General features: G+C 45.2%; 1 protein-coding gene across 2 annotated transcripts; it reads left to right on the top strand.

Annotated features, from left to right (window-relative positions):
- The first annotated feature begins 351,074 nt into the window (after window positions 1–351,074).
- Window positions 351,075–1,035,254, top strand: GALNT1 (polypeptide N-acetylgalactosaminyltransferase 1). 2 transcript variants are annotated; one of them, XM_069219557.1, is made up of 13 exons: window positions 351,078–351,266; window positions 353,737–353,986; window positions 535,378–535,552; window positions 681,724–681,890; window positions 766,736–766,943; window positions 816,053–816,223; window positions 855,478–855,595; window positions 882,556–882,736; window positions 895,925–896,064; window positions 928,611–928,709; window positions 940,834–940,863; window positions 988,827–988,961; window positions 1,033,723–1,035,254. In XM_069219557.1, exons 2-13 carry the CDS (start codon window positions 353,848–353,850, stop codon window positions 1,033,867–1,033,869), a joined length of 1,710 nt encoding a protein of 569 aa, XP_069075658.1. In that variant the 5' UTR covers window positions 351,078–351,266; window positions 353,737–353,847; the 3' UTR covers window positions 1,033,870–1,035,254. The 2 variants fall into 2 exon arrangements, with proteins under 2 accessions (XP_069075659.1, XP_069075658.1); XM_069219558.1 differs by lacking the exon at window positions 940,834–940,863 and having other exon boundaries at window positions 351,075–351,266.
- The last annotated feature ends 118,179 nt before the right edge of the window (window positions 1,035,255–1,153,433 follow it).

Here is a 1,153,433-nt window from a genome sequence, read left to right as displayed (position 1 = left end):
TCACCAGCAAAGGCTCATTTACCCCCCAGAAACAAGTCCTGAGGAGGAGAAGCATTGCTTTGGCACTATAAAAATCCAAAGAACAACGTAGTTAGCTCAAGCTTCGCACCATTACTCCTAGTTATCCAGACAAAAATCGTCCCAAAAGTCATCTACCGAAGTGAGTCAATAAAGGGCAGAGACACGGCCACTCTAGAGGGTATATAAAGTGACACGTAGAATGATTTTCAGCCTTCCTAAGTACACATCAGCAGCCCAAATAATACTCGAGTTGGGCCCGCAGAAACAGGAACTGGCCCGAAGAGGTGCATACATCAACTGCTAGCACAAGATTAACGGTGCACAGCCAGGGACTCTGAACCTTACCTTTGGGCTAAACTGACAACTAGGGAGATCTGTCCACCAAAAGCCTATCTGTATGAATCGATTAAGCAACTGGGATTACAGGGCTTGTGGGAGACCTCAGGAACACATGCAAGCTTCAAACGGTTGATCAACAAGACCACTAAATGTGTCTCCCTGTCAGAGAACAGGGCAACACTGTCAGTTAGAGCTCACAGCTGGTTTGTCCTCCACAGCTATTCCAAGGCATCTCCTGAGCCCTATCTGTGTACAGGATTTACCAAGATGTTAAAGAGATATACCTGCGCTATGGTCTGGGTGCCCTTCCTTGTTTCATCTCTCGCCCTGGAAATAAAATGCAGCTAAGTCTGACTGCTGGCTGTGAAGGGCAGGGATAGAAGATATGCTGCACTTAATGTGTACATGTAAAGAACTCCTGAGTGAATGCGGATCTATGCTACGCCCACTCTTTAACCACAGAGACATGCGTACCTGTCGGCAGGCGGGCCTGGCATGCTTTGCCACAGAGGACGTACAGTTAAACTGCCGCCTTGTGCGATATTTGAGTTCAGTCGAAAGGAGACTAACAAATAGAACATTCCCCGAAGACAAGCAGGGTGCCTAGCAAGAGTCAAGGTCAACAGCTCCATTTTCAGTCCAAACTGCATAGTACAGCTGCATCTATGGACTGACGGCGCTCTCATCCCAGGTGGTACGTAGATCTCCACACCATCTCACCCTGTTCTGAAGCCAGGCAATGGTTCTTAAGATTTAGCTGATGAACGCACGTTATCTCCTTTACATCCTCTATTTGTAGGTACAGCGCATATTGACTTTTTGTCAGCTTGCGTTTTCGCCAATTTGGGGTTGGGAATATGTTGGGGTTTTGCCGATGTTGTATTATTTCTCACTAATCTGCTAATTTTGCACATCGATTGTACTGATTTTTGCTTCGCACTCCTGAATCGAAAGCATACACTTTACGTACGATTTGGCAATGTATGCTCATAAAACACCTAGACCTATCCTGCATGGTTAAAGTTAAAATCTATGTAAGGCAGTTGGTTCAAAAACAAGCGCTAGCATTTATCGTTATTTTTAATTAGACAACAGATTAGTCCTGTACTGCAATGTCAACAAAACTGCCAGCCAGCTTTTGTGCATGGATTGTAAATCTCAATTGTTTAGCACGAAAGATACATTGTATGAAAGTCTTGCCCTTTCTGCACAAAATACGGTAAAAAACCACAGCAGGTAGCAGAGACTAAAATTAGGCATTTTGATGACTGCTTTTATTTGTATAAAAGTTAATAATAATGCTTACTTTACATTTTCGCATCCCGGAATTGCTTTAAGATTTATTGTTTTATAATATGGTGTACTGTAACAATGGTTTTAATTAACCAAGCAAATTCAATTAATTAACTTGAAACTTTAGACCTGTCCAGTCGCAAAAAAACAATTACTCAACAACTGTAGGGACTCATTTGCCCAGTGCTGCACCCCCAGATGTTCTCTCCTGTACTCAATTCTACTTCTCTGGGCTGAAGGCTTTCTGTGAACTTTCGGATAAATTCTGTCTGAGCATGTTATCAAAGCGCCTAGATGACGTAAATATTTGGCCTCTTTCATAGGCTAACCTTTCTCATCTAAATTTGATAGTTTTTCGATCCTTGAATGACTGCTCATCCTTTGCCAATCTGCCTTTCATCTCGGTTTAAAAATTGTTAATAAGCTCTTGTTCTAGACTCTCCTTCAAGTCTTTCTTAACAATTTTTACTTTCCCCAACAGTCGTTTTCGATCGATATCACCATATTTAACTAATATTTCCATCATTCTCTGAGGTCCACCAGTGTTGTTCTCAGCCCACTCGTTGAGCATGTCTGGGTTAGTGTTCTCATACATTAGTGCAATGAGTATGTGTATTTCCTTTAAGCAATCAGTGGTCATAATGTTGTTCTAACGCGGTGCAACAGGCCCTGACACTGCACATGACTATAGCTGTGCCCCTCTCCCTAAAAACCGCATTCACAAATTGGAAAGGTAAGGCTTACCTGGAAACACAGACGCCCATCGGAGACTTCGGCTACCAGTTGACTCCTCCATAAACACTTCCTCTGCTGTGGGGCTCCACAATGTATTCATACACAGAGATGCTACCACTGGAGTCCGCGGTGCTCCAGAACTAAGGGGCCATCGGTGACACCAGCAGCTTCATTGCATATACTCCAACACCACTTCCAAACTTCGAAAAAGGCTCAGACAGCATAGATCTGTGCAAACAGTTAATTTGTTTATTGCATCACTGCAGCACAACACGCTTTAGCCGATCAACCGGCCCTGTTCACGGAGCAAGGGCCATTTTGTTTCTTGTATTTATGGTGCAACATGCCAAAATAATTGACAGTAAAAAATACTATGTTTTACAAGTCGATTATGCCTCATAATTATAACCAAACCCTTTGGGTGTGCGTGGTACAGGTTTGGGTGGCCAGCCCCTGCCACGAATGGTCAAAGGCTGTGTGTAGGGCAGGGTTGGTATGGTTGAAGGATGTTGGCCACAGGGCCTGGTCAGAGGCCAGGCACTGCGGCCAACACACGCCGCAAACGGCCAAAGGTCTTGTATGGCACAGGGTTGGTGTGGTTAAAAGATGTTGACCCAGGGCCTGGCCACAGGCCAAGCACTGCAGCCAACCCCCGCCGCCTCATGCACTGCTAATTACCCCACATATTACAGCACTCATGACATCGTTTATAACACTATTGATAATGTCACTGTAACATTTGCAGTGAAATTATTGATGAGATAACTATGCATGGTGGGGGCACCAGTTATAGTTACCTTAAGGCATGAGTCATAATTATTTGAATTAACTCTAACAGCTGAATTTCTATGGTTTTGTACATTTAAAATGTGAGCCTAACTATAATGTCCCTGTAACCTTTGCTTTTTAAGTGAATTTCGAAGTTTTTTAAATTCTATTTCCTAACTATAGCGTCCTTGTAACTTTTGGGTTTTTTAGTGAATTTCTATGGTCTTTTTAAAGTAAAGTAATTTTAGTTACTATTTGAGGGCAGGGAAACAGACAAAAAATCTCCACTCCCAGCAAGCGAGAGCTGTTTGACAGCTCTCACTTTCTCGGAGTGGAGTTACATTTGCTCTGACTTGGCGGGCGCTGTCAAAGCTCCAGCCAAGTCAGAGCAAACAGCTATGTCCCAGGGGTGGGCACCCTGGAACATAGCAGCACCCAGCCCTGGCGGTCCCCACAGCCATAGATGGCTCCTGAGGGGAGTCACTGAGTCCCCTTCCTTTGTTGTTCGCAGGCCTGCCCCAGGGGACTGGTGGTTCCCGGGGCTTTATATGGCCTGGGAAGGGGTCATGCGGCCCCCCCAGCCCACTTTCAAAAGTTATTTGGGCCCTTAGGAGGTTGTGGTCCCCAGGGCCCGGGGGGTCCACAAGCTCCCCCACTACTGCTAATTTGGCCCCAGGGAGGAGGTGGTCCCAGGGGTCTGGGACGGGTCCCACTGCGCCCCCAGATCCCTGTGATTAGCCCCTGGGAGGTGGTGGTCCTCGGGGATGGGGGGGGCTGGACGCCCCCCCATTAATATTTTTGTATGTTTTTGGACGATAATACTGTCCACTACATTTTTTCTGATATTTTTTCTTTATCATCATAAGTAAAGGAACACAATATCGTGGTAAACAATGTTTTTGTCACTAATATTGTTTACTACAATATTGTGTCATTGATCAGGTAGGATCTCCCATCCTGCCCAATCACCTGGTCCCCTTTGTGTCATTGTCTGCAAAGAATACATAAACCCCAACAGCAGAGCCATTCACAGTAATTTGACCCCAGATAATGGCAGAAGCCATACATAGCTAAGACAACAAAATGCCTACTTTTTAAAAGTGGTATTTTCAGATCTGTGACTTAAAAAGTGACTTTACAATTAAAGAGGATTAAAAATTACAATTAATTTGAGTTTGAACAGCATATCTCTATCGGCTCCCAAACCAAAGTTAGTACTTTTGTAAATGTCATAAAGTAGCCTAGTGTTGATCAATGGGTAAGAAAGGCCTTACCACACTGAAAAACAACTTTACAGGGTTTTCACTGCGGGACATGTAAAACATAAGTACATATGTTCTACATTTTAAAAACAATGCACCCTGCCCCAGAAGCCGTTAGAGCCTTCCTTAAGGGTGACATATAAGTATTAAAAAGGAAGAATTGCCCTTGCCAAAAAGTTTATTTTGCTAAGTCAAAATGGCACTTTAAAATTGCTGCACCAGCTGCAGTGGCAAGCCTGAGACATGGTTTAAAGGGCTACTTTAGTGAGCGACCCAGTGAGTACTGCAGACCCAATAGTAGCTTTAATTTGCAGGCCCTGGATACTATTTACTAGGGACTTATACGTGAACTAAATGTGCAATTAGGTGCAGGCAAATTTTACCATATTTTAGAGAGAGGGCACAAGCACTTTAGCACTAGTTAGCAATGGTAAAGTGCAGAGTTCTGAGGCCAACAGAAACTAATTTACCAAAATAGGAGGGGTAAAGGCAAAAGGTATGGGGGTGACCTACAATGAGGGCCAGTTGCAACAGATGCATCTAGATTTGTAGTACTCCCCACACTCTGACGCAGGTCCTGGACCACTAGGAGTGCTCTTTAGAAGGGTGTGCATGTCCGGTTGGAGAAGTGTGCGGTTGTCTAGGTCACCCAGTATGAGTGACTTGGTGTTCTCTATACTGTTTCTTGTTCCCAATAAATCTGAGTACCAAACACTCATCATACCCTTCAAGATGGAGACTCTTCAGGGAATAATTATGGTTGGAAAAGGCCCTCTCTGCAGTGTTACCCCCAAATGTTTTGCTTTTTTCCCACCACTTTTTGCTGAATTTGTTTTATTCGCCTTAGGACTCTGTGCACTTTTCCACTGCTAACCGTGTTTAACATGCTTGTGCTCTATCCCCTAAACATGTTTTGAGTGGGATGTACCCAACTGGCATACTTAATTTACTTGTAAGTCCCTTGTAGAGTGGTATACCATATACCCAGGGCCTGTAGGTTAAATGCTGCCAGTGGCCCTGCAGCACTTATTGTGCCACTTACTTAGGTAGCACTGTAAAACATGTCCCAGACTTTCCATTGCAGCCTCAATGCAGTATTACACTGTCCTGTCAACTTTGCATTTAAAACCCCTTTGCCAAACCTCAAACTCACCTTTTATTATATATGTAAGTTACCTCTAAGGTAGGTCCTAAGTAGCCCCTAGGGTAGGGTGCTGTGTATCTAAAAGGTAGGGCATGTACTTTTAAGTCTTACATTTGTATTTGTATTTGTATTTAAGTATTTCTAAAGCGCATTCCGGCCTTAGCATCGAAGTGCTAAAAAGAGTACAGTATGAGTCAGAAGAGAGACCCAGATGCAATTAGAGAGGGAACAGCCAGGTTTTCACCAGCCTCCTGAAAGTCATGAAGTATCCTCCTTCCTAATGTCCCAAGGGACCGAATTCCAGTGCTTAGCCGCCACCACTGTGAAAGTTTTGTCTCCCCATCTTGCCCTACGAGTGCGACAGACATGAATTAAGTGAACATTTTTAGATCTAAGTTCCCGACAAGGGCTTTACCACCGTAGTCTAGCCGCTAAGTAATCTGGTCCTCCTCCATGTACCACCTTGAACGTTAAGCATAGAGTTTTATATATGATCCCCTTCGCGACCAGAAGCCAGTGAAGTCGTTTTAGGCTGTTGTTGGCAGAGGCCGAGCGAGGGAGATCTAAATTCAATCGGGCTGCATTATTTTGGATCAACTGGAGCTTATTCAATGACATTTTATCCAGGTCCAATAGCAGAGAGTTACAGTAATCCAGTCTGGACATTACCAAAGCCAGAATGACCGTCACTCTCTCCTCCTGCTGCAGAAACGGCAGGATTTTCCTCAATGTTCTAAGGTCCAATAGCTAGTTTTGACCATGGCGTTTACTTGAGGCCTAAAACATAGACAATTATCGAAGATGACTCCCAAATTTTTGGTGGCAGTGATAGGGGGCGGAAGCTCCCCACACTCCGAAGGTCACCAATGGGAGTTCCACAACTCATTGCTGGATCCGAAAAGCACAATTTCTGTTTTGTTGCTGTTGAGCTTTAGCCAATTCTGACCCATCCAGCGATTGATCTCGCGCATACAGTTACAAAACTGATCTCCCAGTTGTTCCTGGACACCGGAATGATCAGTTGTGTGTCATCCACATAAGATGTAGGGGATAAAGTCATATGAACTGATCAATTTGGCCACAGGGGCAACATAAACATTAAACAGAGTAGGGCTGAGAGCTGATCCCCGAGGGACCCCACATGGCAGACAAAAGGCAGGAGCCTTAAAGTCAGCCCAGGTCACTGTAATCAGTCTATCACCTAGAAAGGATTCCAAAATCTTCAGGGCAGAATCTCTAATCCCTGTTTGATAGAGTCAAGACATGTTCTGGTAGTGAAAAAGTCCAAAATTCATTTTTCATTACTTAGAGGCCTACCCCTCTCATAATATAACATTGGGGATTCTTTATTACATTTAGGCTGAAATTCCTAATTGAGAGGAGCTGGATCTGTCATGTTTGGAACCTAAGGAATTGTTATGATAAATCATCTTTAATGGCAAAGTCACATTTATTTTTGCACTTTTGAAAATGCCACTTTTAGAAAGTTGGCATTTTCCTGCTCTTAGACTTGTGTGCCTGAAGCCTGTCTTTGATTGCATGTCTGGTTTGGCTGACAGCTGGTCTTTGTGTATTCTCTCTAGACTACCACATAAAATTGGAGCGTAGGTATGTCTTGATAGGCCTCAATTGGCCATTAACTGGCTTGATGGGGTGGCAGAGCTGAGCACTGCCTCATTTACACCAGAATAGGCTGTGTCCTGACCCCATTCAAGGGGCAGCATACAGCCCTGGAGTGCGTCTGGAGCCAAGGCAGAAAGAGATGACCTCTATGCACTACAAATACCATTCTTAGAAGGCTCCCCCACTTCAAAAGCACCACTGGATATAAGAACTGGACCTCAGACCCTACCACTTCAGTCCACTTCTGGACCTGTGCATACTCTGCCAGGAAGAAGGACTGCAGTACTACTGATGGAATGCCACTCTGCTGGACCCTTGCTTTGCTGTGCTCACCTGCTGTTTGCTGCACTCCTTGCCTGGGTAAGAAGGACTAAACCTACATCACTTGAACCCAACACCAAGAGTGACCTAAGGGCCAGCTGACTGGTTTCCTGTTCTCTGAAGTCTCAGGGACACAAAAGACTTCCAACTCACCTGCTATAGCACCTGGACTCTGCCATCAGTGAGTCTTTCCCTGCCAAGTGGTGCCAATCCAGGCCAAGGCTCTTGGAAGTGGGTAAAAAGTGCTGCTTCCACAAGAATCTACTCAGAAATGCAGTTGCGCCGCTCGGAACCGGTGCATCTCCATCGACACTGATGCATTGCCACTCCTGCCATGAACAAGTACATCACACTGCCAATGGCGTGGCAGATCGCCTCCATCTCCGATGCATCCCTGACTTTGCGCAGCTCAGAACTGGTGCATCGCCTCCATCCTAATGATCGACAATGATGCATCGACTCCCCTGCTCCTCACATCTCCCTTGAAGTGAACAAGGTACTTTGCAGCAGGCCAGGGCTGGTCCCTGTATCCATCCCCCCACTCCCTGGCGGTCAGCCTGAACTTTCAGACTTGACCCTATCTAGCGTGACCAGATTGCCCTGGTTGATGCTTTATGCTTTTAAGCACTACATTTCAGTTTATTTTTCGAACAAATCATAACTCCAGTTCTACTTATTGAATTTATGTTGTTGTTTGGTATTATCTTGTTTGTTAAATTAAGCTCTATTTGTCTAACCAGGTGTGGTATCATTTGTGTGGTGTTTCACTGTTTTACTTTGAAGTGTTTCACAAATACTTCACACATTGCTTCTTAAGTTAAGCCTGACTGCTCTGTAACAAGCTACGAGAGGGTGAGCACAGGTTAGAGTGTGCTTGTGAAATACCATGACTAGCATTGTGGTTCCTCTTGATCAGGGTGCTTACCTCTGTCAACCAGAAACCCAATTTCTAACAATTATGATTGTTTACCCTGGAGAAATTCTGTTTGTGGACCCATACAATACACATGTTCATGTGCCGATCTTGTGTCTCACTAGTCATTTCTTTTAAATTTGCCCTACCAAGCAGCCAGGACCTCTCTTTCAGATAAAGGGTGAAATCACTCTGAAAAACAACTTCATGACATCTAGAATCAATAGTGTTCCCAGCACCAGGAGAACTAATCACATATAATTTACCTACTCACCAAATACAGCCTCTCAGTGCCTCCAGATGCAGAACAAGCTAGGTCTTTCCTGTCCCACAGGCTTCAGGTATGCATCCAGTGACCATGACTGCCTCAGAGGACATCATCATTTACACCAGCTCCACAAGCAGTGGCCAACACGGCGCATACACTTGTAAAGGCAATAAGAACCAGAGGTGGATGCTGGCATAATTTACGGTTTCACATCTTTGTACAACCACATTTGAAACAGTTATACCATTCAGGTCAAAAGAAGAGAGCCCCGAGCATTGCAGTGGTGTTGCACAAATCCTCTTAGTAGAACAAAACACAGTGGATTTATAGTCATTTAATACCAGTTAATATTAGAAGTCCCAAACTGCATTAAATTGCAATTCAAAAGGTGTGCCAGGTCAGTCAAGCTGTTACTGTTATCTGATAATCAATATTGCCCAGGCACAACACACTTGACTGGTGGGACTGCTCAGGATCAAATACTGACAAATCAGTGTCTCCATCTAGGAAGGCCTAGTACAGAGAAACGTTCGGATGCTGGACATAGGAAGAGCACATTTGACTGTGTGGCAGAGTGATCAGGTAATCAGAATCTGTGATGATAACAACTTTACACTATCTGATCCTCAGAGGCTTAAAATAGGAATGATTGACCCCAACAAAAAGCAGATCAGGTTCAAAATTGGGTGCCTTGTGTATAAATGTATCTGACATTTGGTCCTTTATATCTGTCCCAAAAAATGCCCTGATACCAACCAGAGTACACACTAAGAAACAATAATAAACTCTTGTTGATTGTACCTAGGAAGATAAAACAGACTAGGGCACTTTACCATCTCGGTGCAGCTTTCTAGAGTTCCCCACTTGTCCACAAGGCAGTGCTTAGCACATCCCTTAATTCATTAAAAGAAAAAATAAATACGAATCTCTTTTAGGTAATCCATTAGATCAGTGCCAACATATCTACTGGAGTTAGTGCATGATATATGTAATTTAAGCAATAAACCAATCATACTGTTACCAAATCTAATAGTTTGATTTTCAAAGCCTTCCATAAAGAGTTATTTTGGACTTGACTGAAAGGTATCTTTAAATCCATTGGTTGCTTCTTTAACTCTACATACCTGACATGATGTACATTCTAAAAACTACTCTTCCATTCGGGTCCTTCCCATCAAATTTGCTAGGGCAATAGAAAGACATTAGTAGGTCACCTGTCAATCTTGAATACTATTCAAGATCAATTCCCCAAAACTTTTAAAGGGTGCTGTGTATTAGAAACTGTCTCAGAATTATCTTTGGGCCCAGCCTATATATTGACATGATTTCGGCTATGCTACATTATTTCATAAATCTCTAGTATCTAAAGCAGTACTCCGTACTTTAGCAGAATTGGATCATTCAGAAATAGGTCTAACAGGAGTCAAGTCGGACCAGTTGCTTTGAAAAGCTTTTGCTCCACTTTTACCAAGGTCACTAAAAACACACTAAAGGTCCAACCTCGGGGATCTCTCCTTGACTAAATTCTGAACAAGTACATAATTCTTTATATGGTTTCCTGATGTGATCAATTACACATTATTTCTGTTTCCAGCTTCCATGATATTGAAAAGTTAATTTGCTAAAGAGGTTTATGAACTTTACATTCAGGGCGAAACCTGTAATCAAAACTTGAAACCAGTCTTCTTACCTATGGATTAGTAGAAAAGAAGGGGCTATTTTTTCTCGCAGGTTTGCAAATGGATCTAGCACACTTCTATGTTCAATACTGTCTGCCTCCAGTGAATGTTTTAGGACCAGAAGAAATGCAGTAATGTCTTTGATGTTCTAACACTATGTCGATGATGTTATTGATATGTAATACAAATGTTTTCACAATATTGACTACCACTATATACCACTATATAATCAAGGCAAGTACATTTATGTGAGTGTACATTTATTATTTTAAGCCCACAACCATGCACCTTCATAATATAGGGGTTGTCACTACTCTGGATTTCCTGCTTATGATGTTATTGGAGATCAATTAAAAAAATATGTTTTAACATACAACCATCTCTTTTCAGCACATACAGGAATCCATTTTTATGTTCTAGAGTCAGCAGGGAAGGGATTCCTCTCCATAGTTCTCTTTAAAAGAAAGCTTGCACAGCATTCAGAGTTTGCAGTCATCACATTTGCATAGTCTTTGGTTTTTTTTTTAAAGTCACTTAGGGCCTTATTTGAGGTTGGCGGATAAGAAACTCTGACATAATTGTGGTGGATATCCTGTCCGTCATATTACAAGTGCACTTGTGATATGGTGAACAGAATATTGTCTAATTTTGACTGAGTATCCTGTCCTCCTAACTCTAAATAAGGCCTAAACCTTTTTATTGTTTTTATGCAGTTAAGAATATGAGCGCTTGCTAATATCTGTGATATCAATGAACTGTTAAGAGAACAGTGGCAGTGTTGTAATCTCGTGGTTCATCAAGAAGATTTCAGTTAATTTAGGGCATCTCACTGCCCCCCTTGACTCAATGAGAAGACATTGCTTAATTGATCCATCTCCAGGGAATTTTAGCGCGGGGTCCCACTATGGAAACACCCAGTAAACATTGTTCCGACCTCCCTCAAGACCCGAATTTGCTGCGTCGCTGAAGACAGCTGTATAGACCAACTGTTCTGTGACCTTGATTGTTCTCCTTCGCTCTGCAGGGCTGCTCACTTTGAAAAACGGAAGCAAGATTTGCAAATTATGGTATTTATTTTCATTTTCAATGAAGCCCTGCTCGAAAATTCAGAGCCTCGGGGTTAATTTCAACTATCCGTCAACAGCGACAAATAGAGGTCACTTTTTGAAAGGGGTCGTGCTCTTAGAGGAAAACATTAGAGTAATTGTAATGGTACCGGGTCCTGCGGTAACTCAATTTTACCAGTGTGGTCTTGCAAATGCTTTTATCTTTTGAGTGATTTGTAGCTTCACTCCTTCAAAGTGCTAAATGTGTGGAGCCTTTCCGGCTGCTAACATGTAACATGGAAGCGGCGTGCGCTTTTTTTCCACATGTGTATTTAGCCAATAACTATAACACAAAGCGCAGTTGCTGATTATTAAAATAGGGGCAATTCTCCCCTCCCAATGAAGGTAGAAGGATGCTTATATATATTGTTGTGCTTGTAGTTTACGTGGGGATATGACAGTTTGTGTAATTAAAACATAATGGAACATTCCCACGTAACTGTAATTGTATTTAAGTAGCCCCTGATGAGGCGTTGAAGCGCTTTGCAGCCAATACCACGCTACACTGCAACCGTGATTACAGTTAAATAGTAGATTAGTAAAATGTGCTTTCTTTTTTTCTTATGGATTAGGTGTGGTAAATGTGTGTTCTCGAGTTCTTTTGTGTTTAGTAGTGTTTAATGTAGGTATAAATTGATGGGAATGGGTTACAAAAGGGAAGTCGTGAGTTATTATCAGTGGTAGTGGATATGTGCCTCTGTTAGCTGGGTCCATTAGCTAAAAAGAAGGGGGAAGTTTAAAACAGGTGTTTCAGAGTTCATAGGAGTCAGAAAAGTAAAGTTGGCAATGAGTCCGAGGGAGGAGAGATGGCACAAAGGTTGAAAGGAATACTTTTTTCAACAAATAACTAAAATAAACATATATATATATATATATATATATAAAACTTGGTAAAGTTTTAGTGGCAAGCGTAATGACAAATCACCTCCATACCCTGAGAAACATAGTTTGTTATCTCTAAGTACACATGCACTGTCCATCTCTCCCTATCTCTCGCTCACTCTCTCGCTCTCTCTCTCTTTATATATATATATATATATATATATATATATCCTCCATCAAACAGTCCACCTTGTGGCGCGCAAGTTCTCGGGTGCATATGTGAGGCAAGGACCATTCCTCCACAATTTACAACCCAAACAATTGTCAAACAATTGATTTGTTGCACTCCAGGAGAGTTTATTACTTTATCCAAAGAATATGAAACAACACCACCTACGCGTTTCAACCTCTCGGTCTTGTTCACAGTTAGTGCAACAAATCAATTGTTTGACAATTGTTTGGAGAGATATTTATATATATATATATATATATATATATATATATATATATGTGTGTGTCCTTTAATCTTTGCAGACCAATAGTTCTTTCTACATTGGCAGACAGTCCAAAGTTTTGCAGTGATTGGTCAAGGGGGTGTAAAGAAAAAAGGGGGACCTAAATGCGTTTTCCCCCTAATGCATTTTTTCATAGACCTTGTACTCACACTTAGCAGCCAAACAGCTGTACGGATTTCAATGACAGTTGGGAAAAATTATGTATACATCATATATTTGAAAAAAATTACGCAGAATACAGCAATACTACCTAGGAAGTAGAAACAGTGGAGTTGCGTAGAGTGGATTATTGTATAGTAGCTTAGAGGTGGGAAAGTCTTGTACAGTGGAGTACAGTGAAATGGCATAACTTAGTGTGGAGTAAAGTACAGTAGAGTATAGTAGTGTGTTATAGAGTAGAGCGGCATGGAGTGGAGTGGAGTGGTGAAGCATAGGTAGGACACTGTTATAAACTGGAGAAGGGTCTTGTACAGTGGTGTGGAGTGCTGTGTCATACAGAAAGGTTTCATAGAGTGGAATCTAGTGTTGTACATTGGAATATACAGGCATAAAGTGGAGTATAGAGTTTGACAGTGGAATGTACAGGGATGGAGTGGGGTGGAGTTGAAGAATGTTATGAAATGTGGTAGACCTTTACTGAGTGTAGTTATATAAAGTGGAGGAGAGTGTCATATGATGGAGCGGCGTAAAGTGTTGTGGCGTACACTGTAGTGGCATAGAGTAGTTCCTGTAAAGTGGAGTAGTATACCCTAGAATACAGTACAGTAGAATACTGTATAGTGGATTGTAGAAGAGTGGAATGGCTTTGAGTTGAATAGCATAGATTGGAGGAGCTTTGTGCTGTGGACTGGTAGAGAGTGGAGTAGGGTACAGTGGATTAGCATAGAGAGGGAGGGCATACATTGGGTGGCGTAGCATAGAGTCAAACAGTAAAAAATTGGAGTGGCGTTTAATACAGTAGAGTTGAGTGGTGTGTCGAACAGTGTTGGAAACTAGCGTAGAGCGGAGTAGAATTTTGTACAATACAGTGTACAGGCATCAAATTGAGTGAAAATCTGAACAGTGGCGTATGTGGGGATAAAGTGGAATAGAGTCTAGTAGAGTGGCAGAGTGTATTCAGGTTTTGTAGAGTGGAGTTTATTAGTGTGCATGCACATCCCTTCCAACCCTGCATGTACACCCACCACCAATGCATGCACAGCATGGAGAACTAACAATCCCACAATACATCACATTACACAAACAAAGCTGTCAGGGCAACAGCAATAATATAGGGGAAGCTAGGGATGCAGCATATGTCACAGACATGTAGCATCACACACCACTTACATGCCCACAGGTGCACCAGACAATCTCAGCGGCGAGGAGGGTCCCCCACCAGAAGATGCCCCCAGTGATGACAGCAACTCTGGAATTCTGGATCTGGATGAACTCCCTGGCCCATCAGGGACCACTAGTCAGTCGGCTACCCCAGCCCACACCCCGTTCACCACAGAGCCACCCCCTCCAGTATCCAGCACCACAGCAGCCACCCAACGTCCCAAGACTTGCAGTGTGCCCACCTGTACAGGGACCCCAGTCCACACCTCACAGGCAAGACAATGCGTGTCCAGGGGTCAGTGGCAGAGGGCACAGGGGGCCAGAGACGGTCGGAGGACAGCTGTGCGCCAGTGGGAAGACAGGCCCCGGGAACTGACTGCAGAGGAGGCACTCACTAATGTCCTGGGGGCATATCAACAATTCCAGGATAAGATAGGTCAGGTGATAAACATCATACAAGAGAACCAGTGACTGCAGGAGGAACACCACCAGGAGATCAAGCCAGAATTGCAGGCTCTGAACACCACCATGGTCTTCATTGCAGGGGTGTTGGGTGACCCCGCAACATCATGAGGAACTACACAGCACACCAGCGTGCTTGTTCCACTAGCCAGTGTACTAACCAGCCCTGCACATCTCCTACAGCTAGTGGAGAGGGGGTTCAGCCACATGACCCATAGGCCACCAGCACTCCTCCCCCTGCAGAAGGTGAACTACCCGCAAACAGTCCCTTCTACACCAGAGACACTTGCTAAGACAAAGACCACTGCCAGGAAATGAGTCCCTTCTGAATGTCCCCCTTGTGTTCCACTGTGTCACCTTGTCTACTTTGAACTGCCATTGCTCCCTTCCTATGGCCCCTTGGACACTGGCCCTATGCGACAAACTGAATGGCCAACAACACTGGACTATTCCCAACCATCACCCCACTCTATTGCACTTCCCATTGTATACCAATTTTCAATAAACACCCTTGAACACAACTTGAGTAATAGTGCTTTATCTACAGGTAATGTACAATGTATTGAACTGCAATGAACTGCATGATCCTGTGTAAATGTCCACTAACATGTTGAGCCATCCTACAAATGTGTCTGAGCAGTCTACACATCACAGCAGTACACTGTTGGAACAACACCAACATACGCAATAAGGGAAGGCATAGGCGACAGTCAGGTGGGATGCAAAGTTAATGACTTGCATGATGCTACAGTCACACAGCACAACACTAAAATATAGAAATGTTTAGTTCAACAGTCTTACCTGAGTGTCATTGGAAGTACTGAAGGATCATATGTGACCTGTTTTCCTCTTCCTCCTCCTCACCGTCCTCAGTGTCCACTGCTGCCACTGCTGAATTGTCACCCCCCTCCTCCTGCAGATAGGGCACATGCCCTCTGAGGGCCAAATTGTGCAACATGTCGCACACAATAACAATTCTGCAGCCCTTCTCAGGGGAGTAGCACAGGGAGTACCACCTGTCAGATGGAGGCACCTGAACCTAGCCTTCAGGAGACAGAAGGTTCTTTTGACAATCCTTCTGGTACGCCCATGTTCACCTACTCTCAGTCCCTTTTCTCAGTTTCTTAACAGGAGTCAGGAGCCAGGACAGGTTTGGGTAGCCGAAATCACCTGCAAGAAGTAAGAGGCACACATTAGCCCTGCACAATGGCATGGGCTATGTCTCCTGAAGGCATACACTGACATACATTGGGTGGGGACTCAGTCTCACCTATTAGCCACACACTGTGCCTCTGTAGTTGTGCTATCAGCTGTGGGGCACTGCTATTCCTCAGGACAAAAGCGTCATGTACGACCCTGGATACTTGGCAGTGATGTGGGAGTTGTACTGGTCAGCAAGGCACACCATCTGTGCATTGAGTGGGTGGAAACTCTCCCGATTCCTCTACACTTGTCCATTGGCCCTGGGAGGGACTAAGGCAATATGGGTCCCGTCAATGGCCCCAGTTACACGTGGTATATGTCCCATTGCATAGAATCTAGCCTTCACAGCAGGTAAATCATCTACCTGGGGGATTGCAATGTAGCTGCACATGTGTTTGAGCAAGGTAGACAAAACCCTTGCAAGCACAATAGAGAACATTGGCTGTGACATTCCTGCAGCCAAGCCCACTGTCACCTGGAAAGAGGCAGTTGCAAGGAAATGGAGCACTGAGAGTACCTGCACAAGAGGGGGTATAACTATTGTGCAACGGATAGCAGGTAGCAGATCAGGCTCCAAATGTGCGCACAGCTCTGTGATTGTGGACCTGTCCAGGCAATAGGTGAGTATGATGTGCCTGTCCTCCAGTGTAGCCAAGTCCACAAGGGGTCTGTACACGGGTGCTTGCCTCCTCATCCTATTCCTCTGCAGTGGTTGGTACCTAAGGGACCCAAAAGTAAGAAGGACGTGACTACAGGAACCAGGAACACACCACAGCACTGTACACAGAGCATACTTGTATGTTGGACACTGGAATTACATAGGTGAGAACATTCGACTATAATGACACACTTATCAATCTGTACATGTGTACCAGTATTAGAAAATGGCACCCACCTGTCCTGTATTCAGGGACAGGTGGAAGGGACCGAACTCCGCTGGCGTTCATGTAATGGTGAGAGGCGGTCTGCACCACTGTGCACTTCCGGAATTGGCAAACATAGCCCTCCATAGAGTATGGGAACCAATGATGATCAATGCCGGTGGTGACGGTGTTTACCGCCGCAGACGTGACCGCCATTTTATTTCTAACACTTCACTTGATTCCTGACTTTCCACAGGACGACATCTCCACTGTGTGTGCTGCTGTGACCTGTGTCTGGAACCTGCCATGGCTTGTGCAACAGGGGAAAGGGCCCCAGCCTTCACATTGGAGGAGTTGGAGAGGCTAGTGGATGGGGACCTGCCTCGTATGGGCAGTTGTATGGGCCCCCTGACCAACAGGTGAGTACACCATGGGTATGTTGCATGCAACATGGCTGCATGGAGATGTGTGTGTGTGCTGGCAGTGTGTCATATGGGGGCATGGCTGGTGGCAGCGCTAATGCAGGGATACAGGTCATGTGTATGCCCGATGTGGCGATAATGCATTCTGTAGGCCATACATGTGACAGGCTGGATTTTCCGGTTAATGTTGTCCCACTATTTGTGTTTTCTCTGCAGGTTAGCGTCCATCAGAAGAAAGGGTTGTGGCTTGCCATCGCCAAAGACGTGTGGATCCTGGGGGCCTATAGCAGGCAGAGTATCCACTGCAGGAAACAGTGGGAGGACCTGTGACGCTGGGCAAGGAAGACTGCAGAGGCCCAGCTGGGGACGGCCTCCCAACGAGGGAGGGGTACCTGTCGGAACCTGACCCCCCTGATGGCCCGCATACTGATGATGGCCTACCCAGAGCTGGATGCGCCCAGCAGCCACAAGGGGGTAAGTACAGTGTGTTTGACAACCGTCTCTGTTGCCTGGCATGGGATTTGGGTGCAGGCTACTAGTCAGTGGATGCCCCAGTATGCCAGTTTAGACATTGCTGCGTGGTACAGCGGAGGTTAATAGGGTGAAATGCATGTTTTTGATAGCTAGGTAGCTGGCTTCCCATGTCAGACAAGGCTTAACTGGTCCCAGTTGGTGTGTAGCTGGCAGTGTTTGGCTCCTACCTGCTATGGTACTTAGCCAATGGTATGCCACTATGGTGCATACTGCACATTCTCAATCTCAGTGTGTGACAGTGTTGTGTATGCCATTTGTGCTCTTGGTGTTCACTTTCTTTCTGTCCCAACGCTCTCTCCTTTTGTCATCCTGCCTATGTATGCACTAGCATCATCCTGCGAAGGAGCAAGGGCACCGGTGAGTGAGTGAGCTGCAGCCCATGGGACCCAGGAGGCAGAGTCCACCGACGCCGAGGGGACCAGTGGGATGGAGGGTGAGGGGAGCACCACGGCGGGGACAGGAGGTGATACCACTGACTCTGATTTGTTCTCCTACGGGAGCTCCCTGGGACCCCTCTGTGGAACCACCCCAGCTACAGGTTCTACTGCCATCCCCATACCAGCACCACCCTCCCAGTAGCCCTCCACTGAGTTGCCCGTGCCTGCTCATCCAGGAGGGTGGGCATCTCCTTCACCCCAGGCACCTCAGGCGCTGTCCCAGTCAGCCCTGCTGCCCTCAGTGAGGAGGCTATTGACTTCCTGAGATCCTTCTCTGTAGGGCAGTCAACAATAGTGAATGCCATCCAGGGGCTGGCATCCCAGATGCAGCAGTGCAATGCCTTCCTGGAGGGCATTCACATGGCTTGGTGTCCCTACAGAGATCTTTTTAGGCTCTGGCCTTTTCACTGATGGCAGCCAGTGTCCCTGTTTCATCCGTTCCCCCCTCCAACTACCACTTCCCAGTCCCAGTCTCCTCACCCCCAACCCATCCCAAATACACATTCTGACAAACATGCACCCAGAACAATACACAAGACTTGCACAGACAAACGCAGGCAGCACACTTCAGTCCACAAGCACTCATACAGCCAACTCCCAGATGCACATACAGCATCATCAACTGCCTCCAATGTCTCCCCCTCCTTCTTTTCCCTCAAGTCACATCCTCACTTGCACCTGCATGCACTGCATCAACAGTCCCTGAACGTGCCACCTGCACAGCCACCACAACAGCAGACCCACAGACATGCACCCCACACCACATGCGCAGTTACCATCACCACCTCATGCAGCACACCCACCTCACTTGCAGACACCACCACAACATCCATCCACACGTCATGTTTTTCCTCCCCCACCCTGTCTGACCACCCCCAACCACAGACACACAAACGCTCGCACTCAGACCCCCAACAGCCATCCACCTCACACACGCACACTGTACATTCACCTGCACCCAAGTCCAGCACACCTCCTCCTCCTACAACAACTCCCTCTACCTCCACTTCCATCCCTCCTCCCACATCCTGCCCCACTGGCCCTAAGAAGCTTTTCCTTGTCCGCCTTGACCTCTTTCCTCCTCCTCCCCCTCCCTCCTGGTCATAAGAGGAATGTCCCACCCCCCAGCCCAGTACTTCGAGCACCCAGTCTGACACTGCTCCACCCCCAAAGACCCCAGCTGCCACTAAGGGGCACATGAGTGCGATGCCAGCCCCCCACACCAAGGACACTCCTCCACCCACAAACCAGAGGGCTAAAGTGCCACCCCCTCCCAAACAGATTACCAGGACCATGGAGCAACCTCCAAAACCCCACCCAGATCCAAAGCCAAGGAGCCACACCCAGATTAAAGACCAAGGAGACTCCACCCAGATCAAAGGCCAAGGAGGCCCCACCCAGATCCAAAGCCAAGGAGGCTCCACCTAAAAATCAAGGGCAAGGAGGCGCCACCCAGATCCAAGGCCAATGAGGCCCCACCCAGATCCTGTTAGGACTCGCACTCACATATGCACGCTTCTTGCTACACCTTCACAAAATAAATCAGCATGTATGAAGAACGATGACACATGTCATTAATGTGTTTACAGCACAGCACTTCCCTGTAGCTTGTGAGTAACACTACATTGTGTGTTTGTTTATATCAATAAAAGCAAGTGTTGTTCCATTTGTGAACTGTCTGCCAAGTGGTTTATGGCAACATCGAATTCCTTCATATGAATCATCAGAACTGTTAGATGACTCATCATCAACATGTGTCTGATGACTCATCACCAGAATTCCTTCATATGAATCATCATAAGTGATAGATGACTCATCACCAGCATGTGTCTGATGACTCATCACTAGTATATAAATAGAACTGCCAAGGTCTTTCCTGTGCTTGGCTTCGAGTCTTCCTTGGCTCGCAGGTGTTCCCAGTTCAGATGGAGTTTCCGTGATTCTTTCTGGAGTCATCATTTCAATGCGAGGCTTCATCGGAGCTTCCCTCCCTGGAGCTAATTACTTTCGCAGAGGCTGGAGAATTTACGAACAGTATTCTATCTCCCTCAAATAATCAAAAACATTCCAGGAGAAGTTGGTTCGTGAGTAATCCCCCTCTGGTTCCCCTGTTTTCAACCTTCTCGAGGTTAGTGATCTTTTGGTGCATTATGAAAAACATTTGTCGATGCTGTGAAAACCGTGATACAAGACTATTTTCCAAAGACAGCTTGAGAAGTATTTTTAAGGGCAGCATTGAAGTTAAGTGTTGTGAACTCCTGAAAGCATCGCTCGATATCTGTGCAAAATTAGACGTTTATTCTGATTATTTTTGGAGCAAGTCTATTGTTTGTCTGGGCACTGATCAGAGGTGTGGAGAAGACGGTGGCCCGCACGGTCGCCCCCGGGGCCCTGAGGTACCGCTGGGGGCCCAGCGTGCATGGCTGGTGGATGGGAGACCTGGCACGCGTGGCGGCAGGTCTCGCAGCAGCCCCGGTGGATGAGGGCCTGGGGTGCTGGAATAGCTAACAAGAAGGCTACTGAGAGGCCTGCTTTCTGCCAGAATCTGCTGCCTTCGTTCTACTGGGTGGCGGCGGTTGAGGCAGCCCTGAGAGGAGATCATAACGTCGAAGTGTGGGGCGCCGGCCCGGCTCAGTGAGGCACTATGGGGAAGGACAGAGCCAGCAGGCAGCCCCCGGCGACACAGCAGCGGATTGACCAGTTCAGCACACAAGCACCCCCCCCAGGGTGTGGGGAACCCGGCGCCTGGGGGATCTGCGCCGGGCGGTATGAGTGCGATGCTTCAGGCTATCCAGTCCTTGCACCTCGCAGTGGAAAATAGGATTGGCGAGGTGCGTGAGTCCGTGGGTTTGTTGCGGCAAGACCTCCGGACTGCAGTAGGTCAAAAGATGGAGGTAGAGGGCCGTGTCTCCAGGGCAGAAGCTGAGCTTGCGGAACTCAAGACTAAAGTGGCCCAGCTGTTGACCCACACAGGCGAGTTGCACCGCCGTGCTGAAGACGCAGAGAACCGCTCTAGACGCAACAATGTACGCTTCATTGGTTTCCCGGAGGTGGCGGAGGCGAACCAGGCACTTGAGTTCTTGGAGAACTGGATTAGATCCTGGATGCCTGAGCAGTGCCTTTCCCCCTGGTTTGTAATAGAGCGGGCGCATAGGGCTCTCACACCCCGCCTGGTGGACCAAGGAGACCAATGATCGCCCACTTCCTAAATTTTAAGGACCGTAATATCATCCTTAGAGAGGCCAGACTCTGCCCAGACCTTTGATGGGAAAACCACAAGATTCTGGTGTTCCCGGACAACACCCATGAGGTCCAGGCCCGGCGCCGCTCATATGAAAGTGTTAAGCAAAAACTCAGGGCGATGCAGCTCACATATATGCTCCTCTTCCCTGCTTGTCTGAAGGTCTTCATGGATGGGAAGTCCTTCTTCTTTGAGATCCCGGAGGCGGCTTAGGACTGGTTGACCGAGGAGGTCGTTTTGGCTCGGAAGGGTCCCCCCCAGACAGCGGGGGACTCTTCGGGTCACAGCTCTGCTGCCCTGGCAGGCACACGAGGGGGACACAGATGCACCAGACCCCACCGCAGGAGGCGAAGTGGTCCGGACAGCCCCGTGGGGAGGGATTCAGGGCCGGGACCCGGTCGCCCGACTGGAGAAAAACCCCTGGCCCCCCTGGAGTCCAAGATTCTGCACAAGGGGAGGAGGAAGATCGTCTCAACCTGACTCCTGCACTCGACTGCCGAGCGGCAGCGTAGGCTCCGACCGGCGAACTCACTCAAGGGTGCATCTTCCTTGGTAGAAGCTGGTCCGGATGGGTGAAGCCTAGATTGCAGATAATCCAGCTGAATGGAGGGGTCCACCACTCCACACCAATGACAGACCTTTTGGTCCTCAGTTTCTGGTTGGGTCTTTGGGCGACAGATGCTTCAGGGGTAGAAGTATGGGTGGGGGGGCAGTTGAGGGGTGGGGAGTTAATTTGGATGTTATGTTGTGATGTTTCAGTATGGTTTAATTGTCGTTACTTTACCTATTCCCTTCTCTTCGGGTGGTCACCCCTGGGCCCACTGGCGGGCACACAACACATAACCTTTCAGGTGCACCCCATTTGCAGCCCTCGTTTACACAGGTCCTTTCATGGAATGTGAATGGACTCCTGGACAACATCAAGAGATCCGCGGTCTTTCATGCTCTTCGTAGGTACGCCCCATCTGTGGTTCTGCTCCAGGAGACCGATCTGCTAGGCACTAAATGCCCCATGCTTGCGCGGGGGGATACGACAAAGTCTACCATGCAGGGTTCTCCAGGGGTTGCAGGGGGTAGCAGTTCTTCTGCACGTTCCCTCCCCATAGTGGTAACTGCTACCCAGTCAGATCTGCGTGGGCGCTATGTTGTGGTGTTCGGCACGCTCAGAGGGCAACCGGTTAATATTATAAGCACCTACGCCCTTCCTAGTGCATTTGATTGCTTTTTGCAAGCTCTTTACAACGTGGTTTCACGGCTCCCGCCGGGACTGACTCTACTGGTAGACACTTCAACTCTGTTCTGGACCCTACGTTGGATGTATCTGACCCGGTGTCCGCAAGTCGTGCTTATCGGGTGTCGGGGATGAGCAGCAGGGCCCAGAGCCTTGGCCTGTGCGAGGTGTGGCGGGTGTGGCACCCCAGAGACCGGCGGTACACTCATACTGTCACTGGGCCAGAGATATTGCCGCACAGGGTTTCAGACCATGCACCGCTACAAATCCGATTTGGAGGTACAAACCCCACCAAGCGCCCGCTGTGGCGTCTGAACGCCTGGCTTCTCCAGGACAGAGAGTATACCCAGGCGGTGAAAGACCACCTTACCCAGTACTTCGGGCACAATTTAGGGTTGGTGCAATCACCAGGTATGATATGGGCAGCTTTCAAGGCCACCATCAGGGGGCAGGCTAGACACCTTCTATGCATACGAGAGCGAGCACGTGACCATAAGGTCTCAGGCCTTGAGGCCATGGCACTACGACTCGAGCATCAGCTCGTTGTCTCAGCGTCAGCTTCTGCATCGAGACAGCTTACCTTGCTCAGGGAAGAGATCAGGCACTCCGTTGTTGAGACAACAAAGCACTTCTGGCGGGCCTCAGCAGCTCAGGTGTACGGTTGGGGGGATAAAAATGGGAAGCTCCTACACTGGCTAGCGACCCGGCCGCTGGCGGGCAGAGTTATTCCTGAGATAATTGACGAATTGGGAGCTCTTTCTAAAACGCCTGGGGAAACTGTGCAGAGCTTCGCCACCTACCATGCACAACTTTATGCAGAACGGCCTGGCCGCAATTAGAAAAGGAGGCCCTCCTTATTGGGGGATGTTGTTCTCCCTCTGCTTTCACCGACGGACAGGGGTAGGCTGGATGAGGCCATTAGCCTCGAGGAGGTTGGGGAGGCGATTGCGAAGCTATCACCGGGTAAAACGCCGGGACCGGACGGCTTCCTGGCTGAACTCTATAGTAAATGTGGTGATATCCTAGGCCCCCACTTGCTCGCTATGTATGAGGAGGCCGAGGTGACAGGCAGCTTTCCCTCAGGCATCGATCAAGCCACTATAGTAGTGATTCCCAAGACTTGCCCCCCATCACGGTACTGCTCCGCCTACCGCCCCATCTCCCTTTTCAATACAGAAATCAAGGTATTGTCCACGATTCCTGCAACCAGATTAAAAGGGGTGCTGCCCTCGCTGATTCACCCAGACCAATGCGGATTCAAGCCAATGAGAAGCAAGAGGCACTGCATTAGGCGCTTACAAGTAGCATTGGCTCATCGTGACGCCCTGGCCTCCCCGTTAGCGCTCCTCCTATTAGACATCGAGAAAGCCTTCGATACCGTAGACTGGACCTACCTGGACCAGGTACTATTGAGTAATGGGCTCGGGCCCAGGTTTCGCGGCCTTGTGAAACTTCTTTATTCCAACCCGACCGCACGAGTGCAGGTGAACGGAGTGACCTCAGACCCATTCCCCATATGTCGAGGCACTCGCCTGGGGTGTCCCTTGTCCCTGCTTCTCTTCACTCTGGTGATAGAGCCCTTGGCGAAGATACTTAGAGAAGATCCCATGATAGAGGGATGGACTTGGCCTATGGGGCGAGAAGACCTGGTGGCTCTCTAAACGGACGACGTGCTTCTTTTTCTGGCTAACCCCGTGCGCCGCGGTTCCCTGACACTGCAGATCCTAGGCCTGTTCTCTGAGGCCTTTGGTTTGACTCTCAATCCCAGCAAGTCCCTGCTGGTGCCTGTGCACCCATCCAGAGATTGTGTGGACTGGCAGTGGGACATCGCTATCAGACGCAACAGTTTAAAATGCCTGGGTGTCCAGGTGGCCTTGCTGCCAGAATTGGCCTGGGCGCTTAATGTCTCCCCGATTGCCCGGCGAGTCAAGGAGGATCTCCAGCACTGGCAGATCCTGCCCCTTGACCTGCTACGTAGAATAGCACTCTATAAAATGATGATCCTCCCCAGGTTCCTTTATCTGCTGCAGAACTTCCCCTACCTAATACCTCGGAAATGGTTCAGAGACATGGAAGCAGTTGCGCGTCAGTTTTTGTGGTGTGGTACTCGACCCAGGCTAACTCTTGGCACCTGCCAGAGGGATGTTTATGATGGCGGACTGAGGATGTCTAACATCTATTATTATTATCTTGCAGTGCACCTATTGGTGCTAAATGACTGGATGGGAGGGGGCTGGTCAGACCCGGCATATCAACTGGAACTCCAGACGATGGGTTACCCTGCGGTGCTTGAGGCGCTCTATGGCCGCCCGTCCCTCGTGAAATTCCGGATGTGACAAGGGTGGTCTTAATGGGCTGGCGTGAGGCCCAGAAGAGGTCAGAGAGAGGAGGTGGTTGTGGCCCCACTGCCGCTCTTATTGGGGGTCATGGAGGGGGTGGGGTCTAAAGGAGCTGATCATATCTTCCTGGGTGTGGCATGCCTAGTGGCCAAAAGAGACATTGTGGCAGATTGGAAAGCGAAGGCGGCGCCAACGTTGGCCAAATGGCACCGTGGAGTGGACTGGTGTGCGCAGCGAGAGAACCTTGTATATGAAGCTAAAGGCTGCCCGAACAAGTACAGGAGAGTGTGGGGAGGGTGGGAGGCCACCTGGGGTGCGAGGTCGGCACAGGGGCCGTGAATGACCTGTTGTGGGGTGACAAGTTATGGCAGATGATGCCGGTAATTCAAAATGTGTCCGTGTTAACTACCTTTGATGTACGGCGCTATACCGAAACTTGCTTGGGGGTATGGGAGGTGACCTGTTTTGCATTATGTGTTCACTGTTTTTGGAAAAAGATCTTTATAACAAAAAAAAGAAAAGACAAATTCATAAGTTTGATTTTATAATGATGTTGTTGGGATTTACAAAAGCGTGTTTAATAGTTGAGCATTCAAGTGCTAATAATTATTGTGATTTTGCTGAAAGGCTCAGTGATTACTCAATTGAATGATAATAGTAATTATTGTTATGTTGCTGAAAGACTCTGTGATATTTGCAGTTCTGTTGTTTTTTATTTGTTTTTGTTCTTAGACATTCCTGCACAAACCCTGAGGCAACTTACTTAGATCAACAGTGACGCTCCTTTGTGAACCAGTGTTTTTGTTTCTCTTCTCTTTCCAAATCTCTGTTCCCTATCCCTTTCCCCCAGAGACTATTTCCTTGTTCCCTGTTTAGTTCAGATACGAGAGAATAGTCTTTAGGGGTGAGGGTTTTATTCTCTTCGCTCCCACGGAACCTGGAATTCAGGTGAGTGGACATGGTCTTGTTAGAACCAAAGCCAAGGAGGCCCCACCCAAAACCATGGACAAGGAGGCCCCACCCAAAAGTGTGCCCAAGGTGGCCTTACCCAAAACCAAGGACAAGGAGGCTCCACCCACAAGTGTGCACAAGTAGGCCCCACTCAAAACCAAGGACATGGAGGTCCCGTCCAAAACTGAGCCCAAGGAGCCCCATCCCGAAGCAGAGGTTGTGGAGCCCTCTCAGTAACCAGTGGGCAGGGTGCTCCCTCCAGAACCAGTGGGCAAGGAGCCCCCTCCAGAACCAGTGGGCAAGGGTCTCCCTGCAGAACCAGTGGACAAGGAGCCTCCTCCAGAACCTGTGAGCAAGGAGCCCCCTCCAGAACCAGTGGGCAAGGAACACCCTCCAGAGGAGCTTCCTCCAGACCAAGTGGGCACGGAGCCCCCCAGAACCAGTGGGCAAGGAACCCCCTCCAGAATCAGTGGGCAAGGAGCCCCTTCCAGCGCCCTCCCAATGATATGCCCCACCCCGAGGTGCCTGCCCATTTTCAACATGATGCCCCTGAACAGTGGAGTTCCGGTGTTGTCAGGAGTCAAGTTGGGGTTTGGACTTTGCCATGTGGGCGTTTGTGATGTTGACTGGCCTTTGGGCCTGCATGTATGTATATATACAGTTGTGTATGTTTTTGCATTTTGAATATTCGTCCAACAGGAATACAGTGATTAGAACAGTGTATGTGTCTTGGCTTTATTTGCTCCGGGGTTCTGTTACTGTTGTTTTACTCTAAAGCTGGCTCTGGGTGCGTGGTGTGTGTATGGTGCGGGTTGTGCGTGTGTGTGTCACTCTCCACACCCTCTCTCCCTCCCTTTTCTGCTTGGCGGCTGCACTCACCGTCATCGTTGTCGTCGGCGTTGTTGCTTCAGGACGGCCATGGCTTGGTACAGCATCGTCAAGACTTGCAGTTCAGGTTCTATGGCGGTCGCCAAATCCTGTGTGTCCCTAAAGGTGAGTGTCTCCTGTTATATGATGTGTTCCTGCCAGGCTTTTGGTGTTGTTGCTACCGACCCAGAAATCCTGGCAGTGTGCTGTGTCATATTATGGTGGGCGGATTCTTGTCTTCCGCCTGCCTGTAGGTGGCTACCGCCATGTTTAGTATTTGTACCGCGCTGGCGGTTGATGTGGTACTTTGGATGTCTATGGGAGAGTTCACCGCCATGGTCATTATTTGGGGGTCATTACCGCCAGCTTGTTGGAGGTGATACCACCACAGTCATAATGACCACCTTAGTCTTATTGGTGGAAGAGAGTGTTGTCATTGGTTTTGTTTGACAAGAAGAGGAGGTTTATGTGGGGAAGTGGTATGATAGAGGGTTAAAGAAGGGGTTGTGAGGGGAAATAAGGGCAATTTTAGGAATAGTCAGAGGATAGTGGAAGGATTTTGTTTAAAAAGGGCAGGTGTTTCTAAGGTTGAGGATATGTACATTAAGGATTATTGGTATGTATGCAAAAATGGTTTTTGAAATGTGTTGTAGTACTGGGTTTGTGTAGGAGTATGTAAATGTAGGAGGTGAAAGGGTCTGTAGGAGTGTCTTGTATGAATATTGTTTGCTGTGTGAGTGATTGGTGTAATTGCCTAGTCTGCTGGGAGTGAGAGATGGGTATTTGTTGGGGGTTTGTGTGCCTGTTTGTGTTTGTGCGTGCTTCCTGGAGAGTATGTGTAGACTGTGGAACAGGCAGCATTGTTGACCCTCAGCCCTTCCAACTAGAACAACCCCAAACAGGCATTTGCCCTTATCCTCTCCGCCCTTTTCTTCCAAGATTGGGCTGAATACCCTAATGTGAGGGCTTGTAAAGGCTGGTGGTGAGGTCATCTCTTAGGCTCTCCTGCAGACCCAGCTAAGTGATTGCCCAGCAACTATCAAATGAGTGCACCTGGGTGGTATGTTCAGCTTTGTAGTTCACAAGCTGTGTCTAAGAGAGCAGGTAGGAAGAGGGAAACGGAGTGGGAGACGCGAAGGTGGGAAAACCTAGGTATAGCAGCAGACCAAGTTTTGTTAATGTCAGGCAGAATTGCATAAAAATTGCATAAAAATCACAAATTTGTATAATTTAGACGAGTACACTTTGTAACAAGAAATGCTGTTGTATGGCTCTAGAAATTCACTTTGATTATAGTCTAAAGAGTACACAGCTATTAACATCATAAGAAGAATCAAAGTAGTCAGTAGGGGCCTGTGAATGGAGAGCCAAGGAGGTAGAGAAAACAGAGCATGGAAAGAGAAGCAGAGATAGAGAGAAAAAATGGAGACGACTGATAGGCATACTACGGGATGAGAGAGGAAAGGGAGGAAAGGGGGGAAAGGCGGATAGATATAGGGAAAACTGAGGCTGCAAAGCAAGAAAAGAAGGGATTTTTACAGACTTCAGCTAGCTCAAACATTTTTTCTTTGTGCCACAAACCACAATAGAACACAAAGCTAACAGGGTCAGAAAATAGACCGGTGAGTGTTACCAGAAATCACAGAGTAACTGGTATTACAGTATTTTATATTGTTTCTGGTTAAGGCCAGATTAAAAGAAAAATGAAAGATGCTCTTGTTACCTGAAGGTTTGTCTCCAGGGGTTGCAAGTTGAAACAGAGGGACATGGTCTTGGACCCCAAAGGAAAGATCCAGCAGAGGTGGGTGGGTCACATGGTACAAGCGCAAACATGCAATTGCTCTTGTCCTCTCTTGTCCCTTAGCCTTGACGCCTGGGCTGAGACACCCCAGTGGGAGGGCTTGTAAAGGGTGGTGGACATGTGACCCTCTCTCAGTCTCTTAGGCTCATCTGCAGGCCCAGCCAAGTGGTTTCCCAGCAACCACCAAATGAGTGGATCTGGAAGAGGGGTGTGTTAAAATTTCGAAGCCACTAGCTGTGATATGTATTAAAGTACTTATAGACTGCAGCCTCATTCTATGTTAGGAGATTAATGGAGGTGAGGGTGTTGTCTCTGGCCTGATTAATTGAATCAAAAAAGTATTGACATGGTAGGCTTGAAATGGAGTCCCTGCTCCTGTGTACCTGTCATACTGTCCTATCACTTGTGTCTTCCCAAAATCTATATGCATGCCATTGCCATCTTGGTGCCGTGCATTTACCAGTGCGCCCGCTACCTATTCCAGTACATTGGTCAGCATGTCTCTGCCCCTATGTGTGCATGGTTGTGTGTCCTGGCCAAACAGGCCTTTAATTCCACCGGGAATTTACCCAGTGGCCTGAAGCCCTTGGGCAACTCCTGGTGCCTCTGTCACTTTCCCAATTTCCTGGAGGCCAATTGCAGCAGACATGGGAGGCCTCAGGAGAGGTAGGAAGAGAGTGAAGGTGGGGAAGGTGAAGAGTAAGGGATCAGAAAAGAAGAAGAAAAGAAAGAGAAAAGAGAGAATGAGAGGGAGGATGGATGGAAACAGAGAGAATCTACAAGGAGACGCAGGGAGGAGGGCTGGTCTGAGCATTTTTGCCAAGGCTGTATTGGTTTCTCCAGTCCAGCCCTGCGTGTACCAGTGTAATTCGTTTGCAGTGTTTGGATCACTGTCTCCTTGTCCCAGGGTAAATATTAGTGTCTCACTGCATTCAGTGTGCCTGTTTGGATCTCAGTATCAATCAATCAATTAATCAATCATTTGTAAAGCGCGCTACTCACCCGCTAGGGTCTCAAGGCGCTGATGGGGGGGAAGAATTGCTACTGCTCGAATAACCAGGTCTTGAGGCGTTTCCTGAAGGTCAGGAGGTCCTGGGTCTGTCGTAGGTGGGTGGGGAGGGTGTTCTAGGTATTGGTGGCGAGGTGGGAAAAGGATCTGCCGCCGGCTGTAGCTCGATGGATGCGAGGGACGGTGGCGAGGGTGAGGTTGATGGAGCGGAGATGACAGGTGGGAGTGTGGAAGGTGAGTCACTCGTTGAGATAGGCAGGGCCTGCATTGTGGAGAGCTTTGTGTGCGTGGATGAGGAGTTTGAAAGTGATCCTCTTGTTGACAGGAAGCCAGTGTAGGTCTCTGAGGTGGGCTGAGATGTGGTCGTGGCGTGGGATGTTGAGGATGAGGCGTGCTGAGGCGTTCTGTAGACATTGTAGTTTCTTCTAGACCTTGGCTGTGGTTCCCGCGTAGAGCGCTTTGCCGTAGTCCAGTCTGCTACTGACGAGGGCGTGGGTGAAAATCCTTCTGGTTTCGGTGGGAATCCATCTGAAGATCTTGCGAAGCATGTGGAGGGTGTTTAAGCAGGAAGATGAGACGGCGTTGACTTGCTGGGTCATGGTGAGCGATGAGTCTAGGATGAAACCTAGATTGCGCGCGTGGGTGGTGGGTGTTGGTGCGGTTCCTAGAGTGGCTGGCCACCAGGAGTCGTCCCATGCAGAGCGGTTGGAGCTGAGGATGAGGATCTCTGTCTTGTCTGAGACAGTATCCTAGTGTTCTTGCTTACAGCTCATTCTGCCTGTGTTCCTATTTGTAGCTCTCTGTCCAAGTGATTGTCTCTCCTTATCTCCATATCTGGGTTCATCCTTCCCTATCTGATTGTCCATATTTCTGTGCACAAGTACGTGCAGACTTGCCTTCTGTTCTCAGTGTCTCCGTTTCCATTCTTCACTGTCCTTGTCACATTGTTGCAATACTAGTCATGCCCTGTCCCAGTTTTCAGGTCCGCAAGCACACTTATATACATAATGGTCTGTCATCACTGCATGTGTTATGTTTATGCTTTGAAAATTTATGAAATCACCAGAACAATCTAGCATAATTACATGCATGGACACACAGCAAACAGGCGTACGGTGGAGGAGCTCCGATGGATTGGTTTAGACCTGTCAAAGAGTTCAACATCTGCAAAACTGGCTCTATTTAATCAATTCCTACAAAATTGGGTTATTGGTCCCACAGGGGCTCCATGTGTCCCCATGTCTTTTCACCTTGCATATGGATTCCTTACTAATGTTCAGGTCTGGGGCTCAGGTTTCAGTCACCGTGCATAACATACGGATCTGAATGACATTGTCATAGTCAATACTAGAGCCTCTTAAGCTGCCTCAAAACATGTTGAGGTTGGGATGCGCAGAAATCAGAGAGATAGGTTGCTTAAAATCAATATGGCAGCTAGAGGTAATATAACTACGACATACCTTGAAGGTGGCAGCCCTGCGATGGAATAGCTGTTAACCAGGAGTTTCCAACAATGAATTAAGCTGGCGCTCCACCATCAGAAAGTCAGCAGTCCCTCACCTCTAAATAAGGAAGGGAAAAGGCAAGGTTTGTAGAGCAGGGCATCTTCTGGTTTATGCCTAATTGTTCAGAAATACATCTGATGGTTTACGACAGAAGTTCCACATCCACCAACCTCTAAATGACCCCCTGATTTTCAAAAGACCACTTAATCTACTTTTCACACTTATGAAAAGTGGTTCATATCATCTGGGTTATCCTTTGGAGACCTGACAAATGAAAGATTGGATAACAGCAATTCCATCTACACAAAATCCCCCAAAAATATCATTTCACACTCTAGTGAAGATTGCTTAAAATGAAGGAGTGTTGCATGGGAAGTCAGGATTATGGCCACGGTGGCGGTTTAACCGCAGTGGGACCACCAGTGAAGGCCGCCATATTACGACTGTGGTGGTTTGGCCACTGCCAAACCGCCACTTCCCCGCCCCTCCTGCCTCTTTACCACGGCCCGCCAGGCTGGAGGTTTCCACCTCAAAGCCCGGCAGAGTTAAATAACCACCAAGGATATTTCGACTCAGGACACCGCCAGCATTTTCGTGGTGGTCTCACTGCCTCGAAAATGCTGGTGAAAAAGTATCCTGATGACAGGAACTTGCGTTCCTGTCACCAGGATACCCCTTTAACACCTTTGCACACACGCACACATGCTCACACATAATAACACACAGACACATCCCCACTCAGACACGCACTCACAACATTCACCCCATAGACAAGCATGCATGCCCATATACATCACATACGCATGCATACACTCTCCATACCCCCACCCCTTCTCTTCAGCTACATACGTACATACACACACCCCAACGCCCTCACTCATTTTCACACAACCACACACCCCCACTCCCAATCGTACCTCACCGCACGCACATGCACACCATATACACATACAATCATACACGCACCAGCACGGAGGCATTCACACACACCCTTTCCTCCTTACTCATCCATTCAATCCCCTTTCCCCCTTATTCATCCTTACCCTTACTCATTCACACATGCACACACCCCCACCCTGGTCCACATGCATACACACACGAACCCCGACCCACCATACACATTCGCCCACACATGCATCACCATCACCACATTTACACACCGACACACATGCACGCACAAACACTCCCCTCCCCCCACATTCATGACACGCATACACACACTCACACACACCCATTCGCACACCCCGACCCCACTCCCATTGTGGATGACACTTACCTCATCCGACGAGGTGCTCCTCCGTGAGGGGATGGGACCCGGTGCTCCCACCGCTGGCAGCACCCTGCTACCAGAAGACCGCCAAACAGAATTTCGGGTCATAATTCTGTGGGTGGTCTTTTTTTGGTGTGGTCGTGCTGGTGGTGGAACCACCTAAGCGCCGGCGGCAGCCGTTGCAAATGCTACTGGATATCCAACCACCAGTGGTGTGGATATCCAACAGCAGTTGTAGCATGGCAGTCGGAAGACCAACAGCACTGGCAATCTTCCGCCAGTCACAGCTGCAGCGGTCTTCGTAAAAAAGACCGCAGCAGTCGTAATGAGGGCCTAAGTCTCTGATACTAAAAGTGGTTATTTTATTTGAAAGCAGATAATGGGATAGATCAGAAATCTTGCTGTTTGGTTCACAAACAAGCATAACAAGCATAAAGATCAAATGATTTTTCAATCATACCTCCATCTGTGGAACGCTTTATGTGAAGGTATGTGGTATGCATCTTCAAGGATCCATATCCATGCATATGGAGACTTCTAATGTAGGATTGTGCTATGTAAAGGTCGTAATGATCACCATTAACCCTATACCAGTGTGTGTGTGTGTGTGTGTGTGTGCATGTGTGTGTGTGTGTCACTGGCTCCATTCTCCAATATGCATGCCCAAGCCTCCCTCTCAAAGTGTTTCTGTCTTTCTGTGCCCCATTGTCCATGTTGGTGCCATCCAGTCTCAGAGTTCCCATCCTATCCAAATGTAATTTCTTAATCCTACTCTTCCAGGTGTCTTTATCTTCCTGTCCCAATGTACAATCTTATTCCAAGGTTTGTGTTTCCTCTCATAGTGAGTTTGTATTCCTGTAAACTGTTCTGTGGGTGTCTTTCTCAGTGGTCACATCTCCCTGACCCAGTGTGCATGTCCTGGTTGCACTGTTTCATTGCCTTTCCATATCTTCTTATCTAATCTATCTGTCCCAGTGTTCATTTATTGCAGACCATGTATGTATCTCCCTGTTGCTATGTGTCTCCTGGTGTCAGTGTGAGTGTCTGGATGCTCTTATGTCTATAAGTCCCATGGAATAATATTCATGTCTCCCTGTGACTGTGACTGTCCCAGCGTCTTTGAATTCATGCACTAGTACACATTCCTCTCTTTCACAGCATTTATGTCTCTTTGCATAAAAGTGCATGTGCCTTCCTCTCCCAGTGTCTGTGTCCATACTCCACAAGCAACATCATCTCATTGTCAAGTCTAATACATTGAAATCAAATCACAAAATTCTTACCAACTCTTCAGATCTCTTAAACATTCATGATATTGACGTAACTGCCCTTAGCTTTACCTACAAGTCTATTTCAATCAGATGTATGTTTACAAGATTTTCCACAGGACAAACAGTTGCTTATGAAAAAATACTCATGATGAAGGATTAATAATTGGGATTCAAAGCTGAAACTGTGTTAAGTTAACATACTAGATAAAGGAATGCTTGAACATACACAGTGCACTCATAATATTAATATACATGTGCAGTAGAAACTTGTGCTGCAAAAACGTGCATATGTAAACTATTTTAAGTGTGAATGATCACTGCGGATGCCTGTATGGTGGCAGCACCACCGGTCTCAGGGCTGTGACGGGCTCTTTGCATACTGGTGCAGATTGGAGCTCCAGTAAAGGAAATGTGGCAGCTCTGAGACTAGGAGGGGGAGTCCATCTAAGATGTTGGCCACAGTGCTTATGATGGGCATATTGTTAGTTTTTTTAATCACAACTCTGAAAGCCTAAAAATGCCTTTACGTCCTTGCCTGAAATGGTGTGAAAGAGAAACAAATAGAACAGAATGTTTTTGTTCTTAATCTATGCACTGTAGGGTGAGCAGTGTCACATGTATGAGTGCAGGGTGAGTAATGTGTCTGGCTACAGAGTGAGGGGGTGTCTGTGTGAGTGGAAGGTGAAAGGAGTGTTTGTGTCAGTGCAAGGTGAGTGATGTTACTATGTCAGTGCTGGGGAAGTGATGTGTCTGTATAGGCGAAGGGTGAGAGTTGTGCATGTGAGCAGTGTGCCTTTTTGAATGCAGAGTGACGGGTGCTCCTTTGTGGGTCCAGGGTGTGGTATGTGCCTGTATAAGTGTAGTGAGTGGATGTGCTGTTGTGCGTTTCCAGTGCACAATGTGTCTATGAGCACAGATTGAGCAATATGCCTGAATGTAGCCAGAGGGGAGTCTTTGCATAATTGCAGCTTGATTGGTCTGCCTGTGTGCGTTTAGGCTACAGGGAATGGCTTTTGAATGTAGGATGAGTAGTGTGTCTGTGTAAGTAAGTGTTAGAAATGGGGTATTTAGTTGGTAGTCAGTTTGCACTCTGTCCAAGCAAGGACCCTCACTGTGGTCAATGTAAAAAGGATACACACCTAGATAACCCCTGCTCACCTCCTTGGTAGCTTGGCACAAGCAGTCAAGCTTATCTCAAAGTCAATGTGTAAAGTATTTGTTCACATACACATACAGTAATACAGTGAAAACACTACAAAATGGACACCGCACCAGTTCAGAAAAATAGACAATATTTATCTAAATCAAACAAGACCAAAACAACAAAAATCCAACATACAGAAGTAAAATTATGATTTTTTTAAATAATAGAATCTTACTCCATAGAAAACAAGGACATGTTGCTACACAATATACCTGGTTTGCGTAAAAAATAAAGCCACACTGACGAGCGCGCATTGGAAAAGTCAGCGATGCGTCGATTCCTTACTCGCAAGTGAGGCAGTGGGTTGTTTCTTCTCCGGTCGGGAAGGTGCTGCGTTGTTTTTCCTCCCGCAAGAGACCGATGGATCAATTTCCAGACGGGGCACCTTGGATCCACGCAGGTTCACGTTGATTTTGATGCCCGACAACGATGCGTGCGAAATTCGGCCACACAGTGATGGAAAACCGTGCTGAGTGGGGTTTGCTTTGTTTTCAGCAGCCGCAACCAGGTGTTGCGTTGTTTCTCCAGCCACGATGCAGGTGATGCGTCGATTTCTCAGCCACAATGCAGGTGGTGCATCGATTTTTCAGCTGCGATGCATGTGGTGTGTCGTTTTTACAGCCATGTTACAGGTGGTCATCGAATTTCCTTTGCACGGCTCCTGTGCTTGGATTTCAGTGTTTGTTCCACCAGCTTCAGTTTTCAAGGGCCCAGGGATTGGAGTGGGCACCACTTGGCAGGGTAGGAGTCTGAGCAGAGAGTCCAGGGGCTGGCAGAGGAAGTCTTTTATGGCCAGAGACTTCAAAACATGAGACAAGCTCAGTCCAAGCCCTTGGAGACACTTCAAAAGCAGTAATGTACCACAAAGTCCAGTCTCTGTCCTCTTTCAGGCAGAAGCAGCAACTGCAGGCCAACCCAGCAAGGTACAGTCACAGGCAAAGGGACAGTACTCTTCCTCCAGCTCTTCTCCTTGACAGAGGTTCCTCTTGAATCCAGAAGTAATCTAGAAAACCGGGGTTTGGAGTCCACTACTTATACCCCTATCTGACTTTGAAGTTGGCAAACTTTAAAGAAAAGACTCTGTTGTACACGAAATCCTGCCTTCCCCAGGCCTGGCTCCAGACTCACACCAGGGAGTTGGAGACTGCAGTGTGTGAGGGCAGGCACAGCCCTTTTAGGTGTAAGTGACCACTCCTCCCTCCACTCTAGCCCAGATGGTCCATCAGGATATGCAAGCTACACCCCAGCTCTCTTTGTGTCACTGTCTAGTGGACATTCACAAACAGCCCAACTGTCTGTCTGACCCAGACAGGGAATACACAAGCAGGCAGGGTCACAGAATAGTTTAAGAAAGAAAATGCCCACTTTCTAAAAGTGACATTTTCAAACTGACAATTGAAAAAACAACTTTATCAAAAGTTGTATTTTTAAATTGTGAGTGCAGAGACACCAAACTCCACATTTCTGACTGCTCCCAAAGGGAAACTACACTTAAAAGTTATTTAAAGGAAGCCCCTGTGTTAACCTTTGAGAGAGATAGGCCTTGCAACAGTGAAGACCAGTTTGTCAGTCTTTCACTGTTAGGACATGTAAACCTTACCAGCACATGCCCTACCTTTAACATACACTGTACCCTGCCCATAGAGCTACCTGGGGCCTTACATGTATAAAAAGGAAAGGTTTGGGTCTAGCAAGTGGATATCCTTGCCAGGTCGAACTGCCAGTTTAAAACTGCACACACAGACACTGCAGTGGCAGGTCTGAGCCATGTTAACAGTGCTACTCATGTGGGTGGCACGACCAGTGCTGCAGGCCCACTAGTAGCATTTGATTTACAGGCTCTGGGCACCTCTAGTGCAATTTACTAGGGACTTACCAAGTAAATCACAAATGCAATTTATATAGAGAACATATGCATTTTAGCACTGGTTAACAGTGGTAAAGGTCCCAGAGTCCTAAACCCAACAAACACTGGTCAGAAAAAATGGGAGGAAAGAGACAAAAGGTTTAGGGGTGACCCTGCAAAAAGTGCCAGGTCCAACAGTAAGCATGACCGGCATGCCTGTGAGTGTGCAGTGAGAGACATGTGTATTGTGAGTACAGAATGAGTGGAATGTCTGAGTACAGAGTGATTGGAGTGTCTGTGAAAACAGTGCATTGTGCCTTGCATGGTGCAGTTCGTTACAGTCAGATCTATTGTTATTGCAAATGCTTGTTTTGTGTGCTGTGACCAATTCCTGATGCAGGATGTAGGAAAGAGCACGTAGCTTAGGCCTTTCTTGAGAATGAGGTTGTTTTCATGGACACCCAAGGATGGATCTATCTCCTTCCTTAGGTAGGATCCAAGGATCTTGAAGGTTCTTGTTCATGCCTTTTCTACCTTAAAGAATAATAAAGCTGCATGTTTGGATATCAGGCTTTTGCAGGTACATAGCAGGAGGCCAGCCTTTGTATGTAAAGCAGTATCTTTCACAGAAAAAGGTATAAAGAACTTGCATGTATTTGTATTTAAATGTATAAAGCACATTATACTCAAAGGCACCAGTGAATAGAACTGCCAAAAGGGAGAAAAAAGACCAGAGACCACCATCACAGAAGGGAGAAGAGGCAGGTTTTTAATTGCTTGTGGAAAGCTACACAAGAATTCAAGCATGCAATGTGGGTGGGCAATGCATCCCACAGTTTGGCCACTGCCACAGAAAAAGAGCGGTAACCCCACCTGACCTTCCAAAATCTAGGAATGTTCACATTCCTAAGAGATGATCTGAGTTGTCTCTTAGGGGTATACCAATGAAATTCAGTTCTCTGGGACATTGGCCCCTGATGGTGGAGAGCCATTTAGGACATTCAAAGCACTTTATAGGTCATAGGCTTCTTGACAGGTAGCCAGTGAAAGGAATCCATGCCTTCCTTAACTGAAAGATGTTTAGGTGCATCTAATACGAGACGGATGCTGCATTTTAAATGAACTGCAATTTGATGAGCGAAGAGTTGTTAAGATTTAAATGTAGAGCATTGCAATAGATAAGGCGTGATGTAATAAGTGCAATAACCACTGCTACTCTAAGTTCAACTGGTATGAAAGGGAAAATCTTCTTCAGAATTTTGCTAATGAAAAAACAAGAGCTCACTGTCCTGTTGACCTGAGGGTCAGAGGTAAGGGAGTTATCAAAAATACCCCTAGATGTTTTGTGGAGACAACTGGTCTGGGTAAGAGACTGCACATCTCTGGCCACTAAAGTTCAGACCACACTGAATAATGAGCCCCAAATACTAAGATCTTAGTCTTTTAGGCACTTAATTTCAGACAGTTCTCCTTCATCCATATGCTAATTTCAGTCATACATGACTTAAACTTGTCTGCACCCAGCTACATGTTGTCAGATATAGAGATGATGGTTTGGGTGTTGTCCACATAGCACATCATCTGGGAGTCGAAAGATCACAGCAGTTTAGCCAAGGGGGCATCGTAAAGGTTAAACATGGTAGTACTGAGGGAGGACCCCTGTGGAATTCCACAGGGGAGCTGAAAAGGTTTTCCCCTGTAGTTCCCACAACTACTTGGGTCCTATTCATCAGAAAGGAACCCAGAAGGTCCAAAGCAATATTCGTAAACCCCGCTTGATGCAGTCTTTGCACCAAGTGGGATAGGGATATTGTGTAAAAAGTTGCTGACAGATCCAACATTACCAGGATGGCCACACCTCCCTGATCTATCTGGCAGTGCATGGAATCTGCCGCAGCAACCAATGCCGGTTCAGTACTATGGCCACTCTGGAACCCATTCGGTGAGGCGTCCAGAAGGTCCTGGGCAATACTAAACTCAGCCACTTATTGATGGATGGATTTTTCAAGAAGTTTAGCCGGTGCAGGCAGGAGAGAGATTGGGCGAAGGTTTGTGGGGTCCTCTGGGTCCCTGTTTGGTTTCTTTTTAAGGGGAATATGTATTGCCTCCCCCCAGAGCTGGGGAAACACTCCTGTTCTAAGTACCTGATTATAGACCTTTTCCAGAAAGGCTACAATTTCATCTGGAACAAGTTGTAAAACTCTTGGAGAATCTGGTGAACCTGATGTCATGTGCAACAGAAGATTTTTTACTTCAAAAAAGATATAGGGAGGAACCGGACATAATAGCAGTAGGAACCCAATCAGCAGAGTCCTCTGCCACAGAAGTGAGGGAAGGCTTGTCGTCATTGATGTTAAAATCAGAGAAGATCTTCAAGATCTTATCTCTGAAATTAACTGTGATTCAGTTACAGGAAACTTTTAGAATTCTCCAGTGTTTTCTAGACTGGGGGTAGAGAGATCTTTGATCACCTTAAAATATTTGTTAGGGGTGTTGATGACAGATCTTATTTTATTAATAAATTAAAAGGACTTAGCAGCTATAATGGCACATTTTTACCTTCAAATCATATCTTTATGTTTATTTTTATCCTCTGAGGTATCTTTTGTCCTCCATCTCCGTTCTTGGCTCCAACACTTCTGTCTGCGGTCCTTTAGTTCCTCCGAGATAAAAACATAACAGTATCATTGCACCCCTTATCTTCCGAATTGAAGTTAAAATCACCCAATATGGTAAAATAGGGGTTAGTAATGTAGGGTTCTAGAGCTTGGCCCCAGGCCTTGATAAACTGAGTTTGAGAGCCTGGTGGGCAGTAAACAAGGAGCCCAATCAAAGCGGACTTATTATTACCTTTAATTCTAAACCACACCACCTCATAAGTGTCTTGCAAAAGCAAGCTTATGGGCTTTAGAGTGCAGTTAATTGAATTTCTAGAAATAATAGCCAATTCCCATCCTCTGTGAAGGGGTTGATCAACCCTGTCAATAGTATAACCCGGAGGAGTGGCCATCAATAAATCAGAACCCGAATCTTCCCTAGCCCAGGTTTCAGTAATATGTCCTGGTTTAGGATCAGCTCACCTATTTAAATACTATGTTTGATCATGGAGTGTGCATTAATCAAAGCACATAAAATCTCCTTCTGCAGGTGGATTCCCCTAACCTCAGCTCTTTCCTTACCATTAAAAGTAGGTCCTTCATGATCTAAGGTTAGCATGAGGTGACAATTATAATAAGCACAGCTGCACATTAAGGTATTTACTGGGTTAAAGGTGTCACACACATACCTTACATCTTTAGATCACCTGTTTATAAGATCACACCGAGAATATTGATAGCGCTTAACCTTCATGTTCAAACCAGCAGCATCTCTGGCCTCTGGCATCATTCAGGAGTGACGGGGGCAGACGGGCTTGCCTTTGGCCTGTCATCAGCATGTCTGCACATCGGCCCGCTTTTTATGTGCAGTTGGGCACATAGAGTCAGTGCTAGAGTGCTGACCTGCTCCTCTCAGTGGCAAAATCAAAATGGCTGACGGGGAAGGAAATCAATCCGTCAGCCTCCAACACAGTGGGAAGGATGAGGTGCAGCACCGACTCTAACAGCCTCTGCAAAATATGTGCAAGGCTATGTTAAAATTATTAGCAGCAAGCTTTTAAGGTAAAAAGTCCCAAACCAATTTCAACAGCATTAAAATCCATAAAATCACCCCTCAAACACCAACACAATTCAAAAACAGTAATTCAAGTAGAAACACGATGAAAGTGAATATAAGGCCAAACAAGCATAACAAGCACTTTAATTTCAGCGGGTGTTTCTTACCAAGGCAAGTATCCATGCATATGCCTGCTTTTCATGTGCAGTTGGGCACACAGTGTCAGCGCTAAGGCGCTGACCTGGTCCTCTCCGCTCCAAAATCAAAACGTCCAACAGGGGAGGAAAGCAATCCCCCAAACTCTAACACAGTGGAAAAGGATGGGGTTTAGCACAGGCTCTAAAATGCTCCATGAAATATGTACAAGGCTACATTAAAGATTTATAGCAGCAATTTTAGAGGTAAAAAGTCCCAAACATATTCCAACAGCATTAAAATCCATAAAATCACCCCTCATACACTAATACCATCCAAAAAACAGCAATTCAAGTAAAACACACTTAAAAGTGAACATAGTGCAAAATAATAAGCTTCAATCTCAGAGGAGATTCTTACTTAGACCTAGGAGTAATCTAGGTATGCACACATTTGCAAAAATCATATTTTGCTCATTTTCAGTTGTTTTTGTTACTCAGGCCCACAGACCTATTGCATACATTTCTCTTGGGCATTCAATGTTGTTAAATCTCTGTTTAAAAAGGAACATCCTTGAATAACATGATAAAACTCATTCAAAAACTGACAGTAAACAACATTCAGAGACTCCTGTGGGAGGCTGGCTATCTATAGAGTGTACATAAATGATGAGCACTGTGTAGAGAATCCAAACAACCCCACCTTGGTTTCCAGAGGTAGAAACCAGAACACCTAATGCTCTGTTTTTGTGGTAATGTGGGCGAGCAGTTAGGCTTACCATGGAGTTGTGCTAAGCATTTCTTGTATTCACAGTAACAATAAATGTGGACACACACTCAGAAGAATAACTCAAGACCAATTTACGAAAATACATCTGATTTATAAAGCCAAGATCATCAAAATCGGGTAAGTACTTTTTAAGATATGATTTTTCAAAATGTATAAAATGTTTTGTTCTTGTGAATAATTACGCACCATAAGAATCAATGGGAAAAAATGTAAAATTGCACATAAAATCAGGCAATGCTCTCACAAGTGTCACCTTTTGTTTCTAGGTCGAGGTCGTCGAGATGTCCTGTGTTGCCACCAGGAGAAGTTCAGGTGGTTCCCGGTTTCAGTAGGAGCAGCGAATGAAAGTCTTGGAGCTGGTGCACCACGGAGAAGGAGACCACTTCGAAACACACTGCACAGATGGACGTAAAGATAAGTCCGGTGGGTAAGGTAGCAAGGAGTTGGGGACCCCTACAGATATGCTGATTTGTTGATGCAGGGTCTAGGTAGGCCAGGTGCAGTGTAGATTGGTCAGCCAAGGGTTGTGCGTCCTTGGGTCCTTGGAGCCAGAGGCAGGTCACGTGAAGGGTGGTTTGCAGGTCAGCAGGGAACTCTGAGGGGTGGTTATCAGGTGTGCTAAAGTCCCTGGACCTGTGCTTTCTTCTGGTCCTTTTGGATTCCAAAGTGGACTCTGCTGCTGGGTGTCCCCTGTTGGGGGTCAGTACCTCAGGTACTGATGCATCTCGGCCCTGAAAGTTATAGTGCCACCAAACTTGGCACACTGGTAGACTTTGTCCTTCGGGCCCGTCAATTGGAGTTTGGTCAGGCTGCTATGTCCAGTTAGTTGGTCAGCAGCCAGTCAGTAAACTGGCCTTCACTGGTTTCTTGCCTGCTGGTTGCAGGGAGTGATGCCTTCACTCAAAGGGATGTTTTTAGCCATTTTCTGGGGTTTCTTAGAGTCCCCCAGTTCTCAAGTTGACCCCTCATCTGTGATTGACGATTCCTCGCTGCAACAGGCAAGGTTTGGTGCTTTTTTGTTCTTGCAGCAGGGCTTCTGTTCTCATGCCTTGGGTCTTCTTTGTTGCTGGCCTTCATGTGTCCGTCAAGTCTAAATTGTAGGTCTAGGGAAGCCCACTAAATACTGCATTTAGTGGGCATTAGGAGGAGTACCTGGTAGTGGCCAATGGACCACTTACCTTAGGGTGGCTACACCCACTAAGTGACCACTTCCTGTGGGAAGGGGTCATATGCCTAACCCTCATTGGCTATTTTCCTACCTAGATGGAGACAAATAAAATGGAGGGGTCACCTTGCCAGCCACACCTTGTGGTGGCCAGTCCTCTTACTGTGGCTAATTTTTTCCTTCTGTTTTCCTGCTCAAAGTAAGACAAAACCATCTGCTGCAGAGGCAGAGATCAGATTTCAAAGGTGGGAAAGCCTTTGAAAAGGACCGCTGGCACAGGGTGTCTGCCTGGGGGAGGAGGTGTAACACATCCTCTCAGGAAAGGCTTTGTGTCGGGCTCCTGAGAGCAAAGGCCCTTACCTCAGGAGTCCAGACTTGTTTTTGGTGGAGGCAGGTTGTTTAAGACCAATCAGCAACCATACCAGGGCTGTTAGGTTTTGCAGGGGGCACCTCTAAGCTGCCCTCTGAATATAGTTTATAATAAATCCAACTCTGGCTTCAGTGTGGGTTTATCATCCTGAGCTGTTTGATACCAAACAACCCAGGGTTCAGGGAGGCCATCATGTAGCTGGGGAACTCGTAATGGCCAGTGTCCAGCATATACATTTGGTATGGCTTCCCTGTACACTTACTATGTCTTGAGGTTTTGCAAAGACACAGTAGGGGCATATTTGTGCATGCACCCATACACCCTCACATGCATTATAGTGCACATTGTCTTAGGGCTGTAAGGCTTGACAGACAGGTGACTTACCTATAATGCATGCAGTATTAGTAGACATGGCAGTCTTGGTGAGTGCCAGGTCGAGTTGACAACTTTTAAATATACCTTGTCATTCACTTACAATGGCAGTCTGCATTAGGTTGGTGTGGGGCCTCTCAGAGTGGCACAATTGGTGCTGCAGCTCTGGGGTACCCTCTTCAGTACCCATGCCCTAGGGACCAGGGGCCCCATTTTACTAGGGACTTACAAGGGTGGCTAAAGTGCCTAAACATACCGTAGTACAGTTTTGCAGAAAGAGATCTGGCTCTGGGAACCTGCTTAGCAGGGGCCCAGGGCATTTACAGTTTGAAACCACATCATTTTCCAGGCAAAAAGTGGGGGCTACCATATCAAAAGAGGCCCTTCTCACAACTCCACCCCCTCTAGCCGAAGCCTCTCAAGACTGTGAATCTGCAGGCTAGGATAACAATTGAACTTCTTCAGTATTATCTGGATGACACCTATATCCAATATCAATGTCTCGTTTCCATAGATTCCAAGACTTAAAACTTGTCCCCACGGGAAATTAGTGGTCTATCAGCTCCACAGCTAGAATTACTGTTGTATTTCCCTATGTCAACACCTTTGGGCAAAGGGAATGTCTTCATTTAAATATGACAACCTGCTTCATACATATCCAGATTAGTGGTGTTTGTACACTTTGACTAGTCTCATACCAGAAGCACATAATGACATCTTGGGGTTTTGTACTAACTGCTTGTCTACACCAAAACGAAGCCCATCATAATGACCAAAACACTGTACACGGTGAGGAGCCTCTGTATATTCAGTCTCAATTGATGACAAGCACTGTGATATCTACTTACTGAAATCACAGGTGAATGACCACTCCAAGAGTGCAACTGTGGGATGTCACACTTCGGAATGATTGCCACTCTAGGATGAATCTTAACTTGCTTTTTCAGACTACTAAAGACTCATGATCTCAACTTAGAGTTACCATCCTGTGAGAAGCCAGGTTATTAGTTGAGAGGGGTAGTTGAGAGACGCGAAAACCGCAGTTAAGTAATAAACAAGGTCCTTGTCAGGTTAAGCCACAAAATTAATTTGCTAAATAAACCTGTGCTTAACTCTCTGGTAGCCTGGAACAAAAGCAGCCAAGGTTAACTTAGAGGCAATGTGTAAAGTACTTATACAGCACTCAAACAGTAATAAAGTGAAAACATAACACAAGAAAAATCCCAAACAAATTTTGAAAAAGTTAATTTTAATAAATAAAATGGCATCAAAACAATAAAAGTCAAATCCACAGAACTGGAGTTATCAGTTTTAAAGCTTAAGGAAAAATAGCACCAAAAAGGCTGCAGGTATCTGATCACACCGGAGCGGAACAAAGTCACAAGTTCAAGCCAAATGCCATGATGTGTAAGTCAGGTACAGGACTAAGTGAGGTCCACTGGGAGTTGTCCATTTTGCCCTCGATGTGGGGGCTGTGCAGTGCTGTGATCAGAGGCTTTGCTTCATGATGCATCAGTTCTGATGAAGCTGCTGATCAGGAGCTGCAAGGTGCTGCGATGCAAGGTCATGTACCATTGTGCACTGCGTCATTTCAATTTGCGCCGCTAATCAGGAGCTGGGAAGTACTTCAGTGCAAAGCCCTGCATTGGTCTGCGCCACATTACGTTATGTCCAGTGAAATTTTAAGTTGAGCAGAGAGGAGGACTACACTCTGACTCCAGCCAATGGTGCAGAACCATTGCTGGACTGGGATCCCAAAGCAGCTCTGCCAAATTTTGTCAGACCAGCCCCTATAGTGTGCTTAGCGAATGAGACTGATACAATGGAGCTTGGGGGAGTTGCACACCACCAAGAAAATGTGGGAAATAATAGCACAAAGAGTGAATTCTATAACACATTTTTCATCATCTATTCAACTGCATTAGCTTTTAAAGCATAGTAAATTATGACCTTGCAGTGCTCCACGATACAACAATCCTATTAGGGCTCTTGAATGATTCCCTCACCATCACCCTCCAACAATGCCTCTTATCCCATAGCCCCTCTCTCACCTGCATTTCATTTGTTTTATGGTGCCTCTCTCACCACTGTAGGGTGTTGGAGCAATTTACATCATACAGAGACAATGAACATACATGTGTAAATCAGTGTATATAAAATTTTAAATAAGCTAAAGGGGACTATAATGTGTAGGATTCACTAGTCTTCCATACTAGCTGGCATTTTTAAGAGTGCTTTGTCTGGGGAAGCATAAATTCAGGATTCAGAATGTAACACAGTGGTTAGGGTTGATTTTACAAATAATTAATTTCTACCCAAACAACACCTTTTTACCTTTTTATCAAAATTAGTATAATCAAAGACTAGGAAAAACATAACTTTCTAACCTGTACCACGCAGTTTGCATGCAGCTCTATGATGGCAGTTTATAGCTAAATGTGCTAGATTATGATTGTAGCTTTTAAACTGCACAGTAACAAAAGGTTCTCTGTGACATAGCAGTATCCCACTGAGCATTGCACATAAAATACTGTTCTGTAATCTGCATAGTACACATTATTTGCAGTAGGCATATTAACACTGCACTACCTTAGATGAGTCAAAACTGCCACTAAACAAAACTCTGATGCCTCTCCAGCAGGTACATTAATCACTAGATTTATCTTGGCTTTTATTGTTGCCTGAAAACTGTTGGATATGCAAGAAACTGCAGTGCTTTCAAAACTGCTGCACTGCTACAAAGCCACCCCCCAGTAACAAAAGAGGCCCACCTCCCTTGCAGACTCCCAGGGAAATGCCTGATGTCTGGTACTGCCAGTTCAGCCCTGTGCAGAACCTGAATGACAGCAAATGAGGGTCAGGACTCATTCCCGCAGAGGCAAGTTGAAGGGACCAGGTAAGGTCCAGTTAGGTCTGGTCAGCTGAGAAGCCTCTGGAAGCATTTTCTGACCCTTTATCTCAAACAGATCAGCCAACTGACCCTTGGAGTCACTTCTGGGGATCCTGGGTTCAAGGCAAATGTAATCATTTTTTCAAACCAAAACAATAAAAACTCAATCAGTAGAACTGGAGACATGAAACTTTAAGGATTTCAGGTATGTAAAGCACCTAAAAGAACAAAGCGCCACTTGCTGTTATCTGGTCGTATGAGACCTGGTGAAAGTCACAAGTTCAGGCCAACCATGATGGAGCACGGGCTGGATACAGAGACCTTCAAAGTTCAGTGCTAAAGGTTCCGTTCACATTGGACAGAGCTGCAAGAAGCAGTAAGAGAATGCCACCGATGATCGTCAATGTAGCGCAAAGAGCAGGCCAGGTGTTGTGGACAGTCAACGCTGTAGCACGAAGATCTGGTTGGGTGGTGCACCAGTTTTTGCTGAAGTTTCACATTGGCAGTCACCAGAAGCTATCAATGATGTAGTGCAAAGTGCGAATCTCACGCTGACGGGCAGCACTTGCGGTCATTGTGGTAGGAAGAGTCGGGTTCACTGGAGTTATATGTTGACGGGCAGTGCTCTCGTTTGCAAAGAGCCCAAAACCTCAGGAGTCTCCTTTATTTTGGAGATTACCATGACCTGAAGGCAATCTCTTATGGGCCAGGAACTCTCCCCAGAAGGGCTTAAGTAGGTCCAGTTGCAAGTCGAGTCAGCAGTTTAGCTGGGAAGTTGCAGGGAACCTCTGGAGCTTGTTGTGTCCCTGTAACTCAAATCAGGAGGACAATTGACTTCTGAAGGCACTCCAGCCTGGGATGAATGGTGGAGGTCTAGGCTATCATCTCAGCACGTAGGGCAGCAGGCAAAAGAGCAACACAGTGGCAGTCCTTCTGGCAGCAAAGTGGCACAGCAGTCTGACTACTGTAGTATCCACAGGTCCATGAGTATACTGAAATGTTAGGTCTGAGGGTCCAATATTAACATCTGGTGCCCAATTTGAAGTACAGGAAGGTTCTGGAGGTTTCCCTTTGAAGTACTTCAAGTTTCCTGCCTCTCCTACCCTGACTCCTGTCAAGATGCCAAACATCCATTCACCTGTACTCCTGTGGTCTGCGGATTTGAAGGACAGGCCACTAATACCCCTGGAAACTAGACTTGTGACGTTAAACAAAACGTGGGTGAAGAAAAGTCCCTGGGGGAAAAGAGGAGGGTATATAAAGTGAGATCGAGTGAGAGCAGAAGAGAGATGAATGGGACATCTTCTATTTACCGGAGCCAGCTATCTAGGGTGTGGTTCAGACTTCTGTCCTTGATTTTGCCTTATGGAACTTCTGTTAGTGCATTCAATGTTTTCTGTAGCTTCCTTTGATGGAAATCTCAGAGTAAGTACTTTAATCTTTAGAACTTATCACACCTTCTCAATGATTCCCTTGTTTCCCCTGTTTTCAGTTTTTCCTTATACTATTTACCTGCAGATATGTGTGAAATGGAAAATGTGACTTGATCTAAACATCAGTATCTTTTTCTCCAGAATATCCCTTCAAGATGTCTATTGTTACTTGTCGATATCAACAGTTATTAGGAACAATTCTCCTAGAAGTGATACAATAAGTTACACTCAGTACATATGTCTTCAGGCAAAACATAGCCCTCAGTTATCTTTTGTTATCTTCTGCATTCCCTACTTGATATACTTGTATCTCAAGGCACAAACGTAGTTCTTTGCACTGCTTTCTTATATTGTTTTATTTAAAGACTGTTGTTTTAGTCTCTCAGTACAGATCCCAAGGATTCCTTTTCTTTTAAAGCTGCATGTTAAATTCACATCACTTTGACAAGCGTTAGTGTACTAACCTTTTGTGTTGTATCCTTTTTGGGTGTTAATACGTGTTACCGCAATGTCCTTGTCTTTTTCTTTCTTTCTGTAGGGTCAAGAAATCTGGAGCCGAATGCTCAGGCGTCAGAATCACTGGAGGGGAAATGCAGCCTTGTGAGAGGCTGCATGAACCAGGTGTGAGGCTTCGAGCAGGTTCAGGTAAGAGGAGAGCCGAGGAACACACTCTTTCTAAGAAGTCTTAAAGCCAAGTAAGGCTTAGTAGGCAATTACACAGTATAAATAGTACGGTGCCCTAAATGGACAATAGTTCCAAGATCTCTGGAGATCTCGGGATGGGTGGAGCCAGTCTGAAATAGGCTATCCTCCCTAAAGGAGGCCTTAACTACAGGGGAAATGTTGGTACGGGGAATGTTGGGATGCAGGGCCATATATCAAAGGCCAAATAGCAAGAGGAAAAAGGAAAGGAGGAGTGCACATGGTGCAAAGGGACCAGGGCATAACAGCTCTAAGATGACTTCATGAACAATGCAGTGGTGACAAGTCCTTTGTGTGAAGGCAGGGCACAGCCTATTCAGTTGCAAGTGGGGCTGTGCCCAGCTCCCCATCTCAATCCTGCCAGTCGATGGCACACCCAGGTAAACCAAATTCCTCAGCTGTGTGGCTGTCTGAAAGAAAAAAACAAATTCCATCTGCGAACTACACCCATTCATGTGGCCTAGGAACAGGCACCAAATAATTAGGGCAGGAAAATGGCAACTTTCTAAAAGTGGATTTTTCAAAATGGTAACTTAAAAATCTGCCTTCGGGGGGGGGGTTGGTCAGATCCCCCGTATCAGTTGGAACTCTTGACGATGGGCTTTCACGGTCTGTTTGGGATGCTGTACGGTGCCCGCCTGCAATGTAAAATCCTGGCATTGACAAGGGTGGTGCTGACAAGGTGGGGGGCTGTGCTGCGGGTGACGGGGTGGTGGCACTGCCTCACTCAACAGACTCCGCTGTGGCAGGGATTGTGGCTGGGAGAGGTCTTTGCGCTTCAGGGGTTCCACAAATGGGACCTCATAGGTATTTCGCTACTGGGTGATGTCTGGATGGGTTCCCACATGCTGTCCTTTCAGGAGCTTCAGCAGCAGTTCTCGCTCACCCGGTCCCAGTTTCATAAATATCTGCAACTCAGACATGCATTACAAGCGCACATTGAGGCAGGGACGGTTCTCACTGTGTTTAGCCCTGTTGAGGCCAAGACACTGATGGGCGCCCTGGATAGAGGGGGTATGTTGCGTATTTATTGCACATTAGTCGTTAACACAGCACAGATGCTTGACAAGCTCCGAGAGCAGTGGGAACGCTGGGTGGGTCTGATAGAGGATGAGGACTGAAGGGACGCTTTGATGACTCCGTGGACACTGACCATGACCTTCCGTCTCTGGGTGGTGCAGACCTACTTTCCCTACATGGCATACCTCACTCCCGACAGGTTGCATAGAGCGGGCCTCCTGCCCCAGGCTAACTGTCCCGTTGTGCAAGCCCCAGTGCTGACTTTTTCAAGATGGTGTGGACTTGCCCCCATATAGCCACCTAGTGGCTGGTGGTGGTAAAAGAGATCTTCCACAGTCTTACAGGTGGAGGTCGAGTTCACCCAGTTACCTATTTTATTGGGAGTTCTTGAGGGGGTAGGTTCCAACAGGGCGGACCGGTCATTTGTGGGATGGCCTGCTTAGTGACCAAAAGAGACATTGCAGCGAGTTGGAAAGCAGAAACTGCCCCTGCGATCGCGAAGTGGCGCCAGGGGGTAGACTGGTGCGCCCAGCAAGAGAAATTGATGTATGAAGAGAGAGGCTGTCCAGCCAAGCATGAAAGAGTGTGGGGGAAGTGGATGGGGACCTGGGGAGATTGTGTAGCAGGCATTGCTTCATTGTAAGAATGTTGTGTGCCTTGTCTTTGACTACCATGATGGTTCTTGAATATATACCTGTGTTATATGCTTTGGACCTGTGCAATTTCGGTCCGCAAAGTGTAATCGTGACCCGTTGAGTTGTATGTTGCTATATAAAACTAATAAAATTGTTTATTAAAAATTCAAATAAAAATCTGACTTCACCATTAAAGATGATTTTTAATTACAATTTCTCAGACCCCAAACATGACATTTCTATCTGCTCTCAAATGAAAGTTACCACTTATTAAATGTAATAAAGGAACCCAATGTTATCCTCTGGGAAAGGTAGGCCTTACAGTAGTGAAAAACTAATTTAGGATTTTCTCACTACCAAGACAGGTAAAATGTAAATGTACATGTCCAGCTTTTTAAATACACTGCGCCCTGCCCTCTGGGCTGTGTAGGGCTTATCCTAGGGATGACATATGTATTAAAAAGGAAGCTTTGGGCCTGGAAAAAGGTTTGTTTAGCCAGATAGACCTGGCAGTCTAACCTGCCTACACAGGCTACGCAGGCGGTAATCATGTTTACAGGGCTACTTAAAGTGGGTGGTGCAATAAGTGACACATGCCTATAAGCAGCATTTAAGTTACACGTCCTGGGTGCATGACATATCACCTTAGTAGTGACTTACAAGTAAATAAATGTGCCATTTGGGTGTAGTCCAATTTTACCATACTTAAATGATAAAGTGTAAGTTCTTTAGCACTGCTTAGCAGTGGTAAAGTGTACAGAGTCCTAAAAGCCAACAAAAACAGGTTCAGAAAACAGAAGGGTGAAGGCAAAAAAGTTTGGGATGAGGAGGATGAAGACATAAACGTTTGGTGATGACCCTGCAGACAGAGCCAAGTCCAACTATATCCTTTGCTCAGCTTGTGCAGGAGAGGTAACCAGATGCCTACTTAACAAGTCCCTGGGACAGGTTTAATTCAAACCTGAGCTCAAAACTGCCTAGATCAGACCTCTTATCGAAAAGAAAAAACCTTGACCCACCTGAGTCAGCAAATTACAAACTCTTATCAAAGGGGTCATTCTTAAGATTTTTTTTGAGAGAGCACAATTTACTCAACTCTCTAATTTTACTGAACATTATGGTTTACTGTCAGCATGCAAGTGAATGCTGTGCTACATAAAATTGCCTTTTGTACCCTTTGCTGCTAGAAGGCAGGGGTCATTTCGTAGTTAGGAACAACAAAATTAATATTAATTTAGAAATGAGGTTAAAGAGGGGAATTAGTTCTCGCTGACAGCAAATAACTTTGAGACCTTTATCCAGCTCGGGTTAATAACTCTACTAAGGCCACATCATAACGTGCAAACCCTCGTTCTGCATTCACAGGAATATAGTTTGAAACAACTATTTGGACGAAGAAGAGGAAAAAAAACACACACATCTTAGAGTTTAGTTACATTGTTACATCATGTGCGTTTGATGTAGTCCTGGTTTTCCAGCGATACACTGACACATGTGTTTAGGATGCAGAAATCGTTTATTTTGCCTTATTTCAGATTTTCTCAGTAAACCTACTTATGCAGACCAATATCTTGTATCTGATTCTAGATGTCTGAGGCAAACCTGGCGCACTGTGCAGTGTTCCTTCCCTTCTTATGAGAGCTGGCCCATGATTGGGCGCGGACACATCATGTTATTGTGACATCTTATGGATGGGCCTTTTATATGTTGACCCCGAGAGGTCTCTGTTGCTTTGGGCCAAGGAACATTTTTCAGAAAAATACAACAGAAAATGTCCTGAAAATTGCTTCTTTCCAGTTGCACAGGGTGCCTCGTCTATTAAAAGGTTATAAATAGCCCACCCGTGAGAGCACAGCAGCAGACAGAGACACGCCACCGGATAAATCATTCTCATTGTACAGCGCAATTGTAAAGAAATATGAACGGCATTACACATAAACCACACCGCCTAAATAGCATTACTTCATTACTTGCTTAGTTTAGAGCAAGTCATCTACGCACCGCGTCTGCAATGCCCTATTAATGCTGAGGTAAATGTAAACCAATAAATGATTTCTGAAATCGAATGCAGCGGAATCGGTAGTTCATCTGCTGGCTCTATCACGGCTTCTAGCGACTGCACAGCTGCAGGCACTGACGCTAATTGTGCAAAAGAAACGGCTGAACGGAGGAGGGACACCGTTTCAGAAACCGTTCGCTGCCAGGTTGTGGCTGCTGATGAATGTAAATTGTTTACCATCAGACAGCTTATCAGCAACAATGGCGCTTAGTTCAGCAGGGAAGACCATTCATCTTTAATATCTGTGCACAGGAGAAATCTCCTCTAGAAGCTCACAGACTGTTTGACGCCTGTCGGTCGGTTTCTATGTTTCCCTTGTGTGAAGGAGCCTTTTGTTTTTCGCATAGTAGAAGCGAAGGCATTTTCGAATCCCCGTTGCTACTGCAGCAGCTATTTTATAGGTATTTCTTTCAGCATCTCCGGAAAGGTCGAATTTTTTGCCCGCCCCCCACAAAAGTGCCTATATATGCTCCAAATTTGCCATTCTTCAAGGTTAAAGTCACCCTCTTTCTTTTCGAACTCGTAGCTCCACCAGTGAGTGACAGGACCACTCGGGGCTGGCGCTTTCGGGGCGAAGCTGATTAAGGTGCTCTGTAAGCTGCAGCTATAAATTACTCTCTTTTTGCCATACTACAGCATTACTTTTAAGCAGTGCCTGGTTTGTAAAGGTTTAAGTCCCGAGCCCAGGTTTTGTTCAGCAGCTCTCAGCCGGCACTATTGAAGTTCAGATGTCTAAATACCAAGGCTGTATAGCCTTGGTTCAACCTCTTTCGGCCTCATCCACCACCAGACACTCCCAGCCTCTCTGACTCACTCTTGTCGGTTCTCTGTCAGACCTGCTTTATCCCTTCGTCATTGATTTTCCGCTTTTTCTCTTCCTGTTTCTTTGCCACTTGGTTTTTTTCTCCCTCTTGCTCAATAAAGTTTGTTTAGGAAAAGTAAGCGTAAGTCCACAAAAATAGGTGCTGGTGGACCCCCTCTTGCAAACACCCATTCAAATTAGGCACTGTTTTTAAGTGATGTACTGCTGGGTTCCCCTAACAGAGTGAATGGATTCATGCGCGCAGCACCAGTGTACAGGTGCTGGACTGAGTAAGGTGGGGGAGTGTTGTATGCTCCTGATTCTTGTTGACCCCATGGGCAGCAATGGGGTGACCACCTGGCATCAAAGCAAATTCTGGACAGGACTGTAAAAACTTCAGGACAAAGGGTCAAAATTCAGGACAAAAAATCAAGGACAAACATTAGTTTTACAGCCACATCCAAGGAGAGGCCATACCCCACTACGTTATCAGTGTATTTATTTACTTTTTTCTGCATAGCACTATTTAATCAGTATGGTCTTTTTGTGATTACCTCCTGGTATGCTACATTCAGGTGTCACATTAAGTCATTTTTCAGTAGTAAATGAATGCCCTACAGCACTGTGTCAAGGCCTTCACCCGTACCCAAATCTACCCTATCTTTCTTGGAGAGAAAGCAACAGCAAAATTCTGATTATGTTTCTAAACATTTTAAAACCCCTGGCAAACAGTTGGGAAACATTAAGGTAAGTAACCTTATGCTTGTTCCAACATTTTGAACAAAAACATCTGTCTCCCCTCAGCCTCCAGTGGACTTTAAACTTAAAAAAGGTAATGAGGCAGAGCAAACGTGGGCGACAGTTTCACACCTGATGTCAGGATGTGAGGTACCTGCAACTTTTCTTTAGTCTCACAGCACTAGAGTATATGTCTGCAACTCTACATTTATCTCAGAACTGGGAGCCCAGACGCCAACACACTCTACGGCAATGCTGAGGCTCTATACAACTGCATTGTGCACCATTGCACTCTACTCTGCTGCACCACCGTAGTCTACGCCACTGCCATCTATGCCACTCTACTCAGCAAAACAGCACTCTCTGCCACTGTACTCTACACTACTCTGCTCTGTACTACTACATTCTATACCAATACACTCTATGCCACTGTACTCTTGGACACTCTACGCTGCATCACTCCACTCTATGCCACTGCATTCTACAGCACTATACTCTGCACTGTACCACTCTATGCTACTCTACGCAACTGCACTGTATGCCACTCGAGTCGACTCTGCACTCTATGCCACTGCACTATATACCACTTTACATGACTTAACACTATGCCAGTCTACTGCATGCCACTCTACTCTGTGCCACTGCACTCTATGCCACTCTACTCTGCACGATTCCACTCTGCACCACTGCACTCTACTATGCACCACTCTATGCCCCTGTATTCCATGTCACTGCATTGTATGCCACTGAATTCTATGCAGCTGCCCTCAGTGCCTCTACACTACTGCATTCTACACCAATTCATTCTACACCAGTCCACTCTACTGAAAGCCACTCCTAAACACAACACTCTCTGTCACTCCACAACACTCTACTCCACTCTTCACCATCCCACTCTACGACACTCCCTCCCACTCTCCTCTTTGCCACTACCTTTTAGCCATGCTGAACAGCAGCCACTCTGGTGTATAACATGGCTAAAACACATTGGCAAAGCCAATAACTCTTGCATAGACAACACCTAATGGTTTTGCTAATGTTTGTTAGTACTATGAGGTCTTGAGGTCCTGAATGCACTGTGAATGTGCAACTCATTATTTGAAACATGTATTACACACAGCATAACATAGGCTGCCACAAAATGCGCAAATGAATTTAGGTTAAACATAAAAAGTGCTTCTAAACTATAGAACTCAATAATATACAAACTATACCTAATGCAAACATGTTTTTTATAACTGTCCATTAAAATCACACACTCCACAGCTCAGCTTGGAACAAACTTACAGTACCTCTCTAAAAGAAAATATCTTTGCCCTCAGAAAAATACAAGTGGCTCTTTCCATTAAAACCAATACAAGCTTCCAAGAACCCTTTACATTTGCAGATTTACCAGTTGCCCACATTTACATTTATTTCAGGAAGGAAGCAACCTGGCAAGAAGGCCTGCTTCTTATCTGTCTGCCCCTCCCTTGGGATCAGAGCACAGAGACTCCCTCCCTTACACTCCAACTCGGGGAACTAAATTGTGAAATTAACTTTTGTTGTTTGCTGAAAGGCTAAAATCACAGACAAATGCTGTCCATTAAGCCATCCATCACAGACAACGGACAGCAGGGCTAAATTATGGGCAGTCCTTCAAAATTATGGAAGGATGGTCACCCTAGGCAGCAATGCTAAGCCACAGTTTAGAGGGTGCGTAACACTTCAGGATCCCTCGAGCAAGAAGAGTATGCAAGAAGGGGTGCCTGGGAGGACCTGACAGACAGCTTGTATGATGGAACTGATTGGCTGGGTGACTGAGGAGAGGTGATTGACCACTGCGTAGTCTGAGACTGGTCTGGATGGGTAAGTGAGTCAGTTTAATTAGTTTGCAAAGTGGAGAGTTGCCACTGGCTCCAAGAGGAATGGTGTGAAACAAAAATGGTTGGTAACACCACGATCAAATATTCAGAAAGAGAGACAGTAAGTGAAGGATATGAATAGGATACCGGATGGACTACCATCTACCACGAGTACTCGGGATCATCTCTTATTTATGCCCTAAGTAAGTGTTAGGTTAGCAACTACAATCAAACAGTTGATGGAAACAGCTGTGGTGCTTGGGAACCAGGGCAAAATGGAAGTTGGGTGAGTGGTAACCTGCTGAGGCCCACTTTGGCCAGTTTAGTATGGTAGCTGTATGGCAAACATCCTAATATGTACGGTTCATTAGGGGTCAGTGTGAGTGAGTCTACAGATGCATGTATAGATTGGTGGGGCTTGAGTGCTTCTAGAAATTCCAAGTGTTACCTGTCCCTCCAAAAATAATTATTATGCACTTACGGTTATGTTAAGTTAGCTGGCATTTATATAGCACACAACTGCCACTGGTGTGGCATCCTAGCATTCTAACTATCTGGAACAATTACAGGCATGCCTGCGTGTTTCTTGGATAGGTATGGGGTTGTAGTATGCCATATATGGGAAGAGTTCGTGGAGATGCATGAGGCCTGGTCATGCCAAAGCGAATTGGTATGTTTGCTCACATTTAAAGGGTATGTGAAAAAGTGATAGATTTTGCTTCGTGCAGTTTAACTGTAGCTAAAATTGGTGCGCTCTCTCCTGGGAGAAATATTATCTTGTTTTGTGCATTGTGGTTAGCTAGTTTAGGGGATCATGGTTGTTACATAGTGGTCTGCTTGAAGATCACCTAAGGGCCTGTAAATGAAAAGAGTGACGTCTTCAAAGCTTTAAAGCCTTCCAGAAATTGAGATGATTTGTAGTTATATTTAATGCTTTTTACGCAATCCAGCGACACGATAAGAGGCAGTACAAGGTCAAAAGGGCAGTGTGGTGTGTTCATAGGATTTCAAGTGTAAAGTTAGCCTTCCCGCTGCAGTTTGATCCCATTGTAATTTGTTTAGAAGCAGTACCTGAGATCATGTGACTTTAAATTGAGGGTGGTTTGCAGTTATTTAGCTTTTCCTATGGAAAGCGCGCCGAACTATCACAGGGTTTGGGAGGAACCATTTGATTTTTCGATTTTTAAATAATTCTGAAAATTTCCTTTGCAGTGAAAGATGCAAAGGTGAGACAAGGGGAGTACTATATCATTTTTTATTTTCTCGTGGTTTCTCTTTGGGTACGGATTTGATAAAAATATATTGATTTCTACTGTATCGGTTGAGTATTTTTCGCCATCTGCGTTTAAATGCGCTGCTGGTGGCTATGAGTGTTGTTTGCAGCTTCAACCTGTATGAGTCAAATGTAGATGCGTTTTTTGGGTGAGATGATCATACGAATGGTTTTGAACAGCCATATACTGAAGTTTGAAATCACTGATGACATGCAGCTTAAAGTTTAAGGAGACGTTTTTCACTCGAATCTCTAGGTTATCTGGGCCCCCCTTTCAGCTTCTTGCAGACAAGCTGTGGAATTCTTGAGCGAAGTTACTATTTGTAGTTGGGATATTTTAAGACTGTTGAAAGGAACATCCAAGTGGTTGTCCCATGTCAGGGCAGAGTTTGAAAGTCTTTATGTTGAGGATGTTTTTGGAAATTCTAGCATAGGCTGTCATACTGAGTATTTTGGAGTATAGCTGTTCAAAATATCTAAAAGGTTAATGTAATCCTCAATCCAAGTTTTTTTACCCAAACATTGAAATCGTCCACAATAATGAGGTTTGCATGGCAGAGGCGGAGGCTGGTAACAGAATCACATAACTTTGTTGGAAATGACATGCTGTGAAGTGGAGGGTGGAAATTAGTAACAAGCATTGGCAAAGTCAATAGGTCTCGCCTACACAAGAGCTATTGGCTTGGCATAGTATTTTTGTCATGTTCTACACCAGAGTGGCTGCTGCTCAACATGGCTAAAAGTTAGTGGTGTGAAGTGCATGAAGTGGAGTTGGGGAGTAGTGTTGTAGAGTGGATTTGTTGAAGTAGAGCAGTGTTTCCCAAAGTGTTTGCCGCTGTACCCCAGTGCACTGTTAGAACTCACCAGGGGTGCCGGGCACTGTGTGAAAGCAAGACTCGCAGAGTAAACAAATCAAACTTGATGGGTTTTACAAGTTACAGCCTAACATTGCAAAAACCTAACAAGTTTGGTTTATTTGCACTTGGTTTCTTTCTCTTTCATACTACTGCACTGCGCCATTCTAAAGCCATGTTACGTTTAGAACAGAGCCCTGCAGTAGCATGAAAAAGAAAGCATCACTTTGCAAATAATTCGGACTTGTTAGGTTTCTGCAGTGTTACCTTGCAAATTGCAAAACCCATCAAGTTTGATATGTTTCCACTTCGAGTCTTTCTCTTTCTTACTAGGGTACAGCTAACAAAGCCACACCGTAGTATGAAAGAGAAAGACTCACAGTGTAAACAAGTCAAACTTAATGAGTTTTACAATTTACATCATAACATTGCAAAAACCTAACAAGTTTGGTTTATTTGCACTGGGATTCTTTCTCTTTCATACTAATGCACAGCTCCATTCTAAAGCCATGTTACGTTTAGAATGGAGCCATACAATAGTTAGTATGAAAAAGAAAGAATTACAGTGCAAATAAATCAAACTTTTTAGGTTTGTGGAATGCTATGTTGTAAATTGTAAAATCCATCAAGTCAGTGCTTAATTTGTAAATAAAAATATGCCAGTGCTGAAAGCTCTCCTCTGAAATATGTGGCTGCTGCAATTATATATGCAAGCACAGAATACTGAGACAGCGTAATCCTAAAGCCATCTTGGGCCTCTTTAATCCATTCACAGCCTCTCCCTGCCCCTTCAAATCACTGTTGCAGCTTTCTGATTTCTCCCAATGTGGAGCTCTTCCCTCCTTCTCTTCTTTTGTCTTTCCAATATGTGTCTTTTGATCGCAGTAAATGCCTGATGTAGAAAACTAAGTGCCGGCCCTCAAACATAAGTGCCGGTGCCCCCCACTGGAAACCACTTCCTCTGCAAGCATTTCTCTTTCATACTTCCGTACAGCTAATGAAGCCGCACGGTAGTATGAAAGAGAAAGACTTGCAGTGGAAACAAGCCAAACATTATGGGTTTTGCAATTTACATCATAACACTGCAAAAACCTAACAAGTTGCATTGCGATTCTTTCTCTTTCATTCCACCATACTGCTCCATTCTAAAGACGTTAGGTTTAGAACAAAGCTGTACGGTAGTATGAAAAATAAAGAATCACCGTGCAAATAAATCAAACTTGTTAGGTTTTTGTAATGTGCACTTGTGGCCCGAGTAGCCCATGTGGGAATGCCATGTGGGGACGTTATGGAAGATACACCTGTCGCAGAAGCCCTTTATTGGCTTCATCCCAATTATTTTCAGCGAAAAAATATAAAGTGCTCCACATGCCTGGCTTACATCCCCTCACCCATAAAAATAAATAAATAAATGTGACATAACTGGGAGCCACGGCCAATGGCCAATAAGTCAAGGGAGCGGCAGGCCGAAAAAGTTTGGGAACCACTGGAGTAGAGTGTCGTAGAGAAGAGTAGAAGGAGTAGAGTTTCGTAGAGATGAGTAGAGTTCAGTGGCAAAGAACACCGTAGAGTGCAGTTTTATAGAGCAGAGCAGTGTTGAGTAGACTGGGGTGGAAAAGAGTAGAGTGGATTGATTTAGTCTGGTGGATTGAATTGGAATAATGTGTGGTGGATTGGATTAGGGTTGAGCAGGATGGATTGGGTGGAGTGGGCTGGATTGGAGTGGGTGGGCCTGATGGGGTGGATTGGAATGAACTGGATTGAAAAAGGATGAGGTGGATTAGATTGAGTGGGGTGGAGTGCATTGGAGTGGGGTAGATTAGAGTGGATTTGAATGGGTGGATTAAATTGGAGTGATAGGACTGGGTTGGGGTGGGGTGGATGGGATTTGGCTGGGGTGGATTTGACTGGAATGGGGTGGTTTGGAGTGGGGTGGATTTGAGTGAGGTGGATTAGATTGGACTGGAGTGGAGTGGATTAGAGTGAACTGAAGTGGGGTGGATTGGATTGAACAGGAGTGGGGTGGATTTGATTGGAAGAGAGTGGGGTGGATTGAATTGGAGTGGGGAGAACTGGAATAGGGTAGATTGGATTCATTAGATAGCAAGGGGTTGGAATGGACTAGAGTGTGTGCATTGGACTAGGGTGGGTTGTATTAGAGTGGGGTATTTTGGACTGGATTGGATTGGAGTGGATTGCAATGGAGTGGGGTGGGTTGGATGGATTGGAGTAGGGTGGACTGAACTGGGGTTAGGTGGATTGGATTGGGTTAGAGTGGGGTGCACTGGAGTAGATTGGATTGGAATGGAGTGGGGGTAACTGGAGTGGGGAGGATGGGATGGGGTGGATTGGATTGGAGTGGGGTGGTTTGAAATGGGGCAGGGTGGAGTGGATTGGATTGGATTGGGGTGGGGTGGATTGTGGTAGATTTGATTGGGGTGGATGGATTGGAGTGGGGTGGGGTGGATTGAAGTGGAGTGTATTGCATTGAATGGGGTGGAATAGATGGGGTGGGGTACACTGGATTGGGGTGGATTGGATTTGAGTGTATTGGGGTAGGGTGGATTAAAGTGGAGTGAATTGGATTGCAGTGGGTAGATTGGATTGCAATGGGGTGGAATGGATTTGAGTGGGTGGATTGAGTTGGGCTATATTGGAGTGGGTTGGATTGGTGTGGGGTGGATTTGACTGAGTGGGGTGGAAAAGACTGGAGTTAGGTGGACTGGATTGGAGTGGGGTAGATTGGACTGGAGTGAGGTGGATTGGATTGGGCTGTATTGAATTGTGTTGTGTTGGAATGAAGGGGGGTTGAATGCAGTTGATTTGAGTGGGGTGGAATGGGATTAGGTGGGGTGGACTGGATTTGGGTGAGGTGGATTGGATTAGAGTGGGGAGGATTAGATTGGGGCACACTGAAGACAGGCATATGAGCGTGAGGTAGATTGGTTTGGATTGAAGTGGGTAGATTGGAGTAGGTGGATTGTTTTGGATTGGAGTGGGGCAGACTGGAGTTGGGCAGATTATTTTAGAATGGAGTGGGGCTGATTGCTTTAGAATGGAGTGGGGCAGAGTGTTTTAGATTGGTGTGGGGCAGATTGGAGTGAGGCAGACTGTTTGGGATTGGAATGGGCAGACTGTAGTGGGCAGATTGTTTTGGATTGCAGTGTGACAGATTGTATTGGGGCATATTGTTTTGGATTAGAGTGGGGCAGATTGCTTTGGACTGAAGTGGAGCAGAGTGCTTTGGACATCCTTGGGGCAGATTGGTTTGGATTGGAGTGGCGCACGTTGTTTTGTATTTGAGTGGGGCAAATTGGAGTGGGGCAGGCTGGAGCAGGGCAGATTGTTTTGCTTTGGCATGACGAAGATTGTTTTAGATTGGAGTGGGAGCAGATTGGAGCGGGCAGATTGATTTGGTTCAGAATGGGGCACATTGAAGTGGTGCAGATTGTTTTGGATTGGTGTGGGGTAAATTGTTTTGGATTGGAATGTGGTAGATTGTTATGAATTAGAGTGGGGGCAGATTGTATTGGAATCGAGTGGGGAAGATTGTTTTACACTGGTGTGGGGCAAATTATTTTGGATTTAAGTGGGGCACATTGGAGTGGAGCAGATTGTTTGAATTGGAGTAGGACAGATTGCCTTGGATTAGAGTGAGGTAGTTTGTTTTAGACTGGAGTGGGGCAGATTGCTTTAGACCGGAGTGGGGCAGATTGTTTTGTATTCTTGTGTGACAGATGGGAGGGGTCAGATTGTTTTGTATTGGAGTCTGGCAGATGTGAGTGGGCAGATTATTTGGGATTGAAATGGGGCAGATGTTTTAGAATGGAATGGGCCAAATTATACTGGGGCAGATTGTTTTTGACTGGAGTAGGGCAGATTGGAGTGCGGCAGATTGTTCTGGAGTGGAGTGGGGGAGATTGCTTTGGATTGGAGTGGGGCAGATTGCTTTGGATTGCAGTGGGGCAGATTGGAGTGGGGCAGATTGTTTTGGATAGGAGTGGAGAAGATTTTTTTGGATTGGAATGGAACATATTGGAGTGGGGCACATTGTTGTGGATTGGAATGGGGCAGATTGTTTTGGACTGGAGTGAGCCAGATTGTTTTAGATTGGAGTCTGGTAGATTGTTTTGGATTGGCATGGGGCAGATTGGTTGGGATTGGAGTGGTGCAGAACATTTTGGATTAGAGTGGGGCAGATTGTTTTGGATTGGAATGAAGCAGATTGGAGTGAGGTGGGTTGGGAGGATTGGAGTGTGCTGGATTGGAGTGAATGGTTTGGTTCTGAGTGGGGTGTTTCGTAATGTGGTGGATTGGAGTGTTCTTGGGTCTTCTGGATTGAGTGGGGTGGATTGGATTGAGTGGGGTGGATTGGTATAGGGTGAGCTGGGTTGATTGGCATGGATTGGAGTGGAGCGGATGGATTGGAGCGGGGTGGATTGGGTTGTAGTGCACAAGTATGTGTTAAATCTTACTTTTGTAAATTGCACACATGAAAGAAACATTTTGCTTTGCAATATTTAGAACAAAATAATCATCATCTTTAGAGCATAGTACACAGAAGCAAAAAAAAAAAACATGAGTGCTAAGTGAGAAAAGAACCAAATAAAAGAAAAGAGTTAACTATATAAAATAAACCTTTGCAATCTGTCCTGCTGGGCACATTTGTGCCAATAATACACCTTCCGTTTCAGAGTCCAAGAAGTTAAAAAGAAGTGCCTAAATCACATCGGGAGCAGCGAGCAGACTCTGATTAAGTTGAATCAATCAGTTCTTGATCCCTGCTCCACAGACAAGAACGGATCTGATGCTTGGCCTGCAGTGATAAATTATGAGGCTTTACAGAAGACTGCTACACACGCCAAGAAATGGTAAGAAAGGGCGAGCTCCAAGACCTTTTTATTTAACAACAGAGTCTTGCAAGCAAGACACATGCACTAGCACATGCTCTTGCAGGCTTGACCCTAAAAGGGAGATCATTGAGGGAAGGATAGTGTTTGATTAGACAAGATTCACAGACCTGTGCACATTTGCAACACTCCCTTCTCTTTTATGTGGACAGTTTTTCAAGCTGATCCTGGTGGCATTACTTCATGCATGACGTGGGCTACGACAACAGCCAGACAGTTTACAGTTATGAATTACCAGTCTAGTTGCACACTCATGATTAGGGTATGTAGATAATGTCTATATTTTGACAGTAATCATGCATTGATGTTCAGACAGGAGGCGACTGGTCCTGTGTATCACTCTACTATTGATCCAATGCACATCTGTCCAGCAATAAAGTATTGTTGCACTCAGTTGTGCAGTATGTCTTTATAAAGTGGTTGCATGGTATTGGCCTGAGAAAGTAGTGGCACTATAATGTTGCATGCTTTTACCCAACACAGACCTATTATTAGAAGGTCCAAACATGCAACACTTACTACACACTTGTAGTCCCCATTTCACAGGCATCAAGTGGGCATTAAATGTTTTATAGGAAGTTGAATCACAAATGGCTTCACTATCGGCATTGGTAATAAAGCTCAGTTGCAGGCGTTGTCATTTAAGGACATGTGAAGGGATAGCAAAAGCTACATTCTTTACAGAGAAAACGTGGATATTAAATGATGAAGCAAACTGAAAAGGTGTGTGTGTACGTGTGTGCATGGACATAAAGTTGGGTTTTATAGACAAAAGTGATGATTCCTGGTATAAGTTGGGATATGCCTGGTAGCTGGTGCCACTCCTTGCATATGGTGCCAACCCCTGAATAAGGGTGAACTCCCTGAGTTGTGGTGGTTAGACTCAGTACAAGAAGGCCTCAGAAAGATACACTCCTGGCATAAATGTAATTGTCCTGACATCTGGGGTGAGCCACTGCATTAAGTGGTTTACTTTAATATAAGATAGGAATCCTTGACAAAAGGTGGGTGCCCGTGACATCTAGTAGTCAGACCTTGCATCCAGAAGCTTCCACTGTAGTATGATAGACATTCCTGGCAGAGAGTGTGCGTTTGTGACATCTTATGGCAACCCCTGGCATGTATTCATTAGCCTTGACACATCTTGGCCATCCATGTCACTTGATGATGATTAATGCATATGTAAGGAATTGTCACATCATGTCAATGGGGAAGTTGTAAATGTGAGTACTTAAAATATGAGAGGAATTATTTGGAGAACTAATTACTCCAATTACAAAAATTGGAAAAGTGGCATTTCAGTAAAAAAAAATGTGTTTTTCAGAAAATGGAAAAATCAGTGTATTTTAAGAAAATTAACTTGTATTTGAGAAAAAAAGAATATTTACCAAAACCAGAAAACTAAATGCAAATGAGAGAGTAGCAAGAGGTTCAGTGACCTAACACGTGACATGAATATACCTTTGCTATCCTCTCTTGTTCGAGATACGGTCAGACAGAAAGTGTCCTTGGTTTGGGTGTTTGAAAGTAATAGGGACAGTATAGGTGCATATGGGGTTCCTAAATGGATGTGTGTACCTCTCCCAGTGGCTTCAGACTTTCCTGAGAGGTAGGGACAGGTTAGCTGGCAGTAAACCCAACACCTGCAAATAAAGTTGTGTAGTAAAACAGAAACAACCTACATTTATTATTTACTATTAGGAGAGCACTTAGGCAAGAGTATCCCGCTCTGCAGGGCTTTGTTTGGTGTACAGAAAGAGGCTTGCTCTAAAGATGACAGTCATTGTAAGATATTCTTCAAGTACTCTGACAAATGTCCAAAGAGATTTAGGTATGGTGGAGGACTTCGTAGTGGTGTGCAGGTACAATATCCATATCTTGCTTCCAAAGACAAGATTGCTAGAAGGAATGGACATGAAGAACTGCAATGTGAGGGTAGAAATTGCAGGATCACACAACTCTGATCAGTAGAATTGATGTGATACCAGTTGTAAAGACAACGTGTTTGTGCTAATAAATATCACCTGCTGTGGCAAAGAAACAGTTTGAAGATAGGTCCAAATGTTTCTGGGCTGAGGGGTTGCCTAAACCTGTGGTGTAATACAACAAAATAGCTTAATAGCACAAATCCCCATGAAGAAACACTGAAGATGCCCTTTAGCTTCAACTCAGTAAATTGATACCCAGCAGTCATGAATCCTCCTGGAAAGATCTTCATAAAAAGTCCAATGGTAAATATAAAACACTTCAAACTAGATCAACAAACTTCATCTGAAATCCCTATAACAAGAGCCCTCAATCCGCAGGTTTCCCTAACCCACGTAGTCTCCCAAAACAAGGTAAAGAAAAGGGTTGATCGAACTTTAGTGTAAATGGGCAGCAGCAATAGGCACTGAGATAATCACTGAATTGGTGAGCACTGTTAGTGGTGGCTGGATGGAGAGGCATATGAGTAAGTGGCCTGTAATGACAGTGAGAGGTCTGAGAGAATGCACTGTGCCAGGTGCTTCACTGATGAGGGTGGAAGAGCTGACCCTCCTCAGACATCATTCAGCAGTGTAACAAAAGCCTTATTAGAAGCCATGCAGGAACAAAAGAACCCCAGTAACAGCTCATTCCTCGCTGAAGGTCCCTTCAGAAAGCCCCACCCTATGTGGGTGGACATTTATGGATCCTCTTCCCTTCAGAGTGTCTATCAGTTCCTCACAACCATTATGTGGTAGGAAGAAATATTTCAACCACTGGACTTTGTGTTTAAGTCAGGGAGAACGTAACCTCTGCTAGAAATGTCAATGGTATATTACCCATATAATGTGCCCTATGAAACCTATGGCGGTCTAAAATCTGTTTTATTTCACGCTAGGTGTGAGTTTCACTGTTGTTTAACAAAGCCTTCTAAAAGCTAGGCTTGAAACTGGGTGTCACATGCTCAATGAGCGAAGCACTGATATCAGTCATTCCTAAACCAGGGAAGGACCCACACCTCTGTTCCTCATGTAGAACCATTAAACCTTATTAAAGTTAGATGCCAAATTATATTCTAAAATTCTGGCCACCCGACTAGAGGGAATCTTGCCAGACTTATACCACCCAGATCAGTCTGGATTTATAAAGGGGCGGAAAACCCATGACAAGCCGAGACAGGTGATACACTTGATAGAGAAAGTGACCAAGAAATGGATCCCGGCAATACTGCTCACTTTGGATGCAGAAAAAGCATTTGACCTAGTCGATTGGTCCTTTCTGTTCCAAACCATGAGGCACTTTGGCTTCAACAAGAGATGCATAACAATGGTACAAGCCAATTATATTGTCCAAGTTGCCAAGGTGTTGGTAAATGGAATTGGCACACAGATTTTTCATTTGGAAAGGGGCACCCACCAGAGTTGTCCGCTCTCTCCTCTCTTGTTTGTATAGAACCTCTGGCGATGCAGGTGCGACAGGAAGAAGAGATCCGGGGCATACCGTTTGGATCTACTGCCCAAAAGATCTCTCTTTTTGCGGACAAGGTCCTCTTATCCCTGACGTCACCAAAAAACTCACTCCAAGCTTTGCAAGGCGATACCAGGATACCAGATTAATCTGCCTAAACCTTACCTACTGAATCTAACTCTAGCCTCCGCCAAGATGGAATACGATAGACAGCTTCCCCTTCCAGTGGGCAAGGAAGGAACTAACATACTTAGGGATTGGACTCACCCACCGCAGACCTCTACAAAGCCAATTATCCCCCACTGATTCAACAACTCAAGACTGATCTCAAGAGCTGGGTACCTTAGTACGTGACCTGGTTAGGACATATTCACGCTCTAAAGATGACGGTGCTGCAGAGGTTTTTGTATCTCTTTCAGGTTCTTCCCATCCCAATGGAGAAAGGTTTTTTTCCACCCTGGCGACCCTCCTAGCTAAATTCTTCTGGCAATCGGGGAAGGCTAGGCTCCCATACCGAGTACACCGGCTACCAAGATCGGAGGGGGGATTAGCTCTTCCGGAAATTCAAATGTATTACAAGGAGGCACAATTACATGTGATTACACAGTGGTCTCTTAAAGAGTCAGATAAAAACTGGATCCACGCAGACCGTGCAATTATTTTTTACCCTTAATTTCTCAAAAACTACTGAATGGATTTACACCAAATTCAAGATCTAGCTTCCTGCCAAATTTGGTGCAATTCAGTTCAACAGTTTTTGCTGTAGCCTATCTGAAAGGAATCTATGGAAAATGCATAGGAATTTTGTGTATTGGGATCCCCCTTTTTTCTTGCTCCACTGGACAGATTACCCTGCAACTTTCCAGAAAGGAATAAGGTGAATTAATTTTTTTCTCTAAAGTTTTCTGAAGATTCATCAAATGGGGCCAAACTTATTAGCAAATGAAAAAACACTTTTTGTATGGAAAAGCAAACCTAACTATAACTACCTAGTGGTGACAGTCACCAGGGGTTATATTTATATATATATATATATATATATATATATATATATATAAATATATATATATATATATATATACACATGTATTTGTTTTTACATTTATTTATTACCTACTGGCAGGCGCAGGACGTAATTTACACAGGGAAAACATTTTATGTATTGCTAAAAACTTTGGTGCCGTTTGACGAATCTTCTCGAAATTTTCAAAATTAGTATGCAACTCACTTCAGCTGTTGTGCAGAAAGTTTCAGGGTGAATCGTCAAGCAGTGGCATGGGAAAAAGAAAAGAAGTCCTAAAATGTGTTTTCCCCTTGTGATTTCCCATAGGGATTTTAAACATGACTGGAGCCATAACATCTGGAAGGAATCACACCAAATTGGGCAGAAAGCTAGCTCTTGGTCCAGAAAGTGCAATTTCTGTAATTTGGTGTCCATCAGTGCAGTAGTTTTGGAATTATTAAAAGAAAAAGACATCTGTATATCTAGGGAGCTGAATCCTCCATGGATCTGACAGATCATGTGCTGAGATCTGATTGGCTGCCAGTACTTCAACCAGGAAGTGCTGGCAGACATCTTGGGACTCCCACTCAACAGAGTCCAAAGAGAAAAGTACAAAAAAAAGTAGGAGGACAGTGTAAGAATACACCGATTCCCTAGGCCTGGTAATGAGGTACCACTAGGGGCTAAAAATATTTTTTTAACTTTACGCACAAACTCACAATGGATCCATGAATCTGCTGCAATTTTTTAAAAAACAAGTGCAGTCTTCTTTGCTTATTTTTATGTTTGCCCCCAGGTGGACCATGTGGGATTTGAGGTCCCAGGCCCAGCCCTCCCCCTGCTGCTGCATTTCTCTTGCTTCTGTCTTCTCCTTGCTTTCCCCCCCATTTTTTTAGTGCCTTCTTCTTGCCTTTCCCTCATTCTCACTGCTTTCTCCCTGCTTTTTTTCCCAGTTTTTTTTGTTTGCCTTCTCCTTGCTTTTCCCTCATTTTCACTGCTTTCTCCTTGCTTTTTCCCTTGTTTTTTGTGTGCTTTTCCTTGTGTTTCCCTAATTCTCACTGCTTTCTCCTTCCTTTTTTCCCCCTTTTTTTTTGTGTGCCCTCTCTTTTTTGCTGTTATTTTCACTAATTTCTTCTTGCTTTTTCCTCTGTTTTTTAGTGTGTTCTGCTTGCTTTTCCCCCATTTTCACGACTTTCTCTTTGATTTTGCCCCCTGTTTTTGTGCCTTCTTCTTGCTTTTCCCTCATTTTCACTGCTTTCTCCTTGCTTTTCCCAACATTTTTGCATACCTTCTCCTTGCTTAGCCCTCGTTTTCACTACTTTCTCCTTGCATTTTCACAATTTTTGTGTGCTTTCTCCTTGTTTTCAATCAATCTCTGCTCTCTCCCTGTTTTTTCCCTGTTTTTTTTATGACTTCCCCTTCCTTTTCACTTCTTTTCACTGCTGTCACCTTGGTTTTTTTATCCTTCTTTTTGTGTGCCTTCTCCTTGCTGTTCCTTCATTTTCACTGCTCTCCCCTTGCGTACCCCCATTTTTTCTGTGCCTGCTCTTTGTTTATACCTTGTTTTCACTGCTTTCTCCTTGTATTATCCCCCATTTTTGTGTGCCTTGTCCTTGCTTTTCCATCGTTCTCACTGTTCTGTCCTTGCTTTTTCCCTTTTTTTTAATGCCTTTCTCTTGCTTTCTCCTCCTTTTCAGTGCTGTCTCCTTGCTTTTCCCCTGCTTTTTGTGTGCCTTCTTCTTGCTTTTCCCTCATTTCACTGCTTTCTGCTTGCTTCCCCCCATTTTTGTGTGTGCCTTCTTCCATTTCCCTCATTCTCACTACTTTATTCTTGCTTTTTCGATTGTCTTTGGCGTACCTTCTCCTTGCTTTTCTCCCATTCTAACTGCTTTCTCCTTGCTTTTAACCCATTTTCTGTGTGGCTTCTTGCTATTCTCTCTTTATCACTGCTTTCTCCTTGCTTTTGCCCCTCTTTTTTGTGTGCATTCTCCTTGCTTATCCATCATTCTCACTGATTTCTCCTTGCTTTTGTCTTCATTTTTTGCTTGTCTTATTGCTTTAACATTGTTTTCACTACTTTCTCCTTGCATTTTATTCTGTTTTTTGTGTACCTTCTCCTTGCTGTTCCCTCGTTCTTACTGCTTGCTCCTTGCTTACGCTCCTGTTTTTTTGTGTGCCTTCTTCCTTTTCCATCATTCTCACTGCTTTCTCCTTGCTTTTTCGATTATCTTTTGTGTACCTTCTCTTTGCTTTTCTCCTATTCTAACTGCTTTCTCCTTGCTTTTAACCCATTTTCTGTGTGGCTTCTTGCTTTTCTCTCTTTATCACTGCTTTCTCCTTGCTTTTGCTCCTCTTTTTTTGTGTGCCTTCTCCTTGCTTATCCATCATTCTCACTGATTTCTCCTTGCTTTTTCCATCATTTTTTGCTTGTCCTATTGCTTTAACATCATTTTCACTACTTTCTCCTTGCTTTTTATTCTGTTTTTTGTGTACCTTCTCCTTGCTGTTCCCTCATTCTTACTGCTTTCTCCTTGCTTTCGCTCCTGTTTTTTGTGTGCATTCTTCCTTTTCCATCATTCTCACTGCTTTCTCCTTGTTCTTCCCCTGTTTTTTGTGTGCCTTCACCCTTGCTTTTCCCTCATTTGCTCTACTTTTTTTCTTGCTTTTCTCCTGTCTTTTAAGTGCTCTCTCTTTGCGTTTCCCTTTGTTTTCACTGCTTTCTCCTTGCTTTTCCCATCTTTTCTGTGTGCCCTCTACTTGCTTTTCCCTCATTTTAACTGCTTTCTCCATGCTTTTTCCCCCTCATTTTTTGTGTGCCTTCTCCTTGCTTTCCCTCATTTTCACTTCTTTTTCTTGCTTTTCTCCTGTCTTTTGTGTGTTCTCTCTTTCCTTTTCCCTTGTTTTCACTCCTTTTTCCTTGCTTTTCCCACCTTTTTTGTGTGCCCTCTTTTTGTTTTTCCCTCATTTTCACTGCTTTCTCCTTGCTTTTTGTATTTTGTGATTGCTCTTCTTGCTTTTTCCTCATTTTTACAGTTTTCTCCTTGTTTTTTCCCTTTTTTTGTGTTCCATTTCCTTTTCTTTTCCCTCATTTTCATTACTTTCTCCTTGCTTTGATCCCCATTTGTGTACCTCTCCTTGCTTGCCCCTTTGTTTTCACTGCTCTCCCGCCAATCCAGTTCCTCCCTGGATTGGAAACAAGTATCCAGGGACCAGTTTTGGGGTTTCACCCCTTATCAGCCAGGCTAGCTCGAATCCAGTGGCGCAGCGAGCAAGGGATCAGCCCAGGGAGGACCTAGCCTGTCAGTTTGGGCTGGACTGTTTCCATGGGGAACAGGGTCAAGACTGATTTGCATATGGCTGGGTCAACCTGGGGTGGCATGGTGAGCAAAAGAAAATGGATTTAACCCAGATCTGTGACTGGGGGTGAGTGTTTTGAAACGTTGCAGCACTCCACGACCATAATCCTTTTGTTTTGCTACAGTTAGACGTATAACAAGTAACTGTAACTTGTGGCCTAGGGTAACTATAACTTGCACCCCTGCCATGTACTGCAAATTACTCCACATATTGCATCACTCATAACATCTTCTATGGCTTCAGTGATAATATGACTGCAACATTTGTAGTAACAATATTGATGAGAAAACTGTTTAAAACCTTTGTGTTTGTAGTGAATTTCTAAGGTTTTTAAAATTCTGTTTCCTAAATATAACATCCCTATAACCTTTGTTTTGTTTCAGTGGATAGATAGATAGATAGATAGATAGATAGATAGATAGATAGATAGATAGATAGATAGATAGATAGATAGATAGATAGATAGATAGATAGATAGATAGATATTAGGCTTTCAAAACTTGAAGACCAAACCAAGTTTTGGAATTCTAATAACAGTCTCGATTTGTTCTGACAACCTTAGTGTGCTGAAAGTGCCCCTTTAGAAAAATTATTTAAATTTACCACTTACTCAGCTCAACTGTTGTACTCTACTGTACTCCTTACTTCAAGCTATTATCTCAAGTGCACTTTGAACATGGCAGGTCAAAATCAAAGGTCATGGTCATCGGTAAACTTCGGGAAAAAACAGCAAAAGCAAGGCATTACGGTCATTTTACTTTTTAGATATGCTGTATCCCACAGGTATGGGCATCTGGCTTACAGAAAAAGGCACACCGAGATATAAATTAGCAAGTAAATGAAACAGAAAGGAGTCACAGAAGCATACTGCTTGTGCAGACTTAAGGCAAAGTTATATGCAAACTTACCTTCAGTATCGCAGCTGCGATACTGAAAGTAACAAGAGCCAAACCTTTACCATCAGTAGTTGTCATCACAGCTTCCCAGCCTCTTTGCATTAACAATAGAGTTAATACCGTGCAAAAGCTCTTCCACTTACCACGGAGATCCTTGATCACACAAATACACTTAGGATTTGGCTTAATTCGCGAAGATCTTGTATGTAAAGCAAATCCCTTGAGATATTGCTCATTTGTCAACAAAGTTAAGTAGGGAACACTGAAAGACGTTATTAAGTCAATTCTTGCCAACAACTGTTTCGTTGGGCAGCCTTGAATCACGTACCTAACGAGCTCTAACAGGGACATGGAAGAAAACGGATTCTGGGAAAGCACCGTCTTGTATGCAGCTTTTAAATCTGCTATAAAAGTACAAACATGTTGATACAGATGACATACTAGACATTGCAAAAAACAAACACTTGCACCACACTTTGGAGTCATACAATATGATGACCGCTCAACGTTATCTATCAGAAACAGTAGTAAGTCTACAAATCTATCTATCATTTGTATGAGGTTTATATTGCTCCCAATAAAAGAACTGTGATTGTCCTGGATCAACTACAATTTTTCCAATCTCAGGTGCAGATTGTGTAACTATGAAAGGGAATCTATCTTACACCTGTGCTGCTGTTGCCTTTGAAGAAAATTGTGAGAGCGAAGTAGTTGTCAAGTAGATTTTTCTGATAAACAATATTTAACAATGCAAGGAAGCCTTAAAACACTGTCTTAACTCTCAGAATACCTCGGACTTCTATCGACCAGACACGTCCTTCAAAGAGGTCTAAAGAAAGCTCACTTTAACCTCATAATAATATCATTTATGGACATCGCATTCTCTAAAGTTTTAGGGCCTGATTTAGAGTTTGGCAGAGGGTTACTCTGTCACAAATGTGAAGGATATCCCGTTTGCCATATTATGATCCCCATGTGATATAATGAGATCGTAATACAGTGAACAGGATATCCGTCACCTTCATTGGGGTGCATGGTCCCTCTGAGGCACCCTAACTTGCACCTTTCCTTAGGGGCAGCACGGGGAGTCTACCCCTAATAGTCTACCGGCTCCTCACTCACCCAGCTTCATTGACTGTTGGCATTCAGCCTGCAACTTGAGTGTCCCTGCTCCCTAAGAGCAGGGTGTTGATTGTGCAGTGGCCACCTTACTTTCCCTGACAAGAGCATGAGGAGTGGAGGTGATCCCACCTCTGTTTGTTCCTTCGTCAGGGGCCCCGGCATAGTGTCCCTCTTGTTGCGTTAGGGGTGCAACGATGGCCCCACTCCTTACTCTTGCATAAGGGTTCTTGACCCCTTTTTCTTTGTTGCAAGGCAGCACAACAGCGCTCTCCGTCCTGCTTTATCATAGTAGGCCTACGAATGGAGTCCCGGCCCAACCTTTTCATAAGCTGATGTAGGAAATGCGATCCCTGTGTCTCACAGAACTCTGGGGGGTGCCCTACACACTCCCCCTCCCAAAGCTATTAATAATTTATGAATATTGGCTGACCCCCAGGCACATGTCAACCCCTGGGGTATTTTTAGGAGCTGCAGCAGAGCTCTACAAATGCAGTTGTCTCAGTGGAGGCCAAAGATCAAATCCTTTCCCCTTTGATATCTCAGGCTGTGTTGGGCCATCAGGCCTCCTGGTGGTACACTTTCCAGGGAGCTGCTTCCACTTGCTTCCAGCACCAGCCTGTCTTTGTTTTTGGTCTCTGAAGCTCTTCTCCTCCTGCTGGGGCATAGAAGTCCAGATCTTCCCCCAACTGGTCCTTTGTCCTTGGGAGGGGTGAAAGGGAACCATCCTCACTGGTCCTGGAGGGACCCACTGGTCCTGGCACCAACTTGGGGCAGAGCCATTTGTCCATTTGACAATTAGGGCATTAGGTGGCTTGTCCTTTACAGTTGTCCATGGTGTTGCTGTCGTCGAATTCCAATGTTCAACTCATTGACCCTCCCTTGTGCAAGAGCTTTTAAGTGGGGGTGGAAAGCTTTAAGAAGCCAGACACTCCTGGCCAATCCTAGGGTGCGACACCACCCCTCCACCACTGTTACAACCTTTCTACACAGCATGCAGGGACAATTCAAGATGGTACTCTAAAGTCGTCTCTGCTCACATCTTTGCTTGGGTCATCAGCTTTGTCCCTAGCTGACATCACGGGCAGGGCCTTTCTCACCAAGACTTCAAAGGAAACCCCCTCCTGTGTTGGCTCCAGAGGTCTGGGCTTCCTCCTTTGTTCAGTGGGCCTAGACTGTCCCAAACCTGCTATAGTGTGACAGCTTATTAATGGATGCATATTTTCTTCCCCACATCTTCCTCTTCAGGAGCTGAGTAAGCACTATTAATTACTCCTTTTGATGGGGAGGCCTTTGTTCTTTCTGGGAGCAGAGTAATTAACTTGGCCCAGCAGGGTGACAAATGCCTGGAGTTGAATGCTGAGCTGAGCCAAAGAAATATGAAAATTCTGGATGACCTGTAAGGTGGTACATATAGGTGCTGCGGACTTGCATAATAAAACTTGGTATACATGTTTCAATCCAGTTTGATACCTTACTGAACTTTGTAAACTTAAGGGAAGCAAAACTGCACACTAAGGCATATTTCTCCCTGTGTGTATAACACAATGACACTGCAGCCAAAAAAGTAAATCCTACTGACCCTACCTATAAGTGAGCACTAATATTATAAGGCCTACCCCAGGGCAACATCTAACCTTGCAGGTTCCCCTCTGCACCAGGCTACCTGTGCACAGCTACCAGGATGCTACAGTAGTCTCACACACACACACCTGCACAAGTATGTGCACACATGACCAGGTGTAACTAGACAAAAGCCTCTTGCCCTTGCTCCGTCACAGCAGCTCTAGCTTAAAAGGTGGGCACTGGCATTAAATATGCGCAGTCCACTTACAATGTGATTACTTGGGTTAAACATCAGAAGTGACACTCACCCACAGCAGAAAGTCCAAAACCGGGTGATCAAAAAAGTGAAAAATGTGGGCAGATTCAATGGGGAGAACCTGTTTCGCTGCAGCTGTTAATTACCATAGTCAAGGGAGGTGAGGAAGGAGGTGGCATCATGACCCACTAACATGTTATAAATCATCACCATACCGTAGCTCAACAATAACAATAAATAAAATATTGCGCCTTGCACATCAGCATATGTACTATATACTAAATAGTTGAATGATTTTATAATTGTTCGTATCCTTAACCTTGTAAATAGGGATTCGGCATGCAGAAAGAGCAAAGGGCCTCCTGCAGCTGGAGAATTCAACTGCCCTCTTGTTATCACTTTTTAAACAAGCTATTCAAACGTAAGGCCGATTCTTTGATACATTCAAAAGAGAAATGAGGAAAAGAGAGCTGAAGTATATGGTGTTATTTCCTGTTGAACTTCAGACCTTGGCAGAATGTAAATTCTGGCACTCCACCTCCATGGATGAAGTTTGGAACAGAGTGGTATGTTGGTACTTAGCGCACGAGTCATGGAACCCTACAATCTCTCTATATGAACACACTACACAGATGGCAAAGTTTACTATAACACGGACCCCGGGGTCACATTGAGATATTTCTACTGATAAAACATTGCTGGTACTTTTGGGACTGAGGGAATCCTGACTTGATCCATCCCCTGCTCAATGTTCAATATGTTTTAGGGTTTTGAGATTCTGTTGCATAAATTGCTGTCTTCAATATACAGTAATTAATTGATGAGAGTGGTGTGCATGACTTCTGGTTTGTCCAAACCCTACTTTACTCTCAGCTCTTCCTTTTTTTGTTTCTGGGGGTGGGGGCTGCTGTATTATAGTTACTGACCATGGCATTCTCATTAAGTTTTGATAAAAAAGGGTGTTGCCCCTGTGCTGCAAACGGTTGGGAGTACAGTGGTCTGTTTGTCCTACCTTACAGGGCTACACCCGACACCAATGGGTGCAGCTCACAGTTTAGAGTCTTTTGTTGGACCAACCGTTATGCTGTGAATATGGGATAACGGCAGGTTTAAGCCTGAGGACCAGGTGTGCAGGTGGGAGGAGGGGGTGGTGGGTGTTTGCAGTTATGAAGCAGATGTTTCAAAGGTGGCAATGCGGTACTGGATGCTATAACATGTTATGCACCATCCTTAGTGTCGAGTTGTTGTGGTGGCAGTGCTGGGAAATCATTGGCATGGAGACAAATAAAAAGGCCATACTTAAATTGCTCTTCAGAATGTTAATGGTATGGAGGGTAAGGTCAAATGGGGGATAATAATGAATTTGTCCCAAAGACATGGCATGGGTGTTCTATTTCTGTAGTAAGCACACATGAATGGTAATAATGGACAAATGGTGGACATAGAGAGGTATGTTTCCATGGTTCATTCTGGTTTTCACATTAGGCACAACTGAAGTTGCTATAATACTCAAGAAATCTTCATTTATGGCTGACAAGATCCCAATGGTTGCTATTCATTGGCGATATCTGTGATGGTGAAAAGGTCAACATACTATTAATGTACTTACCACAGGCCTGCAGTCGCTTACACAAAATAAAGTTAGAATTATGCTGCTGCAATTTTCATTTAGAATTGTTTTTTTTTTCTAAACACATTTGATTGATTTATAAGTGTTACAGTCTCAGTGGCTGATTGACACACCGTAAAGCTTAGTAATTTCAATCCTGTTGAATCAAATAACCCTCCAACCTAACACTGTGCAGGTAAGATTGATTAGTGGCGGAGATATAAGTATAGTATTGGTTGAGGGACTGGCAAGATCTGACGATTTGTGAGGCTCCTTCTGGTACATCCCAATGAGGAAATTTGCCACAACAGGGAATCCATGGATACTCCTTTTACTCTAGGGTATGAAATTCCTTTGCTATAATAGATTATTTCATGACAGTCCAAGCCCATGCAGGTAGCTTAGTGTTGTTAGGTTTCTAGCAAGAGGCTTATGGTATAACTCCTTATGGGTTTCGATGTGCTTTGGGTTGGAGTTTGATTGCCTGGGAGCTGTGAGACAAGATCTTTGTGGACAAGCTGAGAGATATTATGGATAGTTACTGTAAGGACAACTTGAGCTCGATTTACTTGGATGTGACATTATGAGTCCTAAGAGCTAAGGCTATATCTAGTAGGGTGGAGTAGATAAGAAAGATACTGCGTGATGTCACTGAGACAGAAAAGGCATTATTAGAGATGGAGGGAGTATTTACTGAATGGTGACCCAGATGTGGAGGAAAATCAAATAAAAAAATTGGAATTTGACTCTGTCCACAGAGAAAGCCTCTACGAGGTAAGTGATAAGGCAGGTAAACTCATTGCTTGACTAAGCAAAAGCAAATACATGCATATGTAGGTTGGAGTGATGGAAGACCAAAAATGTATGACATAGCATAGGCTTTTGATGCGTACCTTCAGGATCTCTACTCCACATGTGGTAATGTAGAGGATTAAGATCTAATTGAATTTGTTGAGGAATTTCCAGTCCCACACTTAACTTTATCTGACTGAGATATACTTGAAGAAATATTACAATGTAAGATATTTCTGGAGCCATTTCCCAAATGAAGGTTTTGAAGGTTACTATCCCTAATGGGTTCCTTCTTGAGTTCTTTAAATATTTAACCAGTAAAATAGTAGACGATTTACCCGTTATGATTGAGGGGGCCTAACTCGAAGATGTTTGGAATTCAATCTAAGAATGGCTACAATATTAATGATATTTAAGCCTCGGAAGCCTAGATATCACTGTGAATCACATAGACCCATACTCTTATTCAATTTTGAAATAAAGGTACTTGCTAAAATGTTGGCAACTTAACCTTTGGGTCATAGAAACACTGATACATACAGATTAGTCTTAGTGTATTCAATATAGAGGAACAGGACATATGCTCATAACTAGGCTGCACATCACTAAAGTCCATCACCACCATCTATAAGGCAAAGCCTACTTCGATTGTCAGATATGGAGCTGGGGTATGGGGTTATACGGGTGCATCATCTCTGCAAATAAGATAAAACAAATTTCTGAGAAGTCTACTCTCACTCTCACAGAGCCTTCCCGCTACAATTCCACATGCAGAATAATGTCTCTGTTTTCTGAAGGACTTGATTAAGATAGCCCCTTTAGCCCCCTAGATGCCTGTTTGGACTAGGCCGGAAGCAGCTCTCACTCAGATACTGCTTACAGGCTGCATGAGGTTGGATGGAGTACAGAGATGCCCCTGGGTTATGTACATTACAGAGTCCCCGAGCAGCCTTAACAGAACAGACTTATTCTTTAACACTGGGGCCATAGTCAAGCAGGACATCCCAGTGGTAAAAAAAAATGAATTTCATGAGAAATTGGCTAATGATAGAGAGAGACACGATTTGGGGAAAGGCATGGTGATAGCTTATCTTCCCTTATGTACCACATTTAAAATCGAACCCTATCTTTTAACTGTCCTGCGGCACCAGAGATTTTTCTTGACATTGTTTCGCCTGGGCCTGGCCGATTCTTTAGTGGCTTATCCTCCTAAGGTGTACCACAATAGGGACCTAATACCATGTCCACGTGATATGCGTAAAGAACGATCACAAATTTATATGTTTCATTTGTAAGGTTATTTATCGTTTTACTGCTGCAGCGATAAAAGAAAGGAAATATCTTGATTCTAACTGTTTAGCATTTTGCTATAAATTTCACAGCTCAGCAAATAATATTTTAGATAACCAAATGACTATCTGCTCACATATGTAAATTTTAAGAGGTTCTAATTATTGTACTGATCATCTAACGTACATATATCCCATTTGCGATTTATTGATGCACAGTTCGGCAAATAATATTTTAGATGTCCATATGACTATTTGATCAGGTATGCAAATTTTTAGAGGTTCGATTATTGTAATGATCATCTTATGTACAAATATCCTATTGCTATTTATTGATGTTTCTTTTTATCTTTTTAACTTATTAACTTTGCACATATGCTCTTTTATGGATATCTATTAAAAAAAAGATCAGAATAAAGATTTTTTTACTGACTAACATAAGCTCAGAAGTCTATATAAGTGTAAAAAGAAATACTTTTGCTTATGGTGTGCAGCATCAGGGAAAACAAAAAAGGGTAAAACAGTGCAGTTGCATCTATGTACATGTACACATCATGATGCAATTGTTTTATTTTTATTAACCAGTTTCAAAATGGTGAACGCCACTTGGACAATACATTTAAAAAAGGATTTAAAAATGAGTAAAAGCACCTTTTAGAAATAAAGTGGCCTGGCAGGAAATGACATCTGCTGACCCCTTGAAAAACACAGAAATAAATCTAAAGGGCTGCAGAAGAAGTGGTGAGGAAACAAGGGAGGAGATTGAGGAGAAGAAAGAAAGAAAAATTAAAAAAAATAAAACCAACTAGGGGAAGTAGTGTACAATCCTGACTGGGTGGGAGACCAACAGGGAGAGCATGTTAGGGACAGGTAATTGAGGGGAGAAGCAGCATACGAAGTAGAGAACAACAAAACACACCCATTTGCAGTGCTGAAAGCAAAAGAAAGAAGCATGAGGAGAGTAGGTTTCAGTGGCAGAGTGTTTTAAAACAGCAGTGTCATAGAGTGGAGTGGGGTGGATTAGGGTGTACTAGCTTGCAGTGGATTGAGTTGTCGGTGGGTTGGTTTGCAGTAGAGTGGTGTGGACTGGATAGGGGTAGAGTGGGGTGGATTGAAAGAGGTGGATTGGAGTGTGGTGGGTGAGTGGAGTAAGGTGGATTGGACTGGAATGGGGTGGACTGGATTGGAGTAGGATGGATTTGTTTGACGTGAGATGGATTGGAGTGAGGTGGGGGCTGGGGAGGTGGATAGATTCATTGAGTGGGGTGGACTGAACTGCGGTTGGCTAGGTGTAGTGGAGTAGAGTGAAGTGGATTGGATAGGAGTGGGTAGATAGGAGTGGGGTTGATTGAAGTGCAGATGGACTGGATGGGGTGGACTGGATAGGGTAGACTGGATTAGAGTGGGATGGATTGAAATGGGGTGTGGGATTGGATTGGGTTGGGGTGGACTGGGGTGGGTTGTGATGGGTTGGATTGGGGTGTATTGGATAGTAGTGGGATGGATTGGATTGGGGTGGGGTGCATGAGAGTGGTGGGGACTGGATTGGAGTGGGGAATGGAGTGGATTGGATTGGCATGGCATGGAATGGACTGGAATGAACTGGATTGCAGTGGGGTGGATTGGAGTGAGGTGGATTGGATTGAGTGGGATGGATTGTAGTCAACCAGATTGTGGCGGATTGGATTGGAGATGGGTGGACTGGATTGAGGTGGTGGGGAATGGTTGAGATGATTTGGATTAGTGTGCGGGTTGGGGTGAGGTGTGGTCAATTGGAGTTGGATGGGTTGGACTGGAGTGAGGTGGAATGTTTTGGAGTGGGGTAAATTTTATTGGGGTGGATTTGATTTGGTGAATTTAATTGGGGTGAATTGAATACGGGTGGGTTGGGTTTTAATGAAGTACACTGGATTTGTTTTGACTGGATTTGAGTGGGGTGGATTATGGTGGATTGGACAGGAGTAGAGTAGGGTAGATTGGTTTGGAGTGGTGTGGATTAAGGTGGTTTAGTGTGGGGTGGATTAAGGTGGAATGGATTGGATGGATTGAAGTTGGGTGGGTGGGTTCACTGGATTTAAGTAGAGTGGGTTGGTTTGCAGTGGATTGAACTGGAGTGGGGTGGAATGGATTGGAGAGGGTGGATTTGGTTGGTTTGGTGGGATGGATTGGAGTGGGGTGAGTTGAATTGGATTTGAGTGGGGCTATTTGGAGTGGGATAAATTGTTTTGGATTGAACTGAGGCAGACCGGAGTGGGAAAGATAGTTTTTGATTGGAGTGGGTCAGATTGAAATGGGGAAGATTTGAGGGGGCCAGATTGATTTAATTTCTAGTGGAGGAGATTGTTCTGGCTTGGAGTGGGGCAGATTGTTTTGGATTGGAGCGAGGTAGATTGTTTTGGATTGGTGTGTGGCAGATTGTTTTGGACTGGAGTGGGGCAGATTGGAGTGAAGCAGACTGGAATGGAGCCACTTGTTTTGGACTGAGTGAGACAGATTGTTTTGAATTTGAGTGGGACAGATTAGAGTGGGGCAGACTGCTTTGGATTTGAGTGGGCAGTCTGGAGTGGGGCAGACTGTTTTGGAGTGGGCAGATTGTTGTGGATTGGAGTGGGCAGATTCTTTAGATTGGAGTGGGGCAGATTGGAGTGTGGCAGATTGTTTTGGATTGGAGTAGGTCAGATTGGAGTTGGACAGATTGTGTTGGATTGGAGTGGGGCAGATTTAAATGGGGTCAATTATTTTTGATTGGAGTGGGGCAGGTTGTAGTGGAACAGACTGGAGTAGGGCCGGTTGTTTTGGATTGGATTGGGACAGATTTTTTGGGGACTGGACTGGGCAGATTGTTTTGGACTGGAGTGGGACAGTTTGTTTTGGATTGGAGTGGGGCAGCTTTTTTTTCATTGGAGTGGGCAGATTGTTGTGGATTGGAGTGGGCAGATTCTTTGGATTGGAGTGGGGCAGATTGGAGTGTGGCAGATTGTTTTGGATTTGAGTGGGTCAGATTGGAGTTGGACAGATTGTGTTGGATTGGAGTGAGGCAGATTTAAATGGGGTCAATTATTTTTGATTGGAGTGGGGCAGGTTGTAGTGGGACAGACTGGAGTAGGGCAGGTTGTTTTGGATTGGAGTGGGACAGATTTTTTTTGGGACTGGACTGGGCTGATTGTTTTGGACTGGAGTGGAACAGTTTGTTTTGGATTTGAGTGGGGCAGCGTTTTTTTGAATTGGAGGGGGCAGATTGTTTTGGACTGGAATGGGGCAGACTGTTTGAAATGGAGTGGGCAGATTGGAGTGAGGCAGACTGTTTTGGATTGGAGTGGGGCGGATTGGAGTGGAGCAGAGTGTTTTGGATTAGAGAGGGGAAATTATTTTGGATTGAATTGGGACAAATTGTTTTAGACTAGATTGTGGCAGATTGTTTTGGATTGGAGTGGGGCAGATTAGAGTGATGAAGGTTGTTTTGGATCGGAGTGGGGCAGATTGTTTTGGAGGGGTGCAGATTGTTTTGGACTGGAGTGGGGCAGACTTTTTGGGATTGGAGTAGGTCAAATTGGAGTGGGACCGATTGTTTTGATTTGGAGTAAAATGGGTTGGGAGGATTGGATTGTAGCACAGTGAATTGGATTGGGGTGAGTTGTTTGGATTGGGGTGCGGTGGATTGTGGTGGGGTGGACTGGATTGGTCTGGGTGGATTGCATTGAGTGGGGTGGATTGGCATTGATTGGAGTGGGGTGGATTGGGCTGTGCTGCACGATTATGTGTAAAAAACATAGTTTCAGAAAAGACACATAATAAAGAAATAATGTTGCTTTGCAATATTTAGAAGATAATCGTCATTCATCATTTGAGAACAGTGCCCACAAGCAAAAAATAAAACATCACATGATTGCAAAGTGAGAAAAGAAGACTTGGCAAAAATAAAAGAAAGTTAACTATAGAAAATAAAACTTAGCAATTTTGTTTGTCCTGTTGAGCACGTTTTTTGCCAATAACACACCTGTCTGCAGGGCGATAGAATTTAAAAAGAACAAAATAGTACCTCAATCACATCGGGAGCAGCAGATGGGCACTGATTAAGTTGAATTAATCATTGTTTGGTCCCTGCTCCATAGAGAGGAACGGAAACGATGCCAGGCCCGTAGTGATGAATTGCGAGGCTGCAAAGAAGAGTGCCAGGCAAGCCACCTAATGGCAAGTAATGGGTGGGCTCCAAGCCCTTTTTTGTGAAAAGTGTTCCACAAGCAAGACACATGCCCGAGCGCATGCTCTCACAGGCTCAACCCTTAAAACGAGTTCCCCTAAAGTGAGCAGCAGATGGATGCAAGCCACCCAATTGAACGGATGGTAAAGAAGCTATACTCCAGGGGTGGAACAAAGACAAGAAGAAGGAGAAAAGCCGTAGAAGCAATCGAGAGAGACAACAAGGCAACCAATGGTAAGCAGTGGGATAGCCAAGTAGCCCGTAGCCCATAGCCCATTGTAAGTACTGACATGGTCCGCAATGGGTCCTTCGACAAGAGGCAGCTAAAAGCTTGAAGAGGCAGCCGCAGTTCCTGCTTTTGTTAAGGGAAACTCATCAGGGTGTCCAAAAGTGCCCTCATTTGAAAGCAGAGTACATATTGTTGAATTACTGCTGGAAAGGCTAAGGTTGGCAGCCAAGTTTATATCTGAGTGATAAGTGCGCAGCTCCAAGCAGATGGAGTTAGTCCTCTGATTCTCAAAGGGCCGGAGGCTGCTGAATGGCTTCAGGTCACGCTCGGCTGCGCAAGGTGATAGAGCGGTCCGTACTAATAATTTTACCTGTGTTCGGACGCTCTTTAGGCCGATGAATCTTTTGACTAAGTGGAACTCTCCGTACTCTCTATATCGATCAATTGCATCAAATCAATAATTAATAACGAGCATAAGCAATACCTTGATCAACATAACACTTAACAATTAATCCAGAATACATTTCGGCGAACCCTGACCTTTCAGTCAGGAATAACCACACCAGTTTATTGCAAAGTTAGTGAATTTATTTCCCTATATTAACAAAGCTAGCACAATATATATGTGTCTCAACACCAAATGATAAACATAAATGAACATTAATAGCTGTCCATAGCGGCGAAACAGGTGCAATCTATGTAGCATTTGAATCACAAGGCATTCGATAATAGCAATGCAAATCACTAATACGATAATCTGTAGTGAACTAATTGCATACATTTAGTCAGCATAACAAGATCTCAAATTGCATCGTGCGACATAAGGAATCCTCGTCTAACCTCAAATTAGCATCGGCATGTGGGACTTCATGCAAAAACAATTTAGCAACATAAATTTAGAAAACTCCTAACTAGGGCTCTTATCAAAATCAGCAGTTGGTTACCTAAAGGAAACACAATGCAATTTTACAATTTCCTTTCATATTTACCAATTTCAATCAGCATTCAAGGAAGTCTTCGTCTCACAGGTACCGTTTCTCGATCAGCATGGGACGGGGCAAAGGGGCAGGGGTGGACGGGGCAGTTGCCTCACGGCGGCAAGGTAAAACTACTACTTCATGCAAGGGATCAAAGTTAAAGTCTCTAGGGCAAGAATCATTAAAGTCTCTTTCTCTCGATTAGAGAAAGCATCAAAGTCTCTTTCAAAATGGCGTCGCAGCAAAGTGGGCCATAATAGCTGCAAAATGGCGGGTATGGGCGATGTCCAATAATGGCCTAATTTCTCCTCGTGCACCTGGTTTTTATAGACAACAGTTCAAATCCAGTAGGGTCTTCCATTGGAGGGTTCATAGGTTAGCTTCAAATTGTCCAATCAAAAACGACAGTTCTCAAGCTTTTACTTAAGCATACATTATCCTTGGAGATGGGTACGCAAGTTGCAACATTTTATACCAATTAACTCACTTTCAGAGCCTCCATTGTCCGCACCTGCAAATCGACCTTGGAGTAAAGGGAAAATATGCCAGGCTGGCACGAAACTTTAAGATAAGCATGTGAACGATCTCAGTGGAAAAGTACAGCTTCAAGCAAAAATACACGTTTAATAGCACATTGGAAAAATACGAGCATCTAAACCGTGAGACCGGGCAACTAGGCCAAAGCCTCCACTAAAGTTATGCTAAGCTAAAGCATTTCAAACAAGCAAATCGTAGCACATGTTTATGATTATGTCGGATTAGTGCAATTCTAATACACCACGTTATATAAAGCACGCTTATAAATGTTGGCAAACTACTCTGAGGGCACATTTTGTCCCCGTACAATCTTTATTAGTTCGGTTAAAGTCACACATGATTATTTCACACTACGTTTATGCGTTAATAAATGTAAAACCTTCATTTTCTGCTTCATCAATCCCTCCTCTGATGACTACTTGTCATCACACCAAATCATTCCCACAAATTTTATTACATTAAAATTCTGTCAGTTCTCTTTTCCTTTTAATTCCCCTAGTTTGCGCTTTGTATTCTTCTGCCATTCTTTTCATAATTTTCTCTTCTTTTCTTCTCTTAATTCTTTCCATAATCATTATTATTCCCCTTTTTATTCCCCAAATTCCAAATACGCAAATTATCACTATTAAAATTCCCTCTATTATTTTTAACAATATTCCATTCCAAATTCCCCCAATCCAATTTCCCACTGAAGCAAGTCCTTTTCCAACCTTCTCCCACACTCCTGGTTCTTTCAGTTCCTTCAAATCTGCACTCTCTTTTGTTAAATTAGCAAGCATAGTTTTAATCTTCACACTATTGTCTGGAATATAAGTACAACAGTGTCGTGCACCAAGCATTTTGCAAACGCCACCATCCTTTGCTAAAAGAATGTCTAAAGCAAGCCTATTTTGAAGAGTCATAGCTCTTTCCGCTGCGAGTTCAGCATCTATCAAGATTATAGCACCTGAAAACTTCGTCAACATGTTATCCACTATAGTAGACAACTTTCTTATTTTGATGGAATTCAACACGACTCCCAACGAAGGAATCATGGCTCCAAATATATCTCCTACCACAGCAGCTGCGGTCTCTCGTTTCTGGATACGATGGGATCCAGATGTCTTTTGAATCATCGATAGGTCATCCAGTTGATAAACCTTTGGGAACACTATACCCAAATAACATCTCCCCCACCATCCCTTTGGAAGACGATAATAGGCATTATACCCACAAATGTAATATACACCTGGAATGACAGGGTCAAGTCCGTTCATCATGAATGTCCATTTGGCCTTAAAGATAAACGTATGTTTACACTCACTCGCTCCTACGAAAATGTTGTCATAATAAGATTCACCTCGATATATACAAAATTTCCCTACATGCCAAGCATCTAAAGCTATTCTCCCTTGTGTCTTTATTGCAGCAAAATCATAATTATCTACTGAAGTCCTCTTATGTAGCTCCTTTTCTAATTTCGCATTCATTTGTGCCCTTCTATCATCCGTGCGATCTAAAAAGCTTATTTCTACTGCAGAGAGCGAGCAGGTAAGATTTTCCCTATGAGCGTGAGCCGTTTCAAAAGGTATCATTGGCTCGAAAAATTCCCTCATTATTTTAGCATCCCAATCCTTAGCAATCTGGCTTAGCTGCGCTATTATAGGAACATATGCAAAGGTAACATCATAATTCGAGTAAAAATACTGTATGTTAGTTTGACCATAAAACCTAGACATTACTATACTACATGTAATCCCGTATGTAAGAGGCATGTGGTGATATGTCACCCCTTCCTTCACTGATGTCGGTATCTGTGTACACACATAACAATCTTTTGCATCCATAGTCTCAACATATTCTGTTAGCAAGCGATAGAAAACGTTATACGAAAGCTCTTTCTTATCGTGCAAGAGTCTCTCATCCAATGCTAGTCTTTTCAATGCGGTTAGTTCGGTGACAGTAACAGGAGCAAGAGTAGAAGCATCAATTCTCTCATTCTCAGTCTTACCATGTATTCCAAGCACAATTGCCATTATTATTAGTACACATGCAATTATCAAGCCTATACACACATATTTACAATATTTCTTTCTATTGTTTTGCGTCATGATCTGTATAGAATCAGAGAGCTAGAAGCACCTATAAATGAAACTATTTAGCAATTCAGTTACAAAGCTGAACGAGCGCAATGTTCACACAGTTTTCTTCAAGAGGCCAGTCACTTATCGGTTAGCAGCATTTGTCTCAATTCGGCAATAACTCAGTCTTTATCGGTTTAGCAAATGTCTCATCCGGATTAGCAATGTCTCAGCTGGTTTTATCACTTTAGATTGTAGCAGGCAATGTCATTTATCACCCTTTCAATCAACACTGTCCATAAAACTTTTCTTTTCTATTGGTATCTCTTCTTCTTCGTTCTCGATGCTTAGAGATACAAACTCGTCAGTCCAATCGTCATTGACTGCATATGCCCATTCTGGACCGGAATATCTCCTGTTTGGTATCCTTTTCCTTTTCAATTTTGCTTCTCTTTTTGATTCTGCCTCGCTGGTACTTTCCTCTTTTGTCAAGTCTTTTTCTTCACTCGAGGTTGGTACCACGACAGACACTTCCTTTCTTTTCTCTTTCACTTTTGGCCTTTCTCCGTCGTTCAAACCTTCTCCAGTCTTTTGTTTAACTGGAGATATACTTAGTCTCCTCTTTGCACCATGTCCATTTGATGGACCTGCGACCTTTTCTGTAGAAGTTTGAACTTTTTCGTTCTGTTCTGCCTTGTCCCCTTCTTCTGGGGAATCAATCACGTTCTCTTTTTCCTTTTCTGTATCGTCTGCTTCTGGGAAAGCCCTCCTCTGATCAGGCTCTCCTGCTTTTTCACCTTTTTCGAGCCCTTCGTCACCGTTACTTTCGTCAGGCTCTGTATCACTTTCAGCTGCTTCAGGTTCTTTGTCACCCTCAGCTGCTTCAGGCTTTTTGCTACCCTCAGCTGCTTCAGGTTCTTTGTCACCTTCAGCTTCTTCGTCGCTGTCTGAACTTTCTCCTTGGTCTTCCCCAAGTGAGTCGGACTCTTCGCCCTCCAATAATATCCCCCTCTCTCCTGCTTCTGCCTGTTCGCTTTCAATTCGGTTTTGTTCTGTCTCAGCACTCAGCACTGTTTTATCAGGCACTGGCAGTTTCAGCGCTTCAACTTCCTCATCTGTGGGACACAACACCTTCTTTGTGTGACTGGCGTGAATCCAGTTGGGAACCCCCGCACACTTCACAGCGGTAGTTGTCGTCAGGATCACTTGGAAAGGGCCTTTCCAACGGGGTTCCAGACACGACTTTCTCACGTGCTTCTTTACCACGACCCAGTCACCTGCTTTCAGTGCGTGTCCTGGACCTTGGATCGGTGGCAAGGTGGTCGCTTCCACCTGGTGAGAGAAAGAGTGAACCACGTCAGCCAGACCCTTGCAGTAGTCTAACACCATATCATCTATAATATTCAAAAGCGCGTTTGCGGGAACTGCAGGAAGTCTCATAGCCCTGCCCATGAGAATTTCGTGTGGAGACAATCCAGTCTTTCTATCAGGGGTGTTTCTCATTGACATTAGCACTAAGGGCAATGCGTCAGGCCATTTCAAATTTGTCGATGCACATATTTTCGCCATTCTTGATTTCAGTGTACCATTAATTTGCTCCACCAGTCCTGAGGCTTCAGGGCGATAGCTACAATGTAGTTTTTGCTCAATGTTCAGCGCTTCGCAAAGTAACTTTATCACCTCGTTATTGAAGTGACTTCCCCTATCTGATTCTAAAGAGATCGGGAATCCGAAACGTGGTATCAACTCTCTCAACAGTAGCTTTGCAACTGTAAGGCTGTCATTTCTACGTGTGGGGTATGCCTCAATCCAGTGACTAAAAATGCACACAATCACCAACACATATTTCAGACTTCCATGCACAGGCATCTCAATGAAGTCCATCTGCATACGACTAAAAGGCCCGCTTGCCCTACCAATGTGGCTCGCGTTCACAACTGTTCCCTTTCCTGGGTTCATCTGCTGGCAAGTGACGCATCAATGGCAAACTGCTTCTGCAGCTTGACGAAATCTGGGGTTAAACCAATCAGTTTTGAACAATCTTATCATGGCATCTCTCCCTAGGTGAGCTTGCCCATGATAGAACCGCGCAAGCTGTGATAAGAGACTGTTTGGCAAAACAAATTTTCCCTCATTTGAAACCCATAACTCGTCTGGTCTCTTCATACATTGTGATTTAATCCAGGAATCTCTTTCATCCTCCCTGACGTTATTCTGTAATGCTTTTAATTCATCTATTGTATCTACGACCTTCAAGGCAAATGCTTCAGCTGGTTCTAGTTCTGGCTCACTTATTGAATTCCATTCGTCCCTGAGTAATATACAGTTCAAGGCACAAAATCTCGCGACTTGATCCGCATATGCATTTCCCAGAGAAACATAGTCCTGTCCTTTCGTGTGAGCACTACACTTTACCACTGCAACTTCGGCTGGCACTTGAATGGTGTGTAACAATTCCCTTATCCTCTCCCCGTTCTTCACTGGGGATCCTGAAGAAGTCAGGAAACCTCTCTGTGACCATAGTTGTCCAAAGTCATGCACAATCCCAAACCTGTATTGACTATCAGTGTAAATGGTGACTTTCATCAATGCAGACAGTTGACATGCTCTGGTAAGGGCTACAAGTTCTGCTACTTGTGCAGAATAGACTCCTTGAAGCCATCCCGCTTCCAAGACACCTGTTACAGTACATACAGCATATCCTGCTTTCAAAATCCCCATCCCGTCTCTTAGACATGAACCATCAACAAAAAGAATTTGGTCATTTTCATCAAGCTTAGTATCCTTAATGTCCGGTCGAGGTTTTGTGCAAAATTCAGTCACCTGAAGGCAGTCATGCTCGACGTCTTCAGCGTTCTCAATTTCAGCATTTTCTCCAGGGAGCAAGGTTGCTGGATTCAACGTAGTGCACCTTTTCAGCTGCACATTCGGTGAACCCAGAATTATCGTTTCATACCTTGTGAGTCTTGCTCCAGTCATGTGCTGCGTTCGGGAGCGGGTCAAAAGTATCTCAACTGAGTGAGGGACCATGACTGTTACTGGGTGTCCCATCACTATTCCTTCACTCTGAGTGAGGCTGATACCAACTGCTGCTACGGCGCGCAAACACCCTGGGAGTGCTGCTGCGACCGGATCCAAAGTAGCTGAAAAATACGCTACTGGTCTGTTTACGCCACCATGGGCTTGAGTCAAGACAGACAAAGAACATGCATCACGTTCATGACAAAACAATGTGAAAGGCTTTGTGTAATCAGGCATACCTAAAGCTGGAGCCCTGCACATGCACTCTTTCAATTCAACAAAAGCATCCATCTCATCTCCTTTCAGCTCAATTTGATCCAAAGCATCCTTCTGGGTCAGTTTCAGTAAAGGCTTTGCTAGAGTTGAGAAGTTGGGAATCCACTGGCGACAGTAGCCCACCATTCCCAAACACTTCATCAACTCCCTCCTTGTCTTTGGTGGACTCATTTGAAGTACGCTTGTTATTCTTTCCTTCATTATTCTCCGTGACCCTTTCTCTATTTGGTGACCCAAGTATTTCACTTTCTTCTGACAAAACTGCAATTTGGAAGGAGACACCTTATGTCCATTCCTTCCCAAATGGTTCAACAGAGCAATGGTATCGGCTGTGCAGCCACTTTCTGTCTTTGATGCAACCAGTAAGTCATCAATGTACTGTACTAGGGTTGACTCGAATGGCAATTCTAATGCTTCCAAATCTTTCTTTAGAATCTGATTGAAGATTGACGGTGACTCAGAAAACCCTTGAGGAATTCGACACCAACTGTACACTCTGTCCAGGAATTTGAAACAAAAGAGAAATTGGCTGTCCTCATGAAGAGGCATCGAGAAGAACGCTTGTGACAAATCGATGACTGAGAACCACTCAGCATCGCAAGGGACTTGAAACATTATCACAGCTGGATTCGGTACGACAGGGCAGCACTTGACTATGATGTCATTTATTTTTCTCAAGTCCTGCACAAGTCGGACCTTTCCACTTGGCTTTATTAGTCCCATTATTGGTGAATTACATGGACTGCTTAACACTTCTTTCAGTACCCCCTGTTTTACAAATTCGTCAATGAGCTGGGCAACCTTCATGAGGGTGTCCTGTGCCATGTGGTATTGTGGGGTCTGGGGAAAGATTGCATTGGGTTTTACAGTCACTTTCACTGGTTCCACTCCTTTCATCAATCCCACCTCTTTCCCTGTCATATCCCACACTTCCTTTCCGACTGTTTCCCGTAATTCAGCTGGAATATCTTCTTCAGTTATCATCAGGAAAAGACAAATCAGAGGATAGTCTTCATCGACAGTTTCCATCTCATCCCCCTCTACACTGTCCTCTTCTTCCCCATCACTGCTCGTCTGGATTGTTATTCCTTCGTTCGAACACATGATCGAACAACCCAATTTGCACAATAGGTCTCTTCCTAACAGTGCTATCGGGCTTGAGTCACATACCACAAACTGATGCACCCCTTGATAGTTACCGATGCTGACTGGTACCGGATCTGTTATTGGGTTCGTCAGGTGCCTGTTTGCTACTCCCACCACTTGAACTGTCCTCCCTGAGAGTGGCAAATTTGGTACTTCACTGCTCTTAACAGTTGAACGTGTGGCTCCCGTGTCAACCAAGAACGAGACACGATGACCCATTAATCTTCCCTCTACGTACGGACCCTTTTGATCAACTTCCAAGGATGCTGAAAGCACACAATCTCCTTCTTCTTCTGAGCTTTCACTCTCCCATACATTGTTTATTCCACTCTCACTGTGTAGTGGGAACTGTTGCACGGTGCCATTTGTACTCATTACCTGACCCGAGACCTGTGGAGGAACCATCACTTGCTGCTGACTCATTGGTGCCAAGGGTATTTGCATTTGCTGATTAGGTACCATGGGTAACTGCTGTTGCATTGGCTGCATTTGCGTCATCTGCACACGAGGCATCTGCATCTGCTGCGGTTGCATAGGTTGTAATCCCTGCAATTGATTTATGGTCTGAAAATTTGGGTTTGGACCTCTCATTTTCGGTCCCCTCATTGTCTGAAATGCATTGACATCATTGTTTTGCTGACCAATACCTGCACCTGCACCTTCCTGCACCACCATCGGGCACTCGCGTTTCCAATGACCGACAATTCCGCACACGTGACACGGCATCACCTTCTTCATTGCCTGCACACCAGTCACAACAGTGTTCAAATCCGGACCATTATTCGCAAAACCTCCTCTGCCTCTGCCTCTGGCCTGTTGCTGAAACGCCATGTTTCCCTGCAACTGCGGCTGCGGTTGCGGTACCTGCTGTTGGAACCCTTGCATCCCTTGCAGACCTTGCAAACCTGTCTGAGCTGCCTTAAGCTGCATCATCATCACCTTCTCTTTCAACCTTTTCTGTTTCACTTCAATTTCGTCGCTACAGTATTTCGCATAATTTAAGACTTCGTCAATCGGTTTAGACTGCCAGCAAATCAAATGCGACTTTATCATCTGACTTATCTCCGGCCTCAGCCCTTCCACAAATCAAAACACAAAATGAAGCATGTCCTTCGCCTCTATTGTTTCCGTGCCACTGTAGTTCTTAAACGCCTTCAACAACCTCTCATAGTAACTATGAATCGACTCTTTAGCCTCTTGGGCCGTTCGATCGATCTTCTGCCAATCCACATTTTTCGTGGCAACCTTCGTCTTCAAATGCTCAATCACCTTATAGTACAAGCTCATCACCATAGGTGATGGTGCACCCGTCTCCCTGTCTCTCTCTGGTTCACTTGTCGGCCAACCTACAGCTCTTTTGCAATCCTCCCACAAATCTGCTGGAACCACAATCTCAAAGAGAGTGTTCAGGTCTTCCCAGAGACATTTTGCAAGCTTCACAAACCTATCAGTCTGTTGATACCATTCAATCGGCTTCTCTCTCAGTTTGGGAAAATCATCCGTAAAAGACTGAATATCGCTTCTGTGCCATGGTACATGTATTAATTTCCCCCCTGCTGTCTCCCTCATTGGTAACATGGTTACTGTCTCGCTGCTTTGTGGCCTTTTCTCATTATGCTCTGTAGCACTGTCCCTCCTCTTTTCCTTTCTCTTTACCCACCTGCTTTCCCACTTGTCTAAGCACCTCCACACTTGTGCACTCTGCAGCAATTCTCTAAGGTGTGCCTTCATGCCTGCTGACCTCATGTGTTCAAAATCTGTGGCCCCAAAATCCAGCCTGTAGCTCCTGCTCAAATGTTTTGTCTTATCTATGTCAACCCCATTTTTGTCGGCTATTTCCTGCAAGCTTTTATGTACCTTGTTCACTTCCTTCGTAATCTTTGGACATAGATACCTCAACTCTTCTTCCGAGTAGGACTCTAACCTATTCACACCCATAGTCCCTTCCACCAATTCTTGTGCTTCCATGTTTAACCTCATCCTATTCAGATAATCTTCTCCTTTCCCACTGGCTGAACTTTGTGTGGAATTCAAACTGTTGAACCACTGTGTCAGCTGTTGTGCATTTACCCCCATCAGTGTAGCGTTCACATCAACTGCCATTGATGGTTGCGGCAACTTTTCAGTGTTCGATGTTAGAGGTATTATCAGGGGGGGGCTCGACCTCACCAGTGTTGACTGAGCACACATGGGGCTAAACTCCATCAAGGATCCGGGTCCAGTTGGTTGAGCCGCTATCGGAGTTATCCCTGGAGTGTTTTCTATGCACCTCCTTTCGGTCCCATTCTGCAGCATTGATCCCTGACCGCTCATACCTAAGTTAGGCTGACTATACAAAGGTACCGGTGGACCTACAGTAATGGGTAGTGATATCGCATCTGGGTTTTGTCCATTTCCCATGCTCTGAGGCATGTTCATTCCCACACCATGGGTCATCATTGCCGGCATGCCCATCTGACTCCCCGTCATTTGAGCATGTGCGTTTCCCCCCTGCATCTGCTTTTGGGGCATCAAAAACTGGGTTGATTCAGCTTGTGCCATTGTTGGGTTGTGACCATTCTGTACTCCCCTTACGGTTGGATCTAGAATCATTCCTGCACCGTTGTCACTGCTGTCGTACCCTGGCATCTGCGGCTGATAATTTTCTGCTGGTTTCAACATGGGCACATCTGGATATATTCTCCTAACCTGCGGTATCTGCGGGGTGAACAATAAACTCGGGTCCTTAGATCCCGATGACGCTCCTGAACTCTGGGTTTCACTGTTCCGTACCGGTGCCGGAGGGGCAGAACTGGTACTTGGACCTTGTCCACTCTCCGCATAAGGTGGTGGACGGTCGTTCAGCAATTGCATTATCAACTCCTCATCCTCTAACTCCTCTTCTCTTCTCAACTTTTCCTCGTCCTCTCTATCCTTGGAACACCTCCTGTTTGTCTTACAGGTAGCTTTCTTACCTGTCTCCTCTTCTTCCTTAGTAATTGCGGGGAACAATTTTATCCCCTGCAATACATCTGACCTCCACACCTTCTGTGCATTATCCCACCTAGCGTCCGCTAGTGTCTTTTCTACCTTTCTCATTCTGGTCTCGAACTTCTTTTGCTGCTGCTGTCTAGCCATCAGTTCCCAAATCGCTAGAGCCTCAAACTGTGCTGGCCTTGGAGGTACCTTCATGTCGTACATCGTGAATCTCAAATTCTCTAGGATCCTTATATTGAATGTCCCGTGTATCGGGAACGCTACGCTCCCATGTTTCTCTGTCAGTTTGTGCCATTGCTTTAGCCAAAGACACGGAGCTACCCCCTTCTCTTCCATTACAATGTAAGCTGGTGTGCCCTCGGGCGGCGTCTCCTCTCCTACGCTCGCTTTAATGTAAGACTCCCCCTTCATCGCACTCCTAAATGCTTTAAAGAATTTCATTCTCTCGTCTTTTATTTCACAAAGTTTGTAATCAATAGGTGACTTTAATTCCCGGAATACTCTTCGCTTGCCTTTCCCCTTCCAATCGAGTCCCACGGACTGCGTCCAATCCGTGCGCGACCCTTCTCTGCAACCAACCTATCCCAGCGCGACTCCTAGTGATGTCACACTCACACACACTGCGGCTGACAAAGCCTCGCGGCTAGTCTTCCTTCACTCAGCTCCTCTCGTAACAACTTCTTGCATGTATCGCGAGCTACAAAAACTAAAACAGATCTGTTGGTTTACTACAGGAAGGGTAACACAGTCGCTTCAGGACCTTAGGGACTTTTCACTAGCCTCGGCCGCTATTCCGTCTTTCTCGATCCCCACGTTCGCAAGCAAATCTGACCCGCAGACCTACTCTCAACTTGTCAATGATCTGTTCTAGTGCACTTAGAATCTTGTCAAAGCCCGAAGTCGAAGTTTCTTTCACTCCCTTACACACGTACCGACTCGTTGACCACGCCCGATCAACCTACTAAACCGCCCAGACCACAACATGGATCAACATACTCCGGAGTCTCTTGACCTCGCAGGGCCCGTCTCAACAACAACAACCATGTGGACCTTTTTATGCACAAAGCGCCACACGCACATGAAGTTCGACGACTTCCCTACTCTCACACTCGGAGTCGCACCTCCGCTATTTCTATGAAGTTCGACGACTTCTCTACTTCTACACTCGGAGTCGCACCTCCGCTATCTTCTAAAAAGAAAAAAAAAAAATCCTCGCAACCTTTTCACACACCCTGCGGCAATAAGCTGTGCAAGCGCAAAACCCTAGTTTCACTCATACCATCACTAGTACCGCCAACGCCGAATCCACACCTCCATTCTCTCCATTCGCAAGCTCCGAGATCCCGGGAAAGTCGCGGTGGACCTAGCCCATCATCATTCTGTCAATCTATTTTATCCAAGAAAAATCTAATTCAACTTCTCGAGTGGGGTCTCAAAATGCGTAACCGTTAATTCAACACCATGTACTTTAAGAGTACAGGGTCCCAAAAGACGAAACCGTCCTCTGCTACCATCTACTGATAGAGCGGTCCGTACTAATAATTTTACCTGTGTTCGGACGCTCTTTAGGCCGATTAATCTTTTGACTAAGTGGAACTCTCCGTACTCTCTATATCGATCAATTGCATCAAATCAATAATTAATAACGAGCATAAGCAATACCTTGATCAACATAACACTTAACAATTAATCCAGAATACATTTCGGCGAACCCTGACCTTTCAGTCAGGAATAACCACACCAGTTTATTGCAAAGTTAGTGAATTTATTTCCCTATATTAACAAAGCTAGCACAATATATATGTGTCTCAACACCAAATGATAAACATAAATGAACATTAATAGCTGTCCATAGCGGCGAAACAGGTGCAATCTATGTAGCATTTGAATCACAAGGCATTCGATAATAGCAATGCAAATCACTAATACGATAATCTGTAGTGAACTAATTGCATACATTTAGTCAGCATAAAAAGATCTCAAATTGCATCGTGCGACATAAGGAATCCTCGTCTAACCTCAAATTAGCATCGGCATGTGGGACTTAATGCAAAAACAATTTAGCAACATAAATTTAGAAAACTCCTAACTAGGGCTCTTATCAAAATCAGCAGTTGGTTACCTAAAGGAAACACAATGCAATTTTACAATTTCCTTTCATATTTACCAATTTCAATCAGCATTCAAGGAAGTCTTCGTCTCACAGGTACCGTTTCTCGATCAGCATGGGACGGGGCAAAGGGGCAGGGGTGGACGGGGCAGTTGCCTCACGGCGGCAAGGTAAAACTACTACTTCATGCAAGGGATCAAAGTTAAAGTCTCTAGGGCAAGAATCATTAAAGTCTCTTTCTCTCGATTAGAGAAAGCATCAAAGTCTCTTTCAAAATGGCGTCGCAGCAAAGTGGGCCATAATAGCTGCAAAATGGCGGGTATGGGCGATGTCCAATAATGGCCTAATTTCTCCTCGTGCACCTGGTTTTTATAGACAACAGTTCAAATCCAGTAGGGTCTTCCATTGGAGGGTTCATAGGTTAGCTTCAAATTGTCCAATCAAAAACGACAGTTCTCAAGCTTTTACTTAAGCATACATTATCCTTGGAGATGGGTACGCAAGTTGCAACATTTTATACCAATTAACTCACTTTCAGAGCCTCCATTGTCCGCACCTGCAAATCGACCTTGGAGTAAAGGGAAAATATGCCAGGCTGGCATGAAACTTTAAGATAAGCATGTGAACGATCTCAGTGAAAAGTACAGCTTCAAGCAAAAATACATGTTTAATAGCACATTGGAAAAATACGAGCATCTAAACCGTGAGACCGGGCAACTAGGCCAAAGCCTCCACTAAAGTTATGCTAAGCTAAAGCATTTCAAACAAGCAAATCGTAGCACATGTTTATGATTATGTCGGATTAGTGCAATTCTAATACACCACGTTATATAAAGCACGCTTATAAATGTTGGCAAACTACTCTGAGGGCACATTTTGTCCCCGTACAATCTTTATTAGTTCGGTTAAAGTCACACATGATTATTTCACACTACGTTTATGCGTTAATAAATGTAAAACCTTCATTTTCTGCTTCATCAAAGGTGATCTGATCGCGCTTGTTTTCCCCAATTCAATCCGTTGGGAAAGAGCCCACGTAATAGCCTTCTGCTGTGCAATTGCGCAAAACTAGGCACTGTGATCGTAAGGCACCAAAAACTAAACTTCAGAGGTTAATTGACATTCCTTTTTATGGATCAGCACAGTTCCACAAAAACACAAGACTACGTTTATTTCTACGTTTTATTTCCAATGCTTTCCTTCTCTCCTGCAGCTGTCTACTTCCAAATATGTTTTACAAGTGCGATTCAATAACATTTAGAGAATGCCGACGTCACGATTGCAGCAAATGTGGAATCACGTCCAGTAAACTCGTGTGTATTTTGGAAAGGGTCTATGGGAAGCAATACATCAAATGTGCCCAATGACACTTACGCACAGCTGAGCATGTGGATTTGATTACTAATTATAATTTGCTGTATCAATTAGTATGATGCTTCCAGGGAGGTTTTTAATGAGAGCCAGCACTTTTCAACTGATTTCTTTCAGTCACGGCCCAAATGGGGACATCTTTTCGGTAAACACCAATCCCTTGTGTTTATTCTTGGAAGGTATTTGAATGTGTGCAAAGCCGAGGCAGGGTCCTGGCTGCTTAATAATTCTGAACCTGGGCTGCGCTATCCTCTACCTCAACAACAAACTTCCAAATGCATGGTCGCGCGCTGGCATCAAAACAATGCAAGTGCGTCGCGAGGCAGCAATATCCTACTGCAATAGTACGGGACCTTAACAGGTTCCGTGCCTATACCATTAGTAAAGTAGGCATGGTGGAGATGTTATTGTCCCTACCAATGCTTAATTTGAGCCGGTAGTTTCCGGTGCGGGGCACGGGCACTTATTTTTGCCTTAAGCATTTACTGGGAGCAAAAGAGACATATGGGAAAAAAACGGAGGAAGAGAAAAACGGAAAAAACGACACAAAGGGAGAAAGCAGAAAGGCGCAAGAGTTACCTGAAGGGACAGGGAGTGTCTGTAGACGGGTTAAAGAGGCCCGAGAAGGCTTCAGATTTACATGGCCTCAGTGTTCTGTGCTCTCACATTCAATTGCGGCAGCCACGTGTTTCAGAGGAGAGCTGTGGGCATCAGCTCGTTTTTATTTACAAATTAAGCACTGGTCCCTGCCACTGGCTTTACATTCATTTAAAGCACTTGTTGGTAAAGAGGCAGCAACGTGCTGATCACATGTAAATTGACTAGAGAATTCTAGTCTGCAATTGGCAGGTGAAGCACATGAATGCTCGCAAGTCATTGGGTGAAAACACCTATCCCTAGAGCACTGCTAGTGCTTAAGCAGCAGGAGAGGCCCCGCTGGTAATAATGGGCGCTGTGGACTAAAAACAGGTGAAATGTTATGTGGTTCCCCTTTCCGACACCTAGCATGAACTGCACTTGATGATGGCTTCAAAAATATACCAAAACAAAACCTCTGCCATGCAAGACAGATTTGTGCTGCCCCGTCTCGCCTTGTCACAGCACAGTTGCTCAGATGCAGAGCGAAATCAGAAAAAGACACCATCGTCATTGTGTTTGTAACTCGGGGTCGCCTGGTCCCTCTGAACTAGGTTGATTAATGAGAAAACAGGTCAGACCTGAAGAAAGTGAGGTGGGCCATACCCATAGCCAAGCTTGAAACGTATTCCCCAGCACAGTGACCCAGAAGAAGGCAAGAACAATTAACCTACACTTTGAAAACATAGAAACCAGCCCATGTCCTTCTCATGGGCAACCCCTAAACAGCAACGATTCGATAGAACAGTCAAAACAAGAATACAAAAGTACAAATGTACAGTTAACCTTCTTGTCACATCAGCCAACAACGACCACTAGTAGACTAATAACCTACTCACATAGCAAACCACAATCCCAGTAGGAAGTACTCTGAACTTAAAGCAACACCGAAATGTAAGTACAGAAAACATTCCGTTTCTTAACAATGCCACAGATGAGTAAATAAAAACGACCACCAGAGTACTGCTAAACCAAGCAACATGGCATCACAAGTACAAGGTCATACATACACTAATCACCATAAAAATAAATATTTCTGCATATGCATGAAAGAAATATAGCCCAATGGGCAACTGCAGACATCAAGAGGAATACAAAAAATGCACCCAGAAACAAACCTGTGCTGCCAAGAAAAAGGAACGCTCTAGACCACTGCTGACAACACAAAGCAACCTGGCAACAGAGAGAAATATTTGCAAAACACAGAGGCCTCCCAAACTCCAAAACCTTGTTCATGAAGGCAGTGGAAGAATCTTGAAGTGAGACAACGAATAAAGGAGTGCACTTACTTCATCAAGATAAGAGGAAACTACGCTCAATCATACACAATGAAATATATCACCCACAACAGCAAGGACCTCCAGTAAGCAGCTAATAGAAACACTGTGAAATTAAAAAAATATATTGGCATAGAAAAGGACAATGGTATGAGTAATAGGTGAAAATGTCTTATTGTATTTGACTGAGGTAGTGTAGGTGCCATCTGTTCTGTAGAGTTAACGTCTCCCTAGTCCAGGGTTCTGCAAAGTCAGTCCTGGAGAGCCGGGTCCATGCCAGGTTTTTAGCATATCCACATTTAGAGAAATGTAGACTTCTGAAACATCGTTTCTCTAAATGTGGATATGCTAAAAACCTGGCATGGACCCGGCTCTCCAGAACCGACTTTGCAGAACCCTGACCTAGTCTGATCAACTTTATCAGTGGTTCTTAGCCTGTGGTCCAATAACCTCTGGGAGTCCACGAAACCTAACCACTGGGTCCACAACTGTGCTACCAAATTAAATAATAAAAGTGACACATTCAAAATAATAAAGTATATACAAATAAAGAAGAAAATTTGTAAATGTGAAAACGTTCTGTTTATTTGATTGTGAATTAAACAAAATATTTCAATATTTGAGTATTTGCTTGGTGTATACTTGTTTTTGCATTTTTGTGGATTATTTTGAAGTTCAAATCGTAGAAATTGCTTAGGCCAGATGTCCCCAGCTTCCAGTAATGACTTGTGGGGGTACTCAGATTCCAGTAATAATTAATTGGGGGTCCACAAAAGTCAAAAGAATCACTGAACCGTGGTAATCCAGCCTGCCCATGCAGACCATGTTGCAACTGTGATCAATACTCCGGAAAGAAAATAATTGCAGCACACAATAGCAATTTATCACGGTAAGGACATACAATGACCTAATAAAAATGGAGCAGTAACATTCATGTAACCATTGGCTCAAAGCAACATGAAGGAAAGATTCACCAGCTGAAACATGGAAGATGCCTGCTTTATAATGCTAAACTACATCTTCAAGACTAAATTACATGGTAAACTGCCAGAAAACGCTAGGCTAAATGTGCATAAAAATCAATAAAGGCCTAAAATCGACCAGAGGAATCACAGGTCACAAAACAAGAGCTTCCTTTATAATTCACATTGATGCCAAACATCATCATGTCCATTGCAGAGAAAGTACATTGTGCAATCAAAAATTTGATTCATTTTCATTTTAAATAAATAATCTCAATTCCCCCAAAGTTTCCCTGTTTCAGAAAAAAAACATATTTTGTGCTGAGATACCAGCTTGTAATTTTTATTGAGTGTGTGCCAGTATTACTTGCACGCATGGATAGATTATGTGTTGCATGCCAATTTGTAACCATCAAGTGGGATCACTGACATAATATCGGGACACACAACAAAAATATTGGAAATTAAATATTGATAACAAAAATATTGATTTCCTAAGCTTAAGTAGTATACCCACAAATATCGACAATACAAAAATTGTGGTTAAAAATATCGAGTTTTACTTATATCAGAAACAAAAATATCAGAAGCAAAAATATTGTTACCTTCAAATAAACATGTAACATGTAAAAATATCAATTCACAAATATGAAAAATCATTTCTAAATAAAAGAAGTGTTTCAAATAAACATTACACATTTTATACACATGTTTAAATTGAATATAAATATATTACATTAACAAATGCTTTGCCATTCACCCCAATATAACCCCCCAAAAACTTAACATTAACTACAAATATTTACCAGCATATATATATATATATATATATATATATATATATATATATATATATATATCATTGTCACCTCCTCCTCCGTAAGGGGCCACAGACCCTGCAGGGCGGCCTGGGTTACTGAGGCAAAGCATCCCACAGAAAATATCTCCCAGACATGAAAAGCCCAGGCACCAGTCCATGTTAAAATCTAAGCATTTAATAGCATTTCTGAGCAGCAAGGCAAAAAATCCTGACGCGTTTCGGCAACAGCATGCCTTGTTCACAGGTAAGTAAGAGCAGGTGTGAGTGAGCCAGTGCTTTTTAAATACACAGTCATGTGACTTCAATAACCAAACTCCAACTCCCATAATGCACAGTTCCATATAAATAACTTCCTCAACTGGAGCGCTTAATTTCCATATAGCTGCAATAGCGTCACAGGCACTTCAGTTCACCATACAAATGTTCTTATGTGCATTAGGTATCCATTACTTGATAGTCCACTTGCTTTTACAGTTGCTGCCCAGCATGATAACAGCAATACAAGGAATACATGAAAAGTAAGAGGAGAGGCACACTGTCTCCCTCCTATCCCTTGCTCCCCTCCATCACAATATATTTCTTGGATGAATGCCTTGTTTGCATGAAGGTGAGCAGGTCAGGCTCCTTCCATAAACTATCATTGTCACCTCCTGCTCCATAAGGGCAACAGACCCTGCAGGGCGGCCTGGGTTACAGGGGTGAAGCATCCCACAGAAAATATCTCAAAAACACGAAAAGCCCAGGCACCAGTCCATGTTAAAATCCAAACATTTAATAGCATTTCTGAGCAGCAAGACAAAAAATCCCGACGCGGTTATTGAAGTCACATGACTGTGTATTTAAAAAGCACTGGCTCACTCACACCTGCTCTTACTTACCTGTGAACAAGGCATGCTGTTGCTGAAACACGTCAGGATTTTTTGTCTTGCTGCTCAGAAATGCTATTAAATGCTTGGATTTTAACATGGACTGGGTCCTGGGCTTTTCGTGTTTGGGAGATATATATATATATAGATATAGATATAGATATATATATATATATAGATATGTATATCTATATATCTATATATATATATATATATCTATATCTATATCTATATCTATATATATATATATATATATATATATATATATATATATCAAACTATATATATCACACAGTAAAAATAAAACCTAAATTAGCATTTACCATAGAAGGACACAACTGACAAAAAAATGCAAATTGAAACTAAATCAGCCAATAAAATAAAAGAATAAACAACTTTAACCAATACAATCAGAAAAACAAATAAATCAACACTACAAAAGGCACACAAATTTAAACAAATACTTCAGAAACTACAAATACTGCAAGACAAGAAAACGCTGCCAGATTCTGTGACCAGACCATTAAACAAGAAATAAATACATCTCAACAACTACCTAACCAAGTAAGTACAACTTACATTTAAACTAAAAGGTACTTGTTAATAAACTTAAAAACATAAAACAACTTGTAATTATTAAGACACTCTCCAACTTCTATCTCTTTACATAGACTTCCTAAAAGAAAAAACTATGACTTGAAAAAGCGATAAACTGCCAGAAAATAACAACTCTCACAAACCAGCAAAAAGGTACAAGAAAATAAGTATACATAAATGAATAAAAAAACTATACACTTACCCAAACAGCAAGTAAGAATAAACTTAATGACCTCTACAAACCACCAACAAATTAACATTTGAAATTAAACTAACACTTTTTTCATCTAACAGAAAAGAAAGCACCTGCTCGACTTTAGAACAACCCCAACAGAAAAGCTGCTAATGGTGTTAAACATCTAAAAAGAACATGCATGTAAGTATACAAAATAAAAATAGTTGCATAATTTTATATGTAAATAAATGTACAATTACATTATTATATATATTTATACTATTACAACACTTTCAGATACAATGACAGAGGCAGCAAAGTATATTACTTCATGGAATGGAAAGCACTTACTAAATCGCATGGGCTACACCAACAGTCAAGAAAATGCATCAATAGAAAAAAAATTGGAAATTGACCACATATTATTCGAAGGCATGCTATGGGAGGCCAACTACAAACAAGAATGTTGTAATTCATGTAGGAGAGCACAACTACCCGCCAAATGTGACAGAAATAGATGTAAGGGCGATAATGCAGGTTATAAGAGAAGCAAGCACTAGCTTTCAGGAACCCACAACCAAAATCCTGAAAGCTATTTTGCCTAAAGTCCCTGAAAATGTAACAGGCCAACTACTGCCTAAACCCAATTTAAAGGTGTAATTACAGTAACTAAAACAGCCATCAGCAATACAACTCCTGCCCGTAGAAGGTACCAAGACATACGCATACCTGAACAATTAACAATAAGACATAATTGGGAACCTTTCCTTTTACATGGCAACCTAAATAATGAGAAACAAATCATAATATTTTTTGCAGCAATTAACTTACTAAAACCCAACCACTGTCAAGCCTGGATGATGAATAGGTCCTTTAAAATGTGTCCTGTTGGACCTGGCCTTTTTTGCAGGGTTATCCTCAAACTTTTGCCTTCTTCCTTCTATTGTTTTACAACCTGTTCTTGCTCGCTTTAGGACTCTGGGCACATTACCACTGCTGACCAGTGGGACAATGCAAGTGCTCTCAGTCTAAATTGCATTGGTGATTGGTTTATCCACGATTGGCATATCTGATTTACTAGTGAGTCTCTAGTATAGTGCACCATGTACGCCCAGGGGCTGTAAATCAAATGCTACTAGTGGGCCTACAGCACTGATTGTGCCACCCACATGAATAGCCCTGTAAAGATGTCTCAGACCTGTGACTGCAGTGTCTGTGTGAGCAGTTTTAAACTCCCCTTTCAACCTGCAAGTGCACCCACTTTCCAGGCCTAACCTTCCCTTTTTCTACATGTGCGTCACCCCTAAAGGAGGCCCAAAACAGCCTATTGGCAGGGTGCAGTGTATTCGAAAGGTAGGACATGTACTGGTGTGTTTACCTGTCCTGATAGAGAAATACTGCAAAATTAGTTTTTCACTGTGGCAAGGACTATCTCTCCCACGGGGTAACAAGGGGATTACCTTGAAATATCTTTTCATTGTAGTTTCCCATTGGGAGAGGATGGAGATATGGAGTTCTGGGTCTCTGAACTCACAATTTAAAAATACAACTTTTGGTGAAGTTGTTTTTTAAGTTGGAAGTTTCAAAATGCCACTTTTAGAAATTGGGCATTTTCTTGCTTAATCATTCTGTGCCTCTGCCTGTCTGTGGAATACACATCTGGGTCAGGATGACAGTTGGGCTGTTTGTGACTTGACTCTAGAAAGTCACACAAAGGGAGCTGAGGTGTGCCCTACATTTCCTAATGGGTCCTCCTGAGTTACTGTGGTAGGAGGAGCTGATACGTGCGCCTGAATAGGGCTGTGTCTGTCCTTACACAAAGCAGTCTCCAAGCCTATAGAGTGTGTCTGGGGCCTGGGCAGGAAAGGCAGGGTCTTTTGCACTACAAAGAATTCTCTTTGAAGTTTGCCTACTGCAAAGACAAAAATGGGTATAAGTACTGGACCTCTGACACTACATAGTTAGCATCCTTCTGGACTGAGGACATTTTGTTAGGAAGAAGAGCTGGATGCTGAAGAGGGGACTGCCTCTCTACCTGTTGCTTTGTTGTGCTTGACTGCTGCTTTTGTCCTGGGAGTGAAAGGACTGGACTTTGCTTTCTACATCCAGCTTCCAAAGGTTCTCCAAGGGCTTAGACTGAGCTTGCTTTCTGTTAAGAAGTCTCAGTGACATCAAAGACTTCATCTGCCAGCACCTGGGCTCTCTTTCTGAGAGTCCTGACTTGTCAAGTGGTGCAAATCCAGTTCCTCTGCCCTTGGGAGTGAGTTCTGGTGCCACCAAGAAGAAACAAAGCACATTGACTCCAGAGCGAGTTCGGAACCGTGCCGCTGTCTGACTCTGCGCCGTTGTCTGCACCAGAGCCATGGTCTCCGCTGAGTACAATGACTACGACCAACACCGCAGGCCCGATGCCGCCACAGCACCTCCGAAGTCTCGCCACAGCATGAGACCAGAGCACTGTGTCACTGACGTCTCTGTCACCCGGCTCAGAGCATCACATGTGGCCTTAGTGTGACTGCGACACCATAAAATCAGTGCCTCTCAACTTGACCTGCGGGATTCATCGGCCCTGCCTTGTCATAAGAAACTAATGCCTCACCACTGATGCCATATCACCTCCCTTGCAACCATAAGGAACCAACACCTCACCTCCCTTATCTAGCAGTAAGGAACCAATGCCTCATCTCCCTGGTAGCCGTAAGGAACCAATGCCGCACCGGTTCCAGAAATGCCTCACTTCCCTGACTCTGTGCAACATCTTTGTTCCCTCATCGTTTTCCAAGGTACCTGGGGTCCATGCGAGTACGTGACCCTCTGATACTCCCTTGCAAGTGGGGTTAGACTGTTGTGAACTACTCCGTCAAGACATTGTGGTAGCCCCAATTGGCCTTAGATATACACCTTACATGGTGAGTATAAAAACACAAATATCCCTTTTATATATGCCTACTACCAAATAGAAAAAACAGCACTTAAACCACATTAAACATAAAACAAATATCTACTACTCCAAAAAATAATCATAGACTTTGAGCAAGCCATGATTCAAATCATTTTAAACATTTACCTTCATACATTAATACAAGGCTGTTATTATTATTTCAATCAAAGTATATATAGAATCCACCAACAATCTGTACTGTTTAGAATATTCTACAACAGCTAATTTGCCTTTAAAATTAACAAAATAGCACTAGTCTATGCCCTTGTCACAAAGGTAGCCAAGTAGTACAATTTACTAATAGAAAACCCTTTTTACCAACAAAATGAAGACAAACTAAGCCTCCTAATGGACTATTTTGAAGACCCTTGGGTTGGCAGACTGCATTGCTCCAGACACAGAAGCCAACCCAAATACTATAGTGGAATATCTATGACAGCATATGGACACAGAGGGCCTGCTTAGGAATCTGGCAGTTGGACCACCAGACCTCCAATATGGTGGAGGGGAGGCCGCAGCCAAGCTGGCTGCTTCCCCACTACTGCATTATGATGTTTTCACCGGGCTGGCTGGTAGAAACAGTGCAACAGCATTGATCTTGGCTCTCAGAGAGAGCCGAGGCCAATGCCACTACACACAGCACACTTGGAATGTGCAGTGTCTGCCATGGCAGACAGTGCACATTCTGAGTGTGCTGACAGGGGGGACTATGCACTACCCACAACTTGGTCAGGGGCAGTGCAGGGGCCCCCTGTGGCCACAACTCTGCCTTTCCGCCAGTCTTTTCATGGCAGTGACCCCACTATGAAAAGGTTGGCGGAAAGGAAAGTCATGGTCAACATGGTGGTGCCGACAGAGGCACCGCCGTGCTTCACCACAGCTTTCTGCACTACCAGCACCGCAGGATCTGTGATCCTGGTGGTGTCAGTAGTCTTGTGGTGAACTGACCGCCAGTATCCTAATCTGGTGGTCGGAGCGCCAAGGATGTGGCGGTTGGACCACCACAGTGGGTACTCTTAATCAGGTTCAGAAAGCCAATACAAACAATGCAGTGGATGGATGGCACACTGCCTTCCAATCCACACTAGGAACAACCCAAACTACACTCCATAATTATTTTTTTATAACAATTGTTATTAATTTGAAGGGATTAAATACGGAAGTCTTGAAATTACACAACTGTCTCAGGACAGATTCTGAGCAAGTACAGTCAGTGACAAGACAATGGTTTTGGTACGGTATATACAAAAGGTATGCATTTATAAGAAAAAGGCAGTTATGAGAGCCCACCACAAGTAACATTTACAATATTTCACCCAGTCATTTTCTCCAGATCTTGGCATATTTAAGGGGGCAACCCAGTGCTTCATAAACTGGTTTCTCTAACCTACCACACCAGTTCACCCCTCTTCTCTATCTCAAGAGGGTCATCGGTTTAGGGGCCTTTCAAATCACTGCAATGTCTCTTTTGGCAACTATAAGTGCGGTGCCCAAGAAGATCCAATCCATTCTTGTTGCCCCTTTACCTTCCATGACTCCCAGTAACACAACCAACGGACACTCCATAAATGTATTGAAGCACTGAAAAAAAGAATAAAGTTACCAGGAACTACGAATGGAGCCTTCTGTTGGCCTAATTGCTCCTAAACTAGGAAAACAAGCAAAAATAATGTATGGCATACTTCAATTGAAAGTCAAACTCTTTATAAATAACAAAGGAGTGCATTACTTAGAAATGGTAGCGAAAAGCATATCATAAAATAAATAGTAAACTATCAAAATCCCCAAAAATATCACAAGATGTAAATCAACATAACAAATCTTTTATAAATTTATTTTATTACACTAGTTAATAAATAGACACAATTCCAATGATAATGAAGAGTGATATAACAAAACTGTATATAAATTATTTAAACAAAACATATAATAGTTACCATCCAAGAAACTAAAAACACAAAATCAGTCCATCACATAAATTAATTACAACATATAAACCACTAATTCCAATGGACAATCACATAATATTTACACTAGCAATATATGTTAGAATTTGGGTTTCTGGTTGAAAGTGGTATGCACCCCGTCAACGCAAAAAACACAATCCTAGTTTGGGTACGTCAGAGACACACCACAATTTTAACCTGTGCTCATCCTCTAGTAGATTGGTATAAAGCAGGCAGGATTAACATAAGAGGCAATGTATAAAGTATTTGTGCAACACTTAAAACAGTGAACACACCACAGAAAGTAATCCATACAAGGCTAGAAAATAAAGCTCAATTTAATGAACAAAACCTGCACTAACCTTTCTGCAAATGTTACCCAAAGAACGTGTATGTTTTAATGTGGTTTGCTTTTTAGCAGGGGCTGTTGGTCACAGATGGTGTCAATGATAGTAAAAGGTTTACTGAATGTGATTTGCTAGACACTCCTGAAGAAATGTTTATGGTTTAATCTTTTTATGTTATATTGTTATTTATTACTTGTATTGATGAAATGGAGGGCCTAATTACGATTTAGGTTGTCCAACCACTGGGCAATACAACGGTGAGGGGGCGACCGGCACACCAGCGGCCTCCCCACAGCCATATTAGGATGTTTCCGCTGGGCTGGCCAACGGAAACAGTGTGAAGACATTGGCTGCGGCTTGGAGAGAGATGCTGCCACACACTGCACACTCAGAATGCGCACAGTCTGCCATAGCATTCAGAGTGTGCTGGCAGATGGGCCCCTGGACTGCCCATGACATGGTTGTGGGCAGTGCAGGGGCCACCCTGTCACCCCACTTCTGCTTTTCTGCCATCTTTTTCATGGAGATGACACCACCATGAAAAGGCTGATGGAAAGAAAAGTTGTGATCAGCACGGTGGTGCTGAACTCGACATCATCGTGGCTGATCACTCCTTTCACCGCCACCAACCCATCTGGATCTTTGATCCTGGCGATAGCAGCGGGTATGCTTGTGGTCTGACCGCCAGCATCGTAATGTGGAAGTCAAATTGCCACCACCACTGCGGGTATGGCGGTCCATAGACCACCGTACTTATAATGAGGCCTGAGTCTTTTTAAATGAGACCCTTTTGATAGTTGAGGGTTTGTTTGCATTTTTGTACTGTATGTTCTCTTTTTATCCTTTGTATCTTTTATGGTTTTAAAATAACCGAATAAAGAATATTTTGATGTATGAAAAATGTAAAAAATTATTAAACATGTGAAACGTCAAAAATTTTGTAAAAGTTCTAAAAAGTAAAACATTGAAAAGTATAAATTAAATTATATTATGAAATACAAACAATATATGCAGTACATACTGAAAAAGATATGCTAAAATGATGTTAAAAATAAATATGTATATAAATACATTTACGAAATGTTGAAAAACACTGTTAAACAATGGTTTCAAAAGTTGTTATTGTACAACATACATTTATTTGTGTAAATGTGTAGTTTTAAGTTGGAATACATATGTAAAAAACAAAAAATATACAGTAAAGAAAATGAAAATAAATGAAATGACAAAATGTGTGACGTCTTTATTATACAAAAATGTGATGAATAATATTATAAATTATAAATCTACAACTAATCATTGTTTATAATACTTCTAAACACCAATAATACTAATAAAATAACAACAAATATTTCAACTAATTAGAAATAAAATGAAAATAAAGGATGTCAGGCTAAAGTCGTAAAATTAAATATTGACACTCTAACATAAATCATTTAAAAAAAGATAAACACTGAAGGGGTGACATTTATTATTCCCTCTCCAATCTAACCACATTAGGTAAAGGTGTTGGACAATAAATGGGTGACATTTACTATTGCCACTCCAATCTAAACATATTGGGGGAAGGTGTTGGACACAAAGGGGTGACATTTACTATTCCCACGCTAATCTAACCATACTGGGGGAGGGTGTTGGACACTAAAGGGGTGGCATTTACTAACCATATAGTGGGAAAGTGTTGGAGACTAAAGGGGTGCATTTACTATTCCCACTCCAATCTAACCAGATTTGGGGAGAGCTGTTGGACACTAAAGGGGCAGAATTTACTATCCCACTCCAATCTAACTGTATTGGGGGAAGGTGTTGGACACTAAAGAGGTTACATTTAATATTCCCACACCAATCTAACTATATTTTCGGGGAAGGTGTTGTGCAGTAAATGGGTGACATTTCATATTCCAACTCCAAGCTAACTTTATTGGGGAAAGGTGCTGGATAGTAAAGGGGTGACACTTACTCCAATCCAATTATATTGAAGGAAGGTGTTGGACACTGAGGGCCCAATTACGAGTTTCACGATCCTGTGACCACCATGTTAGTGGTGGTGGTCCGACCGCCAAAAAGCTGGTGGAGAAGACCACCAAATTAGGAGTTTGGCAGTGGTGCACACAGAAACCTCCAAAACACCGCCAGTACCACCAGGCAGGACAGACTGCCACGGTTGAATGGAAGCACAAACAGTCCGGCGGAGACCATGTTTCCACCGGACCTATTAGGAGGTTGCACACTGCCAATGTGACCACCGTGGTCCAACCACCATAGAGCACCAGGCGGACATTAATAGTATAAAAGGAGACACTCACCTCCAGGAAGCCATACACGTCTGGAGCCACCATGGAACCACAACTAGATGTCACCCTGCTGCTCCTGCTCACCGGAAGACAACGTAGACTACGCCAATGAGAACGATAACAACTGTAAGTACATACACTCACATGTTACATATGTGAATTGTTTAAATTTGTACAGTTACAGTACATACCAAAGGAAGGGTTGTGTGGAGGGCTGCACTCACACGTAACAGCATAATGACACTCACATACTGAATTAAGGACTCACACACATACACATCACTCACACTGCAGCGCACAAACACCACACGTCAATGCCACACATTTACGAATGGCAAAACAGGCCCAGCCTTCCAGATACCCATTCAACATATAAACTTGTAACAACAACACAACAGCTGCACAAATACAAACACATGTCAAACACTCACAACCAACACTGGCCATAGACTCGACACACATACAACACAATGTACAACCATGTGGGATGGAACACACACAACAACACCATCATACAACCTAGCAAATGACACACTTCACACACACACACAATACATTGAACCCATCGCCATGCACAACACACGCAGACTCAAACAGTCAAAACACACAAAGCGACACAGCACAACAACAAACCTATAACATGACAAACACAACACAGTACCATGAGACACCAACATTTCAGATACGTCCACATTCCTATCACACAACACACACCCTACCCCTGGGGGACAACAGCACTGCACACAAACTCACATACTGCACAAATGATACATGAAGCAGCAAGCAGCACACACAACAAAATATTGGCACACAGCCAATGTCAGCCAGGAACACCTCAAACGTACGAAAGGAAATGCAGGACAAAGATGTAACCAGAAAACCAACAACTGGTTGGTTATATATAGATCTATATATATTATTTTGTGTACAAAGATAAAAGTCCAAGGCCATTTGCTCGTCCATATTAACAAATTTGGTTTTGCACCAAAGGTTTGGGTGTGGAAGGTGAGGGAGTGGTGTGTGTTTGTGGAAAGTGTGTTTGTGTGTGGTTGGTGTCTGTTGGGTGGGTGAGTAAGGGTGTTTATGTGTTTTGGGCTGAAGGGCGTTGGAGGTGCTGGGGGATGCAGTGGTGGGTGGGTGACTGTTAGGGTAGTGACTGTAGGTATGGTGGATGTGCTGCATGAAGGCGTGTCAGTGGTTGTGGTGTCTGCAGGTGTGGTGACTGGGGTGGATGTCTGAGGATCTGCTAGGGTGCTGTCTGCGGGTAGGATAGGTGTGATGGCTGGATCAGTGAATGTTGGTGTGGTGTCTGCAGGTGTGCCAGGTGTTGTGTCTGTGATGCTGGGGGTGGTGAAAGTGTCAAGGCAAGTTGTGACTGTTGCTGTGTCTGCAGGTTAATGTTGTTTGTTTGTGTTCCCGTGGTGTGTCTAGTAGTGCCTATGTTTGTCTGTGCTACCCTTGGATGTTGAGGTGGATGCATGCCTGTCTGTTTGTGTGCTTTGGCTGGGTCAGAGAAGGAGGTTTTGGACTAGGAAGAGGAAGGTGGAGGGGGTGACGGTAGACAAGGGGTGACTGGCTGCCGTCAGTGTGGAGGCCAGAGCCTGAAATTATGTCGGTAGGCCAAAGATTGCACTGTGAATGCCCTCCAGGAACGCATTGCTCTGTTGGATCTGGCGTGCCAGTCCCCAGATAACATTCACAATGGCCGTATGACCCACAGAGATAGACCTCAGGAGGTCAATAGCCTCCTCACTGAGGGCAGCAGGGGGAACAGGGGTTTGGGCAGAGGTTCCTGCAGCAACGGAGACGCTTCCCCTCTAGGATGAGCAGGCACGGCCAACTGGGTAGAGAGCTACAGGGAGGACGGTGATAAAACAGGAGTGGTTCCCGATGGGTTGGCTGCCACTAGGAAGTGGTCACTGGAGGGGGGACTCAGTTGAAGATGTAGCAGAACCGGTCTCCACACTGACACTCCCCTCGCCCTCTGCGTCACTGGGTCCCTCGTTTTCTGTGGTGTTGTGACTGGAGGTCCGTGGCAAGAAGCTTCCCTACTCAGCTGTGCCCAAACTCCCCAATTCCCCTGCTGATGCTGAAAACAGATGGTGAAGTAGGGTCATCACATACACATGATAAAACTTCCATTACAAATCATACAGAAATCACATACCATCATGTCCACTGACACCCCATGCAGAGAGTCCCACTAAAGTGCCAACATCATGTAACAACACAATACTATGCATGTCCCTCAATTTATCAATTGTCACACACCAGCAAAACAAGGTAACTGAAACCTGCAATATCACGAATGAAGTAGACAAATCACACTCACCATACCATGACTAGGTGACTATTTCCCTTAATACAGGTGTCCTAATCACAACAACCTAGTCAAGCAGTAGACAAGCAATGGATTCCCATTGTAAGGTAGCTTAACGATTACACAGACCAAATCCTTACTACACAGATATATCACCCAGATGTCATGTACCAGGCAACAACATATGTTGCCAATTAAAGGCAGGCAAGCCTGGTTCAAACAAACCAATCCTACATCAACTGACACAGATTCAACCAAATCACAATGGACACATACCATAATATGACATATCAACATGTCACACCTGCCAAATGTTGGTAAAGGAGGTAGAACATGTCACACACATACACCAATTACGATATAGCAAGGAGTGACATTGGACTCAAGTCTAAGCAATTTATGAAAAATGTCTAAAGAAGACAAACAATAATTGTCAAGGAAGAACCAAGCAAGCTCACATCAATGTCACACACACAATTAGCAGTTCATTAAATTGTGCATATATTAAATAGACTACTATGCTGTACAGGAAGGAGGGAAACAACCCTTGCTAACACCAACATGAGTAAACCATTTTTTCACGGTTTGAGAAGCAACTTCACTACCCACATATCAGACATGGCAAGCCTAACATCTGTCTGTGGTGGATTCCCAGAGGAAAAACTTAAGTGATGACAACATAACTGGTACAACAACCACGATGCAAGCTCACAGTCAGGTCACACTTACCAACCTACACACAGGTGTTTAAGAACTACCCCAACTGCACCACATATGTGTCTTGTCAATCAGCAAGTTTTCAAACATCCTGGCTTCATTTGTCATATCTACATTGCTACAGCAAGTATACATGATAATATTCAACAGTGAGGCATAAAATGTGTCTTCGGAATTACACATGATGTTGACACAGCACTGTCTGGGCCATTGCTGTGAGTGAATCACCATTACCAATGTATCATATCTATACAAGTATACCATGGACAAGCTATGTGTCAAGTGTTTGCTATCAGGATATCAGCATGGCAATCACATTGTTACATCTGATACCAACATATGTGTCCCTGTTGAAATGTAGTATATGCACACTGGTAATCAACATACATATTGTCAACTCTGATGGGACATCCCACCCTTTCATAGTACATTCCTCACTTACCAAGGAGAAGTACCTTACAACTGGTGTGAAGATGTTAGCAATGTACGTCATGTGACATGTCTGAGGGACACCACTGCATCACATAATGCTGTGACACATCAGAAACCATTAGACACCGGAGATGACTTGACCCTACCTGACTTCAATTCACACATAGACATACCCCCTGATACATAGCAGAGGGCAGAGAGTGAGAACCAACCTACCTTTCTACCAAGGCATAAGGTAAGAGTGATCTGTTGATAGGAAGTAACACCTACCAGGGTAGTAAAAGCAGATCACTGAAAACCAAAAAACACTGTCATGTGTGCTCCTTTCTGTGCTATAGGACTGAGAGGCCCCCGTAGTTGAGTACCATGTCTCAAAACAAAATGATTGTGCACACCTGTTGCCAATGCATGACTTGTCTATATTAATGTGATCACAGAAGATCTGTAACACATTACACTTACCACATTGTCAGAGCTAGCATCCTGTCCCTCACTCAATCATCTGTTAAAGGGGCAAACATGCCTTTGGTATGTACTTACCCCCTTCTGGCTGCTGTGCTTCCTTCAAAAGCCTATCCAACTCAAGGTAGGCCACCACCAAAATGCGGGCTATTAGGAGGTCCGGCGGACACCCCACCTTTGTTGGGAGGACTCCCGCAGCTGGGCCTCTGTGGTCTTCCGGGCCCAGCGTCTCAGGTCCACCCACCTCTTCCAACAATGGGCCTTCCCTTGGCTGTGGGCCCCCAGGGTTCACACCTTCTTTGCGATGGCACGCCAAATCCCCTTCTTCTGATGGGCATTGACCTGCATAAATGACAAATACAAGGCAGAAAATAATGTTCACAAGTGCCAGAGAAAAACAGGCAGAGTTAATGACAAGTCAGTTCAACAAGTCAAACACAGACACTGGGCATAGGCTGAAGCTGAGGAACCTCAGTAGTGGGGCATGCTGATTAACCATCACAGGCTGTACATGGATACAGGGTGTGGCTACAGGCTCACACTAGTGGTGCTGAAGCTATAAAATAGCAGCCCAGATGGCAATAATTCAAGAAAGTGGCAAATGAAAGCCAACTTTCTCTGCAGGCTGAGGACACAAATCAACACAACTACCATGTTCCAAAAGGTTAGACGCTTCAGAATACTTCATGTATCCCATAGCCTATTTTCAAAGGCTATCATTGAGCAGAGCTTAGGACCATAGAGTGTCATCAATTGGCTTCAGTACAACACTACAACAATGCCAAATGTGGCCATGGATGTATGTGCAGATACAGTGAGGGCACAAGTTTGGTTAAAAACTGGCAAACAACATGCCCCAACACCTCCTACTGTCATTTTAGCGCATACATCCACACACCAAGCACATCAGATGATGGAATTTACCAGGTGATGACTGACATTACACCTCAACTACCCATGTGCAACAGTCACAAGGTGGTTCAGGGAATACTCATTGCACACTCTACACAATTTCTCAAAACTCATACCTGTCACTTCACATGGGGACATGCCCAGGAACTTAATCATTTAAGCACACTGATAGTACCTACAGGACTTTAACAACACATTCTCACATATTGCCCATAAGCCTAGGCTAAACAAATCAAAGCTTAGTTGAGCTACAGAAACATATGTTCACATGGTGCTCTTACCTGCTACTCTGGTGCACCATAGAACTGTTCATACAAGGGTAGGACCTACTCCACAAGCTTCCCTAGCTCTTCTGGTTAGAAAGCAGGGGCCCTATCACCTGTAGGACATGGTATGATTGCTCCCAGATGCAGTACACAGCAGCCCAAGTTGTGGAGGTCTTGCAGGCAGCAGTGTCAGGAGTCAAGTGAGGGGTTCATCAGGAGATGGCTGTCACGTCCGCCACGTTCACAATTATCACCCCCGGCGGACACTGCCATTGGGTGAAGACAGCCACAGGCAGCAAAGTGTTCCAAAGGCAATTTCCACCATGGTAGCATCCTCCTACCACCATGATGACTTCTGCCAACGATCGCTGTCATTTCCTATTTTCCAGTGTTGTAGTTCAGGCAGACACCATTTTAAAGACCTTTGATGGTCGGAAAAGTTAATTTCATCTGCATCACAAATTGGGAAGCATATCTACAGCATTATATACAGTGCTGGCATTGACCAAACACGTATGAATATCCAGAATGAAGGGACATGTCGTTATGTTGTCTAGCTAAAAATCAGGAATCTTCAGTGGCACAGTCAGCACCCTCTTGGCAATGTGCAAGATATTTTTTGTGGCTTCCTAATGAAATGCCTAGTTAGACGTCAGTATCACCAACACTCACTGAGGCACCGGTTCACATTTCCATGTCATAATTGAGGCAAGGGGATGACATATCACTGATATGCAATTATTACCATTGGTATGTGCTGTGTACTATGTTTCAACTGTATCAAATGGCCTGTCACATCACTATATGAGGCAATGGAAAAAAATATTGACAGACATACCTCCTATGTTCTCTCACATAGTTACCCTGGAATGAGAATGGCCAGACAACCTCCAGTGAACCATCTACTAGCAGACCTGATGACCACGGAGGATCAACATGTGATCCAGATCTACAGCATGGATAGGCAGTCAATCATGGATCTCTGTTGTCAGCTGGAGTCAGATCTGATGTCTCCCATTCGTCATCCTAATGGCATACCGCCAATTGTACAAGTCATGTCAGTGCTGCAGTTCCTGGCCACAGGCTCCTTCAAAAATACAGCGGCCTAACTGCAGGGATGACCCAGCCCATGTTCAGTCTGGTCTTGAAGACTATACTGTCTGCATTGCTAAAACACCTGGACAGCTACATCTGATTTCCACAATGTGAGGATTTGGCCCGTGTGAAGGCTGATTTTTATGGTTTGGCACACATCCCACATGTAGTGGGAGCCATTGATGGTATTCATATAGTCTTGGTTCCCCCGCATGGCAATGAACAGGTCTATCAGAACAGGAAGACCTTCAACTCCATAAATGTCCAAGTAGTCGGTACCCAGGTTCAGTCCATGATGCCTTCATCATGTGGAACAGCCCTGTCCCACAGCTGATGACACAACTGTACCCAGCGAGGACCTAGTTGCTTGCTATGTCACATATGTAATTTGTGTTACTATTTTGTGTCTGCTGCCAAATGTAATGATGCCCTAGGCTAATGGCTGCACACATGCAACAATTACTTACAAGAGTCTCTGGCTACCCAAACTGACCCTGGCTGTTGACACCAGTGAGGTACTCAACTACACCAGAAGAAGTCTGCTATATCGAGGCCCGTGGAAAGACAACGTGTGTTGTGGAGTTGACCTTTGGGCTCCTGAAGGCAAGATTCCGTAGCTTCAATAAGTCTGGTGAAGCCCTCCTCTACTCACCCACCAAAGTGTGTCAGAGCATTGTGGCCTGCTGCATGATCCACAACCTCACCCTAAAACTTCAGATCCCATACGTCCCAGATGAGGGGGAGCCAGCAGTTCCCCTGGGTGAGAATGCAGAACTGCCAAGTGAAGATGATAATAATGAGGCTGAAGGTGGAGACATGTGGGCAGATCTCATCAATCAGTACTTCACCTGAGTGTAAGTATGTGATGGTCTATAATGTGACTGACTCTGTGGGGTAGTGTGGGAGTCAAGGATGTTTGCGAAGGGTCATGGAGTTGTGACTCTCGTGATAATCTCCTTTCTTAGGGGCAGTTAAAATGCACATTCTGAGAAACCATTGTATGTAGAACATGTATTTCTAGGTCATGTTTGCCTTTACTTGCCTAAACTCCTTGTACACCACTATTTCCTTCCAGATCTCTTCGCAATGCCATCCTCATTTGGACATTTCTGAATTGTGTCACTGGCAGGTGGGTTTAGCTGGTCTGACATGTGAAGTGGACGAGGATTGATCGAGGTACTGTGTGACATAAGCTTGGGAGTGTATGAGTCCCATGTCCAGGCTGTCAAGACAGTGAGGTGGCAGTGTTGGGTTCTACACAATAGACCTGTTTGCCATGTTATCTGGGTCCAATGGTGTCACATGTGAGATCATGTTTCTTTGAAACATTTCTCCCTGTGCAATCCATTCACTCAACCTTCTCATTGTTTTGGTAATGATACTATTTGACCGCTAGGTAGCTGTCACTGTGTTTCCTCAAAGCAGGCCACTGTGCATGTGTATCAAGGCTGACATGGGTGAGTAGCATGCCTACACATACCTGACCATGGTAAGTAGAAGGTTCCTTGACTAGGGACAGTTGTACTGACCTCCGTCTGTGTTATGGGGTATTTTCATTTGGTAGGCATGGTATTGGTATTTGATGAGGGTTTAGCTGATGACAATTTCCACCAATCAGTTTGCCTATTCGAATGGACAAAGTCTGACATGTGCCTTACTTCAGTGGTCTATGAGATGTTAATTACTGATACCTATGCAGATGCAAAAAGGTATAAAGACTTATTTTACTATGAGATCCCTGATATTTGGTCAGCCTATGTGCAGCACAGTGCAATAAATGGGGATTGATGATTCTCCACTTGTGTCATTGTGCTTGTATTTAACCAGGAATGACAATACCTGTGACATGTCCCTTTTCATATTTTCTTCGTATGAGCCATTCATGTGCATGCAAAATGTTTGAGAGCTGACTGTTCAACATAGATAACAAATGACTCTCAAACATAGTTTGTGTTTTAGCTGTGTTTATTTACATGTGCACATGACATTAGGATGATTGTGAGCAAAACAATAGGGCTAAAACAGTGAAAGTTTCAGTCATGGTGGGTGGTCTCATTAGAGGAGCTGCCACAGCATTTGAAGTCCTAAGTCCAAGGTCCTACTACCCCTGTAAATGGGACAGTGGTTGTAGAAGAGACGATAGGGTGCATCTGTGGCACACAAAGAGAACCAGTCATTAGAGGATCACTTCCTGGCAGTGGTTGTAGTCTAATGATCTGCACCTCCTGGTTGTTTGGGCAGAAGTCCACGCTTGCTACAGAGACAGGGGTGTCTGCGGCATGTCCTTGTCCTGTCAGAGCCTCCATTCCACTGGCTGCCACAGATGTTGAAGGGGCAGGTGTTAGTTGGCCAATGGAAGAGGTCTGGTGTTGTGGACAAACCCTGCTCAGGGTTCTGTTGATGGCTCTCCTCACTGAGGGCTGCATCGGGGGGGTGTCTCAGGTGTGTTCTCCATGGTCCCAGTGGCAAGTAGACCTGTTGAAGATGTGGAACAGGCAGACACAGATTGTCATGTAACATGTGGTACCAAATTTAAGAGGGAGATATGTTTTGGGCCATGTACAGATTGGCTTTGCTTGAACCCTTCATATGACAGTGAAACCTGCTTTCAATACTGGAGACCTGATATATGGGGTACAGAAAATTCATATTTAAGTCACCTTGCTACAGGATATCATAGTATCTTGGCAGTTGGATGTCTGTTCATGGACTCAAAACTTGGCAGCTGTGTAGCTTTATTTGTTTAATAGTATCTCCCAGTTAGCAGTACTTCATTAATGAGTCAACAGACTCAATAACGAATAACAGCTGCACAATGTCATGTGGACACTGACCTGACTGCCAGATTAAGAGTAGCCATCCTACCTGGCCATATGTGTCAGGTTACACCAAGTACAATACACTGCATTTATGTTAGAAAGGTGACCCCCCCCAGCTGAGTACAGTTCAATAGTTAATGGGAGGTAGAAGGGACAGTTTAGCAGAGGACACTGTTGTAGCTGTGTGTTAGTGGTATTGTATTGGCAGATGTCCATAGCATTCCTGTCATTGCCACAGACTGTACAACTGTAGAGCATTCAGGTGGTTTTACTCCTTTGTTCATTTTACATGCAAGGCTAATTTCAATATGGTACACTGTTCTGGTTTTCTTAATGATGCAACAGTGCCTGCTGGGAGTTGTACTGTTGTTAGTCCCTGTACTACCAATGCCATACACAGATACTGTGCCCCCAGGTGCATTCAGTTCACATGTAAGATGCCAAACAGGGGTATTCGAACAGTTGGACACAGGGGTGGTGAGAGGGTTGGATGTTAAGGTGGCAAAAGGTGTTCAGTGTGCATGCATGCCAATATATTTTGGTGGCAATATTTTGTGTTGTATACCTGTCAGTCCCTCAGGATGCAGGCTGCCCAAGACCTTCTCCTCATATGATGTGAAAATTGGGGATGGATGTGGGGGACCACCGCCAGTCTAGCTGACCCCCAGCTGGTGCCTGGCGGCCATGGGACGCAGTTCCCTCTAATATCGTTCCACCTCTTCCTGAGATCCTCCCTTGTGCGTGGATAGCTGCCTGCAGAATTCACCCTGTTAACTATTATTCACCACGTTTCCATTTTCCAAGCAATAGTAGTTTGTTGGACTTGGGCTCCACATAAGTGTGGCTCTACAATGATCATTTTGTCCACCATGACCCTTAACTCATAGTCATTGAAACGGGGTTTCTGCGGTGACATGGAGATGGTAGAAGACACAGAAAATTAAAAAAACAGATGAGATGTGGGTGCTCTGTTGAGAGGGGGTGGGGGTTGGTGTGTGTTGTGTAGAGGTGCTATTTTGTGTGGTGGGTGTGTTGTGCGGTTGTGTGATGAGTGCTATGTGAAGTATGGAGGGGGCCCTAATCTATGTTACTGTGTGTCTCTGCTTTTCGGCTTTGGCTTCTATGTGTGGCATTCTTGTTACAAGGATTGTGGTGTGTGAACGGGGTGTTTTATAGTGCAGTTTGTAGGTGTGTCAGTGTGTGAATGTGTGTCAGTTGTGTGAAGTTTGAACTATCCAATGTGGTGTTGTGTTATACTTTGATGACCGCTGCAGTGCACACCGCCATTGGTTGTCCGCCATGAAAGAACCGTCATTGTCATTTGTGAGTCGTAATAGGTTGATAGTTGTTTGACGAGCTGGCGGTACTGGTGGTGAGACCACCTCTTTCCCACCTTTCAGAGTTCTGGCGCTGTCAATTTTCTGGCTGGCTTTTAACGTCCTGCCTGTGTAACTTGTAATACGGCCGTCTTTATTACCGTCAAAATGGTGGTCTTTTGGCAGCCGCCACCATAGAGGTCTGGCGGTCAGTCCGCCAGACTCGTAATGAGTGACATTTTCAATGTCACTGTGAAATGTCAAAGTGACAATGGGAGAGAAACGGGTGACATTTTCTATTCCCATTCCAATCTAAAACAATTTGAAGAAAGTGCTGGGCACTAAAAGGATGACATTTATTATTCCCACTTCAATATAACCATTTTGGAAAAGGGTTTGGATGCTAAAGGGAAAGTGTTGGACCCTAAAGGAGCAACATTTACTATTCCCACTCCAATATAAACCAAATTAGGGAAGGCGTTGGACACTAAAGGGGTCAGATTTACTATTACCACTCCATTCTAATATAAAAACATATTTTCTAATTTGCAAATTATTAATTTGCATATAACTAAAATTATTAGCAAAAAATTACAATTAAAATATACACTTTTTTTAAAACCTCCCCACCTTTATCCTCTATAACCCAATATTCTGCTACTAAAAAAAGTATAAAAAAATATTTATATACATTAAGACAACTAAAAATGCAAACTTCAACAATTTCATAAGAAATAAATCATCTTTCTGGAAAAAAAATTATAAACAGATACAGTAAAACACGCTACAATAAATTACATACTGACGAACACTTACAAATGATATTACATACAATATATTCTATGTATCAATATTTTTACAATGATATTCAAAACAACAGTAAAAACTAAGGGCCAGATGTAGCAAAGGGTTTTTCCCATTCTGTGTCAATGGGAAAATGTGTTCGTACATATGGCCCTAAATGTTACCTTCAATAATCCTGTTGACAATTATTTTTTTTGAAATCCCAATATTCTTGGTACAATATTTATGTATCAGGATATTTTTTTCAGATATTTTGTCCAAACACCCATCAAGTGCCAGAGAATTCTATCACAGGCCAAGTACTATCAACAGTTTCCAGTGTTGGCCATAGTATGTCAAAAATGTCCACAGTATGTCACTGATGCGTAGCATAATGCCAGGGCCAGAATAATGTAATGGATGAGCTCGGTTTTGTCAGGATGTACACAATATGCCACCAATGGGCAGTTTTTTTCCCAGGGATAAGCACCATCATGCCACTGATGCACACAATATGCCAGGAGTCACCCCCATTATCCGAAAGCCTACGTGTATTCCAGGGATGGACACCATCATGTCAGGAATACCCACAACATGCCTCGAACTGCCACCATTATGCCAGTGGTGGACCCCATAATTTGGAAGGGCAAACGAATGTGCTCACGTATGTGCATGCCCAAAATCCCAGCAGCAGTCAATTTTCTTGTTTTTACCTGTGATGCCTGCTGCCACATTGTCCCAACTCAGGCTGTCTGCTTGCTGCTCTGGTTCCTGTACCTGGCTAATGACACCTTGACCTGCCCTGCATCGTACTCATCCTACCGACAACACCTCCTATGACAGGCCATTCACTAATGTACACAGCTTGGGTGAAGAAGTTTGGTCTGCACCATGAGTAATCACCATACACCAGTAAGCACAGAGTAATTGACCATGGTGCAGCATAATAACTGTCAATCACACTGTAAGTGTAACGTGGTGCTCAGCCTTAGACTAGCTGTAACTTGAGGTACTAGACTATGCTAAGGTTCTGCATGATAGCATAAGTGTTGATGGTGGTCAAGCTCAAAGCTAATGTCCTCATGAATAGGGCATTCTAGCTGTCACCGCTTTACAGCAAAGCCCGATACAACTTCTGGTTGAATCTTACTGAAAATCAGTATAATGTGTTTAATTGATATATGTTTACAAGCAGCCTAAAAAAGTAGCCACATGGGTTTACCACATAACTGAAGGAGGAGAATTTGGACCACAACATGGATTGATGTCAACATTTTACAATTATTAATTTGCATTAGAAAATGTCTTCTAGAGGCATACCACAAGCCCCTTCAGCCTCTGTGATTCAAGAGGGACCCCACTCTTCAAGGGGCCCCACTTCCAGCCCAACACCTATGAATATCTGTAAGCTGTGGAAGTTTAAAGAGCCCACCCGCTGCCTCTGAGGATGGGGGAGGTCATCATTTTGTTTTACGTCCACTGATGTCTTCACCCTTGAGTCGACAATCAAAAAGTCTTTGGGATTAACTTGCCTATTTTGTCAAAGGTTTTGCAACGTGTCGCCTTTCTACAGGTCTCCTTTGTACATTTCAGTAATGCTGTGTTTTACATTTGACCAGGTAAATCCGGCATACCTGATTGTGTTTCTCCCCCTTGTTTCTATTTAATTGGCATTCTTCCTCTGTTTCTAACTGTATATGCAGATGTGAACCACCAGTAGTGTGGGGGGACTGTATGGAACATTCCACAGGTTCCTGAGCACAAGTTATTGTGCAGGACATGGATCACTGATGCAGAAACGTAGGGCTTTATTACAACATTAGCAGTCCTAGGACCGCCAGTGCTGTGGTGGCAGTTGGATTGCCGCACTCCGGGCGGTCCGACCACCACATTACGGTTGGACCACCAGGGAACTGCTGTCCCCACCAGGAACATGGTTCATGACGGGCTGACAGCAGTCGGACTTATGGTCTGCCACCGCGGTGCTTAGTTCTGTGCCGCAGTGCTGATCACAGTTCAGTTTCTGCCTGTGCAGGGGGCCATATGGGGGCCCCTGCAATGCCCACAACAATGTAGTGGGAAGTACAGGGCCCCCCCTACCTAGTACCCTTGGAATGTACACGGTCTGATTGCAGACAGTGTGCATTCTGAGGGTGTTGTATTGCTACTGAATTGGTTCTCTTAAGGGAGCCAAGACCAATACCGTAGCAATGTTCCCGCCGCGCTGACCGCCCGTAATACGACGGGCAGTGAGGAACCCAGGGTGACGGCCTCCTCAGCCCCGCAGGTTTGGCGGTCAGCTCGTACGACCATTGAACTTGTAATGATCCCCTTAATTCACAAAGGTGCGGATCACCTTTCATGCAATCGTATAAATCTATGGAATACTTTTTTAAGGCGCCAAGTGCAGATGACAGTGCTGCAGGGCATCCATTATTCACACACACTTGGTATAAATCTAGACTGTAGAGCGCATATCTGACAGGTGTTCAGGCAACCAAATACTCAACACATGGAATAGTTTACAGAGTGAAAAACTTTTTCGTAGTGGTGCAGTGCACCCATGGTTCACAACACTGGGTACAACTTGCAGGGTGTTGACCACAGAGTACTCAGATTATAGTATTTGCTTAACCACTAAATACACCATGCAATATGATCGAAGTGCAGTGGACCATTTTTTTGTGGATGCAGAAGAACTACACTCACAGTGAGTCATACTTCATGGGGATACCGAGGACATCAAAAATTCAGTAGTATGCAGGTTACAGGAGCAAAAGGAGTGGCAAGCGCTCCATGGTATACAGTTTACAGGGATGCTGGGGCACCACACATTCAGTGGCGTATGGATGGTCACTTAGGCAGAGGCACCAAATACCCAGTACTGTGTAAGTCACAGAGGTGCAGAGACATGAAAACACATCTGAAATCAGTAAGGAGTACTTGTGGGGCATCAGACATATAAGATGCATGTGGCATGAGGGAACTGGGGCAGCCGGCAGATTTAGGGGGTCATTATGAGTTTGGCACTCTGAAACATCTGACCGCCAGACTCCCGACGAGAAAACCGCCACTGTCCTGGTTGTCTCCCCACTGGCCATATTTTAACTTTCCCACTGGGCTGACGGGTGGGAACCAGTGGGAAAGGATCAGCAGAATTGTTCCTGACTCATAATTGAGCCGGTGGCAATGCTGCCGCTTGGAGAATGCCCCAGCAAATGTTGCACTGTTTGCACCGCAGACAGTGCGCATTTCAAGGCTGCTGGGCAGGGGAACCCCTGCACTTGTTCTCCACCAGCCTTTTCATGGCGGTCAGAATTCAGCGCGGATCTGGCTGATCACAACAAAGACCGTCTTCACGTCGTCAGGTCATCAGAGATCCTGGCAGAGACGGCAGTCCCTTGGCGATGGGACCGTCAGGTTCATAATGTGGCGGCCGGATTACCAAGGCCATGGCGGTCCGACCACCACCCCGAGTCAAGACCACCAGACTCGTAATCAGGCCCTTATAGGTTCATGCCATATGATGCAAAGTTAGGCAGAAGTAATGCTTTAACAGGAGTTGAGTGGTCACAGTTTGAAGTACTGCCAAGGACTGTGGCTCAGAGCCAAACCTGATAAATGACTCAGTAGTGACATACTCAGTACAGCTTTGTGTCCTGTGTGCAAGTGTTCTTCTGCACCCCTAGCTGATAAGAGAGGGGTTCCAGTGAGCAGACTACCATAACGGGCCTCAAGTTTATCATAAAATGACCAGACAACTGAATAAAGTTGGCTGGTATACTTTGACAGAGAACCCATTGTCTGTGTAAGGTGTTCTGCCAGATGACGGATTGTGCCAGCTTCTTATGTGCATGCTCAAGAAATGAATAGGTTTGTTTATGTAAACATCAGGAAATTCTATCTCTCAGACTGGCAGGCTATACTTCTTTCTCCTTAGACAGGGGTGCTCCGGTTTCAGAAGTACTCTGCATTTCACATTACCTTTTATTTTTTCACTTTTCTGTGCTATACATGTGATTTTTCTGTTATTTTTTTTTATTTATTTTCTAAGGATGTATAACAACTGTTGTATTTACATCAAAAATATAAACAATTATTCCTTTATACTCCAAATACTTGCTGTGGCAGTTTTCGTTACTTTAAAAATAGGCAAAAACAATAAGTAAGCAAATATGCAAAAACACAAACTAAGTAACATAAAACACATGTATCACTATGTGATGTGTAACATAATATTGTTATTTTTCATTTCATTTACGCTACTCTGAATATCTTTATTTATGGGGAAATACAGAAAAATATGTAAAAGCGAAAACAGGAGCCAAACCATTAATTGTGCAAACGTACAAACAATTGACACAAATGACCCAATTCACAAAGGCATTTTCGGCTGTTCAAGTACTTTTGCGATACAAAAATGGTTTGATCTATGTCTGCAAAGCATTTAGTAAAGACGGTCTTGCATGTGTTTGTTAATTGACTCCCACAGAAGATTACCCCCACTGATTGAAAACAATGCACATGAGTATATCCCACTAAAGGCATTACTGAATGGATGGATTGAGGTGTGGTTTTCCTTGAAAGTTTGCGAACGCCCTAAACACATCACCTTGGAAGCATTAACGCAATATACCCTACATTTCGGAGGGGTAGAGGAAGGATTTTTTATTTCGATAAGGAAGATTAAAAAACACTGCTACACCTCCACAAAAGTTTGGAGTTATTGTGTTCCCTTCCATACTTGGAAAGCTGTTTTCTCCATCACGTGACCGGTGTAAATCTTTGAATTTATATGGTGGAGAAAGGGAGGAGTGGAGGTCTCATTGCTCCACAATGAGGTGCTTGTAGGTGTTCTCAAACATTCAAGACAATCCATGCCACATTCTAACACCCTATATGAGATTTACTCACATGCAATATTACGTGACAGAAGGTATGTTAAGTGGGAGAAAATTATTTTGATACACATTTTCCACAGGGGAAAGAGTTTTCGTTCGCCAGGGGAAAATATTTCCATGGTAGTGCAAATAAGGAAGATAGTGCTACTGCATAGGGGTACAACTTTTCCCAAGTGCAAACGTGTACTGTATGTAACATTCCACATAGATGAAATGGTATATACAGAAAATTCATGTGACTTTCCCTAGCTCAACTTTCCAGAAATACTACTGGCATGTTTTGTGAATAGTTGTAAATCTGTACCAATTCTTAGCAGTACTCCCATAGGTGTAGATTTATTACTTTTCTTTGCAAATTGGCCCCAAAAGTGTACAACAAATTAAAATGCAGTGAAAGCTAGTGATGATGTCCGAAAGGACTCTGAGGGGTAGCACAGTGTGTTCAATAACTAGAAGTGTGAGTCACTGAGTCTATAAGTGTTGGCTGCGAGAACGTGAGGGCTTCCTAATGACCTCTAATTGTGGGTTTAGTGGATCACTGCCATAATATCAGAACCAATAATATAGTGGAACAAAAATATTATGTCAAAAATATTGATTACAAAATATTGTTTCCTATTCTTAAAATGGCAGGTACAAAAATATCAGAAAAAAATATCGTTTTATACCATCATTAAAAGACATACCAAAAAGGGAAAGGAAAGGAACTAAAGCCATAAGGGCCTCTCATATCTCCAAAGCCTCTCTGTCACATGTATTTAATTTCTTTTATAGCACCTTTCATACCAGAGTAGGGTGTCGGAGTACTTTACAGGGGACTACAAGGTGTAGGATTCACATGTCATCCGTACTGGTAGGTATTTTCTAAGAGTGCTTGGTCTGGAAAAGCACAAACTCAGGATCCCGAACATAACAAGGTGGCTAGCATTGGCTTTAATAATAATGTATTTTGATGCAAGCAAACTTTTTTTTAGCAGCATAAGGATAATGAAAGACTGTGAAAGAACATAACTTTCTAATTTGTTCAATGCAGCTTGCATGCAGTTCTTTTATGGCTCTTCATAACTCACTGTGCTAGATTATGATTGTAACTCATGAACTGCACAGTAACAAAAGAATCTCTGTGACAAAAGCAGTACCCACTGTTCTATGCACATAAAATACTTTTCTTTGCATGATAAATGTTCTTTGCAGCAGGTATGTTAACCATATGCGCTTCCTTAGATGAGTCAAAACTGTGACTAGACAATTCTCCAGCAGGTACTTAATCACCAGAGTTATCTTGATGCTTTTATTTTTGCTGGAAAGCTGCTGGTGGATGTACAAGGAACTTTGCAGAGCTTTTAAAGCTGCTGCAAAAATGAAGTAACAAATATAAAAACACATGTATGTTTCTGTAGAGGCCTCAGCTGGGGAAGTGCTTTCCTGTGGGCCCAGGAGTGCTGACCCCCCGGGAATGTGTCGCGGACCCTGCGCGGTCCACAGACCACAGGTTGAGAACAGCTGGATTAGGACATACAGACCCACAAAAATAAAGAAATATTGGTCCTGAGTGTCACATTTTCTTTATCAAGTTAATAGCCAGTCACCATCATCTGGGCAACAGTGCTTAGTGAAAATCAGGCATAACCAATATTACCAGTCCGAGAGAGTCCCCTTCTTCTATGCTATTCACTCTGTTTATAAATAGCCCCAGAGACCGAGATGAGGAAAACTTCTCCACCCCTCAACCAGCTTTAATAGGGAAACCCCCTGTTTTGCCTTGCAAGGGACGTAATGTGGTGGTAGGAATGCCACAGTGGCCTAAGGGCCAGATGTATCAAAGGGTTTTACCCATTCTGTGTCTATGGGAAAATGCGTTGGTAAATATGGCCCTAAGTGACTAAGAGAAATGAGCCCTGGCTTGTCTGGAAAACTGTCACTGCCCCTTATTTTTGTGATACTCATAATAAGCCCATTGATGTCACCATTTCTCCATTGAAATGGTTGGAGCATTTTTCTGAGGTCTATGGGAGTGGCTCTGTTGGCGATTATTTTTCCAACGCTACCCAGTTTGACCACTCTCATGTGAATGCTGAGTTACTGCACCCTATGTCAGATGAGGTTATTTGTGTTTTGGAGCAGAATGCAAAACAATAACGCACCGGGTCCTGATTCAGTCCCTGTTGACCTTTTTATTGATAATCTTGAATTGTGGGCTCCAATTTTGACGAATGTGTTAGGTTCTGCAGTTGTCACAGGCCCCCACCCCAAGTCATGATCCAGCTCTATAATAGTACTGATATCCAAAAAAAGGTGACAGGGCAGATCCCCATTGCTACCGCCCCATTTCATTAATTGAGTCAACGAGTGAAATCCTGGGAATGATTCTGCTCTGTCGGTTGGAATCTTGGTGGTTTTGCAGTAAGTAGACTTGGCCTCTGTGAGCAGCTGCCTGCTGTGGTACAGCGACTTGAATTTGTGTTCCCCTCTATCTTCTTGTCTTGAGATCTGAAGGAGCATTTGGAGTCAGTGAGCTACTTTCTTACTATAATTTGGTTCCATGATGGTTTTACTGACATGTTAAAAGATGTAATCCCAAAAGATGTTCGGGTCTAGTCAGTCTTGCTTTTGCCCTTAACTGGTAGGTCTACAATTTTCAAAAAGGTGTTGCTGCCCTGATTTTTGTACCAACAGCAGAATTTTCCACACCCCATTCCACGACAATAGTTCCGTAATTTAAATTCAATTTTTAACAGTTTTCTATGGGAGGGCAGGACCTCCACATTGCCCTTGGTAAATGCTTTTAATCTACTTACTGCGGGGGCATTGCTGCAGCTGATATTGAGTCATATTATCATGTGTCGCATTTACTGGTCAATAATGACTGGTGGTACACTAGTCGGGGTGACAACACCTTCGTGTCTGAAAAATGGGCGATGGGGAGCACTCCAATCATCACATATTTTTACAGTGGGGACAACTGCAGTGGTCTTCCTCTGGTGACTACAGTGGTCAATAACTCAGTAGTGACACTGTCGCCAATGGATGGTGTGGGGGGGAAAGGTGACGATGTGCACACCACTGTGGTGGGGACGCCTGCTGCCGCAGGTGGCTGCACTGGAGGGCTTTCGGAGATGGGATCTAATAGGGATCTCCACTCTGGTAGACGTCATGAGTGAAATGGTCCTCAAGTCCTTTCAGACTTTGCAAGCGGAATACAAACTCCATCATAGCCGCTACTCTTACCTTCAGCTGCACATTGTGCTAACATCATACATTGCAGCCCTGTCTGACCTTCCATAATGTAACTCTTTGGATGGCAAACTTATTATGGGAGATCTAGGCGACCACAAGATTGCAACGATTTATCAGACGTTAATCTCCAACAGCCCGGGCACATTTCCTGCTCTCCAGCAGGCATGGGAGGCTGATGTGGAAACTCTTGAGGGTGAGGATTGGACTAAGGCTCTGGGGGCACGTAGGATGACGGCCACTGCAGTTAGACTAAGGCTGATCCAGCTTGAATATCTCCATAAGGTATATTTCACCTGTCATCAGGTGTGGCAGATGGAGGTGATCACTTCCCCAACCTGTTTTCGATGTGGAGCAGAGGATGATGCATTCCTACACACACTATGGAGCTGCCCTGGTTTAGACAGGTTCTGGTGCAGAGTGCCATCGTGTTTGGGTGGGGTCTTGCACTGGACAATCCCGATGGACCCAAAGCTCATTTTTCTCCACATCACGGATGCACTGGACAGTAATAGGTACAACCTATCACAATTGTTCCTGGGTCTGACACTGGGAAAATAAGACATAGCGAGAGAGTGGAAGGCCACAACCTCCTCTCTCCCCCCCCCCCCGGCCCTGGTGGTGTGAAAAATGGGATGGACTACGGTATGGCCTTGGAGTTGGCAATGTATAAGGAAGTCAACAGAAATACCCAAAGATATGGCTAGCTTGGGCAGATGATAAAGGCATCTTGTAGGAATCTGTCTGCTCCCTGCGACAAATGGTGTATGATGAAATTTGTCTGTTTATGGAATGAGATGGGGTTGGGAGAAAACGGAACAAGGGATTTGGTTACTGGGCTTGCTCTGTATCCTATTGCTGGAATGTGGGAGGTAGGGAGGGCCAGGCTATGTAGGTATTTGCTATTGTTTTTGCTTCTCTTCCCTAGGCTTTATTTTTTCTCCTCATTTTGGCCTTCTAGCCCGTATTTATCCTGTAAAACCAATACATTTTGTTTAAAAAAACAAAAAAGATGTAATCCCTCCCAGCCCTTCCATATCCTTCATATATGAAAGTGCATGATTCTGGCGTTTATGGCTCCAACACTCCTTTATTTATATCTTTTTTTTTTACCCTGTGCTTTGTTGGACCACTCTCTTAGGCCTTTATCATGTGCGCTTGAAAAAAGGCAATAGGTCAGAATTACCAGTTTCTGGCGGCTAAAGCCTGAAAATGGAAACTGGTGTTAGACAAAACGATTATAACTAATTTTGATGAAGTAAATATGGCCTCCAGTGAAGATCCAGAGGCGCATCTGATTAAATACCAACAGTAGTTGGGTTCACTTTGGATTGAATTGGCCCGCTTTCAGAATAGACAAGAACCCTCTCATAGACCAGGTAACTGGTGCACAGAAGAATTAAGAAATCTTAATCAAAATACAAAAAACTTGAATGTCAGCGGTGTTTACATTGCGATCCTTCCATCAAAGTAACTTGGAAAAAAACAGAATTACATCTATAAAGGGGCAGCAAAAATAGCTATAATTTGTAAAGGTTTGCTCAACTAACCAGTGAAGATTTTCTTAAACGTATGCTCACCTCAAGTTTGTCTACCTGCTTACATTTTTTAGATCTCTCCTGCAAAATTTTACTGCACCAATGAGTAAAGTTAATGCATCTCTCATCTCAGGAATTGTTCCTAAAGCACTTTAATTAGCTTATATGAGTCTGCCTTTAAAAAAACATAATTGAATCCTGATGATCTTGCTACTTACTGCCCAATCTCGCAAACTACTCTAGCCAAAATATTCAAATGAGCCACGTTTTTAAAAGCATCGGATTTTGTGGAGTCCATCAACTTACTGCATCCTTTACAAGTAGACTTCTGAACTGGCGGCAGTACTAAAGTGGTGGTGATTTCCATTTTAGATGACCTTAGTAAATGTGCAGACTCCAATCATCTGACAACTCTTATTTTACTGGACCTCTCAGCAACCTTCGATACGGTGAACCACTTTATTCTCCTTGATCATTTAAGAAATCTAGGTATCAAGGGCTGCGTTTAGGAGTGGCTTCACAGTTTTCTGTTGGATAAATTTGTCCAGGTTAAAATGGGTGCTTTCATTTCATCCACTTCATGGTCCGTTGTGGGGTTGTGCAGGAGTCAATACTTTCCCCACTTTTTAATCCTTTAGCAGAACATATCAAAGCCCTGGATGCTGATGATACGCAGATTCTATTAAAGGTCTCTGAGCATCTGGAGGACACTTCGTCTAAGAATTATCCTGTTTCATGCAGGTATGATGTGAAAATGTGATGGACAGTGAAAGTGAGATTGGTGAGTGAAGAGGGTTTGGTTGTCAGCAATAATGGGGTTGCATTGTGTGATGTGAGAATGTGATGGTGTATACCGCAAGTGTGGTGGGTGGTGATGTCGAGACTTTATTGCGTGACGTGAGTGTTGATGGCGGATGGGTCCAGTGTGAATGAGATCTCACAAGAATGCAGTGATAAAAAGGAAGAAAATAGTCTCCACATACTGAAACGAAAGAGGAACAATACCTTATCAATCTGTTGAAAACATTATGCAAACAATATGTATTTTGACGGAAGGAAAACTTTCGAAATGGCTTGCATATTTACATAGTGCGCTGCTGTTTCCAAATAGGAAGTTGCAAGCTACCCGAAATAGAAACTCGAATTATTTATGTGCAGCCCTACTTCCAACTTCTTCCATTTTCAATGGTATTAAAAATCCTGGTGATTCGATTTGTTGTGGAAAATATAAACTTGAGGGAAACAGGTTCTCCAGCTGTAATGAATCAGTCTGTTATTGGGGAAACTTGAGCAGCTGAAGAGCAAGAGGGATGAGGAACGTCAAGGCCTTTTCAATGAGTGGCTCGTGAGCTACTGGTAACGTGCAAGCAACCTGTAAGTAGCTCTTCTGTGTGCATCCCCGTCTGTTACATAGAAGCCTTTATTTGGTTGAATTAACAAATGCATCCCAAAGTTGAAAAGCGTGTATATCTATATTTTCAGAACTCATAAGATGATGTTTCAAGAAAAATGATTGGATTCCCAAAATATAATTAAATCTGATATTTGAGTAACAAATCTGCGTTGGTAACACTTACTACTAATATTATTATCTTTGCTCTTGGGACATTTCAGCTTTGGCTCTCGTGTATTTACCATTTAGAGGCGGCATTTCAAATTGATAAATACTTTTTTTTCACGTTACTGCGGGCAACTTTGTCTAATGTACGGAGCTGGTCACTGCTGCTAATCCTGCAGGTGGTTGACAACTAATGTAACCACGTCTGGCGTGTCACTTTTGCCACACTCATAACATTAGTAGCTCGGTATGTTTTCCATTAAACTGAACTGTATGATTACACAAAAGGCTAAACAACACTGAGACAGACGGTGCAGAGCCATTTTAGTGCTGACAGTTCAGGGCACTACAGACCTACAGAACTGTAGATTGTGTCGACTAATAACTACACTGATAGAACTTGGTGTACCTCATGCAAGCCTGTGTGCTGAGGTGACCTTTATTTATAGACATACGTATCTCTCAGCGTCAGGTCCAATGAAGCGTATGTAGCAGACACCTACTACACTCCTCCCCAACATAGGTTTATAACAGACATAAGCCAGACTCCTCCACCTCCACAGCTCCAAGGTCCCGTTCACCAGACATAGTCGCAGATTCAGCTGGAGGGTGTATTATTCCATCAGCCCTTCCCAGGTGTGTGACGGCACTTGTCAGTGGGGGTCTCGGCTTTTCAGGGGGTAACTCAGACTTCCTTTGTACGGCAGGGTCTGGAGAGCAGCCCAAAGGTGTCGAGCTCACCATTCTTCCCAGTCAGTCGCATCAGAAACACATATGATTTCTCTTTCAGTTTTAACGATGTTGACATATCCTATTCACTTCTCGAAGAAACATGTGTTCTATGTCAGCCTTTGTCCCTCTTTAGAATCATGACCTTGGCACCCTTCCTGCCTAATGTGGTCCATGGTTTACTTTCGAACAGAATTTGGAACTTGCTGCCTGGGTGACGGTTTATGAGAAGCACAGAATCATTCACATCTGTAACTATGCCTGGACCCCCAGCTCTGTTCGGAGCTTCATTGTTCTCTATTCATCTTTGCAGGCCAAGGACAGGATCAGGTGGTGTTGGTCACCAGCTAAGCAACACTAGGATTGTATCATTCTGGAGATGGCCGGTACAGTGGCCGTGATGCATCGAGTTGTGAAATGGGTGCATTGTGATAGATATAAAAGTTTGTGAATTGCTAGTTCCCCAATTCCCTTCTGTTCCATTAGTATTTTGATGGCCTTGCTGAGTGTTCTCAACATGCATTCTTCTTCCCCATTTGTCTAGGGCCAGCTGAGGGTGATCGTCTGTGTATGCAAAGGGATTCAAGATATTTTTTTAAGTTTGTCCTTTAGAAGGACGGACAATTTTCAGTCTAAATGGTGGATGGCAGCCAAAATGTCCCTCATATTGTTTTAAGTTTCAGGTATACGTGCTCAAACAATGCAGGTGCCACCACCGTGATGATAGGCAATTTTGTGCAAGCACCTGTTATGGCGCTTAGGTGTCTTCCATCAGGAAGAAGCCAGAAGTCAGCACTAATCTCTTGCCAGTTGTCTGTGTACCCTTCTTCTGTGGTCATGGATGCTAGACTTTCCAGGTCTCCTGTGGCATGGCACCTCTGGCAGTCTCCTACTGCTTGGTCCACAAGGACGTCCATTTCTAGGAAAACACCTTTTCCTACAGCTGGGCCTTGGTCTCTGCTGCACCCATGTGCCCTTGATATTTGAGATCAACCAGATGGTGTGGTTGGGACTCAGAGCTTACAAAGCTGTCACCTTGCAGTAATACACAATTTTCAGTAAAAAAAAATTTTCTGTGGGCTTGCAGGCAAAATGTGCGATTGGCTCTGCTCATCTTTATTGTGAGCAGCAGCAACAAACATCCATGAGTGGCATGGTGACCTCTATGGCCCCCTCAGAAACTACTCACCAGACATTGCTCCCAAAGGGTGTCCTGACCGACACCTTCAAGGATCAATTCCTTTAGATATGCTGATTTGGCAATGTGATTTATGTGGTCATGGGCATCCATACTTTGTCCAAACTCTTGTGACATGCTGCGGCAGGCATGTCTTGACCAATGAATAGCTGGGTTGTTGCATCCAGGCTTGTGCACCAGGGTGAATTGCTATTTCTAGGGTTGAAGTGTCCAGTTTCAATGTAAGGGGTTAGGTGTTGTGAAGTGCCAACAAAAAGAGATGTATGACGTATATGGTGGGTGACCACTTTAAAACAACATCCATAGAGGTACCAGTGAAAGTGAGTATATTCCAACTTGATGTTCAATGCCTCTTTCTGGATCTTAGGCTATCTTTATTTTGTGTCCCTTAAGTGTGGCTTGAGAAAACAATTTTGCTCCTCTCTCCCTTTCTTTGCTCTTGAATCTGAACTTCACTCAGCCGCATGGGACAGGCGCCCACGATAAGCTGTACATTTTGTGGAATTGAAATAACCCATTAAAATGTTGTGTAAGAGGGATTCTTGTATGCATTGGAACGCATGCTGTTCAGTGACTCTCCACCTCCACATTATGTTTGCTTTCACCAGTTCCCTAAGGGGTTCAGAGCTAGTCACCAAAGTGGAAATGAATAATCCGCAATAATTTGCCATTCCCAAAAAGCTCCATACTTCTGCTCAGATTTATGTGTTCTACTCACAGACCAGTGCCAGGGAAGACGTATGGCAAACCAAAGTTTTTCATCGGCTGCAGGGTCGCTCTCAGATGCATACTGTCCTCAGGGATGCTGCATGCATCATCACAGACTGTGCACAACGTGCCTGCTAAGTGTAGGGAAAGAAGGCCCCCATAGGGAAAGATTTGCGTGAGGGCAAGTGACATTTTGGGTGTGCTTTCCATTTATTTTACTCAGGGGCGTAACTCCAGTGAGGGTGTTTGGGGTGCTACACCCCCTAATAAATGTATTTCCTGATAAATCGTTTGGTACAGGTGCTTTCAGTCGGGTACTGTGCGATGCCAGTCGGATTTCACCAAGTATGTTTACATACACACAGACAAAACGCACACACACACACTGACTCTCTGTTTTGAAAATCTTCAAAATATTGGTTATTTTACAAAAGATTCAGTTTTCTCTCTCAGTAGCACTAGCAATCCGCATTCCTCTCCCTTTCCACTGCCACTTAGGCCACTCTCATGAATTCTGTTTGTTGTATAATGTATTTAAAAATATATTCCAGCCTGAGTGTCGGAAAATCTGAAGCTTACCACTGACCAAGCTATGCCCCTGGTTTTACTAGGCGAGGAACTTAGTTGGTCAGGTTCCTCTTTTACTACTACCGCGGTAAATGCAAACTCCCTGTCCTCTGCGCATGCATTCAATAGTTTGTGTGACCTTGTCAGGTTCAGCATCTCATCCAGTAATATACCTGGTTTTCTGAAGATGAGGTGTCTCAAGTCAGCCAACCTTGGATTATATGCCCCTGCATTTCATTGTGCGGGGCATGTCAGTTCCCTGATCTTACAGAGAAGACATCAAAGAACTCTCTTTCTTTCTGCAAGGCCTGTCTCATTTTAAAATGCTCAAAAACAGGTTGATGGAAGCATAAAAATGGGCATTCAGGCCCCTTTATAATGTAGGGGCTTTGAAGTAATTGTTTAGGAATGCAACCCACACATGCTACTTTGGGGAAAGTACACCCCCCTTCATAATTCCCAGGAAGCCTGGTCAGTAGGTTATGGTTGGTGAAGGCCCAGATCGTGGATCATTCCCTGGGCGGTTGCCACTGGCATCCTGATCACTGTCATTTGTTTGTGCCACAAGCGCCTCACCTTCTACGAGGGACGGCTGTGGGGCATGTGCTGCACACCAACATGAGGAAGCAGCATGAGTCTCAGTGGCCTAAGTAGTAGTTTGCCCTGATTGGTGCAAACTGGCACCTTTGATTCATGTAAATGCTGGCTAGGTATGGTAGAAGACGATGCCACTCATTTGACTATATTTGACCTTCACTTCCCCTGCAGGCTAGATCACACCTGGCAAGAGTCCATGCAGCCCCTGGTGAGTCCACCCTCACATCATCGCACCTGTGGCCGGGCTACCAGAAAATCAGAGCCTGCAGTGGCATTTTCATGCTGTCAGTTCTTGCAGATGCACAGAACAGGCAGACAGCTAAGATTGGGTTCGGTGCACAGGTTCTCTGCAAGCCACTGCAGCCTGCACCCCTGTTGAAACGCACAAGAAGTGTGTCCTAGTTTGCTGCCTCTGAAACAGGAGCTGGATCCCAGTGTGAGTAGCTGCTAGGCCACAGCATGGGGCTTCGTACACCAGCCTCATCACCAGTGTAGATATGTACAGAGTAGTAATGCTCAATGAATTTCACATAGTTACGTGATTAGGTGCTGAAGTAACCCGTCATCTGACTCCATGCTCTCCGCTACCTTTACATATTACCTCATGCTGCGCCCAGTATCATTTATGCATGTGCAGTTAGCATATATGTGCCGGATGGCACACTATAGTAACCACTTTTCTTCACTGGGTCAAAGACACCCTCTGTCCTCTTCTAAGCATGTGCCGAAGCACAAGGAAGCATAATCTGCATGGAACTTCTATTTGGCAGATATTTTGTTGTGCAAGATGTCCAGTTCAGATTACTCTAAGGATAAAGAGAAGACAAGGTGACAGCAATCAAGTTTGGGAACTGCTCATACCCTGCAATTCCCCTGTGATTTGTCACTGCTCTGCATGGCATTTGCTTTATTGGAGGGACAGAGAGTACAAACTGGGAATCGAGCCAGGCAAAAAAACGCCTGGAATTCTGAGTGCAGGCTGACCAGCTTGATATAGCTGTATTGGCCAACATAGACAAACTTCATGCCCTACCTCTCGACAGGTAATTAAACCATAAGGCACAAAAGGCTGTATTAGACTAAGGCCCTCATTCTGACCCTGGCGGTCGGCGGAGAGACGGCGGTCGGACCGCGAACAGACCGGCGGTATTAAAAATGGCATTCTGACCGCGGCGGTCCCCGCCGCGACCGACCGCTACTTCTCCGCTCCGACCGCCGCGGCGGTCATGACCGCGGGGCTGGAGTTTGCGCACTCCGGCCCCGCGGTCGTCCCAAGACCGCCAAGGGTATTATGACCCTGCCTACCGCCGCGGTTTCTTGCGGGCGGGAACCGCCGTGCGAACCATGGCGGTAAGCACTATCGGGGCCAGGGAATTCCTTCCCTGGCACTGATAGGGGTCTCCCCCACCCCCCACTACCCACCCGAGTCCTCCCCCCACACCCTCCACCCCCCTGCCACCCCCCAGAGGTGGTACGAACCCCCTCCCCACCCCCACCCCGACATGCACATACATGTACCCCGACATGCACACACCCCCAACATGCACATATACACACCCCCTACACACACATACACAACGGGGACACATACCCGCACACATACATGCCGACATGCGCACCTGCCGAACAGCACACATTACCCATAGACACAACAGCACCCCTCTACACACTCACACGCACACCCCCATGCACGCACACATCACACAACACCCCCCCACCCCCTCCCCTCACGGACGATCAACTTACCTTGTGCGTTGGTCCTCCGGGAGGCGACGGGAGCCATAGGGACGTGACCGCCAACAGAAGACCGCCAACAGAAGACCGCCACACAGAATTGTGGGTCGTAATTCTGGGGGCGGTGTTCTGCTGGCGTGGCGGTGGAGGTTGACCAGTCTCCACTTTCCCGCCGACCGCCAGTGTGGCTGCTGGCGGTTTTCCGGCGGAACGCTCCCAGCGGTCAGAATGCGCACAGCGGCACACCGCCGCGGTCGGCGGTCTTCACCGCGGCGGTAACTCGGCGGTCTTGCGAAAAGACCGCCAAGGTCAGAATGAGGGCCTAAGTGCCCAAAGGGCCCAAAAGCCGTTTAGACCCATTTCTTGGGTCCCCTGGGCATTTTAGTATTATAGATTGAGCTGCAGATAATTGTGTGGCTTCTTCCATTAAACAGATCATGCCAGAGCACATCTTGCACAAGTGTGATAATGAGGAGATTCTCTCTCATTTGCAGTATGTGGCCCCATCCCATTGAGGAAACACTTTATTTCCACTCCAGAGTTGTATTATGAGCACAGGGATCAAGAGTCCAACATAGAAAGGGTGCACAGTCAGTGCTCTCCTGGAGGGTGCACCACAGAAGGGGGCACGGTAGACCTCTTCCACCTTCCACCTTTCAAGTGAATGCTGAGTTGTCATCAGTACAGTGAAAACTGGATTCGTAGCTTCAAACAGCTGGTCCACCTTTCACTAATTTACAGTTCCCAGTTCAGGTGCAAGCTCATAACTGCACCGTGGATAGTGCATTTACTGTAATACTGCACTCTGAATGCACTGGATGCATCCAACAAATGGTGCAACATGGACCAAACGGATGTAAGAGCAGAAGATGTAGTGTTCTTGGGAAGAATAAGGCATGAAGGGAAACGCTCTCAATCAGCAAGGCTACAGAGGGTAGTGTGCTAGATGTGTGCAAATGCAGAAAAGAGAGAAGACAGTTTTCTATTCTTTTTCATGAATTCCACTGACCATGGTCATGGGTATCCTGAGAAGCAGGCAGGAGTTTCAAATAGATACCTAAAGCTGAGTAGGTTGCACTGTAATGTTAACGCACAAAAGGTGGTTTTAGGAATGCTTGAAAAAGGAGTGGCCTGATGGGCGAAAAACAACAAAATGAAATGTGGCCCGAGTGATTTCCAGTGACTGAGATTACTTTCAAGCATGCCATCCATCACCTTGGTATTTTTCTCAGTGTGACACACTGTCGAACTGTAGGGTGTACACCACTGCTCTGTGATTCCCTCATCTCTTTACACCACTGCAGCCTGGGAATTCCCAATCAATAATAGTTTGCCTCTTGAATCTATGTATTAGGATTATCTCTCGTTCTTCCATGGTGTCAGAGTTTGAAACAGTACAAATACAACTGACACAGACTATTTCTGTTATGCATTGGTTGTGAATTTTGTTTCAGACGTATTTCTAACAATTATTTTTTTACAGATGTATGTAAGCAATACATTGGGATTTGTGATGGGCAGATAATCCTTTAAAAAAAATGGATACACATTGTATAATTGTAAAAAAAACTATTTTATTTATTGTTTGCTTTTTTACATAATGATGGAAGGAAGAAATAAAGGAAATACCACAATAAATACAACACTAGTCTTTGACTTCGTTTTAGTTAAATGTATTAATCAAACAGAACTAAACTTAAATATGTTAAAAACCACATGAAAATTTAAAAACCCAAACAAAACAGTCAATCATTGTGATTTTTGTAGAGATGAAATTGTTTGAAGTCCAATATACAAAATACAACTGTCCTAAAAAAAGGTAAATGTGTCCATAAAAAGTCCAAAGAGTGAATGGTAGTCACACACTGGAGGAACTATGTTCTGCGTCTCTTGCTGGTGGTGGTGGAGGTCTTGCCATCCTCTCCTGGTGGTCCGGATGAAAGAGGTGGGGGAGTCAGAAAGGGGGAATCCATAGTTGTAGGGACAAAGGTGGGTGAAGCTGTGTCCTGTTGTGGCAGGGCGTCCCTGTCTGTGGAAAACACGTATTTATTTTGTTCAGAGGTGGGAGGACCAAAAACAAGGAAGATGGTACAGGAAAAGCCCTGCACATATGGCGATAAATGTCAAACATCACCCCAGTCAGGGAGCACAAATTTGAGTTGACAGTCTACATATCTAAATTGTGGTTCCACTGCACCTGCTTAATGTCCTGGTCCTCTGTTAGGACCTGGCCCATCATGTCTTGGGACTGATATAGGGCTCCCAAAACTTGGTCAATGGTAGTCTGGGTGACAGTGTACCCAGCCGCCTCACTTTGATGATCCATAGATTCCCTCGCACAACCCCTTCCGCCACTACCCAGTGCCCATGAGGCAGTGTGCCTCATCCCACTGGGACCTGGCTGAACTGGAAGTTTGTGGAATTGGCTCAACAGCCGCAAGGACCGAGGGGCACAAGATGGGTGTTATCTTCCTTTGAGCACAAGAAAAGGAGGTATCCTGAGGCTGAGGTGTTGTAGTTGGAGGAGCAGGTGTGGGTGTGGGTTGAGTGAATCACGTGAGCTGTCTGGCCAGGGTAACCAGATAGACCAGGCTGCTCCACATCATCCAGACTTGCAGGAGTGGTGTCCTCACTGAAGGCATGATCCTGGTCTGGGATGGAGGTGTCCTCAGTGGCAGACATGGTCTGCTGGCTCTGAGTGTGGGACCTAATATTGATTTCAAACAACCAGAAATTAAAGGTCTAGATTGTATATCAAATATGTGTTCAGCTACAATGAAGCAATTTAACAGTCAAAATATGATTAATAGAATAATTAGATCTTTCTGTGATTTGTTTTGGGAATTACACATACAGGTTATTTTACACACATGCAAATGTCAACAATACTGGTGAAGAGATGTCCTGAAAAGAAAAAGGTAATTTAGTAAGTGTACATTACACGTACCAAATATCCAACTCAACACAGTAAAGAGGAGAATTGAGAACAAAACCATTCTATGTCCTAGCAAGCTAAAAATCAGGCTATTATACAACATAGGATAATTAGTGGCACAACATCGGACTAGGCTACCTGAACCATCGCATCTCTTTACATAGGCCCGCCAGACTCTCCGCTCCACCCAGCAGGTGCTAGCTACCATCCCACGCATCCGGAAAACCACGCCAGAGGAAGATCTTTTGCATACCTCGCAGCTAAGAGCTGGAACAACCTGCCCACGCATGTCAGACAAAGCCCATCACTCTCCATCTCCAGGAAGAACCTCAGAACATGGCTCTTCGAATGAGGTCCAGACCCACCCCCAGCCCCTTGAGACCCACACAGGTGAGTAGTTGTGTTTTATAAAAACTCATTGACTTATTTGATCATGTGAACATTGCAAAGTAAATTGTTTCTCAATACTACAGATAGTCAACATACAACAGGACATGATAAACAACTTTGAAGTCAATATACTGTGCTTTGTAAAACCAATTACATCATTTCAGTCAAATGACAAGAAGGTGAAAACATACTAGATATACTCCAAAAATTACGTTTTCATTTATAGCATAAAATGGTGATTGTCAAATGCCTGGCACTTTGACATGTGTACATATATGGAAGAAAAGAAAGAATGAACAACATCACATGGCAATATTATTTTTCAGAGACAAAAACAGGGCATCGTGGTAGTTGTAGTCATTTCTATTCTCCATTAACCATGCTTGTAAAAATGTGAGTTAAACATACATAGTAAAATATCTTCCATGAAAATGAACACACATTTATAATATGTAGACACGTGTGAGGGATGTAAATAGGTGAAAAGGACACTTAGGCCCTCATTCTGACCCTGGCGGTCGGTGATAAAGCGGCGGCCAACCCGCCAACAGGCCGGCGGTCCAAAATATGCAATTCTGACCCCTGGCGGGAACCGCCAACACAGCCCGCCGCATTAACACTCCGCCCGCCACGGCGGAACAAACAAACAGCGCGGCGGTCCCCGCCAACAGCCAGGCGGCAGACAATGTACCGCCCACCCTATCACGACCCACCAATCCGCCACCTTTTCCGGGGCGGGAGCACCGCCGATAAAAACACGGCGGAAACAGACTACGAACGGGAAAACGCTCACCTCCACATACAGCACGCGAGATTCCGGCAGTATGGAACCTGAGTTGCAGGTCATCCCCGCACTCCTATACCTGCTCCTGTACCAGGAGCACGCCCGGCGGCGCGGAAGACATCGGTGAGTACTGCACCTACGACACAGGGGAGGGCAAAGATTACCGGCACACACCCACCCACCCACACCCACTACAACACACACATCAATGCATTCCCACAGATCACTGTCACAACCCACAAACCCCCCCCCTTCCGAAATAATGCAAAGACCAAAAGAAGAGATCTCAAACGGGCAGATATATTGAAAAATGGACAGCAGTAATCCAAATAAATAAATAAACTATGTACAAAATATATACAGCCACTAAATGTAGTCCAACCACTGTCCGTGGACCACAGGGGTCCTGAGCAAAGGGGCAAGGCCCAGTCCCACGACAAGAACTCCACGGAGAGAACACTGCAGGGGCATCAGAAAGAAAAAAGGACAGGCACCTCAGGGGGAAGGGAAGGGGGGGCACCTCAGCCACTTGAGTACACGACGCCAGATCCACGAGGGGACTCCATGACCACTGGCCCTTCCTGGGGAGAGCAAAGCCACAGTCCAAACAGTCCATACAGTGGGTGGCCTGCCCACTGGGCCATCCTGGGGAGAGCAAAGCCACAGTCCAAACAGTCCATACAGTGGGTGGCCTGCCCACTGGGCCATCCTGGGGAGAGCAAAGCCACAGTCCAAGCAGTCCATAACAGACTCCACTGCCACTGGAGGAGGCATGTTGGCCAGAGGACATCCTGCAGCCCTGCCCGAGACAGATCCTGCCCTGCCACGTCTGCCAAAGGGCCAGCGGTTCCTGCCTTGAAGGGCCCAGTTCAGCGGTTCTTGCCTTGAAGGGCCCAGTTCAGCGGTTCTTGAGACGGCGGGCCCCAGCGGAGCGGTGCTGGAGACGGCGGGGTCCTGTTCAGCGGTTCTTACCTTGAAGGGCCCAGTTCAGCGGTTCTTGAGACGGCGGGCCCCAGCGGAGCGGTGCTGGAGACGGCGGGGCCCAGTTCAGCGGTTCTTGCCTTGAAGGGCCCAGTTCAGCGGTTCTTGAGACGGCGGGCCCCAGCGGAGCGGTGCTGGAGACGGCGGGGCCCAGTTCAGCGGTTCTTGCCTTGAAGGGCCCAGTTCAGCGGTTCTTGCCGTGAAGGGCCCAGTTCAGCGGTTCTTGAGACGGCAGGCCCCAGCGGAGCGGTGCTGGATACGGCGGGGCCCAGTTCAGCGGTTCTTGCCTTGAAGGGCCCAGTTCAGCGGTTCTTGCCGTGAAGGGCCCAGTTCAGCGGTTCTTGAGACGGCGGGCCCCAGCGCAGCGGTGCTGGAGACGGCGGGGCCCTGTTCAGCGGTTCTTGCCTTGAATGGCCCAGTTCAGCGGTTCTTGAGACGGCGGGCCCCAGCGGAGCGATGCTGGAGACGGCGGGGCCCAGTTCAGCGGTTCTTGCCTTGAAGGGCCCAGTTCAGCGGTTCTTGCCTTGAAGGGCCCAGTTCAGCGGTTCTTGAGACGGCGGGCCCCAGCGGAGCGGTGCTGGAGACGGCGGGGCCCTGTTCTGCGGTTCTTGCCTTGAAGGGCCCAGTTCAGCGGTTCTTGAGAAGGCGGGCCCCAGCGGAGCGGTGCTGGAGACGGCGGGGCCCAGTTCAGCGGTTCTTGCCTTGAAGGGCCCAGTTCAGCGGTTCTTGCCGTGAAGGGCCCAGTTCAGCGGTTCTTGAGACGGCGGGCCCCAGCGGAGCGGTGCTGGAGACGGCGGGGCCCAGTTCAGCGGTTCTTGCCTTGAAGGGCCCAGTTCAGCGGTTCTTGCCGTGAAGGGCCCAGTTCAGCGGTTCTTGAGACGGCGGGCCCCAGCGGAGCGGTGCTGGAGACGGCGGGGCCCAGTTCAGCGGTTCTTGCCTTGAAGGGCCCAGTTCAGCGGTTCTTGCCTTGAAGGGCCCAGTTCAGCGGTTCTTGAGACGGCGGGCCCCAGCGGAGCGGTGCTGGAGACGGCGGGCCCTGTTCAGCGGTTCTTGCCTTGAAGGGCCCAGTTCAGCGGTTCTTGAGACGGCGGGCCCCAGCGGAGCGGTGCTGGAGACGGCGGGGCCCAGTTCAGCGGTTCTTGCCTTGAAGGGCCCAGTTCAGCGGTTCTTGCCGTGAAGGGCCCAGTTCAGCGGTTCTTGAGACGGCGGGCCCCAGCGGAGCGGTGCTGGAGACGGCGGGGCCCAGTTCAGCGGTTCTTGCCTTGAAGGGCCCAGTTCAGCGGTTCTTGAGACGGCGGGCCCCAGCGGAGCGGTGCTGGAGACGGCGGGGCCCAGTTCAGCGGTTCTTGCCTTGAAGGGCCCAGTTCAGCGGTTCTTGCCGTGAAGGGCCCAGTTCAGCGGTTCTTGAGACGGCGGGCCCCAGCGGAGCGGTGCTGGAGACGGCGGCCATTCTATGGCCAACTGCTCATTGCCTGGTGGTGCCCTCCTGGGCAGCGGGGATGGTGCTCCTTCAATGCCCACCTGGGCTGTGGGTGGTGGGGCCCTCCTGGCCAGCTGGGCTGGGTCCTCCCTGGGCAGCGGCTATGGGGGTGGTGGGCTCTCCCGGGGCAGCTGTGCCGGTTCCTCCCGGGGCAGCGGCTATGGGGGTTGCGGGCTCCTCCTGGGCAGCTGTGACGGGTCCTCCATGGGCAGCAGGCCTGCTGCCTGACTTCTCCGCCTTGCTGCCCTTGCCCTCCTTAGTCGGGGGTCTGTGGCCCTTTCCCCCCTTTGGATTTGTGTCTGTTGACGGTGGCTGGCTAGTGTCCTGGGGGGATATTGAATCCGGGCTCCGGCGGCGGCCCTTCCGCCTTCTGCTCCTCTTCCCAGGGGGTGGGCTGGCTGTCCCCTTGCTGCTGGGCGAAGATCCAGACCTGCAGGCTGGTGGGCTCCAATACCCCTGCACCCTTGTCAAGGGGGCTGCAGGGCTGGTGGTGGCTGAGGTGCTCTTTTTACCCCGACGAGAAGGAGGGGGGGGCTCAGGGTCAGGAAAGAAGGTAGCAGTAGAGAGATAGATTTTCTTGGGACAATGGAGAGTGGTAGGTACAGTGGGTATGGGAGTGGAGGGAGAGGATGTGGTTGTAGGCGAGACAAGTTTGCTGTCTTTGGGTGCAGGTGCAGGAGCGGGAGGCTGTCGTGAGGTGGATGGCTGTTGGGTGGGTGGGTGGCTGCGTTCGTGTGGTGTGGAAGAGGGGGTGACAGACACAGTGGGAGAGGACACAGGGGACGTGTAAATGGCAGTGGGGGTGGTGACTGCACGTGTGCGGACTGGAGTGGAGGGTATGCTGGTGATGGAAACACTGGCTGATGGTGAGGTGAATGAAGGTGTGAGAGTAGACGTCACAGGGAGGGAGGAGGGAGACGAGGAGGTGGGGGTCACAGAGGTGGTAGTGACTGTTGGCATGTCTGCATCGGAATGTTGCTTGTGTGAATGTCTGCGTGATCTGTGGTGCTTATGTTTGGATGAGCTGCTCTTGGGTGTTGAGGTGTGTGCAGGCTGGTCTGATGGTGTGGGTGGGACAGGCAGAGGAACAGGAGACTGGGAGGAGGGAGTTAGTAGAGGGAGGCAGGAGACAGGGACAATGGCTGCCGTCAGTGCTGAGGCCAGAGCCTGGAACGATCGCTGATGGGCAGCCTGACCCGAATGAATGCCCTCCAGGTACGCATTGCTGCGATGAACCTCCCTCTCCACCCCCTGGATGGCATTCAAAAGGGTAGTCTGCCCAACAATGAGCGTTCGGAGGAGGTCAATGACCTCCTCACTGAGGGCAGCGGGGGTAACAGGGGCAGGGCCTGAGGTGCCTGGGGCGAAGGAGATGCCCGGCTTCTTGGCAGAGCGGGCACGGGGCGAACGCTGAGGGGCTGCTGGGAGGGCGGAGATGGTGCGCTGGGTGGCGGCTGTACCTGTAATGGCGGGGGGCACGGATGGTGCCACCCCCGCAAGGGAGCTCCCTTCCGAGGACGTGTCCGTGTCGCTGCAGGGTCCAGTCGTCCCCGTCGTGGAGCTCCCCTCGCCCTCCGTCTCACTGGTCCAGTCAGACTCTGTGGCATGGCCCTCCTGGGCCATGTGAGATGCAGCTCCCTCCTGCCCCGATGCCACTTCTCCTCCGCCTGATGATGCTGATGCACACAAGCACAGAAGGACAAACAAAAAGGGGGGGGGGAGAGAAATAAAGAGATTTTGAGTACATGGATCACCGGTACAGTTAGCGGACATGACAGACACAGATGCCCCCTGCACTAAGTTGCGCACTTGGGGTCCGCTACGCATTCCGTGGAACATGCCCTACACGCCTAGAGTTGACAACTGCACCCATGGATGACACGGCCCAGGGATGGCTGTAATGACACACTACTGAGGGTGGTGGCTGGGGACACAGGGGCTTACGGGGGTGCCCAGCCTACAGATATCGCCCTGGCCTAGGGGGACCCACAGCCCTCCTCCCCCACCCAGACACCTCCACTGCGCGACAACAGAGTAGATGATGCTTGTACTCACCCCCTTGTGTCTGCTGTGCTGCCCTCACGCGCCCATCCAAATCAGGGTAGGCCACCGCCAGGATCCGGAACATCAGGGGGGTCAGTTGACGGCAGGCACCCCGCCTACGTTGGGAGGCCATCCCCAGCAGAGACTCGGCGGTCTTCTTGGTCCCGCGGCGGATGTCCTCCCACCTCTTGCGGCAGTGGGTGCCCCGTCGATGGTGGACCCCCAGGGTCCGGACTTCCTTGGCGATGGCACGCCAAATCCCGATCTTCTCATGGGCGCGGACCTATGTGACACGTACAGGGAGGGAGAAATACCACGTTCAAGTTTGTCTGCATTATCGTTGCCAGTGGCCCAACGCCCCCCATCCCCGCCAGGCCCAACATGCCCCCCATCCCTGCCAGGCCCCCCGCCAGGACCCCCGCCAGGCCCAACATGCCCCCCATCCCCGCCAGGCCCCCCGCCAGGCCCAACATGCCCCCCATCCCCGCCAGGCCCCCTGCCAGGCCCAACATGCCCCCCATCCCCACCAGGCCCCCCGCCAGGCCCAACATGCCCCCCATCCCCGCCAGGCCCCCCGCCAGGCCCTCCGCCAGGCCCAAAATGCCCCCCATCCCCGCCAGGCCCCCCGCCAGGCCCAACATGCCCCCCATCCCCGCCAGGCCCCCGCCAGGCCCAACATGCCCCCAATCCCCGCCAGGCCCCCCGCCAGGCCCCCAAGCCAGCCAGTGGCCCCAAATCCATATTGAATTAAACTCACTTGTTGGTCTGGAGGACCGTAGAGTAGCGCATACTGGGGGAGGACCCCATCCACAAGTTTCTCCAACTCCTCTCCAGTGAAGGCAGGGGCCCTTTCCCCAGTCGCAGCAGCCATTGTCCCTTCCAGACCGAGGTCACAGCAACACTTGCAGTATAGGTCCTCTCCTGTGAAAGTTCAAGTCGCAAGTGGATAAGTAGATAGGAAATGGCGGTCACGTCCGCGGCGGTGGGTACCGCGGCGGTGCGTACCGCCACCGCCGGCGCCCTTCGCCATTGGCTCCTGAAACCCATAGGCTTCAATGTTAACCAATGCAGCTTCGCGCCGCGGTCTTCGCCCGCCGACCGCCGCGGTGTGCCACGCCAGCGCATTGACCTCACATCCCATTGTCACACTTCACAGGTCAGGCAGCCGCCATTTCGAGGGTCCACATGGCTCAATTTCAACTGCGTCACACAGGCCTAGGCCTTGCATAGCCACTCAGACACGCTATTCACTGCATAGAGAATCGTTTACTGTGCAAGCTGTGAGTACGTACCTGTGGGTTGCTTCACTCTGTGCTCCATGTTGTCCTTCCTAGGCACCGTCCGCTGGGTTTGGCGAGGAGACGGATAAATCCTCGCGTGTACCGACCGCTGGTGGACCTGTCGACAATGGAAGAACGCCACATTATCCTGACCTACCGGCTTGACCGTGCCACTATACATGAACTGTGTGCCCAGCTGGAGCCCGACCTGATGTCCCCCATCCGCCAACCCACAGGGATTCCCCCTCTGGTGCAGGTCCTGTCAGTACTCCATTTCCTGGCAAGTGGGTCATTTCAGACAACAGTGGGAATTGCTTCTGGGATGTCTCAGCCCATGTTTTCGAAGGTGTTATCCAGAGTGTTGTCTGCCCTGATGAAATACGTGAGGAGCTACATCATTTTCCCTGAGGTGGGCGAATTGGCTACAGTGAAGGGTGATTTCTACGCCCTTGGACATATTCCCAACGTCATTGGTGCCATTGATGGGACCCATGTGGCTTTGGTTCCCCCAAGAGACAGGGAGCAGGTGTACAGGAACAGAAAAAGTTACCATTCCATGAACATCCAGGTGGTGTGTTTGGCTGACCAGTACATCTCGCATGTAAATGCCAAGTTCCCTGGGTCAGTGCATGACGCCTTCATCCTGAGGAATAGCAGCATCCCTTACGTGATGGAACAGCTAGAGAGACACCGTGTATGGCTATTGGGGGACTCTGGGTACCCCAACCTGTCGTGGCTACTGACCCCAGTAAGGAATCCCCAGACCAGGGCAGAGGAACGGTACAATGAGGCCCATGGGCGTACTAGGAGGGTGATCGAACGCACCTTTGGCCTCCTAAAGGTCAGGTTTAGGTGCCTGCATATGACAGGTGGATCCCTAATGTACTCACCTAAGAAGGTGTGTCACATCATCGTGGCCTGCTGCATGCTTCACAACCTGGCTTTGCGCCGCCAGGTGCCTTTCCTGCAGGAGGATGGTCGAGACGGTGGTGTAGTGGCAGCTGTGGAACCTGTGGAGAGTGACGAGGAGGAAGACGACGGGGCTGAAACAGACAACAGGGACAGAATCATTGAACAGTACTTCCAATAGGACACAGGTAACAATTCAAACATAATTTAGTGAATGTGAACTACTCTCCTGCATCTCTGCTGCCTGTCTATTTGCCCCAGTGTATGATGACTGAGTTGTGGCTTTTCCCTCCCTATTTCAGATCTGGGGTCCCCACTACGAGTCCTGTGCTTCGTTTCCCCATGGACTACAGCTTTGTGGCAGCTGTTTGTTGACTTCACTATGTACAAGGACATATTTGCAATGTCATGTCAATTACAATATTTTGAAATCACAGCCAGACTCCAGATAGTTTTGTGCTAAATGGGTGTTTATTTAAGTGCTCAAAATGGGATGGGTGGTTTCAAGTGGGTGGGGGCTATGGTGAAGGAATGTCCATGGCAGAGTCCAGAGTAACAGTCACACAGGTGCATTGTCCAGAGGCCTGTGGAGAGATGGAGCATGGGCAGTTCAAGGATGGACAGGGTGACAATGTGGGACAGTGGGATGACATCAGGTGGTATCCTTTGCTGGCGGGGGTCTTGACATCCTACTCTGTCTTCTTGCGAGATCTCAGGGCCCTCTTGCGGGGTGGTTCTTCTCCTGCAGGAGGTGGGGGTCTGGTGGGCTGCTGTTGTGCGGGGGCCTCCTGACCACTAGCGCCGGCGGAGGTGGTTGGCTGTTCTTGGTCCAGGCTAGTGGCAGGGGCCCTTTGTTGGTGTTGAGTGTCCGTCCTGGTGTTGATGAGGTCCTGCAGCAGCCCGACCATGGTAACCAGGGTGGAGGTGAGGGCTCTGATGTCCTCCCTGTACCCCCGATAGTGTTCCTCCTGCAGTACCTGGATCTCCTGGAACCGGGCCAGTACCGTCGCCATCGTCTCCTGGGAGCGGTTGTATGCTCCCATGATGGTGGTGAGGGCCTCGTGGAGAGTGGGTTCCCTGGGCCCGTCCCCCCCCTGTCGCACAGCTGCCCTCCGAGTTGCCCTGTTTCCCTGGGCCTCTGCCCCCTGGCCGGTGTGCCCACTACCACTGCCCCCAGGTCCCTGTTGTTGTTGGGGTGGTGGGTTATCCTGGGTGCCCTGTAGTGGTAGACACACCGCAGATTGACGCGCCCTGGAGACAGAGGCATGGGCCCGCTGGGTGGGAGCTGTGCTGGTGTTCCCAGAGGGGTTTGGGTCTGTGGTGGCCTGTGGCTGTCTGAGGGGAACCGACTGTCCAGAGGTCCCCGATGGTCCGGGCTGGTCATCGGTGTCCAGGTCGACAGAGCTGCTGTCATCGCTGACGGCCTCTTGGGTGGGGGGTGTGGAGAATTCTGGGCCCTCCGTGGCGGTATGTTGTCGGTCGGGTCCTGCAGGGGTATAGAGGTATGGTTATAGTTTCAATGTGTGGCATATGGGTGTATCTGTGGGTTCCCGTGTCCCCAAGTGCTGGCATTCGTGTGTGGAGGCTTTGGTGAGGGTGGTTTGTGGGGGGGATGTGTATATGCATTGGGCATGCTTTGGTGATGGGTGTCCATGCTTAGTGGACGCATGCAGGCCTAGGTTTTGGGATGTGTGGGTTGTGATGGTGAGACATTGGCAGGGAATAGGTGTGCTGGGGGTGGGGGTGAGGATGGTGGTGGGGGTGAGGGTGGGGGTGAGGATGGGGGTGGGGGTGAGGGTGGGGTTCGAGGATGGGGGTGAGGGTTGGGGTATGATTTGGCATGCAGGTGGGGGGGAAGCAGTAGTGAAGCTTCAACTTACCAGTGTCCATTCCTCCGCCGACTCCTGCGAGGCCGTCAGGATGCAGGATGTTCAAGACTTCCTCCTCCCATGTTGTAAATTGTGGGGGTTGAGGTGGGGGTCCTCCGCCAGTCTTCTGCACGGCGATGTTGTGCCGGGATACCATGGAACGCACCTTCCCCCATAGGTCGTTCCATCGCTTCCTGATGTCTTCCCGATTTCTGGGGTGCTGTCCCACAGCGTTGACCCTGTCGACAATCCTCTGCCATAGCTCCGTCCTCCGGGCAATGCTGGTGTATTGGACCTGTGTGCCGAAGAGCTGGGGCTCTACCCGAACGATTTCCTCCACCATGACCCTGAGTTCTTCGTCTGAGAAGCGGGGCTGTCTTTGGGGTGCCATGGAGTGGTGTGTATGATGTGTGGGGTGGAGTATGTGTAGTTAAGTGTGTTGAGTGTGATGGTGTGTGTTGTTTTGTGTGTGGATATTGTGTGGGTGATGGTGTAGTGTGCCTCTGTGTGATGGTATTCTGTGTTCGATGATGTGTCTCTCGGTGCTTCTTTCGGAATTTTTTGTCGTAGGGGTTTGTGGGTGATGTGGGTGTGTGTTTTATATTGTATTGTGTGTGTGGGAGTGGTGTGTGTATGTGTATCAGGTGTGTGGAATTCAAATCGGCCAATGTGGCTGAGTTTTGTTCGTTTGTGTGTATTCTGACCGCGGCGGTGTGTACCGCCAATGGAAAACCGCGTTTGAATGACCGCCGCGTGAATTCGTGGGTCGTAATGGCATGGGCGTATTTCTGTTGGTGTGACGGTGGAGGTTTGGTCACCTCCACTTTTCCGCCGACCGCTGGTCTGGCGGTCTGTTGTGGCTGTCGGATTTTCGGAGGTTTGGCTGCTGCGGGTCAGAATGACTGTGGCGGGTTACCGCGACCGCAGCGGAATTATGGAGGATTTCTGACCGGCGGTAGGCGCCTTTTACCGCCGAGGTCAGAATGACCACCTTAGTGCACTATTCCTTCATCTGGAAATTGATGAAGTTTGGAACCTGTTTTCTTGAGTACATCACCAGACATTGAAACAAACCTACAAATTAGGTAAATGCAAGGGATGACCCATGGAGAACAACACACATTATGACAACACAGAAGGCCTCAGGACAACTTTGGCGGTCTCCTGGCAAGACCGCCGCGGTGCCGGCTTCCAAAAGACCGCCATGTTGCTAGTCATCCGACCGCCGTATTATGATCCACACCATGAACACCGCCAAAAAAACTGCAAAAATTCAGCGGCGGTTCCACCACCAACACCGCTAGCCCAACACAAATATGCACACCAGATTACAACCCAAAAATCACCACAGCGGTTCTTCCATGGTGGAAAAAGATTGGGGTGCGAGGCGCCGCAGTCAGAAACCGCCACTGACAGAATACAACACTACATTGGACAGTTTGAATACCCCACACCTAACACACATCAGCACACCCGACACACCTATAAACACCACTATATAACATACCCCCACACAATCCACAATCCCTTGCAAAATAAACTCAATACTGAGAAACAGAGAGCAGGCACATACATACAGAGAGTACCCTATAGGCACACACACATCCCACGTATCACACACCAGGTAAAGGAGCACAATAAACACATAACAAGCACACACATTTCACGACAACTGCCCATCCCTCACAATGCACCACCCACACCCAATCAATCACCCAACACTGCACCCTGCCATACACAACACCCCCACCACACCGTCAACACAATCACAACCATGTCCCCACAAAAGCACCCACAATTCACCGATGATGAGTTGAGAGTCATGGTGGATGAAATTGTCGAGGCAGAGCCACATCTGTTTGCGGCACAGCTCCAGCTAACATCAATTGCCAGGAAAATGGAGTTATGACAAAGAATAGTCAGCAGGGTCCACGCACAAGGCAGCCATCCACGCACAAGGTATGACATTAGGAAGAGGTGGAATGACTTACAGGGGAAGGTGCGTTCCATGGCATCGAGACACCAGAAAGCCGTGCACAAGGCGGGCGGTGGGCCCCCACCTCCACCCTCACAGTTCCTATAATGGGAAGAGATGGTCTTGAAGATACTGCATCTGGAGGGCCTGACTGGAATACCCTGGGGGACTGGAGTAATTACCCACATTATCAATGTCACACAATTGTTGAGTCCTGCATGCCTCCTCACCACCCAAATACCCCCAATTCACTGATTATTCCCCACACCTACCTGCTAATCACTCAATGCCCCTCTCCTGCATGCCACCACCCCACACAGCCCTACTGCCCAAACAGCCCTTGGCAAGGGCAAAGATACCACAGCCTAATCCTATCACTACAACTCCCACAATGCACCAAACCATTTATGCGAAAGCTGCAATGTGCACATCGCGTCATTTTTCATGCATGTATGACTACTGTACTACCTACACCACCTAGAATGTATGACTGAGGACCAGTACATGGCAATGAGCAATGGCACACCACAATGGCAAGAAAGGCAAAACACACCTACAGCTCAGTGACAATTACAAATGGACACTGATCCATATCCACAAGCCCATAATGGACTGACCCTGGGTTGGAAAGTAAAATGCCAGACTCCATGCACATGCACAAGATCCAGAGACAAGACTATGACCCTGAAAACCCACATACTGTGTTTCCAAAGAGACATCATGGTCCAATGTGCAGCCAAATTGTGTGACACCTAACAAGCCTGAATACTCACTAGGTACCAGAGAATAATAGTCATGTCAAGTATCAGATAGTAATAGAATCCATCAGCGGTGCCATAAGTACTAATCATTGATGACAGCACCCAACATGGAGTATGGCACTCCTGTCACAGACTTGTATGTACTACCAAGCTTTGCTGTGCAGCATCTGTCATTGTCATTGCAGGGAATTATGGTAAGCCACTGTCTGCATCTCACAAAGAGGAAGCCAAACACACGTTCTCAACTGTACTCTGTATCTCACTCCATCCACAGGTAACCCTACCATTGGCAACATGAAGAGGATATCAGGCACTGCCAGTCCTCCTCAGGAAGAAGGCCCCAGTAAGGACAACACATCTGGATGTCTGGACAGTGACGATCTACCTGGCCCATCTGGAACACCTGGTCAGTCGACGACCCCCAGCCTCACCCTGCTCACGTCAATCCCCCAACCCCTGTTGCTCCAACATCACACCCCAGCAAGCACCCTAAACCTGTGTCCCAAGGACTGTTCAATCTATTGTGTGCCACACAGTACAGACACCCCAGACAATGATGGTCTGGCTAACACTGGGAGTAGGCACATCTTGCCAGGGGCACAGGCATCTGGAGGCAGGGGGCGTGAGAAGGATGCTGTGGGCCAGAGGATGGGGCACCTAAGGGACTACACTGATCAGGATACTATCTCCCAAGTCCTGGGCGCATACCAACATTTCCAAGACAGGATGGGCCAGATCATCACCATGTTGGGGGATAATCAAAGGCTGCATAGGGACTACTACCAGGAGGTCATGCAGCAGTGACAGGCACACAATGCCACCATAGACTCCATAGCAGCGTTGCTGAGGGACATGACCAGCACCATGCATGGTTTAGCAACCCACAATCAGGCCCCTTCTTTTAGCAATGTGACATCTGTCCCCTCTACATTAGCGACAGACAGTGGAATGGAGGCCCTGCCAGGGGAATTCCAAGCCTCAGACCCACTTCCTCTGTAGAACCCCCCGCAAAAGTGGACATCCATCCAGACATCCACCTGGAGTTGATGCCAAGACCAAACCCACTGCCAGGAAGAGAACCTCTCCTGATTTGTTACCCTTGTGTGCCACTGATATACCCTGTTGACTGGACTGAGGTAGTACTCCATTTTCCCATGGTACAAGGACTCTGGACCTGTGTTCCCCAATGTTGTAGCAGCTACTCTGATCTATTCATCTACCATGAGTCCACTCATTACCTGTTTGTTACGTTCTTCACATTAATTACACATTTCACAAAACTGAAATGCACAACAAAATAATGTTTGAACCCAACTACTGTAAATGTGCGTCTAATGGGCCAACAATAATTGTCCTACACAACTGTGGTCTGCTAATGCCCCCCTGATTCGAACTAGTAGTGTAATGGCCTTCGGACAGAGGCTCCCTCAGCAAGACACACAAGACAACAGTAATGTACCTTGACATATGTCAGGGAGTGAGGTTGAAATACATATTAACACCAGGCAATTGTCTGTTGTGTCATCTCCAATTAGAGCCATGAGGATGGAAGGCAAGATGACATACTAAGCACATATACAGGTAATCGACTGCATCACTATTGTGTGTCATGTACCCCTCTCAGAACTGTACTCAATCACCATTGACTACTGACAATATATACCACAAGCCTTAAGTAGCAGAGCTACAGATGAAATCCAAACCCAGTGGGTAGGAGGAGGTGGGAATAGGAGAATGCTGGAAATCGATCTCTAAACTGGTCAGTACATTTGAGATGGCAATGTTGGAATCATTTGCTATAATACATGTTGGAGGTTAAGCACTTATACTGTACAACTTACATTCTTTCTGTCTGCTTCCACTACTCACATATAGACATGGACATCATTACAATATTACATATGCCAAAGATCAGGAGGTGTAATGTCAGCTATCCACTTATAATTGTGCACATAAAAGACTTGAAAAGGCCCACCCCACATACCTGTGTGTCATTGGAAGTACTGATTGATAAACTCTGCCCTACAGTCAGCTGCTCCTTCTTCCTGTGCTCTCCATCACTTTCCATATCACCATGTGCAGCCACATGTCCAGCTGCCTCATTGTCATCAGCTAGCCATGGTATCTGATGACTGAGGGCTAGATTGTGGAGCATGCAGCAGGCTATGATGATTTGGCAAACCTCGTGAGGCAAGTAGAGGAGGGAACCTCCTGATAGGTCCAGGTGCCCGAATCTTGCCTTCAGGAGGCCAAAGGTTAATTTGATGACACACCTTGTCCTCCTGTGGGCCTCATTGTAATGGGGTTCCCCTGGCATGGCTGGATATCTCACAAGTGTCAACAGCCAAGGAAAGTTTGGATAGCCAGAGTCACCTGTGAACACAATGGTAGAACTAATCAAATTGAAGGTTCAGTGAGTGGGCAGATAGTGATGACAGGTCACATTACATATTTACACATTACAATGCTTACTTACCAATCATCCAGGCCCTCTCTGTGTGTGGTCGTACCATCATGTGTGGGACATTGCTGTTTTCCACATAATGTAGGAGACTTGGCTGTCACTTGGGAGATGTACTGGTTTGTCAGACACACCAGCTGCATGCTGATAGAGTGGTAGGTCTTCCTGTTCCTAAACACCTGTTCATTGACAGTGGGAGGAACCAGGGAAACATGGGTGCCATGGACAGTACACTGGTTGTTGTCTCATTTCCCTCATGGTAGGATATCTATGTATAGAGGAGAGAATGTACAATGAGTCATGCCATAGGCACACATCAGCAGCACATGGAATAGTAGCTAACATGTGTAGGGGAAGAGTAGCAGTGCTGACATGAACAATACAGACCACAGAAATGCACATCATACACTGTCATTGCAGGAAATTAGCAGAAATGTGAGTCGGATTGGACATGTGAGACATATGAATCAGTAAAAGTGTGGATGACCGTGCAGTCCTGCACTGATCACACATATGTAATTAAATTAACTTATGGTTATCTGACGCCTATGTACCTCAAAGTTGCTACACAGAACTATCCACAAATATTTATGCTCAACAAGTCATATACTCATGATTGGCACCTTCTGTAGCACAACCGTGAAGTCACAACATTGGGTGACACAGATATCAGGACAATTAGGTGTCTGACACACATATTTAACCACATGCATCGAGTATATGTACCCACAATGGCAGGTGCCTGACCTACTGTTCTGGACAGTTGGAAGTGACCTAAGTCCGCTGGCGGAAGTCGTCATGGCGGTAGGCGGTCGCAACTGCCATGCAACTTCTCATAGGTTAACATTGCTGCCTATGGTGGACTGCAGCCAATGGCAATGACCGCCGGCGGTGACGGTCCTATACGTGGCGGCCATGACCACCAATTTCTGATGTCTTGTTCACTTGACTCCTGACACTGTTGCTAGCAAGACCTCCACTACATGAGCTGCTAAGTACTGCCTCTGGGAGCCATCATGCCATGTCCTGCAGGTGATAGGGTTCCTGCCTTTACACAGGAAGAGCTGGAGAAGCTGGTGGAGGAGGTCCTACCCCTGTATGAACAGCTATATGGGGCACCAGAGGAAGAGATGAGTCCAATGCCCCTGCCATGTGTGTTTGGTGATGCGTGTGATGGTGTGGCAGCTATGTGAACTGTTTTTGGAGTAGATGCATGCATGTGGCATTCCGTACAGCCGCAGGCGTGTGTGCTGATAAGATGGATATGTGCGCTCACTTTCTGTTACAGTTGTGTAGAGTCAACTCCTGTTGGTAGGGAGCATGTGTACATGACTATCTCCTTTTATCTGTTTCACCCATGCAGGTGAATGCCCATCAGAAGAAAGGGATCTAGCGTGCCATTGGCAAGCAAGCGCGGACCCTGGGGGTCCACAGCCTGCAGAGCATCCATTGTTGCAAGCGGTGGAAGTACCTGAGGTGCTGGGCCCGGAAGACCGTGGAGGCCCAGCTGGGAATGTCCTCCCAAAGAGGGAGGGGTGCCCATCTGACCCAAACCCCCCCCCCCCAATGGCCCGCATTTTGGCAGTGGCCTATACTTAGGTCGATGGACATTTGAGGGCAGCACAGCAACCACAAGGGGGTACGTACTGACTGTTTGCTCATGCTTGGCTCTGGTTGCATGGTGTTTGCTGTCTCTCTGTAGCTTCTGTTATATTGTAGTAGGTGACAAATGTTTGTAGACTAGTGAGAATCAGTTGGTTCCACCTTGCCAATATAGGAGATGTGGCTCTGGATTCATGGTTAGCTATGGGTAAGTTTTGGACTCCTGTATCAAGACATCATTCTGACTGTATATGGAGATGCTCAAATGTCAATGCCACATGTTTTGCACCATCCCGCCATTCCTATGGATGTGAGCTGGTGTTTCACCATACCCATTGACTCTAACCTGGTCCATGCATCTGCATAAGAGCGTTAGTGGCTACAAGGTGTCTGACTACTCCCAGCTGTGCCGATCACCTGCTGTGTCAACTAGGTGACTAACTTATTTGGTACAGAGTCACAATATCACTGGTTCAGGTATGGATTCCATGTGAGGCTGCCATCTCAATTACAACACAGATATAACCTGTGTAGGACAATATATATCTGTGTTTGTTGCTGTACACCCATTGTCAATTCATCTCCGTTCAATGGTGTATGTGAAAGTTGCAACAATAGGACATTCTACTTTGAGTGTCTGATTTGTGTATTTAGACTCATCATGCTCTTCCATTTCTTCTCTGTCCCAATGGGTTGGTTCTAGAGGAGGTGAGTTTCTTGGCAGGGCGTGCCTTTTACAATATGCTATGTCATTGATATGTATGGCAACGCCCTACCAATTCCTTAGCAACCTTAGTAATATGCTGCCTACATCATGTCTCAATGGTTACTTGGGGACACAACATATGAAGTGGGACAATCTTTGCTAACCTTGACTGAGCTGATGTGTCTAGTCTGGTGAGTATTTTGTATAGCATTACCTATGTGATCATGATATGATGGTATTCTTAATCTATTATTTCTTGAGCAGGTATTTGTTGTAATGGAAAATGTTGTATATGCACTGGCAGTTGTGTAGGTCCATGTGTACATCATGTGTACATGTAATTTTGGTGTGTAATTTGTGTACTCTGGAGTCAGGTACATGGACTCACTAGTCAGGTATGCTGTGAGTGATGTTGGTTTACTCATGTTGTGAAGTCCTGAAACTGTAACTGCATGTCAGGTGGAATGGTAGTTGGGGTATGATGTCATCTGTGGCTGTCTGAAGTGTAGTTGTTGATAGACAGCACTCAGTAATTGCCTATGGATGTATCATGTGTGTTTTGTAGGCCATTGTAGTTGCACACGCATGTGTGCAGTGATGTGATGTGGTATATCTGTGTTTTGTGTCAGCAGATGTCCCTCTGTAAATGTGTGAATGTCATGCCATGCCTGTACTGCAGAATTGTATTCCATTCATCTTTTGTCACCTGTATGAGAGTCCCAATTGTTCTGGCTTCCTCAATTCAGGTACCCATTGTGCCATAAATGTATAGGAGGTCAGCCAACCATGTGATATGTATGACAGGTGCTGTGTGAATAGGATAGTTACCACTATTAAGGGAGATAACTAATTGAGAGGGACTGGTCAGGTGTTATCTCAGGACATGCATGGTGTGTTGTGCTCTTCCAATAGGTGATAGGATTATGAAGAATATGATCCGGAATCTGTTTGATATTCCTACTTGTGGCATGGCATTAGTAACATGCTGACATGGTTTTACAGGTGTTCAATTGGATTACTCCAGTTGTACAAACTTACTTGGAATCAGATGTGAGTGTGAGGGTTGACATTACGGGGTGGATAGTTGTAACATGTTGTGACATAATGTAGGATATGTGTAAAGCCAACAGGGACTGCCTAGCCTGGAAATGTTTACCTACAGTTGTGCATGTTTGAATGTCTATAGGTAAGGGATACATACAATAACCCTTTCTCTCCCTCCCTCTCTCCCTCTTTGTGTGCTTAGCATCAACAGGTGACAGAGAGGGGGCATGGGCGAGGAGGGATGCTGCTGGCAAAGGGACCCGGAGTGCTGCGACCACCAACACTGAGGGACCCAGTGGCCTAGAGGGCGCAGGGAGTGCCACAGGGGAGATCAGATCTTTCGCATCATCATCTTTGGGATCTTCCTCCAGTGAACATTCCCTGGCGGTGGCAGACCTATCTGGAACCACCTTGGCACCATCTTTGTCTGCAACCTCCCCTTACTACCACCCCCCTGTAGCTCCCCACCCAGTTGTCTGTGCCTGCTCACCCAGGAGAGATGGCGTCTCCTTCGCCGCAGGCACCTCTGCCCCTGCCCCAGTCAGCCCTACTGCCCTCAGTGAGGAGGCTATTGACCTCCTGAGGTCGATCTCTGTGGGTCAGTCGACCATCGTGAATGCCATCCAGGGACTGGCAACTCAGATACAACAGAGCAATGTGTTCCTGGAGGGCATTCACAGTGTACTGGCTGGCCTACAGAGATCCTTTCAGGCTCTGGCCTCCGCACTGATGGCAGTCAGTCACCCCTTGTTTTCCATCCCCCCTCCATCTTCCTCTTCCTAATCCCACACCCCTCTTCCCCATCCCAGCCAGAGCACACAGACAGACAAGCATGGATCCACCTCAACATCCAACATCCAAGGGTTCAGCAGACAAACACGAGCACCACAAGATCCTTCACCGGATGCACACAAACAGCACACACCTGCAGACACATCAACAGTCACTACCTGCTCAGACTCCCCCGCCATCCCCACCTTCACATACACTGCACCTGACACACCTGCAGACACCACCACACCGACATTCACCGAAACAGCCATGACACCTATCCTACCCACAGTCAGCACAATAGTAGACCCACAGACAGCCACCCCAGTCACCACATCCGCAGACACCACAACCACAGACACACCCACTGCAGCACATCCACCATACCTGCAGTTACCACCCCAACCATCACCCATCCAGCACGGCATCGCCCCCTTCCTCTCAAGACACATAAACGCTCACAATCACCCACCCAACAGACACCCAGCACACACAAGCATTCCTCGCACACACATGACCCAACACATTAACAAAGACACCTCCTACAAGCACTCCCTCTCCCTCCACTGTCAAACCCTTTTGCCATGACTGTCCCTGTGTGTCTAAGAAGCTTTTCCTCTTGGAGTTGAACTTTTTCCCTACTACTTTCCCACCGCATGTCACCCCCAAAAGATCAGTTTCCCTCACCAAGCCCAACCCTACCATCACCAAGTCTTCCCCTGCCCCTCTGCTACTACCCATGCCCCTCCCCCCACCAAGATGTCGAGCCCTCCAAAGTGTTCCCAACCCTCCCCTAGGCCACACCGACAGCCCCCCTCCCAAGCCCAAACACCCCCTTCCTAAACCAAAACACAACCCCCTGCACCTCCAGCCAATCCTTGAGGTGCCTACCTGCCCCCTTGATGCCCATAATTATTAGCAGTTAGGAGTCAAGTAGGGGCACTATAATATGCCATGTGTGCTTTGTACATGATCTTGTTTGGACTGGCCTCAGGGCTATGTATATTTGAATATAGTTGTTTATTTATAAATTAAAATTTTCTAAGATACATACATCTGTGACGCCCAGTATTTGGTCCCAAAGTTACATCTTTGTCTTGCCTTTCATTCCTCATGGCTGTTATGATCGTGCCTGCTTTCTTTTGTGTGTGTGTTGTGTGTGCTGTGGTTGTGCTACCAGTTGTATCTGGGCTGCTTGTGTGGATGTGTGCTTTGCATTTGTCTCGCCATGATTGTTGGGTATGGTGTGTTGGGCATGTATGTGTTTGGGATATCCATTTATGTTGATTTTGTGTGTATTGTTGGTGTTGGCATTTGTTATTTGGTATGTGGTGTGCCCTTGCAAGGTTGTACTGTGTGCATGTGCATGGTGATTAGTATGTCCGAACCGCTGTGTGATGTGTTTGCGTGGTGTGATGTATGGCTTGTTGTATAGCTGTGTGATTGTGTTTATTGGTACAATGGTGTTGTTATGTTGTGTGTGTACGTATTGTCAGGTGGGGTGTGTTGTGGAGTGTTGAAGGAGCATAGGAAGTGTTGGGGTTGTTGTGTAGTTCTGTACTTAGCTGGTGTTGTATGTTGTTGTGTTTGACAGTGCCGGTGCTGTGTGTTTACGGCTCAGTGTGTGTTTTGGTAGTGTGTGTTGGCCGTGCTGTGTGTACTGCGTCTGTGCATGTGTGTATGTGGCTGTGTGTGAATGTGCATGTCAGTGTAGGAGTACTTGTATGTGTCGCCATCGCCACCTGTACCGGATGTGTATGTTGAGAGTGTGGTGCTAACATGCTATTATGCGACAGTGACAGGTAAGTGTGCGTACTCACGGCTGCTGCAGTCATCCTCGTCACTGGTTCTAAAGCTACTGGGCGAGCAGAAGCTTCTGGAAGATGTCTAGTTCGGGTTCCATGGTGGCTCCAGACGATTATGGCTTCCTGAAAGTGAGTGTCTCCATTTATACTGTTGGTTTCCATTCAGGAATTCCGAGGTGGTGCGACCGCAGCAGAAACCTTGGCGGCGTGAAAGTTCATAATCTGTCCGGCTGAAACATGGTCTCTGTCAGCCTGAAGGTGCCTCACGCTGTCCGTGGCAGCCTGACCGCACTTGCGGTGCGGTTGGTGAATTGGCTGTATTCTGTAATGTAGACGGCCATGGGCATAATTTAGTGGTCTTTTCCTCTAGCCTGTTGACGGTATGACCACCACAGCCAACATGGCAGTCTTGGAACTTGGAAGAGTGATACAACCATAATGCTACTAATTTGTTGATAACACTACATTTTGATACTTTAAGATTTTATTTTAATGTTTTAATGAGGGACTAAAACATTATCAACAGCTAACTTAACAGCAAAAACGAAATTTCTGATTAGTGGGACATTCAGAGTGCAACCTACCAATCTCCACTCCTCCAGAGATTCCTGTCTAGCCTTCAGGATGTAGGATCTGCAAGATCTTCTCCTCGCAGGGAAAAGGTTGTAATGGGGGTCTGGGAGAACCACCACCTGTCCTCTGGGCCTCCAGGTGACACTTGGAGGCCAGGGAACGCACTCCCACCACAGGTTGTTCCACCTCTTCCTAATTTCCTCCTGTGTGCACATGTTGTTTGCTACAGCATTCACTCTGTCAACTATTCTGGCCCATATTTACCTTTTCCGACATATAGTTGTATTTTGTACTTGGGCTCCAAACAATTGTTACTCTACTCTGATGATTTCATCCACCATGACTGACAACGTGTAAAACGTGGATTCCTCCTCACTGTCCCGATGAGAAATTCAAAATAAATGAAATAGTGGCCCATTAGACAAAATCACTTCAAAAATGAAACAATGAAAAATGAACAGAGGGAGAAAAAAAGAATAACTTGACTCCTGGCTGGCAAATTCAGCAGCAAAATGGTGTTCTGCAGTGGCATGGCAAAGGATCATGGTCTGATATGGAGTGTGTTTTACGGTGTGGCCTGCAAGTGTTCACAATTGGCCAAAATAGGTGTGGACTGCTGGCATCCAACCAATAGCCACAGCGATTGTAAAGTGTTGAGCGGAACAGTGATGGACTCTTGCTGCCAGAAATATGCTACCAGAACAACACCAGCAAAGCTGTGAAACCTAAACATGATCAGCACAATCCCACAACCCTGATGGCAGATTACTGTTTGCCAGCACTGGAGTTTGTTGCGTTGGCATCGGTAGACCGCTTATATGGCGGACTCCACTCTGCCAAAGCGGATGGAGGTTCAGCCGCCATAGATTTAAAGTTGGCTGTCGGAACTCTGTTAGCTTGATGGAGTACTTGGAACCGCCGTCATGGCGGGACGACGGAATTCGTCAAGATCTAAATCAGGCCCATAGGCCCTCATTCTGACCCTGGCGGTCGGTGATAAAGCGGCGGCCAAGCCGCCAACAGGCCGGCGGTCTAAAATATGCAATTCTGACCCTGGCGGGAACCGCCAACACAGCCCGCCAACTTAACACTCCGCCCGCCACAGCGGTACAAACAAACAGCGCGGCGGTTCCCGCCAACAGCCAGGCGGCAGACAATGTACCGCCCACCCTATTACGACCCACCAATCTGCCACCTTTTCCGGGGCGGGAGCACCGCCGATAAGAACACGGCGGAAACAGACTACGAACGGGAAAACGCTCACCTCTACGCACTCCACACGAGATTCCGGCAGTATGGAACCAGAGTTGCAGGTCATCCCCGCACTCCTATTCCTGCTCATATACCAGGAGCACGCCCGGCGGCGCGGAAGACATCGGTGAGTACTGCACCTACGACACAGGGGAGGGAAAAGATTACCGGCACACACCCACCCACCCACACCCACTACAACACACACATCAATGCATTCCCACAGATCACTGTCACAACCCACAAACCACCCCCCTCCGAAATAATGCAAAGACCAAAAGAAGAGATCATAAACGGGCAGATATATTGAAATATGTACACCAGTAATCCCAATAAATAAATAAACTATGTACAAAATATATACAGCTACTAAATGTAGTCCAACCACTGTCCGTGGATCACAGGGGTCCTGTGCAAAGGGGCAAGGCCCAGTCCCACGACAAGAACTCCACGGAGAGAACACTGCAGGGGCATCAGAAAGAAAATAGGACAGGCACCTCAGGGGGAAGGGAAGGGGGGGCACCTCAGCCACTTGAGTACACGACGCCAGATCCACGAGGGGACTCCATGACCACTGGCCCATCCTGGGGAGAGCAAAGCCACAGTCCAAACAGTCCATACAGTGGGTGGCCTGCCCACTGGGCCATCCTGGGGAGAGCAAAGCCACAGTCCATACAGTCCATACAGTGGGTGGCCTGCCCACTGGGCCATCCTGGGGAGAGCAAAGCCACAGTCCATACAGTCCATACAGTGGGTGGCCTGCCCACTGGGCCATCCTGGGGAGAGCAAAGCCACAGTCCATACAGTCCATACAGTGGGTGGCCTGCCCACTGGGCCATCCTGGGGAGAGCAAAGCCACAGTCCATACAGTCCATACAGTGGGTGGCCTGCCCACTGGGCCATCCTGGGGAGAGCAAAGCCACAGTCCAAACAGTCCATACAGTGGGTGGCCTGCCCACTGGGCCATCCTGGGGAGAGCAAAGCCACAGTCCATACAGTCCATACAGTGGGTGGCCTGCCCACTGGGCCATCCTGGGGAGAGCAAAGCCACAGTCCATACAGTCCATACAGTGGGTGGCCTGCCCACTGGGCCATCCTGGGGAGAGCAAAGCCACAGTCCATACAGTCCATACAGTGGGTGGCCTGCCCACTGGGCCATCCTGGGGAGAGCAAAGCCACAGTCCAAACAGTCCATACAGTGGGTGGCCTGCCCACTGGGCCATCCTGGGGAGAGCAAAGCCACAGTCCATACAGTCCATACAGTGGGTGGCCTGCCCACTGGGCCATCCTGGGGAGAGCAAAGCCACAGTCCATACAGTCCATAACAGACCCCACTGCCACTGGAGGAGGCAAGTTGGCCAGAGGACATCCTGCAGCCCTGCCCGAGATAGATCCTGCCCTGCCACGTCTGCCAAAGGGCCATCGGTTCTTGCCTTGAAGGGCCCAGTTCAGCAGTTCCTGAGACGGTGGGGCCCAGTTCAGCGGTCCTTGCCCTGAAGGGCCCAGTTAAGCGGTTCTTGAGACGGCGGGGCCCAGCGGAGCGGTGCGTGAGATGGCGGGGCCCAGCGGAGCGGTTCTTGAGACGGCGGGGCCCAGTTCAGCGGTCCTTGCCCTGAAGGGCCCAGTTCAGCGGTTCTTGAGACGGCGGGGCCCAGTTCAGCGCTCCTTGCCTTGAAGGGCCCAGTTCAGCGGTCCTTGCCCTGAAGGGCCCAGTTAAGCGGTTCTTGAGACGGCGGGGCCCAGCGGAGCGGTGCGTGAGACGGCGGGGCCCAGCGGAGCGGTGCTTGAGACGGCGGGGCCCAGTTCAGCGGTTCTTGAGACGGCGGGGCCCAGCGGAGCGGTTCTTGAGACGGCGGGGCCCAGCGGAGCGGTGCTTGAGACGGCGGGGCCCAGTTCAGCGGTCCTTGCCTTGAAGGGCCCAGTTCAGCGGTCCTTGCCCTGAAGGGCCCAGTTAAGCGGTTCTTGAGACGGCGGGGCCCAGCGGAGCGGTGCTTGAGACGGCGGGGCCCAGTTCAGCGGTTCTTGAGACGGCGGGGCCCAGTTCAGCGGTCCTTGCCCTGAAGGGCCCAGTTAAGCGGTTCTTGAGACGGCGGGGCCCAGCGGAGCGGTGCTTGAGACGGCGGGGCCCAGTTCAGCGGTTCTTGAGACGGCGGGGCCCAGTTCAGCGGTCCTTGCCCTGAAGGGCCCAGTTCAGCGGTTCTTGAGACGGCGGGGCCCAGTTCAGCGCTCCTTGCCTTGAAGGGCCCAGTTCAGCGGTTCTTGAGACGGCGGGGCCCAGTTCAGCGGTCCTTGCCTTGAAGGGCCCAGTTCAGCGCTCCTTGCCTTGAAGGGCCCAGTTCAGCGGTTCTTGAGACGGCGGGCCCAGTTCAGCGGTCCTTGCCATGAAGGGCCCAGTTCAGCGCTCCTTGCCTTGAAGGGCCCAGTTCAGCGGTTCTTGAGACGGCGGGGCCCAGTTCAGCGGTCCTTGCCTTGAAGGGCCCAGTTCAGCGGTTCTTGAGACGGCGGGGCCCAGTTCAGCGGTTCTTGAGACGGCGGGGCCCAGTTCAGCGGTTCTTGAGACGGCGGGGCCCAGTTCAGCGGTTCTTGAGACGGCGGGGCCCAGTTCAGCGGTCTTGAGACGGCGGGGCCCAGTTCAGCGGTTCTTGAGATGGCGGGGCCCAGTTCAGCGGTTCTTGAGACGGCGGGGCCCAGTTCAGCGGTTCTTGCCTTGAAGGGCCCAGTTCAGCGGTTCTTGAGATGGCGGGGCCCAGCGGAGCGGTTCTTGAGACGGCGGGGCCCAGTTCAGCGGTTCTTGAGACGGCGGGGCCCAGTTCAGCGGTTCTGGAGACGGCGGCCGGTCTATGGCCAACTGCTCATTGCCTGGTGGTGCCCTCCTGGGCAGCGGGGATGGTGCTCCTTCAATGCCCACCTGGGCTGTGGGTGGTGGGGCCCTCCTGGCCAGCTGGGCTGGGTCCTCCCTGGGCAGCGGCTATGGGGGTGGTGGGCTCTCCCGGGGCAGCTGTGCCGGTTCCTCCCGGGGCAGCGGCTATGGGGGTGGTGGGCTCCTCCTGGGCAGCAGGCCTGCTGCCTGACCTCTCCGACTTGCTGCCCTTGCCCTCCTTAGTCGTGGGCCTGTGGCCCTTTCCTCCCTTTGGAGCTGTGGCTGGTGACTGTCTCTGGGTGGTGTCCGGGGGGGATGTAGAAGGCGGGCTCCTGCGGCGCCCCTTCCGCCTTCTGCTCCTCTTCCCAGGGGGTGGGCTGGCTGTCCCCTTGCTGCTGGGCGAAGATCCAGACATGCGGGCTGGCGGGCTCCAATACCCCTGCACCCTTGTCAAGGGGGCTGCAGGGCTGGTGGTGGCTGAGGTGCTCTTCTTACCCCGACGAGAAGGAGGGGGGGGCTCAGGGTCAGGAAAGAAGTTAGTAGTGGCGAGGAAGAGCTTCTTGGGACAATGGAGAGTGGTAGGTACAGTGGGAATGGGAGTGGAGGGAGAGGATGTGGTTGTAGGTGAGTCACGTTTGCTGTCTTTGGGTGCAGGTGCAGGAGGGATAGGCTGTCGTGAGGTGGATGGCTGTTGGGTGGGTGGGTGGCTGCGTTTGTGTGGTGTGGAAGAGGGGGTGACAGACACAGTGGGAGAGGACACAGGGGACGTGTAAATGGCAGTGGGGGTGGTGACTGCACGTGTGCGGACTGGAGTGGAGGGTGTGCTGGTGATGGAAACACTGGCTGATGGTGAGGTGAATGGAGGTGTGAGTGTAGACGTCACAGGGAGGGAGGAGGGAGACAAGGAGGTGGGGGTCACAGAGGTGGTAGTGACTGTTGGCATGTCTGCATCAGAATGTTGCGTGTGTGAATGTCTGCGTGATCTGTGGTGCTTATGTTTGGATGAGCTTCTCTTGGGTGTTGAGGTGTGTGCAGGCTGGTCTGATGGTGTGGGTGGGACAGGCAGAGGAACAGGAGACTGGGAGGAGGGAGTTAGTAGAGGCAGGCAGGAGACAGGGACAATGGCTGCCGTCAGTGCTGAGGCCAGAGCCTGGAACGATCGCTGATGGGCAGCCTGACCCGAATGAATGCCCTCCAGGTACGCATTGCTGCGATGAACCTCCCTCTCCACCCCCTGGATGGCATTCAAAAGGGTAGTCTGCCCAACAATGAGCGTTCGGAGGAGGTCAATGACCTCCTCACTGAGGGCAGCGGGGGTAACAGGGGCAGGGCCTGAGGTGCCTGGGGCGAAGGAGATGCCCGGCTTCCTGGCAGAGCGGGCACGGGGCGAACGCTGAGGGGCTGCTGGGAGGGCGGAGATGGTGCGCTGGGTGGCGGCTGTACCTGTAATGGCGGGGGGCACGGATGGTGCCACCCCCGCAAGGGAGCCCCCTTCCGAGGACGTGTCCGTGTCGCTGCAGGGTCCAGTCGTCCCCGTCGTGGAGCTCCCCTCGCCCTCCGTCTCACTGGTCCAGTCTGACTCTGTGGCATGGCCCTCCTGGGCCATGTGAGATGCAGCTCCCTCCTGCCCCGATGCCACTTCTCCTCCGCCTGATGATGCTGATGCACACAAGCACAGAAAGACAAACAAAAAGGGGGGGGGAGAGAGAAATAAAGGGATATTGAGTACATGGATCTCCGGTACAGTTAGCGGACATGACAGACACAGATGCCCCCTGCACTAAGTTGCGCACTTGGGGTCCGCTACGCATTCCGTGGAACATGCCCTACACGCCTAGAGTTGACAACTGCACCCATGGATGACACGGCCCAGGGATGGCTGTACTGACAAACTACTGAGGGTGGTGGCTGGGGACACAGGGGCTTACGGGGGTGCCCAGCCTACAGATATCGCCCTGGCCTAGGGGGACCCCCAGCCCTCCTCCCCCAACCAGACACCTCCACTGCGCGATAACAGAGTAGATAATGCTTGTACTCACCCCCTTGTGTCTGCTGTGCTGCCCTCACGCGCCCATCCAATTCAGGGTAGGCCACCGCCAGGATCCGGAACATCAGGGGGCTCAGTTGACGGCAGGCACCCCGCCTACGTTGGGAGGCCATCCCCAGCAGAGACTCGGCGGTCTTCTTGGTCCCGCGGCGGATGTCCTCCCACCTCTTGCGGCAGTGGGTGCCCCGTCGATGGTGGACCCCCAGGGTCCGGACTTCCTTGGCGATGGCACGCCAAATCCCGATCTTCTCATGGGCGCGGACCTATGTGACACGTACAGGGAGGGAGAAATACCATGTTCAAGTTTGTCAGCATTTTCCTTTCCAGTGGCCCAACGCCCCCCATCCCCGCCAGGCCCCCCGCCATGCCCCCCGCGAGGCCCAACATGCCCCCCATCCCCGCCAGGCCCCCCGCCAGGACCCCCGCCAGGCCCAACATGCCCCCCATCCCCGCCAGGCCCCCCGCCAGGACCCCCGCCAGGCCCAACATGCCCCCCATCCCCGCCAGGCCCCCCGCCAGGACCCCCGCCAGGCCCAACATGCCCCCCATCCCCGCCAGGCCCCCCGCCAGGCCCAACATGCCCCCCATCCCCGCCAGGCCCCCCGCCAGGCACAACATGCCCCCCATCCCCACCAGGCCCCCCGCCAGGACCCCCGCCAGGCCCAACATGCCCCCCATCCCCGCCAGGCCCCCCGCCAGGCCCAACATGCCCCCCATCCCCGCCAGGCCCCCCGCCAGGCCCAACATGCCCCCCATCCCCGCCAGGCCCCCCGCCAGGCCCCCAAGCCAGCCAGTGGCCCCAAATCCATATTGAATTAAACTCACTTGTTGGTCTGGAGGACCGTAGAGTAGCGCATACTGGGGGAGGACCCCATCCACAAGTTTCTCCAACTCCTCTCCAGTGAAGGCAGGGGCCCTTTCCCCAGGCGCAGCAGCCATTGTCCCTTCCAGACCGAGGTCACAGCAACACTTGCAGTATAGGTCCTCTCCTGTGAAAGTTCAAGTCGCAAGTGGATAAGTAGATAGAAAATGGCGGTGACGTCCGCGGCGGTGCGTACCGCGGCGGTGCGTCCCGCCACCGCCGGCGCCCTTCGCCATTGGCTCCTGAAACCCATAGGCTTCAATGTTAACCAATGCGGCTTTGCGCCGCGGTCTTCGCCCGCCGCGGTGTGCCACGCCAGCGCATTGACCTCACATCCCATTGTGACACTTCACAGGTCAGGCAGCCGCCATTTCCAGGGCCCACATGGCTCAATTTCAACTGCGTCACACAGGCCTAGGCCTTGCATAGCCACTCAGACACGACATTCACTGCATAGTGAATCGTATACTGTGCTAGCTGTGAGTACGTACCTGTGGGTTGCTTGACTGTGTGCTCCATGTTGTCCTTCCTAGGCACCGTCCGCTGGGTTGGCCGAGGAGACGGATGAATCCTCCCGTGTACTGACCGCTGGTGGACCTGTCGACAATGGAAGAACGCCACATTATCCTGACCTACTGTCTTAACCGTGCCACTATCCATGAACTGTGTGCCCAGCTGGAGCCCGACCTGATGTCCCCCATCCGCCAACCCACAGGGATTCCCCCTCTGGTGCAGGTCATGTCAGTACTCCATTTCTTGGCAAGTGGGTCATTTCAGACAACCGTGGGAATTGCTTCTGGGATGTCTCAGCCCATGTTTTCGAAGGTGTTATCCAGAGTGTTGTCTGCCCTGATGAAATCCGTGAGGAGCTACATCATTTTCCCTGAGGTGGGCGAATTGGCTACAGTGAAGGGTGATTTCTACGCCCTTGGACATATTCCCAACGTAATTGGTGCCATTGATGGGACCCATGTGGCTTTGGTTCCCCCAAGAGACAGGGAGCAGGTGTACAGGAACAGAAAAAATTACCATTCAATGAACATCCAGGTGGTGTGTTTGGCTGACCAGTACATCTCGCATGTAAATGCCAAATTCCCAGGGTCAGTGCATGACGCCTACATCCTCAGGAATAGCAGCATCCCTTACGTGATGGAACAGCTACAGAGACACCGTGTATGGCTAGTGGGGGACTCTGGGTACCCCAACCTGTCGTGGCTACTGACCCCTGTAAGGAATCCCCGGACCAGGGCAGAGGAACGGTACAATGAGGCCCATGGGCGTACTAGGAGGGTGATCGAACGCACCTTTGGCCTCCTAAAGGCCAGGTTTAGGTGCCTACATATGACAGGTGGATCCCTAATGTACTCACCTAAGAAGGTGTGTCACATCATCGTGGCCTGCTGCATGCTTCACAACCTGGCTTTGCGCCGCCAGGTGCCTTTCCTGCAGGAGGATGGTCGAGACGGTGGTGTTGTGGCAGCGGTGGAACCTGAGGAGAGTGACGAGGAGGAAGACGACGGGGCTGAAACAGACAACAGGGACAGAATCATTGAACAGTACTTCCAATAGGACACAGGTAACATTTCAAAGATAATTTAGTAAATGTTAACTACTCTCCAGCATCTCTGCTGCCTGTCTATTTGCCCCAGTGTATGATGACTGAGTTTTGGCTTTTCCCTCCCTATTTCAGATCTGGGGTCCCCACTACGAGTCCTGTGCTTCGTTTCCCCATGGACTACAGCTTTGTGGCAGCTGTTTGTTGACTTCACCATGTACAAGGACATATTTGCACTGTCATGTCAATTACAATCTATTGAAATCACAGCCAGACTCCAGATATTTTGGTGCAAAATAGGTGTTTATTTAAGTGCTCAAAATGGGATGGGTGGTTTCAAGTGGGTGGGGGCTATGGTGAAGGAATGTCCATGGCAGAGTCCAGAGTAACAGTCACACAGGTGCATTGTCCAGAGGCCTGTGGAGAGATGGAGCATGGGCAGTTCAAGGATGGACAGGGTGACAATGTGGGACAGTGGGATGACATCAGGTGGTATCCATTGCTGGCGGGGGTCTTGACATCCTACTCTGTCTTCTTGCGAGATCTCAGGGCCCTCTTGCGGGGTGGTTCTTCTCCTGCAGGAGGTGGGGGTCTGGTGGGCTGCTGCTGTGCGGGGGCCTCCTGTCCACTAGCGCCGGCGGAGGTGGTTGGCTGTTCTTGGTCCAGGCTAGTGGCAGGGGCCCTTGGGTGTTGTTCAGTGTCCGCCCTGTTGTTGACGAGGTCCTGCAGCAGCCCTACCATGGTAACCAGGGTGGTGTTGATGGCTCTGATGTCCTCCCTGTACCCCCGATAGTGTTCCTCCTGCAGTACCTGGATCTCCTGGAACCGGGCCAGTACCGTCGCCATCGTCTCCTGGGAGCGGTTGTATGCTCCCATGATGGTGGTGAGGACCTCGTGGAGAGTGGGTTCCCTGGGCCTCTCCTCCCCCCCCTGTCGCACAGCTGCCCTCCGAGTTCCCCTGTTTCCCTGGGCCTCTGCCCCCTGGCCGGTGTGCCCACTACCACTGCCCCCAGGTCCCTGTTGTTGTTGGGGTGGTGGGTTATCCTGGGTGCCCTGTAGTCGTAGACACACCGCAGATTGACGCGCCCTGGAGACAGAGGCATGGGCCCGCTGGGTGGGAGCTGTGCTGGTGTTCCCAGAGGGGTTTGGGTCTGTAGTGGCCTGGGCCTGTGTGAGGGGAACCGACTGTCCAGAGGTCCCCGATGGTCCGGGCTGGTCATCGGTGTCCAGGTCGACAGAGCTGCTGTCATCGCTGACGGCCTCTTGGGTGGGGGGTGTGGAGAATTCTGGCCCCTCCGCCGCGGTGTGTTGACGGTCGGGTCCTGCAGGGGTATAGAGGTATGGTTATAGTTTCAATGTGTGGCATATGGGTGTATCTGTGGGTTCTCGTGTCCCCAAGTGCTGGCATTCGTGTGTGGGGGCTTTGGTGAGGGTGGCTTGTGGGGGGGATGTGTATATGCATTGGGCATGCTTTGGTGATGGGTGTCCATGCTTAGTGGACGCATGCAGGCCTAGGTTTTGGGATGTGTGGGTTGTGATGGTGAGACATTGGCGGGGAATAGGTGTGCTGGGGGTGGGGGTGAGGATGGTGGTGGGGGTGAGGATGGTGGTGGGGGTGAGGATGGTGGTGGGGGTGAGGGTGGGGGTGAGGATGGGGGTGGGGGTGAGGGTGGGGTTCGAGGATGGGGGTGAGGGTTGGGGTCTGATTTGGCATGCAGGTGGGGGGGAAGCAGTATTGAAGCTTCAACTTACCAGTATCCATTCCTCCGCCGACTCCTGCGAGGCCGTCAGGATGCAGGATGTTCAAGACTTCCTCCTCCCATGATGTGAATTGTGGGGGTTGAGGTGGGGGTCCTCCGCCAGTCTTCTGCACGGCGATGTTGTGCCTGGATACCATGGAACGCACCTTCCCCCGTAGGTCGTTCCATCGCTTCCTGATGTCTTCCCGATTTCTGGGGTGCTGTCCCACTGCGTTCACCCGGTCGACAATCCTCTGCCATAGCTCCGTCCTCCGGGCAATGCTGGTGTATTGTATCTGTGTGCCGAACAGCTGGGGCTCTACCCGAACGATTTCCTCCACCATGACCCTGAGTTCTTCGTCTGTGATGCGGGGTTGTCTTTGGGGTGCCATGGGGTGGTGTGTATGATGTGTGGGGTGGAGTATGTGTATTTAAGTGAGTTGAGTGTGGTGGTGTGTGTTGTTTTGTGTGTGGATAGTGTGTGGGTGATGGTGTTGAGTGGCTGTGGCTGTTATTTTTTGGATGCTGGTGTCTCGCTCTTGCCTTCTTTACGAATTTTTTAGCGTAGGGGTTTGTGGGTGATGTGGGTGGGTGTTTTATATTGTATTGTGTGTGTGGGAGTGGTGTGTGTATGTGTATCAGGTGTGTGGGATTCAAATCGTCCAATGTGGCTGAGTTTTGTTCGTTTGTGTGTATTCTGACCGCGGCGGTGTGTCCCGCCAATGGAATACCGCGTTTGAATGACCGCCGCGTGGATTCGTGGGTCGTAATGGCATGGGCGTATTTCTGTTGGCGTGACGGTGGAGGTTTTGTCACCTCCACCTTTCCGCCGACCGCTGGTCTGGCGGTCTGTTGTGGCGGTCGGATTTTCGGAGGTTTGCCTTCTGCGGGTCAGAATGACCGTGGCGGGTTTCCGCGACCGCGGCGGGATTATGGAGGATTTCTGACCGGCGGTAGGCGCCTTTTACCGCCGAGGTCAGAATGACCCCCATAGTCTGCTAAAATCAACCTGTAGACTGCACATCTTTCTATTGACACTAGTGGTAAGAAAAGCACACAGAGCCTAGATTCAAAGCAGCAACCAAGCTGGCAGCAAGTTAGCTAGCTCAGAGGTTTCAGCATTTGTCGTACTGATCTGCATTGAACCTGCAGGATACTCTTAAGATTAAATCACATCCACGCCAATCCATCCTTTCATTTTCCAACAGTAAATAAAATGTGGTTCATTGAACAGTAGCATTTATTATTATTTTACAATAAAAGATTTAAAGCCTCATTACTACTTTGGTGGTCCCACCACAGGACCACCAAAGCTGTGGGGAGGCTGCCACTGTCATACTAGTGGTGCCACCTCTCACCCTATTACATTGTTCCCGCCGTGCTGACCAGCAGGAACATTGTAATAGAGCTTTCTCGCCGGTCAGTCCAGTGGGAACAGTGCTAGGGTACAGGACTCGGCTCGAGTCCTGTACCGTAGCAAATAGGGAACTGACCAGCACCCTCGGAATGCGCACTGTCTGCAAAGCAGACAGTGCACATTTTGACGATGCTGGGCAGGGAGGCCGCTGCACTGCCCATGCCAGGGTCCCCGCTGTGAAGCCACTGTGGTCCACAGTACAGGGTCCCCCCCATGAAAAGGCTGGCAGAAGGTGGGGTTGTAATCATCCAGGTGGAGCTGAGTTCACCACTGCCATGGCTGGTTACAACTCTGACCACCGCCACCATGCTGGGATCCATGATCTGGCATTTGGACCACCAGAGTACGGCAGTCCAACTCCCACCGCAGGTTTGTCGGTCCTCAAACCGACACACTTGTATAGGGGCCTTAAGTCATGAGTGGGATTTCTATATAAATGATCACATTTATTATTTTCTATGGCAAGTCAGTTTAAATTCTCAGATCATGAAGCAAGACTGTGAATTTAGTTTATGAAAAGAGTAGCCAGTACGCTACCGTGCCCCCTCAGAACCTCAGTACTCAATGACGTTTGGTAACAATAAATAACCATACATATAACTCTCACCTGCAGGCTGTTCTAATTATCACGCTGTGTCCTAATAGAATTGGTAGCACTAAACAACATCATGACAATGCACACATGTAAATAGCAGCACCAAATGTATTTTAGTTGTCATAATAAGTGACCATTATAACCGAGACACAGCTTTTGAGATCATTTCTCTCTTCCAGCACATAATAAGTAAGTGGTGAATCTGACCCTCAGAGCCAAGATGCCACTGGCATTTGCGCGCTTTATAAAAATGATCAACTATCAAAACTGATATTGCGCTGTGTTGTGCTGTGTTATGTAGATTTGTACAGTGTGTGTTCCATTATTAATGTGGCTTTGCAGAGCTGTCAGAGTTTATGTTTGGTCTCAAGGGTACCATCACAGACCAGGGTCAGATTTCTGGCTGTTTGAGTATGACAATCGAAAGCATTGGCCTGAAAAATATATGTCTTTCAAATGGATGTTTACTTGTATGCATGTCACAGTGGCTAGTAGTGTTTGGTGCTCAAAGCCAAAGGTCTTTACCAATTAGTGTACATGACACCTGGGAAATGGTATGTGTAGCATCAGTCTTGAAGTGTGTGTCTGAAGGAAGTGAAAGCATGGAATCAAGTAATGGTACACAGTATCAATTTAACCAGACTACAGGTGAGGTGTTGGGTAGTTGTTGCTTTAGTGTGCAATGTGCTGCTGTGGAGTACTATATTTTTGTAGAGAGTGGGAGGTTCTTGTAAGCTCGATCATGTCAAACTATATGGTGCTTCTGAGCTGCGTTAGATGCATGTGCAGTGTTCTGTCTAATGTGTTCTGATGGATGTTGCATTTTTGTGCCTAATGAAGGGATGTGTGCACAGCAGTACTCAAAATGCCACTTTTGTCAGTCCTACGCCGCACTCATGTGGGCAACCCTCTCTGGTATACTTGGGTGTGCTGTTTATCATCAGTGCTTTCTGAGCTCATTGTTACCCAATTGTGGGGGTGATTCTCACCCTGGCGGGCGGCGGAGGCCGCCCGCCAGAGTTCCCCCCTCCAAAATACCGCTCCGCGGTCGAAAGACCGCTGAGGGTATTTTGGCTTTTGCACTGGGCTGGCGGGCGACCGCCAAAAGGCCGCCCGCCAGCCCAGTGCAAAAGACCCTTCCCACGAGGACGCCGGCTCAGAATTGAGCCGGCGGAGTGGGAAGGTGCGACGGGTGCAGTGGCACCCGTCGCGTATTTCAGTGTCTGCAAAGCAGACACTGAAATACAAAGTGGGGCCCTCTTACGGGGGCCCCTGCAGTGCCCATGCCACTGGCATGGGCACTGCAGGGGCCCCCAGGGGCCCCACGACAACCCATACCGCCATCCTGTTCCTGGCGGGAGAACCGCCAGGAACAGGATGGCGGTATGGGCTGTCAGAATCCCCATGGCGGCGCAGCGAGCTGCGCCGCCATGGAGGATTCTAACGGGCAGCGGAAAACCGGCGGGAGACCGCCGGTTTTCTGCATCTGACCGCGGCCAAACCGCTGCGGTCAGAATGCCCTGCGGGGCACCGCCAGCCTGTTGCCGGTGCTCCCGCCAACCCTGGCCCCGCCGGGGTCAGAATGACCCCCTGTATGTGTTATCTGAGCTCTATTGGATAAATGTGAAGAGTACCATCTAATGATTGTGTGGTGCTACTTGGAAATGAAAGCTCTTGTGAGTGTGGCGATAAACAAATACATAGGCCCTCATTCTGACCTTGGCGGTCGGCGGAGAGGCGGCGGTCGGACCGCGAACAGACCGGCGGTCAAAAAAATGGCATTCTGACCGCGGCGGTCACCGCCGCGATCGACCGCCACTTCCCCACTCCGACAGCCACAGCGGTCATGACCGACGGGCTGAAGTCTGCGCACTCCGGCCCGGCGGTCGACCCAAGACCGCCAACGGTATCATGACCCTGCTTACCGCCGCGGTTTCTGGCGGTCGGGAACCGCCATGCGAACCATGGCGGTAGGCACTATCGGGGCCAGGGAATTCCTTCCCTGGCACTGATAGGGGTCTCCCCCACCCCCCACTGCCCCCCCGAGTCCTCCCCCCACACCCTCCACCCCCCTGCCACCCCCCAGAGGTGGTACGAACCCCCTCCCCACCCCCACCCCGACATGCACATACACGCACCCCGACATGCACACACCCCCAACATGCACATATACACACCCCCTACACACACACATACACAACGGGGACACATACCCGCACACATACATGCCGACATGCGCACCCGCCGAACTACACACATTGCCCATAGGCACAGCAGCACCCCCCGCCCGCATGCACGCACTCACACACCCCCTCTACACACTCACACGCACACCCCCATGCACGCACACATCACACAACACCCCCCCACCCCCTCCCCTCACGGACGATCAACTTACCTTGTGCGTTGGTCCTCCGGGAGGCCACAGGAGCCATGGGGAGGTGACCGCCAACAGAAGACTGCCAACAGAAGACCGCCACACAGATATGTGGGTCGTAATTCTGTGGGCGGTGTTCTGCTGGCGTGGCGGTGGAGGTTGACCAGTCTCCACTTTCCCGCCGACCGCCAGTGTGGCTGCTGGCGGTTTTCCGGCGGAACGCTCCCAGCGGTCGGAATGCGCACAGCGGCATACCGCCGCGGTCGGCGGTCTTCACCGCGGCGGTGACTCGGCGGTCTTGCGAAAAGACCGCCAAGGTCAGAATGACCCCCATAGTGTACCTACAGGCAGATCCATAATTTCTGGTATTGGCTCCCCACTGAGTGAATATGTTGACATATTTATGCAACCATATGTCTTCAATCTTCCATCTTTTGTACGCAACACAAAAGATTTACTGAGTCAACTCATGGTCTTTACTTGGACTGAGGACTTTTGGTTTGTGACTCTAGAAATAGTTTCGCTTTACACCTCCATTCCTAAGATTACAGGATAACAGGCTATTCGCCTTTCCTCAAGGGATGCCACCTTACTTGAACACACTAACATGTTGATTGAAATGATTTCTTTGATACTAGACAACAATGTATTCGTCCACAGTGGTTCCTGGTTCCACCAAGGTGTGGCAATGGGTTCCAAGTTTTCTCCCTCCTTTGCTAACTTGTACATAGGTTGGTTAGAGAAGTTTTACATGTGGTCTGAATGCTTAACTAGGCTCATAAACATGTGGTTTATTGGAATAGATATATTGCCGATGACTGATGATCTGGACAGGCAGCGTACAATTGCTATCAGATTTTGCTGCCTTTCTCAATAGTAACTCTTACATCGTCTCTCTTGCACATCAATTCAGTCAGAAACAAATTGCATATTTGGACCTTACTCTCTACTGTAAGGACTCCAAGATTCTCTCCATGCTGTACAGAAAGCCCACTGCATGTGAATCTATTCTCCGTGCATCCAGCTCAGACACCAGATTCCACTTACACTCCATTCCCTACGGTGAACAGACTAGGCTTAAACGTAACTGAAGCGACAAATCTACTTTCCTTAGTGAACTTGCAAATCTGGAAAAAAAGATTGGTGCCTAGAGGGTACCCAGCCTCAGTCATTTCTGAAGCTAAACGCCCAATTTCCAAGGTCCCAAACCACAGTCTTTCTAAGAACAAGCCAAAATCTTCTAAAAGACAAAACAATAGATTAGCACTGATCATGCCATTTCACAGTTCTGGCCATCTCCTTTACAGGATCCTCCGCAGACACTGGCATATATTACACCTAGTCACATCCCTGACAAACATTGTCCCCAGTAAACCCATGATCACTTACAATAGGGACAACACTTTATGAAACATTCTCTGTCCAGTTTTTTAATTCAGAGCAAGAAACATACCACGTTGAATTGGCTGTCTTCACAACCAAAAAGCTTCTTCAAGTGCGGGTGCTGTAATATGTGCCCTTTTGCTCTTGACAAAATTAAACGCTTTCAATACAACACTCCTCTCAAATATATCATTACTTCTTTCATCAATTGTAGCACAAAATTTGCAGTCTACTGTATTGTATGTATTTGTCACCACAGTTATATAGGAAGTATTATAAGGCCACTCAAGGAAAGAATTCAAGATCACATTTGTGCTATCAGAATCAATAATGGGAACTATCCATTGTCTACGCATTTCAATACAGAACACCGAATTTGTGAGCTATCTTAAGTTTCATGTGATTGTAGGGGCTTCTGAACATCCAAGAGGAGGTGACTGAGCCCACTCACTATGCAAACTGGAGACAAACTGGATTACCAAACTCAGAGCTGTGGACCAAGGACTCAATTTAGATCATGAATAATTACACTGTAACCTTTGTTCACTGCTACAATGTTTTTGCATTGTTGTTTCATAAGGGAAGATATTTCGTGTAACCTTGGGGTGCATTTATGTTTTCTATTATATTTGGAAGTTTGTCAAGGGGGGTCTACCTTAATTCTCCACCTTTCTAATCTCATGTGCCTTACATGTAACCATAAACGTTTGGCCATCATGCCTACATTAAGTTATTTTCCACTGATGTTACCTTCCAAAAAATGTTTTCTTTCCTCTGCTCCTTCCATTATCTGTGGCTTAACCCTCTTTTCCTTTATGTATACTGATTATGGAACTAGACTACGTTTTGTTTACCACACTATCACTACTTTTCGCATCTAGTATGTTGTTTCCTTTGCTTGAATCTTCAATTATACTTATTTTCCTCCTTCTTTCTTGCACATAAATATTGGTCTATTCTTTTCAATATATGAAACCATGGGCCAGATGTAGGAAGGCATTAGCGCCTCGCAAAGGGCGAAAAAAGCCGTTTGCGAGGCGCTAATGCCCTCACGCGATGCAGAAACACATATTGCGAGTCGGTACCGACTCGCAAAATGTGTTTCAGACTCGCAAATAGGAAGGGGTGTTCCCTACCTATTTGCGAGTCGCACCGCAATGTAAGTTGATTTGTGACCGCGAAAGCGGTCGCAAATCAACTCGCAGTTACCATCCACTTGAAGTGGATGGTAACTCATTCGCAAATGGGAAGGGGTCCCCATGGGACCCCTTCCCCTTTGTGAATGCTCACAAGAATATTTTTTCAGAGCAGGCAGTGGTCCTATGGACCACTGCCTACTCTGAAAAAAACCGAAACTAAAAGGTTTCGGTATTTTTTCTATTTGCAGCTCGTTTTCCTTTAAGGAAAACGGGCTGCAAAGAGAAAAAAAAAAACTGCTTTATTGCAAAGCAGTCACGGACATGGAGGTCTGCTGTCTCCAGCAGGCCACCATCCCCGTGAGTGCCTAGACTCGCTATGGGGTCGCAAACTGCGACCCACCTCATAAATATTTATGAGGTGGGTCTTTGCGACCCCATAGCGAGTCGCAGAAGGTGTCTGAGACACCTTTCTGCATTCCCTTTTGCGAGGTGCAAATTGCAAGTCGCAGGGACTTGCAATTTGCACCTCGCAAAAGGGAACCTTCCTACATCTGGCCCCATATTCTTAATATATAATATTGTTTGCAATATGGCGTATGGTTTTACCCACCATGAATTAAGTACTTTTCATACAGAAGTCTTTTAAAAAAAATGTATCCCCCCTTTTTGTGGTTGCCTTTAAAGCCTTTTAAAAAGAACATGCTCATTCTGCTACATCACACACACTAATTTGGGCAACCAATAATAATTTCTATTTTCAGTTTTGTGGTTCTATACATCCCTTTTCAACATCCCTGAAATGTTATATGCTGACAATCCTTGTAACGCCATAGATATATAGGGCCTGATTCTAACTTTGGAGGACGGTGTTAAACCGTCCCAAAAGTGGCGGATATACCACCTACCGTATTACGAGTCCATTATATCCTATGGAACTCGTAATACGGTAGGTGGTATATCCGCCACTTTTGGGACGGTTTAACACCGTCCTCCAAAGTTAGAATCAGGCCCATAGTGTGTTTCGGACTCTTAAATTTGCTCCTTTATGTTTATGGAGGAAGCTGGCCTATGGCTCGTGTCTTTTACTTTTGAATTAACCCATAACATGCTACTCATGTCATTCAAACACTGGTTATACTCCAAGATGGTGTGTTCTTCTGTAGTCCTATTTTCAATTTTACACACCACGCTTTTATAGCATATGATATGACGGCGCAGGTCAGACTTTCTGTCGCCAGTAGCACTTATTCGATGTCTCTACCTGTAAGTCCATGGGTGTTTCTGCCTGATGCTACATTCACCATTTTATGCACTTGCCACTGTTACTAACTCGAATCTATTCCCAGATTGATTCGGGACTTATCATGGTTTCCCAGAAGACTTCATTGTGACTACTTTTTTAAGCGACCCACTTTGTTTGTAGTCCATGTATGCATACATTTTGACAGCACGGATCTTTTCTTCTTTTCATGTGTAAACTTAAGTGGCTCATATGTAATTTTTGCTCCTCCAACTTTTTCCTCATAGTACTATTACACTTGATCCACAGTATTATTGGGAGTCCTTCCCTGGTTTAAATACCATCAGGATTGCTCTTCACATCACGCAATTGAATGTTACTATTAGCCATCCTGGCAGTTTTACTTGACCCATTGCAGATAGCCTTCCCTCTATCCCCATTTTTCTTACTCTGTTTCACAAGCTCTTTTGCATCTATCCTCTTCATTACACCTTTTTAGCTTCACCAGATGGTTCGTGTTAGCAGTCTCATGTTCATTTTCCACGAGGCCTCATATCACAGCCTGTTCTCTGGTCACTTTCGCGTGTTCCTCACGGTGGGGGGTTTCCTTTCTCTGTGTTATGATTTTTTTGGAAGCATCAAAGAATTATGAAATGACTTTTCCATACTTTGTGTTCCTGAGTGCCACTTTTGATGGATATTACACCGGTTTTGTACTCATGGGTGTAGGTTTTGTTATTAAGTAGTTAGTGATTATAACTTAAACTTAATGTTTGTAATATGTTTTTGTAGCATTGAAAAAGCCGTCATAGCCATCTATTTGTGGAATAAATATGTGTTGCCATTACAATTGGACTCTCCACTCATAGTTATATAGTTCTACTCTTAACAATTCACTGTTCAAGGAATGTTATTTTTGTGCTCTGGGTATGTTTGTATTACATAGTTCATCTGACCTGTGTTTGATGCGTCAAACATATTGAATTAGATGCAGATAATGCAACTAGATGTCTAGAGGTTCGACCCACTAAGATCTACAGATTTTTGAAGGACAACGAGGTATATATAAAGGCCTGCCTTTTAAATTTGGATGTGTACTTACAGATAGAAACATGGCATTTATACATCAGTCACAATGCATCAAAAAACGTAAAACAGCTAATTTGCAATATGCAATCTGCTGTAAGCTTACAAATGTATGTTTACTATGTTGCAAAATATATACTTTTGCTTTAAATGGAAAATAGACCCAATTGCATGCTAAGATTGTATCGCCACTTTCTGTGTAATTGTCGCTTATTGTTTGTGCTAATTAGTTCTACTGGGATTTTAGTACTTGGTCCCCGGTGTAGTTTCCTGCGTTGTAGTAATGCAATCTGCAAACTTTGAGAGACTCTTCCAATGCGTATGCAGGCAGCCACAGGACAGTGCGTGTTAGAGAGAACACTCGACCAAGGTTCACAATACTTATTGTTTCCAGAACCGATTTGAAACACAGGCTTGGCCAAGTCAGAACCAATCGTTTTAAGACTAATAGGAACAAAATCATAGGACTTGCTGCTGGGCTGCCTCATTTCCGTCGCAGGAAGAGGTTAAGGGATGGTCAAACAGTATTTTAAATTTAAAGAGTTAAAGGTTGTGCTTCTCTCCTCAGTTGGGTACACCTCAAATGAGAAGTTCTGGGTCCAGGAAGGAAAGGAAGGGGTAATGCAAGCTTCAGAACCACCTAATATTTTTAAAAGAATAACGTCTTCTGAGTGCTGAAACGGATGCCTTACTGAAAGTAAGAGGAAAATACTAGCAGCAATCGAACGTAATAAACTCGAAGGCTGCAGGTGGCTTTTTCTGTCACCTAGGACCAAAGAAGGGAGTTAGTCTGTGGCATTTTGTACAGAAATAGCAAGTGTAAGGAAACTGGGAAATTGTAAAATATATTTTACAGTGGTGGTAAGGGTGGTCCTGTAGCTAACGGTCTTTCTGTGTAACACAGCATTCGGTTTTCGAATTGTGTCTCCCCATTTGATAGAGATGAGTGAGTCTCGCCCAAATTTCAAATACTTGATCTGGTAAAACCGTGATGCATAATTTCAGTCTGAGGGTGCAGGTGTAGCCGATCGGCATTCATTTTTGGGGACCATCACTTATTTTTCTTAACAGACTTTGACGAAAGCAAGAGACAGAAAAGCACCAAAGGGCGAAAGAATGAGGAAGTGAAAGACGAAAAAACACTGAGGTAGACTGAGAACCGGGTTGAAACAGATCCTGCAGGAGTGAAGTAAAGGAGCAGTGTTTGTCTGGTGGTGGGCTAAAGGGGCATGAAGCGAGATCAAGACTACCCAGACTCTGTATTTGGCATCACGACATTCAATTGTGCTTCTAAGCAAAACTTTGGGGCTTGGCAACTATACTTCTCTCGTAGGGGATTTCCATGTATAGTCATAAGCACTGAATAGTTCCGCGCGCCTGCGGGGACCCCGGAGCACTGTTGTGTAGTATATTCTTAAGTGCAATCATCAGCTCCTTGACAAAAAGGTCTGTGAAAAACACTTAAGAATAACAATGCGCAGCCTATGTGAACAGCTACACAAGCCAAAATTGTTAGAAGAAAAAACAGTTGTAGTGTAAATTTCACATTTAAACCTCTATTTATTCTATAAATACATAAATAAATACATTCTCATATTTTATTTACACCTCTCATGAGAATAAAACAATGTAGGGCAGTGTAGCCCATAGGCTGCCATTATACAGAATGAAAATAGAGCTGTGCCTTTAAGAAAGTAAAGTCTTCCTGTTTCCCATCATGCACAGCAAAAGGCAGTTGCCTCAGTTCTTTTTTCCGGCTCCTGCTGACAGGACCCTGAAGCATTGAGCTCTACCTCACAAAAGCTTTTATGACAGAAATTCATTGAAATATCTTCTCAATTTCATTTTCACTCGACGTTTTTACCTTTGAGTGATCATTTTCTACTGATTTCTGTCAAATTCTGACAGAATTTGGAGGTTTTTTCTAGTTAGAAATGCCTTCACTTTTTGATAAATGTCCTTCTTGTGGAAGAAAGAAGGCTAAAACAGATCCACATAGGGTCTGTATAATTTGTCTTCCATCCAGCCACAAACCGGAGTCGTGTGACATTTGTAAAACCTTCTCTAGAAGAACCCTTCGTGATAGAGAGAAGATCCGACTTCAGGCGAGAGAGGACAGGAGAAAAAGTGGCCATTCCACTACAGAGCGAGGAGAAGGTCAGACTTCTACCAGGGCTCAACCTGTTTCCTCCATGACTCCTTCCAGACCTGCTGAAAAACGACATAGATCTCCGACGACGTCGAGAGCGTCGACGTCGAAACAGGGAACGGCGCCAACATGTTCGCCGTCGAGGAGTGCTTCGCCGGCGAGAAAAAGGCATCGTTCGCCGTCGACAGCTATTTCGCCGTCGAGGCGGCGAAGACACCCGACGTCGAGAGGATCTGGGTCGCCGTCGATACGGCGAACACAGTCAACGTCAAGGAGATCCGAGTCGGGCTCGCCGTCGACACGGCGAGGGAGATCGCCGTCGAGAGAGAGTGTTCGCCGTCGGAGGCGTTCACCGTCACTGCACCGACGTCGAGGTTCGTCGTCGAGAGATTCTCAGCGGCGAGACGAGTCGACGTCTAGAGGCACTCGCCGTCACCGCAGTTCGACGTCGAGGAGTGCTTCGACGTCGAGAAGACCATCTAAGAGGCCTAGAAGGGTTTATACAACCTCGGAATCCTCGGCCTCGCTTATCCTACTTCCAGCATCGCCACAGCTCTCGCAAAGGCAGTCGCCGTTACCGCAGACGCCGGTAACACCTACGGCTCCTCTTCCGGCGCCTCCTCCAGAACCTGTTCCGAGGACTCCAACGCGATCTGCAGGGCGTTCTGGTTATTCCTCGAGGCGTACATCTACCTCTAGGCACCGTCGTCAGGAATCACATCATGGACATTCTTCATCGTCCACACAAGACTACTCTCCAACCTTATCGGACTCACCATCCCCAAGAGTGTCTCCCATAGATGATGTCAACACTTTTCAGGAGGTCTTAGTAAGAGGGGCAACCAAGCTGAATATCCCGCTAGCAGCTCCGGCCCCATCGACATCAGTGATCTTTGAGACCTTGCATCAAAGGACATCTTCACGACCTTTACTTCCACTGGTTCCGGGTCTTATTGAGCCAGCAATGGACATTTTTCTCACGCCGGCTACAACAAAGTCTGCTCCTTCCAGACTCATTAAAAAGTACCGTCCACCAGAGCAAGATCCTCTATTCTTGAGGTCGGACCCAGTACCAGACTCGGTAGTTATAGTGGCAGCGAAGAAATCGCATTCGACGTCACCGTCTTCCTCTGCTCCCCCAGACAAAGAGAGCAGAAAGATCGATGCTGCAGGAAGAAAAGTATGCTCGACGGCATCCATCACCATGAAAGCAGCCAGTGCCACTGCTTTATTAGGGAGATATGATCGATCCCTCTGGGACTCTATACTGCAGTTCGCGGAGCATCTCCCTAGGGACAAAAGGGAAGATTTCCTAGAGGTCGTGAGCGAGGGAGCTATGGTTTATAACCAGATTATAAGTGCTGCGGCAGATTCTTCAACACTATCCGCGCATAACTATGCTCATGGTATAGCGCTCAGGAGACATGCATGGCTGCGGCTTACATCGCTTAAACCCGAAGCACAGCAGAGGATACAGAACCTGCCTTTCTCAGGCTCCACTTTGTTCGGCTCTCATGCCGATGATGAGATGGCCAGAATGAAGTCGGAGCTGGATACCCTGAAAGCGGTAGGCATGGAGCGACCTAAGGAACAGCGAAAAGGATTCCGCCCATATCAAAGAAGACTGTTCACCCACAGGTATCAGGCTCCACATTGGACGTCTTCACGCCCTCAGCAACAGCAACAGCAGCAGCATCAGAGGGGCTTCTCCAGAAGGTCGACAAGGGGTCGTTCAACACCTCAGACCCAGACACCTCGACAAGCTCCCACGTCTAAGCCCTGAATCTTTGCTTCCCCCTCCTCCGTTACCCACTCCGGTAGGGGGAAGTATCGCAAATCATCTGGACGAGTGGCAACGCATCACAACAGACGCCTGGGTATTGAATATTGTGAGACATGGTTACGCTCTCAGATTCACCAGTTCTCCACCATCTGTTCCACCCAAAACAGCCAACCACCATCTCGAAGCTCTGCAGTTAGAGGTCAATATCCTATTGCAGAAAAGAGCCATAGAACCCGTTCCCATCAGCCAACAAGGGAAGGGGATTTATTCGAGATATTTCCTTGTACCGAAAAAAGACAAACAAGAGTTTCGTCCCATCTTAGATCTGAGGACAGCAAACAAATGGATTCGCAAAGAAAAATTCAGGATGTTAGCCTTACACCAAATTTACCCACATCTACGTCAGGGCGACTGGCTATGTGCGATAGATCTTTGCGACGCTTACTTTCATATCCCAGTAACCAAGAAACACCGAAAATTCCTAAGGTTCACCGTCGGAAAACGCCATTACCAATTTGCAGTTCTACCTTTCGGCCTAAAATCAGCGCCAAGAACTTTTTCCAAATGCATGGCGGTAGTAGCCGCCCACTTGAGGAAACAGCGAATATTCGTCTACCCCTATTTAGACGATTGGCTCATAAAGGCCTCCAGCTGTCTCGAGGCACAGCACCATTTCGAATGGACTCTACAACTACTACAAAAACTTGGTCTTCAAGTCAATCTTCTGGAATCTACAGCAACACCTGTTCAGAGGTTGCATTACTTAGGGGCCATTGTAGATACCAGGCTAGGAAAGGTGTTTCCTTCGGAGGAACGACGGTTATCGATTCTCCAAAAATGCAAACAACTGCAGGAAAGACCTCAAGCCACTGCAAGAATAATAGCTTCTCTACTGGGCTCGATGGCGTCTTGTATCCATCTGGTTCCCAATGCTCGCCTCCATATGAGACCATTGCAGGAAAATCTAGAGGATCAGTGGTGTCAACTGAGGGACGATTGGGAGAACAAAGTCCTTCTTTCTCCTCACACCCTACAATCCCTGAAGTGGTGGTGCTTACCCAGCAATCTCTTGGTGGGGATTCCGTTCCAACAACGGCCTCCATCTCAAACCATCGTAACAGATGCGTCACTGCTCGGATGGGGGGCGCACATGGAACATCTTCGAGTCCAAGGCGAGTGGTCACAGAGAGAGAGTCTCTATCACATCAACCTGCTGGAACTTCGCGCAGTCCACCTTGCGCTCAAAGCCTTCCTTCCCTCTCTGAGAACGGAAACTCTCCTTCTTCAGACAGACAACGTGGCCACTATGTACTACGTGAACAAACAAGGAGGCACCAGGTCCAGAGTTTTATCCAGAGAGGCTCAGACAATCTGGCATTGGCTTCTAGCCAGGAACCTGTCGCTAGTGGCAACTCACCGGCCCGGCATCCAGAATGTTCAAGCGGATGCCCTCAGTCGGGTAATGAACGAGAACCACGAATGGGTACTACACGACGACGTCGTTCATTCCATTTTCGCACTCTGGGGTACCCCCTCTACAGACCTATTCGCAACCCCAGAAAACAAAAAATGCCAAAACTTCGCCTCCAGATATTACCATCCAGGGACACTGGGGAATGCCCTGTGGATAAGCTGGTCAGGAGCATTTCTTTACGCCTTTCCACCGCTTCCCCTGATTCCGGCGGTCCTCCAGAAGCTGTCCAATGCTCAGACCAAAATGATCCTAATTGCTCCGGAGTGGCCACGCCAGTGGTGGTTCCCAGACCTTCTTCACCGGTCACTCAAACCACACATCAGGCTACCATATCGTCTGGACCTTCTCACGAAGTTCAGAGGGCAGATATCTCATCCCAACCCCTCATCATTGAGTTTGGCAGCATGGCTCCTGAGCTAGTGCAATATGGACACTTGAACCTACCTCAGGACTGTATGGAAATTCTGAAGGAAGCAAAACGCCCTTCCACACGATCAGCCTATGCAAGCAAGTGGAAGAGATTCTGCATTTGGTGTTTACACAACAACATTGACCCGGTTTCCTGTGGAGAACAATCTATCCTGCCATACCTGTTAAGTTTGGCAAAATCGGGCTTACAACTGTCGTCAATAAAAGTTCACTTGGCGGCGATAACGGCATACAGAAAGAGTCCTTCACAAACGTCCTTTTTTCGGATGCCGATTATTAAGGATTTCCTAGAAGGTTTAAAGAAGGTTTTTCCTCCCATTAGAAAGCCTTCTCCTCCATGGGAACTGAACGTTGTCTTATCACGTCTGATGCTGACGCCATTCGAGCCGATACACAAGGCATCGCTGCAGCATCTCACATGGAAAGCTGCTTTTCTAGTGGCAATCACTTCAGCGCGTAGGGTCAGCGAAATCCAGGCCCTTTGCGCGCAGGAACCCTACACGGTTTTTCATTCTACAAAAGTGGTAATGAGAACTCATCCAAAATTTCTACCTAAGGTAGTCTCCGACTTCCATGTGAACCAAACAATTTCATTACCGACTTTCTTTCAGAATCCAGCTACTCCTGCTGAGAGAACTCTGCACTCTCTGGATGTAAAGAGAGTATTGAAATTTTACTTGGACAGGACAAAAAGCTTACGAAAATCACAACAGCTTTTTATTAACTATGGCCCAATCAGAACAGGTTTGGGCACATCTAAACAATCTTTATCCAGGTGGATTGTTTCATGTATAATGTTATGTTATCAGTTAGCAAACAAATCCCTTGGTGGTAGGCCAAAAGCCCACTCTACCAGAGGGAAAGCAGCTACTGTAGCCTTGATGAGAAATGTCCCTTTGGCAGAAATATGCAAGGCTGCCACTTGGAGGTCGGTCCATACCTTTACTAAGCATTACTGCCTTGATACAGACGCTAGGGCAGATGCTCAGGTTGGACAGGCTTTGCTCAAGAATTTGTTTGCATGATTCATGTTTTTTCTCAGTATTCTTATATCTACTCCACCGCGGTTATGGGGATGGGCTTGCTACTCTATTCAGTGCTTATGACTATACATGGAAATCCCCTACGAGAGAAGGAATGGTTTCTTACCTGTAACTCCAGTTCTCTCGTAGGGGTATTTCCATGATAGTCACAAGCAACCCTCCCTCCTCCCCGGTGGAGTTGACACAGAATATGAATATTATGGAGGTTGGTACTCCAACAAATGTTTTGTTTTTCTTCATGTCAGGTTAATAGCCTCCAAAAAAGAACTGAGGCAACTGCCTTTTGCTGTGCATGATGGGAAACAGGAAGACTTTACTTTCTTAAAGGCACAGCTCTATTTTCATTCTGTATAATGGCAGCCTATGGGCTACACTGCCCTACATTGTTTTATTCTCATGAGAGGTGTAAATAAAATATGAGAATGTATTTATTTATGTATTTATAGAATAAATAGAGGTTTAAATGTGAAATTTACACTACAACTGTTTTTTCTTCTAACAATTTTGGCTTGTGTAGCTGTTCACATAGGCTGCGCATTGTTATTCTTAAGTGTTTTTCACAGACCTTTTTGTCAAGGAGCTGATGATTGCACTTAAGAATATACTACACAACAGTGCTCCGGGGTCCCCGCAGGTGCGCGGAACTATTCAGTGCTTATGACTATCATGGAAATACCCCTACGAGAGAACTGGAGTTACAGGTAAGAAACCATTCCTTTTTTTTCCTTTTTACAAAACAAGCAATGTAAACTTGGCAGCGCCCAGGACAAATTCTTCTTTTAAAAAGATGAACAATTATAAGTATATAATTATGCCCCGCCAGTGTTATGTCATAGTCATCCAAAATTGAGAGCATCTACATCTGTTGCATTCCATAAACGTGTTCTAAAGCGAAACACACACACGCTGAATGAAAGATTTTAAAACATTTCACCGGATTTCCCATGGACTAGGGCAGCTGTATTGGAGGGGTCCAGAGCAAAGGTTGAGGTAACACAGTCACTGAACATCGCCGAGAAAAACAGGTCGCATTTTAGTCCATAATTATTAATCCAGTATGCTCCGGGCAAACAGATGACAGCAATTTTTCAAAGAATACAATCTGTTAAATTTAGCGTTTGTACCATACCGGTAGAACCAGGTCTTCCTGCTAACCAAGTGCCCTTGGCTGAACAGTCACTAGAGATGTCGTCGTGGCTCAATGACCATGGTAACGACACGCCGCCTTCCCCAAGCAAAATGACTCAGCGTCATTAGGCTGACGCGAAACCTTTCTTCCTCTGCTTCCCGCTCCTGCGCTTCTTCTGGACAGGTAGACAGAAGAATGAGGGAAAGACGCACCTAGAGGTGACGCACTTACACAGATTAGAATGAATAAGCATCAAAAGTATTACATGACATGATCCCCGCCATCATAAAACCCATCATTTAAATCACCCACAAGAGAAAATGCAAAACAGGTATTGGCAAAGCCAACTGGTCTTACTTTTGAGACCTATTGGCTGTGCCAATGGTTTTAGCCATGCGGCACAATATCCCTGATGCTGTGACGGTTGGCTAAATAATTGAAAAAAAACAAAAGTTTTAACGCGGCCTATGTGCAGGCAACAAAATAATTGAGCCACTTTTTTCTTTCTTGATTTCGATTCGAGTTGGATTAGTAACTAAAAAGAAGCAAAAAATGCAAGTGTTCTTTTTTACCTCTTTTTTTAAATTCTTTTATGTTTTAAAGAGGGTAGGGGAGGCACATGTGATAGGGTGACCAGATTTTTAGGGGGCCAAAAACCGGGACAGGTCAGACATAAAAGAAGCTTTGTGAAAGTGTGATTATACATGTTTGCGTGTACACACACAAAAGTATAAAACTTAACCTCTGATGAAGCAGAAAATGAAGGTTTTGATTTATTAACGCATAAACGTAGTGCTGAAATAATCATGTGTGACATTAACCGAATTAATGAAGATTGTACGGGGACAAAATGTGCCCTCAGAGTAGTTTGCCATCATTTATACGTGTGCTTTATATAACGTGGTGTATTAGGAATGCACTAATTCGACATAATCATAAACGTGTGCTATGATTTGCTTATTTGAAATGCCTTAGCTTAGCATTACTTTAGCGGAGGCTTTGGCCTAGTTGCCTGGTCTCACGGTTTAAACGTTCGTATTTTTCCACTGTGTTATTAAACGTGTATTTCTGCTTGAAGCAGTACTTTTCCACAGAGACTGCTCGCATGCTTATCTTAAAGTTGGTGCCAGCATGGCATATTTTCTCTTAAATTCAAGGTCGGCTTGCAGGTGCGGACAATGGAGCCTCTGAGAGTAAGCTAATCGAGAAACAATGTTGCAAATTGCGTACCCATCTCCAAGGATAATGTATGCTTAAGTAAAAGCTTGAGAACTGTCGTTTTTGATTGGTCAATTTGAAGCTAACCTATGAACCCACCAATGGAGACCCTACAGGACTTGAACTGTTGCCTATAAAACCCAGGTGCACGAGAGGGAAGCTCTCTATCTTCGGACATCCCGCCATTTTGACTTTGTAGCTACTATGACCCATTTTGCTGCGACGCCATTTTGAGAGACTTTGATGCTTTCTCTAGTCGAGAGAAAGAGACTTTAATGATTCTTGCCCTAGAGACTTTAACTTTGATTTGTCCCTTTGCATGAAGTAGTAGCCTTAACTTGCCGCCGTGAGGCAATTACCCCGTTCACCCCTGTCCCTTTGTCCCGTCCCATGCTGATCGAGAAACGATACCTGTGAGACGAAGACTTCATTGATTGCTGATTGGAATTGGTAAATATGAAAGGAAATTGTAAAATTGCATTGTGTTTCTTTTAGGTAACCAACTGCTGATTTTGATAAGGGCCCTAGCTAGGAGTTTTCTAAATTGATGTTGCCAAATTGTTTTTGCATGAAGTCCCACATGCTGATGCTAATTTGAGGTTAGACGAGGATTCCATATGTCACACGATGCAATTGGAGATCTTGTTATGCTGACTAAATGTACGCAATTAGCCCATTACAGATTATCGTATTAGTGCTTTTGCATTGCCACTATCGAATGCCTTGTGATTCAAATGCTACATAGATTACACTTGTTTCGACGATATGGACAGCTATTAATGTTCATTTATGTTTATCATTTGGTGTTGAGACACATTTATATTGTGCTAGCTTTGTTAATATAGGGAAATAAATTCACTAACTTTGCAATAAACTGGTGTGGTTATTCCTGGCTGAAAGGTCAGGGTTCGCCAAAATGTATTCTGGATTAATTGTTAAGTGTTATGTTGTTCAAGGTGTTGCTTACGTTCATTATTGATTATCGATAAGAGGTGATTGATCAATTAAGAGTACAGAGAGTTCCCACTTAGCCAAAAGATTCATCGACCTAAAGAGCATCCGAACGCAGGTAAATTGTTACCGCGTTCCGCTCTATCAGTAGATGGTAGCAGAGGACGGTTTCGTCTTTTGGGACCCTGTACCATTATGGTACATGGTGTCGAATTAACGGTTACGCATTTTGAGACCCCATTCGAAAAGTTGAATTAGATTTTCCTGGATAAAACTGATTGACAAGATGATGATGGGCTAGGTCCACCGCGACTTTCCCGGGATCTCGGAACTTGCGAATGGAGAGAAAGGAGATGTGGAAACAGCGTTGGCGGTACTAGTGATGGTATGAGTGAAGTTAGGGTTTTGCGCTTGCACAGCTTATTGCCGCAGGGTGTGTGAAAGGGTTGCGAGGATTTTCTTTTTAAGGATAGCGGAGGTGCGACTCCAAGTGTAGAAGTAGAGAGGTCGTCGAACTTCATAGAGTAACGGAGGTGCGGCTCCGAGTGTGAGAGTAGGGAAGTCGTCGAACTTCATGTGCGTCTGGCGCTTGTGCATAAATAGGTCCACGTGGTTGTTGTTGAGGCGGGCCCTGCGAGGTCAAGAGACTCCGGAGTATGTTGATCCATGTTGTGGTCTGGGCGGTTTAGTAGGTTGATCGGGCGTGGTCAACGAGTGGGTACGTGTGTTAGGGAGTGATAGGAACTTCGACTTCGGGCTTTGACAAGATTCTAAGTGCACTAGAACAGATCATTGACAAGTTGAGAGTAGGTCTGCGGGTCAGATTTGCTTGCGAATGTGGGGATTGAGAAAGACGGAATAGCGGCCGAGGCTGGTGAAACAGATCGAATAGTGGTCGAGGTTAGTGAAAAGTCCCTAAGGTCCTGAAGCGATTGTGTTACCCTTCCTGTAGTAAACCGACAGATCTGTCTTAGTTTTTGTAGCTCGCGATACATGCAAAAGCTGTTACGGGAGGAACTGAGTGAAGGAGGATTAGCCGCGAGGCTTTGTCAGCCGCAGTGTGTGTGAGTGTGACGTCACTAAGAGCCGCGCTGGGATAGGTTGGTTGGAAAGAAGGGTCGCGCACGGATTGGACGCAGTCCGTGGCACTCGATTGGAAGGGGAAAGGCAGGTGAACAGTATTCCGGGAATTAAAGTCACCTATTGATTACAAATTTTGTGGAATAACAGTAAACTTTGTGAATTAAAAGACGAGAAAATGAAATTCCTTAAAGCATTTAGGAGTGCGATGAAGGGGGAGACTTACATTAAAGCGAGCGTAGGAGAGGAGACGCCGCCCGAGGGTACACCAGCTTACATTGTAATGGAGGAAAAAGGGGTAGCTCCGTGTCTTTGGCTAAAGCAATGGCACAAGTGGACAGAGAATCATGGGAGCGTAGCATTCCCGATACATGGGACATTCAATATAAGGGTCCTAGAGAATTTGAGATTTACGATGTATGACATGAAAGTACCTCCAAGGCCAGCACAGTTTGAGGCCCTAGCAATATGGGAACTCATGGCTAGGCAGCAACAGAAAAACAAGTTTGAAACAAGGATGAGGAAGGTAGAAAAGACACTAGCGGATGCTAGGTGGGATAATGCACAGAAGGTGTGGAGGTCAGACGTATTGCAGGGAATAAAATTGTTCCCCGCAATTACTAAAGATGAAGAGGAGACAGGTAAGAAAGCTACCTGTAAGACAGACAGGAAGTGTTCCAAGGACAGAGAGGACGAGGAAAAGTTGAGAAAAGAAGAGGAGTTAGAGGATGAGGAGTTGATAATGGAGTTGCTGAACGACCGTCCACCACCTTATGCAGAGAATGGACAAGGTCCAAGTACCAGTTCTGCCCCTCCGACATCGGTACAGAACGGGGAAACGCAGAATACAGGAGTACCATCGGGATCTAAGGATCCGAGCTTACTGCTCACTCCACAGATACCGCAGATCAGGAGAATGTATCCAGATGTGCCCGTGTTGAAACCAGCAGAACACTATCAGCCGCAGATGTCAGGGTACTACAGCAGTGATAACAGTGGAGGAATGATTCTAGATCCAACCGTAAGGGGCGTACAGAATGGTTACAACCCAACAATGGCACAAGCTGAATCAACTCAGTTTATGATGCCTCAAAAGCAGATGCAGGGAGGAAGCGTTCATGCTCAAATGACGGGGAGTCAGATGGGCATGCCGGCAATGATGGCCCATAATATGGGGATGAACATGCCTCAGAATATGGGAAATGGACAAAATCCAGATGCGATATCACTGCCCATTACTGTAGGTCCAGTGGTACCCTTGTATAATCAGCCTAACTTAGGTATGAGCAGTCAGGGACAAATGCTGCAGAATGGGACAGAAAGAAGGTGCATAGAAAACACTCCAGGGATAACCCCGATAGCGGCTCAGCCAACTGGGTCTGGGTCCTTGATGGAGTTTAGTCCTGTATGCGCTCAAGCGACACTGGTGAGGTCGAGCCCCCCACTGATAATACCTTTAACATCGAATACTGAAAAGTTGCCACAACCATCGATGGCAGTCGATGTGAATGCTACACTGATGGGGGTAAATGCGCAACAGCTGACACAGTGGTTCAACAGTTTAAATTCCACACAAAGTTCAGACAGTGGGAAAGAAGACGATTACTTGAGCAGGATGAGGCTGAACATGGAAGCACAAGAATTGGTGGAAGGGAATATGGGTGTGAACAGGTTAGAATCCTACACGGAAGAGGAGTTGAGATATCTATGTCCAAAGATCACGAAAGAGGTAAACAAGGTACATAAAAGTTTGCAGGAAGTAGCAGACAGGAACGGGATTGACATAGGCAAGACGAAACACTTGAGCAGGAGCTACAGGTTGGATTTTGGAACCACAGATTTTGAACACATGAGATCAGCAGGCATGAAGGCACACCTTAGAGAATTGTTGCAGAGTGCCCAAGTGTGGAGGTGCTTAGACAAGTGGGAAAGCAGATGGGTAAAGAGGAAGGACAAGAGGAGGGACAGTGATACAGAACACAATGAGAAAAGACCACAGAGCAGTGATACAGTAACTATGTTACCAATGAGGGAGACAGCAGGGGGAAAGTTAGTACATGTACCATGGCACAGGAGTGATATTCAGTCCTTTACGAATGATTTTCCCAAACTGAGAGAGAAGCCGATCGAATGGTATCAACAGACTGATAGGTTTGTGAAGCTTGCCAAATGTCTCTGGGAAGACCTGAACACTCTATTCGAGATTGTGGTTCCGGCAGATTTGTGGGAGGATTGCAAAAGAGCTGTAGGTTGGCCGACAAGCGAACCAGAGAGAGACAGAGAGACGGGTGCGCCATCACCTATGGTGATGTGTCTGTACTATAAGGTGATTGAGCATTTGAAGACGAAGGTTGCCGCGAAAAATGTGGATTGGCAGAAAATTGATCGAACTGCCCAAGAGGCTAAAGAATCGATTCATAGTTACTATGAGAGGTTGTTGAAGGCGTTCAAGAATTACAGTGGCACAGAAGCAATAGAGGCGAAAGATATGCTTCACTTTGTGTTCAGATTTGTGGAAGGGTTAAGACCAGATATAAGCCAGATGATAAAATCGCATTTGATCTGCTGGCAGTCGAAACCGATTGATGAAGTCTTGACTTATGCGAAATACTGTAGCGACGAAATTGAGGTGAAACAGAAAAAGCTGAAAGAGAAAATGATGATGATGCAGCTTAAGGCGGCTCAGACAGGCTTACAAGGTCTGCAAGGACTGCAAGGGTTGCCAGGGATGCAAGGGTTCCAACAGCAGGTACCGCAACAGCAGCCGCAGTTGCAGGGAGGCATGGTGTTTCAGCAACAGCAGCCGCAGTCGCAAGGAAACATGGCGTTTCAGCCACAGGGCAGAGGCAGAGGTAGAGGAGGTTTTGTGAATAATGGTCCGGATTTGAACACTGTTGTGACAGGTGTGCAGGCAATGAAGAAAGTGATGCCGTGTCACGCGTGCGGAAACGTAGGTCATTGGAAACGCGAGTGCCCAATGGTGGTGCAGGAAGGTGCAGATGCAGGTGTAGGTGTTGGTCAGCAAAACAATGATGTCAATGCATTTCAGACAATGAGAGGACCGAAAATGAGGGGTCCAAACCCAAATTTTCAGACCATGAATCAATTGCAAGGATTACAACCTATGCAGCCGCAGCAGATGCAGATGCCCCGTGTGCAGATGACGCAAATGCAGCCGATGCAACAGCAGTTACCTATGGTACCTAATCAGCAAATGCAAATACCTTTGGCACCAATGAGTCAGCAGCAAATGATGGTTCCTCCACAGGTAACGGGTCAGGTAATGGGCACAAACGGCACAATACAACAGTTCCCATTACACAGTGAGAGTGGAATAAACAATGTATGGGAGAGTGAAAGTTCAGAAGAGGAAGGAGATTGTGTGCTTGCGGCATCCCTAGAAGTTGATCAAAAGGGTCCGTACGTAGAAGGAAGAGTAATGGGTCATCGTGTTTCATTCTTGGTTGACACGGGAGCCACACGTTCAACTGTTAAGAGCAGTGAAGTACCAAATTTGCCACTCTCAGGGAGGACAGTTCAAGTGGTGGGAGTAGCAAACAGGCATCTGACGAACCCAATAACAGATCCGATACCAGTCAACATTGGTAACTATCAAGGGGTACATCAGTTTGTGGTGTGTGACTCAAGCCCGATAGCACTGTTAGGAAGAGACCTATTGTGTAAATTGGGTTGCTCGATCATGTGTTCAAACGAAGGAATAACAATAGAGACGAGCAATGATGGGGAAGACGAGGACAGTGTAGAGGGGGATGAGATAGAAACAGTTGACGAAGAGTATCCTCTGATTTGTCTTTTACCAATGATAACTGAAGAAGATATCCCAGCAGAACTACGGGAAACAGTCGGAGAGAAAGTGTGGGACATGACAGGGAAAGAGGTGGGATTGATGAAAGGAGTAGAACCAGTAAAAGTGATGGTAAAGCCCAATGCGATCTTTCCCCAGACCCCACAATACCACATGCCACAAGATACCCTCATGAAAGTTGCCCAACTTATTGACGAATTCGTGAAGCAGGGAGTACTGAAAGAAGTATTAAGCAGCCCATGTAATTCACCGATAATGGGACTAATAAAGCCAAGTGGGAAAGTCCGACTTGTACAGGATTTGAGAAAAATAAATGACATCATAATCAAGTGCTGCCCTGTCGTACCGAATCCAGCTGTGATAATGTTTCAGATCCCTTGCGAGGCTGAGTGGTTCTCAGTCATCGATTTGTCACAAGCGTTCTTTTCTGTGCCTCTTCATGAGGACAGCCAATTCCTCTTTTGTTTCAAATTCCTAGACAGAGTGTACAGTTGGTGCCGAATTCCTCAAGGGTTTTCTGAGTCACCGTCGATATTCAATCAGGTTCTAAAGAGAGACTTGGAAGAATTAGAGTTGCCATTCGAGTCAACCCTAGTACAGTACATTGATGACTTACTGGTTGCATCAAAGACAGAAAGTGGCTGCACAGCCGATACCATTGCTCTGTTGAACCATTTGGGAGAGAATGGACATAAAGTGTCTCCTTCCAAACTGCAGTTCTGTCAGAAGAAAGTGAAATACTTGGGTCACCAGATAGAGAAAGGGTCACGGAAAATAATGAAGGAAAGAATTACCAGTGTACTTCAAATGAGTCCACCAAAGACAAGGAAGGAGGTGAGGAAGTTTTTGGGAATGTGGGATACTGTCGCCAGTGGATTCCCAACTTCTCGTCTCTAGCAAAGCCTTTACTGAAATTGACCCAGAAGGATGCCTTGGATCAGATTGAACTGAAAGGGGATGAGATGGATGCTTTTGTTGAATTAAAGGAATGAATGTGCAGGGCTCCAGCTTTAGGTATGCCTGATTACACAAAGCCTTTCACACTGTTTTGCCATGAACGTGATGCATGTTCTTTGTCTGTCTTGACTCAAACCCATGGTGGCGTAAACAGACCAGTAGCGTATTTTTCAGCTACTCTGGATCCGGTTGCAGCAGCACTCCCAGGGTGTTTGCGCGCCGTAGCAGCAGTTGGTATCAGCCTCACTCAGAGTGAAGGAATAGTGATGGGACACCCAGTAACAGTCATGGTCCCTCACTCAGTTGAGATACTTTTGACCCGCTCCCGAACGCAACACATGACTGGAGCAAAACTCACAAGGTATGAAACGACTATTCTGGGCTCACCGAATGTGCAGCTGAAAAGGTGCACTACGTTGAATCCAGCTACCTTGCTTCCTGGAGAAAATGCTGAAATTGAGAACGCTGAAGACATCGAGCATGACTGCCTTCAGGTGACTGAATTTTGCACAAAACCCCGACCGGACATAAAGGATACAAAACTTGATGAAAATGACCAAATTCTTTTTGTTGATGGTTCATGTCTAAGAGATGGGGTGGGAATTTTGAAAGCAGGATATGCTGTATGTACTGTGACAGGGGTCTTGGAAGCGGGATGGCTCCAAGGAGTCTATTCTGCACAAGTAGCAGAACTTGTAGCCCTTACTAGAGCATGTCAATTGTCTGCATTGATGAAAGTCACCATTTACACTGATAGCCAATACAGGTTTGGGATTGTGCATGACTTTGGACAACTGTGGTCACAGAGAGGTTTCCTGACTTCTTCAGGATCCCCAGTGAAAAATGGGGAGAGAATAAGGGAATTGTTACATGCCATTCAAGTACCAGCTGAAGTTGCAGTGGTAAAATGCAGTGCTCACACGAAAGGACAGGACTATGGCCCTCATTCCGAGCCTGGCGGGCGGCGGAGGCCGCCCGCCAGGCTTCCCCCCTCCGAAATACCGCTCCGCGGTCGTAAGACCGCGGAGGGTATTCCGAGTTTTCCCCTGGGCTGGCGGGCGGTCTTCACAAGACCGCCCGCCAGCCCAGGGGAAAACTCCCTTCCCACGATGACGCCGGCTCGTAATAGAGCCGGCGGAGTGGGAAGGTGCGACGGGTGCAGTTGCACCCGTCGCGTATTTCAGTGTCTGCTTTGCAGACACTGAAATACTTTTAGGGGCCCTCTTACGGGGGCCCCTGCCGTGCCCATGCCATAGGCATGGGCACGGCAGGGGCCCCCAGGGGCCCCGCGACTCCCCCTCCCGCCATCCGGTTCCCGGCGGGAGAACCGCCAGGAACTGGATGGCGGGAGGGGGAGTCGGAATCCCCATGCCGGCGCAGCATGCTGCGCCGGCTTGGAGGATTCCTTTGGGGCAGCGGGAAACCGGCGGGAGACCGCCGGTTTCCCTTCTCTGACCGCGGCTGAGCCGCCGCGGTCAGAATGCCCCGCGGGGCACCGCCGGCCTGTCGGCGGTGCCACCGCGTCCCACGGCCCTGGCGGACTTGTTCCGCCAGGGTCGTAATGACCCCCTATGTGTCTTTGGGAAACGCCTATGCAGATCAAGTCGCAAGATTTTGTGCCTTGAACTGTATATTGTTAAGGGATGATTGGAATACAATAAGTGAACCAGAACTCGAACCAGCTGAAGCATTTGCCTTGAAGGTCGTAGATACAATAGAAGAACTAAAAGCACTACAAAGTAATGTCGGGGAGGATGAAAGATATTCCTGGATTAAATCACAATGCATAAAAAGACAAGACGAGCTATGGGTTTCACATGAGGGAAAATTTGTTTTGCCAAATAGTCTCTTATCACAGCTTGCGCGGTTCTATCATGGGCAAGCTCACCTAGGGAGAGATGCCATGATAAGATTGTTCAAAACTGATTGGTTTAACCCCAGATTTCGCCAAGCTGCGGAAGCAGTTTGCCATCGATGTGTCACTTGCCAACAGATGAACCCAGGAAAGGGAACAGTTGTGAACGCGAGCCACATTGGTAGGGCAAGCGGTCCTTTTAGCCGAATGCAGATGGACTTCATTGAGATGCCTGTGCATGGAGGTTTAAGATATGTATTGGTGATTGTGTGCATTTTTAGTCATTGGATTGAGGCATACCCCACACGTAGAAATGACAGTCTTACAGTTGCCAAGCTATTATTGAGGGAGTTAATACCACGTTTCGGATTCCCGATCTCTTTAGAATCAGATAGGGGAAGTCACTTCAATAACGAGGTGATGAAGTTACTTTGCGAAGCACTGAACATTGAGCAAAAGCTGCACTGTAGCTATCGTCCTGAGGCATCAGGACTGGTGGAGCAGATGAATGGTACGCTGAAATCGAGAATGGCAAAAATATGTGCATCAACAAATTTGAAATGGCCTGACGCATTGCCCTTAGTGCTGATGTCAATGAGGAACACTCCGGATAGGAAAACTGGATTGTCTCCCCACGAAATTCTCATGGGCAGGGCCATGAGACTTCCTACAGTTCCCGCAAACATGCTTTTGAATATTACAGATGATATGGTGTTAGACTACTGCAAAGGTCTGGCTGACGTGGTTCGCTCTTTCTCTCACCAGGTGGAGGCGACCACCTTGCCACCGATCCAAGGTCCAGGACACGCACTGAAAGCAGGTGACTGGGTCGTGATAAAGAAGCACGTGAGGAAGTCGTGCCTGGAACCCCGTTGGAAAGGCCCTTTTCAAGTGATCCTGACGACAACAACCGCTGTGAAGTGCGCGGGGGTTCCCAACTGGATTCACGCCAGTCATACAAAGAAGGTGTTGTGTCCCACAGATGAGGAAGTTGAAGCGCTGAAACTACCAGTGCCTGATAAAACGGTGCCGAGTGCTGAGACAGAACAAAAGCGAACTGAAAGCGAACAAGCAACAGCAGGAGAAAAAGAGATATTATTGGACAACGAAGAGTCCGACTCACTTGGGGAAGACCAAGGAGAAAGTTCGGACAGCGACGACGAAGCTGCAGGTGACAAAGAGCCTGAAGCAGCTGAGGGTAGCAAAAAGCCCGAAGCAGCTGAAGGTGACAAGGAACCTGAAGCAGCTGAAAGTGATACAGAGCCTGAAGAAGGTAACGGTGACGAAGGGCTCGAAGAGAGTGAGAAGGCAGGAGAGCCTGAGCAGAAGGGGGCTTTCCCAGAAACAGACGATACAGAAAAAGAAAAGGAAAACGTGACTGATTCCCCTGAAGGTGGGGACAAAGAAGAGCAGGACGAAAGAGTTCAGACCTCTACAGAAAAGGTCGCAGGTCCATCAAACGGACACGGTGCAAAAAGAAGACTAAGTATCTCACCGATAAAAGAAAAGGGTAAAGAAGGTTTGAACGAAGGAGGAAGGCCGAAAGTGAAAGAGAAAAGAAAGGAAGTGACTGTTGTGGAACAATCGTCAAGTGAAGAAAAGGACTTGGCGAAGGAGGAGAGTGCCAGCGAAGCAGAATCTAAGAGAGAAGCAAAATTGAAAAGGAAAAGGATACCAAACAAGAGGTATTCCGGTCCTGAATGGGCATATGCAGTCAATGATGATTGGACTGATGAGTTTGTATCTCTAAGCATCGAGAACGAAGAAGAAGAAGAGATACAAATAGAAAAGAAAAGTTTCATAGACTCTGTTGATTGAAACGGAAGTAAATGGCATTGCTTGCTGCAATCTAACGTGAGATAAACAACCAGCTGAGACATTGCTAAACCGAATTGAGACAAACGCTGCTAACCGAAAAGTGACTGGCCTTTTGAAGAAGACGGTATGAACATTGTGCTCGTTCAGCTTTGTAACTGAATTGCTAAGTAGTTTCATTTATAAGTGCTTCTAGCTCTCTGATTCTATACAGATCATGCCTGGGTACGCTATGCAAAACAATAGAAAGAAGTATTGTAAATACGTGTGTATAGGCTTCGTACTAACATGTGTAATAATAATAATGGCAATTGTGTTTGGAATGCATGGAAAGGGTGAGAATGAGACTATTACTGCTTCTACTATTGTTCCTGTTACTGTCACTGAACTAACACCATTGAAAAGACTAGCAATGGATGAGAGGCTCTTGCATGATAAGAAAGAGCTTTCGTATAACGTTTTCTATCGCTTACTAACAGAGTATGTTGAGACTATGGATGCGAAAGATTGTTATGTGTGTACCCAGATACCGACATCAGTAAAGGAAGGGGTGACTTATCACCACATGCCTCTTACATATGGGATTACATGTAGTTTAGTAATGTCTAGGTTTTATGGTCAATCTAACATACAGTATTTTTTCTCAAATTATGATGTTACCTTTGCTTATGTTCCTATAATAGCTCAGCTAAGCGAGACTGCAAAATATTGGGATTACAAAATTATGAGGGATTTTTTCGAGCCAATGCAACCTTTTGAAACGGCTCATGCTCATAGGGAGAACCTTACATGCTCCGTCTCTGCTGTAGAAATAAGCTTTTTAGATCGCACAGATGATAGAAGGGCTCAAATGAAGGCGAAATTAGAAAAAGAACTGCATAAGAGGACTTCAGTAGATAATTATGATTTTGCTGCTATAAAGACACAAGGGAAAATAGCTTTAGATGCTTGGCATGTAGGGAAGTTTTGTATATATCGAGGTGAATCTTACTATGACAATATTTTTGTAGAAGCGAGTGAATGCAAACATACGTTTATTTTTAAGGCCAAATGGACATTCATGATGGACGGACTTGACCCTGTCATTCCAGGGGTGTATTACATTTGTGGGCATAATGCCTATTATCGTCTTCCAAAGGGATGGTGGGGAAGATGTTATTTGGGTATAGTGTTTCCGAAGGTTTATCAACTGGATGACATATCGATGATTAAAAAGACACCTGGATCCCACCGTATCCAGAAAAGAGAGACCGCAGCTGCTGTGGTAGGTGATATATTTGGAGCCATGATTCCTTCATTGGGAGTTGTGCTGAATTCCATCAAAATAAGGAAGTTGTCTACTATAGTGCATAACATGTTGACAAAGTTTTCAGGTGCTATAATCCTGATGGATGCTGAACTTGCAGCGGAAAGAGCTATGACTCTTCAAAATAGGCTTGCTTTAGACATTCTTTTAGCAAAGGATGGAGGTGTTTGCAAAATGATTGGTGCACGTCACTGCTGCACCTACATACCGGATAATAGTGTGAAAATTAAAACTATGCTTGCTAATCTAACAAAAGAAAGTGCAGATTTGAAGGAACTGAAAGAACCAGGAGTGTGGGAGAAGGTTGGAAAGGGACTTGCTTCAGTGGGACATTGGATTGGGGGAATTTGGAATGGAATATTATTGAAAATAATAGAAGGAATATTAATAGTGATAATTTGTGTATTTGGAATTTGGGGAATAAAAAGGGGAATAATAATGATTATGGAGAGAATTAAAAGAAGAAAGGAGGAGAAAATAATTAAAAGAATGGCAGAAGAATACAAAGAGCAAACTAGGGGAACTAAAAGGAAAAGGGAGCTGACAGAATTTTAATGAGATAAAATTTGTGGGCTAAATTTGTGTGATGACAAGTAGTCATCAGAGGAGGGATTGATGAAGCAGAAAATGAAGGTTTTGATTTATTAACGCATAAACGTAGTGCTGAAATAATCATGTGTGACATTAACCGAATTAATGAAGATTGTACGGGGACAAAATGTGCCCTCAGAGTAGTTTGCCATCATTTATACGCGTGCTTTATATAACGTGGTGTATTAGGAATGCACTAATTCGACATAATCATAAACGTGTGCTATGATTTGCTTATTTGAAATGCCTTAGCTTAGCATTACTTTAGCGGAGGCTTTGGCCTAGTTGCCTGGTCTCACGGTTTAAACGTTCGTATTTTTCCACTGTGTTATTAAACGTGTATTTCTGCTTGAAGCAGTACTTTTCCACAGAGACTGCTCGCATGCTTATCTTAAAGTTGGTGCCAGCATGGCATATTTTCTCTTAAATTCAAGGTCGGCTTGCAGGTGCGGACAATGGAGCCTCTGAGAGTAAGCTAATCGAGAAACAATGTTGCAAATTGCGTACCCATCTCCAAGGATAATGTATGCTTAAGTAAAAGCTTGAGAACTGTCGTTTTTGATTGGTCAATTTGAAGCTAACCTATGAACCCACCAATGGAGACCCTACAGGACTTGAACTGTTGCCTATAAAACCCAGGTGCACGAGAGGGAAGCTCTCTTTCTTCGGACATCCCGCCATTTTGACTTCGTAGCTACTATGACCCATTTTGCTGCGATGCCATTTTGAGAGACTTTGATGCTTTCTCTAGTCGAGAGAAAGAGACTTTAATGATTCTTGCCCTAGAGACTTTAACTTTGATTTGTCCCTTTGCATGAAGTAGTAGCCTTAACTTGCCGCCGTGAGGCAATTGCCCCGTTCACCCCTGTCCCTTTGTCCCGTCCCATGCTGATCGAGAAACGATACCTGTGAGACGAAGACTTCATTGATTGCTGATTGGAATTGGTAAATATGAAAGGAAATTGTAAAATTGCATTGTGTTTCTTTTAGGTAACCAACTGCTGATTTTGATAAGGGCCCTAGCTAGGAGTTTTCTAAATTGATGTTGCCAAATTGTTTTTGCATGAAGTCCCACATGCTGATGCTAATTTGAGGTTAGACGAGGATTCCATATGTCACACGATGCAATTGGAGATCTTGTTATGCTGACTAAATGTACGCAATTAGCCCATTACAGATTATCGTATTAGTGCTTTGCATTGCCACTATCGAATGCCTTGTGATTCAAATGCTACATAGATTACACTTGTTTCGACGATATGGACAGCTATTAATGTTCATTTATGTTTATCATTTGGTGTTGAGACACATTTATATTGTGCTAGCTTTGTTAATATAGGGAAATAAATTCACTAACTTTGCAATAAACTGGTGTGGTTATTCCTGGCTGAAAGGTCAGGGTTCGCCGAAATGTATTCTGGATTAATTGTTAAATGTTATGTTGTTCAAGGTGTTGCTTACGTTCGTTATTGATTATCGATAAGAGGTGATTGATCAATTAAGAGTACAGAGAGTTCCCACTTAGCCAAAAGATTCATCGACCTAAAGAGCATCCGAACGCAGGTAAATTGTTACCGCGTTCCGCTCTATCACCTCCCACCCTGCACCCCCAACCCTCCCCCTCATCTCTCTGCTCCCCACTCCTTCTCTCTGTTCGGAGCAGACAGGGGACTGTGTTGCCTGGCAGTAACACATAACATACTTTAATTATTTCATACTTTGTAGTCCTTTTTAATTTATGCCTCACTAGATGATCTGACCTTCGTCCCAAAAACCAGGAAATTTATTTGATAATATAACCTTTGTCCCAAAAACCGGGACATTTATTTAAAATCAGGAGAAGTGTGGGTGCACCGGGACAGTCCTCTAAAAACTGGGACTGTCCGGGGCAATCCGGGACTTTTGGTCACCCAAACATAGGAGGACGCGCATGAGGAGGCAGAGGCAGCAACATGGGGATGCGAGTGGGGGCGAGGGTTTTAAACCAGGTATGGGAAGCAACACAGGGAGGGGGGTGGAAGCAACCTGGGGGGGGGCAACAAAGGTGCCAAAGGTGGCAGTAAGCAACACCGGGCGCAGGTAAGGGGATCAAACAGGCGAAAGACAGCAATGTGGAGCTGGAGGGGAGCAAACACATGGGTGAGAAGGCAATGCGGTGGAAGTGTGGCGAAGTACTCAGGATAGAAAGAGAAACATGGAGTGGACGGAGGGGGGAAGGAAGGCACACGAGGGAGACAGTTTGAAAAAAACACACATTATGGTAGATTGCTTAAACAAAAAGTAGCACCTGAAAAACAAGGCAGGGAAAGGACATAGTAAGGCGTCCATGTCTCAGGGGCAGGTCAACACATGAAGAAGAATCAAAGTCCACACAACCAACAAATACGATTCAAGCAAATAAAAATGACAATGAAGCCAAGCGATCGGTGACCTCTAAGCGCAATGTAAGATAGCAATGTCTTGCAAGCGAGACCTAAAGATGGCAAAATAATATGTAGTTTATTATTTTTACATCTTTGTATGACACTGCATCACCACATCAAGTGGCATTTATTAAAACGTTTAGTTTCTGGCAAATGTAGAAAGATTTATGAAAGAATGACTGGACTGATTTGTCTTGCATGAGACAGGAGAAAGTTTATATTTTTGGTGGACATGTTACAAATAGACAATGTCTATGCAGCATTATTACAGTCTAATAAACTATGTATGTATATTTTTTACAGGGCTATGTCTGAGTTAGTTTACTTGTTCTTCCCTCCAACTTTTGCTGTTACAGAGAATCAGGTATAGTGATGTAAAGTTACACGTCCAAGATCATACTGAGTTTGGCCATATATGGAAGGCAAAATTTTAGCCCAGGTTTTGTGGTCAAACAACCTATTATGCAGCCACATCATTTAATCTTCACTTTTCAGGTTTTAAAGTCCTGGGAAATTCTTGTTGCAGAGTGGAGAATTGTTTCAATAAAACTGATTTGCAAAATATACAAACTACATTATAAATCTGCCTAGCATTACATTCTGCAGTAAACCACCTGTGATTCATTCACAAATTATTAGCTGAAAAATATCATCAGACACTACCGAACTACATGGATTAAACATGCATCTATATCGCTTTACATTGTACAGCGTCCAAAGCAGGAAATAAGAGTAGCCTATTTACATTTTAATGTCACTGCCTTAACACACAGCTATTTCCGAAGACCCCCCAAAACCTCTTTAAAGTAAATTAAGAAGGCAGTCTAAGATTATAGATAGGATTTTGAGCTTGCTGTCAGGTTACAGGCTGCCAAAAACACTACCTGGCTGCAGCCTGCAAGCCATGTTTTCACTTTATTGTTCTGCACTTTAAGCTGCAAATTCAATGAAACGAGAAAATGCGAATTCCAGGCTTTATTCGTGACTGTACTGTGCAGCACCAGGTGTTCATTTCTCAGGAAGTTGCTTGCTTCTTTTAATTTACGAAGCTGCATAATGAGGGCAGTGCCATGCCTTATTTACTGCTAAACCTTCAGTTTGACCTACAAGCCAGACCAAAGCCAAACTTTTAGCTCCCCCATCTCTAAAAGAGACCTCAACTTTCACTCTTAGGTAGTTAACGCTTAAGTAGTTAGAGCTTTGGTTGAGCTCTAACAGTAGGTCAAACATTGCACCTTGTCAGAGACGCTAAATCCTGAAATTTAAAAGGGATCCTTTCCAAGATTCTGCTTTGCACAGATCTCCTCCTGTGAGTCCCACGTGAAGCCACACAGCTTATTTTATCATGACGCATGTTGGACTTGGCCTTCTCTGCAGGGTCATCCCCAAACATTTTGCCTTCACTCCTCCTGTTTTGGCTGAATTTGGTTTTGTTGGCCTTTGAACTATGCACACTTTACCACGGCTAACATGCTTGTGCTCCCAATTAGTACATTTAATGTACCTGTAAGTCCACAGTAAAGTGGTACCATAGGTACCCAAGGCCTCGAAATTAAACGCTACCAGTGAGATTGCAGCACTGATTGCCACCCACTGAAGTAGCCTTTTAAACCTGTCCTAGACCTGCCATTGTGGCCTATGTGTGCAGTTTGAAACTGCCATTTCGACCTGGCAAAAAAACTTTTGCCAGACCTCAAACTTCCTTTTTAATATACATAAGTCACCCCTAGTGTAGGCCCTTAACAGCACATAGGGCATGGTGCAGTGAATTTACAAAGCTGGATAAGTACGTTTAAGTTTTACGTGTCCTGATAGTCAAAAACTTTTACATTTGTTTTTCACTACTGCAAAGCCTACCTCTTCCGTAGGAAATATATTGGGTTACATTATTACATTTGATAAGTGATAACGTTTGATTGGCAACAGGTGGGGAAGTCATGTTTGGTGCCTGATGAATTGTATTTTAAAACCCTCTTTAATGGTAAAGACACATTTTAATTCACAATTCTAAGAACCAGTTGGTACCTGCAGCCTGTTCCTGGGTCACAACTAGGTGTAATTGGCCTCTGTGTATTTCACCCTTTTAGCTTTTCTGTATTACACCCAGACAGTGTCACAATAGATGGTCTGTGTGTTGGCAGGAGGGGCCATCTCTGGCACAGTGGGGGGGATCAAAGCTGTCACCTTTCACACTTGCATTCCAAAGGAACTAGCTCCGCTTACACACAAAAAACTTCACACTAGTTTGTTGTCCCCCAGACAGACTGTGACCAGGGAAGGGAGGCAAGAAATTCCAGAAGCGTCTGTAGAAGGAAACTCCAGAGGTTTCTCCCACTTCAAAGTAGGCACCAGTTATAAAATGAGGACCCTCAGACCCACTCTTTAGTCACTCCTGCACCTGTGAATACTACAGAATGAGGACACCCTGATGCTTGAATGTTTGATGCCTGTCCTGCTTGTTGAGAATGAAGACTGGATCTGCTCCCTTCATCCCATGCTGAGTGACTCCAAGGGTCAGCTGTGTGACCTCCTGTTCTGAGCTCCAGTGACACAACAAGCAGGACCTGAAGCCTCCCTGGAGCTGCCCAGCTAACCTGCTGAACTGGACCTTCCTGAGCCCTGCTGGCCTCTGCAGGTCTGAATTCCTGGGCCAGTACCTGGCTTCAGAGAGAACTCCTACTGGCCTAATTGAAGGTTCCATCAAATCTGGGGTGAAGTGACATGATGCTCAGCAAAGCCTTGCTGCACAGCTACCAGACTAATTTGAATTGATGCAGAGCGACACAAAGCCAGGTAAAGTGTTGCTGCTTGACCGGAACTGACACCAGATGTCACAGAGCCCCGCAAAGCCTCACTGCATAGCTGCCAATCTCATCAGAAGCAACACAGAGTGAAGCAAGCCCTTGTCGCTTCAGCAAAACCAATGCTAGATAATGTGAAGCCACACCAAGGACATAAGGTACAACCCTCAGCGAGCCAATCTTGGTCCTGTGCCTGGCCTGTGCTTCCTCATGATTTACCTGAACTTGCAACTTTGTCTCCCGTCCAACGCGACCAGATACCCTCATTTGGCACTTTGAACCTTTTGGCACTACCTTTACCTAAGTCTTTAAAATTGCATATCTCCAGTTCTACTGAATGGATTTTTTATCCTTTTGGTGTAATTTATTTATTCAGTTTTCTAAACTGACATGGGATCTTTCTGGTGTTGTATTTTCACTTTGTTACTGTTTAAGTGCTGCATAAACAGCAAACCAATTTTTCACAACAATTATCGAAGCCTGTGAGATATGATGTCCTATGCTCTCACTGAATATGAAAACATGAGAACGTTGCACTCACCAACAGTGCAAGGAATAGAAGAGGAACAGAGAGCACAGATGAGAGAGATTATAGAGGGATGTTCAGAGTGGAAAGAGAGGTAAGGAAAGGACCAGTAGGATTGAAGGCCCCAGTCTAGGAAAAGGATGTAGGAAAAAGAACAGAGAGGAGGCGGGGATTAACAAGCAGATGAGAAATGGGTGGACAAGGAACAGGGACACAGAAATAGGATTGTGAGCTTTATAATTTGAGAGGCCTTGGGAAGAAAGGCCCCTTTAATTTACACATGAAGTATCCTCACAATACATGCCATCAGCATGATTACATGAAGAAACTTCACTGGTATGGAAGACTCAGAAATACATTAAAAAAAACACATTAAAATGAGTAGCTTAGCCCTGCAGCTGTTTAATATTAAGTGGATACACATTACTTTAATCCCTCTGCATGGAAAAAAACACACCATCCTAATGCTGGCATCTTCAATTCAATGTTTATTGAAAGTGATTTAAGATGAGTGACCGATTAAAATGTGAATTTGCCTGAATAAGCATCACCCAGGCACAATACTTGAATTTGACTATGCCCCGACATAAAGGGAATAGTAAATGAGTGGATGAGGTATGGAACAGATGAATGAGCACACGTGTACAGCTTGCCTGAGTATATATGCTGAGTCCAGAGAGGCTAGATCACTGCATCTGTGTTAGTATATTCTGGTGCTGAATCATTAAACGTGTAACATTACTCTTGAAAGAGCTGCTGTACCTACAACCTAAAACATTTCAAGACACTATGAAACCTCATCCCAGCAGGCAAAGAAACCTTCGAAAATCAACAATCATGGAAGCATCCCTGTCATCTCTTTGTATCTTCGTCATTTTCTTGGTCTTAATGTATTGTTGATGTTTATCCAAAACATCCTTTAGTATCTTGTCATTTTTTTCCTTCGCATCAGGTAAATTGAGATTTTGAATCTCTAATTCCAAATCCTGTATTTCTTTGAGTAGTGTCTCCCTCTTACATTCTGCATGTTGTACCGGTATCTGCATCATGCCTTTAGATGCCTCAAATAGTAGTTGTTCCCACTCTAACATATGTCTGGGAGAAAGATCGTCAAACGAGGGGAATATTACTATTCTAAGTCCTCTTGGACTAACCATGAGAATTCAAGTATTAATTATAGTATTTATGCTTGCATACTTTAGAGCAATTCCAAATGCGGTCTATTGGATGAAGTCTTACCAGACGAGTGTTTTTTGTCAAAATGCTTTCTGCACTCCATTGGACAGGCTTAATAAATTATTATACAATCTAAAGATCACAGTAAGGTGCGTTGTTGGATTGGGCATATATATATTCTTTGATACAGTCTATCGTTTCTGGTGCACATAAATAGGATCTAATGTGTGGCTCTACACATATAGGCATCTGAGAATAGGACATGGAGACACACCCCTGCAAGAGGTATTTGGAATTTTAAGACACTTTGGGTTTTCTTGTGTACTCTGAATATATACATTCTTCACAGTAACTGACCGTAGACACTAATTGGGTCCTCTTCCTCGCTTTATTGTCTTATTATACTGCTCTAGCACTTCGACCTTGATGCACTGACTACCACACGTGTGGGTGATTTTAGTTTATGGTTGGACTTTCTCGCATAATATAAGATTTGGTAACTAACTCACAGATTTCTATTAGTATAAATTGGATGATTTTCTTTTAAGATGAGTTAATCTTTATAATACTTGACATCTTAGAATTACTTTAATTCTTATTAGAATTTTTGTTACTGTTTACTGTCTATTCAGCCTTGATAAAGTCCAGAAATGGAAGAAACACGTGTCGGCTGGAGTTTCTGACTGTTTTTTGCAAGCAGAGTTAACTACATGGTCACGAACGGAACTACATATGTTTGATTCTCAGGATTGGATGGAACTTCTTTGTTACCATCAGGATTCTTTCTGGATGGATTTGTTATGCATACCATATTAATGTCTATTTGTTGATTCATGCATGTCTAATATGTACTGATGTCCAATTTGGTCTGTTTATTTTATGTGTTAAGTGTTGTCCAAACTGTAAAAAATATTGAATTATCAAATTGACAGTAAATATATGGTTTCTATGTACCGCATCTCCGAATGTGTTCTTTTACATTCTTCTAAAATAGTTTTGTACATATTTGCTTGATCTTCATATACATGTAGTTATATTGGTTTCTTTTTTACGATTATTTAGAGATGACTTTACTTATTGGATAGGAGTGCTCCACATATTTTTCTATCTGATAGTCTTTTCACTGGTTAAGGTTTCTTTTCCAGTACACATATTTGGCAACAATATGTTTATGTGTTTAGAGCACCCCCTTCATACTTTCCTACTATAGGAATATGCAGCCAATTTAAGCTTTTTGTTGCCTTGTTTATATTATATTTCACTAAGGGCAATGCATCTGGCCATTTCATATTGGTAGCTGCGCACATCTTCGCCATTCTCGACTTCAAGGTACCATTCATTTGTTCTACTAGTCCTGATGCTTCAGAGCGGTAGCTACAATGCAGCTTCTGTTCAATGTCTAATGCGGCACACAAGAGCTTAATCACCTCATTGTCGAAGTGTCTGCCCCTATCTGATTCTATAGAGACCGGAAACCCGAACCTGGGTATTAGTTCCCTAAGCAGCAGCTTTGCAACTGTGAGACTGTAGTTTCTACGTGTGGGGTAAGCTTCAATCCAGTGGCTGAAAACACACACAATCACCAACACATATTTCAATCCTCCACAAACAGGCATTTCAATGAAATCCATTTGCATCTTGCTAAATGGACCGTCAGCTCTCCCTATGTGGCTCAGAGTTACTACAGCCCCTTTTCCGGCATTCATCTGTTGACAGATGATGCACCTGTGACAAGTAACCTCTGCGGCATGTCTGAATTTTGGGTTAAACCAGTCAATCTTGAATGACCTGTCCATTGCATCTCTCCCAAGATGTACCTGTCCATGAAAAAGCCTAGCAAATTGTGACAGAAGACTGTTTGGCAAAACCAGTTTCCCTTCCTCTGAGACCCACAAGTCATCAGCTCTTTGTACGCATTGCATTCTCTGCCAGGAACGTTTTTCCTCTTTGCTAGCACCACCCTGTAGTGTTTTGCGCTCATCTAGTGTATCAACCACCCTTAATGCAAGGTCCAAACATGTGTCATTTTCAGTTTGCGGTCACAATTCCCACTGATCCTTGAACGATATACAGTTCAATGCACAACATCTTGCGACTTGATCAGCATAGCCGTTTTCCATGGACACAAAGGCCCTCATTCCGACATTGGCCGGCGGCGGTCGCCGCCGGCCTGTCGGGGGCCGCCAGAATACCGTTCCGCGGTCGAAAGACCGCGGCGGTGATTCTGACTTTCCCGCTGGGCTGGCGGGCGGCCGCCTTCAGGCCGCCCGCCAGCCCAGCGGGAAAGAGGCTTCCACGATGAAGCCGGCTCGGAATCGAGCCGGCGGAGTGGAAGCTGTGCGACGGGTGCAGTTGCACCCGTCGCGTATTTCACTGTCTGCGAAGCAGACAGTGAAATACATTTAGGGGCCCTCTTACGGGGGCCCCTGCAGTGCCCATGCCAGTGGCATGGGCACTGCAGGGGCCCCCAGGGGCCCCGCGACCCCCCCCTACCGCCATCCGGTTCCCGGCGGGAGAACCGCCCGGAACTGGATGGCGGTAGGGGGGGTCGAAATCCCCTCGGCGGCGCAGCTAGCTGCGCCGCCTTGGAGGATTCCTATGGGCGGCGGTACACTGGCGGGAGACCACCAGTGTTGCCGGTCCGACCGCGGCTTTACCGCCGCGGTCGGAATGCCCATTGGAGCACCGCCGGCCTGTCGGCGGTGCTCCCGCGGTCCTCCACCCTGGCGGTTTGAAACCGCCAGGGTCGGAATGAGGGCCAAAGTCTTGTAACTTAACATGAGCATTGCATTTTACCACGGCAATTTCAAGAGGTAACTGAATCACATGTAACAAATCCTTAATTTGTTCACCATTTTTCACAGGAGAACCAGAAGAGGTCATGAAACCTCTCTGCGACCACAATTGGCCAAAGTCATGTACAATTCCAAATCCGTATCTGCTGTCAGTATAAATAGTGACTCTCAGATTTTCAGCTGCGTGGCATGCCTTAGTAAGGGCAATTAACTCTGCCACTTGTGCGGAATGCACTCTCTCGAGCCAGGAAGCTTCAATGATACCAGCTATGGTACACACAGCGTAACCGGCTCTCAACATTCCAAGTGAGTCTCTTAAACAGGATCCATCAACAAACATAATGCAGTCATTTTCTTTTAACTGCGTATCTTGAATATCAGGTCGGGCTTGGTACATAGTTCTGTTACCTCAAGACAATCATGCTCCACTTCCTCTTCATTATTAATCTCGGCACTTTCAACAGGATGTAGAGTTGCCGGGTTTAATACAGTACATCGCTTCAGTGAGACATTAAGCGACCCCAAAATAATTGTCTCATATCGTGTAAGTCGGGCATTTGTCATGTGTTGGGTTTTAGTTTGAGTCAACAAAATTTCAACTGAATGTGGAACCATTACTGTTAAGGGATGTTCCATCACTATGCCTTCACACTGCGTGAGGCTTTGACCAACTGCTGCAACTGCGTGCAAACAACCCGGTAAGGCTGCTGCGACGGGGTCCAAGGTAGCTGAAAATTATGCTACAGGGCAATTTGCACCTCCATGGACCTGTGTTAAGACAGACAAAGAACAAGCATCACGTTCATGACAAAACAATAGAAAAGGTTTTGTGTAATCAGGCATACCCAAAGCTGGTGCCCTGCACATGCACTCTCTCAATTCCATGAATGACTCAAGCTCTTCCTTGGATAAGGCTATGGTATACGGCTCATCTTTAATATCTTTACCTGTCAGCTTAATCAATGGTTTTGAGATAATTGAGAAGTTGGTTATCCACTGGCGACAGTAGCCCACCATTCCCAAAAACATCCTGACATCTCTCTTTGTTGTCGGAGGGTTCATCTGCAAAATAGCTGTCACCCTTTCCTTTGATATTCTCCTGGACCCTTTCTCAATCAAGTGTCCTAAGTACTTTACTTCTTTCTGACAGTACTGCAGTTTCTATGGCAACACTTTATGGCCATTCTTTCCCAAATGATTCAGTAAGGCAATTGTGTTGTATTTACAGTCATCTTTTGTTCTGGACGCAATCAGCAAATCGTCAATGTACTGTACTAAAATTGAATTGAAAGGCAGTTCTAAGGATTCTAAATCCTTTTTCAATATCTGATTGAAGATGGACGGTGACTCGGAAAACCCTTGAGGAATTCTGCACCAACTGTACACCTTGTCCAGGAATTTGAAACTGAATAAAAACTGGCTGTCCTCATGAAGAGGCACCGAAAAGAAAGCTTGTGACAAGTCTACAACGGCGAACCATTCAGCATCACACAGAACTTGAAACATGATCACTGCCGGGTTTGGCACTATGGGGCAACACTTCACCACAATCTCATTTATTTTTCTCAAATCCTGCACAATTCAAACCTTTCCACAAGGCTTTTTCAGACCCATTATCGGTGAATTACATGGGCTGCTCAATACCTCCTTCAGGACTCCCTGTTTTACAAAGTCTTTGCAACACCTGAATAAGGACTTCTTGTGCCATGTGGTACTGCGGCACCTGGGGAAACACTGCATTTGGCTTTACTTGTACTTTAACTGGTTCCACTCCTTTTATCAGTCCCACTTCCTTTCCTGTCAAATCCCACACTTTCTTTGTCACCGTTCCCTGTAACTCAGCTGGTAAGTGTAGGAGGCTGGCCTGGCTTGTAGTGGGTACCAGAGGTACTTACACCTTGTGCCAGGTCCAGTTATGCCTTATTAGTGTAGAAGTGGTGTTTCTAGCAGCTAAGGCTGATAGAAGGTAGCTATGGCAAAGCAGCTTAGGCTCAACTAGGAGACATGTAAAGCTCCTACTATACCCTGGTGTCATATGCACAATATCATAAGAAAACACAATACACAGATATACTAAAAATAAAGGTACTTAATTTTTATGACAATATGCCAAAAGTATCTCAGTGAGTACCCTCAGTATGAGGATGCCAAATACGCACAAGATATATGTACACAATACCAAAATTATGCATTAATAGCAAAATGAAGTAATGCAAGCAGTGTAAAGTTACAATAGATTGCAATAGGAGCACATAGGTATAGGGGCAACACAAACCATATACTCCAAAAGTGGAATGCGAACCACAAATGGACCCCAAACCTATGTGAGCTTGTAGAGGGTCGCTGGGACTGAAAGAAAACAGTGAGGGTTAGAAAAATAGCCCACCCCAAGACCCTGTAAGGTAGGTGTAAAGTGCACCTACAACCCCCAGAGAGCACAGAAGTCGTGATAGGGGGATTCTGCAAGGAAAACCAACACCAGCAATGCAACAACAGTGGATTTCTGGACCTGAGTACCTGTAAGACAAGGGAACCAAGCCAAAGAGTCGCAACAGTGTCGAGAGTGGGCAGGAGCCCAGGAAATGCCAGCTTAGGGTGTAAGGAAGCTGCCACCAGATGGAAGAAGCTTGGTGTTTTGCAAGAACGAAGAGGACTAGGAACTTCCCCTTTGGAGGATGGATGTCCCACATCGTGAAGAAGCTTGCAGAGGTGTCCCCACCCAGAAAGACGGCAAACAAGCCTTGCTAGCTGCAAGGGTCGCGGTTAGGGTTTTTGCTGCTGTGGCCCAGGAGGGACCAGGATGTCGCCACTTGGATGAGGAGACAGAGGGGGCGCCCAGCAAGTCAGGGAGCCGTCACAGAAGCAGGCAGCACCCGCAGAAGTACCAGAACAGGCACTTAGAGGAGGAGTGAACCGGAGTCCATGCGAAGTCACAAAAGGGAGTCCCACAATGCCGGAGGACAACTCAGAAGGTTGTGCACTGCAGGTTAGAGTGTCAGGAACCCAGGCTTGGCTGTGCACAAAGGAAATCCTGGAAGAGTGCACAGGAGCCGAAACAGCTGCAAATCACGCGGTACCCAGCAATGCAGTCTAGCGTGGGGAGGCAAGGACTTACCTCCACCAAACTTGGACTGAAGAGTCACTGGACTGTGGGAGTCACTTGGACAGAGTTGCTGAGTTCCAGGGACCACGCTCATTGTGCTGAGAGGGGACCCAGAGGACCGGTGATGCAGTCTTTTGTTGCCTGCGGTTGCAGGGGGAAGATTCCGTCGACCCACGGGAAATTTCTTCAGAGCTCTTGGTGCAGAAAGGAGGCAGGCTACCCCCAGAGCATGCACCACCTGGAAACAGTCGAGAAAGCCGGCAGGATGAAGTGATACAAGGTTGCTAGTAGTCGTCTGGCTACTTTGTTGCGGTTTTGCAGGCATCCTGAGCAGTCAGCGGTCGATCCTTTGGCAGAAGGTGAAGAGGGAGATGCAGAGGAACTCTTTTGAGCTCTTGCATTCGGTATCTGAAGAATTCCCCAAAGCAGAGACCCTAAATAGCCAGAAAAGGAGGTCTGGCTACCTAGGAAGGAGGATTGGCTACTAAGAGAGGTAAGAGCCTATCAGAAGGAGTCTCTGACGTCACCTGCTGGTACTGGCCACTCAGAGCAGTCCAGTGTGCCAGCAACACCTCTGTTTCCAAGATGGCAGAGGTCTGGGGCACACTGGAGGAGCTCTGGGCACCTCCCCTAGGAGGTGCAGGTCAGGGGAGTGGTCACTCCCCTTTCCTTTGTCCAGTTTCGCGCCAGAGCAGGGCTGGGGGATCCCTAAACCGGTGTAGACTGGCTTATGCAGAGATGGGCAGCATCTGTGCCCATCAAAGCATTTCCAGAGGCTGGGGGAGGCTACTCCTCCCCAGCCATCACACCTATTTCCAAAGGGAGAGGGTGTGACACCCTCTCTCAGAGGAAATCCTTTGTTCTGCCTACCTGGCCCAGGGCTGCCTGGATCCCAGGAGGGCAGAAACCTGTCTGAGGGGTTGGCGGCAGCAGCAGCAGCTGCAGTGGAGACCCCGGAAAGGCAGTTTGGCAGTACCCGGGTTCTGTGCTAGAGACCCGGGGGATCATGGAATTGTCTCCCCAATGCCAGAATGGTAGCATCTTTACTGATTCCGTATCTGGTGAAGTTTAAGCTTTACTCGACTGGGCTAAGGTCTAACAAAGACCTCGGTTTTTCGACCGTTTGCTCTCCTGGGGCCATTAGATGAGGAGTTCCTATGGACCCTCCTCTTATTACATCTTGGGTCATTACTCCCTGATCACACATACCAGGCTTACCTTGTGCATACAATGGTACCGGCGGACCAACAGTAATTGGCAATGATATGGCAGCTGGTGTCTGACGTGGTCCCAAACCTCGTGGAGCAGCGACTCCAAAGGTCTGATCCAGTGAAGCTGGGGCAGGTATTAATGGAGGTCCTGCTGCTGGGTTATATCCTGGTATCAGTTGTGGCTGCGGCTGGGGTAGTAATTGTGGAGTTGGCTCAATCTGCACTAACCTCGATTTTGTATATATCGGGTCTGGCGGCACTATCAGATTTGTAATAGTCTCTAGTGCTGGGACGTCTGCATAGATTCTCTGTATCTGCGGTGGAGGTTGCAACTGTATCTGCATGTCTGGCGCAGGGGGTACACTGACACCATTCTGTATCAGACTCGTATCACTAGTCTGTGCTGTATCATTAACTCCCTTCTCCTGCGTCTGGTTCCCAGGATTCGCACTAGTGCTCGGGACATTGTCACTTACTGCATAAGGTGGCGGGCGATCATGTAATAACTGATTTAAAATTCTTTGTTATCTGAATCATCTTCTTCTTCCCAAGATCTTTTAGTTTCTTTAGGCTTACTAGAGTCTTTGTCTGTTTTGCATGTGGCTTTCTTCCCCTGTGCCTCATCTCCCTGTGTTATTGCTGGGAACAATTTTAATCCATCAACTATTCCCCGTCTCCACATTTTGCTCTCATTATCCCACCTAGCTTCCGCTAGAATCTTTTCTGCCCTTTTCAGTCTTCTTTGGAACTTCTCTTGTCTATGTTTAAGAGCCATTAAATCCCAAATTGCTAAAGCCTCATACTGAGCTGGCCTTGGAGGTGGCTTTTGTACACTTAACATCCACCTTAAATTCTCTAGAACTCTCGTATTGAGCGTCCCGTGTTCTGGGAACGCCAAACATCCCCTTTTTCTGTCAATGTGCGCCACTGTTTCATCCATAAACAAGGCGCTACACCTTTTTCCTCCATAACTATGTAAGCTGGAGTTCCCTCAGGCGGTGTAGGCTCCCCTTCACTCGCCATAATGTATGTGTCTCCTTTCAGAGCACTCTTAAAAGCTTTAACAAAGTTCATCTTTACGTCTTTCTTTTGTTTGTATTTAATCAAGAAGTGACTTTAATTCCCAGGACACTCTTCACCCACCTGTCTCAACCTATTGCCTCTCACGGACGGCAGCCAATCCGTGCGCGACCCCTTTCGACAACTAACCTATCTCCGCGCGGCACCACTGACGTCACACTTACGCACTGTGGCTGACAAAGTCTTGCGGCTTGTCTGCCCCTCACTGGATTCACACTAAACTAATTAAAAAATTACTGCGAGCACCTTTAACAACAACAATAACACACAGGAAGGGTACGTATTCGCTTCAGAACTTTACAGAGATTTCACTTGAAGCCTCGGCCGCTACTCTCTCCTTCTCGGTTCCCGCATCCGCAAGCAGAATTTGACCCGCAAATCCTACTCTCGACTTGTCAATGGTTCGTTCTAGTGCACTTTTGAACTTGCCAAATCTCCATCAAAGGTTTCACACATCCAATTTGACTCAAACTCGACTTGTCAACCACGCCCGATTGACCTATTTAAACCGCACAAATTACAACATAAACCCAAGTGTCTCCTACACTTGTCAATATACTCTGGAGTCTTAGACCACGAAGGGCCCGTACATGAACAACCAACCACGTGGATAATTTTGAGCTCAAAGCGCCACACTCATATGAAGTACGCCAACTTCCCCACTCTCATACTGCGGAGTACGCCCACTCCTACTAAAACATTTACCTGGCCTAGATACACACAAACTTCACAAATCACCTGCAATCAAGATGCATAAGCTGAGCAAGCGCAAATTCTACACCACGCATTCCATGACGCCGAGAACATTCCCAACTCACTTAGGCAGGCTCCGAGATCCCGGGAAAGTCATGGTGAATTTAGAAACGCATTGTACCTCCAATTGCATTATTTCAGAAAAAAAGTCTAAACAATAATTCTCCGTCCTAGGGCCCCAGAGGGCCAAACCGTCGCCCTGCTACCAGAACTGTTAACGCGTCCCTTTATGATAATTTATTACACATCAGGACTCGTTTTAGGCCAATGAATCTTTTGACCCAGTTGAGAGACACCTTAGGACGAGATAGCTAATCAATATGTCAATCAATATGTCAATAATGTCATCAATATTTATCACGACAATACATTTCACTTTAGACAAAGTCATTAGTCAATTCAAGATGCTACCATGACGTTTCAGCCATGAATAACCACACCGGTTTAGTAGAATTTTTATGAGTTTTATTCCCTATTGCTTACAAATCTAATAGCAGGTGCGTCAGTCTCAAAACCAAGAAACATAATAGCGTAGTCACCATATGGCAACTTTGGTAAGATTTCATTAACGCTAGAATCACAAACATTTGAACATAGATCAATTTAGCAGAGTGTCGATAACGCGTCAGTTCAACAAAGCATAGGTTCGGTCGTTTGTCTATTTGCGTCAGTTTAGTAAACACCTGTCCTAACCACTGATTAGCATTAACATGTTGGGCTTCATGCAACACAATTTAAAACACTAATTTAGAAAACATCTAACTAAGGTCTCTGTCAAAAGTAAGCAGTTGGTACCTAGAAAGGAAAAACAAACAGACAAATCACAATTGCATTGTCATAATTACCCTCCAAAGTTTAGGTCAGTGCACAGATTCAGTCTTCATCTTCAGGACATCAGTCAATTCGCCATCAGTTAGAACTCAGCTCCGGGGCAAAAAGGGCACTTTCCTCAAAAGGAGGTAAAGTGTAACATGGACAAATCTAAGGGCGAGGATGGTTTTAAGTAAAGCAACAAGTCACCAAGCAGAGTGACAAAGTTTCTGGATAAAATCAATAGCATTCCCTACCTAATTCTTAAATGACTCCCCGTGACGTGGGTTTTTATCCCTTTTTAGTTGTACATTCCCCCAAAATGTTATTGGACATTTATTATACCCCACTATCTTTAACCTATCAGAAAACACATTAGGTCACCTAACTTTCACCCCATATTATTTTACAAGTCTTTGATTGGTTTCCATAATTGACGTCTTCAGAGGTGGCACGTCAGGTATGATTTCATCTTTCTGTAATTCTTTGCACATCTTTTGGTCAGTAGCTCCATTTTCTTCACCGGTTTGAATGACCTTGTACATTACATTAGTCTACACCGTTTCATTTTATTTTAACATTATTCTGCAAGCAAGGAAAAGCTATGGGAACGGATTTAACATGGTGACATTCGTCTTCTAGTTTGGGAAAAAAAACATATGGGGCAGCTAAGCTCCGGCTCATGCTAACTTAAGGCCTATAAGGATTTTAGCACAGATTCAATAACACAATCATTAGTACAAACTTATTTGAACATGATATAAACATTTTAGTCATCATTATTAGTCTACGTATACATTGGCGGCCACCCCCCGTGGTCACACTTCAGGTACATGTTTAAGCAAAATTACTAATACAGTTTTATGCGGCAGTATCACACATTAATTCATAAACATTTTATGTTAATATGGATTATATAAGCTACGCTCTCTCAAAAGCATGGGAACCAGACGGTTTAGATGGGCCAGGTACAGTAATCTGTCAGAAAGGATGGCAGGATCCCAGTGTAATCACCTTACAGGATCACACATCTGCTATTAGACAGAGTACTTGCCATAACATAGGATTTCTAGTACGACTTATGTCTCAAAATACCTAAGTCATTTATCCTTATAAGAGGATATCTCAAGTGTTGTGCTGCATGAAAAGGATGGCTGCAAGGATGCATTTGTCCCGGATGGTGGCCTTTTGTATGCCGCCACCCCACTGAAATGGGTTTAGTTCAGGCACCCAGCATTATCAAATGTATGTGTTCTTCTGTCCTCTCGACTCGTTCACTGATCAGCCTTGGTGTGCAGCCTTGGGTTTTGAGACAGTAAACTGGGTTATTGACAGAGGGTTAATCCTGAAGCTTAGTCACACGCAGAAATCAATTTCAATTCCTACACAAGAGTGAGGGGCCAGGCTTGATAAAGGAGGGTCAGCAGTTCGGTGATCCATTATTACTCTGACTTGGTCACTCTAGAGATAGAAATGGAAGTGTTGACAACATCACTTAATACCATTGCCTCATTCTCTATTTGAGAATATAGTGACCGTGTGCCTGCCAACACTTCATTAATATATAATTGCTGCTTATTCTTCTGTTGTCTTTTCTTTCAGGAAGATGCATCCTAGTCCATGGGGCTGCCTTTAACCACTGATTCCATTGCTGTAATTGGACTGAAGTTTTTAATCGTTGTGATAGGGTGTCCTTGATATCCTGGAAGCCTTTTTCATGATGTTCCAACCATAACCACTGTGACTCACTTCCCATCAGTTCTTTCAGCAGTTCCATCAGGGAGACCAATTAAGCACTTCCAGCAGTAAGTGGCGTATGCCAGGGAAACTGTGCACGGCCATTATGTTGTGAAGTGGGCAAGCCATCTTTTTTGCCACACTCTTTTGCTGGTTCACACTTGCATCTTCACGGGAGCACTCTTATTTGAATAACTCTAGTCTGTTTATTCTTGCTGTGTGTCAATACCCACTTGGACAGTCTCTGTAATACAATCATAAGGCTTTCTTGCCAGTCATTGCTTAGAATCTCATCACTTCTATTCATAACCCCGGCTAGACGTAGAAGGGCTTGTCATATGACATTCTGGAACACCTCTGTCCCTGCTGAAAATCTGAAGCATAGTCACTTATATCACTTGTATCACGTCAGCCCTATATGTGTGGAACAAGTGGTGACGTACTTGCTTTCTTGCTTGAATGGCACAAGACACCCAGCAATGAAGTCCAGTGTGGTAAGCTATGTGGCTACACAGAGAAACACGTGTAGGCTCTCTCTTGTAAATGCACTCTTGTTTCATAGCCGTGTTTGAGAGTTACATATAAATCCAAATCCACAACGGGCCAAGATGCGTTGATTTAGTGGTGATGGTGGTGACAACCCTCAGGTCCAAGTTACCTTTTCAATCACGTGATTGTTTTCTATGTTCTTTAAGTCCGTTTCCACTTGAGTGCACATTAGGAATGGAATGTCTGAGAGCCACCAAAGGTGTCCCAACTGACAGAGGAGGTTATAATGTTCAAACAGACCGTTGCCATAGTATCAGGAACTGCTTCACCCCTTCGGCTAGTCTCTATAATAGCTTGTTATCCTTGCTGATCCATCATTTCTATCATAGAGCTGCTGAAGCAGGGCCTACCATTTCAATGAATGACGGGAGTGTGTTTCACAGTAGGTGTCAATGACCCTCTGTGGAGGGTGGTCATTCGAGCTGGTGCATCATTCCCATCACAGAGAACAGAGCTCAGTCACTGTGCCACCAACAGAGATGAGAAAACTCCTATTCTCCAGGGTTATGTTTTGTATTGGAGACGACTTGCTTTGTGGTTGACTCTCCATAAAACACAAGTTGCGGGACTCACAGAAGAACTAAGAAAACCACCTGAATGTCATTATGAGTGGCCACCTAATTTCAAGGGAGCAGGTAACATGCACGCTCAGCGTCCCACATCAGACATGAGTACTGATGAATATGAATATATCATGCTTCCCCATTCCCCCACATATTTTGTTTTTTTAAATTGTCTAATTTTACGTATTGTTTTTCCTTAGTTTCCTTTGCTTGTAATATTGTGTCCGTAATTGAAGATGCAGAGCTACATATAACAGAATGGCAGGTACAAACAGGGCTAGATCAATGACATCCACTGAAACTGAATAGCTTCAGGTTTCATTTAGATTTACTCACTGTCTCCATTTCTCTGTGCCTCTTGTCCCTTCCTTTTCTGGTCCTAAGCTTTCTGCTTTCTTGCTCCCTGATGGCCTTTCATCAAGCTCGCTTGATCCTTGTCCTCACCCCTACTTTTCAATTTCTTCTGTAACCTACGTCTCTCCTTTGCCATCTCTATTGTCCTTCAATAGTGCCTTTGTCTGCCCCACTATGCCCTCTTCTCCCCGACCGCTTTTCTCCTTCATACTCAGCTCTGTTATCATTCTCTATCATCTTTAAGCAGCTCTCCATCTCCAGGGAATTAAAAGCTGGTCTACATATTGTAAACAACATCTCACACTGCACTGCTTTTGCACAGCTAAGTGCCTCTGTTTCCGGTAGTTTACCCATACCCAAAGCTGACCCGGGCAGTAGCCCTGTCTTTTCTCTCATGAGGGACGGAGACCCTCTCACCTCCCTGAACGGTGCACGACATAAATCATTTGGCACCATAGAGACAGCACACCTGGTTTGGATCAGCCAGCAACGACACTCCAAATTACATCATGCCTGCAATCTATAGGGCGCATTCACAAAAAGCAGTTATCGCTACAAAAAGTACTACTGCAGAAGTACGTACTTTAATATTCCGTTGTGCAAGGTAGGAAGCTGAAAAAAAACTTCCCACTTGGAACCATGTCTCTGAGCGAGAGAATGAGGCAACCAAACCTAGCAGTCGTTCGGGAGATTGCTTCTCCTAAGGGAATTCTTAAATTCACTTCCTTCATTCCTTCTTTGCATCCCTCTTCAAGTCTTTTGTAATTCTTTCTCGTCATCCTTCTTTGTCTTTTCCTATCTTGCGTTTCTTCTTTTTTCATCTCTTTTGTACTTCCCCATTCATTAATCAATCCATCCTTCTTTTCATCTTTTCTGTCCTTGCCTTCATCCTTCCTTCTCTCTTTCTTTTTATCCACCTCGCCTTTTCTCCATCCTTTCTTCTCCCATCAAATTCCTCATCCACCACCCACCCGTCAACATGCCATTCATCCATTCATCTTCCCATCTTTCCCTTCTCTCTTCTTTCTTACCATCCATCACTGGGTCTTTTCTCTCTATTACTCGTCCTTCTCTCCATCCAACCATCATCCATCCTTTCATCCTGTCATCCATACCTTTGCATCTATCCATATTTCCATTCTGTATCCATCCTTCTCGCCATCCATCCTTCATCTCTGCATTCACCCATCCAGCCATCCTTTCCTATCCTTCTGTTCATCCCTTGTGTCCACCTCCCCCTCCTTTCAACTGCAAGATGTGGTATTTATGAGCTTTCTGGAGATCAGAGTCTCGATCAAAATCAAAGGAGCCATAAACAAATTCTTAAATCTTTCATGTGATGCAAAATTGCTCACAGAAACCCACAACCCCGGCTCAAGCTGCTAATGTGGGTGATGCACCTGCCTATGTGAACTGGCCCTGAAAAGTTCAACTCTCTGTTACAAAAAGTGTACTAACTGAATATTATTATTTCCTGAAAATGCCCATTTATTTGCTTTCTAGATATTTTGGGGGGAATTCATAAAGCTGTTTAAATGTACCTAAAAGAGTACTACATGGGTACTACTTTATGTACTCCAGAAGGCCTTAGTGAATAGGCCGATTTAGAATCAATTCATAATTAAATGATAGAAAAACAAAAAGACAGAAATAATTAGTTTTAATTGTTGAGTTTCAAAAGTTTTGGTATGAGGTATTTTAATTCTTACACAGTTTCAAATTGTGGGGATATAGTCGTTCTTTCCTTTCGCCCTTCTATTCCGCTGCCCTCCTTTTAATTTTTTCTAGGCTCTGCGTCTAGTGCCTTCCCCACTTTGTGTTTTTTTCTTTTACAGGGGTGGCATTTTACCCCGTACCTCTCTGTTCCTTCATCCCGGAAAAAAATTTGAAAAGTTGTTTGTCTGCATTTTTAAGAGGTTCTGCAACTTTTCTGGGATTAAGTTCCAAACATATTCTTTCTTTTTTGTTTTTCTCTTTTTTTTACACCATTTACACTTCATGCCGTCAGACAGGCACAGCAATCATGCATTACATCGCAGAATCGCCAGACTACAAGTGGTGAGCAGTAATGACATCCTAAATAACACATTGTTTGGATGCAAGTGTTACTATGGCACCCAGATGCCTCGCCTTAGATTAAAAATTCCTGGGTGGGTCTGCGGTGGCACAGCATCAGGACTTTAAATTGCACATGTTTGGGTTTCTGAAATTGTTGTCTTTTTTTCCTGCAGGTGCGGTAGTGACCACACGTCAAACCAACCCCTCTGCAATGCTCCTTAATTGTAAAGGTGTAAACTAAATTGGCAGTGTCATTATAAAATGCTGCTTACACACAGTTGTTAACTGGAAAGCCAAATTACAATTTAATGTTCAAGTTGGCTGTGCCATACGAAATAAAAGGCCATGCTGGCATAATAATATCAGTTCATAATGTAATTGAGTGAAAGTTACATTTCCAGTATATGTAGGTCATCCCCAAGTAACTTCCATCGACATCTTCTAGATTAGTGGATCCCAAACATCTTTGAAACAAGTTCCACTTTTTAGAATCACAAGTTTTCTTGACCCACCCAACTTTATTGGACATAAGGAAAGGCAAATTTTTAAGATAACTAACGCAGCGTGTGGGAGCGAACTGTAATTTACAGACAGCACATTTTCTATTTAAGTGGCTAATAACTTTGCACAGACATAGGCCCTCATTCTGACCCTGGCGGTCGGCGGAGAGACGGCGGTCGGACCGCGAACAGACCGGCGGTATTAAAAATGGCATTCTGACCGCGGCGGTCCCCGCCGCGACCGACCGCTACTTCTCCACTCCGACCGCCGCGGCGGTCATGACCGCGGGGCTGGAGTTTGCGCACTCCGGCCCCGCGGTCGTCCCAAGACCGCCAAGGGTATTATGACCCTGCCTACCGCCGCGGTTTCTTGCGGGCGGGAACCGCCGTGCGAACCATGGCGGTAAGCACTATCGGGGCCAGGGAATTCCTTCCCTGGCACTGATAGGGGTCTCCCCCACCCCCCACTACCCACCCGAGTCCTCCCCCCACACCCTCCACCCCCCTGCCACCCCCCAGAGGTGGTACGAACCCCCTCCCCACCCCCACCCCGACATGTACATACATGTACCCCGACATGCACACACCCCCAACATGCACATATACACACCCCCTACACACACATACACAACGGGGACACATACCCGCACACATACATGCCGACATGCGCACCTGCCGAACAGCACACATTACCCATAGACACAGCAGCACACCTCTACACACTCACACGCACACCCCCATGCACGCCCACATCACACAACACCCCCCCACCCCCTCCCCTCACGGACGATCAACTTACCTTGTGCGTTGGTCCTCCGGGAGGCGACGGGAGCCATAGGGACGTGACCGCCAACAGAAGACCGCCAACAGAAGACCGCCACACAGAAATGTGGGTCGTAATTCTGTGGGCGGTGTTCTGCTGGCGTGGCGGTGGAGGTTGACCAGTCTCCACTTTCCCGCCGACCGCCAGTGTGGCTGCTGGCGGTTTTCCGGCGGAACGCTCCCAGCGGTCAGAATGCGCACAGCGGCACACCGCCGCGGTCGGCGGTCTTCACCGCGGCGGTAACTCAGCGGTCTTGCGAAAAGACCGCCAAGGTCAGAATGAGGGCCATACTGTTTTAATTGTAAAACCATATAGCGCAACATGACTGTGTGGAAATCTGGTTTCTGTGAATATGTATCAATTGTGCATCACCACGTAAAGTGTCTTGACTTGTTTTCTTCCCATAAAAATCTCTGCTTCCAGCACACTTCAGAATTACCAAAAACAGTGCTCCATGTTTGCTTTTCCTTTCTGCTGAATGAATACAGTTCATCTACAGGTATCAACATTTTTTGTGTGTTGCAAAAAAATGACATCACACTGGCATGTCCTCCAGCAAGAGTGTCACATAACTCCCTTTAAAAATCTCCTCTCACTTTGCAGTCTGAGAACCAAAAGTAAACCCACCTGTCTCAACCTATTGCCTCTCACGGACGGCAGCCAATCCGTGCGCGACCCCTTTCGACAACTAACCTATCTCCGCGCGGCACCACTGACGTCACACTTACGCACTGTGGCTGACAAAGTCTTGCGGCTTGTCTGCCCCTCACTGGATTCACACTAAACTAATTAAAAAATTACTGCGAGCACCTTTAACAACAACAATAACACACAGGAAGGGTACGTATTCGCTTCAGAACTTTACAGAGATTTCACTTGAAGCCTCGGCCGCTACTCTCTCCTTCTCGGTTCCCGCATCCGCAAGCAGAATTTGACCCGCAAATCCTACTCTCGACTTGTCAATGGTTCGTTCTAGTGCACTTTTGAACTTGCCAAATCTCCATCAAAGGTTTCACACATCCAATTTGACTCAAACTCGACTTGTCAACCACGCCCGATTGACCTATTTAAACCGCACAAATTACAACATAAACCCAAGTGTCTCCTACACTTGTCAATATACTCTGGAGTCTTAGACCACGAAGGGCCCGTACATGAACAACCAACCACGTGGATAATTTTGAGCTCAAAGCGCCACACTCATATGAAGTACGCCAACTTCCCCACTCTCATACTGCGGAGTACGCCCACTCCTACTAAAACATTTACCTGGCCTAGATACACACAAACTTCACAAATCACCTGCAATCAAGATGCATAAGCTGAGCAAGCGCAAATTCTACACCACGCATTCCATGACGCCGAGAACATTCCCAACTCACTTAGGCAGGCTCCGAGATCCCGGGAAAGTCATGGTGAATTTAGAAACGCATTGTACCTCCAATTGCATTATTTCAGAAAAAAAGTCTAAACAATAATTCTCCGTCCTAGGGCCCCAGAGGGCCAAACCGTCGCCCTGCTACCAGAACTGTTAACGCGTCCCTTTATGATAATTTATTACACATCAGGACTCGTTTTAGGCCAATGAATCTTTTGACCCAGTTGAGAGACACCTTAGGACGAGATAGCTAATCAATATGTCAATCAATATGTCAATAATGTCATCAATATTTATCACGACAATACATTTCACTTTAGACAAAGTCATTAGTCAATTCAAGATGCTACCATGACGTTTCAGCCATGAATAACCACACCGGTTTAGTAGAATTTTTATGAGTTTTATTCCCTATTGCTTACAAATCTAATAGCAGGTGCGTCAGTCTCAAAACCAAGAAACATAATAGCGTAGTCACCATATGGCAACTTTGGTAAGATTTCATTAACGCTAGAATCACAAACATTTGAACATAGATCAATTTAGCAGAGTGTCGATAACGCGTCAGTTCAACAAAGCATAGGTTCGGTCGTTTGTCTATTTGCGTCAGTTTAGTAAACACCTGTCCTAACCACTGATTAGCATTAACATGTTGGGCTTCATGCAACACAATTTAAAACACTAATTTAGAAAACATCTAACTAAGGTCTCTGTCAAAAGTAAGCAGTTGGTACCTAGAAAGGAAAAACAAACAGACAAATCACAATTGCATTGTCATAATTACCCTCCAAAGTTTAGGTCAGTGCACAGATTCAGTCTTCATCTTCAGGACATCAGTCAATTCGCCATCAGTTAGAACTCAGCTCCGGGGCAAAAAGGGCACTTTCCTCATAAGGAGGTAAAGTGTAACATGGACAAATCTAAGGGCGAGGATGGTTTTAAGTAAAGCAACAAGTCACCAAGCAGAGTGACAAAGTTTCTGGATAAAATCAATAGCATTCCCTACCTAATTCTTAAATGACTCCCCGTGACGTGGGTTTTTATCCCTTTTTAGTTGTACATTCCCCCAAAATGTTATTGGACATTTATTATACCCCACTATCTTTAACCTATCAGAAAACACATTAGGTCACCTAACTTTCACCCCATATTATTTTACAAGTCTTTGATTGGTTTCCATAATTGACGTCTTCAGAGGTGGCACGTCAGGTATGATTTCATCTTTCTGTAATTCTTTGCACATCTTTTGGTCAGTAGCTCCATTTTCTTCACCGGTTTGAATGACCTTGTACATTACATTAGTCTACACCGTTTCATTTTATTTTAACATTATTCTGCAAGCAAGGAAAAGCTATGGGAACGGATTTAACATGGTGACATTCGTCTTCTAGTTTGGGAAAAAAAACATATGGGGTCATGTCCTTTTGTGAGTCAGCACACTGCAAGATAGAAAAATACATTTATTATGAGAGCCAAGCAGCTAAGCTCCGGCTCATGCTAACTTAAGGCCTATAAGGATTTTAGCACAGATTCAATAACACAATCATTAGTACAAACTTATTTGAACATGATATAAACATTTTAGTCATCATTATTAGTCTACGTATACATTGGCGGCCACCCCCCGTGGTCACACTTCAGGTACATGTTTAAGCAAAATTACTAATACAGTTTTATGCGGCAGTATCACACATTAATTCATAAACATTTTATGTTAATATGGATTATATAAGCTACGCTCTCTCAAAAGCATGGGAACCAGACGGTTTAGATGGGCCAGGTACAGTAATCTGTCAGAAAGGATGGCAGGATCCCAGTGTAATCACCTTACAGGATCACACATCTGCTATTAGACAGAGTACTTGCCATAACATAGGATTTCTAGTACGACTTATGTCTCAAAATACCTAAGTCATTTATCCTTATAAGAGGATATCTCAAGTGTTGTGCTGCATGAAAAGGATGGCTGCAAGGATGCATTTGTCCAGGATGGTGGCCTTTTGTATGCCGCCACCCCACTCAAATGGGTTTAGTTCAGGCACCCAGCATTATCAAATGTATGTGTTCTTCTGTCCTCTCGACTCGTTCACTGATCAGCCTTGGTGTGCAGCCTTGGGTTTTGAGACAGTAAACTGGGTTATTGACAGAGGGTTAATCCTGAAGCTTAGTCACACGCAGAAATCAATTTCAATTCCTACACAAGAGTGAGGGGCCAGGCTTGATAAAGGAGGGTCAGCAGTTCGGTGATCCATTATTACTCTGACTTGGTCACTCTAGAGATAGAAATGGAAGTGTTGACAACATCACTTAATACCATTGCCTCATTCTCTATTTGAGAATATAGTGACCGTGTGCCTGCCAACACTTCATTAATATATAATTGCTGCTTATTCTTCTGTTGTCTTTTCTTTCAGGAAGATGCATCCTAGTCCATGGGGCTGCCTTTAACCACTGATTCCATTGCTGTAATTGGACTGAAGTTTTTAATCGTTGTGATAGGGTGTCCTTGATATCCTGGAAGCCTTTTTCATGATGTTCCAACCATAACCACTGTGACTCACTTCCCATCAGTTCTTTCAGCAGTTCCATCAGGGAGACCAATTAAGCACTTCCAGCAGTAAGTGGCGTATGCCAGGGAAACTGTGCACGGCCATTATGTTGTGAAGTGGGCAAGCCATCTTTTTTGCCACACTCTTTTGCTGGTTCACACTTGCATCTTCACGGGAGCACTCTTATTTGAATAACTCTAGTCTGTTTATTCTTGCTGTGTGTCAATACCCACTTGGACAGTCTCTGTAATACAATCATAAGGCTTTCTTGCCAGTCATTGCTTAGAATCTCATCACTTCTATTCATAACCCCGGCTAGACGTAGAAGGGCTTGTCATATGACATTCTGGAACACCTCTGTCCCTGCTGAAAATCTGAAGCATAGTCACTTATATCACTTGTATCACGTCAGCCCTATATGTGTGGAACAAGTGGTGACGTACTTGCTTTCTTGCTTGAATGGCACAAGACACCCAGCAATGAAGTCCAGTGTGGTAAGCTATGTGGCTACACAGAGAAACACGTGTAGGCTCTCTCTTGTAAATGCACTCTTGTTTCATAGCCGTGTTTGAGAGTTACATATAAATCCAAATCCACAACGGGCCAAGATGCGTTGATTTAGTGGTGATGGTGGTGACAACCCTCAGGTCCAAGTTACCTTTTCAATCACGTGATTGTTTTCTATGTTCTTTAAGTCCGTTTCCACTTGAGTGCACATTAGGAATGGAATGTCTGAGAGCCACCAAAGGTGTCCCAACTGACAGAGGAGGTTATAATGTTCAAACAGACCGTTGCCATAGTATCAGGAACTGCTTCACCCCTTCGGCTAGTCTCTATAATAGCTTGTTATCCTTGCTGATCCATCATTTCTATCATAGAGCTGCTGAAGCAGGGCCTACCATTTCAATGAATGACGGGAGTGTGTTTCACAGTAGGTGTCAATGACCCTCTGTGGAGGGTGGTCATTCGAGCTGGTGCATCATTCCCATCACAGAGAACAGAGCTCAGTCACTGTGCCACCAACAGAGATGAGAAAACTCCTATTCTCCAGGGTTATGTTTTGTATTGGAGACGACTTGCTTTGTGGTTGACTCTCCATAAAACACAAGTTGCGGGACTCACAGAAGAACTAAGAAAACCACCTGAATGTCATTATGAGTGGCCACCTAATTTCAAGGGAGCAGGTAACATGCACGCTCAGCGTCCCACATCAGACATGAGTACTGATGAATATGAATATATCATGCTTCCCCATTCCCCCACATATTTTGTTTTTTTAAATTGTCTAATTTTACGTATTGTTTTTCCTTAGTTTCCTTTGCTTGTAATATTGTGTCCGTAATTGAAGATGCAGAGCTACATATAACAGAATGGCAGGTACAAACAGGGCTAGATCAATGACATCCACTGAAACTGAATAGCTTCAGGTTTCATTTAGATTTACTCACTGTCTCCATTTCTCTGTGCCTCTTGTCCCTTCCTTTTCTGGTCCTAAGCTTTCTGCTTTCTTGCTCCCTGATGGCCTTTCATCAAGCTCGCTTGATCCTTGTCCTCACCCCTACTTTTCAATTTCTTCTGTAACCTACGTCTCTCCTTTGCCATCTCTATTGTCCTTCAATAGTGCCTTTGTCTGCCCCACTATGCCCTCTTCTCCCCGACCGCTTTTCTCCTTCATACTCAGCTCTGTTATCATTCTCTATCATCTTTAAGCAGCTCTCCATCTCCAGGGAATTAAAAGCTGGTCTACATATTGTAAACAACATCTCACACTGCACTGCTTTTGCACAGCTAAGTGCCTCTGTTTCCGGTAGTTTACCCATACCCAAAGCTGACCCGGGCAGTAGCCCTGTCTTTTCTCTCATGAGGGACGGAGACCCTCTCACCTCCCTGAACGGTGCACGACATAAATCATTTGGCACCATAGAGACAGCACACCTGGTTTGGATCAGCCAGCAACGACACTCCAAATTACATCATGCCTGCAATCTATAGGGCGCATTCACAAAAAGCAGTTATCGCTACAAAAAGTACTACTGCAGAAGTACGTACTTTAATATTCCGTTGTGCAAGGTAGGAAGCTGAAAAAAAACTTCCCACTTGGAACCATGTCTCTGAGCGAGAGAATGAGGCAACCAAACCTAGCAGTCGTTCGGGAGATTGCTTCTCCTAAGGGAATTCTTAAATTCACTTCCTTCATTCCTTCTTTGCATCCCTCTTCAAGTCTTTTGTAATTCTTTCTCGTCATCCTTCTTTGTCTTTTCCTATCTTGCGTTTCTTCTTTTTTCATCTCTTTTGTACTTCCCCATTCATTAATCAATCCATCCTTCTTTTCATCTTTTCTGTCCTTGCCTTCATCCTTCCTTCTCTCTTTCTTTTTATCCACCTCGCCTTTTCTCCATCCTTTCTTCTCCCATCAAATTCCTCATCCACCACCCACCCGTCAACATGCCATTCATCCATTCATCTTCCCATCTTTCCCTTCTCTCTTCTTTCTTACCATCCATCACTGGGTCTTTTCTCTCTATTACTCGTCCTTCTCTCCATCCAACCATCATCCATCCTTTCATCCTGTCATCCATACCTTTGCATCTATCCATATTTCCATTCTGTATCCATCCTTCTCGCCATCCATCCTTCATCTCTGCATTCACCCATCCAGCCATCCTTTCCTATCCTTCTGTTCATCCCTTGTGTCCACCTCCCCCTCCTTTCAACTGCAAGATGTCGTATTTATGAGCTTTCTGGAGATCAGAGTCTCGATCAAAATCAAAGGAGCCATAAACAAATTCTTAAATCTTTCATGTGATGCAAAATTGCTCACAGAAACCCACAACCCCGGCTCAAGCTGCTAATGTGGGTGATGCACCTGCCTATGTGAACTGGCCCTGAAAAGTTCAACTCTCTGTTACAAAAAGTGTACTAACTGAATATTATTATTTCCTGAAAATGCCCATTTATTTGCTTTCTAGATATTTTGGGGGGAATTCATAAAGCTGTTTAAATGTACCTAAAAGAGTACTACATGGGTACTACTTTATGTACTCCAGAAGGCCTTAGTGAATAGGCCGATTTAGAATCAATTCATAATTAAATGATAGAAAAACAAAAAGACAGAAATAATTAGTTTTAATTGTTGAGTTTCAAAAGTTTTGGTATGAGGTATTTTAATTCTTACACAGTTTCAAATTGTGGGGATATAGTCGTTCTTTCCTTTCGCCCTTCTATTCCGCTGCCCTCCTTTTAATTTTTTCTAGGCTCTGCGTCTAGTGCCTTCCCCACTTTGTGTTTTTTTCTTTTACAGGGGTGGCATTTTACCCCGTACCTCTCTGTTCCTTCATCCCGGAAAAAAATTTGAAAAGTTGTTTGTCTGCATTTTTAAGAGGTTCTGCAACTTTTCTGGGATTAAGTTCCAAACATATTCTTTCTTTTTTGTTTTTCTCTTTTTTTTACACCATTTACACTTCATGCCGTCAGACAGGCACAGCAATCATGCATTACATCGCAGAATCGCCAGACTACAAGTGGTGAGCAGTAATGACATCCTAAATAACACATTGTTTGGATGCAAGTGTTACTATGGCACCCAGATGCCTCGCCTTAGATTAAAAATTCCTGGGTGGGTCTGCGGTGGCACAGCATCAGGACTTTAAATTGCACATGTTTGGGTTTCTGAAATTGTTGTCTTTTTTTCCTGCAGGTGCGGTAGTGACCACACGTCAAACCAACCCCTCTGCAATGCTCCTTAATTGTAAAGGTGTAAACTAAATTGGCAGTGTCATTATAAAATGCTGCTTACACACAGTTGTTAACTGGAAAGCCAAATTACAATTTAATGTTCAAGTTGGCTGTGCCATACGAAATAAAAGGCCATGCTGGCATAATAATATCAGTTCATAATGTAATTGAGTGAAAGTTACATTTCCAGTATATGTAGGTCATCCCCAAGTAACTTCCATCGACATCTTCTAGATTAGTGGATCCCAAACATCTTTGAAACAAGTACCACTTTTTAGAATCACAAGTTTTCTTGACCCACCCAACTTTATTGGACATAAGGAAAGGCAAATTTTTAAGATAACTAACGCAGCGTGTGGGAGCGAACTGTAATTTACAGACAGCACATTTTCTATTTAAGTGGCTAATAACTTTGCACAGACATACTGTTTTAATTGTAAAACCATATAGCGCAACATGACTGTGTGGAAATCTGGTTTCTGTGAATATGTATCAATTGTGCATCACCACGTAAAGTGTCTTGACTTGTTTTCTTCCCATAAAAATCTCTGCTTCCAGCACACTTCAGAATTACCAAAAACAGTGCTCCATGTTTGCTTTTCCTTTCTGCTGAATGAATACAGTTCATCTACAGGTATCAACATTTTTTGTGTGTTGCAAAAAAATGACATCACACTGGCATGTCCTCCAGCAAGAGTGTCACATAACTCCCTTTAAAAATCTCCTCTCACTTTGCATTCTGAGAACCAAAAGTAAACATCAATCCCATAAACAGCAATTTGTCAGAAGTATTGTAGCCTGTCATTTGACCTCTGCCTTTGAAACACTAAGGCGGTCATTCTGACCGCGGCGGTCGGCGGTCGCCGCCCGCCAAGCGGTTCCCGCCGAAAGACCGCGGCGGCCATTCCGGCTTTCCCGCTGGGCCGGCGGGCGACCGCCAGAAGACCGCCGGCCAGCCCAGCGGGACAGCCCCTTCAACAATGAAGCCGGCTCAGAATGGAGCTGGCGGAGTTGAAGGGGTGCGACGGGTGCAGTGGCACCCGTCGTGATTTTCACTGTCTGCATAGCAGACAGTGAAAATCTTTGTGGGGCCCTGTTAGGGGGCCCCTGCACTGCCCATGCTAGTGGCATGGGCAGTGCAGGGGCCCCCAGGGGCCCCACGGCACCCGTTCCCACCATCCTGGTTCTGGCGGTGGACACCGCCAGAAACAGGCTGGCGGGAAGGCGGTCGGAATCCCCATGGCGGTGCTGCAAGCAGCGCCACCATGGCGGATTCCCTGGGCCAGCGGGAAACCGGCGGGAAACCGCCGGCTCCCCTTTTCTGACCGCGGCTTTACCGCCGCGGTCAGAATCGCCCAGGAAGCACCGCCAGCCTGTTGGCGGTGCTTCCGCCACCCTCCGCCATGGCGGTCATGGACCGCCAAGGTCAGAATGACCCCCTAAATGTGAAAGTTAAACACAGAATTTAAAGGCATTTTTATACTGCCGACATTCACGAACTGCCAAAACTCACCTGGCGACCCCCTGTGGGTTGCGACCCATAGTTTGGGAAACACTGTTCTAGACAAGTAACACCGGCTTCCTCAATCACGCCCTTTATAGAAATGCACTACACCACTGCTGAGCTATTGTGTTTATGTAATGGTAATAGCTTTCAGCTGATGTTCTACAATTACATTTCTTACCAGCTCAAATAGAAGAGTTGACTGGAGTGATTAGTGATGATCAAAGTAATGCACTGGGCAGCAGACAATTTGGCCTTTTTTAGGCCAGTCCCCTCATCAGACTCATGTATTCAAAACAATTCTTAAATATAGTCACTGAAAGAAACAAAAATGTTAAAGGGGAGTTATAGGTAGGTGAAACTGTCAGTTAAAACGTACTGTTTTAACCCCTTCGTTGCCAGGCTCTTTCCCCCCCGGGGTGCCAGGCCTTCATTTGGCTATTTGGGGCAGTTTGTGCTTAGGCCCTCACAACTGTTTGTCCACATAAGCTACCAAAATTTGCATCCTTTTTTCCCAACATCCTAGGGATTCTAGAGGTACCTAGAGTTTGTGGGTGTCCCTGAAGGAGACCAAGAAATTAACCAAAATACAGCTACAATTTTTTTTTTGTTTTAAAGAAATGGGAAAAAAGGGCTACAGAAGAAAGCTTGTGTTTTTTTCTCTGAAAATGGCATCAACAAAGGGTTTCCAGTGCTAAAATCACCATCATCCCAGCTTTCAGGAACGGGCAGACTTGAATCAGAAAACCAAATTTTCAACACAATTTTGGCATTTTACTAGGACATACCCCATTTTGACTATTTATGTGCTTTGAGCCTCCTTCCAGTTAGTGGCAGAAATGGGTAAGAAACCCATGCAGGATATCGGAAAGCTAAACATTTCTGAAAAGTAGACAACATTTTGAATTCAGCAAGGGGTCATTTGTGTACATCCTACAAGGTTTTCCTACAGAAAAATATTGAAATTGAGCTGAAAAAAACAGTCATTTTTTCCACGTTTTACTCTGTAACTTTTTCCTCTGATGTCAGATTTTTTAAAGCAATATACCGTTACGTCTGCTGGACTCTTCTGGTTACGGGGATATATAGGGCTTCTACGTTCGTCAAGAACCCTAGGTACTCAGAACCAGTAAAAGAGCTGCACCTTGCAATGGGTTTTCATTGTCTACCGGGTATACAGCAATTCATTTGGTGAAATATAAAGATTGGTAAATGAGTATCAAGGAAACCTTTGTATTTCCAAAAAGGGCACAAGATAAGGTGTTTCGAAGCCGTGGTTATCTGCAAATCTCCGAATTCTGGGGCATGTGAATTACAGGGCATTTATCAAAAAGAAGTCTTTTTTACACACTCTCTTACATTTTGAAGGAAAAAATGTAGAGAACGACAAGGGGCAATAACACTTGTTCTGCTATTCTGTGTTCCCCCAAGTCTTCAAATAAAAATGGTACCTCACTTGCGTGGGTATGCCTAATTCTCGCAACAGGAAACGCAACATGGACACATCACATTTTTACATTGAAATATGACCTGTTTTTTTAAAAGTGCCTAGCTGTGGATTTTGGCCTCCAGCTCCGCCGTCACATAGGGAAACCAATCAAACCTGTTCATTTTTTAAAACTAGACACCTAGGGAAATCCAGGATCGGGTGACTTTTGGGGCTCTCACCGGGTTCTGCTACCCAGAACCCTTTGCAAACCTCAAAGATTGGCCAAAAAACACTTTTTCCTCACATTTTGGTGACAGAAAGTTCTGGAATCTGAGAGGAGCCACTAATTTCCTTCCACCCAGCATTCCCCCAAGTCTCCCTATAAAAATGGTACCTCACTTGTATGGATAGCCCTAGTGCCCGCAACAGGAAATGCCCCAAAACACAACGTGGACACATTACATTTTCCCAAACAAAACAGAGCTTTTTTTTGTAAAGTGCCTAGCTGTGGATTTTGGCCTCTAGATCAGCGGGCACCTAAGGAAACCTACCAAACCTCTGCATTTTTTAAAACTAGACATCTAGGGGAATCCAAGATAGGGTGACCTGTGGGGCTCTCACCAGGTTCTGTTACCCAGAATCTTTTGCAAGCCTCAAAATTTGGCCAAAACACACTTTTTACTCACATTTCGGTGACAGAAAGTTCTGGAATCTGAGATCTACAAATGTACTTCCACCCAGCGTTTTCCCAAGTCTCCCGATAAAAATGGTGCCTCACTTGTGTGGGTAGGCCTAGTTCCCGCAAAAGGAAATCTCCCAAACACTATGTGGACACATAAAAATTATCAAATTCCAAACTACCTGTTTTTGCGGGAGGGGGGCACCTGCGTTTTTGGTCCTGTGCACAGCAGCCATATAGGGAAACCTACCAAACCCAAACATTTCTGAAAACTACACACCCAAGGGAGTCCAAGGAGGTGTGATTTGCGTGGATCCGCCAGTGTTTTCTTACCCAAAATCATTAGCAAATTTAGCTAAAAAATCAGATTTTTCCCACATTTCTGTGTGGGATCACCGCACCGGGACAAATTTCCTACCACCCAACGTTCCCCTCCTCCCGATATAAATGATACCTCACTTGTGTAGGTGGATCAAGGTCCTGTGACAGGGAAGAGCCAAAAACATGTTGAAATTGAGGAGGAACCAAAGCGGGTCCAAAGGGCAGTTTGAAAAAAAAATATTTTTAGGCTGACAAGTGGGGCAGATTTTTTTTTGGTATAGATGCGACAATGCTGGGTGGTAGGAATTTTGTGGATTCCTGCAGATTCCGTATGGTTCCATCACAAAAATGTGGGAAAAATGTGTGATTTCCAGCAAAGTTGGAGATTTGCAGGGCATGGGGTAAGAAAATGGTGCGGGGTGCATGGGAAGCACACCACCCTGGACTCACCCATATATTTCGTTTTCAGATGCGTCTAGGTCTTGTGAATTTTTCCACATGGCAGCGTTCCAAAGTCCAAAAAGCAGAGCCCTCACCATTCCAAGTGGGACGATTTTGAGAGTTAGACAAGCTCTCATGGCCCAAATGTGAAACCAAAACCCAAAATAATCAAATGTCCTCTTGCTTGCCGTGGGATAAGATGTTTTAGTGTGCGGGGGAGAGCTGAAAGACTATTACCCCCTTCAGTTGGGATAGGGGCATAACCATGCCCACACTGGTTGGTAGCCACCAGCCCACTATTTTTTTTTTTAATTCCCTGGCACCTAGTATCCACACCTGAGGAGTGCCCACTGGTGGGCAGAACAACTGTGGCCCCATTTATTTGGGGTGGGGGTTTGGCCATACCCCCATCCTCTTTTTTTTAAAACAAAATCTTCCCTGGTTTCTGGTGGGCTTTCTGCCCCCCTAGGGGGCAGATGGGCCTTCCAAAAATAGGCCGATCTGCCCCTAAGGGGAGCAGATATGGCCAACAGTAATGTGCCCCCATGGGGAGCGACTCTTGCCCAAGGGGCTGCCTCCCCAAACAAAACACGCACATACACACACGCCAATCCCTGATGCCGAAGTGGTTTCTGTCCCCCCATATATATATATATAAAATCCCTGGTGTCTAGTGGTTTCTGCCCCCCCCCGGGGGCAGATCGGCCTAATTATAATAGGCAGAAATGACCTTAAATTAATTTCCTGGTGTCTAGTGGTATTCGGCTGCCCGATTGCGATGCTCAGAGAGACATAAAAGGAGAGGAAAGGCCTTTCCTCTCCTTTCATGCCTCTCTTGCCCCCCCACGTGATCAGAGGAGAAGTGATTTTGTATTTCTGAGGGGTAGGCCTCTAATGTGATTGTGCACTGACCTCATCAGACGTCATGTGGGGCCTGGGGGTGGAAGGGGAAGCGATTCCCCTTCCATCCTTGTCCAGGGGAGCGGGGTGCTTGGCCATCAGGGCGAGCACTAGCGCTCCCCCGAGGGCCCATTGCAGGATGAGCTGGTCTCGTCCACGGGACCGGGCAACCATGGCCAAGGACAAGACCAGCTCGTCCTGGGCACCCAGGGGGTTAAAAGAACAAAGCCACTGAAATTCACCTGTTATAGTTATTGCAAGGAACTATAACTCATGACCTAATGTAACTATAACCCGCACACCCACCATGCACAGTGTTTTCATCAATGATGTCATTTCAGATGTTCAAAGGATGTTATCAATGATGTCACATAACACCGCATGAGGGATGTAATTTGTGAAATAATTAGCTATGCATGGCGAAAATGTGAGTTAAAGTTACTTCAGGGCACAAGTTATAGACTGACTATGTGATGTAACAACGGAAAAGGGTATCATTTTAAGTAAAGCCGACCTACTGAATCTGTCAAATAGCCAAAATACTAAAAGAAGTGGTCGGCTTTATCAGAAGGTCACAACATCAACATGTATAAAGCAGACCTTTTGGCTTTGTCAAAAAGTCACGAATAACTTTAAACAAATTTATATGTCATAAATTCACATAGTGCAATGTTCAATAATAGTGATTGTCTCATTATTTTTAATAAAAACATTAAATATGTCTTTGAGTTTTTTACATTTTTCAAACCACAAAATGCAATCATGTGACCAATCATAAGAGGACTATGCACTGCAGCTGAAGAGCATACAGCTCCAGCTCGGTGTGCTCTAAAAACAAGATAAGCTCTCCTGGGGTCATGGAATCAATGACCCAGAAGCCCTACTGTGTATTTTTATGTTGCTGTGGGGCAGCTGTACTTCCTGCAGCCCCCTACAGCATTGAAAAAAAGGATAGTGGTGCTCCTGCCCCTTCTAGGAGAACCACCAGGAATAAAAAATATTATAGAAAATGCTCTACGGCATTAAGTGGTGCTCTGTCAATACAGCAGTAAATAATACATGAGTGGTTCCTGATGCTCCTTTTTTATTTCCTTTTTTTGCCAAGCGGGTGCTCTGGTGCGCACCCATGGCACTCACATCACTTAAATGTTTGGGAGCCGTGGGGGGAGCCCCAAGACCCCACGGTCCCAGCTGGCTCCCCCCCAGCACTCACACCGGGGAGCTGGTGGGAGACGGCACTCACTTTGCTTCCGCCCAGGCAAGAGCAGCATTTTTCAGTGCTCCTTCCAGAGCAGAAGCAAAGTTGAGTTTCCTTGCCTGGGAAAGTAAGGGCAGGGTATCTCCGCACTCTCCTGGACAGGAAACAGGAGTGTCCCCGGGATGGGGTCCCAGGGATCCTACAGAGGGTCAGGAATGGGACCACGTGCCACACTCCCCTAATAATATTGACTGTCCTAAGAAGTGGGGTCCCTGAAGCTTCCCAGAGGCTCGGGGAGGAGGCCAAGCGCCCCTCTGCAAATTATAATAATGGTCCCAGGGGATAGGGTTCCCCTCTCCAATAAATAAAAGAACAGGCGGTTTATTTTTGAATGGTTGGATTTTAATATTGGAGCTGCAAATCCTCCTCAGATCCATGGCATCAATAAAAAAATCATTTGCCACCAGGAAGGTCTCACTGAAGCCAGCCCACATGGCCCAAGGGGCCAAGGTATCCCTACCAAGCCACCACCTCCCCCATATGTTCTTTTTTTTACAGGCCTGTGGACTTGAACCCCAAGCCCTAAAATGGCTGCAATCACATCTTTGTTGATGTGGTGGCACCCAATCAGATCTTATCTGGAGATCTGCCAGCTCCACGATCTTTCGTGGCGTGAAATATACAAAGTTTTTTAACCTTAATTTACTAAAAACTACTTTACACCAAAAAGTATACTTTCTGGACCAAGATTTAGCTTTTTGACACATTTGGTGTGATTTAGTAACAGTTTTTGCAGCATTGCTGTTAAATTATTCAAATGAAAAATCAAGTGGGAACACATATTATAGGATTCCCTCAACTCACTTTTTCTCTGCTCCCACTTGATGGATGAGCCCAAAACATTCTAGGAAGGAGATGAAATGGAGAGGAATCTTTTTGGAAAGTTTTGTGAAGATTCGTCAAACAGCACCAAAGCTATTTACAAATCAAAAAATGTTTTTCCTCGAAAATGTGATCCTAACTATAACTGTGTAAAAGCTGGGTCTAATCTGTGCATGGTAGAAGGGTGAGTTATAATTAATATAGTCTGCCTACCAAGTTCATGGCACTATGTACGGAGGTCTGTGAGCTACAGTAAGTTTTTCCTGGGAGTTAAATATAACTTTAAGTTATAACCAGAACTTTAGAATTTCTTATGTTTGTGCAGTTTGTTTGTTTTGAATAGAAATTATAAAGGTTTCCCAACTATAACTAATATTTAACCTTTGTTTTTTCATAAATTGTAAGTTTTTTAATATAAATGAGTTTCAAATCAAGTGGTGTTATTGAATGGAGTGTCATAAATTACAGTCAAGTACGGTGGAACGGAGTGTCGCAGAGTGTAGGGTTGTAGGGTGGAGTGTCATAGAGCGGAGAAGAGTGGAGTGGTATAGAGTAGAGTGCCACAGAGTGGATTGTCATAGGGTCTCATGTCGTTCAGTGCCATGGTGCAAAGTGTCATGATTTAGAGTCTCATGGCGTATAGTGCCATGGTGTACACAGGAAAGGCGTAGATTTGACTGGCATAGCTTTGAGTGGCTTAGAGTGGAGTGGCATAGATGGGGTGATGAGAAGGTAGTGGTGCGTCATAGAGTAGAATGGAACGGCTTGTTATAGAATTGCACTTGGTACAGTAGCTTAGAGTGAAGGGCCATACATTTGAATGGCATAGAGTGTAGTAGTGTGTCATAGAGTAGAGTAGCATGATGTAGAGGGGAGTGGCGTGTCATACAGTGGTGTGGCACGTTGTACAGTGGATACATGGAGTTTCATTGAGTGGAGTGCTGTAGAGAGGAGTGGTATGTCATAGAGTGGAGTAGCATTTCATACATTAGAGTGACATATCATAGAGTGGAGTGGCGTACAGTGGAGTGTTGTAAATTGTTGTGATGTAGAGTGTCATGGAGTAGAGTGTCATGACGTAGAGTGTAGTGATTTAGAGTGTCATGGGGTACAGTGTTTGGTATAGTGTTGCATGGCATACAGTGGAGTGGAATAGGGTGGTGTGACATAGAGTGGAGTGACATAGAGTGGCACAGACTGTAGTGTCATGGAGTGCAGGTGTAGAGTGGAGTGGTGTGTCATACAATAGAGTGGAGTGGCGTAGATTTGAGTGACAAAGTGGATTGACGTAAAATGGGGTGGCGTGTTGTGGAGTACAGTGGATTAGCATAGAGTGTAGTGGCATTCCACAGAGTACAGTGGAATAGCATGTCATAGAAATGGCGTGTTGTACAGTGCCTTACAGTAGAGGGACATAAAGTGAAGTGGCGTAGAATGGAGTAGCATGTCATAGAGTGGAGTGGTGTGACATAAAGAGAAGTGGCACATCTTACAATGGAATGGTGTGCCATAGAGTGGAGTGGCGTGCCATACAGTGAAGTGGAGTGCTGTGCAGTGGAGTGTGGTACAGTGTCATGGCATAGAGTTTCATGGCATAGACTGTTGTGCTATAGAGAGTTGTGTCATAGAGTGCAGTATTGTAGAGTGGAGTGGTATGTCGTGGAATGTGGTAGAGTGGAGTGGGTTGTCATGCAGGGGCATGCAGTGCCGAAGAATGGAGTGATGTGGCATTTTATGGAGTGGAGTGGCGCATTGTAGTGTCATAGAGTGGAGTAGAGTGCCATAGAGTGGATGAGCAAAGAGCAGAATAGAGTGTTGTAGAGTGGAGTGATGTACACTGGAATGGCATGTCATAGAGCAGATGGAGCGGTGACAGTGCTGAGTGGTACAGAGTGGAGTGATATATTGAACAGTGGAGTGGTGTGTCATGGAGTGGCGTGTCGTTCAGAAGAGTTGTGTGGAGTGTCATAAAGCAGAGTGATGTTTCATACAGTGGCAAGTTGTAGAGTGCCTTAAAGTGGAGGGTTGTAGAGTGAAGTGGCATCGAGTGGATTGGCATGACATAGAGTGGAGTGGCGTGCTACACAGGGGAGTTGGGTGGGGTGTCAGAGTGCAGTGGAGTGTTGTAGAGTGGACTGCCATATTTTACGGAGGAATGGTGTGTCAGAGTGCACTGGTGTGTTGTAGAGTGATGTGTCGTAGAGTGTCATATAGTGGAGTACAGTGGTATAGAGTGGAGGAGCATAGAGTGGATTAGTGTGCTGAAGAGTGGAGTGGAGTGGAGTGGAGTAGAGAGGACTGGCATGTCAAACAGTAGAGTGGAGGTGTGTGTCATAGTACAGTGCATTGTACAGCATTTTAGAGTGGAAGGCAGTATTGAGGAGCGACGTACAGTGGAGTGGCCATGCCATACAGTGGAGGGCGCGTTGTAAAGTGGAGTGGCGTGGAGTGCCGTAGAGTGGAGTGGAGAGTCATATAGTGGAGTGGTTTTGTCGTAGAGTGAAGCGGCATGTCATAAAGTGGGGTGGAGTGGCATGTCGTACAGAGCAGTGGAGTGGCGTGCCGTATAGTGTCTTAAAGCAGAGTACAGTGGTGTAAACTGGAGGGGCCTAGAGTGGAGGAGAGTGTTGTAAAGTGTGGTGGCTTGATGTAGAGTGGAGTGGTGTCATAGAGTGGCATGTCATAGAGGCCCTCATTATGACATTGGCGGTAAATGGCGCCTACCGCCACGATGACGACCACAACATACCGCTGCGGTGGTGAATATCCGTTCACCATGCTATGACACACAAACACGAATCCAACAGACCAAAGGTCAGGGATAAAGGGGCTGTCCCAAAACCCATACCGTTACGCTAACAAAACAATGCCTACCACATTATGACCCACGAATCACCACGGCAGACATTCTATGGGCGGTAAACCATTGGCAATACATACTGCCACACTCAGAATGAACACCCACATACAAAACAACACCACATTGGCCAATACCAAAAACAAACACCTGACACCCATACACACACCACACCCACACAACCACACCACTTTAAAACACACACCCACATTACCCACAACCCTTTACGATTACAAATCATAGCCATCAGACTGTCACCAAGACCACTTAGAAAACTAGACACACACCCATCATCCCTCACGCACCCCACATTACACACCCCACCACATTACTAAACACACTCTCACAAGCACACACCACACAAAACCCATTGAACCCCAAAGGCACCCCCGTTTCACTGAGGAAGAATTAAGGGTCAAGGGGAAGGAAATTGTCAGGGTAGAGACACAGCTGTTTGGAGCACAGGTACAGCAGATATCAATTGCAAGGAAGATGGAGCTATGACAGAGAATTGTGGACAGGATGAACGCGTGGGACAGCACCTAAGAACAAGGGACGACATCAGGAAAAGGTGGAACGACCTACTGAGGGAAGGTACGTTCCATTGCAGCAAAGCACCAGCTTGCCATACAGAGGACTGGCGGTGGACCCCCACCTCTTCCCCCAAAGCTCACAGCATGGGAGGAGCAAGTACTGGCAATACTGCACCCTGAGGGACTTGCTGGAGTAGCTGGAGGACTGGACACTGGTAAGTCAATATTTACTACTTATCACCCCCATACCTGAATGCCATCTCACACCCTCACGCTCACTCCCATCACTCCACTATATCCCACACACTGCGCCTACACATATGACTAACAACAACGCCGAGCCCTGCATGCTATAGCAATGCATGGACCCCCCTCCCAGCCCTGCATGAACACCCATCAATAAAGCATGCACAGCACAGGGAAACTAACATTCCCAGAATACATCACCATACACATGCAAAAGGTGGCAGGACAACACCAATGATAGAGGGGTAGCCAGGGATGTACAAATGTCATACATATGCAGAATACATCACTTACATCACCACAGGTACCCCAGCCAATGTCAGTAGAGAGGAGGTGCCACGACTTTTGAGTCCCCCAACAGAAGATGCCTCTAGTGATAACAGTAACTCTGGACTTCTGGATATGGATGACCTACCTGGCCCATGAGGGACCACTGGACAGCCGGTTAACCAAGCCCAATCACAGACCACCACAGGGACTCCCCCATCAGGATCCAACACCACAGCACCCACCCAGCATACCCACACCTCTGTCCCCAGGACACGTCAATCAGCAGTGTGCCCACCTGTACAGGGACCCCATGCCACACCTCGCCCCAAGACAATCAGAGACTTGGGGTCAGTGGTAGCAGGCACTCCGTTCAGGGGACAGAGGCACAGGCCAACAGGGACACTGGGAGGACTGCTGTGCACCACAGGGAGGACAGGGCCGTCGAACTGGACCTCCAGGAGGCACTCTCCGAGATCCTGGGAGCCTACCAACATTCCCAGGACACGATGGGCCAGATCCTTGACAACGTGCAGGAGAATAGGCAGCTGCAGGATGGACAGTATCAGGGGATCAGGGAGGACATGCAGGCCATTAACACCACCCTGTTCTTAATAGCAGGGGTGCTGGCAGACATGGCCAACATCATGAAGGAAGCAACAGCACAGCAGCAGGTCCCTACAACTAGCCAGTCCATTGACCAGCCCTCCATTTTTGCTGCAGCTAGCGGGCAGGAGGCCCCGCCACAGGCCACCAGCACCCCTCCCCTGCAGTAGGTGAACCACCCCACAAACGTTCCCTGCGACCCAGACAGAAGCCAGAGACACTTGCCAAGACCACTGCCAGGAAATGAGACTCAACTGATTGTCCCCCTTGTGTCCCACTCAGTCACCTTGTCCACCTTGAACTGCTGTTGCTCCCCTTCCTATGGCCCCTTGGACACTTCACCTGTGCTACAAACAGACTGGAACAATACCCTGGACTTTCCTCCATCATCACCCCATTCCATTACACTTTTCTCTCAATTTGTCAGCACTAAAATAAACACCCTTAAACACAACTCGAATACTTGTATGTCATGTGTTGAAAAAGTGCATTTATGGAAACATGTACATCCATTGCAAATGAACTGTACATTGTGAGAGCAGAGAAATAATGACCTGTACCTGGCTGTAGTCGCCACATGAGTACACAGTTTTCATAGCACCAACATCTGTGAAATGATAAACCATAGGTGACAGTAAGTAGAGGTAAAAGACACTGGGCGTCATTACAACATTGGCGGTAAAAGTCGCTTACCGCCGTGCAGAAGACCACCAACACACCGCTGCGGCCGCGGTAGACCGCCACAGCTATTATGACACACATCTCGGAATCCGCCGAAATTCAGACACCCACACAACACCGCCACACCAAAGATCAGCTTTAAACATGCGGAAACAAATCCTCCACCTCCATGCCAACAGAAACACGCCCATGCTATTACGATCCACGAATCCATGCGGCGGTCTTTCAACCGCGGTATTCCATTGGCGGTACACACCGCCGCGCTCAAAATACACACACAGCTCCATAACACAGCCACATTGGACAATTTAAAATATACACACCTGATACACATACAAACAACACTCCCACACACCCAATACAATATAAAACACACACCCACATCACCCACAAACCCCTACGACCAGAAATTCTGAAAGAAGGCGAGAGAGACAGCACAGCAATTGACAACCCCATCACACAGAGGCACACAACACCATCACCCACACAACATCCACGCACAAAACACCACACACCACTACACTCACCACACTCATCAACACATACACCACCCCACACCACACCCACACCACCCCATGGCACGCCAAAGACATCCCTGCTTCTCCGAGGAGGAGCTCAGGGTCATGGTGGAGGAAATCGTACGGGTAGAGCCACAGCTATTTGGCTCACAGGTACAGCACACATCAATAGCCAGGAAGATGGAGTTATGGCGCAGAATAGTAGACAGGGTCAACGCCGTGGGACAGCACCCAAGAAATAGGGAGGACATCAGGAAGACGTGGAACGACCTACGGGGGAAGATGCGTTCCACGGTCTCCAGGCACAACATCGCTGTACAGCGGACTGGCGGCGGGCCCCCACCTCCTCCCCCACAACTAACAACATGGGAGGAGCAAGTCTTGACCATCCTGCATCCTGAGGGCCTCGGAGGAGTCGGTGGAGGATGGGACACTGGTAAGTCAAATCTTAACTATCAGATCCCCCACCCTACCTGCATGCTATCACACACCCCCACCCTCCCCCCTCCCCTATCACTCCAACTCATCACTAATGTACCAATAACACAAACCACCCATCCCAACACAAAGCCCTGCATGACACAACTAAGCATGGTCACCCCTCACCAAAACATGCTCACTGCACATACCCGGAACACCCCCCCAACCATCATCACACAAACCCCCACACAGGAATGCTTGCACTGGGGTTCACGCACACCCACCCATTGCACACCATTACACACACACATGCAATAATCATGCTCTTATGCCCCTGCAGGAACCCGAAGGACCGTCACCACACCAGAGGGTCCAGACAACACCACTCCACCCCCAGAAGAGGCCCACAGTGAGGACAGCAGCTCTGCCCTACTGGATCTTGATGACCAGCCCGGACCATCGTGGGCCTCAGGACAGTCGGTTCCCCTTGCACAGGCACAGCCCAACACCGACCTTCCACCCTCTGGTAACACCAGCACAGCACAGCACCCACCCAGTGGGCCCAAACCTCCCTACCCAGGACAGGTCAATCAGCGGTGTGTCCACCACTACAGGGCACCCAGGGTAATCCACCACCCCAACAACAACAGGGACCTGGGGGCAATGGTAGTGGGCACACGGTCCAGGGGACGGAGGCACAGGAACATAGGGGAACTGGGAGGGCTGCTGTGCGACAGAGGGAGGACAGGCCAAGGGAACCAACTCTCCACAAGGCCCTATCCTCCATCATGGGAGCCTACCACCACTCCCAGGAGACGATGGCGACGGTCCTGGACAAGTTGCAGGAGACCCTGCGGCTGCAGGAGGAGCAGTATTTGGGGTTCAGAGAGGAGCTCAGAACCATCAGCTCCGCCCTGGGCACCATCGTAGGGGTGCTGAAGGACATACAGCAGACCTTGAGGGACACCATGGCACTCCAAGGGGCCCCTGACACTAGCCAGGACGATGAAATGCCCACCACCTCCGCCGGCGCTGGTGGACAGGACGCCACGCCACAGGACCACCACACCAGCGCCCCACCCCCTGCAGACGGACAACCACCACGCAAGCGGTCCCTGAGATCCAGGAACAGGACAGAGCAAGATGGCAAGACCCCCGCCAGGAAATAAGACCACCCTGATTGTCCTCCCACTCTCCCACTTTGTTACCCTGTCTATATTCGAACTGCCCCAGCTCTACTTCCTATGCCCAGATGGGCAGTGCACCTGTGAGACTAATAGACTGGACTCTGCCATGGACATTCCTCCACCATCACCCATCACTAATTTACAACCCCCCTTCATTTCTTGAGCACTTAAATAAACACCCTTGAAACACAAAACAATCTGGAGTCAGTCTATGATTTTGTACTTTGTATTATCAATGACAGTGTCATAATGGCTGTACCATTGTAAGGCTAACATACCTATGTCACACATCACAAGCCCTTGAAGGATGCAAGCAGTTGACACGTAGGTTACCACACCTGTGAAACCGTAATAGAAGGGTACAACTCAGTTAACAAATAGTGATTGAAATCGACAAACAGGATAGAGGTAGACGTGTAAAAGTTAATGTAATGTTAAACCAGAAAATGTTCTCACCTGTGTGTCACTGGAAATATTGCTGTATGACTGACTCCCTGTTGTCGTTTTCTTCTTCCTCAGCTTCATCCTCATCACTGTCCACAGGCTCCACAGACTCCACAGCTGCTACAACACCGTCATCTGGATCATCCTCCTGCAGAAAAGGCACCTGGCGTCGCAAAGCCAAATTATGGAGCATGGAGCAGGCGATGATGATGTCGCACACCTTCTTCGGTGAGTAGAATAGGGATCCACCTGTCATATGGAGGCACCTGAACCTGGCTTTCAGGAGGCCGAAGGTGCGTTCGATCACCCTCCTAGTCCGCCCATGGGCATCATTGTACCGTTCCTCTGCCCTGGTCCTGGGATTCCTCACTGGGGTCAATAGCCAGGAAAGGTTGGGGTAACCAGAGTCCCCCAATAGCCATACACGGTGCCTCTGGAGTTGACCCATCATATCAGGGATGCTGCTATTCCGCAGGATGTAGGCATCATGCACAGAGCCAGGGAACATAGCATTTACCTGCGAGATGTACTGGTCTGCCAAACAGACCATCTGGACATTCATGGAATGATAACTCTTCCTGTTCCTGTACACCTGTTCACTCCTGTGGGGGGGGACCAGAGCTACATGGGTCCCATCAATGGCACCTATGACGTTGGGGATATGTCCAAGGGCATAGAAGTCACCCTTCACTGTAGGCAAATCCTCCACCTGAGGGAAAATGATGTATCTCCTTACGTGTTTCAGCAGGGCAGACAGCACTCTGGACAGCACGTTGGAAAACATAGGCTGGGACATCCCTGATGCCATGGCCACTGTTGTCTGAAAAGACCCACTTGCAAGGAAATGGAGCACTGACAGCACCTGCACGTCAGGGGGGATTCCAGTCGGATGGCGGATCGGTGACATCAGGTCTGGCTCCAACTGGGTACATAGTTCCTGGATAGTGGCACGGTCAAACCGGTAGGTGACGATGACATGTCTTTCTTCCATTGTCAACAGATCCACCAGAGGTCGGTACACCGGAGGATTCCGCCATCTTCTCAACTGTCCCAGCTGACGGTGCCTATGAAGGACAACAGCGAAGAACCAGTCACTATTCCTCCAGGTATGTACCCACAGTTACACACAAGACTACACCACTCACAAAACCCTTCCTGTATGTGTGTTGAGTGTAGGCCTAGCTATGTGTGACGCAGTAGTAAATGAAGCCATGTGGGCCCCTGAAATGGCGGCTGCCTGACCTCTAAACTGGGACAATGGGATTGTGTGGTAACTGCGCTGGCGTTGCACACCATCGTGGTAGGCGGTCGTAGACCGCGGCGCAATGCTGCATTGGTTAACAGTGGACCCTATGGCTCCCAGGAGCCAATGAACAGGTGCGCCGGACGTGATTATGCGCACCGCCGCAGACGTCACCGCCGCGGACGTCACCGCCATTTTCTATCTGTTCACTCACTAGATACCTGACCTTCGACAGGAGAGGACCTACACTGCTAGTGCTGCTGTGACCTCGGTCTGGAAGCGACGATGGCTGCTGCGTCTGGGGAAAGGGCCCCTGCCTTCCCTGAACAGGAGTTGGAGAAACTTGTGGATGGTGTCCTCCCCCAGTACACGCTACTCTACGGTCCTCCAGACCAACAGGTGAGTACACAGGGAGCACGTTGTATGGGCTAGGCCTGGGTGGAGAGGGCTGGGTGGAAGAGGGAAGGGGGCAGAGTTCTAAGAACATTAATGCATGGGAATGAATGGGCCACATGGCCAGAGTAGGGAGGGGGCCACTCACAACGACGGTGCAGTTGGTAATGACTGTTCCTCTTCCCTTGTGCATGTCATGTAGGTCAGCGCCCACCAGAAGAGGGACATCTGGTGTGCCATCGCCAAGGAGGTCTGGACCCTGGATGCCCACCACAGACGGGGCACCCACTGCCGGAAGAGATGGGAGGACATTCGCTGCTGCAGCAAGAAGACGGCGGAGGCTCAGCTGGGGATGGCCTCCCAACGTGGGAGGGGTGCCCGTCGCACCATGACCCCCCTGATGTTCCGGATCCTGGCGGTGGCCTACCCGGAGTTGGATGGGCGCTTGAGGGCATCACAGCAGACACAAGGGGGTGAGTAGAACCTCATTCTGCGGACTTTGCGTGCAGTGGAGGTGTCTGGGTGGGGGAGGTGGGCTGTGGGTGTCCCTAGGCCAGGGCGAGTTAGGTAGGCAAGGCCCCTCCGTAATGTAGGCCATGTGGCACTCAACCCCACCTCAGCAGAGTGCCAAGTCGAGGTATATTTGCCCCTGTGGCATCCATGTGCGCAGATGTCCACCATTACCATGTAGGCCTTAACCCAGAAATTGCGTGTGCAGAGTGCAGGAGAACGGCGTAATGCAGGAGAACGGCGTAATGCAGGGGGCTGCTGCGTCTATCTTGTCCGCCAACGGTAGCGGAATACCATGCACTAAAACTCTTGTTCTTCTGTCTCCCCCCCTTTTCCTGCTCTCCCTGTCCTTTTGTACATCAGCATCAACAGGCGGAGGTACAGTGAGCTGCATCCCACATGGCCATGGAGGGCCACACCACGGAGTCTGAATGCACTAGTGGGACGGAGGGCGAGGGGAGCTTCACGTCGGCCACCGGATCACCAACCAGCGACACGGACTCGTCTGCCGATGGGAGCTCCCCTGTGGTGGCGGCACCATCTGTGCGCCCCACTTCTACAGGTACAGCCGCCACCTCCCCTACCAGCACGGCCCTCCCAGCGGCACCTCAGCGTTCGCCCCGTGCCCGCTAACCCAGGAGAGTGGGCATCACCTTCGCCCCAGGCACCTCAGGCCCTGCCCCAGTCACCCCTGCTGCCCTCAGTGAGGAGGCCATTGATCTCCTCAGGTCACTCACTGTTGGGCAGTCTACCATTGTGAATGCCATCCAGGGTGTAGAACGAGAGTTACAACACGGTAATGCATTCCTGGAGGGCATTCATTCTGGTCAGGCTGTCCTTCAGCGAACCCTGCAATCTCTGGCCTCAGCACTGATGGCAGCCATTGTCCCTGTGTCGAGCCTCCCCCCTCCAACTTCCTCCACCCAGACCCAATCCCCTGTACCCCAGCCCATCCCAAGCACACCTACAGACCAGCATGCACACAAGTCAACACCCAAAAGTAGCTCAAGCAAACATAGGCACCACACATCCCACAGGCACTCACACAAGCATCACACCCATACAGACACAGCAACATCCACTGTCTCCACTGTGTCCCCCTCCTCCTCTTCTCCCTCCTCCCTCCCAGTCTTGTCTACACACACACCTGCATGCACCACATCTACAGGCACCAGGAATCGCACCAGGACACCCAGCACCACAAGCCACTCACCTGCACTCACCACCTCCACTGCCATTTACACGTCCCCTGTGTCCTCTCCGAGTGTGTCTGTGACGCCCCCTCCCAAAGTACACAAACGCCGGCAATCACTCCACCAGCATCCATCCACCTCACGACAGCCTCCTGTACCTGCACCCAAAACAGCTAAAGTAACACCTCCGACAAACACCTCCTCTTCCTCCACTCCCAGACCCCCTCCAGCTACCCATCCCAGTGTTCGTCAGAAACTGTCCCTCTGTAAAATTGACCTTTTTGCCCCCACCCCCCCTCCAATTCATCAGTCCCGTCGTGGTGCCTCAGCCAAAAAGCCTCCAATACCAGTGGTGCGTGTTCAGGGATTGTGAAGTGCACCGGCCACTAGGGCAGGCAGTAGGACCCGGAGCCAAGGCACTGGCAGCCCACCCCCCGTAAAGGCTCTAAAATTGGAGAGTGGACGACGGGACCGTGTTAAGACTCCTGGTGGGACAACAACTGACCTGGGTTCGAAGGGGATTGGAGAGTCAGCTGTGACTCCACCAAAGGTGGGGAAGGTCCAGAGGAAGTCTTGCCAGCCTGTTGTGAGTGTCACGGCGGAGAAGTGCGCCATCATTTCCAGCGGTCCAGACACAACCGCCAGCACCGTTGTCACTGGTCCAGAGTCCACCGCCAGAGTCACAGCCCAGGAGGGCCCAAGTATCGTCACTGGTCCAGAGACCATCGCCGGAGTCACAGCCCAGGAGGGCCCAAGTATCGTCACTGGTCCAGAGTCCACGGCCAGAGTCACAGCCCAGGAGGGCCCAAGTATCGTCACTGGTCCAGAGACCACCGCCGGAGTCACAGCCCAGGAGGGCCCAAGTATCGTCACTGGTCAGGAGACCACCGCCGGAGTCACAGCCCAGGAGGGCCCAAGTATCGTCACTGGTCCAGAGACCACCGCCGGAGTCAGTGCCCTGGAGGGCCCGGCTGCCACAGCCCCACTGGCAATGATGGAACGTCATGTCACACACCAATGCCCAGTGTAGAGATCGTCATGCCACACACCAATGCCCAGTGTAGGGAACGTCATGCCACACACCAATGTCCGTACCAGAACCGACATGGCAAAGCACCGCTGAACAGTCCTGAACCGCCATGTCAGAGCACCGCTGAACAGGGCAAAGACCGCCATGGCAAAGCACCGCTGAACAGTCCAGAACCGCCATGGTGAAGACCGCTGAACAGGGCAAAGACTGCCCTGGCAAACCACCGCTGAACAGGGCAAAGACCGCCATGGCAAAGCACCGCTGAACAGGGCAAAGACCGCCATGGCAAAGCACCGCTGAACAGGGTAAAGACCGCCATGTCAAAGCACCGCTGAACAGGGCAAAGACCGCCATGGCAAAGCACCGCTGAACAGGGCAAAGACCGTCATGGTGAAGACCGCTGAACAGGGCAAAGACCGCCATGGTGAAGACCGCTGAACAGGGCAAAGACCGCCATGGCAAAGGACCGCTGAACAGTCCAGAACTGCCATGGTGAAGACCGCTGAACAGGGCAAAGACCACCATGGCAAAGCACCGCAGAACAGGGCAAAGACCGCCCTGGCAAAGCACCGCAGAACAGGGCAAAGACCGCCATGGCAAGGCACCGCTGAACAGGGCAAAGACCGCCTTGGCAAAGCACCGCTGAACAGGGCAAAGGCCGTCATGGTGAAGACTGCTGAACAGGGCAAGCACCTTGAAGGAATGAAAAGGCCGCCACATCAGGCATCCTTATCCCATGTGCAGCTGGGACAATGACAGGACATGAACTTTCACGGGGAGACTCATCCAGTATGGGCACCAGTCCCACCCAGTACCAGTAGAGAACTGCATCTACTTGAGAGACTGTAGCTTTGCACTCCCCAGGATGGCACAGTGGGCAAGCCACCCACTGTAGAGACTTGAGAGACTGTGGCTTTGCACTCCCCGGGATGGCACAGTGGGCAAGCCACCCACTTTAGAGACTTGAGAGACTGTGGCTTTGCACTCCCCAGGATGGCACAGTGGGCAAGCCACCCACTGTAGAGACTTGAGAGACTGTGGCTTTGCACTCCCCAGGATGGCACAGTGGGCAAGCCACCCACTGTAGAGACTTGAGAGACTGTGGCTTTGCACTCCCCAGGATGGCACAGTGGGCAAGCCACCCACTGTAGATACTTGAGAGACTGTGGCTTTGCACTCCCCAGGATGGTACAGTGGGCAACCCACCCACTTGTGAGACTTGAGAGACTGTGGCTTTGCACTCCCCAGGATACATCAATGGGCATGGTGCCCCGTCGTGGATCTGGCTTCGCATTCATCTGGCTGAGGTGCCCCACCTTCCCTTCCCCCTGAGGTGCCTGTAGTATTTCTATCTGATGCCCCGGCAGTGTTCTCTCCGATTGTGGTCAGGTGTCGTTTGTGGGCCTCGCCCATGCATTTTTGTACTGTTGGTGCACGGACATTGTTGTGTACATATCTGCACTACTTCTCATATTGTATATAATTATGAGTGATTTTCTAATATATATCTGTATATTTTTGTATGACATGTGTATTGGCACAATATAATGTTTGACCGAATTTCGCATTGTCTTTTCATTCTTCCGGGGGGATTGTGGGTTGTTACTGTTATTTTTGTGAATGCATAGGTGTGTATGTTGTGATATGCGAGGGTGGGGGTGTTTGGTGGGTGTCTCCCTAACTTTTGCCTTCCCCCTCCCCCGTGTCGTAGGTGCAGTACTCACCGGTGTCTTCTGCGCCTACGTAGCTGTTGTTCGTAGAGGAGCAGAAAGACAAGGGCAGGGAGTATTTGTAATTTTGGGTCCATAGAGTCCTCCTTCCTCGTGGGATGTGTTCAGGTGAGCGTTTTCCCATAGAAAAAGCTGTTTCCGCCGTGTTTTTATCCACGGTGAATCTGCCCCGGAAAAGGTGGCGGATTGGCGGGTTGTAATACTGTGGGCGGTACATTGTCTCCCGGGTCTCTGTTGGCGGTAACCGCCGCGCTGCCTGTCTGTCCCGCCGTGGCTGGCGATGTGTTAAAGTGGCTGTCTTTGTTGGCGGTTTCCGCCACGGTCATAATTCCCTTTTTTTGTCCGCCGGCCTGTTTGCGGTATTTCCGCAGCTTTAACACCGTCCGCCAGGGTTGTAATGACCCCCACTGTCTCATCTGTGTTATTGGAAGTACTGACGGATAACTGATGTTCTGTTGTCCTCATCCTCAATCTTTTCATCCTCACTGTCATCAGGGTCTACTGCATCACAGAGGCATCTCCTGTCTCCTTCTCCTGCAGAAAAGTTACATGGCACCTGAGGGCCAGGTTGTGCAACATACAGCCTGCCACTACTATCTGGCAGACCTTCTCGGATGAGTAGCACAGGGATCCACCTGTAAGATGGAGGCACCTGAATCTGGCCTTCAGGAGGCCGAGGGTCCTTTCGATGATCCGTCTGGTTCGCCCATGTGCCTCATTATAACGTTCTTCAGCCCTTGTTCTGGCATTCCTCACAGGGGGCAGCAGCCACAATAGGTTTGGGTAGCCAGAGTCACCTGCATGTATTGAGGGACAACATTTAGCCACACACTGTCCTATGAGGTTAACACCAGAGGCATACACGAACATACAGTGGATGGGGACCAAGGATCAACTTATAGCCACACCCTGTGCCTCTGTAGTTGGGCCATCACATTTGAGATGCTGCTATTCCTCAGGACAAAGGCATCATGCACCGACCCAGGATACTTAGCATTGACGTGGGAGATGTACTGGTCTGCCAGGCACACCATCTGCTCATTCATGGACTGGAAACTCTTACGATTCCTGTACACCTGTTCATTCTGGCGGGGTGACAAACACAATGGCCTTCTTTACAACCCCGGTGGTCGGTGATAAATTGGTGGTAATACTGCTAACACGGCGCGGTTAAAAAAAATGGAATCATGACCATGGGGGAAACCGCCAACACAGACAGACACTTTAACACTCCGACCGCCACGGCGGTAGCAACAAACACTGAGGCTGTCACTGCCAACACACAGGCAGAATACAATGTACCGCCCACACTATTACAAGGCACCAATCCACCAGCTTTTCTGGGGCAGTACCAATGCCATCAAAAGCACGGCAGAAACAGTTCACAGAAGGGAAACCACTCACCCGTCGACACTCAACAAAGAACCAGGACGCCATGGAGCCTGAGTTACACGTCCTGCCCATGTTGCTGTATCTATTAATACACCACGAATTGGAAAGAAGGTGGCGATGACGTCTGTGAGTATTGCACCTAGCACACAGGTTAGGGAAGGAGGGAAAAGAGAGTGACACACACACGCAAAACGCAACACCCCAACCTCCCACCCACAACAACACACACACATATCCAAAAACATCACAGATAGACCCTGTCACCCCTTGGAAGAACACAAGGACAAAACAAAATGAGTTTAACTAGTGTAATATTCGAACAATCACATAGCCCAAGAGAAGAGAAAATAATCAATATACAAAAATATTAACAGCAAGTACACAAGTCCGTACACTGTCCCATGAAATGTCCATGGACCAGTAGTCCCAAAAAGCATGGGCAAAGCCCACACATGACACCTGCCTCAAAACGGAGAGAACACTGCAGGGGCATCAGGAAAAAAAAAAACAGGCACCTCAGAGGAAGGGAATGGGGGGCACCTCAGCTGGATGATGGTACGACACCACTGCTCCTCGAGTGGGCTCCATGCCCACTGCTTGCTCCTGGGGAGTGCAAAGCCACAGTCTCTCAAGTCTCTCAAGTGGGTGGTTTGCCCACTGCTTAGTCCTGGGGAGTGCAAAGCCACAGTCTCGCAAGTCTCTCAAGTGGGTGGTTTGCCCACTGCTTGCTCCTGGGGAGTGCAAAGCCACAGTCTCTCAAGTCTCTCAAGTGGGTGGTTTGCCCATGATTGGTCCTGGGGAGTGCAAAGCCACAGTCTCTCAAGTCTCTCAAGTGGGTGGTTTGCCCACTGCTTGGTCCTGGGGAGTGCAAAGCCACAGTCTCTCAAGTCTCTCAAGTGGGTGGTTAGCCCACTGCTTGCTCCTAGGGAGTGCAAAGCCACAGTCTCTCAAGTCGGTGACATGTTCCACTGGTTCTGGAGGGGGCTTTGTGCCCAGAGTGCTTCATCCTGCCAAGGACTGTGTTAGTGGATGCTTTTCTCCACTGGTTCTGGAGGGGGCTTTGTGCCCAGAGTGCTTCATCCTGCCAAGGACTGTGTTAGTGGGTGCTTTTCTCCACTGGTTCTGGAGGGGGGCTTTGTGCCCAGTGATGCTGCACCTGGGGTGTGGCAGTTGACTTCGTCTCACCTGGGTGTCCCAGCCATGTGATGTACCTGGAACAGGTAGCATGATACTCCATGGAGGCAGACCCACACTCCATCCTGAAGCGCCTTAGGCTGCCAATTGCTGGTTTGTGTCAGTACTGGAGGTGGTGTCTCAAGTGGCGTGTCCAGGGTCCAGGACGTCACCTGTAGACTCTGACGGCTGCACACAGGGGATGGGGCTGACATCTGACAGAGTGGCATCGGCTGTGCACATGGCGGTGCCGATGGTGGTGCAGGCGGCGGTGGCTGCGACGGAGATGCTGCCAGTGCTGGCCGTGGTGCAAGTGACTGTTGCAGTGGATGGAGACACCATACCGTCTCCGGCAGCCTCGTGGCTGATCCTTGGGGAGGATGCTGCAGACTGACGTTGTGGCAGCAGCAGTGCAGGTGGCGGTGCAGGTGGCGGTCGGAACAGCGGTGGTGACTGTGGTGCATGTGGCTGCCATCCCTGATGATTTGGTGGTCACCAGCCCCCCACCAGGTGACATCGTGCCCAGAGGTGATGTGCCCTTTGGCCTGTGGCACTTCCCCATCTTGACAGTCTCTGCAGGGACCTTTGCACTGTCCACTCGGTGTTTGTGTGAGGCCTTGCTGGGTAGGTGGTGTGACTGTCCCCTGCTGGAAGCCGGTCCCTTTTTGAGCTTTGCAGGTGGTGGAATAGGGTGGTCCTTCTTTTCTGTCGGTGGCACACTGGCAGCTCTGACGGGTGCCCCCTTTGACAATACTGGAGTAGCAGGGACTACAGCGGATGCAGATTTGGTGGCTGAGGTGCTGGGCTGGGATCTAGACATCCTGGCCCTAGGGGAAGGACGGGGGGAGGTGTAGGGAAGAGGTTCAAGTTAGCTAGGAAAAGGTTTTTTGACACACTGGGACGGGAAGATGGAGGGGGTTTGGGAGTGGAGGAAGAGGTAGTGGTTGTAGGAGGTGTACGTCTGCTGAGTTTGGGTGAAGGTGCATGGGTTAGAGGCTGTTGTGAGGTGGATGGCTGTTGAGTCGGTGTGTGCCTGCGTTTGTGCACTTTGGGAGGAGGGCTCACAGACACACTGGGAGAGGACACAGGGGACGTGTGAATGGTAGTGGGGGTGGTGATTGCAAGTGAGCGGTGTGTAGTGATGGGCGTGCTGGTGATGGAGGTAGTGGCTGAGGATGTAGTGAATGCAGATGTGAGTGGAGACGAGACTGGGAGGGAGGTGGAGGACGTGGAGGAGGGGGACACAGTGGAGGCAGTGGATGTTGGTGTGTCTGCAGGGGTATGGTGCTTGTGTGAGTGCCTGTGGGATGTGTGGTGCTTATGTTTTCCTGAGCCACTTTTGTGTGTTGATGTGTGTGCATGCTGGTCTGATGGTGTGCTTGGGATAGGCTGAGGTAGATTGGATTGGGTCTGGGTAGTGGAAGTTGGAGGGGGGAGGCTGGACACAGGGACAATGGCTGCTACCAGTGCTGAGGCCAGAGCCTGAAATGCTCTCTGTTGGGCCGCCGCGCCAGAATGAATGCCCTCCAGGTATGCATTTGTTTGTTGCAAATGCCTCTCGACACCCTGGATGGCATTCAGTATGGTTGACTGTCCAACAGTGAGGGATCTCAGGAGGTCAATAGCCTCACTCAGGGCAGCAGGGCTGACTGAGGCAGGGCCTGAGGTGCCTGGGGCAAAGGAGATGCCCACCCTACTGGGTGAGCGGCCACGGGAAACACGCTGAGGGGCTGCTGGCAGGGCGGTGCTGGTAGAGGGGGTGGCGACTGTACCTGTTGTTGCGGTGGGCACAGAGGTGCCCGCCACCGCAAGGGAGCTCCCATCAGAGGAGAAGTCATTGTTGCTGGTGTCACCTCCTGTCCCCGTCGTGGAGCTCTCCTCGCCCTCCGTTCCACTGGTGCCTTCAGACTCTGCAGATTCACCCTCATGGGCTATGTGGGATGCAGCTCCCTCCGTCTCCGTTGTCTCTGCTCTTCCGCCAGATGATGCTAATGCACACAAGGACAGGGTGACAAAACAAGAAGGAGGGGAAAGACAGAGGAGACACATGGTCAATGCCAGCAACACCACTACCGTTGGCAGACGCAACACATAGGGAGCAGCCCTATGCAGTAGCCCATGCACTAGCAGTTAATAGGAAAATCACCTGCCCATGGGGGGACTATGCCTAACACCATTTGCTGCACACCTGGAACCCACAGAAGCCTGACTAGTTATAGATGCCCACTAACACTTTTGGGGTTGGAGTGCCTCAGAGCCTGCCTGACAAGGGACCTAACCTACCAAGTTCGCCCTGGCCTAGGGAAACCAACAGCCCACATCCCCCAGCCAGACACTTCATAAAGCGCACAGAGTCAGGTGAATGACACTGTACTCACCCCCTTGTGGCTGCTGTGATGCCCTCAAGTGCCCATCCAACTCTGGATATGCCACCGCCAGGATTCAGAACATCAGGGGGGTCATGGTGCAAAGGGCACCCCTTCCACGTTAGGAGGCCATCCCCAGTTGGGCCTCCGCCGTCTTTTTGCTCCAGCGGCGCAGGTCCTTCCATCTCTTGCGGCAGTGGGTGCTCCGTCTATGATAGACCCCCAGGGTCCGCACTTCCTTGGCGATGGCACGCTAAATACCCTTCCTCTGGTGGGCGCTGACCTAGAGGAAAGGTACAGGATGAAAGGAAATTACTCTCCCGTCTGGGCAGTCATACTCATTGCCTACCAGTTGCCACCCATGCCCTAATGCACATACACTCACCATCCTCACATGCAGGCCTCAGCCCCCCCCACATGTATCTTCCATCCACACCACTCCAAACAGACATTGCCCACGCATCATGCTCACAGTGTACTCACCTGTTTGTCTGGAGGACCGTAGAGTAGCATGTACTGGGGGAGGGCCCCATCCACCAGTTTGTCCAACTCCTCCGCGGTGAAGGCAGGGGCCCTTTCCCCAGACACATGAGCCATTGTCGCTTCCAGACTGAGGTCACAGCAGCACTTGCAGTGTAGGTCCTCTCCTGTTGAAGGTCAGGCATCAAGTGAGTGAACAGATAGTAAATGGGGGTCACGTCCGCGGCGGTGCATACCGTCACCACCGGCGTACATCGTCATTTGCTCCTGGAACCCATAGGGCCCAAGGATAACCAATGCTAAATTGTGCGGCGGTTTTCGACCGCCTACCGCGACGCTGCACAACACCAGCGCAGTTACCTCATTTGCCCTTGTCCCTCCTTACAGGTCAGGCAGCCGCCATTTCAGGTGGGCACATGGCATGGCACCTAACTGCATCACAGCACATTTTGGCAGAAATACGGACAAACAACGCCACACATGAATTTACTCACATTACTGCAAAAACACTTGTGCAACCTATGTGGTACATGACCCCCCCTGCTCACCATTCTCCTCCATAGGGTACATCCGCTGGGGCAGAGGATGAGATGGTGTCATCCTCTGGTGTACAGACCCCTGGTGGACCTGTTGACAATGGAAGACAGACACATCATTATTACCTACAGACTTGATCGTTCCACAATCCAAGAACTGTGTGCCCGATTGGAGCCAGACCTGATGTCAGCTATCCGCCATCCCACAGGAATACCTCCTCTAGTGCAGTTCCTGTCAGTGCTCCATTTCCTGGCAAGTGGCTCCTTTTAAACTACAGTGGCCATGGCATCAGGGATGTCTCAGCCAATGTTTTCTAACGTGTTCAGCAGAGTGTTGTCAGCCCTGCTGAAACACATGTGCAGCTACATTATTTTCCCCCAGGTGGAGGATTTGCCCACAGTGAAAGCTGACTTTTATGCCCTGGGACATATCCCCAACATAATTGGTGCCATTGATGGTACACATGTGGCATTTGTCCACTCCCCCGCAGAAATGAACAGGTGTACAGAAATCAAAAAAGCTACCATTCACTGAATGTGCAGATGGTGTGTTTGGCAGACCAGTACATCTCTCATGTGAATGCCAAGTATCCTGGCTCAGTGCATGACGCTTACATTTTGAGTAATAGCAGTATCCCTTATGTGATGGGCCAACTCCACAGGCAACGGGTGTGGCTAATAGGTGAGCCCAAGGTCACAACACAGTATGAATAAGTGTCTGGGTATGGGGTAGTCAGTAAGGGTTAGTGTGTGTCTAACAGATATCCCTCAACATTTGCAGGTGACTCTGGTTACGTCAGCCTCTCATGGCTACTGACCCCAGTGAGGAATGCCAGAACAAAGGCAGAGGACTGCTATAATGAGGCACATGGGCAAACTAGGCGCATTATTGAGAGGACTTTCGGCCTCCTGAAGGCCAGATTCCGATGCCTCCATCTAACAGGTGGCTCCTTATACTACTCACCAAAGAAGGTGTGCCAGATAATCGTGGCATGCTGCATGTTGCACAACCTGGCTTTGCAACACCAGGTGCCTTTTCTGCAGGAGGATGGGCCTGATGATGGTCTTGTGGCAGCTGTGGAGCCTGTGGACAGTGAGAAAGAGGAGGCAGAGGAAGAAGATATTGACAACTGAACCAACATCATCATGCAGTACTTCCAGTGACACACAGGTAAGAGACTGGTACTGCTCATCTCATATCTGACTACTGTAGGACATTGTATAAGTCAGCCTCTTAACCTCTGGCTATGGACACTGACAGTTCACTTTGGCTTTCCATTTCACAGGTCTGGGTACCTCATTCTGCCTTCTGCTTTATTTACTGCTGCCCAGCAACTGCCATACATTGGTATGAGCAAATGAACATTTACATTGATATTTGTGGATGATGTTGTAATTATACATTTGTGAAAGTACAGACTGACTCCAGATTGGTTTGTGATTCAAGGGTGTTTATTTATGGGCTAATGTGTATAGGGTTACGTGGAAGGGGCTGGGGTGATGGTGGAGGAAGGTCCATAGTAGAGTCCAGTCCCTTGGTATCACAGGTGCATTGTCCAATGGGGCATAGGAAGGGGAGTAATGGCAGTTCAAGGTGGACAGGGTGACAGAGTGGGACAGAAGGGTAACAATCAGGAGAGTCTTATTTCCTGGTGGGGGTCTTGGCAATGTTCTCTGTCTTCTGCCTGGATCGCAGGGACCATTGGCGGGGTGGTTCTCCTTCTGCAGGGGATGGGGTGCTGGTGGCCCGTTGGTCCTGTTGCGTTTCGTCCTGTCCACTAGCGCCAGCGGACGTGGAAGCCTGTTCATCATTTAAGCTGGTGTCAGGGGCCCGGTGGTATGCCACTGTCTCCCTCTTGGTGTTGGCCATGTCTGCCAGCACCCCTGCAATGGTGACCAGGGTGGTGTTAATGGACTTCAAGTCCTCCCTGATCCCCAGGTACTGTCCCTCCTGCAGCTGCTGGGTCTCCTGAAACTTGGCCAGTACCATGCCCATGGTCTCCTGGGAAGGGTGGTATGCTCCCATGATGTTTGAGAGTGTCTCATTGAGAGTGGGTTCCCTGGGCCTGTCCTCCCCATCGCACAGCAGTCCTCCCAGCTTCCCTGTTGTCTTGTGCCTCTGTCCCCTGAACCGTGTGCCCACTGCTGCTGACCCCAGGTCCCTGATTTGCTTGGGTTAGTGGGTTTGCCTGGGGTCCCTGTAGTGGTGGACACACTGCTGACTGACGTGTCCTGAGGACAGTGGCATGGGCCTGCTGGGTGGGTGGGTGATGTGGTAGTGTTTCCTGAGGGGGGAGGTTATGTGGTGGGTTAGGACTGTCCAGAGGTCCCTGATGGGCCGGGCGTGTCATCTTGATCCAGGCTTGCAGAGCTGCTGTCGACACTGTGGGCCTCTTCTGTGGGGGGACTGGATATGGCTGGTACCTCCTGTCCGGTGACATTGGGTAGGGGTCCTGTTGGGGTGTAAATGCATTGTTATTTTATCTGTGTGTGCCATCTTGTGCAATGGGTGTGTTTCCCTCTATTACTGTGCTTGCAATATCGCCTTGGCCCTTGTGTGAGTGGTGATTGTGTGCCCTGGGTGAGTCTCTCCCTTGGACATGCTTTGGTGATGGGTGTCCATGCAGGTCTGTGATGGGTTTCCATGCATTGGTGTAACATGCAGGGCTTGGTATTGGGATGGGTGGGTTGTGATAGTGGGGTATATGTTAGATGGTGGAGTGATGAGTGTGAGGGTAGGGGTAGGAGTTTGTGGTGGCATGCAGGTAGGGTGGGGGATATTGTAGTAAAGATTTGACTTTCCAGAGTCCAGTCCTCCTGCTACTCCTGCGAGGCCCTCGGGATGCATAATTGCCAAGACTTGCTCCTCCCATGTTGTTAGTTGTGGGGGAGGAGGTGGGGGTCCATCGCCAGTGCCCTGAACCGTGTGCCCACTGCCACTGACCCCAGGTCCCTGATTTGCTTGGGTTAGTGGGTTTGCCTGGGTTCCCTGTAGTGGTGGACACACTGCTGACTGACGTGTCCTGAGGACAGTGGCATGGGCCTGCTGGGTGGGTGATGGGGGAGGTTATGTGGTGGGTTGGGACTGTGGCAGGGGAACCGACTGTCCAGAGGTCCCTGATGGGCCGGGCGTGTCATCTTGATCCAGGCTTGCAGAGCTGCTGTCGACACTGTGGGCCTCTTCTGTGGGGGGACTGGATATGGCTGGTACCTCAGTCCGGTGACATTGGGTAGGGGTCCTGTTGGGGTGTAAATGCATTGTTATTTTATCTGTGTGTGCCATCTTGTGCAATGGGTGTGTTTCCCTCTATTACTGTGCTTGCAATATCGCCTTGGCCCTTGTGTGAGTGGTGATTGTGTGCCCTGGGTGAGTCTCTCCCTTGGACATGCTTTGGTGATGGGTGTCCATGCAGGTCTGTGATGGGTTTCCATGCATTGGTGTAACATGCAGGGCTTGGTATTGGGATGGGTGGGTTGTGATAGTGGGGTATATGTTAGATGGTAGAGTGATGAGTGTGAGGGTAGGGGTAGGAGTTTGTGGTGGCATGCAGGTAGGGTGGGGGATATAGTAGTAAAGATTTGACTTTCCAGAGTCCAGTCCTCCTGCTACTCCTGCGAGGCCCTCGGGATGCATAATTGCCAAGACTTGCTCCTCCCATGTTGTTAATTGTGGGGGAGGAGGTGGAGGTCCATCGCCAGTTCTCTGTACGGCTACCTGTTGTCTGGATACCACGGAACGTACCTTCCCCCCATAGGTCGTTCCACCTCTTCCTGATGTCATCCCATGTTCTTGGATGCTGTCCCACTGCGTTGACCCTGTCGACAATTCTCCGCCATAGCTCCATCTTCCTAGAAATGGATGTCTGCTGCACCTGTGATCCGAATAGCTGTGGCTCTACCCAGATGATTTCCTCCACCATGACCCTGAGCTCCTCCTCCGAAAACCTGGGGTGTCTTTGTGGTGCCATGATGTGGTGTGAGTGATTTGTGAGGTGATGTGTGCTGTGATGTGTGGGGTGATGTTTTGGGGTGTATGGTGTTTTGTGCATGGATAGTGTATGAGTGATGGTGTTGTGTGCCTCTGGATGCTGGTGTGGTCTTTCTCTGTGTTTTTTCATTGTAAGGGATTGTGTATAATGTGGGTGTGTGTTTTATATTGGATTGGGTGTGTGGATGTGGTGTATGTATGTGTGTCAGGTGTGTGTATTTTGAACTGTCCAATGTGGTGTAGTTTTGTAAGTGTGTGTGTATTTTGAGTGCGGCGGTGTGTGACGGTGTGGGTTTTGGTACTGCCAATTTATCACTGACCTTGGTGTGGCGGACTTGTGTTGGTGTCTGTATTGTGGAGGATTTCTCAGTGTGGGTCATAACACCCGTAGCGGATTTCTGCTGCGGACACAGTATGTTGGCGGCCATCGGCACGGCGGTCAGTGGACTTTACTGCCAGGGTTGTAATGAGGGCCAATATGTGTCCAGTCAATCGCCCCAATAATACTGGAGATATGTCCTATTGCATAGAATCCAGCCTTCACAGTGGCCAAATCTTCCACCTGGGGGAAAGCTATGTAGCTGCACATGTGTTTTACCAGGGCAGACAACACTCTTGCCAGCACGACTAAGAACATTGGCTGTGACATTTCTGCTGCCAAGCCCACTGTCACTTGGAAAGAACCTGTCATCAGGAAATGGAGCACTGACAACACTTGCACAAGAGGGAGGATCCAAGTCGAATGACGGATAGATGAGATCAGGTCTGGCTCATTGTGGGCACACAGCTCTGTGATTGTGGCCCTGTCCAGTATATAGGTGAGTAAAATGTGCCTGTCCTCCAGTGTAGCTAAGTCTACCAGAGGTCTGTACACAGGGGTATGTCTCCACCTCCTATTCATACGCAGCGGTAGGTATCTAAGGGACACAAGAGTGAGTAGGCTGTCACAATTTGAACAAAAAAACACAACAGCAGTCCACATGGTGCATTTATCTATTGGGACAGTATTAATGGCAAAGTATGTGCCAATCTAATCTGTGATGTAGCAATTGTCGATATGCCTGCCCCCCCCTGAAATGGTGACCGCCTGTCCTGTATGTAGGGACAGGTGGAAGTGAGCTAACTCCACCGACGTTGGGCGTCGTGGCGGAAGGCGGTCTTGCACCGCCATGCAATTCCTCATTAGATAATATTGGGCTCTATGGAGTACAGAGGCCAATAGAGATCTACGCCGGCCATGACGGTGTACACCACCACAGACGTGACCGCCATTTTCTATCTCAATCCTCACTTGTTTCCTGACCTTCAACAGGAGAAGACCTACACTGCGTATGCTGCTGTGATGTGACCTGTGTCTGGAACCTACCATAGCCCCTGTGACCGGGAAAAGGGCCCCTGCCTTCACTTCAGAGGAGTTGGAGCGACTTGTGGATGGTGTCCTACCCCAGTACGGACAGCTGTATGGGCCTCCAGACCAACAACCATTCTTTGGCCATGATGCATGTGGCAAGGATGCATGGAGATGTGTGTGAAAACATTGTGTAAGGGTGGGTGGGGGGTGGGGGTATTGTCTGTTGGTGTTGTACATGTTGTGTGCTGGCCTATGTGTGTGCCAATGGTGATGGAAAAGTGTATGGTGGGCCATTTGTGTGGCAGGCTGGACTGTTTGTTTAATGGTGTACTCCTGTCTGTATTGCCTCTGCAGGTCAGCGCCCATCAAAAGAAGGGATTATGGTGTGCCAGCGCCAAGGATGTGCGGACCTTGGGGGTCTATGCAGGGGGAACACCCACTGTCGGAAACGGTGGGAGGACCCGAGTCACTGGGCATGGAAGACTGTAGAGGCCCAGATGGGGATGGCCTCCCAACGAGGAAGGGGTTCCCATCAGAACCTGACCCCATTGATGGCCCGCATACTGGTGGTGGCCTATCCTGAGCTGGATGGGCGCTCAAGGGCATCACAGCAGCCACTAGGGGGTGAGTACAGTGGGTATCAATACATATTTTGGCTGGTGGGGTGGTATCCGGGCGGTGGATGTGTGTTAGTGGATGCCCCTAAGGCCAGGCCAGACATTGCAGCATGGGTTATCTAAAGAGTAATGGGTGTATGGCAAATACAGGTGACCTAGCTTGTTAGCAGTCCATTTCAGGCAGGGCATAGTAGGTCCAAGGAGTGCTGTAGTTGGCGGGGTGTGGTCCTCATCTTGCCTTAGTGACTAGCCATATCCTTGGTAGTGCAATGCATAGTGCTTAAGCCTGTTCCCCGTGTGTGTCGGTGATGTGTATGCCAATTGTGGTGTTGGTGCACTGACCCAGTGTTTCCTTTGTTTCTCTGCCCCCCTTTCTTGTTTTGTCATCCTGCCTTGTGTGCATTAGCATCATCTGGCGGAGGAGCAGGGGCAGTGGCGACAGAGGGAGCTGTATCTCACATGACCCTGGAGGCAGAATCCACTGACGCCGAGGAAACCAGTGAGACGGAGGATGAGGGGAGCACCACGGTGGAAACCGGAGGTGACAACACAGACTCAGATACCTCCTCCGCTGGGAGCTCCCTGGTGGTGGCGGGCACCTCTGTGACCTGCCCAGCTGCAGGTACAGCCGCCACCCCCATACCAGCACCGCCCTCCCAGTAGCCCCTCAGCGAGTTGCCCGTGCCCGCTCACCCAGGAGGGTGGTCATCTCCTTCGCCCCGGGCACCTCAGGCCCTGCTCCAGTGAGCCCTGCTGCCGTGAGTGAGGAGGCTATTGACCTTCTGAGATCCATCTCTGTCTTGCAGTCAACCATTGTGAATGCCACCCGGTGCTGGCATCACAGATGCAGCAATGCAATGCATTCCTGGTGGGCATTCACAGTGGATTGGTGGCCCAACAGAGATCGATTCAGGCTCTGGCCTCCTCTCTGATGGCAGCCATTGTCCCTGTTTCTACCGCTCCCCTCCAACTATCACTTCCCAGTCCCATTCTCCTCAAACCCAACCCATCCCAGGCACAGATACAGACGAGCATGCACACAAGACAACACCCAGGAGTGGCACAGGCAAACACAAGCACCACACTTCATCCCACAAGCACTCACGCAAACACAATACAGTTGCAGATACGACAGCATCCACTGCCTCTACTGTCTCCCCTCCTCCTCCCCTACCACCTCCCTCCTAGTCACGTCCACACTCACACCTGCATGCACTACATCAACATCCACTACCAGCATCACCACACCAAGCAGAACACACACCTCACTGGCAAACACCTTCACAACAGCCATGCACACGTCCCCTCTGTCCTTTCCCACCCTGTCTGTCCCCCCCAAAGGACACAAACACAAGCACTCACACACCCAACAGCCATCCACCTCACATCAACACACAGCCCATGCACCTTCACTCAAGTCCAGTAAACATACACCTCCAACAAGCACTCCCTCAACCTCCACTCCCATTACTCCTCCCTCCTCCCGCCCTAACGTCCCTAAAAAGCTTTTCCTTTCCCAAATTGCCCTCTTCCCTATGCCTACCCCCGTCCTGCCCGTATGAGCAGGGTACCAAGGACACAGCTCAGCACCTTACCCAAACAGTCCACGGGGACAGTGGTAGCACTTGTGGTGGTAAGGATACCACACCTCCATCAAAGAAGGGGAAGGAGCCAGCACCACCAGGCATGAAGGGGAAGGAGCCAGCACCAACAGGAAAGAAGGGGAAGGAGTCTGCACCACCAGGATAGAAGGGAAAGGAGCCTGCACCACCAAGAAAGAAGGGGAAGGATCCTGCACCACTAGGCAGGAAGGGGAAGAGCCCATCCACCCCTGCCGGGAAGGGTAAGGAATCCACGCCCCATGTACTGAATGAGACAAAGCCCTCTACTCCAGCGGAGGCTGTCAGGGTGACACCTCAACCACCCCCAGCTGTCACGGGCCCCCATTGCCAGCTGATGAATTGCAGCCATCAGAAAGCACAGAGGCTGCCCAGGAGGCTCCTCCATCCCCACCACACTGCAGCCATCAGAAAGTGCGGAGGCTGCCCAGGAGGCTCCTCCATCCACTACTACACTGCAGCCATCAGACAGTGCAGAGGCTGCCCAGGGGGGTCCTCCATCAACCACCACACTGCAGCCGTCAGAAAGTGCAGAGGTGGCCCAGGAGGCTCCTCCATCCACCACCACACTGCAGCCGTCATTGCCAGCAGATGCCATGTAGGCCACACACCAGAGGATGCTGTGCGAGGTGCCCCCTCCAGAACCAGTGGGGATTGTCAGCCACCTGAGACACTGTGGCCTTGCACTCCCCAGGACAGAGCAATGGGCATGGAGCCCCCTCCAGAACCAGTGGGGTAGTCACCCACCCAAGAGACTGTGGCCTTGCACTCACCAGCACAGAGCAAGGGGCATGGAACTCCCTCCAGAACCAGTGGGGTAGTCACCCACCTGAGAGACTGTGCCATTGCACTCCCCAGCACAAAGAAATGGGCATGGGGCCCTCTCCAGAACCAGTGGGGTAGTCACCCACCTGAGAGACTGTGGCCTTGCACTTCCCAACACAGAGAAATGGGCATGGAGGCCCCTCCAGAACCAGTGGGGTAGTCGCCCACCTGAGAGACTATGGCCTTGCACTCCTCAGCACAGAGAAATGGGCATGGAACCCCCTCCAGAACCAGTGGGCTTGTTCCTGCATTCGGCTGAGGTGGCCCCTCCTCCCCCTGAGGTGCCTGCCTATTTGCAAACTGATTCCCCTGCAGTGTACTATCCAGATGTGGTCATGATTCGAATTGGGGCTTAGACTGTGCCCTGTGGGCATGTGGGCCCTTTGAACATTGGACTGGGCGGTGTCCCTTTGTGTACATGTGTGCATATCTGTTTCATTGACAAATCAAATTATTAAATTTGATTTTGATCTGATTACAATCACTTTAGTCCATTCCTGTTGTCCTTGCATTATTCTACCGTTTTTCGGGGACAAATTGTTTTTCGGGTGCAGCTGGTTGTGTGTATGGTGTGTGTGTGTGTGTCGGGTGTGTGTTGTGCGTGTCACTCTCGTTTTTCTCCCACCCTACTTTGTATGCTAGGTGGCTGCACTCACCGTCGTCGTCTTCGTCGGCGTTGGTGTTCCAGGTGGACCATAACTTAGAAGATCATCGGAAAGACTTGCAGTTCAGGCTGCATGGCGGCGTTGTTATTCTCTGTGTCTTCGATGGTGAGTCCTTTCTCTTCAGTGATGTGTTTCTGACAGGCTTTTGATGGTATTGGTACCACCCCGGAAAAGGTGGCGGAGTGATATGTCTTATTATGGTAGGCGGTACTTTGTCTTCCACCTGGCTGTTGTTGACTACCGCCGTTGTAAGTGTTGTTTCCGTCCTGGCGGTTGGTGTGGTACATTGGTTATCTATGGGAGTTCTCACCACCATGGTCATAATTTGGCGATACTTACCGCCAGCCTGTTGGCGGTAATACTGCCACTTTATCACTCACCGCCAATGTCATAATGAGGGCCAGAGTGTCTTAAAGTGGAGGGGCGTACAGTGGAGTGGCATAGAGTGGTGTGGCACATTTTAGAGTGTAGGGGCGTGAAAGGAGAGTGGAGGGGTATGTCATACAGTGGAGTGGTATGAAGTGGCAGAGAATGAGGAGTCATACGGTGAAGTGGGATGTAGTAGAGTGGAGTGCCTTGTCACAGGCTGGAGCGGTGTGACAGAGTGTAGTAAAATGGAGTAGAATGAGGCAGAGTGGAGTCGCATAGAGTGGACTAGAGTGTTGTAGAGTGGAAGTGGGTACAGTAGAGTGGTATGTCATAGAGCACAGTGGAGTGGCATGCCATAGAGTGACATGTCGTACAGTGTCTTACAGTAGAAAGGCGTACACTGAAGTGGCATAGAGTGGAGCGGCATGTCATAGAGTGGAGTTATGCGTTGTAGACTGAAGTAGCATGGAAGAGAGTGGAGTGGGGTGTCATATAGTGGAGTAAAGTGTCAAAGAGAGAAGTGAGTGCCATTAAAGTGAGTGGCATGTTGTAAAGTGGAGTGGCATGTCAGAGTGGAGTGGCTTGTAGACTGGTGTGGAATGCCGTATCATGGCATAGTTTCATGGCATACACTGGTGTGGCATAGAGTGTATTGGCATTCAGTTCTGTGGTGTAGAGTGTTGTGGCATAGAACAGAGTGTCATTGAGTGGAGTGGCATTAAGTGGAATGGCATAGAGTGGAATAGCATGGAGTGGGGTGGTGTGTCGTAGAATGGAGTGGCATGTCGTACATTAAATTGGAGTGTCATATCATAGAGTTTTGTGGCATAAAGTGCTGTGGCATAGAGTGGTGCTGCATAGAGTGGAGTGGCATACAGTGTCATGGCGTAGGGTAGTGATGTAGAATAGAGTGGCGTAGACTGGAGTGGTGTAGAGTACAGCGGAGTGGCTTAGAGTGGAATACATATATATATATATATGTATATATATATATATATATATATATATATATATATATATATATATATATATATATATATATATATATATATATATAGGTACTTTTGCAAGAGTACTGTGGTACTCCGTAAACTACTTCAAAAATATATACATTAATGCAACTACTTTTCCCTACCTCTACACTGTTTACTAAACTGTCTCTTTTCATCATTTACACTAAGACACACTAATAACCTATATGTCATATTCAAATGCTCAACAAAGGCAAAAAGTGCTGTAAACAATATGCCTGCCTTTTAATTTTGTAAGGGCTGTCATTAGCCAATAATATTATGTTTTGTCATCGCCATATACTGTGGTATACTGTGAAATTACTGCAGTATACCACTGCTCTATATGTCAATGAGTTTTTGTCCCTTCCGTTCAGCCATTTTACCACTATGTCTGTCAAAAAACAAAGATCGAGATGATCTTGTTAAATCCTTTCTCATAGTCGGTGGCAAGAACTGGCTTCAAAAGAGTAAAGGTTTCCGCAAATATCCAAGCTGCAAGGCCTGTGAATTAAGGGTGATCAAGACACATTATAGTCGTCTTTGGAGAGGGCCCCAATAAAGATCAAAAGAGCATATAATTGCAGAACTGATTTTGCAATATATGTATTGGAATGTCCATGTGGCCTGCAATATGTGGGGAGTACAATTAACCAAGTCCACAAAAGAATTTTACAAGTGGGGGCAATAAAGCACAAAGATCTGTAACCAGCCACATTGCGGAAGAGCATGCCGGCGGAGTGTCTGAGTTACTATATTATGTGATTGATGCAGGAGCAACAAGCTTGAGGGGAGGAGACAGGAACAAAGAACTCTGGAGAAAGGAATGTCTATACATATTAAAATTGGATGCCATGGCCTTTAAAGGGTTGAATATGGATGAGGAGTTACACTCGCATTTACAATTGGAGAATTATGCCTCCTTTTTTTTAACAAAACATGTTGAAGCTTCCTAACCTAGGGGTAGTAACAGGGAACAGTTATCTTTGCAAGAGAGCATCACACATATGTATTAATGTGTTAATGATGAAGGGTGATACCCTGAAACTGGTCCCAGGATGCTTGTTTCCTGACAAGGGAGGAACTGGCCTGGCAGCTCGGGCTGGACTGTTCCCATGATTTCCATATGGCTGGGTCCAAACTGGAGTGACGTGGCAAGCAAAATAATGATGGATTAAACCCAGATTTGTGTCTAGGGGTGAGTGTTTGAAAAGTTTCAATACTCCGTCTATCATTTTATTTTATTTTGTGATGTTGCTTTGTACGAGTGAATTCAGAACCTAACTATAACGTCCCTGTAACCTTTGGTTTCTTCAGTGAATTGCTATGTTTTGTTAAAGTATAGTAATTTTCATTATTACACGTTAATCCAACCACCGGCGCGCACAGTCATTGGCCACAGGGCCTGGCCTGCATCCCAGCCCTGAGGCCAACCCCCTAAAACCACCCTACCTTGCACTGTGTATAGCCTTCACCCATGCGCAGTAGGGGTTGCCCGCAAAGGCAGGCCTTCAGCCAGTCCCTGCAGCCAACTCCCCTAACAACCCAACCCTATCCTGTGCACGGCAGAAGATGGCCGTGGCCTCTCTGGGTGTGAGAGGCTGTATCTGGGGGTGAGAGTGGCTGTTAGAGTGTCATTCTCAGTGTGAGAGTGGTACATTGGTGTTTTAGTGAGTGCATCAGTATGTGCACTGGTTTGTGGGTAGGTGCATGAGGGTGTCAGTGGGTGTGTGACAGTCTGAGTGAGTGTGTGAGTGGGTGTGTAACAGTGAGTGGGGCTGTGAGTGGGTGCACGAGGGTCTGACGGGCTGTTAGTGAGTGCATGAGAATCTGAGTGGGTCTGTGAGTTGGGGAGTGAATGTCTGACTGGTTATGTGAGTGGATACGTGAGTGTCTGAGTGGGTCTGTGAGTGGGAGAAATTGATTGAAAGAGAGACAGAGAGAGAAAGAAGGTTGGAGAGAGATAGAGAGTCTTTTAGGCTTTGATTTCTGATATACTTAGAAAGAGATATTTGTGTACAACTTAAAATAAAAAACGTATCTGCCACTTAAAAAATATAGTCATTTTACTTTATTAAAAAAAAGGGAAAAAAGTGCAGCTGGACTCAAACCCTCAATCTTCTGCGACCTTCACAATGAGATATGGATTTTTCTTTTTTGCCCTTTATGGGCTATCTGGCACTGCGAGGGAGCCCTCAAGGGAGTTTGCTGAAGCAAACCTTTCATCTCTGTTACCTACACATGTGCAGGGGACAAAGATGAAAGGTCCGCTTTCAAACAGAGGGACCTGCTTGAACCTGGAGTGTTTGCTGTGGCTTGGCTGCAGCTTCAAAGCTGCAGCCAAGTCACAGCAAATAGCTATGTCCTGGGGGTGGGCACCCCAGGACATAGCAGTAGCAGGCCCCGGGGGGTGGTGGTCCCCAGGGCCATCAGTGGGTCCTTGAGGGGGGGCTTGCGACCCTCCTCCATTGTTTACATTGCCCTGGGGAGGTAGTGGTCCACGGGGCTAAGAAGGTCCAAAAGAAATCCTTTTTCCATATTTTTATTGTTTGCCCCCGGAAGGTGGTGATCCCCAGGAGTGCGGGGGTCACAAGGACCCCCCTGCACCATATTTAGAAACTTCCCGAGGGAGGTGGTGGTCTCCAGGGCTCAGGGGCCACGCGGCACACCCTGCACCAAATTTAGAAATTGCCCCGGGGAGGTGGTGATCCCTGGGGGTCGGGACACACACTTCCCCGCCACCCACCCACCCACATTGTTGTAGTTGATCTCTTGCTCTAAGTAAGACTGCTGGTTTAGGGATGACAGCACTTTTGTTTGTAGGTGACTAGGTCAATCCTACAACAAGTCACAACTGTCAGCCCAACCCTCCCAGCTCAGAAGTTGTACCTCATCAAAAACCCAAATAGTAAAAGGTGATTTGTGGCAGCCTTTACGCATGGACTAAAGAGTTCGACATCTCAGGCGAGTCATGGTTAAATGGAGATTACCTTTTTCTCACATGAGCAACAAGTCTCATTCACACACAGGCAATCAAAGAGATGCAATTAAGTTTTCAATAGGTTTTATTAACAAGACTGCAATCTACTGTAAATTGCATGGGCTACAATGATTAGGATAATGAACAATACAAGAAGCAGAATTGTAAAAACGAGAGTCATGAATACAAAGACCCCCACCATCTTGCAACAAAATGAGATGTGAAATAGGCCCTATTACCCTAGCAAAATGAACCTAAACTCTGACCTAAAGAGAGCTAGGTGTGTTAAACATAATCTGCCAGTACCATGTCCATGAGAAGAGCTCCCCACCCGCATTACCTTGGAATGAGGTCTCTAGATCAGACTCCTTGGGGACACGAAGGCTGGGTGAACCTAAACTCTGACCTAAAGAGAGCTAGTTGTGTTAAACCTAATCTGCCAGTAGCATGTCCATGAGAAAAGCCCCCCAACCCGCATTACCTTGGAATGAGGTTTCTAGATCAGACTCCTTGGGGACACGAAGGCTGGGTCTGCATCATGGCGACGTGTAGCATAGATAGCATTGATGGCATCTGGTAGGAATCCCTCAGATAATCTTGTCTGCGTGAGATGTATTTATACAGATCTTGTAGGACCCCTGACACAGGTATGCCCACAAACAATAGATAACAAGGCATGCTTGAGGTGGTAATTATATAAACAATTCCCTGGAAGGGTACATTATGTTACTGTCACAAGTAAGTGGGAAAGTGCATGATGTGAATACCTCCATTTATCACTTATCTTTGACACTGATTGTGAAGCCTTTACAGAGTGGCCCTGATAACAGGGAATGAAAACATCTTCCTAACTATAAACATAGCAGCCATTTTGGAAGTAATAATTAAATAAATGTGCTAAAATAGATTAGGCTAAGTAGATGATGGGGGCACAGGCAGGCAAACCAGAAAGCTAAGCTATTTCCTGATTCCCAATAAAACCAAATCGGAGCAATAACACCCTTCCAATTACCGGAACAAGTATGACACCATAATGATGACTCCTGAGAAGGTGCATGAACCCAAGCTAAAATGCTCTGGACTAAAACAAGCTAAAAATTATAAAAACTGCTAAAATCCAACTAAAACTAGTTAAAAATAGTTAAAACATACAAGGAGACAAAATGGTGACCATGACAAGCACAGAAGGCCAAAGTTAAAGGCAATGGTGGTAAACCTTTAAAACCTTTAGGACAAGCCAATGGTCAAATTCATTTAACAGCAGTCATGATCTTGAAGAAAGTCTTTGAAGCCATCGTAAGGAAGGGCATTCAGGAAAGAAACCACATCATCAGATGTTAGATCAATGACAGGATTGGCAGACTGATCCATGGAGCAGTAGTGTGCAGCATCCTCAGAGCAAGATCTCCCGTGAGGGCAGCACCATCCAAAGTGCCTAAAGGAGCCAGGTTGTCGTAAGTGGCCTAGCAGTCTCTTGGGGAACGACTGTGAATAAACCGTATTCGGGAACATCAGCAGTTCTTTGTGCACAGGAGGCACTGGCGAAACAGCAAGGAACACCGAAGGTAGATGTTTGAAAAGTCACCAGGTGCAATGACAGACATCGCATACACCATACGACTGGTCGGAATGACAGTTACCAATCATGCTTCAATTCCTCCAGCAACAGAGCACCAAAGAACTGCACCATATGATCACAGCACAGCTGGACTGGTGGTAGTAGCTCCATCACTCCGCTTAGCTGGGAAGGCACAACCAATGCGTATCAGGAACAGCAGCAGCAGTATCCCGCCAATCAATGCCAAAGTCACAGGAAAGCTGCCAAACACACTGGAAAGGAGTGAATGAATGACTACGAAGACAGTCTGAAAGATGGACACAAATCCAGACCCGAAGGCCTTAAAGAAGTGTGCAATCTCTGTAATGCTCAAAGCATTGAATATTCTAGATACCAGCTCTCCAAAGTGCTTGGGGGAGTTGGTATTTTAAAGGGATTGTATCTCGGCTGATGATCTTGCTATCTGGAAAGCATACATCTCTCTAGCCGATGTTAATGCAAGTTGTTTCTGGAACAGTAGTGCTTTAAGTCTGCTCAGCCTGTAATAACTCACAGTAGTAGTATCAACGTGAGGCCACATTTCTGCTACTCTTATCTCTTGTGTGGGGGGGAATAAAACATGTCCGCAACTCGTTACAATCTTGGAGACTGAAATTGAGTAGGCAATTCCTGGTCTCATACCGTAACAGCTTTGTTTGTTCAGGACCACATAACTTCCATTTGAAAGTATATGAAATGCTGGACGAATCAAAGGAACAGGAGTACCCTTTAGAAAACAGGCCAAGCTTGCGACCCCCGCATTGCAAAGGCCATGAAGGGGCACCTGTTTGCAAATCATTGAAAGACTAACAGTAGTGTGACATTTGTTTCCGCTGAGAAAGACCTCTGATTTTCCGTTCAGACATTTATATTCAAAGGGCAACTCCCACTCTTCTTTGACACAGGGAAGAACAATGCCGCCATGGAACCCTAACTGCAAGTTTTCCCGATGATCTTCTACATAACGCTCCACCTGGAACACTAATGCCAACGAAGACGACGACAGTTAGTACAGCTTTCTAGCACACAAGTGAGGGTGGGAGGAAAACGAGAGTGACACACACACACGCACGGCTCAAACCACCCACATATCCAGCTGCAGACGAAAAACAATTTGTCCCCGAAAAACGGATCAAAATCAAAATTACTAATTAGATATGTCAATGCAACACATATGTACACATGTACACAAAGGGACACTGCCCAGTCCAATGTTCAAAGGGCCCACATGGCCACAGGGCACAGTCTAAGGCCCAACTCGAATCCTGACCACATCCGGATGGTACACTGCAGGGGCATCAGTCTGCAAATAGGCAGGCACCTCAGGGGGAGGGGGCACCTCAGCCAGTTGCGGGAACAAGCCCACTGTTTCTGGATGGGGCTCCATGCCCATTGCTCTGTCCTGGGGAGTGCAAGCCCACAGACTCTTAGGTGGGTAACTTTCCCACTGGTTCTGGAAGGGGCTCCATGACCATTACTCTGTCCTGGGTAGTGCAAGGCCACAGTCTCTCGGGTGGGTGACTTTCCCACTGGTTCTGGAGGGGACTCTATGCCCATTACTCTGTCCTGGGGAGTGTAAGGCCACAGTCTCTCAGGTGGGTGACTTTCCCACTGGTTCAGGAGGGGGCTACATGCCCATTACTCTGTCCTGGGGAGTGCAAGGCCACAGTCTCTTGGTGGGTGACCACCCCACTGGATCTGGAGGGGGCAACTCGCACAGCAGCCCCTGGAGTGTGGCATACAGCGCGTCTTCTGGCTGTGACGGCTGCAGTGTGGTGGTGGATGGAGGAGCCTCCTGGCCTGTGTCTGCACCTTCTGATGGCTGCAGTGTGGTGGTAGATGGAGGGGCCTCCTGGCCCACCTCTGCACCTTCTGATGGCTGCAGTGTGGTGGTGGATGGAGGAGCCTCATGGGACGCCTCTGCAACTTCTGAGGGCTGCAGAGTGGTGGGGGATGGAGGAGCCTCCTGGGCAGCCTCTGCACCGTTTGATGGCTGCAGTGTGGTGGGAGATGGAGAAGCCTCATGGCAGCCTCTGCACTTTCTGATGGCTGCAATTCATCAGCTGGCAATGGGAGCCCCGTGACAGCTGGTGGTGGTGGAGGTTTCGCCCTGACAGCCTCCACTGGAGTAGAGGGCTTCGTCTCCTACAGTACATGGGGTGTGGATCCCTTACCCTTCCTGGCAGCGATGGATGGACTCTTCCCCTTCCTACCTTGTGGTGCAGGCTCCTTCCTCTTCTTTCCTGGTGGTGCAGGCTCCTTCCCCTTCTTGCCTTGTGGTGCAGGCTCCTTCTCCTTCTTGCCTGGTGGTGCTGGCTCCTTCCCCTTCTTCGATGGGGCCGCTAAAGGAGTACCCCGGGGGCACTTTGAAAAACAACATCCAGTTTGTGGGACGCGCCAACCCGGAAGAAGAGGATTGTGACGCCGCACAAGGGGAAGTAAAAAGGACGAAGAAGACGCCGGATAAGGTGGAGAACGGAAAGGAGGTTAGAGCACCATCCGACGATAGCGAGGACGCGTGGAAAGAGGCGAGGAATCCTAATAACAGAAGGAGGGAGGAGAGCGACGAAGAGTCAGAGGAGGCAGAAAGGGCTCAGAAAACAGATTTCCCAGCCGAAGCCGAGTCGACAAAGAAGGATGCCGTAATCACCAGCCACGTCCCAGGAGGGACGTGGCTACTACAGGTACGGGCTTATTTGCCCACCCTGTATACTTATTTTAAACTTGGGAAGGAGGGGGAGGAAGGAAGAAGCCTAACAGAAACATAGAGAGAAGTGGGGACTTATTCAACATTGTTTCTTTTCCCCTTTATGCACCAAGAGCACTTGGACACTTAAAGAGGATTAAGACCTACACTTTTAGGCACAGACCTCACTAGTCCCACACTCCCTTTTTTCTTTTTCCTCCTCCCACCAGGTGTAATCAATTTACCCCAAAAGAGAAATTATATTTACCTCTTTTCCTTCTTTTTTCCTCTGACATCCATGTTTTCGGGAACGGTGCCTCTGAAACTGGAGATACCTACAAGAAGGAAGATAGAAGAAAACAATAAACAACGCAGGAAGATATTCCCAGAGAGAAGCTATCAGGAAAAGAAAAGTAACCAGAATAAAATAAAAGAGAGAGAGGCAAGAAAAGGACAAAAGAAAACAGAAATAACCGAATAAACTATAGTCAATAATAAAGGAGATATCCTTATACTCAATAGAAGAAACACGTGATCCCTCTTTATTCCTATAACTATAGTTGATAAAAGGAAACTCCATACATACACCCACAACACATTGGTATCAGAAGTGGGATGAAAGTCCCTATAACATGAGTGGAAATATGGATACAAAACCTTCTCTGGAAGATATGATCCAACAACTTGCAGAAGGACAGACACACCTTCAGATGGTATGGAAGGAACAAGTGCGAGAAGCCCGGAGTGACAGAGAGACCCAGCAAAATACGTTAAAGAGTCAAGCAACCATAATTGCTAATAATCAATTGATACATGAGACCGCTCTACAAAAACTAACAGACACCATTGCTACCACTAGAGTACACTCTAACGTACCTAGTTCAGTATTACAAACGTTTCAAGAAGGGGAAGACTCCGCCGCGTTTTTCACTAACTTTGAAAGGGTTGCATCTTCTGCCAATTGGCCCCAAGACTGATGGAGTCAATACATAGCCCCCCTATTGACAGGGACTTTACAATCCACCTACCAGGCTGTAAATCCTGGAGGTACAGTGTAGGAGACTGGCCAGAGGACCGGTGATGCAGAAGTTTGGTGCCTGTGTTAGCAGGAGGAAGATTCCGTCGACCCACAGGACATTTCTTCTTGGCTTCCAGTGCAGGGTGAAGGCAGACAGCCCTCAGAGCATGCACCACCAGGAAACAGTCGAGAAAGCCGGCAGGATGAGGCGCTACAATGTTGCTGGTAGTCTTCTTGCTACTTTGTTGCAGTTTTGCAGGCGTCCTGGAGCACTCAGCGGTCGATCCTTGGCAGAAGTCGAAGAGGGAAGTGCAGAGGAGAGACCCTAAATAGCCCTCAGAGGAGGATTGGCTACAGAGAAAGGTAAGCACCTATCAGGAGGGGTCTCTGACGTCACCTGCTGGCACTGGCCACTCAGAGGTGTCCATTGTGCCCTCACACCTCTGCATCCAAGATGGCAGAGGTCTGGAACACACTGGAGGAGCTCTGGGCACCTCCCCTTGGGACGTGCTGGTCAGGGTAGTGGTCACTCCACTTTCCTTTGTCCAGTTTCGCACCAGAGCAGGGCTGGGGGGATCCCTGAACCAGTGTAGACTGGCTTATGCACGGAGGGCACCATCTGCGCCCTTCAAAGCATTTCCAGAGGCCAGGAGAGGCTACTCCTCTCAGGCCCTTCACACCTATTTCCAAAGGGAGAGGGTGTGACACGCTCTCTCAGAGGAAATCCTTTGTTCCGCCTTCCTGGGACTGGACTGCCCAGGCCCCAGGGGGGCAGAAACCTGTCTGAGGGTTGGCAGCAGCGGTAGCTGCAGAGAAAAACCTGGAAAGTTAGTTTGGCAGTACCTGGGCTCTATGCTGGAGCCCCGGGGATGCCTGGAATTGTCCCCCCAATACCAGAATGGTATTGGGATGACAATTCCATGATCCTAGACATGTTACATGGCCATGTTTGGAGTTACCATGGTGACGCTACATATAGGTATTGACCTATATGTAGTGCACGCGTGTAATGGTGTCCCCGCACTCACAAAGTCTGGGGAAATTGCCCTGAACAATGTGGGGGCACCTTGGCTAGTGCCAGGGTGCCCTCACACTAAGTAACTTTGCACCTAACCTTCACTAAGTAAGGGTTAGACATATAGGTGACTTATAAGTTACTTAAGTGCAGTTTAAAATGGCTATGAAATAACGTGGACGTTATTTCACTCAGGCTGCAGTGGCAGTCCTGTGTAAGAATTGTCTGAGCTCCCTATGGGTGGCAAAAGAAATTCTGCAGCCCATAGGGATCTCCTGGAACCCCAATACCCTGGGTACCTAGGTACCATATACTAGGGAATTATAAGGGTGTTCCAGTGTGCCAATCAGACTTGGTAAAATTAGTCACTAGCCTGCAATGACAATTTTAAAGCAGAGAGAGCATAAACACTGAGGTTCTGGTTAGCAGAGCCTCAGTGATACAGTTAGGCACCACACAGGAAACACATACAGGGCATACTTTATGAGCACTGGGGTCCAGGCTAGCACGATCCCAGTGACACAGGCAAAAACAAACATACATACAAGGAAAAATGGGGGTAACATGCCAGGCAAGACAGTACTTTCCTACATACAACCCCCTATGTTGAGATAAAGAAGGCCATTGTAGAACGAGTGGGCAATGATATAGAATATTACTGAATAAAGTTCTGAAAAACAAAGGAGAACCCTAGAGATCTTTATAATAAAGTGTAGGATTTAGGATTAAAATGGTTAGGTCCAATTGGAACAAATAGAGAGGAAGTCATACAAGTTATACTGTTAGAACAGTACTTAGAGGCCCTTCCATTGCAAACTCGTAATTGGATAAAACAACACTCCAATGTCAATACATCCACAGCCATAGATTTAGCCTGTGCATTTCATAGAGCTCCTGATTTTAGGGTCAGTCATCACAAAGGTGCAGCCCCTGGAGGAAGAACCTCTTCCAAACCACGAGTGATGAGAGAGACAGAAGAGGGCCCCAATATTCATCTACCAGATAGAGAACCTAACCAAGCACCTCAGTGTTATAGCTGTGCTGAACGGGGCCATATCGCTCGTAATTGTCCCCACAAAGTATCCAAGCCCGAACCAATGGAGATAGGCGTTACCAGAGGAAGGGTACTATGTACAACCCGAGGAATATCCCATTACATCAAAGAGATGTTAGTTAGCCAGAAACCCACTAGAGTACTAGTGGGCTCTGGATGCAATCAATCAGTATTTAAAGCCGATTTAGTAGCCCAGGAACAAATAAAAGCTGATACATTTATCTCCATTTGCTGTATCCATGGAGACATGAGACAACACCCCTTAGCCGAAATTCAATTAGAACGAAGAGGAAAAGAACAATTCCTTTTAGTAGGAGCAATACCACACCTCGTAGAAGAGGTTATCATAAGAACAGATTGCAGTGCTTTTCCAGATTTATTAAATAACATAACACAAAAAGAGAGGCTGGATCCATGGTTATCAGAAGCCCCTTTCGCCGAGACATTTATTAATACAGATAAGGAAAAGGTAAAATTGAGTAGATCTGAAAAAAGGGAACAAAATAGATTACATTGTTTAACCACTAACTCTACTTCTTTCGCTTTACCCCTGGCAGACAAACCTGTCCTGGCTACCATAGCTACCTTTCGCGCTAGCCAAAGGGAAGATCCCACTTTACAACATGCTTGGGCCTCAGCACTTACTAAGAAAAACGGTCAGTTAGGTCCATATTGTATAACTCAAAATGGTTTACTGTATAGGGTGACACGACATAATAATATGGAGAAGACTCAGTTAGTGTTACCCAATCACTATCAAAATCAGGTATTACATTTAGCCCTTGCTCAAGTAGGGGGTGGACATTATGGAAGAGAAGAAACGGAAGAATATCTACTCCGGCGATTTTATTGGCCGTAGTTTTTTCAGATATACGGAACTTTTGTGCACAATGTCCGAAATGTCAACTAGTTAACCCCGGAGCAGACAGGAAAGGCTCCTTATACCCATTGCCAATTATTGATATACCATTTTCTCGGGTGGGTATGGACCTAGTAGGACCCTTAACCCCTTCATCCAGAGGTAATATGTACATTCTTGTGCTAGTAGATTATGCAGCCAGATATCCAGAGGCGATCTCTCTTTCCAGCATGACAACTAAAAACGTGGCACATGCCATGATCGGATTCTTCTCCTGAGTAGCGTTTCCTTGAGAATTACTAACAGATCATGGCACCCCATTTATGTCTCAGTTAATGGCCCAAATATGTCAACTATTGGGTGTAAAACATCTTCGCACATCTGTGTATCACCCACAAACAGATGGTTTAGTGGAGAGATACAACTGAAATATCAAAACAATCTTTAAAAAATCCATAGCCGACTCAGGACATGACTGATATAAAAAAGTACCATTAGTGTTACATGCCATAAGAACCCATGTACAGGCCTCAACTAGACATTGTCCCTTTGAGCTTGTTTTTGGTCGACAACCCCGAACCTTATTAGATATGGCCACTGAGATTTGGGAGGAAAAAGAGACAGAAGATAAAGAGATACTAGAATATACACAACAATTAAAAGATCAATTACAAACAGTCTGTGAGGATGTTAGAGTACACCTAGCGACAGCCAAAGATAGACAGAAGAAATATTATAATCAGGGAACTTCCTTAGGAAACATAAAGGTGGGGGAAAAGTACTTGTACTTTTGCCTAGTTCTGAAAATAAGTTACTGGCAAAATGGCAAGGACCGTATGAAATATTAGAACAGGCAAGCCCCGTCACTTATCGCCTAAAATTGTCTGACTTGCCTAGAAAAACACAGATCTATCACATCAGATTGTTAAAGAAATGGAAAGAACATGATACCTCCTTCCCACATCTAGATACTGGATAGTTCATAAACAAAGTAAAACCCCTAGACATAAATTTATGTCTACAGCCGGATAACCCGGCCAAATGGCTTACTCGCATAAACCCTCAAATATCCCCCGACTAACAACAACAATTATTAAAGGTCCTAGAACAAAATAAAGGCCTATTTTCTGTAAATCCTGGTAAGACCTTGTTGATATATCACAAGATCAATACAACAGAGGGGAAAGTGGTCCGTCTTAGGCCATATCGTATCCCTGAAGCCCGTCGGAAATTGGTGGAACAAGAGGTACAAACTACGTTACAAATGGGTATCATTGAACCCTCCACCAGTCCCAGGTGTTCCCCGGTGGTATTAGTCCCCAAACCTAATGGAACCGTTCACTTTTGTATTGATTTTAGACAATTAAACAACATATCAGACTTTGATACATATCCAATACCAAGAGTGGATGAGTTAATTGAACAAGTAGGGAAAGCCCGTTATATGTCCACTTTAGATCTAACAAAAGGATACTGGCAAATACCCTTAAATCCCAAAGATACGGAGAAGACGGCCTTTTCTACATCTTCAGGGTTGTAGCAATTCACTGTTCTCCCATTCGGCCTACATAGGGCTCCAGCTACATTCCAACGCCTAATGGACAAATCGTTTCGATCGCATACAGGTTATGCGTCCGCCTATTTAGATGACATTGTCATATATAGTGAGACGTGGAAAGGACACTTAAATCACTCATCAGGTGTTTTTCATACACTATTGGGAGCAGTATTAATCGCTAATCCGGAAAATTGTAATCTTGACAAAGAATCCTTTGCATATCTTGGATATATCATTGGAAAGGGACATATCCAGCCTCAAATCGACAAAATAGAAGCTATACTCAAAGTTCCTTTCCCTCAAACAAAAAGGGAAATTCGTTCTTTTTTAGGGTTGATTGGTTACTACCGTAGATTTATCCCTAATTATTCTACCATAGCAACCCCTTTGACTCCTCCTAAAAAAGGATCAACCCACTAAGCTTAAGTGACTCAATACGACACAGTTTAAAAGTTATGAGTCCTTAAAGCGCTGTTTAACCACCAATCCTGTGTTGCGTTGTCCTGATTTTACTAAACCTTTTTATTTACAAATGGATGCATCGGATGTAGGCATTTGAGCAGTCTTGTCCCAGAAGGCTGACGACGAGCTAACTCACCCTATTGTCTATATAAGTAGAAAACTGTTGCCTCAGGAAACACATTATCCTATGAGTGAAAAAGAGTGCTTAGCTATCAAATGGGCTATTGAGTATTTACAATATTACTTGCTTGGACATCCATTTGTCTTAATCACGATCATGCTCCTCTCACATGGCTGGCTAAGAATAAGGATACAAACTCGATAATTTTACACTGGTTCATGGAACTGCAACCTTTTGTGTTTCAAGTACAGCATAGCCCAGGAAAACATATGGTCACAGCAGATTACTTATCCAGAAATCCCTTGGAATCAGGATTCCATCAGCCCTCTTCCAGGGGAAGCGTATGTAACAGATTAGCTGTTACAGCCGGCCCTACTAATCGTGTGGGGCCGCTAAACAAGTACCCCGGGGGCACTTTGAAAAGCAATTCCGGTTTGTGGGACGTGCCAACCTGGAAGAAAAGGATTGCGATGCCGCGCAAGGGGTTGAAAAAAGGATGAAGAAGAGCCAGATAAGGTGGAGAACAGAAAGGAGGATAGAGCACCATCCGATGATAGCGAGGACACGTGGAAAGAGGCGAGGAATCCTAATAACGGAAGAAGGGAGGAGAGCGATGCGGAGTCAGAGGAGGGAGAAAGGGCTCAGGAAATGGATTTCCCAGCCAAAGCCAAATTGACAAAGAAGGACGCCATAACCACCCTCCACAATACAGGAGGGACGTGGCTACTACAGGTACGGGCTTACTTGCCAAACCCATATACTTATTTTAAACTTGGGAAGGAGGGGGAGATAGGGAGAAGCCTAACAGAAACATAGAGAGAAGTAGGGACTTATTCAACGTTGTTTCTTTTCCCCTTTATGCACCAAGAGCACTTGGACATTTAAAGAGGATTAGGACCTACACTTTTAGGCATAGACCTCACCAGTCCCACTCTCCCGTTTTTCTTTTTCCCCCTCCCACCAGGTGTAATCAATTTACCCCAAAAGAGAAATTATACTTACCTACTCCCTACTCTTTTCCTTCTTTTTTCCTCTGACATCCATGTTTTCGGGAATGGTGCCTCCGAAACCAGAGATACCTCCAAGAAGGAGAGGAGAAGAAAATAATAAACAACCCAGGAAGATATTCCCAGAGAGAAGCTATCAGGAAAAGAAAAATAACCAGAATAAAATAAAAGAGAGAGAGAGAGACAAGAAAAGGACAAAAGGACAAAAGAAAACAGAAATAATTGAATAAACTATAGTCAATAATAAAGGAGATAACCTTAAACTCAATAGAAGAATTGCCTGATCTCTCTTTATTCCTATACCTATATTTGACAAACGGAAACTCGATACATACACCCACGACATGTGGTATCCTTACCACCACAAATAGGTGGTGCTACCACCGTCACCGTGGACAAGCCGGGCCGGTGCTGGGCTGTGTCCTTGGTACCATGCTCATACTGGCAGGATGGGGCGGAAGAGGAGGGAAGAGGTCAAGTTGGGAAAGGAAAAGCTTTTTAGGGACTTGGGGCGGGAGGAGTAATGGGAGAGGAGGTTGAGGGAGTGGTTGTTGGAGGTGAATGTCTGCTGGACTTGGGTGCAGGTGCATGGGCTGTATGCTGATGTGTGAGTGCTTGCGTTTGTGTCCTTTGGGGGGACAGGCAGGGTGGGAAAGGACAGAGGGGACGCGTGCATGGCTGTTGTGGAGGTGTCTGCCAGTGAGGTGTGTGTTCTGCTTGGTGTGGTGATGCTAGTAGTGGATGTTGATGTAGTGAGTGTGGACGTGACTGGAAGGGAGGTGGAAGAGGAGGAGGAGGGGGAGACAGTGGACGTTGTCGTGTCTGCAACTGTATGGTGTTTCCGTAAGTGCTTGTGGGATTAAGTGTGGTGCCTGTGTTTGGGTTGGGGTTGAGAAGAATGGGACTGGGAAGTGATAGTTGGAGGGGGGATGGTAGAAACATGGACAATGGCTGCCATCAGAGGGGAGGCCAGAGCCTGAATCGATCCGTGTTGGTCACCAATCCACTGGAATGCCCTCCAGGAATGCACTGCATTCCTGCATCTAGGATGCCAGCCCCTGGATGCATTCACAGTGGTGCACTGACCTACAGAGATGGATCTCAGGAGGTCAATAGCCTCCTCACTCAGGGTAGCAGGGCTCACTGGGGCAGGGCCTGAGGTGCTTGGGGTGAAGGAGATGCCCACACACCTGGGTGAGCGGGCACGGGAAACTAGCTGAGTGGCTGCTGGGAGGGCGCTGCTGCTACGGGGATGGCAGCTGTACCTGCAGCTGGGGTGGTCACAGAAGTGTCCGCCACCACCAGGAAGCTCTCATTGGAGGAGTTATCTGAGTCTGTGTTGTCTCCTCCAGTCCCCGCCATGGTGCTCCCCTTGCCCTCTGTCCCACTGGAACCCCTCGGCGTCAGTAGACTCTGCCTCCTGGGTCCTGTCGAATGCAGCTCCCTCTGTCGCCGGAGCCCCTGCTCCTCTGCCAGATGATGCTAATGCATACAAGGACAGGATGACAAAACAGGAAGGGGGGGAGAGAGACAAAGGATACACTGGGTCAATGACTGCACCAACACCTCAGTTGGCATACACAATACCGTCACACACAGGCAGCAGGCTTAAGCACTATGCATTGCACTACCAGGGATATGGCTAGTCACTAGGGCAAGATGAGGACCACACCAAGCAAACTGAAGCACTCCTGGGACGCACAATGCCCTTGCTGACCTGCCGCTGCTAACAAGCTAAGTCACCTGTATTTGCCATACACCCATTACCCTTCAGATGACCCACACTGCAATGTCTCGCCTGGTCTTTGGGACACCCACTACCACACAACCACCACCCGGATACCACCCCACCAGCCAAAATATGCATTGATACCCACTGTACTCACCCCCTTGTGGCTGCTGTGATGCCCTCAAGCGCCCATCCATCTCAGGGTAGGCCACCGCCAGTATGCGGGCCATCAGGGGGGTCAGGGTCCGACAGGCTCCCCTTCCTCGTGGGGAGGTCATCCCCATCTGGGCCTCCACGGTCTTCCATGCCCAGCGTCTCAGGTCCTCCCACCATTTCCGACAGTCGGTGCCCTGCCTGCCATAGACCCCCAGGGTCTGCACATCCTTGGCAACGGCACGCCATAATCCCTTCTTTTGATGGGCGCTGACCTGCAGAGGCAATACAGACAGGAGAACACCATTAAACAGTCCAGCGTGTCACACAAATGGCCCACCATACCTGTTTCCATCACCATTGGCACACACATAGGCCGGCACACAACATGTAAATCACCAACAGACAATCCCCCCACCCACCCTTACACGATGCTTGCACACACATCACCATGCATCCTTGCCACATTCATCGGGGCCAAAGTGTACTCACCTGTTGGTCTGGAGGCCCATACAGCTGTCCGTACTGGGTAGGACCCCAACCACCAGTCGCTCCAACTCCTCCGAAGTGAAAGCAGCGGCCCTTTGCCCGGTCACACGGGCCATGGTAGGATCCAGACACAGGTAACAGCAGCACACGCAGTGTAGGTCTTCTCCTGTTGAAGGTCAGGAAACAAGTGATGATTTAGACAGAAAATGGTGGTCACGTCCGCGGTGGTGTACACCGTCACCGCCGGCGTAGATCCCCATTGGCCACTGTACTCCATAGAGCCCCATATTATCCAATGAGGAATTGCACAGCGGTGCAAGACCATCTTCCACCATGACGCACAACGTCGGCGGAGTTACCTGACTTCCACCTGTCCCTACATGCAGGCCAGGCAGTCGCCATTTCAGGGGGGCTGGAACAGGCATATCGACAATTGCTGCATCACAGATTGGATTGGCACATACTTCGCCATTAACACTATACCAATACATAAGTGCACCGTGTGGACTGCTGTTATGGTTTTGGTGTTCAGAATGTGACAGTCTACTCACTCTTGTGTCCCTTAGACACCTACCAATGCGGATGAATAGGAGGTGGAGACATACCCCTGTTTACCGAACCCTGGTGGACTTGGCTACTCTGCAGGACAGGCACATTATACCCACCTATATACTGGACAGGGCCACAATCACAGAGCTGTGTGCCCAGTTGGGGCCAGACCGGATCTCATCTATCTGTCATCCAACTGAGATTCCCCCTCTTTTGCAACTGCTATCAGTGCTCCATTTCCTGGCAACAGGTTCTTTCCAAGTGACAGTGGGCTTGGCAGCAGGAATGTCACAGCCAATGTTCTCCATCGCGCTGGCAAGAGTCTTGTCTGCCCTGGTAAAACACATGTGCAGCTACATTGCTTTCCCTCAGGTGGAAGATTTGGCCACTGGTAAGGCCAGATTCTATGCAATATTATTGGGGCGATTGACAGCACACATATTGCGTTTGTCCCCCAGCAGAATGAACAGGTGTACAGGAATCGTAAGAGTTTCCACTCCATGAATGTGAAGACGGTGTGCCTGGCAGACCAGTACATTGCCCACATCATTGCTAAGTATCCTGAGTCGGTGCATGATGCCTTTGTCCTGAGGAATAGCAGCATCCCAAATGTGATGGCCCAACTACAGAGGCACAGGGTGTGGCTAATAGGTGAGCCTTGGTCCCTACCCAGTGTATGTTAGTGTGTGCCTCTGGTGTTAACCTCATAGGATTGTGTGTGGCTAAATGTTCTCCCTCAATACCTGCAGGTGACTCTGGCTACCCAAACCTATCGTGGCTGCTGACCCCTGTGAGGAATGCCAGGACAAGGGCTGAAGAACGTTATAATGAAGTACATGGGTGAACCAGACGGATCATCGAAAGAACCTTCGGGCTCCTGAAGGCCAGGTTCAGGTGTCTCCATCTGACAGGTGGATCCCTGTGCTACTCACTCGAGAAGGTCTGCCAGATAGTCGTGGCATGCTGCATGTTACAAAACCTGGACCTCAGGCACCATATACCTTTTCTGCAGGAGGAGGAGACAGGAGATGCCCCTGTGGCTGCAGTAGACCCTGATGACAGTGAGGATGAAGAGGCTGAAGATAAGGATGAGGACAATAGCACATCAGTTATCCGTCAGTACTTACTCACTATTTTGTTAATTAGTGCTGTGCTGTGTGAATTTTGCATTGCGTATGTGCGTGTATGACTGTTTAAGTGTCTGTAATCTAAGACTATTCTTGATGAATAGTCGGGGTATGCAACGGGGAATAAAGGGTTATTCATTGCAGAGACACAGGGCTCAATTACACCCTGGAACTCGAGCTGAGTGAGGATCTCCCTCACTGGAGCTTTAGCTTCATGTTTGACAGGATACTGTGGCTGAAGCTAGAGTGTAGACCTAACAGATATTATAAGGTAAGGAGAATCCTTATCCCAACCTACATGGTTGTGGTATAGCGCAGGTGCCTGTGCTAAAAGCCCAGTTGACAGCGCAGGCTTGTTTTATCACCTCTGGAACAAGATCAGAGAAAGAAGGCAAAAAGACATCTTCCCCATGTCGGAGCTTACGGACGCGCTCAGGTGGCCAGTTTCTTTCGGCCAGTAGGATATCACAACTAAGTTCATCCCAGAATATCACACTAATGGTGCTCTCTAGTCTCCCTCAATTTGGATATTTAAATCATAAACCCTGTTGGGTAGGGGAAAGTGCTTGTCTGCAGTCTTGACTGCATTAAAGTCGCTAGTTACAGTTGCATCCAGTTGATCTTTCAGACTTGGGTGACGTATCGAGACTTCTGCTGCGCTGTCTATCAGTGTCACCACCCACGTCTTGTTCTTCAGTAATGTTCTCAAGTTTACTGGCAATTTTAGTTGACAGTGCTGCCACCTTTTTCTTTTTAAACTGTGGCTTTAGTTGGGAGGACTTGTCTTCTTTTTTGACTGAAGACCGCAGTGAGACCTTCTCTGTTTCACATAGTCAGGACGTTGCTCTGACCAGCCCACTCTCTCACTACATCTATCCAGTGCGTCCTGAAAGGAACGAGAGGGACACGTGAATCAGTAAAACTGTCAGGAGCCTTTATATTTTATCTATTTCCGAGATTATATATTTCCTTTAGCATCTCTCCAGGTGTGGAGAATCTGCTCTCTGACTTTGTCCGTCTTTAATTTGCTTTTGTTAATCCCAGCAGTTTTTAAAATTCTCCTGTGCTTGTTTGGTACCTTTCTTAGGAGTGGCACTCTGTATTTCAGGCTTTTTTGGCTTGACTCCCAAACTATCCCGTCCTATACTGGTATAGGTATCAGAATTAATTTTCGGTAGCTGTTTCTACTGTTCAAAGTTTGGAATCTCTCATAGCCACTGGCATATAGCCAATGTTACCGCTTCCACTTTAATGTTAAGGAGTATTATTGAAGGGACTGCATCAAAGTTATGCATCAGTTTCATCCCCAAATCTAGGGCTGGAGCAGCCCCATGCTCATTCTGAATTTATTTTAATACTTCTGGTAAATTGGCAAGTGTGGGGGTACCATGCGTGGTATTATATATTGCAGCGAAGACTGTAACCTATGTGGCACAGTAAGCCACTTAGTGAACCATCCCGAAGGGTAAGCAAATTGTGAGAATTCTATGTTTTTCCAGTGCTCCCAGATGGGGAAACACAGCTTCCAGCTGATTAGTCTTCTGGGCTATCCAGAACAGGGTTTTCTCTTGTTCTGTGGGCACTTTGCCCATGACAGAATGCCACTGTTTGTGGATTAATCCCAGTAGTGGCCAATTGATATCCAGCAGATGCTGGTGGTGCCTGACACGCTGGTGTTGTGTTCAGAGTTCGAAGTACGAACTGAACAGGTCGTCTATATTGTGTTACTTGCTCATTGTATAGATTGCGCAGATTGGCTGCCTGCATGTTTTTTACACCAGGGTGAGGTGTATATGTGGCAAACATTGGCCATGTTGTTCCTTCATTTCCTAAGGGACCTAATCTCACAGGCTGTATTATGTATGGTAGGGCGCCATTAAACCAGTTCTGATGTTCTTGATAAGTAATCAGTATTTCAAGATACTGGTATGCTTGGTACCGTTGTGATACGTTTGCAATTCTATATGTGTGGCATGTGTATGTGCTAAGGACTTCCTCAGGAAAGGTAACCCAGAAATAGAATGTTTCTGTCTGGTAAGCTCCATGAACTTCTACAATGAATGTAACATCCCCACCCTCAAAACCTAAGCCGTGCCCTGTCAGATGTAGTGTTAATGTATGTCTGACATTCTCTGGAATGCCTATGGCGTTAGCCATATTGTGAAATGGGTAAAAAGATGGAACACCAAATGGAGAGAAAGTCCTTTTAAAAATTTGAGCTCGAACAACCTGCAGCCTAGTTAGGTGCTTCCTGTTCAGCTGAGGAGGATCTTCTCAAAGCGCACGGAGGTCTCTGTATAATGGTATTTAGGGTACCTGTTGTGTGTGAAACAGAGATATGCAGGGCATCCGCAACTTAGTGCCAAAACACCATTGTTGGTGGCGCCATGTCGTAATAGGACCCTTGCTTTAGGCAGGACTGCTGGTCTAGAGATGATAGCACTTTTGTTTGTAAGCGACTAAGTCAATCCTACAAGTCGCAACTGTCAGCCCAACCCTCCGGCTCACAAGCTGTACCTCACCAAAAACCCAAATAGTAAAAGATGATTTGTGGCAGCCTTTACACATGGACTCAAGAGTACGACATCTCAGAGGAATCGTGGCTAAACGGAGATTATCCTTTTCTAACATAAGCAACAAGTCTCATACACACATGGGCAATGAAGGAAATGCAATAACGTTTTCAATAGGTTTTATTAACAAGATTGCAATCTATTGTAAATTGCATGGGCTGCAATGATTAGGATAATGAAAAATGCAAAACAATTGAATAGTAAAACGAGAGTCATGCAAACAAAGACCCCCACCACCTTGCTACAACATGACGTGAAATAGCCCCTAATACCCTAACATGATGAACATAATCACTGACATAGAGAAAGCTAGGTGTGTTAAACCTATTCTAGCAGTACCATGTCCATGAGAACAGTCCCCAACCCGCGTTAGCTTTGAGTGAGATCTCTAGGTGGGACTCTGTGGGAACACGATGGCTGGGTCTGCATCAAGGCGACATGCAGCATAGACAGCGTTGATGGCATCTGGTAGGAATCCCTCTGATAATCTTGTCTGAGTGAGATGTATTTGTACAGATCTTGTAGGGCCCCTGCCACAAGTATGTTCCCAAACAATAGATAAGAAGGCATGCTTGGGGCGGAAATTATATAAACAATTCTCTGAAAAGGTACATTATGTTACTGTCGCACGTAAGTGGAAAAGCACATGATGTGAATACCTACGTATATTACTTATCTTTAATACTGATAGTGTCGCCTTTACAGAGTGGCACTGATAACATGAAATTAAAACATCTTCCTAACTATAAACATAGCAGCCATTTTGGAAGAAACAATTAAATAAATGTGCTAAAACAGAGCAAGCTATGTAGGTTAAAAGTTACTAGGTGATCGGGGCACAGACCTGCAAGACAGAAGGCTAAGCTATCTCCTTATTCCTAATAAAAACCAAATAGGATCCACTACAACATTTATGATAATTGCGTGGGGGAGGCCGACGATGTCCAATTAACAATTTTTTTCTGATGGCCATCATTTATAAAGTGTCACGTACAAGGAATGTTAACATTCAATAAAAAAGGAAAATGCCCAATTCACAAATTCCTTCTGTTCACCCTTACTTTATAAAGTGTCAAGAGCAAGAGATGTAAACCTATAGTCAATGAGAGATGAAGTGGTTATTAATGGCAATTTACTCAAAGATTGGTGATTCTCATTATTTTCCACATTGATTTTCATAAGACTAATAAATGAGATATTAAATTCACACATTCCTATGATGGTTATAAATAATGAACTGTGCTTCTAAAATCTACAATAAAATATCCTATGTATATAAAATACAAGTATATGCATTAGAAACAGTGACATCTCAACAGAATACCACCCTATACCTTCATTCAGACTTTAAAAACTCAATTCATAAAAATAAATAATCATTAAAACAACTCTTCATTCGTCCACTCAATAAAGTGCAATATTCAACAGCTGGTATACTGTCCAAAATTGTCATGCAAATGTCAAGAAAACTCATATTCATAGAAATGCCTTAAGGGGAGTCCAATGCAATCATTTCAATGCAATTGATCCAATATAAACCAGAATAGCAGTGCTAAAAAAACACAAATGTATAAGGGGCAGCAAGATCATCAGTACTGGCAAAAAATGTCATAATAAGTTCATTAGTATCAACATTGACTTCTACAGATGTGCATGTAGTTCAGTGTCTGTGTTGTTCCCCCAGTGGAATTCAGTACCCATCAACACAATCAATTTCTTCTTGTAAGGTCTTTCACCCTGTCAATCCCTTGTGCATGTCTCTTAATATGCTTCAGTTATAAAAATCTGAATCTTTCCAGGGAGCGGTTGTGACATTTCTCAAAATGGTTAGCCATTGAATAACTTTTATCCCCATTCATGAAGGCTTGTATGTGTTGCAACACCCTGATCTTTAATTTATGAATTGTGCTGCCAATATACAATTTATTACATTCACATTGTAATGCATAGATTAGGTAATCAGAGTTGCATGTTATTATGTCTCTTATGGGGATAATACGTTCTTCAAATGTCTGATATGCCTTTTGATTCCCTCCATATTGACAGGCATTGCACAAATGGTACTTTGAAAGCTCCCCATCATGTTCATTAACCAACTCCCCTCCTTTATGGGTTCCAGGTGACTACATATGAGGATGTCCCCCAATGATTTGGTGTTTTTAGAGGTTATTCTGGGGCTATTTCCAATCACTCCATCCAGATGTTTATCATTTTACAAGATATGCCAGTTCTTTTGTAATATTTTTTTTACCATTGACTGAACTCCAAAAATAATCTTTTTATTCCCTCCTTTTCCTCATTTACCCTCCCTCCTTCTGGTTGATGTAGTGCTTGTTCTCTAGATTTATTTCTATCCTCGTTGTTTGAATCTCTCCATCGATTTTGCTACTTCGGACTCAAATTTTCATTCGTAGAGCAAATTCTTCTTGCTCGTACCATTTGTCCATATGGAATACTCCATTTTAAATCATCTGGATGGCCATTATGTTTATGCAGAATTGAATTAGTAGCCGTACATTTTCTATGCATAGTTGTTACTGATCTTCCATCTACAACATTCAATTCAACATCAAGGAATTCACATTATATATTAATTAACGTTATGGTCAATTAAATACTCACATCATTATAATTCAATTTCTTAATGAACTCCTCCGAATGTGATCTCATTCCTTCCCACAATATGAGCAAATTGTCTATGAAGCAAGTTCATTGTACAACATTCTTCATGCATGTGTTGTTACTGTCAGCCCAAGCCACCTCCTTCTCCCACCACCTCATGAACAAGTTTGCGTAGGTGGGGGCGAAGAGGTGCCCATAGCTGTTCCTTGCTACTGTAGATAGTATTGGCCGTTAAACATAAACACATTGGCCCTCATTACGACATTGGCCGGCGGCGGTCGCCGCCGGCCTGTCGGGGGCCGCCAGAATACCGTTCCGCGGTCGAAAGACCGCGGCGGTGATTCTGACTTTCCCGCTGGGCTGGCGGGCGGCCGCCTTCAGGCCGCCCGCCAGCCCAGCGGGAAAGAGGCTTCCACGATGAAGCCAGCTCGGAATCGAGCCGGCGGAGTGGAAGCTGTGCGACGGGTGCAGTTGCACCCGTCGCGTATTTCACTGTCTGCGAAGCAGACAGTGAAATACATTTAGGGGCCCTCTTACGGGGGCCCCTGCAGTGCCCATGCCAGTGGCATGGGCAATGCAGGGGCCCCCAGGGGCCCCGCGACCCCCCCTACCGCCATCCGGTTCCCAGCGGGAGAACCGCCGGGAACTGGATGGCGGTAGGGGGGGTCGGAATCCCCTCGGCGGCGCAGCTAGCTGCGCCGCCTTGGAGGATTCCTATGGGCGGCGGTACACTGGCGGGAGACCGCCAGTGTTGCCGGTCCGACCGCGGCTTTACCGTCGCGGTCGGAATGCCCATTGGAGCACCGCCGGACTGTCGGCGGTGCTCCCGCGGTCCTCCACCCTGGCGGTTTGAAACCGCCAGGGTCGGAATGAGGGCCATTGTGTGTCAATCTATATCTTAACATCTCCAATACCATCTGTGTATGTTCAAGATAATCAAAAAATCTATCCCTGAGAAAGTATTCACATTCTCATATACCATTCTTATGGTTGATGGGGGTATAAAAGGATACCACATCGAATGTCACCATGATGTACTACAGCTTCCACACAATCCCATTCATTTTTTTAAAAAAATCAGTGGAATCTCTGAGATATGAGGGTACAGCCGTCACATAAGGTTGAAGACAAAGATCTAGATATTGTGAGCAATTTTCCAAGAGTGATCCACAGGAGCTCACAAGAAGCCTGCCAGGTGGAGCTTTTGTTTCTTTACAGACCTTTGGAAGGAAGCAAATGGTGGCAACTTTAGCATGTTCCATTTTTAGATATTGCAGTTCATCCCAATCCAATAAATTCTGTTCATGCCAAACAATCAATTTCTGTTAGAATTATTTTTCCATATCATTTATAGGTTTTGTGAGCCAAACATTGATAATGAACCCATATGTTTGTTATTCCAACATTTCTCTCTTAGGCCGTTTAAATCATCCACTATCAATTCATTAAATAAATCTATCTTGTTGCCTGGCGCCAGCTGGGGTCAAACCTGGACTTGACCTTACACCCACTTGATTTAGTTGCATCCGTTACGTAATCCATCTGGTTCAATTTCTTGGTATAAACTGTATGGATGGAGATGTCACTCTCAATATGGGTAATATCATCTTTCCTTGTTCCGGAAGATGCTGATGTCTTCCCATTGGTAATCATTTCTCTGTTATTTTGAGCAGAGGACTCAGTGATTTCAAGCCAATCTTAAATTTCCAATATCCAGGGAATATATTCACTGCAAAATTGGACATCCGCACATCTGTATTAACCATATTACCAGATTTTTTTGGTTCTTTTGAAAATACTTTTGTAGCTTTAATTTCCTAATATATTTATATAGTTCAATTGTAACATCAATAAAATCAGGAATGGTAGTAGGGCAAAATGTAAGTCCTAGATTTAAGATTCTTTCTTGGTTAGGGGTCAATTTTACTTTAGAGTCGTTCATAATTAGAGGTTTCGTCTGTTGACAGTCCTGTAATTCAAGGCCAGTGTTAAACATATCCCACTGCCTCTCCTGATTCCTTTTCCTCTTGCCCCTCCTTGTTTTACACCCTCTTTTCCACAATTTTGTGTGTTATCCCTCTTTCTCCTTGTCGCGTAAACATCATGAGGAGTAACAATACCCTGTGAAAATACAACTGTTCTATTGCGGCCTCATCAGAGCTAAAGCCAGTATCCGAGCTCACTTCACAATCATGCAGTCTCCCTTCTGTGGACTTATCCACTTTATCCTTTGCTCATAGATGGTCATATTTTTTAGTGAATGTATATATACGGCCATACTGATAATCCAGTCTATCTCTTGTAAATTTACGGGCTTTTCTCTCCATTTTCTCCTCCTCATAAGCCTGTATTTGGTTCTCCATTTTAGTTACTGTGTCCCTTACAACAGCATCCTCCTTATATTTCTCCAAATCTCTCATAATCATCTCCACTAATGCAGTCTGTTGTTCCCAGGTTCCTTTTTGTATGTCTAATCAATGTCTGCCATAATTTACACAAACATTCCCCTGTATGGTCACACCACTACTTAACAAGATCAGTATCCATGTCCTCGTAGGTCAGTAAGAGGATTATGCACAGACCTCTGGGGATTCTCTTGTGTTCCAAATCTTTCTTCAGAGAGGTCATTTCCCACCACTGCTTTAATTAAATTCTTCCGGCATTTTCTAAGTCCTTTATCAACTGCTCTGTCCCTCGACTCACATCTACTAATGCCAGCATCTCCATTAGAAACTTCACTAAAAACGCGTTCCAGTGCTTGTTCCCATTTCATCATTTTTTCAGCCATTATGATCACTGTTTCGATTCTAATATTCAAATATGTTCAATACTGGACAAGTTCACAACTCATACGCCATAATTATTTCAGCTTCCATTCAAAATGCTTTCCCACGGCACGTATGGCTAATAACTGTTAATCTCCACAGTTCATTCCGACCTGCTCTTTTGCTCAAGTACTCATTGTCCACAAAAATGTTCCTTTCTAAAACAAATTTCTAATGGGAAAATCTTAGAGATCCTATTTTTCTCACAACCATAACTGAAGGTCAACTTCTCAGTTCATTGAATTGATTATTTACAAGTTGGGACTATGCCGACATTCTGTTACTCCGACACAGTAAGAAGGGAAATTATAGAGATCCCGCTATGACCTTAACAGGCAAGGGTCCGTATCCTCCCCCACACACCCTCATGTGTGCGAGATGGTTACCCCCTTACCTTCCGGGTCCTTGGTTTTCTCTTGCCTTTCTTCCTTCACAATTATTCTGTGTCTCCGGCAGGGGGCTGCAATAACAATACTTCCAGCCAGTTTCCCTCACAAGTTGCGCTCCTCTTGCCCCAGTGCCGACCATTGTGTGCCGGAGGGACCAGTGCGTATAATCTGCATCTCACACAGCATTTCATTCACAGGTCTGCAATGCGGTGGCACAGAGCTCTCAAAGGACATCCCATGGTTGGTTTTCTTGTGCAAAAATCATATTCTACTTTATTGTGCGCAAAAGAGCAAAAGTAGTGGAGGGACAAGCAAAAAAATAATCGGTAAAATCCAGGTCCTACCCTGGCCCTTTGTCCTTTTTTTCACTTTTTTACTGGGACTGAGCCGAGTCCTAAGATGGCTCCCAACACCTCCTGGTTTGAAGTGTTGACAGCAAATCAGAGCTGTGCATTTCCTTGCACAAGTTCGTCTTTGTTCGTGAATACTTTGCCGCCAGAGATTTACAAATTTAAATTTCCCTACAGTTCTCAAAAACTACTGAATGGATTTACACCAAATAGGCGAAAGCCTAATATGCATACCGACAGCTAGCTTTCTGCCAAATCTGGTGAGAGTCCGTCCAGTGGTTTGGCATAAATTAACATGAGGAATGCAACTTTTTTGACCCCCCCTTTTTCTAGGCCCGACTTGACAGATCACCCCAAACTTCCAGTGTGCAACAAGAATCACTGCAACACTTTTTTGGGAAAAATGTGGGAAGATGCGTCAAACGGCGCCAATGGATAATCAAGTCAAAAATGCTTTTTCTATGGAAACATGGTTCTAACTATAACTACCTAAAAAATATTTTATATATATATATATATATATATATATATATCCTTTCACAATGCAAAAACATGTAGTCATGTCCTGAAAAAAACAGCAGGCATTTAGGAGTTTAAAGGACTGCGGCAGTTCTGGCAATAACAATGCAATCCTTTCACAAATGCCACCAATATTGTCGAACACTTTTGGGACGGGTGCTTCCTTAGTGCAAGTGGCATGCACGTGAAATATAGCAACTAAACAGACTCTACTTCAGAGCCAAAAAGGAGCACTCTCTGGATTCTCAGCCACATTCATTACACCCAGCATAACGCGTTTCAGCAGATTGCCTTTCTCAAATGCCAGTAAAGAAATAGACATTTACTCACCGGGGACCACCACTTCCCTGGGGCAAAATGGTGACTTGAAATGGGGAAGGACCTTAAGGCCTCCCCCACAGCCCCAGGGACCACCACCTCCCTGGGGCTAAACTTGAAATTTTTGCAGGGGGTCCTGCGTGCCCCCCCCCCTGCAGCCCTCGGGACTGCCACCACCCTGAGGATAATATAACATGATGAAGGGGGTCCATTACGGATGCCCGGTCCCGGGGACCAAAACCTCACTGGAGTTAAGTTAAACGTTGGAGGGAGGCAGCATGGCCCACTCATGGAGCCAATAATGGCCCTGGGGACCGCCAGTCTCCCTGGGGTGGCTCCTGCTATGTCCCAGGGTGCCCACCCCAGGACATAACTGTTTTCTGTGACTTGGCAGGAGCTTTGACAGCTCCACCCAAGTCAAAGCAAACACAACTCCACTCCCAGCAAGCGAGAGCTGTCAAACAGCTCTCACTTGCTGGCAGCAGAGTTTTCATGTTTCCCTGCCCGCAGACAGGCATGGGGTCCCCAGTGCCAAAATCTGCCCCCCTCCCCTATCACAATATAAAATCCTTTGTGGATGTGACTGCATGACTGATCTATTGGAGCGCAATCTGTATGTGATTATGACGAGGGCGTTCTTTCTTGTCCTCACTTGGTGAGAGCAGATTCCATGGTTCTCCCTTTAAAGTGCTATGAGTATGCAAATGTGCACATCACCTGGAAGCTTTGCCCATTTGGACCCGCACTGTCCACCTTAGTAGTATGCAAAGGTCTTCATGCATTTTGCCAGGATGATGGGCAGCTTACCAAAGGGCTCGTCAGTGCATTTCCCACTGATTTTGGTGGCGTTCTTGATGCCGAGGAATGTGAGAACATCTCCACAAAAACAAAGAAGCACTTACATCATGAGGATAACAAGAAGGAACCTGGTTTCGTTCAGATTTACGTCTTTGTAGTCCTGTTGGGGTCTCTATAGGAGGATTCATGTTATCACAGAATTCTAGAGAAAGACTCCAGAAACAATAATGTTGCTAAAATGCACACAATGTCACTGATGACATTTCCTCGTGGTCCATTAAACACCTGTAATATAGAATACACACTGGACATTTACCCAAGGAGGCAGAAAGAGCTGCACTTCGGTGGATATTTTGTGAAAAGCTGTGGACTCTTGTTGGATAAAAGGGAAGGTGAGATCCCTATGTGGTCAAGTAACCCACACAGCTACTGACACACCGACACAGACATGCACACACCCAATCACAGATGCACTCACTCACTCAGAATATCATGCACCCATTCCCAGACCCACTCAGAGACTCATGTACTCACTCAGACACTCATAAACCCAGTAACAGACCCATTTAGACACCCATGCACCCACTCACAGACCCACTAAGATATTCACGCACCCACTCACAGACCCTCTCAGACATTCAGGCACCCATACACAGACCCTCTCAGACATTCATGCACACATTCACAGCCTGACTCAGGCTCACACACCCACTCACAGACCCACTCAGAGTCTCATGCACTCACCGAAAAGACCACTCAGAAATGTATTCACTCACTGACGCACTCAGATACTCATGAACCCACTCACAGACCCACTCAGAGACTCACCCTCACTCACAGACCCACTCAGAGTCACCCACCCACTCACAGACTCACACACCCACTCACAGACCCAAACACACTCACACACCCACTCACAGACACTCTCACATTCAGTCTGACAACCAGAGACTCCCTCTCACACCTACTCTCATACCCAGACACTCTCAAACCCACTTTCACACACACATAGACCCTCTCACACCCACTCTCACTCCCAGATACTGTCACACCCACTCTGACACCCAAAGAAACCCTCTCACACCTATTCTCACAGCCAGAAAGAGGCCCTTGGGCCAACCCCCACCGTGCACGGCTGAAGGCTGTGTCTGGCGGTAGTTGGATTGACATATAGTAATTTTTTTAACGTTATGTAAAAAAATAGGAATTCACTGATAAAAACAAAGGTGACAGTGACTTTATAGTTAGGAAATAGAATGAAAGAAAAACATAAAAATTAACTTTAAAAAACAGAGGTTACAGGGACGTTATAGTTAGGTTCTGAATTTGCTCACACAAAACTAAAGAAATTCAGCACGGAGGGAGGTGCGAATTATCATAACCTTAAGGCACGAGTTATAGTTACTTGAAATAACTAACTGTAACTGCAGAATTTTTATGGTTTTGTGCGAGTATGTTGGACCCCTTTCAGAGGGCTATGGGACACGCAGGGGCTACTCGGCCCAACAGTGGTGGCTGAAGCCTGTTACTCTTGATGTCCCCAGGCATGGCCTACTTTGGATTCTGAGCAACTGGGCCAGGTATCCCTTCTACACTTTACTCTCAGTGGTAGCTGTGGTAGAGCACTCAAGGATTTTTCGGGAGGGTGTAGAGCGAGGTCAGAGAACACAGCTCATATCTCAAACTGTAAGCGCTACGTATAGTAAATCAATGTCCAGCCAAATACTTGCTTTTATAAGAAAAAATAGTATTTTATTTCTAATTCTAAACATGCAAAGAGATGCAACGTTCAAATGTTATCACACAATCCCCCTTGAGGCTGGGGCTTTAGTCAGGCGAATCCCCGTCCCACCCTCTTTCATGTAACGTGTTCAGGGTTAGTCCACAGACACTGGTGGTTGCATCGGGGAATGTAAACATTTAGGCCATACTCACTAGTTCCTTTTTGATTCTACAGCAGCACATTCAGCAGTGAATCCCCCGGGGTCCAAAGGCCCAAGTTCAAGCCTTACTTGCTCCTGCAGCACTGAAGCATTTGGTGTTACAGCAGGTGCCCTCAACACGAACACTCACAAGATCAGATCCTGCTCAGAGAAGACTAGCTGCTCATTCTGCACATGGCAGTGTTGAGCGGTGCAGGCTTACTCTGGAGAGATGCAGCCACCCTCCACAGTGATCGGAGCAGCTTCCAGCTCACACCGATAAAGGAAGTAAAGTTCTCCGTGCTGGAGGTATTCAGTCCTCCATGCCCCAACTGGAGACCCTCAATGGCTTGTCGTCCTCCTCATGTCCTCTTGGTCCACAATGGGCAGTCAGGGCAGATCCTTCGACGCGGCTAAACCTGCCGGTCACACCCTCACTTCAGTCCCGGCCCAAAGTTTTAAGTGACTTGGTCCCGGCAGCCCATCCTGGCACACGTGGTTGCTGGGGGTACCTTCTGGACACAACACAGACTCCTCAAGTGAAACACCACCACCAGGATGGGCCCTCCTTGCTTATGGACCAGTAGCTGGAACTGTGGGGGAGCCATGTAGCCCCCTGCACCAAAGATACTGACGGGTCTGAAAGGGGGGGTGCGTGGCCCCCTGCACACAATGCTAAATGCCTCAAGGAGGTGGTGGTCCCCCATGCTGCGGGATGTCACACTTGGCCTATCTTGGAGCTTAGGTATTAAGAAGTGCAGGAGGCCACGCTTCTTTTTTTTAAAAAATTGCTGTAAATTTGCGACACAGTCGTGATTCAGCTGCAATGTTTTTTTTAAAAGCGCTTTTTAGCGATGGGTGCTCCCTCTGGGACTATGGCTGCTAAATCTTCCTTGTTGAAGTGTTGGCAGCAAATCAGATCTCAGCAGGATATTATTGGAAGGGGTCACAAATCCTTTGTGTCCCTAGATATACAAATTTGGATTTCGTTAATTTCTCTAAAACTACTGAACGGATTTACACCAAATAACAAAAAGGCCTCTTTATAGACCTAGAGCTACCTTTTTGCCAAATTTGGAGTAATTCCGTCCAGTGGTTTCAGCGATATCACTGTTCAAAATCCTTCCAGAAAAATGAATGGGGAAAATGTGTTTTGGGACTCCCTCTTTTTCTCAGCCCCCACTTAATGGATCACCCTGAAACTTTCCAGACAGCAGCTGAAGGGACTATAAACGTTTTGTGGAAACTTTTGTGAAGATTCATCAACGGAGTCAAAGATATAGGCAAATCAAAAAACGCTTGTGGCGACTGCCACTAGGTAATTAATATATATATATTAGTAGTATACATGCTACTTGCGGTCGCCCGTAGGTAGCTATATGTAGCTATAGTTAGGACCTAGTTTCCATAGATATAAAAGTGTTTTTTGACTTGGTTATATCTTTGCCACCGTTTGCCGAATTTTAACGAAATCTTTCAAAAGAAGTGTCAAATTGGGCCTTGTTGTGCATGGAAAATTTTGGGGTGATCCATTAAGTGAGGGCTGAGAAAAAGGTAGTGAAGGCAAGTGATTTCCCATGTTAATTTCCATAGTGTCTTCAGCCACGCCTGTAGCCCATACCGCTGGATGGAATTACACCAAATTTGGCAGAAAGGTCTCGTTATTTGGTGTAAATCCGTTCAGAGGTTTTTGAGATAGTAAAGGAAATCAAAATGTGTATATCTAGAAGGGCAAATATTCGCGAATAATCCTGAGCTTGTGCAGAGACTTGAATGTTGAAGTGTTGGCAGCCCTTTTGGGACTCGGCTTCAGCCAAGTCCCAAAAGAAAGTGAGAAAAAAGAAAAGGGGGCAACGTAGGAATACCTTAACCCCCTAGTGTTGGTCCAGGGGACCCCCAAGGGTAAAAAAGATTTTTTTAAACAATTGACTGTGAATTATTTGTGAATATTGGTGTGAATTAAAAATAAAACAAGCACAGGGTCCCACGCTTGCTTTAATTTTTGTCCCAGGTGGGCTTGGTCCCAGGGGCATCCTTAGCATAATAAATATGGAGGGGATGCACAGACCCTCCTCCTAGGGCATTCAAAAGCCCCAGGGACCACCACCTCCTGGGGCTACATTTAATAAAAATATAGGCGGGCCATGCAGCCCTCCCAGGCCCAAGGGACCACCACCTCCCCAGCGTTCAACATTAAAATTATACTGAGGACGCATTGACCACCACCTTCCTGGGACTATACTAAACTAAAACGATTTTGGGGAGCGCAAACCCCCCAGGTGCTACGGGAACACCACCTCCCCAGGGCATGAACAATTAAATGATGCAGGGCGCTGTTCCATGGTTCCCAGGGACAATCACTTCCCCTGGACAATACAAATACAAAAATATGTGGGGGGGCCATGTGGAACCCCCGTTCCCCGGGGACCACCACCTCCCCAGGGGCTAATAAAACATCCCTGTGGGGAGGGTGCATGGACCCTCCCATGCCCCGGGGTCCTTTCAACTTTTAAAACAAGTGAGGGGGGCTGCACACCCCCTACCTGGGCCATATACAGCCCTGGGGACCACCACTTCGCCAGAGTCGGCCATGCATAACATAGGAAGGGGGCATCATGGCCCCTCTCCTTTAGCCATATATGGTCCTGGGGACCACCACTTCCCAGGGCAGGCTCTTGCTACATCCTGAGATGCCCACCTTCAGGAGGTAGCTGCTGGTTTTTGCTTGCAGGGAACTGTGTCAGCTCCAGACAAACAGAAGCAAGCACTCTATTTCCAGCAAGGGGGAGCTGTCAAAATGTTCCTGCTTGCTGGAAGTGGAGATTTCATCTCTTTCCATGCCCACAGATATGTGGGCAGGGAAAGAGAGGAAAGTATTGCTCCCACATGCAGGAAACTGCATTTCCAGCAGCTCCCTTCATGCAGGAGGAATACCGGCTCCCGCAGGAGGCAGGCAACAGGCTGGGGCCACAAGGGCCTTGAGGCTTCCCCGACATGGTAGAAAAGATTGACTTTTCAACAGGATAAGTCATCCATGTTTGTTTTCTCAGCCGTTCTACCTTATCTGATGAAGATGCTTGAGGAACAATAACATTGGCAAAGTTGCAGACACACAAGGTCACTGGAGACATTACCTCGCCGTCCTTTATGCAGCTGTAACATACGAGATGCACTATACATATACCCAACGAGGGAGCACTTACTAATTAGCCAGTAGAAAGTACTCCAGTTGGGTAGACATTCTGCACAAAATGGTGGACTCTTCTTGGAATAATACGCAGGGCAGGAATCATTTTGGCACGATGCTCATTTCACAGAAATTAAACCTCAACAGGAAGCACTTATCGATATCATCAAAGCATTTGCCCAAGTTGAAGTTCCACTTCTGTAAAGTACAACTCATCCTAATTTCTTGCGCATGGTCATTGCAAAGCAAGTGTTTGTTCTCTGCATTATCATCTTGAAAAGTTATCTGTAATCCTTGATGAAGGCGTCTGCGTCCTTGCTTTTCTCAAGCACAGGATCTCATGTAGTGATTGTGACGAGTGGGTTCAAGTCATATGCTGCTGAGACCAGAGATCATGTTCTCCCTTTTAAAAAATACCAGTATGTAAAATGGCCTAGAAGCCCCACCCTTTTGGCCGCACCCCTTATACATTAGTGGTATGCAACATCTTCCCGCCATTTTTCCAGGATGATGGACAGCTTACTAAAAGGACCTCCCGACTGTGTTTTCTGCCGATTTTGGAGTCACGTTCTTGAAGCACAGGAATATGATTACATCTCCGCCAAACAAAGAAGGTCAAAGGCCGTGGGGGGCTGTGATTGGATTAACGTAAAGTAACTAAAATTACTTAACATTAAAAAAACAGAGAAATTCACTGAAAAAAAACAAAGGTTACAGGGACGTTATAGTAGAGGAAATAGTATTAAAAACACCATAGAAATATACTTAAAAAAACGAAGGTTACAGGGATGTTATAGTTAGGCTCACATTTCAAATGTAGAAAAACTACAGAAATTCAGCAGTTAGAGTTATTTCAAGTAACTAGAACTTGTGTCCTAAGAGAACAATAACTCGCAACCTCACCATTTACTGCTAATTATCCCATAGATTACATCAGTCAGGACATCTCCTATGGCATCATTGAAATAATCACTGCAAAATTTCCAATAAAATTATTAGATAGGAAATGTGCATGGCGGGGGCGCTAGTTATAGTTACCTTAGGACACAATTTATAGTTACTTGAAATAACTAACACTGCGTTTGAAATGTGAGACTAACTATAACGTCCCTGTAACCTGTAACATTTGTTTTTTTTAATGAATATATTTATATTTATATTCATATATGTATATGTTCATTAATTACCTACTGGCAGTCGTCAGTAGTTATAGTTAGGAAATAGTTTCCATAAGAAAAGTGTTTTTTGTTTTGCCAATAACTTTGGCAAATCGTCATGACATTTTCAAAACTAATATGACAGTCGGTTCAGCTGCTGTCTTTAAAGTTTCAAGACAAAGGGTGGGTTCAAAAAACACATTTTCACAAATAATTTTCACATAGGGTCTTTAGACACAACTAGCGCCCAAACCGCTGAAGGAATTACACCAAATTTGGCAGGAAGCTAGATCCTCCGCAAATCCAAATGTCCCTGTGCTGATATCTGACTGGCTGCCAACACTTTAACCAGGAAGCAATGGCATTTATTTTGGGACTCAGACTTCAGCTGCGTCCCAAAAGCAAAATGCAAAAAAAAAACAAAGGAAAAGTGGGCAGGGTAGAAACGCCCTGAGCCCCTAGCCTTGGTCTAGGGGTTTTCCTGGGATCCCGCTAGGCCACAAAAAGCATTTGTTTTTAATTTTCAGAAAAGTCTGCAGATGGATCCGCCAAAATGTGTTTTTTTTTTTAAGTGCGGTCCCCAGCACTTGTTGTTCTAACAGCTTCCGGGTGGGCCCGATCCCAGGGGTATTGCCGGGATTTAAAATAATGGATGGGGCACATGGGGCCCCTTTCCAAGGGCTAATTGAAGAGCCGGGGACCACCACCTCCCAGGAGCTGAATTTCATGTTATGCGGGGGGTTTGCTGCATGGACATCCCCCCCCCGGAGACCACCACCTCCCTGAGGCTACAAGAAATAAATTATGCAGGGATGCCACAAGGACCCCCGGGCCCATGGTACCACCACTCTAACAAAATAAAGCACAAGCCATGGGGACTCCCCCAGGCCTCAGGGATACTACATCCCTGGGGTTCAAATCAAATCAAACCAGGGTTTTAGAGCACAACTACTCACCCAAGGGTCTCAAGGCACTATGGGGCTTTGTCCTCTGAGCTTTGGTTGAAGAGCCAGGTTTTAAGGTCCTTCCTGAATTCAGGTAGCGATGGTGACTGCCTGAAGTGCAGGGGCAGGGTGTTCCAGCTCTTTGCAGCAAGGTAGGCAAAGGATCTTCCATCCGCCGAGGTCTTCTGTATGAGGGGGTACAGTGGCTAGTGCTTGTTGAGTGGAGAAGAGAGGTCTGGTAGGGGAGTAGAAGGTGATTGATGTGGTAGTTGAGGTAGGCGGGTCCTAGGATGTGGAGGGCCTTGTATGCGTGGACAAGGCTTTTGAAATTCATTCTTCTCTCAATAGGAAGCCAGTGGAGGTCTCTTAGATGACTGAAGATATGTTCGCGACGGGGAATGTCCAGGATGAGTCTGGTGGAGGCATTTTGGATATGCTGTAGCTTCTTCCGGTTTTTCTGGGTGGTGCTGGCATAGACGGCGTTGCCATAGTCGAGTCTGCTGGTTAACAGGGCATGGGTTACGGTTTTGTGGCAGTCCTTTGGGATCCATTTGTAGATCTCCTGGAGAAGTCAGAGTGTGTGAAAACAGGAGGATGCAACAGTTGATTGGGGGGGTCATGGTGAGCGATAAGTCCAGGATGAAGCTGAGGTTGCATGCATGGTTTGTTGGGGTGAGGAGGGGGTGCTGAAGGTGGATGCCCACCAGAAGTCATCCAAGGCTTATGTGGATGTTCCCAGGATGAGGATCTTGGTCTTGTCAGAGTTGAGTTTGAGGCAGCTGTCCTTCATCCAGGTGGTGATGGCTTCGATCCCGTTGTGGAAATACTTCTTAGCAGTAGCGGGTTTTTCGGTCAGTGAGATGATCAGATGGGTGTCGCTGGCGTAGGAGACGATGTTCAGCCCATGGTTCCTGACGATGGATGCGAACAGGGCCGTGTAGATGTTTAAGAGTGTGGGGCTCAGGGAGGAACCCTGTGGAACTCTACAGCTGATCTACGTAGGTTCTGACAGGTAAGGCGGAAGTCTGACTCTTTGTGTTCTACCAGACAGGAAGGAGCTTAGCCGCTGTCTGGCCTTTCCGCGGATGCAAGCTGCATGGAGTCTGGAGTAGAGGGTAAGGTGAGCGACTGTGTCGAAGGTGGCCGATAAGTCCAGTAGGATGAGGGCTGCTATGTGGCTGCGGTAAAAGAGTGAGTGGATGTAATCTGTGGGGGCGAGGAGAGCAGTCTCTGTGCTGTGGTTGCTCCTGAAACCTGATTGCGAGGTGTCCAGGATGTTGTTGTCCTTCATGTGCTTACGGAGCTGAGCGTTGATGTCCTTTTCAATGACCTTGGCTGGGAAAGGCAGCAGAAAGATGAGGCGGTAATTCTTGACGTCCAGGGAGTCAGCCATGGGTTTCTTCAGGAGCTGGCAGATCTCAGCGTGCTTTCAGTCCTCTAGGAAGGTGGCTGTCTCTATGGAACAGTTGAGAGGGGCTCCAGAGTGGATGCTGCTCATGATAATGCAGGTCTCATCTGTGGTGACGGTGGTCCAGCTGTGCAGGATGTGTGATGGTTCGGGGGGTCGGAGCTGGCTGGTAGTTGGAGGGCTCGGAGGGTCTTCGGATTTTCAGCTGTCGTATGTCTTTGATTTTCCGGTGGAAAAAGTTGTCTAGTCTGTCGCAGAGGTCTTGAGATGGAGGGATGCTCGCCATTTCCAATTGGGGTTAGGCAAACTCTTTAACCACGGCCAAGAGCTCTTTGGTGTTGTGAGAGGGGAGCTAATACTGTCCTGCAGGGGTCTTTTCTGGTGACTCTGATGAGTTGGTGGTGGGACTTAGTGGTAGTATTGATGGCCACGAAGTCTTCCGGGGACCTGTTCTTCCTCCATCTTTTCTCTAGCTGCCTACAGGTGCACCTGGAGTCCTGGAGTGTGGGGGAGAACCAGCTGGCCATCTTGAGGTGGTGTTTAGTTGAGGTCTTTCAGAGAGGTGCAAGGGTGTTGGCGCATCTGGAGATCCATTGGTGGAAGTTCTGTGCTGAGATGCTGGCATCTGTGGTGAGAGGTGGGGGAGACTTGATGACGGTGTAGGAAAGCTGTTCCTCTGTGATCTGGTTCCATTTTCTGCTTGGGGCTCAGAGTGTGCAGAGGTGGATGGTTGGTGAGGTGATGGTGAAATGGATGCAGTGGTGGTCAGTCCAGTGACGCGTGGAGGTTCTGTCAACGGTGATGTTGTTGCTGGTGGAAAAGATGGCGTTGCCTTTGTGTCCATCTATGTGTGTTGGCGAGGTGAACAGTTGCTATAGTCCTATTGTAGCGAGGTTGTCGAGCAAGAAAGCGGTGCTGATGTGGTTGTCATTGTCAATGTGGAAGTTGAGGTCACTGAGGAGGAAGTAGTTCGAGGAAGCAAGAGCGTGAGGAGAGATTATGTTGATGATGGAGTCGCTGAAGGCTGGTCGGAAGCCGACTGGCCTGTAGATGAGGGTGCTGCAAAAGGTTGACTTGGGGGTGGCGTGTATCTGGAAATGTAGGTGCTCCATGAGGGGGGAGTGTTTTTCCTTGTTGGTTGGCAGGTGGAGGGAGGATGTGTATGATAGCCAGGCCGCTGCCTGGGTGAGAAGGCTGGTCTTTGTGGAGCAGTTTGTAGTTGCTGGGGATAGCGATAGCGATGTTCAGTGCAGCTGCTGGGTTAGTCCATGTTTCAGTGAGAAAGGCAATGTCTGGATGGGTAGAGTCTAGTAGGTCCCAGAGTTCTACGGTGTGTTTGTGGAGGGAGCGAATGTTGAGGAGTATACAACTGAGGTGCTCTGGGTTTGTGTTCGATGGCTCGGTGGCGTGAGGGTCCGGTGCTTGGTGTAGGGTGTGGTGGCAGTAGAGGCAGGAGAATGGTCCATGGGTGTCTCTGGGTGATGCAAGATGGCAGGCGGCAGAATGTCCTTTGTTCAGTACGTGGAGGGTCTCCGTGCTGTAGCGATGCAAGGTTAGAGGACCAGGGTTTGTGGCGCTGGGTGCGGTCCAGGTACAGACAGGTGCAGATGGGCTTGACTTTGTCGCACCTTGGGTGCAACACCTGTGGGCCGAGGCAGCAGGCAGTCATTAAGAAGAGGAGGGAGGCGGCAGGGCCGGTCAGCTGGGAGGCAGGAAAGAGCTTTGCAAGGGGGGGGCTGGGCTGCCGGGGCAGCAGGGGTGGGGAACGGAATGTGGGAAACACAGGGAGAGTAAAAGGCTGAAGGAGAGAGAAAGAGTCAAGAAAGAAAGTAAAGAAAACATAAAGATGACAGAAAAAAGTAAAAAGAGACAGCAAGATACCTTCATGCAGATGGCCACTAGGCCACCAGGGATAAGGGGCAGACGGGAGCCCTTGGTTGTGCAGCCGCCGCCTCCTCCCCTCTGAGGCGCTTCCCGCGGAGTGGGAGCGCAAGTTGGTTTTTAAAGGGCTCCTGCCCTTGGTTGTGAAGCCGTCGCCTCCTCCCCTCTAATGCACTTCCCGCGGGCGGGAGCGCGAGCTGGTTTTTAAAGGGCTCCTGCCCTTGGTTGTGCAGCCGCCGCCTCCTCCCCTCTGACGCACGTCCCGCGGGGCGGGAGCGCAAGTTGGTTTTTAAAGAGCTCCTGCCCTTGGTTGTGCAGCCGCCGCCTCCTCCCCTCTAAGGCGCTTCCCGCGGAGCCGGAGCGCGACTTGTGAGTTGGTTTTTAAAGGCTCCTGCACTTGGTTGTGCAGCTGCCGCCTCCTCCCCTCTGACGCGCTTCCCGCAGGGCGGGAGCGCGAGTTGCGAGTTGGTTTTTAAAGGGCTCCTGCCCTTGGTTGTGCAGCCGCCGCCTCCTCCCCTCTGACGCGCGTCACCGTCACAGTCATTGCCCGCATCCCCAGCCTTGCCATGATGCACATGCACTCACCGTCGTTTCATGCACGCCTCATTCTCACCCCCCCTATCTTTCATCCACCCCACTCCACACAGGCATTGCCCATACAGCATGCTCACAGTGTACTTACCTGTTTGTCTGGAGGACCGTAGAGTAGCGTGTACTGGGGGAGGACCCCATCCACGAGTTTCTCCAACTCCTCCGTGCTGAAGGCAGGGGCCCTTTCCCCAGACACATGAGCTATTGTCTCTTCCAGACTGAGGTCACAGCAGCACTTGCAGTGTAGGTCCTCTCCTGTCGAAGATCAGCTATTGAGTGATTGAACAGAGAGAAAATGGCGGTCACGTCCGCGGCGGTGCATACCGTCACCACCGGCGTACATTGTAATTGGCTCCTGGGACCCACAGGGCCCAATGTTAACCAATGCTGAATTGCGCCGTGGTCTTCGACCGCCCACCGTGACGGTGTAGAACGCCAGCGCAGTTACCTCATATCCCCTTGTCCCACCTTACAGGTCAGGCAGCCGCCATTTCGGGGGCCCACATGACATTATTCGATTTATGAATATTTTCAGAGTAAGCTGTATTTACGTACCTCAGAGTTGGTTGACTCTCTGCTCGCTGTTCTCCTCCATAGGTACCGTCCGCTGGGGCATGTGAGGAGATGGCGGCATCCTCCGGTGTACAGACCGCTGGTGGACCTATCGACAATGGAGGAAAGACATGTGATCATCACCTATCTCCTTGATCGTGCCACAATCCAGGAACTGTGTGCCCAGTTGGAGCCAGACCTGATGTCAGCTATCCGCCATCCCACAGGAATCCCCACTCAAGTGCAGGTGCTGTCATTACTCTATTTCCTAGCAAGTGGGTCATTTCAAACAACAGTGGCCATAGCATCAGGGATGTCCCAGCCTGTTTTCCAACGTGTTGTCCAGAGTATTGTCTGCCCTGCTGAAACACATGCAGAGCTACATTGTTTTCCCTCAGGTGGAGGATTTGCCTACAGTGAAAGGAGACTTCTATGCCCTGGGACATATCCCGAACATCATAGGTGCCATTGATGGGACATATGTGGCCTTGGTACCCCCGCAGGAGTGAACAGGTGTACAGAAACCGGAAGAGTTATCATTCGATGAATGTGCAGATGGTGTGTTTGGCAGACCAGTACATCTCCCATGTTAATGCAAATTCCCTGGCTCAGTGCATGACGCTTACATTTTGAGGAATAGCAGCATCCCTTATGTGATGGGGCAACTGCAGAGGCCCCGGGTGTGGCTATTAGGTGAGCACCTGGACCCAAATCAGTGGGAATAGTTGTCTGGGGCTGTGGATGTCCCTATGAGTCAGTGTGTGTCTAACAGTTGTCCCTCGCCATTTGCAGGTGACTCTGGTTATCCCAACCTGTCATGGCTACTGACCCCAGTGAGGAATCCCAGGACAAGGGCAGAGGAACGTTACAATGAGGCCCATGGGCGAACTAGGAGGATTATAGAGCGGACCTTCGGCCTCCTGAAGGCCAGGTTCCGGTGTCTCCATATGAAAGGTGGTTCCCTATTCTTCTCACCAAAGAAGGAGTGCCAGATCATCGTGGCCTGCTCTATGCTTCACAACTTGGCTCTGCGACAACAAGTGCCTTTTCTGCAGGAGGATGGTCCAGATGGAGGTGCTTTGGCAGCTGTGGAGCCTGTGGACAGTGAAGACGAGGAAGCAGAAGAAGAGGACATCGACAACAGGAACCAGATGATCCTGCAATACTTCCAGTGAGACATAGGTAAGAAGACAACACTACCTGCTACATATAATTTAAATCTACTACCTTTCTACTGTCTGTCCTTTTCACCCAGTGTATGGTAACTGAGTTGTCACTTTCCCTTACGATTTCACAGATGTGGGTCCCACAGTGTGACATCTGCTTTGTTTCCTCATGGACTAGAGCTGTGTGACATAGGTATGTTGACATTACATTTGAAAGAGCATTTTGCCACTGCAATTGCTAATACACTATTTCGAAATCACAGACAGACTCCTGGTTGTTTTGTGCTTTAAGGGTGTTTATTTAAGTACTCAATATTGGAGGGGGTTATAAAATGGTGAGGGGTGATGGTGGAGGAATGTCCATGGCAGAGTCCAGTCTATTAGTCTATTGCATTGTCCCAAGGGGCATAGGAAGTGGAGCTGGGGCAGTTTAAGGATGGACAGGGTAACAAAGTGGGACAGAAGGATGACAATCAGGGTGGTCTCATTTCTTGGCGGGGTATTGGCATCATTCTCTGTCTTTGTCCTGGATCTCGGGGACCGTTCGTGGGGTGGTTGTCCCTCTGCAGGGGGCGGGGTGCTGGTGTGGTGGTCCTGTGGCGGTGCCCCCTGTCCACTAGCGCCGGCGAAGGTGGTGGGCAGTTCATCGTCCAGGCAAGTGTCAGGGGCCCCTTGTTGTGCCACAATGTCCCTCCTGGTGTTGAGGAGTACCTTCAACACCCCTACAATGGTGCCCAGGGTGGAATTGATGGATTTGAGTTCCTCCCTGAAGCCCAAATACTGTTCCTCCTGCAGCCGCTGGGTCTCCTGAAACTTGCCCAGTACCGTTGCCATCATCTCCTGGGAATGGTGGTAGGCTCCCATGATGTTGGAGAGGGCCTCGTGAAGAGTGGTTTCCCTGGGCCTGTCTTCCCCCTGTTGCACAGCAGCCCTCCCAGTTCCCCTGTGTTCCTGGGCCTCTGTCCCCTGAACCGTGTGCCCACTACCACTGCCCCCAGATCCTTGTTGTGTGGTGGGTTAGCCTGGGTTCCCTGTAGTGGTGGACACACTGCTGACTGACATGTCCTGGGGACAGAGGTATGGGCCCGCTGGGTGGGTGCTGTGCTGGTGTTTCCAGAGGGGGGAAGCTCTGTAGTGGCCTGTGCCAGTGTGAGGGGAACCAACTGTCCCGAGGTCCCAGATGGGCCGGGCTGGTCATCTAGATCCAGTTGGACAGAGCTGCTGTCATCACTGTGGGCCTCTTCTGTGGGTGGAGTGGACATATCTGGACCCTCCTGTCCGGTGACGTTGGGTAGGGGTCCTGCAGGGGTGTAAAGGCATGATTATTGCATTTGTATGTGCCATGGTGTGCAATAGGTGGGTGACCCTGTACCCCAGTGCTTGCATTCTTGTGTGGGACCTTCTGTGATAATGGTTTAGGGGGGTGTATGGGTATGTGCAGTGGCCATGCTTTGGTGATGGGTGTCCATGCTTTGGTGTTGCATGCAGGGCTTGGTGTTGGGATGGGTGGTTTGTGATATTGGGACATGTGTGAGGAGTAGGAGTGATGGGGGTGAGGACGAGGGTGGGGGTATGTGATGGCATGCAGGTAGGGTGGGGGATATAATAGTTAAGGTTTGACTTACCAGAGTCCATTCCTCCAGCTACTCCTACGAGGCCCTCAGGATGCAGAATAGCCAAGACCTGCTCCTCCCATGTTGTTAGTTGTGGGGGAGGAGGTGGGGGTCCGCCGCCAGTCGTCTGTACCGCAATGTGGTGTCTTGAGACCACGGAACGCACCTTCCCCCGTAGGGCGTTCCACCTCTTCCTGATGTCATCCTTATTTCTTGGGTGCTGTCCCACTGCGTTGACCCTGTCCACTATTCTTCGCCATAGCTCCATCTTCCTAGCTATGGAGGTGTGCTGCACCTGTGATCCGAATAGCTGTGGCTCTACCCGGATGATTTCCTCCACCATGACCCTGAGCTCCTCCTCAGAGAACCTGGGGTGTCTTTGCCGTGCCATGGGGTGGTGTAGGTGACGTGTCGGGTGGTGTGTGTTGTGATGTGTGGGGTGATTTTAGAGGTCTGTTGTGTGAGGTGCGTGAATGTTATGTGGGTGATGGTGTTGAGTGCCTGTGGATGCTCGTTTGTAGATGGTGGTGTCTCTCTCTGGCCTTCAGTCGCAATTGTGGTCGTAAGGGTTTGTGGGTGATGTGATAAACTGGCGATAAGAAATCCTCCACCGTCACGCCAACAGGAATACACCCACACTATCACGACCCACGAATCCACGCGGCGGTCTTTCAACCGCGGTATTCCATTGGCGGTACACACCGCCGCGCTCAAAATACGCATACATTTACAAAATACAACCACAATTCCATATATACACACCTGATACACATACACACACCACTCCCACACACCCAATACAATATAAAACACACACCCACATCACCCACAAACCCCTACAACCAGAAATTCTGAAAGAAGGCCAGAGAGACAGCACAGCAATTGACAACCCCATCACACAGAGGCACACAACACCATCACCCACACAACATCCACGCACAAAACACCACACACCACTACACTCACCACACTCATCAACACATACACCGCCCCACACCACACCCACACCACCCCATGGCACGCCAAAGACACCCCGCTTCTCCGAGGAGGAGCTCAGGGTCATGGTGGAGGAAATCGTCCGGGTAGAGCCACAGCTATTTGGCTCACAGGTACAGCACACATCAATAGCCAGGAAGATGGAGTTATGGCGCAGAATAGTCAACAAGGTCAACGCCATGGGACAGCAGCAAAGAAACAGGGAGGACATCAGGAAGAGGTGGAACGACTACGGGGGAAGGTGCGTTCCACGGTCTCCAGGCACAACATCGCGGTACAGCAGACTGGCGGCGGACCCCGACCTCCTCCCCCACAACTAACAACATGGGAGGAGCAAGTCTTGACCATCCTGCATCCTGAGGGCCTCGGAGGAGTCGGTGGAGGATGGGACACTGGTAAGTCAAATCTTAACTATCAGATCGCCCACCCTACCTGCATGCTATCACACACCCCCACCCTCACACCCTCCCCTATCACCCCAACTCATCACTAATGTACCAATAACACAAACCACCCATCCCAACACCAAGCCCTGCATGACACAACTAAGCATGGTCACCCCTCACCAAAGCATGCTCACTGCACATACCCAGAACACCCCCCCAACCATCATCACACAAGCCCCCACACAGAAATGCTTGCACTGGGGTTCACGCACACCCACCCATTGCACACCATTACACACACACATGCAATAATCATGCTCTTATGCCCCTGCAGGAACCCTAAGGACCGTCACCACACCAGAGGGTCCAGACAACACCACTGCACCCCCAGAAGAGGCCCACAGTGACGACAGCAGCTCTGCCCTACTGGATCATGATGACCAGCCCGGACCATCGTGGGCCTCAGGACAGTCGGTTCCCCTTGCACAGCCCAACACCGACCTTCCACCCTCTGGTAACACCAGCACAGCACCCACCCAGCGGGCCCAAACCTCCCTACCCAGGACAGGTCAATCAGCGGTGTGTCCACCACTACAGGGCACCCAGGCTAACCCACCACCCCAACAACAACAGGAACCTGGGGGCAGTGGTAGTGGACACACGGTCCAGGGGACGGAGGCACAGGAACATAGGGGAACTGGGAGGGCTGCTGTGCGACAGAGGGAGGACAGACCAAGGGAACCAACTCTCCACGAGGCCCTCTCCTCCATCATGGGAGTGTACCACCACTCCCAGGAGACGATGGCGACGGTCCTGGACAAGTTGCAGGAGACCCTGTGGCTGCAGGAGGAGCAGTATTTGGGGTTCAGGGAGGAGCTCAGAACCATCAGCTCTGCCCTGGGCACCATCGTAGGGGTGCTGAAGGACATACAGCAGACCTTGAGGGACAGCGTGGCACTCCAAGGGGCCCCTGACACTAGCCAGGACGATGAAATGCCCACCACCTCCGCCGGCGCTAGTGGACAGGACGCCCCGCCACAGGACCACCACACCAGCACCCCACCCCCTGCAGACGGACAACCACCAGGCAAGCGGTCCCTGAGATCTAGGAACAGGACAGAGCAAGATGGCAAGACCCCCGCCAGGAAATAAGACCACCCTGATTGTCCTCCCACTGTCCCACTTTGTTACCCTGTCCATATTCGAACTGCCCCAGCTCTACTTCCTATGCCCAGATGGGCAGTGCACCTGTAAGACTAATAGACTGGACTCTGCCATGGACATTCCTCCACCATCACCCATCACCAATTTACAACCCCACTTCATTTTTTGAGCACTTAAATAAACACCCTTGAAACACAAAACAATCTGGAGTCAGTCTATGATTTTCTACTTTGTATTATCAATGACAGTGTCATAATGGCTGTACCATTGTAAGGCTAACATACCTATGTCACACATCACAAGCCCTTGAAGGATGCAAGCAGTTGACACGTAGGTTACCAGACCTGTGAAACCGTAATGGAAGGGTACAACTCAGTTAACAAATAGTGATAGAGGTAGACGTGTGAAAGTTAATGTAATGTTAAACCAGAAAATGTTCTCACCTGTGTGTCACTGGAAATATTGCTGTATGACTGACTCCCTGTTGTAGTTTTCTTCTTCCTCAGCTACATCCTCATCACTGTCCACAGGCTCCACAGACTCCACAGCTGCTACAACACCGTCATCTGGATCATCCTCCTGCAGAAAAGGCACCTGGCGTCGCAAAGCCAAATTATAGAGCATGGAGCAGGCGATGATGATGTCGCACACCTTCTTCGGTGAGTAGAATAGGGATCCACCTGTCATATGGAGGCACCTGAACCTGGCTTTCAGGAGGCCGAAGGTGCGTTCGATCACCCTCCTAGTCCGCCTATGGGCATCATTGTACCGTTCCTCTGCCCTGGTTCTGGGATTCCTCACTGGGGTTAATAGCCAGGAAAGGTTGGGGTAACCAGAGTCCCCCAATAGCCATACACGGTGCCTCTGGAGTTGACCCATCATATCAGGGATGCTGCTATTCCGCAGGATGTAGGCGTCATGCACTGAGCCAGGGAACATAGCATTTACCTGCGAGATGTACTGGTCTGCCAAACAGACCATCTGGACATTCATGGAATGATAACTCTTCCTGTTCCTGTACACCTGTTCACTCCTGTGGGGGGGACCAGAGCTACATGGGTCCCATCAATGGCACCTATGACGTTGGGGATATGTCCAAGGGCATAGAAGTCACCCTTCACTGTAGGCAAATCCTCCACCTGAGGGAAAATGATGTATCTCCTTACGTGTTTCAGCAGGGCAGACAACACTCTGGACAGCACATTGGAAAACATAGGCTAGGACATCCCTGATGCCATGGCCACTGTTGTCTGAAAAGACCCACTTGCAAGGAAATGGAGCACTGGCAGCACCTGCACGTCAGGGGGGATTCCAGGCGGATGGCGGATCGGTGACATCAGGTCTGGCTCCAACTGGGTACATAGTTCCTGGATAGTGGCCCGGTCAAACCGGTAGGTGACGATGACATGTCTTTCTTCCATTGTCAACAGGTCCACCAGGGGTCGGTACACCAGAGGATTCCGCCATCTTCACATATGTCCCAGCTGACAGTGCCTACGAAGGACAACAGCGAAGAACCAGTCACTATTCCTCCAGGTATGTACCCACAGTTACACACAAGACTACACCACTCACAAAACCCTTCCTGTATGAGTGTTGAGTGTAGGCCTAGCTATGTGTGACGCAGTAGTAAATGAAGCCATGTGGGCCCCTGAAATGGCGGCTGCCTGACCTCTAAACTGGGACAATGGGATTGTGGGGTAACTGCGCTGGCGTTGCACACCGTTGCGGTAGGCGGTCATAGACCGCGGCGCAATGCTGCATTGGTTAACAGTGGACCCTATGGGTCCCAGGAGCCAATGAACAGGTGCGCCGGCAGTGATGATGCCCACCGCCGCCGACGTCACCGCCATTTTCTATCTGTTCACTCACTAGATACCTGACCTTCAACAGGAGAGGACCTACACTGCAAGTGCTGCTGTGACCTCGGTCTGAAAGCGACGATGGCTGCTGCGTCTGGGGAAAGGGCCCCTGCCTTCACTGCACAGGAGTTGGAGAAACTTGTGGATGGGGTCCTCCCCCAGTACACTCTACTCTACGGTCCTCCAGACCAACAGGTGAGTACACAGGGAGCACGTTGTATGGGCTAGGCCTGGGTGGAGAGGGCTGGGTGGAAGAGGGAAGGGGGCAGAGTTCATAGAACATTAATGCATGGGAATGAATGGGCCACATGGCCAGAGTAGGGAGGGGGCCACTCACAACGACGGTGCAGTTGGTAATGACTGTTCCTCTTCCCTTGTGCATGTCATGAAGGTCAGCGCCCACCAGAAGAGGGACATCTGGCGTGCCATCGCCAAGGAGGTCCGGACCCTGGGGGCCCACCACAGACAGGGGACGCACTGCCGGAAGATATGGGAGGACATTCGCTGCTGCATCAAGAAGACGGCGGAGGCTCAGCTGGGGATGGCCTCCCAACGTGGGAGGGGTGCCCGTCGCACCATGACCCCCCTGATGTTCCGGATCCTGGCGGTGGCCTACCCGGAGTTGGATGGGCGCTTGAGGGCATCACAGCAGACACAAGGGGGTGAGTACAACCTCATTCTGCGGACTTTGCGTGCAGTGGAGGTGTCTGGGTGGGGGAGGTGGGCTGTGGGTGTCCCTAGGCCAGGGCGAGTTAGGTAGGCAAGGCCCCTCCGTAATGTAGGCCATGTGGCACTCAACCCCACCTCAGCAGAGTGCCAAGTCAAGGTATATTTGCCCCTGTGGCATCCATGTGCGCAGATGTCCACTATTGGCATGTAAGCCATAACCCAGAAATTGCGTGTACAGAGTGCAGGAGCACGGCGTAATGCAGGGGGCTGCTCCGTCTGTCTTGTCTGCCAACGGTAGCGGAATACCATGCACTAAAACTCTCGTTCTTCTGTCTCCCCCCCTTTTCCTGCTCTCCCTGTCCTTTTGTACATCAGCATCAACAGGCGGAGGTACAGTGGCACCGGAGCATGAGGGAGCTGCATCCCACATGGCCATGGAGGGCCACACCACGGACTCTGAATGCACCAGTGGGACGGAGGGCGAGGGGAGCTTCACGTCGGCCACCGGATCACCAACCAGCGACACGGACTCGTCCGCCGATGGGAGCTCCCCTGTGGTGGCGGCACCATCTGTGCGCCCCACTTCTACAGGTACAGCCGCCACCTCCCCTACCAGCACCGCCCTCCCAGCAGCCCCTCAGCGTTCGCCCCGTGCCCGCTCACCCAGGAGGGTGGGCATCACCTTCACCCCAGGCACCTCAGGCCCTGCCCCAGTCACCCCTGCTGCCCTCAGTGAGGAGACCATTGACCTCCTCAGGTCACTCACTGTTGGGCAGTCTACCATTGTGAATGCCATCCAGGGTGTAGAACGAGAGTTACAACACGGTAATGCATTCCTGGAGTGCATTCATTCTGGTCAGGCTCTCCTTCAGCGAACCCTGCAATCTCTGGCCTAGGCACTGATGGCAGCCATTGTCCCTGTGTCGAGCCTCCCCCCTCCAACTTCCTCCACCCAGACCCAATCCCCTGTACCCCAGCCCATCCCAAGCACACCTACAGACCAGCATGCACACAAGTCAACACCCAAAAGTAGCTCAAGCAAACATAGGCACCACACATCCCACAGGCACTCACACAAGCATCACACCCATACAGACACAGCAACATCCACTGTCTCCACTGTGTCCCCCTCCTCCTCTTCTCCCTCCTCCCTCCCAGTCTCGTCTACACACACCTGCATGCACCACATCTACAGGCACCAGGAATCGCACCAGGACACCCAGCACCACAAGCCACTCATCTGCACTCACCACTTCCACTGCCATTTACACGTCCCCTGTGTCCTCTCCCAGTGTGTCTGTGACGCCCCCTCCCAAAGTACACAAACGCCGGCAATCACTCACCCAACATCCATCCACCTCACGACAGCCTCCTGTACCTGCACCCAAAACAGCTAAAGTAACACCTCCGACAACCACCTCCTATTCCTCCACTCCCAGACCCCCTCCAGCTACCCATCCCAGTGTTCGTCAGAAACTGTCCCTCTGTAAAATTGACCTTTTTGTCCCCCCCTCCCCCACCAATTCATCAGTCCTGTCGTAGCGCCTCAGCCAAAAAGCCTCCAATACCAGTGGTGCGTGTTCAGGGATTGTGGAGTGCACCGGCCACTAGGGCAGGCAGTAGGACCCGGAGCCAAGGAACTGGCAGCCCACCCCCTGTAAAGGCTCTAAAATTGGAGAGTGGACGACGGGACCGTGTTAAGACTCCTGGTGGGACAACAACTGACCTGGGTTCGAAGGGGATTGGAGAGTCAGCTGTGACTCCACCAAAGGTGGGGAAGGTCCAGAGGAAGTCTTGCCAGCCTGTTGTGAGTGTCACGGCGGAGAAGTGCGCCATCATTTCCGGCGGTCCAGACAAAACCGCCAGTACCGTCGTCACTGGTCCAGAGTCCACCGCCAGAGTAACAGCCCAGGAGGGCCCAAGTATCGTCACTGGTCCAGAGACCACCGCCGGAGTCACAGCCCAGGAGGGCCCAAGTATCGTCACTGGTCCAGAGACCACCGCCGGAGTCACAGCCCAGGAGGGCCCAAGTATCGTCACTGGTCCAGAGACCACCGCCGGAGTCACAGCCCAGGAGGGCCCAAGTATCATCACTGGTCCAGAGTCACCCGCCAGAGTCACAGCCCAGGAGGGCCCAAGTATCGTCACTGGTCCAGAGACCACCGCCAGAGTCACAGCCCAGGAGGGCCCAAGTATCGTCACTGGTCCAGAGACCACTGCCGGAGTCAGTGCCCTGGAGGGCCCCGGCTGCCACAGCCCCGCTGGGCAATGATGGAACGTCATGCCACACACCAATGCCCAGTGTAGAGATCGTCATGCCACACACCAATGCCCAGTGTAGGGAACGTCATGCCACACACCAATGTCCGTACCAGAACCGCCATGGCAAAGCACCGCTGAACAGTCCAGAACCGCCATGTCAGAGCACCGCTGAACAGGGCAAAGACCGCCATGGTAAAGGACCGCTGAACAGTCCAGAACCGCCATGGTGAAGACCGCTGAACAGGGCAAAGACCGCCATGGCAAAGCACCGCTGAACAGGGCAAAGACCGCCATGGCAAAGCACCGCTGAACAGTCCAGAACGGCCATGGCAAAGCACCGCTGAACAGGGCAAAGACCGCCATGTCAAAGCACCGCTGAACAGGGCAAAGACCGCCATGGCAAAGCACCGCTGAACAGGGCAAAGACCGCCATGGCAAATCACCGCTGAACAGGGCAAAGACCGCCATGGCAAAGCACCACAGAACAGTCCAGAACCGCCATGGCAAATCACTGCTGAACAGGGCAAAGACCGCCATGGCAAACCACCGCTGAACAGGGCAAAGACCGCCATGGCAAAGCACCGCTGAACAGTCCAGAACCGCCATGGCAAAGCACCGCTGAACAGGGCAAAGACCGCCATGGCAAAGCACCGCTGAACAGGGCAAAGACCACCATGGCAAAGCACCGCTGAACAGTCCAGAACCGCCATGGCAAAGCACCGCTAAACAGGGCAAAGACCGCCATGGCAAATCACAGCTGAACAGGGCAAAGACCGCCATGGTAAAGCACCGCTGAACAGGGCCAAGACCGCCATGGTGAAGACCGCTGAACAGGGCAAAGACCGCCATGGTGAAGACCGCTGAACAGGGCAAGCACCGTGTAGGAATGAAAAGGCCGCCACATCAGGCATCCTTATCCCATGTGCAGCTGGGACAGTGACAGGACATGAACTTTCACGGGGAGACTCATCCAGTATGGGCACCAGTCCCACCCAGTACCAGTAGAGAACTGCATCTACTTGAGAGACTGTAGCTTTGCACTCCCCAAGATGGCACAGTGGGCAAGCCACCCACTGTAGTGTCGTGTGGGCTCTCATTATCCTAAATGAGACTACTGGATTTCTAGGCAGCAGGATCGTTCACGGTGTGGGGGACCTAGTCTGACCCACTTGGAAGGACCTCTGTCACCCTAAATCCGGGTTTGCTCCGGCTAACTAGCAGTGCCTCATTTCTCCCAAAGGGAAGAGATGATTGGGCAGCCGAGCGCATGACATCTTTGGAACTTCTCAGGGAAGTCGTGGTCACTCAGATCCAAACCAACTCTCTCATTTACAGTATGATCTCATATACAAATGACAAAGGCAGTATAAGTTTTATATAATGTTTTAATAAAACGACTGCATTTTAGATAATAAGGCGTGAGCCGCAATAACCAGAACCATACAACACAGTAGGATTGAAATAGTCACCAGGAGAGTAAAACATAAGAACAACGCTATCATGGTGTTTAATAATTTCTACTCTCCCTCTGCTAGTTCTATTTCGAGCACAGCATGTTAAGCTTCTAACTTGCCTTTCTGAATCCCTCGGGAGACATCAGCCCTCATACGTGAGCAAAGGCCTGTGATCTGGTTCAGCATCTGCAACGAGGCAGTCAGCGTCTAGTTGTGGTTCCCTGGTCGGAATCTCCCTCTTGCGTGTATTGGGACAAGGAAGTGTTTTTATAACTAACATGTCAGCGTGACCACAAAATGTCCCTACGCAGGAATGCCAAAGACTAAACTACCACGTCTATCGGCAATGTACCAGACTTTATCCTTGACTGAAGTACAGAGTAATGCGTTATGGAGAACTCCAGTGCTGAAGTAGGCTAAACAGTGTGATATGAAATATAAAACAAGACTGTAGAACTGGCTATTTGAAAAATAACAGTACGAAGCCGAATAAAAAGCATTTAGAGCAAAGTGCACGAAGGCTCTAAGCTACGAGCAAAGGAATAAAACACATCCAAGGCAAAATGCACAAAGGCCTAAAGCCTGAAGCTAATGCGCAAAGGATATGTAAAACTGACCACACTACAGTAGAGACTTGAGAGACGGTGGCTTTGCACTCCCGAGGATGGCACAGTGGGCAAGCCACCCACTGTAGAGACTTGAGAGACTGTGGCTTTGCACTCCCCAGGATGGCACAGTGGGCAAACCACTTACTGTAGAGACTTGAGAGACTGTGGCTTTACACTCCCCAGGATGGCACAGTGGACAACCCACCCACTGGAGAGACTTGAGAGACTGTGGCTTTGCACTCCCCAGGATGGTACAGTGGGCAACCCACCCACTTGTGAGACTTGAGAGACTGTGGCTTTGCACTCCCCAGGATACATCAATGGGCATGGTGCCCCGTCGTGGATCTGGCTTTGCATTCATCTGGCTGAGGTGCCCCCCCTTCCCTTCCCCCTGAGGTGCCTGTAGTATTTCTATCTGATGCCCCGGCAGTGTTCTCTCCGATTGTGGTCAGGTGTCGTTTGTGGGCCTCGCCCATGCATTTTTGTACTGTTGGTGCACGGACATTGTTGTGTACATATCTGCACTACTTCTCGTATTGTATATAATTATGAGTGATTTTCTAATATATATCTGTATATTTTTGTATGACACGTATATTGGCACATTATAATGTTTGACCGAATTTCGAATTGTCTTTTCATTCTTCCGGGGGGATTGTGGGTTGTTACTGTTATTTTTGTGAATGCATTGGTGTGTATGTTGTGATATGCGAGGGTGGGGGTGGGGGTGTTTGGTGGGTGTCCTCCTAACTTTTGCCTCCCCCCGTGTTGTAGGTGAAGTACTCACCGGTGTCTTCTGCGCCTACGTCGCTGTTGTTCGTAGAGGAGCAGAAAGACAAGGGCAGGGAGTATTTGTAATTCCGGGTCCATGGAGTCCTCGTTCCTCGTGGGATGTGTTCAGGTGAGCGTTTTCCCATAGCAAAAGCTGTTTCCGCCGTGTTTTTATCCACGGTGAATCCGCCCCGGAAAAGCTGGCGGATTGTAATAGTGTGGGCGGTACATTGTCTCCCGCCTGTCTGTTGGCGGTAACCGCCGTGCTGCTTGTCTGTACAGCCGTGGCGGGCGATGTGTTAAAGTGGCTGTCTTTGTTGGCTGTTTCCGCCACGGTCATAATTCCCTTTTTTTGTCCGCCGGCCTGTTTGCGGTATTTCCGCCACTGGCATGGGCAGTGCAGGGGCCCCCTAACAGGGCCCCACAAAGATTTTCACTGTCTGCTATGCAGACAGAGAAAATCGCGACGGGTGCCACTGCACCCGTCGCACCCCTGCAACTCCGCCGGCTCCATTCCGAGCCGGCTTCCTCGTTGCAGGGGCTTTCCCGCTGGGCCGGCGGACGGCCTTTTGGCGGTCGCCCGCCGGCCCAGCGGGAAAGTTGGAATGACCGCCGCGGTCTTTTGACCGCGGTGCGGTCATTCGGCGGTAACCGCATGGCGGGTGGCGACCGCCGCCCGCCGCGGTCAGAATGACCGCCTTAGTCTTCAAGAATAACACCACTTTGGACAAAATGTAATCATCAGACATTGAGGTCATCCACTCCTGCTCTGTTATGCAATTGTCAGCCACTGCCAGAACATCTAGCAAACCCACAACACATTCTTGTTCCCAATCAGTGTCCACAGAAGCATCATATGGTAAAGGTAAGTGAGACAAACAATCAGCTCAAAAATTCCTCCCACCTTGGATATACTTAGTAATTAAATTAAACTCCTGTAATTTCGACAACAAGTGAACAAGCCATGCAGACGCTTTGCCCAGACCATCACCATTCAATAGAAAGACAAGAGGTTTGTGATCTGTATATAAATCACAACTGGTTCCCCATATGTATGTCTTAAATTTCTGAACAGCCCATGCGCAAGCTAATGCCTCTCTCTCTATCGTACTGTAGTGTGTTTCTGCCCCTGACAAAGTCCTGGAAGCAAAAGCTACTGTATTTTCTTTACCATCAACCCATTGACCGAAAACAGCCCCAAACCTTTTAAACTTGCATCAACCATAATAAATGATTTACCAGATGGACTAAAAGGCTGCAAAGCAGGAGCATTAACAACCAAATCCTTCACCTTCCTAAATACGCCATTCAAATTCTCATTCCAGTCAAACTTGATACCCTTCTTGAGAAGAGATCTTAAAGGTTGTACAACCACAGCATTCCCAGGAACAAACCTAGCATAGTATTCACAAAGTCCTAGGAATGACCTTAATGCATCCTTGTCAGCTGGAGGTGATGCCTTTCTAACAGCATCTAAATTGCTAAACTTAGGTCTAATAACGCTGCCTGGAATGCTGTGGCCCAAATATTCAACGTCCTCCACTATCAATTTGCATTTGTTAAGCTTGACTATCATGCCTGTCTTTGAGGATGCATAGAACATTATTCAATACTTACATGTGTTTTGCCTCTGTGTCCATGTGAATCAAAATGTCATCCTGAAATGCCTGTACTTCAGGTAAATCACAGAAAAGTTGATCCATAAGCTTCTGGAATACACTAGCCGACGAGGCAAGACCAAAGGGTAAGCGTAAGTACTTATACGCACCAAAAGGGGTTACAAATGTAGTTAAATCCTGAGAGGACCCACTCAAAGAAATCTGGTGGTAGGCAGAGTGTAAATCAATAGTAGAGAAACTTTTGGACCTCCAACCTTGGAAATCATCTCTTGAATATGTGGAAGAGGATGGCAATCTACAAGTATGTTTTTATTGACAGATCTTAAGTCTACACACAGTCTCAAAATACCATCTCTTTTCCTGGTGATTAGAATGGGAAAAACCCATTCTGAGGAATCTGTAGGAGTAATTATACATTCACTCTGTAATTTGTGTAGTAAGGCTTTCAAATCTGCCCTGACGCTCAATGGAACAGGCCTCACCTTGTGTACTACAGGAACTACATCATTCTTTAGTTTTATGCAATGTTCATAACCATGCACAGTGCCCACATGGTCCTTAAAGACTTCAGGAAATAAACTAACCATTTGGCTCATAATGCCGCTAGAAATGGTGACATTGGTGATGTGGTCAGGTGACAGTGGAACTGGTAATTCACCCAAAGCAACAGGAAACTCATGACCTGGTCTGCGGATGATACCTAAACAAGCTAAATCTTTCCAACCTATAATATCACGTTGTAGGAAGTTGGCTTTGTATGTACTCTTTCAAAGTAAGAAATGGCATGCACAGAGTCCAAGGGTTCCCCTTAGAGGTAAGATAGTGGCAAAAAGAGATAATTCTAATGCTCTATTTTGTGGTAGTGTGGTCGAGCAGTAGGCTTATCAGAGGGTAGTGTTAAGCATTTGTTGTATACACACAGGCAATAAATGGGGAACACACACTCAAAGACAATTCCAGGCCAATAGGTTTTTATAATGAAAAATATATTTTCTTAGTTTATTTTAAGAACCTCAGGTTCAAGATTTACAAACAATACTTTAAATGAAAGGTATTTCACTTAGGAACTTTAGGAACTTTGAATTAGCAAAATAGCATATACAGTTTTCACACAAATGGCAATAAGCTATTTTAAAACTGGACACAGTGCAATTTTCAACAGTTCCGGGGGGAGGTAAGTGTTTGTTAGTTTTGCAGGTAAGTAAACCACCTACAGGGTTCAACGTTGGGTCCAAGGTAGCCCACCGTTGGGGGTTCAGAGCAACCCCAAAGTTACCACACCAGCAGCTCAGGGCCGGTCAGGTGTAGAGGTCAAAGTGGTGCCCCAAACGCATAGGCTTCAATGGAGAAGGGGGTGCCCCGGTTCCAGTCTGCCAGCAGGTAAGTACCCGCGTCTTCGGAGGGCAGACCAGGGGGGTTTTGTAGGGCACCAGGGGGGACACAAGTCAGCACAAAAAGTACACCCTGAGCGGCACAGGGGCGGCCGGGTGCAGAGTGCAAACAGGCGTCGGGTTTGCAATAGGATTCAAAGGGAGACCCATGGGTCTCTTCAGTGAAGCAGGCAGGCAAGGGGGGGGTCCTCGGGGAAGGCACCACCTGGGCAAGGGAGAGGGCCACCGGGGGGTCGCTTCTGCACTGGAGATTGGATCCTTCAGGTCCTGGGGGCTGCGGGTGCAGAGTCTTTACCAGGCGTCGGGTTCTTTGAAGCAGGCAGTCGCGGTCAGGTGGAGCCTCTGGATTCCCTCTGCAGGCGTCGCTGTGGCGGCTCAGGGGGGTCAACGCTGGCTACTCACGGGTTCGCAGTCGCCGGGGAGTCCTCCCTGTAGTGTTGTTTCTCCACAAGTCGAGCCGGGGGCGTCGGGTGCAGAGTGCAAAGTCTCAAGCTTCCGGCGGGAAAAGTGTGTTCTTCCAAAGTTGCTTCTTTGTTGCAAAGATGTTTCTTCTTTGGAGCAGAGCCGCTGTCCTCTGGAGTTCTTGGTCCTTTTAGATGCAGGGTAGTCCTCTGAGGCTTCAGAGGTCGCTGGACCCTGTGGAACGCGTCGCTGTTGCAGTTTTTCTTGAAGTGGGGAGACAGGCCGGTAGAGCTGGGGCCAAAGCAGTTGGTGTCTCCATCTTCTCTGAAGGGCTTTCAGGTCATCAGTCCTTCTTCGTCTTAGGTTGCAGGAATCTAGTTACCTAGGTTCTGGGAGCCCCTAAATACTCGATTTAGGGGTGTGTTTAGGTCTGGGGGGTTAGTAGCCAATGGCTACTAGCCCTGAGGGTGGCTACACCCTCTTTGTGCCTCTTCCCTGAGGGGAGGGGGGCACATCCCTAATCCTATTGGGGGAATCCTCCATCTGCAAGATGGAGGATTTCTAAAAGTCAGAGTCACATCAGCTCAGGACCCCTTAGGGGCTGTCCTGACTGGCCAGTGACTCCTCATTGTTTTTCTCATTTTCTCCTCAGGCCTTGCCGCCAAAAGTGGGGCCGAGGCCGGAGGGGGCGGGCAATTCCACTAGCTGGAGTGCCCTGGGGTGCTGTAACAAAGGGGGTGAGCCTTTGAGGCTCACCGCCAGGTGTTACAGTTCCTGCAGGGGGAGGTGAGAAGCACCTCCACCCCGTACAGGCTTTCTTACTAGCCACAGAGTGACAAAGGCACTCTCCCCATGTGGCCAGCAACATGTCTGGTGTGTGGCAGGCTGCTAAAACTAGTCAGCCCACACTGGAAGTCAGGTATGGTTTCAGGGGACATCTCTAAGATGCCCTCTGAGGTGTATTTCACAATATAATGTACACTGGCATCAGTGTGCATTTATTGTGCTGAGAAGTTTGATACCAAACTTCCCAGGTTTCAGTGTAGCCATTATGGTGCTGTGGAGTTCGTGCATGACAGACTCCCAGACCATATACTTTTATGGCTACCCTGCACTTACAATGTCTAAGGTTTTGCTTAGACATTGTAGGGGCATAGTGCTCATGCACTTATGCCCTCACCTATGGTATAGTGCACCCTGCCTTAGGGCTGTAAGGCCTGCTAGAGGGGTGACTTATCTATGCCTATAGGCAGTGTGAGGTTGGCATGGCACCCTGAGGGGAGTGCCATGTAGACTTAGTCATTTTCTCCCCACCAGCACACACAAGCTGGCAAGCAGTGTGTCTGTGGTGAGTGAGGGGTCTCCAGGGTGGCATAAGACATGCTGCAGCCCTTAGAGACCTTCACTGGCATCAGGGCCCTTGGTACCAGGGGTACCAGTTACAAGGGACTTACCTGGATGCCAGGGTGTGCCAATTGTGGAAACAAAGGTACAGGTTAGGGAAAGAACACTGGTGCTGGGGCCTGGTTAGCAGGCCTCAGCACACATTCAAATCATAACTTGGCATCAGCAAAGGCAAAAAGTCAGGGGGTAACCATGCCGAGGAGGCATTTCCTTACACAACCCCCCCCCCCCCAAACGAAAGAGGATGAGACTAACCTTTCCCAATACAGTTTTCATTTTCTAAGTGGAAGAACCTGGAAAGGCCATCTGCATTGGCATGGGCAGTCCCAGGTCTGTGTTCCACTATAAAGTCCATTCCCTGTAGGGAGATGGACCACCTCAACAGTTTTGGATTTTCACCTTTCATTTGCATTAGCCATCTGAGAGGTCTGTGGTCAGTCTGAACTACAAAGTGAGTACCAAAGAGGTATGGTCTCAGCTTCTTCACGGACCAAACCACAGCAAAGGCCTCCCTCTCAATGGCACTCCAACGCTGCTCCCTGGGAAGTAACCTCCTGCTAATGAAAGCAACAGGCTGGTCAAGGCCATCATCATTTGTTTGAGACAAAACTGCCCCTATCCCATGTTCAGAGGCATCAGTCTGCACAATGAACTGCTTGGAGTAATCTGGAGCTTTGAGAACTGGTGCTGTGCACATTGCTTGTTTCAGGGTGTCAAAGGCCTGTTGGCATTCTACAGTCCAGTTTACCTTCTTGGGCATTTTCTTGGAGGTAAGTTCTGTGAGAGGTGTTACTATGGATCCATATCCCTTCACAAACCTCCTGTAGTACCCAGTCAAGACTTGAGTCTGGGTTTTTGGAGCTGCCCAGTCCAGAATAGTCTGGATCTTGGGCTGGAGTGGCTGAACTTGGCCTCCACCTACAAGGTGTCCCAAGTAAACCACAGTTCCCTGCCCTAACTGATATTTGGATGCCTTGATAGAGAGGCCTGCTGCTTGCAGGGCCTTCAAAACCTTCTTCCGGTGGACCAGGTGATCCTGCCAACTGGAGCTAAAGACAGCAATATTGTCAAGATAAGCTGCACTAAAGGACTGCAAGCCAGCAAGGACTTGATTCACCAACCTTTGGAAGGTGGCGGTGGCATTCTTTAAACCAAAGGGCATCACAGTGAACTGACAGTGCCCATCAGGCATGGAGAATGCTGTCTTTTCTTTTGCTCCTGGTGCCATTTTGATTTGCCAGTAGCCTGTTGTCAAGTCAAAGGTACTTAAGTATCTGGCAGCACCTAGCTTATCAATCAATTCATCTGCCCTTGGAATGGGATGGGCATCTGTCTTGGTGATAGAATTAAGTCCTCTGTAGGCCACACAAAACCTAATCTCTCTCTTTCCATCTTTGGTGTGAGGCTTGGGGACTAAGACCATTGGGCTAGCCCAGGGGCTGTCAGAGTGCTCAATGACTCCCAATTCCAGCATCTTGTGGACTTCCACTTTGATGCTTTCCTTAACTTGGTCAGACTGTCTGAAAAATTTGTTTTTGACAGGCATGCTGTCTCCTGTGTCCACATCATGGGTACACAGGGGTGTCTGACCAGGGGTTAGGGAAAAGAGCTCAACAAACTGTTGCAGGACCTTCCTACAGTCAGATTGCTGTTGGCCAGAGAGGGTGTCTGAATAGATCACTCCATCTACTGAACCATCTTTAGGGTCTGTGGAGAGGAGATCAGGGAGAGGTTCACTCTCAGCTTCCTGGTCCTCATCTGTTACCATCAACAGATTCACATCTGCCCTGTCATGGAAGAGTTTGAGACGGTTCACATGGATCACCCTTTTGGGGGTCCTGCTAGTGCCTAGGTCTACCAGGTAGGTGACCTGACTCTTCCTCTCTAGCACTGGGTAAGGGCCACTCCATCTGTCCAGAAGTGCCCTGGGAGCCACAGGCTTCAGAACCCAGACTTTCTGCCCTGTCTGAAATTCAACCATAGCAGCCTTTTGGTCATACCACATCTTCTGGAGCTGTTGGCTGGCCTCAAGGTTTTTGCTTGCCTTTTCCATGTACTCTGCCATCCTTGAACGTAGGCCTAGTACATAGTCCACTATATCTTGTTTAGGCTCATGAAGAGGTCTCTCCCAGCCTTCTTTTGCAAGAGCTATTGGTCCCCTTACAGGATGGCCAAACAGAAGTTCAAAAGGGGAAAACCCTACTCCCTTCTGAGGCACCTCTCTGTAGGCGAAAAGCAGACATGGCAAGAGGACATCCCATCTCCTTTTGAGTTTTTCAGGGAGCCCCACGATCATGCCTTTCAATGTCTTGTTAAATCTTTCTACAAGACCATTGGTTTGTGGATGGTATGGTGTGGTGAATTTGTAAGTCACCCCACACTCATTCCACATATGCTTCAGGTATGCTGACATGAAGTTGGTACCTCTGTCAGACACCACCTCCTTAGGAAATCCCACTCTGGTAAAAATACCAATGAGTGCTTTGGCTACTGCAGGGGCAGTAGTTGACCTAAGGGGAATTGCTTCAGGGTATCTAGTAGCATGATCCACTACTACTAGTATGTATTGGTTCCCTGAGGCTGTGGGAGGTTTAAGGGGACCCACTATGTCCACAACCACTCTTTCAAAGGGGACCCCCACCACTGGAAGTGGAATGAGGGGGGCCTTTGGGTGTCCACCTGTCTTACCACTGGCTTGACAGGTGGCACAGGAGACACAAAACTCCTTTACCTTTTGGGACATGTTGGGCCAATAGAAATGGTTGACTAATCTCTCCCAAGTCTTGGTCTGTCCCAAATGCCCAGCAAGAGGAATATCATGAGCTAAGGTCAGAATGAACTCCCTAAACTCCTGAGGCACTACCACTCTCCTAGTGGCACCAGGTTTGGGATCTCTTACCTCAGTGTAAAGGAGTCCATCTTTCCAATAGACTCTATGTGTTCCTATTATTTTTCCTTTGGACTCTTCAGCAGCTTGCTGCCTAAGGCCTTCAGGAGAGGAACAGGTTTCTTGCCCCTTACACAACTGTTCCCTTGAGGGTCCCCCTGGGCCTAGGAGCTCAACCCGATAAGGTTCTAACTCCATGGGCTCAGTTCCCTCAGAAGGCAGAACTTCTTCCTGGGAAGAGAGGTTCTCTGTCTCTTGTTGCGTTGAAGCTGGTTCCCCAGTCTTCTTTCCTTTTCTCTTGGAGGGTCGGGCCCTTTTTTCAGGCTCCAACACCACTTTTTCACCCTGAGCCTTGCACTGTGCCCTTGTCTTGACACACACCAGTTCAGGGATACCCAGCATGGCTGCATGGGTTTTGAGTTCTACCTCAGCCCATGCTGAGGACTCCAGGTCATTTCCAAGCAAACAGTCTACAGGGATATTTGAGGAGACCACCATCTGTTTCAGGCCATTGGCCCCTCCCCACTCTAAAGTTACCATAGCCATGGGATGTACTTTAGTCTGATTGTCAGCGTTGGTGACTGGATAAGTTTGTCCAGCCAGGTATTGACCAGGGGAAACCAGTTTCTCTGTCACCATGGTGACACTGGCACCTGTATCCCTCAGGCCTTCTACACTTGTCCCATTAATTAAGAGTTGCTGCCTGTATTTTTGCATATTAGGGGGACAGGCAGCCAGTGTGGCTAAATCCACCCCACTCTCAGAGACTAATGTAGCTTCAGTGTGAACCCTGATTTGCTCTGGGCACACTGTTGATCCCACTTGGAGACTGGCCATTCCAGTGTTAGCTGGAGTAGAGTTAGAAGTGTAACCTTTCTTGGGACAGGCCTTGTCTCCAGTTTGGTGTCCTTGCTAATTACAGCTACAACACCAGGCCTTTTTAGGATCAAAGTGTTTACCCTTGTACCCAGAATTGGATTGTGAAGAGGCTTTGGACCCTCCCTCCTGAGCAGGTTTTGGGGGACCTATAGAAGACTCTTTATTTTTCCTTTGGATGTCTCAACACTCTTCCCCTGGGGAGTCTTTGTGACCCCGTTCTTTTGGTCACCCCCTGTGGAAGTCTTGGTCACCCTAGTCTTGACCCAATGGTCGGCCTTCTTTCCCAATTCTTGGGGAGAAATTGGTCCTAGGTCCACCAGATGCTGATGCAGTTTATCATTGAAACAATTACTTAACAGGTGTTCTTTCACAAATACCTTGTACTGCCCATCATAATCATTTACACCACTGCCTTGAATCCAACCATCCAGTGTTTTTACTGAGTAGTCTACAAAATCAACCCAGGTCTGGCTCGAGGAATTTTGAGCCCCCCTGAACCTAATTCTATACTCCTCAGTTGAGAATCCAAAGCCCTCAATCAGGGTAGCCTTCATGAGGTCAAAGGATTCTGCATCTTTTCCAGAGAGTGTGAGGAGTCTATCCCTACACTTTCCAGTGAACATTTCCCAAAGGAGAGCACCCCAGTGAGATCTGTTTACTTTTCTAGTTGCACAAGCCCTCTCAAAAGCTGTGAACCATTTGGTGATGTCATCACCATCTTCATATTTAGTTACAATCCCTTTAGGGATTTTCAACATGTCAGGAGAATCTCTGACCCTATTTATGTTGCTGCCACCATTGATAGGACCAAAACCCATCTCTTGTCTTTCCCTTTCTATGGCTAGGAGCTGTCTCTCTAAAGCCAATCTTTTGGCCATCCTGGCTAGCAGGAGGTCCTCTTCATCGAGGCTGCCCTCAATGCTTCCAGAGTTGCTGGACTCTCCTGTGAGAGAAGCAGCATCTCTGACTATCACTTGTGGAGACAGGGTTGGAGAAACCCTGCTCTCCCTAACTAGGACTGGAGGTGGGAATTCCTCCACATCACTAGCTTCCCCCTCTGGGAAGGTATCATCAGAGGGGTTGTTTTTAGCAAACTCTGCCAAAAGCTATTGGAGCTGTACTTTGGTATGGTTTGAACCAGTTTTAATCTTTTTGATTTTGCAGAGAGACCTTAACTCTGACATCCTAAGATGCAGGTAAGGGGTGAGGTTGAGTTCCATCACTATCTCTTCTGCATTAGACATTATGGGGCCTGATTACAAATTTGGAGGAGGTGTTAATCCGTCCCAAAAGTGACGGTAAAGTGACGGATATACCACCAGCCGTCTTACGAGTTCCATAGGATATAATGGACTCGTAATAGGGCTGGTGGTATATCCGTCACTTTACCGTCACTTTTGGGACGGATTAACACCTCCTCCAAAGTTGTAATCAGGCCCTGTTTCTAAAACTTGGAATACTTTTTAAGAATCTAAAACTATCTCTAGAACTTAATTCAAACTTTTACAAAACTTTTGAACTCTAAAAGAAATGCTAACAGGGACTAACACAAGGCCTAGCAGGACTTTTAAAAATGTAGAAAAATAGCTAAAATTTCAAAAATCAGTTTCTAATGACAATTTTTGGAATTTAGTTGTGTGATCGGGTATTGGCTGAGTAGTCCAGCAAATGCAAAGTCTTGTACCCCACCGCTGATCCACCAATGTAGGAAGTTGGCTCTGTATGTACTATTTCAAAGTAAGAAATAGCATGCACAGAGTCCAAGTGTTCCCCTTAGAGGTAAGATAGTGGCAAAAAGAGATAATTCTAATGCTCTATTTTGTGGTAGTGTGGTCGAGCAGTAGGTTTATCAGAGGGTAGTGTTAAGCATTTGTTGTATACACACAGGCAATAAATGGGGAACACACACTCAAAGACAATTCCAGGCCAATAGGTGTTTATATAGAAAAATAACTTTTCTTAGTTTATTTTAAGAACCACAGGTTCAAGATTTACAAACAATACTTTAAATGAAAGGTATTTCACTTAGGAACTTTAGGAACTTTGAATTAGCAAAATATCATATACAGTTTTCACACAAATGGCAATAAGCTATTTTAAAACTGGACACAGTGCAATTTTCAACAGTTCCTGGGGGAGGTAAGTGTTTGTTAGTTTTGCAGGTAAGTAAACCACCTACAGGGTTCAAAGTTGGGTCCAAGGTAGCCCACCGTTGGGGGTTCAGAGCAACCCCAAAGTTACCACACCAGCAGCTCAGGGACGGTCAGGTGCAGAGGTCAAAGTGGTGCCCAAAATGCATAGGCTTCAATGGAGAAGGGGGTGCCCCGGCTCCAGTCGGCCAGCAGGTAAGTACCCGCGTCTTCGGAGGGCAGACCAGGGGGGTTTTGTAGGGCACCGGGGGAGACACAAGTCAGCACAAAAAGTACACCCTCAGCGGCATGGGGGCGGCCGGGTGCAGAGTGCAAACAGGCGTCGGGTTTGCAATAGGATTCAATGGGAGACCCTGGGGTCTCTTCAGCGAAGCAGGCAGGCAAGGGGGGGGATCCTCGGGGAAGCCACCACCTGGGAAAGGGAGAGGGCCACCTGGGGGTCGCTTCTGCATTGGAGGTCGGATCCTTAAGGTCCTGGGGGCTGCGGGTGCAGAGTCTTTACCAGGCGTCGGGTTCTTTGAAAAAGGCAGTCGCGGTCAGGGGGAGCCTCTGGATTCCCTCTGCAGGTGACGCTGTGGGAGCTCAGGGGGGTCAACTCTGGCTACTCATGGGCTCGCAGTCGCCGGGGAGACCTCCCTGTAGTGTTGTTTCTCCACAAGTCGAGCCGGGGGCGTCGGGTGCAGAGTGCAAAGTCTCACGCTTCCTGCGGGAAACGTGTGTTCTTTCAAAGTTGCTTCTTTGTTGCAAAGATGTTTCTTCTGTGGAGCAGAGCCGCTGTCCTCTTGAGTTCTTGGTTCTTTTAGATGCAGGTCAGTCCTATGAGGCTTCAGAGGTCGCTGGACCCTGTGGAACGCGTCGCTGTTGCAGTTTTTCTTGAAGTGGGGAGACAGACCGGTAGAGCTGGGGCCAAAGCAGTTGGTGTCTCCGTCTTCTCTGCAGGGCTTTCAGGTCAGCAGTCCTTCTTCGTCTTAGGTTGCAGGAATCTAGTTACCTAGGTTCTGGGAGCCCCTAAATACTCGATTTATGGGTGTGTTTAGGTCTGTGGGTTAGTAGCCAATGGCTACTAGCCCTAAGGGTGGCTACACCCTCTTTGTGCCTCCTCCGTGAGGGGAGGGGGGCACATCCCTAATCCTATTGGGGGAATCCTCCGTCTGCAAGATGGAGGATTTCTAAAAGTCAGAGTCACATCAGCTCAGGACCCCTTAGGGGCTGTCCTGACTGGCCAGTGACTCCTCCTTGTTTTTCTCATTATCTCCTCAGGCCTTGCCACCAAAAGTGGGGCCGAGCCGGAGGGGGCGGGCAACTCCACTAGCTGGAGCGCCCTGGGGTGCTGTAATAAAGGGGGTGAGCCTTTGAGGCTCACCGCCAGGTGTTACAGTTCCTGCAGGGGGAGGTGAGAAGCACCTCAACCCCGTACAGGCTTTCTTACTAGCCACAGAGTGACAAAGGCACTCTCCCCATGTGGCCAGCAACATGTCTGGTGTGTGGCAGGCTGCTAAAACTAGTCAGCCCACACTGGAAGTCGGGTATGGTTTCAGGGGGCATCTCTAAGATGCCCTCTGGGGTGTATGTTACAATAAAATGTACACTGGCATCAGTGTGCATTTATTGTGCTGAGAAGTTTGATACCAAACTTCCCAGTTTTCAGTGTAGCCATTATGGTGCTGTGGAGTTCGTGCATGACAGACTCCCAGACCATATACTCTTATGGCTACCCTGCACTTACAATGTCTAAGGTTTTGCTTAGACACTGTAGGGGCATAGTGCTCATGCACTTATGCCCTCACCTATGGTATAGTGCACCCTGCCTTAGGGCTGTAAGGCCTGCTAGAGCGGTGACTTATTATGCCTATAGGCAGTGTGAGGTTGGCATGGCACCCTGAGGGAAGTGCCATGTCGACTTAGTCATTTTCTCGCCACCAGCACACACAAGCTGGCAAGCAGTGTGTCTGTGGTGAGTGAGGGGTCTCCAGGGTGGCATCAGGGCCCTTGGTACCAGGGGTACCAGTTACAAGGGACTTACCTGGATGCCAGGGTGTGCCAATTGTGGAAACAAAGGTACAGGTTAGGGAAAGAACACTGGTGTTGGGGCCTGGTTAGCAGGCCTCAGCACACTTTCAAATCATAACTTGGCATCAGAAAAGGCAAAAAGTCAGGGGGTAACCATGCCAAGGAGGCATTTCCTTACACACGTCTTTTGACAGCCACATAAATCTTGGTGTGAATGGTTCTGCTTAAACACAGTAAATCAGACCAAAAATAGCCAAGCAAATTTATGTCATAACCCCCAAATGCTTTGGGAGTGATATCAGGTATCATGCCAGAGTTTAAAGAAGGTCTGGTCAGCTAGTATAGTAATGGGTACTTCTAAATCCGCCAATACATACATTTTTTTAGAACGGAGAAAAATGTCACATAAAGCGCCTTTAATTACTTTTTCGGGTTTACTGACAATTACCTCCGGAAGGTCAACAGTTAACAAAACATTTGAAAACTTGTTGGAACATTGAGCAACTTCATCATCAACATCCACGTTGTTCATTTTGACTTTGTTAGTGAGGTTCCTGTTAGTGTTTTGAGCAAGGCAAACATTGTGAATATTACCCATCTTGCGACAAGAATTGCACCTCTTTCCTAGTGCAGGGCAAGAGGAATCATTACCAATGTGAAATCTGGAACCACAATGAAAACACATTCGTCCACATTCGTGGAGACTTCCCAGGACGTCCACGAGAACAACATTTTCCCATTTTGCCTTGCTTGTTATACACAGCAAAAATATTCCCAGCATTAACTACACAATCAACAGTGGAATTCTGATTAGCTAAAACTCTTGAAGTAGTTATCGACCTCTCAATACTTTTTGCTAGGTCAATGACTTCCTCAAGTGTGGGAATCCGGCAGGCCAAAAGTCTCTCTTGTATATTTGTGTGAAAGCAATAAAAAACAAATTGATCACGAATATACACATCAACATTGGGTCCAAACTTGCATTTAGAAGCCAGGACCCATAAATTTGCGAGATGTTCTTCAACCGATTCGTCAGAAGACTGTTTGCACATTGCAAAGTTGAACCTCTCCAGTAAAACACTGGGTTCATCAGAATACTGCTTCTTCATTCTTGCCAATCCTTTAATGTAGCAGTTCCACGCGTTATCACCTCCGGCTAGGGGAGCAATAGGAGGTAAGTTATCAAAAATGCGTTGGCCTGCAACACTAAGATGATAGGGCCATTTTTCTATCTGGAGTAAAATCATTTGCACCAATGGCAGTTAAGTAATTCTCAAATATGCGTAGCCATTCGGTCCATTTAATGTCCGGCTTCCCTGCTTTCTGTAGAAAGGCTGGAGATTGTACTATTCCATGAGCAGCAGCCATTTGATAAATCAACGAACAAAGTACAAGAAGAAAAGTTACAACTCTTGTAGAAACGTGAAGACGACTGATGTGATGTACGAAATTGTACAAAAGAAAAAAAAATGCTGGAGTTAATCAGTGAAGTAGCAGAGTGAACCTGGAAGATGTAGAACGCGTAGGTACCAGGTTCAAAACTTAGTCGTCAACAAGTAGCCTGACAAGAGACATGCGTTCCAGGCAAGTGTTGTCAGATAAAGTATGTAGTATTTGCGATGAATGTACACGTTGCTAGGCAACTGTCACAGCGTCAGTAGTCAATAATCATCACTCGCTGCTAGGCAACCGAGTACAAGGAAGGCAGGATAAGCGCGTGAAGAAGATATGCATTGCCAGGCAGCCAGCTCAATGTTTAAGAAAGCAACCCCCAAACGAGTGCGTGCGCCGTCAAGCACATGGAAAACATCCGATCCGATGCAAACAGACAGTGAACCAACAAATTGGGCTCACCTGATGACAAGCTATGATAAAGGACGGACTGAGAACTTAGAGATGTTGCTTCTGCTCGAAAATGTAAATCTGTCGGTGGGCCTTTGAGAAGTAGGGCGGTGGTGGTCACCCCACTCCTGGTAGAAGAATGTGGAGTGGGGAACAAACGGCTGCGGAGTCAGAAGGTAGACTTGGAAGTAGTTCCGAAGTTTATTTCTGGAAAGAAAGACCCACAACAGAAGCTGCCGCCTCCAGCTACAGGAACAACGGTCATCTGACTGTCGAAACCGAAGCACGAGCACAAACTAGCAACCCACCAATTAAAACATATTCTAAGAACTGAAGTGTTGAGTTCAAAGAAGACACCGGGGCAAAGAGACTTCTTTTGTCTTGAAGTTTACTTTCTCTGGAGCAACGGCTCCACGCAGCATCCCCTCACCATCCTGACAGAGTAACTGACTCGGTCAGAGAATGCTCCGCAGAACCCCACAACACATTCCAACAATAACATTCTCTTCCTTAAAGGAATAGTACAATACAACACATGTCCTCCGTTTAACAACAAAAAGTTACAAATGATGTGACCCAATAAACAGGCTAAACAAACAAGCTAAAATATATCTTTCTACTAAATACTAAAGCAAAAGCTAAAAATATATCTTTCTACTAAATACTACGCCCACAAACATTAGATAAAAGTTTGTATATATTTTTTTTTTACTCAGCAAACATAATCTCTGAGATACTCAGGAGTCTTATGGCTCCTTTGTGTTCTCCTCACATCACCACATTCAAGTCTTGCATTCCCATTCACCTCTTTTAGGGGTACATTACACTCTTCCTCTTGCATGAAAGACTCATCATCCATCATCATATAGCTACTGCACCCCCATTCACTTCGCTATCATGATCCACTAGTTCAGGATCCACCATACCAGCACTTCCATACCATGCCACTCTATGCAAATTCCACTTTTCGCCATTCTCCAGGATTACATAAAAACGCTGCACATCCTTCACTTTAAATGGACCACGGAATTTACTCCACATCCCTGATTTGAGCTTAATTTTGACCCAGTCAATTTCCTTTAGTAAATTGGATGGATGTAGTCCTGCAATATGTTGTTCGTGCAATATTGAGAAGAAATAAAAAAACACTGTAGTCCTCTCTCTATGTCATGGACATAGAGTATTCTGTAGTCCTTTGTTTGTTTCCATGAAGCTTGACTCCGTGCAGAGGGACACTGTACTTTGGTAATCGCTTCTGTCCGGTGCTTCCTGTAGCAGCACCAACCTAGCGCTGTGTAAAAGGTGGGGTGAATGACCACAAAGTCGATCTTGCAAGTGAAAGAAGATCCGAAGTTTATTCTCCAAAATGCAGACCCACAACAGAGCCAGCTGCCTCCAGCTACCAGATCAACGGCTGAATGCCCGTCGAACCAGCAGCTCGAGCGCACTACAGAACATGGAATGTCATGACAATAGAAACGCTAATAAAAGAATGCTAACCACGCTACACGTAATACATAACCTAACTAAGAATGTATTTACATCACCCATTATATCACCTCCCCCCTTTATACAACGCAAATAAATGATAAAGCTATACATATATACATATTTATATAAGAATGAAATCCTGAAATTATGCAGGTAATTTGACTGTTCTAGAGCTACGAGTAGTTGTTGTACCCACAGTAGATTACGAAGGCTTTGCAACAACCGCAGAGTTTGAACCTTCATACTGCACAATATCCGAGGTATCAGATAACACATCACCTGGAGTATATGTTGGTTCCATTCTCGAGCATGTACTTGACTCCAAACTTGATTTAGACTGTATAACATTAGCTTTTGATGGTCCATAGCCACTAACATCAGTTGACTGCATAGAACCTCCATCATGGATAGAGCGATAAATATTTTTAAAGATTTGGACTTCTTGAGCATTAAGCGGTATGACACTATTCTTATTCCACCATCCTCAGCCTTCGATTAGAATAGAAGATTTGGAAATTTTAATAATTCTCACCGGAACAGAAAATTTAGAGTCACCCTTACATACACGAAAAGGTTTTTTGATAAGAACCCAATCGTAAACTTTAAGATCAATTGTTTTAACATTGTTCTTTCTGTCATAATACACCTTTTGTTTAAATTGTTTGTCAGAAATTCTATTTCTTAGATTAACATCCTCCTCCAGACCCTCCTCTTGTGCATGACATTTCTCATGTAGAAAATCAGATAACCAATTCGGGGCAAGTTTGGTCCTAGGATTCCTTCCCCTTTATAATTTGAAAGGAGTAACCCCAGTGGTAGAATGAGGAGTAGTTAAGTAAGCCCCAATTTTTTCCTGTATAAACTCAGCCACATCAGCATTGGATGCTAATGCAGATTGAATTCCTTCTTTGAAAAATCGATTGATCCTTTCCACTAAGCCATTAGAAGAAGGGCTATATATTGCCACTCTAAGGTGTTTAATGTCATGTGAAAGTATAAAATCCGGAAAAAAAATTGAGACAAAATGTGTATCATTATCGGTAACCACGGTTCCAACCGTGCCTTCTAATTTAAATAGTTTACTTAAAAACAAAACAACAGCGTCAGAATCAGGACTGGACACAAAAGCATAGTAGACCCACTTAGAAAAGTAGTCAATAGCAACTATAAGGTATCTCATGTCTTTGGGTAATAAGTGATAAGGACCTGAAAAATCAAGAGCAATTTTATCCCATGGATTCTGTGGAAGAGGCACGGGGAACATAGGTTTGATAGACGTCTTCCAATGTTTATCAGACACTATGCATTCAGGACACCTACTAATGTAGTTGAAAACTTGTTTATCCAAGCCTGGCCACCAGTAGGATAAGTTAATCCTTTTAGTGGTAGCGGAAATACCCAGATGACCTTCATGTGCTATTTTAACAATTCTGTCTCTGAGATCAACAGGAGGAACCACAAGATCACCTCTCAAGCAAATTTCGCCTTCACAAGAAAGTTCTTTAGCTACTTGGCTGAAGCATCTGAGTTGATGTGACAATTTCTTCTCTGGAGGCCATTTAGTCTTCAAAAACAACACCACTCTGGATAGAATTTATCATTTAACATCGTTTTTTTCCACTCTTGCTCCGTAATATTATTATCTGCAACTGCCAAAATATCCAAAAAGCCTAAAACACATTCCTGTTCCGATTCAGTGTCCACAGAAGCATCAATTGGTAAAGGTAGCCGAGACAAGCAATCAGCTCGAAAGTTCCTCCCACCCTGTATGTACTTACATTTTAAATTGAATTCTTGTAACTTTGATAACAAACGAACCAGGCATGCAGATGCTTTTCCCAACCCATCACCATTCAAAAGGAAAGTGAGGGGTTTGTGATCCGTATATAGATCGCAACAATTTCCCCAAATGTATGTTTTAAATTTCTGAACTGCCCATGTGCAGGCTAACGCTTCCCTTTCAATCGTACTGTAATGTGTCTCCGCCCCTGATAAAGTCCTGGAAGCAAAAGCTATGGTATTTTCTTTACCATCCACCCATTGACCGAGAACAGCACCTAAGCCTTTTAAGCTCACATCGACCATGATAAAGGATTTATGCGATGGATTGAAAGGTTGTAAAGCAGAGGCATTTGCAACCAAATCTTTCACCTTCTCAAATACTTCACTAAGATTCTCATTCCAATCAAATTTGATCCCTTTTTTCAGCATTGATCGTAAAGGCTGAACAATCATAGCATATCCAGGAACAAATCTAGCGTAGTATTCACAAAGACTCAGGAATGATCTTAAAGCATCTTTGTCGGTGGGAAGTGATGCTTTCCTGACTGCATCTATATTGCTACACTTAGGTCTAATACCAGTGCTTGAAATGCTATGTCCCAAATACTCCACCTCTTCTACCATTAATTTGCATTTGCTAGGCTTGACAGTCATGCCTCTGTCTTTCAGAATACTTAAAACTTTGTTTAACACTTCTACATGTTTGGCCTCAGTGTCAGTGTGGATTAATATATCATCCTGAAATGCTTGTACTTCAGGTAAATCACCGAAAAGTTGATCCATAAGTTTCTGGAATACACTAGCCACGGAGGCAAGACCAAAGGGTAAGTGTAAGTATTTATATGCACCAAATGGCGTTACAAAGGTAGTTAAATCCTGAGATGATTCAGTCAAAGTGATTTGGTGGTAAGCAGAGTGTAAATCAATGGTTGAAAAGTTTTTGGACCCTCCGACCTTGGAAATCATCTCCTGAATGTGTGGGAGGGGATGGCAATCAACAATTTATGTTTTTGTTTACTGATCTTAAATCCACACATAGCCTCAAACTATTATCCTTTTTTTTGTGACTACAATGGGAGAAACCCATTCTGAGGAATCGGTTGGGGTAATATACCACCCTTCTGTAATTTTTGTAGCAATGCTTTTAGATCTGCACAGACACTCAACGAAATAGGCTTTACCTTGTGTATTACGGGAACTGCACCATTCTTTAGCTTAATACAGTGTTCATAACCTTTCACACTACCTACATGATCCATAAATACTTCAGGAAATGAGCTAATCATTTGGGTCATAGTATCATTAAGAACGGTGACATTAGCAATGTGGCTAGATGACAAAGAGGTTGGTAAGTCACCTAAAATGATGGGAGAGTCATGACCAGGCCTGAGAATGATGCCTAAACATGCTAAATCTTTCCAGACTATAATATCTCGCCCTTTGACAGCAACGTAAATTTTGGTATGAATAGTTCTACCTAAACATGTCAAATCAGACCAAAAATATCCAAGTAGATCTATGTCATATCCACCGAATGCTTTCGGAGTGATGTCAGTAGTGAGTAAATTGACAGTGTCATGCCAAAACTTGAAGAAAGTCCGATAAGCAAGAATTGTAATAGGTGCTCCTGAATCTGCTAATACAGGAATTTTAAAAGAATCTATAAAAACATCACATAAAGCAGCCTTAATAACCTTCCCGGGTTTCGCTAGTGTCATCTGGAAGATCAACAGCTAATAGAACATTCGAAAATTTGTTGGAACACTGAGCAACTTCATCATCAAGCTCTACTGTGCTAATTTTAACTTTGCTTGAGTAATTTTTGTTGGTGTTGTGAGCATGGCAAACACTGTGGAAATGATCTATCTTGCAACAGGAATTGCACCTTTTCCCTATTGCAGGGCAAGAAGGATCTTTACCAATGTGTAGTTTGGAACCACAACGAAAGCAAATACGAGGAGTCTTACCAGTTCGCCCACGAGAACTGAATTTCCCTACTCTGTCTTGCTCCTCAAGAGTAGGGTTCCGGCATGCTAAAAGTCTCTCTTGTATTTTCGTGTGAAAACAATAAAAAACAAATTGATCACGAATGTAGGTATCAACATTGGTTCCAAATTTGCATTTGGAAGCTAAGACTCATAGATTGGCGACACATTCCTCGACAGATTCATCAGAAGATTGTTTGCACATAGCGAAGGTAAACCTCTCCAGTAAAACACTGGGCTCATCAGAGTACTGTTTCTTTATTCTTGCCAAACCTTTAGCGTAGCAGTTCCATGCAGTATCACCTACAGCTGGTGGGGTGATAGGAGGTCAAAAACACGTTGGCCTGCAACTCCAAGATGATTGAAAAGTATGGCCATTTTTCTAACTGGGGGATATTCATTTGCACCAATGGCTGTAAGATAATTATCAAATATACGCAGCCATTCAGTCCATTTGATATCTGGTTTTTCTGGCTTTTGCAAAAAAGCTGAAGGTTGTATTATTCCATGTGTGGCAGCCATTTAATAAGAAAAACAAGTCACTAGAATAAAAACTGAAATTTGTTTTGCCAAAATGGTGCCAAAAACAAATAAAAATACAAACAATATGGTAGCTGTTACAACTTAAATTGAAGTAAAGTACTAGGTAATTTGTAGCACGTTCTGGACAAATGTTAATCAATAACTTGAAGAAATGCACAAAGAAGTAACAAAATTGTTGGGCAACTGTCACCACGTTGATATAATGATATCAATCAATCATTGCATCATCATAAGCAATCTTCTTAGCATTGGTGCGTGAGAGACGTATTGTTAAGAAACGGCTTGAAATGATGGACGCGCGCACCTTTCCGCGCATGTACAATTCCAATCCGATGTCAGGAGCACGTTGCTGGGCAACCGGCTGATAAACAAACTCACGCGGCGATCCGCGATCCGATACTAAAGTCACGAGAACACGTTGCTAGGCACCCAGCTGTTCAAAAGTACACACCCTCTCACGCGTAAATCTATGGCATCCGAAGAAACACGTTGCTAGGCAACCACCTGATGAACTCTCCCTCATGCGCAGGAACCAATGAAAAGTTATGCCAAAAAAATAAAAAATGGTTCACCTGGGAATGAATGAACTAAAAGTCAAACTGAGTGTCTTTAAATCTGCTCGATCATCAGTGAAAGTCGTTAAAGATTCCGTCCGTTCACTCCGTTCGGCACAGTAAATCTGTCAGTGGGTCGCAGGAATGTAATAAAAATGGTCACCCCACTCCTGGTACCAATTGTAAAAGGTGGGGTGAATGACCACAAAGTCTTCTGCGAAATTCCTTTGTGAACTTAGGGCTTGGGTACATGTTTGATGAACCACACTTGTTAACTACAAACTCTAGGTCTGTTTTGAAGTCTACTTATTTCAACCATATATCAGAGCTGAGATTTTATAGTCCCCTGAAACTGAAATCTTTTGATCCCTATTCTCAGATTGTGACTGTTCCATGCCTTGAACCCTATTTGACCTGGTTCTCAAGTTTTAGGATAATTTCTCTTTTAACATTTTTTAGACTTAATCTAATTCATTTTAAGGTAGCTTTCCCTGAACCATGTCTCTGGAAAAAGGATTTACCACTTCGTCCCTGTGATTCCAAATCAACCCAGAGTACCTCGCATTTTCTTCTTTTTTGCCCTTTATATGCTGCTCCCAGAGGGGCTTTCATTCTACCCATTTTATGTCCTCTTAGACCCATTTACTACAAGGAAGCTCTACTATATCTTCAGAGATTGCCAGATATTCAAACTTGTCATCATGTATTAAATTTTGTTACAGCTTCTTTAAGTATTAGGAAAAGACTTATTCCATTTTAAATGTGTTATATGTATGTAGTTTATCATGTTAAGCAAATATTTGTATTTTTCTGATTTTGTGATTTTATTCATGTTTAGTATATTTATCTGTTAATGTTAAGGGGTTTTAGATTGGATGTTTATGCGGTGTTTCTAGTAACGGTTTTTAAGTTTTATCTGTGTTTTATAATATTTCTAGATCGGTAAATGCGTTTTGGTTCACACTTTTATGGCAATCGCCGAATAAAGTTATTTGACTGACTGACTGACTGACTGACCAGAAAGTCGATCTTGCAAGTGAAAGAAGATCCGAAGTTTATTCTCCAAAATGCAGACCCACAACAGAGCCAGCTGCCTCCAGCTACCAGATCAACGGCTGAATGCCCGTCGAACCAGCAGCTCGAGCGCACTACAGAACATGGAATGTCATGACAATAGAAATGCTAACAAAAGAATGCTAACCACGCTACATGTAATACATCACCTAACTAAGAATGTATTTACATCACCCATTACACGCTGCTAAAGCCAAGACAGGTAGGGTCGTGTTGTTATGCCTTGTAAACACGCATATGGGTTCAGTGCACCCAATGACTGCTGGATTAAAATAGTCTGTGCGCACGATGGCAACTGTTTAAGCGCGTGACGTGTGCACGTTGCTTAAACCCTTACAGCAGAGACCATCCGCGCGTTGCTTAAACCCACACAGCAGTGATAACACGATGGCGCACAAATAAAGTTCAATAGGTAAACAGTACACGCGTGTGGGAAGCTCACATGTACAAGTTGAAGGTAGCAATGTGATCACCGATCGTCAATTTCAGCAGACCAACTCGTGGTTGTACTGCGCCAGCCGTCGCTCCCGCTGGTGAACACTCGTCGCCAAAATGAAGTGTTGAGTTCAAAGAAGACACCCGGGCAAAGAGACTTCTTTTATCTTGAAGTTTACTTTCTCTGGAGTAACTGTTGAGATGAATAACGTTACGAAATTCATGTGATTTACAAGCTTTTATTGTAACGTTAAATGCGACCCCGATACAGGAAATGCGAAGCGCGTCGTCTTCGCAACTGTCTTTCCTCAACCTCCGTCCAACTCCCGTTGCCTAGCGATGCTCGTGCCCAGTGTAAACACACTGTGCGCGAAGCACTGTGCGCGAGCATCGCAACACATCTTCCCCCTAACAAACAGAAAATACAACGAGGAAAAAATAAAAAACAATTCCGAAAACGAAAACAATTTTACCCTCAAAGAATAATACATTCACATTCGTAGCATTATGCAAAACAAACATAATCCTGAAATTTGCTTGGTGTCCTGACTAAACGACCACACCTGCTTGTTTTCCTTGCAGGCACATCAAAATGATTTTTGTCTTTCAGGAATGAATTATCTTTCTCCCCTTGATAAAAATGGACTCTCTTAGACGATAATTCATTGTTTTTCTTGACTATGGCAATAGTAGCATTGTCTTCCAACTTTGAAAATGATTTTTCCTCACTGCGCAGAACAGCCTTTGCGCATCTTCCAGTGAGTTCAGCGCTTTTGACCATGTCAATAACCTCTCGTAACGGTGCTTCCCCTCTAGACCAAAGTTTCTCTTGGATATGTGGATTGGCAGTGTGCATTATAATTTGGTCTCTAATGAGTTCGTCATGAAGATTACCAAACTTGCATGACAAAGCCAAATTCTTGAGTGCAGCAACGTAATCATCTACAGATTCCTCAAATTGTTGCTTCCTATGATAAAATTTAAATCGGTCAACAGCTACGCACACGGCAGGTCTAAAATACTCTGTGAGATCTTCAAGAGCATGGCTAAAAACATCTCCTTGCTCAGGTGCTCTAATCTTTTTGTTAATACTGTTGTAAATTTTCAAACCCTTTGCACCTAAACAGTGTAAAAGAATTTTCTTCTTCTTTTCTGGAGTAAGTTCTTCTTCATCTTCAAAAGTTGAAATGTAGTTTACAAAATATTCTCGCCATTCCTCCCATCTTAGAGTAGCTTCTCCATCTTTTGGCAAGAATGGCTCAGGAGCGCTAAGATTCCATGCATTTCCAGAAGCCATGACCAAAAATTATGATGAAACAACTTTACAACAAATATTTCCTTGGAAAGGAGAAAATATTAATCCAGCAAGTTCGCTAAGTTTGAAAAAATGATGGACTTACGAAAAAAATAAAATAATCAAACGTGCGCAGGCCCTGCGCAAGAGCACAAGAGACTTGTTTGCTTGACACTGTCAGACAATCTGAAAACGTAAAATGCGGCGTGTAGACATTTTCAGTCTGGTTTACTTGGCACAAAACAACTGATAAACAAAGTCTTAATCCTACCGCTACATCAATCACCAAGTCCTGTTGAAAACAGCATGAAAATATCAAGTCCTAACTTCCTTTCAATCCTGCCTCAAGCTGTGAAGACATTTGCTTGCTGGACGTGTGGGTTCTTCCTCGGGGTCGCTAATAACTCGTCGCCAATTTTGTTGAGATGAATAACGTTATGAAATTCATGTGATTTACAAGCTTTTATTGTAACGTTAAATGCGACCCCGATACAGGAAATGCGAAGCGCGTCGTCTTCGCAACTGTCTTTCCTCAACCTCCGTCCAACTCCCGTTGCCTAGCGATGCTCGTGCCCAGTGTAAACACACTGTGCGCGAAGCACTGTGCGCGAGCATCGCAACAGTAACGGCTCCATGCAGCATCCCCTCACCAGCCTGACAGAGTAACTGACTCGGTCAGGGAATGCTCCGCAGAACCCCACAATACATTCCAACAATAACATTCTCTTCCTTAAAGGAATAATACAATACAACAAGAACATTGAGAACAAAGAACAATATTACATCACCTATTACAGGTAGCTATGAAAATGTGACTGACAAATGTGTGCCTTTTCTTCTAGGTACCAATTGCGCTGATTATAGACTTCTCACTTAGATTTTTCCAAATTAATGTTTTTCTCTAAAATGTTTTTGCATGAAGTCCCACATGCTGATGCTAATCTTGGATAGGTAGGCTGTTAAGGGTGACGTTGACAGTGACAATTGACTGACAAACTTATTTGCTGAAGTCTGCTGTTAATGCTAGTATTCTTGGCTTATGGAATTGCGTTTTCGCATATGTTGTTCTTGAAGTGATGATGTTTCCTATTAATGAATAAATAATTGAGTGGATTGAAAAAAGTTTGAACTAACGGATGACTTAGAATTGTAATCAATAGGGAAATAAAAATTGTTTAACTCATTACTGAATTGTGGTTATTCATAAATAGATTATTTTAAGCCGTTTTCCATAGAATGTTTTCTTGATTATTGATGTTAGCTATCGATTCAATAGTCACTGCATGACTAGGATTCTCCATGCGATTCAAAAGGTTCATCGACCTATACGCGCCCCCTAGTAAGTTTACTTATTAAGGACCAGGCGGGCTAGCACACCCATTATCTAAAAGGCCCTTTGGTTGGTAGCGTCTGTGAAGGGAATTATGGTCTCCGCTCAAAGAGGAGCAGAGCTAGTTACCAGGAACATTACCTGGTTAAAAATACATCCCAAACCCCTGAGGCACAGAGAAAAGTGCTAAAAGACCCTTACAAAGAAAGAACGGAGTCAGAAAAGGAGACTGAACGAGAGTGGTTTACCACACCCTTACTAGGCAAGATTACGACACAATCCAAAGTGTGGAGGGATGGAGTGAGCTATCCCACAATTGCAATAGGAACGTCCTGTCGTCACCCGAACTCATTAAAGAGTGGTTGAAATCCTTGTGGCAGAGTTAACAGAATAACCACAAAATAGCGGGGGGATTAAAAAAATAATAGAGAGAATGTATTCCTTCGCCCCTCCCCGGCGTCTACTGAAGCAGAGGCACTTTCTGTCGGGAGCCAGCTAAAATAAAGTCATGTTTTATTTACTTTAAAAAAAATCTGGAGTCTACCGTTTGAATAGATTTATTGGCATGTATCCCTGTGCCCCCATATAGCTTTTGTGCGCTTACCCTAAAATAGTGTCTTCGGCCAAGCCCCACAGCTACAGATGCCCTGCACATTCGCACCACATCAGTCATCTCCACTGTCATGCCGTCCTCCCCTCGTGCCCCCTACAGATCAGAACGGCTCAAAAGTTTTCGTTCTATGTGTCAGAGCTCGCGCAACTCCATTTTGACAGCGACACCTAAGGCTTTGAAAAAAAAAAAACACCAAGTGGCCGCACAGTGACTTCACAATCCATAGTTTTCTTTACAGCTTCTTGTGGGGGCAAATCTTCTTAGTGTCACGAGGGGTCTAAAAAGCCCTCCCCCCACTTACTTCGTGCAAATAGTTATAGAAATGATTTTAAAAAGAAGGAGCCTACATTAGAAGCAAGGCAATGGCTATACTATTGAATTAAAAGTATATTCAGACAGAAAATTGATCTAGCGTGAGAGAATATCAAACAATTTAAAAGCTGATAGGAGGTGCTTTAAGTCGTAATAACAAACGTTAAAGCACTTTAATTTAGATATTTTGTATATCGTTTAATGTTTTGCTTCAGCTAAAATGTCAAATTCATTATTCTTTTTAAAAAAAACGGATTGTTTTGCAAAATTGTTTCAAAACTGCCAAGAACATAAACCAGACCTCAGTTCTGCCGTTCACTTCCATTAACAGGTATGGCATTTAAACATGGCCTCTTCAACAACACAGGGCAATGGTCTCCCGGGGAGCGGCTATGACGCGTTTGTCCTTCCTCGGTGTTCATGCCGCTCCCACTGGCAGTGATCTGTTGGTTCTGTAGCGCTCGCGCTCGGCGTTGGTTTGTCCCGCGGGGCGAACCGTAAGGGAGGGTGAGCTGCAGCTGGGTTGGTGAGAGCTGCGAGCCGAGACAGCGGCTGCTCCCGAGCCCTCCACACCGCCGCCCGCAGGGGGAGAGACAGAGCAGGGGGCGGCGGACCTGGCGACCATGGTGAGCAAGGGATGGCTGAGAGGGTCACCTGCAGGGGTTTCTTGATCAGGAGGGTGGGAGTAGCCATCATATGAGGGAAGCAGAACTGTATCGCAGGCGAGGTACGTCATTTTGGCTTCCACTGATGCCAGTACATGTTCGGTAGCTCGGTGGTCTGATGGCTGGTTTCATGATGCCGGTAGCTGGTTCAGTGACTGGGATTCCCCCGAGGTTTCTCTGAGTCAGGGTGAGCTCGGGACAGACGTTCCTTCTTCCCCATACTGGGGCTGTGAAAGCAGGTCACACAGTGCACGGCTCCTCGGCTTATTCTCCGCAGTCTCATCCCGCAGAAGCTGGGAGCGCTGCCGCAGCCCCCGGCACCCGGGGAACTGTAATTGCTGGTTTTCATTTTGCTGTTATAAGTAAAGGTTTCCACGCTTTGGAAATGGATTTGGCATCCCGGGATTCGACTCTGGCAGCAAAGTCTGACACAAACACTTTCGTTTGGTACCCCGAGTGTCTCCCTCGAACAGTCAAGTCAACATTTCTTTCACATTTAGATACCAAGCGATACAGATGCGGGTAGCCAGCTGCTTCAGTTCACAGTTCTTCTAGGTGGACGTCATCCCAGCACCTCCCAAGAGCCATCCTTAATTAATCTTCTGTGATAAACGCCAAAGAAACACGCGCGTTTATACTTCCTGAGATGCCAGTGTCGAGGATCTTACTAGACAATTTAAATCAATCTGACCAAAGAATGAAAAATAGATTACTTTTTGAGAAAATGAAACTGTAATACGTTTATACCACGGAAATCTAACTCGCGTTGCACATTGCCCATTAGGCCCTTTTAGTGCCAACAAACGCATAAGACGTTGGCACTGAGCATATCGAATTCCTACTACTTCCCCCAAACACCAGCGTAAACAGCCTTCTTGTTGCAATGAAAAGCCGAGGAATGTATGTTTGAACTGAGGCCATTATAGACGAGGGTTATTAGTCGTGTTTCAAAACATCTTTCTGAACTGCACTTGTAAGTTTGCCCCCTCACATAGAACGGTTACTTACCTATGTTCTTTATAAAATTATTTTCTTAGCTTTGTGTGCGTTGTTCCGCAGCATTGTCCGCTCCGAATCGTACATTTTTAGTGGCCGACATCTGACACGTTTTCCTTTTCTACATTCTGCTCAAACTTTTTATTTTGCTTATTCATGTTAAAATGAAGCTGAGGCTCATGCCTGGTCGAATGATCTCGTTCGCATTTAAATGATATATCCAACTGACAGTGTTTAGGGTGTAAAGCACTCGTCAGCACTGTGCTGCCAAAAGAGTCAAACAGAAAGGTTACCAGTACACGAATGTCGTTCAGCTGAGCATGTGGTAATCTCAATAGATACGCACAGAGACTGGAAATTGAGATTGTGGGTGGCAAGCAGTGTGTCTGGTAAGTTGTAGGATGAGCAGAGAAGTATCTGCTGCCACTCCACCCCCTCCCCTAGAATTCGATTGTGGAAGAGACATGCTGATAAATCCGTTATGTCTTGCTTCATAAGATTTTTTTCCCCTTGCAGTCTCCTCGCTTCTTGAGTGTCTTAACATGCCAGCGCCCTAAAGACTTTCCTTAGTTTGTTGGCCTTCAAAGATGGGTTTTGATTGGCATCTAATCCGTGTTTTACCTTTCATTAGTGTTGGAGAATAAAGTGTCAAACCCCTTTAAGGGGCTGGGGATACTTCCACCATTAAGAGTTTCTTATGGGAACCTATTGTGGCTAGGTTTGTCTTCAGTATCTGTTTTTTGATTTAATAGTTATCAAAATGTTTTCTGGGGGTTGGAAAGGAGGCATCAATTTTCAGTTCACTGAAACTGAGGTGAAAACATGCTAACTTGATTGTATTTCACTTGTTCCTCTGACCGTTTCTGATCTCCCTTCCTCTGGACTTGGATGCCATGAAGGTGTGTGTGTTATGTTTTTCTCTTTTTTGTGTGACCTCTAACATCCATCCAAGAGTGGCCTTTTTCTGTCTTGCTCCTCGTGACACACTGACATTAGTTTAGAGGAAACGGCACCCTAGCCACAGCCCAGGCAGTAGGGCAGCATTTCAGTAACCCCTCACTTTTCTTATACTGCTTTAAAAAGAGTACAAGTACATGCTGCTCTACATCAGCTCGAATATATTGGTGAAGACTTGATTTGCAGAACTGTTTTTTTTTTTCTGAGATTAAGATGGTATTTAACTCTCTCTGGGTTTGTACTTGAAGCCTATAATAGTAATGAATTCCAGCCCCAGTGTCGTCCCCCCTCACACGTCTGTAAAATTATGATTGCATATAACATATTAAGTACTTTACAACCTTGTGGCTTTGTATAGTTTTCGTAAATACTATGCCAACATAACCAGTTGTTTTGCTCTGTAAATATATTTTTTCAGTGTTCAACACAGCTGAGTGTTTTGAAATATCTTTTACCCGTTCTTTCTTTTCTGTTGTAGATTTGGCCCAGCACTCTTAATGAAACTGGAATAAACCCGTTCTAGTGGCGTGCCTTCTTTTTTCCTTTTCTGGACATTTTTTAATTTTAGATTTATTTGCTTGTAAGTGCTATGAAAAAATTGGCATATTGTAAGGTGGTCCTTGCCACCTCACTGGTTTGGGTTTTTTTGGATATGTTTTTGCTACTTTACTTCAGCGAGTGCAACAAATGTGATGAGAAGAAGGAGCGAGGATTACCAGCTGGAGAAGGTGAGTCACCACTAAATATTCAAGGGCATATCTTGAGAACAATTCCACGTGCAGTGGGTTCCAGAACTAATGTCAACGATCCTTTTCATTTACATACGTGCATGAAGAATCTGATTGATTAGATTGTGTAAATAGTGACATATTGTCTATTGTAAAATCAGGTTGTTCACTAAAGTTTGTTCTTTTCCCATGAATTTTGCGGTTCTTAAATGGCAAATATATGAAAAAAAGTAGTTGTAAATAAAATTATATGCAGGTTTAACTTATTTGCCTTTAGCGAATATTTGATAGGGAATCTGGCCCATGCTGTCTGTACTTTTCCATTATTATACTTTACGTTTTAACACCCTTGGTCTAAAACTGTGTTTCGCCATTGGGTTAACTTCAATTACAGAGACAGAAAAAATGCTTGACAGTGAGGAACTGTAATAAGTTAGTTTTTTGCTTTCCAGCACGCATATGCTGGTAAAAGAAAGTGCTATGCTTTCTGCACACCCAGCACTTTGTAGAAACCACTCTTTCACAAAGCCTCATGGAAACGTTTGCAGGGGGACCTTTGAAAATGTCTGCCAGGTTCATGCAATCGGAGTTTCCTCTTGAAAAATATGTTCACTGTGATCTCTTTAGCTGGTTTGTTCGAGTTGACACATTGACATAGTGTCTCTTTCAGTTTTGTGGCCGGATTGTGGTAAGAGTAAACTTCTTCTAGGTACTGGTCTACGCTAAGGAAGATGACCTTAGTGGAAGCAGATGTTTCTCCGTTTGTCTTCTCTAGTTACTTATCTGAGGGTTCGAGGAAGGTCAGCTACTCCATATGATAGAATCATGGACTTAGAATTGTGTGCGCGGTCTGTCTCTGAGAGAAAAGGGGTTAATTGTGGTTATGGATTTGTTAAGGATCGTCTTGCAGAGTTCTTTTGTACTAAAATGATGGGAGACACAGGATGTGTGGAGGTAGGATGGGGAAGTGGGATATGGTGCCTGGTCAGGGTCCTAGACTAATCTTTACAGATAAATTGTTCTCCAATTCATTGAACAAAAAATAGCTAGCTCCAGTGGTACTAATGGCAAAAACTACAAAGCCAATATTGATGCGACCTATTACAGAATGTGTATTAAATAAAAAACATATTTACAATGACTCCAACTATCATTGTTTTGTGATGAATAACATGAAATGGCAAAAAAGTATTCACATATGTATTATAGATGGAACAGAATGGCATCCTGTTTATTAGTGTTGAGTATACTAAGGGCAGTGACTTGCAAGCAGTGACGCTTTGCGTGGGTCACTGTGCTCCTCTGTTCCCTCTGAAAAGACAATAAACGTCTTAATATACTATGCAGTTATTGTTTATTCAGTTACACTTGTTCATGTGTATATGTTTTATAATAACAAGGTATTTTAAGCAAAACCAAGATGCAAGGGGTGAAATTAGTGCAGTGAGGTAAAATCCTATTGAAGAGGCCTTATGATTATTAGGAAAGTTGTTTCCCCATGTGAAGTCATTGAAACATGCCAAGAGGAAATAAACAGTGTTTTTTTTTTTTTTTTTTTTGTCATGTGAATTTTACTGTGGTAATAACACTGGATTTGACCTTTGCACGTTAATACATTTGTGATTTTTTTTTTTTATATAGTTGCTTGAAATAGTGTTAGTAGGCCATATTTGTTTTCATAGGTATATTTTTGAAGGAGCATGCCCACTACAGTTTCTGATCTAATTGTTGTTGATGCTTGAATGAGAAATAATTCAATGGCACCTTAACATTCTATGAAAGTACTTCAAAGTGAAATCTGCCTTATTGAAATATTGCTGTAATGTCTCCCAGACTTAAGTGTTCTGTCGCATTAATATTGTGAGTAACATTCCATTTTGCAGTCTATAAAGTTCTGCCATTTTCCTTATTAAATCACTTTTGTTGATGTCTACTTCTTCCCATCCCGGTGCCACGAGGCAGATGTTGTTCAGCTATGGATTTTGCTTGATTTTAGTTAGCCCCCACAGCGTAGCCCACTTTCCATGGGCCAGCAGGTAAATAGGGCACTTGTTTCCAGCCAGTGAGATGAGGCCCTGAACTGGGGAGCTGGCCTGTTCATAGGGTCACAGAAGAGAGGAGAACAATGGGTAAGCTAGAAGGAAGCCAACTGTAACGGAAGACAGCATTCCTGCCAATGAGCCACAGACGTGCCAACTGTGAATCACATCAAGCATACACCCGTTGTGTCATTCCGGGAACCATGACACGATGTCCATCTGCTGCCTGCGTGACTTATTGGCACCAAAATAATCTTTGTAACACATAATTACATTATTTTTTTGTTAATTATGAATCGATCTACTACAAAAAGCGATCGATGACTCCCACTTACCTTGAGAGTGCAGCTTCAGTTCAAATTCTTTGAGGGACACATTGACCTCAGGTGTTGTGAATGTCAACATGAGTTTTGATCTTAGATGGCAAGTTCGGCCGTAGTTTACTATCACGTTTTGCTGCTGGTAACCGACTTCAACACATACAACGTAAATATAGGCAAATAATCATGTTCTTTTAAAATGGTACCTTTTTACTGTGGAAAAAACAAAGCACACCGGCTCCGTTATAGGGCGCGTCTGCCTTCATGCATGGCGCCATGTGCAGATTGCAGCGAGTTGAGCCCATTCATTCAGGGTTACGTTTTGCCATGTTTGTTTGACGCCTACGTTAGATGTATATGGTAACTGGGCGCAAATACACGTTTCAGAATGTAATCCTTGACGCTTGACTGGATGAGTTCTCCTTCTCTAAATATTGGTACGATTGTTGCATGCGCTACGTTGACATTGCTGCCCCTTTTAACTCCTGTTCGGTTGGGTGTAATATCGCTGCTGCCACATTAAGTGCGCGGTATTTTTTTGGTGTAGCAGTTGCATGCTTAATGTTGGCAACTTAACAGTTTTTCCCACAAACTTGAAAAATTGTAAAGTGCTTGGCGGCAGGTGTCTGGTAAAACGCACTGCCTGTGCCTGTTATTAAAGAATGCCACGCTACTTAATTTTTTTCAAACAAATGTGTCAGTTTAAGAGTGAAAGATGGTTATATAAATATTTTGCCATTAGTTGTGTACATCTAAGAGCGGTTCATTAATTATTTCCGTTTCTGTAGGATATATGATTGTGTTAATTATTCATGCATGATCAAAATTCAACAGACATGCCTAGTGCTTGCTTCGCTGAATCAACTCAGGCCGTTTGAGCTTGGACGAGGAAAGCGATCAGCATTTCGAAAAGGCGGCCTATGGCTAGAAGTTCACTGGGAGTTTCTTTGAAAGCCAAGGACCTCCTTCATCTGCAAACACCTACCTCCTTTGGAGCTGCAGTGCGCTCGAGTGTGGTTGGAGGAGGACAAGGATCCTCATCCGGTCCGTGAACTGTTACGTGTTCCTACACAAGCTCTGAAGGGCGAAAGTTTCTGCCAACAAAATTTCACTTCTGATAAGTAATGTGATAGGTGTTAAGTAGTCACACATAGAGGTTGGCTGGAACGTAAGCCCTCCCCAGTCAGCTGGGATGTCGTTACTGGATATTTACTTACGTTTTTTGAGGAATTTCAAAGTTAAAGGCAACATGTAGTAGGCTGTATAGGGTATGCGTTTAAGAGGTAGATCGTAGTACTGGGAATCAGTTGGTCAAAGCAGCATGGGTGTGTTTTAGCACTAGTTCTGTTCAGTGTCTTGTAAAACTAACGTGGCTGATTGAGAACAGGTTATATATCTCATTGAGGCAGTTTCAGAGTGAAAGGAACAACACAACATAGGCTCTTTGTAAAGTGCACGTTCAATCTAAAGTGGGCTCTAGGCGAAGTTAACAGGTTACAGATGCTTGTTACCCAGCTCAAGTGGTACTCATTCTGAGCCCCTAGAAGGATGAAATGCACAGCGGACCAACAGGGATTTAAACCTCTGTATGTGAGGGCAAACACTGATTTCTGAAATGAATGAACTGCTAGACCCAGCATGATAAACATAGTATGAAAGGATAGTAAGATGTCGTTTTTCTGCTGTCCCTTTATTGTTGGCCAACGGATTTGGCTCATGAAAGTAAGTTTTAGGGTATTTGTGGAAAATGCAGCTAAACTACGTGCAATAGTGAGTTCTTCAAACAGTATGATTAGCTGGATAGGAAAGTGTCAGCTTATGTAGCTGTTTTACATGGTAAATGTAAGGGCGCAATACCTTTTTTTTTTTTTTTTTTTGCTTGTGCCCCCTTTTAGGTCGAATGCCAATTGCTTTGATCTGTTGTAAGTATTGTGGGTTTTTAACCACGCCCATCACTTTGAGTCTTTCATGGGCTTGCCTTTCAAAAATCACTTGATGTCATTGGTAAATGCTTTGTTTGTCCTACCTTGCGGCCGTTTGGTTACCGCCTTGGACAGCGATCCTGGTACAGGGATAATCGCACGATTGCAAATATACTTCAGCGTGGGCAAACTACTTTTTAGGTCGATCGTAAACGTACGACCTCTTGTATACTTCTGCTGTGGGCTTCCTGCTGTTTCATATGTTAGTTACAAAGTCATTTAAAAATCCTTGCTTGCTAGTGGTCAATCGTACCTCTTTGTCCCTCCCTCTTTTGTGTGGGAGCAGGGACCATCTAATAAATAATTATGTCCAGGAAAGCCTCCCTTTTCCTTTGCAGAGCATTCTTCCCCTGAGCTTATCTGTAAACAATGCTATAAATCAGGCTTTTATCTTGGTCACTTTTGGTCTTTGTGGGCTCTCTGACCCTTTCTCAGCTGCTTGGCTCCCGCCCTTCCTTGGCTTGGATTTTCTTTATCAAGTGTGCCTGCCTGTCTGCTGAGAGCAAGGTCGGAGTATCACTTGAAATTTCTTATAGCCTAGGCACACAGCTCTACCAGGGCTCTACAGTCCTTAGTGACAGTGCCCACTTCTCCATACTGGGATCCCACTCGCAGCTCCATCAATGCACCGCTGTTCACACACTCTGAACTCTCAGCCATGCCAGTGCAAGAAACCCCACACACGTCTGCCAGAGCACCTCAGTTCTTGCAGTCCGTACACTCTGGTGCTTCAGTACTGGGACCTCATGCGCAGCTCAACCCACTCACTGCCGTTCACACACTCTGAGCCCTCAGCCGTGCCAGAACCACACATATGCTGTCTACCAAAGCACCTCAGTTCTTACAGTCAGTACACTATGCTGTTCCAGTTCTGTGACTTCTGGTGCAGCTCCATCAGTGCACCTCAGTTCTATCCCAGAGAGGTCACTTAATTTCCTATACTGTGACCCTCTCACATAGTTCCATTACAGCAGCTCAATTCTAATATTCAGTCCCCCTGCCAAGCCAATACTGGACCCAAAATAGCAAAACATACCTCAGCCAGTGCACCTCAAGTCTAACATCTAATGCCACTGTTGATGGGGACCACCACAGCTCCACCAGAATCCACCAATTCTAACATTGAGTGGCCATTTCTTCTCAGTACTAAGGCACCCTCCCCCCCCTTTTTAGGACTCCTCGCTTCTGTGATTCAGAGGCAATGCCACTCCCATATGGGCCCCACTCGCAGATTCACCAGGGCACCTCCAGGCTAACACTCAGCAACACTGGCACACTATTACTAGGTTCCAAACATAGCTTCATTAAGATACCTCACTTCTGACCTTGTGTGCCCATTACTATTCCAGTACTGCAGCACACATACAACTCTTGTCAGTGCACTTCAACCCTAACCTGCAGTGCCGTGTTATTCCAATACCAGGAATTGAACAGCACTTCCCATTCCTCACCCGCTGCCTTTTTATTCCAGCACTGGGCCAGGGCACAGCTCTGCCTATACCGTCAATCCTGATCTGAAGTGCCCCAATATTGCTGTTTAGGGGTTCACATACAACTCTGCTAAAGCGCCTCCTGCTGTTCTTCAAACGCCCCCTGCTGTTCCACACTCTTAACTTCTGTTTGAGGACTTGATGGAGACAAGTAAATCTCTTCTTAGCTGCCATCTTTATTTGGGATGGTCTGTTTCACCCATCTTACTCCGTTCTTTCCTTTACTCTCAATGTTTTTTCTCCCCCACTGTTCTCTTTCTAGCTCATAAAATCCACATGCTAAAAAGTTTAGCTCTTTCTTTCAACTGTTTTTTCCCTTTTATTTCCCTCTTCCTACCTCCCTTTTCAAAATCACAAAACGTGGTAATTTCTTACCTTGTTTCGTTCCTTTTTTTCTCCATCAGGCATTAATTCTTTCACTATTTTTTTCTCTTCCCTTCTTTTTTTTTTTTTCTCTTTTTTTCTTCTTTCCTTTTACTTTTTTTCCCTTAGATCTTTCTTCCTTCCTTTCTCTGGTGTTTTTTGTTAACTTTATCTGTCAATTCACGTTTTACTGTAAATCCCTCTTTTTGCTGTCTGTATGTACCTAATCGGGACCTGAAGTATCAATTGGTTTTCCCATTCTGTGTCTGTGGGAAATGTGCCATGGCCCGAGACCTAAGGACCTCACTCAACTCTAAATCGGTGCTGTATTTTCCCACCAAAATTGCAGTCAACTATTTTCCTTTCTTATTCTAGGGCCAGTGACACAGTTGCTCTGCCACTTGTCCTCCATCTTTGCTCCCGACTCCCACTTTCCTTTCACCCTCCTATCTGTCCCAAATTTTATTTTTATGGTGTTTTGAGCATTACACTCTAATGCCATACGTTTATTTCTGATAAAGGTTTATATGATAATTGTATACGTTTTAAGATAGAGGAAGAAGGTAAATGGAAGTGCTTTAGTTAGATGCTAGACCACTGTAATTATATGGCAGGAAAAGACGAAATTATGAGGCAGAGTTGCCCAATTTATGTTGCAAGAACAGTCAAGTTTTGCATTTACAATGCCAATATCTTTCACTCAAGAAAATGCGGGACCTATTGCATTACAAATGCTTGTTTCTTGTCTGTGCTTCGTGGCTGCCATGGCGCTCGAAGCGCGAACTCGATCTGCGGTATCACTTTTTTATTCTATGCACTCTGATGTGCTTAGTACACGTTCTTTGCAGCAAGCATATTAACCCTGTGTACTACCCTATGACTCCGCTTCCACTTGACAAAAGTACGTTCCCCCCCCCGAGAACATAAATTACCCAGTTATCTTGACATTTTTACATTACATGCACTTTGTGATTTGCGTAGTTCACATTCTTTGCAGCAAGCACATTAACCCTGTGCACTACCTTATGATGACTCCAAGCTTCCACTAGATAACAGTATGTTCTTTCTAGAAAGCACATTAATCGCCAGAGTTTTTTTGACTTTTTTTTTTAACATTATATACACTCTGATCTGCTTAGTACACGTTCTTTGCAGCACACACATTTATTCTGGGACTTGTAGTTTTATTTTTATAAGACAATACAAGCTGGAAACCAACCCTTGGAGTAGTATTCATAGAGTTGTCTTGCTCCCTAGTTCAGTGCGTGATACACTTGTTTAGTTTGTTTTAGCATTACATTCTGGGACTTGTAGTTTTATTTTTACAACGTGATACAAGCTGCGAATACAAAGCAGAAACCGGACTAAATGAACTACATACATTTTAGTCTGTGAAACTTGAGCTGTGTATTTATAAAACTAACCCTGAGGAGAGCTTCCTGTTGATTGTTATACAATGGTCAATATTTTATAACTGATATTTCAGTTCAAGACTGACTGAGGATCATCAGCATCATGTGAGGTGGCTCCCCCTCAAGCCTGTGAAAAATCATGGACGTTTTGTTACTCACCAGACTGCACTAAAGGTACAGTGATCCAGTAAGCATGCATTCTTGGAGTACACTTATTCATTCATTGCCCTGCGGTCAGTGTCACCTGTACCAACTGCCTACTGTATATGTTTTGGACCGGGGAGTAGTTTGTGTTTTAAGGGCCTTGTTTAAAAAAAAATATTCCAGAAGGCCTACTGTCCCTTTAGCTAGATGCAGAGCCACTGGAATTATATGGCAGAAAGGACCAAAATATGTAGCATGGTTGACCAATTAATGTGGTAAAAAAAAAAGTCCAGTTTGCATTTGCAATGTCAATAGCTCCAACTCGGGTAAATGTGAGACCTATTGTATTGGAAGTGTTTGTTCAATTTTGGGATGGCCAAGTCAAGATTCTCATGTACTGAAACCCCAGAGAACAGGACGACGTTCTATAAATTAAGGAAAGATAGTAGTTCACACTAGACTGAACATGGATCATTTGGAAGTTAGAGAGGCTACCATAAGCTCAAAAAAGTCACAAAATAGTTTTACATAAAGCCATTTGGATGGGGGCATCTGTTGTAATGAATATAACTGAACAAGAAGGACAATGATAGCTGGAATTTTTTAATTCATCTAGGCCAATGGTAATTACTCTGGACTGCTTTAAAGTCCATTTTTTTGGTCACTTGGGCATTACAGACCGTGTAGGTGAGTCTCTAGGTTGGACTTGTACTCCTGGACACTCTTAGTGTTTACTATAGCCAGGACGAACTTTAGGGCCAAGTGTACAAAACTTTTCTTTCTTGTTGCAAACGGCCTGATTCACAGAATTTGGCCTTTTGTGACCAAAACAATACATTTTTGGATGTACCAAACATTATTTTTATGATTTGGTAAACTATTACCGAATCACAAAATGGGTTAGCAATTCCATATTAGGAATGGGAGTGTCAAGGGCATCCCTTCCTAATAGTGACTCGCAGTGGTATGTATTAATGTTTTATGACTGAAATGCGGTCGCAAAACTTTCTCAATTTACCACCAAATTCAATTTCATGGTAATCCATTTGCAAAATGGAAGAGGTTCCCAAGGGACCACCCTCCCCCTTTGTTAATTCATGAGAAAACATTTATTAAGAAAGGCAGGCAGTGGTCAGACGGACTACTGCCTATTCTTAAAAAATGAAACTGAAGTGTTTAATTATTAGGTTGAGCCTAGGCAGCACTCAAGCGCTGTCTCTCAAAATGTTGTAATTTACTTATCTGGGCTTGCACCACGGCCCATTACTTTCATTTGTTTCTTGGCCTGCCTTTCAAAATTCCCTTGATTTCGTAGGTAAATGCTTTTTTTTGTCCCGCTTTGAGGCTGCTTTGTTACCACCGCCTTGGAGACCGACCCCGTTACATGGATTATTGCACGATCTGCCATATACCTTTAGTGTGCGCTAACCAAAAGGGAGAAACCCTGTCACACATGGACCTGGGTAAATAAGTCTAAATCTTTCTAAAAATAGTCCCTGCGGGGGAAAGTGCAGGCCTCAACTTCCACAGCAGTATTCTAAATAAAACCTTTCTATGATAGGCTTACTTAAATGACCTTCATTAAGTATTTATAACCTATGCAAAAGCAAAGTCTCTCATACCTGGTTTGTCCATTATCACTTCAACATTGCATATCAAAAATAAAAACATTACAAGTATACATATAATTTTACACATGTGTATGTAGGTGCTCCTGAAGTGAGTTAGTGGCACAGTGAAAGGGAATGCGTGAACTTCTTGTGCACCAGTGATATTTACAAATATACACAAGAAAATGTGGCTGCCAAGGTATGCTTGATTCATAGGTGACACAAAATCCTGTGTACCACCAAACTTCAACCCCAAAAAACACAAACACCCCAGATTTTATATTGTTGATGTTTCGACCCAGAAGTAACTCATTTACCAACGGGTCAGCAGCATGACCAAGGAAATGTGTAGGAGACACCTAACATAAAACTCTGAAAACGTCTTGCAACCACTCAAAGGCCTCCACATGCCAGAAAGTGGATCTGGCCCGGCTGAGGGAATGGATTGATCTTCTTAAGTTGGAACTCCCTGGTTAATTGTCTGATGTTTGATATACAGGAGGACTTGATTTGAAGGTTATGTCTAATGTGGTTTGATTTATTGGCCCAGCTATTGAGTGTATTTTGGAGGCCTGAGAGTGGTTGGAAGAGGTTTTCAGAGTTTTGTGTTAGGTGGCTCCTACACATTTTCTTGGTCCTGATGATGACCTGTTAGACCTGCCTGCCTCTGCAATCTGAGCACAGGAATGGCCGGCATGCCAGCTGGGGAGGGAAGGGTGTGGGAGGCAGGCACAAGTTCTAGACTTCCAGAGAGGGGCCTGAGGACACAGGCAGCAACAGCACTGCATCCGCATGAAGATGTTTCGGTAATTTGTCACAGGCCTGCCAATGAATTATTGTAAAATTTTATTAGATTAGGAAGGCAACTTCTGCCTTCTCTTCCTCCAGCCTGTTGGCCAGAGATGTTCACAATACTGCTTCACTGGGCTTCACAATAAGCCGTTAGTGTCTTCATGTGCCTTCCACCCTCCTGTCTCAGGGCTGCAGTTTGTTCTTTTCATGTGGCTCATTACAGCATGCAACATGTACCTCTAAGAGTTCACTGCAACGTCCTTACCTTTCATTTAAACATATTAAAAATCAGTCTTCATTCATGTTTTTTTTCTTTTGCATTATATCCTACTGGATTATAAATATTTGAAACGTTTAAAAACTTTTATTCTAATGTTTTTTTTAAATTTGATAAACTGTTAGGTGTTTTTGATATTTTTTTAAATAATCAACTATTAACAGTTTATCAAAGTTAAAACAAACATTATTATAACATTTTTCCAATATAATCCAGTTAGTGAGAGAGAATGCAAAAAAAAAAGGCAAAACTTATAGGGTTTGCCAATGCTTGTTTAAAGTAGCTCTAATGCCCTTCCAAATAAGGACCATTCTTGTGCAGATCAGTCCGATACTTGCCCAAAAGCAATAGTCTCACCCTAGCTCATGTTCCTCAGCAAGTATTAAGGGGCATCCCTAGATGGGATTGATCCTTATCATACATCAGTAGTATGTAGGTTTAGTGTCTAGGCATTGGTTTCATATAGGTCGTTTTTTGGTCGCACAATCAAAGAAATGCACTTTGATTGGTACACTGTCCCTTTGTGATGGATGCCGTGCTGGCTCAGGTCATGAAACTCTTTAGGATGTTTTTTTTTTATTTTTTATATTTGATCTGTAATCTCTTCTGCTCTGTAAAAGCGACTGTGGCTTAATGCAGCGCTAGCCCTCCTGTTTTCAGCAACTGATTGAAGGTGGAATCCCGTACTCAAATCGGACGTGGCCTGTTTGACTGGTTTTCATTTTACGTGTGAAACCCTGCTAACTCAATTCTGCGCTTAGTGTATGAAGCAACTGTCGTGTGCGCTCCTGCTAAGCTGTTATCCCTTGCTTGCCCCTTTTTGTTGTGGCTGCTGCATCAAAGACTGCATCTTTAACAGTGGCAAAATACTACTCCTGCTCTAAGCCTACTAGAAGCGTTTGAGCAACCTGTGGACGCATCAGCCTCCGGAGTAATGCATTACATTGGTTCGACATGTAAAAAGGATTTGTCAGTGCCCCAAGCCACAACTGATACTTTTATTTAATACTTTTTTTAATTAGCTTGTATCCGTGCTTTAAATGGAAATACAGAAGTTCCGGTACCCTCTGTCCAGACTGCTTGCTGTCTTTTCCTATTGTAGTACTCAATTTAAATGCACAGATAATTGCTGGACAGAATTGGCCCATTTAAATCACTAAATTGAATTATTTGGAGTTAAAATTCGCCCCCCCTGCCCCCAAGGAGTGTTGTGCATCCATGTTTTCATTTAGAAAAGTAGTTACTATCATGGACAGTTTGGGTGCTGGTGCATGCAGTGGAGGTAAACACTTAGAATGTATTAATTTTAGTTTCAGTTTTCAGTGTTGATGCATCAGACATTGACCTGGTTGCCTATTGAACATTGACTGTTGGCTCCATTGATCTTTCTTCCAAACTAGTAAATTGTTTTTGATAACTGTTCCTTGTTGGTTCCGATGTGAAACCACTTACAGTTAAATGTTGAGCCTTTGGAAGGGCTGTGAAGGCCGCTAAGACATTTATCAGGGTACTTCAAGAAGGTTGACACTTAGACATTTGTCTATTGAAGCCTGATTTGGGGAACTCGAGACGACCAGTAGGGACTGCGCATGCATGTACATTGCTTTATCATGTATTCAAGCTGGGGTTATGGTGAACACATTAGAAAGACAGCACCAGATGCTTCTAGGCTGAGAATTGTTTTTCTGTGTCTTGATGTTAATCCAATGTTTGTGAATCCAGACTTTCGGATGTTTTCCAGGTTTTGATTGAGAGAATTGATTAGTGTGCACTAATTTTAAGAATTAATTGGGCATCTGTTTTCTCAAGTCAGTCATTACCTGGTCAGGAAAGAGCCATGTAAATGCAAGTGCAACTGCTTTTTGAGGTACAAAAATAGTACAAGGCTAAACGACCCCCTGCTTCGCCGGGGTCTTTGAATCTCTAGTTTGTAGAAAATATTGAAACCCTGTAGAGTGCCTAGTGCACCGATGATAAAGACATTTGTAACACTTTCTTCAGTTTTCAGTCCTCTCTCTTTTCGATCTTTTGTGCTTAAAATGTAGACATTGCGATCTTGCAAATGTGCAACAATGAAAGCCAAGATGTGTACTGCCCGTTGGGATCATAATTGATGCGAACAAAATTATGGTACCTGGATAAGTCTTTTTTTTATTTTTTATTTAATACCCTTCTCTATATGCTTTCCGGAGTCTTTTCTTTTCCTGTAGGAGGATGTGGCCGTTTTACCTGGCAAGCTGGTTAATATTTGATGTTGAAGATGAGAGCTAGTGGTGCCCTTGTGAAACGTTTATATAGGGAAAACTTGTGGTGCTGACATGCGCTTGTTTTACATTGTGATTTATCTAAATTTAGTTATGCAATATATATAATGTTACTATTTATGATTTTTTTTTTTTTGCTGTTTTATAAATTGCGTACAAGATACAGGGATATCAGAGCGCTGTAAAATGCACTTAAAACGGAACCAAAGCAAAACTTGGAGTTGCAGATAGGTCCTACTCCATATGAGGGGACCAGATCAGTCTAAATATGTAGTACTCGGTGGGAGGGCAGTGTAGCACATGACCAGGAGTTCCGGCAATATGCTGCTTCCTAAGTGAGGAACATGGTAGCAATGGAATGGTTTTGGGATATACAACCCCGTCTTTGATAACCAGATGGGAGTATTCATTAGACAAAAGGTAAATTCTCTTTCAATATGAGAGAAAACAGGATATATTTCTAAGCATAAGAGGGATTGGTCTCGTCTGAAAACTATTCACCCATTGAGTGTCATCTTTCCGTCTTATTTTTTATGCTTTGTGTTGTTACGGTTCCCATTTTACTCTTGCCTATTCTGTCTTACCTTGACCCACCACCCTTTTTTAACCAGTCCCATTTTTTTTTATTGTCCTCTTGACTAGATTGTAAGAGAATGCTGACAATTGGTGGTGGTGGGTACCTCCTGAGTAATTTGATCTTGAACTACTTTATCTGTGAAACAAAGAATGTTGTTTCACTTACTTTAAGAATCCAATGTTTTACAACACAGCTTTTTGTACTTCAGAGGTGTCTAAAGTACAACATGCACAGAGAAGAGATTTTCAGGGTATCCATGCAAGATGATAGCGACCTAAACAGGCGTGATGGACAAAATACCTTTTTTGAATGTCTGTATGTTTGTGAGTATAAAGCGATTTAATTTGGCTGTGATTTGAGGGAAGCGTTGGTTACGATTGTTGACTTAGTTTGTTTCCTAGTAAGCATATTCTTTATATAATTTGAGGAAATGCTGGTCTTTATAAGTTGATGCATGTGTTGTTTGATAGCGCGGTCTCATTTATAGAGCAGAGATCTGAAAAAGAGCCGTTGCTAAATAACATCCACTCGAAGACCACACTCGCTTTATATCGTTTGTCTTTAAAACAAAGCTACTGTTGTTTTGACAAGGACATGCAACCCGTTTCCCAAATAACTTTTTTTAGGGTTTGGTAAACATTTTAATTTCAAATTACCAACCCTGTAATTGTTGTGCTGTCATTGCACAAGGCGTGCTGTGTTTCAGTGGCAACCTCCTAGGCCCAAATCAGTCGATAAATAATGTTTGGCAGATTACACACAAACTGAAAGCCTTAGGTGTTGCTCAACGCGGGAATTTACGCTGTCTAAAGGAAGCAAGCGCCGTGTCATTAAAGAGAGGGTTTGCTTCGCTTCCCCGTGTGTGTATGTGTGTGTGTGTGTATACACACACACACCACCCGACCCCCAACTGTGTAGAGAGCTCTCTCCTTCAGCTAAATATCCTGGCCCACGGCTGACAGCTAGGCAATCGAGGTAAAGGTCAGTCTGAAGAGCTCGCATATAAATAATATAGTATCTCCATATGCCATGTGATATCCTCTGTATCACTGCAGAATTACCTCCATCCTGCGTGCTGACAGGACAAAGGTGTTCCCCCCGGCACTTAATCCCGATGTGTGCCGCTGTTGTTTTCGCGGCCGCGGTGTACAGACCGCCCTGCTGTTGCGTTGCCAATCGTCCAGTTGTCCTGCCGAAACATGTCCTGCTTTTTTTTATTTTCTCTGAGCTCTTTGCCCCTTTCCCAAGAAGGGTTGGTCAGCCACTGTCGGGAGCGCCTGGAAACCTTTAGAGAAGCAGAAAGTCCTACTGACTTCTTAGCGTGGCCTGTATTTGTTTAAGCAAAGATGTGAGAGTTGGCGTGCTAACACGGGCTTACCTGTCAATACTGCAGCATGTGTAGTGACATCGGGGCCAGATGTGTGACCAGCTCGGATTCCCATTTATGGATTTAGTCTGCGTCTCCAATACGGATGCCTCTCTTCCCTTGCCAGACATTGGCCCCTTTTAAACTGTCCCTTTGAAAAATAATGATTTTTCTTACTAGAGGATGACACCTATTAGTTCCGATGAAAGGCATGGCCCACAAATCTCAATTGTTTTATTTTTAATTCGTTTTAGAAACTCAGTGCTACATTGGTTAACTCACTGTCTTTCATAGAGGACACTTTTTCTGCATACAACTCGCATTATTAGATTGAATGGAGGAGAATGTCCGAGTGTTAAAACTGTTACTGACTTTTAAAGGGCGGTATCCGTTGTTATCTTCAAAAAACCATATCATTTACTTTCCTGATTCATGCTCGCCCTTTTTTTTTTTTTTTTTTTAACTGCACGAGCAATCTTTGTTTTGACTGCGGCCTTCTCATTTTGTATACGTGGCAAAAGTTGGCGAAGGCTTATCACATGCAGCATATAAGGACACGGTGTGGCAATGAAAACTCAGTTTACCCAGGTGTAGTGTTTCTGTGGTTAATAAAAGACACATAAAAAGGTGTTAAATATTTGTCTTGAGATCCTAGGCATTGCCGTATAAGTGTCAACAGTGAGGAAAGGTGGTAGATGTCCTAAGTAGATTCTGTGATTGTAATTTTCTATTACTGTGTATTTCTATTTGTGGCTTGAATGGTCTAGAACAGTGGTACTTAACCTTCTAAATTATTTGAATCCCCCAATTTTTTACTGGAATCCTGGGACCCCATTTGATTACTTGAAGTGGGAATATATGCTTAAGCAATTTCGACGATTTGAATCCCAAAACAGTACACAATCAGAAAGATTTATACTTCAAATAAATGCACAGCTCATGAAATATGTTATTTAATTCACAAAAAAAAACACAATTTGCATATAAATGAGAAGGCTGGGAATATCTGAATTCAATTGAGGCCACCCATTATCCATACTATATTCTGTTTGATGCATTTGCATTGCTCCCACAAATCTATGTGGACAAAAACTTAATTTGTAGCCTCCATTCCCAAATTCCTTCACATTTGGGGAACAATTAATATTTTCTGTTTCACATTTTGCTTCTTTATTTATATACACTTCATTAATTTGTTAAATATTTATTTTTCTAAGTAGACACTCGCCCCCCCCCCCCCCCCCCTTAGTAGACCTCACAGACTCACAGGGGTCCCCATAGTTAAAGAACTGCTGGCATAGGGCTAGCTGGCCATCTTCAGCTTGAATCGTATGGAGGAGCAGTTGCTCCAGAAAATTTACCCCTGTTGCCACAGCACTTTGGCGTTGCTGTTTCTACTTGATAGGCAGGTTTACCTTTGCAGATCAGCATGCTAAGGTTTCTGCTTTGGTTCCCTAAATGGTAAACTTAAAAGAGCATCCAACACTCGAACTAAATAGGTCAATGTCCGTGGAAAATTATTCATAAAAACTCTAGACCCCCAGATCAAGACTGGAAGCACCAGAAACTGTCGTGTGAATGCACTTTTAATCTTCCTTCCTGTACCACTGTTCTGTTTCCTTTCAAAAACTGGAAAATAAAGAAGGCAAGAAAAGGGCTTTGGTGACTCTCATATTTATTTTGGATACTTGGAGCCTAATTATAACGTGGGTGGTAATGTGGGGCAATTTGCACTCTCCTTAATTAATGGTTTTCTTTATTTAGTCACTGAGCAAATTGCCCGATTCCTTTCCCCTCCTCGATGAGGAGGGGGTAGCATGCAATTTGCAAATGTTTCCCCTGTTGCTACATGCAGGTATGTTATTTTGGTTAATTGCCCACCCGATTTACCACGAGTTTTACATAGTGAAAATTGGTAAGGTAAGCACCAGTGGGAGGCATAATTTGTGCCTTACTTGAAATCCTGTCTCATATGCTAATGGAGTTAGTGCCATAAATGAGATTACCACCAATTCTGGAAATGTTCATAAAAAAAAATTAAAAAAATTATCTGAGTCACAGAACCAGGTGACAGAGGGATGTCCTAACAGCATAAAAGCTGAGGCACACAAGTACAGTACACAACTTAAAATTTGTCATGCAAAAGGCACTTCACCTGGACATGATTTGATGTTTAGCTCATTTTACAGTTTCACAATTGCAAGTTTAGGTGGATGCACAAGACAATCGAGCAGTCCCTTAACATAGCTCTAATTTTAATCAGGGTTCCCTTGAATATGAAGAACCCCTTGGCATCCAAAAGAACTCCAAATCATGGGCACTCAGAATATATGTTTTGAGTTAGTGAATATAGTAAATAGTCTTTCGAACAGCAAGAATACAAGCACAAGTAAGAGCAAGACATTTAGTGACTTGAGCAGAGTGTACTTGAGGTAAACATTAGTTTTCAAAAACGTCATAAACGTACATAAAGACTAACTAGCTACTATGGAGCTACAGCCCTTTGCTGAGACAAGATCCTTCTACATAATACATAAGATCCCAATCTGTTATTGGTTTACCGGAGAGATCGTTATGGGGCTTAGCCAGATGATCAGTGATGAAACGTTAATTAGGCAGCTCACCACTATGAGTGGTAAGCAGCAAGGAGGTGCTGTTTTAAAATTGGGCGATATAAGAAGCAAAGAAAAGAATTTCATATCGCAATAGTCTTGCTACAGAAAATTGTTGGGTTTTAGTTCCGTGCAAAAGGACAACTACAGCGCGTGCTATAGCAACCATGTGGGTGAAGTGAAAAAACTGAATTTTCAGAGACTTCTACAAGATGGATGGCAGCCTCCACTGCTTGTAAGGAAGTCAGAAGTTAAGCTGCAGCTGGAGGGTGAAGGTGGGAAGCAGGTTTCTTATTATCTGTGGCCTTGTGTCAACACCAATGACACACATCTATCTTTTTTTGAGACGCTACAGAGTGAATTGTTTATTAAAATGAGGGAGCCATACTGCAGCTGCTGATGATAGTGCTTGTTTCAAAGTAACAAAGGCTTGTTCTGTCTCCTTGATACAACATTAAAAGTCGGTGTTATCCTTCTTTATGTAGTCTTTGAGAGGTTTAACAGATGCAAATGCTAATATCCAATGCCTGCAATAACTCACGGGTCTTAATTACTTTTTTGGATAGCGTCTGAGGTTCTTCACATGCTCTAGATCAAAGGTACCTTCCTCTGGAAATTAATTCTTCTCCGTTTCATTGTTGAGTAGTGCTTTTGCTATACTGGTAGTACATCACGTAGGTGGAAGTGCCTTTATTTGGGGCTTGTAGTTTTTTTTTTTTCTTTTATTTTTTTCTTGTTTTTTTTTGCCTCCGTCTCCCTGAATATGCCCTCATTCGCCAACAGGAAATATTAACGTGTCTGTCTGCCTTGTGCCACCCCTCTACTCCCCTCTCTTGGAAGGGTTGTGATAGAGGGGTAAAAAAAAAAAAAGTGAGGTTGGGACAACAGCGCTTTCCCTTTCACTCTCCATGAGTGAGAAAGGAAAGTATCTTGCATGCCAAGTCATTTACCCTCCTGCTTTTGATATTCTTATGCCACAGTCTGAGGCTTGCAGAGATTCCGGTGCTGCTGGGTAAGTGTCCCTTTCCCACTTGCACATTCATCCTGTAGGGTCTGTGCAGGGGGTTCTAGAGACTCCTTCGTCCCTTCCCCCTTTTTTAACCTTTTCTAGAGCCCCGTACTCTTTACTGTGGATTTCACTCCCAACTCCAAATTCCTAGTCCTGGGAATCTCCTTGTACTTACCCAAAATCGGATTGACCTGTTATCACGGGCCTAGACACCTTCCAAGTTCTCGTTAAAGCTTTAACAGTTATAAACCCAATCCGACTTGGCATATCATAACTTTCAATGCACCGTCAATGTAGCGCTGTCCGACCTAGACAGTGAGTTGAACTCTAGTTTCTCTCCAACTAATCACTCCCCTTTCTGAGATTTCGCTTGCTTACCTTGGCACCGGGGTTTCTCGTGTAACTGGCGTCCTAACCTTGACCAAGTATAGACCCTCCTGGCTACAACACATCAGGTGGTCAAAGAACAATAGTGTTTACACCAGATTAAAGGTCTGAAATATTTATTAGCAAAATGAAAAAAATCTTTGAATCACAGAACCGTGCAATAAGTGGACCTCCAGCATCTTGTGTGCATTAAAGATGATGCACACCAAGTACATAACACAAAAATACGTTTTCATATAGAGTGCTCCAGCGGCAATCTTGTGACCAAATTGAAACAAAAGAGCTATGAAGGTGCAGAGACTGAAATCGTGGGCTAGTGCACAGCTGACTTTCAAACTGATAAAAACATGTCAACTTTCATAACATAGCAAGCTATTCAAGCATTTCTCACCTACACTGCCAGGCATGAGCAAGGCTTCAGTAGATGGGCACAGCCTGGTAGCGTTGATTGAGCATGAAAATGGCTGACAACTATTGGTTATGCTAAGGCATTTTTTTTAATTACACAGCTTTAATGGTAGCTTGATTGTCGCTGCCTTGGTCCTCATTATAAAGGGAAGACTGGTATACTGTGCCCATATGATGAAGTACAACTGACTTAAGATGTTTGCTTTCGGGAAGCAGCACTACCTTGGAGGATTAATGTGCTTTGCTCCTTGTTTGGTGTTTCAAGTAATAGAAGGGTTACTTTAGCAGAGGCAATTGGCTTCTCTGCTTGACTTTGTATATTATTTAGATTTCCAACTTAAAATGTTGCCATCTCTCCAAGCCTGCCTTTAAATCTGGATACCGGGAATAGTTCGACAGTTTGTAGTTTTTGTTTTTTGTTTTAGCAATGTCAGAAGTCAGTCTGGAAAAACATCCTGTACCAGGTGTTTGTGTGTGTGTGTGTTTTTTTTTTTTTTTTTTTTTTTTTTTTTTAAGAAAGTGCTGTAAGTATTAAATGACTAGGGTATTGCTATGTGAAGGGGTTGATGTGGTGATGCTTTAAGGTGTGGTCGAGAGTAATATATTATCTGACTTTGTGAGTTTTTGAAGTCTTACACAAGGCAGACTCTCCGGCGCCAACCTGAGTCGAGTCCAGACAAAACAAATAATTGAGTTATATTTTTCTATAGACCAATGCAGATAAATCTATAGGGCACCTAGTTGAAAAAGCGGTAAAATGCCATTAACTATAGTTTAAGGCGCCATGCTAGAGCCAATAACATGCAGAGGGAAATGCACGATCTGGTCTAAGATTTGAAGAGTGGAATGTTTTTTTCAAAGTCTTGAATGAATGAATTGTACATCATTTCCTAACGCAAATGTATTTTTCGGGCAAAGTGATCACCATTTTACCGTTTTTCTCAAAAGGCAATATAATTCGGAAGGATATGCTGCTCTACCTTACACTGGACCTCCAAACATATTGCTGGAAATTATGCTTTTGGCACATAGTATGTTGGTATAGTATTTATGTTTAGCATGTATTGCTGGCAGCCTCATCTGGCAATGTATACCAGACATTTGTTGTTATCCAGATGCTGCTTTTATAAAATTTGTTTTTTTCTGTAAATTGGTAAATGTTTCGGATAGCCATTTTAGAACGTGCTGCATAGGATGGAGGTAGACACACTGGGGTATGGCTGGCACAATATTAATGTCTTGTGATTTTCAGAGTGTTCTTCAGGGGAAAGGAGGAGAATCGTGAGGTATAGCTGGCATTGTATTGATGGCCAAAGGATGAGTGATTCCAGAGCTCCAAATGGATGGTCAGTGTTGTAGAATCGGATCAGGTCATGCATGCTTCAAATGCAGGAGTATGCCACTTGGTCTTAATGAGTGCAGGTAGGCAGATTCTACCCTGAACCCTTCTTTTATAAAATTCCCCGATGGAGATTGCAAGAGGATTAAAACCTTGATGTAGAAAATGATAAATTTCAGTGAACAATTCACTGTATTGGCAGAAAATGCAAAGCAGTCCCGGGCATCTGTCTGGTTTACCTCCACATGTCTGCAACAGACAGTAGAACACCACAAGTGAAATAGTCAGGTGAATGGCCATGGGGTAAGCGGTGTGAATTTGACACGACCTGGATGATGCAGTGGGAGCACTAAAAGTTCTAGTGTGGCACACTGGTTGTCCGTCTGGTAAAGTTCCAATTGTGGTGTTCATCTTTTGCTCATAATTGCTGCAAGATCCTATTGAGTTTGAAGAGGAGTGTCCTCTCTGCGTGATACGCTATGCCATCACAGATGGTCCTCCTTGTAGTCTAGGGTGTGTACTATGCCTCTAGTGCTAGAGTTTACAGCAGGGCTCATGCTCAAGCATAGGACTTTTGTGAAAAGCGCTTAAGGCATATTGCTGTAGTGACTTAACTGGTGTCAATACTTTTTTTTTCTAGTTTAACGCCAGTAAATGACTCTTTTTCTAAGTGACTCTTTATGCATTATTTTAATTCTCTATGAAAAGTCCTGGAGAATGTCCCTGACATACTCAAAAACATTAATCTATGAACTGTCATTGACTCAGCTAACAGTATTTTTTAAGGTGCCCAAGGATATTTTTGTGTTTGTTTATTGTATGGTGTCACAGCCATCATTAATGACTTCATGTATGTGCTGCAGGCACATTAGTGTGGAAGCTGGCTGGTGAAAACCTTTTTATGGCAGGACATTTATGAGGGGTAATGTGTTCTTACTATTGCTCGAAAGGCCTTTCTTTTTGGGATACAGCATATTGTCTTTTAACATGCATTACTTAGGTTAATTCTTACAACTGGAACCATTCTTTGAAGAACAGATGTTACAAGGGTTGAACTTTTTTTATTTTTTTTATATATTTATTTTAGTAAATGCATCCCTGATACTATGGAGGGAGTTGCTCTGCAGTCGATGGGGCACCCTTCATGGTTTGCGTTCTCTCTCCAAATTGTACACATTTTTCCTGTATTATTGCATTTTTAAAGGTGTTGCCATGTAGTTGTATATTTGTAAGTATTCTGTTAAAGTGTGTGTGAGATTATTTGTGTGTGTGTGTAGAGATTATATATATATATATATATATATATATATATATATATATATATATATATATATATATATATATATATATATATATATTAATCTCTGTGTCCTACTGGCAATAGCCAGTTGGTAGTTATAGATAGAACCAACCTTTCCCATAGACAAAGTGTTTTTTGTTTTTTTCTAATAACTTTGATGTGATTTGATGAATCTTAACAAAATTCTCAAAACTAGTTTTTAGCTGCTGTGTGGAAAGTAATGGGCTGATTTGTCAAGGGGGGCTGAGAGTAAAGGGAGCGGGTGTGGGGGCAAAACTCCTTTACCCCATGCAACATCTATGGGGATCTTCCATTTTCTTTAAATACAACTATAGCCCGAATTGCTGAACGGATTTACACCAGATTTGGTAGGAAGGTAGATCCTGGTTCAGAAAGGTCTTTTTTGTTGTTTTGGGCAAATGTATTCAGTAGTGTTGATGTTATTAAATACAAATTTGTATATCTAGGGATGCGGATGGATCCTTTGCAGAATTATGTGTGTGGTGGGGGGGGCGGGGCGAAGATCTGTAGCCCAATCCGAAGTCCAGTGGGAAGGAAAGAAAAAATCTCCCACTCGCATATCATACCCTTGCTTCAGTTGTGTGCAGCGTGGGGTTGGGTGCATATGGGGAAGGGGGATGAGTTGGTTGCAGGTCAGGACCTGTGGCCAACCCCCGCTGCTCCTGGCGGTGGTTGTATTAATGTAAGGTATTTATGTATTACTCTGTTTTAAAAAACATATAAAATCATGGAAAAAAACAAACAAACAAAGCTAACAGGGATGTTCTAGTTAGGTGCATGGTTTACCCACACACAATGGTAGAAATTCAGCAGTTATTGTTATACTTATATTCATACTTATCTGAAGAAACTATAATTCTTGCTGAAAAATAACTTTAGTCTACAAGTTATAGTTTCATAACATAAGTATAACTGCTGAATCTCTATGGCTTTGTGTAGGTAAAACGTGCACCTAACTAGAAATTCGAGTAACTCTATCTCGCGTCCCCGCCATGCACAGTTTTTTTTCTTTTCTAATAATGTGACTCCTAATGTTTCAGTTGTGTGAAATAACTATAACTGCTGAATTTCTATGGCTTTGTGCGAGTAAATTCAGAACCTAACTAGAACATCCCGCAACCTTTAGTTATTTTTTTTAATGAATTTCTATGTTTTTTTAAAATGCTATTACCAAAGTATAACATCCCTGTAACCGTTGTTTTTTACAGTGAATTTCAGTTTTTTAATGTATTTTTTTAATGTGAAGCAATTTTAATTACTATACATAAATTCAACCACTGCTACGCACGGCCTTTGTTTGCCTGCAGCAGGGGTTGGCGGCCAGGCCCAGCAACCAACCCCCATAACCACCCAACCCCATGCCACAAGGCCTGCCCCTCTGGGTGTGAAAATAGGTGTGAGAGGGTGTCTCTGGGTGTGTGTGTGTGTCTGTCTTGGTGTGAAAATGTCTCTGTGAGTGGATGCATGAGCATCTGAGTGCGTCTGAGTGGGAGTGTGTCTGTGTGGGAGTGTCAGGAGCTGTGTGAGTGACTGGGCCACAAAGTCCACAGTTTTGTACAAGATATCTACCCAACTGGAGTTTTCTGCCTCCTTGGGTAAATATCCAGTACGTATTCTACACTCCAGCTGAGTAGTGGACCATTAGTAAATGTCTTTAGAGACCTTGTGTGCATTTGGCAAAATGATTGTGACTCATGGGTCTTTCTACAAAATTCTGTGATAACATGAATCCTCTTAGAGAGAGGCCAACAAAACTACAAACATGCACATCTCCACCAAACCAGGCCCTTCTTTTTATCTATATGATGTAAGTACTTCTTTGTTTTGTGGCAATCTCCTCATATCCCTCGGCATCAACACAGTGCCACCAAAATTGGCAACAAATGAACTGGGGGGCTCTCTGGCAAGCTGTCCATCTTCCTAATAAAAGGGGAAGCCCACTTTATTATTTAAACAATTGGGGGAGGGAGACCCCGCCCGGCCGATTTCAGCCCTGGGGACATCATCCCCTGGGTGCCGGCCGTAAAATGTATCGCTTATTGGGGGAGGGGGCCATGCGGCCCCTCTCCCCTGGCTAATTCCGGCCCTGGGAACCCTATTTCCCCAGAGGCCTGGCCATGTCACCTGGGTGCCCCACAGGGCACCCAGTGTGCACTGTGAGGACTGTGGGGGAGCCTCAAGGCCCTGTGGCCCCAGCCAGCTCCTTGCCTCCTGTGGGAGCTGGCATTTCCCTCACACACAGGGAGATACTAAACTTGCACTTCCCTGTGTGTGAGACCAATCCTTTTGTCTGCTTCCCTGCCCACATCTCCGTAGGCAGGGAAACGGACGAAAACTCTGCTCCCAGACATGAAATATCGCCCACTTGGGATAGAGATTTTTTTTTAAAGATGTTTCGAATATTTTGGATATGGGCTATGGAGCAAGATTTGATTACTTGGCATTGAGGGATGGTACAATATATACTGTAGCCCCATTGGGGGTGGATACTTGCATGCATTTGACAATATTATGACGCTTTTGTCATGTTGAATGATGGTATTACGAACATCTCTACTAAGGGGTGTTAACTTGTACTTTGAATGTATGGCATTCAGTTGAATAAAGTAAAATGAGTATGACAAAGTAATATGCAATATGCTAAAATATATTATGCTGCTCCAGGTGATGTTTTAAAACAGCTATTAAAATCTGATTGCATAAATGATGTTTATATAAATTGTGACAAGTTGAATGGGATAATATAAGCAAAGAAGTTTAAAGATGGGTTATTTATAAAAGATGTTTTGTCCTTTTTTTCATATTAAGTCACTTTCTGATTGGAGTGTTCTTCACAGTGTCGGGTGGAGAATATAAAAAAAAACAAAAAAAAAATGTGATCAAGGCTCGCGCCGAAACGCGCTGTTAGCTTCTTCTCTGCAATGAACGCTTATATATAACTGCCACTGGAGTGCCAATCTCTTGTTTATTGGAGAAGTTTATTTGCAAGTGACGCGTGTTGATAAACACGCTTGAGAGCACTGCCTATGTTCTGGTGCACACTGGGACAGCAGTGGGAAAAAATATATAATGTGTTCATTTGACTTGTCATTGACTGTCTCTCATTTTCATAAAGCTTTTCTGGAACTGTTGAGATTTTGGGTCTCAGAGTTTACCTCAAGTCAGCTATGTTCCCAGATGAATACATGTACCACGTATGCCTACGTTTGTAGGTATTGCTATGTCCCCGGTCCTGATCGAAAACATGGCTAGGTCTGCCCTATGAACAGCTTTGATATGTCTGAGAGTTTCGGGAACATTGAAAGGCCCTTTGGTATCAAATAGTCTAGCAAAACAATTCTCCAATTTTTCAGAGAGACCTGCAGGAAAACAGACCAATTTCAGAACATGGTGGGCAACCGCAAGGCTGGAAAGGCCAGGGTCAGTCGGCATGTGAAGTAGTCTTGTAGGTAAATTGAGAGCTTTTGTTACCTAATGCTACTGAAATTCTAAAAGTGCTGGGAGCTGTTCAAGAATCAAACCGGCATCTTTCCAAACAAGCATTGGCAGAGTCAATAGGTCTTGCCTATGCAAGAGCTATTGGCTTTGCCAGTATGTTTCAGCCATGTTGTTCAACAGCGAGGCTGCTGTTTGGCATGGCTAAAAGTTAGTGGCATAAAGGAGCAGGGGTGTGGAATTCCTATAGCCCTACTTTCAGGCCATATAGTTTGGGGTCAAGGGCAACAGGTTTTCATGTTTATTTTGTCCTTGGGACATGTAGGCTGGTTTTCCCCTAAAGCACAAACCCTTTGGCTGCCAATTTACCAGATTATGGCTCAAGGAAGCCCATTGCCCACAGTTAAGTTAATATCTGTGTACGTATGGTAATGTGGTTAGAACTTGTATTTATGGTTCATTAATGCAATTCTGTATTATTAGGGTGAGTGCTGTAAGGAAATGTAATTTTGAACTACACTGCTTACAGTGGTCCCAGTACGAAAATGTGTACACATGTTTGCAAAGATTAACAATGAGGCTAGATACAATGCTCCCAGAATGGTCTCCTATAGGATGCAAATATTTGCAGAAACTTTAAAGTAAGATTGAGTCTTTGTTTTCGTTTTCAAATTAAATGTTCACCAAAAAATGCAACTATGGAAAAACGTTTTGCTAAACTACTTTGAAATTTAAGGAAGCATTTCTTTGACGCCTCATCCACTAAAATGTGTTAATGTGTGCTAACAGTTGTCAAAAATATTCATTATGCAAATCAGTGCAATCCGTTTTAACAATACTGTGGAAAACATGAAAATAAACAAGCATTGGCAAAACCAATAGGTCTGAACTTGGTCAGCCTTTTGGGTTTTTGAATGTGTGTCTAGTTCTGACATGGCGTTTGTAAAACATTATTTTTGTGAGAGCTGCCAGGTCCTCACCATTATAACAAACATTGGCCAAAAAAGTAATAATATTTTTTGGTCTCAAAAAGCATTTATTGCCACAGTAGTCTCGGACACTGAACAAAGCTACTCTGTGTGCCAATATGCTCCTTGTGAAAGAGCAGAATGCTGTCACTCACAGTGAAGCCAGTCTACAGATAGAGAGAGGGAGACAGAATTTAATTAAAAACAAACGTTCTTGGTAATTCAAGACCTAATTAGGAGCCCAAATCTTGAATGAAATCAGAAAAGTTGACCCATAAAATATGCCCTTCCATTAGTGCAGATTTACAGCTTTCATGAATTCACAATAATTTACAGAAGTAGGCCACAAAATCGTACTCTGAGAAAATATTTGTGAACTGCATTTCAGCATGAGCAAATATTCAGATGTAGATTTTCTCATACGAAAATCTGTTGAGCGTTTACAAGTTCACTTTTCCTCCAAACACTTTTTTCCCAACCATTGAAAATGTTTTATTTCTGCCCTTGTCAGGAGTACATTTCCAACCTTTCTCAGTATCGGAAAAATGACGGAAGAGATGGTGAAACCCCCTTAAACATGCAAGTTAGTAGGTTTGCACAGACTTCAAACAGCATTCCAGCCCTGGAACTATTGGTTAACGCTATCTCCAGCCTCAGTACGTAGATCTGTGGAAAGGTGCAAACTGTAGGAATTGCTTGACTACAAACCCTACTGCAGGGTTTGATTTCTAGCACAATCAAAATTCTGGCATAATCGGAGAGGCTATTATCAGAGCTCTTATATAATGAAATTGCTTCCTTAACTCACCACTAAACTTTGTGGCAACAAGTGGATTTTCTTTTGAGGGAAAGTAGATTTATAAAGCAACCTGCCCCATGGACAAGTAGATATTTTATTAAATTCCACACCTCTGAGGAGAGTGTTGTGGAATGTCCTAGATTGGAGTGGTGAAGAGTAGAGTGTTATAGAGGGGGGTGGCAGAGAGTATCCTTTATTGGGGTGGCATAGTTTAGAGTTGTGTAGAGTGACATACACTGGAGTAGCGTAGAGTGGACCTGTATAGAGTGCATTGGCATAGGGTGTTGTGGGGTGGCACAAAAAGTGCAGTTGCATTTAATTCAGCGTACATTGAAGCGTCATACAATGCAGTGGTGTAGATTGGAGTGGTGCAAGAGTAGAATGCAATGGTGCAATAGTAGCATGGAGTGGTGCAGGGTGGAGTGCAGTTGTGCAGAGTGGTGCAAGAGTAGAGTGCAGTGGCAGAGTGTAACAGCATTGGGTAAAGTGGTGTATAGTGCAGCGGTGCAGAGTAGATTAGATTGCCAAACAGTGGATTGGCATAGAGTGCGGGGACATATAGATGAGTATTACAGAGCGAAGTGCATTGTCCTACAGTGTATTGACATAGAGTGCAGTGTTAGAGTGGAATACAGTAGTGTAGAGTAAAGTTGTGTAGAGTAGTTTAATGTGGCCTAGACTGGACTGGAGTGGCGTGGAGTGGTGAAGAGTGCATTGGCATAAAGTGAGTGGTACATGGTAGAGCAGAGAGGTCAGCGTGAAGTGGCGTAGAGTGGTGCAGTGCAGAGTGCTGTAAAGTGGAGTGATGCAGAGTAGAGTGCAGTGGTGTTAAGTGGTGTAGATTTGAGGGGAGTTGTTGGAAATGGCCCTTTTTGCAGGGTTATCACCAACCTTTTTGCCTTCTTCCTCCTATTTTTTTCAGGTCTGTTTTTGCTGGTTTTTGTCTCTGTGCACTTCACCACTGCTAATCAGTGCTAAAGTGCAAGTGCTCCCTATAGAAATTGTACTGTTGATTGGTTTATCCATGATTGGCATACTTGATTTACTGGTAAGTTCCTAGTAAAGTGCACTAGAGGTTCCCAGGGCCTGTAACTCAAATGCTATTAGTGGGCCTGCAGCACTGGTTGTACCACCCACATTAGTAGCCCTATAACCATGGCTCAGACCTGACACTGCAGTGTCCGTGTGGGCAGTTTTAAACTGCCAATTCAACTTGGCTAGTGTACCCACTTGCCAGGCCTAAACCTTCCCTTTTACTACATGTCAGGCACCCCTAAGGTAGTCCCTAGGTAGCCCCAGGGATAGGGTGTAGTGTATATTTAAGGTAGGACATATACTAGTGTGTTTTTTTATGTCCTAACAGTGAAATACTGCCAAATTCGTTTTTCACTGCGCAAGGCCTATCTCTCTCATAGGTTAACATGGGGGCTGCCTTTAATTATCCTTAAAGCGCAGATTCCCTTTGAGAGTAGATAAAAATATGGAGTTTAGGGTCTCTGAACTCACAATTTAAAAATACATCTTTTAGTGAAGTTTTTTTTTTTTTTTTTAATTGTCTGTTTGAAAATGCCACTTTTAGAAAGCAGGCATTTTTTTGCTTATATCGTTCTGTGACTCTGCCTGTCTGTGGATTCCCTGTCTGGGTCAGTTTGACTGTTGGGCTGTTCACACCTTTCCTCTAGACAGTGACACAAAGGGGGTTGGGGTGTAGCCTGCATATCTTGATTAGCCATCTGTGCTGGAGGGGAGGGGAGGAGTGGTCATTCACACCTGAAAGGACTGTGCCTGCCCTCACACAGTGCAGTCTCCGAACCCCTGGTGTGCGTCTGGGGCCTGGCCTGATTAAGAAAGGATCTTGCACACTCTTGAGACTTTGCTTTGAAGTTTGCCAACTTCGAAGACAGAACTAGGTATAAGAAGACCCAAAACTCCAGACTTTTAGAATCTTTCTGGAATCAAGAGGAACCTCTGCCCAGGAGAAGAGCTGAAGGAGGAGTACTGCCCCTTTGCTTTATTGCTTTGCTGGACTGGCCTGCAGTTGCTGCTTCTGCCTGAAAAGAGTGCAAAGGGTGAACTTTGCTTTGTGTCCTGCTTGAGAAAATTCTCCAAGGGCTTGGAGTAGAGCTTGCCTCCTGTTGGAAGACTCGGGGACACCAAAGACTTCAGTTTCCTCGACCTGCAGCACTGGGAACTATGTGATTTGTGCTGTTCAAGAGGCGAAACCACTGCGATACTGCCAACGATGTCGCTGGCCTACACTTTGACCTGCCGACCCCACACGGGCTCGCATTGCCCGCTTCGCACCGCGACCTTGTTCTCCCTGGCGCAGCCATCTGACGACTTCACCAAGCCGCTGCTCGCACCGCCACCTGTGGGCCCCGCACTCCGGCATTGCCTGCTCACACGGCAGCCTGGGCATCCCCGGTGAAGACGCTCCTGCTGACACTGGAGCTGCTGCCTGCACCGTGGCCTGTGGACACTGCTCGTGACGTACATGAAGCACCGTCCCATCCCACACCGCAGCCCCGGTCCATCGACGCCAGCATCATCGACTCCTGCGTCGTCACCAGGCATCCTGTCTGCATCGTGGTCTGTGGACACCGCTCGTGAGGGTCACGAAGCACTGACCCGGCCCGCACCGCTGGCTTGGGCCTACCGACGACAGCGCTTCTGCAACGACGACGCTGCCTACACCGTACGTCGCACCGCCCAGCTTCACACTGCAGCCCTGGTCTCACCGACGCCGCTGGACTCCGTCACTGAGCCGCTGCCTTCACTGTGACCTGTGGGCACCGCACGTCGCATCGTCCCACTTCGCACCGCAGCCCCGACACCATCCACAACGGCGCACTTGACTTCATCAGCCTGGAGTTCGATCTGCAACGCGTGTGACCTCAAGTGCCTGACGACTCCGGAACCGACACTGCGACGTCAGTGACACCGCTCTCCGGAGGTCACCGCGAGGATCACAACGCCCTGCAAATCCAAGATACTGTTTGCAGGTCTTCCCGACACCGCAGCTGGCCCGCAACGCCGCGGCTGGCTTGAACTGTTGGTTTTGTTGATCACAACGCTGTGATAGCCTGAGGTAGAGCTATCGATTTCAAGGAACTGTAGTTTTGAGTAAATCTTGCAGAATTCATATTTTTTTTACTGTATGTTGGATTTTTCTCGTATTTGGTCTTGTTTTATATAGATAAATATTGGCTATTTTTCTAAAACTGGTGTGGTGTCCTTTTGTAGTGTTTTCACTTATTACTGTGTTATGTGCAAATGCTATACACATTGCTTCTGAGATAAGGCTGACTGCTAGTGCCAAGCTACCAAGGGGGTGAGCAGGGGTTATCTGAGCAGGTATCTCCCTTATCCTGACTAGAGTGAGGGTCCCTACTTGGACAGGGTGCAAACCGACTGCCAACTAGAGACCCCATTTCTAACAGGAGTATTCATGGTGCGACAACAGTTTCAATTGAAATGACCATTACATTTGAACAGACATACAGCCTTACTAATAAAATTCTACAGTGCACAGACGACAATGTTTGGAAATTGCAACACATTTTTTTAATGATTCGGTTTCGATCATATTCAAGTATTTGTTTCTGACACACTACAGAATTGACAAAAAAAAGTGCTTCATTTGTGCGTTCATGATTCTGACACATTCTGTAATACTTACACAGTTCATTTAAAAGATTTGTGCTAGAAAACACTTTTTTCTAACCCCAGTATCCAGCAAGATTGTCACATAAATCCTCCCTACTTGGAAGTCATAGAAAGAAAAGTAAACAAGCACCCTTGTAAGACAGTGCCTAATATTTCATCTCGGTCTTCAAATGCACAGCATAAGTGACAGGATGAGAACAAGATTTAAAGCCCTGTTAACAGAAAGCGAGTTTGCAGAAGAATACGGAAAACACTGTTTAGGCAACGGAATGGAGAACTGAACCTAAAGAGCCTGAAGCAAATGAAGCGATCAACTGGAAAGCCAGAAAGTGTGAGTTACAAAGCCAATCGATGGTAATCAACGAGCAGGATACATTCCTAGGTCGCTTTCTGAAAGTCCCCAAGATGTCTTTACCAAACCAGTGAACTGTGCTGTCTGTTAGACTGTGACCTAAAAAGTGCAGAAATACCAGTTTGTCAAAATGGGTGATGACAGAAAACGAGAAGAGGGGATCTAGAAAGGAGTAAATGAAAAAAGGGAGAACAAAAAAGTTCTAAAATTGAGGCATGAAGGAAGGCATGAAGAAACAAAGGGGCGATTTGTTAGGCATACAGGAAGGATGAAGAGGTGTGGTGGGAAATGTTGCCAGTTCCCAACTCTGGAACCATAAAATCTGGTATTATATCCACGTTTCCCTAATAGACCAAAATTGCCTGGTCTTTAAGATACTACTCTATTGGTGTCTCAATTCTGCCAATTTCTATCACTCTCAGAAATCAGTGAGTTATTTCTGTCCTTTGTACGCTGTCACCCTTAGAAACCAGTTGGTGGTTCTTGTCCTTCATATGTTCCTTATGCAAATGATATGAATATGGCTTTCTCTCATTCCTCCCGATCCGGTATAGCGAGACTGAGCAGAGTTCAGTAGTCATTAATAGCATAGAACAGGGGGTTCTGTGGGTCTCAATCACAATTACCCAGGAAACTAAAATATGTGCTGATCTTAATCATCTTAGATAGTCACAATTTATTGTTCTCACAACAATGTGCTAGCCAAATCAAACAAGTGCAGACGGCGCAGTGCTTATAAGTGCATTGGTGAGACAATTAAAATATAATATGTATATTTATCCTGGTTATTTGTCTAGTATAAATACTGATTTAAAAATAAAAACTATTTGTATTAGTTGTTTTCCCCCACTCCAAGGTTGATATTTCCACCCACAAGCTAATTGCAATAAGTCTCATCAGGACCAAAAGCATTGTGACAAAACCGCTCTAGCAACACAAAAGGATGATGGACGGAGTGGTGAACAATGCAGACACTCGCCCCAATCACAAATGTGGGTTTAATCCATTGTTCTTTTGCTCACCATGCCACCCCTGTTTGGACCCAACCATATGCAAATCAGTCTTGACCCTGTTCCTCATAGGAACAGTCCAGCCCGAGCTGCCAAGCCAGGCCCTCCCTGGACCGCAAACAAGCCTCCTGGGACCGGTTTCAGGGTATCACCCTTCATCAGCCAGGCTAGCATGAAACCAGTGGCACATGGTGAGCAAAAGAATGATGGATTAAACCCAGATCTGTGACGGGGTGTGTTTGCATAGTTCAGCACTCCGTCCATCCTTTTGTGTTAACAGCTCACAACTTTGTATATCTTGCACTTCTAGAGATCTCAACCAGGCTGAACAACGTTCCCTGATCACTGGGCAGCTCCTTTATAACTGGTAAACCAATAGGACACTATAACACATCGCACCCGCTCTCTAGAGTCATCCGTTGTCTGCATTCCTTTGTGAATGTGGTTTGTCTAGTGGTCACCTTTTTTAAACCATATGCCTTTACCAAGTAGGATTCATTTAAATCCTGGGTCTGCCACCCTCTCACGATGCACAGTTCTGTATTCTAGTTTGGTTGTGCCTGAGTCTTTATTGATGTCCCATATTCAAGTTTTGACACTGAGCTTCTCACTGTATCACACTTGTATATTAAGTGTGTGTGTATATGTATGTGTGTGTGTGTGTATGTATATATATATATATATATATATATATATATATATATATGTATATATGTGTATGTATATATGTATATATGTGTGTGTATATATGTATATGTGTGTGTGTGTATGTATATATATATATATATATAGATTTATATATATATTTCATTCTACTGGAAAAACAAAGGTTAAAGTAACGTTATAGTTAGATGAATTTGTCAGTGATAAATTTCTATGTTCTTTTTAGTTCATAATGTGAATCAGTCATAGATGGCAGCGCGGCCCGGTCTCTTTTATCAAAAACAGCCCCATGAGTGGGGTCCCCAGGGCATAAACCAGTGGATGTGACCCGGCTGCAATTCTGATTTTCTTTTTCTTCTTGTGAATTTTATATTGCTTTAAAATGATGCCTCAGCTTCTGGACTTGATTTCAATTTGCAGTATTGGTATAGAGATTATTGGTGGTGAGTTGTTTACCAAGTCTCACTGCTGTTTAACCTGATAATACAAGCTAGGTGAGAATAGTAGTGAACCCATAATGCATCATTGTCTATCATCTCTCAAGGGTGCCACTTGCTTGCTTGATTATTGGCACTGCCACTAAGCATCATTTTAGTGATGCTGGATATGCAGAGCTGTGGCATTATTTCATGTGGCGAAGGTAACCCTAGTCAATTCTTCCCTGAGTAGGAAGGAATATCGCAGAACAAACCTTAAATTATACAGTGAGGTGTTAAATGTTATCTCTCAGTTAGGGTTGTTTCAGAATTGTCACAGGGGCATGCGTCCATATGGCACCTTATTTATACAAAGTTGAGGTGCTTTGGTACTTTTTCTAACGCTGGTTGTTTTATCTTCATATTCATTTATAGATTTTTATGCCCCTGACCTACTAATACGTTGGACAGCCCCAGAGATGCCATTGAAGTGATTCAGTAAGAGAATTAATTTACTGCATGCCACAGTTAAATCCGTGGAGCAGTACGGGTGCTTGGGCTGTAACACAAAAAGTAAATTGGGCAGTTGGGTCATGCCTTGGGAAGTTTTTTTTTTTTTTTGTGTTCTACTTAAGGAAATTTTCTCTCGTTCTTATTTTTTTGGTATTTTTTATAGATTAATTCTTTCAAGATTTTCATTTTGAAAATAGTATGATCCGATAAGGAGAACCAGTGGAATTCCATAAAGATTGGGGGGTTGGTGTTATGTGATCATATTTCTTCAGGTTGTGGAGAAGACTTACTGTAGCATGTAGGATGCCATTGAGTGGTGCCAATGTGGCACCTGAGAGAGCACAGGCAAGGTTGTTACCCCATCCAGATGAATGAGTATGAGGACTCGAACAGCAGTTCTGAATTCACTTTCTTGAAGAAACTGTTTCACTTTCCTTAGAAGAGTGGGCTGTTAACTAGGCCATCTTTGTTTTTGTTATTTTTTTTAAAACAATTTGAGGGTGAGGTTGGTGCCCAGGGTGAATCCAAGTGACTTGACATTTGGTAAAAGCTGGTGTTTGCAGCCGTCAAAGGTCATGTCATTGAGCCTGACTTGTACTGTTTCTTTTGTTGCTCTTAGCAAATAACAAAAATTCTGTCTTGGTTGGATTGCGCTTCAGGTAGACTCTGGACATCCAAGTCTGGATGATGTGCAGTCAGTGTTTGAGGCACTAGATGTCTGAAGCAGAAGAGAAGTGCAATTAGAGTTGTGTAACATCAGAATATTGGTGAAGTTAGATGCCGTTATCTGGGAGTCGAGCACCAAGCGGCAACTAGTAGAGGTTTAAGATGACAGGGAACAGTAGGGAACCATTAGGTGATAGGACTATTTAGGAGCTCGAAGGTGCCCAATATTAGTTGGAAAGGTAAGAGGAGAACCAGCAAGGAACACCGCTGATGAATCCTATTTGAGACTCAAGGATGTGTATGAGGGTGGGATAGGGGGCTGCGTCAAAGGCATTTGAGAGATCCAGCAATATTAGAAGGATACTGCCTGACTAGAGAACCTCTGGGAAGATGCCTTGAGTGAAGGAGGCATGTACAGTGGTGATTAGGAGTGAGTGTCTCCAGTGAGAGCTTTGAAGAAGGAGAGTAAAACATTATGTTCACAGGAAGACGTCTTGAGATAGTTGAGTATGTTGGTGAGATCTGCAAGGAAAAGGGCCTTGTAGGCTGACCATTGCAGAATTCTATGGGAAGAGGTGAACGTAAGTGATGAAGGGGTTTGTTCTTAATATTCTGCTTTGCACTTTTCTGTGAAGTAAGGAATAGGTGGGTCTGGCTGGGACTTAATGCAGTGCTTGATTGTCATGAAAAGCATTCTATCTCTGTTGGTGACTTCATCAATGGCATTAGTATTGTACTTTGCTTTGACTGATGTGATTAGCTCTCTGCTTCTTATGTTGAGGGCTATAAGTATCACAAGGGCATGTTTTCTTCCATTTTTTTTTTTCTATTTACAGATGGCTTGTTTGTTAGCTAGGTTTTCTGTAGGATCTGTATGCCAGTGTATTATGAGTTTGTGTTTTTCATCTTTTGATTTGCTCCACTTAGTTTGTGCTATCTCGAGTTGTTTGCCCATTCTTTTGATGTTGGCATTTGATCTATTAGTTTTATTTTTGTGGTTAATCCTAGATTTTGTCTTTATTAGTTTCAGCTATACAGTACAGTGTAGATCCAGTTGTCGAAGGTGTGTAAGTTTTGAGGCTGCATGTTGCGGTTCTTTCAAAATCTGAGTTGAGTTGCAATTTGTTTCTTTTGTCTGGATGTTTGTTTTGGGTGTTTCCTTCTGTCTTCGAAGTGATGTTGTTGATAGATATGTTGGTCCTGAAGTTGATGTTGTGATGCTCCAGATTACTGGGGATCTGGCTTCCAGTAATAACTTAGTTGGGTTCCCTGGATTCCATTGAGTTGGGTTCCACAGAAGTCAAAAGGTTAAGAACCACTGGCTTAAATCATCTCTGCTGCTTGATTCCTCACATACCCAGACATATTTAATTATATAGTTTTCCTTCCACACGGACTCTGTGCCTTCAGTCAAAACAATCCCACTTATTTTCCTTGAACGTTATCATTACTTTGCTACACCATCTTACTCCATGGAAACTCCCTTGGCCAGATATCCTCCTCCTTCATGCCACTGCATGCCCCTCCAAATCCTCATTGATCCCTCCATGTGCTTGTTCCTTCAACTACTTTCAGAAGTGCTACACCAGAACTGATAATCTATTTGCCAGTCAAAACCGTAATATTTAAAGACTGTTCCCTCCAAACTTAATTCTACAACAGTTAGGACTGACAATTACTTTTGCTCAACTTCAAAGGTCTAGTGGCACATGTCCTACCTGTAAAGAGGGACTGAGAGCCGTACGGGCTCTCTGTATCACGTTAACGTGCTCAACGTGTCCGGGAGGGGCACGGAGCACGAGGGTACAAATAAAGGACGGAACTGCGGTGACGCAGTTCCGAGTGTGACTGCAACACCAAAGGGTCTGTGCGTGGTCTTTGAATGCAGCGCTGCGCCACGTGTCTACAATGGCGACGAGTGGGATCCAAGACATTGCGTTACAATGAAGCGACTATCGTAAGGTGGTTGAGGTGTAACACATACCTGAAGCGTGGTGTGGTGTTGGCACCGGAACAAAAAAAAACAAAGAAGACCACGTGGTGTGGTGTTGGCCGCTGAGAGGAGGCGAGGGCCGCTGGTGGTGCCCGGGCGCCTCGTGTAGTCCCACGTCGGCGAAAGCGGTGCGGTTTGGCTTCCCGATCGGGGAAGCCCAAGACGGTGAGCCCTGCCCCGCCCCGACGGGCGTGTCCTCGCTGCTATCGGAGCAGCTGAAAATTGAAGCCCGGACCAGGCCCCGCCTGTGTGTCGACTGCCACGTGGGGCAGTGATCGCGTCAAGAAAAAAAAAGGGAAAGAACGCTCTGCTCGCGGGAGCGAAGCAGCGCGTCGGACACGTGGGGTCGGGAGGCCCTGAAAAACGCTCTGCTCGCTGGAGCGAGCCAGCGCGTCTGCCACGTGGGGGCTGGAAGCCCGTGAAAAGCACTCCGCTTGCTGAAGGAGGCAGCGGATGTGCTGAAGAGGCACAAACTGACACGCAGGTGAGAGCGTGTTGAAAAAAAAAGGAAAAAAAAAAAAAAAAGGAAAAATATATATATATTTTATTTTTTTGGAAAAAAAAGATAAAAAAAAAAACAAAACAACGAGTTTGAACACAGTTAAGTAAAGAATAGAAAAGAACATTATTGACTCGGGAAAGACACTATATTGAAGGGGTGTAAAAATGAGTGCACCACCGCCAGACAATGCAAACAATGCCAATCCCCCTCCACCACCAGGGAATCCCCGTCTGCCAGCTCCATTAAACAATAGCGTTCACTCCTCGATTACCTCTTTGCCACCGTTTAGCCAACTGATTGACCCGGCCACTGCTGCGCCGAGGTGGCGTCTTTGGATTAATCGCTTAGAAAACTATTTTTGTGCAACCCGAGAAACGGATGGTGAAGTGCGCAGGTCGGTGATGCTGCTGATGGGGGGAGACGAGCTACAAGAGTTGTTTGATTCTTTGCCGGATACAGGTGAAAGGTCGGACTTTGGTGCAGCAGTGACTGCGCTGAATAGATATTTTGATCCTCAGCTGAACTCGGATTATGAAAGGTTCAAACTGAGACAGGCGCAACAGACTGAAGTAGAGTCTATGGATATGTTTTACGCCCGATTGAGGAAACCAGCGAGTTCGTGCACGGGACTGAACCAGCAAGAAGAAATCCGAGCGCAGATTATTCAAGGATGTCGGTCCAATGCCTTAAGGAAGCTTATCTTTCGGCAACAGGGCATGTCCCTTGATGATATTCTGATTTTAGCTAGGTCACATGAGTTATCGGCAGTGCGAGCTGATGCGATGGCGGCGGTGAGAGGACAGTCGTTGGCTGCTGCTTCTTCGACTCGTGCCGTTCAAGTCAAAGAGGAACAAGTGGAGGCTATCCAGACACGTCCGGCCACACCTCGCAAGATGAACCCCAGCAAACCCGGTGAGAGAGTCTGCGGGAGTTGTGGTTATGAACATCGACAGAATGCGGGGTGTCCGGCCAAAGGTCAGTCGTGCAATCGCTGTGGGAAAGCTAATCATTTTGCGAAGGTGTGCAGATCCAGGAGAAATAAGCCAGGAGAGCCGAAAGGAAGGGACACGAATGTCCGGGCTGTATCGAAAAGTGTGGAGGATGCAAGGGATCAAGCGATGGCGAGCGGTCCAGTTTGTGAAGAGGGCGATGAAGAAGACATTTTTGTAATATCCTTTACGGGAGGAAAGCCGGGGAAAAGGAGACCCCCACCCATGAGTGAGGTGCACATCAATGGCACGCTGGTGTCTGTACTCATTGATACGGGAGCGTCTGTCAATGTCATGGATGAAACCCTCTTCAAAAAGCTGGTACCTGCCCCTTACCATGACAGCAACTAAAATATACAATTATGGGGGTAAAGATCAACTCCCCCTTAAAGGAACGGTAGAAGTGGCTGTGAGTAGTGGAAACAGATCGACAGAGGCGAAGTTTTATGTGGTAGCTGGAGATCGTGGCACGTTGCTAGGATGTCACATGGCCGAAGATTTGGAGTTGGTGTTCTTTGCGCGTCAAATATTTGATAACCAAGTGGAACGCCTTCTCCAGGAGTTTCCGCAGCTGTTTGAAGGACTGGGTCGTTTGAAAGGAAGGTGCATCAAATTGCATATAGACCCCAATGTAGTCCCTGTGGCTTTGCGACATCGTCGAGTGCCGTTTCATCTTCGCCCGATTGTTGAGAAAGAGCTGCTGTCGTTGGAGGAACAAGGAGTCATTGAAAAAGTGGACGGGCCGACACCATGGGTGTCACCGTTAGTGATAGCGCCGAAACCCAAACAGCCGGGGGCGATCCGTCTGTGTGTAGACATGCGCTTGCCTAACAAGGCTATCAAGAGGGAGAGACATATAACCCCTACTATGGACGATATTATTGCCGATTTGAACGGAGCCCAATGGTTTTCCAAATTAGATCTTAATGCCGGTTACCATCAGCTAGAACTAGAGCCGGAAAGTCGGAACATTACTACTTTCTCGACGCACGTAGGGCTGCGACGGTACAAACGATTAAGTTTTGGAGTGTCGTCAGCTGCCGAAGTGTTTCAGAATGCAATTCGAGAAACACTGTCCGGATTACCAGGAGTCATTAACTTGAGTGATGACATTCTGATATACTCTAAAACTAGAGAAGAGCACCATCGTCATCTGAGGGCGACCTTGAAAAGATTGGCTGGAGCAGGGCTGACGCTGCATAAGAAGTGTGCTTTCTTTCAAAACTCGGTAGAGTTTTTTGGGTACGTGTTTTCTAAAGAAGGTTTGCAAGTGGATCCCAGGAAGGCTGAAGCCATCCGTCAAGCCCCTGTTCCGCTGAACTCAACAGAAGTTCGTAGCTTTCTGGGAATGTCTACTTATTGTGGAAGATTCATTCCCCAACTTGCCACCATGTCTGAACCGCTTAGACAGCTCACGAAAGGGCAGCACCGGTGGGAATGGACTTCCAGTGCTCAGCAGGCCTTTATAGAGATTAAAAGTGCCTTACTAGATAAAGCAACGATGGCATATTTTGACCCAAGTAGGAAAACGGAAGTGGTAGTTGACGCGAGCCCCGTTGGGCTTGGAGCCGTGCTCTTACAGGAACGGCGACATCAGGAGTGGATCCCTGTTGCATACGCCAGCCGGGCGTTGTCGGCGGTGGAAACCCGATATGCTCAGATCGAGAGGGAGGCGTTGGCAATTCGATGGGCATGCCGCCATTTTCATCTGTATTTGTATGGACATGAGTTTACAGTCGTAACTGATCACAAGCCTCTGGTCCCGTTGTTTATGGGAAGTCCGCGTCTTGCACCTCCGAGAATAGAGCGGTGGACTGTTTTGCTTCAGCCGTATAGATTCACAGTGGTGTATCGGCCTGGTGCTAATAATCCGGCGGATTATCTGTCTCGACATCCGTCTCCTGATATTGTTGATGGTCACCAGAAACAAGAGGAAGAGAATACGGAAGTTTTTGTGAGCATGGTGGTACAGTCGGCATGTCCAAATGCTCTCCTCGTGACTGACATTGTGAGTGCCACACGGGACGATGTGATGTTGAATAGCGTCAAAGAGGCCTTAGGTCGCAAACAATGGAAGTATTTTCTAGAGAAGACTCAGGTGTCGTGCCCTGTGCAAAAGGTGGCCATGCAGAGCATCTGGAGGGTGAGAGATGAACTGTCTACGGATGGTGATGGGTTAATTCTAAGAGGACGACGAATTGTGCTTCCACAGTGTCTCTGGTCAAGGGTCATTGATTTGGCTCATCAAGGACATCAAGGGGCTGCCAAAACAAAAGCGAGGTTACGAGCTAAGGTCTGGTTTCCAGGAATGGATACGCAGGTGGATGAGATGGTAGGGAAATGCCATTTGTGTGTCATCACGTCTATAGAACCTCCAACTTGCCCAGTAATAACTGAACCGGCCACTCTGAAGCCGTGGGCTAAAGTAAGCATGGACTTTGGGAGTTTCCCAGACGGAAGACTGACGGTAGTGTTAATCGACTCTTATACCAAATTCCCAGTGGTGGAGGTGGTGGCGTCGACGTCGTTTGAAAATATAAGACCCATTCTACAAAAGACTTTCGCTTTGTTTGGTCTGCCGGATGAAATCCGAACGGATAATGGTCCTCCTTTTCATGGACAAGAGTTTAAGTCATATCTCGATGGACTGGCGATTCGTCATCGTAAGATAATGCCTTATTGGCCTCAAGCCAATGGAGACGTAGAACGGTTCATGCGAACTCTGAATAGGGCTCTTAGGATTGGAGTGGAGAAAAATGAGAACAGTGAACAATGTCTTTATCAATTTTTAAGTGCTTACCGTCAAACCCCTCATAGCACGACTGGTTGTGCTCCCTCATCGTTGATGTTCAAGGTGTCTCCGCGCGATTATATTCCCGCCTACCCTAAATGGAAACCTCCAGCATTGGATATAAAAGCTACTCAAAACAAGCGAAAAGCCACCAACCTAAGGGCGAGTAGCCAACGTCGGTCAAAGTTTAGGGGTTTCCAAGAAGGAGATCGAGTGGTTGTGCGATGTCGCCGAGGAGGATGGAAGTTCCGAACGCCTTTTGAGCCGGAGGTGTGGGAGGTGATCGGCATAAAAGGATCCATGATAACAGCAGCGCGAGGGAGACAAAGAGTCACGAGAAATGTGTCACATTTTAAAAGGGCTGGTTTACGAGAGCTCACCAGCGAAAGTGAAGACATGGAGGACACCTTTGAGGAGTCACCTACTTTGAGTGAAGAGAGGAAAAATGGCCTCGAGCCTGCTTGGATCGACCCGGTGGGACTTGGTTCGGTTCCGGAACATGGAAGTGTTAACACCAGGAAGGGAAGATATAACTTACGCCCTAATCCGGCGCCGAGTAGTCATCTAAAAGATTTTGTTTGGTGAACAGTTTGCTACAGCATAAATACCCTGCATGATGAACAGAATGAGTGTAGCATTTAAAAGTGTGTAGCGTTATTACGTTTATTTGTTTATTTAAATTTCGGTGATTAAGCTCTCCCCATGTGGAGTAAAACATGGGGGAGATGTAAAGAGGGACTGAGAGCCGTACGGGCTCTCTGTATCACGTTAACGTGCTCAACGTGTCTGGGAGGGGCACGGAGCACGAGGGTACAAATAAAGGACGGAACTGCGGTGACGCAGTTCCGAGTGTGACTGCAACACCAAAGGGTCTGTGCGTGGTCTTTGAATGCAGCGCTGCGCCACGTGTCTACACTACCCACCGGACACACCCAGCTAAAAGATATGAGACTGGGTAGCTGGTCCTTTCGGGGAACGTCCTGGTTTAGCTCAGCCAGTTTTTCCTTGGACGTGTGTTCCATTGACAAGGTACACACTGTCCTTCTTCCCTACATGTTCCACAGTGCAGCACATTTCAACTAGAAATCTCTCAAAATATCTGGGGGGGGGGGAGGTAACACTAGTAATGAGAACCCTGGTATGACTCCTAATAAATCAGCAATCATTACAGTTTCAACAAGGCAAGATCAGTAAGAAACCATGACCGTAAAGCTCCTACATCCCCTCCAGCGCCATTTTATCTGCGTGTGCCTCCTTCACTGCAAATAACCTGGATGTTGTTCTGTTTCTCTTCAATAACAGACGAATATCTGCTCTCAGTAGGACCCTCTCAGCAGCTTTGAACACTTCCGCACACATCTCAATAGCTATGAACACTCGCGCACATCGCTGTGATAATATGCAAGTTCTAGGGTCTTGCTGGAGAACTGTTTAAATGAATCCCTTCCTTGTATGAGATTAAACCCTTACACTGGTGGAGTGTTCACCGAGATCTCCTCCCCTAGACCTCTGTGGCAGCCTAAAGGTCTGTCTTAAATATTACACATGAGAAACTATCCCATTCTGTGTTGCACGCTTTCACATTCTCGGTGTTAGGTAATTATAATAGCCAGACCACTGATGCCGTTTCCTAAACACCTGAAGATCAAGAGTGCCACTGGATAGCTGCCCACGATCACAAACAGGCGGTTACGCCCAGCCGACTACTTTGACTTAGAGTATCCACAAATCCCTTCTGAAGTACTTAGCCTATTGCATAAGCATAACTGCTGTATTTCAGAAAATGACTTAAACTCTTCCCTAATCACTAGCTCCCGCCACAACTTCCCGTGGCAGCTCGTAACATTTTGCATAAAACGATCTACCCAAGTAACGCGACCTCGCTATCCCCGTTATTCGTGAATCTGGTTGTCTGCATCCGTTTACGTGAAACGCTGTTGCATGACGTGTCTAGAGCGACCCTAATTCGCGTGTCAGTCGCTCTGGTGTAATGTTTCCCATTTCCTTGGAAGCACGGTGAGACCTTAGAGGACAAACTAATTTTCTGATTGCATACTGCTTCCATTGGGCTTTCGTGTCTTTAAGAGATGCCCTCGTGTTGTGCTTTTTGCTTCGGCGATTGTAATGTAACTGAAATCGTTGCATTAGCTTCAGAAAATGTTATATTCTGCCCGTTCGCTGCAGGGGTTCAGCTCCCTGTAGCTGACAAGCTTGCCTTTCATGGAGTGGCAATAGCAGAGGCATTCAAGCTGGTTACGCTGCGAGCCTCCGGGGAAGCAGGGCAGATGCGTGGGAGAGAGAAATGAGAGGCAGCCTCCGCTCGCACGGAATATGTTTTTCAGCGCAGAGCGCTTTTACGGTTGTCAGAGAATAAACCTGGTCCCTTTACTACATGTTTCACGAATTCCTCTCTGGCCCTCTCCACTAACCCTGGTCACCTCTCCGGTTCTACATTTTTAGCTAATGTGTGGAAAGGGATTCAACCATTGAAAACCTAATCCAGAGTTGGCGTTCATATTTAAAGGATGGGTAAAGGGAATCCCTTTTAACTTGTTTATAACGTGGTTGAGAAGGTTTTTTTTATTTTTTAAATGTTTTAAATAAAGCCACGTCAAAGTGACTTTCGATATTTCCACTTAACTGTTTAAAATGTAGGAACTAGTCTCTAAGAGCTCCATCTCAGTGGCAACTATTAGGCAGAATTGGTGGTCGTCTTTCTGTGTTTTGTGTTTTAAGGGAATTGTTTCGACAGATCTTAATGTGGAGCTGGCATCACACATCTGCTACTGCAGCCCACACTTGAAACGCTTGTGACAGACAACAAAATAGGGCTCGGTATCGTATATTTTATACGACACTGGTCTCGTTAATAGACGGTGCTAGAAATTGAAAAAGGGAAGTGCAGGGACTCTGTACCAGAGTACCTGCTTGTTTCTGAAAAGTGCCAGTACACTCCAATTAAAAGTATCAAATTTTTCTTGAAGTGCAGGTACTCTCTCTCTCAAAAAAAAAAAAAAAATGCCGATACTCATTACCGGACAGTACCGGCCCTTTTAAAGCACTGTTAATAGGGGCAGTCCAGATCAGTGGCATTTTTTTTAATTTCATATATTAGAAATTAACAACCAGGCTTTGTTGCGCTCCTTGATTTTGGAGGCGTAGAAACAGCAGAAAATCGGAAATAAATGGGGACAAGGCGACAGGTCCCAGTGTTAGGGTAAGAACAGCGCCAGTAGAGACTTTAGTGCTCTTGTTGTTGTAATGACAGCTCTGCAGTTTTGGCCATGGGTGAGCAAATGGCGCCTGTCGGACCTTAGCTCAGCTGGCATGATGACATGGTTTTCTCAAACTCCTGTGTCAAATAGTATCACATGGGAATCGACAGTAGAAACTTCCCACACTCACAGACCGATTACTATAAAATCAGTGTTAACTCCCCACCCCCAATATTGTGCAGGTCCTTTTATGTGAAATGGTGGGTACCGTGGTGCAGAATTAATATAGGAGTTCATGTCTGTAATCGAGGAACAACGCACTCCAACTTTCACCTGGTTCATGGCACAGTTTCAAAGCTCGTGGGTAATAGACTGTGTGTTCTTTGTCATTTATGATAAGTAAAGATGTGTGAGGTTCAAAGACTTGCATCGGACATGGTGGTGCGAACGTTGCTGCAAGTAGGCGTGAGGTGTTGAGAGGGTGAGACTAGACTACCTCGAGATGCTCTTAGACACATCATGTATATAGTGTGGAGTCCACCCAGAAGCAAGAAAGGCACAATTCCTGAAGGCAATGTTAAGTAACTACATTAAGTAAGATTATCTTGAATTGGTCTGTCTACATCCTGCAGCACTGATCATTGAAGAAATCTGGCCTTTAGCCATTTCATTCGCCCCACTCCTCCCTGCCCCCTTTTAGTGATTGAAGAGTGATAATTTGGAGAGTGCAGGAACTTGAAGGTCCTCGTGGGACGGTGTAATGGTGCTTCTGTTGTGTATTTGCTTGTTAGTGTGTGTTTGGTGTGAGGATGTATGTGTATGCATTGATATGTGGTAGTGTGTAATTATGGAACGTGTCATGGTTTGTGATGGTACATACAGTAGTGAGCGCCATAGTGGGTTCTAGTAACCCATCTACTGCCTGCACTGTCCAATAGTTTGAGAATCATATGTTCTAAGGAAGCATATTTGCATAAAATCTGGACAGAAGTGATTAGCAAGACACAGCTAGAGAAGGACAGTGGCCGAGTACGATGGGTGGAAGGCAGTAGAAAGGGACAGAGTACATAGGAGCCCGCAAAATAGTCTTGGGGGTTGCTCAATGAGCTTCACTGACGAGGCTGGCAAAACAATAAATGTGATGGGACACAAGCAAGGAGTGGTGACAAGGGTCAGACACAGATGGGCATGCTGTGGGAGACCGCCAAGAGAGAGAGGGGCGGCAGGAGTAGGATAAAAAGATTTTAATTCTCCAAAATGTAGGCAGCACCAAAGCTCTCAATCATCGCCCCCTCTGGTGCTCTCTCTGTGTGTCTCCTTCCAGTGACAGACACAAGCACAGTTATAGATGATGGTCCCCACAGGGCACCTTTTGGTGCTATGAATCGCAAATGACTACCATACTTTCCCTTCAACTTTAGTATTCACAATGTGAGGCTTCTGAGGTGTGCAGTTGAAAATTGTGTACCCCAACAAAACAATCACTGGTAGTAAGGAGGTAACAAAGTGGTTCTTCTGGGCTTTACCTTGCATCAACCATCACTAAGAAATCTGCACTCTCTATGACCACTTCATATTTCTTACCCCGCTCCAGTGAGGTGGACGCTATGCTCCACAGTGCACCGGGAGGCGACGACTGGGGTCCAGATGATAGATAAGGCAGTGAATGCATAGGAGTGTGAAACAGAGCAGAATGTGGACACAAACTAAGGGGAGATGTGAGTTTGGACAGAGTGCCTGCAAGTTACAACCTTTTCTGCTGTATCGGATGTCCAGCCTCCCACCCTTTGGCAGGCGAGGGGGGGGGGGGGGCAAGATGAAAGCCTTAGTCATGGTGCACTTCTAGCAAGCACAACGTTAGTCAGAAGCCAGAAACTGAATAATATGAGCATACAAGAAATACAAATCTAACATCCATTCCTTGGTGGATTGAGTTCCAGTCCCCAGAGACGGTCATAAATTCAACTAGTGGACCCCCATCAAATTAACATTAACTTAATATGCTGCATCTGAATTGAACAGATTTCTATAGGAAGTAGATGTTTTTTAAAAGTTGGTACACTGAAACCAGTTTGTAAGGTGACTTGCAATACTGTGGCATACCTCAGTAGTGAAACGCTGAACCTGATCTAACCAGAACAGTGCAAATACTGATTCTGCCTTAAAGCATTACTCTTAAGTGTTTATCTATAGTGCCTACTACTCCTTATGAGGTGCTGAAGTGCTTTTTGAACAGGAATGAATGAAGATTCCTGTGAAGCACAATAGGTATTGCCTATGTAAGAGCTATTGGCTTTGCCGATGTGTTTTAGCCATGTTGTTCACCAGTGTGGCTGCTGTTCAGCATGGCTAAAAGTTAGTAGCATAGAGGAGAGTGACATGGAGTGTCTTAGACTGGAATGGTGAAGAGTGGAATAGAGGTGTGTTTTTTTTGTTTTGTTTAGTGTGGCAGAGAGTATCGTGTATTGGAGTGGCATAGTGTGGAGTTGCATAGAGCGACAAACTAAAGTGACAGAGTGGACTGGTGTACAGTGCATTGGCACAGTGTTGCAGAGTATAGTGGTCTAGAGTGCAGTGGCATTGAATTCAGCAGTGTACAAGGCAGCATTGTATAATGTAGTGGCGTAGATTAGAATGGTGCAGAGTGGAGTAATGCATAGTAGAGTAGAGTAGAGTGGAGTGGCGCGGCTTAGAGTGGCGCAGAGTTAGAAAAAAACTTTTTCCTACCCCCGGTATCCAGAAAGATTCACATAAATCTTCTCAGTTTGAAGTCAGAGAAAGAAAAGTAAACAAGCACTCTTGGAAGAAAATGCCTGACATTTGACCTCAGTCATTGAATGCACAGCAAATGTAACAAGATTAGATAAGATTTAAAGGCCTCTTAAGAGAAAGCGAGCTCGTGGGAGGATACAGAAAACACAGTTTAGGTAAAGGAAGGGACAAATTGGACCTGAAGAGCCTAAAGCAAATAAAGCCAGCAAATGGAAACCCAGAAAGTGTGATTTGCAAACCACAAGGCCAGTGGTAATCAGCGAACAAAAGGCATTCCTAGGCCAGCATTCTGAAAGTTTCCAAGATGTCTTTAGCAAACTGGACAGCTGTGCTGTCTGGTAGGCTGCAACCTTAAAAGGACATCATAGAACTGTATAAGTAGGGAGCTTCACATAAAAAAGATGATCAGGCAGATCTAAAAAAAAATTTGGGTGGTTTTTAAAATCGGTCTTCCTTAGACATGGAGTGTAAGGTAGAAGGGAGGTAATTCCACAATTTACCAGCGAGAAAAGCAAAGGACCAGGCCCCCTTTTCTGGCGGGCCAAAACATCTTATATTTTTTTTTTAATCAAGTGTGCATTAGTCAATCATAGATCTCTGTTGTGGCAAAAATTAGTAAATTAGCCGATCAGGTGCTTGGGTTCCTTGTAAAATGCATAATGTGTCAGAACTAAACATTTACATTGGATCCTTTTTGTGCGACTGGAGCCACTGAGGAGATTTACACTGTAATAATATGGGGTACTGACTTGGAAATTTGTAAATTAGCCTTCCAGCGGCATTCAGGACAACTTGAAGATGCCTGAAAAGGTACAAAGGGAGGCCAAGATGTACTGAATTAGCTTAGTCCAGTCTTGCAGTAATGAGAACATGAACCACTGTCTTGAGCACCGAGACAAGCAGGATGTTGAGAAATTTCTTTAGAGTATGACAAAGTTTTGTGGGTTCCAAGTGCTAGTGATTTTAGTGAAGCGTAATGGTTGCAGTTAATCCTGTTTCCTTTCAGTGCCTTGAAGTTTGTAGTCATTTAATCAGTCAAATTTGTAAAGTGCACTACTCACCGTGAGGGTCTCAAGGCGCTGAGGTAGGGGGAGTGCTGCTACTGCTCGAACAGCCAGGTCTTGAGAAGTTTCCTAAAGGTAAGGAGGTCTTTGGTCTGATGCAAGTGGGTGGGACGAGTGTTCCACGTTTTGGTCTCGAGGTGCGAGAATGATTTGCCGCCAGTTGTAGTTTTACAGACATGTGGGGACGGTTGCAAGGTCGGGGGAGCGGAGATGCCGGGTCAGGGTGTAGAAGGAAAGCTGTCTGTTGAGGTATTCTTGTCCGGTGTTGTACAGTGCTTTGTGAGCGTGAGCTTTGTGAGTACTGAATCTTTCATAAAAATGTAGTGATTGTTTTGTGTCTGTTCCATATGTGATTGTTAATTTCAAGTTTCTGATGGATACAACTACCTGTGGATTCCTCACCTCATGATTCCTGACCTCATGAATACTCCCATGGCGCCAGCATTCGACGGAAATCTTCTTACTAGTCTCTGCACGTCGACGAGGACGTCACTGTCGCCCACGCGACGCCGTCTGACGTCATACAGGCAATAAGAGGTCCTCGACGACGTGCGGACGTCAGTTCCCTTTTTTCCGTGCATTCGAAACGGTTATCTTCGAGGGAGCAACTGTTACTCTTACGGTTACAGTGTATATCTTGCTGCGTACTCTTTCTCTGTGGAAATAATGTCGCAGAGAAAGTCTGGATTTAAGCCTTGTCGTGAGTGTGGAGGCAAGATGTCGGTGACGGATCCTCATTCCGATTGCCTTTGGTGTTTGAGCTCCGACCACGACGTCTCGACTTGTGATTCATGTCAGCACATGAATCCGAAGGCCCTTAAAGAACGTGAGGCGAAGCTGTTTATGGCCAAGTCAAAGGAGAAGCATCACAAGAAGTCTTCTCCAAGACATCGGCGTCATCGAGACTCCCGGCGCCGTAGAGAATCTCGGCGTCATTCAAGGGAGGCTCGTTCCAGGTCTCCGGATCGGTGCCGAAGGACATGGGAGGTCAGCCCCACGGTGACGCCGCATCCTTCGACGCCGTTGCCCTCTCCGGCGTCTCCAACTTCGCCTGGACAGGCGTCGGTGAATGAGGTATTGGAGCCTCAAGTGTTTTCTCCGGCGCAGACGCCGAGGCCGGCGTCGGGGTCGCCTCCGAGACAGGCACCCCAGTATCCGGCTTTTCCCACCCCTGGAGCCGATAGTTCCGCATTCTTGAATGCGATGTATGCCATCTTCCAACAGATGGCTCCAGGGGGTGCTCCGGCTGGGCCTTTGGCCTTTTCTTTGGGTGATCCTGCGCCTCTTCGGCCGGCACCCTTTATGCCCTTTCTCCCGTTTGGGAACGTGGGCTCGGCGCCAGTGTCGGCGCCGGTGGCCGCTCCGGTGGCTTCGGAGGGATTGGCCCCAGGGATTTCCATCCCGTCGACATCGAGATTTCGGCCTGTGACTCCGGTGGGTCCATCCGTTTCAACTGCTCTTCAGTCGGCGCCGAAGTTACCTGTGGCGCCGGATGCGGCGTCGGTGGCTTCGGAAGATCGGCGCCGATCTCCGACTTCGGCGGAGGTATTGTCGACTCCGCGGATTGAGCAACGACTGCATTCAAGGAGGCGTGCTCTCCGGGTACTAGAAGAGCAGGAGTACCAACGAGCCCTAGAGGAAGGAGAGCTAGAGGACTCGGGTGATGGGCTGCGTGGACTGGAGTCGGCCAGTGGGCTGGACACTTCCCCTGAGTGGGACCTTTCGTCCCCGGGGGAATATACTGAGGAAGCTGCTTCCTTTCATACAGTGGTACGGAAGGCAGCTAGTTTTTTGGACCTGCCTTTGCCGGTGGTGGAGGCGAAACAAAACCTTTTGACAGAGGTGTTGCATCCGGCCTCAGCCGCGGCGGAGCCTCTGTTACCTTTTAATGACGCTCTGCTGGATCCGGTTTTAGAGGTGTGGAAGAGGCCGGCATCTTCCCCAGCAGTTCACAGAGCCGTGGCCAGGAGGTATCGGACGGCTCCAACTGATCCTGGTTTCCTATCTAGGCACCCTACGCCGGAGAGCTTGGTTGTGCAGGCCTCCTGTTCGTCCAAGTCAGCGCCTGGTTCTTTTCCGACGGTGCCTGGGGACAGAGATTCAAAAAAGCTAGAGGCGCAGTCGAAGAAGATTTTTTCGTCCTGCAGTCTGGCGTTAAAAGCCACCAATGCAACCTGTATCCTGGGGAGGTATATTCATGCTCTGATGGATGACATCTCCTCTTCGTTTACAGAGCTTCCCCAGGGTCTTTTGGATCTTGTCTCTGATGCCCAGGCTGCTGCGACCCAAATTATCCAGACGGGACTGGATACCACCGACTCGGTAGCCAGAGCAATGGGCACAACTGTGGTGGAAAGGAGACAGGCCTGGCTCCGTAACTCGGGCTTTTCGGCAGATGTACAGTCCACATTGTTGGATCTCCCGTTTGATGGGGACAAACTGTTTGGGGCTAAGGCTGATTCGGCCTTGGAACGTTTTAAGGAGAGCAGGGCCACGGCTAAGTCGTTGGGACTCCAAGCTCCTTCTTCCACGGCCTCTTCCAGATTCTTCAGGAGGTTTCGTGGATTTGGGCGTGGCTCTTCCTCCTCTTCCTTTCGGGGAAGATATCAGCAACCTGCCTCTTCCCATCCCTATAGATCTTTTAGGGGGAGGGGTAGGGTCCGCACCAGGGGAGCCTCTCAGCAGCACTCTGCCTCTTCCTCATCCTCTGGCGGGGTGCAGCAGGGGAAGCAGCCTTAGGCTTCCACCATTTCCCACTCACTCCTCTCCTGTAGGGGGAAGATTACAGCATTTTCTCACCAAATGGGAGACTGTTACGTCGGACACTTGGGTTCTCAGTGTTGTGGGAAAAGGCTACACCCTTCCCTTTCGGGAGTTTCCGCCCCTCATCCCGCCCCGCCCTTCGTATTGTTCACAAGAACACCTCCTGTTGCTAGAACAGGAGGTAGAAGTCCTCCTTTTAAAGGGCGCGGTGGAGTTGGTCCCGGAGCAGGAAAGGGGTCAAGGAGTTTACTCAAGGTATTTCCTGATTCCCAAGAAGGATGGTCGTTTGAGACCAATTCTGGACCTGAGGATCTTGAATTGGTTCCTCAAGCAGGAAAAGTTCAAGATGCTGACCCTAGCACAGGTGCTTTTGGCGTTGAACATGGAAGACTGGATGGTGTCTGTCGACTTGCAGGATGCTTACTTTCATATCCCGATACTCAAGTCACACAGAAAGTATCTCCGGTTTGTGGTGGGATCGCAACACTACCAGTTTGCGGTCCTTCCGTTTGGTCTTACTTCAGCACCTCGAGTCTTCACGAAGGTGATGTCGGTGGTTGCGGCAGAGCTCAGAAGGAAGGGGATAGCAGTATTCCCTTACTTGGACGATTGGTTGATCAAAGCCAAGTCCCCGGAGCTTGTGTTGCGTCATCTGCAGTCAACAACCCAGTTGTTGTTCGACCTGGGCTTTTCGGTGAACAAGCCCAAATCTCACCTAGAGCCCTCTCAGCGCCTCCTGTTCATAGGGGCAGTACTGGATACAACATTGGGTCGGGCCTTTCCTCCGCCTCAGCGGATTCAAGATATTCAGGATTTGGTTCCAATGTTTCGAAATGGAGCGGTAGTTCCAGTCCTCAAGGTCCTTCGTCTGCTCGGTCTTTTTGCCTCCTGCATTCTGTTGGTCACGCATGCTCGCTGGCACATGAGGGCTCTTCAGTGGTGCCTCCGAAGGCAGTGGTCTCAACACAGAGGGGATCTAGAGGGTACTGTCAAGATCTCCAGAGATGCTGCTGTGGATTTGAACTGGTGGATTGCAAGCAACAATCTTTCACAAGGAAAGCCGTTCCAGCAGTCGCCACCAGTGGCCACAGTCATAACGGATGCTTCCACTCTAGGGTGGGGAGCTCATCTGGGGGATCTGGAGATCAAAGGTCTTTGGTCTCCAGAGGAACAGATTTTTCACATCAATCTGTTAGAATTACGGGCTGTACGTCTGGCTCTCAAGGCCTTCCTCCCTTCCCTTCGTGGTCAGCCGGTACAGGTCCTAACGGACAATACTACCACGATGTGGTACATAAACAAGCAGGGAGGAGTGGGGTCGTACCTTCTCTGCAGAGAAGCTCTTCGACTATGGTCCTGGGCAAAGGACCATCGGATTTGCTTGATAGCAAACCATCTGGCCGGAGTTTTGAACGTGCGTGCGGACAGTCTCAGTCGCCACTTCTCGGCAGACCACGAGTGGCGTCTCCATCCAGATCAAGTCCGTTTAATCTTCCAGAAGTGGGGGTTTCCTCGGGTAGATCTGTTCGCCACTCGAGAGAACGCGCATTGTCCGTTGTTCTGCAGCCTTCAGTATCCGATGCAGGAAGCGTTGGGGGACGCGTTTCAAATGACCTGGTGCTGCCAGTTGCTTTACGCGTTTCCTCCCATACCCTTGATTCCTCGAGTATTGAGGAAGATTCGCCAAGACCGGGCTCTAGTAATCTTAATAGCTCCGGATTGGCCAAGGAGGGTGTGGTACTCCGTCCTTCTCCAACTCTCAATGTGCCCGCCGCTCCGTCTCCCTTTCAAGGCAGACCTCCTCTCACAGTCGCAGGGGCAGGTTCTACACCCCAACCTCCAGAGTCTGCACCTACATGCCTGGAGATTGAACGGGGCAACCTGAGTTCCTTCTCTCTCCCGCCTGAGGTAGTGGATGTTATATTAGCGGCCAGGCGACACTCCACTAAATCTATCTACGCTAATAGGTGGTCTAAATTTGTTGCGTGGTGTGGAGAGAGGCAGATTGATCCTTTACATGCTCATCTATCGGACGTTTTGTCTTTTGCTCTATCTCTGGCGCAGAAAGGTTGTGCAGTGGCTACCATTAAAGGTTATTTATCGGCCTTGTCAGCCTTCATATGTCTTCCAGACCAACCATCTTTATTTAAATCCCCTATTGTTATCAGATTCTTGAAAGGTCTTCTAAATCAATATCCTCCAAAGCCATTCGTTATGCCGCAATGGGATTTGTCCTTAGTCCTGACTTTCCTTATGGGGTCCCCTTTTGAACCTATGCATTCTTGCCCCTTGAGGTATTTGGTTTTTAAAAACAGTCTTCCTGATAGCTATAACATCAGCAAGGAGAGTGAGTGAGTTGCAGGCCTTATCAGTAAAACCCCCTTATACAACTTTTTATGGGGATAAGGTGCTGTTGAGGACCAAGGCTGCTTTCCTCCCGAAGGTTGTTTCACCCTTCCATTTGGCTCAGGCAATTACTTTGTCCACGTTCTATCCTCCGCCTCATCCTTCCAAAGAGGAAGAAAGACTGCACCGTCTGGACCCAAAGAGAGCGTTGAGCTTCTTTATCGATAGAACAAGGGATTTCAGGCTGGAGGATCAGCTGTTTATTGGATACGTGGGCAAGAGGAGAGGAAAGGCAGTCCACAAGAGAACACTATCCAGGTGGGTTGTTCTTTGCATTAAAATATGTTACTCTTTGGCAAAGAAGGATCCTCCTGAGGGCATTAGAGCTCATTCCACCAGAGCTAAGTCGGCCACTTCGGCCTTAGCCAGAGGTGTTCCTGTGGTCGACATCTGCAAGGCCGCAACTTGGTCGTCCCTTCACACTTTTGCAAAACATTACTGTTTAGATTCTGAGGTTAGAAGGGAGGGCCATTTTGCACGGTCAGTGCTGCAGGATTTCTTGGTTTGACCATTTAGGCACCCACCGCCGGGCGTGGTACTGCTTTGGGACTCTATTCATGAGGTGAGGAATCCACAGGTAGTTGTATCCATCAGAAGAACGAGTTACTTACCTTCGGTAACGACTTTTCTGGTGGATACATTAGCTACCTGTGGATTCCTCACGGTCCCACCCGCCTCCCCGTTGCCTTTATGGTCTTGCCTAGTAATCCTTGAGTGCGCTCCTCTTGGTCTTTGAGGGTGCAATAGATGTATATATAATATATTTATATATATATATATGTATATATGTATATATCTTTATGTATATACTTGGTGTGTGTATATATTTTAAAAGAGAGAGTTTTATATATATATATATATATATATATATATATATATATATGTACATAAAAAGATTTACAGTTATTCATACAATGTGGTGTATTTTTACAATATAATGGATGTTGCCTTGCTCTTTCATTGCATTGCCTGGTTGTTCTCATGCACGTAAAAAATGATTGGTACTGACGTCCGCACGTCGTCGAGGACCTCTTATTGCCTGTATGACGTCAGACGGCGTCGCGTGGGTGACAGTGACGTCCTCGTCGACGTGCAGAGACTAGTAAGAAGATTTCCGTCGAATGCTGGCGCCATGGGAGTATTCATGAGGTGAGGAATCATGAGGTGAGGAATCCACAGGTAGCTAATGTATCCACCAGAAAAGTCGTTACCGAAGGTAAGTAACTCGTTCTTTCAGGTTAATCACCTGTTATTAAGATTGTCATGCATACGTATACTAGCTGTCCTGTTTGTGACTTATGTATTTGCAGTATTCTCCAAGCCATTATTGGTAAGCATGGATTTTGTTACACAGGAAAGCTAATTATAAGGAGAGTACACAGGAGCTATAGAACAAGAGAATTACCACCTATTGACGGCACTGTTAAACCACAAGCAAATATTATTCAGAGCCTACCCAGGAGCAAGAGATATACAGAAGAGAAAACAACCAATTGGAGGCAGTATTATAAGGTCTCTACCCAGGAGCGACAGACGTGCAGGCCTTGTTAAAGGAATATTATAAGGCGAGTACCAGGGGTGAGATGGGAGCTGCGTGGAAGCAACAGTGGAGCTACCCCCTGGATGCCATGTTATCACAACAAGGTGCAATATACCCAATAGCATCGGAGTCATTGAACCATTGGAGATGCTAATAAACTACCAAGGAGTAGTACATAAAATCCACCTAAGAGTGACAGAGGAACAGCGGAAAAGCAAACCCATTGGAGGCAAACCTAACCACAAATTACTACTTTATGGAATCTTCCCAGGTGCAACAGAGGAGCACACAAAGGAGGCACAGTTAAACAACAAAAGGAGTTGTGTGATGCTCACCCATCATAGAGTGTCCAGGGGTTCCGAGAGGGACCTGAAGGAGGAAGAGGCAAGCTCTATGGTCCAAGATCCCAGTGGCCGCATGAGGTCCAAAAGGTGAAGACTCCACATTGAAAACCCCTTTGCGTTTCACCCCACCTGATCACTCTGGCTGAATACCCCTGTTAGATTCAGTCAATAGCCAAAGGAAGGGGGAAGGATCGAAGGGCCAGAGGGAGCTGGGGACTCTGGGCTAAACTAGAAAAGGGACTGTGTTTAGTTCTGGTGAATTTAACTCCCCACAGATTCCTCATCTGTAGAAAATTCTCCAGGCGACAGACTGGATCTGGATGATTTCATAGCCGTGCTTCTGTGCATGCCAGGTGGTGCTATGTAGCTCTGTGTTTGGCTTTGTTGCCCCCGGAAATTATGGAGTAGGGGTGCATATGAGGACCACCCCTGGATGTAGACATCAGTTCCTTTCTGTGTCTCTGAAGGTGGAAAGTGGATTGTACCGCTACTCCGTTTGACAAGTTTTTAAAATAAATTGAAATCCAGTGTGCAAGGGAACAATGCCCCCCCTCACCTACACTCACAAAGCTACAAGGGTTAAACCATGCCGTAACTGTCAAACAGAGGTCAGTGACGGACCTACACATGATGCGTCATTGGTGTCTGCACATGACTCCCAAGTAGTGCAATGAATGTGCCCTCATGCTCCTGAAAGAAGTTTAGAGAAGTATTACTTTGCTAAACATTGGAAAAAATTCCTCAACCTCGCTTAAGTCCTACTCCAAGTCGAGGACACGGGCTCCTCTGGAAGACCTATCCTGTGACAATTTTTCTCCGGTCAGTCGCCTGGTATGTCTAAATTAAAAAGGTAAATCGTGACTCAATCCCATCCCACCATTCTCTATTTAAAGTGAAATTACCAGGACATCAAGATTCCCCTTAGTCTCGCTTCCGATCTCCCACCAAGCCAAGTTTGTCTTGACCCTAACCAAGGTTGCGCTGCAGCTCCATTCCGTCGTACCCTGTTTCCATACTACCTGCTTCAGACATATGATCCCATTACTGTGATGCTCCATACTTTTCGGTTAAGATTCTTACCAGAGTGTACCATCACCCAAAGAGGGCAATAGTGGTGATTTACCTCCACGTTACTATGGTGATGATGACAGTTTATATATGGATTTAAAAGAGGCTAGTTGGCTTGATAGCCTGATAAAGGGTTGATTGCCCACCGTATATCATCACAGGAAGATAATGCTTACTTTGCTGTGGTAATGGACCCAGATCAACCTTCTGTTGAAGCTATGACAAATGCCCTAGCAGAATTTATGCAATGTTGGCCTGCTTCCGATGAGCCTTTGTTGCCTTTCAACACAGCCCTAACTTGCAGTCTTATGGGAACTTGGGCTAAGCCTTTCTCTTGCCCACTGTTGAACAGGCAGGTGGACTGACTCCACAGACCGACAACTGGCAACCTCGATTTCTTTCCTTTTTTTCATAGCATCCTACTACTGAGTTTGGTGGTCCGTGCTTCAATCAGCAAGGTGAATCCTAATTCATTCCCTGCAGGCTCCTCCCCCTGGACAGGAAGTTGAAAAGGATGGAGGCTTTTTGGAAGCTAATATTGTTTGCAGCCTGCCTATCCTTGATGTTGTGTAACAGTTTGCCTGCTAAGCCGCTGTATGCATGGCCTCTTGCACTTGGCCAATGAGATCTTGCTTATAGTCCGGCAAGTGTTTAGTGCCTCCTTGGCTCAAACAATTCAAGACGCTCAGGAGGCAGCCAAAAATGTGATTCATACTGGTATGGATACTACAGATTGCCTGTTGTAAGCAATATGCACTAGTCTGGTGCTTTGTCGCCATGTTTGGATAGGTTCCACAAGTTTTTCTGAAGATTTGCAGGCATGCCTTATGGATATATATTTTTTTCATGGATCCATGTAAAGTAAAGACTGCTCTCCTCCCATCTGCATGCTGCTAGAGAAAAACAACATAAATTATCTAGTTATCTAGGACACTTTAATAGCATTAGTGTCATGTGTGTGCCCCTTAAAGTTTTAGCGTGGACATCTGAATAAATAAACAAAGTGATCATAGCTGTGGATGGCAAGCAGTTTTTTGTGGACTCTCATATCTACCTAATCAAAACATGCACTCCTGGCTCCCAAGATGTGGGCGACCCGAAGTCCCTCTCTTGTGATGCTCACTTAATTGTCTGGTGGCAAGATATGACAGTTTTATGGTAAGCAAATTATTTGATGGTTGGGATATTGCTGGTGAGATCGAACCCGGGATTCACGTATCTGAGATATCAAAGATAGTTCACCCTGATGAACCTTCTTTCTTGTCCACTTGCTAGACAAGAAGGTGCAGAGCTAAGAGGGCTCCTTTGGTGAGATGACTCCAGAAATTGCCTTTAAAGCCGGTGCCGCATAAGACCCCAGGTGCTCACTAGTGTGGTGGATGGTGCACAGGACCTTATGGAGAGCTGCAACTGCGCACTTGCTGGGGGCACCCACCTAACTCACAGGCCCGCTCCTCCTGAGGGTTAGGTGGGTGCCCCACAGCAAATGCGCAGGGGCAAGGTAGTGCTAATTTCTGCTCATCCCACATGCTAGAGTCATTGCTAGAGGTCTGGATCACCTCTTGAATTTTGACTGGTGACTTGATGGGGCAGAGAACCTTTTTTTTTTTTTTTTTTTTTTTTTTTTTTAAAGAATTTATATTGTATAGTTCATAAAGCTGTTGATACTGAACACAGATTATAGATGGAGATGTGAATGACTGGATCCAAATGCACAAATCAGTGCCTGAGCTCTGAGGAACGAAAGCTCATACTCCTAAAGTAAAACGTCTCTACAGGGCACAAGAAAGAACTGACACAGGCTTGGATGGAGAGAAAGAATGGTCTGTCAGCATTTTCCACGCACACCTGCTGTCTGCTCTGGTGCCAATTTACAATGTTGGCACCATTCTGAGGATCGCTTTTACCTCTTCCATACTCCCTTTCCTGTTATTAGACATCCAGGCTTGTATGGCAAAATGGTGAAAGCTACTGCATTTAATGCACTGTATTTCGTGGGGGTTGCAAAGTAAATTCAGGCAATGAACGCATTTTTTTTCTTTGAAAATGGATTAGAAGGTGCAGTAGAATTTGGGGAATTCGTGTGAAGAATCCACCATCTAGTCCTTGTGTAGATACCTTGCAGCCTTTTGTTTTAGTGGGTAAAGCCGATAGGGATTTCTTAGAGACATATTATCTCTGCCAGTTCTTCTGGTCATTGTTGTACAGCATGCCTCATCACACATGCACAAGCTGGTGCTATGGTAACCATCTCTTGTGTCTAATAAAAAAAAACGCTCTAAAAAGGGGCTTTTTGCCCGCCATACGTACCATTTGTTGGCATCATCATCAATGCATCTTTGCTCTCTTCTAATTCGGCAGCGTGTGCAATGCAGACAATTCCTTTAGCATGTGTGGTGCGTGGAATAAGTACTGATTAGTTGTAGTGTCTATACGCAGCGACCCCTTCTCTCCCCCCCCCCCCCCAATTCTTTGATGTCCCCCCCCCCCCCCCCCCTCTAGCGCCAGTATGGGCAGTTTTCCTGACCACCAGTTACATTGCACGTTCTTTTTTTGTTTTCTACACTCGGGGAGATTAAGTGATTTGCACACAATCACAAGATATTGAGGCAACGCTGGTTTCCCAGTTCTTCTTTGGGCAGCCTGCTCTTAATGCTAAATCCTTCTTCCCCCTTCACGATTCATCAGGTATTGTAGTAGTCCCGTGTTACCTACCCATTGTGGAGAGAATCGATAGTGCGGAATCACAATCAGGGCACCCGAACCAGGAGGATGTCCACTGTATTTGGGCGGCTGCGTAGTATAGCTCAAGTCTGGGTGCTCCCAGTCCTCCCACGTTCAATGGTTGGTATATTTTAGTAAGTGCTACTCGGCGCCGGCCGGTGCCCCAAATTAAGGCTGTTAATAGGCTATTCAGTGGTTTAAAGAAGGATGTTGGTAAGATCAGTGGGAGAGCCATAAAGTAGTATAATAGCCGGGGAAGGATTATCATTTTTGCTATGGCCACTCTGCCCAGGGGCGAGAGCGGGAGCGAGCACCAGAAGGGCAGGGAGCCTCTGATGGATCTGATTGCTTGACCTAGGTTGCCCTCCATAAGGTCAGGTGTGTCATGGTATATATTTATGCCTAAGTATTTGAAGGTATTGCTGCACCACTCCAGATCGCCCGAGCTGAGAGGCGTCCTGAGTGCTTCAGGGACTGGGCGCATAGGGAATATACACAACTTTGTCCAGTTCACCTTTATGCCGGCTAGAGCGCCGAATTCACTCATTAGTTTCAATAGGTCCGGCAGAGTTTCATTGTGATTCCGAAGGAAAATAAGGGCATCGTCGCCATATAAAGATACTATGCGGTATGTGTGGTCGTCGCGGATGCCCCATAAAGGGGCAACCGCTCGTAATCGGGCTGCTAGTGGTTCGATAGCAAGTGCGAACAGGAGTGGTGACAGTGGACATCCCTGTCTGGTTCCCCTTTCTATGTTGAATGGTTGGGAGATCGTGTCTCCAGTTTTGACTCGAGCAATGGGGTTAGCGTAGAGCACCCCCACCCAATCCATGTATATTCGTCCAAATCCCATGCGTCGAAGTGTATCCATCAGGAAGGGCCATCCCAACGTATCGAAAGCTTTTTCTATGTCTAATGACACAGCAACACAGTGATAGTCGCCCTCTTGGGAGTTTGCAATTAGGCGCAGTAAGTTCCGGATGTTGCTGAAGGTGCTGCGACCTGGTATGATGCCGGATTGATCTTGGTGGACCAGAAATGACATATATGGGAGTAATCAATTGGCTAATAGTTTACCTAATAATTTACAGTCTGTGTTAAGTAACGAAAGTGGTCTGTATGAGCGCACATCTAGTGGGTCATGGCCTGTTTTGGGGAGTACCGCTATTAGAGCCTCCCGGCAAGTGTCAGGGAGTTGGCCGCGCTTCAGGGCTTCAGATAGCATAGCGAGATATGGAGTTAATGTTTGAGTCGGGAACGTGCTGTAATATTCTAGGGGTAACCCATCGCTGCCGGGTGCCTTGCCTTGTGATAGTTGTTGTAAAGCCTGTTGTATTTCCATAATGTCTATTGGCCTATCTAGGTCAGCTGTTTGTGGGGTGGACAGGCAGGTCAGCGTGATATCTTTAAAAAACTAATTCGGTGATTCTGTGGAAGGTGGTGGGTGAGCTTTGTATAGTTTGCTGTAATACTCTCTGAAGGCGCAGTTTATCTCAACTTGCGTGTTTACTATTAGTCCTGTGTCGAGGCGGATGGCCCCTATAGGAGAATTCTTTAGTTCGGATCGCGTGAGCCATGATAGGAGTAAGGAGGAGTGACCTATCTCCCTCCGCGTGCGCACGTGCCGTGTGGTGTTTGAAATCGAAGAGCCTTAGTCACCTATCCGTTTCATGCCATTGTGTACGCATTCCGGTGAGCTCAGCTTGGGTAATTGTGCCACAGGCAAATTTACATTCCGAGGAGTGGACTTCATCCTCGAGCTTGCGGAGCTCGCGTACCAATGTTTGGCGTACCCCTACCGTTGTTGATATGCAAGCACCTCTTATGACTGCTTTGTGGGTGTCCCATTCACTTGCTCTTGTGCTCGTTGATCCGTCATTGTGAGTGAAATAGGAGGAGATATGTATGGCTAGTTCTTTTCTTAATGGCGGGTCCTGTAATAACTGTGTTTGCAGGCGCCAAGTTGGGATACAAGCGCGTGGCTTGCCCCACTTGATATGTTCAATAAGTGGGGAATGATCTGAAATTACTCTGGCAGTGTATTCGGCGCTTGTGATTCTGTGTATCAAGTCTTGTGTAGCGAGAATGAGATCTATACGAGTGTGTAGAAGATGTACTGGGGAGTAATAGGAGTATGTCCTGTCTTGAGGATGTAAATGTCTCCAAGAGTCTATCCGGCGGTGATCCGACATCCATAGTCGCAGAATTTGAGTTTTTGGCTACCGGGGTGGCCGCTATGCGGGTGTGTGATCTATCCATGTCTATCTGTGGGATGCAGTTCATATCCCCACCCCAGATGCATGCTGAGAGTGAGTCGTTTGATATATGTGATATCGTTCTTTGTAGAAAGTCGCCCTGACCAGCGTTCGGGACATATAGTCCATTTATCCTCAGTATCTCTCAGTCGAGATGGCCTACTAGTTGTATGTACCTGCCATCTCTGTCTGTTACACTGCGTAGTACCACATAGGGAACCCCTGGAGTTATCCAGATCAGAACCCCCCTAGCGAAGGATGAGTTGCCAGAGCCGTTAACTTGTCCCGTCCAAGATTTCGCCAATCGCGGGATCTCATCTGAGGGGATATGTGTTTCTTGAAGAATAGCTATGTGGATGCGATGTCTTTTTAGATGAGCATGAATTCTGTTGCGCTTGTTTATTCCCGCCGTGCCTTTTACATTCCAAGTCATTATATTGTATATTGGTTCCTTATTCATTATGTTAATGTGAGGTTTAACATGTTGGCGAAGTGATCCCGGGATCCCATCCCCAGTGTCTTCTATGTAACGCTGTCAGAACGGCGTGCGCATCCCCAGCCCGAGCCCCCCTCCCGTCCCGCACCGGCACGGAGGCCACCCCAGCCGCGAAAAGGGGAGATAGTGTAGTGGTAGAGTGGGAAAGATAGAGAGGGAAAACAAAATACAATGCCAAAGGATATTTCGGGTGAGGCCCGATTTGAATCAAAGTGGCACAGCCGGTGCCTAAACAGCAGTCCAGGAGGTTAAGTTCCATACGGGTTTGAGGTTGATGGGGAGCGTGGGTTAATTGAGGTTGGACCTCTAGTGGCCCACCTCAAGGATAGTTCTTTCCCTGTGTGCGTTAAGTTATGGACTCGTCTCACGGCGGCAGTTCAGCGATGAGGCGGAGGCAGTTCCGGCCCCAGTCCAGGGCGGCAGCGCAGCTCCATTTGTGGCTACGTGGGAAGGGGGGGGTCCAGCCCCCCCTCGCATGGCATCTGGAGGGAGCACGGTTCCGGCTCGCGTGGAAACATTAGAGTTCGTCAGCCGAGCGTGGTGTGAAGACAGGACCGGCCAGGAGAGGGGAGAGGGATGGACTGGACCCCCCTCCGGGGGAGCCATTGTCGGTGTTGTCCGCCTCGCTTCTGGTGTCGGTTTGGGATTGGGTGAATGTGCTAGTTTCCTTTAAGCTTTGTGCTTGGTCGGCTTCCATCTGTGATTTTGTTGGTCGAGATGTTGTTTTGGGTTTCTTTTTCCTTCTGGATTTGGGGGTGATCCATTCTTCAGTTGATTCTTTTCCTTTGGGCGAGTCGACTAGGCCCTTTGCGTGAATCCATGTCCATGCGTCCTCCGGAGTGGGGAACATGAGTGTTTTATCGTCGGTGTCTATACGCAGGCGGGCTGGAAACACTAGAAAGTAGATGATGTTATGTTCCCGCAGCAGTTGTTTTATCTTGACGTATGCCGCTCTTTTACGTTGCACTTCCAATGTGTAGTCTGGGTAAGCGGATACCGTGCTGTTTTCCAAGATGATTGGATTAGTGTTTCTGAAGTGCTGGAGGACGGAATCTCTTTCCCTGTGGTTAATGAACCTGGCGATCAGTGGACGTGGCGGTGCTCCGGGTCGGGGGGGTTTGCCCGGAATTCTATGGGCTCTTTCTATTACCGGAACTTTGGCGGAGCCTTGTATATCCATAATGTTTTTCAGCCATTTTTCAATGAAATCTTCGGCTGTAGGTAGTTCCAGGCGCTCTGGGATGCCAACAAATCTGATGTTATTGCGTCTGGAGCGTCCTTCCGCTTCTTCAGTCCTGCGGTGCAGTTGCGCCAGTTCTGTTTCCATTTGTTGGATTTTATTTTTCATGTCTGCTATCTCTGGTTGGACCGTTTTTAAAGTTGATTCTGTATTATGCACTCTGTCAGTTTGCGGTAATCATCGCAGAGTAGTGAGACCTCCAATGCCGCAGCGTCTATTTTCCCTTCCAGCGAGGTCTTGGTCTCCATTATTGCTTGCATGATTTTGTCGAACTGTTGGGAATGTGTTCGTAGAGTTTCGCTCAATTGGAGCAGTGTTGCAGCTTGCGTATCAGGGCGTTCGGCGTCATGGAGGGATTCCCCAGCAGTGGGGGGTCCCGGTTTAGGGAGCTTTGGTTTGACCATGGTGCCCTCTTCTTGGACAGGATAAGTAGAGTTGGGTAGGATCCAGGGGGGGTATCAGGAGGTTTAGGCCAGACAGTTCGTATGTGATATGAAGATGCAGCGTTCGGTGCTACCGTTGTGGGGTTCTATGGGTAGTAGTGCGAAGTTATTTTTATTTTTCCTTTTTTTTTTTCCCCCTCTTTGCCTCTCCTGCGCAATCCACAGTGTCCTCCCATGTGCAGCTCCCTCAGCAACAGCCTCTGCTTATTGGAGAGCAAAGGTATTATCGTGCGCCCATGGAATTTATTGTAGTCAAGTACTGACTACTTAAGGAACTTTGTTTTTCTGGTATTTAATTAAAGATGTTTTACCTTTTTTCAACCTTTACTCACTTTTTTGTTGTTGTCCTTTTATGTTTTTCTTTGTTTTTTGGGTTTCTCCGAAGTAGTTTCTGGTGCTCCCACGGCCTCCGCCTCAGGACAATGCCCGCTCGTTCCTTGTTGCAATCCCAGGCCGTGGACAGGCCCTCTTGTCTTCCTCGGTGTGGGGGGAGGGGTAGGCAGCTCAGGCAGGCCACACTTCTTGGCCTAGTCTCAGCGGGACCAGAAAACAAAGTTCAGACCGCCCCGGCCCGCTCGGGGCGCGCTGCAGGTCCCCCGGGGGTCCGGTCCACCAGAGTTCAGCGTCGTTCCAGGGGCGAGCAGCCCCGACCGGACAGAGCGGGGCGCGCGCGCAGCCCGGACCAGGGCCCACGCGCCGCTCCCGCACTAAGACAATGAGGCTGGCGAGTCGCAGCACCCCGCCCGGGGGTCGGGCTGTCCGCCCCTCGCGCTCTGGGTCGAAACCGCCCCAGTCGACCGTGACCGGGGCAGAGGGTGTCGGAGGCGGTCAGCGCGTTCCAGGAGGCAGCGCTCAGCCCCCGCGGGCCCCGCCAGGCATCGGGGCCGCAGCGGCGGCCGCGGACGTCACGCGGGCCACGGGCGGCGCTCTCCTCCGCTCACCTCCTCAGGTGCAGCCGCTCCACGGCGCCGGAAGCCTCGCACCCGTCCCACTCCGCTCCTCACATCAGAGGCGCCGCCAGTCCAGAGTGTTCTCGTGCTGGACTTCCCCTACGAGACAGGGGGGAGCCTCTTTGCGGTGTTGTACATCAGGGAACAAGATATTTTAATAATCGGTGGGCTGAGAGCGGAGCTCCTGAGTCAGGCGTCCGCTCCGGCCGCCATCTTGGCCACGCCCCCGTGGGAAAATATATTTGATTATAGTGGAAAGGTTACGCGTCTTTTTCTTTGTTCCTTTTCTAAAAAGCTCAAGATTAACTAATTTAATCCAACTAGTTTGCTTGTATGTATTTCTTTGGGACTGAAACCACTCTATTAAAATACCTTAATTACTTTGGTATGAGATAGCTTGTCTCTTTCATGTTCTGTTTGAGTTTGAGACATCAGGATGACCCATGTAATGGAGTGAGTTTTTGACAGATCTCTAGCTAAGATCGATACAAGTCTTTGCCAAGTGGTTTTACCTCTGTCCTCACAGCTTTCATTCCTAGTGATGGTGGCTTTAACCTGATTTCTTTATTGCACAGCTACAGCTGCGATATTAAAACTAGTTTGCTCGCCGTTGTGTCCTTATTTGTTCATGTAAGTCCCTCTTACTGTCCGAATTGAGCAAACGAGATTTCAGCCTGTACCGTAGTCAAGTGAAGAACAACAAGAGGGAGGAGGGAAGAGGAGCATAGGATTATTAGTTTTAGCATCTCTTACATGGATTTGTACAGAACGTCCTCAGTAGCATAGACTAGCCCTTTCATACTAAACACAAAATAAAAAGATAATACAGCCTAAATGGTAAAGGGAGGACCCCAAAACCTTTCGTTTCCAGTTTGTGTATTAAGCATTTGTTTAAATCAATGCTACCATACTAACATGATAGTGGTGTGAAACACTGCTTCTTGGATAGTTGACTATTAGGTCATGATTATGTACGTTAGTTACCAAGATGCTCACTCTTCCCCATGATTGTCAGTATTCAAGTATACCATCTGGCCTTACTGATTTAGACTCGTGTGTTAATCTCCATGTTCCACTCCCACTTTCAGTGCACGCGCCACCCATTTTAATTAATCAGATGAAAGGTACCAGTCCTCTGTTAATGAACCATTTTCAATCCTTGTGGCTTCAGGATTTTTCTCACACATTTTATCTCATAAATGCTGCCAAATATGTGGCCTCTTCAGTCAGTGTTATGTAGAAGTTTCACCCATTATCCCAATAGAACCTTTTCAAACCTTTGACTAGGATTCATGGAGGGTGTCACCCTACTCGAGAAGCTTCTTCTCACTTCTCTCAACGTTAACGCTAACTCTGCTCTTTCATCTGTAATGATCACTTCATCACTTTGACTGCTGACTAACATTCTTGTTGTACTCTTCAGGTATATCATACAGTGACATTTGTTCCTAACAAAGTTCTGTTCTACTTAATTATTATTAACCTTCACGGTAGATTCACACTCCAGATAAAAGCATTTTTATACTAATTTCAGAGGGGATTCTGACCCTGTCCACAAAAGATGTATTTTTTGTTTAATTCACTGCTTAAATTGTAGTTATTTACTTGAAATGTTTAACCAAGAACCATACCCAATTGCCACCTGTCTTCTTTTCCGGGAGTGTGCTTGTCTCCATCAACACTTCTCCATTAAAACACATATTGGTGGGCATGGAGCAGCAAGGAGGGGGTGGGCTGAGGAACACCTGTAGCAAAAAAAAACAACACAGGTTCTGGGAGCAAGACTTGGGGGGAGAGGGCAGCACGGAGTGTGATGGAGGAAAACATGCTTAGCGGCGAGAGCAAGACCACAAAGGCACTGCCATTGAGTGCTAAAAGCATAAGCAAATAATTAGTTCTTGAATGTAAGCAGTGACAGGACTCAAGTCATCCTCTCAAAACATGGCTAAGAAGAAATTATTTGGTGGGAGAGACCAGGATTAAGGGGGGGGGGGGGGGAACTCCTCTAATAAGAAGCTGGTAAATGAGACAGTGAAAACCCCTTCCTTTGCTTTCTGTTGAGCATCGTAAATCAATGTTCAAGTCTAAAATACCTTCTCTCTCACCGTTACTACTGCAGTTGATTGTATCTAGGTCTTCCTTTAGACATACTCACAGACTTCAGTTCATTAATACTGCTAGACTTTGCTTTGGAATTCCTTCTCGTCGCTTTATTTCCAGACACATTTAGGCCCTAAATTGTTTCCCTATGCAAAACGTTCTACCTTCAAAGCTGTTTTTATTTGCCATAGAGCCTTTCAGGCAAACTCCTTGGAGTGAAGCAAAGTTTCTGTACCATCTTTTTGGTTGACTGGTTTCTGAGCTTCCTCTACTTGCTTTTAGGGAACAACTTTTTTCTTTTTGTTTAAGCTCTTCGTGAGAGGTTTCATCTCTGCCCTTGTTCTTATCTTTTCCACCAGAGTTACTATCTCTTGCTGCGTTCTTCTGCCCCCTGCTGCCTTCCATGTAGTCTTCTGTGTTCTTGACCAGTGGTCTTGTCTCTCGCACACCTGCCGTGTTGCCCCTTCCCAACCCACTATGCTGCTTCACTACCAACCCTTACCCAATCCATTCATCTGTGGATTATTTTTAAGTGCATTTGTGCTACTTTTTTTTTACAATACTGCTTTCATGATTTTTTATTTTTTTATTTTTATTTACTGATCTATCTTGGTCTTGGATTTTGCGCCCCTTAAACTCCAGCACATCCTCTATTAAACCCCCCCAATAAGATCTTCCTGCCTTCGTATGATATGTTGGCACTATCAGGGGGAAACAACTTCTTGGTACTCCATGTTTTTCAAATGAATCTGACATGATCATTGTTATTCGTGCACCTGAGTGCATCAACAGATCACCAACAGTGACATTCACATATGGATCAAATTATTCACATGGGTCTCCACTACCAATTTTCTCATCAGTGACAACCACAATCACGTCCTGGAATTCTTTTACCATCTGTTTTTCTCTTAAATCTTCATCTTCCACCACTGTTCACCTTGGAACTCCTAGTTTGACTGCCCTGATGTACTTAGGCAAAGTATCCAACTTTGCCACACTTATGACCAGAAACATTCTTGAAGCGACACCCTTTGCGTTCTCTGTTATATGGGAAGTTTCCACACCTGCAGCATGTGTTGGTGCATTTAAAGACATTTTTTACATTGTATTTGACATTCTTACACACAGCTTGGCCACTATGTACAGCATTAACGTTTTCTTTTACAGTACGAGTTAGATTCAATTCTTTGAGAGAGAGTTGTTCTAAATCAGCACTCTTAGCCACTTTAATGACTTCTTCCAGTGATGGATTACCCATTGTGTGAAGTTTCTGCTGAATCTGTTTGAGCAATGGCCAATGAACTGATCCCTAATCAGTAGGTCAGTGAATTCCCCAAATCAACATTGGGCATACAGCTTCCAAAGGATACTAATACAAGCATCAACATTCTCATTCTGGATTTGTGATTGTTTGAAAACCTTGTCACAAAGCTACAAGACTGGGTTAAATGTCAAACCATGCTACTAGTTATTTTTTCTTTTCTTTCAATTTTTGGTATTCATCTACTACTTGGTCCTCAGCCAGGACAAGTACAAGGCCCTACTTTCAAACCCTAGTGAGTGCAGCAATACGATTTTTTTTTTTGTCTCCTTAATATACCAATTGCCCCTAGATACATTTTGAATGCATCAAGCCTTTGTTTCCAAAGAATACCTGGATTACCAGATGATTATTGAAAAGGCAGACGTGGATTCATTGACTGCATGCTTAACCCAAAAACACACTAGCATCCAGAATGAAGAACTACTACTATACTTATTGTACACCCGCATTTACAGAGTGTGATCACCTAGATTGATGTAATAGAAGATATACTAAAGATTTATTAAATAAACCAATACTACAATTATGAGCATGCAAAGAAATAATACAACAATTAATGACCATGCAAATGATTGTGTGTTGATGTTGTAATACATTGGATTTATGTGCAACACCACCCAGGTTTGTGTGTCGCTGATTAACATTGAATGAGAAGGGACATGCTCCACAAGAATTAAATAGGTGTGCATACCACGTCTTATATCTAAACACAGGTACCTTGTAATATGTTCTACTTTTGGCGTGCGTATCAAGGTCACAGAATGAGGCTGACATGCCAAAGCAGGACGACACAGAAATTGTAGTTATCCCGCTGTGCACAGAACCGTCAAATTACGTCTTTCTGATCTGATGTGCGTGTCACCACGTAGTTATCCTGGTGTGTGAACCACAATCACCGACACATGTAAAGACATGAAGTTTTTGTTTACAAACTGGTGTGCGTCTCCATGTTATGATATAGTTGAAATGCACTTGTTTCCAAAGTGCAGCTAAAGAAACATAAAAGTAAATAAGTTCACTGGTTTATTTGGCAGACTACCTTGTAAATCGTCCTCGATAGACATACGTGTTCTTGATTATGTAGGACGTTCAATAATGACCTTAAATGCTGTGGATATTGTGATGTTAAGAAAAAACAAGAATGACAAAAGTGATTGCATCGCCCGTAAAATGGTGGTCAAAGAGTTGTGTGTACGCAGACTTGCTTCGAAACAGATACTGGAAATGGCGGCTGGAGGGTCATGCAATACTAGAATGTCTACGCTGTCAAAGAGCTCTGTGTGCGCATACTGGTGTTGAAACTGATACAAAAAATGGCGGCTGTAGGTTGCTCAGCAATGTGCAGCAACTAGAATTACCAAAATACCGACACAACCTGTATAGCCTATAAGATGACAGTCAGTGAAGTTCTGATTTGCATGCGCAGTATAGCATTGAGACAGACGATATGAAGGATTGGATGATGGACGGTATGGTGAATCGGACGTTCACTCTTCCGCTCCGAAAACTGCAATCCGTGCAGATACAAGGCTTAGCTGGAAAATGTTGAATATCTGTAAAGCTGCACGTAAAGGTGACATGTCCTCCCCCCCTCCCCCACCCCCACTGACCCCAGCTCAACTTAGCATTTAATGGGCATCTCCAGCCTCACCACTTGATGCCTCTGTGCAGTGGCTTCCAGTGATCACCAAGTTATGTAGAAGCAAGGAAAGCACAACAAAAGTAGGAATGCTTAAAATGTGTTTATTGTAGAGTCATAGCACACAAACGTGAAGCCAATGCTGTTGTCTCGTGTGGACTGCACCAACAACCACACAGTGGACGTCCCTAACCAGCTTCAGCAGTGGAATCTTTGTGCCAACATTCTGCATACAAATAATCCATCACAATTACAAACGAAGTATAACTTAAGTTTGTTATATTTCATGAAAGCCCATTCAAAGATACTCGCCACACATGCATGAGGCCATCTTGAAATGGCTAACGAACTCTGTGAAGATAACTGTATGCTGGGCAGCAAAGGTTCTGTCAGGTTGTGGGGTGTGGCACCTGCCATAATGAGGAGGCTTAATAAAGGGAAGGGCTGGGGAAAAATGTGTGGTGTTTACTAAAGAGTAGAATGAAGGAAGAAGGAGAGAAGGGAGAGAAAATAGTACTTGGGCTGGATAAAATCAAAATAAGGGAGGCAAGCTACTGGATTAGCAACAGGGAAAATAGTTAGACACTAAATAATCTATTTATGAGTAAAGGTCAGAATCAAAGTCCTCTCTTTGTATTATAGTAATCACTATATATATCAATATATAGACCGTTAATGCTGTCCATAGGCAAAACCTAAAAAGCACAAGCCAGTGGTTGTAACTTTAATGACGCTACTTCTACCGTCTGTGAACTGGTTCTTGTCTTTGCACATGCCTACTGATGGAGGCAACACTCCACTCAATATTTAGACACCAAGCAAAGCTGTTCTTCCTTCAGCAGCTGACTATTCAATAACCAGAGAATGTCCAGGCATGTGATCCGTACTTTGAAAAAACTGCATTGGCTCCCTCGCCGTGCCAGATTCCAGTTTAAAGCCTGTTATGAGATCTAATCTACCTTACCACTAAACACAGTGTGTTCTGTGGTGTCTGTTTCACCTCTTTGACCAGGGTTGAAATCCTAAAGACATTCAAAGATTACACATGCAAAGAGGCTTTCTCTACATGCAGATTGAAACCCCTTTCCACCTCATACCTTCTCCATTCTCTGAGAAGTCTAAAAAAAAAAAAAGTCTTAAATTTCACTTTCTTACAGTCTTCCTGCTATTTTAAACTATATCCATTCACTTCTCCCCAAACTGTGATGCTGTGTTTCTGATCACATCTATAGTTTTACTTATTTGTGGTCATCCCTTACATTGAAAGAATACATGCATTCTCCAATTTATGGAGGAAACTCTCAGTACGGTGGAGAATCTACCAGCTGAACTTCCTCCACAGTATGATCCGAACGATGGTGGATATTAATACGTAGAAGAAACCACTTGCTTAAAAATTTGCTGTGGAAATTAGAGGATTGTGTGTTCCCTCCAAACTCTAAATGGTCTTTACAGCTGTGAACAGCACAACTTCTATGCATAGATCTAGGTTAGCTGCTTCCTATTCTGAGTGAAAGCACTTCCTCAGCATTCTTAAGGTGGAGATGCAGTTGCTCAGTGCTTGTATCGTTGATGTGGAATGTTGTTTCCATAAGCTAGTACACATAGCAATTTGTATACTCTTTATTGAAATTCATAATGCCTGTATAGTAGCTTATCTGTGGTTGAAAGGCAAGAGTAGTGAATACATGTCTTTACTTGCTTGGGTTCCTACGCAAAGCACAATATGCAGTTCAGTCTTGTTCGATTCGGGTCCAGGAAGTGCAAAAAAAATCTCTGAGATGAGATTCTTGCTATTCTTATTGTCACATGATTGTTTCTGCCTCAGGCAGATCCGTTCTGCTGATACTTTGTGTCTCCAGTTACATCCACCTTTACCCAAGCCATTCACTAGCTACTACAGGGCCTGCACATTCACTTTTCTGTGTTAAGGTTCAATTCTAATGCAAGTTTTTACCATTGAAGCTTATGAATTTCTGGTGTAAAAGAGACCTTGGTAAAGGTAACTGATAAGACTCTTATTTTCTGCAGGTAGTAATGTATATGGATTGATTAATCCAACATGTTAAAGCTAAAGCAGTCAAAGACAGATTATCATCTTTGGCTGTAATTTATAATCATGGAATCTTCCTCCTCGCATACTAAGTTATTGGTGTGAAAGAGAGAGAAATCCCCTACCTGGCTTCAAAATGTGAAATGAAAAGCTCTACGTGGCCTATTGCCTATTTTGAGGACGTTAGGAAAGGTTTGACAACTTATCTATATACGAAGTTGTAATAATATTGCTGTATTTTTTTTAACACAAGCTTTATTCCTTCGTAAACCATCAAAGCAAAGAGAAAACACATTCATAGTAAAATCCATAAAAAATAAGTAACAATAAAAACATCATTCATGATTAACAATAAAAATCAATAAAATCTATCAGCGTGTTACCCAGAGCATACCTAAAATAAAACTACAGCAGTTTAAAAAAAAAAATGCTTTCGTATATACCATGTGGCCTCAAGAAACTTGCTAACTGTATGAATCAAAGTAACAAAAGTATCGCTCTTTAAAATCCTGAGGACTGTGACAAATTGCCTAAAACCCAAAGTTTGACAAGCTGGGCGAATCCACTTGCGACGAGGAAGAGTTTACGCTGAACAGAAGAACATAAAATGTTCAACTGTTTCCGGAACAGTTTTACAACATGGGCATAATCTAGTTTCCGTCGATAGCCTCTGGCTATTAACAAAAGCCAGTAGCGGTAAATACCCATAACGGAAACAAACATACAAACTCTTCCCCAAAATATTGGGGATGAGATCTAAAAAGGACTCAAACGCAGGGTACCATTTAAAACCAAGAAAGATATTGGTCAATCGTCCATGTGATAAACCAAGGATGTAATTTTTCTGACCTAAGACCAAAATGCTTTTTTCAAGAACAATTTATGGGCCTTCTCTAAATCCTGTGGGTTCTCCAATAATTCCTAAGGCCCAGGGTACAAAACCATTTGAAAACTTGTCTGAACCATGGGATTGATGTCACATTGGGTCAGTTTAAAAGATCAGAAAGAGAATCCCTGTAGCTAACTAGCTGGGGAGTCGTCCAAATTCTTATCCAAAAGAGTAGTGGTTTCAAAGCTATCACGTCAGAGATGTGATTGAAACCAAGATCCAAAAAAATGGGTGTCAAGGGGTACTGCCCGGGCATGCGAGTAATGTTACGGTGAAATTGTTTTCACCCACTGCCAATTTAAGTCTTACAAGAGCACCACACTTCAGTGCCATAAGTAGCATTCTGTGCTTTGGCTTTATAAATCTTAATGGCCGGAAAAAACGCTTTTGTAGTTATGCTCTTATAAAAACGCAGAAAGGCCCCAGATCTATGTTGAAGAAGGGATACACTCTTGTTGATCTGATCTTCCCAAAGCAGTTTGTTAGAGGTCCTCACACCCAGGTAATCTATTGAATTTACCTCCCCCAGAGGAGCCCCAGCTAGAGTAATCGTCCATATCTTAGCTGAGCAAGATCTAAGTACCATTAATTTGGTCTTACCAGCATTTAGTTCCAGCACATAATCATTGCAGAAGGTCGTGAACTTATCCACCAGGATCTGGAGACCCATTGGGGTCTTAGAAATAAGGAGAGAGTCATCTGCAAAAAGCAATATAGGAATCTTCTGATTATTCAAGGATGGAGCGTCGTTTTGGCAAAAGGACACAGCTTGTACCACCTCATTTATATATAAAGTGAATAAGGTGGGTGCCAAAACACACCCTTGACAAACCCCCCGTTGAATAGCAATATGGTCTGTCAATTCACCCTGGTTACCCCACCTCACCTGAGCATATGTGCCCTCGTGTAATCTTTGTAAGAGGTGGATTATTTTTGGAGTACCAATTATGTATAAAACATCCCATAGTTTCCTTCTAGGGAACATACCAAACGCAGACCGTAGGTCTACGAAGGCAAGATAAAAATTTTGTTTGGCAAGCGTTACATATTTCCAATATAGGAGTGCCAACCTAAGAACCTGATCCATAGTGCTAGTTTTGGGGCGAAAGCTTGCCTGAAGTGGGGACATCTCGTAACCGGAATCAACCCAATCTGTAAGCCTTCCCAGAAGTTGTTTAGCAAAAACTTTTTGAAGGTTATCAATAAGGCTAATTGGTCTATAGTTGCCAGGTGAACTCGCCACTCCCTTTTTATAGATAGGAACTATTTCCGCCCCTTTCCACGTACAGAGTATTAAGCCCCCTGCTGCTATTGCGTTGCATAACATGTTTATATAACTAGACCAAATCACCAGCTCTCTTGTATAGGTCCCCTGGTATCTTGTCTGGGCCTGGAGCTTTGGAGGATTTCAAAGAATTAATTGCGGCTAATGTCCCCTCCAAGGTAAAGACTATGTAGTCATCTTGTTTACACTCATCCATCCCTAGATTGCCGAATGTTGAATTCACTACAGCAAGCTGTTGGGAATGTAAATTACGAGGAGAATAATCACATGGCATAGCAAAGTTTAGCAAAATGGTTGACCCAGCTCTCAGGTTGAATGTGTGTGCAAATTATATTCCTGCCCCCTCTCTGTCTATCAGCTAGTACTTTCCAAAAGGCCATGTTATTCCATCTGGCAGCATTCAATAAGTTCTGCCAAGTTAAATCGTCCTGGCTTTTCTTGGCCTGTGCTATGGCCTTATATTAGGCTGATCTGGCTTTTCTAATCTCCCCCTAAGAGCGGGACACAAAAGCTTGTTTCAATAGGTGTTTGGCCTTTGAACAATCTTTGTTAAATCATTCTTTATTCTTTAATATGTGACCAAATGATTTAGTGGAAGTTCTTTTGTTAAAAAAAAAAAAAAGTTTTGTATCTTATATATCATTACCTCATGGATGGTAAGAATTGGAATATCAGCAACCTTGTGTCCCTCATAATCTGCCTTAACACCAATGAACAATATATAAATCTCCCTGATCGTATACTGGTTGGACAGAACTTTTGGCAACTAACACGTGTAAGACTACTGTTCATTTGTGGCTCGGGGACAACAGTATAGTGGGTATTCAGAGACCTCCTGAAATCAACACTACATAAAGTAAGAAGCAGAGGATTATGATCACTATCATGGCGGAATTCCACTTTCATATCCTCCAACGTTGGCCATAAACTGACGTCCAGTAGAAAATAATCAATAACACTAGATGATTCACCTTGTTTAAAGGTAAATGCAATGTCTGGATCGGAAGAATTTTTGACCATTACAAGCCCTTAGACCATACTTAAGACACAATGAAGTCAGCTGTAAAGCCACACAAGAACATCTACAAAATTTCTCATTAACCAAATGAGGAATACCCAGTTGCTCGTCCTCTTTATCAGCTAGGTCACTACTTAAATAGGAGGGTTCGAATGTGCTGTTCATATCTCCTGCAACTACTACCTTAGTATTAGGTGGCAGGGTATCTAAATATTCAAATAACTGAGTTATAGTCTGCGATTCCTGTATCCGCGGCACAGACCTTGCGTAAACGTTAATTACCACAATCTTAAGACCTCTGTTGAATGCCAGCTGCACACCAAACAAATCCGGGGAATCAATTTTTAAAAGTGAATGGCTGCACTGTCTTCTTTTATTAAGAAGTACCAATAAACCTCCTTTGGCACGACCACTATTTCCAATCGCAGGTAGGGCCATCACTTGGTAAGATGGGAACCTATCCAGGCAAACAGGGTCCATAAGCCCATGTTTCCTGGAATAAGCATATATCCTGTTTCTTTATATAATTAACCCAATCAGGATCCAACAGTTTCCTACCGATCCCAGCCAGGTTCCAAGACATAATAGAAAGTTCAGCTTTGGTTCTGGTATCGCTAAGCTCAAGGCCTTGAACTTCTCCATGGTCATCAGACTGAATACTCATAACCTCAAACCAACCCGCCAGACCCCTACTAGGAGCGACCCAGTCAGAGCCAGGACACTGAGCTTCCTCATGGCCGACAGTTATTAGACACCCCCAGCCCACCCACAGAGCTCCAAGTAGATGTTATTATCTTGGTATCGGTGAATAGTCAGTAAGTACCCTGAATTAAATCCAAGTTATTTCCTCTCGGAGTCAGATCACATCTGCGGCTAATGTTAGCCTTCCTGCCATTTGCATCTTCATAATTTGTGAGTGGGCCTACGGAGGGTGGAGAGGATTTGAGTCTAATACCAACTTCACAGGACTCTCTAAAATGACAAGTACGCAGTTCGAAGTCAATAAGATTATGCACTAACAACCTGTCCACAAAACGAATAGAGATGAAATCAAATTTGGATCCAGGCTGACCATGTCGGTCCACCTCCACAATATCTGTACAGATAACAGACATTTCTGCTGGACTCTCAACCAATATATAACCTTGTTTAACAGGGAATCCCGAGTTTCCACAACCCCTTGAGACAGTTTAGGTACTTTACCCAAAAACAATGTCTCTCCTTGGTTCCCAGAAGCTTGGACCTTCTTCTTGGGTGCAGCCCATTTCATCCCAACCGACTGTGAAGCATCATAAGGTAATTTTGAACGATGAGTTGTTGAAGTGGCTGCTCCACTCAGAACCTGTGGGCCAGTTTCCCCTAATTGGTCCTTATTGTTATCATTAGATGTATTTTTACCAAAGCTGCCAAGTCTTCTAGAACCCTGATCTTTAACATTGGTCACACTTTTATGCTGAATGACCTCGGGAAAAGCCTGTCGTCCTTCAATATACGGAGCTGGTGGAATAGCGGTGGAAATAAAACTCGGTTATAGAGATTATCTACTTGAAACCGAGGGTTACATTCAGCTGCAACAGTGGTTGTGTCTCTCGTGACAGAATAGGGTGCATCCAATCTTGATCGAGGACAGTTACAACCACATGCCATCCTGGGATCCCTCATTAATAATTTGGTCAATGACATCACCAAATTCTTCACCTCATGTTATTTATAGTGAACAGAGGACAAGTCAAGGTTGTCATGCGGTTTCAACAAACTGTCCAAGGCTGGAGGTGGATTAGTACCTACCCTGCCTTCCGTGCATGACCCGGTATATTTATGTGTAATAACATTACAGAGTCCTTCATCATTCCCCAGGGGCACAAACAGATTAGAACATGAAATCATATGTATTACCACAATCTCAGGACTCTGGTAAACGGGGAGCCTCATCCCCTACTGGGAGGTCCCCTGTAGTGTTCACCACTGTATCAGACCCACTACAGGGTATTAGGGGTGATTCCAACCCAGTTGTTGCGATAGTCCTTTTTGGTACAATATCCTTGGCGGAGTTAGGTTGCTGTTGTTTTTTCTTAAATGTCTGGTATTTTTGTAACAGGGGACCCTGTTGTAATGGTAAGAGTTGGAGGTATCTCTTAATATAGCCTCCACTACTTCTATTAGGATATCTATGTCTTCTAGGGAATGGCTTCCTTGGTTAGGTATAATACTTGTTTTATTTGTGAGGCGTTTCCTAGATCTCTTTGACCCACTGGCATATGTGGGAATATCCACAGCCTTCAGTTTCCCCATATCAACGTTGCACAATAGCAAACAGGGTATATAATCAAACTAATCAGTCTCATAATAATAAGTTTCCAACTTAATTCTTCGACGATAATGACGCCCATCTCAGCCTGTGTCAGGCGATGACGGGCCCGTCTTGGCCCGATCTTCACCCGGGCGCTGCATGAGGGAAGCGGCGCTTAATAGTGCAAGTCCAGCCACAAGTGTACTTGGGGGATGTAGTCCCACCCTAGGTCAGATCTCCAGGGCCCCCAACTGCCACCACCAGCGCATCCTGCGCTGCTTGATGGAAGCAGCGCTTAATAGCACAAGTCCAGCTGCAAGTGTACCTGGGGGACATAGTCCCACCCCAGGTCAGATCTCCAGGGACCACAACTGCTGGCACCAGCGCGTGACAAAGTTTTTTTTTTTTTTTTTTTTTTAATGTACTTTCACCGCTGGCATACCGTCTGAAACAAACGGCTTACTGAAACCACTGTACAAAGCAGGCGCAGCCTTGGGAGTCGCAAAACGAAAAGTTTGAAATGACCAGGGAAACAGACTCTAGGTGCAAATGGCATGGGAAGGAGGTGAAATTATATCCCCTTCTCCTCCAGAGGGTGAGGCTCACCTGTCTTCAACGCAGCTCTCTCCCCCTGTCAGAAGAAAACTCCCATAAACCTGCTGTATTCCAGGGAGGTAAGTGGTGACAGAAGACACGCCGAGGAATGAAGCGTAGTGAAGTAATGCTGGTAAGTGTTAAATTGTGTCGCCCAGTTAAGATCAGAGGTCCCCCTGAGACCCCGATTCATGGAGCTGCCTTAGGCTTCACATTGTGGGGTCCACAGAGTGCGGAGTCAACGTTAATCCGCGACTGTCGGAGCAGCAGAATCACCCCACCATTCACCACGCCGTCCAAGCCACGCTGAAGATTGTTAGCAGCTATAGTCCACCAGTGGCGATAGTGAAATTTAAAAGGTACTATCACATTTGTATTGCAATACCTTGCTTTTAGCACCACTCTTCGTATGAGCGGTACTTCCTCTAATGTCTCCTGGTAAAGATAGTCGAACTTATATAGCACTAACAATCATTACTGGTCTCATGAAGGTAATTTTAGAGCTCATTTATATTGTCCCAGATTTTAATTTCTTCACACTGAGCAAGACCCAATTTGAAAAATCAGTTCACACATGATTTAGCTGTTTTACTCACTCTAAGTCTCCAAGTGGAAGTTGTCTGCTTCTTATACATTCTTGTGAATCTATTATTTAAGATATTTTTAATGGCATACTTTGCAAGGACTGGGAACCTCGTCAAAATGAAGATGCTTCTCCTGGGGTGTCATTCAGTCAAAGTGTCTGTTGCTTCTTCTTTAAACAGCCCTGCTTGAGGGACTAGTCTTCCGTTCCACAGCAACTTTTCAATGGATCGTATTCAGTCCACAGGCTAGATTAGAAAATTATAAGTCTAGAGACATGGATTTCATGGTTTGGCCTTAGCAATTTTTTTTGTCTCTTGTCTGCTCAATTTGGTTCAGGCTTGTTGAATTATGTGACCTTTGGTATCTTTGATTAGCGCTTTATCATTGAAATCTGTTTATTGAATTTCAACAGAGGATATACAACATACCACCACCTACATCCACTGGTTGGACGGGAAAAAATAGCTTGAACAATGGCAACAAAGGGTGGGTCAGAGGAGGTAGCTGAAATCTGCTGTTGGAAAACAACAGTGAGGGATATGGAAGAAAAAAGGGAAGTGCCAATAGGACGAGACAGATTGTGTCGAATAGTGGGTCAGACTTGAGATTAATCAGGATGTGTCACTCTGGGAACATGTATGTATTTCGGGCAGGTGAGTTCCCTAAATTCATTGGACAGGTAACGGGAGCGTCGCTGTGACAGCCACCGTCATCTTCTCCATACCCAGCAGTTTCCACTCTTTCTGGAACCAGTCAAGACTCTTTGGAATCTTATATGTGGCCCAATGAGAGAGCAACAGGTGTTTAGCTGTTCACACTAACAGCATGACAGTGCAACTTTTTGCAGATTTGAGAGGATAGGTCAAAGGATTTGGTGGTCCTTTTAAGATATAAATAGTCTTGCATATGTCATCGACTACTTGTAAGACCTCCATCCAGGAAGTTTTTATTTGGGGGACAGTGCCACAGGAGATTGGTTAGCGTACCAACGAGGCCACAGTGGTTGCCAGCATGTATCATCACTGCCCCTCTTTCACAGGGTAGCCGTAGCCAGAGTATAATGCCAATAATGTGCAATTTTGAGGGACATGTCTTTGCTAGCTGTACTGTGGGCCGAAGCTTGTGCTTGATGTAAAATGTAGCGCCATTTATTTGTGATAAGGTGCGCTCACATTCCACCTTCTGTGCTGATGAAGGAAGGAGTGCTCGGGGCGTGTTGAGTAAGGAATAGATGTCAGAAAGGATACGCTTGTCAGGAAGTCAGTCAGAAACCGTTTCTCAATGGCCGTACGTGGTCTACAGTGCATCTGGTTGTACCAGTGGGCCAGACACCTAGTGCCAGATAGCGGTGTATTGCCAATAGGTGGAGGCGGGTAGTCCATAATCATATGGGAACTGAGGGTACTTCATTGGACCATTTTCCTTAAATAGATTACCCACCCTCTTGCAGTTGGCCTCACGCCATTGTTTAAAGGAGTCGGAGCTGGGACGGTTCCCAAATGCCCATTGTAGTGCAAAGGATCAGTGAGATGTATATTCCCACAGTTCGGTGGCGTTTTGGGAGCCTCAGTACTTTCTAAATATGGGTGCCGGTGACTGCCTGGTCAATGAACGACCAGTGCTTTTTGGAGCTGGGTCTACATTCTACCATGTAACAGAACGGCACTGCCTGATATTAGCGTAGGAAGTGGGGGATGCCCAGTACACCCTCTGACTGTGGCAAGTAAGCTGTTTTCTCACTATGCGTGCTTTTTCCCTTTCCAAATAGTCTTCCACAAGGTCTTGTAGTTTATCCATTACATGTGGGGCTGGTGGGCGAGGGAGTGTCTGCATAACCTAAAGAATCTTAGGCAGTATTAACATCTTAACAGCGGCCAGTCACTCAAGCCAGTAGAGGCCATACTGTTTCCACTTGGAGGGATTGGTGCAGGCAGTCAGCAATGAAACATAGTTATGGTCTGTTGTGCGTTTGGGTTTGCAGTGAAATTGTAGGCCTAAGTATCCTATCCCCTGTTATGCCCAAACAAATGAGAATTTGTTTTCAAGTAAGGCTTGATCGTTTTTGGGAATAGTGAGATTCAGCACTGATTATTTCTGTAAACTGATTTTGAAGCCAAGCAAAAGGCAGTCAGCTTGGGCATCACTGCCGGTAGTGAAGAATGTGGGTTGGCTAGGACCAGTAAACTTCTGAAAAAATGCAGCTTTATGTTCCCTACCACCCCTTGGTATGCCCGAAAAGTCTGGATTGCCACATACCCATACTGCAATGGCTTCCATATATAGGACGAAAAGCAGCGGTGACAAAGGACAGCCCTGATGGGTGCCCCTAGAGATGCAAAAAGACTGATACGTCCCCATTGACTCGCAGAGGCATAACTACATGGAATCCACAGTTGGAACTGTGGACCAATGACAAAGAAGTGCTGGGATATTGGAACTCTGTGCCTTATTCAACAAATGTCAGATGTGTTTCATGCTATCACTACAGCTTTGTTCTGGTATAAACCCAGTTTGGTTGGGATCCGTTAATCCCCTGCATGTATGGGATTAGGCGCTGGCCCAAGATGCTAGTGAAAATGTTGACATCTACATTAAGTAGAGAAATAGGGTGATAAGAGGTGCGTTACATCCGGTCTTGCTCAGGGAAGACCACTATTGCAGTCAGTTGCATTGTGTCCATTAGAGTTCCAGAGGAACTGAACAAATTGTAAAGTCGGGCCATAATAGGGGCCAGTAAGGGCCCAAATGTTTTGTAAACCTCGGAGGATAGCCGTCAAGTCCATGTGCCTTGCCAGCTTGGAGGCAGTTTGTGGCCATGAGAACCTTGGCAGAGGAGATGTCCCCATCGAGCACGGCGGCCTCCCGTGGAGGAATGCCAGTCATTGGGACTGGTGCCAAATAAGACCTGGCTACCCCCAAGTCTAAGTCCTCTGCTGTATAGAGGATGGTGTAGAAGTACTCAAATTCCTTTGTTATTAGCCACTTTGATGTAACATGGTCCCATCAGAGGCTACAAGGGCGTTCACATGTTGTTGCATCACTCGAGTGCACAAACGGTAAGCTAGTAGTCGCACTGTTTTGTTCCTGCTACCATAGAATGTTTGTTTCATGCGCAGCATGGCGTATTCTGCTCTGGCCATGTGAAGAGCTTTAAGTTGCTTGCGTGCCACTGTGAGCTAGTGCCGCGTAGCGAACAAGTAACTTTGTTTATGCATGGCCTCTAAGTTCTTGATGGTAGATTCTAGGTTGGCCTGAGTATCACACCTATCCTTTTTAAAGTCCATCAGGGCTGTCTTGTGTATTGCATTAAACTGGCCGGCAGCACTGCTTTCAGGGTGTCCCACAGGAGAGCATTGTTCATATAGGGAGTGTAATGGATAGTTAAAATGAGGTAAGTGGCTCTGTGATTTCGGTCACTATCTTCTCGTAGGTAAGAAGTTTATGATTAAGACGTCGTCCTCGGGAAGGCGGTGTAGAGCATGGAAGGGGCAGCAAAGAGTGATAGGGAATGGTCAGAAAGGGCTGCTACTCCAATATCTACCACATTAGTGGCAGCAGTGATATGGGGGGGGATGTAAGGAAGAGGTCCATTCTGCCATATGTCTGGTGGGCCGTGGAGGAAAAGGTGTAGTCCTGTGTCGTTTGGTTCTTCTGTTGCCTCACGTCCACCAGACCTATGTCGGCTTGCCACTGTTTGCAGGACGTAGAAAGGGCCCCAGTCTGACCAACTTCTGGGTGGAAGGGTCCTAATGAGCATCAGGGGCAATATTAAAATCTTCCCAAATTATAATGTCTGTGGCTGTTATAGTACTAATGCAACCTATTGTGCCTTTATTAAAAGTTCCCTCATGTTCATTTGGAACGTAGAGTTGCCAGTGTGAAAGGGTGTCCATGCAAATCTATTTGTAACATTAGAACCCTACTAGGCAGGTCTGTGTATGTCTGAGTCACCTTCCCTGTAAAGTGCGTGGCAAAAAAGGATTGCCACTCCTGCCTTGCCCTAAGGAAAAGTATTGACGGCTGAACGATCGGAATTGCAGACATCGCCAGCCTGCCTTAATTAGGTGGGTTTCTTGGAGAAGGCAAATGTCACACTAGTGTCTTAAAAAAAAACAGGCGTGCAAAGCGCTTTGTCAGAGCATTAAGTTCCTGAACATTCAAGCTGTGTATATTCACCATGTGTGGGGTGCGTTAAGTGCGCTAATGAGCATTGTGGGGGACAGAATGTGTGCATGTGTCTCCAAACACTTAACTTGGCGTGTTATCTGAGAGCGTATGTTGTGACGTGCAATAATAGTCAGGGAAGAGGTAAGGGGGAGGGGAGCAGGGATCTGGGAACAAGAAGAGAACAAGAAAACATTTAACAAGCGCAGGTCCCCCTCTTGGGAACACATAGGATCAAAACTTGAGGGTCCATGTCCGAGGCAACAAGTATTGATAAACCTTCAAACCAAAGGAGCCATGGAGCTCCACCGCCGCAAAACCAGCAGTCAGCAAGGCGATGCCTGGCCCCCAGGTAGTTGGATGGGCAGGCCTGAAGTGTCTGTCTCGAAGAGAGGGATGTTATTGTCAAGTATGAAGGTCAGTTCATCAGAACGGCCTTTAAGTACTCAGTGTTCAGTATCAGGATCCAAGGCATTGTCTCGACCTTGTTGGCTCAGTATTGCTGTCTGTTCTATGCAGCTTTCTTTCACGGAGTGTTTGTGGACAGATTTCTTTGTTGGGTGGTTGGATCTATGTTTGCCTGCATTTGGAGATATTGCTTGTTGTGTTGGCGATTGAGTTGAGGGTTACCCAGGAAAGGCCAGCCATGTCTAAAAGCGAGTGGTCCTCCTGAGGGGCCAGGGTGATTCTACTCTTGTTGTCCCAGATTAATTGGAGCCTGAAGGGCTGACCCATTTATATTTGATCCCTTTGTCTCAGAGGAAACCAGTTATTGGTCTCGAGGACCATCATCGCTACATGGTGATGGGAGGAAAATTCTGGTAGAGTCCTATGTTAAGGCCCTCAAAGTTAATAGCTTGCTTGCCTTGGGCTGCCAACATGATGGCCTCTTTCTGTCTGTAGTAGTGGAGACATGTACGGATGTTTTGTGGCTTTCCTGGTGACCTTCCCTATGAGTGTGATTTAGAAGAATCGTCTGGTCCATGAGTTCTGGAGCCACATTGTGAAACGGGCAAGTCACAAACTCTTCTAGGCTCCCCCGATATTGCTAGCAGTGGAACTCCCTATATAGGAACATTGGAATGGTGAAATCTATTCTTGAGGTCTTTCAGCTGATAGTGGAACTCCAAGTTCTTATCTCGAAGCTTAAGAAGTTTGATGGTGCTCCTCCAGGTCTTCTGTTTGGGAGTTGGTTGTTTGTTCCAGTTAGTTGACCCGTTGGCCTAGTTCGCTGAGGTCCTGACGAATGTCCTTCACATCTGCTGCTATTTCCTGTTTAATTGCTGCAATGTCTTCCCTGAGGGTTCCAAAAAGGCTCTCCAAGATCATCACTGTGCCCACACCTCAACACTCTGTGAGCTCGTCCTAGTGTTAACAGATGATGGACGGAATGTAGAACAAATCAAACATTCACCCCCAGTCGCAGATCTGGGTTTAATCCATCATTTTTTTTTTTTACTGGTCATACCATTCCAGTTTGGACTCAGCCATATGCAAATCAGTCCTGACCTTGTGGCTCACTATGCTACTGGATTCAAGATAGCCTGGCTGATGAAACCCTGAAACCGGTCCCAGGATGCCTGTTTCTGGTCCAGGAAGGACCTGGCATGGCAGTTCAGGCTGGACTGCTCCCATGAGGAACAGGGTCAAGACTGATTTGCATACGGCTGGGTTCAAACTGGGGTGGCATGGTAAGCAAAAGTATTGATGGATTAAACCCAGATCTGTGACTGGGGGTGAATGTTTGATTGGTTCTGCATTCCGTCCATCTTTTGTGTTTAGCTCGTCATAGTGTTACCACCCGGGAGAGCTATGTGGGAGGGCATCTCCCACTTTGATCCATTTTCTTTGTGAGAGTTTTGGTGCAATTGTCTAAGTGTGGCGTCTTTTTTTTTTTTTGGCGTTTCATTGAGATGCCAGTGGAAATTTTACTTGTCCCTCTCATTCGCAGCAGAAAATGGTTGTCAGTATGACTGCTGAGCTTGAGATGCGGCTTGATATGCGTGTACTGGCAACGGCTAGCTATAGAATGGCCCAGGTGTGTCACTGAAGTGGGGGTGAGGTCGCAGTTCAAGGAGTCCCAGCCAAGACAGAGTCTCTAGGTGCCACTGGTCTCTCAGGAAAGGCCCCCGCAGGTCACACCAGCACAACTTCAGTCCTCAGCACTGGTGTGCCTTCCTGGGGATGCAGGTGCAGTCAGGTTCACAGTAGTAGTAGTAGTAGTAGAGTGGAAGGTGGTGTAGGAGACCACGCAGGGGTGAGGAATGCGGGCACGAGCCACTGGGAGTCTGTGTGCATGAAGGGTGTCACAGGGCAGTGGAAGATGCAAGGGGGGCCAGCAGATAAACGCTGGCCACATCTGGGTGCAGAGACCGGAGGGCCTGGCTTGGGTCACAATCTGCCTGTGATGTTTGCTCCCGGGACCACTACACACATCTCTTCAGGGCAGGTCAGTGGTGTGGTGCCTTCCCGCGAAGCAGCGGCCGACGCGCTTCTTTTTGTTCTGCAGGTGAATCGCCTGATCCCTCTGGCCTACAAGGCAGTACAGGTCGTGGGTGATAGAGCATGAAGTCTAAGCAGCCCCATCACTGTTGATCGCTTGGGTGCTCAACTGCGTTGCCTCCCTACGGTTCAGAGTGGGTCCTGAGGCTACTGTAGGGGACAGTATATCCTCACTTGTCCAGAGAGTTCTCCGCTATCTGCTAGTACAGCTTGGGAAGCTCTGGGGTCACGGCAACTGCCTCAGGCTTTCTCTGTGCAGCGGAGCTCCAAGATAGCGACATCTTGGATTTCCATCCTCCACCCCCAATTGAGGTTTTAAAAACTGTGAATTCAAGTTTCCTGCCAGTGGTGAACCATGGGACAACAGTAATTCCTTGTCAGGTGTAGCCCTGTGCAGTTCACATTTAGACAAATTTGGCATGTCATATTTGTTTAAGGAGTGTCACCCAGTGCTCATTTTAGATCGAAGTCTGCTAGACAGTGCAGCTGTCTGGTTTGCTAACAACATATTAGGGACATTTGGAAAGCTTCCCGGGGAATGCCTTCTACCATTGGCTTTATGCTTTGTAATTTACATTTACTTGCTTTCCATTTGCTGGCTTTATTTGTCTTAGGCTGTCCAGCTTGAGTTTGTCTCTTGTGAAGAGTATTCCTTATTTACTGTATCCTTCTGAGTGCGTCCTTACTGGAAAAAGGCCTTTACATCTTGTTCTCATCTTATCACATTTGCTGAGCATTCGGAGACTGGAGTCAAATGTCAGGCTTTGTCTTCCGAGGTAGCTTGGTGTTTACTTTTCTTTATCTGACTTCAAAGTGAGAGTGTTTATGTGACAATCTTGCTGTGAAAGAGGTTTTTCTAGTACAGAACACTGTGTAAATGTCTGTAGTGAACTGTGCACTGTGGTGGAAACAAATATTTTAATCCGATCAGATAAATCAAGACGGTAGGTTATGACATTTCCACACATTGTTTGTGTGCTGCATACGTTTATCAGTAAAATGCATGTCTGTGCAAATGTAATGGTCATTTGAATTGACAATGTATTGTCTGTAAAGGCAGTGTGCTACAGCACTGTGCATACTCCACTTTATGCCACTCTACATTTCTACACCTCTGCACTCTACTCTGTGCTGCTGCACTCTACTCTGCACCACCCTGCTCTATGCCAGTGCACTCTGTGAAAATGTACTCTATTGTATACCACTCCGCTCTATTCCAGTCCACTTCACGCTGCTGCACTCTACCCTGGACCACTCCCCTCCTACCCAGCACCACTCCCCCTACCCTGCACTACTCTGCTCTACAGCACTTCACTGTAATCTGAGACAATCCGCTTTCTGCCACTGCACGTTTTGCCACGCCACTGTACACATTGCACTCTGTGTCGCTCTACTCTGCACCACTTTACTCTGCCACTGCACCACTTTACTCTGCCACTGCACTCTACATCACTCTACTCTAAACCACTGCCATCTACACCACTCAACAAAATCAATGCAATCTATGCCACTGTACTCTACACCGATCTACTCTGTGCCACTGCATTCTATCCACTGTACTCTACTCTGCACCACTGCACTCTACTTCACTGCACTCTACACCACTCTTATTACGCTGTAGTCTGCCCCTCTATTCTACACTACTTCACTGCACTCTCCTCTCTGCTATTGCGCCCTCCTCTCTGCACTACACTGCACTGCTCTAATCTACACCACTACCTTGTAAGACACTGAAGCACTCCACTCTGACACCGCATATCACCCTATGCGCTCTATTTTACTCCATACCACTCCTCCATGCCACAACTATTTAGCCATGCTGAACAGCAGCCACTCTGGTATACAGCATGGCAAAAATAAAAACATTGTCAAATCCAATAGCTCGTGCATAGGCAAGACCTATGGGCTTTGTCAATGCTTGTTTCTGTGGTCTGCTTTGTACACTCAGTATATTTAAAGCTAGATCTCAGTGGTAGTTGAAAAGGGAAAAGAAACTGTATGCAATATGTCTGATGTCATATACCTGTATGTAAAGCACTAATTGCAGGTAATGGTTGTAATAAATACGGGACAAAAACAATTTTTGCCATGCACATTCACATGTAATTGAATCCTTCAGGATTTCAGTTACGACCTTTCTGTAGAATGATCACCGCAAAGAATCATACATTGTTCTGTATGGGTTGTGAAGTGTAAGAAGAGTCAGCACATACACTTCACAATCTAATGCTGACCCAATGCTAATGTAAGAAGAGTCTGCACATACATTAGCATTGGGTCAGCATTAGATGTGTCCAACATCCAGTCCCTAAACACACAGCAACTTATTTTATTGTGCAGGAAGCTTCCTAGGTTTTCGATCTTGTGCCTGTACGTTGTCAGTGCAGATTCTCTGTTTAGAAAGAGCTGATTTGGTTTTATTTTGTAATTATGTTTTGCAGTTGAATGATTCCTACTAAGCCTTTAAGCATGGACCACATAAGACACTATGTTGTATTTACAGTAGCTCTGAATGAGCATGCTATGGACATTCTGCAGTGGGAAGAGGGTAAAGGTGCTGATTCGGAAAGGTAGTAGTATATTCAGGAGATGCACAAATTAACTCACTATTGTAAGTGAACAATGTACAGGTAAACCAGCAAATTTTAAAACCTTTGAATGGAAATGGGTAGTGTTCTAAAAAAAAAATATTGTGTTCAAAGATTAACATTTAATTAATTAGAATTTTAGTTCAACATTTGTAAATGAAACGAGGTGAAGACTAGATGCACACTAAACATTATTCATCACATATCCTTAACCCATCAGTAAACTTCCTGGCTGTATTATATGTAGCTGGAACACAGCTTTACAGATAAGCTGTTATACTGTTTGATTATATTATTTGGTGAGTTTTATAAAGAGACTGACTGCCTGACTTCATGCAGGGAGGTCTTTAGTGAGAGCCACAGTTTTTGGAAATTTTCCCATGTAAATATTCAGTCTGCTGCCCATCTCAACTGTAATGGCCTTTTGTACTGTTTTATGCATTGACATCTATTGAGCAACTCTGACCCTGTTTATGCAGCAGGCAGAAAACCATGCTCGAAAACCATACAGAGGTAACTTTGTTGTATGTTCAAATTCTTCTGGCTCGAAACTTCTACAAGGGCAACTTGCGTGCATATTTCCTAGCTTCTGTGAAATGTTGCAGAGAATAGAGAAATCCCACTTTATCAACAAATATATTGAGTGGTAGAAATACGTGACACTGTATCAAGTACAGTTTGATAGAAGAAATGAGCTAAAAAGTCGTATGAAACCATGACATGGTTCTGTTATATTCTCACACTTGGAGTCCTCGTGCGGCACCTAGGCTCACGGGTGCGTACAGGAACACCAAGTGGAATGTTTGGATTTAATTGGTGGGTGAGGTTCGAAGAGGCGAGTGTTTGTAATGGCTTTGCTTAAGCTTGTTGCTGAGGGACACGCAGTCTTTACCGCACTTCAAGATGAATAAAAGTAGTTGACATTTTTACCTCTTCGTGACGCCTTATCTTTCACTCTGTGGACACAACATAACTTGCCGACGAGTGGAGAAGAACCTGTGTGCATGGCGTGTCCCTCATATTAGCCATTCCGTGGGAGTTTGTTCCTTCGCGGTCAGAAGCTTGGAGTTGCCCAGAGTTTCTGTGGGAGTGGCAGATGGTCCCGGAAGCAGCTTTTTCGTGAGGAGCCTTAAAGGAGCAGGCTCCTCACAAAAACGTATCTCCTTCGGAAGGAGTTCGCCCACTGAGTGGTGGAGTGCATCCGGATTGGTGAGGAGCTTTTAAAGGGGCAGGCTCTTCACATCAGCGGGGTCGGCGGAGTGTCCAGACAATAGATTGCCTAGGATTGAGTCCGCTTACTCGGAGGAGGCATGCATTCCGGATAGGTGAGGAGCCTCAAAGGGGCAGGCTCCTCACCTCAACATTTTCAATTAGTTCTGAGCATTATGTAGCGGGGAGCCTTTAAGGGGCTGGTTTCTCACGTTTAATCTTCGATAATAGTGCACTTAGTTTATAACTTCTAGAAGACCATGTACTCTGCGGTGGAGTGCCTTTTAAATGTCTAGCTCTTCTCGTGTACTTATTCACAGTCCAGGAGGAGTCCTTAAGGAGCCAGAATATTCTTCTGCTGAAGTACATTTAGTACTGTCACACACACATCTGAACTTTTGTGTGTTTTTGGAATACTTAATAATTTGTCTTTTTTATTTTTATTGTTTATTGAAAATGTTTTCCAGGTTTGTGCAGTATTTGGGGGGTTGTATGAATATTACGCAATAGCTGTTTGGAAGTTACTTCATAAATTTTAACTTTAAAATGGCAAACTTAACCACTGTTTTTGAATGAGCCAAGGTTGCCAAAAGTCAGATGGAGCCAATAGTTTAGGTCTTTCAAAAGTTATTTGATTGCTATTGAGGGGGAAGGGTTTCCAGTGGCTAGGAAAAAAGCATTGTTGTATAATTGTTTGGGTATGGAATGTCAAAGGATTTTTGATCATCTACATGTGGAATGCCCATCACTTGGTGCAGATGTAGATGAGTACACAGAAGCCATAATGAGACTGGAGAGGCATTTTGAAAAATAACCCAGCACGATTGTTGAGAGACATACAGTCTTCACATGCAAGCAGTATGAACATAAACCTATAGATGATTTTATTGCTGAATTGAGAATATTAGCTTCTTCATGTGAATTTGTAGGTCCTATTGAACAGTATCTCAGAGATCAGTTAGTAGTGAACTGTTTTGATCACAAAGTTCAGGAAAGGCTTTTATGCAGCAGAAACCCGTCTTTAGCTGAAACACTTGAGATTGCTAGTGGCATTGAAAGATCTCAGTTAGCCTCAATAGTTTAAAAAGAAAAGGTAAGACCTCCTGTGAGAATATTAATGACGTTGCATGCAAGATGAAACCTGTATTGCCGAGCAAGGGAGATGGAAAAAAGAATGTGAAACATAGTGTATGTTTTAGATGTGGGTCTAAATCACTTGGCTAATGAGCCTTGTTGCCCTGCTGTAGGTAAATCTTGTTCAAAGTGCAAAAAAGTTGGACGTTTTGCACATGTGCAGGAATTCATCTAGAGAAATGTTGGTTGATAACACTTATGAGCACAATATTTCCTTTGACATGAGTGAGGATGGATTTAATAAAAGAATGGTCCTCTCGATAAAAACGGTTGAAACCAATGTCGATGTGTGCGAGAAGGTTAAGGAGCCAGTTTGTGTAATAACTATGGGAGACAATTGCTTGAAAGTCAGCTGATTCTGAATCACCAATCATATAATTTCTGACAAGTTTTTTGAGTGTTAGCAAGGGGTAGATTTGTATCCCCCTGATGTTCATACTATAGCTTTTGGGGGCCAAGAGATCGAGTTGTGTGGGTATTTCATGGAGAGATTACAGTATAAGGATAGGTCTATTCACACCAAGCTTTATGTAGCGAAGCAAGGGTAAAACATCTTAGGATGGAAGAACCAGGGTAAATTGTGGATGGTCCTTAAACCTGGTACTGCATATCTGATCTCTTTGGTTGACAAGTTGGACAAAAGCTGTGGTCCATTGGATAGAGCGTTGTCTAAACACTGTGCTGTGTTTGAGGACAAGTTGGGGATGGTTAAAAGTTTTGAACACAAAATCATACTTAAGCCCAATGCTGTCCCAGTCACACATAGAGTTCGCAATGTCCCGTTATGCATTAGGCAGAAACTTAAAGATCATTTGACACAGTTGTGCAAGGATGGGGTGATCGAGCCAATTGAATCCTCGAAATGGATTTCCCCCATTGTGGTGGCTGTTAAAAGGTCAGGGGATTTTAGACTTTGTGTCGACCTCAGATCTTTAAACAAAAACATTCAAGTTGAATGTTTCCCTTTGCCTAAGATACAAGACATGTTGGCTAAGTTGGGTGATTTGAAGATTTTATTCGATTCTTGATCTGAGGGCTGCATATCAAGTGGAACTTAGTCAGGAATCTAGAGATCTTACAGCATTTAACACACCGTTTGGGGCTTTCTGGTTCCTGAGGATGCCGTTTGGTCTGGCTTTAGCAGCTTCTGTGATCCAAAAATTGATGTATCAACTATTTGGTGAAGAGAAAGGAGTGTTGATGTATCAAGATGACATATTGATAAGTTCAGATTCTGTTCAGTCTCATTTGGGCAAATTAGACAGATTTCTGATCATCCTTGAGGATCATGGGATGACTGTGTCTAAACAAAAATGTAAATTTATGTTGAAAGAAGTAGAGTATTTGGGACAGAAGATTAGTGAACACAGCATCAAACCATAGAATGATCTTCTGTTAGCAATTGAGAAATGTGCGCCACCGAAAGACAAATTGAGATCCTTTTTGGGTTTGTGTGGATATTATTCAAGATTTGTGCAGAATTTTGCTTTGCAGCGTGAACCTTTACAGAAATTGCTGCGCAAAAATGTAAAATTTGATTGGGGAGAAGAACAAAGTGAGGCATTCAAAATCTTGAAGAAGCTTATTATGAATGTGCCTGCTATACAACCTTTCAACGATTAAGCGTTGTCTGTGGTGACTGTGGATGCAAGCAATGCCGGAAATGGAGCGGTGCTCACACAGCTGTTTGAAGGACGTGAGCAAACAGTGGCTTTTGCTTCGCGTAGATTGACGGTGTCTGAGAACAACAACTTAGGTGATGGAAGACGTGAATTCATTTTTCGAGGTCAAAGAATAATTGAGTTTGGAGGGTAACTTAGTTAGGAGAGGTACAAAATTGATTCCTCCTGTTGAGCTGAGAAGTAAACTGGTTAAGTTGGCTCACAAGGAGCATGTAGGAGTTACAGGTACTAGGAAGAAACTATGCCTGTACTATTGGTAGCCTGGGATGAATGCAAGAGGTTGTGGTTGGCAGTTGTGGTGGGTGTGCGCTAGCCGAGAAGTCTGTATGTGTACGGAACACTCAGTTGTGCCCAGTGAGATTTCCTGAGTCGTCTTGGGAGAAAATTGGCATGGACTTCATTGGTCCAATAGGAGGTATGAATTAAGGAAGGAGATTTGTTTTGGTTGTGGTGAATTATCATTTTAAGTGGGTTTCGTATAAGGTTTTGAGAGAACCTAACACAGCTGAGGTAATAAAATTCATGAAGGAACTTTTTCATTCGGAAGATGTTCCAGCATTTGTAGTAACAGATGATGGAGTGCAGTTTGTCTCTCATTCCATGAGGAGTTTTCTTGATAAACTTGAAATTAAACATTTGACAACAGCATTATATAGTCCCCAAGATAATGGTATGGTGGAAAGGGTTAATCGCATGGTAGAAAGCGTTAATCGCATGTTTAAAGACTATACAGATGGCCATGGAGGCTGGTGAATCCATTCAGGAAGCTGTTTCTGAAAGAATATGGTGTTATCTTAACACCCCTCATGCCACGACTGGCGTTATTCCTTTTGCTTTGTTGAGGGGTAGACACTCATACAATGAGTTGTCTCCTAATCTGAACCGGACAAGAGTATACCTAATGTAGGGATGGTCAGGGACAAGGTGGAGGAGTCACAGAATAAAGCTAAATTCAGATATGATGAACCTAGAGTGAGAGAAGTTGATTTTGCAATAGGGGATTGGGTGAGAATAAGAAGACCGTACAAGTTTAAGGGTTGTGAATATTTCCCGGCAGCTAAAGTGGTGCAAGTTTCTAAGCACTCTGTCATGATTGAAGGAGGGAAGTGGTGGAGCAAGAGGAAAGTTGCTCAGGTGGATGTGAAGGTTGATGCTCATAAAAGTTGGAACTAAGACAGGGTTACTGGTGGAATTTCTGGAGGAGAGATGGAGGATATGGTTGGCATGGGTATGACTGTTGCGGAGGAGAGTGTGGAGAGCTCAAGGTTCTACCGGGTGTGTGATGAGGAAACAGTGACTGATGCAAATAATGGTGTGGGTGCAGAGTTTATTAATGGGGATGGTGAGGAGTTTGGTGATTTTCAAAAGTCCAAACGGGTTGTCATGAAGCCTAAATATCTGCAGGATATGTGTTGGATTAAATTATTTTCGTACTTGTATATGAACCTGTTATACCCTTAAAATACATTTGGTGCATAGACAAGTACCAGTTTAACATGCATCAAGGCCTGTGACACATGTAAAATGATGAAATATATAGAAAAAGCATGCTGCACCCCCTCTGCTCTCTCTGGTATCACGAGATGCTGGGAGTTCCAGGTTGAGAAGTGAGTCACCAACAGAGGTTGAGCAAGGGTCACCATAGGTGTCTGCTTCTTGGCAAGACCTATTATGGATGGAGGAGGCAGCTGAAGACCAGTATGCGATGGAAATATTTTCTCAACAAATTAGTTGCACGATTGCTGACTCGTTGAGTTGTATTGCCATTAGGCACAAGAGGCATCAGCAGATACCCGTGTTCGATATGCAAAACCACTGGGGCATAGCCTCGCCGTGGAATAAGAACAGCAACTGTAAGTGCATTTCATGACCATAGATGATACAAATATTCAGTTGTGAAGAAAAGCTGCATCTTTTAATGCAGTTGATGTTTTTTTTTCTTAGTGTGATTTTTACGGCAAGCCCTTACGGAGACCTATGAAAGTTACTTTAAGTGGAACCTAAGCCACGTGTAGTTGCAAGGATACAAATTCTCTAAAACAAAGCTATCTGAAAAATCCCTCCAGTTCAATTTAAGGAATGTTAGGATGTAAATTTGTTTGGTGGCATGTGCTGCAGAAAAGTGTCTCTGGCAGGTGCAAAAAAAACAAAAAAAACCACATAGATACAAATGGTGCATCGGTTAAAAAGGTCACAAAGTTTTTTTTTCAATTTTGTATTTATTTTTTTAGGGGCGTATAGGACGTGTCATGATAAAAGGCAAGTCTTATATATGCGTACCTTTTTCTGAGAACATTCTGCCATCTGGACATTTTTATATATATATATATATATATATATATTTTGTTCAAGATAAACCTGTGAACAAGGAGGTCAATAGCTCATTGTATGGTCAAATTTAGTTATGCTTTGAGAGTTTACGAGTGATGATCTTTGCACATAAGATTACTAACGCTGGGGGTGCATGTGTACATGGCAGGGTTTTGCACACATTGATAAGGCCTGGAGAAAATAATTGGCATATTAGAAAAACAAATTAGTGTTCAGCCTGAATTGTTAAGGAGTTTGAGTGTGGGACAATAGAACAGTGCAACAAAGACCTAGAAATGAAAAACATTGCTAATCACTCTGCTGGAGTATTATTAAAATATAAATACAACAACTTAATCAGTAAAAGAGCAGGGATAGAATTCGAAATCATTTTCACAAGGGCTGTACTTTCAATAAAGCTAGGATAATTCTGGCAAACTGCTTTAAGCACAGTTACGCCCGTTCTCACAGCACTGAAAGTCAAAACAGGAGAGTATTTTTTTTTTTTTTGTTAGTTGCATAACAGAACAAATTAAACATTTATATAAATTATACCAGGAGGATTCCCCGCCAGTATTTACACGATTGGAGTTTAGTAAGAACGATTTAAACACCTATTTCTTGTTGATGATGCATTCAACCCCTAGGATGCCTGGGGCGAACTGGTCTCGTTCTGGCACATGGTTCCCATGTGCCTGGGACGAGACCAGCTCGTCCTGCACCCGGCCCACAGGGGGGGGGGCAGGGGGAGGGAGTGCTAGCGCTCCCCACATGGGCCTCCCTCTCACACACTTCAGTCGGGGATGGAAGGGGAATCGCTTCCCCTTCCACCCAGACCACCCCACCCCAAGAGCATTTTCAGGGAAAAAAACAGCAGTCTTCTTCTGCAGCCATTTTACCCCGTTTTGTTTAAAAAGAAAAAAGTTTTCACTGTATTTTGGCTAATTTATTCATCTCCTTCAGGGGAACCCACAAAGTCTGGGTACCTCTAGAATCCCTAGGATGTTGGGGGGGAAAAAAGGATGAAAGTTTGGCGTGGGTAGCTTATGTGGACAAAAAGCTATGAGGGCCTAAGCACAAACTGCCCCAAACAGCAAAAAAAAGGCCTGGCAGTGAAGGAGTTAAACCACATTAGGAAATTCCTCCATAACTACTGCATTTTATTGTTTTTACCCGTGGCTCCGATGCCAAATGCCCCCCCCCCCCCCCAAAAAAGTGCGAACATGAAAATCTAATGTTTTCATTAAGTTTAGCGTTGGTCCTAGAAATGTTAACCTAAGCTGTAGCTTCGTAATGTAGTCCTCTATGTGTATTAGGAATGTCTGAAAGTATATCTAAATAAATGATTGGCCTATTGGACACCGACCAGGAATCAAGTTCTGCATTCTTTATAGCCATTTGCTCCTTGCAGCCAGATGATTTTCATCACTCAAGAGAAATTGGGTGACAGTTTTATTGTAAGTCCTGGGTGTGCTAGAGGGGTTGAGCATCCACTTGCTTGCATTTGAGCACATTCTATGTGTATGTCCAAATGTATTACTTTATGGTAGGGTCCTGCTGCGCAAAGAATTCTTAGCACTGGGTGTCACAACCCGTAGGCTTGCAGCAATAGAGGCCCTAAACCCTCAAAATTATATGTGAAATGTCTGACTTGCGTCATTCTTAGCAATTTATAATAATTGGGTGAAAGCATTGTTAGAAGTCGAACCAAGATAATGGGTATTGGGAAGGTCTGCTCTTGTATTTACTGTTCCCCTCCACCTTGTCACCAAATAATATACCTACTAATAGGGCAGTCGTTCTGCGTGGCAAAAGAGATATTGTAATCTCCGTCCTGACCATTCACCTAGCACATTTAGTCAACGCTGTATGGGGCAACAGGGCTCGCTCCAGGGCCCCATAAACTCATGCAAGCTGAAGGCTCTTGTTATAAACTTTTTGTGTGGTAGGGTTGCTAGGGGCAGGGTCTGAAGAGCATTGCTCCCTATCCTGACCATTCACTTAGTATATTTAGCCAAAGCGGTAAGGGACAACAGGGCTTTACCCAGTGGTTAACAATGTTTTTAAGAAATATTTATGCTTGGGTTGTTAGAGGCAGGACATGATGATCATTGATAATTGAAGTTCATTTCTGACCCCACTGGCCTGAAAGAGGGTCCTCGTAGCAGTAATTGTCAGTTACGCTTGCACCATGCACTTTCAGCTTGATTATGTCCCTGTACGCAAGCTCTCCCAACCCACTTTCTAGTTGGATTGTATACTTTGGGATCTAGGAGAGGTTTGTCTTATCTATTATGTTAGTTTTAATGCTTTGTTTGAATGAAATATACTTTTAGAACGATGATCTGTCTGGTTTCTGTACACAAGCACTCACAATGCAGTTATTATTTGCACTGAGCATTGGGGGCCAGGAGAGGCATGACCCTCCAATCACATCAGTTAGAATTACTGGTTCTTTAAATGGTTCAAAGAATTCATTGGTAATTGGGTGTGTATCCCACAAAACCGTCGCCAATTATTATATGAGAATTTTTTTTTTTCTTGATTATGTTTGTTTTAATTAACTAATAAATGTATCTACTACTACTACTACTTGCCTGTGGTGTGTGTAATTTCTTATGACTGTTGAATCAATTCTAGAAAGGAATCACAATACCTTTGTAGTTTTGGAGGGTGCCGTCATGATGATCCTTATTTCACTATATCACAATGCTGCCCTGATATTGAGACCTGCTCATTAGTCTGAACCCTCCCTCTAGTGACTGTAGTCGGGTTCTCCTTTCTCCCTTCGTTCAATTTCTTTTAATGTCAATCAAATGCTGCCTGTCCTTTTCCGTTCATCTACAAGAAGTTCTTTTGCAGGATGTGCCACATGCACACACTGTATGTTTTAACACCTCTAGGGATGTTAATTTGCAACAGAAAGACATGCGGCTTAGGAGGGAAATCTACCTTAAATATATAACCTATAATAACCTTCCTGAAAATTAGGTGTGATGAGAAGCTTCTGATCGCAGTAGAAGGTTATACGCTACCAGGACAACTGAAGTCCTTACGGCCCTCAATTATATTTTTTCATAAGAGAAGAATCCATGTTTGGTCCAAAAGGGCTAGATCCACAGCCAATTTTTTAGAGATCCTCTTGGAATAAATGTACATACTTAATATTAATTAAATATTTAAAAATCCTGTTCAGCCTGAAAGTCTCCATTTGCCAACATTGGACACCTCTGTTCTAAAATCGGTGCAGAGGGCTGTGATACATTAGTCAAGATAAGGGGATGTACCACGTAAGTCAACATTTGTAAAGTTATGGCATGGATTTTCAGCTGTAATAAAAAATAAAATAAAAGGCTAATAGTAAAACGTTTGCCTCCAGTAGGCTTGCTGCATTATATGTGAATCCTTCATTTTAAAACCTAAAGAATTAGTGTCACCAAACCATGGCTACGGCTAGAACCAGACGAAAGGCAGCAATACTCAATGTATGCAGCTCAGGAAAAATCTGCTTGATAAGTATATCTTTTGCCTCCGGTAGGCATTGAATGGCACAGGGTCTTATTGATTACTAAATAGCTTGCTCTTGAATGAGTTTATATATGCCTACATTCACTGTGCCACTTATATTTGTGGGTTCATTTCTCCCAACAGTCATTAATGGATTATAGACAAAGATCCCTCCTGAATTATATATGAACATACTGTATTTTTTTTGGTATTGTGGCGGGACTCACTGGTGAAAGCCATTGGGTTGCCCAGCCCCCACGGACCTTGGCTACACCTGGGACGTAATCACATGCGCCAGGAAGCCCTGCTGAAGACCTTTGCCAAAGGGGGGGGCGATTTCTCGTTCCACTGCACGCTAAAACCCCTCTGCTATCCCGCAGCATTGGGATGCACAGCACTCATGGTCTCTGACTACACCGAGGGACTGCATCTCCCACACGTGCCAGGCAGAGCTGCTGCAGACCTTTTCCAAAGGGGGTGGGTGGGAGTGGGGTCCTCCTTCCACCATGCTGTAAAGCACCTCTGCTATCCCATAACACCCGAGTTGCGCACTCGGGCCAAGGCATGTTCTGCATCCATTAGCACCAGGAAAGGGCAGGGCCCCTCCTTCCACCCCCCCTTGTTTTTTTTAATCTGCCACTTCTCTTCTGTTTATCCGGTGATTGACTGCTCACAATTAAGCTACTCACAATCCTGGTTGTGCTGATTTAGGACTTTGTTTTCTAGTGATGAAGACTACCATGGAGTGTTAAGTTTTACAGTCGGACTCCAATTGAGTGCTATGGTAACTTTTTATACCAAAGGTATTTCGGAGTCAAACTTCTGCTTTGTTTGCAAGCCCCCACCCTATGGAAGCAAGTCTGGAAGGCTTTCGTCTGTTTATTTTTTCTGTAGCATTGATTATTAATAAACTTGTTTCTGGAGTGGAAATGTTTGGGAAGCGGGTTGTTTGCTGCCTTGATAACATTTGAGTTCAAAAGTCACATTTATTTTCTTGCAGGGTCTAGCTGTACAAATGGGTAAAAGGAAGGCAGTGGAAGGGGCTCTGAAGCCCTCCAGAGCTAAGAAATCTGTTTCTTGGTCAGGAGGCAACTGTGTTATGGATAGAATAGATAGCCTTATTTCAGAATGTGAAGAGATTATCAACCCTAATTCATCTTCAAGATGTAAAACTGATATTCCCACCTCAGTTGTGACTGCTAGGTGCGTCCCAGCATGTTTATAAAATCCCAGTTGATATTACCTCCCAGGGGGAGGTTATTGAGCCCTTCCGTTCTGTTGGCCCTGAAAAGTCCCCATGCGCCAGATTGTGGAAGATATTGAGTTCAGTAACCAAGTTTCAAGAGTTTTTCCAGATGATGCTGTTGAAGTAAGGGTCCAATCAGATTTGACCAGCACATACAACCCAGGGTTACACCAATTGTTTCAAAGTTTGATGGGTATAATAAGGAACTCTGGGACCAAGTGAGGGCCCTAAATAAAGTAGTGGAGAAACTTGAAGGACGCTAGGGTGGCAAGCAAGTCTTGAGGCCAATTAGCCCTTTTCAGATGTCGGGAGGTGAAGGTGTATGTAAAATTTACAACTAGGTAACAATGGGTATCTCAATTCCTTGCATGCCGTTGACTCCCTGAACCAGCCTAAAATGGCAAATCCCCTTATATCCTCCAATGTTCTTTATGCCTCATGCAGCTGCCAGTGTAATGATGTAGGTGGAGGTTTCCAACTTGGTACTCCTAGAACTAGACCCCCGAGGATGGCCCTGAGGGAGAAAAGAGGGGGTGGGGAATATGGGAACTATGTGCCCTCTCGATCCACTGGGTGAGTGTTAGAAATGGGGTTTCTGATTGCTAGGGTATGCACCTCAGACAGGCAGAACCCACCACTCTAGTCAGGGCAAGAGAGTTACAGAGAGTTAGATCCTGCAATTGTGCATACCACCCCAGTCATGGTAGTGTGACATGTAATATGTGTAAGGTCATGATGGAATACAGAAAAAACACTGAGGGTTAAAAGGAGCACAAGGTTGAACGGCAGGCTGAAGGGCAATCACCAACAATGGTCACCACATGTTGATTATTGCGCACCCGCGCTCAGTGGATGAACTAGCCAGTGAATCTGTCCACCGCATCCGCCTAGGAGCGCTTATGCTCCTCGTACAAATAATGTGGTACCTTTTCCTGGTGGAGCAGCCCCGCTCCTCCTACGGGGGCTGCAACCACAGGGGCTAATAGGGGAACCCTCCTAGGGCTTCCCCAGAGTGATCCTGGCCGGGTCCGCCGTCCCCAGGAATGTGGCACTGTGGCTGGGGAAAGAGAGGTGGCGCCGGCCGGCTTAGTCTCCCCTCACCAAGGCCAAAGAATTCCCTCCCAGAAAATGCCCAGAAAGGCAGACTTCCGCGGAGATACCTCACTCGGTCTTCCCCACTGTCACAGGCTCCTTCAGGGAGCCCCGAGCCCTCCTCACCTCTGGGGACAGTGGGGCAGCTGTTTCCCATTACTCTGCTTCTTTTCAACAGACACTGGGTCTGCTCTCCTGGGGCCACAGTGATGGAGAAGCAGCTGAGGGCACTGCTGCAGAAAGGGATGCCCGTTTGTGCCCTGGGTCACTACCTGGTGCATGCTTCATCTGCGCTACTGGGATGCCGGCAATCGGCTGCAGCAGCTCTCCTTACTTCTCCAGACCTTGTCCTCAATGGGGGGTGGGGGGTGGCAGGCAAGCCCTCAGGACTTGCCACTCGCTGTTTGTCTTGGGCCACAAAGGGGCGAGCCTTCCAAGACACAGCACCACTGCGCTCCCCACGCTCTGGTGCCCTGGGGAGAGAAAATGCTCTTCACGCACTTTAGTAAAAAAAGACAGCAGCAAAGTAGGGCGCTCTCCACGTGCTAGTAAAAATAGATTACTTGAACTAAGTGCTCTTCATGCGCTATAACAAACAGGTGGAGCACTCTCCATGCTCCTGCCTAGTACACACAGCGCTTCCCTCGTGCTGGAAAAATAAATGATAAAGCGCCCTTCCTGCGCTTGAGTAAGGGGAATTGCAGGGGAGAATGGGGGGGGAAGAGGGGACACCACCCAGCCTCTGGAGATACCAGTGGGAGTACAGGGCTGTAGGGTCCCAGCAAGCAGGCCAACACAAGGGTTTAAATGCAGTGACTGTCTCTCTGTGACTTGCCAGGTCACAGGTCAGCAGAGCAGTCCCACGGCGGCTCCTGGCGAGTCCTTCTCGCAGCATTCAGTGTCCAGTTCATCAGTCCATTAGTGTCTAAAAATGCGGGGGACAGCCCCCTGTACTTATTTTGCACAGCCTCCACAAAACTGGGAGGGAGGGTTCCGATCGGCACTAACCGGTTCCAGGAATGTTCCCTTTCTCCCCCAGCACTGGCTCCAGACATCAGTGGAGAGTAAACGAGCCCTGTGTGTGAGGCCAGGTCACAGCCTTTACAGATGCATGTGTGCCCTCTCTCTGCCTCTTCCAGCCCAGGAATACCATTCAGTATGCAGATGTACTCTTGTTACACCTCCACCCTCCCTGTGTGCAGGCATTCTGAAAAGTATGCACAAAGCCTCTGCCCCAGACGTGGATTGGAGTCCAGCTGCAAAATACCAGAGTCATAAGCACAGAGACATTCCCACTTTCTAAAATTGGCATTTCTATAATGGTAATAAAAATCCACCTACCCCATCAAGCAGCGTTTTTCACTACCATTCCAACCATACTAAACATGCTTACACCACCCCTTATTGACCAGACAATACTACTTCGACATATGTTGGGGCATTTCCGATACAATCCTATGAGAGGAGCAATGCTCACAGTAGTGAGAAACTAAGTAGACTGTCACTGCTAGGACATGTGGTACATAAAGACATATGTCCTACCTTTTACATACACAGCACCCTGCCCCTAGGGCTAGCTAGGGCCTACCTTAGAGGTTACTTATATGTAGTAAAAGGGGAGTTCCAGGCCAGCCAAGTAAATATAGATACCAGGTCCCTGTATCAGTAAACTGCACACGCAGGCCCTGCAGTGGCAGGCCTGAGACAGGATTGAAAGGCTACTTCTGTGGGTGGTGCAAGTTCTGCTGCAGGCACAACAAGTAGCATTTAATTTACAATCCCTGGGTATAAGGGATACTGCTGTATAATGGACTTACTAGGTAAATTAAATGTGCCAATCAGGTGTAAGCCAATCATACACAGTTTAGAAGGGAGAGAACATGCACTTTAGCACTGATCAGCAGTGATAAAGTGCACAGAGCCCTAGAGCCAACAAAAAGATGAGATAACTAGGAGGAGGAAGGCAGTGCTATTTGGTCATTAGGAGCGATAGTGTATGTGCAGAAAGCATATCCTTCCCTGAGGCCAGCCATGATAGTGCAAAGGTTTCCTTTTAGCATAGGGATTGGGTTGATGATTGAGTCTCTCCATCTACTACTGGCATATCGCTTAAATATCATGCCCCAGTAACTAGTATGGGTGGGGTGGTGCCATTGTAAAAGAGGGGAATAATGTTAGCACGAGAGACCCTTCTTGACTGGGTTTTGAGAAACAGCTCTGTTGGGCTAAGGGTAAAGAGTAACCTGGGGTGTAATATCTAATTCTGTTCCAAATTACAAATACGACAGGGTGGGGTGTGGGGGGGAGGAGGGTTATCCTGGTACAATGGCTGAATGTTTCAGGTCACCTGAACTCCTATTAGTGAGAAGGTGCCAGGATTGGTGAAGGGCGGGGACAAGGGGGTTGGAGGTGAATGGGATGTGCTGGGGAGGGTGGGGGGAGGCAGGGGGATGGGGGACAGGGCAGTGTGGGGGGGATGGGAGGTGCGGGTGCAGGGTTGGGAGCGGTTTTGGGGGTGGTAGCAGTTTGGGTCAAAACTGAGCTTAGGTGCAAAATGAACATTATTCCTATTGACTTCCTTGATATAGTAGCTGTCAAATTTGCACGTCCCTCTGGGCAGTGCCTCAAAAATTTTAATATTTTATAACCAGGTTGGAACTGGCGAGGAGGATTCTAGGGCCTTAAATGCTCTCGAGCATGCATTGTCTGAACAGCATGGGAATAGCATATTGCCTGTGGCCGGAGATTTAAATACCACCTTTGAACCACTCGTTGCTGTGCCCCCCGATTTGACAGAGGAACAAGACAGCCAGTGGGGTTTCCCTTAAGATGACTTGCAATGTGTGAGATGGTCTTCAAAAGCAGGCCGGGTGCTGGCTTTAACTTTAAACTTCGATCTCAGAGCAACTAATGGTAGAACTACCTCTGATCACCAGGGCAAAATGACATTCAATGGACCTGGTCACCAAAGTAAAATTGTGTTCTTTATAGCTGCCCTTGAGTTTTGGCCAGTTATTGTGGGCATGGAAGTGGTGGAGGGACCAGATAGTGATCATCATGCCCTAAGTTTCTAGCAATCCCAGCCTCTAAACAGATACTTCGGGGAAACAAGGATCTGGGTGATATTTTGGATGCAAACAGTCAGAAGTCCATTAGATGGGATTGTGTGGAAAGAAACCTCATGACCCTACAAGTAGTCAAACATAGGGTGGAGCAAGAGGGCACATTTCTGATGGATACAACTACCTGTGGATTCCTCACCTAATGAATTCTCCCCATGCGCAGCATTCGACGGAAACTTCTTTCCAGCTCTGCACGTCGGCGAGGACGTCACAATTGCCCGACTCCATGCGGTTCCGTCTGAAGTCATCGTGGCAATAAGAGTCCGTCGCCGGCGTGCTGACGTCAGTTCCCTTTTTTCCGTGCCTTCGATAAGTTATTTCTCCAGCTCTTGTATCGTTTGCTGTTGAAAGGGATACTTTGTATTTTTTCGGGATGTCCGTTCCGAAGAAGTCAGGGTTCAAGCCTTGCAGAGAATGCAGAGGTCTAATGTCAGTCACTGACCTGCATAACGACTGTCTATGGTGTGTGAACTCGGACCACAACGTCCAGGAGTGTGGTTCGTGCCAGAAAATGAACCCCAAAGCTCTGAAGGAGCGTGAAGCCAAACAATTTTTAGCAAAAGCTAAAAAGAAGAGGAGTCACCATAGGTCTTCGGGGAAGTTGGCGAAGAGTCATAAGAAACAGCGCCATCACGATTCCTGGCGTCGTTCCAGAGGAAGCCGTTTGAGGTCAAGGTCTCCATCTGCTCGGCGCCATAAGTCCTGGGAGGTCAGCCGGACGGTGACTCCTCAGCCTTCGACTACGCAGTCTCCCTGGCGCCGTCGGTCTTTGAGGTGGTGGAGCCTCGGAGTCCTCGCTCATCTCTGGCGCATCCGGATGTACAGGATCCGAGTCCGGCTCCGGCTCCTCAGGAGTATCCTGCTTTCCCTGCTCCGGGGACGGATCCAGCGGCATTCCTTAATGCCATGTTTGCCATGTTTCACAGCGTGGTGACGGGAGGTGGTGCGCCGGCTGGCCCCACTGGTCCCTTGGCATTTAATTTAGGCGCTTCGGCTCCTTAGAGACAAACGCGGTTCATGCCATTCTGTCCGGCAGGAGACACTAGCCCGACGCCGGTACTGGCGGTGCAGCCGTCGACGTCGGTGGAAAGATCTTCGACGCCGGTGTCTATTCAGATGGAGGCTTCCTGAAGTCGGATGGGGTCGATGGGTGGAGATCGAGTCTCTACGGCACTGATGGAACAATCTCCGGTGTCGGAGGGGTCCAGAGATCGTGTGGTGATGCCTTCTCCACGACTCTCTCCGACGTCGGGCAACTCTTTGTTGACGCTGGGGCTGGAGGCGAAATTGCGTTCCCGAAGGAAGGCCCTCAGATTGTTGGAGGGGAGAGAATACCAGAGACGGCTCCTTGAGGAAGGGGATATTGTGGAGCCCCTAGGTGACTTTCACGGGTTGGACGCTGCCAGTGGGCTGGATGCTTCCCCGGAGTGGGATTTGGCCTCGCCAGGGGAATATACTGAGGAGGCAGCCTTGTTTTAATTCTGTCATCAGGAAGGCTGCTGATTTCTTAGAACTCCCACCTCCGATGGCCCAGGTCAAGACAAATATCCTGAGGGAGGTGATACATCCTGCCACTGCTATTTCAGATCTGTTGCCTTTTAATGAAGCTCTTATGGATCCCATAGTTGAGGTTTGGAAAAAGCCTGTTCATCACCAGTGAACAGGTCGGTGCCCAGACGGTATAGGTCAGCGCCTGGGGACCCTGAATTCCTTTCCAAACATCCGTCTCCTGAGAGTCTGGTGGTGCAGGCGTCTTGTTCGTCGCGGTCTGCTCCTGGCTCCTTCCCTGGTGTGCCATCCAACAGGGAGTTCAAACGCATGGAGCAGTCTGCAAAGGTTTTCTCGTCATGCAGCATGGCACTTAAATCAGCTAATGCCACGTGTATTCTGGGTAGATACATTCATGCTATAATGGATGCAGCTAAAGCAGCGTTGCCTGATATGCCCCAAGACTTGCAAGGACTCCTCACGGATGCCCACTCGGCGGCGACGCAGGTCATACAATCGGGACTGGACACCACGGACTCTGTTGCTAGAGTCACGGGAACCTCCATCGCTACCAGACGTCATGCTTGGTTGCGTACGTCTGGGTTTTCGTCGGAAGTCCAAGCCACTCTTAGACTTGCCCTTTGATGCTGATAAATTATTTGCCACTAAAGCTGACTCTGCGTTGGAGTGCTTTAAGGAGTGTAAGGCAACGGCAAAATCCTTGGGCCTGCAGGCTGTTTCAACCCCTTTTAGATCATTTAGACGTCTTAGAGTATTTGGATGAGGAGCGTCCTTTCGTGGGAGATCGCAGCAGGTAGGCCAGCAGCCCTCAAGTCTCCCTTATAGATCTTATAGGGGGAGGGGTAGAGTCCGCACTAGAGGGGCCACCCAACAGCAGCGCCCTACCTCTACCTCTTCCTCAGGGGGGATGCAACAGGGAAAGCAACCCTAGTCCTCTAACCATTGCGTCTCATTTATCTCCGGTAGGGGGAATGTTGTCTTTTTCTTCCCATGTGGGAGTCGATAACATCCGACTCCTTGGTATCAGTGTGGTAAGGAAAGGCTATGCCCTTCCCTTTCGGGAGATTCCTCCTCCCTTCTCTCCCCGTCCTTCCTTTTGTTCAGAAGATCATCTCCTGTTAGAACAGGAGGTTCTATCCCTATTGTCAAAGGGTGCAGTAGAGTTGGTTCCCGAGCAGAAGAGGGGTCAGGGATTTTATTCAAGGTATTTTCTGATCCCCAAAAAGGATGGTCATTTGAGGCCTATCCTGGCCTGAGGATTTTGAATTGGTTCCTCAAACAGGAGAAATTCAAAATGTTGACTCTAGCACAGGTACTTATGGCATTGAACAAGGAGGATTGGATGGTGTCTGTCGACTTGCATGCAGGATGCTTATTTCCATATTCCCATTCTCAAGTCACACAGGAAGTATCTCCGTTTTGTTGTGGGGTCGCAACACCACTACCAGTTTGCGGTCCTTCCTTTTGGTCTTACTTACGCGCCTCAAGTCTTCACGAAGGTGATGGCTGTGGTTGCAGCGAACCCCAGGAAGAAGGGTATAGCAGTAGTCCTTTACCTGGACGATTGGTTGATCAAAGCCAATTCTCTGGAGCTCGTGCTGCATCACCTGCAGATGACAACCCAGTTGTTGTTCAGTCTGGGCTTTTCGATAAACATGCCCAAGTCTTATCTGGAGCCCTCTCAACGCCTCCTGTTCATAGAGGCAGTACTGGACACTATATTGAATCGAGCCTTTCCTCCGCCACAGCGGATTCAGGACATTCAGTCGTTGATTCCAATGTTTCAAGAAGGAGCGGTTGTTCCAGTCCTCAAGGTCCTTCGTCTGCTCGGTCTGTTCGCTTCTTGCATTCTGTTGGCCACTCATGCACGCTGGCACATAAGGGCTCTTCAGTGGTGTCTCCGCAGGCAGTGGTTTCAGCACAAGGGGGATCTTGGAGTCGAAAGGATCTCCAGGGACACTGCAGTGGATCTTCAATGGTGGGCTGCAGTCGGCAACCTGTCTCAAGGAAAGCTGTTCTCGTTGCCACCTCCAGTGGCCCCAGTGATAACTGATGCCTTCCTTTTGGGGTGGGGAGCTCACCTGGGGGACCTGGAGATCAAAGGTCGTTGGTCTCCAGTGGAGCAGGTGTTTCATATCAACCTGCTGGAATTGTGGGCGATACGTTTGGATCTAGAGGCCTTCCTCCCTTCCATTCTCTGTCAGTCGGTTCGAGTCTTGACAGACAACATGACCGCGATGTGGTACATCAGCAAGCCGGGAGGAGTAGGGTTGTATCTCCTCTACAGAGAGGCTCAGCGGCTCTGGTCCTGGGCAGAGGACCATCGGATTTGCTTAATAGCAAACCATCTGGCCGGGGTTCAAAACGTGCGTGCGGACAGTCTGTCGGCTACTCTCGGCCGATCACGAGTGGTGTCTTCATCCAGATCTGGTCCTTTCCATCTTCCGGATGTGGGGGTTTCCCCAGGTAGACCTGTTTGCCACTCGGGAGAACGCGCACTGCCCATTGTTCTGCAGCCTCCAGTATCCGGTGCAGGAAGCATTGGGGGGACACATTTCAGATGTCCTGGAACGGCCAGTTTCTTTACGTGTTCCCCCCCCAATACCCTTGATTCCTCGAGTTCTGAGGAAGATTCACCAAGACCAGGCCCAAGTCATTAATAGCTCCGGATTGGCCAAGAAGGGTGTGGTACGCGGACCTTCTCCAACTCTCAATGTGCCCTCTGCTCAGTCTCCCTTTCAGGGCAGACCTCTCGCAGGGGCAGGTTCTACACCCCCACCTCCAGAGCCTGCACCTTCATGCCTGGAGATTGAACGGGGCAATTTGAGTTATTTTTCTCTCCCACCGGATGTGGTGGACGCTATTTTACAGGCCCAGCGACACTCCACCAAATCTGCCTATGCGAGCAGATGGGCTAGATTTGTTGGTTGGTGTGGAGAGAGGCAAATGAATCCCTTAAGTGCCCATTTGTCTGACATATTGATGTTTGCATTGTCCTTGGCACAGCAAGGCTGCACTGTTGCTACTATCAAGGGCTATCTTTCAGCCGTCTCAGCCTTCTTATGCCTTCCTTATCAACCCTCTTTGTTCAAATCCCCTTTAGTGTTGAGGTTTTTGAAGGGGCTTACCAATAGGTTTCTTCCCACTCCGTTTCTTATGCCTCAGTGGGATTTAAATCTGGTCTTAACCTTTTTGATGGGCTCTTCTTTTGAGCCCCTACATTCTTGCCCTTTAAGATATTTTTTTCCTAAAGACTGTGTTTCCTACGGCCATCACGTCTGCTAGGCGTGTAAGTGAGCTTCAAGCTCTTTGTGTTCACCCTCCTTTTTACAACCTTTCATAAGGACAAAGTGGGGCTGAGGACCTGGGCGGCTTTCCTCCCCAAGGTAGTGACTCCTTTTCATTTGAGACAGTCTATCACACTCTCGTCATTCTATCCTCCTCCACATCCATCTAAGGAGGAGAGGCTCCATCGACTGGACCCAAGGAAGGCTCTCAGTTTCTACATAGACAGGATGAGAGAGTTCTGCTTGGACGACCAACTCTTTGTCGGATACGTGGCGAAGAGGAAGGGGAAGGCCGTCCACAAACGAACGCTATCCAGGTGGGTCGTTCTTTGTATTAAGATATGTTATTCATTGGTGAAGAAAGATCCTCCTGATGGTATAAGAGCCCATTCCACCAGGGCTAAGTCGGCCACATCGGCCCTGGCTAGAGGTGTTCCAGTGGCAGACATTTGTAAGGCCGCGACTTGGGCGTCCCTCCACACCTTCGTAAAGCATTATTGCTTGGACTCGGAGGTGAGGGGGATGGCCTTTTTGCGCGGTCTGTGATGCAGGATTTCTTGGTATGATCAGTCAGACTCCCACCTCCGAGGCAGTACTGCTTTGGGATTCTATTCATTAGGTGAGGAATCCACAGGTGGTTGTATCCATCAGAAGGGCAAGTTACTTACCTTCGGTAACGCTTTTTCTGGTGGATACACTAGCTACCTGTGGATTCCACACGGTCCCTCCCGCCTCCCCGTAGTCTGTCTGGTCATACCGAGATTTCCTTGGGTGTGTACATGTATATTTGATTGTTTCTGCATTATGAGGGTATATATTTATTTATATATATTTGTATATATGTTTATATTTGTATGTATTGGTATACATTCATAGCTATGTAAATTGTTTACGAATGTGTTGATACTGTTGCCATTATTAGTTATTTACCTTTTCTATAAAAGTTTTCTTGAATATGATCATGATGAGTATGGAATGTCAATATTCACCTATTCGCCTTAAAGGCACATAAAAAATGGCGTAAACTGGCGTTAGCACGCCGGCGAGGGCCTCTTACTGCCACGATGATGTCAGACGGAGCCGCGTGGAGTCGGGCAATTGTGACATCCTCGTGCAGAGCTGGAAAGAAGATTCCGTTGAATGCTGCGCATGGGAAGAATTCATTAGGTGAGGAATCCACAGGTAGTTTGTGTATCCATCAGAAAAAGCATTACCGAAGGTAAGTAACTTGCTCTTTTAACCCAACTGCCTCTGGAGTGTAGGACTGGAGGAGTAAACATCAGGCACAACATATTGTTCTCCCAGATTAGAGAACAACAAGGTCAGTTTAAGAGTAGGGGAAAGGAAGTGCCCAGACCCGTTCTCTGGTACAATAATGCATGTAATGTGGCATCTAAATACTGATTTCCACTTAGAGCTACTGAGTTGTAGGGCTCGATGCATGCAGGTCCTGGCTAAAGTAGCAAGCATTCAGTTAAAGCTATTAGCGTTGTAAATTCCTAACTGGAGTTTTCTTGCCACATAAATTAAAAGTAAAACAGTTGATCAAAGCAAGTCTATTCAAAGCACCACGTCTGCCACGAGCGTGAGCGCAAGAGTTATTGACTCCCTGCATGAATGTCTAGAAAGGGGGAGATGAAAGGCAAACAAAACCGGAGGAGGGGCCATCACACGCTGTAACCGGAGGAAGCGTGACATATGGTGAAGGCCAACAAAAAGGTTCACTAAGTGAAATTGCCTGAGAGGGAACTCAATACGCAAGGGACATTTCACAAAATGCACCAATAAAAATTAAGTATTTAAGACAAGCACAACAAAAAATGAATAGGTGAGTGTGGTTAAAAGCCCACAGTGAGATTACAACAGACCAGAGCGCTTGCATGGTCGACCGTAAAAAGGGACTGGGAGGACTCCGTGTGGGACTCCCTGTATGATGCTCTGACCTTTAGAGATAACAAGTCCTTTTGAAAGGCAGCAGTGGCTTTTCAAGCATTCAGAGAATTCTGTGGCCAACCCCTTGAGTGGGTGTCTCATTTTAGCCTGTTGTATACCAGCACGTGTCACTCTGAGAAGGAAGACCGTGTGGCTCTGGGAAAAGGTGATTTTAAGATCTCTAGCACCCCTTTGTTTTCGTTAAATGAAACTAGATGCAATACACTCTTGCATTCCCACCCATGTTCCAGACCCCAACAAGATACGGAAGGACCTATACAAGGCAAACCCAGAAGTCTGGGGCCTGTACATAAATCTGCGAGAAATGCGAGTAGAGAGGCCTTTGCCCATCTGCACCTTGTCCCAGACTCCTATAGTGGCCCTACGAATGGGGGAGACATAGATTCCCGGTGGTTTATAGTGTTTAGGTAACCATGGTATCTTCCAGATATGTATGCCTACGATGGCCTGCTCTATGAAGCGCCACTGTTTTTCGGTGAGGGACCTAGTCCACTCCACAAGATACCTCAGCTATGCAGCCTGATATTAATGAATAAAGCCTGGGATCCCAAGGCCGTCCACCACCAGTGAGAGAGGAGTCTGCTTCTAGGCCATATGTGCTTTCTTACCCACCCACATGTAATCCTCTATATAATGCTGCAGTGTATTCAGGTTTTGGGAGGGAGCGGTAGCTTCTGCATGACATAAAATTTTGGGGGTAATAATGTCATCTTGACAGCCGCGATATGGCCAAGCCAAGAGAGTGCATAGGCCTTCCAAGAGTTGAGGTCCGAACGCGCGCTGGTCAGTAGGGTGGCATAATTACACTTCAGTTTGAGCCATAGTGGGATGAATGCAAAGTCTTAGATATATTACTCCCTGTGTGGGGGAGGAAGGGTTGTTACAGAAGACCCTGATCCACCGTCTGGACCGTCAGATTCAGAATTTGACACTTGTAAGTTCACCTTGAACCCTGAGGTCCTCTTAAAGGCTTCCAGCTCCTCCTTGAGCAGAGGTAAGAACCGAAGAGGAAGTGTCTTAGCTTTTTATGCGGATGACATCATGGTGGCTAACTTGTGATCTCTCCCAACCCATTATGTATACCTGTTATTTTGATGATCGAGTGTACATGCTCCGCAAAAGGCTCCATTTACAAGCCAAAGAGTAACTGGGATAGTGGGCACCCTTGTCTGGTGCCCGGGGACACTGTAAAAGGGGAGGAAGTGAGCCCATTCACTCTAACCACTGCCTTGGGATTCCCTTGACTACATTGTACCCATCTAAGGAACCGTTTGCCCAGGCCACCCTTCGGGGTTACTACAAACAGATGGGGCCAGTGCACCCTGTCAAACACCTTTAAGGCTTTCACTGACAGCAATAGAGGTGGTATCCAGGTGTGTTGGGTTTTATCTAACAAGTGACGTATACGCTTCGGATTGTCACTGTAGTTGCCTTCGGGGATGAACCCTGCTTGATCCGGGTCAACAAGGCTGGTGTGGAATCTATGATTAAGACCCCAAGGGTCAGATTTATACTTTTTGACTCAAAACTGCACTAACAGTTTTGCGTCAAAGGTTATGGCTGACTAGCAACATTTTTTTAACGCCACCCGGGTGTCATATTTATACTATGACGCTGGTGGGGCTAAAAATTGGTTAGAGTAATTTTTTCCGTCCTTAACCATTGTGCCTTGTTGTAAGGCGAAATGACGTAAACAGAGGAAAAATGAGTCTACATGTCATAAACCGGATTAAACACGTTACAAAACGGAAACACACCATTTCTGCCCGCAATAGAGTAAAAAAACAGACGCTAACGGAGAGAACAGTGCAAAGGAGCCCCAAAATGGAGCCAGGAGAGACCCTAGGGAGACCCCATTTAACCAGGAACCAACCAGGAGGACACAGACAAGACCCAGGGGAGGGAGAAGAAAGAGGAAGTGTTGTTTCAGCACAGAGGAGCATGAAATACTGGTGAGAGAGGTGACGGAGCATCAAAATCAACTCTTTGTCACCTCAAAATTGCCAATTGGAAGGAGAGAGGCAATCTGGCAGCAGATTGTGGATAAGGTCAACATTGTGGCAGAGGTCAGGAGAACTGTGACTGAGTGCAAGAAACACTGGCATGACTGCAAGAGGAGGACAAAGGAAAAATGGCATGGAACAGCAAGGCAGCACTGAAAACAGGAGGTGGGAGTCCAGCACCACAAGAAGACTTGGAGGCGATGGTTGCAGCGGTCATTCCGGAGGAAATAGTCACAGGAATACAAGGACAGGACAACGCAGAATACCAGGAAACATCACAATTGCAAGGTAAGTTGCAGGGGGGAAACGTATGCTAAAGTGTCAAAGGGGAGGCACGTAGGACTCACACAATGCATGTCAAAGGTGTGCAGAGGGACACAATCACATTTTGCAAGTTGTTCCATGCCAACGTAAGCTACACATGTACCTACGCCTTGTTAGTGCCATGCACCATGACATACACAACCTGGACATATTTAGAGCACCACGCCTAAATACCTGCGTGTAATGCAGCACATGGACAGGGTGGCATGTCTAATCACTGTGCCACTGGTTGTGACATCACAATATCCTTTGCATGTAGTCACATCAACACCACCAACATGACCAAGATCTCAGAGACCAGGTATTCAGTCAACACCATTCCTGGGGTTACTTTATAGTGGTGTCCCTTGCAGTCAATAAATCAAAAAAAGATACACACGGTTCCAAAATTACCAATAGGTTTCTTTCAAACTAAATGGTTCTGCATTTGACGGAAACCAAAAATGGTCGAAGCAAGGGCCCTCACTCACCTACCGGTGACATGCTTCATCATAGGGCCAAGCTCCTCGTCAGGCCGGCACTGCAATGCCTGACGGGCCCCACATAGGGGCTCTTTGCCGGAGATCTTTTGGAAATGATGTATAACCGGTCAAAAATCGTGAAGGATTGGTGTGAGAATAGTTAAAAATGACTAGAGGTAACAGATCTGTACATTTATTCTAATACTGAAACCCTTGACATGATTAAAAACAATACTCAGGGATATGGTAGATTAATGTCTACACTCCCCATATGAAAATAAAGTAGTATATTACTGCGTCTCATAATCGAGAGTAGTAAAAAAAGAAGGTGAGTAAATACAGGATCCCCTGTGTTACTCAATATCATAGGTCAACATGTTTCTCGCCTTTTTTTTAGTCAATAAATGATCTTAATGCGATTCTTCAGGACCACAGTACATACCTAATCCTTTAAGCAATTAGGACTTCCACAAAACGGAAATCCAAAAACCTAGTGAAAACAAGGGAGAAAGAAACCAAGGTCAAAAACATCTCACAATAGTCAGAGGTGAAGTGTTCACAATATCAAGAGATATTATCCCATAAATTTAAGTGGAATCCCATAAGGTGCCAAGTGACGGAAGTGAAAAAACCAATTTAGTAGAGCTACCACAATGCTTACCCTCCAAATATTAAAGGTAGGGCCTCATCGGGGAGAGTTCAGGCTTAGAAAGCCACTATGGTCTAAATATATACACACAGAACAGAGATTCTTAAATGGTACATTAATTCGGTAAGGAGTCTGTTTGCGTAGCATAGTCAAAAGACCATCACAGGCTTAGTGAGTTATCAAAACAAGCAACTACTATCACAGAGAATAATTACAAGGCCTCTCAACATATCAAAACAAGGTAGAACGAAATGCAAAAGGGCTGGCAGATGCTACTGATGCATTGATAAAATTAGGATGGACAGACAGTTAATATGTCAAACTCCATACATATAGAGATGTACATTAAGTCATAATAAAGAATTACTCGAAAGGAGAAAAGTATCAAAAACACAGATGGAATGACTGCATCATATTGTGAAAAAGATGTCACTGCTAAATTCACAAAAATAGAGCATAGAGGTGTACATAGAATAGGCTTGAAAATACTGATATGGTGTCACCATAAAATGTTGTGGGCAGCCAGGGAGGCGACTTAGGCAAAGAAATATACACATATAAATAAGAAATATATATATATATATATAGATATATATGTATATATATATATATATAAAACAGGCTAGATGAATGCAAGATTCAAAGCTCGTCCCAGCTCAAAATGAAAGGTCTATAGCAAATGTGAGAGTACGCGGAATTACCAGCGTGTTTACACTAGTTTGACCGAACCGGGTGAGGCAGCACGAGAAACTACTAGTGCGTCTCTATTCATCCGAGTTCTGGGTACCAGGACCCTAGGGGGGTATAATTAGATGTGCTGAGACGTCGCCGGAATTTAAATACGTCTCAAGCTCGTAACACTGAAAAATAAAATAAAGAGAATGAGCGAGCGCGCGGAAACCCAGCGTGTCTCAGCTCATTTGAAAACCAGCAGTCATCGAGTAAGCGTGCGGAACGTTTAGCGTGCTGATACTTTTCTAGCCAAAAGTACCGGGGACCTCGTGGTGTCCCTACTAAAACCTGCATCAAAATAAATCAATAGAGAAAAATAGAGAAAAAAGGAGAAAAATGCGGTGCTCATTGCCACAGCCGCTTGTAAAGAAAGGACAAAACTACGTCGGGATGCAAATAGATATAGGAAATTCGAAAAGCTCACCGACGGGCACTTATCGTGGATACAAGGGTGCTGTACCACCTACGCCTGCTGATAGTCCCCAGAACTATAGGGGAAACAACCGGATACACAGCCATTAAAAAGAAGGAAGAGACATAGAAAAAGGACTAGCAATAAAAATGAGATAGAGGATGGCAAACAGTGTCGGCCATCTTAGAGGGGGGCCATACGAATGATGTTAGATACACCATGTAATAGAGAGGGCAAAGTCACCGTCCTCATCCATGGGGTGAAGTTAGACCCAGGTAGGAAAAAACAATGTATTAGTAAAGGAGGGGGGGGATTCTTATATAAAAAGGCATGAAAGTTGCCAATACTATGTATATAGAGAGGCATGGTTCTTAGTGGATAAAACTGGTCCACTGTATATCGTCATTGAGTCCAGATATATGGGTCTTAAGTCCAAAGACCCATCGCTGCTCTTTCTCAAAAAGTCTTGTCGTGCAGTCTTTATTGTCCCGAATAGTTTCTAGAACAATCCAGCTCATATCATCGGGAGTGTGTTGTTTTTCAATGTAATGGTTGGTCAATTTTGTGGCAGACCTTTTGCAACTGATAGTGCTGCGGTGTTCGTTGATTCGGATTTTCACCATTCTGGTCGTCATACCAATGTACTTTAGACTGCACGGACATGTAATCATGTAAATACAGTCTTTTGTACGGCAATTGGTATGGGACCTCAATTGCCAAGTCTTAGATTCGCCTAAATCTATTTCTTGAGTACTCCTAGTCATTGGGCAAACATTACAACCACCACACAGGTAGTGTCCCTTGGTTTTAAGCCATTGACTGGGACCGGTGTTATCAAGGGGTCGGTGTGTCGTAGGTCTCGTGTGGACTACTAGGTCTTTGATATTATGAGTTCTCTTTAAGGCAAATAAAGGGCAATCTAGTGTCTCGCCTGCACTTGTGAGGATAGGCCAGAGTCTACGAACAATGCCTTTGATTCGGTTACTTAACGGAGTGAATGTGGTGACACAAGTCAGCCTAGATTGTTGAGTACAAGTATTAGTAGCCAGTAATGTTTCTCTAGGTATATTACTGGCCCTCTTTATTGCTTGTCGAATGTTGCTCGCTGGGTAGTTGTGTTCGCCAAGTTTACGACACAATGTATTAGCTTGGGTATGGAAATCACTCTTATCTGAGCAGTTACGTTGTATCCTAAGGAATTGACCAAAAGGTAAGTTATCTCGTAATGCCTTAGGGTGATGGCTACTGTAAAGTAACAAGCTATTCCTGTCGGTGGGTTTATGGAACACAGAAGAGTGTAAATTACCATCTCTAAGTATAATTCGTAGGTCAAGAAAGGATACCTCTTTATCGGAGATGGTGGAGCTAAAACGAAGATGGGTATCCAATGTGTTAACCCACTGTGTAAAAGCTATTGCTTGGTCTTCATTGCCCTTCCAAATCACTAGAATATCGTCTATGTACCGACGCCATAGCCTAATGTTGGAAAAGAAGGGTTGTTCAGGAGTAAGAATGTGGCATTGTTCAAAGGCGAACATATACAAGCAAGCTAGACTAGGCGCAAAAGTGCTCCCCATTGAAGTGCCCTGTATCTGGTGGTAGAGACGTTTTTCGAACTGGAAAAAGTTTTCTTGGAGGGCCACACTCGCGCATTGCATAATGAAACTAACGGGAGTATTATGAGTCCAAGTCTCAGCCAGGAGTATGTCCTCCACAGCAGCCAGTGTTGCTTCTTGTGGGATATTAGTATATAGGGCCTCCACGTCTAGACATGTTAATGAAGCAGGTACCACAGACCTATTAATATCGTTAAGTAGGACCAGTGTGTCTTTTAAAAAAGTGGATGTTTTCTGAACAATCGGTTGTAGAAAAAAGTCACAATTTTGATAAGGGTTCCAAAAGGGAGCCGATCCCGGACACTATTGGGTGCCCCGAGGGAGGGAGACCCTTATGGATTTTAGGGAGACAATAAAAGTATGGAATCCTGGGGTTCTTTGTATCCAGGAACTCGGCTTCTTGTTGAGTAATCCATCCGGCTGATTCTGCTTCTGCTATCATTCCGCGTATTTTACGTTGTAGACGTGGGGTCGGATCGATAGAGAGATGGTGGTTCATCGCTTAGTAACCTCAGGCATTCTTGTCTATAATAGGTTGTATCCAAAACCACAATCGCACCTCCTTTGTCTGCTGGTTTTAATGTGATGTCTGTCCCTTGCAGTAACACCTTGCAGATTTTACCCACATAGTAAAATGTAAAAAGTAGAAACCCCCCCCCCCCAAACCTACTTATCCTAACTAACCCACTAACCTATTCTAACCTACAACTAACCCCCTAGTACCCACTAAAAACGTAGATAAAATGAGGGAGGGAGGGGACTGAACTTGGGAAGAGTGACATCATACCATTCAGAGGTTGGCGCTCTTGAGTTTCCTCTTCATGTACTTGAGTGTCTTAGTGTTCCTAGCCACCTCCTTCTCAATTGAGTCCAACTTTTTGAGGACCTGTGTCACATCCCTCTGTAAGTCTCTGATGGCACTCATGTCCATAGCAGCAGGTGTGGTTGGCTGTGGGACAGAAGATGAGGGTGCAGCAGCTGGAGCAATTATGATGGGAGCTGTGGCCCCCGGCACAGCTGTGGTGCATGGTCCACCCTGTGTGTGTGTGCAGTGTGGGTCCCCTTTGGCTGAATGCCCGACACTCACCGGTGGATCGCTCCGAGCGAGAGCGGCGTGCCATCCTCCTGAACCCAGATTCCACTGCCGATATGTGCCAATAGCACACTACCCTCTTCTGAAAGGCACGGAGTTCGCTATTCATGTTGGCAGCTGTTAAAATGAGAAAGGCAACCATCAGTGTCAGCATTGTGTGGAGTATGTACAGATAACTTGCCTACTTTCTGTAGGAGGCTGGACTGGCTTGTAGTGAGTACCTAGGGGTACTTACACCTTGCACCAGGCCCAGTTATCCCTTATTAGTGTATAGGGTGTCTAGCAGCTTAGGCTGATAGATAATGGTAGCTTAGCAGAGCAGCTTAGGCTGAACTAGGAGACGAGTGAAGCTCCTACAGTACCACTAGTGTCACTTGCACAATATCATAAGAAAACACAATACACAGATATACTAAAAATAAAGGTACTTTATTTTTATGACAATATGCCAAAGTATCTCAGAGTGTACCCTCAGTATGAGGATAGCAAATATACACAAGATATATGTACACAATACCAAAATATGCAGTAATAGTATTAGAAAACAGTGCAAACAATGTATAGTTACAATAGGATGCAATGGGGACACATAGGGATAGGGGCAACACAAACCATATACTCCAAATATGGAATGCGAACCACGAATGGACCCCAAACCTATGTGACCTTGTAGAGGGTCGCTGGGACTGTAAGAAAACAGTTAGGGTTAGAAAAATAGCCCACCCCAAGACCCTGAAAAGTGAGTGCAAAGTGCACTAAAGTTCCCCAAAGGACTTAGAAGTCGTGATAGGTGAATTCTGCAGGAAAGACACAAATCAGCAATGCAACAACGATGGATTTCCAAACGAGGGTACCTGTGGAACAAGGGGACCAAGTCCAAAAGTCACAAGCAAGTCGGAGATGGGCAGATGCCCAGGAAATGCCAGCTGTGGGTGCAAAGAAGCTGCTACTGAACATTAGAAGCTGAAGATTCTGCAGGAACGACCAGGGCTAGGAACTTCCCCTTTGGAGGACGGATCCCTCACGCCGTGGAGAGTCGTGCAGAAGTGTTTTCCTGAAGAAAGACCGCCAACAAGCCTTGCTAGCTGCAAATCGTGCAGTTAGGGTTTTTGGATGCTGCTGTGGCCCAGGAGGGACCAGGATGTCGCCAATTGCGTCTGGGGACAGAGGGGGCGTCGAGCAAGACAAGGAGCCCTCTCAGAAGCAGGCAGCACCCGCAGAAGTGCCGGAACAGGCACTACGAAGTGGAGTGAAACGGTGCTCACCCGAAGTCGCACAAAGGAGTCCCACATCGCCGGAGGACAACTTAGGAGGTTGTGCAATGCAGGTTAGAGTGCTGTGGACCCAGGCTGGACTGTGCACAAAGGATTTCCGCCGGAAGTGCACGGAGGCCGGAGTAGCTGCAAAAGTCGCGGTTCCCAGCAATGCAGTCTGGCGTGGGGAGGCAAGGACTTACCTCCACCAAACTTGGACTGAAGAGTCACTGGACTGTGGGAGTCACTTGGACAGAGTTGCTGGATTCAAGGGACCTCGCTCGTCGTGCTGAGAGGAGACCCAGGGTACCGGTGATGCAGTTCTTTGGTGCCTGCGGTTGCAGGGGGACGATTCCGTCGACCCACAGGAGATTTCTTCGGAGCTTCTAGTGCAGAGAGGAGGCAGACTACCCCCACAGCATGCACCACCAGGAAAGCAGTCGAGAAGGCGGCAGGATCAGCGTTACAGAGTTGCAGTAGTCATCTTTGCTACTTTGTTGCAGTTTTGCAGGCTTCCAGCACGGTCAGCAGTCCATTCCTTGGCAGAAGGTGAAGAGAGAGATGCAGAGGAACTCGGATGAGCTCTTGCATTCGTTATCTAAGGAATCCCCAAAGACAGAGACCCTAAATAGCCAGAAAAGAGGGTTTGGCTACTTAGGAGAGAGGATAGGCTAGCAACACCTGAAGGAGCCTATCAGAAGGAGTCTCTGACGTCACCTGCTAGCACTGGCCACTCAGAGCAGTCCAGTGTGCCAGCAGCACCTCTGTTTCCAAGATGGCAGAGGTCTGGAGCACACTGGAGGAGCTCTGGGCACCTCCCAGGGGAGGTGCAGGTCAGGGGAGTGGTCACTCCCCTTTCCTTTGTCCAGTTTTCGCGCCAGAGCAGGGCAATTCCATGATCATAGACATGTTACATGGCCATATTCGGAGTTACCATTGTGAAGCTACATATAGTAGTACATATACTATATGTAGTGCACGCGTGTAATGGTGTCCCCGCACTCACAAAGTCCGGGGAATTGGCCCTGAACAATGTGGGGGCACCTTGGCTAGTGCCAGGGTGCCCACACACTAAGTAACTTAGCACCCAACCTTTACCAGGTAAAGGTTAGACATATAGGTGACTTATAAGTTACTTAAGTGCAGTGTAAAATGGCTGTGAAATAACGCGGACGTTATTTCACTCAGGCTACAGTGGCAGGCCTGTGTAAGAATTGTCAGAGCTCCCTATGGGTGGCAAAAGAAATGCTGCAGCCCATAGGGATCTCCTGGAACCCCAATACCCTGGGTACCTCAGTACCATATACTAGGGAATTATAAGGGTGTTCCAGTATGCCAATGTAAATTGGTAAAATTGGTCACTAGCCTGTTAGTGACAATTTGAAAGAAATGAGAGAGCATAACCACTGAGGTTCTGATTAGCAGAGCCTCAGTGAGACAGTTAGTCATAACACAGGTAACACATTCAGGCACACTTATGAGCACTGGGGCCCTGGCTGGCAGGGTCCCAGTGACACATACAACTAAAACAACATATATACAGTGAAAAATGGGGGTAACATGCCAGGCAAGATGGTACTTTCCTACACTTTCTACATAGATTTGCACATGCACTCCTACTCTCATTTCAGACAATACAATGTCCCTGATGGATGAAACGACAACACTGCCTTAGCACCATTTTCTTGACACCATAGCCACCCACAACAAGATTAGGAAACAAACAAATTTAGATGTACATTAATTTTGTACCATGTGTGTCAATGAAAAGACAGAGTCAACTTCACATTGATCAGGGCCACTAGTCCTCATCTGTGTCAAATTTTCAACATACGTCACCAGTAACTTGTATCTACTAATGGGGGTATGGGATGCAGTTGGTAACCATAAGGGGTCAGTGTTGATAGGTACACATGCAAGCCTGATCAAAATGACTGTTCCCTACACTGTGAGCATCACATCTAACTACAAATTACTTGTTCCCACCCCCTCTGCCTCAGGGGGGATGGCCATGCAGATCATCTCAGCTGTCCAGGTCATCCACCAAGGAATGTCGACTCATACATGGGGTCTGAGTGGACCATATGTTAGGTGATGACAAATAGGAAGCTGGTATCCATAGGTCTCACATCTACATTCATGTGTCCAGGTGTAGACACCCATCAATACCTGATCAGCCAATACTGTTCCTCACGCACCTATATCCATGCAGGCACACGATTGGACTTGACCTGCATGCATGCCTATTACATTCCATATAAGTGTCACGTAAGTGGAGTACAATATAAGTGGCACCATGCTAGGGGACAATTGCCCACCTAGTCCTACATGTACATTACAATACAGAAATGCACCAATATATCCACTAACTGGTGCATCACTGTGTTGTGAGAATGACGGTGTGTCCCAGTGCCATTATTTTCACAACAGTGCACCTCTAATCGCATATGGGCCTACATGTGGCTTGTCATCACCTTGTTTACACAATACTGTCCATTGAGTGCCACAAGCCTCACAAGATATGCCTCTCTGCATGTGCATCGGGAACCACTTAAATGTGACAGTGTCACCATCCAGCCTACTTTGATTTCTGATCATTTGACAGCTCATCACTTCTAGCATTGGGTGCAACACACATGTCTCACTTACACAAAACACTTAATCACTACACAGGACAGACAGAATCAAACTTACTGGCTACATCTGGGTCCTCAAATCTTGCCACTTTGCTTATGGTGTAGGGGGCAGGTCCACCTGAAATAGATGGATGGAAAACCATGGTTAGCATCATAGCACTGCCACTAGTAGTGGACAACATATTACAGTGTGTAATGTTTCAGAGGAGTGAGCTAATCATCCAAGTTGTGGACTGTGCACAGACACCACTGCAAACTCACAATGAGACTGACACTCGGGTGAGTGAGAGCCACACATCTGCACTCTTACACTGGGCCTGAGACTCATGTAGTGCTACAGCCTGCAACAACCAAATGTGGCCAATCTGCAGAAGATGAAACTCCAAGTAATGAGGGGGAGTTGGGTGACCGATACATGACACTACCCTGGTGCTCTGTAAGCAACTGTCTTGGGTATTCTGGCTTGTCCTGCAAGGCACACAGAGGCACTTTGTGGAGGACAAGGGACTCAATTTTTAGTCTGAAATTTTCATGCATTGAGTAATCTATGACTGATGTGTCACAGTTGGCTGATGGTATCAAATGCCCCATTGCCAGTGCCCCCTAAGGCGGGGTATTCCCCCTTTGTAAACATAATGGCAGGGATGATGTATGTGAAATTTTGACAGTGTTGCTCATACAAGGATTGGCCTACTTTGTATTCACAATCCAGTTACATATGGTATGCTGGCGGTGTCTTGGCCTATCATACATGGCACAATGCTGGGGCACAGTTGTTGCCATGGCGCCTGAAATGTGTGACTTGGTGATGGTTATGCATGGCTCACCTAACATCTGACTTGCATTGTTAAAATTGTAGGATATTTGAAACCAGTCTATTCTGATGGATACAAACTACCTGTGGATTCCTCACCTTATGAATTCACTCTTGTGCCAGCATCTGACAGAAAATCTTCTTCCCAGCTCTCCACGTTGACAAGGACGTCACAATTGCACGGCTCCAAGTGACTCCGTCGGACGTCACTGGCCCTACAAGAGGTCCTCATCGGCGCGTTGATGTCTTTTCAGTTTTTTCTGTGCCTTCGACACTAACAGTTTTCTCCTAGCTCTCGCTTTTGTTGGAGGTTTCCTCTCGTTACTCTTTGTAGTTACAATGTCTCCCCCGAGGAAGTCCGGTTTTAAGCCTTGCAGAGTGTGGCAGTCGCATGTCGGTCACTGACCCTCATGACAATTGTCTGTGGTGCCTTAGCCCTGAGCATGATGTCGGAGTGCCCGTCATGCCAGAGCATGAATCCTAAGGCTTTAAAGGAAAGGGAGGCCAAATTCTTTTTGGCAAAAGCGAAGAAGGGTCATAGGAGCCATAAAAGATCCTCTTCCCACGCTTCTTTGAAGAAGCATAAGAAACGGCGCTGTCATGACTCTCGGCGCCGTTCGGCTCAGAGCTGATCATGATCAAGGTCTCCATCTCACCTGCGACTTTGGAGGTGGTTCCGACTGTGACTCCGCAACCCCAGAGTCCTGAGGCCTCTCCGGCTCCGTCTTTCAGGTTGTGGCACCCCAGGACAGTCCTCGGTTTTCATCTGTTGCTCAGGAGTCAGATGATCAGCAAGTACAGGTGCAACTAGACCAGCGATATCCTGCCTTCCCGGCTCCGGGAGCAGATCCGGCGGCATTTTTGAATGCCATGTTTGCTATATTCAACACCATGGCCCCTGCTGGTGCACCGGCTAGTCCCAAGGGTCAATTGGCATTTTCTTTGGGATCCCCGGCTCCGATGACATCACCTTGAGGTCCGGTGAACCCCATGACGTTGCCAACTACATCTACTGCGCCGATATCATCACCCCGTCAGCCGGCACCGATGGTAGAGTCACATGCATCTTCGGCACCATTAGGATCCGTGCCGGTGCCGGACCCGGGTGATGGATTCCAGCGGAGTCAACCATCCTCTCCAATCCCTCGTCAGGTGTTGAAGCCGGTGTCTTCATCGGCAAACCATGTCGACGCCAAGGTTGGAGGCTCGTTTGAGGTCACGCAGGAATATCAAAGGCAGTTGGAGGAAGGAGAGATTGTCGAGTCCTTGGGAGAGTATCAGGGCTCTGAGTTGGCCAGTGGTCTGGATACTTCCCTGGAATGGGACTTGTCTTCACCAGGGGAATTTACGAAGGAGGCAGCTTCGTTTCACACGGTCATCAGGAAGGCAGCAGACTTTTTAGATCTTACATTGCCTACTGCAGAAGTTAAAACAAACATATTAACGGAAGTGCTGCATCCTTCTTCGGCTTCTGCAGACCCTTTGCTTCTTTTCAACGAGGCTCTTACGGAACCCATCTTAGAACTGTGGAGGAAGCCAGTTTTGTCTCCTGTGGTGAATACAGCTGTGGCAAGAAGGTAGTGGTGCCTGGCGATCCGGGGTTTTTATTGCGACTTCCTACCCCGGAAAGTTTGGTGGTCCAGGCATCTTGCTGTACAAGGTCTGTCCTGGCTCTTTCAATGTGATTCCATCTGAGAGGGAATCCAAGCGGTTGGAGTAATCCGCAAAGAAGACCTTTTCTTCTTGCAGCATGGCTCTCAAGGCTGCAAATGCTACCTGTGTGCTGGGTAGGTATGTTCACGCCCTCAAGGACTCTGCGAAAGCCATGGTTCCGTATCTGCCGCAGGATATACAGAGGCCTTTTGGGGAACTCCTGTCTGCGCAGGCTGCGGCAAAGCAGATAATTCAGTCTGGCATGGACTCTACGGACTCTGTGGACAGGGCAATGGGTACATCCATTGCTACCAGGAGGCATGCTTGGTTAGGGTCCTCTGGATTTTCTTCAGATGTACCTTATTGGATTTGCCGTTTGATGGGGAGAAACTGTTTGGAGATAAAGTGGACTCTACCCTAGAGCGCTTTAAAGACAACCGGGCCACGGCGAAGTCGTTAGGATTGCAAGCCTCCTCTGCTACCCCTTTTAGGTACTTTTGTAGGTTCAGGGGGTTTGGACGTTAGGCCGTTTATCGAGGGAGACCTCAGTCCAGCAGCCTACCAGCCTCCCATATCTGTCCTTTAGAGGGCGGGGGAGGGTTAGAACAAGAGGGGCCACCCAGCAGCACCCTATGTCATCCTCTTTCTCTGGAGGACAACAGCAAGGGAAGCAGCCCTAGTTTTCTCCCCTTTGTTGACCATACTTCTCCTGTAGGGGGAAGATTGCGTCTTTTTCTCCACGAGTGGGAGTTATTTACATCAGACTCATGGGTGCTAAACATTGTGAGAGAAGGATATTCTCTCCCTTTTCAGGAGTTTCCTCCTCCCCTTCCCTCGTTTTGTTCAGAAGACCATCTCCTGTTGCCACAGGAAGTTCAGACCCTGTTATCAAAAGGTGCAGTGGATTTGGTTCCAGAGCAGGAAAGGGGTCAGGGTTGTTGTTAAAAATATTTCCTGATCCCCAAGAAGGACGGTCGTTTGACACCAATCCTAGACCTGAGGATTTTGAATTGGTTCCTCAAACAGGAGAAATTCAAGATGCTGACTCTAGCGCAGGTACTTCTGGCGTTGAACTAAGATGATTGGATGGTGTCTGTCGACTTGCAGGATGCATACTTTCATATCCCTATACTCAAGTTGCACAGGAAGTATCCCCGGTTTGTGGTGGGATCGCAACACTACCAGTTTGCTGTCCTCCTGTTTGGTCGTACTTCAGCACCTCAAGTCTTCACAAAGGTGATGGCAGTGGTGGCAGCAAGTCTCAGAAGGGAGGGGATATTGGTATTACCTTACTTGGACGATTGGTTGATCAAAGCCAAGTCTCCAGAGCTTGTGTTGGGTCACTTGCGCGTGACAACTCAGTTGTTGTTCATGCTAGGTTTTTCGATCAGTGTACCCAAATCTCACCTGGAGCCCTCTCAACGCCTCCTGTTCACAGGGGCAGTGCTGGACACAACATTGAATCGGGCCTATCCTCTGGCTCAGCGGCTCCAGGATGTTCAGGCGTTGATTCCAATGTTTCAAAATGGCGCCGTTGTTCCGGTCCTCAAGGTCTTACGCCTGCTTGGTCTGTTCGCTTCTTGCATTCGGTTGGTCACTCATGCACATTGGCACATGAGGGCTCTCCAATGGTGCCTCCGCAGGCAGTGGTTTCAACACAAAGGGGATCTCGAGGATTCGATAACGATCTTCAGAGACGCTGCACCGGATCTATAATGGTGGGCTGTGGATGGCAACCTTTCGCAAGGAAGACTGTTTTCACTGCCGCCACCGGTGGCCACGGTTATGACTGATGCTTCCACTCAAGGGTAGGGAGCTCATCTGGGGAATCTGGAGATCAAAGGTCGTTGGTCTCCAGTGGAGCAAACTTTTCATATCAATCTGTTGGAATTGCGGGCGATATGCTTGGCTCTCAAGGCCTTACTCCTGTCCCTTCACAGTCAGTCAGTTCAGGCCGTGACGGACAACCCTACCGCAATGTTGTATATAAACAAGCAAGGAGTAGTAGGGTCTTATCTTCTCTGCAGAGAAGCTCTGCGTCTCTGGTCCTGGCTTCAGGACCATCCGATTTGGCTGATAGCAAATCATCTGTCTGGGGTGCTCAACATGCGTGCGGACTCTGTCAGCTCCTTTTGGCCGATCGTGAGTGGCGTCTCCGTCCGCATCTGGTCCTGCACATTTTTCGGATGTGGGTTACGCTGGTGATAGATCTGTTTGCCACTCGGGAGAAAGCGCACTGCCTGTCAATTTGCAGCCTCCAGTATCCAGTGCAAGGAGTTTTGGGGGATGCGTTTCAGATCTTTTGGTGCAACCAGTTGCTTTACACGTTTCCCCCATACCCTTGATTCCTCGGGTGCTGAAGAAGATTCGGCAAGATCGGGCTCAGGTCATTTTAATAGCCCTGAATTGGCCAAGAAGGGTGTGGTACACGGACCTTCTCCAACTCTTGCTGTGCCTTCCGCTCCGTCTCCCTCTCAGGGAAGACCTCCTTCGCAGTTGCAGGGGCAGATTCTACACCCCCACCTCCAGAGCCTGCACCTTCATGTCTGGAGATTGAACAGGGAAACCTGAGTTCCTTTTCTCTCCTACCAGATGTAGTGGATGTTATTTTATCGGCCAGGCGACACTCCACTAAGACCATTTATGCCGGTAAGTGGGAAAAAGTTGTGGCTTGGTGTGGAGAAAAGCAAATTGACCCTTTGGAGGCCCACCTTTCTGATATTTTATTATTTGCTTTGGACTTAGCAAAGCAGGATTGTGCGGTGGCTACGGTTAAGGGTTATTTAGCTGCTCTGTCAGCCTTTCTTTGCCTCCCGGGTCAGCCCTCATTATTTAAATCACCTATTGTAGTTGGGTTTCTTAAGGGTTTACTTAATAAGTTTCCTCACACCTTTTCATGTGCCTCAGTGGGACCTAAATCTTGTTTTAACCTTTTTAATGGGGTCTCCATTTGAGCCCATGCACTCTTGCCTGTTGCGGTTTTTAGTGCTTAAGGCAGTTTTTCTTGTTGCCATAACCTCTGCTAGGCGGGTTAGTGAGCTCCAAGCTCTTTCTGTAAAACCCCCCTTTACCTTGTTTTTCCCAGATAAAGTGGTGTTGAAAACCAGGGCGGCTTCCCTGCCAAAAGTTGTCACTCCTTTTCACATAGGGCAGACTATTACCCTTCCTTCTTTCTACCCTCCTCCTCACCGCTCGAAGGAGGAAGAAAGGCTTCACTGGTTGGAGCCTAAAAGGGCGCTTAGTTTCTACATTGAAAGGACGAAGTACTTTCGCCTGGAAGATCAGCTGTTCGTGGGGTACGTTGGACAGAGGAAGGGCAGAGCAGTCCATAAAAGACTCCAGGTGGGTTATCCTTTGTAGCAAGATCTGCTACTCGTTTGCGAAAAAGGTTCCCCCTGAAGGTATCAGAGCCCACTCTACCAGGGCTAAGTCTGCTTCTTCGGCCCTGGCAAGGGTGGGGTTCCAGTGGTTGATATTTGCAAGGCGGCAACTTGGTTGTCGCTCCACACCTTTGCAAAGCATTACTGCTTGGACTCTGAGGTTCAGAGGGACGGCCATTTTGCACAATCTGCCTTAAAGGATTTCTTGGGGTAATCAGACAGGCACCCACCACCGAGTGCAGTACTGCTTTGGGACTCTATTCATAAGGTGGGTAATCCACAGGTAGTTTGTATCCATCAGAAGAACAAGTTACTTACCTTTTGGTAACGCTTTTTCTGGTGGATACAATAGCTACCTGTGGAACCCTCACAGTCCCACCTGCCTCCCCGTTGCCTGTCTGATTGCACTTGGATGTGTGGTTGCATAGATGTATGCATATAGTGATATTTTTCCTGTATATAGGTGTGTGTGTGTGTGTGTGTGTGTATATATATATATATATATACATATATATATATATATATATATATATATAATGGTTTTATGTTGCATCATGAAGGCTTTATGTATATATGTATTTATTGGAGTTATTGGAGTCGGTTCTCACCTGTTCGCCTCAAAATGGGTGAAACTGACGTCAGCACGCTGACGAGGACCTCTTATTGGCATGGTGACGTCAGACGGAGTCACGTGGAGCTGTGCAATTGTGATGTCTTCGTTGACGTGTAGAGCTGGGAAGAAGATTCTCTGTCGGATGCTGGAGCAAGGGTGAATTCATAAGATGAGGAATCCACAGGTAGCTATTGTATCCAACAGAAAAAGCGTTACCGAAGGTAAGTAACTTGTTCTACTGGCACAGTGACACTTCATTCTGGTTGTATGTAACCTGTCAACAAGCATTGCATGTAGCACCCCAACACATCTGCTACGGTCATTCAAGTACAGTGAAAAGTAAATAGTTTGCCAATGGGAGACTCACCAACAGGGCCACCGATCACCACACCAAGATGGTTCAGAAGATCCTGCTCCCTGGCTACCAGATCAGCATAGCGATGCTTGAGCTGGTGGTCATTGCGGCTGCTGTGGTACACCCTCTTCAGGTGGTGGAGCACCTTGTCCCACCACAGCCACCTTGCCTCCATCCAGTAGCCTATATCACACGGCCACACACCTCCAATATTAATGGGAGATAGTGGGCTACCAGCCACATAAAGCCTCCCAGGTCCTCCTCCCCCTTTCTCGTCTGCCTCCCCCTGCCAGATATTGCACTGGGGTAGAGGTTGAAAATTAGAAATAAAGTAGCAATAAAGAGAAGTAAGGAAAGAAAATGTAAAACCCCAAAATAACAATCCCAACCAACCCACCTCAACAACTAACCCAGGCAAACATCCCACAGCACAGGTACAAGGAAAAATACAAAAAACACATACATAGACATTGGTACAAATAACAATCAAATACAACTGAAAACAAAACAGGAGGGTGCTACAAGATACAAAACAGAGCAATAAGACACCACCAACTCCAAGCCACAAACACACAGTCAAGAGGCACAGACTGTAAAGAGAAAGTGAAAGTACACCCACTGAACCGTGCCTGTAAACAGGATACCCTATTAAATCACTTCCTGTCCCTTTGCCTCACGTTTTCTCTAATGCCTGTATTTTTTTGACGCATCTGATATTTGTGTGTGTTTCTAGCCCATGACTTACATTTGTCTTTTTTTTATTGACGCATTACCTTTATGCGTCGATTTAAAAGTAAATCAGCATTGCAATGAGTGCGAAGGTGGAAATCACGCTGAGGGCCCATGGGTCATATATTTTGCATATGTTTTCGATACATTTGCATCGTTTTTATTTGTGTGTTTTTTACTCTATTCTTGATTGTGTGATTGTGTCCATTGTTAATTGATGCACCCTGTATCAACCTACAAATTGAAAGGGCTGGTCTGCTTTATGGCATTTTGTATATGGCCACATGTGGTAGTCCATGGAACAATGTGATTTGGGTGTAATTGTTCTGTTACACTAATGTGTGTGTACACAATCAACAGCATGCAAATGTATACACGTCATGCAAATGTATGTATGTGTGACGGGTGTATCCACATTTCTATGGCAGTCAGTACTATGCAAGAGTCATGGTATGTGATTTTGAATTGTTCACTTATGTGTTGTGTATAGTTGTCTTACAGAGCACCACATTTCTGACGACATACACAGCTCGGGCATTGTTGATGATTGCTGATGAATGCAGTCTGGCAAATGTTATCTGACAACTGTCTCCATAAGTTGATCTTGAGTATATGGATGACTTGTGTGTGGACTACACATGTATTACGTGTACATATGTGTACATACTGTGATTGACACACTGCCTACATTCCAACCATATCATGTATTAAACACAATAGACAGTTGAAAATCATTACATTTTGCATAGTAATAAGTTTTTTTGTGGTGGACCCTCAGCCCTAGCTGCATATATTCTCATCTATTCTGATGTGCATTCCACAGACGTGTCCGTCTAAATGTTTACCCCGTGACAGGATTGGGCCCCATGGCAGTGGCAGGAGTGATTTCCGTGGATGTACTTAGCAGGCTCCATTTCTCCCATTGCTTGTCATACCTGGGCTAATCATGTTGACCATTGTCACCAATGATGTCCCCCCACCCACCACTCACCCCTGTCCACATATGCTCCATGCAACCATTGCAACTCTCACACTGAGTTGTGTTATTGGTCTGTTCAAACATTACAGCCTCCCCATATTTTGACATCCACTGCCTCATATGTGGGCTTCTTGTTTACCTCCTATTTGGACATGTTGTAGTTGTGTGAGATGAGCTATTGTTGTACAAGTTGGCAACGTGGATGTAATTAACATGTTGTGGTCCATAGACTGTGTCCTTCAGTTATCACATTCAACTGATGAGGCCAATTGTGATGTGTGTGATGGTAGCAGTTCACTCTTATGCGTCACATGTGATGTTGCTACAGTACTCTTCAGATTGGTGTTTGTGACATGATCCCTGAGGTTAGACTTACAATCCTGAGGTATGTTTTAGAGATTGAAGACACCAAAGCCAGATTATGTGAATAAGTGAGGTGTTTGTTGACAAAATCTACAAGGTGAGTTACGTTATTGAGTGAAGAAGTTTTCAACAATGTGCAGTCTGCTGCGTATCCCAGCAGCTGTTATGCTGTTCCCCTCATTTTCTTCTCCACCATCCTTCTCCTCTTCCTCAGGCAGGTCATCAACCTGCTCATATAAGGGGATGTTCATCCACACACATGTTGTGCAGGATGGCACATGTCAAGAATATCTTGCAGACGATGTGTGGGGCATATAGGAGGCCGCCTCCTGTGATGTCCAGGCACCTGAATCTGGACTGCAGGATGCCAAATGTCCTCTCCACAATAGTCCATATCCTATGATGTACCTCATTATATGCATGCTCTGCTGCTGTGCTTGGGTTGGAAAATGAGGTCATTACCCATGGCTGTATGCCATAACTGTGATCTGCTGCAAAAGATTAAAGGAGTAAGTTGTTGTTAGGGCTTGCAACAGGTTTGTCATATAGCATGGCAGTTTATATTTAGAGCTGGTTGTGGCTCATATATTTGTGGTATGGTGTGAGTTCTTATCCTTGTGTAATGTTTCCTCAGCACTAGGTTGTTGGACATGACAATCTTGTGTTTGGCTCAAGGACCTGGAACATATGATTTTGATTCCACACTGATGGTCATTATGTATGTACCATGCGTTGTGTAGTATACCTTTGTATCATTGTGCTATAACTAAAGGGGACATGACTCCTCCTCACAACACAGTGGAACAGCGGTGGAACATGGTAGCACTACAGAGCCTGGACATTCCATCCCTTTTGACATGTGTCATTGCAGATGATGTGTGACACTTGGGGACTTTTGAAATTGGTAAGTGAGGATGCACAACAAGTCTCCAAAATTGGCTGCACTGTCCTGCATCATTTAGACTATGCAAGAATGTCCCATGTGTGACATGTCACTTGGCAACCCTTTGTCTCCTGCGCCAGTTGCTAATGTGCAGCCGTGCATTGACAGTACCTACCCTGCACCAGGGTACTTGGCTAGCTGCCTTGTGGAGGTGGTTGTATCTGTGCAGGACAGTACACCGCCCTGCACATATGCTTTTTTGGTGGCCAATTGGCTTTTTCTGTGCATTGGTGCCGCAATCATCTGAGTTCATAGCACCTCTTGGGTGTTTTTGTTGTTGGCACTTTCTCAGGTTTTAGGTGACAGCTACATGTGAATCAGCACCATCATGCTATGTATCTTTTGGTGAAAGACCTGCAGCGAGAAACTTTGCACACCCCTTCCACACTACATACAGCATGGGAGGGTGGCCAATTTACAATGTGGCTTCAAGTCATTATGAAATGGTCATCTGCCAAGTTGTACATGCAGTGCAGGCCACGACAATGGAACTATGGGCTATTCTGGCAGTCAAGTCAAGCTTTATTCGGTCAATTAACCATGAAAGCATCACATACATTAAAAGAAAAATTTCATCTCATTTTATAATCTGTACAATGATTTAATAATTTTATAAAAAAAACACATAAATAAATACATACATGTGATATCAGAGTATTCATCTAAAATCCTGCCTGGGCACGCTTCGTGGGTCCTTGATTAAAATGGTGATCACGTATGTGCCATGCTGCCACTAAAAACTTGCTGACTGCTAAAATTAATTAATTTGATCTATGGCTTTTTTAAAACCCTTATTGCTATACTGCAATTTTCCAGCCCCATTTCCCTACAGGTTTTTCGAATCCATATTGACTGTGGAAAAAAATATGTTGGGCAAAAAAACATAAAATGTTCAACTGTTTCCGGGGCACCGCCACAAGCCGGACATATATCTGAAGTAGTGATTGGCCCCCAGTTGCAAGTTAAAGACAACATTGGTAAGGACCCAAAACGGAATCTAGCACATAAACCTTTGCCCTGTAGATCTAGTATAATATCTTAATAGGATTCATACTGCGGAAACCACTTAAAATCAATAAAAAGATTAGATAATCGACCATGAGTTATACAACAAATATAATTGTTCCATACATTGGACCAGTAAGCTGATTTCAAAGCAGTTTTATGGGATTTCACTAATTTTTAGGGATTCTCCCAATAATCTCCAAACCCCAAGATACAAAACCAATTGGACACATATTTAATCCAAGGAATAATAGCTGCATTTGGTCTCTTTAGTAGGTCAAGCAATGATGCTTTGTATAAATCCAATTCAGGGTGGTCCAAATCCTTATCCAATATAATAGAGGTCATAGGGAAATTAAATCAGCTACTTGGTTTAGCCCCAAATCAAGAAACATTGGGATCAGTGGTGTACTTCGGGGGCACACTATCAAAGCCCTCGCAAAATTGTTTTCTCCCACAGTTATATTTGTACATACATAGCTTTATTGGTTACTTTCAACCCTAAAAGCAAAACAACCACCGGTAGAAAGATAAAAGATAAGTAAAAATTATGTTAAAAAGGAAATAAGAGGAATAAAAAAGAACATCCTTTACGGCCTTAGAACACATAAAAACCAAACACCTAATCTCCTACTGACTGTCATTTAAATCAATCATGGGGTATTGTTCCAGTCTAGGTGTGTGGTTAAAATTTGATGACTAAAACATTCCATTGTCAGTTTTTCATGTTGTCCTTATTTGGAAGTAAGTTCCGCATCAGCAACTTTCCCCAAGTGATTAGTACGTACATGCCAGGCAGCTGTAATGTACCCACTAACCGCACAGGGCAAGGGGGGGGAACTTTCCCTCATCAGAATTCTTAAGGCAACAATACAATGTCTTACCCCCACATTCCTACACACTGGCCGTAACCACTTTCGACGCGCAATCAAATAGGCAGGACATAAAAACATAAAATGTACAATGGATTCTGGATTAAGGGTACAGCTCGGACATAAATCAGATCTTGTAGTTGCACTCCACTTACTGCCATATGATTTGAGAGGCAGACAACCATATCTGAACTGGATATATAAACTCTTACTTAATGGGTCAAGAATTATATCCATAAAAGATTCAAAAGACGGATACCATTTAAAATCAAAAAATTGTGAGGTCAATCTGCCGTGAGTAAGGCACAGCAGATAGTTTTCCCTGACGTAAGTCCAGTATACCGTTTTCAAATGATTCTTCTGCTCCTTCCTTATACTTTCTGGATGACTCCATAGCTCACTAAGACCCAATTTGTGAAACCATTTAGAGATGTGATTAAACCAGGGAATGGTGAGTACATTAGGTCTATCCAAGATGTCTTGGATAGACTCCTTGTATGTAGATAACTCAGGGGTGGACCAAACACGGACCCAAAAAAGCAGAGGTCGTAGGGCAACTACATCTGTGATGCGTGGAAGGTCAAGGTCCCAGAACAATGGCAGCAGTGGGGTACTGCGAGGGCAGGCCAAAGTAGACCTCACAAAATTGTTTTCCCCCACTGCAAGCCTGCCAGTGTTTGAGGACCCCCAAATTTCTGCCCCATAGACCGCAGCACTTTGTGCCTTTGCTCTATAAATTTTAATAATTGGAGTAATCACTCTCTCAGAAGTAGACTTATGAAAACGAAGAATGGCTCCAGATGACTGTACCAGGCGAGCCAAACTTTTGTCGATTTGGGCCCCCAATGCAGATTGTTGCTGATTCTCACCCCCAAGTAATCTATAGAGTTTACCAAACCTAGGGGCGTTCCATTGTAAAGTATTGAATATCTCTTGGTGGGGCCACAACCCAAAGTCATGAGTTTAGTTTTGCTATGGTTAAGTTCCAGACCATAGTCACCGCAAAACGAACTGAACTTGTCCATGAGTACCTGGAGGCCCATAGGGGTTCTGGAGATCAAGAGAGAATCATCGGCAAATAACAAAATTGGAATTTTATGGTGATTCAAAGATGGGGCGTCATTTTGACAATTGGACACGACTTGCACCACCTCATTGATGAACAGTGTAAATAGCGTTGGGGCAAGAACGCAACCCTGGCGCACTCCTCTCTTGATGTCTATTTTGTCTGTGAGTTCCCCCTGATTGCCCCATCTTACTTGTGCAAATGTTTTTTCATGTAATCTTTGGATTAAATGCACTAAGTTCCCTGGGATACCAATTTTGTACAATACTTCCCACAGTTTCTCTCTTGGGACAAGATCAAATGCAGATCTTAAGTCTACGAAAGCCACATAGAGTTTTTGCTTAGATAAGGTGACATACTTCCAGAACAGTAATGACACCCTGAAAACTTGGTCCATAGTATTAGTTTTGGGCCGAAACCCAGCCTGTAAAGGAGATAAAATTTGCTGGTCTTGAATCCAGTCAGTAAGCCTCACTAAGACTTGTTTGGCAAACGTCTTCTGAAGGATATCAATAAGGCTAATAGGTCGATAATTTACAGGCAACCCTGTATCACCCTTTTTATAGATCGGTATTATTTCAGCACCGTGCCAAGACTCTGGAATAGGGCTGCCAGATGCTATGGCATTAGACAACAAATTGATATACCATGCCCATATCTTAGGTTCTGATTTGAACAAATCCCCTGGAATCTTATCCGGGCCAGGGGCTTTTGCTGGCCTCAGAGAATCAATAGCAGCTGTGGTTTCAGCTAAGGTAAAAACAATTCTCTCAGTTGAGATCTTATTAGCAGCCCAACACTCGACATGTGCAGGGTCCTCCAGAGCTTGCTGTACAGGCAAAGCATAGATTTCAGAAAAGTAGAACACCCATCTTTCGGGCTGTATATGCAACCCAATATCGTCCTTACCCCTTTTCGAACTGGAGGTCAACAACCGCCAAAAGGAGCTATCATCTTTACTTTGGACTGCTGCAAGCAGTTTCTGCCATGTCTCATTCTCCCAGTCTCTTTTGGCTCGCTTCAGGGCATTAGCATACCTACAACGAGCCTCTTTAATAGCCGCATGCGTAGAATTTTTAACAGCCTCTTTTAAGGTGGATCTTGCTTGCGCACAGTCCTGATTATACCAGTCCCTGCGAAGGGTGTCAGCGGGTCTCAATTTAATGGAAGTTTCCTTATAGAAGATACCCTGAAGGGAATCGACCATCTTAGTGTGGATCGCCATAATAGGAATATCCAAGGATTCTTGATCTTCATAATCTACAAAGAGTTTTAAAAAAGATGAATAAATTTCCCCAATTAAGTACGGGTTACATTCAACCTTTGGCCAGCAGACCCTAGAGCGTCTATGGTTCAAATGAGGGAATGGAACATTAGTAATCCTTAAGTGCTGGACTCTTAAAAATGCCTGATTAGTCAATACAAGACACAAAGGATTATGATCACTATCCAAGCGAGGTAAAATTTCCATATCAAGTGAACTTGACCATAGCCTAATGTCCAAAAGAATGTAATCAATAGTACTAAAGGAAAGCCCTCGCTTGAAAGTAATGGCTCGCTCTGAGTCAGATTTAGTGCGGCCATTGCATTCTCTCAGGCCATAGTTCAGGCAAAGGGAAGACATCTGGAATGCAACACAGGAAACAGGCGAAAGTACCATTTCTTTAGATTGGGGAATACCCCAATGTTCGTCCTCCTCAGTAGTCAGATTGCTAATGGAGTTGTCCAACACAAAAGAACAATTAAAATCACCTGCTATAATCAAAAAAACTGAAGGGTCCAAAGCGTCTATGTAGTCCGTCAACTGGGAAAGAACAATTGAATCAGACCCACGGGGAACAGATCTAGCATAAATATTCAAAACTATAATTTTGAAGCCAGGACGGAATGTAAGTTGCACACCCAGCAGATCAAAGGAGTTAAACTTTATCACAGAGTGATCACATTCTAACTTATTGTTCAGTAAAATCATTAAACCTCCTATCTGTCTTCCGAATCCACCAGAGGCAGGTTGGGCAGCAGAGAAATAGGTTGTAAAGCCTTGTAAGGATAACTGTTCTTTAGTCCATGTCTCCTGGAAGAGACAGATATCTTGTTTGTTTACAAGGCTTACCCATTCCGGGTCATCCAGTTTTTGCTTGATTCCAGCTACATTCCAGGACATGATGTTAATTTTAGGAGGTGGAGATATTGACTTTGTTCTCATAGGTAGGGCAGGAGTCGAAGTCCCTATAAATTGACACACATCATTTACTGTTTTTGGAAGCACTGTACAGGGGGCAGACAGTCAGTCCAATTCAGAGAGTGAGGGGGAAGGGTTCTCATATTTAGAAGTAACAGAATTATCTGGGGAGGGAATAGCCCCAGCTGCTATAGTTCCGGATGTACAACATTCTCTGGATAGCGGGGCCCCTGGCGGCTGACTGCTGAGTCTAAGATTCGATACCCTACCAATACATAGTGTGCGTGTCCGTGCATCAAAGGCCAGGAGATCTTTAGCTAGACTATAATCATTAAAGAGAATCGAGATGTAATCAAATTCTGACCCTAACTGGTTATGTCTGTGGGCCTCACATATATCAGACCGGATAACAGAGCGGCAATTCCTCTGTGAACGAATCCAGTGAATCACTTTGTTAATTAGTGAATCACTCGACTCTCCGTTACCCTGAGGTAGCTTTGGTACCCTAGTTAAATAGATAGTCGCGACTTCCCTCCTCCTTCTGGACCTTTGATTAGGGACGTGCGTCTGCAATAATGTCATATGATCAGGATTAGTGGCAGGACGGGGACTAACACAGCAGCTTACTACCGAGGATGTTCCTCCTGGATTAAACTGAGAAGTTTTTGGACGTGAAATAACTATATCTCCCCGTCCAAAAATTAATCCACCCTTATTGACACCTGATTGAGACTTTCGCTCATATGCGGAAGACATGGATTGAGAAACAAACCTACCATTCCTGCCGCATGTTGGGGAATTATCATTAATACACCTAACGGTGTTATGTGTAGAGGAAGATGTCATTTTGTCACCTAAACTGAGGGGACTGGGTTTTGTGGAATCCATCAGAAGATCAGACGAGGGGACAGACTTATAGGGCACATTACAGTTACAACCAGACTTTTGGCCCTGAAGTCCAGCAATTTTGTTCATCAAAGTTACCAATAGACTTTTAACATCATCTAATTTCAGAGAAATAATATCCAACTGGGAAACTTCATTGTTGCCCATCTTTGCATCCAGAGAGTTTTTAACAGAACCTTCTTCGCATAAGGTCTGTAAGTGGCCAGGACTTACAGGATTTGAAGCCAAAACCGAGAACCTATTTGAACAAGGAATGGTAATAGGGGGAGGGGACGCGCACCTCACATGGGGTGCATCTTCTTCGGCTAGATGACCATTTGTCCCCACCAAGGGTGATGAGGTTTCCGGAGGTAAGGGGGTTGCACCCTGGGATTGAGGAAAAGGGTGTAAATCAGCTTTAACCTCTATTCTATGTGACTGGGTTTTTTTCTTGAAGAGATCTGGGATCTTTTTGGAAAGAGTGGTATCTGGTCTAGAAGGACCAACAATGGAAGGACTCCTCAAAATAGCCTCAACCTCTTCAAACAGTGAATCAATTGCTTTGAATTGCTGTAGTTTAGTGGTTGAAGATCCCTCCATTTTCCCGGCAGAACGTTTCTTGGGTTTTTTAACCCTAGATTGGGATACTGCTACCTCATCGGCCTTCCTCTTCCCCATGTCGACTGACCGGTGGCCTAGTAAAGTAGATAATTTCAACCACAATTATAAGAAGAAAATAGCCCAGCCCCAAAAAGCCTACTATCAAGTACAAATGATGTTGTAAGGAAAGGAAGCCCCTATAAAATAGGAGGTAAATAGAAAATTACACCACTAGCAACAGAGGCCTCTATACCAGAACTAAATATAAAAAGAACATAATTTTAGGGGGGTGGCCCAGCCCAGTCTCCTCCTGGCGATGACGGGCGCAGGACGGGCCCGCCCTTGGCCCGGGCTTCGCCCGCGCGCGTCCCGCGCAGCGGGAGCGCGAAGAAATGTTTAAAGGGCTCCTGCCCTATCAGGTGTCTCCCCTGGTAGTTGGCGTTCCCCGCGCAGCGGGAGCGCGAAGAAATGTTTAAAGGGCTCCTGCCCTATCAGGTGTCTCCCCTGGTAGTTGGCGTTCCCCGCGCAGCGGGAGCGCGAAGAAATGTTTAAAGGGCTCCTGCCCTATCAGGTATCTCCCCTGGTAGTTGGCGTTCCCCGCGCAGCGGGAGCGCGAAGAAATGTTTAAAGGGCTCCTGCCCTATCAGGTGTCTCCCCTGGTAGTTGGCGTTCCCCGCGCAGCGGGAGCGCGAAGAAATGTTTAAAGGGCTCCTGCCCTATCAGGTGTCTCCCCTGGTAGTTGGCGTTCCCCGCGCAGCGGGAGCGCGAAGAAATGTTTAAAGGGCTCCTGCCCTATCAGGTATCTCCCCTGGTAGTTGGCGTTCCCCGCGCAGCGGGAGCGCGAAGAAATGTTTAAAGGGCTCCTGCCCTATCAGGTATCTCCCCTGGTAGTTGGCGTTCCCCGCGCAGCGGGAGCGCGAAGAAATGTTTAAAGGGCTCCTGCCCTATCAGGTGTCTCCCCTGGTAGTTGGCGTCCCCCTATGGGCTATTACATAGGTCCCTTAGTGTTCCAGAGTGGCAGTCATAAGGTGTCCAAGGGTGTGCATCCTATTGTCACAGGATGATCCACATACTACCAGTGTTTTTCCCATCTTCAACAACATTAATGTGCATTTATACTGTCGACACATGCACAGTGCAGACTATGGGATGGAGCACGGCTACTTAGCAAATGTTTCCCTTGGCACAGTGCATGTGAGGTCAGTGATGTCCTGTTTTCTCCTACTGGGTCCCACTATGACATCCATGATCTGCACTGCCTGACAGTGACTCTGCCCCCTGTTAGGCCATTTATTGTATCTGGTACAGACAAGATGGTGTTGTGAGTCAGTGAGTGTTGCATGTGAGGTTGCACTGCAGTATGTGTGATACCACTTCTCACACATCTGGCACATGGTATGTGATGGACATAGATCTTGTATTCCTGTGTGAGTGTAAGGCAATGTGACAGGCAGATGTCTCTGCACACTACAGGTAAGTTAGGGATGTGTTGACGCGATGCAGTTGGTATAGGCACAAGTTGTGTAATGTTTGATATTTGTTCTGGCAGTGATTTGTACGGCATGACTTGAGGCATCTTTGCCTATTTGGAAGTTACATGACATGGGCATGGAGTATGCCATCGACATGTCTGTGCTTATTCTTTGTTTGGTGTAGGGTGTGTGATGTGTTTGTAGTAAGCAACCTGAGGACACTTGTAGTGGTCTGTGTAGTTCTGCTGTTAGCAAAGGGTACATGTCTGCACCTGTCCTTCCCTTTGTGTGCCTGTCAAGTTGTGGGTGTGTTACGTACATGTGAGTGTATGTATAAGTGTTGTGCACTGATTGTCCTGTACTGCAGCATGGTGCATATGTGTTATCACCTGCACATTTGTTACACTGGCCATATGTTACTATAGTGGTGTATTTCTTGTGTGTCCAAGAGGGTTGGTGTGTTGTGTGTACTATGCTAGATTTGTTGACTTAGCCACATGTAGGCCATTTCCAAATTGTCCATCCTGAAATTGTTCATGGATTCTGCTGTGCCGGAATACGTAGGCATCATGGACACTCCCAGGATACTTGGCCAAAATGTTTATGTATAGTCCCCGGTGGTCCACTATGCCCTGCACATTAATAAAATGCGTGTGCTTGCGATTCTGGTAGGTGGTACGTTTCATACAATTACCCATTAAATCAAACTTCCTCAGAAGCAGATGCCTTTTACCCAGCTCCCTCCAACAGATGTGTGCTCAAACTTTAACTGATTATCTGAACCCTACATCCGCTAGGGGGAAAGGGAATTGGGAATGGGAATAGAAAAAGAGAGACCACCTCCAGATCCTGGTCTAGCCTGTGTTTCCCACTTGAAGATAGGATATTCAGTGTGTGTCTCTGAAAACCTGCACCTTTCTTCTTATTGGGATTTCTTTAAAGGAAGGACCTGCAGCCGGGTGATAAGAGCATAGATAAGTACATTCCTAGTGCTCGTTCAGCTGCTCAGCCATTCACATTCACCCAATTCTATGGTTCTCCTAGCCTTGATCTTTTGAGAGACTAGCCTTTCTCTAAGAGAACAATGTTAACTTAATATCTTCTTTTCTCCAGGAGTCCGAGGTTTCCAAGGTTCTCTGGAGAACAGATCAAAAGTTTACAATCTACTAATGTCTTTTAGAGGAAATGAAAACTCCTTCCCTAGATTCAGTTTTCTCAATCACAGTCTCTAGGAATTAGTCTGAGCACTGAGGGTTGTCTCTAAGACTGACAAGTCTGCAAAGTCTGGAAATCATGCAAAAGGATTCCTTACTGCAGTTGCTTGAAGTTCTGTTAAGCCAAAATGAATTCTCCTCAGAAAGCAGATAGCCAGTTGTTGGAAGAAGGAATAAATTCAGCTTCTTCAAAAGGGAAACCGTGCACACGGTAACAAGAAAAAGAATGAATTACTCAAAACTGGAAGAATTATCTATGAAACTAAGCGCCTCAGGAACACTGCTCATTCTCCTCAGGATGACAGTTGAAGTGCAGAGCTCCCAGAGAGAAATAGCTGGAGGGAAGCTTCAGCACGAGACTGAGGTAGAAACGCTAGAGCGCTGACCTCACTAGGTTTTGCGGCCACCATCTTGAGAGGCAGTAAAGCCTGAAGAAGCTAGTTCTAAGAATAGCCTCTGCAAGAGCCACCATGAGTGAGGATGCCGCTGCAACCAAGGTGAGTACAAGGAAAAGGGGAATCGTTTTTGCTGAGGGAAGAACTTAACGCTGTCAATAGTTTTACTGTCAGTACGAGCCAGACATGGGTGCAGTCAATTGCATCAAGCACATGCGGAAAGCCATGGATTTGCTAGAACCCTTGTTTATTCTCCTGCTGCTTTTGCTGGGTGTTGGTGAAGCTGATGTGTCAGGAAGATGATTGCGTCTAACACCTTTGGCAGGAATGCAGAGAACAACGGCTGTGAGACACCAGCAAGCAGTGCACCCGTTGTTTGGAAGGAACCCCTTAGCAGAATGTGCAGGACAGCAATCAGCTTTGTTGTAGGTGGTATGTTGTGTGGGGTCTGCAGGCTGGCTGCAATTAGTGGCTCAATATGGTGGAGCAGGTAAGGTACGGCTTGCCAGTTCAGGCTGTAGGTCCTAAAAATGTCCAGGTCCCCGAGGCCAAGGACGGTTGTCCTGATTCTGAAGACCCTCTCCTGCCTTCTGCGTTGCCTTTGTAGGCCCCGTTGTGGTGGTGGTGAGCGCAGGAGTTGTTGCTGTCCTCTGCGCCATCTAGCAAGCTGGATCATGATCACCTCCATCTTCTCTTGTGGATTGTAATGTTACTTCTGTGTGTTCTCTTTAAGTAGTGGTGCATTTGCCTCATTTTAACTCCTGCCCTGACCCAGGCATTACATTTTGAGGCAAATCGGTGTTAGTCATTTTTTGGGTCCACCTCCCATCTGTGCGTCTTTTTTGCCCAGATGGATAAATACTGTGCTTGGGTGTTTGAGTCATTTTTTGGACAGGAATGTGCACCCTTCATCTCATTGACGCAAGGAGGTTTCACGCATCCGAACAAAGATGTTAACACCAATATTTTGATGCTAGCATCAAAATATAAATATGCAGTTGTTTGCACTGAATTATGGTTGAAAACAATTAAATAAAAATGATGCCAACTCAGCACAAACTGGGTATAAATAGGCCTCCGGGTGCGGTGTTGAGGGACCAGGTCTGCGTGGTGTATGGTAGTGTTTAGAGGGGCATGATCTGAGAGTGCTGCTGTTTCCATGTTTATGCGAGTGGTAGATGTCAGAAGCCAGAGCATAGCTAAATAGAGATCTTTTCGCGCATATGTCTAATATACTGCTGAGAAGAAGGTATAGTCCCTCTCGTGGGATGGTGGCTATGCCAGACATCGCTGAGTCCATATTTAGTCAACTGCTCCAGGCTGTGCGGAGGGAATGCCCCCGTCTGTCCCACCTGTTGCACGGATGATTTTTCCACACCCGTATCATGTACTAAGTTGTCTCCTCTAATCAGTACATCCGTATCTGTGGTGGCCTTCACCTGACCCAGGGCTTCCAAGTTCAAGGCTTCTTGGTGTTTTTTAGGCGCATATAGGGCAGCAAGTATGAAGGGATATTGTGATGCAAAGTGACAGGAGTCTACCAGGAATATCAGCCTGTGTCTGGGCCACTTGTCTCGGAAAATGAGGGACCAAAGAATCTCCACCCCTACCTTCTTCCCTGTGCCAGAGGAGAAATATTGTCTGTCAAACTACTTGGATCGCAAATGCTTCTAGTCTGCTTGGAGGAGATGCCTCCTGCACCACGCAGATATCACTTTTGAACTTGAACAGCACTGATACGAATGCTAATCATTGTGCGGGTGCATTAAGCCCTTATACATTCTAACACATGCTGTGTACCATCCTAACTCTTAATTGGGGGTGTAGCAATATGGAGCAGGCCTCTGGCCATTCTAGACAGACCATTCACCATCCCGCAAACAAATAATATACACCATATATTTCCCACCCTGAATGTAAGGTAAAAAAGAGAAGGAGCACAAGGTGGTAAATAAGAACAGAAAGTATACAACCAATGTGGTCTCTCCCAGCACCGCCTGAAACATCAAGATTGGGGTCTGCTGACGGAACAGTCATCTTCGCCGAGGACCAGAAGACTCTGCCGGCAGCACATATTGTCCATGAGCAATGGAGATGGGGCACGAGTGGCTCATCCTTTTCTGTGACATGGTGTGTGGCAATTATAATAGTGTTGAGGCATCAGTATCACTATTACCATACGTGTAGTTTCTATTAGTCGTTAGGGTCTGAGTCCTGGTCATGGGGCTGTAGCTCACAAAGAAGGGCTGCTCTCTCATTCTGGTTCTCCGTTTTAGTAGGTCTGGTGGATTTTACCTTTTTATTTCCCCTCCCAGAGTGATTGAAGGCATCAGACAGGTGTGAAGAGTTCTGCGCTGGAATAGGAAGTATATCCTGGCCCTGCTGGTCTGTGATAAGCAAGATCTACTAAGCCTCTTCCAAAGTGCGTACACTGTCTCATTGTCCCAGGTGAAGGTTAGGCAGAAGGGTTGACCCATCGATATCGCACCCCCTTCTTTTGCAGAAATTCTGTGGCAGGGTGCAAATGGCGACAACATTGTAGGGTGAGAGATCCTTACACAGCTAGATGCCTTCAAAGTTTATATGCGTGTGGTCCTGCACATCTGTCATGATTGTTTTGACAATTGTAGTGGAGGCAGTTTAAAATGTCTTGGAGTTGTCCAGGCGACGTAGCTGGTCGCATCCCGCCCAAGGGGGTTCTATCCAGCACAGAATCTTGAGGTGCGAGCGCAGGTACTACATGGTGAAAATCTACAAACAAAGACCTCCAGTGTCCCTCCAGCAGATTGCAGCGGGACCCTCTTAATTTTTAAATTGGCTCTCCTGAAGCTATTTTCAAGGTCTTCTACCTGATAACGTAGCTCTGTTTTTGTCGCGTAAATCCAGTACTGCATGGTGATGGGCATCTAATTCTTCTCCATGTGCAGCGTTAGTTTGTTCGAGGCCAGACACCTGATCTCCCCCCCCCCAGTTAATTCATCTCTCTTGTGATGTCTGCTGTAATGTCCTGCTTAAGTGTCAAAATGTCCATGCGCAGGGCTTCAAAGAGTGTTTCCAGAACGGCATGCGTGACACTCAGCATCTCCAACCAGTCCAGTGGTTGCTTCAGGTTGATCCCCTTTTTTTCCCATCTGGCTTGTTGAGGAGGTCTCTGATGGATGCATCCTACTTGTGGGTGCATGGGCCTGGCATGTTCCTCCTGGAGTTTAGCACATACAGATCCCTGCGTCTTCCACTTCAAAGCTACTGCTAGTGTTGCTCTGTCAGCTACTGATCCTTGTCCGGGTGGAAGTGACCCAACGACTGCCCCAGGGACCAGCCCCCTGCGCTGGTGATCCTGCCTCTTCTACTCCAGCCAAGCCCGGGAGTCCGTGCCGTGGGGTTCGGCAAGCGCCCAAGGCGCTGGTCGCAGGATCTCCAGGTGGCACGCCCCACAGCCAGGCAATATCTCTAAGGCTTCAGTGTTGCTTGTTCCCTTTCACAGTGCTATTCTCCATACCTAAATCCAGATGGACCCATGATGCAGTGTGCTGGGCTGAAGACTGTAGTGTCCCCTCCACCTTCTGCTGGTTCGCCACCCAAGGAGTAGATTGTCTCAGACCGCAAGCCCGCCATGAGGCCTCGGGCCTCTGTTGCTCTTATTTGCTCTCAGGGGATCCCTAATCAGGCAGTGTTTTGCTGCTCTCTGTTGCTTGTCTGCTTTGCACCCCACTAGGAGCTCAGTTACGAGCCTCTGCAGTGCTGCTGGCTGTCTGTCGTCCGAGTGGCCCTGTGCGACCTCATCGTACAACAGGGCCCTGTTGTTAAGGCTTTCATCTAACTTGTGCAGGGTACCACAATTCGAAAAGGCATACATCCTTAATCCATTTCACTGCGCCCATAGCCAAGATCCATATAAAGATGACATCAAGAAGGTTTGCCCCAGCTCTTAAGATGTACAACATCAAGGCTATGTGTCAGTACTGTAAGGGGACGAATTGTGAGGCCGTACAAATTCCTGTTGCCTAATCACAGCCGAGCATAGGTTTTTAAGAATCATATTAAACTTAACTGTGAGCACGCCACTGCTTACCGTTTATTGAGAATTGGCCCAAAAAATAGACTTTCCCAAAAATTGATTGCAGACGTCTAACTTTTTGTCATCGATTGTAGACTACTGCAGCGAATCAAACTCAGTGGGCCTAAGCGCCCTTATGGCACCTCAGTGTACTGGAACAATCCCATGACTGAGATGTGAAGGCCCCACTCCAGATGCTGGGCTTAGAGCTCCATTGGACCTCCCTGGAGAAATTGTGCTCGGTTTCTATGACCAGAATTAAAGAAATCTACCGGGAGATGGTCTCCCTAGAAAATGACTAGATACCAGGGAACTCTACCACTAGCTTTCATTGATTTTAAACCATATGCGTGGTACGAGCACATTATCAATTAAATGGCTCCCCCTTTAGCACAAAAGCTGTATTTAAAATTTAGATCTGGTTCCTTACCTAGTAAAGCATTCACTAATAAATGACAAGGGAAGCATTTTGAAGATGCTCTGTGCCAAGGGGGTCCAGAATCATTAACACATATATTATTCTTTTACCCTTTCCATTAAAAGCCCCGATGTGAAGTGGCAAGAGCCATTGTGCAGCAATTTGGGCACTAGAAGGCACATGGAAGTGTTTAGAATATTGAAAGCCAACGCTAGTAGAGTAATGATCTTTGGGGCAGCAAGATATCGTATTACTCTTTGGATAAAGAACGCCAAAAGCTAAAAAGCAATAAGCTAAGCTGTAATTTTATTAGTATGGATGTGACTCGTAATGTTCGCTGATCAAACAGGCCCAGTGGCAGTGGAGGCGATTTGTGTGATTCAATTCGTCCTCTGGTAACTTTAATCTGGAAGTTGAGTCTATACTTATTGTAGTGGGCGAGCCCCGTCCCACAGACATTCTATTACCACAGGGTGCTGAAATTATTCTGTATGCTGCTCCCTGGGTCCTTTTATACACTTATCTATTTTATTATATCCAGGTATTTTTATCTTGTGATTTGTTCATTATGTAAATTGCAAAGTTCTTTTTGATATTATTCCATTACTTTTATATTATTTGTATGAGTTTTTATTGTTTGTATTCTAGCTTAATGTAACGTTTGTGATCACAGTGATCAAAAGATTTTTGATGATGATGGTTAAAACGTTAAAGTAATGCTAAAATTGTATTCAGTGTACGTTCTGTGTATGTTGGCCTCATCCTTTGGTCTAGGCTTCATTTTTTTAGCTGGCCTTGAGCAGATGACGCAGGTTCCTGTCTAGTTGCTATAAGTTACATTACTTCATTTGATGTAAGAGCCACATTTTCTGCAGTATTGCTCTAGAAATGGTCTTATGTTGTACATTGTGGCCCAGTCACAGCTCAGTTAGGCAGGATATTTTATTAGGCTGCAGCACAAACCCTCTTAATCCTGTTTACTGGGGTTTCATCGCCAAAATCAGCATACTGGACGGACATCAGCAACACTTCATAGTATTTGTTGATATATCCATGATTCTTTTTTGTAGTCAAAACCACTGCTTTCATTCTCAACATTTTTTAATTGAGGCAAAATAGTGGGGGGAAAAGAAAAACAGATTCCAACTAATTTCACTGTCAAACAAGTTTGCAAATACACCAGCACTAAAGATTGTTAATATAGCTGTGGAAGTAGCAAGCTTCTGAGACTTCATCTGCAGCTAGAAACTATAGACCTATTAAGTGGTTTGAGCCCTGCTGCAGCACCACAAAATCCCAGTTATCTGTAAGGAAATGCCTCCTTGGCATGGTTACCCCCTGACTTTTTGCCTTTGCTGATGCTATGTTTTGAATTAAGTGTGCTGAGGCCTGCTAACCAGGCCCCAGCACCAGTGTTCTTTTCCTAACCTGTACTTTTGATTCCACAATTGGCACACCCTGGCATCCAGATAAGTCCCTTGTAACTGGTACCTCTGGTACCAAGGGCCCTGATGCCAGGGAAGGTCTCTAAGGGCTGCAGCATGTATTATGCCACCCTAAGAGACCCCTCACTCAGCACAGACACACTGCTTACCAGCTTGTGTGTGCTTGTGAGAACAAAATGAGTAAGTCGACATGTCACTCCCCTCAGGGTGCCATGCCAGCCTCTCACTGCCTATGCAGTATAGGTAAGACACCCCTCTAGCAGGCCTTACAGCCCTAAGGCAGGGTGCACTATCCCATAGGTGAGGGTACCAGTGCATGAGCACTGTGCCCCTACAGTGTCTAAGCAAGACCTTAGACACTGTAAGTGCAGGGTAGCCATAAGAGTATATGGTCTGGGAGTCTGCTTTACACGAACTCCACAGCACCATAATGGCTACACTGAAAACTGGGAAGTTTGGTATCAAACTTCTCAGCACAATAAATGCACACTGATGCCAGTGTACATTTTATTGTAAAATACACCACAGAGGGCACCTTAGAGGTGCCCCCTGAAACTTAACCGACTATCTGTGTAGGCTGACTGGTTCTAGCAGCCTGCCACACTAGAGACATGTTGCTGGCCCCATGGGGAGAGTGCCTTTGTCACTCTGAGGCCAGTAACAAAGCCTGCACTGGGTGGAGATGCTAACCCCTCCCCCAGGCAGGAGCTGTAACACCTGGCGGTGAGCCTCAAAGGCTCACCCCTTTGTCACAGCACCGCAGGACACTCCAGCTAGTGGAGTTGCCCGCCCCCTCCGGCCCCGGCCCCCACTTTTGGCGGCAAGGCCGGAGAAAATAATGAGAATAACAAGGAGGAGTCACTGACCAGTCAGGACAGCCCCTAAGGTGTCCTGAGCTGAGGTGACTCTAACTTTTAGAAATCCTCCATCTTGCAGATGGAGGATTCCCCCAATAGGATTAGGGATGTGACCCCCTCCCCTTGGGAGGAGGCACAAAGAGGGTGTACTCACCCTCAGGGCTAGTAGCTATTGGCTACTAACCCCCCAGACCTAAACACGCCCTTAAATTTAGTATTTAAGGGCTTCCCTGAACCTAAAGATTTAGATTCCTGCAACAACAAGAAGGACTGCCTAGCTGAAAACCCCTGCAGAGGAAGACCAGAAGACAACAACTGCCTTGGCTCCAGAAACTCACCGGCCTGTCTCCTGCCTTCCAAAGAACTCTGCTCCAGCGACGCCTTCCAAAGGGACCAGCGACCTCTGAATCCTCTGAGGACTGCCCTGCTTCGACGACAAGAAACTCCCGAGGACAGCGGACCTGCTCCAAAAAGACTGCAACTTTATCCAAAGGAGCAGCTTTAAAGAACCCTGCAATCTCCCCGCAAGAAGCGTGAGACTTGCAACACTGCACCCGGCGACCCCGACTCGGCTGGTGGAGAACCAACACCTCCGGGAGGACCCCCGGACTACTCTACGACTGTGAGTACCAAAACCTGTCCCCCCTGAGCCCCCACAGCACCGCCTGCAGAGGGAATCCCGAGGCTTCCCCTGACCGCGACTCTCTGAAACCTAAGTCCTGACGCCTGGAAAAGACCCTGCACCCGCAGCCCCCAGGACCTGAAGGACCGGACTTTCACTGCAGAAGTGACCCCCAGGAGTCCCTCTCCCTTGCCCAAGTGGAGGTTTCCCCGAGGGAGCCCCCCCCTTGCCTGCCTGCAGCGCTGAAGAGATCCCTTGATCTCTCATTGACTTCCATTGCGAACCCGACGCTTGTTCTATCACTGCACCCGGCCGCCCGCGCGCCGCTGAGGGTGAAATTTCTGTGTGGGCTTGTGTCCCCCCCGGTGCCCTACAAAACCCCCCTGGTCTGCCCTCCGAAGACGCGGGTACTTACCTGCTGGCAGACTGGAACCGGGGCACCCCCTTCTCTCCATTGGAGCCTATGCGTTTTGGGCACCACTTTGAACTCTGCACCTGACCGGCCCTGAGCTGCTGGTGTGGTAACTTTGGGGTTGCTCTGAACCCCCAACGGTGGGCTACCTTGGACCAAGAACTGAACCCTGTAAGTGTCTTACTTACCTGGTAAAACTAACAAAAACTTACCTCCCCCAGGAACTGTGAAAATTGCACTGTGTCCACTTTTGAAATAGCTATTTGTGAATAACTTGAAAGGTATACATGCAATTGAAATGATTCAAAGTTCCTAATGTACTTACCTGCAATACCTTTCAAACAAGATATTACATGTTAAATTTGAACCTGTGGTTCTTAAAATAAACTAAGAAAATATATTTTTCTATACAAAACCTATTGGCTGGATTTGTCTCTGAGTGTGTGTACCTCATTTATTGTCTATGTGTATGTACAACAAATGCTTAACACTACTCCTTGGATAAGCCTACTGCTCGACCACACTACCACAAAATAGAGCATTAGTATTATCTCTTTTTACCACTATTTTACCTCTAAGGGGAACCCTTGGACTCTGTGCATGCTATTCCTTACTTTGAAATAGCACATACAGAGCCAACTTCCTACATTATCTTATACTGCATACTGGATTCTGCGCAAGAGGTCAGTGGATTGACGCTACAAAGGATTGAGGGGCTGCCACTAATGAGTAATGTAATCATCAACAGTAATCAATATATTCAAGGATCTGAACCTCAAACAATAACCACACCAGTTTATTAAGAATAATTATGAATTTATTTCCCTAGATTAACAATGCTACAAATGATAAGCATATAGAATCAATAGTGGCTGACTAGAACTTCTTATATATCTGAGTTTAACCAAAACAATCAAGCAAATAATCTCAAGTATTATAACACTGATTAATAACACCAGAATTGGTAACCAAGGAGAAGTATGCACTAGTACAAACAATCAGAGTGTCAATATGAATCTTGAGCATATGAAGGTTGATTCCCTCACTAACCACAAATTAGCATCAACATGTTGGAATTTAGGAACACAAATTCAGAAAAAATCACTAGCTCGGGTTATTATAAAAAACATTATTATGCAACAGTTAAACTATAAGTAGCAGCTGGTACCTGCAAAGCAAAAGAGACATATATCAATGTGATTTCATACATTACCCATAGAATAACAACATGCAGTCTACTTCAGCAAAGGGACACCATCAGGTAAGTCTTCAAAGAATCGGGCCTATCAACAGCTAAACCCACACCGCTGATGATACTCGAACCACCATCCGGAACTCTTGAACTCATGAACTAAGAATGAAGAATCTAGGAATCTCCCTCTAGAAAATCCTACCCAGGTTGTTATACTAAACTTCAAAATGTTTGATTGATCAGTACGTGGATTGGTTTACGATTCAACCAATAGTCATTCTGATTGATGACCTAAAACACAATGACGTTAGCAATAACCAAGACACATTAATAACAGTAACTTTTCCTCTTCTGTCTCATCTGTGACTCCATTGTTCCACCTTGTCTAAACTTTTCTTCACAGGAAGAAACTTCTCGCCTTGAAACATTTACTTTCTTCCTCGAGGAAGAAACCATGTATTAGTGACAATTTCAAACAATAGAACATTCAACTAGTGTAATGACTTAATAAATCTGACCTTGTGAGATCTAGTGCTGCAACCCGCTAGGGGTAGCTATTTACACATTTATTAAGTTATTTAGCACACTCTTTTATGTAAGGCATGAGCAACAGAAAATAACTACAACTTCAGTTCGAATTTTGCTTAGCCAGAGAACAAAATGAATTATGGCAACCATTTTCGAATGTTAATTCACTATATGATTAATATATTAGTAATCATTAATAAAATATATTAGAAAATTCACACTAACAGCCTTGTATGAAAAGTAGATATGTTGTTGTTTGAAACTATATGTTCTGGTAAAGTCAAAAACTTCCATTTGCAGCTTTGATCCACTGGGTGCCTTTTTAATATTGTGTAATTTACAGATATTTGAAAGGCAGTTTTTCCTACGTTAAACTCTCGTTCAAGTTCTACAAAATATTGAAATGTTTTTCCCTCAAAAATATGTGCAACTACACAGATACCAGCCCTACTCCTTCTGACTCGCTGAACATGTCCGGGAGAACCTGGCTGCCGCTCAGGGTGTATATTCATTGATCATCTTGATGCCACAAGTTTGTCTTTGTCATGTTAGATGCCCACGTTAACATTACATTTTCTTGATTCCAACTTTATTGTAGTATTTGACTACATTATGTTTAGGTAGATATCGTGTTGCTCATTAAAACCTAGATCCCAAATGGAAGGGCCAACTGCCCAGCTGCTCACTAATTGCAACATGCGACTCTAAAGAATATCCCAAAAGTAATGCCAGTCCTTCTAATGCCCAAGGAATTTAAACATATCTACCACTGTGCTCTACAAGGTTTTCATAGCCCCATATGAAGCTGGAAATAGCAGTCGTCCAATGCTTAATTTGAGCCGGTGGCTTCTGGTGCTCGGCACTGGCACTTATGGCAGCTTCCACATGGTGGTGCTGTTTGTGTCATTTAAATATGAGCAGAACAACAGTTGTTTATTATTTCATTATACATTAAAATAACTAATGCCTACTGCTCAAGCCATTCTTATAGTCTTGGAGCCTCAAACAGTCTGAATTGTCAGATTTGTAGTCGTGTGATGGTTAATAGTTACGTAGGTATGTTATTTGGAATGCTGGCAAGGGGCAATGGGGGTGCAAAGTGTGGTGCCCTTTTTTATTCAAACTAATGACTGCAGTTGTCTAACAATTGGACTTGAGGACAGTGAGCCTTTGGACCAAAGTAAATAAAAGCCTTTACAGAAGATAGTTATCTTTAACATATTGCTCCTTCAGTCATCAAGAGCACTAGTTGATCCCATTAACCAGTAAGTGCAAAACAGTTCTGCAGTACAGGATTGCAGTTATTCATAACAGTGTACTCAACATATATAAAACACCAGGATATTTATCATAAGTCTGACCTGCGATTTGGCACTCAAGCCCAGTTGGTATGTGTATTTACTACATATTCAACCAAATTCCCAGAACCTTTTACTAAATTCAAATGCCAAGACAATTATAGGGGCAGCAGGAACCAGTTAGATGAAATTATTAAATAGATCATCTGCATAGTCTGACGTTTATGGAGATATTGATGAATACCACTGAAGGAATCTGCTCTTGGAGCTGCATCATGGCAGTATATAGCTCAGTTCAGGGATTATACAATAATAAAGAGAACGGCACAGCCCTGCCTTTTCCACTGTGTTTTAGAAAATTAAAAGACCTGCGCTACTGCACGTGTTCTTGTGACCTGGTTATTATAGCCTGAAACTAGCTAATAAAGTGCTTGCCCAACCAAAAGTGAGGGCAGACTTTGTATAGATTTCACCATGATACTCTTGCAATTATTCTTTCTGACGGATACACCTACCTGTGGATTCCTCACCAAAAGAATTCTCCCCTCGCGCCAGCCTTCGACGGAAATTTCTTCTAGCTCTGCACGTCGACGTCACATGACGTCATCCAGGCAATAAGAAGCCCTCGTCAACGTGCAGACGTCAGTTCCCTTTTTTCCGTGCCCGAATAACGGTTGTTTCTTCGAGGCTCACAGGGAGCTACTGTTACCAACTGTCGGTTACGATGTCGCAGCCTAGAAAATCCGGCTTTAAACCTTGTAACCAATGCGGGGGTCGGATGTCGGTTACCGACCCCCACGATAACTGCCTCTGGCGCCTTAGTTCAGATCATGAGGTCGAGGCGTGCGGTTCGTGCCAGCGCATGAACCCTAAGGCGCTCAAAGAAAGAGAGGCGAAGTTATTCTTGGCTCGATCCAAGAAGACGAAAGAGAGGCGTCATAGGAGGGAATCTTCGTCGAGATCCTCGAGGTCTCGCCACCATCATAGTGGCTCTCGGCACCGTCATGGATCTCGGCGCCGATCGAACAAGGGTCGGTCCAGGTCTAGATCGGCTTCTCCGTCGACTCGGCGTCTTCCGACGTGGGAGATAAGCCCGACCGTCACCCCTCCTCCTCCGACGACCCCGACGTCACCCGGGTCGGTCTTTGAGGTCGAGCCTCTCCAGAGGCCTGAAGGTTCTCCTGGCCAGGAGTTACCCGGACCCTCTTCGGCAGCTTTACCGGCGCCGGTGCAGCAACAACAGTACCCGGCTTTCCCGACTCCGGGATCGGATCCTGCAGCGTTTTTTAACGCTATGTTTAGCATCTTTGCTTCCATGGCGCCAGGTGGAAGTCACGCAGGTCCGTCTGGTCCTTTGGCCTACGATTTGGGTGTTCCGGTGTCTTTCAAGTCAGCGCCGTTCACCCCGTTTATGCCTACTGCGTCTGAAGCGGCGCCGAGGCCTACGACGTCGGCCAGGATGGCTACACCTGTTACGACGCCGGTGGATTCGCCTCGGATCCCATTGACGTCTAGGATCGCTGTGGAGCCGGAGCCTCCGGCTTTGGACGCATCCGAGGCTCGGTGCCGACAGAGGTCTTCGGCGTCAGCTGACGCCTTGTCGAATCCAGGCTTGGAGTCCAGACTTAGATCAAGGCGTCTGGCCCTCCGTCTTTTGGAAGAAGAAGAGTACGCAAGGCAACACCTGGAGGAAGGAGAAGTGGTTGAGCCCTCCGGTGACTTCCAGGGTCTAGACTCAGCTAGCGGCCTGGACACTACCCCGGAGTGGGATCTAGCTTCCCCTGGGGAGATCAGAGGAGGCAGCTACGTTCCATAAGGTCATTCGTAAGGCTGCAGACTTATTGGATATTACTCTTCCCACCGCGGAGGTTAAGAGAAATTTGTTGACTGAGGTTCTCCATCCAACATCTGCTTCTGCTGAGCCTCTTCTTCCATTCAATGAGGCTCTGCTGGACCCTATAAAGGATATTTGGAAGAAGCCTGTATCCACCGCTGCAGTCAACAGGGCGGTGGTTCAGCGTTACAGGACGGCGCCTGGGGATCCGATGTTTCTCTCCAGGCAACCAACTCCCGAGAGCCTTGTGGTCCAAGCATCATGTTCCTCCAGATCCTCTCCTGGCTCGTTTCCTGGGGTTCCTGCTGATAGAGTCGAAAAAGATGGACCATACTGCTAAAAATACTTTTTCATTGTGCAGTATGGCCTTGAAATCTTCTAACGCCACATGTATACTGGGACGTTACATACATGCCCTTATGGAAGAGGCAAAGGGCCATCCTAATGTATCACAGGAGATGCTGCAACTCTTTTCGGATGCTCAAGCGGCTGCGACGCAAGTCATCCAGTCTGGTTTGGACACTTCGGACTCGGTTGCTAGGGCTATGGGCACGACCATAGTCTCTAGAAGGCAGTCTTGGCTCAGATCATCTGGCTTCTCGACGGACGTGCAGGCTAAGCTCCTTGATCTCCCGTTTGATGGGGAAAGGCTCTTCGGTTTTAAGGCTGACTCGGCCTTAGAACGCTTTAAAGAGAGCAGAGCAACAGCTAGATCCTTGGGACTCCAGACGTCGGCCTCATCCACCTTTTAGAGGCTTTCGCAGATTTAAGGGTTTTGGTCGTGGTTCCTTTCGAGGAAGACTGCAAGGACCACAACAAACTGCTTCTACCCTGCCTAACAGATCCTTCAGGGGCAGAGTCCGTATGAGAGGAGCCACCTTGCAGCACTCTGCCTCTTCCTCTTCCTCGGGAGGGGTGCAGCAAGGAAAGCAGCCGTAGTCCTCCGCCATTCCCTGTCCATTCGTCTCCAGTAGGGGGGAGACTTTCCCTTTTTCTTCCAATGTGGGAGGTCATAACATCAGACTCCTGGGTCATCGACATTGTGAAGAAGGGGTACGCTCTTTCCTTTCGAGAATTTCCTCCCGCCCTCCCTCCCCGCCCATCCTTCTGTTCGGAAGATCATCTTCTCCTGTTACAGCAGGAGGTATTATCCCTATTACAAAAAGGTGCAATAGAGTTGGTTCCCGAGCAAGAGAGGGGCAGGGGTGCTATTCAAGATACTTTCTGATTCCCAAAAAGGATGGTCGGCTAAGACCGATTTTAGACTTGAGGATTTTGAATTGGTTCCTCAAACAGGAAAAGTTCAAAATGCTGACCCTCTCACAGGTTCTTTTGGCGTTGAACGAAGGGGACTGGATGGTGTCAGTCGATTTGCAGGACGCTTATTTTCATATTCTGATCCTCCGATCGCACAGGAAGTATCTCCGTTTTGTGGTGGGATCACAACATTATTAGTTTGTGGTCCTCCCGTTTGGTCTTACTTCAGCACCTCGAGCCTTCACGAAGGTGATGGCGGTGGTAGCGGCAGAGCTCAGAAGAAAGGGGATCGCTGTGTTTCCCTATCTGGACGATTGGTTGATCAAAGCCAATACTCCAGAGCTCGTGCTGTGCCATCTCCAGTCAACGACTCAATTGTTGTACGACCTGGGGTTTTCAGTCAATGTACCCAAGTCTCACCTGGAGCCCTCTCAACGCCTCCTGTTCATAGGGGCAGTATTGGACACGATATTGAATCGGGCCTTTCCTCTGCCACAGCGGGTTCAGGACATACAGGCTTTGATTCCAATGTTTCGAAATGGAGCTGTAGTTCCAATCCTCAAAGTCCTTCGTCTGCTCGGGCTGTTTGCTTCTTGCATACTGTTGGTCACTCATGCATGCTGGCACATGAGGGCTCTCCAGTTGTGCGTCCGCAGGCACAAAGGGGATCTGGAGGACTCGATAAAGATCTCCAGAGACACTGCAGTGGATCTTCAATGGTGGGCAGCGGTCGACAACCTGTCTCAAGGAAGGCCGTTCTCGCTACCCCCACCAGTGGCCTCAGTGGTAACGGATGCTTCCACTCTAGGGTGGGGAGCTCATCTGGGGGACCTGGAGATCAAAGGCCTTTGGTCTCCAGTAGAACAGAAATTACACATCAATCTGTTAGAATTGCGGGCAGTACGGCTGGCACTCAAGGCCTTCCTCCCTTCCATTCGCGGTCAGTCAGTCCAGGTTCTAACGGACAACACGACCGCGATGTGGTATATAAACAAACAGGGAGGAGTGGGGTTGTATCTTCTCTGCAGAGAAGCTCTTCGGCTCTGGTCCTGGCTTCAGGACCACAAGATCTGCTTGATTGCACATCATTTGGACGGAGTCCTGAATGTGCGTGCAGACATTCTCAGTCGACGCAGCTCAGTCGACCACGAGTGGCGTCTTCATCCAGATCTAGTTTTGTATATCTTTCGGATGTGGGGATATCCACAAATAGATCTGTTTGCAACTCAAGAGAATGTGCAGTGCCCGCTATTTTGCAGCCTCCAGTATCCAGTGCAAGGAGCTTTGGGGGACACGTTTCAGATGTCTTGGAAGGGTCAGTTGCTTTACACATTTCCCCCCCCCCCCCATACCCTTGATTCCTCGAGTTCTCAGGAAAATCCGCCAAGACCGAGCTCAAGTCATCTTAATAGCTCCGGATTGGCCGAGAAGGGTGTGGTATTCGGACCTATACCAACTCTCTGTGCCCTCCGCTCCGTCTCCCTTGCAGGGTGGACCTCCTCTCGCAGTCGCAGGGGCAGATTCTACACCCCCACCTCCAGAGCCTTTATCTTCATGCCTGGAGATTGAACGGGGCAATCTGAGTTCCTTTTCTCTCCATCCAGATGTGGTGGAAGTTATTCTATCGGCCAGGCGACACTCCACCAAGTCAATCTATGTGAGTCGTTGGGCTAAGTTTACAAGCTGGTGTGGAGAGAATAGTTTAGATCCTTTAAAAGCTGGTTTATCTGACATTGTCATTTGCACTCTATTTAGCACGGTTTTTCAGTTGCCACTGTTAAGGGTTATCTCTCTGCACTATCTGCTTTTCTGTGCCTTCCTGATCAACCATCCTTCTTTAAGTCACCAATTGTTTTAAAGTTTCTAAAGGGACTCACTAATAGGTATCCACCCACGCCATTCGTTATGCCTCAGTGGGACCTTAATTTGGTTTTAACTTTTCTTATGGGGGCCCCGTTTGAACCCATGCACTCTTGTTCTTTACGATTCATAGTATTTAAAACTGTTTTCCTTGTGGCAATAACATCTGCCAGAAGGGTTAGTGAGCTTCAGGCTCTAACTGTAGAAACCCCATTCCTTTCCTTCTTCAAGGACAAAGTGGTGTTGAGGACCAAGGCGGCTTTCCTACCGAAGGTTGTTACACCCTTTCACCTGGGGCAGTCAATTACGCTCTCTTCCTTTTACTCTCCACCTCACCCATCCAAGGAGGAAGAGAGGCTCCACCGGCTGGATCCACGAAGAGCGCTGAGCTTCTACGTCACCAGGACGAAAGAGTTCAGACAGGATGAACAGCTCTTCGTTGGATACTTGGGGAAGAGGAAAGGTAGAGCGGTCCACAAGAGAACGCTATCCAGGTGGGTCATTCTGTGTATTAAGATCTGCTATTCTTTGGCGAAGAGAAATCCACCTGTGGGGCTTCGTGCCCATTCCACCAGGGCCAAAGCGGCTTCATCGGCTTTGGCTAGAGGTGTTCCTGTGGCTGACATCTGCAGGGCAGCGACCTGGGCATCCCTCCATACTTTTGCCAAGCATTACTGTTTGGACTCTGAGGTCATGAGGGATGGCCATTTTGCTCGCTCGGTGCTGCAGGATTTCTTGGTTTGACCATTCGGGCACCCACCACCGGAGGTTATACTGTTTGGGGACTCTATTCTTTTGGTGAGGAATCCACAGGTAGGTGTATCCATCAGAAGAATAAGTTACTTACCTTCGGTAACGCTTTTTCTGGTGGATACAGTAACTACCTGTGGATTCCTCACGGTCCCACCCACCTCCCCGTTTCCTGACTGGTCAAACCAAGATCTCTTTGGGTGCGCATCCTTGATCTTGTATATATGTATATAGCCTTTTCATGCATATAGTTGTATTCATTGTATGTACTTTTCCTTTGCAAATTAAGATAGTGAAAAGGACATTTTGGACTGGAATTATAGATATATATATTTACTTCTATCTCGAATTGAGCATTAATACCTGTGATTTATATTGAGTTTTATATTAAATGTTTTATTTTCATCTATTCTGGATGAATGTGTGCTCTTTAGGTTAACCTGTTTGCCTTTAGGGCACGTAAAAAATGGTGAAAACTGACGTCTGCACGTCGACAAGGGCTTCTTATTGCCTGGATGACGTCATGTGGCGTTGCGTGGAGTCGGGCGATTGTGACGTCATCGTCGACGTGCAGAGGGGAGAATTCTTTTGGTGAGGAATCCACAGGTAGTTACTGTATCCACCAGAAAAAGCGTTACCGAAGTTAAGTAACTTATTCTTCTACATCTAACATAATCATTGTCATAACTGAGCCCAAAGCCACAGCTGCCTCAGATATAACTGTGCCATTTTTATATGCTCTGTGTTGTCACAGGCACGCATGGATCACTGCTGGTATTGAGACACCAAGTTGCGTTAGTGAATCCATTCTGTTTGCCAGTATCTCTTAATGTTTTAACATGCACATTAAGCAAGGATTTGCAATAAGATCCTCATTTCTATAGGCCTAGTCTCTTTTTAGGCAAAATGCAATGTTTCTTATCCAGGAGTTTGGTACAAATGTCTCCTGAATGATGCTGTACATTACCTTCAACAAAATGGTGATTATATCATCTAAAGCAATTTGTACAGGTGGGAACAGTGCCCTGCCACTTCTTCTCCTTATGTACTTGTTAGGCAGTTAATTGGATTCTAAACCCCATCCGACTTTTTAGGTTGATTCACAGCTGTAACCATCACTATTGGTAAACGGAGTAGAGAATTTATTGATGGCAGTCCAGGAGTGTTCAACATCCTCTGAATATAAATGTTTAATTGAGGTCTATCCGTTAATGTGTATATGGATCTGCTTATTGGTCATAATATGGCCTCGGGACTTGTATATCTGCATGACCTTAGCCAGAACTATTGTGTTCTTTGGCAAGGGACTGCTGGTGCCGTACCAGTTAATTCCCAGTTCCTATACCCTTAACCTTTGTTTCAAGGCAATGCGTTTGGTCACCGCTGAAGAGGCCCAAGAAGTTTGTCACTATTAAAGGTAACCCTGCAAGTGATATGTTTTGTTTACGAGAGCCTTATATGAATTATCAAATTATGCACAAGATGTAGTTTCCTGAGCTCTTCCTGGAGAGACATATTCTTCTGCACTTAATATTGGCATTGTCTATTGGTGTAGGTGCTTTTTATGCCTCTAACCGCCGATGTTCATGTGCCTGACAGAACCCAAGCTGCTGCAGGCTCGTTATACTGTGCATACATCTGCCAAATACCATCCTTAAATATGATTTTAAATTGCAACTCCCTAAACATGAACTGGTCTACAGACCATCTGTCCCTTCCTATATAGCAAGGAGCCTAGTTGGGAGCCCAATTCATATTTAGTCTAGATTCATGTGGATAAAAGTAGAATGTTTATCAATGCTAATGTTTGCTTGGATATGGCCAGCAATCCACCAATCCGAGTAAAGCCTTGAGTTTGAACACTGTCCTAATATGTTCTGTCTTTGTGAAAGCCTTGTCTGATAAAGCCGCAGGTCTGGCTCCTTGTAGCTCTTAAAATAGCCAGACATAAAACAAACAAAATCCCATTGGGGAAGTTGAAACAGGAGATCATCAATTTATTATGTATATTTTGTAACATTGTACTATTTTGTGTCTACTTTTCTGTAGTTGTTGTAGTTCTGAAATAACCCATCTACAGGATTTACCAAATTTGGGATTATGGAACATAATGAGAATAGCAAATATCTGCAGTTTGTATTGTATACACAGCTGGCTGGGACCTCACTGAGTTTAGCAGCTCATGATTATTGGCGCGTGTGTGTTTCCTGTATAAATACAACCCTATTCGTGACAGCAGTTTTTATTTTCTCTTTTCTTTACATCCCTACGCTGACATCCTCTATACAGCCCTTTCACATTCCCTTGTGAATGAGCTGGGTCTAACTACCCACAGCTAGCCTTTTTTAGGTGCAACCTACCAGACAGCACAGCTAAAGACATCTTGGGGACAATCAGAAAGTTGACCAAGGAACGTATTCTGCCAGTTTGTCTTTGGCCTTGTGTTTTGTAACTAACATTTTCTTACTTTCCATATGCCGGCTTTATTTGTTTGAGGCTGTCCACCTTGAGTTCGTATCTTCCCTTGCCCAAACCTTACTTACGGTATCCTTCGGAGTGCTCCCTTTCTGTAAACAGGCCTGTAAATCTTGTTCTCATCTCATCACATTGGCTGTGCATTCAAAGACTGCGGTCAAATGCTTGACACTGTCTTCGAGGGTACTTGTTTACTTTTCTTTTTCTGATTTCAAAGTGAGAAGATGGATGTGACAATCGTGCTGGATACTAGGGGTAGGAAGTTTTTTTTTTTTTTGTTTTGTTTTTTTCTCTAGCACATGATAACATTTAAATGAACTGTCAGTATTTCAGAATGTCAGAACTAGGAACACAAACGAAGTCCAGTTTTTATTTCTGAAGTGTGCTGTAAACAAATACTTTAATATGATCAAACAAGTCATTACACTAGGTAATGCAATTTCCACACATTTTCATCTATACACTGTATAGTTGTATTAGTAAAACTGTGCCTTTGCAATTTCAATTGGAAATATGTTGTCTGCAATGGCAGTGTGCTCCCACGCCATGAATACGCCACTGCACTCTACTCTGCACCATTTCACTTTACACCACACCACTTCACCCCACTGCACTCCTCCCCTCTCTACCTTGTACCACTTTACTCTGTGCCAGTGCACTCTTTATCACTACTCTACACCACTGCACTCCTCGCCACTGGACTCTACACCACTCCAGTGTAGGCCACAGCATCTACTCTGTAACACTGAGCTCTTCGCCAATATGCTGCACGCCAATGCCTTTAGTTTATAATTCTCAAGTCTGGGCCCCTGCAGTCTATGCCAATCCACTGTGCCACTCCAATCTACTCTGCACCGTTGCCCTCTATGCCACTGCATGCTACACTACTCTATGCCAATCTACACAACTGTGCTCTACCTTTCACCACCCCACACTATGCCACTTCACTCTACTCTGAAGAAATCTACTCTGCGCCACTTCACTCTACTCCACTCTACGCCACTGCACTCGGACACTACTCGGCAACACTGCGCACTCTGCCATTGAACTCTACACCGCTCTATGGCACTATACTCTACTCTGGAGTATTCTTTGCTATTCTACTCTGTGCCACTCTATGGCACTGCACTCTATGCCACGCAACTCTATTCCAACGCCCTCTGCGTCACTTAACTAGCTGCCCCTGCACCACTCTAGGCCACACTACTCTGCGCTGCCATACTCTGCACCGCTGCATTTTACACAGCTGAATTCAATCCAACTGCACTCCACATCGCTATACTTTGCAAGACTCTACAATGTACTCAACACCTGCCCATTCTGCTCTCTGCCACTCCAGTGGATGCCACTCTGCACAACTCCACACTGCCACTCCAATACCCAGCACACTCTGCTACTCCGCTCTACAACACTCTACTCTCATTTCACTCTTTGACACACTACTATGCTCCATCATTCCACTCTGACACGTCATGCCTCTACTCTATGCAACTAACTTACAATCATACTGAACAGTAGTCACGCTTGTGTACAAAATGGCTAAAACACATTGGCAAAGCGAATAGCTCTTGCATAGGGGAGAACTTTTGGCTTTTCCAATGCTTGTTGTGATATCTTTGTGAAACTTTCAATGATTTATGTGCCTGCTGTGCTTTGTTTTGTTTGTTGCCAGTATCCATACACAAGCGCCATGAAATCCCCCTTCCAACTCCCTAACCTCCTTTCTCTTGTGTGCCTGCCCCAAAACGGGGTGAAATTACTTTCTGCACGGGCTGCAATAGACAGCCATTGTGTAGCACTCACTCAGTGTTCACCTCTGTTTGTGCTCTGCTCATCCTAGGTTTGCATCCTGTACCTGCTGCTTGCAATGAAATTGACCTGCAGTGCCAACCCTGCTTTGCATCCATGGACTGACATAAATGCTGCCTGTTCATTATTTATACTAATCTACATTTGAAATAAAATTACCACATTTTTGAGGGCCCCTTGGTCCGAGCTTACTCCCAGCGGGTCTTAAACCTTTGCCTGCAACATACAATTACTCATTTCTATTGTTGCTCACAATTTTCAGCTTGGTAGGCTCTTGTACGTAAACTTATGTATGAATAGACTTGATTGAAGGGAACTGCTATTCATGCAGGATCATTCTCTTCGCTTGTAAAGAGTGCTTTATTGGTTTGGTACTCCTACTGGTGAAACAGTAAATATTGATGAACTGATTTGGCTTCAAGTGACTTAGCTTGATTGAATGGTCGGTTTACCCCACTAAATGCAATACACTTTAACAGATTACTTTTTGATCAAAATATGACCGCCACTTTACCGTGAGATTCTTTTACACACTACTTAATGTCCTATGATGATTCTGAACAAAGACAGGTAGAATGCACATAACAGAGCAACAGATTACTAGGTTTAATGCTGGTTTCTTAAAGAGTGTTCGAGCCAAATGTGTCAAGTTTAGTTGGGTATAGTTGTAGTTATGGCTTGTAGTATGTTGAAGTAAAATGTAACATGCCAATACTGCTTGTTTCAGTCCTTAATTGACTGAAGTATAATATACGATATGGTCATGAATTTCTGGACCATGTGCTTGAACAATTACAGTTGAAATACCTGCAAGTTTCCCCCCATCAGTTTTCCTGACTGCAGGTCTGTGCAGTGGTTGGTACATAGTTCACTGACTGCATTCTTGGATGCATCGACCCTTCGTTGTCCTCATACCGCCCATTGAGAGAGGAAACTTCATTTTGAGGGTCGAGCTCACAACCGCTCCATCCCTTTTGTAATCTCTCTTTGGGCTTGTAACCATGCCCATGTCCCTCCTTTCACTTTTATTGGTTTGTGGGCTTGCATTTTAGAATCCGCTTGCTTTCATTAGTGAAAGGCATGCATAGGTCATGCCTTTTCTGGTGTTAAACCCTGCTCGAGCGCACCGGCCAACTACTGAAAACAAACGAGGCTGTGTTTTCAGCCTGGTTTCTGCACTACCATGATCGCGCTGGGTTTTACATAGCGCAATCGTTTTTTTTTTCTTTCAATTTATGTGGCAAGGAAAGTCCGGTTAGTAGTTTACAACGCTAAAAGCTCTAACTCGAGCAAATGCAAGACCCGTTGCATTGCAAATGCTTGTTGATTTTCTTTATAGTTTGATGGACATCTCTAGGCAAGTTTAGAATGAATTACTTAGATTGGTTTCAGTATCTAACTTCAGCACCTCTATGAAGCTAATTAAGTAGTTCTTGGTAACAGTGGAGTTTGTGTCCTTCCTTCCATTATGTTGTTTATTCTAGTCTGTGGATGAGGGCATCCTTAAGGGATGCACTTTTGCTTTGCACTTCTCTCACTAGGCAGGTCTAAAGTGAATTAGTTATCCATGTTGTGTGGTCACTTGATAGAGTGTGGAATAAAGTTTAGGAAGGCACCGGTGTGAAACACAGCTAGAGCAAGATTCTTAGAAGGTTGGGGTTGTGCTAAGTGAAAGCAGTATAAGCAGGGCAGTGGTAGTGATAGCTGCATTCGGACAATCCTCTGCACGATTACAATCAGCTTTCAGTAGTCTTACAAGGATAGTGACATTCCGGAAGGTCTGGTAGTGTAGCATAAGCAGGGCCTGAATAGGACATAGCATCTGCATAGTCCTTTGGAAACTCGGCCTCTGAAACTTTGCAGCTGTCCTGATGATATACTTTGACAGAATGGGAGTCCCTATACTTTTGGAGGGGAAGGTTTTTGCACTACCTTGTGCATAGCTGAGTGAATGGGGAGAGATGTAGCTTTTTGGACGTTTCCCTTATTTTATTTTCCTGTTTGTGTACTTGTCTGCTTATCTCCATTGAGCATTTCTCTTGCCGTACAGTTGTATTTTTGCACTAGATTATTCTGAACACGTGAATTTCCAGGGGATTTTTTTTTTTTTTTAATAGCACTCTAACTTGTTATAAATAAAAAGGTAACATGTCATTAAAGGAAGATGATCCCAATCTCTCAACAGTGATGCATCCTAAACAAATGTCTCTGAAAGGAGAGACTTTTTTGCAACTACGCTCAAAGGGGTGCTCCCTCCTGCTTTGCTGAGACCAGCATGTGTCGCGCACACAGGTCCACGGAAAATGCAGCCACCAGCTACCTCCAGGAGGGGGATCAAGCCGGGTGCAGGGTCTGGGGGATAAGACCTATATGGACAGTACGTTCAAGGCACTCCTGGCTGCCATTGACTCACCTGGTGAGCGCTTGGAAGACAGAATTGGTTTGCCAGTGAAACTTGGTCTCATTCATAAAGACTTACAGAAATTGTCAGAGGGTCCATTCGCTGGAGAGCTCTTGAGGTACAGACACACCTGGCAGTGTGGTTAGATGATCAGGAAGGTTCTGTGTGCCGGAATAATGTCCGTATTGTTGGGCTGCCAGCGAGGGTTGTGGGAGACTCATTGCTGGAATATTTAGAGGATTGGGTGCAAGAGGTGGTAGCCCCAGAGGGCCTTTCTATTTTTTTTTTCCTTGGAGGGCACGCACTGTGCCAGCCCAGCTGCCTCGCCCTGGAAGCCCGCCACGTCCAGTAGTGGCACCCTTTTGCATTTTTATGATAGGGGCCACCTCCTGAAGCAGGCACGTGCACATGGCCCTTATACCTTGGAAAATGCAAGTGCGTCGGTGCACCCTGACTTTACTCTTCAGGTACCGATTCAGAGGGCTTTGTTTGTTGCGGTGAAGACGAGGTTGCGTTACCTGGGACTGACTTACTCTTTGCTTTTTCCTGCGAGTTCAGGATGAGGACAAATTGCACTCCTTTACTCACTCATCTGTGGCCTGGGATTGTCCTGAGGTATATGATGAGGGCACTGTGCACAGTAAGATGTTGGAGTTACAGCGGCCTCTGCACCCATGGCTTCACCAATCGAGGCAAGAGGTGTTTCCTGGCCTACAGCCTTGCAAGGTGGCATTGGAGCAAACGAGCACAGTAGAGATAGCTGCCTCATTAGGAACCCGCAAGGGCTCTTCTCCACTTCCTTCTTTGGAACATCTCAGCTCTGCCACAGAGTCTGGTGACTCATCTATCCCCTGGCTTGAGAACATGCCTGAGAATCACATCCCCTCTGCTCAGTAAATGCAGACTTGACACGCTTGTTGGCGGACCAGAGGTACTTAGGTGATTCTTAGAGAACTCATAACCTGGGTTCTCGAGTTTACTCCTACAAGTCAGGTCTGCATGACATTGCGGTCTGGCTTGACCGACTGTACACCTGTTAGATGGTGAATGGTAGGGTAGTGGGCACTGAATACTTGGCGAAGACATACTCTGATCACGCCACCATCTTGTACACCTTGCAGTGGTTCTCCGCTAGACCCACAGTCCCAACCTGATGCATGCATCCGGCAGCATTGGAAGATTAGGACTTCTGAGTCGTTTTGGGTGACTGTCATGAATTTCTGGTTAGGTAAAGTCGTCTCTGCCTTGTTGATGAGTCGAATGGGAGGCCATGAATGTGGTGCTTGTTTTTTTTTTTTAATCTCTCATAAAGCGGGGACGTGGTCCCACCTGCCTTTAGATGTCCAATCCCAAGTGTGGATGGTTGATGGGCTCCCGCGTGAGTTGGATGGAACTCAAGATTGGCAGCGTAGAGTGACTGAGGAGCTGGAGAAATTGTTTGCATTGGTTGAATGCCTGCAGCGCTTTGACTAGAAGTCATATGTTGCCAAGGCATATGCTGATAGGGATACATTTGGAAGGATGTGGCATGGCTCTTTAAGGCTGAGAATCTGGCATACTGTCTTTAAAGTGTGTGACTCTTTGGGGTGGGGGCGTCTTCACTGATTACGAGATTGGTGTGGTGTTTCTACATGACTATAGTGAGTTTTATTTGGCGGAGCCTGGGGGTGGCAAGGCTTCGGCGTTAGATTATATTGCAGGTTCCTTGGCGCTTGCACTTAGTCCTGATTGGGCAGATCAGTTTGGGCCGGAAATTACTGAGCAGGAAGTCAGGGGTCCCATTAAAGACATGGGGCTAGGGGGAAGGTGTCAAGCGTCAATGGTTTTCCTGTAGAGTGCAGCGTATACTTTGGGCCTTGTTCCCAAACTTGTCTTTAATGTGGGGTTTGCTTCCTTCATCTCTGCAGAAAGCTGCACTTGTCACTCCCAAAGAAAGATAAAAACCTGCTCTTCCTTGATTCTTATCCATTCACCATGCTAAACAAGAATTATATAATTCTGTTTAAGGTGTTGGCCGCCTGCTTACTTCCCCATATCTGCTCCCTGGTGCATGCTGATCAGACGGGCTTCACCCCCCACTCGTAGTACTATGCCTAATATTCACCAGTTGCTCCTCACTTTAAATCAGTGTGCGATTCTGCCGCCAAGGGCATTGATCCTCTCGGTAGACATTAGAAAGGCCTTTGACTCACTCTGGTGGGAATTTTTACACACTTATGTTTGGCATGGGACAGAGCTTCCTTACACTTGCCCGCTTGCTAGAACCCACATCAGCTCTCTGATATCGGACGATTTTTGCAGTGGAACAGGGCACCAGTCAGGGTTGTTCCCTATTCCCCTTATTTGCTCAGGCAATGGAGCTATTCGCTCATACAGTTTGTTTTGGGCAGCACTACTGTGGGTTGTGCTTAAGTTCCTTTCTTTATATGTGGATAGTATGTCTGGGCAGGCGGGGATTGTGATCTACAGGGGAGGTGGAGGTGTTGATTGGGTTTGGCTGCCACTAGGGGCTGGGGGGGGTTAATTGGAGTAAGCCTTATGTGTATCCTCTGCCAGAGGGTGTGACAGAGGGTAGCCCTCCACTTGCGTCCCCAGCACCTTTGTGGGAATGGCCCACTATTCAATGTCTGAGGTTCTCTGTCTTTAGCCTGAGTCACTGTTTAATGACCATTAAAGCAGCGCACTTGCTGGGTTATGACAGTCCGTTGTGTTTTGGACAATGTTGCTGCTTTCTGTGAGTGGCAGGGTTGCTGTATCCGAGATGGTTGTCCTGCACAGTTTCCTCTAGTTGTTTGTGGCTCTTCTACTTGAGCTGACCGAAAGTACTTTTGAGACCTCAATGGTGTCTTGTCTTTATACTCGGGCACATCGCGTTTGCTGGTGCTGAAGGGCGAGGTTGGCTGCCCCCATCTGGAATTGTATTATTTATCAAGACAGCGGAAATAGGTGGCTTCTTAGTGATTCTACTTATCGGATGCTGTGGGCACTCAAGAGACTGGTCTCCCCCACTAGAGAGTTTGAGTAGGATTGTGTTGAAATCGCCTCCGACCTATGGTGTGGAATCTGAATTTGCTTATGAGACCAGCACGGTATGTTTGTGCCAGGGCCCTTAGAAGGAACCGTACCGTGACACCATATTCTTTTGATCTCCTGCTCCTGTTGGCTCAAAGTTGAGGGACAAGGGGGTTGGGCTGGTCTCAGTTGCTGGATGGCGGCTGGGGTGCAGTGTTGGGAAACATTTTTGGGGAAGGGGATAAATACTATCCCTTAACTCTCTAGGAGTTTTATGGCCTCCCAGCGTGGCATTAATTGTTGCATGGCACACTGGTTTATAGGATGCTGAGTGGTGGAACTCGAGAGCAGTGGAACCGGCAACAATAATGGTCTTTGCAGCTTTTTCTTTATTGCAGGTCAGACAGAAGCATTCACTCTATTCTGTAGGGCCCTTATGCAGGGGACCTGGTTGGACCTTGCGGAGCTCTGGTTTGTGCTGGGACTGGGATTTCAGAGTACAGCTGATTAACCAGGTTTGGAATAGTCAAAAGAGTACACCTCAAGGGTATTTCGGAATGCACACTTCAAGCTTATCCAGTTTCATTTTTTTACTTCAGGCTTACCTTACCCACTTAGTGCATACATGCCATGTTTCCTGCAGCGATGTCAGTATGCCCATGTTGTGCTATTGAGGATTCTGGCTTTATGCATATGGTGTGGGCCTGCCCCTTCTTGAAACCTTTTTTGGATGTTGGTCCTTCAGGTGGTTCATCGGCCACTGATAGTGTTCGCCGTTAGTCCTCAGTGGTGTCTTCATGGTCTTTACGAGTGAGCTGCAGCACAGAGGGTTACGAATAAGTTTCTGGACCTAGCCCTGGTTCTCGTTCACAGGCAGAGAACAATGTATTGGAAATCGGCTCGCTGTACGGACATAGGGGCCTGGAACTAGCAAAATTAGCAGACTGTGAAGGGGAGGTCCTTCGCTGGGAAGAGGCTAGAGGAGTGTGAAAGATGCCGATTTTGCCTGAATGTGACAACGTACTGATTGATGGCTTGTCCTCGTGAAAGTCCTGAGGGGTGAATTGTTGTGGATGATTCTGACTCAGTAGGTTCTTCACCTGCTATGGATGTGTTGGTCGCGGTGCAGGCTCGGGTTGATCACTGAGGTGGGGTGGTGCCTTCTGTAAAGGGGTTTGCCAGGGACTGAATTGGGCATGTTGGATGGGTGCTTGAGTGTGACAGTCGTGCATGGGGGTTGTAGAGAGGTGGAAGCCTCTTATGGGCTTGCGTTATCTCTTGGAGATTTGGGTTCCCGTTGTACTGATCTTTCCACTTGTTAATGATATTACAGTGGCGAATACTGCCTGTTGATTTTATTGTATTGTTTCTGTCAGCCTCTTTATTTTGTATGGTTATGTTGCAAAATGAATAAAAATATATATTTTTTTTAACTGAGGCGTGATTTGTGGGTATATGAAATACTTTGCTTATTCCAATTTGATTGTCATTTTTCACGATCCTGATGTTTTATGTGGCTCATTGCTACATAGATGTAATGAGCAGGCTATCAAATGAACATTACTTTTCTTTATCATAGTGGGGGAATCGCCTGGAATAGCTCATTGTTTTTGTGGATCCCACCATGTTTGGTTGCAAAAGACAGATTGTGGGCTTACCAAGAACATAGAGCGGCTCATTGGTTAGCTTTACTGTCACTCATTTCTCTGCTTCATATCCAATGGCTTACATTGTACATGAGCCTGTTCCTCCCCTGGAGTAGTGCCTACTTACTTAGTTGTATCCTTCCACTTCTCACTTTTGTGGACCACTACTTTCTTTTGTCCCAAACACTCCACAAGATTGCATGTGTGTTCCACTTTTCTCCTTAGTGTGCGTCTCGTCCCCCTCCATGCCCCACGTTCGTCTGTCACCTGTGTGCTTCTTCCTGCACCCCTATTATGTGTTCACCCTTGTGTGCTTTACTCCCGCTCCACATAGCTCTCTTGCCTGTTTTCTTTTCTCCTCCTGCCCATAATGTTGCCGTTTGATTTTTCTCTTTGCCCCACCTGCACCCTTCATGTGGTTTGCTCCACCTGCACCCTCGCTTTACTGTTTCAACCCACTTAAAAAAATAAAATAAAAAAAAAACACACAAACTTTAATGCTTTTTTTAATGTATTTATTTACACGTGTAACTTGAGTCAGTAAATGCTTGGTGTGTAGACCTACAAAAATTATGTGGGTGTCCACATCAGTTTTTTTTTTTTTTGTTTATTATTATTATTATTATTATTATTATTCAGCCATGTTGCACAGCATCTCTAAAGCCCATTGGCAAAGCCAATAGGCTACAGAGGCAACACCTATTGGCTTTGCCGAAGCTTGTTTGAAGATAGATGAGTAGCAGAATATATTATTATTAGTTGGTGTTGTACTTCCACCTTGTGTAATTAAGTTAATACACACTTCATAAATTAGACTACTTTATCACTGCTTCCAAAGCTTTTGAGCTGACTTAATGGTTGGAAATAGGATAGCCTTTGGGTGGTGAAAAGGGAAAGAAGGGAACTTCTCAGAGTACTTAGTTGAGATATGAATAAATTCTGTTTTTCTAGAGACATTAACCCTATAGCTACGTTTCAATTATGTATTGTGTCCTAGTAGGAGGGAATTGCAACAGGGCTCCCTCAGCTGTGAGTCATAACTTTTCATAATTCAGGACATCTTGATGTATGCTGGAATTGGATCATTCGGCTGGAGATGAAGCTTTGAGTGGACAAATTGACTCTCCTGGAATTTTCTTGAAACGGAATGAAGGAGGAACCAGTCATTTGCAAATTGATTGTCCTACAAGTTTTTTCTCATTGAATGAACGTTTTGTGCAGTCTGGTGCAATTTATTAATAGTTATGTGACGTTAATCACAATATCGTTGGTGGCTACGGATGTTAGATTGATAACTTTCTGAAGTAAGTTCTCTAGAATTGTTTAGTGGTAATAGTTTTCGATTGATTTGGCACACTCATATTCACGCTTTCACATAGGCACTCAAACACTCGGACAATCTGTGTTCAGGTGCATCGAGTGTGAACTCATTACCATTGTCAAGTGGACACAAATCACAAAATGCGGAGGTCAGGTGGATCAAAATACACCTCACCTCTCAACATTGGTAAACAGGGTATATTACTCTCTTCATATCTGCATGTACAGTTAGTTTTTTTTTATGTGGATTAGCTATAAATGTATTTAATTTGAATCCGACACGAAGTTAAATCTCAGATGGAATGTAATCCCATTTAATAAGCCTTGTAACTGTTAGCTATCTTCAGTTAAGCAACGGTAACATGAACCAGTAAGGAGCGTTTTCTAATATTAATCAGTCGCGCCGGGAATGGTAGTTTTTAAATACACTTTGAGATAATGTTATTAACAAGACACTGCGATATGAGCTCCTTAGTGCGTAAACATGTTTATGTATGACAGCCAAAAGAGTTGCTGCAGCCTTTCACCCATTTAGTTCTGGCCTTGTTACCGCGAGTACTTAGAAGTTCTACATAATCTTGACCCTACACCATCTCCCATAGTGTAGTTGGAGAGTGAATCCTTGTTTGTATAAATTGTAATTAAATTACTCGAGGTTTGCCTTTAAGTCTCTGGATGGCATAAGGCAAGAAGAGAGAGGAGTCGGGTGATCTCTGTAAGCTACTTTAGCTCCTGGTTCTTGAAGAAACGAAATAACATTTTTTTAGTTAAATAATTACCTCAACTGCAAAATAGGAGCTCTAAAAGCTGCTTCCTTACCCTTGTGATCACTGATCAATTAAAGTTTCAGGTCCGATTGGAGATGATCTACAACTCAGAAATGCCACATTTATCAGTACAGGTCATCATTTTTTTCAATATGCCCATCAGTAGGAAGTAGCGCACAATACATGTTAAAATAGACCCATTGCGCTAAAGAGAACAAATATTAAAAACATAGCATATTTTCTGTGACTGAATTACGTTCACTAAAGGCATCTATGCTCAGAATATAAGATTCACCAATTTACAGTTGCTAAGTATATTGGTCAGCATATATCCTTTGGCAGAATGTCCTTGCCTGTTACGGTACATCTTCCTGACACTTATTTGATTTATGAATATCCTCCGGATGTCAGACTGGATCTAGTAATGTTTCCACAGCAACTGCTGGTTGGTGCTGTGTGGCCCGAGCCGTGACTTCCTGCACTAGATGTAGGACAAGTCAACTTCTGATTTTTTTCATCTTATCTACTCTTGTCCACACTCTTGGTGTTTCACCAGCACAATTTAGCAGCTCTTCAGCTACACCAGTAATCGGCTCCTACGTTTTAAGAGTTCAAACCCTTTTGCAGTTGTCATAAGACTATGCCTTTGCTGGGCACATATGACATCTCTGCATGCGCCGTTTTGGATCCGATCCCAGCTCCTCAGCCTGCGGCTCCTGTTAATTCAGCCGAAAGCCAACAGGGAGCAGGAGGCCAAGCTATTTTTGGCTGAGGCACAAAAGGACAGATTGAAGTAATGGCAAGTCCCCAGGCACGGAATTGTGCTACCAAGAGATCTTCCAACAAAAGGCACTGAACGTAATAAAGGAAGGAGAAATCCTCTTTTTCGTGGAAACAGTCCTGCCTCTGGAACCTTTAAGTTTCTAGACGCCAATCCGTAATGCCTGGCAGTTTCTCATCATCGGAGCGGATTCCAACATAGGGGGGGGAAAAAATAGCTGGAGTTTAATACTCTAGTAGCTGATAATGCGCTAATCGAGGTCTTGCATGTACCTGTGCTAGATAGATCATTTCGGAACTGCAGACACTCGCAGAAGGGGGACCGTGGTCTGCGAGTTTGGCAGCTGCAGTGCCTCCAATCCCCCTGTGTCACTCGAGTTTGCTCTTCCACAGACTTTGGCCTTGGTGCCTCCATAAAAAGTCTGTGCAACCCAAGGCCCCACTGGTGACAACGTTGCTGCCTTGAGATTTGCTTTCGGTTCTGCCCTTGAAGTCGGCTGAAAGTTTGAGTGGCACTACAGAAATGTAAGGCCTATTTCTATGATGAGCCCTTGACACAACCCCAACCCATTACCTTGTGGTTTTTGCAAATGGGAGAATTATTTGACTCTCACTCTGAAGTTCAGACCTTGCCTAATAATAATTATGCAGTGCATCACTGTTTCATGAAGGTAGTAATGTCACAATGATTAAAATGATTGATAGAGGTATATGCAATAATCCTATTGTAAAACAGAATTCATTGCTCTCTTAATAAAGAAAACACTATTGAATACTATAAATGATGACAGTATATTTTAAATTGATATATTACAGTACAAAACTCAAACATTAAAAACAAATTAACACATGCTTACTGTGATTGGCAATCACATAGAAAATAAGAAAAAATTACAAACCTTTTTTTCAAATCGGTATCAAAACAAAAAACTGGTGCCACACTGAGTGAAATAACATTTGAAGAAAGTCTCAGCAGTCACAATTATGATCAGTATTACGACTGGTTATCCATCGTTGGTGCCTTGGGGCCACTATATGACTGTACTCCAAACTGGATAACCAGGAACTCCTCTGCAGCACTTGACTGTCTCAGGGTAGCGAGACAGAGCAGTCCACCTCTTACTCAGAGGTGAGGTGGGTTAGACTTTCAGAATACAGTTTATACAATATTATCAGCTAATAAGTTCATCCATTAAGTGTTTTACTAGACAAGAACAATACTTTAATACCCACAAGAAAAATAGTTCCTATATCCCACGATCCAGAGTTGGGACCACAAACAGTATTCTTGTACCTGAACCCAAAGCACTAGGAAAACAGTGTTGCATTTTACAGACCATGTTGCATAGAGTTACTCTTCAAAACTAGATCAACAGTACCAATACTTTTACTAGGGTGGGTTAGCCAAATCAAATGGTTCAGATCCACCCACTCTCCCACCACCCAAAGCAACAGAAGTGCCCACCCTTCCTGGTAAGTACACTGCTCTGGTGGTATTAGAAGTACCTGGCGTCTTGGCAAAGTTACTGGAGTCCCACTAGTCCAGTAGCCACTGGGATTGCTGTGTGAGTAGTGGCTGGCAAGTGTGCCAGTCCACCTTTACACCCTCCTATGAAACACAAGGGATAGGGCCTGTACCACGTTGACCACAGGTTACAGTCAATATTTTCTATCAGGAGAGCACCCACTGGAACATTGCTACATGCTGCTTGTGTGGGATAAGCAGGACAAAGCTGGAGACTATGAAAGCCTTGGCCAGGGACCATGTGTTTAAACGTTAAAAGCTTCAACAGGGCACTGTTCCCCCAGTTACAGATGTAACTAGAAGCGCCCAGAGGCTTCCACAGCACAGGGGAGGTGGGGTCAGAGAGAAGCAGTCTCACCTTCAGTGATATCAAGCATCCCCCATCTCCCTCAATGTTGATGTGCAGCACGTTTCCTTATCTTGAGCACATGTCTGCATTCTTTTTTGTTCCAAAAGCTTCAGAGACAGCATTTTCTCTAGTTAAATGGCACCTGTTGTGTTGAAGCCTAGCTCATTTAATCAGGCTTGCGCCAATTCCTTTCACCGATAATCTGTTACAGTAACACCAAGTTCAGACCATACACCCTTTGTTAGGTTGCCTTTCAGAAAAAAATAGCCTTGAACAACCAGCTGGCTGATGAGGCCAGACTTCAAATTCCATGACTGACAGACAAATCCAGTCGGCATGGTCTTCTATTTTTGCATCCTGGGCATCTCTCCAGTCTTGGGGAATATTTCCTGAATGTTTATTGTGTGATCGGTCTGTGTGAAGATGGCTTCCTCCCAGTCTCATGGTACCTGTCAAGACATTGCTTCAGAGAGGAATTTTAATTAACTCTAGACCAGGAGGCACTGACCATCCACAAGCAGAAAAGGTCGACCCGTATACGGAGTTTGTGCTAAATCCAGATAGGAAGTACTGCCTGCCGCAACCCAACACGGTTCTACAAGGATTAGGGAGGGGCACAGTGGAGCTGGAATGTCCAGAGGAACAGATAACAGCTTGGCTCACGTTAAACACAGTGGCTCAACATCTTCACCCAATGAACCCACTGGCTTCAGCACACATATTCCATATATGACGGAGGTAAAAAGAAACCAGGTAAGGAAGCCTGTGCAGACTGGACCAGGAGGGAGCTGATAGGTCACCCCTCCTAAAAGGTACACGTAAACCTGAATAAAGAATTAAAGCTGGTACCACTGCTGTGAGTTTGCTGCAGCCTGGGTAGAGAGGGCAGTAGACACTCTTTAAAAAAGGAGTGCACTATGCATGCCCCCTCGAACTCTGAGCCAAGCTCTAGGGTCTCAATTCATGTAAACAGGGGGAGACCCTCTGTTGACAGACGTGATTGTTATATTCACTGAGGTAGAGATCAAGAAAACCTACAGTACTTTCAAGTGACTTGCTAGGAGATCAAAGTAGGGCACGGAAGCAGTGCTCCACAGAGCCATGCAGAAGGGTTCCTGTCCTGTCATCATTAACTTTGTAATCTGTTTAGCTGGAATAGTCTCCCTTTCGACATGTACACTACTACAGGTTCAGCAGTAGTACACCTAGAGTTAAAAGCATGAGCACTTTAGTAACAGTGGTCAAGAAAGAAGTTAATTAGCAAGTTGTGAGTCAACCAATTTGGAGCTTAAGTCAATTGGGTAGATTTATCTCGAAATTCTTGCACGAAAGATGTGATCCACCTCTGTGCTGGAGGCAAACGTTTTTGCCCAGCCAAACAAAGAGTGCAAAATTGGTGGTGCTTCTAGAGAAAAGAGACTCTGTACTCTACTCCCTTAGTTCTAGCTAGTTTACCAAGAAGTACTGTAGTGTGGTCAGTTTTATGTATCCTTTGCGCGTTAGCTTCAGGCTTTAGGCCTTTGTGCACTTTGCCCTGGATGTATTTTATTCCTTTGCTCGTAGCTTAGAGCCTCTGTGCACTTTGCTCTAAATGTTTTTTATTCGACTTCGTACTGTTATTTTTCAAATAACCATTTCTACGGTCTTGTTTTATTTTTTATATCACACTGTTTAGCCTACTTCAGCACTGGAGTTTTCAATAACACATTCTTGTTCACTCTGTGCTTCAGTCAAGGATACAGTCTGGTACATTGCCAATAGACGTGGTAGGAGTTTAGTCTTTGGCATCCTTGCGTAGGGACATTTTGTGATCACACAGACATGTTAGTTATAAAAACTCTTCCTTGTCCCAATACACGCAAGAGGGAGATTCCGACCAGGGAATCACAACTAGACGCTGACTGCCTCGTTGCAGATGCTGAACCAGATCACAGGCCTTTGCTCAGGTATGAGGGTTGATGGCTTCCCAGGGAATCTGAAAGGCAAGTTAGAAGCTTAACATGCTGTGCTCAAAATAGAACTAGCTGACAGAGAGTAGAAATTATTAACACCATGATAGCGTTATTCTTATGTTTCACTCTCCTCGTGACTTTCAATCCTACTGTGTTGTATGGTTCTGGTTATTGCGGCTCACGCCTTATTATGTAAAATGCAGTCGTTTTATTAAAACAATCTATAAAACTCAAACTGCCTTTGTCATTTGTATATGAGATCATACTATAAATGAGAGAGCTGGTTTGGATTTGAGTGACCACGACTTCCCTGAGAAGTTCTAAAGATGTCATGCGCTCGGCTGCCCAATCATCTTTTCCCCTTGGAAGAGATGAGGCACTGCTAGATAGCCGGAGCAAAACCGGATTTGGGGTGACAGTGGTCCTTCCGAGTGGGTAAGACTTAGTCCCCCACACTAGGAACAACCCTGCTACCTAGAAATCCAGTAGTCTCATTTAGGTAATGAGAGCCCATGCGACAGTACAGTGGTATGTAACCTAACTGCAACTTTCCCCACTTGAATTTGTTAATTGAGTACAAGATGCTCTCTCTGAGTCAAATCCTGTTGGCAGGCAGTGCGGGCGTTTGTGTGGAGTCTCTGGACCTCAGATGGAACAGCACTTCCTCACTGGAACAACCCAGAGGATCCAGCTCCCATCATTCACCTCCGAACCCAAGGACATTGCCTGGGATGTCCCTTAGGGCTCAGCCCCAGGCTCAACGCATTTCTATGACCCTGCTGGCCCACATTGTTAAATCCCATGGCCTCAACATAATTTCCTATGCAGATGACACCCAACTCATCCTCTCACTCCCTGATGATCCCCATCACCACCAGAATCAGCTTCCACTGATGCATGACAAGCATTGCTGACTGGATGAAGAACTGCCTGGAAGTACTGGTCTTCGGCAACAGTAGCAACACATGGAACAACTCCTGGTGGCCAGCAGACCAAAACCTGCACCCACTCCCTCCGACCAAGCCAGTAACCCCAGAGTAATCCTAGACAACAACCTCACCATGAAATCTCAGATCAATGCAATGTCCTCCTCCTGCTTCCTCACTCTACGCATGGTACCTAAGTGACTGCACACAAGACGCACCATGACTCAGGCCCTCATCACCAGCCGACTGGACTATGGCAGCGCACTCTACGTAGGAATCCCTGCACACTTCCTACAGAGACTTCAGATTATTCAAAACACTGCAACCTTCCTCCTTCTCCCATGTCAGAGCAAAGAACTGGGACAGTCTCCCCATACAACTTCGGACCATCACCTCACTTCATGATTTCTGACGGACCCTCAAGATCTGGTTGTTTGTTTAAGGCTCTGATCTGTGTAAAAGCCTGGATACCCTTTTGGGTGATTAGCCATGCTGTATAAATCTGGATTTGGACCCCCAGGAGTCCTCCACCCCCACAGATGTTAATACAGTTCACATTGGAGCCGAAGCACTATCATTTCACAGTTATGCATTTTTGCCTGAAACCGTACCACATGTTTTTATGAATGTTCTGGCAGTTGTAACAGCCTCGCTGTGGAGGTTAGGAGTCCATGTGTGTCTTTACTTCTGGTGACCGCAGGAGCCTCTCGCAGGGTCTCCAGCGCTGTTTACAAAATATTTTTGCCACTACTCTTCTCCACTTTACAATCAACACCCAGGAATCCCCTCTTAAACTTAAACTGAATGCACTGTTTATGCTGGCTGTGCTGGACACCACCATAGGAAGTATTTCTTATCCTCTGGGATTTTTGTTTTTTTGGGGGAGGGGTCTAAACGTTTGTGACTTGGATACAGATGGCTTTTCTACAAGTCCTGAGCCTACTGAGTGAGATGGACTTGTGCATCCTTTAGATATCTTACTTCAGATGTTAACTGAGAGCCTTTTTAGTAGGGCTTGATAAAGCAGTGTCTCCGCCACTGTTGAGCCTGGTGGCTTAGTTTCAGATTTTCAAGTCACTCACTGATGGATGTTTACCTTCGACCTGGTGGGGGGTTCTTTCAACCCTTTACCTTGGGACACCCATCTTGAAGATAGCACAGAGCATTTGGTCCACGTCCGAGCAGCGCCTTCCCATAGATTTGCTGTGGTTGCCGGTGATCTACCTTGACATGAAACCCTCATCTTTATTTCAGAGAGCACCATTCAGGTTCTGTTTGGCAACACCATCATTATGCTGGATCAACAGAGGGAGGTGTGGATTTGTGGACCCTGTTTTGAAAGGCAATGGAGTATTTTCAGCTGATTTAAGTCATACCTATCCCTTACTCATATGCAGCCCCTATTGTTGACTGTGCTCCCTCCTTCATGGAATTCTGCCTTCCAACCTCCTGTTTTTCCATTTTTCTAGAGGGTTATGTTCGCAATATGCTATATAATACAGACATGTGACTGTTCACTTATGTTATGTATTTTTTTTTTGTTGCTTTTAAATTTCTATTAGACCTTTGTTACAGAATGTCTGATTTGGGCGATGTACTCTCTTTTAAGCTTAGAACCTTATTGGATTGTGTAAAATGTTTAATATATTTACTGAGTCCTGCTCTGTATGCACCATCGCTCCTTCCACTCCTCAACGCTTTGCCTTGGGAAAGTTGAGCTTTACAAAAAAAGGACGCGTAGTGTCTCATTTCAAGATTCTCTGCCGGGTATCTCCATATTTGTTGCCCTGAAGATGTATAAAGCATCAGAGTGAGATTTTATTTTATTATTAGACATTCCATAGGGTAGAGCCCAAGACTGAAAGTTCATTTAGACACCAGTGCTTCCTGGCATACTCCTTATGTACTGTTTTATGTCGCCCGGCTGGGCTGCATAACAATAATTTTAAAAAGCTGGAATTGCTAGGTCACCTCATTTGTTCCAAGACCACCCTCAGCTACTTACAGTGTGTCTCTCTAATTTGCTCTGTACAATGTGGTTATGTTAACTGATGTTGCACTAGAAAGACTCTGAAATACTAGAGGTGAGGAAGATTTATTTTAAAGGCAGCAACTCTTCCTAACCATGATGGTGTCTGATCTTAACATATCTTAACACTCCTCCTGATCTCATTCAAAAGAGCTGGGTAAGTGTGCCCCAAAAAGGTATCTATCGTCCTGTTAGGGGCATTTCTTGATGTATGATTAATTGATTTAGTCAATGACCAGAAAAACAGCTTGAGCCAAATCCCCAATTTCTTGAAAGTGGTGTTTTGTGCTTTGAATTTGTCCATATTGACCTTTCGTGTTGGCACTCATTGATAATACCCCAGAGCTAGTTGTATGTTTATTATTTTTTTTAAGTTGGATAGCCCCGCTTTTGTCCACAGTAGCCCTAATGTGTTGGGTTAAATCTGGCCTCTTTTCTCACCCTTCCACTGGCCATCTTTCTAGCATAGGGAGTAATGTAACATTCCATTACTTTATCCATAAAATTAGGTCCAAAACTCTTGTGCACTATAGTTTATAACAACAAGCGTTGGCAAACGCATTAGGTTTTGCGTATGTGATTACTAATATATTTTTTTGTAAAAATAAAAATGTACGCCTATTGTTAATGAGGCATTATTCCTAGACTGATGGATGGAGCAATGGAACAGTGAATAAGAGTGAGTGGCTGATTGTGAAAGATAGGTGATGGGCTAGTGAAGGAATCAATGGCTAAAACTGTAAATTGATACATGTATATACCGATGGGGGATGGTGGATGTATGCAAATGTGGATGAATAAAGGGTGGATGGGATACTTGAGGGATGGATGTGTAAACTGATACGTGAAAGGACGAGTGAATGAAAGCACGATAAAAGGGTATAGGAAGCTCTTCTAGGGAGTGTTTGACTCTTTCCTTGATGCTATTTAAGATATGGTTCAAGGTGGGAGCTATTTTAATGTTATTCCTGCTGCCTTGTTTTTTCATCTATTAAATGCTGTCAATCAAGGTGTGCTATCCTGCATTCCTGGCTTTTCAAAAGTAGACTGATATGTTTGAATTTGTTTTTCTTTAAGTTTTGTGAATCTTTGTATTAAGATCAACTAGAATTTGCACAGATACGCAGATCTATAAATATATACTAGAATAGAGCAATCTAAAAGAGTATTTACTATTTACAAAGAGATTAATAAAGGAAGATACAAAAACACTTTAATGACACCACCTTTTTCACTGGGATAAAATCTGTGAAATGCAAACTATTCTGAGCGGGGTAAAAAAGTGCTGCTTTTCTGCATTAAAGTCACTGCCGGCTGTGAAGCACGCTCCCTTCTTAAGTGGGGCAGGAACACGAAGAAGCAGAGCATGGCACAAGCGATGACTCCATGCAGCACTCCTATGTCCATGACGGCCACCATCAACCCTGAGACCACCTGCAGTGACTCCACGGACACCAGCAGCACCACATTGTTCAGACACGAGTCAGCCGTCACAGCTGGAGTCAGGAGAGAACAAGCCGTGCTCGCCTAGGCTCCCTCTGAGGGGATGATCCCCATATTTGACCAGGCTGATTGCTGTACCCCCATCTGGCTTGTGGATTCTTCATTTAAACAAAGTATACGCGGTGCATCTGTAACAGACGTTTTGCTACCTAGTAGCTGCCGAGTTAATTACAAAGCATTGAAAGTTTCTGAAGTGCCACTCTGGCAACTTTACTCTGAACAACTCTGGGAGGGATACGATGGGTACAGCTGCTAGGGATTATGGGGCATTGGGTTTTTAGTAGTCTTCCGTTGAAAGAAACGCTGCAAAATATTCCAACCCTTGGCAAAACAAGCATAGGTTACCACGCATTGTAGATCACTTAATATTGGTTATTTTTGTGTTTTTGTTTGGTTCACGGTGCGTTCAAAAGGGTGACGTTTTACGTGGACAGAGAAGTGCTCACTACATATCCCGGCCGTGCATAGGTTCAGCTATGAGCGAGACTTGAAAGCATAGATTAGCTGACCTGTTTACAGCTTGGTAGAGTTGTCAAGTTTTAACAAATGGCAAGTAGGTTGGTGCAGGGCTACACTGCCTTCTGCACTTCGGGATTGTACTTGTTCCACTGCGTGTGTGACTGGAAACCCACAGGCATCTTTGCTATTGTTTAAAGAGTTTAAGAAACTTGATAACAGTACCATGTATTTAGCGAAACCTCTGACTAGAACTGAAGACATTAACTCTGCAGTGCGCACTTCTTTTTAAGTCCCAGATGTTTGTTTTTCGGTTAGGCAGAAGCAGTCTCTTTGGGGTGGCTTTGAAATATGTCACTGCAGCGTCTTGTTACAGGAGGCAACAGATTTGTGATGCTAATGCTTGTAACCATTAGCAAGAAGCAACCTCGCATGACTAGCATGTGGCACTTTGTCTTTGCTTATTTACCCAGAATCGACTCACTACTAGGATCTGTGAAATGAGGGCAAGTATTGTGAAAACGAGTAGTGTTGGCTACACAGGCGGTCTCATGCGAGGCATCTCGCTCAGAATAGGAATTTGAATTTAGATAAATACCGGCTGCACAAGAAATGCGGGTTCATTGGGATTCAGTGAGTGGGTTTGGATGCTGAAGTCCAGCTGGCATTTAATCTAGTAGTGTGGGTGTTTGGGTTTAGGGTGGGGTGGGGCTTAGGGGTGAAAGCTATAGCACAGAGTGAAAAAGAAACGAGCAATGAAAGATACCGGATCAGACAGCCAACACAAAGTTTTGAGTAACCAATTAAACCTTCTAACAGAAATTTCATTTCTTGAAAAACAAGCACAACACAAGTGCTGTTTAGGCAAAAACTAAAAAAAAAAAAAAAAAAAAAAAAACTTCCACTAAAGCCGATGAAAACAACGCTTGGGACATTGCAAGAGAAACATGAGTAACAACCGAAAATAGTGTGCTATAGCCAATAGAAACGGAGGAAAACTTAGTGCCAAGCATGCAAACCCATAAAAAGTGAGGGCAAATGTGTGCCCCTTGTAAAATGTATTTTAACAATAGATTTCACTAGCAGAACGCAAGCAAAACCTAAAAATCCTTAATCCAATGATCCAACTGCATCTAAAGATGAAAGTACCATATTGTCATTGAAATCTATTGTGTTTTTTTTGTTCCTGCTTTGTATATTGTGTGCCAAAACTGGCTCACCAGTGTGAGCTAGGTGTGGCATTGCCACCTCAGTGTTAATTAAGATATGGGCCTTTGAGAAGCAGATAGAGCTGCATCCTTATTTGATTTGGGAATTGCTGGGGTATTCGCTCTCAACTTAGATTTTCTTATTGTTCCTTTTTCATTTAGCTGTTTAATATATATCAATATATTGTTTGCCGTAGTGGCCTCCATTGATTTTTTTTTTTTTTTTTTTTTTTTTAATAAATAAATTAAATGTTCTAACCAAACGTCGGTTAAATTTCTCTCATCATATATGGCCTCATGATATAATTGTTTTCTAATTGTTGAAACAAGGACATTTTATTAATTTTCCCTGGAACTGTATTCCTTCTTCCCCTTTGGCTTACCTTCTTGGAGAGTAAGTTTGCTTTGCCTTGAGCTTTTGTGCCAGAAATTGTACCTGCCTTATTGTTTCAGTCATATTCTGTTTTATCGGTAAACAGTGTGTTTAACTTGCCTAGTGAAGTCCTCATATTTGCCGGTTTTTATGGGCTGTCTTTCTTGTGTGGTGTTTCTGTTTTCGGGGTGTTAAACTTTTTTTTTTTTTATACTGTTCCAAGATGTCTGCCCACTGCAGGCATGGCTTGATAAATGTTCTTACACTGTAAGAAAATAGATTCAAACATAATCACCACAAATACACGCACATTTGTAGTATTGTTGTTTGAATACATTTTCTATTTTAAGAAAATATGTTCAAAAATGACCTCCATGGATGAATGCGGAGCCACGGTGACCATCCGTGAAGGTATTTTTGTAAAGCAGAAAAATATTTATTAAAATATGACTGCAGCGAATGTCTGCATATCTACAGTGACCATCTTTGAATTTATTTTTCTGAAAGCAATAGAAATTCAATTTAAATATGGATGCTGCACATGCACTGAGGTCATAGCATTAGCACAGCCAGCAGATTTCACTGGCAAAGAGCCATTGGTTTTTTCACTGCTTGTTTCTGGTAACAAGCTTATTTTTTATCTCTACCAAATAAATAAATGCTACAGATACTACTTGGAGAATAGACGATAGAAAATGTGGTAATGCAAATAGTTGCTGCTATAAGTCAGTGAATCTAAATGTATTTGGATTCTTTGAGGTTATACACTAACATCATTTATGCTCTTCTAGTTCCAGAGCCAGTACAGAGGCCACATGAAGGCCCAGGAGAGATGGGTAAGCCAGTCGTCATCCCCAAAGAGGACCAAGAGAAGATGAAAGAAATGTTTAAAATCAATCAGTTCAATTTAATGGCCAGTGAGATGATTGCGCTCAACAGATCTTTACCTGATGTCAGGTTAGAAGGGTAAGTGCATTGCATTGTAATTTCTCTTGAAAGCCAGATTTAATTTAAAAGAGAACTATGTTGAAAGCTTTGACTTACAAGTGTCCATTCCTGCAAAAGATATTGGTTACCGGTGGAGACGCTCGAGCGAGGACACGAAAGCATTAAGTCGAGTTGCTCGGTCCTTAGAGCTTTCACCTTAATTATGTTAGAGGAGTTTGTAGGACTTATGTTCGTTTGCCAATTGTGATTGTTAAGAAGACGTTTCCTGGAAGGAATTGAAAAGTGAATGAAATCCCAAAGCTTTGCAAAATTTCTACTTAGATGTGTATCGAAATGGATGTGCGCATTAACTATTTCAGAATTTTGCGAACCTGCGGCTTTTAAGTTATACCTTGTTTTCAGTCGCACGAAAAGGCCTAGTGCACGTTTTGGTCACGGACACGTGGGGTTGTTTTGGTCTGACACCTACAGAGCGGTTACCACATACTTTTTTATTTTAGTTTGTACTGCTTAAAAGATGTTAAATTATGCAGTGCACACTCTTGATTACGCACAGGCGATCAATATCTCAAGGGCCTAATGGGTATTTAAAAGGAAGCATCAACAAGCGTTTACACTCTAATTCCCGATTCTTTTGGCTTTGGAGTCAGGACAGCAGTCTGAATGCTGACATGGAGAGACCAACAGCAAGGGCAGCCGTCAAGTAAGGAAGTGAGTAGAAGGGTAGAATTGATTTGAGTTGGGAGCTCAAGATTGTCAGCTTTGACAAAGCCGACAGTTTTGGGTTTTGTATAGGGAAAATTGGTTTCTTATGTTTTTTTTTTCTTTATTTAAAAAACGCTTAGAGCACGAGAGCAGCCCAGACGTCACTCACAAGTAAAACAAGTTGCGCGGACAGCGTCAGAGCACAACAGGCACAGGTGGTGTTGAAGATTTCCTAGCACACAACAGGCAGTAACGGTGACGGCTTCCTTATTTACAGATTGGTTTCTCTCCATTCAGCAACAGTGCAAGCTCAACCATTAAGAATGGGTACTCAAAATTACCAGAACTGGGGCAAGGTTTCTTACACATATACTTACGCACAACGGTCAAAGCGCATAGGGGAGCTGTCATGCTGCATTTGACGGCGGGTGTGTGTGGTTTGGGGGGGGGGGGGGGGTGGAGGGGGTCAACGTGTGGTTAATAATACAAAATATTCCGTAAATGTTTTTGGACTTTGATCCTTCAGGTAGCTACTTATAAAGTAACGTGCAACTTAAATGAAAAAAAGTTGTTACTCATACTGAATGGATCTGCAGATATCACTATTATGTTACTTGAAGTATGGAATACTACCGCAGGAGATACCTCTCTAGCAGTTAAGTGGGGTTGACTCTTGCCCAGGCTTTCTAACAGTTACTATGTTGAATATGTGACACATAATCCTACCTGGTAAACCTGACTTTCATTTCCGATCATATATTCTTGGCTGTGTTCGCTTGGTAATTTCAAAGCCTGAAATGCAGGCTACATTTAGAAAGATGTTTGGTGTAGAAACACGCATCAAGCATAGAAACTCGGCCGAAAGTGTGATTATCCAAAGTCCACCACAAGAACGTCTCAGTACCCAAATTTACAACATACCTGTGAACATTGCTAACAGAAGAATGTTAAATAGTGATAATCTTTGAGCAAATATTTGGCAACAGTGCATGGAAAAACAACTCCGATAAAACTTGTCTGACGTTTTTGTTGATGGCATGAAGAGTGTATTTCATTGGAATGCTGGTGTTAGTCAAGGGACCATGGAGAAATAAATTTTGCGAGACTGCTTTGTAGCAGCATTAGAAACTTATGGAAGAAAAAAATGGTCAGTGCATTAAACTGGCTTACTAGCAGGAGTGCTGAAATTGGAAATGGATTTAAAACACGTTTTGGAAAAATGGGAGTAATCTTTGTGAAGCAAAAAAGTGTGAGATGTTAGAGTGTGCTGTAGGGAAGCGCGTACAATAGACTTGACATTCATAGTCACAGCCTCATTTAATTTTCACTTGATGTGCACTGGTTCTTCTTATTAAGAAACAGGTACTCCAAGATAGTAAATACCTACACCTAGTATTTACAAATCAAGCTTTGCCATGCCTACTAACACTCTTTTTCCCACCCTCATGAGACATAGATAAAGTCTTGTGCTCTAACCCTGTTGGTCTTTGTCCTCCTAGAAGTCCTCCCTGCTGTCCACGTTTCTGTTCTTTCCACACACTGTTCTTTAGTTCTGGGAATACTGTCTCCTTCCTCAGAGTAGCTCTCTGCTATGACCCAGTTTCTATTGCTCAATGCACCCTTATTTATAACTGCCATTCTCTGAATCAACTTAATGGCACCTCCTGCCCGCTCTTCTTTCCTTACATATTTATTTAATTTTACTCTCTTGCCTACCTGTTCATCAGATGCCGCAGGTTAATCACCCGTAAAATGCTTTTACGGTGACCAGTCATGACTCGGACCCACATTTACTAAGGTATGCCCTGGTGCGATGCAATGCATTTTAGCACTGTGCACATACGTCTTTAAAATAGTAGAAACATTAATACTACCTTTAGTGTTGTGTTGAGTTGCTTGACCACCTAATCAGCTCTTTGATAAATGTTGTCTCAGTTGCATAGCAAAATCCACTCCATTTAAACTACTTCTGCCTCATTTCTTTTATCCTGTCTATATCCTTCCAGTTTCTAGGTTCTTCTTTTTCATCTCTCCTGCTTCCCCTCCTCTAAATGTTTTGAGGGCATCTTTTGATTGATCAAAGAGGTATTTAAAAAAGTAACATACAATCTTAGAACACCATTTTTTTTGTTTTTAATTTTTTTAAAAACTTTAAAGCACTATTGTTTATTATCCTTACTCTCTCTTGGCCCCTTCCTTGGTCTTGCAGTGGCTCTCTGGTATTTTCACTGAGTCTTTCTTTCCAGATGAGGTAATAGTGACTAATGCACACTTTCAGGGCTTGCAAAAATGATTGAGAATAGGATGTCTTTGAAGATTTGAGTGGGACAGGGATCTGATGGTGAGCTGGTTGGGCAGCACCCCTTGACCAATTCCTCGAAATGGGTCTCAAGACGTTGATAAGGCAACAGGGTCCAAAGTCTGTTGCATGTAGTTCTCTTTATCGTGGTCTGAGTAGGCTGGATGTCAGGCGTATTGTTCCTGATGTACTTTTTATGCATCTTTATTTTGAAGCTAGGTGGTTTACAGTGGCATTACAGAAAGTGTGAGAAGCGGCTCTATTGGATGATGCACGTTGTGTTGTGGAATTCTACGAGTTTCCTATGAAGTTCTTAGATTTGGCATTTAGCCATGGAGATCTGGTTGGAGATGAGGTTTGTAACAATGGCTGTTAAATTTCATTTACTAACACAGGAGTGCACGGATTTCTGTCCTCTATATGCGTGTGTGTTAAAGATTCATAGGTTTCTTGAAAAGAAAGAGCTTGAATACTTTGGGAAGCCAGTCATAAAACGGCTTCACTTTGTTTGGTATGAGGGTAGGGGATGGCTTGGCACAAAGATGCAAGCCCAGTACGAATAGGTTGAATTTGTTCCATTATCTGTAAGTGGCCGTGTTAACCTAAAGAGCAGTTGCAAGCAAGTGGAACAGGTTATGTACATCTTGTGATCAATGTAACTCATATGTTTATAACAATATGTTTGCTTGAATCTGCATACAATCACAATTTTGATCATAATCAAGAAGTCACTAACTCAACACAGCTAGCTATTAAAGTTATCTTTAAGCTCTTTCATCAGTGATCTTTCATCATCCACATTAACCAAATCTGAACCTTTCACCACTGAACGTATTTCCTCAGAACTGTTATCCGTTTTTGTCTGCCTCTCATTTTGATCTCTGCCATGCTACCTTACTGAAAACCATATCTCACCAGGTTAGCCTCTTCCTTGCAGAATTATGTAGTTTGTCATTTTCGTCTGCTACTGTCCCTCATGCATCATCTCTGGGCCTATTGGCCTTGGCATTTATTGGCCCATGGCTCCACTTCCTTTAGCTACTAAAGTGACCAGGTTTCTAGTAAACAATCCACATTTTTTCTTTGTGGTTACCCATAACGTTCTGTACTCAAAGCAAGTTGGTTTTCACCACCAGCATAGTAACGAATCAGTTCAGGTTGTTGCTCTAATTGGCTTGAATCAGTGGAGTGGATTTTAATAAAATATCTGCTTGTCCATGGGACAGGCTGCATTATTAATCTACTTGTCTGTTTAAAAAAAAAAAAAAAAAAAAACTTGTCCCTTTAGTACAATGTAGTGTGGCGACAAATTATGACAGTAGCCTCTTTGTGTAAGAGCTCAGAATATAGCCTCTCTGATTATGCCAGGGCTAAAACTATATTAGGGCTTGAAAACTAGCAATTTCTTATTATGTCACCTTTCTGCAGATCTATATACTGAGGCTGGAGGAAGCAATAAGCAGTAGTTCCAGTGTTGGTATGCTTTCGAGTCTGTGCAAACCTACCGACTTACATATTTTAAGGATTTTGAACAACTCTGCTCCAATCTTTTCCCATACAGAGAAAGGTTGGACATTTACTGCTGACAGGGGCAGAAGTGGAAGTTCTTGCAGGGCTGAGGAAAAAGTGAGTGGAGGGAAAATGAACTTGTAAATGCTCAATAGATTTTCACATAAGTGAAAACCTGCAGATGTATATTTGCTCTTGCTACAATACAATTAACAAATATTTTCTAGAAGTATGATTTTCTGGTCTACTTCAGTAAATTCTTGAGTTAATGAAAGCCAAAGTTCTGCATTAATGCAAAGACAAGTACAATTGGTGCGCTTTCTTTAAGTCTTAAGAATTCGGCCCCTGATTCGTTCTGCCATTAATCAACACCACCTATTTTTATTGTCCAAATTTCTTTATTGAGGAATTTTAATGTGGAAAAAGGAGAAGAGAAAGAACAAAACTGAGAGGGGTGATGCAGCACCGAACAGTCCCCCAAGGATAAATGGGCAACAAGCCATCTCCCCCTTTAGTCCCCTCCTCCAACCCCCCCTCCCGAGGAGTGCAAGCTTGTAGTCACGCTGCAGGACAAAGAATAGGATCTTTAGCACAACCACCCACCTGTCCGCGCATCACAGAGTCTCCTTTTCTTGTAGACTGAGAAGTCGCGGATATCTAGGACATGTCAATTCTCTGAATTCCCAGAGAGCAAGTTCAAGAAGGGGTGCCATAGCTCCCTATAGGAGCCCCCATATGACATAAGCGATAAAGTGAGCTTTTCCTTCCCCTGGATCGACCAAACTCTATGTAGCCATCCAGGCTGCGTCAGGATCTGAGGTGTTCCCCAGTGAGACAATATATTTTGAAGGACTGCCCCCAATGCAAGACCGATCTGCCATCCCGCAAGGATTTGATGGGGAATGTCAGGGGATTTGGGAGGCCTAATAGAATGTATGCCGGGAAGCGTGGGAGTTGGGTGTTCATGTGGGTGTCAATGTCATGTAGGTCCGCCTCGGGCATTCCCATAAAATGTGGGTCAAAGGGCCTATGCCATTGCACCCCCTCCAACAAAGAGGTGATCAGGAGTGGTCCATCTGATGGAGTCTGGCTGGGTGAGATACCAGTAAGTGGCAATCTTTATTACAGTCTCTGTGCTGGTAGCACAGCACGCTGTATGGTGTGCCCTATAGTAAATCGCCTCCGAATCCCCAGATGTCAAAGGTCTTCCCAGTTCTGTCTCCCAAAGAGCCTGACTTGGTATTTTAGGAATCCGGACTGCCTGCTGGAGCAAGTCATATAGTTCCAATTCGATGTGTTTGTCTGCTTTCTTGGTCAGAAGCCATCTTTAATATTGTGTGAGGGGACGGCTTGCCTTCTCCCTTATTGAGGGGTTTGACACCCAGTGGTGAATCTGGAGGTAACACATTCTCGCTGGCTCCGGGAGGGACTGGGACCGTCAAAGGGTTTCGAAAGAGACTATTCCCAAATGTCCGATGGAGCAGCGGCAGGGGGTCGTCTAATCCCAGTAGGCACTGCAGTCCAGGCCCGGGGAGAAATCTGGGTTCCCCACAGTAGGTGTCAGGGGGGGAGGCGAAGGAGGTCAAACCGTTCAGTCCGGGCCGTCTGGTCCCACACCCTCATTGTGGCTGTGGTGAAGGACAAATACAATCCCCAGTGCCTATGGCAGCGCAGTCGGAATGGAATACTCCACAAGGAAGCGCCCGCCTCTGCGCAGTCCATGAACAGCCAGCGCTTGTCCGATTCTGGTCTGGACCACTCCACCATGTACCTTATCTGTGTAGCACTGTAGTATTGCAGAACTTCGGGGATTCCCAGGCCTTCCCTGTGTGGGGATTGACACACCAGGAAACTGTCCATTCTGGGTTTCTTAACACCCCCGCCCCCATGTGATTAATTTCACCCTGTAGTGCCTATTGGGTGCTGGGAGGAGGCTCGGCCGATAGTGCCTGAAAGAGAAAGAGTGCCCTGGGGAGGACTGACATTTTAATGGCAGCTATTCTACCAATCCACAAAATGAGATGTCTCCATTTTGCCAGGTCAGCCTTGACACTTCGCAAGAGGAGCTGGTAGTTCCTCGATGCGGTTTCAGATACTGTTCTAGCTATCTGGATGTCCAGATATGGGATAGAGTCCCCCTGCCACCGAAATGGAAAGCGCTGTGCTAGTTCATTCACCGCCTCCCTCGGGAGTGTAAGATTGAGCGCCTGGGATTTTGATAGGTTTACCCGGAAACCTGACACCGCCCAAAGGCCCCCACCTCCTCCAGGAAGTCCAGAAGGGCCTTTTAACAGGTCGAGTGTCACCACAACATTGTCTGCGTAATGCCCAATGGTGTACTATTCCCTGCCAAATACAAACCTTGTGATTTCTGGTCTATCCCTCACTCTCTGTGCAGAGGGTTCCATATTTAGGGCAAAGAGTAGGGGGGGGGCAGAGGTCACCCCTGGCGGGGTCCCGCGACCCACCGAGGAGGGGGTAGATGTCACCCCGTTAACTCTAACAGAGGCCTTCGGTTGGCTGTAGGCACTCGCTATCCAGGCCCAAAACTGAGCCCCAAGGCCAAATGTTTGAGTGTTGTGTGGAGATGTAGCCATTGGACACGATCAAACTCCTTCTCGGCATCTATACTGAGCAACATTAGTTTCCACCCAGCACGCTGTGTCTTGTCTATTGTGTGCTGCAGCCGCTTGGTGGTGTCTCCACTGTCGGTTCGGGATGAAGCCCGCCTGGTCCTGATCCACCAATCCAGGCATCAGTGGATTCAGGCGGGCCACAAGGATGCCCATAAGCAGCTTGACGTCTACATTTAGCAATGATATAGGTCTGTAGGAACCACACTCAGTCGGGTCCTTCCCGGGTTTCGGGATGACTACTGTCTGCATCCAGCATAGATGGTGGTATTTCCCTCGGGCCCGTGATGTTGTTAGTTGGGCCAGGATCAGTGCCAGGCTACTACAGAATGTTTTGCAGAAGGAGCTGGGGAAACTGTCTGGTCTCTGAGACTTCGAAGCTTCCAGTCGGCTATTGCAGAGATGACCTCTTCTAACCTGATGGGGGTCTCAAGTGGGGCCACCTCTGCGGGGGTGTCAATTTAGTCGTGTGGGCCTGTTCAATATAATGGAGTGAGTGGTCGGGTCAGCCCGGTGGGGTGAGTAAAGGGCTTGGTAGAAGCTACGAAAGGGCAAGGCTATCTGTATCGCTCGTTACTAATGATCCCTCTGGAAGCCTAACTGCTGTGACTGCCGCCAGCTGCCACTGAGCCCTAAGTCTGGCAGCCAGAAGGCTGCTGCATCTGTTGCCGAAGTCGGAGAGCTGCGTATTCCGCCATGTCTATGTCAAGCCAGTTGCATCCGAGCTGCATTGAGTGGTCTCCAAACCCTCGTGCCAGCGGTTCTTTTTATGTATCCTTTCAAGCTCCGTCCCCTGCCGCTATAGGTGTGCCCTTTTCTCGCGCCTTTTCCTCTGGCTGCTTTCTCCAGGCCCCCACGCGGCCCAGTGCGTTGTTTGATTGGGGGGCCCTCTTTCTTCATTTGCTAGGGCCCGAGGGCAGCCCAAGCCCAATCTCCGATGGTGTCCGTGGGGCCGCTTTCACCTACCAGCCAGACAGGTGGCCCCCATTACCTGTCGGCCCGCCACCACGTCCCTTCTGGGTTCTTCGGTCTGATGCTGCTCCCAGCACACCAGGCAGCCTCTTCGGTGGTGGACCCAGGCTGCTCCGACCTCATCCCAGACATCTGGGGCACTGGAAGCCAAGTCCAAGGACCCCCCTCCTCCCCGCCGTCCGCCTCACCTTCGTCCTGAGCTGGCGAGCGGGCAGCGATTTAGTCCACATTCGCCTCGAAGTCCTGGCGTGGGCGTGCGCCCTCTCCACCACACATGGCGCTTCAGCCGCTCGGACCGGCCATGCTGTCTCTCTGGCCGGACGTGTGCCTCCGCCGATGCTCCCCCCTGTTCTGGGAGCTAGCAAACTCGGGCCGCTGATACCCATAGCCTCTCTAGCGGTCCTAGGGTGCCGCCATCCTGTATCGCCCTGGGTCCATGGGGCGCACGATTCATTCACCTAAGCCAAGCAGGACCAGCCTCATACACACTCGTGGCTGGCGGAGTGTGTCCTGGGTGCTGTGGATGCTGTGGCTGTGCTGATGTCGCCCCACTGGGCCAGCAGGTGAGGTATACCCTGAGGGAGGGGACGGAGAGGTACGACCTGCCCGCCACCACCTATTTTTATTAAAAAAAAAGAAAAGTATTTTTCTCTTTCAATCCATCTATTGGCTGGCTTTATTTGTAAGTGATAGCATCCCGCTCTTCCAGAAGGAGCATACTGGCACACCAAGTAGTTTTGTTAAGTGCCAGGAACTACTGTGACAATGTGTTTTTCAGACCAAAAAATATTTTTGCTGTTTGCCAAATACTGAGGGTCCAGAAGCTCCCACAACAACAGTTTTACAAAAGCCTTGTCAAAACAAGATACCCATTGACAAAATCAAAAGACTGACCACCAGTGTTGGACCTATTGACTTTGCTAGGTCGGGTTTATTTTCATGTTTACCATAATCTTGTTGAAACACTGACTTTGCGTTATGAATATTTTTAGAAAATACTAGCATGCATCAACACATGTTTACTAAATGAGGCTTAAAAAAGACTTTGCATTAATGAACCATAAATACAAGTTTGAACAGCTTTAACATTTGAACATACATTACCTTAACTGCAGACTGTTATCTTCTCTGCTTCATAATGTAGTACTGTTAATTGGCAGCCAAAGGGTTTGTGCTGCTGGGGATTCGGCCTACTTGTCTCAAGGTCAAAACCTGAGGCCATGTTGTCCGTGACCCCAAACAATATGTCCTGGGCATCAAACTGTAGTAATTACATACCCCTGAAGTCAGACATTGATCACAAATGTCAGATTGGCTTTGCCAATACTAGTTTCTTTTCATGATTCCCACAATCTTGTTGAAACTAGTTAACACTGATTTTGTTTTGATTTAAAAAAAAAAAAAATTATTATGAATATTTTTTTGAACTACTTGTATGCATCAATACATTTTACTAAATAATGCTTCAAAGGAATAGTACCTAAAATTTCACCATAATTTAGCCAAACGTCTTTTTCCTACTTGCATTTTATTCTAAGCATCTTATTGTGAGTGCAAATATCATCAATGTTGCTTACAAGCTTCTTCAAACATTTAGGTCTAATCGGCGATCATTCTGAGAACATTATACATAGCCTCATATTATTAAACTTTTCAAATGTGTGTACACTTTTTTTTTACTTTATACACTGTCGGTAGTTCAGTGTGAGCTTACAACATTTATTTAGAGTGCTCACCTTAATATTAAAGGTTTTGCATTAATGAACAATAAATACAAGTGCGAACAGCATGGACACAAGTATTACCTCAACTGAAGATAGTTCCCTTCCTTGTAAACTGGCAGTGAAAGGGTTTGTGCTGCAAGGGGGTTTGGCCTACGTGTCCCATGTACAAGATAAACATGAAAGCTTGTTTTTCTTGACCCTAAACACTATGTCCTGGGCTATAGGATTTCCACACCCCTGCTTGAATGGATGAATTGATGTTCAGATACTTTAAATCTTCTGAATCTGTCTGCTGCCTTTGGCACTGTTTCTTACACTATCCTCCTACAGCGACTTTGGGGGGGAGGAAGTGGGGAGATTGGACAGTTATTTTTTGGACGGAGAAATGGTTGTACAGAACCATCAATATAATTTGGCATCTCGCCCACAAGCTAAAGTACCTCAGGGCTCAGTTCTAGTCCCTTACTTTACAATATCTGCTTAACTCCACTTCCCATTTGATGAAAAAATAGTTTTATCTACCATACTCATGTGGATGATAATCAGTTGATTAATAAATATGTACCCTCATGCAGATGTGATAAATATTCAACAAGCTTTTAATTTCTGCATGCAAATTGTGTCCTCCTGGATGCACAAAAAGCATCTGCAGTTGAATTGCAAGAAAATGGAGATCCTCTTTGGTACCAATAATTCTTCTTTGTGATCTAAGTCATATTAGAACATTGGAACGTTAGCAGCTCCATTGAAAACAATGGAGTGCTGCGGGCTTTTACTGGTCGTAGATTATTTTACCCTGTTGGCTGACACAGCTGCCTCCAAGTCTGTGAAATGGGAAGCCTACACGGAGGTGAAATGAAGTCACTGTATTAATATAAGTGTTTCTGAGGAAGACCATCAATAATGAGCTGCAACCCTTTGAGAGCTCCTTGCTGCACCTTGAAGCAGACACAGCTGGCATGGACAGCGGTGCTTGCTCTCTCAACTCGGCTCATGTGTGCCACACCTAATTACTGAACTGACTGAGTTGTGTCAACTACATGTCAAACGCCATGAAAGTCCACTCCAAGCTTAATAAGCTTGGGGCCCTCTTGTCTTGGCTGATCAGGCAAGCACATTCTTGCTACCCCATTACTTCCATTTACACTGCTGCACAGTTTGCGCCAACACCTAGTATGAAATTCATGAAGCCTTCACTGATGATTATCATGCATTATATGATACTTAGCCGGCTTGCTCTTAAATTTAGTCTTCTAGGAGCAAATCTGCTCCTAAGGGTTATGAGTCTTGGGAAAATAACCAGTTTGTACTGGTCACCATTTATTCATAGTCCCGATACTCTTTGGTGAGGATGGAAGGTAGATTTAGGACCTCTCATAGGTGAGGATTTGCAGTTGGCCAGGATTTTGCATAATACAATTTAAATATCTGCTTTGTGCATACATTACATTATAACTTTTATGGCCCTGCAGACAAAACAAACCGCCCGATTGCCTGACATACAGAGAGCACAATAGTAATATCATTGACCTAGTCTGGGAGTGTCCCCACATTAAGCTTTTTTGGGCTAGGATATGGCACTCACTTCTCCAAATGCACTATGACAATTGGGTGATAACCCCACTGTTGCACATTCCCTTTGACTTAGAAGCCAAGCAATATAAAATAGCAGTGTTACACTTGGGCCTAGTGGTAGTGAAATGGGATAGCGCTAGGGTATGCCAAGTTACCAACCCACTCGGATTTGAAGGTGGGCCAGGGAATGGATTAGTGTATGTCACTAGTGGTACCTATTTACACATCCCGATGGTTCCCACAAAAAAATTGAAAATCTGGGGAGACTTGACGCTGTGGAATTTCAAGGGGCTCAAGCATGTGTGGGTGGGGTGGGGAAGAGTCCATAAGGTTACTCATTCCCAGTTGGAAAAACTATCTCCACCACAAACCAGATTTGCAATATAGACCTTATCTCAAGTGTAAATGGCTTCTTCACACTGTGATCATGTTATTGCTTGCAATTCTTTTCTTCTTTGTGTCTCACTTACAGTGCCAATAAAATAGTTCAAATAACAAAAATACAATAGGGAAGTATTTGTCAGACTGTGTTCAGACCACTTCTGTAAATATTGGACAAGGTGTTGGAGTACACAGACTCTTGCAAACGCTTTAATAAATTGGAGTCCTATGGTTTAGAAATTATAATTGTCACCTTTTGTTACACGTGCCCAGGATTTTAGGAGTAGGCTGGCCAGGATGTGAGCAGTGCCTATTGATAAATATCGGTCAAGAAGCTTTCTCCAAAGTAACGGGTGATCCAGATTGTCAAATATTTATAAACATTGACAAATGCACAATGCATTGGCATTGCATTGAACTGTAGCTCTTTACTGGTGAAGATGCTACTATAAGGTGCATTGTCCACTCTTCTTATTAGAAACCCATGTGGTTAAAGGGATGGTGCTATCAGCATTGATCCACAGCTGACTCTTCTCTGATACTATCTGAGCTAGTAATTTCTCTGAATGGCAAAGCATCTGCAGCAGACAGTAATCACCTGGATTACAGAGGGCGCAACTCTTAATGGTGGACACTGGCAGTGCCCCATTCCATACAAGGAGAGATTGGACTGCCTGATAGAATTAATTTAGAAAGGGCAACTAAGATTAGACTTTCAGTATGGATCTTCCTTAAAGTTATTAATAGGTGGCCTTTCAGACCCCATAGCATTGGAAGACCTACTCTTAGTTATGAAGATTTTTTTTCTCCAGTTGTGACCATAATATACGTAAAACTCGAGTCGAAGGACTCCACATTGTTTCTCCTATAGAGTGATGTTATGGGGCTAGTTCATGTCTTGCATTTTGTCTGTAATTTTGTACTTTAAAACCTGCTTGTGTTCAGTTGGACTGTCAGTTCGCACCAAAGTACCTTTTGGGTTTGACAATTTAAAAGCCTTAAACACAGACTCACAGACCTGTGAGCCTGGATATATAGGACCAGTACAGTAATGATATCGGACTTGAGAATATTCTTTTACAGTGTGGCTCTAAAGGGAAATGCCCCCCCCCCCCTTTCTCCCAGGGCACAATTAGTTTAAAACATTAGGGAGAGTGCTTGCTGTACTGCGTTAAGTGTTTTGTAACTGGAGCACAATTTTGTGTGTGTGTGTGTATATATATATATATATATATATGTATATATATATATGTATATATATGTGTATATATATATGTATATATATATATATATATTTGATGGCATGTGTAACTGCAGATACACATGCTATGCACATCCTTCCGACATCTAGTGTTGGGCTCAGAGTGTTACAAGTTGTTTTTCTTTGAAGAAGTCTTCTCAGAGTCACAGGATCGAGAGACTCCTCCTCTCAGTTCCATTGCGAATGGGCATCGACTCCATTGTTAGATTGTTTTCTTTCCGCTGTCTGGTTCGGACGTGTTTCCTCTCGCTCAGAGATTTCAATTCGGAAAACCTTAGGAAACCTTCCTTTTCGTTGTTATTGTTTTGATTGCGTTCTCTATCTAGCATTGAACCGGTAGTACCGTCTGAAACGTATTTTTGTTTGCCCTTTGGGGCGCGTGTGCCCAACTCGGGCCTATTCGGGCCTACTGCATGGTAAGCCTGATGGATCGGACTCCATTACGATTCTGCCCTCAGTGCAACGCGAAGTACCCCTATACAGACCAGCACTTGGTTTGTAACTTGTGCCTTTCTCCAGACCATCGGGAGGAAAACTGTGAGGCCTGTCGATCGTTTTGTTCAAAAGAGACTCTGAGATCACAGAGCACGAAGACTAGAAATGCCTCCAAAAAGCGGTGAATATCTCAACGTCCCTGAAGAAGAGCAGGCACAGACAGCAGTCTCCATCTGAGACGCAGACTCTGGACAGGAATCCGAGGATAACAAACCCATGCCATGTGAGTACGTCTGCCCCTGCACCCCTCCACAAAAAATATTCTATGGCCCTGGGTACACCACTGCCGGACGGCCATGGTTCGGCCCGAAAAAAGACTGTCGGCGACCGACCTTTGGGGTCGGCGCCGAAACAGGCCACTCCTCCATCCACTTCGGAGTCGAGTAAAACTATCAAAGGCTCCATTTTGGACCCCAGTAAAAAAAAAAAAACAAGCTTCGGAGTCGAAAATTCGGCAGTCTGCTTCGGAGCAGAGACCTTCCACAACATTTCCGGTACCGAAAAAACATCAAACTTCGGAACTGAAAAAAAGCTCATATACAGAGGAACACGGACTTTTAAAAAAATTGAGAGAAACCCATAAAACCTCTGAGGAAGAGTGACATTTTGCCCATTTTACAAATTATGGATGAGACAATCCAGGATACACATCCATAAAGACACAGGAAGGATTGTTACTGCACCTCCTTTAAAAACAAAAAGGAAGCTGGCTTTCCAAGAGGAACTGGACACTGAATAGCCACCAGCAAAGGTGCAAAAATAAAAGAAGCCAATACCTCTTCATACTTCTCCGCATTCTCCACAATTATCTGTCTCACATCACACCAGCCCTCCACCAGTGCCTTCTCCAACCCACTCATTTTATTCACAAGAAGATATAGCAGACCCATGGGATCTTTATGACCCTTACCCCATCCCAGATACTTACCCATCAAAACCATCTCCACCTGAAGATACCACTGCATACAACCAGGTCATATCCTGGGCTGCAGCTTACTATGGGGTAGCAATGCATTCAGAGACAATGGAAGAATTTTTTTTATTTAATACATGATCTTCAACTCCTTTCAAGTATCAGTGTCTCCCAATGTTACCAGGCATGGTAAAACACGCAGACCAAATTTTTAGCGAGCCTGTAAAATCTAGGATTATCACACCTAGAATAGAGAAATATAAGCCTGCACCCTCTGACCCAGATTCTATTACTCAACAGGTGCCTCCAGATTCAGTGGTAGTCTGTGCAGCACGAAAGAGGGCAAGTAGCCAGTCTTCAGGAGATGCACCTCCTCCTCATAAAGAGAGTAGAAAATTTGACACAGCGGGGAAAAGAGTTGCTTCACAGGCAGCAAATCAATGGAGAATTGCCAATTCTCAAGCACTGCTAGCCCACTGTGATAGGGCCCATTGGGATGAAATGCAGGATATTATACAGCATCTCCCGAAAGAATATCAAAAGAGGGCACAACAAGTGGTAGAGGAAGGGCAAGCCGTTAGTAGTAATCTAAGATCTGCCCTTGATGCTGCCGATACAGCTGCAAGGAACGTAAACACGGCCATCACAATCAGAAGACATTCATGGCTACGCTCCTCTGGTTTTGAACCAGAAATTCAACAGGCTGTACTTAACATGCCTTTTGATAAGAAGCACCTCTGGCCCAGAAGTGGACACTACAATTGAAAAACTGAGAAAGGACTCAGATACTGCGAAAGCAATGGGCGCTTTGTACACCACACCATATAGAGGTTTATTTCACAGATCACAGTTTCAAGGAGGTTTTAAAGCACAATCCTCAGAGGCTTCCACCTCACAAACAAAGCAACCACATTAAACCCAGTATCAACAAGGTGGGTTTAGAGGAACATATAGTGGTGAATACATTAGGAACAGAGGTAAATTCCAAACCTCTAAACAAACAACATCACAACCAAAGCAGTGACTTCCTTCCCTCTCATACATCTCCTGTGGGAGGAAGACTACAGTAGTTCCACTCTCATTGGCAAAATATCACCACAGACAACTGGGTATTATCAATTATCCTCAATGGCTATTGCCTAGAATTGATAACTACCCCTCCAAACATTCCACAGAGATATCACAAGTTGTCCACAGAACATACAGTTCTGTTACAACAAGAGGTTCAATCTCTACTACTCAAACAAGCAATAGAATTAGTTCCACAGTCCCAACAAGGAACAGGTGTATTCTCACTATACTTCTTAATTCCCCAAAAAGATGGCGACCTCAGGCCCCTCAATCTATACATCTTGTCAGCGCATTTTCACATGGTACCTCTGCAAGATGTTATTCCACTACTGCAAAAACACGATTTTATGACTGCTCCAGACCTCAAAGATGCATATTTCCACATACCCATCCACCCAGCTCCCAGAAAATGCCTCAGGTTTGCCATAGCAGGAAAACACTACAAGTTCAAAGTGTTGACTTCTGATGGATACAACTACCTGTGGATTCCTCACCTGATGAATACTCCCATGGCGCCAGCATTTGACGGAAATCTTCTTACTAGTCTCTGCACGTCGACGAGGACGTCACTCTAGCCCACGCGACGCCGTCTGATGTCATACAGGCAATAAGAAGTCCTCGCCGACGTGCCGATGACAGTTCCCTTTTTTCCGTGCATTCGAAACGGTTATCTTCGAGGGAGTTACTGTTACCTTCGTGGTTACAGTGTATTGTCTGCTGCGTAGTCTTCTCTGCGGTAACAATGTCTCAGAGGAAGTCGGGTTTCAAGCCCTGTCGAGAGTGTGGGGGCAAGATGTCAGTTACAGATCCTCACTCCGACTGTCTATGGTGTTTGAGCTCCGACCACGACGTCTCGACTTGCGATTCATGTCAACACATGAATCCGAAGGCCCTCAAAGAGCGCGAGGCCAAGTTATTCATGGCAAAGTCAAAGAAGAAGGAGAAACATCATAAGAAGTCTTCTTCGCCAAGGTCTCACCGGCGTCATCGAGACTCCCGGCGCCGTAGAGACTCACGACGTCACTCCAGCAAGGAGTCTCGTTCGAGGTCACCTTCGGCTCGGCGTCGGAGGACTTGGGAGGTCAGCCCCACGGTCACGCCGCATCCATCGACGCCGTTGCCCTCTCCGGCGTCACCGACTTCACCTGGTCAGGCGTCAGTGATTGAGGTGGTGCAGCCTCTTGTGTTTTCTCCGGCGTCGCAGACGTCGAGGCCGGCGTCGGGGTCGCCCTCGATCCAGGCACCCCAGTATCCGGCTTTTCCCACTCCTGGAGCCGATAGTACCGCGTTTCTTAATGCGATGTATACCATCTTTCAGCAGATGGCTCCAGGAGCTGCTCCGGCTGGTCCTTCGGGGCCCTTGGCCTTTTCGTTGGGTGATCCTGCGCCTCTTCGGCCGGCACCCTTTATGCCCTTTCTCCCTTTTGGGAATGTGGGCTCGGCGCCGGTGCCGGCGTCGGTGGCCGCTCCGGTGGCTTCGGATGTTTCGGCCCCGGAGGTTGCCCCTCCGTCGAAGTCAGGATTTTGCCCTGTGACTCCGGTTGGTCCATCGGCTCCAAGACCTCGTCCTCCGGCTCCTGCCTCGGCGCCGAAGCTGCCTGTGGCGCCGGACGCGGCGTCAGATGCTTCTGGAGATCGGCGCCGTTCTTCGACGTCGGCGGAGGCCATGTCGACTCCGCGTATCGAGGAGAGACTTCATTCGAGGAGGCGTGCTCTCCGTCTTTTAGAAGAGCAAGAGTACCAGCGAGTCCTAGAGGAGGGAGAGATTGAGGACTCTGGAGACGGACTGCATGGTCTGGATACAGCCAGTGGGCTGGACACTTCCCCTGAGTGGGACCTTTCATCTCCAGGGGAATATACGGAGGAGGCTGCTTCCTTTCATGCTGTGGTGAGGAAGGCAGCGAGCTTTTTGGACCTGCCTTTGCCGGTGGCAGAGGCAAAGCAGAATTTGCTGACAGAGGTATTGCATCCGGCCTCTGCTGCAGCTGAGCCTCTCTTGCCATTTAATGAGGCTTTGCTGGATCCGGTGTTGGAGGTGTGGAAGAAGCCGGTGTCTTCCTCGGCCGTTCATAGGGCTGTGGCCAGGAGGTATCGAGCTGCACCATCTGACCCTGGCTTTCTCTCTAGACACCCTACGCCGGAGAGCTTGGTGGTGCAAGCCTCCTGTTCCTCAAAGTCAGCGCCTGGTTCCTTCCCGACGGTGCCTGGAGACAGAGACTCCAAGAAACTGGATGCGCAGTCCAAGAAAATATTTTCGTCATGCAGTTTGGCGTTGAAGGCCACCAACGCCACGTGCATTCTGGGGAGGTACATCCATGCGCTGATGGATGATATTTCGTCTTCATTCACGGAGCTTCCCCAGGGTCTTTTGGATGTGGTCTCGGACGCCCAGGCTGCCGCGACCCAGATTATCCAGTCTGGGCTGGACACGACCGACTCGGTGGCCAGGGCGATGGGCACGGCTGTGGTGGCAAGAAGACAGGCCTGGCTCCGAAACTCAGGGTTCTCTGCGGATGTGCAGTCGACCCTGCTGGACCTCCCGTTTGATGGGGACAGACTGTTTGGAGCCAAGGCAGATTCAGCCTTGGAACGATTTAAGGAGAGCAGAGCCACAGCCAAATCGTTAGGACTGCAAGCTCCTTCTTCCTCTGCCTCTTCTAGAATTTTCAGGAGGTTTCGGGGATTTGGGCGTGGCTCTTATTCCTCTTCCTTTCGGGGGAGGTTCCAGCAACCCGCCTCTTCCCTCCCCTATAGGTCATTTAGAGGGAGGGGGAGGGGTGGGGTCCGTACCAGAGGAGCCTCTCAACAGCACTCTGCCTCTTCCTCGTCCTCTGGAGGGGTGCAGCAGGGGAAGCAGCCTTAGGCTTCCACCGTTTCCCACTCACTCCTCTCCTGTAGGGGGAAGATTACAGCGTTTTCTCCACAAGTGGAAGTCTATCACAACGGACACTTGGGTTCTCGGCATTGTGGGAAAAGGCTACGCCCTTCCCTTTCGGGAGTTCCCGCCCCTCATCCCGCCCCGCCCATCTTATTGTTCAGAAGAACACCTCCTGTTGCTAGAACAGGAGGTTCAAGTCCTCCTTTCAAAGGGCGCGGTAGAGTTGGTCCCAGAGCAGGAAAAGGGTCGAGGTTGTTACTCAAGATACTTCCTGATTCCCAAAAAGGATTGTCAGTTGAGACCAATCCTGGATCTGAGGATCTTGAATTGGTTCCTCAAACAGGAAAAGTTCAAGATGCTGACCCTAGCACAGGTGCTTTTGGCGTTGAACAAGGAAGATTGGATGGTGTCTGTCGACTTGCAGGATGCTTACTTTCATATCCCGATACTCAAGTCGCACAGGAAGTATCTCCGGTTTGTGGTAGGGTCGCAGCACTATCAGTTTGCGGTCCTCCCGTTTGGTCTTACTTCAGCACCTCGAGTCTTCACAAAGGTGATGTCAGTGGTTGCGGCGGAGCTCAGAAGGAAGGGGATAGCAGTATTCCCTTACTTGGACGACTGGTTGATCAAAGCCAAGTCCCCGGAGCTTGTGTCGCATCATCTGCAGTCAACAACCCAGTTGTTGTTCGACCTGGGCTTTTCGGTGAACGTGCCCAAATCTCACCTGGAGCCCTCTCAGCGCCTCCTGTTCATAGGGGCAGTACTGGATACAACATTGAGTCGAGCCTTTCCTCCGCCTCAGCGGATTCAAGATATTCAGGAATTGGTTCCAATGTTTCGAAATGGAGCGGTAGTTCCGGTCCTCAAGGTCCTTCGTCTGCTCGGTCTGTTCGCCTCCTGCATTCTGTTGGTCACGCATGCTCGCTGGCACATGAGGGCTCTTCAGTGGTGCCTCCGAAGGCAGTGGTCTCAACACAAGGGAGATTTAGAAGGTACTGTCAAGATCTCCAGAGATGCTGCTGTGGAATTGAAGTGGTGGATTGCGGGCAACAATCTTTCACAGGGGAAGCCGTTCGCGCAGTCGCCACCAGTGGCCACGGTAATAACGGATGCCTCCACCCTAGGATGGGGAGCTCATCTGGGGGATCTGGAGATCAAAGGGCTTTGGTCTCCAGAGGAACAGGTGTTTCATATCAATCTGTTGGAGTTACGGGCTGTACGTTTGGCTCTCAAGGCCTTCCTCCCATCCCTTCGTGGTCAGTCGGTACAGGTCCTGACGGACAATACTACCACGATGTGGTACATAAACAAACAGGGAGGAGTAGGGTCGTACCTTCTCTGCAGAGAAGCTCTTCGGCTATGGTCCTGGGCAAAGGACCATCAGATTTGCTTGGTGGCAAATCATCTGGCCGGGGTCTTGAATGTACGTGCGGACAGTCTCAGTCGCCAATTCTCGGCAGACCACGAGTGGCGTCTCCATCCAGATCAAGTCCGTTTAATCTTCCAGATGTGGGGGTTTCCTCGGATAGATCTGTTTGCCACTCGGGAGAACGCACATTGCCCGTTATTCTGCAGCCTCCAGTATCCGATGCAGGGAGCGTTGGGGGACGCGTTTCAGATAACCTGGTGCGACCAGTTGCTTTACGCGTTTCCCCCCATACCCTTGATTCCTCGAGTGTTGAGGAAAATTCGCCAAGACCGGGCCCAAGTCATCTTAATAGCTCCGGATTGGCCAAGGAGGGTATGGTACTCCGACCTTCTCCAACTCTCACTGTGCCCTCCGCTCCGTCTCCCTCTCAGGGCAGACCTCCTCTCGCAGTCGCAGGGGCAGGTTTTACACCCCAACCTCCAGAGTCTGCACCTACATGCTTGGAGATTGAACGGGGCAACCTGAGTTCCTTCTCTCTCCCGCCTGATGTAGTGGATGTTATCTTAGCGGCCAGGCGACACTCCACTAAATCTATCTACGCTAATAGGTGGTCTAAATTTGTTATGTAGTGTGGAGAGAGACAGATTGATCCCTTACATGCTCATCTGTCACATGTTTTGTCTTTTGCACTGTCTCTAGCGCAGAAAGGTTGTGCAGTAGCTACCATTAAGGGTTATTTGTCGGCCTTGTCAGCCTTCATTTGTCTTCCAGACCAACCATCGTTATTTAAATCCCCTATTGTTCTCAGATTCTTGAAAGGTCTTCTGAATCAATATCCTCCAAAACCATTCGTTATGCCTCAATGGGATTTGTCCTTGGTCCTGACTTTCCTTATGGGGTCCCCTTTTGAGCCTGTGCATTCTTGCCCCTTAAGGTATTTGGTTATTAAAACAGTATTCCTGGTAGCTATAACATCTGCAAGGAGAGTGAGTGAGTTGCAGGCCTTATCGGTTAAACCCCCTTATATAACGTTTTATGGGGATAAGGTGGTGTTGAGGACCAAGGCTGCTTTCCTTCCGAAGGTTGTTTCACCCTTCCATTTGGCTCAGACAATCACTTTGTCCACGTTTTATCCTCCGCCTCATCCTTCAAAGGAGGAAGAAAGACTACATCGCCTGGACCCAAAAAGGGCGTTGAGCTTCTATATCGACAGAATGAAGGATATCAGGCTGGAGGATCAGCTGTTTGTCGGATACGTGGGCAAGAGGAGAGGAAAGGCAGTCCACAAGAGAACACTCTCCAGGTGGGTTGTTCTTTGCATTAAAATCTGTTACTCTTTGGCAAAGAAGGATCCGCCTGAGGGCATTAGAGCTCACTCCACCAGAGCTAAGTCGGCCTCTTCGGCCTTGGCCAGGGGTGTTCCTGTGGTCGACATCTGCAAGGCCGCAACTTGGTCGTCCCTTCACACTTTTGTGAAACATTACTGTTTGGACTCTGAGGTCAGAAGGGACGGTCATTTTGCACGGTCAGTGCTGCAGGATTTCTTGGTTTGACCATTTAGGCACCCACCGCCGGGCGTGGTACTGCTTTGGGACTCTATTCATCAGGTGAGGAATCCACAGGTAGTTGTATCCATCAGAAGAACGAGTTACTTACCTTCGGTAACGACTTTTCTGGTGGATACATTAGCTACCTGTGGATTCCTCACGGTCCCACCCGCCTCCCCGTTGCCTTTTTGGTCTCTCCAAGCAATCCTTGAGTGTGCTCCTTTTGGTCTTCAAAGTTGCAATACATTTTGCATGTATGATATTTGTATATATGTGTATATTTATATATAAATCTATATATATATTGGGTATATACATGATTCGTATGTATAAATATATTTATTTGTTTAAAAAAAAAAAAAAAAAAGGTCATATTAAATCTACAGCTATTTTATTGCAATGTTGTGTGATTTACAATATTAAGAGATGTTTGCTTTGCTCTTTCATTGCATTGGGTTATTATTATTATTCTCATGCACGTAAAAAATGTTGGTACTGTCATCGGCACGTCGGCGAGGACTTCTTATTGCCTGTATGACGTCAGACGGCGTCGCGTGGGCTAGAGTGACGTCCTCGTCGACGTGCAGAGACTAGTAAGAAGATTTCCGTCAAATGCTGGCGCCATGGGAGTATTCATCAGGTGAGGAATCCACAGGTAGCTAATGTATCCACCAGAAAAGTCGTTACCGAAGGTAAGTAACTCGTTCATTTGGCATAGCAACAGCTCCAACGGTGTTCACAAAGTGTCAAACAGTAGTAGCGGCATACTTAAGAAGACAACACATCCATGTCTTTCCATATCTAGACGATTGGCTAATAAAATCAAACAATCATACACAATGCCAAAAACATACTCGTTATGTGATAGAAACTCTGCACACACTAGGGTTTTCTATAGACTACCAAAAGTTACACCTTCAACCAGCACAAGTAAAACCGTATCTAGGTGCTATCCTAAATACTCAACTAGCTCTAGCGTATCCAAATATACAAAGGATAAAGCTTTCCAAAATGTAATACCACACCTACAGCCAAATCAACAATACACTGTAAGATTTATCATGAAGATTTTAGGAATGATGGCATCTTGCATAGCAATAGTCCCACATGCAAGATTAAACATGAGGCCCTAACAACACTGCCTTGCACAACAATGGTCACAAGCACATGGTCAACTTCAAGATCTAGTGTTGATGGACCACCAAACACATGTCTCTTCAATGGTGGAATCGCAGCAATTTAATGAAGGGGTGGTTGTTTCAAGACCCCTGTGCCTCACACCATAAGTACAACAGATGCATCAGAGATTGGTTGGGGAGCTCACCTAAACAATCAGACCATTCAAGGGCAATGGGATGTCAAACAGAAACAGCTACACATAAACCACTTAGAATTATTAGCTGTGCTCCTTGCCCTAAAAGCATTTCAACCTCTTCTCAAACAGAAGAATGTTCTCATAAAAACAGACAACATAACAACCATGTATTATCTGAACAAACAGGGAGGGACACATTCATCTCAGCTGTCCCTTCTAGCCCAGACAATTTGGAAATGGGCAATTCACAATCAAATGTATCTACTAGCACAATACATTCCAGAAATAGACAATCAGTTGGCAGATCTCCTCAGCAGAAATTACCAACAGACGCATGAATGGGAGATTCACTCCCAAGTACTGCAAAAGTACTTTCAAAGTTGGGGAACACCGGACATAGATCTATTCGCAACAAGCGAAAACATAAAATGCCAAATCTTCGCATCCAGCCACCCACATCCCCTATCCAAGGGCAATGCTCTGTGGATCAATTGGTCAGGGATATTTGCTTAAGCTTTTCTCCCTCTATCACTCCTTCCATTTCTAGTCAACAATTTGCATCAAACATCACTCAACATGATACTTATAGCACCATCACTGGGCACGCCAGCCTTAGTACACAACACTATTATACCTATCTGTAGTACCTCACTCCAAACTCCCAGACAGACCAGATTTGTTAACACAAAACAAAGGTCAAATCAGGCATCCAAACCCCAGTGCTCTCAATCTAGCGATTTGGAACCTGAAGTCATAGAATTTGGTTATTTAAATCTTCCACTTGAATGTACGGAAGGAATTAAACAAGCACGAAAACCTACTACTAGACAGTGCTATGCACACATGTGGAAAAGATTTGTCTACTATTGTCAATCTAAGACCATAGATCCACTTACTGCATCTATACAAGTTATTGAATGCTATTGACTTCATTTACAGAAATCAAATTTGGCTTTTTCATCTATAAAAATACACCTTACTGCAATATCTGCATACTTACAAACTATTCAACATACTTCTCTATTCAGAGTTCCTGTTATCAAAGCCTTCATGGAAGGATTAAAACGCATCATTCCACCCAGAACACCACCTGTTCCATCATGGAATTTAAATATTGTATTTACCAGACTCATGGGACCACCTTTTGAACCCACGCACTCTTGCCAAATTCAATTTTTAACATGAAAGGTTGCCTTCCTTGCGGCTATTACTTCAAGAAGAGTTGGTGAAATACAAGCATTCACTCTTGAAGAACCTTTTTTCCAAGTGCACAAACATAAGGTTGTACTAAGCACAAATCCAAAAGTAGTATCTCCTTTTCACATCAAACAGTGGAATTGACAGTCTTCTTTCCACAGCCAGATTCTGTGGCAGAAAGAGCTCTTCATACCCTAGATCTCAAAAGAGCTCTTATGTACTACATAGACAGAACTAAAGATTTTAGGAAAACAAAACTACTTTTTGTTGCTTTCCAAAAACCACATTCAGGCAATCCTATATCAAAACAAGGTGTAGCAAAATGGATTGTTAGATGTATACAAACATGTTATATCACAGCAAAAAGACAATTTTAGATCACTCCTAAAGCACATTCTACAAGAAAGAAGGGTGCAACAATGGCTTTTTTTTTTGGAAACATACTAATGGTTGACAAATGTAAAGCAGCTACATGGCCAACCCCTCATACATTTACAAAACACTACTGTGTTTATTTTTTCTCACAGCAACAAGCCACTGTAGGCCAAGCTGTTTAAAGACATTATTCCAAACAACTTCAACTCCTACAGGCTAGTAACCGCTTTTTGGGAGGACTAACTGCTTTGTAGTCTATGCATAGCATGTGTATCTGCAGCTACACATGCCATTGAGCGGAAAATGTCAAGTAGAGCTGCAGATTCACATGCACCCTCCCTCCTCCCCGTAAGCCTGTAGTCATTCAAGTTTAACATTTGTACATATGTATATACATTTACATGAACATCTTTTATTTTCTAACCTCTATCACTCCTTCTTTCACCCTCTGCGGGAAAACAATCTAACAATGGAGTCGATGCCCATGCGCAATGGAACCGAGAGGAGGAATCACTCGATCCCGTGACTCCGAAAAGACTTCTTAAAAGAAAAACAACTTGTAACACTCCGAGCCCAACATTAGATGTCGAAAGGATATGCATAGCATGTGAATCTGCAGCAGTGCATGCCACGAATAGATGTACACTGGGTAAGTGACATTTTATTTATATATATATTTATATATATATATATATATATATATATATGAGAGAGAGAAAGCATTTTCAGTGTATCACTTGGTGCTGCAATCAACAAAGTCTGAAATGAGTCTCTTAATACTGAATGTTTTATTTTCTATGCCTTGAAACAGGACTTCGTGCTCTATTGATACAAAAGAACATTTGATACGTTTATATACACTCCCCAGTTTAATGCATAAATATATCATGATGGAGATTTACCAGTGGGAAAACATACATACTGACAAAAATAATTGATCTCATGTGGCTTAATAGAATGGCTGATTCATGCCTACAAGAATTTGAATGTTGGAGATTGAGTCCCTGTTACATCCCCTAATCTTTCTAATCTTTTTGGAGGATTATTTATGGAAGTTTGTTAGTTCATTCCTCTAAGTATTTTTTTTTCTTTTTTTCCGTTTATGTAACATTGCAAGCTTCCTTTCAGAGGTTGAGCCCAACTGGGATGGATTTTTCAATCTGGAGATAGGACCCATTGATGAAGCATTCCACAAAATGTGGATAAGGGTACTTTTGTATAATATAAAGGATTCCTTCTTTGTTGTTTTTTACTTATTACTTGGAATCCAGCAATGGTTTATTAGATATTTCTTGGTTTGTGATAGAACTAGGGAGGATGTCTTGGTGGACTGTTTGTTACCTCACATTCCCTATGAAGTGAATAAATCTGTTTTGTCCATTTAAGTGTCTCAGGTTATAATTTGCAAATTTAAACAAAATCTAAGTACTTTTGACAGACACAGTACATAGTTCATGGTGCTCAGTTGGCTACAGTATCTTGGAATTAGAATCAACTGGTCTAGGTGATTAAATCTCTGGGATCCTTGCATTAAACTTTTTTTAATTTAAAGGAAATTTATCATCATTCAGAGACCACATATGTGTGTAATATATATATATAAATATATTTGATAGACTTCTAGCTGCAGATTCCTTACCTTAGAATTTCCTGGTGTCACCTTGGAATCCGGAATTTTTTGCTGACCAGCACTCCTTAAGGCCCCGTTGGGTGGCGTTGCTCGGATCTTCTTGGCTTCGTTGTTGGAGCAGTTTGTGACCTCACGGTCGCCTATAAAGGCACCACCCCAGCATGTGTACGTCGGTTATTTTCCTTCTGCGCAGGTTAATCGCAGGTCTGGATTCCAGCTACCTCTGCCTTTTAAGTCAGGTTTTTTTCCCCCCACCTTTTTGTCAACGCTTTTTGGAGTCTGTGCGAGGATGACATCGAGGAAGATGGGGTTCAAGCAGTGTGGTGAATGCCATCAAACCATGTCAGTGACGGACCCCCATCAGGTATCTCTATTGCCTCGACGGAGACCATGACTCAGTCATGTTCCAACTGCCGGGCCATGGCCCAGAAAGCTTTGAGAGAGCGGTCTCTGAAGCTCATGGCGACCTGGCATTCGATTTCAGTTGGCGCGACTCCTGGGAGGTCAAGGTCCCAATCTAGGCGGAAGTCACAGGACTGCTCCAGGAGCCCTATGTCCTCTTTGCCGCACTAGAGGCCCTCCGGGCACTGTGGGAAGAGGCATAGAAAGAAGTCCAAGCGGACTTTGACTTAGCCATGCCCTTCGGCCGACGAGACTTCTGGGGAATGTCTACTTTCTAGGCACGTTCCAAAGAACCAATGCCAGGGCTGACTTTAGGTGTGTTCACCCCCCCCCCCCCCCCCCCCCATTACCCCCAACCCTTCCCTACACCCCTCCTCTCCTCCCTCTTTCCGGGAGCCGGAGCCACTCCTGCTCAACTCAAGAAGTTATACAAGGCCATGCACCTCCTTTTTAAGCAGGCCGCCCCTGCTGGAGCACCTTCGGGCCGTATGGTCGGAAGGGGCCCCATGGGATTCCACGCTGGCGGCTTCAGCGCCATTGGGGACTCTTGGGTTCCATACCGGATCCGGAACGACACCGAGTGTACACAGTCAGCCTCCTCCGGTGTCGTTCCGACGTCAACGCTCCGCCTACACCCACTGATGGTGCGAGACCCATCCTTATACCAGATGATCCGGAGCCTGAACAACGTAGTACAATGCATATTCTGACTTTGACGCCCACAGGGGCCAGATCAGTGCCTGAGGCTTATTTTGATCAGCCAGATACAGGTGAGGAATGGGAGTGATCCCTTGACACTTTAGAATATGGTTTGAAGCATATGGACTGGTAGGAGGAACTAGGGGAAGCTAGTGTACTGGATATTTCTCGAGATACTGGCATGCTCTCCCCTCCTACTGTGGCTATGGAGGAGGGAGCTTCATATGACATGGTGGTGCGTAGGGCAGCTGAGGTCTTGGACCTGGAATTGCCTACGGTGCCAGTCAGGACCAGCTTTCTGACTGAAGTGCTTCAGCCGGGGGTTTCCACATTGGAACCAATGTTACCCTTTAACGAAGCCCTCACTGATGTCCTGCTGGGGATGTGGTCCAAACCCAGCACAGGGGCTCCCGTAAATAGTACAATCGGCTGCCGTCATCGACCAGCTCCTAATGATCTTAGTTTCCTCACCCAACACCCCACTCTGTTGAACTTGGTGGTCTAGGCCGCCATTTCACACAGTGCCCTCCCTTCTGCTCCCCCGGATTGGGAATCCAAGAGGCTGGATCAGCTTGGAAAGAATGTTTTCTTCCTCCAGCCTGCATTGAGGTCTGTCTCACAAGCTGTTAGAGATAAGTGAGATGCAGCAAAGTGTACAATACTGTGTGGTTTGGACACTACCAAATCTCTGGGAAGGGCGATTTCTTCGCCGGCAGCCCTTCATCGCCATGCCTGGCTCCTCAAGTCTGGCTTTTCAGGGGATGTCCAGGCAAACCTTATGGACATGCCCTTCGATGGCTTGCGCCTGTTTAAAGAAAAGGCAGGCTTGGTGCTTGAGCATTTCAAGGACTCTCTGGCTACGGCCAGATCTTTTGGCCTCTTGGCACCTGCTCCCCAGCAGTCTGCCTTTTGCCCCTTTTTAGGCTTCAGAAAGGGTGTGGTGCCATGTCACCCACAAATCAGCCACTGTCCTCCGTCAACTCAACATACAGGACGAGGTTGTGGTACCTTCAGACCCAGAGGGTCTAGCCAGAGGTCGGCCACCACCGAGCCCCTACCTCCACAGCACTGAGTCCTCATGGTATTATTCTGCAAGACCACTCGTGTCCAGTTGGAGGGATAATTCAATTTAATATCCCTCACTGGCGGTCCATAGCATCGGACAAATGGGTCTTGCAGATCATACAGAAGGGCTAGTCCCACCCCCCGTTCTTTACCCCCCTCTATGCTTCCATTAAAAGGATGGCTGATGGAGGATCATTTAGTCTTGCTCCATAAGGAAATTGTGGCTCTCTTTGCCAAGGGAGCCATATAAAGGGTCCTAATGTCAGAACTAGGCAGTCGTTGTTATTCCCAAAAAGAACAAGGGTCTTCACCCTATTTTGGATTTACGGAATGTCTGTCTCTTCCTCAAAAAGGAGAGATTCAAGATGCTCACTCTTGCTCAGGTCTTGTCTGTCCTAGTCCAAGGAGACTGGATGGTAGGGCTGGTCATGCAGCATGTGTATTTTCACATCCCCGTCCTGCCTGTCCACAGACCTTACTTGCGGTTCAAAGTGGGCCCACGAGCACTTTCAGTTTACTGTGCTTCCCTTCGGTCTCACCAGTGCCCCTCTGGTGTTCACAAAAGTCATGGTGGTGGTAGCAGCTCATCTATGCAGGTTAGGGATTTCAGTCTTCCCCTACCTCGACAACTGCTTTTGAAGGCTCCTATGCCCCAGGCTCTCGTCACCCACCTTCAAACTACAGCGAACATCCTGCATTCGCTGGGGTTCACTATAACCGTTCCAAAGTCACACCTGACTCCCTCTCAGAAGCTCCCTTTCATCTGAGCTATTCTGGACACTGTGCAGTTTCTGGCATTTCCTCCTGAGCAGCGAGTCCAGGATGTTCAGACTATGATACTGATGTTTCGGCCTCTATCCTGGATTGTGGTGAGACAGATTCTGAGGCTGCAGGGCCTCATGGCCTCCTGCGTCCTGTTAGTCAAATGTGCCAGAGAGCATATGAGAGCTCTGCAGTGGGACCTGAAGTTCCAGTGGGCACAGCATCACAGGAATCTCATATCTCGGAGGGAACTGCAAAAGACCTGCAGTGGTGGTTAGTGAACTGCGATTGGATCAGAGGTGGACTCCTCTCCCTTCCCCAACCAGATCTCACAGTAGTAACAGATGGGTCACTTCTGGGATGGGATGACCATCTGGGAGAGGTGGAGATCAGAGGCCTTAGGTCTCTGGCGGAATCAGGACTCTAACAATTTACTGGAGTTCTGGGTGATCCGACTAGCATTGAAAGCATTTCTTCCTTTTGTAAAGGGGAAGATGGTGCGGGTATTCATGGGCAATACTACCGCAATGTGAAACTGTAACAAGCAGGGCTTTGTGAGGTCATGGACCCTTTGTCAAGAGGCCCCTACATCTCTGGAACCTGGCTGGAACAGCAGAACATAACCCTGGCAGGTTCCCTGAACGCCAGGGCGGAGAAACTCAGCTGTCGATGCCTAGCGGATCACGAATGTTGTCTCCACCCGGAGGTGGTGCAAGGACTCTTTCAACAGTGGGGAGACTCCTAGGTTAGATCTGCTTGCCTCCGCAGAGAATGCGCAATGTCAGCAGTGTTTCACATTGGAGTTTCCAAGGCGACAATCGCTCAGCTACACTTTTCATCACAAATGGAGTTCAGGCTTCGTGTATGCCTTTCCACCCATACCACTTTTGCCCAGAGTTCTCAACAAGAACAAAAATGACTGGGTCCAAGTCATCCTAGTGACTCCGGACTGGGCACGGAGAGTCTGGAATCCTGAGCTTCTGAAAATGAGTATCGATCCTCCGATCAGGCTGCCCCTTGGGGAGGATCTTCTGTCACAGCAGCAGGCGAAGGTTCTCCACCCGAATCTTTCAACTCTGCGCCTTCATGCGTGGAGATTGAGTGGTGGCAGTTGATGGTTTTTGACCTTCCTCCCCAAGTCTGTTAAGTTTTTTTGGCTCCTAGGTGTCCCTCCACTAAAACGGTGTATGCCGGTTTCTCTTTCTGCTATCCTCTTTCTACTATTCCTTGCACTCTCAAGGGCTATCTTTCTGCCTTATCAGCATTCCTTCGGCTGCCTGATCAGCATTCACTGTTCAAGTCTTCCATTGTACATAGATTCCTCAAAGGGCTTGTACATATGTTTCCCCCCTACGCCCTTTGCTATGCCTCAGTGGACTTAAATCTTGTCCTTACATTTCCTTATGTGTGCTCCCTTTGAGCCCTTACAAAACTTTCCCCTTCGGCTGCTCACCATCAAAACAGCCTTCTTAGTGGCCATAACATCTTCCAGATGGGTGAGTGAGATGCAACTCTTTCACCCAAGCCAAAGTATCTCACTATGTTCCCAGACAAGGTGTTTCTTAGAACTCGTGCCTCTTTCCTCCCCAAGGTGGTGACCCCATTTCATCTGGGCCAGAACATCACCCTGCCCACCTTATTTGCTCCACCGCATCCCTCTGAGGAAGAAGTGCGACGCCACCAACTGGACCCAAAAAGAGCTTTGTCGTTCTACCGTGACCGCCCAAAAGAGTATCAGGTGGATGACCAACTCTTTGTGGGGTACGTGGGAGCAAAGAAGGGTCGGGCAGTGCAAAAACAAATAATTTTGCGCTGGATTGTTCTGTGCATTAAAATCTGCTATCCTCTGGCAAAGAAGCAGCCTCTTGAGGCCTCATTCCACCGGGGACAAGGCTCCTACCACTGCACTAGGTGATCCAGTCCTGGATATCTGCCAGGCAGCAACGTGGGCATCCTTGCACACATTTGCAAAACACTACTGCCTCGATAATCTGGTCTGGAGAGACTGACATTTTGCCCATTCGGTCCTGCAGGAATTTTTAGTGTAAAGGAGATCTACCCGCAGCCCACCGCCAAGAGGTGTTAGGGCTTGGGTATCTATCCTAAGGTAAAGAGTCTGCCGCTAGAAGTCTCTATCAGATGAACAAGTTACTTACCTACAAGTAACGCATTATCTGGTAGAGACTCCAGCTGCGGATTCCCTACACCCACCCATGCCTCCCCGCTCTGCGGATATGTCTAAATAGAGTTAGGGTTTATCACTTTCAGGACCATAGTTTTTGCACAGACGAACTGTTGGTTCTATCCATGGCTCTGTGCTTCTGGCATGGAAGTTCGTTGGTAAAAAAAATGACGTGTGTGCGCCAAGGTGGTGCTTTTATAGGTGGCTGTGACATCACAGACCGCTCCAACGATGACGCCATGCAGATCCAAATGATGCCACCCCACAGTGCGTGCAGGGTACTGCTCAGCAAAAAAGTCCAGATTCCAAGCTGACACCAGGAAATTCTAAGGTAAGGAATATGCTAGTAGATTGAGTCTCTACCAGATAATGCATTACCGAAAGTAAGTAACTTGTTCATTAAGACGTTTCACAGGAGTACAGCATCCAAGGATCCTGTATTTCAAATATATAGGACATAGAATGTCTGCCAGAGTCGTAACTTTCAGTGTTGTTTATGCTATGCTAAGGGAATAACAAAACCACTACTAGGGCATCCAGTTGGCTCTGAAGGTGCAGGACTATGTTTTCTAAAATAGACAAAATGAATTAATTAATGACCCATGTTTCTTGGAAGCATATGATTTGAAACAAAACTTTAAAAATGAGACAAATTAAGATGATTGATAATGCTGGGAATACTCCCTAGAAAGACCAAACCTGCTTGTACTTGAATAAATCTGTGTCCACAGTATGCATTTGAGGCAGTTATGTTTGTGGGGCAGTCTAGATTGTAACTCATTTGATGGCCTAAATCGGTTACTTGTATGTGCACCTCATCTGGCCCATAGTATTGTAATGTATTCTTGGGGCCTACCAAGTGGTCTGATTGTGTAGCATGAGTATTGAAGATTTATTTGAGGGATCCTACAGCACTGCATCTGAGTTGTACTTATAGTGGTTCTGAGAAGGTACTCATGGAGTGTATTGTGCTTACCATCCAGGGTCAATCTCAGATGTGTATATTATTGTAATACTCTAATATGGTCTTTGAATGATCATTTAAAATCCCACTTATAATTAGAAATGAATCTAAGTTTGGTAAATGACATTCCATGAAGCAAGTTACCAGAGATTAGCCTAGTGTCCAAGGACTCAAAGCTGTGAAATGAAGTGGAAAATCTGAAATATTTTATAACTATTCATCTTGTAATATTGATTACTAAACCTGATTAGCTAGACAGTATACTGTATTTTGGATGAGTAAGCCTCCGCCACTCTTTTGTGGCATGTTCTGTCAGAGGCAACCTATGCCCACCCTAATAAGATGATACTGCCCTTGGAGGTCTTGGTGAGATTTACTGGATAATCTGGGGATCCAGGTGTTTATATTAAAATAACCCTATGTAAACACAGTGTATTCTTTTGGTGCGTAGTCATGGTATAATAAAAATGGGGAAGGCAAATGAGTGTGAGTGCTAGGACTCAATCTTCTTTAGTATCACCAGCATGTTTCAGCCTGTCATATTACCAAAATAGTCAAGGGCTTTCATCCCTCCAAATGCGATCCCTAATAATATATCTAACTTACTGGTTCATAGGAAAGTAAGGCAATTTCCTTTGTTAAAATAACAATTTAGTGTCCTGACAATGGGTTTGGTGTCATTGAGCTGAATGAGAGTTATTTGGATATTTCTACAGTACACAACTCTTGATGAATGTATGACTACAGAGGGTGTCGCCTATCCGCTAAGACCAGTTGAGCACCAAATCTGTGGTTACTTTTTTCCCCCTAGTGGTTATGAGCACTAGCTAATGCCTGTGTAGGGGTTAGGGGAGCACATGCTTAGACTTTACTCTTCTGACTTCTGTCAGTGGACAGACAGTGCAGTTGAAGTCTAGGATCCATTGCTGCTAACACAAAACAAGGGTTGGGTACTCCACTGCAACCTAGCACCCTTGCTACTGGCAACATGGCCCAGAGGATCTAGAATTTGACAACCTACAAAACATCCACTCAAATGGAGGGAACTTTTTGTTGGTGTAAATATAAACAGGTGGCATAATTCTCATCTCATTCTCAGCAATTGCTAATGCATGTATTGCTGTTAGCAGATTCTTCACACTCCTTTATTTGGGTGTTGTTTGCTGCCATATCAAAGTACAGAGAAACATAATACACGTCCCTATGCATACAATGCATGGCCAAAGAATTTATGTAAGGCTATTCATTACAAAGTTTGTACCGGTCTAAGAAAGCCACACCGTCCTTTTGAAACCCATGTCTCAACCTTTGAAATCCACGCACAATTCCAAGATGAGATAAATTAATTGATCGTGTTCTATTAACCTTCAAATTTACCACATAGATCAGCAAGAGCCAATCTTTCCCCAGAGATAGTAACTATCTACACTTCTGTAAAATCCCCTTGAAAGTTTCACCTCAGCCTGCTATTTTTATTTTTAAGCATTCCTCCCTGGTCCTGCATTGCTGCCAGAGAAGGTGTTCCATTCCTTGATCTGAAGACCTGAATTTGGTTCTGCCTTGATGGGAATAGTACTGCCAAAACTTGGTCAGGTTTCAGTTTCCCTCAGAGTAGATCGTCTCCAAGGGAAATTCAAATTGGATTGTGGCCTCATAGCTTTCTTTCAAAACAAGGAAGTTAGAGAATTATGTTTTGTCTCCCTTTATGAGAGGACTGCTGGCTACAGCAGCAGGCTTCCTGGGGCTGCCTTTGCTGGATACCTTCAGGCAGCAACATAGTGGACATGTCATTTTTTCATGAAGCACTACTCCGGAGAATGATAGAGGCAGTACTCCACATTCCGTTTCACTAATGTGATCTTTATTCTTTCATTCCTTCCGTTTTGCTGCTCTGCTTATTGAAATTATAAGCATGCAAATCTGTGAAAGGTCCACTGCAAGAACTTTTGTTCTTGGTTTATATTTTGTATACATTTACATGGCAATTCTTCTCTACCAGCCTCTTGATGTTAAGCAGACTCTACAAACTGTTGCATAAACTACTGTGTTGTAAACGTCTGTATATGATTGTCTGTAATTTCCTGCATTACAGGGAATATAACTGTGTCTATGAAAAATGCCAGTGCTCAGCAATTGTAACTGCTTATATGCAACAGTTTTGTATTTACATTACCACAAAGACAATTGATGTTTGGCCTCCAGCTTTAAGTTTTCTTTGCACTAAAACCCATTAAACCCACCAGGGACCACAGGTTTTCATTTGCCAGTCTTGTTACTCAATTGCAGTCATATATGTCTGGCTACTGTTAACACTGTACTAACATTGAGATCTACAAATGTAAGGTGTTATTCTAAACGTGGTCTGTATCAGCACATAGGCATTTCCACCATTTTCCCTAGTCTGCCCTTAGTTGCTAAGGTCAAAGAAACCATACACAGAAGGGCATCAGAAGAACTTTGATGTTTTACATTGATATCAGATCTTTGCAAAATGTCTGTTTCCTGTAAATGGAATGTTTCAGCAAGCCAGATTAAAAAGGCAATATCTTGGTTGATAGTTTTCTCTTACATATCCAATTGCCACTGCAACAAGTGGCCCTTTTTCAGTCGAAAGTGCAAGCGCTTTTCAAGCTGTTTTAAGTATTCTGTGGGCTTTTAACCATGCCCTTCTTACCCCCATCACTTTCACTTGTTTGTGGGCTTGCCTTTCAAAAATCCCTTCATGTAATTGGTAAATGCTTTACATTTGTCCTGCCTTGGGGTGGTTTTGTTACCGACTTGCAGCCTGACCCTGCTACATGGATAGTTGCATGATTGAAGTATATCAGCAGTGTGGACAAACTATTTTCTTATTTTGTGTCTCCCCTTCGTGCTTCATGGTGACCGTGGCGCTTATAGTGCAAACTCCATTGGCAGTATTAAGCGCTGGTCACATTGTTCACACTTACCTAGTCAGTCATTTCTTTTGGCTAGCCCCGTCTCTCTGCATAGCTTTCACAAAACACTTGTAATTGATAAATGCTTTATGTAAAAACACAAAAATACTCAAAGCTGCTCTCCAAGCACAGTGGGAGAGCTAATACTGTAATATTCACTGCACTCTGGAAACTCACCCCATAATGCTTTGCAGGCCATCACTTTTAGAAACCCTTTTTTGCTCATAACTCAGCCTTTGGTGGTTAGAACAATGGGACCACCAGCAAAACGTTTGACAACATGCTCTTTATACAGCATCTCTGTCCCCATGTTAGGTTAGTGAGGAACTCAGAAAAAAAAACTCCTGCCTTTCAGTGTCTGTTTAAGCTCTCTCGTGGCTGGAATATTTGTTTTACAGCTGGAAGTAGTTTGTGTTTTAAGGTCATTGTTTGTAACATCATTGCAGTAGGCCTGTTAGCTCAGAAAATGTGTAAGGCACTATACCCTCTAGGGGCTAAATATATGGTTTCACAGTTACTTTCTGCCATTTTCTTTTCACCTGGTTATGCCCTCCTAGAGACTAGCTAAATAGTTATGTGGCCCTGTTTCTTACAAATGCTATTTTCATTGTAATGTTCTCTAGAGGCTGTCGTAAGCATTACTAAACATATCAACATAGTACAATGTTCGCAGCATGGAAACTCGCTGTATAATGCTTTGCAGGGCATTGCCTTTACAAAACATTTGTGCTCATAACTTAGCTTGTGGTGGTCCTAGGACAATGGAACCACCTTCAAAACATTCACCATGATGTGCCTTTTCTGTCTACGTCAACCCTGGGTCCTCACAGTAGGTCAGTGGGGACCCCAAAATAACCCCTCCACAATTCAATGTCTTTTTAAGCACTGTCCTGGCTGTTACTTTTGTTTTACAGCTGGGGGGTAGTTTGTGCCAAAAGGCCTTGTTTGTAATTTCATTGCAGTAGGCCTGCTAGTCCTAGAAATGTGTAATGCGCTATTCCCCCAGGGGCTAAATATAGGGTTACAGTGCAATATTTTCTGACAATTTCTTTTCATGTGGTTATGCCCTCTAAGGGTTAACTATATGGTTAAGTGAGGGGGGCGTGGCTTGGCGCCATGGCGGTAGCAGCTTCTCTTTGAGGCTCCTGTCTATCTCTCCTCACCCCCGGGGCTATAATACTCAATTCGGCTCCAGAATCCACACAGTTGGAGTGGAATGCGTGGTAACCCCCCCCCCCGGGCTATCGATGTTCGGCTTGTCCCCCTGAAAACCACCAGTTTGGGCTCCGATACGAACGGGCTAGATGCGTGTCAGAAGAGAGCTCGAGGGGACAAGATGGCGGCTGCCAAGCACTCCGGGACCTGGTCGGCCGGGAGAGCACCCTTGGGCGTTACCTCAGCTGACTGAGAGAAACACGGAGGCCTAGATTGAACCTTACTGGTCCAAGACGAGCAGAGTGAAGAAAGAAACCGGCAGACAAGCAATGCCGGAGGAGGTGACCTGGCACAGCGGAGACGTTATAAGAGGAGGTGAGGAGGCCTGGCGACAAGAGGGGATCGAGAGCGCAACCATCCGACACAGTAGACTGTGATAAACCCACCGGGAGGAGATGGCCCGGGGTACTGCAATCCGGAGCCCTGAATAGCGAGAAATCAACCGATGGTGAGAAGGGGCCTAACGTAATGAGGCTGAAACCCAGTGAGACCGCTAAAGAAGGGGTGGAAGATCGACCGGGCCAGCAATACGGGAAAACAGAGCAGAGGGACACCCCCCCCCTAAACCGGAACACTGAAAGACGGCCGCTGGGAAGACACCGACCTACCAATATCCAAATCAGACCTTTCTAATAGATGAATCAACTAGCGATCAAATAAAGAAAGGAACGGTGGCGTTACTTTAAAATACAGCCCGGCTCCACGCTTTACCCCTAAGTTCCGGCACGCTAATAAATATAGCGATCAGCTCAAATCGGAAGGTCCAACAGATTGTTCGCCAATCCAGGTTCTTAATCTGTAATTAAGACAAAAAAGACAGGTCTCCACCCCCCAGGTGCTGGACCCAGGTGGGCCCAACCAGTAACTTTTGGAAAACAGGTAAACACAATCATCGGCTCTATATGGCCGTTACACTATTAAGCGATCACCAGCAAGAGCGCCGCACACCGCCAGAGATGGACAAACCAAATAGAAGGCGAGAAGCCGATAATACTAGGGATATAACCGACAATGCTCCCCCAGAACAGGAGGCTGTGGGGAAATTTTCCTCTGTGGAGGAAGGAGCCACAAAAGAGCCTACCTTGCAGGATGTAATACAGGCTATCGCTGCCTCCAGAACCGCTCTTGAGATGAAAATAGACTCTCTAGCGTCCGACTTCACAGTGCTCAGAGACGACCACCGGCGCCTTGCAGAAAGAGTGGCCTCGGCAGAAAAACAGCTGGAAGAAATGGGACCCGAGCTTCAAAGTGCTTCCAAAGCATCAAGACAAATGGAGAAAAGAATAAAAGATTTGGAACTGAGGGCAGAAGATGCTGAAAACAGATCAAGAAGAAATAACATTAGAATCATGGGGCTACCGGAGAAAGTCGAAGGAACCAACATGGTTGACTTCCTTGAAAAATGGTTGAAGGACAATATAGCAAATGAAGGACTATCCCAATTTTTTGCAGTGGAAAGAGCACATAGAGTCCCGGCACGTCCTCCTCCGCGCGCTCCTGCTAGACCGGTGGTGGCCAAACTATTGCACTATAAAGACCGGGACCATTTACTCACCCAAAGCAGGAAAAAGGGAGATTGCTTATTGGACAACCAAGTGATTCGGATCTTCCCTGATTTATCGTGAGAGGTGTTAAAGCAGAGAGCTTCTTTCAGGGAGGCCAAACAGACTCAGAAATCTAGGGGTCCAATACGGAATGCTATTCCCGGCCAAACTCCAAAAATAACCACAACAGGCTCACAGTTTTTTAACTCGGCGGAAGAGGTTTGGAACTGGATGGACAGGCAACATCTCAACGAGAAACGAATTAACCCTGAAAAACACCAACTAAACCTTAAAGGAAAATCTAACAGCAGAATGGCATCAATACGCACTATTCCATCCCCTCTGGAGATTCTAAACGACCGTCAAAAAGCAGTGGAAGCAGCTGCGTCCCTCGGATGTTCTGAACAGAGCTCACCTAAGCAAACACATAGTGACCTAAACCAATCAGACTCGGAACATGAATCAGATTTGTCACTCAGCCTAACCAAAAGGGCCCGGATGTAATCCCAGGGACGTCAGACACCATAATTTGAAGTACATTCTTGAATTACAAACAGAGCTCCTGGGAGATATGATGTATATAATCCTCAGGGACAATCAGGAGTACACCTATGGCTTCTAAAATAGAATTAAAAGTCTGCAAGAACTGACACCCGATAATCGAAATCATGGAGCCACTGAATTTCAGTTTTTCTTCCACCCGGGGGCTGAGGAGAGGTCACCCTGCTGAGCTTCGGTTTTCCTTCTGAAGCACCCTCCATGTTGTTGGACAGTTAACTTTTATTTCACACAAGTTTGGGCGAGAGAGGTTCGACTTATGTCCTAGGGATGGGGGGTTGGGTAGTTATTATGTTGGGGAATTTTCTAGGGTTTAATATCGGTCCGAGAATCACCACAGAAATTGCTAAATGGGGCAGGGAGCAAGGAATCACCAGGGAACCCATCATAATACTAGGCTACCAGAAACCACCCCTCAGTAAAACAACAAAAAGGCTACTATGATTACACCAAAATCCTATAAGATCCTTACCTGGAACATCAGGGTTATGAACTCTTTAGTCAAGAGATATAAGATATCTTCTTATTTGCAGAGAAGGGGTATCCAAATAGCTATGTTGCAGGAAACTCACTTAACATCGAAAGAGGGCAAAGCCTTACAAAAAAGATGGAGAGGTCAGGAATTCTACACTACTTACTCAGCATACTCGAGGGGCACTCTGATTTGGATCCGAGCAGGGGTCCCATTTCAGTTGACAGATAGCAAGGTGGACCCAGAGGGGAGATTCGTAGCGATCAAGGGCAGACTGGAGGGGAAAGACCTAGCCCTAATTAATGTATATGCCCCTAACACAGGACAGAGCGACTTCTTTACACGACTATCCAACTCATTAGCGTCATTCCTGCAAGCACCGGTAATAATAGGTGGTGATTTTAACTGTTTAAGCGACATAGGTGCAGATAGATCACATCCTCCCCTACCACATTCTCCATTAGTGAAGATAGCTCAACAGTTCACCACATGGCAGGCAAATTGGGGCCTCATCGATACCTGGCGTAAACTACATCCTAGTGCCAAAGACTACTCATTTTTCTCTGCCCTTCACGAGCTCCATTTTAGATTAGACTCCTTCTTGTGCTCACCAGACATACACCCACTTGTATTACACACAGAATACTTGTCTCGCACAATATCTGAGCATAACCCCCAGTTGCTGTCATTGGGATGGGGGTCCCCCATCCCATGTATACCCACATGGAGACTTGGACCCGAATTACTAGAAGATCCCCCCCTTCCGAGATGATATCCACCAAGCCATAGAACATTATTTCGAAGAAAACAATACCACCACGACTACCGGACTGGTAGAATGGGATGCCTTTAAAGTAGTAATAAGAGGGAGATGCATTGCTGAAACAGTAGGAATTCGTAGGACCTTATTAGGAGAGACTGAGAAGGCCGAGGATATACTAGGAGAAACAGAGAAAAATAGGCCTGGAAACCCTCATTTACAACCCCAAATACAGGAAAACAGATCAAAAGTAGCACACTGTGTCGAACGCCTCAGATGTTTCGACCATAAGCAATATCTCGCAAGAGTGCATGGCGAAAGAGATAAAGCAAGTAAACTACTTGCCTGGGTAGTATCGCAATCAGAAAAATACCCCCCCCCCCCATAATGAACCTGAACGCAAGTGATGGGACCCAAATACACTACCCTAAACAGATTAACGCCCAGTTCTTGGCTTTCTATGAATCACTATACCAAAAAAGATCCAACCTAAACAGGGACCTAACTGAGCAATATTTATTAACCATAAACTTAAAACCCTGGAGACTAACACCCACTGATGCACTAGAAGGAAATGTCATACCAGATGAAATCAAAAGGGCTGTGAAAGACCTGGCAAGGGGAAAAACACCTGGTACTGACTGCCTACCCGCTGAATTTTAAAAAACCTTTGCTGAGATACTCGCACCCCGCTTGGAAAAAATGTTTAAATGCGCCAAAGATCAGGGCCTGTTACCAGAAACTACTAGGGAAGGCATTATAGTCCCGCTGCTCAAGCCCGGCAAGGACCCAACAGGGATGGGGGTGTACAGGCCCCTCTCCATGCTGAACCTTGATTATAAGGTACTCAGCAAAATCTTGGCAACTAGACTCCTACCTCTGATGCCCTCTTTTATCCACCCAGACCAAGCAGGCTTCATCCCAGGTCGTAACACAGCAGGAAACATACGCAGGCTCTTCGCAGTCATGAACGGAATAACCCCCTCGACTGAGTCTCCGGGCATATTGGCAGTAGACATCGAAAAAGCCTTTGATAGCCTGGAATGGGACCTCCTTTATAAGGTCATGGCCCAAATGGGAGTTGGCCCTGATTATATTGCATGGGTGAAACTGCTTTATACTAACCCTGCAGCAAGAGTCTGTACGGGACGTATTATATCATCCAGATACGCGGTGGAACGCGGGACGAGACAGGGTTGCCCCCTCTCCCCCCTGTTATTCGCACTAGCAATGGAACCTCTGGCTGCGGCGTCCAGGGCGGGACAGGGAGGACCTGGAATACTGATCGGAAATGTAAGACATTTCATAGCCTTAAATGAAGACGGCCTCCTGATATTTTTGGGAGACATGCAGAGAGATCTCCCTGTAGCTCAACTAACGCTGTCCAACTTCGAAAAACATTCAGGCCTAAAATTAAACTGGGACAAAACGGGTCTATTCCCCCTTGTGAAACATCATCAACCCCCACTGACTTTGGGAATGGTTAGATGGATACCTGATGGGCTTCCATACCTAGGAGTAAAAATATATCATGAGACTAGAGACATTTTTAATGGAAATTTAGGCGGCGTATTCCGCTCCATAAAATCCTGCATGACATTCTCGGTGATGGGTCGCATCGCGATCCTTAAAATGATAGTACTACCAAGATTGTTATACCATTTTACAGCCCTTCGGATATGGATTCCTAAGTCCTTCTTCAGAGATATGAATTCAACAGTAAGCTCATTTATATGGGGTAGCGGCAGGAAAAGGGTGGCTCTAATAAAGCCCCAGAGACAGATGTCAGGTGGGGGCCTAGCAACACCTGACTTTGAGTCATATTACATTGCACCTCAATTACAATGGCTGGCACTTTGGATCTCCAACAGCCTGGGGTCACAACCTAATGTGGAGCCCTCCTTGCCACAGAAAGCAAGACTGTTTGAAATACTGCTAGGCTCCACAAAAGAAGGAAAGCAGGACAGCCCAGAAGTGAAAATAATAGCTAAATGTTGGAAATCACACTTACGCAAAACTAAAACTCCCTATTCAGCGGAACTTCCTCTCAGTGTACTGCAAGCAAGAACTCGAAAAAGGGCTGAACTTGAGCTAAGAGACTGGCTGGAGGCCGGGGTTAATACTGTAGGCACATTATTCGAGAACAATAAGTTGAAATCGTTTGAGACCCTTAGAGCACGGTATGACATCCCAGCGAAACATTTTTTAACTTACGGGACCATAAAGGCTAGCATAGACAACCACTGGCGTACAAGAAATTCCGAACCACCAGTGCAGGGTATGTGCACGTACCTGGCATCCTCAATTCCCAAGACTAGGGTTATTTCTACTTTATATGCATTGATTAGAACAGATAATACAGCCCCCCTCCCATACCTGAAACAACAATGGGAAAAAACTTTTAACAGAGATATCTCTGAAACAGAATGGGAACGTACACTACAGAACTTACCTAAAGCATCGCGGAACGCCAGATTTAAACTGATAAATTTTTATGTCTTGCATCAAGCCTACCTTACACCCGTCCGTATTAACAAATATTTTAACAAAACCACAGAAGGTTGTCCAAGATGCAAGACAATAGATGCAGAATTCAACCACATGTTTTGAGAATGCCAAACACTGACACCTTATTGGTCTGAGATTTGCCAAAAATTATCCCAGATACTGGGTAGGACTGTGTCATGCTCAAGTGACACCTGCCTCTTGCACACATTCACACATTCTATTAAGCATAAAGCCTCAGACAGATTCCTAGACTTAGCCCTAACCCTGGCGAAAAGAGAAATAGCCAGCATCTGGAAAAATCTTGTGGGCCCTAAGCTAACAAACTGGAAAAAGAACTACTTACGTGGGCTACTGCCGAAGGTACTCTACTACAAAAAGAAGCCAGAACCGGGATCAGACCTCCTGAAGTATCGGATGACTGGGAACTAATAATGGATTCACTAAAGACCGAACTAAAGACCAGCACTCCCCCAACACCCCGTAACCACACCCTAGTTGCTTATACAAATACAGAAAAGCATTCAGCCCTCAAAAACAAAACATAGCTCTCCCCTGGTCAAAGTCAGCTGACGCCTACACATGCAAATTACCCCCAGAGACTCAGTTAAGTTAATTGAAAGTCTCCAACTCTCATATTGCAGATGTGATATCATCAAATAAGTTCTCGGACTGAGGGGTTAGGGCGGAAATAGGGAGGGAGGGGGGGGGGGGGGGGGAGTTGGATTTCGATGATACCAGATAGATAATGTTTACTAAGAACATATCTCTACCAGTTTAAGTGCGCAAATAATTAAATACAATGTGTTATACAGAGAGATGTGAAGAAGGAAGTACAATGTAAACTGTTTTGAATTGTTTATAAAATCAATAAAATCTGGTTTAAAAAAAAAAAAGAAACTATATGGTTAAGTGATCATGTTTCTTACAAATGCTATTTTCATTGTGCTCTCTAGGGGCTATTCTGAGCATTACAGTCTAATACCAAAAGTTTATTTTTGATAAAGGTTTTTGTTGTGTTTACATGATAATTGTATATGTTTTATTAACTCCTTATTGCAGTTATGACTGTGATTCAGGCAAACTTAACCTCCTTATTACACAATGTCTGTTTGAACACTTTTGATATGTTCGGGTGACCCTTCTAGTTTATTTCTCTCGTTACTCCTGAATGGCTGTCTTGTGTCTTTTTTGGGGGGGAATTGTGTAAGCCAGCAACTCTGATAGGCGGCGGTGAAAGTGATATTCTATTGGCATTAGCATGGCAGATTTAAATTAGGATGCTAAATGGCAACATTTTCATTTTATGGCTGCAGATATGGGAAAAAGGTAAATGGAAGTGCTTTACTTATATGCTGGACTACTGAAACTATGTGGCAGAAAGACAAGATTTTGAGGCCGGGTTGATAAATGTATGGGGCAAGAAAAGTTCGGTTATGAATTTACAACATCAATATCTCTAACTCAAGCAAATGTGAGACATATTGCATTGCAAATGCTTGTTTTAGGTTAAACTTTTTTGTCAACACCGTCCGTGCTAAGGCATCTTAGGATATATTTTTAGTGGAATATGCATATTGACGTAATGTTCAGTTTGTCCACTTGGACTAGCTTTAAATTGGGAAAGACAAGTCATTTCTCTGAAACTTTATATCTGAATCAATGCTTGCTCTCTGAACACTGCTCATTCTCATTTTTTGATGGGTACTTGTATGTTTCTCTTATGCCAAATGCGGAGAGTTGAATGTAAAAATACTTACGTTTATTCACTTTGTAGAACCATCTGTTCTTTTCCCCTTGTGACCTATATTGCCTACTTGACGTTTGTGTGAGTTCTGATGAATTTGATCTACGTGGGAGTGTATTTTTCTAGGTGTGGCTCTGTCCACACCTCCTCATGTATGCACTAACTGAGCGATAATAAGGGTTGAGATTTCCATTGATCCTCAGATCACAAGTTAGAATCCTGTTTAGGCGTGCTCAGGCTTCCATCTTTTTGAGGTCTGAAAATTGATAGTCATCACCCAACATGCAAATAAAATGTGATGCCTCTAAGGTTTGCTGTAGAAAGGTTGAATTCTGACCTCAGGCAAATAATTGTAACACCTGAGAAGAGGTGTGAAGTGTAAACTGTGCGAAATTAAAGCTTGTACCTTCACCCATAACAGCTGCATACTGTTCTCTAAAGTTGTACTAATTTATAGGTATTTTTCTTTGTTTGTGTACCCCTGGCATAAAACAAGCCTGGGAAGTTGTTTAAACATCTAATCCGCAAACAGGTTTATAACCAGACATACACCATTAGGTGTGATTAGGTGTATTAACAGTTTAAATAAGGTTCAGTGTAGGATGGAATTCTACCAGTGAAAATCTCCAACATTTTTCATTTCTGGATCAGGCTTCATCTGTTGCAAGTGACATCCCACGCCCACATGACTTTATTTTTTTTTATCTACTGTAATGCTATAACCTGCACTGCTCACCTTTTTAACCCCTTCGCTGCCAGGCCTTTTCCCCCCTCTTGTGCCTAGCCTTTTTTGGCTATTCCAAGCAGTTGGAGCTTAGGCCCTCATAACCTTTTTGTCAAATATGCGTCCCTTTTTCCCCAACATCCTAGGAATTCTAGAGGTACCCAGAGTTTGTGGGTTCCCCTGGAGGAGACCAAGAAATTAGCCAAAATACAGCAAATATTTCGTTTGTTTTTAAAAAAAAAAATAGGGAAAAGGGCTGCAGAAGAAGTCTTGTGGTTTTTTCCCCACTGAAAATGGCATCACAAAGGGTTTGCGGTGCTAAAAATCACCATCTTCCCAGCTTTCAGGAACAGCAGACTTGAAACAAAAAACCCAATTTTTCAACACAATTTTGGCATTTTACTCAGACAAATCCCATTTTTACTATTTTTTTTTTGTGTGCTTTCATCCTCCTTCCAGTTAGTGCCAGAAATGGGTGTGAAACCAGTGTTGGATCCCAGACGGCTAAACATTTGTGAAAAGTATACAAAATTCGGAATTCAGCAAGTGGTAATTTATGTAGATCCTTCAAGGTTTTCCTACAGATAGTAACAGCTCAAATTTAAAAAGAAAAATTGAAATTGAGTTGACAAAGAACCATTTCTATCCACGTTTTCTTTTATAACTTTTTCCAGCTTTGACAGATTTTTTTAAAGCAATATACCGTTATGTCAGCTGGACTCTTCTGATTGCAGGGATATCTATGGCTTGTAGGTTCATCAATAACCCTAGGTACACAGAGCCAATAAATGAGCTGCACCTTGCAATGGGTATTCATAGTATACTGGGTATACAGCAATTCATTTGGTGAAAAATAAAGTGTGAAAAATAGTTATCAAGGAAACCTTTCTATTTCCCAAATGGGCACAAGATACGGTGTTGAGAAGCAGCGGTTATTTGCGCATCTCTGAATTCCAGGGCCTGGATATTAGCATGTGAATTACAGGGCATTTCTCAAATAGATGTCTTTTTTTACACACTGTCTTACATTTGGAAGGAAAAAAAACGTAGAGAAAGACAAGGGGCAATAACACTTGTTCTTCTATTCTGTGCTCCCTCAAGTCTCCCGATAAAAATGGTACCTCACTTGCTTCGGAAGGCCTAATGCTCGCAACATGGACACATCACAGTATTACATGGAAATCTGATATGTTTTTGGTAAAGTTCCTAGCTGTGGATTTTAGCCTCTAGCTCAGCTAGGGAAACCGAGCAAACCTATACATTTTTTAAAACTAGACACCTAGGGGATTCAGAATGGGGTGACTTGTGGGGCTCTCACCAGGTTCTGTTCCCCAGAACCCTTTGCCAACCTCAAATTTGGCAAAAGAAAAAAAAAAAACTTTTTCCTCATTTCCACGTTAAAAAGTTCTGGAATCTGAGGGGAGCCACATATTTCCTTCTACCCAGTGTTCCCCCACATCTCCTGATAAAAATAAAAATGGTACCACCCCATAAGCCTAGGTCCCACAACAGGAAATGCCCCAAAACACTACGTGGACACATCCAAATTATCAATTACAAAACTACCTGTTCTTGGGGGGGGTCACCTGCGTTTTTGGTCCTTGGCTCAGCAGCCATCTAGGGTAACCTACTAAACCCAGACATTTCTGAAAACTAGACACTGAGGGAGATCCAGGGGGGAGTGACTTCCCAGGATTCCCCTAGTATTTTCTTACCCAGAATCCTCAGCAAACCACAAATTTAGCTACAAAAATCACATTTTTCCCACATTTCTGTTTGGGATCACCCCACCGGCACATATTTCCTACCACCCAATGTTCCCCTCAGTCTCCTGATAAAAATGATACCTCACTTGTGTAGATGGGCCAAGTGCCTGTGACAGGGAAGAGCTAAAAACATGTTGAAATTAGGGGTGAACCAAAGTGGGTCCAAAAGTGCAGTTAAAAGAAAGAAAAAAAAACGTTTTTAGGCTGACAAGTGGGCAGAATTTTTATCGGTATAGATGCAACAATGCTGGGTGGTAGGAAATTTATGGATTCCTGCAGATTCCGGAAGGTTCCGTCGCAAAAATGTGGGGAAAATGTGTGATTTCAAGCAAAGTTGGAGGTTTGTAGGGCATTGTAGGTACGAAAGTGGTCCGAGGTGAATGTGAAGCACACCACCATGGACTCACCCAGATGTTTAGTTTCCAGATGTGTCTAGGTCTTGTAGATTTTTCTACATGGCAGCGTCCCAAAGTCCAAAAGATACTGCCCTCACCATTCCAAGTGGGACGATTTTGAAATTTAGACAAACTCTCTTGGCCCAAATGTAAAACCAAAACCCAAAGTAATCAAATGTCCCCTTGCATGCCGTTGGGATGAAATCTTTTAGTGTGCAGGGGGAGAAGTGAAAGACTGTTACCCCTGTCAGTTGGGATGGGGGCATAACCATGCCCATACTGGTTGGTAGCCACCACCCCACTGTTTTAAAAACAATTTTTTGTTTAATTCCCTGCCCTAGTTCTAATTAAAATAGGCCTATCTGCCCCCAGGGAGGGGGAGTTTGTTAGGTGGTTGGGGGAAGGGAAGGAAATGCCTAATGTAAAAATGCCCCCCTGGGGAGGGACCTTTGCCCAAGGGGTCGTTCCCTCATGGCAAATTTAAAAAAAAAAAAAAAAAGAAATCCCTGGTGTCTAGTGGGCATTTCTACAGCCCGATCGCTTTACAATCCAGATGCAGAAATGCCCTGACAGACATCAAAGGAAAGGAAAGGCCTCTCTGTCCGCCACCACCCTTGATGTCAGAGAAATGCAAACATTTCTCTTCTGATCACGCTGGAAGCTGAGCTTCCAGGGCGGCCACTAATGAGGTCAGTGCGCCAATGTCATCAGACATCACTGGTGATGGGACTGGGGGTGGTGGGGGTAGAAGTGTAAGCGATTCCCCTTCCATCACTACCCTGGACGATGGGGGAAGCGCTAGCGTTTCCCCCCCATGATGTGGTGCAGGGCATAACTGTTACATCTCAGGGATCGAAGGGGTTAAGATGAAGTCAGCTGCTATGATCAGATTGAATAAGGAGGCTCGGAGTGTGTTTCTTGTATATGGGTGCATGCATTTGTGCACATGTACTGGATGGTAGAGGAAGACTGTTATATTAGCCATTTATCTGCGCACAGGTAGAGCTGTAGGAGGGGACCCAGAATAAACTAATATGATATGATTGGAAACCAGGAGGAACTGCACTGTTCCTTCTGATAAGATTCTTCTAATGGGTACTTCTAACCACACATTCCTCATCTTGTGAATATGCCCAGGCACCAGACTAGATTGGGAAATTTTAAAGCAGTGCTCCAATAGGTATTGCTATGCAACTTCACATCAGTCTCGTTCTGATCTGGAAGTGAGAAAAGGAGTTGCGCATAAACGCCTCCCATGCGCTCTTGACATCAGTTCCTTTCATTCCACACCTTCGAATGCGGATCTGGAGTTCTGCTCCTCTTGTTCTTCCCTTGTGAAGAGATCATTCTTCAGAAGAATGTTCCAGTGTGCAAGATATATCACCCCTTAAGACTACAGACTTTAAACCTCTGTCGCCACAGATGTCTCTTAATTTCCCCATAAGATATGACTTTCGTGCTCAGGTGCATCACATGAACTCAAGACCTGCTACGACTGTGCCCAGAGGAACCAGAAAGTCATTTGAGATTGTGAGGCGCAGCTCTGTGTGGCAAAGTACCAGAAGGTTCCACACAGGCCCTGCTCAGAGTCAAAGTTGAGAGCCTGGGATTGCTCCAGTTCAGTCTCCCAAAGTCCTTCCTTAGGCTGATCGTCCTCGAGGTTGAAGTTTTTAGGTAAGTCATAGAAGAAGCATAAGAAGTGCCACTCTGCCCTTTCCTGCTACACTCTGGGGAAGGAATAGGGATGTCACTGCGCTTCTCGGTCTCACTGCAGTTCCGCAGCGGAGGCAATTCCAGCCCTCGTCCGGAGACCAAGGTCTTTCAAGAGGCTTTGCTGTGCGTTTCTGGCACACTGCCAGCTCTCGCTGGTGTGCCTTTGGGCCCCAGGAATCTGTATGCTGACCCATTTGGCTTACCGCTGGTAGGTTTGCCCTCCTCGTCCTCTGGGCCCTTTGAATCCTCTTTCCACACCAGTTCTGGCTCCATGCCACAATCCATGTCGGCCCCTTGAACTTAGACACCACTGCCGCTAGCTCCAGATGAGGACCTTATCAGTTGTGGACCCGACGCTAGCTCTGAGTGGCACCTTGGCCATGGTCACGTCCAGATCTTGAAATGTTGCAACCGGTGTTGAACCCATCAGACTCAATATGATTCTGCTGTCAAGCAGCCACACACAAACCCTGCTAATTTTCACATTCCTAACTGCAGGTCTAAAGGTTCTGCCTGAGGTTCAAGGAGAGGCACAGCCCCCTTGAGTTTGCTGTGCTCACTTGTGGCTTCAATGGTGCCTATCAGTGTTCACAAAGGTAATAGAGGTGGTTGTTGCCTATCTGAGGATAACACCGGAATTAGTCTTCCCCGACATCTGCTATTGACTGTTGAAAGCAGGCTTGCCACAGTCTGTTGCAGATCAAACTTTAGACAGTGGTGAACCTCTTGACTTCGTTGAAGGTCTCGGTCAACCTGCCAGTAACACCTCAGTCTGCGGAGCTTCTTTTTCATCTGAGACATCCTGGGTACAGTGGGTTTTTTATCTTCTCTGGACCAGCAAGTCCAGGACTGGACATTTGGGCTGTGACCCCACTGTTTCAGCTTCTGCCTTGGATCTCTGTTAGAATGGCTTGGAGGCGTCTAGGCCTACAAGCTTGCTACAACCTGATCATTGATTATGCCGGATGGCACATGCAAACGTTGCAGTCGGACCTGATGTCTCAGTGGGCCCAGCACCATGAGAACCTGGAGGATTCCATCTAGATGTCAGAGGAAGCTGAAAAGAATTGCAGTCAGATCAGCGTCGGGCCCTTCTCCCTGCCTGTGGTGATGGACGCATTGCTTATGGGAAAGGGAGGCCCTGTGGTAGAGGAAGGTCTTCCTGTCTATCATCCAAGAGGGTTGAGGAGTGCAGTTTCTCACTGACAAATACCACCACCATGTGGTACTGCAACAAGTAAGGTAGGGTGGGGTCCATGGTCCTGTGCCAGGAAGAACTGCACCTCTGGAGCTGGCTGGATCATCAGGGGGTTTCCCCTGGTAATAGGTCACCTGGTGGTATCTTTAAACACCAGGGATGACAAATTAAATTGGCAAAGCCTAGTGGATCTGGAGTGGTAATTATATCTGGAGGTGGCACAGGGCATCTTCCAACAGTGGGTAGACCTCTGGGTGGATTGGTTTACCACCGCAGAGAACACAGGGTGTCAGTGCCCTTGTTTGCTGGAGTTCCCAAAAATCTTTTTCATGGAAAAGTTTCATATAGAATGGAACACGGGGCTCCTGTATGTCTTCCCACCTTTCTCTCTTTCCTGAGTTCTGAAGAAAATAAGGAACCAGTGGGCCCAGGCCATATTATAGTATTGGGCTAGTAGACTATGGCTCCAGGAACTTTGGAGTTCTGGCCCAGATCAGGTTTCCATTGCAGGAGGACCTCCTATTGCAGCAGCATGGCAGAGTCTTGCACCCAAGCCTGCACCATCTGCACTTCCATGCTCGGAGTTGACAGGAGTTCTTTTGATCTCTTTCCTGAGGTTTTTATTGTAGCAACCAGACACCCCTCCTCAAAATCTGTATATGCAGAGCATTGGAACAAGTGTGTGACATAGTGTGGTACCCAGCAGTCAGACCACTTTCAGGCGAAACTGTCAGATATGTTGCTTGCTTTTTTTGGGGCCTAGCAAGGCCTTGCTTTGAGCTCCTTGGGCCTTTTTACTTTTGATGGACTATCTCGCTGAAATCACAAGTTGTGGTGCCTTTAATAAAGGGTTTACATTATATGTTTCCACCAACACCCTTTGTAATGCCACATTTTGACTTTAATTTACTCCTCACCTTTTGCATGTGTACCCCTTTCGAATCAATGCACACATGCTTGTTGTGCCTACTTGCCTTAAAAACGGCATTCCTGGTGGCAGTAATATCCATGTGTCAAGTGAGTGACCTTCATGCTCTCTTGGTCCACCTCCTTATACTACTTTTTTCCAGGCAAACTGGTGCTGAAAACTTGAGCGCCATTCTTGCCAAAGGCGATGACACCTTTTCACGTTGGGCAAGCCATCACTCTTCTAACAGTCATTGCTCTGCCTCAACTCTTAAAAGAGGAGGAAAGACTTAATTGTTTGGATCCCAAGAGAACACAAGTCTTTACATTGATCGTACCAAAGAACATCAAGTGGATGATCAACTCTGCAGGGTTTTCTAGGGTAAAGAAGGGTAAGGAAGTACAGAAGCATACCATCGCTCAGTGAATATTCCTCTCCATTAAGATCTGCTATGTCTTGACTAAGAAGCAACCTCCGGATGGCCCATGGGCTCAGTCAACCAGCATTTTGCCTGCTCAGTCCTGCTGGACCTTTTAGTCTGAGCCATTACACAGACCCACCACGTGGTGTGGGTGGGGAGGGGGGTGGGGAACTGCTTTTGTATCTATTCACAAGGTGAGAAACCTGCAGATAGAAATATCTACCAGTTACTTTCTGTAATGCTCTTTCTGGTGGATACTCTACCTAACTACACTTTCCTCTCCTTCCTCTTGCCTCCCCATGCTGTGGTACATTCTCTTCTATGATCAAACAACTCAATTCAGGAATCCGTTTAATTTGCCAGTAGACTCTGTGTCGGAGAGCGCGGAAATGTTCCTGAAAGAAACTGGCATTGGCCTGCATGTGTGGCCCTTTAATGTGGCTCAATTTGTAGATTCCCAATAGGAATGGTGTTGACACGGAATTACACAGCATCTGCTTGTGTGCTTTAAATTTCCCTGCTCCAGTCTGGAGCCTGAGGATATTCACAAGGTGAGAAATATGTTTATATTGAGTATCCATCAAACAGACCGGTACCAAAGGTAAGTAAATTGTTCACCATGCATGCTGTTTCCCAGCACACTTGTATGTAAAACTGTGAGTAAACTCTATCTCCACCCCAAACTGGCACGTGGTGCAAGGGCCATTTACTGCCTTGCATTTAAATTACTTAGTCTGCAATTCAGATGTGATGTCAGTTTTGTTGGATTCTGTGGCATACTTGACATATGGTTCGCCATCTTTCTCTGAGACAGCCGATAATTCGGTTTGTTCTTTGAGCAGCCGTGCTGTGAGTTAATTACTCTGTTACACCAATTGGAAGACCAGTGGCCTCTGGCAAATAGGCCCGTTTCTGTAAGATTGTCTGTCCTGCTTGAGTAAGAGGTTGGGGTTGGAATCACCGTGCACTTACTTGCTGATATGGTAGAGGGATGTTACCAAAGATCAGCCATAAGAAGGTACAGGCGTTTGTCTGTCTTAGCAGTGGGTTCCTTTCCCTTTCAAGTGCCGGGGAGGAAACTTGCAGGTTAGAAGGGACTAAGACTGGCTCTGATGCAAATGTGCTGTTACTTTTCGTAACAGCTGCCATATATAAGCCATCCCAGAACACAGGATAGGGGTCTGACAGGGAGAGAGCCGGTTCTTGATCGTGAAACCAAGGTGATGGAGGTTGGATGTGGCGCCAACAGGTAGAATGGGTGTCCAGTCAGTCATTGGATACTCCTTGAAGGCTACAAATGCTGACAAGGACCCTGCAAGAGGAGAGGAAGGACTGACGTGGCTTATGCGCCCTTGTCAGAAGCCTGGAAACTCTTGCCGTGTGTGTGTGTGTGTGTGTGTGTGTGTGTGTGTGTGTGTGTGTACGTGTACGTACGTACGTGTGTGTGTGTGTACGTACGTACGTATGTACATGCGTCACCCTGCAAGTGCTGGAAGGCCTGGGTGTTAGGGAAATGCAGATAAGGAAATTTGTCCACCTCGGATAACCTTGGTTTGCTAAAAGGAAGACCCCCCTGTCTGGATATCACCAGGGTTAGACAAGAGGGCAGGTCCAGGCCTCTGTAGCCTAGCTCCTGCTGAGGATGAAAAAGAAGTTATGTCAGAGGCTTGTGCAAGGCTCCGTGACATTGCTCTTAACTCTGGTGGGCCAGGAATCCTCTCAAGTAGCCCCCTAGTTGTTTAAGCCTTCCAACGGGAGCAAAATGCTGAAAACCTACCTAAATCGCCTCAGTGGTACCAAGATATCAGACACTGAAATTGCTCCTTCTGTGTAGCATTTGATCTTTCCCTCTTTGCTGTTGAGAAATCACCAGCATAACAGAGCTAAGCCTTTTAGGGAGTCCATTTTGCATTGGGTCACTCCTGGTGGGACTCTGGTGTTTATAATTATCCCCCATTTAAGAGGTGGGAGTCCTCTGCCGCTGAGTAATCCCCCTTCCTTCAAGGGCCGTGGTACCCTCATCTATCCCAGAGAAATGCGAATCAGGGAGAGACGGTGTACCTAGCTTCCCCACCAACACCAATAAGCATGTGTTGGACAGTCAGGAAGCTTACAGGCCCCCTGGGCTCGAATGAGTTCACCAAGTGATGTCACTCCCTCCTTATAGGGTGGGAGCCGCATGGAGTGGCAGTGCCACCCTTACAAAATGTTCGCTGTGGCCCTGTCAAAAGAATTAAAAATGCCTTGTTTGACTAGTCGTGCAGCATCGTGATCCTTAAGTCGCTACAAACATTTGTATACAGGCCAGCCGCTGACCTGAGGAAACCAGGTCACCCACATAGCATTAAAAAGTTGTCATGGGGGACAGCTGCAACAGTCTCACACCCCCAGTATTAGGGCACAAATACATTTTCAAACAATAAGACAACCGGCGGGGAGAAGAGTAAACCCGCAGGGCCACTACGATCAATAAACCATTGTGTTCTTGGAAGGTACTGCAGAAGATGATCCCGTGTGGATTCAGAAGTGATTGCTATGCAACCTGTGTAAACAATAGACTGTTTATGTCAAAGGATGTAGGCTTAACAGGGTGTGGAATTATAGTTTGACACCAGGACGTATTGTTTGGGGTCGAGGACGTCAAGTTCTCGTGTTTATTTGTTTCGCTGGATATGTACACTTTAACCCACAAGCCCTTTGGCTTCCAGTTTACAGTGTGCAATGTGGTTGTGCTAAAGAGGGATGTCCTATGCTTTTTGAACATGCAGAATATGTTCAGAATTGTATGTTCGGTTCACTAAGGCACAACCTAGACCGTTATAATGAGCGTTGTAGGTAAAAACCGTAATCTGTAAAATCCAGCGTGCATTTCTGACAGATCCCAATACAAAACGTACACATTTGCAAAATGTTATAACTTCTGGTTATTTGTAATCTTCCCAGAGCGTGCCTTGATTATTTGCATATATCCCATAAAAGAATGAAAGCAAGATTGGTGATTTTCAGTATAAAACATATCCAAGTACTTATGATTTGAAAAAAAAATAAAAGCAGGCCAGGCTGTTTTACAAAACTATCAGTCAGTTTTGAGGAGCCTCAATCTACTACATTTTTTATGCCCTTCAGCATTTTAAACAAAATATTATTGAAGAATCAGTTGATGGGCAAGTTCTGTGACCTTGTATTGGTCCAGATGTATGACGTTGGGGAATTCTTCAGTTTACAGAAGTGGGTCTGGAAAGTAACTTCTAGCAAACCTTTGTTAATAAAATCTTGGTATGGGCAGATATACACACGTTTGGTCATGCAAAAATCCGAAGAGTAAGTGCAAATTCACTTGTTTAAACGTTTTTTTTTTCTCTTTTCTCTTTTCTCTCCAGTCAGGGAAAAATCTCTCACGGAAAAACGCCTTTCGTTACACCCTACTTTATTTTCTTGAGTATTTAATCCCTTGCCACTCTGAAAAAGGTTACACTCCTGCCCTTGCCTTAAGTACATTTGTAATCTTTTCCAAGGTGGAAATAGGTTGGACAGGAGTTAGTAAATATCTTTAAACGTATAATTTTGTTTGTGTGCTCAATTTCAAAGGGCATTCCAACACGGGAATTACTAGTTGATATGCTCACACAAAAATATTAAAGTGAGTACTCCTTTCATCTGTGCAAAACCAATATATGCTTTTGTAAACTGCAGGCTATCTTTACATACGTAAATAGCTTTGAGCAGTTTGACTCTCACAAGACCTTTCCAAGTTAATTTAGTTGTAAAATGTAAGCCACCCATTGATCTAGTGCTTGGTATGTGCTCACAAATATGACACGGGGGAACAGAGGCACCGTTACATGCATGAATTGCCATAGAATTACACAGTATGCTCAAGTCAAGGTGAGACTATGTGGTTTTGTTAATCCTCAAATGGAAATCTAAGCACATGATTGCAAATACAATCTGAGTTTATTTGCAGTGACATTTTGTAAAACTGGCTGCATGCTTAAAAATATATTTGCCAAAGAATTTCAGAAGAGGGTTCCTCAAACTAAATTAAGAAAGAGCGTATTAGTATATTTGTAACAAAGGTATATCCTGTACTCTGCTGTAATCAGACCTTGGACACAACAAAAGCGTGTTCTATTCAGAGCCCTACTGCGAACAAAAAGTGTCTGTTGACATTCTTAAAAAGCCTGTGAAAATACATATATTTGCCACAACTAGAATACTGATATGTTGAGTATAATCAGAAATGTGGCATCATCTAGCCGTGCTGAAGCCTAAATCCTGAAATAACACAATAACAGGACAGGCCTCGAAAAATCATAAAAATATTACCAGACCTGCAGGCCCTGTGGGTTGAATAACTTGACCCGGAAATGGGTCTCAAATTTTGTGATCCTAGGCAAATATTGTATTTTACAATCGCCTTTTTCTTCATTCTCAAATTGAGTGCACCTTTAAATATGTGAATTCAGCAGTTCTGCTGTTAAAAAAAAAAAAAAAAATCCTCTACTTCTTGATTAAATACACTGAACATTTGCTTCATGTATATCTGATAGAGACTTCTGGTTGCAGATTCCTTACCTTAGAATTTTCCCCGAGGCGTCAGACTGGATCCGGAGATTTGTCTTCAAGCAATACCCTTGTGTGTCGGTCGACTCCGTGGGCCTCGTTGGCGTTGTAGTCGTCGTGATGACATTGGGAGTAGTACATAGACGCTGCCTTCGCGCAGTGACGTCAGTTTTTCTTTCTGCGCCACGTGCTGATCTGGAGAGAGCTACCCTGGTCTCTTTTTAACCAGATTTGACCGTTTTGTTGACTTTTGTCGTGAGAAATTTGGTGCGTCGAGGGTGTCCCCGAAGACCGCTTTCAAGCCGTGCCAGGACTGTCACCACATGATGTTGGTGACTGATCCACATCGGGTTTGTGGTTTCTCGAGTGCGACCACAACCTAAAATCGTACTCAGAGTGCACTTGAAGGCCTTGAGGGAGCGGTCCCTCAAGCTCATGGCAGCCCAGCACTCAACTCTGCGGAAGCCCTGGTCTCGATCAAGAGGACGGTCTCGAGACCGTACGCGGAGCCATCACCACTTGTCTTCTAAATCTTCGGGTGCAGGTAAGAAAAATAAGTCGTCAAAGAGGTCCCATCGCTCTGGGACGTTGCCCCGTCGCTCGGCTGAATCAACTCGGGAGGAACGTCGACGCTCAAGGCCTCTGTCCTGGGTGCCTGCATCTGGGTCTGCTCCGTGCTTCCCAGAGTTTCCAGGAGCTGGAGTGACTCCCGCCCCCAACTTAAAGAATTCTAGAAGGCCATGCGCCTCATCTTTGGATGGAACCGACCCTGATACAGCGCCTTTGGTTGAGAGGCCTTCGGGTTCCACGGCGGCAGCTTCGGCTCCGGCCACCAAGGTACCCTCTGGATCCGCTCGCAGATCTGCACTGGTCACACCATTGAGACCTTCCCCGGCGCGGGTCGATTGTCGACGCTTCCGACTTCAGAAGGTGCCCACTATCGACGTCAACCCGATCCTTATCCCCGACGAGTAGTTGTGGCGTCAACAGACGCTGCCTTTGTCTTCGATGGGGCCTATTCACCCCAGGTCGGATTCAGACCCTTTTTCCTATGGGTATGAATTTAGGGGGAGGGATGGGAGGAGTCCCTGGACATTTATGAGTACCAGGATGATGCATCTCTGGACTGGACACAAGAATTGGGCGGCACCAGTGGTCTGGATACATTTTCAGACGCTGGCATGCTGTATCCTCCTACCGTTGCTACGGCGGAGGGAGCAACTTATGGCATGGTGTTCGGTAGGGCACCTGAGGTCCTTGGCCTTGAGCTTCCTAGTGTAGAGGTCAGGTCCAATCTCCTGACAGAGGTGCTTCAGCCTGAGGCTTTCACATCCGAACCCCTTTTGCCGTTCAGTGAAGCCCTCACTGATGTCCTTTGGGGTACTTGGTCCAAACCCAACACAGGGGCTCTTGTGAATGGGACTATCGCACGCCGCCATCGACCTGCTCTGAACGACCCTAAATTCCTGTTCCAACACCCCACGCGTGAGAGTCTTGTCATCCAGGCTTCCTCTTCTTCAGGCACATTCCTTTCCGCAGCCCCAGATAGGGAATCATAAAGGCTGGAACAATTTTGTAAGAAGTTTTCTTCCTCCAGTCTAGTGCTGCGGTCTGTGAACACTGCCTGCCTTTTGGCCCGCTATACCCACTCTTTGTGGGATCCGGTTGCACAAGTCCTGCAGCAGATATTGAAGGAGGCCCGTGCTGTCGTCTCCCAAGCTGTCAATGATGGAAGAGATGCGGCACAGTTCACAATCTATTGTGGGCTGGACATGACTGACTCTCTGGGAAGATCAGTTGCTACGATGGTGGCCTTGAGACGCAATGCCTGGTTGCGTACTTCTGGTTTTTCTGGGGATTTCCAACAGTCCCTTATGGACATGCCCTTTGATGGCTCTCATCTCTTTGGAGACCAAGCGGACTCTGCCTTGGAGAGATTCAGGGATTCCCGGGTTACAGCTCGTCCCTTGATCTCTCATCTGCCCCTCCCCCCCCACTTTTCGTCCCGTTTGTGGACACGAAAGGGACTCCCTGTCGTGTCCTCCGCCCAGCCACAGTGCCACCCATGCTGTCCAGCTGCTGCGTGGCTGGGGAGGCGGATTCCCTCATAGGCTTGGGACAGGGAACCAGAGGTCTGCCCAGTCCACCTCTGCCCCTGCTGAAGCCTCCTAGTCCGTCCCCTCACTCCCATCCAGTTGGCGGCAGGATTCACCATCACCTGCCCCACTGGGAATCCATCACTAAGGTGAGTTTTGCAGATCGTTCTAAAGGGATACTCCCTACCTTTCGAATCTGCTCTACCAGCCATGTCTCCATCACTCAGCCACCTCCCAGAGGATCATTTGGCGTTTCTCCGCCAGGAAGTCGCAGCTCTGTTGGCCAAGAGAGCTATAGAGAAAGTCCCTTTGCCAGAAGTAGGTTGTGGTTGTTATTCCCATTACTTTCTCGTGCCAAAATAGGACAAGGGCTTACGTCTTATCCTAGACCTTCAATACCTAAACTACTTCCTCAAGAAGGAGACATTCAGAATTCTGTCTGCCTTGGACTCGGGAGACTGGATGGTAGCATTGGACTTGCAGGATGCTTATTTCCACATCGCCATCCTGCCTGCCCACAGATGATGGTGGTTGCAGCTCATCTGTGCAGGTTAGGGGTATCAGTCTTCCCCCTACCTCGATGACTGGCTGTTGAAGGTAGACTCGTCCCAGAAAGTCATCTCCCACCCGCAGACTACAGTGAACCTCCTGCACACGCTGGGGTTCACTATAAACATGCCGAAGTCACACCTGACTCCCTCTCAGATGCTCCCTTTCATCTGAGCTGTTCTGGACACAGTGCAGTTTTGGGCTTATCCTCCCAAAAAGCGAGTCCAAGATATTCAGGCTATGATTCCAGCATTTCAGCCTCTGTCTTGGGTTTTGGTGAGACTGACTCTGAGGCTGCTGGGCCTCATGGCCTCCTGCATCTTGCTAGTGACACATGCCAGATGGCATATGCGGGGTCTGCAGTGGGACCTGAAGTTCCAGTGGGCGCAGCATCAGGGGAAATCTCCCCAACTTGCTGCAGACTTCGGAGGGGACCGCGAAAGACCTGCAGTGGTGGCTTTCGAATCCACGTTGGGTCCTTGGCAGATCCCTCTCCCTTCCCAACCAAATCTATCTATAGTGACGGATGCGTCACTTCTGTGATGGGGCAGCCACCTGGGAGAGGCGGAGATCAGAGGCCTCTGGTCTTCGGCGGAGTCTGGGCTCCATATCAATCTCCTGGAGCTCCGGGCGATCAAGCTTGCGTTGAAAGCATTTCTTCCCTCTCTCAAAGGGAAAGTAGTGCACGTGTTCACAGACAATACTACTGCCATGTGGCACTCCAACAAACTGGGCAGAGTAGGGTCCTGGACCCTTTGTCAGGAGGCACTACACCTCTGGACATTGCTGGAACATCAGGGCATTACTAATGTGGTTCAATATCTGGCGGCTTCCCCTCAACGCCAGAGCAGACAAACTCAGCCTTCGATGCACAGCCGATCAAGAATGGCGTCTCCACACAGAGGTGGTGCAAGGTCTCTTTCAGCAGAGAGGAGAGCCTTGGTTAGATCTGTTTGTCTCCGCAGAGAATACACAATGTCAGCTGTTTTGTGAGTTGGAGTTTCCAAGGCGGCACTCGCTCGCAGACGCTTTTTGTCTCGAGTGGAACTCTGGCCTCCTTTCCACCTATGACATTTCTGCCCAGAGTTCTCAAGAAGATCAGGAATGACCGGGCCCAAGTCATCTTGGTGGCTCTGGACTGGGCACAGAGAGTCTAGTATCCAGAGCTATTGAGCTTGTCCATCAATGCTCCACTCAGACTGCCGATTCGGGCGGATCTTCTGTCTCAGCAACAGGGGACAGTTCTTCACCTGAACCTGTCCAACCTCTGCCCTCATGCATGGAGATTGAGCGGTGACAGTTGAAGACTTTTGATCTTCCACCCGAAGTCTGCGATGTTATCTTAGCAGCCAGGCATCCCTCGACCAAAACTGTATACACCTATCGTTAGAATAAATTTGTGCATAGAGCACCAACAAATCTGTTTATCCGCTCTCTACCCCTCTATCTGAGGTTCTTTTGTTCATTCTTTCTTTGGCCCAGCACGGCTCTGCTTTGGGCACTCTTAAAGGGTATTTATCGGCCACTTCCATAGGTTACCTGATCAGCCCTCACTTTTTAAATCTCCTATTGTGAGTAGATTCCTAAAAGGCTCACCCATTTATTTCCACCCACCCACTCCATTTATCATTCCTCAGTGGGACCTCAATCTTGTCCTTACTTATTTAATGTGTACTCCCTTTGAGCCGATACACAATTGTCGCTTACGGCTCCTCACCTTCAAAACTGTCTTTCTTGTTGCCATCACCTCTGCTCGCAGGGTGAGTGAGCTTGAAGCCCTTTTGACCAAACTTCCATACTTGTCTATGCACCATGACAAAGTGGTGTTGCGTATTAAAGCTTCCTTCCTTCCAAAGGTGCTTACGCCTTTTCATGTAGGCCAGTACATCACCCTGCCTACTTTCTACACACACCCACATCCTTCTCATGAGGAGGAGACTCCACCGTCTGGACCCAAAAAGAGTGTCGGTGTTCTATCTTAATCGTACTAAAGATTTCAGGGTGGACGATCAACTCTGTCGGGTATATGGGTGCGAAAAAAGGGAAGGCGGTGCAAAAACATACCATCTCTCGATGGGTACTTCTTTGCATCAAAATGTGCTAAACTTTGGCCAAGAAGCAACCCCCTGAGGGCTTGCATGCTCATTCCACCACAGCAACTGCTGCTTCCACTGCGTTAGCACGCGGAGTTCCTGTCCTGGATATCTGCCAGACAGCTACTAGGGCATCCTTGCACACGTTTGCTAAACACTACTTCCTGGACAGTCTGGTCCGTCGGGACAGCTACTTTGGCCGTTTGGTCCTGAAGGACTTCCTAGTATGATTTTGGTTCTCACCCCACCACTGAGGATGGCATTGCTTGGGTATCTATTCAAAGGTAAGAAATCTGCAGCTAGAAGTCTCTATCAGATGTACAAGTTACTTACCTTTGGCAACAAAATATCTGGTAGAGATATATTCTAGTTGCAGATTCATTACCGACCCACCCTTCGTCCCTGCTTGTGAATGGATTTCTAGGGACAGGGATTCCCCGCTTCAGGTCCTTAGCTCTAGCGCACCAATCTCAGTGTTCTTATCGGCTCTGCACTTTGGCATGGAAAGTCGTTAAAAGAAATTGACGTCACTGTGCGAAGGTGGTGTGTATGTGCTACTCCTGACGTCATCGCGGTGTCTGACGCCGACTACTCCCGCGGATTCGACCAGCTACACCTACCGACACGCAAGGGTATTGCTCGAAGAAAAATCTCCGGATCCAGTCTGACGCCTAGGGGAAAGTTCTAAGGTAAGGAATCCAACTAGAATATGTCTCTACCAGATATTTCATTACCAAAGGTAAGTAACTTGTGCAACAAAGCTAGCCCACTTATACGGTACACATGATCCATGCTTGACTTGCCTCTTAGTTTACTAATAATTTTGCCATCAGGGCAGGAGTGTTTCTCAGTTTGTTTAAACACTCACTTTTAATAAATATATTACTAAAGCATGATGTGGTAGTGCACGGTCATTTACAGACAGTAAATTTCCAAGCAATGTCCAAAAACCTTTGCACTAACTTGCAGCTTTACTGATAAAACTATATAGTGTATTAACAATAATCTGTGAAAATTGGGTTTCCGAAAACATTTATCATTTGCACATCACCAAGTAAAGTGTTCTGACTTTTTTCATCCTATTAAAATATTTTTTTCATCACACAGATGTAGAAAAAATGGTCTTTCACAACTACTGAAATATATTTTGAAATGTTTGTAAAGTTGACTTAGTTAAATAAATGTTGTGTGTGAGGAAAAACCTGGTACCAAAAGCCTTTCATTTCACATAAGTTAGACAGTTGACCTTACAAAATCCTGGCACTGCACAGTCACAAGGAAAAGTATTTGCATTGCAAGAAGAGGAACTGACTTTTGACCTCTGTCTCTGAACACAGAGCAAATGTTGCAAGAATAAGATTTAAAGGTGTCTTAATTGCTAATGTAGTTTGATTGAACAGAACACCTGTTCTTTGTCCACTGGCCTGAGGGTTGAGTGGAATCTAAAAATAGCTCCACCTAATAAAATAAAAGTTGCCATAGCGAGGAGTAGATTTTTAAAGCCCTTCAGGATATAAGAGTTTAGATAATCTGTCGCCTGACTGCCTAGCATCAAAAATAAATAGTGGCTGTTTGTACAGGACAAGTAGATTTATTAAGCATTCCATCCCCTGGACAGATAAATATATTGTACAATTTCACACCCTTGCCTTTTTTTTCTTTGCAGACGCTGTGTTGAGTTCATAGACTAGGCTCATGGTGAAAAGTAAATATGATGATGTCATGACAAACCAAATAGACTTCTGGTCATTGTGTTTAATGTACTGACAAAGCATGTAAACCTGTTACATTGATCGTGGAATACCTTGATAAAGCCAATAGGCATGCCTGTTTAATTTTGAAAAAACCTATGTTTTGTGCATTAGGCAAGTATTGAAACATTGCTGTTTTGTGGGGATAAGATCTGCTACTGTGCAGATTGACTTATGGTACCTGTCCATGGCAACAGATGGGATTTAGGGGGTTAGTTGCTTACTGCGACCTTTCTTTAGGTTGTGTTTTACACACAGATTGTTCTGTAAAGTCACATTAGTAGTAGTTACAAACTGTAATTCCACCTGTAATCTTGTATGTATTTTTTGCACATAACATTTAGTTGTGTGTATGAAAGTACTTTTCATCGTAAAGAAAAAACAGTGGCTGGGCAGATGTTCGATTTGTTATTTTGTGTATTGCTGAGTTCTGACCTTTTAGCACATAGCATCTCCCCGAGTCAGCTTCGAACTGTTCAGCTTCACTATACCTAGAGTAGAAGGTAAAAAAAAGACTTAAGCTCTCAATTGACAGTCCGATTTTAAGAGGTCACAGGACACTAGAGTTGAAAGACAGATAGACTCAATTGGTTGGGGGGCGGGGGGCTTTGTTGTAACTGCGCTAAGACCTCCTGAACAGGATTTCTCAAGCTCGGCACCAGAGATGTTGGATCTGGATATTTAAACGTTATTGTTCACTTGGGTTGTTAAGTTTGTTAACTGGGAACCAGTGAAGTATTATGCATTCATAGCATACAGCTAGGATTACCGATCAACATGCAAAAAATAAAGTAACAGATTTTTTTAAAGTTACTGGCTTGTCTGAATTGTTCTGCATTTTCTTGCTTAACATTTAATGGATATAAAAGAAAAACACGCTAAGTTGTCATTATCTGGAACTTGATGACGCAAAATACAGTAAATATAGTGACATTCTTTATTTTCAGGAAATAAATTCTTACAGAAATACTGCAAATTTTCAAACGAATACATAATACATTTTGAAATCATAAAATGTCAATACACATCGGCACAGCCAGCACTTAACACAACCCTAAACATAGTATATAAAATAACTTCACAACTGAGGTTCATTTTGGGGGGAAACAACATATTTATCCCAACACCAAGTACATCGCATTTTTAGGGAGCATCAGTTAGCCTATTAAAATGCAGGACAAACTCCAGTACTTAAATAACAAGAGTGCTTGTGCAAGGCCACATGTTGTAAGCCACTCAACTGAATATTCATATTTTAGAACTACCTTTTAAAGTGTATCCTAAATGCATCTAAGAACAGCTCATTTATACCATACACTAAATGCATTGTATTTTCAAGGGTGCATAGGTTAGCCTATTAAAATACAGGGCTATAGTGATTTATGTAACAAAAGTGCTTTGATAGAAAAAGTGCAATTTGCAAAGCCGCAGTGCAAACCACTAAACGGACAATTCACATTGAAAACCATAATACTTTGTAAAGTGCATCTTAATAGATCTACACCATGACATTTTCATAAGCATATATATTTATTTAAGTACTGTTGGCTCTATAGGAATAAGCAGAATGATTGCTCAATTATAACTAATAAAGCTCGTTGTGCAAGATCATTGTTATTAAAAAAGAAAACCTATCCGGTCATATCAAAAGCCTATTGTATACTGTCTCCATATTGAATTAATACACTGTGTCTCCTCCCAAAACCAATCTGCTTATTCCCAATTAATTCTAAAGTCATCCCTACATCCCAAGAAAGGGCAAGAACACTAATCAAAAGCGAGACGTAGGAGGGAATTCCTGGCATAACATGATACAGTTTTGTGCAGCTATTGGCCAATAGCAATGGCTACATCTTGATGTCTCAAAACACAAGGCAGGCCATATCTCTTGACCACATCCCATATTTTTTTTTAAATGGGTCGCCAGATCTTTTTCCTTTCCTCTAAGAAAAATATACTGTCCACCAATAGATAGCTCACTGAATACCTTTTATCCCACTTGCATGGACACTGACCAAGATTCTCTGCAATCTGCTCTTTCAACCCTGGCATCCGCCACGCTGGCTCAGTTCTCACCCTTAGGTGCAGAATTTCATTGTAGAGAGTTCTGTCTGGGATTCTATACAAATACAGGATAAGGTCCATGCCCTCCTTGGACAGTAAAAAGGGAACAGCTCATCTCTTATTTCTCAAGTTCAGTAGATGCTCGCTCCTTTCCTTTGCGCCTCGCTTAAGCGTGCTCTTTATTTTGCTCATTTGTTTTATTATGTCCCCATCAAAATGCATATCTGGGACGCCAAGACACTCCGTAATAACTTTAACTGAGTTCTCCTTAGAAGAAATATTAGTACAGCTAATTTATCAGAGGGGGATCCCTTATTAATCGAGACATTATATTGCAAGGCCCTTGTTGTCCGCCAGAGCACTACAAGCTACAGTTTTTTTTTCTCCCTCCTTATAGCTTGAATTATAGCATTTTTGTTAGATGAAGCGCTGATTTCAGGAAACTACCCTCTAGCTGTTTTCATGTAACTTGTCTGTCTAGTACCAGCACCTCCCCTCTGTACAGAGACTGGGGAATTATCTTACCCATATGCTTTTACTTACTGGCTCAAAGGTGTAACTTCTGTATTTATGGTCAAATCGTTTGAAGCTGCTTAATTCAATCATCAATGTGAGCGTCCATCTGGCCAGATTTTTGTCAAGTCTTAAGTTATCCTTTAGTACAAAGATCATCCCCAGATATTTGTACTTCCAGACCTGCCACAACCGTATATTGCCTAGGAACCAAGAGAAACTCGTTTTCTGCTTGTTAAAAAAAACTGGGTTTTTGTCTTCTTACTATTGATCAACAGTTGATTTTACACGTAATAAGAACTTAATCCTTTTTTATGAAAGTTGGAGCTCAGTGGGCCTAAAGTCCATCACCACCAATTTATCCACTTACATGAGGCAGCTAGTGTGCCCCCTCCCAATCTTAGGTGAGAAACTGACTAGCACTTATTATCTTGGGGAGGTCCACTATAAATAAACTGAACAGCAAGGGAGCTGAGACACATCCCTAATGTAAGCTATTTTCTATCGGAATTTTCCTTGAAAGACTACCTACTCTGTCGATCGACCTGTACCCAGATATTTACTATGTAATTTTACCAGGAGATCCAACAGGGCCTCGGGTATGTTCCATTGGCAGAGCTTAAGCCATAACGTTCCCCTGTCTGCATTGTTGAATGCTGCCCTGAAGTCAGCGAAGCAGCAGCAAAGGCTACCTACCAGCTCCACTGACCTCCTTGAGACACCTCACAGGGTGAAACAGTGGTCCATTGTAGAATATTTTGGCAGGAATTCTCCCTGATCCACTGAGATCAGTCTGGTGTCAAAAACCCAGGCAGCTAAATCCTTTAATACATTTTAGGCTAATAGCTTAGAAGTAATATCTAGTAACGATATCAAATGGTAGTTGGCCGGCTGGTCAGTTATACCTTTTTTATGAATGGACTTTACTGTGGCTCCCTTCCATGACTCTGGAAGGATACCCGTAGATGTCACCCACTTGAAGAACCCACTGAAAATTTGTCTCATTTCCTGGGGTCCTTTTTAAAGATAACCGATGGAAAACCACTTGGACCACCAACCATATAAGACTTCATATTACCAATGCTTTCGAACAGTACGACTGCTGACTGGGAGTTTGGAATAACTTCTAAATCAGGTTGGGAAATGGCCAGGTACACCGGTAAACTTTCCAAGTTTCCTTCGCTGTGGAGAGAATAGATAAAACTAATCATCCTCACTCTTCTGAGCTACAAGGGAGGATGGTCAGGTAAGCATAAGAGTTCACCAGGCACCATAAATACTATCCTTCACTTCATTAGTTGTTAACATTAAATCCCAATTTAATATTTAAAATTACTTTTTTTTTTGTGGCCACATAAGTTACGGTATGCAATTTTCGGAAACCATTGTTGCTTCTCTTATACTTGATTTGTTTGGGTTGAAATTAAAGTGTCTGTGTCTCTTATTCACGTTTCTTCTTCCCCCCCCGACAATCATCAAACCACTCCTTCCTCTTTGCTCTTCTACCACTAGCTTTAAACCAGCCTTTGCCAGTTTACATGGGCTACTTGCATTATCATTCTACTGTACCAACCAAACCCATCGTCGCCTACTTCCATATTCAGAAGGTTGAGAATAAAGCTTGAAGCGAATCTTCCAGGATCGAAACCCAGACTTTTTGATGGTAAACTATCTCAGGAGGCTCATATACATTTACTAGGGACACCAAGGGATCCTTAAACTCCACACTGTGTGCATAGTCGTTGCTGGACCCTAAATTAAAGAACTCTGAAAATGTTTACACTGTGAAACTGGTGAATTGGGACAAACATATCATCGATGGGCATACAATTATTTATTTATTTTGCAAACACTTTTTAATTGTATTTATATAATTAAGATCTTGCCAGTTATAGCAAATTAGAGCAGAAAGCAAATAAAATCTGACAGATTTCATTGTCAATGGAAAAATAGCAAGGGTTCATAAGGTACAGTTGTTTGGTCAGATTGTAAATCATTGGAAAGTCACTTTCAGCTTGTGCATTATATATTGGCAAGTGAAGTGTACTGGCTCGTTTTAAGTTGTAAATTATGATTTATTGAGTCTCAGAAGTCTGCGCGGTGTGGTGCCATGGCTTAATGCTCCCTGTATGTCCTGGTGGGATGTGAGGGGCTCAAAAGGAAACAATCAGGGCCTCCATCAATCAGCTGGTAAACCCACTGGTGTGGGGTGGGCTCGGGGTGGAGGGGGGGGAGAGGGAATAACCAGGGAGGGGCCCGAGCAATGGTGATAGGATGTTACAGAAAGGACTTAGAGGGGTTTGGGGGAGGGGAGAGCATGCTTGAAGACAGTCACTGGGGATGTGCACTGTCTAGTTTGTTTCACCACTTCTGGGAGGAGGGGGTTTATAACGGTGGACATCTGAAGGGGAGGGTTTGTGTGATGCACGTGCGGATATCTGGTTGTGCTGGGTCAAGGTCTGTGACTGCTATGGGCTCGATGGCATATGAGGACTGGGGGTCGCTGAAACTAGGGAGGTGGAAGGGGGGAGGGGATCCTCCTCTGCCAGTTCTTTGAACTGCATAAGCACGGAATCCCTGGTTGGAGCTGTAGTACTGAGATTTCGGTCTTAACCCAACAGAGTAATGCGCTGTGCCATTGGGGGAGGGTCAGGGGATATTGGGCTCTCCAATGCATGGTTAGGAGACATTTAGCCAGCAGGAGGGTGAGGCTGGCAAGAGGTTGGCAACACGTTGGCCCTCTCCTTGTGTTTTTTTCCTCCTAGAGAAGATGTCTAGGGCTGTAACCTCCTAAACGTTTTGTGTTGCATGTTCTGTGATGGTGGCCAATGAGGTGTGTATAATGTGCCAGAAACCCACTGTGTTTGGGCATGACCATCAGGGGCAGGTAAGATTGGCCATGGGGAACATGCAGTTTAGCTGGGTCGGTGTGAGAAGGCCCGTGGGGGACCATGTTTTGTATTATTTTAAAACAAGCATTCCTGGAGACAGTCTGGGTGGGGGCGGGGCGACCTCCAGGGTTGTGGACCATTCAGTGTCATGGAGAGGTTTCACCAGGTACTCCTCCCACAGGCATCGAAGGTATGCCAGTGAGGTTCCTGTGTGTTCCCTGATTGCTTTATAGAACCATGTAATGAGGTGTTGTCCTCCCCCCATGAAGTATAGGGTCTGTATCACCATGCGTCGGTGATTCTTTGTCTATCGCTCCCCATAGTGAGAGGAGCGCCACCAGTGGTTGCCCGTATGTTAAGAATTGGTAGGGGGGGGGCGGTGTTTGGGTGGAGGGAGGTATGTGTTTCTTGATGGGCTAGCCATGCGAGTAAGGGACTAGGCTTATCCCCTGTAGTGTGAAGTAGAGCTATGTATTTGTGAAGTTGTCGCAACAGAGGGATGGGCATGGAATCATTACCATGATTAAAAGTTCTGGAAGCAGGAACATTGTCATTACATCATTGGTTAATCAAGTTCTGCTGAACTAAGCAACACAAAACCGTCACACATCCTTTGGTGAAACTTGTCAGAAAAATGCTGTCAAGAATATTTAGTGCCAACAATGGTTCCTTCAAGGAGTCATCATACATTTACAGCACTGATTTCTTTCTTTCTCTCCCTCTCTCCCTCTCTCTCTCCCTCGTTGTAGCATACTCTTAGAGCTAAGATTGTTCCTTACCTGCCCGAGAGGGGCCATTTTTTAACAATCTTTGCTTCACTCTTCCTAGATTTACTTTTGCAGGACTTGGAGTTAAAGGTGGGGGGGGGTCCCACAGTATTACGTTTCCCCCCAATTTCATCCTTGCTTTCAACTCATGTATGTTTCCTCCCCCTTACCCCTTTAAAGTTTTTTTCCTTCACCTTTTTGTGCCTGTACTGCCAGTGGGTACTTTCAAGAGGTTGCCTCGAAGATGGCACACTACACTCTGCCGTCTACCATGATTTGCCCTTGTACTATTAGTTCCCATTCCTCCTGCCTCCCCAAAAACCACAGTGACAAATTGACAGGGCCCTTATTTTTCCAAAGACACTGCCTCTTTTCAAAACTAAACGCAGACAAAACAGTTGATGGGTGGAATGCAGAACAAACAAAACATTCACCCCCAGTCACTGATCTGGGTTTAATCAATCAGTTGTTTTGCTCACCATGCCATTCCAGTTTGGACCCAGCCATGTGCAAATCAGTCTTCACCCTGTTCCCCATGGGAACAGTCCAGCCCGAACTGCCAGACCAGGTCCTCCATGGAACAGAAACAAGAATCCTGGGACCGGTTTTGGAGTATCACCACTCTTCAGCCAGAGTGGCTTGAATCTGGTGGCATAGTGAGCAAGGGACCCACGTCTGGGCATACCCTTACCACTTGGGGCGACAAATGTAAAAAGAACAGTTCAAAATTAGGTATGGGAGCTTTGAGATTAATGTTCCACTCTTTGCTACACAATAAGTACATGGCATAGGTTCCTGGGGCCTGGAGAACTGTCCTGTCTGGAACAGCCCTTTCGACCCAGCTCTCTTGGTGGGCTCATCAGACCCTTCCTTTAATGTTCTACTCATGCTTTCAAGAAACTGGATCTGCATAACATTTTGGGGGTTGTTCAGTACTAAAACCTTTAGCATTCCCTGGAATGTTACTTGCATAAGGGGTAGAAAGTTCAACATTGACAGGTCTTGGGCAAATTCAGATGCATTTCCCTGAGAGTTTATCTCGTCAGTAGATTCATAATTATCTCCTAGGTCCTCCCTTCTTAAACCAACACCGGACTCCTCGCAGTCAGTGGAGGGTAGCCCCTCAAGGGTACCCCCTCAATTTTAGCTTTGAAGGATCCACCTTGTAACGCTCAACCAGAACTATCTTTTTTTGCGGAAATTGATGTAGATGAGGATCTTGGGAGGGGGGGTCTTGCCCCTGTGCTACCACCTTAGCCTGATTGAAATCTCTCCACCAAATTAGTTAGACTTGATAGCTCCAGCTCTCCCTGCCCTAATCCAGTAGGCCACAATGAATAGGGGTACGGAAGGGCTCGGTAACAGTGCTTTTCAGAAGGATCGTTGCTTTGAGTAACCTGAGTTACCCGGTTGACTCGATGATTAGCAAATTTTCTATAATTTACATTATTGTCCTCAAAAGGAATACCCTCCACCTGCTCTGGGATACACTCTGGAATACATCAGTAGAAACCATCCCAAATTCAGCAGAATTTTGCCTCCCAGGTCCTTGGCTAATGTTTTGTCCTCACCCATCCCCGCATCACCTAGAGGACAATTTGCTTTCAGGGGCTGGGCTATCGTCAACCAAGCAGATGTGGAAATGTCCACTGTAGTCACTTCAGACTTTTCTTCTGATTCGACCCCCTTTTCATTCTCCATCTGCAGCTGTGCCACCTTGATATTGACATTATCATTGTTGTCATTATCATTGCCTAACTCCATGTTGCCCACACTCTAAGCCTTCTCTGTTGTCAGGCTCCTTACTTTGAAATGGTTCATAGCAAAGTCCTATAGGGATGATGGTAGCCCTGCTACTGACCTGACTGACTTCTGCTTCGACTTTGGATTCTCTTTCCTCTTGACCACAGGAGGACAGGTGAAAGGAGTTACTGATTTAATGAATCAGATAAATGCCTTAATGAGCACCACCATACATTCCTAGACATCTTGTTTGGATCCAGGGGTAAATTTGTGAGTAGAAGTAGTAAGAAACTCTCCCTTAATGGCTGGCCCGTGCACCTTCGCAGCTAGGCCTGGCATAGCGTTGAGCACAGGGACTAATAGGATTAGTAGCGGTTTGATGACGTTCATGTGTCGGACACAAAATAAAGCAAGCGGACACCAACAGCCAGCAACAATCACAAACGCAACGGGCAGAAGAACTTCTTCACCCCATGATATGTCCTGCCTCAGCATAGCTCAGAGGGCTTCTTGAGGGGGCTTGGCAGGGGCGCCAAGAGATTCCAGACTAATGTGACACTCATCACAAACCAACGGCACTTCAGTCCCTCAACACCCTCATCCCACTCTGATGCTGGCACCAAACACAAGCGCCTGAACACCGTGCGCCCCCCCCTCCTCGTCACTGTGTCAGCGTTTTTGTTCTCATGCTTGTCTCAGCTCTGTGCTCCAACTCAGCGCCTGTACATCGCCTCACCTCTGCGCGTCTCCTCACCCATGACTAGTGGTCTTTCTGCTAAGGGTAGATTGTCATTAGCTATGCCATAGACAACTGATGTGAGTGAGCATAACTGCAAAGGTAACAAATGTGCTTATTGAGTCAAAGATACCTTAATATAGCCTTAGAACCCGCCGTAGCGGGCTCTACCGGCTATTAAAGGCCCGCTATGTCGGGTTCTAAGGCTATTAGAACATTCTGCCACACAGGGCAGAATGTTCTATTTAAAAAAAAATAATAATTCACGGAGGCCGAGGGGATTTAAATCCCCTCTGGCTCCGTGAGGCTTTGTTCACAGCTGTTGCTGTGAACAAAGCGAACATTGGAATGTTGGCGCTGCGGGCTTTTACCGGCCAGTAAAAGCCCGCAGCACTCCATTGTTTTCAATGGAGCCCCCAGCATTCCAATGTTCTATTAAGTAATACACTTTGCATCAGGTATATACTTCACAAGTCTAACAAGCTGCTTAATCCTTCTGCTATCAGTTGGTGTGTTCTTCTTTATTTCCTGCAAAGTTTTGTGAAGCTCCTGATGTCTGACTTTATTGAAGTTTTACCTTCATCTTTGCAAAGATTTTGTCCTCCATAAGAAGATAATTCTACTCTAATCCAATAATCAAACAAGCCTGGTTTGCATATGTATGCAGATTTTTTTCTCCGCCAATTTACTTTTGTGGTGCTTTTCTATGCACAATAGTAAATGTTTGCAGAATGTTTCCTTGCACTTTCACCAAGCTTTCTGTGAACAAATGTAAGTTCCCTGGGAACATTGTGTTTTTTTTAATTTTTTTTTTTTACTGTAAACAAGATCTTCTATTAAACCATTTCTGAGTGCTAGAGATACATGCAACATATATAATGATGTGAGAATACTGATGTACATGCCAACAGGTGAAAGTGGAAAACTTCACAAATTTTGAAGTTTTCCAAGGAGCTTTGTAAGATATGGGGGGGCAATTTAATTTGCACACCCCTATGTTAGGTTACAGCTAATACTTTTGTTTACGTCTGCAATATATGTAATACTGGTACTGCCTTTCTAGCCCTCTCTTTATTCTGTCACCAAATCCATGTATGTTCCATATCATTTCAGTGTACATTTCATTTCCTTTATTTGCCATCTGTTGATGCCTTCTCTGTGTTGCCATTGAGGTTTTTGTTTTTTGCTTTCTTCTCTAGTGTGTGCTCGGCCATGCCTCATTTACCTAACTTGTCTATCGAAGATCTCCATTTTATCTGAGTTGTAAGAACTTTCCCGTTACCACCTATGAACATAAACAACAACCACCCCCCCCCCCCACCCCCCCGCCTTGCTCCTTCAACTGTGGCCTTCCCACGTCCCTTATCTCTTCACATTGCTTTTCAGTATTGGGTTGCGAGCATGAAAGATGAGGACCAGGCCAGACCTCCTCTCTTCCAGCATGCAGTCCTCTGTAATTTCGGCACTGCATGTTAAAATTCTTCTTGCCTCTTGCAAGTGCAGCTGCGCTGCAGGCACACCATCTCCCTACCAGGGGTGGCTGCCTCTTTTGAGACCTCAATGGTGGGGGGGTGGGCCTGAGGCTGACCCCACAGGCTCCCATTGCTTGTGGTTGGCCTCCAATCTCAGTCTGAGGGAGAAGAAGAGAATGCCCCATTCTGAAGCCCTCTCTCCTGCCTCGAAGCACCTCTGGAGTCTATGCCTGAGAGGTTAAAGGTGGCTGGCCTCACGCTGCCTTTCTTGGGAAGCACAACCAGGCCTCAGTGGGTAGGGCGTGTCCTCATAGTCCTCCTGTTCTGCCTCTTGGTGTTTTCGTGGCCCGCTGTTCTGTTGGTCTGCCACCTTTCTCTCTTTTGGAGAACAGATACTCTGGTGCTCAGATAATTGGTTTAGCATAACCACCGAAACGCGCGAGGCTCAAGTGAGCTGCCTTCTAAGGGCTCTCTGTTCTCACCGCACTCTACGTGTTCGTGAGGCAGGGAACTGCCGCAATTGGAGTGGTGAAAGCGCTCCTGTGGCGTCCCACCGCGCAGCGCACTACCCTTAGTTTACTAATGCTGCGCTCACAACTGAAAATGAGTTACGATTACATGGAGCAAAACAAATTCAAATGAGAGAGTACTTATCTCGCCGCCAGAGCAGGAAAGAAAGAAAGAAAAAGAGGAACGCATGACGAGTAAATAAATTGACTGTCGTTCGGAGTGTTGATTTTTTTATTGATTGTTGTTTTCCGATGGAATTCTGGAAAATGTAGTTTGTTGCTTTTAACGCTGTTGGAGAATAAAGAAATTAAAGTTTAAGCATAATCCTCGCTTCCGGTCCTGACTTTCTATCCGTTTAGAGATACGAATCTTTCGGAACCAATAAAGATTTTTTTTATGAAATTTTGAGAAAACAATTAGAAGAAATGTTTGCCCTCAAGCGTTTTGGCTCAAACGTTGCTTGCTGTACTGGTTTTGGCATTTTATAACGTGAGTTGGTGCAGAGCCGTCTCGCAAGCTTTTGGCCGGCACTCTTTGGCTCCTGCGAAACTGAGAGCTTCCTCCGTACCACTAAAGGGCCTGCTTATAGCACATTTCTCTAGCACATCTTCCTCCTATGCGTGCACCCATAGTTTCATCTCGGGCTGCGCACAAGTTAAGCAGCTTTCTCCCCTGCTCAAGTGATGTGCCTCCAGCAAGTGTACACTTTTTGTAGACATTGTTGATTGTCCTTTTAAAGTGCATCCTGGTGCTACTAAAAATGTGGACCTATTATTAACTTACAGGCATTTATTTATTTCAACCCTTTGAGTCGTACAAGGAAAATAATATCTTTGGCACAATGGAAACCAAATAAAATATTTCTCCTATATTGTACAGTCTTTTTGTGCTCCAAACAGTTCAAATATGAAACCATGACTGGCTACTAGAGCAGCAAAACCTCAGCATTAATTCCCCGTGTTCAGCTTCCATCTTTCAGTGATTTGCCCTCACCCTACACAACCACATATCCCTAGAGTGCTGTCTGCATTTTTCAGATAATTTAGAGTTTTGTACCATTATGGGTAATCTTTCAGATTAGTTTATTTGAGCCGGCACGTGGTTCATAAGAGCTACTTTTTCGTGACATTAATATTGACTTAAATTATCTTTGGATATTTTCAATCAATACATTCTCTATAGTTAATATGTTGGGCAAGCATACAAATATGTGCCTGTTGCAGAAAAAAAATATGTTGCTCTTATCCTTAAAATGTAGTTGCTTTAGTCGAGGAGCAGATACTGACTCCACTTAGCTATAATACAGCCCCCTGTTTTTTTGTTAGTGTCAGTTGTTGGCAATAAGTAATCATGCAGAAAAATAGAAAGTATTATTGAATGTATTAAAAAAAAAAAAGGTACCTTCTGGTGAGTTCAGTATTAACTGTGTGGGCATTGTAATCTAGAGTTGGGCTGTAGATGTAATTCAGTTCATTGAACCAACTCGCCTGTGATTTGTAATCCGTCATGACTGGGTCATTGTATTTGCTAGTCTGTGGATTAATCCACACACGAGCATTCTTGTTTTATATTTCGGTAAGCTTATTCAGAATGTATAACATCACTTTACATATGAATGTTTTGTAAGAATGTATATGCATAAAGATTTGTCTGTATATATTTTTTCTCCAAGACTCTGGGAGAAACCTTTCACGCCGCCAGTGGCATTTTGATTTATTGGTGTGCCCATGGATGTCATTTAGGGATCGCACCTGCGACAACTGGCTTACCCCTTGTGACTCCTGGCATCACAGGTGACAGAATCAGCGCCTGGAACACTCAATTTACCTGGTTTTCTGTCAATATTTTATTACACCTATTCACTATTAGTGTTTAAAAAAAAAAAACAAAAAAAAAAAACCTATAATACAATTATCTGTATGTCCCTATCTGGCAGCTGTGGTAAGTCTAAAAAAAAAAAAAAAAATGCTTTTAAAAATGTGTTGTATGTCTGCTGGTGGGTGAGAGTGTTTTTATATGAGAAATAATGTGTGTATATCCAAGCATGTGTGAGTGAAAGTAAGTCAAAGGGTGTGTGATGTCACTTCTGCTACCCCTGGCAATTTGACGAATTGACATCCATGAGTATGTCATGAGGACCTTCTGGTTTAGGCTTGTGGTTTTATTTTTCAGTATGTCATTGGTCAAGAGGATCACATCCCAGCGCACTCAGTGCTCAAACAGGATGTGAAAAGCACAACATTTCTACTGCACTACAACTGTGCAGCCTTTTTTGTGTTTTGGCAGACCACAAGAGTACTGTGAATTAGCACTGACATACGTGAACTAGGAACATCTGGGCAAAGAGTGGAAAAAGATGGGTACTGTCCTGCCTGCCCCAGTTCGGATAGAATAATGGATGATGAAGTGTATGAACAGGTAATTGGAAGGAGTAACCTCCCTACCCAGACCAGCATTTGTTAAACACACTAACACAATTGACCTACCTTTGAGTGGGTTAGAAAGGATGACCTTTGAAGAGTCCTCACCCTGCCCTTTTTCAAGTAGTCCCTGTGTCGGCGTTCTTTTCAGAGGCTGGGATTGGAGGAAGAGGTTGCTGGGAAGGCCACGACAAGGTATTACTTGACATTCTTTTCAGGACCTATTTTTTTATTCTAATTTGAAAAGAAACAACGAATTCAAGGTTGGTGTGATCCTACAGTTTGACTGTGGCATTAGTTTAAAACATTTGTTCTGATGCATAATTCTAACCAGATTATTCACTTTGAGTCTGAGCAAGACACATTATGTATCTGGAGTGTTTGCCTCAGCAATTCCCTCATGTGTCTGTAGGTGGTGTCTTGTGGCTCCTCACTGGATGCATACCACCTGTGATGTAATGTAAAGGGCCAACATAGTGGCCACCTCCATGCACTAATGTCAGTTTTTCTCCTTTCTTTCTGTGCCTTGCGACGCAGACCCAGAGCTCACTTCCTTTTATCCTGTAAGCCCTGACTTTTTTTTTCTTCAGTGTGCAAGGAACATGTCCCCTCCTAAAACAATGGAACTGCCACCTCGTGAGGTCGACCTATGGTGCCTGAGCTCCTCACAATATTTGACGACATGTGGCAAGTGCTAGAAGATGAATCCAAAGGTCATGCAGGAGAATGAAGCCAAGTTATTCATTGCAGAACACTGAGGAAAAGTTATGAAGACACAATCCTGCCAAAAAAAAGATGACTCTCATCTTTGTTCCTGAGGCTGATTCCTTGACCAGTCTTCGAAGTTTGTCATCGGGTAAATTGAAGAAGCACAAGAAATTCAAGCATGGCTTCAGTTTGTCCCATTGCTCCCACCAAATGGTGTGGTGCAACCCCCTTGGTACTCCTAGCCAGCAAACCCAGTCTCCATCTTCGGAACAGACTCCTGCCATCTTCCTGATACCTTGCTGTGTTTGGGCCCAGGGATCCAGGCTGCAACAGATCAAAGATTCCATGCATGTATTGGCTTTTCGGGTCTTTCTGGAGCCCAGTGGACAGGAGAGGGACTCTAGTCGGATTATGCAGTCTGATCTTCTTTGACTTCAATTGTGCCCCTCAACCCTGCTTCAGTGTCAGGTCCGACTCTCGGACTGGCACCACAACTGATCCCCCTCACAGCACCAAGATCAGTGCCAGAACTCCATGCAATTATGCTGACACCGACGTTGCTGGAGGGTAGGCAATAGTCATTCCAAGCTCAGAAGTGAATTCAAAGCTGTCTTCACTTAAGTTGTGCTCCTTCCCCCATTTGCCTACTCCGATTCTCAGATTCTTCTGCTCCATTATGACCTGCCTAACTTTGATGACGACTACAGTCATGTTAATCTAACAGTGGCTTACTCTCTCCTACTCCAGGTGCAGCCATTGAGGGATCCGTCTCCTTTGCTATGGTGATTAGAAAGAGAAGGAAACCGGAGTCCTTGGTTTTTCAGTTTCCTACTAGTGAGGTGAAAGCCAACATCCTTACTGAGGTCCTAAATTCTGGACACAGAACGCAGGAGCTTTGTAGTAATACAGCAATACTAAGCCGTAGTTGATAGATGTAGTATTTATTCCAATAACAAGGATCAGCGCCTCCCTCTTGCCGGCTCCCCGTAACTGCCGCCGCAACACGGACTGGTCTCCGTGGCAACCCGGCATCGGAACCGTCAAGAGCTCGCGCTCCTCCAGAGCTCGCGCGCTTTACAACATAACAATTACAACATATCTTCTTCCTTTCATTGTTTAAGCAGAATTATTACAATATTGAATATTAAAACTTAATGAATTAACACATAAACAGTAACTCACTGAAACCAGATACTACCTTAACCATACTTGAAAGTAAAATAGAATAGCTCTGGAGGAGCGCAAGCTCTTGACGACATAACAATTACAACAAGCCTCTTCTGCTATTTAGTGAGGCCCTGATTGACACATAGCGTCCAGGCCGTCATGGGCAACAAACTACCTAAACCTTCCCCACACCCACGCAGCCGCCGCAAAACCCATTTAATTTGCTCTCGGAAGCAAACAATCCACATTGTCCCAAATGGATAAGCCATTCCCTTCCATTCCATCCCTCCTAAAATATTTACCATACCGCAGTGTCTCCTGAAAAACTACTTAATCATTGTTCGAAAGGAAGTTCAGGCTCTCTTGGACAAGCAAGCCATAGAGAGGGTAGCAGCAGCTGAAAGTGATAGTACAGGCATCAGTATGAAACCAGAAAGTTTTTCACTTGTAATGTTTTGAATATTAGGAAGTCAGCAAAGTGCACTGTAGCCTAATGGGAAGAAGGGAGACAAAGTTGCAGACATAGTCATTTGACATAGAAAATTAATCCTGTGAAATACCCCATGCTTGATTTTATTAATTTATTTTTTGCTTAAGAGGAAGTTCCACTTACCCAATTTGTTCTTGTTCCAGGTAACTCACAACACAAACTTCCGGAATCCTCCAAATAGTACATTTTTTTTTGTATGTAACATCTCTCACTTTTTCCACACTTTAACAGCTGAGGGTTAACATTTGGCAACCACCATCTTTTGCCATCTTTGTGATTCACATTTCAAGCGGAAAAGAAGCTCGTGATAATTCCTTACTTCTTGTAGAGCATCCAGCCCTGCAGGCACTCACCTAAACTTGCCTTCCTCTCAAGCCATTTGTAATTGTTGCTGACCACCTCACTCCAAACACCAAATGCCTGGAAATACATATTGACACCAAAACGACAGGGATAGCCCTATTTTCGACACATTAAACACGAATCATTCCTGATGCAACTACATTGTAATTCCCTATCGCCGAATGATTTCACCACCTTCTATGAAAGCCACTGATTTCTGTGGCTAATCAACAGATCCATGCCTACAACACATTTCCTGGAACATTTTCTTTAGTAGCTCGTCAGCTGGCCCAGCCAGAGCTTTCATAAATCATTTATTTGTGACTAAATTCCTATCTAGGGTGCTCAAAACTCCTTTATCAAAACTAATTCGGAAATAAATCAACCCACAGTTACTCCCACTGGAAACCTTAACCGTAATTTTCAAGTAAACGACTAAAGATTACGGTTTCATATGCGGCAGCAAGCAGTGGGCCCCCATTGCTTTCGGTCACCTCTTTTCCAGAGATTTTATCTGCAGTTTTATCCTGTAGCTGAATTTATCTGCATAACGGTACATTTATTTAAAAAAAAAAATATCAACCTCTCTTGTGATGCTGTGGAAATGATGGGTATTTCACAGTTCTTGTTTTTTGTTTTTCTTATTGAAATAATACGCAAGAGGGCCAACTTTATTCTTTGTTTCCTTAAAAGTCCCTTACTTCATCCATTTCCTGACGATATTGGCCATTGCTTCAAAAGCCATTAAAGTTGGATGGATAAGGCATTATGCATTTCTGGCCTTTGTCGCACACGTTTTTTTTTTTTCTCCAAGATCCATCGGACTCCTCTTGTATACCCAGGAAGTGTTTGAGAAATTCAAGTGCAGGATCAGTATCACGTTTTCAGCAAAATTGCTCCGCTCTGTCAATCACTGTTGACTCGAGAGGACCATTATCGCAGACATGACAGCCTTGGTGCTCTTTCCCAAACTCGTTCCCTTCTCCCCTGCTTTTTGCTGAAATTTGTTCTGATTGGCATTAAGACCCTGTACAATGTACCTCTGCTAACCAGTGCAAAAGTGCTAGCACTCTCACTTTTAAACATACTAAATTTGGCGTACACCCAATTTGCACTTCAAACTTACGTATACGTCCCTAATAAAGTGGTTCAACATGTACCCAGAGCATGTAAATTAAATGCTACTGGTGGGCCTGCAGTACTTACTGTGCCACCCTCTTAAGTAACCCTTTAAAACCAGATCTCAGGCCTGCCATTTCAGCCTGTGCGCTCTTTCAAACTAACACTTTGACTTGGCTTAATAAACCATAGTGCATTGTATTTAAAGGATAAAATATGTGGCATTATGTTTTACTTGCCCTGGTAGTGAAAACCCCCAAATGTGTTTTTCACTACTTTGAGCCCTACCTCTCCTGTAAAATAACATTGGGTTGCCAAACTGTATTTAATAAGTGCTGGCATTAGATTGAGATTAGAAAGAAATGGCACGTTTGGACTCAAATTGTAATTTTATATACTCTTTGATGGTAAAGTCAGATATTCAGTTACAATTTTGAAAATGCCACTTTTAGAAAGTTGGCATTTTCCTGCCATAAACTTTAAGGCATTCTAGTAGTTTCCAGCTTCCTGGGCCTGTAAATTGCTTCCCCATCAGGAATGTGCATTGGACCCAGACAGTGAAAAACAGGACCTGTGTGGTGCCGGGAGAGGGCCGTCCTGCCAGAATGGGACGGGCAGAGCTGATCCCTGCCCTGTTTATATTTAGAAGGCCTCCTTCAGCACACTTGCAAAGAAACTTGACACCAGCCTTTTGTCACCCTAGACCTCTTGGAGTCTGGGCAGGGGAAGTAATAAACTTTACAGAACCAGATGTGGTGATAAACTAGAGGTTCCACCCACTTCAATGGGTGGCACCAGGTATAAATATTTAACCTTCTGAGCCACTCATCAGTTCACTCCTGGACTTGCGGAAGATCCCCCCCCCAGAGGCCTGCCTTGCTGGTACCAAAGGACTGCCCTGCTGCTTGAGGCCTGCCTTTGCCAATGGACTGTTCTGCTACTTGAGGCCTTTCTTCCTTTCTGATTAGGAAGACTGGACATGTTCCCTATGTCCCAGGCTAACCTCATTGACTCTATAGGTCAGTTGGCTGACCTCTTGTTCTAAACTACAGAGACCCAACAAGCTCCACAAGCCACCCAGCAACTGCCCAGCTGACCTGCTGCAACTGGACCTTCTTGGGCCCTGCTGGCCTTTGCTGCTGTGAGTTCCTGATCACCACGAGGTGCCTCACCAGTTGCTGGATCCGTGGCTGGCATCAGTTGAGCTCCTCTTTGGAAAAACTCAAGTTGTGAACTCTGTGTACCAGACTTTGAGAAGGTGATGTTTTTCAGCTGGACTAACTTGGCCTCTGCATCTGGCCTGCTCTCCTTCGCAGTCGGCCTGAAGTTGTAAATTTGTCCCTGTCTAGCATTGCCAGTTACCCACAGTTAACCCATCCTGCTTCTTGGTGCTGTTTTTACTTAAACTTTTAAAATTGCATAACTCCGTTTCTGCTGACAGGGTTTGATATGATCTCAATTTATTTATTACATTTTACTCTATTTTTCGAAATTGGTATGGGATATCTCTTGTGGTGTTTTCACTTTATTTATGTTTCTGTGCTGCATAAATACTTAACACAGTGCCTTGCACACGTTTATTTAGTGACGTTTGTGGTCCTTCCTGACAAGGATTGTGGTTGTTGTTTGAGAAGTGTTTTCACCCCCCCCCAAATCAAAACCCCAATCTCCTACATGATTTCATCAGGTTTTGCGCTTCATTGTCTTATTATTGTTGTTCACTAGTATATTTGATGATTCAGTGTTTTGACTGAAAGCCTGGACCTGGGAAGTAGTGTCTTGATTAGTTCCTGTGTGTTCGTCTGTTGCCACCGTCCTTTCCCTTGGCTTTTGCACCAGCCCACTCATGCTTTGTTTTAATGCGTCGGCCAGCCTCATGAACTTTCTACTTCATTCACCCCTTCCAGGTCCTAGTCTCCCTCTTCATTGTCACATGTCTTGCCTCGGCCACTGCAGATGCTATTTCTCTAGTGTATGTGTATTTTATCAGTCATGGTACATTGTATGGTACATGGTATATTTTAGAAATGGAAGAGGGAAGATGTATGCACTTAAGGTCGATCTCTACCCCAAGTTTTTAAGTTTTGCATGTTGATGGCTTGCAGTCGGCAATTATGTGGAGCCAAAGAAGATGCCTGTACATCTAATTGCAGAGGAGGTGGACTTTGAAGTACATAACATCAGGTTTTGCCTTTTCTGGACGTGTTTGAATAATGTGATTAGAAGGTAGGAACATGTGCCAAACCCAGCTTTCCACATTAGATGAATAAAAACTAAGAATGGAAGCAGGGCTGCTCGCTACGTCTTAGAATGGGATAAGTAAGAGAACTACAGTAGTGCAAACATAAACCAAACGGTTTTAGATGATGGATACAGGACCGGTACAATGCATTTGAAACTGGTTTACGTGTAGTAACATTTGCCAACTAGGTGGAACATTCAGAAGCAATGAAAATGCAGGTTTCTCTAGGGGAACAGTAGCTGTTACGCGAATAGGATTCACATTTTCTCCACTTTCCTGCTGTATATCAGTATTTGACCAGTGTGTCCACAGACCGTTAGGAGGGCAAATTTCAGACGAGCTGCAATAATTGTCCCAGTCTAAATGGCTTGACTCAGCAGAAACCCCAGTCGTATGGTGCTAGCTCAATTTCAAGCAGTCTTGCCATTTGAGTTAAGCCATTCACATGGTGTGAATCAATGGAGATTCATGTAAGAAATGTGAACCTACGTTTACACCCTTTCTTCTGCTGCTGACCCACTGACTTGTTCACTTGAAACTAAGAGAATGTGTTGAAAGCCATACTTGCATCTTCCCAAAAGTTTGTCTCAATTTTGTGAAGGCTGTAGCTTCACAGCTGTCCTTTGCTCTCGATTGACCTCCATTTGTGCATAACATCCAGAGGCTGGTTTGTCATAAGGCTTGTACTAACCTGATTAACCACTTCGCTGCCAGGCCTTTTCCCCCTCCTGTGCCAGGCCTTTTTTTGCCTATTTGGGGCAGTTCGCGCTTAGGCCCGCATAACTTTTTGTCCACATAAGCTAACCAAGCCAAATTTGCGTCCTTTTTTTCCAACATCCTAGGGATTCTGGAGGTACCCAGACTTTGTGGGTTCCCCTGAAAGAGGCCAAGAAATTGGCCAAAATACAGGGAAAATTTTGTTTTTTTCAAACAAATTGGAAAAAGTGGCTGCAGAAGAAGGCTTGTGGTTTTTCCCCTGAAAATGGCATCAACAAAGGGTTTGCGGTGCTAAACTCAGCAGCTTCCCAGCTTTCAGGAACAGGCAGACTTGAATCCGAAAACCCAATTTTTCAACACCATGTTGGCATTTTACTGGGGCATACCCCATTTGTGCAATTTTTTGTGCTTTCAGCCTCCTTCCAGTCAGTGACAGGAATGGTCATAAAACCAATGCTGGATCCCAGAAACCTAAACATTTCTGAAAAGTAGACAAAATTCTGAATTCAGCAAGGGGTCATTTGTGTAGATCCTACAAGGGTTTCCTACAGAAAATAACAGCTGAAAAAGAAAAATATTGAAATTGAGGTGAAAAAAACATCAATTTTTCTCTACTTTTTACTCTGTAACTTTTCCCTGCAATGTCAGATTATCGAAAGCAATATACCGTTACGTCTGCTGGACTCCTCTGGTTGCGGGGATATATAGGGTTTGTAGGTTCATCAAGAACCCGAGGAACCCAGAGCCAATAAATGAGCTGCACCCTGCAGTGCGTTTTCATTCTATACCGGGTATACAGTAATTCATTTGCTGAAATATAAGGAGTAAAAAAATAGCTATCAAGAAAACCTTTGCATTTCCAAAAAGGGCACAAGATAAGGTGTTGAGGAGCAGTGGTTATTTGCACATCTCTGAATTCCGGGGTGACCATAGGAGCACGTGAATTACATGGAATTTCTCAAATAGATGTCTTTTTTACACACACCCCTATATTTGGAAGGAATAAATGTAGAGAAAGACAAGGGGCAATAACACTTGTTTTGCTATTCTATGTTCCCCCAAGTCTCCCGATAAAAATGATACCTCACTTGTTTGGGTAGGCCTAGCGCCCGCGACAGGATATGCCCCAAAACACAACGTGGACACATCACAGAAAACAGAGCTGTTTTTAGCAAAGTGACTACCTGTAGATTTTGGCCTCTAGCTCAGCCGCCACCTAGGGAAACCTACCAAACCTGTGCATTTCTGAAAACTAGAGACCTAGGGGAATCCAAGGAGGGGTGACTTGTGTGGCTCGGACCAGGTTCTGTTACCCAGAATCCTTTGCAAACCTCAAAATTTGGCTAAAAAAACCCATGTTCCTCACATTTCTGTGGCAGAAAGTTCTGGAATCTGAGAGGAGCGACAAATTTCCTTCCACCCAGCATTCCCCCACGTCTCCCGATAAAAAATGATACCTCACTTGTGTGGGTAGGCCTAGCGCCCGCGACAGGATATGCCCCAAAACACAACCTGGACACATCACAGAAAACAGAGCTGTTTTTAGCAAAGTGACTACCTGTAGATTTTGGCCTCTAGCTCAGCCGCCACCTAGGGAAACCTACCAAACCTGTGCATTTCTGAAAACTAGAGACCTAGGGGAATCCAAGGAGGGGTGACTTGTGTGGCTCGGACCAGGTTCGGTTACCCAGAATCCTTTGCAAACCTCAAAATTTGGCTAAAAAAACACATGTTCCTCACATTTCTGTGGCAGAAAGTTCTGGAATCTGAGAGGAGCCACAAATTTCCTTCCACCTAGCGTTCCCCCATGTCTCCCGATAAAAATGATACCTCACTTGTGTGGGTAGGCCTAGCGCCCGCGACAGGATATGCCCCAAAACACAACGTGGACATATCACAGAAAACAGAGCTGTTTTTAGCAAAGTGACTACCTGTAGATTTTGGCCTCTAGCTCAGCCGCCACCTAGGGAAACCTACCAAACCTGTGCATTTCTGAAAACTAGAGACCTAGGGGGATCCAAGGAGGGGTGACTTGCGGGGCTCGGACCAGGTTCTGTTACCCAGAATCCTTTGCAAACCTCAAAATTTGGCTAAAAAAACACATGTCCCTCACATTTCTGTGGCAGAAAGTTCTGGAATCTGAGAGGAGCTACAAATTTCCTTCCACCCAGCGTTCCCCCAAGTCTCCCGATAAAAATGATACCTCACTTGCGTGGGTAGGCCTAGCGCCGGCGACAGGAAACACCCCAAAGCGCAACGTGGACACATCCTAAATTTTGGAAAAAAACAGAGGTGTTTTTTGCGAAGTGCCTACCTGTAGATTGTGGCCTCTAGCTCAGCCGGCACCTAGGGAAACCTACCAAACCTGTGCATTTCTGAAAACTAGAGACCTAGGGGAATCCAAGGAGGGGTGACTTGCGGGGCTCGGACCAGGTTCTGTTACCCAGAATCCTTTGCAAACCTCAAAATTTGGCTAAAAAAACACATGTCCCTCACATTTCTGTGGCAGAAAGTTCTGGAATCTGAGAGGAGCTACAAATTTCCTTCCACCCAGCGTTCCCCCAAGTCTCCCGATAAAAATGATACCTCACTTGCGTGGGTAGGCCTAGCGCCGGCGACAGGAAACACCCCAAAGCGCAACGTGGACACATCCTAAATTTTGGAAAAAAACAGAGGTGTTTTTTGCGAAGTGCCTACCTGTAGATTTTGGCCTCTAGCTCAGCCGGCACCTAGGGAAACCTACCAAACCTGTGCATTTCTGAAAACTAGAGACCTAGGGGAATCCAAGGAGGGGTGACTTGCGGGGCTCGGACCAGGTTCTGTTACCCAGAATCCTTTGCAAACCTCAAAATTTGGCTAAAAAAACACATGTCCCTCACATTTCTGTGGCAGAAAGTTCTGGAATCTGAGAGGAGCTACAAATTTCCTTCCACCCAGCGTTCCCCCAAGTCTCCCGATAAAAATGATACCTCACTTGCGTGGGTAGGCCTAGCGCCGGCGACAGGAAACACCCCAAAGCGCAACGTGGACACATCCTAAATTTTGGAAAAAAACAGAGGTGTTTTTTGCGAAGTGCCTACCTGTAGATTTTGGCCTCTAGCTCAGCCGGCACCTAGGGAAAACTATCAAACCTGTGCATTTCTGAAAACTAGAGACCTAGGGGAATCCAAGGAGGGGTGACTTGCGGGGCTCGGACCAGGTTCTGTTACCCAGAATCCTTTGCAAACCTCAATTTGGCTAAAAAAACACATGTCCCTCACATTTCTGTGGCAGAAAATTCTGGAATCTGAGAGGAGCCACAAATTTCCTTCTACCCAGCGTTCCCCCAAGTCTCCCGATAAAAATGATACATCACTTGTGTGGGTAGGACTAGCGCCCACGAAAGGAAAGGGCCCAAAACACAACGTGGACACATCACATTTTTTTATAAAAAGCAGTGCCTACCTGTGGATTTTGGCCTGTAGCTCAGCCGACACCTGAGGAAACCTAGCAAACCAGTGCATTTTTGAAAACTAGAAACCCAGGGGAATCCAAGATGGGGTGACTTGCGGAGCTCTGACCAGGTTATGTTACCCAGAATCCTTTGCAAACATCAAAATTTGGCCCAAAAAACACTTTTTCCTCTCATTTCGGTGACAGAAAGTTCTGGAATCTGAGAGGAGCCACAAATTTCCTTCCACCCAGCGTTCCCCTAAGTCTCTCGATAAAAATGGTACATCACTTCTGTGGGTAGGCCTAGCGCCCACAAAAGGAAATGGCCCAAAACACAACGTGGACACAACATATTTTTTCACAGAAAACAGAGGTGTTTTTTGCAAGGTGCCTACCTGTGGTGTTTGGCCTGTAGCTCAGCCGGCCCCAGGGGGGGGGGGGGGGGGGCAGAAATGCCCTAAAATAAATTTGCCCCCCCAACCCCCACCCTCCCCCGCCGGGAGCGACCCTTGCCTACGGGGTCGCTCCCCCTGCGTGACATTGGCACCAAAAAACAAATCCCCGGTGCCTAGTGGTTTCTGCCCCCTTGGGGGCAGCTTGACCTAAACTCAGCCAATCTGCCCCCAGGGGGGCAGAAATGGTCTAAATACAATTTGCCCCCCCAGGGGAGCGACCCTTGCCTGATGGGTCGCTCCCCATCTCAAAAAAAAAAAAAAGAAACAACAAAAAAAAAAAACACAAAAAAAAAATTGCCCTGGCGCCTAGAGTGTTCTGCCCCCCCCCCCCCCCGGGGGCAGTTCGGCCTAATAATAGGCCGATCTGTCCCCCGGGGGGGCAGAAATGGCCTAAAATTAATTTGCCCCCCCGCCCCCCGGGAGCGACCCTTGCCTACGGGGTCGCTCCCCCTGCGTGACATTGCCGCCAAAAAACAAATCCCCGGTGCCTAGTGGTTTCTGCCCCCTTGGGGGCAGATTGACCTAAAATCGGCCAATCTGCCCCCAGGGGGGCAGAAATGGTCTAAATACAATTTGCCCCCCAGGGGAGCGACCCTTGCCTGATGGGTCGCTCCCCATCTCTAAAAAAAAAAAAGAAAGAACAAAAAAAAAAAACACAAAAAAAAAAATTGCCCTGGCGCCTAGAGGTTTCTTCCCCCCCTGGGGGCAGATCGGCCTAATAATAGGCCGATCTGCCCCCAGGGGGGGCAGAAATGGCCTAAAATAAATTGCCCTCCCCCCCCAGGGAGCGACCCTTGCCTAAGGGGTCGCTCCCTTTGCGTGAAATTCACGCAAAGAAAAAACTCCCTGGTGTCTAGTGGTTTCTACCCCCCTTGGGGGCAGATTGGCCTCATCAAAATAGGCCAATCTGCCCCCAAGGGAGGCAGAAATGGCCAAAATATAATTTTCCCCCAAGGGGAGCGACCCTTGCCTAAGGGGTCGCTCCCCACCAAAAAAAAAAAAATGAAAAAAAAAAAAAAAAAATGGTCCCTGGTGCCTAGAGGTTTCTGCCCCCCCTGGGGGCAGATCGGCCTAATAGTAGGCCGATCTGCCCCCAGGGGGGGCAGAAAAGGCCTTCCCGAAAATATGCCCCCCCTGGGAGCGACCCTTGCCCAAGGGGTCGCTCCCTTTTGTCAATAACAATAAAAATAAAAAAACTCCCTGGTGTCTAGTGGTTTCTACCCCCCTTGGGGGCAGATTGGCCTCATCAAAATAGGCCAATCTGCCCCCAAGGGGGGCAGAAATGGCCAAAATATAATTTTCCGCCAAGGGGAGCGACCCTTGCCTAAGGGGTCGCTCCCCACCTCAATAAAAAAAAATGAAACAAAAAAAAAAAAATGGTCCCTGGTGCCTAGAGGTTTCTGCCCCACCTGGGGGCAGATCGGCCTAATGAGGCCGATCTGCCCCCAGGGGGGGCAGAAAAGGCCTTTTCAAAAAAATGCCCCCCCTGGGAGCGACCCTTGCCCAAGGGGTCGCTCCCTTTTGTCAATTTCAAAGAAAAAAAAAAAAATCCCTGGTGTCTAGTGGGGTTTCAAAAGCCGGATTGCAAGCAATCCGGCTTTTGAAACCCTCGGAGGGACTTCAAAGGGAAGGAAATACTTTTCCTTCCCTTTGAAGCCCCTCCGGGCCTCCCAAGTGATTGAAAAAGAAATGCTTTTGCATTTCTTTTTCAATCGCGCTGGAAGCAGAGCTTCCAGCGCGACGAGGGAGGCCCCTGTGACACATCAGCGCGCGCGCGCTGACGTCACAGGGGGGTGTGGGGGGGGTCGGGGGTGGAAGGGGAAGGGATTCCCCGGTCAGCCCTGACCTAGGGGGGTGGGGGGGGCGGCCCTCGGGAGGAGCGCTAGCGCTTCTCCCGAGGGAAGCATTCAGGACGTAATGGTTACGTCCATGGCGCCACACGGGCGCTGCCATGGACGTAACCATTACGTCCGTGGCGGGGAAGGGGTTAATGACATGGACCATTGCTTCCCAACTCAACATTTTTCAAGGGAAAGTCTAGGATACAAAAACAGCTGTATTGGTTAACTGCCCAGGTCTCCGATCAATTGATTTTGCCCCGTACGTTCTCTTTTTATGTTACGGCTGAGGGCGTGAGAATTTTTTTTAATGAAATTTTATTACATTTGTGCGATGAGACTATACACTCCAGGTATAATGAGTACATGAGTCCAGATCAACACACCCTAAGGTCAGCAACTACCAATAATGATACAAATACCCCACCTGATTCTGCATGTTTCAATATTACAAGTGTTAAGGTGCATCACCCTGTCCCCTCAGCGCCCGGTCTTTCATTTTCCAGTGTCCCCCTGTCTTCCATGGCACAGGATAACATGTAGGCAAGGTAATTCTCCCACAAACGCTCCAGGCAGTTCATATTTTATAATATTTCATAAGATACCCCCTCGCCAAATACACAGATCTCTCCAGGCTCATACATAGATAGAGGCTCTTCTTCCGTCGGCCAAGTGTTGGGGGATTGGCCTCTTTCCAGCACTGTGATGGCTCTCCAGGTGACTAGAAATCCAAGCCATATGATAGCTAATTTATATCTGAGAGTCTAGATCTGTCTGGATATGCGATGTAGCTAGCTTGGGATTAAAGGGGAGTGACCATCCCAGCACCTTGTAGAGTGTATTCACAACTCGTTTCCACAATGGGACTGCCCTACTTACACCCCTATATCATATGAATGAGGTCTCCATCCTGCATGCTAAATCTCAACAAGTCTAGGAAGAGATTATACCTCACCTCCACAACTGATATCTAGAGAAATACTCTATGTAGGTATTTTATTTGAAGAAGTCTATGTCGGGAAGTCATTGCTGATTCTGTAGAGGATGCCAGTGCCATCTGCCAGTCTTCATCTGAGATCAGATCCAGATAGTCACCAAATGAGTCAGGAGGGTTAATGACCAAGGAGGTGGTATAGGTGTGTTATTTTATGGTTGGTCATCATTCTCATTAACAATTTCACCTTGAGAGGCTTGCATCCGGGACCATCTCTTAGGAGATAGCTAAATTGGAGTTCGCAGAAAAATTGGGACTTATTAAGTCCAAACTTCTCTTGTAATTGTTTAAATGATTTAAGAATTCCGCCCTCTGTTGGGATCTCCCAGCTAGGAGATGTAAAGTGTCCCATTTCCCAAATCTCTTGTGTTGATACCTGTTGGAGTAAGGACCCTCACAGAAATGGATTTCTTTAGTCAATTCCATCTCTGGCCTAGATCTTTGGTTGTATTAGTCCATAATTGAAAAATCAGCCTAGTGACTGGTAGGAGTGAAGGATTATTCTTAATTAATCACCATCTTCTCAGAGGCAAAGCCAGGATTGTTCTGCGTCTCATAATACTCGTTCAGGATCTAAAATAAGATAAAATGGCAGTCTGTGTTATGCCCTCATCACAGTTGGCTTTAAAGCACTTGGACAGTACTGTGTGCCGCCATTCCACAGGAAGCCTGTGATGATAGAACTAATAGCAATGAATGGCGCCTCAGGAATTGCAAATGGTAAATTTTGCAGTTGCAACAATAATCTTGGCAATTTGACCATTTAGACTATGACCAATCTTCCCAATAGGGATAGTGGAGTCCAGAATAGAACTTAATGCCATCAGCAGTTTTGTCAAAGACCAGCTGAATATTCTGGGTCCATGCTACCCTGGAATTTTGTGTGATGTGTATTCCCCAGATACCTAACCAATTGCTTCCACTCCCCCCCCAACCCCCCCATTGTCAGCAGTAGGGGTGCGTATATGTTGAGCAGTATAGTAAGCTGGCAAATGCCACATACCTACTCTCCGCATCAATCCAGGTATGTGTGTTCTGGATCTGCAAGCCCAGACAGAAGAGGATGGCCATCCCAATAGAGCTTCTTGAGAAACCTGAAGTGAAAAACCCAGGTGAAACACACATGGGACCAGGAATGGACATTTTGTGCCTAAGAGATCATTCTCTTGGAGAAATGGCATATCAGGGTGGTGCGTTCAGCAGCTTTAAGAATTGCTGTTCTCTTGACTTTGTCTAATAACCCATTGGCGTTCCACGTGAGGATACGTAGACACCCATCTACTGGACCTATGTCTTGATCTGCCATAGAGAAAGAGTATGCAGATGGTGTACCTCTGGGGTGTACAACCAAATCTTTAGTGTTGTCTTCAGTTGCCAGACTCGACAAAAGAACTTTCCCCTACAACATCCTTAATCTCAACCTAGAAGCACCTGTCGGGACAGCACTAAGATAGCTGCGAATGGTGCGAAAACGTCTGTCTTACATTTGCATGTCCCAACCTCCCTGAACACCCCCCCACACACAGACACCCCCCACTCTCTCTCTCTTTCTAAAACCTAGCAACACCAAACAAAGTTCACTCCACATGAATGTCACAATTGCCAACCCTGACACTATGAAGTGAGAAATCTGCTACTCCCTGCAAAGGGAGATCATTATGAAAAAGGATATGAACATTGTGCAACAGCCAAGGCAGTAGGGTATCAGTAAGTTAATGTATTTAGGGGATGTCTGTCATGAACCTCTGGTCTGAGTCCAGTCGGTACTTGTGTGTAGTCATAGTCCCCTCATTCATTTCTTATCTGGTGGAACAATCCCTTTCGGAACCAATCTCCCACATTCCAAGTCGCTATCAGTGTCCAAAGAATATCTGCTAAGGGCTGTGAAGTCAACTTTCCTGGAATAGTATATCTGAGATCCATAGCGCAGAGCTTGTGTTTGACCTGATCCAAAGTCCTTCTCCGTTGTTGCACCAGCTTAATTTTGTCTTGAAAGATTAATATCTTGCTTGCTTCCTAGACAATATCTTACTGAGTTCTGCCAACCTGAAGGTGACATTGTTGTCTGTATAATTTAGAAACTGGGCAACGAGCAAGCACCAAGGGACCCCAGGCATGGGCTTCATGCTCAGTATGCCCACTGACAGGCATGCAATGTGGTTATATTACCTTCTGCTGTTGTGACTGGGTCCACTACTTTTCGTAGATCTTGTCTTAAGAGGGTGACTACTCTCCCCATTGTCCCAATCTATGTTATAAGTGCCTGCTTGGCTCATAAGAGCCCTGAATGAGGGCCATTGGCACCACCACTGAAACGACTGACTCTTGGGGGGTCCGATTGCACAGAAAGGATTTTTGCAAACCTGTCCTTTTTACCCTGCTTCAGGAGTGGCGTATGCTTCTCTTCAGTCATTCTGGGACTTTGTGAGGATGTGGTTGTAGGCCAAAAGCCTGTATCCTATCAGATGAGGCAGGGTGCTGAGAGGTGGAAGCTCCAGGGCAATCCAAGGATAGAGTGCAAAGTTTAGGAAGGATTTTTGGCCAAGAAACCCCAATCTTGTTTTCTGGCAGTTACTTAGGAGGCTCTCTTCCAAAGTCATTGTGATATTAATTTCCTATTTTCATACATCATTCCCCGTTCGTTTATCACAGGCATTCTGCAAGTGATTCATGCATCATGAGCTCGCCTTTCGACAGCCTTGAACAGCTTATATCTTCATATACCCGACCATGGATGGATTGTTAACAGAGGAGGGATCAAAAAGAAAAGTGACCAAAATTAGCAATTTGCAATTCAAGACTCCTCACTACTCGCTGTTGTGATAATGTCTTGGATATGTGCTTTAGAGAAAATGCAGTAAGTGGTATTTTTCACACTAGATTAAGACTATAACATTGTGGAAAAGAGATCATGAATATGAAGTTATCCCCTAAATTAATGTGGGTTAAATAAATAGTAAATTATGGATTTAATAGCTTGAAGCGAGCTTGCCTTTCCCACTAAAACCAACAATGTTGGACAAAGAACAGCCTCATCTCAGCCTTCTGGCATTGCCATTTTGCCAGTAAACAAGTACAAGCCTGCTCCTGACTTGTAAATGAAAATGAGGACCCTACTAGGGGCAGTTGGTTGGTCAAGACTGTAATTCTGACTCCCTAGATCCTAATTCTGTTCCAGGGTGTCCTGCATGCAAGGTATATTCACATCTGCTAAAGGCATCTAGATGTAAATTCCTCACCCTTTGAAAATTCCCTAGGCATCAGACTGGATCCAGAAACTTTTCCATAGTACCTGTGCATGCCAGAAGCTGGCTCTGTGTGGATCCACGCTAATGCTGTTCTGCTCTGAAAGTGGTGCATGGGTCCTATATCGCTGCCACTTCTGTGCGCTGATGTCATTTCCTTTCTTTGTATGCCACAAAGCACAGCTCAAAGGCTTCTCTTGTGTCTCAGACTGCTTTTTCTCAAAATTCTCAGCAGTGTACAAGCAATGTCATCCCTTAAGACAACAGGTTTTAAACCTTGAAAAGACTGTTGTTAACAGATTGCCACCAAGTTTGCCTGTGGTGTCTGGTTTTGAGGCATGTGTCCAAGACCTGTGGAGAGTGCATCAATGAATCTGAAGGCTGCCAGGGAACACTAAGGCGAAACTCTACAGCACTAAGCACAAGAAGATGCAGGTCCCAGACTGCTCCAAGTCACGCTTCAATTTCAAGGCCCAATCCCGCTCCCATTTCCGGAGTCGACAGACTCTAGATGCTGCTTTCCGTCGCACTCCAAGTCTTCCAGTATGCACAAAAAAAATAAGTTGTAGAGGAGTTCCACTCCTTCACTTCAATTCCACTATCCTGACGAAGTGTGTGAGTGGCGCCAACAGTCCTGTTCCCAAAGTCGGCTGACTGCAGCTTCTTCCAGCACAACCGGAGTTTCTTGCTTCTGAGCCATTCCTCCCTTCTAATGAGGCCTTCATGGGCCTCCTTGTGGTTTGGCTAAGCCTTGTACTCGCCCTCCAGTTAACTGACAAATTGCCAGGCACCATCCTTTTGCTCCAGGCTACCCAACCTTTTTGTTGCAACTCCCCGCTTGTGGAGACTCTTGTGGTGCAAGCTTCCACTAGCCAGACCAACCCCAACATTTTCTCTACTACATCACTGATAAGGAATCAAAGAGTGGAGACTTTAAAAAAACAGTTATTCTCCTTTGCCATTTTGGCCCTGCAGTCGATTATCACCTCCTGTTTGCTGGGCTGCTGTATCCATGCCCTTTGGGACTCAGTGGTACAAGACCTCCCAGGTGTTCCAGAAGGCCTTCTCCCTGTTCTGTCACTGGAGATTCAGGATGGTTGTAATGCAGCCAAATTCACAATTCGTTGTGGCTTAGACACCACAAACTCAGCTGGACAGGCACCAGTGTTGCCATTAATTGCCATGTGACTCTGTTCTCAGGCAATGTCCAGGCCTCCCTGATGGACATGCCGTTCGATGGTACTCGTGTGGGGACACAACAGATTCTGACTTTGAATGTTTAAAGGGGAGTAAGAGTACAGCTCGCTCTTTGGGCCTTTCCGCCCAGCCTCATTAGCAACAGCTCCAGTGTTCGTTTTGTGGCTTTGGATGAGGCCTTATTTACTGCCAGCTTGTCCCTCCCCAGCAGCGAACCCAGCAGTTTTGTGGCAGAGGGTGTGCTGCCCCTCTCCCACCTCCACTTAGGCCAAGGTTTGACCACTTCCTCTCCTCCACAGCCCTACCTGTCAAACCTCTTTAGTGTACCCTTACATAGTCACTTCCAACTGGTGGAAGGCAGAGTCCACTGATGCTATTCTTGTTGGCACGTGATCACATTGAACAGGTAGGTTCTGCAGATCATCTGCAGAGGTTATACCTTACCCTTCCTTTCTTTTTCTCCACACCTCCCACTGTCACCCCAGTGACTGAGGACCATCTTTCCATTTTGCTGCAGAAAGTGCAAGCCCTTTTGGTCAGAGGGACTCTCGAGAGGGTGCCAGGGTCAGAAGGACATTTTTTTTAATAAGGCCATTTCTGCCCTCCCTTGGACGCAGATAGGCCAATATTAATTAGGCTCATCGGCAGAAACCTCTAGACGCCAGGGATTGTTTACTTTTTTTTTGTTTTGTTTTTTATTTGGTAGGGAGCGATCCCTTAGGCAAGGGGCATAATTTTTTGAAGATCGGGACATGACTAAAAAATAAATTAATCAGATTTGAGGCCCCCGTCCATAAGGATCCCTTCCAGACAGATGGTAGGGAAAGAAGTAGAGGAGTGTTTGAGATGGTGGAAGAGAAGGGTGTGGAAGATATATTAAAGAAATACATTTGGTGTAAGAGCAATCTAACAAAAAAAACAAAGGTAAGCACTCGAAGACCTAGAAACCTGTGAGAATATAACAAAAATGGAGACAAAGGTGGGAGTATAGAGATAATGGATACCAATGATTACATCAGAAGGATGAATAACCTACTGTATGTGACAGAACATTATAGAAAATCAAATAGAGAAGAATGGGTAGATCTAGAATCAAAAGTAAAGGTGAGCTTATGTCTAGCAAAGGAGGATGAACTAATTTGTCAGGATGAATGAGTTTTTATACAATGAACATCCCATGGTTCCAGCTTTATATGGCCTACCAGAGGTCCGTAAGAACATGAAGGAAGGATCCACTTCTGAGGCCGATTGTTTTAAGTCTGAGTTCTCATACTGAGCCTCAGAGCAAATATGTAGATTGCTTTTTGAAACCATTAGTTTTGCAACAACCACAATATATCAAGGATACAACTGATATGATCAGTAAGATAGAAGGATTGAGATTTCACTCAGAAAGAGAATGGCTTGTAACTCTGGATATTGAAACATTATACCCGAACATCCCACATGATGCTACAATAGAAATGCTGAAGCAGATATTGTGTAGTGTTGAAGGTGAATTGTCTCCCCATGCAAATTTTATAATAGAATGGGTAGAGATTATTTTGAAAAAATATTTTTTATTCAGTGATGAAATATTCAGCCAAACAAAAGGGACCAGCATGGGAGCTACGTGTGCTCTAAGTCTGACATGTTTATATGTAGGTTCCTTTGAAGAAAAGCATATATATAATGAAATGGCCCTATTCTATGAAAGTGTTAGAAATTGGGAATGATTTATTGATGGAATATTTTTCATATGGCAGGGAGATAGAGAGGATTTGGATTCCTTTATTCTCTGGCTGAATTGTAGTGATTCAGATTTGAAATTTACTTTGAATAGCCAGAAGGAAAGTGACTTTCTAGATATTAAGATCAAAGCTGTAGAGATTAAACTACACGTAGAGTTGTATACAAAATCGACAGATCGGAATACCCTATTACAGTATACTAGCAACCATCCAGGATGTCAGAGAGAATATACCATTTGCCCAATTTTTAAGACGTAGACGGAATTGTACACATAGAGAAGATTACGAAATACATGCTAGGACGCTGGAAGGAAAATTGTTAGAGAGAGGTTACCCAAAGAAACTAATTAAAAAAAAGCATATAAGAGAGCAAACTACTACAATAGGTAAAGCTTATTTGAGGCGGTGGGTGTAAAGTAAAGGACATAAACAGAATTGTTTGCATTACAAACTATTCCAACATTAGTAATGAGATGTAAAAATATGATAAATAGGAATTGGACACTCTTGAATGAAGGAAATAGAGGTGGTGTTGCAAAACCCCTGTTTGCATATCGAAGAAATCGAACATTAAGAAATTCTTTAGAACATACGTATAAGGATTCTAAAGAAGCCCAGCAGAGAGACATTCGAGATGGGAGTAAAGTGAAAGGAAATTTCCCGTGCGGGTCCTGTAGTAACTGCAATACTGTTAAAAAATAATAATAATAATAATGTAGTGGAATTAAATGGGATGAGACATAATCTCAGAGACATGATAAATTATAAAACTAATAATGTGATATATTTGATAGTATGTCCACGTAATAAGGGATACATAGGAGAAACAGAGAAATTAGGCTAAAATTAAACTAACTCAGATTAGCGATAAGAACTAGAGGAATACTCCTCTAGTTGAACACTACTTGGAGCAGAACCATAATGAAAATGATTTAAGGTGGTGTATATTAGAAAAGGTGAAGGAAACAAGACGAGGAGGAGACATTGACAAAAAAATAAAACTAAGAGAACAGTTTTATGAGTACATTTATAACATATAAGGAGGGTTTAAATAAGCTAGACAAATGGGAATATTTAGTAAAATGAGGATTTAACAGCACCTCACTATGTGGAGGACTGATTTAGAAGGGAGACAAGACGAAAATGTAAAAAATAGAACAAATTGAGCCAGATATTAGAATGGCAAATAAGTAAGGTCAGTTAAGAGAACATATATGCTCTGACAATTTTAAAGAAGTATAGAAATGATAAAGAAATATCTCAAGTCATAGGTCCCTTATTAGAAAAGTAAGGGGGCCAAAATAATAACAGTATACGAAAGGAGTGTACTGAAAATAGGGTAAAAGAGCCTGATGGTAAAATGGCCGACAAACAGGGAAAAAGAAAAAAATGGAGAGGAGTGAAAGAGTAAGATCTTAAAATTAAAACTAACTTTTGCCCATTAGGGAAATCTTTTGTTCTCTTTTATATAGAGAGCAAAATTGATAAAGAACCCTTATTAGGGCTGAGATACTGGACATATTGAGGTATGTGTATACTGAATATCCACATAGAGGTGTAGAAGAAACCAATTCCAAGATTGCTGCCACCTGTGACATGGAAGGCGCATGGTTAAGCGTAGTTAACATGTCGCTATATATTTGACCTCCAAAATGGTGGACTGTGTTTGTCACTGATAACAAGCAAGAAAGAACATGCTGATATGCAGGTGAGCAGGCCGAAATATATAATTAGAAATGGAGAGGGCTTACAATAAAATTGTTTACATTTAATCACTAAAAGGGAGTTTTACCCCTTCTAGATTTTTGCCCTTGAGGCGGAGTACACAGGAGATAGAGACGCACCACTTTAATGAAAATAGCTGGAGTGAGCGCGTGCTATTTGAGAAGAGTGCTATTACACTCAGAAGGGTAGAGTCACAATATAAAAGTACTATTGGAGATCAATATAATCACCAAGCCCGAAGTGAAGTGAATAATAGAGAAACATTAAATAATCCTTTTCTTAGATCTGTTTAAAAACGGAATCCTTCCAAGCCAGGTACGCGCTACGATATGAAAAACAAAAGGAGGAAGAGAGCGCAAACCTAATGAAAGGCATTGCATATATGAGCACAGGTGAGACAGGATACAAGCACATAAAATGTGATTAACAATAAATATTTATAAATTGGAATTGGTAATTGCAAATACCAACGAGGAAGTTGAAATAAGTTCAATATATGAGGTGGTGCTTATTAAGCCATTGTAAAACTGTACAATTTACCTTATGAAAGGAATTAGTTGACTATTAACAGAATTGCCTAAAGGAAGGATTTACCTACCTGTGAAAGCGGGAGATGAAAGGGTACTACTAGTAATTGAAAAAACTCTACACAAAAGCAGGGGACTATCATAACATAGGGAGATTGGCATGGGAGTTAACTTGTTATAGATAAGAAATCTCTCTAAAGATTCAACAAGATACATTGTGAATAATAGAATTAGATAGGAAGGTAGCAGTGTAATAAGAGTGATGAATGTTGGGTAAAAAGTATATGACCGCTTTTTAATCTTGAGCTTAAAATATTATGAAATTGTTAAAACCATTTTTTCTTGTATTGTTTAGTTAGTGTATGGAAAATGTATGTATAAATTGATGAACTTGTCCTGAAGAAGGTGGTGTGAACCAATTGAAAGACCACTGAAATGCTGTCAACAGGTTTTTATAGTTATATGCAAAATATATTTCTATTGTGATTTTATTATAAAGAATAAGAGGAAAACCATTTTTTAATGTTAAAATGTTGCGAAGTATTATACATTGAAGATACGTTTGTTGTATTTATTTAAATATTTTGAATAACATAAATAAAAATGAGAAATCACAAGTAAAACAATGTGTAGAGTGTGGTCTTCAAATAGTAATGTTTGGAGTGTAGTGACATTGGAAAACTCACTAGCCCTTTATTTTTTCACTGTGTGTGTGTGTGTGTGTGTGTGTGTGTATATATAAATAACTTTTAATCCCACATATGTAGAAAATTGCATGCCAGCAATGTAATTTCAGTTGAGTCTTAGGATTCAGATTCACATCCAAAGGGAATTTGTGTATGAGCAAATTTATTTTAGGCCATTTTTGCCCCCCTTGGGGGCAGATCGGCCTATTTTTCTTAGGCTAATCTGTCCCCAAGGGGGGCAGAAACCACTAGACACCAGGGATTTTTTTCACAAAAGGGGTGCGATCCCTCAGGCAGAGGTCGCTCCCCTGCAGGGCAAATTTATTTTAGGCCATTTCTGCCCCACCTGGGGGCAGATCGACCTATTTCTATTAGGCCCATCTTCCCCCATGGGGGGAAGAAACCACTTAGTCACTGGGGATTGGTGTGTGTATGTTTTGTTTGAGGCCTACAAGCCCCATATGTCCCAGCAACCAGAAAATGGTATATTGCTTTGAAAAAACTTCCATAGCTGGGAAAAGTTATAGAACAAAACGTTGACAGAAATGGCTTTTTTTTCACCTCAATTTTAATATTATTTTTATTTTAGCTGTTACTTTCTGTAGGAAAACCTTGAAGGATCTACATAAATGACCTTTTGCTGAATTCAGAAATGTTGTCTACTTTTCAGAAATGTTTAGCTGTCCACGATCCAACATTGTTTTCACAATCATGTCTGCTCAAAAAAATACAAAATATGGGATATGTCCCAGTAAAATGCCACAATTGTGTTGAAAAATGTGTTTTTGTGATTAAAGTCTGCCTGTTCCTGAAAGCTGGGAAGATGGTGATTTTAGCACCACAAACTCTTTGTTGATGCCATTTTCAGGGGAAAAAAAAGACATGCTTTCTTCTGCAGCACTTTTGTCCCATTTGGTTTTTTTTTGTGTATTTTTTTTTTAAAACTAAATTTTAGCTGTATTTTGGCAAATTTTTTGGTCTCCTTCAGGGGAACCCACAAACTCTGGGTACTGTGTGTGTGTGTGTCTCAGTCATTACTTTTATAAACAAAATATGTTGACCGTTTGGTTTAAGAGTGCTTAATCCATTTGTAACTTTTAGCATATTAATATCTTTATTGACCGAGCTGTGGGGGTTTCAAGGGGAAAATAATGTTGCTTGGGCACAAGGACAAAGTTCAAGCTAATAAACGAGCCCCACAGCACCACCCTTGATTCTTTATTGACCTGAGCTGTTGGAATCATCTCTAAAGAGATTGACGTTGCAGGAAAACGTTTGGCACTGACCTGCAGTCCACGCGTGAGCACACCATCACCGTTCTTCTGCCGCAATGTGTGAATCCTTGGCCATACATAGCTCACCATCGGAGAAAATTGCGGTCAAAGCTCCCATGCCACCTAGAGGTGATTCTTATGACTCAGCTGTATTCCACATTAATGAGGGTGAACCCTCCACAAATGACACAACAGTCAAAAAAGCATCTGCAGCTCTAAGAATCGTGCATCAAGGTGTCTAGGCAAGAAATTCCCAGCTCCTGAGCAACCCAAACTGTTAGTCATCTGCTGTAGGTGATCCCAATTTGAAATGGGATCAACTATTAGATAAATTTAAAGTTATTGTTGACGTTTGTTACACCTGGTGGAGAAGATAAGGCGCCTGGGAAATGCTGTTTTAGAACTAACAATGACACATGATAGGTATATGGTGATCCCTAAAGCTGGGTCAGTGGTGGAAGGGAACAACGTTACCATAGTGGATGGGCCTACACCAGTGGTTCCCAAACATTTTCGACCCACGGCTCCCTTGATCTATTGGCCACTGGCTGCGGCTCCCCATTATGTTACTTTTTGTTGGCGGGTGGGGGATGTAAGCCTGGCCTAGGGAGTACATCCATTTTTCTCCCTGAAAAGAATTGGGATGACGCCAATGAAGGTATTGTAATTCTATATATAACTGTAAAAAATAAAAATGTAACAGTTGTTTAATTACAGCATGCATAGGGTTTTTTAGTAAGGGGAAAATATTGGTTGACGGTAACCCTAGTAAAATGGGCAGGTCTCATTTTTATGTAGTTATAACATAACTGTTTAAATATTGTGAAATGTAGAATCCCTTTAGTTGTGTTTAACCACCAGAGGGCGCTCAAGGACAACATTAAAAAAGAGCTGCTACAACTGAGTAGTTATATTTTGTACGAACTGGCCCAAGGGCTATAAATAGCTCAGTGGTTCCCAAACTGTGTGCGGCGCCCCTGGCTAGTTTTGATGGCGCACCAGCGAGCCGCGGCGCACAGATTGGGAACCACTGGCCTACACCAATAAATGTTAGACATACTAGCGAAAAAAAAACTGCTTGTTCTGCTGATGGCATCTTCAAGTCTTTGAGTGGGGGGACTTGTATACAATGGGGTGTTGTGGATCAGAGGATTCCATCTGAGTGTGATTCTGGAGGGTTGACTTGGCACACTCCCCGCCGGTCAATAAAAGATAATATTAGTATGTTAAGTTACAAATAGGTTGAGCACTATTAAATCAGAAGGTCAACATATATTGTTTGAAAAAGCAATTTCTAAACATTAGGTGTTACATGAATTGATCCAGTCAGTAATAAATTGCCCCTCAACACTAAAGATATTGATGCGGGCAACAAAGCGGGTGGCCTAGCCTCTTTCGGGTGAAGATGGATGTGCTCTTGACCCAGTGATTGCCCTGATGCGTCCCACTTCATGTTCAAGGGCAATTTAATTTGTGCTCCTGCTTGACGGCAAGAAATCTTGGGGCTTTGAGTCCTGTCCCCACACACAGCCTGTATGCAGTTCCCTCAGCGCAGTCAATGTCTACGGAATTTGTGCTCCAGCTTGACAATACAGAATTTAAAGGCATCTTCATTTATTGCTTGGACTTTTACGACCCAGCAGAAATCTGATCATGACTACGAACCACAGTTTGGGAAAGACTACAAAAGTGCATCTTTTATGTATACCATTAGGTAACAGTCTGACTGCTTCAGCCATTGGGTGACTTCAGTGATTGGTTGCATTCTGCTCTTGAACAATGTTTATTTACATAGAAAAAGTACTGCCCAAATTGGGCTTTTGATGAGCCAAAAAAAGTTTTTGTATTTGTTTTCCAAAAAGAAAATTCTGAAAAACAGCAAAAGGTTGGTAGCCATTGCCACTGTTTGTTTTACCCATGCTATGTGCTGTTTCTTTCTGCTGTGACCGGCGAGGAGAACAATCTGTGCTTTGGATTTTACAGCTTCTCTTAATTTTCTTGTCTTGTACTGGGATTGCTCTCTCTTTCTGTCTCCCCTCTCTCGTCCATCGTCCTGTGCAGCAGCTTATTTAAAAATTCTGGAACATGACTTTTAAGATTAGGTTTATTATAAAGCACATCTGCTCTTTACTAGGTGTGCTTGGATTTAGTTTAAAACTCTGAGAACTTAAGAAGGACTCCATTTTCTTTAATGTCTAGCTTTTAGCTCCTGTTCTTTAAATATACTTTTCTGTTTGGTGGTTATCTTTGAGGCAGCGTGGCCCTTTGACTTCGAGCTCACAATGCTAGATCCACCTTTCACCTATCCCCCAAGTTTTTTTTCCAAGTTGTTTCTTTTGTATGCTTAATTTGGTCAGTGCTACTAACCCACTGTTATATTTGCATTTGTCATAGCTGACATTACTGGATTTACGGGTAATTTGGATGTACTGAGATTGTGGAAACTCCCATTTACAACACCTGCTCCTGCCATGTGGTCGCTCATTTACAAGCAGCTGTAAATTAGAGGAAATCTTACATTTCTATAAACTTAAGCTGGAAAAATGTCACTAGTGTGCTACTAAATGCCAACTGCAAACATTCTTATACCCTTTTGCCTTAAAAAAAAAATCACAAGATAAGTTTCTTGCCAGCTGTCCTCAAGGCCCACTTTAAAGGTATTACGGGCCTCAGAAAGTAGTCACTATGCAATTTCTGTTCTTAGGAAATGCATCACCCGTATTTGTGAAGTCACCCACAGGCAGTCTTCTGTCCTCCCATTTTAATGAGCACTTCTATGTAGGAGATTTCAATTGTGTCACAATTAGCCTCATCTCACTTAAAAAAAATCATTTGTATTGGTTTAACATTCCAACTATTCTGCATCTTGCTTTGATGGAGATCCTGTGAATATTTCCTCAATCATGCCAGGCTTGTTTCCACTTATTGAATCTTATGATATGCTATTCACTCTTGTTAAAACGCCATTGCTTTGTAGTGATAAAAGCTGTCTGGAATTAGTATTTCCACCATGTTCTGGGAATTTCATTGCAGACTTGAGTCTAAGTCATCACGCGAGGATCCGTTTTGGCAATTGAGGCCAGGGCCATGCTTAAGATTGGTGTGTCCATTGTGTTCAGTGATAGCTGCGCATTATGTTAAACTGAAGGGAGGCCATAAATGGGATTTTAGTGCGAGAGAGTTGTGACCAAATGGCTTTTACCACTTGATAACATGTGTTCGTCCATGGGAGTCCCTTTGCCTTTCAGTTCTGAGTGTCGATTTGTGGGATTTTTGGCCTACATGATCAGTGTTTGGCTTACAAAGTTTATTTTCTTTCATGGTTGGTGCAGTTTGTATCAGTAAGATATCCTGTTTACAGGAAACGAGGGACACACCCCTCTGTGTACACTTGTAGTGAAGTGAATGCTGAATCAGAAGCACTGCACTTCAGGACCTGGAACCAGGAAGAGAGTATCAGGCCGCGCAGGACGCGGACAAACAGGATGCGGTCTTCTGTGCTGTCAGCCAGCCGCAATCCGTTCCGACCTCAAAAATAAACACTGCGGAGGCCTCCCACCGCTCCTCAACCTCTTTTCCTCAGAGCATGAGGGAACACAGCACACCAAGCTAGGAGGAGAAAGGGAAAGCGGGAGGGCAGGCCCATAGGGCCAAGAAGCACTGTGGGAGTGGGGCAGCCGTAGGCAGCTGCCGCCAAGAGAGAGCCCTGGTCCTCCACAGAAGCAGCCCAGCTAGGTCTGGGCGCAGCTTGTGGGGTAACCGGGGAGACCTGCTCGCCACCGGATGTGTGCCCAAGCTGCACACTCTTAGGGGCACTATGCAAAGGGGGTGAAAGCACGGCGCCCCCGTCTTAATTCATACAGTGCAGCCAGGCCCCAGCTGGCCCCTACCAGGACCATGGCAGGGCAACCAGCAGGGCTCAGCAGGACCCAGAAGGGCCCAGAAGCCCCAGTAACAGCCCAGCCCAGAAGGCTTACAGTAAGACTAGAGGGGGGAGCGCCTCCAGGAATCAAGGTACGTCCGCGCAGTGCGCCGCCATACCACCAATTCACAAAGCAGCAACAACATAACCAGCCATAGCCAACAGCCCCCAAGAGCGTGCCCCGAACACCTCCAGAAGCTGCCCGCAAGCTCAGAGGGGCCTTAGGGGTCTCAGGTGAGACCCGCTCGCCGTCAGCTCCTTCTTGAATCAGCCAAAACAGCGGCAGTGCCATAACAGCTGCAGTGGTAGGCACGTAACCCAAACAGCAGCGCTAAAAAGCACAGAAAGCATATTAAGAAGGACAAACGACTGACAACCGCACATTCCGGTATCCGCAAGGAGGGACAGGATTGAGTGAAGGGCAGTCGCCACCCCCTCCGCAACTAGACAATCCGCTCACAACACCAGCCTAACACCTGCAGTGATCAAGACTCATAACACACCCAGTGGGGCTTACCAAGTAATCATTAGTGGTCATTAGTTTCCATTAGGATAGAAACAAGAAAGTAACAGCCACTAGGAACAAGCCACCAGAGCAGATAAACAAGCAAGGCGCAACAACCCAACAACAAGGTGTAAAGACATAAGCCACTGCTCAGCTGCCACCAACCACTCTCCCCAAAGGGCGTGGAGCTAGGACCTATGCACAGACACTCGTGGGAGCACAGTAGTTCGATACAGAGAGTATAGTAGTGTGTGGGAAGTGCAAGTGACTGAGAACCCGCAACTCCCTTCTCCTGAGTGCCCTCGACAGAATCCAAAACCTAATGATAAAAGAGAAAGCAGCCCCAAACAAACAGGGTGGTTGCACAAATCGCACAAACTGGGGAAAGATGAAGCGCGCCAGGAGGCATCAAATCACAACAAAAGCAGACCCTCAGAAGGCAAACATGTTCAAGTAGCTAAAGGAGTGCACCCTCAGAACAGAATCAGATACAAGGGGGAGGCCGAAACATAGGTGCAAAGATGCCAAGGCATCAACAAGTACTTCACGCCACTGGGGAAAAACGCCTGCCACAAAACCCCCCTTGGAGGACCATCCTCAAGACCACAGCCCAACTGGAGATCTTTCAGTGCCAGTGCTATTACACTGGGTACCTCCTGGGAAGCCGCTCCTCCAAGTAAAACAGTACAAGAATCCATGCCAGAATTATCCATCCCAAGTACACCAAGCGCACATCCTCTCCAAATAACTCACAACAGTTCATTTGAGCACATCATCGAACCTCAAAAGTGGGAACCCCCTGTATCCCCAGTCTTGGTGATAAAAGGCTGGGGCAGGTCACCCGGAAACCACACCCCTAAAGAAAATAACATAGAAGGAAGCCAGGAAAAGCTGGGTCCAGTATCGCCAGATACCTTCCTTGAGGTAGGAAATAGTTTCTCTGTGTTTGGGCCGCCGTAGAGGTTGGAGATGTGTTCAATCCACTTTCTCTCCGGAACTGCATTACTTTGGATCCCGGTTGTCCTGTGCGCCAGTTGATTGACAATGGACCACAGCGGATGGCTGTTCTTTTCTTTAGTAGCTTCCACAATTCTGATCCATTCCTGATCTATGTATGCCTGCTTTGCTTCCCATACTGCCTTCTTGTATTCCTTTCTTAGTTCATGAAAAGTGCAATGGTGGATGTTACCTGTGGTTGTTTCTTTAGGAGTCTGGCTGTTTTGTTTAGCTGTTGTCTTTGTTGCCTTAATGACTGCATGAACCATCTTTTTCTGCTCTGCAGTGGGCCGACCTTGGGTGGTTGATTAGGCTCTAGTGGGTTTCTTAGTGATGTTAATGTGGCCTCCCATTACTATATGCAGGTGACCTCATCCTTCTGAATCTTTCAGGTACAGGACTCCAAAAAGTGCTCAATACCTTCAATCAGTATTGCACGACTAATGAGCTGATGGTAAACATGGAGAAAACCAAGGTAGGGAACTTTGGCAAATGGATAATTAAGAAAAATAAATGGCTCTGTTGGAATCAATCTGTGGAAAGAAGCAGAAGCTATAAATACCTTGGTGTCTGGCTACAGGAGCGCTGGTCGCATCACCTGCACCTGAATACCCTGAAAGCTAGGTTGGCATCTCTACTTGCATCAGTCCCATCCCTGGCTTCAAAACTTCAAAGCCCAACCTAGTGTCCACTCCTTACAGTGATCAAAGTAATCGCTTCAGCCATAAAGCATCTGCAAGCAGAAGAGCTATGGCAAAAGTCTTTACCCCATAAACGTTTTTGCGAGGACAGCAGAGCCTTACATGGCAGAAATATTAAAAACATCACTAAAAATAAAGGTGCTCCACACCAGACTCTGGTTACTAACCTTCTTTGAGGCTGCACCAAAATGGTTTAGACCCACAAACAGCAGAAGATGCAGACTTTGCGCACATCACTGGGAAGACCTCATAGACATCCTTTGTATTTGCCCCGCTCTGCTACTTCGGCGAAAGCTGTATCTGAAAGACATCTTCAATGCCAGTGGTAACAGAACATGCCGGCAGGCTATCCAGTTTAGTCTGAAAGGATTGACTCCGCAACACATGGTCTGTTTTGCAAAACTTACTTTAAAAACTGAACACTCAATAAAACATTCTACAAAAAACTAAGATGATAAAACAAGCCGTCAGCTGGCATAGAGAATGAACACTGTCCGCTCTGGGCTTCGAGCAGTGGCTGCAGCATTTCAACCAACTGCAATCTGCATACCCTAACTTTGGACTGGACAGCTTACATTTTATTGCCAGCAGTGGCTTTGATTCCATCCCCTCCAGAGTCTTCCAAGCTCCTCCCAGTCAGCACATTTTCCATAGGCCATCTTACTTCCTTCAGTGCACATCAAGATGAAACCGATGCAGTATGCCTGTAGTAACACACGCTGTAATATTTCACGTGAACAAAGTTTATGTAAAGCTATTTGAACAAGTGTTTTGTTGCCATAGTCTGGTAGAAAACCCACCAGTGGCCATTAGTGAGTGTCCACTGACGGAGAGAGGCGAGAGGCTGCTGTTGGGGCTGACGATCGGGCATTCGAACTGTGCGAGTAGCTGGATCCGGAAATCGCCCTCCAACCTGGAAATAGTTGTTGGATGCGGATGGTGAAGCTCCCCCGAATGCCCCCTCCCCCACACCCTGGGGGCTGAGGAGCAGAGGCGCAGCTGAATTGCGCCACAACTTGACTCTGGAAATACCAGAAATGCTGAAAACCTGAAAACTGAGGTCTCCCCCACGATACAGTGGGCAGAGTCCCAAATCCGCCGAGGCAGAGGAACGGCGTGCTGCGACAGGAAGGCCGGAATGGGTTCTTCCCCAGCGCGCTGACACCCGACATGACCCGAAACGGCCCTGAAACGCAGGTGAGAAACTAGTGGGGGCCTGCGGAGTCGGGGGAGCCTTTGTGGAGTCCTGGCCTCTCCTAGTGGCCCTTCAAGAGACCGGAGTTAGGGGCTGAAGTGTGTCCCGGCATTTGGGGAGGTGATTGACGGCTACGAAAGGAGTGGCATTTTCAGGAATTGGGGTTTAAAAACCCAGGAGCCCTAAAAATTGTAGTGACAGTCTATAGTGATGCGTAGCCCCTTTAAGGCCAGTGATTGAGTAGGAGCTAGGTCTCTTTTCCATCAGGCTGGGCTAGCTGGTGAAGAAGGTGGTGGCTGAAGGGGATTTACCTTGTTTGCTTTGACCAAACTGCAAGTCATTTGCGTTATTCCTTTTGTGCCCTCAGAGGGAGTAAATTAAACAATGACCATGAAGAAGCTGCGTTCAGGCTGTCTGCTCTTGGGAAGATCATGCTTAAAAACCAAATCCAATCCTCTACGGAACAAGGCAAATCATGTACTCCTGTTGAAGGGTCAGACGCAGAAGCAATTATTTACCTTCTGGGGAAAAGAGAACACCTTATCACAGGAAACAAACGGAGAAGCCCTCTCCAACACAATTCTGGACATAGAGCCTCCTAAGGGGCCTCCAAAGGAGCCCTCAATAGAGTTTTCAAGGGAATCAGATCAGGCGTAAGAAAGCCAGAAAAGAGGCGTTAAGGACCTGGAACAGGGCTACTCAATGCCCTCAGTGGAGATTGTAGAGAATGTTCGGCCTGCTCGGATTTCCCGGAATCTGTCTGGGCCATAGTTTCGTCCCTCCTCTCCCTCGCCCAGTCAGTCCTTGTCCACTAGCTGACATGGCACTTAACCTTTTTAGTGCGGGCGTCGGCCACTGGCCGACGCCCACACTCCCTCCCTGGTGCGGGTCACGACCAGTGGCCGACACCAGGGAGGGCATTAATAAATCCTCGGCTGCGTCGCACCCGGGACGCACCAGAGGATTTTTTCTTTTTTTTTTCCTTTCCCCGGGAGACACGGAAGCTTCCGTGTCTCACCCCCACCCGCCCCTTTGTGACGTCAGCGCGCCGTACAACCATACAACAACTAAAAAAAAATAATAGAACTTATATAGATAGATAGATATATATATATATATATATATATATATATATATATATATATATATATATATATATATATATATATATATAGAGAGAGAGATAGAGAGATATATAGAGATATATATATATATAGAGATATAGAGATATAGAGATATATATATAGAGATATAGAGATATATCTATGTAGATATATCTATGTACATGGATATATCTATATAGATATATATATACACATATATATATATATCTACATATATATATATATATATATATATCTATATACATATATATATATCTATAGACATATATATAGATAGATAGATAGATAGTTCTATATATATCAATCAATCAAAGAGATTTATAAAGCGTGCTACTCACCCGTGAGGGTCTCAAGGCGCTTGGGGGGTGGTGGGGGACGGGGGGAGGGAAAGGGGCTTGGGAGGTTCACTGTTCGAAAAGCCAGGTTTTGAGGCCCTTCCTGAAAAGAAGTAGGTTTTGGGTCTTGAGAAGGTGGGCTGGGAGGGCGTTCCAGGTTTTGGGTGCAAGGTAGGAGAAGGATCTGCCCCCGGTGGTGGTGTGTTTGATGCGGGGGACAGAGGCGAGAGAGAGGTCAGCTGAGCGGAGGTTTCGTGTGGGGGTGTGGAAGGTGACTCTCTCGTTGAGGTAGGCAGGGCCTGTGTTGTGGAGTGATTTGTGTGCGAGGATGAGGATCTTGAAGGTGATCCTTTTGTCAATGGGGAGCCAGTGGAGGGATTTGAGGTGTGGAGAGATGTGTTAGTGTCCGGGGAGGTCGAGGATGAGTCGTGCTGCTGAGTTCTGGATGCGTGTAGTTTGCGCTTGAGTTTGAGTGGTGCCGGCGTAGCGGGCGTTTCCGTAATCAATTCTGCTGCTGATGAGTGCGTGAGTGACAGTTTTTCTGGTCTCTGTGGGGATCCATTTGAATGTTTTTTTCAGTATATGGAGTGTGTTGAAGCATGAGGAGGTGAGAGCGTTGATTTGTTGGGTCATCAAGAGGGAGGAGTCTAGGATGATGCCGAGGTTGCGTGCATGGTTGGCGGGGGTGGGTGCAGGGCCTAGCGTGGTGGGCCACCATGAGGGGTCCCAGGTGTTTTTGTGTGGGCCAAAGAGGATTATTTCGGTTTTGCTTGAGTTGAGTTTCAGGTGGTTGGCTGTCTTATATACATCACTTTTGTCAATATGTGTGTGGTTTCCCTGGGGGGAAAAGGGTCAGACTTGTCTAGTGGCAGTTTTAGTGCCATAAAAGAAGCGCAGAAGGTTTATATGCCTACTGCAAAGAGCAACTCTGTATTTTATGTAAATAGCTGAGTACATTAGTAAAGTCAGCCATTACCTGCGCTATAATACCAATTAAATGTATGTGCGGGGTGGAGGGCGGCTATGGAGAGATGAAGGGCACTTTTGCTAGGTGGTAATGAGGGAATCCTAGGAGGAGGGAGTGGGAGCACCAATAATGATTGTTGGACTGGGCGCAGGAGGTGCTAAAGACTGTGACGAATGGTATGTAACAAGGTGTTTTTTGAGTGTCTTGATTGAGGGAAGAAGCGCAGGTAAGGTGGCCTCTACTGTTGCACGTATCTCACACACACCATCGATTTTGTGACTGTCTACGTAGGCTAGTGTTTTAGAGCAACAGTTTAGCCAATAGCCGAGATGGCATCTTGATGGGTGACTGCTGCCTGCACTCGGGTTATAGAGGACCGCTCTGACATAGGATCAGAGACCGAGACATCAGATACTGAGACAGCATCTGAGGGATAGGACAATGGCGCAGACTCTGGGAGTGATTTTTCAGTCGGAGGAGTCCCATTCGATAACTCCTCTTCCAGTACATTATGAGGGAGGTGATGAGGACAGTCCTGCTGTCCCTTCGCAAGCTGTTTGTGCAACTGGGTAATAGTGGGTTAGCCCAACCCAGAGAGCAGGTGAATGCGGTGGCAAGCAGAGAGAGAGAGTGCTCTCTTGCGAGCTCCCCAATTTAGTTCAGCCCCAAATTCCACCACCCAAATCGTATTGTGGAGACATCAAAATTATCTATGGCAAAACAAACTGGCTTTGTAAGGCAGGCACCTGTGTTTTTGGTCCTGGATTCGGCGGCCATATAGAGAAACACACTAAACCCAAACATTTCTGGAAACTAGACATTCGGGGGAGTCCACAGAGGTGTGACTTGTGTGGATTCCCCAAAGTTTTCTTACCCAGAAAACCCTGCAAAGCTGAAATGTTGAATAAAAACTCTATTTTTCTCGCATTTCTGTCACACAAACTACAGGAATATGCTGGGATCCACAAAATTCCTACCACCCAGTGACTCCTCACCTGTCCTGATAAAAACACTACCCCACTTGAGTGCCTACACCTAGTGCCTGCGTCAGGAATGGATCACCCCAGGGTCAACAGCTGCCTCACGTAAGGACCAACATTGACCGTTGTGTGATCTATTCCTGTCGCGGGCACCAGGCATACCCACACAAGTGAGGTATCATATTTATCGGGAGACTTGGGGGAATGCTGGGTGGAAGGAAATTTGTGGCTCCTCTCAGATTCCAGAACTTTCTGTCACCGAAATGTGAGGAAAATGTTTTTTTAGCCACATTTTGAGGTTTGCAAAGGATTCTAGGTAACAGAACCTGGTCAGAGCCCCACAAGTCACCCCATCTTGGATTCCCCTAGGTCTCTAGTTTTCAAAAATGCACAGGTTTGGTAGGTTTCCCTAAGTGCTGGCTGAGCTAGAGGCTATAATCTACAGGTAGGCACTTTGCAAAAAACAGCTCTGTATTCTGTAAAAAAATGTTGTGTCCACGTTGTGTTTTGGGGCATTTCCTGTCGCGGGCGCTAGGCCTACCCACACAAGTGAGGTATCATTTTTATCGGGAGACTTGGGGGAACATAGAATAGCAAAACAAGTGTTATTGCCCCTTATCTTTCTCTACATTTTTTCCTTCCAAATATAAGAGAGTGTGTAAAAAAAAAAGACGTCTATTTGAGAAATGCCCTGCAATTCACATGCTAGTATGGGCACCCCGGAATTCAGAGATGTGCAAATAACCACTGCTCCTCAAAACATTATCTTGAGCCCATTTTGGAAATGCAAAGGTTTTCTTGATACCTGTTTTTCACTCTTCATATTTCAGCAAATGAATTGCTGTATACCCAGTATAGAATGAAAACCAACTGCAGGGTGCAGCTCATTTATTGGCTCTGGGTACATAGGGTTCTTGATGAACCTACAAGCCCTTTATATCCCCGCAACCAGAAGAGTCCAGCAGACAAAACGGTATATTGCTTTTGGAAATCTGACATCGCAGGAAAAAGTTACAGAGTAAAACATAAAGAAAAATGGCTGTTGTTTTCAGCTCAATTTCAATATTTTTTTATTTCAGCTGTTATTTTCTGTAGGAAAACCTTGTAGGATCTACACAAATGACCCCTTGCTGAATTCAGAATTTTGTCTAGTTTTCAGAAATGTTTAGCATTCCGGGATCCAGCATTGGTTTCACAACCATTCCTGTCACTAACTGGAAGGAGGCTGAAAGCACCAAAAATAGTAAAAATGGGGTATGTCCCAGTAGAATGCCAAATTTGTGTTGAAAATTGTGGTTTTCTGATTCAAGTCTGCCCGTTCCTGAAAGGTGGGAAGATAGTGATTTCAGCACCAGAAGCCCTTTGTTGGCATTTTCAGGGAAAAAACCACAAGCCTTCTTCGGCAGCCCTTTTTCCCCATTTTTTTGGAGAAAACGAAATTTTCACTGTATTGTGGCTATTTTCTTGGTCTCCTCCAGGGGAAACCACAAACTCTGGGTACCATAGAATCCCTAGGATGTTGGAAAAAAAGGACGCAAATTTGGCGTGGTTAGCTTACCAAAAAAGGGCTCAGCACTGGGGGCGGGGGGGGGGGGGAACGGCCCAACAGCTAAAGGGTTTAAAGTCCCCAGGAAAGGGGTGCCATTTCATCAATAGCGTTCGCAGCTATTGGGCCTCAGGACTTTACACTGCCGGATCTGGATCCAGATTTATATCAGAGATATGGTCTCCAGTCTAATGATCGCCTCCTCTTGAGGATTCCAGGACCAAGTACTTACTGATGACAACTGGCTTGCAGCTATTTAATAGTACACCCTCTCTACAAGATTCGTTATACCCCCACTCCTCTGTCAGCGACACCTGTTTTAGAAGTAAGTGGTAATCAGACTATCCAACCTCTGGAATCAGAGGTTAGGCTCTCAGCCTCTCTGTTTAACCTGGAAAACCTTCTTGCATCAATCTTAAAGCTCCTGGAGAAATTTGTAGGTGATTCAGATTGCATCCTCAACTCTGTGAAAGCAATTTTAATGGAGCTGACTAAAGATAAAAAGGGGGCAGTAATCTTAGACTCTTTCCGGACTCGTGCTGCCTCTCCGCAACTTGTTAAAGATCAGCGGTCCTCTAACATGACCTCTAGGAAGCCTCCGAGGGTGTGCCCATGTGAGGATGTGGGTACGCAAGCTGGTAAACCTCAGTGCAATGGCCCCGATAAGGTAAAATCACTGCCTGACAGTCCTGTGGATTTTTTTCGATTTATCTTTGATACTCCAGTGTCGAAGGGCATTCAATTTGCAAAGTCCAATCAGCCCACACTGAAGGTATTCTCAATCTTTGAAAAAACTTGCAACCAAAAGAGTGGGCCCACTGAATTTTCTCCTGCGTTATCCTTGGGAGATGGAATTAACAAGGGAAATAATGCTAATGGTGGGAAAAGAACCAAAAGACTGAAGAAATTAAATCGACTGATTAGCAAGAAAGGCAGAAAGAAAGTACTCTTTTATGATGCAATAACTCCTCTCCCCCCCCCACCCCCCCCACCCCAAACACGTATACAGCCACATATGAAATCATCTGCTTTGCCCCCACTGCCAAGGCCCAGTGTTTCTAAAAGGGAGTATGGAAGTGAGTGTAAAATTGACTTTTCTACCATCCCAGCGCAGAGCCCAACAGCCTCGCCTTTCTTCCCTCCTAGACCGGTGGTCAACCCTAATGATATTATCTCTTCATCCAGGGAAGGGGCTCCTTTAACAGGTCATAATGTGGATTCCCTGATAGTAGAATTTCTACCTATCTTTGATGCAGACTTAATCCTAAATAGATCCACTCTGCTGAGATGTTTCTCCGAATCTAGATCACAAACACATTTCAAGCCATGACATTGACCTACTTTCCCTATTGGCGACTAATCCAGAATTTAGGGCTAGGATCGCCTTCCGCTCCTTGCACTCGGCAAACCCGGTCCTTTTACACGCAGATTTTTTGCAGTGTTGTGGGATTATCGTTCCTTTTTTGTCCCACACTGATTTCTGTGGGGATAAGGCAGCGAATCAGGACCTTAATAGGCCCTTACCTTCTGACAGTTACAAATGTACTGAACATTCTGCGTTTAGACCTAGAATAGATCTACAGGCTCTTAAAGTCTCCCTAATAGGGAACGATAAGCAAGTGTTACTGCTGGAATTATGATCTGTTCCCAATTAATTAGCCTCTAATGTTCAGGAGGATTGGGGTTGGCTTCCGGGTTCCCTTTCCAAAGAGTGGAGGTCCAGGGTTCCGCTCCATCCCTCTTCTCTAATAGAGGACTAAAAAGTATTTCCTGGAATGCAGCAGGGGTAAAATTTAGCAGGGAAAAAAGTCCTACCTTAACTCATATAATCCAGATTTAATTTGTCTTCAGGAAACTTGGTCAGATACGGACATATTATAGGATGACTACTTTGTTACTGATTGTAAGGCCTCTTTGTCGTGCAGGAGGCATGCTAATGGGGGGGGGGAGGCTAGCTTGTCTATTGTCCAATACACTTAAATCGGATTACACCTGTTATAAAGACCCCAATAACCTCTTCGTGGCCTTAACCTTTCAACTGCATAATACTGCGCGAGGATCCACACCACTGCTATTAATTGATGCTTATGTTCCTCCTGAAGCAGCCTATGATTCTCTCTTACAAAGGGTTTTTGCATATTTGAGGATGCCCTAGACAACTAGTTCCCTCCATCTATAGCACTAGTGGGTGTCCCAAACTGCAAAATTTCCAACTATGCCTTATGTGAAATGCGTGAAGCAGAGAGAAAAACTGCGCTTCGAATTCCAGCTTGCGTTTTTTCCCCTTCAATTAAAACTAACAAAAGAGGGGAACTTCTCCTCAGCCTTCTTAAAAAAAAAAAAAAAAAAATTGCATTATTGCTATTGGAAGATCTCTTTCTGACTCTCCCGCTTCTTTTACACATATATCTTTGGGTGGGGGGAAAGGCCACTTTAGATTACTTGGTGCTTGGATACTCTTCCTATTGTTTACTGGAAGATTTAAGGATTATAAGCACCCCCTACAGCGACCATAATCTGCCTTATATTACTCTAGAAATGAACATACCATCAATAGAATCTTGGAAGTTTGGTGAGTTTACTCAGAGCTTTGATAAAAAGACAGGGATGACTCGGTGGAACTTTAAAAGGGTTGCAGGTGTATGGCGATGCTAAAACCTGTGGTTGCTGATTTGATCAGTTGGGAGGGGTTAGAATACAAACTTTCTTTAAATTTATGAAGCAGCTGTTAGTTAACACCTCGTCTGGAGAGCACAAAATTGCCAGACAACGATTCCCCGCAAACTGCATGATCTAAATTGAGAAATAAATAACTTGGTCAGATCCCAGTATTTAACTTATTACGACGAAAGGAAAGTTAGGGTCGCTCTGCTCAAAAGGAGAAAGAAGCGGTTGATAGCCCATCCTCGCAAAAGAATCTGGGGTGAAAGGCTTGGGATTCAACGCCGGGAAGCAGCAGCTAAGGGCCAGGCAAGGCACTTTTGGGCATTGGTGGGTGAAGGCTGCGGGTCTAGAATCTGTCCATCACCTGTCGCTATTGCTGAATCCCGCTGGTCTGAATTTATCACCTTCCTGTATGCCTCAAATAGGGTCGAACCATTTCGGACCCCTGAAAGTATAGGGACACATACTTTTTTTTTTTCTTCCCTCCCTCAATAAAGGAGATAGGCTTTGCTATTCGTTCTATGCGTTCCTCTGCTGCAGTGGGACCTGATGAACTTCCCATATCTGTAATAAAACAAGACAGTAGCTCTTGGAGTAAGATCTTATATGTGGTCTTTAGAAGATGTTACATCTCCAGATGCATACCTCCCTCCTTGGCTGGTAGTATCATTGTACCTTTAGGGCAACCAAACCTACCCTGCCAACTATCGGCAGATTGCCCTCTTGGATGCGGTAGGAAATATTTTCACCAAATGTCTTCTTTCCAGACTCACGCATTGGGCAGAGGAGAATAACATCATCCCCTTGGAACAATCTGGATTTAAGTGCAATCATAGTACTCTGGACAACATTGCTGTGCTACAAGTTATCTCAGAAAAAATATGTAAAACTGAGAGGCGGGTGGTATACGCTGCCTTCATTGATTTGTTTTCCACTGCTTTTGATAAAGTAGGTAGAGATCTATGATGGGCAAAACTAATCAGTATGGGGATTCCTCTATACCTCTTAGAGTTAATCATAGCTCTCCATTCCAGTACTTGGTGCAGAATCCTTCTGGGGAGTGATAGAGGTTTATCCCCTAAGATATCCACCTCGAATGGGTTAAAGCAGGGTAAAAACAACAAGTGATGGACGGAATGCTGAACATTGTCAAACATTCACCCCCAGTCACAGATCTGGGTTTAATCCATCGTTTTTTTGCTGCCCATGCCATTCCAGTTTGGACCCAGCCATATGCAAATCAGTCTTGACCCTGTTCTCCATGGGAACAGTCCAGCCCGAACTGCTAGGCCAGGTCTTCCCTGGACTGGAAACAAGCATCCTGGGACCGGTTTCGGGGTTTCACCCCTCATCAGCCAGGCTAGCTTGAATCCAGTGGCATGGGAAGCACAGGACCCACGTCTGGGCATACCCTTCCCACTTAGGGCGACAAATGCAAAAACAACAAGTGATGGACGGGGTAGCCTACGGGCGCCCTTGCTTTTTTCTATATACATCTCAGACCTTCCCTCCTCCCTGTCTCAGGGCAAGGGATTTCCCCCGCGATTAGGTGGGTCACCAATATGTTGTCTGTTATATGCTGATGACATTATAATTTTCAATCTAACCCCTTAAGGTCTACAGAATCATCTTCAGCGTTTATCAAAATATTCTTGAAGGTCAACGTCTCAAAAAGTAAGGTTCTCTGCTCCCTGGGGGAAAAAAAGAGGACTTTTCCTGATTTCCATTGGACATTGGGAAAGCAAAAATTAGAAATAGTGAAATCGTATCCCTTTTTAGGGAAAATATTAAGCGCGAACCCGTAGTGATATTGCTCACATTGCCTCAAATAAATCAAAGGCTGAATGCCAGGCAAGAGGTTTAGGGGCCCTTAATACAGCCACTGGGAGAAGGCATTTTCTATATCTTTTTTTATCAGCATAATGAGCCAAAATTCCTGCATCTCTGCTATATGGAGTGGAATTTACAGATATCTCCAAATGGGGGTTCCTGAAGGAAAAATTCTCAGAAAACGTATGTCAGTTAACGCGACTGTCCCAGTGGCAGCCTTAAGGTTGGAAATGGGGCTTCGAAGTGCGTATGTTCAAGGTTTAGCAGGGGTTATTCGTTTGGCCGCTTCACTTATAAAGAGTAATGAAAACACCATAAGATCAGTATTAAAGAAAGAACTTTTTTAAAGAAAATAGCCCAAATATGTCTTTTGTAAGAACTTTTCTTATGCTCTTGAAAGGTTGGAGCTGGATCGCAGCTTGGTCCTGGAACTATCTCCATTACATTTGATAGTTAATCTGAAGCAGGCAACGTGGGCATTGAGTTTTCGTTTAGATCTTGAGAGCTGTAAAAAAATATATATATATTTCATGAATTTAGCAAACACTCTAGAAATAACAAAATCACAACCTTATATTACAGGGAATATTCCACATAGAGTTAGGCGTTTTTGGATGCTGCCTCAGCAGGGCTTGCTCCCTTTGAATATGCTACTAGCGAAATGGCATGGAACTGATGGAGAGTAATTTTTACCTGGCTGAATCCCAAGATCTAATCCACGTATTATTTGTCTGCCCATCATTAGCTTCATTTCGGCGCAAATGGCTAGAACCAATTTGTCTTCAGCTCTTTTTGTTGTCTGCGCCTGAATTCCTTCAGGCCTTGTATGATCCACCCAATGAAATCTCCCGTTTTAGAATTTTTTTACTTTTTCAAATGTTTTTTATATTTATTCTAAGATTATACACTGAATAGCAAGTTGTGCAGTAAGGTCAAACAAGATAATTGATGTTTTAATTTGTTTGTGACAACATAACTTATGCGTGGCTGAGGAAGCGAAGCACCTCAGTTATGAAGCACGTAAGGAAGAATTGAGTCTGGCCCATGAATATTCCACCTTTGTGTACATGTTTATATTTGCAGTATTATGGTCAGATGGGTACTGTTTATACTGTCTGTTTCCGTATTTATCGTACTCCACTCTTTTATTTATAGTGTTCTATCTATACTTTGGCACTCAGCACTTTTAGGTTAAATAAGGTTGATAACCAGCTTAAATAGTCTCTTCAACACTCTTGCATTTATTGATATTCTAATTGCACTGATGCGAGCATTTTCACTATTTTTACCTTTTGTATTTTTACAAGAGCATTGTAGTATGTTACTATAAGTTTGGAAAAATATTGCTAAGCATTTTTACACAACCTTTTATTGTATGGCAGCAACAAAAGTATTGCTGTAATGTTTATTTTTATGTGGACCTCAATCGAGTTCCAAATCATAAATAAAATTTAATTTGAGTGTCCAAGTTAAAGACAAGGGGCAATCCCAAACATACTTAATGACCTACCAAACACTAAGTTCGTATCTAACTTCCCTTTCTTGAAAAGTCATTAAACAGCTGGATCAGCACATGGTATTGTACACAATGAGGCATAAATTCCAGCATGGATGCCCCCACAATAGAGGTCTCACTATTTTGTATTAACATTGCATTCCAGAGATTGGACACATTGCATTTTCGCCATCTTTTCAGGTCTGTTTATCAGTAGGTGTTTGTACAAAGGCTTAAAAGAGAACTGGGGTCACCGCTGCTTTCTTATCATGAATGAACTAAGCATACAAGGAAGTTCAAATTATCTTCCATGTGGGCAGATTAGGCTGTGACATCCCCTCTGGCTTGTCGCTGTCAACCATGTTATGTAATAACTACTCCCTCATCTTGGCCTCCATCTTGTTCCCTAATTTTTACATGTATTATATTAGCACCCTAATGCAGAGGTCAACTCCTGAATCATAATATAGCAATGAACAATCTTGGATGAAGGCAGACTAATGTTGTTTGTCTTAACAATAAAAACCTCCATTGTGGTTGCTGATTGAAAATTTAAAATGTTGGCCAGTGGCAGTGTGCATCTGCCAGAAAACAGTGGTCCTCAAGGTTGTATTACCAGGTTACCTATCAACAGAATGTATATGCGCTTTGACAAAAAGCCTATATCCAAAGATTGTGAATTAAGTTGATATTGCTCCAGTTATTACTTTGACAAAATAATTTAGATAAAGACTTGACCATCTATCCTATGGCAACATACATTTACCTTAACTTAGGAAAAAATGCATGCAAAACACTTTGGTGCTACTGTAGTGAGGCAAATTGATTGTGCAGTGGTCCTAATGTGAAGAATGATGACAAATAATGATCCACAGATGAATAATGGAAGGAGCTAGATGCACAGTGAATATAAAGGAAAATGACTTTTTGGGGTTATCTAGCCCAAGGTCCAAGCATTGGCCAGTATTGTCCGTCCAGATGACAAGTCAGTGTTCCAACCTGCAGTGGTTTTAAATACTGGGGTCGTGGTGAGGGCCAAAAGGTCAAGTGACACATGATGTAACAGGCTAAACTATAATGAATATGTACAATTACTTTCACTGATACCTCTGGAAATTCTAGACAAGTTAGAATAGGTTGGAGTGGAACTCAACTAAAGAAATACTATGATAGCATTATGTGTAAAGGGCCAAAATATCTGAAACAATGGACCCAGATAAGAGGTGACATCTTGATGCTTGGTAATAATAAAATATTGTATAGATGGAAAATAATTTGCAGTAACTCTAGGCATTGCAATTAAGATAACAGGACTAAAAACACAGTTCATAACAATAGATATAAAAAATACAGTGGTATTTAGAACTAGATGCTGACATCTTCGGTTCAGCCAGTCTTAAAATACAAAAGTAAACCCGATTATTATTCAGGGCTGACCTTCCTGTCTTAGGATCCTTCTGTATATAGACAGCAATTTTAGACTTCCTGTGATTGTTGAAAATATATAATGTAAGCTAGTCTAGTCAGGAAAATTGAGTCGAACACTTCCTACATTAGTAGGGATAACCACTGGTTAAGGAACTACTCCAGCATTGGATCTTTCATAGATGCACATGGTTGAATCGGCCCTCGTCATCAAGGTGGTAGTCAGAAAGTAACTTTAAAATAGCAGTATCACGCACTTGGCTGCCTTAATTGCCTTAGAAAAGTGTTACTTTATTAGCTCATCAACCTCACTGTATAAGATCTGAACTTCAGCCGCTGAGTTGAGTCGTTTAGCCTTACTCTTCCCATCCCAGAGGCCTAATTACCCCAGATTTCCCACTACGTTGTGTGGAAGGGAATACATACGGTATTGCCTTCTCTTCTGCCGAAAAGTTAAAAAAAAAATCTTCGAAAATTAAATTTCTCACCTACCAGTTGCAAGTGTATCGTTTTGCATCACTACCTCTGTAATATTTAATTTGGTTTAGTTTGGCTGTGGAGAAATCATCTATAGAGTCTCTCTAATGCATGTGACTTGTGGGGAAAAAGAGGATGTTTTCAGACGAACCCCAGAAGTAAATTTATTGTCTTAATTCTGATGACACTCCAAAAGATGGCAAGATTTGCTGAAATTTCTTAGCCAAAACTCCCAGCCACAGAGAAGGGAGACTTTTCAGGTGGCTGCAAAAAATCAACACTCCTAAAACCCTTTTCTACAGAGGAGAAGGCCGATTCAGGTTTGAAGCCCTCAAATGAGAAAGTTGTTAAAACACCATCTAGTGACATCTAAATCTCAGGGAAAGCAAAACCTTCTGCTAAAGGAGCACCATTGTCATCAAAAGTTAATAAATCACCTTTCACAAAATCTGAGACGCCATCATCTGAGTCACTTGAACATGGCCAGATGAGAAGTGTCACAACCTCTGCGACCACCACCATCTCAGCTAAAAAAAAAAAAAATTGAAATCAGTCACCATCAATGATGCAGGAAGCTCCAATTAAACACAACCCCAAAGAAGAAATATGAGCATGACCGAACATGGTATACAAGATCACCTTCGACAGTGCTGTCCCCAGCAGGGACCCCATCTAAGATGGAATCATAGTGACTCCACTGAAACCTGTTGTGTTGCTGAAGTCTCTACTGATTCTGCAGGGGAAAATCCCATCACCGATAAACCCTTTCTTTTTCTCTGTGGATGAGACACTGAGGAAATAAGACTTATCAACCATCAAATATACTATTGGAACATACTCCCCTTAGTAAAATAATTCCAATGCTACCATGATGACTGACACCAAGGGTCAGGATCTATCAATGACTGCTCCACCTGCTCCTATATCTTGATCCAGACAGACACCACCACAGCAATGTTTTATATCAAAAAAGAGGCAAAAGATCCTACATTCTCCCAGAAGATGCACAGGATCTTTGAAAATGGACCATGAAATATAATGTTTTCTAACGAGTAGAACACCGCCCAGGAACAGAGAACGATCAAACAGATTACCTCAGCATTTAAATGTTTGGCCTGCCATGCGTCAGAGCTGAACAAAGACTATCTCAGAGAGATAGACCTCTTTGCAACTCAAGAGAACAAGAAATGTCACTTTAATGCGGCACACATCTACAAGCACGCTTGTGCGATAATGCCGTGTTGATTGTATGTTGCAGGACCTTTGCAAACGTGTTTCTTCCTCTTCCCCAATTGACAGAATAATTGCCAAACTGAAATGTGAACGAAGCAAATTGATGATAATTGCTCTCACATGACCAAGGCATAACTGGTTCATGTACCTTCTACTGCTTGCGGTAGAACCACCCACTTCGTTGGGATCACAATCTGACTTCTTGTACAAATATTAGGAGCAGATCTTGCATCACAACCTGCAGTTTCTGAAATTATTGCCTTGGCTCTCCAATTCAAAATATTTCTGGACTTAGACATTTCATTTGTGTGCAGAAAAATACTGGTGCAGGCTGGAGCTTACTCCATGAATGAGACCTACTCATAAAAGTGAACAAGATTTTGTATATGGTGTTCTTCAAAAGGACTGCGTCCTCATCAGAGTCTACCATACCTGCTAAAGGTGGTCTTTTCAGGGCTGAGACATACATCCACTTCATGGTTATATCAAGATGAAGGCGATCTCAAAATCAACTACCATTGTGGCCACAGAGAATGATCAAGTAATTCATTAAAAGCCTCACTTAAGTGTATTACCGTCTAGAAAAGCCACCAATAGATTGGGAGTTCAATACAGTATTTTCTGAAGTCTGTGTGAGCTGATCCACAAAGTCGATGTCAAATGAGTCATGAAAATCTGGATTACTGCTTGTTGTCATCTCCATAGTGAATTACAGACTTTCCCTCATAATGAAAGACCCTTCCCTCAAGTCTACCAGGGACAATGTTATATTCTGCACTAACACTAGATTAATTCCTAAAGACCCTAGCGACGTTCCCATAAATGAAGCATTTAGTTCTGAAGTCTTTTTTTTCCCAGAACCTCTCAAATGCAGAAGCAAGCGCTGGACATCTGAAGACATCCGAAGAGGTCTGAAGTTTTATATGGCCAGCATAAAATATTTCAGAAATCGAAACCAATTACTTGGGTCTTTTTCCAACCCATGCAAGGGGTATCCAGTGTTGAAACAAAAATCTTCAGAAGGGCAGCAGCAACAGTAGCTTTCTGCCATGCAAAAGTGGGCAGACACATTCTACAAGGCATGTGGCAACAAGAGCAGCTCTTTATGCAGAAGTACTTTATATGTACCATTCAAGTACATGGGGCAAGAGACAACACCTCCCAGATCTAATTCAAGCATGCAAATCTACAAAAGATCTAATATTGGAGAAGAAAAATCTTACTTCTGACTACTTCTCCAACGTTGGCATCATTCATTGATTCATGTGTGGCCCACCATCATCCCTGGATAGAAGCTCACCCTGATTATTCTGCTACTCCTGACATACTTTCCACACTTGTGCTAGAAATCTGAGGTGAGATAGTCTCTGGAAAGGATGAGGCTAAAGTCACTCTCACGTCATTGGCTGAAGCTTGTCTTTTCCAGTGAGGTGTATGCTACTAAAGTGGCAATGCTGGCCTTTCAGGCAGCCTGAGGTTTATACTGCTGTTGTAAGGCTCCTGTCAGTCACCTCAATGATGAAGTAACAATTCAAGCATGTGAATGTATGAAAGATACCAAGGCTGGTGAACTATAGTCCTAGGTATGCAACTTTTTTCTTATTGATGGTTAGACAAGAAATCCTTACAACCATGAAAAACAGATGGACCCATTCCTGTAATTAGTAGCACATGTAATATTAGGGGCAAAGTGATTGACTGTTGTGGTTGGAAACACATAGGTCCTACTGCTAAGTCAAATGTCAAAGCATGTCAAAAGGAACTAGAGAAAGATTGTTTCCTTGCTGGAGAAACATAAAAATAAAATAAAAATAAAAGTAAAAATGACTGTCAAAGCCAAGTGGGGCTTGAGTGTACGTTCTGTGGGCTCTTTGATTTGCCTTTTCTTCAGCTTGCATGAGTGGCACAACACACTTGGGGTGTTGCAAGGGGACTAAGGATGTGCAGTATTATATGACGAGGCACTGGCTGTTGTCCAAGGGGAGTGTGATATCCTGAACACAATGGATGAGGTGGTAGAAGAAAACACACCACAAACTAAAGAAATCAAAGCGGTAGCCCTGGAGTGGTTGAGACCGTTAGGCGTTGAAACTGCTGATCAGGTTAGCACTTCCTAGGCTGGTTAGGTGCTCATGCTCCAGTGCTGGGAAGATCTACACATGACTGCTCCTGAAGTAAATTAGAGGGTACTAGCTTAACCAGGGGAAGGAAGGAGTAGTGCCTTGTGTCAGTGGAATGATGAACAGTGGGTTTAAAGTGGAATGATCTGCCTGGTTGGGAGATACAGTACTTCTTGGTGGAAATTGTCTATTAATGGGGTAGATTTTGTACACCACACTGAGTGGCAAACAAGCAATCTAATATGGAGAAGAATGTCTTTTTTTTGCATCTCAATTGAGAAGAAAAAGGATGCTGAAGAGGATGGCAACATTGACTCGAAGGTTAGCATATTGCTTCAGGCCCACAGAAAATTATTAGGAGCAATAGCTGCTATCATGAATATGCTTGACAGTGAGGAGGAATCTATATCACAGTTTGAAAAGAGGCTGGTGAAAAAGAGTCCGGAGTTAGTGGCTTCGAAAGTGCTGTACTCATTGGATTACTCTGAAGACCTCTCTCCCCCTACAGACAAAGGATGCCTCCCTTGTATCTATTGTGAGTACAATAAGTGTGATATGGAGACAAGTGATAACTGCGTTCTTGTTAGTGGGGTGATCCTTTCTATTGGAAAAGTCTTCTATTATTGCTTTACTGCCTTTTCTCACTCGCGTTCCTTTTATTGTTTCCCTTTGTTCAATCCGTAACGACTAACTTTTAATGATTGAGTGCCACTAGAATTACATTCTTGTGCAGCCAGCTTGTTGGATAAGGCATTGGGGGATATGCTTCCGAGTTTGGGTCACAGGTTTGAATCCTGTAATGTCAAGTCAGTCTTTCATCTTTCCAAGGACAATAGAACAAGTACCATGTAGTTGGGTAACAGTAAATCTCTGTTTCTACACCAATGTGCTGGAAAGGTTAAAGGTGCACTTTATAAATGCTTGTGTTAAATTCATTGTGTTTGAGGAGTAGTCTTATTGTGGATTATTATAATCTCAAAGGGCCATGTGCTACTGTTTCCTCTGTGAATTTGCCAATACAACTATTGAAATGTAAAACTAAATTAGCAATTAGGGAAACATAAAAGTAATTAAAAATGAATGGTGAGTGGACCAGAAAGATGGTGTATATTGGGATGTCAAAATCGAAACTGGAACTAAAAGAGCCACTAGTTTATAACGAGCAATACGTTGCTTAAATGGGATTGAATAACAGAGACCTCTTTCAAAATCGTACAGCTACTGGAAAAAAACAGCATCAACTGTATTGTGCATTTCTTAATTTCACCTTTTAATTGTTTAACCAACGTAAAAGTACATGAATACCAGATTGCAAAGATGATGCTCATAACACATTTGTTTTGTAAATGTTATAATCCAAGTGTTTCTGTATTAAAATGTCATGGAATTGGCAGTAAAGTGACAGATATTGCATTTGTTGCATTTAAATTGACTAATGATTATCATCAACCTCTTTAATAGCTCAGTGGGTTAAATGATGATCGCATACCGTATGCTTTATCAGTACTGCTATTTATAGCAATGTACCTTCTTTATATATATATATATATATATATTTTTAGATTTGGCCTATTGACAGTTTTGTCTGCCTACCCAGTAATAATAATAAAAAACTTTTAAAAAAAAACGTATGGGTACGTAAAGGGACTTTGGCACAGCACTCGTTAGTCATTGTTTTAGTTGCCTTTCACATTTTGCATGTGCCCTCTACAGCATGCATCGCGAGACAGTTTATGTATGGCTCTCTTGCAGTGGGAGTCCGCGATTACTTTTTTTAATCACGTTGGCGCATATACCTAAGAAGTGCACTAAAGTGCCGAGACCGATGCGCCAATACTTTACTTGCCCAGTTTCTTTATTTTCATTACATATCCTATTTAAAAAAAAAAAAAAATTGTAGTCATCCTTGTGCGTTTAAACTTTATTCGGGTTACATAATTCGAAGCCAGTAGCGTTTTTGTACCAATAAGTTAATGTTCCGTGTATTAACATTAAATGAATGCTCTATCTCTTGTCTAAGACATTTGGCTGCTTGGATGCGCCCCTACTTTTCTATTAAAAGTATATCTATCTGATTGTCACCTTTTTTAATTTAAAAGGTTTATTTTAAGCATATGGAATCGACGTTTATGTGGTATGTTAACCTTTTTTTTCCTCTGAGGCATATGCTTACCCTAAAAATAAACTACATAACCACAGCACCAGTAAGCTTGCCAAAGCCAGTCCTATTTGATTTGCCAGTGCTTGTTGTACTGCGTGTGGGTTAGGCTGTCGTAAATTGCTCAATTGCGTCATTAGGCTTTGGTCGCTTTCCACATAAACAACGCATGTCGAACAAAACAGCGATTTTCATGAAACTTTGTAGAAGCACTCTGCCGGTGTGACGTCCTTGTTAATTGTATTGCTTCGTGATACTATTTTGTGGCCCAGAACACTCTGGTTTCAAATGTAGTACTAGGACGAATATTTTCGGTTTTAGAAATGACCATTAATCTTAGGAGCAGATGTTGGCATCGCTGGCCTGAAGTAGCTTCCGCGAGTTCACACAAGATGTTTCCTCACAGCATTTAGTAACCTTGTGCTTTGCGTTCCACTTTCCACTTCCTGTATGACTTTATGCCTCCGCCATCTCAGTGCTCCTTAAGTGATGCTTGGCTGTAACGTGTGCGTCCTTCCGGAGATCAGTATTTGACTGTTCCTTGAGAAACCATTCGGTTTTGAAACCTAACTCATGGAAAGGACCCGCTGATACACATTTACCCAGCACCGCTTGAAGCCGAAATAATGTCTGACCCCGGAGCTCGCCAAGCTGCATAGGCTGGCAGGAAATGTGGCGGAAATGTTGGCGTGTGTCGCGGCGTTGCTGATATTATTCTAGCCTCCCTTGACCCTGGCCGTAAAAGAAGAGCTTTCTGCCTGGCAATCTCCGGCAGTGACGCAGCAGATGGTATTTTGCGATCCCCAGGGCATCTCCTTGCCAGCACTTTGAAATCGAAACGCAGTTTTTTTTTTTCCCCTCTCGGCTGCTGGACGGCGACTGTTCTCAGTTTTGATCTAAAACAATTTTGCTTCCTTGCCCTGTTGCAAACAAATACCCTGTTTCCCACACTGTCCAAACTATTCAAAGCCCTGTTTTTCACACTTAAAACAACATGCGTACATTTTATTGAAGGGTTAATGGAGTGGAGGCAGCACCTGTGGTTTTTATTAGTCATCTCTGGAAAAACTGGATGTGCCCAGTGCGAGCTTTTGCAATTGACGATTGGAAAAGTAACGGTCTTTATTATCCTGTGAACAATTTAATACTCGTAATCATTTTATTTGCTTTTATTTATTTAATTATTTTAATTATCTCGTCGTAAATTATTAATTTAGCTGACTGTTACTGAAAGCCATAAACTAAGTTTACAGTGTAGACTGATAGTAGGAGAACAATGCACTTTCTCAAGTCGGCAGGCTAGAATCCAGGAAAGTGTACATTTCTCACATTAAGACATTGAATTTTCACTTTGCACTTAAAGCCTTGCTGTAAGATCTTTAGTGCCTCCCATTGCCCAGTTCCTCCATAACTTGTATTCTTCACCAAGTTAAAAACCAATTAACATAGTAAGCAACCATCTGCCTAATTATTGCAAGTCTGATTTCTTTCCAGATAGAAGCCTGGAAATTACCTGAAGGAACATCCAAATGTTCAATCTCTCGCTGAATGAAGGTGATTTCACCCATATAAATGTTATGCGTTTTATCCGTATCTTTCAGTGGTGTAGGTTGCAAAATAAAATTATCTACACTTCAGCAAGGTGGGATAATAGCTCATAATATGTAATGGGTATAAACGTTCATGACTGGAAGCACCTTTTGGATATCTCAACTAGTTTTAACTATATACTGGAATTTGTGTTTGACATAGAGTCCATCTGTTTTCTTACAGCCTTTCTTCTCCGGAAGTGTAAATGCTAGAGAGATAGTTAAACTGGGACTCAATTTACGGCAACTGACTACACCAAACACAGTACAACTAGTATTGGAAGGCTGAAGAGGGTAAACTTCTGTATTGCTTCTTGGGCCAGGAGGGCAGTTCTTTTTTAAAGATGGTGGCAGGGGGATTGTGAATGGTGTTAGCGTATCTGACCTTAATAAGTAAATTTACAAGGGGACGCAAATAGGTCAATGAACCTTTTGACTATCAATAAAGATGTTCTTTGCATAGCTCCGGTACATAATCAATACCCAATAATAAACAGCGATCAATAACATCGATAATCAATGGAGTCCGTAATTGTCATGCACCATGACCTTTCAGTCATGAATAACCACACCTTTTAGTAGAAGTTACAGTATTTATTTCCCTATATGAACAGTGCTAAGGTCATGTAGATTAATTTCAAAATCAAATGAAACACACACAGAAACAATACTGGCTGTCCAAAGCGGTGGAAGAAACGTAATCTAATCAAAGCTAGAACTACTACACGTTCTAAGGTTACGGTGCAAATTAATAGCAAAATCAACTGCTTCTGAGTAATTACATACATTCTAATTCAGCAGAGAAATTCATCAAACATTAGTCCCTCTTAGCACAATTTCATTAGTGAGGATCCTTAACTAACATCATATTAGCATCAGCATGTTGGGCTTCATGGAAAACAATTTAGTAATACAAATTTGGAAACACATCTAACTATGGCTCTATCAAAACAGTGCAGTTGGTACCTAGAAACGAAAAGCAAATATGCATAATAATCAAGAGTCTAATTCATAATACCTATCCTCAATGTGGATCAGCAAGCAGAGTCAGTCTTCGTCCTCAGGACATCAGTCGATCAGCAAGGCAATCAGGATTCAGCATCAAAGTTCAGAAAACGCAAAGTCTTTAAGCAGTAAAGTTAAGCACGTCTCTTTGTCAAGACAGATAAGGAAATATGGACCCTTCGGCCAGCAAGAAAATGAGCAATGACAGTGTCTTCTCTGTGTACTGTCATTAAATTAAAACTACTAAAACTACTTCGCAAATCCCTATTATTCAGTTTTTCGCATGTTCACACTTGGTAGAATTCATAGATTTTGAGTTTTCGTTTTATTGGACAATTACTCTGTTCACTTGTCGTTGATTGGTTTGTCCTGCAATGTCCTCATCATCTGGCTTGTCAGGTAAAAATATTGTTGCAGCTTCCACTCCAGTCAGTATCTCCATTTTTCGTCTCCCGAGAAAGTCAGTCTCACACACATTACACACACAATGTTACATTAGCAAGAACAGCATCTTCTAGCAATCAGTTCTCATGAGAAAGGACTTCAACAATGCAAAATGAAATCATAGTTTAATTCTCTAGGACAGCCATTTATTAAACATTAGGAAATACAGCTTTGACATGAGACCTGGCAAGTAGGCCAAGACCCTCGCTAAGTTAAGGCCTACAATTAATAAAGTTAGAGCATAATGCAGAACGTTTAATATGACGTATTACTACATTAGTCAAACATATATTCAACATTTCACAGTGTTAGGATATTAATAAGTACAATTCTTGAACTTTGGTGGCCACTCTTCGTAATCAAATTTTCAAATGCGTGCATTATTTTTCTACGTTATTATATTTTCTACACATCACTTATTCAGAATACATGAACACATCAATAGTTTTTGTTAATACACCTGCGCTAGCAATGGTTTGACTAACTACAGAAATAGAAAGTGTGGATGCAGCTATTCAGCCCCAGGCCATGCCTTGTCTTTGTGGATTAGTTGGACTGCAGAGCTTTGTGGCATTTGGGTGACAGTCTATTGAGGCGACATCAATGCGACTCTTAAGTCAGCTGGAAATTGTTAATTTCTGCTTGGCAGTTAGGAGGGCGCCTCTTCTACACAGTGTATTTCAACCCTTACTATTTCACTCTGCTTACAACAGGGAGACAGTCCCCAAACCAAGTAGTGTCCACAGCATTAAAGCATGGGTGCCACTAGTACACTAAAGGGTCCTGTCTGTAGTAAACATTAGCCCCCATGGATGTGCAGAGTCCTCTTGAGGTTTGACAGTGTACAAGGAAGTCTAAGCGAACTACAGTGCAAATTTCTTTAAAGTTCAAATTCCTCCCTCTTTTAGATGACTTCCATTATTGGCCTTGATTTTTGCAGGGTCTTCTAGGCAAGGAGTGAAGATCAGACTGTTCCAAACTAGTCAAGGTAATTTTGTACTTTAGGTCCCCTTTCATTTCCTCCCTCTGTTTGAATGTTTATTGGCCATAACGCAGTCTCCTCATCAGGGATAGAAGTAAAAAAAGCATATATTATTTACCAAATTATGTTGACCTTCTTTACTTATATATACATATTTGTTTCAGTAAAAGAATCGGGAAAAACTAAGATAGAACAGCTTTTGATTTTACTGTTATAAGCATATTGTGTTAAATTGATTTTAGCATCATTACTTTCCACGGTTAGCATAAGTTATCTTTGTGTTCGTTTCTGTTTTTTCAGAGTAGTGCTTTTTTATAACCGAGTTGAAGGTAACCACATAAAAAATTACCAAGACTGCACCTGTCATTCTCATTTAGTAATCCTTTTCCCTACCAAAAGTCCCAGCTGTTTTTCGGACCATACTTAAACCAAATGATGGACACAGTCAACTGTAAAGGCTATCCAGTGTAGAGAAAACACATTTCTCAATTCTTTTTACCTAGATTTGCATTACTAAGCATCGCAAAGAATAGACTTTCTAGAATGTTGCTTTGTTTGTCACCTGAAGTTTTGAAATCTAATGTGACAGCATTCACTGAATGCCTACTTTAAGGGGCATCATGCTTGGGGTACTTTGTGAGGACTTCGTGTTGGAACAGCATGGTGTTTGCAGTTGTTTATGCATGTTTGAGAGGATAAAATCATGGGAGTATGATAAACAAAATGCCGTTTGGCAGTGAGTAATTGGATTATTTTATATCTGTGTCTAACAACTTGGTTATGGCCAGAAGAGGTTACAAAAAAATAGATGTTGTGTTTGGGGGAAAGTCTTCGCTGTGTTTTATCTGAGCATGTTCAGAAAATATCCCAGTCTTGCCAGTGTCTTCACCCCCCGCTCCCCCCCCATACATACACACACACACACACACACTAAAAACAAAACAAAAAAAGGTAGGCAAGATTCAATTTCTTTGCTCAAATGGAAATATCTACTACTACCAGGAGTATAAGTCACCTGAGTGATTATTCTGGAGAGGTGATATAGATTTGTCCACTTTTATAGTGAAGTACAGTTTTTTTTTTTTTTATTCCCATCCACATTAACCTGTCCCGTTTTGGTCATACTCCCCATTTCACTTGTGTTCTCCTTCAGTTTTTACTCATGTTCAGTGTGCTAATTTCCATTATTTACAGGACTTATTAGCTGCCATTCACCTCTTTCCTTCAAGTCCCAATCATAAGCTTTAAGCCTTGACCTCTGAGCACCAAGTGAGTCATTAGGCATGAGTAAGTATAGAACCAGATTCCCTTCTTCCAGATTTCTGCTCTCACTCCGCTCTCCACCAGTTCTCCTGTATACCTTTCCACAGTGCCGTTTTGTACGTCCTCTCCACGTGTCCTGTCCCCTGCTTTTGTCTTCACATCCTCTTTCCTTCTGTACACCAGCTCCAGTCATCTTCTCGCTGTCCCTCTGTTCTCCTGACCTGTCTTTCCATTTGTGGTCTGCTTTTCCACTTTACACTTTCCACTCTGTAGCTCTGTTTAATGCTGCTCAACTCTTGACTTCACCTCTGCTCAGCCTATCCACTGTACATTTCTCCTTGCTCTCCACCACCCAAGCAATGTTATTCATTTGTCTCCCAATTTTCTGCTGTGGTGTCTCTGGATATTTGGGTTTTAGCCTTCCTCCACATGGAACTTGGCCTTCCCTGTCAACAGGCCTTGGAGCGCTTCCTACATAGGATGTAATGTTTTGAGCCTGAGACTAGGGGGGCTTTTAGTCTTGGTACTTTGGATTTTGGATGATGTTGATAAGTATGAAAGCAGCTGGTCCATTCCATTATTCCTTTAGCGACACAGTAGCACTGTATCCTGAAACACCCATAATTCCATCCTACAAAAGAATGGTGTTTTTCAAATTCTGCATTGCAATGATCCAGATCTGTCCGGCATTATATAGTTGGTGTGGTGCAATAATAACAATGTACAGTAAATCACATTTTTCTATATTGCATCACGTTCATATTTACCCAATTACTTTTCAAGTGCCAGCTGGTTAAACTTAACTAAAACATGTTGCAGGTTTATCAGTTATTTATCATAAAGGTGCATTACATTATTGCAGGGGTTTTAGAAGTTTTCATTAGTCTATTGTCTTTTTCAGGTGCTATATTGGTATTTAGGTCTGATTTTTATATCTTACTTATTAGCAGACGCTTGTCATTTGAAGTGTGTTGTGCAGTTCGTTCTGTGTTGCTTACTTCACACACAGATGCTGGTAGAAACATCCAGTAAAACTGTGTTGAGCAAACATGGGAAATCAATGCAATTGTCTAATTACATTGTTGTTTTAGGCATGAAGCTTGTCGGTATTGAGTAGTCTGTGGACTGGCTAAGGACAAGAACTTAAGGAAGTTTTAGTGAAAGGACATATGGATACCTCTGTTGCACACTTAAGGCCTTGGCACATCACTGCCCAACAGCAGCCTCATGCCATTGTATCACACATGTACATATTGTGTTCAATGTGGACTTAAAGAGCAGGCGCTGGCAAAGCTAATAGGTCTCCTAGGTGTGGGCTGGCACATTGCTCATAATAAAGTTTTGGTGTGGTCCACAAGAGGTCATTAGACAACAGACAGGTAAAAGCTGTCTGTAGGCAGTAGCTAATAAGTGACCTCTGGCCAAACCAAAAGGTCTGGCCTTCTCAAGCTGGTGCAGTGCTTATTTTTTTATTGTAAGCATATGATACATAAATGAAAGAAAACATGTTGCAACCTGAAGGTGAATGCCAAATGCTTGCAATAAAAAAAAGTCCATAAAAAATAATGTTAAATATAATTGTATGGAACAGTGAGCGTGCTTCCTCGCAGGCAGGTGTATTTTGAACAAAAAAACAACTTCAGAAACTTCTTGGACTTGAGTGTGTAGTAATAAACATGAAAAGACTTTGGCGCAAAAGGATTAAAAAGCATGGATAGACATAACTTCAATGACTGTAGACTAGAATAAGTAATTGCATTTTCTGTGTTGAACAATTCTGGAAGGAGATACACAGATGAGTCGGCCGACATGTATGATGATATCGAGCTGCCTTCGCAAACGTGTTAATAGCTAGAAGTCTAGTACTTACTAGCAGCTTGAATTGTGCACAGATGAGTAACAAATATTGGTAATTGAGGAATTTCCGATGTATTATTACGGTAAATGGATGGAATCGCTAAATGCGCACATCTTGGCATTGTCGATTCCTGGTATTCCCAGAGATGATCAAACCCATGGTTTTATTGTTATTTTTTAATTGGTTACCATTATGTTAACTGAAAGGGATAATCTACTGTTTATTGTGGCGGACAGTGGTGGTGGGGTTGGTCGGATATTTACGGCATGCACTCAATGATAATATGCACTCAGTTGAGGTTTGTTGAGCAGAATTATATGCACGTTGTTTTCTCACTTCGATAAGCAACTCACACCAGCAGGACACACAGAGACTACTATGCACAAAGCCTAACATCACTCTAATCATGAAACTGATAAAGTGGAATGTAAGGGGCTAAGCTCCCCTACGAAATCTGGACACATTCTAGCATACTTAACAAGGCATAATATTGATCTAGCATATTTGCAAGAGTCTCACTTGTTGCAACGATTGGAACACCGGTTTGCAGTACACTGAGGCTTTCACAGATGTTTATCTTCTAGCATACATGGTCGTTAGTGGCAATATTTATAAAATGTTAAGTTGAATTCCTGCAAATTAATAACATTTCTGATACTGGATGGAGTTATGTGCTAGCTCATGGTGTCGGTGATACTGAATGAGTTACATTAACACGTACAGTACTAATTCAGATACTTCCTTGTTCTATAATATTATAATCAATGCAGGCAGGGCACGGGGGGGGCTTCTCTGGCCAGCCACCGACTGGGCTAGGAAGAGGGCCGCCTGCTGGTCACTCCTGCACTGGAGGTTGGTTCCTTTCGGTCCTGGGGGCTGCGGGTTCAGTGCTTGGTCTAGGCGTCGATTTCTTTGTTACCAGGCAGTCGCGGACAGGGGGAGCCTCTGGATCCTCTCTGCAGGCGTCGCTGTGGGGTGCAGGGGGTGGCATCTCAAGTTACTCACGAAGTCGCAGTCGCCTGGGAGTCCTCTCTGAGGTGTTAGTTCTCTGGAGCTCGAGCCGGGGGCGTCTGGTGCAGAGTGTGAAGTCTCACGCTTCTGACGGGAAGAGTGAGTTCTTTGAAAGTGGCTTCTTTGTTGCAAAAATGTTGCTGTAGGTGAACAGCGCCTCTGTTCTCTGGAGTTTCTTGGTCCTTTGGTTCAGGGCAGTCCTCTGAGTCCTCAGAGCTGCTGGTCCCTGTCGGATGTGTCGCTGAGCAGGTTCTTGGAGTCTGGAGACAGGCCGGTAAGGCTGGGGTCAAGTCAGTTGTCGTCTCCGTCGTCTCTGCAGGTCTTTCAGGTCAGCAGTCCTCCTTTTTTGTGTAGGTTGCAGGAATCTGATTTCCTGGTTTCTGGGTCGCCCCTAAATACAAAATGTAGGGGTGTGTTTAGGTCTGGGGGGCAGTAGCCAATGGCTACTGTCCTGGAGGGTGGCTTCACCCTCTTTGTGCCTCCTCGTTCATCGCAAATCCTATTGGGGGGAATCCTCCAATTTCAAGATGGAGGATTTCTAAAGGGAGGAGTCACCTCAACTCGGGGAACTTTATGGGCTGTCCTGACTGGTGGGTGACTCCTCCTTGTTTTTCCTCATTATCTCCTCCAGCCTTGCTGCCAAAAGTGGGGGCAGTGGCCGGAGGGGTGGGCATCTCCACTAGCTGGGATGTACTGGGATGCTGTAACAAAAGGCATGAACATTTGAGGCTCAACGCTAGGTGTTAGTTCCTGCAGGGGAGGCAAGGAGAACCTCCACCCAGTGCAGGCTTTGTTTCTGTCCTCAGAGAGCACAAAGGCTCTCATCCCAGGGGGGCAGAAACTCGTCTCAGTGGCAGGCTGGCACAGACCAGTTAGTCCTGCACTGAAGAATTGGGTAAAATACAGGGAGCATCTCTAAGATGCCCTCTGTGTGCATTTTGTAATAAATACAACACTGGCATCAGTGTGGGTTAATTATTCGGAAAACTTTGATACCAATTGTGGAAACAATGGTACGTTTTTAGTGAAAGAACACTGGTACTGGGGCCTGGTTAGCAGAGTCCCAGTACACGTCTCAGTCAGGTCAGCATCAATATCAGGCAAAAAGTGTGGGGTAACTGCAACAGGGAGCCATTTTCCTACGCAAACACTGGGGTTATCTCCACTTATTGTCAGCAGGTAGCATAGCTGTTTTAAAAAAATATTTCTGTCTAGATATCTCTGTATTCAGTAATATATACCTGTACCTTTGTCTAATGGCTTCCTTAGCATGCTGAAACCGATATTGCTATGATATATGTGAGTGAAAAGTCATCCCATGGTGGGGTGAGGCACTCTGACCCTTCCTTATGCGTAAAGAGGGCTACCAGCCCCTTATTGTGAAAATTAATATTTGGTGGCCCAAGCTAAATACAAGTTTCAAAGGATACATCAAGGACACAGACTATCTTCATTCACAATAAAGCAGGATCTGGCCGGGAATACCCCCCCAGACACAATCACAGCCCTTAAACCTGCTTCCCTTTGGCCACACGCAGACGCAGTAACAAGCACTATATACACACATGGCATTGATTAGTGGCAGCCGTAGGACACTCATTGGTTTTCCCACTTTGGTTGCAACATGCAAGTATCGACTGATTTCTGCCTCCTATGAGCTGATAGCACAGAAGCAGCTATGAAACCTGAGATTGCTCGCCCTTGGGGATCTCTCCGTCTATGGGGTATTATTTCACTGCCACACTTAATACAAAGTGGTGGGAACCCCACTAAAGACAGATACTTGTACCCTAGACTTCAATATATACTCAGAGAAACCAAGCCCGAACTGCTGTGGTTCTTACTATGATACATACTTGTACACTTCCGTGAGAATGAATAAAAAAAAATGCACAATGAAGCGTCCAAGGTGAGGGTAGTACCAGAAACTAATGCAAAAAGAAATGGGGAAGAGATTTGGGAATAACCACTGATAATAAAGTCTGGCAGTATTGCTGTGCCTAAACCAAGAACGTATCGTCGAACAGCAGACACTTACATTTTAAGTTTATACTCGGGGTACTAATCTCTAGCTGATTTGCAGTCTATGGGGTTCACTCTTTACCCAAAGTGTATCAAGTGTAAGCACTATAGGGTAGATTATCATTTGACATGGAGCTGTCTACTGGTATACTCGTACTGGGAAGACTTATTCAGCACTCTATAAAAAAAGAAAATGACCTGAGCAGATGACGCCAGATCAAAGTCTGGCATTGCGTGGTTATTATAAATCTATCTTAATCCACATGTAAATTTATAGCAGTTGCTTGTTTATTGGCAAAGGGAAGAGTGGCCATGAAATGGGGAAGAGGTCCACATCCCAACAAAGGTAGATTAAATTACAGATCTAATTCATTATATTTATACGCTGGATGTTTGTTATGCTCACCCTTGTAATCCCAACATAGGATTTTATTGGCTCCACTTTGGAAATATCGCATACAACTTAATGACCAACCTCGGAGTGATGAGGAGCCCATTCTAGGATGACTAAGAGCAAAACATGACAATCTGATAAACAAGCTAGATGAACGTTACTAACCTGTTCCCCTAAGGTATTCTGCGAACTGAAACGATTATTTGGTATTTTGTGCTGGTATAGGAAGGTTTATGTAAACTGCTTTGAAGCGTGTCACAAGATATTTCAGAATACTTGGCAAAGCTCCTCTTTTTTTTCAAGTATTTTGACTTATCTTTCAGTGGGTGTGAACTTCTGCTTTGGAATTATTGTTTGTCAGACTGTAAATGAAATGTATAAAAGAAAAAAACAGGAATCCCAGTTGACATGAACTCTCCAGTGGACCCATACAAAATGTGTGTTACTTCAGCCTAATTAGTGCAATTTCAGAAATGTTATGTTTCTCTTGTTAGCGAAATTCCTGAATTGACAGTAATGTTCCTCATTGTGGAAAAATATTTAGTAAATGTGGCTTTGCAGAAAAATTTACCACAAACGCACATGAATGTGAATGACAGGATGCGAGCAGCAGCTTCCATTCGTGTTGCGTTTGGTGTTTTTGCAATGTCTGAACTACATCCTCTTGTTCAAAGTGGACACAGGACACATTTCAAACTAAAAGTACAGTCCCAAATGCCAGTTTTGCATTTTCCGTATTTTAGGCATAATTCACCATAATTTTTCTGACACTTTGTGTAGTCACAAAAAAAAGCTAATTAGGTGAAGTTGGTATACCCGTACTTTCCACCATGACACTTCTGGCCATAGCTCTAAGAAGGTGGAGACATCAAAAAATACCCTGTCCAGGATCGGTGGAATAGGAAGAAAAGGCACATCTTATCCACTGACACATCTGGGGGTTCCATACACTAAAATGCACACCAGACCACTCTGCTGTATTCTAACTGCTTAAAATGACTTGTCCTTCAATGTACCTTTTGTTTGTCTTTGTTTCTTGTTTTACTGTCTAAGTAGAATATCTGATCTTTGGTTTGATTTTTTTAATATATATTTTTTTTAATAATAAAAACTGAGTCTGGTTGTAAAAGTTAATGTAATATTGAGTGTCCATTGTAGATAACTTTCCTGTATTAGTCACATGTCATTCCTCATTAGTATTCTATCCTGATGGATCCCCAATGATCTGAAAATTGTTCTGCAATGCTTGATCACAGGCTCCTTTTGATCTCTGCAGACCTGCACCAAATACTTGTCGCACACAGGAATTTGCATCGCTCTGTACATTCCTGGTCTGGACTCGCACCCTCTCCATAAGGTTTTGTCATCAAAATGTTACAGTGATATTATCAATTATGTCATAGAACATGTCATAAATGATGTGATATGTGGGGTAATTAGCAGTGCTGGACAAGGGCTCAAGTTAATTACCTTGGGGCACAAGTGAGTTACTTGAGATAACTATAATGGGTGAATTACAGTTTGTTTAAAATTGTATTTTAACTGATATTTTCACTTAACTATAAAGTCCCTTTAACCTTTGTTTTTTTTCAGTGAATATTTTTTTGTTTGTTGTTTTTTTTGTTTTTTAAAGCAAAAAAAGTTGAGTTTTTACCATTCTTTCTAGGGTTTTTTTCAACGTAAAGTAATATGTTATAACCATACGTCAAATCAGCCCCGCACTGCTGAAGGCTGTACGCAGCATGAGGCTAGCTTCAGGACCTGACCTGTATCAGGCCCTATATGCAGCACTCGATCCATGGGCATCCCCTGGCTGTGCAGGACATTTAACTGTCCGTGGCGGGAAGTTGGCATCCTGGGCTGCCCCCCGCAAACATCCTAACTCTGTCATGCACGATCTTAAACACCAAAACATAGAAAATGGCCCTATGGACTTTATCAAGAGTGAATATCTATCTATCTCGTGGTAAGTGCGAACACAGAGTATTGTTATTTTTGTGCCTGAAGTGGAGGCTCTGTGTTGGAGGCTTTTCTGATGACTTTGCATCGCCACTTGATGAATCGGAGTTTATCACGGAAGAACGGAGGAATGTGGTGAGCGCAAACGCACATATCTGCGTATATTTGTTTTTCTCAGAAACTATTTTTGTCTTGTTTCACGATTGTAATGTTTGGGAATTTAATAGCCTATTCTTTCAGCACATGAATTCAGCATCTAGTAAATGCACTGATGCTATAAAAGGGCAGAGGCGTCACCTTCTTATTTTTTTTTTTATGGTGAAACGTATCTTTTATTGCTTCTCTTTTCTTTTCTTTTTTGTAATTTGGCTAAGTTTCCAGTGAGAGCGCCTTGAGGCATTTTTTGATAGAGTTGGTATTTCATAATGAGTGGAATCCGCAGAAACAGTTGAAAGCTGCTAGAGACCTTTTTGATGAAAATGAGGACACTTTCCATAGTAATTTGGGGACTTCAACTAAGGGAGATGAATCACCGGTGAAGGCAATTAAGCAACAACTGTCAATTTATGAAAAATTATTGAAGAAGGAAATAAGTAAAAGTTGGGAAGTGATTTATTTGGAAAATTATATTGAAGTAGGTAGGATCCCAAGGGGTTTGAGGATCCTTATCACTCCCACATACCAGAATCCAAATCCCAAAGTGTTAGAGGAATGGTCTAAATTAATGGCAGAAACTTGTAAGTCAATGTTAGTTATTAGTCAAATATGCTTCCTTGGAGTTAGAACAGGTGACAGAAGAATGAACTAAAATTGAGTACATTTTGGATAAACATTCGGTACAAGAAGTAATAAATAATTTTTTGACATTGATGGAAAAGAGGTTGGAAAAGTATGAGGAAGAAATTAAACAGAGGAAAAGACGAAAGTTTTTGAGAGATAAACAGGACTATGCCCAGGCAAGAATCTTAACTTTTGGACGTAGATTTGATGAGGCTATCAAACAATATAAACAGGTCGGGTCCGTGAGAAAACAAGAGCTGGCCACATCGGAATCTAGTTCTGACAATTACTCATCAGATTATGATGATGATCAGGTAACGTCTGTTAAAGATTCTCTCCCTTTAACTTCATTGGATGAATATCGTTTTTTTACAAATAAATCAGACAGCACGAGGTCGGCCACCAAGAGGAAGAGGAGGAAACAACAAAGGAGACCAAGGATATGCAGGGGCAACTGGAGGAGTCAAAGATACAACAGTTGGAGGGAGGCCCATGAGACAAGCCAAGAAGAAATGAAAGGGGACGGTTCCCTTACTGTTATAAATTTATCTGAAAATCAATTAACCTTGGCAGAAGGCTCACTTTTGGAGCTTGGTCTATCCTTCTGCCCTACTGCTGATTTTTGTAGAACTAGGATCGACTAGTTTATCTTTGTACGCAAATTGAATTGAGGAAGTTATTTTTACAGCAAGAGACTAAGAAGGGGGTTGATGAGTTAGATGCTACCTCGGCTGTTACCAATCCAGCTCTTACTGAATTATGTTTGAGTGACATAGATGGTTTACTGACTTTGGCTGACTTGGAAGAAATGGACACCTCTGGTATGAGTGAACGTGATTTTCTTGAATCTATGGATTTGGAATTGAATAGACCGGAAGTTACTCCTTTTAAATTGAAGTCTAGGTTTAATCCACCCACCATTCATGATTCTATTGATGCTTTCCATGAAGTTGTTATTTGGGAATTGTTTGAAGTGTGGCATAGTGCCGAACAAGGTGATTTTGTGTCAAACCTGAATCAGGAACAGAAAGCAGCTTTAAAGAACCTGATTGATGACCATAACATTGTGATAAAACCCTCCGACAAAGGAGGAAATGTTGTTCTTTGGGATGTAAATAAGTATTGCAAGGAGGCAGAAATACAACTTAATAACACAGGGAACTATGAAATAACAACTATGCAGAACTACATTAGATCAATAGACCAATATCATAGTTAATTGTTTGGAGAGATAGGGGGTTACTTAATATGGATGAATATCAATTTATTTTGGTTAAAAAGCCCACTGCACCCTGCTTTTATATGTTACCAAAGGTTCATAAGAATTATAATAACCCACCTGGTAGACCTATTATCTCTGCAAATAATAGTCTTTTGGAACATACTTCTATGTATTTAGACTTTTTTCTTCTACCATATGTGTTGACCGTACCATCTTATTGTAGGGACACCATGGATTTCATTTCTATGATTGAGGGGATTCCTTGGGAACCACATATTTTGCTAGTTACTTTAGATGTGGATCCTTATATACCTGTATCCGGCATGATTTGGGGATTCAGGCTTGCAAATACTTTTTTCGTGACAGACCCCTTAGCAGGTATGATCATTCGATGATGATATTAGATATGTTGGATTTTTGTTTAAATAATGTATTCCTTTATAAGGATACTTGGTATCGCCAATTGGTCGGGACAGCGATGGGAAGCTGCTTTGCTCCAAGTTATGCTGGAATTTTTATGGGTTTGTGGGAGGCCACTCAGGTGTGGGTAGAAGAGAATGAAACATGAACTAGACCTATTTCGATTTGGACAAGATATATTGATGACCTTTTTATGATTTGGGAGGGAACATATCAAGAATTGGAGGAATTTTTGGATCACATTTCACATAACACTTTGAATTTAAAATTCACTAGGAAAATTCATCCAACGAGAATGGAATTCTTGGATGTATTATTGGAAATTCAGGATAACCGGTTACAGACAAGGCTATATCATAAAGACACAGCAGGTAACAGTTTCCTGTATGCGAGCAGTCATCATCCTACTAACTGGAAGTGGAATATTCCATATTGTGAATTACTCAGGGCTAGAAGGAGTTGCAGTACTTAGGAATCTTACAAAGAGGAGGAGAATAGGATGATGAAAAGATTGCGAGCAAGGGGTTATCCAAATAAGGTACTACGACTAGCTAGTGAGAAAGTAACCAAAATCAAAAGGGAAACTTCGTTGACAAAAACTCAGAAGAAGAATGTAATCCCAGAGATGAGGATAATTACAGCTTATAATAATGCAAGTCCAGCAATCAGGAGGGCAGTGATGAAGCATTGGCATTTAGGTAAGCATGATCCTATAATTGGGAAGACGTTGGCCTCTCGTCCACAGTTTACGTATTGGAAGGTAAAATCTTTACATGCCATTTTGGTTCATAGCTATTTGAGTGGACAAAGTAATAAACACATTGGATGGTTTAGTCAGCAAAAGGTTTTCTATAAGTGTGGTAGGTGCAAGGCACGTGGTAATAGCAGGAATGTTAAGACATATAAGACAGCTCTGGGTGAGATTAGAAGGATCAATAAAGCTAGTTCCTGTGTTTTAGATTATTGTATTTATGTTTTACAATGCCCCTGTGGGTTACAATATGTTGGCAGTACAATTGGTCCTGTAAAAAGGAGGATTTTGTAACACTATAGAGCTATCAAGAATTATGATACTTCATACCCGGTTGCTAAACATTGGTCAAAGATGCACAATTGAGACGCTAATAGTTTGGTGTATATTGGTATTGATAAAATTGAGAGGAACATACGTGAAGGGGATCGAGAGAGACTCCTGAGAATAAGGGAGTCAGAATACATTATTCTCCTTGGGACTAAGACACCGGGGGGTTTAAACGAGGATCAATCATCGTAGTTCTTTATAGACAAGCATGCTTATCCCAGTGCGAACTATCATTTTATTTGACAATCAGTTTGGGTGCACAATATGATTTCTACACTTTGCCACCTGGACTTTCATGTCTGTTTCTTCTATCTATCCATGTATAGCAGTGCTGAATCATTACAATATTTTTCACTTCATTTATTGTTTGTTTCCTTAAGTTCTCCCGAATGTTTATTCCACTCTTATTTCTATTACTTTTGGGGGGGGTTGGGGGGGAACGTTCATGCACCATAACTCACTTCACCCTGCAGTCCAGGTATCGTGGCATCAAAAAAAAAAATTCCCTTTAGAGAAAGGGGCTTTCAATTCAAGCTGTTAATAATTTCCTAGTCTGAATTTCTGTCCAATGTTCTGACTTTATTGTTCTACTTAGTGCACTGTCTTTCTCTTTCTATAGATCTGGACACAGTATTCTTGATTTAGCCACTCTTCAATGTGTCCTGATTTTATAGTAGTTTTAACTCTCTAGATTCCACGTTTATGGAGTTAGCCACTAGAAACAGGAACTCTAAACCGATTATTGGCATGTGTCCACAAGGTTATGTGATTTTTGTTGGAAGAAACGTCATATACCCCTACCTCAAACGTTAATTATGTACAATTTATTGTGACTGTGTAATTTTGAAAAATGAAAACAAGTGTTGCTAGTGCCATAAGGTCTGGCTTATAACTGAAGGTGCTTTTTAAGTCACTGATGAGTCTAGGCACTCAAAAACCTTATCATGAATGCACTCTGGCACTCATCCTTGCATTCATGCATTTATTATTCCACCCACTGACTCATTCTTGCATTCACACACTCACTTGTCTAGAAAATGCCATATGCAGAAGATCATCAAGCACATGCAAGATAAACTAGATTAAAAGTATAAAAAAAGAAACCATGCTACGACCTAACCAGTATGTGTGCAATAAAAAAGTACAATTAAACATAGCAGCGTACCGCCATCTTGTAATCATATTTTGCTTAGATTGTTTTAAAATTCTCATATGTCCACCACTTTTAGAAGCAAAGTGATGATAATGGTATACAGTGAACAATACCCATTGCAAGATGACTGGTCAGTTTAGAATCAGTGACAGTTCTTGGAGTGTCACATTGCAGAAGAATTGTATACAAGCGAGGGACCCAGTAGCACCGCCTGGGGAGCTGTAGTGCCCTCTATAAAAGTAAAAAAGGAACTAATCAACGGTGGAGCTATAAAAAGAGAAGATGGGACACAATCACTGGCCCACCAGCTGTGGCACTGATTTGTACTTATTTTTAGATAGAGGCGCAAATGTGAAAACACTAGTGGCAGAAGAGTGCTGATACAAAGCCCTTCTCTGTATATGTATTTGTATGTATTGCTTATTGATTTGTAATTATTACAAAAGCCTGGTAGTCAACTAAACACCCTAAGAGGGCATTGCAAGGGCTATCGCAGTGCAAATGTTCTACCCCTTGTTAGGCAGGTGGGGGTCATCAACACCAAAATCTTGCCTCTACTAAGGTAATTAATGAGGTTCTGTGTAACAAAATACCTGTCTACATGCTTTAACAGGGTGTAATATCATACATAGTGGGTCTTATTAACTTTAACAACTGTTTCTCATAATAAGTCTGGACTACCACCTTTATCATACTTTTTCATGGCAGATCAGACCTACGTCAGCTGATCTCTCTTCTCAGTGAACAAATCATGTCTTTATTCTTTAAAATTGGCTGGTCACCATAACCATCTCTTACTTGCCATTTTGAACTGAAGCTTTCCCACGATGCAATTGTTAGTCATACATTCACAAAATAAATTGTAGGTACAAAATTACAGGTGGCAAAACAGTATGCAATCCCTCCCCCACATGCAGGCCTTACATGGATTCTAACCGTGCAGATCTCCTATTTGCAGACTTTGACAATGAGGATAACAAATACAACTATCCTTGTGTCGTACGGTGAGCTGTGAGCTTCCATGTAACAAAATACTGGTCTACGATCCTTAACACAGTGTAATATTTAATTCAATTTTAAAAGCATATCTTTTTCAACAGATGCTTTTCTCAGTACATAAGTAAGGTCTAATGTCTTTTGTCATAAATGTTCATACTAAACATATCAGATGTATGGCATGTAAAATGTAATTTCTCTTTGAACCAATCAGACCTGAAGCCTTTGGCACTGAGTTGTTAACCTGAACTCCTCTAGCCAACTGAGCAGTCCATAGACAAGCAACCATCAGTCATAACATCTTAAAATTGCAAACATGTACACAATTACTGTTGGCAAAAGAGTATTCTACCCCTCTCAAAAGGACCTAATAGGGATTATCATGTTGCAGATCTTCACCCCCATGGGATTGTCAGTGTGACCAGCACCAAAAGTCCTGCCTAGTTGGTGATCTTTGATGTCCTATGTGGCACATTCTTTCCCCAGCCTTTAACACAGCATAACAACAATCCGCTCTTGAAAGTGTGTTTTTTTTTAAATATGCTTTTCACAATAAATAGTCGAGGCCTACTGCATTTGTCATAATTTTGCATAATAAACAGACTAGACCTATGGAGCCCAACATAACTTTTCCCTTTCAACCAATGTAACAATATTGCTGTTATCATAGGTATATCACCATAAGAATGTCAGGCTTACTAAATTGAGCATAAGCTATCCCACAAGACCACCACCACCAGGCATATAATTACAAAATAATAAAATATTTGGAAACTTGCACCAGGCAAAGAAAGTACAACCCCTTCTAAAAGGGGGTAATGAGTATTATCGCAGTGAAAAAATTCTTCCATCATGTTTTCTCAATGGGATTTGCTAACTACACTGTCCTTGCCTACTGTGGCAATCTTGGAGATTAAGAGAGGCAAAATAACAACCTCTCTCATCATTCAGTGTCTTTAAGTTCTCTCATGGTTGGAACTTTTGTTTTACAGCAGGGAGTAGTTCTTGTTTAAAGGTTCTGGTTTCTGATGCTATCCTAGTAGGCCTGCTAGGCCTGAAAATGTGTAATGCACTTTGCTCTCTATGGGCTCAATATATGATTACACTGCATTACGTTCTGCCATTCTGTTTTGGTTATGCTCTCTAGGGGCTGACTATATGATTACATGACCATGTTTCTTTTTAATGCTATTTTTATTGTGGTGCCCTCTAGGGGCTGTTCTGAACATTACAATCCAGATACGCTATTTGCCGCGCTCAAACTCGTCTCGTAATGCTTTGCAGTGTATTGCTTTTCCAAAACATTTTTGCCCAGAACTCACCGTGTGGTGGTCCTAGAACAGTGGGGCCACCATCAAAATGGTCAGCACAACAGTTTTTTTTGTCTTGTCATCTCTGGGTCCCCACATTAAATTGGGGGGACCTCAAAATAATGATATAAAAAATATAATGAATCATGGCAATATTTTCATTTTTAGCTGCAGATAGAGGAAAAAGGTAAATGTAAATGCTTTAGTTATAAGCAGGGCCATCGGAATTATGTTGCAAAGGACCAAATTATGTGGCAGGGTTGACTAATTTGTGGCAAGAAAAGTTCTGTTCTGCATTTACAGTACCAATAGCTCTAGCTCAAGCAAATGAGAGACCTATTGCATTACAAATGCTTGTTTGAAGTGCAGCTGTAATTCTGCCCATTGACTAGCCTTTCACTCTGTTGCTGGTTCTGGCTGCCGGCATTATGCTGCGTCAACTCAATCATTAAAGTTGAGCATTGACGCCAATGTGTTATTACGGGTGACCATAGACGTCACAACTCGACTGTAAAAAGGAAATTGGAGACAGACTTCTATACAGGGTTTACAGGCTCCCATGTATTTGTATATGTGGGATAAAGTACCTCTGACGTACATTATAAGGATATTGCATGTTACCACGGAGTTCCACTGCCATATAGAGGAATTAGGCAGAAGGCAGTATTCCTTTACGAGGTTATGAAACTCAAAGGTGACCTGCAAATTCCTTACAATGTATCACAGAGGACACATTATCCCATACAATACATGGGTAGACCAATCAAATTTCCCACAAAACACTTAAGTCCTTGGTGTGTAGCTCTTTTATATGAAGACAGCATGTTCGCAAACATGAAAGAATAAAAATATAATCACTTGTGCAGCATTGAACGCATCAAAAAAAAGTTGTTAGCTTGTTGAAAAAGATTTTAGAAGCAATTGACCAGAAGTCATGCACAAAGGTTCTAAAGTTAGCATAATTTCCCTTGGAGTGCAAAAACCATGTTGTCATAAATTTATACTGTCTTGCTTGGCACCATCGAGTTATAAAACATACCAGAAGAAAGAAAAACTATGCACGTGACCTAACCTGCCTTTCCCCTCAGAGCTGGATGTGTCTGCAAGCATTGTGATATCATAACTCGACTGTAAAAAATTATACAGTTGAGTTGACGTCATTTCTTTGGGATGTGTCTCAATGCGCCGATTTTTAAGAAAATAGACGCATTTTTATCTAGGGATTGCAGAATCCTATGTATTATATTAACATTAATAAAAGTTCCTCTAGCACATCCACAAGGTGCACTGCTTGTTTTTACCTAAATAATAGATGTAAACAGACTCTATAAAGGCCTAGATTTGCACTTCTGGAATGCAATGGTTCTGGTTGTTGCGTCCCTGAGCAGGGAAGCAGAATCTCCGTGAGGACTATGAATGGGGGTGAGTGAAATAAATAAAATACGCTACAGCCGGCACTGGTTGCTCATTACGTATCTCTGCCTTTTCGCGCCAGAGACCTGCACCTTTATTCTTAAGCTCTTTACGTCCGGATCTAAACCATTCCTGCACTACGACAGGGTGTGTCGCGATAACATCCATCCGCATGGCGCTTCTAAACACCCCCACTGCTAACTGCCAACATGGTATGGACATAACTGTTCAGGTCACCAAGGCTATCAAGCAGTGCTATTTGCCGCAACAATAAAGATTTGTTTTCTTCGAAGAGCTTCAAACCTGTGATATAACACAGGGTGTATATTAAATGCAAAAAAGTGCTGATACCACAATGCACAAAATTGGTGTGAGAGCAGGTACGTTTGTGTAAACTGAATTCAGGTGCCTTTTGGGACCATTTGTCTTAGGGTATTCGACTTGATTCAACACTTAATGCATACAACGGGCTAATTTTCGCATCATCTTTGTAGACTGCGCAGTCAGCACTTTTTGCATGTAATGTGTACTCCGTGTGATTTGAAATCGTATGATATCAGATCACAAGGTGAAGAATTGGTCCTCAGGTGCATTTCTCTGTGCGTTCTTGAGTGTCTTAACTTGAATGTATCGGCTTAATACCAGTTACTATTTTTTAATTGTCTGTAAAGCAGTTCGAGACGATCTTCCTGTCTATTACCTAAGTGATTTTCAGTCTGTACTCTTAAATGTATAGCAATTTGAATAAAAATATAACTACTCTTCTTTCTTTAGGTGTAAAACAAAAGTGTATGACGATCACCTTCTCACAACTAGTGTTGTGATCGTCTTTCACAACGAAGCCTGGACCACTCTTCTTCGCACTGTGCACAGTGTTATAAATCGCTCACCGCGACATCTTCTTGAAGAAGTTATTTTAGTCGATGATGCTAGCGAGAGAGGTAAGAGATAAATGCAGACGTTAATGTGCTGGCTTTCAACGTTTAAACTAACGAACACAATCTAAGTAGTTGTCACAGCGAGTAGGTCGAATCTGGGCCTTATAAAGATTGTATGGTTTCTGCTGAAGTTGTCAGGCCTTTACTGCTCTTTCACATCCTTCCACATTCGTAGTGTGTATTTGTTTATCAGTAGAAAGTATCTTTGCTGTGAAAAAGATTAAAAAAAAGGAAAGACTCCTGTTTACTTTTTATATTACCAATCACCTTTCCTGCCCTTTTGGCATACTTGTTTTCCATCCAGCACTAGCTCCGCCTTGAACATGTTCCTCTACGAATTACTGAGCCTTCTCTTACTTGCCTTTTTTCTTTCATAATCTCTCACACTCTCAAACATGCACACTCTGATGCTGTCACACACACACACACACACACACACACACACACCCCCACACACACACACACCCTTGGGGCTAGACTGGGGCTCTTTAGCTGCCTATATGTTTGTGCCGTACTCAAATTATAATTTGCAAATCTATCTCACTCTTCACACTACCAGGGGCTGCGTCCCCTAATACAACCGCACCTTAGTGGTCAAAATCTATGAAGTGAAAACACCACTCATTTGCGTGTAAGTGCTTCTCCACCTGCTATCTGCGTGAGTAATTGCTTCTTGCACCACATAAGGGTTACTAAGCGCTTTAGAAACGCCACAGTATGATGTATATACTCTCTAAATTTGTGTAGCTCAAGATTCTGCAACGAGTACCTTGTGAGCTACCGGTAGCTCTCCAGCTACCTGTAAGTAGCTCTCCAGCATACTAAATTAGAAGCTTTTGCTTGGTTGAATTCAGTTTTTTTTATACCAAAATTAATAGTGTGAAATTGAGACAAAAATTAGTGGATTTTAAGAAATCACAAGGTGATGTTTGGAAAAGCTGGCTGAACTTCCAATTTTTATATATTTTATTTTTTATTTTATTTTTTATCTCTGTTGGTTTTATAAAGAAAGCGGAGGACAGTCATCCCTCATCCTTCAACCAAGGATGGAAATTAACATAGGCAGTGTTCAAATGGCGATTACAGAGATCACTTTAACACTACCACAGTCAAGCCTTCATAAATATTCATAAATGTTAACCAAATAGTTCTCCTAATACCACCCAACTTCTGCTAACCCCAGCCTGCGTAGCCTACACTCCTCTTATAGTGTCCCCCTGCGTCCAAAGGGTCTCAGCCTATGACAGCTGAGCTACGTGCTTGGGAATGAACTCTTACTGTCCTATTGGTGGAAGAAGCCCACCAATAAGTGCAGTGGGAGGGCCGAGATGGCAGGAGCACCACTAAGTTTCTCATAAAGTGATTTCCTCTTCAGGTCATATAGAAGGTGGGCACCATTCATGTTACTGGTTAGGTGTTCCATGGCTTATGTTGTCCATGGTCTGTGTTACCATTGGCGGGGGGCCGGGCTCTCCACTCTTCCATTTGTGAGCTATTGTCAGTTTTGCCGCTCCAAGGCTTTGGAGACACGTATACCAATCATGATTTGACACCTTTCAGTTTTGTTGGCCGGAGTGCCAGGAACATCACCTCTGGTGTAACGAAAAGTGAATATGTCGGCATGTCATGTAAAAACTTGGGAACTGCTCTTCAGAAAGGCTGGTTCCTTGGGCAGGCCCACAATATATGGGAGCGCCTCACTAAGTCCCCCGCACAGTGTCTAGCACCATGTGACATGTTCAGCATTCTGTGTAGTATCGTGCCACCCATACCAGACTTCATAGTGTATTTCTCTACCTAGTGTAGGAATGGGGAGGGAGGGTCGATGCTTGCTCACTCTGACCCACTGCTTGGCATCTCCTTGTAAGCCAAAGAATTGTTCCTACTCTCTGTTACGCCTCCAGATGAGGGGGGCTCTTGCCCCAAAGGGAATTTATTTAATCTTGAGATCATACCACATGTGCTTATGAGCTTAGGGAAAAATGTTTGATGATGTTTTAACTTTAGTAGCTCCAGTGTGAATAATGGGATGAGTTACCCAATGCTGAAGTTTGCTTAGCGTAGCCACTCAGACTCCGAGAGTTTGAACTCAGTTCTACCCTGTAAAAATGACATCGGGATATTGTCATCATACATATCCGAGACCATTGTACCGTTCTCGCACCCCCCTATCTCCAGTTACGGAAGGTTTATCATTCTAGAGTGGGGGTGAAGGCAGGATTTTAGTGGATGGATGTGTTGGGACTGATGTTACTTGCCCTTGTGATTCCACATAAAGGTCCCATATCTTGAGAGTAGTAGATACTGGTGTACTTGTATGCATTGGTTGACCTTTGGCGTCTATTCAGCCACACCACGTCCCATAACGTCTTCCGTACTATTGCACAGGTCATTCCATGCCAGCTCTCCAAGTCCAGCATGGACCATTCTACTACTGTGCAAAGTTGTGCTGCTGCATAATAGTGAGGTATGCTCGGTAGCCCCAGGCCACTCATTTTTCTGTGTTGCATCAACAATTTTTGTGAGAGTCTGGACCCCCTGCCCATCCAATTCAAAGGACACTAGTAGCTATTGGATACTTCTTAGGTATGCGAGATCCAGCTGTATTGGGAGGGTTTGGAAACAACAGAGGAGACTTGGGAGGACCATAATCTTGACCACATTGATTCAGCCTAACCATGAGAGCATTATCCCCAACACCTACCCCCGAGTAACAGAGGTCCATTGCAATGGCTGTCAGTAAGGGGGCAGTTGATGATAAATAAGACCCGGATAGTATGAGTAAAACAGACTCCTAGGTATTTAATTTAGGATTTGGCCCATTTGAATGGGAGTAGCATTGTCAAGCCTACATGCTCCTCCTCGTCTTATGTCAGGTTATGAATTTTCAACTTGTCAGAGTTGACATTGGAGCCAGATGTCAGCATAGAGCGAAAATGTTGATTCCTGTGGCCCAAACTTTATCCCTGTCACTTTCCGGGTTTGCCCGATCAGACAGGTTAAGGGTTCTATGAACAGGGAAAATAGGGCTGCCCTCTGACCCCCACACTATTTAGTGCTTTTAGAGATCAGAAGGGTGTAGTTGGATGTTTAGTCAGTCACTTTAGCCGTACGGCTTATGTAATTTCCTGAAATTAGAAAATTAGGACCTTATCCCATCTTTTGCAGGTTAAACTCAAAAAAGTCCAAACCACTCTGTCGAAGGCCTTCTCAGCGTCCAATGACAGAAGGAACGTAGGAATGTTTTTGAGGAAGACCTTCTCCACTAACTTATTTAGCCAATCTAATGTTGTCATTGGGTCTGCCACCCCAAAATAAATCCATTCTGGTCAGGGTTTCCAGGTTGAAAATTGCATCACTGAGGCGTGTGACCAGGATCTTTGTAAAGAACTTTGTCTGTATGTTAAGTAGGGCTATCGGACAATACCATGCATACCTGGATGGGGTTTTGCTGGGTTTTGATATAACCATCACCTCTACCTCGCCCATGGTCTGTGACAGCCCCCGATCCTGCACAGTGATTAAACAATGTGGCAACCTGTGATGTCAACCTGGATGAAAATTCTTTAAAGAATTGAGCTAAAATGCTGTAAAGCCCCAGCATTTTATTCACCTTAAAAGTTTTAATGGCTAATGGTGCTTCCTCAGGGGTGATAGGGTTCTCCAGAGAGTCCCTCTGGGTTTCTGTGAGCCTCAGGAGTTGTACCCATTATAAAATAAATAGTCTCTGAATGCTCAGGTGGCGCAAGCGCGCCTCGTGAAAATGACAGAACTCATTGACCTTCCCGACCTCAGCTATAAGACTGATCCCCTTCTCATCAAGAACTTCCCTAAAAAAAATCCTTTTCCCTCTGACCCCTTAAAGCGTATGCTAGTTGGGTTCCTACTTTGTCACCAAAAACATAGAAGCACTTCTTGAGATGCAGGATTGAGAGTTTTGCATTATTTGCATAGTGCATGAGGAGTTGGCCCAGGCCACATGTGTGGCGAGATGGATGTCGAACATGCTCAGCCTCTAGTTTCTGGATCTCGGCTTCCAACTGCTGGACGCCTATCTTGCAGAGTCTGGTGTGTTCTGCTGCAGATATAAAGTGGGCCCTAATGACCACCTTAAATGTGTCCCAGACCTCTAGGACCTCAACACCCCCTCCCCCACCCCCTTATTAAGCTCAAAGGTCTCATCAACATGACTGCTAGTGTCCTGCTGAATGGTTGTGTCCCTCAGTAGGGCAGGGTGGAGTCTCCTGGTATAGGGGCGTTTCCATTAACCCAGGGTCAGTTCTATCAGGGCGGGGTTGTGATCAGAGACAGCAGTGGGTCCTAACTCTGCCATCTGGAGCAGCGCTGTCAGTGGGTTACTCAGTAGTATATAATCAGTATGGAAATGTGTTTGGTGGACACATGAGTAGAAAATAAAACCATGTGCTGTTTCGTGTGTTTCCCTCCATTCATCTAAGGCCCAAGTCTCCCATTGTTTTCCTAAGTCTTTGAGTAGGCCCCCCATATCTAAACCATCTTCTCCCTCCCTGTTCCTGCTTGGATACCATACCATACTGAAGTCCCCTGGGAGGGCTAAGTAATTATAGACCATGGGGTGTGTGATGTGTTTAAATTTTGTCTGATCCCATTAGATGAGATGGGTCTATCCCCGCACCCCCAAGCCCATTCAGGAACTCACATAGGCAGTTTTCATGGTCATACAGCATGGGTATATAACCAATAAGAGTGTGCGGTAGTAGGGGTTGAGGGTGGAACTGGGTCAGTGTTCCCTCAATGGGCGGTATCAATTAGGTCGCCTTAAGATATGAGACGGGGAAAGCATGGGTAAAAAGTGTCCCAGGGACAGAAAGCTGTGTTCCCCTACGGGGGGAGGGGGGAGTTCCCTTACGGACTAGGTGGTCTCACACACATAATAGTGTCTTGCTTCATCATTTGACCACCTAGCCCCACCCAAGTAAGATGATACTACTTGGGCGGACTCAACCTCTTGGTTAAAAGAACCAGAGGGAGTGCTAAAATTAAACTGACTGGATAAATTACAGGGCTCCTGATGGGGTGGATATAAAATTACCATACATGTCACCAGTTGCTACTAGTTAGTTTTTAATGGGGGTGAATGTTGGTAAGGTTAAGAACAGGGGAGAAGGCTCACTTGAGAATGTCTCTTAGAGTCTAAAAAGAAATACGTATGACAAACATGTTTCTGCCCTCACAAAGTGCTGGTGTGTCAGGGGCATTCGTCAGGGTCTAGGATCCCGGAACACTAATAGGTGCGGCCTGGCACCGGCATGTAGGTACTCTCCTCGGTAATCCCTTTGGAGTGAGTGTGACTAAAAGGGAATACCCCTCCCCTGGCACTAGCCAGACCAGAGGCCACCCGCCCCTGACCCCGGGCCATTACAGACCTACCACACCATGAACCATCTGTTCAGGTAGGCCCTTCATGATTCACTTTGAGCACTTCACCTATTAGTGCTCAAAGTGGTGCTCAGGTTGGCAGCTCCGAGCTATTCTTGATCCCCTGGGCTGGCACCTCTCTCACATAGTTGGCGTCTTGGACATCTTCAGTGTAGTGGCACCCGAATCCCTAGGTGGGTGAGTGCTGGTGTTCCCGGACCAATAGCCCTGCTCCCCACCACCCGGGTGGAAGCCTCTGGGAGAGAAGATGTTTGAGCCTCTCTTGATCTCCCGGGCTGACACCCTCCTTGTGGGAGGCGACCTCTTGGGTGCAGAATACCAGCATATAGCCATTCAGGTTGCTGAGTATGTCCACCCTCGGGCGTGGTCCTTGTCTGTGGGTGGGGGCGTTGCCAGGTATTCATCAATTTGCAGGGCGCACTCGGTTTCATGCTCACACATTCTGCGTTTTTCCATCAACTAAACTATCCAGAGGAAATCTCGCCAAGGCTGCTGCTTTCCGCACATCTGTGAGAGTGATATTCTGTTTCTAATTTAAAAATAACGCTACATTCACTAGTGGCATTTACATTTCATCCCCATATAATATAGTACCTGCATTTCACCTTGCCCAACAAATGGTCAGTAAGCAGCCAGACCCATAAAAGGATACCAAGTGCTTCTCCCCCACCCCCTTCAGCAAAGCTTTTAAGCTTTTCACGGCAGCCCCACCCAGTAAATGTTGCCTTGCCCTCCTCAACAGACACAGACTATATAGCATTGTCACTGATACTGAAAGGGAGAGTACCATTAACATATTTGTGAAGCCTTACCCGCCCCAAGGGCATTCTGGATAAGCCTACTGCCCAGTCTTATTGGTTGGTCTAAGGTATGCGGGCAGTCTTGCATAACTCAAGATATGAAAGTACCTAGGTAAGAATTCTCACTAAAGAGCTGTTCTGTATATTTAGACTTTTTACTGTAATGCTAGTCTCCTTTTCTAGTTTGTGTATCATCGTGACCATTTTAACCCATGTATGCTACAATATCTTTGGGTATTATAAATCCCAATGATTACATTTACCTGTTGTGTGGATGGGGTGTGCCTTAAGCAGGTCTGTTATTCTCCAACCCCCTTTTCTTCCATTGTGTATTGCCCTTATGGTGGTTTGTGACATATCAGCCTATTTTCGTTTCTCTGAAAAGACAGCTCTGAAAATAGTCAGGTACACAGCATGAGGAGGTTGATCAAAGTGGGCGTGTCTTGGAGCAGACGAGGTTGCTCTGCTGCACATTATAAGCAATCATAAAACTTTTTTGCCATTCGATACTCTGCGTCAGTGCATGTAAAGCTAGAAATCCATGGGAAGGAAAAGGAATGCGCGCCTCTTTGAATGATTCTTTTTCATTGTTGTGTTATACTCTGTTACCCCACTTGACCCCAATACAAGTTGATACCATGCTCTGCCCTCTCTCAAATAAAACCATGGATCACTTTTATTACACTCACGCATAGTTTGTCTGATGCGCAAACCAGTGGCATACCAAGTGAGTTGAAAGCTTGCCGCTGAAACTAAGCAGTTGATGGCAGGGTACAGTTTTGATTCAATCCAGGCCGACTCAGCTTTCCATCTTCCATAAGATGTTAAATTGAGTACCATCACTTTGGTAATAGTAACATGTTATTTACAAGTGCTTAGAAGCGACAGAAGCTTGGTATGAAGCGCTGGATAAAGAACACATTCATGTTACACATGCCTGGTGTATTTTTTTATTTTATTTTTTTACTACTAACAGTTGCCCAATGCATGTACATGTCTTTGTCCATTTTGATGGATTCCAGATTACGTGAGCATTTTTTCTAATTTGTTCTCATTGCTTATCTAGGTTCTTTTTTTCTAATTGGGGACATTTTGCAATGTAAGTGACCTCAGGCAGAATTATTTTGCATTTCTTCGTCTTAGAAATGACATTTGTCACAAGGTATACTTTGGTGCACAATGTCTTTAGGCTTGAAGCTTCAGCTTGTGAAAATTTAGGTAAATATGTGGGCTGTGAAACACACTTGAACATATATGTTATTTGTATAAAACCTGTCAAGGAAACAATTAAGTGCTGAACATTTAGTGACGTGAGTACGATTCATGATTGTTTAAGGAGATGCAGGTATCCTGTGAAATGTTATTGTATTTTTTGGTTGGAGGGAATAGGGTTCTTAGAAGAGGAGTGTTCAACTCTTCTGGTTTGAAACACTGTTCGATGTCCTTGGAAGTGAGACTGAGAAAGGTGTTCCTGCTTCTTATTTTTGTCTTTCTTGCACATTTTAATTTCCAGTCTGCTACGGTTCTTGCTCCTGGTTTATCACTGTATGCCTGAGGTGCTTAATTTGTGTGTATAGATATGTAGAGGTCCGGTGTCTGGAGATTTAGTAGGTGATCTGGTTTTGGAAGGTTAGTATGTGATCAGTTTTGAATATTATATGGCCTGTAGAGGGAACCCATATAATTTCTTCAGTTTCATATGATGAATTTCTTCAAGTTGTGATTTAGCGAGCCACTGTATCTAGTGTGGTCTTGAGTGATGCTAGACTGGGGGGGTTGTTGGCTTCTGAGCAGAGTGTTGCCTTCATCGGGGTGTGAGGGGACCAGGGGTTGTAGTGTTCTTAAATTGGTTTCTGAAAGGAGTTTGCATATATATATATATATATATATATATATATATATATATATATATATATATATATATATATATATATTTATTTATTTAGAAGGGAGAGCTGATACCATGCTGTCTTAGATTTCCTGGTGGTTTGCTTCGAAGTGATTTTACATCTTCTATCACCTTAGGGTTGAGGGTGTCCAGCCTCATGTTGGGTGGCATGGCTGTGATTGTTTGCAGCAGTTAGCATATAGGAGGAGTTCCACCTTTGGCTGAGCTTTAGGGAGGCACTTGACATCCTGTTCTGGATTATCTGGAAGTAGGTTTTGAGGTGAACAATCTTTGTGGTAGAGGTTGAGTGTAGTTTGGATTTTGATGGGTACTGATGTTGCTGGTGATCAAGGCTAGGACAGATTCCATGTAGAAATTGTATATGATGGGAGAGTTGGATTCTTTGGGTACGCTGCAGAAAACAGGATTTTTTGGTGTTATGTTATTTTATGCGAATTTGTAGCGTGCATGGCTACCTGAAGGCATCACAACGCTGAAAGCGAGACACTTAAAATTGACAGAAAAGTTATGCTTTGAACAGCCAAGTTTTAAGAGCCTTCTGGAAGGATAGTTCATGGCTGATCAGGCGAAGACTGAGTGGTAATGAGTTCCATAACTTGGCCCCCTGATAGGCCAGAAAACTTCCACCCCATCTGACTTCTTTACTCCGGGAATCCCGGCTGGTAGAAGACCTCAGCTTTCTAGAAGGTGTATAAAAAGAAGCCAATGTCCTAAGCAGGGATGGACCTCTATTATGCAGGGCTCTGTGAATATAGCACAAGGTCTTAAATTCTTTCTTGTGTGCCACAGGAAGCCAATGAAGAGAGGAAATTGCTGCTTTTACAGATTCATGCCTTGGTATATTTAGAAGCAGACGTGTGCTGAGGCATTCTGAACCACCTGCAGCTTTTTAATCACAAATCTGGGAGATCCAATATATAGAGCATTTTCATCATCCAGATGCGAATTAATCATGGCCTGTATGATGGATGAGTCTTTTGACAGCAAAAGGGAGGATTCTAAAAACCTTCCTCAAAAGCCTAAGCAAACCAAAAGAGGTTGCGGAGACTTTATTGACCTGTTGAGCCATAGTGAGTTGAGAATCAAGCCAGACGCCCAGGCTCTTGATGAGTACTTTCGGGGGCGGAAGATTTCCCAAGCCTTCCAGGATAGCGGGATTAGATCTAAGCTGTGAGTGATGTCCAAGTATCATCACCTCAGTCTTATTATCGTTGCATTTCAGCCTACTTAGGGACATCCATGCCGCCACGGCTTGAAGGCATGGGGTAAGTAGTGGGCTGTTTACACTGGAGTTTGTGGATAATGATACTACCAGCTGTGTGTCATCCGCATATGACACTAGGGACAGCCCAAATGGCTTGACAACTTCTGCAAGAGGTTACATATAAATGTTAAATAAAGTGGGGCTAAGAGAGGACCCTTGTGGCACACCACAGCTATTCTTGATAGGAGATGAAAAATAGGACCTGTCCAAGACCTGATACGATCTACCCTTAATAAAGGATGTGATCCAGTCTAGGGTGGACCCTGATATTCCGATCTCTCGTATTCTACCAAGTAATATATCTGGGTCCACGGTTTCAAATGCAGCACTAAGATCGAGAAGAATGATAGCTGTCACAAAGCCCTGATCCAGACGCCTTCTCGCCACTTCTGTGACTGCAATCCGAGCTGACTCAATACTGTGGAGGGGTATAAAACCCATCTGTGTAGAATGGAGGATATTGTTATCCTCTAAAATGGGGGACAGTTGAGCGTTGACATGCCTTTCAATTATTTTGGAAAGAGCAGGCAACAATGATATAGGTCTGTAATTACTAGGTGTTGTAATATTTTTAACTGTAGGAGTGGATGGTTAACGGAGAAAAATTAGGTCAACCAGTGTAGAAATATGCCTCAGAAGCCCATTCCTCTTTCCTGGTCTAAATTTTCAGGCATCAAAAATCTACTTGCCCACTTGCTATGGCGAGTCCTATTTTATTAGGGAGAGCTATTTTTAGAACCTATTGCCCCTTCTGGGGAGTTGACAAAGAAAAAGCGTTGAAGGAGCAGTAAAGATGCCTTTACATCTTGTTCTTTTCACATTTGCTGTGTGTTCAGAGATAGAGGTGGAAAATCAGTTTGTCTTCTTGCAATTCCTTTTCCCTTTTGACTGCAGAGTTCCAGGATTTTGTAAGGAACTGTCTGGCCTGCTGTAAAAGGTGTGAAGTGAAAGGCTGTAAGGTGTCAGTTTTTTTCCAGCACTCATCATTTAAATAACTAAGCCAACTATACAAACATTTAAAAATATATTTCAGTAGTTGTGAAAGGCAATTTTTTGTACTTCTGTGTTATGAAAAAATATTTTAATAGGATGAAAACAAATCGGAACACTTGGTGATGTGCAAATGATAAATGCTTTCTGAAACCCGATTTTCACAGATTAATACACTAGATAGTTTGAGTAAAGCTACATGTTAGCGGTAAGGCTTTTGGACATTTCTTGGACATGTACTGTCCATAAATGACAGTGTGCTACTACATCATGTTTTAGTAATATAGTTATTAAAAGTGAGTGTTTAAACATAAACTGAGGAACACTCCTGTCCTGATGACAAATCTATTAGTGAACTAGGACAAGTCATGTATCATGTGCACACTACATGTGGGCTAGATTTAATATACGTGGAGCAAAGGTTTAGTCCATTTGATAAAAATAAAAAAAACATTTTTTTTATTTTTATACAGCAGAAATGCTGAACTCCTATTTGAAGGTGCACTCATGAGAATGAAGAAAAAGATGACTCTGTAAAATATTTGCCTAGTATCACCCAATTTGACCCCTGTTTCCGGGTCAAGTATGTTAGTTAGTTTATGTAGATTATTCAAGTTACTCCACCTTGCAGGTGAAGTAACATTTTTATGATTTTTCAAAGCCTGAAATCAGTGCTTGAAAGTGAGTTTTGCCAAAGGTTATGTGAAGGAGTGCAGAATGAAACTGCAGTGTCATTTGTTGTTGATGAAGAGGGCGTTGTAGACTTTTGAAGTAGATGTGTCCATATTGGAGGGTAGTCTGAAACCGCATTGGTAACACTGTAGAAAAGTATTCTTGTTAATCTGTTTCTATAGTTAGTGGAGACTACTTTCCCATATTTTTTTCTATAAATGGTAGTAGAGTGTTGGGTACAAGATGAAGAGATTGTTTGGGTTCAAGATTTGTTTCTTTAGCGTGAGGTTGCTTAGGGGGTATCTGAGAAGCTTTGTCCGCTGATGAAGGAACTAATGGTGTTAAGGAGTGTGAAGGTCATCTCCTTGAAGAAATTTGGAAGTGGATGATAGTCTATTACCTTTCTATAAGGTGACCTTGATTGGATTCAGTATGTTAGTCAGTTCAGTGTGTCAGAGGAGATAGAGGGCTGACCACTTGGGGATACAAAAAAAGGATGTAGATGTATGTAGCTAGTCGCAGAGTGGGAACTGTTTTTTTTTTTTTTTTCAATTTACTAGAGGTGGATATGGTTGCACCTGTTGATTGACTTTAGGGACTGGTGTACCTGGGAGTGGATTTAAACTTGATAGACTGCCTTGAAGATTGCTTTACTTCTGTTTGTTACTTTGTGCAGAGAAGCATGTGTTTACATTGGGTGAGGCCAATGGGGACACTGGTTCTTCACCAACTTCTTTCTCTCTGTGTGATGCACTTGTTAGTTTGCTTTTCCTTATGTCAAGGTGCTGAGGTTTTGAGTGGGGTGTTGCAGTCTGTGTGATTTTTCAGTGTTGCGTTGAAGATGGTTTTTGACCTGTTGACAGGGTCTTAAAGCTTGTAGTGGAATACATTTTTCTCTTGAATTGAACTTGATGTAAGGGGATATTATAGATTGGAGAAGGAAATAGTTGAGTGGTCCATCAAGTGATAATGGATCCCACCCACTGGGTTGACTGTGATGCCAACAGAATGAAGTTAAGGTTGTTGTTTTTGGACAGGGTGGCTATACTGCTTAGTGTCCTGAGTATTTAGGATTGCGTGAAGTGATTTACTTCACTGTCTTTTGTGCTGGGGTTGCAGAGTATGTTCATATCTCGAGGGTTGTGAATTGGGTGTAATAAATGGAGGTAGTAGGGTGGATGGCTGTAGTCGTGGACTTTTAGTCTATAGCTTGGAGGAAGTCAGTCATGGCATCATTTCTGTGTAGAGCAGCATGAAAATGATGTTAGGGTCATGCATTAGCTCTTGGTGGGAATATCAAATGTATGACCTCTTATAGTAGAGAGACACTTGCCCCTACAAGATCAGTGTGGGGGGTGAAGGGGGGCTTATGACTTTGGTAAATAACAATATTGCTTGCACCCAAGAACCCCTGATGATAGATTCGCTAGATTTGATGGATATACAGCTTAAATTTCCCAGGGGCTTGGTTTTGGTTATATTGAATGTGTATGCTCAATCCATGCCAGCAAAGTGTGACTCACCAATTCTAAGCATGCTAGATAATTTAGTTGGAACTCATAACAGTGTGTCTAAGTAATGGTGACCGGTGAGTGTATCACATCTTTTGGGCCCTCTTCTGCACTTAATGTGGTAATTGCGGAAGAGGAGGGGCACTGGGGGGTTCCAAGAGTGGTAGGTAGATTGCAGAGTTACTACTCTAAGACTGCTTTGCAACTAGCTTTCTCTGGTGGTTTAGCATAGTTTGCGAGCCTGTAATGAGAGAACCTGATCAGACCAAAATAGAGAGTTTATCTTCAAACGAGGTTGCCAGAAAAGTGTTATTGATTATGTCCTAGTGAATATTCGACTCTGGCCAGACCTTATTGATATGGAGGTGGTAAGTGCCATTGCCAGTGATCACATCCCTCTGTGTACCACCTCCTCAAGAGCACAGTTTTTTTTAATGTTAACTTGCTTGGTTCTGGCTGTACTACCTGGCCAACAATTGGTGTAAAGTCATGTGGCCTTGAGTCATGGCAAATCAGGAATTGCATGCTGAAATCTATCAACTTTTTGTTCAACATGTGTCCGGCATTGAGGAAACTGGACTGGATCCTGACGTATTGTTAAATACCCTTGCACTTTTTTTTGGCCAAGCTCAAGGCTATTTGCTACAGTGACTATCAGGGCAAACACATGAAAGGTAAGGAAAGGCCCTAGGTGGTTCACTAAGGAGTGCACTTTCCGGTTGTTGATTGCGACTTGGACTAGAGGCCAGAGGAACCCAAGATGTTTTCAAATTTCACTAGTCAAGTTGGAGGATCATGTTGGCAATTCATTTGCCAAGAGTAGCACCCACGAGGAATCTCAGGTCTTGCAGTAGGAAGAGGTAGAGACGGATAATAACTGTCCAGTTTCAGCTTGTGACCCCTCTGAACCATCTTTTTTTTAGCATGGAAGACACACTTACAGCAATAGATAGCCTGAAACCCAAGAAAAGCCCCTGGCTTGGACGGTATACTGGGAGACTTAAGTCAGAACCCGAATTATCGGAGTGGTATTTGAACACCCTTTCAAATGCTATAGTTAATGGTGGTGAGAAGCCAGACACCTGGAAAGGGGAGGAAATTATCCCAGTTTTAAAAAAAGGGGATGCAGGGTGCTGTCAGTTATCGACCCACTCGGTTATTGGACAATTTCCCCAAAAATGTTGAGGCATGTATTGGACTGAATGCTAGCTTGGGTGACTAGTGTGGATATACTCTCCCCTCTTGAGGCGGGGTTTCGGGTGAAAATGAGAACAATCAACCAGGTGTTTTACATTGGAAGCAGGCCACCTTGTTTCGACAGAAGGTATCGAGCTGCCTTTTTGTTTCCTCATGATAACCTGTATAGGGTGTTGAGAAATACTGGTGTCCCTAGTGATCTTAGAATTATTTTGGTTACGTTACATCATGAAAATTATGCTTGAGTGCAGTGGGGGGGAAGCAGGGAGAATTGACATCCAGAATCCCCGTTTGCCGTGGATTGTGCCAAGGTTGCGTGCTGGCCCCCATTTTATTTTCTTTCTATATAAATTATATAGCAGTGTCTTTGAGGCAGTGTGTTAATGACTCGCCCACTTTGAATAGGGAAAAAATCCTGATTCTTCTATTTGCATACGACTCACTGTTAATTTCTAAGTCACCTATGGGTCACCAAAATTTACTGACAAATGTTTTCGCATTCTATGAGGACAGGGGCTTAGAGGTAAGGTGCCTCAAAAACTAAATACATAGTCCTTGGTCAGAACTCCTCTAGAACTAATTGTGTTAAGGTTGGTAATGAAAAACTTAACAGGGTGTGTTGTGCTTTGATTATCTGAGAGTCACGCTGTCAGATAAGTTTAAGTGGGATTCCCAAATTTTAATGAGTTGACACATGCTGGCGCATAGGTCCAGTGCTATTTTACGCTTCTTTAGGGCAACTTTCAATCATTCTCACCTGCTCTTGAGGTCTATCATGCTAATTCCTTGAATACTGCCACTTATGGAGCTGAAATTTGGGGGTAGATAAACACACAGGCTAGCAGTGACTGAAAACAATTTTGTTAGGGCCCACAGCCGTCCCTGCCAGTACGCCTCTTATCCCCCTGTACTTTGATCTAGGTATTAATGCAGTGTCAGACCTTGCTCAGTTGAAACCTCTCCTCTATTGGGCACATATTTGGTCGACACCTGAATTGAATGTGTATATAGACTGTTTAAGGGAATTAATAAGACTTCACCTGGCCCTTAAAGTACTTTGTTTGAAGTTTGTCATACCTGGTGCAAGAGATTGAATATATTAGCCCGTTTGGGACAATCCAGAGTGGATCCACAAGACGGACAGACAGGTTGTAAAGTTGATGTACTGGTGTTATTCTTCTGAGTACCAATATTCTAGGGTTCACTTGGGTCAGCTAACCAAAAGGGTTTTAGAGGTTAAATCTGCTCCATTATTTGAGTATTTCCTGGACGTTGAATCAATTAGTGCTTGATCCTTGCTCCACACAGAGAAACGGAAATGATGCCAGGCATGCCTTGACGAATTACAAGGCTGTAAAGAAGAGTGCCACGCAAACCAACAAATGGTGAGCGACTGGCGGGCTCCAAGCCCTTTACTGAACACAACCGGTTCTCACAAGCAAAACGCATGCTCTAGCACCTGCACTCTCAGGCTCGACTCCTTATCTTGTACTCTGAGTCCACCCAGATATGTGGTACTGTTTTTACCAAGAAGGGTAGGGGTAGTTCTGATTTAAGTGAGATCATTGTGATGCTTTGTTCTGTTAATGTGAACACGTATCAGTCTATTGCCCTACATTCTTCTGGCATCACCAGTGGTCCTTTTTTTTTTTTTTTTTTTTTTTTTTTTTTTAAGGAAGGCAACTGTTGTATCATATACCTTAAAGTTTTGTCTACTTTTTGTATGTATATGTATATATATATATATATATATATATGTTTATGTTTGATGGCATGTGTAGCTGCAGATACACGTGCTATGCATAGTCTGCCATCTAGTGTTGGGCTCTGAGTGTTACAAGTTGCTTTTCTTCGAAGAAGTGTTTTCGAGTCACGGGATCGAGTGACTCCTCCTCTTCGGCTCCATTACACATGGGCATCGACTCCATGTTAGATTGTTTTCTTTCCGCCATCGGGTTCAGACGTGCTTCTTTTCGCTCTGATAGTTCGAGTCGGAAAAGTTCTAAAACTCTCTAATTCTCGTCTGTATTGTTTAGATCGCTTGCCATCCTCCATCTACACTTCGGTACTGTTGGGTCAAAAATCTTTACTCGCCCTTCGGGGCGCCTGCACCCAACTTGGGCCTGGCCGGGCCGACCGAATGGAAGCCTCATGGACCGGACCCCATTCCTCTTTTGTCCTTGGTGCCACGCAAAATTTCCCTACACAGACCAACATCTTGTCTGTAATCTGTCTCTCCCCAGACCATCGTGAAGAGAATTGTGAGGCCTGCAGATCCTTCCGTTAGAAGAAAACGCTCCGAGACAGAAGAGCACCGAGACTCGAGATGGCGTCCAAGAGCACTGAAAGCCTCGACGTCGAGGAGGAGGAGATCATGCACACAGCAGTCTCTGTCCTAGGGTCCGACTCTGAACAGAAATCAGAGGAGGACAGACCGGTCATGGCAGGACAGCACGTGAGTACGTCTGCCCCTGCCCCAGCCAAGCCCAAACAAAAGGCCTTGGGAACGCCACTGCCGGAAGGCTATGGCTCGACCCGTAAAAAGACCTTCGGTGACCAACCAGCAACTTCGGCACCGAAAAAGGCCACGCCACCTAAGCCTTCGGACTTGAGCCAAAGCTCTGTCTCAGAGACTACCAAGCATCGATCCTTCAAGCTGAAACCTTGAAAATTGTTTTTGGAGCCAAGACCATCATCCAGTCCCTGCCTTTTGATACCGAAAAAAACAGCTTCGGAGCCGAAAAGGCCAATTTATACGAAGGAATATGGACTTTCGCAAGCTCTCCAAAAAAGCCATAAAATAACTGAGGAACATTCACAAATGGAGGCTATAGATGAAAGGCAAGCCAGGATTCGCACCCACAAGGACACTGGCAGAATTATAACAGCACCTCCTCTAAAGCCTAAGAGGAAATTAGCCTTCCAAGAAGATTTGGACACTGATCAGCCACCAGCTAAAGTGCCAAAGTCTAAAGAGAAACCTCCGCCTCCTCAATTTTCTCCTCCTCAGTCTCCTCATTTGCTTATCTCTCCCCCTACTAGTCCCACACCTGTCCAATCTCCTGTACATTCATTTGATTCACAGCACGACAATGTGGATCCATGTGATTTTTATGATCCAGATCCCATTCCAGATAACCCAGACTGCTATCCCTCTAAGCCATCACCACCAGAGGATAATACAGGATATACTCAGATAATAGCTAGGGCGGCATCCTGTCACAATGTCGCCATGCACACTGAGCCGTTAGGGGATGACTTCCTTTTTAACACTCTCTCCTCTACACATACCACCTATTGGTCGCTTCCCATGCTCCCAGGCATGTTAAAGCATGCAGACAAAATATTCCAGGAACCAGTGAAAGCCACAATAATTACTCCTAGAGTGGAGAAAAAGTATAAGCCACCACCCTCTGATCCTGCCTTTATTACACAATTGCCTCCGGGCTCTGTAGTGGTAAGCTCAGCTAGTAAAAGAGCAGACTCGGTCATCAGGGGATGCACCCCCCATCGGACAAGGAGAGCAGAAAGTTTGATGCTGCGGGCAAAAGGGTGGCATCTCAGGCAGCCAACCAGTTGAGGATAGCCAACTCCTGGGCATTGTTGGCTAGATATGATGGAACCCACTGGGATGAGATGAGATATAATACAACATCTCCCCAAATTCAACAAAAAAGGGTGCAACAAATAGTTAAGGAAGGGAAGGCTATACCAATCAATCAAATCAGGTTAGCCCAAGACTCTGCTGACACGGCAGCTAGAAAAATCAACACTGCTTTCACCATATGAAGACACGCCTGGCTTAGATCTTCAGGATTTAAGCCTGAAATTCATCAGGCGGTCCCCAATATGCCATTTAACCAAAAACAGCTTTTTGGCCCTGAGGTAGACACAGCTATTTAAAAAATGAAAAAAGATTCAGGCACAGCTAAAGCTAGTGGTGCTTTATATACAACGCAATACAGGGGATCCTTTCGTAAGCCCCAATACAGAGGTGGATTTAGAACCCAAACACCTGAGGCATCCACCTCACAAAGTCGGCCTACCAGCTTCAATATCAGAGGTGGGTTCAAAGCCACTTAGAGGCCAGTACCCCAGAGGCAGGGGAAAATATCAGTCAACAAAGCAAGCCTCACAACAGCCAAAGCAGTGACTTAATCCATCCCTTCTCAACTCACACCTCACCTGTGGGGGGTAGACTGCAAAGGTTCCACACCAATTGGCTACCCATCACAACAGACAACTGGGTATTATCAATCATCCGCAATGGCTATTGCATAGAATTGGCACAAATTCCACCAAAACCACACAACCTCTCCACCCAACATATCACCCTGTTGCAAGAGGAAGAAAAATCTCTATTACTCAAACAAGCAATAGAGCCAGTGCCACAAAATCAACTAGGAACAGGAGTTTACTCACTGTATTTCCTCATTCCCAAAAAGGACAGAACCTTAAGGCCAATATTAGATCTCAGAACCCTCAATCTTTACATCTTGTCAGAACACTTTCACATGGTAACACTACAGGATGTTGTCCCACTACTTCGACAGCACGATTTCATGGCAACATTAGACCTCAAAGATGCGTATTTTCACATACCCGAGAGCACAGAAAATCTCAAGTTTGTAATTCAGGGAAAGCATTATCAGTTCAAAGTGTTACCCTTAGGAATAACAGCTCCCAGAGTATTCACAAAATGCCTAGCGGTAGTTGCAGCATACCTAAGGAGGCAACACATTCATGTGTTCCCATATCTCGATGATTGGCTAATAAAATCCAACAGTCATACACAGTGTCAAAAACATACGCATTATGTAATACCAACCCTACACAACCTAGGGTTCTCCATAAACTAAACTACCAAAAATCACACCTACAACCTGCGCAATTTCAACAGTTTTTAGGGGTCACACAAAATACGCAAACAGCGCTTGCAAGCCCAAGTCCACAAAGAATACAAACATTTTACAATATATTAACACAAATACAGCCAGCTCAACAGCACACTGTTAAATTTGTCATGAAACTGTTGGGCATGAAGGCATCCTGTATTGCCATTGTCCCACATGCAAGGCTAAACATACGGCCTTTACAACAGTACCTTGCACAGCAATGGTCACAGACACAGGGTCAACTTCACGATCTAGTGTTGATAGACCACCAAACATGCATATCACTTCAGTGGTGGAATTACACAAACCTAAACAAAAGGGAGGCCATTTCAAGACCCAGTGTTTCAGACCATACCTACAACAGATGCATCAATGATTCGTTGGGGGCGCACCTCAACAATGACAACATTCAAGGACAATGGGACGCCAAACACACAGTTGCACATAAATCACCTAGAATTGCTAGCTGTATTCTTAGCACTCAAAGCTTTTCAGCCTCTTCTTACTCACAAGAACATCCTTATCAAAACAGACAGCATGACAACAATGTATTACCTAAACAAACAAGGAGGGACCCATTCATCCCAACTCTCCCTCCTAGCCCAAAAGATTTGGCATTGGGCAATACACAAGATTCACCTGGTAGCACAGTACATTCCTGGGATACACAACCAATTAGCAGATTTTCTCAGCCAAAATCATCAACAAACACACGAGTGGTAGATTCATCCTCAAGTGTTTCAGCTATACTTTCACCATTGGGGAACACCAGACCTGGATCTATTCGCCACCAGCGAAAACGCAAAATGCCAAAACTCTGCTTCCAGGTACGTCAAAACAAACTCAAACTCATAGCGCCAACGTGGGCACGTCAGCCCTGGTACACAACACTAGTAGATCTGTCAGTAGTACCACATATCAAACTCCCAAACAGACCAGATCTGTTAACAGAAAACAAACAACTGATGAGGCATCCAAATCCCAACATACTCAATCTAGCGATTTGGCTCCTGACGTCATAGAGTTTGGGAATCTACAACTACCAACTGAATGTATGGAAGTAATTAAACAAGCAAGAAAACCCACTACCAGGCAGTCCTATGCAAAAAGTGGAAAAGATTTGCGTATTACTGTCAATCTAAACAAATGACCCCTCTTTCAGCATCAATACAAGACATTGTATGTTATTTGCTTCATTTGCAAAAAGCAAACTTAGCTTTTTCATCCATAAAAATACATCTCACTGCAATCTCTGCGTATTTGCAAAATATCCAACACAGCTCTTTATTTAGAGTTCCTGTTATCAAAGCCTTCATGGAAGGATTAAAATGCATCATTCTACCTAGAACGCCTCCAGTGCCTTTCTGGAATCTAAACATTGTGCTCACACGACATATGGGTCCACCATTTGAACCTATGCACTCATGCCAGATTCATTACCTAACATGGAAAGTTGCCTTCCTAGTCGCAATTATTTCCTTAAGAAGAGTTAGTGAAATCCAAGCTTTCACAACTCAAGAACCGTTCATACAAGTACACAAACATAAAGTTGTACTTCGACCAAACCCAAAATTTCTCCCAAAAGTTATATCACCGTTTCATATCAATCAAACAGTGGAACTAAGTCTTCTTCCCACAGCCAGACTCTGTAGCAGAAAGAGCCCTGCATACGTTAGATATTAAAAGAGCCTTAATGTATTACAGAGATAGAACAAAATCATTTTGGAAAACCAGACAGTTATTTGTGGCGTTCAAAAAACCACATACTGGTAACCCTATTTTCAAAACAAGGTTTAGCAAGATGGATAGTACAATGCATCCAGACATGTTACCTTAAAGCTAAAAGGCAGCGCTAAGTTACACCAAAGGCACATTCCACATGGAAAAAAGGGGCTACAATGGCTTTCTTAGGAAATATACCAATGGCCGAAATTTGTAAAGCAGCCACTTGGTCAACACTGCATACATTTACCAGGCATTACTGTGTAGATGTGTTACAACACAGCAAGCCACAGTAGGTCAAGCTGTACTAAGAACACTATTTCATTACAACTTCAACTCCTACAGGCTAACAACTGCTTTTATGGGAGGTAAAACTGCTTTGTAGTCTATGCATAGCATGTGTATCTGCAGCTACACATGCCATTGAACGGAAAATGTCACTTACCCACTGTTCTTGGCATTTTCCGCTGCAGATTCATATGCACCCTCCCACCTCCCCGGGAGCCTGTAGCCATTTAACTTCAACATTCACCTGTGTGCGTGTGTGTGTGTATATGTATATATGTATATATGTGTATATATATATATTCCATTTGCATGGACATCTCTTTTCTTTATACTCTATCACTCCTACCTTACCCTCTGCGGGAAAACAATCTAACATGGAGTTGATGCCCATGCGCAATGGAGCCGAAGAGGAGGAGTCACTCGATCCCGTGACTCACTTCTGCGAAGAAAAACAACTTGTAACACTCCAAGCCCAACACTAGATGGCAGACCATGCATAGCGTGTGTGTATGTATGTGTAATATATATATATATATATCTATATGGACTCTTATTCTCATATTCAGCTAACAGTGGTGGTCGACTTGCTTGACTTTTGCCTCTGGATTGTGTATGCTAATGATTCAGCGTTACAAGTACAATTGTGTGGATTTGTTTAATTTAATTTTACTATTTTATGGAACTTTTTGGAGATGTAGGAAGTAATAACTTGTCGAATTAATTTGCAATGTTTCGTTTTCATAAATGTATTGCTTGCTACATTTTTCTTGCTCTTTTTGCATGAGAGACATGCATATAAAAAAAATCTAAAATGAAAACATGGGTGCCAAATACACACAGGTGTTTTTTCAGTTGGTGCAACGATGCAGTGGCACCTGAGCCTGGAGGTGTCACGGGCACACCAACTCCTATTACTGTACAGCAGCCAGAGACCCATTTCCCCTCCTTTCACAATGGCCCATGACACAAGGACTATGCCACTGGCTACACATTAAACTTAGGTGCTTCTGAAACATATTAAATGCTGCCTTTTGTGGTTCCAGTCCACAGAAATAACTCATCCCTTGGTTTGCACTGCTGATGAACTCAAACTCTGCATCACTGGTTGGAATTGACATTACTGTAGACATGTCAAGCAACATCTTTGCATCAAGAACGACAGTGTATGAACAAGACTTGTCAGGTGGACTGTGTATGAAACCCATTTGGACCTATCCCACTGCACAGTACTTTAGGATAGGAGCCACAGGTGTTACGTGTGGTGCCTGGCTCTGGGTTGGATAGTGCAACAAGCCCCTTGTTGATATAATCCACCCTGCATGGACTTTGCCCATTTGCATCTTGGATAGAGCCAAGCATCCAGCCTCTCTTTGGGCATAACCAACTGTGCATGGCCTTTAATTGGTCACAGCAGCCGGTGGGCACAGGCATTGGCCTTAAACCTGGCTGCACTTACTTCTGTTTGCTTGAGATTGTGTGAAAGCTTGACCTTTAGCCAGATCTTGCTGGAGACTTTATGTGGGCATTACCCACTGTGTAAGTCTTTATGCAGGACCTGTGCCCAGACTCCAACCCATTCAAACAAGCTGTACGGTGCCTTCAGGCGTATGGTTTGGCCTAAGGCCTGGTACTACGAAAATCCCCATTGATACCCAACACAAATGTCCTGCACCCAACCCAAGTGCCTAGAGTGCTGTGAGATTGCTCTGTGAATTTCAGTTTTTAGGTCGAGCTTGCAAGCACTTTGACCACAAGTATTGTGAGCTTTTAACCATGCTGAACGCACGCCCAAAACATTCACTCCTTTGTGGGCTTGCCTTTCAAAAGACCTTTGTTATCATTGGTAAATGCTTTACGTTTGTACCTCCTTGGGTTGGGTTACCGCCTTGCAGACTGACCCTGTTACATAGATAATTGCATGATTGCCGATTTGTTTGACTGTGTTTTTATCTTTTTTCCTTTTGTCTCGATCCTTCGTGCTCATGGCGCTTTAAATCGGCTCGCTTATGTCAACTGTTTTACTTTTAATTTCAATTCATGTGGAAAGAAAAGTCCTGTTAGGAATTTACAAAGCTAATAGCTCTAATTCGAGTAAATTCGAGACCCATTGCTTTGCAAATGCTTGTTTTTTCTTTCAATTCGGAACTTGTGGAACTGTTTACAAATTCCAACGGGCAATAAAAATAAAAAAACGGCCCGGATAACATACTTGCTCTCTTGGGACAAGCTACTCTCTTGGAACCAGTTAATTTGAGAGCTCTAGTTTGTGTAAGGACGGGGGTTGTACGGTCCCAGAATGCAAACCTGTTTTAAATAATCAGCTCGCGCTTGAATTGAAAGACTTCCATTATAGAATTATATGGTTTCAATGATGTTTTAAAATAACTGCACCTGTTGTTCTTCAGATAGGGAGGCCAACTTTCCATTCACTTTACATGCCTTCATAATTACTGCGCCCGGCTGCTTCCCACTTGACACTTTTAGAGCTTCAATGCACAGTTTTCATAAGCACACTCGTATGCTAACTAATTTCGCAATTCTAAGAAACAAATCTTTGTCTATAATAAACCTACGTTTTTCAAACCAACGGCGCATGGTTATAGCACCTCGGTGTTCACGGACAACATGCATGATTCCGAATATTTTTCGTGTGTGTATACTGGCCTACCATTGTTCTAAAAAGTAAAAATAATTTCTTAGTAACCCTTCGTAGAAGCCTGTTCACTGCATACCTTCGTTTTTCATAGATAGCATTTGTGTAGCGTGCCTAATCACTAATGCAATAACCTAACATCTTGCTAGAGTTCTTGCTGTGCTTCAGCCTGTTGATTTTTTTTTTTTTTTGTTTGCTTATCCGTTGTCCATAGGAAGGGGAAACGGACGTGTAAAGCTTCTGCCCCTGTAAAATGACGGCAGAGGGTCGCTGGCCCATCTGTAGGCACTAACATCTGTAGACACTGACCCACCGGCCAGAAGGGACTTGACACTGAGCTTGCTGAACAGGAAGAGACAACTACCCTGTTGGTCAGTGGAGCACATCCAGCCATCGTTTCAACTTTCACAGGGTTATGGAAAGACGCACGGTTTTGTGCAAACATACGTTATCAAATGAGTTTTTTTTTTTTTTATAGCAAGCGCACGTTTACAACGAAGAAAACAACTTATGAGGAAGTACATGTTCTCAAAGAGTGTGTGGTTAGCTATTTCTTTAAACGATGGGTTTGCCAAGATGGCTGATAATTTAATGCTAATGTTCTTTATAGGCCCCATGCTTCTTTGGAATTTCATGTCTTCTTGGGCGAGGCTTTGACAGTGTTAACATTGTTTCGTCTCTTTTCATTATGACTGACTGCTCACCTTTTTAATTGTTAACCAACCAACAAAGACGTGGTTGTTGGTAGGCATTCACAGGTATGTTCTTCGTTAATCTGGTGATTTGTAACCGGTGCTCACACTGTATCATAGAATGTTTTCAGGTGCTGCACCCTTGTTCCTGTGAAAGTGAGCTAGACCCCTTGAGTGTCGCTTCTGTGCAGCGAGTGCCAGAACAAACTTAAGCATGCGTTTTAGCAGCCAAAAAGCCTGTATGCAGCTTTTAGATATTTTTGAAGCATTTATTAAAGCTTTGGATGTTCTTACCACTCAATCATCTGTTCATCCTGCTTCTTTAAACGGTGAAGTGATATTTGCATCTCGTGGCCTTTCAGTCCATGAAAAATTGCCTGCTCGGTGATCATTGTTTTAGGAACTGTTCACGTTTGTCTATTTCACTACGAATATGTGCACTATTTTTTTTTAGTTTTTCAGTCAGTGTTTTGGGAAGGTTCCCTTTTGATCTTACCAGTGTTGATGCTCCTAACGCCGTCCCAGTAAGCAGACCTGTAAATCTTGTCCTTATCTTGTCACATTTGCTGTTTTCCAAGGCGACCTGTTCCGTCCGTCCACCCGCCCACACACTCATGGCTGCTTGCCCCCTCTGTCGGTGGCCGCTCTTTCCATCTCCTTCCTTCCGAGTTCCACTTTAGCTTCCCGGACCCTTGTCCCGGACTGCTTCCAGTGGACGTATGATATCGCCAATCACACAGAGGCACAATGCATTCACAATAATTATTGCAACCATATATGCATACCCAAACCATTACAGCGATGTATTTTATAAAAGGAACCGTTAGTGTACAGCCTTGCGGCTACCTCGCATGTTTCCAAAGTTAATGTTCAAAAGCACAGAGAGCAGTTGTGTGAGCAGTCTACTTCGTCTTCTTGCGCTGCCATGTGACTCATGTTCGCTGACGAGTTGTGCAGAAACGATGCTGCAAGCAGTAACTGATTTACAGACAATGATTTACACTTTTACGTCAAAACGCATCAGCAGTACTCCACAAACAGGTTACCAATTATATCATATGTTGTGATGGGACTTCTTTTACAATATACAGAGCTCCACTGCCTTTCAATATAGCCTACAGGCCATTAAAGGACTGCTCCAGTGTTAAACAAGGGAACAAGACTTTAATGCCGGTATAGCCCAGCTATAGAAGGCTATAAGGCTAGTAGAACATTCTGCCACTAGAGGTCATAATGTTCTAAAATATAAAACAAAGGTCTCACAAAGTCCCTGGGCTCCATGTGGCCTCTTTTAACAGCAACAGCTGTGACCAACTTTGGGCTGTTGGAGCACCGGGTTTCTATTGGCCATTAGAAGCCAGGGGGATTCCATTGTTTTCAGTGGAGCTCCCGTTCCAATGTTCTAATTAGGTTTAAATATAAATGCCTTACATGTACGCCTTCTGTAATGAATGGAGGTTCAAATGTGACCCTACCCTCCTACTGAAAGAACATAGCTAGCCTCTGTGTGCTGTGGTAAAATGACTTGACCTAAAAGCATGTACTAAAGCTTGCTGAACACATGCCAATGGGAGCTTATGTCAGAAAGTGCAGGGCATTAATGCTCCAGCTGGCTAACCTTGACAAAAACATTTGCAAAGCCAGAAGGTCTACCGTGACAGACAAAATATACAACAATCATCCCTTATTCAGCAAAACATTAAAAATGATTTTATTAACACAAGCATAAATATGCACTTACTAGCCACACAACTAACGTAGAATAGAGAAAACAAAAATAGAACCTCTTGCAAAGGGGAGACCTATTGACTTTGCCAGTGCTTGTTATTTTTTTTCTTTTTCAGGATCTGCATATCCAGACTTGTAAATCCAATTTAAAATGCGCACTTGCAGGATCTGCAAATCCATGCAACAAATTATTTTAGCCTTTTGGAGAGAACTCCCTCTGCTCCTCTCCCACCCTTTCAGATGCATCATCCCTGTGGTCAGGAAATTCTTCCCTTTCTTCCGTGTGTGGGACCTGACTTTTCCCATGACCCAAGCTACTATGCTTCCTATCCTGTAATGACCACAACAAAAATACTCAGTAGTGGCCAGCCAACCAGCTTGTCCAGGTAAGCCAATTATTTCCAAACCCACATTGGTTAAAGGGAATACATTTTCATTTCTTCCAGTCGCATTAGATTATTTTTCAAAATTGATTGGCTGACTTGTCGCGGATAGGATCGATTACGCTACTTCATCTGATCCAACTTTTGTGAAAATCATTCTATTTTTTTTTTTTTTTTTAACATTGCTGTAGGTGCAAACGTTTTTATCTGATGGGAATTAAGACGGGCTTCAACACTTGTGACCCCTTCGTCAAACAGGTTCTCTTCCCTTAGTGAATATTAATATTCATCCGCTATTAAGGAGTCTTCAGTTGCCCTCTGAAAATAAATTGTTGCTCAAAACCTTAAGGATACATCACAAGTTTTTGACACAGGGTAACATCTTCCATCCTGGGCAAATGAAATTTTCATACCACAATGGAGAGAAGGCTTTTGAAAATGTACCTTATCCTCGGAGAGCCCTCTTACTAATACTGTGGCATAATCCACTCAAGGCCTTTGACCAATAGGTGAAATAATGCCAACACTTAGTTTCTAATTTTAACAGGTGAGGCCCACTGGCACACAAAAGGGTAAGTAGGAGGGAAAAAATGGAAAAACAGTCATAAAGGGATAAAATAAGAACGTGCAAGAGTGAGAGAAAGGGGCAGGGAGTGTCTGATGGTGTAGATTAGAGGTACTGAATACGTAGTCATAGTATCTGGTGCATGGACATTTCATAGCACCGTCCGCGGGCTTCTGAGCTGAGCTTTTGGCACCAGAACTAATTATTTTTCAAATTAAGCACATGTACTTAATAATATTAATAATGTTAAAGGTAAAATGACCTGCCATGTTACTAGTCAAATAATTTCACTTGTGACTTCATCTGTAATATTGTCAGTCAGGATATGAGAATTGCATTTAGTGTGTTATAGTTTGCGTGGCGGGTATGCATGTGTGTTTAGGCTTCCAGAGCTAACCATGGATCGGATACGTATGGGATATTTACATTTTAATTAGTAACTATAAGTGTACTTTAACTTGTTTTTTTGTAAACTTCAAAGTTTTTTTTAACCTAGGTTATTGTGTATGAGTGGAAAGAACATAATCCCTTCAAGTGTTATTAAGTTAATTTTTTTCCCCCGCATATATTGCATATGTATCTGTAGTGGCCAAACACTGTGGCACACAGCTTTTTCCCCTTGCCGTGCACAGCGGGTGCTGACCTGGCCACTGTGTATTAAGCCTTTGAAACCCATATATTTTTAGATCAAGCGTGTAGGAGCTCTGGCCTGTTGTAATCTTTCTGTGGGTTTTTAACCATATCCACCGCTCACCCATCACTATCACTCATTCATGGGCTTGCCTTTCAAATTCCTTTGTTATCATTGCTAAATGCTTTACGTTTGTCCCTCCATTATGCAGTTTTGTTACCGCCTTGGCCGTTGTCCCTGTCACATGGATAATTGCACGTTTGCCGGTACGTTTGACTGCGAGCGAACTTCTTTTTGTGTGTCTCCTTCATGCTCATGGCGACTGTGGCGCTTTGAATCAGCTCGCTTAATGTCAACTGTTTCACTTTTCATTTTCAATTTATGTGGTTTTATAATGCAGATGTTTCAAAACCTTCTGAAAGCATTTACACAAAAGCCAGCAATGGGACACATCTGATTTAAGTTCTAGTTTCATGCCAAGTTTACTGTGGTTCATTTTAGTGTTTTTTACTGTAACAGAACTAATTTTAGTGTAGTAGTAGATACAGGTTAATTTTTTTATTTGGGTATGTCATGTGATTATTTTGTGTTGACAGAGATTTTTACTTATTGGTATAAGATTTCATAAGCACTGCATTTGGTGTTTAAACTGTGGTTTGCATTCTCAATAGAGAGGATCCGTGTACGATAAGTGGGTTATTCCTGCTACTTTCTAATGCCCACAAAGGACAAGGGCCTTTGTCCTATCCTAGTCCTCTGGGCCCTCAATCTCTTCCTCAGGAAGGAGAAGTTAAGAATGCTCACTCTGGCTCAGGTCCTTTCTGCCCTGGAGACTGGATGGTAGCGTTGGGCTGGCAGGATGCCTATTTCCATATTCCAGTCCTGCCTGCCCACAGACGTTACTTGCAGTTTGTGGTATGTAGCGAGCACTTTCAGTTCACTGTGCCCCCCTTTGGCCTTACCAGCGCACCTCGGATGTTTACGAAAGTGATGGCGGTGGATGCAGCTCATCTGCTCCGGCTAGGGGGTTTCAGTCTTCCCCTACCTCGACGACTGGCTGTTGAAGGCGGGCTCGCCCCAGGCTGTCGTCTCCCACCTCCAGACTATGGCGGACCTCCTTCATTCGCTGGGGTTCACGATAAACGTGCCAAAGTCTCACCTGACTTCCTCTCAGAGGCTCCATTTCATCAGAACTGTTCTGGACACAGTGCAGTTTCGGGCTTAACCTCCAGAGTGGCGCGTCTAGAATATCTAGGCTATGATACCAATGTTTCAGCCTCTATCATGGGTTTCGGTGAGAATGACTTTGAGTCTGATAGACCTCATGGCCTCCTGCATCCTGCTGGTCACATGCCAAATGGCATATACAGGCTCTGCAGTGGCACTTGACGTTCCAACGGGCACAGCATCAAGGGAATTTCTCTGACATGGTCCATATCTTGGAGGGAACTGCACAAGATCTGCAGTGGTGGTTAACAAACTGAGATTGGCTCAGAGGCACATCCTTCTCCCTTCCCCAACCACATCAGACAATGGTGACAATGTGTCACTCCTAGGATGGGGCGACCACATGGGAGAGGCGGATATCAGAGCATCTGGTTTCCGGCGGAGTCCGGGCTCCACATCAACCTTCAGGCTTGCAATGAAAGTATTCCTTCCGTTTTTTCCAAAGGAAAGTGGTAAAGGTTTTCACAGACAACACCACCACCATGTGGTACTACAACAAACAGGGCGGGATGGGATCATGGACCCTTTGTCAAGAGGCAAGGACATGACTGGAACGTCCGCGCATATCTCTGGTAGTCAACATCTGTCTGTCTGTCTGAACACCAGAGCAGACAAACTCAACCGTCAATGTGTTGTCGATCACTAATGGCGTCTCCATCCGGAGGTGGTGCAAGGTTTCTTTCAGCAGTGGGGAGAACCCTGGTTAGATCTGTTTGGCTCCATAGCACGTGCAATGTCAGCTTTTTTGCGTGTTGGAGTTTCCAAGGCATCACTTGCTTTAACTGGGGCCTCCTCTGGGCCTTTCTTTCAATACCACTCCTGCCAAGAGTTATCAAGAATGACTGGTCTAAGTAAATCTTTTTAGCTCCAGACTGGGCATGGAGAATATGATATCCCGAGCTTCTGAGCATGGTCATTGATCCTCCAGACTGCATATTTGAGAGAATCTTCTGTTGCAGAAGCAGGGGTTCTCCACCCGAACCTGTCCAATCATGATCTTCTTGTGTGGAGATTGAGCTGCGGGCAGTTGACGGCTTTCGACCTGCCCGTAGTCTGTGATGTTGTCTTGGCAACCAGGCGTCCCTACACCAAAACGGTATCTCAGGTCATTGGCATACATTTGTGGCATGGTGCACAAACAAAACCGTTGATCCCCTTTCTGGACTTACGTCAGAGGTCCTCTGGTTTACTCTCTCTTGCCTAGCAGTGCTCTGCTTTGAGCACCCTTAAGGGTTATCTGTCACAATCTCTGCTTTCCTCCGACTTCCTGATCAACCTCCTTGTTTAACCTCCCATTGTGGCATGATTCCTTGAAGGTCTTACCCACAAAACCGCCTACCCCGTTCATAATGCCCCAGTGGGATTTAAACCTGGTACTTACTTTCCTCATGTGTGCTCCTTTTGAGCCTCTTCATAATTGTCCTCTTGGGCTCCTCACCTTAAAAACAGTCTTTCTGTTGACCATCCTCTCTGCATTGAGAGTGAGTGAGCTACAGCCTCTTTCTTTGAAGCCACCCTTCATCTATCCTGACAAAGTGGTGCATGTGCTAGGACCTCTTTACTCCCTAAAGTGGTCACGCCCTTTCATGTAGGCCAATCCATCACCTTGCCTACTTATTATCCACCCCACACACTTCTCGTGAGGAGAGACTCCACCATCAGGATCCATAAAAAAGTGTTGGCATTCTACCCTAGTTGTACCGAAGACTTCCGGGTGGTCAATCAACTCTTTGTGGGCTATGTGGGTGCGAGACGAGAACCATCTTTGGCTAAGAAGCAACCCCCAGATGGGTTATATGCTCACTCCACCAGAGCAACAGCTGCAACCACTGTGTTAACATGCGGAGTTCCAGTCCTGGACATCTGCCAGGCGGCAACGTGGGCATCCAGGCACACATTCACCGAACAGTACTGCCTGGACAGTCATGTCCGCAGTGATGACTGTTTTGGCCGTTCAGTATGATCTTGGTTCTCAGACCCATCAACGGGATGGTATTGCTTGGGCATCTGTTCTAAGTTAATAATTCTGCAGCTAGAGTCTCTATCAGATGAACAAGTTACTTACCTTTGATAATTAATTTATAAATAAGTTGCAGGTTCCCTACCAACCCACCCATTCTCCCTGCTCTGGGAACTGATTTCTAGGGACTGGGGCTCCATTTCAGGGTCCTAGTTCTGGCACACCAATCTCAGTGTGAGATTCATTGCTCAGCGCTTCTGGCATGAAAAGACATGAAACGCATTGGGGTGGCGCCTATATACGACCACCCACGATTCCAATGGCAGGCGCAGAGTAGACAGACGCCACCTGACGGTGCACAAGGGCACTGCTCAAAGTAAAATCCCCGGATACAGTCTGATGCCTGTGGGAAATTCTAAGGTAAGGAATCTACAACTAGAATATGTCTCTACCAGATAATTGGTTACCGAAGTAACTTGTTCGTTTGGCCCTGCAGCTTGTCCTGCAAGGACTGCCTAGCCTACAGTCTTTGACCTTGCAAAGCGCACACATGAGTTAACAAAACAGCCTAGTCCTGTATCGTATCCATGCTATTATATGCTCTACACTACCAAATGATATGACACCATGAGAGTTGTCTGTCTGTTAGGTTAGGTACCAAGGCCTGACCAATGAAAAGTAGACCGGATACGGCCCAATCCAGTTTATCATCAACCACTGCTGCGTGCAGTCTTCTATTAAATGGTGCAACAGTTGGCCAGTGGGTTACAGCAGGAGAGTGCACGTTCCACTTTGGCTCAGAAGGAATATGCTTAATACTTTTGAATTCCAGTGCTAAAAAAGTAACAAGCTGACAACTGTGAATACCATGATGTTCGTAAAAAAAAAGATTCATCGTTTTTTTTTTATTTATACTATTAAAGGTCATTTAAAAAAACAATTTTATAAAGAATTTTTTAATGAAATAAATAGGAAAACATCCTCTTTATTTTTTTTAAACAAATTTCATTGGATTTTAGCACATAATCAAGGACGGATTGTTCAAGAATCAGACATCGGACATCGAAACAAGTATGTCTAGTAACATTAACTGGTAACTTGCACAGTCTATCCCACTCATCCCACACCAGCCTCACACCAAAATACCCATGACAAACAGATTTGTAATCCACCCCGTGTACCATTGCCCTGCAATACAGTTCTATGTCCCCAGATTTCTTCGCACAGACTATAGGTGATGGGGCAGACGGGTTGTAGTACAATCACCCTGAAGTCAGCCCACCTTTGCCAATTTTTTGTATGTTTTCCGGGAACCCTCTGGCTAGGTGTACTGCTACTTCCATCTCCATGCAGTGGTCACTGCCCTCCTACCATACAACTGAAGAAAGGGGTGTCTTAGCTTTACATGCTCTGGCATTGTCTCTTTTAGCAATCGTTAGGCCCAGAAATTGGATCAGTGTTTTTTATATCCGTTTCTCCCTAAACCCTCTGTGCAGTGGAGGAGTACTAGCTTCAGGTCCTTCTGGATCATCCACAAAAGAATCTCTCTGAGGCCAGCAGTTATGCTCCCTCAGAACTAATTCAGTGATGTACAACTTCAAATAGTATGTATAAAGGTGCCCTCTTCCTCACCGCGATGGAAGCATGTCGGTGAGGTAATAGCACCCATGCGCCACAAGCAGTGTCTCGTATAGTATGCCCTGTGTAAGTATTTAAGTTATATCAATCAGAGGCAGGCTGAAACGGTTGGCTCACGAGGGGCACCCATGGCCTCCACCCAGTCATCATTGTCAGGTGAGGTGATCCTAGGTCTGCCTCCCATGCTGCTTGAAGAGCGGGCAGTGTAGTAGAGCTGTTACTGATGAGCAACCTGTAAATTTTTGTTATTTTGTGTGGTTCCCAGGCCAACCTCCCCCCCCCGGGCTAAATTTTGAGAGATCTGTAAGGTTCCTAATGTATTGGGTGAGGGCCTGTTGCAGCAGAAGATAAAAATGGAATTGACTGCAATGGTTCATATACTCTAATTCCATCTTCTGGAATTATTTTTATACTCCTCCCCCCCCCCCCCCCCCCCTGTATTACGTCTCCCAGGGTGGCGATCCTAATGGTGTTCTACCCCTGAAATCCCTCCAGTTGTCCCATGATGAAGTACACTACCCTGCTATAATGGTATCTGCTCCACAGCCTCCCCACAAAACCCGCTCTGCTTTACGGAGCACCTCTATATGTGGAGGACCCCCTGGGTTGCTGGTGGAAGAGGTGGTATCCCTCTCCTGTCGTATATATAATAGAATAGTGGAGTGGATCCCATCGCCCACTTCTCCGGTGCGAACGCAGGATCCTCTTTGGTTTTTAACAAAAAATAAAGCAGGTAACAGTATTCATGGATAAAACTCCATGTTAAGGTCTTTCATATACTTTTGCGGCTTCCATACCAAGCATTGGTTTTGCACTTTACGCAGTAAAGTGCTTTTCTTGTAATATCTGGATCAACTTTAGGATCTTCTTTTTCAGTAGCCTAGGTGGAACAGTAGCAGGTTCCTGGCTACTGTTAAACGTCTCCTTTTTAAAAAAAAAAAAAAAAATTATTGAAATTTTCTTTTTTTTAGGTCAAGCGTAAGCATTCGACCTTGTGTATACTTTTTAGTATACTTCTTATGGCTTAAAGCGATTTGATTTGTTTGGTGCAATGTCCTTTAAAAATTATTGCTCAATAGTAGTCAGTTCAGCCTTTTCCTCCCCCCTTTTTCTGTTTCAGAGCAGTGGCCAGCAACTGTATTATTCCACTTTGGTTTCTTTATCTGTTGCTGTGACAGACTTTGTTTAATTATTTCTTTGTTGCTGTTATTTCCCTGTGGGTGTTTTAGGCTGGTAGCTGCCTGTTTTATTGCAACATTCCATTCCTCCCACCTCCTCCTATGTCGCTGACATTTGTTTTGGCTATATTCCGGTGCGGTCCTCATTTACCGCTGGCTCCTAAAATAAGCTTATCTTACTAAAGAAACACCCGGTAGTTTAGCTCACTGCTCATGAAAGCCACAATATACTCGTTCTGGTAGAATGTAGCTAAACCTAAAAGCAATGATGTGAAACTTGCTTAGCCTAGCAGAGTGTCTCTCCCCAGGGCCCCTCCCTGCCAGCACTCAAGACATTGCACACATGGCATTGCTTATTTATTTTATTGGCACCATAAATCTTATAAGCTTAACTTCATTAGAGCTTTATTGAAATGCGAGGCAAGAACTCTTGCAAGACTTTAAATTCTGTTAAAATAAAATAATTTTCCAGCATTATTTTCCAATTTCTGTTCAGAGGTTTACACAACTGGAGTTAGTGCAGTCATAGTCTCATCTCTCCTCACGGGCTTGTGATTTCTGATGTCAGTAGCTGCCAATAACCACAAAAATGTGGCAGAAAAAGATTAAATTATGAGACCGGGTTGACCAATTTATGTGGCAATAAAAGTCCAGTTCTGAACTTACAATGCCAATAGCTCTAACTCAAGAAAATGCAAGACCTATTGCATTGCAAATACTTGTTCTATCACACCATGAATGATTTCATGACTGAATCGCAAATGACAGGACAGAGTTGTTGTCCCAAATACATACTTTCCAGCTTCTCCCCAGCGTAACGTTTGGTCCCATACCTGTATGACCACCTTGGATGCCTTCACTTTCTTTTCCAAAGAGCAGTTGCGCTGTGCAACCAACTTCAGTTCCCAAAGCTCCTTTGATACGTCTCAGTCTTGGTAAGGGTTTTCAATTGGAGACATTTCATCTGAAGCGGTTGCTGCCACGTCTGCTAGAAGAGTGGTCTGGTTGCTGTTTCCTTATGTTTCCTGTTGTGGCAGAATCACCTGCTTCTTCTTCATTAGATGTCCTAACAGTAGCTTAGTCTGCATAGATGTGCTCTGTATTAGTGCTCAACGACCGGGTCCTTTTCTGTCCAACTAGAACTATTTATTTAAGTTAAAATATATAAATATAGCATGCATTCAAATGTCTTCTTTCCTGCCTTCTACTGAACTGCTCAGAAATAGACATCCACAGGCCTACATAACATTTTAAGGCGAAACTTTGTCTTGGACATTTTGCATTCTAGGCCCCTGATCACAACGTGACAGGAAAGTATCAATTTTATTGTATTTTCACGGCATGCTCGTCCTTTTGAGGTTGCCTAAACATTTATGTAATAAAGTTGTATAGTTACATATTTTTAGGTTTTTCTTAATGAGAAACTTGCAGGCCGTGACGCGGAAACCTGAATGCTCCAGACAAAACGTAACGCAGGACTCCCTGTTTTTGGTTTACAGACTTCTATTACAAGCTTGCACACTTAAGTTAACAAAAATGATCAGTTTATGCTAATTATACCCTGCAATCGATGATTTTACTTTAGGCACCACCTAAGATGGTGACTTTTGGGGCAATGAATGTAGTCATACTATTTTAAACCATGTTTTGTTTTAACTATATTAGCTTGCAGTATTTTAGGGAGTCCCTCAATGTGATGACCAGCTCCTGCACACATCGAAGTCACAAGCCTTGATATCAACTTAACAAATTAAACCAAAAAATTGTTCGAAATGTAGACCTCATTTTTATTGCTTAATAGATTACTCTTAACACAACCGGCGGCAGACTTGAAAAACAATGACGAGTTGTAGGTCCTTACCTGCAGTTAAGCTCTGTGCCAAACCCATAAATTCTGCCATCCCTTCTCCCTGTAGTCTGTTCCTTTTTTCTTTTACTTCTTTTGAGGTTCGAGACCTCTGGAGTGTGTGCAGCCAATTTCTACTGCACAGTTGTGTGCAGCAGGGGCTGACTGCAGAAGGTTCCCTTCTGCAGAAGGCCTTTTGCCAAGCACAACCTGGGTAGGCCAGGACCAACAGCAAATCTGCCATGGGAGGCAAAGCCGCACTGCGTATGCTCACAGGCTGTTTGAGCAGGGAGAAGCCTCCAACGGCCAGCGCCTACTGTATACGGCCAGAGGGCTCCAGTAATGGGTGGGCCATAGGGTCAGGCAAAAGGCCAGCTCTCATCCCCAAATTCAGTCTTTGCTTTTCCTTTTCCAAAACGCTTCACATTTGTGAATGTTCGTGAACCCTACAGTGAGCATTGCCAAACCTTGCAGTTTGCAGCCTTTGACCACATAAAAGAGAAGTTGACCGCTGGCTGTGTGCCACAGGAGTTGGCAACATGGCCTGCAGATAGTCCGGAACTCTTGCATTTTTGTTTACATTTTTTTTTTTTTTTGATGTGCAAATGATGGAGACTAATAGCCAACTTCTGCTGTACACCACGTGGCCTGTGCCTAACTCACCTCTGGTTTACAGACCCTAGAGGGCATGGGTCCAGTCTGCATTTGGAGATGTGCGATATGGGTTGGCTGCACTGCCTGGACCTTGGCGTATAATGTCAGCCAGGGCAAACATTTTCTAGTTGTGGCCAGCCAATCTAAGCCTTCGGGCTCTTGAACACTGGTTTGGATTTGCAGACCTAAACTGATGAGTGGGGAAAGTGTTTCCTCGTCCAGACGACTTGTTTAATTATTAAATTTGGGCCTGCAAGCATTTTGGATATCTGGGTTTGTAACCTATCTGCAATCCACTGGGTAAGATAGCTCAATAATTTAACCCTTCAAAACCCACCCGACTGTTTTTTTTTTATAATGTTGATTACTTGAAAACTGCTCATATATCCCAGATCATGCTAATGTGCACTTATTACATCGCTTTTTGTGTGGAAGCTCAAATCTAATCATACCTACACAGTGGCTGTCACCAACTGTGTAATATAGACCGATTTGGTTTAGATGAATGGATAGATATATGTGCGGAGTCAGTGATAATAAATGTATCCAAATAGCACGTTATTTGGAACAAGTGTACTAATAATCACGCCTTACAGTAATGCATTACTGTACTGCAAAGGTCAGATTGCTTGTTATAACAATACAGTGAAATTCACATTAGAACCCTTGCATATTGTTAAAGGGCTGTCTAGAATCACTTGACAGAAGAAAATAAAGCCATACACTCAAAGCTTAGTTACTGTCAGTGTTTTACGTCTTACTATTCATATTTGCGCCCTTGTGCTCTGCATATGGTTATGCATCTTAGTTTATCACCAATGCACACACAATAACCGGCACGGCATAAATAACAACTGCATATGCAGAAAGTGTGGTTGGGGCATGGTGACTCTCAAGGCTTCCCCTCTCGTGAATCTTGGGTTCTCCCTATCGTCAACAATGCTGTTAAATAGCATATTACACTCCGTACATGAATCAATAGTGATATTACCTAATTACTACAGTGCAACATCGACTTTTGAAAAACTGTTTTTCACAGATTGCATGTAGCAAATACTTTACACTGTAAATCACCTCTCCAAATACTCTCAATCTCTCTTGAGTGAATACCCTTGCCTCTCAAATGTAATCCCTTGTATCTTGATTTTGTAAAATACTTTTTGTTAACACAAATACACATAAAAATACCATTGCATAAACCATATATTCAGAGTAGAACATACCTTTTTTTTTTTTTTTTTACCATTATCAGGGAGTGGGTGTGTGGCATTATGACTCATGGAAGCCTTCACCTCTTGTGGGTCATGGCCCCTCCCCACACTCAAAAAGGGTAATAAGTAGCATATTACACTACACTTTGCACATGCATCTGTGTGTGTGTATACATATAAACAAAATTCTTCTGCTGAACATTGTATGGAAAGCAATACTGATTGTGTAAAAAGTATGCACATACAGCTTTATGTTGCATTTGTTTGTCAGGTTATCGTTTATTATAAAATATGCCTAGTAAGTATTCCTGTGCACACTAGTCCCGTGCACACTTTCACTGGAGCCAAGCTATACCTGACTGATGAGCCCTATCTAGGGTGCAACTGACCCTAGGTTGCTTGTGTTCCGATTCAGGGAGGACCTGATAGTTTGGACTGGAGCGTTCCCAGTGGATCAGAGTGAAGACTGATTTGCTTGTGGGTGGTTCCAAACTGAGGTAGCATGGTGTGCAAAATAACAATGGACTGGGATGTGGCCCTGAGTAATTACCAGTGGCTGGGATTAATTCAGGTATTCCATTCATCACTTCTTGTATACATTAGTTTTAAATGTTCAAAGCACAGATGCGAAAATAGCTCAAAATGGCCTTCAGGGAGGACTTTCAGAAGTTGAGAGATGCTGAATCGGAATAAGTACGTTTACTTGCAGCATTAGAAGGAGCTGCAGCTTTTAGAAGTATGGTGGGCAAACGAGTGAATCAAAGTTCTTTTTTCCCCCTTTTCTTTCTAAAGAAACGTGGCCTGTTAAGAGTGCTTTATATTGGTTCCAGTACATCTTGTGCAAGTGGTTACCTTACTATTTATAGCAGCATTTCCAACATACCCAGGTTTTAATAGCTGCTAGCCCAGTGGAGCTGGAATGCGGAGCACTGAAAGTGAGTCCGAATACAATAAGGAAGAAACCTACAGCCTTGAAAAATATCTATATATATCTATAGCTATACATAGCCAGTGGCCGACGCTCTCAAGGCTAACACTATTGCCTGGAAAACAAAATACATACAGCTGAGCATCGAACAGACTAACAGTTTAATGAAACAACATCAACACACCACTCGCAAATATAACACGCTACAAAGATGTTTGTCAGATTTAAACTTGTTTTTTTTTCATAGTCACTTTACAAGTCTCAGCTGATCACACAACTAGGACAGTAAAAAATAAAAATAAAAAAAACCTGCAGAACCAATGCATGGAAATCCTAAAACTGTATGAAAAGGATGCCTAGATTAAGAAAGCTCCAAACTGCTACCGGAATAGTAAATATTCTACGTCGGTATTAAAGCATATTTTAGGTAGCAGAGCAGATAACTGAATATCCTCCTTTACGAGTGGCCTAGTAGCTCACCACAGCACCAGACGGTTGTAGAAGTTGTCATAAAAAGCCTTCAGATATAACTTTGTTCAAGCAATCAATGCGGCAGATGAGTCATGATTACACATTACACTCTTTAAAACTGCAATTCTGTAATCCAATACATATTTATATTCACGTTTCGACTATCTGCATTTGAATGTGCTGCTAAAAATGCCTCACATAATTATTTTTAGTTTCATATTTCAAATACATATTCCTGCTCTTTATATTTTGATGATTGCATTAAGATGTGAACTGTGTGATGTGATCCAAGTTATTCAGAAAAAGCGTGCGCATTAATCATGTCACAGTAAAATCAAATTTGGCGTGCTAAAAGAAAAGCAAGTTTTTAAGTGAAAATATATTGTTCAATGAGTTAAAAATCGTGCATCGGCTCCGTTGGCACTCTACATTCAAATATTATTAATAATTAACAACCACTTAAAGGAAAAACGGTGTTCAAACCATATTCCTTTACTTTTCCGTTTACAGTAACCATCTATTCCAAATTAAATACTTTAATGAAAAATACTTTTCTACTTTTCATTAGGGCTGTTGTGCTAAATTTTAACTTGCTAGCACCTAAGAAAGTAAATGTGCCATGCTATACACATGCGGCGCCATGTCTGACGAAGGAATTTATAAAGCGGTGCTTCAAAAAAGTCAAGAGACATATGGCTTGACACTTCAAATACTGGCTCTCAAAACATTCTGCCTGTTTTTTTTCCTTGAACAGAAACTGCCATTAGTCATGAGAAATGAACTATCGCATTCCTCTGAAAGAGCTACTTGAGACCTGTAAGGTCAGCCTACTTCTCTATGTACGCACGCTCATTCTACCTCTTACAGAAAACCTGGTCTCGGTGAGTCAAAAGGACACTGGCAAAGCAGACTTTTTTTATTTTATTCAATTCACAGGCTAGCCTTATTCGAATCGAAGGAAAACGGAGAAGGATAGGTAAGGAACACCGCCATCAGGAACCATTTTAAAAAGAACGTTGGCATTCATTATTTGATGCCCCTTCAGAAACAAGGCAATCGTATCTCCCCATCGTTTTTTAACATTTTTATTTATTCATGCTTTCTGAATCATATAGGTCATATGAATCCTCAGGCCTCTCTTACCACGTGACCTAGAAATAAAATAAGCACACGAAAACAAGGGATGCATCCTCAGCGTCATCATGTTTCCGCACAGCGAACGGGATAAGAAGGAAAACAAGCATTTGCAATGCAATGGATCTCGCGGTTGCTCCAGTTAGAGCTATTAGCGTTGTAAATTCCTAACTGGACTTTTCTTCCCACATAAATTAAAAATGAAAAGTAAAACAGTTGACATAAGCAAGCCGATTCAAAGCGCCACGGCTGCCATGAGTGTGAGCCCCAAGGAGAGGCACAAAAGGGAAAAGAAGTCCGCTTGCATTCAAACTTATTGGCAAACGTGCAATTATTCATGTAACAAGGCAGTGGCCAAGGTGGTAAGAAAACTACCCCAAGGAGGGACAAACGTAAAGTATTTACCAGTGTCATCAAAGAATGTTTGAAAGGCAAGCCCACAAATGAGTGAAAGTGATGGGCGTGAGGTGGGCATGGTTAAAAGCCCACATAGATACCAACACATCAGAAAAGCAGCCGTGCTATGCTCCTCGACCTAAAAAGGACAGTAGGAATTAATTTGATCTCTCTCTCTCTCTCTCTCTCTCTCTCTTTATATATATATATATATATATATAAATAGATAGATATAGATAGATTTAGATAGATATAGATAGATTTAGATAGATAGATAGATTTAGATAGATAGATAGATTTAGATAGATAGATTTAGATAGATAGATTTAGATATATCTATCTATATCTATCTATATATATATAGAGAGAGAGAGATAAAATGAATTCCTACTGTCCATTTTTAGGTCGAGGAGCATAGCACGGCTGCTTTTCTGACATATATATCTATCTATATCTATATATATATATATATATATCAAAAACGAAGTTGTCCTCATGTGAAAGCGCACTCCCAACAGGTTAATATAAACGGGAAGAAAAAGCAAAGCCAGCAACTCACAGTAAATTCTTTAAGCAGTTTCATTATTCCAGGCCTTAAGTTATAAAATCATCTCTGGACACGTGTTTCAAGGTCAATTCTTTCTTCAGCAGAGAAAATATAAAAGTGTTTCACCCTTGTAGGTGCAGCCAGTGCTGGAGGTGTTCCAGGCATCTCTTTCTTACTGAAAAGACCGGCATGGCTTCAGCTTGTCTAATTACAGGCACCTGATTAGTCTCTTTAAATACTAGTCCGCCCCAGTGGGCCTCTCAAGTGAGCAGTGCATGCTGGTTGTGGTGGTCCTGCAATTTTTTCATTTTGCCCCAAGTGGGTTGCTGGAGCCAAACGAAATAATGACCCAAAGTGCAAAACCTTTGTAGGCGAATCCAAAGTAAAATTGTCAGATTTGCTGTGAATAACCTAACCTGATTGCTCTTAGGTGACAATCCATTTTTAGTCACACAGACCTGCTTCGATGTGCAGTGGTGCTGCCTTCCCGGCTGGACAGGCCGGTTAATTATCAAAAACGAAGTTGTCCTCATGTGAAAGCGCACTCCCAACAGGTTAATATAAACAGGAAGAAAAAGCAAAGCCAGCAACTCACAGTGAATTCTTTAAGCAGTTTCATTATTCCAGGCCTTAAGTTATAAAATCATCTCTGGACACATGTTTTAAGGTCAATCCTTTCTTCAGCAGAGAAAAATATAAAAGTGTTTCACCCTCGTAGGTGCAGCCAGTGCTGGAGGTGTTCCAGGCATCTCTTTCTTACTGAAAAGACCGGCATGGCGTCCAGTCATGCTGAACTTTGTGACTCTGAAGTGCATCTACAGTTTGACAGTTTGGGAAACTCAAGCTCCCTTTTTAGGTCGTAGTCTGGTTTGCTTAGGGCATCTTGGGGACATAAAAAAAACTGACATCGAAATGCATTCTGCCAATTGCTTACCATGGGCTTTGTGGTCTGTAACTCACATTTTCTGATAGATGCAACTAACTGTGGCTTCCTCACCTTTTGAATTCTCCCAATGCACCAGCATTTGATTGAATTTTTTTTCTTTCTAGCTCTCCACGTCAACGTCACAATAGAACGGCTCCGCACGCAACTCAGACTGACATCATCAGAGCCATAAGAAGTCCTCGCTAGTGTGCTTACGTCAGTTCCCTTTTTTCTGCGCCTTCAACGCTACCGGATTTTCTACCTCTCCATGTGGTTGCTCTGTTTCGGGAGAACTTAATTGTTGAAGTTTTGTTTGTGCAATAATACCTCAGCTGAGGAAGTTGGGCTTCAGAATCTGTCGAGAGTATGGAGGTCACATGTCGGTCACTGACCTGCACAAAAACTGCCTCTGGTTCCTAAGTTCGGATCACAATGTTGGGAGATGCTCTTCGAGTCAGAGTATGAACCCTAAGGCACTAAAAAAGTGAGTTGAAGTTGTTCCTGGCGAAGGCTAAGAAAGAAAAGCATGGCTGTTGTAGATCCAGGCCTTGGGAGAAATCGTCCCCCTCCCCCAGTGGGAGGAAGCACTTCCAACAACAGCAATCTGCTAACCCCCTCTATAGAGCCTACATAGGTCGTGGGAGAACTAAGCAATGTGTGGAGTCCACCAGCCTTCCACCTACTCTACTTCCTCCTCCTCTGCTAACCTTTCAGGGAAGCAACCCTAGTTCTCCCACCCCTCACGAGCATTTGTTACCTATAACAGGGGTAGGTTGATTAATTTTCTTTAAGAGCGGGAGGCCACAACAACGGACAGTTGGGTGTTGGACATTGTAGGAAATTGGTATGCCCTTCCCTTCCAGTAGTGTGCGCCTCCCTTTCCTTCCCAGAAAACATTTTTGGTGCAAAATCTGCTTTTAAAGGGTGCAGTAGAGTTGGTTCTAGAACAGGAAAGGGGTCAGGGTTGTTATTCAAGATATTTCTTGATCCCCTAAAAGGACGGTCGTTTGCGGCCATAATAGACCTGCAGACTTTGAATTGGTTCCTCACCAGGAAAGATTCAAAATGCTGAACCTAGCATTGCGCTGGACAAAGACTGGATGGTTGCCATAGGCTTGCAGGATGGCTAGTTTCACATTCCCATCCTCAGGTCACAGAAGAAGTATCTCTCGTTCACGGTAGGCTTGCAGTGTTACCAGTTTGCTGTCCTTCCGCTTGGTCTTATTACTGCACCCCAAGTCTTGACGAAGGTGATGGCAGTGGTAGCTGCACAGCTCAGGCGGTGGGGTATGCCAGTGTTTCCTTTCCCTGTCAATTGGATGCTCAAAGGCAGACCTCCAGAGTTGGTGCAGCATCACTTGCAATTGACAACACACCTGTTGTTCAACCTAGGATTTTCTAGCAGTGTCCCCAAATCTCACCTGGAGCCCTCTCAACGCATACTGTTTATAGGAGCAGTACTGAATACCACAGCGAGTCGTGCCTTTTCTCCTCCACTGAAAGTTCAAGACATTCGGGCTATGATACCAGTGTTTCAGAATGGAGCGCTGAATCTTGTCCTAAAGGTCTTCCGTCTGCTCAGTCTGTTTGCTTCCTGCATTCTGTTTGTCACTCATGCACGGTGGCACATGAGGGCACTCCAGTGGTGCCTCCGCAAGCAGCGGTTTCAACACAATGGAGATCTCAAGGAGTCTATAAGGATCTCCAGAAGCACTCAGAGCATCTTCAGTGGTGGTCTGTGGTTGACAACCAAACACAAAGGAAGCTGTTTTGCCTACAACCTCCAGTGGCCTCAGTCAATACGGATGCGTCCCCCTCTAGGGTGAGGGAGCACATCTGGGGGGTCTGGATGTCGAAGGTCTTTGTTCTTTCGGAGACCAGATGCTTCATATCAATCTGTTGTAAATGCGGGAGATGCGTCTGGCTCTCACGGCCTTCCATTTGCGGTCAGTGGTTACAGATCTTGACAGTCAGCACTACTGCGATGTGGTACAACAACCAACAGAGAGGAGTAGGGTTGTATCTTCTCTGCAGTTTCCAGTATCCAAAGCAGGGAACACTGGGAGATGCGTTTCAAATCAGCTGGAGCAACTGGCTGTTTTAGAAGTCCCCCCCCCCCCCCTCTGAAACCCTTGATTTTTAGAGTTCTGAGGAAGATTCACCAATACCTGGCCCAAGTCATATAGCTCCAGATTGGCCCAGAAGGGTGTGGTATACAGACCTCCTTCAGCTCTCACTGTGCCCTCTGCTCCGTCTCCCCCACAAGGCAGACCTCCCCTCGCTGTGGCAGGGGTAGGTTCTATACCTCCTCCAGCTCCAGAGCTTGCACCTACATGCCTGGAGATTGAACGGAGCAACCTGAATTCCTTTTTTCTTCCTGTGGATATGGTGGATGTTATTTTATCAGCCAGCGACACTCCACCAAAACTGTCCATGCTGGTAGATGGGCAAAGTTTGTCAAATGGTATGTGACACATGTTCACCCTTTAAAGGCCCATTTTGCTAATGTTTTGCAATTTGCTCTTTCCTTGACACAACAAGGTTGTACAATTGGCGACAGTAAAGTGCTGTCTGCACTGTCACAATTTGTTTACCTGACCAACCCACTTTAAGTCCCCTATAGTTTTAAGGTTTCTTAAGGGTTTGACTAATGTTACCTCCCTCTTCGTTTATAATGCCTCAGTGGGATTTAAATTTAGTTTTAATGTACCTGATGGGTACACTGTTTGAAGCTTTACATAGTTGCCCGTTGAGGCTCCTTACAATTCTCATAGCCATCACATCGGCTTGACTTGTTAGTGAGCTTCAAGCTCTGAGTGTGAAACCCCTATTTACTACTTTCCATGCCAACAAGGTGGTGTTGAGAATTAGGGCGTCATTCCTGCCAAAGGTAGTGACTCCTTTTCATTTAGGTCAGTCCATTACCTTTCCGTCCTTTTACCCACCTCCCCATCCCTCTAAGGAAGAGGAAAGGCTGCATCATCTGGGTCCAAAGAGTTTTGAGCTTCTACATGTACAGGACGATCGAATTTAGAACCGGTGATCAGCTATTCGTCGGCTATGTGGGCAAGATGAAGGGCAAAGCCGTCCGCAAAAGAACGTTGTCAAGGTGACTAATTGTTTGCATCAAAATTTGGTATGCTCTGGCAAAGAAAGATCCTCCTGAGGGCATTGGGGCTCATTCAACCAGAGTTAAGTCTACTACTTCGGCTTTGGCTAGAGGTGTACTGGTTGTTGACATTTGCAAGACAGCAACATAGGCTTCCCTCCACACTTTCGCAAAACATTATTGCTTGGACTGAGAAGTGAGTAGGGATGGCCATTTTGCCCATTTCTTGGTATATAACAGACAGGCACCCACCTCTGAGTGCAGGACTGCTTTGGGACTCTATTCAAAAGGTGAAGAATCCATCAGAAGAACAAGTTTCTTTCCTTCTGTTACGCTTTTTCTGATGGATACAGTATCTACCTGTGGATTCCTCACTGACCCACCGCCTCACCATTGCCTGTCTGAATATACCAAGAATTAAATTGTTGTGTATATTGAATATATGTTGCAGATTGTATATACAGAATGTATGTTTATATATAAATGTAGATAATTCATTGAGTTGAGTTTGCACATGCTGTGTTTGCGATGTTGTTCACCCATTCGCCTTGAAGGCACAAAAAAAAAAAGTGGCAGAAACTCACATCAGCATGCCAGCAAGGACTTCTTATACCTCCGATGACATCAGAAAGAGAGCTAGAAAGAAAAATATTTCAGTTGAATGCTGGTGCATTGGGAGAATTCAAAAGGTGAAGAATCCACAGGTAGATACAATATCCACCAGAAAAAGTGTTAGCAAAGGTAAGTAACTTGTTCTTCTGGCTTTCTAGTTACTGGCTTTGTTTGCTTTAGGCTGTCCAGCTTGAGTTTGTTCCTCCCATTGCCCGAAACCTTGTTTACTGTATTCTCCACAAACTAGCTTTCTGTAAATAGGCCTTCAAATCTTGTTCTTATCTGGTGTCATTCATTGTACATTCAAAGACAGATGTCGGGCTCTGTCTTCCAGGTAGCTTGGTGTTTATTTTTCTTTCTCTGACTTTAAAGTTAAAGAATTTGTGACTATCCTGCTGAGTACCCGTGTAAGCCGAGAAGGAATGTTCTTTTTTTTTTTTTTTTTCTACCACACAACAGAAAAGAAATAACTGTGCTGATGTTTCACAATATATCACAATTGGTACAATTGAAGCACAATTTTCTTGTAATTCTGAAGTGTGGTGGAAACAAATATTTGAATATGATCAAAACACATCAATACGAATAGGTGATGACTTTTGCACACCATTTGCGTTCAGTAAAACCATATTTTGGTGCAGATGTAATAGTCATTTCAATTGGAATGTGTTTCTGTAATGGCAGTGCGCTACCACACCTTGCATACTCCACACTACACTCTGCCCTTCCACTCTCACACCACTCCATTCCATACCACTCTTCGACATGCCACTGGACTCTACGAAATGACACTCCACTCTGCGCCCCTCCACTTTAAGACACTCTGCGACACACCACTTGACTCCACATCACTCCAATCTCCAGCCACTAACTCTACGACACAATACACCACTCCACTCTAAAACATCCCACCCGACTCCTTTACTGCAATCAACCTCAATTTACACCACTGCACCTCCAATCCAGTCTACCCCACTCCACCCAACCTACCTCACTCAACTCCAGTCTACCCATTCTAACCCACTTAACGCTACCCTACTTCAGTCAAAAAAATTCCCGGACAAACTGGTTTTGAGAACCCATGCCTCTTTCCTACTGAAAGTGGTGACACCTTTTCATGTAGGCCAAAAAGCACACCTCAACCCTTCTTTGCTGTGCCTCATGTTTCCAAAGGCTTGGAACGACTCCGCCGCCTGCACCTAAAGAGTGTTATCGATCTACGCTGATTGTACCAAGGAGTTCCGGATGGGATATCAACTCTTCATTTGGTTTGTCAGGGCGAAGAAAGGAAAGGTCATGCACAAACAGACCATCTAAAGATTGATTGTGTTCTGCATTAAAATCTGCTTTGCACTGACCAAAAAGCAACCCCCTGAGGGATTGCGTGCACATTCCACCAGAGTCAAGGCTGAGACCACTGAGTTAGCTGGCGGAGTCCCTGTCCTGGACATCTGTCAGGTGGCAAAATGGGCTTCTGTGCACATGTTTACTAAGCACTACTGCCTGGACAGTCCTATCCATAGTGATGGGCACTTTGCCCTTTTTGTCCTTAAGGAGTTTCTGGTTTAAACGTGTTTGCAGTCCCACCCCAGGGGCGTATTGCTTGGATTTCCATTCTAAGGTAAGGAATCTGTGGCTACAAGAACAAGTTACTTACCTTCAGTAAAGCCTTAACTAGTGTAAACTCTATCTAGTCACATAGTCCTTACCAATTATCCCCACTCTGCAAACTGATTTCTCTACATAGGGTAATCCTTATAGGTCCTTAGTGTCTACATACTGGTCCATCAGCATTCTGTGGAGGCTCTGTGCTTCTGGCTTGAAAACTATAAGACCGTAATGTCAGTGTGCTGGGGTGGCACCTACATAGGCACCATGCATGTCTTTTCTGGCATGGCCAACTTGGTGAATGACTTCCCCCTACCAGTGTACAGAGCTACTGCTTGAAGATTTTCAGATCCAGTCTGACACCTGGGAATATTCTATGGTAAGGAATCCATGGGTAGATAGTTTCTACCAGATTGTGTTACTTGAGATAAGTAACTTACCTGATAGAGACGTCTACCCGCAGATTACTTACCTTTGAATTTCCCAGGTGTCGGACTGGATCAGGAGCACCGATCGGCTCCTCTTGGCATCATCCACTCTGTAAGTAATGTCACAGTTGGTTATAGGCGCCACCTCAACACATTGACGTCAGTTCTTTTCCTTCCGCATCAGTGCTGATCTGGAAAAGAGCTACCCCTCATTTTTGACAGGCTTTTTTAAAAACATTTTGTGGAATTCTTTTTTGAGGTGTGTCGAGGATGTCTTCGAGGAAGGCTGGTTTTGAACCGTGTGGCACTTGTCACCACGCCATGTCAGTTATGGACCCCCATTTAGTTTTTGTGGTGTCTTGAGAGTGACTACGATGTCAAGTTGTGCTCGGGCTGCCGCACCATGGCACCGAAGCTGCTAGCAGCCGGCATGAAGGGCAAGAATCCATAGACCCGTGTGAGGAACTGGGAGATGCCAGTGGAGTAGATACCTCTCCAGATACTGGTTTGCTTTCTCCCCCTACCGTGGTTACAGAGGAGGGAGCATCGTATGCTATGTTGGTGAAGAAAGTGGCCTCAAACTACCCTCGGTGGCAGTCAAGACGAACATCTTGATGAAAGTGCTTTAGCTGGGAGCTTCCTCATCCAAACCCCTGCTCCCTTGTAATGAGCACTTACTGATGTCCTGCTGGGAACCTGGTCCAAACCCAGAACAGGGGCTCCTGTGAACAGGACAATTGCCCGCTGCCATCACCACACCCCAGGGGACCCATGTTTCCTCACACAGCACTCCAGGCCCAAGAGCTCGGTTGTCCAAGCCTCCACCTCCCATGGCACATTTCCTTCTGATTCCCCATACAGGGACTCAAGAGCCTAGATACCTTAGACAAAATATTTTTTTCTGCCAACCTTACATTGCGGTCGGTGAACACTGCATGCTTTTTGGGCTGCTACTCGCACACATTGTGCAGGTATTGCCTCAGGTCCCTGGGGAGGCCCAGGCCACTCTCGCCCAAGTTATCAAGGATGGGAGAGATGCAGCCATGTCCACAGTTCTGTGTTTTTGGACATGACTGGCTTGCTGGGCAGAGCGGTCTTCTCAATGGTGGTGCTTCAGCATCAAGCCTGGCTGAGAACTTATGGCTTCTCGGATGTCCGGGATAATCTCATGGACATGCCCTTTGATGACACATGTCTCTTCAGAGAGAGTGCAAACTATGCACTAAAGTGTTTTAAGGAATTGCGGACTGCAGCCAAGTCCGTGGGCCTCCCAGTTACCCCAAGTCCCCAGTCTCCCTTTCGTGGATACAGGCAGGTTTAACATTGGGCCAGCCCTATGCCAGCCACTGTTCAGTGCAAGCTCCCCAAGCTGGGCGGTGCATACCGGCCTCAGTGTCTGGTAACCCGAGGTCTGCTACAGCCAGCAATCCCCCGGCAGCTGCAAAATCCCCCAGCAACTGCAAAGTCCTCCTAATCTTGTCCCACCAGATCATGGGCGTCCAATTGGTGCCAGAAACTGCCATCATCTCCACCACATGTTATCTCCCACTTCCAGACCATGGCGAACCTCCTGCATGCGCTGGGGTTCACTATAAACATGCCAAAGTCACACCTGACTCCCTCTCGGAAACTCCATTTCATCGGAGCTGTTCTAGACGTGGTGCAGTTTCGGTCTTATCCTCCCGAAGAGTGAATCCAGGATATGCAGGCTATGATACCGATGTTTCTTCCTCTATCCTGTATTTCAGTGAAAATAACTGAGGCTGCTGGGTGTCGTGGCCTCCTGCATCCTGCTTGTGACACATGCCATATGGTATATGGATACTCTGCAATGGTACCTGAAGTTCCAATGGGCACAGCATCAGGGGAATCCCTCAGACACTGTCCAGATCTTGGACCGAACTGTGAAAGATCTGCAGTGGTAGTTAACAAACTATGACGGGGTTAGAGGCAGACCTCACTCCCTCCCCTGGCCAGATCCCACAGTAGTGACAGATGCATCACTTCTGGGATGGGGCAGCCATCAGGGAAAGGTGGAGATCAGAGGACTCTTATCTCTGGCAGAATCTGGACTTCACATTCACTTGCTGGAGTGTGTGATCATACTGGCATGGAAAGTCTTTCTACCCTCCATTTAGGGAAGTGTGATGCAGGTGTTCATGGACAGCACCACCCTCATGTGGTACTGCAACAAACACAGCAGGTGGGTTTGTGGACCCTTTGTCAAGAGGCCCTACATCTTTAGACATTTCTGGAACAGCAAGGTATATCCTTGGTGGTGCAACCCCTGGCAGGTTCTCTGAACCCCAGAGCAGACACCCAGACGCCAATGCCTAGCGGATCCATCCGAATGTGGCGCAAGTTCTCTTTCAGCAGTGGGGAAGAGCCTTAATAAGATCTGTTCACTTCTGAAGAGAATGTGCATTGAATGTGCAATGTCAGCAGTTTTGCATTTTGGAGTTTCCAGGGCAGCAATTGCTCAGAAAAGCTTCTCGTCTCGAGTGGACCTCAGGCCTCCTAAATGCCTTTCCAGCCATATTACTCCTGCTCAGAGTTCACAAGAAGATTGGCCTGGTATGGGCCCAAATAATCCTTGTGGCTTCGTACTGGGCACGGAAAGTATGGTATCCTGAGTTTCTGCACTTGAGCATCGATCCTCAGATTAGGCTGCCCCTCTGGGAAGATCTTCTGTCATAGCAGCAGTGGATAGTTTTGCACCCGAACCTGTCCATTCTTTGCCGCCTTGCGTGGAGATTGAGCGGTGACAGTTGACAGCTTTCGATCTTCCTGTGTGTAATGTCATTCTGGCAGCAAGACGTCCCTCTACCAAGACTCTATACTCCTGCTCATGGAAGAAATTTGTAATATATTGTACAGATAAATCTATCGACCCTCTTTCTGCTTCTCTATCTGGTGTCCTTTTTATTCTCAACCTTACCCACCAGGGCTCTGCTTTTAGTACTCTTAAGGGTTACCTTTCTGCTCTGTCTGCTTTCTTGCTGTTGCCTGACCAGCCATTCTTATTTAGGCCCCATTGTAAATAGGTTTCTCAAAGGACTTGTACATATATTTCCCCCTTATCCTTTTATTATGCCTCAGTGGGACCTTAATCTGGTCCTTACTTTCCTGATGTGTGCTCCCTCTGAGCCATTGCACAATTGTCCCCTCCGGCTGCTCACAATCAAAACTGCTTTTCTCGTGGCAATAACACCTTTCATGAGAGTGAGTGAGCTGCAGACTGTTTTTTCAGATACACTGGCACTAGGGCCTCTTTTCTCTCGAAAGTGGACACCGTTTCATGTGGGCCAATCTGTTACCTTGCCCACTTTCTACGCTCCTCCACATCTTTCCTAAGAAGAAGAGTGACTCCACCGTTTGGACCCAAATATAGGTCAGGTGGTGCAGAAGCGCGCTATCTCCCAATGGGTCAACGTCTGCATCAAAACTGCTATGCATTGGCCACGAAGCAACTCCCTGAGGGCTTGCGGGATCATTCCACCAGAACCAAAGCTGTGACTACGGCATCAGCATGTGGAGTTCCAGTCCTTGTCATCTGCCAGGCAGCAGGGTGTGCATCCCTGCACATGTTTACTAGACACTGTTAGGGTCACAGGGACAGGCATTTTGCCCATTCTGTCTTGCAGAACTTCCTAGTTTAGAAAATATGCCTACAGCTCACCGCCAGGATGGTATTGCTTGGGTATCTATTTGGGTATCTATTCAAAGGTAAGGAATCTGCAGCTGGCTGTCTCTATTAGATGAACAAGTTACTTACCTTTGGTATCATATTGTCTGGTAGAGACAATATCTAGATGCAGATTCTTTACTGACCAACCCATCCTCCCCACACTGCTTAAAGATTTCTAGTGCTAAGGGTACTCCTACAGGGACCTACTTTGGACACATTATTACAGGTGGCTTGGGAGATCTCTATATACAATATAGGACACTTATTTAACTCTGTTTCTACAGAGCTGAACTGCATTTGGCTATTTAAGTTGCACAGGTATGTGCTGGAGCTAGCTACATCATTGATGGTTTGCGTCCTTTTTGGTGCTGTTATGTCACTTACTGCGTTTGTCGGTCTTGTTCCCTTCTGCCCCCCTTCTTCAAAAGATAATGTTAGGAGAGATAATACTCTAGAGCACTACACCGTGGATAAGACTACAGTCGGACTAATAAATTGGCATTAAACTTATCCAAATCAAAGCTATTTTAATACTTTAATTTGCTATGAAATGACAGGATAATAACAAATTTAACAAGACTATGTAGCTGTCTAGATTTATACTTCTAGTTTCAGTGGTGGCTGGTGACATTTGAAAGTGGTGGGACATAAAAGTTTTTGATGAGTGACCTGTTACGAGACAGCAAGCCTGACGGTCATAAGCAGGGAGTGGGGGTTCGGGGGTGTTGTACCTCTGATAAAATGTTGAAAAAAGTGGGCAAATGGTGAAATTGAATTGGAGAACTCAAGGCAATTGTGAAATTGTAGTTATGACATTAATAGAGAGATTTCATATGATAATGATGTAGGTAGCTGTTTTTTCTCTATAACCAAACCACAGAACTTCTTAGCAGACACTATCTTTGGAAGCTCAAATGTTCAGCAAAGAAGTACAAATATGAAATAGTGCCACTAGCCTTTGGTAGCAAAAAGGTTCAACAAAGGAAGTAGAAAGATGGTATAAACAGTGCACTAGTTTTACAAAACTCAAATGTTTAACATACAAAATAAAGAGATGCAGTAGATTTTGGATGCACTAAGATCACACAATAGAAGTACAAAGAATGCAGAAGTACAAAGGGGTAGGTAGTGTGCACTACAAGCACAGTACTTTTGACAGAAGAACTGAAAAGATAGTAGAAGGATGAACAGTCTTTCCCCTCCCTTCTCGCACACCATTTTCCTTGGGTCCCTTAATATTACAGAGCACTCCCTCGTACCCATTCCTTCTCTTTCACCAACCCTCACTGGTTACTCTTCTCTCCCCTTACTATAGCTCGCACCTTCCCATATTGTACTCTCCCTGGTGATGTCTATTGTTGAGGGAGAGTCATGTTCTGCTGACTGCAGGCATCACATTGATTGTGCTGGGAGAGGCCCGAGTCACATCGTGTAATTGGTTTTAGCCTGATTCGGTCAGGCCCAGTGCTGTTCTGGAGTATGACAACCCCATTCGCTCCCTCCTACAAACACTGAGTACTGGGAAGAAGGGTTCGCGCCAAAGCCTCTACAGCATTTAACTCCGTCAAGATGAAGCACTCTGATGCCATACAGATAGTAGATCCGTTACGGATCTACTAACTGTGGCTCCGGGAGCTTCATCGTGGCGGAGTTTAATGCTTGACGCCGGAGCTTTTCACATACCCCCAGCAGAGGTAAGGGCACACGTGCATTATGCCACTGAAATGACCATGGTCAAGGTCGGGTTGGCTGGAGAAAGGCTGCCGTCCAACTCAAAATGCGCACGTAGATGCAGCTGCCTGAAGTAGTGGGCATCTAATCTGACTGACTCTGCCTAGCAGCATTGTTGCTATTATAAGTATAAGCCCCACCCACGCAGGCCTGCCTTGCTGCCTCAGGAGCGCTCGCACTCCTTGCTCGATAACACACTTACAGAAGTTATGTGCTCAAAACTGCTCACATCATGCTGCTGCAGCTGCACTTAAAATATATTTTAAGAAAGGTTTTCTTAATGCATTTATTCGGGGGCCAAAATAATCAGTGGGGCGACGCCCTAATGAAGGCCCCGCCCCTGTCTAAAGTTTTATTTTGCCTTCTGCATCTGGCCTTTGCATACAGAATTAAAGGTTTATAAAAAATGTATGTTATGCGGTACATGATGGCATATAACCAGGACAATGTTAACATTTCAAAGGCGTAGCCTTACATCTGCTATATATTCCATGAAGGATAGTATATGTTGGGTTGAGGGAGTGGTGGCTGGTGCAGGTTGGAGCAGGGGGAGAAACACATGGGCACAGAGAGGTAAATAAGGCAAGAATCACTTGATTGTGGTCCCAACCGCTTTTTGGGTGCTGAAATCCTCTACTCTCGTTTAGCTTTTTCTATTTTCTTGTATTTTTCCAATTCAACATGTAACCCTCTGGTGCTTTAGCTGAGGGAGACATTACTTTTTAATCCTTCTCTATTGCAACGTCATGTTTTCTTCTTTGGCTGATCACTTTATTTTAAAAAAATTCCCGGAGCTTAAGTGGCCTCTGAATATAGATTAAAGAGGAGGAAGCAGCAGCTGCCCTCTGTTCTTTCAGGGCCATTTTTATTATCCTTTCAAAGTTACTGTATCTCAGCTTGATCCATCTGCTATATGTCTGTGTTATCAGGTAGTGGTTCTGTAGCCTGTTTATTGTGGCTGCACCTGGTACTTTGCTGATCCTTTAAAGTTTTATTCCCTTGCAAATCTTTAATTTTTTGCTTTACTATTTCTTTCTCTTTCAATTAGCACTCAGTGGTAGGAGTAGTTAGGTTTACTTTCTTGAGAGTACATTTCCTGCATGCTTAAGTAAGAGATGCACCTTTATAAACAGAGTGCTGGTTGATGGCACAGGGAAGGTTTAATGTACTTTATGGTAGGATCTCAATCAGTAAGATGTATTCCAGATAATTACACCAATTACATGATACTACAATCTGGGCCAATAATGCATTATGTAATCTTAGTCAACTGTGTCATTTCATAGGGATATGTAAAGTGCCCTAATCGCCAGGGAAGGGTATCCGCATGTCCTAGAAAGTGCAAACGGAGCTGATGATGCAGCCTAGTTAAACAGCAAGCTTGAAAACATGTGCTGTGTCTAACAACATCCTTACCAAGAGCAACAGTTAAGATCCTAAGATTGGAATTTGAGCCCTCCTTTAAATACATGGATGAATACATAAATAAATGTAAACGGTTTTGCTGTATCATTTTAAGACTCTCTTTCAAGCTCGGTGTATGCATTAGAGAAAAGTGGCCTTTGTAAATTGAATTCTGTACTAGCAAGAACAAACAAGTTCTGTCTATATCTGCAGCAAAAGAAAGATGTCACAGTTGAGCTTTGCAATGTACTGTGAGTGTGTATATATTTACTGGGTTGGCAATAACAACTCTGTAATTATGGTTATGTTGGAGTTTCCATTGACAAAGCAATTTTTGTTTTGCTTACAACTGCAGAACCGTTTGGCGAATCTACACAGTCATTTTCAAGTAACATAGATCTGGATTACTTTCAGGATCTAAAGTTTCATGCAAATCTATACAGGATGGTATAAAAAATGGTGTTAAATTTTAACACTCATTGGAATCTTTGCTGTTTGACTCCTCAAAAAATGCAGTGGTATTACACCAATGAAGGCATTGGCATGAAAACACATTTTCAGTTATAGGTGTTGCATTGTTTTGCTAATCAATTTGCTACATTTTGAGATGTTAGCCTTTGAAAAATGTGTTGGATAAGCTTCAGATGGGTAAATTATGGCTATGTCTTCGAAGTTGAACAGGTGTTTTTACTTTGTCTAGAAAACAACCACAGTTTGCCAAAATTAGTCAGACCCTTAGTAAATTTAGCTTATTTTAGGTGCATTTGAGTGGATCCTTCAAGTTAGTGGCATAGGTAAAGGGAGGGGCATAAAAGTGTTCTTTTGCAAATAGCTGTAGCACCCTTTTACCAATTCAAATTTGGAAAACGTTTAACATGTTTAGTCTTCTGTGTGTATAGTAAGAGTTGTGCATATCATCAAGTGGGGAAAAGTTTCACATGACCAAGGGGTACTTAACAGCATGGTTTACCCTCAAGGTGGGTATGTGCAGGGCCTGGCCTCTGCCCTGGCCCTGTGGTCAAACCTCACTGTACAAAGCTGAAGACTATGCAGAACAAGCAGTAGTCTGTAGGATGATATAGTTACTATAATTCACTACCTCACAACCACTACATAAATTCACGCAACCACAAGTAAAAGCTATCAGTCAGTTGGTCTCAGTGTTTGTCGTCTTTAAAAAAAGAAAGAAAAAAAAAGTAAAATAAAACTTATTGTGCGGGCCACTCTTTATTTCAAAATACGCTTTCATGCATGTTTAAATTATTTTATTTCAACTCCAAACATCTTAAAGTTTGGCATCCACTATCTTGGAATAGTAAAACAAAAAAAACAAATAAAAGGTTGCAGCTTTGTCATGGCATAAAGGAACACATGTGAAGGTACATGTCATCAGGCAATCATCGCAAAAGCCATGTTTTTTCCTTGTTTTTGTGGTACCGAGTAGCATTTGTAAACTCAAAAAAACGTGACTATTAACCTATCCTTATATATTATTATTTTACGTAAGTGACTATGATATACATTACTACTTTGTTAGTTAATTTATTTCTAATACGAATGAGAAACATGAAACTGGGCTTCATGGAGGTCTGCTGGCAAAGAGTGTATATATATGTACAGGGAGTGCAGAATTATTAGGCAAAGGAGTATTTTGACCACATCATCCTCTTTATGCATGTTGTCTTACTCCAAGCTGTATAGGCTCGAAAGCCTACTACCAATTAACCATATTAGGTGATGTGCATCTCTGTAATGAGAAGGGGTGTGGTCTAATGACATCAACACCCTATATCAGGTGTGCATAATTATTAGGCAACTTCCTTTCCTTTGGCAAAATGGGTCAAAAGAAGGACTTGACAGGCTCAGAAAAGTCAAAAATAGTGAGATATCTTGCAGAGGGATGCAGCACTCTTAAAATTGCAAAGCTTCTGAAGCGTGATCATCGAACAATCAAGCGTTTCATTCAAAATAGTCAACAGGGTCGCAAGAAGCGTGTGGAAAAACCAAGGCGCAAAATAACTGCCCATGAACTGAGAAAAGTCAAGCGTGCAGCTGCCACGATGCCACTTGCCACCAGTTTGGCCATATTTCAGAGCTGCAACATCACTGGAGTGCCCAAAAGCACAAGGTGTGCAATACTCAGAGACATGGCCAAGGTAAGAAAGGCTGAAAGACGACCACCACTGAACAAGACACACAAGCTGAAACATCAAGACTGGGCCAAGAAATATCTCAAGACTGATTTTTCTAAGGTTTTATGGACTGATGAAATGAGAGTGAGTCTTGATGGGCCAGATGGATGGGCCCGTGGCTGGATTGGTAAAGGGCAGAGAGCTCCAGTCCGACTCAGACGCCAGCAAGGTGGAGGTGGAGTACTGGTTTGGGCTGGTATCATCAAAGATGAGCTTGTGGGGCCTTTTCGGGTTGAGGATGCAGTCAAGCTCAACTCCCAGTCCTACTGCCAGTTCCTGGAAGACACCTTCTTCAAGCAGTGGTACAGGAAGAAGTCTGCATCCTTCAAGAAAAACATGGTTTTCATGCAGGACAATGCTCCATCACACGCGTCCAAGTACTCCACAGCGTGGCTGGCAAGAAAGGGTATAAAAGAAGGAAATCTAATGACATGGCCTCCTTGTTCACCTGATCTGAACCCCATTGAGAACCTGTGGTCCATCATCAAATGTGAGATTTACAAGGAGGGAAAACAGTACACCTCTCTGAACAGTGTCTGGGAGGCTGTGGTTGCTGCGGCACGCAATGTTGATGGTGAACAGATCAAAACACTGACAGAATCCATGGATGGCAGGCTTTTGAGTGTCCTTGCAAAGAAAGGTGGCTATATTGGTCACTGATTTGTTTTTGTTTTGTTTTTGAATGTCAGAAATGTATATTTGTGAATGTTGAGATGTTATATTGGTTTCACTGGTAATAATAAATAATTGAAATGGGTATATTTTTTTTTTTGTTAAGTTGCCTAATAATTATGCACAGTAATAGTCACCTGCACACACAGATATCCCCCTAACATAGCTAAAACTAAAAACAAACTAAAAACTACTTCCAAAAATATTCAGCTTTGATATTAATGAGTTTTTTGGGTTCATTGAGAACATGGTTGTTGTTCAATAATAAAATTAATCCTCAAAAATACAACTTGCCTAATAATTCTGCACTCCCTGTATATCTGTGTGTGTGTGTGTGTGTATATATGTATATATATATATATATGTGTATATATATATATATATCAAATACACTTCCTTAAATAAACATTAAGGCTCCAGCACTCCACGAAGGTTAGAAAGGTTTATTATAACCGAGCAGGACGCGTTTCGGCGTGACCGCCTTCTTCAACCTGCGGGCCGCCATTTTGGCCCCCTTTAAATATCCTTAGTAGTAACATTGATTTAAAGCAATACACTCCCTTTGAAAATTAAATAACCACTACATTATACTCCATTTGAGAAAATATTTGTGAATTATATGCAAAAATATATAAACCTAGTGCCCCAATATGCTGATAAACATGATCAAATGAACAAGTACACACATAAAGATATCAAAGAAACAATAATGAAACTTTACACATCTTAGTAAATATTAATGAATGAAATAAGATATTTGTCTCTGGGAAACTGCTGTGTGTATTCATCTGAAGAAAATATGTATGAGAAATCCACCAGGTCCAATCACATTGATATTAATATTAAGTAGGGCATTGTTTGTAGGGACAATTATTAAAATGAAAAAGATTCCCATATACTCATTCACCATCTCAAAAAATAGTTAACATGTTATAATAAACTTATTCATATCATTAATGAAAAGTAATCCATAATTTAACAATGCTAACCTAAATGTATGTATAACTCTTCACTCGAGTTAAGCCCCACTGGTTCTCTTGAATCGAATGCCAATATATATCTAGACTCTAATCTCCTCAGCTGTTTTTCCCTATCTCCTCCACGGATATCCTTCCTGATTCCATCTATTGCACTATATTTAACTTCTTCCATGCGACCTCCATGAAATTCATGGATGTGTCGGGCAACCGGGTAAGACTCATCTCTATTAACTATGGCCCTTAAATGTTGTAAAATTCTTTTGTGCACTTGGAGTTTGGTGCTACCTACATATAGCTTGGGGCAACTACATTTTAAAATATAAACTACATAGTCACTTTTGCAGTCGTATCTGCCTTTGATGGTATGTGTAGTTCTGTCGGTTAATTGAATAGTTTTGATGTTTTCCCCATTTTTACATGCCTTACACTTGGTGCATTTGAAAAATCCATCTGGTGCCTTTAACCAACTCTTAATCGATGGTTTCTCTTGTCTCACATCATTTTTGACCAACAAATCTTTCATTGATTTTCCCTTTCTATAAGTTATGGTGGGCCTATTGCTTATTAATGTGCCTATAACTGGATCACTTTTGAGCATATGCCAATGTTGTTGCAGTAACTTTCTTACGGAGTCATGTGCAGTATTAAATGTAGTAATAAATCTCACGATCCCCGTATCATTATGTTTTTTGTCATTCTTGATGTCCAGCACATTAGTTTTATTATCTGTCGTAAATAGTAACTGTTCCCTCATTCGGGATTTTACTCTTCTAACAGTGTTCTCTAAAACCTCATTGGCATAGCCTCTCTGTTTCAATCTTTCTATCATTTCACTCTCTACATTAGCATAATTTTGTTCTGTACTACAAATCCTTTTTGCTCTTAACAACTCTCCATAAGGAATATTATGTTTCAATGGCTGTGGATGATAACTTTTGGCATGTAATATACTGTTTCCAGCTGTTCTCTTCCTGTGTAGTGTTGTCTCAATTCTATTGTCCATTACGATCACTGATATATCTAAAAACTCAATCTTTTGCGAATCAATCTTGCCTGTGAATCTCAAATTGCAAGTGTTGTCATTGATTTCTTTGATAAATTCATGGGCAGTGGTTAAGTCTCCCTTCCAAATTATAAAGATATCATCAATGTACCTGAGCCACATAATAATATTGTCACTCCATTTGTCTAGGGGAGAATTATTTAAAATCTGTTCTTCCCACCACCCCATGAAAAGATTGGCATAACTAGGAGCAAAGCAGGTTCCCATCGCTGTACCGCATACCTGCTCGAATATCTCGTTATTAAAATAAAACATGTTATGTTGTAAACACCATGTGATCATTTCTAGTAGCATTTTGCTGTGCTGATAAAAGTTGATAGATCGCTTTTTTAGAAAATAGTCAACTGCCTGGATTCCCAAATGATGCGGAATACTTGTGTATAACGCCGTTACATCTAGCGTCATCAGAAGGAAATCTTTCTCCCAGCTAATATCAAAAATCATTCTTAAAAAATCACTGCTGTCCCGTAGGTAAGATGATAGATTTCTAACCAAAGGTTGTAAATATGCATCTAAATACTGGGATACAAATTCAAACAAACTCCCTTTGATAGATACAATGGGCCTCCCAGGTGGTTTACATGCGTTTTTGTGGATCTTGGGTATTAAATAGAACACAGGTAATTTAGGAAATTCTACTTTGAGAAACTTATATTCTTGTTCACTTAAAAGACCTCTATCTCTCCATTGTAACAATTCTAAATCAAAACTTGTTTTAACATTTGCCACATATTCCAAGTCAATTCTTTTGTAACATCCAGGATCATTTAACTGTGTGTAAGGAGGCTTACACACAGTTAAATGATATATATACACATATATATATATATACATATATACACACACACACACACACACACAGATATACAGGGAGTGCAGAATTATTAGGCAAGTTGTATTCTTTTGTAACATCCAGGATCATTTAACTGTGTGTAAGGAGGCTTACACACAGTTAAATGATCCTGGATGTTACAAAAGAATTGACTTGGAATATGTGGCAAATGTTAAAACAAGTTTTGATTTAGAATTGTTACAATGGAGAGATAGAGGTCTTTTAAGTGAACAAGAATATAAGTTTCTCAAAGTAGAATTTCCTAAATTACCTGTGTTCTATTTAATACCCAAGATCCACAAAAACGCATGTAAACCACCTGGGAGGCCCATTGTATCTATCAAAGGGAGTTTGTTTGAATTTGTATCCCAGTATTTAGATGCATATTTACAACCTTTGGTTAGAAATCTATCATCTTACCTACGGGACAGCAGTGATTTTTTAAGAATGATTTTTGATATTAGCTGGGAGAAAGATTTCCTTCTGATGACGCTAGATGTAACGGCGTTATACACAAGTATTCCGCATCATTTGGGAATCCAGGCAGTTGACTATTTTCTAAAAAAGCGATCTATCAACTTTTATCAGCACAGCAAAATGCTACTAGAAATGATCACATGGTGTTTACAACATAACATGTTTTATTTTAATAACGAGATATTCGAGCAGGTATGCGGTACAGTGATGGGAACCTGCTTTGCTCCTAGTTATGCCAATCTTTTCATGGGGTGGTGGGAAGAACAGATTTTAAATAATTCTCCCCTAGACAAATGGAGTGACAATATTATTATGTGGCTCAGGTACATTGATGATATCTTTATAATTTAGAAGGGAGACTTAACCACTGCCCATGAATTTATCAAAGAAATCAATGACAACACTTGCAATTTGAGATTCACAGGCAAGATTGATTCGCAAAAGATTGAGTTTTTAGATATATCAGTGATCGTAATGGACAATAGAATTGAGACAACACTACACAGGAAGAGAACAGCTGGAAACAGTATATTACATGCCAAAAGTTATCATCCACAGCCATTGAAACATAATATTCCTTATGGAGAGTTGTTAAGAGCAAAAAGGATTTGTAGTACAGAACAAAATTATGCTAATGTAGAGAGTGAAATGATAGAAAGATTGAAACAGAGAGGCTATGCCAATGAGGTTTTAGAGAACACTGTTAGAAGAGTAAAATCCCGAATGAGGGAACAGTTACTATTTACGACAGATAATAAAACTAATGTGCTGGACATCAAGAATGACAAAAAACATAATGATACGGGGATCGTGAGATTTATTACTACATTTAATACTGCACATGACTCCGTAAGAAAGTTACTGCAACAACATTGGCATATGCTCAAAAGTGATCCAGTTATAGGCACATTAATAAGCAATAGGCCCACCATAACTTATAGAAAGGGAAAATCAATGAAAGATTTGTTGGTCAAAAATGATGTGAGACAAGAGAAACCATCGATTAAGAGTTGGTTAAAGGCACCAGATGGATTTTTCAAATGCACCAAGTGTAAGGCATGTAAAAATGGGGAAAACATCAAAACTATTCAATTAACCGACAGAACTACACATACCATCAAAGGCAGATACGACTGCAAAAGTGACTATGTAGTTTATATTTTAAAATGTAGTTGCCCCAAGCTATATGTAGGTAGCACCAAACTCCAAGTGCACAAAAGAATTTTACAACATTTAAGGGCCATAGTTAATAGAGATGAGTCTTACCCGGTTGCCCGACACATCCATGAATTTCATGGAGGTCGCATGGAAGAAGTTAAATATAGTGCAATAGATGGAATCAGGAAGGATATCCGTGGAGGAGATAGGGAAAAACAGCTGAGGAGATTAGAGTCTAGATATATATTGGCATTCGATTCAAGAGAACCAGTGGGGCTTAACTCGAGTGAAGAGTTATACATACATTTAGGTTAGCATTGTTAAATTATGGATTACTTTTCATTAATGATATGAATAAGTTTATTATAACGTGTTAACTATTTTTTGAGATGGTGAATGAGTATATGGGAATCTTTTTCATTTTAATAATTGTCCCTACAAACAATGCCCTACTTAATATTAATATCAATGTGATTGGACCTGGTGGATTTCTCATACATATTTTCTTCAGATGAATACACACAGCAGTTTCCCAGAGACAAATATCTTATTTCATTCATTAATATTTACTAAGATTTGTAAAGTTTCATTATTGTTTCTTTGATATCTTTATGTGTGTACTTGTTCATTTGATCATGTTTATCAGCATATTGGGGCACTAGGTTTATATATTTTTGCATATAATTCACAAATTTTTTCTCAAATGGAGTATAATGTAGTGGTTATTTAATTTTCAAAGGGAGTGTATTGCTTTAAATCAATGTTACTACTAAGGATATTTAAAGGGGGCCAAAATGGCGGCCCGCAGGTTGAAGAAGGCGGTCACGCCGAAACGCGTCCTGCTCGGTTATAATAAACCTTTCTAACCTTCGTGGAGTGCTGGAGCCTTAATGTTTATTTAAGGAAGTGTATTTGAAGTACAAGACGAGGTGGCGTGCGTCTAAGTCCAAGCACCATCGGCGATTAGGTGCAGAGAGAGAAGCGCCAAACGAAGTGTTTATATATATATATATATATATATATATATATATATATATATATATTTTTTTTTTTTAGAGCGTGATTTAGCAAACCACTAGAGCCTATATATACCTAAAATCGCCAAAGCTTAAAAATCTATTGTTTTTAATAGCTAGTCTGTACTTCATGGAAACCTGCTTGTTCAAAACGTAGTTTTCGGGAAAATCCTGCTCTGGTCATGTCACTGGGAGAACTCCCACTATTGGAAAAGTAAGGCTTCTGTAAAGTTTTGTTTTGGAGTCTGGTGCTCTTTGAAAGTATGAACACATTTTTTTGTAGTAGCCTAACGCATCAGAATCCAGGGCATGACTGTCCTTCCAAGCCGAGGGATTAGTCACTTATTTGCCTCCCAAAAACTAAGAATATTCATAATTTTCGACGTAATGATGGTTTGGGAAAACATTTTTTTGTTTGGTATTGCATGTGGTAATAACATAGCATCATGTTTAAATCCAATGCCAAAGCTGTCTCTTGGTCTCTACTGAGGAAATGCGGGTCAGCCGGTTTGCATTCTTTCGGGTCTTGGATTTGCTTGTGCCTGTGAATTGTTAATCCTATCAATTTTAAAGACGCATCAACCCAATAGAGCTGTTTATTGCAGTGACCATACTTTTTTCTGCGATAATGCAATAGAGGCTGTATTGTATTGCATCAAGTCATTTTCATCACATTGTTTTCATCACATTATACTCAGAAACCTATTAAAGCGCCCTTGTAGTCTTTTGCCATTCTGTATACTACTGTCACGGGTAAAAACGGCACCACCTGCAGAGTCACGTAAATGCAAAAGGGAAGCGATAAGTGTGCAGGTGAAGTGCAATTTGAGATAAACATGTTGATCTTCTTTCAATGAAAGACGTGCTCTGTTTCTGTGGTGGAAGCCTTGCACCCAGTGTAAGTGAACACTTTGAATGAATACATGTCCTGTACAATTCGGATAGTTGCTGTGGCCAACTCAGTTCCCCCAGCTCCACTCCAGTGAAACTGGGGGAGCACTAGCTCTCAATACTGCAATTCAATGTACAAATCTTCCTGTGTCCACTTATAATCAGTTGGTAAGAAATGCTACAATGGTTTGCTTACCTTCACTGGAGTCATTAGGGAGAAGATCATACCAAGTTTTTCATATGAAAGTGCTTCCCACACTTTTGAGAACCACCACCCAGTAATTTTTAGAACACAAAACTTTTGCAGCCCACAAAGCTATGCGGTTAGGACTCCTAGCCACTTCTATCTTAAAACGAGCCCCTGTGGTGAATTTTACAGCCTTGTATATCTTGAGCACAGCCCACCAGCTTTGCGGCACAGGAGATTGTGATTTGTGCAGCGTCGCAGGAGCCCCCTAAAGCCCTTGGTTCACATGTGTTTTTTTATGGTTTGTAATTACTTGGATGTGTGTCTATCAAGGCTATGACATTTTGTGGATGACTACTTTGTCCCATTTGTGTTCCCATTAGTTTTTGGTGATTCTGCATCAAGTAGTTCTTTGCTGTTAAACTTGTGCCAGTATGTTCTCTTAGATGCATTTACTTTGCTGACAGAACAGCATTTTAATGTTTGGGTTATGGCGTTTGGTTTAGGAAGTGCTTGCTTCATGCTTGCCCGTCATGAAGATGAAAATCATATTTTGACTCAGCGAAAACCCCAAATCTAAGCATATTACGTTATCCGACTTCAAAAGTATAAAGATAGTTTGCGTTTACTCTCACCTGAGAGACAGTACTGTTTTCAAATGTCTATTTTGTTCGGGAATGATTGCTATTAGCAGTCAGTTTCTCAAAGTGAAGTACAGCCCTATTTTTGGCAATTTTCACAATGATGCACACACAAGCACCTTAACAAAGCTTGTGGTTTAAGAAAGAGCAGTCCACAGATAACAATATACTGTGATATATTCGAGGTACATTTGAAAATGTCCCAAGATAAGGGACAGCCACTTAAATTATGTTAGTGTATATATTCTGTTAATACTCAAATAGGGCCGTAATGCAGGTTAAATAATGTGTAAGTTCTCCGTACTGCTAGCCACTATTGCCCCCATAAGTGATGCTTGGAACAGTTTCATTCTGTCTCACTAATTTCTATTTTCTGGTGTTCTTCCTAGTCCTCCTTTGCACCCTACTTGAAGGTGTTCCCTGGGAACAGTCTTGGGACCTCTTTTTACCTACCACACTATCTCCCTTGGTTGACACCACCACTGTTGTTTTTTTCCTATCTCTAGTATGCTGGTGCCATGCGCATTAACCTTCTTATCTTTCATCCCCTTCCTAACACAGACCAGTCTGTCTTTGAACAGTGAAACACTAGATGCCCTGCCCCATTCTCAATCTAAAAACTTATCCAGATTCAATTTTTTCAGATTCCTCCATCACCCTGTCCATTCCCAAACAAGTCTAACTTAGTGACACCCTCGTTTTTACCTAGGTGTGAACATTCCGATTTTTACCTCTTGCTTAAGTGATTTAACACCTCAATGACTCCAGCCAGGTTCATGTCATTAAGTATCAAGAAAACTATTTCACACCGCTTTCCTTGACGTCCAAATTCCTAATCCATGCCCATGGCGTGGGTGAGCAGGACTCTAGAATCAGCCTCCTAGTAATACTCATAGTCCAGCTACAATCCCACAGGTAATATTATGAACTTTGAGGCATGCAAATTCATTAACCTTCCTAGGCACATTCTTACCTCTCCATTCAAACAGGAAGCCAGATGGCTGTCAGTGAAACATATGAAAATGTATATAAACACCTCGCCCTAGTAATTAAGGCATTCCATGGCACCTCTTCACTGCATCATTCCAGGTACCTCTCAGATGTCCTCCATGACTGTGGCACTCTGATGACCACCTTCTCCTATAAACCTGTGTCCCATCTCTGTTCTGGCCCTTTCAACCCCATGAAGCCAAACACTCAACTCCCTCTGCAGCAGTTTCTGTGCAGGTCTTACCCTTTTTACTGTCACATCATCCTTTTAAAATGTTCTCCTCAAGCCTAAAGGCCAGAACTAAAGTTCACCTACAAACAGACCCCTGTGGCTCCACCCGCCATCGCCTTCCTGCTTGCACCTGTTCAGAAATGTAAATATGAGACACATTTCTGTAATAACTATTCTGTGTCCTGCACTGTCTTGTTGTTTTCTTCATCAGTATAATCTCACCATTTTATTATAGTTGTCATCTATCCCTGTGTCTTAGTATCATAAGTGTGTATTTGATATGGGAGACCTTCACATCCTCAGTAACACATACAAAAAATTGTATGATCATTGAAGTACCACTTCTTGTCTGGTATATATTCTATCTAGCCAACTGTTCACGGTCCATCAAAGTGGATCACTCAAATTCTCTTCCAGGGGATCCTTATCAATAGTCATCAGCACTGGATACTCCTCCTCATTCACGGGCACCCATGAGCACTTATCATAAAATAAAAATATTTAGGAAGGCGACCCACAAGGAGGAATCCACCACTAGACACCAGGGAGGGGAAGTGGTCCCTTGGGCAAGGACTTTTGCTCTCCCTACATTTGTTTGGCAGTATTCCGTCTTTCTGCCCCCCAGATGGTTGCCAAAGCCCCTGATCTACTGCCTGAGGGCATGGAGAGTTGAAAGCGCACTAAGCACCAGGGAGTTCTTTTTTTTTTTTCTTTTTTTTTTCCACTAGTGTGAAGGGGTGGAGGCTGCCCAAAATGGGCATGCCAATGCCCACACCCCATTTTAATCATTGGGTAGTCTTTGGCAGATGGGTATTAATACCCCCGATCTGCCCACCAGTGGGCACAGAAAGCCCACTAGACACCAGGGATTGTTTTTTTTTTAAAATGAGATGGGGGCTGCCCACAGTGGGCTTGGTCACACCCCCACCCAGAACAAATAGGGCTAATGTCTTTCTGCCCACCACTTGGGGGCAGATGGGGCAATAGCCCCTCATCCGTCCCCTCTAAGGTGGCAGAATGCCCATTAGGCACCAGGGATTAAAAAAAATATATATATATATAGGCTTTTCAGTGCCCCATCCTCCCAGAAATGGTCAGTCTTTCCGCTCCCCCTCACCCAGGGGCAGATGGAGTAATTACCCCCAATCTGCCCCTTTGGGGCTGTAAAGCCCACTTAACACCAAGGATTTTTTATTTTTTAAAGAAGGGTTGGGCTGTCCACCCTGGGGATGGTTATGCCCCCCACCTCAACTGATGGAGGCAGTAGTCTTTCTGCTATCCTTGCGACCTAAAGCATCTCATCCCAATGGCAAACAAGAGGACTTTTTACTCTTTTGGGTGTTTATTTTAAATATGGGCTAGGAGAGCTTGGCTAACTCCCAATATCGTCCAACTTACAATGGTGAATGGCTGCACTCTTTGCACTTGGGTAGGCTGCTGCCCATAAAAACCTACCAGGCCCAGACAATTCTGAAAACTAGGCTTCTAGGGGATTCCAGGGTGGTGTGCTTCACACGCACCTCACACTATTTTCTTATCCACAATGCCCTGCAAACCTCCAACTTTGCCCGAAGTCACGCATTTTCCCAACACTTCTGTGAAGAACATTTCCAGAATCCACAGGAATCCTCAAAATTCCTACCACCCAGCATTGCCCCATTTATACCAATAAAAACTCTGTCCTACTTGTGAACAGATCCAACCGTGGTCAATAGGAGTCTCCATAAAAGTGCTCCCATTGCCCTTGGTCAGAGCCGTTCCTGTCGCAAAACTAGGCCCAGCCACACAAGTGGGATAGTGTTTTTATTTACACAGGTGGGGCAATGCTGAGTGGTAGGAATTTTATGGATTACTGCTTACCCATAAGTTTCCATCACAGAAATGTAAGGAAAATGAGTGATTTCAGGCAAAGGTGGAGGTTTGCAGATAAAACCTAATGGTTTTCACACAAGACATGCCATCTTGGATTCCCCTAGGTGTCTCGTTTTAAAAGAATGTATAGATTGGCTACGTTTCCCTAGGTGCTGGCTGAGCAAGGCTCAAAATCTAGAGCTACCCTAATCGGGGAAAAAAGTCAGTTTTTGTTGGAAAAAATGATCCGCATCTATGTTGCGTTTTGAGCTGTTTCCTGTCACGAGCACTAGATCTACCCACACAAGTGAGGTACCATTTTTATTAGGAGACTTGAGGGAAAGCCGGGTGGAAGGATGTTTGTGTTTTCCTGAAGATTCCAGAACTTAACATCTCAAAAATGTGAGGAAAATGTGTTATTTTTAGTCAGTTTTAGGTTTGTAAGAGATTCTGGGGAAACAAATGTGGTGAGCCATCCAAGTCAGCCCATCCTGGATATCCTTAAGTATTTAGTTTTCAAAAGTGGACAGGTTGGTTAGATTTCCCGAGGTGTCGGTTGAGCTAGGTTCTAAAATCTAGAGCTACCACCCACATTGGAAAAAGAGGGTCAGTTTTGGGTGCAAAATGTGCTGTTTAGCTATCACCGTTCAATACCCTGTTATGTTTTAGATTGTGGCTACTGGTTTCTAAAACTGTGGCATATTCCCTGATAATAGTTAAGCTTTTCAGTAAGAAGGAAACATTTTTAGGGGTTGCCTTTTAAACTCGGCTGGGATTCTTAGATCTTGCTTGCCTATGTTTGACATATCGCACATTTGTTTTATTTCTATTTTTTATTTTTTTATATGGATCACGAGCACAATCACAGAGTTTTTTCCCCATGGCACGGGTACATTCCGCACATGCTTTCCAGTGTAATGGATAAATTGTATGGACCACGTGAACACTTAGTTAACCTTTACCTCTTACATGTCTGGGACTGCAGGTAGTGGTCACATTCTGAGCATGGGTTTCTCTTTCATGTTTATGCCTGTTTGGCATTGGAGTCGGGATGTTATTGCCATTAACTATTTAAAGCATAAATTGACGTTTGTCATGTAGAATTAGGTTTAATTTTCCTCCTTGTTTCCAATTTTAGTTTCCAGTCACCCCTGAAGAAGGGACATTTAGATCCGCAAATATATTGGGTGTTTCAGTTTATCTAGAGTCGCAAAGGACCTCAAGAATGTATTATGTTAATTTATGTCTTTTCTAACATGACTATGATTGTTGCATTAATATGTCAGTCCTTCGGCCTGTACAATTGTGATTTTGAACAACATAAATATTGAACAAAATGTAATTTGGTTTTAAGCATTTGTAAATCAGTAAATATTTGTTTGTAGCTGTGCGCACTTGCATCCGAGTCACAGTTGGGGCTTGGATTTTATTTGCAAAAATACAAACTAAAAATTAAGTCTCATCAGGGGATCAAACCTATCTTACTGAAACAGAACCTTGAAAAATTACCAAGCTTTGGTCTTATCAAGACTAGACTATCAAAATTTTATCTTTTGTTTTCCCTAAAGTTCATCCGGTCCTACTCAGAGCCGCTTTATATATAGCCTCCTGTCCAACCACTGGGCGGGTCGCTTCAGAATCATGCCATTTACCGAAGATCGAACTAGCCTGCATACTCTATAACTTTTAATTTTCACCCACTAATTCTATCGGGATAAAAAAAATTAAGATGACTTGCAGCTTCCAACAACTCCGTGGTTGAAATCACTTTTGCTTGAAATAGTTAATTTATTTTTTTTAAATGCCTCTAATAAATCCTTCTTTGGCAGTGCGCCTCAAGTTGCGGATATTTTCCACTCTGTGCACAGTATCACCTTTTATATGGCCTTCAGAAAACAAAAAAATATTTCATAGAGAAGAACATCCTGAAAACTAACAGTTTGTACCACATGGAGTATATGCTTCCATTATCTAGTTCTTGCACTGTTTTTTGTGGTTAATGTTCAGACTTTATTGAAACGTGATTTTTATATTGGGGATTTTACCACATTCGACTTGATACATTTTTATTATTTAAGAAACTTTATTTAAATTGTATGCTGGCATCATTATATATGTCATCTTAGAATAGTGAATTTAATGTGCACTATCATTATATGGTATCTGTTTTCTACATAACACCTGTATTTACCTGTACAGTATCTCTTGTGATGCTCTCATGTGACACAGGGCCCTGTAAGTCCTCTAGAAAAACCTCTGATCAAACCATTTTATACCCAGTATTTGTTTGTAATCTTTTTGATCATAATACAAATATGAATGTGGTTGCTCTTAAATTTACCAGGTAACATCTAGTTCTGATGGATACAACTACCTGTGGATTCCTCACCTAATGAATACTCCCATGGCGCCAGCATTAGACGGAAATCTTCTTACTAGTCTCTGCACGTCGACGAGGACGTCACTCTAGCCCACGCGACGCCGTCTGACGTCATACAGGCAATAAGAGGTCCTCGACGACGTGCCGACGTCAGTTCCCTTTTTTCCGTGCATTCGAAACGGTTATCTTCGAGGGAGCAACTGTTACTTTTGTGGTTACAGTGTATTTTTGCTGCGTAGTCTTTCGCTGTGGTAATAATGTCACAGAGAAAGTCTGGATTCAAGCCTTGTCGTGAGTGTGGAGGCAAGATGTCAGTGACGGATCCTCATTCCGATTGCCTTTGGTGTTTGAGCTCCGACCACGACGTCTCGACTTGTGATTCATGCCAGCACATGAATCCAAAGGCCCTCAAGGAACGTGAGGCGAAGCTGTTTATGGCGAAATCGAAGGAGAAGCATCACAAGAAGTCTTCTTCACCAAGACATCGGCGTCATCGAGACTCCCGGCTCCGTAGAGAATCTCGGCGTCATTCAAAGGAGACTCGTTCCAGGTCTTCGGATCGGCGCCGAAGGACATGGGAGATCAGTCCCACGGTTACGCCGCATCCTTCGACGCCGTTGCCCTCTCCGGCGTCTCCAACTTCACCTGGACAGGCGTCGGTGATTGAGGTATTGGAGCCTCAGGTGTTTTCTCCGGCATTGCAGACGTCGAGGCCGGCGTCGGGGTCGCCTCCGAGACAGGCACCCCAGTATCCGGCTTTTCCCACCCCTGGAGCCGATAGTTCCGCATTCTTGAATGCGATGTATGCCATCTTCCAACAGATGGCTCCAGGGGGTGCTCCGGCTGGGCCTTTGGCCTTTTCATTGGGTGATCCTGCGCCTCTTCGGCCGGCACCCTTTATGCCCTTTCTCCCTTTTGGGAACGTGGGCTCGGCGCCAGTGTCTGCGCCGGTGGCCGCTCCGGTGGCTTCAGAGGGATTGGCCCCGGGGATTTCCATCCCGTCGACGTCGGGATTTCGGCCTGTGACTCCGGTGGGTCCATCTGCTTCGACTGCTCTTTCGTCGGCGCCGAAGTTACCTGTGGCGCTGGACGCGGCGTCGGTGGCTTCTGAAGATCGGCGCCGATCTTCGACTTCGGCGGAGGCATTGTCGACTCCGCGTATTGAACAACGGCTTCATTCGAGTAGACGTGCTCTCCGTGTATTAGAGGAGCAGGAGTACCAACGAGCCCTGGAGGAAGGAGAGCTAGAGGACTCGGGTGATGGGCTGCGTGGTCTGGAGTCGGCCAGTGGGCTGGACACTTCCCCTGAGTGGGATCTTTCGTCCCCGGGAGAATATACTGAGGAGGCTGCTTCCTTTCACGCAGTGGTACGGAAGGCAGCTAGTTTTTTGGACCTGCCTTTGCCGGTGGTGGAGGCTAAACAAAACCTTCTAACAGAGGTGCTACATCCGGCCTCAGCTGCGGCGGAGCCTCTTATGCCATTTAATGACGCTCTGCTGGATCCGGTTTTAGAGGTGTGGAAGAGGCCGGCATCTTCCCCAGCAGTTCACAGAGCCGTGGCCAGGAGGTATCGGGCGGCTCCGACTGACCCTGGTTTTCTGTCTAGGCACCCTACGCCGGAGAGCTTGGTGGTGCAGGCCTACTGTTCATCCAAGTCAGCGCCTGGTTCTTTCCCGACGGTGCCTGGGGACAGAGATTCAAAGAAACTAGAGGCGCAGTCCAAGAAGATTTTTTCGTCCTGCAGTCTGGCGTTGAAGGCCACCAACGCAACCTGTATCTTGGGGAGGTATATTCATGCTCTGATGGATGACATTTCCTCATCATTTACAGAGCTTCCCCAGGGTCTTTTGGATCTTGTCTCAAATGCCCAGGCTGCTGCGACCCAGATTATCCAGACGGGACTGGATACGACCGACTCGGTAGCCAGAGCAATGGGCACAACTGTGGTGGCAAGGAGGCAGGCCTGGCTCCGTAACTCAGGCTTTTCTGCGGATGTACAGTCCACATTGTTGGATCTCCCGTTTGATGGGGATAAACTGTTTGGAGCCAAGGCTGATTCGGCCTTGGAACGTTTTAAGGAGAGCAGGGCCACGGCTAAGTCGTTAGGGCTCCAAGCTCCTTCTTCCACGGCCTCTTCCAGATTTTTCAGGAGGTTTCGTGGATTTGGGCGTGGCTCTTCCTCCTCTTCCTTTCGGGGAAGATATCAGCAACCTGCCTCTTCCCATCCCTATAGATCTTTTAGAGGGAGAGGTAGGGTCCGCACCAGAGGAGCCTCTCAGCAGCACTCTGCCTCTTCCTCATCCTGATCCTTCCTCATCCTGGCGGGGTGCAGCAGGGGAAGCAGCCTTAGGCTTCCACCATTTCCCACTCACTCCTCTCCTGTAGGGGGAAGATTACAGCATTTTCTCACCAAATGGAAGACTGTTACAACGGACACTTGGGTTCTCAGTATTGTTGGAAAAGGCTACACCCTTCCCTTTCGGGAGTTCCCGCCCCTCATCCCGCCCCGCCCTTCTTATTGTTCAGAAGAACACCTCCTGTTGCTAGAACAGGAGGTACAAGCCCTCCTTTCAAAGGGCGCGGTGGAGTTGGTCCCAGAGCAGGAAAGGGGTCGAGGATGTTACTCAAGGTATTTCCTGATTCCCAAGAAGGATGGTCGTTTGAGACCAATCCTGGACCTGAGGATCTTGAATTGGTTCCTCAAGCAGGAAAAGTTCAAGATGCTGACCCTAGCACAGGTGCTTTTGGCGTTGAACAAGGAAGACTGGATGGTGTCTGTCGACTTGCAGGATGCTTACTTTCATATCCCGATACTCAAGTCACACAGGAAGTATCTCCGGTTTGTGGTGCGATCGCAGCACTATCAGTTTGCGGTCCTTCCGTTTGGTCTTACTTCAGCACCTCGAGTCTTCACGAAGGTGATGTCGGTGGTTGCGGCAGAGCTCAGAAGGAAAGGGATAGCAGTATTCCCTTACTTGGACGACTGGTTGATCAAAGCCAAGTCCCCGGAGCTTGTGTCGCATCATCTGCAGTCAACAACCCAGTTGTTGTTCGACCTGGGGTTTTCGGTGAACAAGCCCAAATCTCACCTAGAGCCCTCTCAGCGCCTCCTGTTCATAGGGGCAGTACTGGATACAACATTGGGTCGGGCCTTTCCTCCGCCTCAGCGGATTCAAGATATTCAGGATTTGGTTCCAATGTTTCGAAATGGAGCGGTAGTTCCAGTCCTCAAGGTCCTTCGTCTGCTCGGTCTGTTTGCCTCCTCCATTCTGTTGGTCACGCATGCTCGCTGGCACATGAGGGCTCTTCAGTGGTGCCTCCGAAGGCAGTGGTCTCAACACAAAGGGGATCTAGAGAGTACTGTCAAGATCTCCAGAGATGCTGCTGTGGATTTGAAGTGGTGGATTGCAAGCAACAATCTTTCACAAGGAAAGCCGTTCCAGCAGTCGCCACCAGTGGCCACAGTCATAACGGATGCTTCCACTCTAGGGTGGGGAGCTCATCTGGGGGATCTGGAGATCAAAGGTCTTTGGTCTCCAGAGGAACAGATGTTTCACATCAATCTGTTGGAGTTACGGGCTGTACGTCTGGCTCTCAAGGCCTTCCTCCCTTCCCTTCGTGGTCAGTCGGTACAGGTCCTAACGGACAATACTACCACGATGTGGTACATAAACAAGCAGGGAGGAGTGGGGTCGTACCTTCTCTGCAGAGAAGCTCTTCGACTATGGTCCTGGGCAAAGGACCATCAGATTTGCTTGATAGCAAACCATCTGGCCGGAGTCTTGAACGTGCGTGCGGACAGTCTGTCGCCAATTCTCGGCAGACCACGAGTGGCGTCTCCATCCAGATCAAGTCCGTTTAATCTTCCAGAGGTGGGGGTTTCCTCGGGTAGATCTGTTTGCCACTCGAGAGAACGCGCATTGTCCGTTATTCTGCAGCCTCCAGTATCCGATGCAGGGAGCGTTGGGGGACGCGTTTCAAATAACCTGGTGCGGCCAGTTGCTTTACGCGTTTCCTCCCATACCCTTGATTCCTCGAGTATTGAGGAAAATTCGCCAGGACCGGGCTCTAGTCATCCTAATAGCTCCGGATTGGCCAAGGAGGGTATGGTACTCCGACCTTCTCCAACTCTCAATGTGCCCTCCGTCTCCCTTTCAGGGCAGACCTCCTCTCGCAGGGGCAGGTTTTACACCCCAACCTCCAGAGTCTGCACCTACATGCCTGGAGATTGAACGGGGCAACCTGAGTTCCTTCTCTCTCCCGCCTGAGGTAGTGGATGTTATATTAGCGGCCAGGCGACACTCCACTAAATCTATCTACGCTAATAGATGGTCTAGATTTGTTGCGTGGTGTGGAGAGAGGCAGATTGATCCTTTGCATGCTCATCTATCGGACGTTTTGTCTTTTGCTCTGTCTCTAGCGCAGAAAGGTTGTGCAGTGGCTACCATTAAGGGTTATTTATCGGCCTTGTCAGCCTTCATATGTCTTCCAGACCAACCATCTTTATTTAAATCCCCTATTGTTATCAGATTCTTGAAAGGTCTTCTAAATAAATATCCTCCAAAGCCATTCGTTATGCCGCAATGGGATTTGTCCTTGGTCCTGACTTTCCTTATGGGGTCCCCTTTTGAACCTATGCATTCTTGCCCCTTAAGGTATTTGGTTTTAAAAACAGTCTTCCTGATAGCTATAACATCAGCAAGGAGAGTGAGTGAGTTGCAGGCCTTATCAGTAAAGCCCCCTTATACAACTTTTTATGGGGATAAGGTGGTGTTGAGGACCAAGGCTGCTTTCCTCCCGAAGGTTGTTTCACCTTTCCATTTGGCTCAGGCAATTACTTTGTCCACGTTCTATCCTCCGCCTCATCCTTCCAAAGAGGAAGAAAGACTGCACCGTCTGGACCCAAAGAGGGCGTTGAGCTTTTTTATTGATAGAACAAAGGATTTCAGGCTGGAAGATCAGCTGTTTATTGGATACGTGGGCAAGAGGAGAGGAAAGGCAGTCCACAAGAGAACACTATCCAGGTGGGTTGTTCTTTGTATTAAAATCTGTTACTCTTTGGCAAAGAAGGATCCTCCTGAGGGCATTAGAGCTCATTCCACCAGAGCTAAGTTGGCCACTTCGGCCTTGGCCAGAGGTGTTCCTGTGGTCGACATCTGCAAGGCCGCAACTTGGTCGTCCCTTCACACTTTTGCAAAACATTACTGTTTGGATTCTGAGGTTAGAAGGGACGGCCATTTTGCACGGTCAGTGCTGCAGGATTTCTTGGTTTGACCATTTAGGCACCCACCGCCGGGCGTGGTACTGCTTTGGGACTCTATTCATTAGGTGAGGAATCCACAGGTAGTTGTATCCATCAGAAGAACGAGTTACTTACCTTCGGTAACGACTTTTCTGGTGGATACATTAGCTACCTGTGGATTCCTCACGGTCCCACCCGCCTCCCCGTTGCCTTTCTGGTCTTACCAAGTAATCCTTGAGTACGCTCCTCTTGGTCTTTGAGGGTGCAATAGATGTTGTATATATTATATTTATATATATGTATATATCTTTGTGTATATACTTGATGTGTATATATATTTTAAAAAGAGAGAGTTATATATATATATATATATAAAAGATTTACAGTTATTCATGCAATGTTGTGTATTTTTACAATGTAATGGGATGTTGCCTTGCTCTTTCATTGCATTGCCTGGTTGTTCTCATGCACGTAAAAAATGATTGGTACTGACGTCGGCACGTCGGCGAGGACCTCTTATTGCCTGTATGACGTCAGACGGCGTCGCGTGGGCTAGAGTGACGTCCTCGTCGACGTGCAGAGACTAGTAAGATTTCCGTCGAATGCTGGCGCCATGGGAGTATTCATTAGGTGAGGAATCCACAGGTAGCTAATGTATCCACCAGAAAAGTCGTTACCGAAGGTAAGTAACTCGTTCATTTGGAGGATATTTTGGCATGTGTGTTCACCATCGCTACCTCTGCTGGTGATCTTCCAAGGCTCAGTTCCACATACCACTCATACTTTTTTAGTCCCTCAGGGCATCCATCTGTGATTCAGACATAGGTTTTGTGCCTTCAGTTGTGCCCCGGGGTAGCAGAGGCGTCTGTAGATATTAAGAAAACTGATCTGTCAATCTTACTCCAGTCTCTGATTAATTTGGGAAAGTACAATTTTGCTCAGTAGTACTGGAGAGTCTTGGAATATTTTGGGGAATGTTAAAAATGTTTTCAAATATTTTAAAAATTGCTAGCAGTGGGTGCTGCCCTGAAGGTGCCTACAAGTCACGTGTACTGAGATGGAAACCTCCGATTGTATGATTAGGCAGTCATCTGTGGTACAAATACCACGGCCTACCTTCAGTCAACTAAAGTTGAGCCTATCATCTTTGAAATTGACTTTTCTATTTATTTGTATTTCTTAGGAAAAGTCATGACAAAGGCGGTAGGCCTGATTTTATTTATTGTGAAAAACGTGCTGAAGCAAACAAGCCCTCAAGTGTGGATTGTTGTAGCACAGTGGTAAAGCCTGTAGAACGGTATTTTGTTAAATGGGATATATCAGATTACGGTAGCCGGCAAAGGTTTAGATCTTGGCTCCATTTCCGGCAAACCTAGGGATTGAAGTTTTGCCCTGTGGTAATTCTTGCAAGACCTTCTTAAAAGGGGTTGTATATTACTTTGGTAATATAATTTTCCACATATGTGTAATTCTATACATAGTATTTAGGTGCTTGTGTATTAAAGTACTTTATAAGTGTTATCTGGGGCTTTAGCTGTCTGCCAGGCTTTTGTAATTAAAAATACTTATGCATAAAAAGACGTTGGGTTTTCCTTTTTTCGTTGTGACAGAATACGCGTGGTACAATGGGTGAGCCCACTTCAGCCCTTACCTCTCTTGTTCTGTGAGTGAGGGCATTTCCACAGATCACATGTGAAGGCATTAAAACGAGGGCTAAAGGTGCTGGTGAGCACCTTTAGTCTTTGATTTCTTTCCTTCTCCTTTTTTTTATTGTTTTCAAAACGCAGCATTTCACCAAGACACAGTTACAGTGCTGCTAGTTTGCAGCTCATTTCAAATAGTGTGCCACCATCCGAGCATTCCAGGCTTCTAACCCCGTCATCATCTTGGAATGGTAACTCTTCATAATTGTATTGCTTTACAATTCTAAAATGACGACCATGTTTAGACGCAACATGTGAGCCTTCATCAATCTTTTGAACAATGATAGCCAAAGCACAGTGCCATTCCAAAAAGGCCTTCTAGTGAGAAGCTTACTGAGTGGCTATCTTGGAGTGGTATTCTGCAAATTGTAACATTATTTTACTGTTCCAAGATGGCCAACATTGTGCTTCTAGAAGTGGTGGCCATGTTGTAACTTTAAAACAACTATACTGAATGCATAGTTACATTTCCAGACGGACGCCATCTGCTATTTTTCATTTTTAAATATTTTTTATTGCGAACATGTAACTGCCATATTTCGATGGCTGCATGTTTTTCTTTTTCCTACTTTTTATGTTTATTGCATTTGTTTGTTGAGATTGTGTACTTTATTGTGGAAAGGTGAGTGGGTCAATGCAACAGTGATTCAGTGGCTTGATGGATGGATGCACAAGTATGAGGGTCATCTACCTAGAATTCATGCTGGGCACAGCACTTTGCCATTCCATGCAGAGCTCTCCTTTTAATTAATGTTGTGTGGTTTAGAAATGTGACGCATATGTAATTTAGTAGTGTAGCCTTGTGATGTAATACTACAGTGTACACCCTTTATAATTTTGTATTAAGCTCGACACTTATTTTTTTCCAAACATACAAATAAAACATAAGAAATGTGATACGTTTACCGTTCAAAAGCAGGTGCGTTTATATGTGTGCTTAGTGCCCTCAAAACCTGGAAAATCATGATCGAGTTACTTTGAACGTGGTATTAGCCTCTACAAAGCCTGTTCCTCGTTGATTCATGAGTATATGTTAAAAGCGGCTCTTTGTTGTTAGTTGTTTAAGAACAAGTCGATTATGTGTGTGTTTCCCCTTATGTAATCCGATGTCTACCAGACAATTACCTTCGTCTGGCACGAGCAGGCCTAGAGTAACAATCTAAATATAAATCTTCGTACATACTTCCCTTACATCAGTCAGTTCTTTCAGATCTGTTAGATAGAAGAAAATGTAAGAGCTCCAGCTTTAAGCCCCTTGGTCCTTCCTTACTAGTTGAATTAGTTGATCAAACTTCTAGTTGGGCGAACTGGTGCATTTCCATTTAAAACTGTTGTTCTGTTGACCACTACCATCGTCTTCTGCTAAGCTGAAAGAACATTTTTTCATCAGAGCCATTTTAAGTTGTGTTCCATCTCGCTCTTAAAGTCGTTAGCATTAACGCACACCGTAAGCAAGGGTCGTTTATTATTTTGTTAATTCCACTGTTGTGTTTAACGTGTTTGTTAGTGTAAGTGATGTTAGTGACTAGAAAAAGCCACATCGATATGCCATACTGACGCGTGCGGAACAGATCTTGTGTTTGGTTACTGGCAAGTGATGTGGCCCAATAGTAGATACACTGAAGCCAACTAAACGGCACAGGTCAACCCTTGGTAGGAATCAAACGCCAAAGTCCTGTCCCTCGCGCGCCCATTTAGTGGTTTGACATCACTAAGCAATCCAGTCCGTTGTTCTCTTCATTGAGAAAGACAGTGGCTCCACACCACATGTAATCTAATCAATGGGAAACCTCACAACATTGCAGAGCGAGTAAGCAGACTTTAAAAGCACTAAGAGGCCGAGCATTGGGGAGATATGCGCTATACAGATGCTGATAACGTAAAATTGATGACATTTTATGTCCAGTCTCCCAGCCCCCACCCATGTGGAGTAGTAAGTAGATTCGTATCACTATCCGGCCAGCATTAATTTTTGGGTGGAGATTTGCAGATGAGACATTCATCAGAAAAATGTATTTCTTGTATATTTAGAATAAATGTTAAAGCAATAAAACATATACTTGGGCCTTTGTAAACTGCACCTGGAAATAATTCTATTCATCATTCAAAAATCAGGTTCCAGCCATATCAGCTTGGTGAGCAGCAAGAGCAGCCTTAAACTATAGCCTTTAAAGGGAAGTTACCAAGTAATGTGTAACTGTATCCCGTGTAATATTTGCTTAGCTGGAGTGGAAATATCGCACATCTCCTGGCCCGATTATTTGTTGGAAATGAAAACAGTGTTCATCTCGGTTTTAGTGGAGCCAACCCCTTCTCAAGTAATGTCAATGGCTACAACTGCCCAGAAAGTGTCAGTTGGGCGTAATGATAAATTTACTTGTTTTAAAGTAAAAGATGGGATGTGATCTCTGTTTTAGCCTGCTCAAATGGTGTGTAATAAAACTGTACCCTCGACTACAGGAGTGCTTTGTTGAGGCACGACGCCGGCGATTTGGAATGTTCTCCAATTAAAATAATATTCTTCTTTACAGTTTGCTATTTATTACTGGGAGGGGAGTGGAATTAATCAACTCGGATACCGGCTTTCAGAAATGTATTTTTTCCTCTATGTTATTTTATTTCACTACATCTGATCTTATGTAAGGCAAATAGTTGGTCCCTCAATACACAATTGTTTTAAACCAGGGGTCTCCAACCTTTTCTGTAGTGAGAGCTGCTTCGGATCAGTGAAAATCATGTGCTACTGAAGGATAATCAACTTGTGCATTGTTACCAGACAGCCCCAAACTTATCCTCATTAACTTTAAGCCTAATGTCCATAGGGCCAGATACTATGGTTTGAACAAAAAACTGATTAGGAACAGGGCTATGTTTATGGGTGACCGAGAGCCTATGTTGTATGTACTTGTGACACACAACATACCTTTCACCATATGTTGCACAATTACATGTATAGCACAAACATAGAACCATTTTTTTTTAAATGAGAGAAATTTAAAGTGCAGAAAAATGTTCTGCAAAAATGTTAAAATATGGAACATCTTTCTACACTTTAATTTTTTCCCATTTAAAACAAGCATTGGCAAAGCCAATAGGTCTTGTCTCTGCAAAAGCTACTGGGTTTGCCAGTGTGTTTTAGCCATGTTGTTCACCAGTGTGGCTGCTGTTCAGCATGGCTAAAAGTGGCATAGAGAAGAGTAGTGTGGCATGTCGTAGACTGGAATGCCGAAGAGTGAAGTAGTGTTGTAGAGTGGAGTGGCAGAGTGTTGTGTACTGGAGTGGCATAGTGTAGAGCAGGACCAGACAGGGAATTTAAACAGCCCTTGCAAAAAATATAAATTCACCCCCATTTGTAGAGTGCTAATGCACACTAGAGGCAGAGCAACTTTTTCAAGTTCCCTCTGGGATTGCTCACGTGCACCACCACTCCTGGAGGTCCAAACGTGCCTCAAAGTGTCAAACCAGCATCCCAGGGGATTGCTGGCTTGCCCTTCTGGCCAGTCAGGCCGTGTTGTGGAGTAGCATAGAGTGATCTGGTGTAGAGGACATTGTCGTGTAGTGTTGCAGAGTATAGTGGTCTAGACTGTAGTGGCATTTAATTCAGTGTCATAGAATGCAGTGGCGTACATTAGAGTGGTGCATAGTAGAGTAGAACGTCGTGGAGTGCAGTAGTGTGGAGTAGATTGAGTGGAATGGTGCAGGGTAGACTGCCGTTGTGTAGAGTGGCATAGAGTATGATGGTATAGAGGAAAGTGATGTAGAGTGCAGTGGTACAAAGTAGATTAGAGTGGCGTACAGTGGATTGGCATAGAGTGCACGGGATAAATAGTGTTGCAGAGTAAAGTGCATTGGCGTAGAGAGTATTGGCATAGAGTGTAGTGGCGTAGAGTTCAGTGTTGCAGAGTGGCGTTGAGTACAGTGGCATAGAGTGGCATTGTGCAGAGTAGATTGGTGTGGCCTTGACTGGAGTGGTGTAGAGTGCGTTGACACACAGTGCATTGGTGTAGAGTGGCAGAGAGTGCATTGGTGTAGAGTAAGTGGTACAGGGTAGAGTAGAGAGGCATATTGTGAAGTAGCGTAGAGTGCATTGGTGTGGAGTGGTGTAAAGTGGAGTGGTGCGGAGTGAAGTATTCATGGTGTAGTAGCACACTGCCATTACAGACAACACATTTTCAATTGAAATGACCATTACATTTGCACAGACATACGGGTTTGCTAATACAGCTATACAGTGCGCAGATGAAAATGTGTGGAAATTGCATCACTTAGTTTAATTATTGGTTTTGATCATATTAAAGTATTTGTTTCCAACACATTTCAGAAATAACAAAAAATGTTCTTCATTTATGTGTTCATAATTTTGATATATTCTGAAATACTTAAACAGTTCATTTAAATGTTGCAGTGTGCTAGAAAAATACATTACTACAGCTAGTATCCAGCAAGATTGTCACATAAATCCTCTCACTTGGAAGTCTGAGATAGAAATGTAAACAAGCGCCCTGGGGAGACAGAGCCTGACAAATGACCTGGGTCTTTGAATGCACAGCAAGTGTAATGATAAGAGCAAGATTTAAAAGCATGTTAACAGCACACACGTTTGTGGTGGAATACAGAACACACGTTTTAAGCAACCTGTTGGGCAACAGAGGGGCAAACTGAACCTGGAGAGCCTAAAGTAAATACATTCAGCAAATGGAAAGCCAGAAAGTGTGAGTTAAAACCACAAAGCAAATAGTAATCAACGAGTGGAAGCATTCCTAAGTCAACTTTCTGAAAGTTCCAAAGTTGTGTTTAGCAAACCAGATCGCTGGTAGTCTGACCTAAAAACAACTGCATTTTCCAGGTATACATGTGGCACAGTGACTACTGCCCTATGGGGGCAAGAGACCTGCTGTTTGTAAATGTGACACTGACATTGGAGAAAATTGAAAGGAAGAGGAGATAATTTAATGCTTAAGGTAACTTCATTTTAATTTTCTCCCAGTTAACAGCATTCAGAAACAGCATTTTGTTCTCACAATCCAATATGAGTTCAGAAGGACTTTTATTTAGGAGGTAAATATCTGTGCTTCAGTTCCTTCCCTTTGTGCCCTAGCCCAGCACTGCTCATTATCAGGCCCTGCTGTCTGCAACCTGATAATCTAAAATAAACACAGCCTTCCCTTAACCTTAAAGGGAAAATGTGACCCTGTGCTTGGATAAAAATAAACTCAAGGCTGTGAGGTATTCTGAAGGTGTTTGGAGCTGTTAGCTCGTCCATGGACTGGTTGTAGAAAGCTGCTTTAATCAATGCATCTCCTTGAAGTCCCAGTGAAATCTTTTGCTGTTGAGAGCCAGAGTGCTCCTTAGACTACCAAGTACCCAATTTTTTTCGAATGGCAGTGTTGTATCTTTTTGAGCATCTAGGTCCCCATTGCTCTTCTATAGCCAGAGACCACAGGCTTTACTCAAACTGGCAGAGGATCCCACAGGCAAAACTCAACCACATGGACTCCCTGTTCCTTGTAGTGACAGTGTGTTCATACACCAACTCTTTGTAATTTATTGTTTGAATATTTTTTTTATTAATGTTTTTATTCGGAATATGAACTCCCACCTATACCGTATGCTAGCTCTTGGTATTTTAGAGAGTTGGCCTGTGCCCCAGTGACTGTAGTGAACCAGAGCCCTCCTAACCCAGACAGCGCTTAATTTAAGCGGTTTGTTTCCAGTGCTGTGCTCCAGTTCTTAATTGTCAACACCGGCACTTATGACAGTCTGCTACATGGTAGAACTGTTTGTCTAATATAGAGATGAGCTCAACAACAGTTTATTAATTCTTTATACATTAAAATGGCTAATGCCTGCTACCTAAGCCATTCATATAGTTTTGTGGGGCTGGAATAGTCTTCATTATCACTCTTGTAGGAATGTGATAGCTGGACGTTTTGTTGATGCTGTCATTGGCAGTGCTGGCAGGGGCAATGGGTAGTGCAAGCTGCAGTGGCCTCCTGATGAGTGCCCTGGCCCTTATTGTGTTACAAATTAAACATTGAACTGTAATTTACAAATGATAGGTTATATCCCATCATTACATGTCATGAAAAATGGTCCCATCCACACCCTTTGGCTTAAAAATTGAATAGAACTCAACTTGATTATCAGCTTCCTTTTTAATCAGCCTTGTAATACACTGGGACACCAGTGCAGCGCCAAAAGTGAAAGATCATTGGAGTTCACAGGATCTCCTTTTCGTCCTCGGAGGCCCTTGAAATTCCCAACCGTTTGAGCACAATATTGTTTTCCATCCTTGGATGACCAGGCAAGCTGGGGCAGTGGGTCATAATCACATGGGGACCAGCTGGCGTCAGTTGGGCCACATGAACACAGGCTGCGGGCGTCCGGTGCAGAGTGAGCAGGATTTCTGGATCCAGGGAGGTTCTGGAGTCCTTTCTGGTGTTTCTTCCTGGATAGGGCTGCTGTCCACAGGAGGTCTTGGTCCTCTGGGGTGCAGGCAGTCCTTGATGCTTTTAAGAGGTTGCTAGTCCTGCAGGATGTGTTGCCTTTTTGTAGCAGGGCTTCAGAAGCTGGAGACAGTTCTGTAGGACTGGGGCCAAGTCAGTTGGTGTCTTCAGTCTTCTCTGCTGGGGTCAGCTTAGCAGTCCAGTTCCTCTTCTTGAGGGCCGCAGGAATCTGTTGAGCTGGGTGCTTGCGGGGCCTTAAATCCTGAATTTAGAAGTGTTACAGGGGTCAGAGGGCAGTAGCCAATGGCGACCTTCCTGGAGGGTGACTAGACCCTTCTGATGTCTACTCCCCTTGGGGAGGGGGACACAGACCTATCCTTATTGGTCCCTGTCCTCCAAACCAAGATGGAGGATTTTGCAAGGAGGGGGTCACTTCAACTCTGGACACCTTAGACTTGGTCGCAGCTGAAGTGGTCACTCCTTGTTTTTCCTAAGTTTCCTGCCGGACTTGCCGCCAAAAGTGGGGCTTTGTCCAGGGGGAAGGACATGGGGGGATCTCCACTAGTTGGGGTGCCCTGGGGCATTTTATCTGGAGGCCTGTGCCTTTGAGGCTCTCCACCAAGTGTTACAGTTCCTGCGGGGCTTGGGAGGGGGGGAAGGGGTGTGAAGCACCACCTGCCATTGCAGGTTTTGTTTATGGTCTCAGAGAGCACAAAGGCTCCCACCCCATGGGGTCAGAAACGTGTCTTAGTGGCAGGCTGGCAGAGACCAGTCAGTCCTGCACTAAAGGACTGGGTAAAATACAGGGGGCATCTCTAAGATGCCTTCTGTGTGCATTTTTCAATAAATCCAACACTGGCATCAGTGTGGGTTTATTGTACTGAGAAGTTTGATACAAAACATCTCAGACTTCAGTGAAGCCATCATGGAGCTGTGGAGTTCGTAATGACAAACCCCCAGCCCATGTACTCAGTATGGCCACAGTGCACTTACAATGTCCAAGAATGGACTTACACTGTAGGGGAATATTGCTCATGTAACTGTGCCCTCACCTGTGGGATAGTGCACACTGCCTTTGGGCTGTAAGGCCTGCTAGAGGGGTGACTTACCTTTGCCAAAGGCAGTGGTTTCTGGGCATGGCACCCTGGGGGGGATGCCATGTCGACTTTACCTTTTTCTCCCCACCAGCACACGCAAGTTGCATTGGCAGTGTGCATGTGTTTGGTGCGGTATCCCTTAGGGTAGCACAATATATGCTTTAGCCCCTAGGGACCCTCCCTGGTCACAGGGCCCTTGGTACCACTGGTACCTTTTACAAGGGACTTAGCTGTGGGTCAGAAGGTTGTCAATTGTGGCACAATAGCACAGTTTTAGGGAAAGAACACAGTTGTTGGGGGCCTGGTTAGCAGAATCCCAGCACACCCTCAGTCAAGTTGGCATCAGATATCAGGCAAATGGTGGGGATACTGCAAACATGGGGCCAGTTTCCTACACCACTAGTAGGCCATCACTTTTCTGTGGACAAGCAGATTCTCCACTGGAGATTGAGTGAGCAATCCGGGGACTCTGAGCCTCTCGTATGTGGTTCATACAAGCCCGTGCTTACAACCAGTCCTCGTCAGGTGCTGCAGTTTACCTATGTGACTGCTCTAATTTTGTCAAAGTTGCCTGAATACTGTTTTTGCTGGGCACACTCACGCTTTTGTCACACTAGGGGCACGCCTCAAATAATGTATTGTCATTTCTGATTCGGTATATGGTTGTAATTGTATACATATCCAGACTTTCGTGGTATCTTAAAGCACCTCTATTAAATGAAATGTTACACCTGAAATTTTTACTTCACCCAAAATAAAATGATTTTTTTTTTTTTCTTTAACAGATTTTTTGAAGAGACCTCTGGAGAATTATGCGAGAAACTTGAAGGTACCTGTTCATGTTATCCGAATGGAGCAGCGCTCTGGACTGATCCGAGCCAGGTTGAAAGGTGCCGCAGCCTCTAAAGGCCAAGTCATCACTTTCCTCGATGCCCACTGTGAGTGCACTGTTGGATGGCTAGAACCTCTCCTGGCACGCATCAAAATGAACAGGTGAGCGTGCAGCTTTCTTTTGAGGTTATTTTCTTTTCGAATAACGTATACCGAAAGTAATCCATGAACATGGTCGAACATGTAATGTTTTGCCTTATTGTTATACTGATAGAGGAATTTCTTAGCAAAGCTCAGGAGTTATCACCTGTTTTGACCAGGAAATGCCAGTCTTATGGATTCTTATCAGAATCCTAGAAGTTCAGTTCACCAAATCAAATGTGAGTTTTGAATATTGGCCATACATCTTTTATGACAGATGTACGCTTATCCGCTAGGTTAACAAACTCTTACCATCTATATTGTTACAGTGAGGAATAACTATTGTCTAATGTGGGTGATATCCGTGTCCCAGCAGACTGGTGTTTCATGTTGTCATTTTTCTAAAAAAAAAAAAAAAAAAAAAGAAAAAAAAAAAGGCTCTTTTGTGTAATGTGTAGTTTTGTAGCCCACGGCAGTCTTTTGACTTTAATATCCTTTAAATATCCTTTATTAGTTTATCATCTCTTGCTCCTAGAGCTCACTAACAGTATCCACCAACACTTTGTATCTATTGTGTTTTATTATTGCTGCTCTCTGTGACAGAATGCCAATTAATCAAATACTCCAAACGAAAATGAAGATACAATGGTTGTCCTTTGCCTTGAGTGTTTTGGGGAGACACTTTGTGTTTAATAGTGCTACCATTTGCCCCTCACTGACTCGCCCTGTTTTGATGATCTTTTTTTATAGTCCGCTCTGGTTGAAGTGGCCGAAGTGTTTCCATAGTAAGTGCGCCGCTTCAACATCTTTTTATGTGTAACATAAAGATAGATTGAAAAGCCGCACGAGTTTATGTTGTGAATTAAATCCTAAAATAAACACTGTATACAGAGAGGGCTTTTACTCGGCCCTCTTTCGGGCATTGCTTGTTGAAGTGTCATTCGCAATTTGAATCAACGCACGGAACAGCTGTTCAGTGGTGGTAATGCCCGTCGACATGACTTAGGAAGCATATCCTCTTTACTGCCTTAGTCTGCATATGGCAGGCGGGAGCACTGACTTGAATGAGTCCTCAGGAGCACTGGCAGCATAGGGGAAAAAGGGAGAGGCTGTGCTTAGACCAGTTCTGCACCCTAGTGGTGGGCAGATCAACGTACCGGTGGAGTTGAAAGTCCTCTGAGACAAACTGAAAAGTAGCCAGCTGCCTTCTAATAGCTGGTGTTTTGGTGCCCTGTGTCCCTTTTTATTCCCTGTACATAACTGCCCCCCATGGTCAAATCTTCAAAACGTTTTGTTACACACACATTGTGTAGGTTTATTGAGCTCCTCTCGTTTGGAGGTAGCTCTTGATCAAACCCCCAAGCCGCTCTTACAGCAGTAGTTTTTAGGGTCGCGCATGCGTATCGAAGCGAGAAGCTTTTGTATTTAGAAAAGGGATCGGAGCCCTGTCAACTTCACGTCATTGTTTTTTATTGGTTTGTGGGCTTGCCTAATAAAATCTGCTTGCTTTCATTAGTCGAAGGCACGCATACGTCATGCCTTTTCCGGTGACTAGCCCTCCTCGAGCGCAGCGACCAAGTACAGAAAACATGCGAGGCTCGCTGTTTTCCATCGGGCACGTGGACTTCTTTTTCTCTAATTTACGAGCGCGATTTCGCTTGGCAGAAGTCCAGTGCTTTAGATAGTTAATTTCACTTTTTCGGGTTATGTACATAAATGCACTTTTGCCCGATAGGTGAAAAGTCGGGTTAGGAGTTTACAACGCGATCAGCTCCAACATGAGCAAGCGCGAGACCCGTTGCATTGTAAATGCTTGTTTGTATTTTGTTAAGCAGCAGGTTTGGGGGCTCTTAGTCTCACCAAGAGAGATGTGGAGCCGCACGTTCTACTGTATGCTTGGTCCCCATCTGCTCTCCCAGCCTGAAGTGTGTTCTGCTTTCAGCGCACAGCGAGTTGCCTTTTCACTCAGAAGGCTGTGAAGCGCACCAGGCTACCACAGAACACATATTGCATTAGGGCACTGAATCAGCCACTGCTTCAAACATTCCTGTTTAGAGTCTTCTGGTTGAGCTGTGTTGACTGGAGATAAAGAGGAAAGATTACAGTTGTACAATGTACTCATTTGTTTTGTAGAGGAGGCAGATGCCCAGAGGCACCATGGTGCTAGAACTTAGTGGAAGATGTGAGCATTCCTTATCAAAGAACCAGGTTTTTAAGGTCTTCCTGCACTTGGTCTAGCAAGTGATGATGTGTAGCTCAAAAGGAAGAAAATTCCAAAGAGTAGCTGCTTTGCCAAAAAGCTTGGCTACCTTGGCTACCTTTCTTTGTCTTTGGAGTGTACAAAGCAGAAAGGACTGGGCAGAGAACAAAGAATGGGGAGAAATGTATGGAGATAACATTTGTTAAAGAAAAGACTGGCTAGTGTGATTAAGTATTTAAAACCGAGACATAGCTTTCAAATATTAAGCTTCCCCAAGTGGTTAGACATTGGGAGCACATGAAAGGAGTTTAAGTAACAGTCTAGCTCATGCATTCTTAGCCAGTTGCAGTGAGTGGTGGGTGCAGGGCGGCACAGGTGAAAGGCACTAGCATAACTCGGATGATGTTAACGTGGGCATGCTCTGGAACATATTTATGAAAGAACCCTTTACAGGGTTTTTTCATTAAAAATAGAAAAAAAATCAGGCAGAGACCTATTTTTCAACCTGTGGTTTGAAGGCTAGTTTATTAAAGATTAGTAACACAAAAGGATGATGGACGGAGTGCTGACAATGCAAACACTCACCCCCAGTCACAGATCTGGGTTTAATCCATCGTTCTTTTGCTCACCATGCCACCCCAGTTCGGACCCAGCCATATGCAAATCAGTCTTGACCCTGTTCCTCATGAACAGTCCAGCCCGAACTGCCAGGCCAGGTCCTCCCTGGACCAGAAACAAGCATTCTGGGACCGGTTTCAGGGTATCAACCTTCTTAAGCCAGGCTAGCTTGATTCCAGTGGCACAGTGAGCAAGGGACCCATGTCTGGGCATACCCTTCCCACTTAGGGTAACATTAGTAACACAAAAGGATGATAGTTTATTAAAGGGACACTCCCAGAGTGGGAGTAAATCAACAACTTGGGGATTCTGGCCACCAGAGGACCAGGAAGTTAGAATTGTAACCATCAACTCCACATCTGTCTTACCTGTATTTAGTTTCAAGTAGTTATTCATTCAAATGGTCACGTTGTCCAAACAAGTGTGAAAATGTAGACACGCTGCTCCAGAATTTCCCTCTTGTATAAAAACTATAAACCTGAGGTCCATACTCATCTGATGGCTCTGAAAGAAGCAGAATGCCTCAGTGAGAAGAATGCTTGCTGCTGAGGCAAGCAGTAATCTGAAGTTTACTAGTTAGAATTCTAGCAAGGCCAGTCCATCCTTTCATCTATTTGCTGGCAGTAAATTGAGTACCTTTAAATTGAGGAATAGAAACACTTTATTTAGAGCACTTACAAATGTCAGGAGTGTTTTCAATAGTTGTTTAAATGAATGAACTTCTGCAAGTGTTTGTCGCTTAGAGAATCCTGATGAACTTGCCCAAAAGCCCTAGATTGCTTCCATTTGCTAGACGGAAGGCTTGGAAGTAGCCTCACCTATAGCAAGGCAATGTCAATAACTAATGGTCCAGCACTAAATGATTAGTGCTGGGACTACCCAGTCCTACTTAAAGCATTCAGAAGTGGAGCAGGACAACAGCAATCTCATATGGCCTCACTAAGTGTCACACAGTAGGAGAAAAAGTGAGCTGGAAACTCCTGCGCAGTTCCAGTTCGTGTGTCAGGACATCCCTCACAGCTCAGGTCCACTAGGGGGGGTTTGTAACCTCCCCAGTACCTCATCGCTAGCCTCATATGCCTTTTCTTTTTTTTTAGGCTGGGCATTTGTGCGGCTAGATGTGAATCTTCAGCAGTGCTAGTCACTGAGCCATTCCCCCTCCCATGACCCTGCCCATTCAGACACCACAATTGGTTACAATAGGTGGCTTGATGCTGTGCCTCCATCACTCACCCCTCCTCCCACACAATAAAAGTTCTTCAAAGTTTATTTTATGTCCTTTATATGGCCTCCGAACCTTCACATAAAATGTATGTTCAGATATGCCTATGCCTTCTTACTCTGTCTGACAAGTTTGCTTAAGGCTACAGGGAGACTGCAGCTGGAGATCTTATCTTCTATATTACCTATGCATTCATATAGTGGAATAAGTTATTCTGCCTTATGTGTAGTCACCCACAGTCTTCCTTTTTCAGTTTTCTCAAAGATTTAAGTTGTCTTCACAATCGCTAGAAATGCATGTTTTTCTTCCATCTCCCTTTCCTGATAATGGTACCCAATGTATGCACATAATTATTTAACATCCTATGAAAGTGTCCTTTTAAACATAATTTGTCAACGAACGCATCTCTCGGAAATGTTGAAAAGTCACTGATGAATCTGCCTTTCCTGCTATGGGCTCCCTCCTCCTGCTTACATCCTTACAGTGGAGTGTATTTTCCTGCAAAGGCTGTGAGATGCATTGAGCTAAACCGAATAATTGATCCTCAGTAAGCCCTCCTGTGATTGCTTGAAGACGATGGTTCTGCATAGAGTGGCGATGTGCCCTGACACTTGGCACTATACATCACACTGTCAATATGAATCTGGGAGTATTGTCCCAGATACCACCTTGTACTCGCTTGCTGACTGGATCAACAAGTTTCTTAAATGAAATAATATAAAAGCAACTAGACCAGTATGAAAAAGTTATTGACACTATAAAAACATTTGCTTACCAAAGCTGTAGGCCATATACTCCCTACAAAAGTGTAAATTAAACACGATCCTTAATACTACAGCTATTCTGCGTGAAGGACTAGGTAGATTCGGTTAGGATATGTTGAACATCAGTGTCCAAATGCTCATCTCTTGTCTTAGGGATTAACTGGTTATTGTCAAGGCCCCAACATCAACTGAGACACTGCTGATGAATTTGGGCAAACATTAGAAAACATTGTAGAAAAATCTCTTTCCAACACTGGATTGCGAGTCACACAAAGCAATATCTCACACACGCATATCCTAGAACACAAGTTTTTTTTTAATATTTACCAAAATGCATAAAGATTCCGTCCACCCCCCTGGACAGACCAATAATCTCAGCAAATGACTTATTACAAGAACCACTTGGGAAAATGTGGATGCATTTCTGCGGAAGGCAGCTAAACCAGCTCATGCATTTGTATGGGATAAAACACGTTTGAGAGAGCTTGAAGAAATTGCATTTTCAAACAGAGCAGAAATCTGGCTCAGTACGACCAACTTAATTTATCTATGTAGATCCATGCCACATCAAAAAGACCTGGAAGACATGGAGTTTCATCTTTTAAAGATTGAGGAACTAGATTAGAATAAGGCTTTTCTACTTTACCACAATTTGTTTTTATTGCATCACAGCTATTTCCTGACTATAAATACATTGTAACTACAAATGAGTTTTTTTAGGTTCTCCAACATATGCGAATACGTTTTTGCGCAGCTAAGAAGAAACATTTCTGATGGATACAACTACCTATGGATTCCTCACCTAATGAATACTCCATGGCGCCAGCATTCGACGGAAATCTTCTTCCTAGCTTCTGCTCGTCGACGAGGACGTCCCATTTGCCCACGCGACGCCGTCTGACGTCATACAGGCAATAAGGGGTCCTCGCCGACGTGCCGACGTCGGTTCCCTTTTTTCCGTGCGTTCGAAACGGTTATCTTCGAGGGAGCTACTGTTGCTTTCGAAGTTAGTGTTTTTTTCTGCTGCGTGATTTTTCTCTGAGGTTACTATGTCTCAGGGCTTGAAACCAGACTTCCTCTGTCGGGAGTGTGGGGGCAAGATGTCCGTTACTGACCCACATTCGGACTGTTTATGGTGCTTAAGCTCCGACCACGACGTCGCAACATGTGAACACATGAATCCCAAGGCCCTAAAAGAGCGAGAGGCTAAACTCTTCATGGCAAAGTCGAAAAGGAAGGAGAAGAAGCATCATAGGAAGTCCTCCTCGCCGAAGTCTCATCGGCGTCATCGAGACTCCTGGCGCCGTAGGGATTCACAGTGCCATTCCAGCAAAGAGAGGTCTCGATCGAGGTCGCCTTCGGCTCGGCGTCATAAGACTTGGGAGGTCAGTCCCACAGTCACTCCACATCCATCGACGCCGTTGCCTTCTCCGGCTTCGCCGACTTCGCCTGGGCAGACATCTTCAGTGGTTGAAGTGACGCAGCCTCAGGTGTTCTCTCCGGCGTCGCAGACGTCGAGGCTGGCGTTGGGGTCGCCTTCGATCCAGGCACCACAGTATCCAGCTTTTCCTGCCCCTGGAGCCGATAATACAGCATTTTTGAATGCGATGTATACCATCTTCCAGCAGATGGCTCCAGGAGATGCTCCGACTGGTCCTTCGGGGCCGTTGGCTTTCACCTTGGGTGCTCCGGCGCCGCTACGGCCAGCACCCTTCATGCCCTTTCTCCCGTTAGGGAATGAGGGCTCGGCGCCGGTGTCTGCTCCGGTGGCCCCAGAGGTTTCGGCCCCGGAGGTTTCCATCCTGTCGACTTCGGGGTTTCGACCAGTGACTCCGACAGGACCATCGGAGACTCCAAGACGCGCCTCTCTTCATCCGGCTCCTACCTCGGCGTCGAAGCTGCCTGTGGCGCCGGACATGGCGTTGGATGGATCTGGAGATCGGCGTCGATCCTCGACTTCGGCTGATGCCATGTCGACGCCGCGTATTGAAGAGAGGCTACATTCTAGGAGGCGTGCTCTCAGTCTCTTGGAGGAGCAGGAATACCAACGGGTCTTGGAGGAAGGAGAGATTGAGGATTCTGGCGAGGGTCTTCATGGTCTGGATACAGCTAGTGGGCTGGATACTTCCCCTGAGTGGGACTTGTCATCTCCAGGGGAGTATACTGAGGAGGCAGCCACTTTTCACGCTGTAGTAAGAAAGGCAGCTAACTTTCTTGAACTGCCTTTGCCGGTAGCGGAGGCGAAACAGAATTTGTTGACTGAGGTCCTACATCCGGCCTCTACTGCAGCGGAGCCTCTTTTACCATTCAACGAGGCTTTGCTTGATCCGGTGTTGGAGGTGTGGAAGAAGCCGGTATCTTCCTTGGCTGTTCATAGTGCTGTGGCCAGGAGGTATCGGGCTGCACCATCTGACCCTGGCTTTCTGTCCAGACACCCTACGCCGGAGAGCTTGGTGGTCCAGGCCTCCTGTTCTTCTAGATTTGCGCCTGGATCTTTTCCGACGGTGCCGGGGGATAGAGACTCCAAGAAGTTGGACTCACAATCCAAGAAAATATTCTCGTCCTGCAGCATGGCGTTGAAGTCCACCAACGCGACCTGTATCTTGGGGAGGTACATCTATGCTCTTATGGACGAGATAACATCATCACATACGGAGCTTCCCCAAGGACTTTTGAATATGTCTCGGATGCCCAGGCTGCTGCAACCCAGGTTATCCAATCTGGGTTGGATACGACTGACTCAGTGGCTAGGGCGATGGGCACGGCTGTGGTTGCGAGGAGACAGGCTTGGCTTCGCAACTCAGGGTTCTCTGCGGACGTGCAGTCGACCCTGTTGGTCACAAATGGGGACAAACTTTTTGGAGCCAAAGCGGATTCGGCCTTGGAAAGGTTTAAAGAAAGCAGGGCCACGGCCAAGTGCAAGCCGCTTCTTCTGCCTCCTCCAGATTTTTTAGGAGGTTTCGTGGATTTGGACGTGGCTCTTCCTCCTCTTCCTTTCGGGGGAGATTCCAGCAACCTGCCTCTTCTCTCACCTTTAGATCAATTCGAGGGAGGGGTAGGGCCCGCACCAGGGGAGCCTCTCAGCAGCACTCTGCCTCGTCCTCTGGAGGGGTGCAGCAGGGGAAGCAGCCTTAGGCTTCCACTAATTCCCACTCACTCCTCTCCTGTAGGGGGAAGGTTACTGCATTTTCTTCACAAGTGGGAGGCTATTACATCAGACACTTGGATTATCAGCATTGTGGGAAAAGGCTACACCCTTCCCTTTCGGGAGTTTCCACCCCCCATCCCGCCCATCTTATTGTTCAAAAGAACACCTCCTGTTGTTAGAACAGGAGGTTCAAGTCCTCCTTTTAAAGGGCGCGGTGGAGTTGGTTCCAGAGCAGGAAAGGGGTCGAGGTTGTTACTCAAGGTACTTCCTGATTCCCAAGAAGGATGGTCGGTTGAGACCAATCCTGGACCTGAGGATCTTGAATTGGTTCCTCAAACAGGAAAAGTTCAAGATGCTGACCCTAGCTCAGGTGCTTTTGGCGTTGAACAATGGAGATTGGATGGTGTCTGTCGACTTGCAGGATGCTTATTTTCATATCCCAATACTCAAGTCGCACAGGAAGTATCTCCGGTTTGTGGTGGGGTCGCAGCACTATCAGTTTGCGGTCCTCCCGTTCGGTCTTACTTCGGCACCCCGAGTCTTCACGAAGGTGATGTCGGTGGTTGCGGCAGAGCTCAGAAGGAAGGGGATAGCAGTATTCCCTTACTTGGACGACTAGTTGATCAAAGCCAAGTCCCCGGAGCTTGTGTTGCATCATCTGCAGTCAACAACCCAGTTGTTGTTCGACCTGGGTTTTTCGGTGAACGTGCCCAAATCTCACCTAGAGCCCTCTCAACGCCTCCTGTTCATAGTGGCAGTACTGGATACAACATTGGATCGAGCCTTTCCTCCGCCTCAGCGGATTCAAGATATTCAGGATTTGGTTCCAATGTTTCGAAATGGAGCGGTCGTTCCAGTCCTCAAGGTCCTTCGTCTGCTCGGTCTGTTTGCCTCCTGCATACTGTTGGTCACGCATGCTCGCTGGCACACGAGGGCTCTTCAGTGGTGCCTCCGAAGGCAGTGGTCTCAACACAAAGGAGATCTCAAAGGTTCTGTCAAGATCTCCAGAGACACTGCTGCGGACTTGAAGTGGTGGATTGCGGGCAACAATCTTTCACAAGGAAAGCCGTTCACGCAGTCACCACCAGTGATCACGGTCATAACGGATGCTTCCACTCTAGGGTGGGGAGCTCATCTGGGGGATCTGGAGATCAAAGGGCTTTGGTCTCCAGAGGAACAGATTTTTCATATCAATCTGTTGGAGTTGCGGGCTGTACGTCTGGCTCTCAAGGCCTTCCTCCCATCCCTTCGCGGTCAGTCGGTTCAGGTCCTGACGGACAATACTACCGCGATGTGGTATATAAACAAACAGGGAGGAGTGGGGTCGTACCTTCTCTGCAGAGAAGCTCTTCGGCTATGGTCCTGGGCAAAGGACCATCAGATTTGCTTGGTAGCAAATCTGGCCGGAGTCTTGAATGTACGTGCGGATGGTCTCAGTCGCCATTTCTCGGCCGACCACGAGTGGCGTCTCCATCCAGATCAAGTCCGTCTAATCTTCCAGTTGTGGGGGGTTCCTCGGATAGATCTGTTTGTCACCCGGGAGAACTCGCACTGTCCGTTATACTGCAGCCTCCAGTATCCGGTGCAGGGGGCTTTGGGGGACGCGTTTCAGAGAACCTGGTGCGACCAGTTGCTTTATGCGTTTCCCCCCATACCCTTGATTCCTCGAGTGTTGAGGAAAGTTCGCCAAGACCGGGCCCAAGTAATCTTAATAGCTCCGGATTGGCCAAGGAGGGTGTGGTATTCCGACCTTCTCCAACTCTCAATGTGCCCTCCGCTCCGTCTCCCTCTCAGGACAGACCACCTCTCGCAGTCGCAGGGGCAGGTTTTACACCCCAACCTCCAGAGCCTGCACCTTCATGCCTGGAGATTGAACGGGGCAACCTGAGTTCCTTCTCTCTCCCACCTGATGTAGTGGATGTTATCTTAGCGGCCAGGCGACACTCCACTAAAGCTATCTACGCTAATAGGTGGTCCAAATTTGTGGTATGGTGTGGAGAGAGACAGATTGATCTCTTACGTGCTCATTTGTCAGATGTTTTATCTTTTGCTTTGTCTTTAGCGCAGAAAGGTTGTGCAGTGGCTACTATTAAAGGTTACTTGTCTGCCTTGTCAGCCTTCATTTGTCTTCCAGACCAACCATCGTTATTTAAATCTCCTATAGTTCTTAGATTCTTGAAGGGCCTTATGAATAAATACCCTCCTAAACCTTTTGTTATGCCTCAATGGGATTTGTCCTTGGTCCTGACTTTCCTTATGGGGTCCCCTTTTGAGCCTATGCATTCTTGCCCTTTAAGGTTCTTAGTTATTAAAACAGTCTTCCTGGTGGCCATAACATCTGCAAGGAGAGTGAGTGAGTTTCAGGCTTTATCGGTTAAACCCCCTTATACAACTTTTTATGGGGACAAGGTAGTGTTGAGGAACAAGGCTGCTTTCCTTCCGAAGGTTGTTTCACCCTTCCATTTGGCCCAGACAATTACTCTGTCCACGTTCAATCCTCCGCCTCATCCTTCAAAAGAAGAAGAGAGACTTCATCGCTTGGACCCAAAGAGGGCGTTAAGCTTCTTCATTGACAGAACAAAGGATTTCAGGCCGGATGATCAGCTTTTCATCGGATACGTGGGCAAGAGGAGAGGAAAGGCAGTCCACAAGAGAACACTCTCCAGGTGGGTTGTTCTTTGCATTAAAATGTATTACTCTTTAGCAAAGAAGGATCCTCCTGATGGTATTAGAGCTCATTCCACCAGGGCTAAGTCGGCCACTTCGGCCTTGGCTAGGGGTGTTCCTGTGGTCGACATCTGCAAGGCTGCAACTTGGTCGTCCCTTCACACTTTTGCGAAGCATTGCTGCTTGGACTCTGAGGTCAGAAGGGACGGCCATTTTGCATGGTCAGTGCTGCAGGATTTCTTGGTTTGACCATACAGGCACCCACCACCGAGTGCGGTTCTGCTTTGGGACTCTATTCATTAGGTGAGGAATCCACAGGTAGTTGTATCCATCAGAAGAACGAGTTACTTACCTTCGGTAACGACTTTTCTGGTGGATACATTAGCTACCTGTGAATTCCTCACGGTCCCACCCACCTCCCTGTTGCCTTTTTGGTCTCACCAAGTAATCCTTGAGTGTTCTCCTCTTGGTCTTGAGGACTGCAATAGATTATGTATATATGGATATTTGTATATATATATTTATTTGTGTATATACATGTTTAGTGTATATATGTATTGATCTTTAAAAAAAAAAAAAAAGTTATATTAAATCTATAGCCATTTTCTTGCAATGATGTGTAGTTTACAATGTTATGAGATATTGCCTTTATCTTCCATTGCATTGGATTATTGTTCTCAGGCACGTAAAAAAGTGTTGGTACTGACGTCAGCATGTCGGCGAGGACCTCTTATTGCCTGCATGACGTCAGACGGCGTCGCGTAGGCAAATGTGACGTCCTCGTCGACGTGCCGAAGCTAGAAAGAAGATTTCCGTTGAATGCTGGCGCCATGGGAGTATTCATTAGGTGAGGAATCCACAGGTAGCTAATGTATCCACCAGAAAAGTCGTTACCGAAGGTAAGTAACTCGTTCATTTTGATCAATGAATGTTGCCAGAAATTACTCAGTGTGATCCTTAAGTACAGGGACTATCTTTTCCTGATTTTGTAAGGCACACGAGAATAACTGAATAACAAAATTGAAGACCTTATTTTCCAACATGAAAAAGTCAGGTTGATTGATATCCTGTGTAATCTGTTCAATTTGTTGATGTGAACTTCACTGCACAGCAAAATAAAAGGCTCCATTCTTCATATACCAAAAAAAAAGTCTATCTTCATCTTGGCAGCCAGTCCTCCCTCCACCAAAATGGCAAATGTCTGCCATTGGAAGAAGTTTGTGGCATAGATTAGTGGGTTGAGATATTGGCACATCTGTCCAATGGGGAGCATAAATAGGTAAGATTCCAATGTCCTGGAGAAGGGCAGTAGTAAAGTCAATTTTTCAAAACAGGGTAGATGGGGGTCTTCTCAGTAATTGCAGCTTGAAAATTCTCACTAATGCAGTATCAAAGATATCTGCAAACATTAATTTATCACTCCTAGATAAACGGATTTCCGACAATGATTTAATGCCAGTCAGTAGACTAAGGAAGCTTCCGTGAAAGCCATTCTACAATGGACTACTGTTCACACTATGGACTATTGTTCACTAGACTCGTAAGATAAATGAAAGATTATGCTGTTTTGTTGACTTCTGAACTGCATTTGATTAGTAGACCAAGGACACCTATGGGATTAGGTTGATGGCCTAGATAATCCTGACTGGGTTATTATAGTTTATTATAGATTATTTTAGGCATTGCAGTCTTAAAAGATCTGTCTCTGCCTCTCAAGAAAAGTCAAACTATATAATGGGCTACCACAAGCCAAGTGTTTGCTTGCTTAATCTATTTTAGGGCCTTATTTAACAAATTTACCTTTTATTTTAGACACTAATTCCTTCTTGCCTTAGAAGGGAGACAAGTACACATCCTGTATCCGCTATATGTAGATGATTTGATTCAGTTAGATTAGAAAACATTGGGTTTTCAAAGTAAACCTGATGCTCTGTGAAGTTACTTTAAAGACTGTGACCTAACAATAAATGTTGACATAAACCAACTTCTCATGGTTTTTAGATCCAACCAAGTACAAGAAATTAACTACTATTAATATTTAGATGTGTAGGAAAGTACCCTCATTTTGGCATGTTAACCCCAGTTTCTGCCTGATGTCAGTGTTTGACTGTGTCACTGGGATCCTGCTAACCAGGGCCCCAGTTCTTATACTCTCCTCTAACGTTTGTCACTGCATAGTGGTAACCCAGAATTTCATCCTAAATTTGCATACTGGTCACCCCTTTTAAGTTCCTAGTATATGGTACTTAGGTACCCAGGGCATTGGGGTTCCAGGGGATCCCTATGGGCTGCAGCATTACTTTTGCCACTCATAGGGAGCCTGTGCAAAGGCTTCTAAAGGACTGCCATTGCAGCCTGTGTGGAAAGGTGCATGCACCATTTCACAGGCATTTACACTGCAAAAGGTCACTTATAAGTCACCCATATGTCAGGCCCTCCATCCCTGAAGGCTGGGTGTAGAGTACCTGTGTGTGAGGGCACCCATGCACTAGCAGAAGTGCCCCCTCATCGTCCAGGACCATTTCCCAAGACTTTGTGAGAGTGGGTATGTCATTTTAGGCGTGCATTGGACATAGGTCAATACACCTATGTCCAGCTTCACAATGGTAACTCCGAATATGGCCATGTAAGGTGTCTAACATCTGGGAATGATACGCCAATGCTGATTCTAGTTTTTGTTGTATAATTGTACGCACTCTAGGGGATCCACAGTGAACACCCAGTACTGCCATACCAACCTTCTGGGGTTTTCTAGGCAGCCCCAGCTGCTGCCACCTTACAGACCGGTTTCTGCCCTCCTGTTGCCAAAGCAGATCGAGCCCAGGAAGGCAGAACAAAGCATTTCCTTTGGGAGAGCGGTGTTACACCATCTCCCTTTGGAAGTAGATGTTACAGGCATGGGAGGGGTAGCTTCCCAGAGCCTCTGGAAATGCTTTGAAGGGCACTGATTGTGCCCTCCTTGCAGAATCCAGTCTACACCGGTTCAGGGACCCCCAGTCCCTGCTGTGGCGCAAAACTCAACAAAGGAAAGGGGAGTGACCACTCCTCTATCTATCACCACCCCAATGGTGGTGCCCAGAGCTGCTCCAGAGTGTCCCGGGGTTTTGCCATCTTGGATTCCTCGTCGTCAGAGCCCTCCTCTGATAGGTGCTTACCTGTGTAGCTGACCTGTCCCCCTTTCAGGGCTATTTAGGGTATCTCCTCTGTGTTTCCTCAGATTCGGATTGCAAGACTCCAACAGGAATCCTCTGCATCCTTTACTTCACCTTCTACTGACGAAACTGCACCTGGACCCTACAGGAACTCTACAGACTGCAACAAAGAAGCAAAGACGACTTCTGCAACAGTGTATATTCAGCTCCTGCCAGCAACTGCAACTGTTTCCAGGTCGTGCATCCTCCAAGGACTGTCTGTCTTCAGCCTGCACCAGAAAAATGAAGAAATCTCCCTTGAAGTGAAGGAGTCACTTCCCTGCTTCAGCAGGCACCCCTCTGCAATGACGACAATGGCGTGGGTCTCCTCTTCTGAAGTGTGTGGAACCAGCAACACAGGTGGTGGACTGAAGTGGTCCAGACGGTCCTGAAGTCCAGCTGTCTAACTTTGGTGGAGGTAAGAGCTTGCCTGTCCATGCAAGACAGTACCCCCATGCACTGCGTGTTTTGAGGTTGGCAAGGCTTGTTGGCATCCTTCCATGAAGTTCTTCGTGCACTGTGCAGCTCTGGCCCCCAGCACTTCTTCCTGCGACGCACAGATTCCTGAGTGGTTCTCTGGCGGCGTGGGATCCCTTTGTGTAGTGCTGCACGGACCTCCTTTTGCACCTTCTTTGTAATCGTGCTGGGGGACTCCTGTGCGCGCTGCCTGGTCTTCTGAGGGCTTTTTGAGTTGCCGAGAACCCCCTCTGCCTCCCCCTACTGGGTAGAGGCCACCTGGTCCTGAGCAGCGCCATTTTCCACTAACTGCGAGCTTTGCGTGTGCCAAGACTTATTGGCGGAATCAGCGATGCAAAGCAGACTGCAATCATCCATCTGGCTGGGACATCATCTGCACCAACCAGGAACCCACATCCGTCGTCTTAGGTGCAGTACTGACTGTTCTTCTTCACCAGTGGTTCTCCTTTTTCACCTTCATCCGGGTTAGCAGGGACTCCTGTTCTCCCTGGACTCTACAGTGCTTCTTGGACTTGGTCCCCTTTTTCCACAGGTCTTCAGGTCCAGGAATCCATTGTTTGTGTCTTGCAGTCTCTTCTGGTTCTTGCGTAATCTTCTATCACGTGTCCTTGTGTGTTCTAGGAAAGTTACTGTGATTTACTCCTGCTTTCGTGGGCTCTGGGGTGGGTTCTATTACTTACCTTTGGTGTTTTCTTACACTCCCAGCGCCCCTCTTCACATTACACTTGCTTAGGTGGGAAACCAACTTTCGCATTCCACTGTTTTAGTATATGGTTTGTGTTCCCCCCCAGGCCCATTTCGAACTATTGTGATTTTCACTATTTGCACTGTTTTCTTACTGTTTTACAGCTATTTCTGCATTCTAATGTATATACTGTGTATATTATGTACCTCCTAAGGGAGTATAGTCTTTAAGGTATTTTTGGCATTTGTGTCCCCAAATAAAGTACCTTTATTTTTGTAACTCTGAGTATTTTCTTTCATGTGTATGAGTACTGTGTGACTACAGTGGTATTGCATGAGCTTTGCACGTCTCCTAGTTAGGCCTTGGCTGCTCATCCACACTATCCCTAGAGAACCTGGCTACTAGACACTGACTACATTTCACTAATAAGGGATAACTGGACCTGGTATAAGGTGTAAGTACCTTTGGTACCCACTACAAACCAGGCCAGCCTCCTACACTAATGCAGGTTGCAAGTAACCTAAAATGGAGTAAGCAAGCACTTAAAATCTCTTAAAAATAGAGCATCACTTGCAGCAGTCAAATTTAATCTAGAGTTTCTCAATTTGCTCTGCTCAAAAAGTATGTGACCGAAATAACTCTGATTGTTATTGTTAGTTGGCAGCTACTCTCGTTAAACATAATATAAAAACGCCTGTATGCAAGCTAGCAGTATAGGAAGTTAGGAGCCTTTCGCCTTAAAGCCATTATAAAGTAGAACGGATCCATTCATTACTGTTAAGGTTACAGGATATTTGTTGAATAAAGCATCCATTGTCATAACTTTGTCACTTATAGGAAATAAGAATGTCCCTGTACACCCTCACTTTATTTGATTAAACAAATTATGAACATAAGTTTTAAATCTAAGCTTAAGTTGTCATCCAGTATTTCTGATTCAAGGCTTTTGTTCAAAAGAACAAGCAAATAATGCATCCGTCTCCGTTATTAAAAAAAAAAATATATATATATATATTTCAATTACAGGTTGGGAACCACTGTCTTAGCCAATATGTATTTTATTGATGTGGCTATCGAGACAGCTTGTTTTTTATTAGACTTAAGGAATATCATGCATATTCCTGGTATACAATTTAAATGTGTTTGTTTTACAGGCATAATTGTCTGAATAAACTTCTATTTTTACACCACTATAATGACACTATATATTTATTTAGTGTGTGCATTTTACAAGAGTACAACTACTGCTGTCTGAAACCACCGCTTCGAACACTGGTCTAACCCGTTGTTAACTATTCTTGTACTCATCCATTATACATGCACTCATCTTTCAACCACTGACCTCTTCCCTACTCTTCCACACCACATAATCTTTTAAAACTTAAAGTTCTTCAGGTACAAAATAGCCAGGTATATTAGCTTACCTTGCAGTTGTTTTGGAAGTACCTCCTAGCGGTTAGCCAAAGAAAAGTAGTTACCTGACCATTACCGTTTTGCTTGATCTCGGATGAGAACGGGAAAGGGGATATTTTGTCTGGAGAGTGGACAAAGAAGGCTCAGTCTTAAGTCTTTGTGATCCATAAATGTTGCACTCATGTTGTACTGTGCTTTTGTTGTTGGTTCAGTTGCCAGAATACAGCCAGACACAATATTCTTCACTGTGGCTGCCGAGACCTGTGGGGCAAGCAGGTCAGATTGGCCTGCATACTTCAGATGCAAGATCCATGATAGTTTCTTTCAGATGCAAGATGCCAATTGAGTCATAAACCCAAAGTCTGAGAATTCCCATAGGTTGAAAAAGCTTTGTTTGTCAACGATTTGAGGCAATTAAGTTGAACCAAGAGAATCGTTGCTGAGATGTGGATTTGCTTTAAATTTTTATATTCTATTTTACATGTTAAAAAGGGTATATGCATGTAAACATTTACTGCATGAAAGAAAGAACATATATTTATAAAGCACAGCTGCTGCTTCATAAGAAGCAACCTGGCAGTGAAATACAAAGAAGGCGAGTATCTACGGTTCATGGAACAAGAACTTTTTCAACTCGTCTCTGAAAACACTTTCATTAGAGATATTGTGAATATACTGTGGTAGAGATTTCCAAATAGTGGGTGCAAAAAAGGAAAAATATCTGCCACCGGATTTAGCTTTGCACACTTTTGGGACAAAAAGTAGATTTTGGTTTGCTGAGTGAAGCACCCTAGAGGGAACATATTTTTGAAACATATTTTGAATATAGGGAGAACCTTCTGAAAAAAAAACCCTGCGAGTGTTTAAAACTTAGAGTTTTAAACTTAATTCTGGATCTAATTGGTAACCAGTGAAGAGATTTTAGGCCACATCTGATGTAATGTCTTTTAGGAATGTTCAGCACTTGGCGAGTAGCAACATTCTGGACCCGTTGGAGTCATGTAAGCAAATCATGAGAGATGCCCAGATAAAGGACATTGGCATAGTCCAGTCGGGAGGTAATCAGGGTATGAATGATCCCCTTCTGAGTAGCTAAAAGAAAATATTTTAGGAACTTTTTCCGAGACTTCAACAGCCAAAGCAGGTAGCGACTGTAGCACTTAAAGGACTACATTGAATCCAGGAAAACCCCTAGATTTCTGTCAACTGTAGATAGAGTATGAACCTGGCCTGGTTTTGGAGGGCCAAAGTAATGAAGGATCAATAGGAGATGGTGTACTGAACGCTATAATCTGTTTTTTCAGCACTAAAGCAGCTGTTTTGCATCCAGCCCCCAACTGCCGAAAGACAGCCCTGGAAGTCACTGACCACTGAATCATTAAGCTGTTAAATGGCCACCATCAGTTGAGTGTCATCTGCATAAGATTCAATGTTCACACCCCATTTTTGCACCACAGGGGCAAGAAGGGGACATGTACACGTTCAATAGAGTGGGAGTCAAAGCTAAACCCTGCTAGACACCACAACCAAGGGGTTTAAATTGGGAAGTGAAAGGAGATAAAAATACAGCTTTTCGTCTTTCAGAAAGAAAGAAATTCTGACATTCATAGAGCCTGCACACTATTCCAGTCGTTTCCAATCTCTAAAGGATAATTTTGTTGGACACAGTATCAAAGGCAGCGGTCAGATCTAATAATATAACCACTGTCTTCTGACCCGGATTGGAATTGGTTCTGATTTATTTGGAAACCTCCAAGGGAGCAGCTCCCAAGCTGAACCCAGCACGGATGCCAGACTGGAAGGAATGAAGGATATTATTGTGCTCAACAAAGCTGTTTATTCTGCTCTTCATTAAAGATTCCAACAACAGGCCCGCTGCTTAAAGGTTGAAAGTGAGGGAGGCCATGTAGAGAGAGGTACATCCAACTGAACAAAGTGCGCAGTTTTGCATAGAGGAAGTAAGTTGGGTCTTGTGCAAATTGCTGGGAAGCTGGAAAAGTTGTTTACGTACCTTAGTTTTTAATAATGACTTAATTTTACATACTGCTCTTGGAGCATTTTCTGAGGCAGCAATTAGTTGTGTAAAAAAAAAAAGTTTCAATATTTTTTTCTAAATTGTTTTAAAGCCGTACAGTAAGCCTGCTTTTTTTCACTATCATAGCCAAATCTTCAATTTTTGATTTTTTTTTTTACTCTTCCATTTTTTTTTTACGCTTACATTTTTCCATGTAAAGACACTGTGAAAACCAACTGGCAGTGGGAGTAGATCTTTTCCCTGTGCAGGTTTTTAACTGTGACAAGTTGTCAAAGCCTGACACTAATGAATTGTCGAAGGCAGTGACAACAGCATCAATTCCTATCGACATATTCGTTTTTACTTCCAAGAAGATTTTGATTAGGCTTTATTTTGGGGTGGAATTCCATGCTCTGAATGTCCCTGCAGAGTTCCTGATGACTATTTTAGTTGAGGCCAGGGTGACAACGAAAGAAATAAGAAAATGGTCAGACCAGGTAAGTTGAAGAGAAGGACCTGACTGTAAAAATGGGCTACTAAAAAAGATAAGATCAAGTGTGGCCCACTTAACATGTTGTATGAGGTTTAGGTCAGCCATAGTCCAGAAACCGCTTTGCAACGCTATCATGAGACATCAATGTGAATATTAAGGTCTCCCAGTATATGAATATTAAAGTCTCCAGTGCCAGTTTGTGTCATAATATAAAGCTTGCAAATGTAACAGATTTTACACTGCCACTGGTTCTACCCAGACCCCAGCCAGCTCTCCTGTTTCTCTCAGCAAACTCCTTTTGACTTGAAATCTGCAGTGGGAGACCATATTCCATGCAGATTGAATCGTAGGTCTCTCTGTTAGACATGCCAATAAACGTGCTATTCAATTCAAATTGCAGTAGTGGTTTTGCAGCATGAATCTTTTTTGAATTCCCATGTTGTGCATTATTTTGCCACCTAGTAGTTGGGTCCATAATCCTCCACTTTTTTGTAGCCCTTCTTCTCTTTGTTGTTTTGTTGATGGGCATAGACGGTACCTCCATTTGGTGTCCCCTGTGATGTTGTCATGCTTCCTCTGGAAGCTTCCACCTTTGGTCACCATCTTCAGATTCTTGTTCTCTGCCGTTGGGTCTGGAAGCCTGCCAAAGGATTTCCAACACAGAGAAGAAGATTGTGAAAAAATGTTTTTGTAGAAATCGCTGAAAAGTTAACTGGATTCATCTACTTCACCAACGCAGAACTTTGAGAGGAAGGGTAAAGAAGGAAAGTACAAATTCCAAAGAACTTCGGAGAATGCCTGTTCAGCTGGTTTCCTGAAGGGCCTCAATTGAGAATACACCCTTCCAGTCTTGTAAGAAATGCCATCACAAGTTCTCCCAAAAAGACAAGCACCTAGTCTGCAACCTTTGCCTCCCTGTTGATCACCGGAGTGAGGACTGCAATGCCTGCTCAGCATTCATGGCGAAAAAGCTGAGTGCAAGGGAGAGACCCAGAAGGGCACATCACAGCATATAGAACCAGCAGACGACACCATAATAGAAAGACCTAGGCCTCTCTTGGTGAAGAGGAACATATTGTTGCTGAAGAAGCAGGGGAAGAGACATCAGACGCGGAGGTAAAGATTGTCAGCTTCGAGAAACAGGCGACAACGAAAACAAAGACGACGTAAGAGAAATACTGGTCTTGAAAAAATCAAAAAATCATCTGAGTCAAAGACGACGTCAGAGGAAGCCTCTGTGTTGAAACACTCAGTCGGCATACATGCCCCGAGACCAGGAACCCCACACCTCACTCCAGAGGAGGAAAAACTCCCCAAAAACCCAAGGTGTCGAAGGATGTACGGGACAAAGAAACTCTTAAGAAAAATGCAACAAACACATTGAACAAGCAATAAAGACACTATTCACTTTAGGGTTCTCTATAAACATAGAGAAATTGTCCCCACAACCAGAGTAGGAAAATATATTTCTGGGAGCAAGGATAAATTTTGTTCACGGGAAGATGTTTTCCAGTGAGAAGAGGACACAATCACTTATTGATTGAAACTCCATAGTGGGCAAGCTTTGACAGTGAGGATGGTGGGGAAACATATGGGGAAAATGGCATCATGCCTCCCCTTAATACCACATGAGACTCCTCCAGGAATGGTTACAGGCTCAATGGCCACAAGCGACGGAGTTGAAAGGATCTAGTGATGGTCACAAAAAGGATACAAGAGGAGATAGTGGAACAGATCAAATATAAAGCAAGGAATGAAATTTCAACAGCCATCTCCATCAATAACAGCAGATGCCTCACATATGGGATGGGGAGCACATATTAACTCACTCAAGGTCAGAGGAGATTGGCAGGAAAAGGATGCAGTGCAACATGTCAACATCCTAGAATTGAAAAGTGTTCCTAGCCTTAAAAACCTTTCAATCAGTGTTAGTCCAAATGGACAACACTACAACAATCAACAAACTGGGGGAACACAATCCCTGCAATTATCAAGATTAGCCCAGGAACTCTGGAACTGGGTCATACAAAAGAAGATAACAATAACAATAACAACAATATACCTTCTGTGGAAGGACAATATAGAAGCAGAGAAGATTCCCATGTGAGATGAATCAGAAAGTGCTCAAAAGAATCTTTCAGAGATGGGGACCTTCACAAATCAACCTGCTCACAACACCAGAGAACACAAAATGGCAAAGCTTCGCATCCAGACAACCTCACCACTAGTCCCTGGGGAATGCTCTGTCGATAAACTGGTAAGAGGCATTTGCTTACACTTTTTCCCCATTGCACTTTTGCACAGGGTGATCAACAAATGCAAAAGAAGCAGGATGACTCTGATTTTAATTGTGCCCCAATGGATAAGGCAAACTTTGTTCTGTTCCGGATAGCAAAGGGTAACATGCAAAAGATACCAATAAAACAAAACCTGTTACCCATGGACAAGGCTCCTGAAGGCATAGAATTTGGACCCTTAGTTACCGGAAGAAACATATGGCTGTACTCTGAGAGGCAGGGAGACCAACAACACAAAGGTGTTGGTTTTTTTTAAGTGGAAAAGATACCCCATATGGTGTCCTAAAAGGGAATTATTATGGAAAAACATTAAAATACTTCACACACCTAATTGTTTGTAAACCAACCTATACCTCATTAAGGGTACATTTAGCAGCAATAGTGGCTTACACAAGGGGCCACATAGGAAGAAGTTTCTTTATGGCGCAAGTAATAAATTGATTTCTGGAAGGTACAAAAAGAATCGCACCACCAATGAAGGTACCAGCACCTACATGGAACCTTAACCTGGTGTTAACCCAGTTGATTAAACAAACCTTTGAATCATTGCACAAAGCTTCACAAAAGATGGTTACATTGAAGACTGCGTTTTTGGTGGCTATAACATTGCTTCGGAGAGTGAGCGAAATACAAGCCCTCACAATCATATGCAAAATAAGGACAGAATTGCCATGAGGACAGATCATCAGTTTCTACCAAAATCAATTTCACATGAACCAATCTATCCAAATACCAAGTGTTTTCCAAAACCCAAAGGATCAGGCTGAGAGAGCTTTACATACATTGGATACTGGAAGAGCAATAATTTACTACATAGAAAGAACAAAACCATACAGGAAAACAAAGTAACTCTTTATCTCATTTGGGGAGAACAACATGGGAAAAACAGTTACAAAAGGTACAGTGGCCATATGGATTTCGGAAAGAATACAATTATGCCACACAAATGCTGGTGGAAAAATTGAGATCAAAACCAAGGACACACTCGGCAAGGAAGAAGGGGGCAACCATCGCCTTTCTTGCAAACACACCATTAGATAGTTGTATGGCAGCTACATGGGCATCCACAAAATATTACTCTATAGACATTCAGATGAGCAGAAAGGCTCAAATGGGTCAAAAGGTACTAAAACATTTATTTTCAAATTCAGGTCCATCTACCGCCCATCCACCACAAACCATCCTACCCCCCACATAATCTATGCACAGCATGTGAATCCAGAATAGATTCATGCTGCAAACGTATAGTTCTTACCTGTAGGTGCAATTTTGCAGCTTGAAGAATTTTCTGGACTCACCAGAGACCCACCCACCTCCACCAAGAAGGAGAAAAGAGGCAAAAAACAAATAAGACTATGAAGATGGCGACTTACGGTGGAAGCTTTCGGATTAAGCATGACGACGTCACAGAGGACACCAAATGGAGGTACAGTCAACAATCACTAACAAACAAAAAACAAGAAAGGAAGGACTACAAAATAGTGGGGAATTCCGGCAAACTACTAGATGGCGGAAAAATGCACTGCGTGTGAATCCAGAAAATTCTTCAAGCTGCAAAACTACACCTACAAGTACAGGAACTATCCATTTTAATGAAGCTTATTGGTATTTACTGGCAAGGTTAGTTGGACTGCAGGGTATTCAGGCAGTGCCTGATGGGCTGGTCTGACAGGTCAGTGTGTGGGCTGTTTTTTTGACAATGGTTTTATAGGCTGGCTTGTTTTTACTATTGGTTTGTTGGATATTAAAACATACCTAGCCTGGAGCAAGCTCAAAATCAATGCAGTCTTCCATACCTTATAAAACACTTAAATAGTGGGTCTTGAGAACTTCAAAACTGTCTCAACTTGCAACCGTGGGCAATGTTTTCAGCTATCTAGTTTACTAACTGCCCACTTTTATTTTGTTGCCTGGACATTTTTTTTTCCCCAGTCCGCCACAGTATATTGGTACTAGGGTACACAACATTTCTTGTTTACTGCTAATAACTGCCAAATTCTATTAAGTTGCACCCCTTTCCAACAGATTCTCACCCTCAACCTTTTACTTCTTAGTATACGTTAGACAAAGAGGTTTGGTTTAGTTAAAGTTATTTTTAATTGTCAATAGAGGAACAGTGTAGCATTGCAGAGAGATTTGTTTTAATCTTACCACGTGTTTAATATTTGTAGTTTACTTGAACGCAAATTAAACTAGCTTTTTTTGCTTGCTCTTGGCACTGCCTTCACTGGAGCTCAACAAAACCCTGCCAATATTAAGGACACTCTTTTATTTTGGATATGTGATCTTTTTATTTTTGGGAAGTGGCTTTACTGAGTTGTATGTGGAAGCAGTGTTATCGGAAAGCCACCACTGGCCCAAATGCAAGCAACAGATTTGGGCTGTTGTCTTCTAGTTTAGCAGTTAAAAACCAGCCACTAATGAGGAGCACTTCTCGGGGATCACCACCTTGAAATACATAAGGGTCTTGCATATCTCAGTGACCTGGGTAGTTATGCTGGCAGCAGCTTTGTCTCTTGGTTCCTTCACCCAAGCTAGCCAGGTCAAAGGGTTGGAGCCTAGATATAGCGTGATTTACTAGTGCTCAAGATTGGGCGTTTGGTACAAGACTAACAACCTTGTCTCATAAAAAGCAATTTTTTGGGAAATAGTAGCAAGAAACAAACTTCTGGGTGCAAGGGACTTACAGAGCATCTGCATGAGATATGCATGATTGACAGTAGGCAAAGGAACAGGTAAACTACTGACAGGATGTCAGAAGCCTTGAGTGCCAAATGAAAGACCAGAATCAGATTCTAGAATGTTAGGACTATGTATGGCACAGGCAAGCTGGCTCAAGTAATATCTGAGTTGAGGTGCTACAACCTACGCGCAATGCTTAATTTGAGCTTGTGGTTTTGGGTGCTCACAACTGGCACTTAATTGTCAATAGCTGCATTTAGGACAGTGTACCACGTGATGGCATTTTGTCTAATTTAGAGATGAGCACTATAACAGTTTGAGTATGCACTAAAATGGCTAATACGTACCATACATACATACATACATACCTATAGAATAGTATATATTGTCCCACTTGTCTGAGTGTGATGGTTAATAGTTGTGTTGGCACTGTCATTGGCAGAGGAAATGGGTGATGCAAGCTGCAACAGACTCCTTATTTTTGCTTTACTTTTACAAATTAAGCGCTGCCTACACATCTTGGGGGACAGGGTAAAGAGATGGACCAGATAAGGCAGAATGAAAGACACCACAAGCGATAGTATTGTACTCGGGAAGGGAAGAGGACTAACATCGCAAAGGAGTAGTCCACGTCCTGAGCAAGGCGACAGAGAAATGGCTAGTTAAGTGAAAGTCAGTCAACTACAGCCAGGTAAAATGCAGACACACCAACACCACCATTATGCAGACAAATCAACATCACCATTATTCGGTGGTGTGCTCCGACATATGGCACAAAGGAAACAAAGACATAGTCTACCAACAAATACAGGCTCAGCTTGAAGCCATGCGGAACCATGATGAGAAGATTGTGATGGAGGACTTAATTGCTAAAGTGTGAAATGACAATACAAACCATGACAGAACCATGGAAAAGGAAAGTTGTGAGCAATGCACAACAGTTGATAAAGACTGTTTGGATTTTGCTAAACAGATTATAATGTCACAGGCAGCACTCTCTGCCCCTACTGTGATATTATCAAACTAACTTGGTGCTAAACGAGTGGCAGAAACAGAAATCAGGTTGAGCACCTGATAAGCAGGACCCGAAGACACTCACTGCAAATTGTCAGAGTGAGGAGGGGAGCTCACGTCAAGAATAATCACCATCTAGTGGCCGCTCTTGTGAAGCTGAAGCTCAGAAAAACAAAAGATAAAACATCAGGATGAAAGCACAAAATTACAGAACCCCAAGACCTAGTAGGAATTCATCTTACAAATCGAAAACACAGAAAATAAGTCTGAGCCAACTTCACGCAGTCAACAAGAATTGGGAACAGGTCCCTTCAGTATACGTGAAAAGCAGTGAAACGTGCCTGGGGACCAAACCAATGAGGAAGAAAGAAAGAATGAATAAGACAAAACATAGCAAGCTATTGAACATAGGGCTGCAATAAAGGAACTTACAGAGGCCAAATGTGAGAGGCTGCAGGAGAAGTACAAGTAGTAGCACATAGAAGAAAACAGAACAGTCAAAAGAATGACAAAAGGACATACATCAATAACTTTGCCAGCAAAGCAGAGGAAGAAGCCAGTAGAGAACAGGGGAAGGTCTTTAAGATCACAAGGATAGTCAGTGATAAATCCTGTGCAATATACAACTCCCCTATTATGGACAAGCAAGGCAAACTACTCACAACAGGGAACGAGCAGGAAGCATGCTGAACTTGGCAATCCAAAGAAATCTTGAACAGACCAGTACTACCTAGCAAAGTGGTTATAAGAAGCAGAGAAAGCCTTGAATGCAAACAATGCCCCCCATAAAAAGAAGAAACAGCCACTGCCATCTGATTTCTCAAGAATGGAAAAGCTCCTATCCAAGAACACTTGATTGCAGAAATGTTCATGGCAGACCCTGAAATCTCAACCAAGATCTCCAACCATGTTTTGCATCAATTTGGTAGGGAAGCAAAGTGCCAGAAGACTTGGAGCCAAGGCATCATTTTCAAGATTTCCTAAATACAGAGCCTTGACCAACTATAGCGTCAGATGTGGAATCGTCCTGTCAATCCAAAGTAAAATCCTAGCGAAAATCATTATGCAGCATATTTCTGATACTGTGGACAAGCAGTTGAGAAAGGAGCACTCTGTGTTCGCCAAAGGCAGAAGGTGTGTTGATCAGATCGTTACTTTATGGAATATCATAGAGCAGTGCACGAGATGGCAAAGGCAGCTGTACATCACCTTCATTGAGTTTGAGGAAGGCTTTGACAGTATCCACTGCAACAGTCTCTGGTGTATACCGAAAGCCTATGGCATACCGCAGCAAATAGTTATCCTTATCAAGAACTTCTGTGATAATTTTATCTGTAAGGTGGGAGAAAGTGAGAATAGCTTTGACGTCAATACTGGTCTGAAATGAAATAACGTTGCATGATGTCAGTGTTGCTCTTCAACCTAGTCACAGACTGGGTGATGCGAAGCACCAAAGAAGACCAAGCCAAAGACATTGGATGGACCTTATTCTCTACACTGGAGGACCCAGACTATGTGGATGACTTAGCCTTGCACTATCCCGCATACCAGCATATGCAGGAAAAGAGGTCTCCAGGAAATAAATTCTCCCCTCAACATTTATGCACAGCAAATGGGCCTGAAGATCAACATGAAGTCAGAAGGTATGCTGCTTACCATCACAAGTCCTTCTCCAATCAAGGTGAGTGGAGAGGACCTAGGCATGACTGAAGATTTCCCCTGCCTAGGCAGTACTATCGAACAAGATAGAAAGGCATGCAGTGACTTCAAGAGCAGACTGAACAAGGCCAGGAATGCCTTCAGAATGCTGAACAATGTGTGGAAGTTATCTCAGTATAGAACCAACACCAAAGTGAGGTGTTAATATAGCCATGATCTGTCCACACTTTTGTTTGGACCCGCATGCTGGTGGATGACGAAACACATTGCCAAAATATCAGCCTTCCACATCAGTAACCTGAGTGGAATTTTACACATTTTCTGGCCGCAAACCATCTCCAACCAGGAACTACTCACCAAACACAAGCAAGAGAGAGTGTATGCCATTATGATAAAAACATAGGGACGGATAGGACACACCTTCAGAGAAGAACAATACTCCATTAAAAATCCAGCTCTCAAGTGGACCCCAGAAGGCAAGAAGAAGTCAGGCAGGACAGAGAACACCCAGAGGTGAACTTTGAAAGCAGAAATGAAGACCCTTAACCACAGATCGGGCTCTGTACAGAAATGTGCCTAAGACAGACAGAAGTGGAAGTTCTTCGTTGTTGCCTTACATTCCAGTCGGCATAATTGGCCATAAGTAATTGAGGTGCAGCGGACCTCTCACATCCTGTGCTTCAGTGCCACTACACCTGCTTGTACTATTGGTAGCTACACACTTGTGTATAAACCTAAAAATAGATTTACTTTTAGAACTTCCCTAGCCCCACTCCTGAGAAAAACTCGAGGACATCCTTCCATATAAATGGTTAAAAATGTCCTGAAAAGACTACAGATCCATAACATTATCACACTATCTAAGCCTCTATCCATGTTTTTTTGTGAGGTTTATAAGTCCAGATGCTAGCAAGTGCAACGTCATTCTGGAAGAAGGCTCATACACAACCAACCCTCTGCCATTAAAAAAGGGGCATGGGTTAGACAAAGGATTCAGTATGAAATATTGAACTGTATCAAGTATTAGAAAGGATCACCTCCATCATCATTTTCTATCGACAAGCAGGCAAAAGTATGGGTCGTGCATGGAAGAAACTGACCAAAAACAGAGATCTAACACTCGGCCAGGTGGATGCTGTGGCATTTCAGCTGTGGCCCAGTTCAAACAGTTTGACAGTTTTATATTTTGTTAATGGGCTCATTTCTGAGTGGGGAAGGGTTTTGTTTTAGAGCGACAGTTTAGCCATGTGTGATGCTATTAATTGTGTTTGACCAATGACTTTGTGTTTCACTACTGCACATATTAGTTGCTCAATGTTCACCAGTAGCACATTATGTTTTGTTCAGTTTAGCTGCCTGTTGGCTTTAACGTGGAGTTAGCCATTACATTCTGTATTCAGTCTAGCCGCCTATTGGCTTTGACATGGCATTAGCCATTACATTCTGTATTCTGCCTATTGGCTTTGACATGCTGTATTCAGTTTAGTTGCCTATTGGCTTTGATATGGCATTAGCCATTACATTCTGTATTCTGCCTATTGGCTTTGACATGTTGTATTCAGTTCAGCTGCCTATTGGCTTTGACATGACATTAGCAGCTTAGCTGCCTATTGGCTTTGACATGATTTTAAACCTTGCTGATAAGAGCACATAGATTTTGTGTTGACCTCGCAGTCCAGTCTGAGACCAGAATGGCTCAAGAGAACTGGTCATTCTCCAAGGCCGTTCAAATCTCACACTGAGTTTGCTTTTAAGGATGACTCTGGGCTACAGTGAGTTGGATTCGAATCTGCTTGACTACAGGCTGGAGCTAGACGTCAGTTGCCAGTCTCCCGTTTGGGTAGATAATCTTTCTCGCAGTTGACCGGAGTCATCAACTTGCAGACCCCAGAAAGATGAAACTGAATATATAGGCCCTGCCACCTTGCCCATACGGTGATGAATTTGACTTTTATGCTTTGCTTTGATACTATAATGTAGATATTCTTAGTTCATGACGGAAAGTCTTAATTTTATTAAAGACACGGAGGCGAGTATTATGCGTTCTCTTCTTGCTTTATTAAAACAGCAGTCAAGAAAAAAACTACAAGTCCCATGTGGCTAACACAGACAGCCAATGGGATTGAAAACGTAGTACAGAACATGCTGACCAATAGCAGTTCCCCCCATGCTATTGTGACGTCACTTGACTGCAAGCAGCCCTCTTTACTTGCAAATAAAGTCAATTGCTGAATAAAAGTGGAAACAGAGTACAAAGAATAAACAATGCCATTAGGAAAGCAAACACATCAGAAGAAAAGTCCAAAATTCTACAAATGAAGGCGTATTCCATCAAATGAGGAAAGGATCCTGAACTTGCAATGAACGAAGGATTCCCATGATGTGAGGAAATCCTACTAGGACGCTGATGGATTGGCCGAACTTGGCGCTGGAAGAAAGGGAGGGAGAAAAACAGCATTTATTACCAGTGGTGGGATAATACTCGCCTCCGTGTCTTTAATAAAATTAAGACTTTCCGTCATGAACTAGGAAAATCTACATTTTATGACAAGACCGGAGGCTCCTATTATGCGAGTTTAAAGCATTAATTACATTCAGTGAAACATCATCAACAGGTTTGCAATAAAAGACTCTAAAGGTATTGTCATTAGACCAGGCTGCAGATTTTAGAATATCCTCTAAACGGGAACCCGCCCAGAAAGCTTTGGAGGCCATTGCCCCTCTGGTAGAATGAGCTCCAAATCTGGAAATATCGATACCAGCTAAGGATATAATCCATTTCACCCAACGAGCTAAAGTGGCAGATGAAACCGGGTGGTAAGGTTTCCTAAAAGAAATAAGAAGTTGGGAGGAGGATGTTCTCAAATCTGCAGTCTTTTGTTCATAAACTTTAAGACATTGGCCTACACATAATTTTGGTTGCTGTGGGAAATAAGGATAAAAAACTGACGATAAATTGGTTTTGGTACGTCGAACAACCGAAAATAATACCCCCGAAGGGGTAAACTGACGGTTGGAGACGTCTAGTACTTTTACATCTGATAAACGTTTGATAGAAATTAGACATAATAACATTGTTAACTTAGCAGATAACATTTTGAGAGATAATGGGTTATCCGGCAATGAAATCAAAAACTTTAGAACAACGTTAACATCCCATAATTGATTGTATTTTGGAAGAGGAGGTTTGGAAAATTTTACTCCCTTTAATAATCTGCATACCAGCGGATGCTCGCCAATGGGTTTACCATTGACCTGGATATGATTAGAAGAAATACGCGACCTGTAAAGGTTAATGGTACGAAAAGCCTTACCTTTACTGGCTTCTGCGGCTAGGAAATTAACTACAAAAATTACATCTGCTGAAAAGGGATCAATCTGCCTTCCCAAACACCAGCCGTCCCATAAAGACCAGGCTGCTTTGTAGGCTTTCTTGGTACCTGGGGCCCAGGAATTTGAGATGTATTGGGAAGCTTCTGACGAAATGACAGAGCTAGATTGGGGATTTCTGAGATCTTCCAGATCTATGGAAAACGGACCCCATGAATGAATCTTGTGGAAAACTGAAGGATGAATTCTCCAATCGCTGGAGTCTCGGAGGTGACGAGAATGCCTTTCTGCGACTGAATTGAGAGCTCCTGGAAGGTACTCTGCATGAACCGAAAGATGGTTTGAAAGGCAAAATTCCCAAAAACTCTTGGCCAGATCCGCCAGAGGTTTTGATTTTGTGCCTCCAAGATGATTTATGTACCTGACTGCAGAGATGTTGTCCATCCTGAGAAGTATTGCGCAATGAACTTTGTGCTTTGCTAGGCTTCTGATTGCAAAGGAGCCGGCAAGTATCTCTAAACAATTGATATGCAGTTTGGACTCCTTGGAAGACCATGTACCTCCAGTCGTTATGGGACCACATCGGGCCCCCCAGCCCAGACGACTTGCATCGGATTCTAAGACGAGATCTGGGGCTGATGGAAATATACTTTTCCCGTTCCAAGCGTCCAAATGGTCTATCCACCATTGAAGCTCTGTTCGGGACTCTACGTCTAAGGGAATGAGGTCGGAATATGATAGACCTTTCCTTAAGTGTTGAAACTTCAGTCTTTGAAGGGAGCGGTAATGAAGGGGACCAGGAAAAATAGCCTGAATAGAAGAGGACAGCAGGCCTACTATTCGAGTTAATGTCCTGAGAGAAATGAGAGAGCTGCGAAGGATTTGCAGGATTTCTGACTTTATGGATCTTATTTTAGACGTGGGCAGAAGTAGGGTAGCTGAGATGGAATTGATTTGAAATCCTAAGAATTCTATGGTTTGGGATGGAGTTAGGAGGGACTTTTCTCTGTTTATTATGAAGCCTAGATTCTCTAGAAGAGAGGAGGCTGTTTGTAAATGGAGTAGAAGAATTTGAGGAGATTGACTTAAAATTAGGATATCGTCTAAATAAATTAGGAGCCTTACGCCCTGGGACCTTAGGAAAGCTACCACGGGCTTCAGTAGCTTGGTGAAACACCAAGGGGCAGATGATAGACCGAAGGGCAGAGAGGTAAAGTGATAAGTTTGGTCGAACCAATGGAACTGAATGAATTTCCTGGAGTCTGGATGTATCGGGACGACTAAATAGGCATCCTGCAGATCCAGTCTGACCATCCAGTCGTTTTGAAGAAGTATATCCCTGAGGTGAAGAATTGTTTCCATTTTGAAATGTCTGTACACCACAAATCGATTGAAGTGTTTTAAGTTGATGACTGGACGCATCTTTTTGTTCTTCTTTTGAACTAGAAAGATTGGGCTGGTAAACCCTAAAGGGTGGGGTTGGGTGACTGAAATTGCTTGCTTTTGTAAGAGGGAATCTACCTCTAGAGATATTAACTGGGTCATTTCTGTGGAGAATTGGGGATAAGGAGTGTAAAATGTTTAAACTGGGGTGGAATACAGGTCTATTGTGTAACCTTGCACAGTATTTAAAACCCATACATCCGCGGTAATTGTTAACCAATTTGAAAGAAAATGGGAGATGCGACCCTCGGTTGGAAAAGAACCAAGCTGAGGGCTTACCTGTAGGGTTGGAGGCCTTGGAGTGTCTAAAGGATCTGGAACGATAGCCTCTGCCGCGCTGGGGCTAGAACTGCCGTCTAAATTCATGCTGATAAGAACCGTAGTATCCTCTGGAGCCTTGGTTGACGGAACCTCGGCTGGTAAAGCGGCCCCTGCCTCTACCGGCCCTGGCAAAAACCCGTTGGTTGAACATTTTCCGCATAGACTGTTGTGCTTTGTCTAATGAGGTGAATGTGGCAATGTACTTGCTGAGATTTTTAATGAATGAATCCCCGAAAAGCTGTCCTTCTGTATGAATTTGGGGTTGGACCGTTGCCAAATTAATCATTTTAGGGTCCAGTTTGATCAGGAGGCCTTTCCATCTCTCATGTATGAGAGAGGAGTTAGCATTCCCCAGAAGGCATAAACAACGTTGAACCCATAAGGATAACTCTTCTGGATCTAGAAAGCTGCCATCCAGCCTGGCTGATTCAATCATGTCAAAGATTCTTGTAAGTGGACCTATGACGTCCAATAGCTTGTCCTGACAGGACGACCATGCCTTATCTACTCCCTAACGAGGGTCCTTGCCCTGTTTAGTGAAAAACTTTAACATCTGTTCATCAATGGTGGGAGTGGAAGTAGCTTTGTGTGGGAGGACGGGCGTGGACATTCGGACTTGAGCTTGGCTCTGGTCTGCTTATCTAGGGGTGAAAATAATTTCTGAGCCACGTAACGACCGACATGGTCAGCAGGGAGCCATTCGGTGGAATTGGGGCAAAGTATGTTGGAGGGGTCAAACATGGGAAAACCTTCTGCGTCAAACAAAGGGGGAGAAACAGAAGGACATTTGGGTTTCTTAGGAGGAGGAGGTGAAAAGGAATCAGTGTTGTCTTTGTCAGAGACATAGATATCTGAATCCGCATCCGGGATATCATCATCCGAATTAGGGGTAGAGGTATAGGGAGTGGGAACAGGAATGTGACGTTGTTTGGCTTTACGTTTCAAAGAGGGTTTGGAAACCATATTGTTATACTCCTTGGCAGGAGCCTTGTGAGGAACCGCGTCCTCTGTCATATGTGAGGTAAACTCACTCTCAGTTTGTGCCGGAACCATAGGGTTGGCAGGCAGGTGCTGACTGCATTCCCCCGTAGACTGGGCCGAAGATTTGGATAAAAGGTTAGAAAAATTTGACTCCAAATTCTTTGATAATTTCTGCATAGATGACACCATTGCCTGTTGAACAGAATTCTTGATAAAATTGCGTAATTCGTTTATGTCCTCAATTTCACTGGGAACACCCTGTTCCATAGCAGAGGAGTTGGTTTCCATGTTAAAGTTAAATGAATGAAGAAAGGCAAATAATTATTATTTTTTTTTTTTTGGTGGTCAAAAAATGACTTTGAAATAACAGGAATTAAATTCTAGCAGAATTCCCTATCTCAGCTGGGCAGCCGGGGGTTAACTGAGGATAGGACTAAGGCAAAACAATGAAGAACCCTCCTACACGAGGGCGGGGCCAAGGGAAATTGGTGACGTCAAACCGGGAAAGCAGCCGATAAAGGCACAAGGCGTTGAAGGTGAGGGAGCGCTTGGCTTGCGGGGAGCGCTTAGCAGGGTTTCCTCTCCTCGCGTCAGGCAACCGAGTGACGGTTGTTCCTGAACGCGAGGGAAATCCTCAAAGGAACGTTGCGCACGTTGCGCAGATTAAATATTTGGAATTCCTGCCTCGGAAGCACCCGCTTTGTGCTACCGAGGACAGGAAAAACACAAACGCGAGCGCGAGTAAGCGCCTACATAATATAATGCGGCAACATGCCGACTACAAAATAAAATAATAATATGCTTATACACATAAAACTGAAATTACTGTAAATGAAAGATATGAGGAAAGAAAAGGGTGACTTATCTTGACTGCAGCAGCAAGAAAAGAGGGCTGCTTGCAGTCAAGTGACGTCACAATAGCATGGGGGGAACTGCTATTGGTCAGCATGTTCTGTACTAAGTTTTCAATCCCATTGGCTGTCTGTGTTAGCCACATGGGACTTGTAGTTTTTTTTCTTGACTCCTGTTTTAATAAAGCAAGAAGAGAACCGGTCTTGTCATAAAATCATATATATTTGCTTTGTACATTGCAACTGAGAAGTACTGTGATATATTTTGTTTTCATTGCTGCGAATACGTGTGCTTGAAATCTACTAATTTTGTCTCAAGAACTTGTGGGTGGGGGAGAATTAACAACAATAAAGGTCTTGTTTGAACTCAGAAGTGCATTCCAGAGAGGTTCTGTAAGCTCCGATAGGAGATATGTAGGAAAGCAGAACACCATGGAGCATTGGGATTGTGTACACAAAGTCAGGGTAGGGAATGATTCTAGATCATATTAGTTGTGAAAGAGCGAGACGCACTTCACCGGAGCCCCTAGGAGGTTTGTGATCAAAGAAGTGTTCCTTGACCTGATGATTTAGGAGCTCCTTTGTGAAGTGAAACCTGCGAGGCTGATATATCGGAGTTGTTTACCAGATTTGGGGCATGTAGCTAGACGGGGCTTTCCTTCTGACTTTTTTTTTTTTTTTTTATTCCTCTGCTTTCTGAAATAATTAGTTTTTTTCTGTTTGTTATGGCACTATCTGCGGCCTTGTGGACTTGAACTGTCTAACTGAGGAAATTGCTAGCCCGGCCATTCACAGCGGCAGGTATGCAAGACGCACCCCACCGCACCTGGCTTTTTTCTGATACATAAACCCTTATTAATAGCGGTCCGTAATAACCCCTCTTGTTTCTCTTCCCGAGTTCACCTTTACCAGGGCATACCAGTAGTTTCCACGGGTAGAAACAACTACATGAATTATTAGTGTTTGCTGTGGGTTTCTCCCTTGTCGGGGATGCACTTGGTCCTGAAGACAGTCTATCATGGTGGAAGTGATATGGCTATCCTGTTTTACTACTTAAATAACACCAGCAAAATGGAATTACAGATTCCAGTCAGACTTTGCAAGCTATTACAGCAGAAACTGCTATTTTTGTGTGCAATGAAATTGGACATTTTCAGTACAGAATATCTAATTTTGCTGCATTGTTGTCCATTTTTTATTCTTCACTCCAATATCTAGGATTAATACATTTGGTCCCTTATCATAGAGATGACAAATATCCTGACCTTACCGTTTTAAGTGCAGGCTGTCATAGAATATTTGATCCAAGTCTGTTTAACCAAAACTACAACTACCAGAAGGCAGTGTTGTTCTATATAAAAGCCCAGGACTGAAGCATAGTGTGCTGGTGAATGGTCGTTTAGTATTCCACCCTCTTACGTAAGCCCCATCACACATGCCTCGCATCCTGCTCAGTGTCGACTCCCAAACGCGTAACCGGCGTCCTTTATCCAACCAATAAATATGACCCAAAATGGTATGATATCCTTTCCCCATCCCTAGATATATATTTGCCATTTTCACTGCCACTAAACTTCGTCCTAGCATAGTATCATGCCCCAACTCCTAGCCCGTGATGTTGCATTCCACACAGTTACTTGCCAGCTTGCTCTATCTCAGTACAACAACTGCCAATCTCCCACTATCCCAAGCCCCATAATTGCCATTATCTCCGAGTATGAGGGACACTGTAGAGCAGCTGGTGGTCCCGGCATGCACTTCATGAATTCACCACTTGATTTGTGAAGCTGAAGCATGGAGCTGTACACTCCCTCAGGATACGTAACAATAGGGAAAATAGTAGATGGCAGCAGCCATTGATTGCCTCCTTGCTGCTAGCCTATTCAGAGATATGAGAGAGACCCTTTCGAGGCACGAAAGGACTGCACTGCTTTGCAAGGCAGCTTCTGGCTGTCCAGTGGCCGCATACGTTGTTGCCTGGCCTCACTTCTACTTACAGAAATGAAAAACAGTAACTGCTGTGCTGTGTCTTAACAGTTCCGTATTGTTATTTTCCACTCGTAATGCTAATTATTCTATTATACCAATTGCATTAGTGTGAAAAGTGGGTCTGCTCAGTGGATCAAATGTTGAATCGTAGACAGCAGCAGAAGAATATAGATGTCACCCAGACAGGAGCGTACCAGAACTTGGCGGTAGTTCTGCTGTCCAAATCTGTAGTCTGATTTTATTCATGTTTAAGAGAGATGGTATCAGGCATTCCTGCTTTTCCTATTGTGTCAATTTTCGAGATTTGATTGCTGTTTGTAATGAATCAAGTGATTATATGTTTACAAAGAGTTGGCGTGACAATCTATACAGTTTCAGGTCTGTGAATCATTCATGGTTGTACCTTGTTCAGTTCTGTCCGTGATGAGACAAAGGGCGGAAGGAGTTGTGGGTGATTGGGGCCTCTTCTCTGGTTTGCGGAATAAATCTACTGGATACTGCAATCTAAAGAGAAAAAGATGTCTAGCTAGCATTTGTGTGAGGAACTATGTTTCCGTGCCAACATCTGGTTTGTGTAATGGTGCGTATGTAACATCTGTGACATGACATCGATGATAGTATTTTGTATCATTTTTTACACTTTAAACTTCCAAGGGGCTCCCCTACCAATAATTATTGATTGTAATTTAAGTAGAGCATGTTGCAGTACTTAGGACTTTCTAGCGTCACATGTAAATTGTTATGATTTCTAGAGCGCCCACCTGGTAACTTCTACTTTGATTTGTATTGTCTGCTTAATTCTACACCCGGTACCAATATTGAGTTCTGCAGTTTTTTTTTAGTAATATTTCTCATGGTTAGGTATCATGAGAGCAATCCAAAGTTACACAGGTGTCACTAATTGCACTTGATCTCAATCCATGACGTGTCTGACTTTATTAACACAAGCCAGTCCTCCTCAGATGACTAGTGCAGTTAGTTAAAAAAAAAAAAAAAAGGGCTCGTGCACGGACACTATTTGGGACATCTGTAGGCATGGTGTTTAGCATTTCCGTGGTGCAGTTTTTCGTCAACTTGCTCTGGCAATTACGCAGCCGCAACCAGATTCTAAATTGTTACTTGCCGGTTCTTTCTTCACCTGCAGTGCCGTGCTCCTAGATTTATTGGTTTCTATGTTATGGTTTCTATGTTATGGTTTCTGATGGAGTCTTGTAACCGGAGATTCTTCACTGTGTGAATGACCCCAGGGCCCAGACTCTATCTGGAAACTCAAAAAGCAGAGCTCCTGCTGGGTGGCAGGTAGTGCTATCTGGCTCCACGCACTCAGTGATAAATGAAGGTGCTTATGATCCAATCCATGTGCACTGACGTCCGTTCCTTTCCTTTCTTTCCATGCTGATCCAGGGAAACAATCTTTTTTTTTTTCTTCATTCCGTGAAGAAATTTTCTCTCAACAAAATAATTTTCTCTTAAATTCTTAGTGTGCAAGGGACCATGTCACCCCATAAGACTACAGAGTTTAAATCTTGAAGGGACTGTGGCAAACGGCGGTCTGTTACTGATCCTCATGAGGTTTGTCTCTGGTGATGGGGTTCAGCACACATGACTGCACTCGGATAAATCCGAAAGCAATCTGAGTACATGAAGCAGAGCTCTACATGGCAAAACACCGCAAGAGTCCAAACACATCCTGCTTACAGTGGAAGTCAAGAGTGCGGACCCATTCGCACTCCCATTCCTGAAATCTTTCCCTCTGTAGATCATCTGAATAAAAGTCTTAGCGCTAGTATGGTAAAAAACACAAGAAGTCCAATAGGACTCAGCCGCTTCCTGTGACTCTAGATTTCCCGCAAACATGTGAGGGAGTCACCGTGCCTTGAGTCGCACACGTTCCAGTGAAAGGTCGATTCCAACCTTGTTCTCAATGCACCCTGAGTTTCTGGGTCAGTCAGCTGCCGCAGCAGCTGGTAGTCTTTAGAGAGAGCATGCCACGCATCTTCATAATTTTTCTAGTTCCTGCTCGTGCTCTTTTGAGGATCTGCAGGGGGGTCCAGTGGGATTACTGCTAGCAGATCCGACCTTGTGGTGGCTTGTGCACACTTCAGGTTTGATGCCAAAATCTGCGCTGATTTCTTGGGTCTCAACACTGGTGCTGCTGAAGAAGGGTCCATATCGTATTGTATTATCAGACTCTGAACTGAATTCTTATCGGCCAAGGCTGCACCTCAATCCCATTGTGGTGCTGTCAATAATCAATCTAATGCAGGCATTGTACGTTCACCATGCAGTCGTGCCCAAACACTACACCAACTTTTTGGCTTGGACTGGGACCAGAGTTAGCTATATGGAGTTAACAGTGGGTGTAATGGTGACAAGTTTGCCCCACCGTGTGATTGAGGATAGCATAGTTAGACCTCCAGGATGCCAGCTGATTGGATAATTCACCCCTTAATGTGTTGGTTCCTCTCCCTATCCACCATCTAAGGAAAACTACATCCTTTGCTACAGTCATTAGAAGACCTGCTTGGGTCCTTCACCTCCCCACTATGGAAGTAAAAGCTAATGTCCTCACTGAGGTCCTTCAGCCTGGCCATGTACCATCCAAACTTCTTCTGCCCTTTGATGAGGCCCTCACTGATGCTAAGCATCCAAACGTATGGAGATGTTTTGTAAGCATCTGTTTTCATAGTTCAGTCTTGCCCTGAGATCGGTCAACATATTCTGCCTCTTAAGGTGCTATACCCATGCACTCTGGTCTTTCATTGAGAGGCCTAATAGGCAGTTCCAGAACACCTACAGGCATCTCTAGCCCAAACCATTCAGGATAGCCGAAATGCGGCTAAATTTATCATCTGATCATACCTAGACACTACTAATTGTCAAAGTAGGGCTATTGGGACAAGTGTGGTGCTTCGGCCTCATGCATGGATGAGATCCACATGCTTCTCATCCAAACATCCCTAATGAACATGCCCCTTAAAGGAAGCAGACTCTGCTATAGAGTATTTTAAAGAGCGCAGAACCACAACACACTCTTTGAACCCTTCAATAACAGTTTGGCAATTCCCACATAGTGTCACACCTTTTGGGTTTCACCTGCTCTCTTGTAAGTAAATCAAAAACAAACTAAAAACAAGCTTAGAGAGCAGCTATTACCTTTATTTACCATTGGTTGACTCCCACATCACTCTTGTTTCCTTTCTTCCTGTTGGTCAGCTTCTCCTCCTGCCTCCAGCATCCTGCTCAATTTCACATCTACACAGGAACATAAACATGATATATAGAAGGAATAGGTCATGCAATATTTTATGCCAAAATTAAACATGAATTTATCACTGGGATATCAGTATGATTTATATGCAACGTTTTATTTGCTTTGCTTTTGTATAGTACTTATGTCTCCTAAACTACAGTAGTACATGGATTGTATTTTGTAAACACACAGAAAAAAACACAAAAGAAAAAGGACTGGAAAGTCACCATAAATATTCAACTCAAAAGTAATAATTTAAAGTACAGTCATTCTTGTCTTCAATCATCAGACAATTTCACACATGGTGTGGTTGTGCTCCTTATTTTATGCATAATCCATCTAAGAGGTAGTTCTTCCGTGGTGTCACATACATGGGCATTTTTTAGCCCCAAACCATTTTAATTGTGTGTCCATAAAATGTTAATTCTTAAGTTTCGATTGACTCCTCCAACAAAACTTGTCGAAGCATTTCCGCCCCACTGTTACTTTAGGCCTCTTCAGGATTTGGGAAGAACAAAGTACCTAATAATCAAGTGACGTATACAACAAATAAAAACTTTGTTGGTGCCTTCTCATAACCTTAGATCAAATGTCAAAACCGTCTTCATCCTTGCTGTGGAGCTTGGCCCCAGTACTCCTTTCGGCAGTCAGTGTCCTTCTACTGGCCACACACTTGTAAAAAGGTACTTTAAAAAAAAAAAAAATGTATTTCCAGGTAGCACTCTGTAAGAGTATCGCTAGCGTCCTCATTCCCTTTGTGGCTTGCCCGTCCCTCCTGCCATCAAAGCCCGAACCGTTAGTATGAATAAAAATAACCATGAAGCACTCAAATGCCTATTTTTGCTGTTGCAAAAAATTAATCCTTGGTGACGAAATGTTTGAGCACAACAAGCTCTTCTTTCACTTTTTGCTGAATATTTCTTCAACCAAGCACTTGAAAAATATCACAAAATAATTTTTTTACATTGTTTTACAATATCGCCACCAATTTAAGATGACATAACAAATTCTCCTCTTTTAAAAATAATAATAATTGTAGGCATCCAGACGCAGGGGTGGCTCCTCAGGTAGGGCGGAGGAGTGTCGCCCTCCCAGCAGCAGCAGGAGCTGCAAAACCTTTGAAAATAAAACGATCATAAACCTTGTTTATTAACGTTTTATTTTTAAGGTGGGCGAGGCCCTGGGGGTGACAAGCGTGAAGGGAGTGCACAGAGCACTCTCCTCAGTGTGCATGTATGTTTGGCTGGCTGTTTAGAGATGGCAAAACACACATGCGCACATAGGCTCTCTCCAACTCGGCACTGTGTTGCCGATTTGGAAAGAGCCAGCCCAGGCTCCCAGTCTGCTTTGGAGCACCCAGGCAGGGCACTCCAGCCAATCATAATGCTGCTTTGAGCAGCATCATGATTGGCCGCAGAGCAGGCTGGGAGCCTGCAGTGCAGCAGAGAGCATCGGCAACGTCCAAGGTTTTTAATTTTTTATTTTTATTTATATTTTATTTCTATTTAATCCCCTCGACGCGGCCCTTTTCGAAGTCGCTGGTTGCAACTGTCCAGACCACATACACGCCTCTATTACACACCTATGATATAACTAGTTGTCAAAACTATTGTGGGCACTCAAGTCATTGTCTGAAATAAAATGCAGTATAATAAAGCAGTACTACCACGAGACCAAGAGCCCTGGCAGTGTGAATATTACAAAGAGAAACATGCTAACCAAAATTGCATTATTTACCATCACTGGGGAAAAAGCAGCCAGATATTCACAAATATAAAAGTCCTGAATATGCAAAAGGAATTTTGCATCCGCTGTGCTTTTGGAAGCAACTGTGTTCTATGGGTATGCAGTGTCTTTTTAATATTATAGTAATTTTATTCAGTGCTTGCAGACAATGTGACAAGGCTGTGTTTACATGAACTCTGTCCGCATACCTCAGGCCATGCTAAAGATGGACATGTATGGATTTGCATGCACACTCTTCACATGGCTTCACTTTATACATGAATAAACGCACATAAGGAAGGTGTATTTCTATCCATGTTGTGGGACTTTTGCACTAACCGTTCAAAGACACAAACTGTTCACAGCTGTGAACAAACTACATCTAACACATAACAGTGGTGATCTCCAGAACAGAGCCACTGCCCTTACATGCAGCATCACTGTGGGCACGTCTATGTCCACAATACGTACACACCTGCCACCCACTCCTATTGGTTGCATCTGAGGTCCAGGCATCTCTATAGGGCCCAAGTACATGGCAGCGAAGATATGGAACAAACTACCCTTTGATCTCCTTACCTCACCATCTCTTCCAGAGTTCTGAAAGTCCTTGAAGACCTGGCTATTCGGCTAGTCAACTGGACTCTGCCAGCGCCTGGATAGCCTCACAGGTGTCTACAAATCTACTGATTGATTGATTTAAGTTCCCCTAGTTACATGATACCAGTGCACTCAAGACAACCCCTGTCTTCTATTGCTGCAAAATACCTGCCACCCGCTGTCCCTAATCAAGCCATTCATGCTGTTATAGGCCAGCAACACTGAGTTTGAGACATCCAACAAGGTAAGCTACACCATACACCAAAACCAATTCTCTCACATGTAGAAAAAAAAAAACATTGACAAGGACAATAGTTTTTCCATAGGTGAAACCCATTGGCTTTGCCAGTGCTTGTTCGAGGATGTGCCAGGGACTTGACATATCAGCAGCATAAGGCTGACACATTTGACTTCCCATCTCTCTCCAGGTCAAGATTGTGGCCCCAACTGACACGACCAGGTCATCAGTGGCAGCTTACATTGCTGTCCTCCACCCTCCAAGCAACAATTTAAAGCCATCTTTAGTGGGCCCCTAGTGGCACACAGGCTTCCTGTAGGAGGCAGAGTCAGCCCTTTCCTTCAGGGGTCAAAGAGTATAATTTCCAATAGGTGGGTCCTTCAACTTGTCCAATGAGGCTACACCCTGGCATTCCTTTTCGACCAGCCACCTTCATCAGTGAAGCTTTAGGAGGCCCATATAACTATTTTGTGCCAGAAAGTGCAGGCTGTTTGGTGAAAGGAAGCCATAGACAGTCTCTTAAGTGGGGAGTGGATGTTAGTCTTGCTTGCTCCTTGTGCCAAAGGAGGACACAGGTCTTTATCTTATTTTGGATCTTTGTTTTCTCAGCACATTCCTGTGAAAAGACAAATTGAAGATGCTGACGCTGTCCAAGGTTCTGTCTGTCTGGATCCTGGAGATTGGATTGTGGTGTTGGATGTGCAGGATGCCTATTTTTATATCCCTGTCCTGCAGGCGTACAGGGGCTGCCTGCAGTTCAATGTGGTCTCAAGCACTTCCAGCTTGCTGTGCTCCCTTTTGGGCTCACCACTGCCCCTCAAGTGTTCACAAAGGTCGGTGGTACCTGTCTTCCTATACCATAATGACTGGCTATCGGAAGCGGGCTCGCAAGAGTCATTCGTGGACCACCCCCCCATACGATGGCAAACCTCTTAACATAAGTTCTATTCTCACTCGACCTTCCAAATTCACATTTGACTCCTTCAGAGACTTCCTTTTATCTGAGCCATCCTGGGTGCTTTGCGTTTTTGGGCCTTCTCTCTGGATCAATGGGTCCAGGACATTTGAGCTGTGATCCCAATGTTACAGACTCTGCCATATGTTTCAATGAGGATTGCTTTGAGGCTCTTTGGTCTACTGGTCACCTGTATCCTGCTCACTGACCATGCCAGATGGCACGTGAACTCTACAACGGGATCTGAAGTCTCAATGGGTCCAGCATCACACCACCATCCTCTACCCCACTCATAGTGAACGGTGATGATAGACACAGCACTACTGGGATGAAGGGGCCATCTCTGAGAGGTGAAGATCAGAGGACTCTATTCTCCGACAACGACCCACCTCCACATCAGTTTGATGGAACTGTGGGCAATTCACTTAGCATTGAAGGCCATCCTGCCAACCTTCAAAGAGAGGCTGGTGCAAGTTCTTAGTGGCAACACCACTTCCATATGGTACTGCAGCAAGAAGGGCTTGGTGATGTCCTGGGTTCTGTGCCATGAGGCTGAGTGACTCTACAACTTGCTGAGTCTTTAGGGCTCCTCCCTAGGCATCAACCTCCGGTGGTATCTTTGGACGCCAGGGTTAATCAACTCACCCAACAACTCCTAACAGATTGTGAATGGAGATAGCAAATTGCATCTTCTGACAATAGGGAGAGCCCTGGCTCAATCTCTTCCCCCATCACCAGGAACGCTTAGTGTCACCACTTTTGCACTTTGGTGTTCTCAGGAAGGCTCTCTTTCAGAGATGCTTTCCGCTTAGTGTGAAGCATGGGATTCCTGTATGCCTTCCCACCACTACCTCTCCTTCCTTCCTTTGCTGAAAAAAATCAGCTGTGACCAGGCCCAAGTCTTCTAAGTGGCTTCTGAGTAGGCCAGGAGAGTGTTGTACCAGAAACTTCAGAGCTTAAACATTTGTCCTGCAATTAAGGTGCCGCTCTGAGAACATCTTTTACCTGAGGGCAGGGTCTTGCACTAGGCCCTTTGCGCCTGCACCTCCATGTATGGAGACTAAGCTGCTGCGGTTGATGTCCTTTGATTTCCCTTCCTAATTCAATGCATTTCTGGCAGCCAGGAGCCTTTCAACAAAATAAATGTATGCCAGGCACTGGGATAGGTTTGTGGCTTGGTGCGGCATCCGCTAGACAGACCCATTGCAAGACAAACTGTTAGATGTCTTGTTTGTTTCATCTTTGGCCCAGCAAGGTCTTGCTGTGGGCACTGTTGGCCCTCTCATCCTTTTTGCATTTGCCAAACGAGCCATCCTTAAACTTGAAATCATCTCTTGTGATAAGGTTTTTCAAAGGTTTGTAACGTATGTTTCCGCTAAAGCCTTTGTGATGTCCTGTGAGACTTCATTTTCTCATTTTCCCAGTGTGTACACCATTTAAACCACTGCACAGTTGTCCAAATCAAATTTTACAAAGTCTTCCTTTTTTCTTTGACTATCAATTTGTTCTACCCAGCCAGGACTGTTTAGTGGATTTAAAGGTTTAGATCCTCTCCCTCCGGGAAAGAGTTTATTTATTTTCTGGGGGGCAGACACTGGCGCTCTTGTGCTGGGTAGTAATGTCTGTTAATAGTGTTATTGCCCCCAGGCTTGCACAGCATGGGCCAATTTGTGTCTAGCTTGATGTCTGGGTGAGAAAGTTGTACACAGGCCTAGGTATGAGCAGAAAGTTGTGCAAAGCTAGCATACTGTATGCAGTCTGGGTAGTTAGCTCTTACCGAGATGAAAACTAGGTGAGTGCTAGGCCAAGATTTGCATTCAAAGGAACCAGCTTTGTTAAACTTTTGCTAATAATTTTTGTCTACAGCCTATCAAATTAAATCATCCTTCATCTGTGAATAGCAATCATGAAAGACCAATTAAAGTGCTGAAACAGTACTTTCTCCAAGACCTATGCTTGCATAACAGAAATTAAAACCAATTGTGTGTTCTTCATTTTCACATAGTGAAGTACCCTTCAAAGTCTCAGGTGTATTTTTAGGTTCTGTCCTGAGCAGTGTAAGAAGCTCATGTGCTGTCCTTGCAAAGTCATTGTAAAACAAAACAAAAAATGCTTAAAGAGGGCTTGAAGCCCACCCACTACTTATCATTGGTTGGCTAGTATGTCACTCATTTTCTTGGTCAGCAACGTCCTCTTAGGCTTCAAACTTCTGTCCCTCTGTGGAAATGGACCAACTGCAGTTTCCTGTCTGTAGCCAGTATCCTTCCACTGGCTGCAGGCACTCTGTTCTCTTTAGCTTTCAAAATGCACTCTGAGTGCATGTCACTGCAGTGTGTTTTCCGCCCTCCTCTCATTCTCTCGTGTAGCTTTCCCTGTCCGTTGATGGTGCTCCCCCAGCTGTCTGTTCCTGCTGCTTCCTCCCTCTTCCCCAACCCCTCCCTCGTGTGGGTTGTTAAAGATATTCTCTTTTTTAATGCCTCCTCTGGCCCGCCTGTTTGCCACAAAAACTTGACACGGCCAAATACCTCTTGCAGAGTTATTGGGCTTTGTTACTTTTTTAAAAAGATGTTGCACATCAGTGCCAGTGGCTGCGCAACATGGCTTAAAGTAAGCACTATATCGCGGCCTACACTGACCCGCACCATATGGCATTGTTTCAATATACTTCAATCCATGTTGCACAGCAGCCTGCACTGCTATGCAACGTCTGAAAAATATTGACAATACTAATAGGTCTTGCATAGGCAAAACCTATTGGCTTTGCCAGTGCTTGTTTGTTATCACCTTGTGGAATTTAAAATATACATTAACAACATTGCAAATAAATGAACCAGGTAGCACCTTTGAGCATGTAATTGTGCTGTTGGCAGAGTAACTAGATAAACTGAGTTTTCTTGCATTCAAATGAAACGTTTCCGGTTCCTTCATTGGAGCGCACAAGCTGTAAGATTGTATATACATGTCCAAGAAAATGGAGTCAAATACCGCGTCTCACTTTGAACCCAGAAGCCATGCTTAATTTGCAAATAAATTAAAGCAATGACCCGCCGTTTTTAGTGGCCCCCAGATGATGCTGCCATGTATTAAGAATGCATAGTCATGATTGCACTTCAAGTCTTTCTTCCACTCTACGCATCCTCTTTATCTTTTGCAGGTTCTTTTTGTATTCCCCTTTTCTTTGGTACTGGTTTCCTCTATTTCTATTCTCATCTTTTCCCTCCTTCCTATTTTTTGTTGTGGGTCGACGGCTGAGTTAGGATAAAAAAAAAATAAGCCGCTGAAACCATAAATGAGTACTGGAGCTGACCGCTTGAAGACATTAAGCTTTGTTCAGAAGCATAAATAAGTTGTGTCAAAAGCCAGAGATCAATGATCACCCCAGCGGGTCCCAGGCCTGTGTATTCATTTGCAACCAGTGTGGGCCACTGCCACTATGTTGACAAGTGCTAACTCATAAAGAGCTGTTAACAAAATATGATTATGTAGTGTTTGTGTCCCTTCGTGGTCCAAAGAGGGCTTGACATGAAAAGACATACTCTCCTCCTAGTTGTGCCTTGTAATGTCCCGATTAGGGGGTTAATATTTCTCTCAGGGTGCATGAAGCTTCCACTCCTTTGAGCAGAGAATGATTGGGAACACAAAGCAGCCCTGGCAAATTTTGTCAGGCCAGCCCCCATACGGTGCATAGCAAGCGAGCCAGACCACTACAGTGGGGCTTGGAAGGTTCTTCCCATCCCCCAGAAGAAATTTTGGGAAAGAATGGCAAAAACAATGCTTTCTGCAACACATTTTTCATTATATATTCAATTGTATTAGTTTTAGAGGACAGTGAATTATGACTTTACAGTACACCAGGATATGGCAATCTTTATTGGGGCTCTTCGTTGATTCACTTACCTTCCCCCTCTAACAGTGCATCTCAGCCCTCCATAGCTCCTCTCACATGTTTCATTTTGTTTTTAGCATCTCTCTTACCGGCTTAGGATGTTGGAACACTTTACATCACAAACATATACAGAGACCATGATGCATACATGTGTAAATCAGTGTATAGAAAATGTTACTAAGACAAAGGGGACTACAAGGTGTAGGATTCATATCATCCATAGTGGTAGGCATTTTTTAAGAGTGCTTGTTCTGGGGAAGCATAAACCCAGGATTCATAATGTAACACAGAAGTTAGGGTTGCCTTATTAATAACAATGTATTTCTACCCAAACAACCCCTTTTTTAGCAAACTTAGGATAATCAAAGACTGGGGAAAAAAACATAACTTTCTAACCTGTTCCATGCAGTTTGCTTGCAGCTCTGTGAAGGAAGTTCTTAGTTCACTGTGCTTGACTATGATTGGAACTTACAAACTGCACAGTAACAAAAGGATCTCTGTGTCAAAAGCAGCAACCCACTGAGCATGGCACTTATAATACTGTTCTGTGATCTGCATAGTATACGTTATTTGCAGCAGACATATTAACCCTCTCCACTAACTTAGATGAGTCAAAACTGCCACTAGACAAAACTCCGATCTCTCTCCAGCAGGTACATTAATCACCAGAGCTATCTTGGATCTTGTATTGTAGCCTGAAAACTTTGGATAATCAAGGAGCTCTGTAGTGCTTTTAAAACTGCTGCACTTGTACACGCCTGCCCCGATCCCCCAGTAGTAAAAGTGGCCCTCCACCCTTTCAGTCTCCTGGGGAAATGTCTGGTATGGCTGGTACAGCCTTGCCTTTGAGGCCCTGTTCATGAAATCAAGCGTTGTGATGTATGTGTAGCACGCATCAGCTAATACAATCTGCTCTTGGCTTATGGCAGTGGAGACTTTCTAGTGAAAAATATCACCTAATGTTGCATGGTACACTATGCCTGATCATCTCTGTGAGTGTACTTCTGTGTGTATGTTTGCGCCAATTGTATTTGACTTACGACAATATTAGGTAATGTTAAGTTTACAGTGCAAAAATAGAATGTCCGGAATGCTGCCAATACGTTATTCATCCCATATCCTCCCCTACCCCTTACAGGCATTGCTTGGGACTACGCATATGACAAGAGAATGAAAAACAAGCATTGTCAAAGCCAATAAGTCTCACTTATGCATGAGCTAGTGGCTTTGTCAATATGTTTTAGCCATGTTGTACACCAGCATGGCTGCTGTTCAGCATAACTAAAACTAAGCTGCGCTGTCTGAGAGACGGCAATCTAATGAGTGTGCTTTCTTATGGAGTGTATGCTCTGCTGTAAGGATTTATGACGTCAAAAATGATGTCATTGTTGATGATAAGAGCAGTGCATTCGTGAAGTTGGATTTAATTGCAGAGCTACCTAAAGTGTGAATTGATTTTTTAATGTTTAATTGCTGTGTGCCACTGTATTTTGGCAAGTGTAAGTCTCTTCTTGAGAGTAAGTTAAGAGTGGATAGAAGCATTTTTTTAAGGTAGTCTTATAAGTAATGAATAGTAAACGGTCACTGAAAAGTTTTGCAAGACATGAAGTCTATCCATAATGGTGAGTACCCAACTGGCACTCGCCCACCTAGCAGGGCTTAGTCACGTATGATATCACAGAGGACAGGTCACCTTAAGATTTGCATTGTTAGTAAGAAAAATATGATATTGTGCTTGCTAAAATATCACAATTGTGATGTGATTATAGTGTAGCACAACATATTCTTTTGCTCATACCAATGTTCTTATTGTGATGTCAAGTCGTTGTTGTGCAATGAATGCCATTGCTAATAGTCAAAGTAGCAGAACTCTGCCAAAGCCCCCTACAGAGTGAGTGGTACTTGAGTGTGAGTGCTTGCCATGGTTTTCTGGTTTAGGTGGGTTTTTGGACCCTCTGTAAGAGATTCATCAAGGCTATCATAGCTCCTCTAAAGATGTGAACCAGCTGCTCAAAGGACGTAGAAGCCACCCCAGGTCAATATGAACAAAGACTGTTATGGTTGGTATCTGGTATGAAACCGTAACCCATCCTTTTTATGCAGAACGCTACTCATTGGTAACAACTGCGGATTGTTCATGGACCTATCCAAATTTGTACTGAACATATTGCTTGAGACATTATTGAAAATTGACAAGACACAGTGGCCGACTGTTTCTGAATATGGAAACCTATATAGAAAATATATGATTAAAAAAAACGATATGCACATGGAAATGAGAAAATGTAATTTTTCTGTCAGAAAACAGATGTTTGCCATTAACAAAAAAAAGTGCTTGAGAAAATGTAACATTAATTATGATTGAAGAAGACTGGGGAACTGTCAAACATGTATTTTCCAAAAATGTATTAAAGTATTGTAATGAAACTGTAGTAACATTGCTTTTATGTACTTATCTAGAGTGTCCAAAAACGTGTTTAGGAAGATGGTATCTCGTTTGGTACAAACAGTAGGGAGTTACCCTCATTGGTCACAGTGACCTGTTATACAGCGTCTACATAATAACTTTTGGGAAGATGAGTTGAGAGTAATCGTGATCTCTTGCGTGATTTAAATATCAACAGCCGCACTTTGGCCAATTCGAAGTCCTCCAGAAACGTTGCAGTGATGTGTGTCCATGGTGCATGATGTCATGAGTCGCTCCGTTATTTTGGCATAAGTAACATCTGTAGCGAGAATAGTGTTTTTCTCGCCACTCAACCAAGTGCTGCCTTTAGTAGAAACGTTCATTTGGGGATTACTTTACTTAGTTATTTATATTGAGATTTGTGGTTGGTTGCTGTTTAAATGTATATTCACATTTAAGACTATTCAGAACATGATTTCTGATTAGGAAATCAAGTACATGAAAATGCGCAATCAGTATTTGAGATTGTTTTTGGCTTCCAAAAACCTGTTTGGATCTTGTCGTCGTGTCTATCCTTAACAACCTGTGCCCTTTCCTCCCTCTACAGGAGAACAGTTGTTTGCCCCATTATTGATGTTATCAGTGATGATACGTTTGAGTATATGGCAGGCTCGGACATGACTTATGGTGGGTTCAACTGGAAATTAAATTTCCGCTGGTATCCTGTCCCCCAAAGAGAAATGGACAGGAGGAAAGGCGATAGAACGCTGCCAGTCAGGTAAGTCTCTGACCATTACCTCTTCTGAATTTTCTCCAGAAGGTTAGTTGATCTTTGCCACTCAATTTATCAATGTAGAACCTATTTTGTGTTGGTTTGCATTTCATATTTTATTGTATTTTATTGTGATTATAATTTCGTATTCAATATTGTCCTTATACCCGATACACAAAATTAATTCACTTTGATGTGAGTAACATATGCTATGCCATTAGTAATGATTACCTTAATTCTACTTACTGGAGTCATAAATCTGTGGGCTAGTTTGTCAAGTTTTAAATGATACATAACATTTTTGATGAGGGACGAAAAGAGGCAGTTTCCGGCTGGGACAGAAAATTGGCCCGGCCACCAAGATAAAAGTGGCCCTCAGTGAATTAGATGGCTAAAAAAGAGGCCAGTGTTTGCAATTTAGAGCAATTTTAAACTTGTAAAAACAAGCTCTATATGTGTTTTGCAGTGTAAGGAAAACTATATGGTTTTGTGCTTGATGCAGGTGATGTTTGCTGTAATAGTGGTCTCCAAACATTTTTTTGCCGCCCCCCCCCCCCCCAGTTGATAAATACAAAATCTTTGGGCCCCGCCCTCAGAATTTTTCACAAATATTTGATAAAGATGGCAATGTTTAAATATGTCTAGACCTATTTAAACATTGCAGTTAAGTACTGTTACCTTTTTAAAAATACAATACCATACTTCTGCTTAAAACAAAGACCTTTTATCTGTATAATGCTTCTTTTGGCTAGAGTCTGGCGCCCCCACTGGGATCACTTGAGGTCCCCCTGGGGGGGGGGGGCGCCCCCCAGTTTGAAGACCTCTGCTCTAATATCAGGGACCATTAAAAACAGTCTCAGCATACTAGAAAACATATAACAAATTCCTTAAATCATTGTTCTAATAATCCATGGGGTTATCCTGAATTTGGCAGATCTTTTTGGGTTGGATTTTTTAATGTAAAAAACTTGTGTTGGGTTGCAAGAGCAATCCAGTTTTCGTTTTAATTCTTACAAAGACTTGGCTTCAAAAGTTGAGAAAATAAACTGTGCGAGTCACAATCAAGAGGAATACAATAACCGTGTAATTTATGCATCTTTACTGGAGGCAAATAGTATCTCCACAGAAGACTGTTCTGTCACTTTAGGATTACAGTACAGTCTAAGCTTGTTCAGATTTGAGCATTATTGTGTGTATACCCTAGCATCAAGTTCCTTGCTAGGGTCTACTTCCGTATTTTTCATACCTTTGGGGCTGAGAGATTTGGGGTTTATATTGCAGAAATAGAATGTATTGAAGATGGCCTTTAATTGAGTATTAATTAACCTGATCCATTGCACATATTGAAATGAAAGACTCCTTCTGTCATTTTCTTCATTGGCTATATTTCTCATCCTCTAATTGCTGAAGATACCTGCACCTATTAGTAGTCTTCCTGGAACTGTTTTTGTAAGTCATTATGTTGATAACTATTAATTAGTAGATTTTGATTTGAAGTGTCAAAACTAAATTGAAATAGACTAGATCATTAATGTTCCCATTGTTTTTAAAACATTATTACGACATATCTATCTTCATGCAACAGTTTCCAAGTGATGCATTTCTTGATTAGTGGCCCCCGGAGGAAAACAGTTAAGGAAATAATTTTATCCAGTACCTCCTCACCAGTAATCTCTACAATCCAGAGCAATCTCGCCTGTGACAGCTCACATATCTAAATCTCGTAACATGGCGGCCACTATCCATCCTAATGCCCCAATCATCATCCCTCTGGGCACCTTCACTACTTTATATTCACATGTCCTCGGTATACTCTTCAAACTTGTATTACGTATTGCCTGCATGAGACTGTCCTGCTTTGTCTTCTGCCTGAATGACCAGTGCTGCTAGTACTTTTTCAGCTCTACGTCCACCTCTCTGCTGCTGGCATTACCTAGAGCAAAAAGAATATACCGGTCCCAGGATGCTTGTTTCCTGTCCAGAGAGGACATGGCCTGGCAGTTCGGGCTGGATTAGTCAGTGCTGTGGCAAGACTGATTTGAATATGGCTGGATCCAAAATAGAATGGCATAGCAAGCAGAAAAGATGGATTTAGGCTCAGATCTGTGAATGTGGGTGAATGTTTGACATTGTTCGCCATTCCGTCCATCTGTTCTTTTTGCATTAGAGTGTGCCATCCTTTGCCCCACTACTTTTCGGTGTTTGCAACCTTCCTCTGACATATAGCTGTTGTTTTGCTTCACAACATTTTAGCTTAAAATGCCTTCTCCTCGATGCTCATTCCAGGTGTACATGAAAGAATGGTCATGTACTTAAATCACTGGGTCTAAATGTATCTCTGTATAATAAATCCACTGTGCCAAAAACCCCTTTTGATCTCCCATCTTTCTCAGCAGCATGCATTCTACCCACTCCCTTTGCCAAAATGGTTGGAAGTTCACAAGCGCACTGCAATCCCTTGAGTGCGACGTGCTTATTTCCACCTGTGCAAACTCTGTCCCTACCTTTCTGTTACTCATCAAGCTGGATGTCTTAAACAGTCACGACATGTACCTTCTTTTTGCTAATCCTTCCAAACTCTTGAAAATGGACTTTAGTTTGACGGCCACTGTATCCTCTTACAATTTCTCAGGTCCACCTCCCCTTAAAATATCAGGGTCACTTGGTTACCTGTACACGTTGTAGTGAATCCTACTTCATTTTAATGGGATAACAGGAATTAGCTTAGCATTTGGCTTGCAGACTCGTGCCCCCGTCACCTAGTGACTTTTAACCTACTTAGCTTGCTCTGTCTTAGCACATTTAATTATTTCTTCTAAAATGGCTGCCTCGTTTAGAGCTAGGCCACTTGTTTTGAGTTACATTATCAGTGTCACCGCGCTAAGGCGTCAAGAACAAGCACCAAAGACAAACAAAACAGTAGGTGTTCACACTTACGGATTTTCCCTCTCTATACTTTCGAGGGGTTGTTTATATTAATTGGTGTCCCAAGCATGTCTGTTATCTATCGTTTGGGAACACACATATATCAGGGGTCCTTGAAGATCTGTATAAATATATCGCACTTTAGACAGATAATCAGAGGGATTTCGACCAGAGGGCATCGCCACCATCGCTGATATCTATGCTGCAGTCGTCTTGACGCTGACCCAGACTTCGTGTCCCTACGGAGTCTGAGATAGAGACCTCATTCCAAGGTAACGAGGGTTGGGGGCTCCTTTCATGGACATGGCATTGGCAGATTAGGTTTAACAAACCCAGCTTTCCTTTAGGTGGGCGGTTAGGCCTTTCACATTAGTGTATTAGGACATATTACATCCTGTATGTCTTTTTTATGCATTGCAAGATGATGGGGGTCTTTGTAATAATGACTCTCGTCTTCACAATTCTGTTACTTGCATTATTCATTATCCTAATCATTGCAGCCCATGCAACTTATCGCAAATTGCAGTTATGTTGAATAAATCTATTGAAACTTTACTGCATCTTTGTCATTGCCTGCGTTTGTATGAGACATGATATATCTGTGAAAAAGGGGTAATCTCCGTTTAACCACGACATTCCCTGAGATGTCTTACTCTCGAGTCCATGCATAAAGGCTGCCACAAATCACCTCTTACTATTGTATTTCTGGTGAGGTGCTGCTAGTGAGCCGGTAAGGTTGGGACAACAGTTGCGACTTGTTGTAGGAAAGACGTAGTCGCCTACAAACAAAAGTACTGTCATCCTTTAACCAGCAGTCTTGCCTAGAGTAAGAGTCCAAACTACGACATGGCGCCACCAACGATGGTGTTTAGGCACTAATTTAAGGATACCCCGACTATCAGTGTCTCACAGACAACAGGTACCCTAAGTACCATTATACGGAGACGTCCGTGGTCTTTGGGGAAAATCCTCCTCAGCTGAAAAGGTAATACCTGATTACGCTGTAGGCTGTTCGAGCTCGAACTCATAAAAGGACTTAACTCCTCATTTTTGGTGTTCCGTTTTTCTAAACAAATATGCTAACGCCATTGACATTCCTGAAAATGCTAGACAAGCACTAACACAACATGTATTAATGCATGGCCTTACAGATGAGGGCGGGGATGTTACTCTTATAATAAGAGCTAATGAAGCCTACCAAACAAACATTTTAGTGTTGGGTCACCTTTCCGGAGGTGGACCAAACAACACATACTTTCCACACATATGAAATTGCGAACCTACCTCAGCGGTACCGAGCATACCAGTATCATGAAATATCGCTCACATACCAAGAGCATCAGAACTGGTTTGAAGGCGCCCTACCACATGTACTACAGCGAGTGAAGTTAGGTCCCTTAAGTAACGACTGACCTACATGACCTATGTTTGCCACGTACACACCTCACCCAGGCATACAGAATATGCAAATAGCAGATCTGCAAGAGTTATATAATGAATTAGTGACATTATATAGATGATTAGTTCAGTTCGTAATGCGAACATTGAACACAACACCAGCGCGTCCAGCACCTGGTGGTTATCAATTGGCTACTCGGATTAATCCACAAACAGTACATACTATTATGGGTAAAGTACCGGCGGAACGGGTAAAAATACCGTTCTGGATTGCCCAGAAAACTAATCAGCTGGAAGCTGTGTTTCCCCATACGGGACCACAGGAAAAACATAGACTTCTCACAATGTGCTTTCCTTGTGGGATGGTTCCCTCAGTGGATGACTGTGCCACATGGGGTACAGTCTTTGCTGCTATATACACTACCACACATGGTACCCCGACAATTGCCAATTTACCGGAAGTGTTAAAACAAATACAAAATGAGCATGGGGCAGCACCAGCCCTGGATTTGGGGATGAAACTAATGTATAACTTTGACGCCGTATCCTCAATAATACTGAGTAACATTAAAGGGGAAGCGGTAGCAATGGCAATACGCCATCGTCTCAGGGAAACTCCACACCAGGAACAAGAGAGACAGCTACCGAAAATGATCTCTGATACCTATACTAGTATAGGACGGGATAGCTTGGGAGCCAAACCAAAGAAGTTGGAATTGCAAGGTACCGCCCATAAGGAGGGTACTAAACAGCCACAAGAGGGCTCGAAGAAGCGCTAGGACAAACAAAAAGATTTCAAAGAAAGAAGAAATAAGAGAGCTGATTCTCCACACCCGGAGAACTCCCAAAGGAGATATAATCTCAGAAATAGGGAGAACATTAAAACTCCAGACAGATATACTGATTCACGTCCCTCTCGTTCCTTTCAGGATGCACCGGATAGACGTAGCGAGAGAGGGGGCGGTCAAGATCGACGTCCTGAATATGTGAAAGAAAAAAAGAAAAAAAGACTCTGCAGTCTACCATAAAAAAAGAAGAAAAGACTCCTCCGTAAAAGCCACAGTTTAAAAAGAAGAAGGTGGCAGCACTGACAGCTAAGAATGCCAGTATACTTAAGAACACTGTTGAGGAACAAGATGTGGGTAGTGACTGTTAGCACAGCAGAGGTCACGATATGTCGCCAGTCTGAAAGATCATCTGGCTGCGACAGCAACTAGCGATTTCATCACAGTTGAAACAGCGGATGGCCGCATACTGATTTAAAAATTCAGATTGAGGGAGACGTGGAGCGCGTTATTAGTGTGATATTTTGGGATGCGCTTACTAGTGATATCCTATTGGCCGAAAGAGACTGGCCACCGGAACACATCCGCAAGCTCCCGCATGGGGAAGATGTCATTTTGCCTTCTTTCTCTGACCTTGTTCCGGAAGCAGACAAAGAAGCCTATGCTTCTGAATGGACTTTAGCTCAAGCACCTGCGTTATACCGCAATCATGTAGGTTGGGACAAGGAGTCGCCTTGTCATGTTATTCCCGTTAGGTCAACACCCCAACGGCAGCCACAATATCCTGTTAAACATGAAGCGAAAGCTCCGGTGAGGGAGATACTCGCCCAACTTGAGTACTAGGGAATAATTGAGCCCTGTACATCTGCAATGAATAACCCTTTATTCCCCGTTGCAAAGCCAGACCATTCATATAGGATAGTCATTGATTATAGACACTTAAATAGTCATACACGTACATATGCTATACAGAATTCGCACAGCACTAATAAATAATATAGTGCATAAAAAGTTTAAAACAACATTAGACATTTCTAATGGATTCTTCTGCCAGAATTTAGCACTTGAAAGTCAGGACCTGAGCGCGTTCTCATTTGGCTTGCAGAAACGCTTTTGTCGTTTACCTCAGGGCTATAAGAATAGCCCAGGGCTATTTTCAGCCCATGTAACATCAATACTACATGATATTGATTCCGAGGCTTTATCCTATGTGGATGACACACATCTCACAGACGACGTCCTCGACATTCATCTTGCAAGGGTCGATCAAATTATTTTGGGATTTGCAGACCTCGGTTATAAATTCAATTTTAAGAAAAGCAAGATAGCCTTTCTTAGTGTATTATTCCTGGGATATGAGCTATCAAACGAGGGAAAGAGCCCGGCCTGCATTTCCTAGAAAAATGTGCTCAATTGCACCCTCCTAACACACTAAAGAAATTCCAGTCATTGCTAGGTTTCTTTAATTTTGGCAGAACATACATTCCAGAACATGCACAAAGGATCAAGCCACTGTATGACTTGGTTCAGCCCATATTTTCTAGCAGGCACTGGACAATTGAACACATGCATTTCATTAGGGAAATGCAACGGGACATGCTAGAAGCTAAACACTTGCACACCCGTGACAATAAAAATAATTTGGTCATCAGAATAATAGCTGGTGCCATTGGATTTACTTATGTCACCTTTAATGAGGATGACACAGTACCCATAGCATATAAATCACATGTATACTCCAATGCTGGACACCGTTTTGCACCTACAGAAAAGATTCTCGTTCGGCAGTTCAGTTGGCCGTCATAAGAGAGGCCACTTGCCCAGGGGAAACGTGTTATTGTTGTCTCCCCGGTGCCGGCCTTAGAGACTGTCACCAAAGCAAGAGTTCCTAACGCTAAAGCATTACATCCACATTGGATTCAATGGGCAATGTCTCTGACCGCCACCGATGTAGACTACATTTTTGATCCAAAACTTCAGACACAAGAATTTCTCCAGTACGAACAAGAGTACCCCGCTCCTCTAAATATCTTGCCATTAGACAACTACCATACTGTCATGTATACTGATGGTTCAGCACAACTGGCTGTAGGTACTAAACATCAATACTCGTCAGCTTGCGCAGCCGTGAGCGGAGTGATGTAAGATGGAGTTTTCCACCCTTGCAATACCAATACGCAGACCTTACGGGACTGCACAGCCCAGTTGGCTGAGCTTAAAGCTCTTATTCTAGCGCTCGAACATACTGAGCCAGGAAGCCAGACTTTAATAGTCTGTGACTCTTATTACTGCGTCCAGTCATACAATGACTACCTCAATCATTGGAAACTGAATGGGTTTAGAGATTCTAAAGGGAAGACCATTAAACACAAAATACTGTGGGGGAGGGTGGCTGAGCTTAAGGATAAACTGCTGTGTGTCCATGTAGTACGTACATTAGGGCACCAACGTGTAGGAGTACACATTGCCGGTAATACATTGGCTGATGAAGCGGCCAAAGCAGCAGTAGCTACGGCTTCTGTGGCTGCAGTGACTCGTTCTCAGACGAGAGTGGATAATGAAATATTGATTGCCGTTAAAGCTTCGGCTGCAGGCAAGTCCCTTCCTAAAGGGTACCCTACGAACTATACTTACCATATCAGTGCGCAGAATGTTGCCTACACAACAATTCCTGGGGTTAGAGATTGAGTGATTCCCAATGAAGACCAGAGATTAGATCTAATTAAAGCAGCACATAAGGGTGTTGCTTCTGCACATGCTGGTGTACAAGCCACAATAACCCTTCTACAGAAACGCTTCTGGTGGCCTGGTCTATGCAGATGAACAAAGCAGTATGTCCTTTGCTGTGACATTTGCCAGCAGATTAAGGGTTCTAATATCAAACGCCCGCCGCAGACATCCCTCTTAGTGTCCAACAAGCCACTACAATGTGTGTACCTGGACCACTGTGGTCCCTTACAGCCTGATGGTGCACACAAATACATTTTAGTCGCTGTAGATTCTTGTTCTAGATTCCCTTTGGGTATGGCCACAACGGTCGGCTGACGCCCAGACTGTTATAAAAGACTTGCTGATCTTTATCGGTACATATGCAGTTCCAGCATTCCATTCGGACCAGGGCCCTGCATTTGCCTCTGAGATTCAGGGAAACTATGGGGACGATGGGTGTTGAACTCCATTACTCCTCACCATACCATCCCACGGGGAAATTCGGTCGTGGAGAGGCGGAATCGTGATCTAAAGCAGTCCTTAACAGCTCGAGTATTAGGTTCAGGCCGCAGTTGGTTACATCACCTATATGGGGTCCAGAGAGCACTGATTAATCTGCCAAGACGGTCCTTGGGGGGGGACGCACTCCATATGAGGTTCTCTTTGGGATACCTAGGTATGTCCCAGATCTTGATGCCCCTGTTATGGTGGCAGCAGAAACACCATTTGACATAAATGAACTAAATAAACGTCTCTGTTTTACAGGAGCTTCAGCAATTTCGTGATGATAAATCATCTGCAAGTGCTGTCACCTTTGGAATAAGGGATTTAGCTAAAACTTCGACTGGCTGGATTCCTAAAGTTGGGGATCTGGTTTGTGAGAAGATCGCAGTGAAGGAGTTCAGTCCATCATACAGAGCACCTGTACCAGTCTTGAAAATAAAAGGCACCAGGACTGTCATCTTACCACCACTGTCTGGTTCTAAAACGAACAGATTCATCTCAATTGATGACATCAAACTACACCATGTGGCCGATCCTTCACAGTAGACCAAGAGTTCCCTTGATTGGTTCCCGATCCCCTCTCACTACCCAACAGGACATAGATCTACATAGTAGGATGAACATCTCTACTACAGACTATGCAGCAATGTCATCTGCTGTTCCAGACACCTCCTTGACCATGGGGAGGGTGGAAAATGAACTTTTGTTGGTTCCAGTCACTACTTCAGTGACCACCCCGGTTCCCCGGCACCCCTGTTCAAGATCTAGCTGTTTTTTACACAAACTCATCACAGACTAACGACCCTGTCTATCAAGAGCCCCCACGTGAAGTGGACCAAAGTACGGATGGTGCAGCGGCTCCCGTGTTCGCAGAGACTGCCTCTGGCTTTTTCGTTGACATTGATGATTTTTCTTCAGACTCATCCACTACTGTGATTGACAATGTTTAAAAAAGTAGTAAGCTGTATCGATGGCTTAAAAAGAACTATTTGAGATACCCATGGAACTACTTATGGTTCCGTTTGACATTTTTTGCATTATTTTTATGGATTGGTTTTGTGACTGTTTTCTTTTTGCTTGTAAATGGTCATTATATTGCTGATCGCTCCTCTGTGGAGCCTGTTGATGAAGTTTTAACACCACATCATTCTTCACATAAGGTCCGGAGAGATTTGTCCCCTATAAATATTACAGCAATACCGATTTCTGATGGGATTGTGTGGGACAAAGTTCAATTCGATATATACGGGCCTACTGAAATTATTCAAATACCATACGTGTTCAAAATTTCGATGACTGATGTAATAACACCTGATGTCTCTGATGATTGGGATGTCCAAACAGTTGATTCTATGGTAACTGAGATGGACTATTCCGCTTTTGAAAGTAATGATGTATATGAATATACAATGAATTATGGGGAAATGTTCTGCTATACCAATTGGGGACATTACTACCTACACCGTGCCACTAGATACAGGCCAGTATTAAACTACACACAGTGGGAACACTGTTCTACACCACCGGTGGGGAGCCCACAGTATTATAGTGATAAATTTACATACTTTTCTGGGCATGACACAGGAAAAGCAGAGTCATATTATTTTAAGATACCTCCGGCACAAATTAGGAAAATTTTGCTAACTGATACAAAACTGATTTATTCAGATCCCTTTGTTTCCCGGCTCGCAGTTAAAAGTTACGAATACTGGAAGAGTACCATTGATTTGAAAAGTGTATGGGGAAATCAAGATTGGCAGATACAGGGTAGGGAGGCTTTATTCCGAGCATGCCTGATTCCTGTACAAATGATTTTCTTAAATGACACAATTCAGCACACATCTTGTCTGGGGTTAGCGAAAATTAAAGACTTGAATACATCCAGTATCCCCACCCCGGCAAAGTTTTTAAAGATTGGCAAGACTTCCTCTATCACGAGGACAAGCTAGATGCAATGGTTAAGGTTGGTACTTATAATTCTCCACTTTCCAGTCCTGGTGGGTGGTTAACATGGGCCACCAACACGAATGAGTGACAAGTGCGTTTTTTGAACTCTTCAGGGTTTTTTTCAATTAACAGGCCAGACCCTCGCTTTATACCGGATCAACATACAGGTATAGTTACGACATACAGTGTGGGTAAGCTGTGCCAGCAATGGGTACGGACCAACACGTTAGCTGCAGTTAAACAACATCTGAACACTCTTTCTGAAGAGATAGACCTGCAGGGTTTTCTGCTGGGTCCTAGGAAACGGCGCTCAAAAAGGTTTCTATATGCTATGTTCAATGAAATTTGGAAACTTTCCCAAATTGAGGCTGCTGCACGTTTAGTCAATTGGATAGAGAAAATTTAGAAAAAGCATTAGCTGTTGTCGATAACGGCATGAATACACTGCCCAACAGTATTTATTCACTGTCAAATATAGTATTGTCTGCTATTGATATCACTCAGACAGACCTGTCCTGATTATATCATGGGCAAACACAGCTACATTCCATCATGCAGCTGGGTTGGACATTACAGACACTGAAAAGTGGCCGCATTCCATGGAAGTATATTAACTGGAGTGACTTCATTGTTTTTAATTTTTCCAAGGAACAACAGACAGTGGTTAAAAGGGTGGCTAGTTTCACCATGCTTCATGTAGGAAAGTTAGATAAGTTGCCCCTCACTGTAGCAGAGAGTCCTTCAACTATCTGACTCTTACATGGCGTAATTAACTTGCCGATTTCGGCCTTTTCGTTTCTCGAACTGCCTGAAACATCTTGCAGTAGGACGGCGCGAGCAACTAGGAGATAGCTGTATTAAGGAACAGTGGGAGTTGCCCTTTGACTACAGATGTCTGAACGGCGAAACAGAGGTCTTTCTTAGCGGAATCGAATGTGAGACTGCTGTTCGTCATTTGATGATAGGTAAGCAGGTGTCTCTTCACGGTCTTTGCAATGCGGGGGTCGCGAATATGGCCTGCTTGTTGAGGGGTACTCCCGTCCATTTGATTCGCTCGGTATTTCATGTACTTTCCAATGGAAGTTATGTGGTACTGAACGATCAAAGTTGTTGCGGCATGCCACCAGGAATTGCCTATGCAATCTCTGTCTCGAAGTTCGTTACGTGTTGTGGACATTTTTTGCTTACCCCCACACAAGAGATAAAAGTATCTGACATGTGGCCCCACATAGATACTATTAATGTGAACTATGACAAGCTGAGCAGGCTAAAGGCACTATTGTTTCAAAATCAGGTTGCCTTGACATCCGCAAAGGAGACGTATACTCTCCAGATTGCGAGATCATCAGCCGAGATACAATCCCTTTTAAATACCAACTTCCCCAAGCACTTTAGAGAGCTGGTATCCAGAATATTCAATGCTTCAAGCACTACTGGGATTGTTCACTTCTTTAAGGCTGTCGGTCTGGTTTCGTATCCATCTTCCAGACTGTCTTCGGAGTCATCTCGTCAGCCATCCACTCGCTCTTTTCAAGTGTGTTTGGTGGCTTTCCAATCATTTTGGCTTTGATTGGCGGACTACTACTGCTATTTCTTCTGATTTGCAGTGGTTGTTTCTTTCCAGCAACATAGAGCAATGGAGCCGCTCCCACCAACTGCAATGTGCCGTGAGCGCATGGTTCGGATCTTCTGTGCACCCTTGCTGGTGGAGTTGGAGCATGACTGGTCGTTGTCATTCCGGCCCCTTCTCTGGTGCGTACAACCAGTCTTCCGCTGCATATGGTGTTCCTCCAGAGTCTTCCCAGCCAAGGCTAATACACCAAAGTACAACGTGCTAATTCTAAGGATTCCTAGGTAAATAGTTCCTTGTGCTGTCTCTTAATTCACCTTCCTCTTCTCATTTAGGTTTTAGTTACTGAAAAACTGACTTTCCATTGCTCAATATTCCTTTTCTTATAGTATTTATTAAGTGCGTTTTCTGCAGTTAAGAGCTTGCAGATGTGCATGCAGTCATAACCTGAGCATCATCCCCCACCTCTTTAAAGAACTAAAGTGAATGAAGGTCCTTGTTCGCCGTCTTCTAGACTGTGAGACATGGGAACGTATTGATCGGCAGCCACAGTATTCCTCGTTACTGTCGAGGCTGAATGATATTAAGCTTTGATCACCGTGAGGGGAGGTCCTAACTCGCAGGGGCGTAGCTTCCGGGGTGGTGGGGAGGGAAAGAGGGGGGGGGGGTGTGGGTTACACTCCCCTAATACGTTTTTTTTTTCTCTGTAAAATAGTTGGTTATATGTGCTTTCAATCGGGTACAGTGAGGTGTCTGTCGGATTTCATAAGAATTTTTAACATAAACACAGACAAAAACGCGCGCACACACTTCGTCCCTCTCCTTTGAAATCCTCAAAAAAGTTACTTTGCAAAATATTGTGTTTTCTCTCCTAGTACCCCTACCTACCAGCATTCGTCTCCCTTTCCACTACCTCATTAGCCCCTGTCTAGTGCCCTGCTTGTCATATAATGTATTTTGGCTTAGTATGCCAGTGTGATTGTTGGAAAATCTAAAGCTCCCCCCAGCCACACAATCTTACTGACCAAGCAAGGTACGCCCCTGCTAACTCGTCTCGATTTCATTAAATATTTAGCCCGCGTCTTCAGACAGCCTCAAACATACTGTCCTCTCGCAGCTTTTAACAGCGAGGATTTTGTTAGGCAACAGCCGAACAAACTTCACGATCACCACCATCCGTTGGTGGCTTGAACCTGGCGTCTGGACTACCGTGCTACCTTGCAGATGCCGTCCTGGTGTGCATGCATATTATGCAGCCATCCTGGTGCTAATGTGTGTAGATGTGGTTGCTGCTTGCGGCTCTTTCTTTCCTTGAGTAAAATTTTCCTAGGATTGGTGCAGGATTTCACTTTCCGGCCTTCGGATCGGATATTCGATCACTGGCATAAAAGGTGCTGGGTACAAGCTAACGGCGCAATTGCGCCACCTACAGGACGCGGGAGATGTAGTTGTGAATGATCCACGGTTTAATTAAATCGACCTTTGTGCTTTGGCATGATTCGTTCGTAGCTGTAGAGGTCATTTGCGGTTTAGTTAAAAACTGTTAGTTAACCAGTTCAACTTTGAAATCTAAATTGTCATTTATGGTAGGGCGTTATTTTCAATTGTAGAATGCATTTGCTCCTGTTGGAAACCAGATCGTCCTCTGCGACGCCTCTTTTTGGATCCTGGAACCCATAGCAACAAAGCCGCCCTCTGCAGTCACCCAGTATAATGCTATTTTGTCCTCACTATGTTCTGGCATATGCTAATGATTAGATTCTACGTTAGAACACTGACATTTCAGAGCATAAACGTTTGCTTCAAGCTATGAATATTCACGTTTGTAGTCCTAAAAGAAAAGTTCCGTGTTCTTGGGAGGGGCTGCCTCAGTTGCTCTCTGTAAGTATTGATTAGAAAGACAATGTCGCCATGTACGGCACCGCTATCGTACAATGAGTGTCTCGCTGGTTAATCTCCACCTACGCTGACTAGGTAAGAGATATGATTGACTTTTGGGGAGCATAATGGCATTTTGAGACTCCTTTGATTTGTTATGGGAACTGTATTAGAAGGGTGAATATTTGTTGTCTTTTTGCAAGTATACCATAGAGCATTTTACCTAAAAGCTACAGCAGATTCTTTTTATTGTGTCAAGGGCATTTTGTTATGTACAGAGAGCAGCATCATGATTCAAGTAGAGACCTAATTGCCGAACCTAGAACGTGAGGAGTGGAGGGGCTTCAAAAAACATTGCGGTCTACTGGTTTGGTCTACTGTGCAGTGGTTTTTGTACATTTACATTTCACATAACATTTGACGTGGATCTGGGGTTGCGGGTTAGTGATTTGCCTACGCTTTTGGGTCATGTTCAGAACCGGTAATTAGCGCCCACGTATTTTAACCAGCAACTTTAATCACTAGCTTGCGTGTCAGACTCCACTGATCAATCCGTACATTAATTCCATGTAAAAACTGAACACGGAAAAGAGTGGACTGCCTCTGTTGCTGGCATCGTTAATGGTAATTATATAAAGGATATTAGAGAGGGTACATCCAGTGCCACCCATTTACTGCCTTGTTTGAATTTAATATAATTGTATTTTGTGTTTTTTTTTGTAGCTGCTGTTGCAGCCCCAAGAACGCACCAAGGGCGTGTTCCTGGGGTGGACCTGTGGTGTTGATTTTCTTTGGTATCGTTGACCGTTGTTTTTTTAAATTATTTTTTTGTTTGTTTTTTTGTTTTTTAGTTTGAGCAACTTTAAACCAAAATCAAGGACACAGTTATTTACATGGCACAGGCCAACTCCATGCGTGGAAAACAAATAAATGACTTACAAGTGGAACAGGCAGGGTCGCAGTCTTACAGATTTATGGCCGTACATTAGAATCGTTACAGGCATGATGTGGGGCATAACTAGTAAATGTCTCTCCCCTACCTAGGTACATACACACGGGCAGGGCCTGGATAGACAGCAGCCGCTTCTGCGCATACCAAACATTGATCAGGACATCAGGCCCCAGAGCCCGCAGCACGCTCGAACAAACCCAGTGTCGTACACCGCCCACAGGGCCGCTGCCCGCCCTCCTCCCCTCCGGCCGCCGCATCCACATTGGAACGGAACAAGTAGGCCCGATGTGTCCCTCATAGCTTCTGGGCTTCTACAAACTGCCAGCAGTTAGCGACATAGATCGGCTTGTGTATTGTAGATCGTTGCGCTTTTTTTTGTTTACAGTTTGTATTGCTTTTGCGTAATAAATATTAGTAAAAGGTAAAAACACCTAACCATTGGAAAGCAGTTTTCAATAGGTGACTCAAGACGTAACTTTGGCAATGAACCGGGAGATGTAATTGTTTTATTGTGCCTAAAGCGGGTGCACTACAATATGCCATAACGTCCAAAGAAACCTAGATCCTCAGAGTGGCAAGAACAATCTGTACACCGTCGCCTGCATGCGTACTGCAGCGATGCGGCACAAGAAAGCTGATTTGACACAAACTCTGCACTTATCAAGTGGAACTTCAGATATGGGACAGGTGCATCACCAGAATGGTGGGTGACAGTAAATTAGGGACATTCTGTCACACAGACAGGACTGATTTGAGACCTGCAATGATTGATGCATCTATTGGTTACCTACCTGAGGGTGTGATCGAAGAAGTCTTGGGAGGACGACGAAAGTGCATCCAAGCAATGCCTTGCATACAAACGTCTACTACCCAAGAGCCACGAGTTACTGGACTGTGCTAGATTGACTGCAGTTACCAAAGTTCCATAGCGTTCCTAAGAGAGATCAGGTTCAGGTAAACTTTATTCAGCCCACTAATAGCTTGAAGTATTATATGCAGCAGCATCTTGCTAAGAGAAGAACTGGTGGGAGCTCTGGTGCACATTTTGGCTAAAAAAGGTAAGTTTACTGGTCTTTGCTAACTGAGTTTAGCTATGCAACTAAGTGAAGTCTACTCTGAAGCAGAAGTTTTCTTCTCTGGCATTGGAGCTGCTATATAAACGGATTATTAAATTTAATTACATCCTGTACTGTATTGTAAAGCAATATTATATTTAATCAGTTTCAGTGCCATCACAGCCAGTATTCTGATGGTGCACTGGATTGTTGCCCATAGTTTGAGCCCTATGCCTTCATTACCACGCCTTGAATGAGTCAATTTCACTAGTGCTCTATAACTATGTATTCACCTGGAAAAATAGAGTTGTGCTGCTTATGATCATCCTATATTGGGTGCAGTGCAGTCTTCCCCTTACTGATGTGCCCTCCCTGCTGCTGTTTACACATTTACAATTCAGGGTGCCCTTTTGCTGGAAGTGAGAAGAAACGAAATGCTTACCTTTTGGCAGAGTTACAAGCAGACAAGCGTTCATTACAGTGTGTACATTTTGTGTTAAAGGCCATTTGGTAGTTGAGGTGAGACTTACATAAAGGGCATTCATAGTGGTCTGTCCAAACATCCATGTCGCTGGAATATGACAATCAAGGTAATCAGTCTTTTTGTGAATGAACAGTCTTATTTGCCTACATCACAGAAAATTGAAATGGAAACAAAAAGGCACCACAGAGAAATACAGTAAAAAGTTTTAAGGTTTGGGGGTACAACACCCATGGCAAGTGTATGTTGAATTGTGTGTATGCTCATACATATATCTTAGTTTGATAGGTACATCGTTGCTGAGGATAATGTCGTATGACCTGGTTCTCTGCGAAATGATTACTGTTGCACTCTTTGGGTGTGGGATTGGTAACATGTTTGCTCCTCAAAGGTTCCGACGAACTCCTTCCTTCATCTGTGAGTGTAGTTGTCCAAGTTCTTGTGCCAGAAACAATCGTTCACTCTAGTGGAAGAAAACATACTTAATCTGCTCTGAGGTGTTGCACGCTATAGTTGTACTCCAGGGTCATTCAGTAAATTTCCATGGTTTGAAAGAAAACCCAGTCAGTACCCTTGCATTCCTGGTTCACTCACTGCTTCAGCATACAGATTTACACTCTGTGTTTGTCCAGTTAGTGGACTGAAATACACCACGTCATTACTTCTAATAAAGGTGCACATGTGTACCACAGCACTTCCATCAATTCGTTAGCCATGTTAAGTAACATTGCTTGGTACATTCCGCTGATCGGGATTCTTTCTGCTCTCTAACACGGTGGTGTCTCATTGGAATACTTGACTATGCAGACTGGGTTTTACTCGGGTAGACCATGATTTCACAGGTGAGGAAAGAGCTACGTGGAAGTGTTGATTTGGCCACCAGCATAGCCATTTATCAAGTTTTGTACTCTAGTGGATCTAACACAGATTGTTCCTCAGCAAAGAGGGACTATTATTAGATAACGCCTTTGCATTTCTATCCTATTCATGGGCTGTTAAAACACGGCCAAGGGGACGCTTAAAGGGGGGACAAGAGGGGGGAGGGGGGGATTGCACGATTGCAGTGGAATTAAACCTGAGTGAATCCTCCAGCTGATGCTATATATCAGGAGAGTGAAGGACAACATTAATGGCTGTGTCCGTGCGCTGTAAAAAAAACAAAAAACTCAGGGCATTGGTGCATATATTGGGTAAGTTACATACTAAAGGGTGAAGGCAGGAACCTCTCCTGGTTAAACTTGAAAGGTCTTTTCATACCAATAGCTGCAATAATCTGTGGCTTACAAACACTGTCACTTAGCAAAGGCTTCGACTGTTGGCCACATTATGGTCATTTGGTGCTTTGTTCGCTCATTCATACTCCTGTACATAACTTTTCTTTATAGTATGGGGATGACTTATCTTGTTTGAAACATATGTATGGCATTTAGGATGAACAGCATGAAGAGAGCAGAACAGTTGTGGTTTAATGCAATTTTAATTGAGACTTTAAGAATGGTTACCTTGTTTGCAGCTTCGGCACTGCAAGAGATGAAAGATAGACATTATTCGATTATCCGATGATAGATCCCTTGAAAAAACGTAAAGGCATTTGTAAACCAAAAAAAAAAACCCATCAAAAACGAATGTTAACACTACAAATTAATCCCAGTTCATTTTATAACTGGATGGAGGATAAGATGGTTTTCTTCTGGGTTTAGTTGACTGGAAGTGTTCCCTCAACCATGTGAGCTAATGGTTTTACTTATCGCCCAGACGTATAGCTAGCTGATATTGTAGCCATCAGGTGTCTCTTTTCTATTTTTTTCTGTTTTTTCCTGGTTTTGTTTCATGGTCCTTATGTTAATAATTTGTCGTTTGACATAGCTTTCCCAACACAGGTATTTAAAGCACCAAATCGATAGATGACAGTTGTTTTAATATTTGGATAGATGCTTCAATTTATTGGAATTCTACAATCCTGTTACTTTTGGCATTCTTAAGTAGGAAAAATAGCTATAGGTCCTACTCCAACTGTTCATCAGCCAACATACGTTTCTTTCACATATTTGTTTTTAATTACCCGGAGTTCAAATGATTACATTTTTTTATATTTTTATATATATATATATAATATATAGATATACACAAACACACACTTAAACTAAATGTTACAGGAACGTTAGTTAGGCTCACATTTTAAACCTACGAAACCTCAAGTACTTGTAATTCGTGCCCTAAGGTAACTATAACTCGCGCCCCCGCCATGCACATGTATATGATCAATAATTTTACTGCAAATGTTACAGTGACTTCATCAGTGATGTTATCAAAAATGTAATGAGTGCTGTAATTTGTGGGGTAACTAGCAGTGCATGGTGAGGGCGTGACCTATAGTTACCTTATGGCACGAATTATAGTTACTTGAGGTAACCTGTGATTAAAATGTGAGACTATCTATGTCGTCCCTGTAACCTTTGTTTTTTTAAAAGTGAATTTCTATGTTTTTGAAAAAAATTATATTTCCTAATTATAACGTCCCTGTAAGCTTTGTTTTTTATTTCAAGAATTTGTTTTTTTAACGTAGTCGTTTTCATAACTATACGTTAATCCAACCAATGCTGCACACTGCTTTTGGCCGTGCACAGCGGTGGTTGGCCACTGGGCTTGGCCTGCAGCCAGGCCCTGAGGCTATCTCCCTATAAGCACCCAACCGTGATTGACGCACGACCTTCGACCTATGGAAAGTGGAGGTTTCCTGCAAAACCTGGCCTTAGCCAGACCCTGCGGCAAACACCCCTAACCACCCAAACCCATGCTGTGCACAGCCCTTTGGCAGTGCTCAGCGGAAGTTATCTACGGCCACTTTGAATGTCAGACTAGGTGTGAGAGGGTGTATGGTGATGAGAGTGGCTGTGCGAATGTCTGGGTGTAAGAGCACGTGTTTCAATGGGTGTGTCAGTGTGTTTTAGTGGGTGTGTCTGTGTGTGTGGGTCTCTAAGTGGGTGCATGAGGCGGTCAGTGGGTCTGTGAATGGGTGTGTGAGTATGAATGGATCTGTCAGTGGATGCATATGGGTCTGAGTACATGTGTGAGAAAAAATTGAGAGAGAAAAAGTGAGCGGGAGGGAGGTTATTTTTAGGTTTTGATGTATGATCTACTTAAAATGAGATTTCTATACAATTTAAAATAAAAAATAAAAGTGTCTGGAATTTTTCAAATTGAAATATGTAATTTAAAAAAAAAGGGAAGCAAGTCCACCTGGACTCGAACCCTAACTGCTCAATGTGAAGGTCTACTAAACTTCACACAGAGCTATTCCTTTTTATGTTTTTTATTAGCCCTTTACGGGCTTTCTGGGATCACAAGGGCTCCCTTGCAGTCCCTCTAAATGTATTTATTTATTTTTCTTTTCTTTCTTTTGAAGTTTTTTTTGTTTTTAATAAAAAAAGCCCTTATGTGGTTACCTGGCACTGCGGGGGTAGCCTTAAGGCTTCCCTGACAGTGCCATTGCTTCAGCAAGCGCGCAGCTGCTTGACAGCAGCTCTGTGCTTGCTGAAGCATGTAATCTCTGTGCAGGGGACAGAGATGAAAGATTCTGATTTTGACAGCAGGACCTCTTACCTGTCCCGCTGTCAAAACCCAAAGTGTTTGCTGTGACTTGGTGGCTGCAGCCAAGCCTTAGCAAATAACTATGTCCCAGGGTTGGGCACCCTGGGACATAGCAGGAGCCGGCCTGGGGGGGATGAAGAGGGAGGCTGACCCCAGGGCCACCTGTGGTCCCATGAGGGATGCCCCCTTCCACAAAGGACATAGCCTGGGGGAGGAGGGGAGGTTCCCAGGGCTTGGGGTTCCCAAAGGGACCCCTTTATTTTTTTTTAAATATTTGCCTTTGGGGGGGGGGGTGGAGGTGGTAGTCCCCGGGGCAGAGGGAGGAGGCCAGGAGGCCCTCTCCTGCATATTAAAACACCACCCAAAGGAAGATGGTGCCCCCAAGGGCAGGGGGGCACATAGCCGAAGCAGATCAATTACTAGCCCATGGGAGCTGGCGGTCCCTGGGGCAGCGTGTGCCTTGCCGGGAGGCTCCTCTCCCCCCGTATTTGTAAATAAATGCCCCTAGGACTTGGGCACCTGGGGGCTTATTTATTCATTTATTTTTATTTTTTACTGCAGATTTGCGAACCCTGTCCCTTTGGGACCACACCACCAGAGCTAAGGTGTCAGACTATCTGCACCCTGGACCCTTTTCTTTATTTTGTACTTTTTTTCCAGCCAAGTCTCAAGATGGCTGACAACACATTAACGACTTCTGTTGTTAGTGTTATCAGTCAATCAGATCTCTACACGAGATCGAAAGGGGTTGCCAATCCAATGCATCCCTAGATATACAAATTAGGATTTTCTTTAATTTCTCTAAAACTGCTGAACGGAATTGCACCAAAACAAAAAAAGGCTGCTTTCTGGACCAGAACCTACCTTTCTGCCAGATTTGGTGTAATCCGTCCAGTAAGTTTTGCGCTATTGCTGTTCAAAATCCCTATCGAAATATGAATGGGGAGAATGTGTTTTGAGACCCCACCTTTTTCTTGGCCCCCTCCTGGACGGATCACCCCAAAACTTTCCAGACAGCAGCTGCTGGCATATTGTTATGGAAAGTTTAGTGAAGATTTGTCAAGCGGCCCAAAAGATATAGGCAAGTAAAAAAAAAAAAAACTTTTTATATAGAAACTAGGTCCTAACTATAACTACCTTGTGGCGACTGCCACTAGGTAATATATGTCTAGTATTGGATCTTTCATAGATTCACATGCTTGAATCATTACTTGTCGTCTATGTGGGAGTCCCACGGTATCATGGTAAAGCAGCCCATAATATTATAATAGGCAGTACTGGCAATGAACAATCACTTTAATAACATCCATGTTTTAGAATGAACCAAACTCAGCCAATCAGGCGAGAGCTCTCTAGAAGACTCCCAAACGGAGGCTGAGGCCCTCAGATTTTTTTTTACCACACGTGCAAAGGGAGCTCTGCTCAGTGTTTTCATCAAACCAGTTTTGAAGAACTTCTGTTCTATCTACTACCATATCTGATAGACTTCTAGTTGCAGATTCCTTACCTTAGATTTTTCCCCAGGCGTCAGACTGGATCCGGAGATTTTTCTTCGAGCAATACCCTTGCGCGTCGGTAGGTGGTGTTGGTCAATCAATCAATCAGTGTATTTGTAGAGCTCACTACCACCCGTGAGGGTCTCAAGATGCTGAGGGGGAGGGAGGGTGCTGCTACTGCTCAAATAGCCAGGTGTTGAGCCGCTTCCTGAAAGTCAGCAGTTCTTCGTTCTGTCGTAGGGGCAAGGGAAGGGTGTTCCAGGTCTTGGCGGCGAGGTGGGAGAAGGATCTGCCTCCGGTAGTCACTCTTCAGATGCGGGGGACGGTGGTGAGGTTGGCTGAGCGGAGTTGGTGGACGGGGTGTAAGTGACTCGTCTGTTGAGGTAGGCTGGACCGGTGTTGTGGAGCGCCTTGTGTGCGTGGGTGAGGAGCTTGAAGGTTAACCTTTTGTTGACGGAGAGCCAGTGTAGGTCTCTCAGAAGGGGAGTGATGTGGCTGTAGCGGTGGGCATCGAGGATCAGGCGTGCGGAGGCGTTTTGTATGCGTTGCAGTCGTTTGAGGAGTTTGGCCGGGGCTCCTGCGTAGAGGGTGTTTCCATAGTCAAGTTTGCTGCTGAAGAGGGCTTGGGTGACTGTTCTTCATGTATCTGTGGGAATCCATCTGTAGATCTTGCGGGGCATGCAGAGGGTGTTGAAGCAGGTTGAGGAGACGGCGCTGCCTTGCTTGGTCATGGAGAGTGTTGAGTTGAGGATGATGCCCAGGTTGCGTGCGTGGTTGGTGGGTGTCGGGGCTGCTCCCAGAGCGGTCAGCCATCAGGAGTCATCCCAGGCTGAGGGGTTGTGCCGAAGATGAGGACCTCCGTCTTATCGGAGTTCAACTTCAGTTTGCTGTTCCTCATCCATTCGGCGACGGCCTTCATTCCTTCGTGGAGGTTGGATTTGGCGGTGAGGGGGTCCGTGGTGAGGGAGAGGATCAGTTGGGTGCCATCAGCGTAGGAGATGATGTTGAGGTTGTGCAGCAGGGCGACGCGGGCGAGCGGGACCATGTAGACGTTGAAAAGTGTAGGGCTGAGGGACGAACCTTGGGGAACGCCGCAGATGATCTTGGCGGCTTCGGAGTGGAAAGCGGGGAGGCGGACACTCTGGGTTCTGCTGGAGAGGAAGGAGGTGGACCACTCCAGAGCTTTGTCCCGGATCCCTGCGTTGTGGAGGCGTGCGCGTAAGATGCGGTGGCAGACGGTGTCGAAGGCGGCCGAGAGGTCCAGGAGGATGCGAGCCACGGTTTCACTGTTGTAAAGCAGTGCCCTGATGTCGTCGGTGGCAGCGATTAGGGCGGTTTCCGTACTGTGGTTGCTGCGGAACCCTGACTGGGATGGGTCCAGGATGTTTTCTTCGAGGTAGTGGGTCAGTTGTCTGACGATATTCTCGATGACCTTGGCTGGGAATGGGAGCAGGGAGATGGGGCGGAAGTTCTTGAGGTCTCTCGGTTCCGCTGTGGGTTTCTTGAGAAGGCTTTGATCTCCGCATGCTTCCAGCTCTCGGGGTGGGTCGCAGTCTCGAAGGAGATGTTGGTCGACTCAGTGGGCGTCGTGGTTGCCGTGATGACGTCGGGAGTGAGGAACCAGGAAAGATGGAATCCCCACCTGGGGTCTCCTTCCCAGCAGTGGAGGGACACCCTAGTCCTCAGGGTCCGTTTAGCAGAGAGTACACAAATCAAGTAGAGTCACCAACTGGAGGAATAAAGAGAAGTTTATTACATGGATTATAGCTCGAGTTAATACAGAGTCCCAGGACAGTCAAGTGTCTATCCTACGGAGGCTGCCCCTTCACTCTGGGGCACCCAACCTTATATACACACAAAACTGCTTAGTCAGAGGACAACTCCACCCCTAGCGTATTCAAGGTCCTCTGCGGCCTTCAGAATATTTCAGGGATACACGTGTGGTGGGAGAAGGTACAGATGCAGCTGGCAGGAGGTGGCAACGACCTGTACAAACCTGTTCTGGCAGTTACTGATTAAGCACAAAAATTCTCAGAACTAGGGTTAGAACAAGTAAATTACAGCGATAAGCAGATTGCCGCCCAAGGCTGCGAGCACAAGGTCAATCATCAAAGTTTAGGAGGTTTGTCGAGCAAATGGCAACATAATAAAGATAAACAGATGCCTAGCAGCTATGGTGTATGATTAAGTTTATGTACATTTTCTCAGGAGTAGTATATAGACGCTGCCCTCGCTCAGTGACATCAGTTCTTTCCTTTCCATGCCATGGGCTGATCCGGAGAAGAGCTACTATTCACCTGTTTTGTTGAGTTTTTTCGGTGCAACTTTGGTGCGTCGAGGATGTCCCCGAAGTCTGGGTTCAAGCCATGCGAGGACTGTCATCGGACGATTTCGGTGACTGATCCTCATCGGATTTGTCTGTGGTGTTCTAGTCGTGCTCTGAGTGTCGGACCATGCACCGAAGGCTTCCTAAAGCTAATGGCGGCCCAGCACTCATCTCCGTGTAGGTCCCGGTCTCGTTCGAGAGGAAGGTCTCAAGATCGATCGCGCAGTCATCACCACCACTCGTCGTCGTCTTCTAAATCCTCGGGTCAAGGTAAGAAGGAAAAAGAAGTCGAAGAAGTCCCATCGCTCTCTGACTTCACCCCGTCGCTCGGCTGACGCGACGCGGGAAGAGCGTCCACGCACTAGGCCTCTGTCCACGGAGCCTACGTCTGGGTTGGCTCTGTGCTTCCCCAAGTTTCCTGGAGCAGGAGCGACCCCCGCCTAGCTTAGAGAGTTTTATGAGGCCATGTGCCTCATATTTGGGTGGTACAACCCCGATACAGTGCCTTCGGGCCCAAGGGGTTTGGCTGAGGGACTTTCGGGTTCTGAGCCGGCGGCTTCGGATCTGGCCACTGAGGTCACCTCCGGATCCGTGCACGGATCTGCACCGGCACTGGTCGCACCCTTAAGACCTTCCCCGGCGCCAGATCCATTATCAATGCTCCTGGTCCCCACTATCAATATCGACCCAATTCTGATCCCCGGCGACTCTGAGTTGGAGCAGCGTCAGCCGACGCCACATTCGGCTTCGATGGGGCTTATTTGCCCCAGGTCGGATTCAGACACTTTTTTTATGGGTACGTATATGGGGAGGAATTGGAGGGGTCCCTGGATCCATATGAATACCAGGATGACCCTGCTATGGACTGGGCTCAGGAATTGGGCGAAGCCAGTGGTCTGCTTACTTCTGACGCTGGCATGCTGTCTCCTCCTACTGGGGCTACGGCAGAGGGAGCAACTTATGGTATAGTGGTCAGTAGGGCAGCTGAGGTCCTTGGACTCGAGCTTCCCACTGTTGAGGTCGGGTCTAATCTCCTGACGGAGGTGCTTCAGCCTAGGGCTTCTACTTCAGAAGCCCTTTTGCCTTTTAATGAAGCCCTCAACGATGTCCTTTTGGGTACATGGTCCATACCCAACACAGGGACTCCTATGAATAGGACTATCGCACGCCTCCATCGGCCCCTCCGAACGATCCTAAATTCCTGTCCCAACACTGCACGCCTGAGCGTCTTTTTCAATCAATCAATCAGACATTTATAAAGCCCGCTACTTACCTGTTAGGGTTCCAAGGCGCTGGGGGGGGTGACTGCTACTGCTCGAAGAGCCAGGTCTTGAGGAGTCTTCTGAAGGCGAGTAGGCCTTGAGTCTGTCGGAGGTAGGTAGGGAGCGTGTTCCAGGTCTTGGCGGCGAGGTAGGAGAAGGATCTGCCACCGGAGGTGGTTCGTTGGATGCGGGGGACGGTGGCGAGGGCGAGACTCGCGGATCGCAGTTGGCGGGTCGGCGTGTAGAAATTGAGGGGGTCATTACGACCTTGGCGGGCGGCGGTAACCGCCGTGCGGCCGCCAATGCGGCCGCACTCACGCGGCCCCCATTATGACATTACCGCTGGGCTGGCGGGTACAAACCAAGTTTGCGCCCGCCGGCCCAGCGGGAATGAGGCCGCAACATAGGAGCCGGCTCCTAATGGAGCCGGCGGTGTTGCGGCCGTGCGACAGGTGCAGTTGCACCCGTCGCGCTTTTCACTGTCTGCTATGCAGACAGTGAAAAGCTGGCTGGGGCCCTGTTAGGGGGCCCCAGGACACCCCTTACCACCAGCCTCTTCCTGGCAGTGCAAACCGCCAGAAACAGGCTGGCGGTAGGGGGGGGTCATAATCCCCAGGACAGCGCTGCTTGAAGCGCTGCCCTGGCGGATTATCACCGCTGGGGCTAAAACGGCGGGAGCTTGAAGGTGACCCTCTAGTCGACGGGAAGCCGGTGGAGCTCTTTGAGGTGTTGGGTGATGTGGCGGGGTGCGCTGGTGATGAGTCGCGCTGATGCGTTTTGGATGCATTGAAGTCGTTGGAGGTGTTTTGCTGGGATTCCTGCATAGAGTGCGTTGCCGTAGTCCAATCTGCTGCGGACGAGGGCGTGGGTCACTGTCTTCCTGGTGTCGGTCGGGATCCACATGTAGATCCTGCGGAGGGTGTTGTAGCAGGAGGAGGTGACGGCGCTGACTTGTCTGTCCATGGAGAGTGAGGAGTCTAGGATGAATCCCAAGTTGCGGGCGTGGTTGGTGGGCGTTGGAGCTGTTCCAAGGGTGGTGGGCCACCACGAGTCGTCCCAGGCGGAGGGGGATGTCCCGAGGATGAGGATTTCTGTCTTGTCGGTGTTCAGTTTCAGGTGGCTATTTCTCATCCAGTCGGCGACTGCTTTCATTCCTTCGTGGAGGTTGGCTTTGGCAGTGGCGGGGTCGTTGGTGACGGAGTGGATGAGCTGGGTGTCGTCGACGTAGGTGATGATGTTGAGGTCGTGACGGCGGGCCACTTGTGCGAGGGGGGCCATGTAGATGTTGAACAGCGTCGGGCTCAGGGAGGAGCCCTGGGGGACGCCGCAGATGATGTTGTTGGCTTCTGAGTGGAAGGGTGGGAGGCGGACGGTCTGTGTTCTGCCGGAGAGGAAGGATGAGGTCCAGGCCAGGGCTTTTTCCTGGATTCCGGCTTCTTGGAGGTGTGATAGTAGGGTGCGGTGGCAGACCGTGTCGAAAGCCGCTGAGAGGTCTAGGAGGATGAGGGCGGAGGTTTCGCCGTGGTTGAGTTGGCGCCCGATGTCATCTGTGGCGGCGATGAGGTCGGTCTCGGTGCTGTGGTTGCGTCTAAATCCGGTTTGCGAGGGGTCGAGGATGTTGTTGTCTTCGATGTGGCGTGTCAGTTGAAGGTTGAGGATCTTTTCTGTTCTTGTTATCTAAGCTTCCTCTTCTTCAGGCGCATTTCCTTCCGCACCCCCGGACAGGGAATCCAAAAGGCTGGAACACTTTGGCAAGAAGTTGTTTTCTTCCTAAAGTCTTGTGCTGCGGTCTGTGAACACCGCATGCCTTTTGAGCCGCTATACCCACTCTTTGTGGGATACGGTTGCGCAAGTCCTGCCTCAGACACCGGAGGAGGCCTGTGTAATAGCCTCCCAAGCTGTGAACGATGGAAGAGATGCGGCAAAGTTCACAATCCGTTGTGGGCTGGACACGACCGACTCTCTGGGCAGATCGGTTGCTACAACGGTGGCCTTATGACGCCACGCCTGGTTACGCACTTCTGGCTTTTTGTCACTCATGGACATGCCCTTTGATGGCTCCTGTCTCTTCGGAGACAAAGTAGACTCTGCCTTGGAGAGATTCAAGGATTCCTGGGCTACGGCTCGGTCCCTCGGTCTTTCCTCGGCCCCTCGCCCACCACAGTCCACTTTTCGCTCCCTGTCACGTCCTCCACCCAGCCACCATGCCTTGCACGCTGGTCAGCCTACGCCTGGCCAAGGATGCGAAATCCCACATGGCTGTGGGACAGGGAACCAGAGGTCCGTCCAGTCCACCTCTGCACCCGCTGCAGCCTCCAAACCCTCCGTCTGTCCCCTCACTCCCGTCCAGTTGGTGGCAGGATTCGCCATCACCTGCCCCACTGGGAACATATCACCACGGACATGTGGGTTTTGCTGATCGTTCGAAAGGGCTGCTCCCTCCCTTTTGAATCTGCTCCACGACCCATGCCATCATCCTTCGATCACCTTCCAGAGGATCATTTGGCGCTTCTCCGCCAGGAAGTCGCAGCTCTCCTGGCCAAGGGAGCCATAGAAAAGGTCCCTGTGCCACAAGTAGGTTGTGGTTGTTATTTCCGCTACTTTCCGATACCAAAGAAGGACAAGGGCTTACGTCCTATCCAAGACCTTTGGGACCTAAACTACTTCCTCAAGAAGAAGAAATTCAAAATGCTCACCCTGGCTCAGGTTCTGTTTGCCTTGGACCCAGGAGACTGGATGGTAGCATTGGACTTGCAGAAAGCTTATTTCCACATCCCCATCCTGCCTGCCCACAGACGTTACCTACGATTTGTGGTAGGTCACAAGCACTTTCAGTTTACCATGCTCCCCTTTGACCTTACCAGCGCCCCTCGGGTGTTCGCGAAAGTCATGGCAGTGGTTGCAGCTTATCTGCGCAGGCTAGGGGTTTCAGTCTTCGCCTACCTCGACGTCTGGCTGTTGAAGGTGGGCTCGCCCCAGAAAGTCGTCTCCCACCTTCAGACTACAGTGAACCTCCTGCACACGCTGGGGTACACTATAAACATGCCGAGTTCACACCTGACCCCCTCTCAGTCGCTCCCTTTCATTGGAGTGTTTCTGGACACAGTGCAGTTTCGGGCTTATCCTCCTGAAAAACGAGTCCAAGACACTCAGGCTATGATTCCGATCTTTCAGACTCTCTGTTTTCGATGAGACTGACACTGAGGCTGCTGGGCATCATGGCCTCCTGCATCCTGCTAGTAACACATGCCAGATGGCATATGTGGCCTCTGCAGTGGGATCTGAAGTTCCAGTGGGCGCAGCATCAGAGGAATCTCGCCGACCTGCTCCAGATCTCGGAGGGTACTGCGAAAGACCTGCAGTGGTGGCTTTCCAATCCGCATTTTGTGCACGGCAGATCCCTCTCCCTTCCCCAACCAGATCTCTCTATAGTGACCGGTGTCACTTCGGGGTTGGGATGGCCACATGGGAGAGGTGGAGATCAGAGGAATCTGCTGGCGCTCCGGGCGATCAGGCTTGTGTTAAAAGCATTCCTTCCCTCTATCAAAGGGAAAGTGGTGCAGGTGTTCACGGACAATACTACTGCCTTGTGGTATTGCAACAAACCGGATGGAGTAGAGTCCTGGGCCCTTTGTCAGGAGGCACTACGCCTCGGGACATGGCTGGAACATCAGGGCATTACCCTGATGGTTCAGCATCTGGCGGGTTGCCTCAGTACCGGAGCAGACAAACTCAGCCGTCGATGCACAGACGATCACAAATGGCATCTCCATCCAGAGGTGGCGCAAGGTCTATTTCAGCAGTGGGGAGAGCCTTGGTTAGATCTGTTTGCCTCGGCAAAGAACGTGCAGTGTCAGCTGTTTTGCACGTTGGAGTTTCCAAGGCGGCACTCGCTCGGAGACGCTTTTCATCTTGAGTGGAACTCCGGCCTCCTTTATGCCTATACCTCTATTTCCCAGAGTTCTCAAGAAAATCAGGAACGACTGGGCCCAAGTCATCTTGGTGGCTCCGGACTGGGCACGGAGAGTATGGTATCCAGAGCTATTGAGCATGTCCATAGATCCTCCTCTTAGACTGCCACTGCTGGCGGATCTTCTGTCGGAGCAACAGGGGACGGTTCTTCACCTGAACCTGTTCAACCTCCTCCTTCGTGCGTGAAGATTGAGCGGCAACAGTTGACAACTTTTGCCCTTCCCCCGAAGTCTGCAATGGTATCTTGCCAGCCAGGCGTCCGTCCAACTAAAACTGTATATGCCTGTTGTTGGAATAAATTTGTGGCATGGTGTACCAACAAATCTGTTGATCCCCTTTCTGCCCATCTATCCGAGGTTCTTCTGTTCTTTCTTTAGCCCAGCAGGGCTCTGCTTTGGGCACCCTTAAAGGGTATTTATCTGCCATTTCGGCCTTTCCTAGGCTACCTGATCAGTTCTCACTCTTTAAATCTCCTATTGTGAGTAGATTCCTAAAAGGGCTTACCCGTTTATTTCCTCCCACTCATCATGCCTCAGTGGACCTAAATCTTGTACTTACTTACTTTGATGTGTACCCCCTTTGAGCCAATGCATAATTATCCCTTGCGGCTCCTCGCCTTCAAAACTGTCTTTCTGATGGATACAACTACCTGTGGATTCCTCACCTAATGAATACTCCCATTGCGCCAGCATTCAACGGAAATCTTCTTCCTAGCTTCTGCACGTCGACGAGGACGTCACAGTTGCCCACGCGACGCCGTCTGACGTCATACAGGCAATAAGAGGTCCTCGCCGACGTGCCAACGTCCGTTCCGTTTTTTCTGTGCCATTCGAAACGGTTATCTTCGAGGGAGCTACTGTTGCTGTTAGACAGTTACAGTGTGTTTTTTGGATATATTTTTTCTTTGAGATTACAATGTCGCAAAGAAAGTAAGGATTCAAGCCCTGCCGTGAGTGTGGGGGCAAAATGATGGTAACGGACCCACATTCTGACTGCTTGTGGTGTCTTAGTTCCGATCATGATGTTGACAAGTGCGATTCTTGTCAACATATGAATCCTAAGGTCCTGAAAGAGCGTGAGGCCAAGCTTTTTCTGGCGAAGTCGAAAATGAAGGAAAAGAGACGTCATCGAAAATCCTCATCACCGAAGTCTCATCAGTGTCATCGGGACTTCTGGCGTCGTGGAGAATCACGGCGCCGGTCGAGTAGGGAGAGGTCTCGGTCGAGGTCACCATCAACTCGACGTCGGAAGACTTGGGAAGTCAGTCCCACTGTCACTCCCCAGCCGTCGACGCCGTTGCCTTCTCCAGCTTCACCGACTTCGCCCGTGTCATTGGGCCAACCACCTTCAGTGTTTGAGGTTCCGCAGCCTCAGATGTTTTCTCCGTCTTTGCAGACGTCGAGACCGGCGTCGGTGTCGCCTTCGAACCAGGCACCCCAGTACCCGGCTTTCCCAGCCCCTGGAGCTGATAGTACCGCATTTTTAAATGCGATGTTTTCCATCTTCCAACAGATGGCTCCAGGTGGTGGACCGGCTGGTCCTTCGGGCCCTTTGGCCTTCAACATGGGTGCTCCGCCTCCGCTTCGACCAGCACCCTTTATGCCCTTTCTCCCCCTGGGGAACGTGGGCTCGGCGCCGGTATCGGCTCCGGTGGTTCCTGAGACTTCGGCTCCGACAGCTTCGATGTTTCAGTCAGTGACGCCGTCTAGACCTCCTACGACTCCGAGGCAGTCTTCACTCCATCCGGTTCCTCGTTCGGCACCGAAGAGGCCTATGGCGCCTGTAGACCCGGCGTCTGACGGATCCGAGGATCGGCGTCGTTCTTCGATGTCCGCTGACGCCATGTCGACGCCGAGAATAGAGGAGAGGCTGCACTCGAGGAGGCTTGCTCTCCGCCTCCTTGAAGAGCAGGAGTACCAGAGACGAAACCTGGAGGAAGGAGAGATTGAGGACTCTCGTGAGGGTCTCCATGGACTGGACACTGCTAGTGGCCTAGATACCTCCCTCGAATGGAACTTGTCATCTCCTGGGGAGTACACAGAAGAGGCAGCCACTTTTCATTCTGTTATCAGGAATGCAGCTGGTTTCCTGGACCTCCCTTTGCCGGTGACTGAAGCCAAGCAGAATTTGTTGACAGAGGTGTTGCACCCTGCCTCTACTTCGGCAGAACCACCTTTGCCATTCAATGAAGCGCTACTGGACCCTATAATGGAAGTCTGGAAGAAGCCGGTGTCGTCTTCAGCTGTCAATAGATCTGTGGCTAGGAGGTATCGGGTTGCACCGGCTGACCCAGGTTTTCTTATCAGGTATCCAACACCTGAAAGCTTGGTGGTCCAGGCTTCCTGCTCGGCAAGGTCTGCTCCTGGGTCTTTTCCAGCTGTGTCCTCGGATAGAGACTCCAAGAAGATGGACATGGCATCCAAAAAGGTGTTCTTTTCATGTAGCATAGCATTGAAGTCCCCCAATGCTACATGTATTTTAGGAAGGTACATTTATGCCCTGATGGACGAGATTGCATCCACGCATACGGAGGTTCCTCAGGGACTATTAAGCCTGGTATCGGACGCTCAGGCAGCTGCAACTCAGGTTATCCAATCTGGGTTGGATACAACTGACTTGGTTGCTAGGGCAATGGGCACTGCTGTAGTTACAAGGAGGCAGGCTTGGCTTCGTAACTCAGGATTTTCCTCGGATGTGCAGTCGACCCTACTGGACCTTCCTTTTGACGGGGACAAGCTCTTTGGTGCCAAGGCGGATTCTGCCTTAGAAAGGTTCAAAGAGAGCAGGGCCACGGCCAAGTCGCTGGGCTTGCAAGCCACTTCTTCTACTTCCTCCAGATTTTTTAGGAGGTTTCGAGGATTTGGTCGTGGTTCCTCCTCCTCCTTTCGAGGGAAATTCCAGCAACCTACCTCTGCTCTCTCCTATAGATCTTTCAGAGGGAGGGGTAGGGTCCGTACCAGGGGAGCCACTCAGCAATACTCTGCCTCTTCCTCTGGAGGGGTGCAGCAGGGGAAGCAGCCTTAGGCTTCCCCCAATTCCCACTCACTCCACTCCTGTAGGGGGGAGGTTACTGAATTTTCTCCACAAGTGGGAGGTCATAACTTCAGACTCCTGGGTTACCAGCATTGTGAGAAACGGCTATACCCTTCGGGAGTTTCTGCCCCCCATCCCCCCGCCCATCTTATTGTTCAGAAGAGCACCTCCTGTTAGAACAGGAGGTTCAAGTCCTCCTTTCAAAGGGCGCGGTGGAGTTGGTCCCAGAGCAGGAAAGGGGTCAAGGTTGTTATTCGAGGTACTTCCTGATTTCCATGAAGGATGGTCGGTTGAGACCAATCCTGGACCTAAGGATCTTGAATTGGTTCATCAAACAGGAAAAGTTCAAGATGCTGACCCTAGCTCAGGTGCTTTTGGCGCTGAACAATGGAGATTGGATGGTGTCTGTCGACTTGCATGATGCTTACTTTCATATCCCGATACTCAAGTCGCACAGGAAGTATCTCCGTTTTGTGGTGGGGTCGCAGCACTATCAGTTTGCGGTCCTCCCATTTGGTCTTACTTCAGCACCTCGAGTCTTCACGAAGGTGATGTCGGTGGTTGCGGCAGAGCTCAGAAGGAAGGGGATAGCAGTATTTCCTTATCTAGACGACTGGTTAATCAAAGCCAGGTCTCCGGAGCTCGTGTTGCATCACCTGCAGTCGACAACCCAGTTGTTGTTCGACCTGGGCTTTTCGGTGAACGTGCCCAAATCTCACCTAGAGCCCTCTCAGCGCCTCCTGTTCATAGGGGCAGTACTGGATACAACATTGAATCGAGCCTTTCCTCCGCCTCAGTGGGTTCAGGACATTCAGGCGTTGGTTCCAATGTTTCAAAGTGGAGCGGTCATTCCAGTCCTCAAGGTCCTACGTCTGCTCGGTCTGTTTGCTTCTTGCATACTGTTGGTCATGCATGCTCGCTGGCACATGAGGGCTCTTCAGTGGTGCCTCCGAAGGCAGTGGTCTCAACACAAAGGGGATCTCGAAGGCTCAGTGAGAATCTCCAGAGATGCTGCCATGGATTTGAAATGGTGGATTGCGGACGGCAATCTTTCCAGAGGAAGGCCGTTCTCGCAAGCTCCGCCTGTGGCCACAGTAATAACGGATGCTTCCACTCTAGGGTGGGGAGCTCATCTGGGGGACCTGGAGATCAAGGGGCTTTGGACTCCAGTGGAACAGGTGTTTCATATCAATCTGTTGGAGTTACGGGCTGTACGTCTGGCTCTCAAGGCCTTCCTCCCATCCCTTCTTGGTTAGTCGGTTCAGGTCCTGATGGACAACACTACCGCAATGTGGTATATAAACAAACAGGGAGGGGTAGGGTCGTACCTTCTCTGCAGAGAAGCTCTTCGGCTATGGTCCTGGGCAAAGGACCATCAGATTTGCTTGGTAGCAAATCATCTGGCTGGAGTCTTGAACGTACATGCGGACAGTCTCAGTCGCCATTTCTCGGCCGATCACGAGTGGCGTCTCCATCCAGATCAAGTCTGGCTAATCTTCCAGATGTGGGGGTTTCCTCGGATAGATCTGTTTGCCACCCGGGAGAACTCGCACTGCCCGTTATTCTGCAGCCTCCAGTATCCGGTACAAGGAGCTTTGGGGGACGCGTTTCAGAGAACCTGGTGCGACCAGTTGCTTTACGCGTTTCCTCCCATACCCTTGATTCCTCGAGTGTTGAGGAAAATTCGCCAAGACCGGGCCCAAGTCATCTTAATAGCTCCAGATTGGCCAAGGAGGGTGTGGTACTCGGACCTTCTCCAACTCTCACTGTGCCCTCTGCTCCGTCTCCCTCTCAGGGCAGATCTCCTGTCGCAGTCGCAGGGGCAGGTTTTACACTCCCACCTCCAGAGCCTGCACCTTCATGCCTGGAGATTGAACGGGGCAACCTGAGTTCCTTTTCTCTCCCGCCTGATGTAGTGGATGTTATCTTAGCAGCCAGGCGGCACTCCACTAAATCTATCTACGCTAATAGGTGGTCTAAATTTGTGGTTTGGTGTGGAGAGAGGCAGATTGATCCCTTACGTGCTTATTTGTCAGATGTCTTATCTTTTGCTTTGTCTTTAGCACAGAGGGGCTGTGCAGTAGCTACTGTTAAGGGTTACTTGTCTGCCCTGTCAGCCTTTATTTGTCTTCCAGACCAGCCTTCTTTGTTTAAATCTCCAATAGTGCTTAGATTCTTGAAGGGCCTTGTGAATACATTCCCTCCATCTCCTTTTGTTATGCCTCAATGGGATTTGACCTTGGTTTTAACTTTCCTTATGGGGTCCCCTTTTGAGCCTATGCATTCTTGCCCCATAAGATTATTAGTTCTTAAAACGTTTTTCCTGGTTGCAATTACCTCTGCAAGGAGAGTGAGTGAGTGGCAGGCTTTATCTGTAAAAACCCCTTATACATCTTTTTATGGGGATAAGGTGGTGTTGAGGACCAAGGCTGCTTTCCTTCCGACGGTTGTTTCACCCTTTCATTTGGCCCAGACAATTACTCTATCCACATTTTATCCTCCACCTCATCCTTCAGAGGAAGAAGAGAGACTCCACCGCTTGGACCCAAAGAGGGCGCTAAGCTTTTATATAGACAGAACAAAGGATTTCAGGCTGGAGGATCAGCTTTTCATCGGATACGTGGGAAAGAGGAGAGGAAAGGCAGTCCACAAGAGAACACTCTCCAGGTGGGTTGTTCTTTGCATTAAAATGTGTTACTCTTTAGCAAAGAAGGAACCCCCTGATGGTATAAGAGCTCATTCCACCAGAGCTAAGTCGGCCTCTTCGGCCTTGGCTAGGGGTGATCCTGTGGTCGACATCTGCAAGGCCGCAACTTGGTCATCCCTTCATACTTTTGCGAAACATTACTGCTTGGACTCTGAGGTCAGAAGGGATGGCCATTTTGCACGGTCGGTGCTGCAGGATTTCTTGGTTTGACCATTCAGGCACCCTTCACCGAGTGCGGTACTGCTTTGGGACTCTATTCATTAGGTGAGGAATCCACAGGTAGTTGTATCCATCAGAAGAACGAGTTACTTACCTTCGGTAACGACTTTTCTGGTGGATACATTAGCTTCCTGTGGATTCCTCACGGTCCCACCCGCCTCCCCGTTGCCTGTCTGGTCTAGCCAAGTAATTCTTGGGTGTGCTCCTCTTGGTTTTGAGGACTTGTATATATTCTGTATATATGTTCATATTTATATATATATATTGTTCATATAATTATTTATTTGTTTTTTAAAAGAAAAAAAAAAGGATTGAATTCTCAGAATGATGTGCTTATTTGGAATATCATTAAATATTACTATTGTTCTTTCATCTCAATGGCCTATTATTCTCAGGCACGTAAAAAATGTTGGTACTGACGTCGGCGAGGACCTCTTATTGCCTGTATGACGTCAGACGGCGTCGCGTGGGCAACTGTGACGTCCTCGTCGACGTGCAAAAGCTAGGAAGAAGATTTCCGTCGAATGCTGGCGCAATGGAAGTATTCATTAGGTGAGGAATCCACAGGTAGCTAATGTATCCACCAGAAAAGTCATTACCGAAGGTAAGTAACTCGTTCTTCTGGTCGCTATCACCTCTGCTCACAGAGTGAGTGAGTTACAGGCCCTTCCCTCAAAGCCTCCGTACTTGTCTGTGCACCCTGACAAAGTTGTGTTGCACACTGGGGATTCCTTCTTTTCTAAGGTGGCTACACCCTTTCATGTATGCCAATCCATCACTTTGCCTTCTTTTTTCGCACCTCCGCATCCTTCCCATGAGGAAGAGAGACTCCACCGTCCGGACCCAAAAAGGGCATTAGCGTTTTACCTCAATCGTACTAAAGGTTTCCGGGTGGACGATCAACTCTTCGTTGGGTATGTGGGTGCGAAAAAAAAGGAAGCCTGTGAAAAAGTGCACCATCTCTCGATAGGTGCTTCTTTACATCAAAATGTGCTACGCTTTGGCTAAGAAGCAACCTCCTGAAGGCTTGCGTGCCCATTCCACCAGAGCAACTGCTGTTTCCACTACATTAGCATGCAGAGTTCCTGTCCTGGATATCTGCCAGGCGGCTACGTGAGCTTCCCTGCACATGTTTGCTAAGCACCACTGACTGGACAGTCAGGTCCGTCGAGACAGCTATTTTGGTTGTTTGGTTATACAGGACTTTCTAGTATGGTCTTGGTTCGCAGCCCACCACCGAGGATGGCATTGCTTGGGTATCTATTTTAAGGTAACAAGTCTCTATCAGATGTACAAGTTACTCACCTTCCGTAACAAAATATCTGGTAGATACATATTCTAGTTGCTGATTCCTTACCGCCCACCCATCCTCCCCACCTGCAAACTGATTTCTAGGGACAGGCATTCCCCCTTCCAGGTCCATAGCTCTGGCGCACCAATCTCATTGTTCTTAGCGGCTCTGCGCTTTGGTGCGGAAAGTCGTTAAAAGAAAATGTCACTGCGCGAGGACGTCGTCTATATACTACTCCAGACTTCATCACAGCGACTACGATGCCCACGGAGTCGACCGATGCCACCTACCAACGCGCAAGGGTATTGTTACAAGAAAAATCTCCGGATCCAGTCTGACGCCTGGGGGAAAATTCTAAGGTAAGGAATCTGCAACTAGAATATGTCTCTACCAGATATTTTGTTTCCGAAGGTAAGTAACTTGTACGTCAGTCATCTAAGAAAGGGCCTTTCAGGCCTTGTGGTTCATAAAAGGAAGAAAATACTTCGTTTTGAAGACATCCACGAGGACTGCATCTACAGCTTCAACCGCCAACCTAAGGTAAAAAAGTGCAAGATCTGGCATACCTTTTCCACTAAAACCTTAAAGGAAGGGGAGGGCAGGCTTCTTCTGTGGCTTCAAAGGCAGTTCAAAAAAGGAGAGAAGGAAAAAAAATCTCCCCACAAAGACCTCCTCAGGACTGCCGAGGACAAAGCCTATAACAGCTTTAAAATTCTCAACAATGGTCACCTCACCATCGAAACCACCATAGTCGACGATGGTGACCATTATTCACAGTGACGTCACTGATGGCTACAACGTCATCCATGTCATCGTCTGCATCTATCACTTTGACAAAGTGTTGTCAACTAAGGCTCTTTCTGCTACATCTGCACAACCATCGTTGACGACACAGTTCATGATGGCACTGTCGACTAGAATAACTTTGCAGATGCTGAAGATTACCAAAAGGCCTTTGCATTTGGCAGCTACGTGCACGGATTCGACAGCGATGACAACAAAAATAACAATCATTCACTCTATCTGAACACACTTCCCCAAGTAAGGTGCCTCCTCTTCCTCCTGGTCTTCTTTTGGACGTGGAAGAATATGACAATGAAGGCCCACTTTGGACTGGCCACAGCCATTCCAAACTCCATGGAAAATACCAGGATGAGGACGTGTGAGATTAGCAGTATTACCGGGAATACTATGAAGCCCATCAGAAAGAATATCCAGACTTCAGGGGGAGCGTTTCCAGCAATCAGTCACAAGCATGTATGGCACAGGTTCCTTTAGCGCTCTTCCAAGACCTCCAAGGGAAGCTGCAGGACTACTATAAAAGGATTCCTTCGCCCATAGGACTATCATTCCCCACACCGCTTAATGCCTTGCCTTTGAGAATACCTAGGCTCATTCCACCACCCGGGACACCCAGGATAATACCTGCATCCAGCATTGCTGTTCCTACTAGGGAGGATCCCTCCTCATCGGATGATGAGGATGGTGAGATTGCAGACATTAACGACAAACTGAATGACTTTTGGATTCCTATTCCATCACCATTTGCACTTCAGCCAGTAGTCTTGTCTCTGGATGACATTGGGGGCTTCAACAGGCCAAGCTCTTCGGCCTGATGTAAGCACGCTGGGGTGGCACCTATAAAGGCACAGCGCACGTCACTTCTAGCGCAAATGATGCCAAGCTGATCAGCGCCACCTACCCCAGCGTAGAAGTACTGCTCAAGATTTTCCAGATCTAGTCGGACACCTGGGGAATGTTCTCAGGTAAGGAATCTGCAGCTAGCGGTCCCTATCGGGTTGTAGGTTTTCTGGATAAAGATCTAGATTTCTGCCAAATCGGTGCAAGTCTGTTCATGAGTTTGGGCTACAGCACTGTTGAAAATACCCTATGGAAATTGTGTTGGGGAAATTGTGTTTTGGGCCTCCCCTTTTTTCTTGGCCCCCAGTTAACCTTTCACCATGAAACTTTCCAGGAAGTAGCCGAGGTGGAGGAACCTTTTAGTAAAGTTTTGTGACTATTCCTCAAACGCCGTTGAGATTATTAGCAAAACCACAAATTCTCTTCCTATGGAAAGTCTGCCCTACCTAAGGCATTTTTTTGTTTTCTTAATAACTTTAGTGCTGTTTGACTAATTTCCAACATTCCAAAAAACAAAGTTGATCAACTGGTGGTTCTTCATGCCAAGTTTCGTATAAATCAATTGAGTGGGAACCAAGGAAAAGGGAATGTCCCAAAAGTGGTGCTATTCCCATTTTAATTATACTAGAATTCTTTGCTCTTCAGTACAGGAAAAAAAAAACAGAATTTGGCCAAATTTGACACACAAAAAATTTACTCTAGGATTGTGCTTTTGTTTGTTTGGTTTAAATCTGTTCAGTCGTTTTTGAGAAATTACTATTTATAAACTGGACGAGTTAAGCATGAAGAGGTTCAATTTTAGACAAATCTTGACTATTTTGTGATTGCGTTAAAAAAAAATATATATAGGCACCCACTTCAGCAACTAAACTTTTCTCCCTTATTTCATTGCAGAGCTGCCAGGTTCTGATTGGTGGCTATCAAGGAAACATTTGTTTTCGCAGTCATTACCGAACAAGATGCACTGAGCACTGTATTGGGGGGAAAATAAAATGAAAGGGCATAAAGGGGTTGGATGAACCTACCCTTTTCCCGAGACCTCTATGCAGCGCCCCACAGGGAACCTCTGGCATTAAAATAAAGAAACTTCAACCCTCAGTCCCCGTGGAAGATATCTGCTGCAGAAACTGAAATCTACCACTATGGTGAATCTGAAAGGGATCTTCTGTTTTCAGGATTGTAACTCTCATCCTCCTTGAGATGGCATGCTTCATAATAGGGTACCGCCTCACATGGGTGTCAGTTGCCGCAAGTGTTTGCTACAACCCTGTGTAAGCTCTTGTGGATGTTTTCTGAGGTGTTGCCCGTATGATGTTGAGGTATGGTGAGATTAAAATAGCTGAGTGAAGTTGGTAGTAGGTGTTTGAAATCCACCCACCTAGAACTATCTTTCAATCGCCTAATGTTTAGGTTGGGGTGTTATTTATGCTGATTGCCTAAATGGTGCAACATATTTGTAATACTCATAACATTTTTCCTCAAAGTTGTCCTTACTTTGTTTGGTATTTTTTTCCTCAGGACTCCCACAATGGCAGGTGGTTTGTTTTCAATAGACCGAGATTATTTTCAAGAAATCGGAACATATGATGCTGGAATGGACATATGGGGAGGAGAAAACCTAGAAATTTCTTTCAGGGTGAGTGTTAATTTCTTTTTATTCTTGTGCTCTTCCATACATGTTCAAGCTTCTGATGGTATCCGGCTGAAGAATAAGTCACTTGCCAAAGCTCACTCGTTACTAGAGGGCAAAAAATGATTGATGGGTTTAGGAAACCATACCCAATTGGTATTTGGATGCTATGTATTTATGATGTCTCTTCCAAATACAGATTCCATATGGTATATATTAATGTCCTGCAACTGAAATCTGGTCACAAAACTATGAATATTATACTTGCTACATAAAGGTAGGTATAGCTCATTCACAAACGCCATAGGGTGCCCAGAAGATGCCCTTCCCCTTTGTGAATGTTGAAAAAAGCATTTTTAAAAGTCTGTTATGACACATAGGGACCACTGCTTAATCTTACTCCTTTCACTGCTAAGCCTTTCCCCCCCCCCCTCCTGTGCTAAGCCTTTTTTTGGCTGCTTGGGGTAGTTTGCGCCTACCCCTCCCATCATAACCTTTTGTCCACATAAGCTATCCACACCAAATATGTGTCCTTCTTTTTCAACATTCTGGGGATCCTAAAGATACCCAGGTTTTTTGGATTGTTTAACAGTTTTGACATTTTACTGGGGCGTACCCCATTTCTCATATTTTTCTTGCTTTCAACCTCCTTCCAGTTACGTAGAGAAATGAGTGTGAAATCAATGGTGGATCCTGAAAAACTATACTTTTCTGAAAATTAGACAAAATTCTGAATTTAGCAAGGGGTCATTCGTGTAGATCCTTGAACGGTTTCTTATAGAAAGTAACACTTGAAATAAAAAAAAAAGAAGCTGAAATTGAGTTGTAAAAAAACAGCCATTTGTGTCTAAGATGTCATCTGTAACTTTTTCGAAGTATTGCAGATTTTCGAAAGCAATATACTGTTGAGTCTGCTAGAGCCTTCTGGCTGCAGGGATTTAAAGGGCTTGTAAGTCCTCTAAGTACCCAAGCTGTCCAGAGCCAATAACTGAGCTGTATACCCTGCACTGATTTTTCATTGTGTACTGGGCATACATCAATTAATTTGGTAAAGTATCAAGAGTGAAAAATAGGTTTCTGATGGATACAACTACCTGTGGATTCCTCACATAATGAATTTTCCCCATGCGCCAGCATCCAACGGAAATTTTCTTCTAGCTCTGCACGTCGACGAGGATGTCACAATTGCCCGACTCACACGCGACGCTGTCTGACGTCATCCAGGCAATAAGAGGTCCTCGCCAGCGTGCTGACGTCAGTTCTCTTTTTTCCGTGCCTTCGAGTAACAGGTATTTCTTCGAGGCTCCAGGGAGCTACTGTTTCACTCCGAGAGTTACTATGTCACAGCTACGTAAATCGGGTTTTAAACCCTGTAGGGAGTGCGGTGGCCCGTGACAGACCCACACGAAAATTGCTTGTGGTGTTTGAGTTCTGACCATGAAGTCGAGGAGTGCAGTTCATGCCAGCGTATGAATCCAAAAGCACTCAAGGAGCGGGAGGCCAAGTTATTTTTGGCAAAATCAAAGAAGGAGAGACATCACCATTGTACGTCTTCCTCTAAATCTTCGAAGTCGCACAGACGTCATCGAGACTCCCGGCGCCGGCATGGATCACAACGTCTGTCGCGTAAGGACCGATCCCGCTCGAGGACGCCATCAGCTCGGCGCCGTAAGACATGGAAGGTTAGTCAGACGGTAACACCTCCGCCTCAGGCGACTCCCTTTTCTCCTCTATCAGTCTGAGGTCGATCCTCATCAGGATCCGGAGTTTTCACCGGCGCAGATGGAGATGACCGAACCAATGCCGGTGTCACCTCAGGCGCCGACTCCACAGGGATATCCGGCATTCCCGGCGCCAAGTACAGACCCTTCCGCATTTCTAAATGCGATGTATAGCATTTTTGCCACCATGGCTCCGGGAGGTGGCCCGTCCGGACCGTCAGGTCCTTTGGCATGACACAGGTGTTCTGGCTCCGTACAGACTGACGCCCTTCATGCCTTTCCTTCCCATGGGAAGTGCTGGCTCTGCGCTGGTACTGATGGTGTCACCTAGAAGGCCTGTGACGCCGACGACGTCTGCTGCCCCGGCGCCGATGAGTTCTCCACAACCTCAATCAACACTGAAGAAGCCTATGGCGTCGGATGTATCCGGCGTCTGATGGATCCGAGGATCAACACAGACCAAGGTCTTCGGCGTCAGCAAATGCCTTATCGACGCCGAGAATTGGGGCCAGGTTGCGCTCCAGGAGATTGGCTCTGAGGCTGCTTGAGGAGCAGGAATACAAGAGACAGTTCTTGGAAAAGGGTGGGATCGCAGAGCCCCTGGGAGACCTACAGGGCTTGGACACGTCCAGTGGGTTGGACACTTCCCCGGAGTGGGACTTAGCATCTCCTGGGAAGTACACTGAAGAGGCTGCTTCTTTCCATTCGGTGGTTAGGAAGGCGGCAGATTTTCTTGACCTTCCTCTTCCAGCTGCTGAAATAAAAACTAACATTCTCACTGAAGTGTTACACCCTTCTTCAACTGTGGCAGAGCCACTTCTTCCATTTAATGAGGCACTCGTAGACCCGATAATGGAGGTGTGGAAGAAGCCTGTGACTTCGACAGCAGTAAATAGGTCTGTGGCAAGTAGGTATCGGGTGGCTCCTGGGGATCCAGGTTTCTTGTCAAGACATCCAACTCCAGAGAGCTTGGTGGTGCAGGCCTCCTGTTCCTCCCGCACAGCTCCAGGATCTTTTCCAGGGGTCCCTTCGGACAGGGAATCCAAGAGAATGGACCAATCTGCAAAAAAGGCCGTCTCTTCGTGCAGCATGGCCCTGAAATCAATGAATGCAACCTGTAACTTGGGCAGGTACATCTATACCCTGATGGACGAGGCCAAGACAACACATCCTGGATTGTCTCAGGAGGTTCTGAACCTTTTGACGGATCATATAGGGGAAGGGGTAGGGTTCGTACCAGAGGGGCCACCCATCAGCACTCTGCCTCTTCCTCCAGAGGGGTGCGGCAGGGAAAGCAGCCTTAGTCCTCAATCAATCCCTTCACATGCATCTCCTGTAGGGGGAAAGATTATCTCAGTTTCTCCACATGTGGGGGAGTCAATAACATCAGACTCCTGGATGCCCCAATATTGTGGGGAAAGGCCATACTCTTCCCTTTCGGGAGTTTCCCCCTCCTATCCCTCCCATCCTTCTGATAGGAAGACCATCTCCTTTCATTACAACAGGAGGTTCTAGTCCTTTTGTCAAAAGGTGCAGTAGAGTTGGTTCTAGAGCAGGAGAGGGGCCAGGGCTGTTGTTCAGCATATTTCCTGATCCCCAAAAAGGATGGTTGGTGGAGGCCAATCCTGGACCTGCAGATTTTGAATTGGTTCCTCAAGCAGGAAAAGTTCAAAATGCTGACCCTAGCAAAGGGGCGTTTGGCGTTCAACAAAGGGGATTGGATGGTGTCTGTCAACTTGCAGGATGCTTACTTTCATATCCAGATTCTCAAGTCGGACAGGAAGTATTTCCGGTTTGTGGCGAGATCGCAACACTATCAGTTTGCAGTCCTTCCGTTTGGTCTTACTTCAGCACCTCAAGTCTTCACGAAGGTGATGGCGGTGGTTGCAGCACAGCTCAGGAGGAGGGGATAGCAATATTCCCTTACCTGGACGATTGGTTGATCAAAGCCAAGTCTCCGAAGCTCCTGCTGTGTCACCTGCAGTCGACAACCCAGTTGTTCGATCTGGGCTTTTCGGTGAACGTGCCCAAATCTCACCTGGAGCCCTCTCAACGCCTCCTGTTCATAGGGGCAGTACTAGACACAACATTACATCGGGCCTTTCCTCTGCCGCAGCGGATTCAGGACATTCATGCATTGATTCCAATGTTCCAGAATGGAGCGGTCGTTCCAGTCCTCAAGGTCCTTCGTCTGCTCGGTCTGTTCGCTTCTTGCATTCTGTTGGTCACTCATGCACGCTGGCACATGACGGCTCTTCAGTGGTGCCTCTGTAGGCAGTGGTTTCAACACAAAGGGGATCCTGAGGAATCAATAAGGATCTCCAGAGACACTGCAGCGGATCTTCGATGGTGGGCTGCAGTCGGCAACCTTTCTCAAGGAAGGGCGTTCTCGCTGCCACCTCCAGTGGTAACTGATGCTTCGACTCTAGGGTGGGGAGCTCATCTGGGGGGACCTGGAGGTCAAAGGTCATTGGTCTCCAGTGGAACAGATGTTTCATATCAATCTGTTAGAATTGCGGGCGATACATCTGGCTCTCAAGGCCTTCCTCCCTTCCCTTCACGGTCAGTCGATCCAGGTCCAGACGGACACCCCTACTGCAATGTGGTATATAAACAAGCAGGGAGGGGTGGTGTAAGGAAATGCCTCCTTGGCATGGTTACTCCCTGACTTTTTGCCTTTGCTGATGCCAAGTTATGATTTGAAAGTGTGCTGAGGCCTGCTAACCAGGCCCCAGCACCAGTGTTCTTTCCTTAACCTGTACCTTTGTTTCTACAATTGGCACACCCTGGCACCCAGGTAAGTCCCTTGTAACTGGTACCCCTGGTACCAAGGGCCCTGATGCCAGGGAAGGTCTCTAAGGGCTGCAGCATGTCTTATGCCACCCTGGAGAACCCTCACTCGGCACAGACACACTGCTTGCCAGCTTGTGTGTGCTGGTGGGGATAAAATGACTAAGTCGACATGGCACTCCCCTCAGGGTGCCATGCCAACCTCACACTGCCTACAGGTATAGATAAGTCACCCCTCTAGCAGGCCTTACAGACCTTAGACATTGTAAGTGCAGGGTAGCCATAAGAGTATATGGTCTGGGAGTCTGTCATACATGAACTCCACACACCATAATGGCTACACTGAAAACTGGGAAGTTTGGTATCAAACTTCTCAGCACAATAAATGCACACTGATGCCAGTGTACATTTTATTGTAAAATACACCCCAGAGGGCAACTTAGAGGTGCCCCCTGAAACCAATCCAACTACCAGTGTGGGCTGACTAGTTTTAGCAGCCTGCCACACACCAGACATGTTGCAGGCCACATGGGGAGAGTGCCTTTGTCACTCTGTGGCTAGTACCAAAGCCTGTACTGGGTGGAGGTGCCTCTCACCTCCCCCTGCAGGAACTGTAACACCTGGTGGTGAGCCTCAAAAGCTTACCCCCTTTGTTACAGCACCCCTGGGCACTCCAGCTAGTGGAGTTGCCCACCCCCTCTGGCCACGGCCCCACTTTTGGCGGCAAGGCCGGAGGAGATAATGAGAACAAGGAGGAGTCACTGGCCAGTCAGGACAGCCCCTAAGGTGTCCTGAGGTGACTCTGACTTTTAGAAATCCTCCATCTTGCAGATGGATGATTCCCCCAATAGGGATAGGGATGTGCCCCCCTCTCCTCAGGGAGGAGGCACAAAGAGGGTGTAGCCACCCTCAGGGCTAGTAGCCATTGGCTACTAATCCCCAGACCTAAACACACCCCTAAATCGAGTATTTAGGGGCTCCCAGAACCTAGGTAACTAGATTCCTGCAACCTAAGACGAAGAAGGACTGCTGAGCTGACAAACCTGCAGAGAAGACGGAGACACCAACTGCTTTGGCCCCAGCTCTACCGGGCTGTCTCCCCACTTCTAAAGAACTGCTCCAGCGACGCATTCCACAGGGTCCAGCGACCTCTGAAGCCTCAGAGGACTACCCTGCATCTAAAAGGACCAAGAACTCCCGAGGACAGTGGCTCTGTTCCCCAAAGACTGCAACTTTGCACCAAAGAAGCAACTTTGAAAACAACATGTTTCCCGCTGGAAGCGTGAGACTTGGTACTCTGCACCCGATGCCCCCGGCTCGACTTGTGAATAACAAACTCTACAGGGAGGACTCCCTGGAGACTGCGAGCCTGTGAGTAGCCAGAGTTGACCCCCCTGAGCCCCCACAGCGATGCCTGCAAAGGGAATCCAGAGGCTCCCCCTGACCGCGACTGCCTGCTTCTAAGAACCCGACGCCTGGTAAGGACACTACACTCGCAGCCCCCAGGACCTGAAGGATCCGACCTCCAGTGCAGGAGCAACCCCCAGGTGGCCCTCTCCCTTGCCCAGGTGGTGGCTACCCCAAGGAGCCCCCCCTTGCCTGCCTGCATCGCTGAAGAGACCCCTAGGTCTCCCTTTGGATTACATTACAAACCCGACGCCTGTTTGCACACTGCACCCGGCCGCCCCCGTGCCGCTAAGGGTGTACTTTTTGTGCTGACTTGTCCCCCCCGGTGTCCTACAAAACCCCCCTGGTCTGCCCTCCGAAGACGCGGGTACTTACCTGCTGGCAGACTGGAACCGGGGCAATCCCCTTCTCCATTGAAGCCTATGTGTTTTGGGCACCACTTTGATCTCTGCACCTGACCAGCCCTGAGCTGCTGGTGTGGTAACTTTGGGGTTGCCCTGAACCCCCAACGGTGGGCTACCTTGGACCTAACTTTGAACCCTGTAGGTGGTTTACTTACCTTCAAATCTAACAAACACTTACCTCCCCCAGGGACTGTTGAAAATGGCACTGTCTAGTTTTAAAATAGCTTACTGCCATTTGTGTGAAAACTGTATATGCTATTTTGCTAATTCAAAGTTCCTAAGTGAAATACCTTTCATTTAAAGTATTGTTTGTAAATCTTGAACCTGTGGTTCTTAAAATAAACTAAGAAACAATATTTTTCTATACAAAAACCTATTGGCCTGGAATTGTCTTTGAGTGTGTGTTCCTCATTTATTGCCTGTGTGTGTACAACAAATGCTTAACACTACCCTCTGATAAGCCTACTGCTCGACCACACTACCACAAAATAGAGCATTAGAATGATCTCTTTTTGTCACTATCTTACCTCTAAGGGGAACCCTTGGACTCTGTGCATGCTATTTCTTACTTTGGAATAGTACATACAGAGCCAACTTCCTACAGGTGGGGTCGTACCTTCTCTGCAGAGAAGCTCTGCGACTCCTGTCCTGGGCACAGGACCATCGGATTTGCTTGGTAGCAAACCATCTGGCCGGAGTTTTGAACGTACTTGCGGACAGGCTCTGTCGGCACATCTCGACCGATCACGAGTGGCGTCTTCATCCAGACCTGGTCCTTTTCATCTTCCACATGTGGGGGTTTCCTCAGATAGACCTGTTTGCCACTCAGGAGAACGCGCACTGCCTGTCGTTCTGCAGCGTTTCAGATGTCCTGGTACGGCCAGCTGCTTTCCCCCATACCTTTGATATCTCGGGTTCTGAGGAAGATTCGCCAAGACCGGGCCCAAGTCATCTTAATAGCTCCGGATTGGCCAAAAAGAGTGTGGTATTTAGACCTTCTCCAACTCTCACTGTGCCCCCTGCTTTGTCTCCCTCACAGGGCAGACCTCCTCTCGCAGTCGCAGGGGCAGGTTGTACACCCCCACCTCCGGAGCCTGCAACTACATGCCTGGAGATTGAACGGGGCAATCTGAGTACTTTTTCTCTCCCACCAGAAGTGGTGGATGTTATATTATTGGCCAGGCGACACTCCACCAAATCTATCTATGCAAGCAGGTGGGCTAAATTTGTGACTTGGTGTGGAGAGAATCAAATTGATCCCATGCATGCCCACTTATCTGACATTTTGTCATTTGTGCTGTCCTTAGCACAGAGGAGTTGTGCAGTTGCGACTGTTAAGGGGTTACCTGTCTGCACTGTCAGCCTTTCTGTGTCTACCAGACCTACCCTCCTTGTTTAAGTCCCCAATAGTTTTGAGGTTCATTAAGGGTCTCACTAAGAAGTTTCCGCCCACTCCATTTGTTATGCCGCAGTGGGATTTGAACTTAGTGTTAGCATTTCTGATGGGTTCACCGCTTGAACCAATGCATTCATGTTCCTTAAGGTTTTTAGTTTTAAAAACTGTTTTCCTGGTTGCCATTACGTCAGCTAGGAGGGTGAGTGAGCTCCAGGCTCTTAGTGTGGAACCCCCATACACTTCGTTTTATAGGGACAAGGTGGTGTTAAGGACCAAGGCGGCTTTCTTACCGAAGGTTGTTACACCCTTTCATGTAGGACAGTCCATCACACTTTCCTCCTTCTATCCTCCACCTCATCCATAAAAGGAGGAAGAGAGGCTACACCGACTAGATCCAAGAAGAGTATTGAGCTTCTTTGTCGACAGGATGAGAGAGTTCAGACAGGAGGATCAGCTCTTCGTTGGTTACGTGGGTAAGAGAAAAGGCAAGGCTGCCCACAAGAGAACGCTTTCCAGGTGGGTCATTCTTTGCATCAAATTGTCTTATTCTTTAGCAAAGAAGGAACCTCCTGTTGGGATAGGAGCCCGTTCCACCAGGGCTAAGGTGGCCTCTTCGGCCTTAGCTAGAGGTGTTCCTGTGGTTGACATCTGCAAGGCAGCAACTTGGACATCCCTCCACACGTTTGCTAAACATTGTTTGGATTCTGAAGTCCGGAGGGATGGCCATTTTGCGCGGTCTGAGTGCGGTACTGCTTTGGGACTCTATTCAGTAAGTGAGGAATCCACAGGTAGTTGTATCCATCAGAAGTACAAGTTACTTACCTTCGGTAACGCCTTTTCTGGTGGATGCACTAGCTACCTGTGGATTCCTCACGGTCCCACCCACCTCCCCGTTGCCTGGATGGTCTTATCAAGATTTCCTTGGGTGTGTATCTGTATATTATTGATATGTATATACTGTTACCATTGTTTGTATATGTGATAAATGTATGTATATATGTGTGTGGATATATATATATATATATATATATATATATATATATATATATATATATATATATATATATAGTTTTGTAGTTATGTATATGGTATTATGGAGTTAATTTCAAATATGTATTGTTGGTAGTCACATGTTCGCCTCAAAGGCACGTAAAAAATGGTGAAAACTGACGTCCGGACACCGGCGAGGACCTCTTATTGCCTGGATGACATCAGATGGCGTTGCGTGGGAGTCAAGCAATTGTAACATCCTCGCCAACATGCAGAGCTAGAAGAACATTTCCGTCGGATGCTGGCGCATGGGGAAAATTCATTATGTGAGGAATCCACGGGTAGCTAGTGTATCCACCAGAAAAGGCTTTACCGAAGGTAAGTAACTTGTTCATCGGGGAAACCTATGCATTTTCGAAATGGCACAAGATATGTAGTTTAGAAGCAGTGGTTACGTGCTCATTTCTGAATTTGGGGGTACCCATACTAGCATGTGAATTACAGGGCATTTCTCTAAATGACTTTTTTTTTTACACACTCGGTCTTCGCCTTGGAAGGCACGCAAATACAGAGAGGGACAATTGGTAAAAACACTTGTTCTGCTATTCTGTGTTTTCCCCCAAGTCTCCAGATGAAAATGGTACCTCACTTCCCTTGTGTGGGTAGGTCTTGTGCCTGTGACAGGAAATGTCCCAAAACGCAACATGGGCACCACATTTTCCACTGAAAACGGACTTGTTTTTTTTTAAACGTTCCTAGCTGTGGATTTTGGAATCTAGCACAACCAGCACCTAGGGAAACGTAGCAAACCTGTACATTTGTGAAAACTAGATACCCAGGGCAATCCCGGATGGGGTGACTTGTGTGATTCTCACCACATTTTTGTACTCTGAAACCCTTGCATACCTCAAAATTTGGCTAAAAATACAATTTCCTCACATTACTGTGATGCAAAGTTCTGGAATCTGTGGGTAGCCACAAACATCCTTCTACCTAGCATTCCCCCAAGTCTCTTGATAAAAATGTTACCTCACTTGTGTGGGTAGGCCTTCTGTATGCTATAAAACTCCTCAAAATGCAATGAGGACACATCACATTTTTCAACATGAAAACGGACTTGTTATTTGAAATGTGCCTAGCTGTGGATTTCTGGATCTAGCACAACCAGCACCTAGGGAAACTTAGCAAACCGGTAAATTTTTGAAAACTAGATGCCTGGGGCAATCCAGGATGGGGTGACTTGTGTGGATCTCACCACACGTTTGTACTCAAACTCTTGCAAATGTCAAAATGTGGCTAAAAATACAATTTCCTCACGTTTCTGTGATGCAAAGTTCTGGAATCTGAGGGGAGACTCAAATTTCCTACCATTCAGCATTCCCCTCCGTCTCCCGATAAAAAGTGATACCTCACTTGTGTGGTTGGGCCAGTTGCCTGCGACAGGAAAAGGCCAAAAACGTGTAGAGATTGAGGGCGCACCAAACTGTGTTTATAAGTGCAGTTTTTTTAATACGTTTTTAGGCTGCCTCTGCTCTGGGCACCCACAAGTGAGGTATCATTTTTATCTGAGACCGAGGGGGTAAACTGGGTTGTGGGAAGTGTTTTTATTCTGTTTCTAGAAGAATAAAATGAAGGGCAAAGTTGTGATTTTAGTCACATTTGAGGTTTGCAGGGCATTGTGGGTAAGAAAGCGTGTTGGGAACCATGAGAGGCACACCACCCTGTACTCCCTTGGGTGTCTAGTTTTCAAACATATATAGAGTTGGTAAGTATTTCCCTTGACAAGATATGAGAAAGCTACCAACTCTTACTTCTGTGATGTCCCAAACACTCAAATTGTGAAACAATGCCCTTAGGTTTTGTTAAAAAGACCCCTCGCCCACCAACCTAGTTGTGGCATGCTTCATCATTAGTGTGTCAGGAGTGTGCTTCAATGCCTGATTACAGCGAAGCTTATTTTTTTTTTTTTCATGAGTTGAGTTGAGAGGAGTAGTTCAATCTTGTGGTTACCTACCAATATGGTGTGTTTTTAATAGTGATAACCTTGGGCAAAGGTTAAAAACTGATTTTGATAATTTGTGTGGGATATCACAGAAGTAATAGACTTGGCAGCAGGCTTGCTTCTTGTAGTTGTTGATAGTAATTTGGGAAGGTGAGCAAGCTCTCTTCTCACTCTTTACTGGTACACATACATACTGGTTGGGTTTGGCTCAAGTGTGAGTGATGGTTCAATATATGAAATTTTATTGACTAGCTTTCTCAAAAATGAAGTGTCCTGTTCATAATGGATAGGTCAAAAAACTGAACCAATGACTCACAACTTGTGAGCAGTAAAACCACAGTAAGGCACCAACCGCTTCACAGGCCATTTACACTCCTTTTAAATGTGACACACAGAAGATCATTCACACTGGCAGCCGTGGGATCAGCACATTACAACATTGACAACAAGAGACAATGTACAGCCTGGCAGAGAAAGACAGAAAATACAATTATTATTGCACAACCATATATTTTTCAAGTACACACACATTGGATTTGGCACAAGAATTAATTTTATTAACAAAAGATTTCACAAAAATGAAATGCACTGGTATTAATTGAAAGGTCATTCACTTCCATATTCTTTATTCGTTTTATAGTTCGAAACCATAAGACAGCAGCACATCCAAAACACTAAAACTTAGCAATTAATACATACATTAAAACAAATCATGAAATATCAACACTCATCAACCATAGCACTCTGAGGAGGCACAGCAACCCTTAAAAAATAACTCACAGCTGTTATATTTTCCTCTGTTAACATTAGGGGTGGGCGGTGAGCTCTGCTCTGCTGGTGGCACTAACAGAGAACTGCTTAGAGCTCAGAGTTCAGCCAAAAACTGTGCTAGCTCTGGCAGCGAAGCAGAGCTCACCGCATGTGCACTGCAGCCCAGTTATGGTCCACACAGTGCAAGCGCAGACAGTCCGTGCTTACGTTGTGTGGCCTATAACTGGGCTGCAGACGGTGCACACTTGGACCGGCATCGGCGTTGAGCTGCTGCAGGGCTGCACTTGTGCCAGCTCTGGATCCTGGCCTCCCTCTCCTCCATGTCCTCAGCATCCTGGCTGGGACCAGAGTGCAGAGGGAGGGAGAGAGCCAGGCACTGGCAACGGGGGGGGCACTGGGAGTCAGACCCAGGTAAGACCCTTGTTACGCCTTCTCTTCTGTGTGCACATGAAGGCCGGCACTGGGCCTGGACAGTATTTGCATACGAGAGTGTTGGGGTGTGGGGGGGGGGGGGGGCCTGTGCTTGGAAAAAAAAAGTAAACTTGCCATCAGAGCTCCACTTGAAAAATTAGCTGGTTTGCTGCTGCTAGTGCTTGTGTCCTAAAAAAATGTTTTTTTTAAAAAAGAGCGGTCTGAGGCTGTGTGTAAGTGCACAGGAAGTGATTTTAAGGTTGGTGCAAGACAGAGGGTGTGCTTGGCCCTCTGTAGCAAGTTAGTGAAGCAGGGTAGTTGGTGAACGGAAGTGTGCGGGTGTGGATAGCAGCAGGCTTCAGATCGGTGGGCTGTGTCAGCACAAGAGGCCTAAGACAGCAGCTTTTGCTGCCTAGGGCCCTGACCTGAATGTGCCTGATCTTGGAAGCGCTTAGAAGGATCAGGGCTGTTTAGGGCTTCCGAGATCGAGTGCATTTAGGCAAGCATGCCAGTAGGAATTTCACAAGATTTTAGCCAACTCCTCAGAATTCTGTGGAGTAGAACTTTGTGATCTCCGCCTGGGCCTAGTTAACATCTCTAAATATAAAACTGCTGGACAAGCTTGTTTAAAACCACTCTCTTTAAGCAATAAACGAAGCCTAGGTGTGCAAAAAAGTACAAGATAATATAGAGTGAAATGTGCCCTGGGGCAACTTATCAAAACTACATGGACCCAACAATTGAAAATCATAACTTTGTGGTGAGGCCAAAGTCAGGTGCAGCAAATCTATCATAAAACAGGTTAATAAACATCTATCCCTATTGTTTTTCACCATTGTTAAATAGGATTCGGTGTGCCATGTTGTAGTTGACAAAACTTATTAGCTGACAGAGGGTTTTGCCCTCTTCCCTAAGTTAAGGCTGCCTGTGACAGACTCCTGAAACTGAACAAAAGTCATTTTTGATTCTGGAGAACAATCCTTGAACACAGCAAAAGCATTAAAGGTTGCTGAATGGAAGAGATGGATAGACAACTTCTTCTACCAAATATAAGTCTTACGAACAGCAGTGTAAGGTCTTCCCCTCTGATCTACTCAATCTACACCACCCATATGTTTATTGTAGTCTAAAATGCACACAGGTATGCACACTTCAGCAACCTGACCCCAAACAGTCATAGGTGAAGTACTTTCATCATGGATGATAGTCGACATGTAGACATCCCTCCTGTTTGCTAATTTGCCAATTTCACAGCTAGCAGTTCATCAATATGCAAGACACTGCACTGCCCCCTCAAGTTTTTTTTTTTTTAAACACACAAGCTCTTTTGTATAACCTTTACGGCTAGAGCGGACTGTGCCACAAGCAACAGTGTCAACTTTGAACAGTTCCCTGAACAATTGCACACAATTGTTGAAGTTATCTAGGTACGAATAATGACCTTTGTTAAAAAGTCCTCATTTACTCCAAAAGCGGCCAGTGTACATCTAGAAATTATAGACCTATCCAGTCCTACTCTCAAGACAGTATCTTAATTCCATAACGTGCCTTCATGCTAGGTAATGTACTACCTAAAAACCAAACTGCCCTTGAACAGGACCTAAGACCCATCCACTGTGATTTCTTTCCCTGGAACATAGATCTCAGAAAATTGATCTACAGAGTTATCAAGGACCGGTTGAATCTTAAAAAGACGGTTACAATCATGGTGATCTTGTGGCAAAGCTAAAGCATTATCAACCAAATGCAGCATCCAAAGCAGAAGCAAATACATGTTAAGACTCATGACTGCAGGAAATATGGCTGTTGCTATAAAGGGACTGGTAGACAGATATGAAGACAACAGCAGCTTCCATATCCATCCCATCAAAAAGTTAGTTAAACCCAAGAAGTTCTTCAACTCTTCCAGATTAGTGGGTGTCCACCAGGCAGCTCTAGAGCAGGGCCTAAGTCTGGTACTGTTGTCCCTCAGATGCTGTTCAGCATACAAATTAGTCTGCTCAACAATCTCAATCTCACCCAAAAATACATTGCCCATAAACAACTGAAAGAAATGTGTAGGCAAAAAGTTTTCAGTAGTCACTCTACATCCTGCGACACCAGTAAAGGCAGGCAAAGCCAGCTGCACAATGTTTGGGTAACTAAGAGTTCAGCTCTTCCAGTGGGAAGCCTTGCACCCCAGGCTGCTATCCAGATGCCTCTTGCTGCTATATCAGTATATCGGTGTCCTCCTAAAAAATAGTGGCTCAGAAGATTCCTTTCAGACAGAAAATTCACTGCCAGATTCTTGCACTTCCTCCTCTTCCTCAGATGCAGAGTCAAGTCTCATAATCCTGGTCAGAGGAAGATTAAAAAAGCATACCAACAACCTGCTGGGCGGTAATCCTGTGGCTTGCTATGATCCTTACTAAAAGAAGCAACTTGACAAGTAAGTCAACAAACAACATTGCGTAAAATAATAAAGTGTGGCTTTATCACAAAGACCTATATACACAAAAACGATGCCACTCACTTGACAGAAACAGCTAAACTTACCAGCACCTACTCTGCACAGACACAACAAGCACCAACGATATCCCACTAAAAAGGAAAACAAAACAAAATTAAATTACACATAAGACAACACAATACATGTAATGCACAAATCTAAGAAGAATTGCACTGACAATAACACACAAGCTGAATATGCTGCTATTATTGCACCATTTACCAAAAACTGATTCATGCATGTCAGTGGAACCCATTGAAGTAAATAGTACAGAACAGTTTTTCTTACCAAACACAAGCAAATTTCAGATGTACCACTGTCTAGACCGCAAGCAGAAGTCACAGCAAAGGAATCAAACGCTTTGCATTAGAATAAAAAATATACATTACAATCACAAATGCTAATAATGCGCCAGTCCACACACACCAAGCTGGGGGGCAGATGGGCATAAAATTTGGCCAAAACATTCATCTCCTAAAAGGGAGCAATCCTTGCTCAAGGAGCCGATCCTCACAACAGCAGCAGCATAGTGAATAAAACATCCATGGTGTCTAGTGATTTCTGCCTCCCTTGGGGGATAGATGGGCCTAAAAAAAAAAAAGGCCGATTTCTTGTGGGCAGAAACAGCCAAAATATCTGCCCCCTAAATGGAGTGATCCATGCTCAAGGGTCCACTTCTCAAATTCGCCAAAATGTAAAATCCCTGGTGTCTAGCGGTTTAAACAAAGAGGCCGATCTGCTTCCGGGGGGAAGGGGGGTTCAGAAACGGCCAAAATATATGCCCCAGAGGGGAGCAATCCTTACCCAAGGGGCCGCTCCCCAAACCGTAAACATACACAAAACCAAAAATCCCCGCTGGCCCAGTAGTATTTCCGCGACACGTTCGCGACCCCATGTGCGATAGTGCAGCAGGATACATTTCAAAGAGACGCTGGGGGACATTAAAAATTCTCTCCTTTCCCACATTTGCCTCTTTGAAACCCCTCACCCCTCTGAGGACAACCAAACTTAGCTGTTTCCCCTCCCTGCGCTGGAAGTAAATGGCTTCCAGCACCATCGGCCTGCTCTGATGCCAGCGCACGGGGTGCGAGCTGACATCATCAGATTGCTGGGGGGAGGGGTGGCAGCGGAAGCACTTCTGCTGCCATCCCTGGTGGGGGGGACTGTATGGGGGTGTCCCACGAAGGGAGCCTATGCCCACCACGGCATGTACGGTGCTAACAACAAAAAGTTTAGGTAACATCATTTTTTTTTTTATATAAACATATGTTATTTAAAAGCAATCACAGACATGTCATCTGCTGACCCAAGCAGGTTATCATCCCTCAATCAATCAATCAGTCAGTTTTTGTAAAGTGCTCCTACTCACTCATGACGGGTCTCAAGGCGCTGGGGCTGTGGGGGTGGGGAAGCATGGAGCCCCATCCGGAGAGCCACGTCTTGTGGGTCTTCCTGAAGATGGTGTGCGATGGGCTTTGCAGCAAAGAGATGGAACAACCTGCCCCTATACCTAAGGCAAAGTAGGTGAAGGATCATCCTCTGGCGGTGGTTTTTGGAATGCGAGGGATAGTGGCCAGAGGTAGTTGAGCGGAGGGATCTGGCGGGAGTGTAGAAGGAGAGGCAGTGGTTCAGGTAGGCTGGTCCGACGACGTGTATGGCTTTGTACGTGTGGGTGAGTAGCTGGAAAGTGATTCATTTTTCTATCGGGAGCCAGTGGAGGGTCCTCAGGTGCTGGGAGATATTTTCTTGGCATGGGAGGTAAAGGACAAGTCTGGCGGAGTTCTGGATGGGTTTCAGCTTTTTAATGTTTCTCGTCGTGGTGCCGGTGTAGAGAGCGTTGCCATGGGTGACTGTCCTGTGGCAGACTGCTGGGATCCATTTGAAAAATTTCCAGAGGGTGTGCCAGCAGGAGGAGGTGACAGAGTTTACCTGTTGGGTCATAGATAGGGAGTAGTCGAGGATGATGCCTAGGTTGTAGGCGTGCTCAGTCAGTAAAGGCGTGCTCAGGTTGCAGGTAGCTGAGAGCTGTGGGCCAGCAGAAGTCGTCCCATGCTGAGGTGGCATTTCTGAAAACGATGAGCTCTGTCTTTTCAGAGTTGAGTTTGAGGCAGCTTTTTCTCATCCAGGTGGTGACGGCTTCCACTCCAGAGTGGAAATTTCTTTTGGCCATGTCCGGGTCTTGGGTGAGGGAAATGAGTTGTGTGTCAGCGGCGTATGACACAATGTTCATTCTCTGGCTTCTGATGATGACAGCGAGTGTGGTTGTATATATGTTGAAGAGAGTTGGACTCAGAGAGGATCCTTGGGGAACTCTGCAGCTGACTCCTGTGGGTTTAGATGTGTACGGAGGGAGCCTGACCCTCTTAGTCCTTACGGAAAGGAAGGAGTGGATACATTTCAGGGCTGTTCCACTGATTCCTACGTCGTGGAGTCTAGTGCATAGTGTGCTGTGGGAGATGCGCCGAAGGCTGCTGAGAGGTCGAGGATTATGAGTGCTGTGGTGTGGCCACAGTCTAGAAGTGATCGGATGTCGTAATTGGATGCAAGAAGAGCTGTCTCCGTGTTGTGGTTGCTGCGGAACCCGGACTGGTTGACCTTGATTACATTTTGTAGTTGTGTGTTGATGGCTTTCTCCAGTACTTTGGCCAGGTAGGGTAGCAGCAAGATGGGCTGAAAGTTCTTTGGTTCTGGTGGGTCGGTCGAGGGTTTCTTCAGGAGGGGGCATAATTTGGCATGTTTCCAGTCCCTGTGATGGCAACAAATCGTAGCAAATTGTAATTTGATACCCACTTGATTAATATGCATGAGGTAAGTCAGATTCTTACCCTCTACTATTCCGAATTTTAAGTACCAACCTGTTAGTACATAAAAAATCTTTACTAGTCACAAAAATACTGGTCGTAAAATGATAAGGTAAAGAAATTGTGACAGTGACAGTAGAGCATCGGGTGATATTTTAGTGAGGTAGCTGTGAAAATAACTTACTGTAGCTAAAAGTAACAAAATAAACAGACAAAAGTTTGATTTTAAAGGTGAACAAATTCTGGGAGGCTTTGACTGTTATGGAGCTAGGAGATGTGCATGCATCTACTACTCTCAAATACTTTTGGGAACTAAAACACAAACTTAGTGTTCCTCATGGTGATGTTTATAAAGAGCTCTAAATAAGGCATAGTCCTGCATCACCTGTTCACAGAACTTCTGAAAACCTGTCCGAACTCCTTTGGACTCTCATCAGTTACCATTTAGCTGACATCTCAACTGTATATCGCTGATGATTTTAATAGGAGGCATCATACTGTCTTATTGGAATGAAAACATAAAAAGCAGATTAATATCTCACATTAGAAGAAGAATAAAAAGACAAATTCAAAGCCCCTGTTCATTGACCAAAGTGTCAAAATGACACATCTACGATTTAAATACCCGTTATACTTGAAACGTTACATCAGATGGGCAAGACTATACCAAATATAGAAAATACTTTGGTTCATACTTGTAGGAAGTTGGCTCTGTATATACTATTTCAAAGCAAGAAATAGTGTGCACGGAGTCCAAGGGTTCCCCTTAGAGGTAAGATAGTGGCAAAAGTAGATAATTCTAATGCTCTATTTTGTGGTAGTGTGCTCGAGCAGTAGGCTTATCAGAGGGTAGTATTAAGCACTTGTGGTACACAGACAGGCAATAAATGAGGAACACACACTCAAAGACCTACTCCAGGCCAATAGGTTTTTATATTGAAAAATATATGTTCGATGGCATCTGTCGCTGTAGATACGCATGTTCTGCAATAGCTCGCCATCTGGTGTTGGGCCGGAGTGTTACAAGTTGTTTTTCTTCGAAGAAGTCTTTCGAGTCACGGGACCGAGTGACTCCTCCTTTTGTCTCCATTGCGCATGGGCGTCGACTCCATCTTTGATTGTTTTTTTTCCGCTATCGGGTTCGGACGTGTTCCTGTCGCTCTGAGTTTCGGAACGGAAAATTAGCTAATTTCGGAAGATTTTCGTCGGTATTGTTGCGTTCGGGATCGGCGTACTTAGATTCCACACCGCATCGAAGATCGAAGAGCTCCGGTGCCCTTCGGGGTAGTTTTTCGATCCTCCGTCGGGGCCTGGTCGGCCCGACCGCGTGCTGAAGAACGCCGATGGAACGGACCCCGTTCCGTTTCTGCCCCAAATGCCACAATAAATACCCCTACACAGACCAACACTTGGTCTGCAACCTGTGCCTGTCACCTGAGCACAGCGAAAACACCTGCGAGGCCTGTCGTGCGTTCCGGTCCCGAAAAACACTCCGAGACCGTCGAGCCAGAAGACTTCAGATGGCGTCCGCACCGACAGCCCAACGGGAGTTCGAGGAACAGGAAGAGGAAGGTACCTTCTCGATCCAAGACTCAGACTCCGAAGGATTCGACGATACACAAACCGTGAGTAAGACGTCGAAAACCACTCAGAGGAACATTTACAAGGCCCAGGGGACGCCACTGCCACCAGGCCATGGCTCGACCCATAAAATCGGTGACCGCCCGTCGGCACCGAAAAAGGCCCAAACAGTGCCGAGATCGTCCGACTCCGGTCGAGACACCGGCACGCAGCCTTCTCGGGACCGAGAAAGTGCTCGAGACAAGCCTCCACACCGAGATGCCGGTGCCGACACGGCTCGACGCCGAGACAGCGGCACCGAAACAGATCGACGCCGAGAGGTTTCGGCCCCGAAAAAGAAAAGAGTCACCTCGGAGCCGAAAAAACACGCAGATAGAGTTTCGATGCCGAAACAAACTGCAAGCGACCCAGCTTCAGGCTCTTATACAGAAGAGCACTCGCTAACCTCCCAAATGCAGAAGCATAGGTTTGAGGAAGAGCTGCAAGCAACTGATGTGGACCATACGCAAAAGCGTATCTTCATACAGCAGGGGACAGGAAAAATAAGCACCCTTCCCCCCATTAGGAGAAAGAGAAGGTTGGAGTTCCAGACGGAACAGACACCACAACCAAAAGTGGTGAAAAGAGTTACCCCACCACCCTCTCCTCCGCCTGTGCTTAACGTCTCACCAGCACAAACTCCATCACACTCCCCAGCTCACAACACCATGAGCCAGGGTGACCAAGATCAGGACGCATGGGACCTATACGACGCCCCAGTGTCAGATAACAGTCCGGAGGCATACCCTACAAAGCCATCTCCACCAGAAGACAGCACCGCGTATTCTCAAGTGGTGGCTAGAGCAGCACAATTTCACAACGTAAGCCTCCACTCAGAACAGGTCGAGGATGATTTCTTATTCAACACCCTCTCCTCCACCCACAGCTCCTACCAAAGCCTGCCTATGCTCCCTGGTATGCTCCGGCACGCAAAAGACATCTTTAAGGAGCCGGTCAAAAGTAGGGCAATCACACCAAGGGTGGAAAAAAAGTATAAGGCGCCTCCTACAGACCCGGCTTTCATCACTACACAGCTGCCACCAGACTCTGTCGTTGTAGGAGCAGCTAGGAAAAGGGCTAACTCTCACACATCTGGAGATGCACCACCCCCAGATAAAGAAAGCCGCAAGCTCGATGCAGCTGGTAAGAGTCGCAGCACAAGCTGCAAACCAGTGGCGCATCGCGAACTCACAGGCACTACTTGCGCGCTATGACAGAGCCCACTGGGACGAGATGCAACATCTCATTGAACATCTGCCCAAGGACTTACAAAATAGGGCAAAACAAGTGGTTGAGGAGGGACAGACCATTTCCAACAACCAGATCCGCTCCTCCATGGACGCTGCAGATACAGCTGCACGGACAATTAATACATCTGTAACTATCAGAAGGCATGCATGGCTCCGAACGTCTGGATTTAAACCAGAGATTCAACAAGCAGTTCTCAATATGCCTTTTAATGAAAAAGAACTGTTCGGTCCAGAAGTGGACACAGCGATTGAGAAACTCAAAAAAGATACGGACACTGCCAAAGCCATGGGCGCACTCTACTCCCCGCAAAGCAGAGGGAATTACAGCACATTCCGTAAAACGCCCTTTCAAGGGGGGTTTCGAGGTCAAAGCACACAAGCCAGCACCTCACAAGCCACACCGTCCAGTTACCAGGGACAGTATAGAGGAGGTTTTCGGGGACAATATAGAGGAGGGCAATTCCCTAGAAATAGAGGAAGATTTCAAAGCCCCAAAGCCCCTACTACTAAACAGTGACTCACAGGTCACTCACCCCCTCCACACAACACCAGTGGGGGGAAGAATAGGTCATTATTACAAAGCATGGGAGGAAATCACTACAGACACTTGGGTTCTAGCAATTATCCAACATGGTTATTGCATAGAATTTCTACAATTCCCTCCAAACATACCACCAAAAGCACAAAATTTAACAACACACCATTCCAATCTCCTGGAGATAGAAGTGCAGGCACTATTGCAAAAGAATGCAATCGAATTAGTGCCAAACACACAAATAAACACAGGAGTTTACTCACTGTACTTTCTGATACCAAAGAAGGACAAAACACTGAGACCAATCCTAGACCTCAGAGTAGTGAACACTTTCATCAAATCAGACCACTTCCACATGGTCACACTACAAGAAGTATTGCCATTGCTAAAACTGCACGACTACATGGCAACTTTAGACCTCAAGGATGCTTATTTCCATATACCAATACACCCATCGCACAGGAAATACCTAAGGTTTGTATTCAAAGGAATACATTACCAATTCAAGGTACTGCCTTTCGGATTAACAACCGCACCAAGAGTCTTTACCAAATGTCTAGCGGTAGTCGCAGCACACATAAGAAGGCAGCAAATACATGTGTTCCCATATCTAGACGACTGGCTAATCAAGGCCCATTCGTTAATAGAGTGCTCAAATCACACAAATCATATCATACAAACCCTCTTCAAACTAGGGTTCACCGTCAATTTCACAAAATCCAAAATTCTGCCACGCAAGGTACAACAATACCTGGGAGCCATAATAGACACATCAAAAGGAGTAGCCACTCCGAGTCCACAAAGAATTCAAAATTTCAACACCATCATACAACGCATGTATCCAACACAAAAGATACAGGCAAAGATGGTATTACAACTCCTAGGCATGATGTCATCATGCATAGCCATTGTCCCAAACGCAAGACTGCACATGAGGCCCTTACAACAATGCCTAGCATCACAGTGGTCTCAAGCACAGGGTCACCTTCTAGATCTGGTGTTAATAGACCGCCAAACTTACCTCTCGCTTCTGTGGTGGAACAACATAAATTTAAACAAGGGGCGGCCTTTCCAAGACCCAGTGCCACAATACGTAATAACAACAGATGCTTCCATGACAGGGTGGGGAGCACACCTCGATCAACACAGCATACAAGGACAATGGAACGTACATCAAACAAAACTGCATATCAATCACCTAGAACTTCTAGCAGTTTTTCAAGCACTAAAAGCTTTCCAACCAATAATAGTTCACAAATACATTCTCGTCAAAACAGACAACATGACAACAATGTATTATCTAAACAAGCAGGGGGGGGACGCACTCCACGCAGTTAAGCCTGCTAGCACAAAAAATTTGGCATTGGGCAATTCACAACCAAATTCGCCTAATTGCACAGTTTATACCAGGGATACAAAATCAACTCGCAGACAATCTCTCTCGAGATCACCAACAGGTCCACGAATGGGAAATTCACCCCCAAATTCTGAACACTTATTTCAAACTCTGGGGAACACCTCAGATAGACTTGTTTGCGACAAGGGAGAACGCAAAATGCCAAAACTTCGCATCCAGATACCCACACAAACAATCCCAAGGCAATGCCCTATGGATGAACTGGTCAGGGATATTTGCTTACGCTTTTCCTCCTCTCCCTCTCCTTCCTTACCTGGTAAACAAACTCAGTCAAAGCAAACTCAAACTCATATTGATAGCACCAACTTGGGCAAGGCAACCCTGGTACACAACGCTGCTAGACCTATCAGTGGTACCCTGCATCAAATTGCCCAACAGGCCAGATCTGTTGACACAGCACAACCAAAAGATCAGACACCCAGATCCAGCATCGCTGAATCTAGCAATCTGGCTCCTGAAATCCTAGAATTCGGGCACTTACAACTTACCCAAGAATGTATGGAAGTCATAAAACAAGCAAGAAGGCCATCCACCAGGCACTGCTATGCAAGTAAATGGAAGAGGTTTGTTTGCTACTGCCATATTAATCAAATACAACCATTACACACAACTCCAGAACATGTAGTGGGTTACTTGCTTCACTTACAAAAATCTAACCTAGCTTTCTCTTCCATTAAGATTCACCTTGCAGCAATATCTGCATACCTGCAGACTACCTATTCAACTTCCCTATATAAAATACCAGTCATTAAAGCATTCATGGAGGGCCTTAGGAGAATTATACCGCCAAGAACACTACCTGTTCCTTCATGGAACCTAAATGTTGTCCTAACTAGACTTATGGGTCCACCTTTTGAACCCATGCACTCCTGCGACATACAGTTCCTAACCTGGAAGGTGGCATTTCTCATCGCCATTACTTCCCTGAGAAGAGTAAGCGAGATTCAGGCGTTTACTATACAGGAACCTTTTATACAACTACACAAAAATAAAGTCGTCCTAAGGACCAATCCTAAATTTTTGCCAAAGGTTATTTCACCGTTCCATCTAAATCAAACAGTGGAACTTCCAGTGTTCTTTCCACAGCCAGATACCGTAGCTGAAAGGGCACTACATACATTAGATGTCAAAAGAGCATTGATGTATTACATTGACAGAACAAAAAACATCAGAAAGACTAAACAACTCTTTATTGCATTTCAAAAACCTCATGCAGGAAACCCAATTTCAAAACAAGGTATAGCCAGATGGATAGTTAAATGCATCCAAATCTGCTACCTTAAAGCTAAACGACAGCTGCCCATTACACCAAGGGCACACTCAACCAGAAAGAAAGGTGCTACCATGGCCTTTCTAGGAAACATCCCAATGCAAGAAATATGTAAGGCAGCCACATGGTCTACGCCTCACACATTCACCAAGCACTACTGTGTAGACGTGTTATCCGCACAACAAGCCACAGTAGGTCAAGCCGTATTAAGGACATTATTTCAGACTACTTCCACTCCTACAGGCTGATCCACCGCTTTTGGGGAAATAACTGCTTACTAGTCTATGCAGAACATGCGTATCTACAGCGACAGATGCCATCGAACTGAAAATGTCACTTACCCAGTGTACATCTGTTCGTGGCATCAGTCGCAGTAGATTCGCATGTGCCCACCCGCCTCCCCGGGAGCCTGTAGCAGTTTGGAAGTTACCTTCAATTATTTATATATGTATCATCTCAACCTTAAATAGGTGCATACTTAGTCACTCCATTGCATGGGCACTATTACTACAATTCAACTCCTACCTCACCCTCTGCGGGGAAAAACAATCAAAGATGGAGTCGACGCCCATGCGCAATGGAGACAAAAGGAGGAGTCACTCGGTCCCGTGACTCGAAAGACTTCTTCGAAGAAAAACAACTTGTAACACTCCGGCCCAACACCAGATGGCGAGCTATTGCAGAACATGCGAATCTACTGCGACTGATGCCACGAACAGATGTACACTGGGTAAGTGACATTTTCATTTCTTAGTTTATTTTAAGAACCACAGGTTCAAGATTTACAGTTACTACTTTAAATGTAAGGTACTTCACTTAGATACTTTAGGAACTTTGAATGACAACAATATCATGTACAGTATTTGTAAAAATGGCAATAAGCTATTTTCAAAGTGGACACAGTGCAATAATCAACAGTTCCTCGGGGAGGTAAGTAAAGGTTAGATTAGGAGGTAAGTAAGACACTTACAAGTCTCAGTCCTGGGGCATAGGCAGCCCACCGTTGAGGGTTCAAGGCAACCTTACCTCTGTCCTCGGGGGCAGGCCAGGTGGGGGTGGGGGTTTGTAGAGCACTGGGGGGACACAAGTAGGCACACAAAACACACCCTCAGCGGCACAGGGGCGGACGGGTGCAGTGTGCAAGGCAGGCGTCTGGTTTTGTATAGGTTTTAATGGAGGGACCCGGGGGTCACTCTAGCGGTGCAGGCAGGTACAGGAGGGGCTTCTCGGGACAGCCACCACCTGGGCAAGGCAGAGGGTCGCCTGGGGGTCACTCCTGCATCGAAGTTCGGTTCCTTCAGGTCCTGGGGGCTGCAAGTGCAGTGTTGGTTCCAGGCATCGGGTCCGTTGTTACAGGCAGTCGCGGTCAGGGGGAGCCTCTGGATTCTCTCTGCAGGCGTTGCTGTGGGGGCTCTGGAGGGTTGTCTCTGGTTACTAACGGGCTCGCAGTCGCCGGGTAGTCCTCCCTGAGGTGTTGGTTTTCTGCAGGTCGAGCTGAGGGCGTCTGGTGCAGAGTGTAGAGTCTCACGCTTCCGGCAGGAAATGTGAAGTCCTTGGAAGTTGCTTCTTTGTTGCACAGAAGTAGCTGGTTTTGAACAGGGCCGCTGTTCACTGGAGTTTCTTGGTCCTGTAGTCCAGGGCAGTCCTCTGAGGCTTCAGAGGTCGCTGGTCCCTGTCGGATGAGTCGCTGGAGCAGGTTTTCGAAGTTGGAGACAGGCCGGTAGGGCTGGGGCCAAATCAGTTGTCATCTTCCTCCCCTGCAGGCTTGTAGGTCAGCGGTCGTCCTTCTTTCTTCAGGTTGCAGGAATCTGATTTCATGGGATCTGGGGAGCCCCAAAATACTGAATTTAGGGATGTGTTTAGGTCTGGGCTGGCAGTAGCCAATGGCTACTGTCCTTGAGGGTGGCTACACCCTCTTTGTGCCTCCTCCCTGTGGGGAAGGGGGCACATCCCTAATCCTAATGGGGGAATCCTCCAAACTCAAGATGGAGGATTTCTCAAGGCAGGGGGTCACCTCAGCTCAGGACACCTTAAGGGCTGTCCTGACTGGTGGGTGACTCCTCCTTGTTTTTCTCATTATCTCCTCCAGCCTTGCCGCCAATAGTGGGGGCAGTGGCCGGAGTGGCGGGCATCTCCACTAGCTGGGATGCCCTGGGGTGCTGTAACAAAAGGGGTGAGCCTTTGAGGCTCACCGCCAGGTGTTACAGTTCTTGCAGGGTGCGGTGAGAAGCACCTCCACCCAGTACAGGCTTTGTTCCTGGCCACAGAATGACAAAGTCACTCTCCCCAAGTGGCCAGCAACAGGTCTGGTGTGTGGCAGGCTGGCAGAAACTGGTCAGTCTACACTAGAAGTCGGGTAGGTATTCAAGAGGCATCTCTAAGATGTTCTCTGGGTGTATGTTACAATAAATTGCACACTGGCATCAGTGTGCATTTATTGTGCTGAGAAGTTTGATACCAAACTTCCCAGTTTTCAGTGTAGTCATTATGGTACTGTGGAGTTCATGTTTGACAAACTCCCAGACCATATACTCTTATGGCTACCCTGTACTTACAATGTCTAAGGTTTTGCTTAGACACTGTAGGGGCATAGTGCTCATGCACTTATGCCCTCACTTGTGGTATAGTGCACCCTGCCTTAGGGCTGTAAGGCCTGCTAGAGGGTTGACTTACCTATGCCTCAAGCAGTGTGAGGTTGGCATGGCACTCTGAGGGGAGTGCCATGTCGACTTAGTCATTTTCTCCCGAGCAGCACACACACAAGCTGTGAGGCAGTGTGCATGTGCTGAGTGAGGATTCCCTAGGGTGGCATAAGACATGATGCAGCCCTTAGGGACCTTCCCTGGTATCAGAGCCCTTGGTACCAGGGGTACCAGTTACAAGGGACTTACCAGAGTGCCAGGGTTGTGCCAATTGTTGAGACAAAGGTACAGTTTAGGGAAAGAACACTGGTGCTGGGGCCTGGTTAGCAGGGTCCCAGCACACTTTCAAATCATAACTTAGCATCAGCAACAGCAAAACGTTAGGGGGTAACCATGCCAAGGAGGCATTTCCCTACAATACTCAATTTTTCCTCCTTGATGATAGTTTATTTAAATACCAGTGTGACTAAACTCACGCTTGTTTTGGGGCACAGAATTGCCCCAAGCCCGAAAATCCAGCTTGTAGGAATCCTGATAAATTCGGATGCCACATCTTTTCAAGATCTTTTTGGTCAATTAATGTATGGAGACCAGAGTTAATATTGCTGTTAAGTTTGGGACTTGATATGCCACCAAATACGAAAAAAGGCAAAAGAAGTAATATTGCATGATGGTTTTTAGAAAAACAAAAAAAAACTGCATGCTTTAATTTGAATAATGAAATCTGATGCTAGGGGTAGGTGGCCAGCCCCAATGAGATCAGCGGACCGTCTTTATTATGCATTGATTCTGAACGGAAATCTATTCCATTATCACTGCGCACAAATTCCAAAGTAAAACTGCATTAGCTGCAAAATTAGTTTTTGTCATTGAAATATAAAATGTGTTTAAGTAAAACTGCATGTTTATGCTAATGAGTAGATTCATACAACCTACAAAGACTTAATCTGTAGTATACCAAGAGCCTAATCTGTCATTTCGATTGAAAATCATAGTTTGATACATCTTTGAAGTGAAAATCGGTAACTACTGTTAACTTTTAATTTTCCAGATTTGGCAGTGCGGGGGCACGTTAGAAATTGTCACATGCTCGCACGTGGGACATGTGTTCCGCAAAGCTACACCATATACTTTCCCAGGAGGCACAGGCCAGATCATAAACAAAAACAACAGACGGCTTGCTGAGGTCTGGATGGATGAATTCAAGAATTTCTTTTATATCATCTCTCCCGGTAAGAAATGGTGCAGTTGGTTTAATGTGGGAATTTGGATGTTATTGGGGATTTGCTGCAAAACTATGGTGAAAAACTTTAGTTGGGGCACAAACCGGAGAGGCAAAACAAGTCTTGACTTAGACAGAAACAGAGAAGAAACGTCACAGCAACCTTATTCTGGAGTATGCTAAATCCCCACTGAATATGGCCTTAAATTTTTGTTAAAAGATAAGATAATGAAATATTTCCTAGCAATCGTTACAAAGTTTAAATTCTACTAAGGATACGAAGGCGAGGATTAGGCTTTACTTTCTCTGTTTTATTGGTCCAGCAGCCATTAATAAACTATAACCAAGTAGCAAACTACTACTTCCATGAGTCTTTGTAAGAAAACAAAACGTCCGTCCAATAGGCATACAGCATTCTCTTTTAACTGCCAACGAGGAAACTCTTCCTTCCTCTTTCTTCTGTGATACAGCAGTCACTTTCAGCTCACTCCTGTTTATTGGAATCTGTACCTAAAATCAAGTTAATAATAATAATCCATCAGCCAATTTATAAGATCTGCTCATCACTTCCCAGTAATAACAAATCGAAAACTTTGATTTCAACAGTATTTCACCTGTAGCATGCAACTTTAGGATGCACCTCATCCACATTTTATAATGTAATTTCACTGAGGGGGTATAAATAAAGAAGGGGGTGGGCTAATCCTCGCTTCCACCACTAAAATTGCCAGATTTTAAATTGGTTTCTAGCCCCTAGACAAAAAGCTTCAAAAGCCATAGCACCCCTAACAGTGCGCTCTGGAAGTAGGAACATCAATCCCTGCTTCTTGCATGACCCATCTGACAACAGTAGGGAAAGAAACTACTTTGTGAGGTTTAGTCAGAACAATTAAAAATTGTCACTTCCCTGGAGTTGAATCTCTTCTGTCATTGATTCATATGTTTTAATTGCCCTCACTATACACAATTTTGGAGCGTCTGAAAACATTGGATAGGAAACAATTCTTCAACCACTTTTTGTTCTACCTGAGATATGGAAAGTGACCCCCTCTGGGGTAAAAACTCTACCTTTTATATCCAGAGCTCGTACATCCGAAACTCTGCAACACGAAATGAGACATAACAAGGTAGACAATTTTGTGGGCATCTGCTTCCTCTATAAATATTTATTAGAAGGCCATGATTTCAATAAACAAAGAATCTTATGGACATCCCACTGAGTGGAATACCTGGGTTTGGGAGGAACTAATAGGCGAATACACCTCCGAAGTTTGCAAACTAAAGGATGTTCCCCAACCGGACGACCATCTATTGGGAGATAACCCACGTAAATAGCCAAACTAAAGGTTTTTTTTGGACCTGTAATCCATCCTTCTGAGCCCACAGCAGCTAAAAATGTATTACATGGACAGTGTTGGTCCCCAAGGGATCCAGTTGTCATTGTAGACACCAACCCAGCCATCAAGAACGTGCAGCTCAATATCTTTTGTGTTATCCACCCAAGCAAGGTAGCAGCTTCTTCTGAAATTCCTGGCACTTTATAATGTTCCCTGTAATCCACCAAGCTATCAGACGAAGGAAACCAGCCAGCACTAGATGGTGCTGACGGCCTTGTGGATAACTGAGAAGATCCAGAAACAGGGGCAGAGGCATTGGAAAATCCCAAGAAAGTTCCATCATAGCTGGAAACCAAACTTGAGACCTCCAGATTGGGATGATGACTAACAAATCCGAACCTTCCTGCAGACTTGATTGGAGAGAGAAATCTGTATCGCAAATCGAGGGAAGGCGCATCCCTTCTCCTTGCTCAAATCTAGGAGAAAGGCATCCGTGAACGCCGCATTGGGATCCGGGCACCAGCTGCAACATCTGTCCAGCTGGGAGTCCTGCGGGAGTACCAGTTCGCACCTAGATTGGACTTCCCGGGCAGGTGTTCTGCTAATACTGAGATCTGATGTGCTAGACAGTACTCCCAGAATGTTTGGGCTAAACCCGTCAACATTTTGGACCGCATGCCTCCTTGATGATTTACATAGCGGACTGCCACTATGTTGTCCATCTTGAGGAGGACACAGCATTGTACCTCACCTCTCATGCAACATTTGACGGTGAAAGAACCTGCTATTAATTCCAGGCAATTTATATGCAAGGCATCCTCTTTGGAAGACAATGTTCCTCCTGCATACAACTCTCCACAGGTTTTCCCCAGCACGACTTGCTGGCATTGGATTTTATTACTAGATCTGGTTGGGAACCGAAGTTTGCCAGACCTTCCAGGCTTCCAAATGAACAATTCACCATAAGTTTGTTCCTCGCTTCCTCTGAGGGGGGCACAAATTGAGACTAGGTAAGGCCGTGCTAAAGATGGGAAGACTTGAGGCATTGCAATCCCTGGTAATGAAAGGGACCAAGGATAATTGCTTGTATCGACCAATGAGAGGAAACCTACTATACATGCCAGATGGTGCAGTGATGTCTGGTTCTTGGCGGACATTCTGCTTAATTCATGCTATATCTCAGTTTGCTCGCAGGAAGACTGGCATGGCCTTCACTGAGTCCACCCAAAACCCCAGCAACAGCAGTGACTGCGAAGGGCATAAAGCTGCCTTATTTTCATCCACCACAAACACCAATGATCCCAGGAGATGGACCATCCCCTGTAACTGATGAGTCAACGTCAGAAGACATTGGTGCATAAGCAGAATATCGTCCATATAGACGATCAGGCATCCCCCTGTGCTCTCAAATGCCCTACTACCGTTTTTAGCAGTTTGGTGAAACACCAAAGAACAGAAGATAGCTCAAAAGGAAGGATTATGAACTCGAATATCAGAGACCTCCATTGAAATTGGAGGAATCGCCTGAGAGAGACACAAATGGGAATTGTGAGGTAGGTGTATGAGAGATCCAGGCGAACTATCCAGTTGTTCACTTGCAACAGATCTGAGTAGGTGAATACCCTCCATCTTTAAATGGCGTTACGCCAGCCACTTGTTGGACTCCTTGAAATTGATAATCGGACGTTGACCCCTGTCTCTCTTTTCTACTAAGAGATTGCTGAGGAACCTCGACGGGTGTAGTTTAGTCTGGACGTTCGTGCCCTAGTCCAGTAGTTGCACCACCTCCTGATCTACCAGAAGGGTCTGGTCCAGAAAGAATGTCAGTGGAGAGGGTCTCGGAGGCTGATGTGGGGTGCCATAGACTTATATCTGGAAGCCACAGACTGTCTGAAGGACCCATACGTCTGACAAGAGATTCTCCCAGGTGCTCGAAAATTGTGCAACTCTGCCCCCAATATTTAACCCATCTGAGTGTTGCACTCTTACCTTGGGGAGCACTGGAGATACCGGAGCCTCTGAAACCTTCTCATGACCCACGGCGACGGGGTAACTTCCGGTGGGGTAGAAGTTCCCGCATCTGGCAGGATCTTGCCATTGGCCTCGGCAGGAGTCACTCCCCTGGTTGGAGGCTTGTTGAAAAGCACAGTAGGTCGGGAACCTCCTACCATGACCAGCTTTGGAAAAGCATGGGGAGTAAACACTCTTTTGAGGATTGGGCCTCGTCGATGGAGGTAAAGATATTCACAAATTTCCCCAATTCCTTGACAAATGGGTCTCCAAATAGATTACCTTGGGCTACTGGCCCTGCCTCTTAAGTTGACAGCTCTCCCAGGTTAGGATCATTTCTGATCAGTAGTAATTTCCTCTGATCTGTGGAAAGAGAACAGTTGGCGTTTCCCAGGAATATTAGCACCCGCTGGGCCCAGTTAGATAAGGTATTTGGGGAAGTAAAGGGAGCCAGAGGCCCTAGCGTCCTCAACCATATCTAGAATTTTTGCTAAGGGCCATACAACATCCAGGAGTGTGTCCTAATAGGAACACGATGAGCGGTCTATCCCTTTTTTGGGATCACAAACGTACTTTGCCAGAAAGGTAGCCATCTTGGAATCTGTTTCCTGGTTAAGATCAAGGAGGGATGGGGACATTCTACTTGTAGACAACTCCTTACCTCCTTATCCAATGGTTTACAAAGGCGGCTGGCCATATAGGAATCCACCTTAGGACCTGGGCACCATTCGGAGGAGCGAGGATGCAATAGCTCATCGGGATCCATCATATCGAAGGCAATCGATGGAGGGGGATTATCCCTCTGGGCATTGTCATTGGGAGGATAGGCCTTAGAGGACAGATGCCATGACCTGCCAGGGTCCTTATTCCTGTCTGAAGTGTTGGGACAATCATCCCTCTCTGCCCCATTGTCAGGGGAGGTGAAGGGGAACCGATCCTTGAGGTCTGTGAAGACCAGAGGAGGGGGTTGGGAGTCTATGAAAGCATTTTTCAGGGGTGTGAAGGCATCTAGATCAACACCTTATCTGCCTCTTTGGCCTTGGCCGAATTTTCCCTCAACCAGATTCTGTTGCAGAAAGAGTTCTTCATACAGGTACATGCAAATAGAGCACTCATGTTCTACATTGATAGAAGTAAAACTTTAAGACAGTCTAAACAACTTTGTTGCCTTTTCTCCACCAAAGGCAGCCCTATATCCAAATCAAGTATAGCCAGATGGTTAGTGACATGTATTTAAACTTGCTATCTTAAAGCCAAAAGACTATTACCAGTTCCTCCCAGAGCACACTCCTCTCGCAAAAAGGGAGCAACTATAGCTTTTTTAGGAAATATCCCCATAGCTGACATGTAAGTCATGGTCCACATCACAAACCTTTACCAAACATTACTGTGTGGCTGTTTTAGCATTCCAGCAAGCCAGTGTGCGCCAGGCAGTGCTGTGTACCCTTTTTCAAAACATTGCAACACCCACAGGTTAGGTACCACTTCTAAAGGGGGACTGCTTTACAGTCTATGCTCAGCATATAGGGGTATGCAGGGCATGTGAATCTACAGCACTACATGCCAAGCACAGATGCTTACAACGTAAGTAACATAATCCTTTTTGGGGGGTTCTGCCCTACCCACCCTTGAACATTAAAAAGACCCTTACCACCCTATACCAACCCTAAAAATACCCGTACTACCCTTTGACCACCACCCATCCAATCACCCTAAAAACGCCTTTACCATCCTATACCTCTACACATACCTAAACCCTAAAAACACCCCTACCATATATATATATATATATATATATATATATATATATATATACACATTTATAGAACATTCCTGCTGCAAGAAAGAGCGCAAATTAAAAAGTGAAGCCCTGTAATTAGTCAAGAGGCCTGTTTTTCCTGTGACCCTTACCACACTCGCGGGAGCGAGAGGTCTTCTGCGAGTGCTCTGATTGGCTGGCTGTTGGAATTTTAGAAAAGAAATGGCCGCCATTTCTGTTTACTGAGAAATTGCAAGTGTGGTAATGAAGTAAAAAAGGTATATAAGGGTGCAGCAGAATGGCATACCTTCGCCCTAGATTTAGAAAGGAGGCGCCTAAGGGATAAAAACTGTGTAGAAAATAAATGTATACTGTTTTTCAGTAATATTTATAATCTTGCAGGACTCAAGTGGGATTTTGAATAGTAAAAAGGGGTAGGTGAGCTGTCAATGCACTCTACTAGGAGAAATGGATATTATGCCACTTGCCATGGAGAGATGTGTGAGACATAAGTACTGTGAAGAAATGAATGTTGGTTCTTTTTTTGTAAAAGTGATACAATTTTGCAAGACTCTCATGGAATCATGAAAAGAAGGAGGAGGTGATCTTTTAATACACTCTGATATACACACTGTAGGAGTCTTACTGGACAGGGTATTTATCAGAGTCTCCTATTTACGCCCATTGGCTTGGGAACAGTTCCTACTATGCACACCTGGCATCTGAGAGCGCGGTCTGAAGGGAAAGGCAATTCCTTCCCCCCTCCTATTATGTGTTTTCGGCCCCAGGGGTGAGCTCCCCAGAGGCTCGGGAGTGGGGTGCACGGCTCCGCTCCCCATAAAAAATATTGTCCCCGGGGGTGGGCTTCCCAGGGCCTCTAATGGCTTGGGAAAGGGGAGGCCCCTCTGGGGCCTACCCCTACCCTGATCCATATATCTGTTTTTGCTTTTTTTTTTTTAAACTTCAAGTCGGGGGTGGGGGGAGTAAGTCTCAGTCCTGTAATGGCTGCCAGCAACATTTTTCTTATGTTGCTGGCAGCCAGTCCGAACTCTCGCTCTTGGTGGTGTGATACTCCTGTGGGGGAGAGATGACCCAAACGAAAATAAAGCTCCTTGGACCAATCATTACACTCTGTCTTTTAAAGTGGTGCTCTCGCAAGAGTCTCAGTGACTCTTGTGAGCCCAACAGTTCAAATATGCAATTATTTTTCACCTTTTGTTTCTTAAAAACTACTGAACAAATGTACACCAAATCACAAAAAGCCCCATCTGTGGACCAAAAGCTAGCTTCCTGCTGAATTTAGTGTAATTCTGTTGAGCAGTTTTTGCTGTAGCCATGTTTAAAGAAGTCTATTGAAAATGCATGGGGTTTTTAAGTTTTTGGACCCCACTTTTTTTCTCAGACCCGCTTGACAGATCACCCCGAAACTTTCCAGGGAGGTGCTGAGGTGGATGAAGATTTTTTATTTTAATTGAGTTTCAAGAAGATTAGTTAAATAGGGCCAAAGTTATTAGCAAACCAAAAAACAGTCCTTCTTTGTGACCTAACTATAACTACCTACTGGCGGCCCCCAGTAGGTGATATATATGTTTACCTTAAATATACTTACCTTTGTGGTAAGGGATTTGCGTGTAAATGCAATGCGTGGTAAAGGTACTGCGTGGTAAAGGTACTTCGTTAAAGGTGTTGCATGGCAAAGAGTGTTGTAAAAGCTGTTTCCCGATGTAAACATCTTAGGTTACTATTACTATTGATGGCATAGTTTCTGGTGACACTGGAACTAGATCTCAGATATCACTTTGTTCTATTTAATAAAATATTGATATAAACCACACTGTAGTAATTTTTTTACAAGGGTAACTGGAGAACAGATTACCATGCACTTGGAAATATTGTGCCCCAGATACAAAGATTTATTTTCAATTTTACACTACCACCTTTAGTAGTTTATAAATGCTCTCCTTTTAGTTGGTAGAGGAAGTGTTTATCAATTATTACAAGGATGTTATATAGTGACATAATTGTCATCCTGCTACCACCAACTATGAAATCTGTGTGATACCTTCCTTTGTTAATGGTCTTTATAATTTTGAACTGAAATTAAATGAGAGCTGCAAATATTGAGCATTTAGTGAAGTCATCAATTTTAGCGATATATAAAATCCCACAACAGTGGATACTTAATGAGGGAAATGTTTAAGTGGCAGTTGAAAAGTGGGGTCTTTTTTCTGTTATTTGGGTTGCCATAAGCTCTTCACGATGGGCCAACACCATTGAAACACGATAATGTTTGGCTTCTCTTAAATGATCAGCAGTGCTTTAAATGAGTAGGTACTGTCCAGTACTGAGTGCCCACACTTTTTTCAGTTGAAAGGGAGAATACCCGCACTTCTCAGCACTGATGCAGTACATTACAAGGGATGAGTACCAACACTTCTCAGAACAAACTGGTACTCTAAATAGTGAGAGCTTGCAGTTGTATATTTCATTTAAAGCACTGGTGATAAGGTGTGAAGAAGTTAGAGTGGGGGGTAGATGATACAACTGCAATTGGTGTCGTCCGGAACAGAACAAGAGTTTATTAGTTGGATGTTTAAAGTAATTTGTCCAATTGTAATTCTATTAGCAATAGTTCCCAGAGGCAATTTGATTTGCAGACCGTGCTTAGCTACACCCGTGAGCTGGGCAGGTCGTACTGAAGACAGTGGTCAGTGCCATTGCTGGACACGTGCGGCCTGCAGTGCCTGTCACAACGCCATCCTATGAAATATTCTGTGCCCCTGCACTTTTTAATTATTTCTTTATGAATCGATTTATTTATCCACTATTTAAGCACTTCATAAGAGAATTGATTACACGGGGAGGTGGCCTATCGCAATAATCATGGGCACCAATGTCAGAGGTTGGGCATTCTTTCCTACCTGCCTCGGTTATGAGTCTGTTGATATACATTGATTCAACTGAACTATTGTTTTAAGGTAATCTAATAAAAAAGTATTAACAAAAACATACTTTTTGTTTGTTAAAAACAGACATTGTTTAACCTGACTACTATAGGCTCAGTCCAGGGTGCAACACTTCAGTGACTATAAAATGGCTGCTCCTTGTATTGGACGGGCCTGGATCCTACGACTGAGGGCAGTAGTGTTAAAATATATGCCGAAAAAAGTGGTGAAAGCACGGAGTTGGAGGTATTTGTTCACTGTGTGGAGTAGAATAGACTTAGATGCCATTTCCTTTAGATGGGTACGCTAACGTACGGGGCCTGCGACGAGGATTAGAACGGGCACATTATCTCCGCTTCTCGCACTTTTGAGAGAGATGCAACAGGGCTGCCATTTTCCCCACTTGTCTTTGTTAATGGCAGTGGAAACCCTTTGCGAATATTCATTGACAGGATGGGGTGTGGAGGGTGAAACTCATGTTTCGTTGTATGCCCAGCTGCCATGCTTTTTTCCCCTTAAGCCTTTTAGGTCTTCGATCAGAGAGAAGGCCTTTGCGTTCAGTCTTACAAGTTTGGCAATGGTTTTTATCTGGAAACCAAAACTGACAATGTTCTCTAAATCTAGAACCTGGATTGCCATATTTAAGCATGCACCCCCATTCAGAGTTCGGTCCCATGATTTTTTTCCATAGCAACTGCTTTAAGGTGTGGCTGTTTGTAGTTTTAAGATATATGCTACCCGTTTTGCCCCCAGCACAGTTTGCTTCAAGATGTTCACTTCCAGCCTGATTTGGGATTGGGTGGTGCACTCTGGCAGAGCAAACAGTTTTATGTACTGCATGGTTTGCAGTTTGTCTAGCTTGAATAGGTAATCTTTAACAATTATAGCACCATGTAATAGGGTAGACATCACTTCTGTAGCAACCACAGTCAACAGATGTTGTAGGCTAGGCCCAGTCAGGTTCCTTTTTAGTTGCCCCATTGCCTGTGATAAATGCATAGAGGAGGTCTTTACTGCCTCCTCTTGAGCACCTTGCCACCCTTTCATTCAGATGCACTCCCAGGTACTTCAGTGATTTTACACTACTCTCTAGCTCCTTCCACAAACCATGCACCTTTCTTGAGTTTCCTGCCAAATATCATTGTTTTTGTTTTCTCCAAATTAATTCTATCTTAATCAATGGTGCAGTATTGGACCAGGGCATTGAGAGTGCTTTGCAACCCTCCTTGAGTGTGTCCAAAATAACCATATCAGCGTATTGCTATATTAAAATGTTCCTGTCAGCTGGGTGGGGGGGAGATATGCTCTGACACTGATCAAGTTGCTTTGCAGCTCCACCATAAAGAGGTTAAACAAGAGGAGCAAGGGTGCATCCTTGTTTAAGGCATTTATCTGTACACGTTTTCAAAGGTTGACCCCTTATTTGTCTGTTTGATTTTTACCCAGGTCTCGCTATATAAAGACTCAGATGCTTTAAGTAGGCGAGGTGGAATACCCCAGCCGTTCAACTTGTCCCACAGCCCTGCTCCTGGTATATTGTTGAAGGTGTTAGTGAAGTCTGTAAATGCTGCGTATAGTGGCAGGGCATTTGACCAGTATAGTAGGAAAGGTGACGAGCTGTTTCAGTGTTGTACCGAGTGCTCCTCGCCCCAGTCAAAATGGTCTGTTGAAACCCTGAAAGATAATACATTTGTGAACAATATTGGTAAATCCATTGAGGACACAGACTAGAGAAGGATATTAAATGTTAATCCTTGAGTTTCCAGGAATGCTTGGTTTAAATGCATAAAATTCAATGTTGTTTATAGATAATACATAATGGCTAGTAGAATTTTCTAATTGCACTTGATGCTGCAACGCAAATGCAGGTTTCTTCCACATGTTGTGAGGGTGCCCCTACTCAGTTACTGATGAGTGGTCACCCTAACCCTAAATGAAGCCAGCTCACCTGAGGCCTGCTTGCTGGCTCATTTTCCACCCCCCCCCCCCCCCCAATGAAAAAAGGCCATAAATAGATTTGCCGACCTACACATAGGGAGGCGGAACAGCTCGACGAATTGGATGTTGATAAAGAAACCTAGCAGGATAAATGGAAATCTGACCCTCCGAAGCAGGCTGAATATGAGAGTATTTTGCTACATATGGAGGCTAAGAAAGGGCTGAAGAATCCTGACCTGGCTCGAGCGTGGGATCAGATACGAGTCAATTTTAGTGAGGCTGGATGGGAAGCAGGCATAACAAGCAGCTGCCAGACGTAAAACAGGTCTCAGTCAGTATTTTTAAAGCATGACTACTCACCCATGAGGGTCTCAAGGCGTTGGGGGTGAGGTGGGGGGGAGGGGTCTCATCCAAAGAGCCACGTCTTGAGGTTTTTCCTGAAGATGGTAAGCGACGAGCTTTGTCTGAGGTACAGTGGGAGGTTGTTCCAGCTCATCGCTGCAGTGTAGGTAAGATCGTCCACCGTCAGTGGTTTTGCGGATGCGAGGGACGGTGGCCAGGGCCATCTGGGCGGAGCAGAGGGATCTGGCTGGAGTGTGGAAGGAGACGTAGTGGTTCAAGTAAGCTGGTCCTGCGTTGTGTATGGCCTTGTACTTGTGGGTGAGAAGCTTGAAGGTGATTCGCTTCTCGACTGGTTGCCAGTGGAGGGTCCTCAGTGTTGGGAGATGTGTTCTCGGCGAGGGAGGTCCAGAATGAGTCTGGCGGTGGCATTCAGGATGAGTTGAAAGTTCTTGATGTTCCTAGTTGAGGTGCCGGCATAGAGGGCGTTGCCGTAGTAGAGCTTGCTCGTGACTAAGGCGTGGGTGACTGTCCTGTGACAGTCTGCTGGGATCCATCTGAAGATCTTCCAGAGTTTGTGGAATGTGTGCCAGCAGGAGGAGGCAACAGTTTACCTGGCGGGTCATGGATAGGGAGTAGTCGAGGATGATTCCTAAGTTGCGGGCATGCTTGCTCGGTGCAGGGGGAAGGGAGCGGGGTGCTGAGGGATGTGGGCCACCAGGAGTCATCCCAAGCTGAGGTGGCGTTTCCGAAGATGATGAGCTCTGTCTTGTCAGAGTTGAGCTTGTGGCAGCTTTCTCTCATCCAGGTGGCGATGGCTTCCACTCCTGCGTGAAAGTTCCTTTTGGCCGTGTCCGGGTCTTCGGTAAGGGAAATGATGAGTTGTGTGTCATCGGCATATGACACAATGTTCATACCGTGGATTCTGACGATGGCAGCAAGAGGGGCCATGTATACGTTGAACAGTGTGGGACTCAGTGAGGATCCTTGGGGAACTCTGTAGTTGACTCCTCTGGGTCTGGAGGTATAGGGCGGGAGTCTGACCCTCTGCATCCTCCCAGAGAGGAAGGAGTGGATCCATTTCAGGGCTCTTCCGCTGATTCCTATGTCGTGGAGTCTGGTGCACAGAGTGCTGTGGGAGACGGTGTCAAAAGCTGCTGAAAGGTGGAGGAGTATGACTGCTGCGGTGAGGCCGCGGTCTAGGAGTAATCTGATGCCATCTGTGTCTGCCAGGAGTGCTGTCTCCATGCTGTGATTGCTGCAGAAGCCGGACTGGGAGTTGTTGGCCTCAATGAAATTCCGTGGTTGTGCGTTGATTGCTTTCTTTAGTACTTTGGTGGGGGTACGGTAGCAACGAGATGGGCTGAACATTCTTTAGTTCTGATGGATCGGCCGAAGGTTTCTTCAAGAGAGGGCATATTTTGGTGTGTTTCCAGTCCTCGGGGAAGGTGCCCGTGCTGATGGAGCAGTTGATTGTGTTACGAAGCTGGGGGCGATGGATGCGCTGGCTCTGATGTATATGTGGTTCGAGCAGGGGTCCGACGGGGCTCCAGAATGGGTGCTATTCATGATGTTGACTGTGTCCTCTGTGGTGAGCGTGGACCAGTTGTGGATGGTCTGGGTGGGTTCTGGGGGGTAAGTCGGGCGCAGTTTTGGTGCCAGGTGACAGGAAGCTGTTGTAGATGTCCTGGATCTTGTGGCGGAAAAAGGAGGCAAGTTTGTCGGAGAGGTCCTGTAATGGGGGGATGCTGGTGGCTTCAGAGGGGGTATCTGTGAACTTGTTGATGACTTAGAAGAGTTCCTTTGAGTTGTGTGCGGATGAGTTGATGCTCTCCCGGAGTGCGTCCTACCTTGCGTGTTTGATTTTTCATCAGTGGGCGGCAGTTGCAAGTCTGAATGAGTCGAGGTCTTTGCTGAATTGGCTGTACATTTTTTCTCTAAACGTCTGCGGTTTTGCTTTGATTCTTGGAGCCTTCTTAGGTATGCATTTGGCTGATGTCAGCTGGAGAGAGGCTAAAGGGTAGAAAATGCAAGAGTGAAAGAACGACAAAAGAAAAGGAAAATATTTATGTGGTCTATGACAGAGCACTTATTTCGAAGTGGACTGAGGCCAATACTAAGGAAGAATAAGAGTCCCTCAATAGAGATTTTTCCGAACCAAGGGCCATATGTACGAACACATTTTCCCATGGACACAGAATGGTTAAAATCCCTTTGCTACATATGGCCCCAAGACACTAAAAAATAGATGTGCTGAAAGAGGTCCCTTTTAGTATTAGTATTACAGGTTACCCAGGACAGGTGAGCAGAATTATGCGATTATAAGATAGGAACCTAAAATAATGATATGGTGAGAATTTTCTTTCTCCTAAGGAAATTGACAGTTACAATAAAAATAGTGTATTTTTCAAAGACTGTTCAGCAGTGGCATATAGCAGACGTGCTCTCTGCCCTAATGTTTGTACAAAACATGCCACCACCCCTAATTTCTTAGTAAATACCTGCCACAGTTTGGTGCAGTGGTGCCCCTCAGATCCTTTAATCCCAGTGCCATTGCACCTGCTGCTCTATTGACAGTTACGCCTCTGGTGTTAAATATTATGTGCCATTGGTCTTACATGTGTTGGAATGTTGTCCATCCTGTCATAGTAATCAGCTGTAACCACTTGTGCAGTTAGTCAGTGGCTGAGAACCATTGAGAAATATTCTCTTTTTAGAAAATGAGTGCCACATTTGCACTTCTGGGTTGGCACTTGGGAAGTGAATTCTTGTCTTGAAATACAATTTTGAACACTTTCTGCTTCAGTTTCAGAAATCCAGGAAAAGTAAGACGACACATGTTTATTCAATAAAACACTTTGTCTCCACAGGTGTTACAAAAGTGGATTTTGGAGACATATCTACTCGACTTACTCTGAGAAATAAATTGCACTGCAAACCATTCTCTTGGTATCTAGAGAATGTGTATCCTGATTCCCAGATTCCACGGCATTATTTCTCTTTGGGAGAGGTAAGAAATTGCACATAGCACAGTTGTACCACACCCCCAAACATTGTATACTATTCAACAGTTTTAGCGTTCAATTTAACAGTTTCCTATGTAGTGACTGTTTACTTAACAGTACCTTTCATCGTATCCCAGTTGATACATTATAAACAATGCTTATAACGGCTAGAATCTTCGTCAACGTTTCTAGTATGGTGAGCCAATACTGCAGCCGTAGTTAGGCCCCTTTTTCAATAGTAACGTACGACTGTCCCTTAACCAGACACAACTTTCTGAGGAATCAGCTGCTCCCATTGATTTCCAATTTGTGTGACTTTTAATTTTTTGTAGAGCTACCTCGAGGGTGTAGGGGGCATTGTATTGTCACCTGATGATAACTAGGACAACTTTAGAGCTGTTCTTAAGGTGAAGGACAAATTGTACAGTTGAATATTGTAAGTTGTTTATTACTAGTATGCTCAACATAACGCTTAGGAAAAGAGGCTGCTGCTTGCATGTGCTCATACTGCCATTGTAAATATCCCGTTAGTGGCATACTTAATATCTATTCTCATGTATTTTCTTAGGTCGTGATGAACAACTATGCAAGAGCTGAAATTAATTCCAGCTTTATTTCCTTTGTTGGGAAAGCCACGTTGGCTTTAAAAGGCAATAGCAGCAAGGTGATAGAAGGAATGCTTGAATTAATCTCCGCTACTGACAATCCCTCTGGGCTGCATGCCACACCATCATTTTTCGCCCACTGTGCCATTCAATACAAAAACATACTATGCAGCCCAAACTGCCAGGCCAGGTCCCCTCCAAATGGGAAGTAAAGCAACGCCAGATGGGTTTCGACCTAATTAGGTCTCATCACTGAGGTATAGCTTGAGTCTTGTAGCACAGTGTGCACGGGCATCCCCTTCCCACTACTGTACTCTATCTGTCACTTAAAAAAAAAAATGTATATATACTCCAGGGTGATGCCCTAAGTGGAACGCTTATACCCAGACATGGGCACGTACATATTATGCCTCCGGAACCAACATATACCCAGCTAATGAGTCTGAAACTGGTCCTCGGTTACTTGTGGTCTGGTTCAGGGAGGATCTGGTCTGGCAGTTCAGGCTGGACCGTTCCCATTGGAGTAGGATTTGCATATGTCTAGGTCCAAACTGAGGTAGCATTGTGTGAAAAATCACGATTGACTGGCGTGTGCCCCTTAGTGTTGGACCTGGCCCTTTCACAGGGTCATTCCACAGACTTTTTGCCTTTTGCCTCCTTATTTTTCTGACCTTTGTTGTCTAACGTTATGACTCTGAGCACTTTTTCACTGCTAACCAGTGCTGAAGTGCATGTGCTCTCCCTTGTAAAATTGGTATGATTGGCTTATACCTAATTGGCATATTTAATTTACCTATAAGTCCCTTGTAAAGTGGTATCCCTATACCCAGGGCCTGTAAATTAAATGCTACTAGTGGGCCTGCAGCACTGCTTGCGCCATCCACTGAAGTAGCCTATCAAATGTAGCTCAGGCCTGCTAGTGCAGGGCCTGTGTGCGCAGTTTTCTGCCACAGGGACCTGGCATCTAAATTTACTTGCCAGGCCCAGAACTCCCCTTTTACTACATGTAAGTCACCCCTAAGGTGCGCCCTAGCTAGCCCTATGGGCAGGGTGCCATGTATGTAGAAGGCAGGACATGTGCCAGGTTGCGTGGCATGTCCTGTAGTGACAAACAGCCTAACTTGGTGTCTCACTGCCATGAGTGCTGCCTTCTCATAGGGTTATATTGGAAATGCCCTGCCTTATGTGTAAGGGGTATTGTCTGATTTATGAGGGGTAGTGTAGGCATGTTTGGTATGGTTCTGATAGTGATAAGAAATGCTGCTTACTGGTGTAGGTGTATTTTTGTTATTACTATTACAGAAATGCCACTTCTAGAAAGTGCACATATATCTGTGCTTATGACTCTGGTGTTTTTGCAGCTTGGCTCCAGTCCTCATCTGGGCAAACTGACAGCTGGTCTTTGTGCGTACTTTTCAGACAGCCTGTACACAGGGAGGGTGGAGGTGTCACAGAGGTACATCTACATATTGTATAGCCTTCCTGGGCTGAGAGAAGGGAGAGGCGGGGCAGACCTGCATTTGTAAAGGCTGTGCCCTGGCCTCACATAATAGGGTTGTTTACTCCCCACTGATGTTTGGAGCCTGTGCTGAAGGAGAGAAGAGGCACTCCCGGAACCAGTTGTAGCTGGTTGGAACCCCTTCTCCTCATCATTGACAAATACACTGCAATTTAGTATAAGTACAGAGGAATTTTTCCCCACAATTTAGACACTCTGGGAACTCCAGTAACCTACTGGAAACTGGACACAGGACACTGCTGAATGAACTCACCAGGACCCACCTTGGACTGCTGCTGCAGTGCTGACCTGTGACCTGCCTGGTCACTAGGAGGAACTGCCACCATCTGCATCCCTTGTGCTGGGCACACCAGCCCTGTGCTTCTTTTTGTTTTCACTTGTCTCCACGGGCAGGGTGTCGTGGCCCCTAACATGTGTAACGATCCCCATCACGAGGGGTGCTTCATTATGTGCTGGGACGCTATCGCCGAGTGTAGTGGGGCCCTTGGCGCTCATAGGCACCTCTCTGTGAACGAAATCACCGCTGCAACGCGGGCTGATAATGTCTTAGCGCTTTGAAACGGGCTTCCTGGCTGCCTGCATCACTGCCACATCCCGGGTGCCGAGGAATCACTGTTGCATCCCCAGTGTGCATTCTGTTGTGGGAGCGCGTTGTGCTCTGCCTAGTGCCCCCAGGGCACCAACACGAGGAGAAGAGAAGCGGGCGCGCTCCAGCCGTGCCCCCGGGGGACGTGCACTTCCAGATGTGCCCCCAGGGCACCAGTAGGCACTGTTTCTGTCTCTAGGGAAATCCAGAAGGAGAGAGTAGAGTGGCTCGTGCACCGTGCTGGGTGTGGCCACCCTCCAGAGCAGGATGAAAGCCTCATCGGAGGCCCCTGCTCCAACGTATCCTCACTCTAACAGCCGCTTCGAGGACGTGGGCGGCTATCTATATCCCGCAGGGCAGGGGGAGTGGAAAGGGAGTTCCTTTCCCCCAGGCCACTGCCTTAGGGGCGCGATAACCCCATAACCACACTTTGGCAATTGTTGTGGCCCCCACCTTTGGTTGTAGGGCCAGGGGGGGCCCCATTGATCGCTGGTCCCAGGAGGGGCCCGTCAGGAAATCGAGAGGGTGCTGACCGCCCCCTCTCCCTTAGGAGCAGCATGTGGCCCCGTTGAGCACCTAGGAGCGCCAGGGGCCCTCACCATGATCTACCAGGCACTAGGAGTGCCTTACTCTACAAAATAAGGTACTTTTGGGGACTCTGGGAGGGTGGTATGCTCCAGGGTTATCTTCCTAAAGATGTACGTTTTCTTTGTCTTGCCATATGTGCTCTAATGTTCCTTTTATGGATATGTATGATGTATATATGGTAAGTACATTTACTTAATGTGACTCCTGACTACTGCTTATGTTGCGGAATCCTGGGTACTTATGTGTTCCATTGTGACAACTGATTATTCTTGCAGAGTATTAGTAACTTGTGTAACATTCTGACAACTGCTAAGCTAGCAGGGTATTACTGACCTGTAATGTTCGGCCTAATTATGTTTTATGCAATACAGTTTATTTTTACATAGCTCAGTGTTGTGTTTACTTTGTGGTGTACATCTTGCATCACATGTGTTGTGTGTGTTGTGCAAACGCTTTACACATTGCCTCCGGGTTAGGCCTGACTGCTCGTGCCAAGCTACCAAGGGGGTGAGCAGGGGTTATCTTGGACATGTCCCTGACTAGAGTGGGTGGGTTCTGCCTGGCATAGGTGCATACCCTAGCCGACCAGAAACCCCATTTCTAACATTGGTTGTCAGCAGTGGGGATAGGACTTGCACTTACACAGTACCTTTGTGACTTAATTTTTGCACCGTTCTAAATCTCTTTTTTTAAATTATTCTCCTGTTCTCTCAAACTAGTCATTTTTAGAGTCGAGCCTGCGTTGCATGCGCTCGCGCATGCGTATCGCAGCAAGATGTTTTAGTATTTAGAAAAGGGCTCAGAGCCCTGTCAACTTCACGTCAGTGTTTTTTTATTGGTTTGTGGGCTTGCCTAATAAAATCTGCTTGCTTTGATTAGTCGATGGCACGCATAAGTCATGCCTTTTCCGGTAGCTAGCCCTCCTCGAGCGCAGCAACCAAGTACAGAAAGCATGCGAGGCTCACTGTTTTCCATCGGGCTCGTGGACTTCTTTTTCTTTAATTTACATGTGCGATCTCGCTTTGCAGAAGTCGAGCGCTTTACATAGTTAATTTCACTTTTTCGGGTTATGTACATAAATGCACTTTTGCCCGATAGGTGAAAAGTCGGGTTAGGAGTTTACAACGCGATCAGATCTAACATGAGCAAACGTGAGACCCATTGCATTGAAAATGCTTGTTATTTTTGCTCCTGTTTTGAATACTTGCACTTTGGACTCTTGTTGTTTTATGCTAATGTTTTGTTATTAACAAAATGGAGTCTACCTTTGACATAGATGAGTTGTTGCTTTAGACATCTGCCCAGTTAGATATAGTGACAGATTATTTCAGTTTGGTATGGGGGAACTAGTATGAGATTGGGGTTGTACATCAGGGACATTTCTTTGAATAATTTGAGACAGATTGCAATAAATACCCAAATCCTTCTGTAGCACACATCATTTTACCTAAACCATCGAACTGGCCTCTTTTTGGTTCCAGGGAAGTGCTTTATTAATTGAGAATGCGAAATGTATTTAGTTAGGGGTAGCTGTAAAATCTCTGCATCCTGTGCTCAACCGTTAGCCTTTTAGAATTCCCCTCCCCATTGGGATCACATTAGCCCTTTCAGTGAAAGACAACAGATCAAATCGTCACTCAAAATGACACCTACCCTCTCTCTGTAGAATACTATCAACAAGCTCCTTTTCGAAGCAAAAACTACAAAGCCCTCTAAACCCATGCCGTTCTTGCCCCTGCATTTTTAGATTCACTGGTCTTCAACTTGCCGATTATCTGCGCAACAGAACTCCCCCTTCACCACAAACCCCTTTTATATGCCCCACAAGCAGTAGCGCCTTGCTGTCTTTGTCCATGCCAATTTGGCTCGAGATACTGGCCTGCTGGCATCCAGGTGTGGTGCCAATTTGGTTTGTTGAATTTTATATAATTCTTTTTTTGATATTTCAGTGAAGCACAGGCCTGCGAACCAAATGGGTAAACCGCAATTTAAGATAAAAATTATTGTAATTTCTCTCAGAAAGGAAATTGTTTTTTCTGTGGTATACCAAACATTTGAGGAAATAAAGATTTCTCAAGGTAGGGTGCATGTTTGCGGTAATAGTTTTCTTTTAGGAAATGGGTGTTGCTAGAAATTGTGGCGAACGACAAACACGACAGTTCAACAAAAACATCTGCGCTATTCTTGGGGATAAATGTTATTGTTGCAAAATGCTGTAGGAGGGTGAGAAATAAACACAGGCACTTTATAGAATGCTTCTGGTTAATGTAATCCATTGAAATGAGTGGTTGTATTTTGTGCTATTTCTGGTGTAGACGTATTAAGCAATCTTTCTCTCCATGCTGACGTTATATAAAACCCAGGTATCCTATTTAAAAACCGAAGTTAAGTTTTCCACTTTCCTCACCTTACAGGCACATGCTGACTGAATCCCATACTAAGGCGAGTAGAGGTGTGGGGCACATGGAATCATGTTAGTGAAGCCTTAACTATCTGCCAGCTTTCTGCACAATTCCATGATTTGCTTTAAAGCATGCAAATCACTGTTGGGAAAGTGATGTGTATGGTATAGAGATTAACTTGGAGACTAGTCTCCGGTAACCTAGGTTTTAATACCTACTGCTCATCGCTTGATAGTTACAAATAACTTCACTTTACTTTGCGCTAAATGCAAGTATTTAAGTGTTGTATAACAAAACTGAGCATTCACTCCTCTACTCCGCTCTTGAGTATTTCACATAAGTCATGAAGTGGGGTTGGGGTACTTTGATTAACCCCTCAGAACAAATATTTGACGTTTTACATTTTTACCAGTAAAACATTTCACCCTTAAGGCAAAAATGCCCCAGACTTCCAATGTCAGTTAAAAATAAAAAGGAATCATGGGAAGCATTCAGGTGCCCCTGGGTGTGCACGTGGATTAGCGCCGCCATTTCAGTGAAGTGGAAACGTGCATAAAATGTTTATTTTCGGGTTCTGAAATGATCTTTTGACACGGAAATTGATAGTTTCGTTCTTCCTTCAATTTTTTTCATTAGTTATTTTACGTCAACATGTATCCTTCATGCAATCAGTGTACAAGAAGTGGTTGTTCTTTCACTAGTGTCTTATTAGTAGAGCTATTCTTCACCAAACAATATAATATATTATGTTAATTGGGAAGACCCCAGAATGTTGCACAATATTGAGGACCGATATGAAAAATAAAATATCAACAGGTAACCCCACATATATGTACATATGCGGTACATATATATATATATATATATATTCAAGTTATGGAGATGCTGAGTTAGGAAGAGTAGTTCTATGCTTTCCTATAGACACTTAACTTTCAGTATTCGTACCACGCTACAAAAGTATGGTACCACCATGTTCTGGGAGTCGATATTCAGTAGTGGATTCAGTTGGGAGCAACACAGTGCTGGATTATCTAGGTCTGGTGGTAGCCAGTGCTTTAAATGGAAAAATAGAAGTGCAGGTACTCTGTTCCAGAGTACCTGCTTGTTTCTGAGAAGTGCCGGTACTCTCCAATTAAAAGTATTACGTTTTTCTTGAGATGTGCCGGTACTCTCCCTCTCAAAATAAAAAAGTGCCGGTACTCAGTACCGGAGAGTACCGGCCCATTTAAAGCACTGGTGGTAGCTCAACTCTTAAGCTGTCATAACAATGAAGGATTCAGTTTTGATTGCTTCTTGGCATGCTCAGAAATTTTTGTAGTTTTGTGGAAGCATTTTTTCTTCTGCTCGATTGATAACCTTGCTTTATTTTACTGACCAACTGGCATGGCTCAGGTAAATACATTTTTGCACAAGGCACTACTTTGGTAAAAAAGAAATTTTAAACGGGAGTCCGCAGAGGTATGTCACAGCGTGAGAAATACGGTGATAACTCATCTATTTTACATATATTGATAATTCTACAGCAGCATCTTAGTGCATGTCGTTCAGGCCGTTTAGGTAGATTGTGGAAGTATGTTTCTGTAAAGTCGAAGTTTAGTGCTTACATAAGAGGTTCTTGATGATTTTAGTCTGGTCAAGTTGTGATTAGTGCAGTTGTATTATTTTCGCCAAGGGCTCTGCATCCAGAGACTCTTCGCTGAATTAGATAGTGTAGATCTGTCATTTTGCAAGATTGTAGTACCCTGTAATTTGCTCCTTTAGTAGTTTGTTTGCGGTTTGTGCATGGTCCACATATAAGAGGGCAAGTTTTATTGATGCTTGTGTGGTGGCTTGGTCGATTGTAATTGTTACTCAGTCTGAAGTGATATGGATTTTAAGTCGAATGGTTTGGGTCAGATTTCTGGCATATTTAGGTAGGATCACTAGAGATGTTGAAAAATATTTGAATATTGTTTTATAGCAAGCGCCGACCTCTTGTGGGTACTGCCATTGATTTGCTGTGTAAGACGGAGTTCTTTGTGTGGTAGGATAATTGATACCTTTGGATGTCTTATACTGGAAAGCCAGGGAGCACTCTTAAGGTGCTTAGGTTCTTAAAGAACATAGAACTGCGCCAAACTATAGGCGAGGTGCAGACTTTTAGGGATACATTGAACTTCCTTTATTTGTGAGATTTACATGGTAGGGTATGGTATAGTCCTATGTCAAAGCCTAGGTATCCAGGACGCTTGTCAAAAACTGTAGGAAATACCATGGAAAGGCTCTCAATCATTGCCCAGTGGCGTAACATTAGCCTATACAGTGACTAGGGAGTGTTTTCAAAGTGCATATTGTACTTTATTGTACTAAAAGGTAGTGTTAGTAGGAGAAGGACAATTTAGTTTCAACGTGGGGTCGGTGTGGCAGCCAATATGAAGCAGCCTATGAGAAACAATCTCCAAGTAAGTGTAACTGAAGGGGCCGGGAAAGTAAATTGTGGGGTAGGATTGGAATAGAGTGGCTGGTAGGAGATTTGGAAATGGAAGTATACAATACTATGAATTTGTGTCAGGCCGTGGATCCTGCATGTGCCCTGTGCAGCGGACATTATATGAGATTAAGTAAGCATTTATGACTGGCCTCAAGTGTGTGCGTGATGGAAGGGACAAGGGTTTACAAGGGCAGCTCCATTAGTTGATGGCTTGCCATAAAAAGAAAGGCTGAACAAATAATAGGGGAATGAAGGAGTAGATCCGTTTTATGAACTGTGGTGTAAGAACGGCCTTTCCACACATTATGACCTTAACACTCTGCAGAGATTGACGCAATACAAGTGCATCCCTCAATGGAATTTGAAAAACTATGAAAACGTCGTTCCATTTTCACTAGAGTAAAGTTTTTCCAATATGTGTACATTGGAGGAAAGTCTCATGACCAGCTCAAAAATGTGACTGTAAAATTAAAGAAACCAGCGGTCTACACAAATGCAGTTGTGTCTGTTATTGTCAAAGGTCCATATTGAAAGGTAAGCATCTAATTGTTTTCAGGAGTCATGTGCTTTTTTTCTTTAAAAAAAAAAAAAAAAAAGGAACAGTCACTGTCTCAAAACTTTCCATTTAGAGTCTCAGGAGTTGTTGCTTGACTACCTTCAGGTTATAAATTTAACTCAGAATGTTGCTGGCTGATGTGAGGGATCCTACAAAACAAATTAAGTGATCTTTTTGTCATGATGGATCAAAAGACCTGTTTGGCACTGAGGAGGAGGAACAGAACCATCCAGCTCTTCAGTTGCCGGGGTGGGCAGAGAAATTATGTCCTCTGAAGGTTCTGACATTGAGTAAGAGAAGGCAGAGTGCATAGCCTGTAAGCACTCTGGATCAAAGACCAGGCCCATGCTTAGGGAGCCAGTCCTACCGCACATGCAGCAAGGTCAGCCATCTTGACTGCTAAATTGTCAACAGATGACTGTTGCAGAGCACTGCTCCAGAAGGAGTATCGAGGCCCTACTCCAGCCTGAAAAGGCATTGACCTTTGGGTTTGTCTCTTCTAGCCGGCATCACTCAACCCAGTGTGTCTTTGCTGACCCCAGCAGGACTCCACCTAAAGGTGCTGAACCACTCTGCCTGTTGATGCCCCATTAGTACTGTAGTGTCAAACACCCAGTTTCAGAGCTGAATGTGGTTCCAAAATTCCTGCCTCGGTCTGCTTCAAGAGTGGCACTGATAGAACCCTAGATGTTTTGATCCAACACCTCTAACTGATCAATCCAGCTGCCAGAGGTTTGCGACAGGAGTCAGAACAATATATACATCACCCCTGTACTGTAAGCCTCTTGCTTCTGAGTCTGCACATACTTCTGTATTCTCAAAAAAGGTTAACCTTGTGTACTCCAGGGCCCAAAAGGGTTAGGGACAGGGACAAGATACCACCACTGCCTCCCCTTGCTCTGAAAGTATACAAGGCATTCCCCTTCGCCACTTTCAGCCCCACACTCTCACACCTCTATAGCTTCACTGTTCACAGTCCCCTCCTGCATCTAATTACACAGATTCAGACCCCCGTGGGCCACACCTTCCTGGGGACCTATACTTTGAGCTCCAAGTGCCCAGGGAAGGAGATGACCTATGGGAGCACTGCAGTACTCATCACAGTGAAGAACCAGATCTAGACCCTTAACCCACTAAGCCCTTTTCACCTGAGGACCCCACAATTTATCATGGGGTAATCCAGAGGGCCACTCACCATCACAAGGTGAAAATGAACTTGGTCTAGGATGGAGATGATTTCCTTCTAGAGACTTTTTGCAAAGACAGAGATCGGTACAGTACCTCCTCATGCACACAAAATCTGCTAGCAGTAACTTTCAGCAGACAGTGAAGGCTAGAGTTGACACCCCAACCATGGAGTAAAAGTAGAAATATGCTCCAGATGACCCACTGTATGTCCAAGGTCATATTCCACCCAACTGACTGGTTGCACACATTGCACACCCAACGTGCCTCAGTACAGGTAATGGGTGATGCTCCGCCACATGATTGCAAGCGAAGCACTGCTGCCTGCAAGCATGTGGCTGTGTGGTGACCTCCACACCTGATTGCATTGCTTATTTCATTGGCTCATGTTAGTGCTGTGAAAGACGCAACTTCAAGGAACTGGAAGACTCATCAAATACCTATCTGAGGCACATAGGAAGAGAGGACAGGAGCTTGTAGCGTAGGGCAAGATCATATCAAATGAGAAATATTAGATGCGCCTTAGATGCTCCTTCGGAAGGCATTATTGCTAGCATCCCCCCCCCCTCCATTTACCCCCCCCCATGGACCACGCTTTGCTCCAGATCTGCAGTTACTAACCAAAAGTGCAATAGCATCTTTTGTGCACTCAAGTTGCTCAAATGTTGGAGAAAATCAAAAAGGACATAGCCAAGTTAATGAGTGCTTTAAGTGCCGCCCAGGACATCTGGTCGCGCTAGAATGGATCAGATCTGAAAACTCAAGGCGACCGTGATAAAGCATGGGTCAGATATAGGGACCAACCTTGTCCTTCTCAAAAAGTATCTTTTGGGTGGAGGGTGCATCAACGTTTAGGACCTGAGGCGAGGAGCGGAGGAGGTGATGCACAGTTGATACGTCAGTTCTGAAACACGCAGTCAGGGATGTGTCGTTGGTGAACCCTTGGCAATGAAGGTGATGCGCTGTCATTGAGCTGCACAGTTGGTGATTCGAAAGGAATGTGTTGGAGCGGCGGGCAATGTCTTGGGTGCAAGCTGCACAATTGGTGCTGTGCTACCCTCGTCCTCGGCCGCAACAGCAATGTGTCGAGGAGAGATGTGGCAGCAGTGACGGCGATGCCTGAGTTTTTGTAGCAACAGCTGCAGAACCCATTTCAAAGGGCTTGTGACTGGATTGACACCACTTGGCAAGGCAGGACTCACAGTTGGCAAAGTCCAGGGACTGTAGCAGAGTTAAGTGAAGTCTTTGATGCTCTGAGACTTAAGAACAGAAGGCAAATCATCAAACCCTTGGACTTACTTTGATTCTGGGGATGTAGAGATGCAGGTCCAGTCCTTCCCACTCCCAGTCAAGGAGGGCAGCTCCCAGGCAGAACAGTGCAGTAGTCTAGGAGAGTGACAGTCCTTTCAGAAGCACAGCAGCCCTTCTTTAAGGCAAAATGTCCTCAGACCAAGAAGTGCAATCATTTGGTGGTGTCAGAAGTCCAGTTCTTATGCCCAGTGGTGCCTCTAAGGAGGGGGAGACTTCAAAGAGAGGCCTTCAAAGTGCACAAAGCACCTGCCTTGGCTCCAGACACATTACAGGGGGTTATGCAGCCCTTTGTGTGGGCTCAGGACCCAGCCCATTCCGGTGTGTCAGCTTTTCTTTCCCACCCTGCCCAGCATGCACCATCAGGATGTTGATGGTCCATTGGTCACACCTATACCCCCTTTGTGTGTGTCTGTCTGGATAAAATGCACAAGAGTCCAGCGGTCACCCACCTAGATGTGTTTTTAGAGACAGTTAGACCGCATTAGATTATATTAAGTAAGAAAATACAAACTTTCTGAAAGTAAAAAGAACAGAGGATGGATGGAATGCTGAAGCAATCACACTCACCCCCAGGCACAGAGCTGGGTTTAATCCATCATTTTTTCTGCCCACCATGCCACCCCAGTTGGGGCGCAACCATATGCAAATCATTCTCCTGCACCCATTGGAACAGCCCAGCCCGAACTGCCAAGCCAGGTCCTACTCGTACTGAAAACAAGCATCCTGGGACTTAATTGGTGGTATCACCCCTCATCAGGCAGGCTAGCTTGAATCCAGACGCCATCTGTTTTAACTTTATAAAAGTGGCATTTTCAGAACTACAATTTAAAATCTGACTTCAACATCAAGTTGTGATTGCAGAGATGCCAAACTTGGTGGGGGGGGGAGGGGGGAGGGGCATCTATGTCTTCCCAATTGGTAATTGCACCTATAAAATGTAATGTAATAAGGCAATTCCAGTGTCCACCTATGGAAGAGTTAGGCTTGCAGTAGTGAAAAACAGATTTAATTGTTTTTCACTACCTAGACATGTAAACCGAAAAAGTACATATCCAACTTTTTAAATACGTTGCTCCTTGCTCTTGGGTCTGTTTAGGGCAGTGGTCTTCAAACTTTTCAGTGCCTCGCCCCCCCCCAGTTGAAAAATAAAAATCATTGGGCCCCCCTCGGAATTTTTCACAATTATTTTAGAAAGATGGCAATGTTTAAATAGGTCTAAACCTATATAAACATTGCAATTAGGTACAGTTACCTTTTTAAAACTGCAATAACATGCTTCTGCTTGAAACAAAGGCATGTTATCTGTATAATATTTCTTTTGCCCAGAGTTTGGCACCCCCCCCTGGGATCACTTGAGGCCCCCCCAAGGGGGGCCCGCCCCCCAGTTTGAAGACCTCTGATTTAGGATCTACCTTAGGGGTGACTTATGTGTATTTAAAAGAAAGGTTTGGGCCTGGCCAGAGTTACATTTCCAGGTGAACCTGGCAATTCATTTGTTTTTTTTTCACTAACAGGATATCTAAAACCTAAAAGTACGTGTTCTGCCCTTAGTTACATAGCACCCTGCCCTATCGGCTACCCAAAGCCTTCCTTAGGGGTGGCCTATATGTAATAAGAGGGGATCTTAAGGCTTGGCAACGGGTTTTAAATGTCAAGTCGATATGGTAGTGGAACTGCACATACAGGCTTTTCAGTGGCGGGCCTGAGCCATGTTTGAAGAGCTGCTGAAGTGGGTAGCGCAATCAGTGCTTCAGGCCCATCAGTTGCGTTTAATTTACAGGCCTTGGGCAAATGTAGTGCACTTTACTAGGGACTTATAATTAAATTAGATATGCCAGTTGTGGGTAAGCCAATATTATGTTGTTATAAGCAGAGAGCACATGCACCTTAGCACTGGTTATTAGTGGTAAAATGCCCAGAATCCTAAAGCCAGCAAAACGGATATCAGCAAAACTGGATGTCGAAGGGCAAAAAGTTAACTGAAATGCCAGGTCTTACAGGTGCCCTTCAGTCCTGCTTCCCAAGGTCCACCTTTCACAAGCACCAACCCTGAGGCAGATCCAAGGCTCTAGCATTCACCCAAAGACAGGTGTACCAGCAGCAGTCTTTGAAGTAACTGCAGCACTTTAAAGCCACCTCATTGGCAGTTCCAACCAGGGCACCCCACCCTCAAAGCAGTGACTCTCCTTCCCTTCCTTTGACCACATAACACCTGTCGGGGGGAAGACTGAGGTTCTTCGTGCCTCAGTGGAGAGGAATTAATTACCTTCATTAGAATGGTGTTCTTGGAAGTACAATGGTGGTACTTCCTAGATTTCCACACTAGTCTACCAAACATTCCACCTCACCAAGACATCCTCAGCCCAGACCATCTACATCTGTTGAAGGAGGAGGTGCAGGCGCTCCTAGCCAAAGAAGCTTTTGAGCTGGTGCCCAAACACCAGCGCAAAAAGAATGTGCTTACCCCTACTTTTAATACCCCAAAAATAGGTGCCTCGGATCCTAGACCTTTAGCTGCTGAACTAAGAAATCCTGTTTGAGTACTTTCAAATTACCTCCGTGAAGCAAAGGCATCCCACTGCTCTGTCAGGAAGACTTGATGGTGGTTCTGCACTTAATATACCTGCTTCCCCATCTGGATTCATCCTGCAGACCACCTTTACGTCTGCTCTGTGGACTGCACGGTTAGTTCATAGTTTTCTGTTTCGGGGTCACAAGGACTCTAGAACAGTGGTTCCCAACCTGTGGTCCGGGGGGGTTGTGGGACTGCTTAGAAAATTAACAGATTAGGTCCCCAGCTTTCAGTAATGGCTCTTGGGCGGGGGTGTCCCTGAAATCCAATAATGATTGGGGGGTTGGGGGGGGTCCCATATTCAAGTAATGATAAAGTGAGGGTCCACAAATTCTAGGAATTACTGCTCTAGAATGTTCACAAAGTGTCTAGTAGTGGTGGTGGCACCTAGATGACAGGCTGATCAAGAGCGACAGCAGTCAACAGTGTCTAACATGCACTCAAGCAGCAATGTCCTTACTCCACAAGTTAGGATTCACCATAACACCAAAAAGTCCCACCTGCAGTCCAGCAGACACAGCCTTGCTAGTATCATCCTAAGCACTGTAATTGGGGAGCATGATCGAACCAAGGGAGGGTGCTGTGATTGCAAAAGGTGCTGCTGCCTCTTTTTGAGATAGGTTATCCTCTCACTGTAAGGATTGTAATGGATGGCTTTTTGCATTGCATTGGTGCAGCTCACCAGGTTACATATGTGCCTGCTTCGAGTGCCTCACGCTGTAATGTCACAAGCAGGTGGTCAGTGTGAGGATCTAGTTTTGGAAAATACCAAAACTCCGCCCACTCTCCTGTTGTAACAATGTGTTGCTCTGCAGGCCTTTCCTCATGACAATTAACACAGACTCCGTACCCATGGAGAGGAAAGCTCACCTTCACCACTTGAATGTTGAGGTCCTCTGACATTCAGGGCAAAACAGTCCTCATAAAGGGCAACGATTTTGGCAACCTTTTTAAGCAGGAGGTATCAGCAGATCCACCTATGGTAACTCAGTACACAAGTCCTTCAGAGGTACTTGCGTCAGTGGGGCTCACTGATCATTGACCTGTTTGCCACCCCCGAAAATATAAAATGTGAAAGCTTTGCCTTCTGATGGATACAACTACCTGTGGATTCCTCACCTCATGAATACTCCCATGGCGCCAGCATTCGACGGAAATCTTCTTACTAGTCTCTGCACGTCGACGAGGACGTCACTGTCGCCCACGCGACGCCGTCTGACGTCATACAGGCAATAAGAGGTCCTCGACGACGTGCGGACGTCAGTTCCCTTTTTTCCGTGCATTCGAAACGGTTATCTTCGAGGGAGCAACTGTTACTCTTGCGGTTACAGTGTATATCTTGCTGCGTAGTCTTTCGCTGTGGAAATAATGTCGCAGAGAAAGTCTGGATTTAAGCCTTGTCGTGAGCGTGGAGGCAAGATGTCGGTGACGGATCCTCATTCCGATTGCCTTTGGTGTTTGAGCTCCGACCACGACGTCTCGACTTGTGATTCATGTCAGCACATGAATCCAAAGACTCTTAAAGAACGTGAGGCGAAGCTGTTTATGGCCAAGTCAAAGGAGAAGCATCACAAGAAGTCTTCTCCAAGACATCGGCGTCATCGAGACTCCCGGCGCCGTAGAGAATCTCAGCGTCATTCAAGGGAGGCTCGTTCCAGGTCTCCGGATCGGCGCCGAAGAACATGGGAGGTCAGCCCCACGGTTACGCCGCATCCTTCGACGCCGTTGCCTTCTCCGGCGTCTCCAACTTCACCTGGACAGGCGTCGGTGATTGAGGTATTGGAGCCTCAAGTGTTTTCTCCGGCGCAGACGCCGAGGCCGGCGTCGGGGTCGCCTCCGAGACAGGCACCCCAGTATCCGGCTTTTCCCACCCCTGGAGCCGATAGTTCCGCATTCTTGAATGCGATGTATGCCATCTTCCAACAGATGGCTCCAGGGGGTGCTCCGGCTGGGCCTTTGGCCTTTTCTTTGGGTGATCCTGCGCCTCTTCGGCCGGCACCCTTTATGCCCTTTCTCCCGTTTGGGAACGTGGGCTCGGCGCCAGTGTCGGCGCCGGTGGCCGCTCCGGTGGCTTCGGAAGGATTGGCCCCAGGGATTTCCATCCCGTCGACGTCGAGATTTCGGCCTGTGACTCCGGTGGGTCCATCCGTTTCAACTGCTCTTCAGTCGGCGCCGAAGTTACCTGTGGCGCCGGATGCGGCGTCGGTGGCTTCGGAAGATCGGCGCCGATCTCCGACTTCGGCGGAGGCATTGTCGACTCCGCGGATTGAGCAACGACTGCATTCAAGGAGACGTGCTCTCCGGGTACTAGAAGAGCAGGAGTACCAACGAGCCCTAGAGGAAGGAGAGCTAGAGGACTCGGGTGATGGGCTGCGTGGACTGGAGTCGGCCAGTGGGCTGGACACTTCCCCTGAGTGGGACCTTTCGTCCCCGGGGGAATATACTGAGGAGGCTGCTTCCTTTCATGCAGTGGTACGGAAGGCAGCTAGTTTTTTGGACCTGCCTTTGCCGGTGGTGGAGGCGAAACAAAACCTTTTGACAGAGGTGTTACATCCGGCCTCAGCCGCGGCGGAGCCTCTGTTACCTTTTAATGACGCTCTGCTGGATCCGGTTTTAGAGGTGTGGAAGAGGCCGGCATCTTCCCCAGCAGTTCACAGAGCCGCGGCCAGGAGGTATCGGGCGGCTCCAACTGACCCTGGTTTTCTGTCCAGGCACCCTACGCCGGAGAGCTTGGTGGTGCAGGCCTCCTGTTCGTCCAAGTCAGCGCCTGGTTCTTTTCCGACGGTGCCTGGGGACACAGATTCAAAGAAGCTAGAGGCGCAGTCGAAGAAGATTTTTTCGTCCTGCAGTCTGGCGTTAAAAGCCACCAATGCAACCTGTATCCTGGGGAGGTATATTCATGCTCTGATGGATGACATCTCCTCTTCGTTTACAGAGCTTCCCCAGGGTCTTTTGGATCTTGTCTCAAATGCCCAGGCTGCTGCGACCCAAATTATCCAGACGGGACTGGATACCACCAACTCGGTAGCCAGAGCAATGGGCACAACTGTGGTGGCAAGGAGACAGGCCTGGCTCCGTAACTCGGGCTTTTCGGCTGATGTACAGTCCACATTGTTGGATCTCCCGTTTGATGGGGACAAACTGTTTGGGGCTAAGGCTGATTCGGCCTTGGAACGTTTTAAGGAAAGCAGGGCCACGGCTAAGTCGTTAGGGCTCCAAGCTCCTTCTTCCACAGCCTCTTCCAGATTTTTCAGGAGGTTTCGTGGATTTGGGCGTGGCTCTTCCTCCTCTTCCTTTCGGGGAAGATATCAGCAACCTGCCTCTTCCCATCCCTATAGATCTTTTAGGGGGAGAGGTAGGGTCCGCACCAGAGGAGCCTCTCAGCAGCACTCTGCCTCTTCCTCATCCTCTGGCGGGGTGCAGCAGGGGAAGCAGCCTTAGGCTTCCACCATTTCCAACTCACGCCTCTCCTGTAGGGGGAAGATTACAGCATTTTCTCACCAAATGGGAGACTGTTACGTCGGACAATTGGGTTCTCAGTGTTGTGGGAAAAGGCTACACCCTTCCTTTTCGGGAGTTTCCGCCCCTCATCCCGCCCCGCCCTTCGTATTGTTCACAAGAACACCTCCTGTTGCTAGAACAGGAGGTAGAAGTCCTCCTTTTAAAGGGCGCGGTGGAGTTGGTCCCGGAGCAGGAAAGGGGTCAAGGAGTTTACTCAAGGTATTTCCTGATTCCCAAGAAGGATGGTCGTTTGAGACCAATTCTGGACCTGAGGATCTTGAATTGGTTCCTCAAGCAGGAAAAGTTCAAGATGCTGACCCTAGCACAGGTGCTTTTGGCGTTGAACATGGAAGACTGGATGGTGTCTGTCGACTTGCAGGATGCTTACTTTCATATCCCAATACTCAAGTCACACAGGAAGTATCTCCGGTTTGTGGTGGGATCGCAACACTATCAGTTTGCGGTCCTTCCGTTTGGTCTTACTTCAGCACCTCGAGTCTTCACGAAGGTGATGTCGGTGGTTGCGGCAGAGCTCAGAAGGAAGGGGATAGCAGTATTCCCTTACTTGGACGACTGGTTGATCAAAGCCAAGTCCCCGGAGCTTGTGTTGCGTCATCTGCAGTCAACAACCCAGTTGTTGTTCGACCTGGGTTTTTCGGTGAACGAGCCCAAATCTCACCTAGAGCCCTCTCAGCGCCTCCTGTTCATAGGGGCAGTACTGGATACAACATTGGGTCGGGCCTTTCCTCCGCCTCAGCAGATTCAAGATATTCAGGATTTGGTTCCAATGTTTCGAAATGGAGCGGTAGTTCCAGTCCTCAAGGTCCTTCGTCTGCTCGGTCTTTTTGCCTCCTGCATTCTGTTGGTCACGCATGCTCGCTGGCACATGAGGGCTCTTCAGTGGTGCCTCCGAAGGCAGTGGTCTCAACACAGAGGGGATCTAGAGGGTACTGTCAAGATCTCCAGAGATGCTGCTGTGGATTTGAAGTGGTGGATTGTAAGCAACAATCTTTCGCAAGGAAAGCCGTTCCAGCAGTCGCCACCAGTGGCCACAGTCATAACGGATGCTTCCACTCTAGGGTGGGGAGCTCATCTGGGGGATCTGGAGATCAAAGGTCTTTGGTCTCCAGAGGAACAGATTTTTCACATCAATCTGTTAGAATTACGGGCTGTACGTCTGGCTCTCAAGGCCTTCCTCCCTTCCCTTCGTGGTCAGTCGGTACAGGTCCTAACGGACAATACTACCACGATGTGGTACATAAACATGCAGGGAGGAGTGGGGTCGTACCTTCTCTGCAGAGAAGCTCTTCGACTATGGTCCTGGGCAAAGGACCATCGGATTTGCTTGATAGCAAACCATCTGGCCGGAGTTTTGAACGTGCGTGCGGACAGTCTCAGTCGCCACTTCTCGGCAGACCACGAGTGGCGTCTCCATCCAGATCAAGTCCGTTTAATCTTCCAGAGGTGGGGGTTTCCTCGGGTAGATCTGTTCGCCACTCGATAGAACGCGCATTGTCCGTTGTTCTGCAGCCTTCAGTATCCGATGCAGGAAGCGTTGGGGGACGCGTTTCAAATGACCTGGTGCGGCCAGTTGCTTTACGCGTTTCCTCCCATACCCTTGATTCCTCGAGTATTGAGGAAGATTCGCCAAGACCGGGCTCTAGTAATCTTAATAGCTCCGGATTGGCCAAGGAGGGTGTGGTACTCCGACCTTCTCCAACTCTCAATGTGCCCGCCGCTCCGTCTCCCTTTCAGGGCAGACCTCCTCTCGCAGTCGCAGGGGCAGGTTCTACACCCCAACCTCCAGAGTCTGCACCTACATGCCTGGAGATTGAACGGGGCAACCTGAGTTCCTTCTCTCTCCCGCCTGAGGTAGTGGATGTTATATTAGCGGCCAGGCGACACTCCACTAAATCTATCTACGCTAATAGGTGGTCTAAATTTGTTGCGTGGTGTGGAGAGAGGCAGATTGATCCTTTGCATGCTCATCTATCGGACGTTTTGTCTTTTGCTCTATCTCTGGCGCAGAAAGGTTGTGCAGTGGCTACCATTAAAGGTTATTTATCGGCCTTGTCAGCCTTCTTATGTCTTCCAGACCAACCATCTTTATTTAAATCCCCTATTGTTATCAGATTCTTGAAAGGTCTTCTAAATCAATATCCTCCAAAGCCATTCGTTATGCCGCAATGGGATTTGTCCTTAGTCCTGACTTTCCTTATGGGGTCCCCTTTTGAACCTATGCATTCTTGCCCCTTGAGGTATTTGGTTTTAAAAACAGTCTTCCTGATAGCTATAACATCAGCAAGGAGAGTGAGTGAGTTGCAGGCCTTATCAGTAAAGCCCCCTTATACAACTTTTTATGGGGATAAGGTGGTGTTGAGGACCAAGGCTGCTTTCCTCCCGAAGGTTGTTTCACCCTTCCATTTGGCTCAGGCAATTACTTTGTCCACGTTCTATCCTCCGCCTCATCCTTCCAAAGAGGAAGAAAGACTGCACCGTCTGGACCCAAAGAGAGCGTTGAGCTTCTTTATCGATAGAACAAAGGATTTCAGGCTGGAGGATCAGCTGTTTATTGGATACGTGGGCAAGAGGAGAGGAAAGGCAGTCCACAAGAGAACACTATCCAGGTGGGTTGTTCTTTGCATTAAAATATGTTACTCTTTGGCAAAGAAGGATCCTCCTGAGGGCATTAGAGCTCATTCCACCAGAGCTAAGTCGGCCACTTCGGCCTTGGCCAGAGGTGTTCCTGTGGTCGACATCTGCAAGGCCGCAACTTGGTCGTCCCTTCACACTTTTGCAAAACATTACTGTTTGGATTCTGAGGTTAGAAGGGACGGCCATTTTGCACGGTCAGTGCTGCAGGATTTCTTGGTTTGACCATTTAGGCACCCACCGCCGGGCGTGGTACTGCTTTGGGACTCTATTCATGAGGTGAGGAATCCACAGGTAGTTGTATCCATCAGAAGAACGAGTTACTTACCTTCGGTAACGACTTTTCTGGTGGATACATTAGCTACCTGTGGATTCCTCACGGTCCCACCCGCCTCCCCGTTGCCTTTCTGGTCTTACCAAGTAATCCTTGAGTGCGCTCCTCTTGGTCTTTGAGGGTGCAATAGATGTATATATAATATATTTATATATATATATGTATATATGTATATATCTTTATGTATATACTTGGTGTGTGTATATATTTTAAAAGAGAGAGTTTTATATATATATATATGTACATAAAAAGATTTACAGTTATTCATACAATGTGGTGTATTTTTACAATATAATGGATGTTGCCTTGCTCTTTCATTGCATTGCCTGGTTGTTCTCATGCACGTAAAAAATGATTGGTACTGACGTCCGCACGTCGTCGAGGACCTCTTATTGCCTGTATGACGTCAGACGGCGTCGCGTGGGCGACAGTGACGTCCTCGTCGACGTGCAGAGACTAGTAAGAAGATTTCCGTCGAATGCTGGCGCCATGGGAGTATTCATGAGGTGAGGAATCCACAGGTAGCTAATGTATCCTCCAGAAAAGTCGTTACCGAAGGTAAGTAACTCGTTCTTCAGGTACACACACCCACAGTCGATGGCTATGCATCGTGGATGATCCAGTCCAGGATACGTGCTTATGCTTTTCCTCCTCTTCCTCTCATTCCATATGTGGTAAGGAAAATGAGGTAGATGTCCATTACACCCATCCTTTTGCGTGCTGACCTAGACCAGGCAGCCCTGGTACTCCATGCTCTTGGAGATGTTGGTGAGCCCACATGAGAGACTGCAGGAGAAGCTGGAACTTCTCACACAGCATCAGGGTCAGCTCAGACAGCAAATAGCTCAATCTAGCAATTTGACACTTGCAAACTTAAGATGTGAGTAACTTGAGCTCCGAAAGGAGTGCAGTCTCATTCTACGTGAGGTGTGCAAACCCACTATGTGTGCCTGTTAACCAGTAAAGTGGAAAGGGTTTATACACTACTACATCAATAAACACATACGCTCTCAAGGACTCTGTGCAAGACATTATCTGTTACTGTTTACATCTCCAAAAGGCAAAGTTAGTGTAGAAGCATGTTATATTTTATGTGGAATCCATCTTGTCTTGTTCACATTTTGTGATATTCAGTGATGAAAAAGGTCTGCAAATTGTATTCAGAATTGGGATGACCTTTATTAAACTAATGTATGCAGACAACTTGTAATGCAAGACTTGCTTAAAAGAGAAACATCACGGAACATGCACATTGCTTCATTCACCCAGCAACAGACAGACATCTGATGCCCACATGGGTTTGGGCAGGAGTTGTGAAGAAATTGGTTTCTTTGCCTTGGAAGGACCCAACCATTTGAGAAAAGCAAAGGTGGCACGCTTGTGGTCATCTTGTATCATGCCACCATCACAAAATGTTGTTGTACTGTTATTGGTTAGAAACCTAATATATGTTTAACACCATGCATCTTATGATCTACACCACGCCATACATTTGATATTGTAATTGTATTTATATAGTGCTTATTACCCTTAACGAGGCGTCACAGCACTTTTCACAGAGTTGCACGCTACTCCAGAACCCAAGAGGAATTAGTGATAGATAAGTATAGGGAAATATGAGTACAGTAATTGAGCAGAGGATATAGGAGTTTGTTAGTTGGATTACCTAGAGTAATGGAGGGATTGAGGAGGGAATAATCCATAAATGTTAATAGGGAGTTTTTAGTAATGGGATGAGGCTTGGGATGAGCAAAGGAGATATGGAGGAGGGAAAAGTCTGTGTAAAGGGGTTAGGGAGATCATAGTACCAGGAGGGGTTTTTGATGAGTCGGAGGTGAGATAAATCGGGGAGAATTTAGTAGGGTTGTTTGGGAGATCGTAGTAAACTGAGGTTTGGGGTGAGCTAGATGCGGTAGAGGAGGGAAGAGCTTAGGCAGGGTTATTTTGGAGATGAAAGTAGTATAATTGGTTTAGGATGAGTCAGTGTGGGGATGGAGGATAGATTGATAGAGACATAGGGTGATGAATATTGTGCTTATGAAGGAAAGAGTCAACTCTTGAGTAGTCTTCTGAAGGCAAGATAGTTATCCGTGGATCTTATATTTGGGGGTAATGAATTGCATAGTTTGGCTGCTTGAACAGGGAAGGATGTACCACCTATTGTCTTTTTCTTGTATGGTGGTGTGCCAATCTTGAGCAGAGGTTTCTTTGTTGAATGTATTTGGTTATTTTGTTTCTGATGAAGTGTTCCTGTTCCATGTATAGCCTTGTGGGTGATACAAAGCAGCTTGAAGGTGGCTCTTCTGGCAACGGGTAACCACTGTAGTGCTCTCAAGCTAGTGGAAATATGGGTTTGTGGCTTTACATGTAATAGTAGCCAGGAAGTTGAGTTCTGAATAAGTTATAGTTTTTTCATAATAGATAGAGATGATCCATGGTAGAGGCCATGGGCTAATCCAGTTTGGAAACTACAAGAGAGATAGTAGCCTGCGCCTTGTGTGGAAATCAGAGGTGGGGGAAGGTGTGTCACAGAGTCTTCAAGGTGGTGAAGCTTGATCGTGCTAATTTGTCCATTTGGCATTCATTGTTAACTTGGAGTCCATGGTAATTCCAAGGTTTTGAACTTCCTCCGATACTTGAGGAGGTGGTCCGAGATCATCAGGCATGGGCACACAGTGGGTCATAATTTTTCCAGTCACCACGTATTTCCATTTTGGAAGCATTCAGTTTGAGATGGCTCCAAGTCATTCACTGATCAACGGCTGTGAGGCAAACAAAGGTTTGTGAGTTTTCAATGTCTTTGGTGCATTCCAATTTAAAGAGTATGTGTGTGTCATCTGCATAGTTGTAGCATGTGAGTTGAAAATCATTGATCAACACTAGTAATGACATCATGTAGATGTTGAAAACATAGGTGAGATGATTGATCCTTGAGGGACCCCTGCTTTTGTGAGTTAGGGTTTGGACGAGAAGGGGGGGGGGAGAATAGATAATAATAGTTCTGTTTTGAAGGTAGGATATAATCCAGTCAAAAGCAGTCGTTCTATGCCGGCTTCGTGGAGTCTTTAAATTAGGCTGTCATGGTCAACAGTATCAAAGGCAGCTGAGAGGTCCAAGAGAAGTAGTGGAGCAACTCCATTGCGATCAACTGTCTTTTTAAGATCTTCCTAGGTTGCTATGAGTGCCGATTCAGTGCCTCTTCCTGTGTGGAATCCAGTTTGGTAGTCTGAAGTATGGAATTTTTTTGAATGAATTGTGACATTTGGGCGGATGCTGCTCTTTCTATCAGTTTACCTACGAAAGGTCCATTTCTGATTGGTCTGTAGTTGTTGAGGTCCTGTGGGCCTAGGTTTGTTTTCTTTAATAACAGATGTATGTATACCTTTTTCAGGTCTTCAGGAAAAGTTCCTATAGTTAGTTGTTGATGATTCTTCTTACAGGTGTGGCAGCCGAAGTGGATAAAAGAATGTTCTTGAAGATGTTTGGTGGACAAGGCTCAGAAGAAGGGCAACCAGAAGGCCTGCTTGCTTTGACCAAATCCATAAATTCAACATGTGATATTTGAAGGAGTGCAGAGGCTGGGTTGGTTTACTCTTGGAGGGGATTTTAGGAAGGGGTTGGTGCTGATGGTTTTCTTCTGTTTTAAATAGGAATCCAATGCGTCTTCCTTAGTTGCGTAATGAGTTGCTAGTTTGTTTGTGAAATCGCGAGTAGTGGGATGACTTCCTTCCATGCTTTTAGGTTTTTTAAATTGATTGAGAATTTTATAAAATTCTTTATTTGCAGATTTAACATTTAGAATTCTGTTGAAGTACCTTTTTGTTATTATTGATGATTTGTATAGTATATTCAGTTTGTGTAGCTGACGTTTGTGTTGAATGTTGTTTGTTTCGAGCTAGGTCCGTTGCAACCTTTTGATTTGTTGCTTTTATCTTTAAGTTCTGTGTTTCTCCAAGGTGTTGGTTTTCTTTTGTCCTGTTCAGTTTTTCTGAGTGGTATTAGGATATTGAAAGCTTGCTGTAGCCACTCATAGTGTTGGAATATAATTAATTGTGTCTAGATCTGTGTTGGCTGTTGGTTGTGTTTCGAAGTCTTCATAATTGAGTTTGCTCCATGGTCGATAGATGCATGCATGTTCTCCAGTATTGGGGTATCTTTCATAGATTCACATGCTTGAATCATTCCTCGTCGTCAAAGTGGGAGTCCCACGGTACATAGAAAGCAGTAAAAAAGAAATTTTACTGCTTCCTGAAAGACAAACCCGTGCACATTATAACGACGGATGCATTCTTAGAGGGATTGGGCGCACACTTACAAGACCTATCAGTGAGAGGAAGATGGTCCACACAGGAATCGACTCTCCACATAAACATATTAGAATTAAGAGCAGTTTCCTTGGCACTCAAAGCCTTCCTCACCAACATCAAAGGTTCCTCGGTGTTGATAAAAACCGACAACACCATAGTCATGCATTACCTCAACAAGCAGGGGGGTACAAGATCACAGGCGCTGTCTCTACAGGCACAGGAGCTTTGGGCGGAACATCTTCCGGGAGTTTCCAATACATGGGCGGATGACTTAAGCAGAACTCGAACCAGCTGTCACGAATGGGAACTCAATCAGACAATTCTCGACCGCCTCTTTCGTCGTTGGGGCAGACCCAGTCTGGATCTGTTTGTGACCAGAAAGAACAAAAAATTGCAACACTTCGCAAGCTGGCAACCGCAGAGAGGATCAAAGGGGAATGTGTTTTATGATCAAATGGTCAAGCAATTATGCCTACGCTTTTCCCCCGCTCCTGCTCATCCCGAGACTTCTACAGAAGATGAAGAGGGAACCATGCCGGCTTCTATTGATTGCTCCCAAATGGCTGCGCCAGTTTTGGTTCACGGAACTTCTATTACTCTCGGAACAGCCTCACATGCGGCTGAGACCAGCACCAGACTTGCTAACGATGAATCAGTGGCAGGTCCATCATCCCAACCTGACTTCTCTTCGATTATCAGCCTGGCTCCTGAATTCTAGGAGTTTGACGGCCTAGATATCCCTTCAGACTGCAGAGAAGTGCTTGCCTGTGCCAGGGCCCAGTCTACAAATAAGACGTATAACCTCAAGTGGAAGATGTTCTGCATATGGTGTTAAACTTCTAATGTTCATCCTCCTGAAGTCCTCTTCAGAATAGATCCTTCCATACCTGTTACATATAGCGAATTCAGGTCTTTCCCATTCATCTATCAAGGTCCACCTCGCTGCCATATCCCGTTTCCGACGGACATCAGTGTTACCATCTTTGTGGTCATCCAGGATAATAAAACAATTTCTTAAAGGCTTGTTCAGGATGTTTCCGCCAATTAACTGTCCTCCACCTTCCTGGCATTTGAATATTGTGCTCTCCCAATTGATGAAGGATCCATTTGATCCTATTCACAAAGCAGACCTGAAATATATCTCTTAGAAAACAGCTCTCTTTCTGGCCCTCACTTCCGCGAAGAGGGTTAGCCGTCATCCAGGCATTCACAGTCTCACCACCTTTTCTGCAATTTAAATCAGATATGGTCATTCTATGAACTAACCCAAAATTCATCCCCAAAGTTCCTTCGACCTTTCATTTGAATGAGCCGGTGGTTTTGAGATTTTTTTTTCCAAATCCTCGAGCTCCAGCAGAGCGAGCATTACATTCCCTAGACATTAAACGAAGTCTGAAATTCTACATACAGAGGACTAGCAGCTTTCGTAAATCTGAACAACTGTTTATTAGCTATGGACAGATCACTAGCGGCAATGCTGTTTCCACACAAACCATAGCACGCTGGATCTCTTCTGCCATACAACTCTGCCACCAGCTAGCAGGAAAACCGCTATCGTCCAATGTCAAGGTGCATTCCACTAGAGCGGTATCCACGTCAGCAGGTCTTTTCGCAGGAGTTCCTCTGAACCAGATCTGCAGAGCGGCAACGTGGGCGCGTCCCCACACCATTACGCAACACTACTGCCTGGATGCTACTGACAGGATGGATGCCACGGTAGGACAAGCAGTGTTACGTAATTTATTTTCATAAGGTGAGCCAATAATCTTCTTTGCCCTCCATTCTCGAATGTTATTTCCAGACTGATATTTATCTTATATATGGTTAAGTTGAAATGTATGTGTATGTTTTTAGATATTGATAAACATATTTAACTACCTATATAAGTTCATATATGAAGAAATGTGAACAAACATGTTTTCTGTTATTTGCAGAACTTCAGCATCTCTTGTACTGCTGACTATTCTGATTCAAGCATGTGAATCTATGAAAGATACCCCAATACTGGAGAAGAAAATAAGTTACTTACCTGTAACTGTGGTTCTCCAGTATTGGTATCTTTCATAGATTCACATGCGATCCACCCTCCTCCCCATTTGGGGCTCACCTTTTTTGTCTCTTAAAATCACTAGTGCGGAGAAATCTAGGAGGCTGAGCCTCTGTGCTGAGGATTCTAAAGGGATGGTCTCGCCTGATTGGCTGAACTTTGGGCCTTTCCTAATGAGGCTGATAGCTGGGAAAGTGAATGTATTTTTGCCATTAACTACAATGAAAAAGAAAAAAAAAGACAATTTGTTTTTTACTGCTTTCTATGTACCGTGGGACTCCCACTTCGACGACGGGGAATGATTCAAGCATGTGAATCTATGAAAGATACCAATACTGGATAACCATAGTTACAGGTAAGTAACTTATTTTCCTAATTGCTATGGGGTGTGTTGATTTGTGGTGTTTTATGTTGGAAAGTTATCAAATGGTGGTCTGACCATGTGATTGGTGTGATGCTTTGAACAGTAACAAGTTCAGGCTTCACAAAAATGTAATCTAGGGTGTGTCCAACGATGTGTGTGGGATTGTGTACAATCTGATGTAGTTTAAATGTGACTAGGCCAGTGGTAATAGCTTTTGGATGGGGCATATTGGGTATGTCAAACCAAATGTGTAGGTCCCCAAGAATGCATAGGTTTGTGTATAATGTTATAAGGTTTGAGACTGTATCTAGAAAAGTGTCTGGGAATGTTGAGTTGTTAGGTGGAGGTTTGTAAAGGAAAGTTGCAGGAGGAAGTTGGTGTAGGGTTACATCCTGTGAAGAGGGTCTCACAACCTTGAATGGAAATGTCTATTTTACTGAGATTTATTGCTTGTTTGAATATAATAGTTAGTCCACCTCCTCAATTGCCTATACGGTTTAGTGTGATGGTTTGGTAGCCTGGAGGAATGGCTTCATGCAAACCCGGGCCCATGTCATCTCCCAACCATGATTCTGTTGCAAATAGTAAGTCAGGTTGTGTGTCCATGAGCAGGTTGTAGATGTGGTGCTTGTTTTTTTTAAGAGTGATTGAGCATTTATGAGCAGGCAGTTTAGAAAATGTGTGTGCGTGGCGGTGTTTTTTTGTTTTGGTGTAGGGTTAGCAGTATATTTTGATTATTAGCAGGCGTGTTAGTTGTCATAACTGTGTAAGGGTCACAATAGTCCTGTTTTTCAATATAGTGTTCCTCTTCCAGCAGGCTTAGGAGGCGTTTTGTTGTATCTGTGTGTGTTGGTGGTGGACTTGCTGGCTGAGAGTGACATTGAGTGTCATATTTTTTGTAGAGTAGCCTTATTGTGTAATTTACAAGGGAATGCAGAGTTGTTAAGAATAACATGTGTATTTAGTTTGTGTCTGTTTAGTGTGGAAGGAGTATATGGGTTAGGGGTGGTGGAGGAACATTTGGTTCATAATGTAAGGCTCTAAATTGTGCAATGGATGAGAGACTGGTGAATGAATGTTGCTGTGCCGGGGTGCTTGTGGTAGAGGTTTGTGAAGAATGACAATTTGGAAGTAAAGATTGGGCAGGATCTGTATTTGTGTAGTCATGAGGGTGGGAGTGGGTATGACGGGAAGTATTATGAAAGTTTGTATTTTGATGTGCTGATGTGTGTGGTCTGTTTTTTCTTTTTGTGGAAAAGTGAGAGGAGATATTGATGTAGTGGTTTTCTGTGAAGGATTTGTATGCAAGTTAGTGCTGGTGAGTGTCATTGGAAGATTACAGGGGTTGTTATGTTTTGGAGAAGAGTGTATGAGGTGTGTAAGAAGGGATGGATGTGGGTTAGGTGTGTTAGTTTTGATCACTGGTAGAGTTAATACGTGTGGTGGAATGGAGTTGAAAGGATTGTATGGGCGTGTGTAATTGTTGAAGAGAAAGGAACAGTGTTTGTCGCTGCTGTATTGGACGGCTGGGTTTAGGTATCGTCATGATAAAAGGGAGTCTGGCAGGAGCAACTAGAGGATGGTGCTGTTGGTTTGTATGCACAGGGAGTGTGTATCTGGATAGCTGAAAGTAATGTATAATGTGGCTTTGTGTTGTGTGGACGATGGCAGGTTGTGTTAGTGGGAATGGGCAGAGTATGGTTTGGTGAGAGAATGAAGGTGGCTTACTGTTGTAGGTGTGGCAGATGTATATAGGTGTGGTATGTTGGGTTTTGTGTTGGTTGATGAGACATTGCAACCTGTATCAGGTTTGTTTATGGTGCGTGAGTTGGATGTCTTTGCTGATATTGTGTTTGGATGTTGGAGGATATGGAGGGAATAAGGTTGTTTCTGGTAAGTGGAAAATTGGGCAGCATTTCTGTCCCTAGGCCCGACCATACCCGAACAGGCCCGTACAGGCAACTGCCCTTTTCCTCTCCATCCTTAGCCTTGACACACTGAGCTCTAGGCTTAAATAGCCGCATTGGCCAATAGAAACCTAGTCCTAACCCTAACCAATCGGATTTATAAACCTAAACCGCACAACCAGTGGGAGACCCAGCCCTCTTAACACCCCTAGTCCTGACACCCAATCACAACATTAACCCTAAAATCACAAACCAATAGGAACCCAAACCCTAGTACCAATCACACCACCAACCCTAAAACCATGAACCAATAGGAATCTCAACCCCAGTACCAATCACAGCCCCAACCCTAATCCTTAAACCAATAGAAATATTAATCCCAGCAACCTATCACAACAACATATGCAACAACCAATAGAAACTTAAATAAGGGCCAAGTTAACTGAATCTCAAGGCCCTGTGGAAGGGAGGAGGGAGCTGCTGCTCTATTCAGAATCTCTTTGGGTACAGACAGGCTTAATCCACATTTCCAAGCTAGCAGAGTCTACTTTCCAGTTAAGGGAGAGATTGAAAAGCGCTGAAATACTGCTTATCACACTCTGATATTTGGCTTTTTCAGGGCCAAAACATGTGATGCAGACACTTTCTAAACACAATTTAAATCACAGAAACAGATTAAGCAGTCTCCTAAAAACACTCTGGTTAGCAACTAAGGTGTGTGTGTGTGTTTTTTTTTACTTAAAAAAGAGGGGGGGTGCCTTTACGTAGTCTTTTGCTACAAAAAAGGAGGGAAATTAAAAACAGTCATGGCTAAAACATCAGTTTAAAAAGGCCAAGCTGGCTGAAACACAGGGAGCCTACAGTAAACAGGCACCGGTTGCGGTACAAATAACAAGATTTCCCAGAAAGCCTGGGGCTCACAAAATGGAGGTGCTGTTGTGGGGTTACCTCCACAAACGTAAAGGCCCAGTTCAGGTGTTAGAGGAGGGCTCATGTTGCCTTGGAGGTAGAGAGCCAACCAATAAGCCCAAACCCATGTGGAAGGGAGGAGGTGCTTCTGCTCTATTCAGAATCTCCTTGGATATAGACAGGCTGAATCCATACTTCTAAGCTAGCAGAGTCTACTTTTTAGGCAAGGGAGAGATTGAAAAACACTGAAATACTGCTTATCATGCACTCGGATATTTGGCTTTTTCACTGCAAAAACAAGTGATGGAGACACTTTCTAAACACAATTTAAATCACAGAAACAGATTAAACAGTCTACTAGACACATTCTGGTTAGCCAATGAGGGGTATGTTGCCTGTTTTCTTAAAAATGAGGAGGGAAGTGCCTTTATTCATTTTTTTGCCACAAACCAGGAGGGAAATTTCAAACAGTCACCGCTAAAAAACAGCCGTTTAAAAAGGCCAAGCTGGCTGAAACACAGGGAGCCTACATTAAACAGGCACGTGTAGCAGTACAAACACTTTTTAACACTTAAGATTTTCCAGTAAGTCTGTGGCTTTTACCAGTCTCCTAGAAGTTCTTTGTCACTGGCCTATATTAGGGTGCAGGAAAAAATCTGGGTTCACAAATTGAAGGTGGTTAGTCACCTTTTTATCATTCTGATTGGATAATTTATTTTCACCCCTTTGTGGTTTTAACTGATGGAACTTCTCCAAATCGGATGTGGTATTTCTAAACACAAAGCCCTGTAAATTCATTATGACAGCTCCGTTTGAAACTTGACTTTGCCTGTCTCTTTATTTAGTTTAGATGTTAGCGTACACTTCCATCTGTCTATATCTGGCTGCTATTGTATCACACATGCAAAACAGGGAAAATGTCCCTTTTCAAACCTACTATTGTTAATGTGTTCATGGAGGGCCACAAGGTGGATTATACTTCTCAGTTCCTCTAGTCTCTTTGTGCAACTTGATGTAGTTCCCGTACACCTCCAATGTCCACTGTTTGAACCACTCTACTCCTGTTATCTGACGTTTTTGTTACAGAAGTTGGCTTTTTTTTATATTGATCTCCTCCCTTAGACACATCAGTAAGTTGCAGTCTTTAACAGTAGAGGAATCTTTCATTCTGGTCCATAGGGACAGCAATGTTTTTAGAACAAATCCCAATTTCTAGCCGAAGGAAATCTCACCTCTTCACATGAATCACACTGTTGAGCTGCCCATCTTCTCCCTGCACCCAGACTATGTTCCAGAAAGGGCTTTACACACATACATATTGAAAGGCCACTCCTGTATTACAGCAATAGGGTCAAGCCCTTTCATAAGACAAAACAACTTTTCGTAATATTTGTCCACCTTCACATGGGAACACCCCCCCTCCAAATCTCCAAGTCGGCATTGTGAGATGGATCTATAAATGAAACACATTTGCTATTCCGCTGCCAAGTGCACACCATGTGTGCCTCCTAAAGTAAAGGTAACATCCCTTTGGCAGACATCTGTAAATCCGTCTGCTCCACACAAACCTAAAAAACCATTAGTGTATAGACAGTCAAAATGGTCAATAGGCTTTGGTTGCACATATTGTTAAAAACCTTGTTCCAAACATCTGCATCACCTGCTTGCTAGCCATCGATTTTGGAGAGAAACTGCTTTACAGTCTGTACAGAGCATGCCTATCGACAGCCACACATTACAAATGGAAATGTTACCCTGTAGTCTTATGTTAGTGGAGTGTAGTGCTGTAAATTCAGATGTTCCCACTCTGCTCCCTGGAAGTCATCTATGATCAAGTGTTTTTCTTTTTTTCTTTTACATTTCACAAAGCACAGTTCTCTTGTCTTCTGCACTGCACTTACACTACTTATCCACTGAGAGGAAAAGAATCTGAGGTAGTGTGTGTGTCATGGTGCATTGTGAATTAAGGCTTGACTCACAATACGTCTTGTGACTTGAAACATCTGAAGGAACACAAGTTGCAAACATCTGGGCCCAACACTAGATGGCAGGAGTATCCAGAACATATAATATACAGCACTTCACACCACTAACAGATGGTTACAGAGTGAGTAACCTTTTCTTTTCTGCATAGTTAGGACTGAAATCAGAGAAAAGGCAGGCAGAATGGAAACATTGTCTTCATTTTTCCCAGTGCCTAAACTGGTTCTTGGATTGCAAAACTTGAATTTGGAGAGTGATTGGTATGGGTGACATACCACGGGACAGAGAAAGATGCACACCTCTTCAGTCTTTATCTCTTTAACCCATTGACTAGCCTCACCCTTGTATTGCCAAGTACATGGTTGGGAGTCGTGTGTTTTGGTACGTTCAGGAAACATAGAGAGGACTCACTATGCTGATTCCACTTCTAATTGGAATGTAAGGCATTTTGTTTGGAAGAAGTCAAAATTCTGATAAAATGGATGCATGGGAATGCGAAGGAATTGAATTTTAAACGCATTGTGGGCTGTCCCAGTTGGGGAATCAATTAGGAAAAGTCTAGAGAAAAAGTAGGGTGTGCCACTTCCATGATAGTTGAGAATTGGCCAGAATTTATAGGTCTAGTGGTTGCGTATGCACTTGTTACCGAATCCGGTTTGTTTGGTAAAGTTGGTTTCTAAACTCATTAGTGTTCGTGATTTTGTGCAAAAGCCTTTCACGTATTGATTTTAAAAGATCTTTATCTTCATCTAGATAAGAAACGTGGATACAAATCAATGTCTTGATAACATGGCAAGAAAAGAAAATGAAAAGGTTGGAATCTTCAACTGTCATGGAATGGGAGGTAATCAGGTGAGTTTTCATAAGTAACTGTTCATTGAATTGTACCTTACAGTGATTGTTCGTGAAGATTTGAGTGCAGTTAGATTTCAGAAAGTATTTTGTTTTAGACAATCAAGCTCTGAATTTGTGCCATTTCTTAGTCTTTCTCACAGACACTTGAATATAATGTGAGCCAACTGAGTTCTTTAATATTTCACTAATTTTGTGTCAGCCCATTCAAAGGACAAACAGCAATTCATGGCTTTTAGACTGCAGTAACACATTAAATTCTACAGTGTACGATGCCTTTATGTAAACCGTTGACATTTTGCGTTAAACCACCATTGTGCCAAATAGTGATGCAATACTTTGTTGTTCGCCGATGGGAGATTATGGGAAGGGGAGGCTCAAATTGTTAAACAAAGACATAGCTTTAACGTACTCTGCTCCTACACGGAAATAGTCTCCTGAACCCAGGTTTGACACAATAAGCAAACAATTGCCTAGAAACAGACTAAGTGACTTCAGCTCAAACTTCCCTTTATTTATACTTTGGTTCTCCTCCTCTAGGAGGGCTCTAGCAGCCTCTACCTGGAGAGGAGAAATGGCTTGTAATAGTATTCAAATTTCAGTCTGGCATGGTGGTGGTGCAAGACCAATCTGTGTAACTGTTTGCACACAGAATCCTTTTCCTTTGCTAAGGTATCTTGGTTTAGGTACAGGAACAGGAGGACCCTCTGACCCTCAAGCCTTGCAACATTAAACTGAACTAAGCTCACTATAAGCACCCCCTCTCGTCTAATAAGCCCAGGTTATCATGTTCGTATCTCAGGAGATTTCCTGTTGCGAGTCAGAAGAGGGCCATCTTCCCAGCTGCTTACTGCAGCACTGTATGCCCTTCAAATTGCTAATAAAACTCGACCTCCTGTAAATGGCTAAACATCACTGAAGAAGCCCCCCCCCCCAAAGACAATTAGTTGTTATCCCCTTGTAGCATTTGTGAAGTCCCTGTGTTTGCTTCCCTGTTTATCAAGCTCAGAGCTGTTCAGTCCAGTTTAAGATGTTGCTGAAAAGTGTTCATTGACCCTTGTGGTGTTTTGGGCTTAATAGTTCCATCAATCCTAAAATGTTCTGAGAGAAGCCCCGATACTTCACCTTCTATAATTTCGTCACTGCCCCTTCTCCTGCTCTTACATTAGTCTGTTTTTCAAAAGGGCATCCTTCCACTATTACTTGATATTCCATGACGAGTCCTGTAGTGTAAAACATTCTTCAGTCCTCTTTTTCTCGTCACTTTTCTATTTCAACCTCCATCCCGAATGTGTTTTTACATAATTAATTCTATCACTTCTTTTCTGCCTTTTTATTTTGCTTTTGTGGGACTTGTTTTACGGTCTTGTCTCACTTTTTCTTAAAAACATTCTCTTTCTACCCCCTGTTTTTTTTTAATTTTTTTATTTTGTTTTTTTTTTAGGTCAAAGCCTGTTTGCAAAGACATATTGGGGACATGTTGAAAGCTGACCTAGAAATGTATTTTTTGTTTTTTCATTCACTTTTGCTTACTTCCTATTTATAGGCTTTATTTATCTTGGCCAATCTGGCTTGCATGGAGTGTAGCCTTTTTACCATCTCTCTGATTGGCTGCTCGTGAGCTTCTTCCGTGTCTGCTCTTCAGGCACTATTTTTTACTTTTTTATAAAGCACTTCATGGGAGTGCACCTGTTTTCAATCAGTCATCACCTTTTCTCCCCACCGCTATCCACTTTTGTTTTTGGCAGGCGAGGACTTTTAATGTGCTCCTTGTCCTGTTTGTTTAGTGCAATTCAGTTGAGTGTGGGACTTCACAGTAGTCTGTCCAATCAGCTTGCATTTATTTATTTTTGCTCTCTTATATAGTGTAACCTAGACCTGAACGTAATGGAGGGCTCTACATGAGCACTAGTTGCATTAAAAAACATCACGTTTATATTTTTTGTGTTAGGAACCATGGGATATACATTTTCTTAAAGTCACAGGATGTTGTGTTGATGCAGAAACTTGAACCTGGTTCCCCAGCTCTGGCCATAACAGGCCCGGACTGGCGGTAGTGGGCTTTGGGCGTTTTCCTCAGTGGGCTGGAAGGGTGGGGGACGATTTTGTTACTGAGGGCTGGTTTTGCAGCAGTGCTGCAATATTAGCCCCTAGTAACAAAACAACAAAAGCAGCAGTGCTTCGTCCCCCACCCCCGACCGAGGGGCTGACAAAATTGCCAGGGCTGCTTTGGGTTTCCACTCCTGCCCTGGCATAACACCAAATTTTCTCCCCACCTTAATGTGCTTTGAATCCAGCACTGTGAAGTTGCAGCATCCACAGTGCAGGAGCACAGGCAATCTACTTAACAGTTGCTGACTTCAGCAACTCTGCAGCAATTCTAATGGGCGGAAACCTAAGCTCTAGCTTCAAAACAGTTCCTCGGCCGTTGACATCACCCAAATCCCAGCACATGAGACTTGCAGCTATGTGATGTCATAGCATAATTTATTGACCAGTAAGTGCCCCAGTAGACTGGCAGCACTTTTCATAAATGTTTAAGTGAAAACAGGTGCCTGAAGATCCACATTGAGTTATTGCCCCTATTAAATGCTTCTGCTTTATCTCTAAATTGAATAACCTACCTCTAAAATCTTAAATATTCAGATCCAGGATTATTTACCAAGAGTTTTGTTAATGGCAAACATTCATGTGCCTGTGGCAAATGGCTGTTTCCTTGTTGAATGTGTTTATACTTTTTTTTAATACTTTTATACTGTTGGGACCACCAAGGCCGTCTATAGCTCTGGTGGCGCCCGAGTGCCCTTCCCCCTCCCTCATGACATCCTTCCTGGATTCCCTCACTACCACTGGGCAAAAGTGCCCCTAATCTCTCCATAGCTCCTCTCTCACATACATTTCATTTGTTTTAAAGTACTGGTAAAGGCTGACTTGACGGCTACAAATGTATATCTATCAAAACAAACCCCTTTTACCCACATTAGGAAAAGATAATGAAAGACTGGGGGGACAAGCATAAACTCAGTTAATATCAGTCACTGTTCTTTATTAGAGTTGTATCTTATGAACTGCTGTAGCAAAAGGATCTCTGTGGAAAAAGCAGTAATCCACTCAGCTATCCACATAAAATACAGATCTGTAATCTGCACGGTAGACGTTCTTTGCAGCAGGCATAGTAACCCTCTGGGCTATTTTATGTGGAGTCAAAACTGCCACTAGACGTAACTCCATCTGTTTCTGTAGCAGGAACTTTCATCACAAGACTTATCTTGACATTTGTATTGCTGCCTGAAAGCTGGATGCTGAAGTAACTCTGGAGCAGGTGTTTTTAAATCACATGTTACTGCTAAACACAATGTGCCCCCCTGAGGTCAGCGCTGCCCTCCACAGGTCGACGCCCAGTGCAGCCGCAACGGTCGCACTGCCCTAAAGCCGGACCACTGTTGCTTGAAGTGTGTGCTTTCGCACTTACAGAGGGCCCTGAAGCTTTGACATCAGGCTGCACTTGCATTGTTTATTGCCTTGCCTGATTTTGTTTGAGGGCTGCTGCCTTTAGCGTGCACAGCAGGGAATTATCAGAGGCATCACCCTCTGTCTGCCAAAGGGCTGTGTGTATCCAACGGTATAGAGTTATTTAACAAAGCTTCAGTTTGCCTAGCACGGTATTAGTCACTATTCGGTTTGGGGTTCAGATGATATTTTAAACTTTCCATTCTCTTCCAGGGGATCCTCATCAATAGTCATAAACATTGAATATTCCCGCCCTTGTGCGGGGACCCCGGAGCATATATAAAATACACACACATTATACATGTGTAAAACAGCAATGCAGGCTATAATGTTAAAACAGGCTAAAATGCTTTATTTCTATGAAGTTTTTTTTTTTTTTTTTATATTATAAAATTACAATAGAGAATAAATGTCTACGCAAGCCCCCAAAACTGGGCTTAGGGAAGCAAACAGCAGTAAACTCTAGAGAAAAAGAGAAAAAACTGCATTGAAAAACAATGGAGCATTCTTAGCCAATAGGCTGCATGCAGGTTAACACAGGAGAACCATAAAAACTTTGGCACCGTGCCTTTAAGACCCTGAGCACCTCCAGTATCCCACCATGCCTCAGGGGTGAAGGAAAGGTGACAGTTGGTTCACAGTTAGGTCAGTTCTTTTTTCTGGCTTCTTCTGAGAGGATCCTGGAGCATTGAGCTCTCAGTTTTTCTGAGTTTTTCTCAGAAAAATCCTTTAAAAAAGCGTTTTTTTCCTTTTTCATTCGACAAATAACATCTTTGTCTGAGCTTGGGAGTTTTTTCCTGACAGAAAAATGCCTTCACTTTTTGTCAAATGCCCTGCTTGTGGGAAGAAGAAGGCCCAGTCAGACCCACACTCTGTGTATAGTGTGCCTGCCTCAGTCACTGCCCTGACACTTGTAAGCACTGCAAGAATATGTCAAAGAGGACTCTGAAAGACAGAGAAAAGATCAGGCTGCATGGGCTTAAGGAGAGGCAGAAAACATTGTCCTCTTCACTTCCCAGACAACCAGCAGGCCATTCTCAGGAGAGAATGGCTAGGTCGACGTCAGCAGGTAGGAAAGTACCTGTTTGTTCCCCGTCGTCGCTACCACCGTCTCACTGGCATAGGTCGACGGCGACACACCCGACGTCGAAGGAGACGGCGTCGAGGGAACACCATCGCAGGGGCAGGTCTCCGTCGACGGCAGCCCGCCGATCGACGTCGAGCCATCGCCGGCGTGCCCGGTCGCCGCCAAAGGCTGTGCGCCCCCCGACGTCAAGAGACACGACGTCGAAATCGCCACGACGGCATGAGAGACATCCGCCGTCGGCTTCCCACCGCTCCACGTCGAGGCACACGACGGCGAGCAGGTCGAGGTCCAAAGATCGCCGTTCGACGTCGAGACACTCAACGGCGAGACACTCAGCGTTGAAACACTCAACGTCGAGGCATGAGCTACCGGTGGGGCGCCCTTCGACGTCGACTCTGCCATCGACGTCGACACAGGTTTTACCTGTCCCGCAGGGAGTAGAACATCGCCCCATGCCAGACAAGGCCGCACCATCTCCAGTGGTCTCCATACCGAGGGACTCTTCTCGGTCAAGAGCGGCATCATCTGGGCATGTCTCGCCCATCAATCTATCTCCAAGATGGCTGGAGAGACTTAACAGACCAGCGGCCTCCCCAGATTCGCAATATTCGCGAATGTACTCGCCTACTGCCTCCCTACCTAGAACGCCATCACCGACAGCAAGGGCAGGACGGGCGCGTTCTGCTCCTCGTCAACCGGCCGCGACGCCTGGGCGCTCTGCTACAGCATCTCGCAGCAGGTCTCGTTCTCAACGACGATCCAGGTCTCGTTCAAGAAGAAGATCACCCTCTTGGTCGTCTTCAGGATCATCTGTCGGGCGTTATTCACCCACCCTAACAGAGTCACCACCTGCTAGGGTCTCACCGGTAGATGACATTACCACATTTAGCGAGGTGCTGCTAAGAGGAGCGCAGAAACTAAACATAGAAGTTCCAGAGCCATCTACCTCCTCGTCAGTCATCTTTGAGACTCTACAACAGAGATCAGCATCAAAAAAGCTGCTGCCTCTAGTGCCTGGTTTGTTGCAGCCAACCATGGACACTTTTCTGGCCCCAGCCTCGCTCAAATGTGCCCCGGCTAGGATACTCAAAAAATACAAGGCTCCCGAACAGGACCCTCTGTTCCTAAGGAAGGATCCGCCACCGGACTCGGTAATATTAGCCGCAGCCCGAAAGACCCACTCGGTGGCATCATCATCCACGGTTCCCCCGAATAAAGAGAGCAGGCATCTAGACTCTCTGGGGAGAAAGATACGCGGGACGGCGGCTTCGGCAATGAGTCTCCAGTGCTTCTGCACTCCTGGGTAGGTATGATCGTTCTCTGTGGGACTCTCTCAATAGATTCACAGAGAAATTGCCCAGAGAGGACAGACAAGATTTCCAAGAGATCCTGCAAGAAGGATGCCTGGTATCCAACCAGGTTATCAGCGCGGCAGCAGATGGGGCGGATTTAGCTGCACATGGGTACGCGCATGGAATCTGTGCAAGGAGGTCTTCCTGGCTGAGGCTCACTGGTTTAAAGCAGGAAGCACAACAACGCATCCTGAATCTCCCATTCGCCGGGAACTCTCTATTTGGTGCCCATACAGACGAGGAAATGGCCCGCATGAAGACCGAGGTGGATACCATGAGGGCAGTGGGCCTGGAAAGAAAGAAAGATTTCCGGCGGAGGTACAGGCCTTATGACAGGCGCCCTTTCCAGCAGAGGGTTCAAACCCCTCACTGGTCCCAAAGGTCACAGCAACGACAGGGACGCCCTCTTTTTCAGCGAAGGAACACAAGGGAGCGAGGGTCAAGTAGACCTCAGCAGTCCACTCCGAAAGCACCCACCAAACAATGAGATCTCGCTTCCCTCGACACTGTACACCACTCCGGTGGGGGGAAGTATTACAGCTTATCTTCACGAGTGGCACTCTATCACAAGAGACAAATGGGTGCTCAATATTGTCGAACATGGCTACTCTCTTCTGTTCAAACAGCCTCCACCACACTTGCCGCCAACCAAAGGCAATCCATCTCATCTCAGCCTGCTGCGCAAAGAGGCTCTCTCCCTCCTAAAAAAGAATGCCATAGAAAAGGTTCCACCTGTGCACAGAGGAAAGGGGGTTTACTCCCGTTACTTTCTGGTGGCGAAGAAGGGTCGAGAGGGCGTTTTCAGGCCAATTCTGGACCTACGGCTGCTGAACAAATATATAAGGAAACAGAAGTTCAGGATGCTGGCACTTCACCAGATTTTCCCTCAGCTACATCAGGGAGACTGGATGTGCTCCATCGACCTACAGGATGCGTATTTTCACATCCCAATAGCTCCCAAACATCGAAAATTCCTGCGCTTCCAAGTAGCGTTACAGCATTACCAGTTCAGAGTTCTACCATTTGGCCTGAAATCTGCCCCACGCGTCTTCTCGAAATGTATGGCGGTGGTGGCGGCGCATCTTCGAAAACAAAAGAAATTCATATATCCATACCTGGACGACTGGTTACTGAAGGCTTCTTCTCCGGAGCAGGCGAGAAGCCATCGGGACATTGTGCTCGGAGTTTGCGAGTCTCTAGGTCTTCAGGTCAATTACCAAAAGTCAACCTTGAGTCCAACTCAGAACCTTCACTACCTGGGAGCTATCATAAACACAGAGCTCCAAAGAGTGTATCCTTCGGAGGAACGACTATCCTCAATAGACAGGAAGTGTCAGGACCTGTTGAGAGCCAACGCACCTACGGCACGTCAGGTGACATCGCTGCTGGGCTCCATGGCATCATGCATTTTTATTGTCCCAAATGCCAGACTCCACATGAGGCCGCTCCAAGAGGCATTGGAGAGCAACTAGAGCCAAAGGACAGGTCGCTGGGAGGACAGAGTGCGACTACCGGCGGTAGCACTTCAATCATTGAGATGGTGGATGCACAGACCTCACCTGTCAGTGGGTGCTCCGTTTCACCAGGTACTTCCATCCGACACCCTAGTAACGGATGCGTCTCTTCAGGGATGGGGGGGCTCATCTGGGTCCCTTTCAAGCTCAGGGCCTGTGATCAGACAAGGAAAAGCAGTACCACATCAATCTGCTAGAACTAAGAGCGGTCCATCTGGCTCTCAAGTCTTTCATACCACTAATTCAGGGGAAAACTCTCCTAATACAAACGGACAATACAACCACGATGTATTATTTGAACAAACAGGGGGGAACGAGATCCCTACCCCTATCTCGAGAGTCCCAAGCGATATGGCATTGGCTCCTGGCCAGAGGAATGTCACTTACAGCGGTCCACCTGCCAGGTCAGCAAAACGTGGAAGCAGATTTTCTGAGCAGACACCTAGAGGACGCTCACGATTGGGTCCTACACGGCGAAGTCGCAGAATACATCTCCGCGCAATGGGGTCGGCCTCAACTGGATCTCTTCGCAGACGAAGTAAACAAGAAATGCCCAGACTTCGCATCCAGGTTCTACCGTCCGGGATCTCGAGGGAATGCCCTGTTGATCGACTGGTCAGGGATATTTCTCTACGCTTTTCCGCCGATTCCCCTCATACCAGCAGTGATCAACAAACTTTACAGATCCAGAACCAGAATGATTCTCGTAGCGCCACAATGGCCCCGTCAATTCTGGTACACAGATCTCCTCAACCTGTCGGAAAAACCTCACAGGAGGCTGCCGTGCAGACCGGATCTTCTGAGCAGAATGGAGGGCAGAATTCTACATCCCAACCTACCCTCTCTGAGCTTAACAGCATGGCTCCTGAATTCCTGCAGTATGGGCACCTAGGGCTCTCACAGGAGTGCATGAACATCTTGAAAGAGTCCAAAAGGCCTTCCACGCGGCGTTCTTACGCTTATAAGTGGAAGAGATTCTACATATGGTGCTGTCAACAAGGTCAGAATCCCATACGGGCTCAGGACGATGTCATACTGTCCTATTTGCTTCACCTAGCAAAGTCCGGTCTGCAGGTATCATCTATTAAGGTACATTTGTCTGCTATTACAGCCTATCGCAAGTCACCTTCTCAGGAATCCTTCTTTACGAAACCTGTAGTCAAGGATTTCTTAGAAGGTTTGAAAAAAGTTTTTCCGCCCCTTCGGAGACCTTCTCCTCCATGGGAACTGAACATAGTATTGGCAAAACTTATGGGCCTTCCTTTTGAACCTATACATAAGGCGTCTTTACAACACCTTACATGGAAGACGGCTTTTCTAGTGGCCATTACTTCAGCGAGGAGGGTCAGCGAAATCCAGGCTTTGTCTTCCAAAGAACCGTACACGGTTTTTCATGACAATAGAGTGGTTCTGCGAACTCGCCCATCTTTCCTTCCGAAGGTGGTGTCAGAATTCCATATCAATCAGACTATATCTTTACCGACTTTCTTTCCCAATCCGGAGACTCCGGCAGAGAAAGCATTGCACTCCTTAGACTTGAAAAGAGTGCTGAAATTTTATCTGGATAAGACAAAATCGATTAGACACTCTAACCGCTTGTTTGTAAATTATGCTCATTTGAGGACAGGAGAGGCAGCATCTAAACGAACGATATCAAGATGGATAGTTTCTTGTATTGTTACTACTTACCAGCTAGCTAATAAACAATTACTAGCGAGGCCTAAAGCGCATTCCACAAGGGGAAAAGCGGCTACTGCTGCCCTCCTTAACAATGTTCCTATATCTGAGATTTTTGCAATGCTGCTACATGGAAGTCTGTGCATACGTTTACTAGACATTACTGTTTAGACTCAGATGCAAGAGCGGATGCCCAAGTGGGGCAGGCCTCTATGAGAAATTTATTTGCATAATACGTATCTATTCCTGCACTTCTATCGGACAGTCCGCAGGGTTTAGGGATGGGCTTGCTAATCTATTCAATGTTTATGACTATTGATGAGGATCCCCTGGAAGAGAAGGATAAGTTACTTACCTGTAAATCCTAGTTCTCTTCCAGGGGTATCCTCATCAAAGTCATAAACAACCCACCCTCCTCCCCGGACGCACGTCTCCTAGAAGTGCAGGACAGACTGTATTTTGAATCAGTTACACAGATTGTCTCCGTAAAAAGAACTGACCTAACTGTGAACCAACTGTCACCTTTCCTTCACCCCTGAGGCATGGTGGGATACTGGAGGTGCTCAGGGTCTTAAAGGCACGGTGCCAAAGTTTTTATGGTTCTCCTGTGTTAACCTGCATGCAGCCTTATTGGCTAAGAATGCTCCATTGCTTTTCAATGCAGTTTTTTCTCTTTTTCTCTAGAGTTTACTGCTGTTTGCTTCCCTAAGCCCAGTTTTGGGGGCTTGCGTAGACATTTATTCTCTATTGTAATTTTATAATATAAAAAAAAAATATATATATAACTTCATAGAAATAAAGCATTTTAGCCTGTTTTAACATTATAGCCTGCATTGCTGTTTTACACATGTATAATGTGTGTGTATTTTATATATGCTCCGGGGTCCCCGCACAAGGGCGGGAATATTCAATGTTTATGACTTTGATGAGGATACCCCTGGAAGAGAACTAGGATTTACAGGTAAGTAACTTATCCTTATGGACTTTGTGCCAATGTTAACTTTTCACAGCTAATGTTCTTTTTATCTGTTGCCAGAATAGCGGCCTGGGGACCCTTGGCACACTGTATATACATTGCATTGTGCTCAAACTATTTTTAAACAGTGTACCATGCATTTTGTAGCAATGCGCATGCTTGCTTACTGTGTTCACCTGTCAGTTCACAACATAATTGCACACAGCTTCCAAGAAGAACATTTCATATTGGCCACGCTGAAATTGCATGTCTAAACTACAAAAGGTATTGGCTATGTAAGTGTTTTGTTTATCCATATTGTACAGCATCGCTGCTGCTGTGCAGCTCGACTGAAAATAAAGAAAAAAGCGCTACAACACAGCCAGCAGAGTGCGTCATAACACTTGTTCGTTCTTTACTTTAGCCATGCTGCCAACTTCCACACGGCTGTACAATATGGTTAAAACACACTGATAGAGCCTATAGTTCCTGCAAAAGCGAGACCTGTTGGCTTTGGCAATGCCTCTTCTCCTTTGTCTTCAACTGTCCACATTTGCTTCACTAAAACAAAATCTTGAATACCACAATCACTGAAAATAATCTTTGTGGGGTGGGGGGCAGAAGGAGTGAGGTGGGGGGGTAGGTGATGGGTTAACGGTAGGCAGGTGGAGGTGGGGTTTGGGGAGATATAAGACTGGTTAAAATAACTCAAGCGAAAACAACAAAACGGAAAACGTTTGACTTGTGGACATGGGTAGAACAGGGTAAGGGCAGGACATTCTCCTGTTTTACAGTGGCGGCTGATACCTTTTTGAAAGTAGTGGGACACATAAAAAATTACCTATAGTCATTTAAAAAATAAATAAATGTATCCTTCCTTAATTTTTCTTCTGCAGCATACGTTTGGCTGCAGACACACCCGAAGTTCTTCCTGCCTCGCTCTGGTTGTTGAACAGAAGCATCAGAGCCAATCCATGCACTGCTGCTATGGTGCTTAAAATGCTAAACAGCCAAATAACAGTGATAGGATTGTCTAGAGCAAGCAAACACAGCACTCCATTGGACACCTAGCTGTGTCTCTGCTTCTCAGATGCTTTTTAGCTGTTGATTGTAGAAGCCTGAACTGCGCATGTGAGTGAAAATTCCGGCCAGTCTGACATGGGCAGTTCATTTCACAGCTTTCAGGTTGTTTCGCTGATCTGCTGTGATGCCTGGAGAGAGAGCTCTGTCATGGCCCCACCCCTAAACAGGCGAGCGGAAAACACGCAAGGGCAAACATGTTACAGTGTATGATGCAGTGTGATTTTCAGGGGGTCAGTACCCCCACGCCCTTATGGACGAACCGCCCCTGCTGTTTTAGAAAGCGGGGCACAAGATTACATAATACACTTGTTTCTCACAGAGCAAGTGATAACTGTCGTCTTGCACACTAATATTTTCATGTACAGTGAAATTTAGACATTTTGTTGTAAGCAACTTTACAACTTATGATAATTTCAAATCGAGTAGTAGAAGCATCAAAAGTATTAAATATAGGTACACTAAGTTCTATTTGTTGTGAAGGCCAGATTGGTGCGTTATACTGAAAACAGATTCAAGTTGACTGCAATTTGGAATGCATTTCTCAGTGCTTATTGCTGTCCTAACCGGACACCTACAACCAAATTCACCCTTTTCTCCTCATACCAGGTGGAAGTAAGTGAAATCGAGTAATGTACATGTAAGAATGTGAGCAAGATAAGTCTTCACAGACTGCTCTCACATAGGGAAAACTCTGCTTGCTGTGACTGGGTGCGTTTTGGAAACTCTATTTTACATATGCCAACCTTCTCTTAAATTGTAAAGAAGCCAATAATACACATGTTGGCACTATTTAAAACACTTTTCTAAGTTCACAAATTCCTCTCCATGTTTCAAATCAGATTAATCCACACACACCTCTGTAAACTGGTTTGCATTGATGTTTTTAGAGTGTTAATTCTTGGCATGCTCTTTCCAAACTTGATTGAAAAGTTGTTTTTAATCCTAGGCATGGCCTCACTCTGACGGACATACTAAGGTAACGTATGGGCCTCAGAGAGGCTTTCTAGGTAGTGGTCAAGAGTGGGTTTAGTTGGTGAACCTCGTTTCTACTGGCTTGTATTAATCCTGCAGAGCTTTCCTCACAATCTTTCGTGTACTGGGTCTTTCCTATTTGCATGCCGTGTCCCGGTTTCCTTGAGATTCATGAAGCCTTAGAAACGGTGATTTTAATCTTCTGTTTCACAGTAACTGGTACCAGACTCAGTAGCTAATATTTTTCTTTGGGCATTAATGTGTGGTAATTTCCCTCTCTGGCTTTTCCGTTTAAATCTCTGCTACATCAGCTCCCAAGGTGGTGGAAAGTTGAGGAAGGACGGAGTAGATTGATGAGAGACACTAACTACGGTTTGCACTAAAATGTGGACATTAACTTTAGTCATACCTGATGTTTTGGTGTTCATCCCTTCCAGAAGTGCAATTCAGGTTCCCTTGCTTGTACATTGCCAAGTATTTCTAAATGAAAGACAGGTTGGGTTATGTTATGATAATGAGTTCAGAACAAAGAAAGCCAGGAGAAAGAATAGTTTAGGTAAGACAGAACAGTTTTTAGGTCTGGCATTAAGTAATTTGTGCTACACTTGCATGTGTCATACACTTAATTATAGGGACGTCTAGCCAGCCAGCCCTCTTCATACATTGGTCTATTACTGTCATTCACATTTTTCTTAAGCCCACTACAGCATCCAGCACGAGGCAGTGGATAAGCCCTCTTCTGCCGTTGGATAAATTCAGTGTGACATTTTGCACTTTCACCAGGAACACATCCACACACAAATTAGTTCCCTTAAGTGCATTGGACTACTATGGCAATGTGTTCTTTCTGAGATCAAACATATGTTTGCTTTTAGCCAGGTTCCCTATCAATAAAGTTTTTCAAACAAGTTGACAAAGTCTAAATCCGTTGTTGTAGGCTGTTTATGACAGGGTTCTCTTTAATAGAATTCTCGGTAATGACATTCCTCCAGATCAACGGTTCATATCATTCCTACTAGCTAAAAACGATTTTTAAAATGTTACTTTTGCGATCCATCAGCTCTGTTAACTTGCACAGCGTTCATCGAAATCAGTATACATTATATTACATACACAAATTATGATATTTTGCATCAGTAGATTGGAGAATATCCTTTGGCATCTGTAGCTCCATGCAGTTTCCAGAGCACTAATGTTCGGTAGTGGACAAGCTCATACCTATAACAATGCATAACCTTCTCACTGTGTAAATGTGCAAATACTGTGAATACGTCTTGTACATTAAGCATAATAAAAAATAGTTTTAACCCATCCTTTCAAGTAGGCAGTGAAAATTGTTGAGTGAGAAAAATGGTGGGAGCACACTCAACCAAGAGATAGCATCGAATTTCAAATCCTAAAGGTATATAAGCAGTGATGCCTACTTGTAAAGCGAACATTTGCAGATTGATTTGTTAAATGCTTCAGTTATATATTTAAAAATGTTAATTTGATTACATAAACTATTGAATATTCAGTGATATCAAAATTGCATACCTTAGGTTAGTTTGCAAATGACATTCATCTGACTCTACTTTCTCTGAGGACTGTATTCTTTACATCCACCTGCCTCTGATCAGGGGTGTAACGTCAGGGAGATGTGTGGGGTGGACCACCCTAAACTAATATTTGCTCAGTTGGGTAACATGCCAACAGGTGGCTGACTGTTTGGGTCTGGTACTTGCAAGGTGACCGTTTAACCTTCTGAGTACAATGCTGTGAAAGGACTCGGGGTGCAGATGTGGCTTGAAATCGACTCTGTGCACTGACATGCCCCTGTCACATTGACACCGTGTAATTCACCTCTGTCAACAATTCTTGCAGTCACGGACAAAACTAATGTGCCTGGTGAGGTTTCCTCTACCTCTCACTGACTAGCTTTCCTCAGACATTCAGTCAGTATTCCTCAGGTACCCTGCTGCTTTCAAACAGTGAGATGCCTCGTCTGCCTGATGGTACTTGGGGATGATGCTAGGGGCTGCTGCTCTGCTCCCACAGGAAGCCTATTCTGCTATGTGTGAATGTGAGTGTGCATGCATATGAGAGAGCACAAGTGGGTGCTTGCACATTTGTGGGCATGTCTGTAGGAACATGTGGACCCATGAGTGTGTACGGTTGTTTGTGCATGTGTGCTTTTGCACATCAGCCTGTGTATGCATGTGAGGGTGCAAATGTGGGTGTGCATCCATGAACGCATGTGTGTGTGCGAATTAGAATCTAGTGTGTGGCCATGCTATTGTGTACATGAATGTCTATGTGCTTGTGACAGTTTGTGTGTGTGTACATGTGTGTGTTTGTTTGTGTATGTAGAAATCTGTGTTTGAATCTTAGCAACTTCACTCAGCCTTTCAAGCTTCTGTGGTTAATAGAATGTGTACCACTTAGGTGGGGGTAAATAGGCGCTTTTGTAATGTTCAAATACGAGTGTCTGTGCACGGATGTCTGCACATGTTTGTGTGATCACATGATTGTGTGTGTAGAAATCTGTTTGGATCTTAAAAGCTTTAATCAGCCATTACTCCATCTGTGATTGAGAAAATGAGTTCTATTAAGATGAATAACAACAAGCATCATTTATTCAGTGCCAGGTTCCCCCAAGGGGTCAGTGTTTTTGCAAATACACGTGTTTGTGTAAAGAGCCTGTGCGCATATGAGTGTTGGTGTGTTTGTGCGTATGCGCACATGTGCTTGAGTGCCTTTGTTACAATGGCTGCTGCAGCAACCATAATTGCAAATATTGACTTCATTAGCTAAACTATTGTTTAAGTCATGAATGGCAAAGTAAATGGTTTCGCCAAGTAGGGAGCTATGTGCATTACCATCTTTTTGTGTGTATGTCAGTCATAGTATGGGGCAGGGCATATCAAAATACATTTAGCAAAGCTCCTTGTGAGTCAGAGGGATAAAATGAGCTTGTTGGACTTTTTTCCTTATGCAGGGTCATCCCCAGTCTTTTTGCCTCCTGCCTCCTAATTTTTCTTGACTCTAGGACTCTGATCACTTTATCACTGCTGATCAGTGGGAAAGTGCAGGTGCTGCTCTCCCATCTAAATTTGGTATGATTGGCTTATACCTAATTGGCATATTTAATTTACCTGTAAGTTTCGTGTACAGTGGTATCTCTGTACACAGGGCCTGTAAATTAAATACTACTAGTGGGCCTGCAGCGCTGCTTGCGCCACCCACTGAAGTAGACTTTCAAACCTGTCTTAGGCCTGCTAGCGCAGGACCTGTGTGCGCAGTTTTCTTCCACAGGGACCTGGAATCTAAATTTACTTGCCAGGCCCATAACTCCCCTTTAACTACATGTAAGTCACCCCTAAGGTCCGCCCTAGCTAGCCCTATGGGCAGGGTGCCATGTATGTAGAAGGCAAGACGTGCCAGGTTGTGTGGCCTGTCCTGGTAGTGACAAACAGCCTAACTTGGTGTCTCACTGCTGTGAGTGCTGCCTTCTCATTGGATTGTATTAGAAATGCTCTGCCTTATGTGTAAGGGGTATTGTCTGATTTATGAGGGGTAGCGTAGGCGTGTTTGGTATGGTTTTGATAGTGATAATAAATGCTGTTGCCACTTCTAGAAAGTGTGCTTTTCTCTGTGCTTATGACTCTGGTGTTTTGCAGCTTGACTCCAAACCACGTTTGGGCAGAGTGACAGTTGAGGCTTTGTGCATACTTTTCAGACAGCCTGTACGCAGGGAGGGTGGAGGTGTCATAGAGGTGCATCTGCATACTGAATAGTCTTCCTGGGCTGAGAGAAGGGAGAGGCAGGGCACACCTACGTTTGTAAAGGTTGTGCCCTGGCCTCACACAATAGGGTCGTTTACCTCCCACTGATGTTTGGATCCTGTGCTGGAGGAGAGAGGGGGCACTCCCAGAACCAGTTGTAACTGGTTGGAACCTCTTCTGCCCATCATTGTAAAACACTGTAAAGACTGAGTATAAGTACAGGGGAATTTCCCCCACAATTGGGAGACTTTGAAACATCTTGGAACTGGACACAGAAATGCTGGAAGGACTCACCAGGGACGGTCATGGACTGCTGCTGCGGTGCTGACCTGTGGCCTGCTTGGTCACTGTAAAGGACTTTCCACTTGCTGCATCCTCTTTGTGCTGACCTGTTGCTGGGCCCATTCACCTGTGGGCCTTTTTCTGAAACTGTCCCCCAGGAGCAGAGTCCTTTGGCCCCTGACCCCTAAACTTGCATAAAGCACGAGGAGTGCTTCATCTGATTATAAAGTGCCTGGAGGGCACGTCATTAGGATTACTTTGAGGGCATGGAGAGTGCTCTTGTGTCGGAGGAGATTCACCGCTGCGACCCCGGCTTAGTCTGATGCCCTAGGCGCTTTTGGAAAAATGCGCCGCTGTGCATGTGTTCACCGCCGTAGGACCGAAGCGCGAGTGAAGCATGCTTCACAGTGCCCCCAGGGCACGAAGGATATCCTTTTGGGTTGGAGCAAGCATGCTCCTATTGGTGTCCACAGGGCGAGGTTCGCTCCGTGGAGCACCCCCGGGGCACCAGAGAGCCCCGAGTCGGGCCCGGACGATGCTGGAGGCAGGCAGGAGAGGAGGAAGCCTCTCCTTGCCCTGCCAATCCCAGGAGGGCTCTTTGTCGGCGGCTCCCCCGCGCCACGGGTCCCTTGTGGACCAGTGCCATTTTGGTGGCTCCCTACCCCCACCATTGAAGGGCCAGTGCAGGCCCAGGAGGGACCCCTAGAGATCGTGGTGCCCCTCCTCCCCCCTAAACTACTTTGAGGACTTTGCCCCAACCCCCCTTGTGAGGGCTGGTTGAGGCCCAGGGGGTCCCCCAGCGATCACAGGCCCCCAGAGGGGCCTGTCAGTATTACAGAGGGGGTGCGTGCCACCCCCCTCTGCCTCAGAGTATCAGAGGCCCCAATTTGGCGCCGGGGGCCCCATGTTTTCATTATCCCGGCACTGGCGGTGCCTTCATCGTCAAACCAGGTACTTTTAAAGGGACAATATATATCATAGGTTCTTTCTAGAGAATTTGTTGATGCATATATTGCCTACCTGTTTATGATGCCTTCATATATGTATGCAGATGTTCCTACTATGGGCATACCATGCTAATATGTTTTTGTAGCTTGCCATACGTTTTCTAATGTTCCTAATATGGGTGTTTATATTCTTATGACAAGTGCTTTGGTGTAATAACATGTTTCTGATGGATACACCTACCTGTGGATTCCTTGCCTAAAGAATTCTCCGCTAGCGCCAGCCTCAATGGAAATTTCTTCTAGCTCTGCACGTCGACGATGACGTCACAATCGCCCGACTCCATGCAACGCCATATGATGTCATCCAGGCAATAAGAAGCCCTCGTTGACGTGCAGACGTCAGTTCCCTTTTTTTCGTGCCTCAGAGTAACGGTTTTTCTTCGAGGCTAACAGGGAGCTACAGGTGCGCATCTGTGGTTACAATGTCACAACCAAGAAAATCTGGTTTTAAGCCTTGTAACCATTGCGGGGGTCGAATGTCGGTTACTGACCCCCATGAGAATTGTATCTGGTGCCTTAGTTCCGACCATGAGGTCGAGTCATGCGGTTCCTGCCAGCGCATGAACCCTAAGGCGCTTAAGGAAAGGGAGGCTAAATTATTCCTGGTCCGTTCCAAGAAGAAGGAAAGGCGTCATCGGAGAGAGTCATCTTCGAGGACTCATCATCGCCATGGAGACTCTCGGCGCCGTCACGACTCCCGGCGCCGATCGAGTAGAGGTCTGTCCAGGTCCAGATCGGCATCTCCATCAGCTCGGCGCCGTCCGACGTGGGAGATTAGCCGACCGTCACTCCTCTGCCTCCTGCAACTCTGACTTCACCTGGGTCGGTATTTGAGGTAGAGCCTCTTCAGAGGCCGGCGGGTTCTCCTGAGCAGGAGTTGCCTGGCCCATCATCGGCTTCTATGCCAGCGCCGGCACAGCAACAATATCCGTCTTTCCCTGCGCCAGGTACGGATTCTGCAGCATTTTTGAATGCCATGTTCAACATTTTTTCCACCATGGCGCCTGGTGGAGGGCATGCAGGTCCATCGGGCCCTTTGGCCTTTAATTTGGGTGTTCCGGCTTCTTATAAGCCGACACCCTTCATTCCATTTTTGTCTTCTGGAGCCGAAGCGGCGCTGATGCCCTTGACGTCACCCAGGAGGCCTGTGACACCTGCTACGGCGCCGGTGGATTCGCCTCGGATCCAGTCCACAGACAATGTTCCTGTGGAGCCGGAGGGTCCGGCGTCGGATGGATCCGAGGCTCGGCGCCGGTGAAGATCTTCGGCGTCAGCCGAATCCTTATCGACGACGGGTCTCGAGTCTAGACTCCGGTTCAGACGTCTGGCTTTGCGCCTTCTGGAGAAAGAAGAGTATAGCAGGCAACACCTGGAAGAAGGCGAAATCTTGGAGCCTTTGGGTGATTTTCAAGGGCTGGACACTGCGAGTGGTATCGATACTTCCCCTGAATGGGATTTGGCTTCCCCTGGGGAGTATACTGAGGAGGCTGCGTCTTTTCATGCAGTGATAAGGAAGGCTGCAGACTTTTTAGATCTTCCTCTTCCGGCTGCTGAGGTGAAAAGGAACCTTTTGACAGAAGTGCTGCATCCGGCTTCTGTGGCGGCGGAGCCTCTCTTACCTTTCAATGAGGCTCTCCTGGACCCCATCAAAGACATTTGGAAGAAACCTGTCGTCTTCAGCTGTCAACAGGGCGGTAGCACGACGCTATCAGGCGGCTCCAGGTGACCCTGTCTTCCTCTCCAAGCACCCAACTCCGGAGAGCTTAGTTGTTCAGGCTTCATGTTCTTCCCGGTCTTCTCCTGGCTCGTTTCCCGGGACCCCTGCGGACAGGGAGTCAAAGAAAATGGACCTTGCTGCAAAGAAGGCCCTTTCATCATGTAGTATGGCCTTGAAGTCAACCAATGCAACCTTGCCCTTATGGAGGAAGCAAAAGGTCATCCGAACTTGTCACAGGAAGTGTTGCAATTGCTAGCGGACGCTCAGGTGGGTGCGACCCAGGTGATCCAGTCTGGGTTAGACACTTCTGACTCTGTGGCGAGGGCTATGGGCACATCCATAGTATCAAGACGTCAGGCTTTTCTACGGATGTGCAGGCGACTCTCCTGGATCTGCCTTTTGATGGTGAAAAACTCTTTGGGACAAAGGCAGATTCTGCTCTTGAACGATTCAAAGAGAGCAGGGCCACAGCGAGGTCGTTAGGACTTCAGGCGGCTACTTCCTTGTCCTTTAGGTAGTTTAGGGGTTTTGGACGTGGCTCCTCCTTTCGTGGCAGGTTCCAGGCACCACAACAATCTGCAAGCTCCCTGCCTTACAGATCCTTCAGGGGCAGAGTACGTACAAGAGGAGCCACCCAGCAGCACCCTGCCTCTTCCTCGGGAGGGGTGCAGCAAGGAAAGCAGCCTTAGTCCTCCACCACTCCCTGTTCACATGTCTCCAGTAGGGGGAGACTTGCCCAATTTCTTCCAATGTGGGAACTTATAACATCAGACTCTTGGGTCATCGACATTGTAAAGAAGGGGTAAGCTCTTCCCTTTCTGGAATTCCCTCCTCCCTTCCCTCCCCGCCCATCCTTCTGTTCGGAAGACCATCTTCTGTTACTGCAACAGGAGGTGTTATCCCTGTTGGCAAAAGGTGCAGTAGAGTTGGTTCCCGAGCAGGAGAGGAGTCAGGGCTGTTATTCAAGGTACTTCCTGATCCCCAAGGATTGTCGATTACGACCAATTCTGGACTTGAGGATTTTGAATTGGTTCCTCAGGCAGGAAAAGTTCAAAATGCTGACCCTTTCACAGGTTCTTTTGGCGTTGAACGAAGGAGATTAGATGGTGTCTGCCGATTTGCAGGACGCGTATTTCCATATTCCGATCCTCAAATCGCACAGGAAGTATCTCCTGTTTGTGGTTGGATCGCACCATTATCAGTTTGCGGTCCTCCCATTTGGTCTTATTTCAGCAACTCGAGTTTTCGTGAAGGTGATGGCGGTGGTAGCTGCAGAGCTCAGAAGAAGAGGGATAGCGGTGTTTCCCTATCTGGACGATTGGTTGATCAAAGCCAAGACTCCAGAGCTCTTGCGGTGTCACCTCCAGTCGATGACTCAGTTGTTGTACGACCTGGGTTTTTCAGTCAATGTGCCCAAATCTCACCTGGAGCCCTCTCATCGCCTCCTGTTGATAGGGGCAGTACTGGACACAACATTGAATCGGGCCTTTCCTCCGCCCCAGCGGGTTCAGGATATTCAGGCGTTGATTCCGATGTTTCAAAATGGAGCGGTAGTTCCAGTCCTCAAGGTCCTTCGTCTGCTCGGTCTGTTTGCTTCTTGCATACTGCTGGTCACTCATGCACGCTGGTACATGAGGGCTCTTCAGTGGTGCGTCTGCAGGCAGTGGTTTCAGCACAAAGGGGATCTCGAAGATTCAATTACGATCACCAGAGACACTGCGGTGGATTTTCAGTGGTGGGCAGCGGTCGGCAACCTGTCGCAAGGAAGGCCGTTCTCGCTGCTTCCACCCGGTGGCCACAGTGGTAACGGATGCTTCCACTCTAGGGTGGGGAGCTCATATGGGGGACCTGGAGGTCAAAGGCCTTTGGTCTCCAGTGGAACAGAGATTTCACATCAATCTGTTGGAATTGCGGGCAGTACGTCTGGCTCTCAAGGCCTTCCTCCCTTCCATTCGCGGTCAGTCAGTCCAGATTCTGACGGACAACACTACCGCGATGTGGTATATAAACAAGCAGGGAGGAGTGGGGGTCGTATCTTCTCTGCAGAGAAGCTCTTCGACTCTGGTCCTGGCTTCAGGACCACAACATTTGCTTGGTAGCACATCATTTGGCCGGAGCTCTGAACGTGCGTGCGGACGTTCTCAGTCGACGCAGCTCGGTCGACCACGAGTGGCGTCTTCATCCAGATCTGGTTCTTTACATCTTCCAGATGTGGGAGTATCCGCAGATAGATCTGTTTGCTACTCAGGAGAACGCGCAGTGCCCATTATTTTGCAGCCTCCAGAATCCAGTGCAAGGAGCTTTGGGGGACGCTTTTCATATGTCCTGGAAGGGTCAGTTGCTTTACGTGTTTCCTCCATACCCCTGATTCCTCGAGTTCTGAGGAAGATCCGCCAAGCCGAGCCCAGGTCATCTTGATAGCTCCGGATTGGCCAAGAAGGGTGTGGTACACAGACCTTCTCCAAATCTCTCTGTGCCCTCCGCTCCATCTCCCTTACAGGGTGGACCTCCTCTCGCAGGGGCAGATTCTACACCCCCACCTCCAGAGCCTACACCTTCCTGCCTGGAGATTGAATGGGGCAATCCGAGTGCTTTTCTCTCCCACCGGAGGTGGTGGATGTTATTTTATCGGCCAGGCGACACTCCACCAAATCAATCTATGCAAGTAGTTGGGCTAAATTTGTATGTTGGTGTTGAGAGAACAGAATTGATCCCTTAAAGGCTCGTATGTGTGACATATTGTCATTTGCTCTTTCCCTGGCGCAGAAGGGTTGTGCAGTTGCCACAGTTAAGGGTTATTTATCTGCACTGTCGGCTTTTCTGTGTCTCCCTGATCAGCCTTCCTTGTTTAAGTCTCCTATTGTTTTGAGGTTTGTTAAGGGGCTCACTAATAAGTTTCCGCCCTCACCATTTGTTATGCCTCAGTGGGACCTTAATTTAGTATTAGCATTTCTAATGGGATCGCCATTTGAACCAATGCATTCTTGTGCTTTGCGTTTGCTAGTTCTCAAGACTGTATTCCTGGTAGCCATAACATCGGCCAGAAGGGCCAGTGAGCTTCAGGCTCTTAGCGTAGAGTCTCCATACCTTTCCTTCTTTAGAGACAAAGGTGTGTTAAGGACCAAGGCGGCTTTCCTCCCAAAGGTTGTTACACCCTTTCACTTGGGGCAGTCTATTACTCTCTCTCTTCCTTTTACCCTCCGCCTCATCCATCCAAGGAGGCTCCACCAACTGCATCCACAAAGAGCATTGAGCTTCTATGTCGACAGGACGAAGGAGTTCAGGCAAGATGATCAGCTCTTCATTGGATACGTGGGGAAGAGGAAAGGTAGAGCATTCCACAAGAGAACGCTATCCAGGTGGGTCATTCTCTGTATCAAGCTTTGTTATTCCTTGGCGAAGAAAGAACCACCTGTGGGGCTTTGTGCTCATTCCACCAGAGCTAAGGCTGCCTCTTCGCCTTTAGCTAGGGGTGTTCCTGTGGTTGACATCTGCAGGGCGGCGATTTGGGCATCCCTCCATACTTTTGTCAAACATTATTGTTTGGATTCTGAGGTTAGGAGGGATGGCCTTTTTGCTCGCTCGGTGCTGCAGGATTTCTTGGTTTGACCATTCGGGCACCCACCTCCGGAGGTAGTACTGCTTTGGGACTCTATTCTTTAGGTGAGGAATCCACAGGTAGGTGTATCCATCAGAAGAATAAGTTACTTACCTTCGGTAACGCTTTTTCAGGTGGATACAATAACTACCTGTGGATTCCTCACGGTCCCACCCGCCTCCCCGTTGCCTGACTGGTCGTACCATGAAATCCATGGGTGAGCACCGTTGTCTTGTATATATGTATATGCTTGGATCATGTATAAAGTTATGGCATGTATATATACATTTCTTTTTCTGATTTAGATAATTCAAGGAAACATGATTGAACTTGACTAACATATTTGTTTCCATATGGAGCAGTTATTGCCGTTGCTTTCTTTTTATTTTTATTGTAATAAATGTTGCATTTTCACTTCATTTGATGTGATTATGTTCTCTTCAAGGTCAATGTTCACCTGTTCGCCTCTATGGCACGTAAAAAATGGTGATACCTGACGTCTGCACGTCGACGAGGGCTTCTTATTGCCTGGATGACGTCATACGGCGCTGCGTGGAGTCTGGCGATTGTGACGTCATCGTCGACGTGCAGAGCTAGAAGAAATTTCCGTTGAGGCTGGCGCGAGGGGAGAATTCTTTAGGTGAGGAATCCAGAGGTAGTTATTGTATCCACCAGAAAAAGCGTTACCGAAGGTAAGTAACTTATTCTTCTTGATTACTGCTTATGTTGCAGAATACTGCATATACTGTGTGTTATATGTGACTACTGCTAGTTTGAAGAGTAACTAATGTGTACCGTTCTGACAACTGCTAAGGTAGCAGGATACTACTGATATGTGATGTTTGGTCCAAGAATTGTGTTGTGTACAATACAGTATATTTTCATATAACTTGGTGTTGTGTTTCCTTTGTGGTGGGGATGGTGTGTCACGTGTGTTGTGTGTTGTGCAAACGCTTTACACATTGCCTCTGGGATAGGCCTGACTGCTCGTGCCAAGCTACCAAGGGGGTGAGCAGGGGTTATCCTGGACGTTTAACTCCCTTGCCCTGACTAGAGTGGGTGGGTTCTGCCTGGGTAAGGGGAATACCCTAGCCAACCAGAAACCCCATTTCTAACAGCTCCTTCCCAAGCCATAGTTGTAGAGTGCACTGTCACCCCAAAGAGCATACAGGTGCTGAGCAGGTGTGAGTCTATGCACACCTAGGCGTATTGGGACTGCACAAAAAGCCAGGTCTTCAGCTTCTTGTGGATTTCAAGAAGTGAGATGGAGGCTCTTATGTGTAGGCTATTTAAATGGGAACCTGTGCAAACTACCCGGCCTACCATCAGATTTTCAACTTGGAGGTGGACTTCCATTGAGTCTAGGAAAGAGAAGAGATCACTGTTCAATCATAAAATATTTCTATGACGAATATCATGGTGGACTGACTACCTAGCTCAATACCTAGTATTTGTTCAGGTTATGGTGGTGGCAAGAAGTGGACATTAGAGGCAAGGTCCCAAGGTGCATTTATTTAAGTTTGCCTAAATACACACCTGGAGCCCATAAATGGCGTGCACATATTTTTAAAGTTGTGATCTTGAATTGGCCATTTTTAAACTGCGATCTGTTTTGAAGGAGGCAGTTAAAAAATCCAACACTCTATCACTCAAGCCAAGCATGCATCGTAGTACTGGAGTGACACTATGCTCTGCCCTGTGTGCCTGCATGCTAGTGTCTTCCATACGTTTGAAGTGTTCCATTGTACGACTTTGTAAAAGCACCACCATGTCAAGTGCTTGACTTATACAATTGTCAAGCATTGATTTATTTTTCAACAGATCTTTGTAGTATATTCTGGAGCACAGATTTACTTCACCAGCTTACGGTTGTATGTATTTAACAAATTCTACTAATTAAGTCCAAATGCAAACCATGCCCCAGGTCACTCGCTGTCTCTTTTTTTAGGTGGGGTGCACCACGTCACTTGTTGGGAAGTCTCAGTCTGACACTGCCCTAATATTATTAACTATGCTACGCCCCTGTCTCAGAATGCTGACAGGCTAGGGCGACTTGCTTAGAAATTGGACGAGGAAGTGATGGATAGAAAGAGTGGTATAGAAGGCAGATACAGGAGTTGAAATACCACCATTGACGATTAAGTCTGCAAGAGAGCTGGACGAAAAGTACACCACTGTATCCTCAGTAATAACCACACCCACACTGCATGTTAAAATGGCTTAAGAGCACAGCAAAAATTAAGGATTATCTTGAAAGTCATGATTTTTCTGTTATTTTCGCAAGTGTTCTTATAATCATGAGGTAGAATAGTTTAGGTGAGGTCAGTAGCCCCCAGTAGACTTCATCGGCAACCGGTTATCTCCTTCTTCCATAATAAATAATGACACAACCATTGTTTTGACCATAATATACACACAAACCATTGTGAAAATGCCATGGGTTCATGTGCCGTATCTTATGGTAAAACCAAACTTTGTCTTTATTAAGGCACTAAGCTGCCCACACAAAAGGATACCGGGTGTGCCTTAACGCCTGAAGTGTGCTAAGTGTATGTTTTCTGTTAATTTCCTAAGTGGATTTTAAGGGAATGAACTTGCAGTTCTGCTGTTAACTAAGGTTTTGGATGCACGAGTATAAGTGTTGGAATAAAGCCATTTGTGTATTTGAATTAGATATACTCCCCTACATATTCAAAAGCAGGGAAAATATCAGAGTACAAGAAAACTTATGACTGTGGGAAAGTTATGTTTGAGGCAATGCAGATTTGGGATTTTTACAAAGAATGTTCAAACACATGCTGATCTGCGTTAGTAAAAAGTAAGTAAAGTGCCTTTGAAAGCTGGGATATTAGAGGTTATAGTCCTATGTTTAATGGGTCTCTAGGAAAAAGCCTTCTCCAGGGAAAAACAGATTTTCTCTCTCTCTGGGTAAAAAATAAAATTGCATCTGTTCATGCACATTCTGTCCCTGGTGTCACACCAATCTATCAAGTGCACTGAGGCCTAGGCCTATCCCTGATAAAGCAAGGTCCAGAGCCATTCTTTAGACCTGGGGAGGAGGGGGTATAACTCTTAGTACTTGTGCCAATGGGATTCATTTGGAATGCCTCTGGGTTAGCATGGTGCAAGATGAAAGATGAGGACAGCTTCCCCAGGCAGTGGAAGTGAACTGCTTGCTTTCATGTGGATGGAAGGTGGAGAGACAGATCCTGAAGTGAGAGCGGATGGAGATAAGCAGAGAGCTGCTTATTAGTTCTTTCTGAGCTCTGTCATTTACTAGATGGTTGGGACTGCAGTATTTGTTGTTCAAGGTGAGGAGGTGTCTAAGCAAGGCTTGCCCTATTGTCTGTCCCTGATTACTCAACATGCATGCTCTGAGGGGGAAAGTTAGTTCTTGGCCATGCAGGAGGAAAATCTGTGTAGGACGAGTAGAAGCTAGATGTGTTCATGGCATGAGAAGCACCAAGAGGTTGCTGACTGCCGTTGGAGGAAAGCTGGAGCTGACCTGTGTCATGTGTGGGTGGAGGGTGGGTGGGTGGGGAATGGGAAGATGAGTGGAGATACCACTGAGTGCCAGTCTGTGAAGGGCCCTTCAGTGCTGATTGACCGGTACAGGCATCAACAGGTAACGGGGCACCATACAAACGACTGAACAATAGAGACCGTGTTCTGCCACAGGAGCAGTGAATGTTGTTTAAACGTTCACTTTAATTTGGGTGCAAACTATTAATTTGAACTGCAAACGATGTCCGTAGGGACCTGGTTAACTTCACTTGTCTGATCTGCACCTATGACTACATTAGAGTAGAAAATCAATATTTAAAACCCCTCCTAGAATGGGGAGAGGAGGCCATAGTGGCTGAGCCAGGTAGTTGCAACTGAGTCCTACTGAATTGTTTTATCACGCTTTACTGCAATAATAAAGTGCATTCTTTTTACTAAGATACTATTGTGGTGGACAGTGAATTTATTGTATCTGATTTTGACAGAGTTTTGAGTTCTTCACCCCAGCTCTCCACCCTACCTCCCTAATAGGTGTTTGACTGCTCTCCTGTGCCTTCCTTAGGGGCGAGTGCTGACAGGAGGGTTTGCAGAGCTGTTGTAGGACAGACCCCAGGACACTAGTGGCAAATGATCTCAACCACCGTGGTAGGGGAGATTAGCCTGTGCCTGCAGTGTAAACAACCCAATCTCCTCCCCTCCTCTAAACGGGGTCTCCGCACAGTTTTTAAAATGAAGTTAAAAAGTCCCTTATGTATTCCCTTCTTTAGTTACTAGTCGTTTATTCACAAGTCTTTCTTCACTTCTCTGAGACTGCCTCCACTCTGCCGGTAATACTTGCAAAGTTAGTTATCATGGCTCCAAACATATTAGAGAATGTCATGAAAAACAATGCAGCTACAACTGAATTTCAGAACTCTGGCATAAACCGTTATCTGCAGTATCCAGTGCTGCCACAGGATTCTCAGTCCAGGCATTGCACTAGTTTGACATATTTCACTATTCTGCCACAGAAAATACATTTTATGTGTGATACCACAATATTGTAAGCAACAGAGTACAATAGAGGGATTTAAGCTTGTCTGGTTAGGATGTCCGACAAAGCCAGAAGATGAGGTATTGGTGATCGCCTGAATCATGGCAGTTGGAAAAAGATGCTGTTGGTGGTAGTGTTGGTGCCTGACTTGATCCCACAACACCTGGAAAGCAGCCATTGCATGCTTAGTTGGGCTCCTCAGCTATCAGCCAGCCACTCCATCTTGAAATGACTTGTGTTATTTATATAATATTCATTACTGCTACAGTTTTTGAACCGCTGTTTTAGCAACGTGTTCCCAGTTACTCTAAATCTGCTGCAAGATGGAGTAGATGTCTGTATGGCACAAGCTGCAGGTGTAAGCAAGGAGTGACAGGAATTGCCTTCATGTTTTAAAGAGAGTGTCCCCTCAAAATTACATTTATTGTGCCACTGGCCTCTACAATGTAGGTGCCCTCTGGAATGTCCGGTGCAATGGAGAAGGAAGATAATGGTGGATAAGGAAGGATGGACGGGACTAAATGGAGAAAGGAAGGACGCTAGAGAAGGAAGGAGAGGCAAATCATAAACTGAGAATTCAAGTAATAAAGAAGGGAAGAGTTCTGCTTTAAATTGACAACACAACGCGTTTTACTTGGATTAAATGTCTGGTAGCAATGATTTGTAACATGAACTTTGCAACCCTGCAAGCTGTAGTGTAGTGGTCAAAGAGCTTCATTTTAAAACATATTATTTGGGTTACAATCCTGGCTTTAACTCTTGACCAACTATAGTCTCATCCTACCCATAACTCTTGGCCAATATTATATGATCTTAAATTATTTCAAACACTTTTTTGCGCATCAGTGGTGTGGATGCTAACAAATTCACAAACGACTGGAAACGGAATAGTTTGTACATAGTCACATTCATTACTGGAAGAATCAACTCTGTTCAATAAATTGTCTAAGGACATACACACTGTCATAAGACACCACCTTGTTAGAATCCAGCCCCAAAAATATAGTGGTCATTTTTATCCATGCTGTGGCTTCACATATATTTAAAAAAAATAAAAATAAAAAAAGGGCCACTGGTTGGTTTGATTATAATTGCTCACAAGCACATAGGAAACTGAAAAAAGCTTTAAAAGCCCCAAAAAGATCCTTAACCGAGATACGTAAGTGTAGACAAGAATACAAAGCAGCAATGAAGGGAAGGAAATTGTCCCTAAAAAGAACTCTGTGGGAAACTCTACATACAGCTAGCCGCACAAAAGATAATATTCTTTTTTGGAAAACAATTAACTCACCTATGCTTGGGGATAGAGACTCCCCCAGAATGGAAATAGCGATCTCCGAAGAAGACTGGATCGCACACTTTTCCAAAACATATGCACGAGTCAGCGAAGAGAACCCTACATTACCCGTATATGATCAAGCCCTACAGGAAGGCACACGCTTGTTAATAACCCCACAATTTAGCCTTGAGGAGGTAGAGGAAGCCATATCTCTAAGCAAATAAGGAAAAGCTCTGGGCCCCGATGGCGTTCCGATAGATATATACAAGGCCAACATCCACTTATGGGGCCCTGTATTAACGCAGTCACTAAGGGTCATTTGCATACAAGGTCCCCTACTATCTTGGCGAGATTCTAATATAATTCCTATATATAAAAAAGGTGACCGTCATAACCCAGCCTGTTATAGACCCATCTCCCTGCTAGACTCAACAGCTAAATTAGCAGGGAGAATCATCCTGAACAGATTGCTAACATGGGCAGAAGAAAAGAGAGCTTTATCTCCTGTACAATACGGATTCCGGAAATGCATTGGGACAGTGGAACAAAGCCTGAATTTAAGTATCATCATAGGAAAGTATACAAGGATTAGAGAAGGCAATTTGCATCTGGCTTTCATTGACCTATCATCAGCATTTGACTGTGTACTACATGACAAGTTATGGGACATTTTAACCAGCTTGGGGGTAGAACCAGCTATAATCCAGTTTATACGAGATATGTATTCAGGGTGCAGAGCAAGAGTGAGGTACGGCCTAAAGGGGGAGAGTACTCGCCCTTTTGGCATATTTAGAGGTGTGCGCCAGGGCTGTGTTCTCGCCCCGTTCCTGTTCTCGATGTATATAAACAACTTAGAAAATGTGTTGGCTACTAACTGCAAAGATCTACCCCAAATAGGCAATCGCGCTGTCCCGGTCCTACTTTATGCAGATGATGCAGTTTTAATGGCCAGGACCCCGTTAGCCTTACAAAAATTATTAACTACTTGTATTACATTTATGTCACAATTGGGTCTTACTGTCAATCACTCAAAAACATTTATTATGAACTGTGGTGAGAAACGCGGCAAATTCTATAACATTACAACCGCGGAGGGGAGAGTAGAAACCGCGCGCACCTTTTCCTATCTGGGCATAATGTTTGACAATCAGGGCTCTTGGGCTAATTGTAGGAAGACAAAAAAAAGCCCAGCTTATAAAAACAACGATGGCTTTAAGGTTTTTTTCTAAAAGAATAGGGGGGATTACCCTGCCAAATATGATAAAAATTTACAAAGCTAAGTGCATCCCAGCAGCCACGTATGGGTCCGGTATCTGGGGATACACCGATTGTAATCTGGTACAGACGGTTGAAAATGACTTTTTAAGATATTTATTGATGGTACCAAAAGGTACATCATCATACATAATTCATTCAGAACTGGGATCCCCCTTTATTACCGACTTGATAAAGATTCAACCCTTACTGCTATGGCACAAAATCTGGACCTCGGAACATACTGAACTAAATAAGGCCATTTTGACCGACTGCATGGAGTCTATATACGCAACAAGGGTGCCTTGGCTAAAATACATCATGACCTTTTTTTCAAACATGGGCAATAAAGCTTATTACACAAATCCAGCTCTCCTGGAAACAATCTCTAGGAAGGACCTGAGTGCTCTGGCATTAAAATATTTAGAAGACTTACGATGGGAGGTTGAATCAAAAAAGCCCACCGTCATTCACAATCAAATAATCCTGTCAACGGAGGCTATCCAGCCTTACCTGATGAACGTGATAAATCCCCGCCATCGTTTTGTGCTCACCAGACTGAGGCTGGATACATTCCACTGTTTAGTGACCTTCCCAACCATGAATGATTGGAGCACCACCTTGAAGGCCTGCCCATGTGACGCAAAGGCACTACAAACCACAATCCATGTGGTTTTATTTTGCAAACTGTACGCCAAGCAAAGAAAGCGCCTAGTAGTCCCTCTCTTAAGGCTAATCAATCTCCCTCAGTGTCGTACTGCGTACGCCAGCCTCCAGGTACTATCATCCATTGAGATGTGCGGAACCTTGGCCAATTTTTTATGCTCCGTATTAACCACAAGAAAGCGCATGGGGGTAGCAACATAACTTGAACTATTTTAGATCTTTTATTATTGTAAATCATTAAGATTTTAGCCTATTTATTGTATTTATTGTATATTAAAATGTAAAATATTGTTACTTTTATGACTTGCTGAAAGTCGAATAAAGTCTTTGTACTACTACTACTCCTACATATATTAATCCACAATCTATTTAATCCATAAATCATTTAAAGTTTTTTCCTACTTTGAAGAATAGTAATTTTTAATGCTCATATCACATTTGCAGGATGTGGCAGCAGTTATTAATATACAGCTTTTGAAATCTTATAGCTAATTTTCTACACCTGTTAGAAATGCTTGCAGGCATAACTAGTATTGCCTCTTGAAATCTTCCCCTGTATCCGTTGATTTCAGTTGCAGTGAGCGCTATTACTTGTCCTGGACAATAAAAAAAAAAAATGAAATCATTCTGTTCATAATATCTCTTCTTACATTACATGCCATTTAAAGTCCCCAAAAAATATACTTTTGTAAGAGAACAAGTGCCATGATGGACATTTTTCTTAAAACCTCTGCTGCTGAATGCTGGAGTTGCAGAATACCAAGGCTCTCTTGTCTTGATTTCACATCATGTCTTTTTCATCCACCAGCATACTCTCTCTGCCCCTTTAACTCACTCTACAGGTTCTTTTCGTTCTTGCTTTGGCCCTTTGTTGCTGTTATTACATCTTTCTCTTCTTCCTTCTTTCCCCTAGTGTTGTCTGCCTCTTTTATTCTGGGTCAAAATGTGATGGGTAAATATAAATACTTTTACCCATAAAAGAGTGCGAGTAGGCCCTACCTGAAAACAGTTGCTCAAATTAAGCACTGAGAGGAGGTACTGAGTGTATTTTCACAGAAAGTTTACCTGTTTAAGGAGAATCAGGCAAGTGGTGAGCAGTATTTGAGTAATCTCTAGGCTGAGGATTAGCAAAATAAACAGACACATCCACTCAAGTCATTCTCACTAATCACCAACCAGACCATACATCACCATTATCCAAATTGGATGCTTACCTGTGATGAAAATGTCAAATTTGTTTTCAAATTTCTACCCCAATCATTGAGAATGCCATGCAGTGGCATTTAATATCCGTTTTTGTATTCTATAAGTGCCACATAACAATAAATCCATTAGATTATCTCTAGTGGATTAAGTAATGATGTATTTTGTTGATTTTTCCAAGTACATTGATGGCATCCCAGGGTTTATCTTCCCCATCTACTCTTAATCCTACCTTCTCTCCATGTATCAACACTGATTGAATGTAATCTAGTTTTACAGTCTGTACTCTAGATAATATCTTCACATCACTGTTCCTTACAGATCTGGATCAGTGGCAGTAGCATGTCAAAGGACTCATTTGTTTCTTAGAAATAACTGGTATTGCCGCCTTTTTTTTTTTTTGTGTCGGGAGAGACACAGACATTATATCTAAATTACTGTCATTTCTGGAGCACATTTATCCTGCAGAATCTTGTACCCCTGACGTTCTTCTGTGATTTCCTCCCTTACATTTCAGTCTTAAGAAGAATTTAACCTTGATGGCATTTTAAGGGTAAGGATTGCAGAGTCAAGAGGTACTTATGTAATAAGGGTAGAGATCACAGAATCAAGAAGTGCTTGTGTAATCAGCTTCATATTTTACACAATGGGTAGATCTTATAGTAGTACCAAGAATCAGCAGTGTCTTTACCCTCATTGATGGCATTTATTTTAAATCTGTGAGTTACTTTTCCATTTTTTCATAAAGTTCCACGTAAAAATCAGGGCCTCTTTTCCACCTTTTTGATGGGAAAAAGATTGAGTTCCTGCTTGGACTGATGTAATGACGATCCAATGTTTTAAACAGATTTAAATTCCAACGGAGTTCTGCCCATACTTCGATGGTAAGGTTGTTGGAGTTTGTAATGCGCTATCCTAAACCATACATAATGCATCAAAATTGGCAAATATTTTCATTTTATCTGCATTCCTTGAATCTCAAGTAGATTTAACCCCATAATGGTTTCTGGAGATTCTATTATCTTGTTCACTCCAATCAGGTTTTGCACTGTTTTTCAAATGGAGCTATGTCCTAGATTTCACTTTGTTCAGTTGGTTGGGATTTCAGTCCATTTCAATATATAGACCAAAAAACTACCTCACCTAAGATCTGCTATCAAAATTCATTGTTTGCCATGTCCAACACCTGCTGTTCGTAGAGGAGTAACCTACTCATCTCCTTAAATGTCTTTCTTTGAAAACAAAGAATTCAGTGATGTTAATATTTCAAACTCAGATAGCTGCTAGTGGATGGAGCCTGAATCCACCATATATAATATAGTAGCAAAGGCTGTAATATTCCGTAAGTACTAACACATTTGCATCGAATATGGGCACTTAGGAAATGGAGTATGTTACATGCACTTAGAATGTTTTGCTGCATTATAAGAAGAACACTGAAACATCTTTATGCTAAGATAAAATATTAAACAAGAACTATTATACTAATGTAAATGTTGCAGTGTCTTGCTACATGAACTGGTCTATGTTCTTATGTGGAAGATTGAATATACACCATGTTATAGCATTTTAAGATACTTAATATTTCTTTTTTTGTTACACTAGGCACTAGGAATGTGGACCCATGGCCTGGAATCAGGCCATTCAACCAGAGATTATCCCTACGTACATTAATTGACTTATGCTAGTTATTCTGGAGTTCCTTAAACTGGAATACCTCCAACCATTGGATCTCTATTGTGAGGAAGAGAAGTAGATTGTTTTTTAGTTCGTCCTTTAAGTAACTCAGGGAATGTGATATTCATATTTATATTTAGAGGTTCACAGTGATTAGCATTGTATTCACTTTGTTTCAGTTAAACACCTACACACTTGCATGAGTGTTGACAGGGATAGAGGCTTTTAAATGTATGTGCACTTTGATGAGGCTAGCTGAAGCTCATGGAACCTTTATAGAATAAAATGCACCCCTAGTGTAAGCTTTGGTTTCTAGGATGCTTAGATCATGGTGTTATCTGTTGCATCAAGCTGCTGTTGCTTCCCTTAACTCAGTGTGGTATACTGGTGTTCTTTATTCTGTAATGCTCCACTCCCTTGCCTTTCGTATGTCAGTTTCTCATGGTTCTGCATTTCTGACTGATAGCACACAATGCTGAGAACATGATAGTTTCTTGAATTGAAGGTAGACATAGCAATATGCTCTTTTTTAAAATCAATTCCCAATGCGTAATGTTGCTTGTTGGACCATGATAGCATGTCCTTCGCATACTCTTGTAGAGCATTAAGCAGTAGTGGCCATTGCATCAGTGTTCCTGAAATTCTTGTCTGATGCTGTTCCTTGCTTTTGCCCTCTTACCTTGTTCATTTGCCCCAAAATATGTTCTTACAATTGTTATTCTGTCTCTTCCTTGACTGTGCCCTATATTAGTCAAGGTTCTTTTCTACTTTTCTTTTCAGCTTCTACTACACTGTGGTACCAGCTGCCTCTTTTTTTCTATCTTATTAGAAACGGGAAAATACTCCCATATGACTTTGCATTGATAAGTTGAGTACTTCCAGCCAGCTCCATGGTACAAAGATTTAAGTTGAAAGGACACTAGTTCTGTGTCATGTTAAAAAAAAAGAGTATGAATAAATAATGTTAATTCAGAGAGCAGGCATGGGGTACCATTCACCTCAATATAGGGTTATAATGATGGACTTATTGGAAAATAGGTCTCTTGGTTGGGCTTCAAATTCACAGTTAATCTATCCAATATAGTCACCACCTCATAGGGGCACTAGTTGTTGAGATAGCCAATTGATTATCAACTATTCTCCCCATGTACCCCACTAGACTCTTATGTCAACTTCCCAATCATTCTGTACTATAAATTGCTTGAGTCTACTGTGTTAAGGCTGTCAGTGCCTGCATCGTCCTTCCTGAAGCCACTAAAACTTATGTCCCATGTTTGGACCAGGTCAGGACATCTCAGTCCCCTTTTATTCTCCATATAGTAGTGTACTTTCATATATTGCCTATATCTGAGTTTCTGATTTGCATCTGGCCATACTTGGCCCTGTCATAGTTATTTTCCCTTTCGCCTGCACCAATGGCCAGGTCATCAAAACTAGTAGTGTCTTTCTCATTATTGTGGTGGGGAAATAGGCTTAACAGACAGAATTCATATTCAGCTGTCTGTGGTCCAATTCAATATCTACATTAACTCCTCTTAGTATCTCTCTGTGCAAAACATGAAAAAACACAGCTTCTTCTCAACACCTGGCAGAGCACAGCTGCTCTGGTGTAAAATGTATTGTTTAGGTGTATTTTAGGTCAGATGTCCAATAATAAATGGTACCATTTTAAAGCAAGTGCTACTATGGACTCCAGCTCAATAACCTGTCCTAATCCTGCTCCTCTATAGAACAGCCTGTATTAGTGGCCTACTTCTTCAGCTCATTTAAGAAGCTCCTCAAGAGATCCAGCAGTGTCTCGCCCTTCCCACCCTGCCCAGATTGTGCAGTTACTGTAGCATTTTGTGAGGTTCCTCCACAATTGCTTTACTATCAGTACTAGGGATCTGTGCAGGGGGAATTGTTGTGTTGGAAGATTGTTGCACATTAAGTGTCCAACCTGGGTTAAACATGTTCTCCTTCCAAGATAAAAAGAAAATGTCTTGACCCCTCGTGATACGGAGTCCTGGCAATTCTAACATTTTCATTTAGTACCAATGTTATGTTATGTTATGTTATTTTTATTTGTACCGCGCACAGCTGCCCCAGCAAAGGGGCGTCCCGGCGCTTTGAGAAGGTAAACACAACACAGCACTAAAAGCGGGCAAAAAAAGACAAAACACAACAGATAAGCTTAGACAAATAAAAAGGTCTTAATAGCCCGCCTAAACTGAAGGAGCTCATCAATGGCCCGGATTTGTGGAGGAAGAGAATTCCACCAACTCGCTGCCAGGACTCGAAGAGCGGCCCCCAATTCTGCTCAGCTTAAAGCGCGGAACCACTGCTAAGTTCTGGCCTAACGATCTAAGAGTGCGAGAGGGAACATAAGGAATCAGCAATTTCTCCATGATTTGCGGGGAAGTACCCTTTAAGATTTTAAATGCAAAACAGAGAACCTTAAATCTAATCCTCTGCTGCACAGGGAGCCAGTGGAGAGAGCGCAGAGTATTGGACACCGAACATCGCCTGGGGAGACCAGTCACCAGTCGGGCTGCAGCGTTTTGAACCCGCTGGAGCCGCCGAAATTCTGACTGGTTTATCCCCGCCAGTAGGGAGTTGGCATAGTCCAACCTAGACAGCACTGATGCTTGAACCACCAGCTGTCTTGTAGGTGCATCAAAGAATTTGAGGATAGGTCGAAGTCCTCTGATGATGCCATAGCAAGAAGCCGCCACCTTCTTGGTATGACAGATGAAACTCAGAGAAGAATCAAACCATACCCCCAAGTTTTTTATCTCTGCCGCTGGGAGGGGAGTCACACCCAACTCCGAAGGCCACCATTTATCATCCCACAAAACCACCTGTTTACCAACCACCATAATCTCCGTCTTTTTGGTGTTTAACTGGAGACAGTTGGATTTCATCCAGTTAGCCACTTCCCGCAGACCATCACAAAACCTGGGAGCCTCCAGGTCTGAGTCCCCACTCAGTGTGACCGCCAGCTGCGTATCATCTGCGTAGGATACCATGGTTAGGCCCCACCGCTTGACGACTGCAGCCAACGGTCTCACATACAGATTGAAAAGGGTGGGACTCAGTGAAGACCCCTGTGGGACTCCCTGGTCTAACGGGTAGAGTGACGACTTACCGGGCGGGATCGCCACCTGGAATGACCTATCCATAAGGAAGGAACGAAACCAGTGCAAGGCGGAGCCAGAAACGCCCACCTCCTCAAGACGCCGAATCAGAATTCCGTGCGAGACCGTGTCGAAGGCGGCACTAAGATCTAATAACAACAGTGCCGCCGTCCGACCGGAATCCATCACGGAGCGCAGATGCTCGACCATCGAGAGGAGGGCCGTCTCCGTACTATGACCCGCGCAGAACCCGTTCTGGGTAGGATCAAGAATGTTAAACCTACCAAGGTGGTCTGTAAGAGTGGCATTCACATGGGCCTCTGCTATTTTCGTGGCCCAAGGAAGAAGGGAGATAGGGCGGTAGCTTTCAGGTTTAAGGGGGTCAAGGGTCGCCTTCTTCAGAATTGGCGTAACTACTGCCTGCTTCCAACTAACGGGAACCACTCCAGAAGAAAGAGACAGGTTGATCAAGGACAGTACCGGGGAGCGGCAAACCGGTGCCAGAGTCTTAAGTTGGGCAGGTTTCAACGGGTCAGCCGGAGAGCCAGACTTAATTTTGGCGCTGAGATAGTCAAACATCTCCAGAGATAAGGGGGGTAAGATGGAAAGACATTCCCCCTCACCTAAGGTGCGACCAACCTGCTCTAGCATCAGGGAACCCGTTGGGAAAGTGCGATAGATGGCTTGCACTTTTTCATGAAAGAAAGAGGCCAAACCCTCACAATGTGAATCCGAGCATATTTCCCCTGCAATTACTCTCTTCGCCATCAGGTCCTTTAATACTTTAAAAATAAGTTTCGATGGATAGGTAGAATTCTGAAACTGTTGAGCATAAAAGGAGGCACGAGTTTGACACACTGCCCTGTGATAAATCTTGATTTTAGCAAGATAACATATTTTCAGATCAGAGTCATATGACTTCCTCCATAATCTTTCGGCCTGTCTACAGACCCTCTTAAGAGATGCCAAGGAAGTGTCATACCAAGGGCTCGGCTCCTTCCGGTGACACTTAGACCAACACATAGGAATCAGAGAATCGAGGGCACCAGAAATCCACTCACAGAAGGAGTCGTATCCACAATCGACCTCAGTGAGCGGACCTAAAGGAGCCTTCTCGAGCTGATGATAAAAATCCTCCAGACTTAATTTGTTCCAGTGTCGTTTAAGAACAAATCTATCCTGAGATACAAAAGGAGAGTCAGACAGAGAGCATGCCATTTTCACCAGCATGTGGTCTGTCCAGACCAACTGAGAGGAACCAAGAACTCTGAGACCTTCTAAATTTGTGAAGAACGGGTCAAGAATATGACCACCTTTATGTGTGGGGAAGGTAATCATCTGCGAGAGCTGTAAAGCCTCAAGATCCGCCAAAAAGCTCCTAATAGTAGGTAAGGAAGGACAGTCCAAATGGAGATTAAGATCTCCTACAACATTAAAATTTGCGCATCCTAGTGCCTCTATGCTAATATACTCAGGAAGAGTAGCCCTAAAAACAGAATCACAGCCCGGAGGCCGGTAAATTAATAACCCAGAGAAGGTAAACTGATGACTAAACGCTATTTTAAATAGGGCACCCTCACACCCCAAAAGTTCAGCGGCTTTCCACTGACAGGGATAACACCGTTTGGTGACCATCGCAATACCTCCACCTCTAGTCGTACGATTTAAAGTAAAAATAGCATATTCTGGGGGAAAAGCTAAGTTAGTTATCGAGGAGTCAGAGTCCTGGAGCCACGTTTCCGTCAGAAAAAGCACATCCGGCGAACCATCAGCAAGAAGGTCGTAAATCTCCTGATAGTGCTTTACCACAGATCTGACGTTTAAGCTCCAGATACTCAAGTCCCGTTGTCCTATCCTCTTTACAGCAGGCCCTAAGGAGCGTATAAGGGAGGGGGGTTCCAATGACCATACACCGCACCTACAGTGATATGGGCCACACAACAATGTCTTAGCATCCTGTGGCAGGATAAGGCCTGATCCTGCCACCCTCTGGCGAGCCCTGCTTTAAGAAGCCAAACCAAGCTAATGCGTTTGTTTTACAAAGTACTAGGGAAGATGATGTTGTGGAGCCCAGCTTGGCACATTTCAGCTTTGTTGGACCCCTTCTCATGCGTGTGATCTGTAGCAGTTGTGTTTACTTACTGGCATCTGGTTTTTGGGGTCTCGCAGCACATGCTCAAACAATTTCAAGTATCTTCAGGTGCCACAGTTATCTGTTGAGCATAATCAAGGGCATCAAGACGTAATCAGACATTGCATGTAAACTATTCTTGCTAGAAATAACTTTGCCTTCACAAAGGCATCACAAGAAGAACCTTCTGAAATAACGCTGCATTTGCAGAAAGTAGCATTTTCTTAGATTTGTTACAAAGCACACCTTAAAATTCAATGGCTTCATTACATTTTCATGGAACTTAGCTGAAATATTGTTATTTTTTTTTTGTAACTGGTATTAGTAGATCTTGCCTTTCTAGTCTGTTGTGAAGGGATAAAGCCAGACTTGTGTACAACCAGCAGAGAACAGGATTTATTTGTATGGGGATGCCTAGAATTCCTGAGCTTTGTGTTTTTTTTTTGTTTTTTTTTTTTTTTGTTTCCCTTTAAGTCGAGGCTTTGTGAACATGCATTACTTAACACAATGTATGACATTTCTCTCAAACAAGAATCAGGTAGCGATATACACCTGGTTGACCGATTTACATGCATCGGATAACATGATTGGTTAACAACTACCAGAGATGTAAGTGCTTTAAGATACTGAAAATAGGGAGGATGTCCTCGTGAGAGTTTACTCCACATTTCTGACTAGAGCGTGGCATTTTAAATCCTGACCCTTGTTGAGCTTTGGTTACTTGTAGCCACCTAATTGTGATGGCTTTTAGACTTAAATAAAGAGAATAGATAGTCTTGTCACATACGCTTACATTATTCTAATAAGACTACTGGATTTGGGCAGCACAATCACTTGTACGGTGGGGGACTGAGTCTGAACCCACTACAGGTGACACCTGTCGGCCTAATTCGGGTTTTGTTTTGGCTAACTAGCAGTGCCTCTTCTCCACCCGAGAGTAGGGATGCTTGGGCAGCAGAGCGCATGAGACAATTCACTCCTCAGGGAAATCGTGGGCACTTAGATCTCATCCGTTTCTCTCAGTTATATTAGTCTCACATATATAAGGACAGTCGGAGACGGGATATAGTTCAGTAAGGTTTATTGAAGGAACTGCATCTTAGATAATAAAGTATGTACTGCAATAACTAGGACGATGAAGCATGACTTGATTAAAATTTTGACAAGGAGAGTGAAGCATAAAAACACTACCATATTGTTACTAAAATCATTAAAATAGCTCCTACCTAGGCTATGTTAGAGCATAGCATGTCAAGCTCTAATTCTGCCCTTCAAGTTCCCCTGGGAAGACATCATCCCTCATACCTGAGCAAGAGGCCTGTACTCTACATAAGCAGCTGCAGCGAAGCAATCAGCGTACAGTTGTGGTCATCTGGCTGGAATCTCCCTCAAACGTATATGGGTCAAAGTAGTGTTTTTATAATAAAACTGCTGATGTTCCAAGAAAGGATCCCCACGTAAGAGTGTGTATGTTGCTATGAAAACTAGAGACAAAGCGTTCCCACGTTTTCCGGAAACCTATCTTACTGCAGCCTTGAGAAAAGCACATTGTGAAAGAAATGTCTTGTTTAACATAGCAGTGCTGGCCTAGGCAAAGAACCGCTAAATAGAGAAAATAAATCAGGACCACAAATGTGGCTGTTGTAAAACAATATTAAAACAAAGCTGAATAAAATATATCTAGGTTAAAGTGCACAGGTGCAGGCCTAGTTTGCTAAAATAACGTGTGTAAAGCTATAACTAAAATGGCTACACAACACCCTCCCCTTGCCGGTTCAAAGGTGGTTCAAAGCCTAATTATGTATAAAAGCTACTAAAATTCAACCAAAGGCATATATATAAGAATGTTAATAATGACAAGTTAAGACACTTGAGCATGTGTAAAAGGGACAATTTAAAATGTTAACTGTGACGTTAAAAAGGCCAAATTTCAAAAGTCAGTCATTTTGGGAGTTGCCAATCGAATCCGGGATAATTGAAGACAGGAAATCTTCTATTTCGGCATGTGGTAAAGTAGGAAGTTCATCGCCAAAGAAAACCAAGGAGCGTTTGTGTTCCAAAGCCTGAGCTCCACCCAAGGCAGCAGCATTCCATGGTGTGCCCAACAATATGTTTAGAGCTGCTTCCTCCACGAAGGGCAACTCATAAGTTGCTTCTGTAGCAAACGCACCCTCAACGTGCATGTCTGGTTTTGAACCCTCAGCGAAAACATCAGCAGATAAGCCTGCAATGAAAGAAAGCTCTGCGTAGAAAGACAAACTTCCAGTGCATGTTAAAACGAGCACCAGAGGCACCGAAACATGAGCTGCACACAATGCAAAACGGGTCTGAATGACAGTGACCAGTCGCACTCCATTTGCTCCAAGAGTGTTGCTCCAAAGTACTGCATCATGTGTTCACAACACAGCTGCGCTGGTTGAAGCGCTTTCAGTCCTTCTTGTTGCGGCGGGACAGCCATTGCGCAGAAAAAGTAGCAATAGCAAGATGCCACCTATTATAACCAAAATTATCAGGTATCCCCTGAAAATACTGGAGAGTATTGAGTGGGTGGCTCAAGGTATTAAGCTGAATATAGAGTAGAAGGTGTGAACAAAACCAGAATCCACAGCCTTAAAGAAATTTGCGATTCCAGTACTACTGGACGCATTAAATATTCGTCCCACGAGCTCACCAAAGTGTCTCGGAAAGTTAGTACTGAAAAGTGACTGTATCTCTGCTGATGACCTTGCCACCTGAAGCGCATACGTCTCGCGTGCAGATGTGAGCATTGCATATTTTTAAAACAATAAAGCCTTGAGTTTGCAATCTTAGAGACCTTAATGACATAAACTATTGCGGCTCACATCCCACAACAGTTTTCACTATTGATGAGGACATAGCTGCCATTCGAGAGCACCTGGATCGCAGGTCTAATCAAGGGGACTGAAACTCCCTTCAGATAGCAAGCCAAGTTCGCTGCCGAAGTGTTACACGCCCCATGCAAGAACAGCTGTTTACAAACCATCGAATGGCTGACAGAAGTCTTGCATTCACTACCACTAAGAAAGACCTCTTTCATGCCACTGAGACATTTGTACGAGAAGGGTAGCTCCCACACCTCATGGATGTAACTATCTCCTAGCGTTGCATATCTGCCTACTGGAATGTCTTTTAAGCAGGATGTTAGTTGAAGTGTTGCAATGGGCAGATTAATGACCCTGTGTATTAACCACTCAGCAGATGGTCTTCAGCCACAGTAAAAGGCAACTTCTCTAATTTGTCAATATTTAACATGATATAAGTCGCTTCTTTCGTAGCCATTATTTGTTGTTGTCTCGTTAAATTAAATGTGGAAAATATTTCTCTTGCGCTAACGTGTTGCCTTGGAACGCGACCTGCCTTCTGTGTTTGTAGTGTCCAACCCAACTTCATAATGGATCTTAGTGGACTCTGTCCATGGTGTAAAGAAGACATGCCACTTTGTATTATGTCTATTGCAGAAGAAACAATGTTTAAGGTGTATATCTGGTTGGACAGGGTATTAATCCCATTATCTACAAAAGCTAATGCCTTCTGGTAAGTTTTCTTGTTCTATTTCCCTTAACCGGGCAGTAGCTTCTTGTTGAGAAAGCTTTCAAATTTCATTATAGACTGCATATAAGAAGAGCTTTCTGTGTTGTTTTCTGGGCCCTAACAGGCAATCCTGTAAGTCAGTGTTATTAGACAGGAGAATGAGGTGTTCTCTAACAGCATCTATTGAGGAACTCCTCAACCATTGGTGGCATAGTTTCCCTTCACTGTATGTTGTTAATATACCCACATGTTCAGATGACACATAGCTAGGGTCTGGCCTACTTGTTCTAAAAACCCGCGTGGAGTTTATAAAACGTTTGGCACCCATTGGTATCTATTGGCCACACTAACCACCCGCCAGGACGTGAAAGTGAAGCAGTAAACGTGCCATTCTGGACCCATTCATGGAGCTGATCTTCAGTTGCATTTATATACTTTTGCTACTTGTAAAATTTTGCAGGGACAGGAATACTGGGCAAATTCAATTCCTTAATTTTTGCTAAGCCTAAACAGCTTGCCTGTAGTACAGTTTCATTTAAAAATATCATTTGAACAGGTATCAGGCCTGCTCTAAATACCGCTTCCTTCCTCCTTATTTGCCAATTTTTTGTTCCCCACACACTTTTTAAGTCAATCGACTTTAGCCAATATTCATAGCCTACTATCGCCAACCGGGAAACCAAGGAATCCGAATAAATGAATTTATGGTATTTGAATGACCTCCGTGGGGCCGTAAATATCAAATGTGACTTTATCCCAAACAATCCCATCAGGAATTGGTATAGCGGAAATGTTCACGAAAGATAAGTCTCAGGCGACCTTGTGAGAAGAAAAATGGGGTTTTAGGATCTCATCCACCAATTCAACTGTCGACCTTCCGGGAAGGTAATGACCATGTATCGATAGAATGTTATGACACAGCCAATCCAAAGGAGGGAAGCTAATATAATCAAGGAAAGCCACAGATAGTTCCATGGGAAAATAAAGTAATTTGTTTTAAGCCAGTTTATCAGCTTACGTGTTTTTGGGATTTCAGATGTAGATGAGGCAAATGAGTCCGGGAAAGTGTCGTTGATGTCGCCGGAAGCAGTTCGTGCAAAAGCTGGAGCCGTATTTGTAGGAGGAGAATTGGTAGGGGTCTCCAGCGGTGGTTCACAGTAAATGGAGTTGTCAAATCGATCAGTAATGTCTGACGTTTGTTGTAACAGATGTGAGTGGAACAAATGCAAGATCATTTTCCACCCTCTCCAAGCTCAGTGAGGTTTCATCGTTGCTGCTCAAAACTTGTTGAGGGACATCTTGAACAGTAGTGAGAGGGGTTTGGGAACTACTGGCTGTTCCTCTTGGTTTGCTGTGTAGCATTGGCCGCATGGTGTAACTTGACATTGTTGATAGATACAAAGCGGTTTTCCTTAGCGCCAGGCAACGGTGGTAGAATGATAGTTCTGATACTGTGTATTCCCAGGGCTGGGACTGGTACACGATAAGAAGGTTCAACCTCCTTTTTCACAGCAACTTTTTCATATACTAGATCCCCGACCTTTGGAATCCGGCCGGTAGATGTTATTGGTACATCCTTAATTCCTGCTGAGGCAGCACTGGCAGAAGCGTTGTCATCACGGAACTGTTGTAATTCCTGCAAGACAGTGACATCTTCATTTATGTCATAAGGTGTTTCGGCTGCCTCGACACCAGAACCATCAAGAGCTGGAACATACATTTGAGTTCCAAACAGACACTTGTATGAAGTACGACCACCCCATCGACCTTCCAGGCAGATTAAGTGCTCTCTGGACTCCATACAAGTGATTAAGCCAACTATAACCCTTACCTAATACTCCGGCTGTTAAGGACTGCTTTAAATCACAGTTTCATCGCTCCACAACACTATTTCCCTCAGGATGAAATGGAGACGAGTAATGGAGTTGGACCCCTAACAAAGCCATGGCATCCCTGAATACCCTTGAGGCAAAAGCAGGGCCCTGGTCCGAGTGGAAAGCTGCAACCGCGTATGTATCGTTAAAGACTTGCAAATCTTTAATAACAGTCCGAGCTTCAGCAGAGCGTTTTTGCCACACCCATAGAAATCTGGAGCAAGAGTCAACAGCGACTAAAATGTATTTGTATGCACTGCCTGATGTTAGGGGACCACAATGGTCCAAGTACACACATTGTAAACGTTTGTTGGAAATTAGGAGGGGTGTCTACGGTGGGTGTTTGACAGTGTAACCCTTAATTTGTGGGCAGATGTCACAACAAAGGACGTACTGCTTGGTCTGTTTGTATAACGTGCTTGTAATAGTGATATTGTAGCTGCCACACCAGCATGGGCAGATGCAACCCCATCATGCGCTGCTTTAATCATCTCTGATCTTATGTCTTTATTGGGAATTACTCAAACTCCCACGCCTGGTATTTTTACTTGTGTCAAGGAAGCGTCCCATTCAGTGGTGATATTTAGCGGTAAATGCTTTTGGATAGGGTGTACCTTCAGCAGTGGCTTTCACAGCAGCTCATGTAATCTTCCGGTTTTGTTCCAGAACGAGTTAATGCAGCAACAGAATCCCTGGCTACTGCTGATTTGGCTGCTTCATCAGCCAGTGTATTTCCAGCAATGTGTATTCCAACACGCTGCTGTCCAGGTGTATGTACAACATGGACGCTTTGGCAGCGTTTCCTTCAGATCCACTACTTTCCTTACAGAAGTCTCTGTTTGATGGTGTTGCCTTTAGAACCTCTGAACTCATTCTGGTGCCAGTAATGCAGGTATTCATTGAAGGACTGGACACAATAGTACGAATCCCAGACAAGCAGTGTTAGCTGTGCAGGATCTGTGTGTTCCAGTGCCATCACCAGAACCCTAGGGTTTGCGTGAATGTATGCTGAGGACAACATTTATTATCCTCCATGTAGCCACTTACGACTGCCCAAGCAGTGGAGTATTGATGCTTTGTGCCTATTGCTGGTTGTGCTGAGCCATTGGTGTACATGACTCTGATATTTATCAATAGGCAGTGTAGCCAAGGACCCGGAGATGGCGCACGCCTGAACTTCTCGCTCCGGAGGGGCCGGCGAGAAAGTGCTTGAAATCGTGCCCTCTCCGGGCCTGCCGGGGTCCGAGCGGAGGGACTGGGCCGGAGGGAGTGGCCAAGAGGGCGCGGACCCTTCCGGCGACCACGGAGAGTGCCGGGGGGTGAAACCGGCCAGCTGTTGGGCTCGGGGCCTGGAGGCCTGAGAGCGCGGCCGAAGCCGCGGCCTCGTGCCGGGCCGAGGCCCGAAGCGGCGTGAGGGCAGACGGAGTGGAGAGGCGGGGGACCCCGGACGGGTCTCCCCGCAGCGGCGCGGGTTCCGGAGGGGGCCCGAGAGCCCAAGAGTGACCGCGTCTAATCGGGGCATGGCAGGGCAATGCCCCTAGAGGAGGTCGGCCCCAGATGAATACGGGGGCCGGCCTATGAACGAGGTTTGTGGGCGCGGGCGGAACTGCGGGCCGAGGCGGCACGAGGGCGATCGGCCCGAGGGCAGCGGGGGACGCCAAGGGAGTCCCCCCAGCTGCGGCGGGGTCGCCGGTTGGGGCCCGGTGGCCCAATAGTGGACACGCTTTGAGGCGCTGCTCTTAGACAAGAGCATGACCCCAGAGAAGAAGAGTGGGGACGACGAGTGGCCGATAGAGAGAGTAGGAGCAGCATGACACCGGGGTGACGGTGCGACCCGGGAGCTGGCCACGAGGCCGCTTGACTGGAGGTGGAGCTCGGGGCCCCGGCAAACTCCGAAGAAGTGAAATGATTAGAGGAAAGCGGACCCTGGTGAACCCCTGTAGACATCGGTGAGTTCGCAGTGCGACTGGTGGCCCCTTGGGGTAGGGTGCCAGAGAAGAGTGGCCCGGGACCGCGCCTGCCTGAGCCCCCTGGGGGCGGACTTGGAGCCCGAGGCGGGAGGATCCAACTGACAGGATCAAATCAACTGGGCAAGAGGAAGAGCCTGTGGAACCGGTGAGTGGCGGATCCCGCCCTGGGGGTGAGCGGAACGTGGAAGGACCAGTGGATGGACTTGTGGAATCCCTCGGGCGCCCTAGAGGGCCGGAGACCCCTAAACGAGTAGGGCAGGAAACAGTACAAGGGGGATTAGCCCCAGAGGGGTGAAACAGGGTGCCCAGAAATGTTATTGGTGCAATAAGGAAGCCAAGTGGGACGCAAAGCGGAGCCGCGAAGAGGGGAGACAGACGTGAGCCCACGATGTGCCAAAGGGCCAAGAACTGGAGAAGCTAGCGGCTAAACAGGAAAAGTCGGCGTATAGACCCCCGACGCCATGGCCCGAAGACAGCGGGTCTGGACGGAGCGCAGGGGCCCAGCTGAGGATCAACCAGGAACAAAAAAGGTGCCGCTTATGGTGAGTGGAAGTGACGCCCTGGAGTGGAACTATAAACATCATTGGGGCCACTGCTGGGGCCCCTAGGGCAAGGCCGGAAGCCAGTCTGATGTCCCCAAAGAGCCGCCGCAAGACCAGAACCATGGACACTGCGGCTCCGGCTGAGAGCGGGGGACCGGGCACGCAGGACCACATGCAGCTCAAAGTCCAGGATACTCTAGATAAAATACTCGGAGCGATTGAGGACACAAAAGCAACGCTGCAGCGGGAGATAAGCCAGGTCGCGGTTGAGGTGAGCCTGCTGAGAGCGGACCACCACAAATTGGTGGACAGAGTCAAAGAAACAGAAACTGCACTGGCGGACATTGCACCAAAACAGAAAGACTTGGCGGCCGAAGTGACCTCCCTGGTTGACAGAGTGACGCGCCTCGAAAAGAGAGCTGAAGACGCAGAAGGTAGGAACAGAAGGAGCAATGTACGCGTAGTGGGCCTCCCGGAGGGGGCCGAGGGGGCGAACATGGTTGAATTTCTGGAGAAGTGGTTCAGCACAACAGTGGCGCCCGGGCGCCTGACTCCTTTCTACACGCTGGAGCGGGCGCATCGAGTGCCGGCGAGACCCCTTGCTCCGGGCAGGCCCCCCCGGGCAGTGATAGCTAAATTGTTACACCACAGAGACAGGGACACCCTCCTGCAGAGGGCCAGGGAATCGGGCCCGTTCAAAGTAGCAAACGGGGAGGTGACACTATTCCCGGACTTCACCCTGGAGGTGCAAAATAAGCGAGCTTCATTTCTGACAGTCAAGAGAGCCCTAAGGGATGAAGGAATCCAGTACTCGCTACTCTACCCAGCCAGGTTAAGGGTAATGCTGGAAGGGAAGACAACGTTCCTCCAATCCCCTGAAGAGGCGTGGGAATGGCTGGAGTCACACAGTTCACGGGCGGGAGGGCCAGCAGGAGAGGGCGCGAATGGGGGCAGGGCTCACCGAGCTCCGAAGGGAAGGAAATCCAGAGACCGCAGACGACTGGCGCCTACGCAAACACAGAAGGAGAAAGGAAGGAAGGAAGCACTGGAAGCAGCAGCACGCATGGGTGGCGAGGCATCCCCCCAGGAAGGCTCTGGGGATGAAACGGATGACACGCTGGTGTCCTCTGCGGGAGACCTGGAATACTCAGCCCGGGCCCCGAAGGTAACCCCACAAACGGCTGATGAACTCGGCTAACATGGACCTGCGGTGGGCGCCGGAGATAGAGCGTGTCATGGGAACTAACGGCCCCTCCGGACTTGGCCACCCCCCCGAACCAGAATCTCGCCTATCCAAAAATGGCGAGTACTGCTGTTAAGAGACTAAACAAGTTGCACTGTTGCACAATTAGCTGGGCAACCTACAGGCTTAGAGGCGCCCTGGGGATCGGGAGTTGGGATACACAGTTAAAAGTTAATATGGCACAGTGGGTGGCAGAATTAGTTTGCGGCAAAGTCATGAATATGTGGAAATACAACTCTGAGGCTTGGGAGGGCCGGGGACAATGTTACCAGTCTGAAATCACAAAATGGCAGATTACAATCTCTTGACCTGGAACGTTAGGGGAATGGGTACACCAGCTAAAAGGCACAAAATACTCTCCTATTTAAAGAGAAGGGGTGTACAGGTGGCACTACTGCAGGAGACTCACCTGGCGCCTGGAGAGGGAGAGAAGCTAAGACGCAGGTGGAGGGGGCAGGTGTTTGCATCAGAATACTCAGCCTATGCAAGAGGTGTATTAATATGGATCAGAGCGGGGGTCCCATTCACAATGATTTCTTCTAACATAGACCGAGAGGGAAGATTCGTGATATTAGAGGGGAGGCTACACGGTATACCAATGGTCTTGAGTTGCATTTACGCCCCCAACCAAGACCAGGTACCCTTCATATCAGGCCTATCGAGACACCTCACACGCCAACACGCCGGAGAACTATTAGTGGGAGGTGATTTTAATGCAGTGATAGACACAAACATGGACAGATCCACCCCACCTCTACAAGGGGCAGCTACAATTAGAACAGCCAAAAGATTAGGCGAATGGTTGGACACGTGGGGGTTGTCGGATGTCTGGCGAGTGCATCACCCAACTACTAGGGATTACTCTTACTACTCGGGTCTTCACCGGGTGCACACTAGAATTGACAGGGTAGTTTGTACTGCAGGCCTGATGAATAACATGACACGCTCGGAATACTTAGCCCGCACCTTGTCTGACCACAATCCCTTGCTAATAACGATGAGGTTGTCAGAAGATAGACCCCCCATACCATCATGGAGACTGTCCCCCTCAGCACTTGAGGCCCTGCACTGTCACCTAGCAGAATATATTGAGATGAACAGTGGGTCCACCCCATCTAGGGCCTTGGAGTGGGAGGCACTCAAGGTGGTGACGAGGGGCTTCTGTTTGGGGCAGTCAGTGGGGGTGAGGCGCACGCTAGAAAAGGAACTGGAAGCCCTAGAGAAGGATATGCATGATGGGGAGTTGAGACATGGGAAGGCAGTCCAGGAGAATGGAGAATACAGCCGTGCCCGCAGAGAACACTCCCGTATTGAAGAGCAGCTCAGATGTCATGATAGGCAAAAATACATAGCATCCTTGCAGGCGGAGGAGGGCAGATCGGGAAGGCTGCTGGCATGGCTGGTCCGCCCAGGGGGGCAGGGTGAGCCGGTCACCTGTGTACTAGATAGGGAGGGATCGCGCAGAATCAGACCGGGCCCCATATATGACGCATTCAGGGAATACTACACGCAGTTGTACGGGAAACCCAGTGAGCTGCGGACGGAGGTCTTTGATAATTACTTACTACAAACTCCACTGCCTGCACTGAGTGCAGAGGAGAGAGACGGCTTGGGGGGTCCAGTGTCGGTAGAAGAAGTAAACGAAGCAATAGCACAGTTAGCACCTGGAAAGACTCCAGGAACAGACGGCCTCCCCATGGATTTTTATAAAAAATACAGATCACTGCTGGCTCCCCAACTGATGGAGATGTATGCGGAGGCACTGAAACAAGGAGAGCTACCGTGCACACTGCGGGAAGCCTTGGTGGTGCCTCTCCCCAAGACAAAAGACAGGGAAGCTTCGGTGGCGGACTTTAGGCCTTTATCAATGCTAAACAGCGACTTCAAAATTCTTAGCAAGATCATGGCTGCTCGGCTACTCCCCCTTATGACCAAGCTAGTGCACGCTGACCAGAACGGTTTTGTCCCCGGCCGTAATACCTCCCTGAACCTGAGACGGGTTTTTACGGTTCTGCACATGCCTAAGAACCTGAGGCCGACGGCGGGGGTCTTGCTCGCTGTGGACTTCGAGAAGGCCTTCGATTCTATCAGGTGGGACTACTTAAGAACTGTGATGCTTAAAATGGGGCTGGGGGAGAAATGGGTGGATCTGTTGTACTCCTCCCCACTAGCAAGAGTTAAGACCGGAAGGACAATTTCTAGTGCATACCCAGTATACCGGGGAACTAGGCAGGGCTGCCCCTTGTCCCCACTGCTGTTTGCTCTGGCAATTGAGCCTCTGGCCTCGCAGCTGCGATGTGAAGGCATGGGTAGGGGAATTGTGTGGGGTCCGGATGAGCATATTGTTTCTCTGTATGCTGATGATATACTTATCTACCTGAGAGACGGGACAAGTGGACTCACGTCGGCACTGGGGACACTGGAAGACTTCGGAGACATATCTGGTCTCCGACTTAACCGGAGGAAAACATTTGTGTTCCCGGTGCTGTCAGACGGCATGCGCCCTGATGCGTGCCCAGCGGATATAAACTGGGCCCCGCGGACTTTTAAATACCTGGGCATACAGATATTTCACGAATTGAACGACCTTAGAGACGGGAATATTGGCAGGACACTCGGATCCCTGCGCACCTCGGTGGGGTTCTGGAGATCATTGAAGCTAACAATAATGGCCAGAGTGGCGCTCTCAAAAATGATCATGCTTCCGCGCCTCCTTTACTACTTTGCTAACTTACCGCTACAGGTCCCCTCTGCATGGTTCCGAGAGCTGAATGCTCTGCTCAGAGAGCTGATATGGGATGAGGGTCGCAGGAGAACAGCACTTTCGACCATCTGTAGACCGACACACTTGGGGGGCTGGGTGCTCCTGACTTCGAGGCTTATTACTTGGCATCCCAGCTACAGTGGGTGGCCGGCTGGTTAGCGGGCAGGGGACGGCTGGACCTAGCTACCGCGCACGGAGTAATAGACACAGCTCGGATAGCAGCAAGTATGGTGGGCAGGAAGATTGCCCCCATAAGAGACAACATAATGTGCAATGTGGCGATGAAATGCTGGAAACGGTGCGAGAAAAGGACTGGGGTGGGACCGCCGTACTCCGCCGCTGGCGGCCGTCGCTCTGGACCCGGGAGTGGGGGAGCGAGGGGGGCTGGGATTGGGACCATGGACGAGAGCAGGGATAGTGACATGGGGGGGGGCTATTCAAGGAGGGGGTGCTGAAGAGCTTCGCTGATGTAGCGGGGGGGGGAGTGCCGCAAGGACAATTTTTACTCTTCAGGAGGTTGAGGCACACCCTGAAAGAGCATTGGGACACGATCAACGCGGAACCCACGATTCACAGGGTGTTGAACCTCCTGTTGACAGCAGGAGAGGAACCTCACTTGATTGCAAAAATATACCGGGCCCAAATAGAAGCAGCAGTGGACCCCCTGCATTCCCTAAGAGAAAAATGGGTAAAGACAATTGGGCGGGATCTGTCTGAATCCGAGTGGAACAGAGCACTAGCTTATCCCAGGATGATCTCGCGCAACACGAGGCTGAGATACATCCAATACAACTATCTACACAGAACATACCTCACTCCTCAACGGCTGCACCGCATATATGGGGGGGTGCCCAGGACATGCCCAAGATGTGGGGATGGTGAGGCCGACTTTGACCATATGGTGTGGGGATGCACGATACTCCAGAGGGGTTGGCACGCGATGATGGCAATCCTCACGGAGCTGTTCGAGATGGAGCTCAGGCCAACCCCTATCATGTGTCTATTGGGCCTTAGAACCAGCATCAAGTGGAGTAGGGTAGGGGTCCGTTTCCTTGACCTGTCCCTAGCCCTATATAAAAGACTGATTACGAAGGGTTGGAAGTCTCCCACTCACCCATCTCTGACAGAATGGAGAAGCGATGTCACAAGATGGTCCAGAGCTGAGCTGCAGGTCCTTAAGGCCGAAGAGGCCAGGGGGGTACGCCAGACTCCCATCGCCTCGGAGTGGGAAAACCTAGTGACAAACTGGGACGACCTAACGAAGAGACCAAAAGCACCTGAGGGGGTGGGATGAACTAATTGAAATGGCCAGCGGATAGGATCGTGGGGGAAGGTCACCGTAACTATGACAGGAGGAATACTAGGCGCCCCTCCGAGCCAGACGCGGAGAGTGAGAGAGCGGGGGGACAGGACACAATAACTAAAATGATAGAGGACGGAGGGGTGCGAAGCACAGGCCAACCCAACATAACAAGTAATGCCCTGACAATTGCCCCATTAAGAAATTAAGCAGATCCACCCACTTAAGCCAATAAGTTTATTCAAAGTTTGAAGTTGAGTTAAGTCTGTTATTAGGTCACAATATCCAAGAGGTAACAAGGGGTTCTGAAAGTACTGACAACATAAAAGCGATCTGATTTAGAATTGGAAATACTGATGTATAAGTATTATATTATAATATCATTGAAATGTACAAGTAATTGTAACACGCATCGCAAGCAAAGTATAACAGAGTTGCGGCTCAGTGAGCAGAAATGTACCATAAGAACAAAATGTTACAGTAAACAGACCTACATATGTAAAACAGCAAACAGTTAATAAAAATATATTTGAAAAAAAATCAATAGGCAGTGTATTTGCTGGAACTGGATATTCTAGTTCATATTGCAAAAATTCTTGAGTTTGTTACTTTGGGTCAAAAATGTAGTCAACATCAGTGGCTGTCAGAGACGTTGTCCATTGGATCCAACGTGGATGTAATGCTTTAGCGTTTGGAACGCTGGCTTTGGCAACAGCCTCAAGGGCTGGGATTGGAAATATGACAACAATGTGTTTCCCCTGGGCCAGTAATCTTTCTTTATTGACAGCCATCTGAACAGCAGTGAGAATTTTCTCAGTGTTAGCAAAGTGTTGTTCTGCTGCTGTATACAAATGTGATTTGTATGCTATCAGGACCGTCTCACCCTTATTGAAAGTTACATACGTGAAACCAATGGTACCAGCAATTACTCTGATGACCAGATGTTTTTTGTTGTCCCTTGTGTGTAGGTGTTGTGTTGCAAGCATGTCTGTTTGCAAAGCTCTGAGAATGCGTGTGTGTTTGACTGTCCAAAATTTACTGGAAAAGTCAGGACGTATTAAGTCATATAATGGTTTTATACGTGATGCATAATCTGGAATGTAAGTTTTTCCAAAACTTAGGCAACCCAATAGTGATTGGAGTTTTTAATGGTATTCAAGGTTGTACCTGCATGCATTTTTCTAAGAAATGTGGTGCTAGGCTCTTTCCTTCACTTGATAATTCATATCCCAGAAACAGGACACTAAGGAAGGCTATTTTTTTATATTTTTTATTGAATTTATAGCCAAATTCGGCAAATCACACAGCATGCAGGATACCCGTCTTAGATGTTGCAGTAATTCATCATCTGTGAGATAAATGTCATCTACATAGGACAATGCTTCAGGGTCAATGTTGTGCAATATTGAAGTCACACGAGCCACGAACAGTCCTGGACTATTTTTGTACCCCCGGGGTAAACAACAGATTTTTTTCTGGGAGCTTAGTGTGCTGAAACTTGTTGGGTCCCGACTCTCAGGTGCTATTTTTGGCAGAAGAAACCATTGGAAATATCCAGTGTTTTTTTTTTTCTGTATTTTTTACGCACTGTTGTTCATGAGTGCTGTGCTGTGTGACTTTTGTATAGCGTATCTGCGTGTATGACTCTTTAGATGTCTGTAGTCTAAGACTATTCTATACGAATGGTCTGGTTTAGCTACTGGGAATAAGGGATTATTCATTGGGGAGACGCAAGGTTTGATGATGCCCTGGTTCTCCAGTTGTGTGAGGCTTTCCCTCACGGGTGCTTTAGCATCATGTTTTATTGGATATTGGCGTTGAGGTTGATTTTTAATTGAAATTACATGATAGACGGAATCTTTATCCCACCCTACGTGGTTGCGATATAACGCGAGTGCCTGTGCCAATGCCCAGTCGATGGCATAGGATTCTGCGAGCTCATTGGAATAAGGGGTGAGAAAGAAGGGTTGACAACATCTTTCCCCTATGGGCAAGTATGGATAAATTCAGGTGGCCAATACCTTTCGGCCAGTAGAATATCATATATGTTTAAGACGCGGTCCCAAAAATTTGCATCTATTGTGCGTTCAGTATCTCCTTCTAACTGTAACTTTACTTTGTACACCCTGTCGGGCGTGGAGACATGCATGTCCGCAGTTTCAACCTGTAAAAAGTAATCAGTTGCTTTCACCTACAGATGCTCTTGAAGATTCTGGCAAACTATTGTGACCTCTGCCGCGCTGTCTGGCAGTGCTAGTGCTCACTTCTTTATCTTCAGTAGAGCCCTCTTCTTGAGTGGCATGTCGAACTGAAACTTCTGACACTTTTTTCTTTTTGAATTGGGGTTTTTGTTGGGGAAGTTTCTCTTCTTTTTTTAACAGAAACTTCTGTAGAGCGTTGTGATTCCGGTCTCTGTCACGTACTCAGTTCTTCGCTCTGACCGCCCACCTCTCTCACTGCCTTTTTTGCGGTGAGTCCTGAAAGAAACGGGATTGGTGTGTATCATTATACTGATATCTGTCAGGTATTTTTATATTATCTCTTTCTGAGATTATATCTATTTTGTGTGGTCTCCGTATGCAGAGCTTCTCCCCTTTCTTTTTTAGGTGTGTGTTTGTGTCTAATCCCAGCATTTCTTAGTACCCGCAGGAGCTTGCTTGGTAAAACTTTTATTAGATTTACCCTGAAATTGTGGTTTTGTAGATCTGGCCCGCAGACTATCTCGACCAATGCTAGAGTAGGTCTCTGCTATAATCTTTGGCAGGTCACGTTCTTGATCCTGTGGAGGAACGTCCCGGAGCTGCATGTGTACTGCTAGTGCAGCTGCTTCCTCTTTAAGGTTACCCAATATGATTGAGGATACTGTGGCAAAATTGCCCATTAGTTGCATCCCCAAATCCAGGGCCGGGGCAGCCCGTATTCATCTTGAATTTGTTTTAACACTTCTGGTAAATTGGAGAGTGTTGGTATACCATGTGCAGTAGTATAGAGCGTGGCAAATATCGTGCCCCAAGTATTGCAGTTATCTACTGTTGACACCATCCCAAATGGCAAGCACACAGTTAATATTCTAGGCTTATCCTGAGGTACTGTATGGGGAAATATTGCTTCCAGTGTGTTTATTTTTTTAGCTAACCAAAACGGAATCTCTTCTCGTTTGGCAGGTACTTTACTCATGATCGAATGTACAGTCCAGGATTAATGCCTTGCGTTACTGCATGTGATTGCGCTGGAGCAGCACGTGCTGGGTTTGTGTTTGATGTTTGTATTACAAACTGTACTAATCGTCTGTAAATGGCCGTAAGCTCAGCATATAAGCTACGGACTTCAGCTACTGTTAGGTTCGCTGCAGCAGGGTGAGGTGTATATGTGGACAATAAAGGCCAGGTAGGACCATCATTACTTAGAGGACCTAACCTAACAAGTATAATTGTATGGGGCAGGGCACCATCAAGCCAATTATGTTCTTGATGAGATAGAGGTATTTCTAGATATTCACATGCTCTTTATTGTGCAGGTACATTTGCAGGTGTATAGTGATGAATTGTATTTGTGTTCCCATCAGCTGCTGGAAATGTGACCCAAGAATAGAAAATTTCAGTTCTATGGGCTGGATGAGCCTCAACAACAAATGTAACTGGACCCCAGTGGGCTGTTAGGCCATGTGTCAATAAATGTGCAGTAAGTGGTGGTTGCATGTTAACTACAATTGCTACCTGTTGGTGGTTTGCCATGATGAATGGTAATTTTGTTCAGAGATAAGCACACCAAATGGGGATTATCCTTTTAGGGTTCAAGCTGGAACAACCTACAGCGTTAGTTAGGTACTCCCTACCTAGCCGAGGAGAAAAATCCTCAATACCACGGACCTCTCCGTATTTAGTACTGTGGTGTCTTTGTATGTAGTGAGACAGAGATACTCAGGAGTACCCGAAAATTAGAGCCTGACCAAACGTTGGCGGCGCTGTGTTGCGTAGGCTCTCATTATTCTAATGAGACTACTGGATTTGCGTGGCAGAATCACTTGCACGGTGGGGGACTGAGTCTGAACCCACTACAGGTGACACCTGTTGGCCTAATCGGGGTATTGCTCCGGCTAACTGGCAGTGCCTCACCTCCACTCAAGAGTAGGGATGATTGGGCAACCGAGCACATAACACAACTGACTCCTCAGGGAAATCGTGGTCACTCAGATCTCATCCGTTTCTCTCAGTTACATTAGTTTCACATATAGAAGGACAATCAGAGGTAGAATATAGTTCGATAAGGTTTATTGAACTAACTGCATCTTACTAAAGCATGTACTGCAATAACTAGGACGATGAAGGATGACAGGATTAAAATTGTGACAAGGAGAGTGAAGCATAAAAATAATGCTACCATATTGTCACTAAAGTCATTAAAATAGCTCCTACCTAGGCTATGTTAGAGCACAGCATGTTCCCCTTGGAAGACATAATCCCTCATACCTGAGCAAGAGGCCTGTATTCTACATAAGCAGCTGCAGCGAAGCAATCGGCGTACAATCATGGTCATCTGGCTGGAATCTCCCTCTAACGTAAATGAGTCAAAGTACTGTTTTTATAATAAAACTGCCAATGTTCCAAGAAAGGATCCCCAGGTAAGAGTGCGTATGTTTCTATGAATACTTGAGACAAAGCGTTACTGCGTTTGCAGGCAACCTAACTTACTGCAGGCTTGAGAAAAGCACAGAGTGAAAGAAATGTCTTGTTTAAGAACGCAGTGCTGGCCTAAGCAAAGAACAGCTTGATAGAGAAAATAAAACAAGACCGCAAATGTGGCTATTGTTAAAAATAATAAGCTGAATAAAATATATCTAGGTTAAAGTGCACCTCGGCAGGCCTAGTTTGCTAAAATAACGTGTGTAAAGCTATAACTAAAATGGCTACACAAGTCTGATGCTTTGTAATGTTGAAATTCTTAAAACTGTGAAATCAGCAAATATCAAAATCTCGCAGATTCCTCCTTGACGTGCTCTTTCCACACTTGGGTGGCTTGAACTCAATTCATAACAGGGCCTGACAACATATTTAACTCTTTTGTACACCAATATACATCAAAATTAACATTTTGAAAAAATGGACACTTACATCAGCTCTCTGAAATAACCCCCTTCACTCCCCTATGACACCTAAGAGCCCCAGAGAGTCCTAAATCTCTGCAGAAAGTCCCTCATACCTTCCACTGCCTAACCATACCCCTCCCCCTCCATTTCCTCACCTATCCCTGTCCATTTATTGTTTTCATTGTCTTCCACCTCTGTTTCCCCTCCTATCTGTACTATGTTTTTTGAGGGACAGTTTTGTGACCAGGAGTGGGGGGGCATAAAGGGCCACTCCCAACTCAAGATTTAAATTGATCCACTATAATTTTATTAATTGGGTTCATCTTATTGCATGCCATTTACCAGGAAAGGGCATCTATCTGCCTCCGCTGTTTAGTTGATGGAGCAGACTTTCTGCATTTTCTGTGGTGTTGCTCCGAGCTGGACACATACTGCAGACCATAGTAGATCAGTTGAATGTAGCTACGGAGTGGGGGAAGGGGGTCCCTAAGGATCCCAGGCAATGCCTTTTGGGGCAGGTACCAACACCTGAGAAGAAGAGCCTTAGTAGGAAGTGTCTTTTGTTGGGGTTGGTCCTTACTAAATGCAGAGTGGCTCTATGTTGGCTGTCTCCTACCCCACTGGAGGTACAAGAATGGGTGAGAGATGACTGAATGAGAAGCGGCTGAAGAAAGCTGAATGGGTAAATGCAGGAAGGAGAGAGAGAGAACAAATTAGCTGATGGCTTGCAGGTTTGGGCTGCAAGGCTCGCAGACTTGCCAGCCCCTTCCTAGACCTGCCAACAGGTACAATTGTATCAAATGGTTCACAGCATAAGGGAGGGGGGTGGTATGAGGTTTTGGTCAGGTGCACTTCTGAATACTCGGGAGCTAACACTAGTGTAACACCTGACGTGGACTAGTCATTCTGGAAATATGAACTCTCCTAATCCATTCAATTTCACTATGGGCTCTGCGCCATGATTTGTCTTACGCAACTGTTTGGATTGAGCAAAAGGGCCCGGGGGTAGTGGGTTCTAGGGTGTGGCTGCTGCATAACAATTTGGTTTGTACCATTTTTTTTTTTTTAAATGCCAATAAAAATGAATACTAAAAAAACATGTATCTAAACGTATGATATAAAACAAATATTGTATAGGATATAACCAAGCGTTACATGCTTGCAAACTCGCCTTCTTTCTGTATTTTTCTTTTTGGTTTATTTCTGCGTTGAAGTCTCCACCAACAATGTCTAAAATTAAAACAATGTTGCAGTCGACTTGATATTGAAAATATATCTGCAACGATGTTGCTGCTGGGGATTGAATCACACTTCGTAAAAACTGAAATTCAGCAAGACAAGCCTCCTTCATGTTGCAGTGATCTTTTGTAGGTGTTTGAGGATTTCTCTCAATTATAAACTTTATCTCTAACCGTGAAATGGACATTGTGATTACAATGACCTATTAATTTAATTACACTTGATGTTACCTAGATCGGATTAAAAAATACTGTAACTTGAAGATTCCTTTAATAGTTTTCTTCCCATTTACTTAATTTCAGAAACGTGTATACCCAGAAGGTGTGTTTGAAGTGGCTGTTTCAGAATAAACATAGATTGCCACTTTGGGAGGGACTGTTCTTGCTGGGGAAGTTGATTTGCTTTTAGTTAATTACTTTCAGTAGTGGCTCAGTGATCTGAAAAAGAATTCAAGTTCTCCACTCATAACTTTAGTTTCTCTTTATCGTACTTCGAAGCATGGGATGAAGACTTGTGAGTAAAGCATGTCTACCTCTTGACTGAAACGGGGCCTCATGGAGCAGCCAGAATTCATGTGGGGCTAAGGGGTAAAAGGCTGTTAGTTTCAGGGTCCAACCAATTTTACAAATGTTGACAGCGCTAATAGTTCTGATGGTTGTAACACATGCTCTTGGCATTGTCAATACTTGTTTTTGTACAGGACCGCAAGCTCCAACAGAAGCATCTGAATAAATGGATGATATAAAAAAGGGCTGCTTTCTTTTCTGTAATATCCATTTTCAGATGCTATCGTCATTGCTCATTCCACAGTGCTTCCGGACCGCTTGCTGACTCATTATAAAGATGGCAGCCATCTAGGAACAGTAAAACAATAATAGAGTATGTAAAATACGGTTTCAAATTGGCCATTAAGTTTTTAACTGGTTACTGAGCAACACAGCAAGCGCTTTTGTCAGTGCACATTCTCCGTTACTGCTGGGATACTTGCAGACTCTAAAATAGATCATGTGTCCCCTGTGAAGTCTAAAGAACTCCCCTGAAAAGAGAATAAAAATAATGGTAATCCCCAAAAACGCCTGATCCAAGATATCTGACAATTTCCCAAGCCAATGGTTGAAGGTTCTAAGGCAAAAAATACGCTGGCTAAAGACCCAAACCCCTAAAACTAGGACTAGAATGCAACATGATGCAAGTGCATACCCATCAAATCTAAAAATTAAGTTTTTAAAAATTGAATTTGCGTGATTATTAAAACTTTAGTCTTTCTTGCACACTTTTTCTGAATCATTTTACTGTATTCACTTCCTCTAGTCGTATCACTGTTTAGAATAAGTGTTCATTTGTGTAAAGCACACTACACACAGAAAGCTCTCCCACAATAGGCATACTTCAGCCAAGGTCAAGTCCGGTTTCAGGTCTGTTCGTTCGTAGCCTCCTGTTTAGCCACCAGGTCTTAATTGCTATTCTTTCTTTCTCTCTCGCTCTCTATCTATCCTCCCCCTCACTCCCAGCCTCAAACTTTCCTCTTGACTTTTTCCTACTCTTGCCACCTCTTCTTGTGCTTTCTTCCATCTCCGTTGTCTTCATCTTCGTTCATTCTATACTCACCTCCTGTTATCTTCTTACAACTTCACTCGTTTGTCTCATTGCACTTTTATGAATTTCACATTCAGTTGTACAGTGCAGGAGAAAATGTGTTATACGGTGCTGCTGGCTAAGGTTGAACGATAGTTGCCATGAGACAGACCCATGCAACAGAAGTTCTGGTCGCCACAGTAGTGTCTTTGACTAGGGTTAAAAAAAGACATAAAACATCATAAGCAACTGTTACACAGATCAGCAAATATGTTATTATTTTCCTTGGATACTTAAGCAAAATTGTAGGCACATTCAACAGTTTTTAAAGTTTGTGTGCTGGGAAATTTCGCTTCATAAAGCTGTTCGATGGTCTTGTATCAAAACTGCATCTGCAGGTGCAGAGCTGGAAAAACTACTCAAAATATGCTAGCACAGCAACATTGGGTACGATTGAGACAAGTGACTGGAACATCTTACTTGAACTTTCCATCCTATTGCTTGTTGAATTTGATCAAAGCACTTTGTCCTCTCCTATTCCAGTTGAATGCGCTGCTACAGTATTGGTCATATTGTATGTTTTATTTTTAGGTGTTTTCGTATACTGCCAACAAGGAAATTCGGACAGATGATCTGTGCTTGGATGTCTCCAAACTTAATGGTCCGGTTACAATGCTCAAGTGTCACCACCTCAAAGGCAATCAGCTCTGGGAGTATGATCAGGTGGTAAGTCTTCACGATGAGAGGATCACCAGGGTTTTGATTATACATCATTGGGGGGAGAGTTAATTTTCTTTTTAGAAAATGCTGTTAATGCCGTCCTTCAGGTGTATGGTTAAACTGGTCTTGTTAATAAAGGCTTATAAGGGAGGAAGTATTTCACAGAGATGTCGATAGTATTGCAGGGCAAAACATCACAAATAGGTATTGATATCTGCATAGGTGGTGTTAGTGTGGTATATTGCCAAGACAAGCAATGCAGGTTTCAGTTGCTCAGCCAAACCTGCATGTCTGCTCAACTGTCAATAACATTAATTGGCCCTTTAAAATTAATTAGTACTTCAATCAGTTCCAGGAGGGTTGCTAGGTTTTCATTAGCTGTCCCTACAGTTTTGCTTCCCTGGCCCCAGGCATTCCTTCTTTCTCCTATGCATTCTCTTTCTTTTTCTCTGCCTGGAAATTCAAGCCAAGACAGAATAATTTCCAAAGATTCAAAAACCTACAGGAAAGTTCAATCAAATTACATTATTGATTTATAAAAGAAGACGGCTGCTGTTTTAAACAAAGTACTCTTGGATCCAAGGCTTGTAGCTTTGCTCCATAAAGAGCTGGAAGAATTGTCTTCCCTTTAAATGCAATGCGATCAATAACAGATCTACTGAACAACAGCCAAATAGCTGAATGAGGCTTCACAGACTATTTATTGTAGTCAGTTTTAATACATACAGAAGCTACATGGGTAGCCGAACTCCAGTTTGCTGAGGTCAATCCCAAAAAAATTCAAATTCTACTTTTTAAAGTTTTTGTTGAAAACCACAAAGTGGATTTATTTCTCCTGCAGTCAAAATTCATGTTTGCTTTTTCTGTTTTGATATGGAGCTTATTTAAGCTACAGTATTTAAAAAAGCACACACTTTTTTGCGAGCAGCATAAAAAGAGAGAATGGTTGCCCCCACCTTGAGTGAAAATGGCTCCGTTTCAGTCACCATCTAAGGGAGATCAGCCAAGTACAACACCAAAAGAGCAATGGCCGGTACATGTCCCGATTTTATACATACTTAATCAGAATTTCATCGAGTAAGTCTTGAAATAAAATTAAATGCCACTTGCGATCAGTTATAAGCATGATGCCTCTGTATGACCCAAAAAGGCCCAGTTCACTATTCAGTACTGAAGTGTGTGTGTCACGGTTTTTCCCGGTCATCACGTAGTTAAAACACTGACCTAACGCCCATGTATTACTATCACAAATACCCTGCCACTTCAATGGACATACAAACAGTGGCTAACAAAGTAAGGAAGTGATTGACCGTCAGAAGATTTTCATGATAAACTCACTGTTCCTAAGGAACAATAGCAATTTTAAGAACCCATGCGGTCAAACCTTTAGGCATCAGATTAGCATATACTTTGGCTATGGTCTCAGGAAAGGAGGTTAAATTATATTTTAAGTGGATTGTCGCTGCTCTGTTTCTTAAGCAAAGCATTGATTACCTCACCTTTAAATGAATCTGAATAACACCAGTGCACCTAACCCATCTAAAGTAGGAGCATAAGACTGATGTCCACCTATGCCCTTTTGTACATGTTACCACTAAAGTATTATTATCTGTACCTCCTGCCCTGGTTAGTTTAATTCACTAGATTACATCTGATGTTAACTTCACATTTAATAAGTCCATTAGAATGGGATCAACCACTTCTGCTTTTCCTGTAGTTTCATTACTTCCACATCATGCTGGAAATTTACTAAGGTGGCAAAAATAGTTTTCCGCAGAGGATTCTGTGCAACAACTTTGACGATTTCTTGTTGTAAGCATTTCTCTCACATTACAAATGTTGAAGTTTCTTAAATGGGGGATAGCACCTATTTCTTTTGTGTTTTGTTAGGGAATTGAGTTCCAAAACTGAAAAACCCCTTAAGAAGGTAACTTTTGCAAATTGAGGTGGAACAGCGAGTGTGTTGTGTGCACTTTTCTGTTAGATATCCATCTAAATGTCATCTTTTACTTGCTAGTGTCTTAACCATTGGAGACCCTTTCGCCCTTAATGTCTGTGAGGTTCAACTAAACCTCTACAGATTGAATAAGAACCCCTTTATACCCACCTGCATTTAAAGTAATCAAGTGAACAGGAACACAGTTTAATCGATTTTTGACAAATGTATGTTTTGTATACCTCAGTTCATTGAGAGAAATTCTTTAATTTCTGCCCACTACCTGGTGCAAACTGTAATCCAGGCTATCTGATAGGACTGTTCTAGCTGCAGATTCCATACCTGTGAATTCTCCTCAGGGGTCAAACTGAATCTGGAAGATCTTTCATGAACAATACTCCTGCATGCTGGTAGGTGGAGTTGATCAGCTTCGCTTCCATTGTCTGCGCCGAAAATGATATCTCGGTTCCTATATAGAATCCACTCAGGTGCACCAACTTACTTTTTTCTTTCCACGCCAGCCAGCACTGATCCGAGAGAAGAGCTACCCCTCCTTTGTTTTTTGACTGGCCTTTTCTGATTTTTTGTCAAACATTTTTTGAGGTATTACCTCCTGGTGTGTAGAGATGTGGTCACATAAAAAGGATTTAAGCCCTGCGGATCTTCTCATCAGGGGATGTTGGTGATGGATCTGCACCAAGCCTGTTTGTGTTGTGTGGGGAACGACCATGACCCAAAGTTGTGCTCCAAGTGCAGGGCCATGCATCAGAAGGTTTTGAGGGAGCAGTCCCTAAAGCTTATGGTGGCTTCGACTTCCCTTCAACTGCTGGCTGATGCGATGAGGGAGCATTGTCATTCTAGTCCTCGTTCTTTGGAACCTGTGCCTGGGCTGCCTCCATGCCTCCCCAAATTTCCAGGAGCCGGAGTGATCCCTGCCCAATTAAAAGAATTTTCAGGCCATGCGCCTCATTTTTGGGCGGTCGGACCCTGTTGGTGCACTTTTGTGCCCCACGGGGTGGTAGAGGGCCCCAGCTTTGCCTCCTACATCAGATTCTGAGCCCTGTTCTGCTGGCTGGGCCTCAGGTAAAACTGGGAGGGGTTGCTGGACCCTTTAGAATACCAGCCTAATGAGGAGGAACTGGATGGGCATGAGGTCTTGGGTGAAGCCAGTAGACTGGACATATCTCCATATACTGATCAGCTTTCTCCCCCTACCATGGCTATGGAGGAATGAGCCTCTTAAGCAGTAGTGTTGAGGGCAGCTGAGGTCCTGGACCTTCAACTACCCTCATTGGCAGCCAAGACTATTCTCTTGACAGTTAGTAGAACTGGGAGCTTTCACATCTGAACCCCTACTGCAGTTCAGTGATGCCCTCAAGGACATCCTTTTGGGTACCTGGTCCAGACCCCGCACAAGAGCTCCTGTGAATAGGATGATTGCCTGCTGCCATTGCCCTGCACCTGGGTGTTCACCCTTCCTCACGTAACACCCCACGCCCCACCGCTGAGATCTTGGTGATCCAAGTCTCAACTTTCCACTGTACGTTCCCTACTGCTCCCCTATATGAAATCCAAGAGGCTGGACTAATTTGGGAAGATGGTTTCTTCCGCCGCCCTGGCTCTGTGGTCTGTGTACACTGCCTGCCTTTTGGGCCGTTATTCTCACACTCTGTGGGACATGGTTGGCGCAGGTGCTGCCCCAGGTCCCGGAGAAGTCCCAGGCTGTACTCTTTCAGGCTGTTGCAGAAAAGAGGGGCACAGCAAAGTTCACAATTCGTTGCAGACTGGCATGACCGGCTTGCTAGGCAGAAGGGTTTCAACAACAATGGCCCTGATGCACCAGGCCTTGCTGAGAACATCTGGGTTTCCCTTGTGGACATGCCTTTTGTTGCCACCAGTCTTTTTGGAGATGGGCAGATTCGGCAATCAAACACTTCAAGGATTCTCAGGCTACTGCCACGTCCTTGGATCCCCTCAGCAGCCCCTTGCCCCCCCAGACCCACCCAATCTGCCTTTTGCTCCTTTCATGGCTTTGGAAGGTGCTTACATCCGTGCCAATTCCCATCCAGCCACCTTGCCACGCATACCGGCCAGCCTCTGCATAGATGAGGGTGCAGGACTCAAGGACTTCGTGGGCTAGGTGGCCCCCAGATTGATCTGTCCACCACCCACTGTTGGATTTGCAGGACACTTATTTCCACATTCCCACCCTGCCTGCCCACAGATGTTATCTGCAGCTTACCGTAGCTCACAAGCACTTCCAGTTCACCATGCTTCCCTTTGGCCTTACCGGTGCACCTCAGGTGTTAATCAAGGTGATGCCGTGGTTGCAGCTCATCTGCGGCGATCAGGTGTGTCAGTCTTCTCATATCTCAACGACTGTCTGTTAATGGTGGGCTCACCTCGGGCTGTCATCTCTCACCTCCAGACTGTGGCAAACATCCTGCTTATGCTGGGGTTCACTATAAATTTACAAAAGTCACACATAACTCCCCATCAAATGCTCCTTTTCATCAGAACTGTTCTGGTCACAGTGCAATTTCTGGCTTATCCTCCACAGTGGCGAGTCCAGGATATTCAGGTTACGATACCAGTGCTTCGGCCTCTATCCTGGATTTCTGTGAGTCTGATTGAGGCTGTTGGGACTCATAGCCTCCTGCATCCTGCTAGTGACACATGACAGATGGCATATGAGGGCTCTGTAATGGAGTCTAAAGTTCCAGTGGGTGCAGCAACAGTGGAGTCTCTGACATGGTCCAGATCTCAGAAGGAACTTGCAAAGATCTGCAGTGGTGGATAAAGACTCTCGATTGGGTCAGAGGCAGACCCCTCTCCCTTCTCCTACCAGATCTGACAGTAGAGACAGATGTGTCACTCCTTTGATGGGGCAGCCATCTGGGGGAGGTTAAGGTCAGATGAATTTGGTCTCTGGCCAAAGCGGAACTCCACATCAACATGCTGGAGCTGTGAGTAATCTGACTGGCATTGAAAGTCTTTCTACCCTCGATCGAGGGAAGGCTGGTGCAGGTTTGCACAGGTTTTGCCATGTGGTACTGCAACAAACAGGGCACATTGGGGTCATGAACCGTTTGTCAAGAGGCTCTTCACCTCTGGATATGGCTAGAACAGCAGGGCATATCCCTGTGGGTCAACATCTGGCAGGCTCTCTGAACACCAGAGCAGACAAACTCAGCTGAAAATGCTTAGCGGTTCACAAATGGCATTTCCACCCGGAAGAAGCACAAGGTCTCTTTCAGCAGTGGGGAGAGCCTTGTTTAGATCTGTCCACCTCTGCTGAGAATGCGCAATGTCAGCAGTTTTGCGCACTGGAGTTTCCGAGGCAGCTCTCGCTCAGAGCTGCGTTTCATATCGAGTGGAATTCAGGCCTCCTGTATGCCTTTCCATCCATTCCACTCCTGCCCAGAGTTCTTAAGAAGATAAGAAATGACCAGGCCCAAGTGATCCTTGTGGCTCCTGACTGGGCACGGAGAGTCTGGCATCCTGAGATGCTGAGCATGTCCATCGATCCTCCAAACAGGCTGCCCCTTCGGGAAGATCTTTTGTCGCAGCAGCAGAGAAGCGTTCTTCACCTGAACATGTCCACTCTCCACCTTCTTGCGTGGAGTTTGAGCAGCGGCAGGTGACAGCTTTTGACCTTCCTCCTGAAGTCTATAACATCTTGCCAGCCAGACATCCCTCCACCAAAATATTAAACGCCTGTTGTAAGAGGAAATTTGTGGCATGGTGCACAGACAAGTCTGGTGATCCCCTTTCTACCCCTCTCTCTGAGGTTTTATTCTTTCCCTTACCTAACAGGGATCTGCTTAGGGCAGTCTTACGGGCTATTTATCTGCTGTTTCTGCTTTCTTGCGGTTGCCTGATAAACAATCCTTATTTTAGTCTTCTACTGTACATAGGTTCCTTAAAGGTCTTAATTATCTATTCTCTCCATCCCCATTCATTATACACCAGTGGGACCTCAATTTGGTTCTGAACTTTTTTTATGTGTGTGTCTTTCTAGCCTCTTCATAACTGTCCCCTCAAGCTTCTCACATTGAAAAGAGCCTTCTGTGTGGCAATTACATCTGCCTGCGGAGTGAGGGAGCTGCAGGCCTTATCTAAGCCGCTCTATATTAAGACTCACAAAGTGGTGCTTCACTAGGGCCTCTCTTCTGCCAAAGGTGGTCATGCCTTTTAATGTAGGTCAATCTGTCACCGTGCCTACTTTCTCTGCGTCCCTGGATTCTTCTAAGGGAAAGGAGAGACTCCACCGCCTGGACCCAGAGAGTGTTGGCTTTTCACCTTGATTGTACAAGAGACTTCCAGGTGGATGACCAACTCTTCGTGGGGTTTGTTGGGGCGAAGAAATGTCGGTGGTGCAGAAGCGAACCATCTCTTAATGGGTTGTGCTCTACATCAGGATCTGCTATGCATTGGCCAAGAAAAAAAACCCTGATGGCTTGCAAGCTCATTCTGCCAGAGCTAAAGCAGTGACCCCTGTGTTAGCATATGGACTTCTGGTCCTGGACATCTGTCAGGCAGCAGCATTGGCATCTTTGCACACAATTACCAAACACTGCTGCCGGACAGTCAAGTCTGTAAGTGTGGGCACTGTGCCTGTTTGGTCCTGCAGGCGTTTCTTGTTTGAAATTGGTTTGCAGGCCCACCTTCGGGGATGGTATTGCATGGCTAGCTGTTCACAGGTAAGGAATCTGCAGCTAGAAATTTCAGTGAGGTGGACAAGTTACTTAACTTTGTCGTGCCTTATCTGGTAGAGACTAGATCTAGCTGCAGATCCCTTCCTGACCCACCCATCCTCCCCACTCTGTGAACAGATTTCTATGGGCAGGAACGTTCTTTTCAAGGCCCTAGTTTTGACACAGCAGTGGTCCTTGTTCTTCATGGCTCTGCACTTCTCGGGTGGAAAGTCGCAAAAAGAAACTGACGGAGTGCCTGGGTGGCTCTTTTATAGGAACTGCGACATCATTTCTTGCAATCTCCGCTGACGGAGCCAATCTATGCCATCTACCGATGCACAGGGGTACTGCTCACAAAAACTCTTCTGGATCCAATCTGATACCTGGGGAGAATTCACAGGTAAGGAATCTGCAACTAGATAGTCTCCACCAGACAAGGCATTACAGAAGGTAAGTAACTTGTCCATCGTAACCTCACACAAGATCAACACCTTGCATAATGCCACAGTATGGTTTTTATTATGCTTACCTTGGACACAATCAAAGAAAGGCTATTTAGTAATCTACATAAGCCACTATATATTTCAAGAAATATGTTTGAGTCTGTCACTCAGATTTTTCTGCTTGGGCACTTTGTTTATTATATCTCACTTTCAGCTGTCTAGACCCTGAGCCTAGTGGGATCACCTGATAAGCATTGCCTAATGATTTCACTGGTAAAAAGGACATACAAGGAGGAACATCCTTCTCTCACTGTATAGCTAACTTATAGACCTGTATGCCAACTACCAGATAGTAGCAGCTCATGGCCGCTATAGGAAACAACTAAAAACAAGGCTTTTTACCAACTGCTTACCTAGAATTCAGTTTGAAACTGAGTCATAGTGCTAGTGTAGTTTTATTAAGGTCACTCAGCACTCTAAATCTGTTCAAGTAAGTTATAAACAAAGAGGATACCTTTTCACTGGATATGTTGTACTGGACACTAATATTGTAGGGAATGCTAAAGCTCAAAGTAAATACTAAGAAAGAGCACAACATTATTATTATTATTATTATTATATATATATATATGTGTGTGTGTGTATGTGTGTGTATATATATATATATATATGTATATATATATGTATATGTTCGATGGCATGTGTAGCTGCAGATACACATGCTGTGCATAATCCTGCCATCTAGTGTTGGGCTCGGAGTGTTAGAAGTTGTTTTTCTTCGAAGAAGTCTTTTCGAGTCATGAGACCAAGGGACTTCTCCCTTTCGGCTCCATTGCGCATGGGGGTCGACTCCATCTTAGATTGTTTTCTTTCCGCCATCGGGTTCGGACGTGTTCCTCTTCGCTCCGTATTTCGAATTGGGAAAGTTAGCTAATTATCAGAAATTCGACGGTATTGTTCTCGTTCGGTACCGGTTTAGTGTTAGTACATCAACACCGATAGTAGAAGCGCTCCGGCGGCCCTGCGGGGCTTCCGTTCTTCAGCGGGGCCTGGTCGGCTCGACCACATCCATTGTCAAAGACTAATGGACCGGATCCCCTTCCGCTTCTGTCCGAAGTGCCACTCGAAGTATCCTTATATAGACCAACACCTGGTCTGTAATCTGTGTTTATCACCAGAACACAGGGAGGATACTTGTGAGGCTTGTCGAGCGTTTCGATCTAAAAAGACCCTGGTGACAAAGAGAGTAGGAAGTTTGACGCAGCGGGCAAACGAGTGGCAGAACAGGCAGCCAATCAATGGCGGATCGATAATTCGCAAGCCCTACTTGCTCGCTACGATAGGGCATACTGGGACGAGATGCAACACATTATACAACACTTGCCCAAAGAACACCAGAAACGTGCCCAGCAGGTTGTAGAAGGTTGTAGAAGGACAAGCAATATCCAACAACCAAATAAGGTCCGCATTAGACTCTGCAGACTCAGCAGCACGATCGATCAACACTGTGGTAACCATTCACAGGCATGCATGGTTAAGAAGCTCTGGATTCAAGCCAGAAATCCGACAAGCAGTGTTGAACATGCCTTTTAACCAAGAACAATTGTTTGGGCCGGAAGTGGACACTGCAATTGAAAAATTAAAGAAAGACACAGACACAGCCAAATCCATGGGCGCGCTCTACTCCCCACAGGGCAGAGACACATTTAGAAAGCCACAATTTAGAGGGGGGTTTCGAATGCAAACACCAGAGCCTTCCACCTCGCAAACCAGACCCACCTATCAGGCACAATACCAGAGGGGAGGGGTTTCGTGGCTCATATAGAGGAGGACAATTCCCAAGAAGGGGAAAGTTCCAGACACCTAAAACAAAACAAACAGTGACTCCAATGTCACAAATCCCCACACCAGTGGGGGAGGGGGGGAGACTTACCGCATACTATCAGAACTGGACACACATTACCACGGACGCATGGGTCCTAGCCATTATCCAACATGGTTATTGCATAGAATTCACAAATTTCCGGCCAGATGTGCCCCCAAGGGAACACAATATGTCCAAACAACACTTAGACCTATCACAAATAGAGGTCCAAGCACTATTACAGAAACAAGCAATAGTTAGTACCCAACCATCAGAAAGGAACAGGCGTCTACTCACTATATTTCCTAATTCCAAAGAAGGACAAAACATTAAGACCTATTTTAGACCTCAGAACACTGAATCTCTTCATCAAGTCAGACCACTTCCACATGGTAACACTTCAAGACGTGGTTCCCTTACTAAAAAAGGAAGAATACATGTCAACATGAGATCTCAAGGATGCGTACTTTCACATACCCATCCATCCTTCTCACAGAAAATATTTAAGGTGTGTGATACACAGTGTACACTATCAATTCAAAGTGTTACCGTTTGGGATAACAACAGCCCCAAGGGTATTCACAAAATGTCTTGCAGTAGTTGCTGCTCACATAAGGAGACAGCACATGCACGTATTCCCATACTTAGACGACTGGCTAATAAAAAACAACACTCAACAACAGTGTCTTCTTCACACGCAATACGTTATAGAAACTCTACACAAACTAGGGTTCTCTATAAAATACCAGAAATCACATCTGCAGCCATCCCAAATACAACAATACTTGGGAGCAACACTCAACATACAAAAAGCAATTGCCCCTCCAAGTCCACAAAGGGTCCAAGCGTTCCAAAATATAACATCAAGCATACAGTCAAACCAACACTACGAGGAAGTTTGTAATGAAACTTCTAGGCATGATGTCTTCATGCATAGCCATTGTCCCAAACGCAAGATTACACATGCGGCCCTTACAACAGTGCCTAGCAAAACAATGGACACAAGCACAGGGTCAACTCCAAGATCTAGTGTTGATAGAACGCCAGACACACTTCTCGCTTCAATGGTGGAACCCTATAAATTTAAACCAAGGGCGGCCATTCCAAGACCCAGTGCCTCAAGATGTTATCACAACAGATGCTTCCATGATGGGGTGGGGAGCACACCTCAACAAGCACAGCATACAGGGTCAATGGGACAATCAACAAAAACAACTTCACATAAATCATTTAGAACTGCTGGCAGTGTTTCTAGCATTAAAAGCATTTTAACCACTAGTAGCCCACAAACACATTCTTGTCAAAACCGACAACATGACAACAATGTATTATCTCAACAAACAAGGAGGGACACACTCGTCACAACTGTGTCTCTTAGCACAAAAAAATTGGCATTGGGCAATTCACAATCACATTCGCCTAATAACACAATACATCCCAGGCATTCAGAACCAGTTAGCCGACAATCTCAGGCGAGATCACCAGCAAACTCACGAATGGGAAATTCATCCCCAGATCCTGCAGGATCACTCCCTACGCTGGGGAACACCAAAAATAGACCTATTCGCAACAAAAGCAAACGCAAAATACCAAAACTTTGCGTCCAGGTACCCACACCCTCAATCCAAGGGCAGTGCGTTATGGATCAGTTGGTCAGGGATATTTGCTTACGCTTTTCCCCCTCTCCTACTCATTCCTTATCTGGTCACCAAACTAAGTCAAAACAGACTCAAACTAATACTCATAGCACCAACCTGGGCTCGCCAACCGTGGTACACAACACTGTTGGACTTATCAGTAGTACCTCACATCAAATTACCAAACAGACCAGATCTGTTAACACAACACAAACAACAGATTAGACACCCGAATCCAGCATCGCTCAATCTAGCAATCTGGCTCCTGAAGTCTTAGAATTTGGACGTTTAGACCTTACACAAGAATGTATCGAGGTCATTAAACAAGCTAGAAAACCTACTACAAGACATTGTTACACAAACAAATGGAAAATATTTTTTACTGCTGCCACACTAATCAGATTCAACCACTACATGCTTCCACAAAGGACATTGTAAGCTACTTATTACACTTACAAAAGTCTAAGCTAGCATTCTCTTCCATTAAAATACATCTCACTGCAATATCTGCCTATCTGCAGATTACACATACATCGCTTTTTAGAATCCCAGTCATCAAAGCATTTATGGAGGGACTAAAAAGAATCATACCCCCAAGGACACCACCAGTACGTTCATGGAACCTTAATATTGTATTAACACGACTCATGGGACCACCAGTCGAACCCATGCACTCTTGTGAGATGCAATACTTAACTTGGAAGGTAGCCTTTCTAATAGCTATCACATCACTTAGAAGAGTAAGTGAGATACAAGCATTTACTACACAAGAACCCTTTATACAAATACATAAACATAAAGTGGTTCTCCGTACAAATCCCAAATTCCTACCAAAGGTCATATCACCATGCCACCTAAACCAAACAGTGGAACTCCCAGTCTTCTTTCCGCAACGAGACTCAGTAGCCGAAAGAGCCTTACATACATTAGACATAAAGAGAGCACTAATGTATTACATTGACAGAACAAAACAATTTAACAAAACAATTGTTCGTAGCCTTCCAAAAACCTCATGCAGGTAATCCTATATCCAAACAAGGCATTGCCAGATGGATAGTTAAATGTATTCAAACTTTCTATATTAAAGCAAAAAGAGATCTACCTATTACACCAAGAGCACATTCCACTAGGAAAAAAGGTGCCACAGTGGCTTTTCTGGGGAATATACCTATGACAAAAATTAGTAAGGCAGCCACTTGGTCTACGCCTCATACATTCACTAAGCATTACTGTGTAGATGTGTTAGCAACACAACAAGCTACAGTAGGACATGCTGTATTAAGAGCCACTGCATTTTGGGGAGATTACTGCTTATTAGTCTATGCGCAGCATGTGTATCTGCAGCTACACATACCACTGAACGGAAAATGTCACTTACCCAGTGTACATCTGTTCGTGGCATGAGACGCTGCAGATTCACATGCACCCTCCCACCTCCCCCGGGAGCCTGTAGCCGTTATTAGTTGAATGAAAATTGTAAATTTGTAAATAAATATTATTTTAATACACATTTTGTACATACATACCTACTCCATTGCATGTGCACATCTAGTGTATTCACAACTCCTACCTCACCCTCGGCGGGGAAAACAATCTAAAATGGAGTCGACGCCCATGCGCAATGGAGCCGAAAGGGAGGAGTCCCTCGGTCTCATGACTCGAAAAGACTTCTTCGAAGAAAAACAACTTGTAACACTCCAAGCCCAACACTAGATGGCAGGATAATGCACAGCATGTGAACCTGCAGCGTCTCATGCCACGAACAGATGTACATTGGGTTAGTGACATTATATATATATATATATATATATATATATATATATATATATATAATGTTCGATGGCATGTGTAGCTGCAGATACACATGCTGTGCATTATCCTGCCATCTAGTGTTTGGCTCGGAGTGTCACAAGTTTTTTCTTCGAAGAAGTCTTTTCGAGTCACGAGACCGAGGGACTCCTCCCTTTCGGCTCCATTGCGCATTGGCGTCGACTCCATCTTAGATTGTTTTCTTTCCGCCATCGGGTTCGGACGTGTTCCTCTTCGCTCCGTATTTCAAATCGGGAAAGTTAGCTAATTATCGAAAATTCGACGGTATTGTTCGCGCTCGGTACCGGTTTAGGGTTAGTACATCAACAGTGATAGTAGAAGCGCTCCGGCGGCCCTTTGGGGCTTACACTCTTCAGCGGGGCCTGATCGGCCAACCGCCTCCACCATTGAAACTCATGGACCGGACCCCCTTCCGCTTCTGCCCGAATTGCCACGCCAAGTATCCTTATACAGACCAACACTTGGTCTGTAATCTGTGTCTATCACCGGAACACAGGGAGGATACTTGCAAGGCCTGTCGGGCATTTAGATCGAAAAAGATCCTACACGATCGAAGAGCCAGAAGACTACAGATGGCGTCAACACCGACAGACCAGATCGGCTTCGAGGAGGAGGAAAGAATCTCCATACAAGAATCGGACTCGGACGACTCCGAAAGTGAGCTACCGATGACACCGCAGAAAACTGTGAGTAAAACTGCCCCGTCCAAGACTCACTCCAAAATCATAAAGGCCAAGGGGATGCCACTGCCAACAGGCCATGGCTTGACCCGAAAACACGGTGACCAACCATCAGCACCGAAAAAGGCCACACAACAGCCGAAGACATCCGACTCCGGTCGAGATACCAGCTCCGAATCATCTCGGCACCGAGAGTTCGACACACCCAAGGTGAAAAAGGCTACCTCGGAGCCGAAAAAGACTGTTCCGAAACCTTCGGGATCGAAAAAGGCAGCCTCGGAGCCGAAAATAGGCTCCTACACAGAAGAGCACGGACTTTCCAGCCAAGTGCAAGAGCATAGATTTGAGTGGGAATTAAGTATGGGAGAACCAGACCATACTCAAAGGAGGCTGCACATCCAGAAAGAGACTGGTAAAATACAAACTCCCTCCAATTAAAATAAAAAGAAAGCTAGCATTTCAGGAGTCGGAAATGCAGCCAAAGGCAAAGGTGGCAAGAGACAAAACACCACCACCAAGGTTTTTGCCACAGCCTTCTCCACTGCATTCACCACAGCTGTCCCCGGTAACAACACCCCCAATGCAGTCACCAACACACACGGGGATGACCCGGATGCATGGGACTTATATGATGCACCGGTCTCCGACAACCGTCCCGATTGTTACCCGGCAAAGCCGTCACCTCCAGAGGACAGCACTGCATATATGCAGGTATTATCAAGGGCAGCTACTTTCCACAATGTAGCAATGCATGCAGAGCCAATAGAAGATGATTTCTTATTTAACACCTTGGCATCCACCCACAGTTCTTATCAAAGTTTGCCAATGCTCCCAGGCATGCTCAAGCACGCAAAACAGGTGTTCCAGGACCCAGTGAAAGGCAGAGCTATGACGCCTAGGGTGGAGAAAAAATACTAACCTCCCCCAACGGAGACTGTGTTTATAACACAATAACTGACACCAGATTCGGTAGTCGTGGGAGCGGCAAGAAAGAGGGCAAACTCCCAATCATCAGGAGACGCACCACCGCCTGACGAGGAAAGTCAGAAGTTCGATGCTGCGGACAAACGAGTGGCAGCACAGGCAGCCAATCAATGGCGGATTGCCAATTTACAGGCTCTACTGGCTCACTATGACAGGGCACACTGGGACGAGATGCAACATATAATACAGCACTTGCCCAAGGAACACCAGAAACGTGCCCAACAGGTTGTTGAGGAAGGACAAGCAATTTCCAACAACCAGATAAGGTCTGCACTGGACTCTGCAGACCCAGCAGCACGGACAGTGAACACTGCGGTAACCATTCGCAGGCATGCATGGTTACGGAGCTCAGGTTTTAATCTGGAAATCCAGCAAGCTGTGTTAAATATGCTGTTTAACCAAGAACAATTGTTTGGGCGGGAGGTGGACACGGCAATTGAGAAACTAAAGAAGGACACGGCCAAAGCCATGGGTGCGCTCTACTCCCCACAAAGCAGAGGCACTTTTAGAAGGCCACAGTTTAGAGGGGGAATTCGTACCCAAACCCCAGAGCCTTCCACCTCACAAGCCAGACCCACCTATCAGGGGCAGTACCAGAGAGGAGGGTTTCGAGGCTCATACAGGGGTGGTCAATTCCCAAAAGCAAGGGGAAAATTCCAAAACCCTAAAACAACTCCAGCCAAACAGTGACTTCAATGTCACAAACCCCCAACACTTAACACCAGTGGGGGGAGACTTACTGCATTCTACAAAAACTGGACCAACATAACTACGGACGCATGGGTCCTAGCCATTATCCAACATGGTTATTGCATAGAATTCATAAATTTCCCACCAGATGTGCCCCCAAGAGCACACAATATGTCCAAACAACACTTAGGCCTGTTACAGCTAGAAGTCCAAGCATTGTTACAAAAACAAGCAATAGAACTAGTACCCAACCATCAAAAAGGAACAGGTGTCTACTCCCTATTTTTCCTAATTCCAAAGAAAGACAAAACATTAAGACCGATATTTGACCTCAGAACGCTGAATCTCTACATCAAATCAGATCACTTCCACATGGTAACACTTCAAGACGTGATTCCCTTGCTCAAAAAATAGGACTACATGTCAACGTTAGATCTCAAGGATGCGTATTTCCACATACCCATACATCCTTCTCACAGGAAATACTTAAGGTTTGTAATCCAGGGCGTGCATTACCAATTCAAGGTGTTACCGTTCGGGATAACAACAGCCCCAAGGGTATTCACAAAATGCCTTGCAGTAGTAGCCGCTCATATAAGGAGACAGCACATGCACATATTCCCATACTTAGACGATTGGTTAATAAAAACCAGCACTCAGCAAAAGTGTCTGCTTCACACGCAATACGTTATAGAAACTCTACACAAACTAGGGTTTTCTATAAATTACCAAAAATCACATCTACAGCTATCCCAGATACAACAATACTTGGGAGCAACACTCAACACACAAAAGGCGATTGCCACTCCAAGTCCGCAAAGGGTACAAGCTTTCCGAAATATAGCATTAAATATGCAGCCAAAACAACACTACCAGGTGAAGTTTGTAATGAAACTTCTAGGCATGATGTCTTCATGCATAGCCATTGTCCCAAACACAAGACTACACATGCGGCCCTTACAACAATGCCTAACAAAACAATGGACACAAGCACAGGGTCAACTCCAAGATCTAGTGTTGATAGAACGCCAGACACACTTCTCGCTTCAATGGTGGAACCCTATAAATTTAAACCAAGGGTGGCCATTCCAAGACCCAGTGCCTCAATACGTGATCACAACAGATGCTTCCATGATGGGGTGGGGAGCACACCTCAACCAGCACAGTATACAGGGACAATGGAACATTCAACAAAAACAACTGCACATAAATCAGTTAGAACTGTTGGCAGTGTTTCTAGCATTGAAAGCATTTCACCCACTGATAGCCCACAAACACATTCTTGTCAAAACAGACAACATGAAAACATTGTATTACCTCAACAAACAAGGAGGGACACACTCATCACAACTGTGTCTCTTAGCACAGAAAATTTGGCATTGGGCGATTCACAATCACATTCGCGTAATAGCACAATACATCCCAGGCATTCAAAACCAGTTAGCCGACAATCTCAGTCGAGATCACCAACAAACACACAAATGGGAAATTCATCCCCAGATCCTACAAAATTACTTTCTACGCTGGGGAACACCAAAAATAGACCTATTCGCAACAAAAGAAAACGCAAAATGCCAAAACTTCGTGTCCAGGTACCCACACCCTCAGTCCAAGGGCAATGCGTTATGGATCAGTTGGTCAGGGATATTTGCTTACGCTTTTCCCCCTCTCCCACTCATTCCTTATCTGGTAAACAAACTAAGTCAAAACAGACTCAAACTAATACTCATAGCGCCAACATGGGCTTGCCATCTGTGGTACACAACACTGCTGGACCTATCAGTAGTACCTCACGTCAAATTACCAAACAGGCCAGATCTGTTAACTCAACACAAACAACAGATCAGACACCCGAATCCAGCATCCCTCAGTCTAGCAATCTGGCTCCTGAAGTCTTAGAATTTGGGCATTTAGACCTTACACAAGAATGTATGCAGGTCATTAAACAAGCTAGGAAACCTACTACAAGACATTGTTATGCAAACAAATGGAAAAGATTTGTTTACTACTGCCACAATAATCAAATTCAACCACTACATGCTTCCGCCGTAAGTTACTTATTACACTTACAAAAGTCTAAACTAACATTCTCTTCTATTAAAATACATCACAGCAATATCTGCCTATCTACAGATTACACATTCAACATCGCTTTTTAGAATCCCAGTCATCAATGCATTTATGGAGGGATTAAAAAGAATCATACCCCCGAGAACACCACCAGTACCTTCGTGGAACCTTAATATTGTATTAACACGACTCATGGGACCACCATTTGAACCCATGCACTCTTGTGAAATGCAATACATAACTTGGAAAGTAGCCTTTCTAATAGCTATCACATCTCTTAGGAGAGTAAGTGAAATACAAGCATTTACTATACAAGAACCCTTTATACAAATACATAAACAGGTTCTCCGTACAAATCCCAAATTCTTACCAAAAGTTATATCACCATTCCACCTAAACCAAACAGTGGAACTCCCAGTTTTTTTTCCACAACCAGACTCGGTAGCCGAAAGAGCCTTACATAAGTTAGACATAAAAAGAGCACTAATGTATTACATTGACAGAACAAAACAGTTTCACAAAACAATTGTTTGTAGCCTTCCAAAAACCTCATGCAGGGAATCCTATATCCAAGCAAGGCATTGCCAGATGGATAGTGAAATGTATTCAAACCTGCTATATTAAAGCAAAAAGAGATCTACCTATTACACCAAAGGCACATTCCACTAGGAAAAAATGCGCCACAGTGGCTTTTCTAGGGAATATACCTATGACAGAAATTTGTAAGGCAGCCACATGGTCTACGCCTCATACATTCACAAAACATTACTGTGTAGATGTGTTAACAACACAACAAGCCACAGTAGGACAGGCTGTATTACGAACATTATTTCAGACAACTTTCACACCTACAGGCTAAGCCACCGCTTTTGGGGAGATTACTGCTTACTAGTCTATGCACAGCATGTGTATCTGCAGCTACACATGCCATCGAACGGAAAATGTCACTTACCCAGTGTACATCTGTTCGTGGCATGAGACGCTGCAGATTCACATGCGCCCTCCCACCTTCCCGGGAGCCTGTAGTCGTTATAAGTTGAATGAAAATTGTAAATTTGTAAATAAATACTATTTTAATACACATTATGTGCATACATACTTACTCCATTGCATGGGCACATTTACTATATTCACAACTCCTACCTCACCCTCTGCGGGGAAAACAATCTAAGATGGAGTCGACGCCCATGCGCAATGGAGCCGAAAGTGAGGAGTCCCTCTTTCTTGTGACTCGAAAAAACTTCTTCGAAGAAAAACAACTTGTAACACTCCAAGCCCAATACTAGATGGCAGGATAATGCACAGCATGTGAATCTACAGCGTCTCATGCCACGAACAGATGTACACTGGGTAAGTGACATTTTCCATATATATATAGATATATATAGATATATAGATATATATAGATATATAGATATAGATATAGATATATATATATAGATATAATTTATCCATCAACATTCCCAAAAGGAACAAGCAGCTTGGAGCACTCTTGGGCTTTGACTGCCTCTCATTGGAAGTTCTCTAGTATTGACGTAATCACCATTTCAAAATCGTCGTTTTTTTAACGGTGTGCCGTTTTTTAAAATATAATTATTTAGGTTGTCGTTTTTTTTTCTTTATTTTATTTGATGATAACAATTTTACATCTAAATAATTACATTTTAAAAAACGGCACACCTTTAAAAAAAACGACTATTTTGAAATAAATAATTGGTAAAGCCCAAGAGTACTCCGAGCTGCTTGTTCCTTTTGGGAATGTTGATGGACATTAAATATGTGATAGCCACAATCACACAGGAAGCACCCGTGCTAAAGTGTTCGGCAGGAGCTAGTGGCATTTGGAGTGTGTGTGTGTGTGTGTGTGTGTGTGTGTGTGTGTGTGTGTGTGTGTGTGTGTGTGTGTGTGTGTGTGTGTGTGTGTGTGTGTGTGTGTGTGTGTGTGTGTGTGTGTGTGTGTGTGTGTGTGTGTGTGTGTGTGTGTACACATACACACACACATAAATAAATCTGCCACCTCCCGGTACCAGATTAAAAAATGTGCTCCACAGGCTTGTGATAACAGAAATATTTAATGACCAGATTTCCTTTTTCTTATTTACAAAGCGGTGGCTCCCGCTTATCGCACCGACCTCGCTAATGTGGATGCAGCCGTGAAACGCCGGCATTACATTGAGATATATATATATAAAATATCTACTGTTCATGTAATAAGAATTATTGCACAATGGTGAACATAAATGCTTCATCTGTTAGAAGCATATATGACTTGTATGACCTGAGGCCTCAGTAAGCAAACAAACCAAGTAAAACAATATAGGGGGACTGCTATGATAAAATCTACAACAGTAGGTGGTAATGGGAGGCTCCTTGGGTAACTCTGGAGAATTGTGTACACATAAAGACGTGATTCAAATGTAAAGTCAGCATTTTTTGCATTAGCAACCACTATTGAATGCTTTCACTAAAGTGAAAGGCTTAGTTGTCGTTTTTATAACAACCAAAGGCACTGATGTGTTCCTTCCCTTTGACATTTTGTGGTCACTTCTAGCGCGCTTATTAGGTAGTGCTTAATTTGTGCCAGAGATTTTAGATGGTGAGCACCAGCACTCATTTTTGTGGCCCCACACTTCATTTTCTTCAACACACTTTGACCAAGAGCAAAAGAGAGAAAGGAACAAAGGACAAAAGGAAAGATAGGGGGCCACAGGGCACGCAGAGGCTACTGGGCCCAACCATGGTAGTTGAGGCTTTTTACTCCTGATGCCCCAGGGTCCGACCTACTATGGATCCTGAGCAACTGGGCCAAGTACCACTTCTTCACTTAACTCTCATTGGTAGCTGTGGACAGGCAGTCAAAGGCTCCCTCCTTTGACAGTGGCAGTTAATTGTTTATACAGGTAAGTGAATATGATTCCAAACTCAGAGTGCACAGAATATGAACAATAAATCAATGCCCAGTCCAATACTTAGTTTTATGAAAAAAGAAATACTTTGTTTCTAACTCTACACATCCAAGGTAAGATTGGCTTTCATGAGCAGTAACACAATCCCGTTGAGATTGGGACTCTAGTAGTTGTCGGACAAATCTGTCCCACCCTCTTCCTTAAAACACAGTCCGGATTATTCCCCATTCACTGGTGGCTGCATCCAAGGAATGCTTACTAATTGGTCGAACTCCAGAGGTCCCCTTTGACTCTTTAGGAATTAGTCAAAAGTGTTTATGGTGCCACACCATTAGCAGTGGGTCACCCGGGGCCCCACAGACCCAATTCTAGTCTTACCAACTCCCGTATTATGGAACTGCCCAACGGTGCAGCGGGTGCCCTGTCCGGACTGCGCGCAGTATGCTTTCCTGGCATACGGGGTCGCCGATTAAGGCAGTAACAAGTCTCGACAATCTGGCAGCAAATAGTTCAGTGGTGGCCACTTCCGGCATATGAGGTCACCGGAATGAGGCGGTGCTGTCCTGTTTCTTCCCACATGGCGCTTTTGACCTGGCTCAAAACACGGTGGCCCCCTCCTGGCATATGGAGTCGCCGGATGACTTCTGCACACTGGCACAGTCCATGTTGGCTCACAGCGGCAGAACTTTTAGAAAAGTGAGTGAACCTGTAGGCCTCACTCCAGTGACGCAAGTTAAAAAGAACTTTTTCACGTCTACTAAACACTGCATGGTATCCTGCCACCACCATGCTTATACTACTCAACTCTTGGTGAAGGTGATAGCTTTCCACCACTATGAGGGTAATTCTTTAGGCACCCCTCTTGGTCCAACAAGACAGCAATTCTTCAGAAAGGCACATGTCATGGCGCACATGCATGGGGCATGTATACCTATAACGCAAAATCAGCACTTGAGAACCAGATAGCCGTACAGTTGGGTGCTTTGTTTGGTGGGTACCAGTCTTTTGCCATGCAGGGGACTTTTCCCTCCCAACAAGGGATCAAAAACTTCAAGAAAGAGACAGTGGCACAGTTAGTGTAAGGTGTTGGAAGATTAAGGAATAAACTCAACTCAAGTAGGCAAATGCGGTATATGGCAACTCCAGCGTTTACGTTTACCGGTGGCAGGCTCATCTTTAAGTCGCTGAATTTAGGTGTTGATGAGGTTTTCAGGCTGCCAAAGCCATCTCCAGAACCTGATCACCCCTCACCAAATCCAGCCCCTATACAGCTGGGTAGGAACATTGGTATATGACCTACCTTTAGTATCTTAAATTAAATGAGAGATATGAAGGGGGTCAGAGACCTACTGTGTTAATATTTTCACTGCAATATTTTGCCACATTATTAAGTAATTGAGTGTCCCAGTCACTTTTCATCTCACTATATACTACTGCCTAAAAGGTGTCTAAACCTAGTAGATTAACAGACCATGCCCCTAATCCTTTCCTGCAAGTTGTAGTTCCGTTTCCTTTTCAACTAAATTGACATAACTATTTTTAAGAACATTGTTTTGTCCCTCAGTCATTAAATGGGATGCCTTTTGCTTAGTATGTCTTGGCATAGTTCTTTGATGGTGGCTAGGTGTTAAACGTTTGTAGCAGTAGTCTCTTTCAGGGGGTGGCTCCTCCACAGTGGCAAAGGAGCGTCGCCCCTCTGGCTATGCCAGGAGATTAAAGATAAAACGATGCTTAATTATTGTTTAAGCTTTCATTTGCTGGCTCAGCCAGCAGTGTGTTTAGAGTGGGGCTGGGCTGTAGGAGTGGGGAGGAAGGGAGAGTGCTCTAAGTGCGCATTTATGTATGGACAGCCGTCTCAGACCGGCTAAACACACATGCGCACTTAGGTATGCGCAGCCAGGCTGGAGAAACAGCACAAACCCCAGGTGTGTGCCTGAGCGGCACTCCGAGCTGCTCAGACCAATCCTGACGCTGCTTACATGCTGTGTTTAGCATGTAAGCAGTGCCAGGATTGCTGGGGAGCACCGCAAGAAGACCAGAGGAGCAATGTGGCAGGAGGCAGCAGCAGCAACAATGGGAAAAGGGTCCTTTTCTTTGTTTTTTTTTAAAGGCCCCCAGTCCCTCAACCCCCCTCATTGAGATTTGCAGCTGCCTCCGCTGGTGAGCTATTGAGACCGATATCCAGTAGGTTGGCTCCGGGGTGGCTCGTGCCTGTTATTTATGTGAGATTATTAAAACATAGACAACTTTTCCTTGCCATATTCATCTAGTCAGATTTTCACAAGAAGAAATGGAGAGGATAAGAAGTAGGCAGCAAGAGAATTCAGAGACTTCGAAAAGGACCTCCTCCTCAGTTGTGCTGCAGTTCGCCACTACCCGAAGTGCTGGAAGATCCCTCTGCCTTGTTGTAATTGAAGCCACCACTCTGGTTGTAATGGGAGCTGCCTCTCCTCGGTTGTCATGACGGTATCTCTTTGGTTGCTTGTTGGGCTGCCCTACCCAGGGGCCTTGAAGGCTGCCTCTTCCTGATTGCCTCGGGTCTTCATCTCCTGAGTTGTGTCTCAGGGGCCAACACTCCATTGTCGCTCTAGTAGTCTCCATTCCCCAGCTGCAATTTGTGTCATCACTCCCTAGCTGCACTAGTATTCTCCATTCCCCAACTGTGCTGGTGGTCTGCAATCCACATTTGCACTAGTAGCATACATACTCCAGTTACTTTGCTACTCTCCATCCCCCAGTAGTACTAATAGTTTTGATTCCTTAGCTACTCTAGTGATGTTCATTCCCCTTGCCCTAGTAGGCTCCATTTCCCAGCTGTGCTGGAGGTCTGCCATTTGCCATTGACATAGGGGCCCTCCAGTTGCATTTGGCTCTGCAGCCTCTTGCATCACCAGTGGTGGTGTTAAAATAGGAATTTTCCCCTTTTTACTTGCAACTCAAGGTCACAACTAACACAGTAAAACAAGCATTTGCAATGCAGCAGGTCTTGCATTTGCTCTCGTTAGAGCTATTAGCGTTGTAAACTCCTAACCAGACTTTTCTTGGCACAAAAATTCCCAAAAAAACACAGCGGGATCGCGCTATGTAAAATGCAGCGCGATTGTGCTGAAATTGAAAACTGAAAAACCGAGCGCGATTGCGCTATTTAAACCCCAGTGCGATCATGCTGCGTGGAAAATAAAAAGATAAAGTAGTCCGGAAACCATGCTGAAAACATCGAGCCTCGAATGGCTTCAGTAGTTTACCGGTGCTGTGTAAGTGGGCTAAACACCGGAAAAGACATGATGTATGCATACCTTTCACAAATGAAAGCAAGCGGATTTTAAAAGGCAAGCCCACAAACCAATGAAAGTGACTGACATGACATGGGTGTGGTTAGAAGCCCAAAGAGAGATTACAGCATGGGATGGAGCACTTTGCGCTCGCCCATAAAAAATAGCATAATAAAAACAGTAGGATAAAACAAAAATAAAACATTGTGCCCAGACTACTTCAAAGCCTCTTGGATTAACAAGTGTGATTTTCTTAAGTGCATTCTTTAAGATGATGAGTTCATATGTAGGCTATGCAGTTGGTCTAAGTTGTAAAATAGACTCTGGCAAACTCATAGGTGCCAACCGTAAGGTCGTTGAAGGTTGTTAGGTTGTTGCAGTTGAATGCTCTTGTCCTTGTAATGTGGGCCTCAGTTGTCCGGGGGCTAGAGGCAGAACCAACACATATTATTTTTTCTTGCCTTTTCTGACTTGAACTGGCTTTTCAATGGAAAGGTGCTGTAACAGTTCACTTAATCAGTAAGCTTCTCCCTGTTATACATTATTAGGGTCACTTACAAGACAGCATTGTGTACAAAGAGTGCTTTGCGGCTGCCAGTTGCTTACCATTTGTTGGCTTCTGTGCCCATCTTTGTTCACCCTCCTTAATTGTCCATGCTGGCTTGACCTTTTCTCTGGAGCAAGGACCAAACAGATTAATGTTAATCAGTGCCCTTCCGCTTGTCTCGATTCAGGTACTATTCCCGCCCCCATTCCCCTTCTCCCTGCTGCTCCCTCTGTAGTGCTTTTTTTCCTTGTTTGGTTGAGCACTCTGCCGAGAGTGCGTGTGTATTGTACAACTTTCACCCTTCGGTTCTTTTCTGCTTCTTTGAAACACTCGCCTCACCCTCCTCTGCCTGTGCCCCCTCTCCTGCATTTGTGTGCCCATGGGCTTCAGTGCCACCACTGCTCTCATGCATGTTGTGCTCTCACCTATTTGCTTCTGAGCTCCCCCTGCATATTATGCGACCAAATGTTCCAGATTTTCCTGGGTAGTCCCAGTTTTCAAAGGACTGTCCCAGTTTCCTGATGCTTTTCTTAATTTAAAATCAGAGGTCGAATTAGGCGGGATCGAAGAGGCATGACGTGCCCATACTTCTGTGATTTGTGAATATCTGTTCCCCTACTTGTTGTAAAATAACTGCCTTCCTGGGACAGTTAATAACAATAGTTTAACTGCTTCAGCTGAAGTGTCATTCATGGAGTCTCCTTTGTTGTGAAAACAAAGCTGGGCAGACAGCTAAATAAGCTTCCATGCCAGGTGCATGCTTGCCTGAAAGAAATGCAGATGTGCACTAGGAGTTAATCTGCAAATGCAACAAGCATTTGCAACGCATTGGGTCTCCCATTTGCCCGATTTAAAGCTATTAGTGTTGTAAATTCCTAACTGGAGTTTTATTGCCACTTATATTGAAAACGAAAAGTAAAACAGTTGACATAAGCAAGCCGATTCAAAGTGCCACGGCCGCCATGAGCATGGGCACAAAGGAGAGACACAAAGGAAAAAGAAGTTTGCTCACATTCAAACTATTGACAATCATGCAATTATCCATTTAACAGGGTCGATGGCCAAGGCGGTAACAAAACTGCCCCAAGGAGGGACAAACGTAAAGCATTTACCAATGATGATAAAGGATTTTTGAAAGGCAAGCCTACGAACGAATGATAGTGAGTGGCGTGAGGTGGGCACGATTAAAAGCCCACATAGATATCAACACATCGGGAAAGCAGCACTTGCGCGCTGCTATGCTCACCCTAAAAAGGATGAGCTTGTGTGAAGTGCGTGCTTTTAATTGTAATTTTATTTACATAGCACTTACTACCCTGAAGGTGTTGATAGGACAGTAGTTTAGAAAGATTGCATTGCCTACAGTCTAGGTATTACTAAAATCTTTATTTTGAAAGCACCTTTTTATCTCAAACCTTTTTGCACATTTTGAGCAGTCTTTTTTTTATAGTAATACTGTGTGTAATGCAAGCTTTAAGTGAAAGACCAAAAAACCTTACAGAATAATTTGGTTTTGCAGCCACATCATTTACCCTGCCCCCTCTATTACTGACCCCTGCTCCCAGTGCATGCAGCATCACAGTTCCCATACTTTTCCCAAATACATCAGTGTTTGGGACAAAGGTCAAGTATTTATGCAAAGCAGAATAGAAACCTATACTCTTCTTTCCACTGGGCTTCTCTAATATCTGAAATCAATTATTAGATTTTTCATGGCAGCTCGGCTGCATGCTTCCAGCAGAGGGGAGACAGAGTGGGGAGTAGGGCAGAGGAGCTTAGGGTGGAGGTCCTACCCTAGCTAATGTTGGTAAACGTAGCCTAGGTAGGTAGGTGTGTGTGTGAGAGAGATGTATGTATATATGTACATCTTTGTACATATAAACATGTATATATACACATTTGTACATATATACACGTGTGTATATATAGATAACATGAATACATATAGTTATCTATACATATATATGTATTTATATTGGCACACAATTACAAGGCTATGCATAAACTGAAACTGGTCAGACACAGTGAAAGACTAAAGGCTGTAGTCCTACATTCTTTCCTGTCCCGATTTTGCTTTTCAAAATCTGGTCTTACCTGTATATCAAATTTTATTATTTTCTACAAGTCATCACATCAACTAGATTAACCCCTTGGGTGCCGGGAACGAGCTGGCTACGTCCTCTGCACCCAGCGCTCCCCCCTCCGTAGGCCACCCATCCCCCTATGTGGGCATCTCTTACCCCCTTCGGTTGGGGTGGGGACATAACCATGGGTAATGTGCTGCTGGATTGCCCATTAAACACCAGGGATTGTGTTTACATTTTGTAAACACATGAGGGGAGCAGCACCTTGGGCAATCGTTGTTCCCCAAGGGGGGCATTTTTTTTTAAAGCCCATTTTTGCCCCCCAAGTGGGACAGAAACCACTAGGCACCAGGGATCTTTTTAAAAAAAAAGATCTTTGCAGATGGGGAGCGACCCCTTAGGCAAGGGTCGCTCCCCTCGGAGGCAACTTTGTTAGGCCATTTCTGACCACCTTGGGGGCAGATCAACCGATTTCTATTAGGCCAATCTGCCCCCAAAGGGGACAGAAACCATTAGACACCAGAGATTTTTTTTTCCGGCCAATTTCCTGCAAGAGGAATGACCCCTTAGGCAAGGGTCGCTCTCCTAGAGGGCAATTTTATTTTAGGAAAGGGGGCAGATCGGCCTACTTTTAACAACCACAAAACTGCCATTTTGGACCAACTTTGGTTCCCCCTCAATTTCAATATGTTTTTGGCTCTTCCCTGTAAGAGGCACTTGGCTCACCTACACAAATGAGGTATAATTTTTACTGGTAGACTGAGGGAAACATTGGGTGGTAGGAAATTGGTGCTGGTGCGGTGATCCCACACAGAAATGTGGAGAAAATGTGATTTTTAAAAAAAAAAAATTAAATATTTTTTTAGCTAATTTTGAGGTTTGCTGAGGATTCTGGGTAAGAAAACACTGGGGGATCCACGCAAGTCACACCTCCTTGGACTCCCTCAGGTGTCTAGTTTTCAGAAATGTGTGGGTTTGATAGGTTTCCCTAAATGGCTGCTGAGCCCAGGACCAAAAAACACAGGTGCCCCCCCCCCCCCCCCCCCACCCCTTGCAAAAACAGGTAGTTTTGTAATTGATAATCTTGACGTGTCCATGTAGTGTTTTGAGGCATTTCCTGTTGCGGGCACTAAGCCTGCCCACACAAGTGAGGTACCATAGTTATCGAGAGATGCTGGGTGGAAGGAAGTGTGCAACGAGACTGATTTCAGAACTTTCCATCACCGAAATGTGAGGAAATATTATTTTTTTTTTGTCAAATGTTGAGGTTTTCAAAGGATTCTGGGTAGCAGAACCTGGTGAGAGCCTCAAGTCACCCCATCCTGGATTCCCCTGGGTGTCTAGTTTACAAAAATGCACAGGTTTGCTAGGTTTCCCTAGGTGCCGGCTGAGCTGGAGGCCAAATCCACAGCTAGGCACTTTCCCCCAAAAAAACACGTCCAATTTCAATGTAACAATGTGATGTGTCCATGTTGCATTTCCTGTCACCGGCACTAGGCCTACCCACACAAGTGAGGCACCATTTTTATCGGCAGACTTGGGGGGAACACAGAATAGAAGAACAAGTGCTAATGCCCCTTGTCTTTCTCTACATTTTTTCTTTCCAAATGTAAGACGGTGTGTAAAAAAGAAGTCTATTTGAGAAATGCCCTGTAATATACATTCTAGTATGAGGACCCCAAAATTCAGAGATGTGCAAATAATCATTGCTTCTCAACACCTTATATTGTGCCCATCTTGGAAATGCAAAGGGTTTTCCTTGATACCTATTTTTCACTCTTTGTTTCACCAAATGAATTGCTGTATACCCGGTATTCAATGAAAACCCATTGCAAGGTGCAGCTTATTTATTGGCTCTGGGTACCTAGGGTTTTTGATGAACCTACAAGCCCTGTATATCCCTGCAACCAGAAGAGTCTACCAGACATAACGGTATATTGCTTTAAAAAATCTGCCATAGCTGAGAAAAGTTATAGAATAAAACGTGGATAGAAATACCTCTTTTTTTTTTTTTTTTTTTTTTTTTTTCTTTTTTTTTATCTCAATTTCAATATCTTGGTTGTTAATGTTCTGTAGGAAAACCTTGAAGGATCTACACAAATGACCTCTTGTTTTATTCAGAATTGTCTACTTTTCAGAAATGTTTAGCTCTCCGGGATCCTGCATTGGTTTCACACCCATTTCTGTCACTAGCTAGAAGAAGGCCGAAAGCACAAAAAATAGTAAAAATGGGATATGTCCAGTAAAATGACAACTTTGTGTTGAAAAATGTGGTTTTCTGATTCAAGTCTGCCTGTTCCCCATAGCTGGGAAGATGGTGATTTTAGCACTGCAAACCCCCTTTGTTTATGCCATTTTCAGGGTAAAAAACACTTGTTTTCTTCTGCAGCACTTTTTTCCCTATTTTTCTGAAGAAGAAAAAAACGAAATCTTTGCTGCATTTTAGCTAATTTCTTGGTCTCCTCCATGGGAACCCACAAAGTCTGGGTACCTTTAGAATCCCTAGGATGTTGGAAAAAAGGGATGCAAATTTGGCATTGATAGTTTATGGGGACAAAACGTTAAGAGGGCCTAAGCGCGACCTACCCCAAATAGCCAAAAAACAGAAAAGGCTTGACACCTGAGGGGGATAAGGCCTGGCAGCAAAGGGGTTAATATAACTCTGTATGCCTGACTTTGACTGCATGCTTAGCTGTCCGTGCTACCTTAGAACCTGGGTATTTTTTTGTGGGGTATCATCAGCAGGATTCCTCGCCTTAAAGGTCGTTACCACACAAGGAAGTCATAAAGCCTTTTTGCAGTAACTTACAGCCCTAAAGGCACCACTCAAAAGTATGACAAAAGTGTAAAATAGAAAAGGGTAAATAAATAAGGAAATTCTGTAAGACAAACCATTTTGTGATGTAAATGAGTATAATATTTAAAAGATTCAAATTGGCTGCCTTTGTCTCGTGGGACCAGCTGCCCCCACTTCCCACTTCAGCCTCAGTCAGAAACGTATTTCGAAGCGGCTTGAAGGATTCATCTACTCCCCCAGGGCTGCGAGGGATGGGCGTTGTGAATACACAGCGGCGGAAGGCGTGCCTTGCATTACTGCTGCTTTTTCGTTCTTTAAAGTCCCATATCTGCTGTCAGATCTGAGAAATTTTCCAGACGACTGCTCAACACGGGCCATTTTCCCTGGACCCAAAAGTGAGCAGCACGTCTTCTCAGTATGCGGGTTTTCTGCCTTTTACATAGCTTTTATATACGGTAACTGTTACGTTGTTTATTATAACCTGTTCATGCACGTACTTAGCTTTTTATAAGCGCTCTCAAATGTACATGAGAACGGAGGCACAGTAAAATAAACCAGTTAGCCCAGGGTCACACAATTGTGACGTCGTGGTGTCTGGTTTACAACTATTGACTCCTGGAAGGATGAGTCAGCAGTTCAGCCCATCTTGCAAAGCAGTCATTCCCCTCCATTATTTCATTCCCTTCATGCTTTTCCTGCTGATCCGCTCTCTTGGTTCCAATTTAAAAACAAGCATTTGCAATGCAACGGGTCTCGTGTTTGCTCATGTTAGAGCTGATAGCGTTGTAAACTCATAACCCGACTTTTCACCTATCGGCAAAAGTGCATTTATGCACGTAACCGGAAAAAGTGCAATTAACTATGTAAAGCGCTCGACTTCTGCCAAGCGAAATTGCGCTAGTAAATTAGAGAAAAAGTAGTCCACGAGCCGGACAGAAAACAGCGAGCCTCGCATGTTTTCTGTACTTGGTCGATGTGCTCGAGGAGGGCTAGCCATTGGAAAAGGCATGACGTATGTTTCCTTAGACTAATGAAAGCAAGCAGATTTTAATAGGTAAGCCCACGAACCAATGAAAAACACGGACGTGACGTCGACAGGGCTCCGAGCCCTTTTCTAAACACTAAAGCGTCTCGCTGCGAAACACATGCACGAGCGCATGCAACGCAGGATCGACCCTAATTACAATTTACAACTACCGTAAATGTACATTGTCCCATTTCATTTTTACTATGCTGTCTGAGTAAAGCGCGCTGACTCCTTTCAGTGCTGCATAGATGTATTTAAGAAACTGTAAAGAAAAAAATGGTTTTTTTAGGTGCTAGATAATGATGCAGTAAAAGATACCGTAGCCTAATTGATGCACCTTAGTGTCAAACTCCACCTTTTTGTGCTCACTAATAGAAAGATCTACATCTGTCTGTGCAATCTGCTCAATACCACCCACGCCACACAGTGGTACTCCACAGAACAGAATGCCACTCTACACCACACAATCCCACGCCACACCACTAAACTGCACTCCAGTAAAGCCAAAATAGTTCACATAGGAGGGACTTAATGTCTTTGTTAACGCCTGTTTTTAAAATGTGCCTGATCAACGAGGCAACTTAGAAACCAGTTTGAAAGTCATAGAACTAAAGAAAGTTCTAGAAGGCAAACTGGTGGCAGAATGCACATTCTGGATACATCTGTGGGGCAGAAACTCCATTTCACCTCTCTCCCACGGACCGTAATTGCCCACTCTTACAAATGTACTTAGAAAAGCACAATTTAACAATATATAATTGTCTATACTCTTAGGAAAGAACCTTTCCAAAATCTGCTATAGGAGTTACGCAGTATTTTGACCACTGTTGCAGCCAAAATGTACTTAAAAATGAAGCATTTGCGATGAATGGTAGGTAATCGATAGTGCTCCGGAAACAAGGCACTGGAGTAATTATTCCATGTCCTCCGAGGATCCACCATCTCCAGTGTAACTCAGTGTGCTTTAAAGAATGATTTTGTGGAAGATTATTTGGGGCATGAGTAAGGGCATGATTCAAACCCTTGCACTATAATTGATGCTGAAAAGGGAATCCATTGCACCATAACTACTATTGACAAACTGTGTAGTTTTATGGAAACTGCCACTGAAAGAGACACTTCACAGCTTAGAAAACACAACACATGCTTGATTTCAATTAAGATATAGAGTGCAGTGGTAAAACAGTCCAAGCAGATTATGCAACAAGTCACATCAACGCCATCAGCCTCCAGTAATATTGGTCATGTGCACTGGCCAAAATGATTACCTCATTGCCTGTGCCACACCCTGTGCAGTTGCAGCAATAGCTACTAATATAGGTGCCCACAAGCATAGGCAGTTGCAGATGATACCTCACTGACATCTCTCGTTCCTTTTGTGATTCACAATTGGTCAGGGAGCCCAGAGACATGAGTAAGTCCTCCTTGCACTCCCTGGAATAATGTAAACCAAGTAAGGTAAATCCTGACTACACCCTGATTACTTGTTTATCCACCTATATGTTGAATACCTAATTGAAGTGGCAAAATGGAATTCGAACAATGGTGTGGGGGAGCTTATATTTGCCAGAAGAAATAGAATAACTCCTATATGCCAAGCTGTCCAAGCCAATCTGGCCTTATCATATAATGTAGGTAATGATAGCTTGAACTTTCTCATATAATGTACAGCAGGACAGCTTCAATACTACAGCAAATTATTCATCTGATTTTGATGTTCATAAGTCAAAACAAAACTGGCCAGTCATCAATATCAGTCTGTGATTAATGCCACATGAGAGCAATCCAGGACTATCTGTTCATGTTCCATGAAAGGCTAGGGTGCAGAGACTCTTCATTAGCATCATACAAAGGGCAGGCTCTTTCAAACTGTCTTCATTCTGTAGCAGAATGTGCCTATAGTTGTTGCTATATGAAGGCTGTGACTTAGGGAATCTCCTGGGTCACTGCAGTCAAATGTTTGTTAATAGTAATCAAAGGAATGTTCCACTCCTCCACCTTGGTGCACATGCATGCATCTGTGCATTTGGTTTTAGTATTCCTATGGTCTGGTTGACCTGCCTGAACCCTGTACATCCTAAATGTGGATCCCTAATATTCTGTAACTGTGGGTTCACATACCAATGGAGGTCAGTGTGCCGATGATCTTTCCATCTGCATAATACAATTGGCAGGGCATCGAAACTGCCTCATTCAATAGGTGGTTCATGCAGGGTTTGTGCTGATGAGTTTTGCTCCCTCAAGACTATAACTCAAGGAAGCTACTAAGCCACCACAGTCTTGGTCCATTTTATGTAGTGCTCAAGGAATGTTGCACTCCACTACCTAGAGGCATTTGCCTACATCAGTGTTTTATAATGTGGGAAACTTCCAGAGGTTAATAGTATCCAGTGGTTCTTGCAGTCGTACATATGTAGTAGAGTAGTTGAGACTTAAAATCTGTGCAGAATCAATTCAAAGGATTGAGGCAGATACATGATATCATCCTATTTAAACAACTGTATAGATCCTGGCCATTAGCACAAATGCAACAGCAGAACCCTAACCATAATAAGACAGAGTCTGTCAGTCAGCAAAAGAAAAATTCGAGGAACAATAGCCAATAATCATTCTGGTGTCTTAAATTGGACTGGCTAACATCAATCTGTGCTCTCTCAGACAGAATCCAGCTCATCTCAAGGGACAGTCACACATTGGTAAAACATAGGTGTTGTCAGAACGGTGATGGCAATTTTTAGATTGTTTTGCTAAATCATATTTTCATGCTCTTTGATATTTATAATATAGGACTGATCTGAATAGGAAGATATCTCAAAAATATTACATTCTCCTTAAGGCAGTCTTCAGGGTTTTTGGCCTGTAACAAAATTTCGAAAGTAAGGGTTTTTTTGATTCATTTATTTACTTTGTTGTGTTTTTTTTTTTTTTTTTTTTTTTTTTTTGCTTGAAACCCCTAACTAAAATCACATTTGACTTTCCTGACACAATATCACTTCCAACTTGTTGGCTAAAAGAGAACACTAAACTGATCAACTTATTCTCAAAAGTTTCCAAGAAAGCTGCATCCTAAAAGACAAAATTACACCAAAATTGACAGAAGCATGCACCAATGTCTTATAACCTTTATAATTCATAAAAGTAAAAAATAAAAATAAAATAAAAAAATAGGGGCACAATTTTGATATATTATAAAGCCTCCTGGGAATAATTTAAAGTAATGCCATTATTTCTCACTATTAAGTGGATGAAAGGACTTAGGGTGAAGTATTGTGTTCCGAATGCCATGTTGTAAATGTTGTGAGAAGATGTGTGTTAGACCTGGCAGCTTTTTGGTCCTTTTGCCATCTGACCTCCTGTTTTTATGGTATACTGGACTCTGTTTTTGCTGGTTTGTCTCTGCACACTTTACAACTGCTAATCCGTGCTAAAGTGCAAAGGGTCCCTATATAAATCGTACTGTTGATTGGTTTACCCATGATTGGCATATTCAATTTACTGGTAAGTCCCTAGTAAAGTGCACTAAAAGTGCCCAGGGCCTAGAAATCAAAGATTACTAGTGGGCCTGCAGCATTGTGCCACCCACATGAGTAGCCCTGTAAACATGACTCAGACCTGTCATTGCAGTGTCTCTGTGTGGGCAATTTTAAACTGCCAATTCGACTTGGCAAGTGTATCCACTTGCCAGACCTAAACCTTCCCTTTTACTACATGTAAGGCACCCCTAAGGTAGGCCCTAGGTAGTCCCATGGGCAGGGTGCAGTGTATGTTAAAGGTGGGGCATGTACGGATATTTGTTAAATGTCCCAACAGTAAAGTACTGCTAAATTCAGGCTTCACTGTTGCAAGGCCTATCTCTCTAATAGGTTAACATGGGTGTTTCTTTTAAATAACTTTAAAATGCAGATTCTCTTTGGGAGCAGATAGAAATATAGAGTTTGTGGTCTATGAACTCACAATTTAAAAAATACATCTTTTAGTGAAGTTGGTTTTTAGATTTAGTTAAAAAATGCTACTTTTAGAAAGTTGGCATTTCCTTGCTTAAACCATCCTGTGACTCTGACCCAGACAGGGAATCCCCATCAGGCAGTTTGACAGTTGGGCTGTTTACACCTCTCCTCTAGACAGTGACACAAAGAGAGCTGGGATGTATCCTGCATATCCTGATGAGCCATCTGAGCTAGAGTGGAGAGATGAGTGGTCCCTTACACCTGATAGGATTGTGCCTGCCCTCACACAATGCCATCTCTAACTCCCTGGTGTGTGTCTGGGGCCTGGCCTGGACAAGGAAGGATCTTGCAAACAACTGAGACTTTCCTTTGAAGTTTGCCAACTTCAAAGGCAAAAAGGGATAGAAGTATTGGACCCAAAACCCCAGACTTTTAGAATCTTTCTGGAATCAAGAGGAACCTCTGCCAAGAAGAAGAGCTGGAGGAGGAGTACTGTCACTTTGCTGTGTTGCTTTGTTGGATTTGCCTGCATTTGCTGGGTCTACCTTAAGAGTGCAAAGGTTGAACTTTGCTGTGTATCCTGCTTGAGAAGGTTCTCCAAGGGCTTGGAGTAGAGCTTGCCTCCTGTTGCAAGTCTCTGGAATATCAAAGACTTCAGTTTCATCTTCCTTCTGCATTGGGAACTGTGTGTTTTGTGCTGTTCAAGGAGAAAATTCACTGCAACGCCATCAGCTATGCAGCTGATCTGCACCGTGACCTGCTGATGCTGCGTGGAGCCGCACTGCCCAGCTTCACAGTCACCCTGGTCTCACCGATGCAGTCATCGGATGACTTCCCTAAGCTGCTGCTCGCACCGTGACTTGTGGGTCCCGCACTCCGGCAATGCCTGCTCACACTGCAGCCTGGGCATTCCAGACGACCACGCTCCTGCTGACACCGGCGCAGCTGCCTGGACCATGGCCTGTGGACACAGCTTGTGAGGAACACGAAGCCCCGTCCTGCACTGCAGCCCCACGCCAGAACCATCAACTCCTGTGTCGTTAAACGTCCCTGTCTGCACCGTGACCTGTGAATGCTGCACATAGGCCATCCCGCACCGCCAACTTGGGCCTATCGATGACAACGCTTCAGCAACGATGATGCCACTGCCTGTACTGTGACTTGGAGACACTGCATGTCACTCCTCCCTGCTTCACATCGCAGCCCTGGTCTCACCGACTCCGCTGGACGGCGTCACCAAGCCTCTGCCTGCACCGTGACCTGTGGGCGCAGCACGTCGCATTGTTCTGCTTCGCACCACAGCCCCAATGCCATCCACGGCAGCACTGTTGACTTCATCAGCCCGGAGCTTGATCCGCAACGCGTGAGACTTCAAGAGCACTGACTCTAGAAGCGACCCAGCAAGGCCGTTCTCTGGAGATCACAGCGAGGATCACGATGCCGTGCAAATCCAAAGGTAATGTTTGCGGGTCTTCCCGACACCATAGCTTGCCCTCGGAAGCCGGAGCCGGACTGAACTGTTGGTTTTGTTGATCACGATGCCGTGATAGCCCAGGTGGAGCTATCAACTTCAAGGAACTGTATTTTTAAGTTAAATCTTACAACATTCATTTCTTTAGCACTGTATGTTGGATTTTACTCATTTTGGTCTTGTTTTAAACAGATAAATATTGGCTTTTTTTCTAAAACTCCTTTTGTAGTGATTTCACTGTTACTGTGTGTTATGTGCAAATGCTTTGCAGCTTACTTCTGAGATAAGCTTGACTGCTCTTGCCAAGCTACCAAGTGGGTGAGCAGGGGTTATCTGAGCGGGTATTTCCTTTATCCTGACTAGAGAGAGGGCCATACTTGGACACAGTGCAAACCAACTGCCAACTAGAGACCCCATTTCTAACATTGGTGGCAGCGGTGGGATAGGACTTGCATTTGCACTTGACCTACAGTGATTGGTGTACACTACCACCATATCGCAGACCACTATGTGCCACATGCTGATTTTTGGTTTAGATTTTTTTTTTTCTTTGATCTATTTTTGATCTGGAGTTCAAGTGAACTCCAACGCCATCATGTCTCAGTCAAGAGCATCATCAGTGGCATCCCAGGATTTGTTTTTTGAAGATAGGTTGGAAACCTACACCGTGAAGGAACTGAAGATAATTTGCAAAAACCTCAAAGTCCTAGTCGGTGGTCTCACCATAAAGGAGGAGCTACAGAAGACTCTGAGGATCTGGGTAGCAGGCAGAACTGCCAGTGGGCAGTCTGTGGTTCCAATGGGGGAGTCTGTGGACCCAAATCCTAGGGAAGATGTGCTGAGGGTGCAGGGGCTGCTAGTTGGGGGGGGGTACCACTGGGGCCAGCAGCAGTGGTGGATCAAAAGGCCTTACTCCAAAGGACAGGAGAGAAACCAGGAGGCATCCGATAGAATTGGAAAAATAAAAAAATGAACGCTCAGAGGAAGCAGCGAGCCATAGAGGAGAAGATACTTTTGGACCATGAGCTTCAGAGTAAAGGAGCTGGATGTGGGGGGCAGATCTAGCAATAATGGTGACAGCAATAGTTCAGTGCCGTCGGATAGAATTGTGCACATTCCTAAGAACGTAGGGAGAGAGTACAAGAAGGGAGACGACCTACAGAGGTGGTTTCAGGGATATGAGGCATCCATCCACATAAATGGGTGCCCTGAGAAGACTTGGATGGAACGATTGTGGAACTACTATATCGCAGACCACTAGGTGCTGCATGCTGATTTTTGGTTTTGATTTTTTTTCTCTTTGACCTATTTTTGATCTGGAGTTAAAGTGAACTCCAAAGACATCATGTATCATTCAAGAGCATCATCAGTGGCATCCCAGGATTTGTTTTTTGAGGATAGGTTGGAAACCTACACCGTGAAGGAACTGAAGGGGAAGAGGGTATGTTTGGGTAAGGGGTACAACCTCATCTATGCTGACATGGAGGCCCTTCTCACTAGGTATGCTCTTACTCCTGTCAAGTACAGGGATCAGTTTAGAAAGAGTAAGAAAACTGATTCCCAGACCTGGTTAGAATGTGTTGATTCCTTCTGCAGAGCACTGGATGGTTGGGTGAAGGGCAGTAATGTCACAGATTTTTAGGGGCTGTACAACTTAATTGCATGGGAGCACTTGTCTAGTCTATGTTAAGTAGAGCTGCGCCAGCACATGACAGACAGTAAGCTGACTGACCTCACGAATCTTGCTATGGAGGCGGACTGCTGGTTGAGTACCAGAGTCCACAAGAAGGTGTATGAGTGAGATTCTACCAAGGGTGGGCAGGGTTCCTAGCAACAGAGTTGGGGGACAAGGGTAAACAAAAGGAGTCTTCCAAAGGGCCCCAATGTAGTAACTCGGTAAGAAACCCCTCCCCCCAGGAGATAAGAAACCATGAGCCTCTTCAGGGAAGCCCTGTAAGTGCTTTGCTTGTGACCAGGTGGGTCACATCAAGGGGGATCCCAAATGTCCCAAGAGGACATAGCCACCCAGTGGTGGGCAGACCAAGGGGTTGGCCAGTGTAGGGCTTGAGGAGGAGTTGGTCCAAGGTGGGTGTCGCAAACCCACAGAGGTGACCCTTGTCTCCCTAGGGGACGGTGAGATGGTCCAAAGAAAACTAATGCCTGATAACACTAAGAAATACAGGCAGTGGGTGACCATCAATGGGCAGAGGGTAGACACTCAGATACTTGAGCCAGTGTCACCACGGTCCAGTGTCACCTGGTCTCTGCAGAGCGAATACTACCTGGTGTACTCCACCAAGTAGTTGCAGTGGACAGCTCGGAGCGCCAATGTAAGGTGACAAAGGTTCCCTTTGAGTGGGGGGGGGGGGCGTCTCTGGTTTCTTGAGGGTAGCTGTGAGTCCCAACAAGCGAGTTCACTGTCTGCTGGGCAACAACCTGGAAACTTCCGCCTGGAAGGTGGTGGAGCTCAGGTTGCACTTGGGGATGTTGGGGTTGCCAGAGTGGGCGTATGTGACCACTCGGACCATGGCAGCCAGACTGGGTGATCAGACAGACCTGGAGCCTAAAACAGTGGCCCAGGTGACTGCCAAGAGAAAAAAGGGCAGGAGGCGCAGGAAACCAACCCCAGAAGTTCCCACGGTCCTGGAGGAGGCTTACCTCGAGGGATGCCCCAGTACCTACAGGGGTGCAAGTGGCCGAGCTGGGAGACCTACCTGAGCTGACCCATTGTTAGCTAGAAGGGGGCCCCACCAGGGAGAAATTCTGCGCAGAGCAGGTGGTGTGCCCTCTCGCAGGTCTTAGGCAGCAGGCTGAGGACCAGGCAGCTGGCGCTGAGCCCATGGATCACCTGATATATTGGGAGATCGAGCTGTATAGCGAGCCTTAAGCTGCTGAGCCTGGGGCAGCACGTGTGCTGGTGGTACCCCAAAGCTTCAGAGCCTTCCTTCTGGGTTTGGCTCATGATGTGCCTATGGCAGGACGTTTGGGGCAGGGCAAGACCTTTGACAGGCTTGTCACTCACTTCTATTGGCCCCAAATGAAAAACCTTTCAGATGTGTTCTGTAGAACCTATCAGACTTGCCAAGCAGGTGGCAAAAGTGGGGGGGAAATGCAAAGCCCCCCTCCAACCCTTTCCTGTCGTTAGCACCCCTTTTGAGCATTTCTAACAGTGTGCGTTACGTAGGTAAAGATACTGTACATGAGTAGATTTAAAGTTAGTAAGCAAAGTCCCGGCTCATGATTGAAATAGGTCTACTGTTCCATTGTAATATTGTCATAAAAAACTAATACAAATATTACTGTTCCTCAGTTTTGCCTGATGCCGCGGTTGGCCTTTTCATTCTCTGAACTATTAGAAATCTACCACTCTGTAATTTTGAAGGCACAGTAGCCTTGCTGAAAAATAAGGATATTCTTATCAGCCGAAAGGCTCTGCAGTTACAAGCCTTCCAAAATTTTAGAGCAGATGCTTCCTTATTTTTTCCATTGTTGCAGATTAATCAAAAACCTTCATGGAGCAGCCAAACTGTTTTTGTTTATACGTATATTTGAACATATGCGGGTTGTGAGCTCTAGTTTCCACTGATTCCTTTCCAAATAAACATCTGATGTTGATCCAATTCAATTGAAACATTTTCAAACTAAAATATTTTGTGAGGCAACACAGGAGTAGGGACTGAAAAGTGTGAAGCGTCTGCATTAGAGGCCTTCGGGAGATGGAGACGAACAGGCTGGGAGTCTGCACAGTAGAATCTTGCAGAGATTATGGCACTTATGCCATTCTGGGATGCAAACTACTACTATGGTGTGCACGAGCGAGGTGACAATGAAGGCACTGCAGGAAGTGGGTGCTTATATAGTATATTTATGTGTTTTTAATAAAACTGTTGCTCAACTTTGCACACTTCTGGATGTAAAATAATACTGGAATAGGCTATATTCTGAAATAAGGAGGTCTACTGGTTCCTCAGTAGCTTTCCATGGAAGCCCACCGGGCAAGACTCTTCGTCTCTGCATGAAGTACTACACTTATTTCAGAACCAGCTATAGAGATAGAGAACACTACTGCAGACATGGGAAGCTGCTGTCCCCAAGATATAAACAAATCGAAGCCAATTGTCATGCATAGCACTGAAAGTTGATCTAAAAGCCACATTTTGGTGGAACATAGGGTACTGAGAACAATACCCCAAATTAATGCATTTTTGAGCAGAGGTTATTGAAACAGTACACTGAGCTTTAACCTCAAAAGTTTGGTCCATGGAGATACTGGACACAGGGGACCAACATTAGTTAACATTCACCATGAGGCATTTAACTTTGGATTGCTTGACTCTTGCCTCTGAACTAGCAACCTGGCACTAAGCCCCATTTGGGTTATTGAGATGATTGATCTTAATGGTTAGGAGATGGGGCTAGGACGGATTTACATGAGTTAAGCATGAAGTAGAGAGTCTGTGTGAGACACTATTAGCCGTTAGAAATCCTCTGAAACCCGTCATAAATTCGCACATAAATCTGAGGAATTGTCTGAGAGCAGAGTGCACCTAGGTGGGCCGTTGAAATGTTGGGGTTCCATCAAGAAAGGCAAGGGCCGGTATTCTATGCAGTCAGAACCTGCACTGCTGTGTGATCTGATCCTGCACTGCTGTGTGATCTGATCCTGCTGATGCTTTGGAATGTCTGCAAAGTGCCAAGTTGGATTTGTCACTGAAAATAAATAAGTTGAATTTTGGTCATACCAAAACAGTAAAGAAGAGGCTAATGGAACTGCAAGCAAGGGGGTAGGGCAGCTGCTAGATACCTTGATATTTTATGTCAGCACCACGTTGTATAAATTGGAGCTACAGAACTAAGATGTAGCTACGAAAGAGGCATAATATTCCACTTGGAGTCAGTTGGCTCTAGGGCTTTTTCCTCACACCATACTTGAAGTGGCAATTCAAATCTATGGCATTGTGAGTAAGGCATCAAGGATCACCTTATATCTTTGAGATAGTCTTTGCACCACAACAATATTCAAGTACTGTTGCAGCTGGTTTGTAGTTGCCGTGGGGTGTTGGAGCACAAATGTCTGTCATGTGAGTTTAAAAATATGGTGTTTATTTTATTCTGTATTTAATATAAACTAGCCAGACCTCCGTCATATCACTAGTCTCTATGTACGTCTTGAAGAGCCGTGTGGGGGGATTACCAGTTTACATATGTTATGTGGGTATTTATCGCCAATATTTTATGCAACCAAGCCTTTCCTAAAGGAGCAGCATATTTGGTTCCTCAGTGTAACATCTCTGTCTTGATGTTGGCGTTAGTCAGGGTCTGTAGCACCTTCTCTAGCTCTGATGCCTCACAAAGTAGTTGTCTTCTGACATCACAGTGGATTTTATTCAAATGATGTAACTATTCCCCTTTTTGCTAATCAAATGATCATTAAGACATAATTAACCACCGCAGGAGAGGCCGGAATCCTGCATCCACAACCCCACATTTTACACTTTCCTGCATGGAGATTGAGCAGATTTAATTTAAGGGATTTTGATCTTCCTGTCTGAGGTGGTGAATGTTGTTTTGGGAACTCACCGCCAACCCACAAAGTCCATTGCTTTCTGTTTTTTCTGTCTGCATGACCGAAGGCTACTTATTTGCCCTTTGGCCTTGCTTGCCTGATCAGGCCTCGTTGATCAAGTCACTTTTTATTTCCTTTTTTTGATGGCTTGTACATATGTTTTCTCCTGTCTCCTTATATTTACTCCTATTGGATCTTCATGTGGTTTTCACTTTTGTGATGTGAGCGTGCGCCCATCACCCCTCTGTACTGTTCTGAGCTCTTGACCTTGAAGACCTTGTTTCACATTGCCATTTCTTCTGTGTCTCAGGTCATTGAGGTTCAGGTGGTCTAATGTCAGCCTTGTGTACCACTATTTTCAGGCAAATTAGTCCTTAGGCATTTGCATTCTTTCTTCAGAAAGTGGCGTCCTGTTTCCAGTTAGGACAGTCCGTCATTATCTCTGTGTTCTTCTCTCTGCCATATCCTTCTGATGAGCAAAGGAGGCTATATTGGTTGCTTCCTGAGCAGGATCTTAGTTTCTTCAGTTAGAGTACTTATGAGTACTAGGTGGATTATCTGCTTTTTGTTAGACTTGCTGATATGCAGAAGGGCGAGGATTTCTAAAAAGAAATTGGGGATCGTTCTATGCATTAAACTGTGTTTTGTCTGGGCCAAAAATGAAAATGATCCTTCTGAGGGACTTCACTCTCATTCCACCAAGGAGAATGCCACTGCTATGGTTATTGCTTAGTGTGTGCCTTTTGCCAAAAGAAGGGCTCTTCCCAGAAATCAAAGGCATTTTGTTTGGAAAATACATACATTTCCTGTTAGAAAATTGTTGAAAATTACTCCTAGCCTCAAAAGCCTTTTGTGAAATCAGGATTTAATCGGTTAGAAAGGTTTCCAATTACAAAAATGTCAGAGCTCTTTGCTACAGGTTCCTGTTTCCACAAACCAAAAAAAACAAAACTGTCCTGTCCCCCTTAGGCTTTTGAGAAAATTAACTTTTGTCTGATGCTAGTTAAGTGGCATGGATATGTTGAGTGAACAATGTGTTGGATCCACTGATTGCAGAAGATGATATGAGACAGGCTAGTCATGTGCTGAAGTTCAGTAAGGCACATAGTCTTAATGGCAATATTGTGGATATTTATAAGATCTGCCTTTTGGGTCTGAAAACAAAGTTTACTATGCTGTTCAGCAGTTTTGCCTATGTAAAAGGGGTGACACCATGTAAGTGGAAAGTTGTTAGTCATTCCCAAGCCAGGTAAGGACACTCAGATCTGTTCTTAGTACAAGTCCGTGACCCTTCTCCAAATGGATTCAAAATTATTTATGAAAATTCAGTGAAGAGAACTGAAGATGTCCTTCTGGACGTGATCTATCCAGACCAGTCCTTATTGATAAAAAAGGAGGTGGTGCATTAAAATGTAAAGTGGATAATACCCTTGGTCATGAAGGTGCAAATAAAGTAGAATCACTGTATTGTGCAAATCTGAAGAAGTTTGAGCAGGTTGGTTGGAGATGTGTGTCTCTGTGTGTATATATTCACTTAAAAAAAAACAAAGGTTACATGGACGTTATAGTTAGGTTCACATTTTAATGTAGAAAACCATAGAAAGTCAGCTATTATAGTTAGTTATCTCAGTCAACTATTACTTGTGCCCTAAGGTAACTATAACTTGCACCCTCGTCATGCACAGTTTTTTCAGCAAACATGTTACTGCAAATATTAAACTGACATTATCAATGATGTTATTAAAGGTGTCATGAGTGCTGTAATTTGTGGGGTAATAAGCAGTGCATGCCGAGGACGCCTAAGGCAGTGCCCAGCAGGGGTTGGCCGCAGGGCCTGGCCTGTTGCCAGATGTTGTGTCCAGCACCTCAACCCCATGCTGCGCACAGCCTTTCGCCTTGCGTAGCGGGAGTTGACTGCGGCCTGGCTCTCTGGGTGTGAGATGGTGTATCTGGTTGTGAGAGTGGCTCTCTGGGTGGAAGAGTGGGTGCATCAGTGTCCTAGTGGGTCTGTGAGTAGGTGCATCAGTGTGGATCTGAGTGGGAGCGTGAGGGTTCCAGTGGGTCTTTGAGTGGGTAAGTTTAAGTCGGTTATTGAAGCTGTGAGTGGGTGCACGATGGTCTGTGAGTGGGAGCGTAAGGGTCTGAGTGCACGCGTGAGTGGAAGAAAGATTGAAAAAGAGAAACTGAGAAAGCAAGCGAAACAATGAGCGGGAGAGAAATCGTTTTAGGCTTTGATGAATGATAAACTTAGATTGAGATATTTCAAAACACTAGTAAATAAACAGACACACTGCCAAGAGATTCTAGGATTTGAACCTTCAACCTACTGAGTTACAGCGCAAGACCTTGACCATTAGCCCAGAAGGGACTCTGTTCTGCTCTGCATCCAAACATAACTATGAAATGTGTACCAGTCATCTTGCTTGACTTACTCTTTGAAGTCAATGCATGTAGAGACCATTGCAATGACAGTCTCTCTGTGAGTGACAGTCTGTGTGGGAGCCTGAAGGCCCCTCCAGTCCTAGCCAGCTTTCCAGGTCTTGTTGGATCCAGCATTGCTCTCACAAGCAGGCAGCTGCTTTAAAAATTGTGTATTTGTGTACAGGAAAACAGATGAAAACTCCGCTTTCTTGCCAGTGGGAGCTGTCCGCTCCCACCAAGCAAAAGCAAACAGCTATGTCCCGGGGGAGGGCACCTTGGGACATAGCAGGAGCCGGCCCAGGGGGTTGGCAGTTCCCAGGGCCAATATTGGCTCCATAAAGGGTGGGGGGGGGGGGGGAGGGGGAGGGGGCACTGCTCCCCTCCAGTGAGCATTTCCCAGGGGAGATGGTGGTCCCTTATGCTCGGGGGACTGAAACAGACGTCCCCACAGGACCCACGGGCACTGTATTTATTGAAAAGCCCTGGGGAGGTGGCAATCCCTGTGACTGTTCGGGGGAGGGCAAGTGCCCCCCCAGTATTGGATTAGTAATTGTGCCCCATGGAGTGCCCCTCATTCAACATTGAATTGCCCCCCAGACCTAGCCAACCAGAGACTATTTACAAAACAAGTTCAGAGCCAGCGCTTTTTTTTCATTTATTTTTTTTTTTGTTTGTTTTTTTGTTTTTTTTTCTGCGGATCTGCGCCAAAACTTTTTTAAAACATGCTTTTCAAGCCGGAGGGGGTGAAGGGGCGGGGGGCGGCTAAAGCAGAGTCCTAACATGGCTGCTAACACTTTCTTGTTGAAGCGTTGTCAGCCAGTAGGAGATCAGCACGAGATCAGGAGGGTTCACAGAGCCTTCTCATCCATATATATATATATATATATATATATATATATATATAGTATATATATATATATAAATTTGGATTTTCTTTAATTTCTCAAAACCTTTCCGGACCAAGAGTTACCATTCTGCCAAATTTGGTGCAATTCCAGTGGTTCCGGTGCTCTTGCTGTTAAAAATTCATATGGAAAAGTGCATGGGGGGAAAAAGCGTTTTGGGTTTGCCAATGCCTTTTGTCTCGGCCCCTGCTTGACGGATCACACCGAAACTTTCCAGACACCAGCCGATGTGAGCTTCCAATGTTTTGGGAAAATGTTGTGAATATTCGTCAACCGGTGCCAAAGATATAGGCAAGAAAAAAACACTGTTTCTATTGAATATTTCACCCTATAGTTTGCTGTCCGGTTCTAATTGCAAGGCTTCATTCTGGCCTAGCCCTACAAACTGCCCTAGATATGTTTCTGCCTCAGTGGCCTTTATTGGTGAGGTGTAGCTTTTAGTTCCTAGATACATTGAGCAAAAAATGAGTCTCGCCACAAGCCACCACCCTCAGCTCAGCAGAAAAAACAAACCAAGTTACAGTGAGACATGTTGAATTAGTTGAACATTAGTAAAAGGGAGACTGCTATGTCGCTCTTGCTGCAGTCCTGACCCACATGTCAGGTTACATTTTCTTGCATGTCTTATGCTACACTTCATATATGACGCTTTTAAAGAACCTGTGGTTGCTTATTGATCCACATACAGGTATGTAACCTAATGATATGGTTAGATTTGTCTGTCTGGGAAGGTTGCAAACTGATTGGGTAATGGTTGGTCCTCTGTCAAGAAAACTAAATTTAATAAAGGAATACAATTGTGCACTAGTAGTTCTTCCCACTACCTAGAAACTTAGTAACTACCTTTCCGTATCATTTTTTGCATGTTTAAGCACCAACTACAACTCTACTGAAATCTGATTTTGTCCGAAATGTATATAATAGCATGCCATTTGTTTTGCTGAAATTAGGTTAATAAAACGTTTGATAAAATGATTGTACTTCTCATTGCAGAAACTGACCTTACTGCATGTTAATAGCAACCAGTGTTTGGACAAAGCAGCAGAAGAAGACAGCCAGGTACCCAGCATCAGAGACTGCAATGGCAGCCGATCCCAACAGTGGCTCCTTCGCAATGTCACGCTGCCAGAGATATTCTGAGGGGCTGTTCACTGAGTTCAGCAGTGTAAAAGAAAGGATTGACTGGGCTACCTCGGCAAACATGGCTTGCACGTCCTTGAAGAACCAGAGAAGGAAATGTGTTTTCTGCTCGGCACAGAAGAAGAGGAGGCGAAGAGGAGAATCGAGTCATCGGCCATTAGGAGCTCACTCTTCTGACCTTTTCCATAGCTGTGACTAGCGCCTCCGACACAAGGATGTGACTCAACATACTTTTCTAGCAAAACTGTGCACACTGATGTTTACAAGGACGGGGAGTCTCCCTCATCAAAGAATCTTCTAGATAACCTTCTAGACCACTGAAACATAGTCATGCAATTAAGCTCCTTGGAGCGTGGCATATCGTCGTTGTTTGCTTGCACATCTGTATCCTGCGCTGAACGTACGATCGCAAGGAGGGGGCTTGTGCGGAGAGTCTGTCCTGGTTATTACTGAATAACCACCAAGTATAATTTTGAAGGATGAGTGTAAAGGTGGCGATTGGATTTTAGTAACATACGCAGATTTTTATGATGAGGGGAACGGGGTTTGAAGAGAGATTCAAATCGGAGCAATGGAAAGTACAATTTGTTATAGTAAAATATCAAATTTATATGTAGATTTTATACCTCAGCGGGGATTAATATCCAGTATCAAAGATGTTCTTGCATACTTTAGCTATGTGATAGGCATGAATATGTATCTGTGTGTGTGTGTGTATATGTGTGTGTATATATACACACACATACAAACACACTGATATGCAGGTGTACAAGAATTCTATTTTTTTCTTGGTGAGCTGAAGATGATTTTTGAAAGCGGATAAAGCTAGCTAAAGTATGACAAAAGTATATCACCGTTACACCTTGTTTTTTTCCACCTTTCCTTTACTCGTGGTTTGTGGGCTGATAGAATCAGAACATATCTTAACGCCTTCTGAGGGAAAAGGACCTAAACAAGTAGAAGCATTCAATACTGCAACAGACAACAGTTTTGTATTTAGTCCAGAATGACTCCTTTTCAGTTCTCCAAAATCTTGGAGTTTTCTTGTCTACGCAAGGGGGCATAACCGTACATTTGCAAACTTCTGAAGCTAACTTGGAGTATGCTCATTGTTGAAACTCCCTACTACGCTACTACATATTTCTTTTCACAGCAATAAACCTTTTTTTGTTTTTAGTTCCAGCCGGCAAAAATAAAGGTAAAAAGGAAAAATATATGTAGCAGGAGTTTGATAGAACCCGAAGGTTTGCTGGAAAACCTTCTCTATTCCATACTCGGATGTGCTTCATTGTCAAGTGCATATTTAGATTAGATTCCTGCAATGTAATGTTGATCTGCTGCTTTTTTCTAATAAAACCTTGAGAAAAATTGTTAATTTGACTGGTGACATAGACTAAAAAGATTCCTTGAACATCCCTCTCTGCCTACGAATGTGCCTTCTAATCATATTTCTTTATTCCATTTTAGTTGGGACCAGTTTAACCTTTTGCATCTTTAAAATAATTCCTAAATGAAATGATTCCGTTGCTGAACGTTTTTTCTTAAGGAAAGAGAACATATTTGTGCTGTTTTCAGAAAATAAAAAATAAATGCGTTTGTTACTTGACAAGGTGGCTCGGAGCACATACTATACCCGTGTGATAAAGTGTCAGGGACTTGTGCAACTAAACAACATGAAGGACACCATTTTTGTTTTGTTGTCCATATGTAACGATCATGAGCTAAAAATTAATCGTTTTTGTTGTATACCGTACATCAGTCTCTATGGCAAAGACTTTGTAATCCATTGTGGACTCCTCGAATGGTACATATTTGAGTCTGATTTTCACAGTAAACGATGTCCGCGCCACTTTATTGTTATGTCAAGCAGGAAAAATTTGGTATAAAATATCCACTTTATTGTATATAGTAGAAATGAAACATTCCCACAGATCCTTCCCTTTGCTGCAAATTTCCATTATCAAAGCAGAAATAGTACGTTTTATCATTTTCGTGGAAGAGAACACGCACCACCTTGTATTTATTCTGGCCTTTAGCTTGACTAGTATTTAATTAGCATTCTCATATCGTTGACTGGGTAAAATAAACCCTAGTTTCCTTCTCGAAGCCAGTTGACATATACTTTAACCCACCATAATTTAGCTCCCCAGTCCCCATGATGATAGTGACCATATTTTAAATTAAACAGTATAATGTTTGTTGTAACAAATTAAAACCACAGTGGTTTTGGCACACACAAATCAAACTTGGTGTGCACATGTTGTGGCATGAATTTTAGTGCAGAAATTAAACACGAGAATACACTAAAATTGAATTTTCATTCAACTACGCATTTGATGTAATGGCACTTGTTATTCTCCCTGCTGATTTATGCTCTTATAGCAATTAGATTACTTTTGTTAGTCTTGTAATGAAAAACTACACTTCAATTTTCGTTACATATTCAAACAATATTATGCCTGCTCAAAAATACTTCTCTGGCTAAAATGTAGCTTCTCTACGTTACAGTCATGCCCAAACCATTGACTGCCAGCCAAGCGATAACAATGGGCCTCCTCCTCTTTTTCAGCCAGCAGTGACCTTCCTGACTTTCCAAGCTAAGCATTCCTGCTAACCTGCCCCGAGACCACAGCTGTGTCTGCCTTTTCTTTGGGAAGCAGCGAGACAAAAAAGACCGTTTAGGGGGAATAAAAACCCACTCTTCCAGCCAAGGCCAAGATGTCCCCTGTCGTCTTTGTGGACAGCCACCTCTTTTCCATCCTCTCCCAAGATACGCTCCATGCCAGTGGGGAGGGCCTGTTCCTTAACCATCAGTGCTCAAATCGAATAACCAAATACACATGGTTCTGCTCAGTAGCAATAAAGCCATCAGTGCTCAACTCGAATAACCAAATACACATGGTTCTACTCAGTAGCAATAAAGTGCTGTGCTCCACTGCTGCCACAGTCTGATCTATACAGGCACATCTTCCCTGGTGGCAACCCAAGATATTCTGTAGGGGGTAGAGGAACTTCTCTTTTGAAGAGCAACTAAGCCATTTCAACTGTTAAGAAAGGAACAGAAGGAAAAAGGAGCCTGTCCTTATAAGAAGTTTCAATTGACTGACTTTGACATGTCACAGGCAGCTGTAGCCTGAAAGTGTATAGGACGTACCTCCATTTCATGATACTGTTTAATCTCTGTGTTGCCCTTTTGGTCTTTTCAATGAAAGTGTCTCAGGTGGCAGCCTTCCTGTGTTAGCAGAAAGTTCACTCTTCCTCGTGACAAAATGTCTGTGATGTTCAAGCTGCTCCCAGGTAGGCTACAGATACTGCATTGACCCTTTGCAAACCTGGGTTTTCAGTGAACTGCCTGAAATTCTTTCAGGCCCCCTTCAAACTGATTCGGGTCATAGAGCAATCCTAGACTCCACTTTTGCAAAGTCCTTCTCAACCCCAGAGAGGGTTACCATTATCAACCTGTCAGTTTCTCATTTCTTGACCATCAAGACCTTGAGTACGTAGTGGTTTAATTGGCCTTTGGAACTATGCTTAGAAATGACACTCCATACCAAATTCAACCTCTGGCATAACAAAATTGGACCAGCTACAAAGCTCACCATCCACCTTTGCCTGTGACCTTGGAGAATAATGGATTCATTGCCCTTAACCTCTTGATGGGATGTCTTTCAACCCGCTCCATCTGGAGTGCATCACTGACTTTTACTCCAGTATTGGAACTTTCATAGATTCACATGCTTGAATCATTCCATGTCATCGAGATGGGAGTCCCCGGTGCAATACAACAAAACATGGTCAATTGCATATAAAGCTCTAAAAGCACTTGGCCTCTAACTTAGAAACATATCACAGTTGTTGTATTAAAAAGGACCAAACTTAAAAGGCAACCAATCAGCTCACACCACTCTCTAGAACCCTCCTGTGAGGAGCTGACTTCCCTCAGATTTTCCACTGCACGTCTTGCTAAGGAGTCTCCCTTGAGCTCTGCTCAGTTTTTGTCTCCGAAATCCTTTCTGAGGAGATTTGGTTCTTTTCCTCTTCAGGAGTTATTCAAGGTGGGTCAACCTGCCTACCATGTCAGAGACACCTAAGAAAGGGCTTTTTAGAGCCTTTGCTACCTGCTTGAAGAAAATACTGCATGTGGATGACCAGCATAAGGACTGCATATATTATCTCTACCCTAGCCATAAACCTAGAGACTGTAAGATATGTAGGGCCTTTTCTACTAAAACAGTAAAGGACGGCGAAGGTCGCCTTCTACTTTGGCTACAAAAACTGAAATCCAGACACAATCCAGTTTCTGATGAGACCAGTGCCTCTTCCTCTGTCTCTGTGGTAAAAACACCTGTGAAGACAAGCTGAAGTTTCTTAAGAAGAACCACCCAGAAAAGCTTTTAAAAATCTGCTGAAGTGTCCTAAAAAATGTATAGCCCTTCAAAGAGGATGAAATCTAAAGCTTCAGATTTAAAATAAAAAAAAGCCTGTCTCAGAGCCATCAACACCACCAGTTGAGGCAAAACATACCATCAGGAAGCCAATTTCTGCACCTTCGACTGGATCATCATCGACGGTAGCACCATCGACTGCTCATGCCTTAACGAAGACATCCACCGTTGTCACACTGTCAGTGGCAGCAACCAGCTTTGTCGACAGTCTGCTCATCCTTGTCAACGGCACGCCCTATCTCTTTGCTGTCGGAGCACTCTTCCTCAATGAGACTTACCTTGTCGGCACTGATACCGTCGACAGACACCTGTCTGCGATGACCCTGCTGACGACGGCCTCGTCGACAATGCTTCTATTGACGACGGCTTCGCCGACATAGCAACAACAGTCGACAGGATCGTTGACAACTCTCCAACCGCCAACGACACATCTCAACCGTCGGTGCTTCCACCGTTGATGGCGGTTGATCCATCGACGGTACCTCCGTCAACGATCATTTTGTTGACGCCACCACCACCGTCGGCAGCATCTCATCTGTCGTCGACGATGAAGGTTACAGCAAAAGTACAGAGACTATGTTCCTTGCCTCTGTTCTCGTCGACGGACCAAGCTGCGCAAAGAAGGCTAAAGAAGTACCATTTGACACCTTCACTAACATCTCCTAACAAGGTTTCCAGCCTTTTACCTTCACACCTGTTAAATGGGGATGACTCCGAGGAAGATGGCATTTTTGGAGTGGCCAGTAGCCCTTCCCAGTTATGAGTTAAATGGCAAGAATATTCAGAGGATGATGCTTCATACTATGACCAAAGTTATTATGAGCAGCAACAGCCGGGGCTGGTAATTCTTTCCCCTACCACCCCTCCGATTGGTTTCAGACTTGCAAGCAATGTTGGCAGACTATAAAGAACGTTTTCCGTTGAAGCCTTCATCCGTGCAACAACCAGTACTTCTGGCAATGCCACCAACTCCCCAGTTGCAACAACCACATCATACACCTCCACCAAGGCCACAACATTCTACACTCTCTACACCAATGCAGCAAGTTACTTCTCATGAGGATGCAGAGGAAGGAGAAATACAGACTGGGAATGACGAATGGGATGTTTATATCATACCAGCGCCTGCAGTTCCTACGACACCTGTTGTAGAGTCTCCATCTGAAGACATTGGTGGCTTTCATAACCTCCTTGAGCGAGCAGCCACACGGTTTGATCTTCCGATGCTTGCAACTCAGCAGGATTGCTTCCTCTACGATTTTAGAGAGCCCCACAAAAAAACGGTCAGGGCTATACCAATAATAGATCATTTTTGGAGCCAGGGCTTGAAGATCATGCAGAATCCTGCATTGGTCCCTGCAGTGCGGCCGAGGCTTGACCAAAAAATTCAAGCCCACTGATGATGCTCCTGCTTGTATCTCAGACCACCCGAAACCAGACTCTGTAATTTCACAAGCTGCCCAACGTTGCTCTAGAAACCCCTCCACATCGTTGACAACAACGCCGGATAAAGAGGGGAGACGCTTAAATAACATCGGCAAGCGTTTTTCCTCAATGCGGCCAATTCCCTTGATCTACTTGGTAGATATGATCCCCAACGCTGGTCAGACATGTCCCAATCCTTAGAAGAGCTTTTGGAGAGTGCCAAATCAGAAGCAAAAAAAGGTGCTCATGGAAGACCAACGATCTTCAGCAGAGATCATGGATTGTGCGCTTGATGTTGTAGCTATGGGCTTAGACTACTCGCTGGGTCAGCTGTCTTGAGGCATCAGGGTTGGCTCAAAGCCACTAACTTTCGCCCCGAGTTGCAGACCAAGATTTTGGATGTTCCCTATGACGGGGAGACGCTTTTTGGGAAGCACGTCGACAATGCTCTTCAGACTATAAAGTCAGATACAGAGACGGCAAGATCATTGGGCACTCCTATAGTACAGGAAAGTGCCCTTTCAAGAAGGCAGAGGTCAGCCTTCCTTTCGTGGAGGATACCAGCACTATAGGCATCCATCCTCCTCCTCTACATTCCAACCTTCTAGGCCACATCATCAACAGAGGCAACCGCCTCCCGGGGCTTACACCAGGCCCCTACCACAAGACCAAGTCAGGGCGGCAATCTAAAGAGTCTGCACGAAGGCAATGACTGTCTACCACCAGTTCCTCCTCACTCCTCTCCTACAATTTTCCATGGGATCTTAAAAAATCATGTCTAACGGTGGTGGCAAATAAAGAAGGACAAGTGGGTGCTGGATGTAATTCGATTTTGGGCCCCTGTTGGAATTCATTCAGATTCCTCCATTAATGCCTCCATCCCAGTCCTGACAAAAACATCTGTGTCTGCTCTGCTTAGAGGTAGCGACCATGCTAAAGAAAGAGGCCATAGAGGCTGTTCCATATTCCCAGAGAGGGAAAGGTTAAAATCCTTTTTCCCGAACCCTCAGATGAATGGAGAGAGGATCCTGCATTCACTCGATCTTAAGAGGTGCATAAAATTCTATCTGGACAGAACAAAGTAATTCCGAAAGTCCACCACTTATTTATAGCTTTCAGTGCCGCTAGGAAAGGACACTCTGTGACGAAACAGACTATCTTCTGATGGATTAAGGATGCAATCATCTTCTGCCATCAAAAGGCAGGTAGACCATTACAAACAAAGGTGAGAGCGCATTCTACCAGAGCTATAGCTGCATTCTGTGCCCTGTTCGCAGGTATGTCGATCCAAGATATCTGTTGTGCTGTGACATGGAGGACAACTCACACCTTCATGCAGCACTGTGTCTTGGACACAGAGTCACTTTGGGATGCAGCTGTCGGGCAAGCAGTCCTTAGAAACCTGTTCCAGTGAAGGTGAGCTAAATGTGTCATTAATCTCCATACGCTTATTCTGTATTATCTCACATTTTCTTTAAAAGTAATTCTTTTCTACTCCTCAGGCTGTAGATCATAAAGAAAGATTATGTGCATATTGTCATGCCGGTTCGCATTTCAGAATGCTATGTTACTATATGAATGTCAAAAATGTGTTGTTCACTGCTTACTATTCTGATTCAAGCATGTGAATGTATGAAAGTTCCAATACTGGAGTAAGAAATAAGGGCCAGATGTAGGAAGCCGTTTGCATGGTGCAAACTGCGAAAATCACAGTTTGTGCCGTGCAAACAGCCTAATGCGATGCTCTTTCACAAATTGCGAGTCGGTACCAATTTGTGAATGCGACTCGCAAATAGGAAGGGGTGTTCCCTTCCTATTTGCGACTCGCATCGCAATTCGGAATTGCTTTGCAATCGCAATTCGCAGTTACCACCAGTGTCACACTGGTTGTAACCCATTCACAAAAGGCAAGGGGTCCCCGTGGGACCCCTTCCCCTTTGTGAATGTTGCCCAGAATGTTTTTTCAGAGCAGGCAGTGGTCCAATGGACCACTGCCTACACTGAAAAAATGAAACCAAATGGTTTCGGTATTTTTTTTATTTTGCAACTCTTTTTCCTTTAAGGAAAACGGGCTGTAAAATAAAAAAAAAACTGCTTTATTTAAAAAGCAGTCACAGACATGGAGGTCTGCTGTCTTCAGCAGGCCACCATCCCTGTGAGTGCAGGGAATCTCTATGGGGTCGCAAAATGCGACCCACCTCATTAATATTAATGAGGTGGGTCTTTCGACCCCTTAGCGATTCCCAGAAGGTGTCTGAGACACCATTCTGCATCCGATTTTGCGACTTGCTAATTGCGAGTCGCTCAGACTCGCAATTTGCAAGTCGCAAAATCAGATTTTGCTACATCTTGCCCTAAGTTACTTACATGTAACTGTGGTTCTCCAGTATTGAAAACTTTCATAGATTCACATGCGACCCACTCACCATTCCCTCAGTACTAGCTGTAGTGCTACACTTGTGCTTGGAAAATCTGAGGGAATTCAGCTCCTCATGGGAGGGTTCTAGAGGGGTGGTGTGAGCTGATTGGTTGTCTTAAGTATGGTCCTTTTTTTTTTTACAAATGACTGATATGTTTTTAAGTTAGAGGCCTAGTGCTTTTAGAGCTCTATATGCAATTGAGCATGTTTTTTTGTATTGCACCGGGCACTCCCATCTCGACGATGGGGAATGATTCAAGCATGTGAATCTATGAAAGTTTCCAATACAGGAGAACTAAAGTTACAGGCAAGTAACTTATTTTTTCAGAGTAGAGAATTCAAATATGTCCCTGCACAGACACATTGGAGTTGGAAGCTGTAATCATGAGATTAGTCTTTCTCTTTAGTGCTAAGATACTGGATGGTGAAGTCCACACAGAAAACACCAAAACTCTTGTTACACAACAGGAAATAAGAGGGTCCGAACTACCTAAATATATGATTGCTTGCTGTGGTTGTATGGCAGTATGCACTATGGCAAGGCATGTTCCTGCTAGTTCCCTCCCTAAAGATCTTGACCTTTCCAGGGGAGCGGCCTAATAAAACATTTCATATTCACCTCTTCATACAAGTAAGAGGTCCTCCAGAAAGGTCTTTACCATCTTGGCCCTAAGGGTTGACCCCCTCTACACTAAGTGCAGTTTGTTTGCCATTGTAGATGGAGACCCCGGATTTCCTGACAAGGAACTAGACAGACATTTTCCCCAATACTTAAGGTTCGTGGAGTTATGCAGAAGATCAGGGAGAGCCCATGGTGTTTTTTTTAACGTTTTATATATATTTTTAAGACACTGATCATCAATATTATCACAACAGTTTGGCAGGGGCAGTCATTACACAGTTAAATATTCCATGCCTTTTTCTTAACACTGCTATAATCCTGTAAATAGCCCAGTATCGAAAAAAAGAGGATTGGAATTCCATCCCTACATGAATACACTCTTACTCAGTTCAAGGACGTCTGTTAGGCCTGTTATTCAGAGGGTCAGCCATTGCATTAACCTTTCTGCCCAATAAGCGAGGACCTTCTTTCTGCCACCACCTACTCGAGTAAATCTTTACTGTGCCACACATGCTGTATTCAGAGGTACCCAGTGTATTGCAGACCACCTTTTTGCAAGGACAGAAACCAAAGCCCACATTGTCAGCTTCATCTACGATTCAACCATATCCCCAGCATGCAGGTCTTAACAGATATCCCTACGTTCAGCCTAGTTATGTCATTCATGACCATTAATACTTCACTTCAAAACTACGCCAGCTTTGGACATTCCCATGTCATCTGGTTAAAAAAAAAGTATTGACTACATGAGCCTCACGTGTGCCACAAGCAGGTGCTCTGCTGGCTAGATCAGGGCTAATTTGCTAGGCATAAGGTGTTTTATGAAGGTTATTCAATTGTATCAATTTAAAACAGGTGTTTGGGGATATCTTTTTAAATTGTTCACACACTTTGCTTTTTTGCAATTCTTATGTCGACAGCTCCTCCAGACTATCTCCTTTCCATCCAATGCGGGTCTGCTTCATATCACCCCTCTATTTTGCAGTAATGCTGTGTACAGTACCATAATAAGTCTTCTACATCCTGCCATGTCTAGCAGTCTCTGCATCACCTCATGTTCTGTCTGATCCCTGGAAATGTATTCCAGATCAAATGTGCCATGTGTGCTGGCGAGCATACTGCAGAAATTGTCCCTTCCCCACACTGAATTGCTCACGTGCCTGGTCAAAAATGATGACCTTGTTATTGGGTAATAAGTTACCTACTTCTCTGGAGCCTCCCTCCAGTCATCCTTGAAATATGTCTTTCTCCATATCATCAAAAGGCTTCAGGAACCAGAAAGGGATACCAACAACACAGGGAGGTCTCCCAGGTACCATTACCTTCTGCCACAATTCCGTTATCTGACAAATGAAATAAGTAATGTCTTGGTACACCCCTCCCCTTCATAAACCACTCCGGCAACAAGTGCTGTTCATAATTTCTCCCAATTATTGTTATCCTCAAAACAATGAATGGTGTGCTGTAGTTGCACGCCGCATTGTATAGAGCTGCGGGAGTCCCAGGCCCCCCTCTACCTTATGGAGGTTTAGTGTATCCACATTAAGCTATTCAGGATATGGCAGAAAGTATTTAGCAACACACAAAGACATTGAGGCAGAAAAACTGTTTACCACTGATATTGGCCCAATGATTGAAAGGGGTTTCGTTTTACAGAAGTCCACCAATCTACTCTGCCACTCCAGCACTTTTCCCCATATCAAGCGTGTACGAAGCCTGCAAACAGAGTGACACCCACATCCTCAAGTATCAGAAAATGTTTTCACTCCGGTCCCATATTCAGTAGAAGGTTCTACTCTTCCTGACCACTGTGCAGCAGAAAGTAAGTCTACATTTATTACAATTAGTGTGCAGTCTCGATACTGTTCCAAATTGTTCAGCAGCTGGAGCAGCAATTTTATTGGGTTATTCAGATATACCAGCGCGTCATTGGTGTATTACGATACAAAATGGGTTGCTGCCCCAAGCAGCGTGTGTTTTGATCCTATTTGCGGCAGCGCGGTTTTGCCAGATTTGGTACGCCTATCTTTTTTAGAATTCTTTTTTTTTTTTTTTTTTTTTTTTTTTTTATAAAGAGTAGCCCGCATTACAATAGCTTTAGAGGGAAGAAGTAATATACAACCACTTGCTGGAACAATGACACCAGTGTGGATGACAAGTATTGTCAAAAATAAAACATCCAAGTTGTCATCAAGAATGTAAAAGGAATGTTAGTGTAGTGTAGGAAATTTCAGTTAATTGCGATGTTGCCCTAAATGCAGGTATCCGCTAGGTGGACTAGCTACATTGCAAGATGCATTTATCATCTACCAAAATCAATGAGAGAACATAATAAACCGCCTTCTGCAGACCCTTATTTATATCTGGGGTGACACTATTTGTAGACATGGTAGATGTTCCACCTTAGTTCATGGACCACAAACCACCTCACAATGTGGGTCCGAGGATCATCTCATTGAAAATTCAAAACAAATACTGCCATTTGATAATGGGCATTTTCCCATCTAAGAACATCTGTTTGCCTAAATGTATTATGTTCATTAGAAATCTAGTTTTATTTTAACCAAATCTTCAGCATTTTGAAGACTGCCTGGTCTTTATGAACTAGCTTACAAAAAAGGGATTGGATTCTCTCCTCCCATTCTGTGCACATTAGGTAAGGACTTGGGCCTGTAACTACTTAAGTTAATGGAATTTTCCTTCCTTAGGAAGATGCTAACATACGATTTTTAATGATACCTTTAACCACAGATTACTCCCCTAAGGTGCCTAGTTTTTTCAGCAATTGCTTCTGCATGCTGTATATAGGTGCCAGTGCTGCAGTCAGTTTTTTTTTCGTCATCCTTTGATACTAAGCTGGTGCTCCTCTCCTGACCTTTTTTCAGTTCTTTCCTGACTTCCAAAGCTGTATTTTCAATGATAGGTGTGCTAGTGTTATGGCTCCCTTAAAAACTATGCTTCAGGCTGTGACACACTCAGTCACAGGCCCACATGACATTTGTCTCTGGGTTCTTGGATCTAAGCATGATTTGATCAGTGTGCTGAAGTCACCCTTGCCCCCCTCCGCAGAAACTTCCTTTTATAGAAGCTTTTCAGGGCACTTTGAAGTTCCAAGTCTGTCTTCCCCCATAAGAAATCCAGGACAATCGGACTATGATTCTATTTTGTCCATCTTGTTCTTGGATCTCTGTTAGAGCAGATCTGATGGTTCTTGGCCTGCTGGCCTCATGCATCCCCCTAACCCACTTCACCAGGTGACTTATGCGGGCTCTACAGTGGGATCTGAAGTCTCAGTGGGCCCAGCACCAAGGAAACCTGCTGCATGTTATCCAGGTTTCAGAAGAGCATGCAAAAGATCTACAGATGTGGTTGCTGAACCGCAAACTGACAAGCCGCAGACTCCTCCCCATTCTTTATCCACAGTTGACTGCTGACAAATGCATCACTGTTGAGTTTGAGAGATCCATCTAGGCTAGATGGCGATCAGAGGACTGTGGTCTCCAGAAGAAATAGGAATCCAAATCGATCTTTCGATTGTTCATCAATGGAGGGCTGGTACAGGTACTCATGGACACAATACCACTGACGTGGCACTGCAGCAAGCAGGGTGGAATAGAGCCCCTTGCCAGAAGAATGTACACCTTTAGATGTGGTTGGGACATCAAGACAGCTCCTGATTGTGAACCACTTGCAGGAACAATGAACACCAGTGTGGATGAACTCAGCCAGTGGTACCTTGTGGAGCACAAATAGTGGCTTGCAACCTAAAGTGGCACAGGACATATTTCAACAACAGAGAGAACCTGGACATCTTTCAACAGTGGTGAAAACCCATACTAGATCTTTTTACAGCCGTTGAACATGTACTGTCAAATCTTGTGCATTGGGGTCTCCACAGAGGTCTTCCTAGGAGATGAATTTTGACTGGAGTGGAACCCAGGATTCCTGTATGACTTCCCACTTCTGCCTCTCCTGCTCAGAGTTCTGAATGAAATCAGCATTTGCTAGTCCTAAATTATCCTTGTGTCCCCTAATTGGACTAGAAGACTGTAGGACCTGGAAATTGTGAGTATTTGAGTTAGCCCTCTAAACAAACTACCACTTCAATGGAATTTTTTGTTGCAGCTGTGGGGCTTAGTTCTTAACGTGAACCTGCAAAATCGACACCATGTGTGGAGATTGAGCTGTGGCAGTTGTCAGCATTTGATATGCTATCGGAAGTTGTGGATGTCATCCTGGCTGCCAGACGCCCTTCTAGGAAATAATGATAGATATGTATATATATCAATACACCAGGTGCAGGGACACATTTATGGCCTGGTATGGAGTCCACAGTACTGGCCCATTGCAAGCTTAGATATTTTAAGCAAATATCTTATACATGGATTTAAACAGCCGCAGCATAGACACAGCAATGTTTTTGCTTTGATTTGTACAGATATGTGGAGTGGTCGTGAAATTACTGCCTAGCAATTTTTTTGAAACACACATAGTTTTGCTCACTATGGATGAGGCTTTTGGTGCAAGAAAGGGGGAGGGGCAAGGAAAAATGACTGTTAGGCGAAGGCTCTGGGCAGCCGGGAAGTAAAATTCGATGAACATATAGAGTAACTGTCTTGTGTTGGTTCTTCTCTTTGTTTCTCCAGGCATTGAGTGTGATCCTGTAAGCCCCTGAACACTGGTCTGAGAAAGTATTAGTAGTAAAATGTTTGATTATGAAAAATCATATCAAGTATGCAGCAGAGCGGAGGCAGGCAGAGGCCGTGTTTGGGGTTCCCGCCTGGGCCCGCAGGGAACAAACGATCGAGGAAGCCCCCTGAACACACCATCTTGCGACACTGCAGGGAGGTAGGAGGAAGACGTGTGAATGAGCTGGGCCATTTAACGTGCTGCCTGTTGCTGGTTGACATCCACCTGGAATTGATGAGCGAGGTGGCTGGTATTGTTGGCAAGCGATCACCCTGACCATCTCCCCCTTCAGCCCACTTGGGTGCACTAGTAGCTGAGGGCACTGTCTGGCCTGTGACCCTTACTGGTAGACCGACAGCGGTATAGGAGTTTCACTTGTGACCCTACTACACGTCGTGCAGGCCCCAGTGGATTGGGAACCAACCCCCTCCCCCCCCCCCCCCCCCCCCCACAAAACACCCCCTGTAACTCCCTGTCTGAATTACGAATGACTACTAAGGACAGACTCAGAGTTAAATCGCGAGGTCAGCAACGGATGAGCGGAATGGCACAGCTGCATAAGTTGAACTCTGTTGCTCCCCCACTACAAGCCCCCCTGGACAAGATTCTGGGGGCCATCGAAGACACTAGAACAACTCTTCAGCACGAGATAGGCTCGTTCTCTGTCGAATTGGGTTTACTGAGGGCAGACCATCTGAAAGTGGCCGATGGGGCTCGGAACACTGAGACCACACTCACAGACCTACAACCATCACATCAGGAACTGAAGGCCCAACTTTACAACTGACCAAATGGGTCCACAGGCTGGAGCGTAGTGCGGAGGATGCAGAGGGCCACAGCCGGAGGAACAATGTACGTATTATCGACCTCCCAGAGGGTGCTGAGGGGCCCGACCATAGTGTCCTGCCTAGAGCAATGGATAAAAACTGTGGTGGCCCCGGGGCACCTTACACCCTTTTTTGTGCTGGAGAGGGCACACAGAGTGCCATCGAGACCACTAGCTCCGGGCCCCCCTTGTCCCCTCCGCATGGTGGTGGCCAAACTGTTACACTTCAGGGACATGGATGTACTTTTGCAGTGTGCCAGAGTGTCCGGGCCTCACAAGGTGGAGAACAGCATGGTGACTCTATTCCCAGACTTTACAGCTCAGGTGCAGTCCAAGAGGGCCTCATACGCAGCAGTGAAACAAGCGCCTTGGGAGGAGGATATCCAGTACTCGCTCCTGTTCCCAGCCAGATTGTGGGTAATAATGGAAGGACATACAAACTTCTACCAAACGCCGGAAGAAGCGTGGACTTGGCTGGAAACCTACAAAGCAGGAATTGATGACACCACGATTGTGGGGAAGAAAACCCGTCTGATACGCAGGAGGTCCTGGAGGCCAAGATACTGTCCCAGAGACCTGATCTACCCCGGCACAAAGCGAAATGGACAGGAGAGTGGCACTGGACACGACAGCATCACTACGGGACACCAAACTGGCAGGAGACTCCAGCGAGGCAGACACTGACCAATGAGCACTCACCACTGATTTTGAATCACATCATACAGGCAAGACTCCGATAGTGACCCACCCCACCCCCTCAACTGCAGACAAATTGGGTTAAAGTATTATGATCATAGACCTCACGCATGCCTCCTGATGGGTATCCCCCCTACTTGTGAGGCTCTGGCGGCTGCGTACACCCCCAGATTCTTGCCCAACGTTCAGCTGATGGCAAGATCACTATTAAACTTGTTACAATGGTTACGTTTAGTTAACACGATATGGGCAATTAATACAAATACTGATGGCAGGAGACTTTAATTGTACCCTTGACACAGACCTTGACCGCTCTCACCCTCCATTATCAGGGGCTGTAGTTCACAAGACGGCGAAGGGACTGAACAACTGGGTAACCCACTGTGGTGTGGAGGATATCTGGCAGACCCAGCACCCACAGGACAAAGACTATTCACATTATTCGGGCCTACACCACCTACATACCAGAATAGACCGAGTGGTGTGCACTAAGACTCTCAGCCCTGAGATTGTGCACACCGAGTACCTAGGGCGAACTCTATCTGACCACAGTCCACTGTTGCTTATGACGATGCGCAAGCAATAGACCCCCCAGTCCCTATGTGGAGGCTCCAGCCTCAAGCACTAGAAGACGAGACCTATAGAGACTCCCTTAGGACTCATCTAATTGAACACATTACCGCTAATAACAGATCCACCACGGCCCTAAAGTACAGAATGAGAGACCCTGAAAGTGGTGACACTGTATGGGCCAATCAGTAGGTATCTGGCGAACCCTAGAGCGAGACCTAAACAGACTAGAGAGGCAAGTACACAATAGAGGTAATGACCAAGGCGTGAGCTAGGAGACGTGACAGCACCTAATACACGCACATGAGGCATATAACGAGACGGAAAAGCTGCACTGCCTTAGATACCAGAGATATCTGGCTTCAGTCCATGAAGAGGAGGGTAAATCTGGTAGAATGCTAGCTTGGTTGTTGCGCCCTGGGAATGAGGGTAATCAGATTACAAGCCTTCGTATGGCGGATGGGACGTCTATATTCTCCGGAGGGTATAAACGATGATTTTAAAACCTACTACTTGTTGCTTTATAAACACCCTGAAGATGGACTGCCGTTGATGTTGGGACACAAATTGCAGACCCTGCCACTGCGAACACTCGCGCAGGCAGACAGGGGCCTCCTGGGTGATCCAATAACATTAGAGGAGGTTAAGACCGCCATTAAACAACTGGCAGCGGGCAAAACGTTGGGCCCATATGGACTCACTATGGAGTTCTATAAGTCATTCTCAGAGATCCTGGCGCCCCAACAGGTTGAACTATACTCGGAAGTGTACGAAATAGGCATACTTCTGATGACAATGAGGGAGGCGCTAGTGATCGCCTTGCCCAAAACCAAGACCAAAGAGGCCCTGGTGAGCTTCCGTCCATTATCCATGCTGAACTGTGACTTCAAGATATTGAGTAAAGTCATGGCCAATCGATTGCTCCCCCATGTTTCTCACCTTATACACGAAGATAAAAATGGTTTCATACCCACATGCAATACCTCTATGAACCTTAGGCGACTGTACTCATTATTACGAATCCCCCACGACATGCAACATCCCAACGCTATGCTCCTCTCCATTGACTTGAAGAAAGCATTTGACTCCCTGAGATGGGATTACTTGAGGGCGGTGATGATCACAATGGGACTGGGTGAACTATGGGTGAAATGGGTGAAGCTATTATATATTTTCCCAATGGCAAGTGTGATGATGGGCAGGACAATATCGGAAGCCTACAGAATATTCTGAGGAACCAGACAAGATTGCCCCCTCTCCCCCATACTGTTCGCTATAGCCATCGAACCCCTGGCAGCTCAATTCCGCATGCAGGGAAGGGACAGGAGTGCAGGGGGGCCCCACTAACCACATTATCTCATTTTATGCAGATGACCGCTTAGTTTATGTGCGAGATGGAACAACTGGAATCCCCTGGGCCTTAAATATACTCAAGTAATTTGCGGGCCCTTCAGGGCTTAAAATGAATAGGAAAAAAAAACTGTGTTTTTCCACTGATTGCAGGCATGGCACGCCTCATCACCTGTCCTCCTGACATCCCCTGGTCTCCCCGTACGTTCAAATACTTAAGGATACAAATATTCCACGACCTCCAAGACCTTAGAGATGGAAACCTAGGCAAAACGCTTAGATCCCTGCGTTCTTGTGTAACCTTCTAGTGCTCCCTTAGACTCTCCATAATGGCACGAGTATCATTATCTAAAATGATTATGCTACCCCACCTATTATACTTCTTTATTAATCTTCCAGTAACATACCAACCAGCTGGTTCAGGAATTTGGCCGCCCTTCTTAGAAAACTCCTCTGGGACGGAGGCGGACAGCGGACTTCCCTCTCCACACTGCCTACCCCCGACAAAGGTGGGCTCGGAGTACCTGTTTTCGAGTTATACTACCTGGCTAGTCAATTGCAATGGATAACTAAATGGCTTGCGAGCGGGAACCGCCTAGACCTAGACACATCCCAGGGGAGGTTTAGCAAGGACCTGTTATTAGCCAAGATGCTCGACCCCAGGGTTCCCCTTATGGTCCAGGATATCCTCCTAACAGCTCTGGCTTGTTGGCGCTGGAGCCTAAAGCACACTGGGGTGAAGGTGCCATATGCCCCTGAGCTACCCTTGACAAGCATATCTCTCAGGACCACAGCCCACTCCTTTTCGACATGACAATTGCGGCCTTGGAAGGAGGCAGGAGTGATGACACTAGGAGACTGCTTTTAGACTGGTGTTTTAATCCCATTCAAAGACCTTGTTGCGGAGACCGGAGTACCCTTGGGGCAGTTTGTTACACATGGAGTGCTAACAAGCGCTGCAAGGGGCTTATGGGATACTATGAACGCAGAGCGGGATGTGCACAAAGTCTTCCAGCTCTTGCTGACAATAGGAGAGGGTACTCATTTAGTCACCTGGCTCTACAGAGCCCTCAACAAGATCACTCGGAAGTCGCTGCAGTCGCTAAGAACCAAATGGTAGGTGATGCTGGGAAGGGAGTAACTGACACTGAATGGCAGAGGGTGCTGCCCCCTCCCCCCCCCCCCACACACCCCCAACACTCAATTCAAATATACTCAGTACAATTATATCCTTAGAACGTACCTAACCTCACATAGAGAAATCTACGGCGGGAAAACCAGGGGGTTCCCTAGATGTAATGCAGAGAACCCAGACTTTGACCACATGATGTGGGAATGCCCCAGGGTGCAGCAGTTTTGGAGCCGGACTCTGAGTCCCACTGGGAGTGTTTTGACCAACCCCTTACGCCGAGCCCTGCTCGGTCTGTGGCCTATTCCCTACACGTACCCTAGGAAAGTAGGCAACAAATTCTTACATTTAGCCTTGGTCCTGGCTAGATGTAGAATAGCTATAGCATGGAAATCCGTTCACAGACCAGACCCTCAAAGGCTGGAAGCTAGATGCAAAGATATGGGCACGGATGGAGTTGAGTGGGATTAAATGGTAGGAGGCATGCGGAGTACGTGTGCCCCATTGCCCCCCTTATGGTCAGAAATACTAGAGACGTGGGAGTTGCAAGAGCGGGAGGGCAATCAGGACATGGGGGGACAGGGTTCACACAGTTTGAGGCCCATCTTACCCCTGTGGGCAGGGAACACAGTGAAATGGTCACCACCAGCAAGCACACTGCAGATTTCAGCCTACTGAGCACCAGCAGAAGTGGACAGGTGGGACAGGATGGTAGCTCACTGCTGCGAAGAGGGCTTATTTGGATCTCAAATACTGGACACACGCCCCACCTAAATAGTCGGCACTCCCTCCGCTACCGGAGACCATATGACTTTGTCAGCTGCCCCATCAACTGGGAACACGCATCCCGTTATCAACGCCGCCACACACCTTCACAGGGAGTTGTTCCTTAGATGCTATGTTTGTTTATTGTTTATAGCTTTATTCAAAGTTGTGATTGATGCCAGCAATACAATGTGAACTAATAGATACGGGAAGGGACATCCCCCTAGAAATGATCCAAGTGTTAGTACATGCTAAATGTCTAAACTGAACTCGGTGTACAAAATTGCTATGGGCATGGCCCGTTGTAACACTTGGCAGAAGACAATAATATCACTAAATCTTGTAGATGAACCTTCTACTCTGTTATAGAGATTAAATGCTGTTTTTGTTGTTGTTACCTCTTAAACAATCCATTACAGAGCAGTATGTTTATGGCTCCAGTTTGGGGATGTGCACCCAATGTCTCGCCTCTTATTGTGGCAGAGTCAACTTACCCCCATTGGTGCCATCACCTCTCTTTGGGTCTAGAGCGATGCCTTTATACACCCGCTAATTTCCAATCACCCCCCCCCCGCCACCCCTCTCCCTTGCGGGCAACCTCAGGCCTCAAAAACAACTGCCATGTTCAGTACCATGCAGTTATCTACCCGGGTTCACAAATCTTTAGAGATCTCTTGTTTACACCCTAACAAACCTATATGGAGTAGGACTGCTTTATATCTGTTGGCATCAATATCGGGCATTATATGTAAGAGAGTGCGTTTAGGGTATCGGTCTAGAGGCCAGTATACCCCACTAGAAGCACTGCAATGCCAGGCACGCCTATGTAGTGTGGAGAAAGTCTGTAGGGCCCTCCCATCATTTCAGGCGATTAATGGAATGGCATCTTCCCGAACCGCAGGAGTTTAACCCCTTCGCTGCCAGGCCTTTTCCCCCTCCTGTGCCAGGCCTTTTTTTGCCTATTTGGAGCAGTTTGCGCTTAGGCCCTCATAACTTTTTCTCCACATAAGCTAACCAAGCCAAATTTGCGTCCTTTTTTTCCAACATCCTAGGGATTCTAGAGGTACCCAGACTTTGTGGGTTCCCCTAAAGGAGGCCAAGAAATTAGCCAAAATACAGTGAATGTTTTTTTTTTTTTTTTTCAAAAAAATGGGAAAAAGTGGCTGCAGAAGAAGGCTTGTGGTTTTTCCCTTGAAAATGGCATCAACAAAGGGTTTGCGGTGCTAAACTCAGCAGCTTCCCAGCTTTCAGGAACAGGCAGACTTGAATCAGAAAACCCAATTTTTCAACACAATTTTGGCATTTTACTGGGACATACCCCATTTTTGCAATTTTTTGTGCTTTCAGCCTCCTTCCAGTCAGTGACAGAAATGGGCATGAAACCAATGCTGGATCCCCGAAACCTAAACATTTCTGGAAAGTAGACAAAATTCTGAATTCAGCAAGGGGTCATTTGTGTAGATCCTACAAGGGTTTCCTACAGAAAATAACAACTGAAAAAGAAAAATATTGAAATTGAGGTGAATAAAACATCAATTTTTCTCTACGTTTTACTCTGTAACTTTTCCCTGCAATGTCAGATTATCGAAAGCAATATACCGTTACGTCTGCTGGACTCCTCTGGTTGCGGGGATATATAGGGCTTGTAGGTTCATCAAGAACCCTAGGTACCCAGAGCCAATAAATGAGCGGCACCCTGCAGTGCGTTTTCATTCTATACCGGGTATACAGCGATTCATTTGCTGAAATATAAAGAGTAAAAAATAGCTATCAAGAAAACCTTTGTATTTCCAAAAAGGGCACAAGATAAGGTGTTGAAGAGCAGTGGTTATTTGCACATCTCCTAATTCCGGGGTGACCATACTAGCATGTGAATTACAGGGCATTTCTCAAATAGATGTCTTTTTTACACACTCTCCTATATTTGGAAGGAAAAAATGTAGAGCAAGACAAGGGGCAATAACACTTGTTTTGCTAATCTATGTTCCCCGAAGTCTCCCGATGAAAATGATACCTCACTTGTGTGGGTAGGCCTAGCGCCCGCGACAGGAAACACCCCAAAACGCAACGTGGACACATCCCATTTTTTTGAAAGAAAACAGAGGTGTTTTTTGCAAAGTGCCTACCTGTAGATTTTGGCCTCTAGCTCAGCCGGCACCTACCAAACCTGTGCATTTTTTAAAACTAGATACCTAGGGGAATCCAAGATGAGGTGACTTGTGGGGCTCGGACCAGGTTCTGTTACCCAGAAGCCTTTGCAAACCTCAAAATTTGGCTAAAAAAACACATGTTCCTCACATTTCTGTGGCAGAAAGTTCTGGAATCTGAGAGGAGCCACAAATTTCCTTCCACCCAACGTTCCCCCAAGACTCCCGATAAAAATGATACCTCACTTGTGTGGGTAGGCCTAGCGCCCGCGACAGGAAACTCCCCAAAGCGCAACGTGGACACATCCAAATTTTTGAAAGAAAACAGAGGTGTTTTTTGCAAAGTGCCTACCTGTAGATTTTGACCTCTAGCTCAGCCGGCACCTAGGGAAACCTACCAAACCTGTGCATTTCTGAAAACTAGATACCTAGGGGAATCCAAGATGGGGTGACTTGTGGGGCTCGGACCAGGTTCTGTTACCCAGAATCCTTTGCAAACCTCAAAATTTGGCTAAAAAAACACATGTTCCTCACATTTCTGTGGCAAAAAGTTCTGGAATCTGAGAGGAGCCACAAATTTCCTTCCACCCAAAGTTCCCCCAAGTCTCCCGATAAAAATGATACCTCACTTGTGTGGGTAGGCCTAGCGCCCGCGACAGGAAACGCCCCAAAGCGCAACGTGGACACATCCAAATTTTTGAAAGAAAACAGAGGTGTTTTTTGCAAAGTGCCTACCTGTAGATTTTGGCCTCTAGCTCAGCCGGCACCTAGGGAAACCTACCAAACCTGTGCATTTCTGAAAACTAGAGACCTAGGGGAATCCAAGATGGGGTGACTTGTGGGGCTCGGACCAGGTTCTGTTACCCAGAATCCTTTGCAAACCTCAAAATTTGGCTAAAAATACACGTTCCTCACATTTCTGTGGGAGAAAGTTCTGGAATCTGAGAGGAGCCACAAATTTCCTTCCACCCAGCGTTCCCCCAAGTCTCCCGATAAAAATGATACCTCACTTGTGTGGGTAGGACTAGCGTCCACGAAAGGAAATGGCCCAAAACACAACGTGGACACATCACATTTTTTCATAGAAAACAGTGCCTACCTGTGGATTTTGGCCTGTAGCTCAGCCGGCACCTGGGGAAACCTAGCAAACCAGCGCATTTTTGAAAACTAGAAACCCAGGGGAATCCAAGATGGGGTGACTTGCGGGGCTCTGACCAGGTTGTTACCCAGAATCCTTTGCAAACATCAAAATTCGGCCAAAAAAACACTTTGTCCTCTCATTTCGGTGACAGAAAGTTCTGGAATCTGAGAGGAGCCACAAATTTCCTTCCACCCAGCGTTCCCCTAAGTCTCTCGATAAAAATGATACCTCACTTCTGTGGGTAGGCCTAGCGCCCACGAAAGGAAATGGCCCAAAACACAACGTGGACACAACATATTTTTTCACAGAAAACAGAGGTGTTTTTTCCAAAGTGCCTACCTGTGGAGTTTGGCCTCTAGCTCAGCCGGCCCCCGGGGGGGGCAGAAATGCCGTAAAATAAATTTGACCCCCCCCAAACCCCCCCTGCCCGGGAGCGACCCTTGCCTACGGGGTCGCTCCCCCTGCGTGACATTGGCGCCAAAAAACAAATCCCCGGTGCCTAGTGGTTTCTGCCCCCTTGGGGGCAGATTGACCTAAAATCGGCCAATCTGCCCCCAAGGGGGGCAGAAATGGTCTAAATACAATTTGCCCCCCAGGGCAGCGACCCCTGCCTGATGGGTCGCTACCCATCTCTTAAAAAAAAGTTTAAAAAATTGCCCTGGCGCCTAGACGTTTCTGCCCCCCCCCCCTGGGGACAGAAATGGCCTAAAATAAATTTGCCCCCCAGAGCGACCCTTGCCTACGGGGTCACTCCCACTGCGTGACATTGGCGCCAAAAAACAAATCCCCGGTGCCTAGTGGTTTGTGGCCCCTTGGGGGCAGATTGACCTAAAATCGCCCAATCTGCCCTCAAGGGGGGCAGAAATGGCCTAAAATAAATTTTCACCCCAATAAACCCCCCCACCCCCCGGAGCGACCCTTGCCTACGGGGTTGCTCCCCCTGCGTGACATTGGCGCCAAAAAACAAATCCCCGGTGCCTAGTGGTTTCTGCCCCCTTGGGGGCAGATTGACCTAAAATCGACCAATCTGCCCCCAGGGGGGCAGAAATGGTCTAAATACAATTTACCCCCCAGGGGAGCGACCCTTGCCTGATGGGTCGCTCCCCATCTCTAAAAAAAACCAAACAAACAAAAAAAAACACAACAAAAAAAATTTGCCCTGGCGCCTAGAGGTTGCCTAAAATAAATTTGCCCCCCCAGGGAGGGACCCTTGCCTAAGGGGTCGCTCCCCTTGCGTGAAATTCACGCAAAGAATAAACTCCCTGGTGTCTAGTGGTTTCTGCCCCCCTTGGGGGCAGATTGGCCTCATCAAAATAGGCCAATCTGCCCCCAAGGGAGGCAGAAATGGCCAAAATATAATTTTCCCCCAAGGGGAGCGACCCTTGCCTAAGGGGTCGCTCCCCACCTAAAAAAATAAAATAAAACATAACAAAAAAAAAAGAAAAAAAAAATATGATCTCTGGTGCCTAGAGGTATCTGCCCCCAGGGGGGGCAGAAAAGGCCTTCCCGAAAAAATGCGCCCCTGGGAGCGACCCTTGCCCAAGGGGTCGCTCCCTTATGTCAATTTCACACAAAAAAAAAAAATCCTGGTGTCTAGTGGGGTTTCAAAAGCCGGATTGCAAGCAATCCGGCTTGTGAAACCCTGCGAGAGACTTCAAAGGGAAGGAAATACATTTCCTTCCCTTTGAAGCCCCTCTGGGCCTCCCCCAGTGAGCTTCCAGCGCGATGGGGGAGGCCCCTGTGACTCATCAGCGCGCGCTCGTGCGCTGACGTCACAGGGAGGTTGGAGGGGGGTCGGGGGTGGAAGGGGAAGGTCTTCCCTTTCCATCCCCACCTTGGGGGGGAGGGGGGTGCACAGGGGGGGTGCGCTAGCGCTCCCCCAAGTTCCGTGTGCCTTGGACGAGGTGACCTCGTCCAAGGCACACGGGAACTGTAGCCCTGGACTAGGTCACCTTGTCCAGGGCACAGAACCGGTTAAGGAAGATGAGATAGACCCTGTGGAGGAGTTTCAGATGAATTGCTCTAAACTGGGCAGCTATAGCCTGCTGCTCCTTCTCTTCTCACCTTCCAAATTAGTATTTCAGGATGGCGACCCTGATGCAGATGCTATTTGTCCTTCAAATGGGAAACTGGCTACAGAAGACCTGGAAAGGTACCACGGTTTGCCATGTGCCTCATCTCTCTGAGGACATCGATACTTCGACATTGACAGCAGTGTGAAAACCCTCCACTGCGCCATCCAGCACAAGGAATGGTGGATTGACTGTAGTTTTCCACTTTTGTAATTAATTAATATCTCAGACAAACATATTGATGCCAACTTCTTAAATTTAGAAACCACCAGCAACTTTGGACATATATCCTTTATATCACTTCACCTGTGGTTGAATTGCTTCTCCCACTGCTGAGGTTCCTGAATTCCGTCAGTCTTGGTAAATTATCCTGTTGCTCTCACTAGTCAAATTTTGTTGTTTAAAGCTGAAGACGGAGAGATGACATGAAATCCTCTTCTTGAAAGGGCTGAGATGGTCTTTCCTGGCAAATGCCCTCAAGAAATGTGTCCCCTTGATCATATTTACCCAATTATGGATGTTGATTTGGCAATTATATTGTTTTCCACTGTTATTGTGAATCCTATGGCAAGCTTCTATCCTTTTTAAATCCATAGGCAGCCTTACCCATAGTCTTTTCTCCAGGTCATGCATCTTCAGTTTTCGAACTACCACTTGACAAAACTCGTCAGCACTTAGTATTTTATGTTAAATATGGCTCTTGGCAACAGAGTATTTGGTTAGTGACACACACAAGTGTAACACAGTCAGCCTTATCTCTGACAATATACAGAAAATCCAGCAGCACATCTGTAACCCGAATCCTGCTTCACTCTTTACATGCACCCCCGCCCCCCGGGTACCATCACACAGTGGCCGTCCATCAGATCTAAGTCTCCAGCAGATTGCTGATATTTTCAGTCCCACAATGACAACTCGCTAAAAGATGATGTAACCACATCCTTCATCAGAGTCTTCCATGGAGAAGCTCTCTCGCCTCCTGCTTGCCATCATCATTGATTCCCTCACTCAAATCTTCTGAGAAGCTCTCAAGGCAGACCAGATCCTCCCTTGTCTGTAGAAGCCCACCCCAGACTCTGAACTTGCCAAATACTGGTCCATCACTCAGTACTCTTCATCAGCAATATCACTGAAAAATGAGTCCAAACCCAATTCCAACATCACATCATTATTTGCCAGCCTTCTCCTACATTTACCATTCAGTCTTCAGATCGTGCCGCAGCACGGAGACGGCTACCGTACAAATTGCATACAATGCCCTTGTGAAAGGACCATAGCTTCCTAACACTTCTGAGCCCATAGTGGGTTTAAACAGTAGTATCCCACCCTCATCCAAACCTTGAACTCTTGATTGGGATTCACTGACAGTGCTGCTCTCTCCGGTTCTTATCCTACCTATTGACACCATTTTGTCACATAGGCACCTCCTCATCCCATAAACTTCCTGCCACTTACAAAGACTTGCATAGCTCTATCTTGTCTTCAGCTTCTACATAGAGCCCCTACTTAGAGATAAAAGCATCACAATGCACTAGTCGGCAAACTACAAACAATTCTATGTTGAAGATTCTCCTTTGCTTCAGACATCTAATGCCTCAAACACTGGTTGCATCTTCTACAGACATGATTGTCAAACCAGCAAGCTAAAGCTCACCGCGCTCAAAACCAGATGTCAACTGTTTGCCCAGAAGAACAAGCAAGCGCTAGTTGAAACCTGCCACAAAGATGTGAACCATGGGTGGATTTGAACCTCAGCTTTCACCTATTGCCAAGTCTCTTGAATTCACCCCTGAAGGACCCAATCACCAACAAAAACAAGACATACTTGTACAGCTCTCTCCACCATGGAACCTGAAACTTTTTCCCAGAGAGTAACACACCTGTACATTCCTGTACCGCCATATTTGGATGATAAGCTCATAATCTCTACTGGCTCGTGGCACACATGAGGCTAGTACATCATCAGACTGGAGAAGACGGGCAAAATGAAAATACAAGGCAGCAGGCCTTCTCCATCTATCTGCAGCAGATCTGGAACATCACACTATGCATCAAGGCCACCCCGGCTTTGCTCCAGTTTAGTAAAGAGCTGCACACACCTCTTTAAAAGCACTAAGTCACAGAACCGGCGGCCCTCACGGGGCAGCACATGCTGCACTTGTTGACGGTGCAGCCCAGTTCAGGCGCTCCGCCTAAATTACAACAGAATCTAGGTTGAGGATGGCTTCAAGAAGAGGCGCACTTATGTATTGTTTTTGTTTTCAGACACCTTAGCTGCTGCTGCTTGCATTGTTCTGGTAAATATCTTTTGAAAGTGCCAATTAGGTTATACAAGGAGTGTTCATGTAAGCCCGTGAGCAGTGAGATGCTTCCATTTGAAAGTTTGACTCTACCCTTTCACCTTCTGGGCTGTTTGACACATGCTTGCTTACAAGAAAAAAGGCAGAACATAAGGAACACATTTTTATTTGGCATTTTGTATGCCTGACAACATTTTTTGTGCAAACTGCGTTTTTTGCATAATCATTGATTTTCTTCATTTGCCACATAATGCACCAACTGCTGCATAATGTAAAGATTTCACCCAAAAAAGTTTTGTTAGTAGCTCAAATGGATCGATATTTCTAACAATAAGCACTACAGATAATTCTTAACAGTGACAGATCCTTTTCAAAATTTAACTAGTCACCGTTCAGTTGCTGATTGCTGTGATCTTGTCAAACTGGTGCTCACATGGTACCCAGGCACTTTTAATAGCCTGTGTGAGCAGTTTTAAAGTACCATTTTTCCCTTGCATAATACACTTTTTGTGTGGCCCAAACGTCTGTTTTGAATACATATTATTAACCCCTCGGTTAGGCCCTGAGCAGCCCAGAGGGCATGGTGCAGTGTATATAAAATGTTGGACATGTACTTTTAAGTTTTACATGCCCTTGTAGTGAAAAAATCAAGGTCATTTTTCACTACTGCAAGGCCTACCTCTCCCATAGGATAATATTGGGTTACCTCATTACATTTAACAAGTGATAACTTTCAATTGGGAGCAGGTAGATAGATCGAGTTTGTTGTATGGAAAGCTAATGAAAAGGTCCTCTTTAATGGTAAAGTTGGATTTTTTTATCACAATTCTGACAATGCCATCTTTAGAAAGTTGGTATTTTCTTGTCCCAGCCATTTTATTTGCTGCCTGTGCCCTGGGTCACGTGGAGAGGTGTAGTTGGCAGGTGGTCTTTATGTATTGTTCCCAGACAGTGAGACAAAGGGAGAGTGGGGGCAGGGTCTGGTGTTGGCAGGATGAGACACTGAGTTAACAAGGGGAAGGAGATGCCACCTACTACACTTGCACATCACAAAGGCCCTGCCTGAGCGCTCTCACAAAGGGGTTTGGCACAAACAATCTAGGGCCAGGGCAAGGAGGCAAGATATTTCATGCACTCCGGGAAGTGTAAGCCTCTGAAAGTTTCTCCCAATTCAAAGTGGGTAACAGGTATAAATATTGAACCTTAGACCCAACTTTATAGTACACTCCTGGACATGTGGATACTACAGAAGGACTGCCACTCTGCTGCCCTGCTTGCTGAGAAGGAAGATTGGACCTGCACCAGTGGTGACTGGTGACATTTCAAAGTGGTGGGTCAAGCAAACAGAGCAGCGTCACCACAACCTAACTGCTCCAAACAGGCACACAGGTGCCATTGTCAAGCAGGTGATGTAGAATCCCAGCCTCAGTGTTGCACCTGTTCAAAATGTTGAGGGCCGTCAGTGCACCTGATTCAAGAACTGTTTTGGTAGCTGAGCCAGTTTTCTGTCCCAGTTGGACCTTGTTACCTGATCAGTGGTACAAAATATATCACATAAAAATCACTAAGAAGAGTAGAATTTATTTTTTCTGCGTTGTAACGCAGCGTTTGAATATCCTACAGGAATAAAACTCAGTAAGAGCTGGTGGTGTGAATGTATCTACACTTTTCTGATATCTATCGTTCATCTGTTTTGTAATTTCCCATACTATCTAAAACAGGGCCTGTATTGCAAGGGTGACACAAGCACTTATCTTCTTTATCACTCTGAAAATGATGCTGCTGAGATGAGAGAGCAAACAAATAAGGCGCAAGCCAGCATAGGGTCAAGAAACAAGCATCAGAGGCGGGAGCTAAATAAAGAGACCATAATTACTGGAAGGGCGTGTGGCAGTGATGGGGTGAGCGCCCAAACACACAAAGTACGGATTGGCCCAGTCACAAAGATTTTTCTGTTGCAAGTAAAATGTATGCTTTGAACAATTAGCAATCTGTGTATGTGAGCTTTATGGTTGTTTCACACAGCATGAACCACTCAAATGCATAAAGTGGCAAACCTGCAACCTTTAGAGGTACTCATTACTAGATTCAGTACCCGTCTTGCGCCTACCCATGGCTGGCGACACCCCCAGAGCCAGTGCCTCTAACTAATCCCGACGCTGCTTTCATGCTGTTACCCAGCATGAAAGCAGTTCTGGGATTTCTTGGAGCAGGCTGGCTCACTGCTCATCCTGGCTCTAGGGGTTTGTGTGGTCTATTCACCCGGGTGTATAACAGCTTGGGCTGGAGAAGTCTAAGCTGCACATGTCAGGCTGGCCATTGCAAGACGGCTGGCCAAAGTGACGTGCAGTTTAAAATGCCAGGCACCACTCCTCCCAGTCTGCACAGTGGCAATGGCCCTGCCCTGCAATGCCCGAACACTCAGCTCTGGCGTCTGACAGAGCAGAAAATAAAATGGTAATATAGCCACTTAATTACCATTTTATTTTTCACTTTTGCTGTGCCCACAGCAGGTAGGGGGATGATGCTCCTGTGCCCAAAGGGAGCAGCAGCTGCCGACCTGCACCTTTCATCCCAGGCTGAACTGATTCCAGGGGTCAGCCATCTGACCACCTCTTATGAGCTACTTGCACTTAACACGCTCCTGGGATTTCCCACAGTTGACCTGCAACTGGACCTGCATGAGCCCTTCTGGCCTCTGCTTGAGTGCCTGACCCCAAGTGGTACCCATCAGATCCTGGACCCATGGTGGGGCCTCAGTTGAGCTCCCTTGAAGTTTTTGGGCTCTTCATGAATGTTCCTGTTCTCACCCAAATCTTGCTGTGCTGGCCGCCAGAGCAAAATTTCAGGAACCAGACTTCATGATACATCACCACGAGTGACACCTGACAACGTAAGATCTGTCCTTCATGCTACAACATTGACAGTTTGCAGCAACTGCTAACGTGAAGCTCCATCAATGACTGTCCCTGATTCTGACAGGATCTTCGGCTACAGCGACGAACATCTCCAACACTCTCCCTGCTCCATGCAACCCCTTCCACTTTGAACAGACCTTCAAAGTCCCACATGAAGAGTTAACTAACCTGGTCTCTTTATCTGGCCCACAATCCATAGCGGTTGGCCTGAACTTGTGACTTTCACTCGGTCTTGCACAGGCAGATGGTTGTGAATGGTGTGTTGTGCTTTATGGAGCTGTTTTTACTTAATTCTTTAAAATTGCATATCTCCAGTCTACTAATTCATTTTTTTTCTTTTGATGTCAAACTATTTATTACAATTTACTCTGTTTTCCTAAATTGGGGTGGGATTTTTCTTCTGTTGTGTTTTCACTTTATTACTGTTTGAAGTCCTGCATAAATATATTACACCTTACCTCTTAGTTAAGCCTGCCTGCTTATGTGCCAAGCTACCAGAGAGTTATGCACAGGTTAATTTTGGGTTTTCTTGGGTTTCACCCAGATAGAGATTGTGGTTGCTGCGTGAGTTGGGTTTCACTATCCTCCACAACTAACCCAATTCCCAGCAACTCCCCTCCATCACTGGAAAAGTACAGATAGAGCAAGAGGCGTGTAAATTTTCCCATTACAGGACATGTATAAATCAGTTGGGAACAGAGCATAGTATGCTTCCTTACAGAACAGGTACAGCATGGTAATAGCTAAGCAAGCTTCTCTCATTCATAGAAAGCAGCAATTCAGTCTTAAATTCCTTGCACAAAACATTCAGCATGGCAAAGTAGTACATTTTCAGTGCTCACAGAACGTACACAGTTAAAGCATGTATGACTTAAGTCACAGAGATGTTTCTGGAGTGGGTGCTTAACTCGCTGAGAAGAATGTACAGGTGGATGAGTATTTGAATATGTAAGTTCTGACAGCTTTCTCAATAAGGTAATATTCCATGTCAGCATCTTGAAATTCATGTTGCTGTCACTCTGAGACCTGCTGTCACTGCTGGAACTCTTGGTGTCAATACCTGCAGCCTTGCTGCTTTCACTTTGTTTAGATACAACTGCAGCCATTCATATGCACATTTGTCACAGGCTGGGCCTTTGCTGTATCAATAGAGACCTTCCCTTCTTGTGGTTTGAAAGTGGATGGAGGAAGCTACATGTGCCCCGTATGGCCCATTGAAAGAAAACATTGCAAAAACAAACAAAAAAATCCTCTATGCTCTTGCCCTTACTCATGTGCTCCTCTATAGCTTACATTTGCCTCTTTTCACCTTCATTTGTCTTTTCACTCTTTACACCCTCAGTGCCACCACACTCTAAATTCAAACCTGCCCCTCTCTAGCCCTCTTCTGTCATTATTATTCATACCTGTCACACAGACTTGTGGTGACGTTCTTACTGCCGCCGGGTCAGTGGTAAAGACCACCATATTAGGAGTTTGGCTGAAGACAAAACGCCACCCGTACCGCCAGGCAGGAGGTAGCCGTAATACCACCATCGGTATTACGACTTAGCAGACCACCAGCAGTTTTGTGGCGGTCGTACTGTCACGAAAATGCTGGCAGTCATGCACCTGCCACTCCTGTCACAGGCAGACACACACCCCCCACGACCACATACCTACATCCACGCACCCCACTCACCTACGCATTTGCTTACATATACCTCTACACACTCACAACCAAACACACTCAGGTACACCCATTTACTCACACGCACTCACACGTACACTTGCATGCATACACTCAGACACATATACTCGCATGCACACACTCAAAGTGACACCCCCTTCCGCATTCACACAAACACACACACCCCCCTTGGTATACATGCACTCACAAATGCACACACAGACACTTCCTTCCCCTCCGCATTCATACACATACGGAGACACCACACACATTCACACAAACCCCTCTCACCTTTCGGATGATTAACTTACCTACTCCATCGCAAGGTGGCCTCCTGGGAGGGGATGAGTCCCGGCGCTTTCTTTCGCCAGCACCGCAGGAGACCACTGCGCCATATTACGGATCAAAATACGGCAGGTGGCGTCCTGTTGGCGTGGCAATGCTAGCGGTGGAAAGCGCCTCTATTATGACATCAGCCAGGCTGACTGTGTTGTATTTACTCCCGAAATCAGGTGGAAATCGGCATTCCGTCGTAATAGGACTGTCTTCAGACCACCAGCACTGACGGTCTTTTCGTGCCTGAGGCTTCTGCTGTCTTTTGAAAAAGACCGCCAATGACACAATAAGCACCTTAATATTTCTCACTCTCTCAACCCCACTATTACCCTCATACATTTTTTTATTTTTTTTTAAACTTATCTCTATTACTTCTATATTCATCTGCACTGCCTAGGCCAGCACATGGAGTTTAACCATCCCTTGTTAAAGGTACATTTTTTTCTGTACCTCACACTCTAGCAATGGTGCCACATTACTACCTGTACTGGCAATACTGGTGGCAGCTTGGGAATTCACCAGGTATATTCTTCCTCAGAATTGCCCTTGCTGTCATGTCTCACATTGTTCTCTTTTCAACTCTTTTTAATATTCAACCCCTTAATGTTCTTAAATGCAAGAGCCTCAGACTTTTCTCAACCCTCCACCTCGCTTTGTCTCGTCCACATATGGTGCTCACCCACACTTTAATTTGCACACCCCTTTCTGTCTGTCATCTTTACTCTGCTCTATCATCACAAACACTATTCTTCCTGACGATCATCGCACTACTGTTTCTCATACACTCCTTTATCATATCTTCTAGTCCTACCTTCTCTAAACTACCCTCATTTCCGTCCCACAGACTCCTACTACCATCTAATTTTCACTTAAACACACTTGCACATATTCACCTCTAAATGAAATGCTCCTTTCACAAACACAAGTAAACATTCCATTCCCTTTTTCAAATCGCCTTACCCACACAATCCCACTTCCACTTCTCTCAATCACCCTTACGCTGTTTCTTTTCTTGCTCATATTATGCCCAGCTCTTTTTTCTCACAGGCACTTTCACCATTTTTTTACACAGCCTGGTCCCTATTACCAGTTCAATTGTTAAATATAAATTACACTGATGAAAACAAAGCTATGTTCCACAGTTTGGTTCTACTGACTTAGTGGTCCTGCTTGTAAGATCTGAAGAGAAAATCCTGTGAAGGATTATAGCCCTAAATCAAGGCAGTTATACTTTAAGATGAATAATCAATATTTAATTTGGAAATTGGAAAAAAATGAGAGTTTTGGGCCAGTTACAAAGTTTATTTCTTTGGTTTTCCACTAATTGAGAAGTAGCCATTACATAATAGGCCATGCCATTAATTTACTCCAATGTCTTCGAGGTAGATTAAATAAGTTACCACAGTCATCATTAGTGTGATGTGGGGGTGTGAGCTACTGATGGTTGGTTGGGATAAGTAGATCAGCTCGAGAAGATTAAGTATGGATAGGTTGCAGAGTATGACTCACAAAGAAGGACAAGTTGTATATGATCTTTGAGATGAGGTGTTGATGCTTTGCTGAAATGTAATAATAGATGTTAAGGCAAGCATGCACATCGCAGAGTAGGCTGTGCTTGAGAGGGGTAGCGTGCAGAGCTTGAAAAGTAAGCAGGAAGTAATTCAAAGAAAACTGTAGAGGTGAGGTTTTAAGTTAAGTTCAACATTTTTCATGCAGGCATTTAGGAAAATAGAGGAGACTTTTGAAACAACATGCCCTCTGAAGATGCAAAACTATAGAAAGAAACATTTGCATGCAAGGTAGTGCTGTATTATGTCCTTTTTCATTGGCCCGATAATCGGGTACTCTTTCTACTGTAAGATACTGCTACATCATAGTTTCAGCTACAACAGCTGATCAGATCAGTGGGCTTAAGCGTAAAACAATAGCTGTATGAATATATAGGAAATTATCCAGAGATGTAGACTGTGTTTGATAGAAGCTGTGCACTAAAGTATACAAAAAGTGATGAATGGAATACTTGACTTAATCTCCGCAAGTGGTAATTACGCAGGACTACATTCCAGTCCATTGTTTTGCACACCTTTCCACCTCAGTTTGGACCCAGCCATATGCAAATCAATCTTGACCCTTCTCCAATGGGAATAGTCCAGGCTGAACTGCCAGGCCAGGTCCTCCCCTGAACTGGAACGCAAGCAACCCAGGACTAGTTTTGCCTAGTTAAAGCACATCAGCCAGGTAATGCTTGGTTCCAGTGACAGTGTGTGCGGGACCCCTGTTAGGGCATACCCTTTCTACTCACAGCAACACTAAAGTATACAAAAAGTGATGGATGCAATGCTTGAAATAATCTAGAATTACTTGGGGTTGTATCCCAGTCCATCATTATTTTGCACATCATGCCACCTCAATTTGGACCCAGCCATAGCCAAACCAGTCTTGACCTTGCTCCAGTGGTAGCAGTCGAGCCCAAACTGAGATGGAAAGGTGGATTAAAAATAATGGTTTGGGATGCAGCCCTAGTGATTGCAAGTAGCTGAGACTAATTCAAGCATTCCATCCGTTACCTTGTTGTTGCCACTGACTAAGTGGAGCAGGTATACCCAGATGTGGGTCCTGTTCTCACTTTGCCGCTGGAACCAAGCTATACTCGGCTCATGAACCCTAATCAAGGCGATACAGGTATGGGGTTACGTGTTTGTATTTGATTGAGTTTGAAGCATGCAGTTAACTTGTTTACCATTTTGAGCATACAGATTTGGTTCACATTTGGCAATAAGGCTTACCCAGAAGTGAAGATTCTGGCTGAGCTAGGGAGTGAGTTCACAACTTGTCATAACTCCCGATTTTTAACTCCTCCTTGAAGACACGGAGCAACCAGCAGAGAACCAGGTATTTATTTAGGCTTGGTCATTTTTGCACCACGAGGTCAGCTCTGGTTCCTGTCGAGGTAATTACAGTACTGGCATCAGTGCCTGTATCAGTGCTTTGTTCCAATTGCCCTAGTATCCATACTGTTGAAATTTTCCCTACCGGTTCCTGGTCTGATCCTGGACCCACACCAGCTGTAAGTCAGTCTCTGAGCAAGCTGTTATGGTTGGCAACATTAGTCAGATAACTTGTAGTGATCTTGCGTTCTATTAAAGTGCTTGTCAGTCCTTCCAAAACTGCTTGAAGCACTTTACACTGAGACACCCACTCTGCGGGTTGAAGGAGGGCATCTCTGCTTTGGTTGTAGTGTCTGTTCTCCTGTCAAATCCTCTAATCCCTTCGGAGCACCAGGCCCTTAAGCAGGAACAGGGCCATTGGAATTGATATAGTGGCAACAGTACTTCAGGGACTGTCCTATGAGTCACCTGCACCCCTGCTGGTGAAGGAGAGCACTAATTCATTTGTGGATGCCTCAGCTCTCCTACCACTTTAATTTACTTCCTTTGTAGTCCCAGGTTCATAAGCAGGCACATGACCACTGGAAGAGATAGTTTTGAGCCAGTGATTTTGTCGTTTTAATGCAAAACGTACATGGCTTCCAAGATCAGTTGTGTCTTCATCATGGGCTATCCTCCTGCACAGTCTGTGGTTATGACTGTAACCTCAACAAAGGTACAATCCCCCTGTTTGCACATGGATAAGGAACTGTGGGGAGAAGGGGTACCAGATGAGTGGTCTCTCGCTCAAGCAGGTAACCGGAATGCAATCAGGATGTTTTACAGTTTGAACTTCTGGCACAAATTTGACTGCTATACCTCCTTGCCAACCTTGTCGAGGAACAGTGCAGATTTGTATTAATCTTCGTGAGGTGGCTGCACAGAAGTTACTGCTGTCCGGGAAATCCATAGCTACTATTCCACAGTTCATAAACTCGTTGCAATGAGCTCAGTTGAAGTTTCCAGGCTTAAAATTGTAGAAGACCTGAGGCTAAGTCACTGGCTTGTCTTTTTGATCACAAGACGTCTTCTCGCAGAGTCGGTAATGACCACATCACTAGCTCCTCTACGAATGTTCCAGTCAGGCCTAGTTCTCCTTACAGTCATTCAAGGCTTCTTAAAGCAAGGATCCCTTTTCATCCAAACCCTCCATTCAGGATCTCCAGTTCAACATCAGTCCAATAGATGGCTTTTCGGGGAAACCAAACCAGCCATGCAGGCCTCAACAGAGGAACAGAATATCTAACCACTTGCCTGGGTCCGCAGTGGTCACCTTTACTTTCCCACGTGATATGCATACACTCCCCTGTCAGGGAGGGTACTAGCTCTCTTATTCATCCGTGGACTAAGATCACCAAAACAGTCTACTGTTAGTGATAAGGGGCGGCTATGCCCTACACTTCCAAAGCAGCCATTGCAGAGGCTGCGTCTGCCTCAGTTAATATCCTAGAATTGTAAGGATGCTGCAGGGAGGCTGGTGATGGAACAGGAACATGGAGTAGGTGATAGAACTTGCTGAGTAGTAGGAGTCCTGCTGTCGTCCAGTAAAGAGCTCAGGACTACTTCCTTCACCACATGTAAGTGTCCAAAAAGACACAGACCTCGCCCCATCCTGTAAGTATGCAACTTAAATTATGTAAATGCATCCCTCCAGAAGACACAGATGCAGACTGAGCCCACTGTTCCCAGGTCTTGGCAGCAGTTCTGAATAACTGAGAGGATCACAGAGGTCTATGGGTCAGTGAGGTGAACAAGCTTTACCACAGCTAAGGGTTAACCCTTGACTTCAGTAGAGCCGTATTGTAGCTCATGTCTGTGACTGCCATAGCATAGATGACTGGAATGAAGACTTCCCTCCAAGAAAGAGTAACACTGCTCAAAGAAACTGTTAATTCTTCCTAGAGAGTAGTTTCTTGGTGGCCTAGAGTTACCTTTTGTGACTGATGGTCACATTTGTAAGCCTAGTTCTGTGTCGTACATAAAAGAACTGCAAAGCCTCATCTGGCATAGCAGCAGGACTGGTAGCTTGATAGGCATCCGAGTCTCACCTGTTCTACCCATCTCCAGTGCAGTCAATAAGTGTTCTAAACCTATTAGAACAGCCCTCCCACCTACCATGTCTTCAGGTCTCAGTCTGGACAAACTTGGACAATGCTGAGGGGACTTGTCTGTAAGGTACTTAAGTGACAGAAACACCCTCGAATTAAACCAGTTGGAGATGAATGCCATGTATGTACGTATTTGGTACTTGTAGAGCACCAACCTATCCAAAGGATTTTGGAGAGCTGTACTGGGTCAAAGGCAAGGATACAGTCAACTTATGGTTAGAGAAGTTTCTGGAAGCTGAAGTCTACAGTTATGTGATGTTTTCTTTAAAGAGGTTTGTCTTCAGATCGTTCCTGAATTGCAGATGGATTGGGTTAGTCGTGATTCAGATATGCTGCTCCTGATCATAGGTGTATAAACAGGAAGGGCCAGTTGCCTTTCTTTATTATTATTTTTTTTTTTTACATTTCTTTGCCTTCAGCCTAATGGTATTCTAGCTGTAGGTGTGTTAAGAGCCACCAGAGATTGCGATCATGTCAGTCAGAGATGCAGGAATGCTTGTGACGGCTTTGCAAATGATACAGCTGGTTTTTAGGGGCAAGCGCAAAGCACTCCATCCCTCTTCTGATCTCTCTCTAGGGGGATTTTAACCACGCCCATGTTATGTCACTCACTTTCATTGGTTTGGGGGCTTGCCTTTTAAAATCCGCTTTTTTTCATTCTTTAAAGGCATGCATACATCATGCCTTTTTCGGTGTTTAGCCCTCCTCCAGAGCACTGGTAAAAAAAAAAGTGGAAACTTACGAGGCTCCATGTCTACTTTTCCTCTTTATTTCGCAGCGCGATCACGCTGTGTTTTACGCACCACGATCGCACTCGTTTTTTTTCTTCTTCTTCATTTAATGTGGCAAGAAAAGTCCGGCTGGGCATTTACAATGTTAATAGCTCTAACTCGACGTAATGCGAGACTCGTTGCGTTACAAATGCTTGTCAATACGTGTATGTTAGGAAGGGGATCCAGGATGGGGATGATGTGGTTGGTTATATTTATTCAGGCCCATCCTCCTCCCTTTAAAGGGCTTCGGGTCATGATGTACGCTGATATCACAATAGCACCTCTTCTCTATTGAAAAACATTCCTGCAGCTCCTTTTATCTAGGAGCTGAACAATTTTAGCATACTTTCTATTACCGCTATACTGTTTATGCGCTGTCCTTTTTCGTTTCTCTGTCCCCTGCTTCTAAAAAATTAGCAACTTTTGACACTTGATTGAATAATCTGTTTTTAAGGAGATACATAAATTAGCCTATTCAAAAAAACATTTACTGTGGGACTTTACAATTTATCTAACTTCAAATGACTGAAAAATCTTTCTATGGACTGTTCCCAAACTGGTTTCAGCTTAGTAGTGGCAGACAATTAATCCTCATTAATATTGTTGTGGTAGTCAGAAAATGGCGGATATTGAGATTGTGGGGACATTGCTGTTACTAGGTCTTTCTGCTGCATTCACCATCAATCGCACCATTATTTTTCAGTCTGGTCAGATTCAAATTTAGGAGTAATATCTATAATTGGCTTGTTTCATTTCAGACATAGTAGCTACCATCACATGGTCTACCTGACGGACTTATACATTTGTTACACGTGCACTACCCCCGAAATGATTTTTTTAATTCTTTCTATTCTAAACCTACCATGATGAATTTAAGTGTTGCACATGTTTGTTATTTGTCTCATCCCTTTAGTCCTCTGCTCGTAATCTTGTGCTCAGTGATTTCCATTTCCTACATTTCTTTAGCTCTGTGGACGATTCTTTAATTCCATTGGATCATGGCAAAACAGGAGCAACCTTTAACTCATATTAAGCCAAACAGGCGCCTGTGAGTGGATGGCGGATAATCTGATACAATTAAACACTTTCCGAATTGCAAGTTTGTAGCATGTGATCCTATAGATCTCATGCTGTGCACACTTCTGCATAAAGTGTTTGGCTCAGACATTGCCAGCTGTTTTAGCCGAAGGAGTTCCGGTTTTGCAGTGACTCATGATACCACACTTGACATCCAGAAGGCACCAGAACACAGAGATTGTTTCTTTCCGCCACTACAGTCGAGACCATTTTTCGCCCAAGAGCATTTTTGACGCTGGAGGAATCTTTAAAGTCAAGGCTCTGAGGTTGACCTTTGGTGCAGAGGTCGACTACGAAGTAAAAAACACCCTTGACCCAGAACACTCCCTATTTTCTACAAGAGATCAACCTGACAGTAGACAGAAAGCTATCCACGCTGACATGGATGCTGGTCGTATTGTTGCTCAGTCTCCTTCAATACACAGACTTCACACAGAAACTGTTGCCTAAATTTTGAGGAGCTATTTCAGAAGAGGTCCAGCTTACTTCCACATCCCTACCACTCTTGCTTACCCACAGTTCCTAAGGTTTGTGGATTTCATACCCATTTCAAGTGTTACCCTTTGCGGTCACTATGTTCCCCAAGTTCTTTATAAAAGGTCTAGCAGTGGCTGGTCACACTCCACAAATGATCTTGCTCATTCACAAACAGGAATTTACCACCAATGTGAAAAAGTCCTCAACAGACTTCAGCCTTTTTTAGGAGCTGCACTCAATGCAGATATGTGCAAAGCTTACCCAAGTAATGAGAGTGATAGCATTTCAAAAGCTGATTCCCCTTTGCCAGACATTCCATCCTCAAACAGTGAAGATGATAACAAAACTCTTATGAATGATGGTGTCATCTTTTGACTTGGTTCTGAATGCTAGGTTACACCCTTCAGGAATGCCTTGCCAGACAATGGTCACAGGCAACTGGAAAATGGGAAGATCTGGTGCTGATGGAGCCCAATGTTCAGAACAAACTCCAGTGGTGCAACTTCTTGACTTGCAGTTGCAGGTGACTATCAATACAGATGCCTCACTTATGGGTTTTCAGTGCTCACACGGACAAACTCACAAACCATGACCAATGGTCCCCAGAGGAGCATTTTCGCCACATCATTGTGCTGGAGCTGATGGTAGTCAAGTTTGCTCTTCACACGCTTCAGAAGTAAATTTGCAACATGGATGTATTCTTTCAAACAATGACTACGCTGTGCTACATACAGAAAAAGGGTGTACACCTGCATTGCAGTTGTCCAAGCATAAACAAAAAAAATCATTGGGCGATTTGTCATCAATATCCTTATTGGCAAAACACCTACTAGTGCTTGTCCATGACTGCAGTTTTCCTTAGCAGGAGTCATCAGCAAACCCATGAGTGAGAGATCACCACTTAAGTGCTCAATGATTATTTTCAATGTTTGGGCACGTCTGCAATCGGCCAGTTTACCACCTCTAAGAATGCAAAATGTCTAAAACTTCTGGACCTGGAACCCTCAACCTCAGGGCAATGCCCTATAGTTCATCTGGTCAGGAATATTTGCATATACCCCTCCACCCGCAACTACATGTCATCAAGAAAATGCAGCAAGCACCAATTACAGTGATCTTCATAGCTCTCTTGAAACTTGGGTTTGACAGCCATGGTTCTCTTTACTTCTAAGGATGTCCATCCAGCCTCACAAGGCTCTACAGATGTGCCCAGATATGTTCGCTCAAACTCAGGGAAAGTTAGTGCACCCAACCCTCTGGGCCCACTGCCTTGTTATTTGACACAAGAGGTCCTGGAATTTGGGTATTTAAAAATATCTGCAGAATGTATGCATATTTTGAAAGAGGATCGCACACCTACCTCACCAGCATGTTATTCAGCTAAGTGCAAGTGATTTGTTCATTATTGTAACATCTACACATAAAACACTTGGTAGTCTCTCTACAAACTATTACTTGTTGCACCTCCAAAACATCCAGATCCGGAAGAAATAGCTGCCTACCTACAAAACAGACAACACTGCTCCGTCTTTAAAATCCATTTACTTAAAACCTTTGTGAAAAAGTTTAAAAGGTAATCCCACCTAGATTGCCACTAATGCCTTTGAGAGCTTAATAGTGTCCTTGTTCAATTTAGGAATCCTCCATTTTGAGTGTCTGCATTCATATCTTCTACAGCTTCTCTCCTAAAAAGTGGCTTTCCCTGTAGCCAGTACTTCCCCCTAGAGTTGGTGAACAGTAGGCTTTGTTCATTGAAGAATGTTGTATCCATGTGCACACAGACTCAGTTATTCTTAGGACACACCCTTGTTTCTTACCAAAAGTCAACTTTCTTTTTCATTCCAACCAGACCATTGTTGTCTGTTTTTCCACATCCAGAGTCCGTTGTGGAAAAAGCTTTGGATACTTTAGATGTTTGAAAAGCCATAATGTACTATGCTACGTCCATCAGTAAAGCAAAATAACTATTTGTTATGTTTGCCAGGTCACAATTTGTATTAAAGTTTCAAAAGATGACCATGCAAGGTGGATTGTAAAACGCATCCAGATTGGTTATGCCAGAGGGAAATGTACAATACACTCTGTGCCTTGTGCTCTCACGTGAATCTACAGCAGTGTAACTGATTGCTGCAGGTACTTAACCTTTGCCTTTCTACCTTCAGAAGCAAACCCTCACAGTGGACGTCCTAATACTGTAAAAATATGGATATTATCCCAATGCCAATGGTGATAGTTCGAAATCTTGACTTCTTCCTTCATATCCAACATTCTTTGATACAAGAATTCAAAAGCAGAACTAAGATCTGCAACTTGTGGACAAAGCTTTTGCTTGCTTTCCGCCTAACCAAGGGTCATCGTGGTTTACATCTTGATTTTACTTTAACTGTATTAGGACAATACTTTCTGACTAGGGGGTCTTGTCAGCTTAGGTCTTAATCTTATTTGATGTTGAATGGCCCATTCTGAAAACAAAAGTATGGACAGGATGACACTCAGTTTCAGTGGCTAAACCCTGGAGCTTTCCTCTGGTCAAGGTTCTGCCATAGAGAACCATTCACACTTCAAGAAGGCTTGGTTATTCCCCCAGACAACAAACCTAACTCTTTTGACCTGCTTTGCAGTCATGCTGAGCTAAAACAGAAGCCGTAATGATAGTAAAAGAATTGATTTAGAAAACACCATTATTTGGTATAAAAGAACATAAATTAGCACCAAGAGCTTGGATGTAATGGAAGTCCTCCGATTTCTGGGAGAAGTGCCACATGTGGGAGGAACATCCACTGGGAGAATTTCTTCCCCCACATGGGTAGTGTGGTGGCGTTAATTCCTCGGGTGGTATTAGGTAGCCATTGGGGGGTAGAGAATACACAACAAAACATTGTAGATGAGACAGTGGTTTCTAACTGCCTGCCAGGTACAACCAGGAACACCATAGCGCTAAAAACCCTGTTATTGGCTCCCGTTTCCGGATCTACATTTTTGTATAATTTTCCCGTCTCTGAGACCCCATTTCTGTTTAAATTGCACTCTTTATATACTCTGAGTGGTTAATTACGGTTTGTATTATTGGGCTTACGAATCTGGATCTAAATCGTGTATGTTGTATGAAGGACACGAAATCATTATAGTACTTGGATGAAAGTATTATCTGTATTAACTTCTTCATGGTAGCAGCCACGATAGGTTACACTGCAGACCCAGCACTGATGCGAGAAACGAAAGTAGCAAATCCATTAGCACTATTTTAATCACTTTACGAACACGGGCGATGAAAATAAGTTTAAGTCGAAATAATTTATTAGTAACTTTATTAGGTACGAAGAAAAATACGTTTTCTTCATTTTTTTTTCCACACAAATACATTTTATTTTTTTATGGACTGGGGTCACCGTTAAAAACTTTATATAAGATAAAATGATTTCGAAGCAGTAAATGTTTATTTCATTATATTTAGCAGTTTATTTACAATCCACTACCTCCATCTTTGCTGTGGTGCAAAATACGTCTGTATTACACACGGGAGCAAAATGTATCACGTATTACACAAGCGAAAAAAATATTAGAAATTTGTTCTGCTCTTTAAAAAAAAAAAAAATGTAGAGCTTCTATAATATGGCACCAGAAGCTGCGGCAATCTTCTAATTTGCACAGCTCGGGCATAAACAAAAGCACTTACATCACAGGGCTATCCCATAGTCCAGTGAGCCAATTCTCGCCACTTAGATTTGTGGTGATTTGCATAAGATTAGCTGTACTCTGGACAAACCCACCTCTTCCATGCATTCTTCTGACATTGATACAGTGAGTAACACAACATTGTCTACTTTCAATACCTGGTAATGTCAGCGCTTTGTAACTGTTAAAGTGCTGAATAAAATGGTGCATGAAAGTCCACCACAGTAATAATAAATCAATGAAACACCATGAAATCATGGTACCATCTTACAATGACGCTCACTGCGTACTGTAATGAGTCACTACTAGCTTTTGTAATTGCCAATAGAGCATTTCAATGACCTTCAATAAAGGATGTCATGCTTCAATATCAACTTTGTGATTGACAACAAACCTTTTAATATTATGAACCTGTATGCATGAGTCTTTTTTCCACTTAACATGCTGCAACACGGCCTTCAGACACACCAATTTGGACCCCAAAACCTTTGGGTAGAAAGTGCCAGTACTTGAAACTCAGTGGAAAAGTTCCCAGAGTCATGTATGTAAGGATGTAGGAGACTTAGATTGCCACTTACGATTTGAACATACGGCTTCTGCAAATGATGCTGAACTCCTTCCTCCACCCACCTCCTGGAGCACCACAAAACACATTATGATGATTTTCTAGGGTGACCCATTTCCTTAGCTGTGTGAGCAAAGGCAATGCCTTTGATGTGCTGCGAGTCACATCTTTCTTGTTGTTTTCAAGAATGTAGATGCCTCTGTCCCTAAGATGGGACACCCAAGCTCACCTCAACTGGAGACCGTGTGGGAGCCCCAAAACTCACAATCCCAGTTGGCTCCGTGCCTCACCGAGGGTTTCCTGTGCCGGCACAGGCGCCAACATTAGCTATCCTGCCCGTGGTCAGCGTAAGCAGGTTTCTGTAAGGCTCTGCATCCCCGCTCCCCCCCAGAGATGGGCATGGGAGAGGGAGGCAGCACAGGTCAGTGCTCCTTTGGCTCTGGTCTCCCTGTGAGCAAATTTTTCAGGAGTGAGGCATGCTTCCGTAGCCCTTAGGTAATGAGGACCCCCAAGGACATTTTCTCTATATATGAGCAGGACGGCACTCAATGTTCTCCTTTTGGGGACAGCCCCTGGTGACATGGTGGTCCCCAGGGGCACCTGGGATCAAAAAGAGGGGAGACCATGAACCGCACCAATCCATTTTCGAATGCTTCGGTCCAGGGGAAATGGGGGCCCCAGGAACATCCAATGAAGCATAACTGAGGACACCACCCTTGCCTGATCCCAGCTGTTTCCCTTGGGTGTCGGGCTTCTTTATTTGTTTTCTCCCACCCAGTAGGGCCATCTTGGACAATGCTGGTGCCCTTATGCTCTTAGTGACCAGCTCTAAACATCAGAGTGTTTTTGGCCTACTGGCCCCTATAACCATGCAATGCTTGGGGTGCTTGAATTTATTGTGATCTCTCCTGTCCCAGAGCCTGGCACCTCTCCTGGGCCCAGTGTCTTCCTCAATAGTACCTCAAAGGCAGGGTGCCTTCCCAGCCTGCACCCTCCCAGTCCCATGACCTCCTCTGACCACTTGCAGAGCACCTGGGTCAGCAGGAGTCAATACCCCCCTCAGTGAGTGGGATGTGTTGGGAACAGCATTCCTACACTTTTTTTGATCTGCATAATCCATCCCCATACTTTTTATCAACAGAAACGCATCCCATGATGCAGGCTAGCATTTCCATTTGCTCCCTAATCATAAAGAATAAAAAAATCTATGCGTCTTTAATAGAATTTTAAAATTCTTAACGCGAATGCTAGAAAATGTTTTATTCTATATCATTAGATTATGCTTGTTGGTTAAAGCTGACCCACAACCACAGAAGCAATAGCTACAATAGACTTACAATAAAACAATTTGAACGTAGATTCAGAACACTAATCTGCAGTCCTTAAAATGTCTTCCAACCGGGAACCCAAGGAAAAAGATTTTGAGGCCAAGTTCTCTCTAGTGGAATGAGCGACAAATTTAGAAATATCAATGCCTGCTTCACCCAGGAGCCAGCAAACCCATCTGGCCAGAGTGGTGGACAAAACAGGATGATACGGTTTAACCAAGGAAATTAACAACTGTCCCACCATAACTTACTTACCTCATAAGCTCTCCGACATTGTACCACACACAATTTTGGATTGTCTACAAAACTAGGATAGGAAACCGATTTTAAATTGCACTTGGTACGACGGAAAATAGAAAAAGTTACTCCCTCAGTGGAGAAAACCCTGCCCGCTAAATCTAAGGCCCTAACATAATCATAATAACATAGTGAGCTTGTCTGAAAGTTGTTTCCTGGAAAGGAATCTATTAGCTGGCTAAGACTCTTAACGATTTCAAGACTACATTCACACCCCAAAGGGTAGAATAACGTGGACGAGGGGGATTAGCCAACCTTATGCCTTTCAAATGCTTGCAAACGATGGGTAGCTCCCCCACTGGTTTACCATCCACTGGCTAATGTCCCGCCGAAATGGCCGACTGATAATTCTTAACCGATCTATACGCCAAACCAGACGAAGCTAGGGAGGACAAAAAATTCAGGACCAAACTGCAGGCTGCTGAAGAAAGATCAGCGTTGCGTGCATTGCACCAAGAACACCATCATTTCCGAGCGGAAGTATATCTCTTGTGGGTGCTGGAAGACCAGGATCCTGCGATGAAAGCGGAAGACTTGTGCAAAAGGCCCGCGATACTCTATCTTTCCCTGAATGACGCCAAGCCACCAGGGCCAGTTGTCCTGAAAGAATAAGAGGATGAGGAAGGCCCAGGGACCCAGAAGAAGGTTCTATCTGAACAGAATTAACAGCGGATGTCCGCAACTCAATTCCAGAGGCACCGGAAACCACGCCTGGGACCTCCAGAGAGGAGTCACCAGAATGAGATCCGCCTGCTGATGACAGATCTGAGCCAAAACCCTAGGAATCGTCAAAAAGGGAGAGAACCCATAACTCAGATCCAGAGACCAGTCCTGGAGAAAAGCGGCTGTCGCTAGCGCTTCCGGATCTGGCCTCCAACTGAAAATTCTTTTCATCTGTCGGGTGAAGCAGAATACAAAAAGGTCTATCGAGAAGGGATCCCACCAGGAGCGGAGAACTCAAAAAACCTTGGGATGAAGCCTCCAGTTGCTGAAATCCCGAAGGTGACGAGAGTGCCAATCTGCCACTGAATTGCTGCTCCCCGGCAGATATTCCGCCACCACCGAAATCCAGTGTTGAAGACAGAAGTACTAAAAGTCCGTGGCAATATCCACCAGAATGCAAGACATGGCAGTGAGATATGTCAATTAATTGGGCGGGACCAAGATATTGTCCATTTAAAGAAGGATACAACAATTTGTCTTGAGAGGGAACAAGCTCTTGATTGCAAACGAGACCGCTAGGAGCTCCAGACAATTGATATGGAGGTCCAGCTCCGTTTTGGACCAACGACCCCCTGTGGAAACTGACCCGCAACGAGCTCCCCATCCCCAAAGTCTGGCACTGGACTCTCACAATCTCCAGGGAAGAACCAAAGATAGCCCTGCCATTCCAAGCCTCCATGTGGTCCAACCACCCACTCATCTCCGACTGAGCCTCTTCTGAGAGGGGAACCTGGTCCACATACCTGAGACCTCTCTGAAGATGAGAAATGTTCAACCTGTGCAGAGCCCTGTAAAGTAGAGGACCAGGAAAGATTGCCTGGGTGGAGGAAGACCGCATGCCCACCATGTTGGCAATTGCCCTCAATGATAGTCTGTATGGACAACAGTAACCTCAATTATCTCTTGATCAGATGAATCTTCTGAGGGGGAAGGATCAACTGAGCTAGCATAGAGTCTACCTGAAATCCCAGGAAGTCCAAACGCTGAGATGGAATTAAGACCGACTTATGGGTGTTGATTATGAACCCCAGACTCTGAAGAAGGGAAACAGGCCATTCCAGATGGGAGAGGACTAGACGGGATATTGAGCCATAATAAAAATGTAGGAGGAACTCCACCACCGGCTGTATCACCTTAGTGAAGCACCAAGGGCTGAAGAGAGGCCGAAATAAATAACCTTGTATTTGTAACAAAGGCCCACCCACAGAAACTGGAGGAATCAACAGTGTGGAGTAAAAATAGGAATGGTCAGATAAACATCCTTTACATCAAACAAACCATCCAGTCTCTTTCCTGAAGAATATCCCTCAATAAGTGGATACCCTCCAGCTTGAAACCAATCATCCGTTGAACTATTTGAGGTTCAAGACAAGGTGGGAGCCACCTCCTTTCTTGTCCACCAAAACTACAGAGCTGAGAAACCCCATAGGATGGGTTGAATCCTCGATAATAGCGCCTTTTTGCAAAAGTGATGCGATTTCTGTGGGAGTGAAATTGCGATCTTGAAGGGAAAAATACATTGGCTGGGGGGTTGGGTTGACTGAGAGGGGGACTCGTAAAATTTGAGCTTGAAGCTCTGAATAGTCTCCAGCACCCAAGCGTTGCAAGTGATCTTGAGCCATGCTTGCAGAAAGCACCCTGTCCTGCCTCCTAAAACAACTTCTGAGCTTAAAATTAGTCTCACCTGTAGATCCTGTGTCCTAGGCGTAGGATTGGGTGCTTCTAGATTTCCCTCTGTGGAACCTGGAGCGAACTGCTCTCGGACAGAAAGGGTAGAAGGTGGGTGCGGAGGAATCGTAATCTTGGAAACCACCTCTTCCCTGATGATAGTATCCTCACTGAGGGCCTTGCTGACTGAATCGGCCAAAGGCACGCCCTCTGTAGCATCCAGCCTCACTAAAAAGATAGATTCTTGGGCCTAGTCCAGATTGGCATAAGCTGCCGCAAATTTTGAAAGTTCCTTGAGGAAAGGAGAACCAAAAAGCAAGCTCTGAGCCAACGGACCTGATTCAGATGAAGCAAGGTCGACCAATTTGGGATCCAATTTTATCAATATGAAGCAACGACGTTCATTGGAAATCACACAATTAGCGTTCTCCAGAAAGCATAGAGCCCTTTGAGCCCAACTCACCAGAACATCAGAGTCAATGGAATCACCAGAATTCTTGGCCTGAAATCCCATCTCCAAAATCTTGGTCAAGGGATCAGTCACGTCCAGAAGTTTGTCCTGGCAACCACGCCAGGCACAATCTATCCCCTTCTTCGGGTCCTTTGAAAACGTTTTTAAATATGTGACTATAGTAGGATCCATTTCAGGAGTCTCAGTCACTTTAGAGGGAATGTCTGGTCTTGGACATTCTGTGCACAATTTGGAGCGAACCTCCGTCTCAAAACCATGCCTAATGTGGGATTCCACATAGTCTGCGACTTCCGCTGGAGGCAACCATAGGGTAGATCAGGGATGAACAATGTCCTCCGGTTCAAAAGTAAGAACTTTTGGAGCAGGGATAGGATCTTCCTGGTGGTGTGACTTCTTTTTGCGTTTTCGGGGAGGATCATCCCCTTGGTCAGAGTAATGCTCAGACGAGGTAAAGACCAAATCCTCCGTGAACTTAGACTTCGGGGTGGAATAAGCATTATAGTCATAATCCCTGGCCAGGGATCTCATAAGACTCTCAAAGTCCACAGCATGCAGATTCTTAGCCTGCTTGAGGGCCTGCGATCCGCCCGACAGGGAGGGATCTTTGATCATCTGAGACCCAGAGGGGCCACCCATCCCTGCTGCCTGGCAAAACCAATGAGAGGATGTTCAATAGACCTGATAGCCTTAGTTAAGGCTTGATTGACTGTATGACGCACACCAACATCTAAGGCATAGACAAGGTCTTGTAAAAAAAATCCAGCAGGATCATCCACATAATATTAATCACCTCCTTGATCATCATAAGCAGCCATGCTGACTGGATAGAAAATAAAACTCCAAAGAGGCAGAAAACCAGGTGATGCCAGCCAAAGGGGCAGAATACCAGCCCTGAAAAACAGGGCAAAATATCACAAAGGATGAGGAGGAAGCTCTGCCCAATCATAAACAGGGCCAGCCTGTGTCAAAATCGTTACAACCCCAAGGAGAGCACATTTGGGGCGTAAAACAGGGAGAATGCAGCTTAGACTTTCACCGAGATGAGAAAACACCGGTCTCAACGTGGTCAGTTGCACTACGGGCTCCACACATGTGCGCTAGCCTAAAAGCTGTGGGAATAGAAAGAGGACTGCACGGCAGTGCTGCGGGTCCTAACTCCCCTGCTCCCACTCCACCGAAAACAGGACACGAGCCGAGCGGCCGCCCTAGGAGGTACAAGGACACTCCCCCGGCAAAGAATGCCCTGAAACCACACGTGCACAGTGTGAATACAATACTGTAAGAAACAATATAGCACGATCAACAAGAAATGCATGAAACATAGAAATCGAAAGCACTTAGCTGGCTGCGAATCAGCAAAGAAAGAGGTGTTGTTTCATTATTGTCAGCGTTATATAGAGGGTCTGCCTCTATGGTTATCACGTGTATAAACTTGGGATTTGTAGTTTTTTCTGTTTTAACTTTCTGATTGGCTGCTGGGAAAATTAAAGTGAAGAAAGAGAAGCATAATCGGAGCCTCCAGTCCTGACATAGAATTAGTTCTTTTAAATGGCTCCGTCAGGACTGCCTCCTACCATGTCATCTACTCAGGCTGCCCGGTAATGTCACTGGGGAGCGCAGGCAGGTGTGTGAGGTGGGAACAGGGGGTTTTGAAATATCAGCTCTGCTTAAGTGTGTCACGTGCATTCCAACGCATACTCATCACTGAGCAGCGGTCACAAAAGCAAGTAAATGGGGCTACTTATTGAGTGGCTGTGACGGCCTGGAAAAGGAATCGCGGAGAGTCGCCGAGAAAAATGCATAGCCACATGAGCTAAACATGCAAACAGAAAAGACCAGAAACCTTTTTAGATGCAGCCAGAAAAGGACAGGCAGACAAGAATGAACATTCGTGATTAAAAGTTTTTGTACAAAGTGACAGAAAAGAATGTGAAGCATAGCAACAAACGGAGCTAGAGACATAGAAGACGCAGGCAGGAGTTGTGGCTTAGTGGCCAGAGCTGCCCGCTTTGGAACTAAATAACCAGCTCAGCTCAACATCTTGTAGTTCCGGGAAGATCGTCGGTCTGGCTTGGTGTGATGAAACCTGGTGCCCTGGTAGAGTGCTCCAGTGCTCTCGGGCCGAGTTCACACTGCATAAAAATCGCAAAGAGGAAATTAGTTGTCATCATCATCATCATCATCATCATCATCATCAAAATCAAACACTTTATTCGGTTTACAAATAAACCATAAAAGACATCAAATATATACATACAAAAATTCTCAAATGTACAATAAATAACAATATTAAAAAGAATTCTGAATACCAAAGGCAGCATATATATAATTTAGCAGAGCATGTATTATTTCTTCATTTCCCAAATTGTATAAATGGAAAAAGCAAGATAACTAGACCTAATACCCTTGGATAACAAATTGGATGTATAAACTTTATCCTAGGTACCATATAAAAAGTGCAAAAAAGAACAAAGTGCAAAGTGCTGTGGGGTGTTTTGCCATCATAGCAGCATGGCAGAAGTTTCTTAAACCAGGTACCACTGGTTGGAAATGCTACTAAATGATGTATGGTATTCAGGCGTAGCCTGGTGAGTAAAAAGTTATGACGTTCAGAAGTAATAATTTCCAGATATGACATAGGGTGTAGTTGTTGTGGCGACATCCTCTCTTGATCCTTAGCTATGGCCATCTTTTGTTTTAAATCATAGATTGATTGCCAGTATGTCTCCTTAAACCTTTTAATGTCCTGTCCCACTAAAGAGTCCGGGGCAAGAAAAAATGTCCCTGCCCCAAGTCGAGATAAAGTAAAGTGGACATATCTGAGCCACGGTAGGTCCATCGATCGTGATAATGAGAGACAATCCTGGATCACTAATTTGGAGAGATGAGCTTCAGGGTTTGTCCAAATTTTTAACCATAGCAATTACTGGTTGGATTTTTATATAGTCCGACATGCCCCTCAAACCTACTTCATTATGACAAAACGTTACAGAGGTAGATTGTGGGACTGCTAGTAACCTTCTTAAAAACCTATTCTTAACTACCTGAAGACTTAAACAGTTTGCATAGCCCCAAACTCCTGCTCTAAATGTTGCAATAGAAGAGCACTTACTCTTAAAAATAGTCAGCATCTCTTTAACTGGTTTGTGCCCCAGCTTTTTAGAAAATCTAAAAAGAGTATCAACGACTCGTTGAAAATGCATTACACGAACACTTACTAAAACTTTCCAATTAAAATCTACGTCTTTGGGAATCCCCAAATAGGTACAATTTTAAACCCTAAGTATTTCTACACCTTCCAGAACAAATCTTTTGCTTTTAACTAATTTTGGGCCACTTTTCATAACAAATGAATTTGTTCTGTTAGTTTTAAGACCGAGGTTTCCCATAAGCATGTTAAAAGCATTTAATTAGTTTTTAAGACCGTTTGCTGTCCTTGAAATAAGTACAGCAGCATCTGCGTAAAGGTGAACAGGAGTAGGGGAATTTTTAATTAGTGGTAAATCCTTCCCCATCACAGATAAATGATTTTCCAGCCCATTTATATAAAGGAGGAAAAGGAAGGGGGCCAACACACATCCCTGTCTTACCCCTTTCAAGGAGGCAAAACTATCCGTTAAATCACCCTCCTGGGAGAAACAAACTCAAGCCAAGGTGCAAGCATGAAGCCTACTAAGTAAGACAATTATATCTTTGTCCACCCCAATATTTAGCATAACAGTCCACAATTTCACTCTGTCAACTGTGTCAAAGGCACAGGACAGATCCATGAAGGCCAAATGTACACAGCCTTTTTTAGCCTTCGTGTATTTCTGGACTATCCGGGTCAGGTTAAAAGTTTGTTTAACCGTCCCCAACCCTGGACGGAACCCATACTGAACCTTTGACAAACAGTTAGTCTCTGTTGCCCAATTTTCTAACTTTTTTAAAATCACTTGCCCTAATATCTTTACTGAGCTATCTAAGATGGAGATTGGGTGATAACATTGTGGGTCAGCCCTATCACCCTTCTTAAAGATGGGTACAATAATTGCCACTCTCCAAGTATCTACTAAGGGGCCTACCATAGCAGCTCTCAAAACATTAGTAAGCAATGATCCCCAGAATTCAGGGATTGCTTTATATAGATCGGCTGGGATTCTATCAGGGCCTGGGGCTTTTTCAGGGGGGCAGGCTTGGATTGCCTGTATTACGTTGGCTATATCTATCATGTTACAAAAAGCTGCACCTACAAAGGTGTTTCTTATTGCCATAAAACAATTCATTTCATTCTGGGAGACACTATTCTCTGTAATAAAAAAAATTGAGAAATGGTCCACCCATATTTGGGCTGGTATAACAGTATTAATTGTACTTTTATCCTTATCATTTAATGGGGAAGAATTGACCACTTGCCAAAAGGCCTTTGCACCTCTTTTTTTGCTTGCTTCCATTAACTCATCCCACGCATTCTCCCTCAGTTCAGTCTTCCTGTCAGCAAGTGCGTCCTTATATGTTTTTCTTGCTGCCTTAATGGCATGTGATTTTGGGGGAAAATGTTGGTTATTTTCTTTAGGTCTTTAAGGGATGAGGCTCATGCGTGATTAAACCAAATAGGTCCTCTGTCTTTACTGGTATTATGGGATTACAATTTATCAGCCATATACCTTGACAAGACAGAAAATGCCTCAACAATTTTATATGGGGGCATGTCTTCGCCCAGAGCAATCATGACCTCTTCCCTATTGTTCAACATTAGGTCTTTGAAAAAACTAGGCTTATCAACTTTTCCCCATCTATTAGTCAAACCTTTCTGTGCAGAGAGCTTCATAGCAGGCAATTGTTCCGCTGCCCTTGAGTCCTTTTCGAAACCCTATCTTGTCTCTAGAATTAAGGGATTATGATCACTAATACAAGTTAATATCACACGAATTTGCAGCCGTCATACGGTTAAGTGCATTTCCATAAGGGGAATGTTTAAAGTGCTGCATAGGGCGATCATATTAATCAAGAAGCCCACAGCAGTCTATAAACTCTGATTCACAAAGATGAGCATTAAAATCCCCGGCCCAAATTATTCTAAGATCCTTCTTACTGATTTTCAGCGTCCTATGTACCAAATCCTCAAGATTATCGATTACACTAGTATCTGATGGATCAAAAGCATTATTATAATAATTAATCGACAGTACATCATACAGCTCATTTAATTTAAGAGAGAGGAAAAGATAATGTGGGGTTGTGTCTATAAGACGCACATCTAACCCCTTTACCACTACTGATATAAAAATGGCAAGGCCTCCCTTAGCCCTACCCGCAGAAGACTTAATTGCAGGGGCGCTATAGGTGGTATAACCATTAATGTATGGAGGGTCTATGAGCCATGTTTCTTGGCAGCAGATGTAGATGTTTTGAGTCATGACTTTCAACCAGTCTGGATTCCCAAATTTGGACCTTAATCCTGCCACATTCTAAGATATAATCCCTGAAGCTGCCACATCAGGTGTATTAAGTTCGCCACAGGATTGCAAATTAACCAGATATGGTGTATTTGTCTTTGGGTTTTTTTCTGAAGGGGGCTCAATTACTAATGGTCAGTCCAATTGCTCCAGAGAATTCTGAGGCTCAAAACTATTGGAGAGCGGCAGGAGGGTTATCAGAAGTCTTGGGCTCACAGGAGTAACACAGATTCTGTATATCTGGGTTGGTTAAACTAAGGGTCTGATCCTGTGAGGAAGTACTAATAAATTCAGTTAACCGTTGTACTCTGATAGATCGCAAGGTTTTCGTTGACGCCAGAAAATTATGATGCAAGTTATTAGCTATCCATGGTCTTCTGAAATTTATGCTTATGCAATCCCCAGGAGAGGTCTTGATTGATGTACCAACCCAAGGGACCCTCCTAACAGGTATGATTTCCCTCGAGAGATCTGTCCTCCACCCTGAGTACTTTCCAAACCAATGTAAAACTTTATTTAGCAGTGAAGAATGGGACTCAGAGTGTGGATTATTTAATTTGGGAACATTCTCCAAGATTCAAATATATGGGGCACATGCTGACGGGATTCTCGGGCAATATGCTTGAGCTCTTAAAGACGAGATAAACGGGGGCTGTACTAATCCCTTACAAATCTCCCCTGCCCCCCTGCTGATTTAAAGGGATTGCAGAATATGCTATTGTTGCAGGGCTCAGAGTCTTTAGTACAGGTTTCTGTACTTGACTTAATAGTCCTCCTTGATTTGGCATAGTTTGTTGATCTGGTAGATGTACAGTTTCTGCAACCTTAGACTGGGGTTTACTCCTCGATAATAAAGAATTAGCGGAGATATTTCTTGCCTCCAACAGAGTGTTAACCTTTTCTTCTAATAGTTCCACTTTATTTAAAACCAGGGAGCATATCTGCTTTATATCACTAAAATAATTATCAAACTGACTGGCATAGTCATTAGAACTAGTAGAAGAATTCTTGTTTCCTGCATGCTTCCCAGTGATCTTTTTATACACCTTTTTTTTGTAACTTTCCGTTTCCACACTCCGTTCCTGTTATGTCCTTCCCTAATGGGACGGAATTTGCACAGGGCAGGACTAAATCTGGGGATGTACTTATAACATTAGAAGGGGCAGAGTGTCTACTCCTTTTTAAAGGGGGACTCTCAGAGGCTGTGTGCAAAATTGACTTGATTTGGAGATCCTGGTCGAGTATGACTCATCAGTTCCTTGACTTAGTCACTGGAAGTTTTACAGGGGAGGCCAATTCTTCTGTCTTACGTTTCCCCACTTTCTCTAAAGTTGTTCCTAAACTAGCTTCCACCCTCCCTATCTCTGAATCAATTGCGTCCATCACAGAGGTGAGATAGCTGGTTATCAACTTTGGGCAAGAGGCCCCTGAAGATGTGCCAAGTTTCCCATGTGCACCTTTACGCTTACCCATTTGGCCCTTCAGTTAAACGTAGTAATCTAAAATGGAAGGCTGTATATAGTTATAATACTGTCGAAAACGTTATCCTACCACATAGTTGTAACAAGGATGTAAGAATTTGGGCCCAGCCCAGCCTGATCCAGCCGCAGATGGGCCCGGTCTTGGCCCGGGCGTGCCTGCGCGTGTCCTACATGGTGTGCGCTAAGTGCGGCTATAAGCGCCTCCTGGCGCAAGATCAAGGGCGTCGGCGGCTCCCTGCCGCAAGGGTTTCTGGGGGCTGAAGTTCAATGCCCCCCAGTCAGAGTAAGAGCGTCCCGCGTGGCGGGCCCCAAGTGTGGCTATAAGCGCCTCCTGGCATGAGATCAAGGGCGTCGAAAGGCTCCCTGCCGCAAGGGTTTCTGGTTGCTGAAGTTGAATGCCCCCCGGTCCGAGTAAGAGCGTCCTGTGTGGCGGCCCCAAATGCGGCTACAAGCTCCTCCTGGCATGAGATCAAGGGCGTCGGTGGCTCCCTACCGCAAGGGTTTCTGGGGGCTGGAGTTCAATGCCCACCCCGGTCCGAGTAAGAGCGTCCCATGTGGCGAGCCCCAAGTGCGGCTAGAAGCGCCTCCTGGTGTGAGATCAAGGGTGCCAGTGGCTTCCTGCCGCAAGTGTTTCGGGGGCTGAAGTTCAATGCCCCCCAGTCCGAGTAAGAGCGGTTATATAGAAGGGATTCGGATAGAGAGAGAGACTGCTGTGGCGGAGATGGATTGGGAACATCCAGGAAGGGACCAATGAAGAGAAACAGAGCAGCGGCAGACGGAAAGAGAAAGACAGGGAGAGAGGACAGCAGACAGGAGCTCTCTGTGGAAAGTCGGGCCTAGACAGATGGAGTTGTACAAAGAGGTAGAGGCGGATATACGCAGAAAAGTAACAGGGGCAAAGATGAGATACACATGCAGATTAGGAAGAAAGCAATCCACAGAATAGTCCAATCCCTTGAAGGGGGCAGCAATGCAACAAAAAAGGAAAGTAAACACAGACTGTTAGCTCAACACAGCTGATTTACGTGCACATACCCTATCCCTGCACTTTGGACTTTACCTGCAGGATTCTGGAGCAGCAATGTACATGACCTCTGAGATCTGTTTCAAGAGCCACTGCAAATAGGGAAAAAAGGTCGCCTAGATACTGGCAGATAAAAACAGAACACTTCAGAGCGAAAGGAATTAACATTGAGAGAACGGACGAAAGAAGGTGTCAGAGAAAGAAAGAGACAGGGAAAATGGCAAGAGAGAAAACCCAGAAACAAGCAAGGTCTGGTGGATCAGTGGATTAATGCATCCAATCTGTGTTGACCTCATGGTCACATGTCCCAGTAGGTCCACCCAGCTCTCCATCTTTGGATAAAAGGGACCTTGAGAAAGAAAAATGAATTGATAAAACTATAAAGGGGGGAATGTAACCAACCACCTTACATGCCACCATTGCCTTCTGTGGCTGCTGTTTGTTACCTAGGTTTCTATATCTAGAGTGACTTCTGTCAACTATAACAATCATCTTCCTTCTCAGGTGCTCGTTTTGTAAGCTGGCAGTGACAGTAGTTGTTGGGAAAAGGATAATTGAAAGCAGAGAATATGATGTAGTCCCCGGACCTTCTCTGCATTCTAATAATGATTTCCTACTGTAATTCTAGGTAAAATGGGCAGAGACTGACTTCGTTTGATCAGCAAGATGCTCCATATTATTCACACATATTATATACATTTGTTTGATATAGTTCTCCATGATCCCAGGAGACTGAACTGTGCACATAGTGCTGTTGATTCAGTAGGGCGCACTTTGGAGCTAAGAGGGTTGCACTTGGAGTTGGAGCGATGGGCCATTATTGGCAGCATTGGTCTCCACAACAAGGCATGGTGTCAGGTACCGTGCGCACCCACAGAGGGGAAAACAAAGTGTTGATGTCTTTTCCTTGGTACCTTGCACTACAGATTTTAGTTACACACTTTTATGGTTATTGAAACATTAGTGCTGAGACTTAAGGTGGACAAATCCCCCCCAGACAGTGGGAGATTCCTTCCAGCAGTGATATAAAATTGTAGCAGGTAATTACGTTTTATTCTTTGGATAGCTAATTCCCCTTATTTTATTATTGGGGGCGGGGGAGAGTCCCTCCTGCTCACCATGTTTCTGGTTTTACTGTGCTTACTGCTGTGCTTACTGTGCTTACTGCTGCTTTGTCTCCTCCAAGTGCTTTGGAGCTGCTCTGCTGTAATCTCTTCTGACTGGTTTAAAGCCACTGTGTATGAAAGTGTTCTGCCTCCTCTACAGCCAGCAGGCATTTATAGAGGGCAGGGAAGTTCCAAAAGATTGCCAGGGGCTAATTGTAGGAGCAAAGCAGGAGCAAACCTGACTGCTCTGCAAGCCGCACCCGTACCTAGCTGGGACGTTCCCGCAGGTCTGCTGGGCTGTCTCTCTCTGTTGGCTGACTGCAGCCTCCAGGCTTGCTCTGCACTACTGCTGAAATCCACACGGAGAAGCCCAGCCTTAGACGAACAAAGTGAACTCAAAATGCAGAGTCAACCCAAGAAAAGGAACAGTAAAGGAATAGACTGGAACTCTTTGTACAGTCTTCTAACAGTTCTGCAAACAATGGTGGCATATACTATGGAAATTGAAGCAACAATGGAAAAACTGAACTCCTTTATAACAAGCACAGACCTGTGCTGAGGAAAGAACACAGTATCGTAGCTGTGGTCCAGTTGTTGAAAAACTGTCAGAACTATCGGACTTCATGAAAGACAGGATAGTAGAAATAAAAAAATCTGTCTCTGCCCATGGCAAACTATATACATCGCCAACTGACAGGCACGCTCATGAAGGTGAGGATGACGCCCAGGGCAAACTAGATACATTGCCAATCGACATGCAGAGAGAGTATGGAATCCTCTGAAATACGATTTCATGATGCCAAAATCAAGGACCTTATTCTCCAGTACAGCACTTTGCTGGAAAAATGGGGAATCCCAGTGAGCTCGTTGATGGCAGAGAAATATCCTCACTTTTTAACCCAGTGCACTTGGGATAACCATGCTTTTACAAGACCAGCCAATGTGTGTCAGCAGGGGTAAAAAACCTGCTTAGTGACTCATTACAGGTAAAACAAAACTTCAAAATCACTTTATCAACAATACATGGAACCAGAGGCACGGTCCAACATCGTCTGGCAATACAAGTCTGAATTGGCTTACAGCTGCCCTTCATGGATGTCCCTAGCATGCAGGTGCCAACAAGACACCTGGACGGACACTCCCTCTAAGAGGAAGAGGAAGATCGCTTTAACCTCATGGAACATCGCAGGTGCAAATAAAATGGCACTGGACCCAAGCTAGAAACCTACTTAAGTGCATTTGATATAATATGCCTCCATGAGACTTGTAGCCGTGGAGAAACACCCTTCCGGGGATATGCACATTTCCATAAACCCGCAGAAAAAAACCTGAAGCAATAGCTGGCCGAATAGAGGAGGGCTGAGCAGTTATGTGACTCTTAACAAAATTGTAAACGTAGCCAAACTTGAAATAAACTTTCCTCATATGCAAGTGCTACTAATTAATAACTGGAAATCTGAGTCTCAGGAAATTAATTTCCTGGTAGTGAACATCTACCTGAATCCTAAGAGCGCACACAGCCAAAAGGCAATGGAAGCCTTGGAACATGCTTTGTTTGAACTTAGCTGGCACTCATGTGCAGATTGGATAGTGACCGGCGACCTTAACTTAAATCTAGTTAACCACTGCACAAGTAGCATGGAAGGCCATGCCCTGGATGCCAGCTGGAGCATACTTGTGCAGGCCTCAAAATATGCAAATCCTGACATAGCTGACCATCAACTGCTGTCAACACTTGAATCAATGTGTCTCAGGGCACTGAATGGAAGATTTGACTCAGAAAACCCAATGGCAGCGACTCGAATATCCAAGTCAACCAAATCAGTGCTAGACCATGGATTTGTCTTCTTCCACCTATTTCAAAGGGTGATAGCTTTCTTAGTAGAATGCCGATGAGGAAGCAACCACCATCGTTTAGTGGTAGAGATCATAAACAACAAGGATTATGCTGCCCAGAGGTGCAAGATAGGCTTCACAGACCCAGGCGCAACATGGCATCGAATAAGATGGACAGAAGTCACTCAAGAAAAATACGAGCAATGGAAAAACGACCAATCCACTAGACAAGTGAGAATCACCAAACCTAGTGGCTGCCTGGGTAGACATGCTAGTAGATTTAAAAAAATGTCCTTGAAGCAAACAGTTGGCAATGTCTGCACCATAAACGATCAGCTAGTAACAGATGGCACAATAGCGCTCTTAAACAACAGAAGCGGGCCCTAAAAGCAGCAAAGGCAAAGCAACATTGGCTTGCACTCAATATTCCTTCTTCTACATTTACAGAGATCAGGAAGAAATATAAGAAATCTTTTTTGGAGGGAAAGTGTGCAAGGAACAAGCAAGGCTGGATTAAAATTATGCAAGCCTGCAATAAAAAAAATAGCAAATTTTTGTGGGCCCTGATAAACCAGGTAGAGCACAGTTCCACCTGTGCTGCTGGAAATAATGCCCCGCAAAAAACGTGCTTGCTCATATTGGTTCATTATATCACAGCGATAAGTCGGCGCTCTTATGTACAAACAATAATATGGACACTCCTGCGCTTGCTTTACCCCAAGCAGCTATCACAGCTCAAATAAGGGAAATAAGGGGAAGTAGAGCGTTGGGCACTAATGGGGTGCCAGCTTCAATCTACAAGCATGACCCAGACTTATGAAGCAAAACTGTCTGTGTTAGACTTGGCATCATTGGCATGGTCTCCCCTAACTTTTTGCCTCTACTTCCCAGGTTGTTTCTGTGTGCTAGACTCTGTTTTTGCTGTTTTTGTTTGCTCTGGACACTTTTTACCACTGCTGACCAGTGCTAAAGTGTAAGTATTCCCTGTATAAATTGCATGTGTACATTGGCTATCCATAATTGGCATATTTGATTTACCAGTAAGTCCCTAGTAAAGTGCACTAGAGGTGCCAAGGGCCTGTAAATCAAATGCTACTAGTGGGCCTGCAGCACTGGTTGTGCCACCCACATTAGTAGCCTCGTAAACATGGCTCAGACCTGCCACTGCAGTGTCTGTGAGTGCAGTTTTAAAATGCCAATTCGACCTGGCAAGTGTACCCACTTGCGAGGCCTAAACCTTCCCTTTTTATACATGTAAGGCACCCCTAAGGTAGGCCCTAGTTTGCCCCATGGGCAGGGTGCAGTGTTTGTTAAAGGTGGGTGTTGGAAATGGGGTCTTTGGTTGGCAGTCAGGTTACCCCCGGTCCAAGCAAGGACCCTCACTCTAGTTAGGGTAAGTCACACACAGTCCAAATTATCCTGTGCCCACCCTCTGGTAGCTTGGCACTGAGCAGTCAGGCTTAACTTAGAAGGCAATGTGTAAAGTATTTGTGCAATAAATCATGCAATAACACAGTATAGCACCACAGAAATACACCACACAGGGTTTAAAAAAAATATATTATTTATCTGATAAGATGCAGGTCAAAACTATTTAAATGCAATAAGTATATGTTGAGGTATCACTGTAAAAGTGATAAAAAATGTCTCAATTATTTTAAAACCAATAAATGTCTCTTTCAAGCGCAAAGTACCTGGTTCACGTGCAAAATCTCCACAAAGAACCGGAGAGGAGGAGATGTGTGGAAACAAAGGGGTGTGCATCGATTTCTCAGGCTGGACATGGCGATGCGTTGTTTAGTTTTCACGCAGGGATGGCTGTGCGTTGATTTCCGGCGCTCGGTCATGGATCCTCTTCGGGTTGCGGGGTTTTCAGACGCCTCGGGATGTGCGTGAATTTCCTGCGCTGGCCGGACGAAGTCACAGGAGCTGCGTTGATTCGGTGTGCGTTGCATTGAAACTTCTACTGCACGGCAGGCGCTGCGTCGATTCCTCTATCGAAGTCGGGCTGTGTCGTTCCTGCTCAGCTGGTAGTCGATCCAGTGGGCCGTGCGTTGAATTTCCAGTTGCTACGCTGGCGCTGCGTTGATTTTACTCGATGCGAAGTCGGGATGTGTTGTTCCAGTTCGAAGTGCGCTGAATATTTCACTGCGGTGCAGGCTGTGCAATGTTTCTGGCAGGCTGTGCGTCGGATTTCGCAGCACAAGGAGTCATTCTTGTAGAGATGAAGTCTTTTGGGTCCTGAGACTTCAGGGAACAGCAGGCAAGCTCTATCCAAGCCCTTTGAGAGCACTTCTAACTGCAGCCAGAGAGCAGCAAGGCAGCAGGGCAACAGTAAGGCAGCAGTCCTTCACAGAGAGCAGACAGGTGAGTCATTTGGGAAGCCAGCTAGTTCTTCTTGGCAGAATGCAAGTTCTGCTCAGTTTCTCTTCTCCAGGAAGTGTCTGAGTTGGTAGGGGTAGAGGCCCTGTTTAAATACCCAAATGTGCCTTTGAAGTGGGGGAGATTTCAAAGAGTGGCTTAGAAGTGCACAAGGTCCCCTTTCAGTTCAAGCCTGTCTGTCAGGGTCCCAGTAGGGGGTGTGGCAGTCCTTTGGATGAAGACAGGCTACTGTCCTTTGACATGCTAGTGTCAGGCCCTCCACCCTCCCAGCCCAGGAAAACCCATTCAAAATGCAGATGTATGCAAGTGAGGCTGAGTACCCTGTGTTTGGCGTGTGTCTGAGTGATTGCACAAGGGAGCTGTCAGCTAAACCCAGCCAGACTTGGATTGTAAGGCACAGAAGGATTTAAGTGCAGAGAAATGCTCACTTTCTAAAAGTGGCATTTCTAAAATAGTAATATTAAATCCAACCTCACCAGTCAGCAGGATTTTGTATCATCATTCTGGCCATACTAAATGTGACTTTCTTACTCATTTCAGATCAGCAGCTACCACTCAAACAACATATGAGGGCAGCTCCAATGTTAGCCTATGAAGGGAGCAGGACTCACAGCATTGTAAAAAACTAATTTAGGAGTTTTACACTACTTGGACATGTAAACTACACAGGTACATGTCCTGCCTTCACAGCACCCTGCCCTATGGGTTACCTAGGGCATTCCTTGGGGGTTAGTTATATGTAGAAAAAGGGGAGTTTTGGGCTTGGCAAGTACTTTTAAATGCCAAGTCGAATTGGCAGAGAAACTGCACACACAGGCCTTGCAATTGCAGGCCTGAGACAAGGTTGAGGAGCTACTTAAGTGGATGGCACAATCAGTGCTGCAGGCCCACTAGTGGTATTTAACCTACAGATCCTGGGCACATAGTGCACTTTATTAGGGCTTTATGAGTAAATTAAATAATCCAATTGGGTATGATCCAGCGTTACCATGTTTAAAGGGAGAGAGCATATGCACTTTAGCACTGGTTAGCAGCGGTAACGTGCGCAGAGTCTTAAAACCAGCAAAAACAGTGTCAAAAAGTGAAGGGAGGCAGGTAAAAAGTTGAGGGTGACCACCCTAAGGCTGTCAGGTCTAACACTAATGTATAAAACAATCAATGAATGTTAGAAGGTCTGGAACAAACCGGCCTGCTGGTATGGTGTCTAACAATGGCCTTTTAGGGACGTGTTGGAAGTGTAATTGTGTTAATGCTAAATGGAGCAGTCTCCGGGGCATCACTAGTTTGCCCGTATCTATATGTCTATACAGAAAATCAGTGGATAGCGTACATCCTCTCTGTTTCCAAACCTCCTTTTCCTCAGTAGGAGCTGTTTTTTGTATGTTCTGAAGTTGGTATGCTTGTAATGTCATATAGGGGACCTCACTCCCCTCTGTATCACATGTCTGCACTGTAAATATGGGATTAGCCATCTGCCCAGCCTCCTTAGCTGCCTGGTCAGTTATGTTCTTGCCGTGTGACACAGCATCGAAGCACCCCATGTGCGCTTAGCATTTTACCACTGCTTTGTTCCCCCCCTCTTCGCAGTTCTATTATCAGTTGTTGCAGGAGAGGGCTATGAGCTACTGGGATACCATCACTCTTCTGAAAACCTCTTCTCTGCCACTTTGATATCCCAGAATGGACAGTAGAAGCTACATATGCTGAATTCATATATATTGTAACATCATCTGGATACACCAATTGTAATTTCTGTACCAGAGCATGTAATTCTGCTGCTTGGGCCAATAAGTGTGAAGGCAATGGTAAGTGCTGCAGTACTGAGTACATCACATTAGGTACGGTACCTGTCTGTTCCACTATGGCTGCATTATGTTGTCTAGTTAACAACTAAAATAAGCAATTGGCTTGTGCCCCACTGAAAATTTCTGTGTAGGGACGAAAGAAACTCCTTTGCATAGTGTGCCGTTGGCAGCTGTGGTGCAGAGGAAATTGATTCTTTCAAGTCATTGAATACCTGTTTCAATTCTAGTGTCTACTGTATAGGTGCGCTCTGTGAGTGCTTACCTTTAACTATTTGGTACAAGGGTGCTGTCCTGGAGCTATAATTAAAAACTCACTGTCTCACAAAATTGCACAATCCTAGAAATGGTTGCATTTCTTTTAGAGTTTGAGGCAGTGACTGATTGCGGACAGCTATCACTCTGTTATCTGTATGCCATTTGCTGAGATCAAGTTCCCTAAATACTGCACTTCTTCTTGTGCAAACTGCAATTTTCCTCTCAACCTTGTATCCCTGGTGTGCTAGGATTGTTAACAAGTGCACTCCTCATGGGTGGAGCTACAATCAAGTAAGTCATCAACGTACTGTAAAATTGTGCTGTCACATTGAAAATTGGTCAGGTCATTTTTTAAGGACTCCATTAAACACTGACAGGGACTCACGGTACCCTTCAGGTAAACAAGAATATAAATATTGGGTCCTAGAACATGTGAAATCAGTCAGAAATGTCTCTCTAGATGTAATGGCATTCAAGTCTGACAGATAAATACTTATCATCATTGGGTATATTTGTGAGAATAACTGAAATATCAGGTACCACAACAGCGTTCAAAAGTCTGAAATGCTGGACCATCTCTTAAAAATTCCCATTAGCTTTATACACTGGAAAAATCGGTGTATTACATGGTGAAGAAAAGGGATACAAAACCACTTATCTAACTAATGCTTGTATAGTTATGCTTATTCCCTCCTGGGCTTCACGAGAAATAGATTACAGTCTTACTCTATGTAACTGCACATTATCTTTTAGTTTTATTTTAAATGGTTCTGCACTTAATATCAGTCCTACACCCTTCATATCCAAGGACCATAGCTGAAATTGCACGCCGGCAAGACAGGCATTCACATCTTCTACTGTGGTCCTTGGCAATTTGTGGGCCCATGTCTCCACCTGTATTTCTGTGTCTACTTCTTCTTTGAACACAATCTCTGTGGATCGCGAATCATCATTAAACAATATGTCATCTGTTATGTCTGATACTGTTGTCCCTCACCTGGTGAATATTATAGCTGACACGGATCTACTGCTTCCAGTACGCCAAATTTGTTTGTCATCCTTAAGCAAATCAATGAGAGTACTAATACCTCTCCTATTTTAGCTTTGGGATATTCTGATCCAAAGATAATTTAAGGTGGTATCTCTAACCTCTTACCTGTCAATATTGGTTCAGTCATTGTAAAATGTTCAATCCCTGCTTGAATAAGGAACATATTCAATGTGACTCCACTGCTGTTCTGAGGCCTATAGATTTTAGTGGTAGCCGGGGAGTAGAACAAAGCATTGATCCATCGGGACAAAATGCTATTGTCATATTACACATTCATGTAACAGTTATCTACCCAATAAATTTGCAGGGGCCTGAGGGACATATAACAATGATTCAGAAATTATTGTATCCCCAATTTGGACTGGAATGTCACAAGTATATGGTACTGTCATTATTTCACCTGAGAACTCCTGTGCGGCCATATATTTGTTTGAAAGCAGCAGTCCTGGATTTATGATACATGATTTTGTGACCCCTGTGTCAATCAAAAACGTATATTTTTCCCCACTATGCATATTTGTGCTGTTGGTTCCTGTTGGTAATTGGAGGTCCTAGATATTACTGGGTGCATTAGGGTCTCAGGTCCCGACCGTCATTGTGTACTTAGGAATGGATTGCTTCCTTGTACAATCATTCTTCCCAACATTTGTCAATGCTGCTTCTGTGGTGCAGGCATTTGCATTGATCCTGAGGGAGGAGGCAAGGTCTGCTGGGGAACTTTCTGGTAACACATCAGTCTCTGCGGCTGTAATTGTGATGATACTTGCTGCATCAGCTGCACAGGTGGATCCTGTTGACCTAAAGACGCATGAGGACCATAATCATAGGTGTCTTGTTGTGGTTGATATTGATATTGTATATTGTTGTCTGGCTGGGACTTCCTAAAGCGACATTCTGCTATAGGATGTCCTTTCCTCACACAAATAGAAACATGTCATATTTCTTTTATCTCCTCCTCTCATTTGGCCCCTTCTTCTATCCATACCTTGTTGTTGTAATTCAGGAAGTTGTGGGTGTGGCACTTTTTGTGCCGCAGGCAGCACAGAGGCTGTACATAATGGTTGTGGTGCCACCAGCGGAGTGACCACAGCTTGAACTGCTTGAGTTGTAATATCCACTCCCACTACCCCTTCTTTTTTTACCTGGTTTTCTTGCTTTTGAGCTGCCAGCTAAGCAGCAGTGCTTTCATACGTTTCTCTTTCTCATTTTGTTTTTACATAATGTAAAATAATGCCCCATATCTTTGGCCAATTCTTAGTTTCAATTGCTACTACAGCATCTAATTTATTTTGTATATCTACAGGCAGACCATTCTTGGCAATGTGAAAAAACATCCAACAGTTCTGCGGGTTGAATTCCCCCATCTCCATCGCCCAAATCTTTTTCATCCTGTCCATATATTCTAAAATCGTCTCATCTTTTCCCATTGTCTGACTCATCATACCTCCCACATCAGGGATTTCTGGATACCTTACTCTCAACTGATTCCATATGGCTGTACTTATACCATTAAATTAGTCACCGTCTCTGTTATTACATATTAACGTGATCCTGTTGTTTGGCTGCCCAGTTGATCCTATATGGTGAAATATAGAATTAACATTGTGTCCTACAGTGCTGGCAAGGAAGCTCTTCACATCCCCTACAGCCAAGGCCACGCTTGCTGTGTGTTGTTCAAGAGCGACTATCCATTTAGATGCTCCTTCTAGTAATGGTGGTAATTGTTTTTGTAAGTTCTCCTTATCCCATGTGCTGCCATGAAATATATACAGGAGGATCGCGCCCAGTACCACATTGTATCAGTGGTGATTCCTTCAGTGATGTTTTATGGTTTCCTTGGGGGTGTCTACCATCATACGTTTCTGCGTACTGTTGGCAGCCACGTAGTGAGTCTCTCACATATTCGTAATTCCATCCTGAAGGTCCTGCACACCCAATTATACAATCTTGAGCTGTGCGTAAATGTCTTGGGACAAAGGACCCCTCCTGCGGCCAGGAGTAAATCTCTTAGGGTGGTCTTCAGTATAATCTGCTAAATCATTAGTAAAGGGTAATACGTTAAATGAGGACTCTTCCGCCAATGTTACTAAAATATTAGGTGTTATAAAGTCCTATTTTACTGTCTTGTTTACACAAATATTATTAGGACAAAATACTCTTCTTCATTCTCCTCATCATCCTCACTGTCCTCTTATCAGAAGGTAACATGTCCTTTCATCCTTATGCTATCTTTTAGGTGGGCGGGATTCCCATAAGTACCTTCAAACTTCAACGTATCCAATTCACTCTGTCTCCTTTTCTTTCACTGTTTCCCTTTCATTACTCCACTCATATTTTGCTGTGGCTCTCCCCGTTCTTCTATTTCTCTGTCTTCCACTGACTCCACTACCTTATCAGATAAGTAGTACGCCTTACCTAGGCCACTATTTCACTTCTTAACTGCTCGTTCTATCTTTTTTTGCTCTTCTTTACTTACCCTGCCTCTCTCTGGTCAACCTGCAAGTACTCTCTGTTCAACCTCTAACTGGTGCTATTCCCTCCCAGTGAGTTTGCTTATGTTGGTGTACCCCACCCTCCACTTTGACGTGAGCTGTTCAACTCCTTCATCAAAAGTTATGCGGTAGGTATGAAATCTGGTCCCAACGAACTGACTGTTCTCCCCTTATCATCTTTGAATGTCTAGCAGGGAATCAGAGATCTTGCTAGGAGCCCCATAAGCGGGTCCTAACTGTGTAGGTAATGACAGACCATGTAAGGGGAAATACCTCTGAGTCCCACATGTCTCATATATTTGTATGTTTGTTCGTTCTGACATCTTTGGCTGCAATTGATCATCTCCCTTATCCAGCTCCAATATAAATGTGGCAGTGACTTGGCCGGTATATTTTTTAGGTCTTTCATCCTCTGTCTCAGTGTCTGACCCTTATGTGTGGCAACCTACTGTGTCTGTAAATATCTCATCTGAACTATTAGGTTCATTTGTGTGTGATGCAGTATTGAATGTAGATGGTGGGGGAGGTAGAGCTTCTCCGAATCTGTGTATGCCTGCCAAGGTTATCTTCAGCAAACATCTAATTTCTCTATACAGGTTCTTAATTTCCTTTGAATGTTCATATCGAGCAGGGAGTGCCGTGGGGACCGGAGACCAAGGAGTCCCAGCGGGTTTTCTGTACTGATCTGGTTTAATTGCCTGCCACATGTTCAAGATAACTATTAATTTCTTTAATTGTTTTCCCTTTCATGCCCCATGAATATATGTCTGTAAGTACCTGAGTACCACGGGGCCAAACATTCCCTACTTTGGCCATGGGTGCAGACTGTCCACTCTGGACAATTTTACTCATTCTGTTCTTCGAAATTATCATAGCCTTTTCTCTTGGGTTCTCAGGATAAACTTTATTTCAAGGCCGATAGATCCATTGAAGTGCTGCATGCAAAGTCACGTACAAGGGAAAGTCTCAAAGATAATATGACTGCGTCCATTATTTATACAATTCAACAGGCACTGAATACAACTAGCGGATGTATACGTTACAATACGGCAAGCACATATGTTAGTCATATGAGTGTCTAGCTTTTTTTGTAAGTTATGCCCTACACTCTCAGGGCTGGGGATGTTCTTCTGCTTCTACATAATATAACCTGAGTTTCTTGGAACAGTTTGTATTCTTCCTCTGCCTATGATTTGTGACTATCTATGTACTAAAATTCAGGGCATAGTACATACTTTATGGGTTAGCTTTCACACTCGTTCGGGTGAATGACACAAAATTTGCAAGAAGGCGCCATCAAGTGGTCTGTTGAGATACCTTCTCTGAGAGCTAAGTCCTATCTGCCAAGGCTACCTGGTTCCTTGCCTCCAAAGATTCAAAAGGCAGCCCTTTCTGTTACTGGCTTTAAAGATCAGGATACCCTCCTTTGTTTCTATTGGGGTGGGCCTTACCAGGTTAGGTGCAGTGTGAAAAGGTGATTAGCATATCCAAGGCTGAAGCCCAGCCTTTTCTGGCTAAGACTCTGGTCAGTGGAAGAACTGGCCCACTTCTGGGCAGCCTTAAGCGATATAATTAGCAGGTCCCAGGCGTTAAATATCCCCTGGTTAAAATACATCCAGAGCTCACTAACCAGTTTATGTGTGGACAAATTCTGGCTTGACCCTTGCTCTATTACTTCTACTGCAGCGTCATCCATAAAAAAGCTCTTCTGGCAATCTGCACGGACGTCACAGTGTGGTGCCCTGTCTCTTGGGTCTTTAATTAACTCATTCTTGAACAAAAAAGGGATTTTAAGTTTGATGATTTTCTTGATCTCTTACAAGCACCATGCAAAGGAAGCTTTACATCCAGCTAAGGTTGTATATTCTTCCATTAACTATTTTTACAAGCACCTTGTCTCACCCTCTGTTTAGCAAAGGCACATGCCCAGGGTGTAATGATGCCCACAAAGATGCCCAGCATGTTCTTTTTTTTCTGCCCCACGTATAAAATCGCACAAGCAAGGTTGGTTAAACCACTCTACTTAAGTATGGGTACTAGGTACAACCAGGAGGCCTTACGAATTTGTGAATCTGACACCAACCCAAAGATAGTGCTCCCTGTGTCCAGCTTCCTAATAGCAGTCTGGTTTGAAGGGAGTAAATGTTTGAACAATAATAAAAATCAGATTTCAGAACCAGCTACTTTGTCTTTAGTTTAAGGGGATGTTTAAGCAGACTTAGCTGTGTCATCTACTGTATTTAACAATTTGAGACCCAAAACTTGTGTTTTATCAGTGTATTTCTCGCAGTAGATAGTATTGGCTAGTGGGTCCCATAGCACTGGGAAACAATGGTTGTATGTATTTTCAAATTTTAGGCAGATATGATGTTTTGTATACACGTATTTTCTTTGTTGATGAATTCATCTAAATTCAAAACTACAAATAAATAAATATTTAGCATATCCATATTTTTCCCCACCCTCTCCTCTTCCAGGAGCAGGCCTAATTACTGGCTAATGTCGCTATTATGTAGGGAGGTCTTTTATCCTCTATCCGGCCGGCATACTAATTAACTGGGCCTTGCAGGGTGATTCAAAGGTTACCATATCTAATTAGTGTTCTGCACTAAGTTGGATGAGTATGTGGAGACATGGGTCCTCTTCCACTGGAATCAAAGTATACCTTGATGATGAGCCCTATATAGGGCAAAACCGGTCCTGAGTTGCTTGTAATCCGGTTCCCACTGAAGCAGGGTCAAGACTGGTTTTCTTATTGCTGGGTCCCAACTGAGGTGGCATAGTGTACAGATTAATGAAGGACTGGAATGCGGCCAGAGTAATTACCAGTAGCTGAGATTAATTCAGGCATTGCATCCATCACTGTTTTGCATACTTTAGCAAATGTAATTAGTAGTTGGGTCAGACAAAAATGATAGATCGTGAAGTGTCACTATAAGTGCAAATTTGTGGAAAGTGCTATCTGATCTGCATGAATTGATGTAAGACCTGCCTTTGGAATGCTGATTTACCATATTATTGGCATGTCTGCTGTGTCTCTAGGCCTAACTATGGCAAAACCGTAGATTTGTGCAGATTTCACCCCACCCATTGTGTATAATATAGTGAAGCACACAGACATTTCAATAATCACTATAGATTTACTTACTCATACTATTAATGCCTACTTACATTATACAGCCTACCCAGGTCAACACCAACCATGAAGGGTCCCTTCTGTGATATGGTAGCTGTGTGCAGATACTGGGCTGAGCTAGACAGGAGTCTCACATGCTCAGCCCACACAGGTGCCCATCAAGCCCAAGCTGCACAGCAGCGGACATAATCTTAAAATGTGGGCACTAATGGTTAGTATTTCCAATCCATTATACCAGTGTTTACAGTGAGTGATACTCAATCATGGCAGTATTTCAATCAGCAAAATATCCAGGGGTTAAATTGAGGGCTGAGGGTACCGCTTTTCTCATAATGCACTTTTAGGTTGGTGGGATTCCCTCCCGTAAATCTGTAATACTGACCCCTGCAGGCCACCATCCCTGTAATGGCATCCAATCAGAGTGAATCGCAATAAAAAATGTAATTAGGTAGATAGAATTGTCATGCAGTCCAAACAGTGATTGTGTGAACCAATCTAATAGTGCATAGTTTGGCTGCAAAATGAGAACCGAGTTAGCAAAAGTTGGAGTTCAGTTCTATACTAATTATTGTGACTCACGTTTTGCACTTCTGACCCCGAATATTTAATCTAGTCCTTTACCTTTGTAGCTTTCCCTTTGTCCCAGTAAAATGCCACCTTCCTCTTTGCAAAAAATGCGTGCCACAATCTTTTATATTTCTAATGGAACTTTAGCATGTGTCCCAACACCGCCAAGAGAGGTGAGGGTTCAATCTGTTCTCCAATCACGTCCAACTATGTTGTAAATATTTTGCTTCAAAAACATTCACACTCAGACAGACAGTTAAATGTAGTCCATATCTGGTACCAGGTATCTGGCGTCTTCATGCAGTCTTGCTGCCTATAAACTTTTTTAGCATGATATACTCGGTGCAAAAAACAATAATGGGCCAGCCTTTGTCTACTTTTTATTGCCACCTCTCTAGTTTGTTCCCATCATTACTACCAATGAACATCGGTTAAATGGGGGAGGGAGATCATCATGCAAATAGCCTTTTGTACGAGTGTAAAACCACTTTTGGAATTTATAGGTGTTGGTTTTTCAAATCGTAAAAGAATTTGCTCCCCTGAAGAATTTTATGTCAGAAACTCTATTCATTATTGCGTGGAGCAGTCTTACCAGAGGTAGAATGCCTTTAAATTGTGTGTACGCTGACAAACTATGGGGTACTCACAAACTTCATTACGAGCCTTGGAATTTTTTGAAGATTTACTCCTGTCAATTCCATCAGTAAATCTACAGGGTGGGAATGGGACAATAACCTGCCCAACATTGGTGGAAGTGTAGGAAAGATTATTGTTTGGTGGGGGGAAAACCTTTGCACACATAGTACAGCATTTCCCCGTGCACAGTTATACATTACAGGATACAGAAATGCCTGTGCGTGTGAGCCAATGTGAATTCACAAAGGTTTCCCATGGAATGCACCTGCTAACCCTCAACACAGATTTCCCGGCATGCCCCTAAAAACCTTGTAAATTCAAAAAAGCTTAAATGTAGCATGGTAAACTCCTACACGAAGACTTGCACATTCTTTTAAAGTATCGGACCCAGGAACTCCAAATTTCGGTACTGGAAAGCAAACATTTATATTCAATAAAAAATGGCTCTATTTTTGGCTGATTTAAGGCAAACCATAATCTTTGCCTTGAAAGCAATTAAGAAGAGATTGTTCATAAATTGAAAAGACTGCATCTAGGTATGCATATTACTACACATCTTTTCTTAGAGATGTTCTTATTTTTGGGACGCCACATAATTCAACAATACAAGGCGTGTGGGGAATTTAGTGAACAGGATAGTCTGGCCTGTTCAACTGGTCATCTGATCATCAACGTGGTGATCTAATTATCGGCATGGGGTGTAGTAGTGGTGGCCGTGTGCTGTATAAGGGGTGGGGGTGTTCCCCTTACGGAAGCAGCTGGGACAGGGACCCGATTAGGTTGCGAAACAGAATGCCACCTTTGGAGTATGTTTGACAACAAAGGGCAATTCCCCCACCCTTTCCCAGACCAGGGGCTAACTGCCCTTCCCTCATAGGGCCTTCCTTAACTGAGCTATCCCTCAGGGAGGCTCAGTGTGTATTATAAGGATTTTGCTCACTTTTATCTTAGACAGCTTTTAGCCAGCTACCCCCGTATATAGGAGGGATCCTAGGCCCTGACGAATGCCCCAGACCAGTTTGGCTAGATGAGAGGGCAGAAACATGTTGGCCATGTAGACTTAGACGGCACCATGAACCATTATATTCAATATATCCCAATTCCTTTTAAATTTACCAACAAACAACATCACTAAAGGAATATGATACACCTGTGATTTGTTAGGTAATTTTAGCTTATACTTTCACTCAACTGGATCCCCGCTTTATCCAGAAAGATATAATTTTAGCACTCCCTCAGAGTTCCTTTAACGACGAGGTTGAATCTGCCCAGGTGGTATCCTCCTACCTGGGTGGGGATAGGTGGTCAAATGATGAAGCATGACACTATAATGTGTGTGAGATCACCTATTTTGTAAGGGAACACCCCACCCCTTATAGAGCACACACTCACCATTACCACACCCCATGCCGATAATTAGATCACCACATTCGTGATCTGATGACTAGTTGAACATGCCAGACTAGCCTGTTTACTAAATTCCCCACACGTGTTGTGTTGTTTATTCTTGTTTTAGGGAGGTAGTATGAGGATCAGACACTCCCAGATCTCTCTTTGTGTGTAATACGTCACATAATTCTTCATGGGTTAGTCTCGGAAGTGTGCGATTTTTGCAAAGTTTCAATAATAAGGGAATACTGGAAGCTTAGGGCTGCATGTAACTTCCCAGTTGTGTTTTTATATGTAGTTTTCCATGTCAAGAACCCCCTTTCGCTATAAACTCAGATGGGAGACACTTTGCATGTTTTGAAAAGAGCCCCAAAGTTCTGGGGTCTATGCTGAAACACAAATTTGCAACTTGTAAAAGCATTTTAAGGTGTTAACTTGGTGAGAACCCCGAGAATGTTTTATAACAACCTTCTGCATTTGTTTTCATAAAATAAAAAGTGGGTAGTGTGGTTTTTGGACACCATGTTTCATGAAATGCAGTAAATATCATCAGCACGTTATCCGGTGGCACTTCCTGCAACAGATAAATATACAATAATTATATTTGAGCACTGGAGTCGCACAATATAGGCTTCACAATTTACACATCATAAATGTGCAATTATATGCTTATATTTGACATACTTACTATGGGGGTCATTCTGACCCCGGCGGTCTAAGACCGTCGGGGCCAGGGTCGGCGGGAGCACCGCCGACAGGCCGGCGGTGCCCTGCAGGGCATTCTGACCGCGGCGGTTCAGCCGCGGTCAGAAGAGGCAAACCGGCGGTCTCCCACCGGTTTACCGCTGCCCTTAGAATCCCCCATGGCGGCGCAGCTTGCTGCGCCGCCATGGGGGATTCTGACACCCCCTACCGCCATCCTGTTCCTGGCGGTTCGCCCGCCAGGAACAGGATGGCGGTAGGGGGTGCCGCGGGGCCCCTGGGGGCCCCGCAAAGTATTTCAGTGTCTGCTAAGCAGACACTGAAATACGCGACGGGTGCAAACTGCACCCGTCGCACCCCTGCAACTACGCCGGCTCAATTCTGAGCCGGCGTCCTCGTTGCAGGGGCATTTCCTCTGGGCCGGCGGGCGCTCGTTTGGAGAGCTCCCGCCGGCCCAGAGGAAATGTCTAAATGGCCGCCGCGGTCTTTTGACCACGGTGCGGTCATTCAGCGGCGGTACCTTGGCGGACGGCCTCCGCCGTCCGCCAGGGTCAAAATCAGGCCCAATGTGTACTAATGTCATTAACATGTATATCACGTTTTAACTGTATTAATGGGAAGTAATCATCAACGTCAATAAAATGTGAGTTTTTATTTTGAGTGCATTTAGTCAGTAGATGTGCATATTATTGAAAGTTAAAAGTACACAAGTATAAGAACATGTATTTGCCTGTTAACTGTATTCGAGTTAAGCTAATGTAACTGATTTGAGGCCTTCAGTCTTGGCCTTGCATTTTGTTTGGTTTGTAATTTTCCTTTGCTGGTGCACCTAAATGAGCTTGTTAGCTAGAGAAGGGAGTATTGTTTTATTGTTAGCTTGTCAATAGTGAGGCATGGGAAAGGAATCTGGGCAAGGATTGTAAGGTTCTAACAAGTCCTTGATGACCTTTATTCATTCATACTAGACACGATTTTCAAGGTTGCCCTATCTGTCTGACCTACCATGGGATGAAAAGACTGGAAGGTGTTACCCTAGGCTGAGGGATTTGATTGGTTACTGATGACATGGGCGGAGACATGAGTATCCCTGAAGCTTCTTTTCCTTAATGTTCACTGATAGAAGTTAGGCAGATTCTCTTTACTCTTTGAGGAGAGCCGATTGACTTTTTCTATCTTTACCTATATTTTGTTGACATGTATATTGATTGACTGAACTAAGTTAGTTAATAAATCTTTGGTTGCTGGTCCTTTTTGTGAGATCGAATGAGCTTCACAAGTTGAATGTTAAATGAGTTACTGATTAACTCCCTTTATTTTCAAGTACACTTCAAGGTTTATCGAAAGAGCATCCTCATTTATACAGCATAGGCCGCTCTGGCAAAATGGTAGCATGTCGGATGGTTAGTTATTAAATTAGGGGAGTTTAGTTTGTTCCATTCCCGATCCCAAAGCCATGTTCAAGTTGGAGGAGCAGCGGTATCCCCGAGATTTGGAATGAAGTGGTACAGCGAAGAGTAAGTATTAATAGGGTAGCGTGTTACAATTGCTAATGTCTAGCTTGCAGTGCCTTACTACAATTATGTGGTGTGAGGTGGCAAGGTTTATATTGTTGTGTGTGTTGAAACGCTTAATGCTGAGAGATGAATATATTTGCAGTTCGACGTAGCCTATGATACTGGGACATTAATAATGCATTCAATATAGAATACACTGTGTGATTATTGATTGCTAAGGTTTGTGGTTTTAGTCGTGCGGTCTCTTCGGCTACACAATTAAGATAGGGACAATATCTTTGTGTGAGAGTGAGGTATGGTTGGTGTGGTATATCCTTTGGGCTGTGGTGAAGCTACACTATTCCAGGTGATTCCCTGCTGGTTGAGGTTTTTCTTAAGGGTGAGTCAGGGTAGGCCAGAAAATGTTGCTCTGGATTGATTGAGCAGACAAAGTATTGCATTTCTCTTTGTACTTGTTTTTGTACTTACATTGTAACATTTGTGGAAATTGTAAAAGACGGAGAGCCACTGCGAGGAGTGAGCAAGATATTACAGTGGCGCGCGCTGGTGGTGTAGTGCCACATTGGTTGATTGTTTCATAGAGTGTTGAGCTGCTATTGATTGTCTAGACTGGATGAGGATTGTGAGTGATAGACAATTTTATTGTTTTGAATTTGAATTCTGATTATCATTGAATATTTCTGAAAAATTAATTGAGTTAAGGCTATCAGAAATTTTGATGAGAGAAGGTACAAGGATACCGGTACAAGAGGGAGAAGAGGCGCCTCCAAAAGGCACCCCAGGTCATTATATGGTCATGAATGTAGGGCTCTGCATGTGTATTTGGCTGAGTCAATAGCATAAGATCACAGAGAAAGAGGGTGCATTGATGTTCCCACATTATGGCACGTTTAATCTGATGTTAATTGAAAATCTGAGACAGGTACTGTGTGAAATGAAATGAAATCACCCTCTAGACCCCCACAGTTTGGAGCAGTTAATGTCTGGGAATGTGCAGCTCATCTTAAAGAAAAGAAAAAATATATGGCAAAGTTTGGCAAGCAGTAAAGAGCTATCCCGATGCAATATGGGATGCAGAGCAGAAGCTATAGAGAATGTATTTCATAGACTGGACTAATTTATATCCTGCTTTGACTAGTGAAGAACCTGAGAAAAGGAAGGAGAAGTAAGGGAGAAAGAAGAGGGAAAATAAAACAGGAGGTTCAGGAAGTGCAAAGGAAGGTAATGACAGTGATTCTAGTGATGAATTTATGGAGGAACTGTTGTCTGCATGTCCCCCCCCCATACAATTTGACCGAAAATGGAGGGATGCATGCTGTGAATATGAGTAGAAATTCTGGAATAGCTATTCCCCCAATGAGCAAGTGATAACCTTTTTGAATAATAAGATTCCTGCTAAGGATTTGGATTGGCTGGAAAAATTGAGAAGACAGCATAGAGGTACCAATGAGCCAGTGCACACTTTTTATGAGAGGCTAATGTATGCATTTAAACAACATAGTGGATTGGATACTCTTCAACCTAGACACATGGGAATTAGCATGATGATTCAGAAGCATCACATTTGTTGGCAGAATAAATAGGTTGATGAGAATCTGAGATATGAAAAGTATTGTAGTAATGAAATAGAAATGAAGCAAAAGTGGTTGAAAGAGTAGTTGATGGTGACGCAGATGAAAGCTGCTCAGTGGGGGATTCAGAATCTGCCTTACTCATGGCACCCTGGGTTTGTGCAGGGAGCAAACCAGCAGAGAGCCCTGTGATACAGGGTGGAAATGGGTTTCTGCAGCAAGGTGGAGGTCGAGGGGCTCCGGTTGATCCAAGTACTCAGATTAATGTGTCGACTTTAAAGAGGTCAAACCCTTACCATTATTGTAGCAACAATGGAAGCAAGAATGTTGTCCTAATCCCAATAGAATGATGAACTTAGATCAGGTTCAAAATTCAGGTTTTGTGCAGCCCCAAGTCAGTAACCCCGTACAATCACAGAATGTACAGACACAGAGAATGCAAAATTCCAATTTGCCCCAAGCTCCAGTGATGCAGATTTCACAAGCCCAATGCCACAACAGAACCTCCAATTCAACTCAAACCAGAATCCCTTTCTAAATCAGAATGAATTACAGCAGTTGCCCTTGTTTGATTCAGATGAGGATTATGATTCTGATCAGTCTCAAGAATGGTCTGAGAGAGGGTAAGAAGAGTGCATGCGTGGTGCAGCATTAGACGTAGATCAGTGCGGTCCCTTTGTGGAGTGTGAAGTAAATGGTGATCCTGTATCATTCGGAACTGACACAGGAGCGACAGGCGCAACTGTAAGGACAATAGAAGTCCCAGACCTACCCCTTTCTGGAAAAAGAATTCCAGTCATAGGAGTTGCCAATAAACAAAATGACCAACCCTGTCACTGAAGAAGTACTTTTTAAATTTAAAATAGGGTCCTTTGAAGAGACGTATCAGTTTGTGGTGTGTGATTCGAGACCTGTGAGCCTATTGGAATGTGATTTGTTGTGTAAATTGAATTGCACTATATATTGCACACCAAAAGGTGTCAGGTTTCAGACCCATGATGAGGATGTGGATTTTAAATTAATTATACAAAGGCCTGAAATTGAACTGTTTCCAATGATAAAGAATTACCACGTGACCTTAGGGAGACAGTGGATTCTAAAGTTTGGGATTTATCAGGACAGGACATTGGTCTCATAAAAGGAGTTGAGCCTATCTGTAAAAAGGTAAAACCTAATGTTGAGTACCCAATAACTTCACAGTTTAAATTGACTCCTGAAACAATTGCTGGAGTCACTCCTGTGATCAAGTCAATGATACAGCAAGGCATCCTTAAAGCATGCAACTCACCCATAATAGGCTTGCAGAAGCCAAGCAGAAAGTACCCCACAGTCCAAGATTTGACAAGAATCAACAATATTGTCATCTCTTGTTGTCCTGTGATACCGAATCCAGCTGTGATATTGCTTCAAATTCCATGTGAGGTTGAGTGCTTCATCATCTTTGATTGTGTCAGGCTTTCTCTTATGTGCCATTGCACAAAGATAGCCTGGTCTTATCTGCTTACCAGCTCCAGAACCTTGTTATGACATGTTGCTGAGCCCCTCAAGGGTACACAGAGATCTCATCAGATTCTGGAGAAGAATCTTGAATCTCCAATAATGCCCTGCAATTCAGTTTTGGTTCAGTATATCGCTGAACTGTATGTGGCGTTGGATGCTCAGGAAGCTTGCAAATGAGACATTATAGCAGTGCTGAATCACTTAGCTGAGAATGGACATAATAGACATAAAGTGTCCCCGAATATGCTGAAGTATTGGCAGAAAGAAGTCCTGTATCTCAGACATCACATTGGCAAAGGTGCGAGAAAGGTGTCACAAGAGAGATTCTAGGTGGTGCTAAAGATGAATTCGCCAACAACTCACAGGATGTTTTGGGGAATGATGGGCTACTGTCATCAGTGTAAAGCCAACTTTTCCCTTGTGGCCACGCCCTTACTGAGGCTGACACATAAAGATGTGTCTGATCTGATACCATAAGACAAAGACTGCTTGAATGCCTTCACAGAACTGACAGAAAGTCTCTTTCATGCCTGGCACTGGGAATTCCTCATTGCACTAAAGCTTTTACATTGTTCTGCAGTAGGAGGGGGGGTGCACTCGCTCAGTGCTTATACAGATGCACAGAAATGTGAGAAGACCAATGGCCAATTTGTGTCCCACTCTTGACTTGTAGATGCAGCTTTGCCTGGTTGTCTTAAAGATATAGCTTCCTTGAGTGTCAGCATAGAGACATGTGAATCAATTGTACTAGGACAACCTTTAACTGTTCTTGTACCACACTCTGTGGAGTTATTGTTAACTTGCACTCGCACTTGACAAACAGCTGACTAACTAAATATGAGCAATTGATTTTAGCAGCTGAGAATGTTACTCTGGAGCATTGTGTGGTTTTGAATTCTGCCATGTTAATGCCTCTCCCTGAAAATGAGAGAGATGATGGAGAGGTTGAGCATGATTTTCTGGATGGCACTAAAATGTGCACCAAACCAAGACCTGACATATAAGATGCGCCACTTATAAAAAATGATTATAATCGTTTTGAGGATGGGTCATGCCTCAATGACAATTAGTGAGATCTGAGAGCTGCTTATGCAGTCTGTACTGTCTCAGGAGTGACTAAAGCCTCCTGGCTTTGAGGAATGTTGTCTGCATAAGTGGCTGAATTAGTAGCTCTCACAAGAGCTTGCTGTGTCTCTGACCAGCTGAAAGTGACAATATGTATGGGTAGTCAGTATGGCTTTGGTATTGTTCATGATTTTGAGCAATTGTGGTCCCAAAGAGGGTTTATGACTTTCTCCGGACCGCCCATACGAAATGGAAGGCATGGCATGGAGAATACTGTAATGAAACTGAAGGTGAGGTGAACTATAACCTTTTGTTGTCAACAACTGATATTTGGGATTAAATGAAGAGATTACAGGAGGAAGTGACAGAGTCTGAAAAGCAGAGTTGGATCAGAACAGGTTGTGTGAAGAGAGATGATGACATATAGGTTTCTATGGAGAGCAGATCAGTGTCGCATGATAGCATGATGTCACCCATGGCAGGCTTTGTCATGGACTGGTCCATATCAGAGGGGACACCATGATGAGGTTATTTGCTTGCGATTACCAAGCCATGATGAGGCTTGGTAATCCCAAGAAAAAAAGAGGGGCATAGCTATTCAAACAAAATGCCATTCAAACAAAATGTTCTACTGGGGAAAGAATCGATTAACAAAATTAATGATAATAAAACATGGACATGAAATTGACCTGATGCCTAACCCAATACAATCCTTTCAAGAAAAAATTACATCTGATTTATTGCAAACAACATATTACAAGTAAGAAGAGGAAACTTAAACAAAAAGGTGCTCCAATTGACAATGCAGTGACAAGTGAAATGCAGTGTATCATGACACAAAACAATTTTATACAACATAACGGCACGAAATATCGATTTGGAACATTAAGAAATGCAAAAGGGCCTTGTACATCTGGCCCAAGAAGTTTTGTAACTTTCTCAATGCCTACCTTCTCCAAGAAAGATCCCTCATTGCAATTGACACCCGAGTGCCAAGAGATGTATGGGCATGCAGTATGCTGTGTGAATACTCCCAGTTACCTACTTGTTTCTCAATGAACTCTAGATGACTAAAAATAATGTTACAAGGTAAAAAGAGCAAGCGGTACATTAAAATTAATAATATTTCTGTCTAGGCAGATGGCAAATCATTGGGAATGTGTGCCAATAATGTTTTGAACTATGACCAGGCCAGCAATGTGTACCTGCATTTACTAAAAAATAATTAAGTTCTTCTATCATAAGCATAAAGTAACTGCTGCTTGTTATTCAGCCCTTCTCGGGTTGCACCACCTTGGAACGAAGGGTTAAGGAGCTCTATGTTCAACTGCTGTGATATCCAACCTGATAAAGTGATTTTGCAACATATCTCAAATACTGTTTTTTTTAGTTCCTGCTAACAATTAATATGCCGATGATATTAAGGTAGACATTCTTTTATTAGCGGTTTCGGAGGTTTGATCAAACGCTGATATGTCAAAAACAATTCTCCTTAGTAGATGAACACTGAATATAGAGAACAAACAAAGGATACATATTCTGAAATGGGTTTTACTGCGGATGTGCCATTGTTTTTTTATCTGTTAGAAAGTAATTCCAGGCTTTTACATTTTGCAACTGTGAGTATAATTTGCTTAGAAATGATTGTTTTTCGCTCAGTCTTTGTTAATTCAGGTTAAAAGAGACAACATCCTATAATCATCTTTGCAATCTTTTTTTTTATTTTTTTTTTTTAAATGCATAGATTGTGCAATAGCACTACAATCCCCTGTACCTTCCTGGTAAAATAAAATTAATTTCTTTGATTTATGTACGCAATTGTTGGAAAACTACCTTACAAATCAAGTAAGGTGTCTTGCACACCATATTTTAAAAAATGGTACATTTCCACGGTAACGTTGTTTCTCTGTCAAATTATTTGCTACGTGAAAATAAAAAGACATAGACACACATTTGCATGTAGCACTTAAACAGTAAGAATGGTCAGTGCGTGGCCAGTTCATACAAACATTCCAGTCACCAGGAGTTTCAGGAAACATTCTCAGCCCCAAACTCCCAGTGTGATAAGTCACCCTCCCTTCTTTCTGGGAAGGCGCAAAGTAAAATGTCTGGTAGAAGAAGTGAAGGTCGCTGTGTAGCTGTTGGTTCTTTGAGACTGAAACTGGTGTCTGTTCCTCCCATGACGACTATCTCGTCCGCGTTAAATTTAATAAAAAAAAAAAAGGAACTGGCATAGGAAGCAAATTAGCTTTTTTGCAAAGATTAAATATCTTGAGCATTCAATTCCAAGGTGGGATTTGTGAGTAGTGAGTTCATTGTAAGGAACTAGAAGACACATGACAGAGATAATTTTCAATCTTTGAATGGATGTGAGCACAGGGAACAGATTTACTATTATTTTACACAAAGCAACGCTGCACCTCAAATGTGTCAAAGGTAGTGAAAAAAATTTGCTATATCTACTAAGATAAGGAAATGGTGCATTTTCGTCTTCCCCAGTGCTGAGAGTAGCGTATGGGTGCCCCGGGACCTGTTGCAAGAAAGGAAAGTAGCCCCTTTCAGTGGTGTTGAGGTAGTAAAGTACAGTGATTTTCAAGGTTCAATGGGCTTCCTTAGGGATCTGGGCCCCAGTACCACTGCGCTAGCTGTACCAATAATAGGGATGCCCATGAGCGCTGGCTACCTTTTTGCACCCATGCTCCAATTCACACAGCCCTGCGCCACAGTGCACATGTGTATGCGTTCTCTGAAGCAGAGGTTTTGTATCAGCACAAAAACTATGTTTGAAAGCTTTTTCCACTTCGTATGTGTGCTGTACAATGCGTCAAAACCCACAGGTAGTTTACATGTGACTGCCCATACACCACATATGGAACACCCCTTGACACAAAGCAATGCAAAACAGCGCACAGCTCAACCTTGAATTATTTTGGGATACTATCCAACACAAATCCTGAGTTGTGTTGGATAGTAAATCCCACCCTAACACTTTGAGGTTCCGTCACAAAAATGACGCAAACCTGGTGCGAAACAATAGTAAATCTGGGCCTTCCAGCTAAGCATAAACTAGAATACAGACCTTTTGAAGTGGGAAAAAGTTTTCAAATTTTTGCAGGACACACTTCTCGTTCAGGACTGGACAATAAGGCTAGTTCGGAAGAATCTCTATTTGTCAGTCACTTCTTTGCCTAGAACACTGTGCTTCACTATAGTGCTAAGGCAGCTTTCTTGGATGGACAATATGTTAATCTATTTAGGGCATAACATAAAAATATTCAAAGTTTCAAAGCTGAGGATTTACTTCCTCATATGAAGGTTGCTCTCATTCTCCTGCACAGGGTTATAATTGTCCAAACTTTTGCAAAGATTGCTTAACCCCACTACAACTATTTTGGAATTTATTGCTGATACCTTCAAAGCAGAGCCTCAAGAAACAATTTAGCCCTATCTAGATAGACATTTTTCAAACTCTTAAAAGACTTGATCTTCCATTAAGAACTCCCAAAGTGAGATGTTCCTTTAAGCATCAATATCAATAGTTTATTTTGGAATCAAAGATCCTTAAAAACAAGATGAAGTAAATATAAAAGCATCACAATCCAAGCACTGTAATAGTAAACTCCAGTTTCAGAGTAATAAGGGAGAATCAAACAAGTAACAGTACGATCTGATAAAAACAGCATTATTATAGTATTACAATAACACTAAACGATATAAATACACAACAACAAGATATCCCATAGAGTTACTAATAAATTGTGCCAAAATCACCAAAATATGCATCACAATAACTATGTGATAATACTATTAATAACAGAAGTACTCCCAATATTAATATCGCATTATAAAAATAACAGTCCATGTGTGAACATCATAGAAGCAGCAATAATTTTGCACATAAATAACTATAATGTGCTACAGAGTGATAAGCAATAAAGTGCAAAATTAAGTTAAAAATCCACAACTAGATATCAATCACATTAAGTAGATAATCAGCCTTGGGATCTAGAACTGTCTTACATATAATCCTTGCTAAAAATAAGAATTTAGCAACAATGATAAAAATAATTGAATTTGTATCAAGTCTCAGGATTCTCAGTGCACATCCATACTAATTCCTAGGAGGAGACAAGCTGGCTTAATGCACGTCTTGTGGGAAATTGTATAAGCATTGCAAAAAAAAGAGGAAGTTATGTAAAGTATCTGGTCTCCAGATTACATGACAGACATAGAGTACAAACAGAATAATTTTCTCTCCAGTGAATGCAAAAACTATTAATTGGCAAAATTCCATATCTGAACCTGATATACAGCTTTTTAGCTAAGGGGGGACACACGAGCTTATCAAGAAAAGGTTTAAATGGTGGAACAACTTTACAATTTAAAAAATTGAGAACCTTTAGTGTTTTTTTTATCACTGACATAAGAACAGCATCAGCAGGAGAATCTCAGAGAACAGCAAGATCAAGCTATATAACAGGTTATTGATATTAAAATAAAACATGCAGTAAAGCCCTGAGGCGTGTTCTGAGGTCTCTAGGTGAAGAAAAGTCCCTTAGTGCATTCAAGCAAGCACAGAAAGCATTTACGCAGGCAGTTTTTGTCTTTAAGCGCAAACAAATGGAGCACTTCTGGACAACATTGCTACATACCAGTAAGAACCATAATTTTAGGGGCTTTTGGTCCCTAGTGAATAAACAAATAAATGGCCAAAGGGCCCTGGGGTGCGCTAATATATCAGAATCAGATTAGTTATCTTTTTTAACTGTGCATTTTGAGGTCACACAGGAGGAAGCTAGCTTCATGGTCACCATCTTGAAAATGCCCTTTGTAATAGCCACTGGAGCTATAAGTCAAGATTTGGAACGTTTGTACCCTGATACCTCCGAGGAGGATTTTATTTTTAAGGAGAATAGTGTGAAAGCAGCATCCACGTTGGAAGTTGCAATTCTTCATCAAGATTTGGTCCCTTCACATCTCATTGATAAGGACTTTGCCTCTATTATCCTGAATAAAGCGTGTTATCACTAGACTCTTTGATTACTGTCAGAGGACATTCTATTTTCCTAAATTGGTTTGGGAATTTTCTTATGTTGTGTTTTATTACTGTTTCCGTACTGCATAAATGCTTTACTCATTGCCTCTAAGTTAAACTTGTCTATAGCTACAAGGGGTTTGAGCTCAGGTTTATTTAATGATTTTAGTGGCTCACCCTAACAAGGGTTAAGGTATTACTTGAGGTAGGGACTCACCCCTCTTGAATACTACCTCAATGTATTATATCTGGCATAGTAGAAAAATGCCTAACACAAATGTGCAGAATGAATGTGTGGCTAAACTTTGTAAGAGAATAGATGAATTGCCCTATAGAAGATGGTGTTGTGCATGGTTCCACTGGTAGGCTGGTTGCTTTTGTCCCTTGGCCTAAGCTTGAAAACGTATTTTTAGCCATTGGGATAAAGGTGGTAGAGGAAGACCAAATAGGAGGCAAGGCAATTGGAGTGTTGGTCCAATGCTGATAGAGTTGGAATCATGGATTTTAGAGACTTCTGATTTGAAAGACAACTGGCCTTTACAGTGTTTCTCTGACTCTGTGCAAATTGTTTGTTTTTAAAGGCTCCTGTATTAGTCATCTACTGCAAAAATGTTAGAAATATCCCTTGCTGCATCAGGTTAGCATATTGTTTCATTTGTCAAGTTATACCTTCGTGACAAATTGATGGAGGCATGTTAAAAGCAGTTTTGCTTCCTACTGTGGTGCATATACTTGAATAGCAAAGAAAGAGTATTATCCGTAAGAAATCAAGGGCCAGATGTATGAAACTTTTTGCTCTCGGTCTGCGATGCATGAAAGGCATTTGCAGACCAAAAATAAGAAATTGCAAAAATTGCGATTTTTTGCTTTGTGACCTGGTTTTGCGAGTCGCAATTTGCGATTCGGTATTTCCAGTAGGAAATTGCGAGGCGCAAATTGCGAGTCGCAAAATCCAAGTCGCAAAGAGATGCATCAAAAATTTGCAAATTGCGATTTTTCGCAGAATGGCATTTTGCACATGCAAAATACCACTAATTGAAACCAGGTGGTAACCAGGTGCAACCTATATAAAGAGGCCCAGAATGCCTCAGACTCTTTTTCACAATGCCTGCACTCTACGTCATGGCGAGGAGGATGAGGATTTTGGCAGGTTTGAGGAGAGGGAGGAGGAGACAGGAGCTGATTTTCAGAGTACGCATTACACTTTTTAACCTTACAGAGGAGGAAATATATGAGAGGTATAGGTTGAACTCAGCCATGATACTTGATCTGATAGCTGAGCTACAACCCATATTGCAGCGTAGAACACTAAGGACTCACAGCATACCCACCCATGTGCAGGTATTATGCTCCCTCCACCTACTCGCCTCAGGGAGCTGTCAAGGGGTCATAGCAGCAGCTGGAGGGGCCTCACAGAGTACCCTCTCCAGATTTTTCAATGCATTTATCAACACCATGCTGAGCAAACTACACCAGTACATCAGATTTCTCCACAGCCCACAGGAAATACAGCAGACAAAACTTGAATTTTACCAGATAGCACAGTTCCCCCACGTCCTAGGTGCCATAGATGGGACACATGTGGCAATCTGTCCACCATCCACCACAGAGTATGTGTACCGCAACAGGAAATACCAACATTCAATGAATATACAGGTGATATGCAATGCCTCCTACATCATTACTGATCTCGTGGCCAGGTACCCAGGGAGCACACATGATTCGTACATCTTTTGCCACAGTGGGATTCACACAAGACTGCTAGCTGGGGAGTTTGGTGAAGGATATCTACTAGGTATTGCCCCTCTATACAATGGCGCATTGATGGCGTGCTGATGTCAGATGGCCCACTTCTTATCATACCCTCTCTCCCTTCCAGGAGACAGTGCTTACGTAGTGCGCACCTACATGATGACGCCCTACCTCAATCCTGCAACACCAGCTGAACGGAGATACAATGCAGCACACAGGGCAACCCGCAATGTGGTGGAGCGCACATTTGGACTGCTGAAGAGTCGCTTCCGGTGCCTCCACAAAAGTGGAGGGGCACTACAGTACAGTCCAGAGACGACATGTAGAATAGTGGCTGCTTGTGCTATCTTGCACAATATAGCTACCACCAGGGGCATACCTGTAGAAATATGTGATACTGAATCTGATGAGGATGATGATCCCATACCACCCCTACATCCAGCAGACAGGACCAGTGCAGCAAAGGGAAGGCAAAGGCGTGCCAACATCACACACAACCATTTCAGACGTGAGTATAAGTGACACAAATCCTCTGATAACTGTACCTGTAGTGAAAGAAATGTATTTCCTTAAGTCAGGTAATGTTCGTGTGAGGAATAACAAAAAAAGGTTAAGTGAGAAACTCAAAACAATGAAGGACCTGAGTAATGCACTATTACTTCATAGTGAAAACATAAGTCCACTGGCAGCTAGAGTCATTTTTTGCAGCCATGCACACCACTCGGGTGCCCAGTTACCTCACTGGCACCTCTATTGTCCGCCTCAGTGGCAGTGCTGTGCCTGGCACTGCGCCGTCTGGTGTCCAATGCTGGTACAGCTACACTGCTGAGGCTGGAACTGTCCTCAGTGTCCCCCAGTGCAAGCTCACTCGGAGTGGCTGACCTAGGTCCCATAATGTGTTCGATCACATTGGTGATCTGCACCAGTCCATTCACAACATCCCTGCTGCTGTGTGCTGCCTCCACTTGCGCAGCCACTGCACGACGGGCAATCAGTGCAGTTGAATTTGCCACCCTGTTAGAAGACCAACAGAAGCTGCCAAACATGTTTCTTAATCTGCGCTCCTGTCTGTGCTGGCTCACCCTCTCATGGCGCAGCTCCTGGCAGAGTTTACGAACAGCACTTGTGAGGTCTCTGGTGTCCTGTGATGCCTGCACCTGTCCCTCACGCAGCTGTTCTGTGTTGTTATTGAGGGAGTCAAGTTGGCGATGCAGGGCCACCATGTTGCTGTTATATTTGAGCAAATTCTTCTCTAATCCCAGGATCCTCTTATTTTGTAGATGCTGCTGCTGCAACATAGCAGCTTCCAGCCCACCAAATAGGGAGGGACCCTCACCTGCCTCATGCTGCTGTGCCCCTGAAGTTGTCGCCATCCTGCGTGGTGCTGTGGTCTGCTGACACCTGACCTCCTGCATCTGGCTGCGCCTGCCTGTAGCTGATGGGGAAATTGGCCCTTTCTGCTGCTCATCTGAGTCGTTGCTGAGCTCTGGCAGTGGCAGTGCCCTGGGCCTGCGTCGGACAGTTGCAATGTTGAGAGAGCCACTGGTGTTTGAATCGGAGGCCAGATGGGTGTCAGTCTCACCTACCCGTGCTGATGCTCTGGCTGCTGGGCCTGGCCCACCTGCAACGACAATATGCAGCATGTCAGTTATGTTTGTTACATTTACGGTCAGACAATGGTAATAAAGGTACAGGTACTTTTCTACACTGTGTTGTGTGTGTTGTGTTCCTTTGGGTGTCACTCTACTTAAATACATTGTACGTGCTACTTTCAGCTCTGGGTTGTGAACTGCCACTCCCATAATGCATTGTTGTGCTGCTTCTAAAATGTGGACTGGACTACTTCTCACAATGTTTAACATTATTTGTTAATTCCTAAGGGGCTTTTGTGCATACACATATGGGGTTACAAATCAATATTGCACTTACCTTGGCTGGTACTTGGTGTGCCGGAGGTGTCGATCTCTGTGGCCCCTGTCACAGCTTCAGGTAGGAGTGTGGACTCGACTAGGTCCTCTAATGGTGTGGATGGTGCCTCTGTGGGTGGACCTCCTCCAGTGCCCCTGGCCTCCTGCAGTCTCCTTGCCACCCTCTCCTTCGCACGGGACTGCAGGTCATACCACCTCTTCTTAATTTCTTCCACGGGGCGCTGTGCCACTCCAATTGCGCAGATTTTTGATTGTATATCCGCCTATAGTCTCCTTTTCTCACTCTCAGGCACCTGGAGTGAGCTTTTTCCAAAAAGGCGGTCATGGCTCCTGACCACCTCCTCAGTCAGCACCTCAGGCTCCTGCTCACTGAATTTTAGCTTGCGCTTTCTTTCTCCCTTCTCCTGTGCTTGGCCTGGGGTGTCCATCCTTGCGCAGGTGTGCTGGCTCCTTCTGAGTGCTGCTCTGTGTGGCTGGGATGCTATCTCTCCGGATGCTGGTTTGGGTGTGGCACCTGAAACTGCCTGGGATGACTCATTTCCTGCTTGTGATGTCATCAGGCTCCTCCAGGTGTGCTTTCTCGAACTTTCTTGCAATTTGCGATTTTTTTACCGAATCGCAAAAACAAAATCGCAATTTGCGAAAATGCAAATTGCGATTCGGTAAATGGGCTTCCCAAACCACAAATAGTGATTTTTAAGAAATCGCTAGTTCCGAATCTCAATTTTGCTACTCGGAAATAGCGATTTCTTAAAAATCGCTATTTGCGATTCACAAGGCCTTTTTTTCATACATATGGCCCCAAATTGCTTATTTCTCTGTTGTGGACAACAAATGCAGAGTATGAGTGAACATAATGCATTCTCAACCAGTGTGTAGGTTTTATATATTGGAGATTGTTGTTAAAATACAAAAAACATTTATAAATACAAGTTAAGTTTTTGCCTTAATTAATTTTTGCATGATTCTTCTAGCACTTTCTAAACCATGAGGGAGATTGAAATGCAAGATGTTCTCAAGGTCTCTAATGAGGCTCATAGTCTATGTGAGGAAGGATGTTCTGACACACTTTAATCCCATAATTTGCTTTTTGACCTCCCAGTTTCCTGATCTCTGCTTTGAGTGAGTCTACTTAACTGAATCAGACTCACTTTAAGCTCTGGTAAAAATGTCTTTGATATTTAATTGGGCATGCAAAAATAAATGTTCCCATTTCTTTTTGGTTATAGTGTAAGTCTAGAGTGCTTTAGTGTGGGTCTGTAGTGCTTCACTATAAGACTGTACTGCTCACAGAAACAAAAAGAGGCAGCTAGATATCTATCACAACTCAGAGGTGGGGCCCTGTTTTAATTTGTGAATGAAATATGTTAGGCATAAAAGTAAAGCATTGGAGAGATATTACTGGCCAAAGCTTGATTTCTGCTGATTGGAAAAATCTCAAGATTTGTGCAGGGGGATGATTCAAGGGTGGAAAGATGTTGTGGTATTGTCGGATTGGAGTGGTGATGCCCACTTACTAGAACTCTCCATCTCCACTTTGAAACCCCTATGCTAGGGATCGACTCTATGCAGCATGGGGAACTGCAGATGACAAGGAAGGAAGGACCCTACGGAGACAGACCCCAGTCTGGAAAAAAGGGAAACTCTGGAATTGTACTTTCTTCCATTCTGTTAGGCCTGTGTCTTCATGGCCAGGAACACTGGCTGCTCCACTTTTCTTGGAGACAGTAAAAGTGGACCTTCTGGGGACTCTGAAGAGCTGGGATCCCCTAGAACCTCATTTGATTGGTCCTGTAGTGGGTAGCTCCTGATGGGGACTCCTTGGCTCAAGCTGGCCCTACAATCACCTTGCAAGTGGCATGGAACCCATGGATCTGAGTAGTACAGGTGTGGTGTGTAACTTGCCTTGAGGGCCAGAGGGTGGTACTGAGGAAGAGCCCCGGAAAATATGTTACTAGAAGCACACAGAAAAAGAAGCAGATCTCAAGTAATAAAGAGCTCCTTGCTGTTGGGAGAATACAGCTATGTGCTAGAGCTACAAAGAAGCATTATAAAAAAGGCTGAGAAGCTAAGTGGGCAGTGACCTATGCTCTTCCTCATTGGAGGGAGAGCAGTTAAAAAAACATAAGCTCCAAACAAATGGCAAAACTGTTAGAGGCCAGGAGGCCTCAGTCTACAACTCCTGGTGGCTGTAGTACACAACCAGAAGTAAAACACAACAATCCCCAAGTGAGTCAGCCTAATCCGGCCTAGGAATTGTACCCTACATTGCTGTCCATCAAGGAGGAACAGCCTAGCAGTTCCCAGTGCCACTGGGTGACAAAAGGCAGTTCTGTGAAATGTAGTTTTAAAACTAGTTCTCCCAAAGGAGGGCCTGTGCCCCTGAGGATTATTCAGAAATGGAAGGTGTGCCTGCTCTTCGCTCTGTCCCTACTTAGACCTGCAGGCAGGGCCGGTGCCCCGGGGCTACGGAGAGCTTGAGTGCTATTTTGCTCCATTGTTAAGGGCTGGCAGGGCAGGCCAGCACCCCTATAGCATCATTGTTTGACTCCTCCAAGTCACCATGCCCGTGTCTGGGGGAGCACATAGTGCTCTGGGCCTGCCTGTGCCAAGCTGAGAATGAAAGCATGCGAAGGAGTGGGAGACCACCTGCTTCCCTGCTGCTAAGGGAAGCAGAACAAAAAGATCCAGCTTCTTACACTCAAGACAAGTGCGAGGCAGGCAGGGATCTCACCGAGCGGCACAGATGTACCACACGTGTGCAGGTACTGGCTCCCAGTTACTAAAATGGAAAAAGTTAACAAGCATTTGCAATGCAATAGGTCTCACATTAGCAAGAGTTAGAGCTGTTGGGGCTGTAAATGTTAATGACATTCTCGCCTTTTGACCTTATAAATATTAAGCCATGCAGCACATTAAACCTTTATCAGAAATAAACTGCGTCTGTGAATTCCTTCATACACCTGCCAATAGACTGTAATGATCTGGACAGCCACTACAAAGCACCACATTAAAAATAGCCTTTGGATGAAACATTGTTATATAACCATATAGTCAGCCCCTAGAGGGCATAGTCACATGAAAAAAGAATGACAAAAGACATTGCATTGTAACCATATAATCAGCCCCTTGAGGGCATTGTGTATTACACATTTTCAGTCCTAGCAGTCCTTTTAAAAAACATTTAACTGTGGAGTCAGCAGCACAAAGGTACAGTGCCACAGGTTGTGGCTAGATGTCCCTGTAGAGTTAATAGCAGAAGGTGCAGTATCACTGGTCATGGCTAGATGTCCCTGTAGAGTCAACAGCAGAAGGTGCAGTACCACTCGTTGTGGCTAGAAATCCCTGTAGAGTCAACAGCAGATGGTGCAGTGCCACTGGTCATGGCTAGATGTCCCTGTGGAGCCAAAAGTACTCAGAGTACAGTGTCACAGAATGCTGCCAGAAGTTCTCCTGATATCAGAAGCTCAGAATGCCCAGCAAACCCGGAAACGACTGAAGAAATACCAGGTCCTGAGTGAAATGGATGAAATATTTAGCCATGCAGCACATTAAACCTTTATCAGAAATAAACTGTGTTTGTGCCTTCCTTCATACACTTGGCATTAGACTGTAATGGTCTGCACAGCCCCTACAGAGCACATTAAAAATAGCATTTGGAAGAAACATGATCATGTAACAATATAGTCAGCCCCTAGAGGGCAACATAACATGAAAAAAGAATGACAAAGAACATTGCAGTGTAACCATATGGTCAGCCCCTTGAGTGCATCGTGTATTACACATTTTCAGGCCTAGCAGGTCTTTTAAATAACATTTAACGGTTTAGCCAGCGGCACGTGGGTTTAGTGCCGCTGGTCATTACTAGATGTCCCTGTATAGTCAATAGCAGAAGGTGCAGTACCACTCGCCGTAGCTAGATGTCCCTTTAGAGTCAACAGCAGAAGGTGCAGTACCACTGGTCGTGGCTGGATGTACCTGTAGAGTCAACAGCAGAAGGTGCAGTACCACTGGTTGTGGCTAGATGTCCCTGTGGAGCCAAAACCACTCAGAGTACAGTGTCACAGTATGCTGGCAGACGTTCTTCTGACAACACTGTATCCCCAGTGCAAGTGGCTTAATAAAGGCCTGAGAGCTCCTAACTAGGTGGGGGCCTCAAGTGTTGTTATGCCACTGCTGGAGATATCCCATGTCTGAGGCAGCATATGCCTTTTGCCTAAGATCAAGTGTAGCTTTCGACTGAGTTAGTTGTGTATTGGAGCAGTTATCATCCTTCAGTCTCTGGAGGGCATAGTGCATTACACATTTGCAGGCCTAGCAGGGCTGTCAAAATATTATTATAAACAAGGCCCTTGTAACACAGACTCCTCACAGCTGTCACAACAAAAGTTCCAGCTATAAGAGAGTTGAAATATACATTAAATGGTGGAAGAGGTTACGATTTTCGGTTCCTGCTAACCTAGTGTGACCCAGAAGATGTCCTGGACAGAAGGAGGACATTGCTCCAAATGTTTTGATGGTGGTCCCATTGTCCTAGGACCACCACAGGCTGAGTTATGGGCAAGAATATGTTGTAAAAGGAATGCCCTGCAAAGCATAATGTAATGAGCTTCCCTGAGTGCAGTGAATATTGTAGTATTGGCTCTCCCACTATGCAGGGAGAGCAGCTGTTGAGGACATAATACCTGGGTCGATTCCATGCTGTATAAAGCCACAAAAAATGTACAAAACACAAACACACACACGACACAACTACACGTACTTACTGATTATGTAAAGTAGGGAACAAGTGAAGGGCAAATGCGAAAAACTAACTGCACGCATGAACATGAGTGCTTACTGACAAACATGAGGCAGGAAACAATTAAAAAAAATAGTACTTCCAAACAACAGAAAAGCAATTCAGGCGTAATTAAACTGTACTTGGATGATGCTCCTCAGCTAAGGCAACACAAAAAGATGATGGACAGTGTTGAAACTTTTCAAACACTCACCCCCAGTCCCAGATCTGGGTTTAATCCATTGTTCATCATGCCACCCCAGTTTGGACCTAGCCATATGCAAATCAGTCTTGGCTCTGTTCCCCATGGGAACAGTCCAGCCCGAACTGCCAGGCCAGGTCTTCCCTGGACCGGAAACAAGCATCCTGGGACTGGTTTCAGGGTATCACCCTTCATCAGCCAGGCTAGCTAGAGTCCAGTGGCACAGTGAGCAAAGGTAGTCTGAAAGCTGTAACTTATTAACACTACCACTGGTATGGAGGTTCTTCTATTAATGAAAGAGTTTGGAATATAGTAGTACATTAAAAAAATTGATTCAATATGTGTAATCATGACATGAGCATAATTATTATTATTAAATAAATTAGGGAGATCACAGGATGTCTACTACACATTTACAATATTATTCATAAAGAAAAATAAGTTCCTAGAGGTATAATACAAGACAATGCATTTCTGTAAATTGGACTATGTACTGTGAGTCACCTATTGTCACCACCCAAATAGTAGAACTTTACCTTACTAACCTGGAACATCATCACCAACAGTATGCTAGTAACATAACTTGTGATTGACTGCACCTGATATTTTGCAGGAATCCAAGAAACTGCAAGAAAATACAATGAATAGATGATCTTCAGCAGTGTCCTGCTACATTTAAGAATTGGTTAAATTATCCTTCTTTAGAGAAATATGGGTAGGGAAATACAGGGATTTGTGAAAAGGAGTTATATCATCATCAGTGAGGACTAACTGCATAAATATCATTGGCATTTCATATGAAACAACTGTGCTACAAAACACTTCCGATATAGTAGGTTAAACACAAGAAGTGGTTTCTGTTATCCAGGTTTGCAACACGTTTTTATATAGCCATGGTTATTGATTCTCTAAACATTTTTTATACACATCTAAGACTATGAAATATTCGGTTATGTGCATGAACACAAGTTCAAAATGTACCTCCTTTAGGGGTGAGCTGGGGTATTGCTGACCCCTCTTTGACCTTGCACCCCCTTCCAAACTCAACTGGTGGGTCAATTGTGCAAACATCAAAATGGGACTAGTGGTGTGTATAAAAAGTATCTCTGGTGTTCGGAAGAACCAATGTGAATTTCATAATGTTGGGCCTACAGATGCAGGTGTGGAGACCTGTTATGCTGTTTGTATATTGCACAAGGCAGATGTTCTAGGCTGTAGCTATATAGAAAGATGACTCTGTGTGACTAATGATAACTCTACTGTGAAGTTACCCACCGAAAGTGTATTTTACTCTGCCACAGTACCACAGAGCATGACTTATGTCACAGGTATTTTTACTGATGCCATGTGCATTAAATGGATGTGGTAACATCTTTAGCTATGATGTGAACAAGGCAATGATACAGTCACCCTTAATACCTCAGAAACCTATTTTGTAAGGCAAATCGTTTCTGATTTCTGTCAAATGCAGAATCACAACATGCACAAAGAATGTCTCTGTTGGTGGAGTTTTCTGAAAGCCTATTTCACAAAATCCTGATTTGTACACAAGATAGATGTATTATTTTGCAACTTTCCATCCATATGCCTGTTTCCTCACCCTATATGGAAAAAATGTCTACATTTATCTTTATTTGTCTGGAAAATATTTCCCATGTCAACACTTCCCTTCTCCCACACTCCTTTATATACTGGTGTTCTCTGCTCTTTTAACTGTTTAAGAACCACTTGCCAAACTCACCCAGGAGTCCACGGAAGTATGTAAAAGAATAAAAGTAGATGAAAACCTGCAAAGGTATCACTGTGGGGGGTATCTGAACCTATTGTGGTACTGAAACGTGAAATATGCCCATGGTGGTATTTTGCGTTCAGGACCAAATCACTACATGTACCACAAAACTGTTCCGCCTCGCACAGTTCTGGAAACGTCATCATTCACAGAAGGATTTTGGAAGCTCATGGTGTTTCACTGTGGTTTGTATGGTTATAAATGACTTCAAAATACCTAATGGTTTATGAACTTTAATGTTTTGACTTTTGCACCTTTTCCCCAGTTTCAAGGGCACAAGAGAGAAATTCCAACAATTGTCAAGACTTCTCTATTCCACTGCATGAACATAAACACTACCTAATCAATTGCATTGACCACCCTCTGAAGCTCTCCTTGGTGCTGCTACTGCTGTCAAAAACAAATTCTGCACATTGGCTACACTTCCAGTCATAAGTTATATTATTGCAATGCAAAACTGGATTTTGTTCTGCATAATTTATAACATACTTTTCTGTAAATAGATTTAAATTGTGCTTAAAAACTGTCTGCTCCCCTGTTTGTTTGCCTTTACAAAAGCCCGATTTCAGAGTGCGCGCCAAGCAGTATTCCAGTGTTTGTTTCTTAAACAATCTCTCCTTTACCTGGAAAGTAGACTCTGCTAGCTTGGAAATGTGGATTCAGCCTGTCTGTATCCAAGGAGATTCTGACTAGAGCAGCAGCTGCCTTTCCCCTTGTCCACAGGGACTGGACTTAGCTGATTGGCTCCCTGAGTCCCTGTTGCACCTGAGCCCCGCCCCTCCACACCTTCTCTGGCCCCTTAAGTTTGTGGAGGGAAGCCCAAGAGAGCCACCTCCATTTTGTGAGCCTCTGCATCTCCTCTGTGTCCTGATACAGCCCAGTGTTCAAGGATTGCAAAAAGACCTAGGTAAGGAGCGCTGAGATTTTTCTGGGTAAATAGTATTATTTGTTTAAAAGTGGTTATTTCAGCTACCTATGTCTGTTTTACTGTGGACTATCTGTGTTTGAGGCAGCCTGGCCTCTTTTAAAGTGGTGTTTTTTTAAATTCATTTTTTGCTGTGACTGTGTGAATTGCCTTGCTAGTTTGTGGCACATAACCCCCCCTTTTTTTCTTCTAAGTAAAAAGGCTACATACATCTTGCAGAGTGTGTTTTTAGGAGACTGTTTTAATCTGTTTCTGTGATTTACATTGTGCTTAAAAACTGTCTGCCCCCCTGTTTGTTTGCCTTTAAAAAAGCCCGATTTCAGAGTGCGCACCCAGCAGTATTCCAGTGTTTGTTTCTTAAACAATCTCTCCCTTACCAGGAAAGTAGACTCTGCTAGCTTGGAAGTGTGGATTCAGCCTTTCTGTATCCAAGGAGATTCTGAATAGAGCAGCAGCTGCCTTTGCCCCTGACCACAGGGACTGGACTTAGCTGATTGGCTCCCTGAGTCCCTGTTGCCCCTGAGCCCCCCCCCCAACACCTGCTCTGGCCCCTTAAGTTTGCGGAGGGAAGCCCAAGACAGCCACCTCCATTTTGTGAGCCTCTGCATCTCCCCTGTGTCCTGATACAGCCCAGTGTTCAAGGATTGCAAAAAGACCTAGATAAGGAGCCCTGAGATTTTTCTGGGTAAATAGTATTATTTGTTCAAAAGTGTTTATTTCAGCTACCTGTGTCTGTTTTACTGTGGACTGTCTGTGTTTCAGGCAGCCTGGCCTCTTTTAAAGTGGTGTTTTCTTTTTTATTTATTTTTGCTGTGACTGTGTGAATTGCCTTGCTAGTTTGTGGCCCATAACCCCAACCCCTTTTTTCTTCTAAATAAAAAGGCTACATACATCTTGCAGAGTGTGTTTTTAGGAGACTGTTTTAATCTGTTTCTGTGATTTAAATTGTGCTTAAAAACTCTCTGCCCCCCTGTTTGTTTGCCTTTAAAAAAGCCCGATTTCAGAGTGCGCTCCCAGCAGTATTCCAGTGCTTGTTTCTTAAACAATCTCTCCCTTACCTGGAAAGTAGACTCTGCTAGCTTGGAAGTGTGGATTCAGCCTGTCTGTATCCAAGGAGATTCTGAATAGAGCAGCAGCTGCCTTTCCCCCTGACCACAGGGACTGGACTTAGCTGATTGGCTCCCTGAGTCCCTGTTGCCCCGCAGCCCCGCCCCCCCACACCTGCTCTGGCCCCTTAAGTTTGAGGAGGGAAGCTCAAGATAGCCACCTCCATTTTGTGAGCCTCTGCATCTCCCCTGTGTCCTGGTACAGCCCAGTGTTCAAGGATTACAAAAAGACCTAGGTAAGGAGCCCTGAGATTTTTCTGGGTAAATAGTATTATTTGTTCAAAAGTGTTTATTTCAGCTACCTGTGTCTGTTTTACTGTGGCCTGTCTGTGTTTCAGGCAGCCTGGCCTCTTTTAAAGTGGTGTTTTCTTTTTAATTTATTTTTGCAGTGACTGTGTGAATTGCTTTGCTAGTTTGTGGCACATAACCCCCCCCCCTTTTTTCTTCTAAATAAAAAGGCTACATACATCTTGCAGAGTGTGTTTTTAGGAGACTGTTTTAATCTGTTTCTGTGATTTAAATTGTGCTTAAAAACTGTCTGCCCCCACTCTTTGTTTGCCTTTAAAAAAGCCCGATTTCAGAGTGCACGCCCAGCAGTATTCCAGTGCTTGTTTCTTAAACAATCTCTCCCTTACCTGGAAAGTAGACTCTGCTAGCTTGGAACTGTGGATTCAGCCTGTCTGTATCAAAGGAGATTCTGAATAGAGCATCAGCTGCCTTTCCCCCTGACCACAGGGACTGGGCTTAGCTGATTGGCTCCCTGAGTCCCTGTTGCACCTGAGCCCCGCCCCCCATAGCTGCTCTGGCCCCTTACGTTTGTGGAGGGAAGCCCAAGACAGCCACCTCCATTTTGTGAGCCTCTGCATCTCCCCTGTGTCCTGATACAGCCCAGTGTTCAAGGATTGCAAAAAGACCTAGGTAAGGAGCCCTGAGATTTTTCTGGGTAAATAGTGTTATTTGTTCAAAAGTGGTTATTTCAGCTACCTGTGTCTGTTTTACTGTGGACTGTCTGTGTTTCAGGCAGCCTGGCCTCTTTTAAAGTGGTGTTTTCTTTTTAATTTATTTTTGCCGTGACTGTGTGAATTGCCTTGCTAGTTTGTGGCACATAAACCCCCCCTTTTTTCTACTAAATAAAAAGGCTACATACATCTTGCAGAGTGTGTTTTTAGGAGACTGTTTTAATCTGTTTCTGTGATTTAAATTGTGCTTAAAAACTGTCTGCCCCCCTGTTTGTTTGCCTTTAAAAAAGCCCGATTTCAGAGTGCGCGCCCAGCAGTATTCCAGTGTTTGTTTCATAAACAATCTCTCCCTTACCTGGAAAGTAGACTCTGCCAACTTGGAACTGTGGATTCAGCCTGTCTGTATCCAAGGAGATTCTGAATAGAGCAGCAGCTGCCTTTCCCTCTGACCACAGGGACTGGGCTTAGCTGATTGGCTCCCTGAGTCCCTGTTGCACCTGAGGCCCGCCCCCCCACACCTGCTCTGGCCCCTTGAGTTTGTGGAGGGACGCCCAAGACAGCCACCTCCATTTTGTGAGCCTCTGCATCTCCCCTGTGTCCGGATACAGCCCAGTGTTCAAGAATTGGAAAGAGACCTAGGTAAGGAGCCCTGAGATTTTTCTGGCTAAATAGTATTATTTGTTCAAATGTGTTTATTTCAGCTACCTGTGTCTGTTTTACTGTGGACTCTCTGTGTTTCAGGCAGACTGGGCTCTTTTAAAGTGGTGTTTTTTTAAATTAGTTTTTGCGTTTGACTGTATGAATTGCCTTGCCAGTTTGTGGCACATCACCACCCCCTTTTTTTTCTTCTAAGTAAAAAGGCTACATACATCTTGCAGAGTGTGGTTTTAGGAGACTGTTTAAATTTGTTGCTGTGATTTAATTTGTGCTTAAAAACTGTCTGCCCCCCTGTTTGTTCGCCTTAAAAAAATCCTGATTTCAGAGTGCACGCCCAGCAGTATTCCAGTGTTTGTTTCTTAAACAATCTCTCCCTTGCCTGGAAAGTAGACTCTGCTAGCTTGGAAGTGTGGATTCAGCTTGTCTGTATCCAAGGAGATTCTGCATAGAGCAGCAGCTGTTTTTCCCCCTGACCACAGGGACTGGGCTTAGCTGATTGGCTCCCTGAGTCCCTGTTGCACCTGAGCCCCGCCCCCCACAGCTGCTCTGGCCCCTTAAGTTTGTGGAGGGAAGCCCAAGACAGCCACCTCCATTTTGTGAGCCTCTGCATCTCCCCTGTGTCCTGATACAGCCCAGTGTTCAAGGATTGCAAAAAGACCTAGGTAAGGAGCCCTGAGACTTTTCTGGGTAAATAGTATTATTGGTTCAAAAGTGGTTATTTCAGCTACCTGTGTCTGTTTTACTGTGGACTCTGTGTTGCAGGCAGCCTCTTTTAAAGTAGTATTTTAAAAAAAAAAAAAATTTGCCGTGACTCTGTAAATTGCCTTTCTCGTTTGTGGCACATAACCACCCCCTTTTTTACTTCTAAGTAAAAAGGCTACATACATCTTGCATAGTGTGTTTTTAGGAGACTGTTTTAATCCGTTTCTGTGATTTAAATCTGCAACCCTGTTTGTTTGCTTTAAAACAAGCCCGATTTCAGAGTGCGAGCGCCCAGCAGTATTCCAGTGTTTGTTTCATAAACAATCTCTCCCTTACCTGGAAAGTAGACTCTGACAACTTGGAACTGTGGATTCAGCCTGTCTGTATCCAAGGAGATTCTGAATAGAGCACAAGCTGCCTTTTCCCCTGACCACAGGGACTGGTCTTAGCTGATTGGCTCTCTGAGTTCCTGTTGCACCTGAGCCCCGCCCCCCCACACCTGCTCTGGCCCCTTGAGTTTGTGGAGGGCCGCCCAAGACAGCCACCTCCATTTTGTGAGCCTCTGCATCTCCCCTGTGTCCTGATACAGCCAAGTGTTCAAGGATTGCAAAAAGACATAGGTAAGGAGCCCTGAGATTTTTCTGGGTAAATAGTATTATTTGTTCAAAATTGTTTATTTCAGCTACCTGTGTCTGTTTTACTGTGGACTCTCTGTATTTGTTTTTTAATTTGTTTTTGCCGTGACTGTGTGAATTGCCTTGCTAGTTTGTGGCACATAATCCCCCTTTTTTACTTCTAAGTAAAAAGGCTACATACATCCTGCAGAGTGTGTTTTTAGGAGACTGTTTTAATCTGTTTCTGTTATTTAAATTGTGCTTAAAAACTGTCTGCCTCCCTGTTTGTTTGTTTTTAAAAAAGCCCGATTTCAGAGTGCGAGCACCCAGCAGTATTCCACTGTTTGTTTCATAAACAATCTCTTCCTTACCTGGAAAGTAGACTCTGCCAACTTGGAACTATGGATTCAGCCTGTCTGTATCCAAGGAGATTCTGAATAGAGCAGCAGCTGCCTTTCCCTCTGACCACAGGGACTGGGCTTAGCTGATTGGCTCCCTGAGTCCCTGTTGTACCTGAGCCACACACCCCCACACCTGCTCTGGCCCATTGAGTTTGTGGAGGGACGCCCAAGACAGCCACCTCCATTTTGTGAGCGTCTGCATCTTCCCTGTGTCAGGATACAGCCCAGTGTTCAAGAATTGGAAAAAGACCTAGGTAAGGAGCCCTGAGATTTTTCTGGGTAAATAGTATTATTTGTTCAAAATTGTTTATTTCAGCTACCTGTGTCTGTTATACTGTGGACTCTCTGTGTTTCAGGCAGCCTAGCCTCTTTTAAAGTGTTTTTTCTTTTTATTTGTTTTTGCCGTGACTCTGTAAATTGCCTTTCTCGTTTGTGGCACATAACCACCCCCTTTTTTTACTTCTAAGTAAAAAGGCTACATACATCTTGCAGAGTGTGTTTTTAGGAGACTGTTTTAATCTGTTTCTCTGATTTAAATTGTGCTTAAAAACTATCTGCAACCCTGTTTGTTTGGTTTTAAAAAAGCCCGATTTCAGAGTGCGAGCGCCCAGCAGTATTCCAGTGTTTGTTTCATAAACAATCTCTCCCTTACCTGGAAAGTAGACTCTGCCAACTTGGAACTGTGGATTCAGCCTGTCTGTATCCAAGGAGATTCTGAATAGAGCACCAGCTGCCTTTTCCCCTGACCACAGGGACTGGGCTTAGCTGATTGGCTCTCTGAGTCCCTGTTGCACCTGAGCCCCGCCCCCCACACCTGCTCTGGCCCCTTGAGTTTGTGGAGGGCCGCCCAAGACAGCCACCTCCATTTTGTGATCCTCTGCATCTCCCCTGTGTCCTGATACAGCCAAGTGTTCAAGGATTGCAAAAAGACAAAGGTAAGGAGCCCTGAGATTTTTCTGGGGAAATACTATTATTTGTTCAAAATTGTTTATTTCAGCTACCTGTGTCTGTTTTACTGTGGACTCTCTGTGTTTCAGGTAGCCTTGCCTCTTTTAAAGTGGTATTTGTTTTTTAATTTGTTTTTGCCGTGACTGTGTGAATTGCCTTGCTAGTTTTTGGCACATAATCCCCCTTTTTTACTTCTAAGTAAAAAGGCTACATACATCCTGCAGAGTGTTTTTTTAGGAGACTGTTTTAATCTGTTTCTGTTATTTAAATTGTGCTTAAAAACTGTCTGCCTCCCTGTTTGTTTGTTTTTTAAAAAGCCCGATTTCAGAGTGTGAGCACCCAGCAGTATTCCAGTGTTTGTTTCATAAACAATCTCTTCCTTACCTGGAAAGTAGACTCTGCCAACTTGGAACTATGGATTCAGCCTGTCTGTATCCAAGGAGATTCTGAATAGAGCAGCAGCTGCCTTTCCCTCTGACCACAGGGACTGGGCTTAGCTGATTGGCTCCCTGAGTTCCTGTTGCACCTGAGCCACACAGCCCCACACCTGCTCTGGCCCCTTGAGTTTGTGGAGGGACGCCCAAGACAGCCACCTCCATTTTGTGAGCCTCTGCATCTTCCCTGTGTCCGGATACAGCCCAGTGTTCAAGAATTGGAAAAAGACCTAGGTAAGGAGCCCTGAGATTTTTCTGGGTAAATAGTATTATTTGTTCAAAAGTGTTTATTTCAGCTACCTGTGTCTGTTATACTGTGGACTCTCTGTGTTTCAGGCAGCCTAGCCTCTTTTAAAGTGTTTTTTTTTTTATTTGTTTTTGCTGTGACTCTGTAAATTGCCTTTCTCGTTTGTGGCACATAACCACCCCCTTTTTTACTTCTAAGTAAAAAGACTACATACATCTTGCAGAGTGTGTTTTTAGGAGACTGTTTTAATCTGTTTCTGTGATTTAAATTGTGCTGAAAAACTGTCTGCCCCCCCTGTTTGTTTGCCTTTAAAAAAGCCCAATTTCAGAGTGCGAGCACCCAGCAGTATTCCAGTGTTTGTTTCATAAACAATCTCTCCCTTACCTGGAAAGTAGACTCTGCCAACTTGGAACTATGGATTCAGCCTGTCTGTATCCAAGGAGATTCTGAATAGAGCAGCAGCTGCCTTTCCCTCTGACCACAGGAACTGGGCTTAGCTGATTGGCTCCCTGAGTCCCTGTTGCACCTGAGCCCCGCCCCCCCACACCTGCTTTGGCCCCTTGAGTTTGTGGAGGGACGCCCAAGACAGCCACCTCCATTTTGGGAGCCTCTGCATCTTCCCTGTGTCCGGATACAGCCCAGTGTTCAAGAATTGGAAAAAGACCTAGGTAAGGAGCCCTGAGACTTTTCTGGGTAAATAGTATTATTTGTTCAAACGTGTTTATTTCAGCTACCTGTGTCTGTTTTACTGTGGACTCTGTGTTGCAGGCAGCCTAGCCTCTTTTAAAGTGGTGTTTTTTTTTTAATACGTTTTTGCGTTTGACTGTATGAATTGCCTTGCTAGTTTGTGGCACATCACCACCCCCTTTTTTTTCTTCTAAATAAAAAGGCTACATACATCTTGCAGAGTGTGTTTTTAGGAGACTGTTTTAATCTGTTTCTGTGATTTAAATTGTGCTTAAAAACTTTCTGCCCCCCTGTTTGTTTGTTTTTAAAAAAGCCCGATTTCAGAGTGCGAGCACCCAGCAGTATTCCAGTGTTTGTTTCATAAACAATCTCTCCCTTACCTGGAAAGTAGACTCTGCCAACTTGGAACTATGGATTCAGCCTGTCTGTATCCAAGGAGATTCTGAATAGAGCAGCAGCTGCCTGTCCCTCTGACCACAGGGACTGGGCTTAGCTGATTGGCTCCCTGAGTTCCTGTTGCACCTGAGCCACACCCCCCCACACCTGCTCTGGCCCCTTGAGTTTGTGGAGGGACGCCCAAGACAGCCACCTCCATTTTGTGAGCCTCTGCATCTTCCCTGTGTCCGGATACAGCCCAGTGTTCAAGAATTGGAAAAAGACCTAGGTAAGGAGCCCTGAGATTTTTCTGGGTAAATAGTATTATTTGTTCAAAAGTGTTTATTTCAGCTACCTGTGTCTGTTTTACTGTGGATTCTCTATGTTTCAGGCAGACTGGCCTCTTTTAAAGTGGTGTTTTCTTTTTAATTCGTTTTTGCAGTGACTGTGTGAATTGCCTTGCTAGTTTGTTACACATAACCACCCCTTTTTTGCTTCTAAGTAAAAAGACTACATACATCTTGCAGAGTGTGTTTTTAGGAGACTGTTTTAATCTGTTTCTGTGATTTAAATCGTGCTGAAAAACTGTCTGCCCCCCTTGTTTGTTTGCCTTTAAAAAAGCCTGATTTCAGAGTGCCCGCCCAGCAGTATTCCAGTGTTTGTTTCTTAAACAATCTCTCCCTTGCCTGGAAAGTAGACTCTGCTAGCTTGGAAGCGTGGATTCAGCTTGTCTGTATCCAAGGAGATTGTGCATAGAGCAGCAGCTGTTTTTCCCACTGACCACAGGGACTGGGCTTAGCTGATTGACTCCCTGAGTCACTGTAGCACCTCAGCCCCACCCACACACACCTGCTCTGGCCCCTTAAGTTTGTGGAGGAAAGCCCAAGACAGCCACCTCCATTTTGTGAGCCTCTGCATCTCCCCTGTGTCCTGATACATCCCAGTGTTCAAGGATTGCCAAAAGACCTAGGTAAGGAGCCCTGAGATTTTTCTGGGTTTATAGTATTATTTGTTCAAAATTGTTTATTTCAGCTACCTGTGTCTGTTTTACAGTGGACTCTGTGTTTCATGCAGCCTAGCCTCTTTTAAAGTCGTATTTCTTTTCAAATTTGTTTTTGCTGTGACTGTGTAAATTGCCTTGCTGGTTTGTGGCACATAACCACCCCCTTTTTTACTTCTAAGTAAAAAGGCTACATACATCTTGCAGAGTGTGTGTTTAGGAGACTGTTTTAATCTATTTCTGTGATTTAAATTGTGCTTAAAAACTATCTGCAACCCTGTTTGTTTGCTTTTAAAAAAGCCCGATTTCAGAGTGTGAGCGCCCAGCAGTATTCCAGTGTTTGTTTCATAAACAATCTCTCCCTTACCTGGAAAGTAGACTCTGCCAACTTGGAACTGTGGATTCAGCCTGTCTGTATCCAAGGAGATTCTGAATAGAGCACCAGCTGCCTTTTCCCCTGACCACAGGGACTGGGCTTAGCTGATTGGCTCCCTGAGTCACTGTTGCACCTGAGCCCCGCCCCCCCACACCTGCTCTAGCCCCTTGAGTTTGTGGAGAGACGCCCAAGACAGCCACCTCCATTTTGTGAGCCTCTGCATCTCCCCTGTGTCCTGATACAGCCAAGTGTTCAAGGATTGCAAAAAGACCTAGGTAATCAGCCCTGATATTTTTCTGGGTAAATTGTATTATTTGTTCAAAAGTATTTATTTCAGCTACCTGTGTCTGTTTTACTGTGGACTCTGTGTTTCAGGCAGCTTGGCCTCTTTTAAACTGGTATTTTTTTAAAAATTCGTTTTTGACTTGACTGTGTGAATTGCTTTGCTATTTGTGGCACATCACCCCCCCTTTTTTTCTTCTGAGTAAAAAGGCTACATACATCTTACAGAGTGTGTTTTTAGGAGACTGTTTAAATCTGTTTCTGTGATTTAAATTGTGCTTAAAAACTGTCTGCCCCCCTGTTTGTTTGCCTTAAAAAAATCCTGATTTCAGAGTGCGCGCCCAGCAGCATTCCAGTGTTTGTTTCTTAAACAATCTCTCCCTTACCTGGAAAGTAGACTCTGCTAGCTTGGAAGTGTGGATTCAGCCTGTCTGTATCCAAGGAGGTTGTGAATAGAGCATCAGCTGCCTTTCCCCCTGACCACAGGGACTGGGCTTAGCTGATTGGCTCCCTGAGTCCCTGTTGCACCTGAGCCCCGCCCCACAGCTCCTCTGGCCCCTTGAGTTTTTGGAGGGAAGCCCAAGACAGCCACTCCCATTTTGTGAGCCTCTGCATCTCCCCGGAGTCCTGATACAGCCCAGTGTTCAAGGATTACAAAAAGACCTAGGTAAGGAGCCCTGAGATTTTTCTTGGTAAATAGTAATATTTGTTCAAAGTGTTTATTTCAGCTACATGTGTCTGTTTTACAGTGGACTCTCTGTGTTTCAGGCAGCCTTGCCTCTTTTAAAGTGGTGGTTTTTTTTTAATTCGTTTTTGCGTTTGACTGTGTGAATTGCCTTGCTAGTTTGTGGCACATCACCCCCCTTTTTTTCTTCTGAGTAAAAAGGTTACAAACATCTTGCAGAGTGTGTTTTTAGGAGACTGTTTTAATCTGTTTCTGTGATTTAAATTGTGCTGAAAAACTGTCTGCCCCCTGTTTGCCTTTAAAAAAGCGTGATTTCAGAGTGCGAGCACAGCAGTATTCCAGTATTTGTTTCTTAAACAATCTCTCCCTTGCCTGGAAAGTAGACTCTGCTAGTTTGGAAGTGTGCATTCAGCCCGTCTGTATCCAAGGAGATTCTGAATAGAGCAGCAGCTGTTTTTCCCCCTGACCACAGGGACTGGGCTTAGCTGAGTGGCTCCCTGAGTCCCTGTTGCACCTGAGCCCCGCCCACGCACACCTGCTCTGGCCCCGTAAGTTTGTGGAGGGAAGCCCAAGACAGCCACCTCCATTTTGTGAGCCTCTGCATCTCCCCTGTATCCTGATACATCCCAGTGTTCAAGGATTGCAAAAAGACCTAGGTAAGGAGGCCTGAGATTTTTCTGGGTAAATAGTATTATTTGTTCAAACATGTTTATTTCAGCTACCTGTGTCTGTTTTACTGTGGACTATCTGTGTTTCAGGCAGCCTAGCCTCTTTTAAAGTGGTATTTTTTTTTTTTTGTTTTGTTGCCGTGACTGTGTAAATTGCCTTTCTGGTTTGTGGCACATAACCACCCCCTTTTTTACTTCTAAGTAAAAAGGCTACATACATCTTGCAGAGTGTGGTTTTAGGAGACTGTTTTAATCTGTTTCTGTAATTTAAATTGTGCTTAAAAACTTGGAACTGTGGATTCAGCCTGTCTGTATCCAAGGAGAATCTGAATAGAGCACCAGCTGCCTTTCCCCCTGACCACAGGGACTGGGCTTAGCTGATTGGCTCCCTGAGTCCCTGTTGCACCTGAGCCCCGCCCCCCCACACCTGCTCTGACCCCTTGAGTTTGTGGAGGGACGCCCAAGACACCCACCTCCATTTTGTGAGCCTCTGCATCTCCCCTGTGTCCGGATACAGCCCAGTGTTCAAGAATTGGAAAAAGACATAGGTAAGGAGCCCTGAGATTTTTCTGGGTAAATAGTATTATTTGTTCAAACATGTTTATTTCAGCTACCTGTGTCTGTTTTACTGTGGACTCTCTGTGTTTCAGGCAGACTGGCCTCTTTTAAAGTGGTGTTTTTTTTTTAATTCGTTTTTGCAGTGACTGTGTGAATTGCCTTGCTAGTTTGTTACACATAACCACCCCTTTTTTACTTCTAAGTAAAAAGACTAAATACATCTTGCAGAGTGTGTTTTTAGGAGACTGTTTTAATCTGTTTCTGTGATTTAAATTGTGCTGAAAAACTGTCTGCCCCTCTGTTTGTTTGCCTTTAAGAAAGCCCGATTTCAGAGTGCGCGCCCAGCAGTATACCAGTGTTTGCTTCTTAAACAATCTCTCCCTTGCCTGGAAAGTAGACTCTTCTAGCTTGGAAGTGTGGATTCAGCTTGTCTGTATCCAAGGAGATTCTGGATAGAGCAGCAGCTGTGTTTCCCCCTGACCACAGGGACTGGGCTTAGCTGATTGGCTCCCTGAGTCACTGTAGCACCTCAGCCCCGCCCACACACACCTGCTCTGGCCCCTTAAGTTTGTGGAGGGACGCCCAAGACAGCCACCTCCATTTTGTGAGCCTCTGCATCTCCCCTGTGTCCTGATACATCCCAGTGTTCAAGGATTGCCAAAAGACCTAGGTAAGGAGCCCTGAGATTTTTCTGGGTAAATAGTATTATTTGTTCAAAATTGTTTATTTCAGTACCTGTGTCTGTTTTACAGTGGACTCTCTGTGTTTCAGGCAGCCTGGCCTCTTTTAAAGTGGTGTTTTTTTTTAATACGTTTTTGCGTTTGACTGTATGAATTGCCTTGCTAGTTTGTGGCACATCACCACCCCCCTTTTTTTCTTCTAATTAAAAAGGCTACATACATCCTGCAGAGTGTGTTTTTAGGAGACTGTTTAAATCTGTTTCTGTGATTTGAATTGTGCTTAAAAACTGTCTGCCCCCCTGTTTGTTTGCCTTAAAAAAAATCCTGATTTCAGAGTGCGCGCCCAGCAGTATTCCAGTGTTTGTTTCTTAAACAATCTCTCCCTTACCTGGAAAGTAGACTCTGCTAGCTTGGAAGTGTGGATTAAGCCTGTCTGTATCCAAGGAGGTTGTGAATAGAGTATCAGCTGCCTTTCCCCCTGACCACAGGGACTGGGCTTAGCTGATTGGCTCCCTGAGTCCCTTTTGCACCTGAGCCCCGCCCACCCACACCTGCTTTTGGCCCAGTAAGTTTGTGGAGGGAAGCCCAAGACAGCCACCTCGATTTTGTGAGCCTCTGCATCTCCCCTGTATCCTGATACATCCCAGTGTTCAAGGATTGCAAAAAGACCTAGGTAAGGAGCACTGAGATTTTTCTGGGTAAATAGTATTATTTGTTCAAAAGTGTTTATTTCAGCTACCTGTGTCTGTTTTACTGTGGACTCTCTGTGTTTCAGGCAGCCTATCCTCTTTTAAAGTGGTATTTTTTTTTTTTTTTTTTTGCCGTGACTGTGTAAATTGCCTTTCTGGTTTGTGGCACATAACCACCCCCTTTTTTACTTCTAAGTAAAAAGGCTACATACATCTTGCAGAGTGTGGTTTTAGGAGACTGTTTTAATCTGTTTCTGTAATTTAAATTGTGCTTAAAAACTTGGAACTGTGGATTCAGCCTGTCTGTATCCAAGGGGATTTTGAATAGAGCAGCAGCTGCCTTTCCCCCTGACCACAGGGACTGGGCTTAGCTGATTGGGTCCCTGAGTCCCTGTAGCACCTGAGCCTCGCCCACCCACACCTGCTCTGGCCCCTTAAGTTTGTGGAGGGAAGCTCAAGACAGCCACCTCCATTTTGTGAGCCTCTGCATCTCCCCTGTATCCTGATACATCCCAGTGTTCAAGGATTGCAAAAAGACCTAGCTAAGGAGCCCTGAGATGTTGCTGGGTAAATAGTATTATTTGTTCAAAAGTGTTTATTTCAGCTACCTGTGTCTGTTTTACTGTGGACTCTCTGTGTTTCAGGCAGCCTTGCCTCTTTTAAAGTGGTATTTTTTTAAAATTTGTTTTTGCTGTGACTGTGTAAATTGCCTTGCTGGTTTGTGGCCCATAACCACCCCCTTTTTTACTTCTAAGTAAAAAGGCTACATACATCTTGCAGAGTGTGTTTTTAGGAGACTGTTTTAATCTGTTTCTGTGATTTAAATTGTGCTGAAAAACTGTCTGCCCCCCTGTTGGTTTGCTTTTAAAATAGCGCGATTTCAGAGTGCGCGCCTAGCAGTGTTCCAGTGTTTGTTTCTTAAACAATCTCTCCCTTGCCTGGAAAGTAGACTCTGCTAGCTTGGAAGTGTGGATTCAGCCTGTCTGTATCCAAGGAGATTCTGAATAGAGCAGCAGCTGTTTGTTCCCCTGACCACAGGGACTGGGCTTAGCTGATTGGCTCCCTGAGTCCCTGTTGCACTGTGGAATCGCATTTTACAGTTCTTAGGTATGCTATGCCTAGTGGCCCCTGTGATACACAATGACAATCTCTGCACAGGCCTATCATTAAGTAAAGAGGCCTACAAATGTAATTCGCTACTGCTAGGAACGCATTATGTTGCAAGGCTTGCCCTCTGAACAGACATCATGAAAGATCCTCGTCATTGCATGCTAGCTGAAGCAATCTCCCTTCTGGAAAGTACCAGTCTGAGTACGTGATGTTCTCAAGTTCTGTCACAAGATGGACCATGTGATATTAGGCACGTAGGCCACCTTGTGTAAAATCCTTTTCTATGCTTTTTGTTACTATATATGGTATGATAGGAAAAACGACCTCAGCCATAATGGAGAAGTAGTCATGCGTCAATCATACGTCAAAGCCAAAGAACCAATAAGACGTTGAATTATGTTTGTGGTTTAATACTATAAAAGATCATGTATTACTTCCTTGTATTAGGCTGCTCGAGTGTACACTAGTACAGAGCATCCTCCATGTACATGTCTTTCTATTCTATCCCTAATAAATTGATATTATGTTTATCTAGAAGAGCTGGCTAACGGTCGTTTGTATCCTGAATGGGTGCTGAATAATTAAGCTTCTACATTTGGTGGAGAATGGAAGAATTGCGGTCTCGTTCAGCGAATAGTTTCCTTCAGCCCGGCTCCTGTTTCGGTTGGGGCGACAGCTGACCCATTGGACAGGGCCCCTCCTGCGACGGAGTCTGGAGCTGTCGTGAGTATCTATTGCTGCTTCGTGGTCCTGCTCTCGCTGTTTGCTCTACTGTTTTTCCGGTGTAAATATTGCGAAACAGGGAGGTAACTGGGGTGTTTCGTTAATATGTTTCCTGCATAGAGTGGTTATGCATTTATGGTTAATATTTCTATTTGCCGTACCCCTTAGCCAGTTTTTTTGTAAATGACATTTTTTTATTTCTCTGTCTCCGGTTGCATGCCAAGGGCATTTCTTCCTCTGTTGTCCTCTGTTGCGGGCTCCGATAATGCACCTCGTGAAAACATTCAGATAGTTAACTATAACAGTCCGCAGGCTGCTAGCATTCTGTGTTAATTTGGTTCTTCCATTGTATTACACCATTTCCTTCCTCCCTGCGCTGCAGCTGTATACTTAGAATAGCTTCCTGTATTTCATGTAGCTTGTTACTGTTAAAAAAAAAAAAGATGTCCGAGGAATAGAGGCAACTAGCGGTGTTGCTTCAGAACACAGCGCGAGTCGCTGTTTGAGGTCCCCAGCCGGAGGGGCTGGGGCGGATAACTCTGGTCAGAGAGAGTGTTGTAAAAGGGCGTTGCCCAGATATGGGATGGTAGTAGTACGTTACAGGTTCTATGTGTACATTTAAGAGGAACTGGCATGTGATTTCAGCTTCCTTGTGTTTATAGGAGTGATAGTGGTTCATTCCAGTAACTGGATGATTGTGGTTCATTCCAGTGGAGCAGGCAGGCTCTGTTTGTCGTGTTAAAAAATTGTTATGTTATCTGTTTCCTGTAATATTGCAGCTCTTTGAACAATGCTTATGGCATATTGAACTATCGGCTACTCATGTGAAATGGTGTAAACTGTAGAAGTGGTTTTTGAGGTATAAATCAATGTGTGTGTAAAAGTGGTTTTTGAGGTATAAATCCGTGTGTGTGCGAAAGTGGTTTTTGAGGTATAAATCCATGTGTGTGTAAAAGTGGTTTTTGAGGTATAAATCCGTGTGTGTGTGAAAGTGGTTTTTGAGTTATAAATCTGTGTGTGTGCGAAAGTGGTTTTTGAGGTATAAATCCATGTGTGTGCAAAAGTGGTTTTTGAGGTATAAATACGTGTGTGTGTCTGAAAGTGGTTTTTGAGATATAAATACGTGTGTGTGCGAAAGTGGTTTTTGATTGATGAAGGAAGGGTTGACAACAAGGTGGTGTACTGTAATTTATTTTGACTTCATGCATTTGCGATTTAGGATAAGAATTTTTAGAAAATTTAAGACTAGGTGGGTGGACTCATGGGCGACATAATACAGATTGTTATGACAATTGACTGATTTAATCTGCAAACATCACACAGTACAAACACCCCCCTGCACTCACTACATATTGATACAAGGGTTGGGAGTAGGATCACCCCACAGGGCTAATTGTACTGTGACCCTTGTCTATGGTTCTGCCGTCACATGTGGTTGCTTGACTTGTTCACCGCTATTGCATTATCTGTGTGTCACTGGCCAAGGATCTGGTCCAGCTTCCAATATCATACAGCCGCACCCTGTCCCTCCTGACTATTCTGTCATCTCTTGATTCACCCCAAAGGACGCCAGTGTGGACGCCGTCACTAGCACCTTGGGTACTGTCTGATTTCAAACTTTTTGTGAGCTAAGGTGGACATGGCTGGCTGAAATTGTGGCATGGATGCAGACCGGCTTGCTTCCTGCTTTTACTAATCAATAATTGCGGCTGGCAAAGAGAGGCTGCGTGTGTGAATATACCCATTGTTACCCCTTCTGTGTCATGGGGTATGAGCGGTGTAATAAGAAAAAAAATACACCGACATCCTACTGTTTTCTGGAACGATTGTAATTGTCTTCGTGTTATGTAACAAAAGGCTAGGGTAAGACAGTCACGAGGAACCCTCTTAGTAAAGGCAAACTAGAGACACATCAACATAGCGCCAAGGACAGTCCAGCGTACCAAATAGAGGCGAAAGAAGGCCTATAGGGACTACTGTACTTAGACTTTGACTTTGCAAGGAAAGTGACAGTAGTGTTTCTGTAGCTTTGCGGACATGTGTGGTGCTTTACAATGCTGCCTACATGCTAGTTGCATGTGGGATGTGCATTGAATGTGGGGCTGTCCTGTAGGTGGAGGATAAATAAAAAAAAAAAGAAGAGAAATAAATAAACTGAACTGAAGAATGGTTTCCTCCACATGGTGGGGGGGCTGACAAGGGCAGGGAAGATTGGAGGACGAAGAAAAACAAAAAAAAAAATAGAGATAATAGGGGCTTGTCAAGCTCTCTTCCTGTGACAAGTGCACAGTCACAGGAACAAAACATCGATTTTGTTTGAAGACATTTGGGAAATACACTACAGCGTGAGGGCACCACAACAGGGACCAAACACTCTGAGCTGCTTCTACAACAGCAGGCAGAGACGGAACGTGAAAGCCGCACCCTGGAATGGCGTTTGATGGATGAGGAAGTGAAAAATAAAAGCAAAACGTAAGAGACCTTGTGAAAGAATTAGACAGTTATTCCATAGCCAGGGTAAAGAGGAAGTGGCTAATGCAATTAGAAAAAAATGAACAGAAGTACGAACAGATATCAAATGAAATGGAAAAATGTATTGGCAAGGGGCGAGAGGGATCACACAATTTACTATGGGATATGTCCACGTATGCACATCACACAATCCATAACATCAAGATGTGGAAGGAGGTGCTCAGCAATACAAACACACAGCTGGAGATCACAAGAGACAGTCTCTCGACGTACATAAAAATGTACAGAGTTAAACAGAATAATAGCCATGGGAAGGGCTGTTTTGGAAGGATCTGGATACATTGTTTAGCATTATTGTACCATGAGATTGGTGGGAGGATTGTAAGAAGGCGATACACTGGCCTGAAATATGTGGCCACTACTCCAATTACTACACTATAATTTGACACTACACTGAGTATGGGAAAGGTTTGCAAGTAGACAAGGGATGGCTGTAACATGCTTACACACTGTAGAAAATTTAAGTTTAATTGTTAAGTTATGACACGTAATAAGACACAAAATTCAGACTTTATTACTTGTTATTTGCTTTAAAAGTACTGCAAAGAGCATTGTACAGCAAAAATAAAAGCGTCAAGATAACTCCAGTGATTAATGTACCTGCTGGGGAGGAATGAGAGTTTTGGACAGTGGCAGTGGATGGCACAGTGGGTTACTGCTTTTGTCACAGACATTCTTTAGTTACTGTACAGTTCATAATAGTAATCTAGCACATTGAGCTATGAACTGCAATTAAGGAGCTGCATGCCAACTGCATAGCACAAATTAGAAAGCTGTTTTTTCCCAGTCTTTCATTTTAAAGTGCTGTAAAGTGCTCCAACACCTACACTGGTATGAGAGATGCTATAATAAAAATTAATTAAATGTGAAAAAAAAGGATAGGGAGAGAAGAGAGGCACTTATGGTTAAAAATTGAAAAGTTGGTCGCCAAGATGCAGCACCAACATTTCCAATAAAATGTTTAGATTTTTTGCATATTTTTTCAATATAAAAAGAATGATTTCATGTTTGAAATTTAAGTTGTGCAAATTGCTTGGGGGTACCTGGTTTCCAGTAACGTTTCACTGGTGGTCCCCAGGAGTAAAAAGGTTAGGAACCACAGGTGTACAACAAATTAGAACTTTCTTATGTAGGGATTACATTTAAAAATATTTGACCCATGCAAAGGTTGCCAAAATTCTTACAGTGAACAAATTTAGTCTGGAGGGAACAGAGGATTCATTTGCAGCAGTTAACAATATGTTGTCAGGAGTGTGGAATTTTATAAAATGTCTAAATTGTCCATGGGACAGTTTGTGTCATCAGTCTACTTGTCCTGTAAAAAGACATGCATATTTTCCTCCTGCTAAAATGGTGTTTACAAATATTGTCTAGGAGTTCGATTTCCTGGTCTGCCTCATTAAATGCTAGCTCATGTATTAAAGCTGTAAATTTGCACTAATGCAGGAACAGATACCATGGGTGTACTTTGTGATTTTCTTTGAGAATTCTGCCATAAACTGGTTATCACAGATTTTTTGTTATTTGAATTCTGTCTCTCTGTTTATTGGCTGGCTTCAGTGGTAGTGACACCATTCTGCTCTTCCATACGAAGAATATTGGCACAAAGTAGTTTTGGCACAAAGTAGTTTTGTTCATGCCAGGAACTACTATGGCAATGTGTAACTTTGATGAAAAGGTTACATTGATTTTTCCTGTTATGAATATAAATGTTGGAAATACCACCATGCATCCGCACATTTTACTAAATGATGCTTCAAAGAAATGACACCTAAAATATCATGGTAGTTTAGCAGAATGTTTCTTTCCTAGTTACATTGTTTGTGAAGGTATTTTGAAAGGAAGGAATAACAAAATTTTGCTTTCGAGCTTCTGCAGATATTTGCATCTGATGAGAGAGCATTCTGGAAGAATTGTGCTGGGCATTTGTTTACGGTAGTTCCATACCCCTGGTTGTGTATTTCTTCATAGCTCTATAGAGTACATACTAATAATTTAGTCATGTTCAATGAAAGAAGAGATATAGAAATTAAAAGAAGTGTTAAATGTGATGAATTGTAAATAATATAAGTAAATAAGAGATATATAAAAATGTGGGTTATTGTTGGGGTGTAGAGTGAGTTAATGAAGTGATAACAAACTTCTACTAAGGTGTATTGATATTTAAAATAAACACATTAGTGCAGTAATAATTATTACACATGACGTGTTAGTGACTTATCTATTTCACTTAATGAGAGGCTAAAAGAAAATAACACAAGTGGATGTTTAAACATCTGCAGTACATGTAGTATGTTGAAGTCATGTGAGTGCAACAAGGGTGTCAAAAGGGCAATGAATGGGTATAAATGCAGCACATTTGTCACAAATGTGTTTTATTTTTATGGTATTTTATTTTGTGCATTTATCTGCCAGGTCCCGTCCCTATATTAAATTGTAGCAGTTAAGATTACCTTCCCCATTTCTGAAAACCACAGACTCTGGGCATGACTCCAAGGGCAAAGCCACGGATTGTTGCGATATGTTACCATGACGTTCCAAGTAGAAATGTAAAATAAATGTACAGCTGAATGGAATAGGATTTTTTTTTTTATATACACCCTGGACGCAGGATGTATGTATCTACGTAGGAGTATTTTTCTATCCATGTTTTTCCCTAGGTTTCAGAACATGGACGAGAAGATGTGGTTTCTGTATCCGTCTGTCTATGTTACGTTTTATGTTTTCATAATTAATGGGAGTCTTCCGTGGTACATCTTAAATGAGCGCAGTGAAATGGATTGCCTTCATGTGTTGGTAGATTGCAACTAAATATTCTCAAAAACTGGTTTTGGGTATTGAAAATACCTATATTAGGATAGAGTTATTACTACCTTAGGATGTGCTATGTAGTACTGCAGTACAGCTATGAGTAATATACCTCTGATGATGAGGGTGCCAAATATAAATAAATAAAATAAATATAATATCTTAAAGGAACATCAGCATTTCAGAACATCACACTTGTACGAGAAAGGGGAAGTGACTTCTGATGGCAGTGATGCCTGCAAAGTCCCAACCCTTCCAGTATTGATGCAGATATTCAGGGTGTTGAAATAGAATAATAGGATACAATGCTATGTTAAAAAATTATACTGGCTGTATACCAGTGTAACATGTGTTTTCTCCTGACCTTTGGATCACCATTTGTTTGGTGAAATAGTTTGTGTGAATATTCCACTGTTACTGAGTGTAATTGTTATTTATTTTTTAGTGTTTATTTGAGTTTAAGAGTGTGCTAGTTACCCCATAAACAAGTCAGATATGTCCCTTTATAAGATTTTGTGCATCTGCTGAGCGGTTCTAGATTGATGCAATACCGCTTGCTTCATTGGTCAAGAAAGGCACCCTTGACAAAGTTGTCAAAGTGAGCACCGACTGAGATACTGTTTGACTGGCCTATGAACATGTCTGGTGCTGAGAAGTTATTATCTGATAAGACATTTTGACAGCAGTTTGCCTTACCTTCAGCATTAGGTGCTGCAGGCCCTTCCTGGCTGGACAGCACTACCTGGACATGATCTCCAACAGGGAGATTGGGCTTGGGTCTCCTGAAAAGTAGGAGGGAATGACCTCCTGGATCCACAGCTATTACACCAAGAAGGTACACCACCGGAACACAACTGCATCCTGGAGACTGGGTGTGGGTAAAGGCCACACCAGACGTCACTGCCTTCAACTACGGTGGAGGGGACCATACCAAGTCCTGTTGACAACAGCCACAGCAGTCAATTGTGAGGGCATCACATCCTGGGTCCATACCTCACACACCAAGAAGGCCGCTGGACCAAAGGACGACCAGCCGCCAACAAAGTTGCCGATGAGAGTAATGCCACCTTCACCACAGCGGTACAACCTTCGTTCGACAAGCGCCACCAGTCAACACTGACGGAACTGCTCGTGCTACACTCCCACAGGAGTCGGAGAGTGTAAGCGGGTTCCCCAGTACACCAGAGCATTGTTCTTGGACTGCTCGTGCTGCAACCCCACATGAGTCGGAGGGTGCAAGCGGGTCCTCAAGACACCAGGATATTCTTTCAGAACTGCTCGTGCTACTCTCCACAGGAGTTGGAGAGTCAAGCAAGGCCACTTAAGTATTAAAGACATCAGGATATAAATGAAAAGAATGCTAAACGTCCGCTAGAAAAATTTGCGCCAAGAGGTACAGATCCCAGTCCTACGGAAGCGGCTGGTCACTAGGATCAGTGCGGTTTGTAGCCCCATTGGGAGGTGCCTCTTCCAATTAGGAATATAGCAAAAATAGGACAAAAGGGCCATCCCTCGGGACTATCGCATTCAACTCCCTTAGAACTGGACACTGGGATTCATCCCTTTATACTCTGCATAACTACAAGTGTCAAATAGCATTCAACGTCGCCCCGAAAATATACAGAAGGAATAGACTACTCGTGTGGCACTCCTACAGGAATAAGGAGGTACCAAAGGTTACATACCAATAGAACTGGTTTCAAGTGCTAGCCACATCCGACCACACCCTATAAGGCAACATGGATTTAAGACTACAACGTAAGAAAAAGGAGCAGAAGAAGTGACCCGTGGTGGTCACAGCATTACTCACCCCAGTAGCAGCTATAGCACTAACAACAATCATGATAGTATATAAAGACCACATACATATTCCATGGCTCGACCAGGAACACTACATCCCCAAAAATGGCCACGGTGAAAGAACAACAGGTGGTGAGAACAACAATATCTCAAAATAACATGAGAGGGTGGAGGATAAAACAAAATGGGTGAAATATACAAAATGGAAAGAAGATGGAGAAGATTATAAGGACAATACATTTGTGCAAATGGTATCAATGTACAAAGAACTAGCAAATGTGTCTGATTGTTATATAGGTACCCACCTACCGACCACTAGCCAGGAGAAAAGAAATTACACTTAAATGCCCCTCACAGAATTCGTGGCACGTAACATATTAGATAATATGTTAGGGGGAAATTTAAAAGGAATGAGTACAGGGAAAAGAAGAAAAAAAAAGGAGAGAATAAGAGAAAATATAAACAAAGGAGAAATGAGGAGAAAAAGGGATGAGTATGGTTTGGAAGATGAACCTTATGTAGGTGATATGCAAGGAAAATTGGTAGAAAGAGTGTCAAATAAATTGAAGGAAGAAGATAGAAGGAGAAGAAAGAAGTGTAGGAGATTAGAATTTAAAAAAAAAAAAGAAGAGAATGTATTGAATGCATTTACAACAGAAAGAGGGAAGGGTTACACTGAAAGGGATCATGGCTCAGAACAACGAATACCATGCCTGGCCATAGATACAGAAATAAAGGCACCATGGTGTTTCAAATGCTCAAGAGGTAACGCAGACACTAGCAAACACGGAATTGATGTGGGACATAGTGTTTGCAATACAACATTGAGCCTGGACTACAAAAGAAATGACACAACAGGCTTGTCCATAGGCCTGACACCTCCCAAAGGAATATTTATTATATGTGGGACATCTGCATTTTTTTAAATTGCCAGCAGGTTGGCAAGGTACCTGCTACTTAGCATTCGTGCTACCAAAAATGGCACATAGAACAGAATTACAGAAGGGGGAAAAGAGAACACTTGGCGGGGTGCGCAGGAAGAGGACACCAACGTGGGGAATATAAGAAAGGAAATAGAGGATATAAAAAAGGAAGAAGAAGGAGCTGGGAAAGTGGCAGATGGGACAGACGTCAGAGGAATGCTGGATCGAGTAGCAGCATGGTTCAGGGGTTGGGGTACCTGGTTGGTAGAGGTACTAGCGATAGGGATCGTGGCACTGATAACGATATGTGTGCTCATACCAGTTTGTCCATCCTTCCTGGCCCTACTCTTGGAAAAAAAAAAAAAAAAAAAAAGAAACTGTCACCAGAAAACACACACATTATCAAAGAAAAAGATATAAGGATGACAACAGGGACAAGCAAGAGGTATAAATGAGAGCAATACACCATGACCCTTAGATTTGTCATTGAGTATCAGAGGGCGGAATGTGGAATCGCATTTTACAGTTCTTAGGTATGCTATGCCTAGTGGCCCCTGTGATACACAATGACAATCTCTGCACAGGCCTATCATTAAGTAAAGAGGCCTACAAATGTAATTCGCTACTGCTAGGAACGCATTATGTTGCAAGGCTTGCCCTCTGAACAGACATCATGAAAGATCCTCGTCATTGCATGCTAGCTGAAGCAATCTCCCTTCTGGAAAGTACCAGTCTGAGTACGTGATGTTCTCAAGTTCTGTCACAAGATGGACCATGTGATATTAGGCACGTAGGCCACCTTGTGTAAAATCCTTTTCTATGCTTTTTGTTACTATATATGGTATGATAGGAAAAACGACCTCAGCCATAATGGAGAAGTAGTCATGCGTCAATCATACGTCAAAGCCAAAGAACCAATAAGACGTTGAATTATGTTTGTGGTTTAATACTATAAAAGATCATGTATTACTTCCTTGTATTAGGCTGCTCGAGTGTACACTAGTACAGAGCATCCTCCATGTACATGTCTTTCTATTCTATCCCTAATAAATTGATATTATGTTTATCTAGAAGAGCTGGCTAACGGTCGTTTGTATCCTGAATGGGTGCTGAATAATTAAGCTTCTACAGCACGTGAGCCCTGCCCACCCACACCTGCTCTGGCCCCTTAAGTTTGTGGAGGGAAGCCCAAGACAGCCACCTCCATTTTGTGAGCCTCTGCATCTCCCCTGTGTTCTGATACATCCTAATGTTCAAGGATTGCAAAAAGACCTAGGTAAGGAGCCTTGAGATTTTTTTGGGTAAATAGTATTATTTGTTCAAAAGTGTTTATTTCAGCTACCTGTGTCTGTTTTACTGTGGACTCTCTGTGTTTCAGGCAGCCTGGCCTCTTTTAAAGTGGTGTTTTTTTTTAATTCGTTTTTGCGTGTGGCTGTGTGAATTGGCTTCCTAGTTTGTGGCACATCACCACCCCCCTTTTTTTCTTCTAAGTAAAAAGGCTACATACATCTTGCAGAGTGTGTTTTTAGGAGACTGTTTTAATCTGTTTCTGTGATTTAAATTGTGCTTAAAAACTGCCAGCCCCCCTGTTTGTTTACCTTTAAAAAAGCCCGATTTCAGGGTGCGCTCGCAGCAGTATTCCAGTGTTTGTTTCTTAAACAATCTCTCCCGTGCCTGGAAAGTAGACTCTGCTAGCTTGGAAGTGTGGATTCAGCCTGTCTATATCCAAGGAGATTCTGAATAGAGCATCAGCTGCCTTTCTCCCTGACCAGAGGGACTGGGCTTAGCTGATTGGCTCCCTGAGTCCCTGTTGCACCTGAGCCCCGCCCCCCAAACCTGCTCTGGCCCCTTAAGTTTGTGGAGGGAAGCCCAAGACAGCCATCTCCATTTTGTGAGCCTCTGCATCTCCCCTGTGTCCTGATACAGCCCAGTGTTCAAGGATTTCAAAAAGACCTAGGTAAGGAGCCCTGAGATTTTTCTGGGTAAATAGTATTATTTGTTCAAAAGTGTTTATTTCAGCTACCTGTGTCTGTTTTACTGTGGACTCTCTGTGTTTCAGGCAGCTTGGCCTCTTTTAAAGTGGTATTTGTTTTTACATTTGTTCTTGCCGTGACTGTGTAAGTTGCCTTGCTGGTTTGTGGCACATAACCACCCCCTTTTTTACTTCTAAGTAAAAAGGCTACATACACCTTGCAGAGTGTGTTTTTAGGAGACTGTTTTAATCTGTTTCTGTGATTTAAATTGTGCTTAAAAACTATCTGCAACCCTGTTTGTTTGCTTTAAAAAAAGCCCGATTTCAGAGTGCGAGCGCCCAGCAGTATTCCAGTGTTTGTTTCATAAACAATCTCTCCCTTACCCGGAAAGTAGACTCTGCCAACTTGGAACTGTGGAATCAGCCTGTCTGTATCCAAGGAGATTCTGAATAGAGCACCAGCTCCCTTTTCCCCTGCCCACAGGGACTGGGTTTAGCTGATTGGCTCCCTGAGTCTCTGTTGCACCTGAGCCCCACCCCCCCACACCTGCTCTGGCCCCTTGAGTTTGTGGAGGGACGCCCAAGACAGCCACCTCCATTTTGTGAGCCTCTGCATCTCCCCTGTGTCCTGATACAGCCCAGTGTTCAAGGATTGCAA

This window comes from Pleurodeles waltl, chromosome 2_2, assembly GCF_031143425.1.
Source record: "Pleurodeles waltl isolate 20211129_DDA chromosome 2_2, aPleWal1.hap1.20221129, whole genome shotgun sequence".
Classification (NCBI taxonomy): Eukaryota; Metazoa; Chordata; class Amphibia; order Caudata; family Salamandridae; genus Pleurodeles; species Pleurodeles waltl.
The sequence above is the reverse complement of the archived record's forward strand: the minus strand, read 5'-3'. Positions and strand labels throughout refer to the sequence as shown.

Excerpts from the sequence above, each read along its gene's own strand:
- GALNT1 (XM_069219557.1), top strand. The coding sequence starts at position 353,848 with ATGAAAAAATTGGCATATTGTAAGGTGGTCCTTGCCACCTCACTGGTT. Across the intron at positions 681,891-766,735 it reads CGATGATGCTAGCGAGAGAG|ATTTTTTGAAGAGACCTCTG; the intron begins GTAAGAGATAAA and ends TTTCTTTAACAG. Across the intron at positions 882,737-895,924 it reads CTTTTATATCATCTCTCCCG|GTGTTACAAAAGTGGATTTT; the intron begins GTAAGAAATGGT and ends TTGTCTCCACAG.